General features: G+C 44.7%; 13 protein-coding genes, 10 long non-coding RNA genes, 1 other non-coding gene and 10 pseudogenes across 117 annotated transcripts in view, besides 113 other annotated features; 22 read left to right on the top strand and 12 right to left on the bottom strand.

The window, feature by feature from the left end:
• Window positions 8,220-9,419: an enhancer, noted in NCBI's record as "BRD4-independent group 4 enhancer chr5:151326719-151327918 (GRCh37/hg19 assembly coordinates)". NCBI's record gives its function as "activates an origin of replication core promoter dependent on BRD2, P300/CBP, MED14 and CDK7 cofactors, and independent of BRD4, by STARR-seq in HCT116 cells {active_cell/tissue: HCT116}" and the evidence as "EXISTENCE:reporter gene assay evidence [ECO:0000049][PMID:35650434]".
• Window positions 31,234-31,446: a silencer, noted in NCBI's record as "fragment chr5:151304692-151304904 (GRCh37/hg19 assembly coordinates)". NCBI's record gives its function as "represses an EF-1alpha promoter that drives an FKBP-Casp9 reporter gene in an ReSE screen in K562 erythroleukemia cells {active_cell/tissue: K562}" and the evidence as "EXISTENCE:reporter gene assay evidence [ECO:0000049][PMID:32094911]".
• Window positions 31,726-134,064, top strand: GLRA1 (glycine receptor alpha 1). Of its 4 annotated transcripts, none has more exons than NM_000171.4 (9): window positions 31,726-32,083; window positions 64,139-64,266; window positions 69,789-69,856; window positions 96,569-96,792; window positions 100,194-100,276; window positions 101,400-101,537; window positions 104,973-105,187; window positions 127,510-127,656; window positions 133,614-134,064. In NM_000171.4, exons 1-9 carry the CDS (start codon window positions 32,028-32,030, stop codon window positions 133,902-133,904), a joined length of 1,350 nt encoding a protein of 449 aa, NP_000162.2. In that variant the 5' UTR covers window positions 31,726-32,027; the 3' UTR covers window positions 133,905-134,064. The 4 variants fall into 4 exon arrangements, with proteins under 4 accessions (NP_000162.2, NP_001139512.1, NP_001278929.1 ...); NM_001146040.2 differs by having other exon boundaries at window positions 133,590-134,064; XM_047417105.1 differs by lacking the exon at window positions 31,726-32,083 and adding an exon at window positions 46,309-46,362 and having other exon boundaries at window positions 64,089-64,266; window positions 133,614-133,951.
• Window positions 38,141-38,861: an enhancer, noted in NCBI's record as "OCT4-NANOG hESC enhancer chr5:151297277-151297997 (GRCh37/hg19 assembly coordinates)". NCBI's record gives its function as "activates a minimal SCP1, AML or CMV promoter by ChIP-STARR-seq in naive H9 embryonic stem cells {active_cell/tissue: H9 hESC(naive)}" and the evidence as "EXISTENCE:reporter gene assay evidence [ECO:0000049][PMID:30033119]".
• Window positions 50,615-50,909: a silencer, noted in NCBI's record as "tiled region #1877; K562 Repressive non-DNase unmatched - State 24:Quies". NCBI's record gives its function as "represses a minimal TATA promoter and a strong SV40 promoter by Sharpr-MPRA in K562 cells {active_cell/tissue: K562}" and the evidence as "EXISTENCE:reporter gene assay evidence [ECO:0000049][PMID:27701403]".
• On the top strand, window positions 80,885-81,011 carry RNA5SP198 (RNA, 5S ribosomal pseudogene 198; annotated as a pseudogene).
• TRQ-CTG13-1 (tRNA-Gln (anticodon CTG) 13-1) lies at window positions 87,993-88,064 on the top strand (annotated as a pseudogene).
• GLULP1 (glutamate-ammonia ligase pseudogene 1) lies at window positions 105,659-107,827 on the bottom strand (annotated as a pseudogene).
• Window positions 135,275-135,569: an enhancer, noted in NCBI's record as "tiled region #2380; HepG2 Activating DNase matched - State 5:Enh". NCBI's record gives its function as "activates a minimal TATA promoter and a strong SV40 promoter by Sharpr-MPRA in HepG2 cells {active_cell/tissue: HepG2}" and the evidence as "EXISTENCE:reporter gene assay evidence [ECO:0000049][PMID:27701403]".
• Window positions 135,275-135,569: a silencer, noted in NCBI's record as "tiled region #2380; K562 Repressive non-DNase unmatched - State 18:Pol2". NCBI's record gives its function as "represses a minimal TATA promoter and a strong SV40 promoter by Sharpr-MPRA in K562 cells {active_cell/tissue: K562}" and the evidence as "EXISTENCE:reporter gene assay evidence [ECO:0000049][PMID:27701403]".
• G3BP1 (G3BP stress granule assembly factor 1) lies at window positions 143,792-184,623 on the bottom strand. 2 transcript variants are annotated; one of them, NM_005754.3, is made up of 12 exons: window positions 184,541-184,623; window positions 169,862-170,005; window positions 166,173-166,254; window positions 165,515-165,688; window positions 162,328-162,418; window positions 161,002-161,098; window positions 159,149-159,350; window positions 157,264-157,365; window positions 156,577-156,688; window positions 156,231-156,359; window positions 155,708-155,817; window positions 143,792-152,692 (listed from the first exon to the last, which is right to left on the bottom strand). In NM_005754.3, the coding sequence occupies exons 2-12, from the start codon at window positions 169,954-169,956 to the stop codon at window positions 152,486-152,488; spliced, it is 1,401 nt and encodes a 466-aa protein (NP_005745.1). In that variant the 5' UTR covers window positions 169,957-170,005; window positions 184,541-184,623; the 3' UTR covers window positions 143,792-152,485. The 2 variants fall into 2 exon arrangements, with proteins under 2 accessions (NP_005745.1, NP_938405.1); NM_198395.2 differs by having other exon boundaries at window positions 169,862-169,974.
• Window positions 183,997-184,066: a silencer, noted in NCBI's record as "silent region_16529". NCBI's record gives its function as "represses an Ori minimal core promoter by ATAC-STARR-seq in GM12878 lymphoblastoid cells {active_cell/tissue: GM12878}" and the evidence as "EXISTENCE:reporter gene assay evidence [ECO:0000049][PMID:35858748]".
• Window positions 184,117-184,446: a silencer, noted in NCBI's record as "silent region_16528". NCBI's record gives its function as "represses an Ori minimal core promoter by ATAC-STARR-seq in GM12878 lymphoblastoid cells {active_cell/tissue: GM12878}" and the evidence as "EXISTENCE:reporter gene assay evidence [ECO:0000049][PMID:35858748]".
• On the top strand, window positions 184,401-186,784 carry LOC100652758 (uncharacterized). 2 transcript variants are annotated; one of them, NR_132345.1, is made up of 2 exons: window positions 184,401-184,874; window positions 185,805-186,784. It is a non-coding gene; the product is annotated as an uncharacterized LOC100652758 (long non-coding RNA). The 2 variants fall into 2 exon arrangements; NR_132346.1 differs by lacking the exon at window positions 184,401-184,874 and adding an exon at window positions 185,069-185,263.
• Window positions 184,655-184,949: an enhancer, noted in NCBI's record as "tiled region #5918; HepG2 Activating DNase unmatched - State 1:Tss, and K562 Activating DNase unmatched - State 1:Tss". NCBI's record gives its function as "activates a minimal TATA promoter and a strong SV40 promoter by Sharpr-MPRA in HepG2 and K562 cells {active_cell/tissue: HepG2 | K562}" and the evidence as "EXISTENCE:reporter gene assay evidence [ECO:0000049][PMID:27701403]".
• Window positions 185,207-185,436: an enhancer, noted in NCBI's record as "active region_23468". NCBI's record gives its function as "activates an Ori minimal core promoter by ATAC-STARR-seq in GM12878 lymphoblastoid cells {active_cell/tissue: GM12878}" and the evidence as "EXISTENCE:reporter gene assay evidence [ECO:0000049][PMID:35858748]".
• Window positions 185,815-186,536: an enhancer, noted in NCBI's record as "NANOG-H3K27ac-H3K4me1 hESC enhancer chr5:151149602-151150323 (GRCh37/hg19 assembly coordinates)". NCBI's record gives its function as "activates a minimal SCP1, AML or CMV promoter by ChIP-STARR-seq in naive H9 embryonic stem cells {active_cell/tissue: H9 hESC(naive)}" and the evidence as "EXISTENCE:reporter gene assay evidence [ECO:0000049][PMID:30033119]".
• On the top strand, window positions 190,208-190,917 carry RPLP1P6 (ribosomal protein lateral stalk subunit P1 pseudogene 6; annotated as a pseudogene).
• Window positions 197,758-198,007: a silencer, noted in NCBI's record as "silent region_16527". NCBI's record gives its function as "represses an Ori minimal core promoter by ATAC-STARR-seq in GM12878 lymphoblastoid cells {active_cell/tissue: GM12878}" and the evidence as "EXISTENCE:reporter gene assay evidence [ECO:0000049][PMID:35858748]".
• Window positions 197,946-213,755, top strand: ATOX1 (antioxidant 1 copper chaperone). The gene is made up of 4 exons (NM_004045.4): window positions 197,946-198,031; window positions 204,798-204,873; window positions 210,128-210,298; window positions 213,618-213,755. Exons 1-3 carry the CDS (start codon window positions 198,026-198,028, stop codon window positions 210,250-210,252), a joined length of 207 nt encoding a protein of 68 aa, NP_004036.1. The 5' UTR covers window positions 197,946-198,025; the 3' UTR covers window positions 210,253-210,298; window positions 213,618-213,755.
• On the bottom strand, window positions 198,217-203,497 carry ATOX1-AS1 (ATOX1 antisense RNA 1). Its single transcript, XR_007059008.1, has 4 exons — window positions 203,268-203,497; window positions 202,455-202,904; window positions 199,506-199,639; window positions 198,217-198,288 (listed from the first exon to the last, which is right to left on the bottom strand). It is a non-coding gene; the product is annotated as an ATOX1 antisense RNA 1 (long non-coding RNA).
• Window positions 198,778-198,907: an enhancer, noted in NCBI's record as "active region_23467". NCBI's record gives its function as "activates an Ori minimal core promoter by ATAC-STARR-seq in GM12878 lymphoblastoid cells {active_cell/tissue: GM12878}" and the evidence as "EXISTENCE:reporter gene assay evidence [ECO:0000049][PMID:35858748]".
• Window positions 206,658-206,907: an enhancer, noted in NCBI's record as "active region_23466". NCBI's record gives its function as "activates an Ori minimal core promoter by ATAC-STARR-seq in GM12878 lymphoblastoid cells {active_cell/tissue: GM12878}" and the evidence as "EXISTENCE:reporter gene assay evidence [ECO:0000049][PMID:35858748]".
• Window positions 210,530-211,729: an enhancer, noted in NCBI's record as "P300/CBP strongly-dependent group 1 enhancer chr5:151124409-151125608 (GRCh37/hg19 assembly coordinates)". NCBI's record gives its function as "activates an origin of replication core promoter dependent on BRD2, BRD4, P300/CBP, MED14 and CDK7 cofactors, with strong dependence on P300/CBP, by STARR-seq in HCT116 cells {active_cell/tissue: HCT116}" and the evidence as "EXISTENCE:reporter gene assay evidence [ECO:0000049][PMID:35650434]".
• Window positions 215,333-215,876: an enhancer, noted in NCBI's record as "H3K27ac-H3K4me1 hESC enhancer chr5:151120262-151120805 (GRCh37/hg19 assembly coordinates)". NCBI's record gives its function as "activates a minimal SCP1, AML or CMV promoter by ChIP-STARR-seq in naive H9 embryonic stem cells {active_cell/tissue: H9 hESC(naive)}" and the evidence as "EXISTENCE:reporter gene assay evidence [ECO:0000049][PMID:30033119]".
• Window positions 215,333-215,969: a biological region, named in NCBI's record as "Sharpr-MPRA regulatory regions 4972 and 759".
• Window positions 215,615-215,909: a silencer, noted in NCBI's record as "tiled region #759; HepG2 Repressive non-DNase unmatched - State 13:Ctcf". NCBI's record gives its function as "represses a minimal TATA promoter and a strong SV40 promoter by Sharpr-MPRA in HepG2 cells {active_cell/tissue: HepG2}" and the evidence as "EXISTENCE:reporter gene assay evidence [ECO:0000049][PMID:27701403]".
• Window positions 215,675-215,969: a silencer, noted in NCBI's record as "tiled region #4972; HepG2 Repressive non-DNase unmatched - State 13:Ctcf". NCBI's record gives its function as "represses a minimal TATA promoter and a strong SV40 promoter by Sharpr-MPRA in HepG2 cells {active_cell/tissue: HepG2}" and the evidence as "EXISTENCE:reporter gene assay evidence [ECO:0000049][PMID:27701403]".
• Window positions 215,826-215,875: an enhancer, noted in NCBI's record as "active region_23465". NCBI's record gives its function as "activates an Ori minimal core promoter by ATAC-STARR-seq in GM12878 lymphoblastoid cells {active_cell/tissue: GM12878}" and the evidence as "EXISTENCE:reporter gene assay evidence [ECO:0000049][PMID:35858748]".
• Window positions 216,135-216,429: a silencer, noted in NCBI's record as "tiled region #608; K562 Repressive non-DNase unmatched - State 8:EnhW". NCBI's record gives its function as "represses a minimal TATA promoter and a strong SV40 promoter by Sharpr-MPRA in K562 cells {active_cell/tissue: K562}" and the evidence as "EXISTENCE:reporter gene assay evidence [ECO:0000049][PMID:27701403]".
• Window positions 226,600-227,136: an enhancer, noted in NCBI's record as "OCT4-NANOG hESC enhancer chr5:151109002-151109538 (GRCh37/hg19 assembly coordinates)". NCBI's record gives its function as "activates a minimal SCP1, AML or CMV promoter by ChIP-STARR-seq in primed H9 embryonic stem cells {active_cell/tissue: H9 hESC(primed)}" and the evidence as "EXISTENCE:reporter gene assay evidence [ECO:0000049][PMID:30033119]".
• Window positions 234,283-234,483: a silencer, noted in NCBI's record as "peak5544 fragment used in MPRA reporter construct". NCBI's record gives its function as "represses an SCP1 promoter by STARR-seq MPRAs in K562 erythroleukemia cells {active_cell/tissue: K562}" and the evidence as "EXISTENCE:reporter gene assay evidence [ECO:0000049][PMID:32103011]".
• Window positions 234,822-234,871: an enhancer, noted in NCBI's record as "active region_23464". NCBI's record gives its function as "activates an Ori minimal core promoter by ATAC-STARR-seq in GM12878 lymphoblastoid cells {active_cell/tissue: GM12878}" and the evidence as "EXISTENCE:reporter gene assay evidence [ECO:0000049][PMID:35858748]".
• Window positions 234,892-234,961: an enhancer, noted in NCBI's record as "active region_23463". NCBI's record gives its function as "activates an Ori minimal core promoter by ATAC-STARR-seq in GM12878 lymphoblastoid cells {active_cell/tissue: GM12878}" and the evidence as "EXISTENCE:reporter gene assay evidence [ECO:0000049][PMID:35858748]".
• Window positions 234,943-235,143: a silencer, noted in NCBI's record as "peak5543 fragment used in MPRA reporter construct". NCBI's record gives its function as "represses an SCP1 promoter by STARR-seq MPRAs in K562 erythroleukemia cells {active_cell/tissue: K562}" and the evidence as "EXISTENCE:reporter gene assay evidence [ECO:0000049][PMID:32103011]".
• Window positions 235,222-235,481: an enhancer, noted in NCBI's record as "active region_23462". NCBI's record gives its function as "activates an Ori minimal core promoter by ATAC-STARR-seq in GM12878 lymphoblastoid cells {active_cell/tissue: GM12878}" and the evidence as "EXISTENCE:reporter gene assay evidence [ECO:0000049][PMID:35858748]".
• Window positions 235,552-235,731: an enhancer, noted in NCBI's record as "active region_23461". NCBI's record gives its function as "activates an Ori minimal core promoter by ATAC-STARR-seq in GM12878 lymphoblastoid cells {active_cell/tissue: GM12878}" and the evidence as "EXISTENCE:reporter gene assay evidence [ECO:0000049][PMID:35858748]".
• Window positions 235,974-236,083: a silencer, noted in NCBI's record as "silent region_16526". NCBI's record gives its function as "represses an Ori minimal core promoter by ATAC-STARR-seq in GM12878 lymphoblastoid cells {active_cell/tissue: GM12878}" and the evidence as "EXISTENCE:reporter gene assay evidence [ECO:0000049][PMID:35858748]".
• Window positions 237,015-237,309: a silencer, noted in NCBI's record as "tiled region #9564; K562 Repressive non-DNase unmatched - State 13:Ctcf". NCBI's record gives its function as "represses a minimal TATA promoter and a strong SV40 promoter by Sharpr-MPRA in K562 cells {active_cell/tissue: K562}" and the evidence as "EXISTENCE:reporter gene assay evidence [ECO:0000049][PMID:27701403]".
• Window positions 238,303-238,503: a silencer, noted in NCBI's record as "peak5542 fragment used in MPRA reporter construct". NCBI's record gives its function as "represses an SCP1 promoter by STARR-seq MPRAs in K562 erythroleukemia cells {active_cell/tissue: K562}" and the evidence as "EXISTENCE:reporter gene assay evidence [ECO:0000049][PMID:32103011]".
• Window positions 245,051-245,150: a silencer, noted in NCBI's record as "silent region_16525". NCBI's record gives its function as "represses an Ori minimal core promoter by ATAC-STARR-seq in GM12878 lymphoblastoid cells {active_cell/tissue: GM12878}" and the evidence as "EXISTENCE:reporter gene assay evidence [ECO:0000049][PMID:35858748]".
• RN7SKP232 (RN7SK pseudogene 232) lies at window positions 251,999-252,288 on the top strand (annotated as a pseudogene).
• Window positions 256,297-257,118: an enhancer, noted in NCBI's record as "H3K27ac-H3K4me1 hESC enhancer chr5:151079020-151079841 (GRCh37/hg19 assembly coordinates)". NCBI's record gives its function as "activates a minimal SCP1, AML or CMV promoter by ChIP-STARR-seq in primed H9 embryonic stem cells {active_cell/tissue: H9 hESC(primed)}" and the evidence as "EXISTENCE:reporter gene assay evidence [ECO:0000049][PMID:30033119]".
• Window positions 268,667-279,632, bottom strand: CLMAT3 (colorectal liver metastasis associated transcript 3). Its single transcript, NR_109873.1, has 5 exons — window positions 279,530-279,632; window positions 277,241-277,357; window positions 276,821-276,921; window positions 270,626-270,748; window positions 268,667-270,195 (listed from the first exon to the last, which is right to left on the bottom strand). It is a non-coding gene; the product is annotated as a colorectal liver metastasis associated transcript 3 (long non-coding RNA).
• Window positions 268,894-269,721: an enhancer, noted in NCBI's record as "H3K27ac hESC enhancer chr5:151066417-151067244 (GRCh37/hg19 assembly coordinates)". NCBI's record gives its function as "activates a minimal SCP1, AML or CMV promoter by ChIP-STARR-seq in naive H9 embryonic stem cells {active_cell/tissue: H9 hESC(naive)}" and the evidence as "EXISTENCE:reporter gene assay evidence [ECO:0000049][PMID:30033119]".
• SPARC (secreted protein acidic and cysteine rich) lies at window positions 269,662-295,481 on the top strand. 3 transcript variants are annotated; one of them, NM_001309443.2, is made up of 10 exons: window positions 269,662-269,712; window positions 280,376-280,445; window positions 281,906-281,965; window positions 283,361-283,448; window positions 284,883-285,004; window positions 286,793-286,913; window positions 288,977-289,110; window positions 290,068-290,216; window positions 292,342-292,490; window positions 292,978-295,481. In NM_001309443.2, the coding sequence occupies exons 2-10, from the start codon at window positions 280,389-280,391 to the stop codon at window positions 293,004-293,006; spliced, it is 909 nt and encodes a 302-aa protein (NP_001296372.1). In that variant the 5' UTR covers window positions 269,662-269,712; window positions 280,376-280,388; the 3' UTR covers window positions 293,007-295,481. The 3 variants fall into 3 exon arrangements, with proteins under 3 accessions (NP_001296372.1, NP_001296373.1, NP_003109.1); NM_001309444.2 differs by having other exon boundaries at window positions 281,903-281,965; window positions 292,980-295,481; NM_003118.4 differs by having other exon boundaries at window positions 281,903-281,965.
• Window positions 269,722-270,551: an enhancer, noted in NCBI's record as "H3K27ac-H3K4me1 hESC enhancer chr5:151065587-151066416 (GRCh37/hg19 assembly coordinates)". NCBI's record gives its function as "activates a minimal SCP1, AML or CMV promoter by ChIP-STARR-seq in naive H9 embryonic stem cells {active_cell/tissue: H9 hESC(naive)}" and the evidence as "EXISTENCE:reporter gene assay evidence [ECO:0000049][PMID:30033119]".
• Window positions 271,380-272,209: an enhancer, noted in NCBI's record as "NANOG-H3K27ac hESC enhancer chr5:151063929-151064758 (GRCh37/hg19 assembly coordinates)". NCBI's record gives its function as "activates a minimal SCP1, AML or CMV promoter by ChIP-STARR-seq in naive H9 embryonic stem cells {active_cell/tissue: H9 hESC(naive)}" and the evidence as "EXISTENCE:reporter gene assay evidence [ECO:0000049][PMID:30033119]".
• Window positions 292,141-293,340: an enhancer, noted in NCBI's record as "MED14-independent group 3 enhancer chr5:151042798-151043997 (GRCh37/hg19 assembly coordinates)". NCBI's record gives its function as "activates an origin of replication core promoter dependent on BRD2, BRD4, P300/CBP and CDK7 cofactors, and independent of MED14, by STARR-seq in HCT116 cells {active_cell/tissue: HCT116}" and the evidence as "EXISTENCE:reporter gene assay evidence [ECO:0000049][PMID:35650434]".
• Window positions 292,756-292,805: a silencer, noted in NCBI's record as "silent region_16524". NCBI's record gives its function as "represses an Ori minimal core promoter by ATAC-STARR-seq in GM12878 lymphoblastoid cells {active_cell/tissue: GM12878}" and the evidence as "EXISTENCE:reporter gene assay evidence [ECO:0000049][PMID:35858748]".
• Window positions 293,798-293,937: an enhancer, noted in NCBI's record as "active region_23460". NCBI's record gives its function as "activates an Ori minimal core promoter by ATAC-STARR-seq in GM12878 lymphoblastoid cells {active_cell/tissue: GM12878}" and the evidence as "EXISTENCE:reporter gene assay evidence [ECO:0000049][PMID:35858748]".
• Window positions 297,256-297,375: an enhancer, noted in NCBI's record as "active region_23459". NCBI's record gives its function as "activates an Ori minimal core promoter by ATAC-STARR-seq in GM12878 lymphoblastoid cells {active_cell/tissue: GM12878}" and the evidence as "EXISTENCE:reporter gene assay evidence [ECO:0000049][PMID:35858748]".
• On the bottom strand, window positions 301,128-318,637 carry LOC105378231 (uncharacterized). 2 transcript variants are annotated; one of them, XR_944417.3, is made up of 2 exons: window positions 318,501-318,637; window positions 301,128-302,543 (listed from the first exon to the last, which is right to left on the bottom strand). It is a non-coding gene; the product is annotated as an uncharacterized LOC105378231 (long non-coding RNA). The 2 variants fall into 2 exon arrangements; XR_944416.3 differs by lacking the exon at window positions 318,501-318,637 and adding an exon at window positions 304,152-304,322.
• Window positions 302,072-305,010, top strand: LOC124901116 (uncharacterized). Its single transcript, XR_007059007.1, has 2 exons — window positions 302,072-302,111; window positions 304,276-305,010. It is a non-coding gene; the product is annotated as an uncharacterized LOC124901116 (long non-coding RNA).
• Window positions 331,180-332,379: an enhancer, noted in NCBI's record as "BRD4-independent group 4 enhancer chr5:151003759-151004958 (GRCh37/hg19 assembly coordinates)". NCBI's record gives its function as "activates an origin of replication core promoter dependent on BRD2, P300/CBP, MED14 and CDK7 cofactors, and independent of BRD4, by STARR-seq in HCT116 cells {active_cell/tissue: HCT116}" and the evidence as "EXISTENCE:reporter gene assay evidence [ECO:0000049][PMID:35650434]".
• Window positions 335,813-336,489: an enhancer, noted in NCBI's record as "H3K27ac-H3K4me1 hESC enhancer chr5:150999649-151000325 (GRCh37/hg19 assembly coordinates)". NCBI's record gives its function as "activates a minimal SCP1, AML or CMV promoter by ChIP-STARR-seq in naive H9 embryonic stem cells {active_cell/tissue: H9 hESC(naive)}" and the evidence as "EXISTENCE:reporter gene assay evidence [ECO:0000049][PMID:30033119]".
• Window positions 336,490-337,168: an enhancer, noted in NCBI's record as "H3K27ac-H3K4me1 hESC enhancer chr5:150998970-150999648 (GRCh37/hg19 assembly coordinates)". NCBI's record gives its function as "activates a minimal SCP1, AML or CMV promoter by ChIP-STARR-seq in naive H9 embryonic stem cells {active_cell/tissue: H9 hESC(naive)}" and the evidence as "EXISTENCE:reporter gene assay evidence [ECO:0000049][PMID:30033119]".
• Window positions 360,949-361,470: an enhancer, noted in NCBI's record as "H3K27ac-H3K4me1 hESC enhancer chr5:150974668-150975189 (GRCh37/hg19 assembly coordinates)". NCBI's record gives its function as "activates a minimal SCP1, AML or CMV promoter by ChIP-STARR-seq in primed H9 embryonic stem cells {active_cell/tissue: H9 hESC(primed)}" and the evidence as "EXISTENCE:reporter gene assay evidence [ECO:0000049][PMID:30033119]".
• On the top strand, window positions 361,758-452,485 carry FAT2 (FAT atypical cadherin 2). 8 transcript variants are annotated; one of them, XM_011537600.3, is made up of 26 exons: window positions 361,758-361,837; window positions 363,986-364,078; window positions 364,398-364,553; window positions 387,626-390,904; window positions 392,938-393,252; window positions 400,175-400,233; window positions 401,904-402,215; window positions 403,190-403,400; window positions 404,971-405,110; window positions 405,706-405,987; window positions 407,072-407,282; window positions 410,240-414,292; window positions 415,814-416,010; window positions 418,631-418,784; window positions 421,935-422,168; window positions 424,607-424,990; window positions 427,185-427,399; window positions 428,444-428,581; window positions 429,200-429,343; window positions 430,612-430,809; window positions 434,491-435,301; window positions 438,812-438,957; window positions 443,971-444,412; window positions 446,403-446,556; window positions 448,966-449,423; window positions 450,480-452,485. In XM_011537600.3, the coding sequence occupies exons 4-26, from the start codon at window positions 387,646-387,648 to the stop codon at window positions 451,010-451,012; spliced, it is 13,050 nt and encodes a 4,349-aa protein (XP_011535902.1). In that variant the 5' UTR covers window positions 361,758-361,837; window positions 363,986-364,078; window positions 364,398-364,553; window positions 387,626-387,645; the 3' UTR covers window positions 451,013-452,485. The 8 variants fall into 8 exon arrangements, 7 of the variants coding, with proteins under 7 accessions (XP_011535902.1, XP_016864714.1, XP_016864713.1 ...); XM_017009224.2 differs by lacking the exon at window positions 361,758-361,837 and adding an exon at window positions 363,331-363,412; XM_017009225.2 differs by lacking the exon at window positions 364,398-364,553.
• Window positions 384,696-385,208: an enhancer, noted in NCBI's record as "H3K4me1 hESC enhancer chr5:150950930-150951442 (GRCh37/hg19 assembly coordinates)". NCBI's record gives its function as "activates a minimal SCP1, AML or CMV promoter by ChIP-STARR-seq in primed H9 embryonic stem cells {active_cell/tissue: H9 hESC(primed)}" and the evidence as "EXISTENCE:reporter gene assay evidence [ECO:0000049][PMID:30033119]".
• Window positions 387,105-387,194: an enhancer, noted in NCBI's record as "active region_23458". NCBI's record gives its function as "activates an Ori minimal core promoter by ATAC-STARR-seq in GM12878 lymphoblastoid cells {active_cell/tissue: GM12878}" and the evidence as "EXISTENCE:reporter gene assay evidence [ECO:0000049][PMID:35858748]".
• On the bottom strand, window positions 400,492-611,981 carry SLC36A1 (solute carrier family 36 member 1). 27 transcript variants are annotated; one of them, XM_017009217.2, is made up of 12 exons: window positions 508,764-508,974; window positions 497,642-497,789; window positions 492,934-493,024; window positions 491,975-492,063; window positions 491,408-491,503; window positions 489,294-489,378; window positions 488,652-488,870; window positions 482,806-482,904; window positions 479,821-479,987; window positions 477,088-477,257; window positions 417,282-417,324; window positions 400,492-400,672 (listed from the first exon to the last, which is right to left on the bottom strand). In XM_017009217.2, exons 2-12 carry the CDS (start codon window positions 497,782-497,784, stop codon window positions 400,618-400,620), a joined length of 1,257 nt encoding a protein of 418 aa, XP_016864706.1. In that variant the 5' UTR covers window positions 497,785-497,789; window positions 508,764-508,974; the 3' UTR covers window positions 400,492-400,617. The 27 variants fall into 27 exon arrangements, with proteins under 27 accessions (XP_016864706.1, XP_047272881.1, XP_011535897.3 ...); XM_011537591.2 differs by lacking the exons at window positions 400,492-400,672; window positions 417,282-417,324; window positions 508,764-508,974 and adding exons at window positions 464,198-468,594; window positions 545,213-545,296; window positions 611,843-611,981; XM_011537585.1 differs by lacking the exons at window positions 400,492-400,672; window positions 417,282-417,324; window positions 508,764-508,974 and adding exons at window positions 464,198-468,594; window positions 504,086-504,234; window positions 519,398-519,531.
• Window positions 425,130-425,299: an enhancer, noted in NCBI's record as "experimental_82563 CRE fragment used in MPRA reporter constructs". NCBI's record gives its function as "activates a minimal promoter by MPRAs in K562 erythroleukemia cells, with activity observed for the introgressed 5:150910924 variant allele {active_cell/tissue: K562}" and the evidence as "EXISTENCE:reporter gene assay evidence [ECO:0000049][PMID:34662402]".
• Window positions 434,424-434,593: an enhancer, noted in NCBI's record as "experimental_82555 CRE fragment used in MPRA reporter constructs". NCBI's record gives its function as "activates a minimal promoter by MPRAs in K562 erythroleukemia cells, with activity observed for the non-introgressed 5:150901630 variant allele {active_cell/tissue: K562}" and the evidence as "EXISTENCE:reporter gene assay evidence [ECO:0000049][PMID:34662402]".
• Window positions 434,429-434,490, top strand: MIR6499 (microRNA 6499). The gene has a single exon (NR_106752.1). It is a non-coding gene; the product is annotated as a microRNA 6499 (primary transcript).
• Window positions 436,279-436,448: an enhancer, noted in NCBI's record as "experimental_82543 CRE fragment used in MPRA reporter constructs". NCBI's record gives its function as "activates a minimal promoter by MPRAs in K562 erythroleukemia cells, with activity observed for both the introgressed and non-introgressed 5:150899775 variant alleles {active_cell/tissue: K562}" and the evidence as "EXISTENCE:reporter gene assay evidence [ECO:0000049][PMID:34662402]".
• Window positions 439,237-439,406: an enhancer, noted in NCBI's record as "experimental_82540 CRE fragment used in MPRA reporter constructs". NCBI's record gives its function as "activates a minimal promoter by MPRAs in K562 erythroleukemia cells, with activity observed for both the introgressed and non-introgressed 5:150896817 or rs6870052 variant alleles {active_cell/tissue: K562}" and the evidence as "EXISTENCE:reporter gene assay evidence [ECO:0000049][PMID:34662402]".
• Window position 439,321: a transcriptional cis regulatory region, noted in NCBI's record as "Neanderthal adaptively introgressed variant 5:150896817 (GRCh37/hg19 assembly coordinates) or rs6870052 in the experimental_82540 CRE". NCBI's record gives its function as "modulates activity of the experimental_82540 enhancer by MPRAs in K562 erythroleukemia cells {active_cell/tissue: K562}" and the evidence as "EXISTENCE:reporter gene assay evidence [ECO:0000049][PMID:34662402]".
• Window positions 458,038-458,699: an enhancer, noted in NCBI's record as "H3K27ac-H3K4me1 hESC enhancer chr5:150877439-150878100 (GRCh37/hg19 assembly coordinates)". NCBI's record gives its function as "activates a minimal SCP1, AML or CMV promoter by ChIP-STARR-seq in primed H9 embryonic stem cells {active_cell/tissue: H9 hESC(primed)}" and the evidence as "EXISTENCE:reporter gene assay evidence [ECO:0000049][PMID:30033119]".
• Window positions 460,037-460,586: an enhancer, noted in NCBI's record as "OCT4-NANOG-H3K27ac hESC enhancer chr5:150875552-150876101 (GRCh37/hg19 assembly coordinates)". NCBI's record gives its function as "activates a minimal SCP1, AML or CMV promoter by ChIP-STARR-seq in primed H9 embryonic stem cells {active_cell/tissue: H9 hESC(primed)}" and the evidence as "EXISTENCE:reporter gene assay evidence [ECO:0000049][PMID:30033119]".
• Window positions 465,568-465,737: an enhancer, noted in NCBI's record as "experimental_82529 CRE fragment used in MPRA reporter constructs". NCBI's record gives its function as "activates a minimal promoter by MPRAs in K562 erythroleukemia cells, with activity observed for both the introgressed and non-introgressed 5:150870486 variant alleles {active_cell/tissue: K562}" and the evidence as "EXISTENCE:reporter gene assay evidence [ECO:0000049][PMID:34662402]".
• Window positions 479,000-479,118, top strand: RNA5SP197 (RNA, 5S ribosomal pseudogene 197; annotated as a pseudogene).
• Window positions 504,372-504,541: an enhancer, noted in NCBI's record as "experimental_82502 CRE fragment used in MPRA reporter constructs". NCBI's record gives its function as "activates a minimal promoter by MPRAs in K562 erythroleukemia cells, with activity observed for the non-introgressed 5:150831682 or rs117862811 variant allele {active_cell/tissue: K562}" and the evidence as "EXISTENCE:reporter gene assay evidence [ECO:0000049][PMID:34662402]".
• Window position 504,456: a transcriptional cis regulatory region, noted in NCBI's record as "Neanderthal adaptively introgressed variant 5:150831682 (GRCh37/hg19 assembly coordinates) or rs117862811 in the experimental_82502 CRE". NCBI's record gives its function as "modulates activity of the experimental_82502 enhancer by MPRAs in K562 erythroleukemia cells {active_cell/tissue: K562}" and the evidence as "EXISTENCE:reporter gene assay evidence [ECO:0000049][PMID:34662402]".
• Window positions 508,945-508,994: an enhancer, noted in NCBI's record as "active region_23457". NCBI's record gives its function as "activates an Ori minimal core promoter by ATAC-STARR-seq in GM12878 lymphoblastoid cells {active_cell/tissue: GM12878}" and the evidence as "EXISTENCE:reporter gene assay evidence [ECO:0000049][PMID:35858748]".
• Window positions 519,621-519,791: a silencer, noted in NCBI's record as "fragment chr5:150816347-150816517 (GRCh37/hg19 assembly coordinates)". NCBI's record gives its function as "represses an EF-1alpha promoter that drives an FKBP-Casp9 reporter gene in an ReSE screen in HepG2 liver carcinoma cells {active_cell/tissue: HepG2}" and the evidence as "EXISTENCE:reporter gene assay evidence [ECO:0000049][PMID:32094911]".
• Window positions 519,639-604,178, top strand: LOC105378234 (uncharacterized). Of its 6 annotated transcripts, XR_007059004.1 has the most exons (7): window positions 519,639-520,371; window positions 521,705-521,755; window positions 531,180-531,269; window positions 531,441-531,525; window positions 541,809-541,975; window positions 543,828-544,045; window positions 603,771-604,178. It is a non-coding gene; the product is annotated as an uncharacterized LOC105378234 (long non-coding RNA). The 6 variants fall into 6 exon arrangements; XR_944423.4 differs by lacking the exon at window positions 521,705-521,755; XR_944426.4 differs by lacking the exons at window positions 521,705-521,755; window positions 603,771-604,178 and adding an exon at window positions 599,985-600,127.
• Window positions 530,737-531,237: an enhancer, noted in NCBI's record as "NANOG-H3K4me1 hESC enhancer chr5:150804901-150805401 (GRCh37/hg19 assembly coordinates)". NCBI's record gives its function as "activates a minimal SCP1, AML or CMV promoter by ChIP-STARR-seq in naive H9 embryonic stem cells {active_cell/tissue: H9 hESC(naive)}" and the evidence as "EXISTENCE:reporter gene assay evidence [ECO:0000049][PMID:30033119]".
• Window positions 530,737-531,738: a biological region, named in NCBI's record as "NANOG-H3K4me1 hESC enhancers GRCh37_chr5:150804400-150804900 and GRCh37_chr5:150804901-150805401".
• Window positions 531,157-531,326: an enhancer, noted in NCBI's record as "experimental_82492 CRE fragment used in MPRA reporter constructs". NCBI's record gives its function as "activates a minimal promoter by MPRAs in K562 erythroleukemia cells, with activity observed for both the introgressed and non-introgressed 5:150804897 variant alleles {active_cell/tissue: K562}" and the evidence as "EXISTENCE:reporter gene assay evidence [ECO:0000049][PMID:34662402]".
• Window positions 531,238-531,738: an enhancer, noted in NCBI's record as "NANOG-H3K4me1 hESC enhancer chr5:150804400-150804900 (GRCh37/hg19 assembly coordinates)". NCBI's record gives its function as "activates a minimal SCP1, AML or CMV promoter by ChIP-STARR-seq in naive H9 embryonic stem cells {active_cell/tissue: H9 hESC(naive)}" and the evidence as "EXISTENCE:reporter gene assay evidence [ECO:0000049][PMID:30033119]".
• Window positions 568,083-569,021: an enhancer, noted in NCBI's record as "OCT4-NANOG-H3K27ac-H3K4me1 hESC enhancer chr5:150767117-150768055 (GRCh37/hg19 assembly coordinates)". NCBI's record gives its function as "activates a minimal SCP1, AML or CMV promoter by ChIP-STARR-seq in naive H9 embryonic stem cells {active_cell/tissue: H9 hESC(naive)}" and the evidence as "EXISTENCE:reporter gene assay evidence [ECO:0000049][PMID:30033119]".
• On the bottom strand, window positions 573,997-576,238 carry LOC100419720 (RUN domain containing 1 pseudogene; annotated as a pseudogene).
• Window positions 577,868-578,578, top strand: LOC100420127 (mediator complex subunit 13 pseudogene; annotated as a pseudogene).
• Window positions 608,592-609,505: an enhancer, noted in NCBI's record as "H3K4me1 hESC enhancer chr5:150726633-150727546 (GRCh37/hg19 assembly coordinates)". NCBI's record gives its function as "activates a minimal SCP1, AML or CMV promoter by ChIP-STARR-seq in naive H9 embryonic stem cells {active_cell/tissue: H9 hESC(naive)}" and the evidence as "EXISTENCE:reporter gene assay evidence [ECO:0000049][PMID:30033119]".
• On the top strand, window positions 609,018-641,605 carry SLC36A2 (solute carrier family 36 member 2). Of its 3 annotated transcripts, none has more exons than NM_181776.3 (10): window positions 609,018-609,280; window positions 612,310-612,400; window positions 612,979-613,067; window positions 613,594-613,689; window positions 617,433-617,517; window positions 621,030-621,248; window positions 623,255-623,353; window positions 631,125-631,291; window positions 634,362-634,531; window positions 639,489-641,605. In NM_181776.3, the coding sequence occupies exons 1-10, from the start codon at window positions 609,117-609,119 to the stop codon at window positions 639,758-639,760; spliced, it is 1,452 nt and encodes a 483-aa protein (NP_861441.2). In that variant the 5' UTR covers window positions 609,018-609,116; the 3' UTR covers window positions 639,761-641,605. The 3 variants fall into 3 exon arrangements, with proteins under 3 accessions (NP_861441.2, XP_005268434.1, XP_016864572.1); XM_005268377.5 differs by lacking the exon at window positions 639,489-641,605 and adding an exon at window positions 637,463-637,744; XM_017009083.3 differs by lacking the exons at window positions 631,125-631,291; window positions 634,362-634,531; window positions 639,489-641,605 and adding an exon at window positions 624,052-624,148.
• On the bottom strand, window positions 636,799-637,152 carry ATP6V1G1P5 (ATPase H+ transporting V1 subunit G1 pseudogene 5; annotated as a pseudogene).
• On the top strand, window positions 652,811-680,219 carry SLC36A3 (solute carrier family 36 member 3). 7 transcript variants are annotated; one of them, NM_001145017.2, is made up of 11 exons: window positions 652,811-653,350; window positions 657,894-657,984; window positions 660,309-660,397; window positions 663,118-663,213; window positions 667,521-667,643; window positions 668,107-668,191; window positions 669,113-669,331; window positions 671,866-671,964; window positions 672,367-672,533; window positions 675,394-675,563; window positions 678,916-680,219. In NM_001145017.2, exons 1-11 carry the CDS (start codon window positions 653,223-653,225, stop codon window positions 679,182-679,184), a joined length of 1,536 nt encoding a protein of 511 aa, NP_001138489.1. In that variant the 5' UTR covers window positions 652,811-653,222; the 3' UTR covers window positions 679,185-680,219. The 7 variants fall into 7 exon arrangements, with proteins under 7 accessions (NP_001138489.1, XP_011535929.1, NP_861439.3 ...); XM_011537627.4 differs by lacking the exon at window positions 667,521-667,643 and having other exon boundaries at window positions 669,113-669,253; NM_181774.4 differs by lacking the exon at window positions 667,521-667,643.
• Window positions 668,065-668,134: an enhancer, noted in NCBI's record as "active region_23456". NCBI's record gives its function as "activates an Ori minimal core promoter by ATAC-STARR-seq in GM12878 lymphoblastoid cells {active_cell/tissue: GM12878}" and the evidence as "EXISTENCE:reporter gene assay evidence [ECO:0000049][PMID:35858748]".
• Window positions 686,137-703,392, bottom strand: GM2A (ganglioside GM2 activator). Of its 2 annotated transcripts, none has more exons than NM_000405.5 (4): window positions 703,280-703,392; window positions 696,661-696,822; window positions 689,664-689,846; window positions 686,137-689,281 (listed from the first exon to the last, which is right to left on the bottom strand). In NM_000405.5, exons 1-4 carry the CDS (start codon window positions 703,358-703,360, stop codon window positions 689,126-689,128), a joined length of 582 nt encoding a protein of 193 aa, NP_000396.2. In that variant the 5' UTR covers window positions 703,361-703,392; the 3' UTR covers window positions 686,137-689,125. The 2 variants fall into 2 exon arrangements, with proteins under 2 accessions (NP_000396.2, NP_001161079.1); NM_001167607.3 differs by having other exon boundaries at window positions 686,183-689,085; window positions 689,678-689,846.
• Window positions 700,188-700,327: an enhancer, noted in NCBI's record as "active region_23455". NCBI's record gives its function as "activates an Ori minimal core promoter by ATAC-STARR-seq in GM12878 lymphoblastoid cells {active_cell/tissue: GM12878}" and the evidence as "EXISTENCE:reporter gene assay evidence [ECO:0000049][PMID:35858748]".
• Window positions 703,432-703,781: a silencer, noted in NCBI's record as "silent region_16523". NCBI's record gives its function as "represses an Ori minimal core promoter by ATAC-STARR-seq in GM12878 lymphoblastoid cells {active_cell/tissue: GM12878}" and the evidence as "EXISTENCE:reporter gene assay evidence [ECO:0000049][PMID:35858748]".
• LOC124901115 (uncharacterized) lies at window positions 705,392-710,905 on the top strand. Its single transcript, XR_007059003.1, has 3 exons — window positions 705,392-705,603; window positions 706,096-706,159; window positions 706,898-710,905. It is a non-coding gene; the product is annotated as an uncharacterized LOC124901115 (long non-coding RNA).
• Window positions 715,455-715,504: a silencer, noted in NCBI's record as "silent region_16522". NCBI's record gives its function as "represses an Ori minimal core promoter by ATAC-STARR-seq in GM12878 lymphoblastoid cells {active_cell/tissue: GM12878}" and the evidence as "EXISTENCE:reporter gene assay evidence [ECO:0000049][PMID:35858748]".
• Window positions 716,995-717,289: a silencer, noted in NCBI's record as "tiled region #9347; K562 Repressive DNase unmatched - State 12:CtcfO". NCBI's record gives its function as "represses a minimal TATA promoter and a strong SV40 promoter by Sharpr-MPRA in K562 cells {active_cell/tissue: K562}" and the evidence as "EXISTENCE:reporter gene assay evidence [ECO:0000049][PMID:27701403]".
• Window positions 730,755-731,049: a silencer, noted in NCBI's record as "tiled region #974; K562 Repressive non-DNase unmatched - State 23:Low". NCBI's record gives its function as "represses a minimal TATA promoter and a strong SV40 promoter by Sharpr-MPRA in K562 cells {active_cell/tissue: K562}" and the evidence as "EXISTENCE:reporter gene assay evidence [ECO:0000049][PMID:27701403]".
• On the bottom strand, window positions 732,227-744,443 carry LOC105378230 (uncharacterized). Its single transcript, NR_160730.1, has 4 exons — window positions 744,318-744,443; window positions 743,688-743,818; window positions 735,845-736,233; window positions 732,227-733,101 (listed from the first exon to the last, which is right to left on the bottom strand). It is a non-coding gene; the product is annotated as an uncharacterized LOC105378230 (long non-coding RNA).
• CCDC69 (coiled-coil domain containing 69) lies at window positions 732,485-775,525 on the top strand. The gene is made up of 9 exons (NM_015621.3): window positions 732,485-732,654; window positions 751,102-751,177; window positions 754,889-754,995; window positions 757,493-757,580; window positions 769,118-769,191; window positions 770,453-770,554; window positions 771,036-771,155; window positions 772,136-772,233; window positions 772,963-775,525. The coding sequence occupies exons 1-9, from the start codon at window positions 732,607-732,609 to the stop codon at window positions 773,138-773,140; spliced, it is 891 nt and encodes a 296-aa protein (NP_056436.2). The 5' UTR covers window positions 732,485-732,606; the 3' UTR covers window positions 773,141-775,525.
• Window positions 732,533-732,612: a silencer, noted in NCBI's record as "silent region_16521". NCBI's record gives its function as "represses an Ori minimal core promoter by ATAC-STARR-seq in GM12878 lymphoblastoid cells {active_cell/tissue: GM12878}" and the evidence as "EXISTENCE:reporter gene assay evidence [ECO:0000049][PMID:35858748]".
• Window positions 732,733-732,932: an enhancer, noted in NCBI's record as "active region_23454". NCBI's record gives its function as "activates an Ori minimal core promoter by ATAC-STARR-seq in GM12878 lymphoblastoid cells {active_cell/tissue: GM12878}" and the evidence as "EXISTENCE:reporter gene assay evidence [ECO:0000049][PMID:35858748]".
• Window positions 732,953-733,062: an enhancer, noted in NCBI's record as "active region_23453". NCBI's record gives its function as "activates an Ori minimal core promoter by ATAC-STARR-seq in GM12878 lymphoblastoid cells {active_cell/tissue: GM12878}" and the evidence as "EXISTENCE:reporter gene assay evidence [ECO:0000049][PMID:35858748]".
• Window positions 734,483-734,702: an enhancer, noted in NCBI's record as "active region_23452". NCBI's record gives its function as "activates an Ori minimal core promoter by ATAC-STARR-seq in GM12878 lymphoblastoid cells {active_cell/tissue: GM12878}" and the evidence as "EXISTENCE:reporter gene assay evidence [ECO:0000049][PMID:35858748]".
• Window positions 741,630-741,689: an enhancer, noted in NCBI's record as "active region_23451". NCBI's record gives its function as "activates an Ori minimal core promoter by ATAC-STARR-seq in GM12878 lymphoblastoid cells {active_cell/tissue: GM12878}" and the evidence as "EXISTENCE:reporter gene assay evidence [ECO:0000049][PMID:35858748]".
• Window positions 742,040-742,089: an enhancer, noted in NCBI's record as "active region_23450". NCBI's record gives its function as "activates an Ori minimal core promoter by ATAC-STARR-seq in GM12878 lymphoblastoid cells {active_cell/tissue: GM12878}" and the evidence as "EXISTENCE:reporter gene assay evidence [ECO:0000049][PMID:35858748]".
• Window positions 742,870-742,949: an enhancer, noted in NCBI's record as "active region_23449". NCBI's record gives its function as "activates an Ori minimal core promoter by ATAC-STARR-seq in GM12878 lymphoblastoid cells {active_cell/tissue: GM12878}" and the evidence as "EXISTENCE:reporter gene assay evidence [ECO:0000049][PMID:35858748]".
• Window positions 742,960-743,009: an enhancer, noted in NCBI's record as "active region_23448". NCBI's record gives its function as "activates an Ori minimal core promoter by ATAC-STARR-seq in GM12878 lymphoblastoid cells {active_cell/tissue: GM12878}" and the evidence as "EXISTENCE:reporter gene assay evidence [ECO:0000049][PMID:35858748]".
• Window positions 743,720-743,909: an enhancer, noted in NCBI's record as "active region_23447". NCBI's record gives its function as "activates an Ori minimal core promoter by ATAC-STARR-seq in GM12878 lymphoblastoid cells {active_cell/tissue: GM12878}" and the evidence as "EXISTENCE:reporter gene assay evidence [ECO:0000049][PMID:35858748]".
• Window positions 744,510-744,719: an enhancer, noted in NCBI's record as "active region_23446". NCBI's record gives its function as "activates an Ori minimal core promoter by ATAC-STARR-seq in GM12878 lymphoblastoid cells {active_cell/tissue: GM12878}" and the evidence as "EXISTENCE:reporter gene assay evidence [ECO:0000049][PMID:35858748]".
• Window positions 745,220-745,279: an enhancer, noted in NCBI's record as "active region_23445". NCBI's record gives its function as "activates an Ori minimal core promoter by ATAC-STARR-seq in GM12878 lymphoblastoid cells {active_cell/tissue: GM12878}" and the evidence as "EXISTENCE:reporter gene assay evidence [ECO:0000049][PMID:35858748]".
• PDGFRL2P (platelet derived growth factor receptor like 2, pseudogene) lies at window positions 775,960-782,596 on the bottom strand (annotated as a pseudogene).
• On the top strand, window positions 781,118-787,992 carry LOC107986463 (uncharacterized). The gene is made up of 3 exons (XR_001742936.2): window positions 781,118-781,388; window positions 786,384-786,538; window positions 787,018-787,992. It is a non-coding gene; the product is annotated as an uncharacterized LOC107986463 (long non-coding RNA).
• Window positions 791,798-791,907: an enhancer, noted in NCBI's record as "active region_23444". NCBI's record gives its function as "activates an Ori minimal core promoter by ATAC-STARR-seq in GM12878 lymphoblastoid cells {active_cell/tissue: GM12878}" and the evidence as "EXISTENCE:reporter gene assay evidence [ECO:0000049][PMID:35858748]".
• Window positions 797,781-798,637: an enhancer, noted in NCBI's record as "H3K27ac hESC enhancer chr5:150537501-150538357 (GRCh37/hg19 assembly coordinates)". NCBI's record gives its function as "activates a minimal SCP1, AML or CMV promoter by ChIP-STARR-seq in naive and primed H9 embryonic stem cells {active_cell/tissue: H9 hESC(naive and primed)}" and the evidence as "EXISTENCE:reporter gene assay evidence [ECO:0000049][PMID:30033119]".
• Window positions 797,926-797,985: a silencer, noted in NCBI's record as "silent region_16520". NCBI's record gives its function as "represses an Ori minimal core promoter by ATAC-STARR-seq in GM12878 lymphoblastoid cells {active_cell/tissue: GM12878}" and the evidence as "EXISTENCE:reporter gene assay evidence [ECO:0000049][PMID:35858748]".
• Window positions 798,798-855,871, top strand: ANXA6 (annexin A6). Of its 3 annotated transcripts, NM_001155.5 has the most exons (26): window positions 798,798-798,897; window positions 808,651-808,693; window positions 816,334-816,424; window positions 817,130-817,224; window positions 817,786-817,899; window positions 819,256-819,346; window positions 820,242-820,321; window positions 822,094-822,150; window positions 823,390-823,483; window positions 824,006-824,101; window positions 825,288-825,346; window positions 827,048-827,170; window positions 828,338-828,396; window positions 830,097-830,175; window positions 832,210-832,291; window positions 833,566-833,660; window positions 834,317-834,430; window positions 837,187-837,277; window positions 838,740-838,819; window positions 839,397-839,450; window positions 845,933-845,950; window positions 846,731-846,824; window positions 848,027-848,122; window positions 851,274-851,332; window positions 852,885-853,007; window positions 855,070-855,871. In NM_001155.5, the coding sequence occupies exons 2-26, from the start codon at window positions 808,676-808,678 to the stop codon at window positions 855,127-855,129; spliced, it is 2,022 nt and encodes a 673-aa protein (NP_001146.2). In that variant the 5' UTR covers window positions 798,798-798,897; window positions 808,651-808,675; the 3' UTR covers window positions 855,130-855,871. The 3 variants fall into 3 exon arrangements, with proteins under 3 accessions (NP_001146.2, NP_001350043.1, NP_001180473.1); NM_001363114.2 differs by lacking the exon at window positions 845,933-845,950; NM_001193544.2 differs by lacking the exons at window positions 798,798-798,897; window positions 808,651-808,693 and adding an exon at window positions 814,893-815,044.
• Window positions 814,756-814,965: an enhancer, noted in NCBI's record as "active region_23443". NCBI's record gives its function as "activates an Ori minimal core promoter by ATAC-STARR-seq in GM12878 lymphoblastoid cells {active_cell/tissue: GM12878}" and the evidence as "EXISTENCE:reporter gene assay evidence [ECO:0000049][PMID:35858748]".
• Window positions 814,986-815,065: an enhancer, noted in NCBI's record as "active region_23442". NCBI's record gives its function as "activates an Ori minimal core promoter by ATAC-STARR-seq in GM12878 lymphoblastoid cells {active_cell/tissue: GM12878}" and the evidence as "EXISTENCE:reporter gene assay evidence [ECO:0000049][PMID:35858748]".
• Window positions 821,931-821,990: an enhancer, noted in NCBI's record as "active region_23441". NCBI's record gives its function as "activates an Ori minimal core promoter by ATAC-STARR-seq in GM12878 lymphoblastoid cells {active_cell/tissue: GM12878}" and the evidence as "EXISTENCE:reporter gene assay evidence [ECO:0000049][PMID:35858748]".
• Window positions 822,001-822,100: an enhancer, noted in NCBI's record as "active region_23440". NCBI's record gives its function as "activates an Ori minimal core promoter by ATAC-STARR-seq in GM12878 lymphoblastoid cells {active_cell/tissue: GM12878}" and the evidence as "EXISTENCE:reporter gene assay evidence [ECO:0000049][PMID:35858748]".
• Window positions 830,264-830,423: an enhancer, noted in NCBI's record as "active region_23439". NCBI's record gives its function as "activates an Ori minimal core promoter by ATAC-STARR-seq in GM12878 lymphoblastoid cells {active_cell/tissue: GM12878}" and the evidence as "EXISTENCE:reporter gene assay evidence [ECO:0000049][PMID:35858748]".
• Window positions 832,232-832,732: an enhancer, noted in NCBI's record as "H3K4me1 hESC enhancer chr5:150503406-150503906 (GRCh37/hg19 assembly coordinates)". NCBI's record gives its function as "activates a minimal SCP1, AML or CMV promoter by ChIP-STARR-seq in naive H9 embryonic stem cells {active_cell/tissue: H9 hESC(naive)}" and the evidence as "EXISTENCE:reporter gene assay evidence [ECO:0000049][PMID:30033119]".
• Window positions 857,822-857,871: an enhancer, noted in NCBI's record as "active region_23438". NCBI's record gives its function as "activates an Ori minimal core promoter by ATAC-STARR-seq in GM12878 lymphoblastoid cells {active_cell/tissue: GM12878}" and the evidence as "EXISTENCE:reporter gene assay evidence [ECO:0000049][PMID:35858748]".
• Window positions 858,062-858,171: an enhancer, noted in NCBI's record as "active region_23437". NCBI's record gives its function as "activates an Ori minimal core promoter by ATAC-STARR-seq in GM12878 lymphoblastoid cells {active_cell/tissue: GM12878}" and the evidence as "EXISTENCE:reporter gene assay evidence [ECO:0000049][PMID:35858748]".
• Window positions 861,339-862,538: an enhancer, noted in NCBI's record as "BRD4-independent group 4 enhancer chr5:150473600-150474799 (GRCh37/hg19 assembly coordinates)". NCBI's record gives its function as "activates an origin of replication core promoter dependent on BRD2, P300/CBP, MED14 and CDK7 cofactors, and independent of BRD4, by STARR-seq in HCT116 cells {active_cell/tissue: HCT116}" and the evidence as "EXISTENCE:reporter gene assay evidence [ECO:0000049][PMID:35650434]".
• Window positions 861,339-862,582: a biological region, named in NCBI's record as "BRD4-independent group 4 enhancer GRCh37_chr5:150473600-150474799".
• Window positions 862,173-862,582: an enhancer, noted in NCBI's record as "active region_23436". NCBI's record gives its function as "activates an Ori minimal core promoter by ATAC-STARR-seq in GM12878 lymphoblastoid cells {active_cell/tissue: GM12878}" and the evidence as "EXISTENCE:reporter gene assay evidence [ECO:0000049][PMID:35858748]".
• On the top strand, window positions 868,892-926,634 carry TNIP1 (TNFAIP3 interacting protein 1). 36 transcript variants are annotated; one of them, XM_047416617.1, is made up of 19 exons: window positions 875,543-875,697; window positions 876,218-876,428; window positions 891,446-891,617; window positions 892,830-892,964; window positions 894,365-894,450; window positions 896,182-896,259; window positions 899,620-899,811; window positions 904,318-904,412; window positions 906,630-906,753; window positions 910,627-910,716; window positions 913,616-913,681; window positions 913,906-914,037; window positions 917,352-917,480; window positions 919,656-919,787; window positions 920,870-920,995; window positions 921,510-921,575; window positions 922,778-922,969; window positions 924,194-924,290; window positions 925,830-926,634. In XM_047416617.1, the coding sequence occupies exons 3-19, from the start codon at window positions 891,482-891,484 to the stop codon at window positions 925,862-925,864; spliced, it is 1,911 nt and encodes a 636-aa protein (XP_047272573.1). In that variant the 5' UTR covers window positions 875,543-875,697; window positions 876,218-876,428; window positions 891,446-891,481; the 3' UTR covers window positions 925,865-926,634. The 36 variants fall into 36 exon arrangements, with proteins under 36 accessions (NP_001239319.1, NP_001424663.1, NP_001239321.1 ...); NM_001437741.1 differs by lacking the exon at window positions 876,218-876,428 and adding an exon at window positions 925,264-925,321 and having other exon boundaries at window positions 925,830-926,632; XM_047416620.1 differs by having other exon boundaries at window positions 876,218-876,253; window positions 925,904-926,632.
• Window positions 869,759-869,868: an enhancer, noted in NCBI's record as "active region_23435". NCBI's record gives its function as "activates an Ori minimal core promoter by ATAC-STARR-seq in GM12878 lymphoblastoid cells {active_cell/tissue: GM12878}" and the evidence as "EXISTENCE:reporter gene assay evidence [ECO:0000049][PMID:35858748]".
• Window positions 871,039-871,208: an enhancer, noted in NCBI's record as "active region_23434". NCBI's record gives its function as "activates an Ori minimal core promoter by ATAC-STARR-seq in GM12878 lymphoblastoid cells {active_cell/tissue: GM12878}" and the evidence as "EXISTENCE:reporter gene assay evidence [ECO:0000049][PMID:35858748]".
• Window positions 872,797-872,906: an enhancer, noted in NCBI's record as "active region_23433". NCBI's record gives its function as "activates an Ori minimal core promoter by ATAC-STARR-seq in GM12878 lymphoblastoid cells {active_cell/tissue: GM12878}" and the evidence as "EXISTENCE:reporter gene assay evidence [ECO:0000049][PMID:35858748]".
• Window positions 873,027-873,136: an enhancer, noted in NCBI's record as "active region_23432". NCBI's record gives its function as "activates an Ori minimal core promoter by ATAC-STARR-seq in GM12878 lymphoblastoid cells {active_cell/tissue: GM12878}" and the evidence as "EXISTENCE:reporter gene assay evidence [ECO:0000049][PMID:35858748]".
• Window positions 874,723-875,433: an enhancer, noted in NCBI's record as "H3K27ac hESC enhancer chr5:150460705-150461415 (GRCh37/hg19 assembly coordinates)". NCBI's record gives its function as "activates a minimal SCP1, AML or CMV promoter by ChIP-STARR-seq in naive H9 embryonic stem cells {active_cell/tissue: H9 hESC(naive)}" and the evidence as "EXISTENCE:reporter gene assay evidence [ECO:0000049][PMID:30033119]".
• Window positions 874,723-876,031: a biological region, named in NCBI's record as "H3K27ac hESC enhancer GRCh37_chr5:150460705-150461415". NCBI's record gives its function as "regulatory_interactions: IL6ST".
• Window positions 874,949-875,008: an enhancer, noted in NCBI's record as "active region_23431". NCBI's record gives its function as "activates an Ori minimal core promoter by ATAC-STARR-seq in GM12878 lymphoblastoid cells {active_cell/tissue: GM12878}" and the evidence as "EXISTENCE:reporter gene assay evidence [ECO:0000049][PMID:35858748]".
• Window positions 874,974-875,743: a transcriptional cis regulatory region, noted in NCBI's record as "chr5:150460395-150461164 region (GRCh37/hg19 assembly coordinates) targeted for CRISPR interference". NCBI's record gives its function as "negatively regulates IL6ST gene expression in GM12878 lymphoblastoid cells {active_cell/tissue: GM12878}" and the evidence as "EXISTENCE:mutant phenotype evidence [ECO:0000015][PMID:33828297]".
• Window positions 875,243-876,031: a transcriptional cis regulatory region, noted in NCBI's record as "chr5:150460107-150460895 region (GRCh37/hg19 assembly coordinates) targeted for CRISPR interference". NCBI's record gives its function as "negatively regulates IL6ST gene expression in Jurkat T cells {active_cell/tissue: Jurkat}" and the evidence as "EXISTENCE:mutant phenotype evidence [ECO:0000015][PMID:33828297]".
• Window positions 875,309-875,978: a silencer, noted in NCBI's record as "silent region_16519". NCBI's record gives its function as "represses an Ori minimal core promoter by ATAC-STARR-seq in GM12878 lymphoblastoid cells {active_cell/tissue: GM12878}" and the evidence as "EXISTENCE:reporter gene assay evidence [ECO:0000049][PMID:35858748]".
• Window positions 877,664-877,713: a silencer, noted in NCBI's record as "silent region_16518". NCBI's record gives its function as "represses an Ori minimal core promoter by ATAC-STARR-seq in GM12878 lymphoblastoid cells {active_cell/tissue: GM12878}" and the evidence as "EXISTENCE:reporter gene assay evidence [ECO:0000049][PMID:35858748]".
• Window positions 888,699-889,441: an enhancer, noted in NCBI's record as "H3K27ac hESC enhancer chr5:150446697-150447439 (GRCh37/hg19 assembly coordinates)". NCBI's record gives its function as "activates a minimal SCP1, AML or CMV promoter by ChIP-STARR-seq in naive and primed H9 embryonic stem cells {active_cell/tissue: H9 hESC(naive and primed)}" and the evidence as "EXISTENCE:reporter gene assay evidence [ECO:0000049][PMID:30033119]".
• Window positions 889,442-890,184: an enhancer, noted in NCBI's record as "H3K27ac hESC enhancer chr5:150445954-150446696 (GRCh37/hg19 assembly coordinates)". NCBI's record gives its function as "activates a minimal SCP1, AML or CMV promoter by ChIP-STARR-seq in naive and primed H9 embryonic stem cells {active_cell/tissue: H9 hESC(naive and primed)}" and the evidence as "EXISTENCE:reporter gene assay evidence [ECO:0000049][PMID:30033119]".
• Window positions 896,269-896,338: an enhancer, noted in NCBI's record as "active region_23430". NCBI's record gives its function as "activates an Ori minimal core promoter by ATAC-STARR-seq in GM12878 lymphoblastoid cells {active_cell/tissue: GM12878}" and the evidence as "EXISTENCE:reporter gene assay evidence [ECO:0000049][PMID:35858748]".
• Window positions 899,746-900,272: an enhancer, noted in NCBI's record as "H3K4me1 hESC enhancer chr5:150435866-150436392 (GRCh37/hg19 assembly coordinates)". NCBI's record gives its function as "activates a minimal SCP1, AML or CMV promoter by ChIP-STARR-seq in primed H9 embryonic stem cells {active_cell/tissue: H9 hESC(primed)}" and the evidence as "EXISTENCE:reporter gene assay evidence [ECO:0000049][PMID:30033119]".
• Window positions 908,474-908,613: an enhancer, noted in NCBI's record as "active region_23429". NCBI's record gives its function as "activates an Ori minimal core promoter by ATAC-STARR-seq in GM12878 lymphoblastoid cells {active_cell/tissue: GM12878}" and the evidence as "EXISTENCE:reporter gene assay evidence [ECO:0000049][PMID:35858748]".
• Window positions 927,589-935,986, bottom strand: GPX3 (glutathione peroxidase 3). Of its 2 annotated transcripts, NM_001329790.2 has the most exons (6): window positions 935,836-935,986; window positions 935,723-935,749; window positions 931,084-931,237; window positions 929,560-929,677; window positions 929,046-929,145; window positions 927,589-928,668 (listed from the first exon to the last, which is right to left on the bottom strand). In NM_001329790.2, exons 1-6 carry the CDS (start codon window positions 935,920-935,922, stop codon window positions 928,447-928,449), a joined length of 708 nt encoding a protein of 235 aa, NP_001316719.1. In that variant the 5' UTR covers window positions 935,923-935,986; the 3' UTR covers window positions 927,589-928,446. The 2 variants fall into 2 exon arrangements, with proteins under 2 accessions (NP_001316719.1, NP_002075.2); NM_002084.5 differs by lacking the exon at window positions 935,723-935,749.
• Window positions 933,342-934,541: an enhancer, noted in NCBI's record as "P300/CBP strongly-dependent group 1 enhancer chr5:150401597-150402796 (GRCh37/hg19 assembly coordinates)". NCBI's record gives its function as "activates an origin of replication core promoter dependent on BRD2, BRD4, P300/CBP, MED14 and CDK7 cofactors, with strong dependence on P300/CBP, by STARR-seq in HCT116 cells {active_cell/tissue: HCT116}" and the evidence as "EXISTENCE:reporter gene assay evidence [ECO:0000049][PMID:35650434]".
• Window positions 959,737-959,903: a silencer, noted in NCBI's record as "fragment chr5:150376236-150376402 (GRCh37/hg19 assembly coordinates)". NCBI's record gives its function as "represses an EF-1alpha promoter that drives an FKBP-Casp9 reporter gene in an ReSE screen in phorbol 12-myristate 13-acetate-treated (for megakaryocytic differentiation) K562 erythroleukemia cells {active_cell/tissue: K562(+PMA)}" and the evidence as "EXISTENCE:reporter gene assay evidence [ECO:0000049][PMID:32094911]".
• LOC105378228 (uncharacterized) overlaps window positions 960,388-966,361 on the top strand; it is a 10,626-nt gene continuing 4,652 nt past the window's right edge. Inside the window, exons 1-2 of the long non-coding RNA XR_007059002.1 lie at window positions 960,388-960,440; window positions 962,817-963,065. This is a non-coding gene — a long non-coding RNA (uncharacterized LOC105378228). The remainder of the gene's footprint in view (window positions 960,441-962,816; window positions 963,066-966,361) is intronic.

Raw genomic sequence — 966,361 nt, 5'->3', positions numbered from 1 at the left:
GAATGTGCTTCCCTCCCCTCGTCCATGTCATCTGCAGGTGCTTCATCTGCAACAGTTCCACCAGGGAGATGAGACAACAGCAGCCTTGGTGTGCACGCAGCTTCTCTGGAGTCATGCTAGTTTACTATCAAGCCCAAATCCAAACCTCAGCTTTGAAACAACCTACTTTCCTTCAATAAATTCCTGCAGCTTTTACTTGTCCCTGATCTTTTCTGCCTTGACCCCAGAAATGCCAGCTACACATGGGGCTGCTGAAACAAAGGCTATATATAAATGCCTGGGCCTTGAGATTCCTATTTCAAAAGTAGACGATACACTCCTGCTTAAAGGTCCCACTCAACTCCCGAAGCTTGCTTGGGACTGAGTGGCTGGGTCCCTTTGGAAAGGACCCGAAAAGGAGATGCCAGATAGACTTGGAAAGGACCCAGAAAGGAGATGCCAGATAGACATCCTCTGACCTAAAGTACCAGTAAGCAGGGACAGCAGATCCCAACGCCTGCTCTAGTAATGCTGCCCAGCTTTCCTAAATGAATCCAGGTATCAGCCAAATCACTCTACAACCACCTAACACAACACAGGCCTGAGAAGAGTAGCATAGGATGTTATTTAATGACAAGGAATTATGTTCATGATTGTCAAGGGGAAAACTCTATACAATAAATAGTACATTTCAGTTTCATATTTTCAACACACATATTTATGCAAATTCAAATAAAATAAATGCACTAAAAGTTTTAATGAGATATTGTTGTATAAACTGTTTCTATTATAGTTTTTCACTTAAAGTAGCATGAACATCTTTCTGGATACACACAAGTGTGTATGTGTGTGTTATGAGTGTGTGTGTGTGTGTGTGTGTGTGCACCTCCTCTGTGTTAGATTACCTGTGATTTTTGTTCTTTCTTATTTCCATGTTTTGGGAAGAAAGCTATTGAATTTGCATGCCTGCCTCCTACTTGTCCTTTGAGGAACAATCCATTCCACCCAAACAGTTGTGGCAGGGCGATGATAGTGCTCTCATCCCCACCAATACTGCCACATGACTCAGGCTAGGCCAGCAGAGCCCTCCCTCCCCTCGTGCACAGTGAATGGTTCAGAGGAGAGCTCATGGCCCAGAGGAGCTTGCGTCTCCTCTAAGACTTACTATCTGAGCATTGTAAGGAAGAGGAGCTTGCTTGTCCTCTGGGATGTTAAGCTAAAAAGACCATAATTAGCCAAGAATTATTGGGAGATTTATTATGCTGCTTCCAGTATATGGAGAAATCCTTTCTTAGAATGAAGGCAAGACAGATCAGAAAACAGAGCCAGGAAGTGAAGAGAGAGCCCTAATGACATTGATCTTCAGGATCCAGCCATGACTAAAGCTGGAATGATCCCTGAAATTCTCAGTGATGTGCCCTAATAGATTTCCTCTTATACTATGTGAATTAAATCTCTGTAAAAGACACAGCACCTGTGTTTTCTAATAAACAACTATGTGTGCATATGTATATATATGTATGATATATCCCTTTTTATGAACAGTAATAATAAATTCAATCCATTCTTCAAGCTTTATGAGTGTATTCCTCAAAAGTCTCTTCTCTGTTTATGGCATCAATTTTGCACTCCATACTGCCATATATTGTTAATTCATTGATTTTTCATATGTCAGAATCTCCCCAAATAAATAAGTTCCTTGAAGAAGGAGTTGTGTCTACCTTACTCCATAACACCCAGCACCATGCATTGTTCAAAGTAGGAATGTGAAAAGCTCCACCCCACCCCCTCACCCCATCAGCAGACATGCATTTAAGTTAGATTTCTTCTCAGCAGGATGAGGTGCCTTACAGCATTCTCACTCCTGTAAGTTCATTAGAAGAGAGCTACCTAGCATTTGGGTCTGTGTTCATGTTCATCTGAGAAGACAAGCAAGATCCTCTCTCTTACAACACTGAGATAGTAAGAGAAGAGGCTCTTACTCCTCTTAGAGGAGACTCAAGCTTGAACTGGGCTACAAGCTCTCCTCTGAACCTTTCACTGTGAATGAGGGGAGGGAGAGTTCTGCTGGCCGGGCCTGAGTCATGTGGCAGTATTGGCGAGGATGAGAGCACTATCATGGCCCTTCCACATGATCAAACCCAGAATCACTGAATGTCAGAGTGGGAAGAAACTTCAGCCATCACCCCGCCCAGTGGTTTTCAAAGTGGTTTTATGAAAGCCTGGGGCTGTGCATGGATGTCAGGAGGCAGACATCCCAAAGTCTGATGAGAGAAGCAAGCGGTTATGCTGAATGGACTAAATCCATGCCTGTTTCCACCAGAGCAGTCTTTATTTAATCCTTTTAAATACTGAGGTTGTTAAAAATGCTAACTCCTGGGTTCTTTCCTAGACATACTGAAACCTATGGTCAGATTTGTGATTCCAGCATTTTCTTTTTAACAAGCTGGCACTAAAGTTTAGGCAGCATGACTCTAGCGTCCCCAGAAATTGAGCCCCTTGACATCCATATCTGGAAATCCCATCCATCCTTACCAGTTCCCTGCCTAGCTAACCTCCACCCTCCTGAGGCACAGTAATTGAATGTCACATGTTGAGCATAATCCTAGAAAATCCTCTGTCATCATGCTGAAGTCCCAACAGCTTGTAGTAATTAGATCTAGACTGGAAAGAGGTACAAAGGAATCATACACTGTTACAATTTGAAGCTTCTGAGGTTCATGCAATGAGGGAGACCAGGATCAACCAAAGAAAGTGTAGCTACAAATTCCAAGTAAGGGGCAGTATGGAGGCCACAATATCCATGGGACATTCCCCATTCATTTCAGTTCCTCTCACCCCTCCTGTCCCCAACCTATGTCCTATTCAGAAAGGACATGCAAGTGTGGTAGCAAACTTCATCTCTTGCAATATTAGATGGTGGATTTTAAAACTCCCCCTCTTTTGGCCTGGCTACATTTTAGCAACTTGATTTAAAAACAAAGAATCCTTCCTATTCTTTCTCCCCACCTCTTGAGTCAGAATCCACAGGAGTGGAATCCTGAAATCTGTACATCTATGAAGATCACATTGATTTTTATGTAGCCAGTCCAGCTCCAATCCACAAACTAAATTTGGTAACCCCCATTCATGTCCACATTTGAATGTTCCTAGGTTCTGTTAAAAAAGAAAAAAAGATTAGGATAGAAGAGGAAATCAAAGATGGCCTGAAAAACAAAAGGCCTGGAAAGAACAAAAGAGTTAGAAAAATCACCATTTTGCAACCACTAATGAAAAGATGGACCTAGACAGGATGATCAGGGCATGCCAAACTCATTAGGTGAAAGGTTGACTGGAGAACTTTGCCATGGTGGGACCAGACTGACATCATGCAGATTAGGAAGACTTGACATTACACACCCAGAATGTGGTAGAAAAGGAAGTACAATACTCACAATATGTTCGAAGTCATCTAGCTGAAAAAATGGAGCCTGAATATAATCATACTCTAAACTTACTGCCACTTTATAGGAAATACTGGGGATAAAAGAACAACTTAAATAACAAGAAGGGATAAAAGAAAAACTTAAATAATAGCAGGAAGAAGTAATCAACTAAATTCATAATCTACAAAAGAACCAATTTCTCTAACAAGCCAATGGTATTAAAAGGTGGGGAGAAGGGACACTATTAAAAAATAAAGGAGACTTAAGAGACATAATTAACCAATACAATGCATGAACCTTGTTTAAATCCTGATTTCAATGAAGCAATTATTAAAAGGCAATTTTTGAATCAATCTGGGAAGTGTAAGTATGACTGGTTACCAGTGCTACTCAGGATTATTGGAAATGCAGCTAGGCACAAAGAATCCAAAGTCCTTATTAGTTAAAGCTACATATGAAGTATTTATAAGTAGAATGACGTGATTCTGGCATTGACTTTAAAACACTCCAGTTTAAAAAAATGGTTAAAGCAAGATTAGCAAAATGTTGACAATTGTTAAAACTGGGTAATAATATTATATTATTCTCTCTACTTTTTTGTAGTTTTAAACATCTCCATTATAAATTCTTTTTAATTCCTGGCACCATTATTCATCCCTAGTAGGAAATGAGTTGATGATTGGTGAGAGGGAGTACGAGTGAAAAGTGAACAAACAAAAATGTAATTGACACACAGGAAGTTAATGGCTAACTGAACTCCTACTCAGCATCACCCAATGTGAATATGAAAACCCCTTCTTAGATGTTCAATCAGTTTTGCCTCATACTGTATTTCAGGCCTCAAATTAGATTTCAGGAGGTTAAAAAAATACCATGGGAAGGTTAGAGTCTGGCAAGGAGGTCGAAATATAAGCAAAATATAATGTAGAGTAATAATTAAGCAAAGCAAATTTATTTGAGTACTTCCTCTGTTCTAGAAACTGTGTATTTAATATTATCTTATTTGATCTTCACTACACCTCAAAGGTAATTATCATATCCAATTATAAAGAAATTAAGTCCTAATAAAGCTCATATCAAGTTCATGCAGGTAGCACCTGGGCGGAGGAGGCAGCCTACAGGACCTAATATGGCATATAGAGAAAATGCATTTGGGAAGATGGAGTCAGTTCTTGCTTGTTCTTCTACAGGAATAAGTGTAATAATGGAGAAGGTAATGTCCTTGCTTTGAACAGCTGGCCCATCTGGAAGGGCCATTTAGAAGGTTATGTTGGTACCAGTTTTCTTTTATCTTAAGAATGGAGGGGAACCTTGAAATATTTAGCAAAGTTCAAAGCTCTGAGGCTATTCAACCCATGAGAATCTTTCCTTCTTGGATCTGCTTGTTCTTCTTCAAATTCCAGCTCAGTTCCCATCAGAAGAGCCAAGCCTTTAGGGATTGCTACCTTGGAGTCAGATAGATATGGGGTTTGATCTCAGCTCTGCCACTCACCGACTAGCAGCCTTAGGGGAAGTTCTTGGACTCCTGGGCCCACCTGTAAAGTGAGATGGTGATTGTCCCTCCTCCACAAGATAATATTTGTATCTACATAATACATTTAATACCATGCAGGGGATAAATAAATATTTGTTGCTATTAGAATAATAAAACTTTGCACCCTACTGAGATTTTTCCTTTTTCCAGAACCCTTGTGCACCCTGACCAGTGAACTTCAGCTGATGATAAACCAACGCCTAGCTCACAGTATAGAGTAGGCAGTTAATAAACATTTACTGTATACATTGATGTCTACCTAGTGATGTCTCTCCCATAGGCTTATAACATTATTTAACTTTGGTACATGTTCTTCAACTAGAAGGTAACTATGGAAGACAGAAACTTATCTGCCAATTCTGTATCCCCCAAAGCTTATAGCATGAGATTAGAGGCTCAAGAAACACTTGCTAAAAAAATAGCAAAGAGTTGGCTGTGTCTATGGGACAGAATGACCAGAGCCCCAAGTGTGTCTCTAGTACAGCCTCCAATTGAGCTCATCCTATAGGAAACAATGCAAAACCTAACAACCAAGTCCAGTGGAGGTAATTCAAGCTCCAGGCAACCAGAAGCAATTTCTCCCAACTCTCTGCAATACCCACCTCTGCTCTCCGCTCTACCAGGCCAGGAAGTGGATGCGTTCCTCTCGGAGATTTGTGATGCCTCTGTTGGGACAGAGGAAATGCTGCAGCAGCGACAGTGTCTGTGCAGGAACGCGTGCAGCAGGCTGGCCTGCTGGAGAGACGCAGGCTGGCCAAGGAGCGGAGGGCTCTACTCCCCTGGGCATGGCATGCTGCCGCAGCTGACCACAATAATTCATCATGCTTAAAAACTCACCCTTGGGAGGGGCCCTGAAGGAAGTAAGGGAACTGAAGCCACAGTTTCTCAGGAAAACTCAGCACCTGTGATTTTTTTTTAATCTTTTTCATCAAGCCTAAAAGGATGGTGAGAATCATCCAATCAGCAGGATTTTATGAACATAATCCAAAAAAGGAACTCTCATTCTGGACCGAACAGTCAAAACAATCTAAGAAAAATTGACCTCACCTATAAGACAAATTCCCTTTTTACTGCAAAGCATCTTCCCACATCCCAACACCTATCCCACTGCTTTTGACACCGTTTTCTGTGTGAGGAAAAGAGCTCAGGTTTAAGGAGGCAGGTGTCTAGCCCAGCCCCTGCATGGCCTTGGGCAAGTCACTCCTACTCTCTCAACCTCAGCTTCCTTGTCTCTAAGAAGAATGAGCTGTATCAGAGTGCACAAATTTAAGTGACTGAGGCAGTTTACACACATACATAATGGGTGGGCAGATGGCAAAGGTGCTAAGCTGCTCACACTGTCACCTGGCTAAAACTCTGGGAGAGTGTAACAAAGAACACAGCAAAACAAAATTCTTACAAGTCAGCCTGCTTGTGACCCATATTAAAAAGCTACCTTTTGGACCTTTCTAATTCTATGAAATTCTCCTTGTTCCAATGGCACTTACAATTTTTTCCCGTGGCACCATCTCCCTGGCACCCTGCCAGAGTTGGCAACCAGCTGTGCTCATGTGTGGCAGCTGTAGGAGCAGCCAGAGATTCTCTCTTCCAGAGAGTGAATGGAGAGAGGTGGGGATGAGAAAGAAGGAAGGCGCGAGAGAGGAAGTGGGGAAAGAAGGAGAGAAGAATCTTTTCATTTAAATTAATTCCCTCAACATCTCTACAAGTGAGAAAACTGAGACTCAAGGAGGTTAAGATTAATAATTAACTCAAAGACTCTCTGCCAGTGAGGAGCAAAGCCGGCATTCAAACCTAGGTCTGTCTGAATGCAAAGCCCTTGCTCTCCTCCTGCTCCACATTTCCCCCCAAATGGGGTCAGAGAGAGCCTGACTTCAACTGAGTAAAGCGAAAAGACCCCTGTCTTAGTCTGTTTAGCCTGCTATAATGCATTACCATAGACTGGGTAACTTATAAACAACAGAAATGTACTGCTTACAGTTATGAGGCTGGGAAGTCCAAGATCCAGGAACCAGCAGATTTGGTGTCTGGTGAGGGCCTGCTCAATGCTTCAAAGACAGTGCATTCTAGCTGTGTCCCCACGTGGTGGAAGGGACAAACAGGCTCCCTTCAGCCTCTTTTAAAGGATGCTAATCCCATGCATGAGGGCAGAGCCCTCATGACTTACTTCCCAAAAGCCCCCACCTCTTAATACTATCAGATTGAAAATTAAGTTTCAACATAGGAGTTTTGGGAAGGCACATTCAGACCACAGCAGCATCCCACACATACGTGTGAGCCGCAGAAGAAAAGCTGTACTCACTCAATAACTCAGTATTGCTGAGCTAAATCTCTCCCTGGGGCATCTTTCTCTCTCCAACGCTGCCAACATTCCAATTTTGGCATTTGTTTACACCCTTCCCTCTAGAATTTCCCTCTAGCCAGACTCCAAAAACCAGCTAAAGCCTTCCTCCTTCAGGAAGTCTTGCCTGCTTCATCCCTCTCTACCTCCACTTAAGATTCCCTCTCTACATAGGCTGCAGCCCACACTAACAGTAATAAAAACACAACAGTAAGGGCAAGAACAGTTTTTATTGAGTTCTAGCTCTATGTCAAGCTCTGTTCTCAGTACTTACTGTAGATAAATGTTAATCCTCATAAAAGTCCTGTGAGGTGAGTACTAGCACCCTCTTACCCAGACAGTAAGGTTAGGTTACTTGTCCCCCGTCACAAGCTCAGAAGCAACAGGGACAAGATTCAAACCCAGGCAGTCTGTCCCAGCCAGATCTTCATTCCTAATCACCCCCACTGCACTGTCTCATATTTTCAGGATTCTTTACAAACAGCCTCCTCATTTTTCATCTCATGTTCAGGTTCACAACAACCCTTAGATATAAAAAGGGGGAAATCTTAAAAGAAGAAAATAAATCTGTAAGTTAGGAAACCTGCTTAAGCAATGCACCCACTAAGTGGTCATTCCAGGACCCCAGGTCAAACAGTACCCAGGCCCAGCTTATAAGTCTTAGCACCAAGACCAGAACATCTCCCAGAGGTGGCACAGCCGGTATCAAACAACTGTAGTCATGGGCCACCACCAGGGATCAGGGAGGAGGGCAGAGAGTGGCCATGAATTGAACCCAACAGTCAGAAGCCAGAGAAGGGGAGCTGGCAAGCCCCAGGGAGCAAATACTGACGATGCTTTTCACTCCAGCGGAGGGCATGCAGCTCCTGTGCTTACCCCATGGCTGCACATTGTAAGTAGCCAATGAAGGATGGAGACATAGTGTGTGTTTCTTTTTTTCAGGGTCTGAAAGAGCTAGTACTGAAATCTCCTTCTTAGGGAAAATGAAACTAAAGGCCAGAGAGGAAGGTCTGGACCAAGATAACAGAATAAATTAGGACAAAGAACAAAAACCCGGGTCTCCTCCCTTTAGCCTCTCTTCACCAGAAACATCCTCTGCAGCACCCAGCAGCCCCTGAGAACGGACTATTACTCACTGGACAGACAGCCTGGGAAATCCCAGGCATCTGGCTTTTGCCCTAGCATGTTCTCAGCCTCTGCAGACAAACACCACATGCAGGAAGGGTGGGTACCACCATCTGCACAGAGCCTTAATGAGAAGGCTGTGATCTCTTGGTGTCTTAGCCAAGCTGTTTGCCCATCTCAGGGAGTGAGCACCTTTGGCCTGACCTAACATAGGCCTTTCACCCCTGCATGGCCTAAATAAGTCACCTTGGAGTCCTCTCATCTGCTCTGCAATGAATGTCTTCCTTTGTCAGGGAAATACTTGTTAAATATCCTGGCAGCAGGAAAAGAATGGAATGAATCCCATAAGGATTATAGGTTTGAAAGGAAAACCATCATACCTTGGTCTGTCTTTATACAAGATGAGATTCTTCAGTGTCCAGTCTCCTGAGATCTCTTCGCTGTGGGAGCTAAGAATGGTAACCTCACTTCAAGGGTCCTTGATGAGATGTCCATGGAGCATAAGAAAAAAGGTAATGCTCACTTCAGTAAAAGTCCGTTAACAATTATGTCCTTCATCAGTAAAATGGGTTGGCTCCACAGGACAATGAGTCACATAGAAGATGAATCTTTTGGGACTCTGGAGCAGATCCTGTGTGGCAGAACATTAAATAGAGGCATCAACATTCCTTTTAAATCTCTAGTTCTATTCCCATGATCCTTGGAGGGTAGCAATATAAATAACATAGGTTTCAGAATCAGGATAGTGCAGTCCAGTCCTGGCTCTGCTATTTAGAGTCTGTGTGACCTTGGACAAGGTGTTTCTGATCTGTGAGATGTGGCTGACCCTTCCCCTACCTCTTTGGGTTATTGAGAAGATGAGAACAATGGGGGGTATGCCCTGCACCCTTCCAGGCACATAGTGTTCAGCAAATATTAGCCTCCTCACTTCCTAAAAGGGGGCATCCAGAACTGCAAGATCTCCTGATCCTAAGGCTCATAAAAGAAAAAAATGTCTGTGATTCCAAAAGAAATTGGGCAAAGAGAACATTGATAGGAAACCTTTCCTGGCTCTCAAGAACACTGGGGCCATCTTCTCCCTAACCTTTAAGATAATGCCCATGTTGATTTTATTTCCAAACTTGCAATTTGGCAACTTGCTCTAGCCTTCTTTCCCCCACTTTTTCTTCCAATGATTTAGGCTGAGCTGTTGCTTGAGCCAAAAAAAAAAAAAAAACCCACGCTGAAGTCTGCACCCTTCCCTCCAGAAGATAAATTATGTTGGTTTTCGCAGTGAGTGAATTGGGGCAGGAGAGAGATTTCACTAGAATAAAATGTTCTAGGCTGAAAAGGTGACTTCAAGTAGATTTTCTTTGTTTGCAGAGGTTCCCAGACCCCCTGATTTACCTGCTCCAGCCTGGGGTGGCTGCTCACCTCCAGGTGATGGCCTCGGGGGAGCCTCTTAAGACTTGGAGCAGAGGTGGCTCCGAACTGAAGGACACTGACAATTGGCAGCTTGCCTCTGTCCTCTTCTCTCCCTTCCCTCACAGGAACGGAGCTGTGAGTGAAGACAGGAAGAAATAAACCATCCTCTGTTTTTCAAGAGAAAGATAGCTTTTAGCAGAATTGTCTAAGATATCACACCCAAGGAGAGCAGGCCTACTTCCACCTATTCAGCATTTTCCAATCAATGTAACAATGACTTTACATGGTACAGGAGATGATTTTAAGACACAGACACATTAAATCACATTAAGTCATTTAGTGAGGAAGTTATTTACTTTCCAATCCTCTTTAAATTCTTCTCATTAGAAAGGAAGAAGCCTCAGTTTGGTGCTAGTGTGTCTTTAACCCTGTCCTACCACTTTCTTAATCATCCTTGTTAAACAAAAAAGCAGTCCGCAGCCCTGGTCCTTTAGCAGGAAACAGTATCAGCTAGAATGTAATTGCTTCTTCTGTTTTTGTTATACTTATTTTCAGGTCATCTACTTTTTAAAGCAAGTGATAATGGCTTCCCATTTATTGTAGTATGAAGATTCCTTTTAAAATAAATACATGTATGTTTTGAAAGGTGGGCCAATGTTAAGGAAAATATTAAGCAAATAATATTATAGGTGATTCACAGATATGACAACAATCACAAAGATACAAAAGACTAAAATTGGATAAATGTTGGATTGATTGGAAACAAATACATGGCATGCAACTCTTTTCCCACTTCTTTTTCAAATTAAATAATATATCCTGTTGCCTCATTTTTCCAGTTGAAATCCACTCAGGCTCTCCCACTTCCTTTTTCCTTTCTTTTCCCAAGGCTTCCTTGGTAGCAGAGGAATTTGCTACTGGTGAGAAGCATATCATTTTCCTTCCCCTTAGATTCAACGTGAATGCTTGGAGCCATACAAATGCCCATTATACTCATCTATTCATTCATTCAGTTAATATACATTTGCAGGCACCCACTCAGTATCAGTCCTGTGTCAGGTGTGATGATACAGCAATGAACAGAAAAGACACAGTCCCTGCCTTCCTCGGGCTCAGAGTCTAGCTGAGGAGGCAGAAGACTACACAAGCGACTGCAACATAGTGTCATACATCCTGGAACGGGGGAGCCACATGGCACTGAGAGCGCAGATAGGAGATCAGGGAAAGCTTCCCGGGTGAAGGCAGCAGTGCCTTATAGTGCTATGTCTGCCAGCTCCATATAATCACACGTGGAGACCAATCTCAGTACCATCACTCTCCTGCTGGGAGATCTTGGGCTAGGGACTTCAACCCTCAGCCTCAGCTTCCCAGTCTATTAAGCGGGGATCATTTGATCTCCCTCTTAAAATTATTTTAAAAATTTAATGAGACAATGAGTAGAAAATGTTGTAGCGCATTGCCCAGCACATAGTAAATGCTCACTAAATGCCACATGACTTCCTTAAATATCTTTCATCCAAAAACTATCTCTTACACACTTGAAATTGTATGCAAATATTCCTGCCCAACCTCAGCCAATTCTATTTGAAAAAAAGCAAAGAGAAGTTAAGTCTGTTTATACAACACACAACAGATCTAGGACAATACTGAATAGAAACACTGTGCTTCTGATGTGATAGTTTGTCCTTAAGTACAATTGGGTCTTGAAGAAAAATCCTGGGGTTGAGGAAGAATTGATTACAGTGGCCAAGATGGGGACGTTCCAAAGAAAAACGTTATGTGGTAGGATTAGTTGGTTGGAGGCGGTGGTGGGTGGGGAGTGGAAAGGGTGGGGTGAGGGGAAACAAAGAATGAATATAGTGAAAAATAGATAATAAATGTTGGAAGCAGAAAAAAGTAAAGAATAAGCTCTCCCTTTCATGTCCTCTGCAGGGACATGGATGAAGATGGAAACCGTCATTCTCAGCAAACTATCACAAGAACAGAAAACCAGACACCGCATGTTCTCACTCATAAGTGGGAGTTGAACAATGAGAACACATGGACACAGGGAGGGGAACATCACACCGGGGCCTGTTGGGGAGTGAGGGGCTGGGGGAGGGATAGCGTTGGGAGAAATACCTAACGTAAATGACGAGTTAATGGGTGCAGCACACCAACATGGCACATGTATACCTATGTAACAAACCTGCACGTTGTGCACATGTACCCCAGAAATTAAAGTATAATAATAAAAAAAGAATAAGCTCTCCTTAATTAAAAATAAAAGAGAACTCTCCAGATTCTATTAGAAAATGTGAAGAGCTATAGCAGGTATATACGAGTACACAGTGTCTTTTCCAAAATGAAAATTAGGACTATAGAAGGAACTACAAATCTCTACAAATTTTTATGATGCTTTCATGTTCATAAAGTAGATTCCCATGCATCACATTCTCACAATGGCCCTATGAAGTAGGTATTACTATTAGCTCCGCTTTATAGATGGAGAACTGAGGCTTGGAGAGAGGATTTGATTTGTCCAAAGTCACCAGTGACTTCATGGAAGTGCCAGGGATCAACCTCAGACCTCCTGACTCCATGCCTGGTGACCTAGACTAGGGGGCAGAAATTTTTTCTGTCAAGGGCCAGATAGTAAATACTTTTGGCTTTGTAGGCCATGCAGTCTCTGTCAAAACTTTTCAACTGGCCCATTGTGGCATGAAAGCAGCCATAAATGAATGTAAACAAACAGGTATGACTATGCTCCTATAAAACTTTTCTATGGACACTGAAATTTGAATTTTGTGTCATTTTCATGTGTCATGAAATATTATTCTTTTGGGTTTTTTTAACCATTTGAAACTATCTTTAGCTGGTTGGTTACAAAAACAAGTGTCAGGCCAGATTTGGCCCGTGGATGGTAGATTGCAAACTCCTGTTCTAGAATATCTCAAAGATGAATGAGGCATAGCCCCGCACTCACAGACTTGGAGCAAAGGAGGCACAACAAATTCTACTTCTGGATAATTTGTTTCAGTTAAATTTCAGTCACTGCAGTACAACTGTCACAATACTTGTCATATCTGCAAAAAATTTCTCCTATTATTTAACCTTTTTTTCCCATTGACTGACTTTTTGACTTAAGTTTCTTTTTACATGTTGTTACACTTTTACAAATGAAAAACTCATTTTACTTTCCAAAAAGGGAAAAGAAACAAAAAATTAAAAAACAATATAATTAGATGAGTACTATTAAATTCTAACTACCTACAATCACCTGCCAAAGTGATTGGGCCTGAGGGCTGCTTTGTCTTCTGCCTTTATTTGAAAAAAAAAAAAAAAAAAAAAACCTGGCAAAGGGCAAAAAGGTGTTTCAAAATCATACTGACACCAACATGACACCTTCCTCTTGATGTAGTCAGAAATACTACAGAGGGACTAACTTTCTCAGCATGTAATCCAATTCTATTCAATACCAGGTCTTTGTCTATGTAAAATCATCTTCCAGGCCATAAGGCCCATGAAGCCCACACTCTGGAAACTGCTATAATACAAGCAAAGTGCCACAGATTTGTACAAGCAGGAGGGACACATCTGGGTGGAGGCAAGAAAAACTTTAAAAAGAAAGTGGCCTTTCAGAGACTTTGAATAGTATCTAGGATTTCATTAGACATGAAATTCAGAAAGAGCATTCCAAACTGCTGAATAAAGGGGTGAATGGGCAATAAGACCAAAAAGAAATATGGCTTCTAAATCATGAATGGCCTGGAATATCATGCCATGGGCTTTGGATCCAAGCCTTCTTGTTTTCTTGAATGTTCTCTAAGTCAATGGATGCTCAAGGTTATATTTTTAGACACTTCTACATGAGGGAGATAAGAAGATGTAGTCCAGGGTCTCTAGAAAAGGCCCATGGAGGGGCCGAGAATGGTGGCTCATGCCTGTAATCCCAGCACTTTGGGAGGCCGAGACAGGCAGATCACCTGAGTTTAGGAGTTTGAGACCAGCCTGGCCAACATGATGAAACCCCGTCTCTACTAAAAATACAAAAATTAGCCGGGTGTAGTGGCGCACACCTGTAATCCCAGCTACTCAGGGGGCTGAGGCAAGAGAATTGCTTGAACCCAGGAGGCGGAGGTTGCAGTGAGCTGAGATCACACCATTGCACTCCAGCCTGGGTGACAGAGCAAGATTCCAACTCAAAAAAGAAAAAGAAGGCCGGGGGCAGTGGCTCACGCCTGTAATCCCAGCACTTTGGGAGGCCGAGGTGGGCAGATCACAAGGTCAGGAGATCGAGACCATCCTGGCTAACACGGTGAAACCCCGTCTCTACTAAAAACACAAAAAATTAGCCGGGCGTGGTGGCAGGTGCCTGTAGTCCCAGCTACTCAGGAGGCTGAGTAGGAGAATGCGTGAACCCGGGAGGCAGAGATTGCAGTGAGCCAAGATCGCACCACTGCACTCCAGCCTGGGCGACAGAGCGAGACTCTGTCTCAAAAAAAGAAGGAAAAAAAAGAAAAAGAAAAGAAACGGTCCATGGGGACGTGGGGACAGAGAGAATTATTAGGACTGGTGGTTCTTGACTTTTGTACCACTGAAGATCCATTTTGCATTTACTCTTGTGCATTTCTGCCTTTGAAATATTTCAGTCTACTAAACTGCATGATTTAAGTCTTGATGACTGTCCTGTTTTCTTGACCAGTGATATGCATCCTCCCAGTTATCCTGAGAGACTGGTACTGACTGCACTCAACCGCTCTGGTTTCAGCCAAAAGTTAAGGAAGAGCCTTGACAGGGGAATTAGTGTTCTCGTTTGGGCAACTGTGTCATGAGGAACTCTGACTCCAAATCAAGAACACTCAATGCTGAACCTGATTGTCCTATTCTAGCTCCTCACATGAGTATGAATTCAGAGCCTATTCTCCAGGACCACCGACGATTTTACGCCACACAGAACTGGTATGGAAATGGAAACAGGATAGCCTCAATGGTAATTTTTTAAAAGAAAGAAAGAAGAGGGCATCATACGCTCAACTGCTTGCTCTCTTCTTCATTTGGAAACCTATACATAAATATAAAGACTGTTCTTCTGTTATAGACTGTAATGTAATCACAGAGAAGCAAATGCAGTTTGTGGGAGCTGCTTCCCACCTGTGGTGTTCCCACAGTGTTCAATAACTCGATAATCTCACAACTGGTCGGTGGAATCACAGTGTAAGGCAACATGGCTGCGATGCAGCTGTAGAAAATGCCCAGCAGGGCCTCTCCAAGGATCTCCCATGAAGGCAGAAGTACTGGCCCCCTGCAGAATCATCCAGGAAACAAGGCCCATCCTCATACCTGCTCAGTGATAGTCACCCCCAAAACACACATAGCTTTGAGGCTTGCAGAGGGCTCCCAATCTCCTGAGCAAGAAGTGAAACAAGATACCTGAGTCCCAGTGAACTGAGATGACCCCCAAACTCCCACTGTCTAAAATAACCTCTTCTAGCCCTGCTCACCTCCTACCTGAAATTCATAGCTTCCTGCTCTGGCGTAGGATTGTTTTATAAAAAACAAAAGTGCTACAAATTCATTGTGGCCTTGCCATGTTACAGCAAATGCCTTCGGAATATGGGAGCTCCCGCACGCACATGGAAGCCAGTGTTCATTTCTAACTCGACTTTGCCTACCTTACCTTCAACCTCCTCACACTGGGCTTCAGCACTTTCTGAAGTTTGGTCTTCACTTTACTCTCCAGCTTTCTTCCCCACTACTCTTCTCTATACCCTCTGCTGAGACCCAAAGGCTGTCTCCTAAGGGAGTCCCACCCCCGCCCCTTTGCCCTGGCTAAACTTACTCTGGAGAACATCCTCCTCTTTATGATCCACCTCCTCCAGAAAGTGTTTTCTGAATTCCAGGCCATAGTGACCATATTTCTCACCTTGCATCCTCCCCCTTGGAAACACTGAGGAGGCAGAAAGTCCAGGGAAGGATTGTGCCATGGCCCCTGCACTGCTCCCTTTATTGAACTCATTTCCCCCTGACCCCCACAACCCATGTCATATGTGTCTGTTTCCCAGATGCTGAATTTCTTTTTTTTTTTTTTTCACTTTAAGTTCCAGGATACATGTGCAGGATGTGCAGGTTTGTTACATAGGTAAACACGTGCCATGGTGGTTTGCTGCACCTCTCAACACGTCACCTAGGTATTAAGCCCAGCATGCATTAGCTGTTTTTCCTGATGCTCTCCCTCCCCCCACACCTCCTCCTGCCAATAGGCTCCAGTGTGTGTTGTTCCCCTCCTGGTGTCCCTGTGGTCTCTCATTATTCATCTCCCACTTATAAGTGAGAGCATGCAGTGTTTGGTTTTCTGTTGCTGTGTTAGTTTGCTGAGGATAATGGCTTCCAGCTCCATCCATGTCCCTGCAAAGGACATGAACAAATGCTGAATTTCTTATGAGCATGGATTATGCCATCTTCCCTACTGCATACCCAGCACTTGATTCAGTACCTCCCCCAGTGGAGATACTCAAAGAATGTTGTCTGAATGAATAAATCACAAATCAAATATGCAAGTGAATACAGGCTTGAGAGTCAGATACACCTGGTTTCAAACCCTGACTCTACTATTCTACAAGCCTGTGACCTTGGGTAAGTCACTTGAACTCTCCAGGCTTCAGCTTCAACTTCGTCATCTGCAACATCTACAAGAGAGTCAGAATACTCCCTGAGGAGTTGTTGGTAGCGATTAAATTGCATAATACACACTAAACTCTTAGCACATGCCTAAAACAAGAAAAGCATTCAATAGATGATACCCATAGCTGTGGACCTAGAACCTCAACTGTATGCCAGGCACTGAGATAGGCACTGGGGATTCTGCAGTCATTAAAATACAGGGCTTGCTTTGTGTTGTAATTATTGTGTTTATGTAAACCTTATCTTCCCAGTTAATGATGGAAGAGTATATTCATTTTGTTAAACAGTTTATATTAATGATCACCTGTGATCTTCACAATAACCCCATAAATTAGGCACATTTAACAGATTAGGAAACTAAGGCCAAAGAGTTAACCAACTTGGCTAAAGTCATATAGCTCACAAGGGATGAAACAGACACTTGAAAACATACTATCTGCCTCCAAATATCCCTTAATCTCAATACCAAGCACTCCTCTTGTCTCTAAGAACCTGTTATTTACCTTTTCCCACCAGGGGCACCACTTTATGTTACCATAAGCATCTATGAAACACAATTGGTTTGTGAGTGATGAGGTAGAATAGACACCTATGTGGAGAGAGATAAGGTGTGTAGAGGTGAACAGTAAAGCAGGATGACTGGTTTTCACATAAACTCTTTTCTCTGCAACTGCCATGGTACCTGGCTTACAGCATGTTGACCGAATGAACACCTGGAAAGAAGAGACCCAAGAAATTACCAGATTGTAGATCCTGAGTAGTCAAAAGAAACTTAATGACTGAAGGAACTGGGAAGCTGAGGCAGGACAAACAATGAAATGGAAGAGGACCAAAGCTGAGCTTCATGCAAGAAGAGCTGGTTCTAACCCATCTTTTCACTTGTCTCACTGTTGGACAATAGGCAAACCCTAGCCTCATGTCTCTCATTGCTAAAACAGGACACCAAAGGCTTGCCCTTCCAAGCTTGTTGGAACACTAAGAGACTCTAAGATTTCTGAAAGGCCTTTTTAAAAAGTTAAAAAGGCAAATAAATTTTGAGGATGATATTTTAAATGTACTTCTTATAGAGCTACAACTGTGACATGGTAAAAAGTACATCACCCAATTGTTCAAGAAGCAGGGTTTGCATCCTAGCTTTCCTTCCCTGGGCTAGTTTGCTTCCTGAGCAAACTCCTTAACCTCCTGGAGTCTGTTTCCCTATCTATAAAACCAAGGACATGAACATTAACTTCTCAGGGTTGGCCTGAGTGCTAAATATGAAGATGGATACATTAGCTCATTCTATGTGTATGTTATCCTATCTGAGATTGCCTGCAACTGTGTTTTGTTAATTTGTTAAATTTATTCTATAAATAATAAATTCTTCCCTGTAGCTCTCCTAACAGAAGACAGCATGATTTACCATAAATGGTCCAAGCTTTAGGATCAGATAGAACTCCCTTGGGATCTCAACTCTAATCCTTACTAGCTGGGTGCAGGCAAGTTACTGCCCCTCTGCATCTCTTCATCTTTAAAGCAGAAATGATAACACTACCTCATTTCTCTTTTTTAAAATGGAGATGATATTAAGTACACAAAACATACCTTTATTAAGTATCAGCCATGTGTAATAATTTCTTATCAAGGAGCTTATATAAAGAAAGAATTTGTGCAAGAGTTTTTGAGTAAATTTTGTTCTATTGTTAGTAAACCTCAAACCTTGTAGAACGGAGAATTACTCTGGGAGCAACCTGGCTCTCCACCAAGGGTTGTGCTGGGGATTTGAGATCTTTCCTTGACATTCTCTAAATGACCAAAAGACAAGAATGGATTTTCTATTCCCAGGAAACATGTTTTGTTGATGCACTAATAACCCAGCCACTGGAAATTCAGGTCAGAGATTTGGGGGAAAAACAGAAGCAACTACTGTCAGCCTTTGGGGAACCCAATGTTAGACTCAGGCTTTTAAAACAGCTTCTGAAATCTAAAAGAAAACTGCCTTTAATGAGTGCCAGCAACCAGGATCCCAGAAGAGATTGGAGAAATGATATTGTGTTTTTATCTTGCATTGTTGGCTTTGGAAAGTGGCCAGAGGCCTCAAAGGCTCAGATAGCTAGTCTCACAGTCAGCTGTCAACTATATGCTCAGAGGCACAAGCTCTAAGGTCTCTGGGGGAACCTCCCTGACCTTTTCTGCCTGAAGTCTAAGACATTACCAGGAAGGAAGGATTTTGGCAGCCCCAAGGAAATGCAGAACACAGACAGAGGCTAGGGCTCCTGGTAGGAGAGGAGGAGTAGAGGTAGAGCCTCAGTAGTAACAACAATTGAGTAGTAATATAATAACAATTAGTAGTAATAACAATTGAGTACTTCCTCTGTGCCAGGCACCATGTTAAGTGTTCCTTATGCATTACTTCACAACATCCCAGTAGTAATACTATTACCATCATTTTACAGATAAGGAAACTAAAGTTTGGAGATGTTCAGTAACTTTGTCAAGGTCATACATTAGTAAGTAAGAAATCCAGAACTCGAATTCCAGAGCCCACATTCTTAGTCACTATGCACCACTGCCTATATGTTTATTAAATGAGTGAGGATTTACCTCTTGAGTATAAGCTTTGCTTCCATGAGCAAGCAAAAGCCATTTATACTGTAGATCTCTTAAATACTACTGTCTAAGTAGAAAGGGACCTGGAAGTTCGATCCATCCTAAGATACTTCAATCTCCTCTGAACTCTTCTTACAAAGTGATCACTCAATACTTGTTTTCATACCTTTAATAACACAGACCTTAACTATCTTAGAAGATATCCCCTTCACCTTTCAACAGCTTTGGCTGTAGGAATTCCTATATTGAGCTGAAACATCTACCCATTGGTCTTATATCTGCCCTTTGGATGGCACATAACACATTTAATCCTTCTTCCATATAACAGCCCTCTAAGTACTCTGGAAACAATCATTCTGGTCCCTTGAAATATACCACCTCTACCTTCTCCCACCAACCCCCCAAAATTAATTAAGGCATTTACTTACTTGTTCATGCTATGAATAAACAATTATGAATTGCTCATGGTAGGTATATCTGAGCATCTACCTAGTTATTCTAGGAGAGAAAATAAAAATACACACGAATGATTATATTACAAGGTAGAAACTTATAAAACTGGTTGATTGCATCGGCTCCTGAGGCTTCTGCATTCTTCATGTAGTTCTCGAGCCTTGGTTTTCAGCTCCATCAGCTCCTTTAAGCACTTCTCTGTATTGGTTATTCTAGTTATACATTCTTCTAAATTTTTTTCAAAGTTTTCAACTTCTTTGCCTTTGGTTTGAATGTCCTCCCGTAGCTCAGAGTAATTTGATTGTCTGAAGCCATAAAAAATGATGAGTTCATGTCCTTTGTAGGGACATGGATGAAATTGGAAATCATCATTCTCAGTAAACTATCGCAAGAACAAAAAACCAAACACCACATATTCTCACTCATTGGTGGGAGTTGAACAATGAGATCACATGGACACAGGAAGGGGAATATCACACTCTGGGGACTGTGGTGGGGTGGGGGGAGGGGGGAGGGATAGCATTGGGAGATATACCTAATGCTAGATGACGAGTTAGTGGGTGCAGCGCACCAGCATGGCACATGTATACATATGTAACTAACCTGCACAAGGTGCACATGTACCCTAAAACTTAAAGTATAATAAAAAAATAATAAAATAAAATAAAAATAAAAATAAAACTGTAAGGATACTGGAAAGAGTGCTATGCAAGTTCAGAAGAGAGTTCTTTTAGCTGGGTGATATGTGCAGATGATATAGAAGAGGTGCTGTTTGGGCTGGCTCTTAAAGTATGAGATATACACATTTTAGAGATGGAGTGTTTCTATGTTCCCTAGGCTGGTTTCAAACTCCTGGCCTCAAGCAATCCTCAATCCTCCCACCTCAGGCTCTCAAAGTGCTGCAATTACAGGCATGAGCCACCATGCCTGGCCAAGCATTGGAAATATTACTGATCATCTGTTGTAGGAAATAACTGGATAATCACAGAGTTATGAGATGCTGTAATAATATGAGAGCACTGACCTTGGAGCAGATCTGCTACACTGTTGCTATATCTCACTGCCCCTCATTTTTCTCATCTGTAAAATAGAACTTGTAACATCTGCCCTGACTATCCCTGAGTTGCCATAAGGATAAAGTGCAAGATAACAACAAAAGGGAATTGCTGCCAGGTGTGCAGGGAATTATTAAACCCTGTTTTCTTAGACTTGAAGATTAACCTGACACTTACACAACTTGGTGAGAGCTGGGGAATCAGAAGACACATGCTTTGGTGAGAGCCTTCCAATCCAGCACAAGCAGAGGAAGAAGAAAAACAAATGCCAGAGCCAAGCAACATGGCCTAAGTGTGAGCCAAGACAACCAAATAACAGCCCCAGTTCCTCGGCACCATTTCATTCAGAATAATCCTATAAGATGTGATCAAAGAAAGGATCAACAGCTCAAGCATATTACCAGCTATCTAAGCCTTTAGAGGAGAAGGCCCACTGAGAGATTAAGACACTTAGGACATGTCTGAGAGGTTTTCCTGCAGTTAGAGCTTCACTAATTGATATCCAAGCATCAGCAACTATTCCATCTGGCTCGTTATTACCACCACCTGACAAATAAGAGATTGACCTCATGCAGAGTCAAGGGCCCAAAGCAGAGAGCTGGGGGAGGTGTGTGGTGAGGTTTTTTTCAAGGTCATGCAAGACACCCTTTTGCCTCTCATCAGGCTACACAGATACACTCTTGGGTTTGTACAAGTCACATGTCCACATAGTCAATCAACCATCAACAGGCATTTATGAAGCATTGTATGAGTCACAGCTCTCTTGGGTGTAAGGATGAGAGAAATCCAACTAAAGCTAGCTTAAGCACAAAATAAATTAATTGGTGCACTAAACCAAAACGGCCAGATGAGACTGTGGTTTGAGGCTGACTGGATGAAGGTGCTCAAACAATCAAACAATATTATCTAGCATCTGTTAATACCTCTCTCCAACTCCCAATTCTGAGTGCCTCAATATTGGCTTTATTTTTTGTTTTGTTTACAGTGGGTGGGGGTGTGGTTTATGAGTAGTGGGCTCTCCTACTTACATCCTCAAAGTGTTAAGTCTTAAAAGAAAAATAAATAAAGTGAATCTTTTTCCAGCAAAAGACTCAGAATTAACTGTCATTGGATAGATTCAGGTCACATGTTTATTCCTAAGGAAGTGTCTGTTTAGGGGTGGAGCATATCAACTGAGCAGTCCTGTATCAGGCATGGGAGATCTTTGGCTAATCCTACCAACAGAGGATGAAAGAGGGGTACTCTTCATGGAAAATCCAGATACTGTTATCAGAAGAATGACAAGTGGATGCTAGGTGAAAAAAAAAAAAAGCAAAACAAAAATCCAGATGTCAATTCTCAAAACTCTTGTGGTGGAAACACAAAAAGGAAATCCACAATAAGATCATATTTTGTTATCAAGAAAATTATTCTTTAATTGAGAGGATTTGCCCCATGTAAAATTAATAGAAAACCTAATTAATTATAACTAATGATCTAAAATGTAACAATACAGATCATAAGTCTAAAAACAATGATGTTAGGGATTAAAAGTGCAGGCTCGAAGTTAAGTCTTAATACCACCAGCTACCTGCTGTAACTGAACAAGACAATCTCTCTCTGTGCCTTAAGCATTATTCCTCTATAAACTGGGGACAATAATAGACTCTATTCCATAGAGTTATTCTGATAATTTAATGAGAGAGTGTATCAGAAGCATGAAATACAGTGCAAGTCACAGTGTAAATAAATCTTGTAAAATCTTATTCATTCATCTAATGTTTACTATGTGCCAAGAACTACTACAGACACTAGTAATAGCTTGGGGAAGAAGAAATTTCCTATTACTGTGCTGCTTATATTCTAAAATGAAAAAGTAAATACATAAATGAACAAATATTAGGTAAGGATAATTGCTGCAAAGAAAAATTAAACAGAATGAATAATAGTGATGGGGAAAGTACTTCAGGAAGGAGAGTAAGAGGTTTTATCGAGGAGGTACCATTTTAACTGAGATCTGAATTACAAGAAGAACCAATTGTGTGAATATCTGTGTCTGTAGCTTGGAAACAAGAATGAACAAAAGTCTATAGCTTGGTAAGAGATGGGGAGAATGGCAGGAAGTGTTGTCAGAGAAGGGGGGTCAGGGCTGAACATATAAATCCCATGGGTAATTGTATTTCATTCTAAGTATAAAGACAATTCAATGCAAACATTAACTGTGTGAAGAATGAACTATAGGTTGGATGTAAAACTAGAAGTGACAGCTAGAGAAAAAAAATGCTTGATGGAAGAAAAAGAATAGAAAGTAATAGCTGATCCCTGAAGAAAGCATAAGGTGAGATAGGCAAAAAGACCAAAAGTGAGCCAGCTGAGGGAATCCATGGGTATAGTGCAGAGTAATGGGGACCCTACAGTGTCTCCTCATTGCCTCCTGGCTATGAAGGAGTAGTTTGGATCTGACAAACATTGAGAACAACTATAACAACCATATCAAAAGTGACATCAGATGTTTGAAGGCAATGGGGAGCAACCATAACTTGAAGAGCCAGACAGAAGGAAAATACATCAAAGTGGACCCTAAATTGGTGCTTTCTTGACTCTGGACATTTTCTGACCTCAATACAGAGCAAAAGGGCAAAACAGAAAGCAGTGGCCTAGTTCACTGGGATGGAAGGGCAAAAAAATTAATTAAATGCAGCCAAAAATTGAGGAGCAAATATCCCCCCGCAAAAAAAAAAAAAAAAGTACCACAGAAAAAGTGAGCTCAACATTCTGCATGCAATTCCTCATAATGCATTTGCCAAATTCTCAGCTGCACATACACGTGGTCAGAGGCTGAGAAGCCAAGCAAACATAGCTAATAACCTCCTCTAGGAGGTGGAGCTAATTTCCCTCTCCTTGAGTGTGAGCTGGACTTAATGGCTCAACCTCCAAAAGAAAAGAATATGGGAATAGAAAAATTGTAACTTTATAATAGAGAAACCTGGCAGAGATACTACCTAAACCAAATGATCAAGTTTATCATCAATAGTAATAAGTTATGTTGATGTCATGTATCCCCATGATATCACTTCATCTCTGTGATATTCTTCCAAAAACTCATAACCTCAGTCTAGTCAAAAGAAAATCATCGGACAAAACCAAATTCATAATTGAGTGGCATTCTATGAAATACCTGACCAGCACTCTTCAAAACTCTTAAGGCCATGAAAAACAAGGAAAGACTGATAATCTGTCACCATTTGTAGGAAACTGAAGAGAAATAATGACTAAATGTAATGTGGTACCCTGCATTTGATCTTAAGACAGTAAGAAAAACAATAAGAAAAAAACTGTACCAATATTGATTTTTTAATTTTGGCAAATGTACCATATTATATAAGATGTTAACATTAGGAGAAATTGGGTGAAGGATATATGAGAACTTTTCTGTACATTTAAAAATAAAACAAAATGAATGACAGTGGTGGGAGGGATACTTCAGGGAGGAAGGTCAGAGACAGCTTCATTACAAGATAAAGTAAACATATTTTTTAAAAAGCAGCTTCTAAGGATTGAAAAGCTTAGCAATGATTTTGGCAGTCTCACAGAGTTGAGGGAACAGAAATTGGAGTTCAGGACCCACCAAAGAGAAAGGCAGAGAATTGGCTTTCAATTAAGACCCTAATAGGCTATGCCCAAGGGATAAGGTAAATCAGAAAGTGACATGCTCACGAAGCCTGAAACACAACTTAAAATCATCTTAATCCATGATTAAATCAAGATGATCTGTCCATACTCTCTCTGCTAACCCAAAGTAAATTTAATCCTTCCCAGAAGATAACATGATCCAGTGCCACTATAATCTTTCATACACAATGTAAGGCATTCACTCAAAAAATACCAAGTATATCAGCAAACAGATACAAATAAACAAAATCTATGATAAAAAATCAAGTAATAGAAACACACCAATAGATGACCCATATTTTAGAATTATCAGACAGGAAATTTAATCAGGATTAATGCACTCCAGAAAATTGGTAAAAAGATAAGGAATGTCACCAGAGAACAATAATCTATTTTAAAGAGAAAAGAAAAGAAGAAGCAAGTGGTAATGCTAGAGCTGGAAATTAAAACAATTGAAATTAATATTTAATTAATTTAATAATTAAAATTAATTTAACAAGTGTAAAATCAGATGAAACACAGCAGAAGAGAAGATTAGTAGAAAGAGTAGAGAAGATCTAGATTGGTGCAGAGAGGAGAAAAGAGAATAAAAAATGCAGAAAAGGGCATTGACAGCATATGAGACACAAGGAAAAAGCCTAACATAAGTGCAATTGGAGTTCTAAGTGGAGAGGGAGAATAAAGAAAAAGCAATAATGAAATGCTGACTATTGATGAAATATATCAAGGCACAAATTCAAAAAGCTCTATAAGCCCCAAGCAAGATATTTGTAAAGAAAATCAAACCTAGGTACAGCACATAAAACTGGTAAAAACCAAAGACATAAAAATCCTTAAAACCATCAGGGGGGAAAAAAAGAATAATTACCTTAAAACGATCAAAAATAAGACTTACTGCTGACTTTTCAAAGATACAATGTCAGCCAGAAAACAATGGAATAACATTATTCAACAATATACTTCTAAATACCCCTAAAATGAAATAATAAAGCAGAGTGGATACCAGAAAATATTTTGAACTGAATAATATTGAAAATATATCTTATCACAACTCATGGAATGCCGCTGAAACAAACATCAGGAAAAAATATATATGAAAATAAGAAAGGTTGAAAGTTAATTATCTAAGCATCCATCTCAAGAAGCCAGAAAAAGATAACCAAATTAAACCCCCAAAAAATGCATAAGTTGAGAGCAAAATAAATGGAATAGAAAACAAATTTATAATATAGAAAAGAATTTCTAAGTTGGTTACATGAAGTGACCAATACAATGGCTAATGACCTAGAAAAAGGTAACCAATAAAAAAGGAAAAGTACACATTACCAATATAACAAAAAAGAATACATCACTCCAGATTCTGTAGACTAACAAGATAGGAGGATTATAAAAAATGTTATACAAATGTAAATTTTAAATAAAATGGACTAATGCCTACAAAGATAAAACTTACTAAAACCAATACATGAACAAGTACAATCAGAATAGTTCTATATCTATTAAACTGAACCTTAAAATATAAACCTTCCACTAAGAAACTTCCAGATGGCTTCACCAATGAACACTCCCAAACATTGAAAGAAGAAACAGCACAACTTTGAGTGGATGTTTGTAAAGAATAGAAAAGAAATAACATTCACAACTTGAAGATGCCACCATAATCTTTATACCAAAACCTGAAAAAGGTATTTTTAAAAAAGGGAAGTTACAGGTTGATCCCCCTTAAGAACAAAGATTATTTATTCCATTTAGTCATAAGCAAGCAAAATGAACATAATAGAAATCAGAATAACATTAATAGATATCTTTGGCAGATAATGACTGGGAAGAGGTAAGAGGCAGGCCTCTAGAGTCCTGGTAATGTTCTATGTGAGTGTTCATTTTGTAAATAATTTATCAAAATTTATGTATTTATGTGTATTTCAATATTAAAGGGTTTTTAAATACGCAGTACAGGAATCTCTTTTATCACCTCCTTCCTTCCAATGACACTGATTATGCTTTTCTTGTGCTATCATTTTCCAAAGTTCCTAGCACACAGAAAGTACTTAATAAATATTTATTAAAAACTGATCTTTATTTAGACATGTAAAACCTCAGCACAGTGTCAGACACACAACCAGTGTTCAAGATATATATGTTTTTTTAATAAATGAACAAGGCTTTGAGTGAATGAACAAACTCAGTAAAAGTATATACTATGTCAAGCCTTCTTAATCCCGAAAGTCTTTATGGACACAGTAGGAGATGAGAGACCCAATGAGAAAAACTGACTGGTCCAGACGCCGTGGCTCATGCCCTAATCCCAACACTTCGGGAGGCCAAGGCAGGCGGATCACCTGGGATCAGGAATTCGAGACTAGCCTGGCCAACATGGTGAAATCCCATCTCTACTAAAAATACAAAATTAGCCAGGTGTGGCAGTGCACACCTATAATCCCAGCTACTCGGAGGCAGGAGAATCGCTTGAACCCAGTAGGTGGAGGTTGCAGTGAGCAGAGACCACGCCACTGCACTCCAGCCTGGGAAACAAGAGCAAAACTCCATCTCAAAAAGAAACAGAGAGAAAGAGAGAAAAACTGACTGAATAAACATGAAATAACATGTAAGGACAGATGAGAAGAAAGTAGAAAAAAGAGGCAGAGATAGTTTGAGAGAAAGATGGAAATGAGGCACAGGGAGATCGCTAAAATTTTCTCACAAACAGTAAGCTGTTAGAGCACCAAGTACAAGTATAGACTTGGCTACAAAAGAAAATTGGGGAGTCTCTGGTCTCTGAGCAGGTCAGCTTTGATATGAAGCATTTTTCATCACAGATCTTAGCTCCACTTCTGTTATTTTAGGTCTCACAGAAAAAAGGGTAGGGAACCATGACCTGAAAGATAGGAGTCCTCCAATCTAGATTCAGTTTTGTTGTGGTATCTTAAGCCAGTCGTTCCCCCTTTCCTGGACCTTGAATAGCTAGTGAAATGGGAGGAAAGGTCTCTTAGTATTTTATGCATCTATTCTTTACAACTAAAATTCTGGTGTCACTGAGATCCCCCAAGTAGTTCTGGGGTCCCTTCTTTAAAGGATAAAGAACAGGTAATTGCTTTGTAAAAAAAAAAAAAAAAAAAAGTAACAAGAGCATTCTGGATTAGGATTAGAAGGATTAGAAAGAGCTGGCAGCAAGCCTCTAATTCTTTGGAGAAAAGACTCTTCCACAGTCCCATTTTCAGGCCTTTATTCATCATACTACAGCACAATTAGGCAAGCTGCTCAGTTGTTCCAAATATCTATCTGTCTTTGCAAAGTATCTTTCAGGCCTGTCAAAGCAGTGTTGAAACATACAGCACTCTCCTCTGTGAATGCCATTATGGACAGAGGCTTGGCATTATATTAATTACATTAGCTGGCTCAGGACAACATAATCTCAGCTGATTAACAACATTCCTTACTCTCTTTCCCCTGTATTTGTGTCCTCTGCCTGAATCTTTTTGTTCTTTTGTTTATTCACTCATTCATCCTTGCAATAAATATTTACTGAGCCCTTAGTATCTGATACTGATATGTGATATATATCAGTATATATTAGTAATAAAAACGGGTAAACTCTCTTCCCTCATAGATTTTCCTGACTTTCTTTCTGCATTTCCTTTATCTTAATTGAAACAAACAAAAAAATAGTTGAAACACCCTTTAGCTATAATTAGGGTGCTTGTGTTCTTGTCCCAGCTGCGCTATGAGTCTAAGGGGTAAGTCTATTAACCTCTCTGTATATAATTTTCCTCTTCTGTACTCGAAATGTTGAACAAGACTATCTTAAAGAATTTCTCACATGGACTTTTTCAGTAGCTCCTAACTAGTCTCCCTGCTTTCATTTTGCTCCTGCCATCCCAGAAATTTTATTCTTGGAGGTAGTACCTGCTCTAGTCCCCAACTTCCTCTCTAATCTCATCTTCTATCACTGTTCCCTGCACTCACTCTGTCCAGGCACACTGGTCTCCATGCTGTTTCTTGTACACTCCAAACATACTCCCCTCTCCGGGCTTTTACATTTGCTTTTCCCACTGCTTAGAAAGCTTTCCATACCTGCCCCCAAGGTTCACATGACTCATTCCTTCACTTCCTTCAATTACATAAATGCCTTTTCAGGAGCCATTCTCTGATATGATCACCTTACATAAAATAGCACCTCCATGCCACTCTCTGCCCTGCCTTTTTCTTTTTAGTTCTTATGACTGCCTAACTCATCATATATTTCCTTGTTTGTCTTGTTTTCCTCCAATAGAAGATGCATACCTTTAGAATAGGGCTCTTGGCTTGTTTTGTTCCCTGCTATATCCCCAGTGCCAAGAATAGTACCAGATACACAGTAAATGCTCAATAAATGTTTGTTGAATGAATAAAATAATGAATCTTTTCTAGTAATAAAATAAGTCTCACCGTGTGTCAAAATTTATTCATACTTAGTAGGGCTCAAATCTGGCTACTAGGATCTATAAGAGACCAGTCAAGTATTAGAACTACGCTGGAGTCAGACTACACAGAAAAGTTACCAATAGAAATGAGCCATTAGCTGAAGCCAATCCATTCCATTCCTTGAAGATTTTTGTTTCATAGCATGGTAAGCTACAATAAGGTTAGACTTAAATATTTATTCTATGCAGTTTCTTGCAGTGAGAAAAGTGGCATTACTACCCTCATTTCACTTAGGCCTGGAGTTTAGTCATTTATCCAACATAACCAACCTTTTTGAAGCAGAGATAAAATAAGGACATAAATCCCTGACGGCCAAGCCCACAGTTGTTTATTTTCAATAGTGACCTAAACAAGAACAAAAAGATCTGTACAGGCATAAATATGTGATATGTAGGGTAAAAAGTGTAGATTAACATGAGGGACTCTTCCCACTGAACTTCTGAAGCAACTGCATGTTCCAAAAGTTTATCTTATATACTGTTTATTTTATACACTATCAGTATATACTGTGTTGTTTATCTTATATACTGTCATATCCCCAATACTTGGCACATGCTCATTTCATGTGTACTGATTAAATGAAAGTATCAGCCTCATAGTAAACAGAGGCCTATTAACAAACAGGTGCCCCTCCACCACCCCAGGTAATAATTACTCTTACCTCCTGCACAGGCCACAGCCTTGGAGCCACTCACACTCATGAACAGCAACACACACTCAGCACCCCTTGAAGGAAAAGAAAAACAAATTTCCACATACTGCATCACACCTGGCTATGCAGGTATTTCCTAGTCAGATGAGGAACCAGGACAAAATTGCCAGCTTACGGCTTGTTTCAGTACTTCTAGGACCACCACAAAGACACACATAGATACATACACATCTATGTGTATGTAGAGAAAGACCCATTTACAAATACAAACGTACAAATACACATATGCATATCAAAATCACTTCAGAATTAGGCACGATACAAATCATAAATAAATTTGTATACACAGTAACCTACAAGCTGGTTTTGCCCTAGCATACTCACAAATGTACACAAACACATACGCAAAGATAATACTTACCTCAAGGTTTGACTGTGAAAAGTAAATGAGATTATGTGAATTCACAGTAATTTCTGACACATAGAAACCATGCTAATAAAGGTTAGCTCTTGATTACATATATAAAAATACATATATTATACATTATATTTAAATTTGTATCCAACTCATATTAATATACACCTTCAAAACAAAATTTCCTTTTCAGTCACTATGCAGAATATCATGGAAATTCTAGACTGTGGGAGCCAATAACAGAACCGGTAGTGTGGGGTATGCTATTGTAGTACAGGGGGAGGGGAGGGGAAATCCTACTGGTAAGAGGCTAGTAAACAAGACTTTTCAGATCCTTTCTGCTTGGGAGAAGGCCTAGCCTTGGAGGGAGCTGAGCTGATGAGTATTCTTGGGAGATCAGCCAAAGGAGTTTCTAACGTTATTGGGTAAGGAGGAGGGGTTGTCCTCTCTCAGTAGCCTTGGGCGAGAGAGTCCCCAGAGTCCCAATGAGTTCAAATCAGCCAGAAAATCCTTTAAAGTATTTATCCTATAGTCCCACAGCTTGGGGAAAATCTGATTAACTCCATCTCACCAGATGGGCTTTACAGTGAAATGTATAGCTGGTTTCTAAGATTCAAATAAGGTGGGAAAACAGAGGAAGAAATAACGAAATGTGAGTCATAACACATCCCTGTGTGTACAACTTGGCTCTGCCATCAATTTGGAGCAAGCCACAGCTCTGTGAGGCTCAGTTTCCCCAGCATATAAAAGGCGAATAAAACTGTCTCCTGTCCAGTTGGAAGAAGGTGCTTTTATTCCCTCTCAAAAGGGTGCCAGCCACAACACCTCCCACTCAACGCTGGAAACTGCTCAAAGAATTTCTCTCGTATTTCCCTGCTGCGGTGACCCTGGAGGGGGTCTTTATCCACCAGACTTCTTTTTGGATATTCCTCCTTTCTTTCTAGGGCCAAATATTATAACTTCAGAGCTCTTTTAAAAAAAATCAGGGATCTGGTTCAACTCTTCCCTTTTAAAAGGATAAATTGAGCCCAGAGCACGTCTTAACAAGGAACCATGTGTTTTACTCACATACAACTGCATTCTTTAAAAATCAAGGCAACCTTTTGAGAGACCTAGAGAGATTAATTCCATATCCTCTCTCACCCCACCGCTTACACGGAAAGAAGCTTGGGGGTAGGAAGGGGATTGCGCAGATCTCGTCCAGCACTCTAAGCGTTAAATTCAACCCGGAGTCTAACAGGCTATTGGCCGAATACCGGGAGAAGATCTGGTTTTCGTAGCCGCGGGCCAATGAACACCTCGAGTGGGAGGGTTTGAAGATACTAAGGAGTTTTCCCCCTTTTTTTTTCCCCCTCAACCCCCTCCCATCGGCTATCACCCCTCCCATCCCCCACGCCTCCAGTTTGTTAAATTAATGCAGTAAGAAAGTCTGAAGATCTGAAGGAGTCTTGACCAAGGGAAGATGAGCGAGCTCAGAAAACCGAGATGCATCTGAGACATTGGGCTTCAGAGCCCCGCGGGGTAGCCAGGGACCCCGGTAGCCCCTGAAACTTGCCCTGGGCTCTCTGACGCCTGCGGCCCCGAGCAATGGGACACCTTTTCTGCAGTGATCACAACTTATTCGGCGGGGACCGGGAAACAGGAATAGCAAGGCGACAGCAGACCCGCACAGAGGCAGGAGAACGAGATTCCGAGACTGGATTGCGATGCGCCAGCCTGGCACACTCTCCGAGATTTAACTGAAGGCAGCGCCGTCAACCGCTTTCCCCTCGCCCCTAACCCCCTCAGGCCGGCCCAGAGCCATAAAGCTCTGTTCTCTTTACCCAAGATGCTCGCCCAATCCAACGGTCCGAGGCCAGCGCTCTGATCTCCACAGAAGATTTTTTTCCTTGCAGGGAGCTGGCCGTTTAAACAGAAAAACAGGGGTTTAAAAAAAAAAAAAAAAAAAAGGAAATATACCCACCCCCAAACGTGCCTCCCCAGCGCCGCAGGGAGCCAACAGACACGCTGGAGTTTAACAAACAGCAATACTCTTCGCGCTCCTGAAAAGCAGGTCTGGACGCTCTCCGTGGTGCTGAAACGCCTCGCAGCCGCCGCTGTCCGTGGTATCTACGACCCCCTCGCTCCAATTTCCCCTGGGGCTCTCCCTCCGCGCCCCTGTTCCCCGCCTCCCTTTAACATCTGGATTATTTTTTGCAATAGCGCTTTCTGGTTTTGTAAGTGCCAATTTGAAACATTTTTGCCCCCATAACTCGTGGACTACAAAGCACAAGGACCTGAAAAATGTACAGCTTCAATACTCTTCGACTCTACCTTTGGGAGACCATTGTATTCTTCAGGTATGCAATTTTCTACTGACCACATCGCTCTGATGGAAATGGGGGGAAAGAGTACGGAGGCTACCTCTGTCCGTGGTCCCATCATTTTGGGGAAGAGGGGTGCTGTATTCCACTGCAATCGGGTCCTTCCATCCCCCGTCTCCCTTCTCCCCCCTCCCACCCCCCGCCACCCACCCCACCCCCGCCCGCAGGGTGTCTGGCTTGTGCGTGGAGGTCTGAGACAGTCGCTGTTCTGGCAGCTGTTTGCCTGTTTCTTACGGTTTGTTTGTCCTTCTGTCTGCTACACCCCCCACTATTGGTCCCCAGCCCCACTGCATGTTGGCTTTCACTCGGCTGAGGACTTTAAAGGGAAGCTTTAGGAGTTACTCAGTTTAATTAGGACTGCATTCTCCCTAACCGCAGTGCCGAAAACCTCAGCTTTCCCGTCTGGGAGCCAAGTGACAACTAGCGGTGACGGGGAAGGTTGCACTCAAACTCGCTGGACACAGATCATTTCATTTTCTGTCCTTTTTTGCTGTTGTTTTCTTTTTCTGCGAAGAGGGAGGGGGATTACTAAGGCTGAGTGCTTGGAAACAATAGTATTATAACCTCAGTGTGTAAAGCCCTGAACTTGGGTGCAGAGTGGATCTATTTAGGAACATACTGGGAAACATTTCCCTTTTGAAACTTTGACTGCCTCTTTCCCCAACCCACCTTTCCAAACTCTGTTAGCTGCAGATCCTGAACTCATGAGCAATCTTCATTTGCTTTGTTTTTAAATTTATGCTTATATTTGACTCAACAGCTGAGTTATCCCATCCACTGTCTCTCAGGTTAAAATTTTCTGCCTGAAGACTTGTCTTTCTTATGTTAGTAGAAGTGAAAAGTGAAAAATCACCTCTTTAAGAAGCATTGAAATAGATAGTCCTTTAGTAAGTGTGTGAATCATACCATCTTCAGAGATGGCTATGATAAATTCCACTTATATGAATTGAAAAACATTATTCTTCTTCCATGACATGCAGGGATCATTAATCTTCCTCATTTTAGATGCCTGCCTCTCATATTTTACTGTGGCATTGGATTAACAGTCATTTGAAAAACCCACCCCAAATTGTTTTTAAAAATAAGTGGTCACCAAATATTACCCTCTCCCAACATAAAACAGCAAATAATTTTTGTTTTATTACAGTTCATAGGAATTGCTGATTTGACTAATCTGTTGGCTGGTTTATTAAATGACACCTCCCCTCAAATAGTAAGTTTCTGTATTTCAGTCTCTTTTCATGTCTCTTGAGATGAAGAAAAGGCATCCCCCCTTATCTGAGATACCCAATGCTAAAGCTTCTAATCTCCTGTTCAAACAATTATTTTGTAGGCCACAGAGTCCTGACCACAGATCAGACTGCAAATAGTCAGAGAGTCAGATAGAATGAAAAAGTACAACAATCCAGGGCCTTATGAAACGTATCAAAATGTGGCTACTTTATGGGGGAAAGGGCAGGAAGTATTCTATTTATAATATGAGATCCTTTATCCCCTGCATATTTAATAGAACTACAAATGTATGGAGGTTGGGTACTTTGTAACATTTGTATGCAAATTGATTCTCTGCTTGGTCTACAGGAGACAGAACTGAACCAGAGAGATTTAAGAGCAAATTAATAGAACCAAGCACATCTTTCTCCCCACACACACTCTCTCTTTTTTTCTTGATGAGCAGTATGCAATGCTTGATTTTCCTCTCCAGACATTGTCTTTCACAAAAGGGAGACTCAGTCTAAAAGGTCTGGATTGTAGTCATTTTGATAAGGTTATGAATCCACTGTGTTAATTCTTCAACTAAGCTGGTGGTGGCCTAACAGAAAACATCATTCTACATCTCTTTCCCCTACGTGCGTGAACGCACACATGAGCTACAATGGATGTGGGATATAATTCTACGTGTTTATAAGGAAAGAAGAGTTATAACTGTGGAGAGCTGGAAATGTGGGTGGCACCACTGCACTTTCAAAATATAGGAACGGCTACTTCATTAGGGGAGTAAATGTTGATTTTTGAAACACAATACAGACAATAATTGAACTCAGGAAATTCAGCAATTTTTCAGAGAGATTAAAAAAAGGTCACAAGGAAGCAAAGTGAGCAGATTGTATTTGTTCAATTGGTATTTTCATTTCTAAGTCACTCACTTTTAAAATTCCAGGTGAAAATACAGAAGCATTATAATGTGAGGACTTATTAGAATGTATTTGGGGGTAGATGGAGGCTGGCAGGTCTCTAGCAGGTTCCATGTGAATAAACCCTTCTTCCCCAGGGGATGGGTGCTGTGTTGGAATGGCCAATCCAATCATCTCAGTCACCCAGGTACTCCTTAGAATAAATGATGCCAGCTGCTCACCTTGTTGGGGAAATCGGGGGCTAGGAAAGGCTCTCAATAACAGACATGCTGCATCAGCACATAACCAGCGAAATGGCAATAACAACAGCAAAACAAACAAACAAAAACAAAAATCGAGTGAATGAGGCGGAAATCCCATATGGTACCAACACAGAGGAGGAACTGGGTCTTAGAAAGGGAAACATGGGGTCCTGGAAGACAAAAAGCATTGCATGCTCATCAACTGTGTCTTCATAAGTAAGATCGGGTGATTTGGCTAAAGTTCCTGATTTGATATTTTAAAAACCTATGGTTCTAAAATTCAGTAAGTGGCATTCTGAGAGTCAATAACCTAAATGTTTTCCCTTATTTTCATTTGAGAATGGGGCCCTGTAGCCAGACTGGTCAAAAATAATAGGCAAATTTTTTTAATGGTAGAAGCACGTTTCTTTCAAATGTCCTCTCAAGCCGAAGTGAACTTGGCTTTGATCCCCAGAGCCCTTACAGAGGCTTATGGCTGGGTCAGGCCCAGTATGACCCCAAAATTCTCTTGCCTTCTGAGCAACTCAAACAGACACATGTTTCTCCAGCTCTGCGCTGTTGACACTTTTAACTGGATAATTCTTTGTTATGGAAGTTGTCCTGGGCATTGTGGGATGTTTAGCCGCATCCCTGGTGCTAGTAGCACTACCTCCCTGAGTCATGACCATCAAAAAATGTCTCCAGACCTTGCCAAATATACATCCTGGGCAAAGGGGAGACAAAATTGTCCAAGGTTTCAAACCACAGTACAGAATGACCAAATTTTTAATCAGCTGCTCCAATGTAGTAATTATAACGAGGAGGAAAGTCTAGCTTCCTTGAGAAAATGCCCCTCATGAAATATATAAAGCACCCTGATAAAACAAAAATGGACCTAGCATGTGCTTGAGAAGGGAATAAAGGCAGGGAGATAAACCAGATCTAATCCCTGGGTGGTTTTCCCAAAAGATGATCAGCTTTTCTTTAATGTGCTACTTCCCTCTTCCATCCCAGTAGATGCTTCCTTGCACTGGATTTTGTACTGAATATGCCACTCAACTGCTAACAAAGGTCATCAAAACCTTGAAGGGAAGATGTTTCTATCCACATTAGGATCAAAAGGAAAATGACAAATACATTGTTTCATATCTCAGTCCTAAAGAAAAAACCTACCCAGTTGAAAGGTGAATGGGCTTTTCCTTGAGGTGGCCCCTGTGGCTTCTCCATCTCCAGGCTTGTCAAGAAGGGCAGATGACTGTCTTGATTTTTCCCTTCTTGAAGGAGAGCTGTACTCCACCTTGAATCTTACCTGCTGCATTTTGGCACTGCAGAACGTGCCTAGGAGTTTCTGACATGGCCCAAGGACTTTTCTCCAAGGAATGAAGTTCCTTGGGCAAGTTTGTATTAGCATCAAATTAAGTATTTGATTAATTAAGAATACTTAATATTAAGTACCTTATATTAAGTATTCTTACTGTAAATAACAAAAAGAGAGTCTACTCCCTTTTTGGGCTTAGGAACCTTAAAAAAGAGAAAAGAAAATGTTACGATTTGGCTCCTGAAGGACGGGTTGGACAGGGACCCTAGGCTGGTAAATAGAGTTATGAATCAGCACATGACTTCTGCATATTTGCCAAACTGGTAATGACTTAAGCAGAGGATATTTAGGAAATTGTTTTCTTTAGATTGTCTTATGAAAGAGGTTACGGCCATGTGGTGCAGCGGGAAGAGAAGTTGGGCTATAATTTGAGAACTCCTGCCTCTAGAGTCAGCTCTGCTTCCATCCCATAGCATGGGCATAACAAGTCTCTTCCTCTAATGGGGACTCAATTTTCTTACCAATCAACTCAAATGACTGAATCTGACACTTCTACATTCTCTCCAACCCCTAATAAGATCTTCATCAAAGGCAGGGGCCCATACCCACAAAGGTTCAGGATGAATTGACCAGTGGTGATGCTGCCTTCATTTCTTCACCAGGAACTTGTTTATCATGTGCTTATGTGTCCAGTCTAAAACTAAACACTCTGCAGGCACAGATGCCAGAGTCCCTGTCATTGCAGAAAGGGGAGACACTGCTCCCTTTAAAGGTACATTAAAATCCTTTTTTCCTTCTTCAGAGGACCCACAGAGCTCCCCTCCAGGCAGCCTGTTCGCGCGTCCTGCGACAGCATCACATTTATGTGGGCGTCATTAACTTTATTTCCTTCATCAGCTGGCAGAAGCCAGCATGATTTTTAAGATGGATGGCACAGTCTCCCTGCCTGGCCATCTTGAAACTATTCTGCAGGTTCGCATTAAACAAAGAGGCTTTGGCCTAAAGGGAAGGAGACCTAGGATCCAGAATTTAGCTAGTGGCATGACCTTGAGAGGGTTCTATGACCTTTCTGGCTCTCAGTTTCCTCAGCTGTAAAATGAAGAGATTTGGCCAATCACGTTCTAAAATCACTTTTAGCTGTGCCAGTTTAGGATATCTTCTCCAGATCTCTTCCAATGATAGCACAGCTTTGGTTACAGCTATTGAAGTGTATTTCAATTATTATAAGAAATAGCCACATCGAGGTATAGTCAGGCTCAAAGGTCTGAAAGAACTGAGGACCTCACTAAGCAATTCACCTTTTGGAGAGTTATCCCGACCCAGACATGATTATTGACAGATCCTATACATATGTCAGTTTCTGTGGGAAATGTTTATTATGATGAGAAAACATGATGCCTGACCACTATACTCACAGATCTGAAAAACGGTGTGAGAAAGAGAGACCAAACATTTCTGTACTTTTTATCAATGATTCTGTTTGGCTCTTTTTTCCCTCATAAAGCCTATGTTTTTGTTTTTTGTTTTTTCAAAAAAAATTGTTTACCAGATACCATTCATCATTAACATATTTTTCCCATCTTTATTAATCAAAGGCACAAGTAACCGCCAGAAATACTAAATACCATGGGATAAGCAATGTCACCACATTGAGTTGACCTAAGAAAAAACAAAAGTAAAGATATGTGATTCTTTTTAGTTAATCCAGAGAGTCTTGTCAGAAGTAAATATGCAATTTGTTAGAGCCTTTGAAATGTTTAAAATGCACTCTGAGTCCTCATTACTATTTCATGAATCTCCTATGTACCCAGGGACCCCATATTGGGAAACATTAGATTTGATTTATTCTATATAGCTCCAAGAGAAGAATCAGAGTAAATTCATAGATTCATAGATTTTTTTTAATGCACTCTTACAAATTTGGACTCAATATAAGTCAGAACTTTCTGGTAGCTCTTTCAAATGATACTGTGGGCTGCCTCAGTGGTAGTGATGGTGTCTGTCAGTGGAAGTGTGCAAGCAGAGACTGGACGTCCACCTCCCAGGAAAGACATAGAAGGAATTCAAGCTTCTTTTGCAAATTGAGATTTGTAATTTGTTGCAGAAGAGTGAATGAAATGCAAGTCAGAGACAATCCCTCGCAATTCTATATTCCCTCCTTTTCTGATTTCCAAATTGCTATCCAATCTTTGTAAGCTCTTCAAATCATGACATGAATACCCACTAACTGGGATCTTTTTCTTCTTAAAAATGGATTGGATAACTAATAAATTGGACAATGAACATACAAACACCATGCAACAAAGAATTATTAAAAGGAAATCACCTTGGTTATGCAAAAGCCTCGTTTTAAGAAATGAGAAGGGCCTCAGAATGAGCCAGAAAAAAACTACCAGAAAATGCACTTGTCCACGGACAAGGCCACAGGCACCGGATGGTGTTCACAGGACTGACGGCCTCTCAGCCTTGAACTCCAGCTGTCTCCCTGAACCAACTCCCTGTAAAGCCTAACACACAAAATGAAAACACTATACAGCCAGCCAGCAAATTCATTCAGAAAGCACATTAGAAGGGAACAATGCCCAGAGATGCTGGGGAGAGGGGCTTATCCACACAGTGCCTATGCTTTGTAATGCAAGCTCTTATGAGGGGTACTGAGGCCCCAAAGCTTTTGAAACTCCTTACAAAGGATCCCTTTGTGATTTTCTAAAGTTGGTATTGTCCAAGTCTCCTGAGGCTAATTCAATGCAATTAGATTACCACTCTCTGCCTTTGAATTGGGCTGTTTTTCAGTGTCCGTTGCTCTAAATTAGTTTACCATCTTAACAGGGAGCTGCCGACAATCATTAATCCCAGCCATGAAATGGGCAGCAGCCCTGAGCAGCATGCTCTCTTGCCTCATATTCTGGGCAACCCACAGGCACATGGAGAACAAGCCTCTGCTCCCTTTCTCACAAGTACATTCCCAACTCTTCCACCTGTTCACCCCCAGAGAATTGCACTTTCCTTCAGAGTGTCTTGAGTATCAACAGAATCATGGAATCTTGCGGTAGGAAGGACTCTTAGCTCTAGAATTCAATGGCTGTCAAAGTTAGCTGTGAGGGGCTTGTCAAAAAGACAGATTCCCAAACATTTGTTAAGAGGACAGATCTTATATTAAGTATTCTTACTGCAAATAACAACAATAATAATAACAAATATATAAAAGAGCAAGAGGAAACTTTTGGGGGTGATTGATAGTTTATGGCATAGATTATGGTGATGGTTTCATGAGTATATACTTGTCTCTAAACTCATCAAGTCCTAAATATGTACAGCTTTTGTATGTCAATCACACCTCAATAAAGTGGTTTTAAAAATTAAATAAAATGAAATACAGATTATCAAAATCATATCAAACTACTGAAACAGAATCTCTCAGAATGGGGACCCAGAAACCCATAATGTCAACAAGAGTCTTTAAATCAGTGCTTTTCAAACTTCAGTGTCCAGGATCACCTGAGGATCTGCTAAGATGCAGATTCTGACTCAGGAGGTCTGGGGTAGGCCTGAGCATCTGCATTTCCAAAGCGCACCCAGAAGATTGATGCTGTTGCTTCCTTGGACCAAAGGTTTGCACAGCAAGGCTCTAGATCATTCTGACTGAGAACGCCTGACATACATCAACCCTTTTATTTTGCAGATGTAGAGGGGATAAATAACTACCTCAAGTTTATAGAGTGGGTGACAGAGCTCTCAAAGCCATAGATAATCCCCAAACTTACTCCACTACATATCGTCTCTAGAGTCCATACACCCTAACTTTGCCACCGCACTTTCTTTCCTTCAATCCTCCCACACTCTGTCCTTTCTCATAAACACAAACACACTCACCCTTCCAGAGGGTTCTTCAGGGAGCTATCCCTATCCCCAAACTGGTGGCCTGGTCTCTGAAGTCCTGGTGCACCAAAAGCTCTCATTCACACAGCTGGGAACTCTATGTGACACTAGATAAAGAGAAGGGGCACCCGGGCAATGAGTTTTAAATCCTGGCCCTGGGACACAGCAATGAGAGTCTGTCAGGATTGATAAAGGAGGTGAATCAAGATGGTCAGAAGGAGAGGGTATGTGGTTTCTTTCTCCAAAGATAATCTCACTTAACAGTCTTCCTGTGTACGTTGTACTCTCAACTTTGCATAGCTAGAGGCTTGCTTAGGCCTCCCAGATGTTCAGAGACCACTGCCACATTCTACCACCTGTCTGACCTCAGGACCATGATCTTCCTTTTTCTCCATCCCTTTAACCTGTCAGCCTTTCTGCAAATCATGTCAGTATTTTACACACCAGAGTAACTACTATGATCTTCAGCCTTCTGAGAGCTGCGTGTTTATTGCTGTGTGCTCAGTTCTGCAACATTCGCCAGCTCCAGAGGAATGCGGCAAGGCTGCTGCAACCCTGGCTGCCAGGCAGATTTGCAGTACTGTCTTATAAAAAGTACTTCACAGGTTATAGCATGTTTTATATCCATGATCTCATATAAGCTGCCCAATCACCTTAAAAATTAGATATAGGACAATGGTTAGTATCCCCATTTTAGAGCTGAGAAAACTGAGGCTTAAAGAAAAAAAGGTGATTTGCCTTTTGGTAACAGCAGGTAACCATGCTGTTATTCTCAGAGTAAAACCAGGATTCAAATACAGATCTCCTTGCTCCTCCCTCACCATACTGATACATAGAGATAGACAGATAGATAGAGATATATTTATGCAGCCACTTTGAGCTGGTACAGCTTTCAGTCTAATAACCCTCCCCCTCTACCAATGGATAAAAGGGGTGGAAAGAAGCCTAGAAAAAAAGAGCTGGAAATTTTTCATTGGCCTTTGGTTTGACAGAGCCTTGTTCTTCCTACTCTTGGCCAGATAGGCATTTATTTCTCTGTCCTTGATCACGTTTAACTGCACAATGTCTGCATACATTACCTCTTTAAGGAATTATAATACTACACCAAAGCCTGAGATCCCCTTTGATAATGACCTCTAGGTCCCTTTCAACTGTTATCCTTTTTGATAATTTTTTATTCATATATATATATATATATATGTATTACATATACATTACATACACACATGTATATAACCATTGAAATATACAATCATTTCATGGAATCATATTTTCTATGTAATTTACTATTTGTTTTGTTCACATATTAACATGTCTTGGGAAGCCTTACCTGTTGAAGCATACAGTTCTACTTCATTCTTTTAACCACTGCAGAGCATTTTATGTTATGGATGTCCCATTGTTTTCTAGCCATCCCCTATTGATGAACACTTATACTTTTTCTAATTTTCCCACTGCAATCAGTGCTGCAATAATTACAGTGTACCTACAACTTTATGAAAACATGTGGTATTTCTCCAAGTAGATAATAAGAACTAGGAATGAAACTGCTGGGGTACAGAAAAAATGCATCTTATATGTTGATAGATAACTGCAAACAGATATTCCTTTCTTCCTGAGCCTTCTCTTCTGCCTTCCCTCAGGATGCCCCATCTCAGCCCCAACTGCAACAACTCATTAAAAATAATCATTAGCATTTATTGAGTGTTTACTGAATGCTAGATACTATGCTAACAACATCATATACCCTACCTCATAATTCTCAAAAAAAATACTATTATGTTCTATTATAAAAGTACTATCCTATCCCCATTTTACAGGAGACAAGACTGATACATAAAGAGGTTATGTAACTTGCCAAAGGTAAGACAACTAGTAAAAGGCAGAGCTAGGATTGAAAATTGGGTGTGACTATAGAAAACACTCCTTTCACCATTACCCTGCCACTATTACTCTAAGAATGAACCAGGGAGGAGGAAGGAGGAGACTAGACTGGATGAGAGAGACGAAAGATATGAATTTGCCTCTCTAGAAAATCAAGAGCTAATCTCTTGCAGGTGGTTCTGGATAGTTAAAAAGTTATTAACATGCATCTGTAAGTAGATACGAGCTCTCAATCTCTATCCTTGACGTACAAGAGAAATTGCACTAGCTCCCACCCCCATTATAAAGTGTGTGGTTAGAGCTCTGACAAGGGGTAGAGATGGTCAGCCACTGAACGTCCTTTCTCCTTTGTCCCACCTGCCTTTTGACCAAGATCATTTCATTGAGAAAGCTAGCTAGGAATGTGGGGGAGAATTTCTGACTGAATCAGGAGGTCAAGAAGAAGGGCAGCATAGTCTCTGGCCCAAGAAGAGAATTTTTAAAAGTCTTGGTCCCTTATACTCAGACCAAAGACATTTTTAGCTGTGTTCTCTAACCCCCAGACACACAGGAGTATACCCAGTCTCCCTTATCTTCTGTATGTGCCCCACCTCAAGCACTAAAGGTCTCACCGCATGCCCCAGATTTACCACTCCCAAAGCAGACCTTCAAAGCAGGTTTCTCTTAACATCTCTAAGCCAGAAAACCACATCCAGCCCAGACAAGGCAAGGGGAGCAGAAAGGGCCAGCCCTCCATAATAGCCGTCAGCATCACCCCTGACATGGCCTGTGGGAAACTCAGGCAATGCTGTCTCAGACATCTGTTTTCAATAGCTCTCTGAGTGACACCAGAGACACTTTCCAATGTGTCCCTACAAGCCCTATTGCTATTAGAGAAAAAGAATACAATAGAAATAAAGTCTCCTAATATCAACTCTTAAAATAGACCTGCTGGTTTGTCATTTTGTTTTCCTTTATTTTGTTTTTTACACTACAAATACATATTTGTTGTAAAATATTAAACAGCATAGGGAGATATGTTTGAAACTAAAATACATGTAAATCTTACTTCCTAGGATAAATCACTTAACGGTTTGATATTATCCTCCTAAATGGTTTTAATAACATAATAATAACAAAAACATGAGTGCTTCCTTCGTGCCTGACACCTTTCTAAGAGCTGGATAGAACTTAACCCATGTAACCTTCAGAACAATCCTATAAATCATATACTATTATTCATTTCATTGTACAGATGAGGTTAAATCATTTTCCTAGGATCACCCAGCTTGGAAGTGTCAGTGTGGGATTGGAATCCAGGAAGTGTGGCTTCAGAGAGCCTTTAGCTGCTGTGCTACTGTAGTAAGCTGCTTCTGTTTTACAAAAATGGGATTATTCTAAACACCATGTTTGGCAACTTCTCTTTTATCACTCAGGAATATCTTGTCAGTGTGCATATGGATCTACCTCATGCATTTTTGCAGTTGTGCTGCCCTTCTCTTGAAAATGCCAGGTTTTAACATAATACGAAACTCTCAGCTTGCCGCACACAGCCCCCACTGCTATTTACAACTCCTTTACTTCACACAAACTGAATTCCAACCCAAAATGGATTTCTCATTGTCCATAAGCAGTACATCCATAAGTCTCACCTCTGTATTGTAACTCATGTTGTGCCCTATACTCTCCATAAATCTGGAAAACTTCCCCCTCACTCTGGTGTAAAAGACACACCAACCAGCTCTAGGTTCAAACTCATCTGATTTTGAATCCTGCCTATGTTACTTCCTTGCTGTATGGTCTTGGCAGTTTGCTCAATCTTTCTGAGCCTCAAGTTCCTCATCTTAAAAACTGAGAATAACAACTTCACTGATAGATACACGAAGTCCCACTTCAAACACATTTTCCTATCAGAGCACAATCCCTTAACAAACGGTAATTTCCTCTCCTTCTCTCTGAGATGCTATCCATGCCTTAAGACCCATCTCTAGCATCATTTCCTCCATGAATTGTCCCTGGATTGCCTCTATACCTAGCCCCAGCTGGGCACGGACTCTTCTTCCTAAATCCTCTTGGAAATATAGGCATTATCCTTAGCACTCAGTTTGTTTAAAGGGACCTTACATACATTTGGGTGTCCCTCTAGCTTTCCTGTTGGATTGTAAGCCCCTCAAAGATTAGAGCTTAATGAATTTCTTGATGCATGTGAAAAGCAAACAGGAAGAAAAGAGAAACATCTCCTGGTGCTTTTCAGAGTTTTCAGCTTACTCCACTACCCCCTCATAGATAATGTCATCCCAGGGGTTCATGTATATCAAACACTCAGTGTTTGTTAAATCAAATTGCTTTGTCCCCAAATGCCTGCTCCCATCCTCCTTCTATTGGCTCTGCAGAAGCCCAGGACCTGAAAGATTCCAAACAACCAACCCTAAAGCACTGCTGTATCTCACCATGACCACTTTCTGCTCCAAGAAATGAGTCACAGTGAGAATGTGAGCTAGATATGGCAGCGCAGCCCTGGCTCCGTAGCTGTTGCAGTGAGTTGCTCGCTCAACCTTTCCCTTGCTCTCTGACAGGGCATGTCCAAACTCTGGGCCTCTCAAAACATCTGAGCCATTGCAGATAAGGTTGCTCTTCACCATCACCAAGTCCTGCAGAGAAGCCCCTTCCATAAGACAAGGAAAACTTTCTAAAATAATTTTAAATATGAAGAAAGTATGGACTTACCTCAGTTAAAGGTAGTTTCCTCAATGTGACCTAAAACATCTAGTAGAAAAAAAAAAAAAAAAAACAGTCTTCACAGGAGCCAAATAAGAGACTGCATCATGCCCAGAGAGAGGGTGCTTGAATAAATGTATTGAATATGGCTTGGACTGTAAAAAGCTATGCCTACTGAAAAAAGGAGGTGATACGGCCCAGAAAAAAATGTAATGCTCCATGCTGCCCAAAATTGGACAGCCTAGATATTAGAGCAAGATTTTCCTTCCCCTGCAAATTCTGCTCTAACTTTGTAACTAGTCTCAGCTTTTCCATGCCTAAAATGAGACAGAACTATGTAAAGACTACAGGTCATTCCAGCTGTCATTGCCTAATTCTTAAATTAAGTTGGCATATTGAAGGCCCAGCAGTTAAAAACTCTAGCTTGGGGCCGGGCGCGGTGGCTCACGCCTGTAATTCCAGCACTTTGGGAGGCCAAGGCAGGCAGATCACGAGGTCAGGAGATCGAGACCATCCTGGCTAACACGGTGAAACCTCGTCTCTACTAAAAACACAAAAAAAAATTAGCCAGGTGCGGTGGCGGGCACCTGTAGTCCCAGCTACTCGGGAGGCTGAGGCAGGAGAATGGCGTGAACCCGGGAGGTGGAGCTTGCATTGAGCAGAGGTAGTGCCACTGCACTCCGGCCTGGGCAAAAGAGTGAGACTCCATCTCAAAAAAAAAAAAAAAAAAAAAAACTCTAGCTTGGGAATCAATCATACATATTCCGAAATCCTAGTTATACTACTTGCTATGTGTATGCCTTGGAGCAAGATTATTTTTAAAATTGCTAAGCCTCGATTTTCCTCATCTGTTAAATGGGAATTATAATTATCCCTTCCTGACAGATTATCATAAGTATTAAAAGGGAGAGGGCATATAGTTGGCATTGCATATGGCAAGCAACAAGTGTAAAAAGCAGGAAAACCACTATTACTATAATTAAAGTAGGATAGGTGCAAAGTGTTGTGGGAGCATACAAAAGAGCCTGATTAACTCTGTCTGGAGGTGGGAGATGGTATAAATTGAAGACATTTCACATGACTCAGGATAATTAAACTGGGCCATAAAGAATGACTAATTTACCAGGTAGGCAAAGAGTATCAGGAGAGTGAGGCAAACAAAGGAAAAAGGCTTGCAGAACAGTCAAGCTGAATGATGTTGAGCTCAAGGCCACTGGGTAGGCCAGGCATCCACCCTGTTATGTTGGCTCAGCCCAGTCCTGCTCTGCCCTATTCTCTCCCAATGGGCTTTCTATCAATTAGAAGCCTGGCTGAGAGAGAATAATTTGTTCATTATCCAAAAAATATTTATTAATTCCTACGATAACCAGGAGTTGTTCTAAGTTCTGGGGATAGATACATTGAGGAACAGAGTCATGGTCCCTGCTCTAACACACCTTAACTTCTAGTGGGGGGTACAAACAACTAAACAAATAGAGAAACTATAGAATTGCAGGACCTAGTAAGTGCTATAAACCCAATAAAGCAAGAGAGGGTAACACATAACAGTCTACTATCAACTCCACCCTCAAGGTGCCTACACTTTCATACATCTCCATTATCTCCCTTAAGCCTTATATTATAGGAGATGGGCAGGTTGGAGAGGACTGTTTCTTGTTATAGTTGAGGAAACTGAAACCCTGAGGGGAAAAATGATTCATCCAAAGTCACACAGCCAGTTAGTATCATGGGCAGGCAACCTCATTCCATGCAGAAAAGTCAAAAATGGCCAGGATGAATGATTACGAGGAGTGGAGAGAGAAGGGAAGGCAAATAGCAAAACAGTCTGTACAGTAGGATCCCATTTTTATTTTTTTATATGTATTAATGTTCTCTTATGGGGAAAAATTCTACAAAAATGGACTGAAAACTGTTTATAGTTGTTATTGTCTCTTGAGAATGAGACCATGGGGAACTTTTATTTCCTGCATTAAATATTCCTGTAATACTTGAATGTTTTACAACAATATATATTACTTTTGAAAAGCTGGAAAATATATTTTTTAATAAAAGAGGATGCCAGAGAGTATGGGCATTCAACCAAACTTAGAGCCCACCTTAATAAAAGGCAACCTGTACCAGGTAGGAAAGAAAGACATTTGGAGTCACCCAAACCAGTGCCGTCTTGATTGTTTTCTCTAAGTAAAAATCAGCCTAGAAGCTGAAACTATTTCGTGTATTTAGGAGAATTTTCTGAACAAATGGAAGTTGCTTTTCCCACAGAAGTCATTGTGCTGGAAGCAAAATGTCACTGGAAAATGGAAGGCTAGAGTTATATTATAAAATTGGGTGCTCAGAACAACGTGATGGATGGTACATACTCTCATCAGGGTGACTGGAGCCCTACCCAATTCACTGTGCAATTTCATAAAATACTCCTACTCATGACAAAAAAAAAAAGTTAGAGATGGAAAGAATTACATGTCCCAGTTGTTTCAGTTCCCAGGGAGGAACTGTGGCCAGAGGGAAAGGGACTTGTCCAAAGTCAACAGTAAATTAATGTCCAGCCCAGACAAGAACTGAGAATTCCAAGTCTCTTATTACCATGACAACTTTCCCTAAAATCAAATCAGAGTTACACCAATAGTCTACAAGATACACTATAATGGTACAGGATAATTTTCTCTTATTTTATTTTACTAGGGACCAGAACTTACCAATTCCATTATGATACTGATAACATTTAAGACTAAAAATCAAATTAAAAATAAATTAAATAACAGTACATAAATTGGGCAAAACTTATTATATGACATGCAAGTGATTTTGGTTTGGAGAATACAGCACTCTGTCATCACATCTTAAACACTACCTGGGAGAAAATGGAAAGTATCAGAAGGACTTCTTAAACTGTGTCAGTTCTGAGCAAGGCCTAACTTTACTCTTAACTTCCAAACAGCTTCTTCTCAGGGTAAGTCATGACCATGGGCTGCAATTTGAATTCAAATGGTTGGAGAAAAGATGGTGCCTTTGGGTAAAAAGTGCACACATTCAGGAAGCAGAGCACAGCTGAGATCAGGTCACCCTTTGTGTAATTTGCTGAGTCTCTATTTGAGCTATATTCATAGTTTTCTTTTCTCTCCTTATGTTAGAATGACATCTGTGACTCTCGACCCTTCTCCTTATGGACAGAAATCCCTCTAAATAATATTTATAATTAATAATACCAGCGAATATGAATAACATATATTTAGAACCTACTATATGCCAGAAACTTTTCAAAAAACTTGATATGTATTAACTATTTCATCTTTATAGCTACCCTGTGAGGAAAATACTATGATCATCTCCAGTTTGTAAATGAAGGGACTAAGGCAGTGATCTTACCAACCTAGGACCCCTTTAGGGCACCTTGGCAATTCAAGTTCAAAGTCTTCATATGGAGAAAGACAGTGGACAAACCCCTCCAAAGACATGGCGGGGTAGGATGGAGAAAGTAGATAGAGACTCTGAGGAGGAAAATTGAGGGGCTCACCCCAAATCACAGCCACAATGGGAAGAACTTGACAACACACTTCCCTTTCAGTTCTTCTACCCAAAATCCTGATTTTGTTTTCATTTAACATTATGGGATTAAGAAGCAACAAACGAGAAGAAAGAGTATTGAGCAAGAAATAAAATGAACAATTTAAAAAAAAAACAAGAAAGGGGAGAGAAATGTGGAGATAAGCAGAGTAATAAAGAGGGAAGAGCACTCAACTCAGGTCTACTCTGGGTTCCACCAAGGACTCATTCTGTGAGTCTCTTTCTGTCTTGGAAATGCATTCTTCTCATCTGTAAAATGAATGAGTACACTGTACTAGAGGACTTCTAAGACCTCCCTCAACTTCATCATCCTAGGATTCAGAAACAAATGAAGGAAAAGGAATAAGGTAGAGAAACCAGAAGGGAAAAAGAATGTAGGAGGGAAGAAGCAAAGGTTAAGGAGGAATGATGACAGGAGGAAGAAACAAGAGGATAGAGAAAGGAAGATATTTTCCAAAGCAGTTGGAATCTGCTTATCTTGTTGAAAGAAAAGGAAGGATCCTCACATCAAGAATTCCAACAATAAAAGCTTTCTCTTCATGCAACTAACTCCATGTTTCCTGCTGGTGGGACCCATGGCTGATGTTGGTAGGAGCCTAGACTGATGTCTACAGAACAGGGGCCTGAATGGATACCTGGGAGGAGACAGGATGCTGCCTTGTTCTCAAAGCCCAGGAAGGAAGGCTGCTGAGAGAGCCCTCAGAAGGGCGGCCCTTCCTCCTCTTCCTCACCTCTTCCTCCTTTTCCTCATCCACATCTTCCTCCTCCAGGCCAGATTATGGACAACAATTATTAGCATATTCCCAGGCTATGGGGAAAGTCCTGGGGAAATGACTAGAGAATGTGCCCAAGGGAGCCACAACTGCAACATTACAGCATTGTGCCTGCTAGAAAGAATCCTGGGCATCATCAAAAGGAGAAAATCCCAGGCAAGAAAGAGACCTTCCAAGGTCATCTTCTCCATCTCTTGCCTCTGAGCATCCCTTCCCTAATTGCCCAGGGGCTGCAATCCAAACCAAAAGATTTAGCACAGAATAATACTCAGTCCTATCAGCTAATCTTTTCACAACTGTCTGGGCCATCCCAGGCCTTGAGACTTTTGTAGACAAAGACAGTGCCTCCGATTGATTGAACTCTAATGCATATGGCACAGTGCTGGGCATATAGTGGGCTCCTCAAACCCATCTGATATTTGATCCATAGGGTGACATGATTTATTAGCTGTGTGGTTCTAATCTTTCTCCCAATAATGTCTATTCTATTGCTTAACATTTCAGTTTGAATATTCTTCCTTTTGTTTATTCCACTGCCCCTGTTTTAAAGTCCAACCTGTCATTTGCCTAAGGGGACAGAAATTAGCATGTACCTGCCACTGCAGAAGTGAAGTAAAATACTCACCTAGGAGGTGACCTCTCCAAGTCTAAAATTTTTCCCAGTGAAGAAGTGAGTAGACAGTGTCGCCAAATAAATGAGAGCCACAGATACAAATAGAAAGATTATAGATAATTTTTCGCTTAATATATAAAGAGCAACTTCTGTATACCAGCTTCTTGGCTAAACAATTTATCTGTATTTTTTTTTGTAAGTCTTCTAAAATTAGGCCATATTCTTAGTTTATAGATGAAGAAACAGGCTCAGAGAAGTTAAGCAACTTTCCAGAACACCCAAGTAAGTAATAAAGTCACAGTTCCAGCCCACTCCTCAGCTGTCATCCTTACAGCATGCTACTGAGCAGAGAAGTTCAGCCTCTCCTTGAATACTTCCAGTGACAAGAAACTCATCATCTACTCAGGCAGCTTCTTCCATTGTTGGATGGCTCTAATGGTCTAAATATTCTTTCCTCACATGTATCAGGCAGCCATCTTGCTCTTTAAAAGTCCGACAGGTCTTCCCTAGTCACTTGGAACAAGTCAGTGGGCTGTAGAAGGTACTCAAACTATAAAATTAGAAAGACCTGGCTCCATTCCTACCATTCCACCTATTAACCACGTTAACTCTCAACCAAGTCACTTCTGCCTCTGTGCCTGTTACTTCATCTGTACAATAGATACACAAATACATACCTCATGTAGTGTTTTGGAGAAGAAAAAATAAATAATATTTGCAAAGCTCGATGTCTGGAAAATAAAAATACTCAAAAAAATTATTTTATTAAGTTGGGTCCCTCTTCCCCCAACAGCCCAATGGACCGATCCCTTCTGCCTAAGACTTCTCTGAGCCAAACACCCACAGAGTCTTTAATTATTCCTTACAGGTCAATTTCAAGTTTGTTTACCAGCCCAATTGTTCCCTTTTGGACCTGCTCCAGCCTGTTAATGTCCCTCTTAAAATGCAGGACCTACAACTAAATATAATAAATTAGCCAAGATGTGAAGTACAGCCCACATCCGGTATTTCCTGCATTCCTGACTCTTTCAGTCTTCGGATTTTTCTAAGTTCTTAAGAATTATTAGGTTAAACTTAGGCTGGCATAAGATTTTAGTGCAGATTATTTGAACCTTATTTTTATTTGTAATAATTGCTAACATACTCAGTAGTTTCTCTGTGCCTGGCACTGCAGTTCTCACTTGATATGTATTTTCTTACTTAGCCAAACAATTATAGAAAGTATCCCTATTATTACCCTTATTTTACTGATAAGGAAACAAATTGAAAGTGTTAAGTGACTTGCCTAAGATCACACAGCTAATAAATCAGAACCCGCTAATAAACGGCAGAATCAGATTTGAGTCCACCATGTTATCCCACCCCCCATTTCGAGCATTTAGGGAATGCTTGCAAAATGTAAGTACTTTCAGGGATTTAAAAAAATGAATATGACACAGGCAGAAGACATATGCAGGGCAATTTAACAGAAAAGGAAATGCAAAGCACGAAGCAATGTTGGGCTTCTGAACAATCTGTCACTAAGAGCTCGCTTTCTCCCCTCCAGCACGTTCCAATGTCTACAATTTCATGGGCAATGTGAGTCAGTGGAGGAAAAGGGAAAAGGTGGAAGCAGTCACCTCTCTCCTTTTCAACTTTTACTTACTCACCGTTGACTTCAGCCCTTGCCCCTAGCACACTGCCTTATGAAGAATTAATTTTCAATGACAGCCAAGTTGCTGGTCCTGGGGGGTTGGAAGGGGCTCCTTTACTCTGCTATGGCCTTTCTGCCTCAGAAATATTTCTAGCTTTGACTCAGCAATTTTGCTTCTAGGACATGAACAGAGGTTTGTGACCAAGGGGGTTTTTCCAGCATAATTTATAATAGCTAAAAATTGAAAATAATATAAATGCCTATCAATTGTGGGAGAGCAAAATAAATACTAATTTTAAATGACTGCATATGCCAGCCACACACTGGCATATGCAGTCATTTAAAATTGTGTTTCTAAAGATTTAATAGCAATAGAAAATGCTCATTTAGAATCTTCAGTCAAAAATAAAGAGGAAACAACACTCATTATGATCTGTAGAGGAAAAAAACCTGGAAGAAATTTAGCAATATGTTAACAGTAGATATCTAGATAATGGGTTTTCTAGGTGGGTTTTCATTTTTTTCCTTGAACCTCATTGTATTTTCCCAATGTGCATTTTTTGCTTTAATCATCAGAGGAAAATGTTATTTTTTTAAGAGTTGAAAGAATCTGGTCTGAGGGCAACCAGCCAGCTTGTGAAAAAATAGTTTTTGCCACTGGACAGTTTCCATATGTGCAGCAGCAATTACTGCTCTGTTACCATCAGATCATCTTAATCCTATTGACTGAAATGCCAAAGTAATACTATTAATTTACTACATAACAGATAAATTACTAAGAGCATAGTAGAACTACCTGAGATTGCTGTGGTACTCTTCTAGGGTCAGAGTGGGTGGCCCTTCTAGATTCCAATATAAAGCACAAAAAGCTTCTGGAAGTTCATATATTCATCCCCCATCACAAAGCCTAGATCTGCCAACTCTCTTTGAATCAATAAAAATTGTATTGAACATTTACACTGTGCCACACACCAAAGTGAGCACTGTAAAAGAATGCTTATTCCTTACAACAAGCTTACGACCAACAACTACTATCACCCTCATTTTACAGATGCAGAAACAAAGATTTAGACAGAATAAGTAACTTGTCCAAGGCTGCACAGCTAGCAAAAGCCAGAGCCTGATTTGAGGCCAGAGTCCATGTGCTTAGCCCTGGAGCATGCCCTTTTTCAGCCAAAAAACAAGTTCTTATGCTTTCTTCCACATTATTTTAAATAGTAATTTAAAAGTTAGAGCAGGAGCTATCTACACGCTATGGATGAGGAAGCTGGTGGTTACGTGTAGTAAAGGACTTGCCCAAGATCATACAAGGAAGAATTGCAACAGATAGAAATCAAACCCAGAATCTCTGACTCCACATCCACAGCTTGTCGCATTTCCAAGGTTGCTTCTCTTTGCCTCTGAGACACGCAACAAGCAGCAGAAAGCAGTGGGACTCAGGATCCCGTTTGGTCCCCCTGTGTGTTAGAAAGGGGTGACCTGCTGGAGGATCTTGAAGGTACAGGGTAAAAAGGACAGAAATCCCAAGAAGAGAAGAAAACCTCAGCAACGACCCTAGAGCTCCTTTATCCTGAAAGGGTAAAGGGGCATTGGCCACAGAGCCTTGTTGTTTCTTCATCATCCATCACTCTTCCTTCCATCTCGTTAAGTCCCACAAGGTGTCAATGATACTTTTCCTGAATTCTCCTAAGTAAATATTCCTTCTAGAAGCTTATACTAAACCACAGAAGAGTAGAAACTTAAAACCATGCATATTTGAATTGAGTGAGCTGTTTTAGCAGATTTGAACAGCTGCTCCAAAACTTGCGCCAAAATTTCACCTCGATTAGATTTATGTATCAGCTCTGCCACTAAGTCACCTTGATTAAGTCAGTCAATCTCCCCAAGTCTCAGTTTTCTCATCTGAAAAATAGAAAAGAAAATGCTTGATGTTTCATAAAGTTGTTGGGAAGATTAGAAAGCCTGTATGGAACAGTTCTTAACTGTGGATGGCACCTAGAAAGCATTTGGTCATTGGTAGTAGCCTTTGCTATTCTCAGTTAATCTCTGAGTCAGTTTTCTTATCTATAAAATGGAGATGATAGTCTTGCAGGGGTATAATATACATTTATTAATTTATAGCAGGTGATCAATGAATGTCTTTTTTAATGCACAGGATGACTAGGTCTCGTAATTCTACGACTCTACTACTCACTTCTTGCCCAAGACTTTGGAACCTGCTGAGTGAAACAAAGAAGTTCCACCCCACTGAGCATAGCTGCAGCTCTGACTCTGTCTTAGAGGATTCAAGGGAATCAACAAAGGCTATTTAGAGAGCATTATTAGAGCCCTGGAGAGTCCCTAAAACTCTGTATTTACATGCAAATACCCACTTCAGCTAAACCCTATCAACTCACAGTTAAGTGCTCACTTTCTGAAGACCAGTCACTCCATTTATTAAAGGCAGCTTCAGGTTTTAATCCAAATTGCCCTTTCTACAATTTAAAATCATTTCTTCCTCAGTGCCTACTGAGGATTGTTTATTTTCTGAACATCCTCCTTTGAATCATAGTCTTTGGATACTTGAAGACCACACACATCCCAGCTCCACTCCTATGAAAACTCTGTTTTCTCTGGAATAAATACTATAGTTTTGCTGATGCATTTCCTATGGGTCCATTGCAGCTTGGCTTTTTTTTCCACTCTGAGATTGCACTAGTATAGACTTGGAAGGGAAAAGTGATATGTTTTTTCTAATGGCTTTGGACATTAAAGCACTTATTTGTTCTCACATAAGTTTTCCTCTACTAGTTTGAGAGCCCCTGGAAAGCAATGGCTATTGCACATTCATCATTAATATAGTTAAGAGAGAAGTTTGTAAGGTCAGGTGAACCTGGATAAATTATTTAATCTCTATGGACCTCACTTTTCTCATCAGAAAAACAGAGGTAATTACACCCCAACTCAAAGGGTTATTTTGAGGATTAAGTATTGTAAATAAAGCTTTTGGTGTAATGCCTGGTACAGTACTTCATAACCACTCAATAAGGGCTGGCTGTTATTATTTTATTTGTAACCTCCTCTAACACCTACTATAATCTCTGACAATATAATAGGCACTTCCTAATTATTTTAAGTAAATAAGTAAATGAAATAATAAACTAATGCTATCTAAAATGAGATTATCAGCATCTAAAAGTACCTAATGAATAAAGTTGACTAACCTGAGAAATGAAAGTTTATTTCCATAGCATCTGTAAAATTACTGTGATCCTTTGCCATTCTAAAGGCAGATAGTATTTTCAAGATGAGCTAACTGAGAAAAGGGTAAAACAAAAGGCAAGTTGACTACAGAGGAAGTGTGACAGAAATGATGTAATAAACAGTCAAGAAGGTATTGTCCGTACCGTGATTGGTTCTGGGGAATGGCCAAAGAGTCAAGCAGAAGATAACCCAGATCAGACCTGGAGCGCTCCAGTTATGTTATGGTTCTACCATCTGAGACTGAGCAGGCCTCCTACCTTTCAATCGAGCCTCAGTGTCATCACCTGGACATGGAGATGTTGTCACAGCGCTGGTATGAGGATCAAATGTAGTGATGGATTTAGAAGTGCCATAAAAACTGAAAGTGTTACATGTGTGCAAACGATTATCAATTACATTGTTCCCAACCTATATTTTCCAATTCCCGGAGCTCCAAAATTCTCAGTTATAATTCCAGAGTTATGGGGAAACATTTATATCACGAACCAGAGAGGCTTCTCAGAGGGACTCTGCAAATCACTATCACTTGGAAGAGTCAATAAATTATAGTGATTAATACCATGGGCTTCAGAGACCAGTTGTCTCATGGGGCTACCACTTACAAACTGCATAACCTCAGGTAAATTTTCTGAAAATGAAAGTGTCAGCTTCCTCATCTATAAAATGGGGATAATGATGTCATCTTCATGGTATTGAGAAGATTAAATCCAGTGAAATATGTAAAGTATCATGAATGATAGCCATTACTGTCATTAGCTAATATCATGTCTTCATCTGTTTTTATCCTACTGCTATGTCTCCTCAATATCTATACTCCCAGGCCTTTGCAAACTCAAATGACCAATGCCTGCTGATTAATGCAATCTTTTTCCCCAAAACTTTCTGTCCAAAAGCCTGGGCTCCATTCTCTGCAAAGACACATTTCTCCAGTGAGATTTATCTGATTAAAAAGAAAGCTGCATTGAAGGTAATGAGAGCCATTTGCTCTTCTGTCCAACTCGTGGGATGCATGCTGATTATGTAGGGCCTTCTAAGAGCTTTCCCTCAGTCAGAGTAAACCCCATAGGCTTGTTCTTCAACACTCAAGCCTCTGAAGAATCCCCCTGGATTCTTCACACTGTAACTCATCTGAGGGCCACTTGATGCCCCCATGCTTAAGCCAAGCATTCTTTCACCGTAGGACCAGACTGCAGAATAACACTGAAGGTCAGAGGCATGGGAAAATTTTCCCAAGTGAGACATATACACACAGTTAGGGCAAAGTGAGATGGTTGTGGTAGCATTATAAATAAGGACATAAGGAAGCAGGAATGTGGGGTTTATGCGCAAACATAGGTTTGACCTAGGCCAGTGGTCCAAGACATTTCGTGTGAATACCACTGAAAGAAATGACTTTTTCTCTTATTTTTCTGCCTTGTATTTTCCCTGAAGACATTAAATATTTTCCCCAGGGGCTGACTAAGAGTATCAGAGCCAGAGTTTAGGACTCTTTGGACTCCAGTCAAATCATATCACTGATGCCAAATAATGCTGCACAGCTAAATTAAGCTTCCTCTGGAATTTCGGGTATATATCATCCATTTAACAAATATTTACTGAGCTCTGACTATGTGCCAGGCTCTGTACTTCATGAAAACCATGTTTATTAAGAGGCTGAAAAGACGTTTGTGAAAATCATGTTTTCAGGGTTTTGTCTATATAACACCTTGATGGCCCCAATTCTGAGAAAAAGGAAGGTTACAGAGCTGAAAGTTTGGCTTGAAACAGAAAAGACCAGGACTGTCATGACTTCAGCCTTCACACATGCACCTGGAGTAAGGAGAAGGAAGATGAGAAAAAGAAAACGTCAATATAATGTAAGCAAATACAGTGTGGAATGCCAGAATTGGACAGATCAAGTCACAAGCCACAAAATTGATTAAGCCTCAGTTTTCTCACCTGTAAAATGGAGACAGGCATCCCTACCTCTCAGGCTATTTGGGGGATAAAATGAGATAAAATATGTAATGTGCAATTCAGAGTCCACATTAGGAACAGCAGGTGCTCAATTAATGTCATTTCTTGCCACCAAACAAGAAAAACAAAAAAGCTTTTTAAAAATAAAGCAGGATGCTGTAAGAGGTAAAGACCCCCTCATCGGGCAAATAGATTTGATCATCTACAGGAAATCCCACCCTGTAGACCAAGCTCCGGGATTTAGGATGTTGTAGCAGGGCCAGGACTAGAGTGAAGCAGGTGAGGCACAAAATTTAATGAGGTGCTCACTCTCTGGTCCCTGCAAGTGCAGGGTTGGCATTTATGCAACCCTGGGATTGAGTGCCTCCTTAAATTTTACTAGGTACCTCATTCTTCTTTCTCTAGGTGGCCCTACTTTGTGGGGATACATACGATAAGGCAGGAGAGTTAGTGGATGGAAGGCTATCCAGAGGAAAACATGGAAACTGATGCTACAGAGTATATGGGATCCCTAGAGGACCAGACTTCCTTAGGGTCAGAGGCAGAACCAGATGAGATTTTAAGGTTTAGTCCAGCTCCAAGAATCCAGGATTTTACCTTGCTACAAGAAGAAAATCATGTTCAAATACATGTGCTTCTTATTCAGATAAGCGTTCCCTATAGGAAGCAGTCATAACTGTGGGAGGTAGGACAGGAAGGGGGAGGGGTGTCTTGTTCCATAAGACCCTGAGGTGAATTGGGCTCAGGGCATGCCAACTGTGACATTCTGTTCCCAGGGGTGCTTAGCAGATCATGAAGTGACAGTGACAGTAATAAAATGTCAAGCACTCCCTGGCCAGCCTAAGCCCCTTACTGCAATCAAATAAAATCAGAATTGCACAGCTGGCTGCGGGAAGCCAGATGCTGACCTGATGATCCAACTCAGACAAAGCTGAGGGTGACCAGCAGGGCCCAGGCTGCACAACAATCCCCAAGTCCCTTGGGGTCAGAGCCGGGGATGGGAAACTGGCTCAGCCTAGAAAGCCAAGAGTGCCAGCCCAGCTCAGCCCCACCTCTTCCCAGAAGCCCAGGACACCCACCACTCCTCACCATCCACCATTTCTTTTTCATTTAGAAAAAGACCAGCCCACAGGCAATGGGGCAGGAGAAAGCTTTCTCCCCTGAATACACAATTTGAAAATGGCAAATATTGGGTCTTTCTAAAAGCACACAGAGGCTACAATTAATAAAACTCAGACAATTTCTGATTAATCCCCGCCTTCCCCTCAAATACTGCCTTCCACCACTGAGCCACCATAGCAGTCCAATTTTGCCACCTAAGCAGAGTGGCAGCCTCTTATAATTTCTTAAGTACCTAAACTATTCTATCTACTGGACAGTAAATAATTAGAGGGCAAAGGCCAGTCAAATCGAATTTTTAATTACTACTACATGCCAGGCACTGAACAAGACAGAGCCTACCCACAAGTATTTCATCCTCATTTCTCATCATTTCCCATTCTCTTCTCTCCCTCCCTCCTTCATACACACACTAAACTCTTCTTTTGGTTCTCCAAGTTGTCTATCACTTCTAAACTACACATGCTGTTCCTTCTACCTCAAACACTCTTCCTCCTATATTTTTCCAGGCCAACTCCATATCTAACCTTCAAGTTTTATTTAAAAAGTCATTTTCTCCACAAAGCCTCTTGGAGACTTCTCATCCTCTCACCAAGTGTAGTTGGGTACCTGTCCACTGTACTCGCTGAATTCCTCAATTATAGTGCTGACTGTGCCTCAAACTCCTTCGTTTTTACAGTGTCCTCTTCCTCTTTCACCTCCCACCTCCCTGTCTTCAATCTGCACCTCCAAGTTCCTCCTCCAGCTGTATAGGTCCTTCCTTTGGTTACTCTCAGCCTCTTAGTCCCTCTTCTGCCCCCTCCTTGTCTTTCCTCCCCCTTTTCCATCCTGACCTCCTGGACTTCTCTGCTCATGGTAAACTGGAGAGGGAATTGACTGGAGGGATCCCCTCTGCTGACCCAGAGTGGTTCTTGGGGGTGTGGTGCCATGCAAAATGTAGTTGAAATTGTTTCTCCCCAGTCTTACTGCAACCCTAGCTCATCTGTAATTCAGATTGACAGCTTTATATTGATTCCCTATTTCAATTGATGTTGCAACTGGAGAATGAGAATCTGAACATTGATCTGGCCTTTCTCCCAAGTAAACCTTGAGAAACAGGTTGGCCCCTTGGAGAAAAAAATCTTGAGACTAGGTGAGGAAGAACCAAGACACAAAATCCCATTCCTCCAAAAAAGTCCAGACAAATCTGGATCCCGAGACCAGTGTATGAAAAAAAAAAAAGAAGGAATATTATAGACTCATAAAATGATGGCTGAGGGCTGGAAGGGCTCTTAGAGATCATCTTAATTTCATTGTGTAACTGGGGAAACTGAAAGCCAACAAGGGAAGTGACTCACTGAAGGTCACACAGCCCCTACTTCATTATATCACCCTGCCTCCAACCCCTCTGTTGAACTCTACTCCTGGAGCTTTGCATGGTCTCTGTCATTAGAAGTAACATCTGAGGTCCTTTAAGTACCAAAATCTCTTAGTGTGACAAATCCCCTGACCAAAAGGTGGTGGACAGTCTAGTGCATGCTCTAATCCCCACATACATCCATAAACATCCATCTATTTGTATACATAACATACATAATACATCATACCTAGAAACCTACTCACATCACACAAACTCACCTACATCCATAGACACTCACAAAGAAACTAAAATATATTTGTTCCTCATCCTGTCCACCAAAACTAGCTCTTCAGGATGTAAGGATCTTCAGATTATTATGCAAGAGTGTCTAAATAGTCCTAGAATACCCTATGAATCTTCAAAGCAATGCCAGATTGCTTTCAGTATTTTTCATTTCTGTGTATAATAGTCTAATACTTTGTATAGTCAGTGCATCTATTGCAATAAGCCTTCTCAGTAAGGAATAGAAAACTTGGTCTCAGAAGACCTCACTCTCTTTCTGAAAATTACCATTAATCAAATCTGCCTAAACTGAGTCTGATTCACCCATTGTATTTTAGTAATCTCTGAAAAAAAAAAACTGCATCATTTCCAAATACTGTTATAAGGTTCAGAAAATTTTAACAATTGAGTGTTTCATTTCTCAGATTCATTCCCAGCTCCTCTGTCCAGCAGCTCATGGTCTATAAGCAAATGCTTAAGTTAACCGGGAATTGTGGTACTAAAAGAGCTCCCCGATGCATATCTACTCTACACAGATGCACAGCACATCAGATTCACCAGGGTGGAGAGGGGGAGTTTTGAATAATCCTGTGCAAATTGTACTGTCTAAATATAGACAGAAATGTACAAGGATTATCAAGTGGAGGGAGGCATAGCTACTTTGGCATTAATATGGAGCCTTTGTATTTGGAAAAGAGTTGGGAACTTTTGGCCTAGAGCACAGTGAGGGAGGGGGAGGATTTTAAGTGACTGACATAATAACAATAAATCATTATTGAACCAATTCTCTTCCAATCTTTCTTATTAACTCCAGGAGTCTCGTTAGGTGTTAATATGCCTCTAACGCCTGTCCAACACTTGCTGCACTTCCTTTGTAACTTAGAGCAGGCCTTGGGCTCAGAACATTGGCAAGCAGCAGATCACTAGAATTGTAAACTCTTCTCTTTTTGTCTTGTTGTCATTGTATTTGCTATTATGGTTCTCTTCCATTATGGCAAGTAATATTAGTTTTCTATTTGTGAGTAGTGAAATATAGTTTCCTTTTAAATAAGTTTAAGTTTAAAAGAAGTGAGACAATTTAATGAAAATAATTAAGTGACTAATAGAGGTGGTGAACAAACGGCAAAAATTGTGAAAGTGATATCAGGAAACAGCTGGTAAATAACATATGGGAGAGGCTGGACTAGAGATTTTCAAAATATGCATAGTGAATCACTTGACAAAACAGAGGATTACCGGGTAGTTCACAACTATTTCTTCTTCATTTTTAAGTGTGGTAAATTCAGAGCAGTGTATATACAGATTGCTAGAATTCAGACATGTTTTGACTTGCTTGGATAGAAGAGGGTAGAACAAGCTTCAGAAATAAATCATAATAATAGCATAACTATCATGATTTTATACTCTTCACAATTCACAAAGACTTTCCCTTACGTTGTAGCATTTGGATGAGTCAACACTTGAAAATGTAAGTTCTAATTCCTTCTCTCTTTAAAGTGCTGTGTGACTTGGAGCCAGTTACTTGACCCCCTGGGGTCTTCATTCCCTCCACTTCGGCTCAGTGCCAAGGTTTTAAGTGAGCCAGTGGCTGGGTGACCAGACTGCAAATACCTTACTGCAGACATGCAAGTTAGAATAACCAGAAGACTCTTCAGCTTTGGGGAGGGTTCTGGTATTAAATGGCATGTTATGCTAATACCAAATGGTATGGGATGATGTGGGGAGAATTCATTCTCCCACTGTACTGCCCAATAGGATTCAGGCTTATGAGAGAGGCCTAAGGGCGAAGAGATCGCTTGTGCTCCAGCAACTGCTGGGAGGGAGTACTATGTTCCCAAATCTTATTATCAGAGAGGAGGGGCTGGAGAGAGTACGGGAGCTTATGAAAGCTTCGTAACTGCCACTCCTAGAGAGGTTCTAGAAGTGAACTATAACAGCAGAAAAGTCATAAATCACTAGTTGCGTGCCTGTGGTCCCCTCTGCCCACACCAGAGCCACACAGCAGCCATGAGTCCAGTGCTGAATGGACAGTGGCCCCAACTGTGGGCCATGGGAAGCACCTGGGAGGGTTTTCCAGCCATGTGGGCTCCATGGTGCAGCTGAAAGCATTGTGAGACAAGGAGCAGCCCCAGACCCACTCTGAACTGCTTCAAACACACACACACACACACACACACACACACACACAGACACACACACACCATGCTGCAAGAGAAAAACAATGTATTGAGTGCTTGCTATGTTCTAAGAACAGTCCTAGGTATTTTTAACTATGCTACCTCAGTTATTCCTTACCTCATTTGACAGGTAAGAAAACTAAAGCTCAGACAAGTTAAGTAACTTTCCCAAGGTGACACAGCTAATAAATGACTAAGACAGGATGAATTCCAAATCATCTGTTCTTTTCACTCTTTTGCACTATTCTATATTATATTTCACAGTACATTTCAAAAACAAACACATGCAATATACACATCACAGACATACATCTACAGAAGCATTTTACACATCCACACCCTATACCCCATGTATATATACAGCTCACATACACACACATCTCACATATACACACACAAAATGCCCATATTAAATGCCACACTTGAAATACATACACATGAACACAGAAATTCACATTTTGTACATACAAACCTATGTGACCCAATTCACTATGCATCTGCAAACACCTCCATGCACACTCTAATCCCCATATATATCCATACACATCCATCCATCTGTATACATAACACATCTATACAATCATACCTAGAAACCCACCCACATCACACAAACTCACCTACATCATAGACACACACAAAGAAACTAAAGTGCATTTGTTCCTCACCCTGTCCATCAAAATTAGTTCCCCAGGATATGAGTAAGGATCTTCAGATTATTAAGCAACAGTGTCTAAATAGTCCTAGAATACCCTCCGAATCTTCAAAGCAATACCAGATGGCTTTCAGTATTTTCCATTACTGTGTATAATTGTCTAATTATTTTTAAATTGTTAATCCATGTATAAATATTTATGAACACTTTTTACTAGCCAGGATATTTGATTAATTAAAGTAGCACATTATTCATTCATTCATTCACTGTGCAATTACTGAGCACCAATTATGTATGAGACACCATGGTAGACACAGTGGGGAATGAAAGAACAAACAAACAAATAATAAATAAAACCACCATGATTCCTGCTCTTAAAACACAAACACAGATAACTACATCAGCACCTGGTGAGTGAGTTTATGGGGGGTAGTGGGGTGGAGGAGCAAGAAGACAAGATGGCTCTGAGGCGTCTAATCCTAGAGAGTGGAAGTATATTGACGTCATCTGGGGAAACTGATCTGGAGGAGCAAGTCTAGGAAGGAAGCTGTAGTGTTCAGTTTGGGAGATGAATTTGAGACACTGGCAGAACATTGAGATAAATGCATCCCACAAATGTTTGCAAATGAGGAAGGGGGTTTTAAGGAAGAGGCCAGGGTGGTGACAGATTTGAGAGTCATCCATTATTAACTGATTGCTTAAATAGTTACAACTGATGAGACCAGAAAAGAAGCTGAGAGGAAGAACAAGACAGGTTGGGTACAAATCCTTGGGGAACATTATGCGCTGCATGACTAGGTGACAGAAGGTTCCACCTTACACACACACACACACGCACACACACATACATTCATATCTCTATGCATTTCCTCCAACATCCCAGCCCCACAAGCACATGTCAGTGCTGCTTATGGCTCCTAACTATCTCCTGGATATAATTTCAGTACTAGGAAAGCTCAGTTGCCCAAAGCAACCCAAAATTAGTGTTCTTCAACCTTTGAGCCTCTAACATTGACTCTTATTGAAATCTATATGCTTTAAGAGTTTGGTGTGGCAATTCCTCAAAGATCTAGAACCAGAAATACCATTTGACCCAGCAATCCCATTACTGAATATATACCCAAAGGATTATAAATCATTCTACTATAAAGATACATGCACATGTATGTTTATTGCAGCACTGTTTACAATAGCAAAGACTTGGAACCAACACAAATGTCCATCAATGATAGACTGGATAAAGAAAATGTGGCACATATACACCATGGAATACTATGCAGCCATAAAAAAGAATGAGTTCATGTCCTTTGCAGGGACATGGATGAAGCTGGAAGCCATCATTCTCAGCAAAGTAACACAGGAACAGAAAACCAAACACTGCATGTTCTCACTCATAAGTGGGAGTTGAACAATAAGAACATGTGGACACAGGGAGGGGAACATCACACAACAGGGCCTGTCGGGTAGTGGGGGGCAAGGCGAGGGAGAGCATTAGGACAAATATCTAATGCAAGAGGGGCTTAAAACCTAGATGACAAGTTGATAGGTGCAGCAAACCACCATGGCACATGTATACCTATGTAACAAACCTGCACATTCTGCACATGTATCCCAGAACTAAAATGAAAGAAAGAAAGAAAGAAAGAAAGAAAGAAAGAAAGAAAGAAAGAAAGAAAGAAAGAAAGAAAGAAAGAAAGAAAGTTGGGCAGAGGGAGGGTCATGTTCTTAATACATGAGTAATTCATACTGTGGTGTGAATGGGGCCTTAAAGCCACTTTGTTGAATGGGTGTGGGGTGGGAGAGGGGTGACAGAAACAGTGTAATGCATCCCTGTTTGACTTCTAATCACCTAACTCTCGATACAGTGAAATAAGCCACTACTGATTTACTCTGGGTCCTATGTCAGTCCCTTCTGCTAACTGGGCCTCAATTTCCCAAGTGAGATTTTGTGAAGTATATGTTTCTTGAGACAGTGATCCCATAAGTACAAGCATATAAGCTTGTCAAAGCTTCTGAGGAGACTTGAGGTAAAAATGCCTGATAAAATTTGTGTTCCAGAATGCATCTGACTTTAGCAACTTTTTAAAAAACTGTGACTCTGATTCTGAAAATAAACCTTGAGGAAATGGCAAATTATTTTATCTCTAACATCCTTTCTGTCCGTGTGGCTCCATGGACCTGTGAGAGTGCAGTTGCCCAACACAAGGTTAGGTCTACCAAAAGACTAACCCTCCAATCTTCTCTCCCAGGGACACCCAGCTGCCAAGTGTGATTACTCAAAATCCCAGAGATGAAGCCTTAAAAATGTCCGTGACTTCTCAGCATCAATCAGACACTTGGCTGCCTGCCAGGATCCCATGCCGGCTGATATTTGGGCTGGGTAAACAATTTAACCTGGGCCTTACCTCATTAAGGACCCATATTACCCATATTACTCCAGCTAAGAACACTCTTGTGGTTCTACAGAGGTTGGACAAGGCTGGGATCTGATCACAGCATGAGAAAGAGCCATCATTAACCTTTTGCTCTCCTCTCTTCCTCCTTAGCCTTGCTGCTTCTAAGGAGGCTGAAGCTGCTCGCTCCGCACCCAAGCCTATGTCACCCTCGGATTTCCTGGATAAGCTAATGGGGAGAACCTCCGGATATGATGCCAGGATCAGGCCCAATTTTAAAGGTAGAGAAAATATTCCTTCCAGACCCACAGGGAAATGCTTTCCCAGATTAAAGCAGCAAGCAGCATGGTAATGCACGCAGATGGTAAATACGCAGTGTGAATCCCATGACTCTTTCCTCTACCCAAGGCAGACATTCTTAATCAATTCAGTCTTCTCTCCCACCAAGCCCAGACAAAGCCTCAGAGGATGCAATTTAACAGCACCTCTGGTTTCCAGGAGTCCAAAAGTGAATTAAAAACTATTTGCTACTTCTTGTATGATGGGAAGAAGGATAAACATGGAACGTGGAGAAATGGGTTCAAGTTTGGGCTCAGGCACAAACTTACTCTCTGAGCTTAGATGATGAGTCTCTCCCTTTCTTTGGGCCTCTGTTTCTTCATCTGTATAGTAATGGGCTTGGCAACTTTGGCAGCTTTTAAACATACGCTTCACGGAGCTTTCAGGCTTCCAGCAGGTGCCCCCAAAGGAGAAGCAGAGGGCATGATGAGCAAGCCCACCCTGCTCCTCCCCAAACAGCTCCACTTTTATTTTCAATAATGGGCTCCCAACTAAAATTCTTCAGCTGAAAGTTTCCCACGGGCTAACAAATAATTTTGAAAAATTTTGGTCTAAATCAGAGTCATAATTTCAAATGCCTACCAGGGTTGGGTAGATAACTTAAATCAGTGAGGCAAACCAAGAGTAAGACAGTAGGGAGTGGTAGAGACTATGAAGAAATAGAGGTACAGGCTCCTCTACAGGGGCAGCCTCTTCTTAGCCCCAGCCTGTAGTTGCCCTGCAGAAATGTAGGCCCCATGTTTCCAGAGCATCAAGTATTCCAAGAAGAGCCAGATACCGAGATCTATGTGAGACTTCCTAATTCCTAAAACATGTAAATTCAAATAAAACATGTTTGTGACCCACATATGCCCTGTGGGTTGCCAATTTACAAACTCTACTCCAGATGACCTGAAAAGGTTCTTTTACCTCTCATAACCCTATGGGAACTTAGTGTCTATAACCAAGAGACTAGTTCCCTTTGTTTACTGACGCCTCAGGAGGTTGCAGCCATCTCAAACTGCCGAGCAGAGCCCTGCAGGTGCAGTCTTAAGGACCTCCTTCGGAGCCTATGCACTCTGACCTTCCTCCCAGCATCCTTGCAAAAATCTTATTCCAAGGACCTGCAGCCAGCCTCCTAGACAAGCCTTGATTTCAGGTGCCCTTCCTCACTGTTCCTTTGGCTCAAGTTCAAGACTAAACAAGGCATGTGACAGCTGGTAACAGCTTCCTAATATTTGCTCACTTTGCCCCCTGCTCTCAAGTCCCCTTCTCAGAGTGCTTGCTCCGCACAGCTCTGCAAATAGAAAATGTTCTGAGAGATGCACCCAGGTCTCTGTTTGGGCCCACTCTCCCCATTTACCTTGAGGCTCCTTCACTCCCCCTGCACCTTGTTCCTGAGGCCATAGCTTCCAGCATTGTTAACATAACCCCCAGGATAGGTAAGTCAATAACAAGGTTGCTGTCCCAGCACACTCAGCTCAAGCCTTCACCAGGGTCACAACCTCTAATACCTAGAGGGGCAAGACAACTATAGTATATGAATGAAGCAGGGTGGAGATAAGAAAATAAAACCAGAGAACATAGGGCTTATCTAAGGGCAGCCACTTCTCAGCTCTTGTTGATGGCTGTTAGGCAGGAATGCAGACCCTGTTCAGCCAGGCCATCCAAGACAAGACTTAAGTCTGAGGTTTTATCTGAAATCTTGCAAATTGACAACTAAATCACCTCTTTTAAAAACACTGTTGGCCAAATCAAACACTTCCAGGAACTGGTTAGGGCCCTTGGCAACCAGGTTGCATCCTCTGTCCCTCTCTGCTTTTAGGAATTCCAGTCCACCACGCCCCTTGGTGGGCTCTCTCAGAACTCCATCCTGAGTGGAGGGGCCATGGTCTTGCTCTGAGAAACGAGGAACTCATTCGTTTGTTGAATGTGGGTGCATCCAGGGTTTATGTGTTAGTTATTCTTTGTGCATACCACTGTACTTGACACATAGAAAAGCCCCAGTAAACCTTCATAAATGAATGAATAAATAAATGACCCCACAAATATGCTAGGGCTTAGAGCAGTTAAGTGACTTTTTCAAGTCATGCTGTCAAAACCAGAGACTTTAACCCAGTTACTCTAACTTAATTCTTTGTCTAATAATAGTGATTTATTTATTTGTTCATTTATTTATTTACTTACTCAGCAGTGGGCATTTTTAAGAAATAAAATTTTATCCTGACCACTGAATCAAGGTCCGTCCAACCTTCCCACTCTGAGAAGCTTACTCGGAACACTTGGGCCCAATATCTACAGAACTAGTTCATCTTTTAGGCCCGTCCCAACCCTGCAACTAGCCTTAACTCCCTCGACCCCCACCTGACTGAGAATGAGGTGCAGCTTCCTGGAGCCCCACCGCAGGAGCTGAGAAGTTTTCTCTGCCCTCCTTTGTACTGAGGCCTGAAAAATTGCTGAGAGGATTTTCTTGCCCTGAGCCCTTTGATGCCTTTCCTGCTTCCACCGACACAAATCAGATTCCCTAAAACCCCATACAAACCATAGAGCTCCTGAAAAGGCCATTGAGGATCAGGGCCCCTATGACTCCAACATGATAGAAAGAGGTCTGCATTGTTTAAAACCTCTACGGAGGGATCCATCACTCAGCAGCTGCCTTAGGTGCTAGAAATTTTCCCTGCTCCTGACCCTCGTGAAAACACAGGTAGCCAGGAATGGCAAGCACAGTCTGCAGAGTACAATGGCAAAGAAACTGTGAGGTAGAAGTAAAGGGCACTAAAACAGCATTCCAGTCCTCCCTCTACTTACCTGACAGGCATGACCCCAAATGAGTCACTTACTGTATCTCAGCCTCTGTTTCTGCATCTGTAAAATGATCCAGCAGGACTAGGCCATTCCAGCTCTGTTATTCTGTGTCTTCTTTATGACTTTGTGTATTATAATGGCTCCTAGGATTAGGGGCACAGCCCAATGCAAATACATACAAAAAAGCAAAATTAAACTTTAACATTTAGTGAAATATATACATTATCCTGCTGCCAAAGGCAGCTAAATTGTAATTTTCTCAAAGATAATTTAATTTCAGATTTATTTCAATGAACCGCACCTTCCCATAGGATCCTTTTGGCCAGTGTCCTCTCGCACACATAAATCAGAAACTAATTTATATGGGAGTCACAGTGCCAGACACTTGCAGGGACTGGGTGGGAACTCTGTGCACATCATTTCAAGGCATAGGCAGTAACTCCTTGGGGTATCTTAATGGCATGAGGCAACAACAAAAAAAACCTGGTCTGAGTCTAAATAAAGGAGAAAAATCCTGACCATTCAAGTTTTTTCCACCTGAGCTTTATTTAGGTGGAAGTGACAAGGAGGCAGACTTCCACTCAACACAAGGACAAAAAAATTTAGCAGACAGAGCTATCCAACTATGGAAAGGGCTGCTTAAGACAAAATGAGTTTCCCACTGCTGGAAGTATTCAGGCACTCAGCCTTGAATGGGTAGCTGGTCTACAGCAGTGGTCCCCAAACCTGGCTGTGCATGAGACTCACCCAGGTAGCTCTCTGAACACTAGACTCTTGGGCTAACCTCCAGAGATTTGGTTTTACTTAGTGTGGGGTTGGGCCAAAGAATCTGTAGTTTAACAGGTTCCCAGATGATTCTTCTGCAGATAACCCTGTCTGCACTTCAGTTTGGGAAGAAATTGATGAGGTGACCTTTAAGAAACCTTCCAGCCCTAAAATCTTACAACCCTGAAATGTAAATGGATAGCTTCCATAAAGGAATTCCAAACCACTGAAGCTGAGAATGACCGCCTAGATCAAGAGCTACTTACTCTCTCTCCAGATTGATGAGGAAATTGAGGCCCAGGACAGAGAAAAGGCATGGCCGAGGTAAACAACCAGTGAGTGCTGGAGTTATGTCCAAAACCCAGAAATCCTGATAATCCCTTGAAGGAAAAACCTAGTTTCTCATCCCAAGACTGAGTCCCCTCCTATATGCCAAGACTTCTGATCCTAGCTTAGTTTGAGCAAAATGCTTGGGCTACTTTTTCAAGAGGGACAGAATGCAATGGGTGCCAGAGGGCATAAGGACATATCTACTTTCTTCTTTCCACAATCAGAAAACTTTGGTTCAAGTCCTGGTTCTACCACTTGTTAGTTGAATGAGCCTAGGTGAGTTACTAAAACTCTTGGTGCTACCTTTGTCAAGTAGGAACAAGAATTCTGCCCTGTCTACCTCAGTACCTCATAGGAATCAAGAAAGTGGACCTGAAAAGCAAATCACAAATTGCAAATTACAATCTTTATGTGAAGGGCTGTGACCATTTATCCAAGTCCTATTCACCTTCAAAGTCATCTCCAGGCCACCACCTTTCTGAGGTCTTTCGTGCCTTATTCTCCAGAACTTCTCTCACCTGGACTCCTGCTGCTTTTACCACTCTTACCCATGGTCTTGCATTTCTCTTTGGTTATTTTATGTCAGCCCTTTTTGTCAGCTTATTTGGAAACCCAGTGCTGAAAATTCTGGACTCTGCCACTGTCTGTGTGATCGTGAGCATGCCCCTTCCTTCCTCTAAACCTGTTTCCTACAGAATAGCCATTAAGATGAGCACCCTTGGAGTTAGACAAATCTGAACTCAAACTCTGACTCACCCATTTACTAGTTATGTAGGCATGAACAAATAGCTTCTCTGAGCCTCTGTTTTCTCTCCTGTAAAATGAAGGTAATAACCATACCTTCTCCTGGAGTTGTTGAAATGATGAAATGAAATGATGTTAATAATACTCTCAGCACAGCAGGAACCCCCGTAATGTTTAGTAAATGGCAACTGCTATAATTAATACTATAAAGTGAAGAGATTGGGCTTCAATGAGACAACATCTCCTCTAGGAATGAGACAGCAAACCAGTGAATAATCCTCCATTTCTTTCCTACGCTTTGCAGTAGGATTCAAAAGACTTGCTCAGAAAGTATTTAACAAAGTCTGTGGACTTCCCCTGAGGTTCCTTCTGGATTCCTCAGCTGGTAATTCCCATCAATGCCTTTCAGACAATCATTCTTGGTTCATAAGTTGAAGGCAAGGAGCTTGCTGTTCCTTGTAATTCCCAAGATGGCCTCCAAATGTTGTAGACATAAATATATTTCAGCCACTAATTTGTGGCTGAAAGGCAGCCAATGGGACTTGGGGAAGGAATTTCAACCATATGGCGGCTGATGAATCATCCTGTGTTAATGAAAGTACATCTCAGCTCAGCCTCTGGTATTCTGTACCTGGTGCTCACTTGGGGACCAGGAAGTCTGGCATAGAGATGTTAAATGGTGGCTGGGAATCCCAGGTGCTTGGGGGTGGGGTGGAGAGCAAGCAAGGATCTCCTCCACCAAAGGCGATCCATTCCAGAAGTCAGTGTTCTGGGAATGAGTCCTACCCTGTGGGTTCTTCCATGGCCTTGGGGCTAAGCAGGAATCTCTCTTGATTGGCAGGTCCCCCAGTGAACGTGAGCTGCAACATTTTCATCAACAGCTTTGGTTCCATTGCTGAGACAACCATGGTGAGTAAGTCAAAACACAAGCTGTTAGTTCCTGCTGGAGATATCTCTCCATGAAATATTTATCCTCTGCATTGGTCTCCACCAAGGAAGTGGGGAATCAGCTGGGTTTTTCTCAAGTCTCCAGTGGTATACCATGAGGCTCGGATGTCTTTACTGTCACATTAAATGTTTTGAGTGAATACATAATATCTGAAAATAGCCAAAGACCTAGCAGGGCAAGCACCTGCCAAACACCCAGGATTACAAAAACAAAATTATACAACAAGTCAAATTTTTAGAGTAAAAGAAAATGTGAAGACCTGTTTTTAAGTTTAACATTCAACTGCAGAATGGCAGAAGACTGCTGGTTATACAAGCTGAAATGGGTATATTGGGTTAATTGTATATTTCCTCTACTGTTGAATACATTTAAAACTTTTCACAGTAAAAAAGTTTAGAATGAATCTATTACACTAGAAGAAATGCCTAGGAAAAAAAATACCAAAATTGTAAGAATGATTATCTCTGAATTAAAAAGTTATGAATAATTTTTATTTTCTTCCTACAGTATTTATATATTTTTCAAATTTCTGCAAGGGGTGAATATTATATTAGTAATTATGAATAAGTGTAATGATATTTTAAAACTTTTCTCAGACTTTTTGTTTTTGTTTTTTCAACAGAAAAATCAATTGTACTTATGTTAAGGAAGTGATCTAGCTTGTGAAAAAAAATAATCAGGGCAGCCTAAAGTTAACTCTAATCTATCCATTTCGGAACATCCACCCGCCCCTAATCTAGTTCAGGCTTCCATCATGGCTGGCTTACATGACTGCAAAGGGTTCTCGTTGGCTTCCAACTTGCCCCCTTCCAGTCTACTTTATCCCACACTAGCCTTTCCAAAACACAAATCTAACCACGTCACTGCTCCTATTTAAACACTTCCTATGGCTCCCCATCACCCTCAGCATTAAACCCAAGTTCTTTTGCAAAGCTGAGGAGGCTCCCTGTGATTCACCCTGCTTCATTTCCTCCCTCTCCCACTGCATACTCTAGCTGCACCGATTGCTTACAGCTCTCCAGCCAGGTCGTCTCTCGCTCTCTGCTTTACAGGCTTCTGGTGGTGGCTGCTAGGCCACTGCCCAGAGCACCCACTCCAGCCTCCTTTCCCTTGCCAATTCCTATTCTCCTTTAAGACTCAGCTTAGAATTATTTCCATAGAAAGCCTCCCCACTGTAACATGCGCGTACGTGTGTGTGAGTTCACGTGTGCCCTTCACCCAAGGCTGGGATGGGTCCCTTCTGTCCATTCTCATAATACATTTTACAGTTTCCACAACAGCACTTGTCACTTACAATTACCACTGTACCAACCTGCTTATGTGTCCCTCCTGTCACTATACTGTAAGTTCCTTGGGGGCTGGTATCTTGTTTCATTTCCTGTGGGAACCCCAGCAGCTAGCACAGTGATTCAATAACAGATACTCAACAGTTTTTTAAATAAATAAACCAAATCAATTATATTGCTTATCAATTAAAACCAGTATTTGGTCCTAAGCATTTATGGAGATTACATCCAACCTTTCAGTCCCAGGCTGGCAGAAATCACTGAGTTCAGTAGGTGAGGTGGCCTGTCTTGATATGGTCACGAAGACTGTTCCCACATTCAAAGGACAACTGGTGAAACTCCCTAAAGTAACAGGCCTCTTATCTCCAAATGGAGATGGTCCCACTTGTTAGCTAGGAACAAACATGGGTGCTTTTCACTGGATATCCAGGTCAAATAAATAGCCAAGTTTTTTTCACCTTTGAATGGATGTCTTACAAGCACTCTTAATGAGCCCCTCTGCTTTTCTTCCCCTCCTCTGAGATCAGAAGCATATTGACATTTGTATTAATCATAATCTGTACAGTGAGTGTTGACACTTCCACTCTTTTTCCTCAATGGTAAATGGTTATCAAGCCAAGTCAGGGAGTGGACCACCTGGTTCTGTAAGGAACTGGTTATTTGAGGACAGGTGCACATATCAGCACTCGTTTCCTGATAATGACCAAACAGAGACTTAATTCCTTCATACAGATTCCTAAAAAAGAAAGATATAGCCTTACTTCCCATGGTGATTAAAAGCCCAGCTCTGGAGTCACATACACTGAGCTCACTCTGTCTACGAGGAGCTTATTTGCTTCACATCTTTAAGCCTCAGTTTCTTCATCTGTAAAATCCCAATGGTAATTAACATACTGATATCATTAAGTTATTATGTGAAGTGTGTAGAGAAAAAATGGGTTTTTTTGTTTTGTTTTGTTTTGTTTTGAGACAGAGTTTCACCCTGTTGCCCAGGCTGGAGTGCAGTGGCACGATCTCGGCTCACTGCAAACTCTGCCTCCTGGGTTCAAGCAATTCTTGTGCCTCAGCCTCCCGAGTAGCTGGGATTACAGACATGCACCACCAGGCCCAGCTAATTTTTGTATTTTTGATAGAGATGGGGTTTCGCCATGTCAGCCAGGCTGGTCTCGAACTCCTGGCCTCATGTGATCCACCCACCTCGGCCTCCCAAAGTGTTGGGATTACAGACGTGAGCCACTGCACCCAACCTAGAAAAATGTTTATCATTGTCCATGCTTTGTAAATGTTCACCAAGCATTTTTTATGATGGTGATGATGATGGAGACTCTTGACACTGCAGCCCCAACATTATCATTGATGATTTGCTGTGTAATCTTGAGCAATCCTTAGACTTCTTTGAGCCTTGGTTTATTCCTCCTCTCCTCTCCACTCCCACCTCCACAACCCTCACCCCCCATTTCCCACCCCACATCTTCTGACTACCTTTCCAGACTTCACTTCTGCTGCATTTTGCTTTCTACAGAAACGGTGTAGCAGAGTAATTAGACACAGTCTTCAAAGCCCAGACAACATCTGAGGCTCAGCTCTGTGATCTTGGCCAAGGTATTTAAGTTGGCTTTCTCATCTGTTAAAAATAGGGATGCCAGTAGCATCCACCTTGTGGCCTGCTGTGAGTATTAAGAGATAAAGCATGGAAAGTGCAAAGCACAGTGCCTGACACAAAGGGCAGTTGCAATGATGCCAACTATTGTTACATGCCATTTATCATTTTCAGCACATTTTCACATTCATGCTCTCACGTGATTCCTTCACCACGTGTGTAGTCTTACAACCACTCTGTAAAATAGGCATGCTATGTTCCCCAGTTTACAGCTGAAGAAACGGAGGTTTGTACAGATCATATCACAAAGCTACTTGGTGACTGTGCAAGGATTAAGATCCAGTTCTCATAACCTATAGATAAATGTTTGTTCTGTGCCACACTGCTATAACTCCAAAGAGCACAGACTAAAAAAATTGGAGGACCAGGACCTACAAAGTACACGTAAGCAACAGTCTAAGTGCATCAAAAGTGGAAATCCAACCCAATATCATGCCATGCCCAGCTCCCCTCAAGAGAAAATAGTAAGTAATGATAATGGAGATAACAAAGGACCCCAGAGGAGATGGTCTCCTGGAGTAGAAAGAAATAATCTTCCGACAGGAAATGAAGGATCAGTTATGATGTACTGCCTTGAGGGTAGACCACAAATGACATAGTTTTCTCCCTATTTATTAAAATTAATCCAAAGTAGGGCAGGAGGTGCTATTTCCAAGCAGGCATATTTCATAATATAGTATTTCTTATATATATCTCATAATATATCTTACTAGATCTCACTTAACATCACCAATAGGTTCTTAGAACCTGCAACTTTCAACAAAATGACTACAACATAACCAATTTTATTTCTCATCAACATTATAACAAAACAACATTATTTGATAAACTGCTATATGTCATTTCACTTAAAGTCTGTTCCCAATAACCTGTCAATGATGTTAAATGAAGACTTATGTACTATGATTTTTTCCTCACTGGCTTCTTAATTATTTGTGTGTTTAACTTAATTATTTGTGTGTTTACAGATGATATAGGGGAAAAAACTCTCAGATCTAAAAAAAAAAAAAAACTTAAGAAATTGCCTAGTCTGGCTCTCTATTTTCTGGAGAGAGAATCTGGTTGTTAGAATGGTAAGGTCACTTGAGCAAGGTCACACAGCAAGAAATAGGTGTGGTAGAAACACAGGTCTGATGCTCTCTGCAGTGCTCAAAGATTCCCCTCCCTTCAGCTTCTTTTCCCTCTGGATTCCACCTACCAAAACTTTTGGACGACTCTCCCATTCAAGCCTCTTTTCTTGTCACTCAAAGTGGCTTTGGGAAACTGCTATTAGTATAATAACAAGAAAAGCAACTTATTCTTGAAGAACTTATTATATGCTACTACATACCAGGCAGTGAACAGAGCACTTCTGTATCTATCACCTAATTTAGGCTTGATAACAACCCCCATAAAGTGGGAAAGTTTATCTCCAGTTTACAGATGAGAAAGCTGAGGATCAGAAAATTAGGTTATTTTCCTAAGGACACACAGCTAATAAGTAGCAAGGGTAGAACTTGAACTCAGTGCGTGATCTCCTAAGCCAAATGTAAACATTTAATTCCTGAATGTTTGGGACTACCCAGCCCTTCCTTGTCTCCTTTCATCACAGAGAATTAGAGCAAAAGGGAACTTCAGCTTGAACAGACATAGAAACTGGAGGCCAGAGAGAGGATTGCACTTGCCCATGGACACACACACACACAGCTAATTAGTGGCATAGTCAGCCCAGGCTCCCTGACTTCCAGCCTGGGTTCTGCCTCTCCAACCACACAAACAGCTAGTTGTGCACCATGGGTCCAAGGTAATATGGACATAGTCCGGGTTTCAGAAACTTTCCAGGCTGTGTTTGTTCTCCAGAAAAAGCAGGAGTGCATAGCAGCTCTATAAACAGCTGGAGTCCCCAGGCCTAACTGCCTACCTCCCAGGACCTGGCTTTATTCACCGGAGCTAACAGACCTGAGAGCAGAGAGGCAGCCAGCAAAGCAACAGGGGTCTCTATCCAGTCCTGACAAGGAGAGGGCTGAGACTGCCTGTCCTTTAACTGACCTTTTCTGGGACTCTCTTTGAGTCTGTGCAGCAAGAGGAAGGTAAAAGTTGAAACAGAAATGTACAAGGGAGGCCACATGCAGTGGCTTATACCTGTAATCCCAGCACTTTGGGAGGCCAAGGTGCGCAGATTGCTTGAGCCCGGGAGTTCGAGACCAGCCTGGGCAAATGGTGAAATCCTGTCTCTACTAAAAAAAAAAAAAAAAAAAAAAAATTGCAGGGCATGGTGGCACATGCTTGTAGTTCCAGCTACTCCTGGAGCAGGGGCTGAGGCAGGAAGATCACCTGAGCCTTAGGAGGTCAAGGCTGCAGTGAGCTGTGATCATGCCACTGCACTCAAGACTGGGCAACAGGGTGAGGCTCTGTCTCAAAAAAAAAAAAAAAGGAAAAACAAAAAGAAAGAAACGTACAAAGGAAAAGAGGAAAGGGAATCCTGATCTAGAGCAGCCCCTCTGGTATTCTACAAAGAGCTAAAACTCAGATGAAAACCTCTAGCTTGTCTGGACAAATGTGTGTAAGTGTGTGCACTGGAGCATCTATGGATCTGTGTAGTATGTATGTGGAGGTATATACTGAGGGATCGTGGAATTGTGCAGTGGCATACATAGGCATGTGTATATGTGATGCTAATTTGAACATGTGTAGACATGTAACTTCAAAGAGAAATGTGTATGATCTATAGGTATGGATATAAGTATGTGTATTTCTATGTTTATATTTGTACATGTGGAAATCTGTACATATGAATACACATGTATCTGTGAGTTTGCATACATGTAGGAGATGTGAAAGTACTTAAGAACGAATGTGCATGGAGTGTATTATTTTCTTTGGGTATTTGTATGTGGATATTTGTGAATATATAAAGAGATATTTAAGTATGTATCCGCATTTGAGTAGGCATGTTTACATGTGTGTACATGCATGTGCATGTGAATGTGAATGTGTGTGCATATGAATACAAGTGAATAAGTAAAAGAGTATTTAAATGTACCAGTATGGGAGTATGACTATACATGTGTGCACATTAAGGGACTTGTATATTGCTGGAATTTGTGTAGAACTGTATATAAACATGAGAGAGAGAGACAGAGTGAGAGAGAGAGAGAGAGAGTGTGTGTTGACATCCTTTGGGCATGAATCCCAGTATTTCCATTATTAGAACATGTGTTCCAGCCTCTCTTGCCAAGGGGCAGGCTAGCTTGGCACAAGACAGGTGCACTGTGGCCAGGACCCCTGCTGATTGATGACAGCCTATGCAACTACAGTCCACAAGTTTGGCCTTATTTGACTTTAAGGGGCAATGGACAGAGATCTGAACCAGGAGTCAGGAGACCAGGGTTTGAGTTCTCACTCTGCCACCATTAATACTTCTGAGATACACTTCCCCCAGGTACCTGGCCCTAAGAATGGTGTATAGGATCACACAGAGTAATAGGTATGCAAGTCTTTGGTAAATGCTATAGAAATATAAAAGATTATTTACTACTAACTAGTCAGCCAAAGCAAAGACTTTGCATTAGTCCATTTTCACACTGCTAATAAAGACATACCCAAAACTGGGCAATTTACAAAAGAAAAGGTTTAAATGGACTTACAGTTCTACATGGCTAGGGAAGTCTTACAATCATGGTGGAAGGCAAGGAAGAGCAAGTCACATCTTACGTGGATGGCAGCAGGCAAAGAGAGAGCTTGTGCAGGAAAATTCTCCCTTATAGTAAACATCAGATCTTGTGAGACTTACTCACTATCACAAGAACAGCTTGGGAAAGACCTGCCCCCAACGATTCAATTATCTCCCACCAGGTCCCATCCATAACACATGGAAATTCAAGATGAGATTTCAGTGGGGACACAGCCAAATCATATCATTCCGCTCCTGGCCCCTCCCAAATCTCATGTCCTCATATTTCGAAACCAATCATGCCTTCCCAACAGTCCCCCAAAGGCTTAATTCATTTCAGCACTAATTCAAAAGTCCACAGTCCAAAGTCTCTTCCAAGACAAGGCAAGTCCCTTCCATCTATGAGCCTGTAAAATCAAAAGCAAGTTAGCTGGCCAGGCACAGTGGTTCATGCCTGTAATCCCAACACTTTGGGAGGCCGAGGTGGGCGGATCACTTTAGGTCAGGAGTTCAAGACCAGGCTAGCCAATATGGTGAAACCTCATCTCTACTAAAAATACAAAAATTATCCAGACTTAGTGCAAGCCTGTAGTCCCAGCTACTTGGAGGCTGAGGCTGCAGAATTGCTTGAACCCAGGAGGCGGAAGTTGCAGTGAGCCGAGATGGTGCCACTGCACTCCAGCCTGGGCAAGAGAGTGGGACTCTGTCTTAAAAAAATACGTAAATAAATAAAATAAAATCTGAAAAAAAAAAGGAAGTTAGTTACTTCCTAGATACAATGGGGGTACAGGTATTGGATAAATACAGCCATTCTAAATGGGAGACATTGGCCAAAACAAAGGGGCTACAGGCCCCATGCGAGTCTGAAATCCAGTAGGACAGTCAAGTCTTAAAGATCCAAAATGATCTCTTTTGACTCCACGTCTCATATGCAGGTCACACTGATGCAAGGGGTGGGTTCCCATGGTCTTGGGCAGCTATGCCCCTGTGGCTTTGCAGGGTAGAGCCTCCCTCCTGGCTGCTTTCATAGGCTAGCGTTGAGTGTCTGTGGCTTTTCCAGGCTCACAGTGCAAGTTGTCAGTGGATCTACCATTCTGGGGTCTGGAGTGTGGTGGCCGTCTTCTCACAGCTCCACTAGGAGGTGCCCAAGTAGGGACTCTGTGTGGGGGCTTCAACCCCACATTTCCCTTCTGCACTGCCCTAGCAGAGGTTCTCCATGAGGGCCCCACCCCTGCAGCAGACTTTTGCTTGGGCATCCAGGGGTTTCCATACACCTTCTGAAATCTAGGCAGAGGTTACCAAACTTCAATTCTTGACTTCTGTGCACCCGCAGGCTCAATGCCACGTGGAAGCTGCCAAGGCTTGGGGCTTCCACCTTCTGAAGAAACAACCTGAATTGTACTTTGGCACCTTTTAGTCATGGCTGGAGTGGCTGGGACACAGGGCACCAAGTCTCTAGACCGCACACAGCACAGGGACCCTGGGCTTGGCCCACGAAACGATTTTCTCCAAAGCCTTTGGGCCTGTGATGGGAGTGGCTGCTGTGAAGACCTCTGACATGCTCCGGAGACATTTTCCCCATTGTCTTGGGGATTAACATTTGGCTCCTCATTACTTATGCAAATTTCTTCAGCTGGCTTCAATTTCTCCTCAGAAAATGGGTTTTTCTTTTCTAGCACATTGTCAGGCTGCAAATTTTCCAAATTTTTATGCTCTGCTTCCCTTATAAAACCGAGTGCCTTTAACAGCAACCACATAACTTCTTGAATGCTTTGCTGCTTACTTCCACCAGAACCCTAAATCATCTCTCTGCAGTTCAAAGTTCCACAAATCTCTGGGGCAGGGGCAAAATGCTGCCAGTCTCTTTGCTAAAACATAACAAGCGTCACCTTTGCTCCAGTTCCCAACAAGTTCCTCATCTCCATCTGAGACCACCTCAGCCTAGATTTTATTGTCCATATTGCTATCAGCATTCTAGGCAAAGCCATTCAACAAGTCTCTAGGAAGTTCCAAACTTTCCCACATTTTCCTGTCCTCTTCTGAGCCCTCCAAACCGTCCCAACCTCTGCCTGTTACCTAATTTCACATTTTTGGGTATCTTTTCAGCAGTGCCCAAAGTCACTTCCACATTTTCAAGTATGTTTTCAGCATTGCCCCACTTTACTGGTACCAATTTACTGTATTAGTCCATTTTCATGCTGCTGATAAAGATATGCCTGAGACTGGGCATTTACAAAAGAAAGACCTTTATTGGACTTACAGTTGCATGTGGCTGGGGAGGCCTCACAATCATGGCAGAAAGTGAAAGGCATGTCTCACATGGCAGCAGACAAGAGAAGAACTTGTGCAGGGAAACTCCTCTTTTTAAAACTATCAGATCTTGTGAGCTTATTCACTATCACGAGAACAGCATGGGAAAGACCCGCCCCCATGATTCAATTACTTCCCACCAGGTCCCTCCCATAACACATGGGGATTCAAGATGAGATTTGGGTGGGGACACCAATACCCAAACATAAGGAAATGCCCTTCTGGGTTTTGGAGTTTTTTGTTGTTGTTGTTGTGTTTTTGTTTTTGTTTTTGTTATTTGCTTGTTTTTATTTTTACTGGTATCTCTTCATTCATTTGTTCTTTCCACTCCATTTATTAATTAATGTCTTACATGTGCTAAATTTGGCATTAGGCTCTAGAGATAGAGTTCTGTTTTAGTCCTATAAGCTAGGCTTTCCTGCATTAACAAATCCCCAAAATCTCAACATCTTCAGACAACAATGATTCATTTATCACTCATCTAAAGTCTGCTGCAGATGTAAGGGCTCTCCGGGACTGCTTTCCCCCAGGTAGTAGCTCAGCATTGCATTTCCGTATCAACACACAATTTCACATTTGCCACACAAGAGAACAATACACTGAAGGGTTGAACACTGTTGTATTAGTGTGTGCTACCATAACAAAGTACCACAGATTGGATGCCTTCAACAACAGAAAATTATTTTGTCACAGTTCTGGAGGTTAGAAGTCCAAGTTCCAGGTGCCACCAGAGTTGGTCTCTAGTGAGGGCCCTTTTCCTGGCTTGTAGACAGCTTCTTTTCACTGTGTCCTCAAATGGCTTCTCTCTGTGCAAAGAGAGACAGAGAGAGAGAGAGAGAGATCTGGCACCTCTTTCTCTCCTTATTAGGACACAAATCCTACTGAATTAGGGCCCCACCCTCATGACCTCATTTAACCTTTATCACCTCCTTAAAGACTCCATCTTCAAATATAGTCACTCTGGGGGTTAGGGCTTCAACATATAAATTTTGGAGGGACACATTCAGTCCATAACAACTGCCAAGTAAATGTGTTCCACCTAGGAGTGACTTCTGCTTGCATGTCACTATCCAAGGGAAGTCACATGGCACTGCCCAAAGAGAAGTATAATCCTCCTATGGTACCAGAAGTAAACAGGAACCAGACATCAGTGAGTAGGAGGTCTCTGCTTTCAAGGAGTCTATTTTAAGGAAAACAAGATAATACCACAGTAGGATGGGTGAGATTACAGAGCTATGCAAGGATGCTGTGGAACACAGAAGTTAATAATAATTCTCTGTAAATTATTAATAATAATTCTCTGAATATGTACGTGTCAGGCACTGTTGTGTGCTTTCGAGTTATTTTTCTTTTTTCTTTTTTTCTAAACTGATCGGCACCAAATTGACTGATTTTACTAAAGCAGCAATCTGGTCATGGTACTCCCCATGTTCAAACCTTCCAGGAGAGAACAGTTTCAAGGGATGAACCAAAGGATGAAAGGGTTTCAAAAAAACTGTTGTGTGTTCAATAGTGCCAAAAGAGGAAAGAAAAGTCAAGTAGAAAAGAAAGTGTCATCCAGTAGTTTCAGCAACGGGGTATAGGGGAAGGGAGGGCACATATGTAGAATTAGGGAATGTAATTTCAGGGGCATGAAGAAAGCAAAGGATAAATTGAAACAAAGACAGCATGAAGATAAACCTTTCAAAAAGCTCTACTGTGAAAAGAATGTGAGGTGTTAGTATTGGTGTTTGTCATTTACTGAGCACTTTTCTGAAAGCCAGGTAATTTTGGTTAGTGAATTATGGGAATTATTTCATGTACAACAATCCCATTTTATAGATAAGGAAACTGAGGCTTAGAGAAGCTTGATTCACCCAAATTTTTCCAGCCAATAAATGGCACAGCCAGTTATCATCCCCAGGCTGCCTGACTCCTGAGGCCCTGTTCTTGGCCTACTCCATTTGCTGAGCATAAAGAAAGAGGGAAGTGGGAAGTGGCAGAGCCAAGGGCACCAGGGCCATGTAAGGGTATCGCCTCATCCTGGTCTTCTGCAGAACGGTTTGGTCAATAAGAAGCTCAGTAGGATTTGTGCAGTCTTGTCTATGGTCATACCACCCTGAACACACCCAATCTCGTCTAATCTCTGAAGCTAAGCAGGGTCAGGCCTGGTTAGTACTTGGATGGGAGGATTTGTCCAGTCCTATAAGAACTTGTGTCACAAGAACGACCTTGGTCATCCATCATTTTGGGTATTTGCAAATAAGGCCTCAAGATACAAGAAAACAGCTACCACACAAGGAGATCAAAAGCCCCTTATAGCCAGGTGTGGTTGTTCATGGCTCTAATTCTAGCACTCTGGGAGGCTGAGGTAAAAGGATCACTTGAAGCTAAGAGTTCAAGACCAGCCTAGGCAACAAAGTGAAACCCCATCTCTACAAAAAAATTAAAATATCAGCTGGGCATGGTGGCATGCACCTGTAGGCCCAGCTATTCAGGAGGCTGAGGAGAGAGGAGATCACTTGAGCCCAGGAGTTTAAGGATGCAGTGAGCTATTATTGTGCCACTGTACTCCAACCTGGGCAACAAAGCAAGACCCCAACTTTTTTTTTTTAAGCCCTTTATACCCAAACATAAATATTAACACATTGGCTAGGGAGCAGTCATTTAGTCACAAGTCAAAGTCAACCTATCCTGGGATCAGTTGATCAAATGAAGCAGACATTTTAAATCACAAAAATAAAACTTAAATCCATCTACTTTTTTCCCACTTTGTTGCTCTCAGCTCCTAGTTAAAATTGGCATAATCTCTCTCCTGCTTGACAAAATGGCCTCCTAACTGGTCTCCTTCCTTCCCCTCCTCATGCTCCCTATCACTTCCCATAGTTTCTAGAAGGATCATTTTAAACTGCAAATCGGATCACAGAATTATCCTACTTCCAATCCTGCAACAACTTGCAAAGGTTCTTACCACATTCTGTTCCCTCTGCCCAGAAAGATCTTTGCATGCCTGGCTCCTTCTCACCCTTCAGGTCTCAGCTCAGACATTGCTTCAGGGAGTCCTTCTCCACCCCCCTACCTAAAAATATCCCTCTCTTCCAGTTACTCTCTATCACATCACCATGTTCTATTATCCTCAGAGCAATATCTAAAATTTAAAAGTTCACTTGTTTGTTTGTTGCCTTATTGGCTTTTTCAGCTGGAGTGGGGACCTTGTTTCCCTCAATCACCTCTATATTTCCAGTGCCCACCACACTGCTTAAATCACAAGAGCTAGTCAGTATTTGTGGAAAGGTTCTCTAAGCACACCCCCATCTGTTGTCAGAATCCCTGCCATAAACATCATATCCAAGTACTTTTTGCTTGCACACCTCCAGTGATGGGGAACCTACTACCTCCCAATTTTAGATTCAAGGGGTCATGTGGAGGTTTGTTACATGGATATATTGCATAATGTTGGTATTTGGGTTTCCATTGAACCCGTCACCCAAATAGTGAACATAATAACCAATAAGTAATTTATTTATTGGTCTTTCATCTCAAGGTGGAACTCAGCGCACTGAGGAGAGCACCCTGATGGTAAAGGGACTGCCCATTTCATCTTTGGGCAGCTCTGAAATCTCCATTTACCCACAGCTTTAGTCCTGACCTAGTGCCACACAGAATCAACCAAATCAACTGACAACCCTTCACATAATTGAGATCGGCTCTCCCTGTCCCTTCCCCAGCCTGGCTTCCTCAACCATTCTCTCTAGTTTTCAGTCCCTTCACCACCAGGGTGCTCTCCTCAAAGTGCATCCAGCACTTGATTTCCATCTTGAGATGAAAGGTGAAGAAATAAACTACCTATAGGGCACTATGTTCACTATTTAGTTGATGGGTTCAAAAGAAGCCCAAGCTCCAGCATTACGCAATATACCCATGTAACAAATCTGCACATATACCCCCTGAATCTAAAATAACAATTTTTAAAAAGAAAAAGAAATAGACCCAGCCTGACAAGGAGTGTTCCGAGCAGAGCAAAGTGGGGCCATACTTATTCTGGGTTAGTGAATTTCAAAGCATTGTTTTTAATAGCAGTCCCACCTTAGTTCAATTTTTAAGGTAAACCTTTTTTTTTTTTTTTTTGAGACAAAGTGTCACTCTGTCACCCAGGTTGGAGTGCAGTGGCGTGATCTCAATCTCGGCTCACTGCAACCTCCACCTCCCAGGTTCAAGCCATTCTTTTGCCTCAGCCTCCTGAGTAGCTGGGATTACAGGTGTGCGCCACCACACCCGGCTAATTTTTGTATTTTTAGTAGAGATGGGGTTTTACCATATTGGCCAGGCTGGTCTCAAATTCCTGACCTCAAGCTATCCACACCGTCAGCCTCCCAAAGTGCTGGGATTATAGGCATGAGCCACCGCGCCTGGCTGTAAGGTAAATCTGATGTAGCACTTTAATAAACAAATTTCTTAAATGGGTGGTTCTGGTTGAACTGGAGAGGGAACCAAGAATCTCATTCTCTTGACCTCTCTCTCAACCTCTGCCTCCCCCAGGAAGCCCTTGGAAAACCTTCTCTAGGCCCTAAAATCCATTTCTACCCATTCCACCTCAAAGACCTTTCCATTTCGGGAACCATGTCACAGTGTTCACTTGCAGTATGCTTACGGACAGCAGCACCCTGGAACATTTTTTTAAAGTGCATTAGTAATACATGAAAACAAGCTTTTGTAATTAGTTCAATAAAAAAGAAAAAGAGAATGAGAAATAAGAATGCCCCTGCTTTGCCCTCCCCTCCAATTCCCTTTGTCCTATCCTGAGGTAATAAAATTTAGTGGACACCATACTAGTCCCCTTTCCTTGATTGTTCATACATTTAGGTACATATACATGTCTTTATATAAGTAGGATTGTGCAATACAATTTGCTTTTTCCACTCCACCACAGCTTGACGCCTCTCTCGACATGGCTACATATAGATCTACCTTACTGTTTTTAACTCTCTACACAATCCCAAATTTCGAAACATGGGAAAACAAATATATTATTTATTATTAGATTAAATGTATGACAAAATTATACTATGTTTCCAGGCTTTATAGCCTCCTGGTAAAATTCCATGGTATGGAGACATCATCATTTCACAGTATTTAACCACTTTTCTCTTGACATGCTTTTAGGTTTTTTCAGCTTTACACTATTACAAACAAGGCTACAATGAGCATTCTTGTGCATAACCCTCTGTGTGCATTTCTTTAGGATATATTCCAGAAGTAGAATTGCTTTAATGAAAGAATAGTCACTTTTTTAAAAGTATTTTGCCCAATTCCCTTCCCAAAAAAGCTTCAATAATTTACATTCCCTACAATAGTGTTTATTTCTCTTCATCCTTGCCAACCCAAGGTATTATCAAGCTTTTTTATTTTCACCAAATGGGATTTTCAAAATGGTACTTCATTGTCATTTTCAATTTGCACTTCAGATTCCTAGTGAATCTGAGCATCTTTTAATATGTTGACTGGGCATTTTGAATAATATTATAGGTTTCTTTTTTTATATGCATCTCCTAAATCCATTTGGAGTTTAATTTTATACGAAGAATTTGGTGGTGGCTTAACTCTATTTTTCTCTGATTGAGTTTCTATTATTCCAACACCATTTCTTAAACAGTCACTGTTTTTCTACTAATTTGAAATGCTATCTTTTTCATAAACTAAATCCCCATGTATGCATTTCTAGTCTCTAGTCTCAGTTTATTGCTCCATTGCTCTGTTTCTATACCAATATCACACTGCTTTAATTTCTATGACTCATTATATTTCTATGTCTGGTAGAGAAAGCCGTCTGTTGTTCTTCATTTACAAGTTTTTCTTAACGCTTTCAGCCCTTTCTTTCTTCCATGTGAACTTTAGAATCAGTTTATTGAGGCCTATAAAAATCGTCTCACGGCCGGGCGCGGTGGTTCACGCCTGTAATCCCGGCACTTTGGGAGGCCGAGGCAGGCAGATCACGAAGTCAGGAGGTTGAGACCATCCTGGTTAACACAGTGAAACCCCGTCTCTACTAAAAATACATAAAAAAAATTAGCCGGGCGTGGTGGCGGGCGCCTGTAGTCCCAGCTACTCGGGAGGCTGAGGCAGGAGAATGGCATGAACCCAGGAGGCGGAGCTTGCAGTGAGCCGAGATCGTGCCACTGCACTCCAGCCTGGGCGACAGAGCGAGACTCTATCTCAAAAAAAAAGAAAAAAAAAAAAGCCTCTCAGGTTTTGATTAGGATTGCATTAAGTTTAAAGATTAATTTGGGAATAAAGTACATCTTTACAATATTTTATTAGTACATCTCTCCAATTATACAGGTATTCCTTTATGCCTTTCAGTAAAGTTTTTGATTTTTTTAAATATATACAACTCACATATTTCATGTTAGGTTTATTCACAGATATTTTGTGGGGGTGGTTGCTATTATGGATGAGATCTTTTGTTGTTGTTCCTTTTTCCATTACACTTTTGTCTCTCTACACAGCTTATGCTAGGTCCCTTCTTATCTTCTTGGGTCTGGGGGATCCAAGAGAAAGTCTATTCAGCGTTATCCAATTAGATATGGTGCCACACTCAACAAAGCTTTAGTAAACAAAAGACTAAGAGAGGGCCAAGGAGAAAGCCCTCAGAAATGCCATTAGAGTCTATCACAAGCAGACCATGGGGTGATGAGCAGTCTTGGTACCATCTGCTGGATGATTCTCTCCCAGTACACCAGGGGAGGTGTCACAGCAATGAACTTATGACTGCCCAGAGCGTGACTCTTCATCAGATCAAATTCCAGAAGGCTGACTCATGACCGTCAAACCCACGAATGACTGAAGTGGGGAAATCAAACTGCCAAATTGTTCCAATTTACAGTAAGACTTTCTATTGTAATAATAAGAATGCCATGTCCACCAGGAGTGTGCTCCCTTGCCAAGCAAAAGTTGCTTTTAACATAACTGGAATTGGAGAAAAGAGAGGTAGACAGTCTTGAGGGAAGTTTCATCCAGGCCAGAGAGAGTTCTAAGAAACCATCCTTGCGTCACCACACAGAAGCCCTCCTTCTAATGGCAAGAAAGTTGGTGTTTCCACAAATATAGTGATGCAGTATGCTAGATTACCAATTGCCAAATTCCTCCTACTTGAACGGCCCTTTCTTATGCTACAGAATGAATGTCCCACATATGTTTACAAAACAGTCCCCAAAACAAGATGTAATACAATAAATTAGGGTTCTTCTCATTACATTACAAGCACATGCCCATCCTAAGTCATTGAGATTACACATAGATCATTCAGATTGATGCCAGGCCTCAGATTTGAACATGCAAATCCCTCCATTGCATATTCATCTCCGTTGTTTGTTTTTTAACTCTCAGAGGGTGATCTTAGTTTCCATATTTCCAAGTTTGTTAGTGGCATGTCTCACCATTGTGCCCTGCACTGCCAACACTATCAGCTTTCCTCTTTCCAGGTTAACATCCACCCTTCCTTCCTTCCATTTGCACCCTTTGGCAACCAGTTATAAATCTACTTCATTGCTCAATGTCCCAATCCAAAATTCTTCGCCTGATACTGATTATAAGGTTATTTATGCACCAACCTGTCTGTCACATGGGCTCAGTGGGTCCCCAGTATACTACGTCTACTATATTTCCTTGATCTACCCAATAGATAGTCTAACATATTGTATTTAATATTTAATAAAAAGTTTAAATATATGTTTAAAATATTTAATAATTTTAATAAATATTTACTTTTAAAATATTTTAAATAGATGTTTTAAAATAAAATAAATTGAACTTGGTTTAAAATTTTTTTTAAATGGGAAGATACAGCCTATAATTGTCAAAAGAGTGTGAAATTGGGAACCAGAAGTCCTGGATTCATATCTCTGTTCCTAGCACCTACTAGCTATGTGATCTTGGGCAAGAAACTTAACCTCCATTTAACCACTCTAAATTTTGGTTTCCTCTCCAGTGAAATAAGTATAATAATGCCCAGTATGCTAGGTTGATGAAAAGGTTTTTTTTGTTGTTGTTGTTTTGTTTTTGTTTTTGTTTTTGTTTTTTGAGGTGGAGTCTCGCTCTGTCGCCCCAGCTGGAGTGCAGTAGCACAATCTCAGCTCACTGCAACCACCACCTTCCAGGTTCAAGCAGTTCTGCCCCCTCAGCCTCACAGGTAGCTGGGATTACCAGTGCTTGCCACCAAGTACAGGCTAATTTTTGTATTTTTAGTAGAGACGGGGTTTCGCCATGTTGGCCAGGCTGGTCTCAAACTCCTGACCTCAGGTGATCTACCCACGTTGGCCTCCCAAAGTGCTGGAATTACAGGCATGAGCCACCACACCCAACCAAAAAGTTTAGCAATATGATACATAGAAAGTTCTATGTGGTGGCTCATGCCTGTAATCCCAGCACTTTTGTACGCCAAGGCGGGTGGATCACTTGAGGCCAGGAGTTTGAGACCAGCCTGGCCAACATGGTGAAACCGTGTCTCTACTAACAATACAAAAATTAGCCAGGCATGGTGGTAGATGCCTATAATCCCAGCTACTCAGGGGGCTAGGGCAGGAGAATCCGTTGAACCTGGGAGGTGGAGGTTGCAGTGAGCAGAGATCGCACCACTGCACTCCAGCCTGAGTGACAGAACAAGACTCCATCTCAGAAAAAAAAAAAAAATTTAGCAAATGTCAGACATCCAATACACCCAATAAACAGAACTGCTATTCACATTCTTATGTAATTATTAAATTCACATTGATCTTTAGTGATCCCCTAAAGACAAACAAAGATGCTAAGCTCCACTGGTCCAAACCATCTACAGTTCTTTACAACAAATGTAGCTCTGATTGTGTGATATCTAAATGAGAATGCACCAGGCAGCATGGTGACTTAGGAGAAATTCAAGACACAAAGCATCTGGGGCCAAGCAGGCAATAGACAGGGATCTGGGCAGTCCACAAGCACTGGACTTGAGTATAGAGCAGACAGCAGATCAAATCCATGGCTCGAGGCAGAAATAAAGCACTAGCAGACTGCTAAATCTAGGGCAGAAGCTTTCTGTCCTTTGCCCTTTTCAATACTTCCTGTTAGTTGTGGGCATCTAAAAACCCACAGGTACGTCATAGCAGCCAGAGGCAGTACCTAATGACACTGAGGTGTCATCAAACTGTCACTCAATTCATATCTGGGATATCATGGGTAGTGTAGTCTACTGGTTAAACGCTTGGGCTCTGACATTAACGTCCTGGGTTCAAATCCCAGCTTTGTCACTTACTAGTTATGCAGTGTCATGAGTGTAACATTAACCTCTCTGTACCTTGATTTCCCTGCAAAATGAGAATAACAATAAAACCTACCTCACAGGGTTATTGTGAAGATAAAAAATAACACACATAAAGGTCTTAACACAGTTTCTTGCATGTGGTGAAGTCTCAGAATATTAGTATTATTTGCATTGTTATTATTAATTCTGAATTTACCAGTAACTAGCAGCAGGAACTTGAGCTTTTAGGGCTTTAGTTTTCACAACTGTCCAACAGGATTCCTGCATGCAGGTTCCACCTTAGTCAATTGAATTGCTGTGTGCCCCTGAGGGAGACTCCCTTTCTGTAAAATGAGAGAGTTGAGACAGAAGTCTCCAGGGTTCTTTCTAGCTGTAATATTTGATGATGAAAATCATGATGATAAGAATGATGATTCTCTCATCTAGCTCCAATCTCCATTCCTGCTATCTTAGTTTAGAACCTTTATTACCTCCCAACTGGATTGTCACAACAGCCTTAAAGCAGGTCTTTCTGTACCTGTTTTCTCCTGCTTCCAATTGTCTACAGTGGTTCCTGCCATACTGATCTTCCTGAAATCAAACTGTGACATTACCCCACTGCTTAAGTCTTCAATGGTGCTAAATTGGCTAGCAAATAAAATCCAAATACCTTGGTTTGGCAGTTAAGGATATCCACAGTCAAATTAATTCATTTTGCAGCCTTATCACAGCAGAGTAGTTAAGAGCCTGAACTTTATGTAATCAGACAAACCAGGTTTGAACACCAGCCCCACTCTTTCCTAACTGTGTAAATCCAGAAAAAGCACTTAATCTCCCTGCACTTTCTTCATCTATAAAATTAGGTTGAAAATGCCCAAGTCATAGGATTGTTTTAAAGATAAAATAAGCTGACATGTATGGCATGCTTAAGACATAATGCCTGTTGTATAGTAGGGCCTCAATAAGGGGCAATTATTATTATTTATGCTGCTAATGGTTGAGCTAAACTGAACTGTTTGAATGCCCCTGCCTACACACCTCTGCTTGTGCTATTCCTTCTACATGAGATTCCTTTTACCCCCAATTATACATATTCTAATTCCAAATACTCTGAGGCTGCAGCCCTAGTCTTAATGTCTTACCCTTATCTCAAAGATGTGAGACATATAGGCTTAGAGCATATCGCTGGCCTTGTTCCAGGTGAAACCAGATACTGTTCACACCTCAGAACAATCCTAGATCTAGAGATGCTAACTTCTGGAGGATGGAACAAACTGAAAGGGGCCACCTCAAATGCTACCTTCTCCTGAAAAGCTTTTCCAGATTTGCCCAACTTGGCTGGAAATCATCTCTAATGGCAATTTGTTAAAAGTATTTATTTATTTATATTTATTTATGTATTTATTTTTGAGACAGGGTCTTGCTCTGTTACCCAGGCCGGAGTGCAGTGGCACAATCATGGCTCACTACAGCCTCAACCTCATGGGCTCAATTGATCCTCCCACCTCAGCCTCCCAAGTAGCTGGGACTACAGTCGTGCACCACCAGGCCCAGCTAATTTTTTTATTTTTACTTTTTTTGTACAGATGGAGTTTTCCACATTGCCCAGGCTTGTCTCAAACTCCTGGGCTCAAGCAATCTGCCCATTTTGGCCTCCCAAAGTGCTGGGATTACAGGCGTGAGCCACCGCATGCAGCCTGTTAGAACTTCTTATGACCCTCTCACTTTCAATTTTGTGTGGTAGATATTTGTGTCCATGCCTTATCTTGCTTACTAGATAAACTGAATTCTTTAAGTATACAAATGAAGACCCTGTGCCTCCACCGTCAACTGTACTCCCAATCAGCCTCATAAATGTTAATAGAGTTGGATTGAGTTTCGAGATGAGATATCCCCTTGGGAGCTGGAATGATAAGACTTTAAAAGGTATAAGAATCTGGTTCTTTTGTTTACCTCTTGATGCAATGTCTCTTGGTTCTGACTGCAATGGGCCCACCTCTTGCATTCCACATACCCTTCCCACCAACAATCTTGCACAAGCTCTTAGTTCTATCCTACTAAAACACTTCATGCTTCCTACTTCATCACAATACTGAGTTTAGAGGAGTTTATTAGGAGAGGTTAGAATCTGAAATGAGGCACAGTGGGGGTAGAGGTGGGGGACAGATCCAACTTCAGGTGGTGCATAGGAAGCCCTCAATAAATGTCTGTGGAATGAATGAATGAACAAATGAATGAGTTAATGCTCTACCTTGGTCTCATAAGCAGGGCAGCTAGTTGCCCAGTTACCAGAAATTAGATCATCAAGGAATCTGAGAGGCAGGATGGGTGAGTTGATGCTGAACACTGTTGAATCAGAGCTCTGGAAATCCCTCCTGCTTCAGGTTTGTGGGCTACCCTTGAGAGTTTGAGACCTAGAAGCCAGCTCTCAGAGGTGGAACCTCAGGTTCTAGGGTGGAGAATTCAATTGCTGCTCCTCCAGTCCCTGAACTTGAACATGGCCCCCCGCATGTCGAACACCAACCAGCATACGTATAGCTATGGCCAAATAAGCAAAACAGCCTTTAGCTTTCGGCCTATTACACCAATTACATTGATCTCTTCTGAACTGCATTTCTCACTGCTGTTTGCCAACTTAAGGGAGGAAATCAATGGCAGCAACTTGTTTGGGTAGCGGCTGCTAGGGCAGGCGCTGCCAGTAGGAGTCAAGCTGCCTGAGGACACCAAGGTACATTCTCCGTCTCTCGCTCTAACTTTTCATTAGTCATTTCATAATGAGAGACTCATTATGAAATACAAAGAGATGGATTTTATTTTGTTTTTCTTCTTTTAGATGATGTACGTCTAAAACATAAATTTTTTACTGACAACTTGCATTGCTTCTGAAATAACAGTAAAACATTTTTAAATATTAGTAATAAAATGCAAATGTAATAATGTCCATCTTTACTTAAAATTCTTCAAACGCTCCACATTATTATTAGGAAAAAGTTCAAATTTCTCAGTACAGCTTGCAAGACCCTGCATGTGTCCTCCCACTCCTCTATTCATTCACTTGCTATTCTTTCCAAAGTGCCACACTCTTGCTTTACCTCTAGGCCTTCACATATGCACTTCCAACTGCCCAAAATGCTTTCCCTCTTTGGCTCAACCGTATTTGGTCTCACCTTAAATATCACTTCTACCTGGAGACTTTCCTGATCACCACCCCCAAGTCCAGATGGGAACCTGTCTTCTATATTCCCTAGCACCCTGCGTTTAACCCCTATCAGAGCCCTTTCCTCAGTATGGTGTAAACATTACACTGGAGGCTCTGGAGCTGAATAAATATATCTTTCTTGTTCTCAGTGGATTCCTCAGTGCCTAGAATAGTATCTGGCACTTAAGAGAGCTCAGTTAAATGTTGCTGGAAAAAATAAAACTAACAACAATTAGCTGTTAGATTTGGAAAAGTTCTTAGAGACCATCTAGCCTAACTTCTTTTAACAGTGAGACTCAGAGAAGCAGAGCCAAGTTCTAATTCCAGATTCTTTACTGAATTGTTGTGTGATCTTAGGAAATACCTTTCCCCTCTGGGTCTCAGTCTTTCCAGATATAAAATAAGAAAAGTCCATTCTGTTCCAGCTTTTTCTGACTTTACCTCCTCTTCCTTCTTATAGGTACTAGGTAGCTCATAGGTGCACTGACTGAGTGACTAGGTGAGATGGTGCAGTGAAAATATAAGGTCTGGTTCATCCACTAAGATTGCTCCCAATCAAGCTGAGGACATAAGACATACACAGTGAAGAAGTGCTCAATTAAACATTCCAGGTGATTCGGTCTTGCTAGGAGATCAAAAAGGAAGAGGTCAGGGAAGCCTGGGGCATCAAGTCTCCTGCAGGAGATAAGCCTTAAGCTGAGAAGGCAGAATTTGCCTGAGCAATGAGGCTGACGGAAAGTGTCCCTCACACAGGATTGGCTGTCCACACCATGTGACGTAAATCACAAGTGCTCACTAGAGGCTCAGGCTGATGCTGATTGCAGTCCTAGCTCTGCCACTCACTGGCCCTGCTCCTGGGACACATTTCTCAGCCTTTCCAAACCTGTTTTCTTACCCTCACTATGGGAATCTGAATGTCTAGCTTGCAGGGATTTTGTGAGGATAAAATGTATGTGACAGTATCTAGAACGGCGCCTGCTGCCTAACAGACCATTTTAAGAAATGCCACTTTCTTTTCTTCCTGCTAGCCACATAAACGGACTTGACATGTCACTGGCAAGAACATCAAAAGTGCAGCTGGGGCTTGGGGACTGAAGGCTTTTTCTGCCCAACCATTCATAGTCTGTTCACTCTGATGTGACTTGCCCAATGCCTCATCATAACACACACACACACACACATGCACACTTCACGCAAAATCCAAGGGAGAAGGAGAAGGAGAGACTATTTCCAATCCCCTGATCAGATGGGACCAGAATGGGAGTTATCCATTACCATCAACAGGACAAAGAGCCAACACTCAGGCCAGGCCTGAAGTTCTTCCACCACCATGGGACTTATAAGATGTGAGATTATGAGGCCAAATGTCACTTTCTATGGGGCTGGAGGGAGAGGCTGCAATTAAATTATAGAACAATCCTATAAAATATCTTGGAACATTTTATGAAGCTATTGATATTTCTATAGGCAAACAGACTGAGGCATGAGCTGTAGGAGGAATTGAGCAGGGGTGAGGGTGAGAGTGGGGAGGAAGGTTGTTTGTTTTAGTTTATCCCTGCTGATAACAGATCAAGACTGATGAGGATTTATAAGCAGCATTCCAAAAGAAAATATTGCATGACCTCATTTATCCAGCACCCTCGGGAATAGCAGGTCCTCATGTATGGAGATTATTCCTTGGAGGAAAGCATTTAAAGTTGGACTTGAACTGAGGATATTAATCATTTGGGGAACTATAGACCCTTTGGGAGATCCAACATAGAGAGCTATGCCCTTCCTGCTTGGGAAACACAAATATACCCTAAACTCTACTTGTGTCATGATATTCATGAACTCCAGGTTTACAATGTCTCTGTAACAAAATTTAAAACTTTCCTTTTTGTTTTGTTTATTTGTTTGTGACAGGGTCTCACTCTGTCACCCAGGCTGGAGTGCAGTGTCATGATCATGGTTCACTGCAGCCTGGACCTCCCTGGGTTCAGGTGATCCTCCTACCTCAGCCTCCTGAGTAGCTGGGACTACAGGCTACTGTACAGGCCATCACATGTGCCATCACACCCTGCTACCTTCTGTACTTTCTGGTAGAAATGAGGTATCATCATGTTGGCCAGGCTAGTCTCAAACTCCTGGGCTCAAGAAATCCTCCCACCTTGGCCTCCCAACATGCTGGGATTACAGGCATGAGCCATCGCTCCTGACCAAAAACTTTCTTAATGGAAATATTTCTTAACTGCCTGACCCAGTTTTCTGCTATTGAGATCTACCCATACCATAATAGCTCCTCACGTTGTGAATAGAAACTGAATGGACTCTTTCAGTTCCTCTAGGATCAGCTGAGGCAACTGAGCAAACTCTCAGCTAGAAGTCAGAACACTTGGGTTCTAAAATCAGCTCTGGCCCTACATTTTCAGAGTGACATTGAGCCAGTCTCAATTCTCCCTGGACTTCAGTCTCTTTATCTAGACAAAAAAAATGTGGGAGGTGGGGATGGAGTTTTGACTAGAACAGCTATTCCTAACCTATATTCTATAGAAGATACTCACCATGCACAAATATAAGAATTCCATGGCCAAAATAAACCATATTCTATTCCCTTCTTGAGATGCACACAACTCATCAGCATATTAAGGTCTCTGAGAAGTCCTGCAATAAAGAAGCCTATTGTATTTCATCCGGTCTAACATTTCCCTAATTGATTTGGCTCCTGAATTTTTCTTTCAGTGGAATAACTACACTGCAGTACCATCAGAGAAACATTAACTAAGCATTGAGTTTAGAAGCTAGTAAGATGTCAGATTAGTAGATTGCAAAAATTTTCTCCCATTCTGTAGGTTGCCTGTTCACTCTGATGGTAGTTTCGTTTGCTGTGCAGAAGCTCTTTAGTTTAATTAGATCCCATTTGTCAATTTTGTTGCCATTGCTTTTGGTGTTTTAGACATGAAGTCCTTGACCATGCCTATGGCCTGAATGGTATTGCCTAGGTTTCCTTCTAGGGTTTTAATGGTTTTAGGTCTAACATTTAAGTCTTTAATCCATCTTGAATTAATTTTTGTATAAGGTGTAAGGAAGGGATCCAGTTTCGGCTTTCTATATATGGCTAGCCAGTTTTCCCAGCACCATTTATTAAATAGGGAATCCTTTCCCCATTGCTTGTTTTTCTCAGGTTTGTCAAAGATCAGATGGTTGTAGATGTGTGGTATTATTTCTGAGGGCTCTGTTCTGTTCCATTGGTCTATATCTCTGTTTTGGTACCAGTACAATGTTGTTTTGGTTACTGTCGTCTTATAGTATAGTTTGAAGTCAGGTAGCGTGATGCCTCCAGCTTTGTTCTTTTGGCTTAGGATTGACTTGGCAATGTGGGCTCTTCTTTGGTTCCATATGAACATTAAAGTAGTTTTTTCCAGTTCTTTGAAGAAAGTCATTGGTAGCTTGATGGGAATGGCATTGAATCTATAAATTACCTTGGGCAGTATGGTCATTTTCACGATATTGATTCTTCCTATCCATGAGCACGGAATGTTCTTCCATTTGTTTGTGTCCTCTTTTATTTCGTTGAGCAGTGGTATGTAGTTCTCCTTGAAGAGGTCCTTCACATCCCTTGTAAGTTGGATTCCTAGGTATTTTATTCTCTTTGAAGCAATTGTGAATGGGAGTTCACTCATGATTTGGCTCTCTGTTTGTCTGACAAAGGGCTAATATCAAGAATCTACAAAGAACTCAAACAAATTTACAAGCAAAAAAACAAACAACCCCATCAAAAAGTGGGTGAAGGATATGAACAGACAATTCTCAAAAGAAGACATTTATGCAGCCAACAGACACATGAAAAAATGCTCATCATCACTGGCCATCAGAGAAATGCAAATCAAAACCACAATGAGATACCATCTCACACCAGTTAGAATGACAATCAATAAAAAGTCAGGAAACAACAGGTGCTGGAGAGGATGTGGAGAAATAGGAACACTTTTACACTGTTGGTGGGACTGTAAATTAGTTCAACCATTGTGGAAGACAGTGTGGCGATTCCTCAAGGATCTAGAACTAGAAATACCATTTGACCCAGCCATCCCATTACTGGGTATATACCCAAAGGATTATAAATCATGCTGCTATAAAGACACATGCACACGTATGTTTATTGTGGCATTATTCACAATAGCAAAGACTTGGAACCAACCCAAATGTCCATCAATGATAGACTGGATTAAGAAAATGTGGCACATATACACCATGGAATACTATGCAGCCATAAAAAAGGATGAGTGCATGTCCTTTATAGGGACACGGATAAAGCTGGAAACCATCATTCTCAGCAAACTATTGCAAGGACAAAAAACCAAACACCGCATGTTCTCACTCATAGGTGGGAACTGAACAATGAGAACACTTGGACACAGAAAGGGGAACATCACACACCAGGGCCTGTCGTGGGGTGAGGGGAGAGGGGAGGGATAGCACTAGGAGATATACCTAATGTAAATGACGAGTTAATGGGTGCAGCACACCAACATGGCACATGTATACATATGTAACAAACCTGCACGTTGTGCACATGTACCCTAGAACTTAAAGTATAATAAATAAAAAAAAACAAGAAGCTAGTAAGATGTGACTCCATGACATCTAGTAAACCTTTCCAAACAAATCAACATATGTCACAGTAAGTTATAGAAGGCTGGTATTAAAAGCGAATGGGATGAACCCTAGGACCAGCAGGAACACTACAGAATTCTTCCGCCCATCCCTCCTTCACTTCTTGAGAATTAATTGTTCTCTTTAGGCAGAATAGTTTGAATGCTCAGACATCAGCTTTGATTTTTTCCTTTCATTCCTTCAATTTGTCTAGACCAGTGACTCTCAAATCTTAGTGTGCCTAAGAAGTACTGTAGTATTGGGGTTGAGGGTAAAAGGGGGACTTCAATTTATCTGCAATGTATTTTTTCTCTTATTTAAAAAAAATGAAGCAAACATGACAAAATATTAACAGGATGATGAAAACAAGTGTTCATTACATCCATCTTTGAATTTTTCTTTAGTTTAATTTTTTTCAAAATAAAGAATAACATTTACATAATCTCAGTTCAGGGTTGAATATACCTCATGGGGCATTTAGAGGATTTTCAGGAGTAATTATGACTCCCATGGTTTTGCCTGATACACACCTTTTATGTCTCACCCCCATATAAGATGCAACCACACTTAATAACATCCTCCAGAAAAGGTTTTACTGGCCAAAAGCACCCAGGTCCTCCAAAAGTTGATGTCCTTGGGCCTAACATTGCCTTCACCTTGTTATTTCCTGGCTGTAGGACTATAGGGTCAACATCTTCCTGCGGCAGCAATGGAACGACCCCCGCCTGGCCTATAATGAATACCCTGACGACTCTCTGGACCTGGACCCATCCATGCTGGACTCCATCTGGAAACCTGACCTGTTCTTTGCCAACGAGAAGGGGGCCCACTTCCATGAGATCACCACAGACAACAAATTGCTAAGGATCTCCCGGAATGGGAATGTCCTCTACAGCATCAGGTGAGTTCTGACCAGGTTCACCCACTCCCTGCTCAGAACATGTCTTGCCCCACTACCTTCTGGGCATAGACTCTAAAAGAGGGGCCAAACAGAGGTGAACAGGCCCTGGCAACCCAACACCTTTGCAGAATAGGTAGACCCAGCTCTGTAACTTATACTCGGCAAGTAAGAATAAAATACAATGGGGCATTTTATTCAGGAGCCAATGATTTATTATAACCAAGGAGACTAAGAAAGCCATCCTAGAGAAAGTGGGGTTGAAGTTACTCAGCATTTCAATCAAACAAGATAGGAAAGAGTATTCAAGCATGATTACCAATAATAGCAGGAACTAAGGCATAAAGCCTAGAAAATCACAGCAACTTCAAAGTAAATGAGCCTGCCAGGTGGATGGTGTTGCTCACGGTCAAGGCCAGGGATACTCCCTTCTATAAAATCTATCCCCCAAACTTTGCACTGGGTCTAGGGGTTTAGATTTCCTTCTCCAGATGTGGAGTATCCTTGAGATATTGGCTAGGGGCAAAGCCTTCAGAGTCTACTGCCACCCCTCCACACCAAGTCCCTGATCTCCTCTCCTAAGGCATAAGGAAAATGACCAATGTCCAAGAGGTGAAAAAATGTCCTTACACATGTAATAATAACAGCTACCATTCATGAGAATTCACTAACTATGCCAGGTACTTTTCATGTGTTATATCCAGCCCTCCTAATAACCCCATGAAGCAGGTTTTACCAGGCCCATTTTTCAGATTAGACAAATGAGAATCAGAAAAATTTAAGTAACCTGCCAAAGTTTCCAGTTTGTTAGTAGCAGAGCCTAGATTCTAATCTATATTAGTGTGAATCTGATGCCCTCTCAAAGTCCTATAGCAGTGCATGGCATTCAATAGGCACTCAAATATTTGATCAATATATGAATATGTTTTTATTTCAAAGAGCTTAAAAAAGGGCGCTGGTCCTAAATGTCTTCTCCTCCTGCTCCAGTCCTTCAGGGAAACACGTTTTTTTTTTCCTTTGGGTGATGAGCCTTAACTGTCCAGGCCTGTGGGAGAGGCTGTACAGATCCTAACCCTCAGGTTTGACTGAACTCGGTCTTTCCTGAAAGCAGGCTGGGTAGGGGAGGGAGCTTAGGAACCTCATCATCAAGAGCAGGCTTGGAGGAACCCGAGGCTTACATGGCCTTCCTCGCTCAGGAGCCCACCTTCCCATCCCCTCAAGTAAACATCCAGACTGGAAGAGTGACAGGCTTAGGAAATGGCCATCCAGGCCCAGCTGGCTGCGGGGATGGTAAGGTCAGCCTGCTTGGATTTTGCTGCTGCCAGACTAATTTCCTATCTCTAGGAAGCTAAGTCCTGGTACAGCATGATAGGACAAACCAGCAGAAAGTGACATTTCCAAGGTCATTCGACTTCAGGAAATTAACCCAGTGTGACAGCTGCCCCACTTTGGAGCTTTTATCTGCAGAAATTCAACTGCATTCACTTTCTCTTCACTTTTTCCCTCCTTCCACTCCCTTCTTTTGCCTCTTCTTCCTCAGCCTCTCCCTTCCATTTTTCCCCTTTTGCTTCAACCTTGTGCTTAAAGGGGCCCACATCCAGAGCTGTGGGTGTGAGCTGGAGGAAGGAAGTTCACAAAGGGCTGTGTACCTCATCACATGCAGCCAAAGTGCCAGTTCAGGTCCACTAGAACACCACCAATTAGGTATCTTAGGGTATTGGGGTTGGCTTTGCAGGAGAGCAGTGCTGCCAGCAAACACCTGAGTCAACCCCACCATGGGACTCAGAATCCAAAGGCCAGGACACATGGTTTTGAATCCTGGCTGATGTATCAGCTTGCTGTGTGACTTTAGATGACTCTCAACCTATCCCTCTCTGCACCCTGGGTTTCTCACCTGTCACATGAGGGAGTTGCCTTGATGATCTAAGGCTCTTTGGGCTCTGAAAGCCTTTCTTCTCCATCCCCTGCAGCAGGCACTCAGATGTTGGAAAAGCCTTTCAAGCTGGAGTCTTGTATTCCAGCTTGAGCTGCAGGCCTCAAATTCTGTTGAGAGGACTCCCTCTGGTTCTGAGTCTGTGGCCTCTGTCAGGGTTGAACAACCAAAATAAACAGCTAGCCCAGAATCCTGAGGAGCCCACCCCTTTCCAGTCGACCCCAGCATGAGCCTACTGATGTAGTCAACTGTGTCTGGACACCCAGAAGGCAGAGGGCCTCTTTGAAATAACCTTTGATGAGCCCTGTGTGTGAAGAAGGTAGCCAAGAACCACTTGCAACACCTGCTGCAGGTGCACATGGGTGCTGCTCAACTTAAAATTTGAGCTCTGTCCCTACCTGAGGGCTATGCAGAAGAGTAAGGAACAGGGGCAGCCCCTGGCCTCCAGGCAACTTGCTAAAGACAGGTCTCCAGAGGCCAGAAAGACTCCAAAAAACCCAGAAGTTCCCTGACTGTGTCACTTGAGGCAACCTATTTTTACCTCTCTAAACCTCCATTTTTCAATCAGGAACTTGGAAATACACACATAATTATTTAATAAACATGAGTTGTCCACACCCACCGCCACCCAAAGGTGCTGCATCCCAGCAGCCATCGGGGGCTTTGTCTAGGCTGGGCAAAGTTGGCTGGGAGACCAGATGGCCACCAGGTCACTGAGGTGGGGTGGGAAAAGAGGTTTGTCGCTGCTTCAGGCCTGGGCCCAGCTGGTGGGAGCCACAGCAAGGCCTTTGGGAGCCTGGAGGACAGAGCCTGCCGCCAGGCCCGGGCCCCCAGCTCATCTGCACCTCCAAGGCCAGAGGGCCTGCAGGTCCCCAAAGCAGCTGACTGCACTCTGCTTCCCACCATGCTTCCTGCCAGAACTCCTTGTGGATTTTTTATCCTTCAGTTTTGCTAAATTCCTTTATTTGTGTTAACAGTTTGTATGTGTGTGTATGTAATTTGCAGGGCTTTCTATATATGAAAATCATGTCACGGCCGGGCATGGTGGCTCATGCCTGTAATCCCAGCACTTTTGGAGACTGATGTGGGAGGACTGCTTGAGCCTGGGAGTTCGAGACTAGCCTGGGCAACATGGCGAGACCCCGGTCTCTACAAAAAAAAATTTAAAAATTAGCAGGCATGGTGGCAGATGCCTATGGTCACATCTACTCTGGAGGCTGAGGCAGGAGAATTGCTTGAGCCCAGAAAGTCAAGACTGCAGTGAGCCATTATTGCATCATTGCGCTCCAGCCTGGGCCACAAAGAGAGATCTCATCTCTCAAAAATAAATAAATAAACAAAAAAACAAACACAAGTTCCCTGACCTTCTTTCCCTATCCTGGGCAACTGATTTTCTAACAATAACTAGAATAGAGGCACAGCCTCCCTGATGTGCAGATCCTGCATCATTCAAAATCCCTTCTCTTCCCAGAATCACCCTGACACTGGCCTGCCCCATGGACTTGAAGAATTTCCCCATGGATGTCCAGACATGTATCATGCAACTGGAAAGCTGTGAGTGTCTTGCATGAGTCCTCTAGAAAGAACCAGGCTCCTTTTTACCCATGGGATAGGCAGAAATTCCCACACAGCTGCTCCTAACCACTAGACCCCAGGAGATTACTGTAATAACCCAAAATATTCAATGAAGGACTTTGCTTTTAGAAAATGCATTAGAAATATAACTTCCCTTACATTGCCTAACTGAGGCCCATGTTTTGGAGCCAGCAGCATTCTCCAAAGGGTCATTGTTCCATGTCTATGGTAAATGTGAACGGAGGAGAAATGGCTTGAATAAGTCATGGTCCTTGAACCCACAAGATGTTCACTCCAGCAGGGGAGGTAAACAACTGACTGCACAAATAACTCTACTAAAGGGCGGCAAGTGATTGGTGTGTTGTTAGAAGTACAAAGCACTGTGGCCTCGTGGCAGAAAGCGTGCTTCCTTCTAATGGAGAAGGAAAGAGGTTATTGGAGTAGACTTTATGGAGGACTGGGATTTTAACAGATTGGATAGCAGACTCCTTTGATTGCAAACAGAGAAACCAATCTGACTAACTTAAAAATACAGAAACCAAGGCAGAGCACTTAGGCAACAGGAACTAATGGACCATTTCCTTGGAGCACTACCCGTGAGGGGAATCAGCACAAACCAATTCTGAACCTCTTGTTACTTCACTCAATAGTTGCTGAAGTGCTGGGGCACAGTCTGGCCTAGCTTGAGTCACCTTTTCACACTTTCCCCCGTCTACCCCAGCCAGTGGTTAGTCCCACCAAGAGAGCGTGCAATAGAGTTGTTCCACAGAGGAGTATCTGCTGTGAGCAAAAGAGGAGGCTGGCAAGGATGGTGTGCAGGTGAAAATAGCAGATGTCCACTGCATTTCACCATGGGAGTGAGAGGGGGAACAATAGGACAAACTAATGCAGAAGGTTGGGAAGAGAGGTGGAAGGGCTCTGATGTAGATATAAATAATTAACCAGTTTTTTACCTCTTTTGAGAGGAAAAAAAAGGAACCTGGTCTCACAAGTTCCATCAAGTGTCTGATGTCTCTCTCAGTCTCTAACCCTAACCAATCCTGACATGCTTCAAACAAGTGCTTCTGAGTGGTGACTGCTCCTTCTTCTGATCCCATCCCAGTTGGATATACGATGAATGACCTCATCTTTGAGTGGCAGGAACAGGGAGCCGTGCAGGTAGCAGATGGACTAACTCTGCCCCAGTTTATCTTGAAGGAAGAGAAGGACTTGAGATACTGCACCAAGCACTACAACACAGGTAGGTACAAGGGCCACCCTCCTCAGATCCCACCCCCCAACCAGGACCAGAGGTCATTTCAGACACATTCAATCATTGATCCAACAGATCTTATGAAGATTACCTAGTGGTTAAGAGAATAGGTTTTGAAACAAAAATGTGGCTCTGACATTTTCTTCCTGTGAGTCCTGGAGTGAGTAACTTAAGCTTGGGCCATACCTAATTACGAGGGAAGCTGGTAAATACAGTCATTATTCCAGGTAGCAGAATGGATCCTATTTCTAAGGCAGAAGTAAAGAACTGATATTGGGAAGACACCTAGTAGTCTCTGTCACAGATGAACTGGCATTTCCAATAGAGCAAAAGTAGAGAGAATGCTCACAATAGACCTCAGCAAGAGGGAGCTGAGAGGTGTCACTGAAGGTTAGTAAATAGCTAGAAAGGGTTCACTTGCCTGTGAGCTATGAGAGGTCAGAGAAGCCACGATGGTGTAGCTTAGCTCTCTATTTCCCATGCTTTTGTTGGAAGATTGAATATCTGGATGACTGGGGCCAGATCAAGACTGGCTTTGCGTATCCTGTCTCAGGCTGAGAACAAGCTCATAAAAGCATGGAAGAAGAAAGTCAGTCAATTGGTATAACAGCTGGAAGGATGGGTAGGAAGCTGGGGTCTGAACCCAGATGCACAGAGTAGAGAGGCATGGCAAGCCAGCAAGAGGAGGAGGTGAAAGAGAGAGATTGAGAGAAACCATCGTAGGCTCTGGTGTAAGTAGAAAGCCCAGTGAAGGTACAGGCAGCCTGGGCTGCAGTCTGTCTTGGGTAGCTGCCTCTTTCTGAGTCACCTCAGAGATGTTTCAGAACCTCCAAAGATACTCTCTTTGTTCCTTGAGCCATAATGGTATTCCCATAGCAGCCATGAAAGCAATGACTCCCAAGTCAAATCACCACAACTGACCCTCACATACCAAGTCTTTTACTCTTTATACAGCATTTTCTTTTCTTTTTAGCTTTCTTAAGGTATAACTGACCAATAACAATTGCATATATCGAAGGTATGCAACGTGATGTTCTGATATACATATGCATTGTGAAATAATTACCACACTCAAGCTAAGTAACATATCCATCAACTCACATACTTCTCATTGTGTGTGTGTGTATGTGTGTGTGTCTAGTAAGAACACTTTAAGATCTACCCTCTTAAAGACCTAAATTTAAGATTAAGCTAAAATGATAAAACTTCTAGAAGACATGAGGACAAATCTTCCTAATCTTAGATTTGGCAATAGATTCCTAGATATAACACCAAAAACACAAGCAATAATGAAAAAACAATAGATAGATTTGACTTCATAAATATTAAAAGTGCATCAAAAGACACTATCAAGATAGTGAAGATAAAGAACCCACAGAATGGGAGAAAATACTTGCAAATCATAAATCTGATGGGGTCAAATATTCAAAATATATTTAAAAACTCTTAAAATGTAAGAAAAAGAAAAAAAAGGCCAGGCATGGTGGCTCATGCCTGTAATCCCAGCACTTTGGGAGGTCAAGGCGGGTGGATGACTTGAGGCCAGGAGTTTTAGACCAGCCTAACCAACATGGTGAAACCCTGTCTCTACTGAAAATACAAAAAAAAAAAAAAATTAGTTGGGCATGGTGGCACATACCTGTAATCCCAGCTACTTTGGAGACTGAGACAGGAGATCCCTTGAACCCAGGAGACAGAGGCTGCAGTGAGCTGAGATCACGCCACTGCACTCCAGCCTGGATGACAGAGCAAGACTCTATCTCAAAAAAGAAAAAAAAATAAGTAAAAAGGAGATCTATCCTCTTAGCAAATTTCAAGCACACAGGACAGCACTGTTAATTCTAGTCACATTGCTGTACATTAGATCTCCAGAACTTATTCATCTTGCACAACTGAAATTCTGTACCCTTTGACCAACATCTCCCAATTTCCCCCATCCCTCAGCCTCTAGCAACCACCATGCTACTTTTGGCTTCTGTAAGTATGACTATTTTAGATTCCACATATAAGTGAGATCATACAATATATGTCTTTCTGTGTCTGGCTTATTTCACTTAATATAAAAATGTCCTCCATCTTCATTCACATTGTCATAAATGGCAGAATTTCCTTCTTTTTTAAGGCTGAATAATGTTTCATTTTCTTTATCTATTCATCCATTGAGAAATATATCATGGTCCAGCAATCCCACTTCTAGATACATATCCAAAGGAAATGAAATCAGTACCTCAAAGACATATCTGCACTCCCATGTTCACTGCAGTAATATTCACAATAGCCAAGATATGGAAACAACCTAAATGTACACAGCATATTCTGATTCATTTCACTTGCTCTTCACCATTTTCATTTAAGTTAGAGCTGAACTCTGTGCTAGACCCTATGGATGCAAGAAGAAAAGACTGACAAGTCCCTGCCTACAGCTTACAGTCCAGGGAACTCCAGGAAATTCGCTATTGTGCTTCAGTAGACAGGAACTAAGATCCCACCATAAGACTGGCCCCATCCCAGTTCCAGGGATACACAGACAGGGAGCAGACAAGCTGCCTAGTCTAGTGCAGAAGACAGATAGAAAGAGAGACTGACTTGCCCATTCACTCACTGTATTATATCTTGAAGGCTCTCATGATCATGTGAACAGGGCTCAGGGAACACAGAAAAAGAGCAGCATTCTGTCTGGGAGAATCTTCACATTTACACTGCCATGGAGGAGAAGGAAGATTTATTTGGCTGGTTGTGGGAAGGAACAAGGGCATTCTGGGCAAAGGGATGAGCAAGATCAAAAGCTCAGAAACATGAAAGTTCAGGGCATGCTCAAGGCAAGGGATGGCATATAGGGAGTCATGATTAGGGTGAAGAAAGATGGGGAAGGGGATAGAAAGACTGGTTAGAGCTTGATTATAAAGGGCAGGCTAAAGAGTTTAAACTTTTTCCTGTAGGTAATGGGAACTGCCTTGTATGAGGAAAGAAGGATGAGACCAAAGGTTTTACAAGAGGAAATAACAGGAACAAGTCATGTTTTGGGAAGATAACTGGCAGAAAGGTAGAGAAAGTTCTACTTAGTCAGGCCCATTCTTAGCAAGAAAATATTGATGATGATGATGATGATGATGATGGTAACAGTGATGTTGGCAATTGACAATTCTGAACATTTACAATGTATGAGGACTGCTAAGTTTTTCATAAGCATCATCTCATTTTATCCTCACATTAATCATATAAGTAACTATATGATGGAGGTATTATTGTTATTATCCCCAGTTTACTATACATAAGGAAACAGATACAGAACAATTCAAATACTTGTCTAAGGACACAGGTAGTGTGAGACTGAACCAGGACTCTAGCCGAGGTTGTTCTAATCCTAAAGCCTTTTGTCCTATTCACCAGGCTACACTGCCTTCTCACTGCAATTTCTTGCAGGTAAATTCACCTGCATTGAGGCCCGGTTCCACCTGGAGCGGCAGATGGGTTACTACCTGATTCAGATGTATATTCCCAGCCTGCTCATTGTCATCCTCTCATGGATCTCCTTCTGGATCAACATGGATGCTGCACCTGCTCGTGTGGGCCTAGGCATCACCACTGTGCTCACCATGACCACCCAGAGCTCCGGCTCTCGAGCATCTCTGCCCAAGGTAAGTCCCATTGCCCAAGAGCACAGAACACCTGGACAAATAAGGACAGCACCTACTTCCTTGCTCTGCCTAAAACATGGGGAGCAAAGGAATTATTCACTACTTATTTATCTACTATACTTTGCAGGATCCTGCAGATCTTTGCAGGTTCTACACTTTTCTGATCCATCAAACCTTCCACCAGACTCAACATTATGTTCAATACGAGTTGCCAGACACCACATTCTGCTCCACTGTCTACCAACACCAGACACACATTCTGCTTCATTTACTATTAACACTCAACTTCACATTCTCCTCCATTCACTTTTAGGGCTAAGTACAATATTCTGCTCTTTTCACCATTAATAGTAAATACTGTGTGTCAGGGATCTCCAACACTAATCTCATATCTAGAGATTTGATAGAAAGATTCATAGGACTCAGCATAAAGTTGTATTTGCAGCTAAGATTTATTTATTTTTTAATTTTTTGAATTAAAAAAAGACCTTTATATTCCACCCTTTGAGTTGCAATTGGGACAATTGGGAGAGGGGGAAGAGTTGGAGTGGGATGAAGAACTAGGAGGGGCTCGACGGCTGGAGGTCTTGTCCACTTAGTTTTTGTACTGGAAGGGCTCATTGCCGGTTTCATTGAGAAGACACGTGTTGATGAGGGCTTCTGTCACCGAAAAGGGTTCGCAGTGGCAGAGGGGCAACAGTCTTCAAAGTAACCCTTCTTCTCCTGGCCAACAGTCCAGGGAATGTGTATGTTGGCACTACGATTGGCTACACCAGCAGAAAAGTCGTTGATGTTGGAGGTTTCATGGAATCCAGCTAGGTGTTGGGCTTTGTCCAGGCCTCCCTTGGGATCATAAGCGTGGATGTGGTACTGGTGCCACTGCTTAGTTTCTCGATGGCCTCCTCAGTGTACTTCAGACCATTCTCCTCCCACATGGCCTTGGTGCTGAAGTTGGTATGGCAGCCTGAACACTTCCTGTTCCCAGGAATGGGCTTGGGATCAAAGGTTGCTATCACTCCAAAGTCTTCACATACATGATGCAAAATGAAACAGCCCACCCAGAAATGATCTCCCATGCTGATTCTTTCACAGGGTCCGGTTTGAAATTCCCACTGGGCAGGCATGACCTCAGCATTAGTACCCACCATCTTGGCTCCAGCATACAAGCAGGCCTGGTAATGGGCCTCCACGATGTCCCTGCCATGGGCTTTGCCTGCTCCCACACTGCAGTAATATGGACCCTGGGGTCCTGGGAAGCCATTGGAAGGCCAACCAAAGTGGTACCCATCTGTCCCCATGAGGGTATATTCCTGCTCCATGCCAAACCAGGGTGCTGGTTGCTCACCATGTCCATTATCCACTTACAAGTGTGCCTCAAATTGGTCACTGCAGGCTTTCGGTTGTACTCGAAAACTTCACAGAACACCAGCTTGTAGGGTCCTTACTGAAGGTATCCCAAAACATGGCAGGAGGCATGAAATGCATGTCACTGTTGGAGCCTTCAGACTGTAAAATACTAGAGCCATCAAAATTCTAGGCTAGGCATGGTGGCTCATGCCTGTAATCCCAGGACTCTGGGAGGCCAAGGCAGTTGGATCACCTGAGGTCAGGAGTTGGAGACCAGCCTGGCCAACATAGTGAAACCACGTCTCTACTAAAAATACAAAAAATTAGCTGGGCGTAGTCACACACACCTGTAATCCTAGCTACTCGTGAGGCTGAGGCAGGAGAATCGCTTGAACCTGGCAGGCCGAGGTTGCAATGAGCTGAAATCATGCCATTGCACTCCAGCCTGGGCAACAAGAGTGAAAACTCCATCAGAAAGAAAAGAAAGAAAGAGAGAGAGAGGACAGAAAGAAAGAAAGAAAAAAAGAAAGAAAGAAAGAAAGAAAAGAAAGGAAGGAAGGAAGGAAGGAAGGAAGGAAGGAAGGAAGGAAAGGAAAGGAAAGGAAAGGAAAGGAAAGGAAAGGAAAGGAAAGGAAAGGAAAGGAAAGGAAAGGAAAGGAAAGGAAACGAAAGGAAGAAAGGAAGGAAGGAAGGATGGAAGGAAGGGGGAGAGAGAGAGAAAGGGAGGGAGGGAGGGAAAGAAAGAAAGAAGAGAGAGAAAGAAAGGAAGAGAGAGAGAGAGAAAGAAAGAAGGGAAGGAAGGAAGGAAGGAAGGAAGGAAGGAAGAAAGGAAGGAAAGAAAGAAAAGAAAGAAAAGAAAGAAAGAAAGAAAGAAAGAAAAGAAAAGAAAAGAAAGAAAGAAAGAAAGAAAGAAAGAAAGAAAGAAAGAAAGAAAGAAAAGAAAAGAAATAAAAAGGAAAGAAAAGAAAGAAAGAAATCCCACTCAGGCAACTCTTCCACACAGTTGGGCTCACTGTCCAGAGTCTGGGTCTTGCAGCGCCATCCTTCTCCAGTACCATCGATCCAGACATACATGGCCTGGACTTTCTCACCCTGAGACAGGGACATGTACACCTGCTTAATACCTTTGTTTAAGTGGGAATGTGCTGAGGCGGTCATGGTGGAAGGTGTTCTGGGCGCTGAGCAGGCGGGCGGGTAAAGGTAGGCCATGAGAGTGAGGTGAGGAGAGGAGAGGAGAGGAGAGGAGACCGCCGTGCTGCTCACACACTCCGCTCTTCTCCCATTCTCAGCTCTCCACAGCTAAGATTTATTACAGCAACATATTCAGAAGATACAGCTAGCTCATCAGGGGGAAAGAACATAGGCAGAGACTAGAGGAATCCATGTGCAGGCTTCCTTACTCTCCCGCTCCCATGAGGGGTCACACAGAATGCACTCTTACTCCAGCAACAACAATGCAGACACGTGTGTGCTGTGTTTCTGCCCCAAAAGACAGAAACACAGAAACTCTTAGTCAGGCATGGTGGCCCGCGCTTGTAATCCCAGCTACTCAGGAGGCTGAGGTAGGAGAATCACCTGAACCCGAGAGGCGGAGATTGCAGTGAGCCAAGATGGTGCCACTGCACTCCAGCCTGGGCAACAGAGTGAGACTCCATCTAAAAAAAAAGAAAAAGAAAAACAGAGTCTGCTCTAAGATTCATTAGAGGCTCAGCGTGCCATGTTTTAACTGGGGGCTGGTCACATCAGCACCCTCTGCCTAGCATGTGCCAAAATTCCAGACTCCCAAAAGGAAAGCAGATTGTTCAGCATGAACCAGATTGTTTGTACAATCTAGGCACAGCGAGCCAGCCTTATCAGTTAGGGAAAGTAGGAATACTCCCAAAATCCAAGTTCCCAGATGCCATCCAAGAGGCAACCTTGCAAGCAGGCCCTTTCTAAGATAGCAGCCTCAGGCCTGTTTTGTTAACCCTTTTCTGGACACACTTCAATTTGATACTTACATTTCTAGTGTTAAACACCACATTTGCTGTTAACTCCTAAACCATATTCTGCTTCATTCACTATCAGCACTAGACACAGCATTCTGCTCCATTCACTATTAATGTCAGATACACATTCTGCTCCATTCACCCTTATGCTAGACACAACATTCTGTTCCATTCACCTCTAACACCAGACAGAGCATCTCACTTCATTCATTACTAACACCAGGCACTATTTTTCTTTCAGTCACCCTTACGATCAATACAACCTTCTGTTCCCTTCACTGTCAACACTAGATCTTGCATTCTGCTTAATTCACTTTTTTTTTTTTTTTGAGACGAAGTCTCACTCCGTTGCCCAAGCTGGAGTGCAGTGGCACTATCTCGGCTCACTGCAACCTCCACCCTCCACCTCCCGGGTTCAAGCGATTCTCCTGCCTCAGCCTCCCGGGTAGCTGGGACTACAGGCACGCGCCGTCATGCCTGGCTAATGTTTGTATTTTTAGTAGAGATGGGATTTCACTATGTTGGCCAGGCTGGTCTTGAACTCCTGACCTCGTGATCCACCCACCTTGGCCTCCCAAAGTGCTGGGATTACTTAATTCAGTTTTAACGCTAAACATAATGTTCCGTTTCACTTACGGTTAATGCTAGACACCATATACTCCTCCATTCACCCCTAGTTGAGGTACAACATTCTGTTCCCTTCACTATTAATACTTGATACTTCATTCTACTTCACTCTCTTTTAATGCTACATGCTGCATTCTACCACATTCACTATTATTGTTTGAGTCACATTCTGCTCTATTCACTCAACAATAGACACAATATTCTGCTCTATTATTAATGCCAGACACCACATTGTGCTTCCTTTAGCCTTCTGCTAAAAACAATGTTTTGCACCATTTCCAATTAATGCTGCTTAACATTCTGTTTTGATATAGAAAAGTTGAAAGAACATACAATAAACACCCTCACACCCTTTACCCAGATTCACCAGTCATCATTTTCCCACATATACTGTCTTAGTTTAGGTAGACAGATGGATAAATAGATAGATAGATGGGCAGGTAGGTAGGTAGATGCAATTTTTGCTGAATCAACAAAGACATGGCAATTCACCTCAAAATAAGGAAGGAGAATCACAATGACATTATCACATCTTTAAAAATTAACATTAACTCAATGGTTATTATTGAGTTAGAAATAATTCAATTTGAAATAATTCAATAATATCATCTAATACAGAAACTTTATTTAAATTCTCCCAGTTGTCAAAAAAGTCATCAGAAAATATGATGAGGGATCCAATCAAGGATCCAATTCATATTGCACACAGTTGCTCTATTTTGTCTCTTTTAACCTAGAACAGTCTCCCAGCTGTTTTTTGTTTTTCATGACACTGACTATTCCATTAACTTTTAACGTGAGACACAACATTCTGTTTCATTTGCCATCAGCAGTAGACACCACACTCTCCTCTATTCACCCTTAGAACAAAACTCGACAATATGCTCTCTGCAGCATTCACACTAGACCTCAAATTCTGCTACATTCACTACAAATGCTTGAATCCACATTCTCTGATCACTATTAACACCTGACAACACATTCTGCTGTGTGCAATTGTAGCAGCAGACATAATGTTCTGCTTTCTTTTCCTTATGTTAGATTCAACATTCTGCTCCACTCACTATTAATAGTTGATGCCACATTCTTCTCTACCTATGGTTTACACTAGACTCAACATTCTGCTGCATTTGTGGTTAAAAATATTTGGCTCCATATGTTATTAACACTCAACTCCACCTTCCCCTTCATTCATACTTTTTATTTATTTGCCTTTTTAAGCATTAGATTTAGTTCCTTTTAGTATATTCACAAAGTTGTACAACCCTATCTATACAACTGCCTATAGATAGTATCTAATTCCAGAACATTTTCATCACCCAGAAAGAAAATCCATACCCTCCAACAGTCACTCCTCATTCCCCACTCCCAAGAGCCTCTGGTAACAATAAATGGATACTTAACTACCTGTATAAATTTGCCTTTTCTGGACATCTCGTATAAATGGAATCATACAATATGTGGCCTTTTACGATTGGCTTCTTTCATTTAGTGTAATGTTTTCAAGGTTCATCCATGCTGTAGAATGCATCAGTACTTCATTCCTTTTTATGGCTGAATAATATTCCATGGTATAGATATATCACATTTTGTTATCCATTCAGCAGTTAGGCATTTGGTTTATTTTCACTTTGGCTATTATAAATAATGCTGCTGTGAACATCTGTGTACAAGTTTTTGTGTGGACATGTTTTTAATTCTCAAAGGTATATATCTAGAAGTGAAACTGTTGTGTCACATGTTAACTACATGCTTAACTTTTTGAGGAACTGCCAAACTGTTTTCCAAAGCAGCTATACCATTTTATGATCCCACCAGGGTTCCAACGTCTGCACATCTTCACAAACATATATTATTATCTGTTTTTTTTAACTATAGCCATTTAGTGGGTGTGAAATGGTATTGCATTGTGGTTTTGATTTGCATTTTGCTAACGAATAATAATGCTGAGCATTGTTTCATGTGCTTATTGATCCCTTCTGTATCTTCTTTGGTGAAATGTCTGCATTTCTGCTCCACTCACTATTAAAATCTTTTGCTCACTTTTGTTATTTGTCTTATTGAGTTGTAATAGTTCTTTATGTATTCTGGATTTTAGACCTTTATTAGATATAGGATTTGCACATATTTTCTCTTGTTCTATGTGCCGTGGTTTAGATTCTTTTCCCTTCCAAACCTTGTATTAAAATTTAATCCCCAACATTGGAGAAGGGTCCTAATGGAAGTGTTTGGATCATAGGAGTGGATTCCTCATGAATAGATTAATGCCTTCTCTTAGGGGTGACTTCTCACTATATTCATTGTTTAAAAAGAGCCTGGCCACAGGTAATACACCTATGTAACAAACCTGCATGTTCTGCATATGTATCCCAAGACTTAAAATAAAATTTAAAAATAAATAAAATTTTAAAAAATGATTTTTAAAAAGAACCTGGCGTCTCCCACCCACTTCTTGCTTCCTCTCTCACCATGTGATCTCTGCACATGATGGCTTCCCTTCACTTTCTACCATGAGTGGAAGCAGCCTGAGGCCCTCACCAGATGCCCAATCTTGAACTTTTCCAGACATCAGAATTGTGAGCCAAATAAACCATTTTTTCTTTATAAATTATCCCATCTTAGATATTCTTTTGAAGTAACACAAAATGGACTAAGACTCTATGGGTTTTCTTTTCACTTGGTTGATAGTATCATTTATGCTCAAAAGTTTTTAATTTTGATAAAGTCTAATTTATCTGTTTTTTCTTTTGTTGCTTACGCTTTTGGTGTCTTTTTTTTTCTTTTTCTTTTTTTTTTTTTTTTTTTTGAGATAGAGTACTACTCTGTCACCCAGGCTGGAGTGCAGTGGCACAATCTCAGCTCACCGTAACCTCTCCCTCCCAGGTGCAAGAGATTCTCCAGCCTCAGCCTCCCGAGTAGCTGAAATTACAGGCATGCACCACCATGCCTGGCTAATTTTTATATTTTTAGTAGAGATGGGGTTTTGTCATGTTGGCCAGCCTGGCCTCGAACTTCTGACCTCAAGCAATCTGCCTGCCTCAGCCTCCCAAAGTGCTGGGATTACAGGCGTGAGCCACTGCTCCTGGCCTTGGTGTCATTTTTTAGAAACTATTGCCTAATCCAAGGTCATGAAGATTAATACCTGTATTTTCTTCTAAGAGTTTCATAGTTTATCTCTTATGTTTAGGTCTTTGGCACATTTAGATTTATTTATATATGTGATGTGAGGGAAGAGGTCCAACTTCATTTTTTTTTTTTAAGACATAGTCTCACTCTGTCACCCAGGCTAGAGTGCAGTGGCATGATCTTGACTCACTGCAACCTCCGCCTCCTGAGTTCAAGCGATTCTTCTGCCTCAGCCTCCCCAGTAGCTGGGATTACAGGCATGCACCACCACACCTGGCTAATTTTTGTATTTTTACTAGAGAAGGGGTTTCACCATGTTGTCCAGGCTGGTCTCAAACTCCTGACCCCAGGTGATCTGCCTGCCTTGGCCTCCCAAAGTGCTAGGATTACAGGTGTGAGCCACCGTGCCCAGCCCAACTTCATTCTTTCACGTGTGAATATCCAGTTGTCCCAGCACCATTTGTTGAGAAGAGTATTCTTTTCCCTGTTGAATTGATACCCTCGTCAAAAAAATCAACTGACCTATAAATGGACTGGCTTACTTCTGGACTCTCAATTCTATTGCATTGATCTATGTGTTGATCCTTTTGTCAGTACCACACCGTTTTGATTACTGTAGCTTTGGAGTAATTTTTAAAATTTGGAAGTGTGAGTCCTCCAATTTTGTTCTACTTTTTCAAGATTGTTTTGGCTACTCTCTGTCTTTTTCATTTGAACACAAATATAAATTTTAGAAGCAGCGGCCAGGCATGGTGGCTCACACCTGTAATCCCAGCACTTTGGGAGGCTGAGGTGGGCAGATCACAAGGTCAGGAGATCTAGACCATCCTGACTAACATGGTGAAACCTCGTCTCTACTAAAAATACAAAAATATTAGCCAGGCATGGTGGCAGGTGCCTGTAGTCCCAGCTACTCAGGAGGCTGAGGCAGGAGAATGGCGTGAACCCGGGAGGCAGAGCTTGCAGTGAGCTGAGATCGCACCATTGCACTCCAGCCTGGGAGAGAGAGTGAGACTCCATCTCAAAAAAAAAAAAAAAAAAAAAATTTAGAAGCAGCTTGTCAATTTTTGAAATGAAAAAAATAGCTGGAGTTTTAATAAAGAATGCATTGACTCCATGGACCAATCAGGGGAGTATTGCCATCTTAACAATATTATGTCTTCCAATTCCATCAACATGGGATTTCTTCTCATTTATTTAGGTCATCTTTAATTTCTTTCAAAAAAGATTTCTAGTTTTCAGTGTACAAGTCTTGCACTTATTTTGTTAAATTATATAACAGGTGTTGTACAGATATATTCTTTTATGCTATATAAATTGAATTGTTTTTAAGTTTAATTTTTAAATTATTCATTCTAGTCTATAGAAATACAATTGATTTTTGTATGTTCATCTTGTATCCAATAACTTTCCTGAACTCATTTATTAACTCTAGGTCTTTTATACATCCTTAGGATTTTCTTTATACAAGACCATGTGATGTACAAATAGAGATGGCTTTATTTTTTTCTTTCTCACCTAGATGTCATTTATTTCTTTTTCTCAACTAATTTCCCTGGCTAGATCTCCCAGTACAATGAAGAATAGAAGTAGTAAGAACAGATATTCCTGTCTCATTCCTGGTCTTACAGAGAAAGCTTTCAGTTTTTCACTGAAAACTGAGGTTAGCTGTGGGTTTTACATAGATGCCCTTTACAGTTTGAGGAAGTTTTCTATTCTTAATGTGTGGAGTATTTTTACCATGAAAGCTGTTGAATTTTGTCAAATCCTGTTTCTGCATCTATTTAGAGGATCATGTGATATTTTTCCTTTATTTTATTCATATGGTGACTGATTTTTGTATGTTCAACTAACATTGCATTCCTGGGATACATCCCACTTACTCATAACGTATAATTCTTTTTCACATGTCACTGGATTTGGTTTGCTAGTGTTTTCCTGAGAGTTTTTTTTTTTTGTCTGTATTCATAAGAGATGTTGATACGTAGTTTTCTTTATTGTGATGTCTTTGGTGTTGTTATCAGGGTAATACTTGCTTCTTAGAAAGAGTTGGGAAATGTTCTATCCACTTCCACTTCTCTGAGAGTATAAGAAGGATTTGTGTGAATTCTTTAAATGTTTGGTAGAATTAATGAAAGAAGCCATCTGGTCCTGGACAATTCTTTGTCGAATTTTTATTACTAATTCAATCTCCTTACATGTTATGTGTGTATTCAAAGTTTCTATTTTTTTTTTTTTTTTTTTTAGATGGAGTTTTGCTCTTGTCATCCAGGCTGGAGTGCAGTGGCACGATCTCGGCTCACGGCAACCTCCAACTCCTGGGTTCAAGCAATTCTCCTGCCTCAGCCTCCCAAGTAGCTGGGATTACAGGCACACGCCACCACGCTCAGCTAATTTTTGTATTTTTAGTAGAGATGGGGTTTCTCCATGTTGGCCAGACTGGTCTCAAACTCCTGACCTCAGATGATCCACCCGTCTTGGCCTCCCAAAGTGCTGGGATTACAGGCATGAGCCACCATGAATGGCCTCTATTTCTTTCTGGGTCAGTGTCTTTTTAGGAATTTGTCCACCTCATTTAGGTTATCAAATTTATTGGCATACAGTTGTTCAAAGTATTCCCTTATAATCCTTTTTATTTCTGTAAAGTCAATGATAATGCCTCCTCTTTCACTCTTTTAGTAATCTGATTCTTCCCTCATTTTTTCTTGAACAGTATAGTTAGAAGTTATTCAATTTTGCTAATTTTTTCAAAGAATCAACATTTGGTTTCATTGATTTTCTCTATTATTTTTCTACTGTTCTACTTATTACCATTCCAATCTTTATTATTTTCTTCCTTCTGCTTGCTTTGACTTTAGTTTGCCCTCCTAGTTTCTTAAAGTGCAAAGTTATTGATTTAGGACCTTTCTTCTTTTTAAAATAGGTGTTTACAGTTATACACTTCCCTCTAAAAATGATTTTAGCTGCATCTCATTAGTTGTAGTATGTTGTGTTTTCAATTCTCCTCAGAGTATTCCTTAATATATCTTTTATTTATTCTTTGATGCATTGTTTAATTTATTGTTGTGAGTTTTCCAACTTTCTTTTGGTTATTGATTTTTAATATTCCATTGAAATCAGAAAACATATTTTGTATGATTTCAACTATTTTAAGTTTGAGACTTGTTTTATGCATAATAGTATGGTTTATTCTGAAAATACTCCATGGTGCACTTCAGAAGAATGTACATTCTTCTGTTACTGTGTGGAGTGTTCTATAGGTGTTCTTTAGGTCTAGTTGGTTTACAGTGTCAATTAAGTTTTTCATTTCCTTGGCAATCTTCTAATTATTCTATTCATTATAAAAAGCAGGGTTTTGAAGACACCAAGTATTATTGTTGAATTATCTATTTATTGCTTCAATTCAGGCAGTTTTGCTTCATATATTTTGGGGCTCTGTTGTTAGATGCATAGATGTTTATAATTGTTATATTTCTTGATGGATTGACTCATTTATTATCAAATGCTCTTCATCTCTTATTAACAATTTTTTTTTCTTAAAGACTGGTTTGTTTGTGGGTTTTTTTTTTTTCTGATGTTGGTATAATCACCTAAAGGCCTCTTTTGGTTACTGTTTACATGGTATGTTTTTTCCATTCTTCTACTTTTATCCTAGTTGTGTCTTTGAATCTAAAGTGTATCTTTTATAGACAGTATGTAGTTGCATTTTATTTTTTAATCCAGTCTGACAATCTCTAACTTTCAATTAGTTTGTTTAGTCTATTTCCACTTAATTTAATTAATGTAATAAAAAATGCGATTTCGTATAATTTACATCTGCCATTGTGTTGTTTTCTATATATATCTTATCTTTTTTGTGTCTTTGTTCCTCCGTTACTGCCTTTTTGCATTAAATATGTATTTTTGTGAGTGCAGTTGCTCATGCCTGTAATTCCAGCACTTTGGGAGGCTGAGGCAGGTAGGTTGCTTGAGCTCAGTAGTCCAAGACCAGCCTGAGCAACATGGTGAAATCCCATCTTTACAAAAAATACTTTTAAAAAATTAGCTGGATGGAATGGCATACAGCTGTAGTCCTAGCTACTTGGGAGGCTGAGGTGGGAGGACTGCTTGAACCTTGGAGATTGAGGCTGCAGTGAGCCATGCTGGCAACACTGCACTCCAGCCTGGGTGACAAAGCAAGACACTATCAAAAAAAAAAAAAACAGTATTTTCTAGCGTGTCATCTTAATTCCCTGGTCATTTCTTTTACTATTTTTTTCCAGTTATTTTTTTCATGATTGCCCTGAGGATTACAATTTCATCTTATTTTAGAAACATCTAATTCAGATTATTAATACTAACTTAATTACAACAGTGTCTTAGTTTACTTGGACTGCTAAAAGAAATGCCACAGATTTGGTGGTTTAAACAATAAAAATTTATTTTTCATAGTTCTGAAACCTGGGAAGTCCAAAATCAAGGTGGCAGCTAATTCAGTTGCTGGTGAAGGTTCTTTTTCAGGTTTGCAGATGACCACTTTCTTGCTTTGTCCTAACATGGTAGAGAAAGAGTTCTGGTATCTCTTCTTCCCTAAATCCTATTGAATTAAGGCCCCACCTGTAAGATCTCACCCTAAAGATCTCACCTCTAAGATCTAACCCTAACCCTAACCCTAAGTCTAACCTAATCACTTCCTCATAGGCCCTGTCTCCAAATACAGTCATAATGGGGGTAAGGACTTCAACATACAAATGCTAGGGGCACACAAATATTCAGTTCATAACAAACAGTACGCAAAAAACTTTGCTCCTATATATATCTCAATTACCTCCCCCTTCCTTTGCACTATTATCATACAAATTACATCTTCATTATATGTTGATTAACACAGGTTTACAATCATTGATTTACTCAACTGTCCTTTAAATCAGATAGGAGAAAAAAGTTATAAACAAAAACTGCATTTTTTATATTGTCTTGAATATTTACCTATGCAGTTACCTTTACTAATACTCCTTATTTCTTCGTATGAATTTGAGTTACTGTCTAGCATCCTTTTATTTCAGCCTAAAGGGCGTCCTTTAGTATTTCTTGTAGGACAGATCTGCTAGCGGAAGTCTCTCAGCTTTTGTTTACCTAAAAATGTATTTTTCATTTTTAAGGGATACAGAATTCTTGAGAAAAATTGGCAGTCTTTTCCTTTCAGCACTTTGAAAATGTTATCCCACTATCTTCTGTACCCGATGGTGTTAATGAGAATACAACTGTTAATCTTATCAAGAATCCCTTGTACAAAAGGAGTTGCTTCTCTTTTGCTGTTTTAAGATTCTGCCTTTGCAGGAGAATTTCTTGAACCTGGGAGGTGGAGGTTGCAGTAGCAGAGATCTAGCCACTGCACTCTAGCCTGGGCAACAGAGCGAGACTCCATCTGAAAAAAAAAGATTCTGACTTTGTCTTCTGACATTTTGATTAGGATGTGTCTAGGTGTGGATCTCTTTATCTTACTTGGATTTCCCTGTGCTTCTTAGATGTATAGATTACTATTTTTAATCAAATTTGATAAGTTTTCAGGCACTATTTTTTTAAATATTCTTTCTGTCTCCACTGCAAATTCCTATTAAACATTATGTTGGTGCATTACATGGTTTCCCACAGGTTTCTGGGGCTGTTTATTTTTCTTCATTCTGTTCCTCAGACCATATAATCTAAAATTCACTGATTCTTCTTTAAGTTTCCTGATTCTTCTGTCTTCTTAAATCTACTGTTGATTCCATCTAGTGAAGTTTTCATTTCAGTTATTTTACTTTTCAACTCCAGAATTTCTATTTGGTTCTTCTTTATCATTTCTTTTTTTGAGAAGGACTCTCACTCTGTTGCCCAGGCTAGAGTGCGGTGATACGATCTCGGCTCACTACAATCTCTGCCTCCTGTGTTCAAGCAATTCTCCAATCTTAGCCTCCCGAGTAGCTGGGATTACAGGCATGCACCACCACACCTGGCTAATTTTTTCTATTTTTAGTAGAGACGAGGTTTCACCATGTTGGCCAGGCTGGTCTCAAACTCCTGACCTGAGGTGATCTACCTGCCTCAGCCTCCCAAAGTGCTGGGATTACAGGCTATCATTTCTCTTTATTAATATGCTATATTTGGTGAGACACTGCTCTCATATTTTCCTTTAGTTGTTTAGACATAGTTTCCTCTAGTTTGTTGAACATACTTAAAATAACTGATTTAAAGTCTTTGTCTATTAAGTCCAGCATCTGGGCTTCCTCAGGGACAGCTTCTTTTGACTACTTTTCTCCCTATGTATGAGCCATACTTTCCTCTTTCTTTGCATGTCTTAGAATTTTTGTTAAAAATGGACATTTTATTTAAGTTCTGGGATACATGTGCAGAACATGCAGGTTTGTTACATAGGTATACACACGTCATGGTGGTTTGCTGCACCCATCAACCCATCATCTACGTTAGGTATTTCTCCTAATGCTATCCCTCCCCTAGCCCCCTACCACCCAATAGGCCCTGGTGTGTGATGTTCCCTGCCCTGTGTCCATGTATTCTCATTGTTGAACTCCCATTTATGAGTGAGAACATGCAGTATTTGGTTTTCTGTTCTTGTGTTAGTTTGCCGAGAATAATGGTTTCCAGCTTCATCCATGTCCCCACAAAGGACATGAACTCATCCTTTTTATGGCTGCATAGTATTCCATAGTGTATATGTGACACATTTTCTTTATCAGTCTATCATTGGTGGCCATTTGGGTTGGTTCCAAGGCTTTGCTATTGTGAACAGTGCTGCAATAAACATACGTGTGCATGTGTCTTTATAGTAGAATGATTTATAATCCTTTGGGTATATACCCAGTATTGGGATTGCTGGGTCAAATTATATTTCTAGTTCTAGATCCTTCAGGAATTGCCACACTGTCTTCCACAATGGTTGAACTAATTTACATTCTCACCAACAGTGTAAAAGCATTCCTATTTCTCCACATCCTCTCCAGCATCTGTTATTTCCTAACTTTTTAATGATGGCCATTCTAACTGGCATGACATGGTATCTCATTGTGGTTTTTATTTGCATTGCTCTAATGACCAGTGGTGATGAGCTTGTTTTCATATGTTTGTTGACTGCATAAATGTCTTCTTTTGAGAAGTGTCTGTTCATATCCTTTGCCCACTTTTTGATGGGGTTGTTTTTCTTATAAATTTGTTTAAGTTCTTTATAGATTCTGAATATTAGCCCTTTGTCAGATGGATAGATTGCAAAAATTTTCTCCCATTCCGTAGGTTGCCTGTTCACTCTGATGATAGTTTTTTGGTTTTTTGTTGTTGTTGTTGTTGTTTGCTGTGCAGAAGCTCTTTAGTTTAATTAGATCCCATTTGTCAATTTTGGCTTTTGTTGCCATTGCTTTTGGTGTTTTAGTCATGAAGGCTTTGTTTGGGCCTATGTCCTGAATGGTATTGCCTAGGTTTTCTTCTAGGGATTTTATGGTTTTAGGTCTTACATTTAAGTCCTCAATCCATCTTAATTTTTGTATAAGGTGTAAGGAAGGGGTGCAGTTTCAGTTTTCTGCTTAAGGCTAGACAGTTTTCCCAACACCATTTATTGAATAGGGAATCCTTTCCCCATTGCTTGTTTTTGTCAAGATCAGATGGTTATAGTTATGTGGCGTTATTTCTGAGGCCTCTGTTCTGTTCCGTTGGTCTATATATCAGTTTTGGTACCAGCATCATGCTGTTTTGGTTACTGCAGCCTTGTAGTATAGCTTGAAGTTGGGTAGTGTGATGCCTCCAGCTTTGTTCTCTTGGCTTAGGATTGTCTTGGTTATGTGGGCTCTTTTTTGGTTACATATGAAATTTGAAGTAGTTTTTTCTAATTCTGTGAAGAAAGTCAATGGTAGCTTGATGGTGATAGCAATGAATCTATAAATTACTTTGGGAAGTATGGCCATTTTCACAATATTAATTCTTCCTATCCATGAGCATGGAATGTTCTTCCATTTGTTTGTGTCCTCTCTTATTTCCTTGAGCAGTGGTTTGTAGTTCTCCTTGAAGAGGTCCTTCACATCCCTTGTAAGCTGTATTCCTAGGTATTCTATTCTCTTTGCAGCAGTTGTGAATGGGAGTTCACTCATTATTTGGGTCTCTGTCTATTATTGGTGTATAGGAATACTTGTGATTTTTGCACATTGATTTTGTATCCTGAGACTTTGCTAAAGTTGCTTATCAACTTAAAGAGATTTTGGGCTGAGACAATGGGGTTTTCTAAATATACAATCATGTCATCTGCAAACAGATATAATTTGACTTCCTCTCTTCCTATTTAAATACCTTTTATTTCTTTCTCTTGCCTGACTGCCCTGGCCAGCACTTCCAATACTATGTTGAATAGGAGTGGTGAGAGAGGGAATCCTTGTCTTGTGCTGGCTTTCAAAGGGAATGCTTCCAGCTTTTGCTCATTCTATATGATACTGGCTGCAGGTTTGTCATAAATAGCTCTTATTATTTTGAGATACATTCCATCAATACCCAGTTTATTGAGAGTTTTTAGCATGAAGGGGTGTGGAATTTTATCAAAGGCCTTTTCTGCATCTATTGAGATAATCATGGGTTTTTGGCATTGGTTCTGTCTTTATGATGGATTATGTCTATTGATTTGCATATATTGAACCAGCCTTGCATCCCAGGGATGAAGCTGAATTGATGGTCATGGATAAGCTTTTTGATGTGCTGCTGGATTCAGTTTGCCAGTAATTTATTGAGGATTTTCTAATCGATGTTCATCAAGGATATTGGTCTGAAATTCTCTTTTTTTGTTGTGTCTCTGCCAGGTTTTGGTATCAGGATGATGTTGGCCTCATAAAATGAGTTTTGGTATCAGGATGATGCTGGCCTCATAAAATGAGTTAGGGAGGAGTCCCTCTTTTTCTATTGTTTGGAATAGTTTCAGAATGAATGGTACCAGCTCCTCTTTGTACCTCTTGTAGAATTTGGCTGTGAATCCTTCTGGTCCTGGGCTTTTTTTGGTTGGTAGGTTATTAATTACTGTGTCAATTTCAGACTTGTTATTGACCTTTTCCGGGATTCAACTTCTTCCTGGGTTAGTCTTGGGAGGGTGTATGTGTCCAGGAATTTATCCATTTCTCCTAGATTTTCTAGTTTATTTGCATAGAGGTGTTTACAATATTCTCTGATGGTAGTTTGTATTTCTGTGGGATCAGTGGTGATATCCCCTTTATCATTTTTATCGTGTCTATTTCATTCTTCTCTTTTTTTTTTTTTTTTTTTTTTTGAGATGTTGTCTCGCTCTGTCGCCCAGGCTGGAGTGCAGTGGCGCAATCTTGGCTCACTGCAAGCTCCACTTCTCGGGTTCACGCTATTCTCCTGCCTCAGCCTCCCAAGTAGCTGGGACTACAGGCGCCTGCCACCACGCCCGGCTAATTTTTTGTATTTTTTAGTAGAGACGGGGTTTCATCGTGTTAGCCAGGATGGTCTTGATCTCTTGACCTCATGATCCACCCACCTTGGCCTCCCAAAGTGCTGGGATTACAGGCATGAGCCACCACGCCCAGCCTCTTTTCTTTATTAGGCTGGCTAGCAGTCTATATATTTTATTAATCTTCAACAAACCAGCCCTGGATTCACTGATTTTTTGAAGGGTTTTTCATGTTTCTATCTCCTTCAGTTCTGCTCTGATTTTAGTTATTTCTTGTCTTCTGCTAGCTTTTGAATTTGTTTGCTCTTGCTTTTCTAGTTCTTTTAATTCTGATGTTAGGGTGTCAATTTTAGATCTTTCCTGCTTTCTCCTGTGGGCATTTAGTGCTATAAATTTTCCTCTAAACACTGCTTTAGATGTGTCCCAGAGATTCTGGTATGTTGTGTCTTTGTTATCATTGGTTTCAAAGAAATTATTCATTTCTGCCTTAATTTCGTTATTTACCCAGTAGTTATTCAGGAGCAGGTTGTTTAGTTTCCGTGGAGTTTTGTGGTTTTGAGTGAGTTTCTTAATCCTGAGTTTCAATTTGATTGTGCTGTGGTCTGAGAGACTGTTTGTTATGATTTCCATTCTTTTGCATTTGCTGAGGAATGTTTTACTTCCAATTATGTGGTCAATTTTAGAATAAGTGTGATGTGTTGCTGAGAAGAAGGTATATTTTGTTGATTTTGGGTGGAGAGTTCTGTAATTTCTATTAGGTCCGCTTGGTCCAGAGCTGAGTTCACATCCTGAATATCCTCGTTAATTTTTTGTCTCGTTGATCTAATATTATTTTCAGTGGGGTGTTAAAGTCTCCCACTATTATTGTGTGAGAGTCTAAGTCTCTTTGTAGGTCTCTAAGAACTTGCCTTACGAATCTGGGTGTATATGGGGTGCATATGTATTTAGGACAGTTAGCTCTTCTTGTTGCATTGATCCCTTTACCATTATGTAATGCCCTTCTTTGTCTTTTTTGATCTTTATTGGTTTAAAGTCTGTTTTATCAGAAACTAGGATTGCAACCCCTGCTTTTTTTTTTTTTTTTTTTGCTTTCCACTTCCTTGGTAAATATCCCTCCATCCTGCCAGACACGATTGCTCATGCCTATAATCCCAGCACGCTGGGAGGCCGAGGCAGGTGGATAGCCTGAGGTCAGGAGTTCGAGACTAGCCTGACCAACATGAAGAAACCCCATCTCTACTAAAAATACAAAATTAGCCAAGCATGGTGGCGCATGCCTGTAATCCCAGCTACTCGGGAGGCTGAGGCAGGAGAATCGCTTGAACCCAGGAGGCGGAGGATTTGGCGAGCTGAGATCGTGCCATTGCACTCCACCCTGGGGGGCAACAAGAGCAAAACTCTGTCTCAAAAGAAAAATATATATATATATATCCCTCCATCCCTTTATTTTGAGCCTATATGTGTCTTTGCACGTGAGATTGGTCTTCTGAATACAGCACACTGATGAGTCTTGATTCTTTATCCAATTTGCCAGTCTGTGTCTTTTAACTGGGGCATTTTGCCTGTTTACATTTAAGATTAATATTGTTATGTGTGAATTTGATCCTATCATTATGATGCTAGCTGGTTATTTTGCCCATTAGTTGATGTGGTTTCTTCATAGTGTCAACGGTCTTCACAATTTGGCATGTTTTTGCAGTGGCTGGTACCGGTTGTTCCTTTCCATGTTTAGTGCTTCCTTCAGGAGTTCTTGTGAGACAGGCCTGGTGGAGACTAAATCTCTCAGCATTTGCTTGTCTGTAAAGGATTCTGTTTCTCCTTTGCTTATGAAGCTTAGTTTGGCTGGGTATGAAATTCTGGGTTGAAAATTCTTTTCTTTAAGATTGTTGAATATTGGCCCCCAGTCTCTTCTGGCTTGTAGGGTTTCTGCCGAGAGATCCGCTATTAGTCTGATGGGCTTCCCTTTCTGGGTAACCTGACCTTTCCCTCTGGCTGCCCCTAACATTTTTTCCTTCATTTCAACCTTTGTGAATCTGACAATTATGTGTCTTGCGGTTGGTCTTCTCGAGGAGTATCTTTGTGGTGTTCTCTGTATTTCCCGAATTTGAATATTGGCCTGTCTTGCTAGGTTGGGGAAGTTCTCCTGGATAATACCCCGAAGAGTGTTTTCAACTTGGTTCCATTCTCCCCGTCACTTTCAGGTACACCAACTGAACGTAGGTTTGGTCTTTTCACAGAGTCCTGTATTTCTTGGAGGCTTTGTTTGTTCCTTTTCATTCTTTTTTCTCTAATCTTGTCTTCATGCTTTATTTCACTAAATTGATCTTCAATCTCTGATATCCTTTATTCCGCTTGATCGATTCAGCTATCGATACTTGTGTATGCTTCACGAAGTTCTTGCGCTGTGTTTTTCAGCTCCATCAGGTCATTTATATTCTTCTCTAAGCTTGTTATTCTAGTTAGCAATTCCTCTAAACTCTTTTCAAGGTTCTTAGCTTCCTTGCCTTGGATTAGAATGCTCCTTTAGCTTGGAGGAGTTTGCTATTCCCCACCTTCTGAAGCCTACTTCTGTCAATTTGTCGAACTCATTCTCTGTCCAGTTTTGTTCCCTTGCTGGCAAGGAGTTGTGATCCTTTGGAAGAGAAAAGGCATTCTGGTTTTTGGAATTTTCAGCCTTTTTGTGCTGGCTTTTCCTCTTCTTCATGGATTTATCTACCTTTGGCCTTTGACGCTTGTGACCTTCAAATGGGATTTCTGTGTGGATGTCCTTTTTGTTGATTTTGACGCTATTCCTTTCTGTTTGTTAGTTTTCCTTCTAACAGTCAGGCCTCTGAGCTGCAGGTCTGCTGGAGTTTGCTGGAGGTCCACTCCAGACCCTGTGTGCCTAGTTATCACCAGTGGAGACTGCAGAACAGCAAAGATTGCTACCTGTTCCTTCCTCTGGAAGCTTCATCCCAGAGGGGCACCTGCCAGGTGCCAGCCAGAGCTCTCCTGTATGAGTTGTCTTTCCACTCCTGCAGGGAGGTGTCTCTCCATCAGGAGGCACAGGGGTCAGGGACCCACTTGAGGCAGTCTGTCCCTTAGCAGAGCTCGAGTGCTGTGCTGGGAGATCCACTGCTCTCTTCAGAGCTGGCAGGCAGGAACGTTTAAGTCTGCTGAAGCTGCTCCCACAGCTGTCCCTTCCCCCAGGTGCTTTGTCCCAGAGAGTTGGTAGTTTTATCTATAAGCCCCTGACTGGAGCTGCTCCTTTTCTTTCAGAGATGCTCTGCCCAGAGAGGAGGAATCTAGAGACACAGCCTGGCTACAGAGGCTTTGCTGAGCTGTGGTGTGCTCCACCCAGTTCGAACTTCCTGGCAGCTTTGTTTACACTGTGAGGGGGAAACCGCCTACTCAAGCCTCAGTAATGGTGGACACTCCTCCCCCCACCAAGCTCAAGTGTTCCAGGTCAACTTCAGACTGCTGTGCTGGCAGCGAGAATTTCAAGCCAGTGGATCTTAGCTTGCTGGGCTCCGTGGGGATGGGATCTGCTGAGCTAAATCACTTGGCTCCCTGGCTTCAGCCCCCTTTCCAGGGGAGTGAATGGTTCTGTCTTGCTGGGGTTCCAGGTGCCACTGGGGTATGAAAAAACAAAACTGCAGCTAGCTCGGTGTCTGTCCAAACAGCTGCCCAGTTTTGTGCTTGAAAACCAGGGCCCTGGTGGCACAGGCACCCGAGGGAATCTCCTTTTCTGCGGGTTGCAAAGACACTGGGAAAAGAGTAGTATCTGGGGCCGGAGTGCACCATCCCTCATGACACAGCCCCTCAGGGCTTCCCTTGGCCAGGGGAGGGAGATCCCCAACCCCTTGTGCTTTCTGGGTGAGGTGACACCCCACTCTGCTTCAGCTCACCTTCTGTGGGCTGCACCCACTGTCTAACCAGTCCCAGTGAGATGAGCTGGGTACCTCAGTTAGAAATGCAGAAATCACTCGCCTTCTGCATTGATCTTGCTGGGAGCTGCAGACCGGAGCTGTTCCTATTTGGCCATCTTGCCAGCCAAGTTTGGACATTTTAATAATATAATGTGGCAACTTTGAAAATCAAATTCTACCCTCTCTTCAGGATTTGTTGCTGTTGCTATTCAGTAACTTTTCTGAATTAATTCCGTAAAGTTCGTATTATTTGTTTTGTGGGACTACTGAAGTCTCTGCTCAGGTTGGTAGTCAGCTAAAAATCAGACAAAGGTTTCCTAAATGCCTGGAAACTATAAGTCTCCTAGCCTTTGCCAAGGGGCTCTCTACCTTAAACATTCTGTGAGGCAGTTTACAACTTTGACTCAGGCTCCACTTCCTGCTTGCTCAGACTATCAAGGTTAGCCAAAGGTGAGAGCCTAGAGCCATCTCAAGTCTTCCCGGGAATTCACACAGCTCTAAGCTTGCACACAGTTTCCCAAGAATATGTCACAGCTTTCCAAAGCCCCCTATAAACAACTCATTACCCAGCTTTTCTTTTTCAGCTTTTTGATTAACCTATTATTTTGCCCCAACTGCCTCAGGTGGCAATTACTATTGATTGCTTTTGAAAAATGTCCTCAAAGAAAAGGTTGTTCACACGGGGCAAACTTCAAATCAGGTCAAAGACAGCCTTGTGAGTGGCATCTTTGAGGGAACCATGAGATATATCAAATGATGATAACTCTCTGGGAATGAGGCATTGAAGAAGCTCCAACTGTGTTCTGCTCCATCCAATGGCTTCCAGACAGCTGTTGGTTTTCAATGCTACTATGGAGCTGGATAGATTATGACAGGAATAGGGCAAAACACCACAAAGCTCCAAGGGAAATGAAAATACATGTCTGTGCAGAAACTTGTACATGGTTGTTTATAGCAGCATTACTCACAGTAGCTAAAAGGTAGAAAATTTAAATATCCATTACCTGATTAATGGATAAACAGAATGTTGTATATCCATAAAACAGGGTATTATTCAGCCATAAAAAGGAATGAAATACTGATACATGTTACGATGTGAATGAACCTTGAAAATATGCTAAGTGAAAGAGGCCAATCATAAAAAGCCACATATTGCATTATTTCATTCATATAAAATATGGATTAGTGGTTGTTTATGGCTGGGGGAATAGAGAGGTGACAGCTAAAAGGTAACATTTCTTTTTGAGGTAATGAAAATGTTCTAAAATTGACTGATGATGATGATTGCACATATGTGTGAATATTCTAAAAATCATTAAACTATACACTTTAAATGTGTGAATTGTATGGTATGTGAATTATATCTCAATAACACTTTTAAACACTGCCACAAAGCTTGCTGTTCTTATTAAGATTCAGCTGATTTTCTTGAATAAATGTTCACAGGACTGATATAAGCCTTTGGTAATTAGTGGAGTTCTGAAAAGTTGGCACTGACAATTTTTTCCAGTGTTCTCATTAATTTTTTGGAGGAATTTTCAGGTCCTTACGATGCCATTTTTGCTGACATCCTCCATTCACTTTTAATGCTCACTACAACAGTTTGTTCCAATCACCCTTAAATGAAAGACAGCATTCTGTTCTAAATGATAATGCTAAATATACCATTGTCTTCTCTTCAGTACTGTCATAGGTACCATAATCTATTTACCCCCAATATTCTTTCCAGTCTGTCTGATGCATTTCTTTTCTGTTTTCCTCTATACCTCCACCCTAATATCCCAGCTGAGAAGCAGACAGCAGTGGGTGATGTGGGGAATTACCGAAGAGCAGAAAATATTCCGCCATGCTTAATGTTTTACATTCCCCTGCTTTCACCTCCCTGTTTCTCCTCCACCCCCACTCTAGGTGTCCTATGTGAAAGCCATTGACATTTGGATGGCAGTTTGCCTGCTCTTTGTGTTCTCAGCCCTATTAGAATATGCTGCCGTTAACTTTGTGTCTCGGCAACATAAGGAGCTGCTCCGATTCAGGAGGAAGCGGAGACATCACAAGGTAGGCCTTTGGGTCACTGCCTAAGGAGGGACAGCTGTTAGTAAACAAAAGAGTTCTAAGCAGTATTGTCTTGTGTTATTTGTTTCAATGGTCCATCCTTCTCAATGTGCAAGGCAGGTTAGAAATAGGAATTAAAGACCTAGAGGTCTCAGCTTTCCCTCCCATAAATAATGCCCTAGGTGGGTCTATAGGCAGTCACTCTTCGAATCCTAACAGTAACACTACAGAAATTATCAAGTTATACCTAAAGGCGCAACTGATTAACTAAAAGCTGATGGGGTCAAGAAAATAACTAACTATAAACCTAAAAGATTGGGAGGTGTCCACTGGCTTTTTTCTGCAAGACTGCATTGTTTTAATAGGCTTGATTCCAGAAGACAATTGCACCACAAAAGGTGAGATCTTAACGTAGAATGCCCAGGTTCAGGCCTTTGCTTCCTGCCTCTAGGAAAGAGGCAACAAGCAAGATCTCTGCCAGAGTGGGTTCTCTCTCCATATGAGGGATTGAATAAAGGAATATTTGACAGGGCACCTCTGAGAAGTTACCAACCTCTGTTCACGAGGTTGTGCACTGACCAAAGAATGCCAATGGGGAGCATGCAGCCTGCTGGAGCAAACTGCTCCATACCGTGGGTCCATAACTAGTTCCCCAGAAGATCCAACCACCCTAGCTTTTTTCTTAGTTCTTCAAACATACACACAGGATTTTAAATATCTTGTTCTCTTTCCCTGTACTGCTCTTCCAGTGCACTGTGTGTCCTAGCAAATGCCACGTTCTACTTGAACTTAATTTCTAAACTTCTAAAAATGTATCCTGATTTAAAAGCATAAATTCAATGATGTGATTTTTTTAAAGCCGATCTCTTCCACCAAATCGCAAGCTCCATAAAGGCAGAGACCGTGTTTGGTTTTGCTCTGTGCTATATCCCTGGTGCCTAACACAATGCCTAACATATAGTGAGCATGCAATAAGTATTTGTTAAACAAATGAACAAAGGGATAAACAAAAGATTAGGTTGGTGCAAAAATAATTGCAGTTTTTGCCATTAAAAGCAATAAAGAAGAAGCCTTCAGACAGAGAGTCTGAAGTTTTTCCACTGACAGATTAGGGCAACCAGGGACCCACACATTATGACCTGTCATAGTGTTGCAGGTCACAGTACATACCTGCAATATGCCAGGTCCTACAAGCTTTAGACTGACCTATTTAAAATCGTTGTCTATTAATCAGTAAAGCTCAAAAATAAAATAAAACAAAACAAAATAGTTGTCTGCCCAGGCGCAATGTGCTGTGACAAAGGACCCTGCCTCTTTAGTTTTCTTTAGTATGAGACTTTGAGCTAGCCTACTTGGGCCCAGGTTCTTCATGTGCAAAATGCGTATAAAGGGAAATTCTGGTGAGAATTAAATCAGAGGATGCCAAAGTAGCTTTAAGTTTTGTTCCTGCCGCACAAGTGCCAAGGATTAAAATGATTACATATACACACATTTCCATCAGTATGTTTCTTAAACATCAGCAATCTGATTCAATTAACTTCTGGCAGTTTACCACAGGGAGGAGGCCGACGTTCCAATACAGAAGATGTCCATGGGAATTAAGATATCACCATCCTTCTAAACTACATTGAAGGAGGAAATTGTCTTGGGTTCAGCAAGCCAGATAGAACTTCTTAAATGACCCCTAGTTTTAGTTACTCTATATTGTCCATTTAATACCTAGCCTCTGATGCTTTAAAAAAAAAAAAAAAAGTCTATTTAAGCAACTGGCATGATGGCTTGTGCCTATAATCCCAACTACTAGGAAGACTGAGGTGAGAGGATTGCTTTAGCCCAGGAGTTCCAGACCAATGTGGGCAACATAGTGACTTTGTCTCAAAAAAAAAAAAAAAAACAGAAAGAAAGAAAGAAACTGACCAAACGTAAGTATCTCTAAGATTTTATTTTTCCATTTTCCCTATACACTAGCTGCTTTTTGTAATTTCATCTGCTAGAGACATTTGTTAAAAACACTGATTTGAAAAGATCATGTCCAAGATATTTTACTAGCACCAGCCCCTTTGATTGAGCACTGCACAGCTCCAGTAGATGCTGTTTGTATGGACTAAAATGGGAATGGAGCCTCCTGAAGATATGTAGTATGGTGGGCCTATGGTACTTTCAAAGGCTGCTTCTACGCTCCCTAAGTATCTACCAGTTTGACACACTAAAAGAAAACAAACACTATCTCTGGCCAGATAAAGTGTGAATAAGGCCACTAGCTAGATTTGATCAGATTCTCCTGCTCTGTTCCCTCCTTTGAAGATACCTCAGCAATCACCCTATCCACTCCTTCCATGCAACTGATGAGAGAGACCCACAATAGCAAGGCCAAGTCACCGGTATCATGAGGCACTGATGGCAAAGGCAGGAGAGGTGCTAAAAAACCCGAGGTTCTTCTCCAAACATTAACCATACCACCATGAGTTCTTATCTGTTCATCAGTGTGTCCATCCTGAAGCAGATAAAAATTGTCCTGCATTTATTAGATCTTAAATAAAAACTAAGCCTCATCCCATGGCGAAGGTCAAAAACTAGTAGCCGGAAGGCCAGATTTGGTGTGCAAATATCTGTACTTTGGCCTGGAGTGTTTTTAAAATCTGGACTTAAGGGGTCAGCATTTAAAAACCACACTTCTGGCTTCACTAGAAAAAAAATCACAGCATCCAGCCACACTGAATGTGCTTCCCATAAGGTATTGGTGCACTGGAACTGCCTTTAGGTAGGGAATGCATTTTCCAGTTAATACCATCCCTTCTAACCAGGGATATTTTTCAGCCCCAACTCACTTTACCACTCACATTTCTCCTGCCTGCCTCCTTCTATGCATTTGAATTAACGTAATCTCATTCATAAGGGCTCTTAAGTTGGCCCAAATGTCAGAAATTACAATGATGCAGAAGTGAGCTCACCATAAAGAATAGTTTCCTTAGAGTAAGCCGCTCTGGAAGTGATTTGTACCCTAGAGGTGTACAAGCTTCTTCTGCAGAAACTCTCTTTAACAGGAAGTTTGCAGAAGGGATTTTAAGTCCCAGATGGTGAGTGGAGAGGAACTAGCTACATGCCTGAATTTCTCAGAGCCTGTGATCTTGGACAGCTTTCCCAACTCCCACCATCTTCCCATGTTGCCTCATTTGTTGTGCACAAAGCATCTGGTTCTCGAATTCTCTGGCCAGCCTCCTTAGGCAAATTATCAGGAAACCATATCTGTGAGCACCAGACTCAGCAGGCATACTACTAGCAACTTCCCTGAGCTCCAGAGTACACTACCAGATTTCCCCTGCTCCAGCTCTAAGCAGCTCCAGATGCAGTTGGGCATGCATTTCCTGCCACCTGCTGGTTCCAATAAGAATAGCAAGCCTTTTACCAGTCATTCCTAGGGAATTTTTCTCCCAGACACAATATGAAATTGATAATCCTCTAGCTAGATGGGGCCTTCAATCCAAACCTCTACTCCTCCTACTCCCATGTTTAACAGATGAGAAAGGCAAAGAATAATTCACCCAAAGCAGCATAAAAAGTTAATTTGGTGCTTCCCCCTACGTAACTAGGTCCCAGTTTAAAATAAAAAATAAAAATAAAAATAGAACAACACCCCAGCTCCAGCAAGGGGAGATTTTCATTGAAATGCAATAGAGTCAGACTTAGACCCCCTTCTAAGTACTAGGTCCAGCAATTTGGCTGGCTCTCCCCAACTCCTCTCCTTGGCCCTGGCATTGAATCTTCTACTGTTGCCCTATTCATAGACAAGTACTTACTGAGCACCTGTTTGCCAGGCACTGTAGGTGGCACATCCTCTTCCTCCTCACTTTTGCAATGAAGATGTTGGACAAGATTCATTCATTTTCCAAGGATTTCTTCAGCATTTACCATATGTCTCAAACCCTTCTGGTGCTAAAAATACAACTCCATTTAAACAAACAACAACAACAAAAAAGGACACTAAAGCTGGTGAAGATATACAAGTAAACATTTGTTCAACAAACATATACCAAGTTTTGAGCTTATGAACCAGGGACTATGTTCATATGTTCAGTGTTGAGAGTGCAGTGAACATGACAGACTTTGCACGGAGCTTATAATCTAGTAAGAGACAGACGCTAATCAAGAAATTACCATACAATGTGATAAGAGCTTTAAAAAAAGACGGAGATATATACAGAGAGCTTATGGAGCACACAGCAGGAGCGGCTAGCCTATACTTGGGAGCTCAGAGAAGGCTTCTAAGGAAGAATTAGGTGAAAGAGGAGTTGGAGACAAGAGATGGGGTTCAGAGTGTGTTCTAGGCAGGGAGAACAACTTGCACAAAGGCCCAGAGTTCAAGAAAAGAACCATGACATTTTCAAATATAAGGAAATATTTCAGTGACTAAAGCATAGAACACCAGATAGAAATGGCACAAGATGAGACTGCAAAAGCAGGCAGGGTCCAGGTTCTAAGGCCTTGTTTATCATGTTCAGGATTTTAATTAACCTGAAGTCAGTGGCAGCCTATTAAAAGGTTCTAAGCAAAAGATGACCAAGATCTGTGTTATAACGACTCAGATGGGTTGGGTGGTGGGGGCAGATTGGAGGCTGTTGCAATGGTGGGCTGGACACAGTGGCTCACACCTGTAATCCCAGAACTTTGTGAAGCCGAGGCAGGAGGATCTCGAGGCCAGGAGTTCAAGACCAGACTGGGCAACATAGCGAGACCCCCATCTCTACAAACAAGATAAAACAAAACAAACAAATCAGAAGGTGGCCTACCCTACAGGAGAGATGGAGAGGCACCAGTGAATCCTATACTGAGTTTTTCTCTGTTGGCCCGGTCCTGCACAGGAACAAGCAGAAGACGGTGTTCTTTTCCTGAAAGCATTATCTAGTTGGGCAATGTGAGCTGATAAAACTTCCCAATGCCAACATTGAATCAACAGCTGAGACCAAAACATTAGACTCTCAATTCCTCCTCAGAGCTCACATGCAACGATAACAAAGCTGGACATGAGGAGAGCAGACAATAGTGCCTCCATGATTCAGACCAGGGCAAGACCACCATGACCTGGGAAAGAGATGAACTAGAAGGATCAGGGCAGCAGGCATTTTGGTAGTGAGCATAAGGAAGGGACGTGAGAAGGCACAAGAGAAAATGTACAAACCTGGAGGGCTGCAAAGTATCTGGTGGGGGAGAAGGAAAGCCTGGAAAGGTAAGTTGGAGCCAAATGATGAAGGGTCTTGAATGAAAACTTAGTAAAAATCCAGAGGTCTGTCTGAAGTTACAACTGCCAGGGATGTGGGAACGTAGAGGCAGGAAGAAGCTGTGGCTTCCCTGGCTTGTAGAACGGAAGTGAGGCCCAGAGCTCCTGCTCCATCCTGGCCCATAGCCATCCCCCTTACCACCCACTCCTGGGAGTTATTAACTGGGGAATGGGATGGGGAAGAGGGCAAGGAAGCAACAGAGGCAAAGCAGGGGATCTGTCCAAATTGTCCTCTGAATTTCTAACTAAAACCCAGTACAACCTTGAATATGTTCTCAATTATAACCTCTGATGGTCAAAAGAAACTTGTGGAGTAGTGGGGAGAATCTTATCCCCCAGGTAGAAGAAAAAATGAAATAAAAATCCCCGAGACTCACAGAAGGAAATTACTTGCCTATGGTCATACAACCAGCAATTGATAGAGCTGGGACTTGAACACAGGTCTCCAGACTCTAAACCACATTCCTATCCCCTGTTTTGCATCTGTTTCAGCAGGCAAGTGGCGCCCCTCTATAAGGCAGAACTCCCCAGCCAGCCAAAAAGCCTCCAGAAACCTAGAGTGATGCAGTCTGGAAAGCAGGGAGAACCAGATAGGCATGGCCTGGCCCCCAAGGGAGTGCCTTGCAGGGAGGGTGCCTAGCCCCTGTCTTATTTTAAGTAGAGCCCCATGTTGAATCTATTCCAGGAGGATGAAGCTGGAGAAGGCCGCTTTAACTTCTCTGCCTATGGGATGGGCCCAGCCTGTCTACAGGCCAAGGATGGCATCTCAGTCAAGGGCGCCAACAACAGTAACACCACCAACCCCCCTCCTGCACCATCTAAGTCCCCAGAGGAGATGCGAAAACTCTTCATCCAGAGGGCCAAGAAGATCGACAAAATATCCCGCATTGGCTTCCCCATGGCCTTCCTCATTTTCAACATGTTCTACTGGATCATCTACAAGATTGTCCGTAGAGAGGACGTCCACAACCAGTGAAGGGTCTGAAAGGTTGGGGGAGGCTGGGAGAGGGGAACGTGGGAATAGCACAGGAATCTGAGAGACTAAGGAAGAGAAGGGGAACGGAGGGAGGGGGCACACTTACACAACTCTCTCTGCAATATGTGCAATAGCAAAATGCAGTGATGCATGAATTTTACAATGTGGCACTATTTAACCTCAGATGGGCTGTGGGCGGGGGGTCAGGAGGGACTTTTCTAATACAGCAACTGAGGGCTGGGAGGAAAGGAGGGGGTAAGGGCAGGGGGTGGGGGATTGGGGAAATAATAGCTTTCAAAAATCTGTCCATGGGCTGTGCAGTTTTCCTGTTTGGAAGGAGAGCGCAGTCTGCCCCAGAGCAGAAAGAAAGTAATGTAATATATGATATATATTCATGCTTAATATTAATGCAAAACCCCAAAAACAAAAGATTTGTTTCTTAACCTATCAGCCTAGTAACTGCTTAAATTTTTAAAGTCACGGAAGTAACGGACAATTTTTCCCAGAGTGGAAACAGTCACAAATAAGCTTGCTCTGGTGTATGTCCCATATCATACCCCTCCAAACGCCATACCTGTCTTCAAACTGACCCAGGCGGACACATGCCAAAAAGCCATTTTGCCTCTGCTTCAAGAGGGCTGTGTGGTATGGGAATGGGTAGTGGAAATGGGGACAGGTAGAGAGACGAGAAGGGAGTGACTAAAGAGACGGACATTTCAGAGGCCAAGGATTGAGAATGTAGGTAACCCCAGCTCAACCCTCACATCTCAAGGCTGAGGACCACAATTGCCCCTCTCTGAGCCCTCTTGCTTCTGTGCTTCAACAACGCCCCACTCACCCTTCACCAGCACCCAGAAATGGCCAATGTGGTTTTCTCATTATATTGCCAATATGCAATCTTTTTTATGGTTAAAAAAAGTAATAATCTTGAAAGATAATATGCAGATAGACTGAGTGTAAACAGGTACTTTTTTCAAATGACTATTTTTTTGGAGAGTCTCTTTGGAACTGCAACTGAGTGCATGTTTGGGAAGGTGGGGTCAGTGGTGTGAAATATATTTATTATCTAGTGGTTCTACAGAGTAAAGTTTTAAGAGGTGAAAGGGCAGTGTTGAGTCTACTGCCGATTAGGTATAAATGGGTGGAGAGAGATGGTAATGTGGTAATGTTTAGAAAATGTTTGTTATATTTTGACATATCATATATCATAATGTGCAAAGTTTGGGGGGCTGACCCCGTTATATTTTTGTAAGTCTGTTTTTTTTCCTTTTAGGTGCTTTAACATTTAGGAAAGTTAGACAAGTATTTCTCTTTCCTTTTAATTCTGAAGTGCCAGAATTGTCCTGGGACAGGTAGGGCACTCCAGAAAAAAAGAAGGACCAGCAGACGAATTTAGTTTGGGGGTGGGGTGGGTGGGCATGGTCCTACTGACAGAAATGGATATCACAGATGGGAGGTCTGCAAGGTGGAGACAGCAGGCCTCTCTGTCCAATGTCAACAGCACTATGCCTGAAATAATGGCACCATTGTCTGAAGCATTTTCCCTGCTTTGGCCCATGGCCAGAGTACTGGGGTTCCATTTCTTTCTTTGCACTTTAGTGTCTGAGCTTTGGATCAAAGGTGTATGTAGAATGTTGAGATAGCTGACAATCAGTTTGTACTGAGGCCTGGGGTTTCACATGTGTCTTTTAAAAATCTCCAACTTAAGGCAGGATGGAGGAGGAGTGGTAAGCAGAGAAGAGACACTGGAAGCCTAACTTTTCCCTAAAGCACCTTCCCATAGAGGATTTTCTCCCATTCCCACAGCACAATAACTAATACAGGCCTAAAGTAGCAGGTCATGGCAAAGATCTAAAGAGATTTACATAAGGAAAATGCACTATGCAGCCAAAAAAGGGTTTGGCTTTGAGGCTTGAATGGTAAAGGTGTTTACATCCAGGTCCGGGGAAAATAAATTATTGCCTTCCCTTCTCTTGGCCTGTGTAGACCAAAAAGCTAAACTGTATTACAGCTTTGGATGATATGAGATAGAACCTGGAATCTATTTTATTAAGAAATCTTGGGAGATGGGAGCCAAGTGGGTAGAGAGTCTCTCATCTAAAACCATCCTTTCCCCCATCACAAACATGTGTCCAAAGGAGGAAAAGTTTAAAAGAGGGACTTGAACTACTATACTTCAAGATGAGAACATCAGTCTTCGAGCTGCTGTCAGCGCCTTTCATTAGCACTACATTCTCAAGTGGTGCATGAGTCTCTGGAGAGGCCCTCTCACTAGCACTTTATTCACTTTATTTACGGAAAATCATTTTTTAATCTAAAAAAAATTAAAGAAGCCCTTCTTCCTACTTTACTCATTACTGGACTAAATTCAGAATGTCTGAAGTCTTAGTGAATCAGGCAACAATCGTGCTAGACCTCCAGCAGAAACTAAAGACAATGCCATTGTTCTAAGACATTCTGCCTCCACTCAAAACATAAATCTGCAGGTTCCAAACCAGCCTCCTTTTAAGTAGTGTCTGGAATCCATCTGAGAGAAATCACTGGGCCATTTGCCCAACCTCTGCTGGGTCCTTGAACTTCTGCCACCATATTTACCTTGTGGGCCCACTAGGAGCTGCCAGGTTGACAGTAGCCAACAAATAATTGAATCATCTCTTTGAGACACAGAGGAGGGAATGTCACTGAAATCTTCTCTCAGACTATTTCAACTAGTGTCCCTTATGGAAAATCAACATGAGTGGAGTGACTATAGCAATGAAAAGAACCTGGATTTTAGTCCTGCCACTATAATAGGCTGAGTGACCTTGGGGAAATGACTAGGCTTTAGTTTCTCTAAATACACAATGTGAAGAGTAGTATAGTATCTAAACTCCCTCTTAGCTCTAAGTGCTCTATGACTCTGTGTTTAAGCTAGTCTACAGGAAATTCACACAACCAAAAATATAATGTCACTTTGATTTCTAAATCCTCCAAGATGGATGTGTGGATACATATGCACAAACATACGGACCCACACATTGTTGCCTTTCTTCGGAAAATTTGCAGATTTCCTTTTTATTTGCCCCACTTGGTGAATGGTGGTGAGGAAAGGACATCAATCATTACAAAGTCAAAAATATCATCATGAATTAAGAATGGAAGCATATTCAAGGAAAAGACATTATCATCAACGTATAATGTAGTAAGGATTTAACAAATTACATGAATTTCATCTTTATGGAAAAGTCAAACCAGATAAGCTAAGCCAATTACTTTAAGTGGCTCCAATGAACAGCGCAATACTTTCTTAATTTCCTCTTCAGTTTGAGCACAGGGGATACTATGCTTTGAGATTACAGATGCCAAGTAGTATGGTAGCCAAAAAACTGATTTAGGTACAATGAATGGTTTACCAGTTTTCAAACCCTTTGCTTATCTAGACCACACCAGTATTTATACATGGTGTGAGAACTGGACACTGGCATAGAGGATTGGTGATTTCACCCTCCAAAACTACAGCTAATCCTAGGAGCCAAATCTAGGAGGTACCAATTAAGCAGACCGAATTTCTGCTTAATTGATTCTCACTTATTAGTGTATAATGTATCTCATTCAAGAACAGTCAAAATAAATGGCTAAGCTTTGACACCCTCTAGTCCTTTCAAACATTCTTGGCTAAGACTCTAGGGAATGAACAAGACCAGGCATGAATAGAAAGGAAAAAAAAATCTATGTCCGTGTATGTGGGTATGTAGTATCTTGATTTTAACTCTATTTTTAGTTTGAGTTTAAAAAACAAGAGGGTTGGTTATTTGACCCAAATTATTCCTTCTAAACTGTCAATAAATAAGAAATGAATCGCTCTCAAAAGCTCACCAATATTTTTCATAGGCTATTTTGTTCATTCTGGGGAGAAAAATAAATATGAGAGATGGTTCCTTTCCTTCAAAGTACACATCTTTATCAGCATCATAAAAAATAGAGATGGTATTTTGTGAGGCTGCATTAGATTAGATTACAGAGTGGGCTGATGCCCCAGCTAAACTGATACCATCACTGATAATAGTCTTGTGTGAAAATTAGCTTCCTTAGTTAATTGCAACATACTGAAATGGAAGGGGTTATTATTATGTCTGTAGTAACTGCCTCCTTACTAAAAGAATCTGGCAAGCACAGGGCTTGGTGGTAGTACAATCTATATCAGCTTTAGGACAGAAGTCAAGGTCTAAGATTTGTAGCTGTTTCCTAGTCTGTCTGGAAGCCCAGTTAAGGAGCCATGAATACCACTCTAGAAAGCATCTTATTTATTCGATGAGCACCTTTTGCACATTCTACCCACCCTTCACGCCTACTCTGTAAAGGCAGGCAAGATTTTCTTTGTGGGCTATGTTTCCTGGGTTGGCTAGGTGGCTTGCACTCTGAGGGGCTGGTAAGGTACGTTGAGAAAGAGTGAATCGACCTCTACCCTTGATATATGGCATCATTCCTTCTTGAACCAACCAACCAAAAAATTCTCTAAACAGGCAATCAGATAGCATGTTTTTAAAATATAATTTAGCTTCTTTTCTACCACTGAGCTCCTTCTGTCAGAAATCAACTCCAGAAATTTGAATTAAGAACCTTCCCTGGCTGGGTGAGGTGGCTCATGCCTGTAATCCCAGCATTTTGGGAGGCCAAGGTGGGCAGATTACCAGAGGTCAGGAGTTCGCGACCAGCCTGGCCAACATGGTAAAACCCTGTCTCTACTAAAAATACAAAAATTAGCCAGGTGTGGTGGCGGGTGCCTGTAATCCCAGCTATTTGGGAGGCTGAGGCAGGAGAATCGCTTGAACCCAGGAGGCAGAGGTTGCAGTGAGCCGAGATCACACCATTGCACTCCAGGCTGGGTGACAAGAGTGAGACTCCGTCTCCCCAAGAAAAAAAAAAAAAAACCCTCCCTATTTTCCTGCAGTTCTATGAAGCCAGAGACAAGTGCTAATCCTGACCAAAGGGAGGAGTAAAAGAAATATGACTTGTTTTAATTGAGCTGCCTTGCTCTTGAGAACTACTTGTACCAGTGTAAGGGAAATCATGTATGTTGGCAAGGCTTTGGCCTTATCATATCCTGAAATCCCAACGCAGAGGGAGAACATCCTTGGATAAGTTGAAATCCCTGTAGAAATAAATAACTTTAAAAAAAAATCCTGAAATGAAGCCCTCCTCAACCAAGCCCAGTATTAAGAGAATGAAACCAGTAACTTTTTGCTGATTGTCTTAGCTGAGGATCCCAGAATGTCAAAGAAAGACAAAGGTATCCTACAAACATCTCACCCAGGCCTGAGTTACCTAGATTCACAAGGGCCCATACTAGATGATGCCTCTACCAATTATCATCCTGTTGTTTCCTAAGGATTTCTCAAGCTGTAGAGACAGAAATGGCAGTAGATAGGTTTGCTCATACGTTGTTGCTATTTCATGCTGTTTTGATGGAGCTATGTGGTTATTTAAAGCAGTAATTAAGGTGCTTTGTCATTCATGAGAACAGCAAAATGCGTTCCAAAGTAGAAACTGCCCAATAATTTTTAATACTAAGGCTCCTTCAGCTAACAGACCATTACTTCTCCTTTGCTTTCCCCCTTCTCCTCTCACTGCCTCTCTTCTGTCAGCATCTCATTTCATCAGTTTGTGCGTCTTATTTCATGAAACCAAACTGTGAGAAGATGCTGATTTATTTCCAAGGTAAGTAGGGGTAGACTAGAATGGACATAGCAGCTCCTGTCTTATTTGCTTTAAGGCTGCAATTTCTGTTCATTCTCTTACCCATGCACTTTGAAATTTCATTGCTCTGCAAAGTTTCCACTGAAACATCAGGTCGAGAAGACAAAATGTAGAGAATAGCAAACCAAAAATATACTCTTCAGAGAGCCCAGTGATGGAAATTATATTCTACGTAAGGCCATTAACCAGCTACAAAGCAGTAGCAGCTAACTAACCTGGGGATAAAAGACCATCTGCTGGCTGCATACTGATTCCAAGCATAATGGGTCTCCCATTCCCACCTCCACCTGGCTCCACAATTCCCTGCATTGTCTTTTAACCTCCTCTTCTTCAGACTCAACTGCTTCCTTATGCAACTCCAGAAACCCAGTATCTTATTTAAACACACCTGCCATTTGAAGTAGACAGGTCAAGGAGAGGTAGGTCCTTCTTCTGGTATAACCTCAGGTTCATCATGGGAATATAGATAAGCTGTTTCACTTTCTTGGCCTATTTACTCTCCTGTAAAAAGAGGGAGTTGCAGGAGATTCTTCAAAGCCAAACTGAATATTTTGATGGATTGAAGAAAAGAGCTATACGGTGTGTTGTAAAAGATTTCATTGTATTTTAGTATCAGGCTTGGCACCCCATCCCAGGCCTTCTGCTGAGTACATAGGGAGACATTTAAAAAAAAGAAGAGTGAGACTTGGCCCTTGAAGAGATTATAATCTTAATCCTTTCCCTTGAAAGTCAAGGTATTTCACAGCACTGGATGACTTGCCTCTAAGACTAGCTTCTCACCTGAGAATCCCATCACACATCAGGACATTCTACTCTGGTGTTTTAGCATGTGTATCCTATGAAGGCTATAACCCATTTCCCATGGCAATTGTCTGAATTCTCTGCCAAAGCCTCTGCAAGAATCAGAAATCCATCAGAGCAGAACTTGTGAAATAACTCTAATGACTCCTCCCTGCTCCCCCCTCCCCCACCCCCAATTTAATCATAGAGAAAACTTCCAGCAAGATTTAACAATGTATTCCCTGGTAGTTCCTGTTACTCTAAGTGCAGCTACAGCAGAAAACGTGCAACCATTCCAGACCACTGGAGGGTTTGTCTAAATTCATACCATTGACTAACTACAATAAAAAGAAGCAATTTTATAGCAGATGTGACTGGAGTTGAGCCAGCTCTCTCCATATTCACCCTCAAACAAGACCTCACCCTGGAAAGGTTTCTGAAATGCTTCTGCACTCCTATGGTTTCAACACTTCTTATAATCAGAAAACACTCTCTTTCTCAACAGGGATATTATGTATGCTTTATATCAATGGAATCCGAGAGTCAATCAATCCAAAATCTCTTGGAGGATGGGACATTTGAGCTCAGATTCTAAACAAAAGGTTCTTTTCCATAGCAGTTTACTATCTGGATTTATGTAATTGTGGTCTCATTCCAGCTGAGGAGTTTCTAATGGCTCTTTACTCCCACTCAAGCTCTGGACATGAAGTAGGAAAATGAAATTACAAGGGAAGTGTGTCAACAGAGGTGCCCCTCTCCAAAAAAGTTAAGTAGATGCTCCTGCTTGTGTTGAAGTCCTTTTATCTGTGCAAACTAGCCAGATGAGTTCACTGGACAAGGCCTCTACGATTGTGTTTCATAGAATCCACTTGGCCTCACCTGTCTCTTCAGTTGCATCTAGCTTGGTCTTTGGCATGACAGGACCATGAGCTACAGCAGTGATGTCAGGAATGTCTTAGCTACTGCTCTAAGGGCCAGCACAGTACCCCTTCTGGTCAGCTCTGGATGTTGTTCAGAAAAGTGGCACTCTTTGAATGGTCCCTATTTAGTCTGGTTTAGTGGGTCTCCAGGGCCATGTACCTGTCTTTGGATGATTTTTTAAATGTTTCCTTAGCCGGGAGAAAGCATGTTAATCTTCTTTCAAAGTGTAAGTTAGAATGGGCTCAGGAAGAACTAGAATATATTTTATTACAGAAAACATCACACGCATACATAATCTCCAGTTTTTCTATTCAGATTTTTAACTTCCCTATACCTATCTTTCTACCTGCTGTATATTAAATCTATTATGGCAAATCAGCATACCATGAAAGCAGGGCATCAGAAAAAAAAACACAGCCCCTTTTCCTACAATATAGGAGGGGATAATAAAGCACCAATGTCATTACTAAAGTGGAATGTAGTATGTAACAGGATGAGGAGGGTGCCATGGAAAGGGCAAAAATTAAATCATGGAATGTCAGCAGTAACCTAAAGAATAGATGCGATTTCGACAGATGAGGACAAGATTCCAGGCAGAGGGAACAGTATGAGCGAAAATATGGATGTTAAAAAAATAGACAGCACATTCCAGGTTATTATCCATTTGGATAAAGTGTAATCAATGGGAGACATGTTTGGGAAGACAGATTTAGAGTACATCGAAAGCTTAAAGGGTCAGGACTCATTAGTATAGCAGTTCTCAAAGACAAACCAATAGGGTGCTCCCTCACAAACAGAGCGGCTTTCTATCTTCTTTCCGTTAGCTGACACCTTCAGCCCAGCTCAGATTTCCCTGTACTTATTTTGAGAGAACTTAACTTTCCCTTTGTCTCAGAAGTAAGAGTACCCACTAGAAATTCACATCTTCAAGAGTGTCCGTTTGAACCAGTAAGTGCTACGCATTTAGTTTGTCCTAGGTAGCCACCAGAAAGGGGATAGATAGGTATGGTAAAGTCATGGTTTTACTATGAGCTCACTACTCTATATTTATTCTGAAAAAGTTATGTCTATGAGTTGTTTACCAAGGCAATACTTAGTACAATGAAGGTATTTCTAAAGGAGAGCTTTTGATCCAAACTATCACGTTTTATTGATCTAACTGAAATAGTAAACAGACCTGAGGAAAACAGTCTAGCATGTCCTTTTTTACACCCTCAGTTGCATCTGAAATTACTTCTCCCAATGAGTATCTCTATTCAAAGCATGAAAATCAGGTCCATAAAGAAAAAAGGTATACTGAGGGGAAAAGAAGCCAAATATGAGTAGAAAAAAAAATAAAGACAAACATGTATTGACTGGTATTAAGTCACTGCTAGTCCAAGTATGGAAAAGGAATAGTTTCTTTCACAAAAGTTTACATTTCTTAAGCAAATTCTTTAGAACACTGGGGAAAAAGAAAAGTTAGTATTATCTACCACAGTAAAGATTGCCTCAAATCTTTTTTAAAATTGGTGTTTACATATCAAATAAGCAGTTTGCTAAACTCAACTTTTTCCACATTAGATGTATTTCTACCTCATCTAAAAGCATACCATGCTCAACATGTCAATTTAGCCTGAATGGTATAGAAAAGGCTAAAAAATTGAGTTCCCACAAGGTACTTCAGAGCATTTTAAATTCATACTTCTTCATATTTTAGTAGTTCAATCTTCCAATACTTAAGCCATTATATTTTCAGCACTAACAACAGTTAAAATGATATAAGTAAATTAAATCCCAAACAGGTCCCACCTGCTTAGTATACTGAATGGATCTAGACAAAATACCTACTCAATGTGATTTTTGTGCTTATTAGACAGAAGGTTAGTGCAATGTTTAAAAAAAAAGAAAAAACAGCTTGAGTTCTACTTTCAAAACAAACATAGCAGGGACCTCAGTGGTCTCCAAGTACATCTGACAAACTGGATAAAACATGTCTTCAACTGCTTTGGACTTGAAATGGACAAAGTGAAACACAAAATGACCAAAACAAAAACCTAATACTTTTAAGCCCTCTTGATATTCCAAGACTGCCAAAGGCTATTCCACTCTCATTGTCTAGATCAGCATCACAGTAGACCTGTTGAATAAAAATCACCTTATCTAGAATTGATGCAAGTTACTGCAATGAATAACTTGTAGTACATTTAGGGTGAAGAGTGGCTGGTGCATGATTAGAATACTCAGTGACTGTTAACTTGGCAAGTGTTCAAACATACCACAGTGCTTCCAAATCACAAATCACTTGGTCCTCTCTCCCAGGACAGGCCACTTACGGAGACCTTATTCTCAAACTTGACTGGCCTAGGGAAGCTATAGAAAGAGACCAAATTACCTTGCAGCCATAGCTGTGAACACACTGGAGCCATACTTGAAAACTGGCGATGAACAGGACAACAGAGAGATACCAATTCATTGCTAAAACATTCCAAAATGAGTTTATTACAAAATAAATGCACAGTCACTGGAGGAAGGGGTTATTTTATTTATACACTCGATCTTAGATTTAGCAACCTTTCATTTTGACTCAGGATTCATTGACTAACTTAAGATGGGCTAGTTTCTGCCAACAGGGCAAGAGTGTGCAATCTCAGAGTCCCACCCAACCTGGCCAAAGCAAATGACTTCTGCATTAATTAGAAGTCATCCCCAAAGGACTTGCCCTTCATGTTTTCCCCATTTTGCCCGCTTAGATACTTGCACAAAAGATGCACCCTTTGTCTTTAAAGTTCCCTAGTTCGATGTTTAGGCAGAAGAGCAAATCCCAGGTTATTATTCTGCAAATAATTTTACATTTCCTTTATTCCAAAAATGTAGCTACCAACTTAAATGTATCATGACACACAAGGGGTAAAAGTTAGATACGAACTTCCAATAGCTAGGGCATGTTTCCTGAAACACTATCGTTCATTAGTACATTATTCAAGAAGTTACCTTAACCCCAAAGAATCTAAGAAGGGCACTGTGTAATTCTTCAGGTCACAATGCCAGCATGACTGTGGAGTCTGTTACAGGTAAGACAATCACAAGTTACAATGCTGTGATTCCAAATACTTTGGGGATGTAGAAAATGTGCTTAGCTGGGCAGCATGAATTAGCTCAGCAACATAGTGCTATGATGGAAGAGGTTCAAGATGATTCATACTTTCACGCCAGACCAGAAGTCACAAGCTCACATAGCGGCAACTCTGACAGCTAGCCAAAGTAGAAGATACTTCTAAAAAGCAGCCTGGGGACATTTTAATTAATTGGCCTGGAAAATCAGGTCAGAATTACAAAGTTCCTCATCCTTATGAAGAAGAAAATGTGATAGTATGTCTTTTATATGGAAATTTCTTTGTATATATGTATAAACTTGGTATGGCCTTAATGCTGCAGTTAAGGATTTGTCTGGCTACCACCTTAAGCAGCGTGTTAAGCAATCGCTTCCTTAATGTAACATTTTTACTTCTTACTGGACACTCAACCTTGAACAACTAATTCCCTTTTGCCCCTTACTCTTCCCCCCTTTTTTTGCATGAAGTCACAAAAGTTATGGCAGTTATTTTTTGGCTTGTAAAAAAAAAAAATCTATTTCTGCAGTTTGAAGATGGAATGTAAAATTTCTGTGAAACATGTATATAAAAGTATATTTATTGAACCATCCATATACACATATCCATGCTGATTCCAATGGAAAAAAATTAAAGTTTTCTGAAATTTTCTGTGGTTAACTCATAATTATTACTATTTAACCAACTTTATATGCAAGAACTTCCAATTACCCCAGGGAGAAACCTATGTATGACCTGGAAAACATCTCACTTTAGACAAGGCTTTATGTCGAGAAATGAGAATTCATTTGTTCATTCAAGAAGTATTTATTGATAGGTGCTAGGCAAGATACAAAGATGACTCAGACACAGATCCTGCCCATAAGGAGCTTACAGTCTAATAGGGGAGAGAGAACACATACATGGAATACATGGTCAGAACTATGTTTCAGTAAGATGAATCTAACATTGTGTATAAAGTAGGCTGGAGTAAGAGGTTAAGTGAAGCTGAGAGACTACTGAAATTACATAGGTGAGGAAGAAAGACGGGAAAGACTTGAGGTAGAACTGACAGGACTTAGCTGAAGACTGGATGTGGGGAATAACAAAAATGGAAGCAGATGACTCAGACTTTAGCATGGATGATGTCATGAACTGAAAGAAGGAACAAGTTTTTGCAAAGAAATGAAAATTTCATATAAAATTCTTCTGCATAGAAACAAACTGTCTGGGATATACTAGGCACAATCAGGAAGAAATGGCTAGTTACCCAGACCAATGGAAGCACCTCAAACTGGCCAGTGACTTCCTCCCCCTTATATATCCATCCCCCCAAATTTCCCAACAATTTTCTCCACTGAAATGGTATAGTGCCTAAAATTTATTAAATTCAAGGTCTATCTCCAGACATGGCCTCCCTTGGGAATGAAAACAGAAATATATTAAGTTATTCAACTCAGTAAGTTTCATCTAAAGACTCTAGTTATGAGTCACTGTACCTTCTGGTGGAATACAGAGATGAACTCCCTAGTCCTTATCTTCTAGGAGCTTACAGTCTAGTAAAGTAGTAAAACAGATAATGTAATTCTAATTCTAGACTGAAGGGGTAAGTTATGAACTACGAGAAAGACAAAGTGCTCTAGAACAGTTTCAGAAATGAAGGTTGGAACAGGACCTCAAACAAGAGGGAAAATGTGGAAAGTAGATGAGAATGGATTTGTTCCTCACTCCAAATTCTGGACAGATCAGCCCCAAAACGGGGCTACTCCCCATTCCTGTTGAAATTTTTTCTTAGGAAAAAATATAGCTCTTGTACTGATCTTTTAAAAAATTACTTACATGGCAAGAGATCAGAGGAAAGGGGGGATTGTAGATCTCAGTGGACCTTCGGGGAAGACAGAAGGCACTTGAAGCCAAGGAATCACAATGCCTGGCTTATCGGGAGGACCCTCAGTGTTTTAGCAAGGCTGGAGCATCACTTCCATGAAGAGTGGGAGAAATAACTCAAAAGTAATATTAAGACCTTGATATAAACATGGCATTGCCAGGCACTAAACAGGGTACACGCCTAAGACCAAATTGCTGCCCCCTAGGAGCTTACAGTTACAACAATACAAGGTGGAAAAAGCACCACAATGTACAGAATGCAAAATGCTGAAGTATTTAGGAGAAATTACAGCTGAGTTTCAGCTATTAACACATTAGGATACCCAATAGCTTTCTGACAGCTAGTAGTAAACCCATCCCTGAGGGGAGCACAAGTTAATGTCCTTAGACAACAAGCCCTGGTAGAGCTGGGCCATTAAAGACAGTTCTAAGAAAATTGAGAAAACAGGGGTATGAAAACTACAGAAGCAACTGGGTGAACATACAAAAAGTGATACCTTCCCTTTTTCTCCTGACAAACTTTAACAGGGCTGCCCTTCCTACAGTGAATCTAAACTGATGATCACCATATTACTTCTAAAAGCAGATTTGGGACTCTACTAACCAATTCTCTCTGATCCTTTGTAAAATGAAGGGGTTGTACAAGTCACTTCCTAGTCCTTTCCAGCACTAACATTCTATGATTCAAAGAATTCTGAGAGTTTCTCTGTTCCTTTTGGTAATAACCAAAATAGAAGAAAAAAATTTAAGTCTGATGCTTCTCACTCAAAAATATAATTATTTTCTATATAAATCACAAATGATCCCTATGCTATCAGCTAAATTTTACTTCCACCCTATCCTTCTTCAAAATCCATGAATTTTTTAAAACCACATGTCCTACAAGCTACCTTAGCATGCACCAAATGATTTTTCAAAAAGTTTTCTCATCTCCTACTCCCTTATACCAACTTCTTGGTATAATGTCATTTAAAGGGCCAAATCAGTGTACATCCAATCTTCATAACAAAATTTTAAAATTTAGGAGAACAACTGACATCAAAGCATGAGGACAGTGAGTAACCGAAGTGGTTTTTGTTGTTTTCTAATTTTTTGTTTTTTAGAGACAGGGTCTCACTCTGTCACCCAGGTTAGAGTGCAGTGGTATGATCATAACTCACTGCAGCCTCCAACTCCTGGGCTCAAGCAATCTCCTGCCTCAGCCTCCTGAGAGACGGAGACTATAGGAATGCGCCACCACATCTGGCTCACTTTTCAATTATCTGTAGAGACAGGGTCTTGCTATGTTGCCCAAGCTGGTCTCAAATTCCTGGCCTCGAGCAATCCTCTGGCCTCAGCCTCCCACAGCACTGGGATTACAGGCATGAGCCACCCCACCCCACCCCAAAGTGATTTTAACTTCAGCAATAGTTAAAACTGTTTCTATCCAGGTTAAACAGGATTTAATCTTCCATCTAATTACTATCAAAAATATAGGCAACCTTCCCCAAAAGTGGGCTTCTGAAAATAAATACTTGGTTCAGTAAATCAATAATTTCTGGTAAACATCCTTAATTTACTTAAAAAAATCCTAAGACACACTGTATGCACACTGTACCTTACAAATCTGGGACACTGGCCACATTTCAAAATACTACACTTAGGAATTTCTGTAATTGGCCAAGTCACATGATTTATTAAAGGAATAGTTGAACAGATTCCCTATATTATTTTCCTCTTACAGGGAATTAAAATAAGCTACTAGGTTCAAGTAGAAACTGTGGAGAGAAGACGAATCCAATGTTTTCAAACAAGTCACATAAACAGAAACTAAAAACCTAATTGCAAGCCAACACATATGCATAATCAAAAACCAAAACTGGTTAAGGGTTTTAGGTAATCTGTAATCATCTTTTTACTCATTTAGGCCTTGATTTGAGACATGAAAGCATGAACAAGGCAGTTTAATTTCAGTGTTGTACTGAGGTGATATCTATCCACTAATAAGAATGTAAATATAAACAAGTTTTATCTCACATGTGCCACCATCTCTCCTTTACTATAGTCTGTTAAGAGTTGACAGGCCCACCTATGGTCCCCAGAATCTCAACATTAAACAAATATAAATCCCAAAAGGCATTACTACCTTAGAACCAGAAATTCTTAGTTATCATCTTGTGCCACACGGCCATTACTTGATCAGCAACTTTAACTTAACCCCTCATCCCACATAAGACATTGCTAATTTTTTTTTGGTACATTAGGCAGTTAGCTAAAACCTGATATTCAAATAAATGCTGATGTTACTTCAAGTTTAAAAACTGCTGAACTAAAAAGGTCAACAATTATCTATATGCAGCATTGCAAAGATTCCTTTAAGTAGCACAAAAAGAAAACTGCAATATAAAAAACATCTTTATAGATTTGACAAATGCAACCATTTAAAAGAAATGTCACTCAGCATAAACAGTGGTCTACAAATCTAAGCTCTTCAAAAAGGTTACCTGTAAGTTCTAAAATGGCCTTCTATAAAGTGCAACATTTTCCATTAAATCGTTAAATTCTACAAGGGTTTTTCAAATAGAGGGATGAAGAAAAGTATCAGAAGGTGACAGTTTATAAGCACAAAACACAAATTCTATAAACTCACCTGGATTATACTATAATAAAAATATTATTATTCACATCCAGATTTGAAGTTTGCATTAAATTATCAAACCTGATGAGAAAAAACTTAAAAACAAACCACCATTATTGTGTTACCATATATAATCTGCAAATCAAAAAAAGACTCACAAAACCCAAGTTTAATTATCTTGTTTGCCCTAAAGGAAATTAAGAACTGTAATGTTAACCTTGTTCTGAATGTATTCCAGACTCAAGTCTCCCTACAGTAGGAAGTTCATTGCGGTCTATGCTACTGAAATGTAATTAGGGGGGCATTATGGTTCTAGAGAAAAAGCATCAGTTTGGGAGGCAAATGTGCTCCTTGCTACATGGATGACTTGGAAGCCTGTCATTTAACTGTTCTGATTCAGTTTCTTCCTCATCTATTGTGCTGAGGACAATATCACCTAACCCGCAGCACAGATGTGAAAATTAACTTTTCTAACCTAAAGTGCAATTCAACTAACACTGTGGTAATGACATACTCAACCAAAGTCAAATTATTATTTTTGGATTATCTATCTCACTGGTCCCTAGCAATATCTGACAAAGTTGAGAACGCTGGAATACACAAAGTAAAACCCAACCTCACCACTAAAACAAAAATACAGTTTAAGGCCCAAGATGTCTAATTACAAATTAACAGGTCTTAAAAAACTAAGACCCACTGAACCAAACAAATCTTATCTAACTAAAATACTCATGAGGCCAGGTGCAATGGTGCACACCTGTAGTTCCGGCTACTTGGAAGGCAGGAGAACTGATGAGGCCAGGAGCTTGAGACCAGCCTGACAACATAGCAAGACCTTGCCTCTATAAAAATAAAAATTTAAAAAAAAAATCTCATGGGTCAAGAGTTCTAAGCTCAGTAGCTAATAACTATACATTGGGCCATTCCTACGGATGAAAATTTTCATTTTAAAATCTGAAAATGTTCAATGTGATGAGCTCCTACTGCTGCCACCTATAGAAAATGTTGCCCTAACTTATAATGATTTTCCAGCAGTGGAAACGTATACATCTCTAAGCTCTCAGGTTTACTCTACATGCAATAATGTACATAATTGTACAAGGATTCTCAACAGTTCTGATCATGATGCTAATCCTATTTCTTAGGTCCAATACTATCATTCAAAACCTCACAATCATCCCAACTCTGATGACAGAAAGCACTGGGGAAGCTTTCTATTTTCTGAGATTGTGCAGTAATTCCCTGCAACAAATTACAAGCAGCATCAGTATGTATTGCTACCACCTCTCCACATTTACACCAACATACACAACACACACATACATTTGGTACAAATAATAAAAAGTGAAATTACTAATTCCTTAGAGTAGATGTTACTGCAATTCTTGAAACAGATTTCCATTTCCTAGTTTGTTATTTATCTGAGGCTGAGTTTCAAAAGAATGAGTCTTCATTCCAGTTTTCCTAATCCCACAGCTCCACCCACCCACAGGAATAGGGACTATCAGTGTTCTCAATGGGGTTGCTTCATTTTTACACAACATTTGGTATCCTTAGACCCCACCCAATAAATGCCAGATGCATGTCTCTCCAACAACCCTTCCAAATTTCACACATTTCCAAATGTCCTCTAGTATGTGATAACACCAAGCTGAGGATTGCTGCATCTAGTTAATGCCCTTAAGTCTCCAAGTAGGAAGAACTTCTGTTTTGAAATGTATAATTTAGTATTCACTCATGAAGGATAATTTCTAGGCTATCCATAATTTATGACCTTGAAGTTACCACAAAGTAATTTTTTTTTCCAAAGTGACTCAGACTAAACTTTTCTTTCCACCCACCACATGCTTAATATAAGCTACAAAAGTATAAGTTGTATTTCTTCCTATTATCAGTGATCTGGGCCAAAAGTGGTTACCAAAGTTACTTTAACCCTACAAAAAAGCCATGTGATTCAGTTACATTAAGTTTATGTAAAGGAGATGCTGCCAATTTTCAAATATTTGAGGAACTGGAACCAAACTGGTAATACCAACTTCACTGTGGTCTTAACCATCACAGCAAACCTAGAGTTTCTCAGTAATGCAAACCAAATATTCCTATGCTATCCTCAAACGACAGTCCTAAAGATGAATACTGTTAAGAAAATAAATACGCTGAATTTTACAACCTGGTTGCCCTTCAATTAGTAATGACAATCACACAAAAGTTTGTTTCACACGTGTAAACAAAACCTTCACCCATCTCACACACAGCACTCAACAAATAACACATATGTGAAACGAGTATTAGTCTATATTGCCAGATTAAATTTTCTTCCAGAAATATTTTAATAAAAATTGGCCATTTCCAAGTAACACCCACTGCATGCCCATCAATAAAAGAGAACCATAACAAAATAGAAAATTTACCATATGGCTATGATTTTAAGAAAAAAAAAAATGCGGACACGAGCACATGAGCAAAGTCCAATATTAAAGTAACATTCCTTCTTACGGGCTATGATTAGGAATCTGATTAGATACCAGAATAAAAATACAAATGCTGAACTATTTAGGTCAAAGAACCTCTATAGAAGCATCTGTCTTCAAAGGCATTCCAGTTTGAGACTCAATTTTAGAATAAGGCATAACAAATATGTTAACAAAAGACATACACAAAGTGATGAAAGAGGGATTCTATAATTCCCCACATACTCTGAACCTAATAAAACAAATCTAGATTTTTTTTTTAAACAATTGCCAAGACTGAAATCAAAGATAAATAGAAGGCACAACAGTTTTGCTCTGGTTGTTATCTGGGTTTTGGGAATTTTTTTGCTTTTTGTTTTTTTACAAATACAAATTAAACATGAAAAAACTACTTCAAAAAAACTAACAGTTCAAGAAAAGCCTATCAGTTGCATTCTAGACATTTAAAACCTATTATCACAATTTAAATTTCAATGGTAAAAACAGTTAGGTTTTAGAATTGTTTTGTGATCCTTTATCAAAAAAAAATTCTATTCCTTTTATTCAGTTTTTAAACATACCAGTGAGAATCAAAATTGTCAAATTTTCCAATGGCAATTTCTCCACACCAGAAGGTAGTCATGACTCTCAAAGAAGAAACAATTTGGGTTTTTCCTGCCTTCAAAATATTATCAAATCCTGTATTTCTTACAGGCTTTTCAAACACGTAGAAAATAAGAAATATTCCAATGAATGAAACATACCAAATGTCAGTAATATGCAAGACATTCCTTTGGGGAAATGGCTGTAAAAAAAAAAAAAAAATCCAGTCTGTATATGCAAAGTAAGCAAGGAAATTCAGTCTTTTTTTTTGCTTCTTTAAAAGTCCGTTATTCCTAAAATATCATTCCACAAAATTGGAAGTGAAAGACTAAAGGTCAGGAAAGGGAAGAGAGGGAGAGGGAGCACACACCATTAACACACAAAAAAAGTAAAATTATACAAACTTAAGCAGTTTATAACAGACTGGGGTCATACTCCAAGATACCAAAGGCTGTCGAAAATTCACCATTCTGTTGGAACCAGGGTTTGTATGGCTGCATGAAGATCCATGAAGATTCACTGCCGTGGCGCAAGCCCCCTTCCCACTCCAAATCCTGGTTTCTGCACCATGCCTCCACGGGGAGGGCCTCTCATTCCACCACCCAGCCCACCTCGAGGGCCTCCAGGTCCCCGAAGGCGATTATCTCGTCGGTCGCCTTCCCTGGCAGCTCGAGTCTTCTTCTCTTCGACATTCAGACGGACCTCACCTCTGAACATGATGGGCTGTAAGAATCAAGGTGACCAGACTTAAGAGTACTGATGAGCTGGCTATCACTATCAAAGATAAAGAAAGCTGTAATAATGAACCAGCAGAGGCTGGGCACGGTGACTCATGCCTGTAATCCCAGCACTTTGGGAGGCCGAGACGGGTGGATTACGAGGTCAGGAGTTCAAGACCAGCCTGACCAACATGGTGAAACCCCGTCTCTACTAAAAAAACACAAAAATTAGCCAGACATGGTGACACACGCCTGTAGTTCCAGCTATTCAAGGAGGCTGAGGCAGGAGAATTGCTTGAACCCAGGAGGCGGAGGTTGCAGTGAGCCAAGATCACGCCATTGTACTCCAGTCTGGGAAAAAGAGCGAGACTCCGACTCAGAAAAAAAAAAGAACCAGCAGATTATAAATCAGCTAAGTTCTCACAGTTCAGTTTTTTGTTTGTTTTTTTAATGAGACAGAGTTTCACTCGTCACCCAGACTGGAGTGCAACTTGAACCCGGGTGGCGGAAGTTGTGGTGAGCCAAGGTCGTGCCACTGCACTCCAGCATGGGCGACAGAGTGAGACTCCGTCCCAATAAAAAATAAAAAATAAAAAAAATTGCCACCTTCTCCATAGATTTGGAGGCTTAGAATAAAACCTCATCATCACCAGTGTGAAAAGATGGTACTGTACATATTTATGCAAAGTACATATACATTTAAAATAAAAACTTCATTAATTTGACATAAACTTTAATTTGCTCTTTAACACCTCCTGAGAATTTTGGATAGTCTTGGCCTTCGTTTCCTCCTAACAGAGCCAAAGTAGTTAAGGGGCTACGAAACATTTCAATATATTCAATTTATGCTCTTCACCAGCAATGTAATTTTCTAATTTCTTAAAATGAGTATCTAAGAGTACTTACTATGTGTCGCGGAAGTGTTCTATTCAAATTTATTTATTTATTTATTTTTTGAGATGGAGTCTCGCTCTGCTGCCCAGGCTGGAGTGCAGTGGCGCGATCTCGGCTCACTGCAAGCTCCGCCTCCCAGATTCACGCCATTCTCCTGCCTCAGTCTCCCGAGTAGCTGGGACTACAGGCGTCCGCCACCACACCCAGCTAATTTTTTGTATTTTTAGTAGAGACGGGGTTTCACCGTGTTAGCCAGGATGGTCTCAATCTCCTGACCTCGTGATCCGCCCGCCTCGGCCTCCCAAAGTGCTGGGATTACAGGCGTGAGCCACTGTGCCCAGCTCTATTCAAATTTATTAGCTCACTTAACCTTTACAACAACCCTCTGATGGTAGATACCTACTTTAAGGACTAGCAAACTAAGGGCCGGGGAGGTTAAGTAACTTGTCCCATGGGTCACAACACTAATGAGTGATGAAAGGAGAATACAAACCAAGGCCTCCAGGGAAAAATAAGCTTTGAAACGGTAAGCTACACTACAGTATGTCATACACCACGGCAATCAGTCTTACATAAGCTATTTCTGCTCACACAAAAAATTAGTGAAGGGAGCATAGTAGACTTCTATCAATACCATGAAATGAAGGGTGGCCACTAGGCCTAATACATGCTGAATGATGGATTTATCTACAAAGCCTACTGGACATTTCTGGGTTCTTCAGTGGCTTTGGTGAGATAAACCACTGTTCTCTCATTTCTCAAACAGTATTTTGCAGGAGATGCTTCACAAAAATAAATGGTCAAATAATTTGAAAGATAATGTATATTTGCATACTCAGGTTGACATGTTATAACCACAACATTAAACTATGCAGTAAGGCCAGGTGCATTGGCTCGCACCTATAATCCCAGCACTTTGGGAGGCCAAGGTCAGCGGATCACCTGAGGTCAGGAGTTCGAGATCAGCCTGGTTAACATGGGGAAGCCCCATGTCTACTAAAAATACAAAAAAATCAGCTGGGCATGGTGGCGGGTGCCTGTAATCCCAGCTACTCAGGAAGTTGAGGCAGGAGAACTGCTTGAACCCAGGATGTGGAGGTTGCAGTGAGCCAAGATCACACCATTGCACTCCAGCCTGGGTGGCAGAGAGAGACACTGTCTCAAAAAAAAAAAAATAAAAAAATAAAAAACTTTGCAGTATGCCCATTAACATTCTGGAGAATATCACTGATCTGCAGTATTTTTATTATATGGTTTAAAGTACACAATTTTAATTCATAGGGACAGAAAGCAGATTAGTGGCTGCCAGGGGTTGGGAGACAGGTACAAGGAATGACTGCTTAGTGAGTAAAGAGCTTATGGCTTTTAGTAAAAAACTTTTGGAATTAAAGGTAATGGTTGCACAATAATGTGTTCTAAATGCAATTAAGTTGTACATTTTTAAATGGTTAATTTTGTTATGTAAATTTCACCTCAATAAAAAAGTATAGCTTAGTAAATTAATATTATTTATACACTTGTTCTTCTCTACTACTACAAAAAGTAGTTTTTTGCTAGAGGAAGGGAAGCTTTCTTTGGGGATCCCACAGTAAGATTTCCATTCTACAAATTCTTCTATTATTAGAACGTACAGAGTAAGAGTACTGTTAGTAAGGATGGTTCCAAGTAGGTTGACTATATAATTTATCTTCCAAATCCAATTTATTAACTTAAAGAAGAAGCTCTTAATAGTTATTCTCTAAAAACAGCAGTATACCAAAACTGTCCTGGGCAAACTGGCTCTTATCTTAGTTAATAGTTAGAAGTAGGTTTGTATTTCATCTCCTGTATACCAAAAGCCACCACCAAGGAAAGGTAGTTACGTAAATCTCAGTGCACTGATAACTATTCATTTTCTCATTCTCATAATTCATGTTTTCAAAAACTAAGTTACTTAAACATAAGGTTTGTTTTCCTAAACCCCCAGGCAAGTCTTTTAATAATGGTTGAAAATAATGAATAAATTACCTGAACATGTTGGAATAAACTGCACTTTACATAAAGACCCAGCTGTAAAGATATATTCTAAAGAACCAAAACCCTTTTTAAAAAAAAAAAAAAAAAATCAAGACAAAAAGCTGCTTACCCTGTTGCTAAGGACTTTCTGAACAGGCTCAGAATCATCAAACACAACAAAACCAAAATTGGGTAATTTCCCACCACTGTTAATGCGCAACTCCACCACGTTTCCATAACCTGCAAGTGAAACACATTCTCAGATAACTACTTAGACCATTATCTTTAAACATTACATGTACACAGTCCAATACAGTAGCCACTAGATGCATGTGACTACTGAGCACTTGAATTATAAATATAGCTAGTCTGAATTGAGATGTGCCTCTCATAAGTGTAAAATTATGGGAGGCACATTTGGATTTCAAAGATTATGAAAAAGTGTAAAATATCTCTCACAATATTCTTACATGTTGAAATGACAATGCCTTAAGTTAAATGTTATTAAAATTATCCAGTTTCTTTTTACCTTTTTTTTTTTAACCATGACTACTAGAAAATTTATAATTACATATGTGGCTCATTTTCTATTGCTACTGGACAGTGCTAGAGAGACACTAGATGAATTTAGTGTTCAAAACTCAATAACCTACTTTGAAAGAAATCTTTAAGCTCTGATTTGTCCACTTCATGAGGCAGGTTGCCAATGAAGAGTTGGTGACTGTCAGGGTGTCTCACCATTCTTCGGGGTTCAATGTCACCTTGCTCACCAGCCTCACGGACTTAAAAGGAGACAAAAACATCAATGAAAGACAAGAGAAAGAAGACATCTTTCAATGACTGCTCACATTCAATAGTTTTCCCTCTACACTAAAAACAGGTAATTCCATCAACCCTACAATATTTTTATTTTAAAGTATATAAATATCAACTGCCCTCCCAAAATAAGCTCTCACCTCAAAATCCCCCAAACGAGAAATCGCCCTTCTGAGCTCTTACTTGGTCTGGGTCCCCTTTGGGGAGGAATATTTATTCGTTGTTCTCGCACTCTTTGATCCCGCTGAGGTCTTTGTGGTGGAATCTGAGATTCAGGCTTAGACTCTGGACGGGGCTGAAAAATTTTAAGTTAACTTTTGTGTTAAAACAAAGCAGGCTTATCCTTTTTCTTAATGAAGTTTCTTAGCTAACAAGTTTTAAACTACAAAATGGACAATTCCCTCACAAGAAAAATCATTAAAAACCATCTTATACCCTTCTCTTCCGTCCTATATGTCAGTTCTGTTTCTACATTGATTTGGGTTGGTTTTTTTTTTTTGAGCCAGAGTCTCAGTATGTCGCCCATGATGCAGTGCAGTGGCACAATCATGACTCACTGCAGCCTCAACCTCCGGGACTCAAGCAATCCTCCCACCTCAGCTTCCTAAGTAGCTAGGACTACAGATGCATGCCACAAGGCCCAGCTAATTTCTTATTTTTTGTAGAGACAGGGTCTCACTATGTTGCCCAGACTGGTTTCAAACTCCTAGGCTCCAGTGATCAGCTGGCTTCAGCCTCCTAAAGTGCTGGGATTACAGGCATGAGCCACACTGCACCTGACCAGTTTTCACATTCTCTAAACCTCTGTTGAATCAAATTACCACAATAGAAGTAAATTTGCCTAATGTACAAGTTTTATTAGGACCTTACCTGTGAAGCTGGTACTTTAACAACATGAGGTGGTATCCCAGTAACTGGAACAGCTCCACTGGGTGGAAGATTCTTACTGGTCACAGATGCCCAAGAAAATGTCTAAGGGAGCAATACCAACATTACATAATTATACCAGGTATCAAAACAATATAAAAGCTACTAACTCTTGATTTCCTGTACAGAACAAACGGTAACACATTCTCATAGGCAGGATGGAGTTTATATATATATATTAAGATTCTTCTCTTTCAGCTATTCAAAATTTAGTACTGAAATTCCTTGGGACTGATGATCAAGTACCAAGCAAATCCGAGAGGCTTAGGTTCAAGAAACTACTCACTTTTTTTTTTGAGACAGAATCTTGCTCTGTTGCCCAGGCTGGAATGCAGTGGCATGCACACAGCTCATTGCAGCCTACATCTCCTGTGCTCAAGTGATCCTCCCACCTGTTTCCCAAGCAGCTGAAACTACAGGCATGTGCCACCATGTCCAGCTATTTTTTCTTTTTAGTAGAGATGAAGTCTCACTATATTGACCAGGCTGGTCTTGAACTCCTAAACTCAAGCAATCCTCCTGGCCTCAGCCTCCCAAAGTGCTGGGATTAAATGCGTAAGCCACAACGCCTGGCCCAACAAAAGCTACTTTCATTCAAATCTGTGAATCAAACAAAATTCCCTCTCCTCCAAAATCAGCTCAGCTCTTCCTACTGTGATTCCATCCAATCCATTGTACAAACATCGACTCAATTACATCAATTGTAGAATCATCATAAACACCTTTCTCGCACATTTAAAAATCGCCAGAACCTGTTATTCTACCTAATTATTTCTTTTCCATTTCCACTGCCACAACTCTAATTCAAGCCATCATTCTCTCTCACTAGGGTTACTATAATAACCAACTAAGTGGTCAGCTGGTCCAGCCAACCTACTTTTCCACTTGCTTCTTATGGTTTTGTTCTTGTGACAAGGTCTTACTCTATTACCCAGGCTGGAATGCAGTGGCATAATCATAGCTCACTGCAGCCTTGACTTCCCAGGCTAAGCCATCCTCCTACCTCAGCCTCCCAAGCAGGTGGGACCACACATAGGCACCACCATGCCCAGCTAATTTTTTCCACTTGCAAGCTAAAGTCATTTCAACATTGCTCTTTCCTACTCACCTATTAGCTGCCAGAGAACAAGAACCCCTATCTGTTTTGCCAATATAAAACCTACACTTTGAACAATGCCTAACACACAGCAGGAATTTGAATTATTGAACAAACAAATGACATAACCCTGAGCCTATAAACACAGCACTAAAAATTATATTCCTTTCCAGAGCACCAAATGCAAAGGTTTCAACGATAGTTCAGTTAACAATCACCCTGACGAGACTCAGAAGGACAAACTGAAAACTTCTGAAATCAGGTATGCCAACTAGAAAAGAAGTTTTACTTCAGCAGTTCATTTCTACTTCCACTATAAAGTTATCTTCAATAAAATTTCATAGAAAAAGTATATTCTGCCATGTTATTTTTCTTGAAAAGATGTTATGCACTTGTAGTAACAAGTATGTAATAATTTATAGTGTAAAAGATTAAATATTAAATAGAAAAGGAATCACTGATAGGGTGCTACAGTGGCACCTAAAATTTCTGGTCTAACAGGCATTCAAGTTACCTCGGGGAAGGGAGTGGTTTCTTTTGATGAAATAAACTAATACACATCTTACCTCTCTCTTATCAAACATATGGCTCAATATCTAAGAAATTTCCCTGAAATGAACCACCAATATGAAAATGTATCTACAAGTCAACCAAACAGCAATACAAAAGAACAGAAACTTTTTTTAAAAAAAATAACTAGGAATAGAATAAAAATGAAGACACGTTTCATACCCTCAAGTCTTCCTGTACTGTCTGAGCTATGTCTGCAGGTGCTGGAGAAGAACTCTTCTGAGCATCCTCAGGGGCAGTTTCTTCTAATACTGGCTCAGGCTTTTCCTCTTGGATTTCAGATACAGGTTCTTGTTCTGGTTCTGGTTCAGGATCAGGCTCTGGTTCAGCAACAGGCTCCTCTAAATGTTCTTCCATGTCATTACTTTGACAGGAAAATTTGAGAAATATCATTCTGCCACCATTTATTTCACAAAAAATTCCTCCATCATTTATTAATCAGAAACCAGAACACAGAGTTAGCTCCTTCTATCCAAAACAAAAATCTAAGAATTGTATATCTATCTGAGTTTTTAAAAAGTAATTTTTAAAATGCCACTCAATAACTTAACTGGAATCCATTTGTTTGGCAAATTCTGATAAGCAAATGAATCAGGACATCAAAATGAACCAAACCACTTTATGGCTGGAATCCCACAACTATTACAATTCATTTAGCATACAACATCAGAAAAACTCTCAAAATAGGCTGGGGCGGGGGGGGCGGGAAAGAAAGTTGCCATTCAATGGGTATAGTCTGTTTATAAGGTATATAAAGTTATCTTCAATAAAAGTTGTAAGGTGAAAAGTCCTAGATATCTGTCATAGAACCACATCTATACAGTTAACACTACTGTACTTTACACTTAAAAATGGTTAAGATGAAAAAAAGGTTAAGATGGCAAATTTTATGATATGTGGCTTTTAACACAAACACACAAAAACTCTTTCAAGCACATAAGGAATTTGGGGGAGAAAATAGTTATGATTCAGAATACAATTCTTAAAATTCCACATAAATCAACCAGAAATGCTGTTAAAACTGCAGAGGGGGCTGGGCACACACCTGTAATCCCAGCACTTTGCGAGGCCAAGGTGGGCAGATCACCTGAGATTAGGAGTTCCAGACCAGCCTGGCCAATATGGCGAAACCCCATCTCTACAAAAACACAAAACTTAGCCGGGCATGGTGGCGTGCGCCTGTAGTCCCAGCTACTCAGGAGGCTGAGGCAGGGGGATTGCTTGAATCCAGGAAGCGGAGGTTGCAGTCAGCCAAGATCGCGCCACTGCACTCCAGCCTGGGTAACAGAGCAAGACTCTGTCTCAATAGAACAAAAACAAACAAAACTGCAGATGTTTTGCCTCCTGAAAGTCTAATTCGGTAGGTTTGCAGTGGGACCATGAATCTTCATTTTCAACCAGCAACCCAAGTGAGTAACCTGATTAGTTCATCACACCTTAAGAAACACTTGAAAACACCCTTCAGGCACTGAATATTAACATTCAGTATCACATGGTAACAAGTAAATATGGATTTCTATTGCTATCAAACACATTTCTGTTCTAATCACAAGGGGGAAAAAACCCAAAGGTATAATGATGCACTTACTAACGTAATGAAATTCTTTATTGCTACTTAACTCACATATTGGTATTTATATCAATTTATGCCCGATCTCTAATTAAATAGGTCTCTGTCCACTTCATATTCCCTCAAAGCATTTAATACCTCAATACATTCAACTCTTGATAAACAATATGCAAGTTTTCACTTAACACCAAGAAAAAACTAAACCAAAAAGAAACTGATACTATTTAAACTAAGCAATAGTAGATTGCCTTCATAGTACAATTTACTATTAACAAACAAGTTACATATTTTTGTTTAGTCAAAATTACCAGAAACAAAACCATTCTTCTGAGAAATTATTATTTTGAGGTAATTCTCAGAATATGTAAATGCCCTCCAACAAAGGGAAAGACTAGACAATGCAAGTTCTTATGCAGCCCCGGACATGTGAACAAAATCTTCTTACCTGACAACTGCCTGATCATAGAAAGTTCCAGAATCATCAGGTACCACCTCAGGTGTTTGCTGTCTTTCTTCAGGTTCCTCTACTTCTTCTTCAGACTCTAAGTGAGAAAAAGATATTTAAAGTAATTTGTACTTACTGAATTCACATATACATTAACTTTCGCAATGTTCACAAAACAACAGTGAAGAAAAACATATATAAATAAACAAAGTAGGACAATTTGGTAAAATCATGGCACTGACTTTAAGGACAGAACTAAGGCTTTGAAGAACAGACTTTTTTTTGTTTTTTGTTTTTTGAGACGGAGTCTCGCTCTCTCGCCCAGGCTAGAGAGTGCAGTGGCGCGATCTCGGCTCATTGAAAGCCCCACCTCCTGGGTTCACGCCATTCTCCTGCCTCAGTCTCCCGAATAGCTAGGACTAAGGCGCCTGCCACCACGCCTGGCTAATTTTTTGTATTTTTAGTAGAGATGGGGTTTCACCATGTTAGCCAGGATGGCCTCGATCTCCTGACCTCGTGATCTGCCCGCCTGGGCCTCCCAAAGTGCTGGAATTACAGGCGTGAGCCACCGCGCCCAGCCTTAAGGATAGACTTTAAGGCTACTGTAGTGTCTTGGTTTTTAAGAGCATGGAGCCTAATGCAGGCTCTGTCACCTTACTGGCTACGTGACATTAGCCAAATTATATTAGGCAGTTATCTAATGCAGGCTCTACCACTTTACTAGGCAAATGATTGCTTATCTGTAAAACTGTATTACAAAATAAATATACTCTCAGCCATATAAACAACACTCAATTCTACTATTTTGGAGAAAATTTTCCATAAGTCTCTGTGTCTACACATCTTCCATGCCTACCCTTTCTTCTAGACTGTCTTTCAAGAACATTTATATAGCAAACAGCTTTGAAAGAGTATCTCCCTCCAGCACAAAGAGTAGTCATGTTTACTGCCTGTTGTAATAGATCTGGGTTCCCTAAACTCAGTGTCCCATGCCTTTAACACAACCCACTGCAGTAGAAGTATCACCTAGCCTTCTCCATGACATCCTATTGGTAAATGTGGCAAAAATACTACTACTGTCGCTGTGAGTTAGCCTGTCTCCTTCTGACCTAAGAGTCTTATGTCTTCTACTAACATCCATGATATAAGCTAACCTGTTAGCAGCTTCAAGTAGGGTAAAACCTCAGACTCTTCATATACCATAATTAGTTATTAATGAAGAACAGAGTGTAATGAAAACAGTAAAGAAACCCATAGTCTCTTAAGGGCAATCGGATGCCATTAAAAAAAATTTAGACAAGTAATTTAAAGTATTTCACTACTTACCCTCCTGAGGCTCAGTGACAAACCCACCAAAGACCTCATCTTGGTATCTGAAGATATCATTGTGAACATAGAATTTATTTGCAACAGACCCCTGCAATGCCAACAGAAAGTTTTAATTTATTCAACAGACTTTTAGAAAGTCAAATCACTCTACACCATTGGTGACTGGGACAAGTCTGCCTCCATGAGACATCTGGCAATATCTGGAGACATTTCAGTTTTTGTTGTTGTGGGGTTCTGAGACAGGGTCTTGCTGTCAGCCAGGTGGGAATGCAGTGAGCCACCACAGCTCACTGCAGCCTTGACATTCCAGGCTCAAGCAATCCTCCTGCCTCAGCCTCCTAAGTAGCTAGAACTACAGGGGCGCGCCACCATGCAAGGCTAATTTCTCTTTTTTCTTTTTTTTTTTTTTTTTTTTGAGTAGAGACGGGATCTTGTTATATTGCCCGGATTGGTCTTTAATTCCTGGGCTCAAGTGGTCCTCCCGCCTCAGCATCCCAAAGTTCTGAATTATGGGTATGAGCCAGCATGCCCTGCTGACATTTCAGTATTCACTACATGGAATGCTACTGACAACTTATAAGGTTAGGGATGCTGCTAAATTCCTACAATGCACAGGACAGGCTCCCACAACAAAGAATTAGTTAATCCAAAATGTCAACAGTGCCAAGACTGAAAATGCCCACTCTACAATAGCCGGTAAAAAGACTACACTCACATACATTTTGTTTGCTCAGAACACTTTACCTCACCACAAGATAAATATCCAAAAACTGACAAAGCCCTAAGCATGTAAATGCCACAGCCCACACCTCAAAACATTATAAGGCAATCATATCCCGGATGGGCACAGTGGCTCATGCCTGCAATCCCAGCACTTTGGGAGGCCGAGGCAGGCAGATCACCTAAGGTCAGGAGTTCAAGACCAGCCTGGCCAATATGGTGAAACCCCATCTCTACTAAAAATACAAAAATGAGACAGGCATAATGGCCCACACCTGTAGTCCCAGCTGCTAGGGAGGCTGAGGCGGGAGGATTGCTTGAACCCGGGAGGTGGAGGGTGCAGTAAGCCCAGACTGCACCTCTGCACTCCAGCCTGGGCGACAGAGTAAGACCTTGTCTCAAAAAAAAAGGCAATCATATTCCTAACTTCAGCAGATATTTAAAATTCCCCAAGTCTGTCTCCAAAAATATTGATATAAACACTCAAGGGTAGTGCAGCCTGAAAAAGATTGCTCGCAGTAGGTATAAGACACACCTGAGTGCAGATCCAATTATATATTATGAGTTATTCAGTTTCTAAGGCTGTTACTCCTCTGTAAAAAGAAAGGTACCAGCTAGGCACAGTGGCTCACTCCTGAAATCCCAACACTTTGGAGAGCTGAGGTAGGAGAACTGCTTAAGCCCAGGAGTTTGAGACTAGCCTGGGCAACAGTGAGTTTTTTGTAGAGTGAGTCTCCACAAAAGCAGAAACAAAAATCAGCCAGGAATGGTGGCCTGCACTTGTGGTCCCAGCTACTTAGGAGGCTCAGGTGGGATTATCATTTCAGCCCAGGCAGTCAAGGCTGCAGTAAGTCATGATCCTACCACTGCACTCCAGCCTGGGTAACACAGGGAGACTCTTCTCTCAAAAAACAAAAAAGAAAGATATCAACATATACCTCAATACTCTCTGTATTAAATGAGACAGTTTATATAATAGTGTATTATACTAAGAAGTTAGATACTTCCTTTAAAAGAAAAAAACTGTAATTAAACCTGTAATTCACAATCATACTCCATGTGATTCTTTGCATATTTAGAAGTCTACCACATCTTTACATTTTAATCTAAGCCTTCCTCTAAAAATTATGACTATAATTGGCTTCATGTAATTTTGCACAGACAAAAAGTTATCTCATATTCAAAGGTTAAAAGATTTTAGGCGTTTCAGGTTTGCTATCCTAAAAAGAAAACTTAAGATTAATGCTAGAGAAAACAATGATTTAATCAACAATTTCTTACTATGCCATTTCTATATACATGCTTAAGCAGACAGGATTCCTAACCTTGTTCAGTCTAGACCAATCCGGAAGAAAACACAAATGCAATCATTCAACATAAACTTGTCGTCCTTTCATAAGTATAACTAAAAAGAACCAGGCCTCCTTGAAGGAACAGCTGATTCAAGAATAGGGACTGGGCCAGGAACAGTGCAAGATGAACCTGGAAAATATTTTGCCATAAGTGTTCAAGAAAGATAAAAAGATAGAGAATCTCCCATCCTTCATTTACAAATCAAAAAGAGAAAAAATAAGGCTGGGCATGGTGGCTCACACCTGTAATCCCACTTTCGGAGGCTGAGGCAGGCAGATCACTTGAGGTCAGGAGTTAGAGACCAGCCTGACGAATATGGTGAAACCCCATCACTACTAAAAATACTAAAATCAGCCGAGTACGGTAGCACACGCCTATAGTCCCAGCTACTCGGGAGGCTGAGTCAGGAGGACAGCCTGAAACCAGGAGGCGGAGGTTGCAGTGGGCAGAGATGGAGCCACTGCACTCCAGCCTGGACGATACAGTGAGACTCCGTCTCAAAAAAAAAGAGAGAGAGAGAAAAGATATTTAACTTTACAGTGGCAAAACCTAACTAATCAAAATTCATATCACAACTAAATGACATAATATGCCTAATGTGAAGCACTGAATGACACCCATAAAGCATCCTACAAAAAAAGTGTGCTCTTCAAAAATGTCAATGCAATAAAAAAAAACAAAAGATTAAGGAACAAGTGCAGATTAGAAGAGACTAGAGACATGATAGCTAAATGCAATGTGTAATTATAGATTCCATGTTGGACAAGGAAAAAAAATTACTGTTAAGACATTATTGAGATAATTTCCAAATTTTAAAAATGGATTATAGATTATATTGCATCAACATTTCCTGAATTTGATAACTGTACTACAGAATGGAAGAGAATTATTCTTAGGAAATGCCCACTAAACTATTTTAGAGAAAGAATTATACACATGTGGGCAAGTGGTGACAGCTGCTCTAGGTAAGGAGTATATAGGAGTTAGTGTACTATTATTCCAAGTTTTCTGTAAGTCTGAAATTTCAAGTGTTTTTAAAGATATGCACAACAGTTCATTGTTTCTTTTTTCATGTATTGGATCACTACAAAATAATCATTCCTACACATACCTCAGGAGCAAGGACAAACGTTTGCATGAATCTCCTCAAAGCCTGGTTGTTGTTAGAGAGAAGCCCCATCACCTGGACTACCACACCATCATTTAGCGTGGCATGAGCATCAACATGGCGAATCTTGGTGTGGCAGTTGGTGAAGTTTTGTGACATCACTTTCCTGTGGATTTCCTTAAAAAAATAATAATAATAATAATAATCAACTGAGAATGCCTTAAAATTTAAATAACCTCCAACTAAAAAAAACCTTCCAACACAACACAAAGAGAATGTGTATATTTAAATTACAGGATATGCAGACTGAATTTTGATGTTTCTTTGTATACTCTATTCCCAGTGACCGCGCTTGAGTTTTTTAAATAACTGTCCTGAATTAACACACTTTTCAAAGTTTAGAAAAGATGATCCCCATGCTAAAGCCAATTATCTTCCAACACACAAAAGCTTTAGAATATATCATACAAAATTAACAAATCTGACATCACATAAGTATTTCAACAAATATATTAATCAAATAGTAATAAAACACATCAACTTTTACTAAAAAGTTGAGAAACTGGATCTTTATCAGCAAATCTATTAAGTATGATCCACTTCAATTTTATGAGTTATTTTCTACCTGCTTAACAGCCTAAATAAGGCTTGAAATGCTTACTTTCTGTCCGTAGACTGCATCTGCTGGCTTTCCATTTGAATCCAATCCCCCATGGACATAAGAAGAGTTCTTTCCATAAAATCTGTAAAATGGGAAGATGATTTACTTGTCATCTTCAAGTATCTTAAGTTTATTTTTCACGTCTGATACTGGCAAACTTTTTTTTTTTTTTTTGCAACGGGGTCTCATTCTGTCACCCAGGCTGGAGTGCAGTGATGCAATCATAGCTCATTGCAGCTTCGATGTGCCGGGGCTATGATCTTTGATGTGCACATTTTTTTTTTTTTTTTTTTTGCTCTTGCTGACCAGGCTGGAGTGCAATGGCACCTCAGCTTCCCAAAGTAGCTGGAACTACAGTCACATGCCACCATGCCTGGCTGATTATTTTTATTTAAGTAGAGATAAGGTCAACTATGTTGCCCAGGCTGGTCTCGAACTCAAACTCAAGCAATTCTACCTGCCTTGGCCTCCCAAAGTGCTGGAATTGTAGGTGTGAGTCACCGCGCCTGGCCCTGGCAGAAACGTTTTCTTTTTCATCTTTGTATGCAATCATCTCTGTATCCCCTACATGCCACTTGATCAACATTTGCTGAATGGGAATGGATTTGGTTCCAGGTTTCAGTGTAGGATGATACTGTTGGGAAGGATCTTGTAGTTTCATGTCAAGATGGCCACCAATACATAAGTTCCTATTTTCACTCAGGAAGAAAATGTGCGGTAAGGCTGGAACAGCTATCTTCTTCATAGACTTCAAGTGTCCTTTTATTAATGTATCTGAGAATAAGCGTGAGCGGTTCCCCTTAAACACCTAGTTCATGCAAGTGGTTTTAGAAGTACTTTTTAACTATTTCTGCTGATGCAATTAAGAATGTCAAAGTCAATTCCTCATGGTTTTCACCCATCTATGTCCTCCTTTGATCCATTTTCATTAAAACAATATTCTACCAGGAAAGCAACACACCAAAATGCTCTAATCCAGGGATAACCACTATTAAGATTTGACATTTGTCTTCCAGATAAATACATTTTTTTTTTTAAGACAGAGTCTTGTGCTGTTGCTCAGGCTGGAGTGCCATGGCGCAATCTTAGCTCACTGCAACCTCCGCCTTTTTTTGTATTTTTAGTATAGAGAGAAGGCTTTGCCATATTGGCCAGGCTGGTCTTGAACTCCTGACCTCAAGTGATCCGCCCACCTCAGCCTCTCAAAGTGCTAGAATTACAGGCATAAGCCACCATGCCTGGCCTATGCTTTTTTCTTTTTGTTATGTTTTATGTCAGTTTTATTCTATGGGGTAGAAAGAAATTAACCAAATATAAAAATACAAAAAAAGGCTGGGCACGGTGGCTCACGCCTGTAATCCCAACACTTTGGGAGGCCAAGGTGGGCGGATCACCTGAAGTCGGAAGTTCGAGACCAGCCTGACCAACACAGGGAAACCGTCTCCACCAAAAACACAAAATTAGCCAGGCATGGTGGCGCATGCCTGTAATCCTAGCTACTCGGGAGACTAAGGCAGGAGAACCACTTGAACCTGGGAGACAGAGGTTGTGGTGAGCCGAGATAGCGCCACTGCACTCCAGCCTGGTCAACAAGAGCAAAACTCTGTCTCCAGAAAAAAAAAGAGCCAGGCATGGTGGTGGTGCGCACCCATAGTCCCAGCTACTCAGGAGGCTGAGGCAGGAGGATCACCGGAACCTGGGAGGCAGAGGCTGCAGTGAGCTCTCACCACTGCATTCCAGGCTCGGTGACAGAGCGAGACTCCACCTACTAAAAATAAATAAATAAATAATACACACACACACACACACACACACACACACACACACACACATATAAACTTAGCTGGGCATGGTAGTGCATGCCTGTAGTCCTAGCTATGTAGGAAGCTGAGGCAGGAGGATCACTTGAGCCCTGGAGGTCAAGGCTGTAGTAAGCTATGATCTCACCACTGCACTCCAGCCTGGGCAACAGAGTAAGACTGTCTCAAAAAAAAAGAAAGAAAGGGTAAAAACAGCTTTGAGACTTGTTTTATCACTTAATAGTCATGTGCATATGTACCTGCAAATTTTTAACCCCTCTGAGTGTATCTGCAAAATGAAGTTAACTCTCTTACAATGCCCTACCTTTCAGTAAAGATTTTTGTAATGATCAGGAGGAAATGAGAAAAAATGTTCTGGAAATTTTAAAGCCTTAAAAAAAAACCCAATTACACCTGTAATCCCAGTATTTTGGAAGGCTGAAGCAGGCGAATTGCTTGAGCCCAGGAGTTCGAGATCAGCCTGGGCAACATGGTAAAACTGTCTCTACAAAAAATTAGCTGGGCGTGGTGGATTGCACCTCAGTCCCAGCTACTCAGGAGGCTGAGGTGGGAGGATCGTCTGAGCCCAAGAGTTCAAGGCTGCAGTGAGCTGTGACCTTGCCACTGCACTCCAGCCCGGGAGACAGCTGAGACTTAACTCTCTCTCTCTCTCTCACACACACACACACATGCACACACACACACACACGAGATATATTCCATTGTCAGAGCAATGTCAAAACATTCATAAATTTTATTTTATGAATTGAAAATATTCATATTGAATACATTCATAAATTTTATTTTATACCTGATAATCATGTGGTATCCAATATGCAAGCTGGTCAAGGTGTAAGGGAAAAAATAGTTCTGGTCCAGCAAATACACATTTTGAAACTTCTATGAAATTATTCTAACAAGTCCACATAAATAGACAGTTTTGTATAAAGCGACATTGTAAGAGAAAATAATAGAAGCAATCTATAGATCCATCATTAGGAGATTAAAGTACACTACATCTCTATAAAAAGCTGTGTAGCCACTAAAATTAATGGGATACAAGTATTACCCTGAAAGATGACTCCAGATTATCAAGTAAGAAAGTTAAGACAGTATATTAAAACATGTTTCTATATATATAGAAAAATTGTTTCTGTGGTTTTACTACTTTCATAATTTATCTGTGTTCTAATTTTCAATAAGCATGCATCATTTCTACTAAAGACACTAATTTTTTAAAGCGCATCAACACAAAAGTATGGTATTACAGGAACAGTCATGGATTGTCTTCAATACATTCTTATTTTTTACATCCACCTCAGCTCCAGCAATCTTTAATACATTCTTAGTAAATAATGCATGACTATACCTTTACATTTCAATTGTTATTTTCCAATAATGTACAAGTTTAGATAACTTAGTTTAACTTTCAAAAATTATTTTTTGGGGCTAGGCGCAGTGGCTCACGCCTGTAATCCCAGGACTTTGGGAGGCCAAGGCGGATCAATCACCTGAGGTTAGGAGTTTGAGACCAGCCTGGCCAACATGGTGAAACCCCGTCTCTACTTAAAAAAAAAAAAAAAAAAAATACAAAAATTAGCCGGGCATGGTTGTGGGCACCTGTGGTCCCAGCTACTCAGGAGGCTGGGGCAGAAGAATCACTTAAACTGGGGAGGTGGACGTTGCAGTCAGTCCAGATCGCACCACTGCACTCCAGTCTGGACAACAGGGCGAGACTCTGTCTCAAATAAAAAATTGGGGGATATTTATATGTAAATAAGTATTATGCAACAACCCTACAAAGCATAAGATGATGAGTGGGAGAATCTCAAAGATAAGTACCACATACTAAAAGACAGCATTAGATGATGCAGGAGAAAAATGTCTTACCTATGCAGCATGTCTGGGGCCTGGTTCAGCAGTGTGTAATACTGTCTCACAAATTCCCGCCCGACCAGCAGGGGACTAGGCTTCTCCATCACCATTGCTTTGGTCAATTCAACCTGGGGGGAAAAGAGTCAAATATGTCCAAACCTGAAGGATCAAACACAGGGGAAAAGACCGAATCATTTAGCTGAAACCAACTCAGAGACAAGATCATTTCAGCAAGTCGTTTAAAACATGAACAAACATCATAAAAACAAACAGAGCCCATACAGACCAGTTGAGATTTTATACAAATGTATTGCAATCATATGAATACAAAAGGGGGAAATCATTATGAAGAATTCATCATTATCCCCAATATTCAAGACGTAAGAACCTCAAAGGTATATATTTCCAACATACTTCCCACCATAATTTTCTTGTTTTGTTTTTGAGACAGAGTCTCTCTGTTGCCCAGGCTGGAGTGCAGTGGTGCGATCTCGGCTCACCACAACCTCCACCTCCCAGGTTCAAGCGATTCTCCTGCCTCAGCCTCCATAGTAGCTGGGACTACTGGCAAGCGCCATCATGCCCGGCTAATTTTTGTATTTTTTAGCACGGGATTTCACTATGTTATCCAGGCTGGTCTCAAACTCCTGACCTCATGATCTGCCCGCCTCAGCCTCCCAAAGTGCTGGGATTACAGGCGTGAGCCACAGCACCTGGTAATTTTCTTAAGTTATTAAGCCCAATTAAGAGTGTTCCAGTTGTAAAGTTACAAGCACATTCTTATTTGAGGCAATATTAGATTCAAAGGCAATAATCTTAAACAACATAGTTTTGACATCCGGGGACAAACTATCACATTTTCTGGCCCATCTAAATCAGATAAACTTTTAGTATAGCATCTTTTAAAAAGAAACTACAAGACTAAAAATTCTAAATATGCTTACTACTTCATTCTATCATGTAATTAAAAAATTTCAAAATAAAATGGGGAAGTTAACAAACAAGATGTTTATACTCAAAATAATTCCTACTGTATCAAAATTGTGATCATGTAAAATTAACACCTTTGAATGCCAAGAAAGGCACCTGTCCCATAAGAAGTCCAATTATTGTAAGCTATTACCAAAAAACACTTTCTGAATAAAAAACCTGCAATGAGATCATCCCAGCATTTCATTCACGGGGGAAGAGATAAAATTATCCCAAACTTAAACATACAGGCAAACAGAGAATATATACAGATTTAACTACCGCAGAAAAGAAAGAAAAATTTTAGCTGTTTTTTTTTAAACAGGGGTAGACAAAATAGATTGACTCTGGTTGATCCATTTCTAAACAAGCAATTTGTGAAGATATATTTACTCTCATCTAGTTCCATCTTTGCATTATTCTTGAATATCTACCCCAATTAGTATTTATTTCACCAATGCCTGTTATTGTCCCCAAAACTACAGCCACTAAGATCAATATGAAGAAGCTTCCCAGTCATACTAGGAGTATTTTGCCTTCAGGCATGTGTATTGAGCATATCAGTAACAATCTAGATCCTAAGTCTTAGACTAATGTACTTTAAAAGTTGGCTGGTCACGGTGGCTCACGCCTGTAATCCCAGCACCTTGGGAGGCTGAGGCAGGTGGATCATTTCGTCATTAGTTTAACATTTTAACAGTTTACATCATTTTGCAAATTAGGGTCTCAATTAGCATTTAATTTTCCAAACATTCTACTTTGAGTTGAGACTGTCAACTTCAGAAACATGCAACAGCTGTTAGTCAAACCAAATTTTCAACACTCTTGTACTGAAGTTAAGTTTCAACATTAGATTTGCCTCAAATACGCTTATAGTTTCCCATTTACACTATAAACAGTTCCATTTAAGTGGCAGCTGGCTCCTAAAGTCACTCCTTTAATGTAAATAAATATATTATCTATTGATAATAAATATCCACCAAAGAGCTCAAGGGAAACAGTAGCAGTACTTTTTTTAAATTCCACATGACTAAATATGTACTTCCTTTTAGTAAAAAAAATGAAAGTATACTGCTTCACTATTTAAAAAAAATCTAAGTGCTAAATTAAAATAATCAAAGGCTTCACAAATTCTACATTAGTTATGGTCAGATAAAACATACTGAATAAAGAATACAAACTTTTTCCCAAATATTAAGTTTTTTAAGAGCAGAGACCATTTCTTACCCAACGTTTTAGCCCCAAAACTTAATGTCTGACACATAACAGACACAATTTTTTTATTCAACCTTCTCACACAAAGGGAAGAGGTTAGAATTTTATACTAGCAGAGTTGATTTCTGACCATCTAACTATCAAAACTGACTTAGCAGGTTTTCCAGCATTTAGATTAAGATAGCAGACATAACACTGTTTAATTACTAAAAAATGTTGTTTGAGATTAGTCTGGGCAACAACAAAGCAAGACCCTATCTCTGAAAAAATGAAGAAAAAAAAATTAGCTAAGTGTAGTGGCACATTCCTGAAAGTCTCAGCTACTCAGGTGGCTGGGGCACGAGGAATGCTAGGGCCCAGAAGTTTGAGGCTGCAGTGAGCTATCATCATGCCACTGCACTTCGGCCTGGGTGCCAGAGCAAGACCCCATCTCAAAAAAATAAAGTACAAACATAAATATAAATATAAATAAATTAAAAAATGTTGGCCAGGTGTGGTGGCTCACGCCTGTTAATTCCAGCACTTTCGGAGGCCGAGGCGAGCGGATCACAGAATCAAGAGATCGAGACCATCCTGGCCAACATGGTGAAGCCCCATTTCTACTAAATATACAAAAATTAGCTGGCCGTGGTGGCACGCGCCTGTAATCCCAGCTATTCAGGAGGCTGAGGGAGGAGAACTGCTTGAACCCGGGAGGCGGAGGTTGCAGTTAGCTGAGATCGCACTACTGCACTCCAGCCTGGGCGACAGAGCGTGACTCCATCTCCAGAAAAAAAAGAATGTTTAGGTAAGTTCTTCACTGATCAAAGATCACACACTGAAAGTTTAGCGAGTAATTTTGTTATTCTCAGTTAAAAAAAAAAAATTGGGGCTGGCGCCTGTAATCCCAGCACTTTGGGAGGCCAACAGGGACAGATCACTTGAGGCCAGGAGTTTGAGATGAGCCTGGCCAACATGGTGAAACCCTGTCTCTCCTAAAAATACAAAAAATTAGCCAGGCATGGTGGCAAACTCAGGAGGCTGAAGCACGAGAATCACTTGAACCTGGGAGGCAGAGGTTGCAGCGAGCCAAGATTACACCACTGCACTCCACCTTGGGTGACAGAGCAAGACTCTGCCTTACAAAAAAAAAAAAATCTGTTTATTTGATCATTCACAGCAAAAAAAAAGAAAGAAAATGTAAATTTTGGCAATTTGAATCTATATAGTGTAATAAATCCTAAAAAATTGTCATCTCTCTGAAATCTTCATCTTTTCTGGACCAAAAATAAAACACAAGCTATGAGAAATGTGAACATAATACCTCTTGAGAAAGAATTCTCACTCTCTCAATTCTATCAAATCTAAAAATAATTAAAGTAAGCAAATTTAAACAGATTAGTCACAGAAAGGCTGGGTGCAGTGGCTCACGCTTGTAACCCCAGCACTTTGGGACACCAAGGCAGGCGGATCACGAGGTCAGGAGTTCAACACCAGCCTGACCAACATGGCGAAACCCCGCCTCTAATAAAAATACAAAAAATTAGCCAAGCATGGTGGCGTGCGCCTGTAATCCCAGCTACTCAGGAGGCTGAGGCAGGAGAATCGCTTGAACCTAGCAGACGGAGGTTGCAGTGAGCCGAGATCACGCCACTGCACTCCAGCCTGGGCGACAGAGCGAGAGTCCATCTCAAAAAAAAAAAAAAAAAAAAAAAAAAGATGAGTCACAGAAAAGACAGTGTTTTGCCAGTTACTAATCCACTGTGACAGATATTTTATGAAATCTATGAATTACCTCTGGGGGGGAATAATTTTTTTAAAAAATGTATGCATTATCAATGAAAACACATGCTAATATCAGAGGGGAAAAAAAAGAAAATATATGCTAAAAATTTCCAAGATTCTCCCTCATTTATAAACACTCTCAGCACACTAAGTCCTTTTCTAAAGATGTTTTTAAAATTTCTACAACTATGGACTTTGGCTGTTCCTAATATAACAGCATACACCAATGGATGTTGAAATATAAATAATATTCTTAAGAATGATATACACTGATACCAGTAAGATCTAGAAAGATATTATTAAACATGACCTTGAGTTTACCAGTTCTAACTGAACCATCCAAATTTAAGACAAAGTTTGAGAGTTGTCAAAGGCTACCTTTAACATGAGTAAAATATGACAAATGAACTTTAAAACTGAGTGTTATTTTTAAATAGTGAATAAACATTTCAAAGACAACAAAAGGAAACCCCCAAAATTTATTTAACCAACTCTCACTAGGGAAACTTCTCCAACACCATTCACTTGCTGTGACCTTGAGCTAGTAACTTAATCTCTCTCACCTCAATTCTTCTGTCTGTAAAATTAAAATCAGAATTATAACAATTAAGTGCCTAACAGTAAGCAGGAAATAAATGTTAGCTATTATTACTATCAGTATCAAAATTATTAACTATAAAGAAGAAAACCATTTCTACATCCCACTCTCTTGTGTCACCTGGATGGATATTTTCCTTATTTTCCTAGAGATTAAAATGGAGAATTTCCTAAAGGAGTTAAAAAAAAAAATCCCAAGCATTTAACATAAAACTGTATCTACCTTTTGGATGAACTACAGTTGAGCCTTCAACAAGGTGAGAATTAGGGGCATGGATAGCCCAGAGTTGAAAATCTGTGTATAACTTGACTCCTCAAAATTTTAACTACTAATAGCACACTGGTGATCAGAAGCTTTACCAATAATATAACCAATCATTTAACTATTTGTAGGTTATATACTGTATTCTTACAATAAAGCTAAAGAAAATAAGAAAATCATTTGCAAAATACATTTTCAGTATTGTATATGTTTATGCTGTCTGTTTAAAAGACAAATCGTCTCTCTGAAATGACAGGTAACCACAGCTGCACACCTCAACCTATGGTACAGATCAAGCAATTTAATATTTCCTTGTAATGTCATAACTTTTCTGTTTCTTGGGAGTGCTTTCAGCATCATTAGTGATATTTCGTATGGGTCCCATGGTGTTATTCAAGGCTTTCAGTATTGTACTAAACATGATGAAAACTACTCATTGAAGAGAAATCACTTTTTACTGCATCCAAATTTACTGGAGAGAAGAACTGCTCACATAAAGATGATTAGCATCACACAGTGTTGTAAGCAGATACTTGCAACACAAGCACATTGCAATATTTACAGGAGGTGGCTAGGAAAAAAATTATAGTACAGTATATACTAAAGTTCATTTTATGCAGTTATAACTTAATACTGTATCTTTACATTTGTTTACATTTCTCTTGACTGCAAATGGTGCCCTGAATGGTCTCAAAGTGTTTGTGTGGGTTCATTTTGATAAATTTTAACTCTGTAATAAATCTGTAATAGACTTGTGTATATTTTACAGTAGTAAATAACAGTATCCACATATATTTTATGCATTCATGAAATACCTTTTTCTTAATTTTTTTTATTATTTCTAGGCTATTCAGTTTGTGAGCTTTTTCAAATTGTTACAAATCTCCAAAAAAAATTTTCCAATATATTCATTGAAAAAAATCTGCTCAAGTGGACCTGAGCAGTTCATACCCACGTTTGTTCATGGTTCAACTGTACTACATTAACTTTCAAATTTTCCACTTGATCCCAAGTTTCCAGATTGCAAAGCAACTTCAAAGAAACTCCCCATCAATAATTGTGCTGAAGTTAACAGAAAAATGTTAAGGGTCTAAAGAACTATGAGCATTATCAGCCAGGCGCGGTGGCTCACACCTGTAATCCCAGCACTTTAGGAAGCCAAGGTGGGCGATCATGAGGCCAGGAGATAGAGACCATCCTGGCTAATGCGGTAAAACCCCGTCTCTACTAAAAATACAAAAAAACTGGCCAGGCATGGTGGTGGGCGCCTGTAGTCCCAGCAACTCAGGAGGCTGAGGCAGGAGAACAGAGTGAACCCGGGAGGCGGAGCTCTTGCAATGAGCCAAGATCGCACCACCGCACTCCAGCCTAGGCGAATGAGCAAGACTCCATCAGCTAGCGGCGGAGGGGGAAATAACTATGAGCATTATCCTCCAATTTTTAACAGACGGGCAGGGAAACATAAAGGCAGCCCATACTCCACCTGCATTTTTAATGGCAAAGCTCACTCCAACAAAATAAAAAGTAGCCAAATGCCTTCATAGCCCATTTTCAGTGCCAGTTTTATAGTAAGAAAATATAATATCATATAATAAAAGATTAGTAGAATGTATATAAACCTGCATACAAATCACTAAAAGAGTAACCCAAGAGAAAAACAGGCAAATGAAATGGAGCAGCCAATTCTCAGGAAAGTACTAAATGGACAGCAAACAAAACAGAGTAAGTAACCAGGAAAATGCAATTAATAAAATCACTTCTCACAGGAGATACCTTACAAGAGATGCGCCAAAGTATTAAAATCTCAGTCAACACCAAACATTGGCAACCAAGTAAAAAAAAGAGCCTACAGGACTGCTGAAGATGAAGTCTCAACTGGTACAACCACAGTGGAGAACAATTTTGCACTATCTAATAAAATCAAAAACACTCTGATGAAAATCTAGCAGTTCTCTTCTAGGTACATATACAAAAGAAACTCACCCAAGACAAAACAAACTCACACAAGACAAAAACAAATAACTGCCACCCTATCTGTAAAGTATAACATTGATAACAATCTACATGTCCATCAAATAAGGAATGGATATTAAGTTGTGGTTTATTCACATTAGGGAAACTTCTATACCTAAGACAACCATATGAGAGCACTTTTAAGATTGAAAACAACTACTATTAATAGTGTCAGGTTAACTGAAGTGAATCAGGACTGTCCCTGGCAAACCAAGACATATGTCACCCTATTTATGCCTGCCAGAAAGCGAGCACATAACTCAAAAACATTATTAAAAAGAAAAATCAGTTGCCAAATATGTACTGTGTGATAACGTTACATATATTTAAAAGTGTTTTTAGTATACACAAATACCAGATACCGTACATAGATACACAGGCTAGACATAAAGAGACAAATGGATCCATGAAACAGAATGGAGTTCACTAACATATCCACATGGACAACTATATTTCCAAGAAAAGTGCAAAGACAATTCAGTGGAAAAAGTATACTCTCTTCAACAACTGGTACTGAAACAATTAGATATCATATGGAAAAAACAAAAAAAAACCAGAACCTCAATTCATGTCTCACACCACATACAAAATTTAACTCAAAATGATTCAGTGTAATCAAAGTGTAAAACCCAAAACTGAACTTCTAAAGAAAACTTGCATGACACTAAGCAAAGATTTTAGACACACCAAAAGCAAATGAAGAAGAAAGCGAATTGATCACGTAGACTGCCTCAAAATTAAAACCATCTGCCCTGCAAAGACACCATCAAAAGAATGAAAAGGCACGCAGGCAAGCCACAGATTAGGAGTAAATATTTGCAAGGCATTTACCTGATTGATTGACTGACTGATTTTTTTTTTTTTAGAAGGAATCTTCCACTGTCGCCCAGGCTGGAGTGCAGTGGCGCTCACCGCAACCTCCACCTCCCAGGTTCAAGCAATTCTCATGCCTCAGTTTCTCAAGCAGCTGGGATTACAAGCACACACCACCACGCCCGACTAATTTTTGTATTTTTAGTAGAGATGAGGGTTCACCATGTTGCCCAGGCTGGTCTCGAACCCCTGGCCTCAAGTGATCCACCTGCCTCGGCCTCCCAAAGTGCTGGGATTACAGGTGTGAGCCACTGCGCCTGACCCATATCTCTAATTTTTAAAATACCTCTATCCAGAATATATAAAGTACTCTCATGCCTGTAATCCCAGCACTTTGGGAGGCCGAGGAGGGCATATCACCCGAAGTCAGTAGTTCGAGACTAGCTTGGCCAACATGGTGAAACCCCATCTCTACTAAAAATACAAAAATTAGCCGGGTGTGGTGGTGGATACCTGTAATCCCAGCTACTCAGGAGGCTGAGACAGGAGAATCACCTAAACCCAGGAGGCAGAGGTTGTAGTGAGCAGAGATGGCGCCACTGCACTCCAGCCCGGGCAACAAGAGCGAAACACTGTCTCAAAACAAAAAAATTAATAATTAAGTAACCAATCCCATAAAATATGAGCAAAAGACTTAAAGATATTTCGCCAAAGAAATTATATGAATGCCAAATGAAAAATGCTGATCACTAGCAATTACAGAAATGCAAATTAAAACCTGTGAGGTACCACTAAACACCTGTCACAATGACTAAAATTAAAAAGACTGACCATACACACTGTTAGCCAACATACTGGCAGAACTGGAACCCCCCAAACATCGCTGGTGGCAATGTAAAATGGTACAACCACTGTGGAAAACAGGGAGTTTCTTTAAAAGTTAGGCATACATCTACTACATGATCTAAACATTCCCCTATTAAGCATTTACCCAAGAGAAATAAAGGCGTATACCCATACAAAGACTTGTACACAAAGTTCAGAAGCTTTATTTGTAACAGTCAAAAAGCTGGAAACACACAGCTTCTGCCGTTTTTCAATGCCCACCAACAGGTAAACCAAAAAATTGTGATATGCCTACACAACAGACTAGCACTGAGCAATTAAAAAAAGAACATAATGTATTTACAAAAAAATTCTAAAAAACGCAAAGTAATCTACAGTGATAAAAAGATCAAGGATTTCCTGCAGGGAGAAGGGTGGAAGGAACAAGCAAGAAAGAGGGAAAAGGGACATGAGAAAACTTTTGGGGGTAATGGATAGGTTCACAATCTTGATTGTGGTGATGGTTTCATGGGTATACCTTCTTTTAAGAGTCTCCTGTGTCGCCCAGGCTGGAGTGCAGTAGCATGACCATAGGTCACTGCAGCCTCAAACATCTGGGCTCAAGTAATCCTCTCTGCTGCCTCAGTCTTTTGAGAAGCTGGGATTACAAAAGGTGTCTGAAATTATCAGGCAGTACATTTTAAAAACATGCAGTTTATTGTCAATTATACCTCAATAAAGCTATTTTTAAAAATTCCCCATCAATAAAACAGCCTGGAAAGATGTGAAAAAGATCCCTGGAAGGAAGGGAATGGAAGCCCGTATAGAAAAAAAGGAGTCTTAGAGGGCAATGCAAAATGTCAAATGTTAATTCTGAGTACGATAGTATTTAAGTGGTCTTTTTACTTTAAAAAAGTTGTCAAAAACACCAAGGAAAAACAGCAAGTGTTTGTGTGTACTAACTTGAGAATATATTAAATTTTTGTAAATTTTGTTTCAGGATTATGTCATGTATTCAAACATTTGATATCTGGTTCTCTAAATCGTGGGAATTTAGAAACAAAATCTTTTCCCAGAACTGGAGTAACATGAATACAGAAGCCAACATCTGTGCTCAGAGCAAGAAAAGTATCAACATCACTGGGCCTACTGTCAATCTATTTTTCCAAACTCTTCGCATTTACCACCTGTCACCTCCCTTCACAATTCTTCCTGACGCCTCCTTGGAGAAATGGTTGATTCTGGACCTGAGACAGGCAAAATGCAAGATGAGCCTGAAATACCTGGTAATTAATGAAAGAAAAAACATGCTTTTAAAAAACAGATAAGATAGGGAAGTGTCAAAAGGACAAAGGAGCCAAAAAAAAAAAAAAAAGCTGGAACAACATGAACAACAAAATAAACTGTGGCCAGCACAGTGGCTCACACCTGTAATCCCAGCACTTTGAGAGGCCAAGACAAGAGGATTGCTTGAGCCCAGGAGTGTGAGACAGCCTGGACGATATTTTATAAAAATATAAAATAAATAATAATCAAAAATAAGTAAACATCAGCAAGGATAATTGTGGATTACAACCCAAAGAATAAAATTAATATCCGTGGTCTATAGTGATATAAATGAAAAAAAGAAAAAACATGAAGAATACACAAATCTTCCTCACAGAAAATTTATACTGTAGAAGGAATGAGGAAAATAAAAAAAATCACCATTAGAACCCCGAAGTAATAATAGCTGCAGACGAGATCCATTAAAATGCTAAAATTAAGGAGGGGAACTTTATTTCCATGGCTTCGAAGCATCTCCCCCAAAATAATAACAGTAGCTTTAATATACTTCCACAAATTCACATTCTCCTCCCTCTAGAAAGTAGAGCCTAATTCCCCTCTCTCCTTGAGTGTGAGCTGGACTTGGTGACTAGCATCTAAGGAATAGTATCTAAAGGGGAAAAAAACACTAACCTGACAGATACCACCTGAACCAAATCATCAGGTTAAATTCAACCAGTTATATATTATGGACCCCCAATCTGATGTGATAAGGGTAATTTCTGTGGTATTCTTCCCCCAAAAATCTGTAACTTCAGTCTAATCCTTAACATCAAATCCAAATGAGATCAAGTGTCATGGTCACGAAAGACAAAAGGAAAGACAGAAACTGACACAGATCAGGAGACTACATACAATGTGGCATCTTGGACTGGATCCTAGAACAGAAAAAGGACATTAGTAGAAAAACTAAGGAAATCCAAATAAAGTCTTTCATTAACAGTATTTTATCGATGTTAATTTCTCAGTTCTGTTAAATGTACTTGGATTACATAAGATGTTAACAGTGGATAATGGGTATTCAAGACCTCTCTATTGCAACTCTTCCACAAATCTTACTTTATCTCAAAAATACTGTTTTCCTGAAAGAAAAAAAACTTCAGGAATCAGAATACTTAACAACTATCTTTTATCTTAGTGTATCCCTTCCCCACTCCAAAGTTAAAACCTACTCAGGTTCACAATTTAAAAAAATCTTTGTTCTTTCTCATCACGTGAAAAGATATGTTACAGTTAATACTAATGCTCATCCGCAAAATTCTTAAACAGATCAAGACAGGTGGATACACTCCAGGGAAATCTAGGCAACCTCAGTGCAGAAACAAGGGTGTACTTAAGGCACAGCCTATGGCTTTGCATAAACAGCATATGGGAGAAGCCTGCAAGGGCAGGCAGGTGTCACATTCATACATTCCAGATTCAAAATCCCTCTAAGATTTTTCAATTAAGGAAATAAGCTGGCTATAGTACCCTATTAGGTACCACATGCTTTTCAAAATAGTTTTGACAATTCGGTTTCAGAGCTCCAATTCACTTTTTAGTAAAAGTATGGTAATACCAAAGATGTGTGAAAGCACTCTCTAAATATGCAAAAGGTTACACAAATACATAATGATGCTTTATATAGCCAGTGAAGTTAATAGCCACCAAAGATTACATCCCTACTAAGTAGATGTGTATACCATCCAGGAAGCCAAATTTCTGTCAATCATCTTTAATCTTTACTTTTGATTAAGTACCTAAGATACAACACACATACCAAGAACTTATTACATGACAGACTGGCCACCTGACAGAAGAGGGACTCTATCACAAAGTCGCCTAAAGACCTTATTTACTAAGCTACAGGCTGTGAGGGCAATTTTTTTGAAATTGCTTTCCACCTTGTAAGACAGAATATTAAGACACTATTCGTGTGTGTGAATTATTCCTACTCTTAACCCTATCACCTGGCTTGCAACTTGACCTTCCCAACTAAAGACAGACAGGATGTCCAAGAATACTTTTTTAAAAAAAGTAAATAGCTGATTTCTGAGATATAAAATTATAAACCTAGTGTGCCACCACATTGTGATCACCAACTACATGTAAGATAATAGTTGCTGAATCTAAATTCAACTCCAGGGCTTGTACTGGAGTACTGGAAGGGCAGTACTGCACTACCAGAGATTTTTCCCACTTGCTTTTGACAAATTACTGGGGGGCGGGCGAGGCTTTCCTTTTTTTTTTTGACCTACCTACTTCCACAATTATCCATTCTTCTTTGTAAAGTCAGTAATAGTTTCGTCCAAGGAAGCCAAAGCACAATATAATTAAACAAACATACAATGCCTATTTAAATTCTGAAAGTTAAAAAAAAAATCAATTTGCAAAATGTTAAAAGACCAAGTGGGCAGTTTTATCAGACTGACAAAAATAAAGAAAAAAAATATAAAATTGGCTTTAGTCACAAATGTAAGCTTTATGTTAAATTTTATCTTTTAACACTAGCCCCATCAGTCCTAAGGACGATATAAAATTCACAAACTTTTACAAAAACTTAAAACTGCCTTCTGCCGTTCACTTTCTATGCAAAATACTAGAACGAGTGGGAAAAAAAAAAACCATAAGTTACAAAAGAAAAACTGCTCTAAGTAGGTCACAAACAAACATTACCAAAATCTCCTAATGTTCCCCTGGTGCAGTGTCAGCTCAGGAACAGCAAACTGAGTTAAACAAAGAACTGTCTACTTTTCTACCTGTAAGAGGTACAAAAGCTTAGACTTTTGTACCGGTAAGCAGCTCCAACAAAACTGACGTATGACTTGGTAGGGATGTAGGGCAGCCTTGCCAAGCCTTACATTACCACAATTTGCTTCAATTCACTTGTTCCTGATAAATGCACAAGTAATCAGTTAGAGCACCAGTTTGTGAAATAATCACGTAATTTTCATGTTCCTGCCCAAGTGATAACCATTTGCCTGAGGCCAAGAACTGTATTTTTTTAATATTTTAAGTAGAAACTAACGAAATTTTCCCTCAATAATGTGTAAGGTAATTTCATTCTATTTTGCCTCAAGCAGTAATAAAATTAGCTGGACTCAAGCTTAAACAGTTTAAATGTAGGTCATTCTAGTGTTTTTCCATTTGACAACTTAAATTGCTCAACTTTAAGTCTAAGTTAAAATGCTAATTCCATAGTTAACCAGTCTGTAAGGGCAAGTAACCGGAATCGCCACACCAGCAAAGTTCCAAGTAAATGTTACTTGGAACATTATTATAATACTGTTATAGAAACATGTTTATAGAAAGGGTTTCCAGAACACGATTATAGAAATCTTTATGTTTATAGAAGTGTTTCTATAACATAGAAGATTTATTTCACTAAGCCAAGGAGTATGTTGGCTTTTAAATAATCTAAAAGATGGTAACTACTAGAAAAATATAAGCTCCAGTCCCTGAAGAAAAGCATCTTGTTTCTGCATATACACAAGAACCCAGCAGAGTAAATGCTAAATAAACGGAGTGTACACAAACTTTCATCCACAGATCTCGACTGTCACAGTTGTTTTTTCCAACACATCTCCAACACCAGTAATTCATCCAGCATGACACGCTCCACAGAGGTCCAAATAGTATACTGTAACTGGGCGCCAACCTTTCTATTCCAATTCCGTATTTTAACCCACAGATGCTAGTGAGATCTTAAATTCGTCGCTTTGCACCTCATTCCCTTCAACTATAAAGTGAATCTTCTCAAGGTCTTTCTGCAAAAGTCTCCTCCAATTAAAAAAAAAGTAGAGAAAAAAAAATTCAACGTCTAAAACCGGAGCCTAACTTCCCGCTGGCGGGAATTTCCCATCAGCAATCTGAGATTCAAACCCGATGAGGAACACAGTCCATGTTCATTTGCACTTACTCATCGTTTTCCCTACTTTTTTCCAGAAGCTACGGTGGCGGCACATCTACCCAGGGCCTGTACAAGTACACGTAGAAAGGAAGCCCAAACCCTTTTCCTTTGTCACATTCCCACTTCCAACCCTTGTCTCCCTGGAAGCCCAGAACTAGCCCAAGTACAAATGCCGCTGCAGCCTTCTCGGCAGGTGGCCTTTTGAGGCTGATGCTGCCCCGAGGGACAAGTGCTCTGGGGGCAAAGACTAAAAACAGGCTTGGGAAGCGGGGAGCTCGGAGTCAGAGGGCCCGGCGTCAACAAATCCCCGCCCTTCCCGTGCGTGCCTGTGACCCCGCTCTCCAAACCCGTGCCTTGGGCCGCTAAGGAAGGAGGATAGCCGTACCCACCTCGCCAGCTCACTGCAAGAATCAAATGAAAGGCAGAAAAGTGGCTCCGCACAGTGCCGGACACACAGTGAGGGCGTGGAAAGAACATTGGTTGTTACTACCACTCCGTGCACTCGCTGCTCCCTCTTTGCTCTCTGCAAAACCGAAGGCGCTTCTGCGACGCGCGGACCGCAAGACTCCAATCAGACTTTAGTGCTGCCCCCACCCTAAACGAAAGCCTCCTTCTGGTCCGAACCGACTGGATCCCTTGGCCAGGGGAGGAAAAGGTGCCGCGGGCGCGTGGCGGAGAGGGTGGCGGGCGGGAAACGCTGGGCGCGGGACCCCTGGCCCCAGAGACCGCCCTGGGGCCCAGGCGGCGGCCGCGGCTTACTCCTGCCCCGCGAGGCCGTTGGACGCAGCACGCGCACGCGGCGGACACGGCCACGCGCCCCAGCCGGGACGGGAGCGGGAGCGAGGAGCCGCCGCGCGCCCGTCCGTCCGCCGCGCGCGCCTGCGGCCGTTGGGGTGGGGGTTGGGGTGGGGGACGCGACTGGCGCGGCCGCCGCGAGCGCCACTCAGACTTCTCCCTCTCACAAGTGCTGCGGCTCGGCTTAGTCCTCTGGCCTCCCTGCCCCGCCCACACCCCGGCGTACCTACGCGGCTGAGCTGGAGAGGAACTAGCTCTGCACCACAGCACCGAGGATAGTACAAACCCCTCACGCAACTGCGTCCGCACACACGCGTGCTCCGCCGCCGGTCTATATAACTGCCACTCACCCTAACTTGTTGCGGCCAGGTCGGGCGACGGGATGACCAATCCCGACCGCGTCCTCAGGGCTCTTCGAACAGTAATTGGGCACTGACTCGGGGATGAAGGCGTGGCTCTTGATTGGCTTTGACTCCTGCCTATGAGACTGTGAGGATCTCGTTTCCCTAGTAACAGATCGGCACTAAGAGAGACCAATAACCGAAAAGTACAATAGAAAGGCGAGTGAGCAGTTCTTTGACTGATACTCAAAGTAGCCAATAAATGTGTGGGGCTGCTCTTATTCGTTAACACGTCTTCCCCTGGGCGGAGATCCGTTTTCCATGCAGGAGCGGTTGCGCCACAAGGTGGGGCCCGTGTACTTTGGGGAAGTAAACCCCTAGCAACTAGGAGGCGGGCGTCCGAGAGGCCAAGACAGCCTGTGGCCAATCGCAACGCCGGAAGGAGCTGATAGACACGGAGGTTGCTCTGCTCGGAAGAGACCGAGCCCCAGGGCCGCCGTGCCCTCTGGGCGGTTGTGAGGCTGTGCAGCCTGCGGCTTCTGCCCTCTTTCTTTCCCTGACTGGTTGGGTCCGGCCTCCGAGGCCTGTACCCCGCCTTTTCCGCATAGGTTTGTACCTGGCGAACCAACTAGTAAAGTTTCCCGGGTTGTTTTCTTTTTATTACAACTTTTTTCTTACGTGCGGCGGCCAAGGGCCTTGCTGCTCTCACCATTACTCAGCACTGCTGCGGGGCAGAGGAAGGAGGGTCGTTCCTGCGCCGCCCGCAGGCTCCCGCCGGAAGGTCGCCGGTGGAAGGCCTGAGAGTGCGCCCTTCCGCCAGGCGCTTCTTGGCGGGCGCTGCGAGGCGGCCGCGGGCGTGTGGCGAGGCTCCCTTTGTGGCAGCTGAGGCACGGTGGTCCGCGCGTGCTCCAGTGGAGTGTGGGCCCTCGCACCACGTCCCGAGCTGCACCACTATTGTTCAGCCTCGAATTGCCGCGGGTGGGGGCTTATTCTCGTCGCTACGCCTTTAAAAGGCAACTCGTCCCCTCCTCCTGGCGTTTCAGGCACTGGCGGGGCTACAACTCAAGGCTGGCCGGCCCTATTTCTATGGAAATAGCTTTGGTTCCCAGCCGTCCGGCACAGACACGCCCCGGTTTGTTCTCGTTCCAGGCATGTGACCAGGGTCTCCCGCGGAGTTTTGCTGAGAATTTTGGAAATGAAGCATGTGGAGCGCCTATGTCGGGGGAGAGAGGCCGAGCTGAAGGAGCACGGGCGCCGGCCTCGGCCTCTGGGGAGCCGGGCCCGCTCGCCTCCCTGCGCGGGGCTAGCCCGAGCCTGGAACTCGGGAGGCCCAGGAGCGAAGTGAAAGCCCCTTCTGGTCCCCCAGGGCTCCACTCCCGCAGCAGCCCGGCTCCGTCGGCGTCAGTGGAGCCCCAGGCCTGGGTCCGAGATGAGCGAGACGCTGCTCTGGCTCGCGGTCGCCCGAGCGCTCCCAAAACCAGGGAACAGGCCCCAGGAGAGAAGCCCCTAGAAGTTTCCTGGAGCAGGGAGTCTCCTGTATCCTGTTAGCTCTGCAAAGGAATCTGGACTTTATTCTGAGGGCCTTGGAGAACCCCTGCAAAGTTTTTTAAAAGGTGGACTAAGAGATTGGCATTTCACAACATGACTCTCCGAATTGAAACACTAAGAAGATTGGCGAAATTTAACATTTACAGATTAGTAATTTAACCCAGGTGACTCGCGATGAGGGACATGGCTACCCTTCACTTTTGGAGGGAGTTTTAAGTGATACAGATCTTTTTGCCAAGCAATTTTTTTTTTTTTTTTGAGACGGAGCGTCGTTCTGTCGCCCTGGCTGGAGTGGAATGCCGTGATCTCGGCTCACTGCAACCTCCGCCTTCCTGAGTTCAAGCGATTCTCCTGCCTCAGCCTCCCTAGTAGCTGGGATTACAGGCGCGCGCCACCAGGATCTGCTAATTTTTTTGTATTTTTAGTAGAGACGGGGTTTCACCATGTTGGCCAGGCTGGTCTCGAACTCCTGACCTCAGGTGATCCACCTGCCTCGACCTCGCAAAGTGCTGAGATTAACAGGCGTGAGCCACCGCGCCCAGCAGCAATTTAAAAATCTAATAAAATTGTGCATATCCCCCAAAACAATAATGTCACTTGGTTGATAGCCACATTTGTTTACAAAGGCATGTGCCAAGACTTTCACTGCAGCTTTGTCAGCATTGCTAGAAGATTTAAAACCCGAACACTTAATGTTCATCAATTGATAAGCTGTTTTAACAGTGATATACACGTAATATAGAATATTATGCAGCATGCCGGGCGCGGTAGCTCACGCATGTAATCCCAGCATTTTGGGAGGACGAGGTGGGTGGATCACCTGAGGTCAGGAGTTTGCGCGACCAGCCTGAGCAACATGCGAAACCCCGTCTCTACAAAACAAATTCAAAAACTAGCCGGATGTGGTGGCACACGCCTGTAATCCCGGCACTTTGGGAGGCTGAGGTGGGAAAATCACTTGAGCTCAGAAGGCAGAGGTTGCGGCAAGCGGAGATCTGCACTCCAGCTTGGGCACCAAAGTAAGACTCTGTCTCAAAAAAAAAAAAAAAAGAAAAAGAATTTCGTCTTTAAAAAAAAAAAAGAAAACTCTGCAGAGTTACTAATAGTCATTGCAGAATTGTTTGTAGTAGAAAGAGCCAGAAAACAACCGAAATATCTGGCTGAATGAAACTGGTTAGATAGAGCACTGCAAAACAGTATACTTACAGTAGACTGTCATGCAGCCATACAGAAAATGGGGTAGATCTACTTGTATAGTTATAGAGCAGTCGCCAAGAGATATCAGTAAATGAAGGAAGCAAAGTGCAGAATAATGGGAAAAGTATTCCTGGGTTTGTATAATAAAGGAAGAGGGATATCATGGGGTGATTATGTCCATTAAGACATATGTATTGCTTTAGTTATCTGCACTACACATTTGTTCCCATATGTTTTTGCTGTTATACATGCACAGGTTATGTCTGGAAGGAGTCACAAGAAAATGTTAATGAATATTAATGATTGCTAAGGGAGACGAACTTTGTCTAGGACAGCAGAGAGTCTTAGTTTTCACTGTGTACCCTATAGTACTGTGTGATTTTTTTTTTTTTTTTTTGAGACAGGGTCTCACTCTGTCACCCAGCAGGAGTTCAGTGGCACAATCATAGCTCACTGTGACCCCGAGCTGCTGGGCTCAAGCAATTTTCTCGCTTCAGCCTCCCCAGTAGCTACAGGCCTGCATCATTGTACATAGCTAATTTTTTTTTTGTAGAGACAGGGTCTCAGTTTGTTGCCCAGGTTGATGTCAAATTCCTGGCCTCAAGTAGTGCTCCTGCCTTAGCCTCCCAAAGTGCTGGGATTATAGGTGTGAGCCACCATGCCTGGCTGTGTGATTTTAAAAAAAATAGAAATGCCCATATTATTATTTTAATTAGTGTTAGGTATAGATTTTAATAGTGATATGAGGAACTATAATATAGAAATTTTGATCTTTAAAACAAAAGGGATGTAATACATTAGGCCTTGTAGGTAGGTATATGAGAGGGGTGTTTTGGGGGGGTTTTCTTGTTTTTGAGACAAGGTCTCGCTCTGTCACCCAGGCTGGAGTGCACTAGCAAGATCACAGTTTACTTCAGTCTCAACCTCCTGGGTTCAAGTGATCCTCCTACCTCAGCTTCCCAAGTAGCTGGGACCACAGGTATGTATCACCAAGCCCACCTAATTTTTTAAATTTTTGTAGCGATAAGGTATCACTGTGTTGCCCAGACTGGTCTTGAACTCCTGGGCTCAAGCAATCCTCCAACCTCAACCTCCCAAAGTGCTGGGATTACAGGCGTGAGCCACTTCACCCAGCCTTACAAGAGGTTTTGAAAATGAGGTATCCACGTTTTAATTCACCTCCCCAAAAACTGCTAACCTCTTTGCCTTTTGCTCCTTACCATGCAAAGATCATACAAAGATCCAAGCCAGGTGTGGTGGCTCATGCCTGTAATCCCAGCACTTAGGGGGGCTGATGCGGATGGATCACTTGAGGCCAGGAGTTTGAGACCAGCCTGCCCAACATGGTGAAACCCCACTTCTACTAAAAATACAAAAATTAGCCAGGTGCCTGTAATCAGTTGCAGCTACTCGGGAGGCTGAGGCAGGAGAATTGCTAGAACCTGGGAGGCAGAGGTTGCAGTGAGCCAAGATTGTGCTACTGCACTCCAGCCTGGGCGACAGAGCAGGACTCCACCTCAAAAAATAAATAAATAAAATAAAATTAAAATAAATAAATAAAATAAAATCATACAAAGATCCAAAGAGGCCCTTTACTGGCTTAGAAAGACATGCCTAATTGCATTCCTCCCTTCTTTGGCATTGTCTCTTGGCAAATACATCACCTCCTCAGACTCTGTGGAGCACTGACCGTGCGCCAGGTACCTTGCTAATATTCTTTCCAAGAACGATCTCATTTAATATTCACAACATCCCTATTTCCTATTTCTCAAGTATGAAAACAGGCTCAGAGAGGGAAACAACTTGCCCTTGGTCACATAGCTAGGGCTAGAAGCTGGGACTCTCTGACTTCAAGTCCATGTTCTTTTACCCACTCTCAATACTGCCCAGAGAAAGAAGATACAGTTATGAATACAGAAAAGGGGCATATTCTTCTCAGAAACCCCTGAAAGGCTGGGGCTTTTCCTTCAATATCTCAGGCATGACACCAGATAATGCTGCATAGACAAATTTCCAAGTGATTTGAGAGTTCTGGAGTCCATGGCAAATCTTGAACATCTGCAGCCAAAGCTCTTTGCAGAAGGTTCTTTGCTGCACACTCTGGTACCACATATTAGAAGTCCTCACTTTCTGTGGCTTAGAAGAGGAATAAATAGCATATATATCAAGCACCCATTATGTGACAGTCACAGTGCTAGTTACAGTTTTTCAAGTCATCCTTACAAAAACTCTATGAAGTATTAACTCTTTTACAGATGTAGAAACTATGGCTCAGAAAGGCTAAATGACTGGCCTATAGCTGGAAGGGGGCAGAGCTCAGAATCAGACTCAGGTTTATGTCACTTGGAATTCAAAGCCCAATAAGGAAAAAAGAAACAAGAATAAAATATACATAAGACCTCATCTAAGGCCAGGCCCAGTGGCTCAGGCCTGTAATCCCAGCACTTTGGGAGGCCGAGTTGGGCAGATCACTTGAGGCCAGGAGTTCAACACTAGCCTGGCCAACATGGTACAACCCCGTCTCTACTAAAAATACAAAAAATACCGGGTGTGGTGATGCATGCCTGTAATCCCAGCTACTCAGGAGGCTGAGGCAGGAGAATCGCTTGAACCCAGGGGGTGAAGTTTGCAGTGAGCTGAGATTGTGCCGCTGCACTCCAGCCTGGGTGACAGAGTGAATGAGACTGTCTTAAAAAAAAAAAAAACTAATCTAATCTTCAAACAGCTCATTTCAACAGATAGGGAAACCAAAGCAAAAAGAAGTTAAATAATTGTTCAATCATGACATTGTGAAAAATGATACTTTGCCCTTTCCTCAGTTGCCACCAAGGTGCTTGGTCCTTCCGAGGAAGCTAAGGCCACATTGGGGTGAGGCCATCACTTCATCCAGTGACTAGCACCACCTCTGGCAATGTCAGCCCCACACTCGCCCGCGCCATGGCCTCCATCTCCGAGCTTGCCTGTGTCTACTTGGCCCTCATTCTGCACGATGACGAGGTGATCATCATGGAGGTTAATATCAATACCCTCATTAAAGCAGCCAGTGTAAATGTTGAACCTTTTGGCCTGGCTTGTTTGGAAAGGCCCTGGCCAACGTCAACATTGGAAGCCTCATCTGCAATGTAGGGGCTGGTGGACCTGCTCTAGCAGCTGGTGCTGCACCAGCAGGAGGTCCTGCCCCCTCCATTGCTGCTGCTTCAGCTGAGGAGAAGAAAATGGAAGCAAAGAAAGAAGAATCTGAGGAGTCTGATGATGACATGGGCTTTGGTCTTTTTACTAAACCTGTTTTATAATGTGTTCAATAAAAAGCTGACTTTACTGCTGTTGGTCTTGCCCATAGTTTGGGAATGTGCTCTGCAAAAATGGTCTCAGTTTTGTAATGTTGGCTTTTAACCTATTCTGCCATGACACAGGCTGGTTTTGCCTGCCACCGTTGCCTGATGTGAGATCTTGGACAATCCTGATGCCAACAAGAAGGCACCTCATGGTACAGTGTTGAAAGCTGAAGTGGGGTGGCAGGAGGAAGGATCAGAGCAGATGCTTTGTCCAAGTTACGTATAAACTTGATAATTATCAAGTATTATAAACTTAATAGAGCCACCATGTCCAATTTTTAATTGTGGTAAAACATACAGAACATAAAATTCCTCTTTCTAACCATTTTTAAGTGTATAATTCAGTGGCATTAAGTATATTCACAATGTTGTACAAGCATACTCAGAGTTCTTAACTGTTGTCAACTAATCAAAAAATATTTTGAATACTTTAGGAACTGAAGTTATCAAGTTTATAATACTTGATATAAATATCAAGTTTATAATATGTGATAAACTACACTCTTTATACTGATAGACTACACTGGAGGTGGAGGGTAATACAGACTTCAGCTTTAGAAAGCCTCCTGGGTAATTACCCTATACAACCCTGCCTAAGAATTTTGACCTATGCTGAATGTTGACTGCTACATCCCAAGGTTGTAAAGCAACAAGACCTAGCTATGTAGTGTCTCAACAAATGCTTGGAAGTTTTACAGTAACACTGAAGGAGTACAGAAACTAAACCATTAAGGTCCCCAGTTACACAATGTGGATAAAACAAGATTCAAACCTGTGTTCCAAAAACTAAGAGCTTTTTTTGTTTGCCAATTAATAATAGCATGAATGGAAATTTTGACTTTTCAGGCTTGGATTTATATAATAAACTGTGGGTATTGTGTGTTCAGAGTAGCTATTATGTGCCAGGCACTTGGCATATGAATGAGTCTTATCCTTACCTCCATCAGCATTTAATAGATAGACATTCAGTGATGAAAAGAAAAAGAAAAATGATACTTTGCCAATACCAAATGTTGGCAAGGGTGTGAGAAATAATTACTCTCATATACTGCTAGCACAAAATATAAATTAGCATAGCCTTTCTGAGGGTAGTTTGCTAGCATCTAGTAAAATTTAAAATCCACACACCCTATGATGCAGAAATTCTACTTTTTGGTATCTACTTTGAAGAAACACTCCCACATGTATACAGAGAGCAAAAATATTATTATAGCATTGTTTATAATATGGCAAAATAGTCTGTTTTTTATGGAATAGCTAAATTTACTGTAATATATCCATACTAGAAAAATTTTTGTAGCAATTTAAAAGATTGAGCTAGTTCATATATGTGCATATATGTGTGTTTATATTCAAATATTTTTAAAATATTTATATATAAAAAACACACATTTCCAAAGCAGATTGATAATTTTAAAAAGTGTCTTGCAAATTATGTATAGTATATCATATATGCTTTAAAAATACCAACAACTGGCCAGGTGCGGTGGCTCACGCCTGTAATCCCAGCACTTTGGGAGGCTGAGGCGGGTGGATCACAAGATCAGGAGTTCAAGACCAGCCTGGGCAACATGGTGAAGCCCCATTTCTACTAAAAATACAAAAATTAGCCAGCCATGGTGGTACATGCCTGTAGTCCCAGCTACTCAGGAGGCTGAGGCAAGAGAATTGCTTGAACCCAGGAGGCAGAGGTTGCAGTGAGCCAAGATCGCACCACTGCACTCCTGCTTGGGCAACAGGGCAAAACTCCATCTCAAAAAAAAAAAAAAAAAAAAAAAAAAAAAAAAAATATATATATATATATATATATATATATACACCAACTATCCATTCACGTATGTTTATTAATGTTTGTAAATGCATTTAAAAAGTCAGGATGGATTATACAGCAATCTGATAGCATTGCTACTTCTGCGGAAGAGAGTGATATAAGGGTTTTTAAGAGATTTTCATTTTATATGTATTGTTTTGAAAGTTTTTTACATTAAGAAATTTTCCCCAGATGTGGTAGCTCATGCCTGTAATCCCAGCACTTTGGGAGGCCAAAGTGGGTGGATCATTTGAGGTCAGGAGTTTGAGACCAGCCTGATCACCATGGTGAAACCCCATCTCTACTAAAAATACAAAAAAAAAAAAAAAGAAAAAAATTAGCTGGGCCTGGTGGCGCATGCCTGTAATCTTAGCTTCTCAGGACGCTGAGGCAGGAGAATAACTTGAACTCAGGAGATGGTAGTTGCAGTGAGCCAAGATCATGCCAATACACTCCAGCCTGAGCAACAGAGCAAGACTCCATCTCAAAAAAAAAAAAAAAAAAAAAAAGAAACTTTTCATACTGCTCACCACAGCACGATGAGCTACGTCTAATTATTATCTTTATTTTACAAGAGAAGAGACAGAGTCAGAGAGATTAAATGCCTGAAACAGCAAGGAACTGAACGCAGGTTTGTCTGGGTTGTCTCATTAAACACATCTTTAGAAACCTGAAGCCCCAGGGGTACAGAGAACAAAGGAGGAAGAGGAGAGCATGGCAGATGTTCCCTGACCATTGGCTGCTATGTTGGGAGTCCACTAAAGAGTGCTGGGGACTATGATGGCTTCTAAGATGATCACTGTCCCCTCACATGGCAGAAGGGCAAAAAAGGCTTACGGTACTCCCTTCAACATCTTTTATAAATTCTCTAATCCCTTCCATGAGGGTTCTTCCCTCATTACTTAATCACTTCCCAAAGGCCCCACTTCTTAATACTATCACATTGGCAATTAGGTTTCAACATACGAATTTTGGTGGGACACTTTCAGATCAGTGCCATTCTATATGGTGACTCTTCCTCAAACCAGGTGCTTGAGCAAAACCAATTTGCACAGAGCCACTCCTCCAGCTTCAACCCACTCAGCCAGTTATGGGCATATCACAGGAGAGATAAATCTTCGTCATTTTAAGCCATTGAGGCTTTGGGATTGTTTGTTACTACAATATTACTTGGCCTATCCTGTCAGTCATAGACATGTTTCCAGATCTTTCAGTTTTTCAGGAAATATTAAAACTCTAGGTTATGTGACTCAATGTTCTTTTTTTAAAACATTTACTGATAGTACGAAAACTTTTGGTCTTGCCTAAAAAATACAATGGAAATATTCTGAGGACTTTAACTGAATAGGTTTCACCCTTTTTATTATCATTATTATTATTGAGACAGAGTTTCGCTCTGTTGCCCAGGCTTGAGTGCAGTGGCGCGATCTCGGCTCACTGCAACCTCCACCTCCGGGGTTCAAGCGATTCTCCTGCCTCAGCCTCCCAAGTAGCTGGGACTACAGGCACCCACCACAATGCCCAGCTAATTTTTGTACTTTTAGTAGAGACGGGGTTTCGCCATGTTGGCCAGGTTGGTCTTGAACTCCTGACCTCAAGTAATCTGCCTGCCTCTGCCTCCCAAAGTGCTGGGATTACAGGCGTGAGCCACTGCACCCGCCCATCACCCTTTTTAAAAACTTATTTAGGCCAGGTGCGGTGGTTCACGCCTGTAATCCCAGCACTTTGAGAGGCCGAGGCAGGAGGATTGCTTATGAGAGCAACCTGATCAACATGCCAAGACCCCATCTCTACAAAAACATACAAAAAAATAGCTGGGTGTGGGGACATGCACCTGTGGTCCCAGCTACTCAGGAGGCTGAGGTCAGGGGATCCCTTGAGCCCAGGAGGTCACAGCTGCAGTGTGCCATGTTCACGCTACTGCACTCCAGCCTAGGTGACACAGCAAGACCCTGTCTCAAAAAATAAAAATTAAAAACTATTTAGAATTTTTATTTTTAAAAATGCTTTTCCTAGTCTTGTAATAAGAAAGCAACTAATTTTACATGTCAGTCTAGAAATAAATAAATTTATTTATTTATTTTTATTTTGAGACAGGGTCTTGCTCTGTCACACAGGCTGGAGTGTGGTGGCACGATCACGGCTCAGTGCAGCCTTGACCTCCTGGGCTCAAGTGATCTTCCCACCTCCGCCTCCCAAGTAGCTGGGACTACAGGTGCACAACACCATGTCCAACTAATTTTTAAATTTTTTGTAGAGACAAAATCTCGCTATATTGCCAGGCTGGACTTGAAGCAATTCTCCTGCCTGGGACTCCTAAAGTGTTGGGATTACAAGCATGAGCCACCATGCCCTATTTTTAATTGTGGTAAAACATACAGAACATAAAATTCCTCTTTCTAACCATTTTTAAGTGTATAATTCAGTGGCATTAAATATATTCACAATGTTGTACAAGCATACTCAGAGTTCTTAACTGTTGTCAACTAATCAAAAAATATTTTGAATACTTTAGGGACTGAATAAAATGTGTCTGTAGACCCAGTTCTGCCAGCATGTGGCTCTGCAGGACACCATGCTCCCTCTCCCAAGCCTGCAGTCCACGCTCCCTCAGCTTCCACTTCATAGCCCTTCTCTTCTCATGCATGCCTTGGCTGCTCTGAGGGCCCTTTCAGCTCAGAATCTTTGGTCCCAGATAAAGGGTCCGTTGGTGGATAAAGCAGTGAGGCAAGTGGTGTATACCTGTGTTATGATACAAAAAACAGACACTTGGTTTCCTGCGGTGGGGATATCGGGGAGCAGGCAGCAGCTACAAAACCTTTCTTTGCAAAGAATTAAACTCCTCAGCATCTGTCAAAGAAAGGGTCATCCCAGGAGGCTGGGTCTAGAAGTAGATTACACCAGGAAGAACCCACCATCTATACATGCCTACAGTGTGCACATTCCTATCCTTGCAACAACACTTTCAGCCAGAAAGCAGGGATTCTATATGCCCATTTCCCAGGCTCACTGGCTTAGTGATGGCTCATTGCCTGTAATCCCAGCACTTTGGGAGGCCAAAGTGGGCAGATCACGAGGTCAGGAATTCGAGACCAGCCTGGCCAACATGGTGAAACTCTGTCTCTACTAAAAATACTAAAAATACAAAAATTAGCCGGGCATGGTGGTGGGCGCCTATAATCCCAGCTACTTGGGAGGCTGAGGCAGGAGAGTTGCTTGAACCCAGGAGGCGGACGTTGCAGTGAGCCAAGATCACGTCACTGCACTCCAGCCTGGGCGACAGAGCAAGACTCCATCTCGGGGAAAAAAAAAAAAAAAGCTAAGAAAGAAAAGGGTTGATATGTACTATTAAGGAATAATCTTTTTTTTTTTTTTTTTTTAAATACAGGGTCATATTCTGTCACCCAGGCTGGAGTGCAGTGGTGTACTTATGGCTCAATGCAGCCTTGACCTCCTGAGCTCAAGTGATGCTCCCACCTCAGTCTCCTGAGTAGCTGGGACCACAGGCATATGCCACCACACCCGGCTAATTTTTGTATTTTTTGTAGAGCCAGGGTTTCACCATGTTTCTTAGTCTGGTCTCAAACTCCTGGGCTCAAGTGATCCTCCCACTTAGGCCTCTCAAAGCAATGCGATTACAGGTATGAGCCACTGCATCTGGCCCAGGAATAATCTCTAAGATATTTTATAAAGTGAGAAAAGCAGGATGCAAAACTGTGTATACTATGCCTTTTGTTTAAGAAGGAGAGGTCAGGGTAGGAGGAAGACCTACTTTTCACTGTACGCTACTTTGTGTTATTTGAAAATTAAACAGTAGGTACATTGGGATTCCACCTGCAAATCCTACACTTATCCAAGATAACTTCTAGTAACATTGGCTGTGGTTCATTTCATGCTTATTTTAATGTAAATACACGGAATGTATGTATATATTTATGCAGGAACTACAGTCTGGCATATTTTCTTCTCCTCTTTAATAGGTCTTTATTTGTGATCTTTAACAGATCTTTATAAAGCTGTCTTCTCTTTAAATTGCTGTCTCTAGGCTTAGCCATCCCCCCAACCCATACCCCTAATTCTCTAAAACATGCCGTGGGTGGTTCGCCCTGTGTACTGTTGCTTTGGGAAGGATTTCCTTCCCTCATGTCCACTCTCCGCCTTCCCTCATGGCAATCTAGCTATCCCTAGCCCCAGGGCACAGTTGTACCCAGGACTACCAAGATGCTAAGCCTTGCCCGTACAGGACCTAATGTGCCAGTACCCTCTTTCCCTCTCCTCCTCGCCCCCTTCCCTTCCATCTTTAGGGAATTCCTGGCAGGTTGGGTAGGGGATGAATGGTTAAGGGGTATTTTGTGAGCAGCGGAAGACCCAGTGCCAGGGAGGCCAACAGAGGGCCTAGCAATTAGAGAATACTTATATATATTTTTGGTGCCTACCATGTGCCAAGCAATGTATTAAGAAGTTTGCACACATTACATGTATTCCAACAATACTGCAAAGTAGGTTTCTTGGAGGGAACCATGTGTCGTTGTTTGCCTGAAACAGTCATGGTGTTTGCCTGTTGTCCTGGCAAAATTATTAATAGCATCTCCTTTCTCTAGCAAAAGGTTCAGATAAAAAATTGTATAGTGACCTTAACTGTCCCCATCTTATACGTGAGGATATTGAGGCTTAGAGAGGTAAGTTCATCTGCCCAGGGTCACATGGCTAATAAATGATAGGGCTGAGATTAAAACTCTAGTCAGTATGGCTCTGCTAGGGACTGAACTCTGACATGGACATGAATTGTGTCCCCGCAAATTCCTATGTTGATACCCTAACCCCCAATGCGACTGTATTTAGAGACAAAGCCTGTAACAGGGCGATAAAGGCTAACCGAGGTCCAGATTATTGCCTTCTCCCCAGGCCGCCTCTCTTCCACAACCGCCCCCACCCCACTGCAGTCAGGGCCCTTCCTCCTCTGTCACAACAGCTCTGCTAACCCTGCACTATCACTGCCTGCGTCCTTCGCAGCCTCCTGCTGCTGCTCTTCCACCGCTGCGTCCTCGTTGGCTGGCGCTTAATAAAAATTGACTCGGTGAATAAATGAGTGAAACTGTCCTTTTAGGGATGGATGGATGATGTCCTGTTCAAGGCGGTGCCCTTCTCTGGCATTCCCTAACACAAGCTTGACCCGAAGTAGGCGTTCTGAAAAAGGCCGACAGTCGATGGAGGCCAACGCAGCGCCCCTCTCACCTCCTCTCTCCGTCCAGGCCGGGTGACCACGGGCCCGGCCCGCAGAAAGGAGGCGGCGCGGCCGGCAGGGATCAGGACTGGAGGGGGCGGAGCCTCCCTCGCGGCCGGGCCCGGAGTGGGAGGGGCCTCCGGGACCAGGCCTCTAGTGCGCACTCTCGGAAGCGCAGCCGAACCCGCCCTCCGAATCCAGAGAGGCGCTGCTGACACCGCCGCCACACCGCCGCCACACCGCCGCTGCCTCAGTCATGCCGGTGAGTGGTTGCGCCGTCCCCGCCACGCAGACTTGCAGTCCCGGGTTGCTTCTCGGCTGCACAGCCGCTTGACCGGATGCTGATCTTGAAGGGCTCAGGCGGCGGCCGGAGCCGCTGTTGTCCCCTAGCTTACCCCACCCAGCCCCCAGCTTTTGCGACCCTTCAGAAAATGGGATCCGAAGGGAGTTTAATCTGGGAGCCAGGCTTCAAAACGTCGGAGCTGGAAGGCCTCCAGGGGCGACAAGCCCACACCTTCCCTGCGTACACAGAGAAACAGAACCAGAGAGGGGGCAGGGGATGGGGGAGTTGGTGGCCAGCGGGAACTGAGACGCCTAGTCCCTGAGCCTTCCTCCTGGCTGCCCTGCCCGCGGAGCTGGCCTGAAGGAGGGCGGTGGGGAGGCTCTGGACAAGGGAGTGGACCCGGTTATTTCCTCACGGACCGGGCAGGTTTTCAGAGGTTCATGCTTTTCTTAATTTCCCTGCCCACTCTGGCCTACTTTTCAGATCAACTCTGGGCGACACTGAATGGAGACACTTTCTCAGCCTGAACCCATGAGCCCCAGAGAGGTTCAGGAACCCCCCCGCACAGTCACCAGTTGCTCAGTGGCTGTGTCTGGGAAGTCAGTCTTAGCCTGCCTTTGCAGATCACTCAGTCTTATCACATATATTGTTGCTCGTGGCCTCGTTTTTTATATAAAGAATTGAGGCCTTTGGCAGATAAAAATATAAAAAGCCCAGTAACTTATTCCAGGTCGTGTTGAAGTTGGCAGAGCCAGGATTCAGCTCCTTATCCTTAGGCTCCCCATCTCTCCAGGCCTGACCACATGGGAGGTGCCAGGCAAAAGCAGTCACACCGGCTTGGGAAGATGCTCTGATCTCAGTTGCATCTTGGTTAGGGTCATGTGGTGTTTAGCATTTTCTTCAGGGTGCCTAATTCATGGCTCTGGGCCAGGTGGATACCCAGAGGTATCCCACAGTTGCCATGTGTCTTTGCATCCTGTCTTTAGGGAGCTGGCAGGTGAGCCTGAGGCCTCCTGGGCAGAGCCACTGACATCTCAGGTGTCATTTCCTGTGGGTCTTGCCAGGTGCCTTGAGACAAATCCTCCAACAACAAAGTATGGATAAGGAATCTGATAGAATCAGCCCTACCAGTTGGGCAAGTCAGCCTGTGGCAATGGTAGAAGACAGTATTAATTGCCCTGGGGCTTGGGGAGTGAAGGCCACCAGGATTTTTTGTGGGGGGTGGCAATGAGGAAAAGGCTAGCTTGATCATCACTGTATTCTGTATCTTCTGGGGATTTTGACAAAAAACCCTCTGGAGCAGATGATGGGAATGAGGAGGGCACTTGGCACCATGTACCACAAGATAACAGCTGAAGGAAAGAGGGTGTTAGTCAAGGGATTTCCTCAAAACTGGAAAGGGAAGAAAAAAATATATCTATATACACATACTGGAAGGGGAAGAGTGTGTTACCTGAGAGTTTTCTCAGACAAATGCCCGAGAGCACAGGGTTTGGAATCCCAGAAACCTCTGAAAATCTGTGCCCCAGCTTGCCAACTGGGTGACCTCAGGCAAGTTGCTTTATCTCACTGCCTTGATTTCCTCATCTGTAAGATAGGGACAAAAACTTTGACCTCACAGGACTGTTGTTAGTATTAACTGGAAAAATGCCAGTAAAATATGTCACACAGCCACTGATATATCTAGTCCCCAAGAAATGGTAGCTCCTGTGTAGACGTAGGACAGGTGGGCTAGAGCTATAGGCAGGTGAGGCCGGGCATGGTGGCTCACGCCTGTAATCCCAGCACTTTGGGAGGCCCAGGCGGGCAGATCACTTTAATGCAGGAGCTTGAGACCAACTTTGGCAACATGATGAAACCCTGGCTCTACAAAAAATACAAAAAATTAGCCAGACGTGGTGGCCCGTGCCTATAGTCCCAGCTACTTGGGAGGCTGAAGTGGGAGGATTGCTGGAGCCTGGGAGGTTGAGGCTGCAGTGAGCCGTGATCGTGCCACTGCATTCCAGCTTGGGTGACAGAGTGAAAGTGAAACCCTGTCTCAAAAGAAAAAAAAAAAAGGAAGGAAGGAGAGAGAAAGAAAAGAAAGAAAGAAAGAAGAGAAGAGAAGAGAAAACTATAGGCAGGCAGCTTTCAATCCCATTTTAACAAGATCTCAGTGGTTAAGCATTGAGGTTTTAGAGGCTGACTATGTTCAATTCAGGCCCTACTCAGCCGAATCACCGTGAGTGTGTGAACTAACCCCTAAATCTCAGTTTCCTCATCTGTCAAGAAGGGATAATAATAGGCCAGGTGCGGCGGGTAATGCCTGTAATCCCAGCACTTTGGGAGGCTAAGGCAGGCAGATCACAAAGTCAGGACTTTGAGACCAGCCTGGCCAACATGGTGAAACCCCGTCTCTACTAAATATACAAAAAAATTAGCCGGGCATGGTGGCGGACGCCTGTAGTCCCAGCTACTCGGGAGTCTGAGGCAGGAGAATCGCTTGAACCCAGGAGGCGGAGGTTGCAGTGAGCTGAGATCGTGCCACTGCACTGCAGCCTGGGTGACACTGTGAGACTCAGTCTCAAAAAAAAAAAAAAAAAAAAAGAATCATCCCACTTACTGACTTTAAAAACCTACTTTAAACCTACTGGCTTTTAAAATCTACCCATTTTATAAGTCTTTATAAAAGACCCCAGAGGCCATGAGGAACCAGAACTACCCAGTTATGCATCTGGTGGTAGAGCCAATCTTGAGATTCTCCTATAAAGAAGTGATTACTCTGTCCATGAAATAGATTTTCCATCACCCTCAAATTTATTTTTGCCCCTCAGAGGTGGAGGAGGAGAGCACTGAACTGTAATGTTTATACCCAGAAGCTGGTTTCTGGCTTCTGACCTTTATACTGTGGGGGATGGGACCTACTCCCTGTAGTCAGCGACAGAAAGTTTCAGGTATCTGTTGACTTTAGGTCCTTGGGCAGCAAAAAACTGTGCTCCCTAAAAATGTGTTTCTAGTTTCAGAGCTTCTGCTGAGAGTCAGGGTTATGAGGGCTGGCGGTGTACTTTGCTTTTCCAGAACCAGCAAGATTTCCCTGGAGCGAAGAAAGCCTAGGTTCATATTCCATACTCAGTAGTTATTTGCCACATGACTGCAAGCTACCTAGTGAACTCTTGGGAACTTCACTTTCCTCCTGAGTGAAATAAGATAAATAGCTCTCTTTCCAGGCTCAGTGAGGACTAACTTAGATACTGTACAAAGATAATTTGACATGTAATAGACAATCAGTAGATTTAGCTCTTATGTTGATCTTGCAAACCCTTCAAAGCTTTGGCTCAGTATATAAGTACAAACCATAGATGAATTGATTTTCTGCTGGTTATCCTAGAGCAAGACTCAGCAAACTTTTTTTTTTACACGGCACCGATAGTAAACATTTTAGTCTTCACAAACCATAGGGTCTCTGGTACAACTACTCAACTCTGCCATTCTAGTGCAAAAGTAAACAAATGAGTTTGGCTGTAGTTTTTTGTTTTTGTGTTTCTTTTTTTTTTTTTTTTTTTTTGGACGGTGTCTCGCTCTCTTGCCAGGCTGGAGTGCAATGGCATGGTCTTGGCTCACTGCAACCTCCGCCTCCTGGGTCAAGCGATTCTCCTGCCTCAGCCTCTTGAGTAGCTGGGACTACAGGCGCATGCCACCACTACCAGCTAATTTTTGTATTTTTAGTAGAGATGGGGTTTCACCATGTTGGCCAGAATGGTCTCGATCTCTTGACCTCGTGATCCTCCCGCCTCAGCCTCCCAAAAATGCTGGGATTACAGGCATGAGCCACCACACCTGGCCCGATTTGGGCTATGTTTTAACAAAACTCTTTGTAAAACAGGTAGTTTGTAGTGTGCCAATCCATGTTCCAGAGCATCATCATTTTTTTTTCCAAAACAATTTTTTTCTTTTAAATTAAATGGAGCCATGATCTCACTGTATTGCCCAGGCTAGTCTCAAACTCCTGGGTTTAAGTGATTTTCCTGCCTCAGCCTCCTAAGTAGCTGGGATTACAGGCACCTGCCACCATGCCTGGCTAATTTTTTTTCTATTTTTAGTAGAGAAACAGGTTTTGCCATGTTGGCCAGACTGGTCTCAAACTTGTGACCTCAGGTGATCTACCTGCCTCAGCCTCCCAAAGTGTTGAGATTATAGGCATGAGCCACATTGCCCAGCCTAAAAAAACTTTTTAATAGAGGAGAGCATCATCTCAGACTGTAATGTGGGGAGGAATGACTTGGGTGTCTTGTTAAAATGAGGATTCTGATTCCGGACTTCTGGGAAGGGACCTGAGATTCTGCATTTCTGACAGGCTCTCAGGTGATGCTCATATTGTTGGGCTGAGGACCACATTTTAAAGACAAGATTTTGTAATACTTACTACAAATCCTTCTTTCCAGAATCTGTTATTGTTGCTGTCTGTGAATAGTCAGGAAACAAGATGAAAAAATCAGAGATGTTTAGAAGAAAGGAAAGACTGACCATTTTCTTTAAGACAGATTTTGCAGATTTGGCCTTAATAAAAGGAGTGGTTTACTAGTCACAAAGGTCAAACAGTCTGCACTGGAAAATCGAGCTGCTTAATTCTTGGTCTTCGTTTCCTCTGTAGAGCACAGTGACAATCCAGACTCAGCGGTGTTTAGAGACTTGGAAAGAGTTTGAGAAGCCACTTAGCCACTTTATTTTCAGGTTTGTAGTTTTGCCTCCCGTTCTCTCCCCAGTAGGTTAAAAATGGGGAGTGGCAGGGCCCGCTCCACATCCACAGAGTCAGTTGAGGCAGGTGTCTGGGAGCTGCACTTTCCACAAGGTCCCCAGATTCTTCCTATGCACACTAAAGTTGAAAAAAATTGAGTTAGCTAATACCCTTTTGGTATAGATTAGGGAACTGGAGCCCTTCTGGAGCAGAGATTTTGCCTGTGGTTTTCTAGCAAGATATATCACTACACCCAGGATTCCAACTGAGGTAATAGACTTCAAATATTTTGAAGTGCTCCATGAAAAATGTAGCCATTGATTTTTGAAGGGAAACAGGAGAGACAAATGGAAGAAATTAATAATCCAATAGCTAACCTTTTACCCAACGGAACCTAGTACTAGGCTCTAATTTCCTTAATGTGTTAGTTATCTATTGCTCCTTAGTAATTATCCCAAAACTTTGTAGTATAAAACAACAAATATATTTATAGTAACTCACACAGTTTCTGAGAGTCAGGAATTTGGGAACAGCTTGGCCTAGTGGCTCCAGCTCAGAGGCTCTCATAAAGCTGCAGTGAGATGTTGGCTGGAGCTGCATTCATCTGAAGGCTTGACTGGAGCTGGAGAATCCACTTCCAACATGTCTCACTCACATGCTTGTTAGCTCGAGGGTTCAATCTCTCACTTTGTGGACCTCTCCTTGTGGTTGCTGGAATTTCTTTGTAATTTAGTAGCTGACTTCCTCTAGTGCAAGTGACCCCAGAAATGGAGCAAGACAGAAGTCACAGTGTCCTTTATGACATTGTGATAGCTTCAGAAGCCACATAACCTCACTTCAAGCCATATTCTATAAGACACACAGACCAACCCGAGACATGTGGAATGGGATTACTCAAGGGCATAAATACCAGAGGCAGAGATCATTGAGGCCATCTTGGATGCTGGCTAACCGTACTTAAAATCCTGTGTTCATCCCATTCACAAATCTAGAGAGGGACTCTTACCCTCAATTTTCAGATGTGGAAACTAAGGCACAGAGAAGTAACATATTGATGATCATGCAACTAGTAGTGCCAGAGCTGGTATCTGAAGCCATATTTATCTGATTTCAGATGGTCTCATTTCCAGAGATTTTAAAATAAAGTATTGGTATAAGTAATCCTTGTGTGAAAGCAAAGCAAAAGATCCAGAAGTTCAAACCAGCCATGTCAATTATCCATTGACTCAAAAATAAGTTTTAAGCACCTACTCTGTCCAGGCACTGTTCCAAGTATTAGGAATCCAGTAGTGAACTGAACAAAACCTCTGTCTTCTGGGAGCTTACCTTCAGACCCTTGATCTGTTAGATATCCTAGAGACTGTAGAATGTAGAGCTTACATGAAGACTAGGAGCCGGGGATCCCTTCCTGCCTGGCCTCCAACCCACTGGGGAACCCAGGCAATCCTTTCTTTCCCTGGACCCAGATGCTGCCTCTGAGAATGCGGCCCTTGGATGAAAGCAGAATCACCTGGGGTAATGAGTAGACATAACAGATTCCCCAGCCCAGACCTGCTGACCAGAACCTGTAGTTTTTGCAAGCTGTAGGTGACTCTAGTGCAGAAAATAATTTTGTGGTTCATAAGTGGGCCCACCAGATCAGCATTGCTCAGAGTATGGGGGCCCATCCCTGTCAGAGTTACTGGTGGCCCTGAGACAAAGCTCATAGCTCAAGAATCAGTGTTTTGAAGGTAGGACTGGGAAAAAGCATTTTAAACTAGATCTCCAGGTGATTCTATTTACTATGTGCCAGACACTGCTAAAGGATTTATAGGGATGATTCCATTGAATACAACTTGTGAGGTAGAAACTCTTAGCTACTCTATAGTTGAAGAGACGGGCTCAGAAACAGGCTTCTGATGAGTCTGATGCCAACCAGGTCCTGCCCAGTCTCTCTGTCTTCTGTCTTGACCCTGAGTGGGCCTGTCTGCTGGCACTGTGTGGGGGTCACTCTACAGGGCTCGGGTCATGGTCCCCCTGTGTTTGTTTCAGAAGCACGAGTTCTCTGTGGACATGACCTGTGGAGGCTGTGCTGAAGCTGTCTCTCGGGTCCTCAATAAGCTTGGAGGTGAGTGAGTGGCCCTGAGTTGGGTGCACTTATGCCATGTTCAGATGCATGCAGATGTTGCAGGAGAGACTTAGGGTTAAGCTGATCATAACAGTAAAACTAAAATATATTGAGTACTTAGCACGTGCCAACTACTCTTGTTATTTTCTTAGTGGCTTATGTGAATCACATCATTTAATCCTCACCACGGCCATTTCAGATAGTTTTTTTTTTACTAGCTCCATGTTAAACAGGAGACAGCTGAAGTTCAGAAACATTAAATAACTTATCTGGGATCACATGGTCAGTAAATGGCAGAGCTGGGATTTAGCCAAATTAACTAGTACTGCCAGGAGTAGCTCTGGAGCCATGGCAGTACTAGTTCATATGTTGGTCATCTCCAGTGTGTACTGCATGACACATCTGAGTGTCATTTTCTATTGAATTTTTTTTTTTTTTTTTTTTTTTGAGACAGAGTTTCGCTCTTCTTGCTCAGCCTGGAGTGCAATGGTGCAATCTCGGCTTGTTGCAACCTCCGCCTCCCAGGTTCAAGCAATTCTCTTGCCTCAGCCTTCCAAGTAGCTGGGATTACAGGCATGCACCACCACGCCTGGCTCATTTTGTATTTTCAGTACAGACGGGGTTTCTCCATGTTGGTCAGGCTGGTCTCGAACCCCTGACCTCAGGTGATCTGCCCGCCTCGGCCTCCCAAAGTGCTGGGATTACAGGCGCGAGCCACCCTACGCAGCCTCTATTAAGGTTTTTTAAATGGGGCTGGGCACGGTGGCTCACACCTGTGATCCCAGCATTTCGGAAGGCTGAGGCGGGCAGATTGCCTGAGCTCAGGAGTTCCCGAGACCAGCCTGGGCAACATGGTAAAATGCCATCTCTACAAAAAATACCAAAAAAATTAGCCAGGCATGGTGTTACATGCCTGTACTCACAGCTAATTTAGGGGGCTGAGGTGGGAAGATCGCTTGAGCCTGGGAGGTTAAGGCCACAGTGAGCCTAGATCGTGCCACTGCACTGCAGTGGGGGCAACAGAGCAAGACCCTGTCTCCAAAAAAAAAAAAAAAAAAAGAAAGAAAAAAAGGAAAGATTTAAAAAAAGGTAAAAATTTTTAAAATTTTGTCTTTTTCTGTTTCTTTACTTCAAAAAAAAAAATTTAAATTAATTTTGAATCACTCACATGCAGATTTTTTTTTTTTTTTTTTTGAGATGAAGTCTCACTCTGTTTGTTGCCCAGGCTGGAGTGCAGTGGCATGATCTCAGCTCATTGCAGCCTCTGCCTCCTGGGTTCAGGCGATTTCCGGTGAATTTTTGTACTTTTCATAGATATGGATTTCACCATGTTGGCCAGGCTGGTCTTGAACTCTTGACCTCAAGTAATCCGCCTGCTTTGGTCTCCCAAAGTGCTAGGGTTACAGGCATGAGCCACCGCACCTGGCCACATGCAGATATTCTTAAAGCACCTCTTTTGAACAATCAGTCTCATCCAGCCTTGTCATTTTACAGCTGGGGAAACTGAGGCCCAGAGAGGACTGGGATCTGGTCCTGGGACTCAGTGAGGTAATAACTGAGTTGTGATCAGAGTTTTGGCAATGCCAGTGCTCAGTCAGCCTTCTAAGATTTTTTCTTTTCTTTTTCTTCCACATGAACTATCACACAATCTTCTAAAATTTTCTTTTTTAAAACCCTAAATAATAATGACATTAAGTTTTCAAATGGCTTCCACATGGACGTGATCTCATTAGCAGTCCTCTGAGCTGTACTTTCCATCTTTGGAATGGGGATGTCGATGCCAGTGTCCAGGAGGTTAAGTGACTTGCCCGTAGTCCCGCAGCAAGTCAGTGGCTGGCCTCTAGCCCTGTAAACTGGGATCTTAATCTGAAAGAAACTGAAACAGTGGAAAGAACCTAGCTGCTGACTTGTCATGTGACTGTGGGCCCTTCTTTCTCGGGCCTGGGTTTCCCCAGCTGTGGTATGGGAATGTATATCTTGTATGTCTGTATCAGCTTTTGCTGTTGATGCTTTTTTTTTTCTTTTTCTTTTTTTTTTTTTTTGGAGATGGAGTTTGCTCTTTCACCCAGGCTAGAGTGGAGTGAAGTGGCATGATCTCTGCTCACTGCAACCTGCTCCACTCTGCCCCGGGTTCAAGCGATTCTCCTGCCTCAGCCTCCCGAGTAGCTGGGATTATAGGTGCCCGCCACCACGCCTGGCTAATTTTTTTTTTTTTTCTGAGGCAGAATTTCGCTCTTGTTGCCCAGGCTAGAGTGCAATGGCGTGATCTCAGCCCACCGCAACCTCCACCTCCCAGGTTCAAGCGATTCTCCTGCCTCAGCCTCCTGAGTATCTGGGATTACAGGCTCAGGCCACCATGCCCGGCTAATTTTGTATTTTTAGTAGAGACGGGGTTTCTCTATCTTGGCCAGGCTGGTCTCAAACTCCTGACCTTAGGTGACCTGCCCACCTTGGTCCCCCAAAGTGCTGGGATTACAGGCGTGAGCCACCGTGCCCAGCCTGTTGATGCTTTAAAAATGAAACTGTACAGGAGCTCCTCAAATACAAAGCAGCAGGCTCTGGATGAAGTGGGGATGGGCCTAATTTCGTTTGACAGCTCAAAGACATCTACCCATCCCAGGAACTTCATCCAGGCTGGAGTGCAGTGGCGCGGTCTTGGCTCACTGCAGCCTCAACTTCCCAGGCTCAAGCCATCCTCCCACCTCAGCCTCCTGAGTAGCTGGGACTACAGGACCACACCCGGCTATTTTTTTGTTTTTGTTTTTGTTTTTTGTAGAGACAGGGTCTTGCTTTGTTATGCAGGCTGGGAAACCATATGTTTTGTTTGTTTGTTTGTTTGTTTTGAGAGGGAGTCTCACTCTGTCTCCCAGGCTGGAGTGCAGTGGCATGATCTTGGCTCACTGCAACCTCTGCCTCCCAGGTTCAAGTGATTCTCCTGCCCCAGCCTCCCGAGAAGCTGGGATTACAGGCACATGCCACACACTGAGCTAATTTTTGTATTTTTAGTAGAGATGGGGTTTCACCACGTTAGCCAGGCTGGTCTTGAACTTCTGACCTCAAGTGATCCACTCGCCTCAGCCTCCCAAAGTGCTGGGATTACAGACATGAGCCACCACGCCTGGCCAACCATATGATTTTTAAGGCCCCTTGCTGGAAGATCTGCCTTTAAGCTTCGGCAGGTTTCTGCCCATCTTTTCCTACTGTCCCTGCTTGGGTGGCCTCTTGAGAAGGGTCAGGAGGGTTTTTTGAGTTGCTTATGGCCCTAAAAGAACAGTGGTAGGGCTGAGGAATCACAGACTGATGGCATCCTTGAGCTGGAAAGGCCACAGGAGCTGGCCAGCCCTGACTCCTTCATGTACAGATGAGGTAGCTGAGGCCTGTGAGAAGCAGGACCCTCCTCCCACCGACTCCCTGCCCATGGTCACCCAGCAAGTCAATGGTGAGGCCAGGCCTAGAACCTATCAAGAGTTTTCCTTTCTTTTTGCACTCTTTTGTCAGAGTAAAACTCTGGGTCCTCCCATGTGCTGCTGGGGAGCTGTAAATTGGCATAGCCATTTAGGAGGGCGATTTTGCAATGTCTATTAAACATTCAAAATGTGCCAAATATCTGTTGCCCCACAATTTCCATTCTGTGAATTCATGGTATAACAATATTTTTATAAGTGTTTTAAGACAAGTTCAAATATGTTTACTATAACATTGTGATAGTGGTGAAAAATTAGAAGCATCCTCAATGACCTTTAACAGTGGATTAATTAAGTGGATGTGTGGTACGTCCACACTGTGGAAGATTGTAGCTTTTAAAAAAAGAATAGGGCCGGGCACTGTGGCTCACGCCTATAGTCCCAACACTTTGGGAGGCCAATGCAGGTGGATCACCTGAGATCAGGAATTCAAGACCAACCTGGCCAACATGGCGAAACCCCATCTCTACTAAAAATACAAAAATTAGCTCAGTGTGGTGGCTCATGCCTGTAATCCCAGCCACTCGGGAGGCTGGCTGAGGCAGAAGAATCGCTTGAACCCGGGAGTCAGGCTACAATGAGCTGAGATTGTGCCACTGCACTCCAGCCTGGGTGACACAGCGAGACTCTGTGTCAAAAAAAAAAAAAAAGAATGGACCGGGTGCAGTGGCTCACACCTGTAGTCCCAGCACTTTGGGAAGCCAAGGCAGGCGGATCGCTTGAGCCTAGAAGTTCAAGACCAGCCTGGGCAATATGCGAAACCCTGTCTCTACATAAAATACAAAACTTAACCAGGCATAGTGGCATGTGCCTGTAGTCACAACAACTTGGGAGGCTGAGAAGGGAGGATCACCTGAGCCCAGGTATTCAAGGATACAGTGATTTGTGATTGTGCCACTGCACTCCAGCCTGTATAACACAGTGAGACCCTGTCTCTAAATAAATAAATAAATAAAAATGAATAAATAAAGAGAAAAGTAAAATATTAGCAAGACCTGTTTATATAGTGTGATGCGATTTGGAGGAATTATTTTTCATTTGTCTATCTAGGACAAAGTCTAGATAGAAGCCAGACTGTTCACAGTGATCTCTAGGGGCAGGATCAGTAGGGGGCCTTACTGCTTCTACTTTTATTTAGAAATGTTTGCTTTTTTGAAAAAAAAAAAAAAAGTGTCTATATTACTTTTGCAATTAAAAAAAAAAGGTGGCTGGGCACGGTGGCTCATGCCTATACTCCCAGCACTTTGGGAGGCCAAGGCGGGCAGATCACTTGAGATTAGGAGTTTGAGACCAGCCTGGGCAACATGACAAAACCCTGTCTCTACTAAAAATACAAAAATTAACCAGGTGTGGTGGCATACGCCTGTAATCCCAGCTGCTCCAAAGGCTGAGGCATGACAATCACTTGAACCCAGGAGGTGGAGGTTGCAGTGAGCTGAGATCATGCCACTGCACTCCAGCCTGGGCAACAGAGTGCGTCTCTGTCTCAGAAAGCCCTAGTATAGAACAGAGATCAGCACATGGGCCAAATCCTGCTCACAGCCTGTTTTTGTATGTTCAGGAATAGAGTTATAAAAAAAATACACAGAATATACAACAGAGTCTATATGTGACCCACAATGCCTAAAACATTTGCTTTCTGGCCTGTTACAGAAGAAGTTTGCCGATCCCTGCTCTAGAGGAAAGGGCAAGGGTGGTTGTGAGTAGTAATTTAGAGCCTGAACTCTTTCTTGCTGTAACTGGGAGGGTCTGTGCTTCCTCTCCCCATACCCCATTTCCTCTTCCTGCAGGAGTTAAGTATGACATTGACCTGCCCAACAAGAAGGTCTGCATTGAATCTGAGCACAGCATGGACACTCTGCTTGCAACCCTGAAGAAAACAGGAAAGACTGTTTCCTACCTTGGCCTTGAGTAGCAGGGGCCTGGTCCCCACAGCCCACAGGATGGACCAAAGGGGGCAGGTGGGTAAGGCCCCAGCACTTGCTGAACAAACCTACAGCTCACACCTCTCATCAGAGCGAACACCTTGGCCTTTGAGAGCTTGAGTGGAGCGGGAGAGCCCTCTGGGTTCTTTTCAATCCACTGTCCACCTTCTTTGGAGTGGTTACAAATATTTTATTATTGTCTAATGCAAATCACAAGTTCAGGGAATTCTTACAGACCCTGTGAGTGGACAGAGCACTGTGTAATGTCTCCCAGAGTCCTCTTTCAGACTTGAGGGTTGCAGTTCATGGTTAGCAGGGTTTAAGTTTACAGTATGTGACCCTAAGCAGTGCACCTTTGACTTCTTTATTTGTTCATTGGTTTGAGACAGTGTTTCACTATATGGCCCAGGCTGGAGGGTAGTAACTCTTCATAGGTGTGATCATAGTGCACTATAGCCTTTAACTCCTGGGCTCAAGTGATGCTCCTGCCTCAGCCTTCTAAGTAACTGGAACTATAGGCACCTATCACCACACATGGCTCTGGCTTTGATAAACTGACTATCTCATCAGAGTTGACACTTGTGCCTTGGGCCTTGTTCTCCTGTGCCCTGACCAAGTGAGTTAATTCAGACTGTGCCGCTCTCTCTACTTGAAACTGTTGTCAGCTTCCTGAGCATGCCCTCTGTCCAGACTGGTACAAAAACAATAGCATGTTTGAGCTAGATGTTCCCTTCACTTTTATGTAATCCAGTGATGCAGTAAGGGGCACTGTGCCAGCACTCTTCGCTCTGGAACCAGGCAGACCTTACTCATTGATCCAGCCACAGTCTCAGCAGGGCACTCCTGGCTGCCACTGCCCATGTAGTGCATTTGACTCGTGAATTACAATGATCGCCACACCTCTGATGTGGTTTGGTGCCCTGACGTGACTGAGAAAAATGAGGCCAAGAGAGGGGAAGTGATTCAACCAGAGTCCCACCCTGGTGAGTAGCAGAGGCAGGAAGAAAGTCAGATATCCTGAATCGGAGTTCTGTAACTGTTACTGGTGGCATTGTCCCTGTGAATGGGCCCACAGAGACCCCCTGGACAGAGGCTAGCCACACTGACTGGTAGGTCCTCTTTGAGGATAGCCTCCTTCCCAAAGGCATACATTTGGAACCTGAGTCATAGCAGTGTTCTGTGTATGTGGTAACATCACATGCAAGTTACAAGATGTCAGATGCATCTGTTTTCGTCATGCACTTTCCATCCATAGATAGAACCCATATTCAGGAATGAACCCAGGATGAATAATGAGGAATCTAGGATTCTAATTCCAACTTTCCTCATTTCACACTGACTTTGGGGACTTTTTACATTACAGAGATTTGGTCTTCCCATCGGTAAAATGGGGCTAAAACCTCCAACCTGCTTTCCTGCCTTGTGGGGACTGCTGTGCAATCTCTCCACATATGAAAGTTTATCCTCTAGGGAAGTAAAACATCAGCGGTTTCCAGCATGTTGAAGAACAGTGTTTCTTACATCATTCCTCCACCCCTAGGGTTTTGTAGGGAGGGTGAGTGGATGGGGCTTTGGACCCTCCATAGCTCCCAAACGGTCCTGTGTCATATTGGGCTTCCCGTAAGACTGTATTTTATAAAAACGCTCTGTAACAAGAAGGAATGGAGGCAGAGAAGGAAAAAAATACTCTTCCTGAACTAGCTATATACATGGGGAGCCCTAATGCACACATCTTGGATTAGAAACTCCAGGCCTGGGCATACGAACTTTTTTAACTAAAAAAGTAATATCTGTTGGATGTAAACCATGTGTAGCTTAATGTGTTTTTCTCATAGAAAACATGTTTTCTCATGTTATTTTATTGAGATGAAATTCACAAGACATAATAACTATTTTAACCCATTTATGCTGAATATTGCAAAGTTTTTTATGTGAAAAATCAAACCTTGGTGATGACCTTGAACAGTAGGATATAAATAACTCCTGCAAGCTTAGCGTTCCAATAATGGAACACTAGGCATAAATGGGTTAAAGTCTATCATTTAGTGGCATTTGGTGTGTTCACAATGTTGTATGACCACCATCTCTCTCTAGTTTCAAAATTTTTTCATCATCTCAGAAACACACCCTGTATCCATTAAGAAGTCACTCCCCACTACCCATCTCTCCATCCCCTGGCAGCCACTAATTTGCTTTCTGCTACTCTGGATTTGCCTACCCTGGACATGTCATATAAAAAGAATTACATTATATGTGACCTTTTTGTGTCTGCCTTTTTCCATGTAGCATAATGTTTTCAAGATTCATTCAAGTCATAGCATGTGTTGTAAATCATTCCTTCCAATACTTAATAATTTTCATGGTACTTTTAATCTACTTTAGATTTTTTATGATAGGAAGTTTCAAACATGTGTAAGTAGAGTAATAGAATGAATCCCCAAGTACCCGTCACTCAGATCCAACAGTTAGTATTTATTTCACCAAGGCCTGTTATTTTTTGATAAAAGTGCTCTGTGACAAGAAGGAATTAAGGAAGAGAAGGAAAAAAACTCTTCTGGAGCTATCTGTATCCATGTGGGGGAGCCCTAATGCACACATCTTGGATTAGAAACTCCACTGTCCTCATTGTTTCATCTGGGTGATGAAACACCCAGATTATTTTGAAGCAAATTCTAGACATCATGCCCACTCCCTCCTGCCCAGATTATTTTGAAGCAAATTCTAGACATCATGCAATCTTACCTGTACATATTTCAGTAACCATGTATTGTTTGGAAAGGCTCCTGGAAATTCAGATGCACAGTACTCAGTAAGAATCACCCAATAAGCCAGCTTTAGTCCACATGCTCAGGCAGCATGTCTTTGAAGTCTGTTTTAAGAGGCTCCTCAGTGACTGATTTGAAGCCAGGCTTGGGAACCTCAAAGATAGAGTGTTTATTGGTTTTGAAGTCACCTTGATCATCTGACTCTTGGCAGATTTATTTGCCATGATTTTGTTCATTGCCTTTCCAACCTGTAACAGGATAGAGAGTGCTGTTGACTGGGTATCCTGGCAGCCCTGGAAATTCCCCAGAAGAGGGCTTTGGCAGTGATTGGCTTAGCAAGGTTAATGCGTTCCAGCCAACCTAAGTATAACAGACTTCATGGGAGCAGTGTGCAGGGCTGGACACTGGGGCTCTAGTCCTGCTCCTGCATCTGCACCCTGCGTTTTCCACCTCACCCCTGCCTTTTAGTGCAAGACTCTTAGTGCACCCCTGCGTCACCCCTGTCTCTTAGTGCATTTATTGCCTTTGCAATGTCGCTATGTCCACACCAGATGGCACCTTTGTTCCATCTAACTTTCCATCTTTCCTAGGATGCTGATCCTCCCGCTGGCTTCCAGACAGACCTGGGACTTGGCAGTCATGCCGGGTGATGGTGTTCCTGCGGAGACCCTCAGTTGTCCTATTCCTTCCTAGCTTCCCTGCAATAAAATCAAGCTGCTTTTGTTGGAGATGTTGTCTTGCCTGGTCTTGGTGTTGCTTGCTCACATGTAGGTGGTTATGCTTACTTGGGTTGGAGTTTTGAGAGTTCCCACCTGGGAGTCAGACACCCTGTAGATTCTGATTCTTTGCTGTGTGATCTTTAGCAAATCACTTCCCCTCTCTGGGCCTCATTTTTTCCTCACCTATAAAGTGGAGGCATTGACCCAGAACAGTGATCCCCTTTCTTTTCACCAGTTTCATAGACTCTATATTTTGAAAAAATTTGTCTATCAAGTGAATTGCACAAGAGATTATCAAATGTTAAGCAAGTGGAATAGTAGGAAGAGGCTGTGGAGACAAACTGCCTGGGATAGAGTTCAAGCTCCAGTACCTCCTAGCTGGGCCACTTAACCTCTCAGTGTCCACAGACAAAATGTGATGATAGCATCTACTGCAAATGGTGGTTGTGGGGATTAAATGAAATGAAACATGTAAATTAATTACAGCAGTGATTGCTGGTTAAAAAATCACTCAGAAAATATTAGTGATTCATTTTTGGCTTTTTGTTTGTTTGTTTTGAGATGGGGTTTCACTCTGTCACCCAGGCTGGAGTGCAGTGGCGCAATCAGGGCTCACTGCAGTTTTGACCTCCCGGGCTCAAGCAATACTCCCACCTTAGCCTCCCAAGTAGCTGGCACTACAGGCACATGTCATCATGCCCAGTTAACCTTGTTTTTTTTTTAGTTTTTTTCTAGAAATGGGGTTTTGCTATGTTGCCCAGGTTGGTCTTGAACTGCTGAGCTCAAGCAATCCTCCTGCCTTGGCCTCCCAAAGGGGCTTGAACTCCTGCCCTCAGGTGATCCACCTGCCTCAGCCTCCGAAAGTTCTGGGATTACAGGCATGAGCCACTGCACCTGGCTGCCACTCATTTTTAAAATATTTCATTAGTCAAAAATCTGTCAAAATGGCCATTTGAATTCCAGTCAGGCTAAGTCAGGCTGAGACTAGTCAGGTTGGAATGCAGTGGCATGATCATAGCTCACTGTAACCTCTAACTTCCGGGATCAAGTAATCCTCCTGCTTCAGCCTCCTGAGTAGATCTTATATACTCTTAAAAATTTTTGAGGATCTCGGCTGGGTGCAGTGGCTCACGTCTGTAATCCTAGCACTTTGGGAGGCCGAGGCAGGTGGATTACCTGAAGTCAAGAGTTTGGGACCAGCCTGGCCAACATGGTGAAACCCCGTCTCTACTAAAAATACAAAAGTTAGTCGGGCGTGGTGGCACATGCCTGTAATCCCATGTACTCGGGAGGCTGAGGCAGGAGAATCGCTTGAACCCGGGGGGTGGAGGTTGCAGTGAGCCAAGATTGCACCACTTCACTGCAGCCTGGGTGAAAGAGTGAAACTCTGTCTCAAAAAAAATTTAAAAATTATTATCAAACAGTTTTGGTTATGTGGGTTATACTACATTAGAAATTAAAACAGGAATTTTTAAAACAAAAATACCCAGGCACACATCCCATTAGTCATTAGGACTAGATGAAGTCACTGCATTCCTTTAGACTCTAGAAAACTTTACCGTACAATTGTTAAGGAGGAAAAGGCATCTTACAGAAGCTTTTAAATTGAACCTCATGTGCCTTCTGAAAGGCTCTTGGGGGTCACATGTTGAGAATCACCACTTTAGCCATTTATTGGGCACTTACTGGGGACCCAGGGCTGCTGGAGACTGGAATAAGATCTGGCTCTGCATTTGACCAGCTCAGACATGGAAGCAGCCACCTCATCTATCTCATGGACAGTTTCCTCATCTGCCCAATGCATAATTGCTGCACCTCGGGGAACTGAGTAGCCAGAAATAACACTTTATTTCAACTCTAAACTGGTTGCAAGCATAATTTCCATCCCTTTCTATCCCATTATGAAAGTACTAAACAAATCTCAGGGCCATTTCTGCCTTCGTGGCCCCTCCGGGGTGCAGGGACTCCTTCCCAGCCCACCAGGTAAATGTGTTTCTTGACCACCAGATGGCAGTGTCTCCTGGACTTGACCATCCACAGAGACGTTTAAGACAGTTTCTTCTAAAAAAAAGTTTCTCTGGGCTCTGAGAGAACAAACTTGAGGATTTTTTCCATTTTCAGTTGCCCTAGGAGGTCTGGCTGGCCCACTGGGAACGCCCAAGAGTTGAGACACTGGTGTCTCTTAGAGTGAGTGCTTCTCAGAGGGGTTCATTTCCTTTGAGTTCTCTCTATACCACCACCCCCAGCTGAAATCCAAGTTTCTAGCTGAGGCACTTGGCTCTGTTCTTCCAAGGCCACAGAGGCATTAGGGAAGCTCCCACGCCTGCCATCAGCCCAGCTGGCTGTCCACGGAATGAATGAATCACACAGCGGAGCTCAGGCTTCTGCAGGGGTGGGGGTGGGGAGCAGACGTGGCCACGTATTTCTCCGAGGCTTCCCTGTGCACTTGGCCCCAGCCCACCCTTCCAGGCTTTCTCACTCCTCGCTGCAGCCAGCCAGCCCGCTCCTCAGGTGCCTTGCTTTTATTCATGCTGCCTGCCCCCTGTAAGCGGAATGATCTCCTCCACCAGCCTCCCTTGTCTCCATATACAAATTCCTTTCCCTCCCTTGCATACCACAGCCTCCATGAAACCTCTCCACAGCTGGAAGTAATTTATTTCTCCTCTTGGCCCTCAAAGCATTTATCACACAAATTTCAGTGTTGTGGCAAAGCTTTCTGTCCACGTATCTTTCCTGGCCTCGAGGATCAGCCCAAGTATCTGTTCCCTCTGCACACAGAGCAAGGACTTAGGGGATATTTGATAGATGAGTAATGGCTACTATTTGGGGGATGCCTATTTAGTGTGTCATGCCCTTGCATTTATCTCATTCCATCCTTACCTAGACTGCATAAGATAGTGAGCTAGGACAGACCCTCACACATGGTAGATGCTCAGTAGGTGTTGGTCCAGATAATTTGACAAAGGAAGAGATTGTCTCTTCTAATCTTTCTAGCAGGTTTATATTTTTGTCAAAGATTCCTGGTTGTGAGTACAGCCTACCCTAGGGTGTTCCCAGTAACCAGCCCTTGTTTCTGGGCTTGATGGGGTGAAGCTCCCACCAACTTTGCCTTGTTGACCTACCCATTTGCCTGGTGGCCAGAGCCCGGGCTTGTCCAGTACCCACATTACCATGACTGGAGAGAAACCACCTGGCCCTCAGTACAGGGTGAAGCCTGGGGGCTGTATGTGGGGGAGGCTTCCTTCCTCACAGTGGTGTGAGCCACAGGGGGAGCTCTGGCCTGGCCTGGCTCCCCATCAGCGTGCTGAGTGAGCTTGAGCAAATCTTTTGAATTTTGAAGTGGGGTGTGTGTGTGTGTGTGTGTGTGTGTGTGTGTGTTATTGTTGTTGTTTTTCTTTTTCTGAGACAGGGTCTCTGTTACTCAGGCTGGAATGCAGTGGCACAATCTCCATTCACTGCAATCTCCGCCTCCCGGGCTCAAGCAATCCTCCCACCTTAGCCTCCCAAGTAGCTGGGACCACAGGCACACACCACCATGCCCAACTAATTTATATATATATATATATTTAGAGACGAGGTTTCACCATGTTGCCCAGGCTGGTCTCAAACTCATGTGATCAAGCGATCTGCCCACCTCAGCCTCCCAAAGTATTGGGATTACAGGCATGAGCCACCACACCCAGCTGAAGTTTTTTTTTAACTGCTTTTTTGAGGTGTAATTTCATTCAATAAACTGCACATATTTAAAGTGTAAACTTTTTTTTTGCTATCTCCTACCTAAAGAATAAAGTGTATAATTAAGATACATACATATCTAACACACACACACACACACACACACACTCATGAAACCATCACCACAATCAAGATAGTGACCATATTAATCACCTAAAAAGTTTCCTGGCACCTCTTGGTAATCCCTCCCACCCTCTCCTTGCCCCCAAGTAAGCACTGATCTGCTTACTGTCACTATTGATTAGTTTGCATTTTCTAGAGTTTTATATAGATGCAATCACACGGTATGCTCCATTTTTGTCTAGCTTTTTCATTCAGCATAATTATTTTGAAATGTTATCTTTTTATCACTGAGTAGTAAGTATTCCGTTGAATGAATATACCAGAAGGTGTGATTCATTCCTCTGTTGAAGGACATTTGTTTCCAGTTTTTTTAACTGCTCTGGTGCTATCAAGCTTTCCAAGGGCCCTACAGGGCACAAGGGGAAGTCTCAATGAGCTGGCCTCTTCGAAACCAACACACCCAAACCCAAACCGAGGCAGCTTAACTCATCATTTTATTTGTATCTTTTAATTTGTTTTTATTTTTTAGAGATGGGGCCTTGCTCTTTGGCCCAGGCTGGAATGCAGTGGTGCAATTACGGCTCACTGCAGCCTTGAACTCCTGGGTTCAAGTGATCATCCCTCCTTGGCCTCCCGAAGTGCTGGGATTACAGACGTGAGCCACTGTGCCTGGCCCAACTCACAGTTTTATCTACTGGGCTTCCTCCTACAGCCCCAGTGGTACTAAGCCACGTTCTGGACTTCAGCAGATCCGGATTTAAATTCCTTCACCACTTAAAAACTGTGTGACCTTGGGAAAGTTCCTGATTCTTTTGTGCAACTCAGTTTCCTTATCTGGAAAATGGAGGTCATAACAGTACTCTGACCATGGTGAGAATTAAAGATCTTCATGTGCCTCATTCTTGATAATGACATTCCACAAATAAAACTTTCTGTTTGGCCAAAAAGTCACAATTATACGACTTGAAGTTTGAAAACTGAAGTCTGAAAAATTTCAGATCTAGATTCTTTCAACCCTGGCAGATTAAGAAAAGTAAAATGGAACCTCAAGATTGTGCCATGTGGGAGGTGAATGGTTGTTCAGGTCACCGCCCTCTCCATGACTTTCGCCTTTAATTAGTGCCAGTCTCTAAAAGACCCAAGTCTGTAATTTCTTGGGAGTGCCCATCAGAGCTTCTTTTAGATTTCCATGTCTTTAAGGGCTGTGGCCACTTAGTTTAAGAAGACAAGTTTTCTAATCTGCTTCTTCGGAGAAGGAAAGTCTTCATGTCCCTAGGTAAATCTCATGACTGCTGACTAGGGCCTTGCAATAAAATCAAAGCCTCTAAAAATAAGGATGTCACCTCCCATTGGTCTGTTTATCATGGGCTCCAAGGATCTAAATCCCCGGATGCCTAGAAGTAGGCTGTATGTTGCATAAGAATGCTGGCTCTGCAGATAAACAGACTGTTTACCAGATGTGTGAGCTTGAGCAAATAGCTTAACTGTCCAGGACAAATTAGCTGGGCATGGTGGTAGGTGCCTATAGTCTCAGCTGCTAGGGAGGCTGAGGCAGGAGGAATACTTGAGCCCAGGAAGTCACGGCTGCAGTGAAGTATGATCACACCACTGCACTCCAGCCTGTGTGACAGAGCAAGACACCATCTCTGAAAAATAAATAAATAGAACTGTCCAGGACCTCGGTTTTCACACCTGTAAGGTGAGAGTAATACCTTCTTAGGGTGAAGTGAGATGACGCGTGCACATAGAAGGAGCTCAGTTTCGCTATTGTTATTATCATTGTTGGATCTTAGGAACAGATGTCCCCATGCCCTCCTTCTGATGGGTGGTCCGTGAGCCTTCCTTCACCTGCACAGCAGCCCTGACCCTGAAAGGGAGCACTGCGAGCTGCTGGCTCTGCTCTGGACAGCTCTGTCAGGGGAAGTTCTGATGTTGAACCCACCCTTATCTATCTCCCTGGCAGTTCTCTGGACGGGGGCTGGGTTTGTCTTGATATGTGGGGCATCAGCCTAGCCCTTCCCTATGGTGGTTCCTCAGAGGCAGGTCTTTCCCTTTGTCCTCGCTACTACTCCCTTTCTGCTCTACCTCCCAAGGCAGATCCCAAATTCCCTCCCTCAGCCATTCCTTGGAGACAGAGTTTTGAATGAGTATGACCACCTGGTCACTAGTCCCTTTGTTGATGCCTTTTTGAGAGTGGAAGCTGAGAAAACATGGAAAAGCCAAACCATTCTGGGCCTCCACTGATCCTATGCCAGCTCACAGGTTCCTGACTTAGTAAGGAGAGAGCTTACTGAGGGAAGTTACTGAAGGATGGCTGGAGGTGAAAGGTTAAGGCTGGGAGCACAGCCTGGAATCACACAGAGGGAACCCAGGTGGGCTACTCCCTCTGTTCTTATCTGGGGAATGTGGCTCTGGATGGTACCTACATTGGAAGTAACGCAAATAAAGCACCCAGCGTGGTAGGAGCTCAACAAAGCCTGTCTTCTCTGTTATGTTTTTGTTTTGAGACAGGGTCCCACTCTGTCACCCAGGCTGGAGTGCAGTGGTGTGATCATGGCTCATTCATTACATCCTTTACCTCCTGGGCTCAAGTGATCTTCCTATCTCAACCTCCCAAATAGCTGGGACCATAGGTGCATGCCATCACACCTGGCTAATTTTAAATTTTTTTTATGGAGATGATGGGGTCTTACTTATGTTATCCAGGCTGCTCTCAAACTCCTGGGCTCAAGCAATCCTCCCACCTCAGCTTCTCAAAGTGCTAGGATTACAGGCGTCAGCCACCGCACCTGGCCTGGCTTCTCCATTTTACACCTTTGAGAACGTGTCCCTGGATCTTACAACTTTGTAAAAGGACTGAGCCTGCTAGGGCAGGCTACTTCCAACATCAAGCCTGGCCCCTACATTTTCCTCAGTCACTGCCCCTTCCAGAGTCCAATTTGGTGACAACCCTCATTGAAGCACTGGTTTGTGGGTATATGACTTCTTTTTTACCAAAACAAAAGCTGTGCCTCTCCCTATGTTCCTACTAATTAGAGAGGCCACTAAAGCCATTGAGATGGCAAGGAGGGCTGGAAGTGGAAGGTTAAGGCTAGAAGAACAGCCCAGAGTCTCCAAAAGCTCAAATTCACCACGCCCCACCACCCACTACCCTGAGAGCTGAGAAACCCTCCTACTGCCACCTCAAGCCTCTGCCTCTGCCTCTGACCAAACCTCCAGAGATGTCAGGGGCCTTGGGAATTCCAGAGTGTTAGAAGTGGACAGTCCTTTTGAAATCAAAAGTCCTACTGCCTCTTTTTTTGTAGTTATTAATGCAAATACCTAATTTACTATATTACAGGATAACTGTAAAAAATTAAAATAATTTTATTTGTGTGACACCCTCCCCCATAGTCTCCATATGACAAAGAAAATTCTCTCTTACAGTTTGGAGTATATCCTTTTTAGGCTTCTGTAAATAAATACAATATAAGTAAAGCTAAATGGTGATATATGGTAGTGTTTCATATAACTCAGGTTCCAGAGTTAGACTAGCTCCATATTTTATTGACAAGTTATGTAACCCATCTAGCCCATTGTTTCCTTAACAGTAAATTGAGGATAATAGCATTTACCTCATAGGGTAGTTCTCAGAATTAAATGAGATAATCCAGGGAAATCATTTTGCACAGAGGGTAGCATGCTGTAAGCACTCAATAAGTGCTAACTAACCATTTTATTAGTATCGATGTTTTATTACCTGCTTCTTTCACTAACTGAATAGTTAATGGACACATTTTCATATCAAATTTTATTTCATTTCAGAGCAACATTGATCCCCTTTTTTAAAAAAAAAAACTTTTAATAATTTTTTTTTTTTTGGTAGAGATGAGGGGTCTCACCATGTTACCCAGGCCAGTCTTGAACTCCTGGGCTCAGGCAATTCTCCCACCGTGTCCTCCCAAAGTGCTGGGATTACAGGTGTGAGCCACTGCACTCAGCAAATTTTATTTTGGAATAATCTTAGATTTACAGAAAACTTGGAAAGATAGTACAGAGAGTTTCCATATATCCTTCACTTAGCTTCCTCTGATGTTAATGTGTTATATGACTATGACATATTTGTCAAAACTAAGATCTAATTGGTACATTGGTACCAAAGCTCCTTGGCACATTGGTTTTTGTTTTGTTTGAGATGGAGTCTCACTCTGTTGCCCAGGCTGGAGTGCAGTAGAGTGATCTTGGCTCAACTGCAACCTCTGCCTCCCAGATTCAAGCAATTCTCCCGCCTCAGCCTGCCTGGCTAATTTTTTTTTTTCTTTTTTTAAGACGGAGTCTTGCTCTGTCACCAGGCTGGAGTACAGTGGCGCTATCTCGGCTCACTGCAACTTCCGCCTCCCTGGTTCAGGCTATTCTCCTGCCTTAGCCTCCCGAGTAGATGGAATTACAGGCACGCACCACCATGCTCAGCTAATTTTTGTATTTTTAGTAGAGACAGGGTTTCACCATGTTGGACAGGATGGTCTTGATCTCCTGACCTTGTGATCCACCCACCTCGGCCTCCCAAAGTGCTGGGATTACAACCGTGAGCCACCACTCCCGACCTAATTTTTGTATTTTTAGTAGAGATGAGGCTTTGCCATGTTGGCCAGGCTGGAATCGAACTTGTGACCTCAGGTGATCTGCCCATCTCGGCCTCCCAAAGTGCTGGGATGACAGGTGTGAGCAACTGCTTGGCCGGTACAGTGTCAACTGGACTCCAGATGTTATTTGGATTTTACCAGCTTTCTCATAAGTGTTCTCTTTCTGGCCACAGATCTAATCCAGGGTACCACATTGCCTTTAGTCATCAGGTCTCCTTCATCTCCTCTGACCTTTGAGAGTTTAGCAGTCATTTCTTGTTTTTCATGACTTTAATAGTTGTGAAGACTATTGGCCAAGTATTATATAGCCTGTCCCTCTAATTTGGTTTGTCTGGCATGTTTCTCACGATTAAACTGGAGTTGGGGGAGGAACATACACAGAGGTAAAGTCTCCATCTTATTTCATTGTCTCAGGGGGTGCATAGATACTGACATGATCTATTACTGATGATGTTAGGGTTCCTGGCAAACTCCTGGCCATGAGGTTCCTGGAAAACTCTCAAAGATCAGAGAAGATTAAGAAGACCTGATGACTAAACCCGATGTGGTACACTGGATTGGATCTGTGTCCAGAAACTTACCATTTTTTCCTTTTCATTCTCTATTCTCAGGAAGCAAGTCACTAAGTCCAGCCATATTCAAGGGTGCATATGGAAATAAACTCCACTCCCCGAAGGGAGAAATATGTTGTCTGGAATTCTAAGAAGATTTGTCCCTTCTTGCCCATTTAAGTGACTGGAAAGTATTTATTGGTTACAAAAATACTGATTTTAGTGGCTGGAAAGCATTCCACTGTGCAAATGCACCTTAATTTGTTTAGCTAATTTATACAGAGTGGTGCATGCATATAGTTCACCGGCACTACACATCAATTCCAACCTCTTTCCTGTGTGCTTTCCCACATATGAGGCTGGAAGGCCAAGCCCCACGTGAACCTAATTTCCTGGTAGTTAAGTTTCTCATTGAAATTAGGTTTCACTGGCCGGGCGCGGTGGTTCACGCCTGTAATCCTAGCACTTTGGGAGGCCGAGGCAGGTGGATTGCCTGAGTTCAGGAGTTCGAGACCAGCCCGGGCAACACAGTGAAATCCTGTCTTTACTAAAATACAAAAAATTAGCTGGGCATGGGGGCATAAGCCTGTAATCCCAGCTACTCGGGAGGCTGAGACAGGAGAATCGCTTGAACCCAGGAGACGGAGATTGCAGTGAGCTGAGATCGTGCCACTGCATTCCAGCCTGGGTGACAGAGCAGAACTCCATCTCAAAAAAAAAAAAAAAAAATTAAGTTTCATTGATTAGGTTCACTCCTGCTAGATTTGGAAGGTGGAAATCAGGAAAAGCCATTGTCCCACAGATTTTGGCTGTTCCAGCCCAGCATGGAGACATTGGTTATTTGGCAGCAGTGTTCCCGTGTCTAGTCACTAGTTTCGTACGTGTTGAGAGGTGCTGGTGGCTGTGATTTCCTGACCCCTTGGATCACAGCCATGGCAGTGCCTACTTGAACTTCATAGTCCAGCAGCCACCCTCTGCTTCCCTGCCCTCCTGATGGGGCAATGTGGCTGCCCCTCTGGTAGCCAGTTCACCTATACTGCTCTGAGAGTCATAATGCTGGAAGCTCAGCCTCAGCCCCTTCCTCCTGCCCTTCCAATCCTTTTGTAAGCACCTGATGAAGTCCCTTTCTGAGCTCAGGTCGTGCCTGTGCCCCACAACTGAACTCAGATGGATAGAATGATCTATTAATAGGTTGTTTCCAGAACTTATTAAAGTGTATATGGTCTGGTATCAGGTAACTCAGTATTTCCTAGGAATAAAATCCTACAAGTGGAACTGTTAGAGCCCTTTCACTGTGCATATGGCTAAAGTAAAGCAACAGAGAAGTGCAGGTACTTGTCTGAGTTCACATAGGGAAATGGGAGCAGCTTGGGGTGCTCCTTCCATTAATTCATGCTGCTTTGTCATGGTCATTAAACACCCCTGGCGTTTTTCAGGTGAAGAGGACCAACTCAGTTTATTCAAATAACTTGTGAGAGAGACTGCTAATTTTCTATTCAAAAGTCTTTCGGCCGGGCACAGTGGCTCATGCCTGTAATCCCAGCACTTTGGGAGGCCAAGGCTGGCGGATCATCTGAGACCACCCTGACCAACATGGAGAAACCCTGTCTCTACTAAAAATACAAAATTAGCTGGGTGTGGTGGCGCATGCCTATAATCCCCGCTACTTGGGAGGTGAGGCAGGAGAATCGCTTGAACCTGGGAGGTGGAGGTTGTGGTGAGCCGAGATCGCGCCATTGCACTCCAGCCTGGGCAACAAGAGCAAGACTCCATCTCAAGAAGAAAGAGAGAGAGAGAGAGGGAGGGAGGGAGGGAGAGAGAGAGAGAGAGAAAGAAAAGAAAGAAAGAAAGAAAGAAAGAAAGAAAGAAAGAAAGAAAGAAAGAAAGAAAGAAAGAAAGAGAAAGAAAGAAAGAAAAAGGAAGGAAGGAAGAAAAAGGAAGGAAGGAAGGAAGAGAGAAGGAAAGCCTTTCATCCCCTTTTCCTTAGTAATTTATGGCTGGGCACATGGCAACCTAAAATAAAGACGACATTCCCTAGTTTCCTGTTCCCCTAAGTGTGACATATAACTAAGTTCTGGCTAATGCGATGCAAATAAATTCCAGAAAGACTCCTTAAAATGAGCTGATGCAATTAGAAGGCCCTCACCATTCTTTATTCTTCCTCCTGCCTGAAATAAGGATGTAATCTAGTAGCCGTATCAGGCCATGATGTCACCTTCCTTAGCACTTGAAGCCGTGGCCTAAGGATAGTACCTGGGTCTCCAAAGATTATTCTTCTTATTATTATTAATTTATTATTTTTTAGAGATGGGGGTCTCACTCTGTTGCCCAGGCCAAAGTGCAGTGCTGAGGGCATAGCTCACTGCAACCTCAAACTCTTGGGCTCAAGTGATCCTCCTGCCTCAGCCTTTAGAGTAGCTGAGACTACAGGTATGCACCATGGCACTTAGCTAGAAGATGATGGATTCTATACATGAGCCTTAAACTATTTCCAGATTTTGTTTCTATGTGAGAATGAAATAATCTTCATTTTTGTTACAGCTACTGTTACTTTGAGCTTACTGGTATATACATACAGCTGAACCTAACACTAACTGATACATAAGCTTGTGCTTCCCTGATTTCTTCCACCCACCTGCCATATGCTTGCTTTCATTTGCCCATAATACCAAGATACGCAGGCCTAAAGTCAAGATTGGGATCTGCAGCAGTTGCTTTCACAAGGTCCTGGTTTTTTTGGTGTGTGTGTGTGTGTGTGTGTGTGTGTGTGTGTGTGTGTGTGTGTTTGTGTGTGTGATCTTGAGCCACTTTAACCGCCTGGGTCTCAGTTTCCACAACTTTAAAAGGAAGGGGTTAGGCTGGACATGATGGCTGATGCCTGTAATCCCAACACTTTAGGAGGCCAAGGCAGAAGGATTGCTTGAGGCCAGGAGTTCAAGACCAGCCTGGGCAACATAGTGAGACCCCAACTCTAAAAAAATTTTAAAAATTAGCCAGGTGGTGGCACCTGCCTGTAGTCCTAGCTACTCAGGAGGCTGAGGTGAGAGGATTGCTTGAACCCAGGAGACTGGGGCTGCAGGAAGCTATGATCACACCACGGCACTCAGCCTGGGTGACAGACTGAGACCTTGTCTCAATAATAATAATAATAATAATAAAACAAATGAAGGGGTTGGTCTAGATCAAAGATTGGCACACGACAGCCTGCAGGCCAAATCAAGCCACCATCTGTTTTTGTAAATAAAGTTTTATTGAAACACAGTCATATTCATTTTTGTATTATCTATGGCTGCTTCCACACTATAACAGCTGAGTTGGAGAATGGCAACGAAGACCATTTGGCCCACATAGCCTAGACTGTTTACTATTTTGCCCTTTTCAGAAGAAAATTGTCTGTCCATTGTTGCGGGAAGTCACAGACCCTGAATGGAGAGACCGGCTGAAGCCGCGGCAGAAGAACATAAATTGTGAAGATTTAATGGACATTTATCAGTTCCCAAAATTAATACTTTTATAATTTCTTACGCCTGTTTTTACTGCAGTCTCGGAACATAAAGTGTGAAGATTTCATGGACATTTATCACTTCCCCAATCAATACCCTTGTGATTTCCTATGCTTGTCTTTACTTTAATCTCTTAATCCTGTCATCTTCATAAGCTGAGGATGCATGTCACTTCAGGACCCTGTGATGACTGCGTTAACTGTACAAATTGTTTGTAAAGCATATGTGTTTGAACAATATGAAATCAGTGCACCCTGAAAAAGAACAGAATAACAGCAATTTTCAGGGAACAAGGGAGATAACCATAAGGTCTGACTGCCTGCGGGGTTGGGCAGAATAGAGCCATATTTTTCTTCTCACAGAAAGCCTATAGATGGATGTGCAAGTAGGAGAAATATCGCTGAATTCTTTTCCCAACAAGGAATATTAATAATTGATAGCCCTGGGGAAGGAATGCATTCCTGGGGGAGGTCTATGAATGGCCGCTCTGGGAATGTCTGTCTTATGCGGTAGAGATAAGGACTGAAATATGCCCTGGTCTCCTGCAGTGCCCTCAGGCTTGCTAGGACTGGGAAATTCCAGCCTGGTGAATTCTAGTCAGACCAGTTGTCTGCTCTCGAACTCTGTTTCCTGTTAAGATGTTTATCAAGACAATGCATGCACAGCGGGACACAGACTCTCATCAGTAATTCTAATTTTGCCCTTGCCTTGTGATCTTTTATTGCCCTTTGAAGCATGTGATCCTTGTGACCTACTCCCTGTTCGTACATCCCCTCCCCTTTTAAAATCCCTAATAAAAACTTGCTGGTTTTGTGGCTTGGGGTTGCCATCACAGTCCTACCAATATGCGATGACACCCCCGGAGGCCCAGCTGTAAAATTTCTCTCTTTGTACTCTTTCTCTTTATTTCTCAGACTGGCCGACACTTAGGGAAAATATAAAGAACCGAAATTGAAATATTGGGGGCTGGTTCCCCCAATAATCCATGGTCTAGATCAGTGATTTCAAACTGTTCTACAGAGACCTAAGGCTCTGTGCAGGTACCTCAGGGAAAAGGGAGGAACTGAGAGTGGGGCTCCAACCCCTGGCATCTTCCTACCAAGACTACACCTCTTATTTGTTGAAATTAACTAGTTGAGGCCAGTCACGGTGGCTCATGCCTGTAATCCCAGCACTTTGGGAGGCCGCGGCGGTGGATCACCTGAGGTCAAGAATTCAAGACCAGCCTGGCCAACATGGTGAAACCCTGTCTCTACTAAAAATACAAAAATTAGCCGGGCATGGTGGCATGTGCCTATAATCCCAGCTACTCCAGAGGCTGAGACAGGAGAATAGCTTGAACCCGGGAAGCAGAGGATGCAGTGAGCCAAGATCACATCACTGCACTCCAGCCTGGGCAACAAAGAGTGAAACTCCATCTCAAAAAAAAAAAAAAAAAGAAATTAACTAGCTGGATTTTATTTAAATATTTTATTATGGAAGTTTCCAAAAATATCTGAAAGTAAAGTGAATAATATCATGAACCCCATACACTCATCTCCCAGCTTCAAGAATTACCAAGTCATAGCCGGTTTCGGTGCATCTTCCACTGCCCGCCCCCACCCCACACAGGGTTATTCTGAAACAAACACCAGCATCATTTAATTTTATTATTGTATTTCTTTTTTCTTTTCTTTTCTTTCTTTCTTTTTTTTTTTTTTTTTGAGATGGAGTCTTGCTCTGTTGCTCAGGCTGGAGTGCAGTGGCGCAACCTTGGCTGACTGCAACCTCTGCCTTCTGAGTTCAAGCAATTCTCTTGCCTCAACCTCCTGAGTAGCAGGGGCTACTGGCACACACCACCACACCCGGCTAATTTTTGTATTATTGTATTTCTTCTGAGAGATAGGATTTAAAAAAAAAACCTATCCATCATGACACCTAAAAGTTAATACAAATTTCTTAATATCATAAAATATCCAGTGCTCAAATTTCCTCTATTGTTATTTATTTATTCTTTTCTTAAGCCCTTGGTTTGTTCAAATCAGGATGCAAACAAAGTCCATACATTGCATTTGATTGATGTTTCTTAAGTCTTTCAGTCTGTAGCAACCCTACTCCTGCCCTTTTTTGTTTTTCTCCGCAAATTATCTGTTGAGGAAGTTGGGTCTTCTGTGCAGGAGGGTCTTCTGTAATTCTGGATTTTACTGAGTGCACCCCATAATGCAATGTGTTCCTTAGTCCCCTCAAGTTCCTGTAAAATGGTGGTTAGGTTTATACTTCATCAGAACCACCTTTGATTTTTTGCTGACAATCTTTCATAGACGGTGCTATGAAATCCTCTTATATCATATCAGGCAGCACATAATATCTGCTTGTCTTTCTGTGTGTAATATCAAGATGGATGGATGGATTCAGATGTTGTCAGCCTAGTCCATCCATTATAAACTCCCCATCAGCTCTTCAACTCATGGTTTTAGCAGACATTGATGATTATTGTTGCACCCATTATTTTTTTAATCACAAAAGTCATACATGTAGGCTGAGAATGGTGGCTCACGCCTGTAATCCCAGCACTTTGAGAGGCTGAGATGGGTGGATCACTTGAGGCCAGGAGTTCGAGACCAGCCTGGTCAACATGGTGAAACTCCATCTCTACTAAAACTACAAAAATTAGCTGGGTGTGGTGGCACACGCCTGTAATCCCAGCTACTCGAGAGGCTGAGGCATAAGAATCTCTTGAACCTGCGAGGCAGAGGCTGCAGTGAGCCAAGACTGTGCCATTGCACTCCAGCCTGGGTGACACAGCAAGCGTCTGTCTCAAAAAAAAAAAAAAAAGTCATACATGTAAAATTGTAAAAAAAAAAAACCCAAATATCCATCCAAAGGAGACTGAAAAGATAAAAGCAGTAATTATATCACACTGTATTTATACATCAGGCAATATAGCAGTCAGAATTTAAAATCTAAATATATCATTTGGGGAGGCATACATATGTGTTAAAAGTAAAAAATATGTATAGGAATGATAAACTCCAAATGTAAGGTATTGTTTACTTCTTTTTGTATGGGAGAATGAGGAATAGGACTGGGTTTCAATTATATATATGATTCAATCATATATATATATATATATATATATATATATATATATATATATATACACACACACACACACACACACATTTTGTTTATTAACAGAGGTCTGTCTGAACTATTTATTGCAAAATGTTAAGATTTGTCAAAGCCAGAAGGTGTTAACTTTATCTCTGTAGTTTCTTTGTAAGTTTAAAATATAATTTTTTAAAAAAGGACTTGACATATAAACATGGAAAATATTGCCAACTCAAAAGGATGCATAATAAAAAATATATTCTGTTCATTTCAGACCCATGGTTCTCCTCCTCGGAGACACTGATTATTACCCATTTCATATGCATCTTTCAGGAATTGTCTATGTAAATGAAAGACTTAATATCCAAAAGAGCTGCTCCTTTCAGAAAAACCACTTTAAAACATTTTTCATTTTTCGGGACTTGCTCTATTGCCTAGGTGCAGTGATACAATCATAGCTCACTGCAGCCTCAAACTCCTGGGCTCGAGCAATCCTCCCACCTCACCCTCCTGCATATTTGGGACTACAGGTACATACCATGCCCAGCTAATTCAGAAAAACCATGAGCCATCTTTACACACATGGACATCTGACTGCACCCACCCATGTGGGAGGCAGCCTATAGACTGAGGCCTTCCATCTGGAGAGTCCACTTTGTGAGCTTTTATTTTGGAGACTCCCTGGAAACCAGTCTTTGTTTTCCCTGTCAACGGACCTGAAGCTATCTGGTTAGTCTTTTCTTTTTTTTCTTTTTTCTTTTCTTTTCTTTTCTTGTTTGAGATGGAGTCTTGCTGTCACTCAGGCTGGAGTGCAGTGGTGCGATCTCGGCTCACTGCAACCTCTACCTCCTGGGTTCAAGTCTCCCAAATAGCTGGGATTACGGGTGCCTGCCACCATGCTTGGCTAATTTTTTTTTTTTTTTTTAGTAGAGACGGGGTTTCACCATGTTAGCCAGACTGGTCTTGAACTCCTGACCTCAGGTGATCTGCCCGCCTCGGCCTCCCAAAGTACTAGAATTACAGGCATGAGCCACCATGTCCGGCCTGGTTAGTCTTTTCTGATTGGTGATCTCATAGGCCTTGTCTGTTAAACTAGCGTCAGCTTTGGGGAGTGGCTGCTTATCTCTTCAAGTTTCCTCTCCAGGAGGAAGGGTTACTAGGATCAATTTTCATATGCCAAACAATCTGTATTTAAGTCAGACCACCCCAAGTATATCCTCCAAGTTTGGTGAAAATCAGCCCAGCTATTTTCTTATGATGGAGTAGACAAGTCACAAACTTCATTTTATTATGTGGACAAATCCCCCCCTGCTCTGACCTTTGGGGGTGGGGGAAAGAGAGAGTAAAGAACTTAAAAAAATGAGAGCACACTCAGTTCACTGTTCTGTACTTGCCTTTTCCCCCACTTTTTACTGCACCTTGAGATAGTTTCATGTTTCGTATCAGTTCATATGGTTTTGCCCTCGTATTTAAAGTACAAATACTGGCCGGGTGTGGTAGCTCATGCCTGTAATCCCAGCACTTTGGGAGGCCGAGGTGGGCAGATCATGAGGTCAGGAGTTCGAGACCAGCCTGACCAACATGGTGAAACCCCATCTCTACTAAAGATATAAAAATTAGCTGGGCCTGGTGGCACATGCCTGTAATCCCAGCTACTCGGGAGGCTGAGGCAGGAGAATCGCTTGAACCTGGGAGGCGGAGGTTGCAGTAAGCCGAGATCCCACCATTGCACTCCAGCCTGGGCAACAGAGTGTGACTCTGTTTCAAAAAAATTAAATAAAAATAAATAAGTAAAGTACAAATACTGGTTGTTTTATTTGTGAATATATTGGCTTATTAACATGGGCTAAAATTAGTAATAATAATCTACCTATTCTTTCTAAAATAACATGTTGACTTCTGTTAAGTATAGGGTGACCAACTCATTCCTTTGCCTGGAATTTTCCGTTTTAGCACTTAAAGTCCTATATCCCAGGAAACCCTTCAGTTCTAAGCAAACTGGGATATTTGGTCACCATATTTAAGTTCCAAATAAACATTGGACAAGTTTGAATAGGAGGTGGCACATTTTAACAAAACAAGTAGTAATCTTGGTCTTTGCCCTAAAATGGAACTGTTAACCAAATACTGTCCATATAAAGTAAAGATTTTCTCAGAACTTGTGCTATTATTGTTGGGAGGTGCCTCACGCTTTTAGACAGCAGAATAGTATTCCATTGTATGACTTCACCATCATCTTATTAAATCTGTTCCTTACTGATGGACTTTTCGTGTCTTTCCAGTGTTGTGCTACAATAAACAAGTCTGCCATAAATGTCTTTATTCATCTGTTCTGTAAACTGGCAAATTCTGTGTAACAATTTGTTTTGAAAATAAGGTCTTCCTGCTAAAAACAAAACTCAAAAAGCCACAGGATTAAAGAGTCTTTCATCTTGGGCCTTCTGTGAGTCTCCTTTTCTTCAGGTGACTGACTGGGCTTCGCATGGGTGTAAAATGGGTTGGCAGCTAAGGCCTTGGGAAGAAAGCCCAGGCAAAGAGGAGAGGCTTCCTGGGGTGCATGAGGGAGAAAAACAGCCCACTGCTGTGGTTCCCAGCATGAGGGGGTTGTTTATCAAGGCGCTGGAAGAGGAGTTGGCTAGACTTTGAGAGGTCCAGTGTTGGCCAGGAGCAGGACTGAAAGACTGGAACCATTCAGCTGTCTTCTAAAAGGAGGAGAGAAAGGAAGGAAAAACAAGTCAAGACACACACTGGGTGGCTGCCGGCTGGCCAGGGCTCTTGGTACAATAAGTCTGGTGCCAGGCTGTAGGGCCCAGCCAGCTATCCCTGGGGAACCCATCCCAGACTGGTTTAGATCATTTCTGCAGTGGCTTCTTGGGGCTATTAGAAATGGATTTTTACAGAGTCAGAGATAATGCAGTACTTTTCCAGAGGGATGGCTACCTGGGCCAGAAAGGTGATTTTCCAGCCATGTTGTCTATCCTATGTGTATTAATACATCCTTTATCCATCAAAGAGGCGGCTAGTATCATTTGCCAAACTGTTTCGTGCAGAATGCTATTAGTGAAACATGAGGTCTCAAAGCCAAAAAAGTTTGAAAAATGCCAGGCCCATCAAAATCAAGCAAAATAATTTACTGTAGAAATTTGCAGATCCTTCAAGGTACTAATACTGTAATTGAGACTTTTCAAAAAGGAGATAAAGTATGAACTTGTTTCCCAAGTTTTTAGTCCTTGGAACACCTTTTTCTCCCCCACAGAACACACAGTCACATCTTTGCTAATGTTGTCTGCTAATTCTAACCTATAGGAAAAGGGAGAAGCCAATAGGCCTGACCCAAAAACTTCCAAGAATCTGAGACAAAGAAGGCTATGGAATCTGGCCAGTGAGCTATCTTGGACACTGCCATGTCCTACACAAAAGCATGACGGGCATCTGTCATAATATAAAATAATTGATTTTTGGCCAGGCGTGGTGGCTCACACCTGTAATCCCAGCACTTTGGGAGGCCGAGGGGGATGGATCACTTGAGGACAGGAGTTTGAGACCAGCCTAGCCAATATGGCCAAACCCCATCTCTACTAAAAATACAAAAAAATTAGCCAGGCATGGTGGCTGGCACCTATAGTCCCAGCTACTTAGAGGCTGAGGTGGGGGAATCGCTTGAACCTGGGAGGTGGAGGCTGCAGTGAGCTGAGATTGTGTCACTGCACTCCAGTCTGGGCAGTAGAGTGAGACTCTGTCTTAAAAATAAATAAATAATTGACTTTCATGAGCATGAAGGATTCTCCAGAAATTGAGTTAGGTGCAGCCGCATGCTGGTCAGAACAGTCTAGCAAAGATGGCAAAGAGAGCTGGGGCTCGCCTGCATCTCTGCATTTCACACCTCTGATCTCGAGACTCAGCATCACCCTTGGCCACAGTGATCTCCAAGGGCCTCTGTGTGTCAGGCTCAGGGCACACAGTAGCTATGGGGGAGATGCCCTGGTGCAGGGTTCTGAGGAGGCCTACAAAGATCACTTCATCCAATCGGCATCCCCACTGTGTCACTCTGTGTCTGACTCCATCTTTGCTGATGTGTTTGTGTTAAAATGCAAAGCCATCTGGGAAGAACCATTGTCAGAATCCTTGGTAGCATCCTTCCCCTGAGATTTGGGTGGAAAGAGGCAGGTTTTGTGTTTGTTGAAGATAAAATGTCCTGTACTAGAGACTGTATTTGCAAGTCTTTCCCATCCTTGAGCCATTGCACAAGGCTGGTACCTTGTATCTAGGATTGCTTCCCCTGAAATGGATTGGAAAATAAAATGTTAAAATGTTAAAAAGTCAGAGAGAACATGAGTTCTAGTCCACTCTACCTCTAATTTGCTGGTTGACATTAGAAAATCCTTTTGCATATATACATACATCAAAACATCATGTTGTACACCATAAATACATACAATTTTTATTTGTCAGTTTTAAAATAAGGAAGTTCTTTCCCCTCTCTGACTTCATGTTCTTCCTCTGTAAAATGAAGGGGTCAGACTATTTCAGTTATTGGCCAACTTTTTTATTAGAAGAAGCCTTCTGTCAAGCAAAGTCTTAAGGAGCATCTCAAATAAAACAGATAAAAGTAGTCTCTGACCAAAATGTTTTTAAGGAAATGTTATGTCATTACTGTATAACAGGATATGTTTACTATACAAATTGGGACAGAGGTTGCTTTTAGAAGCAAGGAGGTAGTTGTGATTGGGACAGGGCACACAGAGAGCTTCTGGGGTGGCTGCAAAATGTTATTTTTTGACCTGAGTGGTTTCCTTGACCTGAGTGGTTTTCCTTAGGGTTATTCAGTAAGCTATTTTTATATTTATATTATGAATGCATTATAAAGTCAATTACTGAGAACACAAATGTGTCCATTAGATTTAGCTGCAAAAGGCAGAAAACCCCAAATAGAAGTGGCCTCAATAAGACAGAATTGTATGTCTCTTTTATGTAAATGAAATCTGGAGGTGAGCAGTCCAGGGCACTCACTGTAGGGAAGTGAGTCAGCAAGGTAACTCAGTGATCATCAGGACCAAGCCTCCTTCTCTCTATCAATTCAAAGTCCAAGATGACTGATTGAGTTCTGCCATCATGTCCACATTAGAGCTAGCTAGAAGAGGAATGAGAAGAGCATTCCCATTCACTTGAAGAAAACTCCCATAAGTCACACTCACAACCTTTGCTTACAACCCACTGACTAAAGCTTAACTGCACTGCCTTACCTATCTGCAAGGAAGGCTGGGAGATGTAGTTTAATCAGGGCACTATGGCCCCACTCAAGTGTAGTTTCTACAACAAAGGGAAAGGGGACCACTAGCAAAATCTGCCACAATGTATAAATGAATTTTGGTCTCTGATGTGTTCACATTTGACAGATGACTGATTTAGGTGTCTTTGTTGTTTTGCAGCCACAGTTTTAAATGCAGTCTCTGGTATACAAAATAAGGTGAATATTAATAGTTTGTGGAACTGCAGAAGTACAGAATGTGACTTAAAACCCCTGAACTAGAAACTCCCTGAGAGCTTTTCCAGCTTTGACATTCCAGAATTCTGTGGAAGTCCTGCCCACATATATGAGCTTACAGAGGTTTTCCTCTCTGGAGATTGGCAAGGGTGTTCTTGTTACCTTCAGGACTGAGAACTGTGCTCATTGTTTAAGTTAGCACAGCCCTAGCCAAGTATCATGAAAAGCGCTCTGTCATTCAGCAGTCTTCCCCCTTGGGCTGGGAGTTCCCCAGAGGTGGTATAGTTTACTGAGGCATTGAAAACTCAGGCATCCAAGCAGTAACAGCTTCTTAGTGGGGAGTGGCTCAGACTTTCCCTCCACAGTTTCAGAGATTGTTGTAGTAGAAGAGTCTACCCTTGATTCAACCCTTTTCATTTTTCAGAGGAGGAAGCATGGATCCAGAGAGGCTGAGAGATTTACTTGACGTGACCAGCAACTTATAGCAGGACTGGGCCTAGTACCAACTTGTTCTGATACTTTCTTTTTTGTCATTTTACAGATGAAACTGCAACCTAGAAAGGTAGCTTGCCCAGAGCCACATTGTTACTCAGAATAGATCAGAATTTGAATGCATACAATGCACGGCAGAGACTACACTTTAGCCTCTATGCTAAGAACTACTGCCTCCCACTGTGTGAGGACAGACTTTACTATGGGAGCAGGAACACTTCATCACACCACTTAGATGTCACATCCCTTCAGATCACCCTTTGCTCCAATTCTGTACTCCTTCATCAACCTCTTGATGTCTAATTCAACACCTTGGCATAGGGAATAATATGGCTTTAGGTGTAGAAACAAACTTTCTGCTAGTGCAAAAGCTCATCCTCCAGATGAGGGGGATGGGACATGTTGGTATTTTCCAGGAGCATCTGTCTTTCTCTGTGCAGCAATCCCCCAACACTGCAAACTGATCAGACGGAGCTTCAAAACCTGCAAAGGTTATGACCCTAGGTAGTGGGGACCACAACCTGTGGAGTCCTAATTAGGGAAAAGGAGTCAGGCTGGTGGGAGCAGGGGAAAGAAAAAAGAAAAAGTAGATAAGCTATACATCTGCCTTTCTTCATGGTCCAGGACACATAGCCCTCCTGTGCAAATAACTCACAATCTTCCTGTGCCCAACTATCACCAGACACCTCGGCTGATAGAATAATGTACATTAGCTCACTGCAACCTTGGCATTATCTGTACTGTACAAAGCCCTCTTCAGCACACAGCACAAGCACCATCCTAAAAAATCCCCAGCAAGCCTTTGACTCCTTGCAGTCAGCTACTCTCTTGCTGACTTACCCATTGCACCCTTGCAACATACTTTCATACTTCCTCTAACAAATCTGCTTTGCTGACCTACAACTGTCTTGGTAAATTCTTTCTACCACCTGCGTAGCACTGGCCCAAATAGTCACTACCTGAGACACAACTTCCCTGAAAAGCAGTGCCATCTCTGGGAGCTGCCCAAGCAACCTTCAAGTCTCTCTTTGCTGCAGCTTTCTAGGTTGTGCACAGTGGCACTACAGCAGCAAGGCCTTCCTGCCTGCTATCACTTACTTTTCCCTAGGCAAAGGGGCTGGGGGAAACATCCATTGGGTCTCCTGGACAACAGGAAAGTCTCAGGATAAGAGGCACTTTGGAGAATCACTGGAGCAACTCTAGCAGTTCAGCTAGTTGGCTCTTCAGGATTCTCCTTGTCCTCCAGCACAGAAGGCTTTTAATCCAGACAGAGGTGGAGGGAGGGTGGGATGAGCTAACGGGCCTGAGAGGAGACTTTGTATCTTAGAAGACATTCCAGAAGGACCTAGAGACAGAGGGTGTTGTTTTTGTCCTTATTCCGACAACTCTTCTGAGAGGATAGTTGGGGCTGGAGGATGCTGTGCAGCCTGTTTAGAGGGCAGGGAAGTTGAAACAGTGTGAGGGAACCAGTAGAGCTGACCTCCTGCCTCTGTAAAGAACATGACCCTGGGAAATCCCAAAGCTTCACATGGCCCAGTCTGTGAAGAGCCACATTGAAGAAAACAAAGTGTTACAGTTACAAATCATTTAAAAGTGCTACAATCTTCATTTTTATATCTCTAAGAGTATTAAAAGGGATCTAATTAATAATTCATAGAAAACTCCATTTCAGGCTGGGTGTAGTGGTTCACGCCTATAATCCCAGCACTTTGGGAGGCCAAGGCAGGAGGATTGCTTGAGCCCAGGAGTTAGAGACCAGCCTGGGCAACAGGCTCTATTAAAAAAATTTAAAAATTAACTGGCATGGTGGTGCACACCTATAGTCCCAGCCACTAGGGGGTGCTGAGGTAGAAGAATCACTTGACCCTGGGAGGTTGAGGCTGCAGTGAGCCATGTTCGTGCCACTGCACTTCAGCCTGGGCAACAGAACGAGACCCCTGTCTCAAAAACAAAACAAAAAACTCCATTTTGACCAGACACTGGTTCATGCCCGTAATCTCAGCACTTTGGGAGGCCAAGACAGGAGGATGGCTTGTGACCAGGAGTTCAAAACCAGCCCTGGCAAGATAGTGAGACCCTGTCTCTACAAAAAATTTAAAAACTAGCTGAGCGTGGTGACATGTGCCTGTAGGCCCACCTACTTGGGAGGCTGAGGCGGGACGATCACTTAAGCCCAGGAGTTCAAAGTTATAGTGAGCTATGGTTGTGCCACTGCATTCCAGCCTGGGTGATAGAGCAAGACTCTGTCTCAAAAAAACAAAAAAACTGAGATCTTACTGATTCCAGAATTTTCTCATGCTCACATTGATGCTTAGTCTTTCCCCCACTCACCTCCCTGGCCCTCTCCAGGAAAGAGAAAAAGTCTTGAAGAGGCCCAGCCCCTTGAAGAATGTAGTTCTTCACATGCCTCAAAAGAGTAAGGGCCAACTACAGTTTGCTAAAAGTTGGAGGAGCTTCCCCTACATAGTTTGGCCACAGAGTCATCCAAATTATTTTTGTGACCCAGACAGCAGCCCCAGACACTGCATCAGCTCGGTTCTGAAGCCAGAAGAAACTTTCTGCTCTCCGTAAGGCTCCTCTTCACCCCATTACATTCCTTTTCTCTCTCCACCTCCTGCTTTAATGTTCCCCTGCAGCCACACGTAAGGAATATCATCTTCTTTCTCTTAAAGGGACAATTATCGTTCACCTTGTCTCATAGATGTGAGACATTTACCTGTTGAGTAAACAGGATGTCTCCTCCGAGTCAGAAATGGATTTCTTCTGTTGAAAGGGATAGAAAACCCAACCCAAACCAGTATAAGCAAAAAGGCTTATGGAAAGAAAAAGTCCAGGAGCAGGGCTGTATATTACATAGGATTGCACTCTGCTGTGTGTCACAGAAACCTGATTCCAGCAGCTTTTATACCACTTTGCAAGCAATCTGGCCATCTGAGGATGACGCTGGGTCCATGCCATCATCAGGCTGCAGTTCCTTCTGTCAGCCTTTCCTTGTGGATTCCATTCTCCTGTGGCTCCACTTTGTCTTACATATGCCATCCAAGAAGGAAGAAGAGGGACAAAAAGCAAAGTCTCCCTCTTTCACAAGCTTCCCCAGAAGCTCCATGCACTGATTTCTGCTTACAAGTTCATTGGTGAGAAGCATGTCCCATGGCCTCTCTGCACTGCAAAGGAGTCTAGAAAGATTAGTATTTTGAGATGGACACAGAGCTCCCTAAGCAGAATTGAGGGTCTGTTGATTAGGCAGAAGAGGAGAATGGATGTTGAGCAGACAAATAACAGTGTCTGCCCCAGGCTAGCTTAGGGGCTTGGACCAGTGTCCCATGAGTATCTTTCTGTGTCTCTGTCTCTATCTTTGTCTTTCTCTCTCTCTCTCTCTCTCTCTTAGTCTCTCTTTCTCTGTCTCTCTTTGTCTGTCTGCCCTTTTCTGTCTGGCTCTGTTTCTCTCTGTTTCTCTGTCTCTTTCTCTTTCTCTCTTTCTGTTTCTCTGCTGTCTCTGTTTCTCTCTGTCTGTCTGTCTGTCTCTCCACTCTATTCTCTTTCCTGTTGGCTTCATGTTCATGCAGCCTTCCCCTGTGGTCTCAGGGAGGCTCCTGCTACTTGGGATCTCACATGCATTCCTAGTCAAGCCCAGGAGAAGGCCAGATTCTCTGTTGCAGTCCTATATCCCATCTCATGTCCGTCCCTGAAAGAGTTACTGTGGCCCTGGGGAATGGCATGGCGTAGGCTAGTCACATGCCCTTTTTCTAAGTGGGGCTAAGAGTGTAGGAGAGGGTATTGCCCAAGAGGAAAATCAAGGCACAGTTCCCGAGAAGGGGAAATGGATGCTGGTGGCCCCAAATCAAACTCAATAAATCATAAACAAACATCTACTGCAGAATCTTAGACATCATCCTATTAAGAGATATTTAAATCACTGAAAGTGTATCAGAGCTTCCCTAAACATTTGGTTAAAATAATGTTGGTTTTTTTTTTGTTTTTTGAGACACAGCTTTGCTCTTATTGCCCAGGCTGGAATGCAATGGCACAATCTTGGCCCACTGCAACCTCCACCTCCCGGGTTCCAGAGATTCTCCTGCCTCAGCCTCCCAATTAGCTGGGATTACAGACGCCTGCCACCATGCCCAGCTAATTTTTTTGTATTTTTAGTAGAGATGGGGTTTCATCAGGTTGGCCAGGCTGGTCTTGAACACCCAACCTCAGGTGATCCACCCGCCTCAGCCTCCCGAAGTGCTGGGATTACAAGCGTGAGACACTGTGCCCAGCCTTGTTTTTGTTTTGAGACGGAGTCTCATTCTGTTGCCCAGGCTGGAATGCAGTGGTGCAATCTCAGCTCACTGCAACCTCCACCTCCCGGGTTCAAGCGATTCTCCTGCCTCAGCTTCCCAGGTGGCTGGGACTACAGGCGCGCGCCACCATGCCTGGCTAATTTTTGTATTTTTAGTAGAGATGGGGTTTTACTGTGTTGGCCAGGATAGTCTCAATCTCCTGACCTCATGATCCTCCCGCCTCGGCCTCCCAAAGTGCTGGGATTACAGACATGAGCCACTGTGCCTGGACTTATTCTCTGTTTAATTGCCAATGCATTAAATATTGACAGATTAAAAACTACTAAATATAAGTTTATTGGAATTAATAATAATTTTTAAGGAAATAAAGGGACTCTGAGACCAAAAGTTTAAGAACTACAGTTTTAGATACGAGGCTTGCTTGGAAATCTTAAATAAGGAGCTACAGACACACTTATAAATGTTACATATCAAATTTTAACATACTTGCCTAGACGAGGTGGCTCATGCCTGTAATCCCAGCACTTTGGGAGGCCAAGGTGGGAGGATTGCTTCATACCAGAAGTTCAAGACCAGTCTCGTCAACATAGTGAGAGCCTGTCTCCATAAAAAATAAAAAATAGTAGGTATGGTGACACAAGCCTGTAGTCCCAGCTACTCAGGAAGGTGAAGCAAGAGGATCACTTGAGCTCAGGAGTTCGAGGCTGCAGTGAGCTATGATCACCCCTGCACTCCAGTGTAGGCAACGGAGTGAGAGTCTTAAAAAAAAAAAGTATCTGAAGGCTTCATCAGTTTAGCTTTTCTATCAGTCAGGTTCAGCTGTAAGTGACAGAAAACAAAACAGCAATGTCTTCAACAATACAAAAATTTGTTTTGGCCTCACACAAATAAAATTTGGATGCAAATAATCAAGGGCTGAGATTGTGGTTCTGGGTTCATGAGAGATCTAGACTGATTATATTTTGTGGCTCTGCCACATTCAACATGGGGTTTAAACCTCATGTTCCAAATGGCTATTCAAACTCCAACCATCTCAGTTGCATTCTGTCAGCAGGACATTTCCCAGAAATTGCATATAACACTACTGCTTATATTCTTTTGGCCAGACTTAGTTAAATGACCATACCTAACTGCAAAGCAGATTGGGGAATGCTATTTTAAAATTATGTTTTTCATGCACCCAATTAAAAATCAGGATTTCTATTGCTGGGAAAGAAACGTGTATAAAATGTGAGAGGTTGGGGGTCAACTACTCTGTCATCTTTGTGCTATCAGGTTAACACATGTTTGTGCAGATCTTGGAATAAAGCTTCTCTTTTATTCTCTGCTAAAATGCAATATGCTGTGTTGCAAGGTGAGCTATTTGTAAACAGTGGCCATTTACAACTGCATACCTATAAGTTGGTATTTTCTCAGTATCATCTGATAAAATAATTGTTGTGCAATAAATTGGCTGCTGAGGCTGATCCAAGCTATAATTGTCATCCAAACTCTGGTTTCAATTCAAGTTTTCGTGATCATTCTTCTTATTGACTGGTTTTAAAAAATATATAAAATCATATGTTTTTGGCCAGGCAGTGGCTCACACCTGTAATCTAAGGATTTTGGGATGCCAAGGTGGGAGGATCACTTGAGGCAAGGAGTTTGAAACCAGGCTGGCCAACATGGTGAAACCCCGTCTCTACTAAAATATACAAAAATTAGCCAGGTATGGTAGCGCACCCCTGTAATCCCAGCTATTCCAGAGGCTGAGGCAGGAGAATCACTTGAACCTGGGAGGCAGAGGTTGCAGTGAGCAGAGATCACACCACTGCACTCCAGTCTGGGTGACAGAGTGAGACTCTGCCTCAAAAACAAAAACAAAAAACTAGAAAAGCAAGAGCAAACCAAATCCAAAATTAGTAGAAGAGAAATAATAAAGATCAGAACATAAGTAAATAAAATTGAAATGAAGAAAACAATACAAACGATCAACAAAACAAAAAGCTGGCTTTTTGAAAAGATAAACAAAATTGATAAACCTTTAGCCAGACTAAGAAAAGAGAAGACTCAAATAAATAAAATCAAAGATGAAAAAGGCTACATTACAACTATTACTACAGAAATTCAAGGGATCCCTCCCCCTCCCCCTCCCTCTCCCCACGGTTTCCCTCTCCCTCTCTTTCCACGGTCTCCCTCTGATGCCGAGCCGAAGCTGGACTGTACTGCTGCCATCTCGGCTCACTGCAACCTCCCTGCCTGATTCTCCCGCCTCAGCCTGCCGAGTGCCTGCGATTGCAGGGGCGCGCCGCCACGACTGACTGGTTTTCGTATTTTTTTGGTGGAGACGGGGTTTCGCTGTGTTGGCCGGGCTGGTCTCCAGCTCCTAACCACGAGTGATCTGCCAGCCTCGGCCTCCCGAGGTGCCGGGATTGCAGACGGTGTCTCGTTCACTCAGTGCTCAATGTTGTCCAGGCTGGAGTGCAGTGGAGTGATCTTCGCTAGCTACAACCTCCACCTCCCAGCCGCCTGCCTTGGCCTCCTAAAGTGTGGAGATTGCAGCCTCTGCCCCGCCGCCACCCCGTCTGGGAAGTGAGGAGCGTCTCTGCCTGGCCGCCCATCATCTGGGATGTGAGGAGCCCCTCTGCCCGGCTGCCCAGTCTGGGAAGTGAGGAGTGCCTCTTCCCGGCCGCCATCCTGTCTGGGAAGTAAGGAGCGTCTCTGCCCGGCCGCCCATCGTCTGAGATGTGGGGAGCGCCTCTGCCCCGCCGCCCCGTCTGGGGTGTGAGGAGCACCTCTGCCCGGCCGCGACCCCGTCTGGGAGGTGAGGAGCGTCTCTGCCCAGCCGCCCCGTCTGAGAAGTGAGGAGCCCCTCCACCCGGCAGCCGCCCCGTCTGAGAAGTGAGGAGCCCCTCCGCCCGGCAGCCACCCCGTCTGGGAAGTGAGGAGCGTCTCCGCCCCGCAGCCGCCCCGTCCGGGAGGGAGGTGGGGGGCGCCTCCGCCCGGCCGCCGCCCCGTCCGGGATGTGGGGGGCACCTCTGCCCAGCCGCCCCGTCTGGGAAGTGAGGAGCCCCTCTGCCCGGCTGCCACCCCATCTGGGAGGTGTACCCAACAGCTCATTGAGAACGGGCCATGATGACGATGGCGGTTTTGTCGAATAGAAAAGGGGGAAATGTGGGGAAAAGATAGAGAAATCAGATTGTTGCTGCGTCTGTGTATTAAGAAGTAGACATAGGAGACTCCATTTTGTTATGTACTAAGGAAGATTCTTCTGCCTTGGGATGCTGTTGATCTATGACCTTGCCCCCAACCCTGTGCTCTCTGAAACATGTGCTGTGTCCACTCAGGGTTAAATGGATTAAGGGCGGTGCAAGATGTGCTTTGTTAAACAGATGCTTGAAGGCAGCATGCTCGTTAAGAGTCATCACCACTCCCTAATCTCAAGTACCCAGGGACACAAACACTGCAGAAGGCCGCAGGGTCCTCTGCCTAGGAAAACCAGAGACCTTTGTTCACTTGTTTATCTGCTGACCTTCCCTCCACTATTGTCCTATGACCCTGCCAAATCCCCCTCTGCGAGAAACACCCAAGAATGATCAATTAAAAAAAAAAAAAAAGAAAGAAAGAAATTCAAGGGATCATTAGTGGTTACTATTAGCAACAATTCACCAATAAATTGGAAAATCTAGAAGAAATGGATAAATTCATAGACACATACAACTTACCAAGATTGAACCATGAAGAAATCCAAAACCTGAATAGACCAATAACAAGTAACGAGATCAATGCCATAATAAAATGTCTCCCGACAAAGAAAAGCCCAAGATCTGAAGACTTCACTGCTGAATTCTACCAACCATTTAATGAACTAATAACAATCCTACTCAAACTATTCCAAAAAACAGGGGAAGAGGGAATACTTCCAAACTCATTCTGAGGCCAGTATGATCCTGATAGCAAAACCAGACAAAGACATAGCAAAAAAGAAAAGTAGGGCCCAATATTCCTGATGAATATTAATGCAAACATCCTCAACAAAATACTAGCAAACTAAATTCAGCAACACATTTAAAAGATCATTCATTATGACCCCGTGAGATTTATCCCGGGGATGCAAAGATGGTTCAGTATATGCAAATCAATCAATGTGATACATTATGTCAAGAAAATGAAGGACAAAAGCAATGTAATCATTTTATAAATTTCAACATTTCTTCGTGATAAACACCCTCAAAAAATTGGGTATAGAAGGAACAAACCTCAAAATAACAAAAGCCACATATGACAGACCCACAACTAATATACTGAATGGGGAAAAACTGAAAGCTTTTTCCGTAAGATTTGGAACACGACAAGGATGTCCACTGTCACTACTGTTATTCAACATAGTATTGGAAAGTCCTAGCTAGAGCAATCAGACAAAAGAAATAAAGGGTATCCAAATTGGAAAGGAAGAAGTCAAATTATCCTTGTTTGCAGATGATATGATCTTGTATTTGGAAAAACATAAAAACTCCACAAAAAAACTATTAAAGCTGATAAATTCAATAAAGATGCAGGACACAAAATCAACATACAAAAGTCAGCAACATTTCTATATGCCAGCAGTGAACGATCTGAAAAGAAATCAATAAAGTAATGACATTTACAGTAGCTACAAATAAAATAAAATACCTAGGAATTAACCAATAAAGTGAAAAATCTCTACAATGAAAACTATAACACACTGATCCAAGAAATTGAAGAGGACACCAAAAAAATTAAAAGATATTCCATGTTCATGGATTAGGAGAATCAATATTGTTAAGATGTCCATACTATGCAAAGCAATCTAGAGATTTAATGCAATTCCTACCAAAATACCAATGACATTCTTCACAGAAATAGAAAAAAAAGTCCTAAAATTTATATGCAACTACAAAAGACCCAGAATAGCCAAAGCTATCCTAAGAAAAAGAACAAAACTGGAGCTCTACAGTACAATTATAGTAAAACTATAACTCTATAGTATACTTCAAACTGACTTTAAATTATACTATAGAGCTATAGTTACCAAAATGGCACAGTAACAGCATCAAAACAGACATATAGACCAATGGAATAAAACAAAGAATCCAAAAATAAATCCATACATCTACAGCAAATTCATTTTCAATGAAGGTACCAAAAACATACATTGCGGAAAGGACAGTCTCTTCAATAAATGGTGCTGGGAAAACTGGATATCCACATACAGAAAAATGAAACTAGACCCCTATCTCCCACATTATACAAAAGTCAAATCTAAATAGATTAAACACTTAAATTTAAGACCTCAAACTATGAAACTACTACAAGAAAATATTGAGAGGCCAAGGCGGGCGGATCATGAGGTCAGGAGTTTGAGACCAGCCTGACCAACATGGTGAAACCCCATCTCTACTAAAAATACAAAAAAATTAGTCAGGTGTGGTGACAGGTGCCTGTAATCACAGCTACTCGGGAGGCTGAGGCAGGAGAATCGCTTCAACATGGGAGGTGGAGGTTGTGGTGAGCCGAGATCGCTCCACTGCACTCCAGCCTGGGCGACAGAGTGAGACTCCGTCTCAGAAAAACAAAAAATAAAAAATAAAAAAATAAAAGATCTGAATAGACATTTCTCAAAAGATGACATACAAATGGCAAACAAGTACATGAAAAGGTGCTCAGCATCACTGCACATCAGAGAAATGCAAATCAAAACCACAATGAGATATCATCTCACCCCAGTTAAAATGACTTTCATCCAAAAGACAGACGATAATAAATGCTGGTGAGGATATGGAGAAAAGGGAACCCTCATATAGTGTTGAAGGAAATGGAAATTAATATAACCACTACGGAGAACAGTTTGGAGGCTCCTCAAAAAATTAAAACTAGAACTACCATAAGATTCAGCAATCCTACTCCTAGGTATATACCCAAAAGAAAGGACATTAGTATATGGAGGAGATATCTGCACTCCCATGTTTACTGCAACACTATTCACAATAGCCAAGATTTGGAAGCAACCTAAGTGCCCATCAACAGACATGGGGATATTTAAAAGTGTGGTACATACACACAATGGAGTACTATTCATCTATAACAAAGAATGAGATCCTGTCATTTGCAGCAACACAGATGGAACTGAAGGTCATTATGTTATGTGAAATAAGCAAAGCACAGAAAGACAAACTTTGCATGTTGTTACTTATTTGTGGGAGCTAAAAATTAAAACAACTGAACTCACTGAGATAGAGAAGGATGGTTACCAGAAGCTGGGAAGGGTAGTGAGGGAATTAGGGGGAAGTGGAGATGGTTAACGGGTTTAAAAAAAAAAAAGTCAGAATGAATGAATAAGGCATATCTGCTAGCACAACAGGGTGACTAGTAAAAAATAATGTAATCGTACATTTGAAAATGGCTAAAAGAGTATAATTGGATTGTTGTAACACAAAGGATGAATGTTTAAGGTGACGGATACCCCAGGTACACTGATGTGATTATTATGTATTGTGTACCTGTATCAAAATATTTCATGTAACCCATAAATATATTCACCTACTATGTACCCACAAAAATTAACAATTAAAAAAACCTCTCCTTTCTACTATTTTGTGTCCTGGTGGTCTTTTGGATGGCAATATAAACATATATACACTTACATACATTTTAAGTAAATTTTAAAACACATAAAATAATATTTTAGAAAGCATATAAACATAACAAAATAAATTTAAGTTGATAAAATATGACTACTTTTAAAAATGGGATTCTGTGTATAATTTCATTTGGAATTGGGAAACTATTATTAAAGAGTTTGATAGCTGTGATCTTCTTCAGGTCCCAGACTAATAGATGTGTTTTGTTTGGATATCACTTTATTGTTAAACATTCTGAATTTGAATGTCTGTAGACAGGGCTGCTACTCTTCAGTTTACCACAGGCTCTACCTTACCCTTTTTGTTCTTTCCCTTTTATTGATACATAATAATTTCCATATTTGTGAGGTACACGTGAGTGTTTCTTACATGCAAAGAATGTGTAATGATCAACTCAGGGTAATTGGGGTCTCATCACCTTGTGTGTTTATCATTTTTATGTGTTGGTATTATTTCAAGTTCTTTCTTCTAGTTCCTTTGAAATATACATAATATTGTTGCCAAGTATAGAAGTATAGTCACCCTAGTCTGCTGTCAAACATTATAACTTGTCTCTTCCATCTAACTCTGTTTGCACCCAGAACCAACTTCCATTTATCCCCCACCCCCCGCCACCCCCACTCTTCCCAGTCTCTGGTGTCTATCTTCCCCACCTTCTTGTGTGAAACTGGGTTACATTACCAAATCTTAATGAAGTGGCATCGTTTGTCTTGGGTAAACACCTGAGGTTCATCATCTCACGCCAAGGAAATTGAGTACATGGACACACAAGAAGTAGGTTTAGGAGCTGAGATGTAATAGGCAAAAGTAAGAGAAAGGAGAATAGCTCTCTATCCTGTGAAGGAGAGAGGTGCCCCAGTGGGACTTCAGCTGCGAGGAGTGCACCAGATTTTATAGACTGGCTTGAGGAGGCAGTCCCTGATTTACATATTGCCCACAGATTGGTTGGATTCGGTATGACGTTTACATAGCGCTAGGAAGCTGTCCACCCGACCCTAATCTTGCTTATTACGCAAATGAGCTTGCCACTTGGTGGGCGCCATGTTGTCTGCTCCTTACCGCACACGTGGTTGGCAAGGAAAAGGAAAGATGGAGCTGTCATTTTGAACATGCCTAGTCCCCAGGTAGCCCTTTCTTGCTGGCACAACTGCTGGCATTCACTCGTGCAAGCTTCTAGCTTGCCTTTGAATGTCTGCAGCTCGATTTTATAGGCTGCTCTTTGTTAGAAAAGAAAATGATTTGTGGGCTGCTTTTCATTAAAAGGATGAGGAGGACTTCCATATCCTCGCTATCTACTTAAAATAATTTATTCTTAACTCCTATATCATTAACATCTGCCTTATCCCTGGAGACACCTGAAATTTCTATCAAATTATACAGAGAGGAAAAAAACTTGTCTAAAGCCCAACAAGTATTTGTTAACTTGAAAAAAACCAAGGTGGCTAAGTGCTCTTATAGGGAATAATCTCTAAAGTGAGAATCGAGTACAGGCTGATCATGGCGGGAGTTGAGGTCAGATGTTAGAGGGTCTTGGAGGTGAGCTGAGAATTCTGGCTTTGACCCCATGGGGAATGGGAAACCACTGAATGTTGAATTGTAAAGGATTTAGAATGGTTAGGGAGGTTCTAGGAAGTGCCTCTTTAAAACCAAAGGTAAAATAATTTGTTCTAGATGAGATTAGGAGAACTAGGACAGGTTAAAGCAAGGCAGGTAAGTATGCCCTGTGGTTAGTATTAATGGAGAGAAGCACTGGGTGTGTCTGCCAAGGGAATTTGGGAAAGTCTTCAAGAAAAACTATGGGTTAGATCCATTCTAGCATGTTAGCTGTGTTTTTTGTTGTTGTTGTTTGTTTTTTTAGTGGTTATTAGTATTCCAAAGAACATTCATAAACAAGAATTTAACTGGTTTCTTGGGAGCCCCAAGCAAGCCCCAAGCATGGGCCATTCAACCCAGAGAATGACTCATAGGCCATAAGCTAAATGACCAGGGCCAAGGTTGGGTTTGCTGGGTTCTATGGGGAGGATAAAAACAGGAGCCACAGAGAATCAACAGGAAGGTCACACTCCAGGATGCCTGGGCAAGCCAGGAAGTTGCTTAATTGGGTTGAGTGGACAAGAGGTAATAAAATCACTGGTATTTATTGAGGCTTTTTTATGTGCCAGGCATTGTGCTAAACCTTTTATAGGAATTTCTCTTCCTGAATCTTCTCACTACTGTATAAGTATAGGCACCATTGTGCCCATTCTAAGAAGGAGAAAACTGGGATAGAGAAGTTAAAACCATTTGTTCTTTGAACTGATTCCTGTTGATGGGATAAATTGAAAAGTATAATTGGATTTTTAATGCTTCTCTCCTCAGAGGAAATGAGAAAGTTTGGTATCTTTATTCTAGTACACACTTGCAGTGAAATAGTGAGATAAGAAAGGTAGTGGGCTGGTGCCTTTTGTCCCTTGGCATCCATTGATCCTTCCTCCAGTAACAGCACCTGGGTTTCCCTCTGCAGGACCACTCCTCCCATGCTCAGGGCCTGTGTTTGTCTCAAATGACTCTACCCCCAGCTTCAGGGATAAGAATGTCCTGCAGCCTGGACAGTTCGTGCATTGCATTCTCTGTCCCAGGGAGGCAACAGCTGTTCCTCCCAGCTGTTCTAAAACACAGATGGCCTGTGGAGGAAGAGTCAGGACAATTAAATAGGCACGAGATCTGGGAGAAAACAGCTCCATATTTTTTCCAAACTGTGCTACTAGGCCAGTATCTATTTTTCTGAATAGCTAACATTCTCTTAGAAATGGTACATTTATTGTAATCTCCCAGCACTTTGGGAAGCTGAGGTGGGTGGATCACTTGAGGTCAGGAGTTCAAGACCATCCTGGCCAACATGGTGAAACCCTGTCTCTACTAAAAATACAAAAATTAGCTGGGTGTGGTGGTGCATGCCTGTAGTCCCAGCTACTTGGGAGGCTGAGGCAGGAGAATTGCTTGAACCTGGGGGGCGAAGGTTGCAGTGAGCCGAGATCATGCCACTGCACTCCAGCCTGGCAACAGAGTGAGACTCCATCTCAGAAAAAAAAAAAAAAAATGAAATGGTACATTTATAGCTAGACCATAAGCTCTATGTAGGCAGGGAGGTTGCCCAGCTGCATCCCAGCACCCAGTACAGTAAATGGTAGGTGTTTCATAAATGATTGTTGGATAATTGAATGAGTCAGACACTTATTCATTATTTACTGAATCACAGCTTCAGAGAGGGAGACCTAGAGGTCTTTTAGTCTAACTTCTCCCACTTTACAGAAGAAGGAACCAGGGCAAGGTGACTCCTAGTGAGATCATAACTGAGTGAGAATTAAATTCCATGTCTCCCCTCCCCAATCCCTGGGTTTACAATACCAGGCTTCCCAAGGTAGAATGCTTAGCATATTTTTGTTGGGTAGATTATTTCAGCATTATATAACACTGAATCCACATAGTGACCAAATTGTTTCCTTTTAAAGTCTTTTTATTTTTCTTTTCTTTTTTTTTTTTTTGAGACGGAGTCTCACTCTTTCGCCCAGGCTGGAGTGCAGTGGCACGATCTTGGCTCACTGCAACCTCCACCTCCCAGGTTCAAGCAGTTCTCTGCTACAGCCTCCCAAGTAGCTGGGATTACAGGTGCCCACCACCACGCCCAGCTAATTTTTGTATTTTCAGTAGAGACAGGGTTTTACCATGTTGGCCGGACTGGTCTTGAACTCCTGACCTTGTGATCCACGTCTCTCGGCCTCCCAAAGTGTTAGGATTACAGGCGTGAGCCACTGTGCCTGGCCAAGTCTTTTTTTTTTTAGACAAGGTCTTGCTCTGTCACCCAGGCTGGAGTGCAGTGAATGGCTCATTGCAGCCTCCTACTCCTGAACTTAAGGGATTCTCCTACCAGATCCTCCACAGTAGCTGGGACTACAGGTGGGCACCACCAGACTTAGCTAATTTTCTTATTTTTTTGCAGAGACAGGGTCTCACTGTGTTGCCCAGGCTGGTCTTGAACTCCTGAGATCAAGCAATCCTCCTGCCTTGGCCTCCCAAAGTGCTAGGATTAGAGGGGTGAGCCACCATGCCTGGCCTGCACTTGCACTTGACTAGTCTTAAAAAAAAAAAAAAAAAAGAATAAAGAATAGCCTTTTCCAAGGCTTCTGATCATAAAGAGGAGAAAGTCTTAGTTTGGAGCTAATAAGTTGCTAACACCTTTCTAACACTTGCTAATCTTTCCTAGAGCCCTCACAACTAACAGCATTAATTAATTAATTTTATTTTATTTTATTTTATTTTTAGATGGAATCTCGTTCTTTTGCCCAGGCTGGAGTGCAGTGGGTGTGATCTCAGCTCACTGCAACCTCCACCTCCCAGGTTCCAGGGATTGTCCTGTCTCAGCCTCCTGAGTAGCTGGGATTACAGTCGCCCGTCACCACGCCCAGCTAATTTTTTGTATTTTTAGTAGAGATGGGGTTTTGCTATGTTGGCCAGGCTAGTCTCAAACTCCTGACCTCAAGTGATCCGCCCGCCTCAGCCTACCAAAGTGCTAGAATTACAGGCATAAGCCACCATGACTGGCCCTAATAGCATTAATTTAATTTGATATTGTTATATTGTTTTATAAATATTTTCAAGCACACCCCAAAGAGAATAATATAATTAAGCTTCCATGGACCATCACCTAGCTTGAATTACTATCAACCTTCTATCAGTTTATTTTACATACCCACCCCCATCACATACCTTTTCCCAGGAGTAATTCAAAATAAATCCCATATATTATATCATGATACCCATAAATATTTCAGTATCTATAGCTAATAGATAAGGTCTTTCTTTTCAACATAGCCACATCGCCCTCATCTCATCTAACAAAATTAAAGTAGTTCCTTAATTAGCCATCTGTGGTGCTGCACGCCTGTAGTCCTAGCTATGGAAGGCTGAGACGGGAGGATTGCTTGAGCCCAAGAGTTTGAGGTCAGCCTGGGCGACATTGCAAGGCAAGGCCTCTAAAAAAACAGGAGAAAAAAGTAATCCCCTAATATCATTCGATACTCAGTCTGTGTTCAAATTTTCTGTTTTCTGAAAAATGCCTATTTAAATTTAGTTGCCTTGAATCAGGCTACAAAGAAGCTCGTGCTTTACACTGTATTCTTTTTTTTTTTTTTGAGACAGAGTTTCACTCTTGTTGCCCAGGCTGGAGTGCAATGGCGCGATCTTGGCTCACTGCAACCTCTGCCTCCCGGGTTCAAGGGATTCTCCTGCCTCAGCCTCCCAAGTAGCTGGGATTACAGGTGCCAGCCACCACACACAGCTAATTTTTGTATTTGTTAGTAGAGACGGGGTTTCACCATGTTGGTCAGGCTGGTCTTGAACTCCTGACCTCAGGTGATCCACCTGAAGTGCTCCCAAAGTGCTGGGATTACAGGCTTGAGCCACCACCGCGCCCGGCCTACACTTTATTCTTATGGTTCATTTAATCTATTAGAGATCCTCCCTTCACTCCCCACCTTTTGTCATGCCATTCATTTATTGAAGAAATCATGTTATTTGTCTTGCAAAATTCACCATATTCTGGTTTGGCTGATTTAATTCTTGTGTTTTTAGACACATTTCTCTATTCCTTTGTATTTCCCATAAACTGGTAGTTACACTCAGGTTAATTTCTTTTGCCATAAGTACTTCCTATGTCATGGTGTGCACATTTTATTACATCACACCATGAAGAACAAGATGTCTCTTTGTCCCACACTTAGTGATGTTAAGATTATTGAATTCGGATGTGAGGACGATCTGGCTACGATATGTGTCACCTCATTGACCGCCAGGGTTGATTTGGCTGCTCTGGCTGGCTAGGCAGGTGTCCCTGTCCTTCCTCACCACTCCATGCACGTCCCCCTGAAGCTGAGTGCTAGGTCTGAGAGGATGACCATCCCAGACAGAGCTGGACTGGTCTTCAGTCAAGGGTGTACAAACAGCTGCACTCCCCTGCTAGAACCTCCAAACAAACTATCAAGATTATTGAACTGGTTCAAGTACTGTTGTCCTGGCCCATCCATTACATGGTTCCTCATCGACCTCTCATTCCTTAATCGTTACTTTGACCCATTACTCTTAGGGGCTGCAAAATGTTGATCTTCAATTTCTAACAATGCTTCCTCAATGTTTTAAGGAAGAACTTCCCCTTGAGAAAGAAAAGTAGCTCAGAGCTGTCCAAAGAATGTGGAGTGTGCAAAATTTATCAGGCTGTGAGAGACCATGAGTATGAGACAGTCTTGACACCCACCCCCTTCCACTCCCATTTTCCAGGGACAATTGTTTAAAGGCATTTTTTTCTTTCTTTCCTTCACCAAAGCTTCCAGACTAGTTGATAAATAACCTAAACTGTTACCATAAGTTGCACTATGTGACCTTTACCCATTATCTTTATGTTCCTGGAATTTGTGGTGCAAAAGAACGTTGTATAGCCAATCAATAGCTTATGTTATTTTAATGTAAATTTAATTATACAAAACACTTAATAGTTCCAAAGTTAAAACTATATAACAAAGTAATCAGAGAACACTAGCTTTTTATCAACAACATTTTCTCTCTCCCTAAGGTAACCATCTCTATTAATTTTTAGTTTTACCTTTCAGTTGCTTCTTTTTGGGTATGTGAGCAAATGCACATGTGCATGTTTTTATTTTTCTCTCTCTTGCAGTCTAAACATTGCTCTGCACTTTGTTTTTAATGGTTTGTTCACTTTTTACTAATATTCCCTGAAGCTCATTCTATAGCATTATATAAAAATTATTCATCCCTTTTTACATTTGGTTAGAACGTAATAGCATAATTGTATTATCACTGTCAATTACTTTCTCTTTATGACAAGTGTATCAGCCAGGTTCCTGGCAGAAAACAGATGGCACTTTCAAAATGGGTAATCTGAGAATTTCATCAAGGGACTATTTATAAAGATGTGGGCCCTGTGTATGTAAATCACAAGGACAGTGCAGTCCTCTAGGGACAGCTGCAGCAAGGTGCCTGAGGGGTAAGGGAGAGTGGGTACTAGAACCAGAGAGAGGGCCAAGGAACAGGAGCTCAGCCCTTGGGTTGAAGAACACAGCCAGTCTGCTGTGATCCTCTAGGGAAGGGGATGGGGAAAGAAAGATTCTAACTTCACTCTTGTTTCTCCCTCTTCCCAGTCGCCTACTGATGCTCCCCACTGGCCAATCCCAGATGGAAACAGAGGCCATGGGAGCTCATGGGTGTGGGCCATAAGGTCAGCCCCTCTGGCCTAGAGAGCAGTTGGGGAGGGGCAGAGAGTGGATCTGAGGGGATATGTGGACACACTTGGCAAATTATACTCTTTTTTCAGTGTTATGATATAAGGTTTTCTTTAAGTTAAATTTATTTAGATTAAAAAAAAGTTGAAATTAAGTAATTCTGTAGGTGTTATGAGGATATGGCAACAAAGGTAAAGATGGTACCAGATGACTGAAGTCTCAGAAGTCCTGCTCTGGACCACTACTCCTTCTATTTTAGATATTGGCCTCCCCTCCCTCCTGCCCCTTCCCTGGCTGCCTTTCCCGTGGCCCTTTGAGAGCCTCTGAGAAACATTACGGAATGATATTTTTAATTGGAAAGCACAGGAGAGGCCCAGAAGAGTCCTTGGGTGAAGGGGTTGGCGAGCCTCTGAAATGGATCTATATACTCCCGGGCATCCCACGGCACCGGGCCCCACCCAGACCCACTCCCGTGGCTGCCCTCCCATGAGCACAAGGTGGCTTTCTTATTTTTTGGCCAGCTGAGCGGCTGAGGGAAGCTGGATGCCGCCTGCCTTTGGGGCCAAAACTCTGGGCTGGAAACTGAAAATGACCTTAAGGTGTAAATATCCCAGGCCTGGATTCAGTCCAAGCTGCACTTGGCCCTCACAAGCCAGTCATATAGCCTGAGGGGCTAAGAATGATCTCAGAGAGCCAAGTGCAGTGGCTCACGCCTGTAATCCCAGCACTTTGGGAGGCTCAGGCAGGCAGATCACGAGGTAAGGAGTTCGAGACCAGCCTGGCCAACATGGTGAAACCCCGTCTCTACTAAAAATACAAAAAAAAATTAACTGAGCATGGTGGCACTCACCTGTAGTCCTGGCTACTCGGGAGGCTGAGGCAGGAGAATCGCTTGAACCCGGGAGGTGGAGGTTGCAGTGAGCCAAGATCATGCCACTGGACTCCAGCCTGGGCAACAGAGCGAGACTCCATCTGAGAAAAAAAAAATTGTCTTGTGTGTTTATTTATGGGCCTGTTCTCTATTGCCTTCTCCCCAGAATGTAAGTGCCATGAAAGCAGGGACCTCGTCTGTCTTTGTCTCCACTGTAGCTCTTGTGCCTCACACAATACCTACATTTGTTTCACAGTGATGATGTTTCCATTATCAATAACTCACCATAGGAATTTTATATTTGTTTTACCATAATTTTAAAAATCAGCCTTAATAGTTACAAAAATTAGAAAGTTTAAGAAATAATGTTACAGTTAATTTTCAAGAATTTTACTGACTCCCACAGCGCTTGGATTACAGGTGCCAGCCAGTGTACCTGTCCTTGCTTTCTTGATGTTTTCTCTCTCTAGTGGTTTTGCTTCTTTCACAGTCTCTCTTTGCCTTTCCCTCTATGACTATTTTAAAAATGTAAAATGGGCTGGGCATGGTGGCTCACACCTGTAATCCCAGCACTTTGGGGGACGGAGATAGGAGGATTGCTTGAGCCCAGGAGTTCAAGAGCAGCCTACGCAACATAGTGAGACCCCCTCCCCCGCATCTCTATAATAGTAAAAAAATAGCTGGGCCTAGTGGTGTGCATCTGTAGTCCCAGCTACTCTGGAGGCTGAGGAAGGAGGATCACTTGAGCCTGAGAAGTCAAGGCTGCAGTGAGCCATGATCGCACCACTGCTCTCTAGCCTGGGCGACAGAGTGACACTCTGTCTCAAAAAGATAAAAATTAAAATAAAAAATAAAAGTATAAAATAACACATGATTATATTCTCATAAGAAATTGAAGTGCCTGCACAGTGGCTCACGCCTATAATCCCAGCAATTTGGGAGGTCGCAGCAAGAGCATCACTTGAGCCCAGGAGTTCAAGACCAACCTGGGCAACATAGAGAGACTCTGTCTCTAAATGAAAAAGAAAAGAAAAGAAAGAAATTCAAGATAGAAGTATAAATAAATAAATATAAAAGTCCCTCCCCTTCACCTCCATTTTCACTCCAATGTATCCCTTCCCCAGAGGCTAACATTACTTCTGGTGTTTTGTGCATGCATGGCTGATCTTGATCTCTGCTGCTAGCCTTTCTGTCTCTCTCTCTCTCTCTGACTCTGTGCATGGGTTCACTGGGTCTCAGTCCCTCTAACCTTTGTTTCTTCTGTTTCTCTGTGTGTCTCTTTCTCTGGCCTCTCTCAGTGTCCCTATGTCTCTTTCCCTTTCTATCTCTGCCTCTGCCTCTCACTCTGTCTCTTTCTTCATCTCTGTCTCATTCTATTTCTGCCTCTCTTATCAGAATACAGTTTTTAACAGTTAAAAACATGACTCATAAAAAATGAATAAAAATGAATAAAAAATGAGCACATGTTAATGATTTTTTTAACCCATTAATGAGGGAATAAGCAGCATGGTAAAGTTGGTTCAAAGAGAATTCAAAAAGAGATTATACAGCTACTGCATTGAAAGAATGCTGGAAAAAGGCTGCTGGGTAATATACAAAACCGGTTAACGCCCTGCAAGGCATTTGCACTGTCACCTCTGGGGTTCTTTTTTTTTGTTTTGTTTCTAATGGACAGAAACCTGCAAGTTAACATGTAACTTCAAAGTCAGAGCCCTCATCAATAGTAGGTAGCACAACCCCTAGAGAAGATGATCCCTGGATGGACTTGTCAGACCATGTTCCAGTCTAACACTGAGAGGACATGCAGTCACCCTTTTGCTTTGTTGCTAAGTTTCAGGTAAGTTTTCTTTGCATTTGTTTCTGTGTCTGTCTCATCTCTCTGTCTCTCTGTCTCCCACCTCTGTCTCTCTCTCTTTTTTTTTTTTTTTTTTTTGAGACGGAGTCTTACTCTGTCGCCAGACTGGAGTGCAGTGGCGGGATCTCCACTCACTGCGACCTCCACCTCCTGGGTTCAAGTGATTCTCCTGCCTCAGCCTCCCGAGTAGCTGGGGCTACAGGCATGCGCCACCACGCCCAGCTAGATTTTTTTTTTTTTGTATTTTTAGTAGAGATGGGATTTCACCATGTTGGCCAGGATAGTCTCGGTCTCTTGACCTCGTGATCTGCCCACCTCGGCCTCCCAAAGTGCGTGAGCCACTGTGCCCGGCCATTCTTTTCTTTTCTTTCTTTTTTTTTTTTTTTGAGATGGAGTCTCTCTCTTTCACCCAGGCTGGAGTACAGTGGCATGGTCTGGGATCACTGAAACCTCCGGCCCTCAGGTTAAAGCGATTCTCATGCCTTAGCCTCCCGAGTAGCTGGGATTACAGGCGCGTGCCACCACATCCAGCTAAGTTTTATATTTTTAGTAGAGATGGGGTTTCGACATGTTGGCGTGGCTTGTCTCAAACTCCTGACCTCAGATGATCCACCCGCCTTGGCCTCCCCATGTGCTAGGATTACAGGCATGAGCCACCATGCCTGGCCTCTGTCTCTCTCTTAATCATGGCAGACTCTCAGTGTCTGTCTCTCCCTTCCACTGTCTGACTCTGTCTGTCTTCCTTTGTCTCCTTTCTCTGTCTTGATTTAACAAACTTATTTTAATCACTTTCCCTTAGGGGTTGATCATGAGCCAGGACCTGCACCAGGAGCTACAGGGAGAGGACAGAGCTGAATCCAACATGCCCTTGACACTCTTTGTTTCTTTGCAGAATTGAAAGGAAATCAAATGGAAGTTCTGAGTGCTGGGAGAAGAGGAGCTGAGGGTGTGGGGACGTGGCAGGGAAAGGGAGGGCCAGCAAGCTGCAGTGGGCTGGAGTGAGCTCCCAGCTTCGGCTGGCTGGGCGGAGATGATTTCACACCACAAAAATGTCTGAATCAGGAGAATAACCTAACTTGGGATGGGGCTGGGAAGCGAGCCGTTCAGTGGGAGACGGGGGAGCTGGAGAGCTCAGCATTGGGCCAGATGGGGTGGCTGGCTATGATTTGTCCTGACCCTTGGGTCTCCCTAATGATCTTAGGAAAGAAACAATTCTTCTCCCATGCTGCAAGTGAAAGGGCAGAGTCCAGCCTCTAGAGAGATAGCAAGATAGACTTAGGGCTGCAACCCTGAAGAATCATGAAGTCTCTGCCAGCAAACTCAGGGATTTGAGTAAGGAATTCAGGGGAGGGAGAGAAGCAGGAGACAGAAAGAGGAGGAAAACACTGAATTTAATGGTCAAAAGGCCTTTAAGTTACATGGCCTCGTGAGTTTCAAGCATTTTATTAGCTGCAGAATCCTCGTTTACAATTAACATAGCAAAACAACAGCTGCCTCTAAGGGGTTCTCAGGAGGATCTGAACCCCATCATCTTGGTTCTCATCACCCACTGCCTGGAAACTATAACTTAACCCAATAGCCTCATTTTACAAATGAGCAAAATGGCTGGGCACAGTGGCTCACGTCTGTAATCCCAGCACTTTGGGAGGCTGGGGCAGGTGGATCACTTGAAGTCAGGAGTTCGAGACCAGTCTGGCCAACATGGTGAAACCCTGTCTCTACTAAAAATACAAAAATTAACTGGGCGTGGTGGCGGGTGCCTTTAATCCCAGCTACCCGGGAAGCTGAGACAGGAGAATTGCTTGAATCCAGGAGGCAGAGGTTGCAGTGAGCCGAGATCACACCATTGCACTCCAGCCTGGGCAACCAAGTGAGACTCCATCTCAAAAAAAAAAAAAAAAAAAAAAAATGAGCAAAGTAAGGCCCAGAACGAGAAAAGGATTTGCCCATATCATTTAATGATTGGGTGAGGAGCCCAGGTCTCTCGAATCCTTGTCCGGTGCTCATTTTGTTTATCTATCTATCTATCTATCTATCTATCTATCTATTTATTTTTGAGACAGGGTCTCGCTCTGTTGCCCAGGCTGCAGTACAGTGGCATGATCTCAGCTCACTGCAACCTCCACCTCCTGGATTCAAGTGATTCTCATGCCTCAGCCTCTTGAGTAGCTGGGATTAGAGGCATGCACCACCACATCTGGCTAATTTTATATTTTTAGTAGAGAAGGGGTTTCACCATGTTGGCCAGGCTGGTCTTGAACTCCTGACCTTAGGTGATCCCTCTGCCTTGGCCTCCCAAAGTACTGGGATTACAGGCATGAGCCACCGCACCTGGCAGTTTTTTTTTTCTTTCAAATAGGGTTTCACTTTGTTGCCCAGGCTAGAGTGCAGTGGCAGGATCACACCTCACTGCAGCCTTGACCTCCTTGGGCTCAAGTGATCCTGCCACCTCACCCTCCTGACTAGCTGGGATCTCAGGCCCATGCCACACCAGGCTAATTTTTGTATTTTTTGTAGAGCCAGGCCTCCCTGTGTTGCCCAGGCTGGTCTTGAACTCCTGGGCTCAAGTGATCTGCCTGCCTTGGCCTCGCAAAGTGCTCGGATTACAGGCGTGAGCCACAGCACCTGGCCTCTGGTTTTTCCTTTCGGGGAGATGCTGGGCTAATAGATGGAGTCTCTTCCTCCAGCTTCGGGGTGGACATAGGGACTGCCAGCTGCCTGCCTGCCCAGAGTGACCAAACTGAAAGCTTCCAGCAAGCAGGCTCGAGTCTTCCGTGGCTTCTGCTTGGATCTTGGAACTCTCCCCCTTCCCACAGAGCCCTGGAGAGCTTGCGATGCTCTGGGTCTTTGGATAGATCACCCCCTCTCTCCAGGGTTCATTTTTCTTCACCTGGAGAGCCAGTGGGCTGAAAATAAATGAGTGCATTCCAAACTTTTTTTTTTTAATTAACGAAACCGCCTTTGGAAATGAAATCTTACAAGACTATACTTTCAGGGATTATTTGTATAGTTCGTTACTAGAGAAGTTTCTCTGAAACGTAAATTAAAATTTTATTAAAAATTAAAAAATAAAAACAAAGTACAAATAAAAATAAAAAAGAAATGAAATTTTAGACAAAAGCCCAATATTTCAAACAGACAAAGGCAGTTCTGTCGTGGTTGAAGCAAGGACGGACGAGGGGTCTGAAGATCCGCCTCCTTGGCCTTCTTTCTGTCCTCTTAAGACTGCTGCATGAAACTCCCAGAGCTCCACAGAATGCAGTTGGAAACTGACATGGGAAATCTCGAAGAATCATGACAAGAAGCTCCTGTCTGAGGAAAGGTACAGGAGCCAGGAGTGGGAGAGATGACATGAAGCCGCAGTGCTGGATCAGCCTCAGATGACAGTGAGGGCTGCCTTGTCTCAGGCAGTGGAGAAGAAGAGACGGGTGGGGGAAGGGGATGGGGCTGAGCTGCTTAGTCCAGATCGCCCTTCCTCGTCAGCCATCTGCCCCAGCCCAGAGACCCCAGAGGACGGAGCGTTCAGGCTACCTCTCAGGCTGACTGAGTCATGCAGCATAGGCTGCCACGTCTCTGGGCTGGCGGGGCCGTCATTATTCCTGGCCTCACTGCAGCTAAATTGAAGAAACGTTTGGTTTGTGGGCCACGTCAAGGAATGTGTAAGAGCTGCCACGTTGTCGGGTCTGGGTTATTGGGCTTTTCCCCTCCTTCAGAGAAGATTTCCAGGCGTGTGGGTGGGGTTTCAGAAGAAAATTGATGCCTGCGTGTGAGTGTTCCCTGGACCTGGACCAGCAGCGGCAATATTACAGACCCGGGGGTTGGGGCAGACTGAGCCAATCTGGTGCCGAGCTCCTCCGACCCTCCCCAGAGCAGCAGGGAGCCCTGCACCGTCAAAGTTATGGATACAGAGCCCTGGAAAAAGGCTGAAGGGCTGTGAAACCAATAGTACAAATCTTTAACCTTTGGAGAGTGATTGGCCACATCAAGAGCCGAAGGTGTTTTCTCAGTGTGGTTTAATAAAAAGAGCAGTAGGTCGAAGAGTTAGTTAGCTTGAGTCAAGCCCCAGCTCTGCTATTTATTGGCCGGGAGACCCAGGCCAGCTCACTTTACCTTTCTGAACCTCAGTTTCTTCTTCAAACGAGGGTGTTGGAGCAAATAAACATTCCCCCAAGGAGTTTGTTAGGAAACGAAGTTCTGTGGAATGCATTAAAAATTCATGAAAAAGAGGACTCTGTGATAGCTTTAACAGAGTTCAACAGGTTTCTTTTCAGCAGACATTTTCAGAGCTTTTAAGGTTTCAAGGTGCCTCAGGAATATCCACGAGGAAGGTAGTGAGTGCTGCATTTCACAAACGTGCTTGAACCCAGGGTCCCCCTATCTTTCTGGAATATGTTATAGGACTAATATTTTGTGAAACACACTTTGGAAAATGTTGAATTAGATAATCTACTTATAAGATAGCTGACATTTATGAAGTGCTTCATTCATGTAGCAGTGGGCCAAATGCGTTACATATATGATCTCATTTAATCCTCACAAGCACCTCACAAGAACTTTACACTTGAGGAAGCTGAGGCTGGAGGTTGATAACATGCCTCAAGTCTTCTAGAGTTAAATAACTTTGACCCAGGACCCAAGCCCAGAGTTCTGACTCAAAAACTAGGCCTCCTAAACATCCTCTTATATTTGCTGACTCCCTAAAATCTATGTTCACTTGAATCTTACACTGACTTTGTACCCAGGAGAGTGAAATATTTTAATCATGCTCATTTTACAGATAAGAACACTCAGGTTTGGAAAGGAAAAGTGAGCTGCTTAAGGTCAGAGTATAAGCAGGGCCTCAGGGCACAGGTCCTACTAAGGGAAGAACCCAAATCAGAACTCAAATGAGTGCTTCTTTCTCCTCGGGTGATGCTATGGTTGGAACATGTACCCCTAAAAGCATGTGTTGAAAACTTAATCCTCAATGCAGCAGTGTTGGGAGGTGGGGCCTATCGGGAGATGCTTAGGTCATGAGGGCTCTGCCCTTACGAGTTGATTAACATCAATTAGGGTTTGAGGTTGCAAGTTCTATCTCTTGCTCTCTTTCTCTCCCTCTCTTTGCCCTTCTACCATGGCATGATACAGCATGAAGACCTTTGCCAGATGCTAGTCCTCAATCTTGGACTTCCCAGCTCCAGAATCATGAGCCATTAAATTTCTGTTTATTATAAATCACCCAGTTCCAGGTATTCTGTTATAACAACACAAAAACAGACTAAGACCAGTGGGTTTGTGTCAACATGTCAACATGAAAAGGTGCAGCCAACGCATTATTAACATTTGTCACCTCAGTGGAGAGGGAGCCTCTGTGAGAAGGCGGTGCCTTGGTAAACTCTTACTGGGACCCTGGGTGGAGGCAGTGGGTGCAGTGGAAAGAGTCTTGACTGTTAAGAGTTTGGGAGCTTTCATTTCAGCCCCACCATGGGCCAACTGTGTGACTTTGGGCAAGTCTGTCTGTCTGCCCGCCCAAGCCCAAAATGGGCTTAGTGAATCCTGACCTTTCTACTTTGTAGACTAAATGTGCCACTCAATAAGATTAGGGTGATAAAAGTCCTTTGTGGGCCAGACACGGTAGCTCACGCCTGTAATCCCAGTACTTTGGGAGGCTGAGGTGGGCAGATCACTAGGTTAGGAGTTCAAGACTAGCCTGGCCAACTTGGTGAAACCCTGCCTCTACTAAAAAATACAAAAAATTAGCCAGGCCTGGTGGCACACGCCTGTAATCCTAGCTACTCAGGAGGCTGAGGCAGGAGAATTGCTTGAACCCAGGAGGTGGAGGATGCAGTGAGCCAAGATTGTGCGACTATGCTCCAGCCTGGGTGACAGAACGAGACTCCGTCTCAGAAAAAAAAAAAAAAAAAGTCCTTTGTGAGCTACAAAGAGCTAAAGGAGAAACCTTCAACTGCTCAGTGGGTGTGTTGCAAGTGGGGAGGGTGCTGAGGTTAAATTTCATCTTCCTCTGTTTGGCCTTGGCCTGGTTGGTGGATGCTCTGCTTCGGGGACCCAGGGCCAGATGACAATGGGTTCTTTGTGCCCTTCAGACAATGGGAAGGGCTGCCTGGGGAAAGATACAGTAACAAGGCAACAGGCTGAGTCAGCCTCCAATGTGCTTGAACCTTCTTAGCTTGGCAGCCTTGACATTCAGCCAGCCACACAAAGGGTATATTTGAGAGTTCTGATACATAATCCCCATCCCAAAGAGGTCAGCCTGCCCAGTCCCTCCCTCCGGAGATTTGGAACAGGCCAGAGCTGGCTTCAGCCTGGGAGAGAGAGGCCCCAGGCCTAGCTGTCCACACTGTAACCTTGGGCTCTTTAAACCTCAATTTTCCCAGCCACACATGGAAAATCTGGGATTGAATAGGGCTAAAGGGCCCTGTCAGTTCTAAGCTTTGAAAAAATAGAAGCGATCCAATCTGAGCTTGAAGGATGAATGGGTTTGGGTTTGGGGCCAGTGGGGGCAGGGAGGCAGCCATGGCCAGAAGGGCAGAATGGGCAGTTGAGTACCTGGGGAAGTCATGGAGAGAGGGCTCTGGAGTGGAGCTACCTGTGTGTGTTCCTGGCTTCTCCACTGTGGGACCTTGACCAAGTGATTTAGTTCTCAGAACTTTTCTTTACTCATCTTTAAAATGAGAATGGTAATTGTACCCATCTATGGTAGACAAAGTAATGGCCCCTCCAAAGATGGACGTGCCCTAATCCTCAGAACCTATAAACAGGCTATCTTACATGGCAGAGGGGGCTTTGCAGATTAATTTAAGGATTTAAAGGTGGGAAGATTATTTTAGGTTATTTAGGTGGGCCCAATGTAATGACAAGGGTTCTTAAAAGTTGAAGGCCAGAGGGTCAAAGTCAGGAAAAGATGTCAAGGCAGAAGCAGAGTTGGAGTGATGTGCTTAGAAGACAGAGTGAGGGTTCACAAGCCAAGGAATGAGGGTGGCCTCTAGAAACTGAAAAAGGTAAGAAAATAGGCAGGGCACAGTGGCTTATGCCTGTAATCCCAGCACTTTGGGAGGCCCAGGCAGGCAGATCACCTGAGGTCAGGAGTTTGAGACCAGCCTGACCAAAATGGAGAAACCCTGTCTCTACTAAAAATACAAAATTAGCCAGATGTGGTGGCACATGCCTGTAATCCCAGCTACTCTCGAGGCTGAGGCAGGAGAATTGCTTGAACCCGGGAGGTGGAGGTGGCGGTGCGGCAAGATTGCACCATTGCACTCTAGCATGGGCATCAAGAGTGAAACTCTGTCTCAAAAAACAAAACAACAACAACAAAAAGGTAAGGAAACAGATTCTTTCCTCAACAGATTCATCCTTCCTCCGGAAGGAACCCAACGACACCTTGATTTTAGGACTTCTGACCTCCAAAACTATAAGATAATAAATTTGTGTTGTTTTTAAGTCACCAAATTTGTGGTAATTTACTATAGTAATGATAGAAAAACAAATATTCTGCATAAGTGTTGTTGAGTTAAATGAGATAATGGACATAAAGTGTTTTGCCCACCATCTGCTTTGTAATATTGAATATGATTGTCTGCCTTCTCAGTTTAGTGACAATTGCTCCAATGAAACCTGGTCCCTCATGGGCCCTCAAGTTCTCCTATGTAAGTTTTGTTGAGTTTTTTTAACCCGAAAGGCTCACTCAGGAGTTATGACCTGGAGATCTGAACTGCTGAGATCCCGATGCTGTTTTTAATGCATGGCCTTAGGGGATGTTTCTTTGTCCGGCTTTTATTTGTTTAACTTTATGCTTGGTTGCTTTCCTCCTTGCCAGAAGCCAAATCCACAGAGCCTTCCTGCTCTATTTCCAGAGTTCAGACCTCTTGCTCCCTGTGCAAGTATTCCTGTCCCTGTGTAGGAATAGTTTACCTGGCCCCAGTCCAGCTCCCAGAGATGGTTCATCAGGTGGTCCATAGGCTGGTCTCAGAGCTAGTGACAGAGTCTCTGGAGTCAGTGAGCAGAAAGACAAGCAGGTTCTTGGTGTGGTTAAGAATCTGGTTTTTAGCCAGGAGTCAGGAGACCTGGTTTTGAGCCCCAGCTTCCCTGAGTGATAGAGGCCTCAGTTTCTCCATATCTACACTATAGGTTCTAATCCCTACCCTAACTCTTTCACAGGACTGCTGTGGCATTCACTGAGATAGTGGACAAGAAAGTATGTTGAAGTGGCTAAAAGGGTGTAAAAAGGGTAGGAATGAACAACAGGAAAATGGAGGAGAAAAGGACGAGGAAGAACGGGAGGAGATGGGAAATCTCCCCCAGTAGGTAATTCTAGCCACACTTTCAGTTACTTGAAAAAGCCAAGCTCTCCTCACATCAGGGTTTTGGTGCTTGTTCTCCCCTCTCCTTGAGTACTCTTCTCTCAGCCCTTCTCATTGACTCATGCTTCAACATCTTCCTCATCTTGCCTCCTCCAAGATGCCTATGCTAATGACCCTATCTGAAGTCATCCTCCATTGCTTTTTCATTTCATCTTCCTTGTTTCTTCCATAGAACTGATCACAACCTGAAATGAGCTCACGGCCTGCCTTCACCTATTGGAATGTAAAGTGCAAGAGGGCAGAGCCTTGTCTGTCCTATTTATTGCTATATCCCCAGTGCCTGATGCAAAGCACAATAAAGACTGAATGAACGAACGAGGTAGCTGATGTACTGGGGGTGTACGGAGCCTGGATGGCAGGCACATGTGGACATTTCCCAGGCAGTCCCTTGAGTTCTAAGGCTGTGGCTGGGGTGCTAGGTCAGGAGGGCAGGATCAGGGTAAAGTGAGAAGTGCCTAGAAGAGCATAGCTGGAGAGTGGTTGGAGAGGGCAGTGGGCAGGCAGCAGGGACCCCAATATACTGATGGATTGCTTTACAAGATGAAAAGCTGATTCAGCCTAATGTTGGATCAGCAACATTCTTGACTCGGGAGAGGGGTGTATGGTCTGAAGTCCACGTATGTCAGAGCTGGAGAGGAGTTGAGGGGGAAGTAGCGTGCAGTAGTCAAGCACTTGGGCTCTGGTGTCCCTTAAACCTGGATTTGAATCTCTGATTTACCATATACTTGGTGCATAAGCTTGAGCAAATTATTGATATGAACTTCATTTTCCACATTTATAAAATGGGAATAATAACAGTTCCAGATTTATAAGAGTTAAGTCAGACAATATATGCAAAGAGCTTAGCAGGTGCTTGGCACATAGTAGGTGTTTAATAAATGCTGGCTCTTATTACTACTATTCTGCTGTCCAACCTATTTTATAAATGAAAAGGTGTAGGGTCAGGTACAATGGCTCATGCTTGTAATACTAGCACATTGGGAGGCCAAGGCAGGAGGATTGCTTGAGGCCAGGAGTTCAAGACCAGCCTGGGCAACCTAGCAAGACCTTGCCTCTATTAACACAATTAAAAAGAAAGAAAGAAAAGGTGTAGTTCAGAGGGGCAGGGATGGGCCCAAAGTCACTCAGTGACTCAATAGCAGAGTGGGACTCACACCCAGGTCTATCACACCTGGCTGCGTTGTGCTTCTCTCCCTTCCTATAAAGCCCTTGGCAGGTGGCAGGAAGACCAGCCTTAGTCCTAGTGGTCTTCCTTTCTAGGTCAGAGTCATCCTTGCTTCAGAGGCTCCTGTTGCCCCAGGATGCTTTTTTTTTTTTTTTTTTTTTTTTTTGCCTTTTGAGGTGGAGTTTCACTCTTGTTGCCCAGGCTGGAGTGCAATGGTGCTATCTCAGCTCACTGCAACCTCCGCCTCCTGAGTTCAAGCAGTTCTGCCTCAGCTTCCCAAGTAGCTGGGATTACAGGCGTGAGCCACCAAGCCTGGCTAATTTTGTATTTTTAGTAGAGACGGGGTTTCACTATGTTGGTCAGCCTGGTCACCGAACTCCTGACCTCAGGTGATCCACCCACCTCTGCCTCCCAAAGTGTTGGGATTACAGGTGTGAGCCACTGCACCCAGCCATGTGCTCTTATCCTTAGATATAAAACCTACCAAGTTTTCTTTCTGGGAGTGATTCTGGCTCAGGGTGTCCCCACAGAGACCTGGAAGTGGCCCTCAGGAGGGATCTCTCTTCCAGAGCTTCAGCCCAGCCCCAACCAGACTTCCACTTCCTGAACTGAAAGCCACATGGGAACACCAGCCAAAAACTGGGAAGAGTTCCACTGGTTCATCCTCATCAGAATCATCATTTTAGTTTATGAATAAAAATACAAAGCTTCTGCTAATTTTAGTCCCATAATGCCTGGGAGCTATAGCAACCAATCCTATAAAAATATACATCTGTCCGGATGGCAAAACAGATATGTGGAGAGTCCACCAGCACCCTGTATTCAGCAGCCAAAAGCACTTGGCTTTTGAACCAGGGTGAGAGGCCTTGGGGGGTCTTTATTTATTTATTTAGAGACGGAGTCTTGCTCTGTCTCCAAGGCTAGAGTGCAATGGTGCCATCTCGGCTCACTGCAACCTCCGCCTCTTGGGTTCAAGCGATTCTCCTGCCTCAGCCTCCCATGTAGCTGGGATTACAGGCACGTGCCATGATGCCCAACTAATTTCTTTTGTATTTCTAGTAGAGACAGGGTTTTGCCATGTTGGCCAGCCTGGTGTCGAACTCCTGACCGCAGGTGATCTACCTGCCTCAGCCTCCCAAAGGGCTGGAATTACAGGAGTGAGCCACCATGCCTGGCCTTATTATTATTATTATTATTTTATTATTATTACAGACAGCATCTTGCTCTGTCACCGAGGCTAGTCTCAGGCTTCTGGCCTTAAGCAATCCTCCTGCTTCAGCCTCAGAGTAGCTGGGACTCCAGGAACATACTACTGCACCCGGCCCTTGGGGGTCATTTGGAGAAGACTCCTTCTTGGGTGTTTGTGGATTTTTCTGCAGAGAAAGTTCATTGCTTCCTTTAGGTTCTCAAAAGGACCAAACACCCTAACTTTTATATTCCACTTTAGTGGTTTGAGGGTCTCTTGGGTGTGGGGCAGTGTTCCAGGCTGGAACCCTAGTAAAAGACAACCCTCTCTTTTTTCAGATGGGCAAGTCGGAAGTTCATATATTTATTGAATAAAATATTGCAAGCCAGCTTTGTGTGGGGCACTGGTCAACATGCTGGGAACAAAGCAGTAAACAGACATGTGAAGTCCCTGCTCTCACCAAGCTTCTGTCTAGTTGGGGAAACAAATGGTTTCTGAGAATGACAGGTGATGGGGAGGAAATAAAACAGTGTAAGGCGATGAACTGTGCCTGTGAGAGAGGCAAGTAGATTGAGTGGCCCTAAGGAGGTGACATTAGAATAGGCACAGGAAAATCAGGTGGAAGAGTGTCTCTGGCAGAGGTAAGAGCAAATGCAAAGATACTGGGCATGGTGGCTCAGACTTGTAATCCCAACACTTAGAGAGGCCAAGGCGGGCGGATCACTTGTGGTCAGGAGTTCGAGACCAGTCTGGCCAACATGGTGAAACCCTGTCTCTACTAAAAATACAAAAATTAGCCTGGTGTGGTGGTGCATGCCTGTAATCCCAGCTTCTTGAGAGGCTGAGGCAGCAGAATCACTTGAACCCAGGAGGTGGAGGTTGCAGTGAGTTGAGATTGCGCCACAGCCCTCCAGCCTGGGCAACAAAGTGAGAGTCTGTCTCAAAAAAAAAAAAAAAATCCTGGGGTGGGAGAAGCTTTGGGGTAGTTGAAGGACTGGAAGGAAGTTGGCATGGCTGGAGCAGCGTGGGCACAGAGGACAGTGGTAGGAGGAGAGAATGGCAAGAGAGACAGGGGCCACAGCGGATGGAAGTGTATCATGAGGGTGTTCTCTGCCTTCTTCCTTTCCATGGTATTCAAACCCAACCCATGCTTCCAGGTCCACCTCTTTCAGGAATCCACCAATCTGAAGCCCTGGGATAAGCCTTAGAGTCTGTACCACTCATGTAAGTGGGTGTATGTGTAAGGCACAACCTTTCAGCAAGATCCAAAGCTCCTTGAATAGTGAGTTATCTCGATTGATTGTTCACAGTCACAGATTGAATTCCTTGTACTTTTTTTCCCTTCTCAGTTCTGCACTTAACTCGTCTAAAAAAATTAAAAAAGAATTTAAGAAACCACAAAGCTAAGCTGGGTGCGGTGGCTCACGCCTGTAATCCTAGCACTTTGGGAAGCCAAGGCATTCGGATTGCCCAAGCTCAGGAGTTCGAGACCAGCCTGGGCAACATGTTGAAACCCCATTTCTACTAAAAATACAATAAATTAGCTGGGTGTTGTGGCATGTGCGCCTGTAATCCCAGCTACTCTGGAGGCTGAGGCGCGATAATTGCTTGAACCCGGGAGGCAGAGGTTGCAGTGAGCCGAAATCATACCACTGCACTCCAGCCTGGGCGACAGAGTGAGTGAGACTCTGTCTCAAAACAAAACAAAACAAACAAACAAAAAAACCGGAAACCACAAAACTTTTTGAGGACAAGGACCAGGTATTTATTAATTCTCATACCTCCCAGAGTGTTAGGCACAAAATAAACATTCAACCAAGACCTGTTGCACTGAGCAGTTCATATATAACAGGAGTGACCCAAGTTGAAACGTAGAATCAGCCCTCTCATACCACTTTTTGCCAGGTGATCATAGGCAAGTTACTTAGCATCTATGTTTCCTTATTATTAAAATGGTCATAATTACAATGCCTAAGATAAGGGGTTGCTGTGAAGATTATTAAATCCTCAGTAAACTTTGGCTATTGTTACTCCTATGATTATCATCAATATCATCAATTACCTTATCTGTTCAATACTGGTGGCACAGGTCCACCAGCTAGATGTCTAATCCCTTATGTGTCTATTAGTGGTACAAGTGGAGTTTGAGTGGGATTTTTTTTTTTAAGACCAGTTCCAAATCATCAAGGATGATACCACTAGTAGCAGCTTGTCTTGTCTGTACAGTGGTAAGTCCTGGCCTTGCCTTTGTGGCAAATACAACCCCCTTGAATTGCTTGGCCCTTCTCAGCATTGCCTAATATTAGGGAGGACTCCTGTAAAGCTCACTGGTTAGAAGATCAAGACACTTGGGCCTGGTTCTGCCCCTGGGGGCCATTGGGTAATTCCTTGCAGTCTCCAGGCCTCACTTGCCCTCTGAACAAGAAAGAGGCTGTTCTGGGTCATCCCTCCAGGCCTGTCCAGCCCTGGCACTCTGTGAGTCGGTTTAGGCAGCAGCCCCGGAACAGATGAGGCAGGCAGGGTTGGGACGTTTGGTCAGGACAGCCCACCGCAAAAAGAGGAGGAAAGAAATGAAAGACAGAGACAGCTTTGGCTATGGGAGAAGGAGGAGGCCGGGGGAAGGAGGAGACAGGAGGAGGAGGGACCACGGGGTGGAGGGGAGATAGACCCAGCCCAGAGCTCTGAGTGGTTTCCTGTTGCCTGTCTCTAAACCCCTCCACATTCCCGCGGTCCTTCAGACTGCCCGGAGAGCGCGCTCTGCCTGCCGCCTGCCTGCCTGCCACTGAGGTATGTGTGACCCCCGCCCAGCCTTTCCCTTCTATAGTTGCACCAACCCCGACACCCCCGTTCACGCCGTCAGCTCGTGTGCAAGGGAGGGAAGCTCTGCTGAGGATGCGCCTCTCCTCCCGGCTCCATCACGGCTCCCCTTAAGAGCATGGCCCTCGGTCCTGTCTGCCTGTTGCTTTTCAGAAGGTGGACTCACTGTGTAACTTTGTCTTCCCTTACAGGTTTACAGAAAATAATCTCACTATGTCTTCGGGGGAGCATTTTCTCACTCTCTGTTTTTCTCTGTGTCTGTCTCTGGTTTCAGAGGCTGCCTGCCTGTCCTCTTTGCTCCCTTTGCAAATGTGGCAGCCTCCTCCTTTCCTGGGAATCTGATCCCATCACAGCTGCCACAGGGACCTGGCCAGCAACCGGAGTCTGTCCTCCAGATCTCGGTCAGGGGTTCTGTTTTCCAAAAGGGACTTTGCACGAACAATCAGTTGATCTCTGAAAGGCAAAGGGGGAGGCTTCACCATTAATCCACACCTCTGGGAAGCCTTCTGTTTTCCTCTAATTCTCCTCACTCCCAAACACCACCTTCCGTCCCCCCAATACACAAATTTCAGCACCATTCTGCCTGAAATGGCACCATCACAACCTCAGTCTTGGGTTAGGTGTTGTTCCTGTCCTGAGTTCCTTGGGATGGTAAACACAGGCAGTAGCCCTTAGTTTATCTAGATCTGAAAACCCAGACATCAGATATCGTCAACCAAGACATGGGTGTAATGGGAGGTGGAGTGTGCTGGGGGAGATATTCTCAGAAGGGGGAAAGGGGGAAGGGAAGAGGGAGAGAATTCCAGGGTCCCCTTCCGTAATCCACCCAAGACTAGTGTCCAGCCTGTCAGGGTGTCAGTTCTTCTTCAGACAAATCCACTACCTTTCTTCGCCGCCACTGGCTCCGTGAACTGGCTGTCAAGTGGACTTCCTTAGGGAAAGGGACTCCAAGGACTCCAAGGGAAGGGGGGCACTGGGATGAGTTATGTCTTCCAGGATTCCCAGTCTGCCCAAAAGGGAACAGAGAGGCATGCATTTTCCTCAGGAAAGGACAGCATTTTTTTCATTAGAGAAAATGTTTTCTCTAGTAATGCTTTAGAGTTAAATTTCTATACGCCCCAAGTGCTGGTGGTTTAGTGAGAAGCAAAGCAGAAGTAGGACACAGGCTTCGGGCATGCATTTTATGTGTGATCTTAGGTAAGTGTCTCCCCTGGATTTAGTGCCCCATCTGTAATGAAAGAAGGCTGAAACTGAAGGCTCTTTGGGGTGCTTTGTGTCCTCTAAAATATTCAAAGGAAGATTTCTTAACCAGGGTCTATGGAGTGGTCTTTGAATGGGCCTCAAGCCATCTCTAAGCCCCTAAAAATTGTATGCACTGTGTGTGTGTGTGTGTGTGTGTGTGTGTGTGTGTGAGAGAGAGAGGGAGAGAGAGAGAGAGAGAGGATGAATATGGGTGGTCACAGCTTTCAGCTTTAAGATATTCTCAAATGGATTAGAGGGCATGACGTGGGGATGGAGTGAGGACTGGTAACAAATGTGTGTATTTGCTGGAGGATGAAGCCTTCTGAAAAGGGAGTGGTTGAGGAAAGAGAGAGTTAACTCTCAGCTATCAGCTGCCACATCGACATAGCCTAGAGCAAAGAGGGGGAGGGAGGAGAAGAAGGGGGTTGCCTGGAGAAGGAATCAACTTTTGAAACTTTCTCCAAGTCCCACCCACCAGAAGGCTCTTCTCTGCCTGACTCACTCTCCGAGGAATGCGAGTTGCCACGGTAACCTTTTTTTCAGGGTCTCTGCCTGCTGGCTGGAGGGGACCCTTGAAACCCTCTAAGAACATCAGTCTGAACGTACCCCACCCCCAAATTCAAGGCCTGCAGCAAATTCTAGGCCCTGCCCTTGTGATCTCTCAGGATTCCGGGGAAGCCTTGGGCCATGATAATCTCCTTGCAAGGGTGTTTGAAGACCTGGGTTTTAGCTCTGGCTGTGCCCTGAAGGTACCATTTGACCTTGAACTAATACTTCTTTCTGGGCCCCATTCCCTCTACAGTTAAAGAACAGTAACAGCAGCCACCTCTAGGGGGTAGATAGTGTGTAGAAGAAATGGGATAATGCACAGGGAAGCACTTTGCGAATTGTGGCATTCCCTCATAATGCAAAGGGTTTTAGAACTGATGGATTAAAGGCATCCAAAGACCTAGTGAAATCATTCTCAGCTTTTTTTTTTTTTTTTTTTCCTGGCAGCTCCATCATCTTGGGGTTTGTATAGAACTTTCCTTTACTAGAAGTACTGACAGGAAAAATTTTAAAATCATAATATTGTTTATCTTCATTTTGATTTGGGGAACTTCTTGTGTATTTCCCAAGACTGTTGTGCCCTCTATGTAGGAAAAGCATTGGCCAAGGGTGAAAAAAAAAAAAAAAAGTGTGTTCTAACTCCCAGTGCCTGACATTGGGAAAGACACTTCCTCTCTTGAGGCTGCAGTTTCCCAAACTGTTAAATAGAGTTTCTAAGCTAGATGATTTCCCAGGCACCCTTCTAACTCTGAAGTCCTATAAACCTAAATCCCAGATACCGCTTTTATTCAAAGGAATAGCTTGCCTGCATTTTTAACACCGCCTTACTGCACCCCCAGTTGAAAAGAAAACAAGAAAAGATGGGCTAGGGGATCTTGAGTTGCATAACCATCATGCTGTAATCCTTATCCATCTGTAGAGATTTGTCAATCAACAGTGTGGCTGGGGTTTGCTATTCATGAGAGCAGCTTTCCTTGCTGAAAACAAGCTATAAATAAGAAAGAATGGTGAAGGAAAGGAAAGAGCTGAGGATGTGAGGTAAACAGTAGAATATTTGGCTTTTGAAGTTGTTTATGTAGGTAGATAAATATGCAGAGATAAACAGGGACAGGTACAAACCCATAGGGATGAAGAGTATAAACATCGATTTCATCAACAGGCACCCACTGGCTCAGCTAAAAATAAGTGCCTCATTACAGGAGCAGACACAGAAAGTCATTCACTCACACACCTCTTCCTGGATGACAATGATTTACAGACAAGTTCCAGGAATATATCTCAATGAATGTGAAAATTCTGACCCTCGCCTATTACAGGCTGAAACAGACAGATGCTAAGTCAGGCTGTATGTAACTTACACAGACATGCCATCAGGTATACAAACACACACCGCCACTTGCAGCCACACATGGATGGATGTGCACAGTCAAACATATGCACAGTCAAACATAATATGGATCATGACAATGAGACAGACGTGTAACCTACATTTATCACCAACCACCTCTATGTCTCAGAGAGAGAGAAACTGAGGCTCAGGAAGAGAAAATAACTCACTGGAGGTCACATAGCAAGCTGGCGTCTGAGCCAAACTTCCACGTGTTTGGAGCCATTTTGATATTCACCTTGCCTTCCCCCCCAATCCCCATTTGTTCAGTTTGGAAACACACTTATGCACACAAGCCCCATGGATACTAAGTGGTGAGCAGCACTTTGTCTCTCCCGTTGGCTGGCCTGCAATGCCTATTCCAGCCCACGTGGCTTTGTCATTAGGCCCAAAGGCCCTGCATGATGTGCCTGTAGGCGGCTGCTCCCTTGCTTCTAGCTGGCTCCCTCCCAAACGTCAGTTTCAAAGGAGAGAAGGGAAAACCAGCCTTGAGCTTTCAGCAACCCTGAGGACCTTGTTTCTACAGCACAGACCCTGATGCCTCCCTCCCTCCCTCCCTCCCTCCCAACCTCAATCCTGAACCCAGGGACAGCTGGGCTGTGCAGGGCCAGGGCCAGCAAGTAGTGACTTGACGGAATTATTTAGAGAAACAGCCTCTCCTCAACTGGCAGCTTAGACAGGAAATCATCTCTGCTCTCACCCATCAAGCTATAGAACTTTATGTCTGCAAGGAAAACATGAACATAGACAACAATTGTTGTCAGAGCTGGTTTCTTTCAGAAACTTGGTATTAACTTCTCTCATCTGGGGATCACTCTGGGTCATCTTGATGTTAGTCATGGCATTAGGATTTCAGACCTATCAGATAAAAAAAGCAAAGCAAACATCTGGATGTTTTTGAACATCTGGAAATTTGGCTTAGACACCAGCTTGCCGTGTGACCTCCAGTGAGGTATTTTCCTTCTCTAAGCCTCAATTTCTCTACCTCTACAATAAGAGGCAGCACACAGAGGTTTCATGTGGCCTGACAACATCACTAATTCATCGGTAGTGGCTGTCAGAAGAACTGTGTTCAGGATTCTGATGACTCTCTAAGCTTTAGGAGAAGAGGTCAAGCGATTGATTAGTAATGTCTGCCACATGTGCAGGAGGGGTAGGTGGAGGCCACGTGTTTGTCACATATGCCACATATTTGCTATCTTTGGGATCTCGGAGGCTTTTCCAGATGCAATAGCCTGGACACTTTGATGTTATTTCTCATCCTTTCATTTGTGGTCACCACAATGCAGCAGCGGTGCCCTAGAGGGAGCCAAGGATGAAGCCTGAAGCTCCACCCCAGCCTCTGCTAGCCACAGTGAAATGTGGCATCTCAGATGTCTTTATGGAATCTCGGGCTGATTCCAGCCCCAAACTCTGGAGCCACCTCTGAGTTGCCCCAGAAGCTCTCCAGTCCTAAGTTTTAGCTACCACACCTTAAAAGTTTCCTTTAGCGTCTTTCCTTCCAGCAGGAAATAGAAGTGGAAGCAGGGAGTCAAGGGGCAAGTGGAGAGAGGTAAGGCTCTAAAAAGCTTCTGCCCAAGTTGATCCGGAAAATCAGAGCTGAAAAGAACCTAAAGGACCACCTTGCCTAAGGGTTCCATATTGTGTTCCTAGGAGAAAGTACAGATGTTCCAAGGTATCTTAGGGAATGTCCCTGTGTGTAGGACTCCCACTCCTCAGCTCCACTCCACTTTTATCTGCTTTTCTTTTTTGTGGATTTTTTTGAGAGGGAGTTTCACTCTTGTTGCCCAGGCGAGAGTGCAATGGCACAATCTTGGCTCACTGCAACCTCTGCCTCCCAGGTTCAAGTGACTCTCCTGCCTCAGCCTCCCGAGTTGCTGGGATTTTAGGCGCCCGCCACCATGCCCGGCTAATTTTTTGTATTTTTAGTAGAGACGGGGTTTCATCATGTTGGCCAGGCTGGTCTCGAACTGCTGACCTCAGGTGATCTACCCTCCTTGGCCTCCCAAAGTGCTGGGATTACAGGCGTGAGCCATTGCGCCCAGCCTGCTCTTGTTTTTTAATTTCACACTTATTGATTAACTAGATAATACTCATTCACATGGTTCAGTACATGCTAAAAGATTTCAGCTGTTTGAAATATCGGACTCTGCAGAAGACTTCATTGAAATAAAGGATTTTCTGGCTTACATAATTTTGAGCACTGACCTTATACAGACAAGCTGGGGGTGTTAGTTCTGGAGAGCAGAGGAGACTCCCCTGAATTCGCACAGTGAGCTGGGAGACATGCTGACTTGCTCTCAGCTCTCCTGACTTCCACGTCATGAGGCCACCTCTGAGCTGCTGTGTCTGCTCCCAGGGGTGTGAGCAGGAGTGCCATTGTAGCTGCATGTGGCCACCTCTCTGGCCTGCCTGGCTCGGTCCCCATGTCAGCAGACCCCAGGCTCCTTCCGAGTCCCAACTCCCTGGAGGGCCTGGCTCTTGGCTTCCTTTATTAGCCTCTAGGCTTGTTTTCCTCTCTTTGGGCTTGTTTACCAGCAACATGTGTTTTTGGAGCCCTTGTTTCCAAGCCAAATAGTGAGAGTGAGATGCTTGGCTGGTATCAGCTGCCCAAGTAAGAGGCCAGCCCTGGGCCTGGTCTTCGTCACTGTATCCTCTGGAGGCTGGACTTACCCAGACCAACAGGGGCAATATGTCCTTTGTTCCACCCAAACACCCCTTTCTCCCTGGGCTTATAAAGCACTGGAATTTTGCACTGAATTCTTTCGGGGGATGGAGATTCTGGGAACCTCGGACTTTATAAGATGCTCTTCCCAACGACAACATTGCTTACCTCTTTATTTGGATTCTCTTGTGTAAATCACCCATGAGCCTTTAAAGATTGGTATGTTATTGTTTCCATTTTACACATTGGGGAACAAATTGAGGCCCCAAGAGGTAAAGTTGATTTCTAAAGGTCATACAATTACTAAGTGGTGAGCCAGGATTTGAACCTGTATATTCTGGCTCCAGAGCCTATGAGCTTACCTTTATGCTATACTGCCTCATAGTTTATTATCACTCTGTCTACCATGGTAGCCACTAGCCACATGTGGCTATTTAGATTTAAGTTGATTAAAATAGATGGGCATGGTGGCTCACGCCTATAATCCCACCTCTTTGGGAGGCTGAGGCGGGCGGATGGCTTGAGGTCAGGAGTTCGAGACCAGCCTGGGCAACATAATGAAGCCCCATCTCTACAAAAAAGAAAAGAAAAGAAAAATTCGCTGGGTGTAGTCACAAGTGCCTGTGATCTCAGCTACTCGGGAGGCTGAGATGGGAGAATCACTTGAGCCCAGGAGGCAGAGGTTGCAGTGAGCTGAGATTGCGCCAACCACACTCCAGTCTGGGTGACAGAGGGAGACCGTGTCTCAAAAAAAAAAAAAAAAAAAAAAAAAAAAGATGTTTTCCACTATTCTCTATTGCAGTATTTCAACAAGGTATGGGTTAAGTAAGATATTTTGGATTGGCCTCAGTCCTTTTGCATAAAATTTTTAAATAAAAAAATTGGTTAAAATGAAATACAATTTAAAACTCAGTTCTTCATTTGCACTGGCAACATTTCAAGCATTCAGTAACCACTTGTAACCAGTAGCTATCATAGTGGACCACGTAGATATAGAATGTGTTCATCATCTTGGGAAGTCCTGTTGGGTTGCATTACTCCATAAGTTCTTTCCACCCAAATAAGATTTAATGATGGCAACTCAGTTTCTTTGCTTCACATCCTAAGTCTATCATTCTGAGACCCACAGTCCATGATTCTATGATTCTGAGGTATCCCCCCTGTTCTAACGTTCAGTGGCTTTTTAACGTCCAAGGAGAGCCCAAAGGAGGCCCTTTATGTTTTGAGGGACAAACCTGGGGGCTGGCTGTACTTTTCCATCCTCAGAGTCTTTCCAGAGAGAGAAGTGACCTCAGCTTCAGGTCCTGCTGGCAGCCAAGGACGGGTTTTCAGCAGTCTCCAGAGCAAATAAAGGCAAAAGGAAGGGACTCGATGTACGGAACAGGAGGCAGTGGCGGCTGGGAGGGGGCTAAAACTGTCTGCATTTGATGGCCACCATGCCAAGGGAAATATGCCTTCTCTTCCTCCCCTGGCCCTGGGCATTTTCCTTCCCAGGAACTCAGGCCAGTTCAAGGCCCAACTGAGCCCCATTCAGGTGACCACCTGGGAGCGGGTAGCTGCCAAGGGAAATAGTGTGCAGAGGTAGAGACATACCAGTGGTGGGGTAGGGTTGCACGGGTTCTCACCCTAGCCCTGCCACCCAGTCACTCACTCACTGCTGTTAGCCGTTGGCAGTTTTCTCCTTTCCTCTAGGCCTTGGTCTTCTCATCTGTACTATTGGGCAGAAATATGTGACTTGAGCCCCCAGTGGGGTGCTGGATTATGAAAACACCCTGAAAATGATAAATGTATGCATCATCACAGACTAAAGAAATACAAAGGAGGGAGTTTTTGTTTAATATTGGTCATTTATATGAAGGGAATTTAAATTTTCGCCAGGCACGCTACACCTAGGTTTGATTGGCAAAGGATCACAGCTGTGAGTTCTGAATGCTGGGGTTTGATACTGTGTTCTGACCTTGCTGGGGTGACTGTTATACTCCATTAGCTTTGCAGGATGGACACAGGGCTCTTTGGTCAGTGGTAGTTTAGAGAGCCTCAGAGAGGTATCTCGTGGGGAGGCAGGGAGATGGCTGTGCATCTGGAATAGTTCAGCCGCTTCCCTTCCCTCCCATCTCATCATCTGGGGGAAAAGTGCTCTTGGACTGGTGGTGTAGCACCGGGTGCTGGGCAGGACCCAGATTTTGTGTTTGTGTTTACAGTTTTCTTCCAAAACTTTTAAGGTGTATTCCAAGATTTTGCGTTCTGTTCTTAACAGTCTCTCTGCATTTCTCCCCCACTCCCACTTGTCTGAGCGTAATTCCTATTAGGCTCACCCCAACTCCATGAGTGAGAACGCTTGCCTATTTGGAGAGGGCCTGAATTGTTGCATGACTTTGGACAAGTGCTTCCTCCCTCTCAACCTCAGATTCCCCATTAGGACAGTGGGACTAAGAACCCTTCCATGCCTGTCTGCCTACTTCCCAGCATTGTCAGAAGGCTCTAGGAGACAGTGTTATGTGACAGTGCTTTAGAAACTATGAAGCAGCACTATAAGACTTAGAGTTATTTTTCTCTTCTGGCTGCAACAGCAGGGATGGGGGTGGCAGGGAGGGTGAGTGTGCAGCTGGAAAAGGAATTCAGGAAGATGAGGAGGCAGGACAGACAGAAGAGCCGCCCAGCGAAACCTTCCCCTGGTCACAGAGGGGAGCGCGGTTACTCTGCTCATATGAAGGACGCAGACTCAGGGAAATGTCTGTCTTCCTGTCTTTCTAATCTGAAGCTTACTACATTTCCAGTCCTAGCTGGGCTATTTCTTCAATAACATGACTTCCCTGTCATTATAGCTCAGACAGGGTAACTTTTTGTTTTGTTTTGTTTTAGCTGCTATTTCACTTTGATCCTTCAACCTCAAACTATCTCAGACAAGTCCTTCCTTGATGTTTTCTTTTCTGTTCCATTTGTCCCAAGCCACATGCAGGAGTTATTTATCTTGCGTCTTCCAAAAGGGGAAGCAAGAAGGGAGATTTTTCCACTTAAGCCTGGGGAACAAGTGAACAACTGTGTGAGGGGAGGAACATTCCACAAGCTGCCTCAAAAGGGAAGACTAGACTCCTCTGGAAGTTGGGGTTATTGTGAAGCAATACCAAACCCCCAGGTCCTTTACATTTCTGTTAGTTTTACTTCATTCACTCTGTGCAATAGGGGGTGAGGTTTTGTGTCTCTTTAAGCCCAAGAAAGGACCATTATGAAGTGGGCTCTTCCTCTGCCTGTTTCTGCTTCCCAAATGCTATAGTACAAGTGAAGACATATGATCCCAGAGGAGACCATATGTGTCAAGACCAGAATGTGCTTGGGGTGTCTTAAGAGCATTTTAAGGACCGAGGCTGCCACTTCAAAGTTCACCTAGTCTACCCATTTCAATTGATAGATGGGGGAACCAAGGTCTAGAGAGACCAAAAGACTTGATACTACTGTGGTAGAACAAGACCCCCTGGCATTTAATTTCAAGCTGAGTATTTTTCTCCATGATGCCGGGTTACCTCCCACCACCATTTGGTCAGTTGAGAAGTCTTGGAAGAAATAAGGGATGATGAGCCTGACAGGGAGGTTTTGGGAGAAGAAAGAGGGAAGACATGGCCACTGTTGCTCCTGATGGAAGGTTATTTGTGGGTAGAGAGAGCAGGTTTGTTCTTTGTGGCTGCAGGGGAGATGGGGTAGACAGATCAGAAAGTTTGAGGGAGGCACATTTAGATCAGTAAAAGAAAGAACTTTCTAAAGTCACTTGAGAATGAAAAGCCATTTAGTTAGTGCAAGAAATGAAATGTCTCCACCACAGAGCCTCTGTTAGGAATAGCATTTTAGTTTTGAATCCTCAGAGGAGATACTGCTCCAAAATCCCTTATAGTCATGAGAGTATTAGAGTCTAGAGCTTGGCATTTAGAGAATGAGGCCTTAACAGTTACCAGAACAGAGGTATTTTCTAGATCTCAGCTAACATCCCCTCTGCAACACATGGAAGCATCTGGATGGTTTCCGTACAGGACCTAAAGAAGTGCTGTCTCTTCTGGGTAGAATGGAGAAAAATGTGGCCACCCTCAAGTTTCCATGGGTTACATTCCAAGACTATTGTTCTTTGTTTTAGAATGTGGATCTCATTGTCCCAAACTGGCAAGAAGTTCCTGCCTATTAACTTCTCCCATTGCAGAGGGAGTAGGAAGGAGGGGGAGGAGGCGACAGAGGAGGAAGAGGAGAGATTGGGTTTAGGGAAAAAAATAATTTTAGAATATCAGGGATTGAAGGGACCTTGAAGATGATCTGGTTTGGCATTGCCCAAACTTAACTAGTTAGCCCATCACCTTAGTTGAATCACTTTGCAAAAACTTTAATAAATGTATTACAAAAGCAGATTTTATATCACTACCATAAATGGAAAAAACTCTGTGTACCTTTGTCATAAATAGAAGGAAACTGTAAAAACAAACACATAAAAAAAACAAAACAACTTGATTCAGTTCCAGCTGGATATAACTTCCTGTGGAAGCTCTGAGCTGGAGGCTTATTCTCTTTTTGTTAAAAAAGGAGATAGATGAGTATAAAGGAGGTGTTTAAGACATCTTGGCACCAAACTGAGACTTTCTTCTCATATAAGCAGAATTGAAAGAATATTAAATGGAACCAACCTCCTCATGTTTTTCACTATCATTTAACTTGTACCATCTAACATTATCTTGCACATATCAGGAATTCAGAAGGAAATCTCCATAAGGAAGTCTCACCCTCACTGAACTCTCAATCTCTCCTCCCCATAGGGTTCCCAGCACCATGAGGGCCTGGATCTTCTTTCTCCTTTGCCTGGCCGGGAGGGCCTTGGCAGCCCCTGTAAGTACCTAAATATCATGTCTTCTTGTTTTCATTCCTACCGCTAGCACCAGGGGTTCTGAGCCTGCCAGCCCTGGATGCTGAAAGGGAACAGGGACTTCCCCATTTCAAGTTAGTGGTCTTTTTTTTTTCTTAAGTTAGGAAGCTCGGGATAAAAACTGGGATGAGGACCATTGGGTGGAGGTATCAGAGAAGAGAGAGTTCCATGTAATGTTAGATAAACTTCTTAGTAGTCAGAGCCTCCCAGCAATGAACTAGGATTGCTTTAGAAGGAAATGACCTCTTTGTCATATGAGGAATTCAAGCAGGCAGGAGACAGGATGTGGGGGATTTCTGGTAGGGGTGGTATTAGAAGAGATTCAAGCTATAGAGAGAGGAATGTGTTGGCTTCTGAAACAGTGAGGGTTGTTTGGTTGTAAGCAACAGTTCAATCTGACTAAATTGGGGAAGGAGGGGAAGATACAGAGGTAGATTATAATATTAAAGGCCTTGGGGAGGACTGGAAAAGGGCAGCTCTAGGCTTTGGGAGTTAAGAACTAATGGACAGTCTCTGAGATATTGCTGTCTGAATGAATCAACTCCAGCAATTTTCACATCTTGAGAGAATGTGCCAAGAAGGTTTTTATAAATTCAAAAAATGAGAGCCAATCTGGCTGAGCTTGGGTCCTGAGCCAGCTTCTTGGCCAGGTGAGAGTGGGGCCCCTTGATTGACAGACAGTTCCTCGAAGCATTGCATGCAGGGACAGGAGTAGTTATCCACAGCTCATCTGGAAGCCTTCACAAGGAGAGGAGGAAGAAACAGGGCAGGCAAAAAGTGCAATTTCTTTCAACCTGTGATCCCCTCATCCTCTGTTTACTAAGAAGTGGGAGTGATGGCAGACCCTGGCAATCTTGATCAGGCTGGTAGATGGAGGCAAAAGTTTCTCAAAGTTGGCATTAAGTTTTGAAGCAGCTCCAGCCAGCTAAGGGCCTCAAAGTTGTGTGTTTTCTTGCTTCCTCCTACTCCAAGTTGAAATGGCAAGAAAAATTGCCTAATAATACTACTAATAATATCACACTGTGAGGAAGATGATGACATCTGTTAAAATTCACAGTGTCATCCCCTCTGGATGTCAATTTTCCTATCTGTAAAGTGAAAGAATTGGTCTGGATCAGTGATTTTCAGACTTTATAAGAATTCAAAGCAGCAGAAATACTTTTCCAAGCTAAATCTTAGGTAGACACCTAGGATATAAAATATATAAAATGGGAGCTGCTTGAGTGTTCCACGGTGCTCACATGACTGGCTTCTTCTTTGTTCTGTCCCTCACCATGGCAGTCCATGAGGCACAACTTTGGGGATCTCCAGTAAGCTGCTCTCCAAGCTCCCCTAGCCTGTATCCGAGGCCACAGGCACTTTGGAGGTGAAGCTGGCCTTATTCCTGACCCCTCTGAACGCTACTTTCTCTTTCCAACAGCAGCAAGAAGCCCTGCCTGATGAGACAGAGGTGGTGGAAGAAACTGTGGCAGAGGTGACTGAGGTATGTGGGCAGTGACCGCAGCCCCTTAGCCCCTCTCTACCTGTATCTGTGCCCTGAGAAATTAGGGCGGATGCTGTGGGTCTCAATGCTAGAGTGGGGCATTCGTCTCCCTGTACACACATAGCATAGATGCAAACCCTGAGTATATCCCACATCCTGACACACTCCTGAATGCTTCCCAAACCTTCAACGGAACCCTACGTTTGGGGACCAGGACCTTAAAATTTTTGTTTTTTAAGCTATGCAACAGTTGTTCTTCCATGATTACCCACAGTTTTTGCAAACGTAAAACAGAGGAGGCCGGGTGCGGTGGCTCATGCCTGTAATCCCTGTAATCCTTTGGGAGGCCGAGGCAGGCAATTCACGAGGTCAGGAGTTCAAGACCAGTGTGGCCAACATGGTGAAACCCTGTCTCTACTAAAAATACAAAAAATTAGCTGGGCGTGGTGGCGGGTGCCTGTAATCCCAGCTACTCGGGAGGCTGAGGTAGGAGAATCGCTTGAACCCGGGAGGTGGAGGTTGCAGTTAGCCAAGATCTCGCCACTGTACTCTACCCTGGGCGACAGCATGAGACTCCATCTCAAAAACAAACAAACAAACAAGCACACACACACACACACACACACACACACACACACACACACAGAGGAAAGGGGAGATGCTTGGGTGTGGCTGGCAGGGGTGGAGGCTTGACACCCTCTTGTGAACATAGATCTCAGTCAATTTAGAAAGTTTACTTTGCCAAGGTTAAGAATGTGCCTGTGACACAGCCTCAGGAAGTTCTGAGACATGTGTCCAAGGTGGTCGGGAGTACAGTTTGCTTTCATACATTTTAGGGAGACACGAGACTTCAATCAACATGTCTAAATTGTGCATTGGTTGAGTTCGCTAAGGCAAGACAACTTGAGAAGTGAGGGCTTCCAGGTTAGAAGTAGATAAGAGACAAATGGTTGCATTCCTTTGAGTCCTTGATCAGCCTTCCCCTGAATACACAATTTAATCTGGCTCAGTGAATCTGCATTTTTACATAAACAATAGGGGAGAGGAAGCAATCAGATAAGCGTTTGTCTCAGGTGAGCCTCAGAGGGATGACTGCATAGAATAGGAGGCAGGTTTGTCCTATGCAGTTCTCAGCTTGACTTTTCCCCTTAGCTTAGTGATTTTGGGGTCCAAGGTATATTTTCCTTTCACACTCTCTTTCCCTAACACCCCTGGTGACCTCTAAGGCAGCTCAACAGAATCCCAGGCATACTGCAAAACACAGCAGGCCTATAGATTAAATCTGGATTCCCAACCCTGCGTTTGTGCTTTCTGTGACCTGGAACCCTTCAGCTACCCTTATGGGTCTGGGATGGGAGTGGGGCCATTTCACCCATTCTTCTCCCTCAATTCCAGGTATCTGTGGGAGCTAATCCTGTCCAGGTGGAAGTAGGAGAATTTGATGATGGTGCAGAGGAAACCGAAGAGGAGGTGGTGGCGGAAAGTATGTCCCTTCCCTGTAACTTGGCACATCCAAGCTGCCCTTGGCTGCCTGGGCCTGGGGCACGAGGACAGCCTACATGAGGCTCCTTCCAGCAGAAATGCAGGGTGGGGTCCTCAGTGGGCTATGAAGGAAACACGGCTTTGACTTAACAAGTGGGAAACTGTGGCACTCAGTCCCCTGGGATCTGGGCAAGATCGGTTTCCAGGCCATCCATGTGTGTGGTAGGAAGGAGAGTTCTCCAGCTGGAAATGGGCTTCTCCCCTCATAGCTCTTTGCCCTGAGTCCAAAGCTGAGTTTCCCAGTCCCACGGAGGTCGCTGATCACATCTGGTCACCGAAATCTCCCATTGCTTCTGTATCAGCCCGTGCCCCACAGAGAAGTAGAACTGAGAGAAGAGATCAGGAACTTGCACACTCATAAGCTCATTCTATTTCACACAGTCCAAGGAAACGAGGTCCTGAGGAAATGCAACCTGACATAATCCGTACCATGCTATCCATGCGTTAGTGCCCTGGGAGAGAAATGACCTAGGGGCTCTGGCTCCAGCCCTAGGTGCAAAGCATTTGTACTCAAGGGGTTAAGAGCAAGGACTTTGGAAGCGGTCCAACCAAGCTTTGAACCTAGGCTTCTCCACGCCAGCTTGCTTAGCATCTCGGAGCCTCAGTTTCTCATCTCTCATATGGGGCTGATGAAGATGGCAGACCCTTGTCCCAGGGCTGCCGGGAAGTTTTCAGACAAGCTGAGTAGGCATCCGCTAAAGGATTATTAAAACACCCAAAATAAAGCATTGCGAGGAAAAGGCCACATTAAGCTCTCATCCTGAGGGGATAGCTAATGGTATTTGATCTAGCTGGGCACAGGGTTTCTGTTGAACAGAGGGACATCTACTGAGTCATGTTCCTTCCCGCCTCCACGCCCACCTCATCCGGTGTTTACCAGGCTCTATTGTCCAGCATGGACTTTGAGGCTCTTCTCCCTTTTCCTTTACTGCCACTTAAGTCTGTTTTGTTGGGCCTCAGCTCCCTGGCTCAGTGTCAACAGCTGACTTTCTAAGCCATTCTAGAAAGCTTATTCTGGAATCCAGAAATGCCCCACTGTGATTGTTCAATGGAGACCCAGGAACACAATGGTTGCTTCAATCTTCAGGAAAGCCATATGGTATCTAGTGTTTCTGGGTCCCAGACTGAGCCTCCAGCCCCCCAGAAGTGCCTGACCTCTATCTCAAGCTAAACCTCTAATCCCCAGGCTGAACCAGCTGCTGCCCTAAATGTTGACTGTGAGGCTCAGTGCAAGAGCAGGCAGGACTCAGGGCTGTCCAAAGCCCAGAGTGGGGGCCACAGTCAAGGACTGTCAGCCCTGAGATCTGTCCAGGTAGGATGGGGGTGGATGTGCTAGTCCAGGTGATGCTAACTCCCTTGTCTTTCTGCCCTACAGATCCCTGCCAGAACCACCACTGCAAACACGGCAAGGTGTGCGAGCTGGATGAGAACAACACCCCCATGTGCGTGTGCCAGGACCCCACCAGCTGCCCAGCCCCCATTGGCGAGTTTGAGAAGGTGAGGGCTGAGAGACAGGGGCAGGGGGAAGGGATTGGGCACTTCGGAATACAGGATGTCTGCTCAGGAAACTGTTGGCTTGGTGGTTCTATGGGGCAGTGCCAGTCTCAGAAGTCCCCTTGCTAGACCTAGTCCCAGCAGGAAAGAGGGGATGAGTCAGAGTGCTCTGCCTGGCACTGGATCTTTTCAGCAACCAGCAAGACTTTAAACAGCACCATCAGGTTCCAAGCCCTGTGCCAGACTCTTAGAGCTAAGAGTATAACAGCATCAGCAAAGAATCAGGTCCAAAAATACGGGTTCTGGGGCCAAACTGAAGGTTGACTTCAAACCTCATCTCCATCACTTATTAGGTGTGAGATTTAAGCTAAGTTGCCGAACCTTTTCAGGTCTCAGTTTTCTCACATCCAAAGAGAGGATAAAAATAGTCCTTAACTCATAGATCTGTTGTGGAGATGTGTCAGAAATGTTTGGTACATAACAAGTATCCAATAAATGCTACTTAATTTTAAATTATCTCTCAAATATGTCCCTTCTCTCCAATAGGATCCATCCATCCGTCCAAGTAAATATTTTTTGAGTGCCTGCTCCTGCCTACCATCATGCTAGTGGCAGTCTAGCTCATGGCAGCAAATCTAGGGCCAGCACTATTCCTACAGCCTCCCATCTGGCTTCTCCATCTTCAGTTTCTCCAGAGACTACATAGCCTCTGGGCTCCACATTTTAATATCATTGTTAACATTTTCCTCCTCCTCACCCCTCCCCACTCCCAGTGCCCAGTCACCAGTGCCCATCAGTTCTCCCTCTGCAGTGACATATAAGCTATACTAAATAAGTACGGACAGGATGTTCAACACAGGCTCCCCTCCTCCTAACACAGCTACTTACGGCCACTGCATGTCCAGCCCTCAACATCTCTGCTTGGCCACCCCTATGTTCAGAGATCGACTAGGACTCCATTGGCTCAGCATACAGTTGTACTCACACCTAAGGTTTAGTACAGCGACATATTCAGGATATACAGCTGGATCGTAAGGGAAAAAGACACTAGCAGAGTCTGGAGGAATCTGGGTGGAGACTGACTGACTCCCAAGAGGGGTCATCAGAGTGCATTCTTACCCCAGCTACAAAGAGGCAGCCACATGTGAGTGATGTTTCTTTCCAGGGAAGTTCATTAGAGACTCAGCACCCAAAGTTTTAATTGGAGGCTGGTCACATAGGTACCCTTTGCCTAGCATGCACCAGAATTTCACACTTCCAGAAGGAAAGCAGATGTTCAGCATAAACCAGATTGTTTGTACAAACAGTCCAGGCATAGCGAGCCACTCTTATCAGTTAGGGAAAGATTTACAACAGTGCAGAGAACTGTTTCCCAGCTAAGTTCCCAGACACCAGCCACAGGCTGACCTTACAAGCAGGCCTTTTCTAAGGATAACAATTCCAGGCCTGCTATGTTAACTCTTCTTTGAACACTCTTGTTTCTCTCCCATTCCTGTCTTTAACTTTCTCTTCAAATATCTTCCAGGATTTTTTTCCCTATATCTCAGAACTGACTCAGTCATGCCTCTGCTCAGAGACCATCGATGGCTCTCAGCCTGGGCTGAGCATTGACCTGGGAACCCAAAAAGTGGATTTGTGGCCCAGCCCTATCACTAACTCACTATATGACCTCAGGCTAATGACATTCCTTGCTTAACCCTCAGTGTCCCCATCTCTGAAATGGACAAGGATATTGGTATCAGCGAAGGGCTTTGGGAATGAAGGAGGGGGTACTCTGTGCTTTGCCAACAGGTGTGCAGCAATGACAACAAGACCTTCGACTCTTCCTGCCACTTCTTTGCCACAAAGTGCACCCTGGAGGGCACCAAGAAGGGCCACAAGCTCCACCTGGACTACATCGGGCCTTGCAAATGTGAGTGTCCTTGGGCCCTTCCAGACTCCTGTCTTGGGGAGAGAGCTCTGAGCTGGCACTGATGCTGTCTCTGCCACCCCCATGCTGGGTGATCTTGGGCAAATCTCTCTCCCTTTCTGAGTCTCGGCATCCCCATTTATAAAATGAGGTAATTGTCTATGAGTTGGCTCCTCTCAACTCTGAGTTCAGGGCACTTTCTGGGGAAGGACTGAGCGATTATGGAAGGTCAACATCAGGGAAGATTTCTGGAGTCTCTCACTAGCATCTGAGACAACTGCATTTCATTTCTCTAATGAGGAAGAATTTCTTCTCTCAGGCTAAGTTGAATCTTTCTTGCTTCAACACTGTAAAGCAAAAATGATGTTTGACCTGGGCCTACAAAATATTTTGAAAATATCTGATTTTGAATGCTTTAAAATAAGGGCATGCCTGTCGGTTTGCTTTGGGCCCTGTTACTTGGTACTGTCATATCTTCACCCTTTTACTCCATTACATTCCTATCTGCCCTCCGAAGAGAGAGGATAAGCACCCTCTTCTGGAAACCTGGGAGTCAGTTGTCTGGGGAGGGATGCCAGGGTGTGGTCTGATCTTTGGTTAGTGACCCCAGCTGCAAACTCAGTGGGGCCAAGTGCCTTGTTCAGTATCCTCCCTATCATGGGAGACCCCCAAGACCACACCTGCTCCCCCTCCAAGGCAACATCCACACTGTGGGTCTTGTGTATTCTGGCACCCGATGGCAATGAGGAGAGCCACTCACCTACCTCAGGTGTACAGGGTGCAGAAAAGTATGTAGGGGGTGGGAAACAAAGTTCTCCTCGTGGGACCCCAGGTATGAAATTGAGAAGGTACAGAGTAGAAAAGGAGGGTTGGGGGAAGAAGCATGGGTAGGAAGTCCCTGGGCAGCAAGACTAGAGAGCCTGTCTTAAGGAGTCTTTATGAAGTGGCTTTGCTTTCCCTGAGGCATGTTGCCCACTCACTTCAACTCCTAAGGTTTTTATCACCAGATATTCTCTCCCAGACCCCAGCTGATGATGAAGGTAGCCTCACAGAGGGGACTTTCCCTGGTTCAATGATGAGGGAAGAACAGACCCCTAAGCCCCCAGGTGACCACACTGCCCTGGATGCTGGATGAGGCTCTGACATTGTGGCCTTGAGCAAGTCCCTTCTCTCCATGCTGACCTCTAATAAGTCCAGTACAAAGTGTGAACCTGGGTCAGGCGCGGTGGCTCACGCCTGTAATCCCAGCACTTTGGGAGGCCGAGTAGGGAGGATCACTTGAGCTCAGGAGTTCGAGACCAGTCTGGGCAACGTGGCAAAACCTTGTCTCTGGAAAATATACAAAAATTAGCTGGGTATGGTGGCATGTGCCTGTAGTCCCAGCTACTCAGGAGGCTGAGGAGGGAGGATTGGTTGAGTCCAGGAGGCTGAGGCTGCAGTGAGCCGTGATTGTGCCACTGCACTCCAGCCTGGGCAACAGAGTGAGACCCTGTCTAAAAAAAAAAAAAAGAAGAAAAAAAGAAAAAAGAAAAGAAAAGGAAAAGAAAAGTGTGGACTTGGATGAAATCTTCAGGTCCAACATTTGGGATTCTAAGTTCCAAAGACCAGGTTGGAATCATTTCTAAGAAGGTTCTGGTGGTTACACATTCCTGAGTCCTCTACTCCCCACTCCCTGCCAAGCTGGGCCTGTGGATAGATGTGATCCCTCAGCCTCCCAGCTTCAAACACCTGCCAGTGGTTGACGTGAACAACATGGGCTCAGTCTCAGCTAGGATCACACCCAAAGCCCAGCACCCAGTAAGGTGCAGGAGCCATCCATTTCCCTGAGCAGAGCAGATTAGGCTGAGGAAAGCAGCAGCCATGCCTTTGCACAATGCATTTCTAGGGCATTCTTCCCACACATAATCTCCTCTGCTCATTGTCCTGTGAAGAAACTGTGGCCTGGAGAGGTTGAGCCACTGTGCCAAGGCCACCAATGCAGGTGGTATGTGGGTGGGTGGGGGCCTGGGGTGGGGAGCACGGCCCAGGCAGGGTCTGTGCTGACCGCCCTTGTGTTTGGAACCTAGACATCCCCCCTTGCCTGGACTCTGAGCTGACCGAATTCCCCCTGCGCATGCGGGACTGGCTCAAGAACGTCCTGGTCACCCTGTATGAGAGGGATGAGGACAACAACCTTCTGACTGAGAAGCAGAAGCTGCGGGTAAGTGGTCTCTCTGGCCTTGCTGGCCCCGTGCTGGTGAAGATCCAGTCCCATTCCTAGAACTGGGCCCCCAGCTGCAGGGCGGCATCCTGCTCCGGAGCGTGCATTTACCCCTGAGCACCAGGACACGTACTTCTCTTCCTGCCTTTGGAGGCTGTGGTGCACATTAACATCTTAGAGGCTCTGAGAAGTCCTGCAGCAGAGACCTGCTCCCTTTGCTTAACCTAACGTTAAACAAAAGAGACACAAACAGCCCTATTCCTTTTTCCTTTGGAGTCTGTGGATCTTAAGCTTTAATGAGCATATTAACTACCCCAAGAAGCTGATAAAATGCAGATTCCTTGGCCCCATCTCAGGCCACTGAAACAGTGTCTCTAGAAAGCAAGGCCCAGGAAGCTGCATTCTAAATACTCCCCAGGTGATTTATGTTTATTTTATTTTTTTGAGGCAAAGTCTCACTCTGTTGCCAGGCTGGAGTGCAGTGGTGCGATCTCGGTTCACTGCAACCTCCACCTCCTGGGTTCAAGTGATTCCCCTGCCTCAGCCTCCTGAGTAGCTGGGACTGCAGGCATGCTACCACACCTGGCTAATTTTTGTATTTTTAGTAGAGATGGAGTTTCACTGTGTTGGCCAGGCTGGTCTCAAAACTCCTGGCCTCAGGTGATCTGCCTGCCTCAGCCTCCCAAAGCGCTGGGATTACAGGTGTGAGTGTGTGCCCGGCCTTCGCCAGGTGATTTTGATGTGGGTAGCTATATGGAGAATTCTTTGAGGTCATCCCAGGCTTCTATTTTTGTGAATGAGATGCTAGTACCCATCTATGACACCTCCCTCCCCTCGCTGTGAGCTTTGGTCTGGCTAGTCTCTGCCTGCTCTGGCCTTCTGGGAGGGGTGGGAGGGCCCGACTGGTCCAGACAATCTCCATGGACCTCTTGTCACACACAGTCTCTACTCCCTCAGGTGAAGAAGATCCATGAGAATGAGAAGCGCCTGGAGGCAGGAGACCACCCCGTGGAGCTGCTGGCCCGGGACTTCGAGAAGAACTATAACATGTACATCTTCCCTGTACACTGGCAGTTCGGCCAGCTGGACCAGCACCCCATTGACGGGTAAGACCCCAGACCCTAGAGTGAACAGAGCTCAAGGCTGGCAGGTGCACTAGCTATGGCCAGAAAGCCTCTCAGCAGCCTATACTGCTCCAAGCCCTGGCATCCACAGTTTGCCTGGGGATTGGAGCAGAAGGATGAGGCATCTGGAGAAAAGATGTGGACCTGGGACAAAGAAACCGATAAGACACTCTCATGCTGAGGTGAAAGTCAGTAGGAGCTCAAAATAGCTCCATAATCCTGCAAGTACTAGGCGTGGATATCTGGATAATGAAGGAGTGTGAATTAAGAAGGAGTACCAGGCTCCAAGGGGTGGCAGGGGACAAGGTTGGGTCAGCCACACGCCCCCTGTCCTTCAGCAGAACATCCAGGGGCAGAGCAGCCACCTGGCACTGTCTAAGCCCCCTCCTAAGGCTCAGCCCCAATAGGGCCCAACTGACCCTGGAAGTTATCCAAAAAAGCCTGTCTATTTTGCAAGCCCCCAGTTTGAGGGCTCTTGTCCCTTGTCCAAACGAGTTATGAGGCCCTGTGCAACTGCACTGCCGAACAGGCAGGCAGCTGGCCAGTTAGCAAATGCTTATGGAGTGTGCATTTTGTGCCCTGCACTATTCTAGGCAGGGGATTGAACAGCAGTCAGAGCTGGCATGGTCCTTGCCCTCATGGACTTATACTCTGTTCATAACCTGTCACTACCTTCTGAACTTCTCTTGTGGTGATGAAGTGAGAGCCCCTGCTCAGCCTCAGATGGAGCAAGCTACACCTGCACCTTCCCAGAGTGGTTTTTTCTTCGTCCTTGGGTTGTGGAAGCAGAGCATCACACAGAGGGGAAAGGAAGGGCTGCCCTACTCACATACTCAGGGAACTTCCTCTCTAGGATGTTCACCCCTCGCTCTTTGTCCAGCCTGTGTGCCTGGAGTCTGCCAACCCTGCCAGTGATCCTGAGGGCTGGGGTCTCCTGGGCTCTGGGAATCTCCCGGCCACTTCTCTCCCAGGCTTTTGCCATGGCTGGGATCCAACTGAGTCACTCATTATGGCAGGGAGGGGAAAAGTCAAAGGGGAACATCTGGAGCTCAGGCAAAGCAATTTGATCCCACTGCAACAGAGGGCCTGGAGGGAGGCTTTCAGATGGGGTGCAAGAACAGCACATCTGGGAAAGGGGTCCAGCTTGGGCAAGGGGACCCGCTTCCTCCTCCTCCCATCCCAGGGCTGTAGGTGACCTTGCCTGCATCCCTGCCCCTCCCTGGGCCTCAGTTTTCCACCAGTACAATGAAGGGGAGGAGAATGTTCCTATCAGTTCAAACATTGTGTGATTTCTTTGGTGAGCTGGGTGGGGCTGCGAGGTCTAGAGGTTAAGAAGACAACTGGAGTCACATTGTTCCCTGGAGATCCTTTGTGGATCTTTAGGGACAAGTAGTTGGGGGCTCTGGGAAACAAAGAAAAAAATTATACACATGCTCTGGAGTCTAAGGCCAGCAGGGAGAATAGGGAGGGAGGACAGTGGGAGAGACATCCAAAGGGCCTCCCTCTCAGACATTACAGGATACACAAGCAAAGCTCTATGAAGATGGTTAGAGCTCCCGTTGACCCTCACTGCCAATCCCAGTCCCTTTCCACATTCCTCCCCAGAAGGCAGCACTGTCACCAGATTGGTGTGTCATTTTTAGACCCTTTACTAGGCATTTATAGATGTATAAATGTGTGTCCATAGACAATATACAGTGCTGTGTCATGCTAGATTTTGATCTACCCATAGCAGAAGTGCTGAATTTTGATTTTAAGTTTCTGTGTCCCCAGTTCTCAGCCAATTAGGAAACAATCAAATACACCAAACAGACCTTTGTTTTTGAGACCCTGAAACCTTAGAGCTGGAAGGGCCGTTAGTAATTATGGCCATCTCCTCCTCTTTGCTGGAAGGAGAAACTGAGGTTCCGAATGGTGCACTGCTGTTCTCTGAGTCTCAGAGCAGTCAGTGGCAGAGCTAGGGGTAGACCTGGGATTCTGGCTTTTTGTCCTGCTTTAAATATCCTTTCCTCCATGCTCTGGGGCAGGCTAACTCCCCGGTTGCCTCCCAAGGCTGGGTGTGGAGCTTTTCCATGCCTCAGGCCCTCCCCTGCCTCCTTCCCTGCAGGTACCTCTCCCACACCGAGCTGGCTCCACTGCGTGCTCCCCTCATCCCCATGGAGCATTGCACCACCCGCTTTTTCGAGACCTGTGACCTGGACAATGACAAGTACATCGCCCTGGATGAGTGGGCCGGCTGCTTCGGCATCAAGCAGAGTGAGTGTCTGAACAAAGAAGCAAGGGGCATGGGCAGAAACACTGCTCCCAGGGTGCTGGGTTGTCATCCCCCCACTCTCCGCTCTCTTGGTCTGTCTGTTGTCTGTCCTCTCTGCCTGTCTCTGCTCTCTCTGCCTATTTGACTCCTGTCTCTTGGGCGTCTTCCTGATCCTTCTCTGTCCATCCAACTGTCCCTCTCTCTTTCCCTTCCTCAAGCGTTAGCACTCACCCGTGCTAAACACTATTTTGGGAACTGGCAGGCACACAGAGAGGAAACAGGAAGTGTAACTTGGCAGCGTGTGTAAGAGACAGGGACAGGCCAGAGACAGAGAGAGCGAGATTCCTCCGTCACTGACTTCCTGGGTGACCTTGCATGGCCACCTAGACCCCTGCCCCTGGGGATGGGTGGGAGTCCACTGACTCCTTGGGAAGTGCGTTATCATCGACACAGCCTTATTTTTAACCGTGCTCTTTTCTTGCTTTGCAGAGGATATCGACAAGGATCTTGTGATCTAAATCCACTCCTTCCACAGTACCGGATTCTCTCTTTAACCCTCCCCTTCGTGTTTCCCCCAATGTTTAAAATGTTTGGATGGTTTGTTGTTCTGCCTGGAGACAAGGTGCTAACATAGATTTAAGTGAATACATTAACGGTGCTAAAAATGAAAATTCTAACCCAAGACATGACATTCTTAGCTGTAACTTAACTATTAAGGCCTTTTCCACACGCATTAATAGTCCCATTTTTCTCTTGCCATTTGTAGCTTTGCCCATTGTCTTATTGGCACATGGGTGGACACGGATCTGCTGGGCTCTGCCTTAAACACACATTGCAGCTTCAACTTTTCTCTTTAGTGTTCTGTTTGAAACTAATACTTACCGAGTCAGACTTTGTGTTCATTTCATTTCAGGGTCTTGGCTGCCTGTGGGCTTCCCCAGGTGGCCTGGAGGTGGGCAAAGGGAAGTAACAGACACACGATGTTGTCAAGGATGGTTTTGGGACTAGAGGCTCAGTGGTGGGAGAGATCCCTGCAGAACCCACCAACCAGAACGTGGTTTGCCTGAGGCTGTAACTGAGAGAAAGATTCTGGGGCTGTGTTATGAAAATATAGACATTCTCACATAAGCCCAGTTCATCACCATTTCCTCCTTTACCTTTCAGTGCAGTTTCTTTTCACATTAGGCTGTTGGTTCAAACTTTTGGGAGCACGGACTGTCAGTTCTCTGGGAAGTGGTCAGCGCATCCTGCAGGGCTTCTCCTCCTCTGTCTTTTGGAGAACCAGGGCTCTTCTCAGGGGCTCTAGGGACTGCCAGGCTGTTTCAGCCAGGAAGGCCAAAATCAAGAGTGAGATGTAGAAAGTTGTAAAATAGAAAAAGTGGAGTTGGTGAATCGGTTGTTCTTTCCTCACATTTGGATGATTGTCATAAGGTTTTTAGCATGTTCCTCCTTTTCTTCACCCTCCCCTTTTTTCTTCTATTAATCAAGAGAAACTTCAAAGTTAATGGGATGGTCGGATCTCACAGGCTGAGAACTCGTTCACCTCCAAGCATTTCATGAAAAAGCTGCTTCTTATTAATCATACAAACTCTCACCATGATGTGAAGAGTTTCACAAATCCTTCAAAATAAAAAGTAATGACTTAGAAACTGCCTTCCTGGGTGATTTGCATGTGTCTTAGTCTTAGTCACCTTATTATCCTGACACAAAAACACATGAGCATACATGTCTACACATGACTACACAAATGCAAACCTTTGCAAACACATTATGCTTTTGCACACACACACCTGTACACACACACCGGCATGTTTATACACAGGGAGTGTATGGTTCCTGTAAGCACTAAGTTAGCTGTTTTCATTTAATGACCTGTGGTTTAACCCTTTTGATCACTACCACCATTATCAGCACCAGACTGAGCAGCTATATCCTTTTATTAATCATGGTCATTCATTCATTCATTCATTCACAAAATATTTATGATGTATTTACTCTGCACCAGGTCCCATGCCAAGCACTGGGGACACAGTTATGGCAAAGTAGACAAAGCATTTGTTCATTTGGAGCTTAGAGTCCAGGAGGAATACATTAGATAATGACACAATCAAATATAAATTGCAAGATGTCACAGGTGTGATGAAGGGAGAGTAGGAGAGACCATGAGTATGTGTAACAGGAGGACACAGCATTATTCTAGTGCTGTACTGTTCCGTACGGCAGCCACTACCCACATGTAACTTTTTAAGATTTAAATTTAAATTAGTTAACATTCAAAACGCAGCTCCCCAATCACACTAGCAACATTTCAAGTGCTTGAGAGCCATGCATGATTAGTGGTTACCCTATTGAATAGGTCAGAAGTAGAATCTTTTCATCATCACAGAAAGTTCTATTGGACAGTGCTCTTCTAGATCATCATAAGACTACAGAGCACTTTTCAAAGCTCATGCATGTTCATCATGTTAGTGTCGTATTTTGAGCTGGGGTTTTGAGACTCCCCTTAGAGATAGAGAAACAGACCCAAGAAATGTGCTCAATTGCAATGGGCCACATACCTAGATCTCCAGATGTCATTTCCCCTCTCTTATTTTAAGTTATGTTAAGATTACTAAAACAATAAAAGCTCCTAAAAAATCAAACTGTATTCTGGTGTTCTCTTCTACACAGTGGGAGGGCGAGCAGTAGGAGAGATTGGCCCATTTGGTGCTGGCCATTTGAGGAATGCAAGCCCAGCACTAGTCTCATAATCTCTAGGAATCTGTAGAGAGAGGAATTGAAGTAAATTTCAGCATTGGCTCATTCAGTCATTCGGCGACATTCATCAGGTACCTGCAATGTGTTAGGGGATCTTATGAGTAGGCAGCGTGCGTGATCCTTGCTCCCCTGGAGCTTTCTAACATTCTAGCAGGCAGACCACACATAAATTTGCAATACTGTTTCTGATAAAAACGTGCTGTAAAGGAAATAAAGCAGAGAACTATCATGGAAAATGACTTGGACCGGGTGCTCCTTCAGGTAGGTGGGAGATGTAACATTTGCCCTGTGGACTGAATGATGCAGTCTGTCCCTTGGTCAGCCCAGGGCAGATCATACATGGAATACATGTTACTATCACGGTAGCTCTGCCACCAACTTACTGACGTTCAGGGAGCTTGGGTGACTTGGTCATGTGATGAGGCACCGATAAAGGGGGAGAACTGGAACCTGGAGCTTCCTCCCTCATATCTGGATGTTTCACTATAGGGAGCTCCAAAGTTTAAAAAAAAAAATCAGCATCAAAGAGCCATGATGTATGAATCAGCTCAGGGCCCCGGGCGGGAGGACAGGGTAGGGCTGCATGCCCTGCTGGCTTCAGCAAAATTCATCAGCTGAGTTAACAGGGTCCCTCAGAATCCAGAACCCTTAAGGGTAGAGCTTCTATATCCTCCTTCTATCTGTCCTTCTCCCCACTTCAAATCAATTTTTTTAAAAAAAAAAAAACAAAAATTTTAACATTTAAAATAAATTGTATCATTACCTTAGATGAAAAATTAGTATCATTTACCATAGAGATAAACCTTAAAGGTAAATATGGTAAAAATGCACATACAATGAAAAAACAATGTTATGCAGTTATAAATGTGCCTTATGCTTCTTTTTTTTTAGACGGTGTCTCACTCTGTCACCAGGCTGGAGTGCAGTGGCGTGATCTTGGCTCACTGCAACCTCCGCCTCCTGGGTTCAAGCGATTCTCCTGCCTCAGGTGTGTGCCACCAGGCCCAGCTAAGATTTGTATTTTTAGTAGAGACGGGGTTTCACCATGTTGGCCAGGATGGTCTCGATCTCTTGACCTCATGATCTGCCCGCCTCGGCCTCTCAAAGTGCTGGGATTACAGGCATGAGCCACCCTGCCTGGCCTTGCCTCATGCTTCTTAAAGAATGCTGTTTCTTGTTTCAAGAAGAAATCTTAGAGATGTTCTCCTTGATAGAAAGACCAAAGGATAATTGAACTGTAATTAATTCAATCTTAATGCCAAATTCGTAACTCTCCTAAAATCATCTCCTAAACTGAAGTGGTGAGCATCCCTTCCTTTAGGCACTGACTCTTCATGGGAAGGTGTGGGTCCTTTGGAGATAATCCTGGCCCCCTGTACCTTTCATTGAGGAGGAGTTGGCCAGGCTCTTGATGAAATTGGAGGCACCCAGGTCAAAGGGGCCAGAGAATGGAAGCAGCCCTCCCTCCCACTCCTGCTGCAGAACTGGATGGAATCTCATTAGTCCAATGACCCAACACTCTGAACTTGTTTCCTCATCAGTAAAAATCCTGACGATAATGATCCTTGTCTCATAGGTTGTTGTGTCCCAGCATAGAGAAAGCCAATAAATAATCATTATAGTCACCATAATAATTATCATCATCATCATCAACTACCACTCCCAACTTAAATGTGAGGGGTCTGCTCTTTCCTCACTGCCTAGACGGGTACTTTATCCATGAGTCATAATGTTTCCTTCTTCCAGACCACACTCCCTCTGTGAAGGGACGCGGGGCTGTCTCACTCCTGTTAGGCTCTACTGGGCTGGTTGGGGTCTGCATTGGTTTTGGCTACAGGACTGCAATGGTTAAACACTTCCAGCTGGAAACAGAAAAACATAGGTACTCTAAAGATGCAAAGGAGTCCTGGACAGGGTGATAGGAATCTAATTTTCAGGACAGATGTGTGAACCTGGAAAAGTGCCTACCCCTCTAGGGGTTCAGTCTTCTCTTCTAAATCTTGGCAGATGGGGCGCTGGCTGAGATGGTCCTATCTTCAGAGACTTTGATCTCCCTTTCTCTCCTTCTGAATAGGCTGTCCTAGGGATGAGCAAACCTGGACTCTCCCAGGTCTTACAACCTGGTTTCCAGACGGCCCCCCAGAGCCAGCGGGACCCGGCTGCCTCCTGGCTGAGCCATTAGCTGGTGAAGCGGCTGAGGCGGGTTAGGGCTCCCCCTGCTGGGGCTGAGAAGAAAATCTCCTAGACCTGCGCAATGCATCTTAACCTCTAAGCTGTCATGACCCACAGAGGCCATCTAGTCCAGCCCTCTCATTTCCCAGATGGGGAAACAGGTTCAGAGGTTCAGAGACGCGGAAGATACTCCCTCAAGTAGGATTTCCAGATAAAAGACTCCTAGTTAAATTTGAATTTCAAATAAACAGCAAATCATTTTGTAGTACACATACGTCGCATGCAACATTTAGGACATACTTCTACTAAAAAATTATTTGTTGGAAATCTGAAATTTGAACTTAAGCAGTCATCCTATTTCTTTGCTAGATCTGCCAACCGTACCTCCAAGTCCACCCACTGAGTTAATGTCTGAGCTCAAACTGCATCCCGGACATAGGTCAGGGCTTCTCCATCATGCCTGACCAATATCTTTCGGTTGCAGCCCTGCCCAGTACTCCGCAGGGGCATAGGAAAGGCTTGTTGACATCCTTCTGGGAGACAGCAAGTGGAAGGACATCTGAATCCTCACTTTGATGATCACCAGGAGTGTTTCAGACAGGAGGTGGGTCCTCCTCTGCCCCAACCTCTGCTACCGTTAAAAACCCACCAGCAAGGTTTTAATGGCAGAGATTCCTAACATCCCTGCCCAGTCTGGTTTACTAGATTAGGGAGGGGCCTGGACATCTGTATTTTAAAAAAATTCCCCAGGGGATTCTCATGCATAGCAAAGACCCCCTGGATTAGCTATAAGGAAGAACTACTTGGATGAGAAGATTGAAAATGGCACTATCAGTAATTGTCAATATTCACTGTGTATAAAAACCACTGGCCAGGTGCAGTGGCTCATGCCTGTAATCCCTGAACTCTGGGAGGCTGAGGCAAGTGGATCACCTGAGGTCAGGAGTTTGAGACCAACCTGGCCAACATGGTGTAACCTCATCTCTACTAAAAATACAAAACATTAGCTGAGTGTGGTGGCACGTGCCTGTAATCCCAGCTACTCAGGAGGCTGAGGCAGGAGAATCTTTTGAACCCAGGAGGTGGAGGTTGTAGTGAGCCGAGATCACGCCACTGAACTCCAGCCTGGGCAACAAGAACAAAACTCTGTCTCAAAAAACAAAAACAAAAACAAAAACAAAAAACAAAAAAAAACTTTGTGGGTAAGGGAAGGGGAGTGAGGAAGGAATGTAAAATCTGCAAAAACGCATATTCCTAGCTTTACTTCCAGGAATTCTGAGTGAGTAGGTCCAGATTGGGACCTTTTGATAAGCACATGTATGTATTTGTAATGTGTTTTGTTTCTTAAAAAATGAAAATAAAACAGAAGCAAATATGGACAAATGGTAATGGTCTTAGAAGCAGATATTAAGTACATGAATGATCAGTATTCTATTCACCATAATTCAAATATTTCACTAAAAATACTTTTAAAACCTAGGTAGATTTTAGGGGATTGTAATTCAGATGGTCAGAAAGCCATACCTTAAGAAATACTGGCTTGGAGGTAAGAGAGTGAAGAGAGTCACCCACTGCCAAACACATATTAGGTGCCCCCCATACCCAAGAGCTGGGAGAGTTGAGGAAGTTTCTGGGAGGAGATGGGCAGGACCTGGTCTATAGGAGTGGGTAAGATTCAGAGAAGTAGAGGAAATTATGACCACCAGGAAGCAAGCAATCTGTGCAAACAGGAAAATAAGTGCCAGGAGACTCAGGTTGTATCTTGGTCACAGCTGGTGCCCTCCCTGTAAATGACCTCTGGAGTCTGCTATCACTATGCCCTCAGTCAGTACACTGCAGGCATAGTGGCCTCCTTTCTGTTCCTGAAACAGGCCAAAGTCTGTCCTGCCTCCAGGCCTTTGCACTCGCTGTCCCCTCTGGAACTGCACTGTTTCCCCAGCTTTAGTCCTGCCTTTTCTGCACCCTCTGCTTCTCAGTTCAGATGTCTCCTTCTCAGAAAGGCTTTGCTGCCTGCCCCTCTCACTCCCATCTCTCCTTCATACCAATGACCACAAGCTGTAATTATTATCTTGTTTATTTGCTTTTGTTCCCGAACAACTTTCACCCCCTCCCAGTCTGCCCCACCAAACTACAAAATGTAAGTTCCATGAGGACAGAGACCTGGTGTCTTCTGCTCATTGCTGTGTCTCCAGGTCTGAGCACTTGATACATACTAAATGCTGAGCAAGTTGTGTTAAGAAAATGAATTAACTAATGAGAGGTTGGCAAGTCCAGAGTAGAAAAAGCCTGGAACCTAGGGATAGGACAGATGGATACTGGAGTCTGAGAAACCAAAAAGCTTTCAGAAGAACCCTGATGGGGCACAAGAATGGGCATCAGTTTTCTGAATCCGAGAGCACATGGATTTCTGTTCTCATTAGATTGGAGGTCCCAGAGTTATTAGACTCCATACCTCCTTTTAATAATAAATGGAGACATAGATAATGCAGTAGACCTCAAGTCGTAGAGCCATTCGTTGTGATCCTTGATTCATGACTCACTGTCATTGGTTGGTCTTTGCATGACTCTCTTTTGCTTTTATCTATCAGTCGATCAATCAATCTATCTGCTACCTATTTATCTATCAATCATCTATTTACCTATCAATCATCTATATCTGTCATCTATCAATTGTCTATTTATTATCTATATATCTATCTATTTATCATCTAGCCATTATCCATCAACCTGTCTATCTATCTATCTATCTATCATCTATCATCTTTCAAATAATATATTGAACACCCATGAGCCTGCCTCCCCACATGAGAACTGGAACAGTGGCGACACCTATGTTCATTCTCTATCCTGTCCGCTCTGTGACCACTTTCCTGAATTTTGTGTTTATCTTTCCCTTATGGTTTTTTTTTTTTTTTTTTTTTTTACGGAGTTTCACTCTTGTTGCCCAGGCTGGAGTGCAATGACACAATCTCGGCTCTCCGTAACCTCCGCCTCCTGGATTCTCTTGCCTCAGCCTCCCAAGTAGCTGGGATTACAGGCACGTGCCACCATGCCTAGCTAATTTTGTATTTTTAGTAGAGACGGGGTTTCTCCATGTTGGTCAGGCTGGTCTCGAACTCCTGACCTCAGGTGATCCACCTGCCTTGGCCTCCCAAAGTGCTGGGATTACAGGCATGAGCCACTGCGCCTGACCTATCCTTCCCTTATGTTTAACAATTAATATAATTCCCACATTTTCTAGTGATTAGGAAAAAATAATAATAAATATCACAGCAACATAAGCAAAAACACACCCACACATGCACCTGTATATATCTAAGCAATATGTTGTATCATTTTAGGTAATTTTAAAATTTATAACAAATGCTGTGTTTTTACATTGATAAAACACTTATAAATAATGTCCTGAGCCCTGCCCTTTTCACTCAACATTGCATTATGAGTTCAGGCTTATCCATATTGCTGTGTATAGCATATTACATTCATCTGCACTGCTGTATAAGATTTTGTTCGTGTTTGTACCACAATTTATTTATTTTCCTATTTATGAGTGGTTGGGTTTTCTTCTGTCATGAATAACTGCTACACATGCATTTATGAGTTTCTCTGGGGCCTATCTGCTAGGTAAATATACATCTAGGAGCGGAAGGAATTGTGGGGTTGTAGGAGTATCAGTCAGGGTCTAATCAGAAAAAACAGAAACCACTCTATGGATTTTCAGATACTTTTAATTTTGAAATAGTAACAGATTCACGAGAAGTTGCAAAAATAGTACAGAAAAGTACATGTACCTTTCCCCCATTTTCTCCTGATAATAATGTCTTAGATAGCTATAATACAGTATCAAAACCAGGTCACTGGTATTGGCACAATCCACAGACCTTATTCAGATTTCACCAGGGTTACATGCATTTGTTTGAGTATGTACATAGTTCTATGCACACATAAAACTTTATTACACGTAGATTTGTATAACCACCACCACAATCAAGATACAGAACTGTCCCGTCACCACAAAGATCCCTCTGGCTGCTTCTTTTTAGGTACACTGATTTCTTTCTCCAACCCCAACCCTGTCTTTAACCCTTGGCAACCACTAATCTGTTCTTCACCTCAATAATTTTGTCATTTCTAGAAGGTTATGTAAGTGGAATCATATAGTATGTAACAATGTGAGACTGGCTTTTTTAGTTGGTAAAATTCTCTTGTGGTCCGACAAAGTTGTTGCATGTATCAATAGTTTTTTCCTTTTTATTGCTGAGTAGTATGGTAATCAATAGCTGAGAAGCCTCACAGGAGGCAATGAGGCAATCCATAAATTAATAATAGCAGGAAGCTGTTACTACCCCTCCCCAGGACTAGAGAAACAAAAGGTTAGTGTCACCAGAGCCCAGGGCCAGGGTCACCTGGTAGAAGTTAGAATCATGGCTGGCTTTCCTGTGGGAACTGGACCCATCGGAGAGCTGTGGCCACCACAGGGGATGTTACCTGAGAGGAGAAGGGGAGGGTGCTGGTGAGAAACACCTTGGCTTCTCCCTTCTTTCCACCTTCCATTCTCTCTCTTTTATTAACTGAGCCCAACTGGAAGCAAGATGACATGGCTGCCGAGATCCTGCTGGAAAACTGAGGACATAAGGGCATAGCAAAGAGTGGATCTGAGGGCAAACAGACTCAGGACCTGCACAGCAGCCTATGTGAGTGTTTGATTTTGCAAGATAATGCCACACTTTTTCTAAGTGAGTGTCCTATGTCCTAATGCGTACCCTTATAAGCGATATGTAAGAGATCCCATGGATCTGTATGTTCTCCAATACTTGGATTGTCTAGCTATTAACATTTTGCCATTTTAGTGGACATAAAAGCTTATCTTATTGGGTCTTGATTTACATTTCACATGAGTTTGAACATCTCCATATGTTTGCTGGCCATGAGCATTTCTTCTTTTATAAAATGCTTTTTCTTTTGTCCATTTCTTTCTGTTGTTTTTCTTCTTTCTTGTTGATTTATAAGACTTCTTTATATATTCTTGGTAATAAACCTTTGCCAGTTGTAAATGTTGCAAATATCTCCTCCAGGTGTGCAGATTGTCTTTCCACTTTAAGTGAATACAAATATTTCATACTACTCTGCAATAAAATTCATAGACAAGATAAATTAAATTTAACAAATCAATATGATACCTTAACTGTAAAATGAAAGGAGAAATGCAAGTAGTTATCATAAAACATAACTTCGGCCGGGGGTGGTGGCTCACACTTGTGATCCCAGCACTTTGGGAGGCTGAAGCAGGCGGATCACCCGAGGTCAGGGGTTTGAGACAATCCTGGCCAACATGGTGAAACCCCATCTCTACTAAAAATACAAAAAATTAGCCGGGTGTGATGGCAGGGGCCTGTAATCCCAGCTACTCGGGACGCCAAGGCAGGAGAATTGCTTGAAACCAGGAGGCAGAGGTTGCAGTGAGCCAAGATTGTGCCACTGCACTTCAGCCTGGGTGACAGAGCAAGACTCCATCTAAAAATAAAAATAAAAATAAAACAAAACTTTTCAGTATGTAAATGCTGAGGCATGACTTCTTTAGAAGATATAATGAAATTGTCAGATGTGTATGCCTACTTAGAAGAATAAAGTTTAGATTTAAGAGAATAGATGGAGCAGAAGTCATACCCATCTAGGAAGTACAGACAAAAAAAGATCAGAGGTATGGATTAAGGTAAAGAACAGACCCGACTTATTCATGTATACTAACAGAGGAAGGGTAATAAGGTTAACTGAGAAGGGAATGGCATACCAAAAGAAATTACAAAGTGTGGAAGAAGGGAAGATGAGGAGAGGTGTGAGCATTGCAAATGAGTTGGGCCTTGTGTATAAGCATAGGGTCAAAATCTTGAGCTTTAGTGACACTTGAGGACTTGGAGCCACTCATACTGTCGTGGAGGCCCATAGCAACTCCCCACATGTCCAAGATACACTTGGCCTCTGATTCTTCAAAACACTTGGAGACCATATCCTTTAGGAGGTGATGGGGACCACAAGATGATTGAGGGAAAAAAGAAAAAGAAAAATTACACTATAAGGGGCATAGAGAATTTATGTGGTAGATATCTGGGGACAGTATCAGTCAGGCTGAAAAAAAACAGGCAACCAAAAGATACATAAATAAGAACATAATTTTTCACAATATAGCTTTCTTATTGTGCTACCAAAAATTTAAAAACATAAAACATGGCAATAATATATATTTTAAACAGCCTTCATAAATGAAATAAAGTGTCTGTATTTCATATATCTTTGTGCTAATTTAGTAATATTTAGTTCTCCATCTGTTAAACAGAAGTCTCAGAGCTCCTTGGTTACATACTCGCAAAGAGTTATGGCTACAAATGCAGATGGACACAAGTGGGTTGAAAAGGTGATTCCCACACAAGTGGCACTGGTGACATGATTTTGTGAGATGGTGAACAACTCTTGCTCTGGACCAAGCTAAGTTCAAGCATCCCTTGATTTACAGGGTCTTTGCAATTCAATATATCTTAAATGCAAAACAACAACAAAAACAAGCCAGGTGTGGTGGCACCAGCCTGTAGTCCCAGGTGCATGGGAGGCTGAGGTGGGTGGATCTCTTGGGCCTGGGAGTTGGAGGCTGCTGTGAGGTATTATCATGCCACTGCACTCCAGCCTGGGCAACAGAGACCATCTCTAAACACAGCAAAACAACACAAAACAGCACAAACCCAAACCACTTTGTTGATGTTTGTAAAGGGGAGTTCGTTCCAAGCTCAGATCATCTGTTTATTGGAAAGCCATGCAGGAGGTGAGACAATTCTTCACTGTGCACAACTGTCTCACCCACTGCAGGATGTCGAGCTTCTCCAGCTCCTGCCCCACCAACGGCCAGTTAGAACACTTTACTGGAAGCTTACCGAGCGCTACTGGCAGAGACCAGCAGGGGGAAGCCTGGCTCAAGGAATGAAAACTCCTGAGCCCCATGCTCCCAAGCCTGGAGGAGCAGCAGCATCAGCTAAAAGGTTCTCAGGACATTGAAGGAGTGAGCTTCACTTCACCACCCACACCCACGCTACCACTATGCAGGTGGGGAAACTGAGTCTCAGAAAAGAGAAGGAATTTGTCATTTGCTTATTATCTACTTTTAGTGGTGCAGCCAGAAAAGGAATCCAATAGGCAGAAGCCCAAAAACCTAGAATGTCATCATCCCTGAGCACTGACAGTTTCATACCCCCAGTTCTCAGCCATTGGACAGATGGAAAGGAGGCAGAGCCCTCTCTGCCCTAAGTCTGGTTGTTGAGCTTAGAAGAGAAGGCAGTGCGCAAAAGTCAAAAGAGACAAGTCAGGAGACCTGGTCTGGTTCCAGTCCCAAAAGTAACTGGATGACTACATGATCCCAGCTGAGCAAATTCCATCTCAATTTTCTTTTTGCAATGAAAGTAATACACATGTGATAAAAATCTACCAAACAAAAACTTCAAACTGTGCATAAGGGTGTAAAATGAAGTAAATTAACTATGAATATTTCTTGCATATCTTTCTGGAAATATACATATTAAACTATAAAAATAAAATAATACATAAGCATATACACATTTTTTTGTTGGATCAGTGGGATAACACAATATATTTGATGTGCTTTTATTTATTTGTTTGTTTTTTTTTTTTTTGAGACATGGTTTCACTCTGTCACCCAGGCTGGAGTGCAGTAGTGCAAACACGGGCTCACTGAATCCTCGACCTCCTGGGCTCAAGTGATCCTCCTGGCTCAGCCTCCTGAGTAGCTGAGACTACAGGTTGTGTGCCACCACACCCAACTAATTTTTTTTTTGTAGAGATGGGATCTCACTATGTTGCCCACTCTGGTCTTGAACTCCTAGGGGCAAGGAATCCACCCGCCTTGGCCCCACAAAATGCTGTGATTACAGGAGTGAGCTACCTTTCCCAGCCATGCTTTGTTTTTAATTTTAAATATCACTCATAGGCTGGGCACGGTAGCTCACGCATGTAATCCCAGCATGTTGGGAGGCCAAGGTGGGCGGATCACTTGAGGTCAGGAGTTGAAGACTGGCCTGGCCAATATGGTGAAACCCCTATCTCCACTAAAAATACAAAAATTAGTCTGGGCATGGTAGCTCACACCTGTAATCCTGGCACTTTGGGAGGCCAAGTGGGGGTGGATCACCTGAGTTCAGGAGTTGGAGACCAGCCTGGCCAACATGGTGAAACCCTGTCTCTACTAAAAATACAAAAAATTAGCTGAGCGTGATGGCAGGTGCCTATAATCCCAGCTACTCAGGAGGCTGAGGCAGAAGAATCGCTTGAACCAGGGAGGGGGAGGTTGCAGTGAGCTGAGACTGTGCCATTGCACTCCAGCCTGGGCAACAAGAGCAAAACTCCATCTCAAAAAAAAAAAAATACAAAAATTAGCTGGGCATGGTGGCAGCCACCTGTAATCCCAACCACTTGGGAGGCTGAGGCAGGAGAATCGCTTGAACCTGGGAGGCGGAGGTTGCAGTGAGCCAAGATCATGCCACTGCACTCCAGCCTGGGCGATAGAGCGAGACTCCATCTCAATCAATCAATCAATCAATATCACTCATAATTTTTCCATAGTAATGAGATATATTTGCCTCCTTCCTTCTGGTGGCTGCATGGTATTTTGTAATACCAATGTAGCAGTTTAATGCTGCACTTACTGCTAAGCACACCCTTTACTGTCTCTTGAGGTGTCTTGCACTGACAAAGCACACTACAGAGGACAACTTGGTACATACATCTCTGTACACATGTACAAGGGTTTCTGTGGGATGAAGTTCCAGAAGTGGAATTGCTGGGCCAAAGAATGTATGTGTGTCTAAAACATTGACAAATGTTGCCAAAATTTCCTTCAAAATGCATCACTTTTAACTTCCTCTGGCACAGGAGAAGGCCATCTCATCTTCTGGTCAGCATTGGGAAGTACTCATCTTGGGGGCCTTGGTCTTTTCATCCATGAAATAAGAGGCTTCGCTGGGCACAGTGGCTCATGTCTGTTATTCCAGAACTTTGGGAGGCCGAGGTGGGAGGATTGCTTGAGCCCAGGAGTTTGAGACCAACCTGGGCAATATACTGAGATACTGTCTGTACAAAAAATTTAAAAAAAATTAACTGAGCATGGTGGCATGCACCTGAAGTCCCAGCTACGTGGGAGGCTGAGCTGGGAGGATTGCTTGCACCTCACAGGAGGAGGCTGCAGTGAGCCAAGATTGTGCCACTGCAGTCCAGCTTGGGCAACAGAGGGAGGCCCTGTCTCAAATAAATAAATAAATAAATAAAAAGAAATAAGAGGGTTAGATTGGATGATGCTGAAGCTTCCTTGCATCTGTAACTTTACATCTGCAACTCTTTCCACTAAGTTGTCCAGCTTGAGGAGTAGAATGGGGCCATGAACTTAAGCAGTTCATTTCTTCTCTTCTCCCCTTCCTTCCCTTCCACGTTCTTCTTTCTCCCTGTCTAGTCCTAGGAGAGTGGAAAAGGCATGAGGCCACCCTCCTCAGGCCAGGAAACCTAGTTCCAGAGGCGGCCCTGGATCCAAACCAGTGTGGGAACCTACCTAAGTCCTTCCCTCCCACCCTATCTGTTTTCCCACCTGGTTTAGCAACTGCCTTCCCTCCTAGGGCTCCAACTTCATAAGATGTTGAGATAACATCTTATGAAGTCTTTTGCCAAAAACATGCCTTTTTCTGCCCCTGGAAGGAATTAGTTTCACTTGTTCTGAAGAAGAGTCTCTGCAGGTACTTGTTACTCCTGCCAAGAGACCTGAGAGGCCCCAAATTCCTCAGCACCCGGATCCCAGATTCGCTTAATCTGACGCTGCTCGCTTCCAAGGGGCGCTGAGATGATGGAGTTACAAGCTGCTTAAAGGCTTACAGAGTGTCAGCTTGAAGGGAGGAGAGAGTGAGTGAGCGTCTGCCTCCACTTGGCTTGGCCTCTCGGATGAAAGAGCTTGGGAGAAGGGAGTGTTTACAGAGATCAATAAAGACACCCTGGAGGGGCCAGCACTCCCATTGGGCTTCTCCAAGAAGATTTAGGATTGACATCATTAAAGCCCCTAGGGAAGACTCTTCCCAACCCAAAGTCTCTTAACACTAGATTCTCAGATCCTGAAAGCACATAGGGCTTGGGAAGAACTATAGGGACTGCTCCACCTTGCACAGCTCTGGAGGTCTTCATTTACATTGATTACAAAGTGAATGGTGTGCCAAAGAGGCACAAAGTGGGCCAGGTCCAGGGGCTCACGCCTGTAATCTCGCACTTTGGGAGGCTGAGGTGGGCGGATCACCTGACGTCAGGAGTTTGAGACCAGCCAACATGGGGAAACCCTGTCTCTACTAAAAATACAAAAATTAGCTGGGTGTGGTGGCACACACTTGTAATCCCAGCTACTCGGGAGCCTGAGGGAGGAGAATTGCTTGAACCTGGGGGGCGGAGGTTGCAGTGAGCTGAGATCTCACCACTTCCCACCAGCCTGGGTGAAAGAGAAAAACTCCATCTCAAAAAAAAAAAAAGAGGTACAAAGTGGTGCTGGTGACAATATTACAGCAGCTAGCATGATCATTTAAAAAGGTACAATTAACAAAAACAAAACAAAAACCACCAATGACTTTTTGTTACACTCAAAACAAAATCCCTAAAGCTTTTCATGATTCAACCCTATTTTTCTCTTGAATCTCATATCCTGCAGTAGCTAAGTTCCAGACACATTGACCTTATTTCTGGTCTTCAAATGTACCCAGTGGCCTAGCTGGTTCCTGCCTCAGGGCCTTTGCGCAAGCTGCCTTTAGCTCTTCCCAAAGCTGGCTTCTTCTTGTTAGGAAGTGTTCTCCTAAAACACCACTTTCTCAGGGAGGGAGCCTCTAACCAGTCAGTCTAGAATGGTCAGTCGGTGTCTCCAAGGTTGCTCTGTAAAATGGGAGTGGTAATCCTCATCTTACCTTCCTCCCTGGGCTCTTTGTATTCATTCCCACCTTATAGCTTAAGTTCCATCTGCAAGGAACTTGTGCACCCCCCTTTTCTCTTTTTTTTTTTTTTTTTTGAGACGGAGTTTCATTCATGTTGTGGTCCAGGCTGGAGTGCAGTGGCACCATCTCGGCTCACTGCAACCACTGCCTCCCAGGTTTAAGTCATTCTCCTACCTCAGCTTTTCGAGTAGCTGGGATTACAGGCGCCCCCCGACCACCCCCAGCTAATTTTTGCATTTTTAGTAGAGATGGGATTTCAACATGTTGGCCAAGCTGATCTCAAACTCCTGACCTCAGGTGATCCGCCCACCTTGGCCTCCCAAAGTGCTGGGATTACAGGCCTGAGTCACTGCTCCAGGCCATTGTGCACCTTTTGAATACATTGTTCGTTTCCGTAGCACATTATTTCCAAACCACTTACTTCACTCATGCTTGTATCCACAGAACCTGCACCATGCCGAGCACTTCAGAGATACTCAAAAATATTTGTTGAACACTGAATCAAGTCAGGGCAGTCTGGACACCCTGCAAACTGTGAAGTGCCCTACCTCCATGATAGCCACCACAAATAGCAGAGAAACAGAGTGAGTCAGGAGGAACCTCATGTCTCCTAGCTTCATGGGTAGTTCTTAAAAAATAGAGAACTGCCTCATAAATTGTGAGCCCGGTGGCAATAACTCAATGAAACCCCATCACACAACAAAACTGAGGTTCTCCCAAAAGGGAAGATGACATGGCACATGAGTCATTGAGTTGATTAAGAAGTCAGTTCTCACCCCTGCTAGGCCAGTGCACCCCAGTGTCTGCTGAATAGAAAATGAATAGAGGGCCAGGCACTAAACGCCTATAATCCCAGCACTTTAGGAGTCCAGGGCGGGCAGATTGCTTGAGCCTAGGAGTTTGAGACCAGCCTGGGCAACCTAGTGAGAGCCCATCTCTTAAAAAAAAATATAGCCAAGCTTGGTGGCACACTCCTATTGTCCCAGCTACTCTGGAGGCAGAGGTGGGAGGATTGCTTGAGCCAGGGAGACAGAGGTTGCAGTGAGCTGTGATGGTACCACTGCACTCCAGCCTAAGCGACAGAGGGAAATCCTGACTCAAAAAAAAGAAGGAAGAAAAAAAAGAAAGAAAGAAAGAAAAAGAAAAGAAAATCTTACATACCTTAGGTGACAATGTATAGAAAAACTTAAGATTTACTGTAAGAGCAGAGGAGATAACCTACTTCCATCTGTCCCTCAGAAGCTGCCACATGCCTGTAATTTCCAGCCATTATCCTCTCATGAGTCCTGGGTGTGCTGTCCACAGAGGACCCCTATGAAAAAGAACTTTAGCAACATCTCATGCCTTAGAAGAGGTTGTTTCTCCAATAAGCCATCTGAAAAAGTAAAGAATGGGGTCCTGAAGGGGAAGGGAGTTCCAGGCGATGGTGGTGTTTGTTATATAGGGGGAAGTTTAGGGGTCTGGGCTCGTGGGTAAGAGAGTGGGAAGGAGGTGTGGTATCCATGCCAACCTCTGCCAATCTCATTTTGCCCCAGGCCACCCTCACACTTGAACCACAGAGAACTGTTCAAATGCCAACTAACAAACACAAGCAGCAACAGAGAGCTGTGTGTGCTGGGGATAACCAGTCCCACGGGTTTGGGTGTAGCGGTGGTTTGGGTGTAGCGGGAAGCAATGCTTGGGTTCTGGAACAGATGGCTTTTAGGAAGCTGAGGAGGAGAGAGAGGGCTACCCCCTACCTCCCTGTGCCACCCTGCCCACCACCCCTGCAACCAGGGCTTGTTAGCCACAGGAATACTTGGCATCAGAGGCACCTCCTGGGGGACTAGACTACACAATGTGAGCCACCGTCCTTTCATCTTGCCTGCCTGAAGGGTGGGGTGGGGTGGACCCAGGGGGCTGCCTCTAGTGCTTGGACAGCTGGGATGGGCAGAAAATGAGCAAGTTCAGCAAGGCTCTGATATTCTAGCTAACACACTCAGAGCTGTCCACACCCTGCTCCCTGCGGTCAACAACTGAAAATACCTACAAGAAACCCAATGCAACAAATAATGGCACCAGTAGAATGGGACCAGATAGTCCCTGGTTCTGTTGGAAAGGTTTGTTCCATTCATCCTCTGCTGCTTCAGGGATGGAAATGAAGCCCAAGAACGTTGCCGGAGCTTAGTTTGAAGGGTGCTGAATAGGCCTCCAAAGTGCATGTAATTTTGCCTTCCTCTCTCCTTAGTCAAAGCCTATCTGCTTGTAAAGGCTCAGCTAAAGTCCTTTCCGGTCCACAGCAAATTTCTGCCCTCTGAGCTCCGGTGGCTGTTTTCTTCACCTGCGTGTTACATAGGCCACCCTGTGTCACCATTGATTATGACATGTCTCCCCAACTCATCCTCAAGCTCCTTGAAGTCGGGGGGATCACGGTGCCTTCTTTTATACCCTGGCACAGTGCTGAGCACACAGTAGGAGGCCCTGATCCAAGTCTGGAGCTGGATGGAAACTAAGTCACTGTAATTGTTCACTCCATTCTTGTTATAGATGAAGAATCCAAGACCCAGAGAGCACCAGGGGCTTGCACAAGGGAGAGCTCACCAGGGCTGGAGGTATTTGTTGAACAAAGATTGAAGGATAATGGCATTCCAGCGTGGTATGTCCACACTGGCAGGAATGGACACAGGAATTTCAACTGATGAGCCTGATATGTCCTTAAACTTTCAGATAATTTGCTTTTTAAGAAATTAGCTGGCTAAGTGCGGTGGCTCATGCCTGTAATCCCAGCACTTTGGGGAGGTTGAGGCAGGTGGATCACCTGAGTTTGGGAGTTCGAGACCAGCCTGACCAACATGGAGAAACCCCTTCTCTACTAAAAATACAAAATTAGCCGGGCGTGGTGGTGCATGCCTGTAATCCCAGCTACTCGGAAGGCTGAGGCAGGAGAATCGCTTGAACCCAGGAGGCAGAGGTTGCAGTGAGCCAAATGGTGCCATTGCACTCCAGCCTGGGCAACAAGAGTGAAACTCCATCTCAAAAAAAGAAAAAAAAAAGAGAAAGGAATCAAATCCTGTTTTAGCTGTTGGGGGTATTGTGGTTAAAGTAATTATATAGCACATCTTTTCTTAAAAGTGAATGATCAGTCAGGATTCTCTGGTTGTGAGCATCAGAAATTGACTTCAAGTCATTTAGCAGAAAAAATAATTACTGAAAGGATGTGGGCTTGCTTGCAAAATGGAAGGAAGAATTGAGACACCAGGCTTGGAAATGGCTAGGAGCTGGGCAACTCTGGAGATCCAGGTAGAGGAACCCCTCAATAGAGTCAACAAAGACACAGGTGGGATCAACTTCAGTCATCTTCTCCCTTTGTACCTTTGTAAGGTTCAAAGTCCTTAGATAGAAAGGCCCAGCTTGGGTCATGGACCCACCTCTTGACCAGAACTGGCAACATACCTTGACTGACAATTCTACCAAGATCACAGGCACTGGGAAGATAGGCAGTTCATCAAAAGGAAATCAAGGTGCTATTACCAGAGTGGGGGGAAGGTGGGGAACAATACACACCTGCTGGTCCCACACTTTAGTTTATTGGTTTAGAACAGGGATTAAAAAATTGCAGCCTATTGCCTATTTTTACAAATTTTTGCAAAAGTTTTATTGGAATACTGCTACATCCATTTGGTTGCTTTCACACTACAATGGCAGAGTTGAGAAGCTACGACAGAGACTATGGTGGGCAAAGCCTTTAGGAACAGAGAGTAAATATCTAATATTTTAGGGAAAAGTTTGCTGACTCCTGGTTTAGAATGCTGTGCCACCTCCATTAGTCCCCCATGGCCTGATCTTGAATAAGTCTCTTTATTCATTTTTTAATTTTAATTTTATTCACATCCATGCATGCCTAGATGGGGTCTTTATTCAGAAGATTTTATTTACTCATTTGTAAAATGGTGAGTTTGAGCTGTGCATTCTTCCCAGCTTTCCAGCTAACTTAATTTAGCCCAATTGTTCTATAATTAAGCTAGTACAAGTAGTTTTTTATAAAATAGGCTTTATACCCATTAGGATAGCTATTATTGGGTGGCAGGAAAGAAAGTAACAAGTATTAACAAGGATGTGAAAACATTGGACCCTCTGTGCATTGTTAATAGGAATGTAAAATGATGCAGCCACTATGAAAAACAGCATGGCAGTTCCTCAAAAAATTTAACATGGAATTACCATATGATCCTGCAATTCCACTTCTGGGTGCATACACATCTGAAAGAGATATTCGTACACTCATGTTCATAGGATCACTATTTACAATAGCCAAAATGTGGAAGCAACCTGTCTCTATTGGCAGGTGAATGGATAAATGAAATGTGTTACACGTATACAGTGGAATATTATTCTGCTCTAAAAAGGAAGAAAATTCTGACACATGCTACCATGTGGATGGACCTTGAAGACATTAGGCTAAGTGAAAGAAGTCAGTCACAAAAAGACAAATACTGTATGACTCCGCTTCTATGAGGTGCCTAGAGAAGTTGAATTCACGGATATAGAAAGAAGAATGGTTGTTACCACGGGCTAGGAAGAGGGGGCAAGAGAGTTGCTTAATGGGTATAGAGTTTCAGTTCCGCAAAGCGACAAAGTTCTAGACATCTGTTTTACAACAACTATTCAACCGAAATAATTTTTAATTGTGGCAAAATATACAAAAACTGCTATGTATATTTTACCACAATTTAAAAAAAGTTTTAAGTCTCTTTTTTAAGAGATGAAGTCTTGCTATGTTGCCCAGGCTAGAGTCCAGTGGCTATTCACAGGCATGATCATAACATACTACATTCTTGAACTCCTGGGCTCAAGCAATCCTCCTGCCTCAGCCTCCCAAGTAGCTGGAACTACAGGCATGCACCCCTTTGTCTAGCTTGGAAAAGCCTTTAAAGCTATTATATAAATTATCAAATTACGGAAGCTCCATGAGGTCAGGGAGTTTTGTCTGTTTGTGCACTGCTGTATTTCCAGCCCCTAGACTGGTGCCTGGCAATGGAGTAGGTGCTCATTACATTTAAGTAGTAAGTGAATCCTGGCCACTTTGCAATGATGTTTCACAACTCTTGTAAGTGTGAGGGTGACATCGTACCCACTGTTTGAAGGTCAAGCCAAACCCCAGAGGGACCTTATGGGATTTGCCTGTTCCACTATTTCCTGCCACCGGCTGAAGTGCCCCAGCTCATGCCAGGGCAGAGGAGCCAACAATGCATAGGCTGTGACAACTGAGAACAAATCAACACCAGACCTCACTGGCATTCTTATAGATAACAAATAAATAGCCATGTCATAAAACACTCTTAGTTAATGATATAATTTGGCTGTGTGTCCCCACCCAAATCTCATGTCAAATTGTAATCCCCAGTGTTGAAAGAGGGGCCTGGTAGGAAATGATTGAATCGTGGGGCCAGCCTTTGCCCTTGCTGTTCTTGTGATAGAGATCTGGTTGTTTGAAAGTGTGCAGCACCTACCCCTTTGCCCTCTCTTTCTCCTGCTAGCCATGTGAATAGGTGTCTGCTTCTCCTCTGCCTTCTGTCATGATTGTAAGTTTCCTGAGGCCTCCCCAGAAGCAGAAGCCTGTACAACCCATAAAAATGTGAGCCAATTAAATCTTTTTTCTTTATAAATTACCCAGTCTCAGGTATGTCTTTATAGCAGTGTGAAAATGGACTAATACAGTTAATTTGCTCTGTCAGACACAAATACATCAAATGAGATCTGAAATTAAGACAAAAACTAACAAACAAACAAACAAACAAAAAACTATGTTCAAGAGAAACAATTCTTTTTTTTTTTTTTTTCTGAGACAGAGTCTCACTCTGTTGGCCAGGCTAGAGTGCAGTGGCCTGATCTCTGCTCACTGCAAACTCCGCCACCCAGGTTCAAGCAATTCTCCTGTCTCAGCCTCCTGAGTAGCTGGGATTACAGGCGTGTGCCACCACACCCGGCTAATTTTTTGCATTTTTAGTAGAGATGGGGTTTCACCGTGTTGGCCAGACTGGTCTGGAACTCCTGATCTCAAGTGATCTGCCCGCCCAAAGTGCTGGGATTACAGGCATAAGCCACTACACCCAGTCACAATACTTCTTGTTTCTGCTATAATAACTCTGTTTTGTCCATTTCCTTCTCTTTTACAAGACACTCAAATCTGGAGTGAGGGGAGCTGTGATTTTCCTTTGTCCTTTTTTCTGCATTCTTGCATAATAGTGGGAGCTCCTCAAATGACAGTATATTAGAGCTAGAAGAGCTCTTTTTTCAAACTTTCACTCTGGGAAGTTTCAAACATATGCAAAGGTAGACAAGATGGCATAAGGAATCCACATGCCCAGCTCCTAGCTTCAGCAGTGATCGATTCACATCAAATTTTGTTTCATCTTTGCTCATCCCCCTCCAATCCTTTTTATTCTTCTGATTCAGAAACACAAGTAGACCTCCTATCTTTTTTAAAAAAAATAGTTAATGTAAACTTTTTAATTGAAGAAAAATATGCATACAGAAAAATGCACAAATCATAAGTGTACAACTCAATGAATTTTCACAAACTGAGCACATCAGTGTAACACACACCCAGTTTAAGAAACACAACATAACCAGCTCTCCAGAACTCCTCTCAGGTCTCCTGGAAGGGCTCTTACTAATTAATTTCTGGTCCAATATTTTCATTTTGCAGTGGAGAAAACTAAGGCCCAATGGGGAAATAACTGTCCCACGAGGACAAAGTTCAAGGCCCTACTACTACTTTAGAAGCAGACCTGGAAGTGCAATGACTCCCCCACGGAACATATCCTTCTGAAAGGCACTTGAAGTCAAGGTACGAGCTAGCCCTGTCACTTGCTGGGATGGTTCCTCCAACCTGGCCATTCCCAAGGTTCTGTATGGACCTCGCCCTTGAGCACACACTCCTGAGAAGCCTCACATGATTGTGCTAGAAGGGCCCTTAGAGATCTGATCATCTTATGGTTTAAAAAAAAAAAAACAGAAAAAGAAAAAAACCCATAAAACATTATTCTTAAAATTCCCTAAATTAGTAGTTTGTTATTGCAAAAAAAATGCTAAAAATAGGGAAACATACTAAGTAAATGTAGAGTATTCCCTTGGCTGGATTTGACTTAATCAAGGATACAAGTGGCTACATGGTAGATGGGCTTTACCTGTGTGTATGTGTGTAGGAGTGTGTGTATTTTTTTTTTTTAAACAGCTGGAAGACAGAGCTGTTTCATTTCCTATTCTCATCCTTGGCTTTCTCTCATAGTCACTGTTTTGCTGCCAAAGGCTGCAGGAAAAGGAAACAGGAAAGGGGTAGGGTGATTGCCCCTGGTTATGTACCACAAGAGCCCAGCCTTCTTGTTAACTTTCGGTGTGGTGCCTTGGTATGTGATAGAAACACAGAGCAACAAGTGTATTCTCAGAAGGTTAGAGGGGGATGCAACCTTGGTGTTCAACCAAGCAATCCTTTGTGTGGATGAAGATGGGGAAAACCAAGGCAGCTATGGAATTTCCTGGATCTCTCCCACAAGAGCTCAGATTAAACCCAAGTGTCCTTTCCCCCAGTGCTGTGCTCTTTGTACCATCCTCCCCTAGACTACTTGAGTTCCAGGTTAATCCCAATTTTTCTACTTATATCTGTTGTTTCTTAAACATAGCTGTGTGTTTGTTTTGTTATAGGTGTCAATTTGGAGTTTTTGAAATGGGCTCATTGTGGCAATAACTTAGAGAACCTGCCCTTGAGGAGCTAAGTCTGGCTAAGACAATCATGACTAGTAAGCATGTGCAGTAGTCAGAATTTGTTGGGTTGCAAGTGACAGAAAGTGAAATCAAATTAACTTAAGCACAAAGGGAATTCATTGGCTCATGTAATCAACAACTTGCAACTCCCAGCATGGCTGGATCAAGGGTCCTATCATTTCCATCTCTTAGCTCTGTTCGCTCTACATGTTTGCCTGTCTCCTGCTGCTTCTGAGCTCCTCCACATGGATGAGTGTGATGAGCTGAATGATGGCCCCCAAAGATGTCCATGTCCTGATCCCCAACCTGTGAATATGTTACCTTATGAGGCAAAAGTGATTCTGCATATGTGACCAAGTTAAGTATGAAATGAGATGATAAAATTATCTATGGGTGGGCCCAAAGTAATCACCAGGGTCCTTATAAGAGGTGGGTAGAGGGTCAGAGTAGAAGGAGATGTGATGATAGAAGCAGATGTGAGGGCTGGGCGCAGTGGCTCACACTTGTAATCCCAGCACTTTGGGAGGCCGAGGCAGGCGGATCACCTGAGGTCAGGAGTTTGAGACCAGCCTGGCCAACATGGCAAAGCCCTTTCTCTACTAAAAATATGAGAAATTAGCCAGGGGTGGTGGCAGGTGCCTGAAATCCAGTTACTAGGGAGGCTGAGGCAGGAGAATCGCTTGAACCCAGGAAGCGGAGGTTGCAGTGAGCCAAGATTGTGCCACTGCACTCCAGCCTGGGCAACAAGAGCGAAATGCCGTCTCAAAAAAAAAAAAAAAGAAGCAGAGGTGAGAAAGAGAGAGGGAGAGAGATGGAGTGGAGACAGAAGCCATGAGCTGAAGATTGTAGGGAGCCCAGAAGCTGAAAAAAAAATCAAGAAAATAGATTCTCCCCTAGAGCTTCCAGAAGGAACATAACCCTGCCAACACCTCTTTTTTTTTTTTTTTTTTAGGACTTCTACCTCCAGAACTATAAGACGATATATTTATGTTGTTTAAATCCACTGAATTTGTGGTCACTCGATACTGCAGCAATAGGAAACTAATATAAGGGCCTTACCGCTCCAGGTTTACATCTTCTCATTTACTAATCTAGTAGTCCGTGGGGGTGGAGGATGTTTCTTTCTCTCTAAGTCCCCACAGGATTCCCAGAGAAAGATTCTCTTTGGCCACAGCTGGTCCAAGGAACTGTCTCTTGTGGTACAGATCACTGGTGCCAAAATGGGAGGAAGAGAGCCAGCCCAGCCCAGGTTACATACCTGCAGTGGTGGTTTGGGTGGAGACAATGCGATGATGGGCCCCTCAGAATCAGTTGGAATGAGGAGGAGAAGGCCTGCTGGACAAATGGAAACAGCCCATATGCCCCGCAGTGGCAATATTCCAAGAGCAATGTAAGGAGCTCAAACCAAGGGCTGCATTAGGAGGTGCTGATGGCAGGAGAGAGGTGTGCAAACCAGAGGAGAAGTTGGCAGAATCGCTTAAAAGTTCTAGGTCCTTCAGAACCATGTGAGAATTTCTATTGCGACATTGCAGAGTTGTCAGTGTGCATACTGCTGGAGAAGACTTGATGGGGTGTGCGTGTGTGTGCATGTGTGGGTGGGTGTGCACAGGAGGTAGCAGAGTGCAGTGGTGAAGCTCAGGAATTATATTTTTATTTTTAGAGACAGAGTCTTACTCTGTTGCCCAGGCTGGAACGCAGTGGCTTTTCACAGGTAGTCAAAGCTCACTATAGTCTTGAACTCCTGGGGTCAAGGGATCCTCTCTCCTTAGCATTCTGAGTAGCTGGGACTACAGGTGCGCACCATCATGCCTGGCTCATCAGTAGTTTAGAACATGAAAAATCTGGCTTCTGTATTTCAGTTCTGCCACTTACTAGCTGAGCAATCTTGGGTAAGGTTCTTCGTCTCACCTAAGACTCAGACTCCTCATCTGTAAAATGGGGCCAATTGAAAACACTATGTCATGGGACCGTTGTGAAAATTAAATGAGATCAGGCATGTAAAGTGTCTAGCATGGTGTCTAGAACACAGTAAAGACCTCATTAATGGTAGCTATCATTATGATTATTTTGATTAAGGAGAAAAATCTCATAAAAGATTTTTGAGGGTGTGATTTGCTTTGTGTGCTCCTGGAAGGCAGAGCCAAGGTCAAAGGGTGGAAGTCATAGTTCAACATAAAGAAAAAGCTTTCTCTAGAGCTATGTGAAGACAGAACAGGCTGCCTGGGGGAGTGGTGAGCATCCAACCCTGGAGGTTCTCAGTACAGGTGGAGGGCCACTTAGAGGGGAAGCCACGGAGAGAACAGACATTAAATTGGAGATTGGAGTGATTACCTTTGCAGTTTCCTTCTGGCTCTGAGAATCTGTGGTTTTCTTCCCTCGGTAGGAGACTTCCGCATATAAGTTGGGCAGCTGTGATTTCAGTCACTCTCCAGGCTCTATCAAGTCCATATGCATTTGGGTTCTGACATGCCCTGCCTGGGATATCTTCCAGGTTTTAAGCTTCCAGCCCCAGAGCATGACTCTGTCCCTAACTTGTTCTACCGGAGCTTAGAGAGCAGAGGAGGCATTGGTTCAGTAACCACCTCAGGCTCAGTAACCACCTCAGGAATCCCATCTCAGACAAAGGCTTGGGAAAACAGCCTCTCCAGGTCCTGGCATCCTGTTAGATTGCTGCAAACAACAGCAGTTAGCATTTCTTGACCACTTTCTAAATGTGCGGCACTGTGCGAAGCTCTGGTACCAGCTAGAATTCAGTTCAACTGCATGGCAGAAGAGCCAAATCACCTTAACTTACACAGAAGGTTTGCTTTTCTTGTGTATAAGAGAAGTTTGGATGTAAGTAGTTGTGATTTGCTGTGATGATTTCATGCAATTATCAGAGACCCAACTCCTTTTATGCAGTTCTCTTTAGAGCAGCAGTTCCCCAAAGGGTCTCTGGTCAGGTAAGCTTGAGACACATTACATACTATAACCCCCTTTTAGAGATTCACAAATTGGCGCCGATGTGCTCTGGACCCTACTTTGTTGCCCTGGAGTGATTTACTGAGATAGATATCTATATCTATATCTATATAGATATAGATATAGATATAGATATAGATATATCTATATATATCTATATAGATATATATATAGATATAGATATATCTATATATATCTATATAGATATATATATTTGCTTTTTCACCCAGTTTAACTTGCTAGAAAAAAATTTAAGTACAAAGAAGAAAAAAAGAATGAAAATATATTGTCTTTATCTTTTCACCCAACATAACTTTCATTAGGATTTTGGTGTGTTCTTCCAGACTAGATACACAAAAACTATGAACATAAATATTTACAAAAATGAGATAATTCTCACATGCTCTTCTACAGCCTGTTTATTGCACTTGGAAAGATATCATTGACAGGTTTCCATGTTAAGAAATATAGTCACAGCATCAAATTAATTTATTTGATTATTCAACAGTATTTATTTGGTGTCTACCAAGTGGCAGGCAGGAACTACTTCAGACAGGTGGAAAAAACTAGAAGCTGTCCTGTCTCTTCCTCTGGAGCTCACAGCCTTTCTCCACTGCACCATGTTCCACCTTGGGATTGTTGACTACACACATGTATAGCTTTAATTGTTTACTGAGATATATATAGAGTGAAGGGAAGACGTTTTTCGAGCGCGGCTGGTTAAATGTTCGCATGTATATGCCTCCACGCAACCACCTCTCAGATACAGCATATTTCTAGCACTCCAGAAAGTACCTTCTTGCCCCTTCCCAGACATGGATCCCTCACAGTTGAAACATATCTGGGGGTGTGTGGATTTTTCATGGGAGTGGGTTTTGTCTCTGGAACTAGATAGAATGTAAGCTCCTTGACCTAGTCAGTGTCCTGCACCCCTCTTGATCCTAGAGGCCAGGGAAGGCTGGTGGGCATTACTGAGGGCTGGTGAGTGTGCCCTCTGTGCTTTTCATGCACCTATCCACCTGGCATAGTCTCAGGGGTCCTCCTGCACTCTCAGGTCAGGCTCGAGTGCTCCTCGCAGCGGCACCCCCCGTTCTGTCTTGTCTTGGTATGCTGGAGTGGGGAGGGCAGTGGACAGGAGCACTCAGAGGATGGGAGGGTAGAAGAAGAAGGATTAAAAGCCTTATTCATGTTTCCCCCAGAGGCAAGCAGGTTCCTGGGCACAGGAGTGATGAGTGCAAAAAATCGCCAGTTCTGAGGTGGGGTGGGAGATAGTCAATTACTGGGACAACGGAGGAAATTTGAATATGGACTGTGGATTAAACAGTGGATTGTATCAAAGTTAAATTTCCTGATTTTGATCGTTGTACTGTGATTGTGTAAGGGAATGTTCTTACTTTGGGAAACACACCCTGAAGCTTTGAGAGATGCTATCTTTTACTTACTTCCAAATAGTTCATGCCTGTGCATGTGTGCGTGTGTGTGTTTGTGTGTGTGTGTCTGTAGGAAAGAGAATGATAAATAAAATAAGGCAAAATATAAACAAATGGTGAATCTGGGTCAAGGATTTGTGGGAGTTTTCTGTACTTTTTTATTTTTAAAAATAAATTTGAAGTTATGGTAAGATATAAAGTCACAGACTACAATGGCATGTGAGACCTTCCTGGGTTTTGGATGTGTCCACTCTATTTCTGGTGAGCTGCGTGATCTTAGGCACCTGCTTTTCTCTTTGGTCCTAATGTGTCTGGAGTTGGTTCCTTCTGGTGGGTTCGTGGTCTCGCTGACTTCAAGAATGAAGCCACGGACCTTTGGGGTGAGTGTTACAGCTCTTAAAGGTGGCATGGACCCAAAAAGTGAGCAGCAGCAAGATTTATTGTGAAGAGCAAAAGAACAAAGCTTCTACAGCATGGAAGGGGACCCCCAGCGGGTTGCCACTGCTGGCTGAGGGGGTGGCCAGCTTTTATTCCCTTATTTGTCCCTGCCCATGTCCTGCTGATTGCTCCATTTTACAAACCTCAAGCTAGCTACAGAGCACTGATTGGTGCATTTTACAAACCTCTAGCTAGCTGCAGAGCACCGATTGGTACGTTTTTACAGAGCACTGATTGGTGCATTTTATAAGACTCTTGTAAGACAGAAAAGTTCTCCAAGTCCCCACCGGACCCAGGAAGTCCAGCTGGCTTCACCTCTCACTAAGACTTTACTATGTAGGGGAGGCAACTGGACACCACATGATCTTTGTAAGGCTGATCAGCTCTGGCTTTCTAGAATTCTAAGGCTCTGGGCTTTTGGAATGACAGAATTACACAGGTGACCCATTGGGTGACTGAAGTGTAGGGTCCCTCTATGTTCCCATATTTATCAAATTACCTGGATTATGGGGTTTGCTTCCTGCTGGGCAGGAGGAGAGATGATTTTTCAGTGGCTGCCTTTCTAACAAATAAAAAAAATTCTTCTTTCTTCCCTCCTTCCTTCTCTTCCTTCTTTCCTTCATCACAATAAAAGTTGTGGCCAAATTACCATTACACTGTACTTTAAAAAGAACTAGGACATTTTTAAGAAGTGTGGAAAATAGAAAATAAAAAGTAAATGGCAAAGGCATCTATAATCTCACCACCCTAATGATGGCATCCATTTGACAGGTACAGTTTGTTAGAACAAGAAGGAATCCATACTTACTGTACAGCTGGGGAAACTGAGGCCCAGAGAGAGTGAGTAACTTGTTCAGCACCACATAGAAAGTTGCTGGCAGAGTCAGGACTAGAGATTATGTGTTTTGAGTTTCAGACTAACCTAATATTGGTTTTTATTTTATTTTATTTTATTTTGAGATGGAGTCTCACTCTGTTGCCCAGGCTGGAGTGCAGTGACACAGTTTTGGCTCACTGTAACCTCTGCCTCCCAGGTTCAAGCAATTCTCCTGCCTCAGCCTCCCGAGTAGCAGGGACGTGCCACCACACCTGGCTAATTTTTGTATTTTTAGTAGAGACGGGGTTTCACCATGTTGGCCAGGCTAGTCTTGAACTCCTGACCTTGTGATCTGCCCACCTTGGCCTCCCAAAGTGCTGGGATTACAGGCATGAGCCACCACGCCCAGCTGTTTTTTAATATATAATGTTATTTTTTCTAGTTATGTAAAAAACACATAAAATTTGAAAATACATACAACTCTGAGGAGCCATACCTAGTGGATTTTGCTTGCTGGTTTCCATACTCTAACAATCTCCAGAGTTCAGATGGGGCTCTCCCCTCTCTCTAGGGCACACACCTGGCCCTTCCTTCCATCCCAGCAGCCTGGGCAGGGCAGGGCGGGGCAGAGCTTAACTCCATTCCTCTGCAAGATGCTTCCTGGTGACAGCTGGAAACACCCAGGCCCTGAGTAGTCTTCCCTGCTGGCTTCTTCTCATCCTTCCATGGAAAGTTGGGCTGGGGCTAGTGCAGCAACCAGGTGCTGTATATGCCACCCACAGAGCCTGACTCCAGGGGCCAGGAAGATAAACCATATCCTACCTGAAATTTAATAATCACAGCTTCATTTCTATAACTGAAACTTTGGCCAGATTCCTCGGGTTGCCATGTCCACCTCTAGAAGAACGGGTTCATCGGAAGGTTGGGGTCATTCTGTTTGTGGGAAGAGAGGTGTCCTGCTCTCCGTTTTCGCACACCCCAGAACCCCTTTCGAGCTTTCAGCAAATAGCGAATTCTGCTCTGGGGCCATCCCTGGAGGGCTTTATTGTGATCTTGAGGTAGGTCAAGGTAAGAATGCCCAGAAGCAGATACATTTAAGTTGTTTTACAAAAGAAAACAAAAATCCTGGTGGATCTAAAGTTTCCTGAGCTGCAGTTTTGGTGTAGGCACCCTGCTAAGTGCCTGACATGCATAAGCTCTTTTAATGCTCACTATCGCCCTAGGAGGGGTATTTTTTCTTTTCCCTGGTTCATTCATGGAAAACCTGGCTAGAGGGGTGAGATTCTACATGGTTGCAAAACTGAGTAGGGATGGGTCAGAGACACAAATCCAGGTCTCACCCTGGGAGGAGGGAGTCACGGTTGCTTTGGGGGTTTGGCCATCCTCCAGCCCCTAGACCTTCTCTACCACTGTCTCTGGCACTGGACAAAGGCCCTGGCCCCCTACCTCCTACCAAAGCCCATCATTTTGCTCAGACTGCTATAAATTGAGACTTGGAGTGGCCTGCAGAGGTGATCCACACCAACCTTCGTCCTCCTTTCGGTACAGCCAAGGAAATTGCTATTAGAAGCAGGACCGCTGGGTTGCACAAGTCTGGGCACATTGTTTCATTGTCTCCCGTGTGAATGGGACTTCCTGAAGTTGTGAAACACAGGGGCTGCGAGAGAGGCACAGGGACTAGTCCAAACCCCAGGGTCCGTGGAAGAGCCGGGACTTTAACCCAGAGCTAAGGCACTTCCTGGCAACTGGGGCAGTGCTGCTGAGGGTGCTCTGGGGAATGCGGAGGGTAAGTCTGGCCTCATGGGTCTATGCCCAGCAGGCAGGCCTGGAAGGCTTGCTGTCCAATCCAGCCATTTCTGAAGGGGAAGCCTTCCCTGCAGGAGGATCCACAGCCTCCCACATCTCGCCCTGATCCTGAGCAGCTCTTCAGGAGAGCCCGGCAGAGAGCAGCAAGTGGTGAGACCTCCTCCCCGAGCTGGCCTTGGCCCGGTGCCCGCCCTTCCACACGCCGCCAGCGAGCACAGGGCAGAACAGGTCACTTCTCTCTTACAAAACTTTCTGTGGCGCCCTGTTGCCTGCAGGATGGAGGAGTCCAGACACTTTGCTCAATTTTCAAGGCCTGCCACAACCTGGCTCAAACCTGCCTTTCCAGCGGCAGCGGGCCACAGCCCTCTTTCCGATCCGTCGACCCCAGACCACTGCCCATGACTGCCCGATGCCTTGAGCTTTCCTGCCCTGTGCCTGAGCTCAGGCTGTTCTCACCTACCCAACCACCTTCCTCCTCTCTAACCTCTCGATCTCACCCTACTGAAACCTTACCTACTCTTTTAAGTCTCAGTCCAAATAGATTTTCTCTAAGAAGTGTTAACTTACCAGCATCAGAATTATCTTTCCTCTGGATGCTGAAAATATTCAACTGTCCATTATCCATCCATGCATCCATGTCTCCTTCCTTCCCTCCATCTCTCCCACTGTGTCCTTGGTTTAAGAATTAAGTGAGGAACACTGCATGGTCTCTGCCCTCAATTAGCTGTCAGTGAGAGAGGCAGACACCTAAGCAAGGAACATGGTAAGTGCTGCCCTGGGGGAAGGAAGGTCAGCAAAAGCCTCATAGGGAGCCCAGACAGTTAATTCCCCTTCAACAAGTGGAGGAGACCGGCATGGACTCAGCTCCGCACTACATTTGGAATCAAGAGAATGGCTGATGCGACAGGCAAGTCGTTCAGCGCAGTTTGTCACCAGTACTGTTGTTGTGTGTCCTTAATAACTCCCCATATTAACATTTGCTCTATGCATGCTTTCTTTTTTTGTTTGTTTTGGTTTGGTTTTTGAGACAGTCTCGCTTTGTTGCCCAGGCTGGAGTGCAGTGGTACGATCTCATCTCACTGCAACCTCCGCCTCCCAGGTTCAAGTGATTCTCCTGCCTCAGCCTCCTGAGTAGCTGGGATTACAGGTGCGCACCATCATGCCCAGCTAATTTTTGTATTTTTAGTAGAGATGGGGTTTTGCCATGTTGGTCAGGCTGGTCTCGAACTTCTGACCTTAGGTGATCTGCCAGCCTTAGCCTCCCAAAGTGCTGAGATTACAGGCATGAGCCACAGGGCCCGGCATACTTTATGCATGCTTTCTGTATTCTTATTTGTGTCCCACGATAACTCTGCTATTTATAGATGAAGACAGTAAGGGTCAGGGAGGGGAAGTGACTTGCTCACATAACCCAGCTAGTACAAAGCAGAGCTGAGACTAGAACCCAGATCCCCTGATTTCGAATCCACTGGCCTCTCCTTTATATCTCAGCTGCCTTCTTATATCCACTGCCTCCCTGTTACCTCAACAGCTGCTGAAAGACCCTCCTCCCCACTGAATTTAACCTTGGGATGGATATTTCTTCTCATTCCAATCAAAATTGGCCAGTTCCTGTCCCATTCCATCTCTGTTAGGGAGACAGAAGGAAATCACGAAAATTTCCCAAGGTAAATAGGTCATTTTTTTTTTTTGAGACGAAGTTTCGCTCGTGTTGCCCAGGCTGGAGTGCAATGGCGCGATCTCTGCTCACCGCAACCTCGGCCTCCTAGGTTCAAGCAATTCTTCTGCCTCAGCCTCCCGAGTAGCTAGGATTACAGGCATGTGCCACCACACACAGCTAATTTTGTATTTTTAGTAGAGATGGGGTTTCTCCATGTTGATCAGGATGGTCTCAAACTCCCGACCTCAGGTGATCTGCCCGCCTCAGCCTCCCAAAGTGCTGGGATTACAGACGTGAGCCACCGTTCCCAGCCTGTAAGTAGGTCATTAAAAAATATTATCTGCCCTTGTGTCCACTCTCTTCAGAATTCCTTACTGGGCCTGGTGCAGTGGCTCACGCCTATAATCCCAGTACGTTGGGAGGCCAAGATGGGCAGATCACCTGAGGTCAGGAATTCGAGACCAGCCTGGCCAACATGGTGAAATGCCATCTCTACTTAAAATACAAAAAAAGGAGCCATGAGTGGTGGTGCGTGCCTGTAGTCCCAGCTACTCAGGAGGCTGAGGCATGAGAATCACTTGGATCCGGGAGGTGGAGGTTGCAGTAAGCCAAGATCATGCCACTGCACTCCACCCTGGGTGACAGAGTGAGACTCCGTCCCAAAAAAACAAAAAACAAAAACAAACAAACAAAAAAACAAACAAACCTCCTTACTCGACCAGTTTAAGTTAGCCCCTCCCCATCTCTAGGCTGCAGTTTGTCCATCTGGCCTAGCTGACTTACAGAGTTCCTTCCAGGGGTGGCCACTGGTCAGCATTGCCTTTCCTCATTCCCTCTCTTCCTTCCAAAGTTTTCAGGTGCTCAGCATGTACCAGATGCTATGCCAGAAACTGGGCAATCAGCTGACATGATGGTCCCTGCCTTTACACAGGACAACAGCCTTTCCCCTCTATCCTATTGAGAAGGGTTCTCTTCTAGTGAGAACTTGCAGCTACAGACCCCAGCAATTGTACATCCTTTCTAGGGATTCTCTTCCTGGTTGGTCATGCTTCAGCAATGTGACCTTGGCCAAGCCACATAACCCCTTTGGGCCTCTATTTTCTTATTTATAAAGGGGAAAACCATCACTTCTTTCAAAGAGAGTTGGTAGGATGAAATTAACTCACACATATAAAGTAATACAGTGATTTACAGCTTGGGCTCTGGAGTCACACATATGTTGGTTCAAATCCCAGCTCTTCCACTCAATAGCTCTGTACTCAAGGAAAGTCACTTAGCCTCTCTGTGCCTCTGTTTCCATGTCAACAAAATGGGACTAATAATAGTAATCAACTCTAGGGGTTGTTGAGGAGATTAAAGGAGATGATGCATGTAAGAATTCAGCCCAATGTCTGGCATTTTTAAGCCCTCAGGCTGGTCCTCCTCTCCCTTCTTCTTTCTTCTTCTTCTTTTGAATCGTACTCTATTTATCATTTGAGTAGGTAACTCATGCAAAAGGTACCAAGGCACATATGAGAGGTCCTCCTCACATCCCTCTGCACAGTCAACTCTAGGAAGTCTCTGTGTGCCAATTCTTTGAATTGTCTTTCAGTGTGTGTGTGTATTTGCATATAAACAAATTTGTTTACGTATTGTCTCTTTTTTTATACAAATGGTAGTTTCCTATATTCAGTGTTCTACACTTTGCTTTCTGCTACTTAATACTCCATTGTAGAGACCATTTCATAGTATCTATAAAAAGCTTTCCTACTCTTTTTCTGTAAAAAGTTGTTGCATTACATGAACACCCCATAGTTTATTTAACCAGCCTAGGGCTGGTTTAGGCTGTTTCCAATCTTTTCTTTTTTAATTTTTATTGAGATAGGGTCTGGCTATGTTGCTTAGGTTGGTCTTGAACTCCTGGGCTCAAGTGATCCTCCTGCCTTGGCCTCCCAAAGTGCTGGGATTATAGGCATGAACCACTGTGCCGGGCCCCAGTCTTTTCTAATTACAAAGAGTATGGTAGTGAATGTGCTGTTCTTTTGTATTCCTTTCAGCCTCTCTCAGCCCATGATCACTCACCCACCCCTGTGAAAGGGAGACAGGGCCCACAGACACAGGCAGCAGTGACTAGTGGGCAGAAGTGTGGGTCCTGGGGCAGTCCTGGGCTGCCACTTGCTGCTATGCAACTTGGGGGAGATTCTTATGCTCTCTAAGGCAATAGCACCTGGGAATTTGCATTTCTAACACATTTCCAAGTGATGCTCATGTTGCTAGTCCAAGAAGGCACTTTGATAACCACTGCTCTAAGCCACCCAAAGGGGTAATTTGATGATTCCCATCTCATAGGCTTATTGTCAGAGTTAAGGTGTATAGCCCCTTAGCACTGTGCTAGTATCAGACTAAGAACTTAATCATACATGTCAGTGCATATTACTATATCCACCCCTCACCACAAAGAGAAAAGTGAACCAATGCAGAGATGATCAACAGCGATGCTCAGAGCCTTAATCTGTTCTCCAGAGGTTCTGGGTGTGGTGGAGCTCCTCCCCGCAAATCTCCTTTAAGCCCCAAGTCTTGGAATGGCTGGGGAACTCTGCTGAGCTGTCTGCAATCAGAAATCTTCATTTTTCTGGCAATTGGAATGTAGAAAAATTCAGAGTAGAAGCCCAACCAGAGTTCCAGCAATGACCACAGGGATGGATGTTTCTGTGAGCACCGTCCTGTGCCAGCTTGTTCCCGGGGGAAGCGCATTGCACAAGAGGACAGAGACAGCAGGCTGGTCCCACCCCAGCTCTCACCCTTGCAGCCTTCAAAGGGTCCCTTCCATTTTCAGAGCCTTTGTAATTTGCTCTCATTAACCTTGCTTTGTTCTGGGTTTGGGGGGCTGGTGGAGAACCCCTAGTCAGCCACAGCAGGCCTGGTCATGCCCCACAGCCCTCTCCTTCCTGCCCTGGGAGGGGAATCCTGGAATGAAGCCTGCTGCTTTGCTCCCTTCCCACGCCATCCTCTCTGCAGGGAGCCAGGGACCAGGGGAGCCTGCCATGGGGGAAGCGTGTGAGTCTGTTAGTCAGAAGAGGGGCACTTGTTGCAGTGCCAAAATCCCTGGACTGGGAGCAAGACTGGGCTGGGCTCTAACTTGTTGGGTGACCTTGGGCAAGGCCTTTTCTCCCTCTGAGCCTTAGTATTTCTTTTTATAAAATATGGTGTGCTCCAGCTCTGTGCCTGGTGCCCCAGTCAGTGTCTGGTGCCACAATTAAGAAATCAGCAGCATTTTATCTTGCTCACCTGTGCCCAGCCCCAGAAACGCTGAACTTCTAGCACCTGCACTCAGGCCTACTCTTCTGCCTGGCACCTCAACCTGCCACCATCTCATCCCAGCCTCCTTCCACCTTCTCCAGCTTGTATTCCATGCCCCAGGCCTTCCAAGGATGACCCACCTCCATGATGCACTGTGTTACTCACTGGCTGTGGGACTTCTGGAGTCATTCAAGCACTGTGTAAAATGGAAATAACATCACAGCAGATAAGGAGCGTTCAGTGAGACGATACATGCAGAATGCTTAGCGCCATGCCAGGCCCACGGTAAGCTGTCAGTAACCGTGAGCCCTTCTTGTCCTTATCATTGTTGTTATTGTTTCTAAAACTAAGCAGAACCAGCACTCTTGGTAGACAAACACCTTAACTCTTGGTTGATTTTCTGTTTTAACATTTTACCGTACTCTCCTCCTTTCTGCACTATCTCAAACACCTAATTATCTACAGAAAACATTCAGCTGTCTGTTGCTTGCTTTCTTTTCATCAATGAAAACACATGGTTTTATTTCTTCCTTCTTTCCTAAAACAGACATCTAAATATTGATAGAGTTTCTGCCACATCCCTGACATGACAGCCATTGAAACCAAAAAGACTGAGAGGGTCCCAGGACTAAGGAGGGGAAGTCAGTGAGTAATCACATAAGTTAGTATGTAATTACAATTTAGAAGTGTGTTCTAGATGGCATGACAGAGGGAGGAGAGAGCTTGGATGTCTTAAGCTACAGCGTTCTGTAGACCTCGTTTGGCCCCTGAGACTGCACATGAGGTATGTTCCACAACAGGACAAAATCGATGCTCCAGGACCTCCATCCCTAGTGTGCTCGGATGAGTTTGGATGCAGAGGGTAGTGTGGGGTGGGGAGGTGCGGGAGGGCCATTCTCAGCTACAGCAGCTACACACAGGACCCGCTGAGTGACTTTGATGAGTCACATGGCCTCTCTGATCTGTTTAGCTTATTTAATAGGGGCAAAAAAAAAAAAAAAAAAAAGACTTTTCCCTGTCCTAGGAAAGTCCTCTCACTGAGAGAGTTGTTCACATGTGCCTGCACTTATTCCTGAAAGATTCCTGCACGCCTTCCCCATTCTCTGCTTTGGGGGAACAATGAACCCATGGACTTGGCTCTTGAGCGGTTCATAATACTAGCCAGCATTTATTGAGCTGTTACTATGTGTCAGGCACTTTACCCATATTAAGTCATTTTATTGTCACAAGAGCCTTATGAGGACAGTTATTACTATCTACATTTTATAGGCAAGAAAATTGAGGCATGAAGAGGTTTAACAATATGCCCAAAGTCCCCAACAATTTGGCTTCCACCATTATACTAAGGTTTTCATGGAGTGGTCTGGGGATCCCTGTCGGGACGGTCTCATAACCCTTGTACATGGTCCATGAGGTCAAAATATTTTTCATGATAGTTACCAAGAACACATTTACCGTATTGCTCTCATGCTCTCCCGAGTGCTCAGTGGCATTTTCCAGAGGCTGCATCCTTATGATATCATAATAAGCAGCTAGGAGAATCCAGGTGTCTGTTTAAGACATTTGCAAACATGTAAAACAACGCCACACTTACGATTTTTTTTACTTCGAAAGTATTGTTCAGGACGTGGTGGTGTGCACCTGTAGCCCCATCCACTCGAGAGGCTGAGGTGGGAGGATGGCTCAGGCCCAGGAGGTCAAGGCTGCAGTGAGCTATGATTGTGCCACCACACTCCAGCCTGGGTGACAGAGTCAGACCCTGTCTCCAAAAAGAAAAAGAAAATACTATGATTATGTGAAACATGTAGTGGGCTTATTGTTATTTTTAAATAAATTACCACATAAATATTTATTTATTATTTATTGTTTATTTATTTTTATTTCAATAACTTTGGGCTAACAAGGGTTTTTGGTTACATGGATGAACTGTATAGTGATGATGTCTGAGATTTTAGTGCACCGTCACCCAAGCAGTATACAATTGTACCCAGTATGTAAACTACCACGTAAATATTTAGAACACTCTTCTTAGTTTTTTTTTTTTTTCTTTCGAGATGGAGTTTCGCACTTGTTGCCCAGGCTGGAGTGCAATGGCGTGATCTCTGCTCACTGCACCCTCTACCTCCCAGGTTCAGGCGATTCTCCTGGCTCAGCCTCCCGAGTAGCTGGGACTACAGGTATGCACCACCATGCTTGGCCAATTTTGTATTTTTAGTAAAGATGGGGTTTCGCCATGTTGGCCAGGCTGGTCTTGAACTCCTGACCTCAGGTGATCTGCGCACCCCCCCGCTCCGCCTCCCAAAGTGCTGGGATTACAGGTGTGAGCCACCGCACCCGGCCATCTTCTCAGTTTCGATTCCTGATAAAGACAGAGTGTAAAGGGGTCCTGAGATCGAGTGGCTTGAGAACTGCCGCATAAGCCTAAAGGGAAACGCTCCCCGCTCTTTGGCATGTGGGAGCTAATGCTCCAGGAGAAGCCCACTTGAGGTGTGGTCCCAGCGTTGACTGCCAGTCTCATTAACATGATGAAGTCATAGATTTCTGGACTGTGCACAGAGCAGCCCGTGTCAGAACCAGCTCCCTCGAAAATCAGTGCTGGTGATTCAGAGCATCTGTCTTTGTGACTTGCAATATGGGACTTAAATTTTGAATCTATCTCTGTACTTCACTTTCTACAGCTTCCTGAGAGCTATGGCAGGCCTCTCTTGGTCAGCAGCCCCTCCAGTGTCTAAGATGACTCCCTCGCAATTTGGGACGCACTCCCACCTGAGCCCTGCAAAGTAAATTTTGTTTCCTACATTTATACAAATGTTTGCAAACATTCCTTCCAAATTTGGTGACAGCCCATCAAGTCACTCTCAGTTGATGTTGTGGCCACTAGAAACTAAGTAGTGAAAATGACGATAACAATAGCATCGGGAATTCAGTAGGTGCTGATGGCAGGAGTAAGATCTACCACACATTTGCAAAATCTGTTATATGCGTCCCTTGCAGGGGAATCTTGTTTTCTGGATGGCATTTTTAATTTAATCTTTCATATTAACTTTTAGATTGTCCTCTTTATCTGGAGCTCCATAGGAAGCTTCTTGGAGGAATTCTAAAGGACATATATTCTAGAAGGATTTTATTCCAGAAATATTAAATTATGATCAGACACAGGGAGGATTCTAGCTTTTCAGGGTTTCTGTAAAGGTTTCTTCGAAAGACACGCAAGCTACGTTTTTCTGCTGTATTGGTTAAATTACTACAGGCGCTGGGTGTGCTGATTTTCCACACCAGCTCCCCACAGAGCGTTCTGTATCACTCTTGGCAACTCTTCTTGTGCTTGGCTCCATTTTGAACTTTGTAACCCATTCAGAGGCTTGCCTGAGAGCGGATCTTGTTTTGGAAGCTCACAATGGCATGGTGTCAAAAGGAATGAGCCTCTAATCTGACCTGAAAGCATAGTGCAGACCACAGATTTCTGCCTCTGAATCGGAATATTCCTATGTGATCCTGGCTGAACTGTTAGACATTCTAGAGCTTCGGTCCTCAGCAGTCAATAGAAAAAGAAATCTATCCTTCTTACCCTTACAGTATTGTTCTGAGGATCAAATGAGGTAAAATACTTTGAAAAACAGAAAGCACTTGTCATCGCTGGAGGCTTTCGAGAATGCTGTTCTCCATACTTGGAACCTGCCCTCATCCTTCCCTGTAGCTGTATAATCCCAAATCATCCTACGATACTGCTAACTCTGCTCCAGTCACACTGGTCTACCCCTGCAAACAGAAATCTCAGGGCCTTTGTACCGGCCATTCCCTTTGCATGCGATGCCCTTCCCCAGCGACTGCATGGCTGGCTCCCTGACTTCCTTCAGAGAGGTCTCTGTTCAAGTGTCACTTTATCAAAAAAACCTTTATTTTAAAAAAAGTTTTTATTTTTAGACAGGGCCTCACTCTGTTGCCCAGGCTGCAGTGCAATGGTGTGATCATAGCTCACTGCAGCCTTGACCCTCCTGGGCTCAAGCAATCCTCCTGCCTCAGCCTCCCATATAGCTAAGACACAGGCATGCACCACCATGCCCAGCTAACATATATATATATATAATATATATATACATATTTTAGATGGAGTCTCACTCTGTCACCCACGCTGGAGTGCAGTGGCGAGATCTCAGCTCACTGCAGCCTCTGTGTCCCGGGTTCAAGTGATTCTCCTGCCTCAGCCCCCTGAGTAGCTGGGACTATAGGTACGTGCCACCACGCGTGGCTAATTTTTTTTTTTTTTTTTTTGTATTTTTAGTAGAGGTGTGGTTTCACCATGTTGGCTAGGCTGGTCTTGGGCTCCTGACTTCAAGTGATCTGCCCGCCTCGGGCTCCCAAAGTGCTAGGATTACAAGTGGGAGCCACCATACCCAGCCTTAAAAAGCATATATTTTTTGTAGAGATGAGGTCGTGCTATATTGCCCAGGAGGTCTCAAACTCCTGGGCTCAAGTGACCCTCTTGCTTCAGCTTCCCCAAATTCTGGGATTACAGGCAGGAGCCACTGCACTCACCCAAAAAGGCCTTCTCTAGACTCACTATATGAATTAGCACCCATGCCCTGAGAGCTCTCTATTCCTCTTACCCAGCATCAGTGTTCTTCATAGCATGTATTACCACCTGATGCATCATATTGATTTACCTGATTGTTTGACTTTAAAATGTCAGTTCCATAAGTGCTGCTTTGTTTTGCTGTAATCTCAGTGCTTAGAACTTGGCACACACACGCCCCTCCACCAAAAAAAAAAAAAGCGAGGGGAGGAGACAAGAAAAAAATAATCAGCAGACAGTGATAGCAGAGTATGGGACAGGGTGGGCTGGGTGAAAGAGATTTCAGTGGGCCAACCATACAAAACAAAGGACAGGAGACCCCATGTTCCCTGCTGCCCATCCTCATCTCCTGGCTTGGATGCATTAGAGCAAAGCCTCAGTGTAATCATGGGCATTTGGATTGTTTACTCCTCGTTAACCACCCTCTTTGCTCACTTAATTGGTCCAAAGCCTGTGGCATGAGTAACTAACTGTGCAGCGATTTGGCACGTGGTCAGCCAGCAGTAGCAGCCGTAATTGCACAGCGAGTACTGCACTCATACTAACTGGGTGGGTCCTGTGCAGTTCCCACACGGTAATGGAGCTCAGACAGGCGGCTGCCGCTGCCTGCAGCACCTTTGATGTCCTGGCAAACACACCCATGGGACTTGCTCAACCACAGGATCTTCACTCTTGGCTTCTTATGGGTGCCCAACTAGTCTCCCAGGTCCCATGCTGTCTGAGCATCTTACACAAGTGGGCAGAGAAATTCACACCCCTGGTTTAGAGGGAACTAAATCCAAGTTGCGAATGCATGGCCTGGCTTCTGCCTGCCTGGCCACCTCCCCTCACACCTCTCCTCCTTGGATTGCTCTGTTACACTCACCTCCTGCCTGCTTTCCCGTAAAGGTCGTGCCTCAGGCCCTTTGCACTAGCTCTTCCCCCCATATCTTCAAACGGATACCTCCTTCTTATCCTGCATGTATCAGCTGATATGAATAAATGAAGGAATTGTATGGCTGTGGGCAAGTCCCAGTCCCTCTTGGAATCTCCATTTTCCCCTCTGACAAGTGAGTAGATGGATTCAATCTCTATGCTCTTTTCACATGGATATTTGATGTCTGAGCATTGTGCTAGTCAATGAATGAGGCCACAAAGATGTTTGGAGACTCTACTATGCACTGAGCTCTGGGTGCTAAGTAGAAAGTAGTAAGGAAATAAAAGAGAAACACGAACCTCAAGGGGCATGGCGGGAGGAGACTGACAGGCAGTAAACATACACACAAAGAAATAAGATGATTTCTGTTATTGATAAGTGCTCTGCACATAAAAGTAAGGGAATATGATGGGCAATGAGTGATGCAGGGGTTTGGTTAGTGTTGTCAAGGAGGACCTCTGCGAGGAAGTGACTTTTGAGCTGAAATCTGAAGGATGGGAAGCTGGGAGCAAACATTCCAAGGAGGAGCAACAATTTCAGAGACCCAGGGAAACAAACAAGTGCGTCATCTTCTTGTAGTGGAAAGAAGGCGTGTGCATAAGGGGCAAAGTGGAGGGGAAGGACGTCCTGTGGGCAGGAGACAGATGGCGAAAGTCTTGTCCAGGGGCCATGGTAGGGAGTGTGCGTTTCCCACTAAGGGCCATGGGAAGTCCATGGAGGGTTTTAGCAGGAGAGTGACTTACTATCTTAGAGCAAATCACTCTGGCTGCTCCTTGGAGAAGAGACTACAAGAACAGTCATCCAGGAAAGAAAAAGTGGTGACTGGGTGTAGGGCGAGGGGCTGAAAGAAGTGGTGAAATTCAGGGCATGTGTCTCGGAGGTAGAGCTGTGAGCACTCTCTGATGGGTGAGATGCACTTGTGAGGGACGGACAGATATGTGGGATGCAGTTGGTACATGTCTAGTAAATTACAAACACGGCCCGGGGATCCTGTGGGGCTCTGGTTTGCCAAAGAGCTCAACTTTGGGATTCAGGCACATCTGAAATAATAGGATGACCTCCGTATTTCTCACCTGTCACTGCCCTTGAGGGGAGGAACCGTGTGTATTTTATTTGTCACATTAAGTGCCTAACACAATCCCAGGCGGAGTGGCACTCAGTCACTAAATTGTCCCTGAAGCTTCATCTCTCTCAGGGATCTCACAGGAAGGATGGGAGGCTGTTTCAAGAAGGCATTCCTGGGTTCACAAGCCACATGCTCTCTGATAGTCCCATCAGTCCCATGAGTAACCAAGCCCAGTAGGTGAGACAGCTTTGCCCCATCACCCACTGCTGTCCCGGGTCACCCAGAGCCCTCTTCCTGGGCCTCTGCCCCCTCACTGGCTGCAGGAGCCCAGGCTCTCAATTTGATGCACTCTGACCACTTTCTCAGGTCAAAAATATGTTCATTGCTTAAAATTCACCAATAGACTGGATCTGTTCCCCCAACCTCCTCCACCACCCCCCACCTCTGCTTCTTTTTCTGTGGGTCACGCTGCGTTCACAAAGACCTTTGGAGACTGGGAGCCTGTTGTACATGAAGGGTGGAGTGTCAGTTGTACGTGGGAGATGTTAGGGGCAAGGGTACATTGCCAGGAGGTGGTGTTTATCCAGACTTCTCTCTGCCAAGGGGCTTCCCACTTTGTCTATGATTAGGACTGGTGCAGGAAAAAAGACACTTCTTGTTCAGAAGGTCCCCTGAGAATTTCCCCAGAGGGAAGGCTGCTGTCCCAGGAAGCTTCTCAGGAAAGGGACTCCAGACTTTGCATTCTTGGCCCCGCCTGACATGCAGGCTTCGCCCTGTTTCGGGGCTGATGAGAAAGCACGGCCCCAGGCACTGGGGCTTCATATTAAATTCTTAATAGCCATGGTGGGTTTGATCCCACACTCCCGAGAGAATTAGTCACTACAGGTTCAAGTGAGGAATTTATGGACAGGCCTCAACAATCTGCTTCTAATTTGGGGATGGAAACTTTGATTTAAGAATCCCAAAAGGCAATATAGTATGCACAGAGGAAGGAGCGCAAGGTGGGGAGGCCTTGATTCCGGTCATTGAACACACTTTATTCATTTCTGTGTCTGGCACTGTCCTAGTCGAGGCCCCTTCCTGTGAGTCGAAAGCTATGTTACCTTGGGCAAGTTCCTCCCCATTTCTAGGCTTCAGCTTCCTGACTGGCAGAAGGATGGAATGCAGCTCCCTTCTGGCTTTTGTTGGGGGTGGAGCGGTGGGGGGCTTTGATGCCATGAGTCTGGGTCTATGAAGGACAAATGGCATCTCCAGCTGTGGCTGCTCCCAGGGAGGGCTCCCCTATGGAAAGTTGGCTTTGGTGGCACAGCAGTTCCTGGAAGCCCGTGCATGCCTGAGATGCATTCATTACCCCCTGTCTGGAAACCCTGCCTGCCCTCCTGCTGCTGGGGAGGCATGGAAGGGGTTAAAGTTGCTGTGCAAGGAAGGAATAGACTCACTCCTTCCCCTCCCTTGTCAGGTCTTCTCCCCCTTTTGTTCTCAGGGATTTGCTCAGCTTGCTGGGGTTAGGTAAGCCTCCACTCTGGGCTGGGAGCCGCCACTCTGCTGTGTGGAGAGAACAGAACTGCAGCAACTTGCCCTGGCTCTTCCCCCAGGCAAGAAATCTGAAGCTACCACAAGGGGTGGGGAAATCTTGGAACCTGAGACAGTGGCCAAGCTGGAGCTAGAAGTGTCTTTAGGTATCACTGAGCCCAACTAACTCCTTTTGCAGGTGGGGAAACTGAGGCCCAGAAAAGAGACATTTGTTGGGTTCGCAGCTAGTTAGGTGGATTCAAATGCAGGTTTTCTCAATTTCTGGGCCTGCTCTCTTCACAGGGTATAAAGCTCTAACACAACAATGGAGGTAAAGTGTGGAACCAGTGGTCTCTTGGGGGTCCCTCAGGCTACTTTGTCACATGGCTCCATGGCTCCTGGACAATACATGAGTTGACCAGTTGTCAGTCATCTCAGGATGTGGTGTCAGGGAAACACCAGGATCCTGGAGGCGTGGGGACTCTTTCTGACTACCTGTGAGCTGAATGACTCTGGACACATCATGTCACCTCTCTGAGACAGTTTTGCCACTGCAAAATGGGGCCAGAATCCCTGCTTTCCCTAATTCATAGGTGTCTGTGTGGAATAATGTACTTTGAAGACTGCAAAGCTCTACATGTGCTCTGCATCCATTTCCCCTCCCTCTGGTTCTGCCCCTGATTTTCAGGAGGGGTTCAGTCTACTTTAGTCTTTAAGCTTAACCAGTGGTTGGGGGCAACGGACCCAACCTATGCTCCAGAGTTGGGTGTGAGACTTGGCTTTGCCAATCAGAGCATGAGTTCCCTGTGGTCACTGTGATTGGCTCAGGGTTGGGCTTGTGTCCCAATCACAGACAATCAATATTCATCCTGGGACTTTTGCTTGAGTGACAGAGAGAAATGACTCACTCTTTTCTCAGCTGAACAATAGCCTCGGAGAATGTGAACTTAGAGCTCCCAGGGACCACCAGGTGAGGAGAAACTACCTGATAATTAAGTAAATGCAAAGGAAAATAGCCAAAAAGCAGAGAAGGGTGATCTCTTGACAACGCTGTTTGCTCATTTGGCCTCATACTTAGACCTAAGGACAAACTCTCCCTGGATATGAGTCAATTCATTTCTTTTATTGTCTCCTTTTCTTCTTTGGTCCCTTTTTCTTTCTATCCATTTCCTTATTTTTGCTTAAGCAAGTCTGATTTGGGTTTCTGTCACTTGCAATCAAATTCCTTATTAAGACAAAAAAAAAAAAGAAAAATAATAATTACTGGGCAAACAATGTTAGTTACTGACCCAATATCCATTTCTCCTTCTCACTAAAAAAACCCTGGTTGGGAAATGAGAGCAGGGAGAGACAATGTGTTAAGTCCCAGGAGAGATGGAATGGTGGTGAAAGTTAATCACGACATCCCTGTTTCTTGTTTTTCATGATTCTTTGCAGCTGGTGGTGGCCGTGTGACCTAGTTCTAGACTGTGAAACATAGGAGCAATCAGCTAGGAAAGAAAACATATGGGGCTTCTGGGAATGTAGACATAGCCAGCATCACCCCATCTCCTTTCCCCTGCCTTGAAAGTGAGTGTGATGTCTGGAGCTTCAGCAGCAATATTGTGTTTATGAGGCAGAAGCCAAAAGAACTGCAGTGACACCAGCCCTAATATCACTGAGCTACTGAACAAAAGCCAACAGCTGTCTGCCTGTGTGTTTCTTGCAATATAATACAAACAAAAACCTATTTGTTTAAGCCACTGTTAGTGGATTTTCTATTACTTGCAGGTAGCTCAAAGCATTCTTTGAAAATGAGTCAAGTACTTATCTTGCAATGTCATTGATCCAAAACTCAGACTAAAAAAATAGCTAAGAATAAAACAAATATTTACTGAGTAGCTAAGATTACAATCCAGTGTGCTAAGTGCTTAGTTGCATGTAACTTTACATTGAGCTGCAATGACCTTATGAGGCAGATACTACTATTAGTCCCATTTTATAGATTGGAAAACTCAGTCATAGAAATATCTTGCTCAGGGCCATACAGCTAGTAAGTGCTGAAGACAGAAAGGCTTCTGACTAGCCGCAATGGTTTCTACTATGTACTTGACTCATAGGAGAGTCCCTTGCTCAGATATTACATATCCATTTTATACCCAATGCAGACATGTAGTTATCTAATAGATGCACTGTCATAAAGAAGACAGAGAGAGAAGGGCCCCTGGAATAATTGACGGCTGACAGTGTCAATGAGAGAAGATTAAACACAAAAAAGAAAAGCTTTGCCTTTCAGTGAGAGGCAAATAGTCTAAAATATCTTTGCAGCCTTTGAGGACACCTCCGCTTTAAAACTTAATTCAAACGTTAATGTTTTTGTGATGGTCCTGAGTCATCAAGGAAAGATGAAATCATGCTTCGCATCTTGTTTGAAAAGGCAGGGAAGCACCTAGTAGAACTACAGAAGGTTCCCACCTGAAATGGTTACAACGAAAGAAAAGTTTAATGCATTGACCAACACTGCCTCTTCTCTGACCCCCTCCGCAACCCAGCTCTCTGGAAAAATAAGCTTACAGAATCCTTCCTTCCTCCACAGGCCCAGAAGGCCAGGGTATTAGAAGACTGCATTTTTCATCACCATTTCCCCAAGATGTTCCCTTCCCAAGACTGTAAATGTCCTCCAGCCTGTTTTTAGCAAAGGTGATCTGAATTATGATGCCTGGGGGTTACCGACAGGCACTCACAGCAATAGCATGAAGCCCTAACGAACAAGGCCTGGTTGGGACCTCTGCTTGCTGCCTAGCTGGGATCATAAGTAGACAGAGAAGGAGCTGAGAGGGACGATTACATTGATCCAATATCTAGATGGGCAGGGGGCAACTGAATGAAGAACTCTAAGGTAAAAACCACACCATGCTGAGTCTGAGTGTGCCTTTTGATATCCAGAAGTCTGATCTGCTCTTTTATCAGATAGGGAAACTGAGGCCCAGAGAGGGAAAGGACTTACCCAAGATCACAGAGCAAGGTTATGGCAGAGCCCAGAGCTTTTGTGTCTTGACTTCTGACCAGGGCAGAGGGGGACATTGAGCAAAAGCCCCTGAGGGTCAGGAAGATCAGTTCAGACTTGTGTCCTGGAGCTAGGAAGGAATCAACCTGAATGAAGCTCTTCTCTCCACTGGGCCTTTTCTTTGGGACTCCTGGAGCTTCCAGGGAGCTGGTTCAGGTGGGGACGTTTCTGATATATTCATTCAATAAATACATATTGAATGTCTGCTATGTTATCACCATAGTAAGAAAATAAGAAGTGGTGACTGTTCCCCACAGGGTCAACAGTCGAATGTAGTGGTGAAGATTATAGGCACTGGGCTGAGTGTGGTGACTCACACCTGTAATCCCAGCACTTTGGGAGGCTGAGGCAAGTGGATCACTTGACGTCAGGAGTTCGAGACCAGCCTGGCCAACATGGTGAAATCCCGTCTCTACTAAAAATACAAAAAAAAATAGCTGAGCATGGTGGTGCACGCCTGTATTCCCAGCTACTCGGGAGGCTGAGACAGGAGAATCACTTGAACCTGGGAGGCAGAAGTTGCAGTGACAGTAAACCAGGGATAGTGGCAGGCACCTGTAATCCCAGCTACTTACGAGGCTGAGGTAGGAGAATCGTTTGAAACGGGGAGGCGGAAGTTGCAGTGAGCCAATATTACAACACTGCACTCCAGCCTGGGCAACAGAGCAAGACTCCGTCTCAACAACAACAACAACAACAACAACAACAAAAGATTATAGGTGCTGGAATCATTTGGCCCGGGGCCAAGCATGGGGACACCCTGAGCTACACAGGCAAGGACATCCATACAGACCCTCAGGCAGAACGATGTGCATGTTCACTCACAGTGACACAGGTACTGTACACACAGGCACAAACACATAGACACATGTATAAATGTGTCCACATCAGACACACATATACATATCTCACACAGACACAGGCATATATAGGTACACAACATGTGTATATACACATGCATGTGCGCACACACACAGAACCTTCTTATATTCTCCCCCCATAAGCAAATTGCAGTCTCAGCAATGCTAGAAATGACATCTACATATTCTCCTGGAAAAACAGACTTCCTAAATGCTGCCTGATTCATGACCAGGGGTGCCTGAGTCTCTCCCCCTACATCACCCGCTGCTCTACGCATTTGGTGAGGAGAAGACAGAACGCAGGGTCTGAGCCACTCCTGCCTGATTCATTCCTCTCTGGGGCCACAGAGTTTTCTCTTCCCTGCTTAGAGCAGCCTCCCAGGCTCAACACCTTGAGTTCTGCCCCTGACTCATTCTGCTTCAGCACAGCACTTAGACCTGTGGTTTGCACAAGTCAGGGCACGACCCAAGGTGGGGATGGGGTGATGTTGCTGGTGGGAGGGGGGAGGTCACTATCAGGTAATCAGGCAAGGGCTCTGGAGAAGGTCAGGGTGTGGCTGTGTGGCTGTGTGGCTGTGCAGGGGCACAAGAAATGTGTACTAGTCAGCCCTGCTGGGAAGCCGGCTCATGAGGCAGAGAGGGGACCCAGCTGGAACCCTGGCACTGTCTGCATTTAGAACTCCCTCACATTGGAGCTACTAGGTCCTGCCCTGCTCTTCCTGCAGTTCCATTGTCGCTGTGGGGTGAGGAGTCTGTGGAGCCAAGGGGAAGGCTTACCCTAAGCCTGTGACCCACCCCCTCACCACTTCCAGATCACATTTTCAGCACCCAAGCTGTCGGTTTCCAGCTCAATAGCCCCCAGCTTACTTTCTAGGCCTCTGCCAGGGGTCTTTCCTCCAAGGGCAGGCTGTACACCTCTAAGGGTAGCCTGAGGGATGGCCAAGTTGTTGTTTGCTGGGAAGGCATTAGGGTGGTGAGGATGGAGCGTGGTCACATGGGGTGAGATGTCTAAGCACCTGCCTATAACCATTTTCCTTGTAGGAAGAGGAGTCAAGAGAAGGCAGGTGGGCTGGAGCCACAGGGCCCTTCATTTGAACTCTTGCTTCGTGCCCTGTAGTATAAGGGATAGACCTGCCTGAAGTCAGTCAGTCCAAGTGCAGAGATGTGGAGGCCTCCCGAAAGGTGTTTGTTTGCCAAGCTGAATTTTTATTGCAATGATGAATGCATGAGACTGCATGCAAGAGAAACTGGATTCTGGCCAAGTTCTGACAAACAGTCCCACTGGATAGGAACGTAGGCTTTGGGGTCAACTACCCGGGTTTCAAAGCTCTGGGACGTTCTAGCTATGTGACCTCAGACACGATCACCTCGGTGAGCCTCACTTTTTTCATGTGACACATGAGATCAATAATTGTCTCTCCCTCATGTTGGATGGAAAAATGCTTAGTACAGTGGTTGGTACCTAGTAAGTGCTTAATTAGAGTGATTCTATGTGACACCAACTGCTGTCTCTGAGTCTCAAGCCCCCTTTAGAAAAGGAGGGGATGATACACTAAATTCAGTGGTTTTTAACATTTCTTCAGACACTCTCCGTCTGGGATTAGGTCTGAAGGAGAAGCATCATGGTGCCCAGAAAGCCCCCTGGGCAGAGCACAGCAGACGAGCTGAGCATTCTCCCAGCATCGGGACTCTGGCTTTGCAGATAGTCTGGACCTGGAAATCCTCATCAAAGGGTTTGGAGAGGAAAACAGTTCTCAGAGTACTGTAATAATGCCTGGGGGTTATAAGGCTCCAGGGTCTTTGCACATGCTGGTCCCTTTGTGGGGAACACCCGTTGTCTCCCACTTCTTAGCAGTGAGCTGCCACTTATGTTTCAGATCTGAAACCTCACTTCCTCAGGAAAGCTCAGAGCTTCTGTTACAGGTTCCTTTTCTCTGTATCCATTCCCATCTACAGCACACATCAAGGTAGGGGAGCATTTGATGACACTCCTCCAAGAGGTCTTTCTTTCAGCTCCATCCAGGTTTAGTGCCCTTCTGAGGTGTTCCCAACAAACCCTGCACTGTGCATTTCACGTGCTTTAAAACTCTGGTCAGCTCCAACTCAACTTCGCTCAGGGTCACACAGCCAATACATGCTGAACACAAAAAGGCTTCTGAGTAGCTGCAATGGGTTCTACCATGTATTTTACTCATAAGGAGCATGTGTTGCCCGGAGATGATATATTCCTTTTTTTTTTTTTTTTCTGGAGACGGAGTCTTGCTTGATGCCTAAGCACAGTACGGTGGTGTGATCTCGGCTCGCTGAAACCTCCGCCTCCCAGGTTCAAGCGATTCGCCTGCCTCAGCCTCCCGAGTAGCTGGGATTACAGATACATTCATTTTGTACCTGATGCAGACATGTAGTTACCTAACAGATTCACTGTTGTAAAGAAGGCAGAGAGAGAAGGGCCCCTGGAATAATTGACAGCTGACAGTGTCAATGAGAGTGATACCTTCAACCAACTCCCATGGTTCCTGAAGCCACCGCCTTTTTCTCCATTGTCTAGCAGCCACCGCGGAGAACCTCATGGAGCAAGGGCAAGAGGAGATGTGAAAGTTCAGGGGAATGGAGGGAGGCTTCCTTGACACAGTAGCATCTGAGCCTGGCCTTGAAGCCTGTCTGGGTGTGATGTAGCCAGGCTGAGACTGTGTGGGTGGATTAGAGAAGAGCAGGTGAAGGCAGGAGAGGCATTTCAGGCAGAGTGAATCATCAGCAAAAGCTCAGGCAAAGAATCATCAGCAAAAGCAGCCAAGATGTCACGCATCCTGGAGGCTCCAGATCAAATAGCTTCCTCCGTTGCATGTTCCCAGAGTGCTCCCTACTCGCCTGTCATGAAGTGCACTGCACCTGTCAACCGGGTCAGGGTGTGCTCAGTACGGGTCTCTCACCGGAAAATAAACTTCTAAGGCAGGAACTTACTTGCCTTAACCACAGTTCTGTCTCTAGGATTGAAAGAATTATTAACTACTCGTCTACCATTTCCGCTATGAAAACAAACCACCCCCCCACCACACACACACATACACCACACCACACACACCCCCACACACCACACACACACATACACCACACCACACCCCCCACCACACACACACACCACACACACCACACACACACCACACACACCACACACACAGCACACACACACCACACACAACACACCACACACACAATCACACAACACACCACACACACCCACCACACCACACACACCACACACACACCACACACACCACACACCACACACACACCACCACACACACCACACATACACCACACACACACCACACACACACACCACACACACCACACACACACTACACACACATCACAGACACACACCACACACACACCACATATGCACCACACACACACACACACACACACACACACACACACACCACATACACACAGACTCTCACAAACCTGTTTTTGTCCTCAGTGCCTAGAATGATGTCTGGCAAGAGGTAAAATTCTCAATTAGCATTGTGAAATGAATGTGTGAATAAGTGACTCTCCTTTATTAGAGGTGAAGCTCTGGGAGGCCAGGGCTCATGTCTTAAGCAATGTTATTTTCCATCTCCTGGCAAAAATGGGGTCAAGTGAGGCCCTGGGACAGAAATGTCCCTGTTATAGGAGCAGATCTCCTGGCTTCCGCTCGGGCAGTAGAGTAGGGCCTCTGCTTCCTCACTCTTCAGCTCTTTACAACCTGCCCCATTCTCCCATCTGGCCTCAACCTTTCTTTCCAAACTTAATTTCCACAACTTCCCCTCAACCGTGGATGTCATAACTCCCATGGATTCCTGAAGCCACCCCTTTGTCTCCATTGTCCAACAGTCACTCTGGAGACCCCTTGGAATAAAGAAATAAGGGCCAGAGGTTCAGTAGGATAGGAGGAAGCTTCACTGAGACAGCGGCATTTGAGCTTGGCCTTGTAAATTGGGTTACAATTTAGCCAGACTGAGACTGCAGGGGTGGCACAGAAAGAACCAAGAAAGAAAGGCATTTCAGGCAGACAGGATCGTCGGCAACAGCTCCAAGGGTAACCAGTGGAAATTCTGAGCACCGTGGCTACTTCCCCTAAGAACACTATGGGATCCAGTGTTACGGAGGTAGCAGAAGGATTGGTGGGGACTGGAAGGGATTCCTGACCTGGCCTCATTTTAGAGAGCGGAAGTCATGGTATCATCAGCAATAACAAAACTGAGATGTGGCCTTTCCTATTAAAGAAACTCACTGTTGACCTTATGCAGGACCTTGCCTTTCCTGGACCTCCTCATCTACAACATAAATGTTCTGAATGAGGCAATCCCGCTAATCTTTCCAGCTCTGAAGTCCCGTGACTAAAACTACTTTCCCCTTAGCTTCTCACTCCAGTTTTGGGTCAGACCCAGGACTTGTGACCAGATATAAGGTCAGTCTTGCTGATTTCAAGACAAAAGAGGGCTCTGTCTGTGCCGCCGGTGCCGGTTTCCCATGCCCAGGGCTTTGCTTATGTGGTTGGTGCATCCGGCTGTCACCGTGTCTATGGTGTCACCTGCTCCTAGTAGCCTTTCATCTTCTGGGCTACTGGAGCATCTCTGGAGCTTGGCCAGGGGGAAGCTGTCACAGCAGGTCAAGGTGTGGAGGTGAGTGAAGGGGGCTGTGGGGACCTGGCAGGGCACTGTGGACACCCTGATGACACTTGGCTCAATGGCACGGCTTCAGCCTTCCTTTCCTATGCCCACATATGTTTCTTGCATCCAGTAGATTTAGGAATGAGTCAGACCTGGCTTGGAATTCCCTCCTTACCATTTACAAGCTGTGGGCATTTGGCCTCATTATTTTACTTTTCTGAATCTCAGCTTCTCTATCAAATTGGAATGATATTAACTATGCATTTGTTTATTAGCTGAATTTGGCCATCCATTCATCCATATATACATTCTTAAAGAAGTGTTTATTGAATACCTACTATGTGCACACACAATGCAAAGGATTCAGTGGTCAAGTTGACATGACCACAGCTCTCATGACACGATGTAATGGGATTGTTGGCTTGCATGTCCAACACCATAGCCACTGACCACCCGTGGCCATTGAGCATTTGAAATCTGGCTAGTATGACTAAGGAACTGAATTTTGAATTTCACTTAATTTTAACTAATCTAAATTTAAATTTAAAAATTTAAAAACTCGGTTCACTTTTAAGTATGCTTGACATAACTTGGGAAGGTGAAACTACTTTTTCAACTATAAATTTCATGAAATCTAAATACAAGTCAAATATCACCGACAAAAATTTAGCATTTGAAGCAAGATATGCTAGAAGTATCTGAAAACATAGTGGATTCTGAAGACATTGCAAGAAAAAAATGAATGAAAAATATCTTACAGAAATGTTTAAATATTGATTACATGTTGAAATGATAACATTGTGAACATATTGGTTAGATAGAAATATATTACCAAAATGAATTTCACCTGTTTCTTTTTGCTTTTTAAATGTGGCTCCTGGAAATGTAAACTCATGTATGCAGCTCACATGCTTTTTCTATTGGACAGTGCTGCGTTAGGCAATTAAACAAGCAATTACAATGTAAACTCATAAAATTATGGTGAGCATTAAATGAGATACTGCCAGTAAAATGCTTAGTTCAGGGCAAGCACTTTGTCAATATTAGCTACAGCTAAGCATCAGACACTGGACTGCACCCCAACTTACTCCTTTCCCTGTCTCAGAGCTGAGCTCTAGTTCCCATTGCTGAGGGTGATTTCTTTCCTAGGAGTCTCCTGGGTCTTTCATGTAAATAGGGTCTTTCTCATCCCATCACACCATCCTTTGGACACTCTGACGTGTGTCTATTACAGTGTGGGCCCAGGTGGGCCCCTCAAAGCCCCACTTGAAACCATCTCTGCCTTCCACCTTCCTCCTCCTCAGCAGTGCACCTTTCTGCCCCACCTCAAAATCTGACCCATTCACCAGGACGTTCTAATTCACTTTTGGATTTCACAGATTGATACTATTCCCCACAATGGGGAGGGGGCAATACAGCATTGCTTTTGCTTCTTTTTTCTTTGCCAAGCAAGATCTTTAAAAAAAAAAAAAAAAATCATTATCATCTTCTATCACTTTATTTTATGAGAAGAAACACTTTCAAAAATGAGACACTTTTTTTTTTGCAGAATTTGACAAACTAATTAAAAATTTACTTGAAAATACAAAGGACTCAGAAAAGCCAAAACAATCTTGAAAGAGCAGGACAAAGTTGGAGAACGTGGACTTCCCGACTTTAAAACTTACTGCAAAGCTACAGTAATCTAGACAGTGTGATACTGACATAAGGATAGGCATATGGGTCACTGGGATACAATTGAGACTTCAGAAATAGACCCTTATATTTATGGTCAATTGATTTTGACAAGGATGCCAAGACAATTCAATGGGGGAAAATAGTCTTCTTAATAAACAGAGCTGGGACAATTCTATATGCAGCTATGAAGGAATGAATTTGGACCCCTATATCACTCCATTCACAAAAATTAGCTAAAAAATAAGTCAGAGACCTAAATTAGTTATAAACTCTTACAAGAAAATATAGGGGTAAATCTTTGCAACCTTGAGCTAGGCAATACTCTTGTTATCTCGCCTAGGCTGGACTGCACTGGTGCAATCTTGGTTCACTGCAACCTCTGCCTCCCGGGTTCAAGGGATTCTCCCACCTCAGCCTCCAGAGTAGCTGAGATAACAGGAGTGTGCTACAACCCCTGGCTAATTTTGTATTTTTGGTAGAGATGGGGTTTCACCATGTTGGCCAGGCTGGTCTCAAACTGCTGACCTTAAGTGATCCGCCCACCTCGGCCTCCCAAAGTGCTGGGATTACAGGCATAAGCCACTGCGCCTGGTCAGTGATTTCTTAACATATGATATCTAAAGCATAAGGAATAAAAGAAATGGACAAATTGGGCATCACCAAAATGAAAAGCTTTTGTATTTCAAATGACACCATCAAGCAAGTGAAAGGAACAACCTGCAGAATGGGAGAAAATATCTGCCAATTGTATATCTGATAAGGGACTTGTATCCAGAATATATAAAGGACTCTTAAAACTCAACAATATACAGACAACATACTTAAGAAAATAGGCAAATGATTTAAACATGTATTTCTGCAAATATTACAAATGACTAATAAATACATGAAAAAATACTCAACATCCTTAGTCATTAGAGAAATACAAAGGGAGACATCACCTCACATCCACAAGAATGGCTATGATAAAAAGGACAGATAATAACAAGTGTTGACAAGCACAGAGAGAAACTGGAACTCTCATACACTGCTGGTGGGAACATAAAATGGTACAGCCACTTGGGAAACAGTTTGGCAGTTCTTCAAAAGTTTAAAGATAGAGTTATGATATGACCCAGCCATTCTACTCCTGCATATCTACCCAAGACAAATAAAAACATAGATCCACAAAAAAAGAAAAACTGACACACAAATGTTATTAACCGTGTTATTCCTAATAGCTAAAAAGTAGCAAAAACCCAAATGTCCATCATCTGATGAATGCATAAACAAAATGGGATATACCCACACCATGACATTTTATTTAGCCATTAAAAAAGGAATGAAGAGGCTGGGCATGGTGCTTCAGGCCTGTAATCCCAGCACTTTGGGAGGCTGAGGTTGGTGGATCACCTGAGGTCAGGAGTTCAAGACCAGCTTGGGCAACATGGTAAAACCTCGTCTCTACTAAAAATACAAAATTATCCAGGCATGGTGGCATGTGCCTGTAGTCCCAGTACTTGGGAGGCTGAGGCAGGAGAATTGCTTGAACCCAGGAGGCAAAGGTTGTAGTGAGCCAAGATTGCGCCATTGTACTCCAGCCTGGGCAACAAGAGCGAAACTTAAAAAAAAAAAAAAAAAAAGGAATGAAGTACTGATACATATGACAACAGAGATGAATCTCAAAAACATTGAGCTCAGTGAAAGAAGCCAGTCACAAAAGAACAGACGTAGTATGATTCCATTTATGTGAAGTGTCCAGAATAGGCAAATCTATAGAGATAGAAAGTAGATTAGTAGTTGCCTAGGGCTGGAAGTGAGGAATGGGGACTGGGGAGTGGCTGATAATGGGTATGAGGTTTCTTTTTGGGGTGGGAAAATGTCCTAAAATTAGATTACAGAGATGGTTGCATGACTCTGTAGGTAAAGTAAAAACCATTGACTAGCATACTTTAAATGGATAGATTTTATGGCATGTAAATTATATCTCAATAAAGCTGTTAAACATAAAAGTGGGCCCTAGGACAGACAGTAGATTGGTTAAGAATGCAGGGCTCTGATGTCCCAAGGTCTTCAATGAGTCCCAGCCCTGCCACTTTTTTTTCTCTTTTTCTTTCCCTAAGAGACAGATTCAAGTTGCCCCAAATATATGCTCCTTTTTGTTTGTTTGTTTTGTTCTTGAGAAAGGGTCTCGCTATGTTGCCCTGTCTGGCCTCAAACTCCTGGGCTCAAGAAATCCTCCTGCCTCAGCCACCATGTCCAGCTTGCCATGTTCAGCTGGGGCTGGAAGATCTTTAGGGATCATCTACTCCAGTCTTTCCCCAACACATTGTAGGACTACGTAGAATCAGTCTTCACATGAAATTAAAATACTAATAATCATATCATAATAATAGCTAATGATTGTTGAGCCTTTACCGTGAGCCAAGTACTATGCTCAGCATCTCGTGTGCATTGCGTCCTTCAATAACTCTCAAGGCACTCAAGATCACAGTGTTAGTAAGCAGCAGGGCCCTCAAGAGACTGTCAGTGTCATATAAAACATCAGTACTCTTAATCAAAGAATGGTTAAAAGTGAAGATTTGGAGCTTGACTGCAAGCGTTTGCACCCTAGTTCTGACTCTAGACAAGTTATTTAACTGCTTAGAGCCTTGGTTTCCTCATTTTTAAAGTGGAGATACAGGCTGGGTGCAGTTCCTCACACCTGTAATCCCAGCACTGTGGGAGGCCGAGGTGGGAGGATCACTTGAGCCCAGGTGTTCAAGACCAGCCTGGGAAACTTAGCAAGATCCCATCTCAGAAAACAAAAAATAAATAAAGTGGAGTCACAAATACTATGTAGAATTATTGCATTAAGCTGTGTTATTGCATGTAATTCACCCAACAACGTGTGAGGGCTCAGTGTTTATTTTCATTATCACTCTATGTATTACCTCCTTGTGAGGAAGCCCAGAGCATGAAACAGATTCAGGTAGGGTCCTTCTGGTTGAAAAGAGTTGGGGCCCCAGTTCTATCTGTCCTGTCTATCTTCTGCTGCCCCTTCCTTCAAGGCACCATCAAAAACAAACAAACAAACGAACAAATGGACACCCTTCTTTGGGACTCTAGGGCTTCTTGAAACATAGTTTGAAATCACTGTTCTTAGCCCATTCTCCTTCATTCATTGAAGAGAGGGAAATATACTGCTTAAGGTCACACAGTCAGTCAGAGGCAGAGACAGGACTAGAACTCTTGCTCCCTGAGTCCTGACTCGGTTGTTTCTGCCACAGTTGGGGTCCCCAGGTCTCCCTGCTGCCTCACAGGAGATTGTGCTGCTGCCAGAACTCCCAGATTCTGCTCCCTCCCTTCTCCCAGTCTCAGGGATAATCCTTTAATGAATTAAGTGGAGCAATTATGGGGGGTTATGGGGAGGCTTTGGTACTTTGTGGTAACCAACTGGTATCTTGCAGAGTCTCATTTACTGTCAGTTGTGTACTTAGGGATAAACCCACTTACTTTCCAAATCTTCACCAGAATTTCCTCCCACCACTCTCCCCTTCAAGTTAGCAGTCCCTACCAGGCAAAGGGGATAAAGTGTGAACATGAACTTTCTCTTTTTGCCTCCTCTCCAGAGCCTCCATTAGTATAGCAGATGGACACAAAACAAGCAAAAACCAAGGCAAAACCCAAAAAGATAAATATTGTCAAGCTATCTACCAGTTTGCAAATCTCTTTGCCCCAGGGTGGAGTAAGAGGTTGGGTCTTGGAGGTAGCACAGAACAAGGCTCTCCTGTCTGGAATGTTTCCTTGCTGATCTTCAAGGCTGGCTCCTTATCCCTCCAGGTCCCCTCCAGGGTCACCTGTTTGGAGTGGCCTTCCCTGACCACCACACTAGACCTGTCTCCAAGCCTCTCTAGCCCTTTCTCTGCATTAATTTCTTTAGAGCATATAGCTCTCTAAAATCATCTGATTGATGTATTTGCTGATGTGTACGTTTTTCATCTTCCTCTTCGCCCCCTCCCCAGCAGAAGCTCTGGTAGTGAGAAGCATGTCTGTCTTGCTCATGACTCAATGGCCAGCACCAGAGCAGTGCTTGGCATCGGGTAGGGGCTAGGTAATATTTGTTGAACAAGTGAGTGATGGAAGGAATGAGAAGGTAAACTGCAAAGAAATGGGAATTGGGAAAGGAATCTAGTTCCAGATCTGTCACTAACTTGCAGTGTGACCTTGGGCAAGTTTCTCACCCTCTCTGGTTAACCTCATTTTCTTTTCTTCAATTACAAGATGAAAGGCTTAGAGTTAGCATCTCTTTCAGCTGTGTGCTCAGATCTCATTAGAGTTAGCATCTCTTTCAGCTGTGTGCTCAGATCGCCTTAGCGTTAGCATCTCTTTCAGCTGTGTGCTCAGTTCTCATTAGAATTAGTTATCTCTTTCAGCTGTGTGCTCAGAGCTCCTTAAGATGATTTTCACATTGAAATATAATTCTCTCTTTTAGATATTTGTCTTACCCATTAAGCTATATGTTCCTTGGGGGTAGAGACTATGTCCTACACCCCAGCCTAGCCTAGCACAGTGCTGGACACACAGGGAAGCTAAGGGTATGTTGGAGGAGTGAGTGAATGGATGAATCAAAGACTCTCTGGAGTTTCTTCCAAGTCTAGTGATTTAGGGTCCTAAGGTTCCTGAAAGCAGGGACATTAAAAGAGGAAGCAGGTGTTCAAGTGTTTGCCTCCTTTGGCATTTACACTTGGACACTAAATCAGAATCTTTCATCTGACTTCCATACCCATTTCCAGAGTTCAGGCTCTTCTTGCCACCCCTGCCTCCCACTCCCAATCTCCAAGGCAGAGAACACTCTGCCACACCACAGGTGACACCATGGAGGCAGCGGTGCACAGGTGGCCTGTGACACAATGTCATTAAAGAGCAAAAGATAGGGCAAATTATTGTATTATCCAAACAGGAAAGTGCATAAAGGTAACATAAAAATAATCCTGTGGAATAAGGGATGGGGGGAATTAGAGCGGAGGTCAGCACATCTTTTCTTTAATGAGCCAGATGTCGAATATTTCAGGCTTGACTCTCTCAGTTGAGACTCCTCTGTGGCCATAGACAATAAATAAATCCATATCCGAATGTGTGCCAATAGAGCCTCATTTATGCACACCGAAATGTAAATTTCATATCATTTTCACGTATCCCAAAATATTATACTTGTTTTGACTTTTTTTCAACCATGGAGAAATGTAAATCCTTTCTTAGCTCACGGTTCTGTACAAAACGGGTGGCTGGCTGGATTTGGCCACAGGGGCACAGTTTGCTGACCTCTGAGGTAGAAGGGAAAGAATAGCGTTGAGGGGGTCCTACCTGGGAGGCTTTCTGGAGGAGGGACAGAGATCAGGGAGGAATTTGGTTAGGGGAGCAGGGAAGGTTTGAGTCAGATGTGAGCTAGTGGGCTCACACACTCACCCACTAACAGGGGCCGGGCAGGTCAAGGGGGTGAGTGAGGCAGGCTGGGTGGGGATCTGAATGCCTGGGTTCCATCTAAAGTCAGCAGCATCTGAGTCCAGCCCTTTGCTGCCAAGATGCCCATTTTATGGATTATCCAACATTTCAAAAGAAGCCCAGATTTTTGTGTGAAAACTCTCAAATTTAAAATGTTGGCAATGAATAATTTTTTTTTCAATTAAAAAAAATAGAGTGAGTCAAATAGGAGGTCGATTATGGTTCATGGACCATTAGTTTGTGACTCTCAGCTTTAGGTGTTTGTGGAGATGGTTCAAATTTAAGTGACAGGAAAGCTTCTCAAACTAGGAAGTATGCCTCCCCAGGGAGGTGAGGATTGAGGAGAAGGGATATGGGGACTGAAATTCACTGGAGAAGCAAGACCTGTAGTCCAGGAGAGTCCATTTTACTTGAACATTTAAGAGGAAATTATTGTTAAAGTGAGCACAACCGTGTTTGAATGAATTTTACAGTTCATTCAAATACGATTGTGCTTGCTTTAACAATAATTTCTTCTTTTTAAAAAACTTTGGTATGATATACAGTAGAGCACACTATTTTTTTTTTTTTTTTTTTGAGATAGGGTCTTGCTCTGTCACCCAGGGTGGAGTGCAGTGGCGCAATCTTGGCTCACTGCAAACCTCCATCCTCCAGGCTCAAGCGATGCTCCCTCCTCGGCCTCTTGAATAGCTGGGACCACAGGCATACACCACCATGCCCAGCTAATTTTTTGTATTTTTAGTAGAGGCAGGGTCTCACTATGTTGCCCAGGCTCATCTCAAACTCCTGAGCTCAAGTGATCTGCCCACCTCGACCTCCCAAATTGCTGGGATTACAGGCGTGACACTGCACCCGGCCAAGCTCCCTAATCTTAATAGCACAGTTGAATGAATTTTGACATACATTTCCATTCATGTCCCCTTCCAATTGATATACATCTCTACCTTTCAAGGTAACCACTATTCTTTCTGCTGTCACCTGAATCAGTTTTATCTGTTCTTGAACTTCACATTCATGGAATTATACAGCATATGCTATTTTGAGTCTGGCATCCTTTTCTCAAGATTTTATCTGAGATTCCTCCATATCATCATGTATAGCAGTAGCTTGCTGTTTTCCATGGTTCTGTAGTATTGCTCAATTTACCTACTCTACTGTTAAAGGACATTTGGGTTGTGTCCAGTTGTTGGATTTTATGAATAGCAATGCTATGAACATTCCTATGCATGTCTTTTTGTGGACATAGGCACTTTTCCCTTGGCTATCTCCTCAAGAGTGGACTTGCTGGCTGTATGGCTTATGTGCATGTCAAAGGAAATGCTGTGACTGCTGTCTGTGGTTTTAGGCTCCATTCCCAGCCCCCAGAAAACCAAGCCCACTCTCTTTTGCAATTAAGTGCCCTTAGTGGGAAGTTTGGGGCACACTGATGTAAGGACAAGGGTAAGGAATGAAGATCCAGAAGACAGAGATCAACATATGCTACTGTTGTTAGTACTGTTTTGTAGATAAACACACTGAGGTTCAGAGAAGGAAGCTGATTTGTCCAAATCAAGTAACTATTGAGAAGAGACCCTGGATTTAATCCAGATTCATCCAACTCCAGAGTCATGTTATTAGCTACTCTACACTAAAGCCTCAGGGTGTGGGCACCTGTATTTCACCTGTCTGGCATCCATTCTGCTCCTTCTGCTAACAGTCGCCAGTCATCCTTTGGGGAGGCACCAGCTGCCACCTGATGCAGTCTCAGTGGGCTGTCACTTCAGGTACCTTCTAAGTTGGATCAGGACCAGCACTATGGTGGGGCAAGTATGGTGCCCAAAGCACCTATGGAGCAAAATATAAAAGGGCACTCATTTTCAGGGTCAGCAAATGCCTGGTCAGCCTCACTCTCCTCACAGCCCTGCAAGGGACCCAGGCTTAGCCAGCCTAACCCCTCTTTCACAAATATGGATCTTGAGAGGACCAACTCCAGTGCATCTTTCTGGTGGTGATGGGTGATCGCCTGAGCAGACTGCACATGTATTGTTCCTGGTTCTTTCCTAACTGTGAGCCCTGTGCTATCTCTTATTCTCCATGTCACCCATGGCTCTTCATTAAATCTCCCTTTTGCTTAAGTTGGGTGGGGTCGGTTTTGGTGGCTTTTAGAGAACCTAACAGAGTATGTGCTTTGGAGCATGTTGTCATGTTTCTAAGCACTCTTCCCTTGGGTATATCCTCAAGAGTGGACTTGTTGGCTGTATGGCTTATGGCTTTACATATGTATGGAGTGGGCTTGGGCTCCTGGGGGCTGGGAGCATTGTTTCCATCTGGGAAATGGGGATTCTATGCTTGGGACTTTAGCTGGAAAACACAGCAAGCTCCCAGGCAGGGATCCTCAGCTCCACAATGGCATCAACTGGGGAGTTTTAACAATCTGATGCCCAGGCTTGTATCTTATCCCAATTAATTCAGAATCTCTGGGGGTGGGCCCAGGTATCAGTAATTTCTAAAGCTCCACAGATGATTCCAATGAGCACCAAGGGATGAGAACAACTGCTCTGAACTACCAGGGGATTTCTGTGGGTAATTAGCAGCTCGACTTCACCGACACAGCCCACACCTTCGTGCCTGGGACTTCAGCATAGGCATTAAGTGGCCTCCATCTGGGCAGCAGCCAGATGAGAGGAGGAACAAGAACCACTTATCTCCATTAGGCCTCCCTTATCCCCAGGTTCTGCGAGGATCCCCACAGAAGCCTGGTGAAAGCTGGAGGGCTTAGCTCAAAATCCTCAGGCAATTTGAGTGGCTTGTGTCTGGGAGCTGCTGAGGAGTCTGAAATCTTAGGGCCAAGGGCTATGGAGAGGTCATTGAAGTTATTTTCTTGCCCCTGGGCAAGAGGCACTGACAGGGGCCTTGCAATAGTGAGATGGAGAGCTGGGTTCAAATCTCAACCTTGCCAGATGCCAACCAGTAAATGTGGGCAAGCAACATCAGCTGCAAAACAAACAGATGTTTATGGAACAATCACTGTGTGCAAAGCACCAAGCCAGATAGCCTCAATCTGGGCACATCAAAGTACTCTGATTTAGAGGACTGAGGTAGAACCCCAGAATTTGCCTTTGTCAGTAGGCATCTGTCTTAGTCTGTTCCTGCTCCTATGACAAAATACCTGAGACTGGGTAATTTATAAAGAACAGAAATTATTTCTCACAGTTCTGGAGACTGGGAAGTCTAAGATGAAGGTGCCAGGCAAGTTCAGGGTCTGGCAAGGTCTCTGCTTCTGAGATGACAGCTTGTTGTTGCATCCTCCGGAGAGGATGAATGCTGTGTCCTCACATAGCAGAAAAGATGGAAGGGCAAAAGGGCCTAGCTATTTCCCTACAGCCCTTTCACAAGGGCACTAATCCCATTCATGAGGGTGGAATCTTCTTGGCCTAATCAACTCCTAAAGGCCCCATCTCTTAGTACAGTTGCATGGAGGATTAAGTTTCAACAAGAATTTCAGAGAGGACACAAACATTTAAATGATAGCAGCATCCAAGTGATTCCGATATAGATGGGCTCTAGATCTGAACCCTGAAGCTGGTTTATCAAAGTGATTCTAAAGAAGGAAGCCAGCGTTGAGCATCACAGCAGAAGGTGTGGTATCAGGGAGGAACGGCGTGATTTAAATGGCAAGATAAAGTGAGTAAGCCAGATGCTGACTTCAAGCAGCCCCAAAATATTAGGCCCTCAGCTTTCTCAACTGTTATTTGGTGGAGTAGGACCTACTGTTGTGTAATATAAATTCCAGCTCCTACATCCTATTCCTCTAAAAGTCACACTTCATATTACCAGCTCTGAATTCCTTGCATTGTCCTGTTGATGTGTATCTAGGACTGAGATGTTGTTTTAAATGTGTTTATAACCACTGTCCTCTGACAATGGCATACAGCTTTGTGCAGAACTCCCTACCATCTGCTATTTCAGGCAATTCTCATAATTTCCTGGGGTGGCAGGCTGGACTGGTTATCTCTTTTTCAGCACAAAATCCATATTATCACATGGCCAGTAAGAGTCAGTAAGCAGAAGGGCCAAATTCAGACTTGGATATCTGGCCCAAAACTGGATAAACCTGGACCAAGATTATCTGTCTCTTTGCTTGCCCATCAATTTGTTCATCATCCATCCATCCATCCATCCATCCATCCATCCATCCATCCATCCATCCGTCCATCCATCCGTCCATCCATCCTTGTGCCCACGAATCCGCACATCTGCTTATATCTGTCATCTATTTAATACATTCATCTATTTCTGTGTATTCATTTATTATGACTTGGTCTCTATAAAAATCTGCCTATTCAATTTGGCAAACGTTTACCCAGAGCCTGCCATGTGCCATGCACTCTCTCTACTTGTACCTCCTGGCCCCACGCTCCATCTAGCTCATCTTTCCTGACTACTCCAGCCCCCACTGAATGCTTTCTCCTCTGGCCTTTTTGCAGGACCCTTAGTCTATGTGACTATGGTCTCTGCTCTCTCCTGGGCCACGTTCTTCTTTGATTGATTGTGAGTGGACCCTTTGTCCTTCCTTGACTGCCATGATCTGGCTCCATTCCTGCCCTATGTCAGACTCCAGGGAAATATTCACTGGGTGGATGACTGGACCCCCAACTAGACTGTTCGCAACTCAAGGACAAGGACAGTATCTTTTCAAGAGTTTCATTCCTTCTTCAGTTCCCAGTCTAGGGCTACACACAATGGCAAGCATTTTGCTCACAATAGAGGGCTTAAATTCACAGTCCTTAGGAGTTGGAAGGAACTTTACAACTTTTATTCTTTCAACAAATCTTGCATACATATGTTTGCTAGATGCTCTTGCTAGGCATAGAGATTAGTGAAAACAACATTTTACAGAGGAGGGTGGGAAACCCAGAAAAGGACAGCCTGATGACAGCGAGGAGAATACCACCTCTCTGCACCCAGATAGTTCCTAAGTCCTCACAGAGCCAGATGGTGTGTGCCTGAAGATCCCCAGAGAGGAGGTATTGGGAAATCACAGCTGCCTCACCAAGTCAAACCAGTCAGGCCCCATCAAGAGCCACAGGAAGCCAGTTTCCGGGTGGCAGAGAGAGCCTGAGTCAGCTCTCACCTGCATGGATCACATCAGGGTGAGCAGGGGCTGTCAAGGGATGGAAGGAGTGGCCCTGAGAGTGCTAAAAGAAGGTAAGTGGAGGTGCCCCAGCTGGATCTTGGGGAATCACACCCTTGACAGGGGATATCTGAGCCATGAAGTCCATGTCCAAGTGCCGAGGATACTCCAATCAGGCCAGGCTTTCCCTCACTCTTGGGAAATAGCTTGCTGATTTTGCCCTCCGTATGTTAAAAGCAGAGACTCCAAAGATGTCAGTTTATCAAGCACAGCAGTTCTTAAACTTGAATGAGCCCCAGAATAACCTGGGAAGCTCAAAGCATGGGTAGATCTCTGTGTACTCCATGATAGAGACCTTAAGACACACTGTTGAGTAAAATAAAAAGTTGCAAAATGACACATAAGATGTTATTCAGCAACCCCCTTGCCACAACCAACCCATTTCTGTATATTTCCCCCTGGTATACTTATATATGAATGTAAATATTTAGAAAGATTACATACCAAAATGATTATATTGGCTGTCTTTAGAAAGGGTATTGGTAGTGATGGCAGAGAGGGCTTTAGCCTTAAATGTAATGTTTCATTATTTTTATTAGGAAAAGTTATCATGTATTATTTGTGTAAATAAATTTTTTTAAAGTTCAGATTTCTTCAAAAATTTTCACCTATTTTGTCTGGTTGGAGGTCCAAGAATCTGCATCATAGAAAAGTTTCTGGGTGCTTCTTTGGAGTGCTTCTGTGGAGATGACCACTTTAAGAAAAGCTGGTCTAGTCCAACCTCTTATCATAAAAAAGAGCAATTTGAGGGTCAGAGAAGCTAAGGAATTTGCCCAAGACCACATAGCGTAGTAGTGAATAAGATGGAGTTTGATCCTAGGATATTTTACTCCAAGATGGTGTGTTCTCTTGCATACAATGACAAGAAAGGAAGCTCACTAGGAGAGGTGGGTGATGGATGTCCACAACCAGAGTGTGAGGGGTCTAGGGCTCCGTGCACTGCTGAGTTAGTCCAGTTAGCAGTTTCTGGCTGGGGGAACAGGGATAATGATGGGGCAAGAAGGGGGAAGAAGGGGAAGGCAAACACTGCTCATCTTCTCAACTTTTCTTTGAGCTGCTCTGTTCCCAGACCTCCTCCCGAGGCTCCTTCCTGTTTCCAGCAGGGGCAGTGGCTCAGAGAGAACCACACAGCCTCTACCCTGACAGCCTTGTTGCTGGGTGACCTGGGGCAATCTCCTTCCCTCTCTTAACCTCAGCTTCCTCATCCATACAGTGGATTGAATCAGTCTCCCAAACCTGGTTCGGCCTCCTCTTGGAGGCTCAATTAAAAATACAACATATTTCAAAATAACTTGTTGTACACCATAAATATATACTTTTTGTCAATTAAAAAAGTAATAAAACTCAGAATCCTGGGCCCCTTCATAATGCGCGTGGGGCCTGGAATGTGCATTTTTCAACAACTCCATGTCTCCCACCTCCATGGATGATTCCTACAAACTCTGAAGTTAGAGAACCACGGGGCTACTGAGTCTCTTTTCCCTGAGCAATCCTCCCTGCACTGTGGGCCTTGGGTGGGACTGAGGCCTGGCCTGTGAGGAGAGTTTGGAGTGGCCCAGTAATCCCCACTCCCCAGAAGACCCCTGCCTCTCTTCTTGCTATCTCTGTCTAGGTTGGGGCTCCGCAGGGTCTCTCCCCTCAGGGCCAGCCTCTTCCTAGCCTGGGCAGAATGTCTGGAATGTGGCTGCCCAGGGAGACAGGGCCAGTACAGCTGTCAGAGCTGCCTCAGGAATTCAGGCAGCAGAGAGCAGGCTCCCGCCCATGAGGGCCCCTGCTCTACTGGCCTTGAGGTGACCTGTGGAAGCCAAGCCCCTGAGTGGGCAAGGGAGGGCTGTAGGGCTCTGAACAGGCTGGCAAGTCTTGCTAGGCCTCAGTTTCTTCACATAAAATCATGTCCTACTCCTCTACACAGGTGGTATTTTGGCACCTCCAAAGCAATTTTGCATCTATAAATCCTCTGCCCCATCACATTTCATCAGCATGTGCAAACAGCTATGGGAAATCTACAGATAAATTAGACACCAAATGGATCCAGGAAGCTTCCACTTGGCCCTAGGCACAGTGCTTAGTGTATTACCACCAATTCATCACCTTATGTAATCCTCATGATAACCTATGCAAGACAAGAACTGTTATCATCTCTATTTGGCAGATGAGGAAACTCCTCAGAGAGTTTTAATTACTTATCCAAGGCCACACAGCTGCAGAGCTGGGTTTGAATCCAGATCTGCCCAACTTCAAGTTCAAACTTTACCCTGTGCTCCACTTCCCTGACAAGCGCAGCAAGGGAATGAGGACTACGCAGGAATATCTTGTCCTGATTTCACTGTGAGGCCTGAACAGAGCAATCTGTGCTCCACGATGGCAGGAAACCTCTAGTAGTTCATAGAGATGGTCCTGAGCAGACGGTCTTATGATGAACCTGGTAGGTGTGAGTGGAATGACAGTCTAGGCAGAGAGACAGCATAGGCATTAGAGGGTGATAGGCTGTAGCTGGCGACCCACAGGCTAGCTGATTTGCAGAACTAGCTACATAATTTGCAGGGCTCAATGCAGAATGAAAATGTGGGGAACCTTATTCAAAAGTGATTGGCATTTGCAAGACAGAGACAGCAGAGTAGAATCAAGTGTGGGTCTCTCTACAAGTGCAAGTGGCATGTCCATGAGTCCAAATCCTGTGATTTGGTTGGACTATAGCCTAACAGTGGTAGCTAAGAACATATATCTTGAAGCCAGATAGACTTAGTTCAAATCCTAGCTCTACCATTTAAAGGTACGATAACCTTAGACAAGTCACTTAAATCTCTCGGACTCTGAGTTCCATCCTCTGCAAAATGAGAATGATAATAATAGTATTATTATTTTCAATGGCAAAAACCTCAATTACTTTTGCACCAACTTAAGGCCTCATAGGGAAGATCAATTTCAGGATTAAATGAAATGATGCTCAGCCTAGTACATAATAAATTAGAACAAATATTGTCATTATTACTGCAAATATTGTTGTTGTTATTATTACTATGCAATGGGGAAAAATGGGAGATGATGCTGGAAATACAGTTTGTGGTTATGAAGAAAGGGACAAGGAAGGGGTACTGGTTCCCTGGGCCATGGCCACATCAGAGCTGCAAATCTCAGGGCAGGTAAGGGTGGGGATAACATCAGAGGTTCTATTTCAAGTCTTCAGAGTGGCGTCCCACTGGGGAGACCTAACCAAGGCCATTGAACCAGCCAGCCCAGCTCCAGTGCACTCACCCTGGAGCCCCACCCACCAGCAGCAGCCTGGGCCAGGCCGACTGAGGACTGGGCTGGCAGCAGATGAGCTCATGCCCACAGACCTGGCCAACAAGGCCGGACGCTTCTACTGGTAGGAGCCTGTCAGAACTGCCGGCTGGGGGTCAGGATGAGCTGGAGAGCCCGGTGGTGCCCAGATGCCTATGGCCAGCAGGTCTGCTGAGTGTTTGATTACATTCCCGGGCACCCCAGGCAATGCCAGGGCTGGCCGTTCCCACTCCTGCTGAGTTCCGTCTGTCAGCCACAGAGCTGCCATCCCAAGCCTGGCCCCCACGGCCCACCTACCTTCCACCTTCTGCTCCTCCTTTTCGGCAGCAGCCCTGGCTGCAGAGCCAGGTGGCCTCATCCCCCGATGACTTCATCCTCCTTAAAGGCATCATGTCCCTTTGATAGTCGGGCCTCTAGAGGCTTTTCTGCCCACAGACCAGGCTTCAGGGTCTCTGCTTTGTTCCTGTCTCCCGGTTCCATTCTCATCCTGCTCTGTGACCTTCCCCAAGGAGAATGCAGTGTAAAGGGGCCTCAACCTGGAAGAACAGTTTGCACTTCATAGTCACTGAACGTGTCACAATGTAACCAGTCCATCAGCCAACTGTCCCCAGTGGGCTGAATCCTCTCTTGAGACTGGTCTTCTAAGGTGGACGACACTCACTTGGCACCTACCCTGTGTATGCGACGCATGCAGTGCAGTCATGCAGCAGTTCCCTCAACTAGGGTGACCAGCCATTCTGGTTTTCTTGGGACTGTCACAGTTATTGAAAGTTCTGCATCCTGGGAAACCCCTCAAGTCCCAGGCCAACTGGGACAGTTGGTCAGCCAACCCTGTACAAGCATCCATGACATGCCTCCTCTGATGATTTGTGTTTGGTTTTCACTGAACAAATCTGAGCCTTTAGCCTGCCCCAGAAGGAGTCAAGGGGGTTCAATCTCAAAAATTAAAATAATGCTGTCTATGCTTCCAGACTTTATGGGCACCCTGAAATCTGCTGCCTGGTCAGAGGGTCCTCTGCTCCGTCCCCTCATTTACATCGTTGCTCATTAGGTGAGTGTGGCTGTATTGCTCTAGAAAGAAAAGTCCAGGAGGGAGGGAGAAAGAGCTCACCCAGTTCATAGGGAAGAAGACAGCTTTCCCCAGGCAAATAGGGGAAATGGACATGACTCTTCTAGTTCTTTCTTTAGAAGCCTACGGCGGCACCCCTGTAAAAACTTTAGAACTCTAGAATGTTAGAGGTGGATGTTAAAGATCAGAGTTCAACACCTCCGTTATTGAAAGAGGGACGCTGAGGTCCAGGAAAGGGCTTCAGAATCAGTTATGAATACTGATGCCTGGGTCCTACCCACAGGAAGTCTGATGTAATTGGTTTGGGTCTGGGGCCTGGGCTTCCCAGGTGATGCCAATGTGCAGCCTTGATTGAGAACCACTGAGTTAGATATAGACCCATCCCTGAGGAACTTCCAATAGAGTAGGGAGGGAGCTAAAGTGAAGAGAGGCACACGCCAGGCCAGGGTCACACAGGGGTTGTGAGGAGAGGGGAGACCCAGGCAGTGCACAAAATGCTGGGTTAAGGGCTTCAGACAGACCGGGGCTTGGATCTTAGCTGAGTCTAGACCAGTGACCTTGGCCAAGTAATTAAAGCTTTTCTGAGCTTCAGTTTCTTCATCTGAAACACAGAGAATGATAATAGCACCTAATCCATTGTGGTGGTATTCAGAGAAATTAGATAATTCATGCAGAGTGCTGACATAAAGATGAGCTGTTATTATTTTATTATTATTATTTGAGATGGAGTCTTGCTCTGTCACCAGGCTAGAGTGCAGTGGCGTGATCTTGGCTCACTGTAACCTCCACCTCCCGGGTTCAAGCGATTCTCCTGCCTCAGCCTCCTGAGTAGCTGGGATTACAGGCACACGGCACCACACCCAGCTAATTTTCTATGCTTTTAGTAGAGACAGGATTTCACCATGTTGGCCAGGATGGTCTCGACCTCCTGACCTCGTGATCCACCCGCCTCGGCCTCTCAAAGTGCTGGGATTACAGGTGTGAGCCACTGCGCCCAGCCTATTATTATTATTATTACTTCTTGGTCAGGTCAAAGGCTTGGTCAGGATGTGCTCACAAAGGGGAGTGGAATATGAGCTATACCAACACAGAGAGGTACAATTTCAGCAGGAAGAGAGAGAATTTTAGATATCAGGGAATGAGAAGTTTCTGAGCATGCTTGGAGGGCACTAGGAGTCAATTTCCCTGGTGCATGGGAGACTGGAGGCTTGAAGACCCACCAGAAAGGTCCTGGGGCCAGCAGGGAGAAGGACCAGGAGTGGGTCAGGAGAGTGGTAAGGGAGCCGGGGAGAAGGGGATGGATGCCAGCAGCCTTAAGAGGCTCTGAAATCCATCCTGATACCCATCTCCCCCTCCTGCAATAGGCTGCAGACAGTCCCTGCGCTGGACAGGCTGGAGCCCAGCCTTGGCCCCCGAGGGAAGACAGTCGCCTGCTACTCTGCACGTGACTAATCAAAGGGCCCGTGGGGCTGCCCCGCCACCCTTCCTCTGGTTAATGCCTAATCGGACCAAACTTGGAGGCTTGAGTGGCAATCAGCCAAGTGGATAATTGCTCAGGTTAGCCTTGATCACAGGCTCCCTGGGAGTCGATCACAGTAGGTCCCCTCACCCTGCAACTCCCTGGGCCTCTCATCCGGGGCGGAGGCAGCTTGTAGGAGGGAAGCCTCAGAGAATCCTACTGGTGGGGAATCCCTCTGGACATCTTGAGCAACACACCATAGCAGCCTGCTTGATGCCTGTGGTCATCCTGGATGCTGGTGACAGGTCCCTGAAGGCACAACTCACAGTGGCTGCAGCAGCTGCATAAACATCTCACTGAGAGCCAGGAAACAGCAAAAAGCCTCATTGCTCCTGTATAAGCAACAAGACCAGAACCTTCATGGTTTCACTAATTCATAGGGTCCAGGCTAAACTTCTAGACACCTAAGTCCTAGCCATAGAACCAGGCCTCAGTTTTGTCACACGGCAGGGGAAACGGATCTGTTCTGAGTGGTCCCAGCACAGTTGTGACCCCATTTAACAAATGCGGAGACAGAGACTTAACAAATTTAAGTCATTTGCCTTGGGATACATAGCTAATAATAATAAAAGCATTAACAACGGTATGAATAATTCTTATTTATTAACCAGGTGGAAGAGTTGCTGCTCAGCTGAACATCAGCTAGAATTGCTAAGAGCTCAAACTGATTGCTGGGAGAGGTGATAAGCTTCTTGTAATTAGAGGTATGCAAGCAAAGACTCACTTATTTGCCAGGAATGTTGCAGAGGGGCTTCAAGACCTGGGGGGAGGGAGGGGATTGGACAGAATGGTTGCAGAGTTGCTTTCAGTTTTGTGGGGCAGGAGCGATTTCATTTACCTCTGTGTCCCCAGGGCCTAGTACGGTGTCTGGGAAAAGGTAGACATGGGCCTCACCTGTGCATGAACATACAAAACGAGCAAACAAATGTGTTCTATAACTAAAAACGTGGCAGCAGGGGAGAGGAGTGCTAATCCTTGTCTAACTCTTCTCCCTTTCCCTTAAAACACTGGTTCTCAACACAGGGTGCGTAATGGAATTATATGGGGAGCCAGAACAGAGAGGCACCTCATAAAACGCATCAAAGCCAAGGCGTCCTGCACCCCAGTGAGCCATCACTCACCGTGCTTTGTGATGCACACATAATCGGTCTCATGAATCTGTACAACCTTATGAAGCAGGTATTCTTGTTACCTCCATTTAATAGATGGGGGAGCCCAAACTTAGAGAGGGTAAGTCAGGTGTGGGGAAGTCACAGCTGAAAACAATAAGAATAAGAATTACCTTTTATGGGGGACTTTCTCAGCTAAGTCCTGACTGGTTTCTTAGCAACCTTTATCTCATTTAATTCTCATAACAACCTTATGAGGTAGGAGCTATTATTATCCCCATCTTTTCAAAAAAGGAAACTGAGGCTCAGACTAAGTAACTCACCCAAGCTTACTGAACTAGTAGGTGGCAGTGCCAGGGTTTCGAACCAAATCTGTCCGTCTCCAAAGCCCTGGGGAAAGGGGTGCTGTGGTTGTCAGTCTCAGATCTGAAGCATGGAGGAGTGGAGAGAACACTACTGTTCTGACAGCCAAGTGACCTTTTCTAGTTCCCTTGTGGTCTCTGTGTGACTGTGTGACCTGGGGCAACACTACCTGTCCAGGGCCTCAGTTTATCCCTCGGTGAAACCAAGAAGGGAGGTGGAGATGGGCCTGATTTCTCAGCTCCTTTCATTTTCCATGACTTGATTCCCCACCGTGAGTTCTGGGCCACAAACCAGTTGGCTTCCTCCCTCCCTCTCCGTGAGACAGAGAGCTGGCAGGAGGGGATGATCCGCCTCAATTCTCCCACCTCCTTTTTCCTCCTCCTCCTCCTCCTGGGCTGGGACACACCTACTCCAACTTTCTCAGCAGCCTCTCCGGCTGCGGGCTGCGCGCCTTCCTGCTCCGAGTCTCTGCACCTCCCTCAGGAGCCTGTCAGCCTGGCCCTCGTGAGAGGGGCGCCAGCCCAGCAGCCTGCTCTGGGGCACCCTCCCCTACCTGAAGGGCACAGGTAAGAATTGCTGGAGGATGGGAAGATGCGGGAGGGGGGCAGCAAAGTTAATCCATTCTTGAGTCTGGTTCCAAAGCAGGCTGGAGTTGGGGGCTCCTGGAAGGTAGAGAAGGAAGCAGGAGATGGCTGGAACAGGCACAGAGAGGGAAGACAGGGACATCTGGGCCTGGATCATCTAGGTACACTGAAAGAAGCCAGTGAGGTAGCCAGTCCGCGGCTGGGGATCGGGGCCCAGCAATGGGCAAGGCTGAGACTGTGATCTTGTGGAAGAGGAAGGTCACATTTGCACACGTGGAAAGTTGGATTCTTGTCCTGCAAGAATCAAATCCCCCACTTGGGCTTTCTGGAGATGAGCCTTTAAGAGGACATGGAGGAGATTTCCTCTGCAGTTTTTAGGGGGAAGTGCCAGGGCCAGGAATTGAGAGTTGCTGGCTTCTTGTGTGTGTCCAGGTGGGCATAGGAACCTTATCACAGACAAAGCTACCTGGCGGCTAAGGGAGAGTCAGATAGTCTGGTCAGCCCTGGTTCTCCTGTAGCTGCTGAGATTAGGACCTCAGCTTCCCTGACTGTAGAATGGGGGCATGCATAGTCTCTGAGGGCTGTGAAAGACCATGAGTCTGAGTGGCACCAAGACAGCACTGGAGTTGTTGGGGTGGGAACAGCCCTGTTCCCCTGTCTTGGGGAAAGCAGAAATCTGATGCATATCTCTGGAGGCAGGAGAGCCAGAGTGGAACGCTGAGCAGAGCCACTGGGCTAGAGTTCAGTTCTCAGAGCCGGTGCAGTGCCATTTGCCCCAGCATGGGGAGCAGTGAGGCAGTGCAGAAGTTTGCCAAGGGCTCAGAAATGCTGCCTCTGTGCCCAGCCTCAATCTGGAGCTGGCGCCTGGACTCAGGGGAGAGGAGGAGGTGAAGAAGCAGGCTGGGAAGTAGGTGCTTCTAGTCCTTCAGCCCTGCTTCACAGGTGGGAGCAGAGACTGGACAGGTGAACATGCCTTGCTACTAAGAGTTATTACAGCTTATGCTCGTTGAATGCTTCCTGTGCCCTGGGGACTATGCTGAGCACGCATGGTCTTTTGAAATTTTTGAGGTTTCAAATCCAGGCAGTGTGGCAGAGTGGGAAGAGAATTTCATTAATCATGTCTCTGTGACTCACAGGCTGTGTGGCCTAGGACGGTTTCTTACCTCTCTGGGCCTATGTCTGAACATATAAAATAAAGGCAGTTGGATGTTTGTTAAGATCCTCTCCTCCCTTTATTAAATATTTATTTATTTTGAGACAGGGTCTCTCTCTGTCACCCAGGCTGGAATGCAGTGGCATTATCATGCAGCTTCCACCTCCTGGGCCCAAGCAATCCTCCCACATCAGCCTCCTGGGTAGCTAGGACCACAGACAAACACCACCACACCTGGCTAATTAAAAAAAATGTTTTTTTGTAGAGATGGGGTCTCACTATGTTGCTCAGGTTGGTCTTGAACTCTTGGGCTCAAGCAATTTTTCCACCTTGGCCCCCTAAAGTGCTGGGGTTACAGGCATGAGCCACCACACCTGGCCAAGATCCCTTCTGAATCCATTCTGTTGGGTAGACAGAGCAGGAGTGATTGTCTCCATCTTGCTGATGAAGAACCTTGAGAGGCTCAATGTTCCATGTCCCTGTAAGAGGCAAACTAGGGTCTTCCCCCAGGGCTCTCGATAGAGTACATGTTAGACTTCTGGCAGGAAGATACTGAATCCATGATGTCAGCTAGCCTGATGCTCAGCTTCCTGCATACTCTAACCTAAGTGCGACTGAACTCACCTTGGCCTGTAAGTTCTCCTTCCAGATGCTTTATGACAGGCTGTGTGGCACTGGCCTGGTGCTGGCCAGTTAAGGCCAGGTGGGAGAGGCTGTCAGGCAGGCATTAAGTTTTAGAGACAGCCTGTGTGTGTCTGGGGGGAGATGGAGTTGGTACGGTTGGGGACATGCCTGTACCCCCTGGATAAACCCTGTCTTTTGGATTCATTTTGAGTGGGGAAGGACATGACCTCTAAAAGCCTCCTATGATCCCTGAGCCCCTAGAATGCAAACTGAGCTAGCTCAGAGCCTCAATACTAGTATTTCTAGGACTAATAGTACTAACACTCACATTTATGATGGAGGTTTATAGACAGGTTTACAAAGTAAAGTGTGGGTCCAACTCCCGGATATTATTAGCCATGTGACCTGGGCCTCAACTTCTCTAAAAACCTCAGGCTCCTCATTTGAAAGATGGGGATCATCATAGTTCTTTCTTCAGAGAATTGATGTGAGAAATGAGGGGGTGCATGGAAGGTAATGCAAGAAATGTGTAGGGCCTTATTTATTATGTTCACAGTCATCAAATAATTGATTCTTCTCTCTTCCTCCTAGAGTGGGTATCATCTCACAGCACCTTGAAGTGTTCCTCCCTAAGACTGGTCATAATTATAATTATTAATTATTTGTGTGACTTATTTTATATTGGCTCTCCTACTAAGATAAGCCATGGGTCTGTCTTGCTCACTGCCCTGGCGCCTGGGTCCAGGACAGTGCCTGGCACAGAAAAGAAGCTCATTGCCTATCTGCTGAATGAATGAATGAATCTTCATTTTGAATTCATAGATGAGAACTGCTGCTTACTGGAGGACTAAGTATTAGCCCCAACCCATTCATAGATACAGTCCAGTGGAAGGGCGCTTAGAGATCACTGAGTCAGACAGTTGGTAACGGTGAGGCCTCACCAGGGAAGTCTGGTAACTTGACTAAGGTCACACAGCAGTGGGGAAAACCAGACCACTATGCAGAACTTGGACTTGCCTCTGTTTCACTTGCCTAGCCCAGTTCAGGAGATGTTCCTGTTTTTTATGTAAGTGGCAGATCAGTCTTGAAGGCCAGTTGGCTCCCACATCCTCCAGAGGCAATGTGGGATCAGCAATGAGGTTGATCTCTGGATTGTAAGCTGCCCTCCAGGGGACAAAAACATCATCAATCAGACTCCTCTCTCTCAACATGCACCAACACACACATACACCCACACACACATACACACACACCACTCCATCACTATTGCCAGTGAGTCAACAGATAGCTGTAACTGTACAACTCGAAGAACCCTTGGGAATTCTCTGAAGTCTCCCTTGAAGAATCATTGCTCCCATTTTACAGATGTCACACAGCCAGTTTGCCTGGGTTGGCACGCACTCAACAGTGAGCTATTTGTGAGAATTCGCAATGACTTAGACCCTGTATGTGCAGGTCACCAGGTTAGGCCCTTTTACAAACTCCTTCTCTTCTACTCTGCACAACTGCCCACATCACCCTCTACTGCTTCTTGTTGTTGTCATTGTTTTCAGTGTGGAGACCATGAATAGAGACTCAGAAAGGTTAAGCTAATCCCTGTAAGTCACACGGTTCTGTTATCTTAATAGACACTTAATGAGCAGTTATAATGTGTCAGGCCCCCAAAGACTCACAGTTGATAGAGGCAGACCCATAAATGGGTGGTTTAATATCTTGGGGTAGGTGGTAAAACACAGGCAAACCCAGGCTGGCATGGAGACCCAGAGGAGGAGTGACAGTAGCTGGGTTATAGATTCAATGAAGCTCTTGGAGGAGTTGGCACTGAACATCAGTTTTAAAGGCTGAATGAGAGTTAAATAAGGAAAGAAAAGTGGGAAAGGCATTTAACAGAGGGAAAATAACACATGCAAAGGCCCCGCAGTTAAAGAAAACAGCAGATGCGTGCAGGAACCTATAAATTGGGTGGGGAACACCTGGAGACATGGTCTGAGAGATAGGTTGGGGCCAGATCATTGAAGGCCCCAGCCTACCTCTTTTTTGTATGTGTCAGGCCAAGGAGCATGTCATTTTCAAAAAAATGTCACATATATATAATGTACTATTGAAGGAAAATTATAGACATACACAGAAGTAAACAGAATGGTGCAAAGAAGCCCTATCACTCAGCTTCAACAATTATGTTGGGTTTTTTTGTTTTTTTTTTGTTTTGTTTTGTTTTTTGTTTTTTTGAGACGGAGCCTCATTCTGTTGCCCAGGTTGGAGAGCAGTGACATGATCTTGGCTTACTGCAACCTCCACCTCCTGGGCTCAAGTGATTCTCATGCCTCAGCCTCCTATGTAGCTGGGACTACAGGCGTGTGACATCACACCCAGCTAATTTTTGTATTTGTAGTAGAGACAGGGTTTCACCATGTTGCCCCAGGCTGGTCTTGAACTCCTGACCTCAAGTGATCTGCCTGCCTCGACCTCCCAAAGTGCTGGGATTACAAGCGTGGGCCACTGCGCCCAGCCTGAGCCACTGTGCCTGGTCAACAATTATATTTCCTCTATACTTCTACCAACTCTTCCCCTATCAGATTATCTTGAAGCAAAAATCCCAGATATATGATTGCACCTGAAAATATTTCCATATATCTCTTTAAAACAGAAAGAATTCAGAAAGTATTTTTAGGAGCATGGCTTTTATTTTATAAACATTGGAGGACTGTTAAAGGAGTTTAAGTTAGAGTGCTTTGGCTAGGTAGACCTACCTGCCCGTGAGGTAGAACACCAATTTAAGGAAAGGAGTCAGATTAGAAGGCTAAGATATCCTGTTTTCTCCCCCTTGGCCGACCACAGTGCCTGATATTCCACCACTACCCATTGATTAACAAATTATCTTCTGAAATCCATCTCTTCCTGAAAGGGGCGATGTCATAAGCATTTTCCAGTGTAGGTCTGCAAAAGACAGAAATCTTCCCTTGCCCCTTTTTCTGTTCCTGGGCGGCCCCTGCAAGACCACCTGAGGCAACAGGAAAATGCCATCTATCCTTCCGCTGGCTGGGGGCAGGGAGCTCACAGAGGAGAATTCTCTGGTTCCCATTTGGCTCCAGTGCCCGCAGCAGTTGGCCTGGGCACAAGCCAAGCAGGATGAAACACGCCAGTGGTACAGTAACGTCAGCATGTGTGCACGTGTTGGCCTGCATGTGCTCACGTGTCCAGTGTCAGAGCTGCTGCCTGTCCCTGCAGCATCCTCTCCCCTCAGGGTCTTCCCATCAAATGCAAGGCTCAATGGTGCCAAACGTATCATTTTGGACCCTTGGAAGCTTAGCCTGAGGAAGCGGTAGAGATGGCTATCAGTATGGCACGTGAGCTCTGGAGTCGGGGTGCTTGAGTTCCAGTCCTGGCCTTAACACTTTCCATCTCTGTTACCTTAACACATGATTCCACCTTTCTGAGAGTTGTATAATGCTACCTATCACACAGAGCTGCTGAGAGTTGATGTGTGTAGAGTGTTTAGCATAGTCGGCACAAGCTAAGAGCTCTCTAAATGTTAGTTACTATTATAGATTTGGGGGCTCCTGAAGTCTTGGGAATTGACTCAGAGAATTATAGCATCTTGAAAAATTCCTAGAAGCTCAAACTCTTGGAAGCATATATTAGAGAACCCTATCAGATCCCTGGTACACTCTCTACTCTGTCCTGGTAGTGTCTGACAAATTCAAAAACAGAGTGCATAAATTGTAAGTTACAGCTGATATATATATATTTTTTTCCTTGAGACAGAATCTTGCTCTGTTGCCCAGGCTGGAGTGCAATGATGCAAACTCAGCTCATTGCAAACTCCACTTCCCGGATTCAAGTGATTCTCCTGACTCAGCCTCCAGAGTAGCTGGGATTACAGGCATGTGCCACCACGCCCAGCTAATTTTGTATTTTTAGCAGAGATGGGGTTTCACCATGTTGGTCGGGCTGGTCTCGAACTCCTGACCTCAAGTGATCCAACCTGCCTTGGCCTCCCAAAGTGCTGGGATTATAGGCATGAGCCTGGCCACAGCTGATAAATTTTTATAAAGTGAACTCGAATGGTGGCTAACCAGTAACTGGCACAAAAAGCAGACATTCCCAGCCCCCTGAGATCCCCCTGGTGCCCGTTGCCAGTCACTGGCCCCTGCTGAGTGACTCTTATTCAGATGGCCAGGCTATTCTTAATGCCTCTGAGGATAGCCACATCACTCCTTCTTTAGGGGCTATTTACTATTGTTAGGAGAACTCCAATTATTAGAGAGGTCCAGCGAGTTAATTTGGAAGTTGCTAAATTAAACTTTACCTTAAATTATTTCATTTTTACTGTCATATTTCAGGGGCAGCCTAATTTAGAGGCAAGTTTCCCAAATGTCTGGGGCTGTTTTTTAAAAAATACAAATTACTTAGCCCCATCCTAAGTCTACAAAATTAGATGGAGGAGTGTGAGGGTGAAGGACAGGAATCTATATATATTTTTTAAGCTCCAAGGGGGCTCAAGGTGAGGTCTAACTGGACTTGGTAGCCATTGGACTAGTGGTTCAGAGTTTGGACTCAAGTCAGATAGATCATTTGTTCCAATCCGTGCTCCACACTGACTGGCCATTGACCTTGGACAAGGCACGTGGCCTTTCTGACCCTCAGTTTTTTCATTTGTAAAATGGAGATAGATGAAAGGATAGTACCTGCCTTTGTGGGTTGCTGAAAGACACTGAGACATCCACAGCACAAGCGCTCACTAAGTGCTAGGTGCTATAATCAACGTTACTATTATACTGGGCAGAGACCGTATGCGGTGCAGCCAAGGGAGTACTAAATCTGGCATCTGAAGTTTTGTGTTTGAGTCTTGACCGGGCCACTTGCTAGCGGTATGACCTTGGACAAGTCTTTTGAGCCCCCATCTCCTGGCCTTGACTTGCTTCCTTCATAGGGTCTTTGAAGGAATTAAATAAGAAAACGGACCAGAATATTGCTCCAAGAACAGAAAAATGCTGCAGGAAGTAAGCCCCAATGAGCTGGAACCCAGCTAAGCCTGGGAACCCTGTGGAAAGTGGGCTTGCCATTGTCCTCGCGGTTCTGTGTGGGCAGGCCGGGCAGGGGAGGGTAAAGGGAATCATTGAGGTGTCGGTTTTCCACAGCCCTGGTATGCCCTGGCATGGTTCCTGAGCTTCTTGGTTTCTGAGAACTGTCTCCTTCCTGGTTCCTAGGGCAGGAAGGGTCCAAGATCCCATAGCTGTGAAATCCTATGCAATTTGCAGGTAGTCCAAACGCTTTTATTATTTTAATGTCTTCTTTTTTAATTAAAGTCTTCTTTGAAGTCCTTTACTAGTGTTTAAAAAAAACTTTTTTTTTTTTTTTTTTTTTTTTTTGAGACAGAGCCTCACTCCGTCACCCAGGCTGGAGTGCAGTGGTGCAATCTCAGCTCACTGCAACCTCTGCCTCCGAGGCCCAAGTGATTCTTGTGCCTCAATCTCCCAAGTAGCTGGGATTACATGTGTGTGTCATCGCACCCAGCTAATTTTTTTATTTTTACTAGAGATGGGGTTTCCCCATGTTGGCCAGGCTGGTCTTGAACTCCTGACCTCAAGTGATCCACCCAACTCGGCTTCCCAAAGTGTTGGGATTACTGGCGCAAGCAACCATGCCTGGCCCCTAAAAAAAGAACTTTTTAATGGAGTATAATATGCATACAGAAAAGTGCACAAATCATAAGTGTACAGCTCAATGAATTTTCCAGAAACTAACCAGCTCCCAGATTAATAAATAGAATATTACTACTATTCCAGAAACCCTCTTTGTACCCTTTTCAGTCACTCACCACTTCCCTCCCATGTAAGAGTGACACTATCTTAATCTAATCTATAGATTTGTTTTGCCTGTTTTTAAACTTTATAAACATGGACTACCACAGTATGTACTTTTTAATATATGACTTCTTTTGCCCCGTATTATGTGAATAGGATTCATCTCTATTGTCACCTAGAACAATAGTTCATTTGCTTTGCTGTATAGTATTCCATTATATGACCATACTGAAATATACTTGTCCATTCTGCTCTTGATAGCCATTTGGTTTGTTTCCAATTTGGGGCTGCTATAACTAGTGCTGCTTTGAATAGTCTTGTGATGAATCTTTTGGTGAACATATGTTCACACTTATGTTGACCTAGGAGTGGAACCGCTGGGTCATGAGGTGTGCATATATGAATGGAACTCTCTTATTTTCAGGTTAAGTTCTATTTATTACAAGTAGAACATGGCTTCCCAGGGTTCAGTCTCTATCTAGGAGATAGAAAGACCTCAGGAAGATGAACAGCTGCCTCTGGGGTTGGAGATGCTGATGAACAGAGGCGTGTGCAGACAGTGATATGTGTAGGCTCAGAGACTTCCAGGTGATAAAGTTAGGCATGAAGCTCAGATCTGTTGCTTTCCCTCTCCCGTCTGCTCTTCTGTTTGACTTTAGCAGTAATGTTGTGTCCACTTTGCTTGAGGGCCAGTGTTCCCCCCACCAACAGTCAGCAGACCACCTACAGAGGAAATATGAGTCCCACTTTGAGTTCCACAGCAGTCCTCCTGAAACAGGCTTTTTGAGGAAGAGGTTGCGATTTTTAACACAGTGACGTTTGAGAATCACTTCTCTAGCCTGAACACTTTCTAAAGACTGCAGTCTTTTCCTGATGTCCTCCATCCCCTCTCCATCAGGGCGTAGGATCAGGCCACATTTGGGATATCAACTTTGAAAGGGGGCATGGTAGAGAGTATGATCCTAAAGAAAGAGATGGTTCCCTTGTTCAGCAGATCTCAAACACCAGTCACACCAAAATCACCCAGGGAACTTGTTGAACATCTATTTCTGAGCCCCACCCCTAAGGATTTTGATTCAGTAGCTCTGGGGTAGGGCTGGGAATATATATATTTTTAACCCTCACCCCCATCCCCTCAGGGAATTCCTAATGGTGGGAATCACCAGTTCAATCCACCGGCCAGCTTTGCGGATGAGAACACAGACAGACCCAGCCACTCTGTTGAGTTTTGTGTCTGCTGATGGCTGGGTGGAGCAGTTACCTTGGCTAAGAAAAGTCGGTGTGTGTGGACAGAACCCAGGGGGGCTTGAATGTTGAACACAGGGACTTGGCCTGCAGCCCACCGGCAGAGGCTCATTTGCATCTCATTAGTATGCACCTTGGGTTACTCAGGGTGCTCCCAAATCATCTCTGACCTCTCTCGTGCCTTGGCTCTGCAGTCAGGTTCAGCCAGCTCAGCAGCAGGACTGGGTGCCTCAGACAGCAGAAAGCCTGTCTTGCCCCACTGCCAGAGCGCAGCTCCCACCTGCAGCAACCTGCCTGCCTGCCTGGCTTTGTCCTAAGCTGTTCTACTCAGAGGGGAGAGGACAGACAGATGGCTGGGCTGGGCTGGGCTGGGCCAGGCTAGAGGAAATGGGAATGAGAGGGAAGACTGGAAATGAAACCTATGCTGAGAATCTGTGTTTGCTGGCAGGAGAGGATCTGAGGTTATGTGATCCCTGATATGGGGGAGGGATCATATGATCCTCCCCCTTCACAATTGCTCTTTCTAACCCATGGGCATGGGGAGCGGGCCAGGGGGACTGTTGGACACACAGGTGATCTGAGTTTTATCCTGGCTTGGCCCATACTAGCTGTGTGATCTCAGGAGTTAAATAACCTCTCTGAGTCTCAGTTATCTCATCTACAAAATGAGGATAATTATAAGGTTGCTGTAAGCTAGCTTAAAAGAGATAATGCCTGCCAAGTGCTCACCACAGGGCCTGGCACCCAATAAATGTTCAATAAATGTCAGCTGTGAGCAGCTGCATGCGCCTCTGCAAGCACTCCGTAGTTCCAAACCTCACCATCTTCAGGGCCTCTAGCGATAGCTCAGCAGAGGGTTAGCTCAGGGAGGTAGGAAAGCAGGGACTAGTCTCCATGAAATGAGGGAATTTGCTCAGGGCTCTCTCCCTGGGCCCCCTGCTTGGCCCTCCGATATAATACCAAAGGAGTAGGGGCTGAGGTCCCTGGATTGTCATCTTCATCACAGCAGCTACCTCAAGGGGGCTCACATGCAAGGCACTGTGCCCACCGCTTTATGCCCTTCATCTCAGTTCTGATCCTCATAATACCCTGATGATTATGTTTCCTCGTTTATGTCTGAAGAGACCGAGCCTCTGTCAGGTCCCATGATTTGCTCAAAATCACACACAACCAGCAGTGGGCCCGGGGCAGGACTCCAACACAGGTAGCCCCTCTCCAGAACCTGAGTGTGTGGCCTGACTGTAGCGACTCCACCTCCTGGAGGTGCCTGAGTTACAGGCAGAACCTGGTTGGGAGTGGCCACGTGAGACTGATGGGCTCACGGAAGGGAACAAGGAGAAGCTTCTGTTTCAGCAGTTAAGAGGAACAGTATTCCTTTTGCTGTTGGCCACAGGGCCTGCTGGATCCTTGGAAGGCCATTTATTGTGTCTTGGATAGAGACAGGGAAGGGGCCCAGAGTGGTCACCCCAACATGTCAGTGGCAGAACATAAAAGATCGGGAGATGTATGTTTTTATAGAATGTGCAGGACATTTTCTACCTGGTGTTTTCACTGTCAATACTCTTCTGACCACTTCACACCCACCCTCTGCCCCCTCTTCAACTCTGAAGAAGATCACATCTGTTATTATTTTAATGCTGCTCAACTTGCTGCTTGAGCTTTGCTGCAAATCACTGCAAAGAGAGAAGGAACGTCACAAAGACCCGTGTGTGTGTGTGCGAGCACGCGTGTGTGTTAAGGGACCCTCCCACAAGGGGCTCCTGGGGCCCGAATGAGAGTCCGCACATGTACAGAAAATAATTCCTACATTCTACACATATTTTTTGAGCACCTACTGCAATGGTAATAACAACCACCCATTAGCGACCTTCTGCCTGACTGGCGCTGTGCCAAATGTCATACATGCATGTGTTCATTAAATCCTCCAGGAAGGTAAGTGTTACCAGCCCCATTTCACAAATGGGGAAACTGAGGCTTAGATAGGCTCAGCTTTGCCCCTCAATGCAAGTGGAGGCAGTACTGAGGGCAGGTCTCACTCTGAAACCAGTTCTTTCTCCCTGCACTCTCCTCTTGACTAATGCAGAAGACCTTGGCCTTGTGGGTTCCTGAGGAGCCCCCAGGTTGACAGTGGAGCTGGGGTTGGGGGAACAGCATGGCCAGTGCCAAAATGCCAGGATGGGGAGCCAGGGTTCTGGTTCCAATTCTGCCACCAACATGCTATGCAACTTAAAGTGACCCCTTCCTTTTTCTGGGAATAGTTTTCTCATCTTTATTAAACAGAGCTTGGACTCATAGTAGTCTTCAAACTGTGCCCTAGGGAGTCCAGGGATTTCACTGACAAAGGGACAATGCATAGGGAATGGGGCTCTGGGGCTCCTCTCACATCTATTATAGCAGGTCTATTTCAATCTGCTTAACATAAGAAGAATGATAGTTATAAAATAACAACAGCTAGCATTTATTTAGCAACTACTAGGTGCCATGCATGTGCTGAATGTTTAACAGGCACCATCTAGTTCTACCTTCAGAACACTATCTGAGGTGGGTTCAGTTAGTATCTTTCTCTCTCTTTTTTTTTTTAAATGTATTTCCTTATTTATATTTTAAATTGACAAAATTTGTATATATTTATGGTGTGCAACATAATGTATTGATAATGTATGCATAGTGGAATGGCTAAATCAAGCCATTTAACACATCCATTAACTCATATGCCTTTTTAAAATTATTTATTTATTTATTTTTAGAGATAGGGTCTTGCTCTGTAACCCAGGCTGGAGTGCAGTGGTGTGATCATTGTTCACTGCAGCCTCAAACTCCTGGGCTCAAGCAATCCTCCCACCTCAGCCTCCTGAGTAGCTAGGATTACAGATGCAAATCACCACACCTGGCTAATTTTTAAATGTTTTGTAGAGATGGGATCTCGATATGTTGCCTAAGCTGGTCTCAAACTTCTGGCTTCAAGCAATCCTCCTGCCTTGGCCTCCCAAAGCTCTGGTATTACAGGCATGAGCCACCATGCCTGGCCCCTACATGCTTATTTTTTTGTGATGACAAAATTTCAAATGTATTCTCTTAGCAATTTTCAAGTACAATATACAATGCCTTTATTAATTATAGTTACCATGTTGTACAATAGATCTCTTGAACTTACTTGCCTTCCAACCAGAGAGCCCCAGAATTGGGGCTGGATTTGTTGATCCCTCAGAATTCCTATTTTGCCTCCCTCCTACCCCAAGCCCTGTGTTCCTGGTGTTCCCTCTGGCTTAAGAATTTTTCAACTCCAAATGGAAATTTTATATTCTTTGACCATCTTCCCAATCCCCACCCTCACCCCAGCCACTGGTAACCATCATTCTATTCACTGTTTCTATGAGTTTAACCTTTTTAGAGTTCACACAGAGTGAGTATATGTGGATTCTAAAAAAGTATTTGCAGTATTTGCCCTTATGTACTTGGTTTATTTCCCTTAACATAATGCCCTCCGGGTTCATATGCGCTGTCACAACTGACAAAATTTACCCACCTTTTAAGGCTGAATGACATTCTCTTGTGTATATAGGCCATATTTTCTTTATTCATTCATCTACTGATGGACATTTACGGTAATTCCATATCTTGGCTATTGTGAATAATGCAGTAAAGATGGGCGTGCAGGTATCTCTTTGACATACTGATTTCATTTCGTTTGGATATATACCCAGTGGTGGGATTGCTGGAGCATATGGTAGTTCTTTTTTTTATTTTTTGGGGAACCACCATACTGTTTTCCGTAATGGCTGTACTAATTTGCATTTCCACTGACAGTGTCTGATGGTTCCCTTTTCTCCACATCCTCTTCAACAGCTGTTATCTCTTGTCTTTTTGATAATAGTCATCCCAACATAATCTAATTGTGGCTTTAAGTATCTCCCTTTCAAAGGTGAAGAAAAACATAGGCTCAGAGATCAAGTTATTCAAGGTTGCCCCAGTTGGGACTTGAGGTCTGTGTTTGAAAACTCATCCTTTTGCAAAGGATTCCATTGGATCGAAGTGGCAAGAACCACAGGATAGTAAGCAACCCCACAAAACGAGGCCCATTCAGCAGGGACATTCTGGCCTTTGCATTTTGTTCTCTTCTCCATCTGAAAGAAGCTTTCTAGTCCTCCTGGAGAGTCTATCAGGGCACAACCTTCCTCACCTAGAACCTAGGGGAGGTTCCCCCGTTCCCCTGTTCTGCGTTTAGAGCTTCTAATGAATAAATACCAGGCAGTATTCTGCTAAGCTGGAGTTGGCTTTGATCTTTTTTTTTTTTTTTGCCTTTCCCTTTTCATGGATTTTAATGGTTTTCATCTAACAAACTCCTCCTACCAGAGAGCCCCAGAAGAAGTGGGGCTAGAGTTGTTGACCCCTCAGGATTCCTCCCTTCCCTCCCTGCCACCCCAGGCCCTCCAGTTCTGAGGTTCCCTCTGGCTTAGGGATTTTTCAGCTGCAAATGCAAAGCTCATAGATCCGTACAGACAACCCTAAGAGGAAGAGACCCCAGACACGCCTCTTCCTCTCTTTGGGCCTCATTGCGTATCAGGATCTGCAAACTTGAAAACCCACAGCAGCGTTTCCTTGCTGCCCATCTCAGGGCCTTTGCGTTGCCTGTTCTGTCTGGAACTCTCTTCCTGAAGATAGCTCTCTGGCTCTCTTCCTCACTCTGTTCACCTCCCTGCCCAAATGTCACCTTGTCATATAGGACTTCCCTGACTCCCCTTTAAAAAATAGCATCTCCCCTCCATGCTCTACCCCTTGCCCCACATAACGTTTCTTTATATCGCTTTTCATCACCTGACACAGTCAATATTTTCTTGTTTATTGTCTCTCTCTGCTACTAGAATACAGTACCCACAAGAGCAGAAACCTCATCTCTCTTGTTCTCTGCTCTAGATGCCTGGCACAGGGCAGGCCCTCAGTGAGTATTAAATGAATGAATGCCTTTGGCAGAGGAAGCTCAATAATAAAACACTTTCTTCACATCCCCAACTTTGTTCCTTTTCTTCCCCAAAGCCCAGGCCACTGGAAGCCCTTTTCTTCCTTCAAATATTCATTTCTCCAGGGTCATACTATGACTTTTGAGGGCTCTAAGCATTCTAGTCTTTGTGGGCCCCTTCTTCCATGAAACAATTATAAGTGATAATTATGAAGTCATAAATTAAAAATTATGTTCTATGACGGCATTGGTATAAAGATGCGTATACAGTCATGTAGCACATCATGACATTTTGGTCAGTGTGGGACTGCATATATGAGAGTGGTCTCATAAAATTATAATACCATACTTTTACTGTACCTTTTCTATGTTTAGATACACAAATACTTACCATTGTGTTACAATCACCTACAGTATTCAGTAGAGTAGGATACCGTACAGGTTTGTATCCTAGGAGCAATAGGCTGTACCACATAGCCTAGGTGTGTAGTAAGCGTCACCACCTAGGTTTGTGTAAGTGCACTCCATGATGTTTGCACAATAACAAACTTGTGCAAACTTCTCAAAAACCATGAATGACTCCCTACTACTAAGGAGAGAAATTATTTCAGTGGCTAAGACTTGACTAGCAGGTACCTAGAATGTCACCATTCTTTCACTTACAGTTTTCATTCTGGTTCAAATAATGACACATTTCTCAGAATGTATTCCCATCGTTAAGTGAGACATACCTGTGTTATTATATATATCCAAACTCTTCAACCTAAAAGTTTTTCTTTCTTTCGTATTTAAAATAAACTAAAACATTTATTATTGATTCAATTTTCAAATTTAAAAGGAAATTCTCAATAATTTATTGACCATAGTAACTTTCTACAGTAGTCCTCATTCCTGAAAAGATGTTTAAAAACCCAAAAACCTATAGTATAACTTAATTGATTTAAACTAGGGGTGAGTGAAAAGCTGTTTTTAAATGTTCTCCTGGTAATTCTAATATGCACGAATAGTTGAGGCCACTGTTCCAGATAATATATCCCAGTTTGCTCCCTCAGATCATTCCCTTCCTTCTCTAAGACATAATTTGAGGACATATTCATTCCAAAAGCTAACCATTTTAAAAATACCCCCTTGTTCCTATACCATACTGCTAAGTATACGTGAATTTTAGCTTTTTCCCTTCCATATCTTTCTAGCCCACATATTAAGATCTCAATTTTTCTTAAGAGATTCTCCCTTTTCATTCTGCTTTAATAGTATGTGTAGTCCTGGGTCCTGGGTGTGCCCACTCTGCCTTACAGATGAGTGGACCCAGCATTCTTCTCTGAATCTCATGAATCCTGTGGTTCCTATGCCGTGCTCTTTAGAGCTGGGCTGTCCGATGTGGTAGACACAAGTCACATGTGTCTTTTAAAATTTAAATGAATTAAAATAAGATAAAATGAAAAACTCAACTCCTCAATTGTACTAGCCGCATTTCAAGTGCTCAATAGCCAGCCATGCATGGCTCATGGCTCCCACCCTGGACAGCACAGAGACAGAACACTTCATCACTGCAGAAAGTTCTGCTGGAAAGCGCAGCTCTAGAGTGAACTCCAGCTACTCCAGGCCTCTGGGATGTCTCTCTTCCTAGAATATGGATCCTTATTCTGTGCTGGTGCTTGCATCCATCACCTACTAGACGAGTGAACCTGGGCACAGTCTTCAAATTATCCAAGCCTCAATTTCACAGTTACAGATTCAGAGTAATGAATGTCATAGGACAGATGATGATGGTACATCACTAACTGGTACTGAGTGTGTTCCAGTGCTAGGTATTTGCCGTACTTTACCTCATTCAGCCTTCTCAACAACTCCAGGAGGTGAGTACCATTATCTTCTCCCTTTGGCTGAAATCAGCAAGGTTAAATAACTACCCATGGCCACACAGTTGATAAACTGAGAGCTGGCATTTGAAACTAGGTCTGTCTGATTCCAGAGCCCGCTTTCTTAACTTTTAATTCTGTCCAGTACTGCATACTCTACCCAAAGACCAAGTGAGATAACACATGCAAATGCTTATTTGAAAATGTATAGATTATCATACAGATGTAAGACAGAATAATTTTTGTCATCAATAATAAAAAGAATACTAATAAATAATGGGACCTCATGTCCCAGCTCTCTTTCATCCATGTCCTAGATAAGGATTTCCTTTTTAGTCATTTCTAACTCCAGACTAGGACAGGCCTGACTTTTACAGTCAAATCCCCTAAGATGGCCTCTCTGCCAGCTGACACTTCAGACTGCCATTTACTGAGCCATTATTGGTTCTAATAAGGTGTTACTCTGCATCTTTCCTCCCTGTGCTTTCACCTGTCAAATTATCTGTTTTCCCTGCAGTCCTGGGAAGTAGGTAGGAGTAGCTATTATTATCTCCATTTTACAGACAGGCAAGTTGAGGCCCAGGAGAGATTGTGTGGCATTCTCAAGTCACAGGACCCATCAATGGCTCAAGCCACTGGCTCCTCTCCTGGCCACATCCAGTTGTTTTGTTATATGAGAATCTGACAGTGGCTGCCTACAAACTAACAAATGACTCACATGTTCATCCAAGTTTCTTGGAAGTAGATTAAGTCTCTCTACCCTCAGTGAATTCCAGTTGTCTTAAACCAATAGAGCTGGTGTTCAAGCCCTATCCACACCAGAGTGGGAGACTTGAATGCGAAAATCCCTTTTTTGGTCTAATGTTAGATTACTCATCCCAATGATGTAGCCCTGTCCTGGTTCTGCTTCTTCTCAAAAACCATCAATCACTCCCTACTACTAAGAAGAGAAATTATTTCAGTGGCTAAGACTTGACTAGCAGATACCTAGAATGTCACCATTCTTTCATTTACAATTTTTATTCTGGTTCAAAGCACAGTCCCTCTTAATTTATTTATCTCACCTCTTTAAGGTTTTTCATAAACAGAATATGTTTAGGATTCTTTCTTGAGAGCCACAAGAGCCAGTCTTAGCACTGAACACCTGGGGCAGAGGGGTGGGACAATTAGAGGGGTTTGGAATCACCCATCCATTACAGTCCTTCCCTCTATATGCACACACATTATTTACAGATGAGAAAAAAGGTCCACGGGGCTTAGGTGACTTACTTGACCAAGAACAGACAGAGAATGAGTGACTTTAGGTCTCAGCCTCCCAGAACCCAGGTCAGGGATCAGCTTATTACACTGACTCTCAAACAAGCATTGGCAGGTGTATAACCCTGATCCACAGAGAGGAAATCCCTTCGCTGCCATTGGGGGGCTCGTTTAGGGTCTGATAGAGACCATAGGCATGCACAGGCCAAAGAACCATGCCCGTATGAGTTGGAAGGGACTTCAGAATGCTTCTTATCTCCCCCAAGGACAAATATCCTCCTACAGTAGAATATGCTCCTCAGGTGGCCACCCAGATTCTGCTTGGATTCCCCCAGTGATGAGGAGCCCTCCACGTTCAAACTTTTATCAATGAGTTGGACAAAGACATGAATGTTACAACTATCAGGTTTCTGAATGTCGGAATCAAGATCCTGAGAAGCTGGAGTAGAGAGCTGAAACACAGGGTGAACTGAATCACAGCCTCTATAAAGCCCTACAGCACTAAGTTGCAGAAAATTAGCCTGCACAAGCATAGATCAGGGATGACGGAATAATTTGTCTGAAAGTCTTTTTTGTTTTGTTTTATTTTGAGATGGAGTCCTGCTCTGTTGCCAGGCTGGAGTGCAGTGGCGCGATCTCGGCTCACTGCAACCTCCAACTCCCTGGTTCAAGCGATTCTCCTGCCTCAGCCTCCCGAGTAGCTAGGATTATAGGCACATGCCACTGCGCCCAGCTAATTTTTGTATTTTTAGTAGAGACGGAGTTTCACCATGTTGGCCAGGATGGTCTTCATCTCCCGACCTTGTGATCTGCCCCGCTTGGCCTCCCAAAGTCCTGAGATCACAGGCATGAGCCACTGCGCCTGGCCTGAAAGTTTTTATTATCCACAAACTCAACAGTTAATAGTATAAGCCAGGTACTAAACAGTTGTATTACTAGGTAATATTTGTTGAAAACTATATCACGTATTGTGCTCGGCACTTATGTGCATTAACTAACTTTCATTCTTGAAACGACCTGCAGAAGTAGGGAAACTAAGGATCAGAGAAGGCAAGCCATTTGCCCAAGGTCACACAGCCAGAGCCTGTGTGTTGTTAGCCACCTTCTCCTGCCTTCCACATCTTTGAAATGGGGCTGGGAGTTACATGGAGGCAGAGTTGGTTCATACATATATCCTAAAAGGGTCCATTCATGGCCAGGTAGACACAGAACTAATGTACCCACACAATTATTCAAAAAATTGACTACTGAGTATGCATGTGTGCCCTCTTGTAAATGTGCACATTCACTCAGATGCAGGTCTCTTTCTGGGCCTGAGGAGCCAAGGAGCATGAGGCCCCACCCCAGACAAGTGCCTGCTCGCAGCTTCCCGGAACAGTCTGTGGCTAGGCCAGCAAGCTTAGACTCGACCAGAGACCAGTGGCTTCCTGCTGTGTTGGGGCACAGGCTGGACCTTCTCCAGAGGCTTCAGCGGACCCCACCCTCAACCCAGCCCAGGCTTTGATTCTGCCTTGGCATTAAAATCTAATAACGAATATGTCTTGAGTTTTGTCTACATACCAGGCACTGTGCTGAGTACATTAACGTGCACGATCTTATGTAGTCTCCATAAAACCCTATGAATATGAATGCAGTACTCTTAAGAGCCCTCTCTCACAGATGAAAAAGCTGAGGTTCAGGAATATTGAGTAACTTTCTAAGGTTGAACAGGTAGCAAGTGGTAGAGCTGTGATTTGAAATCAAACAGTCAGATTCATAAGTGACCACAGCTCTTTCCAGAAGCACAGTCAGGAGGAAAGAACCTGGCTCTAATTCTCACCCTGTGACTTTGGGCAAGTCTCTTTCTTTCTTTGGGACTTTATTTTCCAGCTTCCAAAAGGAAGGAATGATCATGAAAGGCTCTTTCAGCGTTCATTCTGTCATTGTGTTTCCTAAGTCTAGATTCTTCCATTTCTCAACTAGTATTGATTGAGCCTGGTTCTATACCAGGCACTGTTCTAGGCACTAGGGAATTCATCTGTGAATAAGATACACAGAGCTCCTCTCTTCATGGAGTCCAAGAAGACAGTCATTAAACAAATAAACAAGAAAATATTGGGTAGTGATATATGTCATGAAGAAAATAGGGCAAAGTGATAAAGAGGGGAATTGACAGGAAGTCTACTCCAAACAGGAGCTCAGGAGGTGACATTTAAGCTGAAAACTGAATGACAAGAAGGAATTATTCATGTGAGAATCTTAAGGGAAGCAGTAAGTGCAAAGGCCCCGAGGCAGGTCTGGGTTTTGTGTGGCTGCAGCTTGTGAACTGGAGAAGTAGCATGGGCCCAGGAGGTGCAGAGCCTTCTAGGCCAGGGCAAGGAGTTTCTATTTTAATCTAAGTGCTATGGGAAGCCACTGGAAAGTGTTAAGCAGGGAAGTCATATGAATTGATGTACGTTTACACAAGATGTTTTAAAATAGTGGTCCCTGGGTGTTGTGAACTAGGAAGGTAGTACAAGGAGCCTAACATGCTTCTGCGCCCTGCAAGCTTGTTCACTCATCTAAACCTGGGGCCAGGAAACAGCTGTGCAGACACTGTTCCCTCCCTCAGCAAACTACTCCCCAGGTGTGCAGGTCCTACAGCCTGGGCAGGTCATGGGCACCAAGCCACCATCCAAGGGTGCATTCTCTCTGCATTTTATCCTCCTCCAGGGAGATCCCTCCCCTTCCCCTTCCCTACAGCTCATCTTAACGGCGCCTGCATTGCAAGGCACCGGTGCAGCCATCGAGCAGAGTATCTTGCTGGGGCCTGCCCAACACGGGTGCTGACCTGGTGAACAGGAAGCTCTCCACACAGCAGGGCAGGCAGGGCTGGGAGGCTGCGTGCACCCTGGGCTCACAGAGCTGTGGAGCCAGTGGACCTGGGACTGGGGTGAGGACTCACTTTCCCTTGGGGTTTCAACTTCAAAAGCAATGCCATCCTGCATGGGTTGGGGGCTGAATGACTCAGGCGTCCCCTTCTGCTTGTGGGGGCTGGGTCAGGGGTAGGGTGAGTGTGGCTTTTGCCTGGGGCTGGCCCCACTATGGGCTGCAGCTCTAAGCATGGAAGGACAGTAGTGGGCAGGCAGGGCGGGAAACGTACAGCAGCTCTTTCTGCCACTAACTTTCAGACCTCGAATGAAGAATCTGCCACCTTCCTGCCCTCTCTTTTCTGAGGTGCCTAAGCTTAGGGCACCACCAACAGAATCTCAGGAGTTGGGAGGCGGGTGGTAGGGAAGCTCGAAGGGTGGGACATATTGAAATTATTTTCTGTCACAGGCCTTCAGACCCCGATTTAGGCAGACTTTTCTATTCCTGCCTCTTATCTCGGAATGCTGTCAGCATGATCTTGGGGAACCCTGTGCCCAGTTCACACAGGACTCTGGCAAGACGGGGCTCCAAGCCTCTCCTTCCCCCTTTGCCTTGGAAGTTTAACTCTTCCTTGGCTTTGAAGAGCAAGGCAACTGGAAAATCAGGTCTGGCCAGTTTCATCCAAGAATGCTCCAGCGCATCTGGCTGGCAGCCATGAAGCTCCTAGGAATCAAGGCTCCCAGGGGCAAGCCAGGCATCAGCCTGGTGCACCAGACCTACACATGGCCCTGCCAAACCCTGCCCCGCTCCTCCTGCCCCTTGCCCCATCCTTGGCCCTGGTGAGTCTCACATTTTCACCCAGGCTGGAGTTCGGGGATGGGCTCTGTGGGAAACAGCAAGGGTCTAAGAGAGGCGAAGCATTTATTCATGATCAGTTCAACAAGAACTAACTCCCAGGGACTAGTTCTTACCCGGCCACACACTGTGTGACTTGGAGCTTGACTGATCTCGACTCTGGGGCTCTATTTCCCCATCTATACTCATCTATGATGAAAAGCAGGGACAGAAGCCCATCATCTCTAATGTCCATTTCAACTCAGACATTCCAGGAGCCTGGGAGTTTTCATGTTCCAGGTTACATGATGAGTCAGAGTCATGCCCTGTCTATAAGGGACATGTGGTGAAACAGGTATAAATAGGACTGGGGCAAGGAGGCAACCCTGGTCTGTGCAAGGAGCTCCCACTAGCTATAAGGCCCTGGGCAGCTCCCTTCCTTTTATGAACCTTAGTTTCCTATTATCAATAATGGCTGACATTAAATTAGAACTGACAATAAACTAGGCACTCTGATAAGTCATTTACCTTTATTATTTCACTGAATTTTCACAACAATCCTAAGAGATTGATGATTTTCTTATCCTTATTCTACAGAAGGTGAAATGAAGGCTCATGAGGTTAAATAACTTGCTCTAAAAGTCACCTACCTAGCAAATGACAGAGGCAGGGCTGACAGCCAGGCAGCCTGATGCCACGCCTGGGATCTTGGTCACTTTGCTTTCCTGCAGCCTCTGCATGTGCGGAAACAGCTCAGTTTGGCTAGAGCTCAGCCCCAGTGGAAAGGCCTTGTAGGAAGGAGAGAGAATAGTAGTTTAGAACCAGATAGCTAAACTTGGTTCCTGGCTAAGAGTTGGGACTATCTCACCATCGCCCAAGGAGTCACAGAAAGTTTTTGGGAAAAAAGAGTAAGAGTTCAGGACTGTGTTCTAGCTGCTGAGTGTCTTTGAGAGAGCATTTTGAACTAGTCTGCTATTCTTCAGCCACGGGGTTTCTCAACCATGGCACTATTGACATTGGGGCTGGATAATTCTGTTGCAGGGCTGATATGGTTTGGCTGTGTTCCCACCCAAATCTCATCTTGAATTGTGGCTCCCATAATCCCCCTGTATCATGGGAGGGATCCAGTGGGAGGTAATTGAATCATGGGGGTGTGTTTTTCTCATGCTGTTCTCGTGATAGTGAATAAGTCTCATGAGATCTGATGGTTTTACAAAGGGGAGTTCCCCTGCCTACGCGCTCTTGCCTGCTGCCAAGTAAGATATGACTTTGCTTTTCCTTTGCCTTCTGCCATGATTATGGGGCCTCCCCAGTCATGTGGAACGGTGAGTCCATTAAACCTCATTCCTTTATAAATTACCCAGTCTCAGGTATGTCTTTATTCTCAGTGTGAGAACTGACTCACACAAAGGCACTGTCCTATGCATTGTAGGTTGTTTAGCAGTATCCCCAGCCTCTACCTGCCAGATGCCATTAGCACCACCACTCCCAAGCTGGGTCAGCCAAAAGTATCTTCAGACATTGCCAAGTGTCCCTTGAGGGTCAAAATCACCTCCAGTTAAGAATCACAGCAGTAGAAACCATTTTTTCCCCCTAACTTGCACCCTGTCTTTTATTTTCTGCCCAGGGTTTCGGGAGTTTTCCACCATGACTATTGCCCTGCTGGGTTTTGCCATATTCTTGCTCCATTGTGCGACCTGTGAGAAGCCTCTAGAAGGGATTCTCTCCTCCTCTGCTTGGCACTTCACACACTCCCATTACAATGCCACCATCTATGAAAATTCTTCTCCCAAGACCTATGTGGAGAGCTTCGAGAAAATGGGCATCTACCTCGCGGAGCCACAGTGGGCAGTGAGGTACCGGATCATCTCTGGGGATGTGGCCAATGTATTTAAAACTGAGGAGTATGTGGTGGGCAACTTCTGCTTCCTAAGAATAAGGACAAAGAGCAGCAACACAGCTCTTCTGAACAGAGAGGTGCGAGACAGCTACACCCTCATCATCCAAGCCACAGAGAAGACCTTGGAGTTGGAAGCTTTGACCCGTGTGGTGGTCCACATCCTGGACCAGAATGACCTGAAGCCTCTCTTCTCTCCACCTTCGTACAGAGTCACCATCTCTGAGGACATGCCCCTGAAGAGCCCCATCTGCAAGGTGACTGCCACAGATGCTGATCTAGGCCAGAATGCTGAGTTCTATTATGCCTTTAACACAAGGTCAGAGATGTTTGCCATCCATCCCACCAGCGGTGTGGTCACTGTGGCTGGGAAGCTTAACGTCACCTGGCGAGGAAAGCATGAGCTCCAGGTGCTAGCTGTGGACCGCATGCGGAAAATCTCTGAGGGCAATGGGTTTGGCAGCCTGGCTGCACTTGTGGTTCATGTGGAGCCTGCCCTCAGGAAGCCCCCAGCCATTGCTTCGGTGGTGGTGACTCCACCAGACAGCAATGATGGTACCACCTATGCCACTGTACTGGTCGATGCAAATAGCTCAGGAGCTGAAGTGGAGTCAGTGGAAGTTGTTGGTGGTGACCCTGGAAAGCACTTCAAAGCCATCAAGTCTTATGCCCGGAGCAATGAGTTCAGTTTGGTGTCTGTCAAAGACATCAACTGGATGGAGTACCTTCATGGGTTCAACCTCAGCCTCCAGGCCAGGAGTGGGAGCGGCCCTTATTTTTATTCCCAGATCAGGGGCTTTCACCTACCACCTTCCAAACTGTCTTCCCTCAAATTCGAGAAGGCTGTTTACAGAGTGCAGCTTAGTGAGTTTTCCCCTCCTGGCAGCCGCGTGGTGATGGTGAGAGTCACCCCAGCCTTCCCCAACCTGCAGTATGTTCTAAAGCCATCTTCAGAGAATGTAGGATTTAAACTTAATGCTCGAACTGGGTTGATCACCACCACAAAGCTCATGGACTTCCACGACAGAGCCCACTATCAGCTACACATCAGAACCTCACCGGGCCAGGCCTCCACCGTGGTGGTCATTGACATTGTGGACTGCAACAACCATGCCCCCCTCTTCAACAGGTCTTCCTATGATGGTACCTTGGATGAGAACATCCCTCCAGGCACCAGTGTTTTGGCTGTGACTGCCACTGACCGGGATCATGGGGAAAATGGATATGTCACCTATTCCATTGCTGGACCAAAAGCTTTGCCATTTTCTATTGACCCCTACCTGGGGATCATCTCCACCTCCAAACCCATGGACTATGAACTCATGAAAAGAATTTATACCTTCCGGGTAAGAGCATCAGACTGGGGATCCCCTTTTCGCCGGGAGAAGGAAGTGTCCATTTTTCTTCAGCTCAGGAACTTGAATGACAACCAGCCTATGTTTGAAGAAGTCAACTGTACAGGGTCTATCCGCCAAGACTGGCCAGTAGGGAAATCGATAATGACTATGTCAGCCATAGATGTGGATGAGCTTCAGAACCTAAAATACGAGATTGTATCAGGCAATGAACTAGAGTATTTTGATCTAAATCATTTCTCCGGAGTGATATCCCTCAAACGCCCTTTTATCAATCTTACTGCTGGTCAACCCACCAGTTATTCCCTGAAGATTACAGCCTCAGATGGCAAAAACTATGCCTCACCCACAACTTTGAATATTACTGTGGTGAAGGACCCTCATTTTGAAGTTCCTGTAACATGTGATAAAACAGGGGTATTGACACAATTCACAAAGACTATCCTCCACTTTATTGGGCTTCAGAACCAGGAGTCCAGTGATGAGGAATTCACTTCTTTAAGCACATATCAGATTAATCATTACACCCCACAGTTTGAGGACCACTTCCCCCAATCCATTGATGTCCTTGAGAGTGTCCCTATCAACACCCCCTTGGCCCGCCTAGCAGCCACTGACCCTGATGCTGGTTTTAATGGCAAACTGGTCTATGTGATTGCAGATGGCAATGAGGAGGGCTGCTTTGACATAGAGCTGGAGACAGGGCTGCTCACTGTAGCTGCTCCCTTGGACTATGAAGCCACCAATTTCTACATCCTCAATGTAACAGTATATGACCTGGGCACACCCCAGAAGTCCTCCTGGAAGCTGCTGACAGTGAATGTGAAAGACTGGAATGACAACGCACCCAGATTTCCTCCCGGTGGGTACCAGTTAACCATCTCGGAGGACACAGAAGTTGGAACCACAATTGCAGAGCTGACAACCAAAGATGCTGACTCGGAAGACAATGGCAGGGTTCGCTACACCCTGCTAAGTCCCACAGAGAAGTTCTCCCTCCACCCTCTCACTGGGGAACTGGTTGTTACAGGACACCTGGACCGCGAATCAGAGCCTCGGTACATACTCAAGGTGGAGGCCAGGGATCAGCCCAGCAAAGGCCACCAGCTCTTCTCTGTCACTGACCTGATAATCACATTGGAGGATGTCAACGACAACTCTCCCCAGTGCATCACAGAACACAACAGGCTGAAGGTTCCAGAGGACCTGCCCCCCGGGACTGTCTTGACATTTCTGGATGCCTCTGATCCTGACCTGGGCCCCGCAGGTGAAGTGCGATATGTTCTGATGGATGGCGCCCATGGGACCTTCCGGGTGGACCTGATGACAGGGGCGCTCATTCTGGAGAGAGAGCTGGACTTTGAGAGGCGAGCTGGGTACAATCTGAGCCTGTGGGCCAGTGATGGTGGGAGGCCCCTAGCCCGCAGGACTCTCTGCCATGTGGAGGTGATCGTCCTGGATGTGAATGAGAATCTCCACCCTCCCCACTTTGCCTCCTTCGTGCACCAGGGCCAGGTGCAGGAGAACAGCCCCTCGGGAACTCAGGTGATTGTAGTGGCTGCCCAGGACGATGACAGTGGCTTGGATGGGGAGCTCCAGTACTTCCTGCGTGCTGGCACTGGACTCGCAGCCTTCAGCATCAACCAAGATACAGGTACTGGGGGTGGGGTAGGGTGGGGTGCCAGGGCCAGAGGTAGATGGGCTGAAGGAAAAAGAAGTCAGCCTGCGGGCTGAAGGAAAAAGGAGTCAGCCTGCAGGCTGAAATGAAAGGCAATAAATAGGGATTCTTTTTCCTGTGTATTTTATTTTTAATTTGTTTTTACTGGGAATATATGTCTATATATGTGCATATACACATACACATATATGCACATATATTACATATTCTGTTTATAAAAGTAATACATCTGATTATAAATTTTTTATATAAAATTTAAAAACGAATGCTCCCCCATGTTCCATCACCCCAGATATAATCTTTATTAACAATTTGGTCTATAATCTTCTAAAGTTTCTTTCTTTGTATCTTATATATCATATATTGTTCATTTTATTATTATGAAAATACAGTATAATAGACACTATTCTAAAATTTACTTTTTTCATGTCATATAATATCAAGACATTTTATTTGTCAGTTCATTTGTTTTAATTGGCCACATATTATTCTACCATGTAGGTGTAATATTCTTATTTATATACTTTTACTTATATGCCTGGGTCTCTACAGAAAAAAATTCTTTTCTTTTTTTGAGATGGAGTCTTGCTCTGTCACCCAGGCTGGAGTGAAGTGGTTCGATCTCGGCTCATTGCAACCTCCGTCCCCCGAGTTCAAGCGATTCTCCTGCCTTAGGCTCCCGAAAGTAGCTGGAATTACAGGCACCCACCACCATGCCCGGCTAACTTTTGTATTTTTAGTAGAAACGGGTTTTTGCCATGTCGGCCAGGCTGGTCTCAACCTCCTGACCTCAGGTGATCCACCCGTCTTGGCCTCCCAAAGTGCTAGGACTACAGGCATGAGCCACCATGCCCGGCCGAAAAATTCTTAAAAATGAAGTTTCTAGGTCAGAGGATAATGTGCATCTTCTGTGTTAATAAGTATTTCCAAATTGCTCTCCAAAAAGGTGACACAACCACATTCCTTTTTTTAAGTTTCAAGGAAAGTAAGTGTAAGTCAGCACTGTTCGAGTGCCCACTACTGGTAAGGCCCTAAGATAGGTACCTGGGGGAGATCCCACGTGAATAAAGGCAGATCACTGCCTTCAAGGAGTTTGCAATTTGGTAGGTGATTTATTTCCACCAAAACCAAGTTGTAATAACTTGTTCTCAATGTTGGCTTTCAGCAACCTTTGTCTCTTAATGCCAGCCACTGAAAGAAAACAGCTTAATTTAATTAAGCTGTTTAATTAGAAAGAGCATTAGATTAAGAGTCAATCCCAGACCCAGTTCTTCCACATACTTGCTACATGATCTTGGTCAAGTCGTGCTCCCTCTCTGAGCCTCAGTTTCCCCAGCGGTCGTCTCTGTTATGCTATGGCTGTGAGCATGGGCCACGCCCTCTCACACAGGCCCTGCCAGTACAGCATGATCCATGAGAACTTCAGGTGTAAGCTTCTTTTACTCATTCTTGGACCCTCAACTTCTAGAACAGTGCTAGCCCATCGTAAGCAATTTGTGGAGGGAATGAACTAAAAAATGAAGCTCAGCCCCTTAAAATCATGAAAATGATGGAGAAGGGAATGGCAATTTATTCTTCAAATTCCTAACCCTGAAATTGATTATCTACCAGGACATAAAGTGTGAAGGAAACAGTTTAAGGACAACTATAAGAAAACCTCACTTACAGAATGTGAAATAGATCAATGGAATTTGGGTTTAAGTAGCCAAGAGAAAGTAGATAAACTACCACTGTCTTCTGAAAACCCTAAATATGCTCACATGCTAAAGGCATGCGTCCATTTTAGCAGAGGAAGGCTCTGAGAGGTTCTAGAATAAGGATATTAATTCCCCTGTGTTCAACTCAGCATCTCCCACATTATACTGGTAGAAGCAGTTCCTTCTTTTCATAGAAAATCTACTTATTAATACCCTTTCCACAGTGCGGTTTGGGGAATGGTGGGTAAGGGTGATTTCTAAAGCCACTTTGAGCTCTAAAGTATTTTGGGTTTGCTGACTTACTGTCCCTAGGAATGATTCAGACTCTGGCACCCCTGGACCGAGAATTTGCATCTTACTACTGGTTGACGGTATTAGCAGTGGACAGGGGTTCTGTGCCCCTCTCTTCTGTAACTGAAGTCTACATCGAGGTTACGGATGCCAATGACAACCCACCCCAGATGTCCCAAGCTGTGTTCTACCCCTCCATCCAGGAGGATGCTCCCGTGGGCACCTCTGTGCTTCAACTGGATGCCTGGGACCCAGACTCCAGCTCCAAAGGGAAGCTGACCTTCAACATCACCAGTGGGAACTACATGGGATTCTTTATGATTCACCCTGTTACAGGTAAGGATCCAAAAAGCTGGGTGAACAGGGATCTCTACAATGGTGGTTCTCAAATTGTGGGCCCAAATCGGCACCATCAGCATTACTGTGAACTTGGAAATTCAAATTCTCTGGCCCCACCCTAAATCCACTGAATCAAAATTTCGAGGGTGAGGCCCAGCAATCCGTGTTTTCACAAGACATGCAGGTGATTCTGATGTGTTTCAAATGTGTACTAACATTTGACAATGCTGTTCTACAAAGTCCATCTCTATGTGAAAATGAAAAGGATCTGTCTTCATGTTTCTTTCCTTGGGGCCCAAGGAAACTAAGCAGGTTGCCCATTGGTCAACCTGAGACTAGTTAGACCTCCAAGTGGTCCCAACCTGACTCTCTCCTGAGTCATGAGCCACAGGTTGAATCCCTTAACCCTAGTTCCAGACTGATCTCAACCCCGCCCAGAGTGCTGGCAATGTGAATCCACTTATGTTGTCAACCATCTCAGGAGCACCTGCCCAAAGCCTTCTGGGACAAGGATGGTGGATGGTTGGGAGAAATCCAGATGTTGGCAGCTGGCAGCAGTGAGTCAGACATTGCTCTTAGAGGTGTTTTGTTTGATTTGCTTAAGCTTTAAACAATTATTTTTTAAGTTGCAGCCAACACATAAAATTAGAAAATTCCACAAAACATTCCAGGTTTCTGGTTGTTTTTTAAAAATGGAAGGATCTGGCCACATTGTCTTCACAGTCCCGCTGGGCCACAGTGGCCCGGAGCCAACAGCTGCTCCCTTTGTAGACCTGGCACAGAAGCTCTGATCCCTGCAGGTCCTGCCATCCCCTGTTGTGTTACTCCCAGCCTGCGTCCCTCATTGACACCACCTGCCTGGCTTTCCTTGGTGCTGCAGTGTGAGAGCTGGGTCCCATTGCTGCAGACACTTCTTAAAGCCTCATCTTCCTCTTGGGGGAGGAACAACAATCCTATTGTAGAGAAGGCTGACATATTCCCCACTGAACCCAACATCCTGTTTTCCGTCTCCAACAATTTACTCTTGTCGGAGAAGGATGGAACCTGGTGAGATTGGAGGAAAGGAAGAATGCGAGCGGGCAGTCCCTTTATTCTTAAGACAAAAGGTAACCAGGAGGAGGATGACGCTGGGACTCCTGGAGCAGACAGAGGGGTGGGTGAGATGTAAGTGCCTATTTGCCTGGTAACATTTATTGTCAACCTTTCCTGTTAACCTTTGACCTCAGGGTGTGAAGTAGTTCTAGGAGGAGGATGCTTTTCTCCTGGAAAACAGGCTGAAGCTGGCTCTCTACCTGGGCCTACCCTGTCCCTCCCTGTCCCTCCCTCTTCAGGAGTGGGAAGAGATCTCTCACCTAAGGCATTAACTTCTCAGCTTCTTCCAAATCATTGTTCTGTTTACTATCAACAGTTCCCTGACAGCAGGTCTGGCAAAATGCCCTAGAGGGCAGAGATGTTCTTAGCCTTCCTGCAGTTGAAAGGAAGAAATCTTTATAAGCATGAACACTTTCAAAAGTAGAACAAATCACCAATGCGCCCCCAGCCCACCTTTCTCATCACCACCATTACTTTGTCCCACTTCCCTACTTGGATGCCTTGTATGGCTTCCCTGTGCTCTTAAGCTAAAGTCAGTAAGCCAGACACAGTGGCTCACACCTGCGATCCCAGCACTTGGGGAGGCCGAGGTAGGAGGATCGCTTGAGCCCAGGAGTTTAAGAGCTGCTTGGGCAACATGGCGAAATCCCATCCGTACAAAACATACAAAAATTAGCCTGGTGTGATGGTGTGCACCTGAAGTCTCAGCTATTCAGAAGGCTGAGGTAGCAAGATGGCTTGAGCCTGGGAGGTTGAGGCTACAGTGACCCATGATCGCATCACTGGTCTCCAGCCTGGGTGACAGAACAAGAGCCTGTCTCAGAAAGAAAAAAAAAAGAGAGAGAAAGTCAGATTCTGCTGTGTCCTACAAAGTCATGCCTGGTCTGTCCTTGCTGACCTCTCTGGCCTCATCTTGCCCCTCTCCTGCTGCCCCTCCCCATGTTCCAGTCACATGGCCTGCCTCAGTCCGGGCCCCTCCACGCAGGACTTTGCATGTGCCATTCTGTTTAACAGGGGACTCTTCTCTCCTTTTGTCTGGTCAATTCCCGCTCTTCTTTCAGATTCCAGCCTAGCTGTTCTTTCCTTAGAGAAGTTTTTCCTGATACCCTAACACACTTTCCAGCACCACCTACTCCTTTTTGCGACATTTATCATACAGGACGTTATATTCACTTGTGTGATTATCCCATTAATCATCTGTGTCCCTCACTAGACTTCAAAGTTATCCCATTAATCATCTGTGTCCCTCACTAGACTTCAACGTTCCCTGAGAAAAGGGACCCTAACTGTTGGTGCCCACCATAATTTCTTCAGTACCTGTCACACAGTAGGAGCTCAACAAATAATTGCTAAATGGATGAATGAATCTCTGCCAGCATCCACAATGTTTTGTTAAGCCCAAGATTCATTCACGTACTCAGCAAATGTTTAAAGGTGTCTGACCTTACTAGGCTTCTAAACAATGTGCTGTGGAGTTATATGAAGATAAATAAAACACAGTTTCAGGTCTTGAGAAATTCAGTCCATTAGGAGCATGAAGATTTGGATATAAACACAATAGAACCAGTTTGAAAGGGCATAACATCGTAAACTATGTGTAGATACAGTGCCCTGGCCACTCAGAAGAAGGAGGAAGCTGCTCTGGGTGGTGGATCTGCAAGGGCTTCATGGAACAGGGGTGGTTATGCTGAGCTGGAGGGTGGGAGGATTTTGAGAGGCAGCAGTCCGGGAGAGCAAATGGGCGAGGGTGACGACACAGGTGCTATCTGAGAGGGAGGAAGACCCTGATCTTGTTGAAGACAATGCAAGTAGATGGACTTTCTCAAGGTTTATCTCAGTTCCACCGCTTATAAATAATGACATCTTGGGAAAGTGAGTTACCTGCTCTATGCTTGAGTTTTCTCACCAGTGAAATGGAGATTATAATAGAGACCACCTGGGCTGTTGTGAGAATTAAATGAGTTAATATACAAAGCTATAGAAAGAGCTTAGCTGAATGCCTGTGCATGTGAGAGCTCCAAAAGGGTTGGTTCTTTGATGCTGCAGGAGGGAAGAAGAGGAAGATGAAGATGGAAAGGCAGCTTGGGCAAGACCTAGATTGTGGTGACTCAGGGTAAGAGGAGTTAAAGATCAGGAATCTATCACAGGTGGAATCAACAACAGTTGGAAAACTGTTGGATGAGGGAAGATGAAAGGTCATATATGGGTCTGAGATAGGGTGTTGGGGAAACATTTGTTTGGAGGAGAAAAATGGTAAGAGTGAAGTCCACTGAGCGCCACCTCATCCAGGAAGGGTGAGAGGGGTTTTCTATGCACCTTAGTGAACATGCACACAGCCCTATGGAGGTGGTTCTGCTATGTCCCCATTCTATTCAGGCACTTCCTGGGAACCCTGATACTGACTTCAGAGAGGAGGATGAGGATGAGAATAGGGGCAACTGGGCAGGATACCTCGGGGCATTGATTCCAGAGGCACAGGACCTTAGAAGGTCAGGGGAGGCAGTGGTGAGAGGCAGAAGTAGAAAAGAAAAACCAAATGGGGTTGGGGGAGAGAGGGAGAGAGAGACAGACACACACACACAGAGAGAGAGGCTGAGATTCAGAGGCACAGGGGGAGAAGAGAGAGAGGAAGAGCTGGAAGAGAGGAGGAGGATGGTGAAGGAGAAACACAGAAAAGAGAGCAAAGGGAGAGGAGAGAAGGGCAGGGAGGAAAGGAAGGGATGGAGCCAGATAGAAGGCTTACCTGCCAAGACCCCCTAGTCCTTGTGCTCTTCCTGGGGGACCCCAGGCCCTAGGCCCTTCCCCATGAGGCCCCTCAGCTTGGGGCCAAGCTGGGACAGTATCCAGACCCTCCTGTCCTACAGGAGTGTGTCTTTCCTTCCACTTGTCCTCCTTCTTTGACTGGAAGGGCGCCTGAGTGTGGAGCTTCTCAGGAGCCTTCTCCAATCCCTTGCACGCCAAACTTCAGTTAGGGAAGAAAAAGCCGGAATGACTTGCGTTCAACTGCACAAGGCGAGAACACGCCCCCGACAGAGCCCACATCCTCACACCACACTCCCATTGCCATGACTGGAGGCTCTGGCCCAGAACTGAATCCCTGTTCCCCTCGCTGAGCTCCCAGCTCTGTCACTGAGCCCCCCAGGGAAACTCTGGGCTCTTCACTGAGCTTCTTTTTCTACACTTAATTCCATTATCTCAATCACTTCATCACCTAAACAAGATCAAGAAAGTGAAAGTGTTCAGATGTTCCATTAACCTCGACCAGTAGCTCTGCTTTCATTTACAAGAGACCGTCCACACCAGCCACGGCCTCTTAGGCCATGGCTTTGGATGACCTTCTGGGCCCCTGAAAACCTCCACCTCAACTTCCCTGAATCTTGCAGAGAGCTAGCGCCTTCTCTACCCAACTTCTTCAATTACGGATGAACTGAGAGGAGCCCAGAGGAGCCCCCTCTCTATTTATCTGCACCAGCCTGTCATGGGAAGAGCCAGTACTAGGACCCTAGTGAATAATAATAATAATAAATGGGGAAAATGCTGTCACTTCATGGTTTCTCTGAAACGGAAGGCAATAGTTGTTATTTCTGCTGTAGCTCCTGACAAGCTGCTTTTTTTTTTTTAAAGGAGTCTCGCTCTGTTGCCCAGGCTGGAGTGCAGTGGTGAGATCTTGGCTCACTGCAACCTCTGCCTCCTGGGTTCAAGCAATTCTCCTGTCTCCTAGTAGCTGGGACTACAGGCACACGCCACAACATCCAGCTAATTTTTTTTGTATTTTTAGTAGAGATGAAGTTTCACCATATTGGTCAGGCTGGTCTCGAACTCCTTACCTCAGGTGATCCGCCCGCTTCGGCCTCCCAAAGTGCTGGCATTACAGGTGTGAGCCACCGTGCCCAGGCGACAAGCTGCCTTTTTTACTCAACAATATATTGTGTGCAGCATTTCCCCATCTACAGAATGTATTTTGAATAGTTGCTTAAGATTCCTTTTTATGTAAAATGTATACAACTCTTCCCTTATATGGATTGTGTCCAATTATTGGCTTTTTAAAACGTGACTCAGGTGAACACCGTGTGAACTCATCTTCCCAGATGTATGCACTGATTTCCTTAGAATACATTCCTTAAAGTGGCATGAGAAGTTCAGAACTTAAGCCAGAAAGATGTTAAAGGTCACCGAATTCAACTCCTTTTGCAGAGGAGGCTGGGGTTGAAATAAGGTTGGGAGAAATAAGCAGGAGCTTCCTGGAGTCAAGGCGAGGCACAGAGGGGATTAGTGGGTCCCCTGTAAGGAACCTGAGGCTGGAGCTGGGGGTTGGCAGGGCCATAGGAGGGGAAGGGAGAGGCTGAGGCAGGAGGTAGCGTCCTTCCTGGAGGCCTCCCAATCCCAAAGACCCTGAATGCTTTCCCAGCCTCACCATGACCCCTAACCCATTCCTATCCCAACATATGAATTCTCAGAATTGAATTGGTTGTCAGGACTTTTTCAGATGTAAAGATAGAAACCCAATGCAGGTTGGCTGAGGCAATAAAAGACATTTGTTTTCTTACTTTACAGAAAATTCCAAACATAGTATGGCTGCAGGCACAGCTGTAGCCAGTGTTGGAATAATGTAATGAAGGCGCTGCCTCTGCTTATCTCTTGGCCTCATTTTCTCTGAGTGGGTCTAGCCTCAGGAGTCCCTCTTCTTGTTGCTGTCAGGCTTCCTTCTGTTCTCTCAGCACAGCAGCAGAAAAAAGTCTCTTTCTAGAGCTCTTGCAAAAGTCCCAGAATGGATTCTCATCAGACAGACGGGTCCCTTGTCTATTGCAGAGCCAGTTGCAAGGGCCAGGGGGATAGTCTGTGCTGACTGGCTATCCTTGGGCTATAAACTTCTCCCCAGGCGGGTCAGCCTCACCCCAGATAATGAAGGACTAAAGCTAGGAATGGTTCTAATTCCTAATTAGAACCTAATTCTCCTGGTTTCCCCTCAGGAGAACTGGGGTTTGTTTATTGAAAGAAGAGGGAATGAATGATGAGCAGAAGACATCCAGATGCAAACATGTTCCATAGATTTTAGTGACGAGGAACCAAAACTGCATCACAGCAGTGCTGACATTGACCCTTGTGCACCAGTAACCCTACTGGTTGCTTCCAGCTGGCAACCATCCTGACGGGAGGCTGCTCGTGGTGGGCCGATTGCTGAAGTTTTGATGTATCACCCCTGCCTAATAGAGAAAGCAGGAAGTAGCTGGGAACTTCACCTGACACATTATCTCTGCTGTTCTCTCCCAGCTCCTCACTTCCCCCTTGCTTTCCCCCGAGTTTCATTTCCCCTTAGTGTTCTGATGCTCCTCAGCCTACAGTGAGGTCATATTCCAATAGATCCATCATAAGTTGAAAATGCTGTAAGTCTAAACTGTGTTTAAACACCGAACCTACAGAACATGATACCTTAGCCTTGCCTACCTCGTATGCGCTCAGAACACTTGCATTAGCCTACAGGGGGCAAAATCATCTCACATAAAGCCTATTTTAAAATAAAGTATTGAATATTTCAACACTTCAGTATTTGTACTCAATACTTCAGTATTTGAATACTGAAGTGAAAGTAAAAAACAGAATGTATGGGTACTTGAAGTATGGTTTGTACTGAATGTGTATCACTTCCACACCATGATAAAGTAGGAAATTTAAGTTGAACTATCCTAAGTCAGGGATGGTCTTTACATGTTCTTCAAAGATCAGAAGAATTCTTATCTGAGATTTGAATGTAATTCTTGAAGTTGCCTCAGTAAAGTGGCCCTGAAAGTCTTCTGCTCATGTCTCTCCCTTATCATCTCTCTCTCAGGTCTCCTATCTACAGCCCAGCAGCTGGACAGAGAGAACAAGGATGAACACATCCTGGAGGTAAGTAATGGTGGTGAATCCATTTGTGGTGATTTGTGGAGCCATGTTAGGCCTTGGAGCCACGTGCATGTCTAGCACTGTGGCTGAGGAGGGTCTGGGTTCAGGGAGGAAGATATACGTGAGCTGAACCTTGCTGGATGATCCTTGGATCTTTGCTAGCTCCTCAGCACTGAGAAGGGAAGGAGTCTGAAACTGTGCCCAGGCTGGGTAGGCACCATTGATTGATTAGTGATGCCTGCAGGGAGTGAAGGAGAGGGGAGCAGTACATGTGTGCTATGTACTTACCGAGTCCAGTCCATCCCTCCTGGCTCAGGCAGACAGAATCATTCTCGGTCAAACACTAGGTCAGTAGCAGAGCCAGGATGAAAACCAGACCTTTGTCTTCTAGATCTGTGCTCTTTCTAGGATGCCTCTAAAATCACATAGGCATTCCTGGTGCCTGTTTCAATGAAAGGCTTTGGTTAGTGACCTAGAGGGAATGAAATCAGAAGAGAAGCAGATCAGGTGGAAATCTAACTATTTCCCCTCCTGAGCTGTCCTTCACTGATGATCTCTTCTAGTTTTAAAAGTATCAGGAGGGGGGAATACATATTCCTCAGCAGGAAACAAATTTTGCCTTTGATACTTCCAGGCTCTGCACATTCTTTTTCCTTTGGTAAGAAACAGGTGTTATTAGCCAGGCACGGTGGCTCATGCCTGTAATCCCAGCACTTTGGGAGGCTGAGGCGGGCAGATCACTTGGGGTTAGGAGTTCAAGACCAGCCTGGCCAACATGATGAAACCCCATCTGTACTAAAAATACAAAAATTAGCCAGGTGTGGTGGCGGGTGCTTGTAATCCCAGCTACCGGGGAGGCTGAGGCGGAGAAGCACTTGAACCTGGGAGACGGAGGTTGCAGTGAGCTGAGATCGTGCCACTGAACTCCAGCCTGGGCGATAGAGCGAGACTCAGTCTCAAAAAAAAAAAAAAAAAAAAAGAAATATATTATTAGTAAGAAGTAGCTAAATGGCCTTCTAGAATTCCTAGGGACTGAAAGCATTCTCCACAGTTCAGTAACAGATATTTACCTTTAAACACCAAAGTGTTTTTTAAAATTCAGAACCATTTCAGGTGGAAATCTCCTGTCTGATGTGATGCCCTTGGGGCTATTGATGCATGTGATTATTTGCCTCTGCATTAAATAGCTACTGGTTCTGAAATGGTTTTGGGGCCTTTTCTCACTCTGGATTTCATTGCATGCATCAGGCCACGTGCACATGTCTGACTCAAAAAGTACCACTCATTCCCTCATCAACATTTTCTCATTTATTTTCTCTAATCGAGCAACTTAAGGAAACCAGAGAACTAAAATTATGAAAAACACAAGCAAGTAAAAAGTAGGTAGTCTCTGAGAAATGGCCCAGGGGTTGTCCCACATAAACAGCACCAGCTTTTGTCTAGAGACTCTGACTCTGTCTTCTTCCAGTTCTTTCTGCTTCCTTTCTCTGTTCTCACTGGCTTTCCCAGGGGCAAAGTTGCCAGAGAGCTGAGTTCCAAGTAGGTGAAGTTATGATAATAAAAAGTACAAGCTCATACCAAAGAACAAAGTGACTACTATTTCCAGGTTGTTAAAGCATAGTCACTAATTTGCAATTGTCAGCTCAGGTGCTCATGCTCAATTCTGCTCCCAGGTGACTGTGCTGGACAATGGGGAACCCTCACTGAAGTCCACCTCCAGGGTGGTGGTAGGCATCTTGGACGTCAATGACAATCCACCTATATTCTCCCACAAGCTCTTCAATGTCCGCCTTCCAGAGAGGCTGAGCCCTGTGTCCCCTGGGCCTGTGTACAGGCTGGTGGCTTCAGACCTGGATGAGGGTCTTAATGGCAGAGTCACCTACAGTATCGAGGACAGCGATGAGGAGGCCTTCAGTATCGACCTGGTCACAGGTGTGGTTTCATCCAGCAGCACTTTTACAGCTGGAGAGTACAACATCCTAACGGTGAGCAGACAGAAGGAAGCCACGGAGGGAGGAGTGGCATGCTGGTTAGTGGCCTTCTTTGAGAATTCAGGAGGAGGGAGACAGCCCACCAGCATAAGGGAAATGGTACTCTCCTTCCTGGCCTTCTCCCAGAGAAACTGGGAGTCTCAGCTTCAGCCAAAGGATCAAATTCTGGGTCCTTCTCTTTGAAGGCAATAAGGTCTTTGCCTGGGAAATCCCCTCTATTCTTAGAGAGAAGGATTTAGTGAGAGTAACAGGGGCTTTGGAACCAATAAGCCTGGGTTCCAACCCTAGTACTGCCATTTTACACCTGTGTGATGTTGGACAAGTCGTTTAACCTTTATCATTTGTAAAATGGAGATAAGAACGTCTTTCTTGTGAGAAGCCAATATATCAGGTAGCTAGCGCATGGGTGCTTACATCAGTCAGCCTGAATTCAACCCCAGTCTCATTGCTAGCCAAGCATTTCATCTGGCAGGTGAATCGACCACACTGAGCCTTAGTTTATTCTTGTAAAAGACAGATGATAACAGGACCTCTTCCAAGGTTATTGTGAGGATTAAATCAGATATTGCGCACAAAGCTCTTAGAACAAGGCCTGATAATAGTGAGTGCTCAATAAATTCTAGCTTGTTAGGTTTATGGTAGTTGGGAAAAGCAAAGGGCATATGTATGTAAAGTTCAATTTAGGAAGTAGCACACAGTAAGTCTTCAGTTAACAGTGGCATTTATTATTTTTATACTAACCATGAGGTTCTTGAGCACAGGTTATACGTTTTGTTCACCACCGTGCCTGCAGCAACTGGCAGGGTGCCTGTTTACAGCAAGCCTTCAAGTATGCATCAGATGAATGAATGACTGGATGAGAGGCCTGCTTGGTCAGAATCACAGGACGCTCTGGTTCCTGTCCTGGCTGCTTGGGTCTTCCTGTCTCTTGGCCCCAAACCTCAGTTTTGGTGTTGGCCTCCTTTCAGATCAAGGCAACAGACAGTGGGCAGCCACCACTCTCAGCCAGTGTCCGGCTACACATTGAGTGGATCCCTTGGCCCCGGCCGTCCTCCATCCCTCTGGCCTTTGATGAGACCTACTACAGCTTTACGGTCATGGAGACGGACCCTGTGAACCACATGGTGGGGGTCATCAGCGTAGAGGGCAGACCCGGACTCTTCTGGTTCAACATCTCAGGTGAGGCAAGGCCTAGGGCCCAACAAGGGCCAACCCCTCCCATCCTTATACACCAGCTCTAGTTTTCCTGCTACAGTCCTTCTGACTCTTCTCAAGGTCGGGCTCCTCGGCAGCCCCTCTTTCAGCCCGGAGTGGGGACTGCCTCTTCCCTGGTTCTCTGGGAGCACAGGCAGTAAGAATGCCACGTCTGCCAAGCTTTCCTTTCACTCCAGCCACGATCTCTAACCCCAGCCAGAGTTGGCAGTGCCTCAGTTACCCCAAGGGCCTAGGAGACCTAAAATGGTTCAGGAAGACCCAGAGCAGAAATGCTTTGTGTTTCCTTTCCTACCTCAATGTGAAAATCATAGTTGACCGTGAGCCTGCCATAAGCTATACCCTGGGGCCATGCTCAATGTTTTGGCTCCAGGTTTCACCCTTGAGATCAGGGGAAAGTGCCCATTCTCATTCTACGAGGCACTTGGATCCGGGCTCTGATGGCCTTCTCTGAAATTCCTCTCTGTCTCTAAATCAAGGTTTTGTTTCAACATCTGGGGGTCACAGAACCCTTCAGGAATCTGACGAACGCTTAGGTCCTCTTCCCAGAAAGTTGTGTGCACAAACACACACAAATGTAAATCTGCATACAATTTAGAGGATGTATAGGCCCTTTGAAACCCATCCAGGGATTCCAGGTTAAAAATCTCTAGGAGTTTCAGCACCCACATGAACATGGAGTCCTGGTACAGTTTTCTGTCCTGGCTAAGAGTAGGATAGGATATATGCCCTTGACCCAAGCTCTTTGAACCTCCTGAACTTACTTCCAGTTCTGGCTTACGGCTGTTTTGTTTGACTTTTTTTCTTTAATACCAAATTAATGCATGTACCCTCTAAAACATTTCAAAAACACATATGGGCTGGGCACAGTGGCTCGCACCTGTAATCCCAGCTGCTTGAGAGGCTGAAGTAGGAGGATCACTTGAGGCCGAGTCCAAGGTTACAGTGAACTATGATTGCACCATACACTCCAGCCTGGGTGACAGAGTGAGAGCCTGTCTATAAATAAGTAAATAAGCACACACAAATGAATGCAGAGAAGAAAATAAAAATCACCTAAAGTTCCACCAATCAGAAGATAATCCACTGTTATAATGTTGATGTGTTTCCTTTTTGTCATTTTTCCTTTACACACACACACACACACACACACACACACACACACACCCTTAGGGTTATATTAAAGTATTGTTTTATAATATTTTTAAATGTAATATATCATGAACATATTTCCATGTCACTAAACATATTTCTATATACTAGACATTTAAAAATATGTTGTTACATTTGGATTCTTATAGTTTATTAATCAATTTGATTTATTAATAAAATTCAAATAAAAATAACTTGACAACAACTTGACAGAATAAATTACAGTTTTGGGACTCCCTGGGAGAATAAACTACAACCTGTCACTCAGATCTTGTACTGTGGAATTTACCACCGTGTCCTCTGAGCCTGACAACCAAAGCCTATCTTATGCTATGCTGCCTAAATCACTGAGGTTGTGTGTGCTTTCTCCCCACTCCCACTCTAGGTGGGGATAAGGACATGGACTTTGACATTGAGAAGACCACAGGCAGCATCGTCATTGCCAGGCCTCTTGATACCAGGAGAAGGTCGAACTATAACTTGACTGTTGAGGTGACAGATGGGTCCCGCACCATTGCCACACAGGTTAGAGGCCTCGGCTGGGGACCCCTGTATTGAGAGGAGATGGAAGGCCTTCTTGGTTGGGATGAGGCTACAGAGGTTTTCTGTGGATGTGGTGTTCCTCAAGGAACACTGAATTTAGAATCAAAGTTCTTGTCTAATACACTCTCTACTTCTGTGATCCTGGGAGAATTCTTTCTCCCACTCTGGATCTGTCTATAATTGGAAGCTTGTTTAAATGAGCAGTTTTAATTAAAGATAGAGTACAATGGGGCTACTATGGGTATAGGGGGATGATGGTTGGGTAAGTGGGGCTCTGAATTTCTATTCTAGCTTCAGCCAGTGTTTTATCTGTTTCTTACATTTGGATTTCACACAACATTTCACTTGATGGAAAGGCCCTTCCAGAAAATTTTTGTTTTTGAAAAACACTAGACTGTGCAGCATCTGAAGGTCTTTTGATTTTGAAATACTGTCATTCATTCAACAAATATTTATCAAGTGATTGCTGAGTGCCAGGCACTGTGCTAGGCCTGGGTGATACAGGGAGGTCCAGACAGACCCAGTCCCTGTTCCCCTGGGGCTTGCAGTGCACCTTCTCCCTCATCTCCCTCCCTAGGTCCACATCTTCATGATTGCCAACATTAACCACCATCGGCCCCAGTTTCTGGAAACTCGTTATGAAGTCAGAGTTCCCCAGGACACCGTGCCAGGGGTAGAGCTCCTGCGAGTCCAGGCCATAGATCAAGACAAGGGCAAAAGCCTCATCTATACCATACATGGCAGCCAAGACCCAGGAAGTGCCAGCCTCTTCCAGCTGGACCCAAGCAGTGGTGTCCTGGTAACGGTGGGAAAATTGGACCTCGGCTCGGGGCCCTCCCAGCACACACTGACAGTCATGGTGAGTAAATGGAAAAATCTGGTGAGAATACGTTTGCATGTAGATGTGTAGGGGTGGACATGCTTGGAGACATGCTGAAGGTCCCCCTTCCCCTCATAAGGACCATGCACGAGACAGAGTTGTGACATTTCACAGCTGGCTAAGGGCACCTTCCATAAGGGATGCCTGGAAGTGAAGGTAGAGATGGGACGGCTGCCAAGGAAACTCCTGTCAACCTCAGCTTTCTCTGGACTCACCCCAGATATTTCCCAAGAGCTCTCTCCCTGCTCAGTGACTTCATGACACAATGTGGATTCATGTAATGTCAGAGCTGGAAGGGACACAGAGCCTCTCCCACTGAGAGCAAGGACTAGGGTCAGGCCAGCAAGGCATGCAGGACACAAAATGTAAGGAGGGCTCACTCTCTGGGCCATGTGCCTGCATTTTTATGACCCCAAGAGTCAGAGCCTCTTTAAATTTTGCACCCTACTTGCCTCACTTGCTTCCCCCTAGTTCTATCCCTGACCCTGCCCATTTGTCTCATCTTACACCTGAGACCCACAGAGAAAGACAGACTTCCTCACTGTCATACAGTTATTTATGATGGAACCAGAATCGGAGCCTGGCCTCCTGTCTTAAAGATCAGGGTTCTTATGTGCTAATTTATCATCCTCTGGGCATATAATACGTATTCAAGGCTCTGAGAAGTCCTGCAACAAAGAAAACTGTTTGACTGCATTTAATTCAGTGCTCCCCAAATTTATGTGACCATATAATTTTTTTTTCCTGCATGACATGTTAACATCTTGAAGAATGAGTATTCTCTGAGATGTAATTTGGAAAACACTGCTTCTCTGCCTATTTCTGTCTTTCTCCTAAAATAGAATTATCCATTAAAACAGCTGAGCCTAGGAATCATTGACTGATCCATTTACATAAATGAAGAAAAAGAGCATATAGATTAGAACAACATTTAAAAGAATATGGGGAGTTAGTTACAATTGGGCATATTTTAAATTGGCATTCTAGTTCATTAACCTTACCCTAACCCTGCCTCCTCCTATTCCATTTGCTGCTTACCCAATTACCCCCTTTGGGCCCATAGGTCCGAGACCAGGAAATACCTATCAAGAGGAACTTCGTGTGGGTGACCATTCATGTGGAGGATGGAAACCTCCACCCACCCCGCTTCACTCAGCTCCATTATGAGGCAAGTGTTCCTGACACCATAGCCCCCGGCACAGAGCTGCTGCAGGTCCGAGCCATGGATGCTGACCGGGGAGTCAATGCTGAGGTCCACTACTCCCTCCTGAAAGGTGAGAGGCCTGGCCATGAGCTCAGAGGATGGGTCAAGATGCTTTAGAAATAAAGGAAAGCACTAGAGGCATGAATTCGCAAATTAATCAAGTACCAAGCTCATTAAGCCTTGGCAAACAATAATTCTAGAGCATTCCCTGGGACTACCTAAATTAATGCACTTCCAAAGGTAGTAATAACATAATTACTACAATATGAGTAAGGACCACTCATGCTGTGGGAGAATTTGCATATATATTATATAAACCCACCAGTGACCAAACATGTAGAAGATATTTATGAAGTCCATGCAACATTTAAAAATGTAATAACTTCATGCATGTATCTTAGAACACTTTATGAAGTGTATGGCATAGTTTTAGAAGTAATTTTTATTTTCTGATAAGGCTCCACAGTGATTTAGTATCTATTTTATGGGTTTATCTATTTTATGGGTTTCTTCATCTCAAAAACGGGAATAATCTTACCTGTGCCAGAAAGTCATTGCAAAGATTAAAAGAGAAAATGTATGTTGGCCAGATGCGGTGGCTCACGCCTGTAATCCTAGCACTTTGGGAGGCCGAGGCGGGCGGATCACCTGAGGTTGGGAGTTCGAGACCCGCCTAGCCAACATGGTGAAACTCCGTCTCTACTAAAAATACAAAAATTAGCCTGGCATGGTGACATGCACCTGTAATCCCAGCTACTCGGGAGGCTGAGGGAGGAGAATCGCTTGAACCTGGGAGGCAGAGGTTGCAGTGAGCTGAGATTGCACCATTGCACTCCAGCCTGGGCGACACAGCAAGACTCCATCTCAAAAAAGAAAATGTATGTTAATACATGTTGTAAATTGAAATATTATACAAATGCCAGGGGCTATTACTATCATTGATAAGTGTTAATTATAAGCAATTACTATAACAAAAGCGATAATATCCAGTATCCAACTAATTATTAATGATAATTTGTAATAATTATAATACATAATTAATGATATTTAATAGTAATAATTATATTTAATAATAATACTTCATAGAGCTAGTTGCTATGAGAAACCAAGAAGAAAATAATTTGCTGTCTGCCCTCACAAGACCTAATGTTCATTTATTGCATGTCAGTAGCTTATACAGTAGCTACTGGTACTGTATAAAGCCAGTAGCTTTACCTTTTCTTTTTGGAAGAAACAGTTGCCATATAACAGAAGTCTATTCACCGCTGAAGAAGAATATGGATTATAATGCATTGCTTGCTTTTTGTGATTTATGAAATGAAATCACATCTTTTATCTCATTGACAACCTCATTGATGGAGATAATGACTTTATTTTCCAGATTAGATTAGTTTTAAAATATTCTTCTGATTATAGAAGTAACACATGCTCATTTTTGAAAACACGAAAAATACAGGAATGTATAAAGAACACAACACATAACCATCATTTTCATCACCCCAAAAGAATGATTTTCTGTCTTTCCCTCTTATCTTCCCCTATGCATATTTTTGTAATATTGAGATCATAATGAATATACAATTTTGTGCCCTGATTTCTTTCTTTCAGCAGTGTGATATTATATAATAAATTATAATCGGAATCACATGTAGGTTGTTGACTTAGCTGCTTTTAATGGAATCACTTTAAAACGGCTACTCATTAAAACCATGTTCTTTGACTGAATTTAGCGGTTATATGACAAATCACCTAACCAGTCAGCTGGAGAAGGGCTTCAAAGGTGGAAGAATCAGATTGAAAGTTTTATGACAAAACTTAGCCATTTGCCTTGCCACTGAAATAATAAAATATGCTCTCACGTGATAGAGGGAATAAGACATGTAAAGTGCAGTATTTTCTCAAGTGTAAGGCCTGTATCTGTGGTGGTGAGCAAAACAATTCAAGTATTACTCATTTAATGGCATTAAAAGATTATTGGGCATGGAGAAAGCACTCCTCTTTAAATTATTCAAGCTCCCTGATAGAATGAAGAACAAAGCCTCTGTTGGGTTCTAGAATGTCTTTTAGTCTTCTCTAACACCTGCCACTCTTTGTTTACCAAAGAAAGAGGATAGCTCACAGGCTCAGACCTTTTGGCAAGCAGTAGATTTTATCTCAATTTTAATACGGTATTTTTTCTTTGACTTCTTTTTATGGTAACTTCTGATTTATGGTAAGCAATATGGTGTTTTTATTTAAAGAAGCAACATAATGTTACCTTTAAAAATATTTATCAAAATTTGAGTGAGTTAATTTAAAGGAAAACATCAATTAAATAATAGTGTAACATAACATAGGCAATGGATGGATATTGAAAAAATTATAAAGGTGATGTGAGAATGCCTAGAGTTTAGGAAATACACACATGGGGCAAAGATATTTGCTCAGGAGCCTTGAGATATGGGTGTTCTATATAACCAAAGCTATTAAAAATTATATTAAAAATGTAGCCAGGCACGGTGGCTCACACCTGTAATCCCACCAGAGGCTGAGGCTGGAGGACCGCTTGAGCCCAGGAGTTTGAGGCTGCAGTGAGCCATGCTCACATCACTACATTCCAGCCTGGGTGACAGGAAAGACCCTGACTCTAAAAAAAAAAAAAGTTATACAAAAGATGGTTAAAAATTCTGTATGATGCAAACTGAAGCTTTTCCTACAAAAGGCATCACTGAAATTCAGGGTGGAGTGTGTTTTCCTATGGAGTCTCCTTTTTTGGTTTCAAAGACCTGCTATAGCTTTGGTTTGTAGCTTAAGTTGTGTCCCAGAAACTTAGTGATAATTGATGGTGATATGAAGCACCTACTATGCACACCATGTTAGAGATTTTATAAAGTATCTACTCTATACACTATATCCAGGGTGGGTATACACTATATGCAGATTTTGCTCTGTCCAGGTTTTGTGTGATAGACCCTTTACTGATCTAGAAAGCCTAGCTGATACCTGTCGAGGGTGTGGCAAACTTGTTTGTCTTGTCTTCTGTTTCAGGGAACAGCGAAGGTTTCTTCAACATCAATGCCCTGCTAGGCATCATTACTCTAGCTCAAAAGCTTGATCAGGCAAATCATGCCCCACATACTCTGACAGTGAAGGCAGAAGATCAAGGCTCCCCACAATGGCATGACCTGGCTACAGTGATCATTCATGTCTATCCCTCAGATAGGAGTGCCCCCATCTTTTCAAAATCTGAGTACTTTGTAGAGATCCCTGAATCAATCCCTGTTGGTTCCCCAATCCTCCTTGTCTCTGCTATGAGCCCCTCTGAAGTTACCTATGAGTTAAGAGAGGGAAATAAGGATGGAGTCTTCTCTATGAACTCATATTCTGGCCTTATTTCCACCCAGAAGAAATTGGACCATGAGAAAATCTCGTCTTACCAGCTGAAAATCCGAGGCAGCAATATGGCAGGTGCATTTACTGATGTCATGGTGGTGGTTGACATAATTGATGAAAATGACAATGCTCCTATGTTCTTAAAGTCAACTTTTGTGGGCCAAATTAGTGAAGCAGCTCCACTGTATAGCATGATCATGGATAAAAACAACAACCCCTTTGTGATTCATGCCTCTGACAGTGACAAAGAAGCTAATTCCTTGTTGGTCTATAAAATTTTGGAGCCGGAGGCCTTGAAGTTTTTCAAAATTGATCCCAGCATGGGAACCCTAACCATTGTATCAGAGATGGATTATGAGAGCATGCCCTCTTTCCAATTCTGTGTCTATGTCCATGACCAAGGAAGCCCTGTATTATTTGCACCCAGACCTGCCCAAGTCATCATTCATGTCAGAGATGTGAATGATTCCCCTCCCAGATTCTCAGAACAGATATATGAGGTAGCAATAGTCGGGCCTATCCATCCAGGCATGGAGCTTCTCATGGTGCGGGCCAGCGATGAAGACTCAGAAGTCAATTATAGCATCAAAACTGGCAATGCTGATGAAGCTGTTACCATCCATCCTGTCACTGGTAGCATATCTGTGCTGAATCCTGCTTTCCTGGGACTCTCTCGGAAGCTCACCATCAGGGCTTCTGATGGCTTGTATCAAGACACTGCGCTGGTAAAAATTTCTTTGACCCAAGTGCTTGACAAAAGCTTGCAGTTTGATCAGGATGTCTACTGGGCAGCTGTGAAGGAGAACTTGCAGGACAGAAAGGCACTGGTGATTCTTGGTGCCCAGGGCAATCATTTGAATGACACCCTTTCCTACTTTCTCTTGAATGGCACAGATATGTTTCATATGGTCCAGTCAGCAGGTGTGTTGCAGACAAGAGGTGTGGCGTTTGACCGGGAGCAGCAGGACACTCATGAGTTGGCAGTGGAAGTGAGGGACAATCGGACACCTCAGCGGGTGGCTCAGGGTTTGGTCAGAGTCTCTATTGAGGATGTCAATGACAATCCCCCCAAATTTAAGCATCTGCCCTATTACACAATCATCCAAGATGGCACAGAGCCAGGGGATGTCCTCTTTCAGGTATCTGCCACTGATGAGGACTTGGGGACAAATGGGGCTGTTACATATGAATTTGCAGAAGATTACACATATTTCCGAATTGACCCCTATCTTGGGGACATATCACTCAAGAAACCCTTTGATTATCAAGCTTTAAATAAATATCACCTCAAAGTCATTGCTCGGGATGGAGGAACGCCATCCCTCCAGAGTGAGGAAGAGGTACTTGTCACTGTGAGAAATAAATCCAACCCACTGTTTCAGAGTCCTTATTACAAAGTCAGAGTACCTGAAAATATCACCCTCTATACCCCAATTCTCCACACCCAGGCCCGGAGTCCAGAGGGACTCCGGCTCATCTACAACATTGTGGAGGAAGAACCCTTGATGCTGTTCACCACTGACTTCAAGACTGGTGTCCTAACAGTAACAGGGCCTTTGGACTATGAGTCCAAGACCAAACATGTGTTCACAGTCAGAGCCACGGATACAGCTCTGGGGTCATTTTCTGAAGCCACAGTGGAAGTCCTAGTGGAGGATGTCAATGATAACCCTCCCACTTTTTCCCAATTGGTCTATACCACTTCCATCTCAGAAGGCTTGCCTGCTCAGACCCCTGTGATCCAACTGTTGGCTTCTGACCAGGACTCAGGGCGGAACCGTGACGTCTCTTATCAGATTGTGGAGGATGGCTCAGATGTTTCCAAGTTCTTCCAGATCAATGGGAGCACAGGGGAGATGTCCACAGTTCAAGAACTGGATTATGAAGCCCAACAACACTTTCATGTGAAAGTCAGGGCCATGGATAAAGGAGATCCCCCACTCACTGGTGAAACCCTTGTGGTTGTCAATGTGTCTGATATCAATGACAACCCCCCAGAGTTCAGACAACCTCAATATGAAGCCAATGTCAGTGAACTGGCAACCTGTGGACACCTGGTTCTTAAAGTCCAGGCTATTGACCCTGACAGCAGAGACACCTCCCGCCTGGAGTACCTGATTCTTTCTGGCAATCAGGACAGGCACTTCTTCATTAACAGCTCATCGGGAATAATTTCTATGTTCAACCTTTGCAAAAAGCACCTGGACTCTTCTTACAATTTGAGGGTAGGTGCTTCTGATGGAGTCTTCCGAGCAACTGTGCCTGTGTACATCAACACTACAAATGCCAACAAGTACAGCCCAGAGTTCCAGCAGCACCTTTATGAGGCAGAATTAGCAGAGAATGCAATGGTTGGAACCAAGGTGATTGATTTGCTAGCCATAGACAAAGATAGTGGTCCCTATGGCACTATAGATTATACTATCATCAATAAACTAGCAAGTGAGAAGTTCTCCATAAACCCCAATGGCCAGATTGCCACTCTGCAGAAACTGGATCGGGAAAATTCAACAGAGAGAGTCATTGCTATTAAGGTCATGGCTCGGGATGGAGGAGGAAGAGTAGCCTTCTGCACGGTGAAGATCATCCTCACAGATGAAAATGACAACCCCCCACAGTTCAAAGCATCTGAGTACACAGTATCCATTCAATCCAATGTCAGTAAAGACTCTCCGGTTATCCAGGTGTTGGCCTATGATGCAGATGAAGGTCAGAACGCAGATGTCACCTACTCAGTGAACCCAGAGGACCTAGTTAAAGATGTCATTGAAATTAACCCAGTCACTGGTGTGGTCAAGGTGAAAGACAGCCTGGTGGGATTGGAAAATCAGACCCTTGACTTCTTCATCAAAGCCCAAGATGGAGGCCCTCCTCACTGGAACTCTCTGGTGCCAGTACGACTTCAGGTGGTTCCTAAAAAAGTATCCTTACCGAAATTTTCTGAACCTTTGTATACTTTCTCTGCACCTGAAGACCTTCCAGAGGGGTCTGAAATTGGGATTGTTAAAGCAGTGGCAGCTCAAGATCCAGTCATCTACAGTCTAGTGCGGGGCACTACACCTGAGAGCAACAAGGATGGTGTCTTCTCCCTAGACCCAGACACAGGGGTCATAAAGGTGAGGAAGCCCATGGACCACGAATCCACCAAATTGTACCAGATTGATGTGATGGCACATTGCCTTCAGAACACTGATGTGGTGTCCTTGGTCTCTGTCAACATCCAAGTGGGAGACGTCAATGACAATAGGCCTGTATTTGAGGCTGATCCATATAAGGCTGTCCTCACTGAGAATATGCCAGTGGGGACCTCAGTCATTCAAGTGACTGCCATTGACAAGGACACTGGGAGAGATGGCCAGGTGAGCTACAGGCTGTCTGCAGACCCTGGTAGCAATGTCCATGAGCTCTTTGCCATTGACAGTGAGAGTGGTTGGATCACCACACTCCAGGAACTTGACTGTGAGACCTGCCAGACTTATCATTTTCATGTGGTGGCCTATGACCACGGACAGACCATCCAGCTATCCTCTCAGGCCCTGGTTCAGGTCTCCATTACAGATGAGAATGACAATGCTCCCCGATTTGCTTCTGAAGAGTACAGAGGATCTGTGGTTGAGAACAGTGAGCCTGGCGAACTGGTGGCGACTCTAAAGACCCTGGATGCTGACATTTCTGAGCAGAACAGGCAGGTCACCTGCTACATCACAGGTAAGAACACCTGTCATGGACTGCAGGCTCTGGAATGTATCGAAAAACATCCAGGAAGAGGTGCCCTAAAATGGGTTCATGTCCTGGATTTGCCACTTATTAGCAGTGTGACCTTGGGCACACTTAACCCCCTAGGACCTCAGTTTCTCCACCTATAGACTTGGCATGCATGTTCTCATTCACCTCACAGGCATGCTGGTAAGATCTGTAATTTCTAGAAAGCACCTATACATTAGAAAGTGCTTTGCAAAAAGTATGTCTCATTATTTTACATGAGTCATACTCTAACTGCTGTCAGTTGTCTTTTGAAAGATGGAGGAGGCACCAAGAATGTTGCATGATCCTTGAAAATTCTGTCAAGCGACTGTCTTTATGGAGAGTGTCCTACCCAGGTAAAGTTGTGAATGATAGAAAATGCTTCTTAGTCAATCACAGGTCCTAAGTGTAAGAATGACAGCACTTCCTTAGATATAATTCCTTCATTTCACGTATGTGGAAACCAAGGCCCAGATGGAGAAGTTCAACCAAGGTCACACTCTTGTGCTTGCTTCAGGGCTGGGATTAAAACCCTACCCTATAAGCTGCTTTCATTAGTGGATACCTACTGTAAAACTAAATTACCCTATCCCCAATCCAGTGGCTAAGCCAGCTAACCAGTGGCCATGAGAGAGTTTCTTCACTCCTGTGGCCTTTTTTTCTCATCCCCAGGTGCCATGTCCCCCCATTCCCATGAACATGGCTCCTTCTGCTATCACAGCTGTCCAGTGAAAAGCCCATGAGCCTGAAATTCCAACCAAGAACCACAGACTCCCGAAGACATAGGATCAAAGCTGTTTGAAATACAGAGTTGTAGAAAAACAGAATCTTATCATCTTAAAATATCAGACTCCTAAAAACACAGAAGTCTTAAAATCTCAGGATAATAGAGTAATAAATGTCAACATGTTATCAATTCTTGGAGTAGTTGGATCTTAGAACTCTGGAATCTTAGGATCTCAGAGTGAGAAATCCATATTCCCACATTCTTGTCAGTGATTAGTGTCAAGGAAAGAAAGATGACTTACAAGCAAACCCTAGTGCTCCTACAGAACCTCCACTTAGGGTGGGTCCTTAGTTATAAAATAAAACCTTGGAGTGTTTAGTGTTTTTGATTGCTTCCTATCTCTCCACTGTTGTATAGCTATGCATCTTAGACATTTATATAGAATTGAAATTTGTTTCCCTTTAACTTCCTCCCATGCCTTCTGGGCCACAAAACAAAAAACCCTGCCTTCAGCCACATATTTTGAAGTGATGCTTCTTGCATTGACAATTTCATTCAACAGGAGGCATTTGAAGTAGAAGTAGCTTCATAACACCAAAAAGTGGACTCAGTGTAGAATCGTGGGTTCCTAGTTAAGGAAGGAAATGTTTGCTTTCCCAACAATTCTAAAAAATGCATCCAATGGGCAGCCACCTGTGACACAAAGCCTAGTTCATTCCTATTGCTTGGCTTCTGAAAGCTCTGCCCCATCTGTTTAGAGGGAGACCCCCTGGGCCAGTTTGGCATCAGCCAAGTTGGAGATGAGTGGAGGATTTCCTCAAGGAAGACCCTGGACCGCGAGCATACAGCCAAGTACTTGCTCAGAGTCACAGCATCTGATGGCAAGTTCCAGGCTTCGGTCACTGTGGAGATCTTTGTCCTGGACGTCAATGATAACAGCCCACAGTGTTCACAGGTGAGAGCCTGGCGAGGGGTGGAGTGGGTAGTGAAGGCAAGGAAGATAAGAGTGAGGGGTGGGAGAACAGAGAGTGAGGAGCAGGAGAAGGGAGATTGAGGGGCAGGAGAACAGAGAGTGAGGGGCAGGAGAAGGGAGATTGAGGGGCAGGAGAACAGAGAGTGAGGGGCAGGAGAAGGGAGATTGAGGGGCAGGAGAACAGAGAGTGAGGGGCAGGAGAAAGGAGGACCGAGGGACCCATCTCTGAGGCTGGCCATCACTGACCTCACCTCTCTTGCTTCTCCCCAGCAAGCCTCAGACTAGCTCCCAGGGGCAGGGACCATTCTAGGTAATTCCTTGGCCCCCATAGGGATATACCAAGCTGTTCAAGACTCATGGCCCACATCTCTCCCCCTACATTCCCAACAAAGGTCTATTTCTCTGCAGAACATATCCAGAAGGAAAGTAACATAAGCATTCTCCAAATACAGCCAGCCATGCCCAATGGGCAAACCCCTGGCACTGCTCAACTTGTTGACATGGCTCACTATTATCAAATACACCAACAGAGACCTGACCCCAGACAAACCCCTCACCCCATGCCCATATATGCACCTCCTCACATCTGCTGGGGTAATTTAGTCCACTGAGATGCCCTTCTTCACTTGTACAGAGACACAAACACGAGACAGGGCAATTTCATTTGGTGAGGGATACTTTCCTAAGGATCTCATGTAATTCAACTCTAAATTTCCAGCAGGAACAAATGTTGAGTGGGGTGTGTATGTGTGTTTGTCAGGAGAGGAGCTGTGTTCCTAGAGGCATAAACCAACAATTGCTGTCATGGAGCTTTGCTTTTAAACATATTTTTTAAAACACAGTAAGTAGTTTTTAACTTTGGGAGGATTTACATTCTTTCAAAGTTTATAGATAAAGTTAAACTGCTAACATTTTAATTTTATAACATCTCAAATTATCATAATCCAGCCATTCAGTATATATATAAAAATGCACAGTTATACATACCCACACATATACACAAAGGATCATCTACAACCCTATACACACAGGCAAATACCTATGCATATATACACATAAACATATAAGCATATACCTATATACCTAGCACAATCAACCATATACTCACCCACACATGCAACTATACGTAACAAATTCACATGAACATACTTACATATGCATTTGCATATATACAAACTTCGACTTGCTTGCACACACATATGAATGTATAGACACATACCTTGCAACACACATAAATACATATATCTCCTCACCTTTTCTTCCTCCACTCTTCTACATGCCAGTCACATAAAAGCACTGTAGAAAAAGAGAGTCTGGTTATTGGTATGCATGCAAAATGTCTTTTCAGGATCCAAGATGACCATATTTGGGGTAGTCTCAGAAGGGAGGCTTTTTTGGGGAGAATGGTGGTCACCTTCCTTCTCTTTTCCCTCAGCCATCATTACAACCAACTTCTGTCCTCCCCATGCTTGGAGAGGCTGAGATCAGGCTCACCCTGGCCCTCCCGGAGATGGTTCACAGCATCACTAGAACAGAAAAAAGAGGCCTGGGGAACCATCTCCACACATAAAACTTCCATCCACGTCTGTAATCCAAGCACTTTGGGAGGCCGAGGCAGGCGGATCACCTGATGTCAGGGGTTCGAGACCAGCCTGGCCAACATGGTGAAACCCCGTCTCTACTAAAAATACAAAAAAAAAAAAAATTAGCCAGGTGTGGTGGCACGCACCTGTACTCCCAGCTACCTAGGAGGCTGAGGCAGGAGATGGTTTGAATTTGGGAGGAGGAGGTTGCAGTGAGCCAAGATCGTGCCACTGCACTCAAGCCTGGGCAACAGAGTGAGACTCTGTCTCAAAAAAGAGAAAACAAGAAAATAAATAAAGCTTCCATCCAGGGCATGTAGGGGTCCATGCTTGCCCACACTCAACAGTGGTGGAAACCATGATGCTTGCAGGCTGGCTCACTGCCAGCCACTGAAGAAAAATTGAATTCTCAGGGAGCTCCAGCCTTTCCCCTCTGCCACTCCCTCAGATGCCATGACGGTACCTGCAGCAAAGGGAGGGTGGGCCAAGCGATGGGGCCACTGGAGTCCAGACCTGACTCAAAGGTCAAGGGTCTGTCCTGGGGATACGGTCAGGGAGATGAGCTTAATAGCATGGCCTCGCCACAGAGGCAGGGGAGGTTGACCTGACACCTTCCAGAATGCCTATATCAGGCCCATCTTGCCTTCCTTCTCCAAAAGCCTCAAAGGACTGGGTGGAAGAAATTGTAGCAGTCCCTTCTAGCCCTGCCTGTGGGCTTTTGGATGACAGAACTTCTCCATTCTCTCTTTTCTGACTCGTTCTCTTGTCATCCTCTTCCTGTTTTAAACCTCAGTTTTCCTTGCATGTTTCATCTTATTCTACCTCCTCTGTTCCCCTCCCTCCCTCTCTCTGCTTCTCTTTCTCTCTCTCTGTCTCTGTTCTTTTTTCTGTCTCTCTTCGTCTCTGCCCTCTTAGTGTCTCTCTTTCTGCTTCTGCCTCCCTCAGTCAGTCACTCTGCTTCTCTCTGGATCTGAATGCAGTCCCCACAGTCTCCCTCTTCTTTGTCTTTCCATCTCTAGCTTCTCTATACTGGCAAGGTTCATGAAGATGTATTTCCAGGACACTTCATTTTGAAGGTTTCTGCCACAGACTTGGACACTGATACCAATGCTCAGATCACATATTCTCTGCATGGCCCTGGGGCGCATGAATTCAAGCTGGATCCTCATACAGGTGGGTTTCCTGAGCTGCAGGATCAAAACAAGAACTTCTTTACTGAATACCAAGTGCCCAGTGCCATGGTATTCTCCTTGGAGAAGAAACAGGAATTCACTCATCTATCAGCAAACATATATTGGCCCTATGTGCCAAGCATTGTACTGGGGACATAATAAATAGATTGATAAGACAAGATTTGGGCCTTTATAATCTAGTGGGAAAGGGGGTCATTGAATCAGTGGTTTTAAATGTGCTAAATTAAGAAAAAGTGCAGAATGCTAAGGGGATTTATTTTATTCTTTTAAAATTTATTTTAGCACAGCTGACATCTTGGTTTCTCCTTTCCTTCCCTCCCCTCCCCTCCCCTCTCCTTTCCTCTCCTTTCCTTTTTTCCTTTTCCTTTCTCCCTTTCCTTTCCTTTCGTTGTTCGTTGTTTCTTTCCTTCCTTCCTTCTTTTTTCTTTTCTTTTCTTTTCTTTCTTTTTTTCTCTTTCTTTTTCTTCCCTCTCTCCCTCCTCCTCCTCCTCCTCCACCACCACCATCGTCTTCTTATTATTCTCCTTTTTCTTCTTCTTCCTCCTCCTCCTCTTCTTCTTCCTCTTCTTCTTTCTCTCTCTCTCTCTTCTTTCTTTCTGTATTTCTCTCCCTCTTTTTCTTTCTGTCTTTCTGTCTTTTTGCTAGCTATGGGAATATTTGACAGCAGAACTTGACTTTGGCTACGGAGGATCTTAAGTAAAAGATCACTGAGGAAATGCCACTTTATGTGAGACTTGTGGACACAGAAGTGTTAGCCAGGGGTAAGAGAGTGGGGGAAAGGGCACTCAAGGCAGGAGAATTTATACAAAGACCTTCTTTGGGGAAATAGTACACACACTGAGGACCTGACAGAAGGCCAGAAACTGGTGCCCAGAGAGGGAGGAGAGAGGACAAAGAATGAGGCCCCAGGGTGGGCAGAGCCAAATCCCACCTTTAGAGCCACTGGAGGATTTAGGCAGGTGAGTGTCATGGCCAAGAACATGATCTCAAGGTATCTATGCTGCAAACCAGGGATAACACCTCATAGAATTGTTATAACACAGGTGAGAAAGCATATGGAAGCCTAGCCCAGGTCTGGCTCAGTGGATGGGTTGCCATTATCATTGTTACTAGCCAAGAGATAGAGCAGAGTGGGAAGCAGAGATTCCTGCAGGGTAGGCCAGGAGTAGCCAGGAGAGGCTGGGCTGTGAGAGTCTGGTGGAGTGGACTTCCTTTGGAAGAGCAGCCCACCTAGGAGGGATTCCTGCCCTGCTGCTGCAGGGGAGGGTGTGGAGATGGGCAGCACAGAAGGCCCAGGTCACAAGGGCCAGCTGCTGACATTTGGCTTGGGCCCAGTAGCTCACAGGATGACTTGGAGATACCTGAGCAGGGGGTGGCAGGGGAGAAGGGTGTCGCAGGAAGCTGTCTGGGTAGATAGGGGACAATGCTGTCCTTCCTAACCCCAGCAGGGACAGGCAGAGGGACCCAGGCAGGTTATTTAACCTCTCTCTGCTGCTCTTTGTTCAGCTTCAGGATGATCAGTAAGGACTTTAAAAAATGGCGTTTTTTTTTCTGAATATGGAAATAATACATGTTCATGGTATAAAATTGAAGCAATGTAGGTATGTATTATGCAGAAACTGGAACATCTGCATGATAACCCCTTCCTCCACAGATAAGGACTCTTGGTATATATTCTATCTGACTGGTTTTCCATGCATCTCCAAAATCTCTATATAATTACTTCATGAAAGTAGAATACTATTTGTAACTTGCTTTTCTTCACTCAGCAGTATCTCAAAGCTCTATCATAATTCATTTTTGGTTATATGGTGTTTCGGAAAAACCTCTCTCAAACCAGGTTTTTCCTCTGCTCTCACACCACACCAATCATCAGCAAAGAAGACTTCTGTGACCAAATGTGTGTGGGTTTTCCCCATACAACAAGCAGCGGAGACCCCTCAGGTGTCCTCTAATTCAATTCCAACACTATCTACCTGGAGATAGTGTCAGATCCCATGGGTTTAGGGCTCTGTCCACAAGACTCTACCCCCTTACCCAGACACCAGTTGCAAGTCCAGGCCTCCAGAATGTCTGACCAACCAGCTTCAAGTTGGGGCTCCCACGACTCCTTCTTTGGGTTCGATTAATTTGTTGGGACAGCTCACAGAACTCAGAAAAACACTTGTGTTTACTGGTTTATTATAAAGGATACTGCAAAGGATACAGGTGAAGAGAGGTGTAGGGCGAGGCATGAGGAAAGGGGCTCCCATGTCCTCCCTGGGCGCACCACCCTCCAGGAACCGCCCTGTGTTCAGCTATATGGAAGCTCTCGGAACCCAGTCATCTTGGGTTGTTATGGGAGCCTCATGATGTCAGCATTATTTCCCCCAGGGTATAAGGCAGGAGACTCTCTGGGGAGGGTCTTAAAACCCACAATTAGAAAAGGGGGGAAAGATGGGAATCTTGCTTTGGGGCAGGTGAAAGGAGAGCAGGAGAAGGTCAAAGAGATTGTGCTTCCTGAGGCCTAACATAACACACCCAACATTATAACAAAAGAGTGTGTAACAAGGGCTGTGGGAGTTACGGGCAGGAGCCATGCATGAAAACCAAGATACACTTATAACACCACACATGGTGTTTTACTGTGTGGCTAAATCATAATATACTTAACCAGTCCCTTTTTGAAAGACATATAGGATGATTTCAATAGTTGCTATTATAAACAGTGCTGCAGAGAATATCCTTATACATAGATTTTTATCTTTGGGTTGATTTTTCTATAGAAAATGTATACATATATATATATATATATATATATATTTTCCTAGAAGTGGAATTACGAACCAAAGGATAAATGCATTTTATATATTGTTAGAAATTGCCTAATTGGCCATTAAGAATATACCTATTTTTAGCTTGTTGATGATGATCTTAAACTGGCAATGTGATGAAGTGTGTTTGGGAGAATCAGGGAGGAGAATGGGTATGGGGGGATACAGGCTTAGCTGCTTTCCTGACTGTATTGACCCCTCCTTGCTGTGAACAAAACTCTGTGTGGCTGGGTTTGTCTCCTGTAGATATATAGAGGGCACATGCTTGGGTAATATTTCCCCAGAGAAAGCTCAACTTTTGTCATTTCTCCGACCAGGGGAGCTGACCACACTCACTGCCCTAGACCGAGAAAGGAAGGATGTGTTCAACCTTGTTGCCAAGGCGACGGATGGAGGTGGCCGATCGTGCCAGGCAGACATCACCCTCCATGTGGAGGATGTGAATGACAATGCCCCGCGGTTCTTCCCCAGCCACTGTGCTGTGGCTGTCTTCGACAACACCACAGTGAAGACCCCTGTGGCTGTAGTATTTGCCCGGGATCCCGACCAAGGTGAGTCTGAGAAGGATTGAGGCCATTTCCAATGATCTCCTGGGTCACCTTGGGCAAGGGTTTGGTCCCCTTTGTGTCTCTCTAGGACTGGTAAGGGCGGTGCCTCCTTGTTGAGTCTGGGGACACTTAAAAGTAAAAAGTATTTATCCTCAAACTGCACACCTAAGTGCTATATGACAAATGATTTTAGCAATGTTTTGAAGCAGGAAAAAGGTATTTCAGCCTTATTGTTTCTCCCCTTCCACTTAGACCTGGGGACTTTTCAATACTGCCATTTAACCACAAAGGCATTTTTAAGTACAAACATTTAATCAGAAATATACCAATCAGACTTCTTCAATTCTGATTGATTTGCCTCAAGAAAGGAATTTTGGGTACCAACCCCAGTAAGCCCATTAAATTCCTTGATCAATTTTCTGAAGAGTGAAGTTGAACCCTTTTCAATATTTTACATTTTAACTCCATATTTTCATTGGAGTTAATTCTTTTTCTTTTAAAATTTACAAGGTAAATTGCATTCATTCAAACATATTTGTTCCATATTGTACCAATTATAGCTTATGCTACCACAAAGTGTTCTATTCTGATTGTATATACATACCTGCATGTATACATACATATATATAACTCATTAATGTGATATATATATATCACATATATATATGTATGTGTGTATGTATATATATATGTATATAACCTGTCCAATTTTCCTGAGTCAAATTTTATAATTCAGATAGGGTAAAAAAAATGCTCTCAGCATCAGAATAGCCAGGTCAACACAGGAAAATGATGATGATAAAAGTGGGATCAAAACACCCTGCTCTGTTTGACACCAGCAGGGTAAAATTAAGATTTCCTAGAGAAAGTGAGTTTTAGCTTGGCATTGAAGGAGGTGAGATATTCGAGGGATGTAGGGGTTCTAGGGAGGGCAAACAGTCAACACAAAGGCAGGGTGGCTGGACCTGGAAAGCGTGTGTGTGTGTGTGTGTGTGTGTGTGTGTGTGTGTGTGTGTGTTGGAGATAACAAGTGCAAGTGGAATAGACTTGCTTGAGATACAGAAATGGGTTTGATAGGAGAGATCTGGAATACATCAGAGCTGGAGTGACCCATAAGCCATCTTATTTACGTCTCCATCTAATGGCTGCAAGGCTCTGTAAGTGCTCCATTAGCCACTGCTTACACACCTCCAGGGACAGGATGCTCCCTACTTCCTAAGCAGCCCCTTCCTTCTATGGTTCCTCAGGCCATTATCAAGTGGGACATCTGTCATTCCTGGTCCTGCCCTCTACAATCACACAGATCTCCTAGATAGCTCCTAGAGTGGCCTTATATCAACTTACCATTAATCTTTCCAAAATGGTTATTCCAACCCAAATATTTCAACTAAATAATCCAGGTGTGGTTTGACCAGCATCTCTCTGTCTCTAGAAAAATTATGGTTTCTTCATATAAGTGCCAATATGGGGAAGTTGCATGGCATGTGCATTTAATGGATATAAATTCAACTCTTCTCAGAGGCTACTCCTGTCACCATTCCACCAGAGAAGTTTGTGTTCCACGTGTGTGGGAGACGTGAGACCCTTAGGCTCAGGGCGTGTGTTCATCTCACTGGGGGAGGACCTCACAGCCGAGCCTTAAATGTTGGTGTTTTTCCTACACTATGGCCAACTGCTTCATCTGGTACTTAACCAAAGAAAATAACAGAATTGGAGACAAAGCTGGAGAAACACTGTGTGTTTTGATTTACTAAGAACTTCCATGGGTGTTTTCTTAACTTTTTATGTTGACGTAATTATAGACTCCATAGGAAGTTGCAAAAATAGGACTGGTGGGGACTGTGTGCCCTCTTCATGCAGCTTCCCTAATGGGAGCATCTTACATAGCAGTAGGATAATATCAAAACTGGAAAACTGACATTGGTCCATTGTTGGTAACTAGACTACAGCCTTGCTACTCAGATTTCACCAGTTTCTGTATGCACTCATTTGCGTGTGTGTGTGTGTGTGTGTGTGTGTGTGTTTGTACACGCACACTTAGTTCTATGCAATATTATTCCATGTTTAGATTCTTGTAACCAACACCACAATCAAGATACAGAGCTGTTCTATCTCAGTCAAGGAACTCTCTATGGGTGGTTTTATCTGCATATTTTTCATTAATAAACTGATATTAGACCCTAATCCCCACATAATATTTTCGGATAGTTTGATAGATTTGCAGATTAGGTTCCCCCAAAAGCATTTTAGTGAGGCCTTGGGTCTCCCTGCCCCAGTCAAGACACCCCGCTGGAGAGACCCTCACTCTTCATATACCCAAGCCAGCTTGTCCGCCTTCATGGGAGCCCCTCCCCAGCCCCTCCTGTGGCTGCAGGGTTTGCTGCAGGCAGGTCCAGAGGAGGCGCCCTCAGTGTGGATCACACCCTTGGTCTCCCTGCCAGGCGCCAATGCCCAGGTGGTTTACTCTCTGCCGGATTCAGCCGAAGGCCACTTTTCCATCGACGCCACCACGGGGGTGATCCGCCTGGAAAAGCCGCTGCAGGTCAGGCCCCAGGCACCACTGGAGCTCACGGTCCGTGCCTCTGACCTGGGCACCCCAATACCGCTGTCCACGCTGGGCACCGTCACAGTCTCGGTGGTGGGCCTAGAAGACTACCTGCCCGTGTTCCTGAACACCGAGCACAGCGTGCAGGTGCCCGAGGACGCCCCACCTGGCACGGAGGTGCTGCAGCTGGCCACCCTCACTCGCCCGGGCGCAGAGAAGACCGGCTACCGCGTGGTCAGCGGGAACGAGCAAGGCAGGTTCCGCCTGGATGCTCGCACAGGTGAGAGCCTGATCCACCAAGCCCCAAAGCATCGCGTACAGGGTTTCTGGGAGCGCTGGGTTCCTCCCCTGTGTGGGTATCTACCCTGTGCAGCGCCTCCCAGAGCAGACCTCCTCTGGTCGTTTCTCCATTCTCTTCTGCTTCTCTCCGAGTACCAGGTCCCTCCTTCCACCCTGGGGCCAGCTTATGTGGGAGCCTCCCTTAAACGGGACCCTCCCACGTCCGCAGCCAGGTCTCTGTGTCCAGGACCCTCAGTGATCCACTCTCCTCCCACACAGTTAGCGGCTTCATGGTCTCAGCTCAGGCCCAGCGCAGGAGGCAGAAACGGCTTGGCTGCAGAGGCAGGGAGCCCTTGCTGGAATCTGGGGCTTAAGCAACCCTGGACAAGGCTGCCTGCTTCCCTCCTGGAGTCCCCACATCCACTCCAAACATCCTGGCACCCCTTAATTTTCCCTTATTCTCTTGAAGAGAGAGAGAACTAGGAAACCGTCTCACTTCTTTCCTACTAGCCACAGAAGACTCAAAGTCAGGTTCACAGAAACTCACCGAAGGGCCTCAGAGGCCACCCAGGTCAGCCTGTGTCTCACACAGATTCCTCCCCATGGCTCCCCTGGAATGGTGCTCTCTACCTCCCCAAACAGCTGCCTTATCATTGAGCAATATTTTTTAAAATTTACCATGGAGATTTTGAACATATTAAAAAATAGAATAGTACAATGAGCCCTGTGTTCCCACCACCCAGCTTCAGTAATCATCTGCAGAGACCAGCCTGGTTTCCTCTTTACCCTTTGGCCCCTACATCCATCCAACCGCAGACACTGTGTCATTTCACTTGTAAGGACATCAGTGTGTATCTCTGTATAATAAGAACTCCTTTTCTAAACAAAACCACAATACCTTATCACACCTAAAAGATAACAATTTCTTAATATCACCAGGCCATTTTTCAGATTCTCATAAATGTCTTTTCGAAACTGGTTTGTTAGTATCCCCAAAACATCTACATACTGAATTTGGTTGATATGCAAGATTTTAAGTGTCCTTTAATCTCTAACATTTTCTTCTTCCTCTTTATTTCCCCCTGCCATTTATTTAATGAAACAGTTGAGTCATGTGTCTAATAGAATTTTCCATCGTTTGGATTGGTTGGCTCTTTATAGTGTCATATAGCATATCCCTCAGGTCCTTGTATTTCCTAGGAATGACATTTGGATCAAAGGCCTTGATCAGGTTTAGTTGACAGTGCTTGATCAACACAGTGCCTCACAGATGATGCTATGCTGTTTGCATCATGTCTGGACGCACATAAGAGCTAACTGGCTTTTTTTTTTTTTTCTGGTGTTAAGATAGATGGTAAGTTCAGGTGTTGTCAACCTGATCCATTATATATGAATATATAGTTATAATTTGGGTATATAAGGCCATTATAGACTTCTTCATCAGCCTTTCTTCTAATGGTTTTAGCAGGCTTTGCTAATCATTTCCTAGATAGATATACCTTTTCATTAAGGGCTGTAAAATGGTGATTTTCTAATCCTATTACTCCTCATTATTTTCTGACTGAATTATAAAAAGATGTTCATTGGCATGTGATGCTGTTGAAAGAAAAATAAAATAAAACAAAAAGCAGAGTGTCCACCATTAACTATTTGGTTAGCCGGGAAAGGCAGGATAAATCCTTGTTCTTTTATTTCTTTTTTCCAGTTTTCAGAATAATAACCTATGCCCTAACAATTTGTGGGCAACTTTGAGTATTAATGAATCTCATTTTATGCCCTGAGGTCTGTCATTTACTAGCTGGGTGAGGTTGGACAAGTCACTTGCCTATTAGAGCATCTAGGTCAATGGACTGACCTAGAAAATGGGAATCATAATTGTCCCTGCTCCACAGGGTTTTTATAGATCTCAATGAGATAAATTTAGCATCACACATTTAAATGAGATTTAAATCAAATATTACAGAAGTAAGTGAGGGAAACATAGCTGTTGTGAATAATAATAAAGAAAAATGAGGGAGATGATGGGGAAGGGGGTCAAGGGGATAGCAAAGGGAGATGGATGGGGAGATGACAGAGGACACTTACCTTGCCTAGCCCTGTTGAGCTGCCTCTCCTAGGGCTGGGCTCAGACCCTCAGTCCTGCGCCTTTGAGGGCCCAACTGCCTCATTGCTGCTGTCACCTCTTGCTTCTTCAGGGATCCTGTATGTCAACGCAAGCCTGGACTTTGAGACAAGCCCCAAGTACTTCCTGTCCATTGAGTGCAGCCGGAAGAGCTCCTCTTCCCTCAGTGACGTGACCACAGTCATGGTCAACATCACTGATGTCAATGAACACCGGCCCCAATTCCCCCAAGATCCATATAGCACAAGGGTCTTAGAGAATGCCCTTGTGGGTGACGTCATCCTCACGGTAAGGATCTGCCACCTTGCTCTTTGTGGGACAAGAACTCTGGGATGGGTTCTTATCTCACCCCCACACCCAGCCATCTATGAGCATGGATTAGTTTATTAAGTTAATACACTGTAGACTTGACTCTGACTTGTCAGAGGTTTATGTGAGATTTGAGTATGGCCAAACAATGCTCGGCCAAACTATCTCTCCTGAGAGAATGTCTCAGAGCCATATGATAAGATCAGAGACAATGGAATGGGGCATGGGATAGGCGAGGTTTGTTAGGAGAAGAGAGAAAAAGAGACAGACCCCAGAGGACTGCCAGAGGCTCTCAAGCCTGGGAAGGGCCTGGTCATAGCGGGTGACGTGGAATGACAGTTGTGGGGCAGGGACTGAGGGGACACCAAATAATACCTCTTTGCATTTAAATATGCAATAACTCCCTCATTCAATGGAGTGAAACCCAGTTCTGTCCACCCATACTCCCACACTCTTCATCCCACCTTCCAGTCTCTCCCTCCACTCCCTGCTATGGTGCACCCTATGCTCCAACCACACAGGAATATCTACCTTTCCCCAAAACATCGTCTGCACTTCCACACTCTGGGCTCACAGTATTTCCTCTCCTGGATTGCCTGCTCCAGCCCCGAAAGAACCTCCTGATCCTTCAGGGCTTCATGAGTCCTTTTCTAATCTCCCCAGTGTAATATATCACTGTGTGCTCTTATAAGGCTGATCATACTTTACTCCAAATTAGAATTACCCATAAAATTAGACATTAAACTTCCTGCAGGCATATTCATTTTAGCACATTCCTCACATTCTAGGACAGGGCCTAGCATGCTGTTAGCAAGAGTGAATGGTGAGTGAATGAATAAACCATGGCATGCTGAAGTCCACACGAGGATGTAAGTGAAGAGATTACTTTGGCAGGGACAACTGTGATCCAGGCACTGCTAGCCCAAAGGCAGTCACTGGGGCAGGGACATATCTGTTTCCCCCTGTACTCCCAGGGGTCAAGATTCCTGTCCCTCCATTCACAATCCCCCTACCCCACCGCAGGTATCAGCGACTGATGAAGATGGACCCCTAAATAGTGACATTACCTATAGCCTCATAGGAGGGAACCAGCTTGGGCACTTCACCATTCACCCCAAAAAGGGGGAGCTACAGGTGGCCAAGGCCCTGGACCGGGAACAGGTGAGTCATGTGGGAGGGGCGCACCCTGAGCTCATTAGAGCAGAGACACAGTCCCACTGCAGGTCCAGAAGATGAATCGCTGTCAAGACCCCATCCTGAAACTTCCTCAGACCTTCCCAGAATGTCTCTCACTTGTTTTCTCTGTGGGGCCTCTGTGGACTGTGAGGCCAGAGGCAGGAGAGGGACTGAGTGACCCCGTAACCTTCCCTAGAGGACCTCAGGTGGCTTCTCACAATTGAGTAGGGATCATTAGATCATTATAAAATAGCCACATTTTTTGAGCACCCACTGTGTGCCAGACACTTTCCTAAATGTTTTATAAGGATTTATGCCATTTGATCCTCAAAATAATTTAAGGAAGTGCATCCTGACATTATCCTCACATAAATTCATTCACTTTCCCAAGGTCTCATTGCCAGCAAATGATTGAGTAGGGAATCACACCTATTTCTGTCTGACTCCAGAACCTAAGCCCTAAAATGCTACGGGTGGGCAGTGGGGGTGGGCATAGGAAAGTGTCTCCTTCTTATTTTTTTTGAAAATATTAGTGATGACTCAGGGGGCAGAAGTGAGGGACAGCTACCTCATTGCTAACCTCCACTGGACATTTTGCAATAGGCCTCTAGTTATTCCCTGAAGCTCCGAGCCACAGACAGTGGGCAGCCTCCACTGCATGAGGACACAGACATCGCTATCCAAGTGGCTGATGTCAATGATAACCCACCGAGATTCTTCCAGCTCAACTACAGCACCACTGTCCAGGTAAGCTTGAGCCTCCAAGGCACCCTGAGCCCTTCCTCCCTTCATTTCCCTTCTAGCAGAAGATGCCCCTCAGTGGCATTAGTCCACATGAACAATGACTGTGACTTTGCCACTGATGTCCCCAAAGGCAACACAGACTGCTGGAGGGCATTATAGAATTGAAGGGAATCAGGCACTGTGTTAGGCACTTTCATATCCATTACCTCATTTGAGACTCATAACAGCCATATGAAGTAGGTAGTACCCATTTTACAGATTTAGAAGATTGAGGTATGAAAACATGCCATACCTGGAATGTGGCAAACTTGGGATTGAACCCCAGGGATTTTTTTGTTTGTTTCCAGAACCCAAGCTATTCCCTACTAATGGTTTGCAAATAGGATTTGGAGAGGGCCTTGGGATTCTATGAGTAATTTTCAGGGCTGTAAGTGGTGAAGGGAGGTGAGGGAGTGAATAAAAAGGCAGAGTTCTGGGTCCTACTATGCATTACCTAGGGCTGTTCCACTTTTACCTGTTTTATATATTATGGGTATGGGTTAGGATGCTTTGGCTGCAAATAATAAGTTACCTGACTAAAAATATCTTTTCTGAGAATATCGCCAGTCCACATCTGAACCAAAGCAGGATTTTATAAGAAAGGAACAGAGAATGTCTGTTGGATAGGCAACGATCAGTTTCTGCCCATTAGATTCTGTTTGTGATGCTAAATAGTTAGCAACCATTGTGTTATAGTATACTAAATGCCCATGTTATACAACAAAGGCTAAAATGATACTCAGGGAATCTGGTTTTTCTTATTAAATTCCTAGTCATCTTTAAGTGTGCTTATCAGATACATATTGCATGCAGGTCCTCTAAGGAAGAAATCATTTATAAGTGTTCAATTGGCTTTGCAAATCGCAACATTCCCTTATGTAATCCAGGTAATAACTAATTTAAATACATGATTCAGCAGTGTGTGATCTTGAGCAAGTCATCTCTCTACAGAATAAAGGGTTTAACCTTTGTTCTCTAAGGATCCTTCCTGCCCCAATGGGCTGTGTTTCTAAGACCCAACATTGCCCTTGGGGAGCTCCTGGTCTAGACAGCAAAGTCAACAACTACCTCAAAGGCAGGCAGAATGAATGAGCAGCAGCTTGATGTCCAGGCACCATCTACAAGCAGTCAGAGTGCTGAGGACTCATTCCAGATGACATACCCAGACACGTGCGAAAGGAAGGACCGGGACTCATTCTGCTCTTTGCCTTCTTTGTCACTCTCGGTCTCAGGAGAACTCCCCCATTGGCAGCAAAGTCCTGCAGCTGATCCTGAGTGACCCAGATTCTCCAGAGAATGGCCCCCCCTACTCGTTTCGAATCACCAAGGGGAACAACGGCTCTGCCTTCCGAGTGACCCCGGATGGATGGCTGGTGACTGCTGAGGGCCTAAGCAGGAGGGCTCAGGAATGGTATCAGCTTCAGATCCAGGTGAGAGCTGTGCTAGGCTTCTGGTGGTGACCATGGGGACAGTAAAGATGCTGGCAAAAGCCCCACCAGTGCTTCTGTCATTAGGGAAAAAATGTACAAAGCACTTAGGATGCATCAGGCACTGGGCTAGGTCCTTCTCAGGACTAAAGCCTCATAACACTCAGGGCAGGTATAGTTACCACCCCGCTTTACAGATGAGGAAACTGAGGAACACAGGGGATTTAAGTGACTGGCTTAAAGTAATACTGGTAATAAGTGGCAAAGGTGGGTTGCTTCAAACCCAAGCACTCTGACCCCAGACTCCAAATTCTTAATCCCTGCTCTGTGCCTGGGCAAAACACCCTCTGGCTGTAGCTCCTAGAGCTTAGCCAGAACAGCTCTCTGAACCTCAGGAGCTAAAACAACCTACCTCAGAGAACTGGCTTGGGGCTCAAGTGAGATATTGTATGCACATGTGTGTAGGGGATTCTGGTGGTGGTGTTATGGGTTTCATAGGAATTGCTAAAGAACAGTGGCCAAGATGGTGGTCTGATATCTCTCCCTCACTTTATTTCTCCAAATCTCTTTCCTAAATCTCAAGTCCAGTGGACCCTACTATTCTGTAAACTTATGGGCTGGGAATGATGTATTCATTCTTTCAGTCAGTCAGTCCATCTCTCGACAAGTATTTATTGAGCATCTACTACATGCGAGGCCATTTGCAAGCTGCTAGGAACATAGCAGAGGGTAAGGAGGGAATGATTCCTGTCTCCAGGGGCTTTCCATTGTAATCATGGAGATAAACAATAAACAGATAAAGAAAGAAATAACATCTTTACAAATGATGATAAGGAAGTAAAGTGATGAGAGACTCATAAGACAGGGGGACACACATTCAGAGGGAGGCTGCCCCCAGGAGGTGACATCTGAGCAGAGAGCCAAGCTGCCAACCATGTGAAAAGTGGGCAGGAGAGTCTTCCAGGCAGGAAGAGCAACATGAGTTGGGAAAGAGCCTGAAGTGGCTTGAGGTATGGCTGAGGTACTGAGAACATCATGAGCAGGGGTGGGAATGAGGCTGAGGAGATAGGCTGGGTAGATCATGTGGGCCTTGTGGCTTGGATGACTGTATTATCTGAGGTCCAAACTGTGATCTTTGAGAGTGAGAGAAGCACTGACTTAGTCCATTTGGGCTGCTACAACAGAACACCATAGGCTGGGTGGCTTAAAGGACAGAAATGTATTTCCCACAGTTCTGGAGGCTGGAAGTCCCAGATCGGGGTGCCAGCATGGCCAGGTTCTGGTGAGTGCCCTCTTCTGAATGGCAGACTGTCGGCTTCTCATTGTATCACATGGCCCTTCTCATAAGGGCCCTAATCCCATTCACAAGGGCTCCACCTCCAAATACTGTTACACTGGGGATTAGATTTTAACATATGAATTTTGAGGGGACACAAACATAGAGTCCAAAACAGGCACTAAAAATAATACTTGGTAGTAGCTGATTTACAACAGGTAAAAATCAAGACTGTCCTTGACAAACCAGGGCATCCAATCTTCTAAGTATAAGCCTTGGTAACACTTTTAGATTCTAATCTAAGTACAATGAGAGGTGGTTGGAGGGTTTCAGACGGAAAAGGGATCCTCTTTGTGTCTCAGGAAGCTCATTTTTCAAGCTCTATAGAGTGGGTGAGGGAGACCAGTGAGAAGTCATCCAAGCTGGAGATAGTGGGGCTGAGACCACGGAGTGATGGAGAAGATGCAGGAAGCGGAGAGATTTCGGACATATTTTGTATGTAAATTGATAGGAGTTGGTGGAGTGGATGTGCAGTTAGAAAGAACAGAGACGATTCAGGGGTGATTTCTAAATTGTTGGCTCCCATGAAGACTTCGGTGGTAGTGCATTTATGAGACTGGAAAGGCCCAGACGGGAAGGCAGGACAGGTTTATGGGCTAAACCGAAGCTCTGTTTTGCACATTATTTCCCAGTTGTTTGTGAGACATCCAAGCAGAGGTGTCCAGTGGGTAGCTGGGAATTGGAGTTGGCAGCTCAGAGGATTGGTAGATGGCCCTCAAAGCCAAGAGCATGGATGTGATTGCCTAGGGAGAGATGAGAGAGAATGGCTTCCTGACCTCTGTATTCTCAGACCCAGGCACACGTCCTGCCTAGACAGGAGCTTAGTAATGACTGGCATCATCACCATCAATTGCATTGGTCCCGTACTTCCACTTCCATGCACTGGGAGGCACCATAGGCCAGCAAAGAAAAACACAGGCTATAGACACAGATAGGTATTCAGATTCTGCTCAGGCCTTATCTGCTGCTGTATGACCTTGGGCAAGTTACTTCACCTCTTTGAGCCTCAGTTATATTTTTTGTAGGATGGGTGACTTGATAGTACCTATCTCATAAGAAGGATAAACTAGGATAATGTATTTACAGCATTATCATAGTTTATCTATGATAATGACTAGCATTGTACTCAGTTAATGTTAGCTATGTATTATATATAATCGGTAGTAGTAGTATTGTTGTAACTAATGTTAGCTATACATTATAATTAACAGTAGTGTTAATTATTATTGTTGCTATTAATATCTCTTCGGTGTTATGCATGACTTCCAGCAGTAGGTGTAATCTTATCAACTTTCTTGTACATTAAAAGTGTTGGAGTGCAGGTGAACAAGATATTACTACAGGGAAAATTGTGGAGACCCTCGTTGACAGCTGAGGAAGTGATAACATCACTGAGGAGAAGAAGGCAAGCCTGTCCTTTCTAAGTCAGGCAGGAAGTTGCAGGGATGTGTGGTGAAACATGAAAGGAAAATGCGTTTATGATTTACATTCTTTTCCCTACTTAAGTGAGGTCCTGTCACCCTCACGGCTTTTCACAGTTCTGACATTAACTGCAACCCTGCGCGTGCCAGCCCATCAGTGAGGTCAGGCCTGCTTCCCTGCCCACTTGCTCCAGCACCAGTGACCCCGTCTGTGCTGTTGAACACACCGCCTTCATTCCTACCCCAGGACCTTACACTTGCTGCTCCCTCTGTCTGTCGCCTCTTCTTCTCATCCCTCAGGACTCAAATGTCACTCCACAGAGACTCCTTCTCTTCTACCTGATCAAAGTTAGGTCTCTGTTTATTTCCTTCCCAGCATTTTATCCAAGTTATTTGGTAACTTATTTATTGTCTCTTTTCTCCTGGCCACAGCAGAAGACTTCGTTGACTGACTAGAAGGACAAATCCCGACTCCCACTCCAATCGCATAGCAAAAGGGAATCCCAAGGGGAATTTTCGTAGGCTGAGCAGGGTGCATGGTGCATCAGAATTGCTGAGACATCTGAGGGCGCCCTTGAGGACAGGGACAGAATGAGAAACTTCATGAGGAAGTTAGCCCAAGTCTATGGCTGGAGAGATTTAGGAAGAGGCTCAGAGAGATGTCACATGAGGAAACTGCATTGTTTTACTGCATGGTATAGGATGTAACTCCCTCCTTCAATCTCTACAAAACCTTCAGAAAATCTTTCTTTTCTGTCAGTGCTTTTGGAGTTAGGTTTTTTTTTTCTAAATGCAACAATGCGCTGAGCCAGCCCTCAAGTTGGGCGTGGGGCAGAGAAACGTAGCTCCACAAGGAGGCCCAGCCTCAGTCGGGCGCAAGAGCACTGCAGTTCTGTTGGGTGACAGCAGTGTTTGTTTTGCCCACAGGCGTCAGACAGTGGCATCCCTCCCCTCTCGTCTTTGACGTCTGTCCGTGTCCATGTCACAGAGCAGAGCCACTATGCACCTTCTGCTCTCCCACTGGAGATCTTCATCACTGTTGGAGAGGATGAGTTCCAGGGTGGCATGGTGGGTAAGATCCATGCCACAGACCGAGACCCCCAGGACACGCTGACCTATAGCCTGGCAGAAGAGGAGACCCTGGGCAGGCACTTCTCAGTGGGTGCGCCTGATGGCAAGATTATCGCCGCCCAGGGCCTGCCTCGTGGCCACTACTCGTTCAACGTCACGGTCAGCGATGGGACCTTCACCACGACTGCTGGGGTCCATGTGTACGTGTGGCATGTGGGGCAGGAGGCTCTGCAGCAGGCCATGTGGATGGGCTTCTACCAGCTCACCCCCGAGGAGCTGGTGAGTGACCACTGGCGGAACCTGCAGAGGTTCCTCAGCCATAAGCTGGACATCAAACGGGCTAACATTCACTTGGCCAGCCTCCAGCCTGCAGAGGCCGTGGCTGGTGTGGATGTGCTCCTGGTCTTTGAGGGGCATTCTGGAACCTTCTACGAGTTTCAGGAGCTAGCATCCATCATCACTCACTCAGCCAAGGAGATGGAGCATTCAGTGGGGGTTCAGATGCGGTCAGCTATGCCCATGGTGCCCTGCCAGGGGCCAACCTGCCAGGGTCAAATCTGCCATAACACAGTGCATCTGGACCCCAAGGTTGGGCCCACGTACAGCACCGCCAGGCTCAGCATCCTAACCCCGCGGCACCACCTGCAGAGGAGCTGCTCCTGCAATGGTAAGTACTACATCTTCCCTAGGGACGAGCAGCACTGCTGGGCTCAGCCCGCCTGACTCTAAGCATGGAGATTCCACTGAGGCTCTGTGGGAGAGTTCAGGGAAGTTTTAATAAGCCCAAAGGCCACCAATCACCATAAGACGGCTAGTGGCCTCACAAAATCTAGTTATGGAATAATACCCAATTCTCAGCTCCCTTTCGAGATTTAGAAAATAACAGTAAGACTACAATATGTGGTTTAACATCATGGCTAAGAGCATAGGCTGTGGCTTCAGTCTTCATGGGTTAAAATCCCAGCTCTACCCCTTACTAACCAGGCGACTTTAGGAAAATTAACCTCTCTGTGCCTTTGAGCTGGGCTGCTGTAGGAATTACATCAGTACTATGTATCAAGTGCTTGCTTAGAACAGTGCCTGACATATAGAAAGTGGTCAATACATGTGAGTTACTAATACTGCTACTATTATTACCATAGTCTGGTGGTTATAAGCTCAAGGCTTAGACTCAGACAGCTCAGGTTCAAACCCTAGCTCCATCAGTCACTAGCTGTGTAACTTTGGGTGTATTGTTAAAACCCTCTGAGCTTTTTAGTTTCCCATCTATAAAATAGTCAAAATAAATACATCTGCCTCCTGGAGTTGGGTTCGGGGGGGAAATTACGTAAGAGTTATAAAAGCACTTAACCCATGGCTGGCCCACAATAAGCCCCAGATCAACGGTGACTGTCATTCCCGTGGTAGCAGTTGCTATAGGGAGCCTGCTGTACGCCACACTCTGTGTAGATGTCACCTAAACTAATCGGCACCACAGCCCTACCAAGCAGGGTCATTAGCCCCATCTGCAGTTGGAACTGAGATATGAGATTTAGTTTGCCTGAAATTGTACAGCTTCCAATGAAGGCCTCGTTATTCAAATATCTGTGTGTCCCACTCTAAAGCCTGAACTCTTCACTAAGCTCCTCAGGCACTCCAAGACTCACCCAGCATCCCTGGCATTAAGGCCAAGGGAGCAGCTCAGGAGCCTTGGCTAAAGGAAAGTGACATGACCTTCAGCTCACCAGCGCTCCTGCCTGGCCTGGCCTGACCTGCCCTTTATGGGTCCAGCTGCCTGGCATTCGGGATATCATTTCTCAGAAGATTTGTGGACTTTGTCCAGGGACCACTCGATTTAGGCTGGGTGGGCTTCTCTCTGTTGGGGAGAGGATTTCCTTCTCTGTGTTTCTTGCCCCAGGGCCTGCTTCAGGGAAAGCCAAGAAGGCTGAAGGGTCTCTCTCAGCCACCTGGCATCAGACAGCAGGGGTTCTAAAATTCAAGATTTTGCAAAGTCTACTGGAGAGCGTGATTTTAAAGAGACATGCTCCTGGGTGTCACCTCCAGAGGTTTTAATTTAGAAGGTTCTGAGTGAGTCCTAGAATTGGCATTTAATTCTGAAGCAGCAGGTGCAAGGGCTTGCATTGAAGAAATACTAGATAAACTCATGGATCACCAGAATCAGTTGAAAAGAGGTTTTTTATTTTTTAACATTTTAGTGAAATATAAAACATACAGGAAACCAATTCATGTATCATAAGTACACACCTCAAATAATTTTTATAAAGCAAATATATCTGTGTAGCCAACGCCCAGATCAAGGAAAGAATATGACCACCATCTCAGAAGCCTCCCTTGGGCCCCCCTTCCAGTTGTTACACCCATGATGGTAAGATTTTTAAAATACATATTTCCACGTGCCACCCAGAACTACTGAATCAGATTCTCCGAGAGAACTTAGGATTCTGTGTCATAAAGATTCTCCAGCTGATCCTGATATCCAGCCGGGGTGGGAATTTCTGATCTAGATCATCTTCAATATCCCATCCAATAAGTACCTACTACAATGGAATTGCCAGTGTCAGGGAATTTTGGACTTGTTTGGATTTTTGTTTTTGTTTTTGAGATGAAGTCTCGCTCTGTCACTCAGGCTGGAGTGCAGTGGCACGATCTTGGCTCACTGCAACTTCCACCTCCCAGGTTCAAGCAAGTCTGCTGCCTCAGCCTCGTGAGTAGCTGGAATTACAGGCGAGTGCCACCATGCCCAGGTAATTTTTGTATTTTTAGTAGAGACGGGGTTTCACCACGTTGACCAGGCTGGTCTCGAACTCCTGACCTCAGGTGATCTGCCTGTCTTGGCCTTCCAAAGTTCTGGGATTACAGGTGTGAGCCACTGCGTCCAGCTGGAATGTGTGGATGTTATAATCCCTTGTGCCTCATCTTTTCTGGTTCTTTCTTCTCCTCCTTTTGGCTTTTGTTCTCTCTCTTCAACAATTCCTCTTTGCTAGGTATCTAGAGGCTGGACCGCTCATCCTCTCCCCTGACAACTGACAAGCTTATTTACACTGGGGTTTTGGGGATTTCATAGCTGGACTCACTTCTGGGGAGGGTGGATATTTTTTAAAATCTGGGGAGGGCAGTGCTTCCCAAAGGGGGTTCAACAGAATGCTATTCCCAAGAGTGGTCCACATAAGAGTGTCCCACAGTCAAAGATGCTTAAGAAACTCAAGTTTACTCCATACTATGCAACTGTGCATTAGCCATTGCTAAGGCGGGATGGAGGATGCCAGACTTTACAAAAGTTTTGGCCATACAGTCTATCACTGCCCCTCTCTCTTTATCATAGAGTGGCTCTTGACCTCTCAGCCGCATTTTATTGTTTACCTAAATGATTAACTCCTGCTCATACAAGGAACTATCCTGAGGCAAAAACCCTTGTGGGTCTAAAATCACACACACATGCAGTATCTACATTCCCAGTGTAGATTCCCAACACCAGAAATAACATGGAAACTATGTAGAATAAAAATTTTGATTTTCACACACTTGATTCATTACATTTCTGGCCTGATTTTTACTTTCTTTTAAAAATTATTATTATTATTATTATTATTATTAGAGACATGGTCTCTCTCTGTCACCCAGGCTGGAATAGAGTGGCAAGATCATGGTTCACTGCAGCCTTGACTTCCTGGGCTCAAGTGATACTCCTGCCTCAGCTGAGAGGATGTAATTCCAAGTAACTGGAGTTACAGGCATGAGGCACCATGCCTGGCTATTTTTATTTTTATTTTATGTTTTAGAGATGAGGTCTTGCTCTGTTGCCCAGGCTGGTCTCGAACTTCTGGGTTCAGGTGATCCTCCCGCCACAGCCTCCCAAAGTGCTGGGATTATAGGCATGAGCCACCTCACCTGGATGACTTTTGCTTTCTTAATGGTTTAAATTCATATTTCTTGACCCAGCCTGGGACCTAAGGCAGGGGTCCCTGCAGTCAACAAAAGGTAGGGTGAAGGCTCCTGTCTGGCTCTACGTGTGAGGCTAGAAAGGTATGGCACACCCCACACCCAGCCTAGTTTCTTCATGTATAAAATATGAGCAATGATTCTGTCTGCCACCCAAGGATTAAATAAGACAAAGTCAGTCCAAGGGCTCAATGGGGACCACTTCAAGTAGAGGTGACAGCTTTGGTTGCTTTCTCAGGTACTGCTACAAGGTTCAGTGGTCAGAGCTATGTGCGGTACAGGGCCCCAGCGGCTCGGAACTGGCACATCCATTTCTATCTGAAAACACTCCAGCCACAGGCCATTCTTCTATTCACCAATGAAACAGCGTCCGTCTCCCTGAAGGTAAGGCACTGCCAGCCTGAGAGATTTCATGTGGGTGTCCCAGGCTGGGGAGGTAGGGGGTGAGGCATGAGGAATGTCAGGAAGCCCATTTCTGCCAAAGAAATCCCTGCACAGTTTTCAGGGATTCTGGGTGTGACTGTTGGGCCACATGATTATCCTGTCCTGGATGGCCACAGCCACCCAACCTGGAGATATACGTCCAAGGACGGTCACAAGTGGGGCTGCTTACTCTGTGGGGTAAGATAGAAATGGAGATGGATGAGGTCAACTAGCCCTGGTGCCGTTATCATTTTTGCTGAGTAATAGGCCAGTGTTTCCCAGGGATGGGGGGATTGCTTACCACTGGGGGTGCTCAAACCCCATGGAATCACATGGAAGAAAAATAAATTTCCTTTGTAATAATCATTCAGTTATTTGGATTATGTCATGTGGAAGGTCACAGTCTGCCTGTGATTTTAACACCTCTATCACATATGCCAATCTACCATTTCTTTTTTCTTTTTTTTTTTTTTGAGATGGAGTCTCTCTCTGTCACCGAGGCTGGAGTGCAGTGGTGTGATTTCAGATCACTGCAACCTCTGTCTCCCAGGTTCAAGCGATTCTCCTGCCTCAGCTTCCCGAGTAGTTGGGATTACAGGCACACACCACCATGCCTGGCTATTTTTTGTATTTTTTAAGTAGAGATGGGGTTTTGCCATGTTGGCCAGGCTGGTCTCGAACTCCTGACCTCAGGTGATCCGCCTGCCTCGGCATCCCAAAGTGCTAGGATTACAGGCATGAACCACTGCCCTCAGCCCCAACCTACCATTTCAACAAAGAGAAAGCCAACTTTGGCCACTAGATTTTAATTCATTCAAAACAGATTTATTGAGCATCTACTATGTGACAGGCACTGTCCTAGGTGCTTGGGTCTCATCAGTGAAAAAGACAGAAATCCCTTTTAAAGCTTTTGTTCTATGGGGGAGAGACTGACAATAAACATAAACATAATAGCTCAGAAAATTATAGAATTTGTTCAAATGTGATAAGTATTATGAGCAAAAAGGAAAAAATGGAGGGGCATCAGGGGTGAGGAGAGTTGCAATTTTTATTTATTTATTTATTGAGACAGAGTCTCACTCTGTCGCCCAGGCTGGAGGGCAGTGGCATGATCTCAGCTCACTGCAACCTCTGCCTCCTGGGTTCAGGTGATTCTTGTGTCTCAGTCTCTGGAGTAGCTGGAATTACAGGTGTGTGCAACCACGCTCACTAATTTTTTTCTTTTGCGTCTTTAGCAGAGACGAGGTTTCACCATGTTGGCCAGGCTGGTCTTGAACTCCTGGCCTCAAGCGATCCACCCACCTTGGCCTCCCAAAGTGCTGGGATTATAGGCATGAAACACATGCCCAGCCGGAGTTACAATTTTACAATTTTAAATAAGGTGGCCAGGGAAGCTTTCATTGAGATAATAATTGAGCAATAATTTGGAGAGGGTGAGAAAGTTAGCTCTATGGACATCTGGAAGGAACAACATTCTAGATAGAGGGAATAGCAATGTGAAAGCCTTTTGGCAGGAGAATGCTTAGCATGTTTAAGCAATGGGTTGGAGTTCTACCTGGCTCCAGTGAAGTGGGTAAAGGGAACAGTAGGAGGAGGAGTTGGTCAGAGACGTAATGGGATGGGGCATATCTATGAAGGTCTTGTAGGACATTGTAAGGACTTTGGCTTTTATTCTGAGCAAAATGGAGGCATTAGAAGGTTTTGAGCAGATAATTGCAATGATCTATTTTAAAAGGGTCATCATGGCTTCTTTGTTGAGAATCGACTTTAGAGAAACAAAGATAGGAGCAGAGAGACCCAGTCAGGAGGCCACTGCAATAATTTGGATAAGAGAGGATGGTGGTTTAGACCAGGGTGATGACAGAGGAATTGGAAAGAAGATAGATTCTACAAAGATTTTGAAGGCAAAGCCAACAGGATTTCCCAGTGAATTGAATGAAGGGTGGGAGAGAAGGCAAGTAGTGAGATTTTGGCCTGGGCAACTGGAAGAATGGAGTTTGTGCCAGCAGGCCTGGGGAAGGGTATGGGTGGATACAAGGTTTGGGGAGGGGAGATCAGAGTGCAGTTTCGGATGTGTAAGTTTCAGATGCCCATTAGACCTCCAAGTGGATCTGGTAAGACAAGCCTAATGTTGTGAGGGGTCTATGCTGGAGATGGAGATCTGGGAGTCTTCAGCGCATACGTGGTACTGAAAGCCATGAGATGGGAGATCACCAAGCAATGTAGATTGAAGAGAGAGTAGGCCAAGGATTACTCCTTGAGACCCTCCAACATTAGCAGGTCTGGGGGAAGAGGGGATTCAACAAAGGAGACTGAACATGAGTAACCGGTGATGCTGGAGGAAAACCCAGGGAGTATTGTATGCAGGAAGCCAAGTGAAGAACACGTATCAAGAAGGAAGGAGTGATCTGTTGGGTGATCTGCTGCTGAGAGGCCAGTAAGATGGGAAGTGATTTGGCAACACAGAGATCATTGAATCCCCTGACACCAATGGTTTCCGTGTATGGTGGGTTGGGGTGAAATTTTGCGGAAAAGGGACAGGAAAGAAGGAAAATATCTGGCTGGAAAACTGAGGTGAAGACAACCTTTTTTAAAAAAATAAAGATTATCATCTGTAAAGAAGGTATATTTTTGAAAATAAAGATTAGAGCAATAACACCATGTGTGTATGCTGTGGAATGATATAGTGGTGAACGAACAAAGATGTAAGAAAGAGGAAGGAGAATCAGTAGACCCTTGAGGAGGTGAGGAGGTAGAATCTAGTGCATAAATGGAGAGATTGGCTTTAGCTAAGGTGGATAGATGTGATGGTGAAAGTGCCTGCAGGTTCCCCCATCTGATGATTTCAGTAGGATGTGAGATGATCAGCTGAGAGTGGGAATGAGGAGGGAGGCATTAGGGATCTCAGGAGAGAGACGTAGTGAAAACAGTCATCTGGAAGAACGGATGGACTCAGGAAGGGAGTGTGATTGCTGGGCAGCATTAAAGGCTCATTTGAGAGCCATGGTCATGAAATTAAAGAGAGGCTCGTGAGCAAAGCTGCACGTTTTTCTCCAGCCATGTTCTGCTCCATGTCTGTATAGAGCAGGTGGAGAGTTAGCTTTTTCCATAGTTGTGGGTTTACCAAGAGAGTTCTACGAAGTAAGAAAGAGATAGGTCAAGAGTATGTGAAGGGAGTAGTTAGGATGATTGACTATGGAACTTAAACTGGATAAGGAGAGGAACGAGGACATTACAGAGGTGGGAGACAATGAAAAGACGGTGGGATCAACAGATTTGTGGTCCCAGACAGATAAAAAGAAATGATTTCATTGCAATGTTTTACTTGAGTTGCATTCATTTTTGTTATCCCCCTTTCTTAAAGGCAAGTGTGTTGGTTTTCTATTTACCCTAATAATAGTGTCTCCTTTTTAAGTAAATAAAGGTATAGGTAGTATTCAACTGGGGCAAAAATCTGAGAGGTGGTCTACAGATAGCCAATGTATAAGAAACACTGGGTTAGATCTTCAAATTTCAACAGAGAAAACTCTACCTAGCCCAAAGTGACCAGAAAAGTATTTGGTCACAGGCAGTCCTACCTCTTGGGAATGAAGTGAATTAAAATGTTTTAACCCAGTGGTTCTCAGACTTTTTGACTTCAGGACTTTTTACACTCTTGAAAATTATTGAGGATTCCAGGGAAGTTTTGGTTATGTGGGTTATAACTATCAACATATTCAGTATTAGACATTAAAACTGAGATATTTAAAAATGTATTAATTTATTTAGAAATAATAAACTCACATGTCAACATAAATACCTTAATTAATTAAATAATTTTTTTCTTCCAATTTTTAGTTTAGTTTCGGGGGTACATATGCAGGTTTGTTATACGGGTAACCGATGTATCATAGGGGATTGGTGTACATATTACTTCATCACCCAAGGAATAAGCATAGTTCCTGATAGGTAGTTTTTTGTCCTTAACCTTCTCCCACCCTCTGCCCTCAAGTAGGCCCTGATGTCTATTGTTCCCTTCTTTGCGTCCCTGTGTACTCAGCATTTAGTTCCCACTTGTAAGTGAGAACATGTGGTATTTGATTTCCTGTTCCTGTGTTAGTTTGCTTAGGATAATGGCCGCCAACTCCATCCATGTTGCTGCAAAGGACATAATCTCATTCTTTTTTATGGCTGAATGGTTGTCCATGGTGTATCTGTACCATATTTTCTTTATCCAGCCCACTGTTGTTGAGCATCTAGGTTGATTCCATGTCTTTGCTATTGTGAAAAGTGCTGCAATCAACATATGAGTGTATGTCTTTATATATTTTTATGAAAAATAATTACTTTCCGAAAGAAAAAGGAAGAGTGGCATTGTTTTACATTTTTGCAAGCCTCTCTTTTGCCTGGCTTAATAGAAGATAGCTGGCTTCTCATATTTACTTCTGCATTCATCAGTTGTGACAACATGTGTCTCCAAAACTCTGTTGTATACTTGTGAGAAAACAAAGGCAAATCAACTCTTAGGATTACTATAAAAATACTTTGCCCTTGTGGCTTCCCTGAAAAGGTCTTGGGGACCTACTTTGAGAACTGCTAAGCTGTTGAATAAGGAAGTGGGAGTGGGAGACAGGTTTTTCAAATCGCTGAAGGCCAATATTCACAAGTGTGGAACTCTGGACAGGCCTGTGAAGAAGCATCCAAAATACAGGGTCTTGATCAGCAAAGCATCTCTCGGCCTCAGTTTCCTCATCTGTGAATGGAGATGTCACCCCCTACCCAGACCATCCCATGGGGTGTGGTGAGAACAAAGGAGACCATCAACACAAAAGCACTTTGAGGGTTTTTATGCTCTGCAAATGCCATGTCTAAAACAGCCAAACACCCCCCTCCTACCCATAAAAATACAAACAACATTCTTTGAACTGGCAGCCTCTTAGCAGGTTTACAAGGACTCCTTGGCTTTGCTGATGGCTGTTTGGATTTCCTTTGCAGCTGGCCAGTGGAGTGCCCCAGCTGGAATACCACTGTCTGGGTGGTTTCTATGGAAACCTTTCCTCCCAGCGCCATGTGAATGACCACGAGTGGCACTCCATCCTGGTGGAGGAGATGGACGCTTCCATTCGCCTGATGGTTGACAGCATGGGCAACACCTCCCTTGTGGTCCCAGAGAACTGCCGTGGTCTGAGGCCCGAAAGGCACCTCTTGCTGGGCGGCCTCATTCTGTTGCATTCTTCCTCGAATGTCTCCCAGGGCTTTGAAGGCTGCCTGGATGCTGTCGTGGTCAACGAAGAGGCTCTAGATCTGCTGGCCCCTGGCAAGACGGTGGCAGGCTTGCTGGAGACACAAGCCCTCACCCAGTGCTGCCTCCACAGTGACTACTGCAGCCAGAACACATGCCTCAATGGTGGGAAGTGCTCATGGACCCATGGGGCAGGTGAGGGCTGGGGTGCCAGGCTGAACCCAGGGTTTATCCCAGAAGGCTCTTCAGGTGGGAAAAGCATGTCAGGGTGGAGATCTCAGAGCCTCCTGGTTCCAAATTTCTCTCTCTTCCCCTAACTTGTGAGTAACAGGTTGGAATCTGCAATATCTAGACTAGGGGAAGCCAGGAGTCTTCCTTCCCTCTCAACAAAAACTATCTTTCTACTTCTGGGGGGATGAGGGAGGATATGAATGGGGACCTCAGGGGCAGAGGGTTGAATTAATCACATACCTTAGTGTCATCACTGGTCTATGCACAGTCTCCTTCTCATTCCCCTTTAACTTATATTCCACTCCCTTCCCCTTCCCTAACACTAGAGGCAAACATTTACAGTTTTTGAATGAGTTCTTGCAAAATACATGTTGTTTTTCATATGCTTGAATTTCCAATTTATATAAGTGGTATATGTTGTTTACGCTTTCGCTCAGCACCATATTTTTAAGATCTGTCAATGCTGCCATGAGCAATTCTCATTAATTGCTTCTAACTGTGGCTCAGTACTCCATGATGTACACGCACTCACATTTTCCCTCTCCACCCTCGCACTCCAAACACCCATCTCCATCATCAATGCTGCAGGGAGCATTCTCCTATATGTCTCCTTGTGAAGCTGTGTGAGAGTTTCCTTCACACACACACACCCGACACCCAGGGGTGGAAGTCACAGGCTCACAGTATGCAAATAATTATTTTGACTAAATAGGGATACATTGCTCTCAGCATGGCTATTCTATACATCACATGCAACATGAGCGGTTCCTGTGTACCCACATGCCTCTCAGCCATCTATTCTATACATCACACACAACATGAGAGGTTCCTATGTACCCACATGCCTGTCAACATGTGACATGCCTGTCAACACTTCGCATTACCCCTTTTTCTGATTTTTGTCTGGCTAATCATGTCATTTCTACCTGCAAAATATCCAAGGAATCCATCACTTCTCTCTTTCCCCATTGCTGTCCCTCTGTCCCAAGCCCCCATCACCTCTCACCCTGGCACCAGCCTCCTCCCTGTTCTCCAGCTTCTATCCCGGCCTTCCACCTTCCAGCAGGAGCCGGGGTGATCTTTATCCAGCACAGACCTGTGCATGGCACTCTTCTGCTGAGAACTGCTCAGTGGCCGCCATGCTGCTAGGATAGAGTCCCAATCCCTGCATGTGGCTCCTGCACCTCCCAGGCCATAGTTCAAACTCTCCCTGTCCCTCACCAGGCTGGCCCACCCTGGTGTGGTTTGAGTTCCTTGACCATGCCACACCCTTCCCTAGCCTTTGCACGCACTCTTCTCTTCCGCCTGAAACACCTTTCTCTTTGCCCTCTAGCTTCTTGCCTAGCTAATTTCTACTCATCCTTCAGATCTCAAATGAAATAGCTCCCAGATCCCTAGAGTAAGCTAGCCTCATCCCCCACCCCTCCCAGCATTTCCCTTCAATAAAATTAATTTTATTATAATTACTGAGATACTGATATTATAGCTAGCTGTCTAGGTTTGAACCCCAGCTTTGCCATTTACTGGCTTGAGCAAATTCTGTCCATTCTCTGTGCCTCCTTTCCTCATCTGCCATCCCTTTGTACCTGTCCCCTGATGAGGATGATGACAGTCACCAACCTCAGGGTCATCGTGAGGATCAAATGAGCCAACACAGGAAGATCCTTGGAACAGTGACTAGCACTAAGTTAGTGTCTATGGTTGTTATCCTGTTTATTACTGTTCTTTAGGTGACTGTTGTCTCTGGTGGGCTGTAAGCTGTTTGAGGGCAGGGACCAAAGTGCTCTTGGTTCAGCAGGGCACCAATGCCCAGCACGGTATTGGGCACAGAGGGGAGCAACCAAATAAATAAATGGTAACTGAACGGCTGCACAAACACACCAGTCTGCCAATGCCAGGTCTCCTTTAACTGCTAGGCCAGTGCGGTCTCTCACCTCCCTTCTTTTTCTCCTAGGCTATGTCTGCAAATGTCCCCCACAGTTCTCTGGGAAGCACTGTGAACAAGGAAGGGAGAACTGTACTTTTGCACCCTGCCTGGAAGGTGGAACTTGCATCCTCTCCCCCAAAGGAGCTTCCTGTAACTGCCCTCATCCTTACACAGGAGACAGGTAATCCCAGGAGAGGCCACCTGCCATGGGCTCCTTGTTAGGGAATGCGCTCTGTACTCTGACCTCTAGAAAGTCCAATGGGAGGCCAGGGGAGAGTGCTGCAGGGACCTGGCTTCTAGGCCTTTTCCATCTGTTAGGGCAGTGGTCCCCAACCTTTTTGGCACCAGGGACCGGTTTCATGGAAGACACTTTTTCCACGGACCAGGCAGGAGAAACGGGAGATGGTTTCAGGATGATTCAAGCACATGACATTTATTGCACACTTTATTTCTATTATTATTACATTGTAATATATAATGAAGTAATTATACAACTCACCATAACGTAGAATCAGTTGGGAGCCCTGAGCTTGTTTTCCTGCAACTAGACAGTCCCATCTGGAGGTGATGGGAGACAGTGACAGATCGGGCATTAGATATATGCTCCTTATAAGGAGCATGCAAACTAGATCCCTTACATGCACAGTTCACAACAGGGTTTGTGCTCCAGTGAGAATCTAATGCCCCCAGTGATCTGACAGAAGGCGGAGCTCAGGTGGTAATGCTTGCTCACCCATGGCTCATTTCCTGCTGTGCAGCTCGGCTCCTAACAGGCCACCGACCAGTATGGGTCCGTGACCCAGGGGTTGTGGACCATTGTGTTAGGGTGTCTCTCTCTAACCACCTGCATTACAACACTTCTGGAGGAGGAAGCTGCTTATTAGAGATTTCCCCAGCCCTATTCTGAACATACTGTCTCAGAATCACAAGCTGGGGCTTAGCAATCTGTACATTTAACCAGCTCCTCAGGTAGTTCTGGTCCTTGCTGCAGTCTGAAAATGGCTGAAGTGCTTATTCTCTCACTCTGGACCTGAACTTCCCAGTGACCTGGGGAAAATGGTTCCACTTGGGCAGGTGCTGCTGTGCCTGGAACCCCACTGCCAGCTGTCTGTGCCTCATACTGTGTGGGGCTGTGGCAGTTGCAAGGGAAACTGTCATTCCTAGAATCCTAGAGAGAAAGAGACTTTGACAATTATCTGGTTTTAGGGCTCCCAAACTTGGGAGCCTTTAAAGAATCATGAAAGAGACATGAAAAATATAGATTCCAAGATCCAGCCTAGACCAACTGAATCAGAATCTCCAAGAATGGGCCTAGCTTCTATTTTTAACAAGCTCTCAGTGGATCCCTTTGCTATTAGCCTGTGTATAAGAGCCAGTGATGTAGTTCACCCACTCATTTTACAGCTGCAGTAACTGAGGCCCAGGCAGGGAAAGGGCTTTCCCATGATTACTCTGGGTATGCTGATGACCCCAGTCCTTTTTTTTTTTTTTTGAGAAGGAGTTTCACTCTGTCGCCCAGGCTGCAGTGCAATGGCACAATCTCGGCTCACTGCAACCTCTGACTCCTAGGTTCAAGCCATTCCCCTGCCTCAGCCTGCCAAGTAGCTGGGATTACAGGCATGTGCCATAACACCTGGCTAATTTTTGTATTTTTAGTAGATACGGGGTTTCACCATACTGGCCAGTCTGGTCTTGAATTCCTGACCTCAAGTGATCCCGCTGACTCGGCTGCCCAAAGTGCTGGGATTACAGGCATGAGCCACTGCGCCCAGTCGACTTCAGTCCTTTTTCTCAGCAACTGGTGTGTCCTGCCCTGCTTTGCAGTCGGGAATGCTATTCGTTCACGAGATGTGTTGGGAGGACATTTCACAGCTGAAAGTGGTGTCTGCATTTTAAAAGAGGACCTTGGGGAAAACAACATTTAACCCAAAATAACAAACAACTGGTAGTGACATTTCGGGCACTGAGAAATGTTTTGGACTCAAATGGGATGGGGCAAACTTTCCCAATAGCCCTCAAAAGTGGATAAAGCTGGCCACAGAAGTTTCCCTGGAGCTTCACACCATGGAATGCCAAGCTAGAGGTACCCTGAGAGTTCGCATGCTTTCTCTGAGCAAGTTGCCCATTGTAAGGTGGCTGATCTGTGCAGGACCACGTTGGCTCCTGTGACCTCCTGGTGAAGCACAGCAGGGAACATTGGTGCCTGGCTGCTATAACTGGGCAATGCTGACTTGTATCTGGAACCCTGACATCATTGCTAGAGAGTCGATGTCTCTACTGCAGTGATATGGGAGGAAATCCGACCTCATGATAGAGAGTGTATACAGTGCCTAGATCTCATTGCTGGAAAAATAATAGACATTCCCAGATCCTAATGGTCACAAATGAGGATGTAGCTGAGACCCATACTTTACTGGTGGAAGGTGGAAAGTTCTGATGTTGATATGCTTGATAGTTACTTTTTTGGGGGGTGAAAAACGGGAGATGGTAGGTTTTGGGGGGAGCAGTCTCTATCCCATAGATCTCTGTAAGAGGGGACATGGAAAGGGCAATTTCATGACTTGGCCCCCTGACTACTCTGTCTCCGCAGGTGTGAAATGGAGGCGAGGGGTTGTTCAGAAGGACACTGCCTAGTCACTCCCGAGATCCAAAGGGGGGACTGGGGGCAGCAGGAGTTACTGATCATCACAGTGGCCGTGGCGTTCATTATCATAAGCACTGTCGGGCTTCTCTTCTACTGCCGCCGTTGCAAGTCTCACAAGCCTGTGGCCATGGAGGACCCAGACCTCCTGGCCAGGAGTGTTGGTGTTGACACCCAAGCCATGCCTGCCATCGAGCTCAACCCATTGAGTGCCAGCTCCTGCAACAACCTCAACCAACCGGAACCCAGCAAGGCCTCTGTTCCAAATGAACTCGTCACATTTGGACCCAATTCTAAGCAACGGCCAGTGGTCTGCAGTGTGCCCCCCAGACTCCCGCCAGCTGCGGTCCCTTCCCACTCTGACAATGAGCCTGTCATTAAGAGAACCTGGTCCAGCGAGGAGATGGGTCAGTATAGCCAGAGACGCTTAGCCTCTGGGATTGATGGAAGTGGGTGGTGGTTCTAAACACTCCGTTATCTGAGGCACAGGCATTTTTAGCTACCACGCATCCAACCCTTTGGGATGGGACATGATGAGATGTGTTCAAGATTACAGGGCACGGATGCTGGAGCAGATACCAGGTTTCTGAGGCTCATTCTATTGCACTCCTTTAAATTCCAAGTCACTCCATGGGATTGAGGTTCATGACAGAAATGTGTAGACCCTGGATAGGGTTGGGTAGAACCCTTGGAGTGAGAAGGGGGCTTCTGCACATTTGTGCTTTTCTGGGAAGGGAAAGGAGAAGTGGTCTAAGCTTCTGGTTGCCCAGTGTGGAAGTGCAGCAGCCTTGGGCCAGACCTGGCTGACCTAGAGGGGGAATATCACCTTCTTCTCATCTTTGGCTCAAAAGGGGGTGCATTAGTAAAGCACTTCATGTTTTGGCATAATCATTAGCAGTTATGATAGGTATTTTCACTATGTGTCAAATACGGAAACCGAGGCCCATCAAGATGCAGTGACTTGTTCTAACTAACCCAACTATTCAGTAGCAGAGGCAGGGCTAGGACCAAGGGCTCCTGGTCTCCTGATTTCCGAGCCACATCTCATTTCATCACTCTCCATGATAGACTCCATCACACCTGTGAGTGAGTCCAAACTGTGTGTGTGTTTCCTTCAGTTAAGGGGATGAAACTCACCAGTAGGACTTGGGATGGAGTTACTGTATCCAGCTGTGGGGGTGGGTTGCATGGAGACATCCAAATCCTTCCCTTGTTCACTGACCCTCAGATTAGTGGCAGGGATTTGCAAGATGGGCTGGCCTTAGGTCAAACCTCTAGCCTTGAGCTTGTCCCATTGGATTCTATGTTATCAACGTAAGCCAACAGAGACAACCTGCACAGATGGGCCTATGCCCACCCACTCCCATCTCCACCACTCGCTAGGTTATATATAGTTGCTATAGAGCCAGCTGAAACCTTCCGGGGAGAAAATGAGCTCACCCTATCTTGCTGTTCCCTTTCAGTGTACCCTGGCGGAGCCATGGTCTGGCCCCCTACTTACTCCAGGAACGAACGCTGGGAATACCCCCACTCCGAAGTGACTCAGGGCCCTCTGCCGCCCTCGGCTCACCGCCACTCAACCCCAGTCGTGATGCCAGAGCCTAATGGCCTCTATGGGGGCTTCCCCTTCCCCCTGGAGATGGAAAACAAGCGGGCACCTCTCCCACCCCGTTACAGCAACCAGAACCTGGAAGATCTGATGCCCTCTCGGCCCCCTAGTCCCCGGGAGCGCCTGGTTGCCCCCTGTCTCAATGAGTACACGGCCATCAGCTACTACCACTCGCAGTTCCGGCAGGGAGGGGGAGGGCCCTGCCTGGCAGACGGGGGCTACAAGGGGGTGGGTATGCGCCTCAGCCGAGCTGGGCCCTCTTATGCTGTCTGTGAGGTGGAGGGGGCACCTCTTGCAGGCCAGGGCCAGCCCCGGGTGCCCCCCAACTATGAGGGCTCTGACATGGTGGAGAGTGATTATGGCAGCTGTGAGGAGGTCATGTTCTAGCTTCCCATTCCCAGAGCAAGGCAGGCGGGAGGCCAAGGACTGGACTTGGCTTATTTCTTCCTGTCTCGTAGGGGGTGAGTTGAGTGTGGCTGGGAGAGTGGGAGGGAAGCCCTCAGCCCAGGCTGTTGTCCCTTGAAATGTGCTCTTCCAATCCCCCACCTAGTCCCTGAGGGTGGAGGGAAGCTGAGGATAGAGCTCCAGAAACAGCACTAGGGTCCCAGGAGAGGGGCATTTCTAGAGCAGTGACCCTGGAAAACCAGGAACAATTGACTCCCGGGGTGGGCGAGAGACAGGAGGGCTCCCTGATCTGCCGGCTCTCAGTCCCCGGGGCAGAGCCTGATTGACTGTGCTGGCTCAACTTCACCAAGATGCATTCTCATACCTGCCCACAGCTCCATTTTGGAGGCAGGCAGGTTGGTGCCTGACAGACAACCACTACGCGGGCCGTACAGAGGAGCTCTAGAGGGCTGCGTGGCATCCTCCTAGGGGCTGAGAGGTGAGCAGCAGGGGAGCGGGCACAGTCCCCTCTGCCCCTGCCTCAGTCGAGCACTCACTGTGTCTTTGTCAAGTGTCTGCTCCACGTCAGGCACTGTGCTTTGCACCGGGGAGAAAATGGTGATGGAGGGCAACAAGGACTCCGAGGAGCACCACCAGGCCTCGGGCCCCAGAGGTCCCACTCCTCAGCCTACACGCAGAGGAACGGGCCCACCTCAGAGTCACACCACTGGCTGCCAGTCAGGGCCTGCCAGGAGTCTACACAGCTCTGAACCTTCTTTGTTAAAGAATTCAGACCTCATGGAACTCTGGGTTCTTCATCCCAAGTTTCCCAGGCACTTTTGGCCAAAGGAAGGAAGGAACTAATTCTTCATTTTAAAAATTCTTAGGCACTTTTTGACCTTGCTGTCTGGATGAGTTTCCTCAATGGGATTTTTCTTCCCTAGACACAAGGAAGTCTGAACTCCTATTTAGGGCCGGTTGGAAGCAGGGAGCTGGACCGCAGTGTCCAGGCTGGACACCTGCCATTGCCTCCTCTCCATTGCAGACGCCTGCCCATCAAGTATTACCTGCGGCGACTCAACCCTATGCATGGAGGGTCAATGTGGGCACATGTCTACACATGTGGGTGCCCATGGATAGTACGTGTGTACACATGTGTAGAGTGTATGTAGCCAGGAGTGGTGGGGACCAGAAGCCTCTGTGGCCTTTGGTGACCTCACCACTCCCTCCCACCCAGTCCCTCCCTCTGGTCCACTGCCTTTTCATATGTGTTGTTTCTGGAGACAGAAGTCAAAAGGAAGAGCAGTGGAGCCTTGCCCACAGGGCTGCTGCTTCATGCGAGAGGGAGATGTGTGGGCGAGAGCCAATTTGTGTGAGTGGTTTGTGGCTGTGTGTGTGACTGTGAGTGTGAGTGACAGATACATAGTTTCATTGGTCATTTTTTTTTTAACAATAAAGTATCTTTTTTTACTGTTATTTTCTGTGTCCTTTAGCCTGTTTGGGGTCAGGGGAACGATGCAAGGGTCCACAGGCCGTTCCAAGATTCATGGATTTTGGGAGCTGGAAGGGATCCTAGAGATTGTCAAGCAACAGAGATTCCCAACCTGGCAACATTACCTATCCCAGACACAAAACCAGAACTTCTGGGGGTGGGGCCCAGGAAACTATTTGGAAAAAACCCTCTGCCTCTGATACAACTGTCTGCAGTGGTTCAAGCCCCTCCATTTAGATGGGGCTCTGGGGCTCTGAGGCTCTGAGTGATGAGTCCACTAACTAGCAGGCTAGCTAAAGCCCAGGACAAGACCTGGGGCTTCCTGCCCTTGCCAGCACTCTTTGCACTGCATGGCATTAGTTACGGAGAAGGGACTTAACTATCAGAAGTCTTGGGAAGCTGGCCCTCCTGGGACCCAGAGTCAGCCTCTGGCTGCTACTCCACAGCGCACCCTTAGTCGCCAGCTAAATGTGACTTCACCAGGCAACCATGATGACACCGAGACAGGAAAGCCCAGTCCCTGCCTTCAAGTTCCCAATCCAGCTGGGCAAAGAAGGCACACCCGTGGGAGACACCACGCAGGCAGTGGCTCTGAGGTTGAACAGGTTTGATTCCAAGCCCAGCTCTGTCGCACACTAATTATGTGGCCTTGAGCAGATATGACTTGGCCTCTCATTTTTCAAAGAGAATTTTTTTAGAGCAGTTTTATGGCTCACAGAAACACTGAATGGAAGGTACAGCGATATGCCTTCCCTCCCATACATAGCCTCCCTCATTATTAACATTCCCCACCAGAATGGTATAGTTGTTGCAACTGACAACTCTCCATTGATGGGTCATTATCACCTACAGTCCATAGTTTACATTAGGGTTCACTCTTGGTGTTGCACATTCTATGGGTTTGGACAAATGTATAATATGTATCCAGCATTACAGGCTCTTGCAGATGGTTTCACTGCCCTAAAAATCCTCTGTGCTCTTCCTACTCTTCCCTCCTGCCCCCTAACCCCTGGCAACCACGAAACTTATTGCTGTCTCCATAGTTTTCCAGCATGTCATATAGTTGGAATCATATGATACGTAGCTTTTTCAAACTTGCTTCTTTTACTTAGTAATATGCATTTAAGATTCCTCCATATCTTTTCAGGGCTTGATCATTTCTTTGTAGTGCCGAATAATACTCCACTGTCTGGATGTACTACAGTTTATTTACCCATTCACCTTCTCAAGGACATCTTGGTTGCTTCCAAGTTTTGGCAACTATGAATACAACTGCTATAAACATCTGTGTGCAGGTTTTATGTAGATATAGGTTAGCTCTGGGTAAATACTGGCAAACAGTCTTCCAGAGTGGCTGAACCATTCCACGTTCCCACCAGCAGTGAATGAGAACTCCTTTTGCTCCACATTCTCACCAGCATTTGGTGGTGTCTGTGTTCTGGGTTTCCACCTTTCTAATGGGTGTGCGGTGCGGTATCTCACTGTTGTCTTAATTTTGCATTTCCCTGATGACATATGATGTGGAGCATCTTTTCATGTGCTTTTTTTTTGACATCTATAGATCTGCTTTAGTGACGTGGCTGTTAAGATGTTTGGCTCATTTTTAAACTGGTTTGTTTTCTCAATGTTGAGTATTAAGAGTTCTTTGTATATTTTAGAAAACAGTATTTTATCAGATATGCCTTTGAAAATATTTTCTCAGTCTGTGCCTTGTCTTCTTGACACTGTCTTTTACAAAGCATAGGTTTTTAACTTTTTTTTTTTTTGACAGAGTCTCACTCTGTTGCCCAGGCTGAAGTGCAGTGGCACAGTCTCGACTTACTGCAACCTCTACCTCCTGGGTTCAAGCAATTCTCCCACCTCAGCCTCCTGAGTAGCTGGGATTACAGGTGCCCACCACCACACCCAGCTAATTCTTGTATTTTTAGTAGAGACAGGGTTTCGCCATGTTGGCCAGGCTGGTCTTGAACTCCTGACCTCAGGTGATCCACCCGCCTCCGCATCCCAAAGTGCTGAGATTACAGGCATGAGCCACCGCACCTGCCCTACTCGTTTTTAATTTTAAGGAAGTCTGGCTTATTTCTTTTATACAGAATGCCCTCGGTGTTTTATTTAAAAACTCATTGCTAAACCCAAGGTCTCCAGGTTTTCTCCTATGTTATCATCTAGGAGTTTTATAGTTTTGCATTTTACATTTAGGTCTATGGTCCACTTTAAGTTACTTTTTGTGAAGGATGTAAGATCTAGATTCATTTTGTTTGCATGTGGCTGTCCAGCTGTCCAGCACCATTTGCTGAAAAGGCTGTTCGCTCCATTGTGGTGCCTTTGCTCCTTTGTCAAAGTTCAGTTAGGCCTCTCATTCCTCAGTAAAATGAAGATAGTAAATAATATAGGAATAATAGCTATCTCATATTGTCATGAGAAATACATGTAAATGGAAAGTTTATTAAAGCATAAACAATAAATGGTGGCCAGTATGACAGAAAATAATACCAGGCCGGGTGTGTGGCTCACACCTGTAATCCCAGCACTTTGGGAGGCCAAGGTGGGCAGATCACCTGAGGTCAGGAGTTCAAAACCAGCCTGGTCCCTCCTGGGACCCAGAGTCAGCCTCTGGCTGCTACTCCACAGCGCACCCTTAGTCGCCAGCTAAATGTGACTTCACCAGGCAACCATGATGACACCGAGACAGGAAAGCCCAGTCCCTGCCTTCAAGTTCCCAATCCAGCTGGGCAAAGAAGGCACACCCGTGGGAGACACCACGCAGGCAGTGGCTCTGAGGTTGAACAGGTTTGATTCCAAGCCCAGCTCTGTCGCACACTAATTATGATACCATGAAAATATGTAACCATTCAGATTAAAAAATGACTGTCAGGGGCCCCCTCTTCGTCTTTGGGAAACAATGACCTGGTCCTCCTCATTCCTGATGTTTCACATGCTAAGGCCCATAGAGAAAGGGTTTGTCTGAGGTCTCACAGCCGGAATTCCAGGGGCAAGACCCCAAGGCAGGTCCGACACCCAGTCTGGGGATGTCCACACAGCACCTCCCTGCCTCCCATTCTCCTGGATGGGGAACGCCTTCTTAACCAGCCCACCTCCATCCTCTCCCCACCAGGCCCCGCCTTCTCCTTTTCTTCCGCAGCCTGCGCCTTCACAGATTAGCCACCAGAGGGCTCTCTGGGATCAAGGACCAGTTTACTGGGCCTGCGGGGAGGCCTAAAGGTTTTCAGGTAAATCCCGGCATCCTAAACCACTGGGGCTCAGGCAGACTTGCAGTTCACCATCGTGACCGTCACTACCATCAGCCACCACCTCTACTGCCTCCTTTTACTGAGCATTTGCTATGCCAGGTGCTGTGCAAGCACTCAGCGTCTTATCTCATTTAATTCTCACAAAAACCTAATGAGGGGCCAGGCACAGTGGCTCCCACCTGTAATCCCAGCACTTTGGGAGGCCGAGGTGGTTGGATCACCTGAGGTCAGGAGTTCGAGACCAACCTGGCCAACATGGTGAAACCCCGTCTCTACTAAAAATACAAAAACTAGCTGGGCATGGTGGCGTGTGCCTGTAATCCCAGCTACTCAGGAGGCTGAGGCAAGAGAATCACTTGAACCCAGGAGACGGAGTTTGCAGTGAGCCGAGATCATGCCACTGCACTCCAGCCTGGGTGACAGAACGAGATTCCGTCTCAAAACAACAACAACAACAACAAAACCCTAATGAGGTAGGTACTATCATCATTTACAAATGGAGAAACCGAGGCACAGATAAACTGAGGGACCCCTAATTTATGTTAGTAACTTAAATAAGGTAAGTCACAGAGTTCATGAGTGACAGGACCAGGATTCCAGTCCAGGTCGGCCTGACTCGGGAGGTGCGCCTTACGTTTGGGTTCGCGAAATAAATTACAAATACAGGGGACTGATGAGCAGCAGCAAGTGCAACGGAACAGGCTGAGTTCAGAACAAGCCAAGAGAAGGCCATGCTAATTTCTAGGTGGCACAGAGCCAGGGGGCCCAGATTTGGGGAGGTGGGGGTCTGCTCAACTTAGGACTCAACCCCAGGCCTCTCCCGAAGCCCTACATCCACTTTTGGGGCTGGACCTTAAGAGTGGCACAGCAACTTTGAGCATCGCTAGAGGAGCAGGCCAGAAGGGAGGGGCAGGGTGGGGACTTGCTGCCCTGCTGTGAGGAGTGGTTTCAGGAGCCAGACAAGGCCTTGCTATTGGAGAAGGAAACGCAGCTGGGATTTGCCAGGACAAACGGTGTAAGAATTGGGAAACAGGAGAATTGGGAAACGACTTCCTTCAGGGGCTGGCGGATGAGGGAGGGCTTGCACAGTTGTTGTTACAGGGGTGGTTTTCAAGCCTTTACAGGAAGGACACATATGTTTTCCAGGCATCAGGGCAGTGCTCTGGAGGGAGGCACATGGGATCTCCGAGGCAGGCATGAGGACTGGGCTAGAACCCTCAAAAAGTGAGCATCTGGGGATAAGCAAAGGCAGAGCCAAAGGCCTTGGGGGGAAAACGACATCTGTTGGACTGAAGATTATGTATGAAGATTCTAAAAGAGCTAGAGGGCAAAAAAGACCCAGCAGGTAGAGTTTTAAGGCATGGAGTGACGCGCCCAGGGCTCGCAGCTGGTCCAGTATAGAAGAGTCAACCCAACCTCTTTGCACGACTTGAAACACTGGTGCAATGCCAGCCTGCTAGGGTGCCAGACCCAGGTGCTGGTCCATCACCTGTGGTGCGGTGTCTAAGGACAGGCTTTGGAAACCCTCGGGCAGCCTCTGACTGCTTCTAGAAGAGGGGCACCAGCTGTTTCACTGAATGAAAAGCAGGAACTTTCTCAGGCATCCAGCTGCAAAAAGACAATTTTAAAACTTTTCTCAAAATTCCTCAATGAATCCAAAGTGTCCAACCAAGAAAGGTGCCTGGTTAGATTGATACAAAGCTGACAATATAGTGATGTCACCTCCTTACCAGGCCAGGGCACTATTCACTACAGAAGGAGACTACACTGAATTTAGTAACCAAAGATTTCAGATACGTAATTAGCCCCCAAGGGCAGAGTGGGAGTAGATTTCATCTGATTGATCAGTGCCCTCAGGCAGCTCACAATCTGGGGAAAGTGGCCGAGCAGCCACGTCTCCAGCGCAGGCAGGTATGAGGATAACCAGAGGAGGGAGGTGACAGCATTGCTGAGGAGGGAGCTGTAAAGTTCTGACTGAACTGGCCAGGATGGGTCCACAGGGGCCCAGCCATCTGAGCTGGGTCTTAAAGCAGAGCTTCCAATTTAGCACAGAAAGGAGGGTCAGCTAGGCTAAGGGAAAATCCCAAAGGGAAGGCCTAGAGATTTTAAGTATTTGGGCAATGGTGGGTAGTTCTGACAGCTGGGAGTGACTTATGGAGGGCAGGGTGCAAAGCAGGCTGGAGTCAAAAGACAGGCTTGGAAATGTGCCGTGCTCAGTGAAGGAGGTGAGGAATGAAGGAATCAACTGGCAGGGGAGAAGATTGCAGCAGCAAGGACGTGAGGTTTGATGTCAGACAGACCTGGCTTCACCGCTTTGGAAACGTGATCTTGGGCAAGTCATTTAACCTTTTATGCCTAGTTTGCAAAGTGGGGATATTACCAGTACTTTCCTTCACTGGATTTGAGTATTAAAGGAGACAATATACATAAAGTGCTTAGCATAGTTTGTATACTGAATGTTCAGGAGATGTTAGAGATATTTTACCATTACTACTGAAAAAGCAGCTCATTGTGTAGTATCCATATTGACACACTTTCCTTTGTTCCATGGCCATAATAAAAGGACATTCCCACCCCCCTGGCCGTGCGCAGTGGCTCACACCTGTAATCCCAGCACTTTGGGAGGCCGAGGTGGGTGGATCACCTGAGGTCAGGAGTTCGAGACCAGCCTGGCCAACATGGTGAAACCCCGTCTCTACTAAAAATACAAAAATTAGTCGGGCGTGGTGGCAGGCGCCTGTAATCCCAGCTACTTAGGAGGCTGAGGCAGAGAATCGCTTGAACCCAGGAGGTGGAGGTTGCAGTGAGCCAAGATTGCACCATTGTACTCCAGCCTGGGGGATTAGAGCAAGACTTCGTCTCAAAAAAAAAGAAAAAAAAAAAAAGGACATCCCCCCAGCTAAAGGTAGGTGGGCACCAAATGTTCTCAGGCATTGGTTCCTGGCAGCTGAGGTGGGCAATTTCCACCCCATCCCCCACTCCAGCCAAGGGGATATTTGGCAATTCTGGAGACATTTTTAGTTGTCACAACTTGCAGGGTGCAACTGACATCTAGTGGGCAGAGGCCCAGGATGCTGCTAAACATCCTAGAATGCACAGAAAAGCCCCTCAACAAGAATTCTGCAGCCCCAAATGGCAGTAATAGTGAGGTAAAGAAACTCTGTCCTAAAGAAACCCACGCAGCCTTTCTGTAGCACCAGAGCAGCCGGAAATCCAGCCTGGGGCAAAAGTACCCTTATGCCAAAAATAGAAGTTATGCATATGGCTTTGCTCATTTCTAAAAAGGCACCATTCTGGATTCTACATCTGTCAGAGTAAATATCAGGGTGAGTGAAAAATGAAAGGCAATCTAACAATATAAAGAATAGTATACAATGATCAAGTAGGATTTATTCCAAGTAAGCAAGGCCAGTTCAATATTCAAAAATCAATCAATGGAATCCACCATATCAAAAGGTGAAAAAAGAAAAACTATACGATCATATCAGATACAGAAAAAGCATTTGACAAAATTCAGTACTCATTCATGATTTTTAAATATCTCAGTACAGAAATAGAGGGGAACTTCTATAAAAATTATACTACTTACATCATACTTAAAGTGAAAGACTGAATGCTTTCCCTACAAGATCAGGGACTGGACTAGGATGTTCACTCTCACCACTTTTTTTAAACTGGAAATTTGAACCATTGCAATATGACAAAAAAGAAAGAAAGAAAGAAAAGAGATAGACACTGGAAAAGAAGAAATGCATCTATCTCTATTTGCAGACAACATGGTTGTCTAAATAGAAAATCTCAAGAAATCTAACCAAAAACTCCTAGAATTATCGAGTACAGAAAGGTCACAGGATACAAGATTAAAATACACAAATCAGTTATATTTCTATATACTACCAATGGACACACAGAAACTGGAATAAAAAATACCATTTATAATTGCTCCAAAGAAAATTAAATACTTAAGTATAAATCTAACAAAACACAGGATCTGATAAATGGTTAAAATAACAAATAGTGTCAGGAAGGATCACCTAGGTCAGAAGTTCAAGACCAGCCTGACCAACATGGCAAAGCCCCCTCTCTACTAAAAGTACAAAAATCAGCTAGGCGTGGTGGCATGCACCTGTAGTCCCAGCTACTCGAGAGGCTGAGACAGGAGAATCGCTTGAACCCAGGAGGCAGGGGTTGCAGTGAGCTGAGATGGTGCCACTGCACTCCAGCCTGGGTGACAGAGTGAGACTGTGTCTCAAAAAACAAACAAACAAACACCACAAATAGTGGTAACACCAAAGGCTGGCAAAGTTGCAGAGGAAATAGATCACTCATACATTGTTGCTGGAGTAGCAAAATGGTAGTCACTCTGGAAAATGGTTTAGAAGTTCCTTTTAAAACGAATAATGGGCTTACCATACGTACTAGTCTGTTTTCGCGCTGCTGATAAAGACATACCAGACATACCAGAGACTGGGCAATTTACAAAAGAAAGAGGTTTAATTCGATTTACAGTTCCACATAGCTGAGGAGGCCTCACAATCGCGGCGGAAGGCAAGGAGGAGCAGGTCACATCTTAAGCGGATGGCGGTAGGCAAACAGAGAATGAGTTTGTGCAGGGAGACACCCCTTTTTAAAACCATCAGATCTCGTGAGACTTATTCACCATCACGAGAACAGCGCAGGAAAGACATGCCCCCACAAATCAGTCACCTCCCACCGGGTCCCTCCCACAACATGTGGAAATTCAAGATGAGATCTGAGTCAAACCATATCACCATACAATTCAGCAATTGTGCTCCTGGGCATATATCCCAGAGAAATTAAAACTGATTTTCATGCAGGAACACTTGTACAAATATTTATAGTACTTTATTTGTAATAACTAAATCCGGAAACTGCACATTTCTTTCAGTGACTGAAGGGTTAAACATCAGTACCATGGAACCCTACTCAGCAATAAAAAGAAAAAAACTATTGATAAATGCAACAACTTAGATGAACATCAAGGAAATTATACTGAGTGAAAGAAGCCAATCCCCAAAAGATACATATGGCATAATTCAATTTATTGAATTATTATTATTAATTTCATGAATAAAATTATAGAGATGAACAGATTCGTGGCTTCTGGGGAAGGTTAGGGATGTGGGGGACTGAAGGGAGTGGGTATCTATAAAGGGGTAGCATAAGGAGTCTTGAGGTGACGGTACAGTTAGGCATCTAGATTGTGGTGGTGGTGTATACAAAGCTACTCATGATAACATTGCATACAGCTATACACAAACACACACACACAAATGAGTATCTGTATAACTAATGAAATCTGAATCAGCTCTATGGATTGTGCTAATGTCAATTTCCTGGTTTCAATAATGTACTACAGTTATGCAAGATGTTAACACTGGGAAGCCCAGCTGAAGAGTGCTCTGGACCTGGACCTCCCTCCTGTGCCTTTGAGTCTTCCTGTAATCTACAATTATTTCCCAATAAAAAACCTATATCAAAAGAAGTAGATGACTGAATTTTAAGAGGCAAAATATTTGAACAAGTACTTCCTTAGGCCAATAAGCACGTAAAGAGGTGCAAAACATCACTAGCCATTGGGGAAATGCAAATTAAAACCGTAATGAGATGCCACTTCACACCTATTAGAAGGGCTAAAATTTAAAAGACCACAATATTAAGTATTGGTGAAGATATGGAGCAACTGTAACTGTTATACATTAGGAATCCAACAAGGAACGGCCACTTTGGAAAATAATTTGCCAAAAGTTAGCACACATTTCCCATACAACCTCATCATTTCACCTCTAGGTATTTACTCAAGAGAAATAAAAACATAGGTCTACACAAAGACCTGTACATGAGTATTTATAGCAGCTTTATTCATAATAGTAATTTTTTTATAATTAAATATAGAGTATATTTGAGCCCAAAACTTGCGAATGGCCACTGGGAAGCACAGATTCAAGTTGCCCTCATAACATACTCTGATTAGCAGCAGTTAGAAGTGAGTTTTAAAGGAAGAAAGAAGAGGTAGTTTCTAAATTGTTTACCAGAAATTTACATTAAAATAACATAAGCCATAATAACTAAAAATTTGAAGCAACCTCAAAGACTATCAACTAATGAATGGATAAACAAATTATGGTTCATCCACGCAATAGATACTACTCAGCAATAAAAAGAACCAATTACAGATACATGTAACAACATGGAGGAATATAAAAAGGATGATTATGTTAAGTGAAAGAAACCAGACACAAAGGGCTACATATGTAACGGTTTTATATGACATTCTAGAAAAGACAAAACTGGAGACAGATAAAACAGATTAGCAGTTGCCAAGGGCTGAGTGGTGTGAGGATGGGATTGATTGCAAAGGGGCACAAGGGACCTTCTGGGGGCAAAGGAAACATTCTGTATCTTGATTGAGATGGTGGTCACATGACTGTATGCAAAACACATTGAACTGCACATTTGAAAAAGGTAAATTTAAATTTAATTACATGTAAATTATACTCCATTTTTTTTAAAAAAGGAGACCAATGGCCAAGGGTCTAGTAAAGCATACCCATTAAAGACACACATAGTTCCTCAGCACAACCGCAATGGGCAAAGTATGAGGAAGGCAACCTACATAGCAAAGAGCCCCAGGCTTAGGGTCCAAATTCAGTCCACTGTCACTCAGGTTTATGCCTCCAGTAGTAATGCAATGGGCTTACCTGAGGGCCCTGGCTTTCTGGAAGAAGGGGTTCCAGCCATTAGGTATAAATGTGAGCAGAAATAAAAAATTCAGGAGGTAGACAACCTAAAAGAGGATTGAGTGGCCTCCACAGAGGAAGTGAGCAAGACATCAGTGCATGGATGGACAGCCAGAACAACAAGCAGAAGTATTTTGGAGTCCTGGTTTTCTACAAGTCAGCTAATATTTCAGAAAATGTTTAATAAGCCCTTTGTGATTATGACATATGGCACTTTACAACATTCTCTCTAACCCTCAGGACAATTCCCAAGGCAAACCTTCCTCTTGAGGCTGCAACAGACAGGCAGCCAGCGCCTTGGGAAGCACTCAGGTTCTGGAACCAGAAGACTTGTGTGTGTATCCCAATGCTGCTAACTACTAGTTGGTGGCTTGGCGTAGCTGCTAAATCTCTTTGACCTTCCTGTTCCAGAAATGATAATGACAACGAAAATAGTCAGACTACATGCCCACCTTCCTCTCTTGGTAAAATGTTATACTTTAAGAGTATTCTTTGAAGGCTCTGTTTTAAAACTTATACTGGTAAATGTATTTTCCTGAGTTCTATGAGCTACTCTAGCAAATTAATTGAACCCCAAAACAGAGTCATGGGAACCCTGATTTAAAATTTTTAGCCAGTCAGAAGCACAGGTAAACAACCTGGTACTTGCAATTGGCACTGGAAGTGGTGGTGGTGGGGGTGTCACTCTTGGGGACTGAGCCCTCGTCCTGTGGGATCTGATGCCATCTTCAGGCAGGTGGTGTCAGAATTGAATTGGAGCACACCTGGCTAGTGTTTGCCGCAGAAGTGATTGTATGCTTGCTGGTGCGAACAAATTCTCAAGTATTTTGGGGGGCGGGGAAATGTATTGAGTGAGAGAATAAACATTTTAAGCCTTAAGTGTGTTTTCCCACTCAGTGACAAAAAGGGAAGGGAAGGGGTGTCATCTCTTCCATTGTCCTGTCCTGAAATTAATCTCCACATTTCAAGAAAATTAAGTGTTACCTGTTGTGTCCGGTTTCTTCAGAGAAACAAAGCCAGTAGGAGATATATATATACACACACACACACATATGTGAACACAGATACACATAGAGAGACTGAGAGAGAGACAAATCAAGGAACTGGCTCCCATGACCGTATGAGTCGGCAAGTCTGCGAGTCATAGGGCAGGCCTGTAGGCAGGAGCTGATGCTGCAGTCTGGAGGCAGAATTTCTTCTCCAAGGAAACCTCAGCTTTGTTCTAAAGGCCTTTATACTGATTGGATGTGGCCCACCCACAATATTGAGAAAACCTCTTTTACTTAAAGGCAACTGATTATAGATGTTAACCACATTTACAAAATACCTTCGCAGCAACACCTGGATTAGTGTTTGACTGAATTATAAGTTGACACATATAAAACTGGCTGTCATGTGGGCTCATCTGCTATGCAAGGAGAGGGCTGAAAATTCTTACTCAAGTTTTCGAGAGAAGCAGGAGGAGGTTTAGGGAGGGGAGGATTGTCTAACAGAAAAAAAAATAAAAAACCATTCCTAGTCCCTTTCTTCTTGGGCGACTCTTAATTCCATGGATGGGTCTACTGCTTGTGCCACTTTGCCATATGAACTCTGTGGCATAAGCCGGAAACATTTAACCCAGTATCTAGTAAAGGGATCTGAGTGATATAAAAAGAAAAAAAAAAAAGACACAGATAGCAACCTCTCAAAAATAAAAATAAAATTCATTTATTGAAAAGAAAAAGCTTAACATACGATCCATGTGCAAACCCCAAAACAGGATCTACGAACTCTGGCATGATCCACATCGCTACACATACCATGCTGGAAGTGCACATCCACACAGGCACGTAACATACACAGTACTGTCTAGTTATCAACACCTACAGATTGGTTGATTTTTCTTCACACACCATTGACATGTTTTACAATAGAGTTACCAATTTTATTATCCACTGAAAGAGCATAGCTTCCCCCAGAATCACTTTGATTTAAACCAAATAACACAGTGAATGACAGGCACCCTGCACCTATATCTGCTACCTTCCTTACTCTGATAACCTCCTACCAGCACCATTTATGTCCTCTGGCCAGGGAACGACTCAGTGGCACAAAGGAAAGAGAAGAAATGTTACAGGCTGATGCTGTCGGGGCAAATAGCCCTGCAACCAGCCGGACTTACTGTCTAAAAGTATTAACCGTAATTTCAAAGACAAACCACACCCCTTCCTTTTCCCCTAATGGCCTCAGAGATTTGTAATGTACTTTGGAAAATTAACTTCTAAGGCAGAGTGGAAGCCAACCTCAAGTCCTGCCACTTGGACTCTGTGTCTTCTCTTCGAGGAAGCAGCATTGTGCACCCAGCAGGGGCAGATGCTGAGGCTTGCCTTAACATCTCAGCAGCTACAAAATGAAATCCACTGATACAGAACCCCTTGCTGTGAGCAGTGAGGAGAGAGAGCTGTAAACAGACACAAATTGAGATTTTTGCACTTCCAAAAAATACGAGGTGAACATTAGTGCTAAACAGAGAGAATGTTCTAGGAAGGGAGAAATCTGAGAAGAAAAAGTAAGATGAGAGAGAAGAAACATGATTTTTCTAATGTACTTGTTTGAGATCAACACTTTAAGACTACTGATAAAACTAAATTTCGTGGGGATAGACAGTGAGCAGTGAGCATCAGCCAGTGAATCTGGCTGCAGAGGAGAGATGGAATTGGGCGGCTGAAGTGAAATGATGCCACACATTCACACATATCTAGCCAGGGCTTGTGCAGATGAAGGGATCTTAGCAGCTGGACAGCAGCACAACATAAATAATGCCACTTGTGAATGGTGACAACTGCTAGGCAGGGTGAACAGAAGACGCCAGCTCACACTCTTCCTAGCAAGTGCCTGCATTTAGGAGGAGGTGCACTGCCCACTGAGAGCTGGAAGCCCGCTCCCAACAGCAGCATTTGGAGGACAGAACCACCAAGGGGCTCTGAGAAAGCTACCTCTGGCTTGGAGAAATTGGGGTGACAGGAGCAGGGTCACAGAGCTCAAGAGTATCTGGCCGGAAAAGCCCACGGTTTCCCTTTGCTCCAGCAGATGCAGCCTCACACTCCCGAAAGCCTTTGCTCCGTTGCTCTGTGATCATATTTCTACTTATCCTGGGAAGACACTGGGGAGGGCTCTCTACCTCAAGAAGCCCTTTGGGCTGCATAAGAGATTCTGGGCTGGCTGCGAGCTGCTTGCATAAGAGGAGGAAGGGCTTCCTCCCACTACTACTGACTGGCTGACCCTTTGCTTGATGCCTAAGAGCTGTGCACCTGCATAGCCAGGAAGGTCCTCTGGCTGGAGCTGCCCTTCCTGGGTCTTCTGAAAGAGCCACGCAATCAGTCTGTCAGTGTAGCAGGAGCACAAGCCAGAGATCAAATAGGCCATGCCAAATTGGCTTCCAGAAATCCTAAAGCTACAGCCAACTCTCCTACATACCACGTTCTCACGGCCAGGGGTGTGGAAGCAATAGCCTGCATCCTGCTAAGAGCTGGGGGACCCCAGTATTCTACCATCCAGTCCTCAGGTCCCAACATCACAGTCCCAATCTCAGAACTCGGATGGGCAGGATGGTCTCTAGCAGCTCTGAGTAAACAGAAACGTCCACCAAGGAGGACATGGGCAGGACACAGGTCTGGCCCTCCAGTTGGCATCTACCTTCTCACTGAGACCACTCTTAGCACCGCTGGGAAAGACAGCTAAGATAGCGGCTGGGCTGCCAGAGCCCGAACTTGGAACCAGGAGATGACAGTTTCTGAGCCCACTTTGGTAACTTCTAAGCCTGAGACTTCAGAAGACAGGGCCTCTGCTACTCCCGGCTAGATTCCTGGTCACATAGCACCTGTTAAGAGTCCACCATAGAACAGAAAGGGTGGGTGAAAATCGTCCTTCTCCTAAGGAAGAACAAGTCAACAATGATAGCATATTCCTAAGTTAACAAATTATTAGGTAGGTTGGGAGTCACTACAATGAGAGTCCACTTTTCCCATCCCTTCACCTGGAAGTCAGCTCTCCTGGCTTTGGAACAGAAGAGACAGAAAAAACTGGGGCCATATGGGTGGGTCACAGCCCTTATGAGCTTTGGCGAAACACAGAAGCAAAACCCCTGATACATTTTTGCTGCTCTCCTTCAACCAGCTTTCAGAGTGAACTGTATCTGCAGTGAAGCAAGAGCCTGGTGACGGGACAGAAGAGAAAAGGAGTCTGGTCTGTTACTTACACAGGAACACACACACACACGCACGTACACACACACGTGCACAAATACACAGCTAAAGAGGGGGAATTCATCAATGGCCTTCTGAAATACTTCGCACACCAAGAGGAAAGAAGAGGCAGCCCACAGCAAGGCAATGTATCTTCCTCTGCCTTCTCTGAAGTTTGCTCCCAAATCTGAAGGCTGACCTTGAGGAGGGCCAACCTCAAGGCTGTTTGTGAAACCCAGGGAGGCATTCTGGGGGAAAGACAGGGCTCATAATTAGTGTTCAGTGGGTTCCTTTCAAAGTCCAGGCCACAGAGGCAGTGTGGGGCCGGGCACTGGTTCTGCCCTTTTCCCCACTGATTGTAAACAACCGAGCACTGCGCGTAGTGTCAGACCAGCTGCTGTAAAGTCTATTAACTTAATTTCAAACTCTGTGCACACTGACCTCAGCTACTCATCGGTGGCAATAGAGCTGGTGTCGTCCCAGCACGATGGCAACAGAGCATTGCTGATCCTTTCACCTGGCGTGGGCTGAGGCTGAAACATGGGCCTGCATGCACACAGCCCCATTTTATACGCCTCTCACTCAGCCACCCTTCCCTCGGCCCGGTGCACCCATACATTTCTGCAGTCCTTCAATGTCTTTTCGGTATGAAACCAGGCTGGTCAACAGGAGGCAAAATCTGTGCCTCCTCACCGAGGTACATTTTTAGACGATCCTGATTAAAACCTTTGAGTCCTCAGCCAAGAGTGCCGAGGACCCATGCAGACATCTGGAGCGAGCTTCTTTTCAGCAGGAGAAGTTGAGTCAAAGTTTACTGAAGAAGAAGTGATTCGTAATAGCCCCAGATCTAAGACAGTCTAAAAACAAAAATCTGATTTTAAATAAAAGATAAATATTTTCAGTTTAGGCAACACTTCGTATGTTTTAAGAGCTAAAGCAACTAAGAACACAGTACTGTGACCCACACTAAGGAATCCAGGGAAGAGAAGCATTGCCTTAGGGGTCACAGCAAGCCAGAGAGTCCAGATTAAAAACTCCAGCTTGGGGGCCTGTTTCAAATGACCAGGTAGGTCCAGCCACCCCCTGGAGACTCGAATAGGAAGAATACTGAGATACAACATTTGGGAGAGAGATGAGAAAGAAGCCCAGCTTTATAAAGAGGGGGCGTTCCCAGTTACTTAATCTATGCCTGGCCCAGAAAAGGTGAAAACATGAGGTGGGGGACATGAAAATTGTTAAATAAAGTGAACTGTGCAGTAAGAATGAGTTGGGCGAGGTGCACCAGCAGAGGGGAGGCAGGTAGGAAGGAGGAGGCATGATGAGGGGGAGCTGGAAAGTTCTGGGTGTAAATAGGTACAGGTGAGCGATGGCAGCCCTGTCACTAGTAGCACTTCTGCGTGTCTGCCACCCCACCTCTCCCCTGCCCTCAGGTTACCTGGCCCAGGGTATCCAGGTGCCAGGCAGAGGGGTTCCCACACAGCAACCCTGACTTTCCTCAGAGCCTGGACCATACCTGAGGCTCTGAGGACAGGTAACGGGGGACACATGGGGCAGGGGTAGGCAGCTGCAGAGACGAACCCAGATCCCTATATGAAGGCACAGGTGGAATTGATGAAGATGGGAGCATTGCTTGGCTGGATCAGCTCATAGAGAGCCTCATAGGTCCCCACCACAAAGCCCACGAAGCCCAGGATGCTGATCAGGGCGTCCTTAAAGATGGTGAGGGGGCTCATGCCCTCTGAGTAGAAGGTGGTGACCTCCAGGAGCGGTGGGATGATGAGGGCCAGGGCGCTGCTGCTCACGGAGCCCACCAGGGAGATGACCAGGTCCAGGCGGGGGATGAGGATGGCCAAGATGCCTGCAGGGAGAGAGGACATGCCTGTTTAAGATGCCCAGAGCTGGGAAAGGTCTGTCTCCCTACTGTTGAGCGAATTCAGCATCTGTCCATCTTATAGGATTGAGAGCTCTAAGAAAACTTAGACATTGTCCAGTTCAATCTCTGTGAAATAGATGCCCAGAAACATGGAATAACTGGCGTCCCACTGCAAGGTCAGCAGAACTGGGACCGGAACCCGGATCTTCTGGCTCCGGTCCCCAGGCTTTCAGCTTTTCCGGCTACAGCACATGACTTCCATCTTTCTGTGCAAAAGGAACCAAATTACATTTCAGGTCAATCTGGTTTCTACCCAAGGAGGGAGGGTAGGGAGAAGAAAAGGAGGTGGACGTTCCTGAGCAGCTGCTCATTTTCTTACCACTCAGGGAGCCTCCAACACAAACATCTCTACCTGACTGACAAGAAACCAAATAGGAAAAGAAACCCCGCCTTCTGGAAAGACACCGTGATAAAACCGCATTTCACAGAGCATTTTGATACAGGTGAAAAAAAGCAGTTCTATCTGCAGGCTGACCCCTGGCGAAGCCCCACACGACGACCGTATCTCTGTGACAGGACACCCACTGGCTCTCACATCTGAAACTCAGCCACGGGTGAGCCAGGAAGGAGGAACTGACGAAGACCAATGGTGCACTGCCGCAGGAGGTGCCATCGGCTTCCGTGCCATACCAGCCATTGTCAACACTGCCAGACAGTGCTGTAAGCAGGAGGAGGCTTCACCGAATACACCCATCCTAGTGCCCACTGACCCCACGCTTCCCATCTCACCGATCTTTCCACCAGGTGGGCAAAGGCCAGTGTTTCACAGGTTTATTGAGGCCTGTGGGCTCTGGAACTAGGTTCTTGTGTTCAGATCCTGGCTCTGCTGCTAATTAGCTGAGTGACATTGGGGAAGGTATGGTACCTTTCTATTCCCCAGTTTTCTTGTTGGCAAAATGGGGATATTAACTGCTCCTGAATCATAGAGATGTCATGATGGTCAAATGAGGTTATGCAGGTGCCTCACAAAAGGCCTGGTGTACAGTAGGGATGTCTTACCTGTTAATGTTATCATCATTAGTACTCATCTTTTTGGCCATGAAAAGTACATCCTGCTACAGTGCATGACTTCCTGTTAGTTACTAACCTGTTAGCAATCAAATATAGTTTGACAGATTGTCTTTCCTACTGCTGGGCTACAGCTGGATGCTCCCAGCCTTGATACAGACATCCAGAGCTTATCTACTACCTCATTGATTCCTACGAGAGGGTTACATTTTATATGAGAGGTTTGCTTCTAAGTTCATTCTGTAAAGCGAAAATGCAGTCAAGTCACTCTAAGGAAGGCACCACACTGGTGAGACTGCCAGAACATCTCAGTCCAAGGCAGCCAATGTCTACATCGATCACTGCTTCTTTGGCTGAGCAGCTGAAGGATTGGATTGCATTTAGAGACCAGATTTTTAAGAAACACTTTAAACTGAAATGTCTAAAGTTGATTTTTGAGGAGCCATAAAAACAAACAAAAGAGAATAGCACTCCCTGCAGTAAGATGAGAGACATGTGGAAACAAGGACTTACCAGGTAATATGGTTTGGATCCCCTCCAAATTTCATGTTGAAATGTGATCCCCAATGTCAGAGGTGGGGCCTGGTGGGAAGTGTTTGAGTCGTGGGGGCAAATCCCTCATGAATGACTTGGGGCCCTCCCTGAGAGAGCTGTTGTTTAAAAGAGCCTGGTACCTCCCTTCTCCTTGCTCCCTGTCTTGCCATATAAAGCCTGCTCCCCCTTTGCCTTCTGCCATGATTAGAAGCTTCCTGAGGCCCTCACCAGAAGCAGATGCTGGCATCACACTTCCTGTACAGCCTGCAGAGCCATGAGCCAAAATAAACCTCTTTTCTTTATAAATTACCCAGTCTCAGGTGCTTCTTTATAACAACGCAAATGGACTAACACACCAGGGAAAGAATGGATTCATGCCTCCTGCCTCACACTTACCCTGGAGCTGTGCTGTCCAACATAGCCACGGACGGCTATTTACATTGAAATGAATTAAAATGAAATTAAATCCTGTTCTTCATTCACACTAGCCACATTTCAAAGGCTCAACAACCACTGGTGCCTAGTGGCTGCTGCAATGGACAGCACACACATGGGACATTTCCATTCATTTCCATTACTGCAGAATGTCTAGTGGTACCCAGCAGAGAGCACTGCTAAGCACTCACTAGTGGAGGTGAATCTGCCTCTGTTTCACAGGTATGTAACTCCACAATATTACTACAGTCCTATGGAAAGAGAGGCCCAGAGGGTGTAAACGACAGGAAGCAACAGAGCTGGGACCAGGATCCAGGACCTCAAGCCCCTGGCCCATAACCTCACAGACCTGATGGGCAAGGAAATGCAGAGGGAGGGGAGACAGGGAGTCTGGCGGATCAGTGGAAGGATCCTGCCTGTGAGGAAATGAGAGGTAGATACCCAGGCTAGCTTTCACAGGGATGCACCATGGTGCATGGTGGAGAACCCAGCACACGATCAGCCCTGACCTCTTTCTGCTTTGTCAAGTGGAATTGGACAAGGGATCCAAAGCCTGACAGCAAACGGGTACAAGGATATCGAGTCTCAGATCCACCTCTGCCACAGTGTTATATACTCTGGGGCAGTTCTTCATCTTTCCTTCTTCTATTAATCAACCATAATGGCAATTCTCATTAACATCTTCACCGATCTCAAGGCTTTGAGAAGTGTGCAAAAAGTTTAGGCTTTTAATTTCCCTGAAACTCAAAACTACTATGTTTTCAGCCCTTAGCTGCTTCTAAATAGAGTTGGTGACATCCCCCAAACCTTGAGGGTTGAATATGGAGAAAATTGGAGGTAAAATTGTAGGCTGATGACAAAACAGCATTCTCATCATAGGTCATCTAACGCTCAACAAAAGAGCTGGTCTGCTGTGGTACCGACACCAAGACACTTGCCCTCTCTGGGGTCTGGGTCTCCCTGCCTAATGTCATCCTTGCAGTGATGGTGCCAGGTGTTACTGTGGGGTGGAAGCTGCACTGAGGTAACAATCGGGAGAACTGAGCCCCAGGGAGAGGGTGGTATAGGAATGGGTGTAGGCTCTGGATTTGGAATGCCCAGGCTCCAACCTCAGCTCTACCACTCAGTGGCTAGTTACCTAAACTCTTTGAGACTCATTTCCCCAACTACTAAACAGGATGGTCAAACGATATCACTCATGTAAAGAACTCAGCGTTCTAAAAACCAATAATAAATGCTTCAATATTATCACCAGTCCCTGCTCCATAACAAGCTGAGTGGTGCAGGGCAAATCAGCTTACTATTCTGAGCCTCAGTTCATTCGTTTACCTGTGAAATGTGGTAACTGGGTGATGTCTGAAGTCTCGCCCAACTCTGAAATTCTAAGGAACTATACACTCCAGTGTTAGTCACTTAGGACTGTGTTCTGGGATATGTTCCTCACCTCACTGACAACTGGGAAGCACCACGTCCTGCCTGAGGGTGGCACAGCAAAGCGATGGGGCTCCAAGCCTCGAACACATGGCTTGCCCAAAAGGGAGCTTCTAACCCACTCGGTTTTGTATGGATAAAGGAAGTGTGAGTTATTCCTTCAGTCCCAGCCACACAAGCATCTCCACAAATGCTGATGTCCGCTCAAGAGACAGGAGGCCTTTATTATCAGAGAAAATGAGTCCCTGGCAGGAGACAAATCAGAGCCTTTCCCAGCCCTGAGAGTCTGTCATCTCCCCACCCTCTCCCATACTGACCTAGCAGGACATATGGGCACTTCATGATAGTTAAGTGGAGTCAGAGAGATGCTCCACTCTGTGGTGGGAGTTAAGTGGAAACAGAAACAGAAGATTGGGATCAGAATTTTTCCTCTGATTGGACAAAGATCTTCCGCTTCATCATGATATTTTATAAGTAATCTAAAAACTTGTTCTTGTTTTCACCACTATATAAGATAAACATGCCTAATAAAAATATCCTTAATAGAGATTTTAAGAACATTTCTCTCCTCTTAAAGCCAGGACCACAGGGCTGCAAAGGGAAGTCCTTCTTCCTGTCCTAGCTGAACCACATACCACCGCTGAACCCTACATGAAGCGTGACACTGCAGAGGGCAAGAAGAGCGAGCCTCCCACTAACACAAAGTGGGAAGAAGAGAAGGATGTCCAAACCAAATCAGCATCAGCAGCCCCCAGGGTTCAACAGCACGGGTATCTGTTTTGCCACCATGGAAAATGACTTTAACTAACTCCAGAAGCAGCAATCGACTATGCAGACATGTGGGGCAAATAAAACCCCTTCTGGCACTAAATGTCTTCTGTGAGTTAAAGTGCCTATGAAGAGACACTCAACAAGGTAGATATCTCAGGAAGCAGCCAGCCAGGAACAGCCCTCTCCCTACTCTCCCCTAATCACCCCCCCCACACACACAAAGACCCCAGCCCAGACAAAAAGGAAGACATTTGTATAACAAATGCAGTTATACACTTCTCAGCAGCAGCTCAGCTGTGGCGTGTACAAAAGGGGGGACAGAGGACAACCTCAGCTCGACCACATGATTAGTCAAGAGGGCTCCAACAGTATTACAAAACATCTTCCCTTCGAGTCAAGAGACACAAAGAATATGAGCTTTTAAACTGCTGAAGCAACATAAGGCCAACAGTCATGTTCACAGAAGGAACTGGATTCTGGAGCCTGTGGTTTTGAACCAGCATCAGAAAGAGCTGACTTATACACAACAAGAGCAAAGCACTGAAAAGAACAAAAGCGAACTTACGAAATACGCTGGCCATTTATGGCTCCTGTGCTGGGAGCTCTTGCTGCTATTTTATTATGATCAAAGCTGTTAAAACTTACCAAGTTACTTTTATTTATTTATTTTTATTTTTATTTTTATTGTTTTTGAGATGGAGTCTCGCCCTGTCACCTAGGCTGGAGTGCAGTGGCGCGATCTTGGCTCACTGCAAGCTCTGCCTCCTGGGTTCATGCCATTCTCCTGCCTCAGCCTCCCAAGTAGCTGGGACTACAGGCACCTGCCACCACACCAGGCTAATTTTGTTTTTGTATTTTTAGTAGAGACGGGGTTTCACCATGTTACTTTTAAATGTCTATAAATATGCCTTTAAAATTCATAGTAGTCTTGGACAGTATACAAAGTTTGACTTAGTGGGGGTATAAATTTAAAAAATACGAAAACAAGGGAAACAACCACCATGTCCAACATGAAAGGAGTACCTTAGTTAATATGATCCACCAATACAGTGGAATACCACGAGGTCATGAAAATATTAGTGAAAGATATGAATATTTGTGATATAAAACTAAATAAAATGTGAAAGACAAAATTATGTGTAAACTACAATTGCAACTATTTTTACAAGGCACCCATGAGGATTAAGACACAGAAGATACAATGCAAAAAAAAATTACTTTGTTAAATTGGTGGAATACTGGAATTTCTTCTTTTATTCCCAAATGTTTTTACATTGACTTTCTTTTTTTAGAGTAATATTTGTGTAGAAACTTAAAATCAAGCGCAAAGCACCTATACAGAATCACAGAATTTTGGAGTTGAGAGAAACCTTAGAGGTCAGACACCCTTCCTATCTTACAGTTGAGGACCCTGAGGCCTTATGAGGGTTCCTGGGCGGGGAATGCAGGGTGGGGGGTGGCAGGGTTACACAGCTAATTAATGATGCTGCTCTTCTTCACTGTAGCTGCAAGACTAAAAAGTGTGAAAGGCCCAAAGGTACTAAGAAGCTACTCTGTTTGGACCTGGAAGCTTCATCCTCTAAAAATCCGACTGCTTGGAATGTTTTGCAGCTCTGCATTCCAGTCTGAACAGGCTTCTTGGATGATGCGATTTTAGGTAATTATATCTTCAGAAATAGGTTTCTGAAATTTTCATAGCAAACTGAAGTAAAATGTTTCACATGGCAAATGACACAGAGAATCAGTATGAATCACTGAAGGATGGATGGGTTATTGCTCCAAAGAAATCTAAAAAACCGTTGATCCTACAACTCCAGACTCCACAGGTGGGGCCAGCCTCTTCCACACAAGGTCTGGACATAAGGTGACCTGCTAAGTCCGCATTTCCAAAAATATGGGCTGGAAGTAGATACTGTCCGATATGAAATCATAACAAAATGAGCACTATCCTATGAAATACTTGTTTTCCCTCCCCCTCTTCTCCAACTGTTTGAAATTAAGCATCACAAAGTCCGTATCAGCCATAGTAATCTTTGGAGGATGGGGGAGAGTGGTGAGAAAGTTGAATTCCAAGAGGGAAAAAAAAAAAGAAACTACACTGAATTCCTCCTGTTCCCTTTGGAGGGTGAAGAGGAGGAGGAAAAGTTGGGGAAAAGATAGGAAAACACCAGAAATAGTAATAAAAGAAGCTGCTGTTAAAATTTATGAATATAAATGAAAAAAATCAATTAAAGATCTAAAATCACATACTAACCAACGGTGCTGAAAGATCTGAAAGAACAGAGAAGCAAGAACAAAATGAACGCGCATAAATACATTTAAGTTGCTGCTGCCATGAAAGGCCTCTACTGAGTCCCACAATTACTTCAAAGTCTCCAAGGAAGGTGAGAGAGGCGAGTGCTCTCAGACATAAAGGGGGCTGCCTTTTTGAACAGGATGACAATGCAATGCTAAGTCACAACAGATCACAGAAGGGAAAAACAACTGCACACACTTGAAGACCAAAAGCAGCCGTGTCTTCTGAGCATCGTCCTGTTGAAGGGAGATGAGACTCACAGACAGGGCCAGGAAAAGTGAAGCAAAATCCAAGAGGCATCTAAGGATAACATGAGGTCTGTGAATCAGAGACTGCTGTCTCCTGCAGGGTGCTGCAGAAATAAACCTGGCAGGAAGTGTGACATATGCTACAGGGAGGCTGAGCCAGGCTGGAGGGGAAAATTGGGCAGGGAGAGGAGTCAGGCTCCTGTCACTGCCCCAGCTCAATAGGCAGGGTGGAGGAGCTGTTTAGTCAGGAAGGCACATTTTACCTACAGAGACCTACTTTTTCCGGAGGGAGCACTTTGGATAAAAGCAAATTATTTGAACTAACCACACTCTTTCTTCCAGTGCCCTTTAGATTTAAGAATTGGGCCCTCAGAGTTTACATTATAAATACCATACACGTGAAAGCTGTCTCCTCAAGCACTTAGAGCTACTCCATCCACGGTGGAAACATACACTTTGGAATCAAAGCATGGAGAGTTACTGGCACAAGATAGGATTAAAATTTACAGTCCAAGCATCCCATCTTAGCAGCACACATTAAGGCAATCTATTAGAAAAGCAGGATACATCATGTTCCTTCTTTTTCAGTCGCTGTGGGAACAGCAGCTGGCTTTCAACAGCCCTGGCCCCTGGATTAGCTGCTGCGTGGGCTGTTTCTATATAGGCTGGTCTAGGAGAGGGCCTGAAGGAGTGACTAAGAGCAAATGCTAGACAACTTTCCCATCTTTCATCCTTAAAACATTCAACCCTAATTAGAATTTAAAAAGTCATATGGATCTATCTTTATCCCAAAGACAGAGGCTCAGACTGAATAATTTAAGAAAATTCTCAGGGAAGTCTCAACATAATAAGCAAAGAGGTTCTTGTTCAAAAATAATAAAACCTAAAAAGAGAAAAAAAAGCCAAATAGAGCCAAAAAGAGGAATCTATGCTTTTAAGCATTTGAATTTGGAAAACAATTGCAAATCTCTTAGAAACTTAAATTAGCTATTATCAACCGATTTGCTCAGGGGTTCTCTAGTCTACCAACTCACAGAAGCTACAAAAAAAATTTACTTTTATTTTCTAAATGTCACCAGTTTTCAACCACAGCAAACAGAAGGGTATCCTGTCTTTTAACTTACACTCCTGGGAATGGGGTTGAGAGAAGAAGAATAAAACACAAGTGATCAATCAAATACCTAGGTTAATCAATAGAAATTTTCTGAAACATATTTAGTAAGACTGACATTAAAAAATGTCTAGAATACTATCATAAAGCCTCTAAAGGAAATCTAAGGAGCAACTTGTCACAGTGGAAAAACAACTATTTGAAAAAGCAAATAAGTACCCTTCATCAGAGTAACTTATACTCATTACAGATATGGGTTAAATGGCTTTCAGACCTTTACCTTATTTAATATGGGATAGTAATCGCATGTCTTTACTCTGAATGATAACCACCTCCACAGCATTTCATACCCTATCTATACATAAACCACTGTCCTCATTCCCATGTTCTTTACAGTACATATGTAATTAATTCACTTCCCCATCTGGAGGTGCCTCAACTCTGAAAGTGAGGCCATGGGCCAGGTTCTCTGTCACAAACATAGCCAGCTTCACTACAACACACATTGTCTTTTCTCATGAAAGCCTGCAGACTGGGTGCCCTTTAGGGAAAAACAAGCAAGGCAATTATCATCTTCTACTCACATGTCAGGCAGACCAGCACTGTGCGCACAAACAGGTCCACCACTAACTCACAGTGCTCGGGCGCTCGGGACACAAAGAAGGGGATGATGATCTCAGCCGGGACGTAGAACTGGAGTGCGTAGGTGAAAAAGATCCCGATGGAGTACAGCAGCTTAACTGACTGGTACAACCTGCCGAAACAGACAGGAGACATTCCAAGCCTGCTCAGCACACTTATACATCATCAGCAAGAGTGCAAAATGGTCCCATTGCGATTTGTTGACACTTATCAAGGATACAAACCCACATGTCCTTCGGACCCAGCAATTTCATGTCTAGAAATTTACCTCACAGATATCCTCACACACATACACAAAAGCTTATATTCAAAATATCTCACTGCAGCATTATTTAAGAAGGAAAGACTGAAAACAATTTAAATGTTAACCAGTGGGAACTCGATAGGTAAATCGTGGTGCCCCCGTATAGCTTTTAACAAAGTATGAGGCAGAACTCTAGGTGTGATGGTGTGATATGAAACTATCCCCATGATATATCACTCTATCACATGATATAGCATATCACTATCATGGGGACAGTTTTATATCACTTTTTTTAAGTGAAAAAAGCATGAAGCAATACAGTACCTACAGAGTGCTACAATTTGTCTTAAAAAAGAAAAAAGAGGAGGAAAAAACACACACTCACCCCACATGACAATCATACACTAAACATCTCAAAACAAACAAACAAACAAAAAAGAAACTGGGAATATGGTTGCCTCTGAAATGGGAAATTGTAAAATTGGGAACTAGAGTGGAGGGCGCGGGGTGGAAGCTTAATGCTCTCTATATACCTTTTGAAAATCTCAATCTTTGCCATGGGCATACAGGTGTACATGCCTTCAAAAATAAAAACAAAATTGCAATTAAAATGTCACAAGCCTATTTATATCTGTCCCATCCAAGTCAGTGTCCCTAGAATTAGATGAAGACACTGCAGGACCAAGAGGCCAGAGCAGAATTCCATCTTTCCATACCACTATGGCTCTCTTCCTACTACTGCTTCAAGTGTAGCTTCCAAAAATGACGTAACTCACCACAGGATATCCCTATTTTATTACTCCAGTGCCTTGACTGCACAGAGTAGGAAAACAGTCTGTGATCAACTTACAGATCTGACCTGGTCATTAAAAGGAAAGGTCTCTGTCCCTAAGCAAAGCTCCACCTTAAACCAGACCCTCATGTGTTAAACAGCAAGAAACATTTGTCCTCCCTTGTCGGAAATCTATTTAAATGTGCTAATACAGACTGTGTATATGTGCCTTGAGTTTCTCTGTGGTTGAATTTAAAATCTAGAAGATGTTCTTATGCTATAAGCAGGAGAACAACCTTGTAAAGACTGAGTCTGGTAAAAGGTCATACTTGCTCCATGAATAGATAATAAAAACTCTTGGGAAAAATCATCTGGTGGCTCTATCATTAAACTCAAAGCAGCCCCAAAGCCTCTGGAGAGCTGTGAAGTCTGGACTTAGGAGAGTGACACCTGCAGGGATAGCCAAATAAATTATACCCAAATGGAGGCAGAAGAGTTACAGCAGCTGGGTTTGGGGTGTTAGGAAAGAAGACAGATTCTCCTCTATGGCTTCGGATCATGTGGGCTGCTTCTGTTGCTCCCGATCCATTTATCTTCCAGGGAAAGGTGACACAGTTACACCAAGCTACCACCTGCCTCTTCCTTCTTGGAAGGGCAGAAACATTTGGAAATTTAAAAGTAGACACAAGATGGATATGCCAATTACCCTGATTTGATAATTACACATTGTACATATGTATCCAAATGTCACACATACTGCATCCATATATATAATTGGTATGCCTCACGAGTTAAAATCAACTGAAAAAGAATATAAAAAAATAAAAAGCGAATCCAGGTCTATAGCCATACCATTCTGAATGTGCTCAATTTCACCTGATCTTGGAAGCTAAGCAGGGTCAAGCCTGGTTCGTACTTGAACGGGAAAGCCCCTGGAAATACTGAGTGCTGTTGTCTTAAAAAATACAATAAAATAAAACAATACAAAACAAAATAAAAAGCACACCCAGGCAGATCAGCCAGCCTAGACTGAAAGCTGATTCTGATCCGCAGAGCACTCAACAAGCTTCTCAGTGTCTGCTAACAGCTGCTCTCCACCATGAGATGATTCATCTTCAAAACAGGATGGTTGCTCTGCACATGCCCTGGGACATTCACCCTTTCAGGAAGCATTTCAAAATGGCTCACTATTTCCCTATAATACATTCACCAATGCAAGGGAGGTACAAAAGGACTCCCAACAATCCCCGGCTCACAGTGAGATGCTCCCATCTGCATATCAAGCCTGTTACTACCAAGGGAGAGGCACAACCGATGCTGGGAATCAAATGCAGGTTTGCCCTCCCATCTCCCTGTCTATTTGGAATGGTTTACCATGAATGGACTAGATACTCGGTCCTTCTGAGCTTAGGAATTCCAAGGAGAAATGGCTTACCCATCGGCTGATCAGCACCAATGGCTTCAGCAGAAGGCTCTACATGAATTCCCCAAACAGAATGCAGTCCAGGGCAGCCAGTGAGGGCTGGCAGTGGCAGGGGATGGTGGGCTAGAGTGAAGTGGGCTGGTTTAAGAGATAAGTAAGAGGGAGAATCCACACTGTGACCCATTAGTTTTTAAAAATATCCAGTGCTCCTAGGTTTCCATCCTCCCTCCACGTACCAGCAGTTGGGCAGGTTGAGGGTTATGCTGCCTTGGATATTAGCTCCAAATTGCAGGTACCCCAGACACCCCAGGCTGATGTAGAGGATGGTGACGATGACCATGCCCAGGTACAGGATGAGTGGGAACTTCCGAGGATCCTTCATTTTGTTTTCCAGGGGCAGAACCTATGAGAGAGTAGTGAGAGAGGAGAGAAAGTGCAGAAAAAAGAAAAGTTAATGGCCAAGAAAAAAAAAAACCTCAGAAAAAAAGTAACTCTTTTATCCCCAGAATTCTCCAGAAGCACATCTGCTCTTTAAATAAAGTTATTTCATCAGACGTTATGCTCTTGGGACTAGAAGGGACTCTGCAGCCCACTGCCTAGCTAGGAAGTCCTAAAAGTAAGGGTGGACAGGACACGAGCCCAGGACTCCTGGCTCAGGCCAGTGCTCTGTCCTCCTGCTGCAGGATCCCTGCAGGCTGGGAATGTCCCTTGCCCTGTGAGTGAGGCCACATGGCAACCAGAAGGCCCTCTCATGTCATGCCCACCTGGCATCTAACCTGAGATCACAGCTTCCTGCTAACCTGTCTAAAGAATGCAAAATATAGGTCAGGGAAAACTGCCACTCTAGCTCAACAGGGGCAAGCACTAGCAGTGACAAGTTAAACCTCCAAGTGAGAGAAACTGCAGTGCGAAAGAAAGCATGACTTCGTAGAGGATCTCAAGACATGGGTGCTTAACAATGCCCAGTTTCCAGACTCCTATTACAAACCACTGACCTTTGCTACCTCCTTCATCATAAGAGAGGACATTCTTTAACTTTGGTAAAAGCAAAGGAAAGGCCCCTATGAAAATGAGTTTATTTAGGAATTGGGAAAATGGCAGGTGTGACTGTGAGGATCTTCACAGTCTGCCATCAACTGGATCTGGCACAGCTAATAAGGAAGAGCAACACTGGGCAATGTCTAGCTGTGCCACAAACTTTGATCTTGTTATTACACTTATTTTCCTGCAGCACCTGCAGCCATGAGGCACAATAGGTCTGTGCTGCACACACCAACATGATCCTGCTGCAGGCCTGGTGCTCCCAGGGGCCCCCAGTGTCCCCCACCACCTGCTCCAGCTTCAGTTAATCCACATCCATTAGAAACAGCTTCTAAATGTATCTGTCAGTTTCCATCATACCAAGAATACAAAGAGCCAGAGGGCAGGGAGCCCATATCTGGCCTGTGACAGCTGCATGAACACAGAGCACACGGTGAATACAGTGTGCAGCCTGGCACTTTACCCCGATGCAATGAACAAGCCCTAGATCCAAAACTAAGAGTCAATCTAGCAGTGTTCTCTCTCTATTGTAAAAAAATAGAAATACAAAGAAATCTTGAAAACAAATGATGTTTGCAGAATAACTTTGTGTACAAGTCTTGGGTAATAAAACCAAGCAAACAATTTCTGCGCTGTGCTGTTAGGGAAAGCTACTAAAAATTTAGCACAAGGTCCCTTAGGATGCCCAAGAACCTAAGGTCTCTGGGCATCTTTCCACACTTTCTCAGCCTCTTCTTTCCAGTCCTGAGTTCTTGGGATCTCTTTCTCACTGCTGAAGTATGGGCCCACTCAGGCCTCTGCCCCAGCAGCAGGAAACCATTTGTGTTTCTGAATTACAGTGAGACACTCTTCATGGGCAATGAAAAGCCCTAAGATAGAGCACAGGGCAAGGTATAAAACCTCAGGGAGACCAGTGATTTACATGTGATCACTCCCAAAGCCTCCCCCATGATGTCAGAGCTTCAACGTGTTCCATCAACACCACCTGGGTGATTTCTCACGATTTTGACAAAAAATGTGTACAGCTTCTAGGTTTTCTTAAAAGCAAATAAGGTGTCTCGGAAATCAAAAAAGAGAAAGAAGTGCCGTGCCGGGAGGAGGCTCTTCCCATTTGTGGCGCCCTTGGCCAGGAATAACTTTCTTCAGAGAAGAGTTTTGTACCATTATTATGAAAAATACAAATAAAATTCAAATTAGGTAAAAGTGAGGGGTAGATTCCTTTTTAGGAAAAGCATTTGGTGAAATCACAGAATGCTGAGCCAGGAGTGAAGGCTGCTCTTTTGCACGCAGAAAATACACCAAACCAATGTTGTAGGGCAGAGAAATTATTCATGCATTTATTGATTCAATAATAAAATAACATTATTAATAAAATAAAAATCTATTAAACATTTACCATGTGTCAGGGTCTGTGCAAAGCATTTTGCACATATCTCATTTAATCCTAATAACTACGAATCATTAAGCTCACTTTTCAGGAACAAATAATGAAGGCTCAAAGAGATGAAGCCCTTGCTCAAGGTCACACAGCTACTCTATGGCAGAGCCAGGACTTACCCCCATGTCAGTCTGACTCTAGACCCTGCCTTCCTGATTGCCATATGCTATTCCTTACTGCACACATAGGAGATGAGTGTGCAGTGAAGGGGCCTTGAATGTAAACATTTTAAAATTACATATAATTTGTCTTGAAAAGTTGAAGCTGGGAAATCTCAATGGAATCCCCGAAACACTATTCACTAACTGACCAGTGAGTTACAGAAGATAATTTCTTTTTTTTTTTTTTTTTTTTGAGACAGAGTCTCGCTCTGTCACCCAGGCTGGAGTGCAGTGGCGTGATCTTGGCTCACTGCAACCTCCGTCTCCCCAGTTCAAGCAATTCTCCTGCCTCAGCCTCTCGAGTGGCTGGGATTATAGGCGTGTGCCACCATGCCTAGCTGATTTTTGTATATTTAGTAGAGATGGGGTTTCACCATGTTGGCCAGGCTGGTTTCGAACTCCTGACCTCAAGTGATCCACCAGTCTAGGCCTCCCAAAGTGCTGAGATTACAGGCGTGAGCCACCATGCCTGGCCTCAGAAGATACTTTCTAACAATGTTTCCTCAGCATTCCTTGAAACAGACCTGGAGAACACCAAGGGCACCAGAGAACACTAGCCCAAATCACAGTGCAGCTCTTACCATTCCAATGCCTTCAAATGAAAAAATCGCTGTGCCAAAGAAGAGAGGGTAGGTCTTCCAAGGGGCCACCAAGGGGAGGTGGCTGGGGTCTGGGATCCTCTGAAAGACAGAAAGCAAAACAAAGCAAAACAAAGCAAAAGGCTATACAGAAATTCAAGATTTGAACTCTGAATCGGAGAGGTCATACCTTTTAACAAATCCAAGATTCTCTAAAGGAAGAAAGTCTAATACCTGACAGATGATTTAGGGACATTTAACCTTTGTATGTTTTTCTCTTCAGGCTAAGAAAAACCCACTTGTTTGGGGGAAAGACAAGCCCAAGGTACTATTAAAAACTCAAATGTTGGGGCTTGCATAAAAAGAGTCACATTCTTTCACTAGGTAATCCCATCCCCAGAAACTGAATTCAAGTAGAAAAAAAATCAAAAGATGAAAAACACTGAGCAAAGCTGTTTAATAAAGTAACTGAAAACAATATAAGTGCTTCCAAACAAGGGATCAGTTAAGTAATTAACAACATACCAGCTAAACCACAGAATATATATTCTATCTATCTATCTATCTATCTATCTATCTATCTATCTATCTATCTATCTAGAGACAGAGTCTCCTTCTGTCACCCAGGCTGGCGTGCAGTGGCGAGATCTCGGCTCACTGCAACCTCCCTCTGCCTCCTGGGTTCAAGCAATTCTTCGTGCCTCAGCCTCCTGAGTGGCTAGGACTACAGGTGCGTGCCACCACACTCGGCTATTTTTTGTATATTTTTGGTAGAGACAGGGCTTCACCATGTTGGCCAAGCTGTTTGTGAACTCTTGATTTCAAGTGATCTGCCTGCCTCGGCCTCCCAAGGTGCTGGGATCACAGGCGTTGGCCACTGCGCCTGGCCAGTATGCACTATTAAAAAGTAAAAATTGAGATAACTAAGTAGAACATGAAAAACTACTTACGAAATATTAGTGAGAAAAAATTTTAATTTTAATTTATATATTCACTCTGATACAACTACATAAACATCAAAGATAAAGCTGGAAGGGAAGAGAAAGTGGTACATTTTTATATTGGTTCTCTTCCTTTTTCCTCTTCTTTTCTTCTCCTTTTTAAAATTCTCATCAATGAACTTGAGCACTTTCAAAGTATTACCAAGAAGCACACAACAGGAGTGCTGGAACATGTGGGGAGGAGGAGCAAAAAGAATGCTTTAAAAAATGGGCCAGAAAAAGGGCAACTGTTAACTGCAGGTACAATGTTAAGGTTGTATAAGGAAGGAGGTTGTGATGGTTAATACTGAGTGTCAACTTGATTGCACTGAAGGAGGCAAAGTATTGTTCCTGCGTGTGTTTGTGAGGGTGTTGCCACATTTGAGTCAGTGGACTGGGAAAGGCAGACCCACCCTTAATCTGGATGGGCACAATCTAATCAGCTGCCAGCTCGGCCAGTGGCCAGATTAAAAAGCAGGCAGAAGAATGTGAAAAGGCTAGACTGGCTTAGCCTCCCAGGCTACATCTTTCTCCCGTGCTGGATACTTCCTGCCCTTGAACATCAGACCTCGAGTTCTTCAGCTTTGGGACTTGGACTGGCTTCCTTGCTCCTCAGCCTGCAGACGGCCTGTTGTGGAAACCTGTGATTGCGTGAGTTAATATTCCTTAATAAACTCCCCTATATATGTACATCTATCCTATTAGTTCTGTCCCTCTAGAGAACCCTGACTAAGACAGAGGTATAGTCACAAAATCCTCCACCGAACAACAGTCTCCAGTAACAGACTGTGTGGAAGGGGCAGGGTGGGGAGGAGGGATTCAAAGCTGCTGTCTTTTTACAATTTGGTTTTCTAAACCACATGTGTATGTTGCTTCAATTAAAATAAAAATTGATGTTAAAACAGCCTTTTACAATGTTTTAAAATTGATTTAACTGTATGGCTATTTGGATAATACGGGGCATGCTCTTAACAGGCTTCAGAATAATTTCAGGCAAGTAAAAGGAGATCCATTATTAAGCTCTATAACAGCCTTCACTTTGAAAGATTTCAAAGCAGTAATATTGCTTTTGAAAAAATAAAAAAATTAAATAAATGTGTTTCCCTGGGCCCCTGCTAAGAAATCTGTTAGATCCCTTTGTAAGAAGCATTTCAATACCTGGAATGAAGACAGGGTAATAGGTATTTTTCCTTTACAATGGGACTTGAGAGCAAGAGTGGCCTGTAATTATTCCTGAGTCACAAATGTAACCTAAGTTATTGGAAACAGGTGCTATCTGTTGGTTAGTGAATGACTCCTGCTCTTATTCATACATCAGATCAGATTCAAGTATCAGACTGGGAATTTCACAATCCATATGTGGGGATATTGTGGGAATGAGGCCAGCAGAAGAAGTGTATTATTCTACATACTTACTGATTGCTACTGACCCAACCAACTAAATGAGAAAAGTTTAATTTATAAAGAAACATACATGTTAAAATCAGCTCGTTATTAACATATCTCCTCAATTCTACAACACAGTAAGTCCTCCCTTGTCGTCAATAAGTTCTTGGAAACTGAGACTTTAAGTGAAATGACGTACAGTCACTTCCTTCAACGCTGTTTTGTTATAACATTGATGAGAAAAAAACTGATTTCGCTATACATACATTTAATGTATTGCAGTTTCTAAGAATGTATCAATGATATTAAGTGAGGTCTTACCATATTATCAATTATAATAACAGTATTTTGAGAAAATGCTGTTAAAGGTACACATGGATTGTGAGATGTACTCTTGCAATCCTGAAACTGTTATAACTATGAAAAAATACATCTCAGAAGCAACGATATGCAGTGATAAAACATTTATTGGGAGCACCCTCTGTGCAAAGCACTCTGCCCAGAACTGTTCCATTTGAGACTCCACATGCTGAAGACAGAGAGGAACCTGCTCTCTGTGGAAGACCTTGGTCTGCTACCTACAATGGCACGTGCATGAGGGGCAAGAGGAACAGTCATGTACATGCTTAGGATTAGGGAAAAAATTCAGAAACATTGAACAGTAGGGGAATCCTCATGGTAAGTGGGGCACAATGCCAAAACAGAACAGTAGTAACAAGCCGCAGAGGCAGCGGCAACAAAAATGACCTAAAGGGAGCATCTTTAGCTGTATGACACATCAAAATGAAGCAACTACAACACTATGGGCAGTGACTACATCAAAACACAGCCAAACCTCTTCCCCCATGCTGTACTCCAGGCAGACGGCACTATTTGATCACAGCACAACTTCTGGCTAAGCCCAGAGGAAGACTCAGAATTGCTCTCAAGAAATCAGCAGGGCTGCCCTTATGCAGACATTGCTCTGTGTCCTGGTTGTACTATGCATAGACATCACTCTGGATGGATACTACCAGTTGGTTGGGACTGAGACGCTATAAGAACCCAAATTCTTATCCCAGCCCTCTGATCATGGCAACCACCACAGCCCGACTACCTGCAATGATTTAAAAGTAAATGCAGCAGGTGTGTCTGTCTATGGGGGTGGCCTCACTCAATTCATCTTTAGTGTACAGTGGAGTATATCCTAGGTGCTCTTGAGAGTTCTAATTACAACATGAAATCATGGGTAAATATTTACCCTTCCTTGTTTGGTAATGGAAATGGTCTATAGTGCATTCACAGGCCCTCCTTCCAGTCTCATAAAAAGGGGACGTGAAGAACTATTTATTTTATGTTTAAAAAAATAGTTCTGCAGAAGAGTCAATATCTGCCACTCATCTGACTTAATGTGATGAAAAAACAGTCAATACTCACAGAGCAAAATGTTAATCTAAATTGATAATGTCATTTGCTTAGCACAAGAAGTCCTGCTTTTTATGAGCCACTGTCTTCCTGGAAACTATATCAGTGGGTGACTGGGTCACTGTTAAGCAGACTGTATGAAAATGAGATAATATTCACCTGTCAGACTGACCAAAATAATACTAATATAATTATACTATATATAAATACTAATATATCATACATATATCAAGAATACTAATATAAATAATACTAATACATCCAGTATTAGTAAGGATGGAAAAATGGGCACTTAAATACTGTGGAAGGGAGTCTCTATGAAATTAGGAAATAGCTTTTGGAAAAAACAACTTGGTAACATAACAAAAATTCAAAAGTGCACACTCTTCAGCAATTACACATCTAGACAAATATCTTAAGTATTTATACAAGTCCACAAAAAGGAATGTATAAGAACATCTCACTGTCTTAATACTGAAATAATACTAAAAATTATCCATGGCCTGATAGCCACTGAGTGAGGACTTGTTAAATAAATGGCAGCAAATCTCCTTGCTGTGATACAATGTGACAACTAACAACAACAAGGTAGAGCCAGGAATACTAACCTGGAAGGCTCACTAAGGCATTTTTAAGGTGGAAAAAAGCAAGGTAGATGAACATGTAACTTTAAAAAATTATGTTTCAAAAATGAAAACAAAATATATTTCAATGTATTTCTCAATATACTTACATGGGCTGTAAATCCATTCACAGGATCTAGAATGAGACAGACCAATCACATACAGCGGGTCCCTGAGAGGAGACTCGGGGTGGGGACATGGTATTCAAGAGGTATTTGTGTTGTCTGCATTTTAATGAATATGTACTGATGAATTATTTGGGGAACTGAATTTAAGTATTTTTTTTTTTAAGTTATGCTTTTATTTACCCGCTTTTACTTTTTTCCTTTTCTCAAGCCTTAGAAAATGCATTCTCATTTTCACAAACAGCCATAGTGTTTAAGGGCACATTTTTCTCAGCCTGATTTTCTACCCATCTGTATACAGATGTTCTCTCTCATGCCACCCCACAGACTTGCCTGCATGGGTTAAGTGAGGGCAAGGAACAAGTGAATTTATAATTTTGACAAATAAAAATTAACTGGAGTTGATAAGGAATTACTTATCTAAATACAGGTTAGAAAAATTATTTTTTATTTTAATCTTAACATTTTCCTCTATTTTCCAACTGTATACAATGATCATGAATTAACCATCTAATTGAAAAAAGTCTAAACCAGTGCCCCCTGGGTGGGGGGGCGATTTTGCCCCCCAGGAAGGTTTGGCAATGTCTGGAGACATTTTTGGTTGTCATAACTCATGGAGGGATCGCTACTGGTACCTAATGAGTAGAGACCAGAGATGCTGCTAAACACCCCACAATGCACAGGACAGCCCCATAGCAAAGAATTTATCCATCCCAAAATGTCAACAGGGCCCAAGAACAGAACCTCTAATCTAGACATACCAGTAGTAACATATAACTATTTACATTCCACTTACATATATATATTATGTATATATATACACAATATATAAATATTACATACATTATATAATATATATTATGCATGTACATAATATATATTACATGTATATGTAAAATATACATGTAATATATATAAAATATAATAACATATACACATATATGTAAATATATATATATAAAATATATATATATATATATATATATATATTTTTTTTTTTTTTTTGAGACAGAGTCTTGCTCTGTTGCCCAGGTCGGAGTGCAGTAGCATGATCTCAGCTCACTGCAACCTTCGCCTCCCAGGTTCAAGCGATTCTCCTGCCTCAGCCTCCCAAATAGCTGAGATTAGGCCCACACCCCCATGCCTAATTTTTCTATTTTTACTAGTAGAGACAGGTTTCACCATGACGGCCAGGCTGGTCTCAAACTCCTGATCTCAGGTGATCCACCCGCCCCCACCTCCCAAAGTGCTGGGATTACAGGCATGAGCTACCACGCCTGGCTTTTTTAAAATATTGAACCAAGATGATAGGAGAGGGCCTAGGCATGTACCTGAACAATGAACTGGTAGATCATGACCAAGCTGACCAGCATGGTGATGTTGGCCAACAGGGAGAAGATGGACAGGGCTCGGAGGTTCCTGATGAAAACCAGCAGCACCAGGAAGGGCAGGAAGGAGAGCATGTAGAGTCGCGAGTCCATGGTAGGCGTCAGAATCACCGTCTCATTGTTGTGGCAGTTATTGGTGGTCCCATTGGCCGCTTCTATCACCTAGAATGAGGGGAAGGAAGAAAACGGAAACACCTCTCAAACAACAGAGGCCGGTGGATCCTCTGCTGGAAGAGGTTCCTGAGGAAAGGCTCAGGTGTGTGAACAAGGCCTTTTAGAATCTGTGGCCAGTGAGCCATCTTTAGAGAACTTCACGACTATCATCAGCAACCCAATTGTCTGAGCTAGGTTTGATCATATGTACCTAGGACAGGAGGGTCGACAAGACATGTGGCGGTTTCTCTATGCCCGAGCTCTTTCCATGGGAATCAAATAGAAGACGTAGATCTATGTAAAATATGAAAACTTTAACTCTTTTGTTGACAAAAGCTGATTTGGAAAAAATCCTAAACAAAAACTTCAATCATCTTTTGCCATTCTCGCTCTGGTTTTTTTTTTTTTTTTCTTTTTTAACCAGGTGCCTACCTGTTTAAAGTTGTCAGCCAGAAACACAAAATAGACACAGCAGAATCCCAGCTGGGTGACAATCAGGAAGAAGTCCACAACACGTCTGGAGGTGGGGAAGGAAGGAATACAAAGACTGTTACAATACAAATGCAATGCTCCCAGAAGGGGAGGTGTTTTTTGTTTTTGTTTTTTAATAGATTTAGGGAGTACAAGTGCTGTTTTGTTAAATGGATATACTGCATAGTGGTAGTGCCTGGGCGTTTAGTGTACCCATCACCCAAACAGTGTACATTGTGCCCATTAAGTGTTTTTTTAACAGTGCTTTTCCCCAAGCCATCACAGACCCTTCCTGGCAGTGACAAGGACGAGATGCCCTGGCAGGAGAAGAAACCATGCTAGGTGCCACTGGTCTGGGGCATTGGGAAGAAGGTGAGGGAGGTGCTATCTGTGTGGTTTCCGACGTCCCCTTCCTGGCTTCTCGTCTGGAATGCTGCATGAGGTGAGACACATGCACAGACACCATGACCACTGCCCAGCCCCTTAGCATCCTCTCTACACATCTGCCCACCTATCCCATCTCACACTTTTTTGTTAGTTACAGGGAGCCCTTGACATAAAACACAAGGAAATAGTCCCCTTCACTGTCTCTATAACTTGGATATAAGAACCAACCAAGTCCCACATTAAGGACACAGAAACTGATGTACCAAAAACAGACTGCTGGTTGAACAATAGCAGCTGGTAACAACCTAAAGGATCATCAAAAGCAGAGTGATTAAATTATAGACCGTTCTTAAATGGAACATTACACAGCAGTTAAAAAGAATGTGTTAAATCTCTATGTGCTGATAGAGAAAAACGTCTCAGACGTTTAAGGGGAAAAAGCAAGTTTCCAAACAGTATACATAGTATGGTCAATCTGTGCAAAAAACTTTAAGAACATGTGTATGTTTCTACTTATACAGCAAATTCCAAAAGGCTACCCATGCAACTGTGACCAAAATTTTCTTTCACTTTTTACTTTATGTCCTATCTTGATCAAAACAAAGTTTTTACTATGAGCACGCATTAAAATAGCACACATTTTATTAAAAGGAAGGAAGGAAAGGAGGGAAGGAGGGCGGAAGAAAGGAAGTAGTAAGAAAGAATGGAAGGAAGAATTAACAACCACCCAACTCATGGTGGTCACCTGGCAATCTAGCTTCTCCCAGTTACAGAAAATAATTTGGCCAAAAGAACTATATAATCTGCATCACAGGATAAAGGTGACTATGAATGAAAGTAAGTTTCCTCTATGACAACAAAAAGGAACTTTTCTAGAGAACATAGTTTTAATGTGGTTCTTTTTTTTTTTTTAAGAATTTTTAGCCCTTGATAGTATCAATTTCCTACATTTAAATGTAGAAAACAAACATAATATTTCCCTCCAAACACTGAAGAGTTACCATAACGAGAAATTTGCAAATACTTCCCACCTCCAAACTCATCTCCACACCCTGCTCTAGTTTATCTCACCTTCTCCTGAAGCCTTCTTTGCTCCTATCTCTCATGTGCGTTTCTCATCTGGCACAGCCGACAAGAGAATCTTTAAAGTTCCTCTCTCTCTGAGCACTGAGGGTGTACTCCTAGCTCATGACACTTTCTTCTTATGGGTGTCTCCCACTACTGGTCTCTTATCTTGTTCCCCGGCTTCTCTTCCCACATTTCTTTTTCCTTACACAGACTACAAGCCTCTGGAGGGTAGGAACCACATAATTTACTTCAGGAAATCTTCCCTTCTTACCTAGAACTGTTTTGTTCCATTTATAAGATAGTGCTTAAATACATTTGTTGAACAAATGAGTGAATCAAAAACAATCACTGGTCATAGACCGCCAAAGCTGGAATGGCTCTAGAGACCATTCAGGCCAGGCCCCATGCTTTCCTGATAAGAAAACTAAAACCCAAGGAAAAAAGGGGTTACCCAGCCCCAGGTCACACAGCTTACTACCAGCAGAGCTGAGCCACAGCCCAAGGCAACTGACCCAAACAGCACTCTTTCCACGCTTTACACTGTCTCCCACGTTGCACCTCCCCATCTGAAGGCCTCACACTGGGAGGCCACAGTTGAAAGGAAGGAGGAAATCAGTTACCTTCCCCAGTGTGCGTGGTTCCGGAGCCAGGAGCAGGGGCTGGATTCTAGTCCATACATCACAGTATCACCATAATCCACAAAGGATTTATTCAGCCTGGAAGAGTAGGAGGGAAGAGGAAGGACAGAGCACGTGGATTAGACAATGACAATGACAGAACAAAAAGAGCCACTGAGACCTGGGCCAGTTCCCATCTTTCACCCTGGAGGTACCACTCTGAGTCCTGTATCTCGTGCTTTCAAAGATCAGAAGTATTCAGTCGACAGGATGGTTACTTTTATTATAATTAACAACCATCTGGTAGAATCATTTCAATGGGGTAAATATTACAACGCCCATGAAATTAGAATGTAGTACCCACTGGGCATAAGTAAATTTAACAGATGATAATGAGCCAGAAAAGAACGCAAAAATAACCAGGGAAAGGAAAACGCTGCAATCATAAGCTGCTACCTCCAGCCAGTGTAAAGAATTGAGAGTGGTCTGCATCAGTGCTCATTTTCAGGGTTGATAACAGAACCCAAAAGGACAATCTGTCACTTGAGAGGTGGCTCAGAGGGCTCTCACCTGCGGCAGAAGTGGTGAGCACATTTCACCAGGATACCCATGCAGTGCACGGCCACGATGCCTATGATCAGCAGGCTGATGGGACCCATCTGGGGACAGATATTGCAGGCAAAAGAGAGAGAGAAAAGTAGGTAGAATTAGGAGTGAACCCAATGGATACTCAGTTCACAAAGGATTAAAAAGCTACTAAGGCAGTTTTCAGTGACAAAACTTTGGGCCCAGCATTAGAGAGAGAAACGTGATCATGGAGATTAGCTCTGTGAGATGGGTGTTATCTGAACTTTAGCACATTTTCGAGAGATTTAGTCACGTGGAGAAGAAGGACATAAGATAAGTCTGTTCCAAGACTGGTGCACATCAGCAGAATAGAAGGCTCCTGTGACTGTGGGAAGAGCTGGGCTAAGGGATGTGAGGTGAGACGGGTAAGTTATCTTTACAGCAATGCCAGATCAAGAAAGACTGCACTTAGCTAAGGGCAACCCACATCTCTGAGTCTCTCTTCAACTCCGAAAGAAACCAGAATGGCTTTGGGCAGGCAGTCAACTGGAGGTAAATCACAAAAAGAAGACATAAGATTCTTGCAGTTGGCCATTTAGGAACAGGGCATGGGAGACTGTAGAAAATGGGCAGACATCTGTAACTAACTCATTAGTTCATATTATTGACAGAAACTGCTCGAGCCATCTCAGTACATCCTCTCCACCATGAAGTAAGCTCCATGAGGGCAGGAATATTTAATTCACTGATGTATTCTAAGAGCTTAGAACAGTGCCTAACGCACAGAACACTCTCAATAAATATCTTTAAGTGAATGAATGTCTGAATTCCGCTTTTTGTCAACTGATTTTTTTAAAATGCTTCTCTATTTAAAATGTTTTAAAGCAAGTACATTTTAACAACAACAAAAAGCTACCTCCTAAAATTTGTCACCACTCCTCTCCACTGATGCAGACCCTTACCACGATGCCTGCATTTTTCACCGCCAGAGGGAGTCCCAGGAGTCCTGTGCCAATGTTGCCTTTTAACAGGTGGATCAAGGTCTGGAACCATCTGAAGTGGAAGACAGCCAAGGAAATGATAACCATGACAGTTAACTTTTATTAGGATCTCAGTGCTTATATGCATTATCTTATTTTATTTCCACAACAACCCTGTAAGATTTTATCTTATAGATGATGAAGCAGTTTGCTCAAGGTCACATACCTAGTAAAGGGCTGGGGCAGGATTCAAATTTGGGCAGTCTGACTCCAGAGCTCCCCCTCTTATCCACTGTGCTGTAAGTCTCCACTCTCTGACATTTCTGAGAATCCCTTCTCTCAGAGATTAGACCAGAGGGGTGCTCCAACTCTCTTCAGACACTCTATCCTTTCCAAGTGTATTTGGGTCTGGTTCTAACCACTGAACTGACCACTGTAAAGGCTCAGACCTGGCCAGGCACAGTGGCTCATGCCTATAATCCCACTACTTTGGGAGGCCGAAGCGGTGGATCACCTGAGGTCAGGAGTTCGAGACCAGCCTGGCCAACAAGGCGAAACCCCGTCTCTACTAAAAATACAGAAATTAGCCAGGCATAGCGGCATGTGCCTGTAATCCCAGCTTCTCAGGAGGTTAAGGTAGGAGAATTGCTTGAACCCGGGAGGCAGAGGTTGCAGTGAGTTAAGATCGTGCCACTGTACTCCAGCCTAGGCAATAGAGGGAGACTCCATCTCAAAAAAAAAAAAAGACTCAGATCCCAAAACTGCAACAGAGGATGACAAACCAAACAATGACGGACAAACACTGGTAAGAGAACAGAGGAAATTAAAAAATAATAATAATAATAACAGAAGCCCCAAACCCTGTAACAGAAAGATACAAAGTGAACAGCATAAAAGTCACACCACACCATAAGAGGCCAGAAGTCCCTGATACATTTAGTATTTAAAAAAAAAAAAAAGTCAGGCCAGGTGCAGTGGCTCATGCCTGTAATCCCAGCACTTTGGGAGGCCAAGGCGGGCAGATCATGAGGTCAAGAGATTGAGACTATCCTGGCCAACATGGTGAAACCCCGTCTCTACTAAAAATATAAAAATTAGCTGGGCGTGGTGGCAGGCACCTGTAATCCCAGCTACTCGGGAGGCTGAGGCAGAAGAATCGCTTGAATCCGGGAGGCAGAGGTTGCAGTGAGCCAAGATTGTGCCACTGCACTCCAGCCTGGGTGACAGAGCAAGACTGTCTCAAAAAAAAAAGAAAAAAAAAATCCATTGGTGATCTTGCTCTTTCAATGGATCTTTTACCCATGCAGAATTCCTAACATCATACTTTGGTTGAGTTTACACAGATCTTCCAAATGTTAACATCTTCATTGTATATTAATAATATCAAAAAGTCATATTTGTTAATATCACCACTAATCTCATCAGAAAAGTCTTCAAGTAGAGGGGCTATCAAGCTCATGGTACTGGATACAAGTTGGTTTTTTTTCCTAATTTTGCTTGAAAGCTTGAATTTTATTCTGGGCAACAGATATGTATTATCTATTGTTTTCCTTGAGGTGATGGGCTGATTTCTTTCATTTTCAAGAAAATGTCTTACAAGTACTCAGGTCTGAATGACCTACAGTTTGTTAGTTGTTCTTTCTAGTTCTATGAAAAAAAAAAAAGGCAGCAAGTTTGGTTGACAACTCATATAATCACTCGAGGTCTTTGCCTTAAGACAAGTAACATATTTTGGTACTCATAGAAGTACTTCATGCATACTTCCCATTTTGCCACACAGAATATTAAAGACCTATACTGAAGGGTCTCAAATTTTTAAATATTAGTAATCCTACAGTTTCATCAAAGACATTATTAAGTGCAAAGGGCTTTTTTCTTTGCGCATGTGTGGCAGTGAAAAATACAACGACAACTAGTATAATTTGGTGCCACTGCCTTGATTCGTTCTACAGTGTAATTTTACCCACCATTGCTTCTACATTATAAGTGCAAATATCCACAAGTGAAAAAGCAGATAACATCTTAGTATTATTATGAAGAGAGTTTTAGCCTCATAGACTTCTTGAAATGGTCTTGGGAAGCCCACAAAGTGTGCAGACCACATTTTGCAAATGACTACTCCAGCTCACCTTTAGAGAGCCAGTTTCAGTCTGCTGGTTTCAGTTTGCATGGGGAAGAAGCACGGAGGCTTGATATATATAATGGAACTCAGAGGGGCAACAAGAAGAAAAATCTGCCCAACAGCATAAAATGAGGCTGTCTTCGAAGCAGTCAATAGCTTGGTAACATCAAGTGTTAGTAAATAACCTCACTGAACACACTAAGAAATAATTCACAGGTCAGGCATGGTGCTCATGCCTATAATCCAAGCACTTTGGGAGGCCGAGGCAGGCGGATCACTTGAGCCCAGGTGTTTAAGACTAAGTGGGCAACATAGCAAAACCCTATCTCTACAAAAAAAAAAAAAAAAATACAAAAAGTAGCCAGGAGCATGCCTGTAGTCTCAGCTACTTAGGAAACTAAGGTGGGAGGATCACTTGAGCCCAGGAGATGGAGGTTGCAGTGAGCCATGATTGTGCCAGTGCACTCCAGCCTGGACAACAGAGCAAGACCCTGTCTCAAAAAAATAAAAGGAAGTAACCCATGAAACTCATGGAAGTGTTTGGGGTTCCTATTTGCACCCCCTAACTAGGGGTTTTTGCTGAGCCCTTGACTTCTAGAAGAGCCAGGTGTGTGCATGCATATGTGCAGTAGGTGTAGAAGTACTTCCATGTATTTTGTTCCTTGGCAAACTAGATAAAAGGGTGGGGCAAACCAGAAATATAAAAGGAACCCAGCTCAAAAACTTGTCTCTAACACTTCCGACATATTAAAATATTAATTTAGGTTAAGAAGGTCCTCCAAATCAACCTCTACCTTAATCATACCTGGCATGTTTTCTATATAAATCCTTGCGTGGATCCTATGCCCCAGGCTGGAAGTACTCAACCAGTCCTCTAAGCCCCAGCAAATTACTTTATCTTGTACCACCTGTGATGGGACTGTAATACCTGCCATCAACTACAGATAGGCTTCCCTGGTCACCTACACTGTATCACAACATCAAGGCAGGAAGGGAAACTCGGAACAAAGTATACCCTGGAAAATGTCACAATACAAGCCTGAGGAAGGTATCTTCTGATTTGTTCGATTTCCAAGAAACAAGGACATAATTTTGTCCAAAACCTATGAGCTACTATCCTAAAGTTGCTAGTTGGTAGGTTTTGAGCTTCAGAGATGTCTCTATAAACATAAAAATCCAGACCTCATCTGCTAAATATTGCTTAGACAAGTTGATATCTGAGATCAAAAAGGAGCAAAAACTGCAAAGGAAACTACAGAGAAGGAAGCTTAGAAGTATCTTACGATAACAAGCATGACCTCTGAAGGGAAGCCATCACATGCCATTGGCTGTGTGTGGAGATGCTTCTGCATGGGGGCTGCCAATGCTGATAAGGTTGGAGGAAAGAGGGGCAGGGTGATCCACACTGCTGCCAGCTGTGCTCTAAGCAATCTACCACCAGCTAACTCCCACTGCAGGCTAATGGGGAATCTACAAAAGCATACCCCTGAGAAATAAGCTACAGAAACAGAATCTTAGAGGACTGGTTGAGTACTTCCAGCCTGAGGCATAGAAATCAGCTAGTGGTGGTGACGGGCCAGGAATGTGGACAGACATTCTTCTAGTTCCACCCCAGTTCGCAAGAGAAAATGCCCTGTACCAGCAGACAGTGCAGGCAGAGGGAGCTTCTCCAGTGATGAGCCCAGAAGCTTCCATGGTCCGCTTGGGCAGTCATCAGGAATGGCATAAGTCTAGGACATGAAGGATCTCTCAGTAAGTCACACTCAGTCCACAAGAAAACACAGAAAAGGTAATAGCTAAGCTTGAGGAATAAACAGGACTGCAAAAGCTGAGATGCTGGGACACAGAGAAAAGTCAGAGGTCTGCTGAAATCAGGAGTAGCTGGGAAACTAACTCAATGGAGTAGCAAAACTTCCTCTGAATTTTCTAATTCAAGTGGTGAGCCCCACACAGCCAGCATAGCTTTGTGGTGGAGTCCTCAATTTTTCTTTACATTTGGGGAAAGTGAGACCTGAAGCGGGCCAAACTCAGCCCAAATGAGTCTGGGGTCCCAGTTTCTGGAGACAAGAGATTAAGCCCTCTTTGGAGAATGCAAAGTCTATCTTTCCTTTCCTACCAACCCTGAATTTTTTAAGTGCAGAAGTTAATTCTTCTCTCTTCCCACTTCTTCAGTCAAATGAATACTGATTTGGTGATGGGGCAGAATTCGGGGGGAGACTTTGCAAAGGAAGCTTCCGATTATGCTTGGAAATTATTTGGGGTTCTAGCACAGATGACACACTTTTAAATTAAAAGAATGTCCTCTGTAGAAGCTTTTTTTAAGTCCAAGCTCTCACTTGGCACCAGCCTTGGGGGGCCAACACAGCTGAAAGGAAAAAAGAGTAAGAAACTGCCTAGAGAGTGGCAGCCCAGGAAGGCAAATCTCAGCGCAGTCACTCGCCCAATCTCTTCACTGCTGACCTTCATCTGTAAAGTGGAGGACTGATGAAATTGGGGGGAAAAATAAGTCCAAGGGAGGCTTAGGAACACGAATCCCACCCAGGAGAGGAGAAGGTAACAGCTACTCACGTTGTGCTATTGCTTTGACCAAAGCGCTGGTAGGAGCCCGGGGAGGAGAGGTTGTTGAGGCCTTCCGACGGGCTCTCCTCAGGGCTCACGTCCGTGGAGCTGTAGTCGTGGTAGTCTTCATTCCGAAGTCTCTGCGTGGACATGGCAGCTGGGGGGACAGGGCCAGCATTAAGACCTCCTGCAGCTGGAGCCTTTAGCTCCATATTTGGGGTGGCCTCTGGGGTAGAAGCTGTCATTGTCAGAGTTGCTCACTGTGACAGCTCCACTATGGATTAAGTATGAAAGTGCCTGGTACCAAGGGAAATGGAAAAGTGCAAAGTACACAGAGGCGGGCTGAGTTCACTTGACTTCTGACTCCCATCCTTCCCATTGGTATACGTGGTGCTACACTCATAAATTTCTTAATTTTCCGGAGTACAGCTAGACAAGGCAGAAGTGAGGCACTGCTTGGGAGGAGTGGGGGAAAATGAAAGAGAAGTGCTTCCTGGAATTCCGCATTCCCTATTCCTTAGGTCAGGATTATCTACTCCTTTCTGAGATAATGTCTTGGACCTTGTGCAATAGTTCAATCGTGTGTGTATATATATATATATAAATATCCCATATATATATATATATATATACGTATATACACGTGTATGTATATATATACACGTATACACATATACACACGTATATATATATATGTACAAGCTCTTGGGGGGATGGAAATCTGGGTATTTCTCATCGTATACTCTTTTTCCTCTGCCTTCAATAGAGAACACATTTCACTCAAGAAATCCTCTCTGGGCTGGGTGTGGTGGCTCACGCCTGCAACCCCAGCACTTTGGGAGGCCAAGGCGGGCGGATCACCTGAGGTCCGGAGTTCAAGACCAGCCTGAGTAACATGGAGAAACCCCGTCTCTACTAAAAATACAAAATTAGCCGGGCGTGGTGGTGCATGCCTGTAATCCCAGCTACTCGGGAGGCTGAGGCAGGAGAATCGCTTGAAACCGGGAGGCGGAGGTTGTGGTGAGCCGAGATCGTGCCATTGCACTCCAGCCTGGGCGACAAGAGCGAAACTCCATCTCAAAAAAAAAAACAAACAAACAACAAAAAAAAAGAAAACAGAAATCCCCTCTGGATCATCCAATTCTGCTGAAACTCCCACCAAATCCCAGAGCCACACATGCCGTTCTCTTTCTCTCTGCTGTGACCACAGGCTGATCCTATACTCTCTGGAGGCCACCAGTAACTCTTATACCCTGACCCTGGGACTCCTTTCTTGCTGCCAACCTGAGTACTGAGAAATGGTAGCTGAAAGCAGCTCAGAGGAGGACCAGGAAACTGAAAGGTGCTCACCCTGGCCCTCGTCTCAACATCTCCCATCCACAACTCTTCTTCCTTTTTATTTTTATAGATGTGCTCATTTTTAAAATGGTGAGAGAAAAAAATGTCCTTTCAATGTGTTGGGAGGGTGGTGAGAGTGGTGTCCCCTGGGTGGATTTACTCAGGAATACTATTAATACTACACAAAAGAGAAGAGCAAGGGCTTCTTAAAGATACACAATAAGGACACATTTTGGGAGCGATGTAGGCCCCTAGAATCCTAGAGACCATTGCTAAATGAGCCTTCACAGGTCACTCTAAGCCCCTTACTTTAAAGATGAAGAATCAATGCTAAAAGATGAAGTAACCTGCCCTGCAACAGCTAGGTAGTACCAAGCAGAAAACGTTATCTCCTGACCCCTGTCAGAATCTGAAAACAACCACTCTACAGAGTCCCAGTTGCTATGAGAGAGTATTACAGCACAGTGAAAGAGTCAACTTCCTGCTCTTCAAGAACCAAGTGACAAAAAAAGGGTACATTAATATAAAAAATGACAAAAATCCTCCCGACACTTGGCAGACTGGCACAGCTACTTGCCCGTCAGACTGTCCTCCGGCATGTGGCTGGATGCCCACCTTAAGCCTGGGCACTCTATCTCAGCTACCTTGAGAGGAGACAGGACCTCCAACTGCTGCCACAGCACCCCACCCTGCCCCGACACCCAGCACCACCTGCCAGAGGATGGTGCTCCGCCGAAGGCTCTCCTTAGGTCCAGTGCCAGGGTACTCCTTTGGAAACACCCCAGTCTGGCACCAGAGAGATCCACGGGAGATCGCATTTTCTCTCAACAATTGCAATGTAGGAAGGACCCCCAAGCTATCTCACAAGGGAAGTACCTGGCAAAATGCCAGCAAAGGACCTGGAAATCCCAGAGACGATCCTGCCTAGCTTCATTGCCAGAGCCACTTGGCTAAAAATCTATGAGAGCTTCATTTACTCATGAGCTAGAGGAATTCAAGGACGCCAACCAGCTCTGGGGCAATTAAACTCACTAGAGGGCCGGGAGAAAAAAAAAATCTCTGAAGTATCTTAATACCAGCATTGTAACCTCTTGCTATACAGGTATAAGCTCGTAAATCAGTTTACAGGTATGTCAGGAGGCCCAGGCGCCAAGCCTACCTCTGTCAACAGTTTGCTTAGTACCTGTGAACCATTTTCAAATGTGCAAAAAGCATGGGGCATAAACTAAAATATCTCTCAACTCCCTCTAGCACTAATATTCTAGGTGTCAATGAACATAATTATTTATGCAAACAGCAGCTGAGTGCAGTGTCTCACACCTGTAATCCCAGCATTTGGGGAGGCTGAGGTGGGAGGATCACTTGGGCCCAGGAGTTCAAGACCAGCCTGGGCACCATAGTGAGACCCTGCCTCTACTGAAAAAAAGAAAAAGCTGCCAATTTCTAGTCCCTTCCAACAAACCAAAAGCATCTGAAGATAGAACCTTCCAAGTGAATCTTGTGAGAAAGAAAAGAAACTTTTTATCTGAGGAATCCCTTTAAATTACGGGTCCAGAGAGGCACTAAAATGTGAGAGCAGTCATGTGTCACTCCCCCCTTGAGTTAAATAATTACCTCTTGAAGCCACTTGCTATGTGGGTTCTAGACTAACTGACACCACTAAGTCATAAAATGCTAACACTGGACATCATAACTCATACCCTATAGTCCAACAATGTACAGCCCATCAATAATCCATGCTATTTCTGTAAACTGATGAGAATTCCTGTCAAGTCACTTTGTATCAGTCCTCTCCTTGTTCGCTTTTGCCTTTAAGAATCTGTGGTAACAAAGGCCGAAGGACGCACTCCCCCAGGCAACTTGGAAGTGTGTCCCGGGCAGCTGTCCTCACTTGGTTCAAGTAAACAGTTCAAGTAAACTGTTAAAAATTGCATTTTGTGTCTCAACTTCTTCCTTTAGGTTGACACCTATATATTACTGAAGGTGAAAGGATGGAATACAGGGACTTATTAATTGCCCAATCCTTCCCTAGCAACCGAGAAACCTCTCTGTTGTCTACTTGGTACAGATGTTCAATTTATCTCAAACACTGCAGAGAGACTTCTTTATGTTGTGTATAAAAACTGAAGTTACCCACAGCAGAATATTGCTAAGAAAACTTCTCAACAAGAAGCTGAAATCTATAGATTTAAGGTCCAATAAGCCTGCGGGATATGGAAGATGTGGCTAAGCAACTGCATGCATATTGAAAACAGAAAAAAAAAATTCTGCTTGGGAGTTCTGGTTGATGATAAGCTCAACAGAAGGCAATAATATAATCCAAGATGCCAAATAAACCAACACAATTCTAGGTTGCATTAGGACATGAGAGAATCATGGGTAGACATCGGCTCCATCCATCCCACATGCTAGTAAGTGGACCTCGGCTCCATCCACTCTACAGGCCAGTAAGTGGACATCTGCTCCATCCACTCTACATGCTAGATGTTACACATGGGTACATGTTACACAACTCAGAATTGCCAGATAATGTGTTCTCTTCCAGGCAGCATGCTATAAAGGGGATAATGACAAATTGTGGTATATCCAGGGGTCAGAACTAGGATCAAGAGGGGTAGGAAACCAACTAAATGAGGAATGGTTGAAAGCACTGAGAAGGTTCCACCTAGCAACTTGAGGGGTACAAAAACTGTCTTTAAAAGCCGTCTCTACTAAAAATACAAAAAATTAGCCGGGCGTGGTAGCGGGCGCCTGTAGTCCCAGCTACTCGGGAGGCTGAGGCAGGAGAATGGTGTGAACCCGGGAGGCGGAGCTTGCAGTGAGCCGAGATCGCGCCACTGCACTCCAGCCTGGGCGACAGAGCGAGACTCCGTCTCAAAAAAAAAAAAAAAAAAAAGCTGTCACATGGATTAGACTTGTTATTTGGGGCCTCAAAGGTCAGGCAGGGCTAGGATCAGTACGTGGAGAGTCAAGAGGGCTGATTTTTTGCTAGGTGTAAGGAAGAACTTTCTATCAAAGACAGATCTGTTCCAAATAGAACAGATCACTCTGGGAGAAAGCCTGTTCCCTTATCCCTGAAAAAATCCAAGCAAAAGCCCTTTCTCAGAGCAGTTATGTAAGGATTCAAGCATCAGACAGTGGGCAGAGCCACTCCCCGGAGTTCTTTCTATGGCTCTTTTTGGAAACCAAGGCCTCCTCCTCCTGCTCTCTGTCTGTCCCCATGAGTGCTGGCATCCATGGCCACACTGCCCTTAGGCTCCCTTTGATGAAATCTGATAGCCAAGTCTATTGCTGCAATTGCCAGTTCCCGCCCTATGGGAGATTTTAATAGTACCTGTTAACTGTCTAAATGAGGGTTGTACTATGTGAGAGTTGAAGGCAAGCTTGTCCTTCAGATTACTGAGGACAATAAACAGAACACAAAGTCCAAATCTCCATTAGATATTTAGACTCAGAAGAGTGAGCAACTGAGTAAAAAAAGTCTGCAAGTTTGATGGCCAAAAAAAAAAAAAAAAAAAAAAAATTTAAGTGTACAAACCTTAAAACATTCCTTTTTTTTCCTTATGTAACTATTGTTTTAGCTGTATAAATAGACAAGTGTTGCTCTTCAATCTACAAAATATGCCATTTTTAGATGGGCACTAAAAATGAGCAGGTGGAATCACTTTGTGCAACGGATGCAATATGGAAAATGTATGTGCAAACTGAATTTTTATTTTTAAAAATAAAATAAATTTTATTCTATTTTTAAAAATAAAAATTTGTAGGTGTTAAATTTTTCAGAAGTGGGCAATTTTAAGGGGAATTCTACAGTGATTTTTTTTTTTTAAGGCAAGGCCAGAAATTTTTCTAATAAATTCAAATGCTAATGTTCCCATTTTAACAGCATGGGATTCAGGACTCAGGAGAACATAATCTGGCTGTCATTCTAATCCCAAAGTTGTTTTCTTATTTTGATATAGAATTGAGAAAACTGCATTAGATGATTTCTAAGTACACTTTCACTTCTAAAGTTTCAGGATTCCAATTTCAATTTTTTAGTGACTGGGTTTGTTCAAAATAAAGGAGGATTAAGATCAATAGATGGTAACATATTCTGAAGTTGTACCATCCAGTACAGTAACCACTAGCCATAAATAGCTATCTTACACTTGAAATACACTTGGGTAAAATTGAAATGTGCACACTAGATTTCAATGAACTGGTAACAAAAAAATTGTGAAATATCCCATGAATTAATAATCTTTATACTGATTATATATTGCAATGATAATATCTGGGATATATTGGGTTAAATGAAACATACGTCAAGGAAAAAAAAATAGATTTCTGGGCCCAACTTGATTCCACCTTAGCATTTTATTTTATTTTATTTTATTTATTTATTTTAATTTATTTATTGGAGATGGAGTTTCATTCTTGTTGCCCAGGCTGGAGTGCAGTGGTGCGATCTTGGCTCGCTGCAACCTCCGCCTCCCAGGTTCAAGCAATTCTCCTGTCTTAGCCTCCCGAGTAGCTGGGATTACGGACATGCGCCACCACAACTGGCTAATTTTTTTCTATTTTTAGTAGAGACGGGGTTTCATCATGTTGGCCAGGCTGGTGTCAAACTCTTGACCTCAGGTGGTCCACCCACCTTGGCCTCCCAAAGTGCTGGGATTACAGGCATGAGTCACCATGCCCAGCCTATGTTTTTTTGTTGTTGTTTTTGTCTTTTTGTCTTCTTTTTTTTTTTTTGAGATGGTGTCTCCCTCTGTTGCCCAGGCTGGAGTGCAATGGTGTGATCTTGGCTCACTGCAACCTCCGCCTCCTGGGTTCAAGCGATTCTCCTGCCTCAGCCTCCCGAGTGGCTGGGATTACAGGCGTCCATCACCATGCCCAGATAATTTTTTGTGTTTTTAGTAGAGATGGAGTTTCTCCGTGTTGGCCAGGCTGGTCTCAAACTCTTGACCTCAAGGGATCCACCTGTCTCAGCCTCTCAAAGTGATGGGATTACAGGCAAGAGGCGTTTTATTTTTAACTAGCTTCCTAGGTAATCTTGATTATAGGTAGATTTATATAAAGCACTACAAAAAATATATGATCTTATTATGATAGGTACACCCTAGGCCTCACCTCCTACCAGAATTCACGCATTGGCGCCCCTTGTTTGCAAGCTAAAAGTGTCATCCGTTATTCTGAAACAATTACATTGGTTTGGACTTTGGAACTCAGAGCAGCGGCAAATTCCCCAGATGTATTTTCTCCTCTCTGTCGATGGAATTCTAAAAACATGAACAAAGACACAGACTGTGTTGCTATGTGTGGTCTACAGTGAGGGAAGTAAAATGGTTTGGCTTCTACATAATTTGTTTTTAAAACAGCATCAGATAGAATTCCATCCAACTTACCAGAGCAGAACATTCCATAAATTGAGACTTTTTCCTGTAGGAGTCTGATGCTAGAACAGCTACAGGGCAGCTGCTGACCTCAGCAGGTTCTGCACAAAGCAGCTGCTGAACAGGCAAACACGCACACTTTTACTCCCAACCATGAAGATCACTAAATGTTAGGGCCAGGTATAGCTTTAGAGAAGGTCAAGCTCCAGCTTCCTTCTTAGGGGTCAGAAAACCAGGGCCCACACACAAAGGCTGACTCATCCAGGCCCCAGGATGAGTCAAATCAAAGATTTGAGATGACAGTCCAGCAAACCAGCATCCCAGTCCAGTATTCTTTCTACCACACCTTAAATTATATACCCTCCTTAAAATCTCCCTGCGAACAAAGCTGGCCCCAGAGCCTGGGGCAGGATTAGGTCTGCAGCGGGTATTCTGCATAATAAAAAGCACCTGAGTTTGCAGTCTGGTAGTGTGACTCTGAGCAAGTTAATTCATCTCCCTTTGCCACAGTCTCCTCATCTGAAAGATGTCATTAATAACATCTACATCACAATATTGTTATGAAGATAGGAGGAAAAAATAAATAAATGTTAGATATGTTGCCTGGAACATAATAAACCCTCATTAATGATAGCAATTGTGATTATTACTACAGAGAAGTTCAAGGACAGAAAGTGAGAAAGTTCACTAAACAAAGTCTGCAGTATGGGCTCCATTTAAAACTCTGGATTGTGAAGCCAGGTCCCTACCTTGGAGATGGTGATCTAAGTGACATGAACATCTCAGTAACCCACAGACAGATTTCCTAACTTCATGGAAAAGGAAAGCACAGAGTGGCTTTTCCTACTAGAGATGGTCATTAAGGACTAGCCCTGGGGCCAAGCATGGTGGCTCACATCTGTAATCCCGGCACTTTGGGAGGCCAAGGTGGGAGGACTGCTTGAGCTCAGGAGTTCAAGACCAGCGTGGACAAAATAGTGAGACCTCATCTCCAAAAAAATAATAATAATAAAATAAAATAAATAATAAGTAAAAAAAGAACTGGCCCTGGGTGTCAAGGCTTCCAAGAGAAATATTTTGGGGGATAAAAGAAGAGACAACCCCAAATGCAGCACCGTGTGGTTCCTATTTCAGCCTATTTACAATGCCCCATCCATCGGCCCCCATGCCCATTAAGTAGAGGCTACCTTTATGTGCTCATCACAGTAAGGCCTGGCCAAAGGAGAGAGGTACAGGATTCTTCCAAGGCCTGGGTGGAAGTAAACAGACTCAGTGAGAGCTTCTTCTATGGGAAACAAGAGAAGGCCTGGATGGAAATAAACGGATTCCATGTGAGTTCCTCTATGGGAAAAAGAGAAAAGCTGGCCTAGGTGTGAGTAATGCTAATCAGTCATGCACTTTGGAAGCGGTTATCAGCACCAGGCCAGGAAAAGCAGAAACAGAAGACTATTCACTCATCTGACCTTTGAAGCGATATCAAGCATTTAAAGAACTGAGATACTCACTGGAGGGGAGGTGGTGGTGATAAAAAGAAAGAAAAAGCAGGAGTACTTAATATGAGAATAGTTACCTGAGACAAGGTTATAAATAGAAACAAAGTAATCACAAAACTGGACATCAGCTCCATCCACTCTACATGCCAGTAAGTGGACATCTGCTCCATCCATCCCACATGCTAGTAAGTGGACATCGGCTCCATCCATCCCACATGCTAGTTAAGTGGACACCAGTTCCGTCCATCCCACATGCTAGTAAGTGGACATCTGCTCCATCCACTCTACATGCTAGTAAGTGGACATCTGCTCCATCCACTCTACATGCTAGTAAGTGGACACCTGCCCCATCCATCCCACATGCTAGTAAGTGGACACCGGCTCCGTCCATCCCACATGCTAGTAAGTGGACACCGGCTCCGTCCATCCCACATGCTAGTAAGTGGACATCAGCTCCATCCATCCCACATGCTAGTAAGTGGACATCAGCTCCATCCATCCCACATGCTAGTAAGTGGACATCTGCTCCGTCCACTCTACGTGCTAGTAAGCGGACATCTGCTCCATCCACTTTACATGCTAGTAAGTGGACATCGGCTCCATCCATCCCACATGCTAATAAGTGGACATCTGCTCCATCCACTCTACATGCCAGTAAGTGGACATCGGCTCCATTCATCCCACATGCTAGTAAGCAGACATCTGCTCCATCCACTCTACATGCCACTAAGTGGACACCTGCTCCATCCATCCCACATGCTAGTAATAAGTGGACATCTGCTCCATCCATCCCACATGCTAGTAAGTGGACATCTGCTCCATCCACTCTACATGCTAGTAAGTCCAGTCCTAGAATGTCACAGACTCTTGAGTTGAAAGAAAACTTAAAATTTTGTCTAGTCCAACCCTCTACCCAACAATCTAATTTCATCTACAACATCCCCGAAGTAATTGCCCAGAGACGATTACCTCCAGTGACAGGGAGCTCCGTGCTCAGTGTTCTAATACAGGAGACCACTAATTCTTTGAAAGTTTTTAACACTTACCAAACACCCTTCCCTTATGGCACTTTCATCTATTGGTCCCAGTTGTAGTCTCCAGAATATTATAAAATAAATGGAATCCCTTTTTCTTACACCGCCTTTGGAACAGAGAAAACTCTGAGCACTTCGAACTGCCACAAGAGGAGGCTGAATGAACAGCTACATGCCTTAAAGGGAAAACAAGGACTCCAGAGCAGGCGAATATAAACGATACAATCAGAAAACAAAGGGAGAGGCTTAAAGCTGTTATCAGCACAGCCTCTGCTGCACGTAGCCTCCATCCCCAGACAAACACAAAGTTTGTCCCTTTCCACTTGACTTCAAGAACATTTTTAACGAAAACATGTTCTAAATGTACAAGTAAGTTAATTACTGTAAACGAGGCTCTAGACAAGAGTCAGAAGAGGGCCCTGATCATGTTTAAAATAATAACAGACAGTTAAAAATCATTTTCAGCTGTTAGTATTTAGCTTAGACATAATACAGAGATAGGAAGAAAGAGGAGGAGGATTTTATAGCAACAGAGGAATAAGCAGAGGAAACTGCTTCCTACACAATTAGATTAAGTCTTGTTGCAAGGCTGATACTCAGTGTACACAGCGGGTAAAATCTCTCGGAATAAAAAAACAAACAGACCCTGGTCAGGGGCACTGGCTCACACCCCTGTAATCGCAATACTTTGGGAGGCCAAGGTGGGAGGATCACTTGAGCCCAGGAGTTTGAGATCAGCCTGGGCAGCATAGTGAGACCTCATCTCTATTTAAAAACAAACAAACAAAAAAACAAGCCTAGAAAGATGCACAACATCCAGATCACAGCAGAAGGGGCCCTTAAGAATTCAATTCCATCACTGTCTAGACTGAGAAACCCAAACGCGAGTCACTTAAGGTTGCCAGGTAAGCGGCAGAGCTAGGACAAAATATCCTGATTCCCCAATCTCTGTTCTGTCCATTGCACCATGATGCTATCTTCAGCAAAATTCAAATAACTGCAAAACGTCCATCCAAATAAGCAATCCCAAATCTGACAAGTTACAGAAAAAATAAAGCAAAGGTCTTTACATTCTTCAAGTTAACGTCAGGGCTCTCCACAACCTCGGCTCAGCCACCTATCTTCCCAGAAGCACATTCCGATTCATATTTCATATTTTGGTGTGACTTACATAGAATGCAGGAAGGTTAGAAACCAAACCTACAGAAGGATGAGTTTGCAGAAAAATAATGAACAAACAGGGAACCACACCCAGAGCAAATCCAACCCCAGCGGTGGAAAATGCAGACAGCTAAAAAGGGAGAGGACTAAAAGAGAAAGGGACAGAAAGGAGTGCCTTTTCACAGGTGAAGTTTCCCGCAGGAGGCGGTGTGGCGAAAAGCAAACAGCTGCTGAAGCTTAGGAACATTTGCATTCTAGTCGCAGGTCTCCGGGTCTCCGATTAACTCACTGGATGACCTTAGGCAAGCCCTTACCCCTTCCCGGAGTAAGGGCTCAGTTTCTCCAACTGTCCTAGGAGGGAGCTGCACCAGACGACTTCCCAGCGTCCTTGCAGTTCTGACCCAAAGACCCATTATGAGCCTGTCTCAAGCAGCGCTCCCGCAGCGGGCAAGACATTTGCTGGAAACGGGGAGACCTGTGCGAAGCGTGAAAGACGCCCTAGATGGTCCTTTGGGTTATCTTCACCATCTACCCCAGTTTCCCCCACCTGTCAGTCAAACAGGACGGTGAGATCCCAACCCCACGAGGTCAAGGGAGATAGCGCGAGGGACAAGGGATCTCCACGCTTCGCCCAATTCACAGAGGGGTGTCAGCGTCGTACCGCAGCTGCGGCCCGGGGACGCCAAGGAGTCGCGGACCCACAGCCCGGGCGGATCCAGTGCCTGACCTGGAGCATCTGCCACGCCGGGAGGAAGGCGAGGTGGGTCCTGCCCAAGGCGGCGAGCGCCGCCAGCCGGCAGCCAGTGGAGGAACTCACTGCTCGGGTTCTGGCCCCAGCTCCGGCTCCGGCTCTGGCTTCAGCACAGCCCACCCTTCCCGGGTTCAGTATCAGCCCCTCGCCATCCTCCTTTGCTGCCCGGCAGCCGCTTCCGGACCTCATCACGTGATCCCACCGCCCACGCCAGAGGCCGAGGTCACGTGCTCCCTTGAGCGGCCGCGCCTTTTTTCTCACTGAGCTCCGGAGCTCTGCTCCACAGCACCACCTGGCGACCTATTACTGCCACTGCTGGAAGGACTATGTTCCTGGGCGCTGGGGACTGCGAATAGGAACTGAACAGGGCATTGATCTTGGGCATGGGGCAGAGTCCAGTCGAAGAGCACTGTCCCTTGAGTTGTGGGTTTGTGAAATATTGCTAATTTTTACACTGGCTGTATTTTCTTTTACACATCTCGATGAGTTTGTATTGCTTTTATAATAAGAAATATGCATATTTTTAAAACTTCCAATTTTTCAGAAGCATACACAAACTATCATCTGTGGTTGCTACTGGAAATGGAACTGTGGGGTAGGGCAACATTATCTTTTAATACATTCAAATTTTTAAAGTAACATTTTTAAATGGATGGCAACATTTCAGTATTGTATTATCTAGGCTTCTCCTTTTACCTCCTTGTTACAGACTTTTCCTTTAACAATTATGTAACAAATAGGCTTCAAGTCAAAAACTGTCACAAGAGACAGAGAAGATCATTGTTTAATAATAAAGGGGTCAATTCATCAAGAAGACACAACTGTAAATATATATGCATGCAAAATTGGAGCACCTAAATACATACAACTAATATTAATGGCCATGAAGGGAGAAATAGATAGCAACACAATAGTAGGAGGGTCAATATCCCACTTTCAACAATGGATAGAGCAACTAGAGAGAAAATAAGGAAATAATGAACTTGAATTGCACTTTAAACCAAATGAACCTAACAGATATATACAGAACTTTCCATTCAACAGAAACAGAATACACATTTTTTCTCTAACACACTTGAAACATTCTCTAGAATAGACCATATGCTAGTCCAAAAAACAAGCCTTAAATTTAAGAAGATTGAAATCATATTAATATTCTTTCAGACCATAATAATATGAAGCTAGAAATCAATGACAGGAGGAATCTTGGAAAATTCACAAATATGTGGAAATTAAACAACACGCTTTTTTTTTTCTTTGAGACAAAGTTGCGCTCTTATTGCCCCATCTGGAGTGCAGTGGTGCAATCTTGGCTCACTGCAACCTCTGCCTCCTGGATTCAAGCGATTCTCCTGTCTCAGCCTCCCAAGTAGCTGGGATTACAGGCACGTGCCACCACGCGCGACTAATTTTGTATTTTTAGTAGAGACGAGGTTCACCATGTTGGTCAGGCTGGTCTCAAACTCCTGACCTCAGGTGATCTGCCCACCTCGGCCTCCCAAAGTGCTGAGATTATAGGTGTGAGCCACCATACCCAGTCCTATGCTTCGAAACAACCAGTGGGTCAAAGATGAAATCAAACGGGAAATTTAAAAAATATTTTCAGACAATTGACAATGGAAACATAACATACCAAAGCTTATGGAATGCAGCAAAAGTAGTTCTAAGAGAGAAGTTTATAGCAATAAATGCCTACATTAAAAGAGAAGAAAGAGACCAATTAAATAGTTTAACATTATACCTCAGGAAACTGGAAAAAGAAGAGCTCACAAGACCCAAAGTTAAAAGAAGAAAAGAAAGAGCAGAACAGAAATAAATCAAATAGACAACAGAAAAAAAAACAGACAAAATCAATAAAACTAGAGTTGATTTTTTGGAAAAAATTAAATTGACGTACCCTTTGCTAGTCTAAGAAAAAAAAGAAGACTAATAAAATAAAAAATGAAAGTGAAGACACTACAACAGAAGCTTCAGAAATAAAAAGAATCATATGGGGCTATTGTGAACAATTATTTGCCAACATATTGGATAACCCAGATGAAATGGAGAAATCCCTAGAAAAATACAACCTACCAAGATTGAAATCAGGAAGAAATGGAAAGCCTGAACAGACTAATAACAAATAAAGAGATTGAAGATGAGACAGGGACTATCTGACTTTCTGGTTTTCTGTTTAAACTTCCCAACAAGACCAGATGGCTTCACAGCTGACTTCTACCAAACATTCAAAGAAGAAGGTTTGTTACTAAACTCTTCCAAAAAATGGAGCTAGAGGGAATACTTCCAAACACATTTTATGAGGCCAGCATCACCTTGATACCTAAGCCAGAGAAAGACGCCACAAGAAAAGAAAATTACAGGCTGATTTCGCTAATGCACATTGGTACAAAATCCTCAATAAAATATTTGCAAACAGAATTCAACAACAATCAAAAAAATTATGTATCATGACCAAGTGGGATTTATCCCTGGCATGCAAGGCTGGTTTAACATACACTAATCAAGCAATATAATACATCATATTAACAGGATGAAAAATGAAAACCACATGGTTATCTCAATTGGCCTGGCAAAAGCATTTGACAAAGTCCAACATCTTTTCCTTCCCTAACCCCCACCCCAACATACCTTCTTGATAAAAAAAAACTCTCAATAGTTTAGGTATAGAAAGAACATTCCTCAACATAATAAGGTCGTTTATGAAAAACACACAGTTAACATTTTAATTAATAGGGAAAAACTGAAAGCTTTTCCACCAAGATCCAGTAGCAGTCAAGGATACCCACCCTCACCACTTCTATTCAACATAGTACTGGAAGTACTAGCAAGAGCAATCAGCCAAAAAAGCAAAAGAAAGAAAGGCATCCAAATCAGAAAGAAAAAAGTAAAATTATCTTTATCTGCAGGTGACATCATCCTATATGTAGAAAACCCCAAAGATTAAAAAAATACTGTTATAATTCATGAATTTAGTAAATTTTCAGGACATAAAAATCAACATACATGACTGGGCTCAGTGGCTCATGCCTGTAATCCCAGCACTTTGGGAGGCCAGGGCAGTGGGTCACCTGAGGTCAGGAGTTCAAGACTAGCTTGGCCAACATGGTGAAACCCTGTCTCTACTAAAAATACAAAAGTCAGCCCAGCATGGTGGTGCATGCCTGTAGTCCAAGCTACTTGAGAGGCTGAGGCAGGAGAATTGTTTGAACCTGGGAGGCGGAGGTTGCAGTGAGCTGAGATCGCGCCCCTTCAGCCTGGGTGACAGAGTGAGACTCCATCTCAAAAAAAAATTAAAAAATCAATAATATTTTTATACACAAATAATTACCTACCTAAAAAAGAAATAAAGAGAATGATTTTATTTGTGATAGCATTAAAAAATACTCAATAATCAATTTAACCAAGGACATGAATAGGGTGTACACTGAAAACTATAAAACAATGATTAAATAAATTGAAGAAGACACAAATAAATGAAAAGATATCCCATGCACATGGATCAGAAGAATTAACATTGTGGAAATGTCCATACTATCCAAAGCAATATACAGATTCAATGCAATCCCTATCAAAATCCCAACGGCATTCTTTACTGAGATATAAGAAACAATCCTAAAATTTGCATGAGACCACAAAAGACCCTGAATAGTCAAGACAATTCTGAAAAAGAAAAACAAACTGGATGCATCACACTTCCCGATTCAAAATTATATTACAAAGATATAGTAATCCAAACAGTATAGTACTGGCACAAAAACAGATATGATAGACCAATGGAACACAATAGACAGCCCAGAAATAAATTCAAACATATATGGTCAACTAATTTTAAAGAAGGGCATCAAGAGAACACAATAGGGAAAAGACAGTCTCCTCAATAAACGGTGCTGAGAAAACTGGTTTTTATGTGAGAAAGAATGAAATTGGATGTTTATCTTACACCGTACATAAAAATCAACTCAAAGTGGATAAAAGGCCTAAATGTAAGATCTGAAACTACAAAACTCCTAGAAGAGAACATAGGGGAAATGCTCCTGGACACTGGCCTTGGCAATGATTTTTTTGGATATCAGACCAAAAGCTCAGATTACAAAAGCAAAAATAAATAAATAGGACTATATCAAACTAAGAAGCTTCTGCACAGCAAAGGAAGTAATCAACAAAGTGTAACGGCAGCTTATGAATTGGAAAACATATATGCAAACCCTATGTCTAATAAGCGCTTAATATCCAAAATGTATCAAAAACTCATATAACTCAGCAATAGAAAAACAACCCAATTTAAAAATGGGCAAAGGACCTGAATAAACATTTCTCCAAAGAAGAAATAAAAATGCTCAGTGAGCATATGAAAAAGTGTTCAACATCATTAATCATCAGGGAGATGCAAACCAAAATCATTATTAGATATCACCTCATACATGTTAGGTTGGATATTATCAAAAAAGTCAAAAGACAACAAATATTGGTGAGGATGTCGAGAAAAGGGAATTCTAGTACACTGTTGGTGGGACTGTAGACTGGTGCAGCCATTATAGAAAACAGTGTAAAAGTTTCTTTTTTTAAAAAAAACAGTATAAAGGTTTCTAAAGAAATTAAAAATAGAACTACCATATGACCCATCAATCCCCTTTCTGGACATATACTCGAAGGAAATGAAATCACCACCCCATAAAGATATCTGCATGCCCATATTCATTGTAGCTTTATTCACAACAGCCAAGATATAGAAACAATCCAAGTGTCTATTGACAGCAGAATGAATAAAGAAACTGTGGTATATATACAAACATTTTTCTAAAAAAAGAAAGGAGTCCTGCCATTTGCCACAACATGGATGAAACTAGAGGACATCATGCTAAGTGAAATAAGCCAGACACAGAAAGAAAAAATATTGCATGCTCTCATTTATATGTGGAATCTTTTTTTTCAAGTCAAATACACAGAGATAGAGAATCAAACAGTGGTGACCAGGGCCCAGGAGTGCTGGAGGAAGGAAGTGGAGAAATGCAGCTGAGAGGATACAGAGTAGCAGATATGTAGGATCCATAAGTCTAGAGCTCAAAGGGACAACATAAGGACTATAGGTTATACAATTGTACTGTACAAACAGTAGAACAGAGGTTACTAGTAGCTGAGCAGGGTGGAAGGAAAGGATAGGGAGAGATTTGTTAAAGGATACAAAATTACAGCTAGATAGGAATCAGTTCTATAGCTCTGTAGGATGAGCATAGGTAACAATAATATAGGATGTATTTTCACATAGCTAGAAGAGGGGTTTTGAATGTTCTGAACACAAAGAAATAAGCGTTTGAGATGATGGATATGTTAATTACCCTGATGTAATCGCTGTACATTGTATACATCACTGTGTACCTCATAAATATGTATAGTTATGTCAATTAAAAATAACTTTTTAAAAATAAAAAAATCACACTGTATTTAAAATTCCTGTGAAATGAGTAAATTTTAGCTGCTCTTGCCACAAAAAAAGAAACCCCAAATAATGGGTAGCTATGTGAAATGATGGAGATGGCAATTCACTTCACTATAGTTACAATTTTACTATCTATAAGTATCGCATAACATCATGTTGTAAATGCTAAATATACACAAAAACATTTATTTGAAAAATAATTTTAAAACAAAAATTATGTTCTCAACCAAAAAATACTATTAATACAGCTACAAAATGGATGTCAAAATAATTATACATGGATAAATCAAAAAATAATTATGCTAAGCAAAAGACATTAGGAAAATATTTCATTTATATAATATTCTAGAAAATACAAAATAATATAAAGTAATGGAAAACACACATCAGCCATTGCCTGGGAATGCGGAGGAGAGACAGGAGAGAGGGTGATTATAAAGCGGCATGAGGAAATTTTCAAGGGGACAAATTTGTTCACCATCTTGATTGTGATGATTTCACAGGTGAATATATATGTTGAAACTTATCAAGTTACATGCTTTAAATACGTGCAGTTTATTGTATGTCAATTATACTTCAATAAAAGCATTAAGATATTCAGTAAAAAATTATATAATAGGTTAATATATTCTTAAAAGTTAGACAATATAGAAATATATAAATTGAAAATCCCCTTTCCCCAAATTCACTCCCCTCTCCAAAGGTTTACAGGTGCCAGCATGTGTGTATTGTTCTCCAAACCCTATATTATACAATTACAGAAATATATACGTATGTATAGAAATATACAGGTTTATGGTGTTTAAATTTAAAATCATAAATACCAGTACTTATTGTTTTGCTTAAGACTTTTACTCTTCACAATTTTCTCATTTCTCCCCCTTCTACCCACTTGTCTCCTCCACTTTCAATATGTGCAGAACTGTTTTTTCATAGGTCTTCTTAGAAGCTCTGATGTATATTAACATACATTAAATACAACCTCTTGTTTATAGCACATACTATTAAAAACTTTGCCTTAGAGTATGCACTCCATTTCTTTGCCTTTTGTTTCATTTTTTTAGAAATGAGGTCTTGCTATGTTGCCCATATTGGAGTGATCATAGCACACTACAGCCTCAAACTCCTGGGCTCAAGTGATCTCCCATCTCAGCCTCCTGAGTAGTTGGGACTACAGGTGCATGCCACTGCACATCACTAGCATGCATTCTGTTTTAACCATTGTGCCAGTGCTTCTCAAAGTGTGGTCCCTAGACCAGCATCACTTGGGAACTTGCAGAAATGCAAATTCTGGGTCCTACTCTACACCTACTGCATCAGAAACCCTGGGTTGTGGGGGCACAGCAATCTGCATTTTGAAAAGCCCTCTAGGAGAGTCTGATGCTCTCTCGTGCTGTAGAACCACTGCCCTAAAGGACAAGCTTCTGAAGGGACTTGCTTTAGCCATGTGCTAACATGTTGTGTGGCCAGCCCCTGGTAGTGACTTATTTCTGCTGAGTGGTAGAAAGTAATTTGAAGGTTTTTTTCCCCTTATTTCCCAGCTGGGTGACCTGGGCAAGACTTTTGATCTCCATTTGGTTTCATCATCAGGAAAGTGAGATTGAAAACCCTCCTTGGTTCTGCCTCCCTCCCTGGATTGCTGGAAAAGCAGATGAGATCAGGCGCTTAAAGGTTCTATATATAACATGAGGGGTTATGCTGCTGAGAGATATTAGGGAAATTAATCCTTTTGCATTCCATAGTCTTGAGGAATGTAACTTCCTTTTTTTTTTTTTAACCACTCTACCCATCCCAAGCCCTCAAGAGTACCAGCCCCTGAGATGTCATAGCAACCCTACCCAGTGTCCCCTTTCCCTCTCCTTCTCTCTTTTTGAGACCCCTTGGGTCCCTGATCCATCCTCCTGAACATTCTGTGACTGATGGCCCTACTGTCAAGCCTCTCTCTGTTAAGACCACTGCCCCCTACAGTGGCTTCTAACTCTAAAATTCTCAGGTTTTGTATCTTAAAAAATAAAAAATAAAGAAAATATGCTTACAATGTGCCAGGAACTAGTTTCTTGTTGATTGAGTCAATCCTCGTGGCAGCCCTATGAGGCATTTAGGAGATGCTGTAGGTGCCCTTCCTGTATCTCCTTTACCAGAGCTGCAGCCCCATCCCTAGCTGCGGTGAGTGTTGCCTGCTACACTGTAAAGCATGCTACACTGTTACGTAGGGATACAAAAGGCCTACCTACTTTTGTCACTATACAGAGAGCAATGCCGTTATTCACACTCATGAAACTCCTGTGGGTGGTCTGGGTAATTCTTCGCTGTAGTATAAGCATTCATCAGCATTATGATTTCAATATTTGGCAACCCAATCACAACAAAATTCAAGAATTTATTAAGTGGCACAAGTGCTGAAAAATGAATTTGAAAATTCCTTAACTTTGGAGTGGAAATTAGAAAAAATAAAATTCCTATAAAGAAGACCAAACACCATCAGATATGACATGCTGGTGCCTTAGGAGGGTGTCTCCTATAAAGTAAATTAGCACTGGAGTGGAACAGATGAAAAACAGCCACTGAAGCAAGAAATCATCAGCTCAAGTACATAGGAAAAGTGCTGGGGCCAGATCAATACAACTGGAATGTGCCTCAGGCCATGCTATTGTTTTAAACATTTCTTTTTCTTTTTTTTTTTTCTTTTCTTTTTTTTTTGAGATGGAGTCTCACTCTGTTGCCCTGGCTGGAGTGCAGTGGCATGATCTCAGCTCACTGCCACCTCCACCTTCCGAGTTCAAGCAATTCTCCTGCTTCAGCCTCCCAAGTAGCTGGACCTACAGGCACACACCACCACGCCTGGCAAATTTTTGTATTTTTAGTAGAGATGGGATTTGACCATGTTGGCCAGGATGGTCTTGATCTCCTGACATCATGATCTGCCCACCTTGGCTTCCCAAAGTGCTGGGATTACGGGAGTGAGCCACCATGTCCAGCCTGTTTTACACATTTCTTATTGTGATTTTTTGATGATTTGAAAGGAGGTAATTATGATATAATATGGTTTGGCTTTGTGTCCCCACCCAAATCTCATCTCGAACTGTAATCCCCATGTGTCAAGGGAGGGGCCTGGGTGGCAAGTGATTGGATCATTAGTGGTTTCCCCCATGCTGTTCTAGTGATACTGAGGGAGTTCTCAGATCTGATGGTTTAAAAGTGGCAGTTTCCCCTGCACTCTCTCTCTCTCTCTCTCCTGCTGCCATGTAAGACGTGCCTGCTTCCCCTTCACCTTCTGCCATGACTGTAAGTTTCCTGAGGCCTCCCAGCCATGTAGAACTGTGAATCAATTCAACCTCCTTTCTTCATAAATGATCCAGCCTCGGGTAGTATAGCAGTGTAAGAACAAACTAATACAGTGTTAGAACGAACTAATACCCAATAAAACATTATATCAATAGTATTTTTGTGGTAAATGAAATATGTTTAAAGAAAAAAAATGTGGCAAAGGTAATAGATGCATGCACTCTGAGGACTCAGAAAAAAATGTTGCAAGTAATTCAAAATTCTGTCCTGTGATTAAACAAGACTGCTCTGCCACCAATGCCAGGTCTCTGGTGCCTGGGAGAGTGCATGAGAGATGGTGAATTTTGCAGTGACAGAGACCTGCAGAGCATATGTCAAAGGATGCCAGAGAACACCTCTGCCTGACAACCTGCAGGCAGGATCACAATGACAGGAGTGTCAGAGCACATGTATGAGACCCAAGTACACTCCTCTTCTTGGAACAAAATGCTGCTCACACAGGAGCTCAACAAAAGAACAAGCTTTAAACACATTATATTGCTTTAACATAAGGAAGACTTTCCCAATCATGTGCAGTGGCCAATGGTGTACCATGAATGAGTTATAGGGGGTGCTGAGTGCCAGGTGGGTCCTAAGGTAGCTAGAGCACCTGAGGTGTTTTTTTTTTTAATCTCTAGTTAAGAACAGCCTGTTCTTTGATCTCAAGGACATATAAAGTGTTATTTCCTTCATGTTATGTGAAAAAGATTGGGAAGCACTGGGTAAGTAGGGTGTTCATATAATTTATTTGTTCAAGTGGAGACACTTTTAAGAATAAAAAGGCTGTGTTAACATTTCACCAGAACAACGGGCACACAGTGAAATTGTCCCAGGTAAAGTGGAATGTATGGTGTGGTAGGCAGAGTAACAGCTCCCAAAGACGTTAATTAATCTCGGGAACTTGTTACCTTAGATAGCAAAAGGGACTTTGCTGATGTGATGAAGTTAAGGATCTCGAGGTGAAATGACTATGCTGGATTATCTGGGTGGTCCTAGTATAAATCACAAGGTTTTTTAATAGGAGGGAGGCAGGAGGGTCAGAGAGGAGAGAAGTTTCTATTCTACTGGCTTTAAAGATGGAGGAAGACGCCATGAGCCAAGGAAACGCAGGAGGCCTCTAGAAGCTGGAAAAAGCAAGGAAACAGATTCTACCCTACAGCCTCCAGAAGAACACAGCCTTGTCACACCTTGATTTTAGGACCTCTGACTTCTAGAACTATAAGAGAATACATTTGCATTGTTCTAATCTACTAAATTGTGGTAATTTGTTATAGCAGCAACAGGAAATGAATATTATTTATAATCTAAAATAAATGTAGCTTTATGTTTATATCATTATTAAAGTTATGAAGGTAAGCAATAAAGAACTAAAACAGTAAAATAATTATATTGAGAAGTAAAGTACGAGAATTTAAGAGGTACAAATTTTCACCTAATATAATGTTGATCAATTGAGAAATATCATTATAGCTATATTGTATAGAGAAATGAAGAACTAAAGAACTAAAACAAACCACTGGTTTTACTACACTTGATCTTAGCCAAAAGACTAAGAAGCAATCAAACCACTGATTAAAAAACAGAAAGATAGTCCTAAAAAGAGCAGCTTTAGATAGAGTAAGTCAGATAAGGAGACTATAGCTTTTCATTATAAATTCTTTGGTTAAAATAAATCATAGTTTAAACATGAGCATTTTTAAAGATGTGAATATTAATTGTTAAAGTAAGATTGTGTTAGGGGACAACTTCAAGAGCTTATTGGGCTCAGGTTCTCCAAAGCTGTAGCCCCTTTCTACCTAAATTGTGTTCATGGCTTCCACCCAACTCAGAGCCTCCCCTAAACTCTTACTCAGCCAGCAGCTTCCTTGCTGTCAGTCTTGGCACAAGATAGGGCCAACTAGTAGATCCTTCTGAAACAAGGCAAGAAAAGACACCATTGAAAGGAATAGTTCCAGGGTTGGGCCCAGGCGGATGAAGAGCTCTGGAGCAAACCCCCAAAGCCCCATCTGTAGGGTGGGCAGACCTCAGTGTTACCTCACAATGGGAACAAAGGGCCTGGGAGTGCTCAGATGAGAGGAGAACCACCCATTGCCACTGAAAAAGTGAGGATGTAGGAGCCAAAAAAAAAGTCTGAGACCAGCCCTGCCACTTACTAGCAGGTCCCGTCAGTTTGGGCTTCTGTTTCTCACCAATGAAATGAATAGGAGAAGTTCAGCTCTCAGATCTTGCAACTCTGAGAGTCCTTTTCCCAGCTTCAGCTACCTTTCTCCTACCAAACGTGACTGGATAGTCCTAGGACATATATAATGTATCATTATATATGATACTGTGGCTTTAGGGTTTAGAATTTATTTGAGATGGTCTATGGCAATTCATTCATTTTACTCATTGGAAACTGAGCCTCAGAGAGACAGAGGCATTTGTTCAAGGTTACACTTTACAACCAGCTTGAGAATCTGTGGGTTCTCCTGTGACCACTCACATAGACCCTAAGATTCCTTGGTCACAATTTGCCATATGGTTGTGTGAGAACCTGTGACCCCTCACTTAGACCCTTGGAGTCCTTGATCATAATTTGCCATAGGAAGGTGCAGAATGGTGGATATGGTGGGGTGGCCCTCAACATCCACTCCAACCACCCTTCAATCTGCCTTTCAGTACTGTAGAGGCTAGAAAGAGTAGAATACATGCTGTATTATCTCATTAATATAAAGTTCAAGAGCAGGCAAAACTAATTTATGGTGACAAAAATCTAGACAGTGGTTATTGGGTATGTGAGGGAGGTGATGTTTGACTGCAAACAAGCAAAAAGAAACTTTCTGGGTAAGTTGCACCAGTGTATTCATTTGTCAAAACTCATTCAACTGTACACTTAAGATCTGTGCATTTTATTGTATATAAACTACACTTTAAAAATTTCAAGTAACTACCTTAGAGGGATGTTCATATATGAATAGGCAATTCATATATTGCCTATTACATAGTAGGTGCTCAATAAACAGTAGTAGCAGGGGCACTAGTAATAATTATTGATATTAATATTAATATATTGGCTTTCTTTTGGTAAAATTTGCCTGCTAAATCTTTCCTATCCCTTTTACTTTAAACTTTCTGCATTCTTATGTTTTAGATATGTCTTTCATAAATATTATTTTGATATTTTCAAAATTATTCTATTTATTGTATTAATAATTACAGATATATTTATAGTCATATTTACCTTGTTATTTTATTCTATATCTTCCACCTATTATGTTTTTTCTCCTTTACTGAGTTTCTTTTAGATTAATTTTCCCTTATTTTATTTTGTTTTATTCTCTAGTAATTTGGAACTTAAAGACTTTATTTCTATTCTCTAGCCATACCCTAGTAATTTTAACATGTATAAATTAATAAAGTATTAACAAAAAGTTAAGCAATATCTTTAGTCACTGCAGAAAATATAGGCACTTAAAAAAATCTCTATTCACTGCATTCCATTTTTTATAATAATAATGTCACATATTTTAAGTTTCTTTTCCTTATGCTCCATAATACTTTATTATTAGAATCAAGATTTACCCATACATTTACCTCTCTTGGGTTCTTTATTTCCTTTTGCATCTCAGATCTTCTTCTGAATATGGACTTTAAATTTTCCTTTAGTGAAGTTCTCTCCAATTTCTTTTGTTTGAAAATGTCTTCATTTTGCACTTAACAGATAGTTTATATCCTCTCAGCATATTGAGGTGATCATTCCAGTACCTTGTGGCTTCCACTGCTGTTAAGAAAACAGCTGACAGACTGACTGCAAATCTTTTCTTTTCCTTTTGAAATTTCTTTTACACTGCAACCCTTTTGAATGTAACACTTTTCACCAATCTGGCTGACTTTAGATCCCTTTAAAGTTCTGAAGTTTCACTATAAAGTGTCCAGATACGTGTGTCCTTTATTTATCCTGCTTGGAATTCACTGGGTCTCTTGAATCTGTGGGTTGGTGTCTTTCATCATTTCTGGACAATTCTCAGCCATTATCTTTTCAAATATTTATTCTACCATATTCCCTCTTAACTTTTCTTCTGCGAGTCTGATTTGATGTTGCCTTAGTCAGTTTGGGCTGCTATAACATATTACCATAGGCTGGGTGACTTAAACAACAAACATTTATTTCTCACAGTTCCGGAGACCGAAAAGTCCAAGATCAAGTTGCCAGCCGATCCTGTGTCTGGTGAGAGCTCACTTCCTGGCTTCCATGTGGCTGTCTTCTCATTGTATCCTCACATGGCAAAGAGCAGAGAGGACACAAACTCTCTCATGTCTCTTATTTCAGAGCACTAATTCTGGGCTCTACCTCATGACCTAATTACCTCCCAGAGATCCCCCTTCTTAATACCATCACACTGAGGGTTAGGATTTCAATACACAGTCCATGACAGATGTAGGATATATTTAGGTCTTTCATTCTATTCTCTATTTTCCCTCACTTTTCTTTTAGATTTTTCATCCCTTGGTCTCTGTGGACTATATTATGAATAATACCTTTCCCAGATCTAGTTCTGATTCACTAATTCTGTCTTCACTGTGCATAATCTCCTATCAAGCCCATCCATTTCAACTAAAATTAACTCAACTAAATTTTTAAAATTCAATTAATATTCAGTTTTAAATTTCAACTATTATAATTCTATTTTCTAGAAGTTTTATTTAATTAACTTTCCATTTCACCTGATTACTCTTCAGAGTATCTTTCTCCTTGTACATATCTTCCAGTACATTTTTTTCTGTTACTAAATATGTTAAAAAGAGCTACTTTTCGTTTGTATCATACATTTCTCTTTTGCAAAGTTCTTGTGCTATATTTAAATTTTCTCTTGTTTTGCTGTTTCTTGGAATTTTACTTACATAAATTCTTTAAGATCTGAAATGAAGGTGAGTCCCTCCTGAAAGACTTTGTATTTGCTTCTGCCAGCAGCTGGCAACTATCAGTCTAGGTTCTTGTGAACTACATTCTGGGCTGGAGGTATTCTGGACCACCATGGTAGATGAAGTAGACTGTGGAACAGAGTGAAACTTGAATTCTCATTCCACATTTTAGCCACAATTTTACTCCATCCTCTGGGCACTAGGTTCAGGACAGTCACTTTTTTTCCAAGTCCCTTGATTGGGAGGTAGGGAAGGAATAGGGTGGGGGTGGGATATTGATTTATTTCCAGTTCACTCTTACTCTGAGGAAGAGGTCCTCAGCTCCGGAATTTGTCTCATGCCCCATAAGGCCATGATATTAAAGCTCAACTTCACTGGGTTGAGCAAATACCCGTGGGAGTGAAGCTGTAGCTGCATTCCACTCAGGTCTCAGAGTTCCTGTCTTCACCTGGCTGAGTGAGTACTCACCTAGAAATTCCTTGCTCTCTTGATCTCCCCTCAATATTATTAAGAATTTTTTTAAAATATGTTATTCAGGCCGGGCGTGGTGGCTCAGGCCTGTAATCCCAGCACTTTGGAAGGCCAAGGCGGGCGGATCACCTGAGGTCAGGAGTTTGAGACCAGCCTGGACAACATGGTGAAACCCTGTCTCTACTAAAAACACACACAAAAAAAAACAGCTGGATGTGGTGGTGGGTGCCTGTAATCCTAGCTACTTGGGAGGCTGAGGCAGGAGAATCTCTTGAACCAGGGAAGCAGAGGTTGCGGTGAGCCAATGGCCTGCCATTGCATTCCAGCCTGGGCAACAAGAGTGAAACTCCGTCTCAAAAAAAAAAAAAAAAAAAAAAAAAAAAAAAAAATATATATATATATATATATATATATATATATATATATATATATATGTTATTCAGAAGTTTTAGTTATTTTCAGCAGGAAAGCCAACCTGGTTACCTAGCCTGTCATATTACCATGGTAATAATTATAATGAGTATTTTATTTTGAAAATTATAAACTGGAATCCCAGAATCACAATGCTTTATTGAGTATGTTCATTTTCTACCTCCATGTAACAAACTGCCACAAACTCAGTAGCTTCACATAACACATATTTATTATCTCACCATTTCTTTAGGTCAGAAGTCCAGGTATGGCTTTCACTGGGTCCTCTGCTTAGGATTTCATAAGGCTGCAATTACAGTGTTTCCAGGCTGTATTCTATATGTAGAAGTGACTGGGGAAGCATTTTCTTCCAAGCTCATTCAAGTTCTTGGCAGTAATAGAACTAAGGGCTCAGGCTTCTTGCTGTGTGACTGCTTTTTGCTTCTACTTCCTGAATTCCTTGAAATGTGGCCACCTCCATCTTCAAGCCATCAAACCCTTCTCATGCTGCTGGTCTCTCTGGCCTCCCTTTCTGCCCAACCAGAGAAAATTGCATTTAAAGAGTTCATCTGGTTGGGTCAAGCCCACCTGGATAGCTTCCTAGCTTCCACATCTTAAGGTCAACTGACTTGAGACTTTAATGACATCTGCAAATCCCCTTCACAGCATTACCTAGATTAGTGTTTAATTGAATAACCAGGGGATAAGAGTTTTGGGGATCTGAAAGCAAGGGGTAGAAAGGATGCCTACCCTCTCCTGACCCTGTGATGTGAATATGAGGGGGGTGAGGAAAAAAGACACTTCTCTCAGAGGCCTGCAAAAACAGCAGTGACCTCACGGGGAGCCACCTTTGAGTGGGAGCAAGAAGGTGGGGAAGACAGTGCAATGCAAGGGATTTTCCTTGTTCTCGGGGAAAGCTTTGCTGACCGCCTTTGCAAGAGCAACTGCTTTTGTTATACACTCATGCCTCTTTTCATTTTCCTTCAAAGTGCTTTATCACTGTTGAATTTTTAAAAACTTATTTATGAGAAACTATGATTAATATTTATAATTTCCAAGTTCATCGCCTCCAGGGACTGCAGTACCTGGAACTGTTTCATTCCCGGCACCCATCAAAGTGCCTGGCCTGTGATATTCAGTCATTTGGCAGAAAAAAAGAAAGAAAAGAAGAGATTGTCAGAGCAACTGTGAGGGCCTCTGTGTGTGCGGTGGAGAAGCCCATTTATCCATCCATTCATGCTTTTGGCCATTCATTCTTCCTAAGCTGCCGAGTCTGTGCCACTCTGGGCAAGGAGGGTAAAGCTGTATTTAAGCTCCTGAACTTATTAAGGCCCAAGAGCTGAGATCATATTTTGCAGCTCCTGCATGCCAAAGCTATTCTTGCTCACAGCCTCTGCCAAAGCCATGTGTATTAGTTCATTTTCACGCTGCTCATAAAGACACACTCGAGACTGGGTAATTTATACAGGAAAAAGGGTTTAATGGACTTACAGTTCCACGTGGCTGGGAAGGCCCCACAGTCATGGCGGAAGGTAAAAGGCAGTTTCACATGGTGGCAGAGAAGAAGGTTTGTGCAGGGAGACTCCCTTTTTTAAAACTATCCAATCTCATGAGACTTATTCACTATCACGTGAATAGCACAGGAAAGACCCACCCCCATGATTCAATTACCTATCACCGGGTCCCTCCTACAACACATGGGAATTGTGGGAGTTATAATTCAAGATGAGATTTGGGTGGGGGCACAACCAAACCATATCACCATGGCTGCTCCACACCCCTCACATGCCCAATACGTGGAGCTAAACAGTGAGGTATCCACCTGCCTGGGCCTGTGGGTGCCTCCACCAGCTGCCAGTCCCTGGATGATGCAGCCCAAAGAATACCCTGCCAGCCCCGAGGGAGGGTTCAGCAACTCCTCCACCCGGAGCTCCTGCTGCCAGGACAGGGCCAGCAGGACCTCGTAAGTGTCCTTTGCTCCACAGAAGCTTCTGGGCTTGAGACCTTGCACCTGAAAACTTTTGTGGAATTTTTCTTCTTTCTAGTAATCCAAAGAGCTAAATCTGTGCTCTCCTGTAGTTCTTGACAGACAAGCAAAGAGGTGTAGAGAAGTTGTGTTAGTAGCAAAAATAATGCTCCATGAAGTGATGCTTTGAATCCTAAGCATAACTCCTTAGAGGCGCATTCATTCAACATTCAACACCTGGGAACTGTGGAACTAAAGCAATGAACACAACATACCATTTGGGTCCCTGCAGCTAAGGATCTCACAGCCTAGGGAGGAAGATATGTACACACAGAAGTGAAATTCCAGGGAGTGAACTCAGTGTTCTACAAGGATTCAGAAAAGGAAGGTGTTATTTCCAGATGGTGAAAATGGGCAAGGCTTTGTGTTAGAGGAGCCAAGACTGATCTAGTCCTTGGAGAAATGATGTTGCCAGTGAGGATACCCAAAAAGCATTATCTACCTCCACTGAAGAAGATAGATCAAGCTTTATCCAGCAGAATAGTAACAATGGTATTGATTTCAGACAATAAGCATCAACTGAAATAATCCATGCAACAAACAACACAGTACCTGGCACACAGTAACTGTTCAGTAAAGGGTTAGCTAATTCTACGGACAGGCACGGTGGCTCATGCCTGTAATCCCAGCACTTTGGGAGGCCAAGGCAGGTGGATCATGAGGTCAGGAGTTCAAGACCAGCCTGACCAACATGGTGAAACCCCATCTCTACTAAAAATACAAAAAAATTTAGCCAGGCATGGTGGCGGGCACCTGTAATCCCAGCTACTCAGGAGGCTGAGGCAGAGAATTGCTTGAACCCAGGAGGCGGAGGTTGCAGTCAGCCGAGGTCACGCTACTGCAGCCTGGGTGACTGAGTGAGGCTCAGTCTCAAAAAAAAAAAAAAATTAGCCAGGTGTGGTGGCGCACACCTGTAATCCCAGCTACTCGGGAGGCTGAGGCAGGAGAATTGTTTGAACCCAGGAGATGGAGGTTGCACTGAGTCAAGATCATGCCCCTGCACTCCAGCCTGGGTAACAGAGCAAGACTCCGTCTCAGAAAAAAAAAAAAAAAAAAGTTTAGCTAATTCTAGCCTGACTCAGACTAGCTGCCCGGATGGTGAGAAACCCAAAGGCAATGACCAGGCCTTATTTACCTCTATATCCTCCTAATACAGAGCCTGAGCACAAGGAGCTCAGTAAAGGTTTGCAAAATGAATGCATGAACAAAAAAGGGATCTTCTATATCAATCTCTTAAATTACACAGGAGGGAAGATCTTTTTTGAGAATGAGTATCGTTGAATCTTGGAATGGGTTTCTGAAGAAGTCTATGTTATTGCCAAAGGTCTTCTAAGAAGATAAAATGGTCATCTGTCCTTGAAGGTCTAAGAGGCCAGCCTGCTTGAGGTCTGTTTCTACGTGTGTTCAAGCATTGGCTGTAGTAGGAAAAAGTCAAGCATTTTATGAGAGGAAGAGAATGTTGAGCTAAATGGCTTCTAAGGATGCAGGATAACATGTGGCTAAGACACAGAGAAACACTCAGATTCCAGTCCCAGTTTTGCTATTCCTATATTAGTTGTGTGACCTTGAGCAGGCTGTCCCCATTCCTGAGCCCAAACCTTTTAAAATCATAGGTAACAATGATAGACTGGATTAAGAAAATGTGGCACATATACACCATGGAATACTATGCAGCCATAAAAAATGATGAATTCATGTCCTTTGTAGGGACATGGATGAAACTGGAAACCATCATTCTCAGCAAACTATCGCAAGGACAAAAAAGCAAACACTGTTATGTTCTCACTCATAGGTGGGAATTGAACAATGAGAACACATGGATACAGGAAGGGGAACATCACACTCCAGGGACTGTTGTGGGGTGGGGGGAGGGGGGAGGGATAGCATTAGGAGATATACCTAATGCTAAATGACAATTTAATGGGTGCAGCACACCAACATGGCACATGTATACATATGTAACAAACATGCACATGTACCCTAAAACTTAAAGTATAATAATAAAAAAAATTTTAAAAAATAAAAATAAAAAAATAAAATCATAGGTAAAATGCTGAGAAGAATATCCACTGCTTAGAGTTGTTGAGAGAGTGAAATGAGGCCATAGGGATAAGCATCATGCAACTAGCACTTATACCTGGGATTTCTCCCTACAATCCTGTGCAGAGCAGTATCTCAAACTGGTTCAGGCATTCTGTGGATTTTCTGCCTATTCCAGAGATGTGACAGCTTTACCCATTTCACAAGGAGCTTTCTCCTCAAGAGCTCAAAATGCAGCAGACGGACGGCCAGGTGCAGTGGCTCACGCCTATAATCCCAGGACTTTGGGAGGCCAAGGTGGGCGGATCACCTGAAGTCAGGAGTTCGAGACCAGCCTGGCCAACATGGTGAAACCCCGTCTCTACTAAAAATACAAAAATTAGCTGGGTGTGATGGCGCATGCCTGTCATCCCAGCTACTCAGGAGGTTGAGGCAGGAGAATTGCTCAAACCCAGGAGACAGAGGTTGCAGTGAGCCGAGATCATGCCACTGCACTCCAGTCTGGGCAACAGAGTGAGACTCGGTCTAAAAAAAAAAAGTCAGCAGAGTAAGGAAATGCTCTTTATCACTTGTCTCCAGGATGCTCCCCAAGTGAAGGCCAGGCTGCCTGTTCTGGAACCTTGGATGCAATGAGATCCATAGTTGGCAACGGTGCCAAGAGAACAAAGAAGAACAATGCATCTGAGAGAGCCACTGTGACACCTAGAGCTCACTTCTGCATGGCCAGCTAGGGCCTGGAGATGCAGCCAGGGGAATGAGTTGGGAGCTAGGCCACCCCTTGCTCCTCCCAGGATTGCCTCCCTCAGTAAAAACACCTGGTTTTTGAAGACTGCTTTTTTTCTGCTGAGGGACAATATCATGAGGTCACAGAAATTGCAAGTGAGACAACACCATGGAGGTCATCTCATCCTGTACACCCCTGCCTCCTATCAGTCAGGATTTAGAGTAGAAAACATACTACTTGAGGCAGAAAAATATCAGAAATATATTTAGGAATGGTAATTAAAGGCTTACATAGCCATTAGAAAGATTGGAGGAGAGAATTCCAGGCTGGACTTCCCAGAAACATGTCTCTGGAGTTGCCGCCAGGGAGAGCCACCACCTCCACCACAATCGGGAGGCTGAAGCCTGAGTCCCTGGGGGACCGGGGTCAGGAGCACGAGGCTGTAGCTGTGTCCCAGGGATCTGCTGGTGCTGCTGCTGCAGTGGCCTCTGGACACCCATTTTGACCTTCCTATTTTCTATCTAGAACTGTAGCTTCCAGGAGTCTGGGAGATGTAACTGTTCACTCTCCAGCCTCTGCAGTAGAGGAACGCACACCAAAATAATGTAACTGTCCTTCAACCCTATCCCACATCCCTCCATCTCTGTCTGAATACCCTGAGTGGCAGGGAGCTCGCCTTATGTTGGAGAGATCTGAGTGCTGTGATTAGGGTGAAAGTTGCTGCACAGGGGTCCCCACTGGAACGCATGGCACTGTCTCCCCCTCGCCCCAGTGACAGCACTTCCGAGAGGGGCAGGGTGTGAGTATGTATGGCCATCCTAGTTTCCAAGAAGTCCTTTCAGGCTCTACTCCTAAGACATAGTTTCCTGGCCCCTGACAACTTAACTCACCTCTGAACAGGTTTCAGTCTGACAAAACTCTTAACAAAGTGAAAAATAAGGAACTAAGCCCCAAAAGGCAAATGAACCCCACAGGGAGCTGCGACTCAGGACAGAAAGTGTGACACATGGTGGTTGCCAGAACAGGTGCAAATAGTCCCTGTCACCCTCTGCTGGTGGAGAAGCAATTGAAACAGCTCCCTGGGGGTAATTTGCCGATGTCTCTCAAAACTCTAAAAGCACTTACCCTTGACCCACTCACTATCTCCACTTCTGAGAATGTATCCAACAGACAAGCCCTCATGTATATATAATGTGTATATGTGTATGTGTAATATGTATAATATATCCACAATTATTCATTTCAGCTTGGCTGAGAGTGGCAAAAGACTGAAGCAACCACATATAGGGGGCTGGCTAAATAAGCCATGATACTGTGGGGTAAAGAAAGAGAGATCAGACTGTTACTGTGTCTATGTAGAAAAAAGAAGACATAAAAAACTCCATTTTGTTCATGTACTAAGAAAAATTCTTCTGCCTTGAGATGCTGTTCATCTGTACCTGTAGCCCCAACCCTGTGCTCGCAGAACCATGTGCTGTGTTGACTCAAGGTTTAATGGATTTAGGGCTGTGCAGGATGTGCTTTGTTAAAAATGTGTTTGCAGGCAGTATGCTTGGTAAAAGTCATCGCCATTCTCCAGTCTCGAGTACCCAGGGACAAAATGCGCTGCGGAAGGCCGCAGGGACCTCTGCCCAAGAAAGCCTGGGTATGGTCCAAGGTTTCTCCCCACTGAGACAGCCTGAGATATGGCCTCGTGGGAAGGGAAAGACCTGACCATCCCCCAGCCCGACACCCATAAAGGGTCTGTGCTGAGGAGGATTAGTGAAAGAGGAAGGCCTCTTTGCAGTTAAGAGGAAGGCATCTGTCTCCTGCTCATCCCTGGGAATGGAATGTCTCGGTGTTTAACACCCGATCATATGTTCTATTTACTGAGATAGGAGAAAACTGCCTTATGGCTGGAGGTGAGACATGCTGGTGGCAATACTGCTCTTTACTGCACTGAGATGTTTGTGTAAAGTCAAACATAAACCTGGCCTACGTGCACATCAAGGCACAGCACCTTTCCTTAAACTTATTTATGACACAGAGACCTTTGCTCACGTTTTCCTGTTGACCCTCTCCCCACCATTATCCTATAGTCCTGCTACATCCCCCTCACCGAGATAGGAGAGATAGTGATCAATAAATACTGAGGGAACTCAGAGACCAGTGCTGGCGCAGGTCCTCCATATGCTGAGCACCGGTCCCCTGGGCCCACTGTTCTTTCTCTATACTTTGTCTCTGTGTCTTATTTCTTTTCTCAGTCTCTCGTCCCACCTGATGAGAAACACCCACAGGTGTGGAGGGGCTGGCCCCCTTCAGACACAACCAACAGAATAGCATGCAGTTGTTAAAATGAAGAATGAACACATCTATTGTGCACTGATATGCACAACATCCCTCCTTAAAAAAATAAGGGTAGAAGTGAGTTTAATACTGCAAAGAAAAGTATGTGTGTATGGACATAGGTATAGATAGATAGATAGATAGATAGATAGATAGATAGATAGAGGGAGAGAGAGAGGGACTATCTCTGGAAGGATACATGAGAAACTATTAACAGTGATTGCTTCCAGAAAGGGGAATTGGGACTTCAGGGGTCACAGGAGGGAAGATTTACTTTTTATTCTATAAACTTTTAAAATATTTATATTTTTACCATGTATAATATCACTTATTCTGGTAAACTATGTATCTATTTAAAAATAACTAGGCCTTATAGTCCAAATACGGCCTGTGTTCTGAAGAGAAAAGTCAGGCTGTGAATTTCGTTTCTAGATAACATTTTTTGTAAATACAGACTTGGGACACGATGGGTTTTATTTTTGTTTCAGTCATTTACCTAATTAATTTATTCACTCATCATCCATCCATCCATCCATCCATCCACTCATCCACCAACCTGTCCATCCATCTACCCATCCATCCATCCATTGGTCCCCCCACATTCACACAGTGACTCTCTACACTGGGTATTTGCAAGAAGCCTGTCTGCCAGCTCTTCCCCAGGCAGTTGGCTCTGGGGCCAAGGTCAGCAGTGGCCAGCCTCTCTCTTGCCTTCCTTCTCTTCCTCCCTAGGTGGTTGCAAACCCTGATCTACATAGTAAAAGGCAACATTGACTTGCAGCTCCTGAGCCTGCCCCAACCATGAAGAATGTGGGCATCTTGGTAAGAGGGGCTGGGAGTGGTCCTGACAGCGGCGCGGGGCGGGGCGCCGGGGCGTGGAATGTGGGGTGGGGATGTCTTTGGTGATCGTACATTTGCCTGAAAGCAAACCTCACCTGAGTGACATGGGACACAGTTTGACATCAAGTGTCCTTGTGACCATTTCTCTCTCAGGAGTCCCCATTAACAGGTTGACTCTGCTGCACAACTTGGGATCAGAAAGTCTGAGTTCACCCCAGCTCTGCTGCTTGTAAGCCAGGTGAGCTTATGTGAGCCTTAGCCCTTTTTTTGTTGTTTATTTTTTAACAGCTTTGTTGAGGTATCCTTTATACACCATATAATTTATTCATTTTTAGTGTACAACTCAATGAATTTTCAGTAAATTTACAAAGTTGTGCAACCATCACCACAATCTAATTTTAGAACAAATTGCATTGCCCCTAAAAACTTTCTGTTTATTTACAGTCACTCCCTCTCTAGCTCTTTTGAGCCTCAGTTTCCTCACTTGTAAAATGGGAATTGACAGCTTAGTTATTAGAAAGATTAAATTAAACAATTTTGTAAGATTATTTTGTAAACTTTAGAATACTCGACAATCAAATGGTTTCTATTATTATTATTATTTATTAATGATTATTCTCATCTCATTTATTCCCTAGGCCAGAGGATCATACCTGGGTCTTAGGAATTCCATAAGACTCATGAAATTGTAGGCAAAGTCTAGTGATTAATATCTGCTCTTTTTCTGGGAGATAAATTTATTTCATGCAAAATGAGTCTGTGACAAAACAAAAAAAGCAGACAAGGTTATACATGTCTCTAGACTGTCATGTGGAGTGATAACCCTTTTCTTCCCTTTTGACTTGGAAGTCCATCTTGTCTTCCCTTCCTACCTTCTTAGCTTCGCTTGTCTGCCTTCTTAGCTCTGGAGATCAGTTTTGTCCCTAAAACCTGTCCTCTGCCTTTCTTCCTCCAGCATCACTGAAACCCCCATCCCTTCGCCTTCTCTGAAGTTGCTGCACACTTTGGGTTCCATCATTGTTCTCTGTGATATTAGAGGTGACTGGGAGAGTCTCCATGTTCAAACCCATGTCCTGTCCAACATAATGTACTTTTATTGCCAGACTCTCCACTCTCCACACCCAGGCAATGAGAGGCTGTTTCTGCAGAGTGGTTGAGAGGGAGGGTGGCATAGGCAGCCCCGCCTGCCATGGTGTCTTATTGCCCATTCATGTGAGGCGACTTGTACATTTGTACCAATATTATCAAATGGCAGAGTTCTTAGTCTTCCCGTGTACATTTCTTAAATATTCAAGGTTTTTGTTTTGTTTGTTTGTTTTTTAATAGATCGTATTTTTTCTAGTAGTTTTAGGTTCACAGCAAAATTAAGAGGAAGGTACAGAGATTTCCCATATACCCTCTCCCTACACACACTCACTGCCTCTCCCATTATCAACATCCACTACCACAGTAGTACATTTGTTGTATCAGGGAAGCTACCTTGACACAGCATTATCACCCAAAGTCCTTAGTTTACATTAGGGTTCACTTTTGGTGTTGCACATTCTATGTTTTTTGGACAAATATACAATGGCATGTGTCCACCATTATAGTATCATACAAAGTACTTTCACTGCCCTAAAAATCCTCTGTGCTTCATCTGTTCATCTCTCTCTCCCACAACCCCTGGCCACCACTGATTTTGTTTACTGTCTCCATAGCTTTGACTTTTCCGGAGTGTCATATAGTTGAAATAAGCAATATGCAGCCTTTTCAGATTGGTTTCTTTCACTTAGCAATATGCATTTAAGGCTCCTCCATGTCTTTTTATGACTTGATAGCTCATTTCTTCTTAGTGCTAAATAATACTCCATTGTTCCTGTGTGTCATTGTTTATTTATCCATTCACTTACCGAAGGACATTTTGTTTGCTTCCAAGTTTTGGCAATTATGAATAAAGCTGCTATTAACATTCACATGCAGGGTTTTTTGTGGGTGTAAATTTTCAACTCATTTGGGTAAATACCAAGGAATGCAATTGCTAGATCATACGGTAAGAGTATATTTCATTTTGTAAGAAACTGCCAAACTATCTTCCAAAGTGGCTGTACCATTTTGCATTCCCGAACCAGCAACAAATGAAAGTTCCTGCTGCTTTACATTCTCACCAGCATTTGGTATTATCAGTATTTTGGATTTTGATTGTTCTAATAGGTTTGTAGTGGTAGCTCATTGTAGTATGGATTTGCAGTTCTCTGGTGACATATGATGTGGAGCATCTTTTCATATGCTTATTTGCCATCTTCTTTGGTGAGGTGTCTGTTCAGGTCTTTTGTCTATTTTTGTGTTGTGTGTGGGGAGTGGAGTGGGGCACAGGGTCTCACTCTGTTGCCCAGAATGGAGTGCAGTGATGCCATCTCAGCTCACTGCAACCTCTGCCTCCCTTGTTCAAGCGATTCTCCTGCCTCAGCCTTCCAAGTAGCTGGGATTACAGACACGTGCCACTACTACCCAGCTACTTTTTGTATTTTTAGTAGAGACGGGGCTTCACTATGTTGGCCAGGCTATTATTATTATTATTTTTAGATGGAGTCTCTTTCTGTCACCCAGACTCAAGTGTAGTGGCGTGATCATAACTCATTGCAGCCTCAAACTCCTGGACTCAAGCAATCCTCCCACCTCAGCCTCCCAAGTAGCTGGGACTACAGGCAGGCACCACCATGCCCAGCTAATTTTTTAAATATTTTTAAGAGGCAGGGTCTTTCTATGTTGCCCAGGCTGGTCTTGAAGGAAGACTGAATACTCTGCCGTTTCAGAGGTTCCTGCCTCCACTTCCCAAAGTGCTGGGATTGCAGGCATGAGCCACTGTTCCAGGCCCTTTTGTCCATTTTTTAATCTGATTGTTTCTTTTCTTATCTTTGAGTTTGAAGAGGAATAACAGCCCTTCATCCCACGTCTTTTACAAATACTTTTTCCCAGCTTATCGCTTGTCTTCTTATTCTCTTAACAAATCTATTTTTGTCCTATGTTTTTCATTCTAACATACCTCTTCAACTCTCTTCCTTCTGCCCACATCCCATCTCCAGCTGGTTCTTGTCAGCCTGTTGGTAACATGCCTCCTGGCCATGCACCGTGTGGGTGTCCTGGTGAAATGTGCCTGCACTTTCACCACAGGTGAGAGCCTCTAAGTCCCTTTGCAAACACAACTTTCTTTGCTTTACTCCCCAGCATGTTTTTCCCACTCTCCTGCTATCTGTGTTCATGCACCTGCCAGAATAAGGCCTCTTGATCACACCCCACCAGCCACAAGCTGGCTCTGTTTTTTTCCTGCAGTTTCCATCACAAAAGTGGTGTCCTTTTTTCCACTTTCTACACAGTTTAAAAAATAACATGAAACATGCTTTTAAAAACTCTACAAGACAGCCGGGCGCGGTGGCTCACACCTGTAATCCCAGCACTTTGGGAGGCTGAGGCGGGTGGATCACAAGGTTAAGAGATTGAGACCATCCTGGCTAACATGGTGAAACCCTGTCTCTACTAAAAATACAAAAAATTAGCTGGGCATGGTGGCACATGGCTGTAGTCCCAGCTACTCAGGAAGCTGAGGCAAGAGAATCCCTTGAACCCAGGAGGCAGAGGTTGCAGTGAGCCAAGGTCACACCACTGCACTCCAGAGCCTGGGTGACAGAGTGAGACTCTATCTAAAACAACAACAACAAAAAAAAAAAAAGAAAGAAAGAAAAAGAAAAAGAAAAAACTCTACAAGATTTGCCTGGCGTGGTGGCTCATGTCTGTATTCCCAGCACTTTGGGAGGCTGAGGTGGGTGGATCACTTGAGCACAGGAGTGGAGTCCAACCTGGGCACCATGCTGAAACCCCATCTCTACAAAAAAATACAAGAACTAGCTGAGTGTGGTGGCTCATGCCTGTATTTCCAGCTACTCGGGAGGCTGAGATGAGGGGATTTCTTGAGCTCAGGAGGTGGAGGTTGCAGTGAGCCAAGATCATGCCACCACACTCCAGCCTGGGCAACAGAGCCAGACCTTGAAAAAAAAAAAGAAGAAAGAGAAAGAAAAAGAAGGAAAGAAAGGGAGGAAGGAAGGAAGGAAGGAAGGAAGGAAGGAAGGAAGGAAGGAGAGAAAGGGCGTGGTGGCTCACGCCTATAATCCCAGCACTTTGGGAGGCCGAGGCGGGTGGATCACGAGGTCAGGAGATCGAGACCATCCTGGCTAACACGGTGAAACCCCGTCTCTACTAAAAATACAAAAAAAAATTAGCTGAGTGTGGTGGCGGGCGCCTGTAGTCCCAGCTACTTGGGAGGCTGAGGCAGGAGAATGGCGTGAACCTGGGAGAAGGAGCTTGCAATGCACAGAGATCGTGCCACTGCACTCCAGCCTGGGCAACAGAGCGAGACTCTGTCAAAAAAAAAAAAGAAAGAAAGAGAAAGAAAGAAAGGAAAAACTACAAGATTTCTTAAAAAATAATCCCTTTTACATTTATTATTTATAAATATATTTTAAAAGGTCTGGACTTAATCACTCCAAACTATTAAAAGAAGTGGTGAGGAGAACTACATTGGGATGAGGCAGGGGAGGATACGTATAGGGACATTCCTTTCTTACTTTATAGACTTCTGTACTGTTTGACTTTTTATAATAGGTACTATTACTGCTATATTTTTAAATGAAGTTGGGAAAATAAGCACATTCCCTCTCATTTCCTGAAATTCTGATGCACTCTTAGGATTATGAGCTCCTGCGCTCCTGGTAAAAATCATTACTCCAAGGGGCGGCATGCACGATCATCCCCATCATTAGCAGGAAGACCAGCAGTGTGCATGGTCTCTGGGAAGCAGCAGCGTGTCATAGGAAAATCACTGTTATGGGAGTCAGGAGGCCTAGGGTCAGGTCCTGACTCTGTCCTCAGCTCACTGTGTGGCTTCGGAAAAGTGCCCTGCCCGCCATGGGCCAAAGTGACCCAAGGCATTCAGTGAATGCATGGGACTCATTAATTCATTTGACTGACAGCTCCAGAAGGATGGAGCCCTGCCTATTTTATTCACTGACATGGACCCTAGGGCCTTGTATAACTCCAACACTCAGTAGCCATTCAATACTTGTTCAACGAGTTGGCACATGATTTTTGGAGCCCTTCAGGGAAATGAGGGAGGCTCAGTGGGCACCAGTGGGTATTGGCACCTACCACTTCTGCCAAATTTCCTACTATACATCTTTCCATTCAGCCTTGTACTAGGAAAAGATCTACCTTTCTCTCTCCCTATGTTATACTTCTGAACCTAACAAAGTATCCTGCTCTCCCCCACACTCAATAAGCCCTTGATGGACTATGGAGATACTGCAATGCAGTGCTAGAGGCCAGCCCCCATGCCTGGCTCCCTGACCACGCCCACTGGGGGAGGTATCTTGTCCTCTCCTTGCCTGGGATGGGGAAGGATGGCAGATCCCGTTGAGGTCCCACAAATCCTGTAGTCCAATGTTGATATCTGTCCCTCTGGAAATACAGTTATAATTAATTTTAATACTTTCAGATATCCTAAAGAGTTGTTCTCAAAGTTGATCCCCAGTCCAGCTGCATCAGCACCACCTGGGAACTTATTAGAAATGCAAATACTTCAGCCCCACCCAGACATACTGATCAGAAACTCTGAGGATGGGACCCAGAAATCTGTATTTTAACAAGACATCCAGATGATTCTAATTCACACAAAAGTTTGAGAACCACTGCCCTAAAGAAACTACTTTACATTCTTGACAACAAAGGCAGCTTCTGGGGGCAAATTAATATATCAGAAATTGCTATTTCCTGTGCTTAGCTTGAGAATTTTCTTTAGTCCTAAAATCAAGACAGCCATGGGACAATAATCAAGACTCAAGATGTGTACATGGGTCCAGATGGATTCCTACAGGGACACAGCCAGAGCTGCTAGAATCCAACCTACTAAAAGTACAGATGGGGAAATCAGGCCCTAAAGACAGAAAGCAACCTTCCCAGGGGTACACAGCAAATCATGATAGGGTTGAAAATTGTGATCTGAGCAAAGGTGTTATCGAAATATGGTCAACTCCTGGTGTATTAGTCCATTTTCACACTGCTATAAAAAACTGCCCAAGACTGGATAATTTATAAAGGAAAGAGATTTAATTGACTCACAGTTCAGCATGGTTTGGGAAGCCTCAGGAAACATACAATCACAGCAGAAGGCGAAGAAGAAACCAGGCACTTTCTTCATGTAGAGGCAGGCAGGAGAAGTGCCAAGTTAAGGGGTAAATAGCCCCTTATAAAACCATCAGATCTCATGAGAACCCACTCATTATCACAAGAACAGCATGGGGGAAATGGCCCCCATTATTCAATTACCTCTACCGGGTCTCTCCCTTGACATGCGGTGATTATGGGGACTACAGGGTTTACAACTCAGGATGAGATCTGGGTTGGGACACAAAGCCTAACCATATCATTCCACCCTGGCCCTTCCCAAATTTCATGTCCCTTTCACATTTCAAAACCAATCATGCCCTCCCTAGAGTCTCCCAAAGTCTTAATTTATTCCATCATTAACCCAAAAGCCTAAGTCCAAAGTCTCATCTAAGACAAAGCAAGTCTTTTCCACCTATGAGAGCCTGTAAAATCAAAAACAAGTTAGTTACTTCCTAGACACAATGGTGGTACAGACATTGGGTAAATACACTGATTCCAAATGGGAGAAATTGGCCAAACAAAGGGGCTACAGGCTCCATGCAAGCCCAAAATCCATCTGGGCAGTCAAACCTTAAAGCTCTGAAATGATCGCCTTTGACTCCATTTCTCACATCCAGGTCACACGGATGCAAGTGGTAGGTTCCTATGGTCTTGGGCAGCTCCACTCTTGTGGCTTCACAGGGTACAGTCCCCCTCCTGGCTGCTTTTCATGGGCTGGTGTTGAGTGTCTGTGTCTTTTCCAGGTGCACAGTGCAAGTTGTCAATTAATCTACCATTCTGGGATCTGGAGAATGGTGGCCCTCTTCTCACAGCTCCATTAGACAGTGTCCCAGTGGGAACTGTGTGGCAGCTGCAACCCCACATTTCCCTTCCTCACTGCCCTAGCAGAGGTTCTCCATGAGGGCCCCTCCTCTGCAGCAAACTTCTGTCTGGACACCCAGGCATTTCCATACATCCTCTGAAATCTAAGCAGAGGTTCCCAAACCTCAGTTCTTGACTTCTGTGCACCTGTAGGCCCAACACCACATTTAAGCTGTCCATGCTTGGGGCTTGCACCCTCTTAAGCAATGACCTGAGCTCTATGTTGGCACCTTTTAGCCATAGCTGGGGTGCAGGCCACCAAGTCTTGAGACTTCACAAAGCAGTAAGGCCCTAGGCCTGGCCCACAAAACCATTTTACCCTCCTAGGCCTCCAGGCCTGTGATGAGAGGGGCTGCCATGAACACATCTGACATGCCCTGGAGATGTTTTCCCCATTGATTTGGTGATTAACATTTGGCTCCTTATTGCTTATGCAAATTTCTGCAGCCAGCTTGAATTCCCCCCACCAAAACTGGTTATTCTTTTCTATTGCATTGTCATGTTGCAAATTTTCTGAACTTTTATGCTCTGCTTCCCTTTTAAATATAAGTTTCAATTCCAAACCATCTCTTTATGAATACATAAAACTGAATGCTTTCAAGAGCACTCTAGTTACCTCTTGAGTGCTTTGCTGTTAGAAATTTCTTCCACCAGATACCCTAAATCATGTCTCTCAAGTTTAAAGTTCCACAGATCTCTAGGTTGGGGGCAAAATGCTGCCAGTCTCTTTGCTAAAACATAGCAAGAGTAACCTAGGCCTAGGAGGAAAAAATGGTTTCGTGGGTAGGGCCCAAGGCCTTGGTGCTTTGTGCAGTCTCAGGACATAGTGCCCTGTGTCCCAATTCCCAACAAGTTTCTCATCACCATCTGAGACCACCTCAGCCTGGACTTCATCGTCCACATCACTGTCAGTATTTTGGTCAAAGCAATTCAACAAGCCTCTAGGAAGTTCCAAACTTTCCTACATCTTCCTGTCTTCTTCTGAGCCCTCCAAACTGTTCCAACTTCTGCCCATTATCCAGTTCCAAAATAATTTCCACATTTTCAAGTATCTTTATAGCAGTGCTCCACTACCTCGGTACCAATTTACTGTATTAGTTCGTTTTCACACTGCTATGAAGAACTGCCCAAGACTGGGTAATTAATAAAGGAAAGAGGTTTAATTGACTCACAGTTCAGCATGGTTGGGGAGGCCTCAGGAAGCACACAATCATGGCAGAAGGCAAAGAGGAAGCAAGGCACCTTCTCCACAAGGTGGTAGGCAGGAGAAGTGCTAAGCGAAGGGGGGAAGAGCCCCTTATAAAACCATAGGATCTCATGAGAACTCACTCAATATTGTGAGAACAGCATGGGGGAAATGTCCCCAGTGATTCAATTACCTGCACCTGGTCTCTCCTTTGACATGTGGGGATTATGGAGATTTTGGGGTTTACAATTCAAGATGAGATTTGGGTGGAGACACAAAATCTAACCATATCACCTGATCATCCTGGATTATCCTGAGTGTGGATGGACAGATTCTGGTAGCTAAAGTTTGTAGTCACCTATCTCCGCAGCCAGGGGACACCCTGACACCCTGACACCCTGACAACAGAGCTGTTTTGTTTTCTTCAACAGCTCTTCTTTTTTTTTAGTCTTTAGTTATTAGGTGGCAACAGATTGAATAATGAGGTTATTTCTTTGATACTGCTCTCATAGTGCAAAATAAATCATTGTCAATTTAGCAAAGGTCCAGTTTTGATAAAGCATTTACCAGCAATCATGTATAAGAAATACATTTTGGCACCACATTGTGTTGTAACTGCCCTTCGGAGTGGTCTTGGAACAATTTCCTCACTTCTATTGGCTCTGTTACTTGTGATCAAAGCAGAAAGAGTCCAGATCCAAGGCAAGCTAGGCCCCAGGACTTGGGCAGTGGAGATCATCCAGCTCTAGTTGCTGCAGTAAGCAGGGCAGAGAAGCTAAGAGGTGCATGTAAACACAAAGAGGACAGGATAAGGAGGCTCCTGGGATGCCTGAGATGGTTTCTGAACCTGGGCATTAGGGGATGCCAGGCAGCATGTGGGGACTTAAAGTCAGATAGACTCTGTGTACTTTCTTTTTTGTTGTTATTTTTTGAGATGGAATTTCACTCTGTCACCCAGGCTGCCAGGCTGGAGTGCAGTGGCACGATCTCAGCTCACTGCAACCTCCGCCTCCTGGGCTCAAGTGATTCTCCTACGTCAGCTCCCCAGTAGCTGGGATTACAGGCACCCACCACCACACCTGGCTAATTTTTTGTATTTTTAGTAGAGACAGGGTTTCACCATGTTAGCCAGGCTGGTCTCGAACTCCTGACCTCAGGTGATCCACCCACCTCAGCCTCCCAAAGTGCTGGGATTACAGACATGAGCCACTGTGCCCAGCCTGACTCTGTGTACTTTCTAGAAGATCAGTCTATTCATAGAGAAACGGGGCCTCATTCACTCCTTAATTCATTCATCTAGTGACTGGACAAACATCAATCGAGTAGCCACTATAGGCTGAGCATCATGCTGTGTGCTAGGAAAATAGAGACAAACAAAATAGACACAATCTCTACCTCAATGGAGTTTTATGACCTTGTAGTAGGGACAGAAAATAAATAAGAAAAGATACAAATGTATAATTATGAATTAGGATAAGAGCTGCAAAGAGGTGGGGAAAACTTCTCTGAGGAGGTGAAGTTTAAGCTACGAGTTGAAGGGTAAGTGAGAGCCAGCCCTTTGAAGAGGGGTAGGAAGAACTGCCTAGGGAAAGGTATCAGCAAAAGACTGTGAGGTGGAAAGAGCTCAGAGGACTGCAGGAACTGGCAGAGCAAGGAGGAGAAGTAGAAGAGAAGAATGGAAAGGTCAGCAGGAGTCGAACCACTCAGTGACTTGTAGGCAAGTTAATACATCAGAATGCTGTTCCCAGAGTAGAGGGAAGCCCCAGAAGGCTTCCAAGCATAAGAAGGACATAATATAATCAATAGTCTTCAAAAGATCAGTCTAGATGCTGTATGGGACATAGATTGAGGGGCAAGAGTGGAAGTTGATTTTTTGCATGGGGGAAGGGACAGCCAAGACCAAGCAGAGTATTCAGTGTCAAAGTCAAATCAGTCAGAATTGAGAACAGAGTCCCTCCCTCTCCAAGAAGATGAGGTTGGGTGGTGGATGATAGGAAGGGAGATCAAGGCAGGCCCTCTTGACTCCATACCTTGACGCAAAGGCTCTGCCTGGAAACATACCTGGACATAAATGTAATGAGCCTGCCAGGGTATTCCTGCCCCTTCTGGAGCTGGAGGAGGTCTGAGGCTACAAGCCAGGCTTCTATCTGTGGCTGTGAGAAGTGAGGGCATCAGATAAGTGAGGTAAGGCTGGAGCTGAAAACACCAGCACATCAGATGGCCACATATTCACTTTCCCTTCCGTCTTTTTAAAACAATCTTCTCCCAATGCCCAGGGACATTGTGTTCTTCCTGACTGTGGACCAGCTGGGCTTCTGCTGTGTGTTCCTGATGCTTCTGGCAGATAACCTCAAACAAGTAGGGCAGAGAACTCAAGCAGAAATACAAGATGGCACGAGATAGCCCAGCTTGAGTTTTAAGCAGCTCCATCCAAATCAACCAGGTTTGTGAAAGCCTGTGAAATTCAGCCTTTGCTTAGGACACTCCAGGTCCTTCTCTCTGAGCAACGACAGATGAAACAGGATATTTTTTCAACTTGAAAATTGTCAATATCTCCTTATTGGACAAGATATATTCCAAATACCTTAATCTGGCTCACAAGACCCTAGGTGCTCTGGTCCCTACCTGCCCTCCAGCCTGATCTTTTACTTCTCTCTATATGCTTCAACACGTCTGGGCTATCTACCATTCTCAAATAGATTGTGCATTTTCCCAACACTGAGCCCTTATTTATGCTGTTTTTCCTATAGGTAACATGCTCCCTTCTTGTCTCTCATCTCCACGTATCCAAATCATACCCATCCTAAATGCTCACCTCCTCTGGGTATCGTTCCCTGAGTCACACAGCGGAATCACTACCTTATTTTTCTCTTCTTAATTTAATCCTACTGTTTAAATATATTTATAGTTTTCCTTGAATACAGTTATGTCTTCTTTATAGCTAGCCTGTGAGCTCATAGAGGGTAGACAAGTTGCTTTGGAGCTCTTATAACAAAGTAAGTACTTGGCAAGTATTTGTTATATGTGTATTTTGAGCAAATAGGTCTGTACATTCTAGTGCTTGAAGAATTTCAAGTGGTATAGCCACTTAAGGCAGGCCACAAAGCACTGTGTTCACTTAGATCTTATGTTTGTAAATATATTATGTTGGCATATGTATATATATACATATATATACGTGTATAAATAAATATAATATCTACTGCCAATATATAATATACCTTTCCGAAATGAATCTACAGGTGCATCTTTTATATTCATTTTAAACTCTTGTTTATTTTTTATGATGTCTCTTGAGTGATACAAAATCTTCATGGTTGGTTTCTTCCCCTCAGTACACAAAAGCAACACAGCTCTTTCTTAAACAAAAGGAAACAATAGCATGAGACTATAAAATATAAAAGGTCTCCATAAATTTCTCCTCCTGCAAAAACACACATTAAAAGTTATGTGACCATCAGTAAAATGAGGGAATAAAAAATAAAAAGGCGAAAGTTATGTGAATAGTTTTTCAGTTTTTTCATAAATATTCAAACATGCATATATAATAATTTTTCAGACTATGATATTGATATGCTATTTGTTTTTTTCCATGCTTAATATCATGGACTCACTATATATAATGTATTCACCAAGTCCTTAAGGACAGACATTTTGGTTATTTCCATTTTATTTTATGTTATTGATATCATAAACAATACAAAAAAACTCTGTAAAGAGTCTCCAAAGACAATTTTTCACTCTTTATATTTTATATTTGCTTCTTTATATTTTCACCATCATAAAACAAAATCCATATTTGGAAAAAAAAAAAAGATGCCTAGGTCATCTCTCTGTCCCTGTTCAGAATTTCACCACTCTCTTTCAATGAATGAATTAATTCATTGAACAAATACATATTGAATATCTATCCTTGAGCTGGCCACTGTGCTGGTAATACAGCCGTGAACAAATCAGATAAAGTTCCTGCCCTCAGACACTTACATTCTAGTGGGAAAGATAAACATTTAGCAATAATCATGCTAGTGTAAAATGACAAAGCATGATAAGCCCTATTGAGGCAATGGACTGGTGCTATAAGAGTAGGGGTCTGATGGAGTTTGGAGGGAACATTGACTCTGAAGGCTGAGCAGTCACTAAGAAGGGAATTTTGGGAGACAAGGTTTTTGGCAGTGAGAAAATCTCCAGATGCTGGTGCTTTTAAGGGCTGAAGATTGACAGGAATGGCTGGAGGACATAGGGATGGGAACAGGCAGGTCGCAGCTAAGGTTCACATCATCCTTTTTTATCCATAGGTGATCAAGACAACTGATGAGATCATAGCTGACTGCCAGGGCAGAGGCGTGGCGATTCCCACACCCACCGTGGATGTCACATCTACACAGTGTTCACATTTCCCTTGCTGGTGCTGCTGGTGTTCCTCCAGAGCCTCTGTGCGCTGCCTACTTTCTAGATGCTGAACAAAGTCTTCACGCTGGGAAGCCTCGTCCTCATCCTCCAGCATCTCCTCCAGGTAGATTCCCCACCCCATGCAGTCACCTTGAGAAGGGTGTGCGTGTGTATGTGTGTGTATGTAGAACAAAGCCTGGAAACACATCCTCCAGATTGTCAATGATTTCCTCTAGAGAGGGAAAGTTCAGGTTGTTGTATATTTTCCTATATGTGTCTCTATTGTTTGACATATATATGGAATTATCACACAGAAAATTTCTGCATAATGCCCAAACTCCGGGGAATGAATATATCTCTCTCATTATAATTTTTCCCCATGTTTATATAGGAAATATTTACATTTCTGTCCCCAAATGCAATATAACATATTTAACAAAACAACCCATGGGAAATATCTTGAGACATTCCTTACATTGTCTTACCTTACAGATTTAGTTAAATGTTAGGACCCACACAGACAGTTTGGAAAGAGAACAAGCATCCACAAAGAGGATGTGGAGGATGTTTGCAGACAAAAGCAATTTCTTGTGACAACCATATTCATTTGTGTTTAGTATCAAGTTTTAAGCATTCATAGACTAACGTCATAGTTTGTTGCTTACATACAGGCATTTTACTTGTTTTAGTTACGTCTTAAGAAATGGTTGAGTATTTGGGGTGGATGTTCATGTCACAATTTCTCCTATTTAAAATAGTAGGAACTTGGTTGTCAGTGATTTGCCCAGATCATCAGATTTTTAGAGCATATTAATGCTATGAAGGAGGTTTGGTTTGGTTTGGTTTGGTTTCAACAAGCAGGTATTTTCTTATCCGTGGGAAAAACTGTACTAAGGACCCTTGTTCAACTCAAGTTGAAGTAACTGGGGGAAAAAGAGACTATTAGAAAGATTCTGGGAGGTGTCAAGGAACAGTCAAGCCCTAAAAGGATCCTGAGGCAGTCAGTCTTTGCAGGTCACACCAACTCAGGGGTGGACCCCCATTAGGGCTCCCGAAGCCTTTGCTCAGTTTGGCTCTGTGTATTGGCTTTATACCTCTCTCTTAATGTGAGCTGGCTCTGTCCACAGCTTCTGAGTTTTACATTTTACAATTTAGCCACCAGAAGGAGACTAATCTGATGTTCTCTCAGGTCTCAAAATTTCAGGAAAGGAATTCATTGGTTCAGCTCAGGTCAGGTGCCACCCCTGGATCAATCTCCTATAGTTGGGGGCAACACCAATAGAAACTATACCTGATACAGAAGGAGTTCAGGTCACTTAAGGCATGTGGGTGATGGTTGCTGAGCAGATCATCCCGTAGGTATCCATGACAAAGCCTTGAAGAAATAAGATAAATCGGGAGTAAATATTTCTCCTTCTGCTTTGCTCATTTATGAGGCAGAAATCTTCCTCCTGACACCCACCATGGATGAGAATCAACGGATAGGTTTGAAATGTGAATATGAGTCCTAGCTTTGCTGCTTATAAGCTCTGTGACCCTGGATAAGTCACACTTTTAAAATAAGGCTAGTAACTTCTCTCTTGATAGGCTGTTTTGGTGTAAAACTACAAGTGAGAACACAGTAGTTCTTAGAGTCAGCAGAATGGGTACAAGTATAGACTTTAGACCAGTGGTTCTTAATTGGAAATGACTTTGCTCTCCAGTGGACATTTGGCAATTGCTGGAGATATTTTTCGTTGTCACACAGCGGATAGAAGCAAGAGATGCTGTAAAATAGCCTGCAATGCACAGGACAGTCCCTCCCAACCAAGAATTATCTGGCCCTGAATGTCAAGAGTGCTGAGGTTGAGAAACTCTTGATACAGTTGCATCTCATGCAAACAATAGCATGAGACTATAAAATATAAAAGGTCTCCATAAATTTCTCCTCCTGCAAAAACACACATTAAAAGTTATGTGACCATCAGTAAAATGAGGGAATAAAAAATAAAAGGCGAAAGTTATGTGAATAGTTTTTCAGTTTTTTTCATAAATATTCAAACATGCATATATAATAATTTTTCAGACTATGATATTGATATGCTATTTGCTTTTTTCCATGCTTAATGATATATCATGGACTCGCCATATATAATTTATTCACCAAGTCCTTAAGGACAGACATTTTGGTTATTTCCATTTTATTTTATGTTATTGATATCATAAACAATACAAAAAACTCTGTAAAGAGTCTCCAAAGATAATTTTTCTCTCTTTATATTTTATATTTGTTTGTTTATATTTTCACCATCATAAAACAAAATCCATATTTGGAAAAAAAAAAGATGCCTAGGTCATCTCTCTGTCCCTGTTCAGAATTTCACCACTCTCTTTCAATGAATGAATGAATTCATTGAACAAATACATATTGAATATCCTTGAGCTGGCCACTGTGCTGGTAATACAGCCGTGAACAAATCAGATAAAGTTCCTGCCCTCAGACAGGAGCCTGGTAACTCTGGAGCCAAGTTACCAGAATTCTGATTACAGCTCCACCATTTCAAACTTTGGCAAGTTATCTCTGTGCCTCAATTTTCCCAAGTGGAAAAGGAGACAATGCTAATACCTATCTCCGAAACCTATTGTTAAAATCAAATGGATTTATTCATGTAAAGGGCTTAGGATTCTGCCTGGTATATAGTGAGTGCTCCCTAAACAAATGCAAGTTGTTATTTCCCCAAAACCTGGATGAGCATCAGAATCACCTTGAGATTTTGCTTAATAACAGATTCCCAGGCTCTGCTTTGGTTGTCTTGGATCTGAATCTGTGGAATTCAGAACCCAGGAAACTTCCTGTAGAAATACATTTCCCCAGCTGATTTGGATGATCAGCCAAGTACAGAGATGCTGTGAATCCCTGCTTTGCAGAGTGTGGCCTTTGGACCAGCGCAATTGAACTACTCAAAGTCTGATGTGCACACAAATTTCCTGGGGGCCTTATTACAATGCAGATTCTGAGTCAGGAGGTCCAGGGTGGGGCCTGAGATTCTGCATTCCTGACAAGCCTCTAGGTAATGCTGATGCTGCTGGTTCATAGCCCACATTTTGAGTCAAAAGCTCCAAAGCACTTTGTACATGTATGTTGTGGTTTCCATGCCCTCAATCATGTGAGGAGACCAAAACGCCTGTTGAACACTTGGTTATCAGTGTTTTGGAGATCAAGAAATGAGATCAAATAGTTGCCACTGTTTCTTCTTTTTGATAGTCAAAAGCAATGTAAGTAAAAGGAGGCTTGATGCAAACTCCTCAGATAGTCTTTGCCTCCTGAGGGCCCTCCTGCCTGAGCAACAATGAAAATCTATCCCCCCCACCCCAACCAGATGCAGTGGTTCATGAATGCCTGTAATCCTAGCACTTGGGAGGCTGAGGCTGGTGGATCATTTGAGCCCAGGAGTTCAAGACCAGAGTGGAAAACGTGGCAAAACCCTGTCTCTACCAAAACACAAAAAATTGTCTAGGCGTAGTGGCATGCACCTGTAGTCCCAGCTACTTCAGAGGCTGAGGTGGGAGGATCACCCTGAGCCTGGGAGGTTGACACTGCAATGAGCCATGATCACACCACTGCACTCCAGCCTGAGCAACACAGTGAGACATTGTCTCAAAGAAAAAAAAAAAAAGAGGAAAGAAAAGAAAAGAAAAAAAAAATCACCCTCACCACGTTTCACTCCAGGAAGTCATTCACTTACTACTCCCCTGGTTGGAAAAGTTTCTAACTGTTCTCAGAAAAAACAAACAAACAAACAAATCCTTCCTGGAAACCAGTTGCTATAAATATCCTGGAGGTCATCCTGTTTGCAAGTGGATTTTTATTGGTGTTTATTTTCATGGCTGATATCTCTTTAAAAGCATTGTTCTCCAGCTGTCAGTCCTCGTCAGACTCCAGAATTCTGCATTCTTATAGAAGCAGAGATAGGGCTGGATTTACAAGTCATTTAATTCAGTGGTTTTTCAAGGTGCATTTCCATGCTTCTGGTGGTGTATGTAATAAATTTGGGGAGGGGACATACAATGTTTGTTTTCTTAATTACGTATTTGTAGTATGTATGTATATTCTCTTCTATTAATGGAAATGAGAGAATTGCATCATAATGCTTCTTTGTAAAATTAATCTTATGTTAAAACACTGACTTGGCCAGGCACGGTGGTTCACGCCTGTAATCCCAGCACTTTAGGAGGCCGAGGCGGGCAGATCACAAGGTCAGGAGTTCAAGACCAGCCTGGCTAATATGGTGAAACCCTGTCACTATTAAAAATACAAAAATTAGCCAGGCGTGGTGGTGTGTGCCTGTAGTCCCAGCTACTTGGGAGGCTGAGGCAGGAGAATCACTTGAACCCGGGAGGCAGAAGTTGCAGTGAGTCAAGATCGCACCACTGCACTCCAGCCTGGGTGACAGAGTGAGACTCCGTCTCAAAAAACAACAACAGCAGCAAACAAAAACAAAAAAAACACTGACTTGATGAGAAAAATACAATAAATGACTCAAGATATGCTGTTTTAGTTCAACTTTCTTACTTTATGGAAGGAGAACCTAAAGCTAGAGTGACCGTGAGCCTCGATTTCCTTATCCTTAAAATGAAGATAATAATCCCTGCTTTGTAGGGTTGTGGCGAGAAGTAAACAGCGCATTTAAAGCACTAGCACAGTGCCTGGCCTATCACAAGAACCTACAAAATGTTCACTGCTTATATTATCTTATTAGAGGAGGAACTTTATTATGATAATCACTGTTAGCCTTCCTGGGCTTCAGGTTCCCAGGTGTAAAATGAAGCATCAGACCAGAGGATTTCTAAGGACCTTCCTTCTCCTTTCCTAAGCATCTCTGGTCATCCAGCATTCTCATTCTCTCATTGACCCCAAAAATTGGCTCCAGAGAATGGCAGAGGGCAGAAGGCCAACTTCCATCCCCAGACCCAACACCCCACTGTATTATATACACGGAGAAACTGAGGTTTAAATGCTTGTGTGGCCCTAATGAGAGGTGAAGCCGGCTGGGCTTCTGGGTCGGGTGGGGACTTGGAGAACTTTTCTGTCTAGCTAAAAGATTGTAAATGTACCAATCAGCGCTCTGTGTCTAGCTAAAGGTTTGTAAGCACACCAATCAGCACTCTGTAAATATGCACCAATCAGTGCTCTGTGTCTAGCTAATCAGGTGGGGACTTGGAGAACTTTTCTGTCTAGCTAAAGGATTGTAAATGTACCAATCAGTGCTCTGTGTCTAGCTAAAGGTTTGTAAACGCACCAATCAGCACTCTGTAAAAACGCACCAATCAGCGCTCTGTGTTTAGCTAAAGGTTTGTAAACGCACCAATCAGCACTCTGTAAAAATGGACCAATCAGCAGGACGTGGGTAGGGCCAAATAAGGGAATAAAAGCTGGCCACTAGAGCCAGCAGCAGCAACCCATTCGGGTCCCCTTCCAAGCTGTGGAAGCTTTGTTCTTTTGCTCTTCACAATAAATCTTGCTGCTGCTCACTCTTTGGGGCCATACTACCTGTATGAGCTGTAACATTCGCTGCAAAGGTCTGCAGCTTCACTCCTGAAGTCAGCAAGACCATGAACCCACTGGGAGGAACAAACAACTCTGGACGCGCCACCTTTAAGAGCTGTAACACTCACTGCAAAGGTCTGCAGCTTCACTCCTGAAGTCAGCAAGACCACGAACCCACCAGAAGGAAGAAACTCCGGACACATCTGAACATCTGAAGGAACAAACTCCGGACACACCATCTTTAAGAACTGTAACACTCACCGCGAGGGCCCGTGGCTTCATTCTTGAAGTCAGCAAGACCAAGAACCCACCAGAAGGAACCAATTCCGGACACACTAGAACTGAGCCTCTCTCACTCTCAATTCCCCTCTGAGCCTGAGGGTTTCCTGCTGCTGCTGTCTTCTTAAAGAAACAAAGTCCACCCACCAAAGGATGAAGGTCAGCAGAAAGTTCAGCCCATGTGGAGCTCTGCTAGCTAGCTGTTTCACTTTTTGCTTTATTTCCACTGGGTTTTCTCAAGTCCAGTTTTAAGGTAGCCATTACCATTTTTCCTGTGTTTCTCTTTCAAGAAATCCCAGACGCCAGCAGTCTGCCCCTAGTGGCAAACTGGAAGACCTAGTCCCTGTTCTTTGGGACAACTGTCTTTGCCTTTGAAGGTACTGAAGTGGTAAGGTTTGAGATAGAATGAGTGCCCCCATCCCCTATGCAGAGTGAAGAAGGTGCATGGGGTAGATAAAGAGCACTGGCTCTGGAGCCTGACAGGCGTGAATTTGAATACTGTTTTTTTTCATCCTTTCAAGCTATTGGATCTTGGACAGCTGTTTTAAAATCTCTCTGAATCCACAGACATACTTCGAAGCCTGCTCTGACTCTGCCAAGCTCAGAGGACCTGCAGGTTTCTAGGGATCTGCAGGTTTCCTGGTGACCTAACCTTCAGCTCAAGCCACCCCAAGAGAGGAAGCTGTGCAAACTGCCAGGGCCCTTCCTGGGGCTAAGGAAATGCATGTGCAGCACCAGTGATTGGAGGGGGCACTCCTAATGCCCAGGAAGAGACTTGTTGAAGGGGTCATCTTTTACCCTCTCATCCCCCGCTTTCCTAAAGTGTTGCTGCAAAGGCACTGAAACACAAAAGAGGCATGCAGTTGAGTAACAGCCTATCTGTAAGCCCTCACTCTTAAGCACTATCTACTGGGTTGCAGCCTGAATTGTACTACCAAAGATAAATTTCTTCACCAAGCAACATCTGTAAAACCCAATGTAGGTAAATAACCAAAACTAAGGAAGCCAAACAGAGTCTTGGCCCTCTAAAAGCACCCAGAAATGAAGCCAATCAACTATACACAATGTATACTACAGTCAAACCCCCAAAAGTAAAAAAGAACACAGAAACAAAAAGCCCCATCCAAATAACAGCAAATTCAAAAAGATAAAGAAACACCAGCCCCCTAAGATGAGAAGGAATCAGCATGAGAAAAGCCAGAGCATTTTCTTATCTCTAAAGGTTTTCTTATCTCTAAAGGTTCACACTAGCTCCCCAGCAAAGGATCCTAACTAGATTAAAATGTCTGAGATGACGGATATAGAACGGCAAGAAAGCTGAATGAGATTCAAGAGGTGTTGGGTGCAGTGGCTCATACCTGTAATCCCAGAACTTTGGGAGGCCAAGGCAGGCAGATTGTTCAGCCCAGGAGGTTGAGGCTACAGTGAGCCATGATCTCGCCATTGTATTCCAGCCTGGGTGACAGAGCAACACCCTATCTCAAAAAAAAAAAAAAAAAAAAAAAAGAGAAAGAGAGGGAGAGACTTAAGAGAAAGTAGCAACTCAACCCAAGGAAGTCAGTAAAGCAATTCAAGAGTTGAAAGACAACATAGCCATTTTAAGAAGGAACTAAATTATTCTGGAATTGAAAATTTTACTACAGGAATTTCAAAATACAGTTGGAAGCCTTAATAACAAACTAGACCAAGCTGAAAGAATAATTTCAGAGCTTAAAGACCAGTCTTTCAAATCAACTCAGTCCCACAAAAATAAAAGAATTTAAAAACTGAACAAAGCCTTTGGGAAATATGGGCTTATGTAAAGAGACCAAACCTACAACTCGGCATTCTTGAGAGAGAAGTAGAGAGAGTATGCAACTTGGAAAACATATTTGAGGACATAGTCAATGAAAATTTCCTCAATCTCACTAGAGAAGTCTATGTGCAAATGCAAGAAATTCAGAGAACCCCTGCAAGATACTATACAAGACACACAGTCATCAGACTTTCAAGGTCAATGAGAAAGAAAAAATCTTAAAGGCAGCTAGAGAAGAATCAGATCACTTACAAAGGGGAAACCCCATTAGGTTAAACAGTAGTCTTCTCAGCAGAAACCTTACAAGCCAGAAGTAATTAGGGGCCTATTTTCAGCATTTTTAAAGAAATTCCAACCAAGAATTTCATATTCCACCAAACTAAGTTTCATAAGCAAAGGAGAAAGAAAATATTTTCTAGAAAAGCAAGCACTAAGGGAATTTGTTACCACTAGAGCAGCCTCAAAAGAAATCTTTAAGGGAGTTCTAAACATGGAAATGAGAGAATGATACTAGCTACCACAAAAACACACTTAACTACATCGCCCACAGACCCTATAAAGCAACTACCCAATCAAGGCTACAAAGTAACCAGCTCACATCATGACAGGATCAAAATCTCACCTATCAATATTAACCTTGAATGTGAATGGTCTAAACACCTCATTTAAAAGGCACAAAGTGGGAAGTTGGATTAAAAATTAAGACTTAAACATCTACTGTTTTCAAGAGACCCATTTCACATGTAAGGACACCCATAGGCTCAAAGTAAAGAGATGGAGAAAGGTCTATCACACAAACAGAAAACATAAAAGAGCAAGGATCACTGTTCTAATATCAGATAAAACAGACTTAAAACCAACAGCAGTAAAAAAAGGGCAAAGAAGAGAATTACATAATGATAAAGAGTTCAATTCAAAAAGAAGACTTACTATCCTAAATACATTCACACCCAATATTGGAGCACCTGGATTCATATAACAAGTACTTCCAGACCTATGAAAACACTTAGCCACACAGTAATAGTGGGAGTCTTTAATACCCCACTCACAGTGTAAGACAGATCATCAAAGGAGAAGACTAACAAATTCTGGACTTAAATTTGACCCCTGACCAATTGGACCTTATAGACATCTACAGAATAATCCACCAAACAACCACAGAATATACAGTCTTCTCATCTGCACATGGCACATACTCTGAGATCAACCACATGCTTGACCATAAAGCAAGTCTCAATACACTTTAAAAGACAGAAATTATACCAAGCATACTCTTGGGCCACAGTGGAATAAAAATAGAAATCAATACCAAGAAGATATCTCAAAATCACACAATTCCATGGAAACTAAGCAACTTGCTCCTAAATGACTTTTGGGTAATGTATTAGCCCATTCTTGCATTGCTATAAAGAAATATCTAAGACTGGGTAATTTTTAAGAAGAAAGGTTTTATTGGCTTATGGTTCTGCAGGCTGTACATTGCTTCTGGGGAGGCCTCAGGGAACTTTTACTCATGGCAGAAGACAAAGCTGGAGCAGGCAGGTCACACGGAAAGAGCACAAGCTTGGTGCTGGGAGCAGGGGGAGGTGCCACACGCTTTTAAATGACAAGATCTTGTGAGAACTAACTCATTATTGCAAGAATAGTAGTACCAAGGGGATGGTACTAAACCATTCATGAGAAATTCACTCTCATGATTTAATCACCCCCACCAGGCCCCACATTCAACACTGGGGGGATGACAATTGAACATGAGATTTAAGTGGGGACACAAATCCAAACCATATCAGGTAAACAACAAAATTAAAGCAGAAATCAAAAGATTCTTTGAAATAGATGAAAACAGTGACACAACATAGCAACATCTCTGGGGTGCAGCAAAAGCAGTGTTGAGAGGAAAGTTTTTAGCACTAAATGCCTACACCAAGAAGCTAGAAAGATCTCAAATTAACGCTCTAACATTGCACCTAGAGGAACTAGAGAAACAGAAACAAACTAACCCCAAAGCTAGCAGAAGAAAAGAAATAACTAAAATCAGAGCGGAACTAAATGATATTGAGACCGCAAAAATCCATACAAAGGATCAATGAAGCCAAAAGTTGATTTTTTGAAAGGATAAACAAGACTGACAGACCACTAGCAAGATTAATAATGAAAAAGAGAGAAGACCCAAATAAGCACAATCAGAAATAATAAAGGTGAAATTACAACCAATCCCACAGAAATACATATGATCCTCAGAGATTATTATGAACACCTCTAAATACACAAACTAGAAAATCTAGAGGAAACTGATAAATTCCTAGAAACAAAACACCATCCAAGATTTATTCAGAAGGAAATCAAGACTCTGAACAGACCAATAATGAGCTTCAAAATTGAATCAGCATTTAGAAAAACCTACCAACCAATGAAATGGTTGGTTTTATTTGACCCTAGACCAGATGGATTTACAGCCAAATTCTATTAGATGTACAAAGAATAGCTGGTACCAATCCTACTGAAACTATTCCAAAAAATTGATGAGAGACTCCTCCCTAACTCATTCTATATAGTCAGTATCATACTGATACCAAAACCTGGCAAAGACACAATGAAAAAAGAAAATTACAGGCCAATATCCCTAATGAACATTGACACAAAAATCCTCAACAAAATACTAGCAAATCAAATACAGCACACATCAAAGATTAATTCACCAGGATCAACTAGACTTTATTCCTGGGATGCAAGGTTGGTTCAGCACACACCAACCAATAAATGTTACTCACCAAATAAATAGAATAGAATTAAACATAAAAAACATATGATCATCTCGATTGATGCAGAAAAAGCTTTTGATAAAATCCAACATTGTTTCATAATTTAAAACCTTCAATAAACTAGGCATCGGAGGAATATGTCTCAAAATAATAAAGCCATCTATGATAAACCCACAGCCAACATCATCCTGAATGGGCAAAAGCCGAAAGCATTCTCCTTAAGAACTGGAACAAGACTAGTATGGCCATTCTCACCACTCCTATTTAACATAGTATTGAAGTCCTAGCCAGAGCAATCAGACAAGAGAAAGAAATAAAAGGCATCCAAATAGGAAAATAAGTCAAATTATCTCTCTTTGCCAACTATATGATTCTACACATAGAAAACCCTAAAGACTGCCAAAAGGCTCTTAGAAGATTTTAAAATACAAAATCAATGTACAAAAATCAGTTGCATTTCTATACATTGATAATGTTTAAGCTGACAGCCAAATCAAGAACACAATTCCATTTACAATAGCCACAAAAAGAATAAAATACCTAGGAATAGATCTAACTAAGGAGGTGAATGGTTTCTACAAGGAGAACTACAAAACTGCTGAAAGAAATCATAAATGACACAAACAAATGGAAAAACATTCTATGCTCACAGATTTAAAGAGTCAAGATGACCATACTGCCAAAAGCAATATACAGATTCAATGCTATTCCCATAAACTACAAATTTTATTTTTCACAGAATTAGATAAAACTATTCTGAAATTCATCTGGAACCAAAAAAGAGCCCAAGTAGCCAAAGCAATCCTGAGCAAAAAGAAAAAAGGTGGAGGTATCACATTACCTGACTTCAAACTACACTACAAGGTTACAGTAACAAAAACAGCATGGTATTGGTACAAAAACAGACTCATAGACCCATGGAACAGAACAGAGAACACAGAAATAAAGCCACACACCTACAACCAACGGATCTTTGACAAAGTTGACAAAATTAAGGAATGGGCAAAGGACTCCCTATTCAATAAATAAGAGGTGCTGGGATAACTGGCTAGAACATATGCAGAAGAATAAAACTGGACTCCATACCTATCACTATATACAAAAATTAACTCCAGATGGATTAAAGCTTTAAATGTAGGACCTGAAACTATAAAAATCATAGAAGAAAACCTAGGAAATACCATTCTAGGCATTGGCCTTGACAAAGAATTTATGACTAAGCCCTCAAAAGCAATTACAACAAAAACAAAAATTGACAAGTGAGACCTAATTAAAGAGCTTCTGCACAGCAAAATTAACTATCAACAGGATAAACAAACAACCTACAGAATGGGAGAAAATATTCACAAACGATGCATCCAACAAAGATCTAATATCCAGAATGTATAAGGAACTTGAATAATTCAACAAGCAAAAGAACTAAATAACCCCATTAAAAAGTAGGCAAAAGACATGAACAGACACTTCTCAAAAGAAGACATACAAGTGGCCACCAAACATGAAAAAATGCTCAACATCACTAATCAGAGAAATGCGAATCAAAACCACAAAGAGCTACCATCTCACACCAGTCAGAACGGCTATTATAAAAAAGTAAAAAAACAAAACAAAACAAAACAAAAAACGGGTATTGGCAAGGCTGTGGAGAAAAGGGGATACTTATACACTGTTGGTGGAAATGTAAATTAGTTCAGTCACTGTGGAAAGCAGTTTGTAAATTTCTCAAAAAAATAAAAATAGAACTACCATTCGAGTCAGCAATCCCACTACTGGGTATATACCAGAGGAAAATAAATCATTCTACCAAAAAGACACATGCATGCATATGTTCAACACAGCACTGTTCACAATAGCAAAGACATGAAATCAACCTAGATGTCCATCAGTTGTGAATTGGATTTTAAAAAAGTGGTACATATACCACATGGAATACTATGCGGCCATAAAAAGAATGAAATCATATTCTTTGCAGCAACATGGATGCAGCTGGAGGCTATTATCCTCAGCAAATTAACTCAAAAACTGAAAACCAAATACCACATATTCTCACTGATAAGTGGGAGCTAAACATTGGGTACTCATGGACATAAAGATGGGAACAGTAGACACTGGGAACTACTAGACGGGGGAGGAAGGGGAGCAAGGGTTGAAAAACCACCCATTGGGTACTAAGATCGTTACCTGGGTTATGGGATCGTTCATACCCTAAACCTCAGCCTCATAATAATATACCCATGTAACAAACCTGCACATGTACCCCCTAAATTTAAAAGTTGGAAATTAAATAAATAAATAAAAACCTCTTTGAGACTCACTCTCATCTGTAAAATGGGGATTATAATACCTACGAAGCATGGATGTTGTAACAACTCAAAGAAACAAGGAAGGCAAAATGATTAGCACATTGCCAGGCACAAAGTAAACAATGATTATTATTATTTTGCTTCATGATCCCTTACTATGTGTATGCAGAATATGCTAATGTGCTAGAGAAAATATCTGATAGAAAGCTGTGGAATGTTGGGCAAATCTTCTCTTTTCAGTGGGTCTCATTTTATTCATCTGTAAAATGAGAGAACTGAAAATCTCTGTATGACAATCCCTGCCAACAAGTCACCCTATTTACACACTATGATGTTCATATTTAAAATTACTATTTAATTGGGTATGGCCTCATCAGCATATTTGGGAGCTACAGCTATTTTAATCCAGCATGAGAAAAATTACTAAAAGTCAGCACTAAAAGGAGTTTAGCAGTGGTTTTCAAATATTTCTTATCCTCTGAACCTTTCGAATTAAATCACAAAAAGAACAAAGTATTTAAAATAAATCAGGGTTATTCTTACATAGCTCAGAAAAAATACACACATCCCTCAAACATATATGTATGGGGATATAAATATATATGTACATTACGGTGGCTCACGCCTATAATCCCAGCACTTTGAGAGGCCGAGGTGGGCAGATCACCTGAGGTCAGGAATTCGAGACCAGCCTGGACAACGTGGTGAAACCCTGTCTCTACTAAAAATACAAAAATTCGCCAGGTGTGGTGGTACACATCTGTAATCCCATCTACTTAGTAGGCTGAGGCAAGAGAATCGCTTGAACCTGGGAGATGGAGGTTGCAGTGAGCCGAAATCGCACCACTGCACTTCAGCTTGGGTGATAGAGTAAGACTCTGTCTCAAAAAAAAAAAAAAAAAAAATATATATATATATATATATTTACACACACACTCATATATATATACACACATTAAAATACACACATGCAGAGCGAGAAGGAGAATATAATAAAGCAAATGTGCTAATCTTTGGGGAACTGGCAAAAAGCATATGGAAATTCTTCGTACTATTCTTCCAACATTTCTGTAAGTCTGAAATATTTCAAAATAAAGTGATCATAATTTTATCCTCAATTTGAAGTGGTGCCCACACCCATGCACAGATAATGAAGCCAAGGGCTAAAAGTGACATGATTGTCCAAGAGCATGTGTTAAATTCCAAAGCCAGGGCTTGCACCTGCACCCACCAGCTCCCAGACCAATTCATTTCCCACTCAAATTCTTCCCCTGTTGCTCTTTTTAAACAGTTTTCCTTTTAGTTCTCTTTTAACAAGACTGAATTATTGGGAGCTGATGCTCCCACATTACCACACTGGAACACAGAATCACAGATCATGAACAGCTGGGGCTGGAATAAAGGATGAGCAATTGGAGCTTTTTCTAGACAACCATCTCAAACCACAAATAAGGAAACAGGTTTCTTCAGTTCTGGTTCCAGTACAGTATCTACTCCTTTTCCATCCTTTGTTCAGGAGCTGCTATATATTCTGATACATATGATACTTTCTTTTTAACACCCCAAGCAAAAGGAATCCAAAATTATATTTCAGCCCGCACACCTGCATTACTGCGGGTCACCTTACACCCGAAATTGGGATGGTGCTCTTCCTGGTGGACTGAGCGTAGAAACAGAACTCCTGCAAAGACACCAGCTTGTACATTCTAATTGCCATTTTCCATAACAAAAATTATAATAATGATGATAGTCCTTACCCATGGGACGCAAAGCTACTCGGAGGCAGAGGTAGAGGGTGATTCCTGTTAACTCAAGGGGCAATGGTTGCTGCGTCAGTTAATCCAACGACTGTCCATGTATAATTTTTTCTTTTGAGACAGGTCTCACTCTGTCACCCAGGCTGAAGTGCAGTGGTGCGACTTTGGCTTACTATAGCCTCAACCTCCTGGGCTCAAGCGATCCTCCCACCTCAGCCTCCTGAGTAGCTGGGACTACAGGCACATGCCACCATGCTTGGCTAATTCTTATAATATTTTGTAGGGATGGGGTTTCACTACATTGCCCAGGCTGTTCTCAAACTCCTGGACTCAAGCGATCCTCCCACCTTGGCCTCCCAAAGCACTGAGATTATAGACATGAACCACTGTGCCCGGCCACATGTAATAATTTTAGTTAAATCTGGAGGCCACAGATAATTTGACTTTTTTTTTTTTTTTTTTTTTTTTGAGTTGGAGTTTTGCTCTTGTTGCCCAGGCTGGAGTGGGATGGCGTGATCTCAGCTCACTGCAACTTCTGCCTCCCGGATTCAAGCGATTCTCCCGCCTCAGCCTCCCCAGTAGCTGGGACTACAGGCATGCACCACCATGGTTGGCTAATTTTGTATTTTTAGTAGAGACGGGGTTTCACCATGTTGGCCCTGGTTTTGAACACCCACCTTGGCCTCCCAAAGTGCTGGGATTACAGGCATGAGCCACTGCGCCCTACCCACTTGACATTCTTACCACTTCTCAGTAAGTCAGGCAAGATGTGGGAATATTTGAGAAGGGTGGTGAGTGGAATATCACTATAGAGTGGCTAGCAGCTTCTTCTGCCTTTTGCTCACCTTCTTGACTTTCCAAAAGCACTCACGTTCTCAGGCACATAAACCCTTTTTGTTCCGCTCCCCGCTTTGTGCTCTTATGTTAACATCCTCACTGGGAATGGGCTCCATGTGTATGCATGGGGTGAATACAACAGAGAGTGTCTGGACCTTAAAGGCAGAGGTGGGAAGTTTTAAGTGTGAGCTTCAGCTGAGAGCTGTCTACATGGAGCCAGGAGCTGGTATAACGATCATGTGCAGTATCGGGAATGAAAGTGCTTTATAAACTCCACAAACGAGATTGGGTGGTAATTGCTATTAATTTTACCAGGCCTACAGAGAAGTCCATGTGGACTGATGCTGCTCTGTCCAGAGTGCTTATGGCACACAATTCACATCACTAACAGTGATGGTGGGTCACAGAGAACTCAGATGAAAGGAGAGGTGGCCTAGCTGAGCCCTTACAGAATACTTAAGAGTGTGACTTCTGAAGTCAGTGGGAGTTGGGTCCAAGTTCATGTTCCTCACTTGCTAGCTTCAAGAACTTGGGAATATTGCTTAACCTATCAAAGGCTCAGCTTCCTTACCTGTAAAATGGGATAACAGTGCCTGTTTCCTAGGGTTGTAGTCAAACAATATAAATCCAAGTGCAGACCTTAGCACAGTGCTTGTCACATAGAAGAGACTCACTAAGTTATTATCTTCCCCTTGGAAATGCAATCCCATTCATGTTTATCCCATTCATATTTAATCCCATTCATATTTAATCCCATTCATATTTAAAGAAAATTTTTATTTTCTTTAAATAAAAAATCTAAAACAACATACTTCTTTTTTCTTGTGTGTGACCCCTAATTAATATTTGGCTACTGTAAGTCAATGGCCCTAAAGAACAGAAATCTACATTCTTGATCTAATTTATAAAGAATAAAGACTTAGAAAAATATAATGGGGTAACTTGGATTTCGCTTTCTGAGTAGTTTATACCCATCATTAATAATAATAAGAGAAGGCCGGGCATGGTGGCTCATGCCTGTAATCCCAGCACTTTGGCAGGCCGAGACGGGTGGATCACAAGGTCAGGAGTTCGAGACCAGCCTGGCCAATATGGTGAAACCCCATCTCTACTAAATTAGTCGGGCATGGTGGTGCACACATGCAGTCCCAGCTACTTGGGAGGTTGAGGCAGAAGAAATGCTTGAACCCGGGAGGTGGAGGTTGCTGTGAGCCAAGATTGTGCCAAAATATATATATATGTATGATAATAATAATAATAGTAAGAAGAAGAAGGAGGAAGAATAAGTCCAGGTACAGTGGCTCACGCCTGTAATCCCAGCACTTTGGGAGGCCACGGTGAGCAGGTCCCTTGAGGTCAGGAGTACGAGACCAGCCTGGGCAACATGGTGAGATCCCATCTCTAGTAAAAATACAAAAATTAACCAGCCATGTTGGTGCACACCTGTAATCCCAGCTACTAAGAAGGCTGAGGCATGAGAATTGCTTGAACTCGGGAGGTGGAGGTTGCAGTGAGCCCAGATTGTGCCACTGCACTCCAGTTTGAGTGACAGAGCAAGACTCTGTCTCAAAAATAATAATAATAATAAATAAGAAAGAATAACAGTAAGTATTCACTGAGTGTTTCCTATGTCATAATTGGTTTCCAAGCATGACCTCATCCTTATCACAGCCCATCTACCATTATGTCTTGAAGACAGAGTACCAGGTACAAGGAATCCTGACATGATTTGGCCACAATCCCTAGCTTCATGGAAACACTGATGCACACACACCAACTCACATTCCATGTGAGAGTCTCTGTGACATGGATGAGGACTGGTGTTATAGAAACTCAAAAGGGGAGGTGGCTCCAAGATGGCTGAATAGCAACAGCTCCAGTCTACAGCTCCCAGCATGAGTGACGCAGAAGACAGGTTATTTCTGCATTTCCAACTGAGGTACCAGGTTCATCTCACTGGGGCTTGTCAGACAGTAGGTGCAGGACAGTGGCTGCAGCCCACTGAGCATAAGCCAAAGCAGGGTGAGGCATCACCTCACCCGGGAAGCGCAAGGGGTCAGGGAATTCCCTTTCCTAGCCAAGGGAAGCTGTGACAGACGGCACCTGGAAAATTGGGTCACTCCCACCCTAATACTGCACTTTTCCAATGGTCTTAGCAAACAGCATACCAGGAGATTATATCCGGCGCCTGGCTCAGAGGGTCCCACGCCCACAGAGCCTCACTCATTGCTAGCACAGCAGTCTGAGATCGAAGTGCAAGGTGGCAGTGAGGCTGTGGGAGGGGTGCCAACCATTGCTCAGGCTTGAGTAGGTAAACAAAGCGGCCAGGAAGCTTGAATGGTGTGGAGCCCACCGCAGCTCAAGGAGGCCTGCCTGCCTCTGTAGACTCCATCCACCTCTGGAGGCAGGGCATAGCCAAACAAAAGGCAGCAGAAACCTCTGCAGACTTAAATGTCCCTGTCTGACAGCTTTGAAGAGAGTAGTGGTTCTCCTAGCACGCAGCTGGAGATCTGAGAACAGACAGACTGCCTCCTCAAGCGGGTCCCTGACCCCCGAGTAGCCTAACTTGGAGGCACCCCCCAGTAGGGGCAGACTGACACTTCACACGCCTGGGTACCCCTCTGAGACGAAGCTTCCAGAGGAACGATCAGGCAGCAACATTTCCTATTCAGCAATATCTGCTGTTCTGCAGCCTCCGCTGCTGATACCCAGGCAAACAGGGTCTGGAGTGGACCTGCAGTAAACTCCAACAGACCTGCAAATGAGGGTCCTGACTGTTAGAAGGAAAGCTAACAAACAGAAAGGACAGCCACACCAAAACCCCATCTGTACATCACCATCATCAAAGACCAAAGGTAGATAAAACCACAAAGATGGGAAAAAACAGAGCAGAAAAGCTGAAAATTCTAAAAATCAGAGAGCCTCTCCCTCTCCAAAGGAGTGCAGCTCCTCGCCAGCAATGGAACAAAGCTGGACGGAGAATGACTTTGACGAGTTGAGGGAAGAAGGCTTCAGATGATCAAACTTCTCCGAGCTAAAGGGGTAAGTTCAAACCCATCACAAAGAAGCTAAAAACCTTGGAAAAAGATTAGACAAATGGCTAACTAGAATAACCAGTGTAGAGAAGTCCTTAAATGACCTGATGGAGCTGAAAACCATGGCATGAGAACTACGTGATGAATGCACAAGCTTCAGTAGCTGATTCAATCAACTGGAAGAAAGGGTATCAGTGACTGAAGATCAAATGAATGAAATGAAGCGAGAAGAGAAGTTTAGAGAAAAAAGAGTAAAAGGAAACAAACAAAACCTCCAAGAAATATGGGACTATGTGAAAAGACCAAATCTACGTCTGATTGGCGTACCTGAAAGTGATGGGGAGAATGGAACCAAGTTGGAAAATACTCTGTAGGATATTATCCAGGAGAACTTCCCCAACCTAGCAAGGCAGGCCAACATTCAAATTCAGGAAATACAGTGAATGCCACAAAGATACTCCTCGAGAAGAACAACTCCAAGACACATAATTGTCAGATTCACCAAAGTTGAAATGAAGGAAAAAATGTTAAGGGCAGCCAGAGAGAAAGGTCGGGTTACCCACAAAGGGAAGCCCATCAGACTAACAGCTGATCTCTTGGCAGAAACTCTACAAGCCAGAAGAGAGTGGGGGCCAATATTCAACATTCTTAAAGAAAAGAATTTTCAACCCAGAATTTCATATCCAGCCAAACTAAGCTTCATAAGTGAAGGAGAAATAAAATCCTTTACAGACAAGCAAATGCTGAGAGATTTAGTCATCACCAGGCCTGCCCTAAAAGAGCTCCTGAAGGAAGGACTCAACATGGAAAGGAACAACTGGTACCAGCCACTGCAAAAACATGACAAATTGTAAAGACCATTGATGCTACGAAGAAACTGCATCAACTGACGAGCAAAATAACCAGCTAACATCATAATGACAGGATCAAATTCACACATAACACTATTAACCCTAAATGTAAATGGGCTAAATACTCCAATTAAAAGACACAGACTGGCAAATTGGATAAAGAGTCAAGACCCATCAGTGTGCTGTATTCAGGAGACCCATCTCATGTGCAGACACACACATAGGCTCAAAATAAAGGGATGGAGGAAGAACTACCAAGCAAATGGAAAACAAAAAAAGGCAGGGGTTGCAATCCTAGTCTCTGATAAAACAGACTTTAAACCAACAAAGATCAAAAGAGACAAAGAAGGCCATTACATAATGGTAAAGGGATCAATTCAACAAGAAGAGCTAACTATCCTAAATACATATGCACCCAATACAGGAGCACCCAGATTCATAAAGCAAGTCCTTAGAGACCTACAAAGAGACTTAGACTCCCACACAAGAATAATGGGAGACTTTAATACCCCACTGTCAACATTAGACAGATCAATGAGACAGAAAGTTAACAAGGATATCCAGGAATTGAACTCAGCTCTGCACCAAGCTGACCTAATAGACATCTACAGAACTCTCCACCCCAAATCAACAGAATATACATTCTTCTCAGCACCACATCGCACTTATTCCAAAATTGACCACATAGTTGGAAGTAAAGCACTCCTCAGCAAATGTAAAAGAACAGAAATTATAACAAACTGTCTCTCAGACCACAGTGCAATCAAACTAGAACTCGGGATTAAGAAACACACTCAAAACCACTCAACTACATGGAAACTGAACAACCTGCTCCTGAATGACTACTGGGTACATAACGAAATGAAGGCAGAAATAAACATGTTCTTTGAAACCAATGAGAACAAAGACACAACATACCAAAATCTCTGGGACACATTTAAGGCAGAGTGTAGAGGGAAATTTATAGCACTAAATGCCCACAAAAGAAAGCAGGAAAGATCTAAAATTGACACCCTAACATCACAATTAAAAGAACTAGAGAAGCAAGAGCAAACACATTCAAAAGCTAGCAGAAGGCAAGAAATAACTAAGATCAGAGCAGAACTGAAGGAGATAGAGACACAAAAAATCCTTCAAAAAAATCAATGAATCCAGGAACTGGTTTTTTGAAAAGATCAGCAAAATTGATAGACTGCTAGCAAGACTAATAAAGATGAAAAGGAGAAGAAGCAAATAGATGCAATAAAAAATGATAAAGGGGATATCACCACCAATCCCACAGAAATACAACTACCATCAGAGAATAGTATAAACACCTCTACGCAAATAAACTAGAAAATCTAGAAGAAATGGATACATTCTTGGACACACACACCCTCCCAATACTAAACCAGGAAGATTTTGAATCCCTGAATAGACCAATAACAGGCTCTGAAATTGAGGCAATAATTAATAGCCTACCAAGCAAAAAAAGTACAGGACCAGACCGATTCACAGCTGAATTCTACCAGAAGTACAACAAGGAGCTGGTACCATTCCTTCTGAAACTATTCCAATCAATAGAAAAAGAGGGAATCCTCCCTGACTCATTTTATGAGGCCAGCATCATCTTGATACCAAAGCCGGGCAGAGACACAACAAAAAAAGAAAATTTTAGACCAATATCCCTGATGAACATTGATGCAAAAATCCTCAATAAAATACTGGCAAACTGAATCCAGCAGCACATCAAAAAGCTTATCCACCATGATCAAGTGGGCTTCATCCCTGGGATGCAAGGCTGGTTCAACAAACACAAATCAATAAACGTAATCCAGCAAATAAACAGAACCAAAGACAAAAACCACATGATTATCTCAATAGATGCAGAAAAGGCCTTTGACAAAATTCAACAGCCCTTCATGCTAAAAACTCTCAATAAATTCGGTATTGATGGGACGTATCTCAAAATAATAAGAGCTATTTATGACAAACCCACAGCCAATATCATTCTGAATGGGCAAAAACTGGAAGCATTCCCTTTGAAAACTGGCACAAGACAGGGATACTCTCTCTCACCACTCCTATTCAACATAGTGTTGGAAGTTCTGGCCAGGGCAATCAGGCAGGAGAAAGAAATAAAGGGTATTCAATTAGGAAAAGAGGAAGTCAAATTGTCCCTGTTTGCAGATGACATGATTGTGTATTTAGAAAACCCCATCATCTCAGCCCAAAATCTCAAGCTGATAAGCAACTTCAGCAAAGTCTCAGGATAAAAAATCAATGTGCAAAAATCAGAAGCATTCTTATACACCAATAACAGACAGAGAGCCAAATCATGAGTGAACTCCCATTCACAATTGCTTCAAAGAGAATAAAATACCTAGGAATCCAACTTACAAGGGATGTGAAGGACCTCTTCAAGGAGAACTACAAACCACTGCTCAACAAAATAAAAGAGGACTCAAACAAATGGAAGAACATTCCATGCTCATGGATAGGAAGAATCAATATTGTGAAAATGGCCATACTGCCCAAGGTAATTTATAGATTCAGTGCCATCCCCGTCAAGCTACCAATGACTTTCTTCACAGAATTGGAAAAAAACGACTTTAAAGTTCATATGGGAACAAAAAAGAGCCTGCATTGCCAAGACAATCCTAAGCCAAAAGAACAAAGCTGGAGGCATCATGCTACCTGACTTCAAACTATATTACAAGGCTACAGTAACCAAAACAACATGGTACTGGTAGCAAAACAGAGATATAGACCAATGGAACAGAACAGAGCCCTGAGTAATAATACCACACATCTACAACCATCTGATCTTTGACAAACCTGACAAAAACAAGAAATGGGGAAAGGATTCCCTGTTTAATAAATGGTGCTGGGAAAACTGGCTAGCCATATGTAGAAAGCTGAAACTGGATCCCTTCCTTACACCTTATACAAAAATTAATTCAAGATGGACTAAAGACTTAAATGTTAGACGTAAAACCATAAAAACCCTAGAAGAAAACCTAGGCAATACCATTCAGGACAGAGGCATGGCTAAGGACTTCATGTCTAAAACACCAAAAGCAATGGCAACAAAAGCCAAAATTGACAAATGGGATCTGATTAAACTAAAGAGCTTCTGCACAGCAAAAGAAACTACCGTCAGAGTGATCAGGCAACCTACAGAATGGGAGAAAAATTTTGCAATCTACTCATCTGACAAAGGGCTAATATCCAGAACCTACAAAGAACTCAAATTTACAAGAAAAAAACAAACAACCCCATCAACAAATGGGTGAAGGATATGAACAGACACTTCTCAAAAGAAGGAGTTTCTGCAGCCAACAGACACATGAAAAAATGCTCATCATCACTGGCCATCAGAGAAATGCAAATCAAAACCACAATGAGATACCATCTCACATCAGTTAGAATGGCGATCATTAAAAAGTCAGGAAACAACACGTGCTGGAGAGGATGTGGAGAAATAGGAACACTTTTACACTGTTGGTGGGACTGTAAACTAGTTCAACCATTGTGGAAGACAGTGTGGCAATTCCTCAAGGATCTAGAACTAGAAATACCATTTGATCCAGCCATCCCATTACTGGGTATAATACCCAAAGGATTATAAATCATGCTGCTATAAAGACACATGCACATGTATGTTTATTGCGGCACTATTCACAATACCAAAGACTTGGAACCAACCCAAATGTCCATCAGTGATAGACTGGATTAAGAAAATGTGGCACATATACACCATGGCATACTATGCAGCCATAAAAAAGGATGAGTTCATGTCCTTTGTAGGGACATGGATGAAGCTGGAAACCATTATTCTCAGCAAACTATTGCAAGGACAAAAAACCAAACACCGCATGTTCTCACTCAATGGTGGGAATTGAACAATAAGAACACTTGGACACAGGAAGGGGAGCATCACACACCAGGGTGTTGAGGGGTCGGGGGAGGGGGGAGGGATAGCATTAGGAGATATACCTAATGTAAATGACGAGTTAATGGGTGCAGCACACCAACATCGCACATGTATACATACGTAACAAACCTGCACATTGTGCACATGTACCCTAGAACTTAAAGTATAATTTAAAAAAAAATTAAAAGAAAAAGAAACTCAAAAGGAGGATTAATTATTACCAGGGGACGGGAGGCATTATAGGAGCCTCAGGAACTTGAACAATAAACAGAAATATCACAGATTACAAAGGGAGGGAAAGAGCCTTCTTAGCAGAGGGAACAGCACATGGAAAGGCATGAAGTTTGAAGGTGTATTGCATGCTTCAGACATTCTCTGGAATGGTTACAACATCAGGCACAGGAAGGTGGAGACAGAGGGAGGAACAATACTCTCAGCATTGTAACCAGGCCAGACAGTTAGAACCACCGGACCTGAAATACTATGGACTTTGAATCCCAGGCTCAAGTTTGTAACTCTTTCCTGTAGGCGATGAGATATGATTAAAGGCTTTTTAAGTATTGGAGTAACATGGCACTAATGTTTCCTCTGCCTTATGTCCCTTAAAAGCAGTGGGGTTTTTTTTCTATTTTTGATAAAAATTAGTTCCAAGTGGTTAGTGTTTTATGATTGTAGACTTTCAGAGACCATCAGATCCAGCCCCTACCTTCTAGCAGGTAAAGAGTATATCTGCATTTTATAGATGAGGCATATAAAGTTCAGGGAAGTAAAGTGACCTAAATACTTAGAGGTAGAGGCCGAGTTATTTCAGGTCCCCTAAATTTCAATTTTTTAGTTTTTCCAGTATAAACATCACACACTCTCTGATCTCACGTGAATTCAATTAGGAAAGTGTTGACGAAAAGAGTCAAACTGTAAAATATTTGAAGAGATTTATTCTGAGCCAAATACTAGTGACGGTGGCCCATGACACAACCCTCAAGAGACACTGAGGACATGTGTCCAAGGTGGTTGAGCCACAACTAGGTTTTATACATTTTCTGGGTTAAGACTGTGGAGACCAAAGTTCTTTTTTTTTTTTTTTTTTCTTTTGAGATGGAGTTTTACTCTTGTTGCCCAGGCTGGAATGCAATGTTGCCATCTAGGCTTACCACAAGCTCCACCTCCCAGATTCAAGCGATTCTCCTGCCTCAGCCTCCCAAGTAGCTGGGATTACCGGCATGCGCCAACACGCCTGGCTAATTTTGTATTTTTAGTAGAGAGGGGGTTTTTCCATGTTGGACCGTCTGGTCTTGAATTCCCGACCTCAGGTGATCCGCCCACCTCGGCCTCCCACAGTGCTTGGATTACAGCCATGAGCCACCGCCAAGACCAAGGTTCTTATCATGCAGATGAAGCCTCCTCCAGGTAGCAAGCTTCAGAGAGAATAGATTGTAAATGTTTCTTATCAGACTTAAAAAGAGGCCAGACTTAGTTGAATCTCTCCTGGATCTGAAGAAAAAGGCCTAGAAAGGGAAGGGGGTTCTCTACAGAATGTAGACTTTTTTCCCCTGCAAGAAACAACTTTGCAGGGCTATTTCAAGATATGGCAAATAAATATATTTGGGGTTACGATATTTTGATCTCCTTGCCTGTTATGTGATGTCATGCCAGTGTCAGGTCCAAAAGCAAGCCACATTATATAAGGTTAAATAAAACCCTTCTAGTGAGACTTTATGCTCTGTAGGGCATGGCTTCCCAGGTCCCTTAAATAGGAATTTGCGCAAGAGAAGAAAAAAGGTAAGAGTTTAGTTCTCAAAAAGACAAAGAGTCCTTAAATGGCAGACAAGCTGGGCATGGTGGCACATGCCTGTATTCCCAGCTACTTGGGAGGCTGAGGTGGGAGGATCACTTGAGCCCAAGAGTTCAAGGCTACAGAGAGCTAGGATTGTGCCACTACACTCCAGCCCTGGGAATAGAGTGAAATCCTGTCTCAATAAATAAATAAATAGCACAGGCAGTTTCACCCACCACCCCACTCATTGAAGAGATGTCTGTGCAGGAGTTGAGATGGAGAACATGAATCCACCATCTTCTCTGTAGGTCTTGGCACCTTCATGCCCTTCATAGAGAGTGAGACTCTTGCCACTTGAGTGAGACTCCAGTGCCTAAAGACATGTTTGCAATTGTTTCTACTAGATAGCCTCTTGGCACCTTGCTATGTTCTCTAGCAATTAGGGGGTTATTGGAAGCAATTTTAACTATTCCCAATTTCTGTCTCATGCTCTGGCCTGAATGATCTCCCGACTAACCCCCATGGGTCCTCCAGAGCCTGCTGGTGTCTGTGCGTGGATCTTTCCTGATCCCCTCTGCCTTGCACAGGTTGTACCAGTCTGTTGAGCTCCTCTACTTGGGTGGCATCTGCCTTACCTACCCCCTGCAGTTCTATGTCTCTGCCAAGATCATTGTGCCTGTCACTGTTTCCTGGGTGTGCAAGTGCTGAACCCTCATGGTAGACTTGGGCATTGGCTCTGCCATGCTTTGTAAGACATGTGAGTAAAAGGCAGAAAGATTTGCTTCTTTTCTGTCCCTCCACCAGGCCCCAGGAGTTTACAGGAGTTGGGCCACCAGGACCTCCCTAGAGCAAGTGCAACATTCCAGGCTTAGTAAATGTTTGTGGAATTAAGCTGAACCTAAGAGAAGCACATTGGTTAGGTTCTTTGGAGGCAAACAACAGAATATAACTCTGGACAACTTAAATTAAAACAAATGGATTTGAACATGCCTCACAGAGTCAAGGGAAAGCTAAAGAAGCAGACATTGAGAAAGACAGGGACCGGGCAGAGCCTGAGACTGAAGTCAGTGGGACTGTGCCTCTGGGATGAATTTCCACCAATTGTTTTCTGTTCTTGAGTGCAATGCTCAAGACGCAAATTCTATGGAGAGAGTGTCCAATTGCACAAGCCCATCTGTTGGGCAAGGAAAGTCAGGGCTTTTTGATTGACAGTGCCACCAAGACACCCATGCAGTGAGAGGGATGGTATCTCAAAGCAAAAATGGGTTCTACACCAAGAATGGGGAATTGATGAGTGTTAAAAGCAACAGATGTCCACACAAGTGGACATCACATGACAGAAGTCACCAGGTAAGGGTAACTGTGAAAAACAGGATGGATATGACATTAACCAAGTTAGAGAAATGGTCAGAGTTATTATCTTCAAATACTAAAAGTAGTTAAAGCTCTGGATCAGGAGGAAACTAAGTTCAAATTAAAGTTTGTATCTCTCAAACTTCTCACTCAGTAGTGCTTATTCCAACCTCAGAGTATAAGCCATTCCACACTTGCCATTTATAGACATGAAGCCAGCTTGGTGAACAGCCAGTAGGGGACCCTGAAGATCTGACAACAAAATATAAAGCCAAAAAGATACAGAAGGGGCCGGGTGCGGTGGCTCATGCCTGTAATCTCAGCACTTTGGGAGGCTGAGGCAGGTGGATCACGAGGTCAGGAGTTTGAGACCAGCCTGGCCAACATAGTGAAACCCCCATCTCTACTAAAAATACAAAAAAAAAAAGTTAGCGAGACGTGGTGGCGGGCGCCTATAATCACAGCCACTCGGCAGGGTAAGGCAGGAGAATCACTTGAACCTGGGAGGCGGAGGTTGCAGTGGGCTGTGATCGCGCCATTGCACTCCAGCCCGGGAGACAGTGCAAGACTCTGTCTCAAAAAAAAAAAAAAAAAGATACAGAAGGAAACCTCTGTTCTTAAAAGGTTTCATATTAGAACCTGAACAATGACCCATAAACTTCCTAGAATTGTGTGCAAAAATGGTATGTAAAGGTAGTTGTTGCTGTTTGTTTGGTTTGGTTTTTGTCTCTTTTTTTATTGTTTTGTTTTATTGTTTTTTTTATTGGGGTGTTGCCCTAAGATTCCCTAGTTCTCCCCATTTTGGCAAAAGGGGCTGTGAAAGGTTTTGCACTTCTGCCAACAAAGAGCTGCCCTCTCAGATGGTCTCAGTCAGAATCTGCTTCCTCAGAGCTACCTGGCCCCATCCTGGCCACTATTACTACCAGAGACAAGGATGAAAATGTAAATCATTTCTCAATTTGGAAAATGAGAATTTGTTGGAAGCCCTCTAAGGCATTTCCAATTTGGATGGCGATTCTGGGTTTTTTCCCCTTGGAAATTCCTAGGAGCCCCACAGTCTGCTCAAAGAACAAGGTTTAAAAATGTGACTTTCTCTCCCTGCCTGACATGGCCAGGTGGGAAGGGTAAGTGAGTGACTGAGCAGGGGCCATGCCCAGAAAACAGCACATGGCTTAGTCTAAAGTTACCCATCTCCAGCTAGAGAGGGTCCATGCTGGGTCATTTCCAAGTCTCAAAGAAGCCAGGAATTTTGGTTTTGTGTATGTCTGTGCAACTTTTCCAGTTTTTAAATAGTGGCAGCTAATTCAAAAAGCGTGGTACTCAGGTGGCCAATTTGCAACCAGGACCTAGATTTTATTCCCAAGGTATTTATGAAGGCCTTTAAGCACCCTCCTGCCCCTCTTTCTCTCTGTCTCTCTCTCTCTCTCTCACACACACACACACACACACACACACACTCTCTCTCTCTCTCTCACACACCCACACACACACACATACACACCTCACTTAAAATAAAATTGCCTAATAAAACAAGTTTCTTTCTGCATCTTTTTGACTTTATATTTTGTTACTGGAAGATCTTCAGGGTCCCCTACTGGCTGTTCAGCAAAATGGCTTCATGTCTGTAAATGGTGAGCGTGGAATGGCTTATACTGTGAGGTTGGAATAAGCACTAATGAGTGAGAGGTTTGAGGGTTGCATATTTTAAGCTCAACATAACAAAGAGCTTTTTTATACTGGGTGAGAAGAGTATAGTGAGTGCCCGATCTCCGAAGGTATTTAAGCAGAGGCAGGACAACCACTTTCCAAGAGAGGAATAGTTTTGCTATATAACCTATGAGAAGCTCCTTCCAAGTCTGAGATTCTCTTCTTTGGTTTTCTTTATAAGTGAAAATCAAAAATGAGTGATTAAATTACTGAATCTGAAGGATGATGCTTTTGAGCTATTGTCTGATGCATTGTAAACTGCAGATTATAGAAGGCATGAAACATATATGTTTGCCTTGAAAATATTCACTCTAGATGTGTAAACTGCTAGCTCTCATTTGTTTTAAATATACAACCCATAGATTTCTCTTCCGGCATTGTTTCTTCCTGGCTCACACCTAATATGTAAGAACTGTTTTGGAGGCACCCTGAGTCAGACCTCTCAGGCAAGTAACTAATAATTCATGGAGCACAGATAAGGAAACTGAAAGTGCTTCTAGAGCCAACACCCGGAAAGGAGAGGATACATGTTGGATCTCCCAGAAAGTTAGTTTCAGAGCAAGGACTAGAACACAGGTCTCCTGATGCCCAATCTAGGGTGCAACATGTTATGCAGCTCATACTAGGAGATTTTTTTTTTGGAAGATACAAACATTTTAGAGAGAATAATTTGAAGAATTTCAGAAATGAAGACATTTGCCTTCATGGCATAGGGTTCTTTTTTTTTTGTCACAAAACACTATGATTTTATTAGCAACCACATATGTATCATTTTCCACTACGTTTTACAATGGACTTGTTTCACAGAGAAGGTGAACTAATTCTAATGAAATACCAATAACGTACCTTAAACAAGTAACATGTTGCTGAAAAAAATTTAAGTTAAAGGCTGGGTGCGGTGGCTCACGCCTGTAATCTCAGCACCTTGGGAGGCCGAGGCGGGCAGATCACCTGAGGTCAGGAGTTTGAGACCAGCCTGGCCAACATGGTGAAACCCCGTCTCTACTAATAATACAAAAATTAGCCAGGCGTGATGCCAGGTGCCTGTAATTCCAGCTACTTGGAAGGCTGAGGCAGGAGAATTGCTTGAACCTGGGAGGTGGAGGTTGCAGTGAGCCGAGATGGTGCCACTGCACTCCAGTCTGGGCGACAGAGCGAGTCTCTGTCTCCAAAAAAAAAAAAAAAAAATTTAAGTTAAAATGCACTACATTATGTAGTGCAGAAAAAAAAGTGCAGCTGGCAATTTAAGACATGATAACAATGCTGAATCAGTAGTGTTTGGAGTGATATATTTTGCCCATCTTTGGCCAATCCTAGAGTAGTACTCATCACAAGCTGTATGACAAATGTGAACATCATAAGCTGTACGACAAATGTGAACTAATGAGGCTACAATACTGCAGACCAAATAGAACCATTCTAGAGTCAGTTTCACAATGAAATACTCCACCCCCGGCCTGGAAACAGTGATCTGCTGTCGTTGCTATCCTGCTGTGGCACCTATCCCTGCTGCCGTATTTATTACCAGATCAGGTGTCCTCCAGCCAGCCAGCTTCCAGGACAAGTGGTGCCCAGTGAGTCACAACCCAAAGAGGAACAGCTGCAGGTTACCGATTTGTATTCCTGTACATACTCAACTTGGGTGGCAAGGATTTGCTCATTTAACTTGAATATATTTACTTCTAAAAAGACTGTGGGCCGGGTGCGGTGGCTCACTCCTGTAATCCCAGCACTTTGGGAGGCCGAGGTGGGTGGATCACGAGGTCAGGAGATTGAGACCATCCTGGCTTTAATGCTGTTTTCAGATATCCCCATTCCTAGTTTTAGAGGCAGCCATGGAATATATAGTCTCCTCTGGCCTTGGGGTCAGGAAGAAAGGGAAATCTATTCATAAAAGGAATTTAAATTCTGGCCTTGGCCTCTCAAACATGCTTCAAGTGAAAGATGGCTCAACTAACAGGTTCCTCCAGGCAAAATTATTCTGGTACCAATGACTCACTCATGTTGTCACTCACGGCCATAAAGAGAATGGTTAAAGCAACCTAGGTTTTCTGAGAATCAGATTTGGCGCAATGAGTTGGGGTACTATGTGCCACAATTGATTTCTTTAACACAGGCTCAAGCACATGTGCCCACATGCACACTATGGTTACACACCAGGGCAGAACCTTCTTAACAAGAGAGTCTCCAGCACATCTTTCCAAGATGCTAAGTTGGTGGGGAAAACACACTTTGCACTCATTTGGCTGATGACCTAAGCAGGGTCTGGGAAAAATGCATTTAACCCCATCTTTGATTCCTTGCTTCTATGCTAGAAGACTAACACATCTATCCCTACTGAGCAAGGAGCTTGCCTGGAGTCAGGGCATTCTCATCAAAAGGCATCTTTGATATTTTTGAGCTGGCGCATGGCCAGATCTACAGGGAGGCTGAACTTGAGGCTGCTGAGGCGACTGTGCAGGTTGAGGGCACTCTCAAAGCCTGTGTGTGCTATGTAGCTCCCAGGCTGGTAGTGAGTCTCGATGAGTGACCCGCACTTGCAGATGAGGTTCACCCAGGACATCAGACGCTGCTCATTCAGTGCCATGCACACCAAAGCCTTCAATTCAGAGTCTGCACTGTGCTTGAAAGGGTCGTGCTCTGTCAGCACCATGTGGATGACTGTCAGTAGGCTCTCTTTGGGGGTTACATCAGTGCCTCCTGTAACAGGAAGGGCAAAGACTGGGAGAGCTCCCGGGCTGGGCATAAGCACTGCCATTTTTAGCATGGTAGTACTGTAACCCCCCAAGGGGTTCACCTTGCTGACTGCCTAGACAGAGCAGATTCATCAAGACAAGGGAATTGCGACAGAGAAAGAGTAATTCACACAAAGCTGGCTTTGCGGGAGACCAGTCTTATTATTACTCAAATCGGTCTCCCCAGGCATTTAGGGGCAGTTTTTAAGGATAACATGGTGGGTAGGGGGCGGGGCCAGTGAGCCAGGAGTGCTGATTGGTCAGGGTTGAAATCACAGGGAGTCAAAGCTGTCTTCTTGCACTGAGTCAGTTCCTGGGTGGGGGCCACAAGATCAGACAAGCCAGTTTATCAATCTGGGTGGTGCCAGCTGATCTGTCAAGTGCAGGGCCCACAAAATATCGCAAGAACTGATCTTAGGACCAGTTTATGGAGGGTCAGAATCTTGTAGCCTCCAGGTGCATGACTCTTAAACCATAATTTCTAATCCTGTGGCTAGTCTAGTCCCCAGATAAGAAGGAGGTCTGCTTTGGGAAAGGGCTGTTACCATCTTTGTTTAAACTATAAACTGCAAACTAAGTTTCTTCCATAGTTAGTTCAGCTTGTGCCCAGGAATGAACAAAGATGGCTTGGGGGTTAGAAGCAAGATGGAGTCAGTTAAATTAGATCTCTTTCACTGTCTCAGTCATAATTTTACAAAGGCGGTTTCAGTACTTTACAAAGAGCTCCCAGGGGTGCATGGGCTCAGGGGCTGAGGAGAAGGCTGGCAGCAAATGAGCAATAGGAGCCATGATGAGGCTCATTCCTGAGGAGGAGGCATATAGTCCATGGGCTAGCAGGTCCCTCACAGCCACCATCAGCTCCTTCCACACAGCCATGGCCAGCTCATCCTTGCCTGCCAGAGAGAGGTCCTGGAGGATGGCAGAGGTGGTGACATGGTCGTGTGGCTGGTGCCTCAAGGCTAGCTGCTTCTCTCTGTCCACTGACACCTCCCGCCTCTTCAACAAGAGAGCATAGTCTGTCAGCCTGGCCCCTCTGTTATAGGGTTGGAGGGATCTGGCCTGTCACACAACCAAATTAGCTAACAGCAAAATCTGGAGCATTGCCAATGCTTGCGGCATCAGGTGCAGCCCCGTCCCTTGGACTTTCTTCACATCCCTTGCCTTTGTTTTGCTGTGTCCTGGAGGCAGTGGGTCTGCTGCTGCCAGTTCTGGTGGAACCATTTCCTGTCTTCCCAGAGGCCTTGCGCTCACAATGTCCACCATCTGTCTGCAAGGGGCTTCCCACTTCATCTTGGATGAGGTCGATGGACATCTAGAGGTCTCCGATCTGAGTTTTCAGTTGCTCAACCAACTGATCTTTGACTAGGGCTGGGTTGACGATGTGAGCCACTACTGCATCTACAAACTGACGAAGTTCTTCAGTGGACAGGGAACTGATGTCCTCATTCAGACGCATGTCCAGTTTCTTTATTAACTTGTCTAGGATCACCCACTGTCTTTCCAACACACGAACTGCCGCAGGGCATCATAACTGCTCTTGGATAGGCACATGTTTCCAAGTCATCTAGCTAGGTCTTGAGCTACAGTATCCATTCTTTCTGCTTCTTCCTTTGGGTTTCCACACGCTCTTGTTTTTCCTGCTCACTCTGGTCCTCGCCCCACAACTGTGGCCGGTCTCCTGGCAGCTAATTTGTATGTTTTTGGTAGAGAGGGCGTTTCACCACGTTGGCCAAGCTGGTCTCGAACTCCGGACCTCAGGTGATCCGCCCGCCGCAGCCTCCCACCTAGGGTTCTTTTTAACATTTCCTTATTATCCTTTTAATGTCAATAGGATCTAGAGTGATGTCCTATTTTTCATTTCTGATATTGGTAATCTGTGTCTTCTTGTCTTTTCTTTCTTGAATAGTCTGGTAGATTTTATTGATCTTTTCAAACAAATAATTTTCTGGTTTATTAATTTTCCTGTATCGTTTTTACACTGTTTTCAATTTTGTGCATTTTTTCTTCTTTTTCTCCCCTTCACCTTGCTTTGAGTTAATTTTTTTTTCTAGTTGCTTGACATCAGAGTTTAGATTATCGATTAGAGACCTATTTTCTTTTCTAATATAAGCACTTAATGCTATAATATTTCTTGTATGCCTGCATTAATATAGTTGCTAGCCACATTGAGCGCTTGAAATGTGACTAATCTGAATTGAGACGTGCCATAAGTATAAAATAAATATTAGATTTTAAAACTGTAGTACAAAACATGTAAAATATTTTAATAGTTTTTATATTGTTACACATTGAAAGAGTAATATTTGGGGTATATTGTGTTAAGTTAAATATAATGTTAAAATTTACCCCAGAGAGGGCAAGCAGGTCCCTGTGGCCACAATTAAAGTGAAGAGCGCCGGGCACGGTGGCTCATGCCTGTAATCCCAGCACTTTGGGAGGCCGAGGCGGGCAGATCACCAAGGTCAGGAGTTCGAGACCAGACTGACCAAAATGGCAAAACCCCATCTCTACTAAAAATACAAAATTAGCTGGGTGTGGTGGCGCATGCCTGTAATCCCAGCTACTTGGGAGGCTGAGGCAGGAGAATCGCTTGAACCCGGGAGGCGGAGGTTGCAGTGAGCCAAGATCGTGCCATTGCACTGCAGCCTGGGCAACAAGAGCAAAACTCTGTCTCAAATAAATAAATCAATAAATAAGAAAACCTATAAATTTCAATTAAAGTAGGAAAAAAACATCGCCTACTTGGCTCATAAAATGGTATCCAGGCAGTGAGGCAGCAGGAGGGCCAACGTTAGGCTGGCTCAGCAAGAGACAACACAAAGATGGAGCCAGAGAATGGTCTGAGTCTGCAAATTCTGCCACCATTGAGGAGACTATAGGCTTAAGGACATTACCACTGCCAGGCTGGGGGCCTGGGCTTCTCTCCCCATTCTCAGCTTTCCTGACCCTGTGCAAGCACCTCCCCACCTGGGAGAAATTTCCAGGGCTTGGGCTTTGCCAACTCTGACCCAATTTTGATTATTTATTGTGTAATTTATTATTGTTCCTGTGAAAAGGCCACACATCTCCTCTCTTCTTCCGAGAGATACGGGTGTCCATCCATTGGCTCCACGGTCCAGCCTGCTGGGTGAGTGCAGCATGGCCCTCCCCTTCTGGCCCTCAGGCCCAGGTGGCTGTGTGCCAGCCAAGTGACAGTGGCTGCTCATGGCAGTGGCAGGGGGTGGGTAGAGGTGGCAGGTGGCCCAGCAACCTCCTTTTCCTCAACTCCTCCAACCACCACCCACCTCTCACCCTCCCCGGTGTCAAGCGTTTTTATCTGTGGTTGGCGGTGGCAGTAATGGCAGATGGTGGCTGTGGTGCTGGTGGCAGCTACTATGAGAGATGATGAATTCCTCCTTCATGATGAACCAGGCCAGCCTGGAAGATGGTCACCATGACCTCTTCTGCCTGGCTGACTCGACAGGGATTAAATGGAAAAGATATGTATGGCAAGGCCCAACTTCTGCCCCTATTATGTTTCCCACGACTCAAGGTGACCCTAATTTGAACAGCTTTAATCGCTGCCTTAAGACAGATATAGCTGGTGTTTGGCAGCAAGATCAAATACCTAGAAGAAGAGAATTGTCAATATTTTGGTGGGGCAAAGACCCCAATTTTGCTGACCTTATTTACCAGGATTTAACAGACGAGGAGGATGGAGTATGGGAGAAAAGACTTTACTCTGAATGCCATACTCTGCTTTTCAAAGCAGTTCACAGTCTGTTGGGATGGTGTTTAATGAACCAGAACTTTGTATGTATTGGCAAGTGGTTTGTACAGTCTCATGAAGAAGATTAAAAACCTATAAATAAAAGTGAATGATTGTCCTGCTCTTTCACCTTTTTCTTGCATGGAGACATCAATGTTTGTACCAATGTGGAAATTAGCCAACATCAACCTGTATACCTTCTTAGTGAAGATCACATCACCCTTGCTCAACAGCTTAATAGCCCATTTCCAGTTATCTTAAGCCAATTTGGACTAAATAAAGACCCCACTTAAAAGATAGAGATTACGGGATTGAGCTTTAAAATGAACCAACGGTATGCCACTTATAAAAAACTCACTTTACTGGTAAAGACACTTAGACACTGAAGATTAAAAGATGGAAAAAGATATTCTACATGAACAGAAACCAAAAGTGAGCAGGAGTAGCTATACTTGTATCAGATAAAATAGATATTAAATCAAAAATAGTTAAAAAAGAAGAAAATAATTACATAATGGTGAAGAGATCAATTCAAGAAGAGTATATCGCAATTTAAATATATATGCATCCAACACTGGAGCACCCAAATTTATAAAACAAGTATTACTAGACCTAAAGAAAGAGACAGCAGGCCGGGCGCGGTGGCTCACGCCTGTAATCCCAGCACTTTGGGAGGCCGAGACGGGCGGATCACGAGGTCAGGAGATCGAGACCATCCTGGCTAACACGGTGAAACCCCGTCTCTACTAAAAATACAAAAATTAGCCGGGCATGGTGGCGCGCGCCTGTAGTCCCAGCTACACGGGAGGCTGAGGCAGGAGAATGGCGTGAACCCGGGAGGCGGAGCTTGCAGTGAGTCGAGATCGCGCCACTGCACTCCAGCCTGGGCGACAGAGCGAAACTCCGTCTCAAAAAAAAAAAAAAAAAAAGAAAGAGACAGCAATACAATAATAGTGGGGGACTTCAATACCCCACTCATAGCATTAGACAGATCACTGAGACAGAAAATCAACAAAGAAACACTAGACTCAAACTGGACTCTAGGCCAAATGGACCAAATAATATTTACAGAACATTCTACCCAACAATTGCAGAGTATACATTCTTATCAGCACATGGAATATTCTCCAAGACATATTGTATGTTAGTCCACAAATCAGTCTCAATAAATTTTTAAAAACTGAAACCCTATGAAGTGTCTTCTCAGACCACAGGGAAACAAAACTAGAAATCAATACCATGAGGAACTTTCAAAACTATCCAAATACATGAAAATTAAACCATATGTCCCTTAACGATCTTTGGGTCCATGATGAAATTAAGATGGAAATTTAAAATTTTTTTGGCCGGGTGCGGCGGCTCATGCCTGTAATCCCAGCACTTTGGGAAGCCGAGGCAGGTGGATCACCTGAAGTCAGGAGTTCGAGACCAGCCTGACCAATATGATGAAACCCCATCTTTACTAAAAATACAAAAATTAGCCAGGTGTGGTGGCATGTGCCTGTAATCCCAGCTACTCAGGAGGCTGAGACAGGAGAATCACATGAACCTGGGAGGCAGAGGTTGCAGTGAGCCAAGATCACACCATTGCACTCCAGCCTGGGCAACAAGAGTGAAACTCCATCTCAAAAAAAAAAATTTTTGAAATGAATGAAATGGATATACAACATAATTCTGAGATATATAAAAAAAGTAGTGCTAAGAGGGACGTTTATAGAGTTAAATGCCTACATCAAAACAAAATAGAAAGATCACCAATTAACAACTTATTATCACACCTCTGGGAACTAGAAAAACAAGAACAAACCCAACCCAAAGCTAACAAATGAAAAGAAATAATAAAGATTAGAGCAGAACTAAATGAAATTGAAAACAAAAAAAGATAAAAAGGATCAACAAAACAAAAAGTTGGTTCTTTGAAAAGATAAGCAAAATTGACAAACTTCTAGCTAGACTATTTATTGATTTATCTAATCAATAACTGTGATTTATCACATAAACAGAATTAAGGACAAAAACAATATGATTATCTTAATAGATGAAGAAAAATAATTTTATAAAATCCAGCATTCCCTCATGATAAAAACCCTCAACAGAATAGGCAAAGAAGGAACATACCTCAAAACAACAAGGGCCGTATACAACAAACCCATGGCCAATACCATACTGAACAGGGAAAAGTTTAAAGCAATCTCCCTAAGAACTGGAGTAAGACAAGAATGCCCACTCTCACCATTCCTATTCAACATGGTACTGGAAGTCCTTGCCAGAGCAATCAGGCAAGAAAAAGAAATAAAGGCATACAACTGGGAAAGGGAAGTTAAAGTACCTCTGTTTGATGATAATATGATCTATGTCTAGAAAAACCTAAAAATTCCTCCAAAAACAAAAAACTCTTAGGTTTGATTAATGAATTCAGCAAAGTTTTAGGATACAAAATCAATATACAAAAATCAGTAGCATTTCTATATGCCAATAACAATCAAGCTGAGAACCAAATCAAGAAGGCAATCCCATTTACATTAGCTACAAAAAATAAAATACCTAGGAATATATTTAACCAAGGAGGTGAAAGATCTCTACAAGGAAAACTAGAAAACACAGTTGTTAAAATGACTATACTGCCCAAAGTGATCTAGAGATTCAATGCAATCCCTATTAAAATTCCATGCTCATTCTTCACAGAATCAGAAAAAAAAACCTTAAAATTTATATGGAACCCCTCCCCCAAAAGCCCAAATAGCCAAAGCATCCAAAGCAAAAAGAATAGAGCTGAAGGCACCACATTACCTGACCTCAAATTATACCGCAAGGCTATAGTAACCAAAACAGCATGACACTGGTATAGAAATAAACACAAAGACCAATGGAACAGAATAAAGAACCCAGAAATAGAGCCACATGTCTATAGCCAAATGATTTTTGACAAAGTTGACAAAAACATACACTGGAAAAAGGATACCCTTTTCAATAAATGATGCTGATAAAATTGGATTGCCATATTCAGAGGAATAAAACTGGACCCCCTATCTCTCACCATATACAAAAATCAACTCAAGTTGGATTAGAGACTTAAACATAAGACCTGAAACTATTAAAATGCTAGAAGAAAACCCAGGGAAAACACTTCTGGACATTAGACTAGGCGAAGAATTCATGACTAAGACCTCAAAAGTACAGGCAACAAAAACAAAAATAGACAAATGGGACTTAATTAAGCTAAAAAGCTGCTGCACAGCAAAATAATAATTAACAAAGTGAACAGACAATCTGCAAGATAGGAGAAAATATTTGCAAACTATGCATCCAACAGGGGACTGATATCCAGAATTTACAAGGAATTGAAACAACTCAAAAAAAAAAAAAACCCCAACATTAATAACTCCATTAGAAAGTTGCCAAATGACATATGTAGACATTTCTTAATATGAAAAAATGTTCAACATCACTAATCATCAGAGAAATGCAAATTAAAACCACAATGAAATATCACGTTACACCAGTCAGAATGGCTATTATTAAGAAATCAAAATATAACAGATGTTGGCAAGGAGCAGAATAAAAGGAATGCTAATACATTGTTGTATTTGCATTAGAGAATGTAAATTACTACAGCCTCTATGAAAAAGTATGGAGATTTCTCAAAAAAACTAAAAATAGAACAATCATTTGATCCATCCACTACTGGCTATCTACCCAGAAGAAAAGAAATTATTTTATGAAAAATATACCTGCACTAGCATGTTTACTGCAGTGCTATTCACAATAGCAAATATACAGAATCAACCTAAGTGTCTGTCAATGGATGAATGGATAAACAAAATGTGATATATATATACACACACACATACACATACACATTGAAAGGTTCTTGTATCGGTTCGAACCCCAAGAGCGCACCAACAGACAACACGAGGTGGTGTGGAGCAACATGCTGTTTTAATGAGCTCCTGGGTGCAGGCGGCCTGAGGCCTAAAATGGCATCAGCCCCAAGTGAGGACAGGACAGGGGTTTCATAGTCCTCTGTAAACAGGAAGTGTCCCAGTCTGACATGACTGGTACCTAGTACCCAGACGGACTCTTTCTCGATCTTCAGGGGTACGTGTCTTCTGGCCAGGGTAGGTGTCTTCCGGCCAGGGTAGGTGTCCTCCAGCCAGCTCTCTTCCTGCTTCTGCTATCTTGCTGACGCACGCTGCTGGTGCAAGGGCCTTGCACCTTGGACTAGGCCTGAGAAGGAAGGTGTTATTCATCCCTTCAAGTTTTCAGGCCCCGGGGAGAATCTTTCACGCATACATACACACCAGCCCATAGGCCATAGTTTGCTTGTCTCTGCTTTAATCAAATCTCTTTTAGAGCAATTTAAAATAAAGAAGAACAGGCTGAGCACAGTGGCTCATACCTGTAATCCCAGTGCTTTGAGAGGCCCAGGGAGGAGGATTGCTTGAACCCAGGAGTTTGAGGTTGCAGTGAGCTATGACTGTGCCACTACTCTCCTGAGCAACAGAGCAAGACCCTGTCTCTAAAACAATTTTTTTAAAAGTTAAAAATAAGGAAAAACTATCTTTTATACTTTAACCATCTCCAAAGATTGTCATTTCTTTTTATAGATGTAAGTTTCTGTCTGGAATAATATTTCTTCTTCCTGAAGAATTTAACTTTTATAGAACAGATCTGCCAGTAATTATCTTAGTTTTCATTTGTTTTTTTAAAAAAAGGCTTTACTTCTCCTTCATTTTTGCAAGATATTTTCTCTGGGTTGACAATGTTTTTGTGTAAACACTGACAAGCTATCACTTCAATGTCTTCTGATTTGCATAATTTCTGATAACTTTAATTCTTATATCTGTTTCTCTGTATCTAAATGTCTTTTTCCCTTGGCTGCTTTCAAGGTTTTCCCTTTATTTTTTATTTACATCAGTTTGAATATGATGTGTCTAGGCAGGTGTGTGTGTGTGTATTGTGTTGGTCCTTATCCTCTTTATTTTGGTATTTTTCTCTGCACTTTTTTTTTAGACGAGGTCTCATGATGTTGCCTGTGCTGGCCTCAAACTCCTGAACTCAAAACATCCTCTTGCCTTAGCCTCCAAAGTAGCTGGGACTACAGGCATACACCACTGCACTCGGCTCTGAACTTTTTGATCTATAGTTTTATGTCTTTTATTATTTTTTGAAAATTTTTGGCCATTATTTCTTTTTTTCTTCAAATATTTATTTTATATTTTTTAATAGAGATGGAGGAGTCTCACTGTGTCGCCCAGGCTGGTCTTGAACTTCTGAACTCAAGTGATCCTCTTACCTCATCTTCTCAAAGTCAAATATTTCTTTTGCCACATTCTGTCTTCTTCATCTGGGATTCCAATTACTCATATGTTAAACAGTTTGACATTGTCCCACAGCTCTTGGATGTTCTAGTTTTTTCACTCTTTTTTTCTGTTTATATTTCAGTTTGGATAATTTTTATTGACCTATCATCAAGTTCACAGATTATTTCCTTGTCTTCATTGAGTCCACTGATAACTTTATCAAAAGAATTCTTAGTGGTGGCTCATGCCTGTAATCCCAGCACTTTGGGAGGCCAAGGTAGAAGGACTGCTTGGGGCCAGAAGTTCAAGATAAGCCTGGGCAACACAGCAGGACCCCGTCTCTAAAAATATATATATATGAAAATAGATGGGCGTGGTGACATGCACCTGAAGTCCTAGCTACTTAGGAGGCTAAGGCGGGAGGATCAGTTGAGCCCAGGAGTTCCAGGACGCAGTGCATTGTAATTGTGCCACTGTACTCTAGCCTAGGGAACAAAGTGAGACCTTGTTTCTAAAAAAAAAAAAAATTTTTAATGAATTATTTGTCTCTGTTACTATTTTTTTATTACTCACATTTCCATTTCACTATTTTGTATGATTTCCATCTCTCTGATGAATTTTCCATTTGTTCACACATGCTGTCCAAATTAATTTTAGAAATACCATGAAGTATCAAAAACAGTCATGTCCCTCAACTCCCAGCATGCTGGGAAGGTGGGAAGCCTTCTTGGGTTTGATTCTGTCTTGAGAGTATAGCCTTTTGTAGAGAAAGACCAGGACAACAACTGAGAGACTCTGTGCTAGAGTCCCAGAATCTCAGAATTCTAGAAGCTTGTAGTTTTGGAATTACGGAAACTAGGGTTCCAAAAAATATTTCATAAGATTTTAGAGTTGAATTTTAGAGGTTGAACATTGCCAGAGATGGGAGTTCACCAAACTCACAAGGCAGCTAAGGCCAAAGGGAAGCTGTCTTCCTTTGGGTAGAATAATGTTGTTAATGTGCTATTAAAAGGAGGCCAGTTCCCATCCAGAGTGTAACAGTCACAACAAAAGCAGAATCTCCCTCCCCTTTCCCTGTCTCCCGCTCCCATAAACACCAGAGTGAGATAGCCCCAAACCTGAAAAGAAAAACCAAGGAAGATCAGTACACATTTATCCCCTTTAACATGTTTGTAATGCTATTAGGTAGAAAGTTTTAGTTTCTTCCAAAACGAAAAAGGAAAATATTTTTTTAAAAAACTAAAAACTAAAAGAAGAGTGTTTTTAAAAAAAATCCTATTCACTAGCCTTGTTACACATCCTTTTTCTAAAATTTGCTTTTCCAAATTTCTGTTGATAGTGGGAGTTGATAACAAGATAGAATATTAGAAATTCTTTTAACTTCACTAAGTCTCAATGACCTCATCTCTAAAGTAGAATAAATTTCTGTTCTGTCTCCCTATTAAGCTTTAACATATTATAATGTGACATCAAAAAAAGCTAATGAGATATCATTAGTGAGAAAGGTAGGTAGTAGGACAATATTACAGTGCAAGGTTGTTTGTAAAAGTGAATATGTGTGTGTCTAGGGCTAGGGGGATAATAGTTGATCTCTGGCTGGTAGAATTATGTATATGTTTGTTTTCCATTTGCTTGTGTACATTTTCTCATTTTTTACAATGAATATAGTTTATAGAAAATTAAAGTACATAAGAACTCCAAAGTTCTATACAAATACAAGAAATGATTGTCAGTGGTCCATGCAAGGTCTCTAGCTGAATTTATTTATTTATCTTCCCCTTGTATTTATGCCAGTGGTTCTCAATGTCCCTCCTCCACCCCTGGAGGACATTTTTCAATGTCTGGAGACACTTTTTGATTGTTACATAAGGGAGGTGTGCTACTGACGTCTAGTAAGTACAGGCCAAGGATGCTGCTAAACGTTCTACAATGCACAGAATGATAACTCCACTTAGAAGCAATTTATTTTATTATTATTATTATTTTGAGACAGAGCCCTGATGCCCAATCTGGAGTGTAGTACTGCGATCTTGGCTCACTGCAACCTCCGTCTCCCGGGTCCAAGTGATTCTCCTGCCTCAGCCTCCCAAGTAGTTGGGATTACAGGCGCCTGCCATCACGCCCGGCTAATTTTTGTATTTTTAGTAGAGATGGGGTTTCACCATGTTGGCCAGGCTGGTCTCAAACTCCTGGCCTCAACAGATCCGCCCGCCTCAGCTTCCCAAAGTGCTGGGATTACAGGCGTGAGCTGCCGCGCCCAGCCTAGAAGCAATTTAAATCAGATAGTGGTCACAAGCAAGTTGATATTGAGTAAGAAAGTACAGATTTGATATTATAATTTAATGAAAAAATCTTATAAAATACTGAATTTGTTTCCAATATTCTGCTGTTACAAACAATGCTGCAAAGAATATTATTGTATACACATACTTAGGAAATGTGGGAAGGTTTCTTCAAGGTGGATATGAGGAAGTGGTGTATCTGGGCCAAAGGGCATTTCCATCCTTAGTTTTAGTAGTAACTGTAAATCTAACAACATGAATGGAGCCTAACAAAAAAAAAAAGGAAGAAACAGAATGAAATTCTAATGTGGTATCATTTATATTCATTAAGCATATACAACAACAACACAATAATATGCAGCATTGCATGAGTACCTATAAGATAATATACACTAAATACATCAGAACTGTTATCTGTGGTGGGATGATCATATACTGGCTTGGCCCAGACTCTTGGGGAAAAGCTGTCTGCCTCAGATATAATCTGCTTCCAATACAGAATGGTTTTTATTTTTAGTTAACTTCAGTTTTAAATTTCCAGTGAGTTCAGAGAACATTTAGGAACAAAGGCCTTTTTAAAATGAGAAATAAGGCCAGGCACAGTGGCTCACGCCTGTAATCCCAACACTTTGGGAGGTCGAGGTGGGCAGATCACTTGAGGTCAGGAGTTCGAGACCAGCCTGGCCAGCATGGGAAAACCCCAACCCCATCTCTACTGAAAATATAAAAATTAGTCGGGCATGGTGATACACACCTGTAGTCCCTACTACTCCAGAGGCTGAGGCATGAGAATGGCTTGAATCTGGGAGGCGGAGGTTGCAGTGAGCTGAGATCGCACCACTGCATTCCAGCCTGGGTGACAGAGGGAGACTCTGTCTCAAAAAATAAAATAAAAATAAAATGAGAAATATGCCAGGCACAGTGGCTTATGCCTGTAATCCCAACACTTTGGTAGGCTGAGGTGAGAGGATGGCTTGAGGCCAGGAGTTCTAGACCAACCTGGGCAATATAGCGAGACCCTGTATCTACAAATATATTTTAAAATTAGCCAGTCATAGTGGTGTGTGCCTGCCTGTAGGTCCAGCTCTTCAAGAGGCTGAAGCAGGAGGATCACTTGAGCCCAAGAGTTTGAAGTTGCAGTGAGCTGTGAACGTACCACTGTGCTCCAGCCTGAGGGAGTTCAGTCTGGGGTGGGAACAGGTTTAGTTTTTAATTGTTGCATTTGACAGTTCATTACTTGACCAGCTTGAATTTGAAGATCTAATGCACGAATTGCTTTCTTCTCAGCTGCCCTTTCAGGGGTGTGTTAGAGGGATTTTTGGACAGATTAAGCAAGTCAGAGGTTTTCACAGTAGCCCAATTGAGTTGATTTCACTTTACTATCATGTTCTTCTTCCAGTCCACTGATAACAGTTGAATTACAAAGGGAGGTTGTGTAATTTATTTTGCCAAAGCCAGAGTATTGCCTTAAAATTTTCTGTAGTCTATAATGAATTTGTAGACTGGGTCATCTGGTTCTTAGGTGCATTGTTGTATTTTGTTTTTCCAGTCAATAGTTTTTTAGAAAACTTCAGGGATTTGTTTATGGAGATCTTTGCCAATTTTTGAACATCAGTAAGATCAGTCACTCTTCTCTTAGAGAAATCATTTAAAGGGTTATACTAGTCAGCTTTTTCCATCCACGTGTTAGCATGTCCTTCACCAGCAAGCATGCGTATCAGCTGGTAAAGGTTGAAATAGCCAGGCTGGTAGGTTTTGGTAACCAAGTTGAATTATTTAGCAAAGGCATTTAGATTTTCTAAGGGGCCAGGGAAGTCCTTTGTTGCAGCTCTGGGTTCTGCCTTTGTTCAAGGGGACTAAGTTCCTGAAGAGGTCCTTGAGAGTCCTTCATTAGATTTAACCTTAAATGTGGCATGGATAGGACAAGTCATTAGTCACACTCTTAGGATGGGAACTCCCCATGATTGATCACCAAAACAAAGATTCTTTGCAACCAGGGTCACCAGAAAAAAGGAGAAATCTATTGTAAAAGCTGGCAACAGAGGACAACCAAAAAAAGGCCTGAACCTCAGCTAGGGTAAGAAGGTGGTTCAGGACACAAAAAGACTTATCCAGTGAAGTTTGGGGTCATTCGGAGTCAATAAAATGCAAGGAGTTCCCACAGATACTTTTTCTTGGGTATATGGTGGCACAGGAGATCAGAAGGGAGTCACTTTGCATCCCACTTCTGACACCATGTAATGTCAACTAAGAAATAAAACTAACACTGCAGAGTGGCAAACAAAAGAAAACACATTTTAATTAGGGTCTTAGGAATTGCAATTCAAGAGACACAGATCTAGCAAAGCAGCTAAATTATGTTCCATCTAGGCAAGCTTAAGCAGAGGCTTATAAGCGCCACAGTAAGTTTACACATCAGGAAGGTTTTAGCACAGTTTATGATTGATGATGGCAGGTTATCAGCGTAGGATGTCTCTAGTCAATGATCCATCCAGTTTTGGCACACTTTGTGATTGATTATGGCAGGTTATTGGTGTAGGATGTCTTTAGTCAATGATCAATCCAGTTCAGTGTAGCTGAACTCTCCAGGAGGTTGGTGATCAGGCTCAATATAAACAGCTCAAATCAAATGCAGGTGGTTGTATAATTTGGCCTAGTTAAACAGGTTGAATTCCATCTGGATGTGTACATAACTGGGGTCCAACGCCTCCTACCCTCCTGCATCCTTTTTAGAAAGGACACATGTTGGATTTTTCTTTTAACACCCTGCCAAAAGATTCTGTCCCCATAGAGAGTTATTAGCAAGACAAGGAGATTCCCCTCAGTGCTCCTATGAAATGTTTTCAAATGTTCTACTGTTACGGGAAGTCAGGGACCCTGAACAGAGGGACCGGCTGAAGCTGCAGCAGAGGAACATAAATTGGGACAACTTCATCTTATTATGGACATTTTTCAGTTCTCAAATAATACTTTTATAATTTTTTATGCCTGTCTTTAATAAACTCTTAATCCTGTTATCTTTGTAAGCTGAGGATGTACGTCACCTCAGGACCACTGTGATAATTGTGTTAACTGTACAAATTGATTGTAAAACGTGTGTTTGAACAATATGAAATCAGTGCACCTTGAAAAAGAACAGAATAATAGTGATTTTTATGGAACAAGGGAACACAACCATAAGGTCTGACTGCCTGCAGGGTCAGGCAAAAAGAGCCATATTTTTCTTCTTGCACAGAGCCTATAAACGGAGGTGCAAGTAGGAAACATATCGCTAAATTCTTTTCCTAGCAAGGAATATTAATATTAATACCCTGGGGAAAAAAAAAAAAATGCATTCCTGGGGGGAGGTCTATAAATGGCCGCTCTGGGAATGTTTGTCTTGTGCCGTTGAGATAAGGACTGAGATAAGCCCTGGTCTCCCGCAGAACCCTCAGGCTTACTAGGGTTGGGAAAACGCAGCCCTGGTAAATTTGTGGTAAGACCAGTTCTCTGCTCTCAGACCCTGTTTTCTGTTGTTTAAGATGTTTATCAAGACAATACGTGCACTGCTGAACACAGACCCTTATCAGTGGTTCTGCTTTTGCCCTTTGCCCTGTGATCTTTGTTGGACCCTTATCAGTGGTTCTGCTTTTGCCCTTTTTCCTGTTCCCTCAGAAGCATGTGAACTTTGTTAGACCCTTATTAGTGGTTCTGCTTTTTGCACTTTGAAGCATGTGATCTTTGTACCTACTCCTTGTTCTTACACCCCCTCCCCTTTTGAAACCCTTAATAAAAACTTGCTGGTCTGAGACTTAGGTGGGCATCACGGTCTTACCGATATGTGATGTCACCCCTGGCAGCCCAGCTGTAAAATTCCTCTCTTTGTACTGTCTCTCTTTATTTCTCAGCCAGCTGACACTTATGGAAAATAGAACTAACCTACATTGAGATACTGGGGGCAGGTTCCCCCAATATTCTGCCATGCTCGGATTTTAATTGTAAGTGTGTTCCCCTCTGGGGCAAGTGGAAACCAGGTTATCTTCTTCCACTGCAGGTTCCCTGGCCATCCTCATCCCCCATCTGGGCATGGTCCTTACCCAGATGAGCTTGGTGAGCAGCAGCACCCTGCCCCTCATCATCCTGTGCCTCCTGGAGATGACTACCTACTACTCAGAGTGCATGAGCTCCCTCATCATCACCAAGGACGCCCTGATCAGCATCCTGGGCTTTGTGGGATTTTTGGTGGGGACCTTCTAGGCCCTCCATGAGCTGATCCAGCCTCAAGACCTCTCCTCTTTCCAAACTCCACTGGCACCTTGAAACAGTGACCAATTTTCAACTCAACATTTCCCGCTTCACTTCCTAAACTGACATTCTAGCATTGTTTGAACAAAGATCCTTCTTTAATTGCTAATGTGTATATTTATATGGGGCCACCACAGTGTTGGGTGGAGAGTACAGGAGTGGGGTCAGAGGATCTGAGTTCTATTCCTGAGATCTACCATTTACCCCCATCAGATCTGAGTGGGCCACTTCCCCTTGGGAGCCTCAACTTCACAAATTCAGTTAAGTTCAGCCTCACCCACCTCAGAATGTTGTCAGGAATGTCAGGAAGAGTATGTGCACACATACATTTTTAAAAGCTAAGGTGCTCTACAAATGTTGGTGATTTTCATTATTTTACTGTTTTCTCCTATGATGACCAGAAGAGGCATGAACAGGACCCCTTTTTCTCCAAACCAGGCTGGACTACCTCTTGTCCCAATGTCTTGGGAGCTGAGAAAATATTGATGTGTGATCCAGGAGACCTGGTACCACCAGGAGGCACCACCAATGGAGGCACACTGTGGGCCAGGCAACGTACAAAATGCATCCCATACGTTATGCCACTAAATCATCTGCAGAACCCTGTAAGGTAGATGATGTCTTCTCCATTTCACAGAAAAGGACATCTAGGTTCCAAGAAGTTAGGGAACTAGTGCTAACTCATACAGTTAGTAAGGGGTGGAGTCAGATTTAAACACTGGCCTATTTAGTACTGAACCCCTTGTTCATAACCACTAAACCCTGTCCCTGACTCAGCTGCCTGATTTTAGACAAGTGACTTTTCCTCTCTGAGCCTCAGTTTCCCTAGCTGTAAAATGAGAGGGTGGACTAGATGACCTCTGTGGACACTTTCTAAACCATCTTTGCTCTCCCTACTTCAGAAGCTTGTTACCAAGAGTTTGGTTTCCCTGCTGATTGGTGGGGCCAATTGTGACTTTGTCTCCAGCCTCTGTTGCCCCCTGAACTGGCCACTTTCCCTGAGCCTGTCAAATAGGACAGGATTTTTGATGTGTTTGCAATTACTGGGCACCTTAACCAGGTGAAGATGCTGTATGAGCATTAACATCACATCTATATGCCACAGGCAACATCTTGATTCAATAGGAAGAGCACTGAGCAGAGGTTTATAGAAAACTAGATTTTAGTTCCAGGACTACTTCTAGCTAGCTGGAGACAGTGGACCTCCAGTAATGTCCCATCATTGCCTTCTTATCATCTTTCTCTTTCTTCTGGAAACAGTGCCCTGATTTTGCCTTGGGCAACCACCCTTTCTCCACTCTCTAAGTTGTTTTAGAGGAGCAGACTCTACCCCAACTCCAGGAAGTGAGCACATGACCTGGGTTTGGCGAATAAGTACATTCAATCCTCCTGTCCATAATGCTTTGTTCTGAGATGGCCATATAATCAAGGGTTCATGAGCCCTTGGACTTTAATCAGTGATATCAGGAAGAGGGTAATCTTAATGCTAGGGTTAATAAACCCAGATGAACTAACCTGGAACTGAAGTAAACATGTTCCCAGACTGCACAGCAGAAGCATATATCAAGCAGGAGAAAATTATGCCAAGAGATGGAAGAAAAGCCTGTTGGTGTCCTTGGAGCTCCTGCTTCCACTGGTGCCTGATGCAGGTTTCACCTTGTGCTTTCCAGTTACATGGGTCAGTTCCTTTTTGCTTAAGCCACATTCAGTTGGGTTTCCAACATTTGCAACTGAAAGAACTCTGACTAAATCTCTCAGTGACCTTGAGCAAGTTCATTTACTCCTTTTAGGATTAGTTGCCTAATCTGAAGTGAGAGTGTTGAAACTCTAAGATCCTTAATAGTACAAGTATTCTATAATTTAATAGTATAATTAAAATGGGATCTCACTAGAATTACTATGATCAAAGAGGCAGACAATACCAAGATTTGATGAGGATGTAGAGAAACTGGAACCCTCATGCATTGATGATGAAAATCTAAAATGGGACAATCACTTTGAAAAGCAGTTTGGCAGTTTCTCAAAAAGGGAAACATATACAGTTGACCCTTGAACAACATGGGTTTGAACTGTGAAGGTCTATGTATGGATTTTTTAAAATAAATATATTGGAATTTTTGGAGATTTATGGCCATCTTAAAACTTGCAGATGAACCATGTAGCCTAGAAACATTAAAAAATTAAGAAAAGCTAGGTAGGTCATGAGTGCATAAAATATATACAGATATTAGGTTATTTTATCATTCGTTGCCATAAAACACACATAAATCTATTATAAAAGTTAAAATTTATCAAAACTAGCACACACAAGTACTTACAGACCACACACGGTGCCATTCACAGTCAAGAGAAATGTAAACATAAAGATGCAGTATTAAATCATAACTGCATAAAATTAACTATAGTACATACTATACTGTTGTAATAATTTTGTGGATACATCCTGTTGCCATTGTGGTGAGCTCAAGTGTTGCTAGTATCAGCTTATAATACCATGTGACACTAATCATCTCTGCATGAGTTCAGTAGTTCATCTCTCCAGTAAATTGTATGTTACAGTAAAAGTGATCTCTTGTGGTTCTAGTGTATTTTTCACTGTGTTTGGTGCAATCCCATAAATCTTGAATAACACCATGGGATCCATACAAAGTGCCACTAGTGATGCTGGAAGTGCTCCCAAGAAGCAAATAAAATCATGACATTCCAAGAAAAAGTTGAATTGTTTAATATATACTATAGATTAAGGTCTGCAGCTCTGCTTGCCTGTTAATTCAAGATAAATAAATCCAGCGTAAGGACTACTGTAAAAAAAGAAAATGATAAGCTCTGGGGATGATCTGATTCCAAAATGGTGGTGTTGAAGCAAGCTGGCTTCAGTTTCCCCTACAGAAAACCAAAAACAAATATAGAGCACCAAGAGTATCACCAGTGATATCCCAGAACTCAAATATGAGGATTTAACAACTCCCAGGGCCACAGAGAAGTGAAAAGCCATCAAGCAGACAGTAAGACAATCAGATTTCCATATTCATGGCAACCCTCCTTCCAATCTGCCCAGCACCAAGTGTTTGAAAACTCAGACAAAGGAGATGTCAAATCAGAGTGGTTGTTCAGCAGCACCACACTGTAGGACATACATTCCACAATTCCCCTGGGCATGAACTCCTAGCCAGCCTTCCCACACTGCGTGGCTATCCCCTTTGGGACCTCTTCCATCTGGGACAGGCAGCCAAGGCAAACCTGGGCTTAATGTGTCATCCAGTGCCAAAACACAGGTAGTGACCTAGTAGGGAAAAAATTCAACAGGTAAATAACAAAGAATCTCTAAGCAAACATAACAAATAAAAACTAAAACAAAGACAGAGAAGACTGAAATAAATAATCGTTCCATACAAAGACATAGGTGTACATCCACAAGAAATAACAGTACACGGGAACCATGACTTCCCCAAACAGACAAAGCAAGGAACCAGTGACTGATCCTAGCAAGACTGTGATATGTGAGCTCTCTGATAAAACATTCAAAAGAGCACTTTTAAGGAAACTCAGTGATCTCCAAAATAATGCAGAAAAGCAATTCAGGAATTTATTAGAGAAATTTAACAAAGAGATTGAGATATTTAGAAAAAAACAACAACAAATCTTTTAACTGAGAAATACATTTGCTGAGCTGAAAAACTCATCAGAGAGTCTCAACAGCAGAATCAATCAAGCAGGGGCTGGGCTCTGTGCCTCACGCCTATAATCCCAGCACTTTGGGAGGCTGAGGCAGGGAGATCGCCTGAGGTCAGAAATTTGAGACCAGCACAGCCAACATGGTGAAACCTCATCTCTACTAAAAATACAAAAATTAGCTTGGCATGGTGACATGTGCCTATAGTCCCAGCTATTCGGGAGGCTGAGGCAGGAGAATTGCTTGAACTTAGGAGGCGGAGGTTGCAGTGAGCTGAGGTTGCCCCACTGCACTCCAGCCTGGGAGGCAGAGTGAGACTCCATCTCAAAAAAAAAAAAAAAAAAAGAAGAATCAATCAAGCAAAGGAAGAATCAGTAAGCTTGAAGACAAACTAAAGGAAATAATAGAAGAAGGATCAATACTATATAGAAACAGTGAGCTTGGAGACAGGCTATTTGAAAACACACAGAGGGGGAAAAAAAGAAAACAGAATGTCTACAAGATATTAAAAAATTATCTCAAAAGACCAAATCTAAGAAGTAATGGTGTTCAAGAGGTAGTTGAGCAACAGCAAGGGGTAGAAAGCTTATTAAAAAATAATAACAGAAAACTTTTCAAAAGTTGAAAAAGATAAATATTCAGGTATAAGAAGATCAGAGAACACAAACAGATTCAACCCAAATAAGGCTACCCAGGCTTATGATAATCAAACTCTCAAAAGTCAAGGACAGAGAGAGGATTCTAAATGCAGCAAGAGAAAAGCAAACAATGTATAAAGGAGCTTCAGTTCATCTTGCAACAGACTTCTCAATGGAAACCATATAGGCCAGGAGGCAATGGGATAACATTTTCAAAGTGCTGAAAGAAAAAAAAACTGTCATCCAAGAATACTACTTCCAGCAATGCTATTTTTCAAATATGAAGAAGTCTTTCCCAGATAAACAGAAGATGATAGAATTTACTACCACCAGACCCATCTTATAAGAAATACTAAGCAGCTTCTTCAGCATGAAAGAAAAAAACACTAATATCTAAAAAGAAAACATTTGAAGCTATAAAACCTACTGATAAAAGTAAGTACCCAGACAAACCCAAAATATTTAAATACTGTAATTGTGGTATGCAATCCACTCATAACTCTAGTATGAAATTTTAAATACACCATCTGAAAGCAGAAGGTTTTGTCTGTTTAACAAGCACTTATGTTAACAATTTGGGCAGTTGCAGAACATGATTACTTCAATTTCTCTCACTATTTTTGACTCTAAAATATCTTATATCTGGGCACTAAAATGTTCTTCTTTAGTAGATATTGGACTGATATAAGAAATATATTATTTTTAAAGCAATATAAGATGTTTCGAGTTGTTTGTTCAGCTCAATAAAGAATACAATGTTGCTAATAAGTTAAATGCTAATTACAGTTAGTAACTTTCATCATATTGTCCAATTATATCATTGTGAAAATGAATTCAGCCTCTACACCAGGGGTCTCAACGAACTTTAAGGCTCACTACACATAGTACTCTATGGAAAGTATTGTCAGTGCTATGGAAGAGAGTGCTGATAGAATATCATCAAAATGTGAAAAGATTACACCATTGAAGATGCCATTGTGGTTATAGAAAAAACCATAAAAGCCTGAAACAATAAATTTCTGCAGAAGAAAACTGTGCCTAGATGTTGTACATAACATTACTTTAATGGCCAAAACCATGATTACTTTTGCACCAACCTAATACAACAGAGCCAATCAAGGAAATAAAAAAAGAGATTGTGGATGTGACAAAAAAGATGGGGAGTGAAGGGTTTCAAGATATGGATCTTGGAGAAATTCAAGAGCAAATAGACACCATGCCAGAGGAATTAACAAAAGATGACTGGATGGAGATGAGTGCTTCTCAACCGGTGTCAGCTGAGGAGGAAGAAGAAGCAGCAGCAGTGTCAGAAAACTAATTGGCATTTAAAAATCTGACAGAAGGGTTCTGGTGATTGAAGACTGCTTTTGACTTCCCTAACAAAATGGACCTTTCTATGATACAGGTACTGAAACTAAAGCAAAGGACAGAAGAAAGATCAATACTATATAGAAACATTTTAGAGAAATGAAAAAGCAGAAAAAGTCAGACAGAAGTTCAGTGTATTTCTGTAAAGTTACACTGAGTGTGCCTGCCTGTCCTGCCTCCCCTTCCACCTTTTTCCACCCCTGCCACCCCTGAAACAGCACCATTAACCCTCCTTTTCCTCCTCCTCCTCAGCCTACTCAATATGAAGACAATGAAGATGAAAATTACATGATGACCCAACTCCATTTAATGAATAGTAAATATATTTTCTCTTCCTTGTGATTCTCTTAGTAACATTTTCTTTTTTCTAGCTCACTTTATTATAAGAATACAGCATATATAATACATATAACATACAAAGTGTGCGTTAATCAACTGTGTATGTTATTGGTAAGGTTTCCAGTAAATAGTAAACCATTAGTAATTAAGTTTTGGAGAAGTGAAAAGCTATACATGGATTTTCAACTCTCCAAGGAGTCTGTGCTCCTAATCCCTGCATTATCTAAGAATCAACTGTTGAGGATCCACCACTTTAAGCAAAAAATTTTAAAAAAGCTTTAATAAAAATAAAATTTTAAAAAGAATCAAGTATTTGACATACAATGGAACAATTCTACTTATAGGTATTTATACAAGGCAAATGAAAGCATAAAACTTACGTCCACAAAAAACGTGTATGCAAATATTTATGACAACATGACTCATAATAGGCCAAAACTAAAAACCGTCCAGAGATCCATCAACTGGTAAATGGATAAACAAAATGCAGCATACCCATACAATGGAATATCAATCAACAATTAAAAGAAACAAACTATTGGTTTGTTTCTACAGCATGGATGAACCTCAAAACATTCTACAGCATGGATGAACTCAAAAACGTTATGCTAAGTGAAAGAAGCCAAATGCAAACAACCACATGTTGTGTGAATCCATTTATATGAAATGTCTAAAAAAGGCAAATTTATAGAGGCAAAGAGCACATCAGTTGCTCCCTAGGGCTGGTAGGGTGGCATGACTGGGGATAGCAAATGGGCAGGAGGAGACTATTAGGTGTGATTGAAATGTTCAAAACTGGCTCGTGGTGGTGATTGCACAATTATAAATTTACTCAAGTCATTTAATTGCACACTTGCAGTGGGTGAATTTTATGGCATGCAAATTATAATAATAAGGCTATTTAAATAATGGAATGTCCCCTCTTAGCCTCTTATTTGCTAGCTGAAAATCTTTTAGGAGAATTAGACTAGAAGAGAAAGAGAGAAGAAAAAATATGCCTCCTCCAGAAATTGCTCTGAAAAGTTTCTAACTATAAGCTTATGTTTTTCTTGCAATTCGATGTTGTATCAGGAGAGATTCATTAGAGATATAGGTTGAGTGGGGGTAGCCAGGAGATTTCTAAAACATTTGTGGATGTTGTTTGAAAGTTAGCTGACTCTGGAAGGCATGGATGTATTAGGAGCCAAAGAAATGATGGTTCAGACAGTTTGCTATTTCTCTGTGTAGAAAGATCATTGGGCCAATATGTCTGTTTTATAGCTTTAGGATTCAGTAATTCACCATACATGATCTCTTACATGATGTCATTCGAATCATTGAGGCATTTATAAAAATGTAGATTCCTAAATCAACACTCCGGGGTGGGACTTGAGAATCAACACTTTTTTTTTTTTTTTTTTTTTTTTTTTGAGACGGAGTCTCGCTCTGTCGCCCAGGCCGGACTGCGGACTGCAGTGGCGCAATCTCGGCTCACTGCAAGCTCCGCTTCCCGGGTTCACGCCATTCTCCTGCCTCAGCCTCCCGAGTAGCTGGGACTACAGGCACCCGCCACCGCGCCCGGCTAATTTTTTTGTATTTTTAGTAGAGACGGGGTTTCACCTTGTTAGCCAGGATGGTCTCGATCTCCTGACCTCATGATCCACCCGCCTCGGCCTCCCAAAGTGCCGGGATTACAGGCGTGAGCCACCGCGCCCGGCCGAGAATCAACACTTTAACCAGCTTCCCAGGCGGTTGTCGTGCCCACTGAAGTTTGAGAACCACTTCTCCAGTCAGTAATGTTGAGGAATTGGGGATAGAAAAATTTATCAGGAAACATGTACAACAAGCACCAGATGAGAAGTGTTAAATTAAACTAAACCTGTAATCCTAGCATTTGGAAGGCTGAGGCAGGAGGAGGCCAGGAGTTCAAGACCAGCCTGAGTAACATAGCAAGATCCCATCTCTACAAAAATTAGCCGGCCACAGTAGTGCATGCCTGTAGTTTCAGATACTTGGGATGCTGAAGCAGGAGGATCTCTTGAGCCCAGGAGTTCAAGGCTACAGTGAGTGAGGATCACCAATGCACTACAACCTGGGTGACAGAATAGGACCCTGTCTCAACAACAAAAAAAAAACAGAAAAGAAAAAAAGTTAAACTAAATCTGGCCTGAGGCTGTCTCCCTACTTGGGTCTTTGCATAAGACACTGCAACCTAACTTAGTATGCAAACTAACTGAAAACCAAATATAAGGGTATACTTTTTTGTAACAAATAGCTGAGTCTCAGCCAATCACAGCTGCCTAGTCAGTCAATCACAGGCAGCCAACTGAGCAGACCGTGGTCAAATAGGGCAAATGCTGAGCCTTAACCAATCAAGTTCTCTCTGTCCTTCACTTCCATTTTATGTCCATAAAAGTTCTCTGACCACAATGCAGCCTGGAGCTCTCTGAACCTATTCTGGTCTTGGGGTTGCCTAATTCATGAATCATTCTTTGCTCAATTAAACACTGTTAAATCTTATCTGTCTATAGGTTTTCTTTTAACAGATGCCACAAGATTTAGGTTTTAATCGTGGAGAATACCAGCAGATTTCTGGAAGTAAAAGAGCAAGAAGGCACAGAGTTCATGCTCAGAAAATATATGTTGACTTAAGTCAGAGGTTGGCAAGCTTTTTCTATACAGAGCCAGATGGTAAATATTTTAACCTTCGTGGTCTGTATGGTTTCTGTCACAACTACTCAACTCTGCCAATGTAGCATGAAGGCAGATTTAAACAATACGTAAATGAATGGGCATCCTGAGTTCCAATAAAACCTTTTTTCTAAAAACAGGTGTCAGGATAGATTTGGCCAATAGGCCATAGTTTACTAACCCCTGCTTTAGGTTATTTCAAAAGAAGAGATAAATCAGATAAGATTAGTATTAATACTTGGCCCAAAAGGCCTATCATTCAGCTTGTAAGGAAGTAAAAGTCCACAAAATCTCCTACTCTCCAAAAACAGCAATGGAAGCTCCATCTCTCCCTTGACAGAAGAACCACCCAAACTGGCTAGTGCTCCTTTTAGTGCCAAGAACAATGATGGGTTTTGTCATGCTGATACTGGCAGCCAACCACCTTTCTCTCACTACCTACCACCTATTATCACACAACCACCGCTAAAGCCCTTAGCTATGTGGGCCTGTGGCTTAAGTGAGGTTCCGGCTGTGATCCAGGGAAAGGCCTTTTGTGGCTTTGTGAATGGGGGTCAGAAATCTAGGAAATGAAGATTTTCCAGTTGTCTACCACTACACATGGGCATCACTAAACCGATGAACTTCGAGTTCCTTATCTGTAACATGGGGACTATAATTCCTACCCTTCTTCCTCTTAGATTTGCTAACATCAAGGAGATTCTGGATGGGTCAAGTGCTTGGGGACCTGCATAGTCCTCTACCTATGGGAGCACCCTGCTTGTGTGAATATTATCATCAGCTACCTGGCTTCATTCCCTTGACCCTATCTAGCTTCCTATTTTTTTCTTCCTTATTGATCCACAATAAGGAATTGCACAGGAAATCATGAGCAGGTTGAAGGGAAATGTTAGGTCTGAAGTTAAATTTGAGAGAGAAAATTGCCCCCAGTTGTGTAGCATGTTCTTCACTGAATTTATGGCAGAGAACTATGGCCTAGAAGAGGGGCTGACCACAACTGAATGCCCAGAGGTAAACTTTAATGTGGAGGGATTTTTTGAACTGCTTCCTTGTCTTTGAGTAAGTGGATGAGAGGGGGGTACTTGAAACTGGACTTCAATGTTGAATTTCCTCTTGCAAAAATTCAGGAGGAGAGCCAGTGCCTGAAGGGCATTTCAGGGAGAAGATTCAGCCACCAGAGACCTACTATATGCCCAACACACGTAGTTCCTAAGGATGAAAGGGAACACAAAGATGACAGCCCCTCTCCTCCTAGAGTTTGCTGGCTCCAGCTCGGAGGAGGTGTGAGTAACAGATATACGCCTCATCTCTCTCTCGTAGCACTTTTCTTCTAGCACTTTATCAGGTCTTCGTGTATTCTTTTTTTTTTTTTTTTTTTTTGTGAGACAGAGCCTTGCTCTGTTGCCTAGGCTGGAGTGCAGTGGCGTGATCTCAGCTCACTGCAACCCTACCTCCCAGGTTCAAGCGATTCTCCTGCCTCAGCCTCCCAGTTAGCTGGGATTACAGGTGTGAGCCACCATGCCCAGCCAGTTTTTGTATTTTTAGTGGAGATGGGGTTTCTCCATGTTGACCAGACTGGGCTTGAACACCTGACCTCAGGTGATCCACCCACCTCAGCCTCCCAAAGTTCTGGGATCCTCCTGTATTCTTAACATATCCTTTGTAAAATTTTAATTTTGTTACAAAATAGCACATTAATATTAATTTTTAAATATGCCTTTAAAATCAAAAACATTGGAATTAAAATACAAAATTCCCACATCTGCTTCACCCCTAAGTGTCCACTTATATTCTCACACTGCAGGAGGAACTACTGTGAATCCTTCCAGATCTTTCTCAAGCATATACAACCATGTGTATACAAGATGTGTATGCATGTGTATTTTCTATGTTTGGGTTCTTGCAGTTGGAGATGTATGCGGTTTTATGCTTTTCTCAAAAATAAATTGATTCCATTTGTTTTTTGAAAAATGGGTTCATGTTGTACTTAGTGTGATGAACATTTCATATTTCACAGTAATATATCCTAAATCTCCCTCCACGTCAGTATATACAGATATGCTTGAGTCTTTTTAACAGCCATGGCAATATTCCACTCAATAGAATTAGGATAATTTATGAACAATTATCCTCCTGTGGTACATGCAGGTTGTCTCCATTTTTTGCTATTACAGATAATGCTGCAGTAAACACCCTGGGGTATACGTGTGTGAGCATTTCTAGAAGAGATTATTAGAAATTAAATTGCAGAGTTAAAAGGAATGCACTTTTTCAAATTTTTATAGATATTACCAAATTCACTTCCAGTAGTATGTCGTATTGTGGCACTGTAACCGAATAGCCTGGCATCAACCCTCCATTTAAAGGTATTTTTTTTTCTTTCCCCTTTCCCCTGCAGTTTCAAGCAGCCTCAGAATGCTTTCTTTCCTGCATTCTTTTTCTTTTCCCATTCTATGCTCCCGCGCCTTGTGCCATTCCAAACCCTCTCTTGAAAAACTCCTGTGTTCCCTCCACAAATTGAAGAGTAAAAAATTTTGGAAAGAATTCCACCCACTCTGCCCCTTGCTTGCATGGATAATAAAATCTCACTCTCTTTTTATTACACCTCACTCATGTTTCTTTCTATAAGCAGCGAGCAGCCAGACTTTTTGCTGGTTACAGTTCATTGTTGTCATTTTAATGTGTTTTTCCTCGGTCAGTAGGGAGGACTTACCATGGTCTCCCTTGCATTATAGCTCTTAATGTTCAAGTTGTATTTCCCCGCTATGGTGAACATCTGCTCTGCTGCCCAGCATCTAGCCTCCTTTTTTCTGGTAATTATTCTCTGATTTTCCTTTGGAAAACCACTTCTGCCACCCCCCGTATATATAGTTCTGGTGAGGCTGACTCTGCCTCCAATCCAGGGGCTGACCACTAGGGTCACAATGATTGGTTCAGGTATGTGCATGTGCAGGGGTTCCAATCTAGACAACAGGAGTTAGTGCCAAGACTATTCCTGGAGCTAGCAGGCAAAATGGAGAGTGGGCATGAAACTGTCTGTCTTTTCTGTCCCCCTACCAAAGCAGAATCTAATCCAAATGACCCCTAACCCCGCTGAGGGACAGGGCCCCAGGGACAGGGCAGGGTCAAATTGTGTGCTTCAGTTTCCCCATCTATAAAATGAGGAGGTTGGACTCTGTGCCTCTAAAACCATTTTAGCTCATTGTGCATGCATGAAACACAGAGAGTACAAAGACTTGGCTGAAGTGCAGATATTATCTTGGTAGAAGAAAATCTCCTCAAGGGTGGCTGTTCTGCACTGATCTGATAAAATGACAAAGTCAATATTTATCCAAATGAATTAAAAACGCATGCCAATCCAAAATATCCACAAAGATATTTATAGTAGCTTAATTTGTTTGTTTCTTTGTTTATTTGAGACAGAATCTTGTTCTGTTGCCCAGGCTGGAGTGCAGTGGTGCGATCTTGGCTCACTGCACCCTCCACCTCCCAGGTTCACGTGATTCTCCTGCCTCAGCCTCCAGAGTAACTGGGATTACAGGTGTGCACCACCACGCCTGGCTAATTTTTGTATATTGAGTAGAGACGGGGTTTCACCATGTTGGCCAGGCTGGTCTTGAACTCCTGACCTCAAGTGATCCACCCTCCTCAGCCTTCCAAAGTGCTGGGATTATAGGCCTGAGCCACTGCACCCGGCAGATAGTAGCTTTATTTATAATTGCAAAAACTTGGGAGCAACCAAGATGTCTTTCAGTAGGTGAATGGATAAATAAACTGTGGTAAATTCAAAGAATGGAATATTATTCAGCATTAAAAGGAAATGAGCTACCAAGACATAAAAAAACATGGAGAAAACTTAAATGCATATTACTAAGTGAAAGAAGACAATCTGTAAGGCTACGGTCTGTATGTTTCTAGCTGTATGACATTCTGGAAAAGGCAAAACTATGGAGACAGTGAAAATATCAGTAGTTGCCAGGAGTTAGAAAAGAGGGAGAGATGAACAGGTAGAGCACAGATGATTTTTAGGTTAGGGCAGTGAAATGACTCCATGATACTCATGGTAGATACACGCCATTAGACACCTGTCCAAACCCACAGAATGCACCCCACCAAGAATGAACCCCAAAGTAAATTCTGGGTGATAATGGTGTGTCAGTGTAGGTTCACTGATGTAACAAATGTCTCACTCCGTTGCTGGATGTCAATAGTAGGGGATGCTGTGAATGCGTGGGGCTGGGGGTATATGGGAACTCTCTGCTCCTTTGGCTCAATTTTGCTGTGAACCTAAGACTGCTCTAAAAGAATAGTCTATCACTTATTTTTAAAGACAACATTAGGTTTTGGTAGACAATCTCTAAACTGGGAACCATATTTTAGATGCTATGCCTGGTTCTGTCCTAAACATAGTATCTTTGTGTGTGCTCACTTCTCCTCTCTGGGCCTCAGTTTCACAATTTGTAGAATGAAGGGACTGTTATGCCTCTAACTAAGTACTATGAGTCTATGATATCTATATTATATATATACACACATATGCACACACACATACATATATATGTTTTCATTCATGGTTTTCAACACATATGTTTTCATCCATGGTTCCTGGCTCATAATTCCCATAGCCCTTGTAAAAGCAAAGAGAATCTCTTTTTCTCTAGCTTTCTCCTCCCCTCCTTTCACCTGCCCAAGGCAGGACTCTAATTTGATTGTGGGTCATAAGACCCTTATTCCAGAGGGGGTCTAGCCCCATACCCTGAAGTAAGGAATGCTGCATAGAGAGGCCAAGAAGAATCTGGACAGCCCTTGCTGGGTTTAAATCATACCCTTTGAAGATGTGATTGAGTTAGGGATCTTGAGATGGGAGGTTTATCCTGGATTATCCTTATGTTTAATCTCAAGTATCTTTATAGGAGGAAAACAAAGGGAGATTTGACTACAGACAAGAGATAAGAAGCCCATGGGATAGAAGCAGAGTCAGAGAGAGAAGACACTATGGGAATATCAGGGAAGGAGCCACGAGCCAAGGGATGTACAGAATGCTCTAGAAGCTAGGAAGAAGAACAACAACAACAAAGGAAACAGATTTTCCTTCATAGCCTCTGGAGGAAGCATAGCCCTGCTGGCATGTTTACTTTGGCTCATTGAAACTGATTTAGGGCTTCTGGCCTTCAGAACTGTAAGAACAAATTTGTGTGTTGTTTTATGGCACTAAGTTTATGGCAATTTGTTAGAGCAGCCATAGGAAACCAACACAGGCAAAAGAAAGGACCTCTGAGGCTTACTCCACATCTGTCAAATGGGATCAATAACACATTCATTCATTGAATATTTTTTGAGAGCCTACCATGAGCCAGGCCTAAGAACTGGGAAGGTGACCAAGTACTTCCCACTTTCATGGAGCTTAAATTCTAGTGGGAGGACATAAACAACAATGGGGATACACACACATAATCAAGATAATTACAAATTGTGAGAAGCAACATGAAAAAAAGCAGGGGTATGACTGAGAATAACTAGTCAAGCAGAGGGTCCTCCTTTAGATAGAGTTGTCAAGGGAGGTTGTTGGAGCAGAAAAATCTTGACCTAAGACTAGCATAACAAAAAGCAGAGGATAAAAAGTGCAGGCACAGAGAGCAGCAAATGCAGTATCCAAGGAGGGAAAGGACAAAATTTAATGCAGGAAAAAAGGTCCATGTGACTGGAGCATAGTGTTCTAGGGAGAGACATGAACAAGGTGAGTTGGGAGAGAGGCAGCAGCTGGATCATGCAGGACCTTGTGGGTTGTGGTGAGGAATACTGATATGTTCTCAGGTCAATTTGGAGCAGGAGGAGGTTTCAGGAAGGGGAGTTGCATCATCATTTGCTATTGTGAGGAAATAGATTTTAAACAGGGAAGTGGAGAGGCCAGGAAACTAGTTAGGAAGCTAGTTTTCCAAGTGAGGGATGATGCTGGCTTGGATGAGAATGGAGGTGGTGAGGATGAAGGATTGCTCTGAATACTGTATAACATAAAATGCTTAATAAATGGTAGCTCTCGTTACAGTATGATGATGATGATGATAACTGTCATTATCATTATTAGCTTTTGCTGAAAAAAGAAACGGATAAATGAAACTCAGTTGGGTCATAAGAGTTGACACCTGCAACAAGTGAGAGACCCCATTCCCGTTCACCAGAAGAAGCCACTTGCTGATGCCACTGACCGCTCCTCATCCGCAATTCACTCTCCCCAGCAAGTTCAGAAACCTAAAAATGTGTCAGAGCCTATACCTACACACATGAATATGTGATTAGGCCACTTAGGGGTTCTCAGGAATAGCTTTTTTTTTTTTTTGAGACAGAGTTTCACTCTTTTTGCCCAGGCTGGAGCGCAGTGGTGCGATCTCGTCTCACTGCAACAGAGCTTGGGAATCAAAAGACCTGGGCTGGGTTAAAGTCCCTATCTCACCACTGTATCCCTGTTCACTCACTGTGTTCCTTCTCCTATCTGGGCCTCAGTTTCCCAATCGGTGAGACAGTATGAGTCAACGAAATGACCTTGTAAGTTCCCTCCAACAATAAAATGATATCATAAAAATGGTTCTCCTCTCTGGGCACTGACTGTGACTCAGGCACTGTACTTGTTTATTTTCTCATGTAATCCTCACGCCTGCCTAAAGACACACTCATTAGTATTTTACAGTTGAGAAACACCAAAGCACAGAGTGGTGGCCATCAGAAAGGGAGCAGTATTGTTAGCATTAAAAACATTGTCCTTTAATCCCAGCACTTTGGGAGGCCAAGGCGGGCTCAGGAATTCAAGACCAGCCTGGGCAACATGGCAAAACCCCATCACTACAAAAAATACAAAAATTAGGCATGGTGTCATGCACCTGTAGTCCTGGCTACTTGGGAGGCTGAGGTGGGAGGATCACTTGAGCTTGGGAGGTGGAGGTTGCAGTGAGCCGCGATCACACCATTGCACTCCAGCCTGGGCAATGGAGTGAGACTCTGTTTCAAAAAAGCCACAAAAAACCCCATTATCCTTTATCCTGATATTATGTTCTTCCAGCTTTAGGGGGTTGAAATATTCTCTTTTTTTTAATGGTGATATTTTAAAGGTTTTTAATGGAGAGAAATGAGAATTTGCCCATCTATATCAGTCCCTAACATTTATTTAGAAATTTGATTGATGCATGAAGTCCCAGTCTTGAATGGCATAAAGTATGCACAGGAAAGGGTTTTCAACTATTTCAGAGTTCCTACTACGCCCTAGTCATAGCAGAGGAACACAGAGATAACTCAACTGCAGCTTCAGAGGCACATGCCAAGAGGCCTGGAATCCAATCAAAGCTCTGTCTCTAGTACTAACTGGGTCACCTTAGGCAAGGGAGGTAACCCCTCTGAGCCTCAGTTTCCTCATCTGTAAAATGGGGGTAATCATAGTGCCTACCTCATGTAACACACCTCATCTAGAGCTTGGCACATAGAATAGACTCAATACATGTGAGTCGCTATTATCATTATTATTTAGATGGGGGTAGAAGGAGTCACATTCATCAGCCACAGACTATGAGGAGGTACCCGGGGCCGGGGGAGGGTGGTGGTGGTGGTGGTGGTGAGGATAGGGTGATGAATTTTCATCCAGGTAGGGGTTTCATTTTGTCTCTGAAGTCTCTGACTTCTAGCCCAAAGGAGTACCAGTGATCATTTCTACCAGATTATACGACCTCAGGCAAATATTTCCCAGCTCTCTGCCTTGGTTCTCTAATCTATTAAAAAAGAAGCAATTATTCCCACTCCATAGAACAGTGGACTCAAACTTCAGCTAGTATCAGAATCACCTGATGAACTTGGCAAAAATAACATGGCACAGATTCTATCCTACTTCAACAAGTCTGAGTCTCTGTTCTTTATTATCTCTTCAGATGCTTTGATACACACCACGTTTTAAAAGTGCCATAAGCCATGAAAGGAACAAGGCTCTGTGTTTACTCTAAAGGATCATAGGAGATTATTATCATTATTTACATCCCATTTGCTCCACTCTTTTTGGAGATGTCTAGTGGGCAGGCTGTCTTTTCACCAGTTGCCTGCCCCACCCAAGAAAAGCTGGCCTGCATCTCAGCGTTACCAAACACCCCATCCAAGCCCTTGGGGTTCTCATGCCTTTGGAAGTCATCTACAATCTAGTATCCATCTTGCAAAGGGGACACTGGAGTTTGAAGGGGAATAATATCTTTCCAAGGGTTGCCACAGCTTCATAGTTAGAGCCATAGCGGAACCCAGGGCTTCGGATGCCTGGGCCACTCGTGTTGGAAGGGCTTATTTTGGACATCCCCACCCTAGGAGAAGACCTCCTGCCTGCTAACATGTGGTGCAATGAGTTGGGGTGTGGAGCCCCACCCTACAAGCTTTTTTTTCACTGACGATGCCTGGGAAGAGCTCTGGCCAAACACTGATATTCCAGCCACCCCTTTCCAAAAGGCCTGAAGATAATTCAGAGTTCTTCTCAAAACCTGGAGAGGAAGGCAAGAACTAGCTCATATCTAAACATAGCAAGCTCCTCAACAATCTTATTACTGACCTTGCTCGAGCAGGAACACAGAGCTCCACCTGCGACATCAAATCTGAGATTACAAATTTAAATTGTGGAATCTCAGGCTGTAAACGAGCAGGTCACAGGATGCAGCCTGCTACTTCACAGACCAGTAATACTGCCATGTAATGGTGCCAGACAAGGGAATAACACTTCTCAAATCACAGCAAGTGTTTCAGTTGATTCAGGACAAGAAGCTGGCAGGGTGGGGCCAGCATTAAAACAAAGGAGACAGTGCTGTGGTCAAAGCTGCAGGCTTCAGAAAAAACAAACAAACAAAACAAAAAACAAACAACAACAACCAAAAAAAACCTGGCTAGCGGGGAGTTCGGATTTACCGAGTTCCAGCTGTGACCTCCAGCAAGTTATTCTTTTCCTCTCTGAGCCTCAATTTCCACATCTGTAAAAACAAACTAACAAAGCTAACCCACAGAAGTAGCCAGGCTTTGTGGAGCTTGAAGCTTATCCCATGGAGAAGGGGAAAGTAGTGGTAAGGAGGACCTCTTTAAGAAAAAAGCAATACAAAATTGTCCATTCAAAATTGCATACAGGACCTTGGAAAGAGCCCCATGTAAGGGAGGGGCCTGACAAATCTGTCTTGGATGCTACCAGTTAGCAGTGACATTAGCTAAGCAAAGCTTGTGGCATGTAATAAGCCCTTAAGAAATGTTAGTTTTGGGGATGAGATGATGGAGGAGAGAGTGGTATGGCTTGAGTCAAAAGCTGTAATTTTGAGGGAGGAGGAAATTTTGGCCTGTTCATCTGCACTGAAGCAGAGATAATGACAGAGAGTGGGATACTAGAGAAACGCCCAAGACCATCTTTAGCTGCAGAGTTCTATCCTGGATTTCATGTGTGACCTTAGACAAATCTCACCACCTCCTGGCGCCAGTATCTTGCCCAGCAAACTGTGGCTGGGAGTCATACAATCTCAGCCTCTTCCCCGTTTCCAGAAGAACACTCTTTACTCACTCCATGGAGCCTCACAAAAGCTAAGAATTAATTAGAGATGACTGAGTGACTGTCCCTTTTTTGTTCCAATTTAAGAATGGGGTGCTGCAAGAAGGGATGTCTTACAGCAGACTGTGGAGCCAGTGAGACATGGAAACCTCTACCCTGAGATGAATAAAAGGAGAGGGATTTGTAGGTATTTTCTTGGAGACAGAAATAGGTTACTGGTTGAAAACCTTGACAAATTGGGCTAGGTTCCAACTCTGTCACTTTCTAGCTATCTGACCTCGGGCAGATTCCTTTACTTCAAGAAACCTCAGTTTTCTCCTTACTTAATTGATAGGGTTAAATGAGAAAATGTAGATAAAACACTTAGAGGATTGCTTATCCCTTAGTACAGGGCTTAATAGATATTTGTTATTAAAATTATCAGTATAATAGTTATCATTATGATTATTATTAAGTAATACCAATACGAATGGGTGATGCCTTTTCCAAATCCCTCCTTCCTCTCCTCCTCTTCCCAGGAGTCCTCGTCCACTGGCTTCTCCAGGCAGGAAGAGGTGCCCTCCAGGGAGGTGGGCGGGGCCTCGTTCCAGCTTGGCCAGAGCCAGCCCGGGCACACACCACTGTGCTGGGGTGTACATCTACACTAGACACCTTCCTGCTTCCCTCCTTCCAGAGCAGACCTCTTTGTCACCCCGAGCTCCTTGTTTCTTAAGCAGTCATGTCTGTGACAAAAAGTACTGAGGGTCCCCAGGGAGCCGTTGCCATCAAATTGGACCTTATGTCGCCTCCTGAAAGTGCCAAGAAGTTGGAGAACAAGGACTCTACATTCTTGGATGAAAGTCCTTCAGAGTCAGCAGGCTTGAAGAAGACCAAGGGCATAACGTGAGTGCTGTTTTCTGCCATCCCTATTTCTGCTTTCTAGCCTGAAGCTTGCATTGGCAAAAACCCTGAGGTGGGTGTGTCTGACCCTCAACCCACTGTGCAGATGAGAAACCAAGGTTGCAAAAGGTGCAGTCATGGGCTGAGTCAAGCTGAGGCAGAAGTAAAGGCTGTCAGAAAAGCCCTTAGGGACATAGTGATCCAGATCCCAAAAGGCACAGGTGGGGAAACTGAGGCTCAATTACCCTGGACCACATACTGAGTCATTGGCAGGATAAGGGCTAGAATTCAGTGCTGGCCCTAAAGCCACATTTTTGTTCCTGGCCAGCGATGTTAAGATTGGGGATAGAGGTAGAATCCCTAACTACTTGGAGGAGAAGGTGAGTCCTGAGCTTAAAACCACAGTGGCCTCACTGACCACTAAGTATTTCCTCCTCCCTGCCTCCTTCCTGCAGTAAGCCTGGCCTCTACTTCAACTGAGAAGCATAGATGACTCTAAAAAACACACTTTGTGGAAAGTTCTAGTTTTTTCCACTTTCCAGGGAGTGGGGAGTGGGGGTTATTCACAAGGCTTCCAAAACATAAAAAAAGAGGGAAGCCAAGCTACAGGGCTGCAGCTCCCTTCCCCACATCTGACCCCACCACCCAACCAGACTTGCTAGTTTACTTAGGAACAAAAGGTGTGGGGTGTGGTAGTGAAGAGGTTCTGCTGCTTTAAGAAGAAAGTTTTTGCACCACTAGATAGTAGAAAGAGCACTGGACAGAGAATCAGAAGGCCTGAGTTCAAGTGGTTTCTCTGCTCCTTCTCTAAGTTCCAGTTTTCTGACATGCAAAACAGGTGGCAGTGTGAACTAAAGGAGGGTGCATGGAAACAAAATCGGAGGATGTGTTTCTCGGGGGTGCACTGCAGGGAGGGACTGTAAGGGGCAGGCAAAGCCCCTCCCCACAGCCATCCAGCAGGACAATTTAGGGATGGACACAGTGACTGGCCCTGCTGCCTGTGCTGTCGCCCCAGGGCTAGTCCTGGAAGTTGCTAAGTATTAGTGACCCTGAGAGTGTGCTGTCTGTAAGTTGGGGCCAGCCACTGCTAAGTAGAGGCATTTTCTCAGTCAGAGGCCTTGAGGGAACCACCTGTCTCTTGTGTCCTGAACTGATACAAGGTTTGATGGCAATTTCAGCAACTTAAGGATCAAAGGAATAAAGCAAGTGAGAGCTAAAGGGAGACACGTGGCTTGGGGAGAAGCCAAATAACGGGCTGAGTAAGCGTGGCAACGATGGGGTTGGCTCACCCAGACTCGAATTCCCACTTAGCTGCTTACCAGCTAGAGCAAATGCTGGAACTTCTTTGTGTCCAGTTTCTCCTCTGTCAATGATAGTTCTCTCCTCCTGGGAGATTTGAGCATAAATACCCCAGACACAGTGTCTGTAAGTGTTGGCTGCTGTGAATAAGATGACAGTCCAAGGTGACCAAAAAGAAAGGAGTTAGAGTTGGAGCCCATGTCTCCCAACTCCCAGTTTGGTGCTTTGCATGACTTACCGCACTATGTTTTCAAGTTGGTTGAGTGGCCCAAAGTTAAATTCTGATTTCCTAAGTACTTTAGTTAGAAATTTCCAAAGTAACCCGCTGACCCTTTCCTAGTTGCAAAACAAGCCCATTGCTAGCCTGGCGAGTAGGGTGTAGTGCTCGGTCAGCGATGTGGACACCCACAGGGAGAAAGGCATGCAGGGACTCTCCACCCCCTTTCTCCCTCGATTGTTCTCTTTAACCCTTGATGAATCTATGTACAGAGACTCAGGAAGCTAGAGGGTTTACAGCTTCAATATGAAGCTTCCTGAGCCTCTGCCCATAGATTCTTTTAAAATAGCATCTTTTAAAAATAGCATCACTCCTGACATTTACAGAGGGTCAACAAAGTTGAACACGTTGCCCAAGATGACACAGCTAGTTAAGTCGTGGCCTTGAGGTTTAATCCCTGGTTTGTCAAATCCCAGAGACCGGGCTCCTTTCAGAGTACCTCTGTTGTTTTACAAAGAATAAGTCTCCTAACCAGAAGGTTCTCATGGGGAATTTCCAAGGTTTCTAAAGTTGCACGTGTAAACCCCATGCTCGCCTTGACTTAACCTGGTACAGGTACAAAAACGTGTAGAAATAGGTTGTTTTGTAATTCCGCTAATAGAGTGCCTCCCTGGAACATTTTTTCTCCTGATGGTTTAGACTTTGTCCTCCGGGCAAACCTTCGCATTTGTCTTAAAGGAAGGGTCTGAGTTTTTGTTTGGGGGAGGGGAGGTGTGCACTCTCCAGCCTTGATGCCCTGGGCTGAGAAAAGAAATCCCTCTGGAGCCCAATCCCTGAATGGTTATGCCCCGCCAGACCTCATCTGGGGACCCAGTCATCCGACCTGTTTATTCAGAAGTCACAATGATTTTTTGTTTCTGCCTGCCCTTTCCCCTTTTCTCTGTGTTCAAGCCTGTCTCTACTACTAGTTTTATGACATTGAGCTAGTTTCTGCCCCTCTCTGAGCCTTCATTTCCTCAGTTATGATATGGGGTTGTTTCTTTACTTACGCTGTCTGAGTTTATCTCTGGGAGGCAGCTCAGCAGAAGTAGGGGTGAAGAACAGGGACTCTGAAGCAGCACTGTGTTAAATCTTGGCTCCCCAATATATCCTGGATAAGTCATTAACAAATCTCTGTGCCTCAGTTTCTTCACCTGCAAGATGATAATCGTATCTTTGTCAGAGCCTTGACTAGAAGATTAAATGAGATAATACTGATTTAAAGCACCTAGCACAGTGTCTCATATAGTAAGTGTTGCAGCATATATTGAGTGTTAGCTGCTAAAACCAGGACAGTTCTGGGCAAACTGGGATGGTTGGTAACCCTACAGGAGACCCAGATGTGCCAGGCAAGGACTCATGGACTGAGAGATGGCTAGGAGCCCGCCTATCAGGTGCTGGCATGCTGCAAGGGAATCACCGCTGGATCTTCTCACCTCCACACACCCATACTTCACATCTCCTTCCTCTCCTTTAGAGTGTTCCAGGCCTTGATTCACCTGGTGAAAGGCAACATGGGCACAGGGATCCTGGGACTACCCCTCGCTGTGAAGAACGCGGGCATCCTGGTAAGAGAGGCGCCACATGTGGGGGCTTTATGGTCAGTTGCAGAAGGGAAGTAAGAGGAGAGGCTCTAGCGGTTTAGCAACCTGTGGTGAGCAGTCTTTCTGGGACACAGCTTGGTGCGGGGTTAGGGTCTAGACATCTAGCCTGGGTTTGAGTTCCGGCTCTGCCACAGACTTTAGTACCTTTGGTAAGTCATTTGCCTGCTCTATGGGCCTTAGTTTCCTCCCCTGTAGAATGCAAGGATTGGACTATGCCCAGTTTTCCAAGTATGCTCTATAGAACACCAGGTCCCCTTGGGGATGTTTCAGGGGCCACAAAGGGCACACATGGTCAGGATTCTCTGTCCCCCTACTCCCATCAGTATACCCCATTGTAATTGCTTTATGTGCTTTATTGGAATATTACTTGAGGTCATATTTGAAAGAATAGCTGTTGCTGCTACAAAAGGGCTTTAAACCCAGTTTGCTAGAGAGTTCTTTGAGTTCTGCATGATATCAGCACTACCAAGCCCATCTTGCAGTATTCTTCATAAATGCATTCTCTTCTCTCCTCCCTCGCCCCTTGCCTCCCCTTCCTCCAGATGGGCCCACTCAGTCTGCTGGTGATGGGCTTCATTGCCTGCCACTGTATGCACATCCTGGTCAAGTGTGCCCAGCGCTTCTGTAAGAGGTGAGGAAAACAGCCTCCTTGTGTCAATTCCTTTGGTGCATGGTTCTCAGGGATAGCCCAGAAACATCCTATGCATAATAGAAATTTACTTCTTAGTTTTCTCCAATAAGGCCAAGAAAGAGTGAAGAGCATTCAGGGGCAGGGAGCTCAGGTGAGGCTCTTCTGCATGGCTCCTTAGGAGATCTCAGTCAGGCTATTGTGCTTATCTGGTTGGCTCCTCTGGAAATTGGGCATAAACTATGCAGAGAATGGTCACGAGAATCCAATGGGATCATGGATATGAAAACTACCGTCCCCGTGCAAGGTGTGCATTAGACTCTTGCTGTGTAGTCTCCGCCTCATTTAACAGGTAAGGAAAACAAGCCACTGAGGAATTACTGCTGAGTGTCAAAGCCCGAGGTCTCTGCCCCTGTGTTCTTTCTGCTCTTTAGCTGTGTCCTGCCTTGTTCTGTGTCTCCTGACTTTTGACCATGTGAGTTTAGGCTAAACTATCTCTTGGAAACCGTTTATGCACTCTCTCCTGCAGGCTTAACAAGCCCTTTATGGACTATGGGGACACGGTGATGCATGGACTAGAAGCCAACCCCAACGCCTGGCTCCAGAATCACGCTCACTGGGGAAGGTAACCTGTTCTTGCTTTGCCTGCAGTGGGGTAGGACACAGGAGGAGAAAATGCTGCTATCAGGGTGACTTCTTCCCTGGAAAGGTGGTTTGTTTGGCACTTCTATGTTAGATGTTGTACATGGAAGGGGTTCATTGGCAACATCCCTGATCAACCCCCACTTCTTGTGTATCTCTAGTGACAGGATACTCATTCCTTTGCTACGCAGCTTTAATGTTTTTTACTCTTTTATTAAACCACATTTATCCAGTTACTCCTATGGCCCTGGACATGTCATGGGGACTGAGAAGAACAAGACTTTGCCCTCACAGAACCCATAGTCCAGTGAGAAAGGCAGACATTAAACAGCCTAGAATAGAGTTATTTAATAGCCGCTTGGATATGTACGATGAAGGAAAGAAGGGCTGGTTGCCACCAGGCAGGTTAGGAGATGTGTGTTGGCTTGGGGGAGAGGAGGGCTTTCTAGGATGGAACGGGTGAGATGAGTTCTGCAGGAAGGAGTCCTGAAGAATGAGGAATCACCTCAAAGAAGGTGGACAGGGGCCTGGAGGGTGGGGCTGGAAGGAAGAGAGGGTGTGAAGGTCCCTGAAGCAAGAAGGTATAGGTGACAGATTCAAGGTACAACAAGACCAGGTAGCTTGAGGGCAGAGAGTCAGGGAGGTGGAACTGAAGAAGGAGCCAGGCACCCAATCAAGTGGTACATTTTAGACCCTCTGAAACGAAGACTCTATTTGTTCTTTTCTTAAAACCAACCAGGAAGCCATTGGAGGGTTTTAATCAGGAAAGTCATCATATTTGTATTGTTTAAAGATCTGTCTGGCTTCTCTAAGGAGAATAGATTGTAAGGGAGCAAGAGCAGATTTAGTCAGATCCATGAGGGGGCTATTAACAGTACCCAGCCAGGTCACAATGGTAGCTGGGACCAAGCTGGTGGCAGTGGGATGAAGAAAAGTTGACTTGATCATGAACTGGATCCTGGGATTGGGAGACAAGGAAGAGTCGAGATTGACTCAGATTTATGATCACTTCTATTTTGGACAAGTTGAGTTTGGGGTGCCTGAGAAACATTTAAGTGGAGATGTCTAGTGGGGATATATGGGTTTAAGCCTATCTTCATGCACCAATCCAGAACTGAAGTCATCAGCCATGAAGCCAGGGACAGAGAGGTCTCTTAGGGAGAGGTTATATGGTGAGAAGAAAAGAGAGGAAAAGACCAAGACTTTAAGAACCCTTTGTTGAGCTGAGTGAAGTCTTGCTCCCTGAAAAATCCCACCTTTTAGCTCTCAGGGGTGACAGAGAACAGGTTAACACCCTTTGTCCTCTGGTACTTGGGACTAAATCTACTCCTTTCTCCTTGTTTCAGACCTGTCCCCACCTGTCTGTCTCCTCTTGTTGAGCACCATCTAGACTGTCAAATTCTCTTTTGAACTGTGCTTCCCTAAACTGCTGCAGTACTCACGGTGTGCCCCTGCCCATGGCAGGTAGTCTGTATGGTATCATGGGCCTGGAACCACCCTTCGCTCAAAGCCCATACTCACAAGAGTAATCCACAAATTCAGTCTGTGAACAGACAAGGAAGACTACTGGATAATGACCAGAATTTTCCCAATTGTGTGACCCAGGAGGAGACTTGCCTGTCACAGACTGTCAAATCCTTCTACTTGTTGTTGGGCATATAAAGAAGATTTCCCTGCTCCATTTAGGGATCTTCTTTCATTAATTACTGCCTCTCCTATAACTGGAATTCCTTTAGTATGGGTTCTTCCTCTCAGCATTTAATGTGTTCCTGTATCTCCAGCAAACCACCATGGCACATGTATACCTAGGTAACAAAAGTGCACATTCTGCATATGTACCCCAGAACTTAAGATACAATAATAATAATAATAAAGCAAGTAAATAAAACTTCCTGGACCTTACCATTGTAGCCAACATCCTATCTACATTCAATATATATTATTCAACAAATGTCTACTGAATACCTACAATGTGTCATAAAGTGCTTTAGACAATGGGTCTACTGCAACGAGCAAATGGGTGCCATCAACACTGGACCACCCTCTGATTTTATTGCCTTACATCCCATCCACACCTCTTTCACAGGCCACCTGGGTTTTCTGTCCTTATAATTCTACTGAAGTTCTTTCAAGCAATGTCCTAAAAGACCTTCTTGTTGTATCTTCCTTGCCCTAGAGAACCTTTCAGCAGTAATGTGTATAATTGACCATTCTCTTTTTTCAACATTCTCTCCTCACTTGGCTACTATTAAACCTCTTTCCCCCTAGTTTCCCTCCTACCTTTCTAGCCACTCCTTTGCATTTGTTGTAAGCTTTTTTGTTTCTATTAAATGTTGATGTTCTCCAGGGTTGAACACTGTCTTCTACTCTCCTCATTCTGCACACTTTCTAACACTGCTCTGCCTTTGCAAGGCTTTATCCACTACTACAACTCAACAGTTCCAGACCCTAATATCCAGTTGTGTCCCGAACGTCTCCTATAGGAACCTCAAGTTCAAAGATTCAGATTCTGAATGTGTCATTTCTTCCCCTTCTCCTAAAACTGTCCTCCTCCTCCTCCTCGTCTTCTTCTTCCTCCTCTTCCTCTTCTCTTAGTTCTTCTTCCACCTCCTCCTCTTCTTCCCCCTCCTCCTCCTCCCCTTCCTCCTCCTCTCCCTCCTCCTCCTCTCCTCCTCCTCCACCTCTTCCTCCTCCTCCTCCTTCCTCTTCTTCCTCCTCCTTCTCCTCCTCTTCTTCCTCCTCCTTCTCCTCCTCTTCTTCCTCCTCCTTCTCCTCTTTTTCCTCTCCTCCTTTTTCTTCTTTTTCTCTCTCTCTTTGTCCCTCCCTCTTCCTCCCCACAACTCTCTTTCTTCCCTTTCCCAAGGGGCTGTCTCTTAGGTATTGGGTTTTCTAACAAGGCTTTCTGTCTGCCCATAATTTAGATAAAATGCCCTTTTCACCATGGCCCTTAATGCTATATCTAAGAATTTTTGTCCACCTAACCCATTAGTCTATAAACCACAAGAGGAAGGGACTGTATGTTATTTGTCTGTGTATTCTCAGTGCCCAACATAGTTCTGGCACATGGCAGAAAAAAATTCAAATGTGAATGGTAGCTAATAAAAACATTGTGCCTGCTGTCCCACATTAATTGGTATCAATGATGAGGAATGCCACCAAGCCCGGTATCGGGAGAGGCTCATAACCAGGAAGAATTTTACCACTTGCTGAGCTGAGAGTGTGAGGGTGGTTAAAAATCATCTTTTAAAAAGAACTATTGTTGGCCGGGCATGGTGGCTTATGCCTGTAATCCCAGCACTTTGGGAGGCCAAGGCAGGCGGATCACCTGAGGTCGGGAGATCGAGATCAGCCTGACCAACATGGAGAAACCTTGTCTCTACCAAAAATACAAAATTAGCCAGGCGTGGTGGCACATGCCTGTAATCCCAGCTACTAGGGAGGCTGAGGCCAATCATTTGAACCTGGGAGGCAGAGGTTGTGGTGAGCCGAGATCCCACCATTGCACTCCAGCCTGGGCAACAAGAGCAAAACTCCTTCTAAAAAAAAAAAAAAAGAACGATTGTTACCTTACTTCTTTGCCCCATTGTTGATTGTGGTGGAAGGACCAAGTGTGCTGGTACAGGGCAACCAATCCCTGGGAACAGAGGGCAGAATGGCAAGAAATGGAACTGACAAGTTGACTTATTTTATAACAAGTTTTCTTTTTCCCTCTCTTCTCCCTTCTAGGCATATCGTGAGCTTCTTCCTTATTATCACCCAACTTGGCTTCTGCTGTGTGTACATTGTGTTTTTGGCTGATAATTTAAAACAGGTAGAGGCTTCTAGAGAAAACGGGAGGGGAAAAGATGGACAAGGACACGCCACTGCTAGTTGTTTGACAAACTGCTTCTTCTCTCTGGTCCTCATCAATGTAACAAAGGAAGTTAAACTAGATGTTGTCAAACTTGCCTCCCCTAGTTCACATATCTGAAGATCTCTGTGTGGTTACTTTTGCCACAATACCCTTTATCCGGTATCTTAGACCTGTTCTCAAAGTTGATCTCTACTGAACTGGAATGGAAAGACCCTTGGATTTTGTTAATCCTCCTGCCTTGAAGCTTAATTATACTTAACGCTTCTAAAATTGATATGGGTCTTCTTTTGATGATTCCTAGTCTTCTTTAGGTCATCTTTCTTTCTTTTTTTTTTTCTTTTTGAGACAGGATATTGCTCTGTCACCCAGGCTGGAGCGCAGTGGTGAGATCACAGCTCACTGCAGCCTCAAACTCCCAGGCTCAAGTGATTCTCCCACCTCAGCCTCCCAAGTAGATGGGACCACAAGTGTGTGCTACCATGTCTGGCTAATTTTTTTTTATTATTTGTAGAGCCGAGGCCTTGCAGTGTTGTCCAGGCTGGCCTCAAACTCCAGGGCTCAAGTGAGCCTCCCACTGTCTCCCAAAGTACTGGGATTATAGCATGAGCCACCACATCCAGCCTTGGGCCATCTACTTAATCTATGGCTTAATAGTTATTGTCCCTAGGAATTCTTTCTGATCTAACCTAGAAATTCTCTTACAGCAATTTGAGCAAAATAATATGGGTAATAGCAGAGGCCATCCTTAATCAGTAAGTTTAAAAAGAAAACTATTCTTTAGGGCTCTTTTTCTGCTTATAGCAGTAATACCAGAAATTCAAAAATGTAAACTAGCTAGAAGAAAAATGTAGTAAGCTTTCAGAGTTAGCTTCTATTATGTCAGGTACAGTGCTGAGCATTTTACATGCTTTCCATCATTGAATTATCTCCATGACCTTATTAGAGCAGGTACTGTGGTTATTCCCATTTTGCAGACGAGAAAACTGAGATTATAAACTCTGTAATGTATGTAAGGTCACAGAGCCAGAGTTAAAAACCCAGGCCTTCTGACACCAGTGCTCAAGTTCTTAAACCTATGCTGTATTTCTGCAAAGAAAACAAAATAAAATAAAATAATTCTTAATCCAACTATTCATGGTTATAATTTAATGTAACCTTAACTGGTCAGTATTTTGCAATATCCTTATATTTAGTCATGTAATTTTTAATAGTTTCATAATATTCCATCACACAGATTGATCATAACCTAATCAATCTTCTATTGCTGGACATTTCCCTTATTTCCCTTTGTTTCTCTACTATCATCTGTTGGCACAAAAGTCTTTGTGCACTTCTTTATTTCCTTAATGTTTCTTAAGGTAAAATTACTGAGTCAAAGAGTTTGATTGTTTTGAAGGCTCTTAAAACATTGCCAGATTGCTCTTTAGAAAGCAATCTGACATGTACAGACCTATACTTATCATCTGCATTTATTGTTACCTGCATTTATTTATCATCTGCATTTATTATCAAGGCAAACACTGTATCAAGGAGTTTACAGCCAAGTAGAGTGTGTTCTAAAACCTAATAAGTTAAATATCAATATGATATTTTGGTGTCAGGCCAGGATGCCACTAACAACAACAACGTGAGGTCAGGGTGCAAACTACATTGCAGAGATCACTGGAGCAGGGAAAGCCTCCTCCGGGGGGTGGTGCATCTGAGCTGGGTATTGACAGGTTAGAGAAAAAAAGTGGTGGCAGCCAAGGTGGGAGAAGGAATCAGTGAAAACCGGGAGGCAGGAACATATGGGATTGCCCAGGAGAAGCAATACAATTGGTTCAAGGAGGAAGAGTAGGTCATGGGAGAGGAAGAAACCTTGAAGGTTTGATAGGGCCCATTTATGGAGGGCCTTGAGTACGTAACTAATGTTCCAGCTATTTTTCCAATTGTAGTGAGGAATCAGAAAAAAATCAATACTTAAATGATTCATTTATGTATCCACAGTGTATTGTTAAGTGCAAGGGACATTTCAAAAGAAAAGAGTGAATGCTATGATTGAAGTCTTGTAAAATAAAAAGAATGTGTATAATATATGTAATTTGTGATATTGTATAGAAAATATATAGATGAGTATCCTCCAAGATGTTAGCATCTTGATACTGAGATTATCAATGCATTTGTGTTTTCCTCCTGCTGAACTCTAGTTCCTAATCGTTCTGCAGTGATTTGTATTGCTTGTCCAGTAAGACTGTATCAGTTAGGTCATGCTGACTTTAAATGGAGGGTGGTAGCATCCACCTACCCCTGACTTTACAAGGGGGTGTTCATAATGTGTGGGGGGGTGGGGGACGGTTTCTTGTTTATCACAATGATTGGGCATGCTCATGGCTTTCAGTGGGTGGGGTCCAGGGCTACTAAATGTTCTGCAATGAATGGTCCAATCCACACAAGAAAGAGTTTTCTTACTTAAAATGCCAGTATTGTGTCAATTAGGAATCAGTAAGCGTATATGTTAATTAGGAAACAGTAAGTGATAGACTTTTTTTATTATACGCAAAAAAAAAAAAAAAAAAAAAGATTGAGGGAATTTAAGCAGAAAATAAGTTCCATGGAAGGATATTACCTTCCACTAAATTAAAAAGCAGATCTGAGGGAAGAACAGGAGCCAGGGTAGCGAGGAGGATATAGATGGAAGAACTAGTGAGCAGCCTCCACTATCGGAATTAATCTTTACCCTTTTCTAGTCCGTCCTTAGGTCCCTATGCTTTAGGTTTACATTCAGATTCCTGGAAGAGGGTCTGAATGCCCCAGCTTGAGTCAAAGGCTAATCCCCTAGCTATGCCACATGACTGTGATTTACAGTCCTCAAAGGCTGCATTCAATGACAAGAAAGAACTCACCAAAATCAAATTGGTATCAGGAGAAATGGATACTAGTTGCTAAAAGCTAACAAATAGCCACTGCGAATCCAGTTATTTATTTTGTGTTACACTTATTTTTTAACTATTTTTACAACTTTTTTTTTTTTTTGTGGATACAGGGCCTTACTCTGTTGCCCAGGCTGGAGTGTGGTGGCATGATCTTGGCTCAAGCGATTCTTGTGCCTCAGCCTCCTGAGTAGCTGGAATTACAGGCATGCACCACCACACCTGGCTAATTTTTGTATTTTAGTAGAGATGGGGTTTCACGATGTTGGCCAGGCTGGTCTCGAACTTCTGACCTCAAATGATCCACCTGCCTCGGCCTCCCAAAGTGCTGGGATTACAGGCGTGAGCCACTGCAACCAGCATGTACAGCCTCTTCTGAGGTAGTATGGTGTAGAGGGTTTAGAATAAGTTCTACATTCACCCTAACTCACCGTGAGATTTGGCACTGTGGGACACTCCCATTCACTGTGAGGGAATTTGATTAGGGGCAAGGCACTGAGTCAACCATGAGGTTAGAAGACTCATCATCTCCCCCTTTTGCCTCTCCCATTCCTTCCTCAGGTAGTGGAAGCTGTTAATAGCACAACCAACAACTGCTATTCCAATGAGACGGTGATTCTGACCCCCACCATGGACTCGCGACTCTACATGCTCTCCTTCCTGCCCTTCCTGGTGCTGCTGGTCCTCATCCGGAACCTCAGGATCTTGACCATCTTCTCCATGCTGGCCAACATCAGCATGCTGGTCAGCTTGGTCATCATCATACAGTACATTACCCAGGTGAGTGCACACCATGCACCTGCCCACTCCACTGGGCAGGGTTTTTTTATCAAGGATAGACTGAGCTTTAGATACCTGGAGCCAACCCTGTAGGTGGGTAAGAGTGTTATGAGAGACATGCATCTCACTGTAGCATTTCTTCTACAAGGATGTCTCCGTGCAGTCCCATTCTTCTGATTGTCTCCTTGTTCATGTTCTTTCTCCAAATATCTATTTTTATGTCAAATTCTGGCTTTTTTAAAAAAATGTGCTTGCAAGGAAAACATCTTGGTTGGTGAACTGTAGACCATTCCTATAATGGTTGGCTGGCAGCAAAAGGCAGGCGAAAACAGATTCTTGTACTACAGCTAAAAGTTATTGCGTTACCCATAGGGTACAATTTCAGGTACCCAATAGGAAGGCAAGAAAAAAAAAATCTAATATTTAGTCACAGAGATATACATAGAGAGTCTCAAAAACCATAAGCTTTCAATAAGTGTCTTGTTACTAATTTAAAAAAAAACTATAAGCAAATCTATTATAATGTTAGTTATAATGTCTTTGATGTTGAATTATGGACATTGATTTTCTGTCAGTTTCCTAATTTGCTATCCTTTCTAATTTTTCTTTTATTTATTTACTTACTTATTAATTTATTTGAGACAGACTCTCGATCTTTCACCCAGGCTGGAGTGCAGCGGTACAATCTCAGCTCACTGCAGCCTCTGCCTCCCGGGTTCAAGCGATTCTCCTGCCTCAGCCTCACGAGTAGCTGGGACTACAGGCACCAGCCACCACACCCGGCTAATTTTTGTATTTTTAGTAGAGACGGAGTTTCACGATGTTGGCCAGGCTGGTCTCGAACTCCTGACCTCAAGTGATCCCCCCGCCTTGGCCCCCCCAAAGTGCTGAGATTACAGGCATGAGCCACCACGCCCAGCCTAATTCTTCTTTTATAATAGACAACACTACATAGAAAGTTAAGTCTCAGAAGCCCCTTGGCATATTTAATAAATTCCAGATGTTCTTCCCTTTAAGAAGCCACAAGAGAAAAAAAGTTACATTGTCCGTGAAATTTAGTAAAAATAATAGTCAAACATTTTAGAATAACTGCAGATCAGCCTCACATACCTTAGAAGACACTGATGAATTCTATAAAATTGAATTTCCTAAAGAAATAGCTACCTTTAATACATTTTTGGACAATTCCAAAGGTTGCCCAGTTAGAAAAATGGCTCTGTCATCATTTTCACATTCTGGGTCACAAGGTATATAGAATATTTATTCTACACAGTCTTCTCCCCTTCAATTTACAGCTCATTAAAGAAAAAAATGGATCTTTCATATTTAACTCATACTTTGGGCTCCTTAGATTATTACTATGACTGCAGTCACAGGAATTTCCAACACCCATGACCACTGTCCATTCAAAGGTGTTCGTGGGCTCGTTGGGTCAGTGCTAATCTGTGGTGTGTAAGGTCTTCTTTTGGAGGATTGTTTTGTTTTGTTTTTGAGATGGAGTTTCGCTCTTTCACCCAGGCTGGAGTGCAGTGGTGCGATCTTGGGTTCACACCATTCTCCTGCCTCAGCCTCCAGAGTAGCTGGGACTACAGGCGCCCACCACCACGCCCGGCTAATTTTTGTATTTTTAGTAGAGACAGGGTTTCACCATGTTGGCCAGGCTGGTCTCGAACTCCTGACCTCGTGATCTGCCTGCCTTGGCCTCCCAAAGTGCTGGGATTACAGGTTAAGCCACTGCACCCGGCCCTTTTGGAGGTTTTTCATAAACCAAACTCCCTCCATGAAATACTATTCCTTCAGTACTTTGACAATACCGTCCTCTGGCTCTTTGGCATTGTGCAGTGTTGAAATCAACTTTGATCGTGGCCTACATCCCTTTGAAGTTTTCTAAACTTCTTGATATTCAATTTTAAAAAATTCAGGTCTCATTTCAGAGTACCCTTCTCTTAAAGGAGCTCAAATGTGCTTTAAGAGTGACTGTCTCATAGCATTTCTTTCTTCTTTAGGAAATCCCAGACCCCAGCCGGTTGCCACTGGTAGCAAGCTGGAAGACCTACCCTCTCTTCTTCGGAACAGCCATTTTTTCTTTTGAAAGCATTGGTGTGGTAAGGTTTGAATTGAGGTGGCCTTATCCCTAGTGCTTGTGAGTGACCTTCTAGAAAGGAACTGTGAGCTCTGGGTTTCTGTGTCCCGCTGGCCATTGTTTTGGGCCTGCTAGAAAATGCCCATGGGAGAAAGTAACCTCTGGCCTTACTTGGGACAGTTGTCACCAGCAAGAGAAAAGTTGATTACAACAGAGAGGCAGTCAGGAGACAGTTTTATTTTTGTCCCCACATGCCTATTAAACATCTATCCTCCTATCGACATGAGTTTCCTAATCTTTTAAAATCAAGAAGAACCATGGTGTCCAATTTAAAGGATTTGATTAAACATAAAGGAGTTTTAACCTGGAAAGTTCTGTATTTACAGTCTGTAGTCTCTACTTCCACACTTGTGGAAGGGTAGTGTTGTTTATATATTTTTAAAAGTTACTTTTAGTGTACATACAGTAACATTCACTTTTTTGGTGTACATTCCTGTAAGTTTCAAGAAGCATGTAGAGGAATAAATGCACCAAAGTCAGAATGCAGAACAATTCTCCTTCTGTTCTCTGCCTGTACTGTCTTCTCTTTTCCAAAATGTCACATATATGGGATCATACAGTATGTATGAGATTGAGACTGGCTTCTTTTACTTAGCCTAATGCATTTTAAATTCGTCCATGCTGTTGCACACATCAATAACACCTTGCTTTCTATTGCAGAGCGTCCACTGTCTGGGCAGTACCACAGCTTATCAACGCACCTGTCAAAGAACATTTGGGTTGTTTCTAGTTTTTGACAATCATGAATGATACTGCCGTAAGCATTTGTGTACAGGTTTTTGACATTGAACATCTTTTCATTTGCTTGTTGGCAATTTGCACATCTTCTTTGGAGAAACATCAAGTCCTTTGCTTATTTTTAATTAGGCTGTTTGTCTTTTTGTTGAGTTTTAAGAGTTCTTTATATATTCCAGATACAAAATCCTTATCAGAAAAATGGTTTGCAAATATTTTTTCTTATTCTTGTCTTCTCCTCTTCTTTTTTCCTTTTAAATTTTTTCCTCTTAAAAATGAGATGGAGCCGGGCGCGGTGGTTCACGTCGGTAATCTCAGCACTTTGGGAGGCCGAGGCAGGCAGATCACTTGAGGTCAGGAGTTCTAGACCAGTCTGGCTAACATAGTGAAACCCCGTCTCTACTAAAAATGCAAAAATTAACTGGGAGTGGCAGCATGTACCTGTAATCCCAGATACTCAGAAGGCTGAGGCAGGAGAATCACTTGAACCCAGGAAGCGGAAGTTGCAGTGAGCTAAGATGGCGCCACTGCACTCCAGCCTGGGTGACAGAGCAAGACTCTGTCCCATAAAAAAAAAGAGAGATGGGATCTTGCTATGCTGCCCAAGGTGGGTTTTAATCTCTGGGCTCAAGTGATCCACCTGCCTCAGCCTCCCAGGTAGTGGGGATTATAGTTGCATGACCACAGTCCATCACACCTGGCTTCTCACTTTCTTGATAGTGAACTGTGATGCACAAAAGTTTTTGATTTTGATAAATTCCAATTTATCCTCTATCTTTCTGGTTGTGCTTTTTGTCTTATGTCTAAGAATCTATTGCAAAATCTAGGGTCATGTCTAGATATGGTGGCTCACACCTTTAATCCAGAACTTTAAGAGGCTGATGCAGAAGGATCACTTGAGGGCAGGAGTTTGAGACCAGCCTGGGCAACATACAGAGACCCTGTCTCTGCAAAAAAAAATTTTTTAATTAGCTGGGTGTAGTGGCACACACCTGTAGTCCCAGCTACTCAGGAAACCAAGCAGGAGAATCACTTGAGCCCAGGAGTTCAAGGCTGCAGTGAGCTATGATTGTACCACAGCACTCCAGCCTGGGTGACAGAGTAAGACCCTGTCTTAAAACAAAACAAAACGAAACAAAAACAGAAAAAAAGAAAGAAAGAAAGAAAGAAAGAAATCATAGGTCATAGAGATTTACCTCAGAGTTTTCTTCTAAGAGTTTTATGGTTTTAGCTCTTACATGTAGGTCTTTTATCCATTTTCAGTTAATTTTTGTATGTGGTATGAGGTAAGGGTCAAACTTCATGTTTTCATATGTGGTTATCCAGTTATCCCAGCACAATTTGTTGAAAAGGCTATTCTTTCCATATTGTATAGTTTTGACACTCTTGTCAAAAATCAACTGACCATTGATGTATAGGTTTATTTCTGTACTCTCAATTCTATTCCATTGGTCTATAAGATCATAAGTCTACCATTATGCCAGAACCACACAGTTTTGATTACTATAGTTCTATAGTATTCCACTTTAATTGGCCTATTGACTTTTTGGCTATATCTTTTTCTATAGTACTTTTAGTAGTTTATCTAGGTACTATAATATACGTTTTCACAATTTACTGTGAGATAATATTTTATCATTGCTAGTAAACTGTCAAAATTTTACAATTACATAGGGCCCTTCCGCCTTTATGTTGTATTGCCTTATGTATCTAAACACACTGAAACACCAACAATGTTATCATCTTTGCTTTCAATAGTCATGCATAGTCCTTGTAATAAACTTACTAGGGAAAAAATAGGCTATTATATCTACTCAGATATTTACCATTTCTGTCGCTCTTTCTTTATTCTTGAAATCCCATTTCCTTCTGGCATCATTTCCCTTCAGCATGAAGAACCTTCATTAACATTTCTTTTAAAGCAGGTCTACTAGTGACAAATTATCTTCATTTTCTTGATCTGAGATTGTCTTTATTTTGCCTTTATTCCTAGAGGATATTTTTGCACAATATGGAATTCTAGGTGGACAATTTTTTTCATCATTTTGAAAATATGACTTCCTTTCTTTTTGCCCTCAGTGGTTTCTGATGAGAAATCTGCAATTGTTTGAATCCTTGTTCTCCTATGTGTTTTTCTCTGGTTGCTTTCATAACTTTTTAAAATCTTCTTTAATCAGCAGTTATACTGTATTATATTTAATATAGTTTCTTTGAGTTTGCCCTCTACGAGATTTCTTGAATCTGTAAAAGTTTGTCTTTTACCTAATTTACCTAATTTCAGCCATTATTTTTTTCAAAGGTTTTTTCTTCACCAATCTCTTTTTCTTCTCCATCGGAGATCCCAATAACCTGAATGCTAGACTTTTTGATATATAGTCATCGCTTAGCATATATAGGACATTGGTTCCAGGACCCCGCTCCCCCACCCCCCTAAACACACACACCCAGTGTATAACCAATCTGTGCCTACTCAAGTCCTGCAGGTGGCCCTGCAGAACCTGAGTATATGAAAAGTCAGCCCTCCATACATACAGGTTTTGCAGCCCATGAATACTGCAGTTTTGATGTGCATTTGGTTGAAAATATCCACCTATTTGAGGGCCTGCGCGGTTCAAACCCATGTTGTTCAAGAGTCAACTGTATATCCCACAGGTTTCTGAGGCTCTATTCATTTTTTTAAAAAAATCTCTTTGCTCTTTGTTGTTCAGATTTTGTCATTCCTGTTTATCCTCAAATTTACTGAGTTTGTTTTCTGTTATCTACATTCCGCTATCAAGCCCCTACAGTCAGTTATTTAAATTTTTCTTATTTTCCAGTTATAATATTTCCATTTGTTTCTTTTACATTGTGTCTACTTTGCTAAGAACTTGTATCTGTCCATTTATTTTAATAGCGTTCTCCCTTACTTTTTGGAGTACGGTTATATTACCTGCTTTAAAGTCTTTGCCTAATATTGCCAACATTTGAGTCATCTTAAGGTTGGCATCTGTTGTCTTTTCTCTTGAAAGTTGATGAGATTTTTCTGGTTCTTTGTAGGCTGAATAATTTTAAACTGTATCCTATGCATTTTGAATATTATTTTAGGAGACTCTTCAGAATGCTGATTTTTGGTTTTAGCAAACCATCTACCTAGTTAGATTCAGCTCATAAGTCCTTGCTCACCTTCTGTGGGCCATGGTTCCAATATCCAGTTAGTTTTCAAAGCCCATGAAGTGATATTTGGCTCTACCCTGCTCATGTGCTACACAGTGCCAATTGGCAGACAGGACTCTACACAGTAGTTCAGTTTTCAAAGCCTTTGCTTTGATGCTTCCCATCAGTTCCACATATGTACAGCTCAGGGCTGGGCCCAGGATATTATTCACAGATTTTAGGAGATTGCTTTTTCCAGTTTCCTCTTCTCTGTGTTTTCCCGCACACTCGCCAGCTCGCAGTGGGTTCTTTTTCCCATCCTCTGGCTAGAAATCTAGGCTTTTAGCCTCCTACACTGTCATGTACTTCCTGTGACCAAGTCTGCCTCTGGGGTTGAGCAATGAGTGAAAAGAGAAAGAAAAAGCACAATAGTGATTCTTTCCTGGACCAGTTTCGTGAGCAGGCAAATCATGCAGCCACATAGGGTCCAACCTTCAGAAGAATCTCACACTTAGTTTAACACTCTGCTGGAACCATCTTTCACCAAGGAACCCTGCATTTTCATTTTGTACTGGGGCCCATAAATTAGGTAGCCAGTACTGATTTCCCACACTCTTCAGACTCCTAAAGCCAATTTTCCTAGTACTTCTGTGTAGAGATAAGGATTTCTATCTCAGATTTTTAGGTGCCTGTGTGACCACTACAGCCACTGATACACCAGAATGCTGCTTAGTGACTAGGACTTGCCTTGAGGTCATGGCCTGGAGATAAAACAAAGAAACAGAAAAATAGAGATTCTCTCCACGCTCTTCATCCCACAGGGGACCCTATTCTAAGTCATCTGTCCAAAAAGAAGTTTCTCTTGGTGTTATTTTCTGTCTGTATGCACCGCATAGTTCTAAGATTTGGGTGTCCCTTGAGGTTAAAAACTAGGATGTATGGGAAGAAGAAAATCAGGAAACTCACCACCATGACAGTCATTTTTTCTTTTTGATTTCCTTCCCCATTCTGCCTGCTACTATTTACTCTTCAGGACCTGTGCATAATTGCTTTATGTATTTCATCCACGATTTTTAGTTGTATTAGTGAAAGAGATATTGTGAAGTGTGCTTACTTCATCTAGATGGAACTGGAAGCACTTTGTTTTTAGAATTTGGAATAGTCATGGACAAAAGCAGAGTGCAGCAGTTGAGCAGGTAACTTTGGAGGCAGAATGTGCTGGAATCTTGCTTTGGCCAGGGCTACTCTCTGAACTCTAATTCTCCACCTCTAAACTGATGACAATATTTGTTCAGTAAGTATTTCTTGAATGCCTATTATGTGCTTGTGATTCTTAGTATTAGTTGAAATTATCTTAAGAAGAACTCTGCTAGCCCAGTCTCCAATTTTACAGAAGAGGGAGAGCCCCAGAGAGAGAAGGTGACTTCAGTTAGATCACCAGCTAGGAACTGTGCAGATGTGAATAAAACCTAGTACGTCTGACTCTCCATCCAGGGACCTTCCCACTGTACGTCAACAGCCATTTATCTCTTTGACTGACTGATTGTGGAGAGAGAGAGAGAGAGAAAGAAAGGAAGCCAGCTACCCAGTCTGAGCAGGCCTTGTGAAAAGATCATTTTTGGCCTTGAGAATATATGCAGCAAAATTGTGTTACAGGGTGCAAGAGCTCAGGTTGGATTGTCTGCTCTCCATACAATTATTGTATAATCATCAAACATCCTCCTGAGCACCTGCTGCAACGAGACCTAATCCAGAAGAAAGTGGAAAGGCATGGGGAGGACCCAACATGACACTGCCCTCAAGCATCTTCCAAATGCCTGGAATAGAGAGAGGGTTAGGGAGTTTCAGGGCTGGAAGTTTGCATGTACGACAGAAAAGAATTCAACAGTACAAGGGAAAAGATGCTAAATTCCTTAGTAACAAATATACCCATTGCTATAGGAGTAGAAGCAGGTACTTGGACTTTGGATAACAGCCCTGGTCTACAACCTGAATCTGACACTTTCTGGTTCTGCAACTTGGGATCAGTTATCTCATTTTCAGAGCCTTGTTTTCCTCATCTGTAAAACAAGAATTATGGAGGTACCGACTTCATAGAGTTACGGTCTTCACAGTATTAAAAAATAACAACCGCCAACATTTACTAAGCCCTTAACTGTGCCATTATGGTGCTTGTGTAATTCTCTACAAAATTTGCAAAATTCAGCCACATGTGATGTCTCTCGCCTGTAATCCCAGCACTTTGGGAGGCCGATGTGGGAGGATCGCTTGAGCCCAAGAGTTCAAGACCAGTGTGAGCAACATGGCAAAACTCTGTTTCTACAAAAAAAATACAAAAATCAGCCGGGCATGGCAGCACATGCCTATAGTCCCAGCTCCTCAGGAGGCTGAGATGGGAGGGATCTCTTGAGCTCGGGAGGCAGAGGTTGCAGTGAACTGTGATTGTACTACTGCACTCCAGCCTGGGTGACAGAGTGAGACTCTCCAAAAAAGAAAAAAAAAAAAAGGTAAATTCATTTGAGCCCGTTTTCAGATAAGAAAACAGATCAGCTAAATAGTGCATGTAGAGAATGCTTAGCACACAGCCTGAACAAGGAGTAGGAGAAGGTGGGGGTGGTCTCCAGGACAATAAGAGCCTGAGGAGGAAATTATGGGATGAGAGACAGGAAGATTGGTTTCAAAGACAGAAGAGACCTTCAAATGTCCAACCGGCAAGAGGCAGACTGGCCTCAACTTGGATTCTCTTAGAACCAGGTATGCATTTAGGGGAAGAAGGATTCTGAGAACAGAAGAGTGAGAACCTGGGGTGTGGGGAAATGCACTGCTGGCAGAACCAGGAAGCGCTCTCTGGTCCCAGCTGCCACCAGCACCCTGTGTTCCTGGAGTCTCAGCCTCCCCACTGTACAGTGATGGGGTTGGCGGAGGGAGTCTGCACAGGAATTAGGAGTTTCAAACCCAAATGCCTTTGGAAGGCAGGTATAATTCACTGGTAGGTGGGGGTGAGGGGAGGTGGGCCTGGTGAATGGGAAAAGAATGTTGTGCCTAAAGGCATTCATATTCAATTGTCGAAAGACTGTGCTGTCAAAACAAAACGCATCTGCTGGCCAGATCTAGCTGCCCCAGAGTGTTGAGATCTTTGGTCTGGATAAAACCTCAGTGGCCCTTCCAGCTCTTAAGGGTCCAGGGCTCATCAGATGACTCCAGGCCTTTCTTTTTATCTCCTTCCTCCTCCTTACCCTCATCTTCCTACCTTTTTTCCTCCTCTTTTATTTCCTTTTTTTGTTTAATTGAAGCACACCTAACATAAAATTTACTCATCTTAACCACTTTCAAGTATACATACATATTAAGTAAATTCAGATTATTGCTTTCTTTCATCTGCAGAACTCTTCAGCTTGCAAAACTGAAACTCTGTACCCATTAAACAATAACTCCCCATACTCTCCTCATGCCAGTCCTTCCCAACTAGCATTCTGCCTCTTTGGACCTACCTACTCCAGGTACCTCATATAAGTAGAATCAGGCAGTCCTTGTCTTTTTGTGACTGGCTTATTTCACTCAGCAATAATGTCCTCAAGATCCATCCGTGGGTTAGCATGAGACAAAACTTCCTTCTTTTTTAAGGGCTAAATAACGTTCCATTGCATGGATACACCCACATTTTGTGTATCCATTTTCTGTTGCTAGACCCTTGGGTTGCTTCCACCTTTTGGCTATGTGAATAGCACTACTGTGAACATAAGTGTACAAATATCTCTTTGAGGCCCTGCTTTCAGTTCTTTGGGGTAGACATCCAGAAGTGGAATGCCATTTTTCTTTTTGTTCATGTTACTCTTTCTCCTTCTTACATTGTGATGTTTCTGTAGGTTCTGCCTCTGGAAAACAAGATGAAGAATGCCCGCCACTTCCCAGCCATCCTGTCTTTGGGAATGTCCATCGTCACTTCCCTATACATTGGCATGGCGGCTCTGGGCTACCTGCGGTTTGGAGATGACATCAAGGCCAGCATAAGCCTTAACCTGCCTAACTGCTGGTATCTTCATGGGCTGTCAGGTGGTGGGGACTCAGGAATGGGTGGAAACGTATAGGTCACTTCCTCCTCCCTTCCACAGCTGGGAAACTGAGGTCTAGAGAGCCTCCCACAGAAGAAGCAGAATTGTCATTGGAACCACGGTCTCCAGATTCTCTGTCCTGGGAGTTCCTCCTTCAACAACAGCCTCCCAAATTGAGTTAAGCCTTGACATCTTAGTGTGAAGGAGGACATGACTTAAGAAGAGAGGACACAAGTGAGAGCCCTTGGTCTACTAAGGAGAGAAGGGAAGGGCACTGGGAGATGGCAAGAGACAGAGAGAGGAGTCGGGAGGTGGCCACACTTCCCATAGTCTTGTTTGCCACAGCCAGTGGTTCACATTCCCCAAGTCAGAGTAACCAGATAGAAAAGTGGAAAACAAAAACCAATTGGGCCAACCTGGGCAACATGGTAAGACCCCACTTCTACAAAAAAAATTTCCATAGCTTAGCTGAGTATGATGTCTCATACCTGTAGTCCCAGCTGCTTGGGATGCTGAGGTAGGAAGATCACTTGAGCCCAGGAGTTTGAGGTTACAGAAGGCTATCATCACACCACTGCACTCCACTCCAGCCTGAGTGACACAGTGAGACCCTATCTCTTAAAAACAAACAAACAGGCCAGGCGTGATGGCTCATGCCTGTAATCCCAGCACTTTGGGAGGCCAGGGTGGGTGGATCACCTGAGGTCAGGAGTTCAAGACCAGCCTGGCCAACATGGCAAAACCTCGTCTCTACTAATAATACAAAATTAGCCGGGCATGGTGGTGGGTGCCTGTAATCCCAGCTACTCGGGAGGCTGAGGCAGGAGAATCACTTAAACCTGGGAGGCAGAGGTTTCAGTGAGCCAAGATGGTGCCATTGAACTCCAGCCTGGGCAACAAGAGTGAAACTCCATCTCAAAATAAATAAATAAATAAATAAATAAATAAATAAATAAATAAGCCAGGCATGGTGGCACACACCTATAGTCTCAGCTACTCAGGAGGCTGAGGCAGGAGAATCACTTGAACCTGGGAGGTGGAGGTTGCAGTGAACCAAGATAGCACCACAGCACTCCAGCCTGGGCGGCAGAGACTCTGTCTCAAACAAACAAACAAACAAACAAAACAATTTGGGAAGACCATTGGAATCTGTAAAAGTCTTATGTTCTAGCATACTCAATTCATGCAATAGTTAGCAGCCCCATAGACATCAACAGTGCCATATTGAACAGACGCATGAACCCACATCCCACTGTGCGGGATTTTCTCCCACACCAGGTCATGTCATTAATTACAGGACATTTCGGTCTTCTCAAGCGGACAGTCACAGTCCCTTGGAGACCTAATTTGCCTAAATGTGGCTCCTTTCCCAACATGATAATGCCACTCATCAAGCATTTACTGCATGCCAATTATAAGCAGATGCCAAGTGGCACTGATGTGAGTAGACTATAACCTTGGAGGTTCACTATCTTCGCCGGCTCCTGATCCGGTGGGAATGGGGGAGGAACAGATAGTGTATGTACACAAACAATAACATAGAAAAAGAAGCTCTCCAGAGTAGCAAACAGGCCTTGGGGATTTCCAAGGAAAGAAAGCACATCGGAAGGAGACAACAGGGAAACTCCTTGTCCGGCAGGTCAACTCAATCCAAACATGGACCACTCTGGTACACCTGAGTCCAGGTCCCAGTTGGACTGCCTACTAGCTTGTGGTTGTAGATGATTTACTTCAACTCTCTGAACCTCAGTTGCCTCATTTATAAACTGGAGTTGTCATGAGGATTAAGTTGAGCTGTGTCTACAAGGATCTGGCTGTGGTACCTGCTCAGAACAGGGGAATTTCAAAAACTTGGAGGGGTTTGAACAGATGGAAATGGAGTAAAGAGGGTGCCCAGGCAGCAGGACTAGTGTGAGCAAGAAACACAGAAATGTGGAAGTTAGCCTTTTTAAGGAATGGGCTAAACACACACACACCCATTTATTTATTTATTTATTTATTTATTTATTTATCTATCTATCTATTTATTTTTGAGACAGGGTCTCACTCTGTCGCCCAGGCTAGAGTGCAGTGGTGCGATCTCAGCTCACTGCAACCTCTACCTCCCGGGTTCAAGTAATTCTCCTGCCTCAGCCTCCCAAGTAGCTGGGATTACAGGTGTGCACCACCACACGTGGGTAATTTTTTATTTTTGGTAGTGGTAGGGTTTCGCCATGTTGGCCAGACTGGTCTCAAATTCGTGACCTCAGGTGATCCACCGCCCTCGGCCTCCCAAAGTGCTGGGATTATAGGCGTGAGCCACTGTGCCCAGCATCACACATTTATTAAACATGGAAATGCATCTACTGCATTAGTGGACTGAAGGAAAACAGTCACATCTCAATAGATCAAATAGAAAAAAAACTTAGATAGAACTCAATATCCCTTGAAGCCTCACACACACTCTGCCCCTAGCTTGAGGCTGGCAAGTACCCCTGTTTCTCCTTATATTCCACCCTGACTCCCCCTAACTTCCACACAACCCTATTTATAAACTGTCTCTTCTTCCAAGGATTTGGGATTCTGCAGTTCTCTCAACTAGAGGCAACAGTTATGTGCCTAGAGCTTTGGGGAATCCAGATAATTCCTAAGGACTGATCACAAAGGACTAGAGTCTTTTAGATCCAGGGCTTTTGGTCTTAGCCACTTATCATCTGTGTCTCCCTGGGCAAAGTATCTGGCCTGAGCCTGAGCCTCTCTTTTTTAAAACATAAGATTGAGCATCAGATGGTAGCGATTTGCGAAGGTGCAATACATACTCAAGCTCAAGATGGTTTTTATTTCATTTAGAAATGACCCTTTCCATTGTTTCCACTGAATCCAGAACCGCACTATTTTCACTGCATGCTCTGCTGTGACTCCCTCTTGATTCTTAGAAGGTCCCTCTCAGTCATTTTCAGAAAGGGAAACAAAAGCCCAAGTCATTGTCCCAAGGTCAGAGGTTAATGTTCCAAGGAGGCCAGTGTCAGAACACAGTGGCCGTGGAGAGCAGCTCTGTGGTTTGTCTTGCAGGCTGTACCAGTCTGTCAAGCTTCTCTACATTGCCGGCATCCTGTGCACCTATGCCCTGCAGTTCTACGTCCCTGCAGAAATCATCATCCCCTTTGCCATCTCCCGGGTGTCAACACGCTGGGCACTGCCTCTGGATCTGTCCATTCGCCTCGTCATGGTCTGCCTGACATGTGAGTAGAAAGGAGAGTGCAGTGTTCCTGCTGATCTTTTCTGAGGGCTATAAAGAATCAGCCAGATGGGCCGGATGCATTGGCTTACACCTGTAATCCTGGCACTTTGGGAGGCCGAGGCGGGTGGATCACCTGAGGTCAGGAGTTTCAGACAAGCCTGGCCAAAATGGTGAAACCCTGTCTCTACTAAAAATACAACAATTAACCAGGCGTGGTGGCACGTGCCTGTAATCCCAGCTACTCAAGAACCAAGGCAAGAGGATCACTTGAACATGTAGGGCAGAGGTTGCAGTGAGCCGAGATCGTGCCACTGCACTCCAGCCTGGGCAACAGAGCAAGATTCATCTCAAAAAAAAAAAAAAAAGAATCAGTCAGATGGTAGAGGGCAGTCATGACAATCAGCATTTACTGAGCACTTACTGTATTCCAGGGACCATTTTAAAGCTTTACAAGTATTCACTCATCTAAACAACCCCATTCTTACATGTACCTAATTAGACAGATTTGTTGGTGTTCAGCCTAAGGGATTGACACAGCTTATCAAACAATAACTGTAAGAACTTGCTGCGCACTCTGGCACATGCCTGTGATCCCAGCACTTTGAGAGGTCAAGGCAGGCGGATTGCTTGAGTTCAGGAGTTTTGAGACCAGCCTGGACAACATGGTGAAACCCCATCTCTATTAAAAAAAAAAAAAAAAAGAAAGAAAAGAAAATAGCCAGGCATGGGTGCCCCATGTTTGTAGTCCCAGCTACTTGGGAGGCTAGGGTGGGAAGATTGCTTGAGCCCAGGAGGCTGAGGCTGCAGTGAGCTGAGATTGAACCATTGCACTCCAGCCTGGGCAACAGAGTCAGACCCTGTCTCAAATATATTAATAAATAAATAAATAAATAAATAAATAAATCATAAGAACTGACATGTATTGAACACTTACTGTGTGCCAGGCACTGTGTTCAGCTCTTTCTAGTCTAGATTTCATAATATTTTATTCAGTCCTCACAACAATTATCATGAGGTAGAACTATGATAAACCCTACTTTATGAAAGAGAAAACTGAGGCAGTGAGTGATTAATAATTGGCCAGAAAGTGTCAGAGGTAGGATTTGAATTCAAGTCATGTAAGTCTAGAGCCAGTGCCCTTCACCTCCAGGGCAGACATTGAAAATGGGACTCTAATTTGGCAACAGGTGTTGTTTGAACCTCACAATGTTGTATAAAGTGGGCCAACATTTAAAATGTGGGCAATCTCCATACAAATGCAGATTTTTAAAATTTTTTGGTGGGGCTACTATAAAATGATTGGGCAAGGCTGGGATCACATTCCCCATCGGCAACAATCAGCTGGGGCTCCTTGACCCCTGGACGGTCCTGTGCTTGCCTATTGGCTGAGGTCATTCCCACTCCCTGGCTCACAGCAGCCCCCATGACCCGGAGTACCCCTTTCTGCAAGTATTCCACCAGAGGCCGAAGGAGATGGCTAGAGATTCCTGTGTAGAGTAGAGGTGGCCCAGCTGTCCCTAAGATGCCTTTTGATTGTAATTGCAAAAGTGTCTTCTTTTTAAGGCCAAATTGTATTCCACTGTACGTAGAAACCACATTTTCTTTATCCATTCATCTGTCCATGGAAATTTAGGAAATTCTTTTTTTTTTGCATAACAAAGTGTTACTTTTAGATAATTATCAGTACACCGAGTAATAACATGTAACGAGTTTTTGAATTCTACCATCTAGTAATTTTGATTCAGAGAAACTAAAAGCAGCCCAAACAGTTATGCTAGTATTCATTATTCTAACCATTAGCAGGAATGGACTAATTTAAGGGTGGCTGCTGCTTCACACAGATTACAAATAACCATTTACTACTTTTTCATGGTTAGAATCCTGACATTCAAGAAAGCACTACAGGGAAAAAAAAAATATTAATCTCTTTCTTCTTCAAAGAACTTTTTTTTACTAGAAAAAAGAAAGAAAAAGTCAACATTGATACACTGATACATATGTTACTTCAGCTAATAGGCATGGGAAAACATGACATATACCCATTAAATTTCTACGAAATACGATGTAAAAAGAAAATCTATAGATAAGTTCTAAGTCTGTACAAAGAAGCTAGATTTTATATTCTCTGAGATGTGAAGGGACCTGCTATATAATATACAGAAATCATTTAATGCCTTTTCATAAGAATATATCTCAAGCTGCATATTCCTCGAGGGCATCTAAAATGCCAATCTGTGGTACAGGCGCTTCTTTCTCCCACTCTTCTTCATTTATGCAGCAGTTTTCATGGATTTCTGTCCAGGTGTCACAGACAAAAGCCAAGAGACTAGCCAAGCCTTCACCCCCATTCTGCTGGAAGTAGTTCTGGAGGCTGGTCCTCTTCTTCTGACCCTCCTGTGCCACTTCAGTGCCAAGGCTGCTGTGAGATTCCAGGGCTGCAGCTTCCTTGGTCTTGAACTCTTTCTCCCTCTGCAGGCAGTGCTGTTCAGTTTCAGTTCAGCAGTTGAAGCCTCAGCTGCTTCCTTGGCCTGCTTCAGCCTCTATGTTTTTGCTCACACTTGGACACCTTCTCAGTGGCTGCATCTTGGCCTGCAGCAGCTGCTGGATCCCCTGAGACTGGCTGAAGTGGCTGTTGATTTTCACTTTTCTAGGCCAGCCCACAGCATTCATTCGACACTGATTTTCTTTTTTTGAAGTGATTAGTTCTCAATTTGACCTTGAATGCAGGAACTATCCAGTATCTTACATATTCCAGACAGATCAAGGAATTTGCCCCACAGTATAAAGATAACAATCCCTTAAGCCTACACTACACTTCTTCATGCATTGTCAATTAGCATGTATGAGTAAATAACTTGGAGTAATAGCAAAGATAACTTTTCTGAATGCTTTACATGAAAAATCTCATTGAAGACTTTTATGTCCTATGCAGAATGAATCACAATACCTAAAAGGATAGTAGCCTTCATCTCCATTTTGCAGCTGAGGAAACAAGCTGAGGAAGGGGTGGGACTTGGGCAAGGCCATACAAGAATGAACCAGACTCCTGCCTTCCAGACCTGTTCTGTTCTACCACACTCCTCCAAAGGAGGCCTGCTCAAGGCTCCTGGGATTTATTGGTGACCAGGAACATTTTTCATCAAATATAATAAAAAATGTAAAAGCCCAGGTCTGTAAAACGTCCTGCTAAAAAAATATAATTTCAAAATTTTTAGCTTTTCGTGTTTCTTTGTTAGGGGTTTTCTGACATGTGTATAAAACCTGGAGAAGACACTTCTTTAAAGACACCTCCCGGATTTTCTTCCAACTGAAGATCTCTTTGTATTATAAATAATTTCATATTCTAATTGTTTGCAAGTAAAAGGTTCTTATACTCATGTTAATTATTTATTAAAATTCTAGGCATTTTAAAAAATAATTTATTTATTTATATTATTTATATTTATTATATTTTTATATATATAAAATATTTATTATATATAAAAATATATTTTATAAATAAATATTTATAAATAATTATTATATTTTTATTTATTATTTATTTTTATTATAGATAAAATATATAAAATATATTTTATTTATATATAAAATAAATAATAAATTTGTATTATTTATTTATATTATTTATATTATTTTTTATTTATTAAAATGCTAGGCATTTTAGAAGACTTCTAAAAAATTTGTACATTGATACAAATTTTGATAGTACAAACATTGACAGTTTGTACATTGATATATTCCAAACAGCTTGAATGGTTCCCAGCACTGTTATTTAGTGTTATTTATTAAGTAAGAGCTTAAGTTTTGTTGGATATGTAAGGATCCAAAATGCACCTCGGTAGCATAAAGATTATTTTAAGCTAAAAATGCCTGAACAAAAAGAAGCTGCAGAAAGAAACTTTGTCTAATCTTCTTTTGCTGATGTAAGCGGGACCTCCTGACAAATATAGCTGCCATAAATCCCTTCTCTGGGAAGTTTAGAGCCAGAAAAGAGACTTAGCATTATCATGGGAATTACTAACTGTTTAACAAATTTTATCTGAAACTGTCATATCTTCCATTTGTTCTTCCATAAAAGCCCTTTCTCCTCCCTCCTTTTCCCCTTATTAAGGGGGTATCTTTGGCTGTTCTGGAAGCCAATTCTTCTCAAGGCTCTGGAGCTTATATATACACTTTGTCTTTTCTCTTGTTAATCTTACCTATTGTCAGTTGAATTCACAAGCACCCAACCACTGACCCTAAGTTGGTAGGGGAAAAGTTTTTGAATGAATACATTTCCTCCCAACAATATGAATGAACAATATGAATGAATACAATTAGACAGAGACTCACCAAATTTTGTTATTGTTGTTTTGAGATGGGGTCTCACTATGTTACCCAGGGTGTCCTTGAACTCCTGGATCCTCCTGCCTCAGCCTCCCGAATAGCTGGGGCTACAGAAATGTGCCACTATGCCTGGCTGAATTTTTAATATGTAACTTCTAGGGAATATGATTAGGGATATTGGAGGACTTTTAACTTTTCTTTCTGTAATTGAATTTCTGAGAAACAATTAGTTCATTTTTTAAGAAGAGGATTTTTTTTTTTTTTTTAATGAGATAGGACCTCACTTTGTCACCCAGGCTGGAGTGCAGTGGCGTGATCTTGGCTCACTGCAACCTCCACCTCCCAGGTTCAAGTGATTCTCCTGCCTCAGCCTCCTGAGTAGCTGAGATTATAGGCACCCACTACCACACCCGGCTGATTTTTGTATTTTTAGTAGAGATGGGATTTCACTATGTTGGACAGGCTGGTCTTGAACTCCCAACCTTCAGTGATCCACCCATCTAGGCCTCCCAAAGTGCTGGGATTACAAGTGTGAGCCACTGTGCCTGGCCAAGAAGAGGACTTTAAGAACAAACTTTCAAAGCTTGGCTAAGCCTGGAATGCTCCATCTCTCCACTATCCTCTCCCTGCAGGCCTCCTGGCCATCCTCATCCCCCGCCTGGACCTGGTCATCTCCCTGGTGGGCTCCGTGAGTGGCACCGCCCTGGCCCTCATCATCCCACCGCTCCTGGAGGTCACCACGTTCTACTCAGAGGGCATGAGCCCCCTCACCATCTTCAAGGACGCCCTGATCAGCATCCTGGGCTTCGTGGGCTTTGTGGTGGGGACCTACCAGGCCCTGGACGAGCTGCTCAAGTCAGAAGACTCTCACCCCTTTTCCAACTCCACCACTTTTGTTCGGTGAGCCTGGCACTGCTCCTTGCCTACCAGCACCCGACTTTTAATTATATGGATCTCTTTTTTTTTTTTTTTTTTTTTTTGAGACGGAGTTTCTGTCTTGTTGCCCAGACTGGAGTACAATGATGCGATCTCAGCTCACCACAACTTCGGCCTCCTGGGTTCAAGCGATTCTCCTGCCTCAGCCTCCCGAGTAGTTGGGATTAGAGGCATAGTCCAGCACGCCTGGCTAATTTTGTATTTTTAGTAGAGACGGGGTTTCTCCATGTTGGTCAGGCTGGTCTTGAACTCCCGACCTCAGGTGATCCACCCACCCCGGCCTCCCAAAATGCTGGGATCACAGGCGTGAGCCACCTCGCCTGGCCAGATCTCTTTTATATGCATTATCTTTATGTCACTGCTTTGCCTTTTCTCTGGGCCAAGTCATGGTGAAACAAGAAAGCTACAAGCTCTAAATGGTAATTTTTTACATTTTTGTTTTGTTTATTACTTCTTCTTTTCATACCTCTGGCATTCCACTACATTGTGAGCTTTCCCTTGGAAGGCTCTGGACTCTATCCAAGCTTATGATAATTCACACAATGAATTTCATACCTAGCGTGGAGCTATGCAAGAAGCAGCCACCAGAGGGCCCCAAGTGGCAGCAACTGGCCAAAGGAGATGCAGCCAGCTAAGACTGTCCACACTTTGGCAGACAACCGGTTTTCCCTTTTCTGGGTCTGTTCAAAAAGCAAACATTAAGGGTGGGCACATAATCCACAAGCCAGAAAGTTGTGCACGGCTCCAGTGTTGAGATGGGTAGGGCCAAGATGACCAGTGTGAAAACTCTCAGATAGAAAGGAGCCATGCATATTAAATGAGGGGCAACAAACATTTCAAACGATTAGATAACATTTTCTCCCAACTCAAAGATCCCAACAATGAATAGGAGGCATGGAAGTAGATGTGCCAATGGGGAGGGATGAGGAGTGAACATGAATATTATTTGAATAGACTTTACCTCTTAATTCTTGCAACATGCATTCTTGATTACCTACTGTGTGCCAAACAAGATTTTGTAGAATATTGCAAAAATGACCATAAATTCCTCGTGATAATGTGACTTTGCACCTGCTCCTATGAAAAGATGAAGTCTGTATCTGTATCCCTTAAATTTTTTTGCTTGTTTGTCGGTTTTGTTTTGTGTTTTGTTTTTTTGAGATGAAGTCTCGCTCTGTTGCCCAGGCTGGAGTGCAATGGCACAATCTCGGCTCACTGCAACCTCCACCTCCTGGGTTCAAGCGATTCTTCTGCCTCAGCCTCCCAAGTAGCTAGGATTACAAGTGCCTGCCACTATGCCTGGCTAATTTTTGTTTTTCGTAGAGATGGGGTTTTACCATGTTGGCCAGGCTGGTCTCAAACTCCTGACCTCAGGTGATCCACTTGCCTCGGCCTCCCAAAGTGCTGAGATTACAAGTGTGAGCCACCACGCCCAGCCTCTCCCCTTTAAATTTGATCTTGGCCTTGTAACTTGCTTTGGCCAATGGGACATTAGTAAATGTGATGCAGTCAGAGGTTTGGTAATAACCTATGCATCAGGACTTACATCACTTGCTGCTCTATGGAGTTGAGACCACCAAGTAAAGCATCCTGGGCTAGCCTACCGGAGGATCAGAGACCATGTGGAACATAAATGAATCATCCCAGTTGAGCCCTGTCCGCAGATCAACCAGCCTACCAACTTCCAGACACGAGTAAAGCCATCCTAGACTATATCCAACCCCAGTCAGGCTGACACAGACCATAAGAATTGTACAGATAATCCACAGAACTGTGATAAATAATAAAGATGTTTGTAATTTTAATACATAAAGAGTGGGAAGTTTTATGCAGCAAAAGATAACTGATAAATCATTCTAAAGAGGATACACTGATTAATGAGAAAAGAATCCCTGCTCTCAAGCAGCCAGTCTGCTGTCCATTGGGGAAGAGTTAACAGGTAATCAACTAAGTAAATACCATCTAATGTCCATCTAAGGGCAAAGGACACTACCTGCTCTAGAGCACCAAAGAAGACTTTCCACAGGTGGTATCATTTGAGCTGGGCTTTGAGTAGAACCTGAATCTTCTACGACTGAGCCTGAACCTTCTTCCATTCTGTCCTGCTGCCTGGACATTACAGCACCTATGCTTGTGTCTGATCTTGGCTGGCAGCCAGAGGCAAGCCAACCTGAGACATCACCTCCATCCTTCTGGTGGTGACTGCTCTCTCCCCTCCCCTCAGAATTACTAAAATTGAGAAAACGCACCTAGATAAATAAATAGATGTTGAAGATCTATAGTCCCAAAAGGTGGGGAGAGGAGAGTTTCTCATCAAACTCTCCGTGGTTTACGGGAATGAGCTATGCCTGTTTCAGCCTCGGTGTTAAGAGAACATTTGAAAAAGCCCTGTCCTGCTTATTTTCATCCTTCGTCTTCCCTGTGCCCCCCAATTCCCACGTCCCGGTCTGCTCTTTCTGTATGTTACTTTCTATCTGCTGGACTTCCAGAAGATACTTCACCAGCACAAGTCCACTCAGATGGAGGAAAGGCTGGTGGTCCACACCCAGATCCCATAGCCTACAGAGTCCCTGTTGGGCAACAGGACACTCATAGCTCGTGCAGGGGTCCACAGTCCACTTTGCCAGAGAATGGGTTGTCATTTCCACCCTGAGCTCTCTGTTTCATCAGCAAACCCAAAGGACTTCCAATGATCCATCCTGAGTGTTGGCAATGTGATCATCCTCTCTGGAAACATTTCTCTCCCACCCTGCTCCACTATCAATCACCGCACCCATCCTTGAAGTTTAAAGTTATCTTCTCTGTTATTAAGAAAAGTTTACACTCATTCTCTAAAGATAAGCCCCTACTGTGTAAGAGGATAGGGTTAATTTTATTACTCAGACAAATCTGGCTGAAGTTAAACCTTGGAAAGAAAAACTAAATTTAGCAACATTGATATAACCAACAAAACTAAGCTAGGGAGACTCATTAGTAATCATTGGCAACACTAAAGACTACTACATGTTAGCTTTATGTCTGAGTGGTGGTGATATTAAAATTTCTTAAGTGGTTTGGAACTGATTTTTTTAGTACACACATATGCATACACACGACTTTCTTCCCCCCATTTAACTTACTATTTATTTAACTTCTGGAACTTGCTAGTGAGTCAAGGAACATAGAAAACCCTTCCTCCTTTCCTTCATTGAGTGCTTACTAAGGATTTTACATGAGATCATCTCATTTAATCCTTACAATGACCTGTGATGTTTACACTGTCATTGTCTCCATTTTCAGATAAGGAAACAGACTCAGAGACATTAAATAACTTGTTAAAGATCAAACACGTAGTGAAGGATGGATCCAGGATGCAAACATTTGTGCATCAAAGCTCCTCACTGCATTGTAGGGCCCAAGGGAGGCCACTGAATGGTGGTTATCAAAATGTAAAATAGGGAGGAGGTAGAGCAAGATGGTAGAAAGCTCCACTGATCTGTCCTGTCCCCCAACCCCTGCTGCAAGGACACCAATTTAACAATTATGTACACCTTCATAAGAACCAAAAAACGTGGGCACTCACAGTACCTGGTTTTAACTTCGTATGGCTGAAAGAGGCACTAAAGAGGTAAAAGAAAAAACAGTCTTGAATCAACTGCGCAGCGCCACCCCTCCCCCACCCCCAGCAGGGGCCCATGGTGCCCAGAGTATCTCTGGGCTCTGGGGAAGGGAGAACCCAGTAATTGTGATGCATTGACTAGGTGCTGCCCTTGTTATAGCAGAAAGGAAAACCAGACCAAACTCAGCTGACACCCGCCCACAGAGGGAGCATTTAAACCAGCCCTAGCCAGAGGGGAATCACTGATCCCAGAGATCAGAACTCTAGTTCCCACAGGCCTCACCACCATGGGCTAAAGTGCTCTGGGGCTTTAAATAAACTTGAAAGGCAGTCTAGGCCACAAGGACTACAACTCCTAGGAGACTCCTAGTACTGAATTGGACCCAGAGACAGTGGACTGGGGGAGCAGGAGACATACTGAGACACCAGTTGGGGTGACTAAGGGAGTGCTTGGCATCACCCCTTTCCTAACCCCAAGAAGCACAGCTTGTGGCTCCAGAATAGACCCCTTCCTTTTGCTTGAGGTGAGGAGAAGGAATAGTGGGGAGGACTTTATCTTACATCTTAGATACCAACTCAGCCACAGAAGAATAGGGCATGGGTCAGAGTCATGATGCTGCCTTTCCAGACCTTAGCTTCTGGGCATTTCTAGACATACCCTGGGCCAGAAGGGAACCCACTGTCTTGAAGGAAAGGACCCAGTCCTGGCAGCATTCATCACCTGCTCACTGAAGAGCCCTTGGGCCCTGAATAAACACCAGTGATACCCAGATACTACATCAAGGGCCTTGGGTGAGACTCTGAGACCTGCTGACTTTAGTTACCAGCTCAGCCACAGGGGTAGAGCACCAAGTAGGCTCTTGGGGTCCCCAATTCCAGGACTTGGCTCTTGGATGGCATTTCTGGACCTGTCCTGGGCCAGAGGGTAGCCCACTGCCTTGAAGGGTGAGTCCCAGGCCAGGCAGCATGCACCAAAAGCTGACTGAAGAGCCCTCAGGACTTAAGGGAACATTGGCAGTAGTCTAGCATTACTCCCTGTGGGCCTGAGGTGGCAGTGGCCATAGGGTGAGGCTGCCCTACCTTTGGAAAGGGGAGGGAAGAGTGAAAAGGACTGTGTCTTGTGGTTCGAGTGCCAGCTCAGCCACAGTACAATACGGCACCAGGTAGACTTCTTAGGTTTTTGATTCTAGTCCCTGGCTGTCAAGACAGATGGCACCTCTGGACCTGCATACAGCCTGGGGGAACTCTCCACATTAAAGGGAAAAATACAGACCCGAATGGCTTGCCACTTACTGATTATAGAGCCCCAGAGCCTTGAGCAAACACACGCAGTAGCCAAGGAGTGGTTACAGGAGGCCTCTAGCAAGACCCAGTGCTATGCTGGCTTCAGGTCTGACCCAGTGCAGTCATAGTGATGGTGGTCACAAGGGTGCTTGTATCACTCCACCCCCAGCTTCATGTGGCTCAGAACAAAGAGAGAGACTCTGTTTGGGAGAAAGTAAGGGAAGAGAACAAGAGTCTCTATCTGGTAATCCAGAGAATTCTCCCAGATCTTGTCCAAGATGATTAAGGTGGTACCTCTGTCAGTCTGCAACAACCACAGTGTTGCTGGGCTTGGGTTGTGCCCTGAAGCAGATACAACTTAGATCACAACACCCAAGCCCTTTCAAATATCTGGAAAACCTCCCCAAGAATGATGGATACAAACAAGTCCAGACAGTGAAGACTGCAAAAAATACTTAACTCTTCAATGCCCAGAAACTGAAGAGCATTTACTAGCATCAACACCATCCGTGAAAACACGACCTCACCAAATGAACTAAATAAGGCACCAGGGACCAATCCTGGAGATACAGAGATATGTGAACTTTCAGTCAGAGGATTGAAAATAGTTGTTTTGAGGAAATTCATAGAAATTCAAGATAACATAGAGAAGGAATTCATCAGATAAATTTAACAGATATTGAAATCATGAAAAAGAATCAGAAATTCTGGAGCTGAAAAATTCAATTGCCATACTGAAGAATGCATCAGAGTCTTTTAACAATAGAATCAATCAACCAGAAGAATTAGTTAGCTTAAAGATAGGCTGTTTGAAAATAGTCAGAGACCACCAAAAAAAAAAGGGATAAAAAATAATGAAGCACACCTACAGGATCTAGAAAATAGCCTCAAAAAGGTAAATCTAAGTTATTGGCCTTAAAAGAGGAAGTAGAGAAAGAGATAGGGGTAGAAATGTCATTCAAAAGGATAATAGAGAACTTCCTAAACCTAGAGAAAGTTATCAATATCCAAGTACAAGAAGTTTATAGAACACCACGCAGATTTAACCTAAACAAGACTACCTTAAGGCATTTAATAATCAAACTCTCAAAGATCAAGTATAAAGGATCCTAAAAGCAGCAAGAGAGAAAAACAAACAAAAACACCATGGAGCTCCAATATGTCTGGCAGCAAGACTTTTCAGTGGAAACCTTATAGGCAAGGAGAGAGTGGCATGACATATTTAAAGTGCTGAAGGAAAACACTTTTACCCTACAATAGTATATCTGGTGAAAATATACTTCAAACATGAACGAGAAATAAAGACTTTCCCAGACAAACAAAAATTGAAGGATTTTATCAACACCAGACCTGTCCTACTGTGTCCGGAATTGGTGGGTTCTTGGTCTCACTGACTTTAAGAATGAAGCCGCGGACCCTCGCGGTGAGTGTTGCAGTTCTTGAAGGCGGCGTGTCTGGAGTTTGTTCCTTCTGATGTTCAGATGTGTTCGGAGTTTCTTTCTTCTGGTGGGTTCGTGGTCTTGCCGGCTCAGGAGTGAAGCTGCAGACCTTCCCGGTGAGTGTTACAGCTCTTAAGGCAGCGCGTCTGGAGTTGTTCCTTCCTCCCGGTGGGCCCGTGGTCTCGCTGGCTCAGGAGTGAAGCTGCAGACCTTCGCTGTGAGTGTTAACAGCTCTTAAGGCAGCGCGTCTGGAGTTGTTCGTTCCTCCCGGTGGGCTCGCGGTCTCGCTGGCTTCAGGAATGAAGCTGCAGACCTTCGCAGAGAGTGTTACAGCTCATAAAGGCAGTGTGGACCCAAAAAGTGAGCAGTAGCAAGAGTTAGTGCAAAGAGCGAAAGAACAAGGCTACCACAGCGCAAAAGCGGACCGGAGCGGATTGCTGCTGCTGTCTCTGGCAGCCTGCTTTTATTATCTTATCTGGCCCCACCCACATCCTGTTGATTGGTAGAGCCGAGTGGTCTGTTTTGACAGGGTGCTGATTGGTGCGTTTACAATCCCTGAGCTAGACACAAAGGTTCTCCACCTCCCCACCAGATTAGCTAGATACAGAGTGTCCACACAAAGGCTCTCCAAGGCCCCACCAGAGTAACTAGATACAGAGTGTCGATTGGTGCACTCACAAACCCTGAGCTAGACACAGGGTGCTGATTGGTGTGTTTACAAACCTTGAGCTAGATACAGAGTGCCGATTGGTGTATTTACAGTCCCTGAGCTAGACATAAAAGTTCTCCACGTCCCCACCAGACTCAGGAGCCCAGCTGGCTTCACCCAGTGGATCCCACACCGGGGATGCAGGTGGAGCTACCTGCCAGTCCTGCGCCGTGGGCCCGCACTCCTCAGCCCTTGGGTGGTCGATGGGACTGGGCGCCGTGGAGCAGGGGGCAGCGCTCATCGGGGAGGCTCTGGCCGCACAGGAGCCCATGAAGCGGGTGGGAGGCTCAGGCATGGCAGGCTGCAGGTCCCGAACCCTGCGCCGCGGGAAGGCAGCTAAGGCCCGGTGAGAAATGGAGCGCAGCGCCGGTGGGCTGGCACTGCTGGGGGACCCAGTACACCCTCCGCAGCCGCTGGCCCGGGTGCTAAGCCCCTCATTGCCTGGGGCCAGCAGGGCCGGCCGGCTGCTCCGAGTGCGGGGCCGCCAAGCCCGAGCCCACGCCCACCCGGAACTCCAGCTGGCCCGCAAGCGCCGCGCGCAGCCCCGGTTCCCGCTCGCGCCTCTCCCTCCACACCTCCCTGCAAGCTGAGGGAGCCGGCTCTGGCCTTGGCCAGCCCAGAAAGGGGCTCCCACAGTGCAGCGGTGGGCTGAAGGGCTCCTCAAGTGCCGCCAAAGCGGGAGCCCAGGCAGAGGAGGTGCCCAGAGCGAGCTAGGGCTGTGAGGACTGCCAGCACGCTGTCACCTCTCACTGCCAGAAATGCTAAAGAGAGTACCTCAATCAGAAAGAAAAGGACATTAATGAGCAATAAGTAATCACCTGAAGGTACAGAACTCACTGGTAATAGTAAATACACAGAAAAACACAAACTATTGTAACTCTGTAACTGTGGTGTGTGACCTACTTTTATCCTAAATAGAAAGACTAAACAATGAACCAATCAAAAATAATAACAACTTTTCAAGACTTAGTACAATAAAATATAAACAGAAACAATGAAAAATTAAAAAGCAGGGTGATGAAGTTAAGGCATAGAGTTTTTGTCAGTTTTCTTTCTTTGTTTTTGTTCATTTGTTTGTTTATGCAGTGTTCATCTGTTATCAGGTTAAAATAATGGGTTATAAGATAGTATTTGCAAGCCTCATGGTAACCTCAAACCAAAAAACATACAATGGACACACACACACACACACAAAAGCAAGAAACTAAAGCATATCAAAAGATAAAAATCACTTTCACTAAAGGAAGACAAGAAAAAAAAAGAAGGAAGAGAAAACCACAACCAGAAAACAAGTAACAAAATGGCAAGAGTAAATCCTTACTTATCAATAATAACATTGAATGTAAACGGACTAAACTCTCCAATCAAAAGACATAAACTGGCTGAATGAATAAAAAACAAGACCCACTGATCCGTTGCCTATAAGAAAATGACTTCACCTATAAAAGCATACATAGGCTGAAAATAAAGGGATGAAAAAATATATTCCATGCCAATGGAAATCAAAAAAAAGCAGGAGTAGCTATACTTATATCAGACAAAATAGATTTTAACACAAAAACTATAAGAAGAGACAAAGGAGGTCACTATATAATGATCAAAAAGTCAGTTCAGCAAGAGGATATAACAGTTGCAATTATATGTGCAGCAAACACTGGAGCACCCAGATATAAAGCCAATATTATTAGAGCTAAAGAGAGAAATAGATACCAATAGTTAGAGACTTCAACACCCAACTTTCTGCATTGGACAGATCTTCCAGACAGAAAATTAACAAAGAAACATAGGACTTAATCTGTGCTATAGACCAAGTAGATCTAACAGATATTTATGGAATATGTCATCCAGTGGCTTTAGAATACACATCCTTTTCCTCAGCACATGGATCATTTTCAAGGATAGACCATATGTTAGGTCACAAAACAAGTCTTAAAACATTACAAAAAACTGAAATAATACCAAGCAGCCTCTCTGACCACAATGGAATAAAACTTGAAATCAACAACAAGAGGAAGTTTGGAAACTATACAAACACATGGAACTTGAACAGTATGCTCCTTAATGACCAGTGGGTCAGTGAAGAAATTAAGAAGAAAATTTAAAAATCCTTGAGACAAATGATATGGTAACACAACATACCACAATCTATGGGATACAGCAAAAGCAGTACTAAAAGGGAAGTTTATAGCTATAAGTGCCTACATCAAAATAGGGGAAACTTCAAATAAACAATCTAATGATGCATCCAGCTGGGAACGGTGGCTCACGTCTGTAATCCCAGCACTTTGGGAGGCCAAGGTGGGTGGATCACTTGAGGTCAGGAGTTCAAAACCAGCCTGGCCAACATGGTGAAACCCCATCTCTAGTAAAAATACAAAAAAATTAGCTGGGTATGGTGGTGGGTGCCTGTAATCCCAGTTACTCGGGAAGCTGAGGCACGAGATCACTTGAACCCAGGAGGTGGAGGTTGCAGTGAGCCAAGATTGTGCCACTGCACTCCAGCCAGGGCAACAGAGCAAGACTCCATTTCAAAAAACAAACAAACAAAATGCAGCTTAAAGAACTAGAAAAGCAAGAGTAAACCAAACCCAAAATTAGTAGAAAAAAAGAAATAATAAAGATCAGAGCAGAAATAAATGAAATTGAAATGAAAAAACAATATAAAAGATTGATAAAACAAAATGTTGGTTTTTTTGAAAAGTTAAACGAAATTGACAAACCAATAGTCAGACTAAGAAAATAGAGAGAAGATCCAAGTAAATAAAATCAGAAATGAAAAAAGAGGCATTACAACTGATACTGCAGAAATACAAAGGATCATTAATGGCTGCTATGAGCAACTATATGCCAATAAATTGGAAAATCTACAAGAAATGGACAAATTCCTAGACACATACAATCTACCAAGATTGAACCAGGAAGAAATCCAAAACCTGAAGAGACCAATAACAAGTAATGAGATCAAAGCAATAATAAAAAGTCTCCAGGTAAAGGAAAGCCTTGGACCCTATGGCTTAACTGCTGAATTCTACTAAACATTTAAAGAAGAACTAATACCAATCCTACTCAAACTATTCCAAAAAACAGAAGAGGAGGGACTACTTCCAAACTCATTGACTATTATAGAAGTTCAGTATTACCCCGATACCAAAACCAAACAAAGATACATTTAAAAAAAAAAGAAAAGAAAAGAAAAGGAAATTACAAGCCAACATCCTTTTGTGTGCTTGCTCTGGGTGATGGTGATTTCCACGGTCTCTGTTTTGTAGTTGCGAGTTTGGCTTTGCCTTGTTTTAAAACAAGCATAACGTTTATTATAATTGATCACTGTCTTGTTTACTTGTTTACTGTTTGTCTTCCTACTAAGGGAAAGACACACTCCTTGAAAATGGAACCATGGTCCATCCTATTTATTGTTAAATCTGCAGCACCTTATATAGAATAGGCATGGGTTAGGTAAGTATTAAAACAACGAATAAATGACATGGCAAAACCCCATCTGTTTTGGTTTTTTTTTAAATTTTTTTCTCGAGACGGAGTCTTGCTCTGTCATCCACGCCGGAGTGCAATGGCGTGACCTCGGCTCACTGCAACCTCCGCCTCCTGGGTTCAAGCGATTCTCCTGCCTCAGCCTCCTGATTTGCTGGGATTACAGGCACATGCCACCATGCCTGGCTAATTTTTTGTATTTTTAGTAGAGATGGGGTTTCACCATGTTGGCCAGGCTGGTCTCTAACTCCTGACCTCAGGTGATCTGCCCACCTTGGCCTCCCAAAGTGCTGGGATTACAGGCATGAGCCACTGCACCCGGCCACAAAACCCCATATCTACAAGAAATACAAAAATTAGCTGGGCATGATGGTGAATGCCTGTAGTCCCAACTACTCAGGAGGCTGAGGTTGGAGGATTGCTTGAGGCTGGGAGGAGGAGGTCACAGTGAACTGTGATTATGCCACTGCACTTCAGCCTGGGTGACAGTGAGACCCTGTCTCAAAAAATAAAAATAAAATAAAATAATAAATGCATAAGTGCAACAGGGGAGGGGAAATTATTTTCAACTTGAGAAAAAGTCTTTTGGGCATCAGAAGAGAGAGATATTTCATCTGATATTCAGAGGAAGAGAGAAGCTCCCAGTGCTGATTTTACAGCAGCACAAAGAGGTGGTGTGGGGAGTACCTTGGCCCCCATGAGCTTCATAAGCAATCTGTGCAGTCATCCCAAACAAACGTGCAATCAAAGTCCAGTGCTGGTGCTTGCTCTGCAAAAGCAGCTTCAGGACGCGATTTTGTTAATGCCAGTCCCATTCTTTCTGTTACTCATATCAAAAATATTGGAGTCTTCCTTGATTCCTCTCTCTTTTATACCCCACCTCAAGTTCATCAGCAGATCCTCTTGGCTTTATCTTTAAAAGTATCCAGAATTCAGTCACTTTTCACCATCTCTTTCACTACCACCCTGGTTTAAGCCACTACAGACCGACACCTGGGTCACTGCAACACCCTCCTGGATTATTGTAATAGCCTCCTAATTGATATCCCTTGCACCCCTTCAATCTGCTCGCAAAAAAAAAAAAAAAAATGGCCAGAGACATCCTGTCAAAATGTTTAAGTCATGTCATTTCTCTGCTCAGAACCCTCCATGATTTCTCATCTCTCTTAAAGTAAAATCCAAAGTTGTTACAATAGCCTACAAGATCCTGCCCACCCACTCCATCCCGCTTTCATTACCTCTTTAACCACATCTCTGGTGTGACCATGTAATTATCATCCAAACCAGGATATCTCTTTTTATTTTATTTTATTTTTTTTTTGAGATGGAATTTTGTTCTTGTCACCCAGGCTGGAGTGCAATGGTGCGATCTCCGCTCACTGCAACCTCCACCTCCCAGGTTCAAGTGATTCTCCTGCCTCAGCCTCCCAAGTAGCTGGAACTATAGGTACATGCTACCAAGCTCGGCTAATGTTTATATTTTTAGTAGAGATGGGGTTTTACCATGTTGGCCACGCTGGTCTCTAACTCCTGACCTCAGGTGATCTGCCCACCTCGGCCTCCCAAATTGCTGGGATTTTAGGTGTGAGCCACTGAGCGTGGCCTATTTTATTTCATTTTTAGGGTGGTTTCCCAGGCTGGCCTCAATCGATCTTCCCATTTCAGCCTCCCGAGTAGTTGGGTCTACAAGTGTGCACCACCTCGCTCAGCTGCAGGATACTTTTAATAATGAAGGGAGGCACCATTAGTAATTATGCCAGGGCAATAGGCACAAACCAGGCGAATCCATTCTCCTCTGTGTGCTCCCAGATAGCCATATGACCTCATTGCCATTCCTAAAACACCCCAGGCACTCTCCTGCCTCAGGACCTTTGCACTTCTTGCCCCTCTGCTAGGAGTTTCTTACCCAAGACCTACATGAGTTGTGTTCCCTCATCTTGTTCAGCCCTTTGCCCAAATGTCACTTTCTAGGTGAGGCCCTCTCTGATCACCCAATCTAAAATTGCGACCCTCCCCCTAGCTGAAACTCTCCATTACCCTTGCCTGGATTTTCTCTATACCGCTTTTTACTAACAGATACTTGATATATTTGTTTCGTTTATTGTCTGTCTCCCCCAGCCCCTCCAGATTGTAAATTCCATGAGAACAGAGATTGTAGTAAGTTTTCTACCCTAATATATTCCCAGCATGGAGAACAGTTTCTAGCATATATTAGATGCTCAATAAATATTTTCTGAACAAATGATTTTTTTTAAACATGACCTGCACTCCCTTCCAAATCACTGGCAGGCCATACGCCTCCTGTATAGAAATTCTGAGCAGGTGGCATTTGAACTGGGCCTTACAAGCCACTCTTCACCCCAAACAGGGAACATGGTAGCTGGATTATGTTCTGTTGGGCCACATCTGCATCCCAGGATTCTGCTGCAGCTCATTGGCTGGGCAGCCTCCATTGTGAGGTAGCTCTGGTTTTTTCCTTGCCAAAGACAGACAAGCACTGAGCCTGGCCCCACGTCCAGGCACCAGGACCTCCAATCCAATGGTGTCTTCTTCCTCCCAGTCACACTGTTCACTTTGCCCTACAGCAGCAAGGGCTAAACTAGGAGAGGCCAAAAGCCCAGGCAAGTCCTGGTTGGGCAAGCAATTGCGAGTGAAACTGAGGACCATCCTGACTGAGATGGGTCTTTCATAAGTCCCCCAAGAGCCAGGTGAGGCATCATCAACATCAGCCTCTCCTGCCACCACCGCTTCCCTGATTCATGCACTTCAGGCTTCAGCCAGCAGCACGCATCCTTGGGGTTAGGAGCCAGCATCTCAGGTCAGCAGCCATGGTTTCTCTGGAGAAAGACCCATCAGAGGCTCATTCAGAGCCTTAACCCTGAGCCTCTGCCACCTACCCACCGTGTTGAAGATGTCATTGCTTGGAAGGGACTACAACAGTGAGCTGAACTCCTTGGACAACGGACCTCAGTCACCCTCAGAGAGCAGCAGTAGCATTACTTCAGAGAATGTCCATCCTGCTGGAGAAGCTGGACTATCGTAAGTGGCCGCACCGCCCTTCCAGGCCTGAGGTCAAGCACTGCTGTTTTTGCAACTCTGGACTATGTCTTCCTTCATCTATCTCCTTAACACGCTTATTCCATTAACACGATATGCGTGGATAAAAGATGAAACCTTCAGAATCTAAGGAGGTCAATCCCTGTGGCTCTGGCTACTAGCCCTGTTTCCCAGTTTTTACGAAGAACCCAGCTAGAGCAGCCACCCTCAACATGAGCAGCTTGTCTCCAGGAACAGTTTCCTATCTCAGGCTGTCTGCCCTTTCCTTCCTCCCTTTCTTTCTTCCACAGTCTCTGGCTGCCTTCTTCTCCTCACACATCTGCCATTATTCTCTCTGCCTCTTCTCCCCAACCCCCCATGCCATCCATCCAGAAAACAAAAGGTGCTAACCCCATGTCTCCACCTTTACTGCCCCAAACTCAGACACATGGAACTCTTCTCTCTTTTTTTTTAATTAAATTAAATTTAATTTAATTTTAAGTTCCAGGATACATGTACAGGACATGCGGGTTTGTTACATAGGTAAACGTGTGTCATAGTGGTTTTGCTGTACCTATCAACCCATCACCTAGGTATTAAGCCCCATATACCTTAGCTATTTATCCTGATGCTCTCCCATCCCCTGCCCCCCACCCCCAACCAGCCCCAGTGTTTGTCTTGTTCTCCTCCCTGTGTCCATGTGTTCTCATTGTTCAGCTCCCACTTACAAGTGAGAACATGCAGTGTTTGGTTTTCTGTTCCTTTGTTAGTTTGCGGAGTATACTGGCTTCCGGCTCCATCCATGTCCCTGCAAAGGACATGATTTCAACAGAACTCTTCTTCTAGGACTTACTGTCAATCACACTGCTATCTGGTAATCATCAGATCGGTAACAACTGTGGGCACAAAGAGATTATCGATGACAATCCCCAGTGTTGATAAGGATATCAGGAAATGCCCTCTCTCATCTTTTGGGAAGAATTAAATTGGTATCTTTCTAGATGGCAATGTTACAGGTCAAATCGTAAAATGTCATTTGTATAAAACATACAAATATTTATTTGGCAAATGCTGTCTGAAAGTATACAACTCGTGCACACACACAAAACTGACAGCAGTGGTTGCCTCTGGGGAAGAGAATTTGGAGGCTGAGAGAAAAGAGATTTATATTTGTTTCATAAGGATTTGGATTATTGCGTTTTATCTTTTGAATTTTGTACTGTAAGTATTACAATCTAGTTCTTTAAAGTATAATGAAATATAAATAAATATACCCTTTGATTAATAATACCCCTCTAGGAATTTTTTCTGATGAAATAATAGCACAAGAGTGCATAATTTTTATCAAAGCACTTGTTATAATGTAACCACTCAATGGGTTCACCTTGCCCACTGCCTAGACAGAGACGATTTATCAAGACAGGGGAATTGCAATGGAGAAAGAGTAATTCATGCAGAATCTGCTGTGCAAGAGACTGGAGGTTTTTTTTTTTTTTTTTTAGACGGAGTCTTGCTCTATCGCCCAGGCTGGAGTGCAGTGGCGCGATCTCAGCTCACTGCAAGCTCGAGACCGGAGTTTTATTATCACTCAAATCGGTCTCCCTGAGCATTCGGGAATTAGAGTTTTTAAAGATAATTTGGTGGGTAGGAGCTTGGGAAGTGGGGAGTGCTGATTGATCAGGTTGGAGATGGAATCACAGGGGCTCGAAGTGAGTTTTTCTTGCTGTTTTCTGTTCTTGGGAGGGATGGCAGAACTGGTTGAGCCAGATGACCGGTCTGGGTGGTTTCAGATGGTCCATCAGAGTGCAGGGTCTGCAAAATAACTCAAGCACTGATCTTAGGTTTTACAATGTGATGTTATCCCCAGGAACAATGTGGGGAGGTTTAGACTCCTGGAGCCAGAGGCTGCATGACCCCTAAACTGTAATTTCCAATCTTATAGCTAATTTGTTAGTCCTGCAAAGGCAGAATGGTCCCCAGGCAAAAAGGGGGTCTTTTTGGGAAAGGGGTGATACCAATAGTCAAACCATGAAATGAATTCCTTCCCAAAGTTAGCTCAGCCTATGTCCAGGAATAAACAAGGACATCTTAAAGGTTAGAAGCAAGATGGAGTTGGTTAGGTCTGATTTCTTTCGCTGTCTTAATTTCCTCAGTTATAATTTTGCAAAGGCAGTTTCAATAATATTGAAAACTTGGAAACATTAAGAGAAAGGTTAACACATGAAACAAACATACAGTAGAATATGATACAGTCATTACAAGTGATGGAGGAAATGTATGGACATGGAAAGTGTGTAGCACATTTATTCATACAGAAAATTAGTTGAGGATCCAGCATGCATAGCGGTTCTCTTTATGTAAAATTCGGTGCATTTAGAGCAAATAAAGATGCCCAGAGGAGGGCTAATTATAATGTGTGGTTATTTTCCATTGGTGGGATTTTGGAATTTCCTTTTATAATAGCAATTGTATAGTTTTCGAGAAAAAATATAAACCCAATTTTTTAAATCTCAGGGGAGCTTGCAACATCTATTTATGCTTCAAGGTCCAGATGGGTAAATGCTGTCAGCTAAGGCACAGTGGTTCCTCCGAAAACTTGTCTCACCTTTCCCACAATATCTGATTCAAATAGGGGCAAGACATCGATGCTGTCATGGGAAAGAAGTGAGAGACAAAGGAAAAAAGAGCAGAGGGTGGGAAATGGGACCACATCTTTTGGAGAAATTACTACTTAAGAATTGACAAATTACAGTTATCAAGAAATAAAGGTTATCTCTTGGAAGTAAAGGGACAATGGGTGCCCACCCCCCCATCCTTAGGTGAATAGACTGCCCTAACAGAAGTTAGGTCAATAGACTTCACTCAATAGACTGAAGTCACAGAAGTCCCCAACAGTTCATCTGTTCTCTCAACCCAACCCTCTCTCAGGTCAGCATTGAAATGCAAAGACCTGGTTGGTTACAGCTTCTTCCTAGCCCCTTGCCATGACTCTCTAATGGATAAGACAAAGAGATGTGAGCACTGTCTCTGCTGGACTCACTTGGGCAGTTGGTTTTGGCTCTCCTGGCCACCTGCAGACAATTTAAGTGTGGCAAGAGGGCATTCTCTGTCTTAGCCTGAGACTTCGTCTGTATCTCCCAATGGCATCTTCAAGGTACCCTTTTGTTCTTGGGTGGAGGGGGCACTTCTACTTGCTTAAACCAGCCCATGCTTGCCTTTTTCCTATCATCCCAATTCTTCTTCCTCTTGAAGGATGCGCTTTCTAACAAATGAGCACCATGAAGGCCAAACCAAAGGTGGCAGTGAGGATGATGATGATGATGAGACAATGATATGACGATGATGATGCTCACATCTGTGAAGCACTTCATGATTCCATGATTCATCATGTTGTTACCTCTTTTGAGTCTTACAGCTTCCCTGGGACATAGGCAAAACTAGAATTTTCTCCCTTTTTTGGCAGTGAAACAGGATCAAAGCAGCTAATGGCTTCCCAAAGTAGTAACCAAACACAGTAGGTTAGCGGCAGAGCTGGAACTCAGAATTAAGTGCTCCCATCTCTGGGTTCAATGCTTACGCATGTACTTTTTATTTAAGTTCCTTTTTGATTCTGTTCTCATGATCCTGTTCCCACCTTTCCCACCCAATCCACATCAGGATTGGAGCTGCCTGGGCAGGAGCTGCCAGCACAGGTGTGAAGAATATTTAGAACCCTAGGCCCTAGCACCCTGCTGGGACCATCATAAGTACTCTATATGCACAGTAACAATTGCTATTAAATTATTAAATTTTACCCAGTGCATAATGTCGATATATAGCAATTCATATATATATAATATATATATATATATATATATCACCATGCTCATCTGACTCTACTTTGCCACAATTCTCCCCACAGTCCTCCCCACTCCCTAGCATCACATGCAGCTCATTTCATATATATATATATATATATATATATAGAGAGAGAGAGAGAGAGAGAGAGAGAGAGAGAGAGAGAGCGCACAAGCAATTCATATTCACAATGAATATTGGTTGAACAAATGGATGAAGGAGTAAACTAAAACCAGTAAATATCCCATATATGGTAGATTTTTGTTTCTAGTGAGTGAGTTAATAAATAACCTGATGTCTCACTGTAGACTGAGGCAACTATTACTAATTTTTCCATTGTCTATCTAACTGATAGACATGTATTAGGTCACAATAAATGTTATTTGAGAGAATAACTCATGAAAGAAATCACTGGATGAATTAATGAACCAACCAGTACTAGAGTGTTATCCAGAATGGTAGCAATTTTTATTTCCTTTAGAGCCTAGTGTGTATTAAAGATTTGTTGAGTCACTTGAACTAGCACCATCCCCAGATCAGATGTTCCAGGACAGACCCCTAGAACTGAGAGTTGTCTCCAAGTCCACCTCATCAGGTTTTGCCCCTCTTCCTATCAGGCGCTCTGGAGATGCCAGAAGGAGGCTGAGTTTCTGGCCATGCTTCCCTTCCACTAACAGTACCCTCTGTCTCCCTACTCTCCCCACCACAGGATGATGCAAACTTTGATCCACTTGTTGAAATGCAACATTGGCACAGGGCTCCTGGGGCTTCCCCTGGCCATAAAGAATGCCGGCTTGTTGGTAAGAGGCATCTGTGGGATGGGAACTAGGTTTGCTCATTTGCAGAAGGGGGTGATAGGTCCTGAAGGCCTTCACACTGTTATCAATGGGCAATTTGGGGGTACCCTCTGCAATTGAAAATGTGCCTGTTGGCATCAATCCCCTGGAGTCAACCTGGGTCCAACCTGAGCATCCCTGAAGGGGGCACACCATTACTCTTAAAGACTCACCATGCTCATCTGACTCTACTTTGCCACAATTCTCCCCGCAGTCCTCCCCACTCCTAGGATCACATGCAGCTCATTTCGTCATTTGCATTAACAGCCCAATCCCTGCAGGCATTTGAGTGTGTGACTCCTGTTCCAAACCACTTGAGGGCGCATGAGAAAGTGTCTTGGACATGAAGATAGACGCCTCCATCAATCCCACCAATCCACTCTCCCCACACCAGCCTACCTCTTTCTCTTTTCCTGTGCTGTTCCTGCCCCCTCATTTCTGTCTTTTTAAAGTGCCTCCTCTCTAAAACTTTACACTTTCTTATGATCACTAATGCCATCCTCACTTTGTATTTTTCTACCATTTATATCTACCTTACCTGGGATTCTTAAAGCACTTACGAAGATAAGATATTTATTTATTTATTATTATTTATTGAGACAGAGTCTCGCTCTGTCGCCCAGGCTGGAGTGCAGTGGCACAATCTTGGCTCACTGCAACCTCCGCCTCCCGGGTTCAAGCGATTCTCCTGCCTCAGCCTCCCGAGTTGCTGGGATTACAGGTGTGAGCCACCACGCCCAGCTAATTTTTGTATTCTTTGTAGAGAGGTTTTCATCATGTTGGCCAGGCAGGTCTCAAACTCCTGACCTCAGGTGACTGGCCCATCTCGGCCTCGCAAGGTGCTGGGATGACAGGTGTGAGCCACCTCGTCCGGTCGACATATTTATTTTCTAACAGACCCACCTTCCTCATTTAATTGAAAGCTCTGTGGGCAAGAACTGTCTGATTTCCCTTTGCACGTCCCCACGGTAGCCTCTGTAGGGACTGGCACACAGCAAGTTTCCATTAACATCTACTGAATGGAATAGATACCAAATATATAATTCCATTTCCTTGGAGTGAATCTTTTCTTATCTCCAGGCCTGGTAAGTGGCTTCTATGTCTAAAGAAGGCGAGACCCTTGCTGCCTCTGTCATGACTTCTGATCTTCAGTGGTTCCAACCCAGAGACTGGACTCTCCCCTTTGGAATCCTCTGGGTTCTAGAGCTTCTACAAAAAAACATGGTCTTCAGCCAAACTATCTTTGCCAGGGTGGTATTTGTTTTTAAGACAATGCTTTTATTCTTTGATATTTGCTTCCTCAGAGTCATTAGATGATTTCTTTACCTTTCATCTCCCACCAGAACCTCTGGCCATGATTCATTTGAGAAATATTTATTGAGCACCTATCTACCCTGTGCATTTGTAGCCCCTGGGAATATAGAAGCAAACAAGACACGAGAGTCTCTGCTGCATGAAGCCTGCATTCCAGTGGAGTCTAGTGGTGCTCTTGATCCCTCATTTATGTCTTTGTGATAGGTCACATCTATAAAGACACAAGTGTTCAGAACAAAGGATGTGAGAGGGTCCCCGTTTATACCCTTCTGATCACCTCTGGAAGATATAATTAGTAATCAGCCCCACTTTTTAAAAGGAATTTGACAAATTAGACACACTACAGTAGTGATCCCCAACTTGGGATCATTTTGCACCAGCTCCTGCTACCCTAGCCAAAGACCTTTACAATCTCTACAGACATTTTTGGTTGCCACAATCTGGGGGAAGAGTCTCTGACACCTAGTGGGTAGAGGCTCGGGAAAGCTGCTAAACATCCTATAATGCAAAAGACAGCTCCTGATAACAAATAATTATCTGCCCCAAAATGTCAATAGGGCACCTGTTGATAAACTCTGTACTAGAGGAAGAGAACTGAGTCATAAGAACACCTTGGCCCTCAATCATCTTGGAGGAAGTGAGGGCCAGGGTGTGTCAGACAAAATAAATTTACCACAAGGGACTCTAAACTGGTAGAACTCAAGGAAAATGAGAAAATGCATGGGCTATGTGGGAAGGTAATGAGCTCTCTGTCACTGGAAGTATCCTAGCAGAAGTTGGGCAGCCACTCTACAGGGATGCTAAGAAGAGCATTCAAATTCTAGCATCTGGGAGCATGAGGACATTCAGGCTGGGTCTGTCACCCCAAAGACAGTTTTATTATGCAACAGGCCCCAGCACGCAGACTGTGAGAGGGCCAGGGAATGGGAGTGATCATTTCTGGCTCACTTCCCCCTTTCTCCTCTCCCCTCCAGGTCGGTCCTGTCAGCCTTCTGGCCATCGGGGTCCTCACCGTGCACTGCATGGTCATCCTGTTGAACTGTGCTCAACACCTCAGCCAGAGGTCAGAGGCCTGCTTCTCTCTCATTCCAGCACTGGGGCCCCTCTGAGGGTGTGTTGCTCTTCTTTTGACCACTGACCCAATTAATTCGGCCACTGCTCCAGGCCACCTTCCTACCAATCTGGATTCTATGAAGGCAAGGAGAGCATGACAGAGAGTCCCAGTTAGAGACTCTAGGCACAGATCCAACGCTGCTGCTAACAAGCTGGATGACTGTCAAATTCCTGCATCCCCCTGAGCCCAGATCTCCTTAACTGAAAGCATCGAAAGTGATAAAAGATGCAAAAGCACTATATAAATTACTCTATTTATTTGAGACAGAGACTTTCTTCTCTTCCTTTTAGCCTCTCCATCCCCAACCTTCTCCCACTCCAATACCCACACCTTGTCAGGGTAATTTGGTCCATGCAATGTTAGTAAAAGTAAAAAGCATACTTACTGAAAAGAAGTCTTCACAATGATTTCAGTCATTATCAAAGCATACTTATAATAATCAATGTTTATGTATTTGAAACTTTAATGCAAAAACAATTTCAGAAAGAAAAGACAAATGCAGTAAAAACAAAGAATGCAGAGATCCACAGCGCTCAGCTACTCCCAAGGCATGCAAAACCAAATAGGTCCTCGTAAATGTGAAGAAAGGTCTCAAAAGTCAAAGTAGGGACGGTAAACAAAACTCTCCATAAAGCCTAATTATCATAACCCAAATAGGTGTACCTGGAGTACATATCAGTCACACCTAACTCTCAGAGCACTTTCCTGCTCACAAAACGCTTTTAAGAGCATTTACTCATTCCGTAGTTAAATGTATTGTGCAATTACACTGCGGTTATCGTGCCAAGAGCCTTGCAAGCCTTGTTTACTCCTCACAGTAAGTCTATGATAGGCACTATTTTTATTCCCATTTTACAGATGAGTAAACTGAGGTTTAAATGCCTTGCCCAGGGTCATATAGCTGGGAAGTGGCAGAGCCAGTATTCAAAGACCTACTGTGACTCCACTGTTAACCATTTTGCAAATCTTCTCTTCCCTCAAGCCTTCTGGGATCATTATATCACCAGATAAGCTTCTGACATCAGGCCATTTCTGAAAGCCTTTCTCTGATTTTTTTTTTTTCTCTGATGACTTGTCTTTTATTTTTTCTAATATAGAGGTTGCAGAGTGATGGCCTGAGAGTTGGCTATGGCCTTCAGTTATGTTTTGGGGGACTTCACAGTTTTATTTTTTAGTCAATGTTTAAACCCTGGAGATTTCGGCCGGGTGCAGTGGCTCACACCTATAATCCCAGCAATTCAGGAGGCCGAGGCAGGCAGACCACCTGAGGTCAGGAGTTCGAGACCAGCCTGACCAACATACAGAAACCCCATCTCTACTAAAAATACAAAATTAGCCAGGCGTGGTGGTGCATGCCTGTAATCCCAGCTACTCGGGAGGCTGAGGCAGGAGAATCGCTTGAACCCGGGAGGCGGAGGTTTTGGTGAGCCGAGATCGCACCCTTGCACTCCAGCCTGGGCAACTAGAGTGAAAACTCTGTCTCAAAAAAAAAAAAAATTCACATTCACAAAATGTGAATTGGAGATTTCACATTCACATTCACAAAACAAAAAAATCTCTGCCTTCTTAATCAGTTAGACAACCGACTGCTTCTGAGCCTTCATTTTTTAGATGTGCTTCTAGAGGCAACTCCTGAGCAATCCCTTTTACAATGGGATGTGTTATTCTGGTTTGCCACAGTCTCCAATGTTCCCTACTGTCTCTTATACTCAGCCCCTGTCACCCACCAGATCACCAGTACCTGTCTGATCCCATAGCTTCTGAATTTGCAACCCTCAGATTCATATCCTTGCCAGTTCTATGCAAGGTGACTTCATTTGTATTGAAAATGCCTATCACGGTGAGCAGTAACAAAAATGTCATGTTCCAGCACATCTCTATATCCGTCTCTCACTGTCTCTTCCCCCAAAATCCAGACTGCATGTGAAGAAAACTGGGGCCCAGAGATCTCAAGAGACTGGCTCTACATGTCTGGCTACCTGAGGGTCATGTTGGGATTTAAACTCTGGTATCTGAAGAAGGCTGGAGCCCTTCCTCTCTCCCACCTGTTCCCCTCAGTCCTGCAATTTATGCCGTGCTTCCAGGATCTGGGCAACCTGCTGCTGTTTCCACTTGCTCCAGCCAAAGGTGTTTCTGCAGCAGGGCCTGCTCCACCCTTAAAAGGGTTGAGAAAGAGGGACATGGCAAGAGGAATAGGCTGGAACTTGGGCATCACATCCTACAGGGGGCTGGGCAGGATCCCGAGTATCACCTTTGTGAGGGGTCTGGCCCAGGCCAGGATCTCGAGTGTTCTGACACCATCAGCAATGGGAAGGAGGGAATCACTGGCCTGGCCACACCCACACCACCTCTTCCCCTCCCTCCTCCTCTCCCCCTCCATATCCCCTTTCCTGCTTTGCAGATCTACGTCAATGCACAGCTACCGCTTACTCAAGAAGAATAAATCCAATGATAGTCAGTTAAATATTTGTGCTTAAAGGGATAATTGCAAAAAAAGAAAAAAAGGCAAACTCCTGAAAGTTGTTAAAGTATAAAGTAGATCACTGGGAGAAAATTGACAGAAGGCTTCATGCTCACACACAAATACATAAAAATCACTCACTTTGGGAGAAAACTGTACCTTTAACAAAAATGTTTTAAATTATGCATTGTTTGTTCTTTCCCCCTAGACTGCAGAAGACTTTTGTGAACTATGGAGAGGCCACGATGTACGGCCTTGAAACCTGCCCGAACACCTGGCTGAGGGCCCATGCAGTGTGGGGAAGGTAGTAGTCACAGATGTTGTAGTAGTAACAACAAAAATCATCATATCACTTTTCTTTATTTCTACTTACACAGGTTTTAAATGAATATGCTCTTATTGTAAACTATCAAACAATAGAGAGAATCACCTCGATAACCCCATCCCCCATCTCACTCTGTACCCATAAGGTAATCATTGAAACCTAGTTAGTAAATATTCCTTTAGACTTTTTTTCTCTACATGTACATCAATATATGTGTGTGAATGGAAGTACATAATTTGCTTTCTATTTTCTTATACATTACTTAGGATAATTTCTGAAAATTTGATTTTTCATCTAACAATATATCCCTATTTTTTCATGTTGGAACATATAAATGAACCTCATTTTTGGGGGGGGAGGGACAGAGTTTCACTCTTGTTGCTCAGGCTGGAGTGCAATGGCGTGACCTCAGCTCACTGCAACCTCCGCCTCCTGGGTTCAAGCAGCTCTCCTTCCTCAGCCTCCTGAGTAGCTGGGATTACAGGCGCCCACCACCACGCCTGGTTAATTTTTGTGTTTTTAGTAGAGACAGGGTTTCACCATGTTGGCCAGGCTGGCCCTGAACTCCTGACCTCAGATGACCCGCCTGCCTCGGCCTCCCAAAGTGCTGGGATTATAGGTGTGAACCACCTCGCCCAGCCTACCTCATTATTTTTTAAGGCTCACAGTGTTCCCTAGTGTGGATGTATATCCGTTTCATTTGCTTATTCCCCTAAGGTGAACATTCAGGTTGTTCCCTGCCTTGATAAAAAGTTAACGGTGTACAAAATGGTTTTCTCTGTCTTAGTTCCTCTGTTCCTCTCAACAGCCTTGTGAGGTAGGCAGGGTGGGTTTTTATTGCCCTGGAAATATGAGGCTTATAAAGATAAAATAACATATCCAAAGGCATGGACATTGATATGGGTGGAGCAGAGATTTGACCAAGAACCTAACATTGGAGCCTTCCCCAGCAAAGTCCCTCAGGAGGTAGTGAGTCAAATTGTGGCTGCTAAGATTCCTTTGCAGCTCCTCTCTTGGGATTCTCAGTAGGTCATTGATCTCCTGATCAGGAGCCACTCTAATGATTAGATGAGGTCATGAGAAAGAGTTAGAAACATTTAAAAAATATTTAAAGTAATAATTTGTCATCTTTAATTTACTGAGAGATACCTGAGGAGCTTGATTAAAAACTGCCCATTCCTTGGCCATGTGTGGTGGCTCACGCCTGTAATCCCAGCACTTTGGGAGGCTGAGGTGGGTGGATCACCTGAGGTCAGGAGTTTGAGACCAGCCTGACCAACATGGCGTAACCCTGTCTCTACTAAAAATATGAAAATTAGCCAGGCTTGGTGGTGGGTGCCTGTAATCCCAGCTACTCAGGAGACTGAGGCAGGAGAATCGCTTGAACTCAGGAGGCAGAGGTTGCAGTGAGCCGAGATCGCACCATTGCACTCCAGCCTGGGTGACAGAGTGAGACTCCATCTCAAAACAAACAAACAAACAAACAAAAGCTGCCCATTCCATGGAGGCAATGGTCATTAATGGATGCTCAAGCTGTTAGAGGAATGGTCACTGGGAAGCTTTATAAAGGGAGAATGCACTGATGCTACCTGACCCCATGTACTCATCTTAGCATCTCATATTTATATACATGACAGCTAGCTATGTGTGTCTCATAATAGCCCACAGTAGGGAGTACAGAGTAGTACCACCTCTGATATTTCAAAAATAAATTTGAAACCTCCATTTATTCAAGCCACTAGATCTAATATCCATTTATAGGAAGCACGGGGGATAGAGGAACAAGATAAATAGCATCATGAGGAAGTCACCAACCAAATAGAAAAAATAGGATATACTACAGGACAAATGATCTGGTATCTTCAGCAGCAAACAAAAAATTAAAAGTTGCAAGGAAAAAATAAACAGGGCAAGGGGAATGTAGCAGTTTAAAAAACTTAAGAGACTTAACAAAATACAATGTGTAGACTTGTTTGGAAACCAACTGTAAGACAGATATTTTTGAGAGAATTGGAGAAATCTGAATATGGACTGAATATTAGATGGTATAAAGAAATTATTGGCCAAGCACAATGGCTCATGCCTGTAATCCCAACACCTTGAGAGGTCAAGGTGGGAGGATCTCTTGAGACCAGGTGTCAAGACAGCCTAGGCAAAATGGTGGGACCCCATCTCCACAAAAATTTTTTTTAAATAGCCAGGCCTGGTAGCACACACCTGTGGATCCAGCTACTCAGGAGGCTGAGGTGGGAGGATCACTTGAGCCCAGGAGGTTGAGGCTGCAGTGAGCCATGACTGCACCACTACACTCTAGCCTGGGAAACAGAGCGAGAATCTGTCTCAAAAAAAAAAAAAGAAATTATTGTTAATTTTGTAAGACATGATGATGGTATGATGATTATACTTTTTAAAGTTATTATCTATTACAGCTACATACTGAATTATTATTATTATTATTATTATTTTGAGACAGAGTCTGGAGTGCAGTGGCGCGATCTCGGCTCACTGCAAGCTCCACCTCCCGGGTTCATGCCATTCTCCTGCCTCAGCCTCCTGAGTAGCTGGGACTACAGGCGCCCGCCACCATGCCCGGCTAATTTTTTGTATTTTTAGTAGAGATGGGGTTTCACCGTGTTAGCCAGGATGGTCTCGATCTCCTGACCTCGTGATCCGCCCGCCTCGGCCTTGCAAAGTGGTGGGATTACAGGCGTGAGCCACTGCACCCGGCCCATACTGAATTATTTACAGGTGAAATAACTTGGGGTCTCTGGTTTGCTACAAATACACCGACAAATTCAGTATGTGTGTGATGGGGCTGAAGAGATAGAGAACAAGTGGCAAAAAGTTCATTGTTGAAGCTGGGATGAGCACATGTGAATTCATGAAATTATTCTCGTTAAATTCTCGTTATATTCATTAAATTATTCATTGCTTTTGTATATGTTTGAAAATCTTCCTAAGATAGACAGAAAAAGATATTATTCTGAAGTCACATGTGACACTGCCAAGATTCTGACTCAATAGGATGATATGAGAACCAGGAGCCTGTATTTTTAACATAGGCCTCAACCAACAAATTGGTTGATACTACAAGCCAATTTTGAAAAGCCCTTATCTAAACATTATAATCTAAGTAAAGGAACATATTTTTGTTCTTTTAGAAAAATGCATCTCCAAATTTGGAATAATTTAAGAACCCAAAAGAATAATGGCAATAACAGAGTATAAGATATTAAATTTAGAAATAATTAACATGTGTCTGTTGTGATGCCAAAAAAAAGAGGAGAAAACAATATATCTCTCTTAAAAACCAGCTAATAAATTTAGAAGAAATGATACATAGACTTAGAAAACCACCACCTTGCAACCACCAATGATTCAAGCAAGGAACATCAGTGAGTGGTAAAACCATTGGTTTGAGGAACAGGATAATCATGCCATCTCAAAGTTTTACCCCACAGATTACAAAGGGAAAATGTACATTTCCAATAGGAGATCTGGCAGTCACCAACAAAGCAAAACAACAGGATATCATGTGCCTCCCAATATGATGAAATAGAGGTACAAAACTATCACCTCTGTAGTATTCTTGCTAAAAGTGCTCCCCTGAATTTAATCACGAGGAAGCAATCATACAAGCCCGCAATGTGGGGCGTTCTATAAGACAATTGGCCTATACTCTTCAAACAAAGCCAGTGTGATGAAAACACACTGAGACTCTGTCTCAAAAAATAAAATAAAATAAAATAATTCAGTGTGTAGCTCTAACAGATAATAACTTTAAAAAGTATAATCATCATACCATCATCATCTCTTACAAAATTAATAATAATTTCTTTTTTTTTTTGAGGCAGATTCTCACTCTGTTTCTCAGGCTAGAGTGTAGTGGTGTGATCATGGCTCACTGCAGCCTCAACCTCCTGGGCTCAAGTGATCCTCCCACTTGGCTAGAGATGTAGCCAAATGCAATATACAAACCTTCATTAGATCCTGAATTAAAAAATAAAATAACTACAAAAGGTACTTTAGAGAGAATTGGGATAATACTAACTCATTTTTATGTAAGAGACTTGAGCATCTGCAGATTTTGAATTTGTAAGGGGTCTTGGATACCAATGAATGAGTGTATTTAAAATAGAAACTGTATATATGTATAAAATAGAAACTGTATATATGTATATATATGAAGATATTGAAGTTGATTTTCTGGCTATTGCAGTCTTAAGAATTTAGGGTTTAAGTATTAGGATACCTACAATTGACTTTTTCTTTTTTTTTTTTTTGAGATGGAATTTGGCTCTGTCACCCAGGCTGGAGTGCAGTGGCAAGATCTCAGCTCACTGCAACCCCCACCTTCAGGGTTCAAGCAATTCTCCTGCCCAAGCCTCCCGAGTAGCTGGGATTTACAGGTGCCTGCCACCACACCTGGCTAATTTTTGTATTTTTAGTAGAGACGGGGTTTCACCATGTTAGTCAGGTTGGTCTTGAACTCCTGACCTCAACGATCCACCTGCCTTGGCCTTCCAAAGTGACCTGCAATTGACTTTCAAATGATTCTGAAAAAAATTGCGTGTGTATGTGTGTGTGTGTATAGACGAATATTCATTCGTCTATATATACATATATATTATATATATATGTAATGCAATTTGGGGCCAAAAATTAACAACTGGTATATTTAGTTAAAGGGTACATGGATGTTAATTATACTATTCTTTCAACTTTTTGGCTTAAAAATTTTTCAAAATAAAAGAAAGTAGGGAAATTTTTAAAAATAATAACAAAAATAATTGTTTCAAATAGTAAACATTCTTAAGAAATAATTTTAGCTTTTGTTTCCTCCCTCTGTCTGCCTCTTCCTTTCCTTCCCAGGTACACTGTCAGCTTCTTATTAGTCATCACCCAGCTGGGCTTCTGCAGTGTTTATTTTATGTTTATGGCAGACAATTTACAACAGGTAAAGAGCCCTCTTCTGGGCAGAGTGGGGGAAAAGCAGACCTCCTGCTGCTGAGGCTACATTAGCAAAAGTATTGTGTTAGGCTCATGGGAGGAGAGAACTTCATTTCTACTCCTAGATCAGACCACGCTTGGGAGCTCTCTCAGTCCTGGGAATCACATTTTGAAAGGATAGACGAGCTAAAGTAACTTCTGAAGAGTTTAGCCAGGGTAGAAAGAGAGGCCTGCAATCATGTCCAGTCAGAAATCAATGATAATTGTTAGCCTGAAAAACACTGGTGACATTTACTTTGAGTATCTCAAGGTTGTCATGTAGAAGATGTCTAACTATACAAGGACAACAAGCTGCCACCTTCCCCTCATTGCATTCCTATCAGACATTACAAATCAACCACAGCCTTCTTTCTTGGCTTTGTGGATTAGAGGGAGCATCCTTGTTTTTGCGCACCCAAACAGCCAGAAAGAACTGTGACAAGTATTGTAGACGGAATATTCAAGCAGATGGATACTGACCAATATTTAGAGCTTCCCAGATTTTAGGGCTATCTAAATTTGAAGAGGATATTCTTGTGTGATGAATTCCCTTTCTCTGGATGTATGAAAGAAACTCATTTTGTGGAGAAGAAAAGGTTTGAGTAGATAACAACCTCAAAGCCTTGAGATTTTATGATTCTAAGGGTTTCTGGTTGTCACAATCATGGGCCCGACAGGGTTGCCCAATTTGGCAAATAATAATATATGATACCCAGTTATGATAGAATTTCAGATAAGTAGTGATTTTGTTTTACTATGAGCGTGTCTTATGCAATATTTGGGGCATATTTATACTAAAAAGTTACATTAATTACCTGAAATTCAAATGTAATTGGTGTCCTGTGTTTTACGTAGCAACCACACTGCCTGTCATTGTGCTTTATGTCAGATGGTGGAAAAAGCCCACGTGACCTCCAACATCTGCCAGCCCAGGGAGATTCTGACGCTGACCCCCATCCTGGACATTCGTTTCTACATGCTGATAATCCTGCCCTTCCTGATCCTGTTGGTGTTTATCCAGAACCTCAAGGTGCTGTCCGTCTTCTCGACATTGGCCAACATCACCACCCTTGGGAGCATGGCTCTGATCTTTGAGTATATCATGGAGGTCTGTGCCATAGGGAAGAAAGGATCAGGGTCCTGGGTCTCTGAAACACCTGGGGAGGAGGGTTTGTTATCATGATGGGCAGGTGAAGCTGAGGAAGGTGATCCTCTGCTCTGAGCAGCCCCTGCCAACATGACATCTAGGAACACTTCTGTCCCACAAGTTGTAAAAGCTAATTATTATCATCATCATTGTCATCAACATCCTCATCATCATCATCATCGTCACATTGGATAATAATGGGTCATTCAACAAATAATTACTGAATACCTTCTGCAATCCAGGCATTGTGCAAGGGGCCAGGGACTCAGTGGTCAGCAAAAATAAATAGGGTGCCTGCTCTCATGGAAGCTGCATTTACTTGGAGAGATAAACATCAATCAAATCACCAAAAAAATTGTAAAAGTGGTAGATGGACAAAAGAAATACAGATGATAAAGGAATTTTATTTACTTGGTGCCAAATTATTTACATACATTAACTTATTGAACCTTCGCAATACTATTTTGGAAGTAAAGCTGGCACTCTGTATCCATGATTTCCACATCCATGGATCTGAACAATCACAAATGGAAACTATTGGGAGAAAAAAACACTAAAAATATACAACAATAAAAAATCATACAAGTTAAGAAACAACTAGGTCTAACAACTATTGGCCAGGCACAGTGGCTCACACCTGTAATCCCAGCACTTGAGGAGGCTGAGGTGGGAGGGTTGCTTAAGCCCAGGAGTTCAAGACCAGCTGGACAACATAGCAAAATCCTGCCTCTACAAAAAATTTAAAAATTAGTGGGGCATGATGGCTTGCACCTGTAGTCCTAGCTACCTGGGAAGCTGAGGTGGATGGATCACCTGAGCCCATGAGGTCAAGGCTACAGTAAGCTATGATCACACCACTGCATTCCAGCCTGGGTGACAGAGCAAGACCGTCTCAAAAAAACATAAGCATGGGTTATATGCAAATACTATACCATTTTATATCAAGGACTTGAGCATTTGCAGATTTGGTATCCACGGGAGGTCCTGGAACATTAGTTCTCCCATGGAGACCAAGGAACAACTATAGTATCTTTATCTGCAATTTACAGACAAGGAAATTGATAAAGTAATTCTTTCATGAATTTCAGACTGCCTCCCATGTCCATGCTCCATTATCACAGACCACGAAATCCCACCATTATACTTTCATTTTCTTGAGTGAAAGTCTCTGGGGTTGTATTCATTTCATATTGCTGCTGTGATAAATTACCACAAATCTAGTGGCTTGAAAAAACACAAATTTATTTTCCAGTGCTTGAGTCTCGCTAGGTTGAACTTAATGTGCGGCAGAGCAGCATTCCTTTCTGGATTCCAGGGGAGAATCTGTTCTCTTGTCTTCTCCAGCTTTGTAGAGGCTGTCTGTGTGCCTTGGCTCAGGCCGCCTTCCATCTTCAAAGCTAGCAGCCTCAAGCCAAGTCTTTCTCATGTTGCCTTCCCTCTGATCTTCCCCTTCTGACTCCCTCTTCCACTTTTAAGGATGCTTGTCCCACCCGAATAATCCAGGATCATCTCCTTGTTTTAGGGTCAGCTGATTGGAAACCTTAATCCCATCTAAAAACTTAATTCTCCCTCGCCATGTAACATAACATACTCTCATCTTTTGGGGATTAGGATGTGAACATCTTTGGGGAACCATTATTCTACCCACCATAGAAATCTATTAACATAATCATTCCCCCTAGATTCATGAGAGCTGCTATACTAACTAGTGGACTGCACAGCCCTGAAAGAAGTGTGGGAGAGACATGTTAGAGGGCTGGGAAACAGGAGACCTGAATTCTTATCTGGGCTGTGCCACTAACTTGCATAGTGACCTTGGGCAATTCCCCTCTCCTCTGTGTTCCACTTTCTCCACATGTAGAGATGAGCGGGCTCCCAGTAGCCAAAGGGTGGGATAATCCAAGAGTCCAAGTAAGTGATGAAAGGATGAACACGATTTGGTGTCTATATATAGAGTGGAATATTATTCAGCCTTAAAAAGTGAGGAGACAGTGACACATACCACAATGTGGATGAAACTTGAGGACGCTAAAGCTAAATGAAATAAGCCAGGCACAGAAACAATACATATGATAGGATTCCACTTACATGAGGTACCTAGAATAGTCCAATTCATAGAGACAGATAGTAGAGCAGGGGGTGCCAGGAGGCTGGGTAGTGGGGCGTTATTATTTGATAGATAAAGAGTTTCCATTTGGGGTGATGAAAATGTTCTGGAGATGGATAGGGGTGATGGATACACAACAACGTGAATGTTCTTCATATTACTGAACTGTGCACTTAAAATAGTTAAAATGGTAAAATGTTATGTGTATTTTAGCACAATATAAATGAATAAATCATCATATTTAAAAGATTAGAAGGCTGACTGAGGTCTAGGTATCTTCTGATTTTCTCTGTTGAGATCAGGTGTGACCCAGCTTTCTACCAGGCAAAGATTTGGGATGACTTCGACACCATAACAACACCAATGTGCTTCTCCCACTTTCTTTTAGGGGATTCCATATCCCAGCAACCTACCCTTGATGGCAAACTGGAAGACCTTCTTGCTGTTCTTTGGTACAGCCATCTTCACATTTGAAGGCGTCGGTATGGTAAGATTGATGGGGTTCACGCGAATGGTCCCTAGCGCCCTCTACAGTGGCCAACTGTAGTTGCAGATGTCTGAATAAATAGTATTTATGAAAAGGTGCAGACTCTGATCTTCTCCTGGTGAAGGGAAAGTCTGTACCCACATACAGGGTCCCTACTGCTCTAATATACCACGCTAAGCATTGAAGACTGAGAATTTACTAATCAACCAAGACTAAGTAGGGCATTCCTGACAATAGAAAGCATGAGAGAAAATGAAAGGAGTGTGGCCATGTGGAGAGTCCCCTTTCTGATACTGGGCCCACCTGGGGAAGGACATTTGTGCTTGTACGGGAACCCTCTCCTTCACAATGGGCCACATCTCTTTCTACCTTTTCTTTCCCAACTTTTTTTTTTCCCTCCAGGTTCTGCCTCTCAAAAACCAGATGAAGCATCCACAGCAGTTTTCTTTTGTTCTGTACTTGGGGATGTCCATTGTCATCATCCTCTATATCTTACTGGGGACACTGGGCTACATGAAGTTTGGGTCAGACACCCAGGCCAGCATCACCCTCAACTTGCCCAATTGCTGGTATGTCCTGCCCACCTCAGGTGAGATAGGGAGAGACACTGGAACTGTTCTGGTTGTCATAGCAGAGAGCACAGCAAAGCTGAGCCATGAAGCTGGTAATCCATCACTGGAAGTGACATATGTCTCTCCTGCTCACACTGCATCAGTCAAAGCAAGCCACATGGCCGCACCTCACTCCAAGGGGGCAGGGAAGTGCAATTCTGCCATGTGCCTGGAAGTATTTGGTGAACAGCACAAATAACTGCTGTGCTACCTGATGCAGTGACCGTGGGGATTAATTGGATTAATACATAGATAATGCTTAGAAAAGTGCTTAGCACGTGGTAAGCATTCATGAGCGTTAGCTATTATCATTGTTATGCATCCCCACAGCCTTCATTTTTCCAAGGTGAGTAGGATGATGGTGCATTTATTTCCCACAAATCCAGAGCTGTAGAATGAGAAAAATGTAACCATCCCCACCCACCTTGCTGTGTTATGATAATGACTAGATGAGACAATAAATGTGGAGTTTCTTTGAAGTTGTGCCTTATTTTACTCAAGATATCATCCTAATATGCTGTTCTTGTTCTGGGCAATTTGGGCTGTCACTAGCTGCCTTGGACAGGGCACTTTCCTTCCTGGGACCTCAGCTAGAAAACATGGGTGTTGAGCTCCATCAGGACTTCACACCTGCTGGTGTGAACCTCACTAGTCATCAGGTTCTCCAGGAAAGCCTTAAACAAATATCCCTTCCCAATAAGAAAAAGACCAACCACCCAATGAGAAATGGGCAAAGGGCAGAACAGGTATTTCACAGGCAAATAAAAAAAAATGGCCAGATGGCCAGATAAAGAGATGCTCAGAAAGATAGTAGAAGGCCAGGGGCAGTGGCTCATGCCTGTAATCCCAGCTCTTTGGGAGGCTGAGGCGGGTGGATCACCTGAGGTCAGGAGTTCGAGACCAGCCTGGCCAACATGGCAAAACCCCATCTCTGCTAAAAAATATCAAAATTAGCTGGGCGTGGTGGTGTGAGCCTGTAATCCCAGCTACTCAGGAGGCTGAGGCAGAAGAATTGCTTGAGCCTGTGAGGCAGAGGTTGCAGTGAGCCGAGATCACGCCATTGCATTCCAGCCTAGGTGACAAAAGCGAGACTCAGTCTCAAAAAAAAAAAAAAAGAAAGAAAGAAAGAAAGATAATAGAAATGTGAGTTAAAAAATAAATACAAGGGCAAAGATGCATGCATCGACACACTGTTTAGGCAAGGACATGGGAAAGCAGGTCTTTTTATACACTAGGACAGCAAATGGGCAATATGTCAACAGCTATTAAAATTTTAAATCATGTAGACTTTTACCCAGCATTTTAACTTCTAAGTTTTTATATTATATGTGCATTAATATATGTACAAGGATAGTCTGTGCAGTATTGTTTACTTGGGAAAAGTCTAAGCCCAATCTAAATATTCATTAATTGGTGACTGATTTTTAAAATGATTGCATATCCATGCAATTGACATATCAACCAGCTATTAAATAGAAGAGCCAGATCTATGTGTACTGGCAGGGAACAATCTTTAAGACATACTGGGTGAGACAGCCAGGCGTGGTGGCTCATGCCTATAATCCCGGCACTTTGGGAGGCCGAGGAGGGCGTATCACCTGAGGTTGGGAGTTCGCGACCAGCCAGACCAACATAGAGAAACCCCGTCTCTACTAAAAATATAAAATTAGCTGGACATGGTGGTGCATGCCTGTAATCCCAGCTACTCGGGAGGCTGAGGCAAGAGAATTGCTTGAATCCAGGAGGCGGAAGTTGTGGTGAGCTGAGATCGTACCGTTGCATCGCTTCTCAGCCTTTTGGCTAAGATCAAGTGAGATCATACCATTGCACTCCAGCCTGGGCAATAAAAGCGAAACTCCGTCTCAAAAAAAAAAAAAAAAAAAAAAAAAACAAAGAAAAAGAAAAGAAATATTGGGTAAATAAAAGAGGAGTCTACATGTGTATGTGCATATGTGTATGCATGTGTGTGTGTGGATATGCATGTATGTTCCTACATTCTGTATGAGCATGTACAAACACCAATCATTTCTAGAAGGGCCACAAGAAAACTCTGAATGGTTGCCTATGGAAAGGGAAACTAGAAGCTAGGAATCAAGGGTGGGAAGAATGCTTTTCACTGTATGACTTTTGTACCATGAATTTTACTCTATGCATATATTGTCTTTTTTGTTTGTTTGTTTGAGATGGAGTCTCACTCTGTTGCCCAGGCTGGAGTGAGTGCAGTGGTGCAATTTCGGCTCACTGCAACCTCCACCTCCTGGGTTCAAGCAATTCTCCTGTCTCAGCCTCCCGAGTAGCTGGGACTACAGGTGCATGCCACCACGCCCAGCTAATTTTTGTATTTTTATTAGAGACGAGCTTTCACCATATTGGTCAGGCTGGTGTCGAACTCCTGACCTCAGGTGATCCACTCGCCTCGGCCTCTCAAACTGCTGCGATTACAAGCGTGAGCCACCACGCCCGGCTATTGTCTTTTAAAAAATTAAAAAAGAAGAGGCATACATTCCTGAGCTGCAGGCCTACTGACTCAGAATCTTCAGCAATAAGCACTTTTAATAAGCTTCCCGGATGGCCCTGATGTCCAATCTGGCCTGAATCATCTAACATTAGCCAGTTCTATAATTCAGTGAAAAGTACAGATTGAGTAACCCTTATCCAAAATGCTTGGGACCAGAAGTGTTTTGGATTTTGAAGCATTTCAGATTTTGTTTTGGATTAGGGATACTCAACCCATACCAGCTTCTGAGCAGTAAGTGAGTCCTCAATGGCCCTTCCGGGGAGCCACATCACCTTTCACATCCAATTCATGTGTCTGCAGGTTGTACCAGTCAGTCAAGCTGATGTACTCTATCGGCATCTTCTTCACCTATGCCCTCCAGTTCCACGTCCCAGCTGAGATCATCATCCCGTTTGCCATCTCCCAAGTGTCAGAGAGCTGGGCACTGTTTGTAGACCTGTCTGTCCGCTCAGCCTTGGTCTGTCTAACCTGTGAGTAGCATAAAAGGGCACTCTTTACCCAAAGCTATGACAGGGAGCCACGCTGGCGCCCACCCCACCATCATTGGATCTGCCACTTGCCTTCTTTGTGACCTAGGGTGGGATATTTCACCTCCCTGGACCTCAATTTTTCCACGTGAAAAAAAAGGGCTTAACAGAATTACCACACAGTAAATGTTATAGTCGTCTCTACTGCCTACACATAGAAAATAGATGCTGGCTGGTTTGTAGAAGAAGTATCATTCATTCAATCCTATATGTCAGGCACCGTACTGACATTATCCAATACTGATGATAGCCTAACAATGTATTACCATTAGAGGGAACTGTGGCCCAGATAAATTAAGTAACACACCTGAGTCATACACACTAAGTGACAAAGCTGGGATTTGAACACAGATTGTGTAACAACTGTTTTTCATGGTGCCATATTTCTTCTTATCATAAATTATGAACAAGTCCTGTATCATAAAGTGAGATTTAACTGTAGGGAAAAATCCCAGTGGGACTGATTTGTCAGTCTTGGAGATTATTTATTTATTTATTTATTTGAGACAGAGTCTCGCTCTGTTGCCCAGACTGGAGTGCAGTGGTGCTATCTCGGCTCACTGCAACCTCTGCCTCCCAGGTTCAAGAGATTCTCCTGCCTCAGCCTCCTGAGTAGCTGGGATTACAGGCACCTGCCACCATGCCCGGCTAATTTTTGTATTTTTAGTAGAGACGGGGTTTCATCACGTTTGCCAGCTGGTCTCAAAATCCTGATCTCAAGTGATCTGCCTGCCTCAGCCTCCCAAAGTGCTGGGATTACAGATGTGAACCATGCACCCAGCCAGAGATCATTTTTTGGCTGTACTCTTCTCTCTTCCCTCCCTTCCTTTCTTCCTGTTCCTTTCAATTCATTCATTCACTCACTCATGAGCACTGTTGTAGTGTTTGGGAAACCTCATGAACAGGGCTGGGGAATTCTTTCTTTGGAACATGTCTAGACGGAGGATCACAAACGATGACCCATGAGGAATGAGCAAAACAACAAGGGATGTTTTGCCTGGAGAAGCAAAGTCTCAGGAAATTTCCACATTTATCCTTAAACACCTGTGGGATTATTGTAAAAGTGAAGGGAGAAATTTAGTCTTCAAGGCTCCAGGAGTCAGAATTTAAAGTCATTGAAGGAATCAAGTTTCCGTACGGGGTCAGGAGAAACTATGCAATGCTTGGAGCTGTGCAGCAGAACATACTATCAGATAATAAGCTTTAAATGGCAGGCGTTCTATGAGCAGAAACAGCAAAATCCTACTTGGTTTGAGGTGTTAGAGTTCCCAGTCTGTGCTGAGACATCAGGAAGCTGTAAATAGTATTGTTTGTGATCATTCCTACTAGGAAGGGTGTAAGTTGACAAGAAAGACTGAGGAGCCTCTGAGTATCAGGGAATGCATGACTAGAGACAGTTGACCTTATAATGACATGTCCTGCTTTTGATATATGCTGAAAGTCCCATTCTTCATCCATTATTCATCCATCAATTCTATTACCCTTTACCCTTTATTCATTCAACAATCATTTGTTGAGCACCTACTACATACCTGGCATTGTGCTAGACACAAGGGATACAATGATGAATAATGAAGAAGATGTAGCTTCTGCCTTCACAGGACCTACAGTTGAGTGGCAAATATATGCAAGGAAATAATTACAGTGCATTGCAATGATTGTTAAGATGGGACATGATAATGCACCATATGATGGTTAAGATCGTAAGTAGAAGACACACTCTACACATAAGGGGGTCCTATAACTCAGCCTGGCCGAGCCAGGGAGTCCTCTCCAGTGGAGTGACACTTCAGTGAAGACCTAAATAAGTAGCAAATAGACGGAGGAGTGAAGAATGTACCACGGGAAGGGAACAGACTGTGCACAGACCTGAGGCAAGTATTGCCTATGGCCCCTTTGGAGAAGTGGAGAGTGCTGAGAGATGAGGTCAGAGCTTTGTCAGGGCCAAGTCCTAAGGGTCATTGTGCTGAGGAGTTTGGGCCATGCAGAGCCATGGAAAGGCACTGAGCAGAGGACTGGCATGACCAGAATGGAGCGTAAGGCCTTTCTCCATTCCACCTTGAATTATAGCTTTTCTTGCATGTATCTTCTCTGCCTCCTCGTTGTGAGCTTTCCTGGAAGACTGATGCTGAGTTTTCTCTATAAGCGGCTTATTAAACATTGGATGAAGGAAAGCTGTGGACAGGGACCTCCCATCGAAGGAGAATGCACTCCTAGCCATGAGAGTCTATGAGTCTCTCTTATGCTTGGACTGGATGTGTCAGAGCAATTTCAGAAAGAGGTGATTTTTTTAAAGATCCAGCAAGCTTGTATGGATGCTTTCCAGAACAGGCTTTCTCTATTTTGTTCATAGGAAAATCATATGATTGGAATATTTTAAGTAATGGATATCCCAAGTACACTGATTTGATCTTTACTAATTATATAAACATATTGAATTATCACATGTACCCCCAAACTACATACACATAGTATACATCAATGTAATAATTGTTTTAAAATAATAAATTTGCATAAAATTAAATCATATAAATTATATATTTACTCATTCAAACATTATTGAAATTGGACTCCCTTGGAAAATCTGTGATACTATATGCTCATCATGTGTATAAGAGATGGAATTTTAGGAGTGTGAAGAGAAGAGAAGGATGGGGGTTGGATAGCTTAATGCTGTCTTTGTGTTTTATGGCCTGCTTCATTACTAAGATCCTATTAAGAATAGAAAAATAAGTGGCTGATATTCGGACAGCAGCAGAAGCATCTCCCATTTTTTTATCCATCCTTGCTTCTAGACAAAGGCTATATTATATAGATACTACAAATGTTGGTTCTGAGCCTGGGCAAGAGTCAAGCACTTATTGAGCATCTACTGTGTATCAAGTTCTTTCTTACACATGAGAGGCAGCATAGTAGAGTGAAAAGGACCTTAGATGGGGCATCCCAGTGAATTCTCATCTCAGCTCTGTGTGACCTTGAACAAGTCCTGTTCCTTCTAGAGCTCTAGATTTCCCCATCTCTACAGTGGGGAGGTTATTAACAGGTAAGTGGTAGAAGAGCCCTTCCAATAAAGATTATATGTAAAAAAAAATCCAGTAGATAAAATATAAAAGGAGAGCATCTATATTACTAGTTAAGACAGGGGTGGGAGTTGCCTGACCTCCCCAAGCCTGCAGTAGGCTCCCTCCCACCTCTCCAAAGTGGTCTCTCAGGTGTCTGTGAAATTCTAGGGCTCCAAAGCAATGGCTTGTTTCTGAGCACATTCAGTGATTCTAAATATCTCCTTTCATTGCAGGTGTCTCAGCCATCCTCATCCCCCGCCTGGACTTGGTCATCTCCCTGGTAGGCTCCGTGAGCAGCAGCGCCCTGGCTCTCATCATCCCAGCCCTCCTGGAGATCGTCATCTTTTACTCTGAGGACATGAGCTGTGTCACCATTGCCAAGGACATCATGATTAGCATCGTGGGCCTTTTAGGGTGTATATTTGGGACATACCAAGCCCTCTATGAGTTGCCCCAACCCATCAGCCATTCCATGGCCAACTCCACAGGTGTCCATGCATAATTATCTGTTTTTATTCTAATAGCTCTCCCTTCCTCCCATCCCCAGTTTGACTTCCATGTGGATGTTATATACCTTCATCAAATCCCAACATCTCTATATTAATTAGTGGCGTCTTTATCTTTCCAAGAGAAATGCAGATGAGAAAAGTTAGCACTGATGTCTCTCAGGCTACACCTCTTTTGGTTTTATATTTTTTGGATGGCCTTTTGTACCTCTGAACCAAAATTAGATTCAACTATTCATATTATCAGCCTCATTTTATGGAAAAGGGATGCCACTTACCCCAATAGCCCTTGAAACAGAGACCAAGCATAAATACAAAAGTAACTGTTTTCTCTACACTGCAGTAGCTGCCCTTAAAGCATCAGATTTAGAAAAGTGTATGTTGGGCGAAGGGAGTTTTCTATTTAGATATTCTAAGTAGAAGAGTCATAGACAGAACAAAAACAGAACTCAGCAGTAATTTTGTCCAACCACTGGCTCCGCCACTGATTTCCTACTGGCCCTCAGGCAAGTTCCTCCCCATCTCTCAGTCTATGAAGTGAACAGTTGGACTAACTGATTATTAAGGACTCTGTCAACTCTGATATTCTGAAAGTGAATAAAAGAAATTAACTTATCCACCAACCACAAAAACTGGCCATGCTAGTGTTGGTGAGGAGGTGGAGTAACTGAAACTCCATACCCTGCTATGTGGATAGAAAGTAGTACAATCAGTTTGATAAACATCTTGTAGTTTCTTTAAAACTTAAACATATACCTACCATATGATCCAACTATTCCACTCCAGAAAAAAGAAATATATATCCATAAAAAGACTTGTACAAAAATATTCATGGTAACTTTACTTATAAAAGCAAAGAAGTTGGAAATACTCTAAATGTCTATAAACAAGAGAATGGATAAATAAATTGTGATGTAGCCATACAATGGAATATTCCTCAGCAAGGAACAGAAACAAACTGTTGAAATACACAATAAAATGTATGAATCTTAAAATAAATATGCTGAATGACAAAATCCAGACCAAAAAAAGAATACAAACTGGATGATTCTATTTATATAAAAGCCTGGAAAATGAAAACTAATCTGTAGTGACAGAGAACAGCTCAGTGGTTGGTGCAAGATGAGATGGGTGAGAGGGAGGTGTTACAAAGGAGCATGAGGAAATTTTTGGAAGGGATGGATAACATGTTCACTGTCTTGATTGTGAAGATGGTTTCACAAGAGGGTACATATGTCAAAACTTATCAATTGGATACTTCAAATATGTGGCATTTATTATATGTCAATTATACCTCAATAAAGCTGTTAAAAATAGAATATGAAACATGATTCCATTTTTATTTTTTAAATCAGTTACACACATACAGTCAAATAATTTTGAATACTCAGCACATTGTCATAGGAATTTTTCACCAAGTGGGTTGAATTATGAGTAAAATCTTACACTTTTTATTTTATGTATTTATATATTTTTAAAAATAGAGACAGGGTCTCACTATGCTGCCCAGGCTGATCTCAAGCCCCTGGGCTCAAGCGATCCACCTGCCTCGGATTCCCAAAGTGCTGGGATTACAGGTGTGAGCCACTGTGCCCAGCCAAAATTTTATACTTTTTCTTTTGCTTGCCTATGTTGTTGCATTTTTAAAAAAAATAATGCACTGATTTCATAACTAAAGAAAATTCATTTTAAGGGGGAAAGTATTAATGATGATTTGTTTCACTCTAGAAGAAATGCCACCTTTAAAAAGCTTTTTATTTAAACACCAATGAAAGTATAACTCTACAGTATAATTAATATTTGTAGAGAGTATCAATTTTCAACTTCACCTTCTATTAGATGATTGATATTATGGCCTGAATAACAGGCATTTCAGCTGGAGTTAGCAGCATTCCCCCTCTGTAATGTATCGTCCATTTACCAATGGTCAGATGCCAAACAACAGCCTCTCAGAGGAGATGTGAAGTAGCTGTGTTATCATGAAGGAGAGGTAGGGAAGAATATCCTACCGCTAGATAGAAAGCTATCAGCCCATAAAAAGTTTCTGCTCTTTTGGGATCCAGACCATGAACTTGGAGAAGGAAAGGCTTTGAGGAACATATGGAAACCTTACTATAGAATATGGAGCAATTAAACGGAGGTAAGGCAGCTGTTTATGATTTTTGGGGACTTATGCAGCTCACTGACATTCTAATAGAAGCTGTGGCTCCTCCTTCTATAAAATTCACATATATGCATAAGTTTTGCATGCAGTTTCTGAAACTATCACAAACCTCATGAAGTGAATAGACCCTGGGTTGCAAAAGAACCTCTGGAAAAAAAAAAAAGGAATGTAAGGATTTCTGCTTCTCATACATGAAATGATCTGCAGATGATAGATAGCCAACCCTGGAACAAAGGTCTGGATGCAGAATAGAGCAATATACAAAAATCAGATGAGGGAGGTAAGCTATCAGATAAGAGATCACCATGTAACTGGTATAGAAAACACTTTCTGATGGCAGTCAGCACTGATAGGACCCAAACTGGTCATTCCAGTTGTGCAACACAGGCTGAATTCTCTGCTGCCACATGCTTCTTTGGCAAAAACTGGGACTTATGAGTTGAAACAGAGAGATCTAGAAGGATACAAAGAATGTGGGAAGGTCCCCCAGGACCTTCAGAATCATTTGCCACTGTACTTCTCTACTGGACAAATATGATTTATCTTGACATGACTGAGCTGGACAATGGTTGGGGCATAAAGGGAAATGATATATAAAATCAATCAGTTTAAGAAGAAGCTGAATTCAGATCTTCAACAAGGCCATTGGAGGCCAGGCACAGTGGCTCACGCCTGTAATCCCAGTGCTTTGGGAGGCTGAGGTGGGTGGATCACCTGAGGTCAGGAGTTTGAGACCAGCCTGGCCAACATGGTGAAACACCATCTCTACTAAAAATACAAAAATTAGCCAGGTGTGGTGGCAGGCACCTGTAGTCCCAGATACTCGGGAGGCTGAAGCAGGAGAATTGTTTGAACACAGGAGGCAGAGGGTGCAGTGAGCCAAGATCATGCCATTGTACTCCAGCCTAGGCAACAAGAGTGAGACTCCATCTCAAAAAAAAACAGAAAACAAGGCCATTGGAAAAAAAAAAGAAATGGGAGAGTTGAGATTGCTAAGGAACACAAACTGAGATTGCTAAGCACGTAAGCCCTACAAGTGTGGGGCTAGAGAAGTCACCCACGTGAAGGTGAAGCCTTAAGAGATAGCTACAAAGTGATATAAGTCAGTGCACAAGTGCAGTGGTTTATAAGCCACAGTGCCCTGGGAATGGAACTGACAGGCAGCAATCTAAGGATCTATAAGACTTGTTATCCGCCAAGTCCAGGTTGTGCCTGTCTCAAACCCACAAAGGAGCTCCTTAAGCAATTCCCAGATCTGAGTTCAAAAGGGAAGAAAAAGGGGGTGGGGAGCAGAACACCTCCCTGGCATGCCAACCCCAATTGCAAGTGAAATTTATTTGGCAAGATAGACTCTCTCAAGGGAAAATTCTCAGGTGGATTCAAACTTAGGAAGTTGGCTTCCTGGTCAGGGAGACATGGGTGAACCAAAAGACTTCTCCCGGGAGGCCGAGGCGGGCGGATCATGAGGTCAGGAGGTCGAGACCACGGTGAAACCCCGTCTCTACTAAAAACACAAAAAGTTAGCCAGGCATGGTGGTGGGCACCTGTAGTCCCAGCTACTCGGGAGGCTGAGAGGAGAATGGTGTGAACCCGGGAGGCAGAGCTTGCAGTGAGCCGAGATCACTCCAGTGCTCTCCAGCCTGGGTGACAGAGTGAGACTCCATCGCAAAAAAAAAAAAAAAAAAGAAAAAAGAAAGGCTTCTCCCCACCTCTCCAGCTTCTTCTTGCCCCAATTACACCTTTTCCTTCCAGCCACACCAACCAGCCTTTGTCCAGTTCCGCAAATGCACCATGCTTCCCATTGCTGCTGGGCCTCCATCTACGCTCTTCTCCCATCTCTTCACCTGCTTAATTCCTCCTCATTTTCCAGATCTCAGCTATCACTTCCTCAGGAAAACCCTTTCTGACCTCAGCCACTAACCCAGATTCTGCATAAATGTTCACTCCCTTCTCCTGTACTGCAGTTACATGATGGCAGGTTTGTGTTGGTTAATACTGAGTGTCAACTTGATTGGATACAAAGTATTGATCCTGGGTGTGTCTGTGAGGATGTTGCCAAAGGAGATTAACATTTGAGTCAGTGGGCTGGGAAAGGCAGACCCACTATTAACCTGGATGGGCACAATCTAATCAGCTGCCAGCACGGCTAGAATATAAGCAAGCAGAAAAATGTGAAAAGAGAGACTGGCCTAGCCTCCCAGCCTACATCTTTCTCCCGTGCTGAATGCTTCCTACCCTCGAACATTGGACTCCAAGGTCTTCAGTTTTAGAACTTGGGCTGGCTCTCCTTGCTCTTCAGCCTGCAGATGGCCTATTGTGGGACCTTGTGATCAAGTGAGTTAATACTTAATAAACTCCCCTTTGTATATATTTCTATTAGTTCCATTAGTTCTGTCCCTGTACAGAACCCTAATACAAGGTTCATATCTTTTTTTCTCAAAATGAAAACTTCTGCAAACTATTTTTAAAACTTTTTATTTTGAAAAAAGTTAGACTTTCAAAGGGTGGCAAAAATAATAGTTTCCATGTACCCTTCACCCAGCTCTTACTAATGTTAACATCTTACATAACCACAGTACAATTATCAAAACCAAATAATTGACATTGATGAAATCTTATTTCTGGTCCTTTTTCTAATCCAACATCTAAATCGGTATCTCACAATGCAGTTAGTTATCATATTTCTTTACTCTCTTCCAGTCCATGACTGTTCCTCAGTCTTTCCTTATTGTTCACGGCCTTGGCACTTTCAAAACGTACTGGCCAGTTATTTTGTAGAGTGTCTCTCAGTTTGGGCTTGTCTGATCTTTTCTCCTGATTGCACTGAGATTGCACATTTCTGACAACACCACAGAAGTGACAATTGTGCCCTTCTCAGTGCATCATATTGGAAGGTACATGGTATCAGTATGTCTTATTAGTGGTGATGTTAACTTGATCACTGGGTTAAGGTGGTTTCTGTCAGGCTTATTCACTATAATGACTGTTTTTCCCTTTGTAATTAGTATCTTGTGAAGGGATCTTAAAACCATGCAAAATCGTGTTTCCCATCATACTTCTGTTCACTAATTCGGCATTCATAGGTGTTTCTTGTCTGCAACAACTATTCCTATGGTGTTTGCCTAATGGTGTTTTTTTGTTTGTGGGTTTGAGATGGAGTCTCACTCTGTCACCCAGGCTAGAGGGCAGTGGCACAGTCCCAGATCACTGCAACCTCCACCTCCCAGTTCAAGCGATTCTCCTGCCTCAGCCTCCGGAGTAGCTGGGATTACAGGCACGTGCCACCACGCCTGGCTAACTTTGTGTATTTTTAGTAGAGACAGGGTTTCATCATGTTGGCCAGGCTGGTCTTGAACTCCTGACCCCAGATGATCCACCCGCCTTGGCCTCCCAAAGTGCTGGGACTACAGGCGTGAGCCACTGCACCCAGCCATTTTTTCTATTTCTATCGTTCCTTCTACATTTGTGATTCCATTGTGTATGGGATTCTATAGTGTATTTTTAGTCAGTGGACTATAACCCATTATTGTCATTATTTTATTGCTCAAATTGCCCAAGATTTGGCCACTGAGGGACATTCAATTTGGTTCCTGTGTCCTTTCAATATGTCCCCCATGTTCTCATTACCTACCATATATTTGTTTTCCCCATCCTAATACACACATAAAATACTTCCTGAATTACTAACTTCTGCTTCTGTGAAAAATTTGCTAACTAGACTCTGGTATTTGTGTACAGTTCCTTTTCTCTTTCTAGTATCCCATCAAAATGCTATAACTTCTTATTTTTCTTGCCCACCTCCTTCAATGTGGTTGTATTATGCATCTGAAATACAGTTAAGTTCATTTGTTACTGTTTGTATTTCATTTTGAACTCTCCTCATATCCTGGTTGACTTTAATTATTTTGGGGGGCATGAGAAACATTACTATGGCTCCAAGACTCACAGTTATACAAAATATACTCAGATACACTCGGCAGTGTTCCATCCCTTCCTCCTTTACACCGTTATGATTTCTCCCTTCTTTCTACTCTAAACCCACCTACCATCCATAGACAGCTCATTACTTTCTGGCCAATCTTTCCTTATTTACTTTGCATAAACAAATAGATACATGTGCTTTCTTACATCTCCTTCTTTCTTACATACAAAGTACCACTTTCTACTTTTTGTACTTTGCTTTTTGCATTTAATATATCTTGAAAATAACTATACCGATTCATAGAGATCTTCCTCATTTTTTTTATAGCTCAATAATATTCCATCATGTGGGTATGCCATTGGTGCCATGGTTTACTCAGGCTTTCTCGTGTATATGAACATGACTTTGCTTCCAATATTTGCAGTCTCAGTGCTGCAATGAGTAATCTTGTGCATCTGTATGTTTGTACTGTTGGAGGTGCATCTTCAAGGGAAATTCCCACAGTGGAAATGGTTGTGTCAAAGGGTAAATGCTTCTGCAATTTGTTAAGTACTGACAAATTCCCCTCCAGAAGTCATACCAGTTTGCATTCCTACCAACAGTGATGACAGTGTGTTTCCCTATAGCCTTGCCTAACAGAAATGTGTTGTTCTTTCTTTCACCAGTCTTAGAGATGATAAATGGTATCTCAGTATTATCTCAATTTACATTTCTCTAATGAGTTAGTTTGAATATTTCATTTTAAAGAGCCATTTTTATATCTTTACGTGAGTATGTTCATGTCTTTTCCCAGTTTTTCTATCAAGTTTTTGGTCCTTTGTCCCTTAATTTTTAATTCCTTATATAGTAAGAACACTAACTGTTTGTCTATTATATAGGCTGGATAAATTTTTCTCCCAGTCATTTGATTTTATTGTGTTTTTACTAAGCATTTTTATTATCTTCATGTAGTCAAATGTGTCAATATTTTGTTGCCACTGGATATTTCCACCACGTTTCCTTCTGTATTTATATGGCTTCATTTTCTTACATTTGGATCCTGGATCCAGATGGAGTTCATTCTTGCATATGGTGTGAAGTACAGGTCTAACTTCAACTTTCTCCAAGGGGCTTTCCAGTTGGCTCAGCACCATTTATTAAAGTCTGCTTTGACCTGCGATTGAAGATGCCACCTTTAACTCCTCATCCCCCACCCCTAAGAAACCTCACGGAACATATGACCCAAGAGCAGAGCAGACATAAAAAGATTAACTGAGCTACTGAGATTCGGTCAAGAATGTGAACTAAAAATGAACTGTTGAGAATAAGGCTGGAAGATCCAACAGAGGGAAACGGCTGTGGAGGTCATTGCCAGGTGAGGTGTCAGATCCCCGGCATTGGGAAGTGGTCAACTCGTGGGTTGGTAAAAAGAATTCACCAACAACAGTATAGGTTTGAAAAAGGAAAGGTATTAGAAGAATGCTGCAGAAGACTGCCATGGGGCACCTCGGTGAGAGGACTGAATGTACCACGGTGGATTTTTCCTTAGGGATATTTATGGACCTTAAAGCGGGACCGTGGGGTTGCAGTGAGTTTCAGCATGGCATTCCGGAGATGTACAGAAATTTTAGTTACTTCTAAGGTTTTTTTCGGGGAAAAGAAATCTGGAACCAGATGCCTGCTTTAGATAATAGGAAAGTCTAATTACTTTTAATTTTCCCCAAATAAGGCGTTTTGCCTCTGCATGGCCTGATAGTCACCAGGTGGTCTTTGCTCCCTTTTAAATTCCTCAGATAAAAAGATTTTGTCTCTGGGACCTGTTCAATGGTCACTAGGTGATTTTTGCTCTCCGCAGTCATGATGTGATGGAAAGCAAAATAGCAAACAAGGGAGCTGGATGGCGATGAAGCAGAGACAACAAGCAAGCTCAAGCTCCTGCAGAAGGGTCCGTCCCTGGAATCACCTCGGCTCACCTGTACCGTTCCAACAAACCCTTCCAACCAAAAGAGCCCCACCCCAAAAATGCTTTTGAAATCCTGAGATGTGATCAGTGAAATATGCAGCCAAGGCAAGGGGAAACTGTCCGCAAGTTAAAAAGATTTATTGCTATTCCAGGCTTCAAATGAGCCCAGAACTCAGGGCTGGTGTGTGTTTCAGAAGTTGTTATGATGTAACAGGGTGGTAGAAAAATCCAGGCAGTTTGATGTCGAGGCCACCCTCTCTTCCTTGGACCCCTGCTCCAAAAGCAGCTGCTGGTGAGGCTCTTTCCCATCTGCCTCATTCACCCAACAGGACTCCAAGACTGAGGCAGGCAGCCTTGTGATCCCCACAGCTCACAGGTGAGAGGCTGCTCATACCTCTCCTAGCACTGGAAGAGCCTTGTCCTTGGGACCGGACACTATGGCTTTGGCCCTGTGGAGGGAGAAACGGTGCCACAGGAGTTGTCTTAAGAGGACAAGGCATGCACGGTCTGAGATCAGAGGTTGTGACGTGGCCACCCATGAGCCAGTCCGTTTGGGACACATCACACTGCACAGCTTTTTAAAAAAATAATTAGCTGCCAATCTTTTAAAATGGTAAGATTTCATATACAAATCTGGATTTTTGGCTTCTCTAGGAGTAAACATTGAAACTTTTTTTTTGAGACAGAGTCTCACTCTGTCACCAGGCTGGAGTATTGCCAGTATCTGGCAGTTGTCTTCACAGACTGGCTATGCACTCTCCAACTGACTCCAGTCCTTGCCACCCTTAATTATATTTCCAACTGGAGACCAGGCCTCAGCAGCCTTGTATCAATGGGCACATGTGCTGTGACTTTCTGTGTAAGAAATATTTACATTGTAATAGCATCTTTAATCAAAAAGGAAAAATCGGCTGGGTGTAGTGGCTCATGCCTGTAATCCAGCGCTTTGCAAGGCCAAGGTGGACAGATCACGAGGTCAAGAGATCGAGACCATCCTGGCCAACATGGTGAAACCCCATCTCTACTAAAAATACACAAATTAGCCGGGCGTGGTGGCAGGGCCTGTAGTCCAAGCTACTTGGGAGGCTGAGGCAGGAGAATTGCTTGAACCCAGGAGGCGGAGGTTGCAGTGAGGTGAGATTGCACCACTGCACTCCAGCCTGGTGACAAAGTGAGATTCTGTCTCAAAAAAAAAAAAAGCGAAAAATCGAAATCAAGCCTGGAAGCAACATGTTTCTCACGGTTCTTATCAGTCATTTAAGTCTCTTGCTAGGCCCTGCGGGTACCTGAGTTTGTAAACAACAGAGCACTCCTAATATCTCCCCCAAGGGATTCCTCCCCCACACACCCTACCTCTCCAGGATACACTGCACCCTAGTATTAATTGGGCAAATCTAGAAAGGAAATAAAAATTAGTCACAGAAGTTAAGGGAGGAATAGACTAAGAGCAAATACTTTTGCCCCTTCATTGTAACAGGGGGCCGGAGGAGAACAAAAACGTTAATACTCTCACTTCGCTTTTAACTTAGTGACAAAAAAAAAAAAGAGTGAAAGAGAGAGAGTCATAAAGATTCTTCAGGTCCTAAAACACTCTGGTTCCCATTCCTTAACTGCTTTGGAAATGAACGAGGCTCTTTAGAGAGAATGTTAACGGGGATGAGTAACGTGGTCAGCCCAGCAGATGCCCTGGGCTATCAAGAACTGTCCAACTCATTCTCCCTTAGGTCAGGGCTGCTTGCCCCAGCCTAAAATGTAAGTGGTACAAAATGATTTTCAGTGAGGGTAGTGGACTCACTGTAGAAAGGGGATTAAAGGGGGGCAGAGAGTGGGAGTTTGGCCTTGGCAAACACAAAACAGAGGAAAAGGGACCTTCCTCACACCGCTCCATTCTGCTGTGGCAGATGCCATGTTATATGCCCTTTAGAGAGGCAGCGATCTTGATGCAGCCCAGACGCTTCCCACTGCTGCTCAGGACGCTCTCTATGCGGTAGTTCCCGGTGGTGAGCCAACTGGGCAGCTCCAGGTCAGGCACAACGAATTCGCTCTTGGGCAGTGAGTAGGTTCCCTGCGGGAAAGCCAGTGGACCGCCAGTCAGTGGGAGCCTACTGATGGGGTCTTTCTCCTAGAGCCACTGCTAGGATTGCAGCCATGAACTACCACCCCTCTTCCCATTCTCAAAACAGCCGCACAAGATGAGAGACGGCCATAGCACTGTAGAGCATGGATTATTATGGATAAAGGGCCCTGAAGATCACATCTAAGTTCAAGTCTCCCATTTCGTAGATGGATAACTGAGGCTCCCGGAAGATAAGTGATTCCTGATAGGTCACACTGGCTTACAAATCCAGAGACATGCAGATCTGCAGAAGGAGAATGCAAAGACCCTTCTCTCCAAACCCCATCTCTTTAGCCACAGGGGTAACGCTCTCTCCTCCCTAAGTACTTACTTCTTTGAAGGGACAGTGGCAAGGAAGCCCATAGGTACGCAGGGGCTCTGGGCAGGGCTCCCCAGTAGGAATTAACATGTCAAGCACATCACAGAAGTGTTCAAAGGTACAGCTGCCAATGTAGTCTGTGCATGGGATCTTGATCCAGAGGCCAGCCACCTCCTTCTCCAAAACTAAATCCACCTGGTAAAAAAAAATAAAACAAAGGTTTGAAAAAGGTTATAAGTGTAAATTCCAGGGCAAACATACCAGCTCTTCTGTCTTCAAAAAAGCAGCAATATATTTTAATCATAGAATTTTTAACTGGATGAGATCTTAGAGATAGTCTGTTCTAGGAATGGCAACATTGTGGCCCATGTGTGAGTATAGTGTATTATTGTGCCCATGGCAGACATTAATAATCAAATGTGAATTTTCCCCCTACACTGAACTATACATAGACTTAGAATTCTTTTTTTTTTTTTTTGTATCATGGCTCACTGCACTCACTGCAGCCTCAAACTCCTGGGCTCAGACGATCCTCCTGCCTCAGCCTCCCATGTAGGTGGGAAACACAGACAGGCACATGCCACCACACCCAGCTAATTTTGTATTTTTTGTAGAGATGGGGTCTCACTTTGTTGCCCAGGCTGGTCTGGAACTCCTGGCCTCAAGCAATCCTTCCACCTCCACCTCCCAAAGTGCTGGGATTACAGGCGTGAGCCATCATGCTCAGTCCATAGTCTTAGAATTCTTTAGGTAGTCACTACCCATTGATTGGCTCTAACACTTGCATTGAAATGCACTTGTCATCTAACTGCTAATTGGTTAACTGTGGCATTGTTTCCTGGGCTTTCCTTCTGAGCCCAGTCGTGGCCCCAAAATCCTTTTCTGCATAGGACTTCAGGTAGTTACTACCAACTGATGAGCTGGTTACCAAAATGAACCCAACTGGCTGCTCTTGGGTCACATTTTCTCCGTACAGCCACAGAAGACAGAATTAAGAACAATAGGAATGTATAGAAAGATCACCTTGAGACTGGTATAAAATCATAGCTAGGTTACAACAGATGGAGCTGCCTCAAGGAGTACGGGCTCCCTGACTCAGCCGGGAAAGCTACAAAAGACTCTTGTGCCTGGAGTAGGGCTGGGTGAGAAGCTCTAGAACACACTTCACACCTCCATACTGTCATGACTTTGCTCCCGTTTTGGAGGCTGAAGCTGACCAGGAGGAAGTGGCCCAAATTTCATGGTGGACATCCCAGTTGTGCCGGGCACGCGCTGAACAGTCACCATGTGTTAGTTGCCTCTAGTGCCAAATGAGTTGGCTTTAGAACCATGTCCATCACCCACCAAAGGTATCAAGGGAAAACTCTCAGGAAAGAGCACCAGGAAATTAGCTTTCTCAAATATCTGATTCCTTGTGCGTGTTATGGCAGGAAATCACATTTTTAGGATCCCTTTCAGCTCTGACATTCTAGCATTCTAGGAATCCCAGCCTCTAGGCTCACTTTATTTGGGGCTCTGTTTCTAAGAGATTAAATCCTGGATGGGCACTTATGTCCTAAGAGGCTGCTGGGCTCAGGCTGGTTCCCAGGCCACGGACTCAAGTCTTCCAGATGCCCCAGATGTCGAGATATTAGCTGCCTTCCTCCAGGCCCAGAAAGAACAAAGAAGTTAGCACATCCTGTGGTCTGAGTGGACAAATTCTAATTGCTCCTCTCACTGGCCTCATCTGCTCCTAAGACATACCCATTATCTCCACCACTGGCCACACAGCACCCTCTCAGCCCTCCTCTCTCTCATCAAACCTGCTTCTACCCCGCTGCCTAGGAAAAGTCAGAGGGCCTAGGTTGGAATGCTAGTTCTGCCACTTCCTAGTTTTATTGTGCCCTTGGGTGAGTTACTTAATCTCTCTCAGTGGCCATTCCCTCACCTTCTTTTTTTTTTTTTGAGACAGAGTCTCACTCTGTCACCTAGGCTGGAGTATAGTGGTGTGATTTTGGCTCACTACAAACTCTGCTTCCTGCGTTCAAGCGATTCTCCTGTCTTAGCCTCCTGAGTAGCTGAGATTACAGGCATGAGCTACCACGCCTGGCTAATGTTTTTGTATTTTTAGTAGAGATGGGGTTTCACCATGTTGGTCAGGCTGGTCTCAAACTCCTGACTTCAAATGATCCACCCGCCTCGGCCTCCCAAGGTCCTGGGATTACAGGCATGAAGCACTGTATCCAGCCTCGCCTCATCTTCAAAAGTGGGATATTTTAGAGTGCCTACCTCTCTCACAGGTCCCATTGAGAGGGAAATACCAGCACTTTGCACAGTGCCTGAAATCAAAAGCTTCCTCCTCCATGACTTCTGCCCTGCCTTTTTCCTTAGCCAATACTCTCTCCTTGTGTCGCCAATACCCTAATGAAAATGTTTGAGCCAGTTATGCCCTGAGTGAGAACACACAGTGGAGGAGGCCAGTAGGGGGACAAGTCCTGCCAGGGCTCCTCCCACCAGGCTGGAACCTGTAGGGCTGCATCTACCAGAAGAGGTAGTGGCTCCCTCATCTCTACTCCTGCCCCCAGCACAGGACCAGCACGACACAAGAAGTGTACTGAACTGAAGTCAACAGAGGGTTCTAAGGCAGCAGCCACACCTACCATTTGGAAATTACAAATGATGGCTCATTTCTTATTCTCAATCTATTTGCTACTATGACTCAGAAAAGGAAGCAGGGTGGAGTAATGAGCCCAGGCATGTATATGACTTTGGGTGCTGGGGGAGCCAAGTTACCAGGCCTGAAAGGCTGGAATAAGTACATATGACAAATACAGTGACAATTTACAGTTCTTGAGGATGGGAAAACCAGGGTCCCACAGGCTGGAACTTGAGGGAGGGCTGGGCATTGGGAGTTATTAACTATGCCAGATCCCATGGAGCAAGTCAAAAGAGAAAAGGGAGCTCCTGAGCAGGCCCCAGTCTTACCCACGGCCATGGAATCCGGGACATTTAACTTTTAAAAATTGCAGCTGGAGTCAAATCCAGCCAGGTCCCAGATTTGACTTTTGATTAAAGAAATTTCACTACAGCAAGATCAGAGAAAGAGAGGATGGCAGTTGCTTTCTTGGGTTTGGGCAGTCACTCTCCTCTGGGCCTCAGTGTAACAAGGGGTTGAAGCCCCATGGACCCCAAGAGTGCTCCAGGCTCATCCAGAGCTTAGTTCTGGGCAGCTCTCATAAGCAGGTCTGCTGGGCAAGGGGAGAGTTCTGGAACTGAATCTGCAGCACTCCTCTCCCCTCCCCTGCAAATACACCAAGCACCAAGTCTACCTCCCTGCCAGTAAAAGCTCAGGAACCAAACCCCAAGATAAACATACCAGCCTTGTCCATGCTAACAACTAGCTTTGTGACCTGGGTCAAGTTGCAACCTTTCCTGAGACCCTTTGTCCCTCATCGGCTCTTCTCCCTAGCAAGTGGTCAGAAGAGCTTTCATCTAATAGTTGATATGCACATATCCTGAAAAAAGAACTGAACCAAATAAATAAATAAATATATATATATATACGAGAAATATTGGGAGCCGGGCCTGGTGGCTCACGCCTGTAATCCCAGCACTTTGGGAGGCCAAGGTGGGCAGATCACCTGAGGTCAGGAGTTTGAGACCAGCCTGGCCAATGTGACAAAACCCCATCTCTACTAAAAAAGTGCACGCCTATAATCCCAGCTACTCTGGAGGCTGACGCAGGAGAATCCCTTGAAACCGGGAGGCAGAGGTTGCAATGAGCCATGATCGCGCGACTACACTCCAGTCTAGGCAACAGAGTGAAACTCCATCTCAAAAAAAAAAAAAAAAAAAAAGAAATTGGGGAAAAAGAAGGAGCAGAGGGGATCTGAGGCTAATTTTTCCTAAGCACAAGTGACAGTAAAGACAGAGGAGATTATGTAGGCCCAAATTTATGAAAGGTAATAAAGCAATGGAAAAGGAGAATAGGGAGTAAAACCCATCTTAATGGTTTGTGAAGAAGCCAGGAAAAGCAGGCTGAGGGCAGAAGAGCGGGTTTGCCAGCTTCTTGTTTCCAAGTCAGCTGCATAGCCCCCTCCCTGGAAACACCAGTGGCTGCATGGTGATGGCAGCAGAGGGAGCATGGCGGACGGCCTACCAGGAGAGCCCACACTCCAGATCAGCAGAGGGAGCACACAAATAAATGTGTGTGACCCTGGCAGAGAAACAGTCCAGTGTCCATACATAGGGAATGATTCCATCCCTTGGCCCAGATCCAAGGGTACAGGGCTTGACCCCCTATCACTTGAGGAACAGTAATGGAAACACAATGACTCTGCTAGGAAAAGGCTTGGTAGGAGGTGCAGGGGAGCTGAAAGCTGCCACATATCCAGGACTTGTGTCTGGGTCAAGAGACTGCAGGATAAGACAGATACTAATCGAAATGTTCACAAGATATAAAATGTACTGAGCATGTCCTGGGTGCCAGGCCCTGTGCAAAGCACTTTCCACATGATTTTCTAACTCAGGTATTGCTCAAGGAAAGCCCATAACGTAGGAGCTGTGATTAAGACAGGTCTAAGGATAATGATAGAAACACAGAATCCAAATCAGGAATCTTCTAAATAATTAACACAAAACTGGTACTAGAATAGATCTGGATCAGGAACAGACTGAAGGGCATAGAGGAGCATCATATAAAGGTAGCAATTTTAGCTAGAGAGGAAAGGACCATATTAAATGGTGTTGCAATGGATATATGAAAAGTCTTCATTGTTTTCTAAGAAAATATAAAAACATACACCCCTAAAATAGTCAATGGATGGAAACAAACAGGTTATTCCCAAAGTAAATACAAAAGGCAAATAAACTTATGAATAGACATCTACGCTCACTAGGAATGATGCAGGTTTATTCAAACATTGGGAGGCACTTTGGCAAAATGTATCAAAAGACCTAAAAAGTGTGTATCTAGAGAATCAGAAAATTATAAAAAGATGTACTATAAGAATAATTTCTACAAAGGTGGTTACTACAGCAAAACAAAAAACAAACAAACAAAAAAAACCCTCTGGCCAGGTACAGTGGCTCAAGCCTATAATCCCAGCACTTTGGGAGGCTGAGGCAGGTGGATTGCCTGAGGTCAGGAGTTCAAGACCAGCCTGGATAACATGGTGAAACCCCATCTCTACTAAAAATACAAAAAGTAGCTGGGCATGGTGGCAGGTGTCTGTAATCCCAGCACTTTGGGAGGCCGAGGCAGGCACATTGCCTGAGGTCAGGAGTTCAAGACCAGCCTGGCCAACATGGTGAAACCCCATCTCTACTAAAAATACAAAAATTAGTGGGGCGCAATGGCAGGTGCCTGTAATCCCAGCACTTTGGGAGGCTGAGACAGGAGAATCGCTTGAACCCGGGAAGTGGAGGTTGCAGGGAGCTGAGATTGCGCTACTGCACTCCAGCCTAGGCAACAGAGTAAGAACCTGTCTCAAAACAAACAAATAAACAAACAAACAAATAAAAACTACCCTGGAAACAAACTAAATGTTCAACAATAGACTTGTTATATAAATTATGAAAGATCCACATCAGAATATTTCTGCCATTAAAAATGATTGGGTGGGCTGAGCAAGGTGGCTCACGCCTATAATCCCAACATTTTGAGAGTCTGAGGCAGGAGGATTGCTTGAACTCAGGAGTTTGAGACCAGCCTGGGCAACACAGGGAGGCTCCGTCTCCATAAAAAATAAAAAAATTAGGTAAGCATGGTGACATGAACCTGTGGTCCCAGCTACTCAGGAGGCTGAGGTGGGAGGATCCCTTAAGCCCAGGAGGTCAAGGCTGCAGTAAGCCATGATCACACTACTGCACTCCAGCCTGAGCAACAGAGTGACACACTGTCTCTAAAATTACAATACATTAAAATAATAAAATAATGATTGGATAAAAAAAAATTGAATAAGTAGAGCCACCTAATCCTTGGAAAGATATGGACATATAGTATGAGGCAAAAAAAATAGCAAGTATAATAGCACATATCATATAATCCCATGAGTATAAGTGTGTATATATTTACAAACACATAAAAATTCTGATGGGATATATAAAGAGCAAACACTGACTATCTCTAGGATTTAGATTACTGGAGGACATTTACAATGAGCACTGCCTATTATCATACATATCCATTAAAAATAAATATGTGTGTTATGTATGTAATTGTATGGGGGAAAGTTGCAAAGAATATCCTATAAGATGTTAAAAGTGCTTATCCCTTATCACTAGGTAGTGAGATTTCAAGTGATTTATTTTATTTATTTATTTATTTTGGGACAGAGTTTCACTCTGTCACCCAGGCTGGAGTGCAGTGGTGCGATCCTGGCTTTCTGCAACCTCTGCCTCTTGGGTTCCAGCAATTCTCCTACCTCAGCCTCCTGAGTAGCTAGGATTACAGGCACATGCCACCACGCCCAGCTAATTTTTGTACTTTTAGTAGAGATGGGGTTTCACTATGTTGGCCAGGCTGGTCTCAAACTCCTGACCTCAAAAGATCCACCCACCTCAGCCTCCCAAAGTGTTGGGATTACAGGCATGAGCCACCACACCTGGCCTATTTTATTTATTTTTTGACCACTTGTGTTTTCTAAAGTGACTATATATTACTGGCTAATTGGTATATCAATTTTATAATTAACAACAAAACCAAATTGGCCAACCAGAGCTGTCAGACAATAATGAGCAGTTGGCCACCAGGCCCAGAGAAGGCCAGGACGCTTCTGCCAGGTGCAAGGTATCCGTCACTCCTGCCCTCACCAGGAAGTTGCTGGCGCTGACATCAGAGATTCCTTTCAATCTTATGATCCTGAGATTCCATGAACCTGTGAAAGAGTGTCTGAATCTACATGTCCTGTACTATTCTCTGGGAATCCAGGATTCTGAAATTCTTCACAGTTCCCCAAGCATACATGCCCCAGTACCCCTGCTGGCCAGACCCTCGCACCTCCCCTTCTCCACCCACCCCCAGGCTCACCTTCAGAGGAGAACTCAGGGGGACACTGGTGCTGCCCATGACACTGAGGGTCACATTTCCAGGAACGATGATGGGGTCAGGCTCCAGAGTCAGGCTTCTGATCACCGCAGGGTCCTTCCCTTCATCACAGTTATCCCAGGAAAAGCTACTGAGCTGGGATGGCTGGGGACAATCAGGCAGCAAGGAAGGAGAAGAAGAAAAAGGTTGACAAAAGAAACTATCACAGATCACAGGAAAAATGAGCTCCTGGCAGAGTGACCTTGGGTGAGGCACCCCCGTCCCTGAGCCTCATCTATGAGACTCCATACCTATGAAGCTGGGATAACACTTATCCTACTCATTTTATAGGCAGGACTAAACTAAAAGACTCAAAAGACATAATCTCCCAAAAGTGTATTGTAAACTATAAGGCAGGATATGATAGACCTGGAACTTCCAAACAGGAGACTGACCTAATTGGCCTTTGGTGGGCACCTTCTCTGACTTCCCACCTCCCTGCTGCCCACTCCTCTCCAGCCAGCCTTGGAATCCCAGCAGAGGGCAAGCTCCTGGAGGATTCACCTCTGCAGCCCACACCCAGGACCTTGTTCATGTCACACCCCGTGCCCAACCCAGAGCCAGGAACAATGGGAAACACAAAACACAATGGGAAATCTAACAGCATCTGAAATCCCACTCTCAAGGGGCAGGTGATTAACTCAGAAAGGAATAGGACACTCATGAAAAGATCCCCAGTGGATCACTTGCTGATGAATAATCCCCAGTGGACTTCCCCAGTCCTAACCAGTGTCTTCTTCCCATCCCTCTTCTCATGCCACATGCCCACTTGGATCACTCACCACCCCTGTGCTGAGCTGCTCCTGTTCCTCCTCCACATCCCCCAGGTCTCCTGATTCCACCACCACTACATCTGCATGTGACTGCATGTGACCACCACTCCGCACTCCAACAGACCCTGTCTGATGATCTTGAACACCTCCCACACTGTGAAGACTCTCTGCCCACCCACTCTCACCTCTCCCAGCCCCCTGGAGGCCACCTATGAGAGACTGTTGGCATGCCCTCCATCCACACCCTGTCTCAGAGAGAAAACCTGCCAGTCCCACACCCCCAAGCTGATGCCCACCTTCAACACTCCCATCACTGACTCTTTCAAGAGGGATCACCTAACCCCAGCTAGGCTGACAGATTCTCTCTGCCCAATTTTGGAATTAAGGTATAAAAGGCTGGGGATATGGGGGTTTTGTGCTGTCACTGGATCCTAAGTTTTGGGTTGAGGCCAGACCATCTAGATCTGTGATCCATGACCAAGCAGAAGTTAGGGCTAAGGGCTAAGGGCTCTGTTGGTCTGTGGAAAAGGGAACAGATCAAGTCCCACTTCCCTATCTATAAAAGCAGTATGGAGTAGCAGTGAAGGGCATGGCTTTGGAGAGACATGGGTGAATGACAGCTTTAGCCAAACAGCCCTGGGTGGAAATCATAGCTCTGCCACACTTACCATGTGATTTTATAGGCCAGTTTCCCCTTTGGAGTCTAAATTTCCACATCTTTTAACTGGAGGCATTTCTACCTTCCTCTCCAGGATGTTGCAAGGGCGAGAGCGTGTATGTAAAGCTCATAACCCAATGCCAGGCACAACACGGGAGCCGGCTCACTAAAGGAGCCATTAGCGTCCTAGCCTCCGCTTCCTGCCGGCAGCTCCATGGGATGTCTTGCAGCTCTGTAATAAACTTCCCCTTTACCTGAGCTTTTAGGAATGGGTTCCTACCCCTTGGAATGAAAGGTCATGTCATGACTAAGAAAGGCAGGACAGGATAGTTGCCACTAAATGTTTCCTTCAACATTCATTCCACAAATATTTATGGAGCAATGATGATAGGCCCTGGGCTAAGTGCTGTGGCAAGAGTGGTAAACAATCAGACCTGGCTCCTGCCCTGCCTTGAGGAGCTTACCGTCTAATGCAAATAAATATCACCCACTATGATTTGTGAGTGCCACAAAGGAAAAGAGCAGAAGGTAATGCTGACAGCAACAAAGGACTCACTTACATAGGGTGGTGGGGAAGTGATACTTAAGCCGGGCTCTTGCAGGATGCGGAGTCAGACATGTAAGTGCAGGCCGAGGGAACTCAGGCAAAGGCCCCGAGGCACAAAGAAGCTTGGCTGCTCCAGGCACTGGGAGAAGGCCATGGGCTAAATGTAGTAGATGAGGGACCCAGATGAGGTTGGAGGGGTAGCAGGGTCATTTAATGCAGGACCCCACAAGCTATAATCGGGAGGTTGCATTTACTATAGGGGCAGTGGAACCCCACTGAAGGACAGTACTACACTGTGATTTGTGGTTGTGAACAGACTGAAAGTGGTCAAGGGAAAGATTGCCTGGAATTAAGAGTCAGGCTGGAGGGCAACATAGGAGCAGGACTAGTTTTCTGGGTGGGGCTGTTTTCATAGATTCTAAGGCAGCCTGATCCACACAGAGAATTGATTCTGGGCTGGGGGTGGGGGTAGGGTATCCAGAGTACCTACCGGAGAAGAATCCCTTCCCCTCTCCTAAGCTCTTCTTTCCCCAGGCCCTGGGGGAGACGTAACAAGATGGCTTCCTGAGGGTAATGCCCGGCTAGCTGTCTCTGTAGTGACAAATTCTGCTGCTGAGTCCAGGCTCATCAGGGAAGGGAGGTGTAATGGATTAGCAGTGCCCACCAAGGCCAGGCTGGTCACCAGATATCTGCCATTCCAGCCTAGGCCAACTAGTGGGAAGGGGTGGTACAAGACGGAGGGGAAAGGCACAGCTCTGGAGGCAGAGATATGGGTACTACAGGTATGAGTTAAAACCCAGCTCAGCCAGTCTTACTAGCTAAGACCATGGGTAAGTTAACCCCCTAGGGGTTCAAAATTTCCTCATTTATTATGTGGACATAATGATATCTTCTCACAGGGCTATTGTGAGGGTAAGATGTTTGTATACAGAAAGCACAGGGCACAACTCCTCAAGACTGCCAAGCTCATGAATAAACAAGGAAAGACTAAGAAGCTGTCATAGGCTGGAGGAGAGGGGGGACTACAATTATATGTGTCATGACAACAATGGCAGTGCAGTACCCTGGATTGGATCCTGGCTCAGAAAGAGGGCATTAATGGGAAAACTGGTGAAATCCAAATAAAGTCTAGAATTCAGTTAACAGTAATGTACTAATGTTGGTTTCTTAGTGTTGGAGATATGTACATATAAGATGCTAACAGGGAAAACTGAGTCAGGAGTATATAGAAACTCTATATTATCTCTGTAACTTTTCTTTTTTTTTTTTTTTTCTTGAGACAGAGTCTCACTCTGTCATCCAGGCTGGAGTGCAGCAGCGTGATCTCAGCTCACTGCAACCTCTGCCTCCTAGGTTCAAGTGATTTCTCCTGCCTCAGCCTCCCAAGTAGCTGGGACTACAGGTGTACGCCACCATGCCTGGCTAATTTTTGTATTTTTAGTATGGACAGGGTTTCACCATGTTGGCCAGGTTCAGGTTGGTCTCAAACTCCTGGCCTCAAGTGATTTGCCTGCCTTGGTCTCCCACAGTGCTGGATTATAGGGGTGAACCACCACGCCCTGCTGCAACTATTCTATAAACCTAAAATTATTCCAAATTTTTTTTTAGGAAAAAAGCACATAGCCCAGTACATAGCACATAGTATGGGTACAACAAATGACAGCCACTATACAGCACTATAGAGTCTATTAAGCACCTACTATATGACTAGCATGGGGCTAGATATCCTCCCCTGTTATCTAACACCCATCACAGCCTGTAGTCACAAGATCAGTTATGCTAGAAGAGGAACTGAAATTCAGGTTTCCTGATGTTCATTCACTGTCACCCCCCACCCCCATCTTTATCTGGCCCAGGGACTCAAGGTCAGGGCTCTGAATCACATGAGCCCCAAGAAGATGTAGGTGCTGTGTGATTTTGAGTGACCTTTATAATGTCTCAGGGCCTCTTCAAAACTGCCAATCTAAGACCTAGTCTGAGATGGCATCCATACCCACAGCATATACAACAAGTTTGTAGGGTGAGCTAGCAGCCTCTAGCCAGACTCCACCTCATAGCGGCCAGCCCTGGAGCCAAGAGAAGCATTCTCAGCCAACATTCAGGAACAAGGTATAAATTCTCCAGGCAAATGAAGTCAAAAGGTCCACGTTCCTTCATTCAACAAGCAAAACAGACTTTCTGCCTCGGGGGCAGAGTGAGGCCAAGCCCACAGATTTATATGGCTTTATTTGTTTCTGATTTTAGAAATTTTCCATCAATGAATGCATTTCCCTTCACCGACAACTCCCCGAGATGCACGTTGGCACCATCACACCCATCTTACAGATGAGGAGAACAAGACTCAGGAAATCCATGGATTGAGACAGGGGAATGATCAGAAGCCAAGCCTCCCTGCTTTCAGTATCACCCGCTTTCCCCTACACAGCACTGTTCCTCACTCTCAAACACTTCCAAGATGGTAGAAGGGAGGGGATCAGGGTTGGACCTATCCCTTTGCTACCAGAAATGTGTGATGTCTTGACCACAGCTAGCAGCCAAGAGGCAATGGAATCGGGTTTTTGTTTTTGGGGTTTTTTTGTGAGATAGGGTCTCACTCTGTCACCCAGGCTGGAATGCAGTGGTGCAATCTCAGCTGTAGCCATGACCTCCCAGGTTCAGGCGTAGCTGGGCCTCTCACCTTAGCCTCTCAAGTAGCTGGGAATACTGGCGCACACCACCACGCCCAGCTAATTTTTGTATTTTTGCAGAGATGGGGCTTCACCATGTTGCCCAGGCTGGTCTTGAACTCCTGAGCTCAAGCAATCTGTCCACCTCAGCCTCCCAAAGTCCTGGGATTACAGGTGTGCACCACCGCACCTGGTCTTGGGTTTTTTTTAAATTGACAAACCATAGTTGTATACATTTATGGGGTACACTGCAATGTGAAATGTATTCTCTTAGTTGTTTTGAAATGCACACAGTTCCTGACTTACAATGGTTTGACATACCATTTTTCAACTTTACAATCGTGCCTAAGTGATAAATATTCAGTAGAAACTGTACTTTTAGTATCCATACTGTTTTTCACTTTCAGTACAGTCTTCAGTAAATCACATGAGACATTCAACACTTTATTATGAAATAGGCTTTGTGTTAGATGATATTGCCCAACTGTAGGCTAATGTAAATGTTCTGGGCATGTTTAAGGTAGGCTAGGCATGTTTAAGGTAGGCTAGGCTATGATTCTCAGGTTAGCTGTATTAAATGCATTTTCAACTTATGATGGGTTTATCAGAACATAACCTCATGGAAAGTTAAGGAGCTTCTGTATATAATACATTACTGACGATAGTCACCCTGGTGTGCAATAAATCTCAAAGCCTATTCCTTAGCAGAACTTGGTGGCCCACACCTGCAGTCCCAGCTACTCAGGAGACTGAGGTGGGAGGACTGCTTGAGCCCAGGAGTTTAAGGCTGCAGTGAGCTACAATCGCCCCACTGCACTCCAGCCTGGGTGACAGAGTGAGACCCCACCTCTACTCTCAACTTCTGTAAGTTCAACTTGGTTAGAATCCGCATATAAATGAGATAATAAAACAGAACTACCATATGAGCCATTATCCCACTTCTGGGTATATATCCAAAGGAACTGAAATCAACATTTCGAAGGGCTATCTGCACTCCCATATTCATTGCAGCATTACTCACAATAGCTAAGATATGGAAATAACCTAAGTGTCCATCAACAGACACTTGATGGATAAAGAAATTATCCATCAACAGACACTTGATGAAGAAATTATCCATCAAATTGAATGCATAAAGAAAATGTGGCATATATACACAACAGAATACTATTCAGCCTTTAAAAGGGGGAACATCTTGTCATTTGCAACAACATAGATTGAATCTGAAAGACATTGGGCTAGCTGCAATAAGCCAGGAACGAGGCTTTTTCAGGTGAAGGGATTACAGAACTTCCCTTTCCCAGGGATCTGCAGCACGGTGTGAATGAGAAGTGAAGGAAGAAGCGGTGTCAATGAGAAGTGAAGGAGGAAGCTTGGAGGGTACGGGGACTGTTGTCTCAGTGGCTCATAACCAAGGGCAGCGGGGTCACAGGCCTGGGTATTTGTCACCAGATGGGCAAATCTGGATCCTCTGGCCTGGAAAAGCTCTCAAACCCTCCCAACTCTCAGGAAGACCTCAGGGCATTCGAGCAGGGGAAGAGATGAGGCAGCAGGCCTTATCATGGGGGACATAAGGAGTGGGGGTCAGGAGTAAGGTGCAGGGTTAACAGGACTGAATCTCTGGGGGCAATGCCTTAGTTTTAAGGCTGTCTGCATTTTCACTCCGGCGCTTGGAGGGAGGGCAGGAGAGTGCAGACGTGAGATTAATCTCTCCAAAAAGGGCCTGGAGCAGAACAAGTCTTTAGAGGCCACCCTCATTGTACAGACCAGAATCCCATAATTAGTTACTTTGGAAGGCTCTAGTGCAGAGAACCAATTCTAGAGAACGGAGTGGCCACCCCCATATCTCAGCCAGACCCGCACACCCGTAGCTGGGCCAGGAGGCTGCAAACAGACTCTTAAAAGAGGGTGCACTCACCTTTTTCAGGTGGGCTTGCGCAGGGGCCGCGAGAAGCAAGCCCAGGGCGATCAGGAGGGGAGCCTGCATCAGGGACTGCATCGGGAAGGGTGGGTCAGGGCGGAGTTAACTGCAAGGTCTGTGGCGGCAGAGGTGCCTTTAAATGCCTTCCAGTATTGGTTACGCAAAGAAGCTGAGTCCAGTCACTGGCAGGTTCGCCCTGCCCCGTCCCGGCCAGAGACTTCCCGGCCGAGAATTGGACCGATTCCTCCCGGCTCCGCCCCCTCGCTCTTTTCATTGGAGCCTGTCTCTCTAGCGTAGGTGTCAAGGCCTTCCCTCTCTGGGGCGTAGGCGGAGTTGGAAGAGAAAGGGGCGGAACTGAGCGCGGCGGGGCTGAAGGCGGCTGGAACGGAAGGGAGCTTAGCACGAGGTTGGGGCGGGATCACGAGGGCGGGGCGGAGCTGCGCGCGCGGGAGGGGCGGGGGCGTGGCGCGAGGAGGGGCCGAGCGGAGTCGGGGGCGGGGCGGAGCAGAGCTCCTGGGAAGGGCGGGGCCGGGCAGGGGATGGGGCGGAGCTGTGGTTTGTGAACTCGTGCCGGGGCCGTCACCTTTGGAAGGACCTTTGGGAAACCGCGGATTCAGTGTTTTCATCCCCAAGTCCTTCCGGACAAAAATGTCAGACTCTCTGCCATGTTACGCTTCCCCATATGTGTGTCTTTTTTTTTTTTTTTTTTGCTTTGAGACGGACTCTCGCTCTGTCGCCCGAGCTGGAGTGCAGTGGCGCGATCTCGGCTCACTGCAACCTCTGCCTCCCAGGTTCAAGCGATTCTTCCGCCTCAGCCTCTCGACTAGCTGGGACTACAGGCACGCGCCACACGCCCAGCTAATTTTTGTGTTTTTAGTAGAAACGGGGTTTCACCGTGTTGTCCAGGACGGTCTTGATCTCTTGACTTCACGAATCCGTATCTTTTTAATAATTATAACCGTTATAAAAACTAACATTTAGTAACTGCTTGAAAGCATGCTAAGGACGCACAAGGGAATGCTTTTTTTTTTTCTTCCCCAATTTTAGCACTGAGGAAACTGATACACAGTGAGGTTAGCTCTGCCAAGGTCGCACAGCTAGGAAGGAATAGAGCAAGACTTCTTTTTAGACACCCCATCAGCCAAGATTTTGTCAGGTTAATATACTAGTTGGAGATTTGCTTTTAGAAAAAACAGGGATGTTGTTACCAATACCGCCAATTTACCACAGGATTGTAAACTACACAAGGGGTGGCATCATGATGCAGGCACTCATTTATACCCAGTGCCTGATGCATAATAGACAATCTGTTGAGTACATGAATGCATGTGTAGAATTTAAAACTCACCTGATCATCTTTTTTAAAGTAAACTTTTTATTTTGGTTTACAGAAAAGTTGCAAAAATACTACAAAGTTCTGTTCGTTTCCTCTATTGTTGATAAGACACCCGTGGCCTGGCCGGGGGTTCAGACTGCAGACCCAGAGCTTGTGCTTGTGCATAACTGGGGGGCACTGCCAGCGACAAGGAGGTGGCAAAAGAATAAAAAATTAAAAAATTTTTTTTAAATCTGAGGGCATGACATTGGTACACTATTATTAACTAAGCTCCATACTTTACATAATGATCCTCCCATTCTGATCAACTCTTCCCTTTCACCTAGCCCAACTGAGGTAGGAGAATAGAGTCTGCAGGCAGGGAACCTAAGGCCATTTCACGCTGACTTCCTAGAACTAAATCGAAAGGAAAACCCTAACTTTCCACACCTAAGTAACAAGAGGACCAGAGGCTACTCTCTTTACAACCCCCCACCTTTTCTGTGCAGCAGATGGGAAATTGAAAGTACATTTCGATTTCTATGCTACATTTCAGTTTATATGTTAAAATTGCATAGAAGTGCAACTTTGTAACTTCACTTCAGCCTGATTGGTTGCTTTCCACAACCAATCAGATGTTTGCACAGGAGCATGACCTTTGTAACTTCACTTCGGCCTCTGATTAACCAGTCAGACTGATTGCGGGCCACCACTTCATTTACATGAGGTGAGCACCAAGTGGCCAATGGGAAACCTCTAGGGGGTATTTGGACCCAAGAAGATTCTGTATCTGGGCCCTTGAGCTGCTGCTTGGCCCGCTCCCACACTGTTGAGTGTACTTTCATTTTTAATAAACCCTTGCTTTTGTTCTTTCATTGCTCCATTTTTCCCTTGCTTTTCTGTGTGTTTTCTCCAATTCTTTGTTCAAAAACGCCAAGAACCTAGACAACTTTCAGTCAAAACCCTCTACTGGTAACATATTTTGGCAAGCCAGCCAGGAGAGAAGGTAGGCCCAAAGCTTGGGATTTATTTTTCTCCATTTCCCTTTTAATGCAGGGGAATTTTTCTCTCCCTCTCTCTTTTCCTTTCCAACTCGGAACCCAACTCGGTGGACAGCGCCTAAGCACAGAGGAAATTGTAAGTTTCTGGCCAGGGCCACTCTCTGGTGAGACTGAAAGGCTTCCGTGTCGAAGCACTTGACCGCCACTGCCTGGTCACTGAGAAGTCTTTTTCCTTGTTTTCATTTTTCTGAGTCCTATTCCTTTTCTTTTTTTCTCTCTTTTTTCTGAGTTCTATTCCTTTTTGTTTTTTGTTGTTTTTTGTTTGTTTGTTTTTTGCTTTTTCAGTCTTTCACTGGTCGTTTCCTAGTAGCTCCTTGGTAATTGAGGGAAACTGGCCGGGGCCACTCTCCAGTGTTCTCTGAAGGCCAAAGAGTGAACAGGGACGGCTGCCCTGCCCAGAAGGGTGAAAGACTCTTTTCTGTCCTTTCTGATTATAGATCCCTACCTGTGTCTGGGTTGGCAGCAGCAGCAGCTCATCCAGGGCAAACTCACACGTTTCAGGTGACTTAAACCTTATGCTAAATTCTTCCCTTCCCTTCCCCCACTTGACTGGCTAAGGACAGAAAACCCACCTAGCTATGCAAAAAGGTTATATGAGTCAGAGGGTCCAGGCATGTCGTAGGTGGTCTGTGTGATGCATGGGGAGTGGGGGGAATTCATGAAAGGTAATCTATTATTGCCTAAATTGAGAGAGTTAAAGGGTTGCTTTGCCGGCTGCGGTGGCTCACGCCTGTAATCCCAGCACTTTGGGAGGCCGAGGCAGGCGGATCACGAGGTCAGGAGATTGAGACCATCCTGGCTAACACGGTGAAACGCCATCTCTACTAAATATACAAAAAATTAGCCAGGCATGGTGGTCGGCGCCTGTAGTCCCAGCTACTCGGAGGCTGAGGCAGGAGAATGGCATGAACCTGGGAGGCAGAGCTTGCAGCGAGCCGAGATCATGCCACTGCACTCCAGCCTGGGCAACAGAGCAAGACCCTGTCTCAAAAAAAAAAAAAAGTTGCTTTAAGTGGCATGGGAAAACCTTAAGGAAAGTTCACAGTAGGTCTTCAGTGGTGGAGGGAACCATTCCAAAGCAATGCCTGCACCTATCTAAGGTCAGAGACATCTAACAGGCTAAGTCAGGGCCCTAATGGGGAGATGCTCCCAGGGACCCCAGTCTGGGCCCAGAATTTTTCCAGGAGGATGCCTCAGGTAAAATTTGGGTCACCTGGTCAGTCCTCTTCTCTTTTCCAGACCACTGTGGGCAACTCTCTACCTATTCCACCTGATTCCCCGCTCGGCTACGTCCTCCACCATTGCGATCAATTTGACCCTGACAATCTAAAGAGAAAACATATAATTTTTTTCTGCAGTACTGTCTGGCTCCATTATGAGCTGCCCAGCCTGGAAAAAATGGGTAGTCAATGGTAGCCTTAATTATGACATCATCCTGCAATTAGACCTATTTTGCAAGAGACAGAGCACATGGTCAGAAATCTTGTACATGCAGACTTCCATGACGCTTTACCAAAACCTAACAATCTGTGAAACTCCCAGAACCCACCCCACAAAGGAAAGTTCTAAGGGAGAACTACATATTATAGATGACCCCCTCTTACAAGGGCCACCTGTCTCTCAGAGTGAACAGTGACCACCCCCATATAGCCCCTTGCAAGTGCTCCTGAGGCTCAACCCCAGGAGCAAACACCAGAGACCCTACTAAGTCCCCCTCACATTCGGAGGGGAACCCTGTATTCAGCTCTTCTTCCAGCCCTGCTACACCTTAGGGAAGTAGCAGGAGTTGAGGGGCCAGTCCTAGTGCAGGCCCCCTTCTCTATAACTAATATTCAACAATGTAAGGAAAAGCTAGGAAGCTGTTCTGAGAATCCTAGGAAATTTGCAGATGAGTTCCACACTTTGACCTTAGCCTTTGATCTCTCATGGAGAGATGGTCAATTCATTCTAGCAACCTGTTGGCACTCCCTCAGGAAAGGAACAAATCTTTGAGGCTGCCAGCAGGGAAGTGGATGAATTATCCACCTGAAACCCTCAGGGCAATTACCGAGGCCCAGACACAGTTCCCACTACTGATCCTAATTGAAACTATAACGCCCCCATGGGAATGAACCACCTGGCTAAATTTCTTGAGGCTGTCCTTGGAGGAATGAGAAAGGGATTAACTAAGGCAGTAAATTATGATAAAGTAAGGGAGGTTACATAAGGCAAGGAGGAAAATCCAGCCATGTTTTATGGTAGGCTGGAGGAAGCCTTTAAATATATACTAATCTGGACCCTTCTTCTCCCGAAGGCAAAATATTAATGGCACAGCATTTCATTAGCCAATCTGCCCCAGATATCAGACGTAAACTCCAAAAGCTACAGATGGGGCCACAAGCTAATCAAAATCAGCTTCTTAATACTGCCTTTATGGTGTATAACAATATGACCTGGAGGAAGGAAAAAGAGAACAGAGTAAAGAAAGACGGCAAGCCAAAATTATGGCAGCCATCATTGGTGATGCCCTGAATGCCCAAAGAGCATCTAAGGGAAACCCGAAGGACTATAAAGATAATACCAGCAAAGGCAAGTCTTGCTTCAAATGCAAGAAAAGCGGGCATTGGGCAAAGGAATGTACTAAGCCCCCGCCCTCCAGCTCCCCTCAGGCCCCTGCTGTCAACGCAAAGGCACCAGTCACGAACCCTGGCACTGGAGAATTGATTGCCTCTGCTCCCACTGAGGGGCTGGGTTAGGCAAAACTCTAGCAGTGCGAAAGGAGGAATCAGATGAAGACTGAAGGGGCCCGGGGTCTTCCTCACTGCCCCTGTCCAGGAACTTTGTAATTACTACTGGGGAGCCTGGAGTAACTCTGGATGTCACGGGCACCCAAATTCAGTTTCTTTTTGTTACAGGGGCAAATTACACTGTCCTTACTGCTTATGCAGGGAAACTTCCCTCCTGGTCCATGAGTGTTATGGGAATGGAAGGGAAGCCACAAACCAGATTTTTTACTCCTCCTTTGATTTGTCAATTTGAGAAACGAATCTTCCAACAGGAGTGCCTAGTAGTATCAAGCTACGCAATCCCCCTGCTGGGAAGAGAGATTATGGTTAAAATAAGGGCACTACTACAATTTAAGCATCACCCAGTGAAATTGCTAATAGTCAAAAATACAGACAATGTCCAAGACCACATTAATAAACAGGTTAACCTGCTGGCATTGTATACTAGAAAACTGAGGAAGGCTAAAACAGCAGTGCCAGTCAAAATACAGCTTGAAGACCCCAGCTGTTTTCCCAGTCAAAAATAACACCCAATTAAGCAGGAAGTAAGAAATGACCTAGCACCCATAGTTGAGGTATTACTTACCCATGGGCTCTTAAAACCCTGTAATTCTCCCTGCAATACCCTCATCTTACCTGTTCTAAAGGCTTCAAGGGAATACTGGTTAGTAAGAACAGTTAATAAAGAATCAAGGAGGACAAAAAGAAGGATCCTCTTAGTATATGGGGTCAAAAATATATCTCCCTCAGACAGCCCAGTGGAAAGTTATAAAAACCCTGCCTGATTCTTTCCATGTTGGGAGGGATGCAACTCTGATTATGGTAAACAAGCTCTTTACTGGGTCTAACTTCAGTGGCTAAGCAGGTCTACAAAGCCTGCTAACTCTGTGCACTTAACAATCCAGGAAACAAAATCCTCCTCTAATAGAACCAGTCCAGAGGAGAGGAAAGTTTCCAGGGGAAGACTGGCAATTAGACTTCACCTATATGCCAGCTTGCAGAGGGTACAAGTTTTTGTTAGTACTAGTAGATACCTTTACTGGTTGGGTTGAAGCTTATCCTACCAGAACACAGAAGGCTAATGAGATTATAAAGGTTCTCTTAAAAGAAATAATCCCCTGGTTTGGGTTACCTCAGAGCCTCCAAAGTGATAACGTCCTGTCCTTTATCTCCAAATAACTTGAGTGGTTGCTAAGGCTCTTGGAATCAAATACCATTTATATTCAGCATGGAGGCCTCAATCCTCCAGGAAAGCAGAAACAGGTAACCAAACTCTAAAACAGGTGTTAGCTAAGCTACGTCAGGAAGCATCAGAAACTTGGGTCAGCTTACTGCTCATTGCCCTCTTAAGGATCCATAATACCCCAGAGCAAAAATTAATATAAGCGAATATAACGAAATGTTATACAGAAGGCCATTCTTAACTAATAATTACTGATCCAGAAACAGCCAGTAAAATACCTAGTCAACCTAGGACAATTTCAGCAGGCTTTACAAAAGTGTGGAATTCAAAGGCTCCCCATACTGGGAACTAACTAGCGACCCTAAATCAGGCCAGGAGATAAGGTACTTGTTAAAACACGCAAGGAGGGATCAACTGTTCAACAATTACAACCCAAATGGAAGGGACCATGTTCAGTAATACTGGCTATGCCTTCTGCCATCAAAGTACAAGGATTAGATTGGGTACATCTTTCAAGGATCAAGCCAGCAATACCAGAAGATCCGGACCAGGAACCTGAAGTTTCCATCAGCCACTACACCTGTGAACCTGTGGAAGCCCTGAAGTTCCTGTTTAAAAGACAGCCAAAAGATGAGTAAATGCCTACCAATTTTCCTTGGTGCCTTTGTTGCATAATTACCGTAGGCTGGATAATAGTAGTCATTTATTTTATTTTTGCAGTTTAATTGCCTTCTTCCAAATGGATAGAATCACTTCCTTTGTAGTAATTAAGTTGAATGTTTTAATACATTTTTATAACAAACATTCCTGACAGCATAGGTATCCACACCCAAAGTTCCCATTAAGTCTTTTAACCGAATTCATTTCCTCTCGCATAGAGACTATCAAGCCTCAGATGATCATGCAACAAGGTTTCCAGCCAGTTCCAAGTGAAGACACCACCCCTGGCCATCAAGAAGCCACCCTATCTTCACTAGACAGAGTAGGGAGAGAGTTCCATGATCTCCAACAGATAAGGACTACTCCCAAGTCAGCATGAAGCAGTTACAGAAGAAAGTCCATCAGTCCCTCTGCCTCCCATAAAGATTTATGGGGATCACGTCTCTCAGGGATGAGATGAGGCAGGAGAACAGGTCTGGAGGAAGGGAACCTAAGGTTGTTTCACAATGACTTCCTAGAACTAAACTGAAACGAAAACCCTAACTTTCCACACCTAAGTAACAAAAGGACCAGAGACTACTGCCTTTGCAAACCCTCACCTTGTCTGCACAGCAGATGGGAAATTAAAAGTGCCTCTGATTGGTTGGTGTTTTTTTTTTTTTTTTTTTTTGAGTTGGAGTCTTGCTCTGTTACACAGCCTGGAGTGCAATGGCACACTCTCAGATCACTGCAGCCTCTGCCTCTCGGTTTCAAGCAATTCTGCCTCAGCCCCCCGAGTAGCTGGAATTACAGGCACCTGCCACCACAGCTGTCTAATTTTTAAAATATTTTCAGTAGAGACGGGTTTCGCCATGTTGGCCAGGCTGGTCTCAAACTCTTGGCCTCAGGAGATCCGCCCGTCTCCAGCCTCCCAAAGTGCTTGAGCCACTGTGCCTAGCCAACTGGTTGCTTTATGCAGCCAATCAGATGTTTGCACAGGAGTGTGACCTTTGACATTTCAGCCTCCTATTGGTTGCTTTCTGCAACCGATCAGACTGATTGTGGGCCAACACTTCATTTACATGAAGGGAGCACCAAGTAGCCAATAGGAAACCTCTAGAGGGTATCTGGACCCCAGAAGATTCTGTATCAGGGGCCCTTGAGCTGCTGCTCAGGCTGCTCCCACACTGTGGAGTGTATTTTCATTTTCAATAAATCCCCACTTTCATTCTTTTTTTTTTTTTGAGACGGATGCTCTCTCTGTTGCCCAGCCTGGAGTGCAGTGGCGCCATCTCTGCTCACTGCAACCTCCACCTCCTGGGTTCAAGCGATTCTCCTGCCTCAGCCTCCTAAGTCGCTGGGATTATAGGCATTCACCACCACGCCTGGCTAATTTTTTGTAATTTTTAGTGGAGATGGGGTTTTGCCAAGTTGGCCAGGCTGGCCTTGAACTCCTGACCTCAGGTGATCCACCCGCTTAGCCTCCCAAAGTGCTGGGATTACAGGCTGGAGCCACTGTGCCTGGATGCATTCTTTCATTGCTTCATTCTTTTCTTGCTTTGCTGTGCGTTTTGTTCATTTCTTTGTTCAAAATGCCAAGAATCTGGACAACTTGCAGTCAAGACCCTCTACCAGTAACACAACCTCTTCATGAGATCCATGAGGAAGAGGACTTGCCCAGTGGTACACAGAAGAAGTGAAACTAGACATCACTTCTCCTAAGGCTGAACCTACAGATTATATGAGAGATGGCCATGTGGCTCTGCTCCAGGTGGACATGGGTGACAGATGCCGCTGTGGCTCTGCTCCTTGGTGGATGTGGGTGAGAGATGCTCATGTAGCTCTGCTCCTTGGTACATGTGTAGATGAGAGATGCCCACGTGGCTCTGGTCCTTGGTGGGTGTGTAGGTGATGGATGCCCCTGTGGCTGCGCTCCTTGGTACATGTGGGTGAGAGACACCCCTGTGGCTCTGCTTCTTGGTGGATGTGGGTGAGAGATGCCCCTGTGGCTCTGCTCCTTGGTGGAGGTTTGTGTGGTTGCTCAAGGTAACCACAATGCCAGCATGGTATGCCCTGCAGCATCACTGGAAAATAGGAAGGGGCTGCATAGACCCTTCCAGCATCATTCCTTGTCTATCTTTCTAGCAACCAAGTCCCCTCAACCCCATTACCCACCTCCTTTTGACTCCTACAGACACACTCCACCATAATACAAGAGGTCAACACCCTTAGTCAGTGAAAGGTTAACTCTCCCAGCCACCTCAGTGGCATATTCCTTTCAGATGAGAGTACCTGGCATCTCCACATAAAGGAATTTGGATGAAATTCTGGAAGGTCACAGACACAGTGACTGGAAACCAAACCATAAACAAGATGGAAGAAGGGAAGGGACATGTTCCCAATCAGGTAGACCCCGGCTTGCACCCTGGCCCTGCCACCTCCTGCTGAGAGAACCTCGGCAGGGCCTTAACCTCTCTGGCCTCAGTTTTCTCATTTGCAAAATGAAGATTCAAGATGATAATAATGAAACTACCTCTCAGTGAAAAACTATTCACTCATTGACTAATCGATTCAACTACTGAACAAGATAAAGGCCCTGCCCCTGCCCCCACAGGCACACCCCATCCGCCTATGACTAGAGTAAAGGGCAATCAGCAAAGAAAGAAATAAACAAGATGATAGCATCAAGTAATAATACTAGATGACAAAAAAAATCAGGTTATGGTAACACAAATTGGGGTGGGTTGCCTTTAGGGGTCTGATAAGAACTCTCTGAGGAGGTGGGCTTTGACTCTCCCCGGGAGAAACGAGAAACACTTGGGGAAAGAGCCAATGGAAAAATTAAACATGGTCAAGACCATCAGGCCATGCTTCCCAGCCGGGGCCTCACATTGCAGTCCTCTGTGAGCTTTTAAAAATCCCAACCCCCAGGCCACACTCTAGACATCTAAATCTCTCGAGATGGGACCTAACCATTGGTACTTAAAAAAAAAACAAAAACCCAGGTGACTAAGATGTGCAGCCAAGGTTGACATACAGTGATGTAAAGTATCTGACGTACATATAATAAGTGCACACATACATAGAAGTGACAATTATTAAAGCAAGGCCTCTGTCCTTGAAGAACTCACCTTCTAAGAGTGATTGGTTAGAATACTGGAAATTAGGCTGGGTGCAGTGGCTCATGCCTGTAATCCCAGCACTTTAGGGGGCAGAGGTGGGTGCTTGCTTACTTGAGCCCAGGAGTTTGAGACCAGCCTGGGAAACATGGTGAGATCCCATCTCTACAAAAAATACCAAATATTATCCGGCGCACATCTGTAGTTCAAGCTACTCAGGAGGCTGAGATGGGAGGACTGCCATAGCCCAGGAGGTGGAGGTTGCAGTGAGCTGTGATCGCGCCACTGCACTTCAGCCTGGGCGACAGAGCGAGACCCTGTCTCAAAAAAAAAAGTAAAATAAAAACTAGAAATTATTACCAGCTTACTATTAACGGCAAGGATCTGGGCCTTGAAATAATATGGCCCAGTACAACCTACCAGTCTTGCTTGTGTGTGGTGGGTATGGGTGTTGTTGGGGACCAGCCATGTATCTAAAGCCTGGGGTGTGTGTGTGTGTGTGTGTGCCCTGAGTGTTAAAAGTGCATATGAGGCAGGAGAATAGGGCCTGGAGGCAGGGAACCTAAAGACTTCCCAGAACTCGATCAAACTGAAACACTTTAGCTATGACAAGAAATATCCTCTTTATTTACATGGTAAATGACTTTGTAACTTTACTTCGTCCTCTTCATTTACATAGAGTGTACACCAAGTAAATAACTTTGTAACTTCAGTTTAACCTCCTCATTCTAGCCATACACCACATAACCAATGGAAACCTCTAGAGGGTATTTAAACCCCAGAAAATTCTGTAACCGGGCCCTTGAGCCGCTTGCTTGGGCCCCCTCCCACCCTGTGGAGTGAGCTTTCATTTTCAATAAATCTCTGCTTTTGTTGCTTCAATCTTTCCTTGCTTTGTGCGTTTTGTCCGATTCTTTGTTCAAAATGCCAAAAACCTGGAAACCCTCAATCAGTAACACTTACACCTCAGATATGTGTGTGGCAGTCATGTGGGTCAGATGTAGAGATCACAGACAGGTGATGCCAGCCTCAAACATGATTTGTTTGTCTGCATGGTGTTTCTTAGAAAATATTACTTAATTGCTAATGAACAATTTTAAAAGGTGATTTCGGCTGGCGTGGTGGTTCACGCCTGTAATCCCAGCACTTTGGGAGGCCGAGGCGGGTGGATCAGGTCAGGAGTTCGAGACCAGCCTAACATGGTGAAACCCCATCTCTACTAAAAAATACAAAAATTAGTTGGGCATGGTGGCGGGAACTTGTAATCCGCGGGAGCCTGTAATCCCAGCTACTCGGGAGGCTGAGGCAGGAGAAGAATCATTTGAACCGGGGAGGCGGAGGTTGCAGTGAGCCGAGATTGCACCATTGCACACCAGTCTGGGCGACAGAGTGAGACTCCATCTCAAAAAAAAAAAAAAAAGAAGCAGAAGTGATTTCTCATTAAACCGTAGATTTCCAGCTTTTTCTGAAAAATCAGACAATTTGGAAACACCAGCTTTTTTCCCCCAGGGCAACAGTTCATTGAAGCTGTCACTGAGAGACAGAAATTACCTTGCCCAAGACCACTCAGCAGAGCTAGGGTAAGTACTCAGGTTTCCAGTCTCCCAGCTCAGGGCCACACCTCTGGGCAAGATTGCAGAGCTGATAAGAGAACCACCCCCTTCTCACCTCAACAGTCTGAATCTGGAGAGCACTTAGAGGCTGGACAATGGGGAGCAGGGATTGGACTTGTCAAGCAGGCTGGGCAGGGCTAGGGAAGGCAGGCTTGGGAGCAGCATCCTCATCAGCCTCAGTCTGTGGACCCAAGATGGGAGGCTTCTGTGTAGGCAGACATCGCTTTGATTCCCAAAGATTTTCATCTCAGTAGAGCTTTTTTCTAGAGCTGTGATGATCAATGCTGGCTACACATTGGAGTCACCAGGGAGCTTGAAACCCTCCCCATGCTCAGGTTACACACCAGGGTGGGACCTATGTATTACATTTTTTAAAGTCCCTCAGAGAATTCCAATATGCTGCCGACATTGACAACCACTGTTCTAAAGGCCTCCCTAACAGTAACATGCATGCAAAGTACCTGAGATCTCACTAAAATGCAGATTATGATTCAGCAAGTCTGGAGTGGAGCCTGAGAATTTGCATTTCTAACTAGCTCCCCATGACACCAAAGCTGCTGGTCTGAGCCCCACAGTTTGAATAGCTAGGGTCCAGATTAGACTGGCTTTCTCCACCACTGGGTGGTAGGAGTGGGATACAGATAGAGTCACTATATACCCCTAAGGAAGGTGTCTGGGGAACTTTCCCCACCCCTTCTTCTTACTGAAACAAGACAGGAAGGACAGAGCCTCAGTTGTTCCTAGATTCTCTTCCTTATGCCCTATCACTCAACACTGTATGTTGATAAGGGAGGAGACCACCCCTCATATTGTCTTATGCCCAATTTCTGCCTCCAAAGAAAGAAGAAGTAAAAACTAAAAGGCAGAAATGAAATCCACAGGCAGACAGCCCAGCATGCGCCCTGGGCCTGGTAGTTAAAGATCGACCCCTGACCTAACCGGTTATGTTATCTATAGATTCCAGACATTGTATGGAAAAGCAATGTAAAAATCCCTGTCCTGTTCTGTTTCGCTCTGATTACTGGTGCATGCAGCCCCCAGTCACGTACCCCCTGCTTGCTCAATTGATCACGACCCTCCCACGTGGACTCCCTTAGAGTTGTGAGCCCTCAAAAGGGACAGGAATTGCTCACTCGGGGAGCTCGGCTCTTGAGAGAGGAGTCTTGCTGATGCTCCCGGCCAAATAAACCCCTTCCTTCTTTAACTCAGTGTCTGAGGAGTTTTGTCTGTGGGCTCATCCTGCTACATTGAGATTGGCTGATTCTGTGATGTCTGAGGACCAGTCCAAATTTAGTACCTTTTTTTTTTTTTGAGACAGAGCTATGCTCTTTCACCCAGGCTGGAGTGAAGTGGCGTGATCTCAGCTCACTGCAACCTCTGCCCCCGCCAACCCCCATTCAAGCGGTTCTCCTGCCTCAGCCTCCTGGGTAGCTGGATTACAGGCACCCACCACCACACCCAGCTAATTTTTCTATTTTTAGTACAGAAGGGGATAACAAGCGTGAGCCACCATACCCAACCCAAATTCAGTACTCTTTAATTCAGTGAAGTGTGTATCTCAGATGAGTTGCCCAAGAGAAGGTGGGTGAATCCAAGCAGGCTGACCAGAAATCTGTTCTCTAAACAGTTCTGCTCTACTCCTCCTACCTCCCCTCCTACCCTCTTCCTTTTGCCCCTCCAAAGGGGCTGCAGGATTATTTGAGTTTAGTAGGCCCTGGCTGTTTGTGCCAGCAGTTTTCCAACGAAGGGTAATCCCACCGATGTCTTGGAAGGTCCAGGCAGTACCTAAAAGAGTCTTAATTGTCTAATGCCTCCCAAGGAGGGATCGGGTTGGGTTTGGGGTGAGGGTATGAGGACCTTGTCCCTTAGGGCTTGGGACCTGGATTCCAGTACAGGGACTAGCAGTACTCTGGCACCAAATTTCAGGCAGGAGGCACCATCATCATGCATCCTTTACAGTTTCCAAAGCATTCCATTAGCCGGCTATTTCAGCAAACATTTGCCAGGCAGAGCAATACCAGTGTCCCGGGCTCTGGGATGCAAACAGAATCTGCCTATACTCAGAATACTCACTGTAATCCCGGCGCCTCACACACCGTTGACTGCAGGGATGGAAGAAACGGTTAGAATGCCTCCAACCACCTGTAGTACATCCATGCCGCCAAGAGGGGGCGGCCGCTACCCAACTCAGGCTCATTGTTGCTGGACACACGCCGGCCAGATGTGGCCAGATTTTTCAAGAGAAGCTGGAAATCCACTTTTATGTGAACTCTCCAAATATTTAATGGAGAGCAGATAATTCCGATATTTATTAAAAAAAAACTGCGTGGAACTGGATGTGGTGGTGTTTCACGCCTGTCATTCCAGCACTTTGGGAGGCGGAGGAGGGTGTATCACTTGAGGTCAGGAGTCTGAGACGAGCCTGGCCAAAATGGCAAAACCCCGTCTCTACCAAAAAGTATAAAAAATTAGCTGGGCATGGTGGCGTGCACCTGTAATCCCAGATACTCGGGAGGCTGAGGCAGAAGAATTGCTTGAACCTGGGAGGCGGACGTTGCAGTGAGCCGAGATCGTGCCACTGCACTCCAGCCTGGGCGACAGAGAGAGACTCCGCCTAAAAAAAAACAACAAAAACAAAAACAAAAAAACTCTGCGTGGATCTGCCGAACCTACAAAACTGCAGTGGGCAAACTCTGGTGAAATGTGACCCCAGAGTATGGGATCTTGGCTTCATTCAAAAATGCTAGAGCTTTACGTCATTATTCTAATGCCTTCATTTTACGTGTGGGGAGACTGAGGTCCAGAGAAGAAAAGAGATTTGCCCAGGTTTGTCAAGGCAGAGCCAAGTGTGAGACCCACGCCCCCTGCCTTCTGGTCCAGATGTTCTTGCAGTCGGGGTTCAGGGGAGACGATTCTATAGCTCGGGCAAGGGCATGCCTCAGGGCCAAGGGGGAGCCGGTCGGGCCAAGGGGGAGTCCCGATGGGGCTGAGGAGGTCGCCAGAGCCCAAGGGCAGGAGGGGGAGCGGAAGTTTTATTTTTAGCTGCTGGGAGTGTGCCTCTGCACCTTATTTAGACATCAGGCGACAGGGTGAGCTGGAGGCAGCAGGGCCCGGGGGAGGAGATCACCCCCTCCCGCTCCCTGGCTCCTCTTACAACTGCTCTTCCCAGTCCGCCCCCTTATCATCCTCTCTGGGGGCTCTGGGGCTACTGTAAATAGCAGCCCTTGCTGGCTTGGGCTCTGCCCTCCTGTGCTCTTGCTTACTTGCTTTCTCCTCCATTCCCGCCCCAGCAAACCACCCGACCCGTTCCCCCAAAGACTCTCGGATAATTAGAATCTAGGGCAGTAGGGCGTTTTCTCTTCACCCTTCTGGGGTCACAGATCTCTTTGAGAAGCTGAAGTAATTTATCATGGGGCTTTAGAGCTCCGGTTGTGGAGTCTGGTAGACCTAGGTCCAAATCCCAGAGTAGGACCCTAGGCAAGAGACTTGCCCTCCCCAAACCTGAGCTTTCTCATTAATACAGTGGAAGTGGTAGCCCGTCCGGTCTCCCTTCCGCGTTCTGATGATTAAATGTGATAAGTATACGAAGCCCTTAGCATATCATAGTAAATTCTCAATAAATGATGGTGATGGCAATTCAAGATATAGGCCTTTACCCAGAAAAAAAAAATGAAATTACTCATACATGCACAAGTGTGAATGTAAACTTCATACTCAGTCCAACTAATTCATTCATTCACCCATTTGTTCAACAAATCTTTGCAGTGCTTACTGGAAGCCAGGAATTGAGCAAAGAGTGGGGTGGGGAATGTGAATGTATGTGAATTATCCAGAGTCATGGTGCAAGTCAATAGCAAACCAAGCATCAGAATGGAAGTCTCTATTTTTCAAAAAACAGCTTCATTGGCCGGGCGCGGTGGCTCACGCCTGTAATCCCAGCACTTTGGGAGGCCGAGGCGGGCAGATCACAAGGTCAGGAGATCAAGACCATCCTGGCTAACACGGTGAAACTGTCCCTACTAAAAATACAAAAAACTTAGCCTGGTGTGGTGGCAGGTGCCTGTAGTCCCAGCTACTCGGGAGGCTGAGGCAGGAGAATGGCGTGAACCTGGGAGGCGGAGCTTGCAGTGAGCCCAGGTAGGGCCACTGCACTCCAGCCTGGGCGACAAAGCAAGACTCCGTCTCAAAAAACAAAACAAAACAAAACAAAACAAAAACAGCTTTATTGAGGTATAAGTGATATACAAAAAAACTGCACATAGTTAATGTGAATAATTTGATGAGTTTGGACATATGCATACACCCATGAAACATCACCACAATGAAGGTAATAGACATATCCATCACTTCCAAAAGTTTCCTGTGCCCCTTTGGTTTTTGTTTGTTTGTTTGTTTTCATTTGTTTTTTTTTATGGTAAGAACACTTAACATGAGATCTACCCTCTTAAATTCTTAAGTGTGTAATAAAGTATTATTAACCATAGGCACTCTGTTGTACAGCAGATGTCTAGCACTTATTCATCTTGCATAACAGAAACTTTATACCCACTGAGCAACAACTCCCCGGTACCCTCCCCCATCAGCTCCTGACAACCACCATCCAATTCTCTGCTTCTAGGAGTTTGATTATTTTAGATATTTCTTATAAATGGCATCATGACTGGCTCATTTCACTTAGCATAATGTCCTCCAGGTTCATCCATGTTGTCACAAAAGACAAGATTTCCTTCTTTTTAAGGCTGAATACTGTTTCTTTTATCTTTTTCTTTTCTTTTCTTTTCTTTTTTTTTTTTTTTGAGACAGAGTCTCGTTCTGTCACCCAGGCTGGAGTACAGTGGTGTAATCTTGGCTCACTGCAGCCTCCACCTCCCAGTTTCCAGCAATTCTCCTGCCTCAGCCTCCCGGGTAGCTGGGATTACAGGCCCATGCCACCACACCCACTAATTTTGTATTTTCAGTAGAGACGAGGTTTCACCATGTTGGCCAGGCTGGTCTCAAACTCCTGACCTCAGGTAATCCACCTGCCTTGGCCTCCCAAAGTGCTGGAATTACAGGTGTGAGCCACCGTGCCCAGCCTGAATACAATTTCGTCATATGTGTACACCACATTCTCTTTACCCATTCGTCTGTTGATGGGCATTTAGGTTGTTTTCATATCTTGGCTATAGTGAATAATGCTGTAATGAACACAGGAGAGTAGATCTCTTTTCATGGGATGGCTGGATCATACAGTTCTATTTTTAATTTTTTCAGAAATCTCCATACTGTTTTCCACGGTGGCTGCACCATTTACATTCTCACCAACACTGCACAAGAGTGAAAGTCTCTTGAATCCTACCTAATCCTGACTCCTTTAAAGAATAACTTTTGGTCAGACACGGTGGCTTATGCCTGTAATCCTAGCACTTTGGGAGGCCGAGGTGGGAGGATCACGAGGTCAGGAGATCGAGACCATCCTGGCCAACATGGTGAAACCCTGTTTCTACTAAAAATACAAAAATTAGCCTGGTGTGGTGGTGCCCACCCGTAGTCCCAGCTACTTGGGAGGCTAAGGCAGGAGAATCGCTTGAACCCAGGGGGCAGAGGTTGCAGTGAGCTGAGATCGCACCACTGCACTCCCGCCTGGCGGCAGAACAAGACTCCATCTCAGAAAAAAAAAAAAAAGAAAAGAAAAGAATAACTTTTGCCTCTGAAAAGGGACTACGACGAAGATCTCTTCCAGTCCCAATCAAATCTAAGAGTCCATTCCCTCCAGACCCCTCCTCCAGCAGACCCTTGTACACTTTCTCCAACACACTTGACCAACGTTAGCTTCTGCTTGAACACCTCCCGCAATGGGGCACTCACTCCCTGTCAAGCCAGACCCCTGAATCTTTGACCAGTTGGAAGGCCTGCCTGCCTGCCTGCCTGCCTGCCTTCCTTCCTTTTTCAGAGTCTTGCTCTGTCACCCAGGCTAGTGTGCAGTGGCGTGATCTCAGCTTACTGCAACCTCTGCCACCCAGGTTCAAGCAATTCTCCTGCCTCAACCTCCTGAGTAGTCAGGATTACAGGCACCTGCCACCGCACCCAGCTAATTTTTGTAGTTTTAGTGGAGACGGGGTTTCGCCATCTTGGCCAGGCTGGTCTTGAACTCCTGATCTTGTGATCCACCCGCCTCAGCCTCCCAAAGTTCTGGGATTACAGGTGTGAGCCACCATGCCCGGCCTGGTCTTCCTTTCTTTCGAGGAGCTGGACTCTACATTCCTGGGTGCCTCTGCCTACCACTTGTAGCTTTCCAAGACAGCTTGGAAGACAGTTCATCTTCTCCAAGTGCTCCTGAGCCAAAAGAGCCTTGAGGAAGGAAGAGGAGGAATGGGGTGAACTGGAGGCTGCGTCCAGCCTTGCCCAGCTTCCAAGCCCTGCCTGAACTTAGGGTCCCCCAGAAATCCAGGTTCCCAAGGTTCCGTCCCTCCTCTGCAGCTGCTTCTTTAAGAAGCACCATGGGGGCTGGTCCTTGCTACTGTCCTTGGACCCTGTCCAGGGCCCTGATTTAAAAGGTATCGCAACGTTTTTAAAAAACAAACATGTGTTGTAACCCAAGGCCCTGGTAACCACAACACTGCCGGCCGCTAGCTGCCGCCTCCCAGGCTAAGAGTAGAGGAAACTGCTCTCCGCCTACCCAAAGGCACCCCACACTGCTGCGCACCGTAGTTACCTTATTATATCAGTCCGGGAGCTCTGTGAGGACAGGGCCTGAGCTGGCCCTCAAGGCTGCAATCCTTTTGCACCAAAGTGCCTTTGGGATCCTCACCCACACTCTCATGAACTATTCCAGTAGATACTTGACTGCTTCAGCACAGCGCTTCCTCGCCATTCTCCACGTGAGCCCCAGAGTGACCTTGGATACCACCAATCTGACCACACCACTCCCACTCCTACGGGATAAAGGAAAAATGTCTTGGCCAGGCCTTCAAGGCCTCTGCCTATCTGTATCTTCCTCGCTCTCTGCATTCCCCCAGTATTCCAGCTGCACTGAGCCTCCGAGGCCCCCCTGAAAGTGCCACTGGGCATAAAATGTTCTTCCCACTTTGTGGACAAGCAGAACCCCTGCTTAATCTACACAGCTCAGCTCAGACATCACATCCTTGGAGAAGCTGCCCCGACCTTCACTCTCCCAGACAGAGTTAATCACTGCTTTTGCTTCCATGGTATTTTTCCATAACCCTTGTTGCATTATTTGTCTACCTGGAATACAGGCAATGTAACCTCCTGCAAATATTTTGTTTAGCTTGCATGGTGATTTGTGTGCATGTGTTTGTGTAAAAGAGAAAGAGAGATTTTACATTTAAAAAGTGGGGGGTGGGGTTGCTGGACAAAGTGGCTCACACGTGTAATTCCAGACCTTTGGGAGGCTGAGGCAGGAGGATTGTTTGAGCCCAGGGGTTCGAGACCAGCCTGGCCAACATGGCAAAACCATATCTCTACAAAAAATACAAAAATTATCTGGGTGTGGTAGCATGCACCTGTAGTTCCAGCTACTCAGGAAGCTGAGACGAGAGGATCACTTGAGCCTAGCAGGTTGAGATTACAGTGAGCCATGATTGTGCCGTGCACTCCCGCTTGGGCAACAAAGCGAGACCTTGCCAAAAATAAAAATAAAAAAATTGAGCCGGGCATAGTGGTATGCACCTATAGTCCCAGCTACTTGGGAGGCTGAGGCAGAAGATCGCTTGAGCCCTGGAGTTTGAGGCTGCAGTGCACCATGATCGTGCCTGTGAATAGCCACTGCGCTCTAGCCTGGGCAACACATCAAAACCCTATCTCTTAAAAAAAAAGAAAAAAGATTTTCAGTTTCACTTAGAAAATTAGAAGGTCAGGCCAATCAGGGCCTCCATTTCCTTCTAACACCAATCCACTGCAGTGCAGCCACCTGTGCTCCTTTTGGTTTGGTATATGGCCCCCAGTTTGCACCTGTCCCCAACTTATACTAGCCTTTTTCTAATTTAGGTACCTACCTAGCCCTATAGACATTTGGGTTTTAACCTGCAGACCTAGGTATATCTCCCATATATTCTGGGCCACTCCGATTTACAAATATTATTCTACCTCCTTGTCCCTCTAAATGTCCCAGAAATTCCAATATTTTGGCGAACAGTAATGCATGAATAGAATCAGATCAATAAAAATATACATAAGTCACAAAATTTCTTTGCTACCTCATGTGGTCCAATTTTCAGTTTGGAAAGCCCAGTTGCTGACCTCACCATCCTCCAACTCTCATTCCCATTGTTTTATGTGGGTAAGACCCTCCCACTAGGGTAGAACAAGGAAGATGCATCAGGACCCAGGACCAGGAAATGCCAGGTTTCCCAGAAGAAGGGGTCAAGGCATAGTCGTCTGTTGGAAAACGGTTGCTTAAGTTATGATTACATAGCAGGCTATACAGGTTGAAAAATATTCACTTTTCAAATCAAAGAATGAAGTGGGCTGCTGGAAATGAGGATCCACTGAACAAGGCTATACAGTTAATGTGTCTGCAGTTGGATAGAATTGAGAGCATGATGTCAGTGGGAATATGCAGAAGGTGCAGATGGTCCCTTGATGAGATGTATATTGGGGGAGGCAAGGTAGAGGGGTAGGGAGTTTACTGTCTGCTTGCAGCCGGGCAAGTGAATACCCAGCTCTGTTCTGAGCCTGGAAAGACCCAAGCTAATGCTGGAGTCCTGCTCAGTCAATTACTTATAAATCAACACGCTGCTCATCAGAAGACTGTATCCAAAAGGGAGCCTCAGAATCTCCAAAGCAAGGAAGGATTCTCCTAAGGTCTCTAGATGTGGGGTGGTTCAGGGCCTGGCTCATGTAGCCCATGGAACAGTCCACCATGTTTCACACGAAGGATGTGGGTAGGGGTGGTCTAGACACTAGACACCCAGTGTTGCCAAGGATGTCTCAAACCCAGAAAACAGTGCTTACCCATCGACTCACTGAGCCCTGGACCCTACTTTGTCCCTCATCTCTGTGTCCATTTTTTTTAAGTCTATCAGACATCTATCAGACATGAGGAGGACATGAAGGTCTAAAGCAGTGGTTCTCAAACATAAGCACACATCACAATTATGGGGAGGAGATGTTAAAACACAGATTGCTGAGGCCCACACCCAGGATGTCTGATGCTTTTCTAACAATTTCCCAAGAGATGCTGATGCTGTTAAAGCCTGGTCCACATTTTGAGAGCCACTGATGCAATGAAATGTTCACTATTGTTCATTCCTAGCGGCCTCCAGACCCCACAGCTTACTTAAGGAAAGCATGTGCAGTTTTCCCTAGAGAGTATTCCCAGGCAGCTGGACATGGTGGCTTACACCTGTAATCCCAGCACTTTGGGAGGCCAAGACGGGAGGATCACTTGAGGCCAGGAATTCAAGACAATACTGGGCAACATGGCAAAACCCTGTCTCTACAAAAAAATACAAAAATTAGCCAAGCATGGTGGCACATGCCCATAGTCCCAGCTACTCAGGAGGCTGAGGTGGGAGGATCACCTGAACCCCGGAGGTCGAGGCTGCAGTGAGCCATGATTGCATCACTGCACTCCAGCCTGGGCAACAGGGCGAGACTTTGTCTCAAAAAAAAAAAAGAGAGAGTATTTCTAGGTGATGTTCTGTGCTCCTCCTACTCTTACCATCCAAGCTCCTTAGGGATCTTTATCTGAACTTCACTGAACAGAGAAAGCACTGGCCGACCATGATTTACATGAACTGACTCTTGGTAAAGAAAGTGGTAAAGTGAATCTTTTGATGCCTCTCCCAAGGCAGCCCAAATCCCAAACTACAGCTCTCCTGGGAAAATAGGCAGGGATGACTTCTTGCTAATTAGTGTTACTCAGATTCAATTCTCCTTTCCAAGGACTTACCCTTTCATTCAATTCAACACAATCCAATCCAATCCATGTAGCAATTCAGTTCCCTGGCAAGGAGACCCACACAAGCTTTGGGGCAGTAAAGCTCAACCTTGAGTGTGAAGATTCCTCTGACTCAGTCCTCTCAGTCCTGATGCAGTGGATGGGGAAAAGAGAGAGAAGTCCAGAGAAACTGCACTTTAACCAATCCCTGATGCTTCTGAAGCAAATGAGCCTGCCCATATCTTGAGAAATACTCCAGTAGAATTCTAAGGACTCAACAATTTCAGGTGTTTTCATTCTTCAAGAGGAGCCTGTCAAAACCAACCTTTATTTTTAGGCTGGAGTGCAGTGGTGCAATCTTAGTTCACTGCAACTTCTGCCTCCTGGGTTCAAGAGATTCTCATGCCTCAGCCTCCCGAGTAGCTGGGATTACAGGCACATGCCACCATGCCTGGCTAATTTTTGTATTTTTGGTAGAGACAGGATTTGCCATGTTGGCGAGGCTGGTCTCGAACTCCTGACCTCTAGTGATCCACTTGCCTCAGCCTCACAAAGGGCTGGGATTACCAGCATGAGCCACCGTGCCTGGCCAAAACCAGCCTTTCTATCCAGAGTCCAGAAAACCCAGGGAACCTTAATCAACACAGCCTCATTTCCCATCTCCAGAACTGAAGCTGGGGCTTTACAGAGTGTCCCTACGAGTAAATTATTCTAATTAAATTCAATATAATCAAACTTAATTAGTGACCTATGTATTGGTTAGAAATGCACTCTGCTATAAGTAACAAAATCTCAACAGCACTGACTAAAACACATTTTTTAAAAATTTTGTAAGTTGATATATAATAGTTGTACATATTCAGGGCATACATGTGATACATGTGCTATTTCATACATGTACACAACGTGTAATGATCAAATCAGGGTAATTTAGATATTCATCCCCTCAAACATCTGTCTTTTCTTTGTGTTGGGAACATTACAATTCTCTTCCAGCTATTTTGAAAAATACAATTAATTATTGTTAACTATAATTTCCCTACTGGCTTAAACTATTTTGTTTATTATGTGTAAAGGTTTGGAAGTAGTTGATCAAGGCTGGTCTTGGGACACCATAAATTAATCAGAGATCAAGACTCCTTCCTTATTTTGGCGCCAGGTAATAAGATGGGTGCCAGGATTCAGCCATCCGGTCTGTATTCCAGGCAGGAAAAGGGGGAGCACAAAACAGGGGAGCCCTGCTCCCAGCTGAGTCATCCTCCCATTAAAAGTTTTCCTGGAAGCCTTAACCCATAATTTCCCCTTACATATCCCTGGCCACCCCTAGATGCAAGGAAAGCTGCGTAAGTAGCCTGTTAGCCCAGTACTTTGCTGGCTCAAAGAATGATCAGGATTCTGTAATTACGGAAGAGAGAAGAATGGAAGTTGAGTAAGGTGACTGGCAATCTCTCAGTGGGATGGGATGGGGTGAGGAGGGAGGAGACAGAGCTGTATAATCCTTCATCCATTAGGGAGGACACCCAGAGCACACCAACAAGTGAAGCTCAGAGGAAAACTGCCACGTGTGCTCAGAGAGCCAGAGAACAAGTGCTGCCAGGCTCTTGGAAGGAGAGGCATTGGAGCTGCTCCTCGATGTATGGATAGAATTATAACCCACAGAGGTGGATTGTGAAGAAAGTCACTCTGGGCAGAGGACATGTGCTTGGGGAATATTTGGGCCCAATCAGAAGAACCTATAGAGAAAAAGCTTTAGGGCTAGAAAGACCTTTAATAGTTGTACATATTTGGGGCATACGTGTGATATTTCATGCATGTACACAATGGGTAATGATCAAATCAGGGTAATTGGGACCACTGAGCTGAGAGGTTCTTCACCTGGGATCCACGCATAGCCCCACTGCATGGGCTGTGTGGGGTCCCTGAATTGCCTGAAATTCTAGGCAAAACTTTTTACATATGGGTATATTAAATTTTTGTCATGAAAGATGCTCAGAATAAGCTGGGCGTGGTGGCTCACACCTGTAATCCCAGCACTCTGGGAGGCTGAAGCAGGAGAATCACCTGAGGTTGGGAGTTCGAGACCAGCCTGACCAACATGGAGAAACCCTGTCTCTACTAAAAATACAAAAAATTAGCCGGGCGTGGTGGCACATGCCTGTAATCCCAGCTACTTGGGAGGCTGAGGCAGGAGAATCACTAGAACCCAGGAGGCGGAGGTTACGGTGAGCCGGGATTGCACCATTGCACTCCAGCCTGGGCAACAAGAGCAAAACTCCGTCTCAAAAAGAAAGAAAGAAAGATGCTCAGAATAATCCTCGTATTGTTGTTTCCAATATTTCCCCCAAAGAGCCCACAACATCAACTTTTGTTCTTTTACACACAACCTAGCTACCAACATGAATCCCTCATTGCCTAACTTGCCAGCCTCCATGCTCTAACCTGACTTGACTCATGCTGTTCTTCCCTCTTATAATCATTCCTCCTTGCTTCTCCCCTCCGGCAAGATATGAAAAGATGGGTAGTGATTTCCCCATCACTGAAAGTATTAAACACAGGCTGCATAAGCACCTAGAAAGGACATGATAACAAAGATTTATATTAGTCAGTGTTCTTCATTGCAAGCAGTGCAATGCATCAAATTCCAACCCAACCTGACGTTCTAGAATTCCTTTTGGTATGAATATCCTTTGGCTGTAGTATTCCCCCATGAAGTCCTCCTTGACTATCCCCACCCACCTTGGTATCTTATTTCTCTTTAATGCTAATACCTCCTGCATGAAGCACATGACTTGGCATTAGCTTTATAAAACCTATTTTGTATTGTTTCCCATTTTTTCTTACATATAGATCAAATGTCAAACAAAAGCACTCCAGATTATAACTAATTCAAGAACAAGAACTGAGTCTTCTCTTGCACCTTGACTATGCCTTGGCCATAGGGTGACCAACCATCCCAACATGACTGGGACTGAAGAGTCTCTGGAGATATGGGACTTCCAGGGCTAAGAGTGGGAAAATCCTAGGCAAGTCAGGATAAGTCACCCTACTTGCCGAAGAAGTAGTAGCTACTTATTGATTGCTAACTATGGTAGACATTATGCTATTTGCCAATATTTCTGATTCTCCTCTCCTTCTGCACACACATTGCACTTTCCCATCCTCTTAAAGTTGGGCATGATTGTTTGACTTGCTTTGGCCAATGAAATGTGAGTGGACCTAATGTGCGTCTCCTCCAAGTGGAAGCAGTTAAGGCCCTATGCACTATTCTCGGTACACTCCCTTCTCTTTGTGCAGCAAATCCTAAAGCCGTCATGTTGAGAAGGCTGTGTTATATGACGATGTGGAACGTCTCTGTGAAGCAGAGCCCACTGCCTGCCCGTTCTGGACACGTAGTGTGAGCAAAAACTTAGCTTCTCTTGTGTTAAGTCACAAAGTCTTGTGTTATGCTTTTTATTGTCTCAGCAAAACCTAACCTAACCTGACTGGTACACCAACCATCAAAAATCTCATTGGCAACTTTATCAAACTCATGCTGCTCAAGTTTCTCAGGCATGAACTTCAAAACACATGACCAAAAATCCAGCAGTGGGAAATTGTGAAATCTGAACCTGCTCTCCCAGGAGGCTCAAAGAGGCTGGAGGCAAGACGTCTTGAGAGCTGGGGCTCCAGGGAAAGAACTTGCCTCCTAGTTCCTACCCACCACTCCAAGCTATTCATTTTATTTTCTTCTGCTTTATTTATTTTTAGAGACAGTGTCTTCCTCTGTTACTCAGGCTGGGGTGTAGTGGCATGATAGTAGCTCACTGTAATGACAAACTCCTGGGCTCAAACAATTCTTCGGCCTCTGCCTCCTGAGTAGCTGGGACAACAGGCTCACGCTACTATGCCCAGCTAATTAAAAAAAATTTTTCTTTTTTACAAGGTCTCATTATGTTGTCCAGGCTGGTCTCAAACTCCTTGCCTCAAGTGCTCCCCCTGTCTAGGCCTCTCAAAATGTTGGGATTACAAGTGTGAGCCACCATGCCTGGCCCCAAGTTATTAATTTCAATTGTTGACATTAAAATTTGGGGTCAATTTTGGAGAGTTCAACTCTTCAACATATAGATGAGAAACTCTCAGAAAGGAGAAATTACTGGTTCAGGATCACTTTACGGGTTTGGATCTCATGCTCACAGTTTAGCCATCTTTGCCCTTTATGTTGCTTTTCTACCTAATTAATCACAGTCATTGTCCATTTCTTTAGGATTTCACAGAACTGCCCATGTCTTGATGATGAAAAACTAATGATAGTTTCATGTATGGGTTTAAAAACATATTAAAAGAAAACTTTTTCATATTAAAATAATATTGTTTATTACAATAGTAATAAGTGCATGCTCATTTTTTTTTTTTTTTTTTTTTTTTTTTTTTGAGACGCTCTGTCACCCAGGCTGGAGTGCGGTGGCGCAATCTTGGCTCACTGCAAGCTCTGCCTCCCAGGTTCACGCCATTTTCCTGCCTCAGCCTCCCAAGTAGCTGGGACTACAGGCACCCAACACCACGCCCAGGCAAATTTTCTGTATTTTTAGTAGAGAAGGGTTTCACCATGTTAGCCAGGCTGGTCTCGAACTGCTAGCCTCAAGCAATTCTCCCACCTCAGCCTCCCAAAGTGCTGGGATTACAGGCGTAAGCCAGTGTGCCCGCCCTCATTATTTAATATAAGAAAATGAAGCCAGGCTCAATGGCTCATGCCTGTAATCCCAGCATTTTGGGAGGCTGAGGTCGGAGAATTGCTTGAGGCTAGGAGTTCGAGACCAGCCTTGGCAATATAGTGAGACTCTCTATAAATTTTGTTTGTTTGTTTTTTTGAGATGGAATCTCACTCTGTTGCCCAGGCTGGAGTGCAGTGGCACGATCTCTGCTTACTGCAACCTCTGCCTCCCGAGTTCAAGTGATTCTCCTGCCTCAGCCTCCCTAGTAGCTGGAATCACAGGCATGCACCACCATGCTCGGCTAATTTTTAGTAGAGACGGCATTTCACCAAGTTGGCCAGCCTGGTCTTGAACTCCTGACCTCAGGTGATCCACCCGCCTCAGCCTCCCAAGGTGCTGGGATTACAGGCATAAGCCACTGTGTCTGGCCTACAAAAAAAAATTTTTTTTTTCTTTGAGAGGGAGTCTCGCTCTGTTGCCCAGGCTGGAGTTCAATGGCACAATCTAGGCTCATTGCAACCTCTGCCTCCCGGATTCAAGCAATTCTCCTGTCTCAGCCTCCTGAGTAGCTGAAACTACAGGCACACATCACCACATCCGGCTAATTTTTGTATTTTTAGTAAAGACAGGGTTTCACCATATTGGTCAGGCTGGTCTCGAACTCCTGACCTCAGGTGATCCATCCACCTCAGCCTCCCAAGGTGCTGGGATTACAGGCATGAGCCACTGTGCCTGGCCTACAAAATTTTTTTTTTTTAAATTAGCTAGGCTTGGTGGCAGGCACTTGTGGTCTCAGCTACTCGGGAGGCTCAGGTGGGAGGATCACTTAAGCCTGGAAGACTGAGGCTGCAGTGAGCCATGATCACTCCACCGCCCTCCAGCCTGGGTGATATTGCAAGATCCTGTCTCAAAAAAAAAAAAACTGTTTTAAAATTTCAAAATCTCACCAATACAGTGGTAGTCACTCAATTTTTTTTTTTAATGAAAATGAGTTTGTTATGTTTTGTAACACAAAAAATTCATCTTCATCAGTATTTTTGCTGGTTATGTGGCATTCTATTTTTATGGATATAGCATAATGTATTTAACCAACCTTCTTTTCTTGGCTGTTTAGGTTGTTTTGGGTTCTTTGTTTTTAATCATGAGCACTGTTCCAATAAACATTGTTAATTTTAGTATAATTTAAGTATATCCTGTTTCTTCAGTACCTGTGGAGCACGTCCTATGGCAGGGGTTCTCAAACTTTAGCCCAGGCCAGACATGAGTGGAGTGCTTATGAAGCCATAGATTCCTAAGCCCCATCCCCAGAGTTTAGGCCAGGGGTGGGGCCCGAGAATTTGCATTTCCAACAAAGGCGGCTGGTAGTGCTGACACTGCTGATTTGGGAATCACACTTTGTGAGCCACCATTCTCTATTATACTTGCTTTTGAGAACCTAATAACACGTTTCCTTAGTTTCCTTTCTTACACACTTTTGCAATTGGTTTTGTACCCTATGGAGGGAGCAATTTTTTTGAGGTCTCATATTCTTTCCCCATTCATGACTCTAAGCCGTTTTCACAGCACACCTTTCCAAGAGTTTTGGGCCTGACTTTAATATTCCAATATACACGCAAATAGGCATACACACTGATTTTCAAAATTGGTTATCTTTTTCCTGCATTGCCATTTCAGAAACCTCAGCTAATAACAAAGAGAAGATAAACAAAAGCTCCTTTTCCTAGACACTGACATTTTATGTCCCATAGTCACCATACCTGGCCTGCCTCAAGAGGTTGTTGTGATGAATAACATCTATCCAAGATGGATAGAGTCAAATATTACAGATGCTTGTGAGGTGGAAAAAACTATCAGCCCAGAAGTGAGGAGGCATTAAAATTAAACTTAGTATTATTGGCCAGGTGTGGGATCCCAGGACTTTGGGAGGCCGAAGCGGGCGGATTACCTGAGGTTGGGAGTTTGAGATCAGCCTGGTCAAAATGGTGAAACTCTGTCTCTACTAAAAATACAAAAATTAGTTGGGTGTCGTGGTGCATGCCTGTAATCCCAGCTACTGGGGAGGCTGAGGCAGGAGAATCACTTGAACCTGGGAGGCAGAGGTTGCAGTGAGCCAAGATCGTGCCACTGCACTCTAGCCTGGGCAATAGAGCGAGACTCTGTCTCAAAAATAAATAAATACAATAAACTTAGTATTATGATTTATTTGTAGGCCATTGAGTCAAAGTTTAGGTTCTGGAGTTAGAACTGTATTCTGTGCAGTGGCTCATGCCTGTAATCCCAACGCTTTGGGAGGCCAGGGTGGGAGGATCGCTTGAGGGCGGTCGTTCAAAATCAGACTGGAAAAAAGAAAAGAATTTGGTTGGGTATGGTGGTGAGCCTCTGTAGTCCCAGCTACTCAGGAGGCTGAGCTGGGAGGCTCGCTTGAGCCCAGGAGTTTGAGGCTGCAGTGAACTATGATAGCGGCAAAAAAAAAAAAAAAAAAGGAACTGGATTCTATCTGGGCTGTGGTAACTTACTAGCCATGTGACCTTAGGCAAATCATGTTGCATCTCTGAACACCATTTTCCTCACCTGTAAAATGGAGGAAGTAATACCTTTGTTGCACTGATATGGCAAGAAATAGAAATAAAATGTATAAAACAACTGGGACAAAAACAGCCCTCAATGAATGATAGTTGTTAGTTTATCAAATAATTGCTTTAATTATTTTTTCCCCCGGCCCTTTCTTAGCTGAGGGTTCGGAAAAGCATCTGTTGCTCCTTGAGGTTTTCTTTTCTTCTGCCCTGACCAGAGCTTCCTATTATTTAGAAGGATTCTGGTCACCTGCCTCTGGTGGCGGCGCCGCTGGCCCTGCGGGCTACACTGAGGCCCCGCTCTTCGGGTATTTACGGCGGGCGGCCGCCCCAGCTCAGGCTCAAGACAGCGCTTCCAGGTTCAGTTTCAGGGTCTCGCCGGCAGCCCCAGCCGGCGGGCGCGGAGCGGGCAGCGGGGCCCGGATCGCAGGCTCCTCTGGGGGCCCCGGAGTTGGGAAGCGGCGTCCGGGAGCCCCCGGAGGAGGATGGGCTGCAGACACAGCAGGCTGAGCAGCTGCAAACCCCCGAAAAAGGTAAAGGGCGCCGGCGGAGAAGTTTGCTTTCAGAGGAGAGGGGAGTGCGGAATCGCTCCGCCGCAGAGGACTCGGCGCCCCGGGCTCTCTCTGGTCGGCCCGGGATACCGGACGGAGAACCTGGAGAGGCCAGCTCAGAGACGAGGGAGGCTCTGCTGGGAGGCGCCCTTTACCCCGGCCCGAGCCGCACCAAGCAGCCGAGTTTACAAACACGGCACCCGGGCCAGGGAAAGGCAGCTGATTCCCGCTGCCTCGGGTGGGGAGATGTCGTGTGTCTGTGGCAGGTGCCCTCTGCTTTCGGTCTGGGGCTGTTCGCTGTGTGGCCATGGACAAGTGACTTGACCTCTCTGGGCCTTCGGCTTCCTCCCCCCGGGGGTTAAAGGCTGATAATCTCAGGGCTGCTCGAAGAGTGTTCCACAGACTCGCAGTATCAGCATCCCTGGGGACCTGTCAGAAATGCAGAATCTCAGGCTCAGGCCCAGTCTTGCCAAGACAGAAGCTGCCTTTTAACAATATGCCCAGGTGATGACGCTTTAAAGTTTGAGGCGCTGGTCTTAGGGCTCTTGCAGGCCCCAGAGCTGGTGAGTGTGGGCTGCCCTTGGGGTAGCTGGGAGGGGCCAAAGAGGGAGGAGATCTACTGCGTTCTGTGGCCCTCTCCTCCCTTCCTGTCCTTCCCCCAAGGGGCCTTGGAGCTGGGTCAGGGCCCAGGGGACAATTCTCAGGTTTCTTGCAGTGAGACCAGCTGCCCCTTGGGGTCTGACGAGCCCAGAAGGTCAGAGCCTGGAGCTAGAAAGATAGCCTCCTCAGGGGACACTGTGAGGCAGAGGGGAAGAAGGACCCTCAAATTCTGGCCCCTTTTCTTACCACTACCTGCCCCCTAGCCAGGTGGGACTAGGTGATCCCTTAAACTTTATCATCATTCCCCCTTGAGACCTTGAGAGGCCCCAAACTGTGACAGTGTTTAATAGTTTTGCAATGAACTTTAGTCCTCCCTCTGCTCCTGCTTTGCTTGTGCCCTGAGTACAGGTTTTTCTGCCTAACAGTAGTCCTAGCCTGGAGGATTCTACTCCCTTCTCTGACACCTCCTGGCTTTCCTTGCTCTCCCTTTATTACCAGATTGAAATTCTCACCAACTCCTGACCTAGAAACCCTCATGTCTTTACTCACTCCAACAGGGAAACTGAGGCTTGGCTCTATCAGTAGAAGGAAGGGGCTGGCTGACAGGGATGACAAGGCGGAGAGACCTGAGCCTTGGCTGAGACTTGTAACTGAGCAAGTGGTAGGCAGACATTAGCCCTGGGTGTAAGTCCTGGTGGTGCCATAAACATACTGGGTGACCCCAAGCAAGCCCTTGTGTCTCCCTGGGTCTCAGTTTCTCCCTGTATGGGGAGTGATGAGCAGGATGATCCCTAAGCATCTGAGAGTCTGTGTTCTCTGCACCTGTGTCAACCTTGTAGCTTGCAAAGTGGACCAAGGGTGAATTCCATCTACCTAGAGGTGGAGGAAACGGGGAAGAGCCTGACCCTTCCACAAGCTGGAAGAGGAGGTCACAGTAAGCACAGGTTCTTTGGCTCCTGCTCCTTCTGAGAGACTTACCAGCTGTTCCTGCCTGTCCCTGGCACAGCCAAAGCTCTGAAGGGCAAGTAAAGCTGGCACAGCCTGTCTGAGTTGGAAAGGGCCTTTGGGTACTACCTGGGCTGACGCACCCACTATACAGATAGGAGGTTAAGGCCTAGAAAAGGGAAGGAGCATGACTGAGGTCACAGAGCAACACAGAGCAGAACCCAGGTATCTAGTCCCCTAGCTCCGTGTTCTTTGTCTCCACCTCCTCCCGCTGTGCTTCCAGTGGCTTCTTGATGACTTTAGCGTAAAATCTTTTACTCCTGTTGCCTCAGAGAACAGCCTGGCATGCCTTCTTGGCCCCAGCCATGCCAGGCCCCTGCCCCTATATGGCAAGATTTATGGGCTGTTTTTGTTTAAAGTTCTCATCCCTGTAGGCTGTGCTCCTGCCCAATTTCTCACCCAGGTGCCAACCCCTTGGAAGGCATGAGCTCCCAAGTTCATCCCCAACAGGCTACCAGCCCCCTGGGAGAGAGGGGGACTCCAGGGATGGGATGGACAAAAATGAGCTCAGGCTACAGAGGGGTTAGGTTCTGATAACCATGACTCACCCTGAGTGTTTACAGCATGCTTTCACATCCCGCCCAGTCTCACAGAAGCCCTGGAAGTTAGGCTGAGCTGCAGAATCTTTCCCACTTTACCGGGGAAACTGAGGCTCAGTGAGGAACGATGGGTCCAAAGTCACACAGCCAGTTGGTGGCAAAGCTGTGCAGTTGAGCCTGGCTTTCTGCACTCCCCATCTGGTGCTCATTGCCTTATACAGATCATGGAGCAGGTGCTTAAGTAGATATTTGAGTGAATGAGGGACAAATAAGAGCCATGCTAGGGGTTGGCCCAGGGAGCAGTAGGAGCATCACATCTAGCCTTGAGAGATGCAGGAAGGGTTTTTGAGGAAGGGTGGTTTGGAAGGTATGGCAGGAGTTACCCACTCATGGCCAAGGCCTAAGCAAAGGCTGAGCCACTGAAAGCACAGCGTGAGGGGGTTCTTTGTGGAGAATGGAGGTGGCAGGCAGCAAGGAATGAGGCAGGCACTTTTAGAAAGGATTATCCTGGCTAGGGACAGGAGCTTGACCATGAGGCCTTCTCATGTCCCTCCAGGTTCAAGGATCTGGGGGTCTGCTGAGTTCTGTGGTCTATGGTGCCTGTTGGGCTTGGCCGACTAGATGTTCTAGACCACCCTGAGAGGCCTGGCCTGGGACTAGGTCACTGCCTTATTGGGACAAGTTGAAATGCTGGGAATAAATGAATAGGGTTCCTGGCAGGCTGGGGGTGGGTGCTGAGGAACCATCTGGATCGTGTGGTCCTGCCTAAACCCTTCTTCTTGGCAAAGACCATGGCTAATGTGGTCACATCCCCCAGGAGGACTCAGGAGAAGGCCAGGCAGAGTGGGTAGGGGTCAAGGAAACAAGCCTTCTGGGGAGTTGCCAGCCACAGTGGTAAGGAGGGGCCTTCCTATCCCCAACAGGTTACCAGCCTCCCTTGGGCAATAGGGTAGGAAGCGGAGGGGGGGTGGGGACTGGTGCAGGAGGCATCTCGTGGCCAACCCCCTTTGTGTGACACTGCAGAGTACCAGGAATGATGTCTGAACTCTCCATTCCCGAAGGCTGTGGCTATAGCTCCATAGTTCCAAGCAGGACCTCTGAGAAGGGGCTCAGCACAGCTGCCAAAGCTGGGCCTCAGGTGACAGGTACTTGGTGGGTCAGTCATTCAGCAGCCCTTCATGAGCACATCCATGTAGCAAGCCAGGTGACAGAAGTGAATGATAAGGAAGAGGCTGGTGCAGGCTTGGGTAATTCTGAAATCAACCAGTAGACAACAAGGGCATGGCTAACTTGGCAAACATTTGTGGGTCGACCACACCGGGCTCTGGGTTGGATGCTGGTTCAGTCCTGACTACATGGAAGATCCATTAAGTGACCTTAAGAGTGGCTTGGCTTCTCCATGCCTCAGTTTCCTCATCTGTAAGATAGGCTTGGTATTAGCTCCTGTGCCATAGGGTTGTTCTAAAGATTAGATGAAAGACTGTATGTGACAGAGTCTCTGATACCCTGACTAGCAAGAAGGATGCCTTTGAAGGAGATAAGGAGGCACAGACTTAATGTTATGCTTTAAGGACATCACTGCCTAGATTGTACCCAAGGAAAGTACCCCGGGACGTGGGAGCTAAAGGACATTAGTGTTCTTGGAAGGTTGACGCGGGCAGGGTGGGAGGATGCAGGCTAGTGTCTGGCCTCTTCCTTCAAATCTCTGAAGTCTTGTCAAGGGGCATGGAAAGCAGTTTTTTTCTCTGTTGTTCCAGAAGGCAGCACAGTGGCCAGTAGGGGAGGCTAAATCGAGCAGATTTCTACTCATGAGGAATAAGTGGCCAAAAAAAGGCCTCAAAGGGTAGTGAGTTCCTATCACTGGAGGGTTCAAGCAGGGGTCAGGTGGCATTTTGGCAAGAATATTAGAGGGGATGCAAACCTACGACTAGCAAATATTTACGATTCCATTAAAAAATGGAATTGTTCTGATTATTATTTTGAGTCAAAATTTCAAAATGTGGGAAAGTATAAGAAATTAAAAAATCTTTTAATCTCACAATTAAGAGATAGCCACTGTGTACATTTCAGTGTCATTCTTTGTACCATTTTTTCCTATGTATATTATAGATGTGAGTATGACTATCTGTATAAAGCTAAGAGTATGTTTTATATGGTTATATTCCAGTTACTTAATATTCTTCCGGGGGCATTTTCCCATGTTAAGTAGTCCATGGAAACACGGACTTTTTAATGGCTACCTAATGTCCTGTGGCTGTTCCGTGGCTTATTTAACCGGTTTGGACGCGTGGTTCTTTGCAGTCTGCACTCCTACCCTGGTAATTGATGAACATCCCTTGTGTTTTCCTCCTACCTGGGGCCAGTGTGGCTTTGGACTCGGGGGGGTCAAGGAAGGCCCCTTAGAGAGACAGCATCTTGGCTGGGTTTAGAAGGGGGGCGGGGGTTAGGCACTTATGGGGCAGGCGAGTTACTCAGGAGGGCATGCTAGGCAGAAGGAATATGGGAGCAGCCCTTGACACCTGGTCAGGAGGAGTGGGCAAATCTGATCTTCTAGCTCGGTTGGTAAGGGCAGGACAGTTGAGGAGCGTGAAGGAAAGCTGCCTCTGCAGCACTCAGCCCCCTGCCCCAACCATCATGGAGATGTTGGCATGTACATGGCCTCCGAGCTGATGATTTTGCCCAACCTAGAAACTAATGCCCACCAATCTTCCTAGCTAAAGCCAGTACAGGCTTCCATGCACAAGGCACTCTGGAAGACCTGTGAGATTAAATACCAGATTTTTGCGTTTGGCAACCTAAAACACACTAGAATAATTCCCAATACTCTCTGCCTTTGAGATACAACCTTTGGTGATATATTTTCTGCACATGTACATGTTTTTAATTCTTTTCCTCTATTGAATTCATGGGTGGCTGATGTAGGTCCCCTGAGAGCCTGACGAGTTCCCAGATACCTAAGGGCTCCCATTTTTGCTTCAGTTGGCTGTTAGGCTTGGGACCTGTGCTTCATGTCAGCACTGTGTTTCTTTTTTGTCATAAAAAGGGAAGAAAAGATGAAATTTTAAATTAATTGCACAGAAACAGGCTGCTATATAAATCAAGACAGTGAAACTCTGGTTAGGAGGGGCTGCCCCCTGACATCTCAGGGTGCATAGATCAGCCAGTGAACAGAAGTCTGAGACCTGCCTGGAAAAGGAGCTCTAAGGGGTCTCAGTATGAAATTCATGAATGTTCATATTCAAAAAATAAACTCGAAGAGTGTAAGTACCCTCCCAACGAAAGGAAGAGCCTCTCAGATGACCCTAGTTCTGGCTCTGACACCTCAGGGTGTACTTGGGCTTCCGTCCACACGGCTGGCACTCGGTCCTCTGCATCATCCTCCCTCAGCACTGTGAGCCGTCCCCAGTGACCAGGGGAGAGGGCCAGACTGGGAGCCCCCACTGCAGCAGGACTGGCAGTGGGGAGGGAGCTCCTGCTGTCCCACCTTGGCAGAGAAAAGGAGCAAGAGAAGATCCATCCATCTTTAGCAGATCTAAACCCATCCATTACCTGAAGACAAGCCATCCTATTTGTCTTGCAAGGTGAATCTTAATCCCTAAAAATAGTTTATCTTGTGTCACCTTATTTTCAAATCTGAACCTTCCAGAACATCTAGGCCAAACACTGTACTATACCTAAAACAGCCATCCACATCCATGCATCCCCCCAAGACAAGTGATATGCAGTCTGACCTACTTCCAGATTTCCTCCTCTCTGCAATGGAGTTTTTTTTCACTGAGTGTACAATGACCTTTGTGGCTTTCCTCGCCATTTTCTACTGCCCCATGTGACCCTGCCCCTGTGCCTTCCTTAAGGAAATGGCCTGGACATCAGAAAAGCTGTTACCTTTACTGGATTCAGTAATGTCCCCTCCTACATTTACATTCACCCAGAACCTGTAAATGCGACATTATTTGAAATAGGGTCTTTGCAGGGGCCATTGAGTTAAAATGAGGTCACATTGGATGGGCCCTAATCCAGTGACTGGTGTCCCAACAAGAAGAGGGAAATTTGGACACAGACACACAGGGAGAAGAGCAGGGAATGAAGTGACACATCTCCCAAGCCAGAGAACGAAGGATTGCCAGCACCCACCAGGATCTGGGAGAGAGGGAGGTAACAGATCCTCCCTCAGAGCCTCCAGAAGAGCCAGCTCGGCTGATACCTTGAATTTACACTTCTAACTTCCAGAACTGTGAGAGAATACATTTCTGTTGTTTTCAGCCACCAAGTGCGTGGTAATTTGTTACAGCAGCTTTAGGAAACTTTCATATCGCAAGGTTAATTGCTCCTTACCCACCCTCTCACCCCCAGCCCCAAGTTGCCAGCAATCAAAAATGACAGCAAGAACCCAGTGCCTCCCTTTGGAACCCATCTTGGCAGCAGAAGAGGCAGCACTGTAAACAAGGAGGTGCCTGGACAGGGCCCATTGCTTTTGGACACCAGCAGCTGCATCTGTAGAGGAAAGAGCACTGGACTGGGAGTCAAGAATGGGGCCTACTTCTTTATATTTTTTATTGATATATAATATTTTACATACTTCTCAGGTACATATGATATTTTGTTAGGTGCATAGACTGTGTAATGATCAAGTCAGGGTATTTGGAGTTTCATCACCTCGAGTATTTATCATTTCTATGTGTTGGGAACGTTTCAAGTCCTCTCTTCTAGCTATTTTAAAGTATACAGTTCATGGTTGCTATGGAACATTAGAATGTAGTCCTTCCATCTGGCTGTATGTTTGTATCGTTTGACCAGCCTTTCTTCATTCCCCGCACCCCACACACACGTCCTTCCCAACCTCTGGTATTCATCATTCTAACAATGGGTCCACTTCTGCCTCTTTTGCTAACTATTCTCTTCCCCAGCCTTGATTTCTCTGTCTGTACCTTGACTCTGGGGGAGGCTTTCAGGTTCCAAGAGAGGTACCTTTTTCTTGTTGTTGTTAATTTCTTTGTATATAAGTAATTCTTGAATGCGTTGTTGCTTTAAAAATCCTAAGAATTGGCCAGGCGTGGTGGCTCACGCCTGTAATCCCTGCACTTTGGGAGACTGAGGCGGGCGGATCACCTGAGGTCAGGAGTTTGAGACCAGCCTGACCAACATGGTGAAACCCCGTCTCTACTAAAAATACAAAAATTAGCCGGGCGTGTGGCACGTGCCTGTAATCTCAGCTACCCAGGAGGCTGAGGCAGGAGAATCGCTGGAACCTGGGAGGCAGAGGCTGCAGCGAGCCGAGATCGCACCACTGCACACCACTCGCTCTAGGTGACAGAGCAAGACTCAGTCTCAAAAAAAAAAAAAAAAAAAAAAAATCCTAATAATTTAGGTAAAATGTAAAATGGAAGCTACCCTTCCTTGACCACAGTAATTTTAGTCCATTCTCTGGAGATGACAACTGTTATCAGTTTGTGCTTTTCTAGGTACTTTTTCCTATGCATTTTTTTATCATTAGTAATAGTTGGCCGGGCATGGTGGCTCACGCCTGTAATCCCAGCACTTTGGGAGGCTAAGGCGGGCAGATCACCTGAGGTCAGGAGTTCAAGATCAGCTTGGTCAACATGGTAAAACCCTGTCTCTACTAAAAATACAAAAATTAGCTGGGCATGGTGGCACATGCCTGTAGTCCCAGTTACTGGGGAGGCTGAGGCAGGAGAATTGCTTGAACCTGGGAGGTGGACGTTGCAGTGAGCCAAGAATACACCACTGCACTCCAGCCTGGGTGACAGAAAAGAAATAGTTTAGTTTGGATATTGGTATTTTACCAAATGCCTTTCCATCTTTGTACATAAAGGTCTACTTCACTCTCTTAAACATATGAATGAAATGACATAGTATTATGTCCCTGAGTATATCCAGCCAGTCCTCAGTTTACAGCATTTCCCTACTGCAAATGGTCCTGCCCTGAGCATCCTGTGCATCCTCCTTGTCCTCACTAATGGGTACTTATTTCTGTTCACAGTGCTACTGTAGAATTAGGAGCATGCTGCGTGCAACTTGGGAGATGGCTGAGCTCTGTCATTCTCTGCTTTCAGGCAATCCCGCCCTCTCTTTTACAACCACCCTTACACTGTCTGCTGAAGAACAGGGGATGGTGTGGAGGGCTCCAGGTTCTCACCCAGGCCTCCTGAGCAAGGGACCCTCCTTTCCTGCTCTCCAGAGAAGCCCCCTCCATGACCAGAGCTAACAGCTGAGTGTGTCAAACTGCCTCTGCCCTGCCCAGAGCAAACAAGCCGGACAGGATCGACAGAAGATGAGATAGCAAGATGACCTCACTCTGCCCCTTCTTCCCCATCCACAGCATGTCAAAACCAGAAGGGCTCTTACGTATCCCATTGCACAATTCCATGCCATGCAGAGGAGGGTACAGAAGCACAGAAAAGGAAGAGTGTCCACTCAAGGTCACACAGCAAGCAGATGGCAAGCTAGGACCTTGGCTCTGGACTCTCAATTTGCCATTGGACTGTGAGACAGGTATCCAGGCGCTCAGCCTCAGATGGCAAGCTAGGACCTTGGCTCTGGCCTTCCAGTTTGCCATTGGACTGGGAGACAGGTATCTGGGCCCTCAGCCTGTCTCTTTCCCCACCCCCATCCAGCTACTGACACCATTTTCTGTCCAGCTCCTTCAGGGTCCTGCCTGCCAGGCTGACCCAAATGCTAGAAATAATGTCTAGTGCTTTTGCCAGCTCCAGGCCCTCTGAGGCAACCAGAACTAGCAGACACCCTGGGAAGCTGATATGGGACAAGAAAACGGGAGCCCTAGGGAGGAAGAAAATAAATAAGGTGTATTAGAAAGGCTTTCTCTAGGCCTCAGTGTCATCGTCTGTGAAGTGAGGCCTTGCACTCAAGGCCCTTCTGATGCTTGTCTGCTGTGGTCTGGCTCACCAGGTGCAGGGGTATTTAAGAAGGAAGTGGTCCTTTGCTCCCCTGAGACACCTCATCAGTTGGTCAGATAGGAGCAGTGGAGACCACATCCGCCCCTGACTTGTGTGCTCTGGGGGTCCTGCAGGTGTTCAGAGCATAGGCCGTGTCCCCGGTGCAGCGGAGTGGTGCAGCCTGGCACTTCTAACTTTAAGTTGGTTGTACAATCACATTGGACTGTCCTCCAGCCAGTGAGGAAATGTTGACCACACACTATATGATATGAAGGGGATGAATTAAATCTTTAATGTCCCTGGCAGTGTTTGAGTTTCAATGACATCAAATTCAGGCATTACTTTGGCAGAATATCTCTGCCCATCTTAGAGATGGGGAGGCTAAGGCCTGTATTTATGGTGTTCTGTCTGAGCTTCTGTAATTCGGGTGTGAACACTAACATTTCTCAACAGCCCTGATCATTTAGGCCCCGCCCTTCCTCCCCGAAGGCCCTGGAGTGGGGCCCCTTGGGCCACACTCCCCGCCTCCTTCCTGCCTCTACCCTCGGCCAATAGGCTCTGACTGTGGTTACTTAGATCCCAGCACTAGTGGTGCTGGGCCAGACACCGGAAAGGCAGCTCTGATATTGAGGAGGGTGTGACCTGAGCCCCTTGAGACTTAGAATCACCTCTCCCCTACAGGCTCAGCTACTCAGATAAAGCTGACCCTGGCATCAGGGGGACGGAAAGGACTCTAGCCTCAGCTGTGAGTCTGGATTCTCCCCAGGGCTCTGCTTCCCTGCTTTGCAGCTTCTGACAAGTTATCTGCCCACCCACCTCTGGGCCTCAGCTTTTCTATCTGGAAAAAGGAGGTGGGGATTGGAGTCAGCTGCCTCCTGGGGCCCTTCCAACCCTGCTCTGGGTTCCCGTAAGCCTTCCTCAGCCAGGATAGGTGTGATAGAACTACATGCTCAGAGGAAGCCAGGCCTGTGATGTATGGGACACGGAGGAGCTGGGTGAACTCTTAAGGAGTCTTCTTTAATTACTAAATTCTCTAAGTTAAGCAGGAACAATGAGGACACAAAGCACTTAATCAGAAATACACAAGCCTTGAAGGCTGACAAACAGAATGGAGTGATGGCTCCCAAAGAGGGCTAGCTCAAGTCTCTGCAGGACAGGCTGAACCTCCCTCAGGGCTACTCTTACCTTCCATCCTACTAGGATTCCCAAGGTAGGGAATAGCTGGGCGGCTTCTATCCAAGTTGCTTCTGCCTAATTCACTCTTGCCTGGTGAGGCTCAGAATTTGAGGGTAGTTGGCCGGGCATGGTGGCTCACGCCTATAATCCCAGCACTTTGGGAGGCCGAGGCGGGTGGATCACTAGGTCAGGAGATTGAGACCATCCTGGCTAACATGGTGAAACCCCATCTTCACAAAAAATACAAAAAAAAAAAAATAGCCGGACATGGTGGTGGGCACCTGTAGTCCCAGCTACTCAGGAGGCTGAGACAGGAGAATGGCGTGAACCCAGGAGGCAGAGCTTGCAGTGAGCCGAGATCACGCCACTGCACTCTAGCCTGGGCAACTGAGCAAGACTCCGTCTCAAAAAATAAAAAATAAAAAATAATTTGAGGGAAGTTTAGGGGTCTATCCCAAAGGCTTGAGTATGTGACTACAGCCATTCACCCCAAAATGCTGCTCCCTGAATAGCATTCAACAGAGCTCCCTGAGGTTCCATTAATGCTGGTGGTCTTTACATGCCATGTAGTAGATAATTTCTTTATGCTTACCAGAGGCTTTCACTTGCCGAACATCAGTGATGCTTTTTAGAATTATAGACTGTTAGAGTTCAGGGTTCTAAAAGATCACCAGTCCAATCTACAGCATGAAGTTTGACTCTCCAACCTCTTCTTGCATGCTACTAATGATGGAGCGCTCACTTCCACCACGATTCCCCACCCTCCAATGAGGCAGCCTACCAGTTTGTGATGGTTCTGAAATTTTTCTTCATACTGAACTGAAACTTCTGGAACCTCCTCATGCTTGGCCACAATCCTGTCCTCCAAGGCTGTAGATGACACGCCAGCAGCTTCTACCCATGACATTCCTGCTGAGATTTGAAGACAATATCAGGTCTTCCTGCCTGTTCTCAAGGCTGACCAACTCTTGTTCTGTTAACAGCCCCTCCTATAATTTGGTTTTGAGCCACCTCCTACATCCTGTCGGTTTCTTTGGGACGTCTTCCAGTGTGTCAGTTTACCCTCTAAAATGAGAGTATACTCTAGAGCATCTCACCAGCCCCAATCTGAGCTCATGTGGCTCTCCATGGCTCTGGACACTGTCTTCTCATTCTACCCTGACTCTGTCTGCTTTTGACAGCTGTGTCCTACTATCTCAGGTTTGCTTCAGGTTGAACCTACTGCAGGGCTCTGGTCTGCTTGACAGCAAGGATCTAGGCCCCAAAGCTGTGAGTGTCACCTGGGTATAGGGGCTCTATTTCCAGCCTTCTTAGGAGAAGGGCTGCCCTGGAGCTCAGGAGGACTGAAGAGAGCATCTGTTCCAGCCCTGACCCTTCACAGATGGGGAAACTGAGAAGGAACATGACTTACCTAAAGGCACACAGTAAAGCTGGAATTGAGTCTCCTGGCCTCAACCCCAGGCCTGGGTTCTCCCTGCATCCTGTACTGCCGGCAGCCTCCTCTGCAGCTTTCTTGCTACCAAGTTTCCGTTGACTCAGGAAGCTGTCATCCCTCTTCCAGAGTGTAGTCCGGATACCCCACCCCAGCCCTATGCTCCCCACCCCTCTTTTGGAAGGGAAAATTCTTATGTCCCCCTCCCAACTCCCCCCCCCACCACCACCACCCACGCACACACTGCAGGTGCCGTCTGCTCCATGACCTCTGAGGAGGAAGTGGTCAGGACCCCAACCTGGGGATTTTCCACTCAGTAGTTGCTTGTTGAGACCTACCTAGCTCAGGGTCACATGTCCTCAGGCTTTTGTGTGCACTAGGATCATCTGGCTAGACTGCTAAAGATGGAGATTCCGGCCAGGCGTGGTGGCTAATGCCTGTAATCTCAGCACTTTGGGAGGCTGAGGTGGGTGGATCACTTGAAGTCAGGAGTTTGAGACCTGCCTGGCCAACATGGTGAAACCCCGTCTCTACTAAAAATACAAAAATTAGCCTGGTGTGGTGGTATGTGCCTGTAATCCCAGCTACTCTGGAGGCTGAGGCAGGAGAATTGCTTGAGCCTGGGAGGCAGAGGTTGCAATTGAGCCAAGATCGTGCCACTGCACTCCAGCCTGGGCAACAGAGCCAGACTCCATCTCAAAAAAAAAAAAAAAAAAAAAAGCAGATGCAAATTCCCAGCACACATACTGTAGGTCTAGAATGCAGCCTGGACATTCGTGTTAAGCAAGCTTTCCAGGTGGCTCTAGTACAGGAGGTCCATAGACCACATTCCTAAGAAATACTGTTCTGGGCATCATAACATACTGGGGCAAGTCCAATACAGATTTCAAAATCCTGTCCTTCAGGAGCCCTTTGGGCTAGCAGGAGAGACAGACAGCTAACCAGATGTAGATACTCTCAGGGGTGCCTGGAACATGGAGAAAACAGGAACTAACTCCGCCCCAGGGCAGGTCAGGAGAGAAGCAGAGAAATGGTGTGTGCACTGAGCCTGGGGGCCCGAGGTAGACCTAACCACGCGTCACGGTGGGATGGTCTTGAGCATGTAAGATGTCTCGAACATACAGATGCCTGTGTTGGGGGCAGGCATGTAATAGGTAGCACTAGGTTATTTTAGTTGGGTTTTGACCTAGCAAATTTGCCAACATTTTTTTAAAAAGTGATAATATTCCACATTGGCAAGGTTGCAGTGAAACTGGTCTTTTTCTTTTTTCTTGAGACAGTCTTGCTCTGTCACCCAGGGTGGAGTGCAGTGGCCCAATCTCAGTTCACTGCAACCTCCGCCTCCCAGGTTCAAACAAATCTCGTGCCTCAGCATCCCAAGTAGCTGAGATTACAGGCACGTGCCACCACACCTGGCTAATTTTTGTATTTTTAGTAGAGATGGGGTTTTGTCATGTTGGCCAGGCTGGTCTCAAACTCCTGGCTTCAAGTGATCCTCCCGCCTCGGCCTCCTAAAGTGCTAGGATTACAGGTGTGAGCTACCACACCTAGCTGAAACTGATCTTCTTGCGTGCCATTTGAAGGTGAGTAAATTGGTCGAACCTTCCAATATTAGACATGTAATATTAGATGTGTATAAAATTTTACAAATCAATATGTTTATTTTTTAATTTTAATTTTAATTTTTTATTTTTTGGGACAGGGTCTCACTCTGTCGCCCAGACTGGAGTGCAGTGGTGCGATCTTGGCTCACTGCAACCTCCACCTCCTGGGTTCAAGCAATTCTCCTGCCTCAGCTTCCCAAGTAGCTGGGGTTAGAGGCGCATGCCACTACCGCCTGGCTAATTTTTGTATTTTTAGTAGAGACGGGGTTTCACAGGTTGGCCAGGCTAGTCTCGAACTCCTGACCTCAAATGATCCACCCACCTCTGCCTCCCAAAGTGCTAGGATTATAGGCATGAGCCACCGCACCTGGCCTAAATCAATATATTTATTAAAGCAAATTAACCTGCAAATTAAAAAGTGGAAACAATTTAAACACTCAACAGTGAATGACTAAATTCATCCATAGGGATGTTCTGCTCATCATTAAAATTAACACATTTGCAGAATAGTTAATGCTGTGTAGTAAGTGCTCGTAATATATTTGAAAAAGTAAGATATGAGGAAGTATATGTAATATCATTGCATATGTATATGTAGATGAACAATATATGCCACCAGGTTATGGGGTTCTCTCTGGGTCGTGAGATTTTCTTTCTATATTTTCATGTATTTTCTGTACTTTCTACAACAAATGCCTACTAGTACTTTAACTGGAAGAAGATGTTTATAAATAATTTAAGTATTAAGAAATTGAGGCTGGGTACCTTGGCTCATGCCTGTAATCCCAGTACTTTGGAAGGCCAAGGCAGGCAAATCACTTGAGCCTAGGAGTCCGAGACCATCCTGAGCAGCATGGCAAAATTCCATCTCTACCAAAAATACAAAAATTAGCCAGGTGTGGTAGCACACGCCTGTAGTCCCAGCTACTTGGGAGGCTGAGGCAGGAGAATTGCTTGAGCCTGGGAGGCGGAGGTTGCAGTGAGCCCTGATCACACCACTGCACTCCAGCCTGGGCAACAGAGCAAGACCCCATCTCAAAAAAAAAAAGACAGAAGAAAAAGAAAGAAATTGGAATGGGGGTAGACTGGGGACAGATGGTGATAGCCTTAACTGCCATTCTGAAGGAGTTATCTTGTTTTGTCAAGAGCTGGGGACTCAAGTACAAGGCCACGTGCTGCCTGTGGTCTGAAAGCTGTTTGTGGAAAAGAGTTCTCCACCATTCTCTGGTGGTGGTTATCTGAAAGAAGGCAGCATTTCATGAGATTATGAACTTATTTCAGATGACAAAACTGAGACCCAGGGGCAGCCCAAGAGGTCTGCCAAAGCAGATGACGTGGGATCTTTGTTCTTGCCATGTTTGTGAAACATGGCAATCGTCTTATGCAATATTTGAGCTCTTAGTATGTGCAAGACACTGCAGTTGCATTATTTCATCTCATCCTAAAAGAGCCTCATGAGAAATCCGAGGCATGGAGAGGTCATACAGTCACACGGTGTTGGATTTAGTATTTGAACCCAGATCTGTGTGATTCTAGAATTCTGGAGTTCTTAACCACTCTGCTCTGCAGTCTCTGATATTCTCACACCTGGTTCTAATGCTGATTTGAACATTATGGCACAGTGTGACAGTGTCTTAAGTCTCCCTGAGCCTCAGTTTCCTCGCCTGTAGTGACCTTTACCTCACAGTGCTGTTGAGAGGAGCTGAGATGAGAGCTTAGAGTTTGAACACTATGGGATCATCCAGTTAAACCACCAGACGTCCTCATCCCCACCTCACAGAGGAGGAAGCAGAAGCCAGAGTGGGAAGGGATTTGCCCAAGTTTGTAACAGAGCTGGCACTAGAATCTAGGCCTTCTGGCTCCCATAAAAACATTGTCTGAGTTCAGCTAATCAGTCGTGGCAACAAGGAAGAGACAACCATTTATGTTTATCTCCCTTCTTCCTCCAGCCCAGGGTGGGGAGGCTGGCTGCTGTCACTTCCCCAGATTCCGGAGTTGACAGCTTCTCTGAGTCGTGCCTGGACCAGGCTTCCTCCTCTTCCCTGGAAAGGGAGGATTGAGTCTTCACCAGGGTGGTGGGGGAGCTAAATTGTCAGGTCTGCCCAGCCACTCAGCAGATTTGGGGCACGAGGACCTGGGGGAGGCCCCATGACTCCCTCAGTCCTCCAGGGGCTTACACATGCCAGGCTCTGTGCCCAGCACCATGGGGGAGAAGCAGGCTATTCTAGAAGACTTCCCTTGATACATCTTCCCTCCCCAGTGAGAAGCATGCTTTCTAGAAGTATTTCAGTGGTTCTTCAGTTTAGGACATTTTTAATAATTTTTGTCGAACATTTTCATAGCCTCTTCATAGTTTGACTTGTGTTTTTGTTTGTTTGTTTTTTGAGACAGAGTCTCACTCTATTGCACAGGCTGGAGTGCAGTGGCGAGATCTTGGCTCACTGCAACTTCCACCTCCTGGGTTCAAGCAATTCTCATGCCTCAGCCTCCTGAGTAGTTGGGATTACAGGTGTGCGCCACCACACCTGCCTAATTTTTGTATTTTTATTAGAGAGGGGTTTTTGCCATGTTGGTCAGGTTGATCTCGAACTCCTGACTGCAAATGATTTGCCCACTTCGGCCTCCCAGAGTGCCAAGATTATAGGCATGAGCCACTGTGCCCAGGCCTGACTTGTTTTTTAAAGTGTTTCTTAAAATTGAATCTAGAACATCTTCTTCCTTCCTTCCTTTTTTCCTTCCTTTCTGCCCTTTCCCTTCCTTCTCTCTTTCTTTCTCTTCTTTGTAAGAGAAGAGAAAAGCATACAAAAGGGCTTAAATTTTTTTTACCCAAATCCTGGTCTGGTGACCACCGCCAGACTTCAACCAACTTTTCACCTCTCCAGCATGAGATGAGAAAATGATGGTGTGAGCGAGTGTGTAATGTTCAGTAAGCACGTCAGTTCTCCTTTCCTGGAAGACTGTTCTTAAGCTTTTCCTTACTATATTTTGGAAGACTAAAATGTCCTTTATTTTATATAATGATAGTAATAATCTATAAATAGTTAGGCCGGGTACAGTGGCTCATGCCTGTAATCCCAGCACTTTGGGAGGCCAAGGTGGGTGGATCATGAGGTCAGGAGATCGAGACCATCCTGGCCAACACGGTGAAACTCCATCTCTACTAAAAATACAAAAAATTAGCCGGGCGTGGTGGCGGGCGCCTGTAGTCCCAGCTACTCGAGAGGCTGAGGCAGGAGAATGGCGTGAACCCAGGAGGCGGAGCTTGCAGTGAGCTGAGATTGCGCCACTGCACTCCAGCCTGGGTGACAGAGCGAGACTCCATCTAAAATAATAATAATAATAATAATCTACAAATAGTTTTTTTCAGCATCCTCATCAGCCCATATCAACTCTCCCATTAAAAAATATTACTCATTTGGCCAGGTACAGTGGCTCAGGCCTCTAATCCCAGCACTTTGGGATGCCAAGGTGGGCAGATCACTTGAGGCCAGGAGTTAAAACCAGCCTGGCCAACATGGCGAAACCCCATCTCTACTAAAAATACAAAAATTAGCCAGGTGTGGTGGCACATGCCTGTAGTCTCAGCCACTCTGGAGGCTGAGGATCACTTGAACCCAGGAGGTGGAGGTTGCAGTGAGCCAGAATCACGCAATTGCACTCCAGCCTGGGCAACAGAGCAAGACTCTGTCTCAAAAAGTAAAAAAAGGTCGAGTGCGGTGGCTCACACCTGTAATCCCAGCACTTTGGGAGGCTGAGGCGGGTAGATCACAAGGTCAGGAGATTGAGACCATCCTGGCTAACACAGTGCCACCCCATCTCTACTAAAAATACAAGAAATTAGCCGGGCATGGTGGCATGCACCTGTAGTCCCAGCTACTCAGGAGGCTGAGGCAGGAGAATCACTTGAACCCAGGAGGTGGAGGTTACAGTGAGCCGAGATCGTGCCACTGTACTCCAGGCTGAGAGGTGGAGGTTGCAGTGAGCCGAGATCACACCACCGCACTCCAGCCTGGGCGACAGAGCAAGACTCAGTCTCAAAATAAATACATTAATTAGTTAATTAATTAAATTTTTTAAAAATTACTCATTTATGAAATCTGGGAGCCACTGACACTGCTTTGTGATGCAGAAAGCCCTTTTGTATTACTTATTCCTCTTAGAGGTTTGGGACTTTCACCCCCACCCGACAACCTCTGGGGAGGGGAGAGGGACTAGAATGTCAAATTGATCACCAATGGTCAATAGTTTAATCAATCATGCCTACATAATGAAGCCTCCATGAAAAACCCGAGAGGATTGGGTTTGGAGAGCTTCCGCATAGCTGAACACATGGAGGTTCCTGGATGGTAGCCCCCAAGGAGGGCATGGAAGCTCCCTCCCTTTCTCCCATACCTTGTCCTATGCAGCTCATCATCTGCATCCTTCGTACTATCCTTTACAATAAACCAGTCATTATAAGTAAGTGTTTTCCCAAGTTCTGTGAGCCACTCCAGCAAATTAATCAAACCCAAAGAGGAGGTCAAGGAAACCTCAACTTGAAGCCCATCTGTCAAAAGTTCTGGAGGCCCAGACTTGTGACACTATCTCCAGGTAGATAGTGTCAGAATTGAATTAGAGGACACCCAGCTGATGTCTGCTGCAGCACTGATGGGGAGAGCCCCTCCCACACACACAGAAGTCTTCTTCTGTGTGGATGATTATTGTGGTGTGAGAGCAGAGAAAAAATGGTTTGAGTTTTCTCCAAGCAAAAATCATCTCCGAATTGGGGGTTGGGAGGTTTCTAGGGCACCTCAAGTGCATAGCTGGAGTGAGGGTAATAGCAGGTCCGGCCAGATCCCGGGAGAAGAAAGAGGTGGTCTGAGAGGCCCCCAGGGATGGCAGCAGGAGCCAGACTGCAAGGATCTAGGGACAGGTCAAGCAGTGTCAAACTCCCCTGAGGGTTTCCCTGACAGGGATGAGAAGTCCTGTTCTGGGGCCCCTCCCCCGGTAGAGGGTCTGCTGCCTGGGGCTGCGAGGCAGCCCAATGCGCAGGCGTGGGGCAGGGTCTGGTGTAACTGAAGGTCCTGCCTTGCCTTTGGAAGAGTCCCACTATAGCAGCCCGTCCTCGCATTGACCTCCCACCCTCTACCCACGCCTTGCTGTTGTCTCATTTCTTCCAGAAGCGCCAAGAACCAGAACCAGAACAGCCACCCAGACCAGAGCCCCATGAATTAGGTCCCCTCAATGGGGACACAGGTGAGTAGCCAGCCCCACAAAGGCCCCAACTGCCATCTGTGAGGTTCCTACCTTATAATCAACACAGATGATACAGCTGCTGAAATATCTCATGAGATCTCAGATAGGTTACCTTAATAGGAGTATCGTGTCTAAAATCAGGGAGGTAATTAATAGTCCTGACCTGTGCTTCCCTATTCTAGGCTGTTGATACCACACCTAGAGTGCTATATATGTTTCTGGAAAATACATTTTTAGAGGAATCCAGAAAAAAATTGGAGGGAGTACAATGGAACAAGATCAGACTGGTGAAGAATCTGGAAAACATGTCCTATAAGGAACAGTTAAAGGAACAGAGAATGTTCATCTGGAAAGAAGATGTCACCATAGGGAGGGAGGGAGGGAGGGAGGGATGGGAGCAAGAGTTGAAAAACTGTTGGGTACTATGCTTAGTACCTGGGTGACAGGATCATTTGTACCCAAAACTCAGCATCACCCAATATACCCAGGTAATGAATCTGCATGCGTACCCCTAAATCTAAACAAAAGTTGAAAAAGAAAAATATATACATATATATAAAATAAGTTAAAATCAATTTTAATTTGTAATGGATCATGTGGGAACCTTCTAACTTGAATATCTAATTTTCTTTTTCAAATGAGTAGAGCTAAATACAATGAAATAATATTTGTTTTCTTTTCTTTGAAATGTCCATGGTACGAAAATAAAAATTACTACATCCAGAAAAAAAATATATGTTGCCATAAAACAACAGTTTTCTCCACATGTCTGAAGTGTCCTAATGGAGAAGAAAGATGAGCCTTGTTTAGTGTGATACAGAGGTCAGTATTAAGGCCTCAGGGTAGCAGCAACATGCAGGCAGAATTCAACACAATCTCAAAGAATTTTTTGTGTGGTTGTTGATTTAAAATCATCAGAGCTACCTGGTAATAGGAGGAGCTCCCTATCTCTGAACGTGTTTAGTTACAGCCTAGAGGCTGTTGGGAATATTGTGGGTGAAGTTCAAGTACCGCATAAGTAATTGGACCACAAAATCCAATCTGATTATATATAAGAATTATCCAGGCCAGGTGCGGTGGCTCTTGCCTATAATCCCAGCACTTTGGGAGGCCAAGGTGGATGGAATGCTTGAGCCCAAGAGTTCAAGATCAGACTGGGCAATATGGTGAAACCCCGTCTCTACCAAAAATACACACACAAAAAACTAGCCTGGAGTGGCGGTGTGCCTGTAGTCCCAGCTACTTGGGAAGCTGAAGAGGGAGGATCACCTGAGCCAAGGAGGTTGAGGCTGTGGTGAGCTGTGATCACACCACTGCACTCCAACCTGGGCAACAGAGCAAGACCCTGTCTCAGAAAAAGAAAAATTACCTGGAGAACTTCAAAGATGCAGATTCTAGGGACCTACCACAGACCAACTAAATAAAAATCTCAGATTTGTATTATATATATATAGTATATATATTTTATTTATTAGTATATATACTATATATACGATATATATTTTATATATATACTATATATACGATATATATTTTATATATATACTATATATGATATATATTTTATATATATACTATATATACGATATATATTATATATACTATATATATTTTATTTATTAGTATATATATACTATATAGATTTTATTAGTATATATTATATATACTATATAGATTTTATTAGTATATATAATATATATACTATATATATTTTATTATATATACTATTTTTTATATATACTAAATATGCAGAAGCTGCATATTTAGTACATATATATAACTAAATATATATATTTACTAATATATAAATATATATATTTACTATATATTAAATATGTATATTTACTAAATATATATATATTTATTTTTTATTTTTATTTTTATTTTTTTGAGACGGAGTTTCACTCTTGTTGCCAGGCTGGAGTGTAGTGGCAGGATCTTGACTCACTGCAACCTCCGCCTCCCAGGTTCAAGCAATTCTCCTGCTTCAGCCTCCCGAGTAGCTGGGATTACAGGCGCCTGCCACCATGCCCACCTAAATTTTTTTGTATTTTTGGTAGAGACGGGGCTTCACCATGGCCAGGCTGGTCTCGAACTCCTGACCTTAAGTGATCTGCTCACCTCGGCCTCCCAAAGTGCTGGGATTACAGGTGTGAGCCATCGCGCCTGGCCTACATTTCCTTTTGTGCACAAGCAAGCAGGATAAGGTGGTAGTTAGGAGTATTTGCTGTGGAAACAGATTGTGTAGGTTCATATCCCTGCTCCCTTAATTTTGAACTGGGTGACTTTGAACAAGTTGCATGACTCCTCTGAGCCTCAGCTTCCTCGTCTGTAGCATGGGGGTAATAATATTACTCACGACTATAGGGTAGCTGTGAGGAGCAGGTGAGTCATCCCTCTGAGGCACTTGGAACAGTGCTGGACATGTTGCAGGCATGGTAAGCTCTCAGTCCTCCTATCCTGCTTTTACTATTTTTATTGCCATTGTTTCCTGATTTAATCATCTCAGCCTCACTCATGTGGTAGGTGCCATAATTATCCTGATCCCATGTATTAGGTAACTGAGGCACAGAGAGGATGGCCACTGCCTTAGGTCATACCTAGTATCTGATAGACTCAGTGTGGCATTGGCAGGTCCTGTTTTGGAGTTTCCCGAAGCAGGGGCTAGACTTCCTGTTTGTGTTTCCTTCCTGCTCTCAAGTAGCACCCTCTACTACCAGCTGAGGAGACGCTAAAGGTGAGGGGCCACAAACTCAGATGCTCATGGGCCCCAGCAGGTAAAGCAAATGACATGTGGCCCTTTGTATACATTTTTAATAACAGCAGGAGGTGAAGACTATAGCCAACTGCAGAGCCCTATCCTGGCCGGCCAAAGAGGAGGCAGCTGCTTCTGGCTCCAGCCCCTGGTTGACATGAAGGCATACATTGCCAGTTCTTCTTTGGATTCTTCAAGAAAAATTGGAAATCAGAATTATTAAGTAAAAGCTTCCCAGTTATTAAGTATCAACAACTAATTTTTAAATTATTATTATTATTTTAGAGACAGGATCTCGCTCTGTTGCGCAGACTGGAGTGCAGTGATGCAGTCATAGCTTACTGCAGCCTTGAACTCCTGTGCTCAAACCATCCTCCTGCTTTGGTCTCCCTAGTAGCTGGGACTGCAGGTGCATGCCATCATGCCCAGCTTTTTTTTTTTTTTTTTTTTTTTTAGAGATAGGGTCTCACTATGTTTCCTAGTCTGGTCTCCAACTCCTGGTCTCAAGTGCTCCTCCCACCTCAGCCTCCCAAAGTGCTGGGACTACAGGTGTGAGCCACCATGTCTGGCCAGCGACTAATTTTTTAAAAAATGGGGTAGAACAGGGAGACCAGAGGACAAAATGAGACCATTGGCTTATTCCTTGAAAGAGGATCTCCAAGTCCAAAGAGACTCGAGGGGCTGTCTCTGGAGACTGGTCCCACTCGAAATCATTCTTGAGGCAGAGACCAGAAGACAAAATGAGACCATTGGCTTATTCCTTGAAAGAGGATCTCCAAGTCCAAAGAGACTCGAGGGGCTGTCTCTGGAGACTGGTCCCACCCGAAATCATTCTTGAGGCAGAGACCAGGGTTCTCATCCCTTAGCCCCATTTCCCACACTCTCTCTGCCAGCTCTGACTGTACTTCCACTCTGTGAGTTTTTTTATTTTTATTTTTTTGCTTTTTCATCTCTAGCTATAACTGTCCAGCTCTGTGCATCAGAGGAGGCTGAGCGGCACCAGAAGGATATAACCAGAATTCTCCAGCAACATGAGGAGGAAAAGAAGAAATGGGCACAACAGGTAAGTCCAGGTGCCCCCACCCCCTGTCTTTCTCCTGCTCAGCTAACTTTGGTGAATCCCAGAGTGAGTGCCTACCTTAGGTTTTTGTTGCTGTTGTAAGAGTCCCTTACTCATTTTACCAGGAAGGGAGTCCTTTATCTGTTGAACACATATTTTTATCAGGGCACTGTGTGCTGGGCACATTGGTTAAAACAAGCAGAGCTGGCAGCTGCTTTCACGAAGCTGAGAGTCTATTTGGGAAGAGTAAAAGCTGTTGATGCCACTAGATTAATTGCCTTTCTGGGCCCACCTCATGGTTGGGTGGGACCACGGAACTCGTTCTGGCTGATGCGTTATAGAAAGAAGAACCAGTGTCACTTCTAGGGCAAGCATTTAGTTGCCAGTTCAAGACCCTCAAGGTCTTTCTGTCTAGCTAAGTGACGGGACTGTTGTAATGGCCGCTCTATCAGCCTGATCTCTGGGTGATTATCCCTGGATAATCCTGGATAATCCCTGGCAGCAGAGCTCCCTGCCACACAAAATGGGTAGGTAGTGAGGGCAAAATAAACATTTTGTCTTAAGCCACTGAGACTTTGTCATTGTTTGTTATGGCAGCATAATTTAGCTTATATGACTGAGATGGGACATCAGATGCTAAACACAATTACACAGAAATACTTACTGCAAATATAAGTGCTATGAAAAGTTTACAGTGCCGTGAAAGGACATAATAGAACCCTTAACCAAGGCTGTGGGATCAGAGAAGGCTTCTCTAAAGGGATGACACGGAGGCTTTAAAATTACCCAGAAATGAAAATTGAGGGACATTCTACAGAATTTCCAGCCTATATTAGTCAAATGTCAAGGCCATGAAACATGAGGAAAGACTGGGGAACAATTCTAGATTGAAGGACACTAAAGTGATGGGATGACTGAATGTAACCTGCAGCCCAGGATTTCCTTTTCCTCATTCTAACTTGGTCACTCACCCTTCACCTCTCTTTGCCTCCATTTCTTCCTTTACCAGAGGGAATGGGTAGAGCAGCAGGAAAGATTTGGTGGTGTACACAAGTTTTCTCTAAATTTTCTTTAGTTTAAATTATAAATATGAAATATGTTCAGGGTAAATATTCAAAATTCTGAAATTTAAAGTCACTGCTTTAAGATAGATCTGGGCCAGGCATGCCTATAATCCTAGCACTTTGGGAGGCCGAGGCAGGCAGATCACCTGACGTCAGGAGTTCGAGAACAGCCTGGGCAACATGGCGAGACCACCGTCTCTACAAAAATACAAAAATTAGCCCAGCCTGGTGGCACATGCCTGTAATCCCAGCTACTTGGGAAGCTGAGGCAGGAGAATCACTTGAACCTGGGAGGCAGAGGTTGCAGTGAGCTGAGATCTCACCACTGCACTCTTGCCTGGGTGGCAGAGCAAGAATCCATCTCAAAAAAAAAAAAAGTCTCCGTAGTTATAAACTAATCACTCTATTAAATCACATGGTTATTTATTACTGAAAGATTTTCTGCTAGATTTTATTCACCCAGTCGACTTGCTGGGGGAGATTACTATGTGCGGGGAGGGTGCGGCCTCAGCACTGCCAGGGGTACAGGGAGAAATCGGGTCCAGACCCTGCCCTCAGGTGTTCGCTGGGTGGAAGGCTGTGGCAAGTGCCCCCACACACATTAAAATGGTTTTAGCTTAGACGCATTTTTCAGAAACACACCTTTTATGAAAGGTAAGTTAACTGTATGCAGCTGCTGGTCTTTAGTTTGTTTTGGTAGAGTTACCATGGTAATGTCATTTGGCCCTGACCATTACCTGTGGAATCCTTAACCTTGAGACTTGTAAGGGCCCCAGGTATTGTCAAGTTGAGTCCCTTCATTATACAGTGGAGGGAGCTCATTACCCAGGAACTCAGTGGTATGCTGGGGCTAGAATGCCTAATTTAAGTCATGCCTTGCCTCTGGATATGCCCCATCAGCTGTACCTTACAGGTGGCAAAGGGACTGGAAAACATCTCAAGTGGGGGACAATGAGAATGGCTGGGAGGGTTCAGCCTGGGGAAGAGAAATGTTGGGAATATGGGCCACTATGCTCAGATCTCTGAGGGGCTGCCTGGGTTGAGGGAACAGTCTGGCTCTGTGTGACCCCAGAGGGCAGATCTGGGACCTGATGGTAGAAGTTGGAGGTCACTTGAAACAGTAAGCCTTACGCAAGCAGAGAAACACCATGGGAGGCTTCCTGCCTTGAGGAAGCATCAGGATTAGAATACTCCTAAATCCTTTTCCATGTGGATAATTACATGGGAACCCCCTGCTAAACCCTAAAGAAGGCAAATTCTGCCACGCTTGCTGTGTCTTGGAAGTCTTGTGTCCTTTCTGGGCGTGTCATTCCCATCCCTCAGAGGAAGGGTTAGGACTCTGGTCACCAAGTTCCACGTAGGCCCAGGTGAGGGGATAAGAGATGCTGTGCTGATCCTGCTCAATCTCAGTCCTGCCCGGGACTCTCTGCCCCCAGGTGGAGAAGGAAAGGGAGCTAGAGCTTCGAGACAGACTGGATGAGCAGCAAAGGGTCCTGGAAGGAAAGAATGAAGAGGCCCTGCAAGGTAAGGGTAGAGATGTTCCACTGGCCAAGGTGGTGGGGGGTGCTTCCTTCTGGCCCCACCTGCCCAGTTCACCTGGGCACTCCCACTGTTCCCTCCCTGTCTGTCTGATCCACAAGCAATTGACTCAAATCTACAGGATCCTTGGCCCTAGAGGGTTGATGGACTTTTCCTTTGGGGCATGGATTTAAGAGGCTGGCATCAACCTTTCTTTTTCCTTATTTGAGAGGTATTTTTTTCTTTCCATTTAAAAAGCAATCCATATTTATTAAGGGAAATTTGGAAAACCCAGACAAATAGAAGAATTTTTAAATACACATATTCCATCCCCACGATGATGGTAGCTCTTATTTATTGTTAGATTGATTATTTTGAAAAATGACTTTCTTTCCTCTTATATCACCAAAGGTGATCATCACAGAAAATTTGGAAACTGTAGATTAGACAAAAAGATCTTACAGCACAGTGGTTAACGTCTCATTCTTGGCTGGGCATTGTGGCTCACGCCTGTATTCCTGGCACTTTGAGAGTCCAAGGTGGATAGATTGCTTGAGCCCAGGAGTTCAAGACTAACCTGGGCAACATAGCAAGATGCTGTCACTATTAAAAATAAATAGATAGATAGATAGATATCAAACTTTCCAGTTTGGTAAGATAGATAGATAGATAGATAGATAGATAGATAGATAGATAGATAGATAGATAGATCAATCTCATTCTCTAGAGCTCCAGTCCCTGGGTCTAAACTTCAGCCCCACTGCTTACCAGCTCTGTAACCTTGAAGAAGTTACTTTACCTCCCTAATAGGTTGTTTGTAAGAATTAAACAATTTAATGATAGATAGACCGAGATAGAATTTAGAACAGTGCAAGTTACTTAGCAATAATTCTTAGCACTGATTTTATTATTGAGAAAATTTAAATCATAATTCCACCCAGAGTTAGCCACTGTTACCCCTTTGAAATAGATTCCTTCCATTTCTTTTTCTGTAATATACATAGAATATACATCTATACACACACACTTTGGGGTGAGGAAGTGAATTATTTTTTCCACTTTGTGTTGCATTAGCATCCTGTCATTAAACTCTTCTATACCAAGAGTTTTAGTAACTACATAGCATTCCAATATGCACCCTTGTTCATTTAACTGAGTCCCTTTGTTAGGCATTTAGGTAATTTCAAGATTTTTCTCATTGTCTATAACAGCAATGATACTTACATAATCAACCCCGGTTTTATAACATCTTTGTCACATTCATGATTTCAGCATTAGAATAACATCCTAATAGAATTGGTGTGGTAAAGTTTATGTATATCTATTTTTTATTTTGGTAAAATAGACATAAGATTTACCATTAGTGACATTTAATACATTCACAGTGCCATCACCCCAAAAGGAAACTCCCACCCACCGAGCAGGCACTTTTTTTGTTTGTTTTGTTTTTGTTTTTTTTGTTTTGTTTGTTTGTTTGTTTGAGACAGGGTCTCGCTCTGTTGCCCAGGCTGGAGTACAGTGGCACGATCTCGGCTCACTTCAACCTCCGCCTCTTGGGCTCAAGCAGTCCTTGCCCCTCAGCCTTCTGAGTAGCTACAGGCGCGTGCCACCATGCCCAGCTAATTTTTATATTTTTTTGTAGAGATGGGGTTTTGCCATGTTTCCCAGGCAGATCTCAAACTCCTGGGCTCAAGTGATCCGCCCACCTCGGCCTCCCAAAGTGCTGGGATTACAGGCATGAGCCATTGTGCCCAGCCTAAGCAGTCACTTCTTATCTTACCACTAGCCCCTGGCAACCACCAATCCACTGTCTGTCTCTATGGCCTTGTCCATTCTGGACACGCATATAAACGGGATTGTATAACCCACATGATCACCCACATCTGACTTCTTTCACCTTGGAATGTTTTCACCTTGAAATGTTTCCAGGGCTCATCTGTGTTGCAGCATGCATCTACACTTTGTTTCTTTTTACGGCTGGGTAATTTGCCATTGCACAGACACACCACACTCTACCCATTCATCATCAGTTGATGGACACCTAGGCTGCCTCCACCATTTAGCCACTGTAAATAGTGCCACTAGTACAGGCACCTACTTGAACAGCTGTTTTCAGTTCCCCCTGGGTGTACACCCAGGAGAATTGCTGGGTCATACGATCATTCTGTGCTTAACTTTTTGAACAACTGCCAAACTGTTTTCCACAGGGGCTGTACCACTTTATGTTCCCATCAGCAACCCACAAGAGTTCCAATGGTGGCACATCCTTTTCAACACTTGTTATTTTCTGCAACACCTGTTGCTATCCTAGTGCACATAAAGTGGTTTCGCATTGTGGTTGTGATTTGCATTTCCCTAATGCCTAATTCTGTTGAGCATCTTTTCATGTGCTTCTTGGTGACTTGTGTATCTTCTCTGGAGAAGGTTATGTATATTACTGATGTTACTGAAATTGACCTTGAAAATGCTTTACTGATTTTTCCTTTCATCATGAGTATTCGCATGGCCTTTCCCCAGAATTATTTATCTTCTTAAAACATGGCTGTGGCTGGGTGCAGTGGCTCACACCTGTAATACCAGCACTTTGGGAGGCCGAGGCGGGTGTATCACAAGGTCAGGAGTTCGAGACCAGCCTGGCCAACATGATGAAACCCCGTCTCTACTAAAAAATAAAATTAGTCTGGTGTGGTGGTGTGCACCTATAATCCCAGCTACTCAGGATACTGAGGAGGCTGAGGCAGGAGAATTGCTTGAACCCGGGAGGCAGAGGTTGCAGTGAGCCAAGATCTCACCACTGTACTCCAGCCTGGGTGACAGAGCAAGACTCCATCTAAAAAACAAAACAAAACAACAAAACACATGGTTGTGATTATTTTGTACGTAAAAGTGTATATCCTGTTCTTTTCATTTAACATTGTATCAAATATGTTTCCAAGTAATTATGCTGCTACTAAAATGTTTATAAAGGCAAGACCGTAAAGTACATGGCTTTCCTTATTTCTTGTGAGTCTAGACCTCTAGATCTCAAAACAGCTTTTGCATAATGTTGCCGGTATTTCACATTATGTCCTTAGATTTACCCAGATGGAATAACTAGAACAGAGGTCTGAATGATTTTAAGAATCTTGAAACATATTGCAACATTAGCACACATTATTGCAAACATTGTGAAATGGAATTAAAGTCCTTGCCTGGAAATTGAAGAATTGTGGTTTTGTGGGTGTGGGTGTGTGTGGGTGTGTGTGTGGGTGTGAGTGTGCGTGTTTTTTTTTTTTTTTTTTTTTGAGATGGAGTCTCACTCTGTCCCCCAGGCTGGAGTGCAGTGGCATGATCTCGGTTCACTGTAACCTCCGCCTCCCGGGTTCAAGTGATTCTTCTGCCTCAGCCTCCCGAGTAGCTGGGATTACAGGCACCTGCAACCACGCCTGGCTAATTTTTGTATTTTTAGTAGAGACAGGGTTTCACCATGTTGGCCAGGCTGGTCCCGAATTCCTGACCTCATAATCCGCCTGCCTCGGCCTCCTAAAGTGCTGAGATTACAGGCGTGAGCCACCTCGCCCAGCCGAAGAATTGTGTTTTAATAATACCATACCCTGTTGAACTGGGGCTATCACTCAACCTCCTTGAATCTTGGTTCAGTTTCTCTATCTCTAAAATCTACCTTCTGTACCTCACAAGACTTTATGGGAAAACAACTTTATTCTCCAAGCATTGCTTTGATATTATTTTTAGCGTTACAAATATATTAATAAGAAGAATTTCCTACTGTAACACCCAGGGGAGAAGAGATTGCCTGTCTTGAGTTTTTCCCATTAGTCAGAATTCTTCTATAGTTATTTTTAAATTGTTTGGCACATACTAAGTGCTACATAAGTCTATAATGAATGAATGAAAGCACAGGATGGTGGAAATATATGACATTTTATATGTATGGGGAGAGGTACACAGATAACCAGGAGAGACTAGTGGTGATTTTCCACATTCGATGACCCTTTGCTGTCTTTTTTTTATTTTTTAAATTATCATATAGTAAAATTGACTCTTTTTGAGGGGATGTGCATTTTCATAAATTCTAATGCATGTATAGATTCTTTTTTTTTTTTTTTTTTTTGAGATGGAGGCTCGCCCTGTCACCCAGGCTGGAGTGCAGTGGCGTGATCTCGGCTCACTGCAACCTCCGCCTCCCGGGTTCAAGCAATTCTTTGCCTGAGCCTCCCGAGTAACTGGGATTACAGGCACGTGCCACTATGCCCAGCTAATTTTTGTATTTTTAGTAGAGACAGTGTTTCACCATCTTGGTCAGGCTGGTCTTCAACTCCTGACCTCGTGATCCACCCGCCTTGGCCTCCCAAAGTACTGGGATTACAGGTGTAAGCCACCGCGCCCTGCCGCATGTATAGATTCTTGTAACCATCGCCACAATCAGGATACACAACAGTTTTATCACTCCCAAAAAGCCGTCTCAAAATACCCTTGTATTCACATCCTTCTCCCACCCTAACCCCTGGCAATTACTGATCTGTTCTCCATCTCTGTAGCTTTGTCTTTTCTAGGCTATTACATAAATGAAATAATACAATATGATTTTTTATATTGGCTTCCTTCATGCATCACGATGCCTTTGACATTCATTCCAATTGTTGCATATCTCAATAATTCATACATTTTCATTGTGGAGTTATATTCCATTGTTTACTCATTCACTGTTGCAGGACATTTGAGGCAATTATGAATAGAGCTGTTCTAACATTCATGTGCAGGCTTTGTGTGGACATAGGTTTTCATTTATCTTGGGTGAATACACAGGAGTGGGATAGGTCATATGATAAATGTATGTTTAGCTTTATGAGAAACAGCTAAACTGTCTTCCAGAGTGACCACTATTTTATATCACCATCTGTGATGTATGAGTTATACCGTTGCTACTTCATGCCAATACTTGCTGTCACTGGTTTTTTATTTTAGCTGTTCTAATAGGTGTGCAGTAATCTTCACCATAGGTTTAATTTACATTTCAATAACAACTCATGTGCTTATTTGCTGTCTACATATCCTCTTTGGTCAAATGTGTGTTCAGGTCTTTTTCCCATTTAAATTAACTTGCTTGTCCTTACTGTGGAGTTTTGAGATATCTTTATATATTTTGGACAAGAGTTCTTTGTATTTGCACATATTTTCTCCTAGCCAGTGGGGTGATTTTTTTCATTCTGTTAATAATGTCTTTCACAAAGCCAAGCTTTTAATTTTGATAAAGTCCAATTTATTTTTTTCTTTGATTATACTTCTTATGTCATGTCTGTGAACTCTTTGCTAAACCCCAGGTAACAAAGATTTTCTTCAATGTTTTCTTCCAAAGCCTTATGGTTTTATATTTAGATCTAAGATCCATATAATCATGTGGTCTTTCTTTCTCTCTCTCTTTCTTCTTTCTTCCTCTTTTTTCCCTCTCCTCTCCTCTCCTGTCTTCTTTTTTCTTTTCTTTTCTTTCCAACAGGATGTCACTCTGATGCCCAGGCTGGAGTGCAGTGGTGCTATCTTGGTTCACTGCAGCCTCCACCTCTGGGGCTCAGGTGATCCTCCCACTACAGCCTCCCAAGTAGTTGGGACTATAGTGCACATCACCATGCCTAGCTAATTTTTTTTTTTTTTTTTTTTTTTTTGTAGAAATGAGTTTTTGCCATGTTGCCCAGCCTGGTCTCAAACTCAAATGAACCACTGGCCTTTCCCTCCCAAAGTGCTGGGATTGCAGGTGTGAGCCACCGCATCTGGCCTGGTTTTTCTTTAGATGGTTAATATAGTGGATTACATTTGTTTGAGTTTTCAAATATAGTTATCCCTAGGTATCCATGGGGAATTGATTCTCGGACCCACTTTGGATACCAAAATCTGCAAATGCTCCAGTCACTTATATAAAATGGCGTATTATTTGCATATAACCTATGTACATCCTTCCATACATTTTAAATCATCTCTAGATTCCTTATAATACCTAATACAATGTAAAAGTAAGGTGAATAGTTGTTAGACTGTATTTTTATTTGTATTATCTTTTATTGTTGTTTGGTATTTTTTATTTTTATTTTTTCAAATTTTTTTTATCCACACTTGGTTGAATCTGAGGATGGGAAACCTGCAAATACAGAAGGCTGACTGCATTGAACTAGCCTTGCATTCCTGGCATAAGCTCCACTTGGTTGTGTTATATTACTCTTTTTATGTATTGCTGAATTTGATCCTCTAATGTTTTACTGAGAATGTTTGTGTCTATGTTCATGAGGAATATTGGCCTGTAGTTTTCTTACACTATCTGGTTTTAGTATCAGGATAAAGCTTGCCCCATGTAGTAATGTCCCCTCATCTTCTCTTTCTGGGAGAGATTATATAGAATTGGTGTTATATCGTTTTTAAATGTTTAATCGAATTTTTCAATGAAATAATCTGTGCTTGGGCATGTCTTTCAAAGTGTTTAACAACAAATTCAATTTCTTTTTAATATTTAAAGGAATTTCAGGTTATATACTTCACCTTGGGTGAGTTTTGGTCATTTTTTTTTTTTGAAGAATTGTTACATTCATCTAAGTTGTTGAATCTAGGTGCATAGGATTGTTCAGCATATTTCCTTAATATCATTTCATATATCTGCTGTGTCTGTAGTGATATTTCATTCCTGATATTGGTCATGTGTATGTTCTCTCTTTTCTTTGTCAGTCTTGCTTGAGGTTATCAATTTTATTAATTATTTCAAAGAACCAGCTTTTGGTTTCATTGATTTCCCCACCCACCCCCCTTATTTTACCATTTTCCATCTCACTGGTTTCTGTTATTTTCATTTCCTTCCTTCTGTGTGCTTGCTTTATATTTGGTTAGCTTTTTTTTTTTTTTATTTCTTTTCATTCTTTTTTTTTTTTTTTTTTTCCTGAGACAGGGTTTTGCTCTGTCTCCCAGGCTGGAGTACAGTGTCATGATCATAGCTCAGGGCAGCCTCAAACTCCTGGAATCAAGCAATCTTCCCACCTCAGCCTCCTGAGTAGTTGAGACTATAGGTACCCCACCACACCTAGCCAGCTAATTTTTAAATTTTTAACAGAGGCAGGTCTCTCTATGTTACCCAGGCTGGTCTCAAATTCCTGGTCTCAGCAGTCCTCCTGACTCCGCCTCTCAAAGTGCTGGGATTACAGGTGTGAGTCACTGGGCCTGATACCTTTTCCTGATTTCTTCAGCTTAGAATATTGATTTGAGACCTTTCTCCTTTTCTAATATAAACATTTAAGCTATAAATTTTCTCCTAAACTCTGCTTTACCTGCATCCTACATATTGATGGTTTTATTTTCATTTTGTTGAGTTCAAAATATTTTCAGTCTTATTTTCCTTGAGACTTCCTCTCTGGCATTGAATATGTGGAAGTGCATTTCCAAGTGTTGGGAGATTTTCTGGTTCTCTTTCTGTTATTTGATTTCCAGTTTGATTGCATTACAGTCAGAGAACATAGTTTGTATTTTGCTGCTTTTATAGTTTGTTAAGGTTTGTTTCATGACTCAGGGTATGGTCGATCTTGTTTCATGTATACTTGAAAGGAATGTGTATTCTGCTATTGTTGGGTTGAGTATTTTAGATATAAATCAATTAGATAAAGTTTGGTTAATGTTAGTATTCAGTTCTATATTCTTGCTGATTTTCAGGCTGTTTTATGTGGAATGCTGAGGAGTGTTGAAGTCTCCAATTATAATGCATATTTGTCTATGTCTCCTTTCAGTTCTTTATCTGCAAATCATATAGCTACTATGACTTTCTTTTGATTAGTGTTTCTTTTTCCACCCTTTTACTTATTACCTACCTATAACATCTATTTACAGTGGGTTTCTTGTAAATAGCACGTAGTTAGTTGGTGGGTGGTTTTTTTTTTTAATTTCAACTTTAATTTTAGATTCAGGACACACATGCAGGTTTGTTACACGGGTATAGTACATGATGCTGAGGTTTGGGGTATGAATGATCCCATCAGGTGGGTTTTTAAAAACCCATTCTGACATACTCTGTGTTTTATTTGGTATGTTTAAGCCATTTAATTTACTGTTGTTATTGATAATGTTGATGTTCATAATGTTGGGTTGAAGTCTACCATTTTAGGATGTGTTTTCTGTTTGTTCTCGCTGATCTTTATCCTCTGTTTTCCCTTTCCTGCTTTTTTTTTGAGTATTTGAACATTTTTTAGTGTTCCATTTTAACTTATTTATTGTCTTTCTTACTGTATCTCTGTATTTTTTTTAATGGTTACTCTAAGAATTACAATATACTTAACAATCTACTTAGAGTTCCTTTTTTTTTTTTTTTTTTTTGAGACAGAGTCTTGCTCTGTCACCCAGGCTGGAGTGCAATGGCATGAGCTGGGCTCATTGCAAACTCTGCCTCCTGGGTTCAAGCGATTCTCCTACCTCAGCCTCCCAAGTAGCTGAAATTACAGGCACCCACCACCAGGCCCAGCCAATTTTTGTATTTTGGGTAGAGACCGGGTTTCACCATGTTGGCCAGTCTGGTCTGGAACTCCTGACCTCAGATGATCCACCCACCTTGGCCTCCCAAAATGCAGGGATTACAAGTGTGAGCCACCACGCCCGGCCTGAAATTGCTATTTTACCACATCTAATGGAATGTAAAAAGCTTACCGTCATGTAGGTTCCTCTGTTCTCTCCCATTTTTGTTACATTTATCTCATGTATTACATCTACATACATCTAATGCCCCATCAGACAAGGTTATAATTTTTGCATTTAATCATCAATCATATTTTAAAGAGCTCAAGGGAAGAACAGTCTATTGTATTTACTTAGGTCTTTACCAGTTCTGTTACTCTTCCTACATTCTTGAAGTTTCAAGTTTCAAGTTTCCCTCTGGTTTCATTTGAAGAATTTCCTTTAGCAATTCTTTTAGAGCAGGTTTGCTGGTGATGAATTCTAAGTGTCCTTCATCTGAGAATGTCTCGATTTAATCTTCTTTCCTGAAGGATATTTTCACTGCATATGGGATTCTGGGCTTTTTGTTATGGTTTTGTACTCCAAAAGAAAGCAGGAAAGAGAAAACAGAGGATAAAGATCAGCGAGAACAAACAGAAAACACATCCTAAAATGGTAGACCTCAACCCAACATTATGAACATCAACATTTTCCAGCAGTTTTTAAATTTTTTTCTTCTGGTCTCTAAGGTTTCTAATGAGAAACACACAGTTATTCAAGCTGTTGTTCCCTATATGTAGTGTACCATTTTTATCTGGTTCCATTCTACACCTTTTCTGTGTCATTAGCTTTTGGAAATGATGTTGTCTGGGTGTGGATTTCTTTGGGCTTACTTTGGAGTTCAGTGATCTTCTTTAATCTGTAGGTTTATGTTTTGGCAAGTTTGTGGAATATTCAATCATTCTTTCTTCAATTTTTTTTTTTTGCACTGCACCCTTTTTCCTCTAATTCTTTGACTGTGATGATAGTAATGTTAGCTATTTGGGCATTATCTTACAGGTCTCTGAAGCTCCGTTCATTTTTTTTTCTAATCTTTTTTTCTCCTCTATTGTCCAGATCAGATAATTTCTATTGATCTATCTTGAAGTTCACTGGCTCTTTCTTATCATCTCATCTCCATTCTGCTATTGATTTCACCTAGTGAGTTTTTATTTCACTTATTATACTTTTTAGTTCTAAAATTTCCTTTTGGTTCTTCTTAATAACTCTATTTATTTGCTAAGACTTTCTATTTTTCTATTATTCCTAAAAGTATATTCACTCTTACTTTCCTTTTCTCTTTTTCCTTCTTGCCGTCAGTGACAGAACACCCATACTTCTTGGAGTCTTTTTACATTGATTACCATAAAAACTCTGTTAATAATTCCTACATCTATAGGATCTCAGTTTAGGCATCTGTTGAATATCTTTCCTCAAGGGAGTTTTTCTTCTGCTTCTTTTTAGGCTGAGTGATTTTGTATTGTATGCTGAGAAATTTGGGGTTGTATCCTGGACATTTAAAATATCTAAATACGTGAGATTCTGGGTTTGTCTAAATCTGTTGGGTCAGTGGTACTTCAAATTCTGGTCTTCTTGCTCAGTCTGCTGCTACCATTTACTTTTCAGTCTGCAAATAACTGCAGAATTCATTCTGTCCAGGTTTTATAGCTACATTCAGTAGGAAAAACTGGATGGAGTGTGCTTCCTTCATCTTACCTGAAACCAGAACCTGTCTTGATAGGCAAATTAACAAATTAGGCCAATAATTTTAAAAAGTTAAGGCTGTAATTTTTATATGATAAATTGATATTATATATTTATAAATATTATATATTGATAAATTCTTATAAATTTTTTACTACTCTACCACAGTTATATTACTGAACATTATTTTTTTCTTCTTTTTTTTTTGGAGACAGAGTCTCTGTTGCCCAGGCTGGAGTGCAGTGGCGTGATCTCAGCTCACTGCAACTTCTGCCTCCCGGGTTGAAGCCATTCTCCTGCCTCAGCATCCTGAGTAGCTGGGACTACAGGCTTGCACCACCATGCCAAGCTAATTTTTGTATTTTTAGTAGAGACAGAGTTTTGCCATGTCGGCCAGGCTGGTCTCAAACTCCTGGCCTCAAGTGATCCTTCCACCTCAGCCTCCCAAAGTGCTGGGATAATAGGCATGAGCCACCGTGCCCGGCCTTGAACATTATTTTTTTCATCACTGCCAGATACCTGGCTCTTTGGCTGTATTATACTTTCCTGTCTCCTCTGTTCTATTTCCCATTCTGCCCGTTGATTGTCAGTTGCCCATTGTCTTTTTTCAGCTGAGACAAGGTTGGAATTTTCCAAAAGGAACTTTATGAAGGAGATGGGATGATACATACAACTGTATTGATTTGGGGAATGACGATAATTTCAGCTGTGTACAGCACCGCCCTGTCTGTGAAGCCCTTGCACGTCCTTCTCATGTGATCCTCAAATGACCCCTTTGAGACAATCAGATCCAGTTTATTGATCCCATTTCACAGTTGAGGTAACTGGACTTTTAGATGTCTGATATGATCTTCTCAAGGTCTCTCAGTTTCGGAAAGGCAGAGCCAGGACCAGGTGGATTTCCTAGCCACAAATCCAATGTACTTACTGCAGTTTTGTGCTTTAGTTTGACAACTAAGGATTTAATGATTTTGTGATTTCGCTAATCCAGTTTACAAAGCATTGTCCTATGCATTTTCCGTGGCCCGAGGTGGTCTTAGGTGAACATGCTTCCTGCAAGATCTTTGGATCTTAGCTTTAGTGAGGTGTGGATGGCACCCGCAATCTGGTAGCGTTCCTCCCAGGCTATAGTTTATTTCAATTTCCTTGAGGTTTTATTAAATACCTAGTACATTTCTGGCACAGCCCCCAAGCAAGCCTAGGAGACAGAAGGATGAATAAGACCGTTCCTAGACTCCTGGCCTCTATGGGCCCCAGTTAAATATCTGGACCTTCCTGGCCACCAAGGGGCCTGCAGAAGGCTTTGGGGAGAAGTGTCTTGAGCTTATGGAGTTCTCCTTTCCCTACAGTCCTCCGGGCCTCATATGAACAGGAGAAAGAAGCGCTTACCCACTCTTTCCGGGAGGCCAGTTCTACCCAGCAGGTGAGAGGGGCTGGGTCGTGTCAGTCTTGGATAAGGGTAAGTGAGGACCAATGGGAAAGCAGCATGGAGCCCCAAGGCAGCCAAAACTGATTACGTGTGCCTAGGAGTGAGGGGCTGAGGTGATTGCCTTCTGTGTATCCAGGCCCCTTGATGTAGTAACCAGGCTATTAGCTCAAGAGGACTGAGTGTGAAATTGAGTTGGGCCTATTTTTCCAGGGACTGCTGGGGAGATCTTGGAGAGGCATGGGCCAAGTGCCACAGTGTGATTAGATTCATGGGTGGATGCACAGGGACCTGTGGAAGGATGCAGGGAAGCATCTGACTCAATGTGGCTGTGCAGGAAAGATTTCCTAGAGGGAGTGAGATCTAAGCTGGAGTCTGAAGGATGGGTTGGAATTCTTTGGTAAAGAAGGGTAGGAAGGGTGCCTCAGGCAGAAAAAAAGCAATGTGTTCAAAGACATGGAGGAAAAAGGAAAAATATGGAATACCTGAGGAACCGAAAGATGTCCAGGATGCCTGGGGTATGAGTTTCAGTGGGAGAGGGGACTAAGGCTAAGAACGTGAGCAAGGGCCAGAGTGGAAGCCAGTGAGCCACCTTAAGGGGTTGTGCTCTAGCCTAACGGTAGTGGTCACGGTTCAAGTAGAGAAAGTTCTTGGCAGTGAAACAGTTTGGAGATAAGAATGTACCCTGCAGCTGGGGGACTATTGTGATGTTTGGCTGCAGGAGAGGATGTATAGAAGGAGCAGTGAGAGGTGAGCTTGGAAAAATTCATTGAGCCTGGTTTGGATGTGTTTTGAATGCCAGGCTAACAACCATCTTTTATAGCAGGACATTGTTCCCTGCAGTATGGGGAGCCGTTAAAGGCATTAAAGCAAGAGGTGGGGTTGGTATGTTCCTTTCATCTCCTCTCCTTCTCCCTCTCCTTCTCCTTCTCCCTCCCTCTCCTTCTCCTTCTCTGTCCCCCTCCCTTCCCCTCCCTATCTCCCTCCCCCTCCCGTCCCCCTCCCCTCCCCTCCCGTCTTCTTTTCTTTCCTCTTTTCTTTTCTCTTCTTTCTTTCTCTTCCCAGCATGCAATTCTGCACTGTAAGGGCTGGTAGATCTCAAGCAGTGGTCGAAGTATGTTGATGTTGCATTGTCATGTAGAGTAGCCAAAGACAGATTGAAGAACCCAAAACCGTTCTCCCTCTGGGATGTGGCGAAGTTCACCTACAGCATTTATGAGGCAGGCTTTGATTGTCTCCATCCCACTCCCTGCTCCAGGAGACCATAGACAGACTGACCTCACAGCTGGAGGCTTTCCAGGCCAAAATGAAGAGGGTGGAGGAGTCCATTCTGAGCCGAAACTATAAGAAACATATCCAGGTAGGTGGCAGCACCCTGGGCGCTTTTCCTCCTTGAATCTCCAGGGAGGTCAGGGCCGGGCAACAGGAAAGACCAGCCCCTCTTCAAGGACAAGACTCAGACCTGGCACTCTTACCTACACAAGGGCCTGGAAATAAAAGAGTTCCCATTTCACCGATGGGAAAATTAAGGCCCAGAGAGCAGCATCTGGAATAGTAAAGTGCTCACGTTCTGGATTCAGAGAGAACTAGGTGCACATAGCAAACCTGCCACTTAGCACAAGTGACTCAACCTGTCCGAACCACAGTCTCCTCATCTGTGGTGCTAGCACATGTCTCAAAAGGTGATATTCGGATACAGGGAGATAAAGCATATTAAACACTTAACATGGGCTGAGAGAGGAAGGTGGGTGACTTGTGAAAGTCCAACAATGAGTTGCTGGCAGAATGGGGAGGAGGGAGGTAGCCTACTGGCCTAATGAGGTCACTCTGTCCCTGTCTAGGATTATGGGAGCCCCAGCCAGTTCTGGGAGCAGGAGCTGGAGAGCTTACACTTTGTCATCGAGATGAAGAATGAGCGTATTCATGAGCTGGACAGGCGGCTGATCCTCATGGAAACAGTGGTCTGTGACTGGGAGTGGCTGGGGGATGCAGCCTCAGGCTCCCGCTTTCTGGGTGTTTCCTTTGTAAAGCATGCAGAGGGGAGGTGGTTTGAGGAGGTCCCAGCCTAGTTCACTCCAGCTTTGACCTGCCACCTGTGCTGACCACTGAGCATGGTCTGTGGCCAGGCTGGGTCAAGCAGTGGCTCCTTATCATCTGAGTCCTGTGCCTTTTGAGGCTACTGATGTTGCTGTAGCTTGGGTGACACTAGGGCAGGTAGCATTGAGAACACGGGAGGACAGAAGCCTCAGAAACCCTAGGGTTGAATCTAAGCAGAGATTATGTTGCTGTAGAAGTCTCCCTGGCCTCCTGTGTGCCTTACAACTTATAATTAAAAAAATAAAACTAAGGAGTTAACAAAAAGCTGCTGACTTTTAATTTTGCCACATGAGAATGTTTAAAAAAAAAGTCTTACAGGCACTACCATCTCATGTCACCATCCGTTCTTTTCTCAGGAAGGAAAGAGGGTAGGAGGGAGATGGGGAGCCAGGGTGTGTGCCCAGGGAGCCCTGGGGGCTTGAGTCACGTGACATGGAATCACCCACAGGGCTTTATTTTAATCAGATCATCTCAAACATTCCGTATAGATTTTGTTCGCTCATTTTTGTGGAAACACATAACAGACAAACTTAATTTTATTTATATAGATCATATCCTTCTGACTTTTGGAGAACAAAACATATTCTTTCTTCCATGAACTCATGGTGAAATGAGATGGTAGGGCCTGTAATTTTTTTTTACCATTCTCCTGTGGCAAAAAGCCGCAGCCCTTTGTTAACTTTTTAGTTTTACTTTTTTCTAAGTTACCTTATTGCTCCATGAAATGTAACATCTAGTCTAGAATGAATCAGTGCTTTCAGTGACCACAGATAAGAGGGAGGTGACAGCACACATCGTGCAGCGTGAGTTTGGCAGCTTTCTGAGCTCATTCTCATTGTTATAGAAAGAGAAAAATCTGATATTGGAGGAAAAAATTACGACCCTGCAACAGGAAAATGAGGACCTCCATGTCCGAAGCCGCAACCAGGTGGTCCTGTCAAGGTAGCTGTCTTCCTGCCTCCTTTACTCCCATCCCCACCCTTTTTGCCAAAATTCCCAGCTGGGAGAGTCTTAGAGGGGCCTGAGGAATGGACTGACAGGTGGGCCCAGGGCCTATTTAGGGAATGTGGCTCCTCTTTCCCTGGGAGTCAAGAAACCCAAGGGGGCAGTTCTGCTCAGAAACCAAAGTCCCAATGCCTTGATTAGTATCTGTTTGTCTCTGTCCTGGCTGAGTGTACTCTGTGGGAAAGCCCAATATAGGGAGGAGGAAACAGGAAATTTATAGTGCACCAGGCCTAAGTGGAATGAATCAGTTCTTAGGGCTTAGTAAATAAGAGCTAGTATCATGTGTCAGACATAATTTATTGAATACTGTACATATTTTCTCATCTAATCCTCATAATTACTCTAAGAGCTGGGTCCTATTCTTCTTCTTCCCATTTTACAAATGAGAAGACTGAAATTTAAGAAGAATGAATAACTTATTCAAGATTATATAGCTAAGTGGTAGAGCAGAGATTTGAAGCAGCTCAGAACTGCCTGCCTGTCTGTGAGGCCCCCGCTCCTTGGTCAACAGATTGAATTGCCTCTTGTATACAGGCCAACAAGGAGGGCAGTGGGGACCCTGCAGCAGGCTGCTGGTCCATCTAAGGAAGGCTTCCTGGGGGAATGGGTTGGTCTCTGTGGCAGCTGCTCCCAGTAGGCAACCCTGGGCTCTGTGTGCATCCACAGGCAGCTGTCAGAAGACCTGCTTCTCACGCGTGAGGCCCTGGAGAAGGAGGTGCAGCTGCGGCGACAGCTCCAGCAGGAGAAGGAGGAGCTGTTGTACCGGGTCCTTGGGGCCAATGCCTCGCCTGCCTTCCCTCTGGCCCCTGTCACTCCCACTGAGGTCTCTTTCCTCGCCACATAGGGTGCAGGGCCTGGGCCCACCACGACGCCTGAAGTCACAGCTCCTTCCAAGGTTTTTCTGGAGAAGACAGCAGGAGCCTCTCAGTTCTTTTCCAGGAAGGAACGAGGGTGGGAGCGAGATGGAGATCCTGGGTGTGTGCCCAGTGAGCCCTGGGGCCTTGAGTTACATGGAATCACCCACAGGGTTTTGGAGGCCCCGAGAAGCGTCTTCCCTTGAGTTGGCCAAGGGAATAAGCAAGAGGAGACATTTCCTCCCTGCCCCAGCACTCTGTCCCAATCCGAGAAGTTCCGAGGCTTTCCCAGGGGCAGTCTGTGTCACGCTGGCCATTTGACATAAAGGAGACAGCCCCTGGTCCCAGCTTGTCAGCTCTGCTGCCGACTTGCTGACTTATCAACTTCCTCTAGGTGTTTCCACTCCACCCTGGCCTGCTCAGAGCCTCAGTTTACCCCTGCATTAAAATGGTGGGGGGACTGGTCAAAGGACTCTTATGTCACTGCAGTGTCCCATTCTAGGATTGTCTGAAGGCCAGAGTAGGGGTTGGGGGGAGTGTGGACAAACCCCGCAAATCAGAGTGGGGAAGGTGAGTGGTAGAGAGGGGGTCTCTGAAGGCCCTTGGGGCTGACAGGGCCAGGCAGCCTCCCCAGCTGAGGCATCATTCCTGGGCCAGAGTCGTGTCCACCAAGGGACAGTAGCCAGAGCTCCTCTTCCTTTACCAGGCAAGGTGCATCCCCTCAGCCCTCCTGGCCCTTCAGTCTTGGTGCCACCTGGGCACAGGGGCAAGCTTGGTGGTTGTGAGTCCATTCATCTATCAGAGCTGGAACCTCATCCCTGCACAGATGAGGAAACCAAGGCATGGAGCAGTTCCCAGAGTCGAATCTAGATCTCATCTGTCATCCGGGTCTTATCCTTTGCTCTGTTTTTCTCTTCAGGCTCTGGAAAATCAGATCTGTGACTTAATCTTCCTCTCCCTGGCCCTCACCCACTTAGTTTCTTTTTCATTCCTGCTCCCTGCCTTAACTCCTCCTCCCACTGCCCCTGATCCCAGGCCCAGGCTTTTACAACCTGGTGCTCAGCTTCCCCATCAGTGAAAAGGGGTGGCTAGAGTAACTAACCTCAGCAGGCCGTCCAGTCCTGATAGTCTGTGGATTTCGGATCCTTCTCAGGAAGCTTCATGTCTAATGGAGACTATAATTATAACTCCTGTTCTGCATAGAGCATTTGCATCAAAGGCTTTCCATACCCCTCCCTCCCCTGGTCCTCATAAGATCCTTGAAGCAGGTTCCTATTCCTCATTGGCAACATGGCAAACAGATCACAGGAGTCAAAGGGCCTTGCTCAAGGTCCCCAGCTTCAGCCCCAGGCCCTAAGCCAGCGTCAGAACAGTCAATCTGCATTTTTCATCAGTCATTCTATAGTGACATCATCCCAGACTGCCTTCTGTATTCCCCTGTGTACAGTCTCCTTCTGTTTCTAGGTTTAGAAGTTCAGAGGTGACTGTGTTTCTCCATTTCCACAGCCAAATGGGGGAAGAGGTGAGGCTAGGGGAGTGCTGTGCTGATTCTCCAGCCATGGTCAGACAGGTCACCCAGGAGCCTCGAGGAAAGCCCTGGAGGGAATCACATGTGTACTTTTTCATGAAGCTTTTTGCAAAGCACATCTGCGATACACTAGTTTATTGAACTAATGTCCAGGAGTAGACATGATTGGTGGCCAAGTTATTTGGGGACACCTAAACAGATCAGTGACCTGAATGACTTCTCAGAACCTTTAATATGCCAATGTGTGTGGCAAACTTACAAGAAGGGAGCTAAGTATCCAGCCTCTCCCAAACCTCTTTGAACAAAGCTTCTGTCCCTCCCACACCTCTCACCTCACAGGCACATCAGGCTGCAGAATGCGCTTTAGAAAGCATTGTTTTAGTCCAGGCACAGTGGCTCACGCCTGTAATCCCAGCACTTTGGGAGGCCGAGGTGGGTGGATCACAAGGTTGGGAGATTGAGACCATCCTGGCTAACACAGTGAAACCCTGTCTCTACTAAAAAAATACAAAAAATTAGCTTGGCGTGGTGGTGGGCGCCTGTAGTCCCAGCAGCTTGGGAGGCTGAGGCTGGAGAATGGTGTGAACCCAGGAGGCGGAGCTTGCAGTGAGCCAAGATCGCGCCACTGCACTCCAGCCCGGGTGACAGAGCAAGACTCCGTCTCAAAAAAAAGAAAAGAAAAAAGAAAGCATTGTTTTAATTGAGAGGGGCAGGGCTGGAGAAGGAGCAAGTTGTGGGGAGCCAGGCTTCCCTCACGCAGCCTGTGGTGGATGTGGGAAGGAGATCAACTTCTCCTCACTCTGGGACAGACGATGTATGGAAACTAAAAAGAACATGCGGCACCTTATTTATGTGACTTTTGTGTTTTTCTGGGAGGGTGGGGAGGTGGGTCTTCACAAGGACTTCTGCCAATGGTGGGGATCTCTGAAGAGTAAATCTGGGGCCTGGGTAGCCCACTCGTGGTTCTGGGCACTCTCCTCAAGCACCAAAGCCCCACTGGCCCTTGCTTTGCCCTAATTGTGGATGTGGGGCCTGGGGCTAGGGTGAAGCCTGGATTAAAGGATGGCCTTCAAAATAGACCAAGGCTTGGAGTGAGGCTGAGGTTGAAGTAAGTGGTGAAAACAGAGGGATGGGGTGGGAGAGACTGCGAGGATGAATGAGAAGTCACCTTCTGCACTGCAGGACCCCTCTTTGGCATCAGAAACACTGATGTTCCCACAGGTACCTACCCCTGATTCTGCCTATTGCTCCACATCCAGATGCCTGTGGCCAGGGAGGGAGCTAGGAAGGGGTAGAGGAGACACGAGGACCTCGAGTCACGTGGACATGGGTGGTGGCCAAACCAGTGCCCTGAAGGTTGGTGGCCCAGCAGGTGTAGACACCAGCATCCCTAGCCCAGGTCCCCTCCACATACAGGGTGCCCTCTGCCTCCTGCTGTACCTGGCTCTCCCCGTGTACCACATGGGCCTGTTCACTGATGTAGAGTGGTTGGCCCAACGGTAGGGGATAAAAACGGACTGTCCATCAGCTGCCCCAGGTGCATCTCTGACTCACACACCAGGGTCAGGTAAGAGGCACCATTTATCTCTTTGGGGAAAGGAGAAGTGACTTGCCCAAGGTCACACTTCAGCTTGGTGTCAGAGCACCTTAAAGGCCAGGTTCTTTGTGAAAAACGTTAAGCTTCTCAAGTCTGCAGAGAAAAGCTGGGTTTCCCTCCCCTTCTCAAAGAGTGTCCAGAGGTAACTCAGTCCAGGGAAGTACTTCCCAACGTGGGTTTTGTGGCCCTCTGCTTCTGTAGGGATGCTACCTCCTCAAAGGAGAGGAAGAGGAAGAATTTTACTACCAAAAGTGTTTTGGAAACATTAAGAAAAGCAAAGTGAAATTGGGTAGACTCCGACCACTGAGTCTGTTACATGTACCTGTGTATTTTGAATCTCCAAGACAGGTAATGGTTATAAGAGGAAGTGAGGTAGGGTGGGAGGGAACTTTCTGGTATTCCACCCTTCTAAAGAACATGTTGGGGAAATCCTGGTAAAGCCAAGCCAGTGTCTCCTGACCGTCTGTATGCTCCTTTCCCCTTCTTGGGTCTCAGTTTCCTCTTCTGACAAGTGGGAGAATGATCCTTTACCCTTTCCAATGCCTAAGGCCTCTGTGGAGTTCACCTTTATCACATCCTTGCAGCCACTGCAGGGAATGGAGAGATGAACTCGGGAAGTCGCTATGTGCCAGCTCAGGCTACACAAATGACTGGAGCGAGGTGGAGCCAGAGTGTTTTAAGTTCGGGGGGAACAGGGCACCCTCACTGGGTTCCACAGGGCACCCTCACTGGGTGCCACTGGCCTCCTTTTCAGGGCTACTGAAAGTGGTGATCTTGTCAAATCACAGCTTGTAGAGCACCTTGTTTCCCTGTCCTATACTGTTCTTAAATGGCCTCCAGCTGGGTGATAGCCCCTCATGGGTCTTTCTGAGCCACTCTTTCCCTGGGACCCATACAAGATCAGCTCACTGCTCACATGTCATTGATGGCTCCTGGGAGTCTCAAGAATGATGCTTGAGTTCCTGGGCCCACATGCTCCCCTGCATTCTCCACAGGTGGCAGTGGTGGGACAGATGAGTCTCTGGGTCTCATGTGGGTGTGACATGTTCGCCCTTATTCTTTCTCCTAGTACCACAGGTCTGGATCTTCCCCCTCCCTCTCCACAAGGCTCCTGTCAAATTCCAGCTCTTCCAGGAAGTCCTCTTACAAATGCCTCAGGTCCTCCAGGTTGGTAATATACCTTTTAGCACAGCCGTTCTCCAGATGTTTGAATTTCATGGGAGTAAGTTCTTTGAGAAGAAAGAAACACTACCTCTCCAACACCACTTGGGAAGGTCTGATCTCACAGCAGATGCCAAGGAAACAGTTGCTAACGTTCATCTCCTGTTACACATACACACCCAGCCACAGAGCCTGAGCATTTGCTCCAGCACCATCTTTGTGTGGCTGAGGCCAGTCTGGTCTCGGCTTGAATGTCACCTTGGAGATGACTCCCTAACCACTATATCTTAGGTAGACCCTATCGCATTGCCCTGTTTTATGCTCATTGTATCATTTGGCATTGTCTGCATGGTCACTTTTGTCCATATTTCACTTCTCCCTGCTTAGATGATAAACTTGCAGATAGCAGAAGCCATCTCTTTTAGACTCATCCTCATAACCTTAGTACCTAGTCCAGTGTCTGGCATGTGGCAAGTGCTCATTTTTGGTTAAATTAAGAAAGGAACAAATTATGCATTCTTACGCAGTAATCTGAGAAGTTACTATTTGAAAGATGAGAAAACTGGGGCCCAGAAAAGGGAAGTGATTTGCCCTAGGTAACTCAGAGAAGCAGCATCAGAGTTGGGACCAGAATCCAGGTTTATCAGATTCCCAGTCAAGCAGTAGCTCCATCCCACCATGATTGCTCTTGGTCCTAACTAATCCTTCACTCCCACCTCCCTGCCCCAACACTCCACCACCATGTACACACATACACACAGCCTCCATTACCCGCTGCTTACCTTCTGCCCTGAATATCCCTCGCTAAGGTCCACAGCAATCTCTGGCTCGGCCCAGAACCATGCAGGTCACACTGAAGTTTTCTCCTAGTTATACTGATGTTGCTGAAGCTTGGATGGTGGGTTTTGGGGAGGAAGATGGGTCTGCCATGGTTAAGAGGGTAGAGAAGTTAGAGACAAACATGTTGACTTGATTGTTAGAATTGTTGAATTGATGGTAGATAGAGGGATGGAGAGATGGATGAATAGAATGAATGGGCAGAATGGCTAAATGGGTAGAGGGTGAATGGTTGAGGTGGTTGAATTGATAGAGGATGTGTAGATGTATGAATGGGTAAAATGAATTAATGGAGTATGGGTAGGTGATGGAATGATTGACTGATGGAGGATTCATGCATGGAACAGTTTGACTTGATTGTGAATAGGTCAATGGATAGAAAGGCTGAGCTGGTATCAGCTGGTTCCATGGCTGATCGGCTGGCTGGACAAAACGGCTGACTACATAGAGAGTCATCAAAAGCTGATGTTGTTTAGAGCTCCATAATCCACAGAGCCGAAACCAGAGGTTCCTGAAGAAGGTATATCTCCCCATATCCTCCCCTTCCCTGCCCACCCAGAGCCCTAGACCCATGTGCAATTGATATAGACCAGAATGTACTTGGTAGAGATTTGTCTCATGCCACCTAGGCTGGCCATGCATAAGAGGGAGCCAGCCAAGGAAGCCTGGGCCTGGTGAATAGTGAAGCCCTTCTTCACATCAAAGGAGATGTCTGTCTCCCACTGGGACCTCCTCAGTGGGGAGCTCCCAGTGTAGTGCCATCTGGGCCAGGGGGTTTTTAACTTGGAAGGGAAGCAAGGCTGGATGATGAGTGCGCAGCTGTACCACCTCATAGTAGTTATCTGTAGGGACAAAGAGCTCCTCAGGGTCTGGGAATGTGGGGAAAAAGATTTGTTGCTTCCCAGTGGCTCTATTACCACCCAGGAGCATGAGGTCTTTCTTGGGGACCTGAAACCTCACTATCTCTTCCCATCCCCATTCTCTATGCTCCTTCCTGTCTCATAAGGAAGGGGTCCTGGACTGAGGATGCTGAAGACAAACTTCCTAGTTCCAGATCTGTCATTAGCTTGCTGTGTGTATTAAAGAAATCTTTCCCTCTCTGCACATGCAATCATGCACAATGCAAGGATTCAGACTGCTTGATCTTTAAGGGCCCTTCAATGTAAAAAATGCAAAAAAGGTTATAGGACGGCCGGGCACGGTGGCTCATGCCTGTAATCCTAGCACTTTCAGAGGCCGAAGCAGGCGGATCATGAGGTCAGGAGTTTGAGACTAGCCTGGACAACATAGTGAAACCCCGTCTCTACTAAAGATACAAAAATTAGCCAGGCATGATGGTGCGTGCCTGTAGTCCCAGCTACTTGGGAGGCTGAAGCAGGAGAATTGCTTGAACCCGGGAGACGGAGGTTGTGACGAGCTGAGATCACGCCACTGCACTCCAGCCTAGGCAACAGAGTGAGACTCTGTCTTAAAGAAAAAAAAAAAAAAAAGAAAAAAAGATTACAGGAAATACTGAACTTCTTGAAGTCAAAGTTTGGTTCCCAATCCTACCACCTGCTAGCTGTAGGACCTTGGTTCTCAAATGTCAATTGGGAGCAATAATCCCACCCCAGCTTACTTCATAGAACTGATAAGAAGCAAATGAGATATTGGCTATGAGCATGAGGCCCATGGGACAAAAACATTCATCAAACTCTATCAAGAGACTTTTTATTTTATTTTTTTGAGAAAGAGTCTTGCTCTGTCACCCAGGCTGGAGTGCAGTGGTGCCATCTTGGCTCACTGCAACCTCTGCCTCTCAGGTTCAAGCAATTCTTGTTCCTCAGCCACCTGAGCAGCTGGGATTACAGGCGTACACCACCATGCCTAGCTAATTTTGTATTTTTAGTAGAGACGAGGTTTCACCATGTTGGCCAGCCTGGTCTCGAAATCTTGACCTCAGGTGATCCGCCTGCCTCAGCCTCCCAGAGTGCTGAGATTACAGGCATAAGCCACCACGCCTGGCCTTCAAAGTACTTTTTAACACCACAATCTCAGGTCAGATTCTTGGGTGCACTATGATGTAACGAGCAGGAATGGTCTGGGGACCAGCTTTTAAGAGCGGTGCTGTCCAATGGAACTTTATGTGTTGATGAAAATGTTCTGTATTTATGTTGCCCAATATGTAACCACTCAGCATATGTGGCTCCTGGACACTTGAAATACAGTTAGTGCAGCTGGAGAACTGAATAATTAACTTTCTTTAACGCTAATTAACTTAAATAGCCACATCTGTTTTGTGGCTTATGTATTAGGTGAAGTTGGAATCACCTGAGGTGCTTTTAAAATGACCAATTCCTGACCCCCAGACCAAGTGAATTAGAACTTGCCTTGCGGAAAAGGGGATTGGTGTCTGTGCTTTAAAGTTCTACAGGTGACCCTAATTTGCAGCCAGAGTTGAGAAGCGCTGACTGTGGGTTCCCACCTCTGTCTGAAGATTGGAATCACCTGTAGGGTTTGTTGACATGGCAGGTGCCCAGACTCCACACAGTCTTAATGGGAGTGAGGCCCAGGAATCTGTTTTCAACAGGCTCCCAGGTGATGCTTGGTAGTAGGGGTCATGAACCTCTAGATAGGGCTGGGCGCAGTGGCTCATGCCTGTAATCCTAGCACTTTGGGAGGCCAAGGCAGGAAGATAGGTTGAGTCCAGGAGTTCAAGACCAGCCTGGGCAACATAGTGAAATCCCATCTCTACAAAAAATACAAAAATTAACTAGGTATAGTGGTATATACCTGTAGTCCCAGTTACTTGGGAGGCTGAGGTGGGAGAATCACCTGTGCCCAGGAGGTCGAGGCTGCAGTGAGCTGTGATCATGCCACTGCACTCCAGCCTAGGCAAGACCGTAAGACCCAGTCTCATAAAACAAAACAAAAGCAATAACCTCTCGATTGGATAATTGTTACTGTTTTGGTTGCATTTGAGTAAGAGACATTGCTGACTATGAAGAGTCCTGTGTTTCCTCTGTTGGACAAAGCTGGACTCTGTGACTACTCAGTTCTCCATGGAACTAGCCATAGAATCTTTGAATGTCCGTGAAGGATCTTGGAGGACTAGTACACTCCCCTCATCTTACAGGTGAGTCTAAAGAGAAAGCCCAAAGAAGGTTATGTTTGGAGGACTTTCCTGGACGCAGGTTCTTGGAGACCCTGACTCCAGGGCACCTGTGAAGAAGATGAAAGTCTTTCTCTGGTAGGCCAGGCATTCAGCGCATGCGCCGTCCTGACAGTGCGGAGCCCAACAGCTATATTCCCCGGTGTCTGCGCCAGAGGAGTTCACCAGCAGCAGCTGGCTGCACTGGCTGAAGTGCTTGATTCTGAAAGACAGATGGTAGGGGCGGGACGGGCAGGCGATGGGGATGGCCCGATACTCCTAGTGGGCAGCATTTGGTCTACTGACAGTCCTCCCTCCCATCACCAACTTTCATCACCCACCCACCCACCCAATCTTTCCCCCTTTCTCAATGGATCTGTTAGGATTTGCATTGGCCCCACCCGTAGTTTCTGATTGGCTCGCCTAACCCTCCTTCCCTTTGACTTTGCACTTCACGAATGGAATGCCACAAGCGTCTTTGTGCTCCTCGGCACCTTCCTGATGTCTCTTGGTGCAAGCCTGCAAATGCTTTCCATGCACTTCCACCCACAAAGGAGGCAGAGTCCCAGAGCCATCTTAAGAGGCTGAAGTGAGAGAGGATAGGCGAATCTTTGGAACCCAGTTTTCTATCCCAGCCTCTGCCTGATTTCCTTCTGGACTGGCAGAGGGAAATACTGGTGGGTCAACTTTGCTTTCATTTTTGGCCTCCCTATTATGGTGTCCTTGGCAGAAGAGTGGTATTCAGCCTGCCATCCGCCACAGATAGGTCAGACAGGCAGGCAGCCTCTTGCTTTTCCATTGCCACGTCCCTCCCTAGAGGCACTATTTGTGGTCCACCCCCTACCCTCATTTAAGCAGCCCAGGATTGTGGGAAGGTTGCTTGTCTCCTACTCTGTTCAATCACTATGCATCTGATGGGGCTCGCGGGCCCATCTTACTGTTTCTTTTAGGTGCCTATGGTTGTACATAACAGGATGCCCAGTGTGGGTCCTGAGCCATCTTAATCCCTGTAAACTGTTGTCACTGTGCTTGTGAACTGCTGCCCAACATCCTCTGACACACTCCTAGACCCATTAAAATTTTGCCAGAGTTCTTCCACCCCATACCTCAGGCGTCCTTCGCCCCTCCTCCTCCAGATATACAGGCACCCTCCAGTGGACCACCTTCCCCCTGCAGTGCTGTTCCAGGGGCTCAAAGAGTCCCCAACCTTCGGGAATCGGGCCTTCCCTACACCTGGGTCAGGTGGGGGGCTTGGGGTTGCAGAGGCTATAGCCTCCATGGGGGTCTTCATCTGCATGGGCTTCTGGCTCCCGTCTGCTTTGGGTTTTCTCTGGCAGGGGGCTCCTGAAAGCTGCACCTCACTGGGGCCAGCTGCTTTGGAGCCCCTCATTTTCTGAGCCTTTGGAGTTCTGCCATGCTCCGGGATTTCACCTGCAGAGAAAACAGGGTGGGTCTGGGATCACCAGCCTTCATTCACCTCAGTGGAACCTCAGAGTTCTGTCAATTTTTACATTTATTACTACCACAAATAATTCTTACTCAGAGAAAAAATTATACAGCTGGCCAGGCGCAGTGACTCACGCCTGTAATCCCAGCACTTTGGGAGGCCGAGGTGGGCGGATCATGAGGTCAGGAGTTCGAGACCAGTCTGGCCAACATGGTGAAACCCCGTTTCTACTAAAAATACAAAAATTAGCCGGGTGTGTTGGCTCATGCCTGTAATCCCAGCTACTCGGGAGGCTGAGGCAGGAGAATCGTTTGAACCCAGGAGGCGGAGGTTGCAGTGAGCTGAGATCCTACCACTGCATGATCTAGCCTGAGTGACAGAGAAAGACTCCATCTCAGAAAAAAATAAATAAATAAAAAATAAATTATACAGCCAAACCAAGACAAAGGATTAAATTTGCTCTGAAGCTTATCATCTAGAGATAACCACTGTTAATATTTTGAAGCATATTTTTCCAAGGCTTTTAAATGCAAATATTTTAAATATTTTGTTAAAAAATAAAATGGAAAATGTAAGACATATTGTTAATCTGCATTTTCACTTAGGAATATGTTATTATCATTCTATGTCAAGAAATACATGTGCACCAACATTTTATTTTATTTTTTGAGACAGAGTCTCACTCTGTTGCCTAGGCTGGAGTGCAGTGGCACGATCTTGGCTCACTGCAACCTCCGCCTCCTGTTCAAGTGAGTCTCATACCTCAGCCTCCCAAGTAGCTGGAATTACAGGCTCATGCCACCACACCCAGCTAATTTTTGTATTTTTTGTAGAGACGGGATTTCACCAGGCTGGTCTCAAACTCCTGACCTCAAGTGGTCCGCCCACCTCAGCCTTCCAAAGTGCTGGGATTACAGGTGTGAGCCACCGCACCCTGCCTACACCAACTTTTTTTTTTTTTTTTTTGAGACAGAGTTTCACTCTGTCACCCAGGCTGGAGTGCAGTGGCACCATCTCGGCTCACTGCAACCCCTGCCTTTCAGGTTCAAACAATTCTCATGCCTCAATCTCCCAAGTAGCTGGGACTATAGGTGTGCACTACCGTACCCAGCTAATTTTTGTATTTTTAGTAGAAACGTGGTTTCGCCATGTTGGTCAGGCTGATCTCAAACTCCTGACCTCAGGTGATCCGCCCACCTCAGCCTCCCAAAGTGCTGGGATTACAGGCATGAGCCACCACGCCTGGCCCTGCAACAACATTTTAAATGACCTGCATGGTATTTTATGGTAGGGATGTATCATGATTTATTTCTTCATTGTTGAGTATTTAGGTTATTTCATATTCTTAACCGAAATAAACAATTCTGGAATAAACATCTTGTGCATGCACCTTTGAATAGATCACTTCCTTAGAATGAATTCCTTAGAAGGAGAACTGCTGGTGGGCCCTGGAAGGGATTCTACACATTGTTTTTTCCAAGCTTGTACCAAGATTTCAAAACCTTCTAGAATATGCTACAAAAGAGGTCATTCAACATGAGGTTAAATATGCCTAATGATAGGGAACTCAGCACTTAACAGTACCAATAGCTACCACTGGCAAAGCCTACAGTATTTCTGGAACAGTACTAGCCCCTTAAAATACATTTTCTTATTTCACTCTCTTAATGACTGCAAAGAAGGTATTCTGATTTTACAGGTGAGGCATGTGAGGCTTATAGAGACTAACTTTTCCACATTCTCTTGTACTGTGCCAAGAAGGAGACCCAGACTCAAACCCAGGCCAGCCTAACTCCAGAGCCCATTGTAGTCCCACCTGTGGCCTTAGTGCAGAATGGATCCAACTGCTAGGAAGCCCTTTTAGATATCGACCTACTGATCTCATTTTTCTTCCTTGTGGAAGAGGAAGAAAAATTGTCTTTAACTTTTACCAACTGATCTCATTTTTCTTCCTCATGGAGGAGGAAGCAATACTGTTCCATGTGCCTCTCTGCCACCCAGCCCCAAATCATCTCTGCATACAGAGAAGGTTGCACAATTTGTGCCAAGTCCTGAGGCTCTTTTTTTTCCTTCCTAATAGTTCACAGAGGCATCCTTTTCTCTCCATCATTACTGCTAACACCATCTGTGCAAGCCCTGGTCAGATCACATCTGGACTATTATGTTAGCCCCCTGTTTGTCACCTGGCCTCTAACCTGCCTTACACACAATATCACATACATCTTCTTTTTTTTTTTTTTTTTTTGAGATGGAGTTTCACTCTTGTCGCCCAGGCTAGAGTGAAATGGTGAGATCTCAGCTCACTGCAACTTCCCCATCCCTGGTTCAAGTGTTTCTCCTGCCTCAGTCTCCCGAGTAGCTGGGATTACAGGGACCCGCCATCTCGCCCAGCTAATTTTTGTATTTTTAATAGAGACAGCGTTTCACCACATTGGCCAGGCTGGTCTCAAACTTCTGGCCTCAGACAATCCGCCTGCCTTGGCCTCCCAAGGTGTTGGGATTACAGGTGTGAGCTACTGCGCCTGGCCTTTTTTTTTTTTTTTAAAATAGAGACAGAGTCTTACTTTTTTGTCTAGGCTGGTCTCAAACTCCTGGCCTCAAATGATCCTCCCGCCTTGGCCTCCCAAAGCACTAGGACTACAGGCATGAACCACCATACCCAGCCCTCATCTTTGAGATAAAGAGATAAGACTAAACCTGAGGTTTTCAGGTTTAAAAACAAACCAATCGATAGGTTGATTATAGATAACAGAACAATTCCTTGAAATACTGAAAGGTCAATGTTAAAAAACAAATAATCGGGTTACTCTGATTGGAGAGGATGGGAGCTGGAGACCTACCCATCAGCTTCTCAATCACCACCCACCCTTACTCTAAGGCAGGCAGTAAGGCAGCAGAATTCCTCAGAACATGGTTTTAAATCCTTGGACTACATGAACTCTCAGGGCTCCTTCTCACTGCTCATGACCTATCTATCTGAGCTCACCTCACTCCCAGCACCCCCATTCTCCAGTTCCTTCTCCTTCCAACAAACCCACCAACCCCAACCATCAGCCCTTTGATAAACTGCTACTTTCTTACCATGAAGGTGCCTGCCCCTTTCCTTCCATATGAGGCTCCTTGAGGAGAATCCAACAGCCAAGCAGTATCTGGAAGAGGAAATCTGGGATGACAACATCCCTCTAAATCCTGTTCTGAGCACAGCCACGATTTTGCAGGGATTATTATGTCCCCAACCTCTTCCTAGAATGTCTGGAAGCTGAGAGACAGAGGTGATAGCTCTCTGGGGCCTCAGCCTCTCCTGGGGATCTATCTGCTATCAAGTTCTGGGCTATAAATTCTTCAGGCCCTGCCCTCGATAAAGCCCTAAAACTGTTGATCTTTGTGAACAAAATTATAGATGCTTAGATTCAAAGAAGCTAGGAGTAAACACTTAGGATCGTAGGATTATATAATCTTAGTATGATGAACTCAGGGTGTTTTCTGTTTTTTGTTTCACTTGTTTGCTTGTTTTTTTTTTGTTTGTTTTTTAGCGACAGGGTCTCTCTCTGTCACCCAAGCTGGAGTGCAGTAGCACAATCATAGCTCACTGCAGCCTCGAACCTCTGGGCTCAAGTGATCTTCCTGCCTCAACCTCCTGAGTAGCTAGGACTACAGGTGCACACCACCATGCCTGGCTAGACTCAGGGTATTTAAAATTAAAATAATATTGCTATTATTTATTGAGTGTTTATGTACTAGGCTGTAGGCTAAGCATTTATATACACCGTTTAACTTTAAAACCACCCTGTAATTTTGAGGTTATTGTTATTCCCATTATATTCCTAAGTAAACTGAGTCTTAGAGACTCAGTCTCATTAAATCTTGCCAGTTAGTGGAGGAGCCAGAATTAGTTCCATCAGATTCCAGAGTTCCATGCTCTCCAAACCATGACATGAGTCCCAGACTGCTAGACTAAAAATGATCTTTCAGATCAGAGGGGACCATTAGGTCTGGAAAAGACCTGGAAGAGCACACAGTTCAACCTTGTCATTGCATAGATGAAGAAGCTGAGCTCAGAGAGGTGATTTGGCCAAAGCAGCACAGTGAGCAAAGGAGCTGAGCGGGGAACTCAGCCTCCTGACATCAAGGTTCCGGTGCTCATCACCCTTCCTTCTGCTCCTGCAGGGAAATGTGATTGCACCACTGCACTCCAGCCTGGAGTGCTCCCGGGAAATGAAGAGACAGGGGCCTCAGGACACTGCAGGGGAATAAAAAGATTTGCTGAGATGGAAGATGCCCATACCTGAAATGACCTAGATGAGCAGGCAACAGGCCAAGAAGCAGAGAACTCTGGGGTCCATGGCGGAGCAACCAGAAGCCAAGACGCAAATGTTGGTAGCAGGGAATGCAGGAGAGAGACTGTTGGGGCATGCTCAGGGAAGTGGCCAGGGACCCCTGTCCATGGGAGGGGAGGGGACCTAATTTCAAAAGCAAATCAAAGTGGTGAGTCCTGGCTTCTCATGACTCCAAACAAAATTCCTTTCTCTGGATTCCCCCTGCCAAGGCGAATGGAGCTATTTAGAGACCTGCTCAGGAAAAAACAGTCCTGCAGCCAGGAGGAGAGGGTCCCCAAGGGCAGACAGACAGGGCTGGACGGCAGCTGGAGGGGCCATTGAAGGTCACAGGAAGGTCATGGGGGTGCTGAAGGACAGGAAGATGAGAGGACAAAATAGGTGAGTGGGGCTAGGAAGGTGGTGAGGCTTAAACTGGCCTTAAAGCCGTGGGCCGAATCTGGCTGGTTGTCTGCTTTCGCATAGCCTGTGAGCTAAGAATGGTTTTAACATTTTTAAATAGTTGAAAAAAAATTAAAATTTGGTAACGTGAAAATTGTATGAAATTCAGGTTTCAATGTGTGTAAATAAAGTTTTATTGGAACACAGCCACACTCATTCCTGCACGTCCCATCTATGGCTGTTTTTGCACTACAACAGCAGAATGGAAGAGTTGGGGCGGAGACAGTGCGGCCCACCAAGTCTAAAATATTCATTGTCTACATTGTTACAGAAAGTGTTTGTTGGCACTTGCGCTGAAGTATGGTATTTCTAGAAAACAATCTCACTTAAATAATACAGAAATAAAATTCACTCTCAGAAAAATACAGATAAAGTTTAAGTTCCATTTGACCAACCCATCAGCCCCCTCCCAACACACATGGCCATCCCCACCTTTCCTCAGAGGTTAGCGCCTTGGTGTGTTTCCTTTCAGACCTTTCTCTGCATTTATGTACCTATATGTGTATCTATAGAAAAATACAGTATTTTCATGAGTTCTTTTTTCTGTAAATGGCTTTATATTATATATATGTTTTTTAAAATTTGCATTTTTTTACTCAATAATGTGCTTTAGTGCCCTATACAGACCTACCTTTGTTCCCCCCGATCACCTGCCTTTTTTTTTCTTTTTGAACAGGGTTTCACCATGCTACCCAGGCTGGAGTACAGTGGTGCAATCCCAGCTCACTGCAGCCCCAATCTCCTGGGTTCAAGCAATCCTCCCACTTCAGCTTCCTGAGTATTGGGACCATAAGTGCACACCACCAGACCTGGATTTTTTTTTTTTTTTTTTTTTTTTGGAGCAACTGAGTCTCACTATGTTGCCCAGGCTGTTGCCCATGCTGGTCTCAAGCTCCTGGTCTCAACCTTCATTATTTTTTAAATGCTGCATTGTACTCTAAGGTTGAGCTTTACCACAGTTTATCCATTCCTTTGCCAAAGGAAATTTAGATTGTTTCAGTTTTTTGCTACTGGAAACAACACTGCAAAATGCAAGAACTAGCATTTCAAGGCTCAAATAGCTACATTTTCCTTCAAGAAAATGAAAGAATGCTATTCAATCCAAACATGTCACCTGATGTATTTTCCCTCATGTGTGTTTGTGTCCTAAGTAACCACCACAGGGCAAACCTCTCCAAATGTAGCTGTAAGATTCTTGCTCTCCTGCAGAATTTTGTCTATGTCCTAACTATTGCTTGTAGCCAGTGGAAACCCTCCCAGGTTCTGGTTGAAACAGTATTCCCTCTATAAAATCAATGACCATTCTTGGAACTAGGGAGGTAGGGTAGAAAGCAGCAGAGAATGGGACGCTGGGGAGCTTGGGTTCTCGTTATCGCTTTGCTCCTTGCTGTGTGACCTTGCACAGCCTCTTCTCATTAGGCCCCAGTTTCCCGGCCTGTTCAAGGAGGGTGTCGGGCGCCTAGAGTTCTGGCCTTCCAGGGCTTTACCATTCTCTTTTCAGTGACCAAGTCCACTGAAAAGGAGGGGAAGGGCTTTGAGAGGTGATTGCTTAGCTTCCAGCCTCACAGGCTTATGAATCTCAAGGAAAGTGCTGGGAGCTTGGCAGGCCACCACCTTGAACCCAAGTTCTAGCTGATGGTTTCCCAGGGCAGAGATTCCACAAAAAGAGTATCCACGTGTCCCAGATAACGCTCATGCAGGACCCGCCCAAGGCCCCGTTGTGCCCTTGAGCCCAAGGTCCTGGGTCTAGACTGTGAACTGTTGTACGCTCTCAGAGCGCCCTGTTCCTCTCCGTCCCCCAGCACTTATCATGGTTTGTAATTTTATGGAATTTGTGTAATTGAGTCGTGAATGTCTGTCTCTGGGCTCGTAGGCTCTGAGCTCTCCAAAAGCTGGGACCAGGTCTGCTTTGCTCATGCTTTGTCCCCAGTACCTTAGCACAGCACCTGGCACTTTGTGGGCACTAGACAAATACATGCTGTGAATGAATAGCTGATACAGGCTGGTTTCAATAGCAGAGACATGGCTCAGCCTTCTCTTCTAATCCAAGGCATCCCAAAGAGGCCAATAACGGAGGGGTAGGAAACCAAGCGGGCAGGGCACACACGGTCCAGGCAACATTATGAAATTGGAAAGGTCACTCCCTTCTCAGGTGTCAACCTTGAGGTGGGGCAGGTGGTATGGAGTGTTTGAAATAGAAGACCTTGGGAATAAACACTCATGGAAACTTTGAATTGTAGAATTCATTCATTCATTTAATTTTCATTCATCTAATAGTTATTATCTACTTTACCAAGCAATGGGAACGTAAAGAAGACAAGCATTAACCAAAATCATATAAATAAAAATATAATTACCAATTAAGATCTGTATGATCATGGAAAAAAACAGAATTTTAGGACAGACGATGGGAAGGGATGCGTAAAGGAACATCGAGATGCCGAGCGCGGTGGCTCATGCCTGTAATCCTAACACTTTGGGAGGACGAGGCGGGCAGGTAGCTTGAGCTCAGGAGTTCAAGACCAGCCTGGGCAACATGGCAAAACCCCATCTCTACCAATAAATAAAGAAACAAAAATTAAATAAATAAATAAAAAGGACAGTGGAGGGCTGGGCACAGTGACTCACACCTATAATCCCAGCACTTTGTGAGGCAAGCAGATTATTTGAGCCCCTGAGGTCAAGACCATCCTGGGCAACATGGCAAAACCTCATCTCTACAAAAAATACAAAAATTAGTTGGGTGTGGTGGCATATGCCTATAGTCCCAGCTCCTCAGGAGGCTGAGGTAGGAGGATGGTTTGAGCCCAGGAGATGGAGGTTGATCATGCCACTGCTCTCCAGACTGGGCAACAGAATGAGACTCTGTCTCACAAAAAATGAAACAGAATAAAATAAAAATAAAAAACATTGGAGGATGAATTAAAAAGGAATTTTTGAGAAGTGCTGTTTAAGGCGAAATATGCAGTAAGAGCTAGTGAGGCAACCTCTTCCAGGCTTGGAAGAACTTTCATTCCAGGCAGAGGGAATAACTTGTGCAAATGGAAGCTTTCGGTAGAATTCTGAGTGAGTTATAGAATTCTGGAATTCCAGAAAGAGGGTCTCAGAGTCATAGAATCTTGAAACAGACCCTTCAACCGGGAAATGGACTCTTAGATGGTTAGAGACTCAGAATCATCATGTATGAACACAAAAAGAATCTTAAGACATAATTCATTCTCATTCCCCTCTCTGTACATATAGAAACAAACAAAACTCAAGAGCAAGGTAATAGAACCCAGCTAGAACTAGCTCTCACCTCTTATGATGAACAGGCCAGGACTTCATCCATTAAATTAATAGTAGTAGTAATGCTTATATTTATTCTCATTATTATGTGCTAGTTGCTACTAAATGATCTGTTGTCATATCAGTGCATTCCATAACAATCTTGCAAGGTGGATACTTTTATAATACTCATTATTATAACTAAGCTAACAGAAACTCAGACAAAAAAATAAATAAATGGTTCACAGTCACTGAGCTAGAATACGGTGGACCCCAGAAGCCCAGGGACTTTTTCGTTCATTTTCTTTTAAATGTAAAGGCTGTACTGGAAAGCACTGTACTACCCTGCTTTTTCTAATTCAGCTGTTTTCGGGCCTATGCTTCTCACAGGGGCCCCTGCCATCCTACAACTCGGCCTCCCATTGCTGAGACCTCATAGTAGAAAATAATCTGTTTCATGCCAAGTCGTTAGAATCTCCTTATTTTCTCTCGTATAAAAACAAACAATCCTCAACCGTTATAGAGGAATTCCAGACACTGAGAGAGGTCTTAAGGGGACTTTTTGTGGAGGAAGGGGGTGTTCCAGGTAGTCATTTGAACAGTATCCCTTGGGGCCCCTTCCTCTAGTGAGCTTGAAGTAAGACCTGTCTCTGGGAACATACACCCTCTTCTGATGGAAGCCAGGCAGAGCTGGAACTTGCCAGCAGGTGGCAATATTTGACCATTTCCAGCTTCCTCAGAGGGCAACTGGGAGATCTTGAACTTTCTTCTCCTATAATCAGAGAAACTACAGCCCTGACAAGGGACATGAGAAAATCTGGAATCTCAGTCCATTGTTCCAGCCCATATCACAGCATCATGCCGTCTCTTTTACAGACACCTGTAGACAGGCCACTCCACAGAGGAAGGGGCCTGGGAAGTGCCAAAAAGATGATGTCATCTTCACGTGTTTCCAACCCATGTATGCTTCCTTCCAGGGTTTGTTTCCACCTGGAAGCAAGGCTGCGTGACCCCGGCTTGCTTGCAATTCCACAGCTCCTGGATGTGTAGGTTGTTTCCCTTTTGCACTTGAAAAATACAGTGTTGCTGCTGGTGGGGGAAGGTAAACTAGTACAACCACTATGGAAAACAGTATGGAGATTCCTTAAAGAACTAAAAATAGAACTACCACTTGATCCAGCAATCCCACTATGGGTATCTACTTAGAGGAAAACAAGTCATTATATGTAAAAGACACTTGCACACACGTTTCTAGCAGCACAATTCGCAATTGCAAAAATATGGAACCAGTCTAAATGTCCATCGATCAACGAGTAAATAAAGAAAATGTGGGCCAGGAATGGTGGCTCACGCCTGTAATCCCAGCACTTTGGGAGGCCAAGGCAGGCGGATCACCTGAGGTCAGGAGTTCGAGACCAGCCTGGCCAACAGGTGAAACCCTGCCTCTAATTAAAAAATACAAAAATTAGCTGGGAGTGGTGGCAGGTGCCTGTTCCCAGCTACTCAGAGGCTGAGGCAAGAGAATCACTTGAACCCGGGAGGCGGAGGTTGCAGTGAGCCAAGATTGTGCCACCGCACTCCAGCCTGGGCAACACAGCAAGACTCCATCTCAAAGAAAAAAAAAAGAAAATGTGGTATATATACACCGTGGAATACTACTCAGCCATAAAAAGGAATGAAATAATGGCATTCACAACAACCTGCATTGGAGTTGGAGACCATTATTCTAAGTGAAGCAACTCAGGAATGGAAAACCAAATATCATATGTTCTCACTTACAAGTGGGAGCTAAGCTATGAGGACATGAATACATAATAATGATATGTAATGGACTTTGGGGACTCTGGGGTGAGTGGGGAGAGATAAAAGACTACACATTAGGTACAGTGTACACTGCTTGGGTGACAGGTGCACTAAAATCTCAGAAATTACCACTAAAGAACTTATCCATGTAATGAAAAACTACTTATTCCCCAAAAACCATTGAAATAAAAAACAATTTTAAAAATACAGTGTTGGACAGTGAAACCTCGTCTCTACCAAAAAATGAAAAAAATTAGCTGGACGTGGTGGTGCACACCTGTAGTCCCAGCTACTCCGTAGGCTGAAGCATCAGGATAGCTTGAGCCCAGGAGGTTGAGGCCGAAGTGAGCTGAGATTGTGCTACTGCTCCAGCCTGGGGGACAGAATGAGACCCTGTCTCAAAAAAAAAAAAAGAATGAAAAAAAAAAAGTTGGGCATGGTGGCTCACATTATACCAATGCTGGTGTAATCCCAGCATTTTGGGAGGCTGAGGCAGGAGGATGGCTTGAGCATAGGAGACCAGCCTAGGCAAGATGGTGACACGCCATCTCTACAAAAAATACAAAAATTAGCTGGGCAGGTGGCATACACCTGTAGTCTCAGCTACTTGGGAGGCTGAGGTGAGGGGATCACCTGATCCTGGGGAGGTCAAGGCTGCAGTTGAGCCATGATCACACCACTGCAGTCCAGCCTGAGTGACAGAGTGAGACCCTGTCTCCAACAACAACAATAAAACAGTGTTGGGCCTACAGCTTCCTCTGTATTTTAGATTATTTTCTTAGGATTGATTCCTGTAAGTGATGATTAGCTCAAAGAGAATGAGCAGTATATTAGTGTTTACTCCTACTTGCTGCTGTAGCTCAGGAATTAAGGCCCTGGGCTCTGCAGTCAAGGGAATCTGGCTTTCAATCCTGCCTCAGTCACGTGGGCTGAATTTGGGCAAAGATCAAAAATTTCAGTTACTTTTATTGCAAATTAAGAATACAAATAGCCCTGACATTTGTACACTACAGCCCATTCTGTCTCCAAACATTGCTGCAGGAATTCTCCCTTCTCTCTCCTCCATCAATTTTTTTACCTTCTATATGATAACTCCCACCAGCATACAAATATGCTGTTATGTCTTCAATCTTTAAAAAAATCAAACAAAAGCCCTTCTCTTGACACCAATTCCCTTGCCAGACACTGCCTCATTCCCTTGCTGGCCTTCGCAGCAAAACTCCCAGAATAAGTAGTTTAGGCTTTTTATCTTACACCGTTCCCATCAGGCCTTTACCCCCAACATTCTGCAATTCACAGCAAGAGATAAGTTGGCTTTCACATTGCTAAACCCAATGATAGATTTGTAGACCTTGTCCTACTTTACCTAAAAGCAGCATTTGACACACCTGATCACTCCCTTATTTTTCACTTTGCTGCCACATTCTCCTGGGGTAGTTTCCTCCCATCTTACTACAATCTCCTTCCCAGTCACCTTTGCTGAATTCTTTTCTTCTCCCCAACTCTTTTATTTTATTTTTTGAGAGTCTCACTCTGTCTCTCAGGCTGGAGTGCAATGGTGCCATCTCACTGCAATCTCCACCTCCTGGGAGTGATTCTCCTGCCTCAGCCTCCCAAGTAGCTGGGATTACAGCATGCACCACCACGTCCAGCTAACTTTTTGTATTTTTAGTAGAGATGGGGTTTAACTATGTTGGTCAGGCTGGTCTTGAACTCCTGGCCTCAAGTGATCCACCCACCTCAGCCTCCCAAAGTGCTGGAATTACAGGCATGAGCCACCGGGTCCGGCCTCTCCCCAAATGGTAACATAAGAGTGTCTCAGACTCGGTCCTTAGCATCGTGGGTGATCAGCAACTATTTGGGGCTGGCGGTACAGGCAGTAAGAAGAATTTACCAAGGCAGTTGTAGGTAAAGAAAGGCAGATTTATTAGAGAAAGTATGAAAATACATTGCTGCCAGACGTGGTGGCTCATGCCTATAATCCCAGCACTTTGGGAAGCCGAGGTGGATCACGAGGTCAGGAGTTTGAGACCAGCCTGATCAACATGGTGAAAACCCATCTCTACTAAAAATACAAATATTAGCCAGGTGTGGTGGCACGCACCTGTAATCCCAGCTACTCAGGAGCCTAAGGCAGAAGAATCGCTTGAACCCGGGAGGCGGAGGTTGTGGTGAGTCGAGATAGTGCCACTGCACTACAGTCTGGGCGACAGAGTGAGACTTCATCTCAAAAGAAAAACAGAAAAGAAAAGAAAATACGTTGCAAGGGTGCAACGGGCAAGTTAGCAAAACAGAAGCTAACTGCAAGAAAACAAAATCTGGCTAAGGATTTTATAGGATGGTGCTTGTGCTGTGTGCTGAAGAGGGCTTTGTGCAGTACTGATAACATCAAGGGTGCAGGGAGCTTGCGTGCATTTTTCTATCAGGTGAGGGTCTGGCAATAGCTGGGCGCAGATAAGATTGTGAGTTATTCGCACAGGAGGGCTATGCATCCTGGGCCATGAAGAAAGGCAGACTTATAGCTTATCTGCTTTCTCTTTTTGCTTTCCCTTGGTCCTGCCAGCCTGACTCCTTTTGCCGAACTAGGACTCCATATTTAGTTCTCTTCTCCCTTAAGGATCTCATCTCTTGAACTCCAGACTTGACTAGCCAACTGCGTACTTGACATCTCCTGTTGGGTGTCTAATAGAAATGTTCAACAAACTGGTCAAAAACTGAACTCCTGATCTTTTCCCCACTTCTAATTCCCAAAATTGCTTTCCCTGCAGTCTTGCTCATTTCAGTTGATGGTAACTCCATCCTTCCAGTGGCTCAGGCCAGGATCCCTGAAGCCATTCTTGACTCTTTCTCATCTCCCACCTGATCCTTCGGAAATCATGTTCAACCTTCAAATACATCCCATCTCCAACCACTTCCCCCACCTGCATTTATACCAGCCTGTCTCTTGCCTGGATTACTGCAAAATCTCCTAGCAGATCCCCTTCTTCTACTCTTCCCCCAACAGTATTCAGTATTTCCAACACAGGAGACTTCAGTGACCCTTTAAAAAATATGTCTTGGCCAGGTGCGGTGGCTCACACCTGTAATCCCAGCACTTTGGGAGGCCAAGGCAGGTGGATCACCTGAGGTCAGGAGTTCAAGACCAACCTGGCCAACATGATGAATCCCCGTCTCTACTAAAAAAATACAAAAATTAACTGGGCATGGTAGCAGGTGCCTGTAATCCCAGCTATTTGGGAGGCTGAGGCGGAAAGAATTGCTTGAACCCACGAGGTGAAGGTTGCAGTGAGCCGACATGGCACCACTGCACTCCAGCCTGGGCAACAGAACGAGCCTCTGTCTCAAACAAACACAAAAGTCTTATCCAGAATATAAAAAGAACTCATATAACTTAACAACAAAAAAGACAAAAAATCCAATTTAAAAATGAGCAAAAAGCATGATTAGATATTTTTCCAAAGAAGATGTACAAATAGTGGCCAATGAGCACACAAAAAAGATACTCCACATCATTAGTCAGAAGGGAAATGCAAATCAAAAACACAATTATAGATGCCATTTCATAATGACTAGAGCACAAGTTTTTTGTACTTTTGTTTTTTTGAGACAAGTTCTCACTCTGTCGCCCAGGCTGGAGTGCAGTGGTGCAATCACGGCTCACTGCAGCCTCTACCTTCCAGCTTCAAGGGATCATCCCACCTCAGCCTCTCCAGTAGCTGGGATTGCAGGCATGTGCCACTACCCCTGGTTAATTTTTTGTAGAGATGCGGTTTCGTCATGTTGTCCAGGCTGGTCTCAAACTCGTGGGCTCAAGCAATTCACCCACCTCGGCCCTCCCAAAGTACTGGCATTACAGGCATGAGCCACTGTGCCTGGCCGGGTACAAATTTTTAAAAAATAAAATACAAGTGTTGGCAAGGACATGGAGAAATTAAAAGCCTCATACATGACATGGCTGATGGGAATATAAAATGTTGCAGCCACTCTGAAAAAATGTTTGGCAGTTCCTCAAAAACTTAAATGTAGAATTACTATATGACCCAGCAGTTTCATTCCTAGGTAAATACACAACGACAATTGAAAACAGGTACTCAAATAAGTATTTGTATGCAAATGTTCATTAGCAGCACTATTCACAATCAGCAAAAGGGGGAAACAATGCACTATCCATCAACAGATGGATGGATAAACAAATTATAGTGTACTTATACAACGGAAAATTATTCAGCCATTAAAAGGAATGGAGTGCTGGACCGGACACGGTGGCGCATGCCTGTAATCCCAGCACTTTGGGAGGCAAAGGCGGGTGGATCACCTGAGGTCAGGAGTTCGAGACCAGCCTAACTAACATGGTAAAACCCCATCTCTACTAAATACAAAAATAAATTAGCCACACGTGGTGGTGCATGCCTGTAATCCCAGCTGCTCGGAAGGCTGAGGCAGGAGAATTCCTTGAATCTGAGAGGTGGAGGTTGCAGTGAGCCGAGATCACGCCATTGCACTCCAGCCTTGGCAACAAGAGCAAAACTCCAACTGAAACTAAAAAAAAAAAGGAATGGAGTGCTGATACATGCTACAGTGTGGATGAACTTCAAAAACATGCCACATGAGGCCAGGCACGGTGGCTCACGCCTGTAATCCCAGCACTTTGGGAGGCCGAGGCAGGTGGATCACCTGAGGTCGGGAGTTCAAGACCAACCTGACCAACATGGAAAAACCCCGTCTCTACTAAAAATACAGAATTAGCTGGGTGTGGTGGCGCATGCCTGTAATCCCAACTACTCGGGAGGCTGAGGCAGGAGAATTGCTTGAACCCAGGAGGCAGAAGTTGTGGTGAGCAGAGATCACGCCACTGCACTCCAGCCTGGGCGACAAGAGTGAAAAAACAACAACAAAAACAAACAAACAAAATGCCACATGAAAGAAGTCAGACAAGAAGGGTTGCATCTCATGTGATTCCATGTATATGAAATATCCAGAATAGGCACATCCGCAGAAGCAGAAAGCAAATTGGTGGTTGCCAGAGACGAGGGGTAAGGGAAAGTTAGGAGTGACTGCTCAGTGGGTATACTGTTTTATTTTTCCGTGAAGAGAATATTTTGGAACTAGATAGAGGTGGTGGATACACAACATTGTGTCTGTACAAAATGCCACTGAATTGTTGACTTTAAAATGGTTAATTTTATGTTGTGTGGATTTCATCTACCCAAAAATAATACCCTTTCTTTGCTCAATATCCTGCAATGGATCCCCAGTTGACTCAGAGTAAAAGACAGCGTGCCTTCAAGGGCCCCGGAGGTCCCACCTGATTGGGTCCCTCTTATCTCTCCTCTCCCTCCCACTCACTCCATTCCAGCCACACTGGCCCCCCTGCTGATCCTCGGAGGCGCCAGGTGGCCTCCTGCTAGGAGCATTTGCTCCAGCAGTTTCCTCTGCCTGGAACACTTTCCGCAGGTATCTGTCCAATTCTTCTAACTTCCTCATCTTCTCCTTACCAATCCCCTGGGGACAATAATTCTCAGTTTCCTCTGTATTCTCAGTTTATCAATTTTTCCTGTTCTAGCGCTGGATTACAACTGCTGGTCTCCCTGCCTGCCTTCCCTGCTTCCCAGAGCACGAAGAAGCTTGCCTCCGCAACCCACTATTTGTGTGACCTTGGTCCAGGAACTGGACTGGGCTCTCCTCCTGAAAGTGGGTAAATAATGTCACCGACCTAATGAGGCTGTTGAGGCATGGAATCTGATCAGGCAGATAAAGTGCCCCTGGCAAACCTCAATTTTCTGTTTCTCAACAAAGCTTTGGCGACTTATAAGAATTTGCGGGAAAGTGTCCAGAACCCGGAGTCAGGAGCCCTGACTTCTAGCCCTGAAGGGCCGCGTGACCTTGGCCAAAGCCCCTAATCCTTCTCAGTCTCAGATCCGGGGGCTGGAAACTGAGGAGGTTCTCCCGGCAAGCCCCTCGGGCTAGTGACATTCTAAGATTCCAAGAGCTAAGGAGCTAGAGGGGTGGGGTGGAGGAGGGAGGCGGGCGCGCCGGATTGGCCTCTGCGCGCCACGTGTCCGGCTCGGAGCCCACGGCTGTCCTCCCGGTCCGCCCCGCGCTGCGGTTGCTGCTGGGCTAACGGGCTCCGATCCAGCGAGCGCTGCGTCCTCGAGTCCCTGCGCCCGTGCGTCCGTCTGCGACCCGAGGCCTCCGCTGCGCGGTGAGTGGGCTGAGGCTGGAGAGGGGAGTCGCTCTGGGAACCCCTTCCCGGGGGCTGCAGGGACACAAGAAATAAGCGCCCAGTCATCGGCTGATGGGTACCCCCCGCCAGGAGCAGGGACGGGAGGGCGCGGTAACCCGAGAGTGTCGCAGACTGGGTGTGTCTGGGGAGCGCAGCGGAGCAAATCTGGGGTCGGGGCGGAGAGGCGCGGGCGGAGGGCGCCCTGGCTAGGGGGAGGGGAGGGAGTCCCGTTGCTGCAGAGGGTCTGGTTGAGGGTCCTGGGCGCCGGAGCTGAGCCAGGGGCTGGTCCTGCCGGCCTTAATTTGGGGGGGCTCAAGAGACTTTGAAGGTCCGGGGTTGGGGTCAGCTGGACGCCAGTCAAAGGACCCGCAGAGAAGGGTGTGGCTGAGGCCCAAGACTGAGAGCAAGAGCGTTGGACCCTCCAGCTGCTTATAAAATGGCTTGTGTGTGGTGTCGGGGGAGGGCTGCCTGCGTGCAGAGAGCTGAACGTCCGGTCGTACATACCTCAGGGCCTCATTGGACCCCATCCCCTTTGGGCCACTGCTTGTCTATGAATGCAGTCTCCCAACGGGGCTCCGAGGCCTCCTATGGTGAGGCAGGGGCACTACCCTTCTTTCTGCATCCCCTAAGCGGTCTAGGCCTTCCCAAAGTTTGGGGGCTTCAAATAATTCCCCATATACCAGCATGGGAGCAAAATACCCTGAATCGGAATCCCAGCCCCTGTTGCAGTGTGACTTTGGGCGGTGGCTTTCCCTCTCTGAGCCTGGATTTCCTTCTCCAAGTCCATAGTTGAGAAACCCAGTCTCTTTCAAAGGAAACAATGGCTTTGAAAACTGATTTATTTGTCAGCTGTATGGAATGATTGCAGGTTTGGGAGTCTTGATTATAGATTTGGGAAGCCTGGCACAACCCTTGTAGGCCCTACAAGGGGAAAGGGCAGGAGGTCCTTTGGGACAACTAATCTGGCCACGGCTTCCTGCCTCCTCCTTCCTTTCCCTAGATTCTAGTGGGTCTTCTCTGACAATTCCAAATTTGGACATATGGCTCCCGGGTTTGTGAAAGGACTCTGGTTTCCCCCCAAGAGTCCGCCCTTTTCCCTCCATTATTCCTTCCCCCTTGCCCAAAACATGCTTGGGATTGCTTCCACTGACCCAGATGGCATATCCTGACCTGCGTAGCCCTTCATGGTGAAGTGAATGACCGCCCCAGTTTCAGCCCCTGTGGACCCTGACCTCCTAGCAGGCAGGCCCTGAGCCACGCCGAGGGCACTGGCCTGGGGTCAGAGGAAAGCCCGGTTACAGTCCGGATGTGCTGGGACTTCTTGAGCAAGCCCTTTCTCTAAGGCTTTGTGCCCCATCTGGAGCAAAGTCTGCTGAACTGGCTGCCACTGCCAGTGCAGACATTCTAGGATTCAACTGTTCTAAGATTTAGGATTCTGGGAGTTGGATGGGACTGGGGAGGGCAGGAGGCAGAGGCTTTCATCCCCCTCTGCAGCTGTGACAATCACTCATCCATCTTTCTTTGCCTTATCTACCCTTTGTTCCTAAGGCAGCATCTGCTGAGATACAGAAAATACTTGCAGTTTCTGGATAAGGGCCACAGCTGTTGCTGGGGCAAAATGTAGATGTGAGTGTGCAGAGGAGGGGCCAGGGAAGCCCAAGGCCTGGCCTCTTGAGACTGACTCCTGGGATGAAGTGGGGGAGACTGCAGTGCTGGATAGCTGCCAGTGACTGGCACATCCGCACTGCAGCATCCAGAGGGAGCCCTGGGCCACCAGGATCCAGCCTCGGACCCAGCCCCTGCCCTGCCACTAATCAGCTAGGCGCCCTGGGCACACCTACTACCCCTCTGGGGCTTAGCCCCTTCCTCTCTACAGGGATAGGACATATACCCAGGACACCCCACTGGTATTAATAAAATGGGTTGGGTCTGAATGGCTTTTGCTCTACCATTCTAGGATTTTCTGGGGAGGCCCAGTGGAATCACCAGCCTCACCCCACCCAGCCTCTCCGATATACTTCCTGGGTGGCGACAAAGCACAGGATGTGGTCTCTACCGTGATTCCTGAGCATGCATGCACCCCTTCTCCTGCCAATAGAGGGGAGGAAGTCGGAGGGGTGTCTTTATGCCTATAAACTTGCCTTGGAATCCAGCCTCACTCCCTTTCCTCCTGGAGTTGAGAAGCCCCCACAGAGACTGGCTATGGGGGAGTGACTGTCTATAGGTTCCTTGGATGTCCTGCCTATCTGCAAAATGAGAATGAGATCGATACCTTCATGAGGCTGTAAGATGGCAGATATAAAAGTGCTGTGTTATCTCAAAAGGGTGTGGTGCTTGAGAAGGCAGGCGACCTGAGCCTCAAGTTCCTCTTCTGAAAAATCCATGTCCTGGTGGTCCTTAAATAATAGCAATAAAATGGTAACCACTATTACCTCTCGAACCCTTAAATTTGCCAGGCCCCGGCTGAAGCCTTGCTATGTTAGACGCTGTTATTAATGCCTATTTTGCAGACATGGAAACTCCAGCCCTTAACAGTTTAAGGAAGAAATAATAATGACAAATGCTTATAAAATATAGTGCTTCCTGTGTGCCAGGTCCTCTTCTAAGCTCTAGACTTGTCTTAATTTTTTTTATCCTCATCATAACTCCTATGAGGGAGGTGCTATTTTTATCCCTTTTTTTTTTTTTTAATATGAAACAGGCACAGAGAGGCTCAATACTTGCACAACACCACACAGCTACTAAATATCACCCTCAGGCTTCAATCTCAGGCAGTCTGGCTCCAGCATCTATACTGTGAGACACTACTTTGCTGCCTCTCACAAAAGTGACCCAAGCTGGGGTTCAAACCTAGGCTAGACTAGTTCCAATCCTGAGGCAGAGAGATGATCTCCTGAGGCCTTGTCCAGTCCTAGGATCAATGGTTCTGGGTCAGGAGAGGAAAAGACACTGCTCCCTAAGAAACCCCAGTCGTCAAGCTGGGGGGTGTGCCCACGCACAGAGCCAGGGAAGGCATTTACCCCAGCTTCATCAGAATCAAGGCTCCTGGAGGGTTATGGAGCGGGTCCTGGGTGTCTTCCTGCAGACCGGGGGAGAAGCCAGCAAGAAAGGGCAAAGAGGGAAGGATCTAGATTTTATAGGCCAGGGGCCTTCTAAGTGGGATGGATATACCCCAGGACGCACTGAAGATGATCTTTTGGGGGTACAGGAAGAAACTATTGGACTCCTTATTAAATGTACTTTTAATGTCATATTTTAAAGGTATATTTCTGTTTATCATGGTAAATACTCAATTTTTCTTTGGTTATGGGTTGTGTATGGGATCAATATATATATATATATATATATATATATATATATATACTGCAAACTGCCATATGACATCACCTTATCACCAGCTTTGTGGGGCCAGGAGCCTTGTCTGTCTCATTTTCTGTTCAACCCCCAACTTCTACCAGTGGGCCTGGTTTGTAGGAGGTGCTCAAATAAATGTTTATGGAAAAACACGCCCCTGCTTGATGACTGATTTTCTTCTGATGTTGGGTAAGTGACTTAACCTCTCTAGTTTATCTCCTGGCTATAGAAAGAGGAGTAAAGCACAGTTTGAAAACCAATAGTAGATGGTTCCATTTGCTGAGGTCACTAAAGAAAGCATGAAAGCCACTTAGTGCATTTTACCCCCAACCATCCATAGGAGCCACGCCCTATGGGAGGGGGTGCAGGAAAGAGGCATATGCAGTAATTTTCTAAAAAGTGTAAAATTATGACTCATGCAGATACAAAAATGATCATGTGCTGTTCTACTTATTAATCAATGACCACACCAGGCCGATGTTATAACCAGCTCAAAAGACACATTTGTATTGAAAGAAATGTGCAATTAGAGACAAAACTCTTTTTTTACCTGAGGGGGTGGGAAATCAATTGGACCTTTACAAAATAGGGCAAGGAGTATGTATTAGAATTACTTTGTGTTACCATCAATTATTTGCAACTTACTGACCTGTAAAATCACTCAAAGACAATGAAAGTCTCGAGTCAGACAACCTGGAGGGTTTTCCTTTGAAGTACAGATTCTTTCCCATAATACCTTGGAGGCTGGCAGCCCTTATCTAATGGAGAAATGATAAATCCACAGTGGTTGACCAAAGCCAGTCAAATCAAGGTGGTTTCAGAGCACCCTAGCGGGGGAATACCTTCTGGCTTGTTAGAAAAGGCGGCATTTGAATCCAGCAGATAACAGTGGTTCTCAGCCTCCTTGGCTGCCATTAAAATCACCTAGGAAAGTTTTTAGAAATTACCAAAGGCCAGGCCTCACCCCAGCAGTTGAGTCAGAATCTCTAAGGGCTGACCTTAAATCTTTGGTAGTTTTGAAAAATTCCCCAGGTTCTGTTAGTGAAGCTAGAATTGAAAAGCACTGGTATAGATTCTGGAAAGCTGGATTAAAAATGTTGGTGGAAGGCGTTCCTGGTTTAGCAGGGAAGACAGGGCAAAGAGGAAAGTGGTGATGGCAAAGAAGTCAGTAAGGAGAACCAATGGCCTCGACTGCTGAGCTTAGAGGCCCAGTATTAAGGGGCACCATTGGAGACTTGTGAGCAGAGGAGTGCTGTGGCTCAGGCTGTAGCCCCTCAGGCACTCCCCTGAGGCAGAGGTCTGGGTGGGTTTTTTTGCATGATTTTCCATATTATTTCTTTTTTCTCAAATCACCCTCCCACCACACCTGGTTTCACCCCCTTACGCTCAACATCTCCTTTCCCTCAAAAGTGTACTCTGTTCCTCCACAGCCCAAGCTACCTTTCGATGACAGAAATGCTTTTTCTTACCCTGGTGTTACTATTCTTCCTGGCATGCCCCTGCCTCCATTCCATTGAATCCAGATTTTGACTGTGCACCTCTATCAGCCTGCACCCCTAATATTTTCTTTAACTTTATACATGTATAACAAATAAAAATGGGACATAAAAGGGCAAGATTAAAACATTTGGAAAGTGGTGATACTCTTGTCCTGCACCCCAGTGGATTGTCATACCCATTACCCCTTTTTGGAGACTACTGCTGTAATAATGATGATTGTGGCAACAGAAGTCACCGTTTGTTAAACATTTAATCTGTACCTGGCCATGCTAAGTGTTTTACCTGCCTTATTTCATTGAATCTTCACAAAAACCTTACAAGAGGGTCATTTCAGGATGAAGAAACTGAGGCAGAGAAATTCCATAACTTGCCCAAGTTACTGAGCTCGGAATTTGCATGGTCAGGATTTGAACTTGGGCATCGACCACAAATCCTGCATTGATTCTAATGCCACATTGCCTCCATTGTAAATGTTTGGGCTTATTATAATAAAAGCCACCATTTATTGAGCCTTTACTGTGTGCCACGCACTGTGCTAAGTGTTTTCCCCCCGTTACTTCATTTATTTCTCAGTACCTATAGGTATTTCTATCTGCATTTTGCGGATGTGGAAATTGAGATTCAGTTTAAGTAACTTACTTACATCACAAACTGCTGGGCAACATCTGTGCCTGAAGGCCCATGCCTTCACATGACTTGGATAAAACCCTTCCCCTATCCACATCTCTGTGGTTGGGCAGTGGTGAGCCGTTCCTTCTAGAGTCAGCCTGGAACTCTCGAAGGGGAAGGAGGAAAACGTGATTGATTGCAGGCAAAAGGATGAGGCAAGGGGTGGCCACAGCAGCACAAAGCCACCCAGGCCATTCATTCTGCTCCTGTGTGGGTTTCACGAATGATCAGTCATGATAAGTCGTCACAGTATATCTCATCTAGATCTGAGAGAATCAGGGTTCCTGGGAGGAAAGAGGCACAGGTCTGGAATGACCCTGTTTACTAGTCTTGAACAGCTCTTTCAACCAAGGTGATGAATGTTGCATATTGGCGGGTGGAGATGGGGAGGAATCCTGTGGCCTGGGAGATGACCCTCCTAGGACTGATATTCTGCTGTGAAAATCCTGAGTTGAAGTCTCTAAAAGCCTCTAACTATAGATCCTACCAAAGAGGGAGTGATGTATTGTCCCACTTTAGAGATGAAGAAACTAAGGCTGAGAGAGGGATCTGGCTTGCCTGAGGTTACATGGGGGCAGACTGGGAACCAGAACCAGGGTCTTATTCTTTGGACTCTTCCTGGTGTCCCATTGCAGCCAAGACCCACAGTTGTGTGGGGACTTGTTATGATCGAGGGCTGCTAGGCAGAGATGTTGGCTGCTTCCTGGGCCCTGGCAAGTCACTTTCTCTTTCTGAGATGCCTTTACCCCGTCTAGAAAATGAGGGACTTGGAGTCATGGATTATTAAGGGCCCTTGTGGGATTCAGAAACACTAGATGTAAAATATTCAGCCAATTTGAGCAGTATGGTCTAGGTTGCTCTGGGAGGGATCAGAAGCCATCTTAAAGCCAGGGTAAATGGTGTGTTTATGATTAGCTCAGGAGCTTCCCAGAACCCTCAGAGGCGGGGCTGTGGAATCAGCAGGGGGACTGGCCCTCAGAACTGCAGTCTGAACATCTAGTTCTGGAAGGAGCTTGCTTTTTACATATGAACTGTGCACTCACACAAGGCACACAGAAACTGCTCTCAGAGCTGAGAATATTTTCCCAAACAGTAAGAGGCCCCTCCTTGAAGCCATCTCTCCTTGGAAAGGGGAGCTCCTCCAGATGGGCCTGGGCTGCAGCCAGCAGCTGAAATTGCCAGCAACAAGCCCAGAGGAAAGTGCTTCAAGGCTGGAGATGCAGGTGACAGGCCTCAGCCCTCCCTCTGTCTGTGTCAACTAACTTCCTGGGTCTCATTCAGTCCCTGGTTCTCTGCTAGCCTTGGGCTTCCTTCACTGTCTCCCCCTACTATCCCCCAGGTCAGAGGAAACCGAGAGCTGGCCTCCAGCCTCATCCCGGGGTAGATGTGGGCCCCCTCCTCCCCCCACCACACACTGGAAAGGGGGTACAGTTTCCATTTCCTGGTGAGAGCTGCACAGTTGTACCAAGGGGCCCCTGGTTGCCAGGGAAACAGCAAGGTTTCCTGAAGCTGAGCTGAGCTGAGCTGCATTTGCAGGCAGATCCGTCCTCTGCCTTCCACTCCCAACCCCATATGATGACTGTCCTCAGCTGACTGCAGCTTGGGGAACTCATAATCAGCCAGTGAAGACACAGAGGCAAACACGACAGAGGCCCTGTCCTCAACTTCCCACCAGCACAGTAAATATCACCATTTACTAAGAACAGGTCTTGTGCCTGGCCTCTTATGTGCTGCCTTTGACATAACTTAGGTCTTATCCTCCAACAACCCTACAAAGCAGAAAAGGGAAAGCTTCAGTTTTGTGCTTGAGATCACCTTGAACTCAAAAATGAGCAATAAGCCCACGGTCACATGGCTAAGATTTTCCCTAAGTCTTGGGGGAACAGGGAATATGTGGAGAACTGGAAGGCATTGAGCTGAAATGTCTCCATGATTTCTACTCTCCTAGTTCTGTTCCTTTTAGGTCTTACTGGGTAAATCTGATTGACTTTGTTATGTTTACTTTTTTTTTTTTTTTTGAGTCAGAGTCTCACTCTGTTGCCTAGCCTGGAGTGCAGTGGTGCCATCTCTGCTCACTGCAACCTCTGCCTCCCAGCTCAAGCGATTCACCTGCCTCGGCCTCCTGACTAGCTGGGACTACAGGCACACACCATCACACCTGGCTAATTTTTGTATTTTTTCGTAGAGACGGGGTTTCGCATGTTGGCCAGGCTGGTCTCAAACTTCTGGCCCCAGGTGGTCCTTGCCGCTTGGCCTCCCAAAGTGCTGGGATTACAGGCATGAGCCACTGCTCCTGGCCTCTGTTATGTTCACTTTTAAAAAGCAATACATAGACATTGTTAAAAGAGATCAGGCCAGGCTTGGTGGCTCACGCCTATAATCCCAGCACTTTGAGAGACTGAGGAGGGCAGATCACAAGGGCAGGAGTTCGAGACCAGCCTGGCCAACATGGTGAAACCCATCTCTACTAAAAATACGAAAATTAGCCAGGTGTGGTGCCGTGCACCTGTAATCCCAGCTACTCAGGAGGCTGAGGCAGGAGAATCGCTTGAACCCGGGAGGTGGAGGTTGCAGGGAGCTGAGATTGCGCCACTGCACTCCAGCCTGGGTAACAGAGCGAGACTCCATCTCAAAAAAAAGAGATCAAATTGCCCAGACCTGCTTAAAGTGGAAAGTAGTGGTCCTTTGTTTCTCTTCTCCTTCTCTTAAGAAGATTGTTAAACTTTCATCTGTTGCCCTCCTGAGTGCTCATTAGCCAGCTCCCTACCTGCTTCTCTTATACTTCCCAAATCAGTTACATCTCTTTTTGCATTTATTTTTACGTATCATATCTTTGTTCCTTCACTGTAGACCCTGTCTCCTGATATCCTCCACCCGCATTCCTTATCCATTTTCAATGAGATATGTGTCCTGTTTTCCTGTGTGTTCCTGTCTTTTTTTTTTTTTTTTTTTTTTTGAGACAGGGCTTGCCCTGTCACCCAGGCTGGAGTGCAGTGGTGCAACCTTGGCTCACTGCAGCCTCCACCTCCTGAGTTCAAGCAATCCTCTCGCCTCAGCCTCCCAAGTAGCTGGGACTATAGGCATGTGCCACCATGTCCAGCTATTTTTTTTTTATTTTTTTTTAATAGAGATCGGGTCTCACTATGTTACCTAGGCTGGTCTCGAACTCCTGGGCTCAAATTATCCTCCCACCTCAGCTTCCCAAAGTGCCAGAATTATAGGCATGAGCTACCACGACCAGCCTGAAAAATCCAGTCTTTACAGTGGCCTCAGGCACCGGTCTCAGATCCTACATCCTACCACACCACTCCCTGCTACCACACCAGCCACACTGAGCTCGTGGTGGTTCCTCACTTGCACCACCCCGCGGTGTGCCCCAGTCACACTCGTGAGATCCTCTGACCCCTCCACCTGGGACTACACCCCTTGTCACTTTCCTGACCAAGCCTTGTCTTTTCTCTGTAGTTCTTATCTCAGCCTGATGAGTGCATTTGTTATTCATTCCCATTACAGCATAAGCTCTAGAGAAACAGAATTTAAAAAATTGCTCATATTTCTGCATGCACAGTGCCCAGAGCAATGCCTGACTAGGATAGGCGCTAAATGAGTGCATACTCACTTGTTCAGGAATGACAGTCCTTCAGATATTGCAGCAGGTGGTTGGAAGCACTTTGAGTCCTATCTGCAGGCGGTCAAGCTCTGGGTTCTGAAGCCATCCTTGTTGACTTGAAAAGGGGGCATGCATGGTGCAGATAGTATAGACTCTGGGATCTAGAAATTGTTGAATTCAGTTCTAAGCTGTGTGATCTTGGCTCATTTATTGCGATGCTCCAGCCTCAGTTTCCTCTCTATAAAAAAGGAGAATCTGATGTGTGGAAGGATTTCTGAGAGTAGTAACTGAGACGGTGCTGAGACAGGTACCCTGCCTAGTGTGGAGGAGTCAAGGGGTCAGTGGTGGGTCAGTGCCATGCCCGCCCTCCCTTGGGGATCCGCGTCCCTTTCCCATACTGCTGTGAATGTCTGGACACCATCTAGTCTGTCCATTGTCTTCTGAAAAAAATGTGATTGGCCTTGAGCTGGGTCATTGGGTCTGATTTAACCTGAAGGGCTGGGGGCAGCTGGAAAACAGCAGAGGGAGGAAATGTAAGGGAAAGAAAGGGGATGGTTAGAGTTGGGGGGAATCTCACATGCTGTCTTTCTTCTCTACAGTGGATTCTGCTGCGAACCGGAGACCATGGCCAAACCAGCACAGGTAAGGGGCCTCTCTTTCCTGAAGGTGGTACTCAGCCTTCTCTGGGCCTGGGATCCTCCTGGAGCCACTAGGCCTGCTACAGAGACCCCTGGTACCTTCAGCTTGAAAAAAGGAGGAAAGGTTCTTAGGCTTTGCTTGCTCCTGTTACAAGTCATGGCTCTTCAGATGCAGGTCACCATAATGTAATATAACCCACAATATCCTAAGCAGAAAAGGATGTGTATTGGCTTATCTGACAGAGAGGCCCAGGGCTTCAGGTCTGGTTGAATCCAGGGGTTTCCAAATGATAGTGTCAAGATTCTGCCTGTGTGAGCTGGGCTTCTTCCGGTGGCTTCATTCTTGGGTAGGTTCTTCCTTGCATTGGCATGGTAGTCATCAGCAGCTCCAGGCTTCCATTCTGCTGTCTTGGCAGCCCAGGGAGAAAACAACATAACTCATGCCCAGTGATTCCAGGGGAAGGCCCAGGTCTGGTTCTCATTGGCTGTGCCTGAGTAACCTGTTCTTTCTTGGAGCAAGGAGGTGGAGTTGGTCCCACCTGAACTGTTTGGCCTGACGAAGGGAAATGGATACTTGACAGGTAGAAAGACATCCTTGTTGACTTCTCTGCTCTGGATATAGAAATGTTCTCTGTCACACCCATTTGGGATTGAATTTCCTTGGCTTGGGAGACTCTAACCTCAGTCTCTCATGTCTGACTGTTCTGCCGGGCAATAGAATTGGAGGCACCTGAGAACTTTTACTCCCATGTGGCTGAGACTAGGTTCTGGCCATGGTCAGAGGTAGGATTCTGACCTCGACTGTGCTCTGTTGAGGCTGGGCACGGTGACTCTCACCTATAATCCCAGCACTTTGGGAGGCTGAAGTGAGCAGATCACTTGAGCGCAGGATTTCGACACCAGCCTGGACAATATGGCAGAACCCTGTCTCTAGAAAAAATACAAAGGTGGCATGTACTTGTAGTCCCAGCTGCTTAGGAGGCTAAGGTGGGAAACTCACCTGATCCCAGGAGATTGAGGCTGTGATGAGCTGAGATCATGCCACTGCACTCCAGCCTGGGCTACAGAGCAAGTCTCAAAAAACAAAAAACCCCACTCTACTCTGTTGGGGTTTGCCTGAGGGTGCTGTCTGTTGGCTGGCGTTGGAGAAAGCCATGCAGTCAGTGTGACGATGGGATTGGCAGGGAGAAGAAACTTGGGGATCTTGAAGAAAATCATGGGACTGGGCCCCGTTGTCCCTTACTCCAACCCAGAACTACTGGCCACAGAATGCACAGACAGAAGCTGTCTGTGAGGTCTTTGGGCCTCATGTTCCCCTTACGGAATGGTTGAATTCAGTAATAATAAAACTCCATCCATCCTTGACATCATGACTGCCCCCAGTGAACCTGGGCTTATAGGATATTCACAGTTTCTGAAGAGCACAGGATGTTATAGGATCAGTACCCTCAGAGAAGTCCTAGCTGTGGCCTTCCTCACAGCCACTGAGGAGTATACTGTGTGTACAAGTGGCCTCTCTGACCAGGAGGAGAAAATGTTACTGATTATGGGCAAAAATCCAAGGTGGAACTTTCACTGTTCCCCATTTCCTATGTGTAGTCATACTAGAGCTACTTCCTGAAAGGCATTTGAACTGCAGGATTCTAGATGATCCAAGTGGACAGGCCAGGCCCTGGAAGATCAGAGAGGCCAGGACCTAGGGTGCAGATCTTTGGACCTTGGTCCAGTGCTCCTGGGCCATGCCTTCTGCCTGGCTGATCTGTGGTTTCTTGTTGCCATGGACTAGGGTTCAGTAGACCTCCTGCAAGTGAGTCCCAGGGTGGCAGGGCCTTAGGGAACCCTCCTCCTATGGGATGAGTTGGCACCCTCCATGCACAGTGTTCTGGTGGGGCAGTAAAGGAGCTCTGGGGCATGCAGGAGGGCACCCCACCTAGGTTGAGGAGAGAGGGGAGGCTGCCTAGGGAGAGCTACTCAGGGGAGGAACAAGGGGGCTCAGAGTGGTCTAGGCAGGGACAACTGGGACAGAGGCTAGAAGGAGAGCAAATGCAGCGTGCTCAGGGGAGTAAAAGTAATTTGGTATGCTTGGGGTGCAGTGGTTTGGGGGAGAGGTGAGGGTTGCAGAAGACAATAACAGAGAAATGTGAAAAAAGCCTCCCTGCCGTTGAGCTGCAGTTGTTCCTTCCAGTTATTAGCTCGGCTTTCAATTATTAGCTTGAATCTGGTGTCCTCCAAAACTCCAACACACGCACACATGCATGCATGTATACACACGTGTGCATGCACACAGCAAACTGCTCCGTCTTCTCTGGCCTAGACACCCCCCAGTTCCTTCCACTGTGGTTATTGTGCTGTTCTCCCTATCTCTCCTTTTGGAAGAGGAGAACTTGAGGCCCAAAGACATGAAGAAGTAGGATGGTGCCATGGAAGACCCAGGAGGCATGGCGCTGTGGCCTCCATTTCACAGGGACGTTCTGGGTTTGAATGCAATAATGAACATAAAAACACCTTGAGGACAGGGCAGGATAGGCAGGTGCTTGTGCCTGGGACTTCTAGGAGCTGTGGAGGTGAGACCTAGGTCAGCACCGGCCAAGGCAGCTCTCAGCTGGAGTCCTGGCCATGTACCTGTCTCTCTGGGGACATCATCTCTGCTCCCAAGAGGCCACTAGGACTCCTGCTCCAGCAGCAGCCTGGGTGGGGCCCAGCCCCACAGAGCCCCAGGGCCCGGCTGCTCACCAGCTGGCACCAGGACCTGCTGAATATTTCAGGGTGGAAAGTCCCTTCTCTGCTGTCCCCTGCCTTGATCCTGGGTTCCCGCAGCCGGGAACCTGTCTGCCGGAGGTGTGACAGGCAGTCAGGGTGGGGTGGGTGAGGAGAAGCCTGTGTGGTTGCACAGGTGGCGCTTAGAGATGCAGAATTCATGAAGTTGGTGTGAGAATGACACGGTGGGAAGCCTGGGCCTGGATGATTTGAGGGGCTGTCTCTGTATCTCCAAATGTGACTAGTGCTAAGCCCCCCACCTTTGCTTCTAGTGGCTATGATCCTGTGGGGTCCCAGGACAACTAATCTAGTAGGTCATCACTTGGAAGGTCTTATTAGTCCCGTGCAAAGAACTGTGCAGGAGCCCGAGCTTGCTGCTCAAGAAGCTTGTCTCTAAGTGAGCGTTTGGATCAAGGCTTGTGTAGGTCATTAAGCACCCTTCCCCCAGCATGGCACTTCAGCCCCTTCTCCAGACACTGCTGTGACCACCCACATTGTATGAGGGGGAGAACAGTGGAGGGGGAGGAGCAGCAATAGGAAATTGGGGTCTGCGTGCTGCCTCATCCTCCGCCCTTCATCCTGGGGACATGCTTCCCTCTTCTCCGCATCCCTTCCCGGCAGCTTACAATCCCATGACTTTAGCGACTTTGGGCATCTAACTGTGAGCTCTGAAGAATCAGACTCTATCTTAAGTACTTGTCACCGCCCACACACCCCTGCCCCAGCAGACAAGTTAAAATAGTTTCTAGATCCCACATATCAACCAGACAGGTATTTGTATGAAATACCTGTCACATGAACCATATGAAATCTGCTGCTATTTGACTGTTTTTAATCTACATACAAGGCAAGTTACATGGCTCAACGTAGTAAAGAATGCCAGATACTAGGGACAGGGTTGTGAGTGGTCAGCTGAGTTTAATGGGTAAGGAAAACCACACTAGGATGTTAGAGTCTTGCCCTTACCCAGGTCCTGACTTAGGTGTTGTGCCCAGGCCAGCCCAGCAGGGCTAGAGCTGCCCTTACAAGAGTCTGAATTGTTTATCCCCATCATCTTCTCCAGCCTCATCTCTTTGCCTTCCCCGCTTCTAGTGGATGATCTTAGTGACAGCCAGCATCTGCTCTGAGCCCTGCAGACTCTGGGCTGGCTTTCCCGAATGCCCCTTGCTTCCCTCCAGGTCTTTGTCATGTGTCTCCTCTGTGTGATGCCTTCTTCCTCTTCGCCTTCCCCTCCCTACTCTACTCCTTGGGGCCAGCCTGTTGCTCATCCCTCAGGACTCAGCTTAGACGTCACCTCCAGAAAGCCTTCTCTGATCTGCTTGGAATATATTCGCAGTCATTCATCCATCCATTTATGAAACATATTCAGTGAGTGCTTGATTGCTCCAGGCCCTGTACTTGGTGCTAGAAATGCGTCAGTGAGCAAGAGAGACACAGTCCCTGCCCTCCCGGAACTTCGAAAGGAAATATTTCCTGGGTCCCATGCTGCCCTTAGCATCGTATCTGCCACACTGTCTTGTAGTTGAAGCTGTCATGTATCTCTACCAGATTCTGAGTTCTTAGTGGTCCCTGGTCCTAAGCATCTACTTAGTAGACTCTCAGTAAATGTTGCTTGCTTGCTTGATTGAATGAATGAATGGTAGGGTAGCCCTAGCTGCCCTGGAATTGTGAGTATCTGAATGTGAGAAGCACTTAGGATGCTGTGGATTGGACAGCATTGCTGCCTTTTTATAGCCTTGAATATAGGGTCGAAATGGCATAGAGGCAAACAGCACAGGGCAATAACTCAAATGCTTCAGTATTCAAGGAGAGGGGCAGGCTGGCATGGTTGACCAGGAGGAAGCAGTGGGCTATGTGGTGGTTGTCCCTTCTTATCTCCAGCTCCCACCCAGATGGAATCTGAGGGGAAGGGAGAGATGGTCTGTTAGAAAGAGCCTTGGATTCCCTTCCCAGCTGGGCCTCTGACTTGCTGTGTGGTCTTGACATGTCACCTGCCCTCTCTGTTCTGGGTCTTCTGGGACACAAGTGGTAATAGACCTACCTTCCTCATTTAGTTCTCAGCTTGTGGTTCTCAAAGTCCTTTCCCTCTCTTATTCCAAGTGAGCCGTGGGAGGGACATCCTATGACTGAAGTGGATTGGAGACTGGTGCTGCTGTGGATTAGGACAGGTTGGTCAGACAGGTGGAAGGAAAAACAGCCATGAATCATGGCAACAGGCTAGCCTGCAGAGGGCCCGGACAGACCCTGGAGGACCTGCCCCTGGTGGCATCTTTCAAAGCTTAATATTTCCACACTGGTCCCAGGAGGTCCTGACATTGGAGACAGCATTGCTAGGGATCCAGTGCCAGGGAGGTCTCCCTTCACTGTCTTCCCCTTCGGCGTCCTCCATCTCAGAGCTTGGGCCGTCATGGGTGTCTCCATCCATTCATTTAGCCCAGTCACAGTTACTTCCAGCCTGTATGCCAAGCCTGTGCTAGAGCTGGGGCTCCACGGTTCTTCTTAGGCAGAATGATTTGTCTTATTCACGACAGTCTCCATTCTCCATGGACTCAATAACTGAGTGGGAAGCTGAACTAAAAGGTCTTTAAGGATCGTTGCAAAGAAATAATTTTGAGCCTCTGAACCTTCTTGTTTCCTTTTTTTTTTTTTGAGACAGAGTCAGTCTCATTCTGTCGCCCAGGCTGGAATGCAGTGATGCGATCTGAGCTCACTACAACCTCTGCCTCCCAGGTTCAAGTGATTCTCCTGACCCAGCCTCCTGAGTAGCTGAGATTACAGGTGCCTGCCACCATGCCTGGCTAATTTTTGTATTTTTAGCTGAAACAGGGTTTCATTACATTGGCCAGGCTGGTCTCTGACTCCCTACCTCAAGTGGTCTCCCGTCTAGCCTCCCAAAGTGCTGGGATTACAGGCATGAGCCACTGTGCCCAGGCACCTCTTGTTTCTCCATCCATCCTAGTAGCTAATATTGCCTGCTGTGCTTTTTTGATATCGCTGGACTGGAGGTGTCCAGAAAGAAAGAGAAAAGGATTTAGAAGTGAAATTCCTGGAGGACCCCAGTTGTTTCGTGTTCTTGTTCATTTTATTCATGTGGCAAATACTTGAGTATTTGGTCAATCTCTGTGCAGTGGGCAGATGGATCTGGTATCTGCTCTCAGAGGTTTCTGGATCAAACTGCCCACCGGGGTGGAGAAGGCAGCAGGAATTTCTCAAGCTCCGGCCGTGAGGTCTGAAGTAAGGCCAAGGGGAGCGCTGGCAGTAAAGCCCCCATCCTGCGCTCACTGAGCTCCTTGCAAGGCGCCCTGCTCTGGGTATTCGGCATGTGTTACTCTTTAAGTCTCTGCCCAGGGGCGTGATCAGGTTGCAGGGGATTCCCAGGTGGCAGGAAGAGAGCTGTGTTCCTTTCTGGTCAGAACTTTAAATAGTAACTCCACGCCGACGCATGCATACCTCAGAGGAGCCAGCCTCTGCAGACAGAGACCAGAGAGCATCCAGAGGCCTGGCCGGGGTCCTGCAGTGCAGACGTTGGGAGGCACGGAGACGGGGAGAGGGGGAGGCGGTCCAGGACTCACTCTGCTCCACCTCTGACTCCTTGAAGGCAAGATCTGTGTGGCCCACCCTCCATTCCCTCTTTTTTGGATTCTTTCCTGATTTCCCGCAGCTGGATCAGCCTCTGCTGTTTTCCCACATTACCTTATTTTTGTCTTAATGTATTTACTACAAGCTTTATAGTAATTGATGTGCTTGTCTGTCTCTGCCACTGGGCCAGGAGCTCGTGAAAGACAGGAATTGGGTCCCCTTTCTCCCCAATTCCTCAGCCATTAGTGTAGGGCCTAGCACAAATGAAGTGCCTTGTCACTGTGCTGTGTGCTCGGTGACAGGCTCTGGCATCCTCCACTCTGCCAGCTCTCAGCTGCTCTCCCAGACCCCCCACTTTTCAGTGCCATGTAACTGACCCACATCTGACTTCTCTGTGAACCAGTCCCATTGTGCATTCAGGTTCAGGTTCGATGTCTAAGATCCCCTGGCTCTCTGCCGCTTCTCTCCTTCCCCTCAAAGACCAAGCCAGCTTGTCCTCAGATGCCAGTTCACAGCGCAGTTTACTGGGCCCAGAGGGGCAGTGCCTTGTCTTGGCATTGAAATGAGAGTGTCTCTGGGCCCCCTGTGCCCAGGACCCCACCCTCAGTAGCTGGCACCTGCAAGGTTCCTGGAGCTGGAGAGCAGAGCGGGGCTGGAGAGCAGAGGGAAAAGGTCTGAGTTCTGTGTGACCTCCCACAAGTGGCTCTTCTTTGGGCTTGGCTTCTGTGATAGAAATAATCTTAAGAGCGTCTACAAATGGCTACACTAATGACATTCACAGAGGTGAAAGTGTAAACATAAAATGCCATAAAAATATGAGGGGCTGGCTGGGTGCACTGGTTCATGCCTGTAATCCCAGCACTTTGGGAGGCCAATGTGGGAGGACTGCTTGAGGCCAGGCATTCAAAACTAGCCAGGGCAATAGAGTGAGACCCCATCTCTTAAAATATATATATATATATATATATATATATTTGACTCTTGCTATTCTTGCAGGGATCATTTTCATCTCCTATACTCAGCCAGGCTTTTTTACCCTCTCCTGGATGCTTTGGAAGGTGGTGCAGGGCTGCAGGCCTTGGCCAAGCCCCCCTCCCTTGGGGAAATGGCACTGTCCTTTGGGCGGGTTGCAGCAGGTGGTATGGGAAAGTCATCCACACCGCTCCCCAGGGTGTATGTGGCCAGCACTGGATTTTGCAGGGAAAGCAGCTCAGCCTGGACCAGGGTAGGCATCTGACCTGAGGTTGGGGCTGGGAGCTTGGTCTCAGTCCGGGGTTGGCAGCTCACCCTCTACTTTTTTCTCCACAGGGTGCCAAGTACCGGGGCTCCATCCATGACTTCCCAGGCTTTGACCCCAACCAGGATGCCGAGGCTCTGTACACTGCCATGAAGGGCTTTGGTGGGTGCCAGGCTTCATGGGAGCTTGAGGGGTATCCCCCAAAAGTAGACACAGCCCAGAGCCCTTCTGGTGGTGGTGGTAGGGTCTGTGAAATGGTGAAGTGCACTTATTCATTTTTTTGGTCTCCTCTTTTTATTAATTTTCATGATGTTATAATAAAATGTTTCAGAAAAAAAGTATAAAGAATAATAGAAATTTCACCCATAGATTTACCACCAAATTTAAGAACTAGTGCTTCATTAGCATAGTTGAAGTTTCCTTGGTAGATCCCCCTCCTGATAATGCCGCCCGCTGCCTTTGCCCAGAGGCAGCCACAATCCGAAGGTGGTGCTTATGTTCTTCTTTGTCTTGTGGTGGAAAGAACCCTGTACTGGGTGTTAGGATACCTGGGTTTTCTAAGCCAGGTTCATTGTGAGACCTTGGACAAGTTCTTGCCCCTCTCTGGGCCTTAATTTCCTGATTTGTGCAGTGAGGAGCTGGATCAGGGGCCTTCTGAGCACAGATATTGTGTGTGCTGTGTCCACTTTCAGTCGTGACTTAATAAATCCCCATGACCCTCTGCCCTGACACCAGCACCTGATGAGTGGAAGGCTCATGCTGAGGCCTGCAGGGAGCTACTAGGCCTGTGTCCAGGGAAGGAAGTGGCCCTGGTGGGCTTCCTGGAGGCAGGGTGGGTAGGATGATGATTGCTCTCCCCTATTCCAGGCAGTGACAAGGAGGCCATACTGGACATAATCACCTCACGGAGCAACAGGCAGAGGCAGGAGGTCTGCCAGAGCTACAAGTCCCTCTACGGCAAGGTAACCACAGCAACCGGAGGGCCCATGGGGTGCGGGTGGAAGAATGATTTCATTCACCTGTGTGCTCGTTCAGGTTATTTCCTGGATATGGCACTCCAGGTTAGCCTGTGGGCTGACACCTTACCCTGCTCTTTTTCTTCTCATCAGCTGGGCGTCTTTCAGCCTTTAATACACCCACAGCACCTGCTGTATGCTGGGCTCGTGCTAGGTGTTAGGGCTGCACTAGTGAATAAGATGGGTGAGGTGTCAACTCTGTGGACTGCCAGATAGTGAGAGAGATACACAGTAAACGAGGAAACAGACAGTGGTGGGGAAGTGGCACAGGGCTGTGGACCTGACCCTGCATAGCCGTTTGCTAGCAGCATGACATGGAGTAAGACCTCTGTTGTTTCTGAGCCTGTCTCTTAGGGTTGGTAACAGTACATACCTCCAAGGGTGATGATTTAATGAGATTACTTAGCCCAGCACCTGCCAGAGTAAGTGCTCATTAAGTGTAATTCTTACCGTTGTAACTACTCTTCCTCTTTCCTCTTCTATCTCCTCTTCTTCCCCACCTGCCAGGACCTCATTGCTGATTTAAAGTATGAATTGACGGGCAAGTTTGAACGGTTGATTGTGGGCCTGATGAGGCCACCTGCCTATTGTGATGCCAAAGAAATTAAAGATGCCATCTCGGTAAGAAGTGGGGGTGTATGTGGTGTTGGGGTGGGGATGTGGTTAATGGGAAGATTCTGGGCTCTTCCAAAAGCAACTGGTGAGCCCCATACCCACCCAGCACATGTGTCCTGCTTCAAAGACACATCTAAATTTATCCCAGAGGAGCATCCCGATCCGCACACAGAGAGATGCAGACAGATGTCAACATGATGCAGACCCCCTTACCAGGAGCTTGTAGTCCAAGGATACAGGTTATAGGGACATGGAGACAAATTGTGTCCAACACTCCTGAGGCCAAGGGCACACTAAAGGTAATCAACATGACCCTGGGCCAAGGGTTGTTTGAGAGGGCATCTTAAAGGATAATAGGATCAAGTTAAGCCCCAAAGCCCAGAGAGGATTTGGTGGATAGCAGTGTCAAGGTCATTGCAGGGTGTAAAAATGGCAGGAGAAGTTGTGGATCTGTGTTTAGGGTATGAAGAGTAGTTCAGCCCGGTTGAGGTAGAGGTAGAGAATTGCCCCCTAGGAAAAAGAGAGGCAAAGCCCTTTAAGTGTATCTAGCACTTTACAGTCTATAAAGTGCTATGATCTTTGTCTTCTATGAGCTATTAAGCATGAATTCATTTTATAAACTGATGCACTTAGCAATGTGAGATTATTATCTTCTCAATCTCCCTGTGAGTTTGGCAGAGCAACTAATATCATCTACATTTTACAGATGAGAAAACTGAGGCCCAAAAAGATAGTTTCTGAAGAGAATTCACAAAGCTGGAGGAGGCAGAACTAGAACCTTTGTGTTTTAGTCCATTCTCACATCGCTATAAAGAAACACCTGAGATTGGGTAATTTATAAAGAAAAGAGGTTGAATTGGCTCATGGTTCTGCAGGCTGAACAGGAAGCATTGTGGCTTCTGCTTCCGGGGAGGCCTCAAGAAGCTTCCAGTCTTGGCAGAAGGCAAAGAGGGAGCAGGCATCTCACATGGTGGGAGCAGGAGCAAGGCGGGAGGTGGGGAAGTGCTACATACTTTTAAACAACCAGATCTCACAAGAACTTACGATCGTGAGAACAGTAGCAAGGAGATGGTGCTAACTATTCATGAGAAACCGCCCCCATGATCCAACCACCTCCCACCAGGCCCCACTTCCAACATTCAGGTCTACGATTCGACATGAGATTTGGTGGGGAAACACATCCAAATCATATGACCATGTCTTATGAGTCTCAAGGCAGGAGTTCCCAATCAGTGCCTAAGAGCTGGGTAGGAACCTCCTGAGTCCTGGGGTGTCATAGCTCTGGCCACTCCCTGATCCCAACCTGTGTCCAGTGACCTCCCATCCCTGCCCTTAATTCATGCGCTCTTTTTCTACCCCCAGGGCATTGGCACTGATGAGAAGTGCCTCATTGAGATCTTGGCTTCCCGGACCAATGAGCAGATGCACCAGCTGGTGGCAGCATACAAAGATGGTGAGATGGGCAGGAGGGGCCGCTTAGGATCTTCAGATACAAAATGAGGATGATTGCAACAGTGGGGACACTAAGATTCTAGCCATCTACCTTCTCTCCTCCTTTCCTCTGATCCATTTGTCCACCCATTTATCTACCCAATAAGTACTTGCTCTGTGCTGGGTGATGTGCTAGGTTCTCGGGATAAAACCAAAGGGGTCCCTCTCTCTTAGGCCAATGAGATAATGAGATAATGAAGGAGACACACAATAAACAGGTGAACAGATAAACACAGTGATGATGGATTTTAGCTAAGTGTTGTACAGGAAATAAGGTAACAAGAATCAAACTTTTACCAGTGAGGTCTTGGGAGGAAATGAGGAACCAATCGTATAAAGAATGGAGAGAAGATCCTTCCAACAGAGGTCACGGCAAGTGCAAAGGCCCTGAAATAGAAATGAGCCTGGTAGCCGGTACAAGGCTAGACAGGTAGAGGACAGGGCAGGATCACACAGGGCCTGCAGGCCAAGAGAGAGATGGTGTTTTATTCTGAGTCTAATGAGAAGTTGGGGAGTATGATGATCAGATATGGGTTTTAAGACAGCCATCCTTGTTGCCGTGGGTTGGAAAGGAATTGAGAATAGAGGAGGAGAGAACCATCGGAAAGCTGTAGCCACTGTCCAGGTGGGCCGTCATGGTATAGGTGGGCTAGAGAGAATGAACAGATTCCATTTCATCATATCATGGTCAGTACGAAGAGCTGTGAAAATATACCCTGGGTCTTGCCATGATGGACGTGTAGACTGGGTTTTGGAATTCTTAAAAATATCTGATCATTTTGGGGGCAGCAGGGCCCTTTATCCTAGATCCCTGAGGTCTCTGGGGATGAGACTAGAGCTTGCGTTCCTTTCTGCAGCCTACGAGCGGGACCTGGAGGCTGACATCATCGGCGACACCTCTGGCCACTTCCAGAAGATGCTTGTGGTCCTGCTCCAGGTTGGTTCACAGCCTATTTTTTTCCTCTGGAGCTTGGGATAGCTTTTGTCTGGCTCATCTGGGTGTAGATCTGAATGTCCAGGGTCTGGTCAGCTTCCCCTGGTTTGCACAGGCAGGTGTATTTGGCTAATCCTCTTTCTCTTTGGCACACAGTCCTCTCGTGCCCAGGAGTGTCTTCTGCTGTGATTTTCTTCCTCTCTCCACACTCGCTCCTCCCGCTCCTCTCTGGGCCTCCTTCCTGCCATTGCTTCTGCAGCTGCACATGCAGCATTTCTGGACCCCAGCATTCCTGTGGCTACTGTGTGGAGTCTCCCACATCCGAGCCTTATTGCCTCCTCACCGCCCGCCCAAAGTATATCACAAAGAGACTATTAGGAGGCTACAAATTGGTGTCTGTGGCTGAATTCAACCTGCCAAGTTGGATTTTTTGTTTGTTTTCCCATAAAATGTGTTTTAAGAAAGAAAGCAAAACAAGTTTGAGTTAGTTGCTAACATTTAAAAATTGTGAGATTTTGCTCAAAAACCAGATTTCTGGATTATTTTAATGTATTGAAAGTTGCGGTAGCAGCAGACCTGCATTCTGCACGACTGCAGTGGGCTGGAGAGCATATGCGTCCTGCCCGTTTCACCGTGAATGTTATCTACCTGGCTCTGTAGGTATCTCTGTGACCACAGGCACGATGGGAACAGGCATTGAGATGTCTCAAGCTCAGCTCCAAGGACCAAATGGTTATGAAACTTTATATATAAATTAAGCCACCACTATGTTTCCTCGTTCCCCCATTTCCCTTTTATACCAGCTCCTCCCAACTCTGTTCCTCTCATTGCCATAACAATCCCATATTAACCAGCTGGGGAATGATCAGGAGAAACCTCAGGAGTGGGACAGTGTGACCTGTGCCCCATTTTCAAAGCTGCTTGTTCTGGAGAGGAGTGTCCTATCCCTGTATCTTGGAGTCAAGCGTTTTGTATCCTCAAGGTTTGACACCAAGCAGCAGCGCGGCACACATTGTAAGCTTGCCAGCTCTGTCTTCTGCTCAGTCCCAAAGAGAACCCTGGGGGTTTGAGATCCTGGAATGCACAATCCAGGGGGAAGAGGGGATGGCCATAGACCTCTCCAGGCCACCTGCAGACCTCTGCCCACGTAAGAAGGAGTTGAGTACTGCTCGCCCCTCTTCCCTTTGTGCATCCTCCTATGTGTAAGCTTCCTCTATCAGATGAGGCAAAGGGCATGGGCAGAACAACAGAAGCACCATTAGGATTTGGTGACTTTGTAGCTTGTGAGCTCAGATCTTGGGACCTGAGTCCCAAATCCTTATTGGTGAATTCTTTAAGTTAAGGTATAAGAGCTCCTAATAGAATGCAAATGTTCAGATCCTTTGCCCCTGTGGAATCGTTGCTGGAGGAGTGTCATGGGCCATGCAGGATCTGTGGCAGGGACCCTCGAGAACCTGGGGCCCTGTCCTCAGAGAGGTCCTCAGGGCAAGGCTCTGCCTACCTCTGGGCTGGGGACACCTGGAAGAACCTTGGTTGTTCTTGGGACTCTCCTGTGTGGACCCAGCCCTGACGAGGAAGGGAAAGGCCAGAGGGAGGGTCCCTTTTGATTGGCTCACAAAATAGATACTGTGGTCTTCATGCAATAGCAGTCACTGCTTCTGGACACATCTGGGCCACCAGGGTTTTCCTGCTTTCCCTGTCTCCACCACTGGCATCCAGGCCTCCCTCCTGACTTTGCAGTGTTTGAAACACATGTTCTTTGTCTTTCTGCCCAGGGAACCAGGGAGGAGGATGACGTAGTGAGCGAGGACCTGGTACAACAGGATGTCCAGGTAAACAAGCACCACTGAAAGTCCCTGAGGCACAGCAGAAGAGCCTTGGGAGGGGAGAGGTTGGGGCCCTGGGAAGGGCTGGAGGTGAAGTCATTTGCATCAAATACCAGAAATAACCCAGCCACAGCTGTCATGTATACCGGTGCTTTGTTGAAGAAAAGATATAAGTTATCTTTCAAAGGTATATCCCATATGTAATATTGGTATATTGGTGAGGTGTACTTTGGAGCTTTCTTTATTCATTCAGTTTTTAGATATTATTGAAGTAAAATACCTAGCATGTGCTAGGCACTCTGCCAAGCATTTAGAAATCACTAATGAACAAAATCAAGTGGTACCGGGAGAGACAGGCATACATTAATCACACAAACACCTTCTCTATCAATATACTGTACATTGCAGGTGTTTTGAGTACCCAGTACATGCCAGCAGCACTACAGGGGCTGATACAGAGAATGCTATGACATAGTCCCTGTTGTTGAGGAGCTCATGCAATAGTGTGGAGATAGACAGGTGAAGAAATCATTATCATATACAGTAGATCAAAGTGATAAAGAAGTAGAAAGCTATGGGAGCCTAGGAGAGGGAGGAAAGGAGGGAAATAGAACTGTGCCTGGGGGCATCGGGAAGTACTTTGAGAAAAAAATGGAATACTTAATCTGGGCCTTGAAGGTTGAGTAGGAGTTTCTCCAGAAAGAAAGGAAGAAAGGCATATAGGTATAGTCATGTACCACATAATGGTGTTTTGGTTAATGATGGACCACATATATGATGCTAGTCCCATAAGATTATGGACCAGATATGTGATGCTAGTCCTATAAGATTATAACCCCATATTTTCACTGTGCCTTTTCTATGATTATTTATGTTTGGATACACAAATTCTTGCCATTGTGTTGCAGTTGCCTACAGTATTCGGTAAGATAACACGCTGAACAGGTAGGTGTGCCGCCTAGGAGCAATAGGCTATACCACGGAGTCTGGGTGTGTAGTAGGCTATGCCATCTAGGTGTGTGCGAGTGCTCTATGATCACACAATGGCAAAGTCGCCTAACAATGGCAGTTCTCAGAATGTATCCCCATCATTAAATGATGCATGACTGTTTTATTTGCAAAGGTCTTCAGGCTACCAATTACTCGTGTGTTCAGGGATCAGGCAGCAGTTCTGAGTGGCTTGGTCAGTGTGTCCTGTCTCCTGAGGTTTCCTCTTTCAGTCAAGTGCCACCTCTTCCCCTTCAGGACCTATACGAGGCAGGGGAACTGAAATGGGGAACAGATGAAGCCCAGTTCATTTACATCTTGGGAAATCGCAGCAAGCAGCATCTTCGGTTGGGTAAGCTCCAGAGAAGACCTGAAGCTGCTCCCTTGGGTTGATGCCAATAATGCCTTTCTTTATCTCTTTTCTTTTCTTTACCACTAATGGAACATGATACCTACTTCATTCCCAACCCAAACTTTAGTCCTGAGTTTATTAGGTTGGTGCAAAAGTAACTGCGGTTTTTGCCGTTTTTAAAGGAATGGCAAAAACCGCAATTACTTTTGCACCAACCTAATATCAGACAGCAGTTTGTATAGTCCCTCAGCAAAGTCATTAACAGGATGCTTGGCCTTCCATCTCAGTGCCAGTCCTGTCTCCATGTTAGGGGATGAGACACAGTCTCTCACCAGCTATGAAGCTCATCTGCACAGCGCTGGTGATGTGCGTGACCTCCCAGTCGCCTCCATCATAGCACCAGCCCTAGCTTCATGGTGGACAGTCGTCCTGGCCACTGTGCCCCCCTGCTCTTGAAGTCCTCATTTCTTCTCGGGGGTACAGAGGCACTCTCAAACCTCCCTGTCTCTCTGTCTGACGCAGTGTTCGATGAGTATCTGAAGACCACAGGGAAGCCGATTGAAGCCAGCATCCGAGGGGAGCTGTCTGGGGACTTTGAGAAGCTAATGCTGGCCGTAGGTATGTCCTGACGTTGCATTCCTGGGGGCTTTAGGGGATTCTGGAACACTGGCCTAGGAACAAGGGGCTGAGAATGGAAAGGGGAATTACATGGTATAGAATTGGGAAGGAGAAAACCATGTGGGCCGTGAATTCTAAAGGTTTCTCCAGGGCAGCATGGCTGAGGCTGGGGACGGGAAGGGGGTTTGAGCCTCAGGTACTGACTTCCTCCAGCTCCCTTCTCCACCACTGGCAGGGGGACAAAGAGCTCTGAACTTGGGTTGAGGATAATGATGATCATAATAGTTGACTTTTGTTGAGCATCTAGTGCATGCCAGGCACTGTGCTGAGTGTGTAATCTTTAAAAAAGACCCAGCAGTGGCCACTGCCATGATCTCTATTTCACAGATGAGGAAACTGAGTCTCACCAGGCTGATCATTTCCTGAGGGGTAGTTTTGTAATGAGTTGGGGGTACTGAGAACGTGAGGATGTGAGGAACTGGCTAGTCAGTGGTGGAGCCAAGATTCAAACCAGGGCTTCTCCCACATGGGCTTGGAGCAAGTCACTTCTGCTTGCTGGACCTCAGTTTCCTCATCTGTTAAGTGGGGTGCAGGGTGTGGGGGCAGGAAGGATGGACTGCCTTAATTGCCTCCCCAGAAGCCCTTCCAATTCTGGCATTCCAGCAGTTAGCATGTCTGAGTCAGGGATATGTTGTGTGTTTGTATTTCTTGGGGGAAACCTGCAGCTCCTTTATCGTCCCTCCCAGAGCCATCCCCTGCCCTCCCTGTTTGAAGTAGTCAGCCAGTGGGACTCACGGTGATTCAGTGGGATTCACAATGATTCAGCTGCCAGTACCTTTCTGGTGTAGCAGGTCTAAAAAACACCTTTTCCTCCTTCGCCCCAGACCCTACCCCCACCCCAGCTCAATTCCCTGTTAAAACCAAAAGGACTAGAAAGATAAAGGCGGTCTTTGTGATGGACTTCAAAAGGATTATTTCAACAAGATTATTTCCTGTTTATTCCCTGGGTGTGCGGTAAAAGTGGGTTGGTCTGGGGTGATCTGGGGCTGTGAGCTATCAGGAACGGTGGTTCTTCCTGTATTGAGCTAGGTGGCCCTCAAGGAATAGAAACAAAGAGGGAGTCAGGCCATCCCATCCCCCTTCTGAGGCAGCCAGAATAACTCTACCTCTTCCTCCCTCTTCACAGTGAAGTGTATCCGGAGCACCCCGGAATATTTTGCTGAAAGGCTCTTCAAGGCTATGAAGGTGCGTGGTGGGGCTGATGTGAATGGGGTTTGGGGAGAGGACTATTGGGAGTCTTTGACAAGTCCTTGGGATCCAGTGGCCAAAGAGAGCCCTTCAGGGATGGCCACAGGACTGACCCTGGTGAAGGTGCTCTGTCGCAGGTGAGCTGTAGAGCCAGGAATGCTGCTGGTCACATGTCCTGCCACCTGCATACCTGCCTGACGTCATGAGTCAACAGATGAACTTAGGGTGGCAGCCTGCACCTGATCCCTCCAGCCAAATGGGTTGGCGGCTCGGACTTTGAAGAAGTATTAACCAGAATGTTTTTATACAGCGTATGTAGGCAAGACCACTTTGGCCTTGCCTGCTAAGACTCATGATGCTCACCCTGTGACAGTTCCACTCTGGGTGTGTTTCTGAGAAAGCTTCCCAGGCTTTTACACATATGACGCACAAAGAAACTGGTATTTTTGTGATGCACTGGAGGAAATGAATGCAGTTATTTGCTGCCAGAGGCCTGAGGCCCGAGACACAGGAGCTTGGGCCTTTCTGGCCCTGGTTGGCCATTCCGAAAGGACAAAGTAGACTGTCGGCCATTCTCTGCCCACCAGTGTGCCATAATGAGGTTGGGCAGCTCAGCCCTAGAGAGATGTTTGCCTGTATGCATGAATTCATTAAGAATGCCCATCACAAGGCTGAGTGCATGCAGTGGCTCACACCTATGATCCCAGCACTCTGGGAGGCCAAAGTGGGAGGATCACTTGAGGCCCAAAGTTCAAGACCAGCCTGGGCAACATAGTAAGACCCTTGTCTCTACAAAAATAACAAATAGAACTAGCCAGGGACTGTGGCACATACCTGTAGTCCTAACTACTCGGGAGGCTGAGGCAGGAGGATTTCTTGAGCACAGGGCCCCTGGGTTTGAGGCTTCAGTGAACGCAGTGCTATGTGATCACGCCACTGTACTCTAGCCTGGACAACAGAGTGAGACCCTGCCTCTTCAAAAAAAAAAGAAAAAGAAAAAAAAAACTTATAACAGTATTGCTTATATTAGGAAAAAGCTAGAAACAACCCAGTGACCATCAGGAATAGTACAGCAAAAACCTAAATGCACAGTGGTATATTTGCAGAGTTCCAAAATGTGTAAATCTAAGTGTATTGCTTAGAGTTACAAAGCTATGGTAAAATTATAAGGAAAATCAAGTGTGGAAATTATACATGAAGAGAGAAGAGGTTTATAACAGTGAGAGGGCCGGGCATGGTGGCTCATGTGTGTAATCGTAGCATTTTGGGAGGCCAAGGCAGCCCTTGAGGCCAGTTCAAGACCAGCCTGGCCAACATGGCAAAACCCCATCTCTACTAAAAATACAAAAATTAGCCAGGCGTAGTGGTGGGTACCTGTACTCCCAGCTGCTCAGGAAGCTGAGGCAGGAGAATTGCTTGAGTCTGGAAGGCAGAGGTTGTAGTGAGCTGAGATCGTACCACTGCACTCCAGCCTGGACAAGAGTGAGACACTGTCTCAGAAACAAACAAACAAACAAACAAACAAACAAAACAGTAAGAGGAGCATAGAGAGAGCTTCAATGGGAATGGCAATGTCTGCTTCTTTTGCTCTAAATTTTAACTTTTTATTATGAAAATAGGATTTTCAACTAAGCTGGGAGCTATCAGCACTCTAGCCTCCTCTCAAGTCCATGTTCCCCAAACCCACTTGTCTTGCAGGGCCTGGGGACTCGGGACAACACCCTGATCCGCATCATGGTCTCCCGTAGTGAGTTGGACATGCTCGACATTCGGGAGATCTTCCGGACCAAGTATGAGAAGTCCCTCTACAGCATGATCAAGGTCAGCAGAGCTCATGGGGGCAGAGAAGGGAGCAAAGAGCTTTTTGCCAAGACAGAGGGCTTGGGGACTATTCCCAGGAAAAGGAAATGTCCTAGGAAGTGGGAGTCTCTTGGACATTCCAGGAGCTCCTGCCTTGTGGCTCATTCAAGGAATTTAAGGATATTCAACAGAAAAGCAAGTGTTAGGGGTGTTTGTGAGTGGTAAGGCTACAGAAGGAGGCAGGGGCTGGGTCATGAAGGACACGCAAGCTGAATTAAGTGCGAGGACTCTGCCCCAAGGGCAGTGATAGTTCAGTCTCCTGGAAGAAGGCTGGGAAACACTGAAGAACACAAATGAGGGTTAAAGGGGAACCTTTGGCCTGGGCCGGGTGATTGGTGATGACTCTGGGACATCCGGCCCCTGAGGCTTTATCAGGAGACATATGTAAAGCTAGGGGTTTTCCCTTTTTTTTTTTTTTTTTGGATGACTGAAATAAAACTTTATGGGGTGACAGAGAAAGAGATCCAAGTTGTATTCTCCAAAGTATGTTTCCAAAGGGTAATTTTTTTAGGTGTTATGTGCAAAATGTTCTATGGGAAAATAAGTTTGTAACAAACCACAATAAGCAAAGATAAATAAGCCAGTTTCTTTACCTCAGAACTTCTCACAGCCTTTCACATTTTGAAGTCCATTATGAAGCCCCAAGAGGGATATGGAATATGCATCTATACGGATATGTGCATCTGTGTAATATATATTTGTTTGATTTTTTTGCATTTCCCAATATTTTTGCTCATGGAACCCCATTTCCATGCATATTTCATGTGGAAGGACTGGGCTGGGGACTGTCTGGTGGCAGTGCTGTGCTGGGGCACTGGCTTGAAAGGGCAGCGAGCATCTCTTCTCAACTCCGCATATTGGTAGCAAAGTCATATTGGTAACTTGAAATTGTCCATTGCTAGAAGTATTTACACCACAGAAATAGGCAAATGCTATAAATTAGGGCTTCCTCCAACCTGCCCGCTGAGAACCAGTTATTCAATATTAACCAGCACAGGAGGGCCAGGGCTGCTATGAATAAGTGTTCATTCAGCCTTCCCCTCTTTCAGGCTGTGCAGAACCTTCACCTCCTTGTCTGAGAGGAGCCCAGGGCTGGGTGAGAGGTAACCTTTCTTTCTTTCTCTTCAGAATGACACCTCTGGCGAGTACAAGAAGACTCTGCTGAAGCTGTCTGGGGGAGATGATGAGTAAGTGGCTTCTTGGCCCCTGGCTGGAGGGCATGGCCTTGGGGTGCCAGGCGGGGACTCTCCTGGCTCGCATCCTGATGGGTGGATTGGATGAGCTGGGGATTCCCCTGAGCCAGGAGCGTCGCACAAGTGAAAGGCGGCTTTTGCTGGTAGCTGCTGTGCTTGTGGGTCTGTGTGTCTGAGAGTGTGGGGGTCTGAACGTGAGCGTGGTCTCCTGTATATGGAGATGTCTGCTCTTGTGAACTTGGAAAGTCAGTCTGGGGTTGTGGACTAGGAACCAGAATATGAGCATCCAATCCCTGCTATTTCATAGCCATTTCTCGGTTTCATCACCTGTTAAATGGGAAAAGGACACATTCCTGCTCTGCCTACTCATTTATGCAGCATATTTGTGTTAAGTGCCTTCTGGGTGCAGACCCTGTGAGGAAGCCCCTGATGAAGGCCACAGCGCAGAAGGGTATAGACCAGTTTCCAGAAGGGAGCAGTCCTGTGCTGGGGAGAACTGGCTGTGCCACATAGAAAGCATATATAAAAGCACACAGAGATGCCCTAGCCCAGACCAAGGGGAGACTCTTTGGAGATACACGGTGAGACCCAAGGAGGAAGGGGAAGAGCCAGGTGAAGAGGGTCTGGGGACAGTGTTTGGGTGGAGGAAATCACCTATAGAAAAGCCGAGGAGTGAGAAGGAGTGGCCTGATTCATTCATATGTCCGAAGTCATGCATTTATGGAGTACTAGAGAGAGAAATAAGGCAGAGAAGTGGGAGGGCCTGGGGGCCTCTTCCCAGAATGTTAAATTGGGACATTACTTGACCAGATTTGTGTTTGAGAAAGGGAACAGGCTGCGCTCTGATTTCCTTTCTCTGGATCTTATAAAGATCCAATTACAGAAGGGATGCAAGAATTTCCTGTGAACCTTTGGTAAGGACCATAGGGGTTGATGCAGTTCAGCAGATATTACTGAGCTCCTGATGCATCCAGGCACTTTGCAGGAGGAGATGCAGGGCTGGCATGGCCATAGCTTGCTCAATGGCCTCTTTGAGAGGGGAGAGTTGGATAGAAGCCATTCAAATTCTAAGGAAGAAAGGGGAGGCTGAAGGATTGGAAAAATCCTATCCTGCTTGGACTCTGCAGCCAGGAAGGCTGCCCTTAAAAGCCAGCATTGGCCGGACACAGTGGCTCAGCGCCTGTAATCCCAGCACTTTGGGAGGCTGAGGCGGGCGGATCACCTGAGGTCAGGAGTTCAAGACCAGCCTGGCCAACATGGCGAAACCCCATCTCTACTAAAAATACAAGAATTAGCCAGGCGTGATGGCGGGTGCCTGTAATCCTAGCTACTTGGGAGACTGAGGCAGGAGAATCGCTTGAACCTGGGAGGCAGAGGTTGCAGTGAGCTGAGATCGAGCCACTGCACCCCAGCCTGGGTGACAAGAGCAAAACTCCGTCTCAAATAAAAATAAAAAATAAAAAAGGCAGCATTGCAGGGGGTCTCAAGAGATGGAAGGTTCTCAGAAATGGAGGGAGGACTCTGGCGAATGGAGGAGGCATAGGCTGGAGAGAAAGAAAGCTTAATGTGTGTGTGGTGTGTGCACGTGTGTGTATGTGTTGGGGTGTGTGTGTGTGTGTGTGTGTGTGTGTTGGTGTGAGTGTTGCCCATGATGACATTCCTTCCTGTCCTCTCCCTAAACCCCTCCATTCCAGTGCTGCTGGCCAGTTCTTCCCGGAGGCAGCGCAGGTGGCCTATCAGATGTGGGAACTTAGTGCAGTGGCCCGAGTAGAGGTCAGACCTTCCCCTCCTCCTGCTTGACCTCTTGACCACAGCTTCTCTGCTTGCACCTTCCTGCTGCTCTGGTTGGCACCCAGCTGCCCCCTGGCGGCCAACCCGACACGTTGATTCTCACATCTGAAGCTTCCTTTTCTCCCTTGGAGTGGTGAACTGGTGGAGGGGCGCACCTGGTTTCTGCATTAGCTTCTGACACGCTGGAAAGGGTTCTGGCCCACTTACTAACAGGGCTTGCTGAAATGGAGACCTGGCTGGTTCCATGGAGGGGCCTGTCCCGTCTGGAGTCGAAACAGTTGGCCTCAGAGACATGAAAGCTGAGAACAGATGGGCATCCCTGGGTGCACTGGAGGATTTCAGGTTGTCCTCCTGAGCATCCTCAGACTGGGGGTCCACAAAGGACAGGAATGAAAGGTTTCACTAAAGTACTTTAGGCAAACCATTCCAGAGACTGCAACACTTGGTCCACACAAAAAAGCATGGGACCTTGGAGCTCTCTGTTACTTATTCGCTATGTAACCTTTGGAAGGTGCCCCCTCCCTCTGGGCCTCTATGTCTCCATCTTTAAAGTGAGGGGTTAACATGGCAATCTCGGTGATCTCTTAGGGCTCTTGAGCTCTGATGTTCTAGGACAGTGTTCCCCAAATGATAAGGCAAGAGATCTTTGCAGATGATTGTAGGTGATGTGAGAAGTGAATTTAGTTTGGCAGGGTTGAATAACGCTGAACTCCACAGAGTGAATGAGAAAGGCACTCCTTTCCAATTTCATCAGCGTTTCTGATTACGTCAAAGAGGAAGTCTTGGTTTGGTGCCGCCGTCTCTGCAACACTTGCTGATTTTCCTTTTTCACAAAGAGAAAGCTGAGAGAGCTCGCTTTAAGTTTCAGAGCTTCTGGCAAGTAGAGGCATCATGTTAAATTTCATGGTATATCACCTCTTTTGTTTTTATTATGTTGATTTTTGTGGTAAATTGTCAGTTTATGATACATGGTATCAACTTCCTAATTCATGGTAGTTATATAAAATTAATTTCATCCATTCCTTTTTTTTTTTTTTTTTTTGAGACAGGGTCTCACTCTGTTATCCAGGCTGGAGTACAGTGGCATGATCATGGCTCACTGCCACCTCCCCAGGCTCAGGTGATCCTTCCACTTAGCTTCCCAAGTAGCTGGGACCTCAGGTGGACACCACCACACCTGGCTAATTTGTGTAGAGACAGGGTTTCACCATGTTGCCTGGGCTCATCTTGAACCAATGGGCTCAAGCGATCCTCCTGCCTTGGCCTCCCAAAGTGCTGAGATTACAGGCATGAGCCATTGTGCCAAGCCTCATTAATCCACTTAACAATTATTTTTTGAGTGTGCCTATTATGTCAGACACTGTTGTAGGCACCTGGGATATGTAACAGGATAAAACGGATACAATTCCTTGCCTTTTGGGAGTAATTTTAAATGCACTTCAAAAATTGATGCATTTAAGTAGACAGAAAAGAAGTTGAATTACATAAAACCATTAAGAGATGGCATAGTGTGTGTGCTAATTTGGAATAGTGAAAGTCCTTTAGGAGTGACTGAAATTTGGGAAACTCTGTTCTGGTATTTCAGAACTTTTCTGCTGCCTTTTCAGGGGGAATGACTCTTTAAGAGGCAGAGGGGGCCTCGGGGGCAGGGTAGGATTCAGAAGAATTGGGGATGCCCCGGTGGAATAAGCAGCCAAGGGGCACTAGAACCGAGGCAGATCCCGTGGCAGGCGGGAGCCTAGCCAATTTCTCTTGATCAGGACTTGCCCTGCTCCCAGCCCTGAGTCCCTCTCTCCCTCTCTCTATATCTTTCTGTCTCTTTCTCTCTCTCTCTCTCTCTCTCTCTCAGCTCTCGTGCAGGGTCTGTCTGCTGTGGCTTCACCTCTGCCTCTTTCCCCACCCACGCCGCTTGGTTTGGGCTCATGGGGTGAGCTTCCCACCCTCGCATGCTGTCTTTCAGCCTGGTCCCCAGGGGGGCCTTCAGACACCTGCTGAGTCTCTTTCTGCTTCTCACAGCTGAAGGGAACTGTGCGCCCAGCCAATGACTTCAACCCTGACGCAGATGCCAAAGCGCTGCGGAAAGCCATGAAGGGACTCGGTATGGGGGATGGGAAGGGAGCAGGGTTGGTCTCCAGGGCAGCAGGTGTGGTGGGTTTGGCCGTGGGCTGGCAGGGGATGGAGTGAGGTTTCAAATTAGAGTCTGCAGGATGAGGAAGGCTTGATCTCAAGTTTCCACCCTCCTAGCTCCCAGAGTATAGAGAGGAGGGGCAGGAGAGGGTTCATAAGGAACTTGGCAGAAGCCCTTTCCAGGGACCAAGGTGTCCCCCAGCCTCCTGGAAGCAGTATCCTGGCACTGAAGAAAGTACCAGGTCACAAAATTGGCATGGTGCCCTGGCTCTGCTGCTGACTCACCGTGTGACTCTGGGTGAGCCTCTCCGCCACTCTGGGTCTGAATTTCCCTATGTGTAAAATCAGGGCTGTGGACCCTGGAACCCAAGAGCCCTCCCTCATTCTGTGGTGGGAGTGTGCCCTGCTGGGCAGGTCTTTCAGACCTATATTTGGCACCAGTGGGAAGAGTACTGCACCCACAGGTTCAGATCAGCTGGGCCTGTGCTCAGAAAGTCCAGCCTGGGACAGGCCATCTAGGGTTTGGCTTTCTTTGCCTTTCTGCCCCATCTGTCTGACAGCAACTCCCAGGAGGCTTTAGGTTAAGTCCATCACCCTCCTGAGCCTCCTTTCCATGTGTCTCATGGGAATGATGATACCTGCCAAGCTCGCCTGGGACTGTAGGATGCTAGAGGTAAAAATGCCATGAAAGACCCCTGTGCTGGGTCTGTGGTTGATGGCATTAATCTGAGAAGCAGGAAGTGATATTCTAATGCCTTCCAGAGTCAACCTGCTGTGGTTAGAGGGACTCAGGGTCCAGCTTCCAGAGAGCTGAAGAGAAAGGACATAGAGTTGCTAACAGGACTTGGACTGTCAGGGTTGGAAGGATCCCTTGGTGACTACTCCAGCCTCTTCATGTTACAGATGTGGAAACCAAGTCCCATCAAGGGAAGGGGACTTGCCCAGGGTGGGCAGCCATTGCCAGAGCCAGAACTAGAACTCAGAGGCACTGACTCCCAACCCAGTGCTCTCTACCTCCCAGCTGTCCTTTTTCCTCAGCGTGTCAAAAGGAAAGGGAGGGAGGAGTCCAGCAGAAATCAGTGGCCTGAGCCATAGGCAAGCGGACTGCAGGGACTCAGGAGCACATGGCCGCTTAGCCAGGCTTCTACCCTGACAAAGATCGATGAGGGGCCATCAGTGGGCGGTGCATGGGGAAAGCCGAGAGCCACAGGCCTTCTTCTGAGGCATGTGGCTTTGGTGACTCAGGGACTGACGAAGACACAATCATCGATATCATCACGCACCGCAGCAATGTCCAGCGGCAGCAGATCCGGCAGACCTTCAAGTCTCACTTTGGCCGGGTAAGGACCTCCTCCTGGGCTCTCTGTGCAACATGCATGCACCTTGCCTGATTGAGCTCAGCCTGTCCCCATCGGTTCTGCACAGTTGGGCACCAGGGTCTTCATGGCAGAGGGACCCTGTGTGGTCATATGATCTCAGAGTGTCTCCAGCACTGGGTTTGGGCAGACATATCTTTCCATGCCCCCAGTTCCTTGTGATGGGCAACACTTGTGTGAGTTGCTCAGTGGACTCAGAGGCACAGCATGGGGCCAAGATCAGGGCTATGAGTTGTTTTCAGTGTGCTTTGGGCATCTTGCAATTCCTCTGCACAGACAGAGCTGGCTTCAAGGCCCCAACTGAGTGTCAGGGATTATTGCACATTGGTGGCATCTGGCTTAGGTTGATGCATTTCCCCCTGAGTGGAAACAGTGTCCTTCAGCTCTGCTGCCTTCCCGTTCCTGTCTCCTGTGTCAAGGAGAGTGGGTCTTCCTCCTGGTTGTTTTTTCCCTACCCTCTTTGGCTTCATCTAAATAATAAGTACAACATCAGCAAAGACAGACACAAGCTTCCATGATCCCTCATGTGGAACCCCTGTTTTCTCTTTCCATCTCTCCCATCCTGAGTCATGTGTGGGCAAGTGCTGATGTTGGCATGACTGTGGCTCTGCCCTTTGCAGGACTTAATGACTGACCTGAAGTCTGAGATCTCTGGAGACCTGGCAAGGCTGATTCTGGGGCTCATGATGCCACCGGCCCATTACGATGCCAAGCAGTTGAAGAAGGCCATGGAGGTACAGTGTGGCACCAGGGGGTCTAGTGTCTGCGGGTGCCAATAGGGATACAGGTGATCCTCATAAGCCCAGGTGGATTAGCTGTAACTTCTTGGTAGAACTCCTCCCATACTCAGTTCAAACTGGCATAAACACAAAAGGAGATGTTGGCTCCTATAACTGAAAACTACAGGACTAGCTCTGAGTCCAGAGACTCAAATGATGTTCTGTGGACCCTTGGCTCACCCCTGTCTTGGCTCTGCTGTCCTCCCTTCTGGCTTCACTCTCAGGCAGCCTTTCTCCTCATGGTGGCATATGTCCATCCCGCCAGCTAGCGGCTCCAGCAGAAAGAGTTCCTTCTTCCTAGGAGCTCCAACAACAGGCTTGGCATTTACTCCAAGTTGATTCAGCTTAAGTCACATGCCCACTGGTGTCAGAAGGGTCTCATGGAGCCGCTGGAGGAAGTGGGGTGGGTCTCGAACGAAAGCACCAGCAGTTGGAGTCTGTACTCCAGCCTAGACCTGCCACTCACTCACAGTGTGACTGGGCCATTCCTTACACTTCCCAATCCTCTGTGCCTTCATCTGGGAAATGGAAATGGTCACCTCTGCCCTTCAAACTAGGACAGGTCAATCAAGGTCACAGGTATGAAGGGCATTGTTAACTCCGAAGACCTGACCCTACATTAAACAAGAAAGCATTATGTCCTGGCCCAGAAGTTGCTAGAACTGCTTTGCTTCCCAAGGTACCAATTGTACTAATGGCTACTGTTTATAAAGAGCATATGGTAACTCTCCCAGGTTAGGTACATTAGTTCAATTAGTTGCCTCCTCAAGCCACAAGGCAGGGCTCTTATTTTGTCCCCATTTTACAGATGAGGAAACTGAGACTTGGAGGTTAAGTTGCTTGGTCATGGTCATAGAGCTATGAAGTAGCAAAGCTGAGGTTCAGACCAGTCTTTCTGACTCTAGAGCCTGTCTTGACAACCGCATAAAACCAGTAGTGCTTTTGGCCCCTTGCGCATTAAGAGGAGGGCAGCAATGGGGAGCTAGAGGACTTTATAAAAACATTGCCTAGGCTAAGCAGATTGAGATGATTGTTTCTTAAAATACCTAAGCCAAAAAGCAAACGATCTAAAGACACAGGGTTCAGAAATAGAAGAGATCGATGAGGTAACCCAACTGAATCCTTTCCATTTTCAAAGTTTCCAAGTGGGAAACAGAGAGGCTCAGAGAGTCAGTGAGTTAGGGGGAGACGAGGGCTAGACCCAGTCTCAGGACTTTCTTGATTGCCTCACCACACACCTGCTTCTAACAAAGAAATGATTGAAGATCTCAATCAGGATGAATCTCCTAGGATCTGAGAAGGCAGGACCATTAGAGCACTAGGCAGTAACCTCTTTGAGGACAGAGAACATGTCTTGCCTCTTGCCTTTCTCTTTTTTTTTTTGAGACGGAGTCTCGCTCTTTCGCCCAGGCTGGAGTGCAGTGGTGTGATCTCGGTTCACTGCAACCTCCACCTCCCAGGTTCAAGCGATTCTCCTGCCTCAGCCTCCTGAGTAGCTGGGATTACAGGCGCACGCCACCACGACCAGCTAATTTTTTTGTCTTTCTAGTAGAGAAGGGGTTTCACCATGTTTGCCAGCGTGGTCTTGAACTCCTGACCTCAAGTGATCTGCCCTCTTCAGCTTCCTAAAGTGCTGGGATTACAGGTGTGAGCCACCACGCCCGGACTTTTTTTTTTTTTTTTTTGTAGTTGTAGCCCCAGCACCTTGCACAGTGGCTAGCACATAATAGGTGTCTTAACAAGTACCTGAATGAGTGAATTAGTCATTGACTCATTCAGTCAATCAATCAGTCAATCTTGCCTGCCTCCTCTCCTCCCTGATAGTTTCCCTGCTTCCCTGTGTGCAGATCTTTGCATGACAGGTCCCCAGCCTGCCTTAGTCCAGGGCATGTAACGCCTCAGTTCATAAATCACTCCTCAAATCCAAGAGTAAACAAATGTAAGCCAGCCATGATGGCTCACGTCTGTATTCCTAAAACTTTGGGCTTGAGTCCAGGAGTTCCAGACCAGCCTGGACAATATGGTGAAGCCCTGTCTCTACAAAAAATACAAAAATTAGCCAAGCATGGTGGCATGCTTCTGTGGCCCCAGCTACTTGGGAGGCTGAAGTAGGAGAATCACCTGAGTCTGGGAGGCGGAGGTTGCAGTGAGCCGTAATCATGCCACTGCACTCCAGCCTGGGCGACAGAGCAAGACTCTGTCTCAAAAGAAAAAAAATTTAGCATTTTATCTTAAGCACAAAACTTTTTTTCTTCTAACAAAATAATACATGTTCACTGTGGAGACTTGAAGAAATAGAGTAAAAAAGAAGAAAATAGCAATCATCTGTGATCCTTCACTCACACAGAGACCAAACTGCTAGTTAACACTGTGAGGCATGTGCGTGTCCTTCTGTTCTCTTCCAATACTTACAAGTAGAAATTTCTATTCAGATGTTCATGTGTATATGTGGTGTTATACACACACGCCTATATACCTTTTCTGTTTGGGGGGCTGGAAGGCAAAGCAGTTCACATGGGAGGTTCTGGGGATCTTGAGAGGCTGGCATAGTCAGCCTTGGTTGTGCCAAGGTCTTGGGCCTGAGGGCCATGTCTGGAGGTGAGGAGAAAATCCAGGAATGCTTGGCCTGAGCTTTAGCCGTCCGGGCCCCATGGACCTCTGCACAGGAGGTCAGAACTATGGCTGAGATCATCTTTGCCTTGACATTCCAGGGAGCCGGCACAGATGAAAAGGCTCTTATTGAAATCCTGGCCACTCGGACCAATGCTGAAATCCGGGCCATCAATGAGGCCTATAAGGAGGGTGAGTTTGGGAGGCCTGGGCCCAGATGCTGGGAGAACAGCCAGGCCCCCCAACTTCCAACCCCAGCCCACAGCTCTGCCCAGGACTCTGGCCTGTCTCCTTTCCCTCAGTCCTTGAGGATTTGATAAGCCTCTTGGGTGTGCCCATCCCTGTGTCTGGGGAAAAGACAGGTGTCCTGGTAGGACAAAGGCCTGGAGGTAGAAAAGGGCTTGGCTGGAAGTGGGAACAGAGAACATTCTGGCCTGCTGGAGAGAGGGAGGGCGACTCTAGGGGTGTGTAGTCCATGCAGTTCTACAGGGCCCCACAGCCAGAAGGGCCCCACACTTGGTTGCAAGCTATGCTGTCACTGTCCAGAAATTCTTCATTTTTAAGCGAGTGGCCCCATATTTTCATTCTGAAGAATCTTGAGTACCAGTCAAAAATGTTTAAATCGGCTAGGTGCAGTGGCTCACACCTGTAATCCCAGCACTTTGGGAGTCTCAGGCAGGCGGATTGCTTGAGCCCAGGACTTCGAGACCAGCCTGGGCGACATGGCAAAACCCCGTCTCTACAAAAAATATAAAAATTGGCTGGGTGCGGTGGTTCACCCCTGTAATCCCAGCACTTTGGGAGGCCGAGATGGTGGATCCCTTGAGGTCAGAAGTTCAAGACCAACTTGGCTAACATGGTGAGACCCCGTCTCTACTAAAAATGCAAAAATTAGCCAGGCGTGGTGGCATGCGCCTGTAGCCCCAGCTACTTAGGAGGCTGAGGCAGGAGGATCACTTGAACCTGGGAAGCAGAGGTTGCAGTGAGCCGATATCACGCCACTGCACTCCAACCTGGGAGACAGAATGAGACTCCATCTCAAAAAAAACAAAAAACAAAAAAATTAGCTAAGTGTGGTGGCATGTGCCTATAGTCCCAGCTACTCAGGAGACTGAGGTGGGAGGATCACCTGAGCCCAGGGAGGTCGAGGCTGTAGTGAGCCTTGATCATGCCAACTGCACTCCAGCCTGGGTGACAGAGTGAGACCCTGTCTTGAAAAAAAAAAAAAAAGTTTACATTTTTTATCTTATAAGCAGCTTTAAAATGGCAGAATTTTTGAGTACAGGAGTGACATAGTCAGAGCTCTGCTTTTGGGTTTAGCAACTGCCATGCAGGAGGGAAGGTAGAAGAGAGAATGACAACAGGGAGGTGACTTAAGAGGCTGTTAAATATTAAAGGCGAGATGCAATGGGACCTCAACTGGGACAGAGCTGAGGGGATGGAGGGGAGATGATGGGTTGATGGGAATGCCCATTGTCTTACAAAATCAGCAGGAGGATGGCTGGATGCCCCCATGAGCCAGTTACAAACCCTTTCATCCCCACCTCCCCCTGCCAATACTGCCCTGGCTCAAGCCTGAGTTTCCTGGACCTCCCTCCCCGCAACCAAATCCTTCTTGGCCAGCAGCTACCCACACCCCCTTTCTCTGCCTCAGACTATCACAAGTCCCTGGAGGATGCTCTGAGCTCAGACACATCTGGCCACTTCAGGAGGATCCTCATTTCTCTGGCCACGGTGAGTGAATTCATGGGCCCCAGGTCGGCTTGCCCATCGGGAGGCCTGGGAGGAAGGGAAGGTTTACTGAGTGGAGGGCACAGGGGAGTTAGAAGTGCACTCCTGATGGAGAGGGGGTGTCTCCCCACTTGCCTCCTTAGAGTTCCACCGCCTACCCCTGTTGTTCCCTTGTCAAAGTTGGCGTGGTACCACCTTCTCCAGACAGTCCTCCCTGGTGGCCCTTGTCCTGGCTTGTTGGGCCCCCAGCTCACAGGACAAAGCCATATGGGTGACCCTCTCCTGTGTTGTTACCTGGGAGCTTCTGTCACCATCTCTTGAATTCCCATAACCAAAATGGCAGACCCTCATTGACAGTTACCGAGAGCTTGCTGTGTGTCAGGCATTGGTGCTAAGTGTCTTGCACACATTCTCAGTTAATGACCACAACAGCCTACCTTATAGAGGCAGGATTTTCGTCCCTGTGTAGCTGATGAGGAAGAGCATTCAGAGAGGTGAAAATGAGCAGGGTGTGTGGTGGTACAGAGATGGAGATGGGTCGATGTTTGGGGACTGAACTTTCTTGCTGCTCCTGCTGCAGGGGCATCGTGAGGAGGGAGGAGAAAACCTGGACCAGGCACGGGAAGATGCCCAGGTAAGACCCCCAGCCCACCCCAGTCACCTCTGCCGGGTGTCCCTGAGATGTAGGTCCAGCTTATGCGTGTCTACGCCGGGCCCTGTCTGTGAGTGAAGGCTCCTGGCAGGGGCGTGGTTGGTTTGATTGGTTGATACTTAGACTGTAGAAATGAGGTTTAGAAGTGTGGTGCTGGTATTACTGGCATTTCCTAGGTGAATAGCAGGACCCTCAGAGCTGGCAGGGACCTGCAGATCACCCAGGTCAAAGCCCTCATGTTACAGTGGGAAAATGGAGGTCCAGAAAGGGCAAATGACTTCTGAAAGTCACACAGCAAATCAGTGGCCCCAGTAGAATTGACCCCTAGAGAGCTGGTCTGGGAACTTGCTGAGAAGAGGGCCTGAGTGCTAAAGGCCTCGGTTTATTATCTGTAAAATGGGACCGAGATTGGAGGGAGTGTCCTGGGACGAGCCTAGAAAGTAAGTTCCTCAAGGGCTGGAATCTTCATTTTGTTCACTGATATATCCAAAGTAACACATGATCAGTGCTCAATAAATATTTGTTGAATGAATAGCAGGGAAAAGGGTTCTCTAGGAGTCTCTTGGCTGCTCTGCCTCAGCCCTGCTCCTTAGCCTAGTGAGCTTGAGGTCTGGAAATGGCTTCTTCTGGAGGTTGGACAACCCCAAATTCATTTTCCCTGAGGGTTCTATGGCTGGGCAGTCCCTACTGAGGCCAGTGCATTGTCCCCCACTGACCTGCACCTTGATCCCAGCACCCAGTAGCCTGACCCAGGTCCATGTCTCCATCTCTTCTGACTGCCTCATTTTCCCGCCCCCAAAAGCTGTGTCCAGGGATGTGGGGCACAGACACCACAGACTTTTATAGACATCCAGCCCCCTTCTTTTATAGTTGGTGAGTTGAAAAGAGCACTGATGGATTGAGAGTCAGGGAACCAACTTTTCTGTTCCCAGGTCCCATAACAGAAGTGTGGTTTGCTACAACAGCATCTGAGCTAGAAAAATCTTTAGCTGGAACCTGACAGTTACAGAATTGTAATTATAATTTTTAGAATGCATACTATATATTGAGAACGATGCCAAGATTATTCTATACGTTTTTATGTTCTCCCTTTTTACTAGAAGAAAATGAAGCTCCTTAACCTCTTCAATGAAAGAATTTCTAAGTGGTGGTGGTTTTATTTGAACTCAGGCTTGCCTGATGCCAGAGTCTATGCTTAATTCCATTTACAGTAATATCTTCCAAGACCCAGTAGAGTTAAGGTCCCCTGCAGCTTCCACATCAAATAGCTGTTGTTGTCCAGTTGTCCAACCCTTGCTTTGGAATATGGTTGTCAAAAGCTGCAGGGTTACATTTAAATGTATGGCATTTCAGCTACATTGTGGGCACATGGATGGGGGTTAGGCTGAGAACCCAGCCAGACACTAGGGTGGCTTGCTGAGGCCACATTTCATTCACTCATTCAACAGACGTTTATTAAGTATTACTGTGAACAGCCTCGTGTGCTGCTGAGAGTTTTTTAAAAATCTCAGCTCTCACCCCAAATCCATCCTCCAACCCTGAATTGATCTTCCAGGGAATGCTTCTGCCTGGTGCCTGGTTTGCCAATGAGGCTGTGCTTCCAATTGCCGCTAGCAGGGGGCAGTGGTGGGCCTTGCTGACAGCTGCTTCGCAAAAGGAGAGAAGTGGAGAGAGAGAACCCGGGTGGAAATAGCTAAGGGACCCTTGAGCGAGATCCCTGCCCAACTCGGCTGCTTCTCCAGATTTAGGATGCTAGACCCAAGCTCATTTTCTTATAACTAGCAGTACATTCTTTTATAGAAACTAGAAAATAAGGAGAAGCCAAAAAAGACTCCATAACCTAATAGTAATAAGCATTGTCAGTATTGTGGCATACATTATTCTAGTTGCTTCTCTATGTATATATAAAAGTGGATTCTTTATTTCTGACAGTTAAAAATTAATACTATGTGAATATTGTTGCATTTTTAAATCAACGATATCATTTAATGGCTATATACTGTTCCATATCTGAATCTACCATGTTATTTAACCAGCCTTCTTCCTAGTAGCAAACTCTTTTATCACATTCATGAATTATTCATTAGAATGAATTTCCAGAGATGAAATGGAAATGTGGGAGCAAAATGTATATAAAAATTAAGGGCATTTGATAGGGCCGAGTCAAGCTCCCCCTTAGATAACGCACATGAGTACTTGGCAGTTTGTATTTGCCTGTTTTACACTGCCTCCCTGGCGGTCTCTCACTCTGGATGTCTAGAACACCCTCAAGCTCTTAGAAGTCTGGGACTGTTATTAACCAGTTGAACATATGTCCAATTTCCAACTGTGGCCCCACAGTGATTGTTAATTGCTTCCCCTTTCACTCTGTTGTCCAATTAGAGCAATAAATTATAAATAATTATTATAGACCTACCATGAAATGAAGGATTGTGGTCATTTTTAGATAATCAATACTCAGACTTTTTTTTTTTTTTTTTTTTTTTTTTTTTTTTAAGACGGAGTCTCGCTCTGTTGCCCAGGCTGGAGTGCGGTGGCGCAATCTTGGCTCACTGCAACGTCTGCCTCCTGGGTTCAAGCAATTCTCCTGCCTCAGACTCCCAAGTAGCTGGGATTACAAGCTCCCAACACCATGCCCAGCTAATTTTTTTGTATTTTTAGTAGAGACAGGATTTCATCATGTTGGCCAGGCTGGTTATGAACTCCTGACCTCAAGTGATCCGCCCGCCTCAGCCTCCCAAAGTGCTAGGATTACAGGCGTGAGCCACCATGCCTGGCCCAGGCTTTTAAAAATATAACAGCTTTCTTGAAATAGAATTCATTTACCCCACTATTGACCCATTTAAAGTGTACAATTTGGTGGTTTTTAGTATCTTCACAGACTTAATGCAACCATCACCACAATCAATTTTAGAACATTTTTTCACCCCCAAAAGAAACTCCATACACATTAGCTGTGACTCCTCATATCCTACTAACCCCCCAGCCCTAAGCAACCACTAATCTACTTTCTGTCTCTCCAGATGTGCCTCTTCCAAACACCTCATGTCAATACAGTGATATTAATACGTGGCCTTTTGGACTGGCTTCTTCACTTAAGAAAACACTAACCTAAACACTATGTTAAACACTTAACAGTGTTTTCACGGGTCATCCGTGTTGTAGCATGTTGGTACTCCCTTTTCATTGCCAAATAATAGTCTATTATCCATTCATCAGCTGATGGACATTTGGGTTATTTCCACCTTTTGGCTATTATGACTAATGCTGCTCTAAACATTTGTGTACAAGTTTTTGTGTGCACATATGTTTTCATTTCTCTTAGATAGAATTGCTGGGTCATATGAGAACTCTAAGTTTAACCATTTGAGGAACTGTCCAGATTAATTTTTGCATGAAGTAGCTAGGCTAATAAGAACAAGCTTTTGTGGTGAATATTAATTTAGTGTCCCACCACTTTTTTTTTACATTACAGATATTATTATCTTAAAGATGCTTTGAAAAACCGAGTATGTCTAGGGTACTCTGACCCGCGTAAGTGAGAACAATTGGGACTTTGGATTCTTTTCTGTTAAATTTTTTAAACATGTCCCTCTCTCTCTCTTTTTAAAAATGATACCGTTTTATTTAGCATAAGTTTTTACAAATTTTTGATAAAATACATATCAACTTTACCATATTAATCATTTTATATATTTATTTATTTTGAGATGGAGTTTTCCTCTTGTTGCCCAGGCTGGAGTGCAGTGTTGCAATTTGGCTCACTACAACCTCCACCTCCCGGATTCAAGTGATTCTCCTGCCTCACCCTCCTGAGTAGCTGGGATTACAGGCACCTGCCACCACACCCGGCTAATTTTTTGTATTTTTAGTAGAGACAGGGTTTCACCATGTTGGCCAGACTGGTCTCAAACTCCTGACCTCAGGTGATCAACCTGCCTCAGCCTCCCAAAGTGCTGAGATTACAGGCGTGAGCCATCATGCCTGGCCAATCATTTTAAAGTATACAGTTCAGTGGCATTAAGTACATTCACATTGTTGGGCAGCTGTCACCACCAGCCACCTCCAAAACTGTTTTCGTCATGCAAAACCAAAACTCTGGACCCACTCAACAGTCACTCCCCATTCTCCCTTCCCCCAGCCCCTGGCAACCACCATTCTTTCTATGTCTGTGAATTTGACTGGGGACTTCATGTAAGTGAAATTATACAGTATTTATGCTTTTATGACTGGCTTTCTTTACCTAGTATGATGTCCTCAGGGTTCAACTAGGTTTTTGTTTTGTGATGTTTGAGATAGGGTTGAGACCCAGGTTGGAGTGCAGTGGCACAATCTTGGCTCACTGCAACCTCCACCTTCTAGGCCCAAGCAATCCTCCCACCTCAGCCCCCCAAGTAGCTGGGAATAACGGCGTGCGCCACCATGCTCAGCTAATTTTTTGGTAGAGTAGGGTTTCTCCACGTTATCCCGGCTGGTCTCAAACTCATAGGCTCAAGTGATCCTCCCACCTTGGCTTCCCAATGTCCTGGGATTACAGGTGTGAGCTACTGTGCCTGGCATAGGTTGTTTTTAATACAGAAAAATATTTTAAAAACCAGAAGCAGCCCATAATCCTAGTAGCCTTGATAACTCTTATTTAACATTTAAATTTAAAATGAAATAATATCTTTGCATCTTTAAGAAATTTTCAGGAAGAATAAAAAAAATGCGAAAGCTTTCCCTCATAGTCCCTCTCCTCAAAGGTGTCTCGACAGTTTCTTAAGTACTTCCCAGGAAGTATGAGAAAGTGAGTGTCTATTTTTTTTTGAATCTAGATAAAAGAAACACTATATTACACAAAAATATGCTATACTTTACTTCTTTACTTAATTTAAATGGAAACTCTCCTTATCAGCATTGTAGATAATCTTATCCTTTGTAAAAACTGCATGGATTGTTTCCATTGATTGGATAAGTCATAGCCTGTTTAACAAGTCAATCTCAGGATGGTTTACAGTTTTTCTCTAGTATGAAAAATGCTGACCAGGTGCAGTGCCTATAATCCCAGCACTTTGGGAGGCTGAGGCGGGTGGATTACCTAAGGTCAGGAGTTCGAGACCAGCCTGGCCACCATGGCAATACCCCATCTCTACTAAAAATACAAAAAAAAAAAAATTAACTGGGCTGGTGGCATGCACATGTAATCCCAGCTACTCAGGAGGCTGAGGCAGGAGAATCGCTTGAACCTGGGAGGTGGAGGTTGCAGTGAGCTGAGATCGCACCACTGCACTCTTTGGGAGGCCAAGGCAGGAGGATTGCTTGAGGCTAGACTGGACAACAAAGTGAGACCCCTTCTCTACAAAAAATAAAAAAATTAGCTGGATGTGGTGGCACACACCTGTAGTCCCAGCTACTCAGGAGGCTGAGGCAGGAGAATCGCTTGAGCCCAGGAGGTCAAGGTTGCAGTGAGCCGAGATTGTGCCAATGTACTCCAGCCTGGGCAACAGAGCAAGACCCTGTCTCCAAAAATTAAAAAGAATGCTGCAGTGAACAGTCTTGTATTCTATCGTGGAAGGCTTTTGCCAGTATACCTGTAGGGCAAATTCCTAGCAATATAATTGCTTGATCAAATGGCATATGCCTTTTAACTTTTAACGGACATTGCCAATTATGCAATGAAAAGAAGAGGAAGGTTTCCAGAGTATAGGCTATTGTGAAGTTTATAAAGAGTTCAGTCTATCCAATAGAATAAAGTCAGCAGAGTTTCTGGGGGAACGGCGAAAGCAATACGCAGCCTAGGTACATGAGCCTGGGTATTTTGTTCCCAGGCTCTCCAAGTCACAGCTATTTGCCTAACAAAATAGTGTCCTAACCACAGAATTTTGTGCTCTGCATAGTGCAGTGATTAAAAGTAACCCTTGTAAAATGACTTTCCCATCACTGTTTGCTGTGTGCCTCCAGGCAGGTCAGCTCCCCTTAAGGCCTCAGCTGGCCAGTCTTTCCTGTCTGTAACATGAAGGCTAAAATTACATGTCTCTTGCCTTGGAACTCTGAATATGCTAAAGGGTGCAGAGAACTTTGCACTGCTCACATTTACATCTCAGTGGTTCTGTAAGGAAGTGGCAGGGATTATTTCCACTTTCAGACAAAGAAACAGGCCTGGAATCTCCTCTGGGTTTTGGGGTGCGAAGGGCAGAGTTCCCCATTTCTGTGTCTTTCTCTTACCCTTCAAGTGAACACGTTTTTAGTTATTGCCAGGCCTATCCGCATTCTGAGCTCCAGCCCAAAAGGTCATAGGAAGGTATTTTTATCTTGTCCCTACCCCCCTTCCTTTCGCATCCCGGGTTCTCTCAGGTCTCTTGGGACCTCTCCCACTCCCAGCCAGGCCCCTCACCCTGCACCCCAGGGCCCCAGCACCAGCCTCCCCAACCTCCTCTGACTCTTGCCTCCCTTCTCTCCCTCCTCTCTCCCCTCCCTGCTCTCAGGTGGCTGCTGAGATCTTGGTGAGTGTCCTGTTCTTCATTTGGGTTTTAACGGCCTCTGAGTAAAGTCCGCCTTTACTGGGCCGAGCGGGGCAGTATCGAGCAGTGATTTGGGAGCTTGCTGTGCGGCTTCTCTCTCTCCCCTTCCGGGCCCTGCTTGGTAAAAGATAGGCCAGGCAAGTGTTTCCCAAACTTCAGCTAATCATCTCTGGCACGATTTGTGCTGTGTAACCACCAGCTATTAATACTGATCTTTAAATCGACTCACTCTTAAACCCAAAATGAGTTAAGGGGAATTTACTATCAGTATAAATAGAACTAGTAGCTAGCTAGAAGACAATCATGGAAACACTAATGTGCAGTGTGATCGGGTGTGTTTGCCCTTGACCCCGCTTGGGGAAACACTGGCCAGGCCATCTTCTCTGCATATGACCCCATACACCCTTCCCAGAGGGGCTTGCAGAAAGGTTGAGGGATGGAAGGGGAACTCCCAGTTGCTATGCTCAGAGTCTATGTGGGTCCTCCTAGGAGCCCCAGCCCCACGGTCCTGAGGCTAGGATGGAAGTACCCAGTGCTAAGGCCATCTTTGTCAGTTCACAGGGTCCTTGTGAACTGGAGAGGGGAGTATAGAAGCCATTGTGCTTGAGGAAGGAAGAGGGGACCAGTCTCGGCCCCCTTGGATGGCTGGGTGAGCCCAGCTTCTGACTGCCCTCAGCCCAGGCAAAGACATGAAAGTGAATAATAACCAAGGCTTTCTCATGTCTCCCCTCCCAAATCCTTGCTCCAACTGGGGCTCTGCAGGAAATAGCAGACACACCTAGTGGAGACAAAACTTCCTTGGAGACACGTTTCATGACGATCCTGTGTACCCGGAGCTATCCGCACCTCCGGAGAGGTGAGGCCTGACCTCCTCCCTTCCCAGCTCAGCAGGAAGATCCCAGAATCTGATGAGAGCCTCTCAGCTCTCTGTGGCAAGAGGAGCCCGTTGCCCACCCACCTCCTCCTTAACCCAGCAGTAGCGTGTCATGGGTGACGGCGACTCTGGAGCCCTGGGTTCTAGTCCTGGCTCTACCACTTATACCTCACCTTCTTTCTCCTCCTTAGGGAAGCAGGTGGGATGCCCGGGATTAGGTATAGCAACTGGATTTCACCTCAAAGGCCAACTCTGATTGGTAGTAGCTGCCTAGAGTGCTGTGTTAAGGATTCTGGGGTCCCGCGTCATGATTCACTGGCGATGCCTGCCAGGAGCAAGGCAGCGAGAGGTGGTGGTGGCACAAGACCCACATAGACATCTTTGAACCACAGGCTGCCGCATGCTCAGGGCACACCTGTATGCAGTGGCCCTGGCACTCGGTAATCATGAAGTGTCCTGCACTGAGACATTTACATTTTAATGTCTGGCACTACATTAAATGTCTACATTTAATGTCTGGCACTTCTCAGTATTTAAGGTGCTTTAACATAGTGGCTAAAAGAATGGACTTGGGCACTGGACGGCCTTGATTTGAATCCCCCACTTAACAGCCATGTGACCTCAGGCAAGTCACCGAATCTCTGCGCCTGAGCTCCCTTACGTAGGAATCAGGGTTTTAGCTCTACCCGAGATGATTGTTGTGAAGATACAAAAAACATAACACACATAAAGCACTGGCGCAATGCCTGACTCAGTGAGTGTTTCCTGAGTGTTATCATTGTGTCTTCATCCCAAGCGGACACAGGAGGAAGAGGAGGCCCAGGAAGGAGAGGGATCACCCAAGGTCCCTCAGTGAGCTGGGGCAGAACCATGACTAGGACCCGTGCTCCTTTTACTACCCCAGCCTGGGTTCCCAGAACTTGGCCGAGGTTCTAAGACCATTGGCCAGGCACGGGGACTGGCGTGGGACAGATTTGGCTCTGAGCCCACGGCAGCCTTGATGTCAGAGCTTCTCTATCGGGATGATCTTGCCCAATGCATTTAGGCCTGGGCTGTGGCCATATTTGCTGCCCTTCCACTTTCTCAGGCACAGCCTGTGGGAGGCACTGGGTGGGGCTGAGGAGGGGTCCTCCGCCTCCTGCACTGAAGCTCACCCCCACCTCTGGGGCTTCTCTTGTGGCCAGTCTTCCAGGAGTTCATCAAGATGACCAACTATGACGTGGAGCACACCATCAAGAAGGAGATGTCTGGGGATGTCAGGGATGCATTTGTGGCCATTGGTAACTGGCAGGGACTAAGGGAAGGGCTGGGGGCACTGGGAACTTGAACAGATTCTCTGGAAGAATAGAACCTTGGCAGCCTCCGAAGCTACTACTGGAAAGTAAACACTGTCACAGTTCGCCTCCAGGGGTGCTGCCAAATGTGTGATTGTGCAGGAATGTCATGAGGTCTGTGCGAGGCTGCAGGAGAGGGTGAGAAAATAACTGTTGCTAGGGAAGAACCAGGAAGACTGGGGCAGGCAGGGGAGGGGGCACGCTGTCCTGCACAACTAGGGTGTATACACACACACACCACACACACACTTGACACACACACCTAACATATACAAGACACATACTATACACACACACATTCTCACATGTGACACACACTCATACATAAAACACGTTACATATGCATGTGACAGGTGCACACCACACATACACACATCACACACAGAACACATTATATATACACATACATGCTACACCCCCACAAGACACTACACCTACACACACACCACTCACACACTATGCACACATGACCCATGCACACCACATATACGCAGCACACATGCACACACATACAAGACACATACACGCTAGATGCAGATGACACACACACAGACCCTCGTCTCCTCTCAGTACCTGGCTTTTTGGTTACGCTTATATAATTTGAGCTCTTGACTTTGAAAAGGTTTTTCCCTTTTGGATCTTAATTCCACCGTGTATAAATATGGATGAGTGGATATGGGTTAGGGCTGAAGTTATTCTCATTAATATTCATCATTAGTGGTATCTTGTTTCATTTACTATAAAACACATTGCATCAATGCACTTTTAAAAAATCTTACCAAGAGGTATCCGTGGAAGATTTTCACATAATTGCCTTCAATTATAAAACACATCTTGATTTCAGAGACACTAAAATGTGGGGGAAAGGTGTGTTAGATTTGGGTGAAGTAGAGGTGGTGGTAGGGGTGTTGTTTAGCACGTGATGGGCCTTTACCACCCAGGAGCAATATCTAGGAGGCGGGATAGCCCGACGAATAAAAGCATGGAATCCAGGTTGAATCCCTGCTCTGCCACTTACTCACTATATGTCCTTGGGCAGGTCACAAAACCTCTGTGTCTCAATTTCCTCCTTTGTAAAGTGGAGATAACAACAGTGCCCAGCCCATAGGGTGGATTTTGTGAGGCTGAAATTAGTTAATTATATGTAAAGCACTTGGAACGGTGCCTCTTGGCATGTAATACTCACTGGACAAGGGTTAGTTTGTATTTGTATTGTTGTTTCCCACCAAGCCCTGCGCAAAGTTAGTTGCACGCAGGTTTAGTTACATTCTCATCAGGTGCTCTTAACCAGCTTATTTTACAAAAGAGGACACTGAGTTCAGAGAGGCTTATAGCAGTAGAACCAGGACTCAAACCACAGGCTGCCTACCTCCAAAGCTCATGTTCTTAACACCAGAATAATTAGCCTTTGGAGACACTTTCAGATTCCTACCCTCCTCGTGTATTTCCCTCTTCCCTTTCTCCTCCCACCTTGAACAGGTATACACGTGCAAACACACACCACAACACACCATTTCACACTCCTCCATCCAATGGCAGGCATCGGGGTCCCATGTGACAGATGGACAGGCTCAGTTTTTAGGAAGACTTGTGGGGTTGGTTACAGAGGAGAGAAGTTTCTGCCCAGCGTGCTTCTTAGCCAGACTGATAAAGCCCTAGGTCTGAAGTCAGGGAAGGCTTCCTGGAGGTGATGTCATGACTGGGGGCATGGACATCAAGTACAGCCTTGAAGGATGGGATTTGATTTAGAGAGATAATGTAGTGAAGGGCAGATAGGAAATGCATCTATCCAGGAAGGACAGAGAGACACAGGAATTTGCAGTTTGTTCTGGGAATGGGGGAGCAAGGGCCATGAGGTTGCAAAGGAGGCCAGGAGCTTTGACATTCAAGCCAAGGAGCTTGGGATTTGTTTGGGAGGTAGTAGGGAGATATGTAAGGAGCTGGAGATGGGAGGTGTGTGATGTGATCTTTTCCACAGGGTTCCTGAGCCTGTTGCAGAGGAGTCTTGCTTGACTCTGCCACTGGGGTACGCAACTCCAGCCTCTTGCCGTCTGTTCTCATTATATCCAGAGTCATTCCAGCTATAGTACTGGTGTCTGGTTCCTCCTTTTTAAGCTGTCTGAGACACCTGTGCGTGGGCTCTGGAGCCTTGCAGTCAAGCAGCTGTGAAGGGCTAGAGAACCCTAGGCTTTGAGAAAGGGCGGGGTTGGTGAAACCAGGCAGGCATTATCTGCAGCCAGGGTAGGGAGCAGGGGCTGCCAATCCTGCAAGATTGTTCAGGCCCTGGGGAAACACTCAGCCCCAGGGATTTGCATGGTCCCTTAAATTTTACCAACGGACAGTCATTCTTTGGAGCAATATTTCTCTAAATCAGTAACTCTCAAGCATTAGGCTGCACCAGAGTAGGGTGGCCAACCATCCTGATTTGCGCAAGGCTTTCAGTGCTGTTAGGTTGGTGCAAAAGTCATTGCAGTTTTGCCATTGAAAGTGATGGCAAAAATTGTAATTACTTTGGCACCAACCTAATAAAACCTGGAGTGTCCCAGGCAAACTAGGACAAGCTGGTCACTCACCTCTAGAGTTTCAGATTCAGCATCTCTGGAATCTGGAATCTGAGGCATGAGAATCTGCCTTTCTTCCAAGTTTTCAAGTGATGCTAATGTTGTTGGTCCGGAAACCACACTTTGAGAACCACTGCTCAAAATCTTTCCAAAATCTGAATCTTTAGGGTGGAGCCTAAACCCTGAGTTTTAAACAAGCTTTTTGGGTGATTCCAATGCATTTAAAAATTTGAGGCCCCGTGCCTTGGGTTCATGAGGAGTTAATTACCTTTGAATCCTCTCCTGACCTTGGTTAGCTGTAAGCACCTTAGAAGGAAGAGAGTTGCAACCAATTGAGAGCCAGGCCTAAGGATGGGCCAGAGGAGGAAGCATGGGGAAGGGGAGCAAAGGTGTCGTCTGAGCATGACCCTGGGGTTGACAATGATCTGCAGACCCATGCAGGGATAGACGAGGTGGGGAGATGGGGGAGGCCGGTCCAGAGTCTGGGTTCACAGCCTCTGACCACGTTCCCCGCATCTCTCTGCTCTTCCTACCAGTTCAAAGTGTCAAGAACAAGCCTCTCTTCTTTGCCGACAAACTTTACAAATCCATGAAGGTAAGAAAACATGCTGGCGTTCCTTTCCCTTCAAGCACTGACTTACATACACACACAAACACACAGATGTGCACCATCCCCCAGATCAGGATTCCTGGCAGCTGTTTCTTCCCATTTGACATTTATTAGCATCTGCCCTTGTCTGGCTCTAGGATGGTATTTCCCAGTTGGGGGTGATTTCCCCCGCCTTCCCCCGCCCCGGAGGATATTTGGCAATATCCAGACACATTTTTGGTCATCACAACTTGGAGATTGTTGCTACCAGCATCTGGTGGGGACAGAACAGGGATGCTGTTAAACAACCTCAGTGCAAAGGATAAGCTTGCGCAACAAAGAATTATCCAGCCCCAAATGCCAAGGTTGAGAAATGTGCTCTGGAGGCACACAGGGCTGGGTAGGACACAGTCTCTGCCCTCTCAGAGCTCACAATCTATCCGGGGACACAGGGTCTCCTAGGACAAATAGTCATCAAAGGTCACAAGCGCTCCCCTCTGAGTCTAGTCCTGCCCTTCTGGGAGAGCCCAAGCCACACTGGCCACCCTCTCAGCCACTGGAGTCTCAACTGCAGATAGCCTGGGCAGGTGGGAGGGTAGGAAGGAACCTGAGACCCTCACCCTACAGTCTCCAAATGTGACAGCCATTCATTGAGCACTCACGATGTGTCAAGCCTGTGCCAAGGGCTTCATCTCTCTGACCACAGCTGACCCTCATGGCAGTCCTGTGAAATTGTGGTAGCATCCTCATTTGATAGAGGAGGAAACTCAGGCCTAGGTAGGGTAAAACGTTGCCCACATTTACATAGCTCCTAAGAGGCAGAGCTGGGACTCGAACCTAGCTCTGACTCCTAGGCTGGTGCTTGTCGCTCCCTGGGGGCAGAGGCAGCTCTGGCTGCCCACACATTCCATGCCCTGTGCCTGCTCCTTGGGCCCGGTGGTAGTTTCCTAGGGCTGGTGTAACACATTCCAGAAATTGGGTGACAAAAGAAATTTATTCTCATAGTTCTGGAGGCCAAAAGCCCAAAATCAAGGTGTCGCCTGGGTTGGGTCCTCCTGGAGGCTCTGGGGGAGAAGCACTCCCCTGCCTCTCCTAGCTTCTGGTGGTTGCCAGAAGTCCTTGGTGTTTCCTGGCTGTGAATGCATCACTCCGGTCTCTGCCTCTGTCCTCACCTAGCCACTTTTCTGTGTGTATGTCTGTGCCCTCCCTCTTCTAAAGATATTGGTTATTGGTTTAGGCTTCAATCTAATTCAGTATGCCTTCATCTTAACTAATTACATGTGCAAATACCTTATTTCCAAATTACATCATGTTCTGAGTTTCCAGGTGGACATGGGGACACTATTCAACCCACACACATCTTTTTTGCGTGTCAGTCTGGCCAGTCCTGGGCACAGAGGGATTTTGGTCAGGACTGTTTGCAGAAGACAGAGGTGGAACATCCGCCCTGTTTTTGGAAGGAACAAGGGAGAAAGGCAGATGGGATACCACTGTTTCTTGCCTGACTGGGCTCTATCTCTCCTTCCGCCTGTGTCTCCCTCCTGCCTGGCTCCACCAGGGTGCTGGCACAGATGAGAAGACTCTGACCAGGATCATGGTATCCCGCAGTGAGATTGACCTGCTCAACATCCGGAGGGAATTCATTGAGAAATATGACAAGTCTCTCCACCAAGCCATTGAGGTAAGGGGAGGGGCTAGAGGTTAGCAGGAAGCGGGTGAGTGTCAGATCCCTAATATAAGATTAGAAGTCTTTATTCCCATGGACTTTTTTCCAGTGGGTTACCGCTTAGAACAGCCAGGATATTGAAATGAAAGGGGGTCTGTATTGCATTGTTTATACCGAAATCAATTCCAAAAGAATCAAAGGTTTATAATTAAAGATTTCCAAATAAAACAAGAGCCCATTTTTTGCTTTTTTTAAAGCAATGTTATGGAAGTATAACTTACATATCATGGGCAGGCATGGTGGCTCACACCTGTAATCACAGCACGTTGGAAGGCCAAGGCAGGTGGATCACTTGAGGTCAGGAGTTCAAGACCAGCCTGGCCAACATGGTGAAACCCTGTCTCTACTAAAAATACAAAAATTAGCTGGGTGTGTTGGCTCATGCCTGTAATCCCAGCTACTCAGGAGGCTGAGGCAAGAGAATCGCTTGAACCCAGGAGGTAGAGGTTGCAGTGAGCTGAGATCACGCCACTGCACTCCAGCCTGGGCAACAGAGCAAGACTCCATCTCAAAAACAGACAAACAAACAAACGAAAAACTTACATATCATAAAATTCACCTGTTTTAAGGGTACAATTCAACAGTTTTTAGTAAATTTACTGAGTTGTACAACCATTCCCATAATGCAGCTGGTTTCCAAACACTTCTATCATCCCACTAAGCTCTCTCATACCTGTTTATCTAGTTCCATCCCCAGCCATAGGCAACCACCAAGCTACTTTGTGTCTCTGTAGATTTGCCTTTTCTGAATATTTCATATAAATGGAATCACCTAATATGTGACCCTTTGTGTCTGACTTTTTGTTTGTTTGTTTGTTTTTGAGACGGAGTCTTGCTCTGTCGCCCAGGCTGGAGTGCAGCAGTGCCATCTCATCTCACTGCAACGTCCACCTCCTGGGTTTAAGCAATTCTCCTGCCTCAGCCTCCCGAGTAGCTGGGACTGCAGGCATGCATCACTATGCCTGGCTAATTTTTGTATTTTTAGTACAGACAGGGTTTCACTGTGTTGGCCAGGCTGGTTGCTAGCTCCTGACCTCAAGTGATCCACCTGCCTTGGCCTCCCAAAGTGCTGGGATTACAGGTGTGAGCCACCACACCTGGCTGCGTCTGACTTTTTTGACATATGGAGCTTATATTTTTGCTCTTTGAGATCAGCCAAGATCTTAAAGTCTGATGCTTGGTTCTACTTGGCTAACGAGACTATGGGCATCTCAGAGGCAGTCTCTTACAGACTTAGTAGGAATGTAAGTAAATTGTTGGCACATTTTGATACTATATTATGTTTTAAAATCATACATCAAAAAATACAAGGACAAACAAAATCCCGAAAACCATGTCTCATAACAATGATAGGAGTCCCTCAGAAGGGAGATCCATACCATACCATGGGTCAGGAAGTTTGGCCTCCCCAGTCTGAACGTATACCAGACCACTGTGATGTGTGGTGAGCGTGATGGTGTTTGTACCCATTCCCAGCAATGGCTTGGCAGTTAGCACTCAATGTTGTTTGTTCAAATAAGAAATCACCTAACACGATATGCCAAGGGCCATGGGGGAGGGTATCAGCAGAGTGCCAGGGGAACCAAGGGAGGCCAGAGTTCACTGTGCCTCCTGACGCAAGAGAGTGGCCAGAGTGCTTCTCAGAGGAGAGGGCCCTGCTGGCAAATGGGATTGGGGGTGCACAGGGGCATGTTGGACAGGGGAGTGACAGGTGGAGAGAGGACTGAGATGCTCCTGGGGGAAAGGAACAGGTGAAGCTGCAGAGCTCTGCACAGGTCAGATCCCAAAGGGCCTTGAAGCCAGGCCGGGAGCTTGCATATCTTCCTGGGGATAAACAAAAGGGACGTGGTCACATTTATGTGTCTGGGAGATCCCAGTAGCCTACATGTGGCATGGGATCCTATGTTGGTCATGGAGAGAAGCCGAGGGAGATGTCCAGACAGATGGGCAGCCGGGAGGAGGGGGCATTGAGACTGGAAGGACTGTTTTCACTCACTCTGCTCTCTGCCTCTGCCAGGGTGACACCTCCGGAGACTTCCTGAAGGCCTTGCTGGCTCTCTGTGGTGGTGAGGACTAGGGCCACAGCTTTGGCGGGCACTTCTGCCAAGAAATGGTTATCAGCACCAGCCGCCATGGCCAAGCCTGATTGTTCCAGCTCCAGAGACTAAGGAAGGGGCAGGGGTGGGGGGAGGGGTTGGGTTGGGCTCTTATCTTCAGTGGAGCTTAGGAAACGCTCCCACTCCCACGGGCCATCGAGGGCCCAGCACGGCTGAGCGGCTGAAAAACCGTAGCCATAGATCCTGTCCACCTCCACTCCCCTCTGACCCTCAGGCTTTCCCAGCTTCCTCCCCTTGCTACAGCCTCTGCCCTGGTTTGGGCTATGTCAGATCCAAAAACATCCTGAACCTCTGTCTGTAAAATGAGTAGTGTCTGTACTTTGAATGAGGGGGTTGGTGGCAGGGGCCAGTTGAATGTGCTGGGCGGGGTGGTGGGAAGGATAGTAAATGTGCTGGGGCAAACTGACAAATCTTCCCATCCATTTCACCACCCATCTCCATCCAGGCCGCGCTAGAGTACTGGACCAGGAATTTGGATGCCTGGGTTCAAATCTGCATCTGCCATGCACTTGTTTCTGACCTTAGGCCAGCCCCTTTCCCTCCCTGAGTCTCTATTTTCTTATCTACAATGAGACAGTTGGACAAAAAAATCTTGGCTTCCCTTCTAACATTAACTTCCTAAAGTATGCCTCCGATTCATTCCCTTGACACTTTTTATTTCTAAGGAAGAAATAAAAAGAGATACACAAACACATAAACACATTTCCAGTGAGGGCCTCTGTCTTCTACCTAGAGCCTGCAGCCTGGATTTTCCTCATTAGAGCTTGAGGTTGTAAAGTCTGTCCAGGAGCGAGTTACGTCTTTAAATTCTTGCAAGGTGTTTCCCGGGAAGCGCACAGGAGAATCTGAGTTTGCAGCAAGCCTGGGAAGGCTGGCCCAGCCCTGCTCCGGGCCTCAGGTTCCCCCTCATCCCCTCTCGCTGTCTGGACATTTCTGTATGCTCTTCATCCATTTCAACCAAGCCCAAACTTCCTCTTTTGAACTATGCAAGGGTGCCCGATGTGATCTTGATCTGGAGAGGTGCATGGAAAGTTTCCTTCATGCAGGTCACTGATAAGCAAGTAGGCGCAACTGCAGTTCCTCTGCCTTCCCTCCCCCGCTGCCCTACTTCTGGTCTGTGGCTTTGGTCTAAGATTGTCCAGTGACCATGGCATGGGGCTGGCTGCTGGCCAAAGGGCACTTCTCCCTACCCTGGCTGACCAGACTAGTTTATTGCAGGTTAGCGCGTGTTTGTTTTCTTTTCTTTCTTTTCTTTTTCTTCTTTTTTTTTTTTTTTGAGATGGACTTTCGCTCTTGTTGCCCAGGCTGGAGTGCAATGGCATGAATTTGGCTCACTGCCACCTCTGCCTCCCGGGTTCAAGCGATTCTCCTGCCTCAGCTTCCCGAGTAGCTGGGATTACAGACATGTGCTACCACACCTGGCTAATTTTGTATTTTTAATAGAGATGGAGTTTCTCCATGTTGGTCAGGCTGGTCTCGAACTCCTGATCTCAGGTGATCCACCCGCCTTGGCCTCCCAAAGTGCTGGGATTACAGGCGTGAGCCACCGTGCGCGGCGCATGTGTTTGTTTTCATAGCTGTGAAGACAGCAACAGGCAGGTGAGAGAGTCTGGTCTCGTCCCTCCCTCACTTGTGACCTCAGACCAGCCATTGCCCTCACTGGGCCTCAGTTACTCCAACTTTATAGTGGGGGGTTGGATCCAACAATTTTGAAGAGCTCTCTCTTAATCTCTGACATAATGAGTCTGAAACAAAGAAAAGTTACCTTACCGTGTCTTTACTTCCTTTCTTCTGGGCTGTGAACTCAAGTGCCTTGAGGGCCAGCTAAGAGCTTTTTGGGATATTTGTCTAACTTAATTGAACTGTTACTGAAAGATAAATTAACAAAATGGTTCAGAGTTTTGGATTAAGACCTTTGTAACTAACTGACCGTCAGCACAGGAGCTTCGGTTTCCTTCTCTGTAAAACAGGGCTCCTCATTCCAATTCCACCTATCCTGTAGCCTTGTGGGAATAAAAGGAGGCACCACGTGGAGGTGCTTGGCAGGGTGCGTGCCTGGCTCGGAGTCAGTCTCACTACCTGCCCCGAACCAGGCTCAGTTGTAGGGGCTGAAAGGTGGAGCCCATGATGCTTTATGGCTTTGATTTCATGAAGTCCGTCAGCTGCAGATCACAAAGGCATTTGAACCCAAAAAGAAAAGTGCCTTAAAATATATACTGAGGGAAATGGGCTTGGGGCAGAAAGGAAAGAAGAGTGGAATCAGGGAATAGAAGTGAGGAGAGCCCATGGAGCTGAGGGGAACACAGAAGAGGAGGCCTAGAAACCAGGAATGAGGACAGCTAAAATCGGGCAGTAGCTGTCTGATGCCTCCCTAATGCCTCAGCATGCATTTTCCACATAATTTTCAGTTAAGGTAGTTGCATTCTGGTACTGGTCGGTAGCAGGAAGGAAACCCTAAGAGTTTGTGAGGTGAGGTAGACAAGATGAGAAGTGACAGTTTGTCTCCAATTAAGGAGGACTTTAAATGTCAGGATTTTCTCTGATAACCTAGGGGAAGCCTTTGGAGTTCTTGAGTGGGGAAGGTGTGCGTCTAGCTATGCTCTGAGGACAAATGTAGGAAGGCAGGGTGCCATTCGGGAGCCTTTTGCAACGGTCCTACTAAGAGCTCGGTGCCAGCTGAACAAACCACATTTTTTTCTTGGAGTTTTAGCAGAGGAGGAGAGTAGCCACTGTTCTGAACCAGAGCACCCCATTCATGCATGCATGCAGTTTACACTTAATGAGTGGCTCCTATGTTCCATGCCACGTGCTAGGTGCAAAACATACAAACCAATGTGGTTCTGGTGCTTAAGGAGCTTCCACTGAGTGTCCCTCCTGCTCAGCTCTCTCCAAAATGACACTGGAGATTGCTTCTGTGGCCAAAGTTTAATCGGGAGAAGCGATGGGGGCTAATTTAAAACTAAAAGGAAAGAGAAAGCAGAAGCCCAAACCGCTGCTGTCTCAAAGTGGGAGAAAGGGAGGCTGGCTGTGATGTTCTAAGGGTAGAAGGGGCCCTCAGAAATTCTCACCTCCCTCCCTCACTTGCAGATGAAACAACTGTCACTTCCACAGAGAGGAAGCAACTGGCCCAGGGTACATAGCAAGCTAGCAGCAGACAGAACTGGAATTGCCATCCCGGCCAGGGCCGGTGCTTTTAGAAGCACCCTGTGTTTTCTCCTTTTGTCGTCACCTGTGGAGGTGGGCTTCAATACTCTCTAGCTCCTCACTGCTCCCCCTCCTGCCTTGAGCCTTGCATTTTCCCTTTAGGGCAAACTGTTACAAGCTCTGAACTGGGATGGGCCAATCTTGGTCTTTGGGGCCACTAGGAAATACCCGAAGGAAGTTGCCCATTGGGAGGGGGGGTGCCCTTTTAACCTGAGCAGAGAGCAGCTATTTAGGAATTGCCACTCAACCTCCTGCCCGTGGCGGTGGTGTGGGAACCGCTGGCTGTTTAAAGTTTCCCTATGGCCAGGTGCCGTGGCCCGTGCCTGTAACCCCAGCACTTTGGGAGGCCAAAGTGGGCAGATCGCTTGAGCCCAGTTCAAGACCAGCCTGTGTGTAGCAAAACCCCGTCTCTACAAAAAATAGGAAAAAAAAATGCTGGAGGTAGTGGTGTATGCCTGCAGTCTCGAGAGGCTGAGGTGGGAGGATCGCTTGAGCCCAGGTTGCGGAGGTTGCAGTGAGCCATGATCGTGACATTGCACTCCAGCCTGGACTACCAAGGGACACTGTGTCTCAAAAAAAAAAAAGAAATCCCCCTATATTCATGGTGCCCCAGCACAGCTGCAAGCAATAAGTCGCCACCAGAATAATCCCACTTGAGAAGCTTTGCCTCCATGGCCGTTACTTCCTTTGCAGTATTATAGGGGTGATCACCCTCTTTTTACCAATGAGGAAACTTGGGCTCCAAGTGGTGAAACATACTGCCTGAAGACATAGACAGTACATCATGGATTGACTCACTGGAAATGGTCTTAGAGATGGCCCCAACCAACCCTCTCGTTTCACAGGTTTGGTAACTGAGGCCCAGAGACAGGATTGTGACCATTGTATTAGTAAGTGCCAGATCTGAGGCTAGAACGCAGCTGTCCTGATTCCAGGCTCTGCTCTCTCTGCTGACACTTCCTCCTTTACCTATTGATGAGGAAGCCAGACTGAGCTGAGCATGGGAGGGAGAAGGGTCGGGTTGCCCAACCTGAATTTCGGAACCCAGAAGCGGTAAAACAGCGCTCTAACATGCCTCTTCATTCCCCACCAGAACCTGGGTTTCCTACAGATTTCCCCACTTTAGGGTTGGAGTGAGGCAAGTGGGAAATTGTAGTTACATAACTGAGCCCTCTGCTCAGTGGTTAAGTCTGTGGAGGCAGGCAGGCCTGGGTTCAAATCCCATCCACCACTATTAGTAGAAGTAAATAAGTAACTTGACCTGTCTGTACTGGCAATGCATGTTTATTTCTGAGCACACTGTCTAGAACATACGAAGGACTCAGTATATCAGCTCTTTATTATCAATAATAGGCAGGATTCTATTTTAGAGAAGAGTAATCAGGGTCAGAGGGGGGAGTCTGATGCTCTACACTATGCCTGCTACACAGAGAGCTAAGTGGGGAAAGATTATTAGAAAAATCTCAACCAGACCAGGCTCAGTGGCTACACCTATAATCCCAGCACTTTGGGAGGCCGAGGTGGGTGGATCACCTGAGGTCAAGAGTTCAAGACCCGCCTGGCCAACATGGTGAAACCCCATCTCTACTAAAAATACAAAAAAAAAATTTAGCCGAGTTGCGGTGGCGGGCACCTGTAATCACAGCTACTTGGGATGCCGAGGCAGGAGAATCACTTGAACCCAGGAGGCGGTGGTTACGGTGAGCCAAGATCACACCACTGCACTGCAGCCTGATTGACAAGAGCAAAACTGTCTTAAAACAAAAAAAGAAAGAAAAAGAAAAATCTCAACCAAGCAAGGGACACTGAGTGCAGAAGCGATGAATTAACCACAGGGAGGACTAACAAAGGCTCCTTGGAGAACGGGACACTTGAGAGCACCTCAGCAGATGGTTAGAGAAGCTCTTACATTAGAAACTACTGAAGGAGGGAGGGGTGTCCAGGCAGAGGCAATGGCTGAAGCAAAGGCGCAGAGCTGGGAAAGGAGAGGTGTGTGGGAGTGCTGGGGCCCGTCACCCGCTGTGCGAGGACGCCCTCTGGGAAGGTCACTGAGTCCAGGCTGAAGAGTATGGACTTTATCCTCCAGGCACTGGCTAGCCCCTGAATGTGCTAGGGAGGGAGATTATATGATTAGAGATGTCCTTTAGAAAAGATATCCCCAGGGACCAGCATGGAGGAGACAGGACCAGCAGCTGGGGTCCCTAGGTGTCGGGGGGATGAGGACACAAGCCAGCACAGAGGATGCAGAGATGGAGAAAAGAGAAGGACACTGGGGAGCGAGAAAACAGGGAAAAGGGCCCTAAAGTGCCATGGGGAGTGAGCGGGGAGGAAGCAGATGTGAAGCCAAGTTCCATTCCCTAAGAACTCAGAGAAGGACATGAGGACAGAGGTCCCTGATGTAGGCTGTCCCACTGCCCTCCTCTCAGCTAGGTAAGGACTGACAAAACCCTAAACAAGAGCTGTCTGGGAATGTCCCCCCACCACACAAACAGGCCCAGCTGTTAAAATTTCCAGAACATGCATTTCCTTCTGTGGGATGGCCCCACCCCTTCCTCCCAACTACCACCATCTGCCTGTTGTGCTGCCAGCTGCAGGCAGAACCCCTCCCTGGCCGTCTTGAAGGCCATGGACCTTGACCTGGGAGGGCCTGAAAGGAAAGTAGGGAGGGTGGGGAACTGACATTTCCTTCCCCCACTTTCCCATGTGCCTGCTATCCACTCAAGGCCCGTAAATACTGCTTGTCACACAGAATTACAGTCACTGCCAGCCATACCCACAGAGCACACAGTAGAATGAGAAACACATTGCTGGTAATACAAAGGAGTGTAAGGTATTCTGCTGGTAACACATACAGAGACACACATTGTTGACCATACAGAGAAAATAATTTTTTTTTAGTTTGCTGATAACAACCAAAAATACAGACATTATGTGTGTGTGTGTGTGTGTGTGTGTGTTGCTGTGCACGTGGGAAACACCTCGCATATGTATCCTAACTTGTTCTTCACACACACTGGGGCATGTGCACACTCACACTTTTCTTAGTGCATAGCCTTAGTGTGCCCCACACACCTCCAGAAATCAGGAGTCTGCTTGTTGTTGTGTAAGCCCATCAGAGGAGGACAACCAACCAGGCTGTGTGGAGGGCAGACTTCGAGCCCAACAGCCCTGACTTGAACTCTGATCCTACTTGGCATCCTATTCTGGGAGACAAGACTAGCTCCTTGGAGAACCAGGCAGTAAATGAGATCAAGCCTTGGAAAACGAGTGAAGTCCCCGGGGAAGGCTTTCTGGATACGGTGAGGCGCACAGCGAGTGAAATTTAAAGAGGTAGCAGAGAAAAATTGATTCTCCTTCAAAAGTATGGATCCCATTCTGTTCACTTTTCCAGGAGCATTCTAGAAACTGGTGGTGAAGGGGTTAACTGTGCCAGCTACCACATCCCTTGCCCCCACAGGGCTTTGAAAAACCAGAGTGCTGGGATTTGCCCAAGGTGAGTCAGGGTCACTACCTTCCTGCTGCCTTTGGCCGTTCCCAGGATAAAACTCCCCTGGTTGAGTGAGATGGAAACCTAAAATGAAACCTTGCTAGAGTCCCGGACTCAAGCCTCATTACTGTCACCTTTGTCAGCAGCCGCAGCGCCAAATCTATCGTCACCATCATCACTTCTCCCTGAGGCCTGGTATCCCGTTGGGGTAGGAATGTGCTGATTTTGCTTGGGCAACGCACCCTCTCACTGGGCCTCAGACTCAATTTTCCTACATTGGAGGATACTTTAGAGGCAAAATGAGATTAATTTCATGAGGAGCCTAGCACAGTGCCTGGTACCCTGGGAATGTTCAGGTCCTATTACCTGCCCTTCTGTCTTTCCCAGTGTCCTCTCCTCTTTTCTCTCTCCCATCCCAGGGTCCAGGTTAATTGCAGTGCAATATTTGCATAGACGTGAGACCTCACCCGGGGAAATTCCCCCTGGTGACCAACCAGGTTTCCTTTCTGAGGTCAGGCCACATCATCAGACACTGCTCCTTCCTCTCCGGCTTGCCACTGCCACCGCTGGCTTTCGCCCCTGTCATCTGGTGGGTTTAGATCCTGGCACACAGATTTAGGCTCATCCTTTGACCTTGGGCACTGTCCAGAGGGTGGGGATGTGGAGGCTGGGCTAGGGACCCAGAGCAAAACAGTGAGGGGATAGATATTCAGGGAGAAGAGGAAAGGGCAGCAGGTAGGTGGTGGATAGGAAGCCTGGATTGCAATTTGAACTCATCAGTAACTCCCTGGCTGCCCCTGGGCACAAGCCTTCCCTTCTCTGAACCTTAGTTTCCCCTTCTATCCAGTGAGAAGATTGGTCAAGATAATCTCTAAGCTTTGTTCCAGATCTGATAGACTAAGAAGCCACTTCCTTTGCTTCCACTTCCTTTGGCAGCACAGTGTTGCAACATCTGTACTTGGATCCCCTTCCTTTGACAAGAATCTTGCAACATGCCACCCTGTATTAGTTTCCTTGGAAAGCACAATTTTGCAAAAGGCCTCCCTGAATCCCATTTTTCAAATGCTGATAGAATGACACATACCTCCTCTCCACTTAGTGGCTTAGCTTGCGTTTTAACTTTTCCTTTCACACCCATCATACATACTGTTCTGTGACTCCCCGAAAGAGGGATTCTCTCTACATTCTGAAATTTGTTGTCCCTATCCTGGTATTGAGAAGTCACCTTCCTGATACAAAAAGAAGGAACAAGTTGGGAGACCACAGTGACTCAACGACAGTAAGTTCCTGGGATCACCTGAATCAGAACCAGCTGTTAAAAGGGCAGATTTGTCTCAAAAAAAAAAAAAAGCAGCTTCTAGGTCAGTGGTCACAACTTTGCATCTCAAAATCACCTGGGGGAGCTTTATCAATACCCATGCCCAGGCCACACCCCCGGAGATTCTGGTTTAATTAATCTGGGGTGGGGCCTGGAGGGTCCGCGTGTTTAGAAAGATCCCCAGGTGATTTAAATGTGCAGTCAGGATTGCAGGTGATTTAAATGTGCAGTCAGGATTGCGAACCCCTGGTCAAAGGACACTAAAGTTAACAAACCCATGGTCTATAATATTCTCTATGAAATTATCCTAATGGATGCCCTTTTGTGCACACAGCTGTGCTCAGTGTTATAAATGGGTGAAGAGAATTTACTCCCTTTTACAGATGAGGAAGGTGAGGGATGGCGAGAGGAAGTACTGATGAGGCCATATGGTGAGTCAGTAATAGTGGCTGGCCTGGCACCAAGCAGATGCCTGTGGCCTCAAAGTTTGAGGCCTGTCCATTTACTCACAGTCTGAAAAAGGGTGCTGCCAGCTCTTCAGACAGCTGTTTGCAACCAGGGTTACCCCATGTGCATCAGTAAAATAAGGAGGGATATTTGTGGATTTAACACCTGCCTCTATCACTAACAAGTCAAATCCCCTTTCTCAAGACGTATTTCTCACTGTCCCCAGATCTCTTCCTGAAGTGCCAGTTTGATCAGAACATTTTTGGCCACAAAAGTATTTTGTTAATGTTAGTGGAAAGACTCCTATGCGCCCCCCCCCCCCATTGCTTATAGAATGGAGGCGACATTCTTTTCTTTTTTCTTTTTTTTTTTTTGAGACGGAGTCTTGCTCTGTCACCCAGGCTGGAGTGCAGTGGCACGATCTTGGCTCACTGCAAACTCCACCTCCCGGGTTCACGCCATTCTCCTGCCTCAGCCTCCCGAGTAGCTGGGACTACAGGTGCCCGCCACCGCACCCGGCTAATTTTTTGTATTTTTTAGTAGAGATGGGGTTTCACCGTGTTAGCCAGGATGGTCTCGATCTCCTGACCTTGTGATCTGCCTGCCTCGGACTCCCAAAGTGCTGGGATTACAGGCATGACTCACTGTGCCCGGCCAGAGGCGACATTCTTTAGCCCAGTGTTCAAGGCTCCCGAGGTCTGTCTGCCCAGTCTCAGCTCTCTTTACATGTGTATCCCCAGTCCTCTACTCTCCCCAACGTCGGGGACACTGTACACATCACCCCCCTCGATGGGGTTCTAGCATTTCATTCTATGACCCACTTCCTTCTCCTTCTCTTCTTCCCTCCACAAGCATTCATGGATTGCCTGCTGTTTGCTAGGCACTGGTGAAATTGTGACAATCAAAGAAGAAATAGTCCCTGACCACATGGGGCTTATACTCCAAAACGAGTTTTCTCTATGGACATGTTGAGAACACTGTTGATGTGTTGGGTTGGGTCATTTTTTGTTATGGGGATCTGTCCTGTGCATGGTAGGCTGCTTGGCAGCATCCCTGCCTTCTGTCCAATAAATGTCAGTAGTATACTCCCTCCTCAGTTGTGACAATGAAAAATGTCTTCAGATATTGCCAGTTGCCCTGTGGGGGCCAAAATCATCCCTGGCTGAAAACCATTTTTCTCATCAGATGCTAAATTAACTGCACCAATAATCATTTTATTACAACTAGTTGCAGAGAGAGAGAAAGGCAGGGCTTGAAAATGCAGAACAAGGGGCCTGCTGTGGTCTGGAGGGGAGTGCAGGAGTGGGGAAGGTCAGGGAAACTTCCCAGAAGAGGCACACTTAAGTTGAGACAGAGAAAATAAGCAGGCATTGGCCAGGTGAAAGGCACAGTGGAGGGGAGGTGCTGCAGCCAGGGGCCAAGGAATATGCAAGGAAGCCAAAAGAAGCAAAAAGGAAGACCAGGCACGGTGGCTCACGCCTGTAACCCCAGCACTTTGGGAGGTCGAGGCGGGTGGATCACGAGTTCAGGAGTTCAAGACCAGCCCGGCTAACATGGTGAAACCCTGTCTCTACTAAAGATACAAAACATTAGCTGGGAGTTGTGGCACGCACCTGTAATCCCAGCTGCTCAGGAGGTTGAGGTAGGAGAATTGCTTGAACCTGGGAGGCGGAGGTTGCAGTAAGCCGAGATTGTACCATTGCACTCCAGCCTGGGCGACAGGGTGAGACTCTGTCTCAAAAAAAAAAAAAATAAAAAGAAGAAGAAGCAGAAAGGAGCTGGCACATTTGAGGAATGCTTAGGGGTGGTTAGAGCGGGAAGGGATGGTAAGTAGAAGCTAGATCATGAAGGGCCTTGGAAGAATTTGTCAGCCATTGATAGGCACCCATCCAAAGGAGAAGAAGGCAGATCTGAGCTTTAAATGAGAGCCGACTGAGAATGCAATGGGCTACCTGTAAGGTAGTGAGCTCCCCATCATTGAAATAGGGTGGCAAAACTTGGCTGACCACTTGCCAATGGTTGGGGGAGGATGTGCTGGTTCTGGGTAGGCTGTTGAGCCAGTAGACATCTGAAAAACTATGATTCTATGACCTCTTCTAACTGCCTGTCTTCAAAGTTCAGATAAGCAGGTAACTTCATTGGCTTGAGTGGGACTTTGCAAAAATCATAGATTTGATGCTTGGGTGACTCAGAGAAGTAAACGCATCCTCAGTATCTACCAGTGAGTTCCTGACAGTGAGTTCTACCTAGCTGCCTATATGTGAGCAGATAATTCTCACTTTGGATTTGGAAGATCCAGCTGAGAGTTTTGGCTTCTCAAACTCTACGGGGAGTATCGGGGAGTATCAGGGAGTTTAATTAAACTGCTGCCTTTAGGGATCCCCTCGTTAGAGAGTCTGATTTCTTAGCTCTATGATGGGGTCCAGAAATCTGCCAAATCCTGGGCTAGGTCCTAATGGCATGAAGAGTTTCTATTCTTGGGGAACTTTCAACAGAATTGATGAACCAGGAAACTCACAGAGTCAAGTTCATTCATTCCCTAAGTAAGTATCAAATAGCTTTTATGAGACTGGCTCAGTCCTGTCCCTACAACATCAGCAGCAAGACCAGAGATGTCAAAATGGATGAGGTAGGGCTGGATAATTCCGTATCAAAAGAGTGGTCCTGTGACAGTTTCCTTGTGTATACCCAAATTTTGCCCTCTTTTAAGATCCAGTATAGGTCTCATCTCCTCCACATCCTCACGGGAGACATTACTTATATTTGAACTCTACTTGTGCCATTTATTAGCAGTTGTCTTAACCCACTAGGAGCCTCATTTCTTCTTTTGCAGAATAGTATATCAGTCTTATACAGTTCTTAAGAGAGATGCATGAAATAATTCATCTAAGAGCACTGAGTACTGTGCCTGGCATATGATAAGCTTAAATATTAGCTATTAGTGTTTTTATTTCCTAACCGCCTAATGGCAATCCGCCTTTATTCATCCTGATTTCTCCTTCCTCTGAACTTTTGGACTTCCTTAACATGTCAGAATGGGAGGTCCCTTAGTGGTCATCTAGCCTGATATTTTACATTATAGAAGGGGAAGCTGAGGACCAAAACTTGCCTAGGGCCATACAGCAGAGCCAGGATTCAAAGTCAGCTCTACTGATTCCCAGTCTGAGGGCCTCTTCTTCCTCAGTGTCTATCCCCTGGCCTGAACAGAGAAGGCAGCTTCAGGGAATCCATGCATGGCTGGAAGGGGGAAGAGGTGAGAGAAACTGATTGCTGTCAGCATTTCAGCAGGGAGAGCTCAGAGCCATTCTCTTCATAGGATGTGCCAGCCAGGTATTCTAACTGGAAATCCCAGCTCATGTCGCTCCAGCTCCTTGAACGTCCTTAGCCCTTCAAGGTCCCTTTGCCATCTAAGATTCCATGGGCAGGAACTGGTCTAAGCCAGGCTCTGTGAATTTACAGAGAATATGTAATTATAGTGGACTTTAAAGTGCAAATATTGTATATAGGGGGAAAATTGTAATCCAGGAACATTAGGGCTGAGCTACACATATTTTCACCCCCTGCAGAGAAAAGGGTCTATGTACAGGAGAACATCATCTTTTTGCCCCTGGTCTAGCTCAAGGGTCAGTATCATTCATACAACTGCACTTTCTGTGATGATGGAAATATCTGTGCAGTCTGGCATGGTAGCTGCTTGCCACGTGTGGCAATCGAGCTCTTGAAAAGTGGCAGTGCCACTGAGGGGCTGAGTGTGGTGTGGGAAAGAGCACTGGACTAGGAGTCAGGAAGTCCCTCTATTTACTCACTTGGAAATTTATTTCCCCTGTCTGGCCTCCACTTCCTTGTCTGTAAAGTGAGGCCATTGGGCTAGGAGATTTAGCATCCCCGTGTAATCCTGATCTGAAGGGCACAGATGCAGTTGGATGGGATTCAATGGACCCTTCTCCGCCCCCACCTCTTATTGCTCCTCTCCTCCTGCAGAGGCTGCATGTGGCCCCTTGTGACCTGGACCTGTTTATTTCTCCAGGTCTACCTCTGTCACTTCCCCCAGTCTGCCTCAAATCCCTTGGTCTACTCAGACTGAACAGTTCATGGAATATATTCTCTCTTCTCTTTCTGTTCTCAGAATATATTCTCTATTCTCTTTGAATATTCTATTCCCTTTGTGGAGAACACTCTTCCTTATCTTCTTTCTTGGCTACTTTCAGGTCTCAGTTTAGGTGTCACTTCCTCCAGGAAGACTTCCCAGATCCCCATATCCTGACCAGATACTCTTTTGTCCAGGCTCCCAAAGCCCCCTGCATTTCTCCTGCCAAAACACATCTTTCCTGTACTTTATTGTAATCTCCTCCTCATTTACCTGTAGCCCCCAGAGCAGTGCTATCCAATAGAACTTTCTATAATAATGGAAATGTCATACATGCATGTAGTCTAATGTAGTAGGTGCATGTGGCTGTTGAGCACTCGAAATGCAGCTTGTGCTACTGAGGAATTGAACTGTTAATTCTATTTAATTTTAATCTACTTAATTTATATTTAAATAGCCCCATATGGCTCCTCAGAGTCTGTGAACTCTGAGAAGGCAGGAAGCGGGTCTGATTAGTCCACTCTTGTATCCTCAGTGGTCCATAAATGTTACCATAAGAATGAGGAAACTCTGGAACCAGGAATGATGAAGAAAGGCCACACCTCATCCAAACGGCCCTCTTCATCCCCTCCCCAGGCATATTTTCAGGGGATAAGGAACAAAGACTTTATGTTTGTAAAGCAGTCAGTAGTTTACAAAGGATGTCTACAAACTATTATTTTTATTTCTAAATTTATTATCATTTTTGAGACAGGGTCTCACTCTGTTGCCCAGGCTGGAGTGCAGTGGCGCCATAATGGTTCACTGCAGCCTCAACCTCCTGGGCTCAAGCAATTCTCCCACCTCAGCCTCCCGAGTAGCTGGGACTACAGGCAAGTGCCACCACACCCAGCTAGTTTTTGTATTTTTTGTGGAGACAGTGTTTTTACCATGTTGCACAGGCTGGTCTCAAACTCCTAGGCTTAAGCCTGCCTCAGGCCTCACATAGTGCCAAGATTAATAGGCGTGAGCCACGGTGCCGGCCCATCATTTTATTTTAATTACCATTAAATGGCAGGAGTCAGGCAAAGCAGGACTCATTAAGCAGGAGATCACTAGGGCTCAGGATGATGAGGTGACTTGTTCAGGATCTCCAGCTGGTCAGTGCAGAATTCCTTGGGCTGCGGTTTCTAAGGCCTTACTTGACATCCAAATGTGACTCGGCATGCACCAAGGAAGGAGTGGGCCCCTTCTTCACTATGGATGGAGAAGCCTCAGAGAGTAAGTGGCAACAGGTAGGATAGGAACGGGGTGGGAGGATGTGGGCTGGGCATCTGGCAGTTTCCTCAGGGCCCTGAGCACTGGAATCCCCCACCTTAGGCGAAGGAGGAAATGGAGGTCTTCAGGACAATCTAGGGAGGCCAGGCCAGGTTGCCCCAGCCCATTCTCGGGTGCCTTTTCCCAGCCCAGCTGAGGAAGCATCAGGCTTCCAACTCTTCTCCCCAGATCCCCCCCAACCCCAACTCCCTGGAATTCACAGCACGGGACAGCCAGTCTGGGAAGTGACAGGTGGAGGCTGACAAATAAGGGCCCTCTGCTCTGCCAGCGGGCAGGATGGGGCCTCAGCTGGGCCTTGCGGGGCTGCCTGGTGGCGGCTCCTCCATCTCGGGGAATTCCCCTCCTGCCTAATAGTCAGCTCAGCCCAGCCCTCCTTCCTGCAGAAGCACAGTGAGCCGAGGAGCCTTCATAGGGACAGCCGCCCCTGGTGCACACACCCTCGTATTCTCCTGCCCTTCCCCAGGTGAGTGACTAGATGGGGGCCGGTGGGCCAGGACAGGGGAAAGGACCCACCGCACAAGGGTGCTGGGGCAAGCAGACACCCTCAGCTCTGTGCCAAGAGCCACCTGGCCTCCCATGTCCTGCCAGCCAGGGTCTGCTGCTCTCAGCCTAGCTTGCTCTTCCCACCCAGGTCTTGGGCTCCCAGCCCCTGCTCCTCACCCAGCCTCCTTCTCCACTGTCTTCTCTCCCCCATCTCGTTCCTTCTTCCTGCCCCTCTTCTTCTGGCCTTGCCTTCTTGGCCAGTCTTTTTCTCTCTAGTTGTTACTAGCTTTTCCAAAGGGAAAAGCAAAGCCTATTTTTGTCTTATTCCCTCAAGAAAAGGGAGGTATGCAAGTGTGAATATGGATGTGGGTGTTTGTGTGTGTGAGAATGTGTGCCTGTGTTGTGTCAGATCCCTGAAGCGTGTATGTGTCTTTCTGTGTGGGTGTAAGTTGGTGACTGTGTGTATTTGTGTGTGTATCTGTGTGTACAGTGAATTTTTGATGGAGAGGGTACAAGTGTGTGTTGGGCACTTTAGAAGTCTACAGCTAGATAGGAAGAGGCCAAGAATCGGCGCTGCCTCCAGGGGAACATAGTGGAGGCTGAGACCCTCCTTAACACTGGAGCAAAAGGATCTCTTGCTTCTCTCCTGCCTGCTCTGCTTCTAGGGCCGCTGGACTCTTTTGTGGTGGAACCTGTAACAGAGAGCCCAGGGCACAGGGAGTGGGCCAAGGGCAGGCAGACACAGCTGACGCAGCTTCCTCTTTGATCACTTAGAAAATCTGGACTAAAATTCTATTTAATTTTAGTTTAATTCTACTTATTTAAATAGCCCCATATGGCTCCTGAGAGTCTGTGAGCTCTGAGAGAGCAGGAAGCGGGTCTGATTGGTCCACTCCTGTATCCTCAGTGGTCCATAAATGTTACCATAAGAATGAGGAAACTCTGGAACCAGGAATGATGAAGAAAGGCCAGTTCATCCAAACGGCCCTCTTCATCCCCTCCCCAGGCATCTTTTCACAGCCTAGGGAAGTCCCTGGCTAGAAGAGGCAAGGAACAGAGGCCAAGTCTGACGGTGGCTTCTAGGCTACAGAGGAATGGAGGGAGAGCGGGGAGGGGCCATAGAAGAAGAGGGTGTGGGAGAGGACAGGGAGGAAGGTGGGTGGGACTGAAAGAGGATTGCTCTCAGGGCCCTGTTAGGGCTTCCCGGGATTAGGAAATGCTCCGGTTTTGTGGGTCTAACTTCCTGAGAGGCTGGGCCGGGCTGGGCCTGGCTGACCTGTTCCCACTTCCAGGAGGATGACAAGGGGCAACCCTGGATGCAAGCCCAGATCCAGCTTGACACCCTGACCTGGAGACGGAGAGGCCAGGGGGAGAGACGCTGGAGTGGGGAGACCCAGGGCTCCTAGGAACTGTGGGAGGGGCCTGGCTAGGCCACGTATGTGACGAGGCTGGGAATTTCCCCCAGTGTCACTTTGCCCTTTCCTCTCCTCCAGTGGTGCCCTAGAAACTGAAGTGTAACAGGCCAGCCCAGGGACACAGGGAAAATAGTTGGGATAGAGAAGGAAGAAAAGGGGAAAGAGCCTGGAGAAAAGTCAGCAGCAATGCCTTCCAGGCCCAGCTCCTCAGAAGACAGTCTGATGTCTAGGGCAAGCTGCTCCCCAGCTCCAGGCCTTGGGGTCCTCCTGGAAAAAGGAGAGAAGCAATCCCTGCTGCCTCATAGAATTGATGATCATAATGATCATCGCTACCTTTCACTGAGGCCAAGCCTTGTGGCATTTGATTGTCACCACCCTCTGAATTGGGCACAGTTACAGCCTTCATGTCATTGATAAAGAAACCAAGGCACAGAGTTGTAAGTGGCAGGGCTGTGATTTAAGCCCAGAGGCCAGAACCCACACCTTATCCTCTGCGTGACGGTCTCTTGGGAAATGGGCAAGTTGTGGGTATGAAATGGTTTCATTCACCTTAAGGTGCTGAATGACTGTGAAAACCTCTGAAGATACAACTACCTCCTCATGCAGGTATTTGGGAGCTGGATAGAGAGAATTAAAAATGTCTTCTTAGGCTGAGGAGAGAAGCTGGGACCATGGACCCTGCTCATTTATTTACTTTTTACCAAAAACTGCCACAATTGCCTAGAACAATTTTAGTCAATATCATGTGCTTGATATGCATTCTCATTTAACTATCACCAAAATCTCTCTTTAACATACACATACACCCAGCACCAAAAAGTACCTAGAATCCACTGGAGGGTCTTACACTCCTGAGATTGCCTCAGGTTATGGATCTAAGGAAGGGACCCAGGGCTGCTCTTTTCCTAGTTCATTAGCTGCTCCCGAGTTCCATTCTCCCCTAGCCAAGGCCCTGATTCACTCATTCTCCTAATGCAATGAGGAATGTTCTTGTTTGATTTAGATGCTCCATTTCCTATCAGTGGGGTATGTGGAAACAGCACTGTGCTGGGAGAAGGATACTTGGGTTCTGTCCTATGTATGAATCACAAACTCAACGTAAGACCTCCCGCAAGTCCCTGCCGCTCTCTGGCCCTTGGTGTGGCTCCAGCCCTACAATGAAAAGACTGGGTTGATCATTTCTTTCTTTCTTTTTTTTTTTTTTTGAGACGAAGTCTTGCTCTTGTCCCCAGGCTGGAGTGCAATGGCGCGATCTTGGCTCATTGCAACCTCCACCTCCTGGGTTCAAGTGATTCTCCTGCCTCAGCCTCCTGAGTAGCTGGGATTACAGGCGCCCACCACCACACCTGGCTAATATTTGTATTTTTAGTAGAGACGGGGTTTCACCATGTTGGCCAGGCTGGTCTTGAACTCCTGACCTCAGGTGATCCACCCGCCTCAGCCTCCCAGAGTGTTGGGATTACAGGCGTGAGCCACGGCATGCCCTGCCTGGGTTGATCATTTCTAAAGACCCTTCAAGCCTGGCACTCTGAGTTCTATGTCTTGCTAGCTGGCAAGACTTTGGAGCATGATGCTTAAGAGTGTTAAGCGTTTAAGAGCCTGGATCTTCAAGCTCCGGTTACTTGCTGTGCTGTAAGACCTTGGGCAAGTCATCTAATACCTCAAAGCTTCAGTTTCATCTGTGAAATGTGGATGATAATGGTGCCGACCTCATAAGCTGGTTGGGAGGCAAATTATGAATAAAAGCGCGGAGATAGCACACAGCAAATACTCCATACATGTTACCTTTTAATGCTTTTATTATGCAGCCTCCACCCCTCTTCTGGAACTTGCTCTAGAGTTAAGTTGGTTATAGATGGATTTTTCATATGTTTTTTATTACCTTCAAATGTGTATTTGGGTCTGACTCTGTAGCTACCTCAGTAGGGGTGGTGGAGGAGGGAGTAGCAGAAAGGAGATCGAGAAGTTGCGTGCTTTAAAACAAAACCAAATAAAACAAAACAAAACAAAGGCAGTTTGATTCTCCTTCTGGGTGTGGCTTTGTGCGAGTGCTTGTCATTACTCTGGAAGAACAAGAGGTTGCACCTGCCTGAGTCACTCAGCTCCCAGCGTCAGGCCCAGCTTCTTGACTTGGAAATCCCCTTCCAGACCACAGGGTAGCAGGCAGTGCCAGGCTAGGGGGCCTGTCTCCCATTCCTGCCATGCTCCTAGAGGCTAGGGTCTCACAGAGGATGTGTATGGTGGGATGGCGCCTGGTGAGGTTGCATTGCTGAGTTTAAGAGCCAAGTTCTACCCAATGCATGCAGCCCACATCTAGACACCACTATCATTTCTTGAATGCCTACTGTGTGCTGAGCCTTGGGCTTTATTTGCATTGTCCAATTTATCCTCATGATTCACATGAGGAATAGGTATATTATCCCCCATTTTCCAGACAGAAGCCTGAGGCTTAGAGGGGCCACCCAGGTAGTAAGTGGCTGAGCAGGGATTGGAATCCCATTAGCTCAATTCATAGCCTGTGTTTATGACAGTGGTGTTTTCTGCAAGGCAGTGAGAAAAATCATGTCATTGTAAAGACAACTTGGTACAGTGGACCAAGCACACAGGACTGGGAGCCAAGGCCCTGGATTCCAAGGCCCTGGTTGTGTCACTCAATGTGTGTGGCCTAGAGTAAGTCCTTTTCTAGACAGAGGACTCAGTTTACCTATCTGTCAAATAGGGGTTTGTTATCTATGGGCTCCATGGTCTCTAACAGGGTGGAATGTCCTGAAGACAAACCAAGACTTCAAAGAATGGAAGAGGTGGGGGCAGTCACGACTTTATAAATAAATGAGTTTTCTCACAAATTGGAACTGTTAAGAAAAAGGATCCAGAACTAGGAAATCAGACAAAAAGATGACTGAGTGCCATTTTTTTATGTCAAGCTTGAGAATTCCCAGCGGACACTTTGAGAAATGAAACTGTCTGCCCGGCTAAGGCCAGACATGCTATAAAAACAGCTGAAATAGTGTGGAAACAAAATGCAAGTAATTAGAGACCAGCCATTTTTAGGTAGATTTTAGTTTTCAGTGGGTAGAGGGTGGGGGTGGAGAAGATGTGGGTTGGGAATAGGAAGAGAGCCCTGCAGGAAGAGAATTGGGAAGTACAGGCACAAAGAGCAGGAAGAAAACTGGCAGGTGCGGACCTGATGGGTGGAGACGATGCCTGGGAGCTGCTATGTAAACCAGGGCCAGGATTCCCAGTTTCTCTGTAGGATCCCCCAGTGGTGAGACTCAGTGGTGCTTTGGAGTTTGCATCGCTTCCTCCCTCCCTCCCTTCTGAATCAAGGCATAAGTGTAATTCTTTTCATAATTAAACTAGAATGAATATCGTTTTGAAGATCTGATAACACCGTTGAATTAACTGAAGGAACCCTAGGAGGTTACAAAGCCTTATAGGAGAATCCCCAGATTAGGTATATAATTTGGGCAAGTATCTGTGTGTGTATTATTGCGAAGTCACAGTTGATTGATGGGTCTCTCTTCTGTAAAATGAGGGTGTGTATTAAACAGTTCCCCAAATCCTTTCCCCTAATTCTTTTTGAGGATGAGGGCCTGTCAATGACTAAGTTTTCAACAGTACCAGTGAAATGGGTCTTTTGCAATAGGTTTTTCATAAAGCTATATTTAGTTTAAAGAGCTGTTCTTTATTCCAAGGTTAGACCTTCCACTTTTTGGAATTAAAATTTAGCTTTCTTTCTTTTTAAAAATAAAAGGATAAGCTTTTAAAAAGCTTTCCTACCCTTAAAGCAAGTTTATGTTCCTTACCGGTCTAGGAAATCCCAGTCTGTTGGGATTATCTAGCCCACATATAAGTAGGTAGGGTGGAAGGCGGCCTCTGGATTTGCCCACCCGGGTTTGAATCTTGATTCAGCCCCTTACTGAGGTCATCTAACCTTTTTGTGACTCAAATATTATTTAAGAAAAGGTAGTAAAACCCACCTCCCTAGCGTGATTGTGCGAAGAAAATAATGCACGCAAAGCATCTACAATGTCTGGAGCAAAGCGTTTACGATGTCTGGGAATCCTTTACAATGTCTGGAGCAAAAAATGTTCGCGGTAGAGTCTTTATGGGTCTTTTCAGCTCGGAATTTCTATAGCTTTGTTAAGAAGAGTCCTGGAGTGCCCTGGACGGAACTCTGGGGGCCTGAGCTCCAGCTCTGGCTTAGGGCCAAATGCTTACGTGCCTTTTGGCAGGTCCCCTCCCTGTTCTGGCCTGTGTTCCCCTCGGCACAAGGAAGGGGCTGGGTGGTCTCTGTGGCTCGCCTCCGCTCTGAAATTCCGGCTTTCAAGGTGGCCCCAGGCCTTCGACAGGGGCTTCCGGCGCTGGGAGTGCGGCAAGGCGCCGCGCAGGCCCGGGACGGTGGCCCCAGGGAAGTCGCTCCTAGAGGGGAAGGCCGCCGAAGGGACGAGAGACACCGCGGGCCCCCGGAACCGCAGGCAGCCGGTGTTTACCTCGCTCGGTCCCACCCCAGGCGGCCGCGGGCCCGCCCGGAGCGCGCGGCGCGATTGGGCGAGTGGCCTGCCAGTCTCCGGGGACTTTCCCAGGGGTGGGGCGGCCCGGCCAGGCCCCCGGCACTTCCTCGTCCTCGGCCCGGGTGCCCTGCCCCCGTCCAGGAGCCCTAGGAGTGCTACGGGGGGCCGGAGCCTTGCCCGGGCCGCTGCCCCGTCCCTGGATTCGGGGCTGGACGCAGCAAGCGGGGCGCTGTGTCCCCAAGCTCCCCGTCCTCGGGTAAGCCGGCCGGCCCGGAGCGGGGATGGAGGGGAGGAAGGGAGGCCAGGCCCAGATCGTCCAGAGCCTCGGTGGCGGCGGGGAGCGAGCTGGGGAAGGTGGCTTGTGCACCCAGGCCCGGCGCGCGGGGTCCCGGGGCGTCTCCGCCAGCGGCCAAGCCGGGCTGAGCCGCTACTCCCTGCTTGGCGCTGGGCCTGGTGGGGGGCGCGCGTGCGCACTGCGCGGGGTAGCACGCCTGGGAACGGCGTGGGGCGGTTGTAGAGAGCGCAGACCCTCCGGGTGCGGGCGGCGCTGCGGCCCTTTGGGTGTCTATCCTGTGGAGACGAGTTGCCTACGCGGCGTCAGGAGTTTTCGTATCAAGTTGTGGAAGCAGTGTACATATGTCACGAGGAGGAAAATAATAATTTTTATTGGGCGCTTTCCAAGTGCTGATCTTAACGCTGTACGTGTATTAGACTCATTTAATTGTCACTTCCATCCTAAACATTAATATTGTTATTATCTCCATTTTATACTTTAGGAAACCGAGGTACTTGGAGCTTGAGGTCACACAGCTGTGAGTTGCAAAGTCAGATATGAACTCAGGCATTTGGCTCCAGAGTTCCTACTATACTATTTCTGTTGAACATATTTTGTATGCACATTGTTGGAGGCATTTGTGTGCATGTGCAGGATGGATGAGTTTCCAGGAGTGCTTCTGGGGATGGAGTATGAAGGCTGAGCTTTCCACTGTAGGACATTTGTGTGCACGTGTGCATTGTACATTCATTGTGCGTACAGGAGCAGATGGGAATTTTGTGCGACTGGGTGAGAGATTGTGTTTTGGTAGGGGGAGGGAGGGACTTTTGTGGATGATGCAGAAGAATCAGCAACGTCCTTCCCCACCCCCTTGCAGAATGACAGTGCAGGGAAATGTGTAGATTCCTAATGCATCATTTTTTTCTCACAGTACGGTCAAAATGGGATTTAATCAGCACTTACTCATTTTCCAAACAATGGGGTGTGATAGAGGGGAATTCGGCATCTGATGAGAGGTCAGAAAAGGGGACTCAGAATGTTTTAAAAAAATCCTTGACAAAGGAGGGTAGAATTGTATTAGGAGGGTAGAATATTAGTACAAACTCAGCATCCCCGTGGTGGTCTCTGTTTTGCAACAGAAGAAACTGAGGCAGTGAAAAAACTGATAATGCTAATAGCTTACTATGTGCCAGGCACAGTGCTTACATTCCGTATCTCATTTAATCTTTTTTTTTTTTTTGAGACAGAGTCTCACTCTGTTACCCAGGCTGGAGTGCAGTGGCACGATCTCGGCTCACGGCAACTTGCCTCCCAGGTTCAAGCGATTCTCCTACCTCAGCCTCCCGAGTAGCTGGGATTACAGGCACTCGCCACCATCCCCGGCTAATTTTTTTGTATTTTGAGTAGAGACAGTTTCACCATGTTGGCCAGGCTGGTCTCAAACTCCTGACCTCAAGTGATCCGCCCGTCTCAGCCTCCTAAAGTGCTGGGATCACAGGTGTGAGCCGCCCCGCCCGGCCTCACTTAATCTTTCTAACAACTCTTAATTTTCAGATGAGGAAACTGAGGCCCAGAGAAGGTTAAGGCTTTCCCAAGACTAGCAACGCTTGAATCCTGGACCCTGTTCCCTTTCCCCTGACCAAGGCTGCTGTCCTGGCTGTGTCCCGGGAAAATAATGTGATCAGGGACTGGCACTTCATGGAAGCACGTGATCATGCCCCTCTGGAAGCTGCCGCTGGGAGTGTGCAGTGTTCTACACGCTTATGTAACCACGTTTGTCTCCCAGCCTTGGGTGTTCCATGGGTATGGCATGGCACTCATGCTGAAGGTTGATGCCTGCCCCTGGATACCCCCACCAGTTTTTTCGGGGCCCCAGGAAGCTGTGGGGTCTGAGTCATACCCTTACCCCCAGTGCTGCCTGTGACTTGGGGCCCGGATGTCCTGGTTGGGTCAGGCCGACCTGATTTGAGAGAGGCAGCGTTGTAGGAGGTTGTTTGTCTGCCTCTCTCTCCAACCCACTGGTTACTGTTTTACTCCTGTACCCGCTGTGATTTGGTCACACCATGCTGGCCTGCTTTTCCCCCTCCAGCAAGCCAAGCTTGTTCTCATCCTTAGGCTTTCATACATGCTGTTCCCTCTGCCCAGGACATCTTTCCCCGTTTTTCCCATGGCTGGTTTTTCCTTATCGATCAAGTCTCAGCTCAAATGTCAGCTCCTCAGAGGGGCCTTCCCTGATCTTTTTATGCAAAGCAGCCCCTTTTTTCACTTTCTGTCACGTTACTATTTTATTTTTCTCATACGTGTATCATGCTATGAAAGAATCTTATTTGCGAATGAGAAAGCATATGTATAGAACTTAGTGTCTGGCAAATTGTTATTTTTAGTGTTTATTTGTTTACTGTCTTTCTCTTTTCCTAGAATAGAAGGGGGTGAGCAGGGACCTCCTTAGTCCTCTCGAGTGTATTTCTGTAGCGGGAGAAGAGTGCCTGGTGGATGGCTCTTCTGAGTTTGTTCAGTGAATGAGTAGAATAATGGCACATTTCACAAATGAGGAAATTAAGGCCTAGAGATGAGAAGGCAGGAGGAGAACCAGAGTGCTCTCCTAGCGCTCTCCCAAGCATCATTTCCTGATGACTCCTGTGCCCAGTGCCATGCAGTGTTCTTGATGCACAGGTGCGTAAGGAGCTGGCTTTGCCTTCCAGGAACTTTTGGTCAAATGGGGAGATGTGCTATGAGTGTGACCTGAAAGGCATTGTGTGCCAGTAAGTGCCAAATGAGTCGGATTGGCATAGGTATAACTGGAGTGCAGAGTAATTTGGGGGCACCAGATGGTTGGAGGGGTCTTCTGGAGGGAAGTGACTTCAAGGTCAGACCCTAAAAAAATGACAAAGTGCAGAGTGGAACCTGGGTCTCTTCTGGAACTTAGTAGACTAGTCACAATAACTGGAATCAGCCTCTCCTCGGTTGGGAGAATTGACCAGTTGGCCTGGGAAAGACCCTAAAAGATTTTGATACCAGACATAGAAATGTTGATTTTTCTCCTTAGCAGCATTGGGAAATGGTCAGAGCAGTTGGTTCACAAACATGAGCATGCATCACAATCCTGGGGATGGAGGTAGAGGGTGGTTGTTAAACACAGATTGCTGGGCTGCAACTCCAGAGCATCCGATCCAGTGGATGGTGGTGGTGCCAGTGCCGCTGGTCCGGGCTGCTCCTTGAGCACCCCTGGTGAAGAGCACATGATTCAGTGCTTGGCAGACCTGGGTAGGTGCCGTGTCTGTCACTCTGGGCCTCTGCATCCTCACCTGTCAGCTCTGTATGACGTCAATGCTACCTCCTAGAATGGTGGGAATTAATGGGATAGTGTGTGGCAAGCACTCAGCACGGGCCACCAGTGTGGTAAGCGCTTGGTACAGGGTCGCTGCTATTATCGTTAATGATGCTAATCATGAGGCTATTGACAGGATTCCAGTAGAAGATGATGAGACTGGTTTGATTTTCTGTGCTCTGGATAACTTGCTGCTAAGGTTTGAATGTGTCCCCCAAAAGTTCATATCTTGGAAACGTAATCCCTCTGCTTCATGAATGGATTGTCAGCTCTGCCCTCATAAATAGATTAATGTCACTATCACGGGGTAGGGGGACGGGAGGTTAGTTATAAAAGGGGCCAGTTTGGCTAATACACTCTCTATTTCAATCACTCATTTTCTCCTTCTGTCTTCCACCTTGGCATGACCCTTGTCAGATGGTGGTGTCATGCACTTGGATTTCTCATCATCCAGAACCATGAGCCAAATAAACTTGTTCTTTATAAATTACCCAGTCTGTGATATTCAACAGAATAGTTGCAGAAAGCAGACTAAGACACTTGCCTTCAACCCTCTGCCACTTGTGGTCCATGCTGTGTCCCCTCTGGATGAGTTGTCCTTTGCTTTGTCTCAAACATCTGTCCCTGTTTGGAGTGGCGGAAACTCAGATGTGGGTGGGGCTTTGAAGACACCTGGCTTGCATTCCCTCAACAGCCCCAGTGCCCCTCTGCGTGACCCCGACCCCTGGGATCAGGGCGCTTTCCACCTCGTAGGCAGCCCCTTCCAGTGTTATTCCAGACTTCTTTCTTTTGTGGGCCCACATCAGCCCGGGTTCTTCCTTTCTCACCTCCATCATTTTCCCTCATTGCTTACCTGACCACTGTGAGGGAGGGGGAGAGGTTGAGCAGTAGCATGGTGTGGTAAGAGAGTGCACAGTGGCCACCAGAGGACGAGGTGTGCATTTCTTCTGTGCCACTGCTGTCCCATGTGGCTGTGGGCACGTCTGTTCGCCTTTGCCGACTTTGGTTTCCCAGCTTTAGAATGAAAATGTTTCACTCTCTGGCATCTCAGGGCATTCTCTTCCAAGTCTTAAAAACTCTATAACAACCAATGATTGGGTCACCCTCTCTTTGGCTCTGGCAGCTCCTGGTTTCCCTCTGGGCCAGGCCTTGCTGTGCCTGCCCTCCTAGATTCTTGCTGCTATGCCCCCACATGCCTGCAGTGCCTGCCCCTCCTATCCCTGGCCGTCTGTAGGGAGGGTATCCAGGCATCCTCCAGAGAGTTGCCACAGGAAGGCACAGGGCAGCTGGGTCCCCTTGTTTTGTGGGGGAGCACAGCTCCCAACCCCCAGAGAAAGACCTTGGCGGCCACCATGACCATTGTGGGAAGTTCTTGATGATTTTCCCATGACTGGCCCAGGACAGTCACTCTTCAGATTGGAATGGATGACTGGTGAGCAGCAGCTGGCTGTTTGTCTGAGGGCTGCTCTGGGCAGAGCTGAACTCTTCTCTCCCAGGGACCTCACCCTGAGGCTGTTCCTTGAGAGGCAGGAGCTCTGCGTCCTTGAGCACCTACACAGTGGACAAACCGGGCAGCCCAGGCAGGGGTGTGTGTGTGGGGTAGGTGGGTGTAGGTGTGTGGGTGCTGTGGGAGTTGTGTCACCAAGGAGTCATGCTGAGAGGCCAGGGCAGGTATGGGACTGCCCTATGAGTCAAGGGCCTTTGGCTCAGTCTCCACCCACTGGGCAGAGCATTGGCCAGGCTCTCTGTTGGCCTTCAGGCCACTTGTCCTTTGCCTTCGCTATAGTCAGCTTCAGCAGCAGACTTAGGAGCCCTGGTCCCTCTCCAGCCCACTTCTGTCTCTGCAGGTGCAACTCCTGCGTGATCTGGTCCTCAGGAAACTGGCAACATAGACTTTTAGAAAATATTGTCCTAAGCACATTAACACAGGAACAGAAAACCAAATGCTGCATTTTCTCACTTATAAGTGGAGCTAAATATCAGGTCCTCATGGACATAAAGATGGCAACAGTAGACACTGGGGACTGCTAGAGTGGGGAGGGAGGGAGGCAGAGTTGAAAAACTGTTGGGAACTATGCTCAGTACCCAGGTGATGGGATCACCCCTACCCAAATCACGCAGTATACCCAGGTAGCAAACCTGCACATGTACCCCCCGAATCTAAAATAAAAGTTGAAGCAGAAAAAAAGCAAACAATACAGTAAAAAGAAAAAAGAAAAATTGAAGGAGTCTCTCAGATACCGAGGGTAACACGCAGGCACCTACATGCTCACTCATCTGGTTTAAGAAATAACACATTTCCAATCAGTTGAAATTTCTCCTTCATCAGCCACCAACAAGAAACAAGTGTTCTGAATTTAGTGGGGTTTTTTTCTTGCATTTCTTTAAAGTTTTTTTTTTAATGTGTGCATCCCTAAATAATACATAGTATTTTTTTATGTTTAAAAATGTTATTTAGGCTGAGCGTGGTGACTCATGCCTTACTGGCACTTTGGGAGGCAGAGCAGGCAGGTGGATCTCTTGAGCCCAGGAGTTTGAGACCAGCTTGGGCAACATGGCCAAAACCCATCTCTGCAAACAATACAAAAATTAGCTGGGTGTGGTGGCGCATGCCTGTAGTTCCAGCTACTTGAGAGGCTAAGGTGGGAGGATGACTTGGGCTGGGAGGTGGAAGTTGCAGTGAACTGAGATCATGCCACTGCACTCCAGCCTGGGCAACAGAGTGAGACCCAGATTCATTCATGTTCGTATCTCCAGCTGTGGCTCATTCTTTTTTCACTGCTGTATAGTATTTCCTGATAGGAAATTGCCACAATGTATTTATTCATTTTTCTCTTCATTTTAGGTAGCTTTCAGCTTTTTGTTGTTAACACAAGGCATCTTTGGCTTTCATCTGAGTACCTCAGCCCCTGTCCAGCCCCTTTTCCTTCCTAGCTCCTTGGCAGCCATTACTGCTCCTGTCTGGGTAGCATTTTAAGGTTTACAGAGAACTCTATGGTTCCTACTTGGTCCTCATAACATTTCCATAGGGAGAAACAAGGAAAGTGAGGCCTACCCAGGGTCATTCGAGAAGGGATCATAGCCAGGATTTGAATCTGTGAAACCCTCTTTCCACCATATTTTGTATAAGAGGAATTCCCCAAAATTGGCATCTTACCTCTTGGAGGCAGGGGAGTTACAGGGTTAGATAAACTCTGGTTTCAGGCCATCCTCCTGCGTCTGTCTCTGGAGTAGCTGGGACTACAGGCATGCACCACTGCACTCAGCTCACTTAAATTTTTTAGAAAAATATTTTAAAATTTCCCTTTAAAAAAAATTACCAAATAGCACATGATTATTGGGGAAAAACCCCCCAAAACTCAAGCAGTACAAAAGATATAATGTAAAAAATGACAGTTGTCTTCTCTCTCCTTCCTTTCCCCTTCCTCTGTCCCTACTGTATTTAAAAACTAATTTTATAATTGTATAAGAACAGGACTAGATTTCCCATGTAAAGAGTTAAAATAGCATAGGTAAAATAAAAGTTTCTTTTGGTTTTAGTTCCTTACCGAGGTCCTTCTGTAGAGCAGTCTACTAGTAGCAGTTTGGTATGTATCCTTTGAGACTTTTTTCTTTTCTTCTTTTCTTTTTTTTAAGAGACAGAGTATTAGTCTGTCACTCAGGCTGGAGTTCAGTGGCATGATCATAGCTCACTGTAGCCTGAACTGCTGGGCTCAAGTGATCCTCCCACCTCAACTTTCCGAGTAGCTGGGACTCCAGGCATGTGCCACCATGCTCTGCTAATGTAAAAAAGTTTTTTTTTAATAGAGAATCTATTCTTGCTTTTTGCCCAGGCTGGTCTTGAACCCCTGGCCTCAAGCAATCCTCCCACCTTGGCCTCCCAAAGCACTGGGCTTCCAGGCCTTTTTCTATGCACATTTAAGATTCCGTATGTATACACACACACACACAATGTGTTTTTGAAAAAAATAGCATCCTGTTACACATATAAATCTGCACTTTGCTTTGTATTTTATGGGCATCTTTCTGTATCATTGCCAAGCAATCTACCCCATTCTTTTTGATGGCTGTATAGTATTCCATCGAATGAATGGTGGTTTGTTTAACCAGTCCCTTCTTGATGGACATTCAAGAATAGCAAAAATGTCTATTACAAAGCATGTGGCAGTGCATATTTTTGTCCAGCTTCTGTGTACTGATGCAAAGATCTCTAGATTCCTAGATAGGGTATTACTGAATCAATCAGTTACTTCTGCCCCCTTAGGTAACTCACACCTCCTCAAACACCCCTTTTTTTTTTTTTTTTTCTTTTGAGATGGAGTCCCACTCTGTCTCCCAGGCTGGAGTGCTGTGGCGTGATCTCGGCTTACTGCAATCTCCACCTCCCAAGTTCAAGCGATTCTCCTACCTCAGCCTCCCCAGTAGCTGGGACTACAGGCACCCGCCACCACACCTGGCTAATTTTTGTATTTTTAGTAGAGACTGGGTTTTGCCATGTTGGCCAGGCTGATCTCGAACTCCTGACCTCAGGTGATCCGCCCACCTCGGCCTCCCAAAGTGCTGGAATTACAGGCATGAGCCACCGCACCCAGCCCTCAAGCACACGTTTCTACATGAGAACTTTGTTCTCACCAGTTAGGCATACATGCAGGTTGTTGTCATTGAGAAAGGACATTCTTCAGTAGGTGACTCAGCTGTAAGAAAAGCAAATGTATACCCAGGCTCCCTCAATAGGAATATACTACCTAAAAGGGTGGAGGTGAAAGCCTGCATTTGGTCAGGCAAACCATGCCTGGAATGTTGGGTCCAGTGCTAGAACCAACTAGAGATAGTGTGGGGTAGAGGGTTGGTGGGGGACTGGAGGGGGGGCAGTCCCTATGTGGAACAGTATAGAGAAGGCTGCAGGTTCCAAATGTCCTCAGGGCTGGCTGTCATGCTGAAGATGGGCATCTTGTTCCTTATTCCAGGGGACCACAGAGGGGAGAGAAGGGCCAGTGGAAACAGAACTGGGAGCAGCCTAACTGTAGCCAGTGCTGGCTGCCCCAGGAATTGTTTTGGGGAGGAAGTTGGTGAGATCTGGATTGCTAAAGTTGGCCAGCTGGAGTCCCTGGGCTCCTCAGAGGACTGGGTAAGCACAGGATGGAATGTCCTCTGAGCTCCCTTCCAGCCTGAGATTCTAAACCCTGTTGACTGCAGGTGATGTGGGGCAGATTGCCACCTGGTTGCATATAAAGCTAGAGACATATAAAGGCAGGGGCTAGGAACTTGGGGCACGTTCTGGAGAACTGGAAAGTAGGTCTGGTTTCCCACCTCTGAGCTTCAGCCTGCCGCCTCTCCAGGCAGTGTAGAGCAGTGGAAAGGGCACTGATGTTGGAATCTGACAGATTGAGGCTGCATTATTTGTTCTACCACTAACCAGCTGTGTATTCTCAGGCAAATGACTTAACTTCTCTGAGTCTGCTTCCTCATCCATGTAGCTGCGTCGACTGGTTTCCTTGCTGGAAAGTGTGGATGATAATTTCCATATCTGTGTGGCAAGAAGAAAATGAGGTCATGTGCGTCATGATGCGGCCCAGCACCTGGCATACGGTAGCGCCTAACGAACTGTCACCCTCTCTCCAGCTTAGTTAGGTGCTCTCCAGTCCTCTTTTGCAGTGTGAATTCTGGCTCAGGTGTTTAGCGGGTGGTGTGTAATCTGGGCCTCGGAGGCTGAGTGGAGACAGTGGGGCCTTCTTTGTGGGTGACTCGGGAGGGGAGGATGAAGGACATGGGAAGATGTGTGCCATGTTGAGGAACACAGATCAGGCTTGGCCAGAGCCTGGTACAAGTTAGGCAGGAGGGGAGGACCTGGCACAGGGCTGCGGATGTCAGCTGAGGGTCTCTGACTGCCCTCGGGGAGGGGATAGCACCTATGAAAGCTCTTATGGGAGGACTGATGGGTTAGGGAAATCCACCTGGGCCTTAGAAGGGATTGGAGCTGGGGATTGGAGCCTTCTTAAGGTTAGAAGGTTAAAGAAAGTAGTGCTAATAAATTTCAGATCCTGAAATGTTAGAACTGGAAGGGGCCTTAATGATTATCCCGCACAACCCCCCATGTTATTACTATTTTTGCAGCTCCCTCTTTTTAGGTAACTGAGGCCTAGTGAGGGTTAAGATGTTCGCCCTAGTGTACCTTGACTAGATCCCACAGTTCTGGCGCCCCAGCTGTTACTATATGAGACTCTGTGTCTGCAGCCTCATTGTTGCTCAGTTGATTGCAAGGATGGAGGAGTTAAGTCTGGGCTCCTTGTTGGTGAGGATGCCAGGGTGCGGTCCTTGAATACACACTGTCTCAAGTATGTGCTGTGTCCTCACTCATGTGTGAACCTGACAGCCATCAGGAGAGCCCAGCCTGGTCCTTTTCTCTTTTAAATTAAAGACCTTATTTTTTATAGAGCAGTTTTAGGTTCACAGCAAAATTGAGAAGAAGGTACAGAGATTTTACATATACTGCGCCCCCCCCACCCCTAACAGGCATAGCTTCCCCCATTATCAACATCCTCCACCAGAGTGGTAGATTTTTTACAGTTGATGAATCTACATTGACACCACTGTCACCCGGAGTCCATGGTTTACATCAGTGTTCCCTCTTGGTGGTGTATGTTCTATGGGTTTGGACAAATGTGGAATGGCAGGTGTCCACCATTACAGTATTGAACAGAGTAGTTTCACTGCCTGAAAAATCCAACCCGGCCTTTGATGGATGGACCTGAGGCTGCAGTTTCCCCAGCCTGGAAATTGGTTGGGGAGGACTGGAGGTCATCATAACACAAATATGTGGACAGTTTTTTGTTTATGTCTGCAATGTGATATCATGGCATCTCACTTCCTTTCATCCTTGGGTGGAATTGCAGGATATTGCCCTTTACAGCAGAGGAAATGAGGCTCAGATTCCCAGTTGTTGGTGAGTGTGGCATCGTGGTTCAAGGGCTTCTTATAGCTACATGTTCACTAGCTATGGTGTGTCCAGGCACCCTGCTTAACCACAGTTAAATGGTGATATGCAGGTCACTAGAGAATAAGTGGAGGCCAGAACCTAGCTTACTGAGCTGACGGAAGAGCCTAAAATCCCATTAAAGGAGAGAACAAATGGGGAAAGCCTTGGCCCTTAGATAAGCTGGGCACAGTTGTGGGGTTGCCTCAGCCTTTTATTAAGCACCTGCTGTGTGTCAAATGCTGAGCTAGTTACTGTATACTCTTATTATTTTGGAAATCTTATTATAAAACAAAGATGTGTTTCTTGTTAAATCAGATAATCAGGAAGTATTGCCTAAAGTAGAAAGTGAGAATTCCCTTCCAACTATACACATATTGTTTCATTTAATTTCTTTGATCTTCTATCAGGTAGGTTCTATTATTACTCCTGCTTTACAGATGAGGCACCTGAGGCTCAGGAAAGGTGAGTGGCTGCTCCAGGGTTTCACAGCCCACAGGGTGGACAGAGCTGAGGCTAGTGCAGGTGAGGCCCCCTCTCAGGCCTCGTGTTCGCAAGGTTGGCCTTGAGCACTTTCCCTGTGTGGACCTTTCTTCCTGCCTCCAAGGCAGCGATGTTTCCATGGTGCTGGCTCTCTCTCTTTCCTCAGCTTGCTGCTAGCTCCTGAGACTTGGGTCTTCTTGATCCTGAGGCCAGCTTTAGCCATCACCCGGTTTCTGTGTGGCCCATGCTCCTCCCCTTGCATGTGAGGGAATGAGCCCATGGTTCCATACACAGCAGAGTAGACACTAGAATAGACCTCTCTGACGTTCTGTTCTGTGCCGTCTTTCCTGGAGACCCCTTCCCTATACCCCCTCTGCCAGCCCACCTGCCAGCATCCCTGGCAGCCCTCACCTCTGCTGGGGAGGTAGATGTTGGCCTCGATGACCTTCCACCTCCCTGTACCAGAGATTTGCTTACACTTTTCCCTCTGGGCCAGGGAGGGCATCACCTGCTCCAGGGTTGCAGGGATAGCTGGCCCCAGGATGCAGCCAGTGACCAAAGGCATTAAATTGGGCTGATTAAGTCCCCAAGCTGGACTTCAGTTTCCTTATCCATCAGGCAGGTATCAGCCCTGCCTTCTTCCCAGGGCTGTTGTGATAATCAGATGGAAAAACAATGCTTGGGACACTATGAAGTATTTTGCAAATGTTAGTGGCTATGCAAGTGAATATCATTTGGGGGGTCTGGGACCACCCCCCTACCCAGCCACCAGAACACTGCTAATGGGAAGATAATCTGACAGACCAAAGCATTTCAGAGCAAAAGCTAGAATGTAAATTTAATTCTGAATGTAGTCTTTATCATACCCCTCTCTTTCTGGGGTAAGGCTGAGAGTTGAGCCCTGGGGACTACTGCCTCCCTGCCACCCACAAGTGCTTGCCTGCTAGTGGGTGGCTCCTTCGGTTTCAGCAGCATCACTTCCATCTTCACGGTCTGTGGTTGTTGCCTGACCTGCCGTCTGTCTGGGCCCCTTTCTGCCCCCAAACTGGGCCTTTCTGGTTCCAGCGGGCAGCCCCAGGGCCCCTCTGGGGCAGGCTGTGGAGGCCCCGCTGGCTGAGGTCTTGTTTTGGAAGAAAGTCTGCGCTGGCTGCTTCTATACCACCAGCTGTTTCTGGTTTGGGCAAGCGGGGCTGGAGTCCCACTGCTGGTGGAGCACCTGCTGATTTGTAGTTTGTGGAACCAGGCCAGGTGGAAAGAGACTCTGAGAAGATGTGGTGGGGGCCTGTGGTGTGCCATGGGATTGCTGGGCAGGAAGGGAAATGGAGGATGGGCTGTGGGCAGCCTGGAGGGAGAGCAGGGATCTTCTGGTCCCAGCTCCATCCTGACTCCTTTGTGACCTTGGCCTTCCCTGCTCAGGGCCTTGCCTTGCTGCACTGCCTGTGCCGTGAGTGAGAATCAGATGAGCTCATGCCCGAGGACTCCTGGGCTCTGAACTCCAGATACTGCCACATGGAGGGGAGTGGTCAGTGCTTCCTTTTCCCCTTTGAAAACATCCTCGTGGTTTGTGGACAGCAGAGGGGAGTGCATGCCATCGTCATGTTCGAATGCAGCCCCTCATCCATTGAGTGTTTCTGGGTGCATCTCTCTCCCACCTGATAATGCAGGATTCGCCTCATTGCCCTTGGAGAGTCCCCTCCAGCTCTGTCATCCTGAGAATGAGTCCTCTCTCTGGGAGAAGTTATAAAAACCTCATTGATCAGAGGGAGAGTTCCCGTCTGCCCAGTGGTCATCCAGGGACTGCCGCTGACCATCTGGGCATGAGGTCAGCAGAACTTGGAAATTCCCTGTTTCCCTCTTTGTCTTTCTTTCCTCCAGAAGTCCAGGCCCTCCAGGGGTGGCTCCTCTGATCTCCAGAGAGGGTTTTCCCACAATAGGATATTTCTCCTGCGTCTCCTCTGCCCACTGCCTTTCTTTCTCCCCAAGCTCTGCCCCCTGAGGCTAAAGTAGGGGAGCATAGCTCTGTCTGCCCACTTTTTGTTTCCCATGAACCCCTTTCCCGTTGACTCCCCAGCGCCAAGAGAAACTGAGTGTTGCGTGTTTTGGAGGACGTGGGGTGGGTTTCAGTTCCCACATCCTGCATCCTGCTTTGTCCCTTCGCCTTACATCTGGGCCTCTCTGAGGGAGCATGGCTGGCCCAGCCTGGATTCTAGAAGTGTCTGGGCGTCCAAGTGCGTCTGGTCAGTGGGTCAGGGTTAGGCTTTCTCTGGGATGTTGGACATGGCCTTGCAGGAGGCGGGGTCGGGGTCAAGGGCTTGTTCCCTTCAGTCTGACTTCTCTGAATTCAAGGTTTACCGAGGCCCTACTCTGGGCCACTCTGAAGATACCCTGGCACACAGGATGGACTTGCTCCCTGTCCTCATGCAGCCTCTAATCTACAGGACAAGGCAGACATTGAGTAAGAAATTCCCCATGCCTTCATGTGGTGTTGACTGTGAGTTCCATTTAGGGTGAATGCATAATGGTGGACAAGAACCAGGACACTGCTGCCTTTGTCATGCAAGGTGGCTCCAGGCCCCTTGTAGCCCTCTGTTTCACTGTTCTTGAACTCCAAGCAGCTCTCAAGGAAGGCCCACCCTCCTGTGCTCCCGACAGGAATACAAAGATGTGCAAAGTACGCTCCTGCCTCAGGAAGTTCCCAGCCAGATGGGCAATGCCCGCACCAGTCAGACACATGCTGTACCAGGTGGCAAGCCTCGTGAGGACAGAGGCAAGCAGAGGGGAAGGACCCCCAATGTCTGCCAACATTTTTGAGTACTTTACTATGTGCCAGTTCCAGTGCTAAGTGCAGCCCCCACACTGTTTCTTAGTTCGGTGGAAACATCTGCACTTTGTGCTATGCTGTAGAACACTGACCTTTCAGGTTAAAAACAAGTCACCCCTAAGCCGGGTGATGACTTGTGATGGGAGTGTGGGTAGCTGTCCTTTGCCTCGCAGGCTCAGCAGGGCGTGGGTGCCTCCCACACGGTGTATTCATCTTGTATCTGTCAGTCTTTGGGAGAAGGGGTCCTTCTCATCAGAACTTTGTTTTTCTTTCTGGCCCATTCCATCCTATGGACGCTCTTGGACAAGTCCTTATTGGTTCTTATGCTGCAGGGCAAGGGAAACTGCCCAGAGGTGACCTGATAGCATGGTGCTGCCCTACAAAGAGATTTGAACTCCCTGTCTGCCCCTCTGGCTCTGTGTCCTGGCTGTGTGAGTATGGTGGGGGTCAGAGTCACAGCAGGCAGGGCTGACTTTGCATCTTGGCTCTTATTGCGGCCGGGTCATCGTGGCTGAGTTACTTAACCGCCCTGAGCCTCAGTTTCTCCCTTGTAAAATGCAGATGAGATTAGTATGCATGTTAGAGTTACTGTGCAGCTCCTCCAAGATTGTATATCTGAAACATTTAATGCAGTGCCTGACAAGGAGGCGATTCAAGCATGGTGGTGTTGCTGTTAATCCTTTCTCACTCTGATCTTTCATTTACATTCTGGGAGCAGGGTGGTATGGTCGTAGTCACCTGGCAGCGCCAAGGACCCACGGAGCATGGTGTGTGGACTTGGGAGGGTCTTTGAGGATTCCTGATGAAACAGTTTTTGTCTTGGGGGTGGTGACCTTGGGAGGAAGGTGCCGAGCCCCCAAACCCTTCTGAGGTCCCCAGTGAAGGCCTTGGCCCTTTCATGCTGGAGAGCTATTTGGAGGGCTGGAGGCTGGCTCGGTGTTTCAGCCTTAGGGCCTCTGCCCTTACTGTTCTCTCTGCAAAGAATGTTCTTCCTTCAGATGTCTTCATGGCTAGTTCCCTCACCTCTTTCAGGTCTTGGCTAAAATAGCTCCTTATGCTTGGGGCCTTTTGTGCATAGACTTTTTGATTACCTGAAATATTGTGTTCCCCACCATCCTCCTCTGCTTTCACCCCTAGACTATAAGCTCCATGAAGGATTTTTGTCTGTTTTATTTGCTGATAATTCCTCAGCACCCAGACTGGTGCCTAGCACGGAGTCGATGCTCAATAAGTAATTGTTGAATGGATGAGTGAATGGACAGAGAGCTTCTCTACTAAGCCACAGAGTTAGGATTCTAAAATCACCTTTCCAACTGGTTTCAGTGACATAAAGCAGATGAAACTGAACAGATTACTAAAAAAAAACCTTGGTGCTCAAATAGACAGTGGTTTGATGAAAAATTCTTCTGTTCCTTAGAACTGCAAGGGACAGACCATATATGATATGAGACTCACGGAGGAGGGTGACAGTGTATTAAATATTAGTCAGGGTGTTTTTTTCTTTTCTTTTTTTAAAGAAGATGATACACATATAAATGGAACTTTGGACTGGGTTGACTTGCTTATCCCTTAGGGTACAAGCATTTCACTTTAAAGATTACTAAATTAACTTAAGACTTTCATTTCCCTCCCTCAGAGAGGGGAAGGGACTGCCCATAATCCCATAGTAAATTAATGCCTAGACCATTAATTGAGTAAGTGTTTATTGGGCAAAATTCATAGCTAATACTGTGGTAGGCTCTGAGGATGCAATGATGGGTAAAACATATGGGATTCCTGTTCTTCTGGACCTCACAGACAGGACATGAACTCAGATTTTTTTTTTTCCAAGTCCAGGTTCTTTCTTGTATCCCACATTGCACCCTACTGTTTATTTGGACTCCTGTTCCAAACAAGCCAACAGTGCATTGAGGCTGCTAAGAGAAACTAATGCCATTCTAAGGTTGTATTAATAGAGGCAGAGCGTCCAGATAAAAGGAGGTGACTGTCCTGCTTTACTATAATATGGTCAGACCAGCTTAAAGTGGGGGACTGCCTTCTGGGGCATTGACAGACTAGAGCTTCTCTGCAAAGGATGCCCCCATGGCCTGGCCAGCCTGCTGATATGCTGCTGTTGTCCTTACAGCCAGGCGGGCACCACGGCAGGGGCTGAGCTACCCTCATGGAAGGGAGAGGACCGTACCGGATCTACGACCCTGGGGGCAGCGTGCCCTCAGGAGAGGCATCCGCAGCTTTTGAGCGCCTAGTGAAGGAGAATTCCCGGCTGAAGGAAAAAATGCAAGGGATAAAGATGTTAGGTAAAGCAGACCCTGTCCCCTCCCTGCGAGCGCCCCTCCCTGCAGACTGTGATGCCAGTCCCTCTACTAGCAGTGGAGAATGAAGCTGGCATATGCCTCTGCCCAAGTCATCCCCTGTCCCTCCTGGCCCAGCGCTGGCTCCTGCCTCACAGCTGTCTCTATGCACCATGTAGCATGGTGACAGTATTCCCAACCCTGATTCCTCAGCACCCGGAAACCAGGATGACAGGACTCAGGTCCAAGAGGGAGGCGTGGGCTAAGGGAAAGGGGGCTGGAAGGCCCAGTTAATGGCCATGGAACTAGAGTGGTCTCCTCTTTCTGGGGCACGAGAGATGGGGAGAGCCAGCATGACCAGGCAACTGGGGCACGCGTTCCTAGGTGTTGGAGCAGGGAGCAGAGCTTGGCTTGAAGCAAGGAGGTGGTAGGTCCCTCAGTTCTCTTCTCCTGGCTCTTGCTCAAGCCATCCCCACTTTAGAACAACCCCACCTCCCTCCACACGACCGACGGGCCCTGTGCATCAGCACCCAGTTGCTGTGCCCCCTTCTCCTCCAGACAAGGCTTTCATTGATTTCCCCATCCAGAGGGGGCTCTCTTTCTTCCACACTCCTGAAACTCTTCCTTTGCCTTGCCGTGCCCTTCTCTAGTCTCATGTTTTAGAGGGGAGCATAGCCCCCTGATTTTTAAAATGCTTTCTCCTTGCTTGGCAGATCCTTGCTTGGGATGGCCGACTGGGGAGGGAGGAGTGGTTTCCCCATCTCCACTTGTAGGAGAAGGAAAATGGAGGCCTAGAGGGCTGGTTGGAATTATCCAAGGTCTCCGCCCTGCAGGCAGCCCTTTGCCCTGGTGGCTCAGGCTGTGGGTAGCCCGTAGGGTGGGGGAGCCCCTGGCTTTCTGTGGAGTGCCCTGGCTGGGTGTGAAGGGAGTGGGGCAGAAAGAGAATGCTGGGGGTTGGGGGAGCCGAGGAGTTTCTCATAGATTCCTTCCGCTCCTGTGTCCCCCGATTGCTGGGCCCTCGTCCTTGCTCTAGCCTGTTTCTTATGGTGGACCAGCATGGAGTTTGTCCCACTTGGCCCACAGAGCAACGGTGGGAGTGAAGTCCAGGGCCTGGAGCCTCAGAAGCCAGGCGGCAGCACGGTTAGGGGCCTGGGACGGGGAGAAGCAGCACACTGAGCCGAGTAAATGCTTTTGCTTCCTCTTCCCCAATAACTCTAGGGGAGCTTTTGGAAGAGTCCCAGATGGAAGCGACCAGGCTCCGGCAGAAGGCAGAGGAGCTAGTGAAGGACAACGAGCTGCTCCCACCACCTTCTCCCTCCTTGGGCTCCTTCGACCCCCTGGCTGAGCTCACAGGTATAAGAGGAGTCTGGGTACCTCTGACTCTCCCTGTACCCCAAACTGCCCAAATCCTTCACAGTGAACTCCCTTCTTATGCCAAAACCCACATTCTCTCGTTTATCCTTAGGTCACAGGCTACCCTTCCATTCATGTTTTGGCTGCCACATCCCCCAGAAGGTCAGATTTGGAAGGGACTTCAAAACAATCTTGTTAAAAATAGCCAGTGACTCAGCACTCCTGAGGCCCCAGCAGACATGAGTAATAGATACAACAGTTGACTACATTGCAGTCCTGTGGCCTTGGGGTCTTTATCAGCATATTTAATATTTAATGAGCAGCTACTGTGTGCCAGGCATCGCACTCCAAGCAGCTACTCCCTGTCACTTGGAGCTGGCATATGAGTTGGAAGCTCCCTGGTCGTGCCCTGCGCGTCCATTTTACAATTAGGGAAGCTGAGGCCCAGGGAAGAAGCTGGGCTTGCCTGTTAGCCTGCTGCAGCGTATTTCAGATGTAAGGTTACGTGTGCTGCCCATTAAAGGACAGGGTGACTGTGGCTCGGGGTTGAAGTCCCATGTATGGTAGAGGCATCACCATGCGTACAGAGTGTGCATTACTCTGGCATGTCTCCAAGTCCAGGGTAAGGTCTGGGACCAGGATGGAAATGATCCGCACCTCAGCTGGACTCAGATGCCTCCTGCTGCAGCTCTACTGTATGGTATCTGGCCCAGGCCAATGTGACAGCCTTCTATTGGCTGGTGGTTGCATTTGCTGAATGGACAAATGGAGGAAAGTGATGGTCTCAGAGTCCACTGTGCTGCAGTCAGTGGGCATTTCCAGCCTCTGCTTGTCTATTCAGCAATGTTCCTGAGTTCCTGATTGGTGCCAGGTCCACTCTCAGAGTGAGAAATGAAGCTACCTTCAAGGAGCTCCCTGCAGCAAGGACTGCAGGAAGTCAGGGAGGGAGGGCCAAGTCTCAGTCCTGAGTTTGCAGTTGCTGGCTATGTGGCTGTGGGCAAGTTGATGACCTTCCCAAGCCTCAGTGTCCTGACCTTTAAAATGGGGATATGGGGCTTTTATGAGAATGGCTGGGATAATAGATACATAAAGACTTTTCAAATTGTAAATCATTGTCTTTATCATTGAGGCCTGTTCAGGGCAGCAAGGAGCAGCAGCCAACTTGGGATTTTCCCAGTAAGCCCAGGGAGCATGGTCTCTCTGCTCAGGCTCTGCCCCGTCACTCCAGGGCAGGCCATTTTCTCAGACTACCTGGCCCTGATGAGACCACCTCCCATTCTCCCACACTCGAGTGGGGAATCCTGTCTGAGAACCCTTTTGTCAAGGGCTGTCCTTGAGAGGGTGGTACCTGGGCTTCTCCCCTTCCCAGTCAGTTCATCTGTGCTTTCTTGATTCTCCAGGAAAGGACTCAAATGTCACAGCATCTCCCACAGCCCCTGCATGCCCCAGTGACAAGCCAGCACCAGTCCAGAAGCCTCCATCCAGTGTAAGTTTTATTTGGAGTCATGGGTGGAGGTTGCCTGGATGGACCTCAAGTCCTACTGACAGATACAAGAACATGAAGAAAGAGGGTTGAGGTCAAGAAACTGTGTTCCGTCTCGCTGGGTGATATTGGGCAAGTCCATCGCAAACTCTCTGGGGCCTCAGCCTCCCCATTTTGAAATGAAGGTCATAGTTAAAACTTACCAGGAAGACCCTGGTATGTACAAGGAATTCTTCTCACTTACTAAGTTGTATACTGTTAAGTATCACTGAGTGTGCACAGTGCTAGGAAAACAGACAGATGTGACATGGAGCTCACATTCTCAAAGAGGGCTCAGAAACTATCTTCTACAGGCTGGGCGCAGTGGCTCATGCCTATAATCCCAGCACTTGGGGAGGCTGAGGCAGGAGGATTGCTTGAACCCAGGAGTTTGAGACCAGCCTGGGCAGGATAGTGAGACTCCATCTCTCTAAGAAAAAAAGTAGTCAGGTGTGATGGTGTATGTCTGTGGTTCCAGCTACTTGGGAGGCTGGCTGAGGCAGAAGGGTCGCTTGAGCCCAGGAGGTCAAGGCTGCAGTGAGCCATGTTGATGCCACCACACTCCAGCCTGGGTGACAGAGTCAGACCCTCTCATAAAAAAAAAAAAAAATCTACAGATTTGGCTGGAGAAGTTTTGCTTGGTATCCTACAAGGGATTGCATAGTTCAGCATCCTTATCCTACAGATCAGGTGCAGGGAAAGAAGGACCTGTTCTGAGGTTACACGGGTAATGGGGAAAATGTAGATGGAGGAGGGAGACTTTCTAGGGCAGGGCCAAGAGCCAGAGGTGAGTTCTTGGTGGCCATGAGGGTCAGCTGGAAGCTGAGCACTGACTCCTCTCATCTATCCTGCCCCTTTCTGGGATGAAGGGAGGCTGCAGACCAGGTTTAACGGGACATGGAAATCCCAGATCCCAGAGCTAATGGCTGGTTCAGGTGGGCCATTGGCTTCTTGGTTGGTTGAATGACCAGTAATTCTACTAGGAATGACGGAAAGATGTGAAAAAATCTGGGATTTCTTGGCCACCGTGGATTTGGTTGAATCCTGAAATAGTCTCCAAATTTGGTGAATCATCTCTGGGACTTTTCTCAGATCAGTTCACTCCTCTGGGATCTCCAGGACTGGCTTGGGAAGGCCAGCACAGGACATGCTTGGTGGTGGCCGTAACAGCTGCCATCTGTGTTCTGGGAAACCGATCAGAGACGTCTGGGCCTAAGAGACAGCTCTGGGGCCGTGGCAGGAATGCTGGATCTGCAGTCTTGGGTTCAATCCCTGCTTTTGCATTAACCAACTGTATACTGTAGTTTCCTCATCTTTCCAAAGAGGATATAACCTTCTGACCCACTCCATGGGTCACCCTGAGAAATAATGGAGCTCATGAAAGCATTTAAAAAGTACACGGCCTTAAAAAATGCAATCCTACAGTGCTGCTGGTTCAAGGTCAGCTAGTCCCACATCTCCCTTCTACAAAAGAGGATTGGCCATCGAGGGGATATGACCTCACATTATGCAGAGGGCTATGACAGGCTTGTCGAGAATCCTGCTTTGTGATCTCATGTGAGATGATATGTAACGGTCCCTGTGTACTCAAAATGGGAAGAGATTTTGTCCCCCTTGCTGCTCTCAGCCACAGGGCCGCAGAGGAGGGGTGAGCTGTTTTTCTCTCGGGCAGCACCTAACTTCCTTTCTGCACAGGGCACCTCCTCTGAATTTGAAGTGGTCACTCCTGAGGAGCAGAATTCACCAGAGAGCAGCAGCCATGCCAATGCGATGGTGAGTGGACGGGCAGGACCCCGGGCTTGACCTGCTGCCCTCTTTGTGTCCTGTCACTTGCTACCATGTGAGAGGCACAGAACCTGTTCAGATCCCTTAGGTACCCTGGAGTCACTTGGGGATACACGAGGGGCAGGAGCAAAGGGTGCTTCTCGCTCACATATGCAAATTCCTGGGCTAGTGACTTCCCCGACTTGGAGCACACGGGCACCCGACCGTTGTGAAAGCCTGGGCTCTTTGCCAGCCCTGTTGCCTTCTGCCAGGGGCCAGGCACCTCCGCACACTATGACTCAGCCCTTTGGGTCTGTGGGCTTCCAACCCCGGGGGAGAAAGAAGGGTCAGGAAGGCCCAGGGCCCTGTAAGACAGGTGATTTGCTCTTTGTGCAGACTCTTGGAGCACACAGGAAGGAGGTTCAACTTTCCACTTACACGCATGCGCGCGCGCGCGCGCACACACACACACACACACACACACACACACACACACACTCTCTCTCTCTCTCTCTCTCTCTCTCTCTCTCTCTCTCTCTCTCTCTCTGTCTCTCGTACAGCTCTGGAGCGTCTGCCCAGCATCCTCATTCCACACCTTACAACACTGGCTGCCTTTTTCCTAACTATATCTCCTTCTGTTCTTTCTTAAAATGGCAGACTTATTGAAGAACCATTGTGAAAAGTCTGGAAGATTCTTTAAACGACTTAAATTTCTACCTTCTCCATTCTCCCTTCCTTCCCACTTTTAAGTTTTTTTCTTTAATTGTTGTTATGCGAGCAATAGGTGCTCTAGCCCTTCACTGATATATTGATCCCTGCTGCCTCCCTTCACAAAGGTTTGGCTGACAAATATGCTTGTGTTCACTGGTTGCCCCATGTACCTGTCAGTGCCCAGTGCAGGGCCCCCTCAGGTGGCTGTCTGGCTAACTAGCATGCCTTCAGTGTTGAGAGGCTCACCACTGCCTCAGGCAGCTCTGAGTATTGGAAAGGCTCTTTATGTTCTGTCGCCTGGAACCTTCTGTCCCCTTGTCCTGTTCTGTCCCTGAGGGCTCTGAGATGCTGGCCATGGAGGCAAGATCCCCTGCTCAGAAAGTGTTTCACTCTGACTTTGGACCGATAACTTTAACTGACGTAGTAAGTTCCTCATTAGCTCTACAGTGTGCCTGTCTCTGCTGAGCCACTTGAGCCAAGACAACACAGCCTCCCTGTGCTCTGAAGCTTGTAGTCTGGAGAAGTCGCAGGCATGGGAAGCATCGCATGAGCCTTAAATAGAGCAGCATCTGCCACCTCAGCTCCTTTGTGGAAAGAGGCAGTGGGGGAATGGATGCAGAGTTGAAACAGCAGCATTTCCTCTTGTTAGAATGCGGCACACTGACGCCATTACACAGGTGTTCAGGGAATGCCAAGTTGGGGTTATAGTCATTGCCATTCCTCCAGAGTTCAGAGAAGTGGGAGGTCAGTGCAGCAGAGCACTGGATGGCGAGTCAGGAAACCTCAGTTCTCGTTATACCTCTGCCACTGACTTACAGGGCAACTTTGGGCAAGTTCCTCCTCCCCATAGCTTGGTTTCCCGGCCTGATCTCTGAGGCTCCCTGTAGCTCTGCTGTCCTGTGATTCCCATAACTGTTTCCGGGAGGCTGCTGGAGGAGCTGAGCCGTGGACAGGGTGGGAAGGATGAGCAGAACTTGCAGAGGCAGAGAGGACACAGAGAGGACACATGCAGAGACACCAGACCTGGTGTGTGTGGGTTCAGGCAGGGTAAAGTGGGGAGCCCAACTGGATGCTGCTGTGGATGGGACCTGCGGCTGTAGGGCCTTAGATGCCCAGCAGGGGAGCTGGGCCCAGTGCCGTCTGCAGTAGGGTAACACTGCAGGTCCTTGGGAGTGGAATTGGTGTAACAAAGGCAATGTCTTTGGTAGGAGTATTCCAGATAGACTAGAGAGAAAGAGTCAACTATCTGGCCCACGGTGTGCTTTATTTCTTACATACTGTACTAGTTTGGGACTTTCTGAAATAGCTAAAGCTGTGGTTCCTTAAACTGTTTTGAGTCTTGGGTCCTCAGAAGCTGATGAATGCTTGGGCCATTCCCCAGAAGACACATGTGTAGGCCAGGCATGGTGGCTTACGCCTGTAATCTCAGTACTTTGGGAGGCCGAGGTGGGTGGATCACCTGAGGTCAGGAGTTCAAGACCAGCCTGGCCATTGTGGTGAAACCCCGTCTCAACTAAAAATACAAAAATTAGCTTGGTGTAGTGGTGCACACCTGTAATCCCAGCTCCTCAGGAGCCTGAGGCAGGAGAATCGCTTGAACCCAGGAGGCGGAGGTTGCAGGACGTATATGCAGATGTCCCTTGGTAAACATGGGAGAGTGGTTCCAGAACTCCCTGAGGATACCCAAAATCCATGGATGCTCAAGTCCCTGATGTAAAATGGCGTAGTAGTTCCCTATAACCTATACACATCCTCCTATATACTTTAAATCATCTCTAGATTACTTACGATACCTAATACAATGTAAATGCTAAATTTTGGTATACTGTATTGTTTAGGGAATAATGACAAGAAAAAAATTCTGTACATGTTCAATACAGTTTTTTGTTTGTTTGTTTTGGGACGGAATCTTGCTCTGTTGCCCAGGCTGGAGTGCTGTGGTGCGATCTCTGCTCACTGCAACCTCCGACTCCCTGGTTCAAATAGTTCTCCTGCCTCAGCCTCCCAAGTAGCTGGGATTACAGGCACGTGCCACCATGCCCAGCTAATTTTTGTATTTTTAGTAGAGACAGGGTTTCACCACTCAGGCCGTCTTGATCTCCTGACCTTGTGATCTGCCCGCTCAGCCTCCCAAAGTGGTGGGATTACAGGCGTGAGCCATCGCGCCCGGCCAGTTTGTTTTTTTAGAAGATTTTTGATCTGCAGTTGGTTGAATCCATGGATGCGGAACCCATGGATATGGAGGGCTGACTGTGCAGTGATGTCCCTTTTCTGGGCTTGTTACTGTCAGGGGTCAATTCATCCTCCTAAGAACCCTGTGAGGTTGAAGGGAGGGAAGGGTTGTGCGGACATTTGGTAGATGAGGATGCTGAGGTCCAGCAGACAAGTGACTTACTGTCAGGCACTCTGCAAGGCCCAGTGTGTGGGAGGATGGTGGCCCCGCTGCTGTGGAGCCACCAGTGGCCTGTGAGTCCTGGGTTCTGCCCTGTGAGTCAGCCCCAGACAGGGAACCTGCATAACTGGAGAATTTCCCGGGGCTGAGCTGGGGTCACAGGGGGAAACTGAGTCATGAGAAATGAGGAAGCAGAGGGAGAATGGACTGGCGGCGCCTACTCAGGCCTTGGTGAAGAGTGGGCCGTGTGCCCTTTCCCTCTCCAGGCGCTGGGCCCCCTGCCCCGTGAGGACGGCAACCTGATGCTGCACCTGCAGCGCCTGGAGACCACGCTGAGTGTGTGTGCCGAGGAGCCGGACCACGGCCAGCTCTTCACCCACCTGGGCCGCATGGCCCTGGAGTTCAACCGACTGGCATCCAAGGTGCACAAGAATGAGCAGCGCACCTCCATTCTGCAGGTGAGGCGCGTGGGGAGGGCAGCCCGAGACAGGCAGGCGTGCTTCCCCCCGAGCTCTTCCCACCTTCCTGCTCCTGGGAATCCACTGGTACCATGGGGACTTCTGAAGGCTGTGTTGTGGGCAGACTTCGGGCTTTTTGTTCAGGGTGATGAACAGGATAAGGAAGTTGTGGGGAGGGATGAGGAAGAGGAAGGAAATGGGGAAATACGGGATGGGCAATGCGAGTGTCATGGTTGGGGATACCCCCAGCAGCCCTGCCTTTATTTCTCATGTGCAGGGTTGGGGGATGGGAAGGGAGGGAACAAAGGTCAACTCCTTTCATAATGCCTCTTTCCCCCCAGGGTAGGCACCCTCATTATCACCACTTCACAGGTGGGGAAGCAGCCCTTTTTTTGCCCAAGGTCACCCAGCTGGTAAATGGTGAAGTAGGGATTGGAACCTCGATCTCTCGCATTCCAAAGCCCATACTCTTGACCACCATCCCAACCTGCCTCCCCTATTGAATTCCTTTTGAAAGCCTCCCTGTGCTGTGGGGAATGGACAGATTTCCTTGCTAGGCCAGGCCAGACCTTGGAGTTATATGGTCCTTGGTTCCAGTAGTGACCCTTTATTGCTGTATGACCTTGGACAAGTCACTTATCCTCTCTATCCCCCAATGTTCCTATCAGTAACATGAGCTAGAAGTGCCTCCATGGTTAGATTGCTGCATTAAATGAGGCCATGTACATGAAGCACCCAGTGCAGTCCAGAACCTAGTCCATGCTGGAAGAGAGGTCCCCATTCGGAGTTCATGACGGGCATCCACACTGGGCAGGGGGTCTTAGCCTTGTGGGCTTTAGCAGCGGGGAAGTGTTCAGTTATAATTGGTGACCATTCTAAAGATGGCAAAACGGAGGCTTCTGAGGGACTGCTCGTGATCTGAGTGCCCGCCACCTTAGTGACAGAGCCATGACTTGAAGCCTCCTTACTCCCTGCAGACTCTCCTCCCAGGCCATTCTCTGATCTGTGGTCTCATTCATGTCAGCAGGCACTCAAGTGCCCCGCTGATGGCAGAAGGGGGAGTCCCCCTTGCGTGACCTTGGTTGCCGAGGGCATGAAGGGCAATCAGGTTGGAGATGCAGTATGAGGAGAGGTGTGGGGGTAGAGGAGCACGGAGGATGCCCATCCCACCTGGAGGGGAGGGGTGTGTTGGGAGGTGAGGCTGAACGAGAGGCAGAGGCCTGGAGAGCCAGGCTGAGAGAAGGGAACCCCTTTAAGATGTCAGTGAGGCTTCAAGGTATCCAGGCTGAACCCTGGCAAGGTGAGCCTGGCACAGTGCCTAGGCTGTGGGCAGGGTAGGAAGGTGCCTGGGGTGAGAGCACTTTGCGCATCCACTTTTCAGCTTTGAGATGGGGATAGATCCTAGGCCCCTTAAAAGGGGTCCTGCCAACCTCTGTTATTTTTTATTTCAGTCCCCTCCTTGTTTATTTCCTTCTTAGCTCTTATCATAGTTTGTAATAATTTTATTTAATACATTTTTTCTTATACTCTTTTTTTTCTTATACTCTCTGCTAGAAGGTAAGCTTGAGGGGGGCAGGCACCATGTCTGTTGTATTCACTGTTGCGTCCCAGTTCGTGGCACTTCATACACACTTGGTGAATGAATGAAAGGACAAAATAATAAATGATCAAATGAACTCATAGCTCTCGTAGCACCTTGGATGGAAGGTGATGATCTTTGTGACCTCTGATGATTCTATCCATTGGCCGGTTTGCACCCAGGGCATTGGCCCAGAGACTCCAAGGAAACAGCTCTCTAGACTGCAAGGGTAGGACAGCAAGTGAGGCCTTGTCCTGGCCTTCCCTTAGGGACTAGGAGCAGGCCATTCTGTTCCCTGGAGGCCTCGCCCAGAGACATGGCATCTTGGGTATTTTTACTGCCTGGGTGGAGGTGTATTGATCCAGTTCCTCCTCATTCATTCACTGATGTGTTTCTTGGTTCACTAAACAAACATATTCAAGGTCAGGTATAGCATAAGGCTCTCTGCTAGGCATTGAATGGACTCATAACAATAATTTTTTGATTTCTTTTTTTTAAGGGGTGTTGGGGGACAGGGTCTTGCTCCGCCACCCAGGCTGGAGTGCAGTGGTGCGACCACAGCTCACTACAGCCTTGACCTCCTGGGCTCAGTTCTCCCACCTCAGTTCCCTGAATAGCTGAGACTACATGCATGCGCCCTTATGCCTGGCCAATTTTTTGGTATTTTTAGTAGAGACAGGGTTTTGCCATGTTGCCCAGACTGGTGTTGAACTCCTGGGCTCAAGTGATCCTCCTGCCTCAGCCTCCCAAAGTGCTGGGATTACTGGTGTGAGCCACCATGCCCAGCTGGTTCTCTGTTTGCTAAGCCTCATCTCCCTCATTGTCCAGCCACCTCCAGTTGAAGGCTGTGTCCTCCATTCAGCCTTCCCAAGAGTCTCCTTTGTGAGTCAGAAATGAAACAACTCTGAAATCTCCCTGGGTTACACAACAAAAGTTTTCCCTCCTATTCTGTGTGGCAGGGGTTTGTTTCTGCTCTACACAGTTCCTTAGAGTCCCAGGGAGACAGGGGCCCAACTTTCCGGTGCCCTTTAGAATACGAGGCATCCACATCAGCCCCTGCTACCAGGAAAAAGAGACTGGAGAATTGTGCGTAGGCCAGTCCAGGAGTGATGCTTGTCCCTTCTACACCTCTTTTGTTGGCCAGAACTAGTCACATGGTTGCATCCACCTGCAACAGGCCTGGGAGGTGGAAGGCAGCAGATGGCTGTTTAGTGAATGGCCCTGGTCCTGGCCCAGCTCAAAGGCTGTCCCCTCCTTTGGGCACCATCTCTCTCCCTTCTCTGATCTTTCATCACAGGGGAAAGAGACACCAGTGTGGGGTCTGCCAATTGGAGTTTTACTCCCCGCCAGTGATGAGTCTTAGCAGCTGTGCACCTGTTAGACTGTATCATTTTACCTGGTTTCCCTACCTTTAACATAGAGATGAGTTACTTAGCTTTGAGGAAGTTGTGAGGCACCAGTGAGGCAGTATATGGAGAAACACCGAGCAATGTACCTGGCACAGGTGAGGTGCTCAGTGAGGATCTGTGGAAAGATTGAACAACTCTGTGCTGACACTGTATGCTAGCATTGCTAGTCAGCACCTTCCCTTCCCCCCAGCCTGTGAGGTCCTGAGTCTGGCGACCCCTCTTCCATGCCCCCAGTTCACAGAGCTTCCAATATGAGTCCCCGCACATAAGCAAGTGACTGATGGTTCATGGACACTTCCACTCTCACTGTCTCATCTGTCCCTCTCAGCAGCCCTATAGAGGAGGCAGAGAAGAAACAGTTGTCCCTGGGCTAGGTGTGGTGGCTCATGCCTGTAATCCCAGCACTTTGGGAGACTGAGGCAGGTGGATCACTTGAGGTCAGGAGTTTGATACCAGCCTGGCCAACATGGTGAAACCCCGTCTGTACTGAAAATACAAAAATTAGCCAGGCATGGTGGCACACACCTGTAGTTCCAGCTACTCAGGAGGCTGAGGCAGGAGAATCTCTTGAACCTGGGAGGTGGAGGTTGCAGTGAGCTGAGATCATGCTACTGCAGTCCAGCCTGGGCAACAGAGTGAGACTCTGTCTTAAAAAAAAAAAAAAAAAAAAAAAAAAGAGAAACAGTTGTCTTTCTTTTGTAGAGGAGGAACCAAGTGTCACAGCCACATTGTGAGGGCGTGAGGGCATAGTGAGGTCCCGACTGAATGCCTTGTCTTCTGGTTTTCCCCTTGGCAACACTGGGCACCTCTCACACCTGCAAATTGGTGTGCCTTTCAGCCCCCCTAGGACTCGCCTGCTCATTTGTCCATTTGCTCATTTGGCTGTTCAGTCATGTTGTTCCTTCCACAAACTTTGAGCTGGGGGCTGGGGATCTGGCAGTGAACAAGAGGATGGTTAGGGGTCCCAGCCCTCCGGGAGCTCAGGAATTAATTAGGGGTAAGGGGGTAGATATTAAGAAAACAGCAGCACGAACAGTTCTTTAGCTTTATCTGCCACAGGTGCTGAGAAGCGTAAAAGCGGGGGGCTGTGAGCAAGGATAACGGAGTTAGCCTAATGTAGCTGGATCGGGGAGTCAGGGAGGACTTCTCTGAGGAGATGGGATTTAAACTAAGACTTCAAAGAAGGGTAGAAGTCAGCTGGGGGAGGCTGGTGGGGAATAGGGGTCCCGGCAGTGGGAGCAGGGATGAAGGAGAAGGGATGGAGCTGTCTGTCTTGGAGGAGCAGAAGGCCCCATGGCTGATACTTGGTCAGGCTTCTCCGTAGTTGGCTCCCAAGGGAGAGGACACGTGGGTGGCCAAGTGGCTTAGCTCCTTAGAGAGGGATGGGGTGAGGCCAGGCAAAGGGGATAAGGAGTTGGGCCCTGGGGTGGCTACAGGCCCCCCACCATCCTCTAGCTCAGCCTGCACCTGGGAGGGGCCCCTCCTTTCCCTCACCCTGTCTGTTCCCCTGCCCCACAGACCCTGTGTGAGCAGCTTCGGAAGGAGAACGAGGCTCTGAAGGCCAAGTTGGATAAGGGCCTGGAACAGCGGGATCAGGCTGCCGAGAGGCTGCGGTAAGTTCAGGCCCCTCAGAGAAGGGGTGAGGAGTGGGGGCTGCAGGAGGAGGGGCTGGTGTGCAGCACTGATTTCTGGGTTGAGGACCGTGGCTCTGAGGCCCTGTGCCCAGAGCCCTATTTGGAGGTTACGTCTCTTGATCCTTCTCCTTGGCTCTTTTGGTATTTTCTCTCTGGCCCTTTTGCCACCTTGGGAGGTGTATAGAGTGCCTTGAGAGCTTCAGAAGAAGGTCAGCATAGATTGTACTTCCTTCCTCCTCCAGCACTTGCCTCTCTCCCCTGTTAACGGTGAACTGGCTGTCCAGAGGACTCAGGACTTTGCTGCCTCCTGCTGGTCACCATCCCAACCTGCTCTGTCTTCCTGAGAACATGAGAGCTCCCCCACTGGACTAGGGGGCTTAGACTTAACTGAGGGTTGAGGGTCAGGGAAAGGCATTACAAGTTTATACGCCTTCCCTTCCTTCCTTTGCAAGATTCTGAATTGACAGGTCTTAGGCAAGACCTAGGAGCCTGCATTTCACCAGGAGTCTCTGTGATTATGAACGAGGTAGGCACAGGATCACGCCTTGGGAAACACTGATCTTGACTGTCAGAGCTTGACAAGCCCTTGGAGATCATGCAGACAGACCTCTCACTGTGCAGAGGGGAAACTGAGGCCCAGGGAGAGGCAGGGACTTGATTGGAGTCTTACAACAGGAACTTGGGCCTCCTTGCTCTCCATCCTGTGAGTGGCCACAATTCCTGCCTGCACTGTGGTCCTGGACAGTTTGGGTGATGAGTCATCTGGTGGGTACCAGCTGGGCTCAGGCACATAGGAAAGGCCCGTGTCACAGACAGGACTTGCCACTCTGTTTTTCCCTCCTCTCCTGTTTCTTATTAGAATCAACAGAAAGAGAAGGAATATAAACTTTGTAAGTATGGCCACAGAAGTAATGTTTAACTACTGAGCCACTGGCTATTTTGAATCAGTGTGTAATTTATTTGCTTTTGGATGGCCAAGGATGCACTTTTGGGGTTTTTATAGCCCTAGTGACCCCATCCATGGATTCAGAAACTGAAGCTGGGGAAAAAAGTCACGGATTAGAAGGCAAGAATGCAAGTCTCTGCTGTATGACCTTGGGAAAGTCATTTTACTTATTGGTTTTTCAAGCGGAAACTCAGCTGGCAAATAGAACATAAAGAAGTGGTGGTTGGGCGTTGTGGCTCACACCTGTAATCCCAGCACTTTGGGACGTTAAGGCGGGAGGATTGCTTTGAGTCCATGAGTTTGAGACCAGCCTGGTGAAATACATCACCACCCCTCCCCCAGCCCCAACAAAAAATACCAAAAAAATTAGCTGGGTGTGGTGGTGTGCCTGTAGTCCCAGCTACTCAAGAGGGTGGGGGTGTGTGGTGGGGGAGGTTGGGGGTGGCTGAGGTGGGAGGATTACTTGAGTAGGAGCAGTCGAGGCTGTGGTGAGCCGAGATTGGGCCACTGTACTCCAGCCTGGGTGACAGAACGAGACCCTATCTCAAAAAAAAGAAAGAAGAAACATTTTAGTCAGACCTGAATCCACATCACTAATTTTATGATCTCCTCTATCACCTGCCTTATTAGTTACTTAGAATTTTACTTTAATTTGATTCATCTTTTTACTTAAAATTATAAAGGCAACTTTAACTAGAGTAAATGGAAAACAGCATTACCTGTGATAAATAGAAGATAACTCTAAATACAATGAAAGTGAAAGGATGTTAATAAATTCAGGCTAAGGATCATTGCACATTGAAGGCTCTGGGCCTGCAGCCTGCACCTTCTGTGTTAACGAGGGAAACTGGCGAGTAACTAGAGAGGTGCCCAGGGCCTGTTAGCACCAAGCTCGCACCGTCTCCGTGGTCTACACAAGAAATGTGAAGATAATTGGAAAGGGTGTCACTTTCTCACTAGAATGTGATCCAGGGTTATTTAATGCAGTGTTTGGATATATCCGGAAGGTCTTGTGTGCATAGAAATTCCACAGCTGGGGAAACCCTGCCATTGACAATCAGAGACCTCCACAGATTGAGAGCAAGGTAGCTGAAGATGCCCTTTTTGGTTTTCCAGGAGGGCAGGTTTCAGGATCCTGCAGTACTCCCTGGGGCTCAGCTGCAACTCATGCGATAGTGAGCATTAAGGAGCCCTGTAGGTTTCTTAACTCAGGGTCAGCATTGTGATTTCTCTGTTTACCTCCATCCCAGGGAGGAAAATTTGGAGCTCAAGAAGTTGTTGATGAGCAATGGCAACAAAGAGGGTGCGTCTGGGCGGCCAGGCTCACCGAAGATGGAAGGGACAGGCAAGAAGGCAGTGGCTGGACAGCAGCAGGTATGTGGTCAGAAATTCCTTCTGTAGCATCCTTGGTTGCAGGTACTCAGCCTCTGCTTACCACCTCCAGTGACAGTGAGCCTCCTCCCTCCTGCAGCCAGTGCCAGTGGTAGAAGGTTCTAGCTGTTACGTGTTTTTTTCTTTACTTGGCCTGACCTCCATGCTTAGAGGCTGCTGGTAGTCACTGTGGCTTCATGGGCCTCATAAGCCTTCTCTTCTCCTGGCTAAATAGCTCCAGTTCCTTCAGCCATTGCTCATAGAAGGTGGTGTTGAGTCGTTTGCTCAGTCTGGGTGCATTCCGTAAACACATTCCAGTTTGTCAAGGTCTGTCTTAGAGAGTGGTTCCCAAAAGTCAGTTTAACATCTTTGATATTCCTGGCAGAATTAGGTTGGTTGAGCAAGCTCCCTTGGATTCTGCTAAGCTCCTGGGATTGTGTCTCTGGAGCCTCTAAAGTGGAGAGGGGAGGGTGTTGGCTAGTGTCTGTGTGGTCTGGTGATGCTGCAGGGCTGGCCCACTCCCCTATCCTCTAGTCCCAGCACTGGCCACATCCAGGTCCCAAGCAGGAGCAGACTCTGCACCCCTTGCCCAGTCGTTACCATTCCCCTTGCTGCAGAGCTGAGTCCCAACTCTTTACCAACGTGTTTTTACTTCACCCTTTAATGGGGTTTAATAGCTGAACAGTAGGGCTCAATGTCTTTAACCCACCCTACACCTATGCAATAGTAGCAATTACCGTAATGGCTTAATTCCTTATTACTGTGTGACAATGTAGAGTTTACCCAGGACATGCAAATCTATTTTCTTATTTGGGCCTCATCTCTACCTATAGAGTAGGCAAGGCTGGGACTAGTATTCCATTCTATAGCTATGGCCATAGGTTTGGAGAGGTCAAGTAACATCATATAATCAGGATTTCTGTGTGACCTGCTATCAGGCAGATGTAGGGTACGGCCAGGGAAACATGCTGATAAATGGTGAAAGTCTGCTCTTCCCTGGTGTTCCGAATCCCAGCCCATGGAGATCCTCTTTTCTTCCCTTTATTCCCCAAATCAGATCCGGCCTTGTCTGCCCTCTTGTGGAAGGGACTTGTAGACTCGGCTGTTCTCCCTTGGGTTCTCTGAGCTGCCTCAGGTGTGGAATTCCCTGGACAGGTCTCTTTACTTTTCCTGTGCCCTTTAATCTCCACTCGTCTTCCTTGAATGCCCCGAGCCAGATGCTCTTCCTGCCCTTCCTGAGAGTGGGAGCGACTTGCCCTTGTGCCCCAGGGTCACCTGTCTCATTAGAGGCATGTGTTACAGAGGGGCGACGAGTGTGCCTTGGAATTGCATGCAGGTGGAATACTAGCTCCACCTTTTACCAGCACTGCAACCTTGGGTAAGTCACATAAGACTCCTAGGCCTCAGTTTCCTCTGTAAAATGAAGATAGTAACACCTGCCTCAAGGGGTGGTTGTGAGGATTCAGTGATGCAATGCTTGTAAAGTAGGTTTAGCGTCGTAAACAGTGAACGTTAGCTGTTGCTCTTTAGGGGAGATTTGGGGCCAGCAGCCAGCTCTGCTGACTCCACGTGGACTCCTCTCTCCCTCGCGGAGGTTCAGGGTGCACCACCCTAGAGCCTGGAATCCACCCTCTTCCTCCTTCCCCGGTAACTTGTTGACCTTTTTGCTAAGCACAGCTCCCATCCAAGATGCCGCAGATTTCAAGTGGGCAGGCCTGTCTGTCCCCTTTCTCAAAGGGGGTGACCTTCCTTGGAGGGCTCCCCCTCACCTTGCTCCTTGGTGCTATGGTGTGCTTACAGGCCTGAGCCTGTAGGGGGCAAGCTCTGCACCCAGCCCTACCTGAAGCCACTTGGGGGTGCAGTGTGGAGGGAAAGAGAACGCTGGAAAGAGAACGCTGAGAATAGAGAGAATCTGACTCCAGGATGATGGCAGACAATGTCAGAAGTCCGGATGGGGCCTGCAGACCTTCTTCTGTTTGAGCTTCTCATCGCATTGAAGCCCAGAGAAGACGAGGGTCTTGGTGTCCATCACAGAGGGGCTTGGAGATAGAGTCGACACACACCCTCCGGACTACTGGCCTTGTCTGCTGTTTCACCCCAGCACTTGCTATTTTTTTTTTTAACCTTTAAACCTTTTTATTTTGGTATAACTAGACTTACAGAAGAGTTGCAAAAATAGTCTAGAGAGTTCCCCTATCCCCTTCCTTTACTTCCCCTAACGGCAACATCTTATAGAACCCAGGTTAAATGATCAAAACTAGGAATTAATGGCATGTACTACTTAGTAAACTACAGACTTTATTCAGATTTCACCAGATTTGCACTCATGTCCTGTCGTGTGCCAGCATGGAGTCTGGGATCCCACATTGCATTCAGTTGTCTCTTCTCCCTCATTTTCCTCTAGTCTGTGACAGTTCCTAGCTGTTCCTTGCTTTTCATGACCTTGAAACTTTTGAGTTGTACTGGCCAGTTATTTGTAGAATGTTTTTCAGTATAGACTTATTTGCTGTCACGATTGAGGCCTCACAAGTGATTGGATCTCATGAGGAGATTGAGGTTACGTGTTTTGGCAAGAATCTCACGGAGGTGACGTTCTGTGTACATCAGAGTGTGCAGAATATTTCTCAGTCCAGCAGACCAGGGGTACATGATGTCAGTGTTTTACTACTGTTAACCTTCATCACTTGGCCAAGTGCTGTCTTTCAAGTTTCTGCAATCAAGTGACCAATTTTCCCTTTGTAATTAATAAGTGTTTATTTTTGAGGAGAAACTTAGAGACTATGCAAATACTCTATTTTTTCTTAAACTTTCACTCACTGATTTTAGTGACCATTGGTGGATCTCCACCTGCAGCAGTTATTACTGTAGTAATGGAATGGTGATTTCATATTTTCCTCATTCTTCCTACACTTATTAATCAGAATTCTTTTGTAAGGAAGAGCTGTCCCTTCTCCCCCATTTATTTATTGATTCAGCTATTTTGTTCTATCAGTATGAACTCAAGAGTATTTATTTCATACTGTGACTTATAATCCAATACTATTGTGATGTATTTTGCTGTTCAAAGTGTTCCCGTTTTGGCCATAGATGTTTTTTTCAGGTTGTCTCTTGTGCCCTTTTGACATGCTCTTTTATTATTATTGTTATTAGTATTATTCATTTGAGCACTTCCTTACTTTCCATCACTATAAGATGCATCAAACTCACCTTATATTTTATCTGCTCCAGCCCCTCAAAGCAGCCCTGTTTCTTTTTAATAAAAAGAAAATGGTATTTAGAAACCAACTGAGCACTAGGTTTGCTCAGTGCTGCTGGATGTCTCTGCTTTAGCCCCTTACAGAGGACAGAGCTGGGAAACATCTATGTGTATTACACAGATCTTTATTTCTGCATCTTTCTAAAAATGTTTTTAAATAAACATTTTATATAACTTCAACTTTTGTAAAAGTTTTATAAAACATATATGTTTTATAGAATGAGTATATCTATATCTATATCTGTCTGTATCTACATCTCAAATGTCTTACCTTCCAGGCCAGAGAGTTTTTTGGCTGATGTGTGTAGGGAGTGAGGAGAGTGGCTGGTAGTACCTTAGAGGTTGTACCTAAACAGGGAGAATGACCGTAGGGAGGGGAGAAGGGAAGGGGAGAGGGCCTGGCAGCCACCCTGAGTCAGGGAGGGGGAATCATCATCTTGTAGACTTCTAGAAGGGGACGTAGTCATGACTGGGATGGTTAGTGGTGTCCTGCTGGGTGGGAGGAATAGGGAGACAGAGGGCTGGGGCCACTTGGGTGAGGGGTCTTAGAGGAGCACCGAGACTGGGTGAGATAATTTGTATTGAGGTTTTGGTGAAGGCTCCTCTGTGCTTCTCCCCAGGCTAGTGTGACGGCAGGTAAGGTCCCAGAGGTGGTGGCCTTGGGCGCAGCCGAGAAGAAGGTGAAGATGCTGGAGCAGCAGCGCAGTGAGGTAGGTGGCCGAGGTGGCAGTAGTGGGAGGATCCCTCTTACCTCCCGGGACCAGCAGCACAAAGGCTTGCCCTGGCCTCCTGGCTCTGGCAGGTCCCAGGTCACCATGAGGAGTTGGCATGGTGACCACTGACCTGCCTGCCCATGGATGAGGTCTGACTCCTTGCCCTGGACTGTCCTCTCTTGATCAGTCCCTTTGCCTACAGTGGTCACTCTGAGGAGGTGGCATGTGGGGCATGGCCTAAAATTGTTGGGGCTACAGTTTAGGCAGGCTCCTATGGTAGACCTTGGATGGTGGAAAGAGGTTGTGATAAGTTAGGCAAGTTTTAGCATCACCGATGAGGAGTGGAGGGACCCTTGAGAGATGCTTTAGGGAGGACCCATCATGGAAGGAAGGGATTAAGGCCGCTTCCCACTAGCCTGGAGGCTCCATAAATTTACTGTCAAAATTTTTAACGTTAAAAGCTACCTTGGCTGGGTGCGGTGGCTCATGCCTGTAATCCCAGCACTTTGGGAGGCTGAGGCGGGTGGATCACCTGAGGTCAGAGGTTCGGGACCAACCTGGCCAACATGGCGAAACCCTGTGCCTACTAAAAATACAAAAAATTAGCGGGCATGGTGGCACATGCCTGTAATCCCACCCACTCAGACTGAGGCAGGGAGAATTACTTGAACCCGGGAGGCTGAGGTTGCAGTGATCCGAGACCGTGCCACCGCGTGCCAGCCTGGGCAACAGAGCAAGACCCCATCTCAAAAAAAAAAATAGCTACCTACCTCTATTGGTGTAGCTACTTTGCAGATATTTTGAGACTCCCATTTCAAGAATTTTCTTAGGCAAGAATGAAAAGGACCAGCCAGCAGCCGAAGCCTGCCACAGAATACTGAGTGGATTCCTAAACTCCATTAAGGCGATGGCCAGGTCTTTAGGTAGTTTAAATGTCCCCCAGTCCCACTAAGGTGCAGGAGCCAGTTCGTAAGAGGCTCTTAGTTTCCCTCTGCTGCCAAGAGAGAAGCCACGCAGCAGAGTCCCTGTGCTGCAGTCCATTCCGCCTCTTCCCATGGATCTCACATGTGTTCCTCCCCCTCCTCACACCCCCAGTCTAGTCCAGTCTTTCCAGACCCGAGGTCGAAGTGCAGCTCCTTTTTGGTAGACACTTGTTCTGTCTGTTCCGTCTAGCCCCTCTCCACACAGCCCAGGTGCTTCTCTAGAACCCTGAGCCTGCCTCCCCTTGTCCTCCCGCACATTTGAAAGCTTCTTGATGTGCATATTAGTTTTAGATTTCTTTTTGTATTGTTATAAGCGTCTTTTTTTCTGATTTCAAAAGTGATATAATGCTCATTACAAAAAGATCAAGAATACCACCTCCTAGAGAAAACCACAACTGATTACAGTTTGTTGAATATCCCTCAGTTTTTTTCAAAGTAGAATAAAATTATACATATACGTGTGTGTATATATATGTATATACACACACTGCTTTACAGATTATTTTTTCTTTTCTTTTTTAAAAAATTAACTGGGTCAGGCGTGGTGGCTCACACCTGTAATCCCAGCACTTTGGGAGGCTGATGCAGGAAGATTACTTGCAACCAGGAGTTTGAGACCAGCCTGGGCAACATAGCAAGACCCTGTCTCTACAAAAAATAAATTAGCTGGGTGTGGTAGTACACACCTGTAGTCTCGGCTACTTGGGGGAGCTGAGGTGGGAGGATCACTTGAGCTCAGGAGGCTGCAGTGAGCCATGATCATACCACTGCACTCCAGCCTAGGCCTGCCTCCAAAAAAAAAATTAACTGCCTTTGAGAGTATCTATTCATATCTATAACATATGCTATATTCCTTTAATTCTTTGTAATTTTTTTTATCATATGCAATGTTTTTGAAATTGGTGTGGATCCTTATGACATATCTTAAGGGGCAGGGCCAATACTCCTTTTGTTTTATTTAGTTGATGATGTAGGGTTGTTTTTCTTCCCTGAGGAATTGTTATATCAAGAGTATGGTGGATAGTGTCATCTTCAAACTGAGGAAGTGTGTTAGGTGCTTTATTTTCTGTTTTCTTTTTTTCTTTTCTTTTTTTTTTTTAAGATAGGGTCTCACTTTGGTTGCCCAGGCTAGAGTGCAGTGCCATGATCTCGGCTTACTGCAGCCTCCACCTCCTAAGTTCAGGTGATCCTCCCATCTCAGCCTCCTGAGTAGTTGAGACTATAGATGCGTGCCACCATGCCCGGCTAAATTTTGTATTTTTTGTAGAGATGGGGTTTTGCCATATTCTCCAGGCTGGTCTCAAACTCCTGAACTCAAGCAATTGGCCCACCTTGGCCTCCCAGAGTGCTGGAATTATAGGCATGAGCCACTGTGCCTGGCGGCCTATTTTCTTATTTTCTTAACAGCTGCACATTGTCTGTTTATACTATCGTTTCTTTAACCTATCTTCTGTGCTTAGATTGGCCTCTGGATTTTTTTGTAATACAGGTATTGCTGAGATGATTAGCCTTGTGTATATATATTTGCACACTTGTGTAAGTGTTTCTATTGGTTAAATTCTTCAGAGTGGAATTATTGGGTTAAAGTTGATGAAAATGTGAAATTTCAATACATAATCCCAGACTGCCCTCCAAAGAGGTGTGTGTGTTCCATAATTATTCACCAAAACTATGTAGTTTCCATGTCTTAGTGTTAATCTTGCTTTCCTGGCAAGGTAAAATGCAGCAGTGGATGAAGGTGGATGGCTTTGAGCAACATTGAGTTTTCGAGAGCTGAGGGATGGAGACAGTGTCTGTAGCCACTATTCACACACACCGAGCACACCTTGGGACGCTGGTGTACATGGGGCAGGAGATGGCTCTCCTTGTTCCTTCTCTGCTCATCTCCTGCTAACTCCAGTCTCTCCCCACAGCTGCTGGAAGTGAACAAGCAGTGGGACCAGCATTTCCGGTCCATGAAGCAGCAGTATGAGCAGAAGGTAATGTGGGGTTCCTGGCCACGCCCACAGGGCATGCCTGGTCTTCATCTCGCTGCCTCTTTAGCAGCTTTGAACCTTGGGGAGTGGCCACGCTGAGCCCCAGTATGGCCCAGAGGAGAAGTTGGGGGCAGTGTTGGAGGGCCCAGGGGCAGCCAGGCCCTGCCCACATCCTGCAAGTGCTCTACATCCTTGCCTCACACACTCCTCTCTGCCTCTGAACCCAGATCACTGAGCTGCGTCAGAAGCTGGCTGATTTGCAGAAGCAGGTGACTGACCTGGAGGCCGAGCGGGAGCAGAAGCAGCGTGACTTTGACCGCAAGCTCCTCCTGGCCAAGTCCAAGATTGAAATGGAGGAGGCAAGTGTGACTGCTGGTCCCTGCAGAGTCAGTTCCCCTCCACATTAGCGGAGAGTTCTGTGGAGCAAACAAGCCAGGGGCAGGAGTCAGGAGACCCGGGGGTCTAGTGCGAAAGAGCTAGGTGACCAAAAACACAGGCACGTTCCTTCCCTGCACTGCAGTTTCCCATCTGAAAATTGAGAAAGTTACATTAACTACAGCTTTTCACATTTTCTTGTTTTTATTCAGAACTTTTTGTTCCATTAAAATTGTAGGGAATGGGGAACTGTACAGGGAAGCACACCATATAAAAGATCTAAGCAGGTGGCCGGGCACGATGGCTCACAATCCTAGCAACTGGGGAGGCCGAGACGGGTGGATTACCTGAGGTCAGGAGTTCAAGATCAGCGTGGCCAACATGATGAAATCCCATCTCTACTAAAAATACAAAACTTAGCCAGGTGTGGCAGCAGGCACCTGTAATTCCAGCTACTCAGGTAGCTGAGGCAGGAGAATTGCTTGAACCTGGGAGGCGGAGGTTGCAGTGAGTCAAGATTGCACCATCGCACTCCAGCCTGGGGAACAAGAGTGAAACTCTTGCTAAAAAAAAAAAAAAAAAAGATCCAAGCAGGCCTGCTGTATGGCACTTGGTGGGGTGGGATGCTGCCAAGTGTTCAGCATAGTGATGGTGATTTGTTGGGGAGGGGCTACAACATGAGACAGAGCTTCATTTATCCATTCATCCCGGCATTTGTCTTCAGAGCCTGTCTCAGGCATTGTGCTTTGGCATAGAGTCCACAGGAACAGCTCAACCCTGCCCTCGCTGGGAAAGAGGTGCCAGACAACTAATTACAGAAGCAAATAAAGTAAAAGTGTGTTAAGTGTTGCAGAGAAGGCCGGGTTGGGTGGCTTGTGCCTATGATCCTGGCACTTTGGGATGCCGAGGTGGGAGGATTGCTTGAGGCCAGGAGTTTGAGACCAACCTCAGTGACATAGCCACACCTTGTCTCTACAAAAATTAAAAAATTCACTGGGTGTGGCAGTGTGCACCTGTAGACCTAGCTACTCAGGCTAATGTGGGAGGATTGCTTGAGCCCAGGAGTTGGAAGCTTCAGTGAGCTGTGATTGTGCCACTGCACTCCAGACTGGACAACAGAGTGAAACCCTGTTTCTCTAAAAGAAAAATGTATGGCCAGGCATGGTGGCTCATGCCTGTAAACACAGCATTTTGGGAGGCCAAGGTGGGCGGATCACTTGAGATCAGGAGCTTGAGACCAGCCTGGCCAACATGGTGAAACCCCGTCTCTAATAAAAATACAAATATTAACTGGGAGTGGTGGCGCATGTCTGTAGTCCCAGCTACTCGGTAGACTGAGGCACGAGAATCGCTTGAACCCGGGAGGCGGAGGTTGCAGTGAGCTGAGATTGTGTCACTACACTCCAGCTTGGGCAACAGAATGAGACCCTGTCTCAAAAAAAAAAAAAAAAAGTACTACGAAGAAGAAGTTACAGAGATCAGAGAGTGGGCATAAGTGAGACCAGATTCTTTCTTGGGGGGAAACAACAGGTCCCCTGAAGTAGTAGTATCTGCCCAGTCATATGTATGAATGAGACCAGCCAAGGCCCATCAGGACCTTGGAGCAGCTTAAAGAGGAAAGGCCACTTGACTGCCAGACTCTTGGGAGATTTTATTTATGTCACCATGTTTTCCCCTTCATGGGAACTGGGCATGGTCTTTTGCCTAGCTTAAAAATGGACATTTTCAACCTGGATTGCCTTTCACAGTTCCTCCCGTCAGCATGGGACACCAGGGGCCTTATTTGAGCAGTCAGCCTACGTCTGTGACACCCCCTTACCTTGGAGGTGTGGTAGGGAGAACACTTCTGTCTTTCCTTATGAGTGCACAGTCATACCTGGTGACTCGCAGCCAGACATCCTGGCTCTTTGGCCCCTCTCCCTTGCTCACAGTGGTAGGTGAGACAAATCCCTGGAATGTGAGGGCTCTTCCCTGTCAGCTACAGGGAAGGTAGGACGTTTCATGACAAGGCGTGGCCCTGTAGATAAGGATGAATTTCGGTAAAGCCCATGCCCATCCGGGAGCCTCTTGATGGGGAGTCCAGAACAATTCCCAGGGAGGTCTGACCAAGCCTGCCCTCTGCAGTCCGTACTGACTAAAGGTCACACAGGGCTGGGTGAAAACTAACCCCTGCGACTGGTCTCTTAATCACATGCTGTGAATACACAGTTATGAAATGTCCACATGCTACAAAGTGAAAGTTTCCCTGGACTACCTCCCACTGCCATGATCCCAGGCCCTCCCTAGAGGGAACCACTGTTACCATTTTGGTGCATCTGTTTCCAGACCTTTCTCGCATATATGTACACATAGGAATATATAGTTTATTTGGGGATGTGCCTGGTCTTTCCACTGCACTGTGCTGCCATCCCCTAGTTTCAACACCTCCTTTGACATGGAAGGAGAGAGAGCAAGGGAATAGGAAACCTGGGTTCTAGCCCCAGCTCACTGTGTGGCCTTGGGTACGTCACTTCCCCTCTCTGGACATTTGTTTCCCATCGTATTACAGGGCTGGGGCTTGATGCTGTCTAAAGGCCATCCCAGTCTTGGCTGGCTGTGGCGAAGCCCTGCTGGTTCCGTAGAGGGTATGGAACCGCCTCCTGGAAGCCTTCCCTCAGCTGTGGTGATCTTTCTTTTAGCCCCACAGTATTTTGTTTCTTTCTGGAGGAGCACTCTCTGCCTTATGTCACAGTTCTCTCTGGGCGTGTCATCTCTCCTCTAGGCTCCAAGGCTGTATGAGCTGCAGTGTCTGTTAGGGATTATCCGTAGTTTATCGCTTTCTGTGGATCACGGAAGACCCCCATGTGAATCTGGTCAGAACTATGGCTTTTCTTTCTAGCAGATTACACACAACAAAATTTCGCATTCAGTTTTGGGGCTCACAGGCCTCCTGAGGTCTCTGTGTGACTCACGTTAGGAACCCCGTACCTGTGACAGGTAGGTAAGCTTAGACAAGAGAGGGCTGTGGCAGTGCCAGGGGTCTCAGCTGCTTAGTGGATGAACTGGTGTCGGAATCCAGGGTCTTTTACTCAACTGAGCTACTGCTTTTTCTTTTTTTAATTATTATTTTAAATTGACACATAATAATTGAGGGCAGGACCGGATGGACATTACTGTACCGACCCCAGGTGCTTTGCATGTGAGCATTGTGAAGTGATGGCCAGGGGAGAACGTAAGGGCTGGGCCAGGCAGGACAGAGAATCCGAGGCCTCCTGGAGAGGCCATCCTAGCCAGCTTACCAACCTTGTATTCCCTGCAGACCGACAAGGAGCAGCTGACAGCAGAGGCCAAGGAGCTGCGCCAAAAGGTCAAGTACCTGCAGGATCAGCTGAGCCCACTCACCCGACAGCGTGAGTACCAGGAAAAGGAGATCCAGCGGCTCAACAAGGTGGGTGCCTTGGCCCGGGTCCCTTGGCTGGGCTCCCTTGAGTCCAGCTGCAATGCCCACCCCATCACTGGCACCCCCAACCATTCAGCTTAGGAAGGGTAACCCCCAGTCAGTGAGCTGGCATCCTGTTTCCCGCCTGCTCTGCCATTGCCTCCCACACTGGGAGTGACTCAGCCCTTGAATTAGCCTGTGTCACCCTTCCCTCTGGAGGTGCACTCTTCCCCTTGTGCCTCACCTGCCCACCCTGCTTGTCAGGGTTTGTTTTACCCTCACTTGCTCAGCAAAGCCTTCCCAGAATCTCATTCAGGTTGCCCTGGTCTATGCTCCTGAGGTACCAGCAACTTCTCTGACACTCCTTCTCATGGCTCGTCATCACTTATTTAATTCTGTCTTCCCATCTGGTGGTGGGAGGTGCATACTTTCACCAAGGTGTATACCCTGGGCGCCTTGTACAGCGCCTGGCATCAAGCACATGTTCAGCAAACACTGATGGGAGTGGAGGAGCACGGGCTGAGGGGCCCGCCCTTGTGCAGTGGGATCCAGGGAGATGGGGCCCCCAGGGTAGAGGCTGAGGAAACCAGAAACCCTCTGGTCTGAGCCAAGCGGAGTGGTCTAGTCCCAGCTTAGCCTCTCCAGCCTCTCCAGTTCAGTTTTGCCATCCGAGCCCTGGTGGGAACGGCTCTAGTTCTGCCTGCTTTCCAGCACATTTCAAAGATGCAAGCTGACAGGAGGGAGCTTTGAAAGGAAACATTCTCTGAGGGCCTGGAGGAGTTAAGTTCATGGCTCAGCTTTTCGTTTCGTGCTAATTGTTTTTCCTTTCCCTCTGCCTCCTGACCCTGGTGACAGTGGACTCTGGCATGAGTTGAGCATTCCTAGGCCTGCTGGGGAAACCCTTTCTTTTTGGTTTTGGTGTTTTGTAAACACTGATTATGCCAAGTCTGGGGCCCTTGACCTGTTTCCAGAGAAAGAAACGCGATCTGTCCTGAGCTGGGGGACTTGGGGCTCTAAATCCAGGCAGAGAATTGTCCATGTTGCTGATCATAAAGATGACCTTGGAGGTTTTCTTGGCAGAGCCAGGGACAGACACCATGTGGATGAGTAATGCAGGGCATGTGGCCTTCTTTGCTCATGACCTAGGCATCTCCCTGTCGCTGGACCTCAGTCTTTTCATTTAAAAGTGGGGTGGAGTAGGAAGATAAAGTGGAGCCATAACTTCCCCTCGGAGCATCCTGAATTTACTCTCGGTCCTGCAGTTTCTTTGCGTGTCTAGGGGAGCTGAGGAGACCAGGTGGAAGCCCGAGTCCAAGTTGGGCCAGGTCTCTATCTCCCCTCGGTCCAGGGAGGCCCATGGGCGATGCTGTCCTGGGGCCAAAGTCCAGGGTGCCCAGTCTTGAGACATGTTCCAGAGTTCTGAGTAACATGTTAACAGAGTTAAAGGGGAAACACGGTTAACTGAAACCTTTAAGAAGATGTGGGCACACTGTTTATATAATCTATTGTGAACATGATAGATTAAGAGTATTTTTTTATTTTCAAAATGTTATTTGATGATATTTCAGCCCATTTTCAGTGTTAGAAAGGGAAAATATTAACTAAGCAGAAATTAAATCCAGTCTTCTCTATGTACATAAGTGTTGAGGATGGAAGGGGTGGTTTGGATGGGAATGGGTTGCTGAAAGTGAAGAATCTCAGGGCAGGGCAGTTGTTGGGGAGACTGAAGCTTCCCCCGGAGGACTTAATCTTCCTTCTAGGTCTGGGTGCTAAGAATTGAGCCACACATGTTCAGGGAAGGGGAGGTTTCCCCTTCTGCATGACAACCCCAGTTTAGCCTGCTGGGTAGGAGCATGTGCTGGGCTTGAATCTGTGCTCTGCCACTTACTAGCTGTGTGACCTTGACCTTGGACAAGCCCCTTCAGGTCTCTGAGCCTCAGTTTTCACATCTGTAAAATGAGGATGATGATCATAGTCTTTTCTTCATGGCACTGTGCAGAAGATCCAATGAAATGATATGTGTAGAATGCAAATAAATAGGGCAGCATTTATTAAATAGGACTGGTAGTGGTGGCTATTATTAGTATGATTATTATTAGGAAGGAGTTCCCTGAGGATGACCCCTCCAAAGGGCCCTGATTTCCAGGGGTTCCTGCTGATGGTCCCATCTTTTCCTGATTCCAGGCCCTGGAGGAAGCACTGAGCATCCAAACCCCGCCATCATCTCCACCAACAGCATTTGGGAGCCCAGAAGGAGCAGGGGCCCTCCTAAGGAAACAGGAGCTGGTCACGCAGAATGAGTTGCTGAAACAGCAGGTGAGGCTTCCGGGAGGAAATCAGGTGGGAGGTGCTCTGTGGGAGCTGGAGCTTTCCTGAGGGCCCAGACGGCTTGGAATCACATGGAACCTGTAATTAGTAATCCACTTTCTGGCCATTGGCCAGGGCCCCCCACTGGCTCTAGGTTTATCCTTTCCAGCACCATAACCCTAGCTTAAGTCGTTCCTCTACCACCTTTATGATTTAGCCATCTCTATGCCCCACACGTGCTATTATTTACCTAGTATTTAAAAAATAAATTCTAAATAAATGAATTTAAAAGGGAGCTTTATATCACTGCTGTAATTGGAAAAAACCATTTATTATTTGTCACAAGTAGAAAGTAACTGTACGCAATAAACAATAAAAACAGAACAATGTTATTAAACTCTAGCCGGATACTCTTGCCAAATGAAGACTCTGAACTGGAGTTCTTTTCTCCTTTATTTAAAGGAGATTGGCAGGTACTAAAATGGTATTAAAGACCTACTAGCCCTGAGGGACACAGAAGGATTGGGGTGAAAGAAAGCGAAAAGGTTGTGGCTCTCCCATTGTCTCTGTGCTATTTAATCCTCCTAAACTGCCTTGAACCTAGCCAGTGTCTCAGCTGATCTGCACTAAGGATGTGAAACTACAGGCTAAGAGACAGAGGCAGGCCCCACCCAACCCACCTCTGCCAGGGCACCCTGGAGCCCTAGCGGAGTTTGTAGGGTCTCTGCCCTCAGAACCAGCAGATCCAAACTCTGGTCTACACCACACTCTGGTTCTGTGATCACTGCCCCTGTGGGTCTCAGCGGAGTGAAAGGATTGCACTGGTTGATGGCTTTCAACGTTTTTTTAAAACCATATATCCTTTGTTCAAATAAAGTCCTAGCTTGAAGCCCAGAATGTAAGATAGAGGGACACAGAACTACTCTGTTTGAAGTTAAGGTGGAGGCTGGAGGTGTAGCTGTCCCACTCCCCATGGCGACCCCCAGCTCTGCCATCTGTGACCCCAGCAGGAGGCATGGGAGTCTGGGCCTGAGGAGAAATCCCCACTCAGGACCATCCCCCTCCCTCTCTTCACCCTCCCTCCACACCAGGTGAAGATCTTCGAGGAGGACTTCCAGAGGGAGCGCAGTGATCGTGAGCGCATGAATGAGGAGAAGGAAGAGCTGAAGAAGCAAGTGGAGAAGCTGCAGGCCCAGGTCACCCTGTCAAATGCCCAGGTAAGAGTGACTGGACCCAGGAAGGGCAACTGGCCTGTCCTCGTGGGGAGAGGGGGCATGGATTGGAGGGCCCTGGTGAGGCTGGATGTCAGGACCCTCACTGCTTCTCTCCAGCTCTGCAATCATATTTGAGCTCGGCAAGGCCCTTCCCCTCTCTGACTCTTTCTTTGTACAATTACGAGTTTTACTCTAAGATATCTCTACCTCTGACTTTCCACAGTCAGTTCTGGGCTTTACTCTCCCAGAGTGGAACTAAAAGATGTTAGCAGAGAAGCAGCGAGGTTCACGTGAACCCTCTTGACCTGTGCACAGACCACTGTGACAAGCAGGTGGCCTGCAGCAACAGCCTGGGCTGTGCTCCGCCCTCAGGGCCCTTTCCCGGGGCTGGCCCACGCATGGTGGCCCAGAGGGAAGCATCAGCCGGTCAGTCCTCGTGGCTGGTTAGGCCCTGGATCCAGGCCTGGCCAGAAACCACCTGTGCCGACAGTCTTTTCTCCCTCCCTTCTTCTCTCAGCTAAAAGCATTCAAAGATGAGGAGAAGGCAAGAGAAGCCCTCAGACAGCAGAAGAGGAAAGCAAAGGTGAGGAGGCTTGAGGGAGGTAGCAGCACTGACATCCTCTTACCTTCCTCATGGAGCTAGCCTGATGGATGCACAGTGTGTGCTCGGGCGTGGGGACATCCTCTGCTAACTAACTGATGAGTAATACAGGAAAAGCCTTAGAGCAGTATTGGTACAGAGGCAGTGCCCACAATGTATTAGCTGTCATCACTGTTGACATTCTGTGTCCAGGTAGCAACCTTCCGTGCCCATGTGACTAGCCTTCTTTGGCCGTGTATGAGCCTTCCGTGCCCATGTATCCAACTTTCTATGCCCATGTTCCAGCCCTCCGTGCCCATGTACCAGCCTTTTGTGCCCATGCCCAGCCTTTTGTGCCCATGCCCAGCCTTCCATGCCCATGTACCAGCCTTCCGTGTCCATGTACCAGCCTTCCATGCCCATGTGCTCAGCCTTCCGTTTCCATGTATCAGCCTTCCGTGCCCATGTGCCCAGCCTTCTGTGTCCATTTACCCAGCCTTCCGTGCCCATGTATGAGCCTTCTGTGCCCATGTGCCCAGCCTTCCATGCCCATGTGCCCAGCCTTCCGTGCCCATGTACCCAGCCTTCCGTGCCCATGTACCAGCCTTCTGTGCCCATGTTCTAGCCTTCCGTGCCCATGTACCAGCCTTCCGTGTCTATGTACCAGCCTTCACTGCCCATGTACCTAGCCTTCTGTGCCCATGTACCAGCCTTCACTGCCCATGTAGCAGCCTTCTGTGCCCATGTACTAGCTTTCCGTGCCCATGTACCAGCCTTCCGTGTCCATGTACCAGCCTTCCATGCCCATGTACCAGCTTTCCATGCCCATGTACTAGCCTTCTGTGCCCATGTACCAGCCTTCCGTGCCCATGTACCAGCCTTCCGTGCCCATGTACTAGCCTTCCATGCCCATGTACCAGCCTTCCGTGCCCATGTACCAGCCTTCTGTGCCCATGTCACAACCTTCCATGCATGTGTACCCAGCCTTCCATGCCCATGCAGCCTTCCATGCTCATATATCCAGCCTTCTATGCCCATGTATCCAGATTTCTGTACCCATGTAGCAGCCTTTCATGACCACATACCAGCCTTTGGTACCCAGCCTGCTAGCCTTCAGAGAGCTAACATTCTATTTAGAGGGTGATGAGATGGGTGTCCTTTGCAGCCTGTTGCAGGCCAAAGCCAGACGTCAGCCTTTCTTGCAGGCCTCAGGAGAGCGTTACCATGTGGAGCCCCACCCAGAACATCTCTGCGGGGCCTACCCCTACGCCTACCCGCCCATGCCAGCCATGGTGCCACACCATGGCTTCGAGGACTGGTCCCAGATCCGCTACCCCCCTCCCCCCATGGCCATGGAGCACCCGCCCCCACTCCCCAACTCGCGCCTCTTCCATCTGGTGAGTCTGTGTCCCTCCCTTGCTCCAGGGCACACACAGAGGCTGCCCCAGACACCTTCCAGAGAGGAAGGTTAAGTGAGGGGTTCAGAAACTGCATCCTTCTGAACTAAACAGCACCGTGGTGGCAGGTGGGTGTCCAGGGCCTGGCTCTGGGCTGCTACCCAGGGGCAGGGATCTGGCCACAGTCCCGCAGGGCTGCCCCACAGCTGTTCAGGGTCACTGGTCTAGGACGGAGAAGGCTGAGTAAGAGTGCAGGGTGGGAAGGAGGACTCCCTCCAGGCCCCAGGCCATGGGTATCAGAGTTTGGGTTTGCTTTTTCTTATAACTTCCACGTGTAACTAGGTTCCAGAGCCTCACCATGTTTCTCTCTCTTTCCTTTCCTTTCCTCTCCCCTCCCCTCCCCTCCGCTCCTCTCCCCTCCCCTCCTCTTCTTCTCTCCTCTCTTTTTTTATTTTCTTTTCCTTTTTTTTTTTTTTTTTTGAGATGGAATTTCACTCTTTTTTGCCCATGCTGGAGTGCAGTGATACGATCTCGGCTCATTGCAACCTCTGCCTCCCAGGTTCAAGCTATTCTCCTGCCTTAGCCTCCCAAGTAGCTGGGATTACAGGCATGCACCACCACGCCCGGTAATTTTTTGTATTTTTGGTAGAGACGGGGTTTCTCCATATTGGCCAGGCTGGTCTTGAACTCCTGACCTCAGGTGATCCACCCGCCTTGGCCTCCCAAAGTGCTAGGATTACAGGCGTGAGCCACTGCGCCTGGCCTCTTTTCCCTTCTTATCATTCTTCTTCCAAAGATCTGCTGTCACTTGTCCCATTTTCCCCAGTCCTCTGCCACAGCCCCACCTTAGGCATCCCAGCTCTCCCCTGGACCATTACAGAAACCTCCTGGCTGGCCTCTTTTTCAGCTTCTCCCATATGACCCTTCTTGGTACACATCTTTAAACACCAGAGTATATAGTATGGCGCTTAAGAGATTGGCTCTGGATTTACAAAGACCTGGATTCAAATCCAAGCTTAGCCATTCTCCTTGCTAGATGACCTTCAGCAAGTTATCCCCTCTGAGCCTCAGATTCCTTACCTGTGAAATGGGAGTGCCAGCCTGGGTTGTTATAAAGATTCAATTATACTTGACTAATACAGATTTAGTATTGTCCTGGCACAGTAGGTGCTATTGTAATTTTTGGGTGTGATTATTGATTATTAAGCACCAGTTTTGTCGCAGCCGGAATACACCTGGCGTCTACCCTGTGGAGGGGTTCGAAATCCAAATCAGAGCTCCCAAGTGATGGACCCTCCCACAGCCAGGCCTACAGAACCAGGTGAGCCCCTAATACTGAGTCTTGGTCCTCCCTGGGGGAGATAATATCTTATCTGCCAGCATTGCCTGAGTTTGGGGGTGATGTCGTTAGTTTCTGCTCTTGGTGGAGGAGAGGCCCAGCTTTCCAAAACAGTGTTGAATGGAGAGTAATGGCAACCACAGAGTGAGGGGGGCTGAAACCATTCATTCTAGTGCATTATCTAATGCCAGGCATTGTGCTAGGTGCTATGGATGCCTAGAGAACAGAAGCAGATACAGTCCTTGCCCTTATACAGCGTAATGTCTAATGAGGGAGGCAGAAATGAATAAACAAACACCACACAAACAGGCTGCACTCAAGTGCCCTAAAGGAAGAAGAGCCGGTTTCTGTGGGAGCAGATAGCAGAGGAAGCCGACCTAGACCGGGGGGGCAGCATTTGAGTTGAGACTCTCAGAATGAGTGACACTAGCTAGGTGGAGAGGTAGGGGTGGAGGATGCTTTTGCAGAGAACATGACAAATGCAGAGGCCGTGGTGGGAGGAGGGGAAGTAGGGGAGCTGATTTGAGGATCGGAGGGAAGACCAGCGTGGCTGGAGCCAAGAACAAGGTAGGGAAAGAGAGGGGCAACGCAGGGTTCAGGACGTAGCCGGGTCCTGACCGTGCAGGCCTGCGGAGCATGGTGGGAGGCCTGGGTCTTATCCTCAGCATAATGTGTAGTCACTGGACATTTTTAAAGCAGAGTGGCATGACCATATTTCTGTTTGAAAAGCTCCCCTGACCATGGTGTCCACCATGAAAGGCTGAAGAGCCTGGAGCTGTGTCCACTCGTGAAAAGATTGGGACCTTAGCGACTGCCATTGCTCCCTGTAGAGCTCTCATGGGGCACAAGGCACCACCTCGCCTGTGGGACTTCTGGGAACAGAATTATAACTAGTGGGTGGGAATGACAGGGAGGCCAAGTCCATCGCAACATGAAGAGGAACTTTCTTTCTAAGGGACACAGTTGTGCAGAAATGGAGCCAGCTCTGGGAGGTGGCGAGTGTCCCTTTGCAGGTGTGTGAGTAGAGGCCATGGGACGGACACCTTGGAGGGGTTGCAGTTTGGAGGATTTGGTGATTGGAAGAAGGGATTGGGCTGCTCAGTCATTTTCTGTTTTTCCCTGAAGAACCCTACAAGTTCAGTGGAGCCCCTTGGAGGCTGCTTTGATGAGTGGTAGAGATTGGTATAATGGGAGGGGCTCCCTCCCCAGAACTGCTCCAGGATTTGAGATTGGGTTCAAATCCTAGCCCCACTATTTCCTGGACCTGGAACTATGAGCAAGTCATTTAAAACCTCTTAGTGTCCCAGTTCCCTCTTTTACAATGGGATAATAACCTGCCTTCTTCATAGGGCTGGGTGAAGATTACATGACCAGCGTACTTAAGGTACTTAGCCCTGGCACTTGGTAGCACCCAGTAACCCTAGCTGTTATTTTCACTGTTCCTGCACTGCATTCCATAAGAGACTTTGAAACTCGCTCTACCACATAATCATGAAGTCCTCAAAATTTTTGTTTATTTAGAGTCTCCAAAAAATGACCGTGAGGGGCCTCAGTGAGACCAGATTGTGTCATTTGGCTCCACCTTCATCTTGCAGAGCCAGCTGATCTCAGATTGCCAAGAAACTAGAAGCCACTTGCACGGTGTGGCCAGAGCCTCAGCTGGATGAGAGGCTGAGATGGGTGGCCAGCTTGTACACCAGTCCCTGAACTGAGCTGTTTACAGGACTGGGGAGGCTCCACCCAGAAGGCTTTCATTTGTACTCTGCTGGGAGTGACTGGGAAAAACTCCTTCCCTGCTGCTGAGTGGAGAGAGGCCTCATCCGGCTTTGACCCACCATCCGTTGCAGAAGCCTCCAGGAGCAGCAATCCTAAGAGTGGGAGGCAGCCAAGACCCCCTTCCTTCAAAACCTCCCGGAAGTGGTTTCAGGCCCTCTAGTTGCCATGACCAATTTGTGTGTGTGTTTAATTTTTGCTTCAAGCTCTGTAGCAGGACCTGCCCCACGCACACCCCTACCCCTCTGTGAGGAGCTGTGGGAAGTGTGGGTTTGTCTCCAGAACAGAAGAGAATGATGGATATTCTGGCTCTGGGGCCCTCTCCACCACCACTCACAGTAGCCTTGCTGAAGCCATCACAGATGGGAGAAGGCCATGCCAGCCACGTCCGCCGAGGGGCGCCAGCCTGAAGCTGCCAGGCCCTGAGGTTCAGACCCTGGACCCCATAGCTGGAGGCCTGTGGTGCCAGAAGCCCAGATTAGGGTGGCTGTCCATCCCTGGATAGCTATTTGCACGAATCATGGACATAAATCCAAGTTGAAGAAGATCAACATTCTGACTCATGTTCATTTATGCGCTAATGTTCCCCTGTCAACCCCCTGCTTTCCTGGGTCCCTCCTTCTGTTCCCCTTTTCTTCCTTTCCCTGAGATGGTCACCATTACTCTTGAGTAATGGTGACGTATCAGGGCCTCCCTGAGGGTAGGGCAACCGGGGCAGTGGAAGGAGCCTAGGCCAGGACTCAGGGGACTTGGGTTTAAATTCCAGTCCTGCCCCTCACTCATCAGGAGACCTGGGGCAAGGCGTGGCCCTTCTGTGAGCCTCAGTTTCCTCATCCGTCAAACAGAACACCTCATCTTAACCTCAGCTGACTTGGAGAACTGTGGGAGGGAATGAGAGTAGATCAGAACTGGTTTTATAAACTCCAAATGCTGAGTGAGAGAAGCAGAGTGGGCCAAGGTAGGAGCCAAAAAGCAGGGACTCAAAGCATTGTCTAATTTCTCTCTTTTTTTTTTTTTTTTTTTAAGAGACAGTCTGACTGTGTTGCCCAGGCTGGAGTGCAGTGGCTCTTCACAGACTCAGTCACGGCACACTATAGCCTCAAACTCCCGGGCTCAAGGGAGCCTCCCACATCAGTCTCCCAAGTAGCTGAAGGAGTGCGCCACTGCAGCTAACTATCAGGTTGTTGAAAAAGTAATTGCAATTTTTGCCCCTTTTTTGTGGCAGGGGGGCCTCCCTCATGAAGATGCCACCCCTAATAGGGCTACATGGCCCTTGCAGTCTGCCTTGGCTGATCTCAGGGAGAATTGTGGGGTGGGGAGGTAGCCTTGGATTTTGCCATATGGCGAAAACCGCAATTACCTTTGCACCCACTGTAAAAAGTTTTTGTTGTCATATTTGTTCTTTTCTCATCCTCCCCCCTTTACCCTGCCCCACCTTCTCCTCCTCACTTCCCACCCAGGCGGGGGCGGCCACCATTGAAGAAGCACCACACACAGTAGGCTCAGCTGCTGCAGAAAGGCTTTTACTGGGCAGACGGGGTGAGTCTCAAGCCAGTGGACCAGTGAGGGGTGAGGGCACGTCCTCCGAAGGAGCAGGGGTGGCATCCCTGCCCAGGGGCCTTAGCCTGAATGCACTAAGGGCTGGCCCCTCAGACAGGCTCAGGGGAGGTCCGCCCACAAGGGCTTTGGGCCCCTCCCTCATGAAGACGCCACCCCTGCCATGGGGTCCGTGGCCCTTGCTGTCACATCTGCCTTGGTTGATCTCAGGGAGGTTGATCTCTCTCAGGGAGAACTGTGGGGTGGGGATGTAGCCTTGGGAGGGCCCTTCAGGAAGTAGGAGTGGGGGGTTGGGGAGTGTGGTAGACCCAGAAACTTCTGGGGACGTCAGTCATAGTTACTAATATTTGGAGGCAGTGGGAGATGCTGGCCCCAAGGTTGAGGTATCAGTTAGAGCAGAACAATTGGACCTAGAGCTGGTTTTTCCTTTGGGTTTAGGTGTAAGTGAACTATTATCATTGGAGTGGAGAACTGGAGAGAAAGGGTTGTCACTGTCCAGCACTACACAGCTGCAGGCACACAGATGGTACACATTCCCAGAAAGACACATAGGTAGACACGTGGCTGTACACCCATGCACACACACACAATCACGCATACCTGTAGGCATGTGTGTAAACACCCACATGCACCCACACCCACATGCCTGGCAGTACACAGAACTGTATGCATCCATTTGTGCCAGGCTGGGGCCTTGAGTGATAGGAAAGGGGTCTGTGATGGGTAGATAGTGTGGTTGGAGACACGGATTTCTTCCTGAACAAAGTCCCTCCCCTACATGGTGGACATGGGATGAGACGGCCTTCAGTTACTTCCTCTTGACCCCCAGGGCTGCCTGCCGCCTCATGTAGGACAGGATGTCCATCTTGACGTTGCTGACCGTGGTCCGGTGGTGCCAGCGCATGATGGGTATACCATCTGGCCCCACCAGGAACTTCTCAAAGTTCCAGCGGATGTCGTGAACCTTCATGGGTTCCCAGAAGAGGCGGTCAGATGTACCCAGGAGCTCCGAGGTGGGAGGACAGGAGTTCTAGAGCAGGGATAAGAGGAGTGTCAACCTTGCTTGAGGCCCCCTGACCCTCTTCCTTCCCAGGCCTTCCTGGGGAATAGCCTGGCCCTGAGAAAAGAGCCCCAGTTTGGGAGTTAGAAGACTGCCAGCGCCAGCTGTGGCTCTAGAAGATTGTGAGACCCTTAGTATGTTCACTCTGGGTCCTTCTGGGCCTTTCTGTAAAATGGGCCAATGAGACCCTAGTCAGGGTCTGCAGAGCCCTCTAGTTGGAACAATAGTCAGGTGCCAAGAAATTCCCCAAGAGCCCAGGAGCAGGGGAGGTGGCATGGGCCCTGACGCTGTGGGCTGGAGCCAGGAGGGGCTGCAGCCCCAGCCAGCACAGGTGGCAGCTCACTTACCTTTAGGAAAGTGTAGAATTTCTGCTCTTTCTCTCCATTGACATCCCCTTTCTCAAAGAGCTGGAAATTAGGGACAAAGCCTCCACCTGGTCGGACATACCTGTTGAGAAATGTTCTTAGGTGGGTCCCAAGGAGGTGGGCACAGGGCTCAGAAATGAGAGGAAGGGACAGAACAGGGGAGAGGGTGTTGGGAGTCTGGATTTATTCTGCAGTGGGCAGCAGGAGCCAGTGAATGTGCAGTGGGCATAGGCATAATGTGAGTCCACGGTCTTCCTTTCTAGCCTGGTCCCTTTTCAGTGTCCCTCAACCTTGGTGCTCCCTGCGGATGCACATCACAACCAGTTGTCCCTGTCCTTCTCCCTCTCTTGTCCCTTCCCTTCCCTCATTCCACTGGGGATCCTAGAAGAGGAGAGTAGTTCTTGGTGGCCGATAAATGTCCACCATGATTTGGGGTTGATAACAAGATGTGGGCCATGTGAGAGGAGCTTTCTCAGGATGCTGAGTGAGTACTCACTTGAGGGTAGGAAGGATCTCTGAGTTCTCTCCTGGTTCCTGTTTTCCAAATTGGTTGCAGGGAAAGCCCAGAATGACCAGACCGAATGGTGCAAGCTCTTCCTGTAGTGCATTCAGTTCTGGGCCAAAGAGAAAGAGCAGATGTGGGAGTATCCTGGCGAGGAGCCCTGTCTCATCCACACCACTCCCCCGGCTCACCCGCTGTGCCGCTGGAACTACTGAGGCCCGAGAAAGGGAGGGACTTGCGCAGGATCACCAGTGAGTTCACAGCAATGCTGGGACTCAGGTCCTATCCTCTTGACTCTAATCTGGATGGATTGGAGGTTTGGAGGACAAGAATAATACCCTTCCTCAAGTCAGCTGTCAGTCACCTGCCCATTGCCAAGGCCCTCCACCTGGGCCAGCTAGAGCACTCATTCAGAACCCTCAGGATTGAGTTTTCTGGAGCAAGAACTATCCATCCCTGGATACAAGGCAGAGAACTTCTTTGGGGTGAGGTTACAACCCTCCCATAATCTTTGGCAAATCAGGAACACAGATGAGGCCCTGGCCCAGCTCCCCAGTTTCCTCAGTGTCCCCTGGTCTCTTTTGCAGCAGCACCCAGCCCATCTCTTGCCCAAACGCACTCTGCTCTGTTCCAAGGCTAGAGAGAAGCATCCCAGAAAAAGCACTCACAGCCACTGGGCCACGTGACCGCCGTCCTTTCACTTCCGGGAATTCGCCTGTGATTGCCAGGCAGAGCATGGAGGGTCAAATTGCCCTTGCCTCCCTGACCCCCTGCCAGTAGACTGCTCAGCCCCAAAGCGTTTTCCCCTGGGTGCTGTCGCTTGCCTTTGGTTGCCTGTTCCCCTAGCCTCTGTATTCTACCCCAGCTAGGGAGAAAGGAGTAAGCATATCAGGAGATCATGAAACCTGCGCCAAATGCCCCATTCCACCGCTAATAGCTTTGTGACCCTGTTTAAGTTGTATCTTCGCTCTGAGTCTTGGTTTCCCATGTGTAGATTGAGAAGAGGGGAAGGCTAAACTAGATCATCTTCAAAGTTTATTTTAGAATGGGCATTAGAAGTGTAGCCTGCTCCTTCATCCCGCTACACCACGCATACACTCTGGGGCCTCGAGGCAATTGCCTGCTTTCCAGAGAGCTGCCAAGAGAAGCACCAAAGCAGATGGGGCTGAGGGAAAATAAGATATTCTCAGCAAGATGGAGCTTCAGTTACCATCTCATGCTCCAGCCAAAGGGAGCTCTAAGCACAAACCTAATCTCTATCCCTCTGCCTTTAGGGTTGTTGAGGTGCCCAGAGATGAAGAAGGATAACTAGGAATCTCCTAGAACATGTCCAAAGGCAATCAGACCTCAGGCTTATATAATCATCTTCACAAAACCACGGAACACAGTGGAGCTGAGAAAAGGGGCTTGGACTCTCGTGATTGCCATCACCCTTTCCCCCATGCACCAGAAAAGCTCCTGTGATTGAAATATGCCATACAGCCCCAAATAAAGCAGGGAGGAAGGGTGGGCTCTTACCAATGTACTGGCCCGTCAGGCCTCAGTAGCTGGCCACGTTGACAAAGAGGACGTATTTGCCAGCATACTGCTTGAAGGGGATGTACTCCTCCCCATCAATGGTGAGGGCTCCGTACTCGTAAATGGTGCCACTTATGCCACCATGGCAGTCCATCTGGAACACAGGCCATAAAAGGAGCAGTTAGAGCTGGAAAGGAACTTGGACATCTCCGTTTTCAAAAGAATGAAAGATCCCAACAGAGAGAGTGACTTTCTCAAAGTAATCACCGAGAATTGGAACTGGACTAGCACTGACGTCTCCTAATTCCTTGTTTAAGATAATGATTATGAAAGCACTTAATAAGTGCTTTTCGGGTACTTAATATTAAGTGCTTAAAAAGCACTTATTAATATTAAGCACCTAATAAGCACTTATTAATATTAAGCACTTAATAAGTGAGTGCTATGGAACCCTGGAGAATGACTTATTTTGCTAATTACTTCCACATCACATGTCAATTTCAGAACATTTACTGGGCTCTCAGGGAGACTGCCCTAAAGCTGATGACTGGGTTCCTAGACGGGCTGATGGAGACTGGTTGGGTGGCTGTTGGAATAATCCAGGCAATTGAGGATGAGAACCTGAACTAGGCCAGTGTGAAGGAAAAACTGAACAGAAAGGAGGAAGAGGCCGTATGGACATGGTGATTCAGAGGCTCCCAATCTGCAGGACAGGAAAGATGAAGCTGTTGTTACCAAATAGGGAAGCAGGACTGAGAGCCAGGCATGGGGGAAAGGGCTGTGGTGAGGTAGGGAAAAGCAACAGTACCTGCATGTGTTAATGTTCCGGGTCTGAGCAGGCTGGTGATGACCCTTATGCCTTCCTCCCTCCCCAGCTGCTGCTCACAGTCAGCCTCCAGGACAAGGAGGGACAGAGTGCAGTGGACTGTGGGCTGGGAGACCTGGGCTCCATGTCCCTTTGCCATTAACTCCCTGTGTGGTCTTGGACTGGCCCTTTCTTTTCTTCGGACCTGAGTTTCCTCATTTATAAAATGAGAACCTTGAACTGAACCAACTCTCCAACCAGGTCAACCATGATGGCTTGATAGGATCATGATCAGTGGGAGAGAGGGGATTGGGGTCACTGCTGGCTAGTAGGATGTGGCCTATGAGCCTACTCTGCCCGTGACACAGACAACAAAATTCTGAGACTATTCTTGAAAGGATGTCATTGCATCATTGACACAATTTGGCAGGTGGGCTGGTCGTGATGGGAAAGGAGAAACCTTGAAACCATTGTATAAGGTGGTCTTTAAGGTCCTTTGTGGCCCTGATATCCTTTGAGAGGTGGGCAGACAATAAACAAATGGAATGCAAAGTAGCATTATAGACCAGGAGAGGGCAGAGACAGGTGGCTGGAGTTAGAGAAGCAAATTCACTCCCTCTCTTCCCCTCAATTCTGGAGAACTTGCTGTTGAGGCAAGGTACCTGGGCCTGACCAGGTGAAGGGAGTGATATATGCTGGCAGGGCGTGGCCCCAGTAGAGTGCAGAAGAGCTGCCTCTGTCATGAAGCAGGTCTGCTGAGCTGGGCGAGGCTGCGCTTCCTCCGCCAGGCCATTCCCTGGCAGCTGCAAGCTCTCTTCTTGGCTCTGGTGCAAACTTCCTGCTTTACATGAGTCTAATATTCCACATCCGGTGACTTTTGGTGGGTGCTGGAGGCAGGCCCAAGACCTAAGATCAACATTCCTACTGCTCCTGGACCTCCTCGTTCCCAGCCAGGGCCAGTTCCGCCTTAAAATGCAGACAAACTGGGGCACAACAAATACACCCTAGACCGCCACAAAGATCTAGTGGCCAGAAAGCCAGGCATGTCTATAGCCTCTCCACTTTTTTAACTCTGCCATGATCCAAAAATGAACTCTGAGACATGGAGGAAAAAAAGATTACAGGTTGTCCTAATAATGGGAACTTGTAAACAGAAGGACCAGCTTCTGGGCACAGTTTCAGCTTGGGGGTGTGGCAAGGAGAACCCTATTTCATTAGGTTCTATTTTTTGCTGGCTGTGTGGCCCTGAGCAAGTCACTTACACTGTCTGGGCATATGTCCAGGGAGATAAGCATGCTGCTGCCCAAAATGGTTGTGGGAATCTGCTGGCAGAGCAAAACAGGCCTGGAGTCTCTTGGAACGAAATCTCATGTCAAGGGATAGTGGGGGTCAGAAGGTGGCCCATGGGTGGAGAGCCACGGCTGTGCTCACCACTGATCACTGCAACTCAGTCCTCTATGAGCCCCCTTCCCTTCTCTGGGCACGTGGAATCCCAGAGCACCGCATCTGAAACAGTGGCCAGAGGAGATAAGGGGAGAGGCCATGAGGGTGCCTGAATCCTCCCACAGCCGGGCAAGAGAAGAGGGTTCCAATGGCTTGAGAGTTGGATGATGGGACTCAGCCAGGACTCTGGCTGGCTGGGGCTGCTGGTCTTGTGTCTTTCTCCTCTCCCGTCTTATTACTCCTATCAATATGATGCTGTGAGAAGTGGTCTGGGAGTCAGGAGACCTGAGTGCTGGGCTTTGCTGTGTCTCTGATGCCATGTGACCCCCTTTGCTGGGGCTCCAGCTCCTCCATTGTAAGATGGAGTCAGGTTCAGGGCTGTCTTAAGGGCCCTTTAACTCTGTCAGCCTGTGGTTCCATGATTCTCTCTGCCAGGTTTAGTCACCTAGAAACCAGCAGTTACTAGGATCCCGTGCACGTCAGCAGTTGTCACTCTTTCCGGCTTCTGCAGTCCTTTTGTAGAGACAAGGAGCGTGGGCAGCCTGAAGTTGGACTGGGGAGGTGACGCAGCAAGAAGAGGAGGACCTGGTCTCTTCCCTAGCATCTCCCTTTCAATTGGTAGGAGGAAAACACCTCTCTGGGGCTGAGTCACCTTTCGTCCATTCCATTCTCCACATGCCCCATAACCCTATCTCTTTACCCTGGGGTTGGGGGTAAGGTGAGTGGTTGGGTCCTAACCCAGAGCTAAGACATCTGAACTCTAAGAACTTGGGAGCAGAGATGGGCATGCCCAGGCTTTCATTAGCCAGCAAGTCCTGACTGGTTGTATGTGATATGATCACACCTCACCCTAAAACTTTTCTAGACCATCCCCATCCTATTCTCTCTGAGTCCATTTATCCTTCCCCAGAGTGCTGCAGAGAAGACACAGCTATGATGAGTTATTCATGGAGTCCACGTTCTCCCCACTAGCCTTCTTGAGGCAGGGCCCAATTGTATCTTCTTTGACCTTTCCAAAACTGAAGGTTGGGACTGACTCCACGGTGCTGGCCTGTCTATGGCCCACCCCAAACCTCAATGTTGAAAATCGATCCCATTCCTGACCTGGAAAATGCCTTCTGAGTTGGGGATTATGAACAGGGATGGATAAAAAGGAGGGGACTTGGACGAAGTGGCTTCACATCCATTTAGACTGACTCCAAGGAGAGGCTGATTAATCGGATTTAGGCTGAGGACCGAAAAGGGGTGAGTAACATGGAAGGAACCCTGTGCTTCCAATGGGCTTCCTGAGAAGTGGACAGAATTTTGGAAACGGAATCCTAGACTCATAAGAACTTAATTAAAGTGAAGACCCAGAGGATTTTAGAAACAAAAGCTCAGAGCTTGCAAAAATGTGAGTTATGCATGTTGGGAAGTTGGAGACAGAAATCGCTCGCTTTGAGTCTATCCCTACACCTGGCTTCTGCCTCCTTCCCCACCCACTCCCACTCCCTGGGTAGAGGAGAGGTCTACAGAGCCCACCCCAGTACATACTGTCAAAGGAGATAAGCATGCTGGGTCATCCCACTCCTGGCCTCAGTATCCCCACTCCAGGTGTGGGCCACACACCTGCTGGAAATAGACTGAGGCTCTAGAGAATTCTACCTCTTCTTCTGAATTAGCAGTCCCCAGCTTTCTCCAACTACCAGGTTTCCTCAGGCTAATGAGGACAGTGGGTCCTGGGTAGTGAGGCTGCCCCAGGGGAGGAAATTTCAGAGAACAGCTTGTGGATTTTTCAGCTTCTCCAAGCATCCCCTCTGAGGCCCTCAGCTTCATTGTGCCCCATGCACTCCCACCCCCAAACTCTCCCCTGCAGATGGAGAAACGGGGGTCCAGGAGCAGGTAAGGACTCAGGGTCCTGAGTGTTCTGCACTGTCACTCCAGAGCTCTTTCTAGCACAGATCTCTGCCTCTTCTACCAATGCCCTGAATCCAAGTGGCCATTTCTACCTGCCTGTATCATTCTTGGGGTAGAAGAGCCCCCCACAGCAGTTCTTCAGGACCAGGACCACCCAGCTGCCTCTCTCCTTTCTCCTTGTCTCTCTCCCTGGGAACTTGCACAGCCCACCCAGACGCTGGGCATTTTTTTCTGTGACGCCCTCCCTCTTAGGCCCTACTGAAGGGGAGCAGCTCAGGCACGGAGGTGACATAGATGTAGCAAGGCGACCCTCGAGGTGGCAGTGGGGAGAAAGTGCGAGCTCGGGGAGAGAGACCTTCCTCCCTTAGTCATTCTGCCCGCCTGAAGCACCAGGTCTCGGCTCTCCAACAGATGGAACTACGAGACGACGACGGTCGGGGGCGGGGTCCCGGCGGCGGAGGGGGCGGCAAAAGGGGTTCAGGAGGTCTCTCGCACCTGGGGATTGCCCATCTGGCGGGGAGCCTGGGAAAAGGGGTGCATTGCACTGAGCGCTGGACACCGAGGGGCTAGGTTTTTTCTCCCGGCCCCCGGCCCGGAGGCTCACTCACCTTCGACTTCTCTTGTCCCCGGCTCTGCGAGACGAAGCCGGCCAGGAGCAGGGAAAGCAGGCAGGACGCCTGCAGCAGCCGGGCCATGGCGGGGTGGGGGCACACTCAGGGTCGCCTGAGCCGCTGCCTGATCCCTGGCCACCGTCCGTCTGAGGTGTCCGGCGCTCCCAGCCACCTTTCAAGCCCTCGGGTGTGACCAATCCGCGGCCAAGCCGAGACCCTTGCAGCCAATCGCTAGGCGGCTGGGATTTCAGGGGCGGGCGCGACTTGCCCTCAGCTCCCCACCTCCCCGTCCCGGGGCGACAGTGACATAAGCAAATCTGGGCAGAGAGGTGGAAGTCAGGTCCCTGTGGACGTGGGAGGCGGTCCCTTCCTCTTTTGGCTCCAAAGTGCGAAAGGAGGCAGACACAGCGGTCTCCATTACAGCCAGGGCAAGGGGGCTAATAGCTCCCTAGAACTGATGGAAGTCTCCATTCTGGGAAGCATTTCTTATTCCTATCGAGGTTTTAAAAACACCTGGCGATGGTCCTCTGGAAATTGAGGGTTTAAAATTTCAGCAAGAGCTGAAGTTAAACTTCCAGAAACATTTACTATATATAGGTTTAGTGCTTAAGAAACAAAGAGTGGGTGTCCTGGGATTTTGAAAACCCCATTCTGGGTAGGGCATTAGGACTGTAGGGACAGAGAAGGTGGGGTGCCTTTCCTCCCCATCATAAGGATCACAGCTGACATGCCTGTAGAAAAAGGTTAGCAAGAGAAAAGCATAACGATTTATTTAATTAAAGTTTTCTGTGACATGAGAGTCTTCAGAAATGAAGACCCAAAGACTCAAGGAAAACTCTATTTTTAGGCTTAGATTCTATGAAGACCATGGAAATGCGCAGAAATGTGAGTGGGGAAAAAGGGAATGGTCTAATAGTAATAAACTGAGTGGGAAACCCAGCAAGGCTTGTCTGTTCGTATTCTTCTTGGCCTATCTGTGGCCAAACCACCTGGCTTAGAAGCAGAAAATAAATTTGCTCCCTGTGTAGTCTTTAACATGTTGCAGTTACTCTCTGGGCCTCAGTTTCCTCAGCTATGTAATGATGGGATTGATTAGTGATCTCCAGTGCCCTTCTGGCTCTGGCTAGATGACTTGTTTCTAAAGTAAGTGACAGACGGAGACCAGGAGTCCTTTGAGAATAGGGCCCATAATCACCACCTGGCACAGGGCCTAGCACACAAGAGATGTAAAGTATTTGCTGACTTAATCATTCATTACATTAAAAAAACAAAATCTCCATGGAACACTTAGGATCAGACCAGGCAGTTCTAGGGCTGGGCTGTCTAGGTATGATCCCGTTCACAGATGGGGAATGTGATGGAATCAGTCTCAAATCTCTCTGACCACCAGAGTCAACTGGGAAGCCTTTAATACAGATTCCTGGACCCCACTTTGGAATCACTGCATTAGAATCTCTAGGGGCAGAAGCTGAAAATCTGTCTTCAGACATGTTCTAAGGTTATTGTGAGGCAGTTGGCCTGGCTGTAGCCTTGGTAGTGTGAGTCCTAGGATTAAGTGCCTTCTGGAACTTTCTTCTGACCAAGAAATGCCTTGAGAAACCATACCTTTACTATGATTAAAGGTATTAACATCCCCCTGGGAATTTGGAAGATGTCTCTCAAGTTTTGCATTCTCTACGAAGTCTTCCCACCTCAAACCACAGCCTGTTGAAGTGGAAGGAACCACAGAGGCCAGGAAGTCTTTAGCTGAGTTAAAGCCTGGGAGCATATGAACAATGGCTGACACACAGTAAGTGCTCAATACGTTTTATTCAACCACCTCATTTCCCTGAAGCCTAGAGATGAGGAGCAATTTATCCAAGTTCCCATAACCAACTGATGGCAGGGAGGGAACCAGAATCCAGGTCTCTAGACTCAGTCTCAGGCCCTCTCCATGTTGTTCTGTTGTCTTTTAAGGTTCGTATTTACCCTAAAATATAAACATCTGTGTGCACATCAGTTTGTCAGAAATCCATTGTTCATTAGTATCAGTAGGCATCTAGTGACCCTCAAAATAGGCACCTAGCAACATGTTAACACCATGAGAGATGCTAAAGAGTTGTCTAAAAGCCAAAGTCCCTGCTCTCAAAGGTGTTTCCAGCAGATACCAGCAGGGTGAGGGAAGGGAAGGCACCTAGGGTCACACAAGTGCAGGCTGGCACCTGGCAGCGGGCATCTCTCTACATTTTGCACCCTCTATGTCTCACTTGTCTCACCTTAATCCCAGCCCTGGTGGTCTATTTCTTTAGGGGAGACAAGAAGGAGCCAGAGACCTGAGATGCTACCCCTGGATTGCTACGGAAAGTAATAAAATTACTTTCCTTCTCTGATCTCAGTTGTCCACCTATTTAACAAGGATCTTTGACAGTCTCTCAGTGGTGGTGTCTGTGGCTTTTCATTCCTAAGAGTATAAGGAAAGCCTGAGCCATACAAAACAGGAGTACAAAACTGATGACATGGACAGTGGGGTGGGGAGGCTTGGGGAGCCTGCCCTGGCATTAAGAAGGGCTTTCATGCTGCAGTGAGCTTTCAAAGGAGGTCTAACCATTGGCACAAAGAGCATGACAGTGAAAACAATGAGAATGAAAACAATACTTCCCAATCTTTTCATCAGCAGCCTTTTAAATACATTTGGTTGACTTGTTTTCAAGGACCCTATGTTTTGAAATATATCGTTCTCCACCAGGCTGCTTCTGATTGCCCTCAGGTTAAAGTCTAAATTCCTTAGCACTTCAGAAAGTGCCCTCAAAATCCATCTGCTTCTTCCTCTTTTGCCACACTCTCCATATTCTCTCTGCCTCCGCTACACTGGACATTTTTCCGTTCTTGCAGTCTGCCATTCTCCCTCACTTCCAGGTTTCATCTCTGCTGTTCCCTGTGCTTGGAACAGAGGTTGTCTCCCTTTAACTGGTACTATCCTACTCATTTTTCATATCTCCACTAATGTCACGTCTTAAGACAGGGGTTTCGTGATGGTTCCCTTGTTTTCCTGTAGTTCCTAGAGTATTTGACACTTTGTACATCGACCCTTTGTTGTACTTTATCATCATTTCTTGTTTGTCTATTTTCTGCACTAAATTATAAGATCCAAAAAGGCACCAGCACCAGCACAGAGCTTAATACATAGTAGTTGCTTGATACATATCTATCAAATAAATTAATGTCAAGGAAAACAATATTTGGCATATAGAATAAGGAGAGCTTCAAGTTAGCAAGTTGTAACCATGTAGAGCCCGCAAGACTGGTCTGATTTCATCTTCTAGGAAGATTCAAGACGTGCGGGTTATGATGAGTAGGCTTGTCAGAGGAGAGTAGATGATTTGCATTGGCCAAAATGGGAAGGGAGGGATGGAAGGAGAAGCTGTAGAAGAATCATAAGCTAGTTTTGCTTCCAGTCTGAGAACACGTCTTCCGCATTCCAGACAAGTGAGCACTCGGAACCTCTTCATCCTATTTTTTAGAGACCTCTATAGGGAGCTCACTACTTACCTACTTGGTAGGTGAACAGAGACCGAAGATGACTTAAAAAGAGGTTTTACAAAAAGTGCTGATGCACTGTGTCTTCAAGGAAGATAGAACACAAATTAATAAACTCAAAGGATTGTAAAAAGTTAAAACAACGAAAGCCAGCCTTATTATTGGTTAGTAAACATTTCAGGTTCTGAACTCAAAGATGGGATCAGCCACTCTAACTGATGAGCCTAGGTGGAAGCAGAAGTGAGGCCCAGCCTGCGTCACTTCAGTGCCAACTTCAAACAGTAGCCCTTGTTTTGCAATCGAGAGAAATTGCAGAACCGAGCTGGGGCCCTGGAGCTGCCAATTTCCTAAATAATTGGCAAATTTGATCTCAGGGCCAGCCAGAAGACAGGGAGTTCATCAAGAGGAGAGGTGGGTGGCTGTAGTTTTTGCTTGTGAAACTAGTGCCTTCCAAACTCTGGGCTGCAGTTTTCTCATTTATGGAACGAGGTGTTAGACAAGTTGATCTCCATGGGCCAAGCTTTAGCATAAAGAGAGTAGCAGCCAGCATTCACTCAATATCCTATCTATACCAGGTGCTGCCTTAGATTAATTAATCTCTGCAACCTCTTGAGGTAGCCAACATTATTATCCCCATTTTGTAAATGAAGAAACTAATACATAGAGAGGTTAAGCAACTTTGCTTAAGGTTATGCAGTTGGTAAGTCACAGAACCGGGATTCTGACCCACACATACTATTCTGCTGTGAGCAGATCTCTGTAAACCTACCCCACCCCCGCGCCAGCCAGTCAGAGGAGGCTGAGAAGCTGAAGAAAGAAGCTGACATACCCAGTTTCTCAGAAAGAAACATTTATTAGGGACTTAGAAACAGAAGCCACAGAAGTCTTAGGTGGCTGTGAAGTGAGATAGTGGATCCCCAAGCTATTACCCCTCCTCAGCCCAGGGCTTATATAGCATAGGGAAGGGGCGATTTCCCTATTGAAGGGATGTGTAGGCCAACTGAAGTGTGAGAATATTAAGTTTGTTTTCACCTAAGGGGAATATTTATGTTAAGGACATGCTCTTACACAAGGAAGAGTAGATAAACTGAAAACCTTAGCGGCTTTCCTGGAACTGGAGTTAATCAGAAATCAACATGGTTGAATCAGCATCCTAGACAGAGTGTCTTTAGCCTCCGCATATACTGTCTCCAGAGCCCTTGCCATTAACCTCTAAGCCAATATAGCAGGCAGGCCATGGGCGTGTGTGGCTGTTGCACGCTTGGAGTAGGGCTAGTACAAACTGATCTGTGCTGTGAGTATAAAACACACAGTGTTTTCTGAAGACTTAGTGTGATAAAAGAATATAAAATATCTTAATTTAATAAAATTGCATATGGAAATATTTTAAATATATTTTTAATATAGTGGGTTAGCTGAGCATAATGGCTCACGCCTGTAATCCCAGCGCTTTGGGAGGCTGAGGTAAGAGGATGGCTTGAGCCCAGGAGTTTGAGACCAGCCTGGGCAACATAGTGAGACCACATCTCTACAAAAATTTTCAAAATTAGCTGGGCAAATCACTGGAGCCCAGGAGATTGAGGCTGCAGTGAGTGGTGATTGTACCACTGCACTCCAGCCTGGGTGACAGAGTGAGACTCTGTCTCGAAAATAAAAATAAAAGAATAATAATATATTGGGTTGAAGAAAACATGTGCTTAAAATTAGTTTTGCCTGTTTCTTTTTGGTTTTTAAAATATAGCCACTAGAAAATGTAAAATTACATGTGACTCACATTATATCTCTGTTGGATAGCACTGGTTTCAGCTGTATACTCTTAAGGGACTGGCACAAGATTATGATTGACTCTGTGAAATCTAGGCTTAACTCCTGTTGGGGGTCCCCAGATCACCTCTAGGTTCAGTGATTTGCTAGGAGGACTCACAGAACTCAGCATATAAGTACACTGACACTATGATTTATTACAGCACAAGGTTACAAAATCAGCAAAGGGAAAAGGTGCATGGGACAAAGTCTGGAAGAAAACAGCCACGAGATTCCCAGAATCATCCCCCAGCTGAATTAAGCACACAGGATGTGCTTCATTCCTTTGTCAATGAACTGTAACAGCATGTGTAAAATGTTGTTTACCAGGGAAGTTCACTGGAGACTCAATGCCAGGGTTTTTGTTAGGGGCTGGTCACATAGGCATCCTTGGCTAAGCACATACCAGAATTCTAAACTCCCAGAAGAAAATTAGGCAGTCAACAGAAACTGCATTGTTTGTCCAGTTTAGGCATAATGAGCTACTCTTATTAGTTTGGGGAATGGTGGAAATCCTTCTGAAATAGAAGTTCCCAAGAGCTGACCACAGGCCAAGTGTAGCGGTCTAAGGATCATGGTCTCGGGCCTGTACTACTAACAATTTGCTACACATTTCTCAATTAAGCCTCAACAGGACCTGGCCTGGCAAATACTAGGTTTGTTGGGCTTACCTGAAATGGAGTTGTCTTAATCCGTTTGGGCTGCTATAATAAAATTCTATAAACTGGGTGGCATGTAAATAACAGATTTATTTCTTACAGTTCTCAGGCTGGGAAGTCCAAGATCAAGGATTTGGGATCAGGTGAGGACCTGCTTCCTCATACATGGCTGTCTTCTCACTGTACCCTCACATGGTAGATGGGGTGAGGGGCCTTTCTTGGGCCTTTTTTATAAGGGCATTTATTCCATTCATGAGTGCTCCATCCACCTTTATGACCTAATCACCTCCCAAGTTCCCACCTCCTAATAGCATCACTTGGGGGTTAAGATGTCAATATAGCCAGGCGCAGTGTGGCTCACGCCTGTATTCCCAGCACTTTAGTAGGCCGAGGCAGGCGGATCATGAGGTCAGGAGTTCCAGACCAGCCTGACCAACATGGTGAAACCCCATCTCTACTAAAAATACAAAAATTAGCCAGGCATGGTGGTGTGCGCCTGTAGTCCCAGCTACTCAGGAGGCTGAGGCAGGAGAACTGCTTGAACCAGGGAGTTGGAGGTCGCAGTGAGCTGAGATCGTGCCACTGCACTCCAGCCTGGAAGACAGAGTGAGACTCTTAAAAAAAAAAAGTCAATATCGGAATATGCGGGAGGGGGAACACTCAGACCATAGCAGGAGTTAATGACTCCCTCTGCCTGCAAAGCCCACTTAGAGGGAGAGTTATAAAAAGAAGAATCCCTAGAGACTAGCTCATTCCACCCTCTTATGGGAGAGGCTAAGGCTTCAAGAGACTGAATGATTGGTCCAGGGTCCCATAGCAAATACAAGCACCTATGAGAATCACATTTATCTATGCTAGATATAGTTCCAAGCTTTCAGCCAAAATGTCCCTTCCCTCCTCTTGGATCTATATGCTTCTGGAACATAAAGCACCTACCCTTTGCTCTATTTCTTAGTGGTAAGGTGCCCTACCTATGTCTCTGCTAGCCCCTCTCCACCTACTCTCCATACTTTCTTTCTTTTTTTTTTTTTTGCGACGAAGTCTCGCACTGTCTCCCAGGCTGGAATGCAATGGCATGATCTCAGCTCACCGCAACCTCCGCATCCCAGGTTCAAGCGATTCTCCTGCCTCAGCCCTTTGAGTAGCTGGGATTATAGGCACCACCACCATGCCCAGCTAATTTTTTGTATTTTTAGTAGAGACGGGGTTTCACCATGTTGGCCAGGCTGGTCTCGAACTCCTGACTTCGTGATTCGCCTGCCTCGGCCTCCCAAAGTGCTGGGATTACAAGGGTGAGCCACTGCGCCCGGCCACTCTCCATACTTTCTAGGTTATTGTTCAGCTGGGAGACTATACTGCTGTAGTAGCAATAACAATCTTCATAAACAGTCACTAAGCAGTAAGCAACCCACATCCTACTTCCCATGGGCTACCTACCAATGCACAAACCATTGAGGACTGGCGGGACTAATGAGTTCTAGAGTAGAACTACCAGAGGGGCTGCCTCTCTTCGCCCAGCCTGACCACAGCTAACAAATGGCCAGGTCATGTTCACATCATTCTTAGCCCTTTCCCAACTCAAAAGGTTCATGTCAAGGGGACTTGTGGGCTATACTTCAGAAAGTTCTGACTCCGGAGTTCTGACCCTGTCTCAGTATGTGCTATATAGACTAGTTCCTTCTCTCGAAGCTTTGGATTGTCTCCAACTGTGAAATAAGGAAATTAAAAGTCTAGGGTTTTTTCTGTCCCAGTCAATCTGCGGGTGGACAGTTTCTCATGAGTTGACCCCAGGCAGGGAGTCCTTGAGGACGAATGGGGTGGTACTCTGCACGGTCTGCCCAGGGACAATTGGGTTAGAGGGGGAAGGTGGATGATGGGCAAATCATGTGTCTACTTTTTTTGTGGCTATGGCTACTGTTTACCTCAAATGGTTATTCTGAGTTTGAAATGAGCTAGAACACTTAGTTCAGAGTCTGCAGATTACCACCCCTACCCCATCCCCTGCAAGAGGGAGGGGTTGGATCTGACGTCTCTGGTCCCTAACTTTCTTTGGACATGCTTTGCCACCACCTGGCTGGGTAACTTCAGCTGAAGTAGGTTCACCTCTCTGAGGCATGACCTTCCCCAGCTGTTGAATGGGGGTCAATAATTTCTGCCCAGTCTGCCTGGTAAGCCTTGTAGGAGGCCTGATACAGTGTAGAGCTGAAAGCCACTAGAATGTGGACTCCAGAAAGGACTGAGGAATTGTTATATTCTTTTCCTTCCAATTTATCAATTTATTCTTTGTCTCCAAAGCCATGTCTTGTAGATGCCTTTGTCTCATGTTACTGAGCTTTTTTTTTTTTTTTTTTTTTTGAGACAGAGTTTTGCTCTTGTCGCCCAGGCTGGAGTGCAGTGGTGCTATCTCAGCTCACTGCAACCTCCGCCTCCTGGGTTCAAGCGTTTCTCCTGCCTCAGCCTCCCGAGTAGCTGGAATTACAGGCACCTGCCACCACACCCAGCTAATTTTTTGTATTTTTAATAGAGACGGGCTTTCACCATGTTAGCCAGGCTGGTCTTGAACTCCTGACCTCAGGTGATCTGCCCACCTTGGCCTCCCAAAGTGCTGGGATTACAGGCGTGAGCCACTGCGCCCAGCCCATTACTGAGCTCTTAAATATACTAAACTTAGTGTCAGTTAATTCAACAGGTGTTCCTTAAGCACCTACTCTGTGCTTTGCATTGCAGCAACTGCTGAGGATTCAGGATTCAGAGTGAATAAGACAGGACTCCTGCCCTTGAGGCACTTACAGTCTGGTGGGGGAAGGACAGCCAATTAACACGGCTGCACAGGTGATGGATGCTGTCATCAGGGAAGGTGGCGCAGACGGATTCCTAGCCCAGATCAGTGGCAGCAGGGCCAGCTTCCAGTGGGAGTGGCGAGTAAGCTGGGAAAGAGCAGGAGGGGTTAGTTGGGTGAGAAAGAGGGAAAAAGAGGAAGAGGTAGGGACAAAGAGAAAGAGTGATTGGGGCTGAGAGAACCACTGGATCAAAGGCTGGTTGGCGTCTTCCAGCCTTGATACTCCATGTCCTGTGTGGCTGGAATGGAAAGTTCAAGGCAAAAAGTGACAGGAGATGAGGCTGGAGAAGCAAACAAGGGCAGGTGGAGATGAGCTTTTCCAACCTTGGACTTTGTCTTGAGGACAATAGACAGAAGAAGCCCCCTACCCCATCACTTTGTTTCATTATTCTTTTATTGCTTTTTGTGATTTTAGATGATCTCATTCATTTTTAAAATCTACCTATTTATGGCCTGTCCCATTTTCCTCCCAATTAGAATGTAAGCAACATGAGGTCAGAGGCCACATCTGTCTTATTTTCTCTGCTGTAACCTCAGCCCCTAGGAGAATACCAGGCACGTAGAGAGTACTCAATAAATAGTTGAATAATGAAGAATGAATGAATGAATGAGGAAAAGGAAGGACAGAAAAAGATTCTCAAGTGTCCCTTAAGCCTTGTCCTTTGTCTTCATTAGGAACAAGCCGCTCCCTCCCCAGCCCTGATAGGGGAGGGAAATGGCTTAGAAAATTTTGTCTCTTCCCTTTAGGAGGTGAAGTGCAGGTGAGGGTGGGAGATGGGCTGGGAAGAAGAGTCTGGAGAGCTGGCCCTGCAGCTGAATGCCTCACTGAGTGCTGGATATCAAGCCCCTTTTTAAAGGGGTCTGTGGTCCATGGGAAATAGCCTGGCCCTCACACTGGACCCCCAAATACTGTAAGGCACTTTGGGCAGAATTTGTTTTTGCTCGACTTCTCAGTCTTTGGTGTATTGCTCTCATAGGCATTATCATACCAGAAATGTCCTTCAAGCTGATCTAGTTCCTTGCTCCTCAGAGAGTGATCCTTAGCTCTGCAGCACTGGCATGGCCTGGGAGCTCGTCAGACATTCAGAATCTCAGGCTTTTTCCCAGACCTACTGAGAATCAGAATCTACATTCAAACAAGATCATCAGGTGACTCAGAACCTCATTCAAGTTTGAGAAGCATTAATCTAGTTCAACCTTTCATATACAGCTGGGGAAACTGAGGCCCAGAGAGGAGAAGCAATCAGCCTAGTGAATAAATAACGCAGATGATGCTGGAACACAGGGTCCCCTCTTCTCTTTCCAGAGCTTATTTTTCTCAGCTCCTTAAATCAAAGATGAAACAAGGTTTGTTCTGACTGAGCTCCAGACTGACCAGAGTTTAAAGTTGGAAATGCCTCTGCAGCTACCAGAACTCTGGCTTTGTGGCTGCATTATTGTCTGGACTCCACAGACATTCCCGCTGCTGCCTGCCCTACTCACTAATTCTGATCTTTGCCTGCCTGATCTGATAGGGCATCTGGGTTCTAGTTGGCTTTGCTGTCTACTAATTAGCTATTGATTTGGGTAAGCAATTCTTTTTAGGTCTTGGTTTCCCCATCTGCAATATGAGAATAATAATAATCCTACCTCATAGGATTATTGTGAGGATTACATGAGAAAATTCTTTAAACCCAACTAGTGGTAGTAACTAACAGGATGTTGCAGGCTTTGTATGTGTCAGGGACTGTGCCAAAGGCTGCAAATGCATTATATTTGATTCCCACCACATCCATTTTACAGATGAGGATACAAAGTCGTAGAAAGGCTAAGTGGGGCTGGGCGTGGTGGCTCACGCCTGTAATCCCAGCACTTTGGAAGGCCAAGGCAGGCGGATCACCTGATGTCAGGAGTTCGAGACCAGCCTGGCCAACATGGTGAAACCCCATCTCTACTAAAAATACAAAAATTAGTCGGGTGTGGTGGCGTGCGCCTGTAATCCCAGCTACTCAGGAGGCTGAGGCAGGAAAATCACTTGAACCTAGGAGGTGGAGGTTGCAGTGAGCCGAGATCGTGCCATTGCACTCTAGCCTGGGCAACAAGAGCGAAACTCTGTCTTAAAAAAAAAAAAGAAAAGAAAGGCTAAGTGACGGTCTACCTCACACGCTTGCTTGTGACCGCTTTGCCATGTTGCCCATTTGCAGAGCATTTTAGAGAGGATACAACCTCCCTCCACTTCCCTTTCCTAACCTGGTCCCCAGGATAGGTCTATGGGGTAGGCACTATTGCTTCATGCTTCACATGAAAATTTGAGGATCAGAGAGAGGATTTGCCCGAGGTCGCAGAGCTTGTACATGGCAGAGCTGGGTAATGAAATGGGCTTTCTGATGCCCCATCAGTAACTCTCCACCATAGTACCTTACATGCAATAACTACACATGATATAGTTGGAAACATAATCCACATGGATGTAAGACGTTATTTTTAACCATTTCCCCCTCTCGTTCCTCCTTCTTTAACAAGATATCTCCTATTCTGAAGCCCCTTTGAAGCTGTTGCTACATGGAGGCATTCATTCCTTTGTCCAATCTGTTTCTCTTCAAATACCCCCTCTCACCACCGTCCCCCTCCTTTGATGGTGGTGTGGGAAGAGTAGCATTGAGCTGGGAATTAGAATATCTGGGTCTTTGTCTCTCAGCCTTTAACCCCTCACTGGGCTATTGTCCAGTGTGGACTAGATAATCTGTAACATCTTCTGATTTAAGCCCATCTGTGCTCCCGCTGATACTAACTGACACCTTGCATGGGCAGGGCTGGAGACTCTCCAGGGCAGAGAGTATCTGTCATGCCTGCCAGGTCCGCTGTACCCTCCTAATGCTGCGGTTCTCCAAGCAGATTTATAGTCTCTCTCATGTTTAATCCTCATTCTTAGAACCACACCTCTGGCCTTCCTCTGGCCCTGGTTCAGCAAGACCCCTTGCATAGATTGCTAAAGCCGGCCTCACTCTGAAGAAATACAATTTTCAACTTGACATTAGGTGGTTATGGAACCATGACTCCTACGGAAGTCTGTGATTTCAAAGCCCTGTGCAGTAGGAACTGCCATGATATCTATTTTACACTTGTAGAAACTGAGGTTTACAGAGCCGAAGTGACTTGTCCAAGGGTTGCTGTGAGCCATGAAGCTAAAAACTGTAATGCAGGTTTTCTGACTGATGTTTCAGTGCTCTTCCTTATGTCCCTCCATTTTTTTTTTTCATTCATTTTCCATGTTTATTTATTGAGCACTGACTCTAGACAGGCCTTGGGTGGGGCACTAAGCATGTGGTAGTGAATACAACAGATGTGCTTCCTGCCATCATGGCGAGGAAGACCGTATTAAACCTTATGCTTCTTACACTATATTAAGTTGACAAATTCACATCAACTATAAACTTCGTATTTTTGGAGGGGAAAAGTTTTTTTCACCTTACCTGGTTTCTTGCTTCTCCTACAACTTTCTGTTTGTTCATGCTCCTCCCATTCAAGTCAGGGCCCTGGCTAAAGTCTGGGGAGGTCAGGCCCAGCAGCCAGAAGCGTCACCCCAGGCTCTAAGCCCTCCTCCCCTGCCTGTTCCGAAAGCAGCCACTGCTTCTCCCATTGACAGTGGGGACAGATAACACAGAGGCAGGGCCCCTGGAAGAAAGATTTCCTACACAGGGTCTGGTCTCTCATCATGGCTTGTGGGTCAGGGTGGAAAGGGCTGGAAAGGTGACTGGGACCCAGGCTGATTCATTAGTGTTATCGCTTGGCCAGCCCAGTCAGACAAATACAAGATCTGCTTGGCCAGCCCAGTGAGACAAATACAAGATCCTTATTTATTGAGGCTCAAGCCTCAAACTAGGCTCTGGGAAACATGAAAAGAGTGTTGCATGAGAACCCTGGTTTTGGCATCAGAGAGACCGGGATTCAAAGCCCAGCTCTGCCCCTTTGTAATTGTTGCAGCTTGGGCAAGGCGTGTTTCCTCATTTGCCAAGGGGATTTTGTATGGAGTAAGTAATGCATGTGAAAGCGTCTGGTGCAGTGCTTGGGATATAGTCCCTCCTCATTACATGGTTATAATTATTAAAGATGCCGGTGGTGACATCAGTGCTTTAGTTATGGGGTAAGTGCCTGAACTAAGAATCCTGGAGGTCATGGAGCCTGGGAATCTGACCTCTAGCATCCCACCAGCCCTCTGGCAGCCCATCCCACTGTCCTCTTAAAGTGCCTCCCTTCCCTGCAATGCACCACCTGCAATTCTATAACTCGTCAAAAGCTCTGTGGTCCCAGATAAGTCCGAATCTCTCTGGTCCACCCTGTTCTTACTGTAGCATGACAAGTTAGACCAGATGACCTCTAAGGGGTCCATCTGGCTTTAAAAGTCTTTGACAAGTTTCCTATGGTCTCCTTGGGAGAAGTACTTTGTGTTCAAGGTTCTGTCTTCTTCTTATCCAAAAAGGAGGAATGTGGGTTTTCAGGACTTTAGAATACCCTCAGAGAAGGTCCAGCTCTCCTCTCATGCACACATACCCCTGTTCTACCTCTCCATTTGCATATAATAGCTGAGATTAATTTAGTACCAACTATGGGCTAGGCGCTATTCTAAGCACTTTTAAAAGTGCTTTTATAAATTAGGTATACTATAAATTGCATTTTATAGTTGAGGAAACTGAGGCACAGAGGAGTTATGTACTCCAAGCTAGCAAGTGGTGGAGATGGTCTGGTTCCAGGACCTGCACTTCTACCCAACTTCTGCTCTTCACTTCCTTCCCACACTTCACTGAAGCTCAGAGAGTGAAGGGGACTTGCCCAAAGTCACACAGCAATTTACACAATGATCTCTGATCATTAAGCCATTGGAAGAGCCAGATTAAGGGCAAATAGAAGCCAAAGGTTAAAATGTCTTGGCCTCTCCCATTCTACATCCTCCCTCCACCCCCTGTTCCCATGGGCTATTTACTAAAAGCAGAGAGGCCTAGGGTGCGGTCTCATGGGGAAGTGCCAAGGCCAGGCGGGCCCTGCGGTGGTCAGCCCTCCTCTGAATGAAGCCTGGCTTCTTCGTCTACCCTCCCAGGCAGCAGCAGCACAATCAGTGGGGTGGAAGTGCCCAGGGTGGAAATGGGAGCAGGGCTGGAGCAGGAAAATAGAAAGAAAACAGGGCAGTGGCCAGGATTAGGGCAAAAGGATAGGGTGGAGGGGGAAAGACATGACCAATATGTTTTAAATGTCCACTGTGCGTGCCTAACACAGTGCTAAGCACTTTCCCTTACATCCTGAGATGAAGGTCCCATTATTACCCCATTTACGCAGGAGGAAACTGAGGCTCAGAAGGTTGAGTTATCCTGTGTGTCTACTGTGAAACGTGTCCTCTTTCCACTGAAGAAAGGGAAGGAATGACAGCAGAGTAGGAGAGGAAGGAGGAAAGAGGAAGAGAGCCAGATTCGGGAGAAAGGAGAAGAAAGTGAGTATGGGGCCTTGGCGCTCTGCCCCAGCAAGGGCAATGGGCCCAGAGTCATCCTCATCTCCCAGAAGGCTCACTGGGGAAATGTTTATGAGAAACCTCAACATTCAGAAGGGGCATGACCTTCCAGCTGGCTGTCCCGTGACTGCTGCTGGCTATAAACAGCCTGCTTATTAACCCCAGGAACCTGGCTCCTCTGCCACTTAAGGGATCGCCTGGAATGGGTGGGTTTGGAGAGCAGGAGGGTGCCTCGCCAAGAATTTGCAGACCAGGAGGAGTGGCTGCTAGGAACTAGATGATTTGTAGAGAGCTGGGCCAAAGGGGGCCCCCTCTGCTCCCACCCCTTGCAGAGTTGCTCAAGACGACATAGTGAGTTAATGTGCCCTAAAAGCCCTTAACCCAGACTTGACCACTTTAAGGGAATTACAAAGCTTGACTCATCTCATTATTTTCCCTAATGACCCATGTCATTAAAGCACTGTGGTGACATCAAATGAATTAATGGTCATAAAGGCATTTGGTAAACTGAACACCCCTGCATACCTGAGACCTTGTTTCTAGTCCAGTCCCCACCCCTATTGATCACTTAGGACAAACTCACATAGTGAGACAAACACAGAGTCACCCACCACAAGCTTACTGCCACTTACCTCCTTAGGTCGCTCAGCCACACTAAGTCCCAGCTGTGAAAGAAAGACCTTGGAGGTTATAATAGTACTGACCTACTGGGGTTGCTGAAAGGATTAACCGAGATACTTCCTATGAAGTTAGCACAGTGCCTGCACCTTTGTGTGCTCAGTCAGTGTTAGCCACATCCATGCTGTGGGTCCCATGAGAAATTCTATAAACTCCACCACCGCCACCACCACAGTAATGCTCTTAAAAATGACCTCAAATTGGAAGTTTTTTGAATGGAGAACAAGAGAGGAGGCAGGTATTTGCTGGAGCTGGACTGGGAAGAAGTAGATTTCATACACAGCTTGAAGGACTGGAAAGAGAACACTGAGAATATCACTGTGGAATTTCTGGGAAAGGAAGGGAATGTCTAAATACAAGAAATTGATGAAATGCTTTTGGATGTTTACAACTCAAAAAAGAACAGAAAGTCTCCATCTCATTCAAGGGCAGTGGTGGGACATGGCGACTTTTCAAGGACACAGGAGCTAGTGGCTGTAAGTGAAAGGTGTTGACAACCAGCTGAGCTCACAGGACTCATCCTGCTGGCTGCTGTCTCTGCAGCGTTGCTGAGTGCAGTGGATCCTTTTTCCACCTTGCATTCCAGAAACTTCTCCCAGTGTTCCCAGTAACAGTGTCCTACCTAGAGTCTAGGAATGTATTCCTGTCTATTCCATTGCTTCCTCTTCCCATTGAATCTTTCTTTTTAAAAATATTTTGAGAATTTTTATTCACATAAGTAACAGATGATTACATTTTTCTTATAAAATTAAAACCTGACAACTATGCTAAAACCCCATTTAACCCCTTCTGCTCTTCATGTTTGTCCCAACTCCTCCCCTTTATCACAATTAGCATGGATTTAGCTTTCCAGAATTTTCTCTATGCCTACACATACATCATTTAAAATATATATGTGACAGGATTGTTTGGCTTTTCTTCTTTTTTCATAAGTAATGTTTTATACATTATTATTGCACTACATGTTGTTTTTCTCATCCACTGTATGTTCTGAAGATCTGTCCATGTCAATACCTTTGATCTACTTAATTGGTAACTATTGCACAATGTGGATGTTTAATGGTTTATTTGCCTGCTCCTCCCTGACCCAGGCTTTCACCAAGACAGACAATGCTGCTGTGAACTTTCATACGCTCTCTTGTGCACGTGTGATTTTGTTTCTCTGGGATAGAAACCTGGCTGTGGAATTGCAGGTTATCAGGGTCTAACATGCCTTGCTGAATCTTAAGTGTAGGTTTTTCCCTGGCCAGCTCCCTTGGTCATTTCTTCTTCTTTTTATTTATTTTTTATTTTTTTGAGACAGAGTCTCGTTCTGTCACCCAGGTTGGAATGCAATGGCGCAATCTTGGCTCACTGTCTCTTGGGTTCAAGTGATTCTCCTGCCTCAGCCTCCTGAGTAGGTGGGATTACAGACACCTGCCACTACACCCAGCTAATTTTTGTATTTTTAGTAGAGACGGGGTTTCACCACGTTGATCAGGCTGGTCTTGAACTCCTGACCTCAGGTGATCCACCGCCTCGGCCTCCTAAAGTGCTGGGATTACAGGTGTGAGCCACTGCACCCAGCCTTCTTCTTTTTTTAAATTTTATTTTATTCTATATAGAGAGGGTCTTACTATGTTGACCAGGCTGGTCTTGAACTCCTGGCCTCAAGCAGCCCTCCCATCTTGGCCTCCCAAAGTGCTAGGATTACAGGCGTGAGACACCACACCCGGCCCTGGGTTTCTTCTGATTCTCAGGTACTATGTCTAAATCACCAGCTTCCTGTTTCTAACTCTCCTCTAAACATCTCCACTCAAAGGTCCCTGTGGTCCTTCCAGCTCATAAAAGAAAAGTGAACTCGCCTCTCCCTTCTGTCCAGCCCCTCTCCTGGTGTACACACTCACATTCTCCTGGTTGCCCAAACATGAAAATCTTAATCACAATTCTTTCCTCTTTCCCCAGCATCTAATAAGATCTTGTGGATTTTATCTCTGTAATGTCTTCTGGTTCTCATTCCTTCGCTAGTTATCTTTGGCCAGGACTATTTTAACAAGCCCCTAACTAGTCTCCTTGTTCTCTTAGGCAATGCACCAAATTAATCCTCATAAAGCACACATGATGTCATTATCTTCAGTTGGTTTCACCTGAATACAAAATACAGCGGGATCTCCTTGCCTTGCTACTCACAGTCTTCACCACTCTGACTCAGTTTTCTTTCTCTAGTTTTGATCTCTTCAGATTCCTCCTTTTTCACACCCCAGGCACGCTGATCCCCTTGCCATTCCCAGACGTGCCTGTATTTCTTGCCTCTAAGGCTTCGTTTCTGTGTTTCCTCTCTTAGAAGTCTCTCTCCCAGCCCTGCCTGTTGAAAGTCTACCAACCCTTGTAGGGCCTCCTGAATTCACATTAAGGACGCGCGTTCCAGTGTTGTGCCACGGTAGCTGGTTTCTTAACCTCTCTGACCATCAGTTTTCTTCTCTGTAAAAAAGGGTAGGATACCTTCCAGGTCTATGGGGATTTGTTTGTTGGTTTGTTTGTTGGTTGGTTGGTTTGTTTTTAAGAGACAGGGCCCTGCTATGTTGCCCAGGCTGGTTGCAAACTCCTGGGCTTAAGCAATCCTCTTGTTTTGGCCTCCCAAAGTGCTGGGATTACAGGCATAAACCACGGTGCCTGGCCTGTGGGGAAGTTTTAATGAGATTATGCAGGTAAAGCACTTAGCACAGTGCCATGCACAGAGTAAAGGCTAAATACACCTTACCTCTTATTGTCAGCATACCCCTTCCATAAAACTGTGCCCAGCCTCACTATCGAAGTGAATTTCCTACCTTCCTGGGCTCTCCTGTCTGTTACAGTGGGCACTTGGTTATTTAGGTGTGTCTGTCCTCACACCTGATAATGACCCCCTGAGGGGCAGGGATTGTCTTCTTTATTTCTGCATGCCTCATAGTGTCCCCAGCACAGCACCTGGACTTGAACTGAATGTAGGCAGAATGTTGTACTGCTGTCAATTTATTTGGAAATACAGAAGAGCGCCTGATAATGAAATCATCAGCTTTGCCTCCAAAAAATGAGGCTAATACTAATGCTACTACCTGCTCACAAGGTTGGGGTAAGCTTATGTATGTGAGATAACTTTCTAAATCGTTTTTTTTTTTTTTTTTTTTTTTTGAGAGAGAGGGTTTTGCTCTGTCACCCAGGCTGGAGTGCAGTAGTGTGATTATAGCTTTGTGTAACCTCAAACTCCTAGGCTTGAGCTGTCCTCCTGCCTCACCCTCCCAAAGCGCTGGGATTACAGGCATGAGCCACTGCACCCAGCCTCTTTTTCTTTATCCTAAATCTTAGCCTGTCTTCCCATGGTTGCCTGCTTCCCCCTTGTGGTTAAAATTCCAATCATGTATTAAAATCAGTCAATAGAAATAATCTAGCTGATAGAGGTTTATCTCAGCATTGTTTATATTACTGAAAAATCAAATACAAACCAGGCCCCCACATAGGAGTTTGGCTAGATTATGGTACAGCTACACAGGGGAATATTATTGAGCCATTTGAATATAATGAAATAGATGTCTATGATGTACTGCTAAGCAAAAATATATAAACGTATATACTACACTCCATTTTTCTAAATATCTATACAAATGTGAAAGGATAATACACTAAATGTTAATAGTGTTCAAGGGAAATTCAGTTGATATGAGTTTTTAACAATGAGCATGTATTGCTATTAAAGAAATTTAACTCCTTTAGTTTTGAGAGAACCTATCAATCAAACAAGAAACCCATTAGTTAACCGTTATGCCAGGCCCATCTGAATTGACAGGCAGCATCGACCATCATTTATCTGCTCCTTGTGCCTGCTCTCTGCAGAGGGTCTTGTATGGGGAGAAGGTGGAGTATACAGAGGATAAAGGATCCCGGGCTGGAGTTCTAGGAGCATCTGAGAAGTGGGATGATGGGGGCTATGTATCCACTGCTCTTGGCCAGGCTGATTTTCATCCTGAATTTGACCCTTTGTCCTAGCCCCAATCAGACTCGCAGCCTAAACAAAACCCTAGAACCATCACAGGCCTAACTGGAGACCTGAAGGGTAAAAACCGGCCTCTGCCATCCATGGCTCACAGTTGAGACTAGGAGAAGGACAAGAGTGTGACGAGCACAGATGTGGTAGCTGTTGAAGACTAGGGGCACTGTTGGAGCTCATAGAAAGCATGTCTTGGGTCAGGGGGTAAGGAATGTTCTTGGAGGAGTTGACAAGTAAGTTGGATATACATTCGTTCAGTGTCTACTCAGCCTTTCTCAAAGATTTAGCAACCAAGGGTCACTTTGTGGACATCCAGTGCATATACAGACTATACATTTTAAGTTTCTAATTAATCATAACTTAAAATTTAAATTATAAAAAGGTACTTACATATCAGCGAAGGAGGTGATATTGTTTTCAAGCTTGAATCAGGATGTGTATATCTGGCTTAATGAAGGACAAATTACTTCCACTTCTAGTTGTTTTCTTTTCATTTTTTTCCCCACTATTTTAGAAAGGCTAAGCTCAAAACTGTAGGTCATCAGACACTGTGGAGAACAGTATGATGGTTCCTCAAAAAATCAGAATGACCATATGATCCAGCAATCCCACTTCTAGGTATATACCCAAAATAATGAAAAGCAATGATCCAGGCATGGTGGCTCACGCCTGTAATCCTAGCACCTTAGGAGGCCGAGGTGGGCAAATTGCCTGAGCTCAGGAGTTTGAGACCAGCCTAGGCAACATGACGAATCCCATCTCTATTAAAAATACAAAAAATTAGCCAGGCATGGTGGCACACGCCTGTAATCCCAGCTACTGGGGAGGCTGAGGCACGAGAATCACTTGAACCCAGGAGGCAGAGGTTGCCGTGAGCCGAGAATCACACCACTTTACTCCAGTCTGGGCAACAGAGAGAGACTCTGTGTCCAAAAAAAAAAAAAAAAGGCAAGGACTCAGATATTTGTACACTCATGTTCACAGCAACATTATTCCTAATAGCCAAGATGTGGGAACAACATGTTTATCAATGGATGAATGAACAAAATATGGTATATACATACAATGGAGTATCATTCAGCCTCAAAAAGGAATTAAATTTGGATACATGCTACAACATGAATAAACCTTGAAAACATTATGCTAATGAAATAAGCCAGTCACAAAAGGACAAATACTGCATGATTCCTCTTATATGAGGTACTGAGAATAGTCAAATTTATAGAGACAGAAAGTAGGATAGTTACCAGGGGTTGAGGGAGGGAGTAGTGGAGAGTTACTGGAGTGTAGGAAAATAAATCTGTATTAATCAGGGTTCTCCAGAGAAACAGAATTAATAGGATATATAAAAAAATTTCCTATAATGAATTGGTTCATGTGATTTGGAAGCTGAGAAGTCCCGGGAGAGCAATCTGAGTCTGAAGAACTAGGAGAGTCAATGATATCAATTCCAGTCATAGTCTGAGTCCGAGGGTAGGAGAAGACAAATGTTCCAGCTAGAAGAGTGTCAGGCAGAGAGAAGGATGAGGGCCACCCACACTGGGGAGGGCAGTCTGCCTTACTTAGTCCACTGATTCAAATTCAAATATTAGTCTCGTCCAGAAAATCCTCACAGATGCACCTAGAAATCGTGTTTAACCAAATATTTGGGCATGCTGTGACCCAGTCAAGTTGACGCATAAAACACAAAAGGCTTCTCAGTTTCTGTCTTAAAGCTAGCCAAATGCTGATGCCAAGGTCTACAATGCATGCAAAAACACAAGGAAAAGCAAACGCTAGAGTTAGTGGCACAACACATTCATGTTTTCAGTCTTCATCCCTTGGAGCCTGACCTGTTGGAGTTGGCTCCTTGCCTGGATTGAGGCTGCAGCTTGTACTAGCTGTGCTTCTGGGCAGTGGTTATACCCTGGAGCATTGCATCCAGGCTTCGAAGCTGAGGCAGTGTCCTGGTCCTGGGGTTTAGACTGAATCCATTGCCTGTCCCTCTTCTGAGTCTTCAGAATCCTCCAGAGTGGAAGAAGGACTGCAGTGGGTAACATCAAGCACATTTCTTGCTTGTGTCTTGCCTCCTTGCTGTGCCTTGTTCTGTAAGCAGACCCTGTGGGAGTAGGGAGCACAGGGGAACAGGTGAGCAGATGGCCAGCTGACCATTTGGTGTCAAATTCTCCCTCTTCATACACCACAACCTGACACAGCTTTTCTGCCTAGAATATCTGTTAACAACCTCCTCCAGTCCAAGAGGCTTTGAACCTTAGGGGTGGCAAAGTGTCCTCACCATACCCTAGCCCTGAGACCCTATGACTTTAAAGCTTATTAACTGCCTCCATTCCTACATCATCAGCAGAGGCTCAGGGCCCAGCTATTTCTGTGGACAGGTATTCACAATCCTAAAATTCTGACTGATATTGTTATCTTCAGGCTCGGACTTCATTCTTTTCTACCTATTTGAAGCACATACAGACCCTATTGGGACATCAGTATAAGCAATAAAAATCTCTCATTTTCAGACAGTTATCCTGAACCTCCCTCAATGTGTCGATCTCTTCTACTAATCCCCCCAAAGGCACCCAAGCCCCTGGGTGTTGGATCTAAAAATCACCACCACAGGATGTCTCTCTTCCTTGTTCCCAAGACTTCCAAGTGCATCCCCATATCCGAGGACTTCACTACCAATTTTTTCACCCACTACATTATCCCACAGGAGTCCAGGGCCCTATCTGGATTCTAGAAGAGGCTATTTCCTTGTTGATCTAGGAAGGTTTTTTGCTTTCTCTTCAATCCAGTGCTCCACTTCTCTCTCCTTCTCATTCGAGCCTAATACTCATCAACAGATACTGTTTGGTCTGGAAGATTATCTGGTCTTACACGCAAATCTGGAAGGAAGGAATACTGGCATTTGAGGCCTCAGCTCTCTCTCCATCCCTCCACAGCTAGCCTAATGGCAGAGTCCCTTGGATACCAGTGAGGCAGGAGAATAGGAAACCTAAGGCCATTTCACGCTGACTTCGTAGAACTACATTGAAAGGAAAACCCTAACTTTCCATGCCTAAGTAACAAAAGGACCAGAGGCTACTCTCTTTGCAAACTCCCACCTTTTCTGCATGGCAGATGGTTAATTGAAAGTACCTCTGGGCCAGGCGCAGTGGCTCACGCCTGTAATCCCAGCACTTTGGGAGGCTGAGGAGGGTGGATCACGAGGTCAAGAGATCGAGACCATCCTGGCCAACATGGTGAAACCCTGTCTCTACTAAAAATACAAAAAAATAGCCGGGCGTGGTGGCGGGCACCTGTACTCCCAGCTACTCGGGAGGCTGAGGCAGGAGAATGGCGTGAACCCGGGACGTGGAGCTTGCAGTGAGCCGAGATCGGGCCACTGCACGCCAGCCTGGGTGACAGAGAAAGACTCCGTCTCAAAAAGAAAAAAAAAGAAAAAGAAAAAGAAAATACCTCTGATTGGTTGCTTTTGGCAACCAGGCGTTTGCCTAAGAGTGTAACTTTGTAACTTCACTTCAGCCTCTGATTGGTTTCCGTCTGCAAACAATCAGACTGATTGGGGGCCACCACTTTATTTACATGGCGTGAACACCAAGTGGCCAATGGGAAACCTCCAGCGGGTATTTGGACCCAAGAAGATCCTGTATCCCGGCCCTTGAGTGGCTGCTTGGGCCTGCTCCCACTGTGGAGTGTACTCAATAAATCTCTGCTTTTGTTACTTCATTCTTTCCTTGCTTTGTTTGTGCATTTTGTCCAATTCTTTGTTCAAAATGCCAAGCACCTGGACACCCTCCACTGGTAACATATTTTGGTGAGCCAGCCAGGAGAAGGTAAGCCCAAAGTTTGGGATTTATTTTTCTCCTTTCCCTTTTTACATACAGGGAAATCTCTCTCTCTCTTTTCCTTTCCCACTCGGGACCCTTGGTGAGCAGCGTGTAAACATGGAGGTAAACTGCAGGTTTCTGGCCATGGCTGGTGAATACTAAGGGGTTTTCATGTGAAGAAGCCTAACCGCCACCACCTGGTTTGCCTAAGGGACCTGGGTCTTTTTCTTTTTTTTTTTCCTTTTCTTCTTTATTGGTCTTTTAGCAGCTGTTTCCTAGTAGCTCTTTGGAAATTGAGGGAAATTGGCTGGGATCAATCCCCAATATTGCCTGAAGACCATGGAGTGAATGGGGATAATTGCCCTGCCCAGAAGGGAGAAGGACTCTTTTTTAAATCTTTTCTGGGTGTGGTCCCTGATCCCTATGTGTGGCACAGCTCAGAGCAAACTCGCCTGTTTCAGGCAACTTAAACCTTTTCTTATGCGTAATTCTTCCGTTTCCCTAGTCAACTGGCTAAGAGCAAAAGAAACACATCCAGCCTCCAGTTATTAAGTTCATGGAATGGGAAACATGGGAAAGTGTGGCCTTATCAAATTATAAGGATGCTAAAAGTCAAGGCCTTCATCCAGGGACAAAATGAAAGCTCATAGTAGGCCATTCCCTTTAGAGGGAAAACATGCAAGCAGGACTGGTGCCCACCTAAGGTCAGAGACGTCTGACACTCTTAAGATTGGGCCCCACTAGGGGAAGCCCCAGAGGGGAATCCTCCGGACCTCAACCTCTCCAAAGAGGATGCCCTTGGCAGAGGTTCTGAGGTCTAGTATTAAACTCTCCTTAGAATTTTATCTCGCAGTTGCAATGCTATTTGGCCCCAATATTGTTTGGAATGCGGAGTTTACTGTTGAATGGAAAACTGGGATGGCATTGCCATTGCATATATCCAGGCTTTGGTGCTGCTATTCTAAGCAGAGGGCCTGGTGAAAGAGTGATGTTCTCCTTTGGTACTGTTTGGTCTTAGTGTTCTTTGGAGTCTGGGGAGGTTTCACCTTTAAAAATCAAACTGCTAGGGCCAGGTGCAGTGGCTCATGCCTGTAATCCCAGCACTTTGGGAGGCCGAGGCAGGTGGATCACTAGGTCAGGAAATCAAGACCATCCTGGCCAACGTGGTGAAACCCCATCTCTACTAAACTCCATCTCTACTAAAAATACAAAAAATTAGCCAGGCGTGGTGGTGCGTGCCTATAGTCCCAGCTACTCAGGAGGCTGAGTCAGGAGAATCACTTAGACCCGGGAGGCGGAGACTGCAGTGGGAGCTGAGATCACGCCACTGCACTCCAGCCTGGGCAACAGAGTGAGACTCTGTCTCAAAAACAAAAACAAAAAAAATCAAACTGCCATCTGGGCACGGTGGCTCACGCCTGTAATCCCTGCACTTTGGGAGGCCGAGGCGGGCAGATCACGAGGTCAGGAGTTCAAGACATGAACAAGGCCAACAAGGTGAAACCCCATCTCTACTAAAAATACAAAAATTAGCTGGACATGGTGGCACGTGCCTGTAATCCCAGCTACTTAGGAGGCTGAGGCAGGAGAATTGCTTGAACCAGGACCTGGGAAGCAGAGGTTTCAGTGAGCCGAGATTGCACCACTGCACTCTAGCCTGGGCTACAGAGCAAGACTCCATCTCAAAGAAAAAAAAAAAAAAGAAAAAGAAACAAAAAAAATCAAACTGCCATGGAAATTGCTTTACCCAAAATTTTGGTTCACAGCCTTCATTGCATTACCTACTGGGGCAAACAAAGTAAAACCGGTAAGCTTGTGTTGCTATCTCATGGCTAGGGTTTCAAGCTATTAGATCTTCATTTGTGTGTGTGTATACATGTCTAGATGTGTTTATTTGTATGTACACTTATATGTTATGTTTGCCAAATTGGCTTATAAGTAAAAGAGCGCTCATAAATTAATAAGCCTAAGCGATTTTTAAGTTAAAGTGACTTAAGTATAACTTTACTAAACAAGCTGGCTTTAAAATTATTGGTAGAATAAAAATAGAAATGCCTTCAGAATTGTCAGCATACATTTTGTCTGGATTTTATGTTTGTGTTTGCTAAATATTTTGAGATGTCAATGTTTGGCATAGAATGTTATAAAACTACAAACCCAGCCAAAACAAAATGTGCCTTTTTTTTTTGACAAATAAGAGCAATTTAATGTTAGCTACGTCTTCTGAGTTATTGGCAAAATACTTATATATTTAATTCTGAGACTCTCAGGTTTAGGTGAGCACTTGATATTCACTGGCTATTAGAAACATGGTTAGCAAGGAAATAACTAACTTTAAGTGATAGTGTCTAATATCTCAGTTTACAGAAGTAATCTAGATAAACTGTTAAAAATGAAAGAATTGAGTACAGTAAATGGGATAAATGTTTTAGGTAAACTTTTTGTGTAAATTAAAAGCTTAAAATTAATTTTGATGCTCATTGAATATTTGGGTCATTTCCAATTAAGGAAGGGTTGTGATATGGGGAAATATGTTTCTAAAAATTGTGGAATTGTTCTTATCTATAAATGCCCATATCTGATAGTTCAGTATTTCTTTTTAGGGTTTCACTAAAATTTTAGGTTACTAAGGATAATACTTCTAGTTAACACAGAGTTCTGTATACAAAATGTGCCAAAAAGTTTGTGTTATTACTGAGAAAAAGAATAATTTTGTCTAATTAAGAAGTTATCTAAAAGTTAGTTCAAATTACACATTTGAAAAAATTATTTGTGAAACAATGTAGTAAAGAACCAGTGATTAGGGGAGAAGGATGTGGAAAAAGTTTAGATAATAAAATATTCTTTAAAACATGATAAAGAATTGGAGACATTGGGCTAGTTAACATTTTCGTAGTTAAAGCTCTTAGTCTTGATTAAAGTAAAATAATAACTATTGTAAAGAAATGCATTGGCAGTTTGGCAATTCTTTTTTTTATATAGTTAAGCTTGAAGCTGGATTTAGTGTGGAGCCAAATTTCCCAGATATGCTTGCACTGCTTCACACTATGTTTACTGTTTTGCATGGATAGTGCTGGCACTGGAGTGCTTATTGGTCATGGGCCTAAAGTGAACTTCTTGATTGCACAGGATGTATGATGATATTGGTGAACTTAAGGATATTGAATTGTGTATCAGGAATAAAATATTTATTATGTGGCTCTTTTGGGGCCCTGGGCAACACTTTAGCCTCCAGGGTAAATTGAGTAAGAAAAAATTAGGGTTGCTTTCCTGTTTATTTATTTTTGCTTCTAGAAGGCTTTTATTTGGTTTTGTGGATAGTTATTTTGTTTCCTGTGCATTTCTAGCAAGTCATCATTTGTTCCATTTATCTGGAATTCCTAGGCTACCTTTGTCAGACCCACAGGAGTTAATGGAACACATCAGCTTTTTAACCTTAAACTAACTTTTTGGAGTTTAGGCTTATTGATATTTTAAGTATGTTGAGTATACTTTTGTAAACAGAATTTAAGTCATATTTCTCTCTCTGCCTAATTTCTCCAAAATTTGTAAACTATTTGTAAATGTTCTTAATTCATGGTAGTGTGTTTGTTTGCATACAGTTGAGCAGGGTCACTAGGGCTGCTCAGGGAGAGAAAACCCAGAAACCTGGCCTACTGGCAAAAGGATAAGAATTTCCTACCAGTCAGACTCTGACCTCTTTCTCTCTGTGCAAACTGGCTAAATGAGACGTGAAAGTCACTGTTTATCTCCTCTGTAAAGTTTTCACAAATGTCTTCAAAATACAAACATGTCATCTAAATTATGTTCAAATATTAGGTTTGCTAAGTGCCTTAAGGTCATAAACTGCTTCTTTGGCTTTTGAAAATTGTTTGACTTGCCTGCTTTACAGCTAGGTAAGGCCTGGGGACATGTGGAGTTGGCCACACCCCTAGCTATGCTGGAATAGTAAGACCTTATCAGCACCTAGTACATAATTAACATAACTTACCAGCTTTTACATTAAAAGTAAGATTGCTAAGAGTCATCATTATAACATGTAATTGATACTACTAAAAATATTTTTACATGCAAGGTGTGTTTGGAAAAATGTCTGTGTGTGTGTGTTTTACTAAAAGGTTATAAGAAGCCATGGAAATATAAATTGTTGCCTAGAGTTAAAAGATTGTTTTGAATTTAATAGGATAAAGCTGAAGGTTCAAACAAGTGGTGGAAGGAGTATGGAAATTAATCTTGTGGAAGTGGTTCTCTGTGTGAGAAACATCGGCCTGACCACCTGACTTTCTGATCACATTCCACTGGGAAAAAGTCCAAGGAACATCCCTATCACATTCTGCTGGAACAAGGACCAAGTCACCTCATCATGGGAACATCTTATCAATAGCCTGTTGGGCAGCAAGCCATACTGCCCAGACCCCTCCCTCCCATACCTGTAAGTACCCCAGCCTGTAAGTGGCAGTGGGTTCAGGCATTAACCTGGTCCCCCACCTCCGCAGGTCTTGGGCTAGACATAAAACCTGCATTTACTGCAAAGCATCCAACTCTCTTTCTTTAACCCTCACCTTCCCTTCAAAACCTAACAACTTCCATTGTACCCTCTCAAACTCCTGATTATGAAAAAAACTCCACTACATTTTGGCGCAGAAACCCAGGACATAGATTGGGTTCTAAACGGGTAAGTCTTCTCTTGCAACCTGGAAAGCAGCAAGCAGCAAAAATTAGACTGAGGCCTGCTTCCAGATCCTGAGTAGACTCCCTCTTTGCAGCCCTTTTTCTCTTATTCTCTCTCCTTTGGCCCTGGGCTGACCTCTAGATCCTGATCAAACTCTCTAGCCTCTTTTTTCTTTCTCCCCCTTTCTGGGTGGCTCCGGCAAGGATCACCCCCATTGCAGAACATCACGTCCAACGCCGTCTCCAATTAATGGGTGAGTCTCCCTTTACCTCCTCTCCAGATTCCTATCATGCTTCTGCTCCTTCACCAGAAAATCCCAGTGCTGGGTGAGAGGTCTCCCTGGTCACCAGGTGACCATGGTCTGCCTTCTCAGGGGACGCCCTCAGAATGCTCGCCACTCCAGTCACTCTGATCTCCAGAGGACTGTGAAGAGCTGCAGGGATGCCCTGGCTTTCTTATGTCCCTCCTCCCAAGAGGAATCATGGTACTTACTCCCCTCCAGGGTACTCACACCCCTCCTCTATATTTCTCACCCTTCCAGCCACCAGTATGGGGCAAGGCTCCTCAAAACTTCCTCCAGACACCACTCTCAGATGTCTAATCTGGAACCTCCAAACCCAAAAATGCCCCTTCCTTCAGACAAGCCTTCCTCCTCTAATTTCAACCCGGACAACAAAACCCCTCCTTCAGTCCTTCTCCCACCACCATCCCCTCCTCCTCCTTCAGCTCCGGCTCCTTCAATCCCTTATTGTTGCCCTCTGTTCCCCCTTTCTTCTCCACCGCATACCCAGTCTCACACTTAACCCCCTTCCTCTGAAAACCAGGCATACACCCAAAGGCCTTCCAAAGTCATCCCCTTGCGGGAAGTCACGCGGGCCGAAGGTATAATCTGAGTTTATGTTTCCTTCTCCCTAGCTGACCTCTTCCAGCTTGAAAAAAGACTTGGCTTCTTTTCCATGGATCCCACCTCCTTCCACAAGGAATTTCTGTATGTCACTCAATCTTATAAATTACCTGGCATGACACTTACGTCATCCTCTCTTCCTCCCTCACCCTGGAGGACAGGGAGCACATCTCAGACTGTGCTCAGCAAAACGCTTTATCCCACTTCACCACCTCTACCTGAAGACTGATAGGGCCCAGAATCCACCACTCCCACCACCATCACCACCTTGGAACCAAGAGTAATGCTGTCAGTGTCTGCTAAGCCCATGTCTTTCCCATTAAATATGAGGCTAGTTATTCAATTTTACCAGAATATTCTGAGCCCCTCCTCAGTTCTTCTATCTCTATTGTGGGAGTCGATAGAATCCCCTCTAGGCACAAACAGACTGGTCCTCTATTATGCAACCTATTCATCACCCCCTTCACCCACTCTTTCCTGTTTATCCCTCAGTGCCCTACCCCTATCTTGGGGTGGGACATACCAAGTAAATTTTAGGGTCTTACCCACAAAGGCTCAGGTTAGCCCAAATGCAGGTCACTTACCTTGGGCTTGTCCTAACCCCTAATTCTCAGGCCATTCCAACCCAATGAAAGGAGCTAATTTGGGACATGCCTCTTCCCCACACGAAAAATAACCTCCTCTCCTTCTCAGGCTGCATGGGATGCTTCCATCTGTGGATTCCCAACTTTGGCTTGCTGGCCAAGCTGTTCTATATGGCCTCACATGGGCTCATCCTAAAACCCCTCAACCCAGCTTGCCCCATCAACTCCCACTTTAAAAAGCTGAAAAATGCCCTTTTTAATGGCCCCAGTACTGGGACTGCCCAACTCCACCAAGCCTTCTACTCTGTATTGTAGGGAAAAGAAAGAGAGATCAGACTGTTACTGTGTCTGTGTAGAAAGGGAAGACATAAGAAACTCCATTTTGACCTGTACCCTGAACAATTGCTTTGCCCTGAAATGCTGTTTATCTGTAACTTTGCCCCAACCTTGAGCTCACAAAAACATGTGTTGTATGGAATCAAGGTTTAAGGGATCTAGGGCTGTGCAAGATGTGCCTTGTTAACAAAATGTTTACAGGCAGGTTGCTTGGTAAAAGTCATTGCCATTCTCCAGTCTTGATAAACCAGGGGCACAATGCACTGCGGAAAGCCGCAGGGACCTCTGCCCTGGAAAGCCAGGTATTGTTCAAGGTTTCTCCCCACTGAGACATCCTGAGATATGGCCTCGTGGGATGGGAAAGACCTGACCGCCCCCCAGGCTGACACCCGTGAAGGGTCTGTGCTGAGGAGGATTAGTAAAAGAGGAAGCCTTCTTGCAGTTGAGATAGAGGAAGGCCACTGTCTCCTGCCTGCCCCTGGGAACTGAATGTCTCGGTATAAAACCCGATTGTACATTTGTTCAATTCTGAGATAGGAGAAAAGCTGCCCTGTGGCGGGAGGCGAGACATGTTGGCAGCAATGCTGCTGTTACTCTTTGCTCCACTGAGATGTTTGGGTGGAGAAAAGCATAAATCTGGCCTACGTGCACATCCAGGCATAGTACCTTCCCTTGAACTTATTTGCGACACAGATTCCTTTGCTCACATGTTTTCTTGCTGACCTTCTCCCCACTATCACCTTCTTCTCCTGCCGCATTCCTCTTGCTGAGATAGTGAAAATAGTAATTAATAAATACTGAGGGAATTCAGAGACCGGGCCGGTGCAGGTCCTCTGTATGCTGAGCCCCAGTCCCCTGGGCCCACTTTTCTTTCTCTATATTTTGTCTCTGTGTCTTATTTCTTTTCTCAGTCTCTCGTCCTGCCTGATGAGAAATACCCACAGGTGTGGAGGGGCTGGCCCCATTCACTGTGTGTACATTCTGACCAAGGCCTTGCTCTTGGACTACTCTGCCAAACATATGGCAATGCTCCACAAGCCATTGCATACCTCTTAAAACAAATGGACTATCATCCAAGGCTGGCCATCCTGCCCAAAAATCTTGGGTGCAGCCACATTACTTGCCTCAGAGGCACAGAAACTTACTCTCTACCAACACATTACTACTGCATCTTCCCATAACCTACAGGATCTCATGAGCCATTGATCTCTTCTATCCCTCCCACCATCCTG

The sequence above is a fragment of the Homo sapiens genome, chromosome 5 (genome assembly GCF_000001405.40).
Source record: "Homo sapiens chromosome 5, GRCh38.p14 Primary Assembly".
NCBI classification, from domain to species: Eukaryota; Metazoa; Chordata; class Mammalia; order Primates; family Hominidae; genus Homo; species Homo sapiens.
Note: the sequence above shows the minus strand (reverse complement) of the source record. Positions and strands in the feature narration are given on the sequence as shown.

Excerpts from the sequence above, each read along its gene's own strand:
- GLRA1 (XM_047417105.1), top strand. The coding sequence starts at position 46,309 with ATGGGCATTCAACCAAACTTAGAGCCCACCTTAATAAAAGGCAACCTG. Across the intron at positions 46,363-64,088 it reads TAAAAGGCAACCTGTACCAG|CATGAGAAAGAGCCATCATT; the intron begins GTAGGAAAGAAA and ends ATCTGATCACAG. Across the intron at positions 105,188-127,509 it reads CTCGAGCATCTCTGCCCAAG|GTGTCCTATGTGAAAGCCAT; the intron begins GTAAGTCCCATT and ends CCCCCACTCTAG.
- G3BP1 (NM_005754.3), bottom strand. The coding sequence starts at position 169,956 with ATGGTGATGGAGAAGCCTAGTCCCCTGCTGGTCGGGCGGGAATTTGTG. Across the intron at positions 162,419-165,514 it reads CGTTTGTCCTTGCTCCTGAG|GGGTCTGTTGCAAATAAATT; the intron begins GTATGTGTAGGA and ends TTGGCATTGCAG. Across the intron at positions 156,360-156,576 it reads CCAAAGGGGACCCAGACCAA|TCCGTGAGGCTGGTGAGCAA; the intron begins GTAAGAGCTCAG and ends TCTCCTTTTAAG.
- ATOX1 (NM_004045.4), top strand. Across the intron at positions 204,874-210,127 it reads GGTCCTCAATAAGCTTGGAG|GAGTTAAGTATGACATTGAC; the intron begins GTGAGTGAGTGG and ends CTCTTCCTGCAG.
- SPARC (NM_001309444.2), top strand. The coding sequence starts at position 280,389 with ATGAGGGCCTGGATCTTCTTTCTCCTTTGCCTGGCCGGGAGGGCCTTG. Across the intron at positions 285,005-286,792 it reads CCATTGGCGAGTTTGAGAAG|GTGTGCAGCAATGACAACAA; the intron begins GTGAGGGCTGAG and ends CTTTGCCAACAG. Across the intron at positions 289,111-290,067 it reads CTGAGAAGCAGAAGCTGCGG|GTGAAGAAGATCCATGAGAA; the intron begins GTAAGTGGTCTC and ends CTACTCCCTCAG.
- FAT2 (XM_017009225.2), top strand. The coding sequence starts at position 387,646 with ATGACTATTGCCCTGCTGGGTTTTGCCATATTCTTGCTCCATTGTGCG. Across the intron at positions 407,283-410,239 it reads CCACTACTCCCTCCTGAAAG|GGAACAGCGAAGGTTTCTTC; the intron begins GTGAGAGGCCTG and ends CTTCTGTTTCAG. Across the intron at positions 429,344-430,611 it reads ACTACAGCACCACTGTCCAG|GAGAACTCCCCCATTGGCAG; the intron begins GTAAGCTTGAGC and ends TCTCGGTCTCAG.
- SLC36A1 (XM_047416920.1), bottom strand. The coding sequence starts at position 497,877 with ATGACAGCTTCTACCCCAGAGGCCACCCCAAATATGGAGCTAAAGGCT. Across the intron at positions 491,504-491,974 it reads GCTCACCACTTCTGCCGCAG|GCTGAATAAATCCTTTGTGG; the intron begins GTGAGAGCCCTC and ends CTACTCTTCCAG. Across the intron at positions 488,871-489,293 it reads TGGCTGACAACTTTAAACAG|GTGATAGAAGCGGCCAATGG; the intron begins GTAGGCACCTGG and ends CCCTCATTCTAG.
- SLC36A2 (NM_181776.3), top strand. The coding sequence starts at position 609,117 with ATGTCTGTGACAAAAAGTACTGAGGGTCCCCAGGGAGCCGTTGCCATC. Across the intron at positions 617,518-621,029 it reads TGGCTGATAATTTAAAACAG|GTAGTGGAAGCTGTTAATAG; the intron begins GTAGAGGCTTCT and ends TTCCTTCCTCAG. Across the intron at positions 621,249-623,254 it reads TCATACAGTACATTACCCAG|GAAATCCCAGACCCCAGCCG; the intron begins GTGAGTGCACAC and ends TTTCTTCTTTAG.
- SLC36A3 (NM_001145017.2), top strand. The coding sequence starts at position 653,223 with ATGTCATTGCTTGGAAGGGACTACAACAGTGAGCTGAACTCCTTGGAC. Across the intron at positions 672,534-675,393 it reads CTCAACTTGCCCAATTGCTG|GTTGTACCAGTCAGTCAAGC; the intron begins GTATGTCCTGCC and ends ATGTGTCTGCAG. Across the intron at positions 675,564-678,915 it reads AGCCTTGGTCTGTCTAACCT|GTGTCTCAGCCATCCTCATC; the intron begins GTGAGTAGCATA and ends CTTTCATTGCAG.
- GM2A (NM_000405.5), bottom strand. The coding sequence starts at position 703,360 with ATGCAGTCCCTGATGCAGGCTCCCCTCCTGATCGCCCTGGGCTTGCTT. Across the intron at positions 696,823-703,279 it reads CGCAAGCCCACCTGAAAAAG|CCATCCCAGCTCAGTAGCTT; the intron begins GTGAGTGCACCC and ends GATTGTCCCCAG. Across the intron at positions 689,282-689,663 it reads GCCACTGTCCCTTCAAAGAA|GGAACCTACTCACTGCCCAA; the intron begins GTAAGTACTTAG and ends GCTTTCCCGCAG.
- CCDC69 (NM_015621.3), top strand. The coding sequence starts at position 732,607 with ATGGGCTGCAGACACAGCAGGCTGAGCAGCTGCAAACCCCCGAAAAAG. Across the intron at positions 751,178-754,888 it reads TCCCCTCAATGGGGACACAG|CTATAACTGTCCAGCTCTGT; the intron begins GTGAGTAGCCAG and ends TTTCATCTCTAG. Across the intron at positions 757,581-769,117 it reads GAATGAAGAGGCCCTGCAAG|TCCTCCGGGCCTCATATGAA; the intron begins GTAAGGGTAGAG and ends CTTTCCCTACAG.
- ANXA6 (NM_001155.5), top strand. Across the intron at positions 819,347-820,241 it reads GGTGGCAGCATACAAAGATG|CCTACGAGCGGGACCTGGAG; the intron begins GTGAGATGGGCA and ends TCCTTTCTGCAG. Across the intron at positions 825,347-827,047 it reads GGCTCTTCAAGGCTATGAAG|GGCCTGGGGACTCGGGACAA; the intron begins GTGCGTGGTGGG and ends CTTGTCTTGCAG.
- TNIP1 (NM_001437741.1), top strand. The coding sequence starts at position 891,482 with ATGGAAGGGAGAGGACCGTACCGGATCTACGACCCTGGGGGCAGCGTG. Across the intron at positions 896,260-899,619 it reads GCAGCCATGCCAATGCGATG|GCGCTGGGCCCCCTGCCCCG; the intron begins GTGAGTGGACGG and ends TTCCCTCTCCAG. Across the intron at positions 924,291-925,263 it reads AGCCAGGCCTACAGAACCAG|GGACACAGTTGTGCAGAAAT; the intron begins GTGAGCCCCTAA and ends TTTCTTTCTAAG.